Source organism: Bicyclus anynana, chromosome 11 (genome assembly GCF_947172395.1).
Source record: "Bicyclus anynana chromosome 11, ilBicAnyn1.1, whole genome shotgun sequence".
Taxonomy (NCBI): domain Eukaryota; kingdom Metazoa; phylum Arthropoda; class Insecta; order Lepidoptera; family Nymphalidae; genus Bicyclus; species Bicyclus anynana.
Genome location: NC_069093.1, coordinates 12,871,070 through 13,917,952, shown reverse-complemented (window position 1 = coordinate 13,917,952; position 1,046,883 = coordinate 12,871,070). Strand labels below are relative to the sequence as shown.

At 36.2% G+C, this 1,046,883-nt stretch overlaps 28 protein-coding genes, 5 long non-coding RNA genes and 1 other non-coding gene across 64 annotated transcripts; 14 read left to right on the top strand and 20 right to left on the bottom strand.

Moving 5' to 3' along the window:
• Positions 1–99,876: 99,876 nt before the first annotated feature.
• Positions 99,877–109,922, bottom strand: LOC112056260 (eukaryotic translation initiation factor 3 subunit B). Its single transcript, XM_024096655.2, has 10 exons — positions 109,745–109,922; positions 109,215–109,530; positions 108,215–108,401; positions 107,546–107,772; positions 106,412–106,588; positions 104,844–105,423; positions 104,152–104,270; positions 102,678–102,831; positions 101,393–101,501; positions 99,877–100,458 (listed from the first exon to the last, which is right to left on the bottom strand). Exons 1-10 carry the CDS (start codon positions 109,869–109,871, stop codon positions 100,364–100,366), a joined length of 2,091 nt encoding a protein of 696 aa, XP_023952423.2. The 5' UTR covers positions 109,872–109,922; the 3' UTR covers positions 99,877–100,363.
• Positions 109,923–116,313: 6,391 nt separating this feature from the next.
• Positions 116,314–142,050, top strand: LOC112056870 (multiple inositol polyphosphate phosphatase 1-like). Of its 2 annotated transcripts, none has more exons than XM_052884247.1 (10): positions 116,314–116,419; positions 118,615–118,790; positions 131,306–131,451; positions 133,241–133,417; positions 133,837–133,956; positions 134,735–134,833; positions 135,312–135,440; positions 135,994–136,144; positions 137,029–137,227; positions 138,801–142,050. In XM_052884247.1, exons 2-10 carry the CDS (start codon positions 118,622–118,624, stop codon positions 139,042–139,044), a joined length of 1,434 nt encoding a protein of 477 aa, XP_052740207.1. In that variant the 5' UTR covers positions 116,314–116,419; positions 118,615–118,621; the 3' UTR covers positions 139,045–142,050. The 2 variants fall into 2 exon arrangements, with proteins under 2 accessions (XP_052740207.1, XP_052740206.1); XM_052884246.1 differs by lacking the exon at positions 116,314–116,419 and adding an exon at positions 116,452–116,618.
• Positions 142,051–143,086: 1,036 nt separating this feature from the next.
• LOC112053761 (multiple inositol polyphosphate phosphatase 1-like) lies at positions 143,087–158,511 on the top strand. The gene is made up of 11 exons (XM_052884245.1): positions 143,087–143,214; positions 143,304–143,480; positions 147,477–147,622; positions 148,546–148,722; positions 149,144–149,263; positions 150,251–150,349; positions 151,283–151,411; positions 153,139–153,289; positions 154,215–154,413; positions 156,698–156,888; positions 157,793–158,511. Exons 2-11 carry the CDS (start codon positions 143,312–143,314, stop codon positions 157,849–157,851), a joined length of 1,440 nt encoding a protein of 479 aa, XP_052740205.1. The 5' UTR covers positions 143,087–143,214; positions 143,304–143,311; the 3' UTR covers positions 157,852–158,511.
• A 410-nt stretch (positions 158,512–158,921) lies between these two features.
• On the bottom strand, positions 158,922–170,423 carry LOC112053758 (DNA-directed RNA polymerase III subunit RPC5). The gene is made up of 8 exons (XM_024093302.2): positions 170,264–170,423; positions 169,930–170,148; positions 167,738–167,900; positions 166,798–166,913; positions 166,381–166,521; positions 165,322–165,490; positions 164,446–164,642; positions 158,922–162,990 (listed from the first exon to the last, which is right to left on the bottom strand). Exons 1-8 carry the CDS (start codon positions 170,291–170,293, stop codon positions 162,556–162,558), a joined length of 1,470 nt encoding a protein of 489 aa, XP_023949070.2. The 5' UTR covers positions 170,294–170,423; the 3' UTR covers positions 158,922–162,555.
• Positions 170,424–172,502: 2,079 nt separating this feature from the next.
• LOC112053763 (alpha-(1,3)-fucosyltransferase 10) lies at positions 172,503–175,845 on the top strand. Of its 3 annotated transcripts, none has more exons than XM_024093311.2 (2): positions 172,503–172,726; positions 174,031–175,845. In XM_024093311.2, exon 2 carries the CDS (start codon positions 174,469–174,471, stop codon positions 175,771–175,773), a length of 1,305 nt encoding a protein of 434 aa, XP_023949079.2. In that variant the 5' UTR covers positions 172,503–172,726; positions 174,031–174,468; the 3' UTR covers positions 175,774–175,845. The 3 variants fall into 3 exon arrangements, with proteins under 3 accessions (XP_023949079.2, XP_023949080.2, XP_052740466.1); XM_024093312.2 differs by having other exon boundaries at positions 172,507–172,741; XM_052884506.1 differs by having other exon boundaries at positions 172,509–172,607.
• On the bottom strand, positions 175,788–194,978 carry LOC112053762 (dihydropyrimidine dehydrogenase [NADP(+)]). Of its 3 annotated transcripts, none has more exons than XM_024093307.2 (22): positions 194,789–194,978; positions 192,831–192,941; positions 191,943–192,113; positions 191,246–191,407; positions 190,708–190,895; positions 190,226–190,352; positions 189,853–190,003; positions 188,821–188,990; positions 188,291–188,368; positions 187,819–187,951; positions 187,403–187,590; positions 185,595–185,801; positions 184,999–185,163; positions 184,693–184,845; positions 184,301–184,421; positions 184,040–184,123; positions 182,964–183,142; positions 179,986–180,162; positions 179,059–179,292; positions 178,157–178,221; positions 177,552–177,644; positions 175,788–175,969 (listed from the first exon to the last, which is right to left on the bottom strand). In XM_024093307.2, the coding sequence occupies exons 1-22, from the start codon at positions 194,828–194,830 to the stop codon at positions 175,885–175,887; spliced, it is 3,084 nt and encodes a 1,027-aa protein (XP_023949075.2). In that variant the 5' UTR covers positions 194,831–194,978; the 3' UTR covers positions 175,788–175,884. The 3 variants fall into 3 exon arrangements, with proteins under 3 accessions (XP_023949075.2, XP_052740465.1, XP_023949076.2); XM_052884505.1 differs by lacking the exon at positions 194,789–194,978 and adding an exon at positions 194,116–194,261; XM_024093308.2 differs by lacking the exons at positions 191,943–192,113; positions 192,831–192,941; positions 194,789–194,978 and adding an exon at positions 191,753–191,806.
• A 1,242-nt stretch (positions 194,979–196,220) lies between these two features.
• On the bottom strand, positions 196,221–255,863 carry LOC112053760 (ras-related protein Rac1). Its single transcript, XM_024093304.2, has 6 exons — positions 255,534–255,863; positions 209,487–209,558; positions 206,516–206,696; positions 205,673–205,807; positions 204,072–204,245; positions 196,221–202,810 (listed from the first exon to the last, which is right to left on the bottom strand). Exons 1-5 carry the CDS (start codon positions 255,566–255,568, stop codon positions 204,090–204,092), a joined length of 579 nt encoding a protein of 192 aa, XP_023949072.1. The 5' UTR covers positions 255,569–255,863; the 3' UTR covers positions 196,221–202,810; positions 204,072–204,089.
• A 619-nt stretch (positions 255,864–256,482) lies between these two features.
• LOC112053759 (histone acetyltransferase KAT8-like) lies at positions 256,483–261,148 on the top strand. Its single transcript, XM_024093303.2, has one exon. It carries the CDS (start codon positions 256,567–256,569, stop codon positions 257,893–257,895), a length of 1,329 nt encoding a protein of 442 aa, XP_023949071.1. The 5' UTR covers positions 256,483–256,566; the 3' UTR covers positions 257,896–261,148.
• Positions 261,149–262,346: 1,198 nt separating this feature from the next.
• LOC112053756 (synaptogyrin) lies at positions 262,347–278,458 on the bottom strand. The gene is made up of 5 exons (XM_024093301.2): positions 278,153–278,458; positions 275,923–276,160; positions 271,543–271,679; positions 270,651–270,828; positions 262,347–269,669 (listed from the first exon to the last, which is right to left on the bottom strand). The coding sequence occupies exons 1-5, from the start codon at positions 278,252–278,254 to the stop codon at positions 269,638–269,640; spliced, it is 687 nt and encodes a 228-aa protein (XP_023949069.1). The 5' UTR covers positions 278,255–278,458; the 3' UTR covers positions 262,347–269,637.
• Positions 278,459–279,529: 1,071 nt separating this feature from the next.
• On the bottom strand, positions 279,530–604,177 carry LOC112053755 (caskin-2). Of its 6 annotated transcripts, XM_052884460.1 has the most exons (11): positions 439,800–440,058; positions 415,662–416,220; positions 291,450–291,647; positions 289,749–289,945; positions 288,008–288,187; positions 287,064–287,276; positions 286,727–286,834; positions 286,170–286,310; positions 284,986–285,111; positions 283,564–284,145; positions 279,530–282,647 (listed from the first exon to the last, which is right to left on the bottom strand). In XM_052884460.1, the coding sequence occupies exons 2-11, from the start codon at positions 416,191–416,193 to the stop codon at positions 282,333–282,335; spliced, it is 2,592 nt and encodes an 863-aa protein (XP_052740420.1). In that variant the 5' UTR covers positions 416,194–416,220; positions 439,800–440,058; the 3' UTR covers positions 279,530–282,332. The 6 variants fall into 6 exon arrangements, with proteins under 6 accessions (XP_052740420.1, XP_052740425.1, XP_052740424.1 ...); XM_052884465.1 differs by lacking the exons at positions 415,662–416,220; positions 439,800–440,058 and adding an exon at positions 603,683–604,177; XM_052884464.1 differs by lacking the exons at positions 415,662–416,220; positions 439,800–440,058 and adding an exon at positions 602,979–603,273.
• Positions 452,898–452,977, bottom strand: Trnal-uag (transfer RNA leucine (anticodon UAG)). The gene has a single exon. It is a non-coding gene; the product is annotated as a tRNA-Leu (tRNA).
• A 4,237-nt stretch (positions 604,178–608,414) lies between the features above and the next one.
• Positions 608,415–615,432, top strand: LOC112050578 (uncharacterized). The gene is made up of 5 exons (XM_024088870.2): positions 608,415–608,566; positions 608,650–608,814; positions 609,628–609,775; positions 610,688–612,729; positions 613,427–615,432. The coding sequence occupies exons 1-5, from the start codon at positions 608,544–608,546 to the stop codon at positions 613,584–613,586; spliced, it is 2,538 nt and encodes an 845-aa protein (XP_023944638.2). The 5' UTR covers positions 608,415–608,543; the 3' UTR covers positions 613,587–615,432.
• A 2,233-nt stretch (positions 615,433–617,665) lies between these two features.
• On the bottom strand, positions 617,666–626,345 carry LOC112050586 (heparan sulfate glucosamine 3-O-sulfotransferase 3B1). Its single transcript, XM_024088879.2, has 6 exons — positions 625,643–626,345; positions 623,894–624,096; positions 622,841–622,921; positions 622,060–622,233; positions 618,454–618,679; positions 617,666–617,904 (listed from the first exon to the last, which is right to left on the bottom strand). Exons 1-6 carry the CDS (start codon positions 625,751–625,753, stop codon positions 617,668–617,670), a joined length of 1,032 nt encoding a protein of 343 aa, XP_023944647.1. The 5' UTR covers positions 625,754–626,345; the 3' UTR covers positions 617,666–617,667.
• Positions 626,346–626,462: 117 nt separating this feature from the next.
• LOC112050577 (uncharacterized) lies at positions 626,463–629,874 on the top strand. Its single transcript, XM_024088869.2, has 4 exons — positions 626,463–626,704; positions 627,569–627,812; positions 628,550–628,729; positions 629,688–629,874. Exons 1-4 carry the CDS (start codon positions 626,553–626,555, stop codon positions 629,766–629,768), a joined length of 657 nt encoding a protein of 218 aa, XP_023944637.2. The 5' UTR covers positions 626,463–626,552; the 3' UTR covers positions 629,769–629,874.
• Positions 629,875–631,018: 1,144 nt separating this feature from the next.
• LOC112050582 (hydroxyacylglutathione hydrolase, mitochondrial) lies at positions 631,019–640,728 on the bottom strand. Of its 2 annotated transcripts, XM_024088877.2 has the most exons (5): positions 636,854–637,195; positions 635,823–636,051; positions 633,836–634,062; positions 633,006–633,238; positions 631,019–632,196 (listed from the first exon to the last, which is right to left on the bottom strand). In XM_024088877.2, the coding sequence occupies exons 1-5, from the start codon at positions 636,930–636,932 to the stop codon at positions 632,053–632,055; spliced, it is 912 nt and encodes a 303-aa protein (XP_023944645.2). In that variant the 5' UTR covers positions 636,933–637,195; the 3' UTR covers positions 631,019–632,052. The 2 variants fall into 2 exon arrangements, 1 of the variants encoding a protein (XP_023944645.2); XR_008251248.1 differs by lacking the exons at positions 631,019–632,196; positions 633,006–633,238; positions 633,836–634,062; positions 635,823–636,051 and adding an exon at positions 636,604–636,678 and having other exon boundaries at positions 636,854–640,728.
• A 3,246-nt stretch (positions 640,729–643,974) lies between these two features.
• On the bottom strand, positions 643,975–645,952 carry LOC128198487 (uncharacterized). The gene is made up of 2 exons (XR_008251249.1): positions 645,593–645,952; positions 643,975–644,786 (listed from the first exon to the last, which is right to left on the bottom strand). It is a non-coding gene; the product is annotated as an uncharacterized LOC128198487 (long non-coding RNA).
• A 508-nt stretch (positions 645,953–646,460) lies between these two features.
• On the top strand, positions 646,461–648,390 carry LOC128198494 (uncharacterized). Its single transcript, XR_008251255.1, has 2 exons — positions 646,461–647,179; positions 647,957–648,390. It is a non-coding gene; the product is annotated as an uncharacterized LOC128198494 (long non-coding RNA).
• Positions 648,391–649,539: 1,149 nt separating this feature from the next.
• On the top strand, positions 649,540–651,262 carry LOC128198495 (uncharacterized). The gene is made up of 2 exons (XR_008251256.1): positions 649,540–649,967; positions 651,120–651,262. It is a non-coding gene; the product is annotated as an uncharacterized LOC128198495 (long non-coding RNA).
• Positions 651,263–664,383: 13,121 nt separating this feature from the next.
• LOC112050575 (small subunit processome component 20 homolog) lies at positions 664,384–677,787 on the top strand. Its single transcript, XM_024088866.2, has 14 exons — positions 664,384–664,607; positions 664,785–665,071; positions 665,163–665,496; positions 665,614–666,840; positions 666,916–670,376; positions 670,497–670,661; positions 670,855–671,902; positions 672,313–672,539; positions 672,994–673,159; positions 673,607–673,789; positions 674,985–675,521; positions 675,831–676,019; positions 676,683–676,937; positions 677,485–677,787. Exons 1-14 carry the CDS (start codon positions 664,563–664,565, stop codon positions 677,671–677,673), a joined length of 8,313 nt encoding a protein of 2,770 aa, XP_023944634.2. The 5' UTR covers positions 664,384–664,562; the 3' UTR covers positions 677,674–677,787.
• Positions 677,788–678,528: 741 nt separating this feature from the next.
• Positions 678,529–717,626, bottom strand: LOC112050588 (uncharacterized). Its single transcript, XM_052884383.1, has 6 exons — positions 717,481–717,626; positions 696,301–696,439; positions 685,222–685,309; positions 684,390–684,497; positions 683,223–683,360; positions 678,529–682,317 (listed from the first exon to the last, which is right to left on the bottom strand). Exons 1-6 carry the CDS (start codon positions 717,570–717,572, stop codon positions 682,046–682,048), a joined length of 837 nt encoding a protein of 278 aa, XP_052740343.1. The 5' UTR covers positions 717,573–717,626; the 3' UTR covers positions 678,529–682,045.
• Positions 717,627–722,816: 5,190 nt separating this feature from the next.
• LOC112056815 (nuclear autoantigenic sperm protein) lies at positions 722,817–737,580 on the top strand. 2 transcript variants are annotated; one of them, XM_052884224.1, is made up of 9 exons: positions 722,817–722,979; positions 723,742–723,917; positions 725,064–725,152; positions 725,899–726,146; positions 726,416–726,506; positions 727,726–727,863; positions 728,712–728,786; positions 729,324–729,568; positions 735,363–737,580. In XM_052884224.1, the coding sequence occupies exons 2-9, from the start codon at positions 723,742–723,744 to the stop codon at positions 735,543–735,545; spliced, it is 1,245 nt and encodes a 414-aa protein (XP_052740184.1). In that variant the 5' UTR covers positions 722,817–722,979; the 3' UTR covers positions 735,546–737,580. The 2 variants fall into 2 exon arrangements, with proteins under 2 accessions (XP_052740184.1, XP_052740185.1); XM_052884225.1 differs by lacking the exon at positions 722,817–722,979 and adding an exon at positions 723,200–723,320.
• A 4,137-nt stretch (positions 737,581–741,717) lies between these two features.
• On the bottom strand, positions 741,718–744,044 carry LOC112056814 (prostaglandin reductase 1-like). 2 transcript variants are annotated; one of them, XM_052884290.1, is made up of 3 exons: positions 743,845–744,044; positions 743,171–743,242; positions 741,718–742,810 (listed from the first exon to the last, which is right to left on the bottom strand). In XM_052884290.1, exon 3 carries the CDS (start codon positions 742,787–742,789, stop codon positions 741,779–741,781), a length of 1,011 nt encoding a protein of 336 aa, XP_052740250.1. In that variant the 5' UTR covers positions 742,790–742,810; positions 743,171–743,242; positions 743,845–744,044; the 3' UTR covers positions 741,718–741,778. The 2 variants fall into 2 exon arrangements, with proteins under 2 accessions (XP_052740250.1, XP_052740251.1); XM_052884291.1 differs by lacking the exon at positions 743,171–743,242.
• Positions 744,045–746,240: 2,196 nt separating this feature from the next.
• LOC112055912 (prostaglandin reductase 1-like) lies at positions 746,241–748,600 on the bottom strand. Its single transcript, XM_052884289.1, has 2 exons — positions 748,385–748,600; positions 746,241–747,305 (listed from the first exon to the last, which is right to left on the bottom strand). The coding sequence occupies exon 2, from the start codon at positions 747,282–747,284 to the stop codon at positions 746,274–746,276; it is 1,011 nt and encodes a 336-aa protein (XP_052740249.1). The 5' UTR covers positions 747,285–747,305; positions 748,385–748,600; the 3' UTR covers positions 746,241–746,273.
• Positions 748,601–751,885: 3,285 nt separating this feature from the next.
• On the bottom strand, positions 751,886–754,202 carry LOC128198486 (prostaglandin reductase 1-like). Its single transcript, XM_052884215.1, has 2 exons — positions 754,011–754,202; positions 751,886–752,952 (listed from the first exon to the last, which is right to left on the bottom strand). Exon 2 carries the CDS (start codon positions 752,929–752,931, stop codon positions 751,924–751,926), a length of 1,008 nt encoding a protein of 335 aa, XP_052740175.1. The 5' UTR covers positions 752,932–752,952; positions 754,011–754,202; the 3' UTR covers positions 751,886–751,923.
• A 3,148-nt stretch (positions 754,203–757,350) lies between these two features.
• LOC112057628 (prostaglandin reductase 1-like) lies at positions 757,351–759,709 on the bottom strand. Its single transcript, XM_052884210.1, has 2 exons — positions 759,594–759,709; positions 757,351–758,420 (listed from the first exon to the last, which is right to left on the bottom strand). The coding sequence occupies exon 2, from the start codon at positions 758,397–758,399 to the stop codon at positions 757,389–757,391; it is 1,011 nt and encodes a 336-aa protein (XP_052740170.1). The 5' UTR covers positions 758,400–758,420; positions 759,594–759,709; the 3' UTR covers positions 757,351–757,388.
• A 3,075-nt stretch (positions 759,710–762,784) lies between these two features.
• On the bottom strand, positions 762,785–764,638 carry LOC112055913 (prostaglandin reductase 1-like). 2 transcript variants are annotated; one of them, XM_052884213.1, is made up of 2 exons: positions 764,513–764,638; positions 762,785–763,851 (listed from the first exon to the last, which is right to left on the bottom strand). In XM_052884213.1, exon 2 carries the CDS (start codon positions 763,829–763,831, stop codon positions 762,821–762,823), a length of 1,011 nt encoding a protein of 336 aa, XP_052740173.1. In that variant the 5' UTR covers positions 763,832–763,851; positions 764,513–764,638; the 3' UTR covers positions 762,785–762,820. The 2 variants fall into 2 exon arrangements, with proteins under 2 accessions (XP_052740173.1, XP_052740174.1); XM_052884214.1 differs by lacking the exon at positions 764,513–764,638 and adding an exon at positions 764,405–764,425.
• A 2,281-nt stretch (positions 764,639–766,919) lies between these two features.
• Positions 766,920–774,345, top strand: LOC112055915 (uncharacterized). Its single transcript, XM_024096209.2, has 4 exons — positions 766,920–767,230; positions 770,937–771,016; positions 772,146–772,308; positions 773,115–774,345. Exons 1-4 carry the CDS (start codon positions 766,924–766,926, stop codon positions 773,273–773,275), a joined length of 711 nt encoding a protein of 236 aa, XP_023951977.2. The 5' UTR covers positions 766,920–766,923; the 3' UTR covers positions 773,276–774,345.
• Positions 774,346–774,414: 69 nt separating this feature from the next.
• On the bottom strand, positions 774,415–784,889 carry LOC112055910 (neprilysin-4). Its single transcript, XM_024096208.2, has 13 exons — positions 783,998–784,889; positions 782,649–782,801; positions 781,866–782,005; positions 781,208–781,376; positions 780,132–780,982; positions 779,900–780,050; positions 779,570–779,756; positions 779,231–779,349; positions 778,370–778,762; positions 777,516–777,688; positions 776,685–776,869; positions 775,972–776,115; positions 774,415–775,315 (listed from the first exon to the last, which is right to left on the bottom strand). Exons 1-13 carry the CDS (start codon positions 784,417–784,419, stop codon positions 775,139–775,141), a joined length of 3,264 nt encoding a protein of 1,087 aa, XP_023951976.2. The 5' UTR covers positions 784,420–784,889; the 3' UTR covers positions 774,415–775,138.
• On the top strand, positions 781,853–793,757 carry LOC112055917 (uncharacterized). Of its 4 annotated transcripts, XM_052884292.1 has the most exons (11): positions 781,853–781,983; positions 786,054–786,258; positions 786,879–786,999; positions 787,290–787,475; positions 788,037–788,141; positions 788,451–788,603; positions 789,166–789,333; positions 789,874–790,080; positions 790,604–790,726; positions 791,900–792,018; positions 793,552–793,756. In XM_052884292.1, the coding sequence occupies exons 1-11, from the start codon at positions 781,968–781,970 to the stop codon at positions 793,715–793,717; spliced, it is 1,569 nt and encodes a 522-aa protein (XP_052740252.1). In that variant the 5' UTR covers positions 781,853–781,967; the 3' UTR covers positions 793,718–793,756. The 4 variants fall into 4 exon arrangements, with proteins under 4 accessions (XP_052740252.1, XP_052740254.1, XP_052740255.1 ...); XM_052884294.1 differs by lacking the exon at positions 790,604–790,726 and having other exon boundaries at positions 793,552–793,757; XM_052884295.1 differs by lacking the exon at positions 789,166–789,333.
• Positions 793,758–796,325: 2,568 nt separating this feature from the next.
• On the top strand, positions 796,326–813,708 carry LOC112055907 (E3 ubiquitin-protein ligase CHIP). The gene is made up of 7 exons (XM_024096205.2): positions 796,326–796,650; positions 797,722–797,920; positions 801,954–802,095; positions 802,766–802,868; positions 803,970–804,026; positions 805,558–805,674; positions 806,563–813,708. The coding sequence occupies exons 1-7, from the start codon at positions 796,531–796,533 to the stop codon at positions 806,686–806,688; spliced, it is 864 nt and encodes a 287-aa protein (XP_023951973.1). The 5' UTR covers positions 796,326–796,530; the 3' UTR covers positions 806,689–813,708.
• Positions 813,709–1,010,987: 197,279 nt separating this feature from the next.
• LOC128198537 (uncharacterized) lies at positions 1,010,988–1,011,463 on the bottom strand. Its single transcript, XR_008251291.1, has 2 exons — positions 1,011,285–1,011,463; positions 1,010,988–1,011,198 (listed from the first exon to the last, which is right to left on the bottom strand). It is a non-coding gene; the product is annotated as an uncharacterized LOC128198537 (long non-coding RNA).
• Positions 1,011,464–1,015,597: 4,134 nt separating this feature from the next.
• LOC112047047 (protein CLEC16A homolog) lies at positions 1,015,598–1,041,912 on the bottom strand. Of its 2 annotated transcripts, none has more exons than XR_008251218.1 (16): positions 1,041,457–1,041,912; positions 1,039,680–1,039,819; positions 1,039,035–1,039,183; positions 1,038,113–1,038,255; positions 1,037,583–1,037,669; positions 1,036,399–1,037,480; positions 1,035,956–1,036,174; positions 1,035,020–1,035,194; positions 1,034,586–1,034,712; positions 1,026,448–1,026,586; positions 1,025,884–1,026,044; positions 1,025,284–1,025,442; positions 1,024,452–1,024,593; positions 1,023,589–1,023,808; positions 1,022,589–1,022,733; positions 1,015,598–1,020,166 (listed from the first exon to the last, which is right to left on the bottom strand). XR_008251218.1 is itself a non-coding variant. In XM_052884138.1 (16 exons), exons 1-16 carry the CDS (start codon positions 1,041,657–1,041,659, stop codon positions 1,020,053–1,020,055), a joined length of 3,294 nt encoding a protein of 1,097 aa, XP_052740098.1. In that variant the 5' UTR covers positions 1,041,660–1,041,912; the 3' UTR covers positions 1,015,598–1,020,052. The 2 variants fall into 2 exon arrangements, 1 of the variants encoding a protein (XP_052740098.1); XM_052884138.1 differs by lacking the exon at positions 1,023,589–1,023,808 and adding an exon at positions 1,023,823–1,023,925 and having other exon boundaries at positions 1,022,583–1,022,733.
• LOC128198010 (uncharacterized) lies at positions 1,028,135–1,030,913 on the top strand. Of its 13 annotated transcripts, XR_008251225.1 has the most exons (6): positions 1,028,136–1,028,150; positions 1,028,482–1,028,542; positions 1,028,976–1,029,148; positions 1,029,600–1,029,735; positions 1,029,879–1,030,080; positions 1,030,160–1,030,913. XR_008251225.1 is itself a non-coding variant. In XM_052884139.1 (2 exons), the coding sequence occupies exons 1-2, from the start codon at positions 1,030,001–1,030,003 to the stop codon at positions 1,030,407–1,030,409; spliced, it is 330 nt and encodes a 109-aa protein (XP_052740099.1). In that variant the 5' UTR covers positions 1,029,940–1,030,000; the 3' UTR covers positions 1,030,410–1,030,913. The 13 variants fall into 13 exon arrangements, 1 of the variants encoding a protein (XP_052740099.1); XR_008251230.1 differs by lacking the exon at positions 1,028,482–1,028,542 and having other exon boundaries at positions 1,028,135–1,028,150; XR_008251222.1 differs by having other exon boundaries at positions 1,028,482–1,029,148.
• LOC128198478 (uncharacterized) lies at positions 1,030,906–1,034,579 on the bottom strand. Its single transcript, XR_008251231.1, has 2 exons — positions 1,033,633–1,034,579; positions 1,030,906–1,032,036 (listed from the first exon to the last, which is right to left on the bottom strand). It is a non-coding gene; the product is annotated as an uncharacterized LOC128198478 (long non-coding RNA).
• Positions 1,041,913–1,046,883: the final 4,971 nt, after the last annotated feature.

Genomic DNA, 1,046,883 nt, shown 5'->3' with positions numbered 1-1,046,883 from the left:
ACGACCGGCGAGGGATCAGGCGCAGGATCGACGGCTTTGCGTGCTGTCCGAGGCACGGAGGTGTACTAACACCGCCAACTTCCCAACTCCAGGCTGCTATTAAGATTTTCCTTGTAAGAAAAATCCCAATAACCTATTTTGTTTTTGTTGGCCTGACCCGGGATTCGAACCCTGGACCTCATTGTCCGTAGCTGAACCAGCTAACCACGGGACCAATGAGGCAGTTAGGACGAGTTAATGAGGAGAGCCACACTACGGGAGGAATGGCGACGGATAGAGAGGCTTGCTACCACACCCAAATGACGACCACGAGCACTCTGTCAAGAGTGTAACGACCAAGAAGAAGAAGATATATACACTGTCTGGTCTGGTCGAACCCCCACTAGGTGAACCGAGGACATCAAGCGGGTTGCAGGGAGCCGCTGGATGCTCGGCTCGAAACCGTTGTGCAATGCAAGAGGCCTATCCAGCAGTGGACGTCCATCGGCTGATAATGATGATGATGTAATTATCATGGAATTTCCGAAATAGCTCCAACGATTTTCATGAAATTTAGTATGCACAGGGTTCCGTGATCAATAAATCGATCTAGGTATGTATCATTTTTAGAAAACGTACTGAAAAAAATGCCGAACAAAGCCTTCCAGTTACTGTTAAATTAACTCAACAATGTGCAATGTAAAATGATTTTCGCTGTGATAAATCAATGAAAACTTCTGCAAAGTAATTTGCTTCAATTTAGCGACAGAAATTTCTTTTGCCTCACATTAAATTGTTGTCACCTCAAAACCGCAAGCTTGTAAAACGCGCGTACAATTTTCCAAATTGTGTATTCATAAAAGAATTCACCCGTACCACAGTACATAGAATACGCTAGAGCTGACATACACCTCTAGGGAAACGAGTCATGGACGAATACGTAAGGGAAATAAAGCCATTTGTAGTAAGCATTTATTATAAGTCGCAAGCAATTTCAAAAACCGATATTGGGTATTATTTTTTATTCATGGACAAGATAAAGCGATCTCAATTGATGTTAAATAATAAAACAGTCAATATCGCGTAAAGTATGAGAAAGCCGTACTGGCAAAACGTACCATTTTAGAACGTACGTATACCTATTTACCAGAAGGGCCTCTTAGTCGTAAATCAAAGCATTCGATGCTACGCGACTCATTCAAATATACATAAAGCAGGTAGGTATGTATGTCTTCAAAGATCGTTTAAAAGCAATAAATAATATATTTATTTATATACACTAAATATGCCAAGAGAAACATTACAGTTTCCCAATTCGTTTCTCGAGCAATCAGTAATAATAATTACACCAATAAATTTTAAATTACAAAATTAATATTAAACAAAGAAAAATAATAAATTCAAATTCAAACAAATTAAAAAATAAGAATAAATTAACATTAACCAAGTGAAATAAATTAAAATAGTCGACAATTATATATAATACACAAAAAAATAACAATAAAAATTAACTATTCAAAAAACAAAATGATAAAATATCATATACATAAAATCTATTTTTTTTTATTTACAAGCTGATAGACAGGAGTGTGAAAAATGTCTAATAAAATAATATACATATCTATCCCATATATCTACCTATGGAATTTAGACATTTGCATTGGAAATTATTTCTAGAAAAATATCCATAAAGTTCTCCTACAGTGACACCATTTTTACGAGACATTTATCATATTAAAATCAAACAGAATATGCGCACTTTTGAAATAGATACTGTTTTAAGCTGTCTCATAAATAATAGTGTAAGAGACGGTGACTACAAAAAATATATAAACACGATAAAAACGAATGATTAAACAATTAAACTTGGAACTACAAAAATTTGATGATAAACGCAAATTATTTTAATTACATTTTTAATATTTATATATTCTGTTAGAAAGTAATGATGAGTGAGTAAAAATTCACTCTAGCCTTGAAGGTGATTGTTTACTCGTAAATTCTTGAAACAAGAAATAAGACATAGAGATAAAATCACACTCTAACTGTTGAATTAAGTAGAAATGTTTAATAGAACCGTTTGGTACCTACTGGTCGCCTAGAAGATATCTCTTTCGAAAACGTTTCGCTGTTTTCTGGTAGAAAGGAGAAGGAGGAATAAGATTAAGCAAGAAAAAGAAAGAAATTGAATTATAAATAAAATATCATTTATTTATTTATTTTATTTATTATTCAACAAAAACACATTTCAATTAAGCCTAACCATAGTGCAACACAAACCACAGTTAGTATTACATAATACAATATTTAAGAACAAAAATAATTAACAAACAAAAGAGAAGAAATGAAAAAGAATAATCATTATAGGGTAGTTAAATAAATATCGTAAAAGTGTGAGTGAACCGCTGCTGCGACGCTGTACTGTTACATTTCACACTAATCACACTAATATTATAAAGTTTGTGTGTGTGTAAGTGTGAAAGTGTGTTAGTGTGTAAGTATGTTTTACCCTGCGGCTGGCTACTGAAGCGATTTGACTGAAATTTGAAATGGAAATGGATTTTACTCTAGATTAACACATAGGCTACTTTTCATTTCAGAAAATCCATGATTCGCAGGCGTCTGCTAGTTAAATAATAAAGAGTTGCAATCGCTGAATACAGTATACAAAATAGTACAAAAGTAATAAATATATTAAGCATTTTAGGTTTTAAAAATCTCCGTAGAAGAAAATATAGCAGTAGGTCTGTATACTACTACAATTAATTATACTTACTACTTCGTACAAGTATAATTACAGATTTACAACCTTTAATTAGATAATCATCTTTAAGCATATTTGATACTGTAAATATATATGTAACCTAATCGGTACACGTCTTCATAAATCACTATCGTCATTAAACTAACGGTTAGTTTACCAACTGTGCCATAACATGTGTTTTCGTAGTTTCAGCAATGGAATAACTTATGAACTACGCATGTGTTTGTATAATGTTACGAAGGTTATTCAATTCTATATAGCTTGTAAAGTATTCAACATGTTATCGCCGTTTAGTGTTGGAAATAGTAGTCTGTGACGGATATGACGTCGCTCGATCTCGTGTCGGCTTCAGTGTGCTCGTGGCGTTCGAGCCGTCCACATCTCTTGTTGTGTAATTCTTAATGGGTTACTTAGGATAGGCGGGGAGAGTGACTTGAGTGGAAAAGGGGAGTGTTTGTATACAGTCAAAGGTACCTTTAACCGTACATACATCGTTCACAAGTGCGTGACTCCACTCAAGATCATTCTCTGCCATTCTAGGGTCTTATTTTGGGTTACAGTTTGATTTGTTAATTATGTTGTCCTGACAAGTGTTGTGAATCATAACCTTTGTTCTACATTAGGTTTCTTATATTTGTAGTCACCTTTAGAGTCCTATAATAAACATTACATTACTAGGTAATAACTTTCAAGATGAAGTGAAGATTTTAGTGCAATATATTTAATTTTTTATTATTATAATTAACTAGCAGACGCCCGCGACTTCGTCCGCGTGGAATTTATTATTCACAAATCCCACGGGAAGCGTCTGCTAGTATATTGATATTTTAAATTACAATTATTGTGACTGCTCTTAGACTATATCTAATACGAGATGTCCAGCGGCAGTCAATTTCGCGTAATAGCCAGCCCCATCCAAATATGAAGTCGTAAAATTTCCAACTAAACTACTAGTTTTATTACGGGTTTTATGGTTGAAGGTGCTGCTATGAATTTTAACGGGAGGTAAGAGCATTTTAAGGTAACCTTTTTTTACATAAATATGTCGCACCCCGCTATTTGCATATAGGTACACTAGTAGACGCCATTTTGCCCACGTAGTTTCAATTTCCGTGGGAATATGATTATAAAGTATAGCCTTTGCTTGTTGCTGATAATGCAGCTTTCCTTTGGTGAAAGAATATTTATCCTATGGCCTATGTCCACTGCAGGACATAGGCCTTTTGTAGGGACTTCCAAACATCACGATACTGAGCCACCTGCATCCAGCGAATCCCTGCGACTCGCTTGATGTCGTCAGTTCACCTGGTGGGAGGTCGACCAACACTGCGTTTACTAGTGCGGGGTCGCCATTTCAGCACTTTGTGACCCCAACGTCCATCGGCTCTTCGAACTATGTACCCCGCCCATTACCACTTCAGCTTCGCAACTCGTTGAGCTATTTCTGTGACTTTGTTTCTTCTGCGGATCTCCTCATTTCTGATTCGATCACGCAGAGATACTAAGAGATACTATGAATAAGATATTGCTATTTAAATGCAATTTTTCCATGGTCTTTTTTTGTATTTTTTTAAAGCATTACTTCCTTCTTGAAAAAAACCTTCTTAAACTTCTTGAAAAAAAAAACAGTAAAACTACAAAGTATGTCGTGTTAATTGGTCTACTATAAAATAAAGTATCTAGTGGGCAGTGGATTAGTTCGTACGTGACTGAGATGGCTTCGGAAAGGATTAAAAAGTTTTATTAAGGTTGAAACGGAGGCCGACGTTTTCATTGCATTTATTGAGCACAATGAGTAATTATTTTGATATCCAGTCGATTAAATTATTGACATAATAATTGAGTATCATATTGAATACAGTTACAGAAAGTAGCTCATCACAAACAGACGTTTTGTGACTGATCGAAGGCACAGCAAGTTTGAAAGATACGAACATTTTGCGTGGCGCAGTGGTATGCGCGAAGGCTGGGCCGATTGAGGTTCTCTTAATTGGTCCAGGTCTTACTGGTGGGAGGTTTAGGCCGTGGCTACATACCACCGTATCGCGGAACTAGCGGTCGCCCGCGACTTCATTTGCTCTTAGACCTCCTTAAACCGACCCTTTCCTAAAATTCGTACGTAGCCGACGTCTATTAACTCTATACTACTATACTTGCAACTATATTACTACCAAATTTGAGCTTTACCTTGTGACCTTTCGCTTTTTTATATAAGTATAAAGATAAATAAAGACTCACATACCTAGACAAATAACAATACTAACCTCTTCAAAATTATAAGCGTTTCATGAAAATTAAGTATCGAGATTCGCATTCAAATTGAATCAGTTTGCACCTGTATTTTGAGAAAATAGCAGACTGAATACATAAAGTAATATATACCTACATAAAACGGAGATACCAGGTAAAGTTACGTCAGTTTTACCGCCTCCTTAATTATAAGTACTTGCGTAGCTTTGGTAAGTTTCCTTATAAGCACGTCGGGGCCTAGCCGGGATTAACAGCCGCGCCTAAGTTAGATTAACCGCACACTACGTGCGATCCTTCGAGGATAAACTAATATAGGCAACTAGTCGATAATCCTTACCTCTGCAGATTCTTTAGCCAAACGTTTCTCTATCAGCATTGGCGTAGAGTTGGGAATTTTCTAGGCATGGACATCCCATCTTTTATCCATTGCAGCATTCACATTGCACTATTCGGCACGAATCTTCTCTCAGAATGAAAGGGGTTAGGCCTTAGTCCATCCACCATGCTGGCCTAATGCGGATTGGCAGACTTCACACACGTAGAGAATTAGGAAAATTCTCTGGTATGCAGGTTTCCTCGCGATATTTTTCCTTCACCGTTTGAGGCACATGGTATTTAATTTCTTAAAATACACATAACTGAAAGTTAGGCTAAAATGTCCCTGACTGGATTCCAATCGAAGGAACGTGATAACCCCTTGGATATAACCTCTGCCTTCTTTCTTATAAGAGTGGGGTTTAGAAGTTTAGATCCACAACGCACTGGAGGTGCCAAGGGTTGCCAAGCTTGGAGTAATACTACTTGACTCTGTCATGATCGCTGATAGTGATCATGACAGAGACATTGATCATAATGACCGACCGAAGGCTTACGATGGTAACGAGGCACAAGGCTGTAACACTAATAACTTCTAAATTCGGCTGCTTCCGAAAATTTTTTTGTAGAATATTTAACAGCCCAACAACCCAGGCTGTCATGACTCAGAGTCACATAGTTTCATTTCAGGGTCTATGCACACCACGTTTTTTAAACATGCCGTCGACGCCCGTTTACTGCGATACAAACGCGGTACTTAAGCGCGTGATTAATACAAACGACAACAAACTGCTGTGTAGGATAAAAGCCATCGACGCCCGTTACTAAAACGCGCGTCAAAGGCGCTTTAAAAAAACGAGGTGTGAGCAGGCCCTTAGAGTTTATCATTGCAGCTTTCTGTCAGGCATAGCAGGTAATTAAATGCAAGCCATGAAAAATCTTGAAAATTTTTGGTTATGTCAAAAAATATTTAGGATCAAATAATAATTAGGTACTGTTATATTGCCAATTTTGTCACAACTATATTACCAACAACAACAAATGCATTAAATTGTATTTAAAAATTAATTCTATTTACAAAAGTTGATTATAAACATATTTTGCTTCGACTGGTATCTAACTAAGATTTGATTTCCAAGATGTCAGTCTCCGTTAAGTGCCTTTTCTGGCCTCCATTCACTTTGAATGGCGAGTTTCAGTGACCATTGTTGTACCGAGTGTGTAGGCGAACCCTTTTGTAACGATTTGTGGTACACGCCAAAAGGATAATCGCACGGTCCGTTGAACAACTCGCTGGGGAGCAGACATTGCTCACTTGACAATTCTTGCAGCGTGACATTGCATTAGGACATTTACAAAGCTAGCTTAGTAAGGTTATAATACTACACAATACCTTGTTCGAGTTGCAAGAATATCTGTGTATATCGCTTAGGAACAACACAGTGTTTTTTTTATTATCCTTTCAAGTTAGCCCTTGACTACAATTTCATCTGAGGGAAAGTGATGATGCAATCTAAGATGGAAGAGGGTTTACTTATTAGGAGTTGGATGAAAATCCACACCCCTTTCGGTTTCTACTCGACTTCGTACGGGAACACGCTTGGCGGTACGTCTTTGTTTTGTAGATGAAAGATGTATAAACAATGTGTATACAAAATATAGGTATGATGATCCCGTGGGATTTGTGAAAAACTGAAATCCACGCGGACGAAGTCGCGGGAGTCTAGTGTATTATAACATTAAGGTATGTCTTATCCCCTCAACTAGAGTGAACCGCGCCCAATATTCCAAGGACGATCTAACCATTTACGTCTAGACATTGAAAATGACACTGAAAAAAACCCGACAGAACCACATGTAACCATATACTGGTGATAATTTACACACACATACACAAGTTAATGTATCTATAGGATCACGTGAAATTCATTTATCGGGTATAAATGAATTTTAAAATCGAATTTTGGCCACTTTTAACTATATTTGTCTTATCTATATATTCCTAACCTAACCTAACCTAACAGGTGAAAATCAGACCAGTGCATGAATAAAATAGAAAATATTTCATTGCACATTTTACGTATGAACGTAAATAAATACCATTGTCTTATATTTATGTTTTATTTATATTATCAAAAGCGGACCTTTTACCCTCCGTTATTGTTCTAAGGTCCCTTTATTTCGTTCTTAGATTGTCACGAAGTGCCCACTACACTTGAAAGATTCTTCAATTTAAAGGTACACTCAGAGATAAGCCTACTCCAGAGTTAAGACCTACCCCTAATCTTGATGTATTATTGTTTTGACCAACCTTCAATAATGGAGGAAATTATCATTCAAAAATAACATGTTATTATTATTATATATATTATATATATTGTAAATATAGTGATTAAAGAGAAGTAAGTGATTACTTCTCTTTAATCACTATATTTAAAGTCTGCTCATCTGTTTGCCTAGTTGTTTTGCAATAATCTCAAAACTACTAGATGCATTTTCATGCGGGGTCACCAATAGATAGTGTTTAAAAGGAATGCTTAGGTATATAATTTTGTAAGCGATAATGCAGCATGGTATGGTGTGATATCCATATTAATAATTAGGGAAAATGGACATTGGAATGATTCCGTATTTTTTCCGTATTTTCGTAGGGGATAAAGAAATGAGGAGCCAAACCACTTAGTACGCGTCCAAGGAATATCGGCTACATTACGGTGCAGATTTCTGCGACGTTTGGAAGTCCTATGATGGAGCAGTGAATAAGGAACGAGATCAAACAGTTCTCCAGTACACTCCCCAAAATAAGGTTGTTGTTTAACAACAACCAAAACACAGGGTTGTAAAGTCAACAACTAACCAACTTCGAGTTGAGAATTTTATCAAGAATTCCTCGGAAGAAAGAACACATTAAAAATTAAAAAAAAAAAAAACTCAACCGACTTCCAACACCAAAATTAATCTAAAGTAAGAAGCAAAACTATATCATCGTACTTCTTCTTCACTTCTGATCACTTTGAAGGCTGTGCCAAGCCAGTGACGTTTAATTCTAGCCGTTTAAATTACATAATTTCTGTGGATCTTTCATGTTTAAATTACTCTGTGAAACTTTCAGAATTAATGTTTGCTAATTAATTATTGGTTATTGTAACCTAATTGATATGGAGCTTTAACCCACCATGTTACTCTCCGCGGCACTTTAACTAATTACACCTGCCCCTGTAGCCAAGTGGCACATCGATTCTCTTTCTACGATCGCTCACGCTTCGAAAACTAGAAAAATGTATGGGAATGACAGACATTGATCACGTGACCTGTCGATAGCAAATGTCATTCCCATACATTTTTCTAGTTTTCGAAGCGTTTGCGATCGTAGAAAGAGAATCGACTTGCCACTTATATACAGGGGTAGGATGCCGCGGCACGTATTTAAACGGAACCCTTTCTTAGAGCTCATTTATAATTTACGGCGAAACTCCTCATAATATTTTTAATAATTCTTAATTAAGGTTGAAAGTAGATAAATACTTAAACCAAGCAAGTAATAAAGTAATACTTCAAAGAATACCTAAAATGTTTTAATTATTACAATCTTGAAGAATAAACCCGTTGCGAGAACTGTGAAAGCTTCGTAGGTACTTACATTTCCCGTTTCCAGCTGCTTTTCTTGGGAAAGCGTCTTATAAGGTTAACGGGGGTCATATTTTCAAGGTTTTAAGTTCTCTAATATATCTTCCGTACTGGTACTATCTGATGTCAACAAATTAAATCTATAGATCTTTAGATGCTGGAAGAGCTCTCTCGCATACAGAACTGTCAGGCTTACACCTGCAGCCAACTAACGTTCCCATTTCAAACAATCCAGTGAAATTAGAGTACTTATGACATATGACTAGGACAGTGCATTATGGAATGTGTCTATTGCCTTGCAAGTTGTCCAATTAAGATAGTTTTTCTAATGACATCAATTTAGTACACGACGATAAAAAAATCTGTAAAGTTGTCTGTTAAGTCGGTTTACTGACGATAGTTGAACGTGACAACGTCATAAGAAAATACTGATGGAATGGTTGCATTTTTCAAAAGTAAATGTTCGTTTTTCTACAATACTGTTTGATAATTTTCATAGACCAGAATATATTATTTCTTGTAAAAAAAGTTGGCAACCCTAGAGCGAGGGAACGACGCATGACGTCATCTTTTTTTGAGTGGCTCCATCAAATTATAAGACGTTGTCACGTCAAAAATGAGACTAAAAAAAGAATAATGAACTAACTTCAATATATCGAAGTTATTTTTGTTCTAACTAACTTTTAATGTTCTTATTTTTTGTCTGTTCGTTGGTCACAGTAAATTTTTAGACACCCAACCAATAAATCCTGCTGAAAAACGCCGGCAATACAATCAGCAATTCTTCTAATTAAGAACATTCCTACTAATATTATAAATGCGAAACTTTGTATGGATGTTTGTTACACTTTAACCGATTTGGCTGAAATTTGGAATGTAAATAGATTTTACTCTGGGTTAACACATAAGCCACTTTCATCCTGGAAAAATCCATAGTTCCCGCGGGATTAGTGAAAAATTAATTTTCAAGCGGGCGCGGGCGTCCGCAAGTTTTTATCCTACTGCGTAAGAAGGAGGGTAATGTTTTTCGACCGTATGTATGTGTGTATGTATGCCAATTTCTTTGGCACGCCCTACAGTCCAATGTTTTTGACATATATAATAGAATAGAATAGTCATCGCATACGGCAAAATAATTATGTAGATATTGTGATACTTGTTTTTCGCTTTTTAGTTCATTACGCTTAAGCAGTCTGGTTGTTTGTTTATAATAATGTTTTTTTTTACAATAATATATTATTCATCAATTATTACAATTTATTTTATATGCAAAACTGCAAAGGAAAGATCGGATTACTTTCACAACTTTGTCAGTACCTCATAATGCACATTAAAATTGACTTAATAACTTAATGCGCTTTACAACTTATGCATTAGCCATTAGCGAGTCCAAACTTGCCTCATAAGAGAGCAGGGGTTCCCAAAGTATGAGTCGCGACCCACAGGTGGGCCGTGCGCAAATATTGAGTAGGCCCTGATATAAAAAATCCGATCGGACTAACAGAGATCGGAAGAACAGCTGGATGACCACAGACTAGAAATAAAGTTATTAAAATACAAACTATTATTTATTGACTGTGATGACAACACAACCTGACCTAAAAGACTATGTAATCTGAGCGTTACCAATATTTTATGCCCCTTTTTAAAACGGCCAAGAGATGGGTCTTGACTTAGTCCGTTTTTGTTTGGTGGGTCGGGACCCAATCAAGTTTGGGAACCACTTATATCAGTACTTATAGTAGGTAGTAGTAGAGCATTATAGCAATGATATTTTATACTAGATACAGGGCACTAGCACTTTAAAACTGAGGCGGACAAATGTGCATAATTGTCTTGATTTCATTTAGTAGCTTATTAAACAACGAAAGTAATTTAAACACATAATACCTAAATATTGTCTACAATTTCGAGTTATGTGTTTAAATAGTCAACATCATCATCATTATCAACCCATATTCGGCTCACTGCTGAGCTCGAGTCTCCTCTCAGACTGAGAGGGGTTAGGCCAAGAGTCCACCACGCTGGCCCAATGGCTCTCATTATACATTTAAATAACTGAGCCGTGATAGCCGAGTGGAAATGACCTCTGCCTCCGATTCCGGAGGGTGTGGGTTCGAATGCGGTTCGAGGCATGCACCTTCAATTTTTAAGAAATTAAATGTCGCGTGTCTCTAACGGTGAAGGAAAGACATCTGCATATCTAGAATTTTCTTAATTCTTTGCGTGTGTGAAGTCTGTCAATCCTAATATAAGTTTATAATGAATGTAAACACAAAATTGTGCATGTGTGCGCTCAGTGGAGTCGCTAAATTCAGATTACTTTTTGCAGTGATTTTGTAGGCACGTAACATATCTAAAGTATAAAATAATCATTGATATAGAGATATTACGTGTAGTTGTAGTACTAGGAGCGAGTGAATATTCATTTAGTGCTCGGGACAAATCTAGTGTAATTTCCGTTGGTGGAATTGCACCTCACAAATCTGGGTTACTGAGCTAGTAGGCCTAAATTCTGACGCTTAGTCTAAAATTGACTTAGCGCTCTGGTGTGGTTTAAATGTCTATTTTATTAACCAATTTCAAATAAAGGAGGTTCTCAATTCGAGTCTGTTTTTTTTATAAGTCTGTTACTAAGTTACTCGAAGACTACTGGACCGATTTGAATTTATTTTGTTTTAAACTCAAGACTTGACACCAGCTCAGCAGTGAGCCGAATTTGGGTTGTTATTGATGATTGCTCATCAAAAAGGAATATAATTAGAAAATTAAACCTACATACTAAGCAAAAGGCGACCTTATCACTCAGACATTATTAACAATTCTTCCAAGTCTTCCAATAATTTGTTACTTTTGTTTTCGTTAATTTTATTTGTAAGCTGACTGAATATTTCGTTTATCACTAGCCTAACCTATTCAAAACGTAGTTATATTTCGTAGAAATCCACCTGAAGTATTTCTAAAGGGTTTCCAGTTTCACCCCGATTATAGAAACACGATACACAGACGTGTGAGGGGCAGACGAGGCGGGAGGGGGTCGGTGTAGTGTTCGCCGAAAGCTTTAATCCACGTCTACGTTGACCTCTGAAATATCATCATCCGTAGAACACTCGGACATCCATCTGAGGGAATTGTCGGGATAAACCGCTTAGCGCAAATGGCCGGTCTGATCCTAGTTGAGACCTATTATATTCTGGTGACATTCTGAACAAAAGGATCCGTCTTGAATATCATTTTGATTACGCCTTGGAATGGCTATTTGCAATTGCTCGAATGCTGTAATACTTTATAGATGGCACTTTAATTAATTGACGTTATTTAAATGTAGCATATACGACATAGATCAACGAGTCGCGAAGCTGAAGTGGCAGTGGACGGGGCACATTGTTCGAATAGCCGATGGGCGTCCCAAGGTGCTAGAATGGCACACTAAAAGCGCAGTGTTGGTCGACCTAAGGTGGGAGGCTCGGCCGTGGCTAGTTACCACCCTACCGGCAAAGACGTACCGCCAAGCGATTTAGCGTTCCGGTACGATGCCGTGTAGAAACCAAAAGGGGTGTGGATTTTCATCCTCCTCCTAACAAGTTAGCCCGCGTCCATCTTAGACTGCATCATCACTTACCATCAGGTGAGATTGTAGTCAAGGGCTAACTTGTAAAGAACAAAAAAAAAAAAAAAAGGTGGACTGGCGAAGCGAAGAGTCGCAGGGATTCGCTGGATGCCGGCGGCACAGGATCTTGATGTTTGGAAGTTTTTACAAAAGGCCTATGTCCTGCAGTGGGCGTCTATCGTCTGACATGACGATGATAATGATGAAATGTAGCACTACGGGCGATAGAATTCGGTTATTTTATGGAGACGAGACGAACTATTCCACAGATTCAGCATGCGGGTGCCGGGTTCATCACGGATTTATAAAGTAAAGGGAAAGCTAAAGTGTCAGTTTTTATAACGAAACCAATGTACCCAGCGTTGCTTAAGCTCGCTTATGTGCAGCTTTATATTCTGTAGGGTCCATCGTGTGGCATAGAGAAACACAAATTGTGACCACGGGTGTAAAGTGAAGAAGCTTCTTTAAAACAAGTTAACACTCTCTGCTCATGTTGTCCAGATTTTTCCCAGCTAAAGAGGCGAATATCTTAGCGATGAATGGATTTTTTTTTTTATAAATAAATAAATATACTTAAACAATACACATCACTATCTAGCCCCAAAGTAAGCATACAGAGTAGCTTGTGTTATGGGTGCTAAAATAGTTGATATTATAATATTAATATACAATTATATACTACATATAAATACTTATATAATGTATAAATACACACAGACACTGGAAAACACCCATGCTCATCACACAAATATTTTCCAGTTGTGGGAATCGAACCCACGGCCATGGATGCAGGAAGCAGGGTCACTATCCACTGCGCCACGCGGCCGTCAATTTACCGTGCGGGTGCCGGGTCCATCGCATGGCATAGAGCAATCTGGTACTAAGGAAAATGTTACGTAAGTTTTAGACAACGCTACCGACGGACCAAATTCGGCTTTTTTCGGATAAATTCTATGATGAAAAAAAAAATAAAGTAATAGGCCGAGACTTTGACCTTCGTTCGTGACCTTCGATTAGGGCTTCGATTCGCATCACGTGTCTCCGACGTTGCGGAGTTATTTGAGTTTCAATGTAACTCGCTTCAACGGTGAAGGGAAACTTCGTGAGGAAACCCGCATGCCGAGAATTATCTCTGTGAATACAAACTTTTTTTTTATGTAGTGCCTCCATGGCCCTATAGTTAGTCTGTGCGGCTTAATGTCATGAGATCTTGGGTTGAACTATAAAAAACTGAGCTTCTTTCTTCCCCTAAATTTTCAGTAACGGCCTCAATGCCACCCTACCGGCAATGACGGCAAGCGGTTTAGCATTCCAGTACGTTATCGTGTTGAAACCAAAAGGGGTGTGGATTTTCTTCCTCCTCCTAGTAAGTTGGAAACTTAAACTTAAACTGAATCACCACTTCAGGTGAGATTTTAGTTAAAGGTCAACTTGTAAAGAAAAAATAAAATAAATAAGTGAACCCTAAATTGGGAAGTGGATGGAGTTTCACCGTCCTCGAAGAGCACATTTGCCTGGTCATTATTTATTTATTTATTTATTTATTATTTGGACCACCAACAAAATTATATGTATACAGAATTAAAAAACTTAATAACTAGGGTATAGAAACACATATATCTTTACTTAAAGGTAGTCATATAGTACAAGTACAAGTGTAGGTCGTACTAACAATTAAAAATTAAGTGTTAAAAAAAAAGTTAAAAATTGATTAATATAAATTTACACAAATTAAAAACAGAGAAAGAGAAAAAAATCAACAAATAATATATATAATAAATAAAAGGAGACTGTTAATTTCACAACTAAACTCAAAGGTTATTAATTTTAGTAAGTAACTTAAAGCCAAAAGTAAAATAGCCAAACTTAAAACAAAACTAAGAATTAGATAAAACATGGGTTACACAACCAATGACATATGAAAGGCGGATTGTTAAACAGAACTCTTCTTAATAGTATTAATTATTTTGGACTTAAATATCGTAATATTAGTGATCGACATTCACTCCAACATTATAGACTCCAACATTATCAACCATTAAGGCTGCCAACTCGCACTAGAGCAGCGTGTTGGGTATACATCCCAGATCCCCTCTTCTTTAAAGAAGGTTGCCTTGTAGTGGGTCATTCAAATGCATTGATAATGACGATGATAATTATAAAAGTACCTATATACCTAATCATTAGATAGATTTTCTCCGCAAATAATCCAGATCGATCTCAACGAGAATCTCTTGAGAGCGAGCTGTCCTCGGTAGAACACTCAACTAATGAGAGTGACATCAGACTGACTCACCGGCCGCCATATTATGCTAATACTTTTTCAACAAATGGGTTATTGCGGGAATAAATTAACTACAACAGTGAGAAAATACAAACAAAACTATACCTAACTTACTATCGTCATCAACCCATATTCGGCTCACTGCTAAGCTCGACTCTCCTCTCAGAATGAGAGGTGTTAGGCCAATAGTCCACCACGCTGGCCCAATGCGGATTGGCAGACTTCACACACGCAGAGAATTAAGATAATTCTCTGGTATGCAGGCTTCCTCACGATGTTTTCCTTTACCGATTGAGACACGTGATATTTAATTTCTTAAAATGCACACAACTGAAAAGTTGGAGGTGCATGCCCCGGACCGGATTCGAACCCACACCCTCCGGAATCGGAGGTAGAGTTCATATCCACTGGGCTATCACGGCTAATCAACTTACTACTATTATGAAATCGTTATAAAACTAAATTTGTTTATTTCCATATCTATACTAATATTATAAAGCTGAAGAGTTTGTTTGTTTGTTTGATTGAACGCGCTAATCTCAGGAACTACTGGTCTGATTTGAAAAATACTTTTAGTGTTAAATAGCCCATTTATCGAGGAAGGCTTTTTATATTCTCAAAAAAATTAAGGATCTTTCCTGAGACTCCAATAATGTAACCCAGGGTGTACAAACATTACCTCAAATATTGTTTACATAGCGTGCGCTGCAAAAACTATTGATGTTAGAATAAAATAATGTACTACAACTTTGCAGAACACATCCTTTTCTACAAAAAATGTCCCAACAGCATATATCTACCTTCTATATTTTAGCAGATATAAACATTTTGTACTTTAATAAATTATTTAAATCATAGACTAATTTATTATATTAGTGTGAAGGTCTTTCTGTCTGTCGGTCAGCTAAACATTTGAACCGATTTAGATGAATTTGGATGTCGTGTTAAATTGGAATTTTGAGCAAAACTTATACGACCTTTTATCGTGAAAGAACAGGGCGAAGTAGTATTTGAAAGTTTGTATGAATGTCCTTCACTTTTCAAGTTATACTTATGTATGAAAATGATTAAATGGACTATGAAACAAATATTAAACATAAAATGAATCAAGAATGTTTAAAATTTCACCCCTAGAGGGTTAAATAGGGGTTGAAAGTTAAAAACTTACCGACGAATTCCAACGGCGCAGTTGCCTAAAAATAACGATACCATAACTGTTAAGGTCGAAAAGAACCATTTTGCATATAAAAAGAAAACTTTTGAGAACGTTCCTTTGAAAAAAATGAGTAATAAAAAAGTTTTCTAAGGGATTCGTTTGACTTCAACCCTAAGTGTTCACCTACTTATAATTCAAGCCTTTAATGGCGAAAGAAATAAAAAGAGAAATTTGCATTTTGGTATCCTTTCGAGAATCTACACAACATAACTGCTAGACAACCGCGACCTGCGACTTCGAAAGACCTGCGACCAGATCGTGCGATTCCGGTGACACTTGTCGACGAACTTTTCGCCTATAAAACATCATTCTTTTTACGTCACAGCTCTGTAACTTTATTGTTTTATTTATTATTTTTGTTTCCTTATTGCTTATGAAAACAAGAACAAGTAGATATAATAATAATTATGAATATTATTTAAACGGGTACATACCACGATAAAACGACGACATTTTTAATATCGATATTTCGACCCGAGTTGCATGGATCGTGGTCACCACGGGACTGAAGTTGCGAGATGCGAGCTGTTAGGGGCAGAATCGATCTACCCTCTTTCTAGTTCTTTTTCTTTTTGCTGTTTAGGCAAACCACAATACACACTGTTAATGTACTTTCCGATGGTGACTTTTTCTGATAGAGGCCAAAATTTCATACATAAGCATATAGGGTGTAAGAGCATCCATCAACCACTAAGACTTTTATCTTGTCAAATGCAAAGTTTGGGGAAAATTATGCAGCATTGCACTCTCTGCTGACCGTGAAAGCACTTAGTGGAAACTTGATATGAAACGACATGTCTCTGTGACTTTGCGTCGAATGGAAATGTGAATTTTGCCAATAAAATTTCAAGGATGGATTTACTGTGATTTTATTTCCAATTTCGTTGTTATTCTATTCTATATATACTCGTATTATACACAAAGTCCTCCACCCCGTCAGTTTGTTTGTGTGCGATGAAACCCAAAACTACTAAAGGAATTTTCATGTTATTATGAAACACGGCTAAAACTCACGTGATATTAGGTCGGAGTATGCCCGACTAGTTTCGAACCCATACGGGGCCCTTAGTCACGATCTGGTTCTTGCAACGCGGCACGATCCAAACTATATATAAAATAATCAATTAATATGAATAACACTCACGATAGTTTAAATTATAAAATAGAATTTTCCTGTGGTTTTCACTAATATTAATATGAGGAAAGTTAAAGTTAGTAACTTGACCAGGTTTAGTGTAAATTGCGAGAAATATGGCCATAATTGTTAGAAGTGTCGGAATTCCTTGAAGTTGCAATAGTCAGATGGTGAAGTCGCAAAGTTCTGCTAGTTATTATTATTTTAAGATTATGACATAGATACAAATAGGTGTCATAGTAAAGACAACAAATATTTTAATTTTTATCTACTCATGATAAAATTCAGCTTTTTCAGGCCAAAAAGAGATTAGGCGTAGTCACATTGCCTTTAAATAAAATATAGGTTGTATATTTGTTTAGATTTGCCACGAACTAAAACCTCGATTCGGGATAGTATGCAATTTTAATAAATAATTGTTTAATAATATTGTATGTACTTTAGCGTGTGGTTACCTCAAAACCACATAGATAAATCCATGGATAACCTATATTGGCTTTAAAATTTTAAAAAGGATGAATAAAATCCCGTAGCTCGGTTGCGCACTGTAAAAAATAGTATCCCGTATTTCAATAAAAACGAAAGCATTTCTCCGGTCGACCTAAAGAATCATAGGGTTCCGTAGTATGATAAAATGTAAAATTGTAAAAGTACGTCACTTTTTTACAACACAAAATTCTAACTTATTTACACTACTATTATAAAGAGAAAAGGTTTGTATTTTTATAACTAAAAACCAAGAAATAAGAATAATTTCAAAACTTTTTTGAAAAAAATCTTTCACGAGTAGAAATCTACATTATCGTAGAGTAACATAGGCTATATTTTATCCCCATATTCCCACGGGAATGGGAAGTATGCGGATGAAACCGCGAGGTTTTACTAGTATTAAATACATCTTTTGAACCGAGCGTCCTGAGACTCTGTATACATAATATGAATACTAAAAGATTAAACTAAAAACAGTTTTCAGAGCAGAAAATACCTTTCAAGATACACTATCTGTTCCCGAAGGAGAAAAAATAAGCAAGTGAGCAAAGAAAATTAGATAGATTAGATTTATTTTATTTTCTTTAAAAGTATAACTCAGCTAAACTAAAGATTTTTGCCAATTCCGAACTTTATTGATACCGATAAAATCTACGGAACCTTTATGTATAATTGTGTTCTGACGCGAATTCACTAGATATTTCACTTCAGTTTTCATTCGGATTTCTGAATTAAATTATTTTATTCAAAAGATTCCCGATACCGTCATCATTGTATAAATAGTTTTTTTTTATTTTGATAAATCTATGAGTGTTTCATGCAATAGAACTCATATCTCATTACTAGCTGACGTCGCGCGGTTTCACCCGCGTGGTTCTCGTTCCCGTAGGAAAACGGGGATAATATATATATATAGCCTATAGCCTTCCTCGATAAATGGACTATCTAGCACTGAAAGTATTTTTCAAATCGGACCAGTAGTTCCTGGGATTAGCACGTTCAATCAAACAAACAAACAAACTCTTCAACTTTATATATTAGTATAGATATAGATTTTAAATAGCTGATACGCTTCACATGTGCTTGGTTTGTAAGGAAAATTATCGGATTACCAACCAAAGACTGTAATCTTATTTTTGTTTATGTTAAGTTTATGTTTTGTTTAAAATTATGTTTATCTATTGTGTAAATGTATTCTAAATTCTGAATTGTACATTGTATATTAGTCCGGTCATTTTAGACATTCGAAGTTACGTAAATCCCCAACAAGCTGAAAATCAGTAAGATTGTTTAAAATATGATTAAAAATAAAATTTGAAAGTTCCCCATATTTCCCCTGTCAAAGGTCAAAAAAATTAGTTTTTGCAATTTTCAGCAAAACGGTAACTTTAATTATAAATATATCTGAGATAAAATTGTAGACCACAAAATTATGTACAAAAAATATATCAATACTTTTTTCCCTACGACTTACCGTTACCGTTAAAACTACCTGCTTAGATAAGTATAAATATATAAATTTTCCTTACAGGGGAAATATGGGGAACTATCAAATTTTATTTTTAATCATATTTTCAACAATCTTACTGATTTTCAGCTTTTTGGGAATTTATGTAACTTTACCCTTATTTTTTGGTCTAATTGAACCGGTCTATATGTACGTTCGCCACGTTGTCAACATTCGTTATAGTATGATCCTACCCTTTTAGACGTGTTGCTAACGAATAGGTATTTTGACCCACGTCTTCGTCGTCTTCGATATTGCTTCCGACCTTATTTCTTATACGAAATTCGCGGGATATCCGGAGACTTTAGCAGCGAATGCAATTACGTTTACAGTACAATTCCGTTACATAAATTGTCGTCAAATAACGTAATATTTCGATCAAGGAGTTTCTGTACTGTTATTTGAACTCGCTTTTGTGTGTCTAATTTGTATAGAACGAGTGCCTGCATTCCTAGACATATTTATTACTCTCTACAAGTTAACCCTTGACTACAATGTCACCTTTTTTTTATTTTTTTTTTTTTATTCTTTACAAGTTAGCCCTTGACTACAATCTCACCTGATAAGTCAAGTAAGTGATGATGCAGTCTAAGATGGAAGCGGGTTAACTTGTTAGGAGGAGGATGAAAATCCACACTCGTTTCGGTTTCTACACGGCATCGTACCGGAACGCTAAATCGCTTGGCGGTATGTCTTTCTCGGTAGGGTGGTAACTAGCCAAGGCCGAAGCCTCCCACCAGCCAGACCTGGACAAATTAAGAAAATCTCAATCTGCCCAGCCGGGGATCGAACCCAGGACCCCCGTCTTGTAAATCCACCGCGCATACCACTGCGCCATGGAGGCCGTCAAAAAACCTGATACCTGATGGTAAGTCATGGCTCCACGGTATCGGCGGCACGGCACGGCTCCAGAGCTGGTAGATGACCAGTGATGGTAGCGTAGCATATACAGAGTGGTGACCATTTTGATACCACATACATCGTCTTTTGAGTTTATTTAATACTAGCGGATGCCCGCAACTTCGTCTGCGTGGAATTAAGTTTTTCACAAATCCCTCGAAAACCATGGATTTTACCGGGATAAAAGGGTAGGTAGGGTAGCCTATGTCTTAATCCAGGCTTTAATATATCTCAATATTAAATTTCAGCTAATTTGGTTCTTTAGTCGAGGCGTGAAAGAGTAACAAACATTCATATCATCAAAATCATCAGTTTTCGCAAATCTTGGGAAACCATGGATTTTTTCAGGATAAAAAGTAGCCTATGTGTTAATCCAGAGTAAAATCTATTGCCATTTCAAATTTCAGCCAAATCGCTTTAGTAGTAGCGGCGTTAAAGAGTAACAAACATTCAAACACACATCCAAACATCCATACAAACTTTCGCGTTTATAATTTTAGTAGGATCTTTAAATGTGTGTGTGTAAAAGTTTATATTTTATTTTCTTTTCATAAACTGACCATCATCAATGGTGATAAGATTCATTCCTTTTTCTTTTATTGTTGTCTTGAAATACTGTTGCCTGTATTCAAAAAGCTCTCGTGTAAGTTGAGCTTTTATTACAATCATGGCCTTTAGCATTGAGTTCGAAACAAGCTATCCCAGGAGGAATATAACTTTATTCAAGCAAAATGTATTGTCAAAACTTGGAAGACAAAACAAAAAAGATGTTTCGTAAGTGTCAAGGATTTCGGATGTTTGTAAGAGTTGTTTAGCTTTAATCTCGTTTCTTTCAATGTTATTTAACTGTGACAGATGCGTAAAACTGTTCTGTTTTGACGACCTCCGTGGCGCAGTGGTATGCGCGGTGGATTTACAAGACGGAGGTCCTGGGTTCGATCCCCTGCTGGGTCGGTTGAGGTTTTCTTAATTGGTCCAGGCCTGGCTGGTGGGAAGCTTTGGCCGTGGCTAGTTACCACCCTACCGGCAAAAACGTACCGCCAGGCGATTTAGCGTTCCGGTACGATGTCGTGTAGAAACCGAAAGGGGTGTGGATTTTCATCGCCCTCCTAACAAGTTAGCCCGCTTCCATCCTAGATTGCATCATCTCTTACCATCAGGCGAGACTGTGGTCAAGGGCTAACTTGTAAAGAATAAAAAAAAATAGCGACTTCTAAAAGAGCCGTCTCAATTTAGCACAAAACAGGTCATTTTGAATATGAGACGAAAATCTACTGTGTACAAATTATTAGAAAATGCCATAAAAAGTTAAACTTATTAAATAATTGGTTTAAAAGATTTGTCTTTTTTATAATATTTATACAATTATGTGAAACGTACTATTTAGATATGTAAACCACCTCGTTTATATAATAAAAACCATTTTTTCAGATGAAGATATTTTTTTTTTATAATTCTTAAGTTGACTACATTGTCACCTAGTGGTAAGTGATGATGCAGCGGGCTAACTTGTTAGTAGGAGGATGAAAATCCACACCCCTTTTCGTTTTCTACAGGACATCGTACCGGAACGCTAAATCGCTTGGCGGTATGTCTTTGTCGGTATATTATCCTCCGTAAAAGTGTGATAATACAGTTAGCAAAGTATAAAATCAAAAGTAACTGAATAAAACATTTATTAAATTAATTAATTTCCCATTCCATTAGCTTGGCATGTTCGTGTTCCACAAGATATTTACCATTACTGAAGCATAATTGACCACAACTCAAGTTTTCGCTACACCTAAGTTTCTATGCTACGCATGTTGCTACGATGTTTGCTACGTCGATGTAGAGCGTGTCTCTAGCATGGCCTGCGATATTTATACAGAGTGTCCCGTAAATAGCATGACGAACTCTTATAAATAGACCCAACACATGGTACAACTATAATAAAATATACAAGATTTTCAGAAAAAGTTTAATTTCTGTGTCGTTCTGAAAAGTGGCCTAATTTCGGACATATTATCCAAAGTTTACATGCTTATATCTCATATAGCCCGATCCAGGACTCGAACCTCGTGATCTGAAACCACATAGGCTAACCACAGGGCCAACAAGGCATCATATTATCTATATCAAACATCCTATAAGTAATTGCATTTGTAATGCGCACAATATATTCGTATTATCTCGTTGTGTGTTATCAGGAAACCCTTATAACGTGTACTAAGCGATGTAATCAGGAGCCGACCTGGACAGGGTTCAATGACCTGGGAAAAATTGGCGTAAATTATAGCTCCCTCATTAGAAGCGAGCCTTCGTGGTAATTATGAAAAATTGTTCCCGCTGACAGTGTAATTATGTTATGTTTATTAATGATCGAGAATTATACGAGTGTGAGGGTTGATTATTATTGCAGGAGCCATGTGTACGATTATATACTCGTAAATCATACAAGAGGGCTCTAGGTTATAAAAATCTATAGATCGGCTATAAAAATCTATAAATATTAGAGTTTTAGGATAACGTACAATGTCAATGAAACAAATTCGCATGAAAATTAAGGTAACAACTCGGGAAATTTTGTTTATCTTTTATTGTTATTATTTTTGCATTTCAAAGATCATTTTTAATTAAAATCAATTTGTGCATTGAGGAAGCTTGTCTGGAGACTCCCTCATTGCTAAAAATAATGAAAATAAGTATAATTAGGTACATACATAAAAGCTGTATTTTAAATAACTTTATTTATAACTGTTTTACATTTGTTTAGCATGTAGTACTATTAAAAACATTAAAACTAAGCATTGTAAAACAGTCTGATATAAAAGTAAAAGCTTCGAATTAAAAAGCTGAAAAGAATTTGACGGCCTCCGTGGCGCAGTGGTATGCGCGGTGGATTTACAAATCGGAGGTCCTGGGTTCGATCCCCGGCTGGACAGATTGAGATTTTCTTAATTAGTCCAGGTCTGGCTGGTGGGAGGCTTCAGCCGTGGCTAGTTACCACCCTACCGACAAAGACGTACTGCCAAGCGATTTAGCGTTCCGGTACGATGTCGTGTAGAAACCGAAAGGATTGTGGATTTTCATCCTCCTCCTAACAAGTTAGCCCGCTTCCATCTTAGACTGCATCATCACTTACCATCAGGTGAGATTGTAGTCAAGGGCTAATTTGTAAAGAATAAAAAAAAAGTAATTTAAAGAATAGGACATAAGCACTGTTAATAAAAAAGACTAAGTAAATAAAAATTATAAGTTGACACCTTTTCAGACCGAAACCCTGCACAAAGGCGCTCGAGGACAATGGGAGAAGAACAAACAAAAACACTGCCTTACTTCATTCTTTTCATGCCACCGTGTAATAATATAAGATTTCAGCATTGCTCGCCATTCTTAATTAATTGTTCGAGAAGTGGCTCTATCTAAGACTACTACTTTATTAAGACTAAATCCACCCAGAGTATTCTTTTTTCTACATGGAATTCATAGACATTGTAGGGGCACCCCCTGGAGATCATTCAGCCGCTAAGTGTCTACTTCTATTTGTTTGAGAATTCGACACTCTGCAGGTGAATGGTCCCCTGGGGGTGTCCCTACAATTTCTATGAATTTCACTGTAAGATCCGTATTTGAAACGACCTTCACCTATCTGTTTAATGGATGGAAAGTGTTTTATATCAAATTTTGTAGTAATCATATTGTTAATGTAAAATACATAAACACCGGGACATTACAATATCCAGAAGAATAGTCTCAAAATTACACAAACAAATCAGTCCCTGAGTCGGATTGATCCCAAAATCTTTACACAAGTAATCATCTCACAAAGTTTCCCGGATGGCATTCAAACTTCTTGTAAGGAGGATCTTATAATAATATTCGCCTTTCATTCCTTCACAATGGAACAGGTGATACGAATTACTAAAGGGACTATTGTAATATAGATGTAGTTATGTTTAGTTTTATGAATAAATACTTATCATAATCTATCTAAATGGCTTGGGGATACAGAGCTTTTAACTACCAATCTATTCTAATGATGTTTTAAGGACGTATAGTGTTGTAATTATTGATCATAAATTATTTAGTGTGAGCATAGCGAACATGTCGGGCAGGGGAGGTGAGTGTCAATCAATTCTAAAGGGATCCCATAAACCAAGTCCTAGGACCTGCTCGAGGTGTATCCTCTACCACAAAATAATGATACAATCACGTCATAGTAATATATAGGCCATTCTATAAACTTTAATTATCTCACGTCTTAACGTGCAGGGACACTTTCCGATGCCCAGGAGTGTAACAACACTGCCCAACTAAACTAAACCGAGAATTTCTTGGAAGGAAAAAGCTATTTTTTTTTTGTAACTCAGCAATCGAACCCAGCGCCTCGTGGTCCGATAGCCTATGTGTCTATGAGTCGGGCTAAAATAGTGATCTTTTTCTTTCAGTGAAAACTCTCGGCCCGGAGTCAGGAGTTGATAATTTTAAACAATACCACCAGCCAGCCAATTCACTAATTAAGACGCATGTTATGCTACTTGGTTTATAACATCACCAAAAATCACAATGTAAACTAAGAAATATATCATCTATCTACTCTAAGTTATCCACAAACGATTGTCACTTGTCAGTAGGAGTTCTGTTCTTATTGGTCCGCTATAGGCTGATAGGCTCTATATAATATGCTGAAATAATAATATAATAGGCTGATAGTATAAAATGATACGAGGGCAAACCAACCACACACGGGTTAACTCGTACCTATACCTCGCTTAAGTCCAAAATACGTATTTTAGTCATGCCAGCTACATCTGTCTTAGTTGTAGAACTTAATCTGTCCTCTAGAAGTTATTTCATCTAATTTGCGTGTGATCTATCGTCAAAAGCTCAACGGAATTCTGAATGAGCATTTGACTCTTAAATTAAATTCATTTGTGAAACTATAGCCGTGCTATGCAGCTAATGGCGTCAATTAGGAGACTCCCAAATCATTCGTACGCTGGTACCTCGCTGTAATTGCTTTAATTTAGGCGACTATGAAATACATTTTCTTGAAAATATGGAAGAGATTCAAATCAAATCAAATCAAAAATCATTTTTTACAAGTAGACTCAGTTTACAAGCACTTTTGACACGTCAGTTGACTATTTTTAAAGATTCTACCACCGGTTCGGAAGGCAAGTTCTGCTAAGAAGATACCGACAAGAAACTCAACAGTTGCTATTTTGAAAAAGTCATACAGATTATAGGTTTGTATAAAAATTGAGGAGTTATGAACGAATTATGCAGGTCGTGTTCTTATTTTTTTAGTAGTGGGTATGTGTGGATCTCTGGATCTATGGGTGAATTTCTGACTCCATTAATTTCCACGTTGTTTTGGAGTGCCATTGGCTATACCTTATCTCCGTATTCCTGCGGAAACGAAAAATACGCGGGGCATTTGCAATTGTTATATGACTTTGGTTTAAAATGACTACCTACATAATACAACAATTATTGTAGAGTATGGAAATAGGACATTCTACAATGCTGTGGCATTTACCTGTCAACGTGAAAAATGTTATAATTTATAAGACTTCGTCGTTATCAATCCATATACGGCTCACTGCTGAGCTCGAGTCTCCTTTCAGAATGAGAGGGGTTAGGCCAATAGTCCACCACTTTGACCCAATGCAGATTGGCAGACCTCACACACGCAGAGAATTATGAAAATTCACTGGTGTGCAGGTTTCCTCACGATGTTTTCCTTCACCGTTTGGGACACGTGATATTTCATTTCTTAAAATGCACACAACTGAAAAGTTGGAGGTGCATGCCCCGGACCGGATTCGAACCCACACCCCCCGGAATCGGCGGCAGAGGTCATATCAACTGGGCTATCACGTATCAAGACTTTAAGATTATAAGACTTATCTAATTGTAATTTTATCGGCAAATCATATACTTCATAACTTTTATCACAAAGATATACTACCGATATTGGACTTCTTCTTCTTCTTTATCGTTGCGCTCTTGACAGAGCGGTCGTGGTCTTTAGGACGAGTTGGAGGAAGATGTAATACGCCTCACGAGCATTCGCCACTTAGCCCTGTGAGTACTGAGTCGCGTACATTCATGCAAGGGACCGCCTACACCAGATTTAATCTGGTCGGTCGATCGCGTCGATCGATTTTTTCATCATCATCATCATCATCATCATCATTTTCAGCCGATGGACGTCCACTGTTGGACATAGGCCTCTTGCATGGACCTCCAAGCATAACGATCTCGAGCCGCCAGCATCCAGCGGTTTCCTGCAATCCGCTTGATGTCCATTGTCCTCGGTCCACCTAGTGGGGGGTCGACCAATACTGCGCTTTCTGGTGCGGGGTCGCCATTCCAACACCTTGGGAACCCAACGTCCATCGGCTCTTCGAACTATGTGGCCTGCCCATTGCCACTTCAGCTTCGCTATCAACTTTTTACACAATACTGGGCATTTGAGACAATGTAAAATCATGAAATCACCGTTAGGTACTAAACACAAAACCTTGTATCATATTTTTGTCACAGGCTAAAAACACAATGGTCGCCAAAACGTTCTAAGCACAATAACGTGGTAATATACGGTTATGTCCACAATATAACGAGCAAGTGATATTCTACGCGCCTAATGTCACGGAGCACATTCGCTACGTGTTTATCTCTCTGATTTTCATACTGCTCTGTACGTGACATGTTTAGCACGACCCCACGCGGACCGCCTAAATAAATCCAACGTAAATGAATGTCGTAAACAGCTGGACATTTTCAGTCAAAAATCTCAGCCCGGACTTTTTTTTTAATTTTTTACAAGTTAGCCCTTGACAATCTCACCTGATGGTAAGTGATGATGCAATAAGATGGAAGCGGGCTAACTTGTTAGGAGGAGGATGAAAATCCATACCCGTTTTCGGCTTCTACATGACATCGTAACGGAACACTAAATCGCTTGGCGGTACGTCTTTGTCGGTAGGGTGGTAACTAGCCACGACCGAAAGCCTCCCACCAGCCAGACCTGGACCAATTAAGAAAATCTCAATTGACCCAGCCGGGGATCGAACCCAGGACCTCCGTCTTGTAAATCCACCGCGCACACCACTGCGCTACGGAGGCCGACAAAAACTGCGCTGCGTTGGAAAATTGGGACCTCTGAAGCCGTAATACCCCAGGAGATATGACCTCTGCCTTCAAATCGGGGGGCGTAGGATCGAATCCCGTCTGAGGCATGCACCTCCAGCTTTTCAGTTATGTGCATATCTGAGATAATTCTTTACGTGTGTGAAGTCTGCCAATCTACATTAGACCAGCATGGTGGACTATTAGCCTAACCCCTCTCATTCTGAAAGGAGACTGCTGTGAACTTTCGGTTTGTACACGACATCGTACCGGAACGCTAAATCGCTTGGCGGTACGTCTTTGATTTTCTTTCTAATAGCTGATAATATAGCTTCGATGGCATGGCTTAGGTATGCGTGAAAGCTTAACAAATAAATATCGCATAAGCATTTATAAATAATATAAATATGGAAGTATGGATGGATTATACTGAAAGTGTTACTTCCACCAACAATATTGCAATTTCAATTATAAAATCGAGCAAATAGCGACGCACGAAATAAATAAAGGTGTGAAAAAATTATTCATTCATTCCTATTGAAATTGGGCCGACTATTTGCATTTCATTCAGTCAGGATAAAGTTTCATTCATCATTGCTTTGCGAAAACAAATTGGTAATTTCGGTTCTTTTTTGGTTCCCTCGATATTTCAGGTTTTGAACTTCATTTTTTGTTTATTCTTTCCTAGTTAGCCCTTGACTGTAATCACACCTGATGGTAAGTGACGATGCAATCTCAGATGGAAGCGGTCTAGCTTGGGCGAAAGGAATGTGATGAAAATACGTTTCTACACGACCTGAACGCTAAATCGCTTGATGATACGTCTTTACCGGTAGGGTGGACCAATTAAGAAAACCTCAATCGGCCCAGCCGGAGATCGAACCCAGGACCTCGGTCTTGTAAATAATCACCGCGCACTGCGCTACGGAGGCCGTCAAATTTTGGCTCTTACTTCCATTACTTCCATCTTAGATTGCATCATCACTTACCATCAGGTGAGATTGTAATCAAGGGCTAACTTGTAAAGAATTAAAAATAAAAAAAAAACCAATTCAAAAGTACCAAACATACCAAAAAACATATTTTCCAAATCGACGGATCGGACGACGGACGTTTCAAAAATACTTCAAAAATGTACCATAAAAATTTTTTTCTCTCGGCTTCACGGCATGTTTAATTTTCTTAGCAGGTATGATAATAAATTAAGGGGATGAAAGAATTAATGTCACCGAAAAATATCCCTTGTTAGATGATTTACAGTTCAAAATGAAATATGTAATACGAAAATTACATTAATAAAGTGGAGTAGGAACCGAAAGTGAATCTAAGTAATCTTTTGTATTTTTTGTAAAACTGAAATAGGTAGTTAAATTAATAATTTATTTAGAATATTTAATATTAATTAATAATATCAGCCGATGGACAGCTATCAGCTCTTCGAACTACGTGCGCCATTGGCTTTTCAGCTTTCTTTCTTCTTTAGATTCTTATTTATTTATTTATTTATTTATTTTAATACTTTATTGCACACAAATAAGATACAAAAAAGAGAAGAAAAAAAAAGAATAGATAAGTAAGATGCGCAAAGGCGGTCTTATCGCTAAAAGCGATCTCCTCCAGACAACCTTAAATAAAATATTTAAAGAAAGGAAAGCGGATAGTGCAATATAACATACCTATAATAATTAAACTATTAAAATAATATACTAAATTAAACTACATATACAATTACATACTAAACATACATAAATAATAAAAAAAATAATATGAGTACACCTAAATACATAATAAATATATAAATATGATACATAATTATACATAATAAATAAACATAACTACTTAAATAATAATTATTATAGTATAGTAGATAAGTAGTACTTTTTAACACGATCTTTGAAGATGCTTAGAGACGCGGACTGTCTTATGTCACTCGGTAGCTCATTCCACAGGCTGACTGTTTTAACTGTAAATGATTTTTGATACTTCACTGAATGGCATACTGTATATTGTAAACGGTTTTCATCCCTGGCCCGTAAATTGCACTCAACATTTCTACCAACAAAGTTGAATCGTTCTTTCAAGTAAGGTGGCGTTCGAGGATTATATAAAACAGAATATAAGAGCGAAAGTGCGTGTAAGTTTCTACGGGATCGGATTGGCAGCCATTGTAATTGAGCACGATACTGAGACACGTGATCAAATTTACGTAGACCAAAGATGAACCGTAAACACAAGTTTTGTAGCCTTTCCAATTTATTTAGCAAAGTCTCAGACAAGTCTAAATAGCAGACATCCGCGTAATCTAAAATTGGTAACAACAAAGTATTAGCTAACAAAAGTTTAGTTTTAATTGGTAAAAAGTTTTTCCATCGTCTAAGACATCCGACAGCTGAAAAAATTTTGCGACTAACTTCTGTTACTTGCGGTACCCAAGACATGTTGTTATATATAATTAAACCTAAATTTCTGACTGTACTGCTAAAAGGTATTGTTGCACCATCAATTGAAACTGGTGGTAACGTATCAAAGGATATAGAAGAAAAGAAATAAGAAGAACCTATAATAGCCACTTGAGACTTACTTGCATTCACCTGAACCCCAAATGACCGACACCAAGCGCTAACTTTATTTAACTCAGTATTCAGAACATTTATAGAATTATGTAGATCATCCATAGGAACAGATAAATACACTTGTAAGTCATCAGCGTACAGATGATGAGACGATGATAAGACTGATGTAACAGAATTTATGTAGACGGAAAATAGAAGAGGAGAAAGAATACCACCTTGAGGCACGCCAGAATTAAGATTAATAAACGAAGATAGCCTATTATCTAAACGCACACATTGTTGACGATTATATAAATAAGTTTGAAACCAATTGACCACAAATTGAGACATACCACAAATTCTCAATAAAGTTAAAAGTAAATCAAAGTCTACGGTGTTAAATGCGTTGCTAAAATCTAAAAGTGCAATAATGGTAAGGAATTTTTTATCAATAGCTAAGCGAATATCATCACAGACTTTAACTAAGGCTGTAGTTGTGCTATGCCCATACCGAAAACCTGATTGAACTGGGCTTAAAATATCATGTCTAATTAAATAAAGACTAAGTTGTTCATGTACAATACGCTCAAGAACTTTTGAAAGAAAAGGTAAGATAGAAATAGGACGATAATTAGAAGGAGTTAAAGGTTTATTAATTTTAGGAATAGGAACCACATAGGCTTTACACCATGAGCAGGGAAATGTAGCAGAAGAAAGCGAGAAATTTAGTATATGACACAAAACTGGCAGAATACAGTCAAGCGAAGTAATTATCATTTTTCTACTAATGCCATCACTGCCAATTGCATCTGAGTTGATGGCAAAGATATGTTTTTTCACCTCCTCCGCAGTAGCAAGAGTGAACTCAAACTCAGGACCACCATGCGTAGGCAAAGACCTCAGGTGATTAAGCGTACCAAGTTTAGTCAGCACATCAAAAGGAATAGTAGTAGCAAAATGTTTGTTTATACTGTCCAAATCAGTGATACGCAAATCCTGAAGGCACTGCCGACCTATTCCAAGCGAAGCTAAAAACTGCCAAGTCTTACCGGAATTATTTTGGTCCACGGAAGAATGGATATATTCTCGCTGTGCATCACGACACACTCTGTTACATTGGTTACGAAGTTTTTTATATTTTTCCCAATTGTTATCATTTGGGTGAAATTTATATTTACGTTTAGCAACATTACGTCTAAACATTAACAACTTAATATCAGAAGTAAGCCATGGGGCAGGTAGATGTTTAATTTTAATTGGTCTTATTGGAGCGTGAACGTCGAACAGATCGGTCAATAAAGAATTAAAAATGTTCAGTTTCTCGTCTACAGTTGAAGCATCAAGAATAGGGTCCCAATCGATGTTACCGAGATCCTCCATAAACTTGTCATTGTCAAAATTTCGAAAGCTACGTCGCATAACTATACTTGGCTTTACCTTAGGTGGACGTATTCTGAAGGACAGATAAATCAAATCGTGGTAAGAGAAAGCCTCAGCAGGGAGTTGTCCATGACTGGCAATAAGGTTGGAAGAAGAAACAATCATAAGGTCTAATTGGGAAGGAATACAGTTGGGAAAGAAATGAGTAGCATGTGTAGGGAGAAAGGCTAGATTACAACTATTAACTATCGACATTAAGCGTTTAGAGCGATGATCATTTTTAATGAGACAAGTGTTAAAATCACCCATAATGATAGTATGGTCAACAGTAGACGAATATAATTCCAGTAAATTTTCAAAGCTGCTGAAATAATTAATATGCAGAGAAGGACAGTAAAAAACACCAAGAAGAAGCTTTTTAGAACTAAATTGTACTTCAATAAATAAATGCTCAGATGATTCAGAGTATGCCGATGGAGATTTATCTAAAATACTAAATGGGATATGACTGCGCAGATAAATACACACACCACCGCCACCCTTTCCCGTACGATCATTCCTAATGAGGTGAAAGCCAGGCAAACTATAAGAAGTAGAAGGTAGACAAGGTTTTAGAAAAGACTCTGATACTAAAATTGCATGAATATCCGTACTTTCAAATGAAGTCAATAAATCAGAATAATGCGAGGGAATGCTTTGCGCATTAATATGTACTACATTAAAATTTTTGCGAAAAGATGAAAATGTAACATCCAGAGCAGAATTAAGCGGCATAGCCGCACTGTGAAAGCTGTCGCTACAGCCAGACTGCGACGAGTCTGACACATAAACATCTTCATTACCCGAGCTACTTTCATTCAGATCAAAGTGATATTGGTTCATACTAAAACAATATATTATTCAGTTAAATGATAATAATAGATATACTAAAAATATAGTAATATAAATATAATAAATTATAAAATAATAATATATGTTAAAAATATTAAATAATATGTATATATAATTAACTAAGACTAAAGGTTTAATGGTATTTCTCCTCCACCTACCAACAAATTCTGTAGGAAATCGCTTTGCTTAAATCATAAACAATTATAAATACAAATTATATCCATGTACAAAGCTATTTATGAAAATAATCTACTTAAATAGGCAAACAAAGGGTATATAACTAGTTTAAAATATCATTGAAAAGATGTATTATGCTGGACACAAAGAAAAAACAAAGTATTTATACATCAATATACTATTGAGCCTACCAAACATCAATAGTCAGTTAATAAATAAGATTAAGCTATTCCACGTAAAACATACCTACAGATTCATATGATCATACTTGGAATACTTATTTGCTCAGAATACAAAGCTTATATTTTATATACTGTAAACTTCAGCTGATCTAAATTTTAGAATAACACAACAATTAAACAACAAACGTTAAATGTGTTTAATTATTAGTATAGTTGTATAATTTACTATACTAATATTTAAACTAATTTAGGTCTTAAGACAATTAGAACTACACACTTAGTGAAGTAATAAAAACTACAAGTTACAACATAATTAAGGAAAATATATATATATATAAATATATATATATATATATATATATATATACAATAATAATAAACGTTCAAAATTGCTCGATCCCAGAACTGAGAAATTTGTTAGCAAAATTAAAAGTTATAGGTATTAGACAATGTAGACAATTATTTGACAGTTGACAGATGACTTTGACAATTGACCGATGAATAACAAATGACATTGACAATCATGACAAGTGACACATCTGATAGGTGAATTTAAAATAATGTAAACAAATTGTAAAGAAAAAGTTTCACTAATAGCTATTTCTCAGTACCTACCACCTACAAAATTTACCAAATACATGCTTAAACAACAAGCTGAGCCTATTAAATGACCAAAGCTTTACCAATGTTGTAACTACATTACATATTATGTATTGTATTTGTCTACAGAAGTTCTTAAACCAATGTCTTTTAACATATTAATATATTAAGAATATGTTATCTGAATGCAATATGAATTACATGAAATACATGAAAGAAAAAGGATTTCACAAGCCAAGCAAAGGCGCATTATCTCCGTGCAGATCTCTTATGTTTATCGGTCTGGGGCTTCAATGACTTTGACACAGGCACCGCGATGTGAGACTGCCCACCACTAGACTGTACAGCTCCAACTTGACTAGCGGCACCAGAAGTAGATGCTATCGGGGAGTCACCTGTCTTGGATCCGATCAACCTGACCTCTGCCACAGTGTGAATTGTGTGACGTTTGCCATCCAACCCGAGCACTGTGATGGCTCCATCCGATGTCCAACACCGAGAAACACCAAACTTTTGTCTGGCTAACTGGAACGCATCGTGTCTATCTTTAGTTAGGAATTCAGAAAGAGTAATCCCAGTGCCCTTTAAGCCTATTTTCTTGAACCAAACTTTGTTTCGTTGAGTGAGATTATAAAATTTTAATAAAATTGGCCGTGGCTTACTGTTCTTCGATTTACCCAAACGTTTGCAAAAACTGAGATCTGTATCTGTGAGCTCTGGGACATCTAAATGATCTGTAAGCGCCTGAACCACCACAGATTGCAATGTTTCTTTCTGAGCCTCCGGAACACCATGCAGCAGCAGCATCTTCCTCCGGCTTCTTGTTTCCATCACATCACACTGCCTAGACAGCACCTGCACTTGCATCTGTAAGCTTTCGAGTGCTGCCAGAACAAACACTCTAAATGAACCAAACTGTGCAGCAATGTTTGATGTGGGACTGGAGGCAGGAGCAGAAGTCTGAAGAACTCTTTGAAACTCTGACATACGTTCATTGAAATGCTCCGTTAAAGTGGATATTGAGTGCTCAATAGTTTTTATGTCAGTCATTGTTGCTTGCTTTGTTAAGTAGATATTAAGTGATTTCAAACTGAACTCAAATGTGAAAGTTTCGAAAATGTTATATTTGGAACACTTGTTGGTATTATGAAGATGTAAGATTACATCATTTTTAACACTGTATCACTATTAAATATAATAAAAACTTAGTTTTAAAAAATATAACTTTAGAAACACAACTGTTCTTTTTTATGCACCTACCCGCAAAAAAAAAAAAAAAATTCTTGTATGTATCTCTTCATTTTGATCACGCGATCCTTCGAGCATATAGCTTGTTCCACGGCCCGCTGTGTGGTACTGAGCTTTCTTATGAGTCAAATTATAATATGATAATTATGACGACATTAAACATCAAAGTTGCTTCATGTAGTACTACAAGATATTGAGAACCATGGAGTAGTATGGGGCAATATAGAAGAACGAGGCAATAGTATCGAGATTTATCAACAATTCGTGCAGATATTGAGTAATGTGGAATATTAATATAAAGACAATTTAACACGTTCGCTGCGGCACTGATATTTCTGTACTTTCCTCTCTTACTAAAACTTTATGTGTTGCGGTACGAGGTCAATTGACCTCGTAACTCTTGAAGACGCTTGGCGTACGAGGTCCATTGACCTCGTACCGCAGCGAACGTGTTAAAGAAATCTTGACATGGGAAAAAACAATATTTTTCAGATATTTATATAGTATCAAACATTTCAAAATGAATAGCTTTTTTGATAAACTTCATAAGAAGGTTCAGAGTCACACAACGGGCGATGGAACGAGCTATGCTAGAAGTATCTCTGCGTGATCGAATAAGAGATGATGAGATACACAGAAGAACCTAAGTCAACGACTCGCAAAGCTGAAGTGGCAATGGGCGGGGCACATAGTTCGAAGAGCAGATGGATGTTGGGGTCCCAAGATGCTGTAATGGCGACCCCCTACGCAGTGTTGGTCGACCCCCCCGCCAAGTGGACTGACGACATCAAGTGAGTGACAGGGATTCGCTAGATTCAGGCGGCTAAAGATCGTGATATTTGGAAGTCCCTACAAAAGGTCTATGTCCTGCAATGAACATCTATCGGTTGATATGATGATGGATGATGGTGAGATTTTTTTATAGTTTGTATTTTCCCAGTTCATTTCAAGGTAAAAATTGTTAAAAAGCCTTGAAAAAAATTACATGCATAACATAATAAGAAAACATTTTTTTTAAATTAAAACGTTTACTTAACTTAAAGCTCCGCTTCCTTGAAAAAGTCTTCACGAGCATTTTACTTAATTACCGGCTTAAGAGACGGCGCATTTCTTGAGTTTCTCGGAAAATGGTTTTCACTGCTATGAATTATAAAACTAGTGGGTACTTTACCTACATGCCTTCTTTATTTTATTTCTTCAAAAAATATGCACGAACTATACAAAATAGTGATATTATTATACCAAAAATTAAGTCACTATAAAAATTACCGAATTTTAACGCTAAAAATCACTATTAAAAAAATTATTGGTCTTTCTATCTGTTCCAGCTAGTCTATTCACTAATTTAATAAAGATTAACAACCTATTAAAATAAAAATCAATGTCATCTACTCGTATCTACTGTATGATATCCATGAAGGGTTGTCAGTAGACACCGGATTACATTTGCTACATAGAATCTTAATTTCGTATTTGTCAAGACATACGTCAAAGTTAGTGAATTAGCCTGCTGGTATTAGAATGACGATATCGATTCCCTAATAATGTAAATTTGGAAAAAGAAAACAATATTTCATAGCCTGACTTAAAACTCCAACCTCATGATCACACCGACATAAGCTAACCTTTCGACAACTGCACAGTTAGTTTAGCGTGATGTGATAATGGAATTGAACTAACAAAGCTGTACCTGCTAACATTAGGCATTATCAGAATTCATCATCATCATTATCAACCGATGGACATCCACTGCTGGACATAGGTCTCTTGCAAGGACTTCTAAGCACAACGGTCTCGAGCCGCCAGCATCCAGCGGCTCCCTGCAACCCGCTTGATGTCTTTGGTCCACCTAGTGGGAGGTCGACCAACACTGCGCTTTCCGGTGCGGGATCGCCACTCCAGCACCTTGGGATCCCAAGGTCCATCGACTCTTTGATGCCTGCCCATTGCCACTTCAGCTTCGCAACTCGCTAAGCTGTCAGTAACTTTGGTTCGTCTGCGTTGTTATCAGTATTACGTCGTTATCAGTATTGATAAAACATAAAAATCACATAAGGATCCTCTTCTAGTTAGAGGATCGTTAACCTAATAATAAAAGTGAAAATGAGGAACTATAAACTGTTAATTCAGTTTCCGGGCAGTGACCCGATATTTTGTCGTATAAATAAACAATATTGTTTTCAACGACTCACTGCTATCTGAAGGTTAATTGACTATTTTTGACGTATGCTAGTTGTCATATACGAAATTAAGATTCTATGTAAGAAATGTAATCCGGTGCATACTGGTGGATATCAACAGTACGAGTAGGTAGATGACGTTTTGTCAATTGATTTGATGTTTATTTTTATAGGTTGGTAATAAAGACCAAAATAGTGAATAGGTCAGTTGATGTCGAAGTGACAATCCAGTCTACTCATTAATCAGTGGTCAATAAATTATAATTTATTATCTTACCGTCAATTATACATTATTGTAAAAACGACTAAATCCCCAAAATAATCTTGATTTTTTTGAGATGTAGGTTTAAATTTTGTATTGGTTTAGAATACATGTTTATAGAAAATTAGCTTGTCTGTGTTGTCATCTAAAATAAAATTGCGCTGTATTCTTTGGTCAATTGCAACATTTTCTTGGTAACGATTCAGTACCTGTATTAGAAAAAGGTGTTTCCGTTTTGTATAATTTGTACAAACAGTCCCTACCTTGGTTAAAAGCATTATGCACACCACAGAACCTAGGTTTTCCTTTATAAAACCAACCTAAAACAACAATTCAAACAAATCTGTCGATCTAAAAGGAAACCTATTTTTCCCGTCTGCGAATTCCTGCCCATTATCCATTTTTCCGCGAGACTCGAAAGTGGGGAAAACAAATATTTAAGGAACATTACATTTAGTCGCTTCCTCCAAGCCCTGTCGCCATTAAAATTGAATTGCACGTTTCCTCTTCAGGGGGAAGGAGATAAATCATCGACTTCCTTTTTTCGTTATTAGGACAAACAGCATTATTTTCAAAGCTATTGTATTGGACGGCTTTAGACATAAATAATCACCATGTTTTTTGAATAATTAGCGTATTATTTAAAATAGCATTTATTTTACTTATAGCCCGCGGTTTCACACGCGTAGCCCACAGTAAGAAAACGGGGATAAAATATAGCCTATATGACAATCTCAAACAACTTTCTAGTGTTAAAAAAACCTTTAAAAATAAATTCAGCAGATCCAGATATTACTCCCTACAATACCACAATCTTTATCTCTTTATAATATTAGTATAGAAGATATAGAGTAAGATTTTTTTTACCCGACTGCATCAGAAGCAGGGTAATGTTTTTCGAGCGTATGTATATGTGTATGTTTGTATGTTTGCATGTGTGTATGATATTCATTTCTTTGGCACGCCCTACAGCCCAAACAGCTGGACGGATTTTGACATATGAGGTGACTAAATTCTTCGTGGTGCTGCAGGCGGGGACAAATATATTACTTTCTTACGGGCAAAGAATGAAATACTAATGTTTGTCACCGGCTGCGGCAACATTAAGAATTTAGTCAGAACTTTATACAGATATTGTGATACCTACTTGTTTTTCTCTTTTCAGTTCATTCTGCAGTCGGATTTTTTGTTTTTATAATATTTTTTTTCTATAACTTTCAGATAACAGCTTCCAACGGATGTTCGATATCCTCAGTCGAGCTAGTCGCCATTTCAGCACCTTGGGACTTCAACGTAAATAGCCTCTTCGAACTATGTGTCTTCTGTGTCGAACTTTGATATTTGCTTTAGATTTACTCATCATCATCGTTATTAACCGGTACCGGAACGCCAAATCGCTTGGAGGTACGTCTTTGTCACTAGTAACTAGCCACGGCCGAAACCTCCCACTAGCCAAACCTGATGCAACTAAGAAAACCTCAATTGGCTCAGCCGGGGATCGAACCCAGGACCTCCGTATTGTAAATACACCGCGCATACCACTGCGCAGGTAGTCAAATCTGTTAATTATTCGGTATCATGCGTGTATACAGTACACTATCATCTAATTACCGTGATAAGCTTTTGACGCAAACGTGCCGATGTGTTTCTAATTCATCCTGTTGATGATAATTGGATTGCATGGAACACAGTTGGTAACTAAGTTCTTACTTAAACTTATAGTGACAGCACATTATAACGTATCCGCCTCGTCGGCCCACCGGTTAGATATCTGGTACGAATCATGTGTACCAGGTTCGAGTACTTGGTCAGGCTATGAGAAACTGCACTTTTCAGTATTGTAAGAGATTTTCAGTGTAAAATTTTCAGTCTGGAGTTCTCAGTTAAACAGGTTAAGCCGTCGCGTCGGTGCCAGTCTTAAGCAATTACATCTGATTTATTTTTTTATTTTGGCAAAAACAGTCATTACAAAACAATAATAAACTAGTAAGAAAATACAATCACAATAGACAATACATTGCCGAAAAAAGTACTTGAAAAAGTACTGATGATGGCAATTTAAGTGTTTAACTTTATTATCGCATAAACCAAACAATTATCATAATAAGTGTATCTTACTTAGCTTCTCTAAAATAATCTAAGATATCTAGATCTAACATGACAGCTTGAGTGTTACATTTTCACGCCTAAACCACCAAACTGCCTTTAAATTCATTAATTGATATAAAGCTACATTATCCGTAAACAGCACAGGCTTTATTTTATCTCTGTATTAACACGTAAACGTTGTATCGTGAACGAAACCGCGGGTAGTACTTAAACTTGTAATAAAACTCTAATTTCAATATGTTTATCATAATTCAACATAAAATACATAATATTATTAAGTAATTTCCGTCTACCTTTTAGCTGACGCCAGTCCCCGCCTTATGGCTTCCGGAGCTGCGAGAAATTACGGACTTATGGAAGCTATTAATTATAATATTTTTAATAAATTCTCGAGACTCAATCTGGAGCTCGTATAGTCATGCTATAAAATTATATTGTGACGTACTAATGCGTTTATTCTGAGTTTGAAACTAAACTTTAATGCAATGAAATAGGATCGAAGTTTATTTGTATATAACGTTGCATATTTTTTGGTTTTAAAAACAAGCGACATTATAGAACGAGGGACTGCGATAGCCAGACCTTTGTTAAATAAATAAGGTATTTATTTAAGAAAGGCTAAGACTTTGTCAAGCCATGTTCTTGCCACAGGTACGGTGGCCAATTATGGATTTTTAACATAAATACATTCCTTAGAAATGTAACATGTTTCAAGGATGTCTTGATTTTTCCACGGGTTACCATGAATGATGTCTGCAGTCTCTAGATCCATCACATCAAGATAACCCTTTGTTAGAAACTCTAAAAATTTGACCTTAAATAGTGTATGTATTTCGAAAAGTTTCCGCGAAGCTAAGTAAGTGGCAAGCTGGTGACATCATTTTTCCAAGGATTCGCTGAAAGCAGGAGGTTCAGGATCGTGATGTTTGGATCGTGATATGACGATGATGATGATGATGATGATGATGATGATGATGATGGTATGATATTCAAACCGTTGTCTGTTACGAAACACCGCAGCGAAGAATTACTTCCACATATAGATTAAGGATAGGTCTCGCACCGCTTAGTTTCACAGTTTGCATTCATCTTAAATTAAATCGGTATACACTTACTGTCAAATGAAATCGCGTTCAAGCACTGAAATGTAAAAATAAGAAGTTTTCTCCCAATTTCCGAGTGCAGGGGTAGAAACCCCCGGAAATTACTTTTTTTGTAGTTCGTAGAGCTTTTAGCGATCTCGTGTAAACCTATAAAGGAACGTGTCGAGTGCTTCTTGAATTCAACGAGGAACCTCTTATTCTAAAAATATCTACGGTTGTCTACCCAACTAGTACGTAGAGTTTTTGAGATGATGGTACAACGATGAGTCCAACTAGATACAATTTTAACCTTATGTTGTTTTGTTTATTTCTAATCTTTCATCTTGTGTACAATGAAGTGTTACTTCTTCTTCTTTACATCCTTTTATCCTCGTACCATTTACTATTTACGCTTTACCTCACTCTGTACACATCACAAAATGTAAAACTGATAGAAAGAGCCCCAAGGCAATAAGGATTTAAAACAAATAAACAGAAAGAAAATTATAAATCCGTGCAAATTAAAGACCCAGATCCCACAAAATATTGTTTGCGTTAAGTAATTATCAATAATTCGATACCATCTTTAAGAGATTTATCGATTAAAGTTTTGGCTGAAAAAGGGCAAGAAAAAGTAGCAAGCTTGATACTTAAATTTAATAATAAGGACAACTTCAAGGTCTCGACAATTCTCAACGTCAAGGTCAAGTCACTGACATCCAACGACTCCTTACATTTGTCGGTTTACCTAGTGAAGTGTACTTTCTTCTCTCTTTTCAAAATCGAGAGCACAAAGTTCATCAATTTATTATTTAATCAATTTATTATATAATTAATTATAAATCATATAATTAATTAATTTAATTTAATTGCCACATCTACTCTGCTACTCATTGACCTACATCACAAACATTGGTTAGTCAACGGATTTCCTCATTTTGAATTTTTGAAGTTTCATGTACTGGAACAACATATTAATTAAAATAAATTAGAACTTAGAACGACTTAACAGTATATTAAATTTGAATTTAAAATAAATAAAATAATTATAAGAAATACACACCATCTAATTGTTCACCCAGAGGCAAGGTACCCAATACGCTAGCTCTATTACCCCTCTGGATAGTAAGGCTTAATCTTTGGGCCAAATAAGCGCCAGCTCTTGGGTCACCAACCTTGAGGACCAATTTGTCAGACATAACATTGAATTTTTTTTTAGTATAGCCTAAAGTCTCAAAGGCAAGCACCGCAAATACATAGTCATTCGATATGACCGAGTATTTACGACGCTTACAAAATTGAGCGTATTCAGCAGCTGCTTACTTGGATTAATGGAATTGAAATTTAACCAACACAAAACTCTTGCGGCAAGGTACCCAATACGCTAGCTCTATTACCCCTCTGGATAGCAAGGCTTAATCTTTGGGCCAAATAAGCGCCAGCTCTTGGGTCACCAACCTTGGGGACCAATTTGTCAGACATAGCATTGAATTTTTTTTAGTATAGCCTAAAGTCTCAAAGGCAAGCACCGCAAATACATAGTCATTCGATATGACCGAGTATTTACGACGCTTACAAAATTGAGCGTATTCAGCAGCTGCTTACTTGGATTAATGGAATTGAAATTTAACCAGCACAAAACTCTTGCGGCAAGGTACCCAATACGCTAGCTCTATTACCCCTCTGGATAGCAAGGCTTAATCTTTGGGCCAAATAAGCGCCAGCTCTTGGGTCACCAACCTTGGGGACCAATTTGTCAGACATAGCATTGAATTTTTTTTAGTATAGCCTAAAGTCTCAAAGGCAAGCACCGCAAATACATAGTCATTCGATATGACCGAGTATTTACGACGCTTACAAAACTGAGCGTATTCAGCAGCTGCTTACTTGAATTAATGGAATTGAAATGTAACCAGCACAAAACTCTTGCTACCATCAAAACCAAAACATTGGAAACCATTCGATCCACATAAATCCCATGATTAATGTATCCAAAGTAATAGGAAATTAAACTTCCTTTGCTTGAAGAAAACCCATAGATTTTAATTGCAAACAACGCAATGGCACATGGAAGCCACACACGTGACGCGACGAGGCAAGTCATTAATTACCGAAACAATATGTGTCTAAAACGAATGCGCAACCCTTATTTCCTTATAGCGGATGTAAGGCTAAAACCCTTTTAATAAAACCCTTTTTAGGTTAGACCTACTTTAACTTACGGCTGCCAGACTTGGAAATTTACCAAGAAGGCTAAAACAATGATTAGGACTTGCCAAAGAGCTATGGAACGAAGCATAACTAATATCAAAAAAATTCACAAAATCCGTCACTCCATCATCAGGCAGAAAACAAAAATAATCGACGCCCTAACCTTCGCACTTAAAGCCAAATGGAAATGGGCCGGACATGTCGCTCGACTCACAGATGACCGTTGGACTGTCAGAATAACGAAATGGCCGGGACCTAAAGGATCACGAGGCAGAGGCAGACCACGTTATCGGTGGGTCGACGACATCATGAATTTTACCGGCAAAAACTGGCTACTGAAGGCAAAAGACCGATCAAAATGGCAGCACCTGGAGGAGGCCTTCACCGTCAAGGGTTCTTCTTTTAAATAAAAGGGAAGATATAATAAATAAACATTTTAAAATTGTAAAATTACTTAATTTTATCAATTAAAAAATTAAAATACTTATTACCCAATTAATTGTAAATAAGAAGAAATAAAAGGCTTTTTTATTTTTATTTTTTATTTTTATTTTTATTTATTTAGGTTAGACAGCTAGAGATTATTGAGACTCCTTTTCTTAGAATTTTTTTTTTTAATTTACCACCTTACTTGTAAGTGAAATTAATATTTATTAACCTTCTAACGAAGAAATTAGTGGGACAAATTAGAAAGATATAACCTTTTTAACCCCCGACGCAAAAAGAGGAGTGTTATAAGCTTGAAGTGTCAGTCTGTCTGCGCCACCATAGCTCCCGAACTGATGAAGCGATTACAATTTAGTTATTTTGGATGAAAGGTGATTTATGGGCGAGTGTTCTTGTTCATAGACATGTAAAAAAGTTGTGGGGGTTGAACGTGGGGAAGAACAACCGAATGTTTGCAAATATACTTGAGTGGGGTCTCAAATGAAAGCGCACGAGAATATTGATTACTTGATCGAGAGTGTAACCTTTTTTTTTATTTAATAACTAGCGGACGCCTGCGACTTCGTCCGCGTGGAATTTAGTTTTTAACAAGTCCCCCGGGAACCATGGATTTTTACGGGATAAAAAGTAGCCTATGTGTTAATCCATGCTATAATATATCTCAATATCAAATTTCAGCTAATTCGGTTCAGTAGTCGAGGCGTGAAAGAATAACAAACATTCATATCATCAAAATCATCAGTTTTCGCATATCTCGGGAAACCATGGATTTTTCGGGATAAAAAGTAGCCTATGTGTTAATCCAGCGTAAAATTTCAGCTTAATCGCTTCAGTAATGGCGGCGTTAAATAGTGACAAACATCCATACAAATTTAATATTAGTAGGATTAGTAAGAACAACTGCACGGAAAATACTATTATCGATTTTCCGTTTACGAATACATATTTGCTAGTGAAATCCCTTCCAAAAGTTGGATAATTCCCTCACATACTCGTAAAAGAACTTGAAACTTTTATTTGTCTTTCTTATTGGTTACTTTAAACTTTGTTATAACTCATAACTGAATATTATTCTTTCCCAGTTTTAAAGTTCAATTTTATAGAAATCTTAAATTTTGAAACTGTAATACTTTGAAAATTGTAAATCTTCAAAATTCTTTCAGTGTAATGAAAAGTTCTTGGATTTCTTTTAGATATATTGTTTTAGTTACTCGGTTCAATTTGTTGGGGACAACGGTAAAAATATAATGTCTTATGCTCATAAAAATCTTGTCTTAGCTTTACCTTATATTTATTTTTTTTGAGGTTTCAGCATTGTTACAGAAGCGGTATTATGTAACAATGCTGTAATACAAACGTCATCATCATCATCATCATCATCATCATCATCATCATCATCATCATCATCATCATCATTATCATCATCATTATCATCATCATCATCACCATTAACTACGGTACACGAACCTAGTACATCGTGATCATTAGTCACATGACTAACGATTCTAATCAGCGATTTATTAAACTACGACTGTGTGAGTTTTGGATTAGTCTATATCTCCCTCTATACTATTGTGTTAGACAGAGATAGACATATTCTCGGGTTATAAAAACATCGTTACCCCAAAAACACTTGTAAGTTCACATTGCTATTAGCTTATTGTATTGAACAACGGATGACGAGCAATGATATGAACCTATAAAACTTTTATGGCTTATTTTGCCCCATTACACTTCTTTATGGGAAGACCCTAATATATCAGTGGTGTGCACTTTAGAGATACAAGAAGGCACTGCCTACCCTAACAAATGCGAACCCTATGCGAATTGGTAGAGACGCAGAGAATTAAAAAAAATCTCTGGTATGCAGTTTTCCTCACTATGTTTTCCTTCACCGTTTGAGACACGAGATATTTAATTTCTTAAAATACACACAACTGAAAAGTTGGAGGTGCATGCCCCAGACCGGATTCAAACTCACACCCCCCGGAATCGAAAGCAGAGGTCACATGCACTTGGCTATCACGGCTTAATAGTTAAATTATTAGTCGAAGTTTCTTTTGTTTTTTCGATGCTTACGTCGCTTTTCTTCGTACATTACACGCTAGAGACTCCACCACAAAGAACAGCCCCCCGGCTAAAGTGTAAGATCACTTGACCCATTTTACTCGGCTGTATAGACGGTGTGTGTTTTTTAAGACAAAGCAAACATTAGGTACTTAAAGCAATCAATTACCTGACCAAGCTAATGGTAGGTACTTACTTTCGATCGTATCCTATCTCAGTAAATCTATACTAATAGTTTAAAACGGTAGAATTTGTTTGTATTTTTGTTTCGGATTGTAATAATTCGTTCGGGACTCTTGTAGATGGTTTAAATAGGAATTTAGTTAAATATAGCAATATAACTTTTATGAAAGTCTGTATTTTAAAGTTCTTTGTTTCAGAACTTACACAACCGATTGTAGCGCAGAATTTTATATTTAATTTATCTAGTAACTCCTAGATTAGATACCTGAGCAAATGTCCCATACACCATACATTGTTTGCCCCAAACAAAAAAGGTTAATGCGTCAGTATGAAACTCTTACCTTTTTGTACCAGATTAGTTGTACATTTTATTTTTGATCCTAGATAGCGGCGTTATTGGTTATTCAGTATCACTACATCACACATAAATCAGTATCACTACATCACACATAAATCATATCTAGAAACATAGTATAAAACAAAGACGCTTTGTCTGTCCCTGTGTATGCTTAAATCTTTAAAACTACGCAACGGATTTTGATGCGTTTTTTTAATAGATAGAGTATTTGGGTGAATTTGGGAGCGATAGTGGTCCTTCTGACAGAATGGTGTCCTAGATACAAAAAAAGAAGTAAAGGAAGACCGCATCGTCGTTGGGAAGATGACATCAAAAAGATAGCAGGAATAACTTGGACGCGGAAAGCACAGGACATTTCTTTGTGGAGAATACTCGGTGAGGCCTATGCTGAAAAGCAAGACAATCCAAAAACCAGGTGTCTAATAAAAGAAAATTGCATTAATTTACATAAACCTGTTTATATATTTTACGTGTTAGATTAAGATGAAATGTAAATCGTAGGATTGTTAATAAAGGCTCTATTATTTATTATTATTATAGTGGTCCTTCTACAATTGGTCTAAGCACCGAATAGACGGCTTACTTCGAACGACAGATATGGCTTTACCTTAACCTCGTCCATCAATAGAAACGAGTAGTGATCCAATATCTCGTTCCTTATCATTACTCAATATCCAATATTTATAGATAGTTCGGAGAGTGCGGAAAGTGTGTCAACGACCACTCGCGCCATCTTCGCACCTTTTCTCGTATTAGATTGTTTCCGATACAAAATTATCTAGCATTACGTAGAAAAAAAGAATTTTATCAAAGTTGGTCTTAGATAAAATTATTGAGTAGTGACCCAGCTCTCTGCAACCACCGTGGGTTCGATTTGCACAACTAGAAAATATTTGTGTGATGAGCATGGGCGTTTTCCATTGTCTGGGTGTATTTATACGTTATGTAAGTTCTTCTTTTGGTTTGGTTTTGAAGATAGTCGGAGGCGGGATCTGGATAATCGTCATGAGCAACTTAAGGCCAAGCCACCCTCCAATATCTCATATAATTATGTGGACGGTACCCTAACTTGTCCTGTCTGCTCCAGGACATTTCACGCAAAAATAGGGTACAAAAGTCACATGAGGGCGCATAATCGAAGCCCGCGTGTGATCTGACAGAGTCTCCAGTCGCTGTTGGCGAATCGGCAAAGACAAGACGAAGTTCTCCTTTATTTATTTCCCAAGATGGCTATAAATACGAGAAATCTATACTTATAATAAAACTGTAACAGTCACATTCTGTACATTGAAGATATTTTGAAAATATTTGTTACCGGGCATTATAATATAATCGATACTGAAGCCAAAAATATTTTTTTTCTATGTTTTGTCTGTCTGTCTGTTTGTCTGCCTGTCCGTGATTTTGTTGACCGGGCTTCACACTGAAACTATTGAATGAATTCAAATGAAACTTGGCACGGTTTAAGACCATAATATAGAAAAGGTTATAGGATACTTTTTATTGCGAAAAATTAAATACGAAGGGGTTGAAACAGGAGTTGATAGTCTGTATGGAAAGTCGTTCATTTTTAGAGTCACAGTTTTAAGAATTTGTTTATAAATCATTAAAAGAAATACAAAATATAATGTAATTCAAGAATTTTAAAAATACGACCCCTAAAGTGTTGAAATAGGACTTGAAAGTTTACATTGATTTCCACGCGAACGAAGTCGATGGCGGTTTACCTACTCCAATTTTAATTAAGACTCATAAGTCAAACAAAGCAAATATACAAATAGTTTCGTTCATTATCAACCCATATTCGGCTCACTGCTGAGCTCGAGTCTCCTTTCAGAATGAGAGGTAACCCGTCTCATTCACCAAGGCCAATAGTCCACCAAGCTGGCCCAATGCGGATTGGCAGACTTCACACACGCAGAGAATTAAGAAAATTCTCTGGTATGCAGGTTTCCTTCACCGTTTGAAACACGTGATATTTATTTTCTTAAAATGCACACAACTGAAAAGTTGAAGGTGCATGCCCCGGACCGGATTCGAACCCACGTCCTCTGGAATCGGAGGCAGAGGTCATATTCACTGGGCTATCACGGCTACACAAAGAGTTTACTAGACTTAAAATATATATTTTTCGTACTTCCTGTTATCTTACACCGTCCTCCCACAATCCGTCATGCTAATAAAATGTCGTGTAATATTTAAATTCAGAAAGTTCTTTCTGTGAGAAGCTATTACACAATGTGCTATTAAAAGCAGATGATGTAAACATTGATGACACAAACAAGAGATATTAGGGCGGCATCCCACGGAATTGCTGAAACTACGTAAAGATATAATATAGGTACAGTATCTTTAAAGGGGTAAAGATTTTGTACGTCTTTACACAGTAATCTGCGTGATTTGGTAATCCAATGCCGTATGGCATTCAGTGAATTACGCATTCGTAAAGTATGAATTTTTTTTTTATTTTCCAGTTTTACAGTTTATTTTCCAATTATATTATTTCAAAAAGAATAATCTAGTGAAAAATAAAAGATTTTAATACAATTTTCATTTTTGTATCGTTCTAATGAGTGGGCACAATTTGGACATCTCCTTTTCCATTATTTGACATCTTTATATATACACTTTTGTTTATAATCCATTTTATAAACAAAAAAATATTTTGTACCATCGCAGACATAATAATGTTAGTTTAACTTAATTTCTGGGGTTTATATTTACTTTTTAGACACATCTCTACTTATTTACATTTTAGGCACATCTCTATTCGTAGAGATGTTCTCAATCCCCCAAAGACGGTGCTGAATCCAGATTACTTGTACGTAGAAAAGCGTGCCTAGCAAATAAAACTTTTTAAACAACATTCTATGCCCTCAGAGGATATTTTTAGTAGTAGAGTAATTATTTATTTAGTTCAAACGAACTAGAATCCGAAATCTACGGGCGCAAACAGAAAATATAGAACCCTGCAATCTCACCTGGGATTATTCCCAGATGAGATTGCAGTAATACATTTTCTTTGGAGTTATACGCGATTTCAAAAATTACGTTAAATATAAAATTTTCCAAATCCATCATCTTCTTTCTTCTTCGATTTACTCGGATTAGCTTGCCTAATCTTCATGGTCGTTAGTAACCATAAAAAAAATCCCGAAATCTAGCTCTCTATTAAAAAAATCGTCGCTGCATCTAAATCGGTCCGTCCATTTTGAAATTAAGACGCCACATACATAAATAGAAATGCACAAAGTGAACTTGAAATTTTATGGGTTTAGAAAGTGTGTACTTGTTTTTTTAAATAAACAAATTAAGCTTATAACACTCCTCTTTTCTCAGATTAAGTAAAAAATTGTGCATGTTTTTTCACCTGGATCAGAGAAATAACTCGTGTGAACTGTCGCCGCGAATCGCTTTTCTTCAATTGTACCTCAATCTTTTTACTTAAATGATTGTACCTATCTAGAAAGTTTTCCTTCTTCCGAAAAATCAGTTAATTAAAACATTACATCCAAATGAAGTCATACACCTGTGTGCCAAGTGGAAGTTTTCAATATTTTCATACTGTTACTATCGCGTTAACGTAAATTTATATGAAATTGAAATAGTTGTGCAGTAGTACCACTAGATGGTGCTGTTTCAATTTCTTAAAAATTCGCGTTTACGTTTACGCGATAGTAACAGTATCAAACTGCCACTAGGCCCTCTGAAGTGAAGCTACAATGTCACAGACACACAAATACAAATAAACCAGAGATTAAAAAGAAGCTATGCGTGATTTTCGTCCCGTGAGAAGCCACCATCTCGAGTACAGTGACGTACATAATCAAAATAACTCCCCCTGTTAGCGTGAATCGGTTCAGTGAACTGTCATCTTCCTCGGTGTCGTGTTGAGGCGATCTGACGTTGGGATAATAGAGGCGGTACAAGGAGTATAGTCGCAGCATTGTTTAAATATCTTACCGTTGTGTATTGAACAAATAAATATATCTTTGCCCTGTAATTTCATTTTAAAAAAAAGATGGAGAATGAAAAAATTGGTCTGGGCGTACACATGCATCGTTATTCATTTTTTTCCTGAATTTTTAAGTGCCATAGGTTCTTTAATTGGACCTCAACGGCGTCAACGGGGGATTTGGGCGAGCCCAGAAACACGTCTAACGGTACCCCAAGTTTTTCCAGTGCAGGCTACTCGTACCTCTATCATCAGCACGCCTATCCTCTAACAATGTTTTGTATAACACGCAAGTGCTAGTTTCGAATTCTATCCACTATCTTTCTCATTCAATAGTATCATGTTAAACAGAGAGAGATAGAAGTGAAGTCGAAATTCGCACTTGCAAGTTATAAAACTATCGTAACACATCCATATATAAATGTCAAAATATTCGGTTCGTATCACCCTTCAAGTCAAAAAAAAACACATTATTCGTGTAATTTCACAATTTATTGACAGATGCGAACGTTGTCCGCACCTCTTTAACTCCGCTCTATTGTCATAGCTGTCTACGCAGTCAAGCACTCAGTATGGCAATAGTTCCTGAACTGTAACATAGCTAGTCAGCGTCACTGGATACATCAATAAGAGCTGGTAAATCGATCGAGTCCCTTCTATTGTATTATTAAGAATTCTGTAACGGTAATAGTGCGTATTTTCACGACCCTTAAGACGTCTTTCATTCGAATTTAACTTCGTGTTTGGATTTTCTGATGTCAAGGTCATATTTTAATGTTGTTTTACAAAAAAACATTTAAGTCAAAACACACTAAGAGAGATTTATATAGGAGAAAGATCTATGTCAAGACTTGGGCCTTTTGTACGGGTTTCCAAACATATTTTTTCCAAACAAAACAGTGAACGTTCGTCGGCTGATATGATGATAATGATATTGGATGATAATGAGTTTTTTTAAGAGTAATTTTATAGTAATTTAAAATATCGTTCGTCATGAACCGTAAACGTAAAACACCGTAGATCCGCTGATGAGTGCCGTGCATGATACAGTGTATAACTATTTCAAAAAACCGGACAAGGATTCCGTACCATCCATAAAAAACTGTAAACAATCTCTTTTATGACAACAGACATGATATCATCAGTGAAATTTCAACTGTCTAACTATTAGGTACGGTTCATGAGATGACATGGTCACAGATGGACGGACGGACAGCGAAGTTTTTTTAATGCCCTTTTACCCATTTTGTACGGCACTGTATAACAAGAGTTTGCAAAATAACATTTTAACCCATGCGCATAACCCTAATATTATCTTCAATAAAAAAGTCTCTAAAATAGCTCAGCGAGTTGCGAAGCTGAAGTGGGTAAGCCACATAGTTCGAAGCAATTGGACGTTGGGGTCCCAAAGTGCTGGAATGGCGACCCCGCACCGGAAAGCGCAGTGTTGGTCGACCTCCCACTAAGTGGACCGAGGACATCAAGCAGGTTGCAGGGAGCCGCTGGATGCTGGCGGCTCGAGGTCGTTGTGCTTGGAAGTCCATGTAAGAGGCCTATGTCCAGCAGTGGACGTCCATCGGCTGATAATGATGATAACGATAATGAAAAAAACTGTACAAACTACTACATAAAGCGTCTTCACACGACGCGAGACGTACTCGCAGCGATGTAATAGCGCCATAAAATCTTTACTGGGTCACACTCGCGGCTGTGAATGCACTTAATCACATTTTATTTCCTACAGCCGAAGGATGAACTGTATAAAGTATTTGTATTGAAACAATACAACAATATTTTTCAGTTTAATGTCAGTGTAAGTATTAGTTTAGATTATAAGGTTGTGTTGGCTGTGTTGGTGGCGTTACCCAATCTGTGGTTCCAACTGAAAATCAGCGCTCCGTGTCCAAATTCAAATGGTCACGTAGCATTATGCTGAGCTGGGGCCATTTTCTGGGTTATGCCACACATCGCAGGGTATTGTCCTGGATGTCCTGGTGTACTGGAGATATTGTGATGTGTGGCATAGTTTCGAAATAAACGCATTTTTCTTTCTTTCTTTTTCAATAAAGCAACAAATCTATACCTACTAATATTATAAAGATGTAAAGTTTGTAGTGTTCTAGGGGATCATCCCTAAATCTACTTAACCGAAAATCCCTAAATCTAGATCCCTAAATCTACTTAACTGAAAATTCTTTTACCATTAGAGACCAAGATATTTGTTAGTGTCATAGGCTATATTTAATACCCGTACTCTCCCGTAAATTGCAAATACGCGGTTAAAATCGGGCTTCGGCTAGTGTGTGATATATTAAATTATTTGGCTTAATAAAAGAAATGTGGCTGTTTGCTGTGCTTGTAACTTGCGGTAGAAATTGGTTTTCTTTCTCAACCCACGAGCCAAAGTTTGTTAGATACTAATAAGTTTTTTTTTATTATTTTTAACAAGTTAGCCCTTGACAATATCACCTGATGGTAAGTGATGATGCAATCTAAGATGGAAGCGGGCTAACTTGTTAGGAGGAGGATGAAAATCCATACCCCTTTCGGTTTCTACACGACATCGTACCGGAACGCTAAATCGCTTGACGGTACGTCTTTGTCGGTAGGATGGTAACTAGCCACGGCCGAAAGCCTCCCACCAGCCAAAAGTTTGATCGTTATTTATCTATACTAATATTATAAAGCTAAAGAGTTCGTTTGTTTGTTTGTTTGCTTGAACGCGCTAATCTCAGGAACTACTGGTCCGATTTTAAAAAATATTTCAGTGTTAAATAGCTCATTTATCGAGGAAGGCTTTATATTATCCTCGTATTCCTACGGGAACGGGAACCACCGCGCGGCGTCAGCGTGCGTGCGTCTGTGGCGCCATAGTAATTAAACAGGTAAACCGATTTTAATGTGGTTTTTATTTGGAAATCCGATTTTTAGCTACTGTTTCTACAAAGTCAGTTCAACCGCTTACGATATGTAGGCTGGTGAAAATGGGAAATATTGAATATTTTTTAACACAAAAAGTTAAAATATTATTTTCTTTAATCCTTTTCGAAATAATTGACAGTGGACACAACAAAAAGCTAGCTGATTACCGTATTTTTTTAAATAATTAAACTATTTCCAAGCTATTGGGTGGAAAGCATTTTGAAATAAAAACCACAACTGCATTATACAGTTAAATTCTTCAACAGGAAAAACGAATATAATATTTCGTTGCAGCTGTGAAAATTAACGATTTGTATGCTTATATTGTAAAATGTCCGAACTTTCACATTTGGACAGTAAAATCAACTGTAGATAGTCGGATAGATTTATGTTTGTTAATAATTATGAACCAAAAGCTTACAAAATTATAAATTAAAAAAAGAGTATTCAATTGAAATTAATTTATTGAAAGTAGGCTCAGTTTACAAGCACTTTTGATACGTCAGTTGATTATTTGTATAGATTCTACCACCGGCTCGGAAGGCAGGTTCTGCTGAGAAACCGGCAAGAAATTCAACAGTTGCTCTTTTTAAAATCATTCATACAGTATTATAACTTACCAGCGCGGAAATGCAGCCAGTATTCTTGCCACCATTCCACGTGGGCATGATTTTGTATAGTTATTAGGATAAGTTAGCTTAAGTTCCATATTGTATTATTTCTCAATAAAAAAAAAACTTACAATTTATGACAACATTACAATTTGTTATACTTTTACTTCCTGTGTGAAGGTGGAAGCTTACCCAAGTGGAAGTAGAATTTCATATTTAGTTTTATAAAATTTACGTAAGTAAATCTACCTATATTATATTAAATAAACCGTTAAAATTACAAATTTAACTGTAGTGGGCAAGTGGTGAAAGCTAAAATATTTAAAATCCGTACTAAGCGTATTTGAATTTGTTACAAACAAAGATTTTATACTATTAGATATGTCACTAATGCGTCGAAACTGAGGCGGACAAAAGTGGCAAATTGTCTTAATTCCATTTAGTCGAATGGTAAACAACGTACAAAATATTGTATACAATGGCGACTTGTGTTTTTTCCTTCACCGATTGAGACACGTGGCATTTAATCTCTTAATGCAAATAACTGAAAAGTTGGAGGTGAACGCCCCGGACCGGATTCGAACCTACACCCTTCAAATCGAAGAGAGGTCATATTCACTATTTGTACCCATAACAAGCTAACACTTACTTCGGGGCTAGGTAGCGATGTATGTGTTGTCTTTTGTTATTTATTTATTTGTACACTAGCCGACGCCAGCGACTTCGTCCGCGTGAAACTCGATGTAAACTTTCAACAACCCCTATCCTACCCCTACCCTACCCCTAACCTACCCCTACCCCTACCCTACTCCTACCTAGCCCTACCCTACTTTTCTGGTTGATTTTTTACATCTTGTGTCCGAAAAACCCAAATATCTTACGGAACCCTATTTTTTCCAAAATAAAATTTAGCCTATGTTACTTGTGGATAATGTAGCTTTCGAATGGCAAATCAAACAAACAAACATACAAACAAAGTTTTTCTCTTTATAATATTAGTATAGATTATGGCACCATTACTATATTTGTACTAGCACCATTAGGTACTACTAACCTCAATAATTTATTCAATAAGCAAACCAATGGCGGCCAAAGCAAATCGAATAACGTTGATAAAGGGTGACAAGTTATATGACAAGATAATGCCGAGTCAATTTGAATAGTCCAGCCTTGTGAGGAATGTAAACTAAATTATCTTTGACCTAGATATCTGTCTGGATCAATTATTAAATTAATCCAATTTGAATGTTTATTGAATAGGTATTAGTCTAAACCAGGGTTTCGAACCCCTTACTAACTAATGGGGGAATCTGGATTTTTTTTTTATTCTCTACAATCTCACCTGATGGTAAGTGGCGATGCAATCTAAGATGAAAGCGGGCTAACTTGTTAGAAGTTGGATGAAACTCATCGTACCGGAAAGCTAAATCGCTTGGCTGTACGTCTTTGTCGGTAGGGTATAACTAGCCACGGCCGAGGCCTCCCACCAGCTAGACCTGGACCAATTCAGAAAACCTCAATCGACCCAATTGGGCATCGAACCCAGAACCTCCGTCTTGTAAATCTATCGCGCATACCACTGCGCCACGGAGGCCGTCAAATGTCGATGTCTTAAGCAGTTTAATGTGCAAAAGCTTTTTGAAATAATGCATTTCGTTATCAACCCATATTCGACTCGAGTCTCCTCTCAGAATGATAGGGGTTAGGCCAATAGTCCACCACGCTGGGCCGATGCGGAATGGCAGACTTCACACACGCAGAGAATTAAGAAAATTCTCTGGTATGCAGGTTTCCTCACGATGTTTTCCTTCACCGTTTGAGACACGTGATATTTAATTTCTTAAAATGCACCCAAATGAAAAGTTGGAGGTGCATGCCCCGGACCGGATTCGAACCCACATCTTCCGGAAACGGAGGCAGAGGTCTATATCCACTAGGCTATCACTGATTTCGCCCAAAAAAATAAATAGTTATTCTGTGGTTTTTACTAACCACGTTGTTTACAGCTAGTGATAAATAATTGTTTTTCAAAAACACGCTTAAAATACGTTAATTGAATAACACCGACAATAATGAATGTATTTATGTGTAAATTATGTTTTCAATACATTTGCTCGTAAAGTGGCATTTATTTAATTGTTTACAAACCCTTCTCAAAGGTACTACAATAAACTGAACAATTGATTCAAAATATTCATTTAAAAAGTGTAGGGTAATTTATTTACAAATGAATATTTTGAATCAATTGTTCAGTTTGTTGTAAATATGTAAATTATAAAAAGGTATTTAATTGTTTGTTTGTTACAATTTAACTCGAATGATTTTAAAAACTCATGAAAGCTATATAGTAATAAAAGAGTAAGCTATATTTTATCGCCATATTCCTAACTTGGCAACTTCGTTCGTAACACTCCAGATGTAGCGCGCGGGCCGGGGGGCGTGTAGCGATGAATATAAACCCTACGACTGATGCACGTACGATTTTACACCCGCGCAATATTTCCCCCTGTCACCCGCATATCATAGGAGTGTTATCAACGAACTTGCCAGACTATAACTAACGGGAAATGCGCGAGAAACCGCGAACCGCGTTGCTTCTGTTAGTAGATAAGCGGTATAAGGTAGGTATAATGTGCTATTTTAAAATTTAAACCACAAAGTATTATTAAGCGATTGTCTGTTGCAGATAGCTCGTTCTCGCTTGATACATCAATAAAACGTGTAGGGGTGGAAAACTACCTCTTTTCAGTGAGTTATTCGTGTCGTAAACATAAAGGTGGAGGTATACGAGGGAATGTAATAGCCCTGCCACTGTAGCCAAGCGGCACGGCGATTCTCTCTCTACGATCGCTAACGCTTTGAAAACTAGAAAAATTTATGGGAATGACAGATCTTGATCATGTAACCTGTCGATAGCAAATGTCATTCCCATACATCTTTCTAGTTTTCGAAGCGTTTGCGATCGTAGAAAGAGAATCAACGTGCCACTGGGCTACATTCAATCTATGTAACGATGTTGTTGTTGAAAGTTGACCATTGTCCGCAACGTTTTGAGACTTCATCATTAGGAGGTCCTGGGTTTGATCCCCGGCTGGTCCGATAACGGTTTTCTTAATTGGTCCAGGTCCGGCTGGTGGGAGGATTCGGCCGTGGCTAGTTACCACACTACCGGCTAAGACGTACCGCCAGGCGATTTAACGTTCCGGAACGATGTCGTGTAGAAACAGAAAAGGGGTGTGGATTTTGATCCTCCTAACAAGTTAGCCCGCTTCCATCTTAGATTGCTTCATCACTAACCATCAGGTGAGATTGTAACCTATTTTAACGGTCTAAAAGTAATATTTATACAGGGTGTCCCATATACTGCGACATATATTGCGTTATTTTAGTAGGATATGTTAGCTATCACTCTGTAGAGTACGTCGTATTATTTACGGGACAACCTGTATACAGGATGTCATGGGGAAATTATGACAACAGTTGCCAGGTGCTTATAGCTTCGTGGTTATACTTCGCTTTACTTATATCATTAAATAGTCATAGCACGGCAGCATAAGATGACAAGCTTACAAACTGGTGAGGTAGGTCTGGCTAACGCAGTCTCCTAGTCTATTTGAAAGAGCGGTTCGTTGCACAAAAGGCGTTGCAATTTATCTTATATTTAATCAAGCTTAACTAATTTAAAACAGCTCTAGCACTCTGAACTTAATATACTACATAACTCAAGAGTCGAGAGCGAGCTTGGAGATATTCATTTAACGGATATGATACCGGAAAATCCGACACTTGCAACATCTATTTTGAAATGGAAATAATTTTTAGTAGAGTTTTATTCGTTTGTACCAGAGCAAATGCCCCTGAAACTTCGGGAAATGAAGTATTTTAACAAAATAAAATAAAAAACATTGTTTTTTTAAATAAATGTTTCAATAGTTTGCTTTATCAGACACTGGCCTGCATAGTTCCCGTTCCCGTGAGAATATGGGAATAAAAAGTAGCTAAATTACAGCTTTCTATATTCTCTGCGCTAAACCGCGGACAGACGGAAGTGCAGACATCAGAATTGGAGAACTATAAGTAGAATTGCAAAACAATAAGGTTCCCTTGTGGCCTACGGAACCCTAAAAACATAATAGCATGCGTTTTAGCTTACCTTACCTTATCAGCCGATAGATATCTGGACATAGGCATGAATCTCCAAACACAACGGTCTCGAATCCAAAAAAATTAAATAAATAGCTTTACATAATTTTATTGAACTTTTAACATTTTAACATTGAATTTTATTTAACATGCATTTTACATATTTTTATTGGACTCAGGAAATACGCGAAAATTTATAATTGTTCAAAATTTTTCCATCGGTTAAATCAAAATATTAATTTTCGAGTTTAAATACTCGTAGTGTAATAATAACTTTGCTAAAGCTCTATCTACAAACATTTTAATTTTCCCAACTAATTTGCTAGGTTGCTCCAACTAACCTTATTATTTGATTGATTATTTGCAGTGAACTCATTGGTTCACTGCAAATAATCTACTTTTGAATGCCAAGAAAACTAAATGTATTGAGTTTTCATTGCCAAATGTTAAAAAATTAGATAAGTCTATAATGATCGATGGTGAAACACTGGAAATGGAGAGTTCCACAGTTTTCCTGGGAGTGACCTTGGATTGTAAACTTCAGTGGGGTGCTCATATAGAAAAACTGTCTGGTAAACTTAGCTCAGCGGCATTTGCCGTGAGAAAAATAAGACAGTTTACTGATGTTGATACAGCTAGGCTTGTTTATTTTGCGTACTTTCACAGCGTAATGTCTTACGGTATTTTATTGTGGGGCAAGGCTGCCGATATACAATCTATATTTGTTCTTCAAAAAAGAGCAATTCGAGCAATATATCAATTAAAATCACGCGAGTCCCTTCGTCAAAAGTTTAAAGAAATAGGTATACTAACAGTAGCCTGTCAATATATATATCACAGTATAGTATATGTAAGACAAAATATTAATTTGTACAAACGAAAAGGAGATTTAAACCCACGTCTTACTAGACACGGGCATAAGTTAGTTATTTCTGCATATCGTCTCCAAAGAGTAAAAAAATCTTTTGTAGGTTTGGGTGTACTCTTCTATAATAAGATCCCCAAGACTGTGATGGACCTGCCAATGCATAGCTTTAAGCAATGTGTTAAAAAACATCTACTTAGTCGAGGGTACTACAACATTGATGAGTTCCTTAATGATAAAGATGTTTGGAGGTCGTTGGATCAGCTTCCACCTTCACACAGAAAGTAAAACTATAAAAAATGTAAACAGTAATTGTTATTAATTGTAAATTATAATACTGTATGACTTTTTCAAAAGAGCAACTGTTGAGTTTCTTGCCGGTATCTTCTCAGCAGAACCTGCCTTCCGAACCGGTGGTAGAATCTTTACAAATAGTCAACTGACGTGTCAAAAGTGCTTGTAAACTGAGCCTACTTGAAATAAATGATTTTTGATTTTGATTTGATTTGAACCACTTCACGTAACTCCGTAGGTTGTGTAAATTAAAATTTCATAAATTTTCACCTTTTAATAACTGAAACCGCTACGACACTAACACTCTACGATTCGCATTTTAAATATTGTATTTGACTGATTCTCTCTAGATTCATTAAGTAGGTATGCATACAGAATATTTTTTACTTGAGGTTACGTTAGATTACACTGCGTCCAAGTCCGCCATCTTACCCGACCTGCGAGTTTCGCTCGGGCGCCCCTGGGATCGCGGCGCCCGGGTGCAACGTACCTCCTACACTATAGGTAAAGGCGCCTCTGTGAATTTCCTTTTCTTTGGGACCTTCATCTAAATTTCATCCTTCGCCACTGATAGATACCTAAACTTGTTTTATTGTACAATTGATTTTAATTACTAAATCCTTATGAAAAGTTTCAGTTTATTGCGTTCAGGAGAAATATAGACGTGGTGAGGGGACTGTAGGTATTTTATATACTAGTCCTAAAAAGAGATATCTAAATCTTCGAAATTATACCTACTATTTTAGTACCTCTAACTAAAACTCATTTCTAGCACTTTGTAACCTACTATTGTGCACAGCTAAAACAATAAAAGAGGGTGGAAACTCATGAAAAGGCAATTTCGATGTCAGACCTGCGTAACTAAGTTTTACGAATTGCTTTATTCAGGATACCTACTAATGAAAAACTTTGATAATATCTAAGAACAGACTTAACTCAACACAACTTATAAACATGACTTAGCTGAATCACGTAGGTAATATATAGCAGTATATATTGGGAGTTTTTTGACGGCCTCCGTGGCGCAGTGGATTTACAAGACGGAGGTCCTGGGTTCGATCCCCAGCTGGGCCGGTTGAGGTTTTCTTAATTGGTCCAGGTCTGGCTGGTGGGAGGCTTTGGCCGTGGCTAGTTACCACCCTACCGACAAAGACGTACCGCCAAGCGATTTAGCATTCCGGTACGATGTCGTGTAGAAACCGAAAGGGGTGTGGATTTTCATCCTCCTCCTAACAAGTTAGCCCGCTTCCATCTTAGATTGCATCATCACTTACCATCAGGTGAGATTGTAGTCAAGGGCTAACTTGTAAAGATTAAAAAAAAAAAAGTTTCACACTGTTACTATCGCGTTATCGTAAACGCGATCTATATGGATTTGAAACAGTTGTGCAGTAGTACCACTAGATGGCACTGTTTATATTCCTTAGCAATTCGCGTTTACGTTAACGCGATCGTCACAGTATTAAACTGTCCCTAGGCCCTCTGCTAATATACCTGATTGCCCACGCCACGCGGTTTCACTCGTCTCCTGTTTCTGTGAGAATACGGGGATAAAATACCTATGATACTTGCAAAAACGTGGCTATATATCGGTAAAAGAATTTTCAAAATCGGTTCAATAGTTACAAAGATTACATCTACAACTCCACAAACTTTACCTCGTTCAACTACGTCAGTAACTTTGACTGTTCCTTTTGGTTTTCGGCATTTCTTAATCAATTATACCTACAGAAAATGTCTGAACTCCTTTACTCGTTGAGTAACTCTGAGATGCAATTTAAATAAAAGACTGTTTAATTCAAATCTGAAGTAGTTAATCCTACTAATATTATAAACGCGAAAGTTTGTATGAATGTTTGGATGTTTGTTACTCTTTAACGCCGCAACTACTGCACCGACTTGGCTGAAATTTGAAATGGAAATAGATTTTACTCTGGATTAACACAATTTATCCCGAAAAAATCCACGGATCCCCGAGATTTGCGGAAACCTGATGATTTTGTTGTAATGAATGTTTGTTACTCTTTCACGCCACGACTACTGAACCGAATCACCTGAAATTTGAAGTAGAGATAGATTATAAAAGTCAAAAGTCAAAGTCAAAATAGTCAAAAGTCAAAATTCATTTATTTCAAATAGGCTTAGTTTACAAGCTCTTTCGAAACGTCAGGTGATAATATTAAACTTAAGATAATGGTAATAATAATTATTCGAAAACTTAAAATTAAAGCTACGAGGGTTCCAAACGCGCCTTGGTCCGAGAAGAGCCCACAACAAACTCAGCCAGGTTTATCCTTTTTTAGTTTATCACCATTTAACAATAGGTATATAAGTAGCCTGTCATGTAATACATTTCATTTCCAAGCAATTTTGTCATTTACGTAATCATTGACACTATAATATATATATATAGTCTGGATTAATACATAGGCTACTTTTTATCCCAGAAAAATCCATGGTTCCCGAGGAATTTGTGAAAATCTAAATTCCACGCGGACGAAGTCACGGAAATCTGCTAGTGTAATTAATGAATGTTCAATGTGATCACAAACAATAGTGCTAACTATGAAGGTTACGGTTCATAATTAGTACTATTTAATTAAGTTTTATTGCGACCAAATCTGTTGGCGTAAAGCTTTAAATTCCTGCAACAATTCCAACGAATTTAGAGCTAATTTCCGATGTAAATAGGCAGTCTCAATACCAGTGCTACACAGCCAATATGTAATTAAGCTCGTTTCGTGCAAGGTGAATAGGGATGATAACAGTTTTTTAAATTGTATATAAATTAAGAGTACGCTAATAGTAAAGCAATGTTGTAAAAGTAATAGGGTATCTGCGATCATTACTTTCGTTGCTACAGGGATTTAAAGGGTCAGATTTGCTGTACTGGCACGGGTCCCTGAAAAACGCCCCATACAAAATGACACGAACTAATGACGTCGTAGGTACATAACGATCGTTAGATTTGTATGGCAATACAAATCTTGTATGGGCGTTCAAACAAAATTACTAATATCTTTGTTATTTGTGCGTTTATGTTTATATATTGAAAATGTCACGTTTAATGTAGGAAGCTAAAACTGTATGAATGTTCATCTAATTACAATAAAAGGTTTTTAATAGATTTTGAAATTTTATAATCTTATTTATTTTGCAAATATCCAGTCAATTATGGCTTTTTATGTATAGATTAGTTACCATTGACCTTATTTACCCGAATGTATCATAAAAATCAATATTCAAACCTAGTCATCATCCTCATTAGAAATTCAAACTTTTATGTACATAAATAGAAATAGCCCAGAATCCGTGGATCATTTTTACAATTGATTACCTACTATCAAGTTAAATCCGTGAGTAGCTTCATCTTGATGAGATGCTCAACTTTTTTAATTACGAAAATCCTTCATTCTGGTAGCTAATTGTATTACCAGGCAATAACAATTTCTGAGCGTCATAATGTACCACGCAATTTGTAGGACATTGTGGCTGTAAGTAGTAAAAAAACAGCTGGTTAGTAACATCTTTTAATAACCTCGTTATTGATACAAATTGGGAATAGGGGCTTTACCAAAAGTTGTTACTTTTTTTTCTCTGTTGTAAATTGCCAATTTTGTACTTCATAAAATTATGATCTAGCCTACTTATGTGACTAATTGCTAATTTAACTTTAACCTAAATTTATAATATATGAATATTATACTAAGATAATGTCCAATAACTTAATCTTAGTCTTTCACTAACTACGACTTTAGGTCACTTTATTCACGAGATCTTCTATGTAGCACTTAACACTACACTATCACTAGTCACTAAACACTAACTCAAATGGTTTGGTCCGTTTAAGTCTTCTCACTATATTCGTAACGTCGAGTAGTTGGATTGCCTCGATGTTTACGTGATGGTAAAGTCTTTCTTCATGAGCGAGAGACATTTTTTTAATTATTTTGTCGACGTTTTCAATTTTAAGTTGTTACTAACCAGATGTTATTTTTACTGATGCTTAATCAATAGTTATACAACTTAACAGTCACAATGTCCTACAAATTGCGTGGTGCAGCTAAACTATGCGTGGAAGCTACTCACGAATAATTAACTTCATAGTAATCAATCGTAAAAATGTCCCACGGATACTGGGCTATAGTAAATACTATTCAATTCTGTTTTATCCCAGTAGCCAATAGCCATGCTACTCTGAATTCCTGCAATGGAATCCAGAGTGCCTATTTCAGATGTAAATAGGCAGTCAATCACAATGCAATAGCCAATTAGGCTTGGTACTAAAGCGGATAAGTACACTGAATCGGTGTATAAACGGATAAATCTAGAAATTTCAGTGGATGTACTAGAACAGCCAAGGCTTAAAGTATGCAAAGTTTAGCCATTCTATCGGAAAACGGATAGAAAACTTTAACTATGGAGCTATAGGGACAGAGGGAGAACAAACCTGTGTTTTTCTTATGTCGGGTAATAATCTGAGTTGAATTATGCAGAACTTCGTTTTCTTTTTGCTTTTTATCAATTGAAATCATTCAAAGAAAAAATAATACATTTTTAAAATAGTAAGGGTGTATGGCAGTAATAAATATCACGTGTCTCAAACGGTGAAAGAATACATCGTGAGGAAACCTGCATACCAGAGAATGTTCTTAATGCTCTCCGTGTGTGAAGTCTACTAATCCGCATTGGGCCATCGTGGTGGACTATTGGTCTTACCCCTCACATTCTGAGAGGAGTCCCGTGCTTAGCAGTGAGCCGATTATGGGTTGATAACGAAGAAGAGTGTAGGGCACTATCAGGAAAACACAGATCGCAATGTATTTACGAATATATACTTTGTATGCGTAGAATATATACTTACAGAAAAATGTTAAAATTTGATGATGCCCCCCGCTCCCCAACAAACAATTCATAAAGAATATCTAACAAATCGACTACTGAAAACAAAATCAGTAATTTCATTTTAATTCAACAAGATCCTTTAATTTATTATTCACAATAATAATTTATTGGGGGTCCTGTCCAGGTTGATACTGCCTTAATACCCTATGAAAACGGTAAACAAAAAAGTATCTAATAAATTTTGTTCTTTCATTATTTATGTATTGACTCGAAGAATCTCGGCCGATATTATAATAATTTATTAGGGGTCCTGTCTAGGTTGTTATGGCCCTAAACTTCCCGAAAAGGGCCTTTTGTGATGCCAATATTACAAATTCGTTTACGTATGTTTGCTTTGATTGCTAACCCATAGGGATTGCGGAGCTCGAAAAGCTTTACATAAATCCCGAGGAACAATTTGTAATTTATTATTCCTATTCAGCCTTTTTCAGGTTTCAACCGACGGAAAGCAATGCTCGGAGTATCTTTACGTGATCTAATCAGAAATGGCGAGATCTATAAAAGAGCTGAAGTTATCGACTTAGCACAACGAATCACGAAGTAAGAATGACATAGGCAGGGCATATATTACAATACCTGTCTCATAATTAAAAAAATCACACTACATTCTACTATAACATAGCATAGGACTAACAAACTCAATCTCAGGAATAAATATAAAATCAATATTTGGCGACCATGGACAAAAACCTATGGAAATTAAAACATATTATGTGCACCCTCACATAATACCTCAGTTATATTACAATCTGCCAAACTCCACTAAGGAGTTAAACAACATAAAAGGATTCAAGAAATCGATTAAATCCTACATCCTCACAAACATAGACAAAATATTGAAAAAACAATGTAATGCATACTGTCTGCAAAAATGACGATATGTTAACTCTAAGTTAAGTGAACAGTACGTTCTTTTTTGGAGAAATAAATATCTTTAAACCGATATATTTCGATTATGATGAACATTTGAGTCTAAAGGCATTCTATGGTGACAATTCATGAAAAACCAATAATTCTTTGATACCGACAATATTACAAATCTCTTTATAAATACGAGCACGTATAACAAAGTTAAAATGACATAAAAACACGCGACTGCGTCTTTCATGGCAAATTTACGCACCATTTTTACAGCGAAAGACATCGGGAAACACATCGGAAACGGTTATAACTTTCCCTTTCTTCGGGTTATTGAATGTGTACCTTTAACGAATGTAAATCAGTTTCTTCCGCCGTTTCCTGGAGGGACAAAGGCTTTGTTATAGGCACTGCCTATAACGCGAAGGTGGGTCGCTTTGAATAGGTCGAGAAACGAACATAAAAACTTTTGGGTATTCGAGGTTCGTCGGCGAATAATGGAATAGAGTGGTGAGACGGAATTTAGCGCCTGTGGATGTACTTGCTTAAGTTTATACGTGAGTCGCCTGAGATTTGACTACACTATACTATACTATATACTATGTATGTAGTATGGTGCGGGTGACAGTTGCCAGACGTTCATAATACGTACTATTATCGAGAATCGCTGCAAACTTTCAAGAGATAAACGAACTGTTACACGGTTTATAGCGCACGAATTCTAGACAAATTGGTTGTTATTGACTATGAGAATTGGAGAAATCGTTTGCTTGTAATAAGCAAGGATTTTTTTTTTAATCGGGTTCAAAAAACTGCAAAAAGAACGTTTTAATAAGCACCTTACCTCACACACAATATCAGTTTGTAATTAATCAATTAATTTTAAGAAAAAAGGAGTCTTTTTAGGGTTCCGTAGTCCATAAAGAAATATCTTTTAGTTTCGCCACGTCCGTCTGTCTGTTCGTCTGTACGTCTGTCCACGGTATAGCGCAGAGACTATTTAGTAGTAGAGACTGCTACTAGAAAGCTGTAATTTAGCATGAGTTCGTACATTACAAATTTGAACAAAGTCGTTGAAAAATTATATTTTTAGGGTACCTCCGCTACGTGTAAAGTGGGGATGAATTTTTTTTACTCATTCATCTCATAGTGTGAGGTATCGTTTGATAGGTCTTTGAAAGATATGAGGGGTCTTCTACCACTATGTTCTAGAAGGAAAACTATAATAACTAAGTAGCAATTAATTAAAGAGTTGTATTTGACCAACTTAAAAAAATATTTGGAAGACGCAAATTGCATACAAATTCCGTTATCAATTAATTAGATAAAGTTGTCAGTAAGATAATTCACGAGTCTTTTAGAACTAGAAAGCTGAAATTTTGCATGGATAAGTATTACTCATAAATAGTATAAAATTTAAGTGGTGGGTTAAAGAAAAATAAAAAAAAATGGGTTCCTTCCCTACATGAAAAGTAAAGATAATTTTTTATCGGTTATTCCATGGTGTGGGGTAAATCGTTATCGGTATTTTTGCGTATTAATAAATAAAGGTTTTAAGTGCTAATTAAATCTACGGAACCCTAAACTGCGCCCGACCTGACACGCACTTAGCCGTTTTTATTTCGTATTAAGTTTAAAACCGAGTTAAATCGCAATTGTGGTTGTTATCGTATAACTGACTGGTTTTAAATTAAGTCTGAACCTGAACGAGAAAATATCAGGACTATTAAATGTACGTATTGAGAAGAAATTTTCTTTTGCTTTCGCATGCAATAACGGAAATCGAGTTTGTTCAACAGGAGAGTTCTTACCTAATACTTTTTCTTTTCTATTGTAGAACATGGAACACTAGTTAAGGGTATGTTTTTAACAAACGTACCTTAGCTTTACATAATATTTGTTACAAACTTTTTTTTTTATTCTTTACAAGTTAGCCCTTAACTACAATCTCATCTGATGGTAAACGATGCAGTCTAAGATGGAAGCGGGCTAACTTATTAGGATAAGGATGAAAATCCACACCCCTTTTTGGTTTCCACACGACATCGTGCCGGAACGCTAAATCGCTTGGTGGTATGTCTTTGCCGGTAGGGTGGTGACTAGCCACGGCCGAAGCCTCCCAACAGCCAGACCTGGACCAATTAAGAAAATCTCAATCGGCCCAGCCGAGGATCGAACCCAGGACCTCCGTCTTGTAAATCCACCGCGCATACCACTGCGCCACGGAGGTCGTCAAAAACTTATATCTTAACATTATTATATCTTTTACGATCACACCATGCTAGTTATAATGTATTTTAATTGTAGTTTTTATTTTTTCTCTTCCCTTTTTTAACCGACGTCAAAAAAAAGGTGGTTTTAATTTCGATACGTATGTTTTTTTTTTTAATGTTTGTTACCACATAAATTCATCATTTCTTAAACAATTTTGAAAAATCTTTTTTTGTTTGAAACAAAAGGGTATGTGCTTCCAGATTGGTCCCATTGAATTTTTATGAAAATCGGTTTAGTAATATTGTGTTAAAACGAAAATACCGAAACTGCCGTACCTACTGTGGCGCCCTCGTTCACTTTGCACACTCTAAAAAGATAAAAATAAAATCTTTTTAACACAAAAACTTAACCGACTGCATCACCAAAATAAACTAAAAAGCGAAATATAACATCGTATGTGCTACTTTCTGATCACTTTGAAGGCGGTGCCAACAACGGTGGTCTAAAGTTTTAGATTAGAAAATTTTCAGACGGTTCTTTCCCATGGTTCTTTCAGAAACGGCTTTGATTAATACACCACTGTCTTGGCACCGCCTTCAAAGTGATCTTTGATTCAAAGAGCTTGAACATACGATGTTATTTTTCGCTTTTTAGTTTATTTTTGTGATTTTGATGTCAGTTCAATTTTTTTGTATATTTTTTTTCGTTTAGTTTTTGACGTGACAACGTCTTAAAATTCGATGGAGCGGGCTGCACACTCGAAAAAAGATGACGTCATGCGTTGTTAACTCGCTCAAGGGTTGCCAACTTTTTTAACAAGAAATAAAGTATATTCTGGTCTATGAAGATTATTAAATAGTATTTTAGAAAAACGAACATTTTCTTTTGAAAAATGCAACCATTTCATCAGTATTTTCTTATGACCGACTTTACAGACAACAGATTTTTTAAAAACATACGTTTATTCATTCCTTCTTCGACAATCATATATTTCACATTTCCAGTACAACAGAAAGCAATTGTAAACAACAAACATAGTCAAAGCACTAACGTTATAAGACAGAAACAAAAAGCAACTCTCAAACAAAGAAAAACATAAACCTTATTCCGCTATCCCATTTCCCGTGTATCTATTCAGCTTAGCGCTTTTCCTCGCATAAGATAAGGTATAAATTGCATGAAATTGCCTCTTCATTTCTTTAGACGGACTAGAAAGGAAATAAGCGCGTCCTACCATATCTAAATTGAGACAAATAGCCACTTTCCACCACATAAAGAAGTTTCTCTTAGCAGTGAAGCCTTTTGTTGTATGAATTGGACAGATTGTAGTACATTATTCTTAAAAGTATTTTAGAAATTTGTTTGAGTTATTTACCTAACATTTTAAATTTCACATCAAAAATCTATACTAAAGCTTGACAAGTTCATTGATGACACTCCCATGAAATGCGGGCGACGGGGGGAAAAGACTGCGCGATTATTGAAGTCGAGCGCGCGAGGCATCGCTACGCCAGGGTCCCGGCCCGCGTGGACCTTCGGGAGTGTTACAAATTTGAACGAAATTCGGTATAGAAATAAAGTTCACCTTACAGCAGAACATAGGCTACTTTTTCGCGGAATAATCCACGGACTAAAAAAAAAACAAATTTTACGCGCAAGAAGTTGCGGACGTCCGCTAGTCTTAATATAAAGTTATAGTTTATCAATTAAACTTGACAATATATAGATAAATTCATAAATTTTAATCACGATCTAAGCTAAGTTTTGAGGATGTATTTTTTTACATATAAATGAGTAATTTTCGGAATCAAATAAAATAAAAATACCAAAAACTAAGTTACGTAGACGTGAAACTTGTTATCTTAAGTTTCGAATAAGTGGAATGACAGCTATATTCGTATAGTATACGAATAGAAGTTAAAACCTAAGGTATATCCCGACGAATATGCCCTAGGTTTGAACCCCTGTGGGGTTCTATGTCATGAACTTGTTTGATTCATTTACATTACAGTTATATGAAAAGTCTATTTCGATTTTAATTTTGGAATTCATTTAAACCTATTATAGCTATAATAATAATATAATAAAACTAGCGGACGCCCGCGACTTCGTCCGCGTAAATTTCGATGTCAACTTTATTACTACCCCTACCCTACCCTACCCCTACCCTACCCTACTCCTACCCTACCACTACCCCAACCCTACCCTACCCAACCCCTACCCTATCCCAAACCTACCCCTACCTTACCTACACCCTACCCCCATCCAACCCCTACCCCCTACCCCCATCCTACCCCTACCCCCATCCTACCCATACCCTCCCCGTACCCTATCCCTTTCCTACCCCTATCCCACCCGTACCCCTATATAACGCCTATCCTACCCCTACCCTACCACTACCCTAAACCCGGCCCTAAACCCCTACGCTTCCCTACCCGTACCCTACCTTACCCTGTAACTTCTCTATCTTACTCCTACCCTTAGCAAAATCGGTCCAGTCCTTCGAGAGTGGTGGTATGACCAAGAGAAATAGAGACTTCTATGCTAATAATAAAAAGAGGTAAAGTTCGTGTGGTTGTAGGAGGTAATCTCTGGATCTACTGGACCGATTTGGAAAATTGTTTTACCAATAGAAAGCTACGTTATTTGCGAGTGTCATAGGCTATGTTTGATCCCCATTCCCCAATTCACACGGGAACGGGAACTACGTAAATGAAAGCGCTGGGCGTCATATAGCGGAATTTCTGCGTCTTTTAGAAATTTTGTATTATCTCCGAAACTATTTAAGTAATTAACATACTGTAAAGTGCAAATCTTATCTCCATAATATCCTTGTGATTATTAAATAATTTATTTTGATAAGGATTTAAGTTAAGTAGCATAAATAATGACGCAAACCTAAGTATATAAAATTAGTAATTTTTAAAACACAAAAGGTACTATATCTGCTAATATATAGAAGATAGATATATGGTGTTGCAGACTTTTTTGTAGAACTTTTAAAGATACATAAAGCCTCCATACATTAATTTCAATTTTACACAATAGTTAAGGCAGCGCATGCGAATAAGTCTGTTTAAGAGGATTTTCAGTCCGACCTGTATGAGAAAAACTGTGATAACTCGGCTAATATATATGATACCAATATAAAATATAGCCTATAGCACTCCCCGATAATGTAGCATTCTACTGGTGAAAGAATTTTTAAAATCGGACCAGTAGTTCCGAAGATTACCCCATTTAAAAAATGTGACAAACTTACAAACTTACAAACTTTACCTCTTTATAATATTAGTATAGATAGATATATATAAGCAGAATAATATTAAATATTATACTCGTAGAGTGTAGGTACAATATCATTGGCTATAAGTTATACAAAACAAACCCAACTTCGACGAATTTACTTTCTCTGGTATGCAGGTTTAATCATTTATCCAGGTTTGTCATTTTTGAAAAATCAGGTTTGTCCCAATGACTTTCCGCCGTTTCCCTATAAGTCACAAAATGAAACCTTTAAGCATCCCTGAACGCACAAGAGGCTTTCATACATGTCAGGCGACATATTGAATCAAACGCGCCTTTGATTATTACTACAAAGCATCCACGCTTCCAGGGAACGACGATTGAAGAGTTCCCAGATTTACATTATAAGAAGGTATGTTAGTCCGAGAGCCCACAAACTGTTCTATAAAGTAAAATGAATTATCGGTTTCATTCACGTAGATCTTGTTTCTGCACAAAAATCGAATCAAAGTGTTCAATTCCTATGTGCTATACATGAAAACTATATCGGCTAAAAGCTGTATCGTTTTTGATTTCCATTACAATTGTATTCTGTTTTAAATAACTCACATGAAATACTAAAGTCTTAGTTCGTAATTTCAACCGAAGTTGAGTTGAGATTATAAACACCAATGGCATGACGAGGTTTCATTGACGTGCAGTTAAAGTTTATTCTCAAATGAGTAATGCCACAAATGCTAAATGAAAAAAACCTCAGCCCCTATAGCCAATTGCCACGTCGATTCTCTTTATACGATCGCAAACGCTTCGATAACTACAAAAATGTATGAGAATGACATTTGCTATCGATACGGTCACGTGATCAAGATCTGTCATTCCCATATTTTTTTTTTGTTTCCCAACATATCGTTGATACGACATAGCACTCGTCGTCAGCTTCACAACAGCAAAATATAACCAAATTTCTTCCAAATTCCAATAACATCATTATTTATTGCTTTAATTACGCAGAAGATAGTAAACGGGTTTTAATAGGGTTCTCATAGGAGTAGTTATGAACATTGTGATGTATAGTTAGATTTTAACATCAAAAACCATTTGTAAATATTGGACATCTGCTCTTAGATTATAAAAGCAATAAAACGTACGGAGGCTACTGTCGTTGGTACATTTTGAAGAACAAGTACGTACTTACACCTCAGACTACATTCTAACTCGCGTAATAAAAATATCTTCAACGTGAGCGTTTTTCTTATTATATTTTTGTGTTAATTTTATGGACTTAGTTTTTCTATTCGGGAACAAAGTTTAGATATACATTTTTTACTATCTACATCGGACTATATTTTGTGGGATGTATTCAATATAATATAACGATATCACTAGGTAAATTGAAGACATCAAGCGGGTTGCAGGGAGCCGCTGGATGCTGGCGGTTCGAGACCGTTTTCTTTGGAAGTCGATGCAAGCGGCCTATGTCCAGCAGTGGACTTCCATAGGCTGATAATGATGATGATGATTTTGAAGCTGCAGAAATCAACACTGTACTGGACTGTACAAGATTTGGTCCAGAAGGCTGACTTGGAGACCATAAGTGTTGTCACTTTCTTACTTTATGTCAACGACAAAGACAAAAATAAGCAAACACTAATCAAAAGCTGGTGAAACCGGCCTTACGTATTTTGTAGGTACTATCTACGTCACATCGCCACAGATTCGATTAAGATAGGACTTTCGTTATTTACAGGTACATTTTTAAGGTATGTTTCCTTGACGAAAATAATTATATTTACGAAGAAGATTTATGCTTATAACACACAGTTAGATGGGGTAGTTTCACGTCTGCATCCCAACGATTGAACTTCGTATAACAGTTGAGTAAAAATACCATACAGCAGAGAGTCTAGTGTCAGTTTGATACTATGACGATCGCGTTAACGTAAACACGAATTTCTAAGGAATAGAAACAACACCATCTAGTAGCACTAATGCACAACTTTTTAAATTCCATATGAATTCGCGTTTACGTTAACGCGATAGTAACAGTATGAAAATAATGGAAACTCCCACTAGACACACAGATATATTTACACGTAGAAATATTTAAAAATTTATGTACAAATGTAAATACACATCTGCATCCCAACGATTGTACATAGTATCATTGCAATTTAACTGTATAAATAACCGAGTATACGTTTTTTTAGAAAAAAAAACTGTTTGCAGTAGAAATAATTAAAGATTGAATGGTTGAAAATATTTCAAAATAACTTCCGTGTATACAATCAACGCTTATTTAATTTTACAACAAACAGTAAGACTAAATTCCACTGAAGGTACGGATTTTGGTGTATTTTTTTTTCCTTTACAAGTTAGCCCTTGACTACAATCTCACCTGATGGTAAGCGATGTTGCAGTCTAAGATGGAAGTGGGCTAACTTGTTAGGAGATCTCAATCTGCCCAGCCGGGGATCGAACCCAGGACCTCCGTTTTGTAAATCCACCGCGCATACCACTGCGCCACGGAGGCCGTTAAAAAATCAATATATAACTTAAAAACCGCTAACATTATATTGCGCTAACAGCCTGTAGAGTATGTCTTGCTATTTAATCGAACACCCTGTATATGAGCAATATCTCACAGTCTTTATGTACAGAGCACAACATGAATGGCCCATTCAGACCGCAGACTTGTAGCAAGCACCCCCCCGGGGCACAATAACAGATGATTGCGCTACAGCCGTAGCACTGATAACATTGAGTGCCAAATATAAAATAACGTGAGCACTGGCACTCGTTTATAGACTAGCTGGCACCGCGCGTTTTCACCCGCGTGGTTCCCGTTCCCGTAGCAATACGGGGATGATATATAGCCTATAGCCTTCCTCGATAAATGTGCTATCTAACACTGAAAGAATTTTTCAAATCGGTCCAGTAATTCCTGAGATTAGCGCGTTCAATCAAACAAACTCTTCAGCTTTATAATATTAGTATAGATAACAATGGGGATGATGACAGTTTTTTAAATTGTTTATAAATTAGGAGTATGCTAATAGTAAAGCAATTTTGTAAAAGTAAGAGGGTATCTGCGATCATTACTTTCGGAGTTACAGGGATTTAAAGGGTCAGATTTGCGGCGCTGCCACGGATCCCTGAAAAACGCCCCATACAATTAATTTAAGGTACGAATTAATAATTAATAATTTATGACGTCGTAAGTACATAATGATCGTTAAATTTGTATGGGCGTTCAAACAAAATTACTAATATCTTTGTTATTTGTGCGTTTATGTTTATAGTTTATAAATTAAAAATGTCAAATTTAATGTAAGGAAGCTAAAACTGTATGAATTTTCATCTAATTACGATAAAAGATTATTAATAGTTTTTGAAATTTTATGATCTTATTAATTTTGCAAATATCCAGACAATCTTTGCTTTGCCTTATTTACCCGAATGTATCATAAAAGTTAATATATTCAAACCTGGTCGTCATCCCCATACAATGCAAAAGACAGATACATTGGTGTTTATTATAGACATGATAGCCCAGTGAATAACTGGATAAATGCCTTAGGAGGCAAGTCGAATCTGATCCGGGGCATACACCTTCAACTTTTCAGTTATGTGCATGTTAAGAAATTAAATATGTCTCAAACAGTAAAGGAAAACATCGTGAGGAAACATACCTGAGAATTTTCTTAATTCTCTACGTGTTTGAAGTCCTTATTGAGCCTTATTGAGCCAGCGTGGTGAACTAAGGCATATGCCCTCTCATTCTGAGAGGAAACTCGTGCTCAACAGTAAGCTTCATATGACGGTATCTAAAAAAGTATTAATTCAAGACTGCATGTTTGAGAAACTACTAGTTCCACAATGCGAGCGTGTAGCGTAGCGCAACATACTGGAGCTACGAGTGAGTGCTACGAGAAATTACCGCGTCGACGCTTCTTATGGCTATCATAAACAAAAAGATTTTTAGAACCCGACTTGCCAGAGATAAGCGCTGTAAAGACACAAAAAGACAAACTCTTCTGCTTTATAATTTTAGGATATAAGAGTAGATAAAAAAGTATTAATTGAAACCTAAAGTTCTATGTTTGACAAACTACTAGTTACACAATAGTCATGATTGCAAAAAGCGTGTGGCGTAGCGGTACATACTCGCGAGCTACGAGTGAGCGCTACGAGAAACTGTCTCGTCAACACTTCATAGGGCTATCATAAACAAAAAGATTTTTAGAACCCGACTTAAAGATAAGTGCGGTAAAGAAACAAACAGACAGACTTTTCCACTTTATAATACTAGGATATGAGGGTAGATGAAAATGTATTAATTCAAGACTCGCGACGCAGCGTACGGCGGAACATACTAGAGCTACGAGTGAGTCGACGTTTCGTCTGGCATTCATTTTACAAAAATATTTTTGAATCTCGACTTCTCAGAGATAATCGGTGTAAAGAAACAAACAAACTCTTCCGCTTTTTAATATCAGGATATGAGGGTAGATAAAAAAGTATTAATTCAAAACTGAAGCAGCATGTTTGAGAAACTACTAGTTACACAATAGTCCTGATTGCAGCGAGCGTGCGGCGTAGCGGAACGTACTCGCGAGCTACGAGTGTGTGCTACGAGAAACTGTAGACGCTTCGTCTACTTGCTATTTTGTTTGAATACCATTTATTAAGCGTTGGATGCACATGACTGGCATTATACATTGCTAGAGTAGCAATAATCCATATTAATTATATGCATGAAATGAAAAATGCCTGCCTCGTTTTTTTTATAAGGAATATTTGCCATATCTTTTTAAATATGACTAATATTCCCATTCCACTCCAACTAGTCGGGAAAGACTGTGCTAGGAGTGGGTATGACCAATGGGGCGGGGATTGAACCACCACTCAGTGATGAGTCCAACCGCTCTTACCGTTGAGCTATTGAGGATTCGTTGGATTGGCGGTCAGCATATTATGCAACTTTGGGTCATGTGATCCTGGGTCGGCCAAAAAATTAACAGTGATGGCCCAAAGCTCGCAAGATTTTGCTTCATTATATTTTAAACAATTAGTCCCGATTATTTTAAGCTAACGGACCAGTGTGCCTAGTGGGAGTTTTCAATATTTTCATACGTTTACTATCGCGTTAACGTAAACGCGAATTTATATGGAATTGAAACAGTTGTGCAGTAGTTCCACTAGATGGCCCTGTTTCATTTCCTTAGAAATTCGCGTTTACGTTAACGCGATAGTAACAGTATCAAACTGCCACTAGGCCCTCTGGTCAAAATTCGCTTTGACTTTACCCTATTGGTAACTGTGCTAGTTACGCAAGCCACCAACCAACCAAGATATCGGCGACAAACACAAACTTTAGTGATTATTACAGACCCATTATTGCCATAAGGCCATGCCGTAAATACTCGTGTATGGCCGAGAGCCACTATAGCCTAGTGGATATGACCTCAGCCTCCGATTCCGGGCCATGCACCTCCAACTTTTCAGTTATGTGCATTTTAAGAAATTAAATATCACGTGTCTCAAACGATAAAGGAAAAACATCGTGAGGAATCCTGCATACCAGAGAATTTTCTTAATTCTCTGCGTGTGTGAGGGCAGCGTGCTGGACTATTGGACTAAACCCTCTCATTCTGAAAAGAGACTCGAACTCAGTAGTAAGCCGAATATGGGTTAATAAATAATGGACAAATGCCCAGCAGTGGCCAATTAAAAAAAATAGAAAACTGAATCGACTTTAAGAAAACATGCCAAAAAACATGTTTTCTAATGCCCCGCATGCCAGCAGCATTGGCGTGAGGTATCAAAATTTGGAGATAAAAGACGAAATAAGAAAAGCACCAGCTGTAATAAAGGACGGAATAACAATAAAAGACTACGCGCACGCTTTTACCATCAGGCGTGCAAGTAATAGATATTTTACAGATTTCTGAAAGCTGTAGTTAAAAGTAACGAGGAGTTTACTTCGACATTTACTTTGAAAGAAACAAAGTATTTTTGTATAACACAACTAGGTGCGTCCCGTGGTTTGCCTCGTGTTCCTGGGAATATACAAAAAAATAGATATTCCAGATTAAAACGAAATTCCCCCAAAATTCTGCACCGCTGCACGGCTATTGTCTAACGATGTTTTGTATAACTCGCGAGTTTTGAATTCACCGCTATCTGTCTCATTCAATAGTATCGTGTTAAACAGAGAGATATAGAGGTTATTTTGACGGCCTCCGTGGCGCAATGGTATGCGCGGTGGACTTACTAGACGGAGGTCCTGGGTTCGATCCCCGGCTGGGCCGATTAAGATTTTCTTAATTTGTCCAGGTCTGGCTGGTGGGAGGCTTCGGCCGTGGCTAGTTACCACCCTACCGGCAAAGACGTACCGCCAAGCGATTTAGCGTTCCGGTACGATGTAGAAACCGAAAGGCGTGAGGATTTTCATCCTCCTCCTAACAAGTTAGCCCGCTTCCGTCTTAGACTGCATCATCACTTACCATCAGGTGTGATTGTAGTCAAGGGCTAACTTGTAAAGAATAAAAAATAAAAATAAAATATCGTTACAGAATAGCCTAGCTGACTGGAATGTATAACAAAAATAGTATACATCCAAAGGGGAAAATAAAAAATATCTATCCCAGGCCAACCCTTACCACCCGGCAACTTACTTATATCTAAAAAATCTTGAGAATTCTAGTTCACTTACACAAGATCAGTTTCTGGGCTGATTAGGATTTCGATTCTAATAGTAGAAACTCTCCCAGTGCGATCGAAACTTTATCGAGTAAGACTTCACAAGCTTAAACTACTAAAGCTTGGCAATTTTGTTCGTAACACTCCCGATGTTGCGCGCGGGGCGGAGGGCGTGTAGCGATGAATGAAAACCCAAGACAGATGCACGTCACGCCCGCACGCACGATTTCACACCCGCGCAGTCTTTCCGCCCGTCACCCGCATATCATGGGAGACTATAGTTAGTAGTGACATTAATAAAAACCATGGGAGATTGTTACACAAGATCAGTTTCTGGAATTATTGGGATTTAGATTCTAGTAACTCTGTCAATGTAACTTAGTCTTAAGGCGACCTACTAGTTAGTAGTTTCGTTAATAAAACCCTTGGATCGGAGTAGAGTATACACTGATTAAGCTGACTCCTAACAAAACGGGAGTAAATACGTGAACTTATAAGGCGTTACACAAGATGAGTTTCTTTAATTATTAGGATTTAGATTCTAGTAACTCTGCCAATGTAACTTAGCCTTAAGGCGATCGAAACGTTATCGAGTAAGACTTCACAAACTTAACCTACTAGTTAGTACGAGTAGTTACGTTAACAAAAACCCTGGTAGAGTAGGTATGTACTGATAAAGCTAACTGCTAACAAAACGAGAACAGCTCCTAGCCAAGTTTTCGAAGCGTTAGCGATCGTATAAAGAGAGTCGACGTGCCACTTCACTAGGGGGGCAGGGGACGTAAACTTGTAACGTTACACAAGATCAGTTTCTGGAATTATCGGGATTCAGATTCTAGTAACTCTGCCAATGTAACTTAGCCTCAAGGCGATCGAAACATTATCGAGTAAGACTTCAGAAACCTACTAGTTAGTACGAATAGTTACATTAATAAAAACCCTGGTAGAGTAGGTAAGCACTGATTAAGCTAACTCCTAACAAACGGGAGTACGTACGAGCAAGGCAAAGTTTGAACGCAATCAAAGTTTGTTCGGTATGTTTGTACACTGTTAAGCATTCTCTTTGCGTGATTGTTTCACGTATAAATATTGTGAGTGAAGCACAAGGTCTCGGTAACTTTGTAATACAAAATATACTTCGTAGACACAATGTTCTATCTATTTTTACCCGTCTGCTTCAGAAGGAGGGTAATGTTTTTCGAGCTTTGGCACGCCCTACAGCCCAAACAGCTGGACGGATTTTGACATATGAGGTGTCATTGAGTTCGTTAGAATTGTGGTAGTAGACATAGGTTATATAAATATTCAAAATGGCGCCCGTAAATGAAAAAAACGTGGGGGTGGGTAAGTTTTTTTTACCTTACTCTTATATCAATATCTGTATAAAGTGCTGACTAAAATCTTTGTGGTGCTGCAGGCGGAGACTCGTATTCGGCTATCCCATATTCGGTATTCGTATCCCATATTCGGCTTACTGCTGAGCTCGAGTCTCTTTTCAGAATGAGAGGGGTTAGGCCAATAGTCCACCTCGCTGCCCTCACACACGCAGAGAATTAAGAAAATTCTCTGGTATGCAGGATTCCTCACGATGTTTTTCCTTCATCGTTTGAGACACGTGATATTTAATTTCTTAAAATGCACATAACTGAAAAGTTGGAGGTGCATGCCCCGGAATCGGAGACTTTCTTACGGGCAAAGAATAAAATACATTTGTCATATTATATTTTAATGGTATAATTAATAAGCCGACGTCCCGAGTTTCACCTGCAGAGTTGCCGTTCTCGTGAAAAACGGGAATAAAATATAGGCTGTGACACTTGCAAATAACGTGGCTTTTTAGTAGTAAAAGAATTTTCAAAATCGGTTTAGTAGATCCAGTGATTACCCCTTACAATACCACAAACTTTACCTCTTTATATTATAAGTAGGTACAAATTAAATGTAATGCAATGAAAAAAAAAATACATTTCCCTAGTTTATATTCCTACAATATATATTTTTCTCAATATAACTTTATCCAGCGAAGTCCGAAAGCCACCGAGTTAGTAAATAACACAGCACATCTTTCCATATAATTACTTTGGATAACTTTATATGTCACAATTAGATCGTTGGGTCTAGAATATTATAATTCAATTCTATGAACCGTAGGATCTAATTTAATTACTAATGTTGTGCTGTGGACATAAACGTATTGTTAGTAGTTTCGAACTCGAGATACACTAACCAGAATTATTTGATTGTCTAGTTGTTGTATAACTGTTGTTACAGAATAGCAATGCTGATCGACTAGCATACTCAATAAGCAAATCTGTTCAGACGCGCTAAAAGCACGCCCCCTTCCACCCGCGCAGCAAATGGCATGCTCATAAATCGCACGAATGTTGATTCTTGAGCAAGCTCGAAATAAGCATGCTCATTATTAGCAATGTTACGATACACATGCTAATAAGTAGCAACTGCTAAATAGTAGCATGCTTTCGTGCTTGAAATGAGCATTTGTAACAGTAGCTTTAGTTATTAAGGTTTGTAATTTATGCTATTACATTAAAACAATAACATAACTCATAAATTTGACTAACCAATGTTATTGTACACAGTTCACTTCACAAACTTTTGGAATCGTGCAAAACCGATATTAATTCTGAAACTTTGTAAATAAACTCTGTGGGTGCGTTTATTAAAAATAGGGTGAAAACAGAAAGGGGATTAGTTGTTTACGACACCCAAAAAGTTGGCGTTTAATATTTTTCAGACTTCGCAAACTTCTGTTATCAACCCATATTCGGCTCACTGCTGAGCTCGAGTCTTCTCTCAGAATGAGAGGGGTTAGGCCAATAGTCCACCACGCTGGCCCAATGAGGATTGGCAGACTTTACACACGCAGAGAATTAAGAAAATTCTCTGGTATGCATTTCATCACGATGTTTTCCTTCACGGTTTGTAACTAATAGATCTAAACTCATCAAAACCTGAAGACGAAAGCCTTCGAACAGTGTTTGATGCCAGTGATGACCTGATATGTGGTTGCTTACTAAAAGTCTCACAGGTACCTGACTTTATAACTGTGCATATCAATATATTAGCAGGTGATCTTATAGTAAAAATATGAAGGAGAAATGAGATCAGAAATTGTAGGAAATCTTTTGGCAATGCAACAGATTTTTTTCGAAATAGAGAATTAAAAAAATGTTTTTTGACAGCTTGAATGAACATTTTCGTTCGTACTAATCCGTTATCACAAATAAATAAAGCAATTTTCCACAAGTAAATTAAGTTAAGTCTTTACAAGTTAGCCCTTGACTACAATCTCACCTGATGGTAAATGATGATGCAATCTAAGATGGAAGCGGGCTAATTTGTTAGGAGGAGGATGAAAATCTACACCCCTTTCGGTTTCTACACGACATCGTACCGGAACGCTAAATCGCTTGGCGGTACGTCTTTGTCGGTAGGGTGGTAACTAGCCACGACCGTAGCCTCCCACCAGCCAGACCTGGACCAATTAAGAAAACCTCAATCGGCCCAGCCGGGGATCGAACCTAGGACCTCCGTCTTGTAAATCCACCGCGCCGTCAAGATTACGAAATACACTGTCCGGCTATGATAAAATAATCACACTCTCTGGAATTTGATAATGTATTAATGAGGTTCAAGTCAATTTCCAAATTCAGGCTTTAATAAAATCCCAAATGTTCGTTTTCTTCCTCCACTAAATAGGACAAAGTTTATAGGTCACTTGCTCGTCCTATCATCGCTGCAGTCCTAAATCCAAAAGTCCCCAACTATCTTGAATTCTCGAATACGCCGAATATCTGGAGCGTCTGTAATGGCGGACATTTAGCTACGTCCTAATGGGAATTCCAATATGTCTCAGGACTGAGAAAATTTGACGAAAAGTATACATTTCGTTATCTAGTGCTAACTATACCTAACAATGATAAGTAATTTATACAATTTTTGTTAATGCACTACAAAAATCTCTTGCGGCAACTGCTGGAAGGGTTTTTGGATTGTACATTAATAAAATAAATTATAAATAATATTAAGACAAAGTAAATACCTAACTAGATATTCATCCATTCATTATCAATTCGGCTGACTGCTGAGCTCAAGTCTCCTCTCAAAATGAGAGGGGTTAGGCCAATAGTTCACCACGCTGGCCCAATGCGGATTGGCAGACTTTCACACGCAGAGAATTAAAAAAAATCTCTAGTATGCAGGTTTCCTCACGATTTCCTTCACCGTTTGAGACACGTGATATTTAATTTCCTAAAATGCACCTAACTGAAAAGTTGGAGGTGCATGCACTGGACTGGATTTGAACCCACACCCTCCGGAATCGGAGGCAGAGGTCATATCCACTGACCTAACTAGGTATCTTCTTAATCGTGCACTCTTGGCAGAGTGGTCGTGGTTGCAGCGATGAGCGACGCCTTCTGTGCAATGCTCCGCCACTTTTGGCGATTGGCTGCATTTTGAGTACACTCCGCCAAAGATGATTGTGTAGCAGCCTTAACCAAATCCGTCCAGCGGGTTGGAGATCGGCCTCTGGATCTTTTGCCTTGGACTTGCCCTTGCACTACCAACCGTTCTATAGAATCATGATTTCTGGAGATGTGGCCAAAGAACTTTAAGACCCGTAAAAGCACAGTCGACGAAAGCCTTTCTTTTATCTTTAGTTCATTGAGAATGGAAATGTTGGTTCTGAATGCTGTCCAAGGAATCCTCAACAAACGCCTCCAACACCACATCTCCAGGGCATCGATCTTGCGACGGTCTTGTAGACGCAAGGACCACGTTTCCGCACCGTAGAGAAAGATTGGAAAGACAAGACACCTCATAAGTCGAACCTTCGTGGTTTTGGTGATTCTCCTATCTTTCCAAATCTTGCTAAGTTTATCCACTGCCGATCTAGTAATGGCACAACGTCTCCGGATTTCAATCTCACAACCACCAGTATTAGAGATAGTAGAACCCAGATAGATGTAGGTTGGAACAACCTCACAGTTCGCTATTTTGTCAATATCTGGTCTGTTCTGATTGGCGCGGTCCACAATCATTATTTTGGTCTTCTCTCTGTTAATGGCAAGTCCAAATTCAAGGCTAATTACTTCTAGACGGGTCAGCAGGTCTTCTATATCCTCTTTAGTTTGTGCAAAAAGCGTAGTATCGTCTGCATACCGTAAGTTTGAAATATTTCGTCCTCCCACAGATATTCCCTTGTCCCAGTTTTCCAGAACCATCCGCATTATGTATTCTGTATAGGTGTTGAAGAGGAGTGGAGACAAAATACATCCTTGCCGAACGCCAGCTTTGGTCTTCAAACTTGCAGAGTCTACTTTGTCCACTCTTACAGCAGCTGTGCCATCTACGTATAAATGTTGTACTAGATTTATAAGGTGCAGAGGTACTCCCATATCTGTTAATACTTGCCAGAGCTTCTTCCATTTAACAGTATGCATATTACAAATGCTTTACAGAAGTCTACAAAGCAAATATACAACGGAGTGTTAAATTCTCTGGCCTTTTCTACAATCTGGCGGATTATCAGTATTTGCTCTCGTGTACCTCTACCCTTAACAAAACCAGCCTGCTCCTGAGCAATTTGATGTGACAGAAAGGCTTGAAGTCTTGTATTTATGATCTGAAGTAGCACTTTACTTGCATGAGAGATGAGAGAAATTAGCCTATAGTTGTTACATTTCTTCGTTGAGCCTTTTTTATGCAATGGTATGAATAAAGAATGCGACCAATCCATTATCCATCCAACTAGGTATACTTTGTCATATTTTGTTTTCTCTCATTTATTTATTACTTCTTTTTTTTTAATTTTTAACAATATAAGTATAAAATACAAAACATTATTAAAAATTTGTAAAAAAAAATTCACCCTCCCGCTACATTTGAGTGCCTAAGCAACCGGTGGTCAGGGTTCCAGAGTGAGGAACCTCCTCACAATACGCACCGTCTCAAGAATCACTGCCTTTTGTATCCGACTCTTGATCCAACAGTTAAGCGAAAGCTTCTTAAGGTGTTGGTCGAAGCTTTTCGCTATAAGACCATTGACTGAAACAACTATCGGAACAATAATAGTTGACTCAACATTCCACATGGCGGTGTGTTATGTATATTTTGTTATTATTATATTACTATTATTATATTATTTTGTTATATTTAGTGCCCCCTACCGACCGTTCAAATAAATTAACCAAAATCGGTCAATTCATTTAGAAGCTATAATTCCAAAGACAAGTTAAACTTATTACCTACTTACGTGGAGTGTTAAAAATATACCTATATAGATTAGAATAATACTTGAAATCATACCAGCTAAATCTGGTAAATGGTTGTAATTAAAAAGATACCAACACGACACCCTTATTTAGGCGGTGGCATATTGTTCACACGACTGGGCTTCAAAAATGTGGGTAGGTGTGCAAAGGATTGGCAGGGTCTGATGTCACAGTTCCACGCGATACTGTAATTAAAATACGTATTTTAGCGAATAACTACATAGAACGAGGGCTTGTGTCAGTCGGATCTACCTCATTTTATATTTACCTCTGGCTCAGTTGGTGGTGGTTTGTGGTTCTCAGTCTTAAATCTGGCCTGGCGGTTTGCTTCGCCTGTAGCTAGTTAGAACCCTAACGGTAAATACGTACCGCTAATCAATTTAGCGTTCTGGTACGATGCCGCGTAGAAACCGTCAGAGGTATAGGTAGAATAAATATGTCCCTCAATTCCAAGTCAACCCGCTTCCATCTTAAACTGCATCGTCATTTAACATCGCAGTCAAAGGCTATTGATTAAAAAAATAATAAAAAATAGCTGAATATTTAGACTATACTACCTACTACCATAGGTAAATATGTTAGGCAAGTAGGGAGTTTGGACCGTGGTGGCTTTGGGCGGTAGCACGTTTTAAGGATCCAGAATCGATTGTCCAAGTTTAAAATGGACAAGATATCATGAGAAATTAGCTTAGTCCCAAGGTAATCCTTCGCTAGAGATCACTAAAATTTATTTTCGAATAGTTTGCTATAAGCTAAATAACTGGTGATTGGGGACATGATTTCTCGTATTATGCTAGGGAAAATGTTTTATGAAGTACGCTTTATACTCGTAATTGGGTGGTAGAGAGTCTGATTCTTGAAACCTGATACCTCTCAAAACCACCAAAGTGCCTCCTCCATATTTTTTTTTAAAGAAAAAAATAAAGTACTACCACAGTAAAGTGCCTATCGTACATTACTATGTACTAGTTTACTATTACTAGTACTAGGAGTATGTGCTGACAAACTTTTGGCTTTTGTAAAATGAGGTAGGTCTGGTCAACCAGGCTCTTAGTCCAAACAATAATGTTGTCAGTTGTTGCGACCTTTAATTAAGTTTTGTAGAATCCCGGTTTTACGAATTTAATCTATCTGCAGTTTATGTATAATTTCCCACAATTAATATAAACGTAAAAGTGATGCCTCGTTGGTTTAGTGGTAAATCTGTGGCTTCGGATCACAACGTATTAGATCAATTTTAAGTTCGAGGCGAGGGTTGCGCTATGAGATATTGAGCCATTCTTTCTTCTAATAAATTTTCAATTTAAATTCAAAACCCGCAGTTGAGAAATGGGTGGTGTTACACCCTGTGTCTCTGAGAGAACGTTAACATCATCACCATATGATAATGATTATTAAAAATCAAACTTTATCACTCTAAGCTCACCACAAGCATTGGAACAGCGTGGTGGGTCTTTACACCATATGCCCGCTCATTTAATGTGGGATACCTAGCCTTTAGTGGGCCATTAAAAAAATAAATAAGTATACTTAAACAATATACACACATCACCACTTAGCCCCAAAATAAGCGTATTATGAGCATTATGATAGATGATTTTATCATATATATTTATATGCTACTGAATACTTAAGTATATAATGTATAAAATATATACCCAGACACTGGAAAACACTCATGTTCATCACACAAATATTTTCCAGCTGTGGGAATCGAACCCACAGCCGTGGATGCAGAAAGCAAGGGATGCACTGCACCACCCGGCCATAAAATAGACTGATAATGATAATAGCTAGCTAGAATACAAAAAGATTTAGAAAAAAGAATACAGAAACTTAAACTAACTCATCCTAATAACTAAACAAATCATGCCCACGTGGAATGGTGGCAAGAATACTGGCTGATCCTTTGCGCCAAAAATAAGCCAGCCCTTCTGTCACCATAAACTTAATCATACAGCCTCGTGGTCTTTATAATGTGTTATAGAATTTACTGTAATATCTTAGAAGAGACATGTCAATCGTAAATACCCATAATCCTAATGCACACGTAAATAAACCCCATAAAATGTTGTTTCATAATGTGACAGGTGTTCTAGGTGAGGTAACGAAGACAAATTTTCCCGAAGCCGCTGGAAATTGTGAGCAAGAAAGGGGAGGGGATACGGATGTATATGTTACGTCAGAAGAGTAATGGCGTCTGAGGGTTTCGTTGTTGTAGCTTAACCGTTATTGAAAGGGTTAGAAGTGGATGCAGCCACGTGTCTTATGTTTAAATTGTTTTTCACTGGCACCACCACTTTGCTTGTATATCTTGACGACCTATGTGGCGCAGTGGTATGCGCGGTAAATTTACAAGACGGGGTTCGATCCCCGGTGGATCCAGGTCTGGGTGGTGGGTGACTTTGGCCGTGGCTAGTTACTCTCTACCGGCAAAGACGTCAAGCAATTTAGCGTTCTGGTACGATGTCGTGTAGAAACCGAAAGGGGTGTGGATATTCATCATCCTCCTAACAAGTTAGCCCGCTTCCATCTTAGATTGCATAATCGCTTACCATCAATCAATCAATCAATCAATCAAATCAATCAATCAATTTATTTATTTGCAGATACATGCATTATATATATACAGGTGGTCGGTAGATGTAATCAAGGGCTAACATGTTAAGAATAAAAAAAGGAAACCTATTCATAGACACTACAACTGAGAAGTTCTAGGATAGTTGGGCAGGACAACATACGATACAAAATTAAAATAGAAACTCTCGTGTGTTTTATTTGTAATATTTGTCGTCAACCTCTACATTACAGGTTCAATTACACATAGGTGTTCCTAGCTTACTTTAGAAGAATTTTTAGTTAGATGAATGAGAATATATAGTCTAGATGATTTAAAAAAAAACTATAAGACTAATTTTAAAATATGTTTATTTAAAAAAAATTACCGGATTTTATTACAGGTTCAATGGCACCTATTCGTAGCTTAATTTATAAGCATTTTTAGTTGAAACGAAAAAGATCCTAAATATTATATAGCTAATATTTTTGGATGAGTGAAAAGGTAGTCTAGATGATTTTAGAAAAAAAACTATAAGACCAATTAGAAAATATGTTTATTTAAAAAAATAACGAATTAAATTACAGGTTCAATTACACCTATTCGTAGCCTAATTTATAAGCATTGTTTAGTTGAAAAGAAAAAAGGTCCTAAATATTATATGGCTAATATTTTTAGGCTAGATTGTTGAAAAACATTTATAATACCAATATAAAAGTATATTCAATTAAAGAATTTACCGGACCATTTAGGTAATGAAAAAAATAAACAAACCTGTTAAGGTCATACAAATAATAGGTATACCCGTCTACGAATTCGTGTAACTTCATAACTAATAATTCTGAATAACTAGTGCATGCACCTGTTCATAAAATCAGTACCGGGCAGGTTTAGTAATATAGTGTTTAATGTTTATTATTTTAGTGATTGCGACGTTTTTACGGTCGCTGCACTTTACGAGCCAAATATACACTTATATAATTAACTAGCAGACGCCCTGCGGTTTCACCCGCATAGTTCCCGTTTCGGTGAGATTAGTATAACCTGTGACACTCATAAATAACGTGGCTTTGTAGTGGTAAAATAATTTTCAAAATCGGTTTAGTCGATACAGACATTAACCCCTACAACACCTCAAATAGTATAGATAAATTATATTATAAATTAGGTACCAGCTACTTGTACCACTTGTCCTGACATCAAAGAAGAATTTAGGAGTAGATAGCTAACATAGCTAAGTAAGTTAATTTTATAACATACCTTCGTCTTCAAAGTAAGAGTCAAAATTAAAATAAATCTTTATACTCAATTTATAAATGAGGAGATCCGCAGAAGAACCAAAGTCACCGACATAGCTCAACGAGTTGCGAAGCTGAAGTGGCAATAGGCGGGGCACATAGTTCGTCCGATGGACGTTGGGGTCCCAAAGTGCTGGAATGGTGACCCCGCACTAGAAAGCGCAGTGTTGGCCCCACCAGGTGGACATCAAGCGAGTCGCACGGATTCGCTGGATGCAGGTGGCTCAGTATCGTGATGTTTGGAAGTCCCTACAAAAGGCCTATGTCCTGCAGTGGACGTCCATCGTCCATCATCATCATATCATGATGATGCTGGATGCACTGCAGGACATAGGCCTTCATTATCATCATGATATGATGATGATGATAATGACTCAATTTATGTAAGATGGAAAATCGTTTATGAAATGTATGATTCGGTAAAGGTGAAACTGGGTGAATGGTTTTAAATAATTGTATCCAGGCAAGCGCACCGCAACATATAGGTAATCATTGATCTTTCCATTAATTATAACTAAAGCCAATCACAATCCTTTATTATATCTATGCTTGTGCATAAAAAGGTCGTAAATTTGAAAGACAAAGTCATTTACACACACACACACTTAATGCATTCACGTGAAAGTCCATGATAATCATGGCTGTAGCGTATCGAATAGTCCAGAAACATTAAAGATAAACAGTAAACATGGATTAGGTATTCCCTGATATCCGATATCAATCAATCAAGTCACGTAATGCCAGCTTATGGTGGGATATTGCCGTGACGCTTGCTTGTTAGTTGCTAGTGACCGACAGAAGTTAACACCCTTAGCACGAAACATCAAACAACGCTGTCGAAGCTTTTCGAATATCGAAAACAATATGAACAGTCGGAAGTATGGATAGAGAAAATTTTTACCTTGCTACCATTTTGTATTTTTAATTAACATCACAGTAAATCGCAGACAAGCTTGAAGTTGTCTAAAAATTGTTTCTTGGTAGATAAGAAATACGATAAATTTGACGAAGAAGAAGATAAATTTGATCGAACGAGCTTTGTCACAAACCTACATATAAGTAAATTACTATTAATGGTATGCTTATTCCTAATTAATGTTTGTACTTCTAAAGAAAATTTTTGGAAAACCCAAAAGAAATTATGTACAAAAAAATTAGATACCTTAACTAAAATTATGACTTTATAATTCCTTTCGGTGGAAATACGATAATATCTCCGGAAGAACTTATCTAATCTTCATCGTTTCACTTAGAACATCCTCCACCAATCAACCTCTCAATTATATTAAAAAAATCTAAATAGATAAATTTATCTGTTTAGAAGGTACTAACCGTAAATTTACAACTTTGACGTCGAGAGGTTAAAAACAAAATAACTTCGTTTCACCATAGCGTGCTTGCATAATAGCTTTTGAAAACTCGAAAATTTAATTGCGGGAAGTAAAAGTCATGCTAGGACCTTTAAATCATTAAATTTTATATCTATCATGGTTTGATAGCGACCTACTAAAACCCACTGTAACCAAATTAAAAGGCATATTGATCTATGCTCAAGATTAGTATGTATAAAGTCTACTAATATTAATTTCTAGTATTAAAAATCCAGTTAAAAACAAAGATCCGTTGCACCACGACGTTAGTGTTTTGAAACTCGAAAATGAAGTTGAGAGAAGCAAAACTCGTACTAGAACCATTAACTCGATCAATTTGATATCCATCATGCTTTGGATAACGATCGGTAATACATTATTGCCAACAACCGAATGAATAGCCTTATGCTAGGCTCAGGGTTGGACTGAACTACTGTTAAGACTATTTACTAAGTAGTATTAATATAACGATTTAAAAACTATGAGATTCATTTCACCATAACTTTATAGTGTTTCTAATTCGAAATTAACGAAGTAAGGATAATCAGAATCTCGAACTCGACCCTTAAGGTCTAAAATTAAGTAACCAAACGTAAAAACTCTAACTAAAAGATACCGATGAAATCGTACTAGGACCTTAGTCGATCAATCTGACATCCATCATGGATTGATAGTGATCGGTACTATACTATTGCCAACATCAATTCCCTCGGCTTAATTTCTGAAATGGGGAAACCTCAGTGTCACCGAAATATAAGCCTAATAAATCACCTTGTACAATGTACATAGTAACGACATTTTTTAAAAAAAGAACATCATAGAAACCATTTGAAAAAAGTTTAATTCGAAAACCTCAAACCATGAAGATTCTACGTAACGATATTTTATAATTGGACAGTGTGAGTTTCGAATCCGTGTCTATCTCTCTATCTATAGTATTGTGTTCGACTGAGAGAGATAGAGACGAATTCGAAACTCATACTATCGAGTTGTGACGTCGTTACAGAATAGCGTTACATTAGCAATTTTCAGGAAATTAGACTAGATTTTTCGAAAAAATAAGGAATTCTATGCAGACAAATTCGCAATCCGTTATTCACCTGTTTCTATACTTTTTGTTATGCTTACTTTTCACCATAGCTATTACGGTTTATTCGGAATCCGGTAAGAACATAAGTTACGGTAAGTTACTGGTTTTGTCATTCCAGAACCTTGGGACCCAACATCCATCGGCTTACCAATTATTGTTCGAAGTATCTATGAGTAATCGAATTAGTATTGACGAAATCCACAGAAGACCAAAATCACCGACATAGCTCAACGAGTCGCAAAGTTTGTAGAGTAAGCCAAATTGATATAAACTAATTATTAGATTTAATGTTTATTTTCTATGATTTAATCTCTCTCGCTTGTTTCATCTTGCTAGGCAACTTACGAAAGGATAAATGAAATAAGGAAGTAAGGCTAGTTGTGGCAGTGTTAATACGAGACAGCTCTAATGAAAATAGATTTGTTCCGAGGAGAAACCTGCGACACACTTCGCCAAGATGTATCACTCCATCTTTTAATTTAGCTGACAGCGCGCGAGATACGTAAGTACCGAACCGACATACCTACTTACTTCACTATGTAGTTATACTCTAAGATCCGGCGTTAGAAATGTATACCCTCATCTGTTATTTATTTGTGATGAGAAACAAGTGATAGACAATATTCACAGTGACACATTGCGAATAGCTTGCCTAGTAAAATTGAGGCTAGACACATTTTTCATTCAAAATCTTGGAAACCATGAACAAGATCAGAAAACTAATTTAATATAGTTAAATTAGGCGTAAAATGAGATTTCATATTATGACATATTAGACGACTAAATAACTTATGGGATATACATATAAATAACATAAGTCAACTGTTTATATCTGGCAACCCCACAGTTACAGTGTGTAAGCAGACAACCTTTACGTTTTAAATTCTTTTGGGTATATAATTATAACTAGTGTATGATTGTTTTTAATTAACCAATAAGGGAAGTAGATTAAATATATTTAATAAAAATTAATCATTTAATACTATCCGGCCGCAATTTAACTAGGCAACCTATTTCTAATGTGTCAATTTTCTGTGGTTTATTTCTTATCCCAAATAAATAACAGATGAGGGTATATTTTTCATATGCCAGATCTGGTACTATACGTTGAATATAATCTACTAGAGAACGCTAGCGACTTGGTGTCTAACACATCTTTTTTCATTCCTTACAAGTTAGCCCTTAATTACAATCCCACCTGATGGTAAGTGATGACGTAAAGACGGAAAGTTTTCCGCTAAGACGGAAGCGGACTAACTTGTTAGGAGGAGGATGAAAATCCCCACCCCTTTCGGTTTCTTACGTCTTTGCCGTAACTAGCCACAGCCGAAGCCAAACCTGGTCTAATTAAGAAAACTTCAATCGGCCCAGCCGGGGATCGAACCCAGGACCTCTGTCTTGTATATCCGCCGCGCACACCACTGCGCTATGGAGGCCGTCAAAAAGAAGACAAAAAGAAATTCAAAGAACTGACCTTCAGTAATGGAGAGGCACTTCAAGAAGAAGAAAAACCTACCACTAAGACTAAAGCCATGATTACACAATAGCTCAGTGGTAAAGGGGCTGGATTCATCACCGAGAGGTAGTGGTTCTATCCCTTTACCCACTCCTAACACAGTATTTTCTGACTAATTGGGTTTCGGAAATATTGGTCAAATTTAAAGTACATGGCAAATATTAAAAAAAAAAATTCAAACAGAGCTAAAAAATCTATCCTTCCGAACGACGGATTTTTCTGTGAAATCCGATGATCGCAGCATGTTTATGATTTTTTTTAAAAAGAACAACTGTTGAGTTTCTTGCCGGTTTCTTCTTAGCAGAACCTGCCTTCCGAACCAGTGGTAGAATCTTTACAAATAGTCAACTGACGTTTCAAAAGTACTTGTAAACTGAGCCTACTTGAAATAAATGAATTTTGTTTTTTTTTTTAATTTTTGTTATCCGAAAAGGTAATGATTTTATCTAATGCAGGTGCATTTGTGAAGAAAACCTACAAAATGTACAAAGTAGGTACGTACTTTCTTAACCTACTTACATGTAAATTGTAGGTACTTGTTATATAAATACCTATAGGTGATTAGGTAAATACTAATTACATAGATGATACCTATTACAGACTAGAGTGCACTTAATCTAAATCACAGCTAAACCTATTTAAACAAATACTCAAGATAACATTCTGCGTATTAGTTATAAATACGAAACATTTATTTAAATTGATGGTAAAACAAATAAATATTACATAAACTGCTCAATTTAAAGATGCTTAAATAATTTGTTAAGTTTACTTAAAGTAATTTTTTTTTTTTTTTTTAAAAAAGAATATTTGCCATATTTTTAAATATGACCAATATTCCCATTCCCCTCCAACTAGTCGGGAAAGACTGTATTAGGAGTGGGTACGACAATAGACCAACGGGGCGGGGATCGAACCACCACCCTTCGGTGGTGAGTCCGACCGCTCTTACCGTTGAGCTATTGAGGCTCTCAATTATTAAATAAATAATATTAATTATTAAATAAATAATAATAATTAATTATTTAATAAAAAAAAATATCTTAAACTTAATAGTTTAAAACTAAAGTAACTTACTAAAAAAATCAGCAATGGCGAACAAAATCACTGAACTTTTAACACACGTCAAAATTTGAATATAGAATCTTCAGGGGTTTTCACTTCACAGTCACAGATTACGTATGGAATAAATTCAAATTAGTTCGGAACGTTAGACGCGGGTGCAAGCCGTGCGCGCTGTCTCGGATTTTCAGATAAACTGAAACTGAAGGATAGGACGCCGCTGAATGGACGGAGCCAGGCGGTACGGTCATGCGCGTTCATTCACTGTTTTTTTTTTTAGTTACGTATGTTTTTTTCAATGATGGTAAGAACATGGTAAGAATGTTTATCATGCTACAGTAGTTGAACGGATCTAGATGAATATAATCCCACTGATATTATAAACGCGAGTTTGTATGTATGTTTGATGATTGGATGTTTGTTACTCTTTAACGCCGCTACTACTGAAGCGATTTGGCTGAAATTTGGAATGGAAATAGATTTTTTATCGACGAATAAAAAATCTATTTCCTACGTATGTACCAAACAAATGTACACACAGCGCTGATTTTCAGCTGAAGACCTTGATCCAGGTGACACCACGGAAATGCGTAGTCACATAGCGACATAACTTAACCAAACTAAAAGCATATACATGATAAGACTAAACTAAAACTAATTATTAACACAAAATTGAGCGAAACAATAAAAATATCAATATAACATTAAAATATAATACTAAAACAATATAACTACGAGTAAAACTTACCTAGAAATAGGTCCCATCCCAACTCAGCAATTTGCCACATAGTTCCTATACAAAAAATAGTACGCAGCACTGATTTTCAGTTGGCGATTCGTTGATGTGTGAACTCGCCCTAATGCGGAAATTCGCAGCACCTAATACACCATTAAAATTATCTGAAAACGATGAAGATATACGCTGTGTGCATTTATTTGCCGAGTCCATAACGAATCCTAAGTAAAGCATCGTTATTGTAGGTACACGTGCCATCTATACTAATATATTCATTATCAACCCATATTCGGCTCACTACTGAGCTCGAGTCTCCTCTCAGAATGAGAGGGGTTAGGCCATTAGTCCACCACGCTGGCCCAATGCGGATTGACAGACTTCACACACGCAGAGAATTAAGAAAATTCTCCGTTGTGCAAGTTTCCTCACGATGTTTTTCTTTCACCGTTTGAGACACGTGATATTTAATTTCTTAAAATGCACACTGAAAAGTTGGAGGTGCATGCCCCGGACCGGATTCGAACCTACACCCTCCAAAATGGAAGGCAGAGGTCATATCCACTAGGCTATCACGTCTCTCAATACTAATATATTATGAAGAGGTAAAGTTTGTGGTATTATAGAGGGTAAGCTCTGGAACTACTGAACAAATTTTGAAAATTCTTTTACCACTAGAAAGCCACGTTATTTGTGAGTGTCATAGGCTATATTTTATCCTCGTATTCTCACAGAAACAGGAACTACGCGGGTGAACCCGCGTGGCGTTGGCTAGTAGATACTACGTCATCTTCGTTTCGCTTAGGTAAAGCGCCAAATCTGAATTTCAATGAGAGCTCATAGCAAAAACTACAGTTTGCGGCGCCACAAATTTTATTCATTGATTTTATATGGCCACTTAAGAGTGCCTTCCGCTGGATTTTTGATTGTTTCAAGTCTTATGGATTGCCAACAAAGTGAATTTTATTTATAGTACAGTCATTGAAAACCAAAATTAGCCCCAACCTCCGATTTCGTTGAACCCCTTGTGAAATCCACCCCTTATGTTAAAAATGGGATAAAATGCAGATTTAACCATTCTGGCTTAAGTAATTGTGTTTAATTACATAAAATAAACGATATTTAATATTTATATGCATGATTTATGGTTTTAATTAATTTTTATTATAGTGTTAATGATTACGTAAACGACAAAATTGCTTGGAAATGAAAATGTATTACATGACAGGCTACTTATATACCTATTGTTAAATGGTGATAAACTAAAAAAGGATAAATTTGGCTGAGTTTTTTGTAGACTCTTCTCGGACCAAGGCGCGTTTGGAACCCTCGTAACTTTAATTTTAAGTTTTCGAATGATTATTATCACCATTATCTTAAGTTTAATATTACCTGACATTTCAAAAGAGCTTAATCAGAAGCGATTAATCGCTTGCTGAAAAAAATCGTATTGCGGCTTAGCCTTACTCTTTATTATTATAGTGTTGAACATAAAACCTCTTTCTTTGTAAATTCGGTTAAAAAACGTATCATGGCCAGTGAACGAAGATAGAACCCTGATAAAGAGCGGATATAAAGTACAAGTAGCTGGTAGACCGACTTAATCTTAAATCCAAATGAACCTGGACATTTGAATTTTAAATCCGCGCAAACGGCGGGCAAAACAAAATGCTAAACATTTTATACCTCGGACAGAAGGATCGGGTGCAACACACTTTATACAGTACTAGGCTACGCCCCGCGATTTTACCTGCGTAGTACCCTTTCCCGTGAGCATACAGGGATAAATATAGATAATACACTCGCAAATAACGTGGCTTTCTAGTGGTAAAAAAGTTTCAAAATCGGTTAAATAATACCACAAACTTCACCTCTTTATAATATTAGTATAGACCTCTTTTATACAGCCCTTACAGTGGTATCGCTGTAAAAATGGAGTAACTTCTCCCATTTTCCCAACATTTCCCTTCACTGCTCTGCTCCTATTGATCGTAGCGTTATGAAAAGTATACTATAACCTGCCCAGGAGTATGAAGAATAATTGTATCAATTTTCGTTAAAATCCGTCGAGTAGTTTTTGTTTCTATAACGAACATACAGACAGACAACAAGTTTACTGATTGCATTTTTGACATCAGTATCGATCACTAATCATCCGCTGATAGTTATTTTAGAAATATATTTCATTTACAGAATTGACCTCTCTACAGATTTATTATAAGTATGAAAAGCATCAATAGCTCAACGGTAAGAGCGGTTGGACTCATCACCGAGGGGTGGTGGTTCGACCCCCGTCCTAGCATTGTCTTTCCCGACTAGTTGAAGGAGACCGGAATATTGGTCATATTATAAAAAATATGGCAAATATGCTTTAAAAAAAAACAAAACAGAAACATGTACTACCTACAGATACGATATCCGTGACCGAGGGGCGCTCGCTGTATATATTTATTTATTTTTAGAAAATCGTATTATTATACACCTACTACCACTACTTACTACTACTACCACCATTCAGACCTGGATCAATTAAAAAATCCTCAATCGGCCCAGCCGGGGATCGCACCCAGGACTTGCAAATAAATCTGAGCTCCATATAAGGGAGGCCTGACCATTAAAATTGGCTAATATTGGTGAAGATTTTGTAATAATTCGTATTGGACACTACTTTACAGCAATATTTTCCGAAAATATCGCGACGCGGTCGTCGCATATGACGTGAAAAGGCGACATGTCCCGCTGTGAAAGTGTTTTTTACACTCTGCCGTCACGCTCGTAATGCAGTACATTGCTTTTGCATTTACGTGTTTATAGACCTGCTGTCACGCTAAGGGGAACGGCCGCTAGGAGTACCTACTTCTATAGCTTTCAATGAAAAAATCGTTAATTGGATATTTTTCAGTAACTTGATAAAACAAGTCTTGCTTCAACACACGTTCTTTAACACGTTCACTGCGTTATGGGACCGAACAGACTAGGTGCTGCAATTGAAATCGTGTTCTTTCACTGTCCGGGAGGTGATTATGTAGGCATTTCTATGAGTATAACAGAGACAAATATAGTTTAGCAGACTCAGAAGTGATTACAAAAATAAGAAAACTAATGTCGGACAAAGGTTATGATTAACTACATTTGTCAGGACAACTTAATTAACAAATCAAACTGTAACCAAAATAAGATCCTAGAATGACAGAGAATGACCTTGAGTGAAGTCACGCACTGGCGAACGTTGTGTGTAGGGTTAAGGGATCCTTTGACGTTGCAACGACTTGCGGTACGGACGGCTTCAGTGTGCTCGTGGCGTTCGAGCCGTCCACATCTGAGAGTGACTTGAGTGGAAAAGGGGAGTGTTTGTTAACAGCCAAAGGTACCTTTAACCCTACACACAACGTTCAAAATTGCGTGACTTCACCCAAGGTCATTCTCTGCCATTCTAGTCTTATTTTGGTGTCAGTTTGATTTGTTAATTAAGTAGTCCTGACAAATGTTGTGAATCATCACTTTCGAAACCTTTGTTCGACATTAGTTTTCTTACTTTTGTAATCACTTCTGAGCCTGCTAAAAAGCTATTAACCATTGGTACAATAAGGCAAAAATACGACGGAATGCTCCTAAAATGAAGGTATGTTGGTATTAAAAGCCAAAAGTGCAGGATTACGTCACTCCGCCTGCAGTTATGCAGTAGCCGTCTCACACGCGAGGCGGTCGCGTGACTGGCTGTTAGCAAATGTCAAGGGTTGAAGTAGGGGGGTTGAATGATACATTGCCCCTTTGCACCTTTAGTGCTACTTAATTTAGTACGATTTACCTTGTGATATGTGTAGTTTATTTTAATATATCTATGGCTTTTTTTCAATCACACACACACTACAAACTAAAGTACTTTAATAGTCTATAGATCTATAGTGTCACTGTCTTGAACTGTATATAAATCAATAAGGGCAACTGGGGACTTTTGATTACCCCTTTTTATTTTTCTCTGTAAAGTCAGTTTTATAGTCTAGGTTGAAGACTTTTAGAACCAAAATTTTAAGGAAAGTATTAAGGTAGCAGGTTAACGACGTTGACGAGCTCGGCTATCGACGAGGTAGATACAAGGTTATTCTACCCTTACCTACGAGACATCATAGCGCTAGCGATCCTTGTCCGTAAAGTAACTAGCCACAGCCGAAGTCTTTCACCTGACCCGACCTGAATCAATTTAGAAAATATAAGATCCTAAATTACCTGCGTTGGTTTGATTACCAGCGCAGGTAACCCAGGACCTATCAATTGTGAACATAACATTACAAACTGTGCCAGGAAGGTCGTCAAAATATTAAATTGCACGATCAAGGTTCATGGCCCTAGGCTCCGCGAGCCCCGTGTGCCCATATGATAAAGACGATATTGTGGGCGACCAATGAGTGATGAGAAACCACCGGTTTGACTTACCTACTCCTCGAAGCACCTGAGTTAGTAGGTAGGAACTGATACTTACATGTAAGTATTTCATAACCAAATCCAAGATTCGTACTAGTTGTCTGAACTTCCGAAGCCGGAAACAATAACCACTAAACAGGTACCGTATACAGGTTTGTTAAAACAAAAAGGCTTGGTCATACTTACTCATAATAATTTAGACAACAATAAACTACTCCATCTATGTTAAGGTTGACTTCGACGTTTGTATCATGTTGACAAACTGTATCAGCTGTTGATATCAAAGATATAAATCTATACCGAAAACTGTGTCACTGTTTTCACATGCGCTGAGCAGTTTTAACACGTTCGCTGCGGCACGAGGTCAATTGACCTCGTACCTCTAGCTACTTCAAGAGTTACGAGGTCGATGGACCTCGTATCGCGCCAGAGGAAAGTACAGAAAAATCAGTGCCGCAGCGAACGTGTTAACACAATATGCTCTTGGGCACAGAATAGACATCGCTAAAAGCTAACACTTTTTTTATATTTGTGCTCTTGATGGGTAGGTACGAACCAATTTAAGGCATCAAAAATTAAAAAATTCCGAACTCATTTATCTCAATTAGACTTAGTTTACAAGCAGTTTTGAAACGTTATGTCATGATTTTAATGGTGGTAAGTAAAGTCGAAAACTTCTGATGTCCGAGAAGAGTCCACAACAAACTCGGTGTAGGCAAGTAGGTTAGATTAGTAACAGTACCTAGATGCAAAAAAATCTTAAGCATAGTAACTTTAAGTACCAGACGAGTCCCATCTTGCTCTTGTACCATCATCATCATCGTCATTACTGTCCATTACTGAAATTAAAACTAGGTAATCTAAAGGCATTAATACAGAGATAAGATGACAGGAATGCCCCCACGCGCATGTGTTGATGTCCTGCCGCCGCGCCCCCGTGTAACCGGTGATACCTAAAATCTGGTATTGCGCAGCTTTGGATACGATTTTCGGAATACTTAGGATACTTTCTATACGAAGTTCGGAAGCTTTATAAAGTTTGCATCCGACTATACACACACACAACCACAAACTACACCTATAGCTTGGCAAATTCTTAATACTCCCGATGGTCCGCGCAGGCCGGGAGGGGGATAGCATGCGGAGCTCGCACGACCTCATACCTGCCCGTGCAGTCCTTTTCTCTGCTTCCGCGCGCTCGACTTTACACCCGCACAGTCCGTTGCCCCCGTCGCCCGCATATCATGGGAGTGTCATCAACGAACTTGCCAAGCTATAAAGCTAGAAGCGGTGCTTTGTGGCGTGGCAGCCACCGGCGTCACTGGCCATTTAAGGCAAGTTCATATAAAATGTATCAAACCTACAGAAAAGAGGTGGCTCCTGTGGACGGTGATATTCAGGAAAAACTTTTTTTAACGTGGGGAAATCTTCATGGATACCTTCTCGCCACGGGGAGACAAGAAGGTTATGTCGGACTTCACCGACTAAAACCCCACGGTGTTCCGACTCGTCGTCTGGTGACTGAGCTACGGGAATGTTTCGTAAGCTACCTCAACCCAGCCAGCGACACCCGTAGGTACATAACTACATAGACGTATATAGCGGGTGGGCCTGGCCCACCAGGCCCACCAGCTTTATGCAAGAATGGTCCAGTGCCCACCCTAGGATACTGGGCTACCGATTTGAAATTCTGCGATGGACGTGGAAATACTAATAAATTTACACAAAATATCATTTAAAATATCAAATAATAACCATTACAACTTAAAATAAAGATTTTGAAAAATATACCTATTAAGACCTTTTCGGATAGACCTAGATACAAAGAAAAAATAATAAAATAAGTCAAGTCATATCAGAGTTCTGCGTCCACAAACATTGTTAACGAAATTTTTATATTAGTGTCGACTCTGTTCAGTAATATGTGGGCCCAATCCAGGAAGTAATCGTAGATACGCCAATGCGTAGGTGCATCAGGCTCTCCCTCAGACCAATTATTATTGTATAGGACCTGCCTCGCTAGACGTTACTTTTCTGTCAAAGTATATGATCAACGATCTAATGTGATTATAAAAACTGTCTCTATAGTATCGATGTTAAATAGTTGTAATCGTGTTCATCGGTTAGAGCCCCGTAAAAATACCTTTTTGTGTAATTGAATTGTGTAAAAAACGGGCAAAAACTTCTAGTTCAGTATAAGATATATACCAAATCTAAGCTCGTTTTCTTCAGAAAATTACAGACAATTTTGTTCGTGACTATGAGTGCGATACAGGTAATTCTATAATTGGTCTGAGGGCTCTCCTCTAATATTGAAAGCACATTGGGAACACTACAAGCGTCAACAACTCGAGGACTTATCTCCTGTGGGTGACAGATTCCCCGTATCAACCACCCAGGGGTCCTCGTCAATGAAGCAAGACTGGGAAACCTGAGCCATTCGTGCCATTTTTGTAGTTTTAACTTTATCGGTCATTGCGCTCTGTTGACGTATTCCACAGTTGATATATTCCCATATCTAGGTAGGTAGAGTACGATCTTCTCATGTCTTTTATCTATAAGTATGCCACATATCTACTGAGAAACACGTTTTCTAAAGGGATCGTATTTGACCCAATGGGGATGATGACTAGGTTTGAATATATTGATTTTTATGATACATTCGGGTAAATAGGATCAATGTTAACTAATTTATACATAAAAAGCAAAGATTGTCTGGATATTTGCAAAATAAATCAAATTATAAAATTTCAAAAACTATAAAATTTTTTTTATCGTAATTAGATGAAAATTCATACAGTTTTAGTTTCCTTACATTAAATGTGACATTTTTTAATATATGAACTATAAAGATAAACGCACAAATAACAAAGATATTAGTAATTTTGTTTGAACGCGCATACAAATCTAACGATCATTACATTGCCTATGACGTCATTTTTTCGAGCCATTTTGTATGGGGCGTTTTTCAGGGATCCGCGGCAGCGCCGCAAATCTGACCCTTTAAACCCCTGTAGCTCCGAAAGTAATGATCGCAGATACCCTGTTCCTTTTACAAAATTGCTTTACTATTAGTATACTCTTAATTTATATACAATTTAAAAAACTGTCATCATCCCTATTATACAACACTTACTTATCTTCAGTGTATCAAAAGACTGGCACGCGATCGAGATAAAACTACTATCTCTATACTATAGATAACACATCTATACTTAGTAATATCGTGCCTACTTGGTGCCTACAGCATTAACCTGGGTCCTGGGTTTGATCATCGGCTGGGCCGATTGAGGTTTTCTTAATTGGTCCAGGTCTGACTGATAGGAGGCTTCGGCCGTGGCTAGTTACCACCCTTCCGGCAGACGTACCAAGCGATTTAGCGTTCCGGTACGACGGCCGTGTAGAAACCGAAAGGGGTGTGGATTTTCATCCTCCTCCTATTCTTAGATTGCATCATCACTTACCATCATCTGAGACTGTAGTCAAGGCCCTTGACTACAGTTAAAGAGTTACTTAATAACCCTGCTGATCGCTCATGAATAGTTAAGTGTTCCAAATATGCCGCCGTTTCCCCAGTGTGAGTATTTATACCATATGATTACCGAATCCAGTCTAGTTATTGATATTGTTTCAGTAAAATATCATTGACCTACATACTAAATTTTCTCAAGGTTGTACACCAAAAAACTCGAGTTTCTTCCAGTCCAGTTTATTTTGTATGCAACATAAAAATAACGTACACAACACTATTTTAATTTCTATAATAATGTTAATAATGTATAAAAAGTAGAATAAAATATAAAAAATATAATTACAGGTAGTAAAAGGCCATTGTCCGTTTGAAACATATCAATTTAATATGATTTCTATAAACACTAACTATTGTATAATTTATGAACCGAAATCTTACACTGCACATAACGGAATAATTATTATTATTTATATATATATTTTGTGACTATTATAATAAATTGAGGGATTATTAATACAAAAAAGAATTTGTTATATGCTGTCCGTTTATTAAAAAAGTTGATATCCTTTACGTTGGTGTTTTAAAAACTGACTTTGACCGGTTTTAACCGGTTTGTACCGGCGTGAACCGGTTCGAACCGGTTTTTACCGGTTATCGCTGAGGCCGGAGTTGGAAGTCCGACCTCTGAACGTGGGCGAAGTATGGCGACTACTCGATGACAGTTTTTTCCTCTTTGATAAAGAATTCTACTACTTCTTCAACGGAACCCGACGGCTCCGTATCGATACCGTCGGTATCAACATCTGCAACAAAACCATTATTCGTTTCATATTGTTATTTAGATAAGGGATGCGTTTTTTGTAGATCTGGAAGATTCTGACTATAATAATAATTTTTATTTTTATTGTAGGTATATATCATTTCTTTTCTTTTTTCTTTTTTTGTATTGTATTCTTTTATTTAGTACTCTTAATAGTTTACTTAGCAAATAACTTATATTACTTACATTTCCCATCTACATTTTACTTAATTGTGGATAGAGATGTGAGTTGTGCATGTAAACCATTTTTTTTTAATTACTTTAAGTTTTGTAAGTCATAATTCTACACAACTGTTTTCAATCCCAAATAAATAAAATTAAAAAAAAATACCAAGAGGGTTTTGTGAAAGAGATATAACCATATACAGAACATTATTTCGCAAACTACAAAGTAAGGTGCAAACTACATAAAACGAAATTGTATTTTATCACGTCACCGCAAAAGTCAATCATAAACTGTGACGTCATTCGCTACAAGGCAACTGTTTGTGATTGGCGCTTGCGGTGACGTGATATATCACATCACTGCAAACGCCAATCACGCTGTTATCTCTATGAATGACGTCACTTGCTAATGTGTTGTTTCGGCGGCAAAATTTTTACGTAGATATTTTTCATTTATATTGAATTTTTTACTGGTTATTATTGACGGGACAAAATAAAATATAGCTTATAATACTTCAGTTTAAACACTGTTTACAAAAGAGGCAAGTAGCCTATTGTCGTACCCACTCCTAACAGTCTTTTGCTACTAACTGGAGGGGAATGGGAATATTGGTCATATTTAAAAAGATATGGCAAATATTCTTTAAAAAAAAAATTAAAAAATTAAAAAAAAAAAAAAATGTAAAAATTAAAAAAAAAAAAAATTTAAAATCTATCTATCTATAGATCTACTTAATATATTGATGACTCACAATTCCTCAGCTCCAGACGGCGAGGCTTCTGCTCGGCCCACTCCTGCGACTTCATCTCGCGATACTCCACGTACTTCTTCATCTGCTCCGTGCGCTTCGCCACTAGCTCCTATGGAACAAATTATGAAAAAACATGTTTAATGTGTTTGTATGTTCGCTATTTTCTCAAAAACTACTTAATTTGCTTTTCGCTATTTTACGGCTTCTTCACAATAATACTTATATAGAGCTGAAGAGGGGATTTTTGCAGTTACTCGACGACGACGTTTTTGACGACCTCCGTGGCGCAGTGGTATGCGCGGTGGATTTACAAGACGGAGGTCCTGGGTTCGATTCCCGGCTGAGCCGATTGAGATTTTCTTAATTGATCCAGGTCTGGCTGGTGGGAGGCTTCGGCCGTGGCTAGTTACCACCCTACCGACAAAGACGTACCGCCAAGCGATTTAGCGTTCCGGTACGATGTCGTGTAGAAACCAAAAAAGGGTGTTTGTGTTTTCATCCTCCTCCTAACATGTTAGCCCGCTTCCATCTTAGACTGCATGATCACTTACCATCAGGTGATATTGTAGTCCAGGGCTAACTTGTAAAGAATAAAAAAAAAAACTCGAGCGCGGCATATAAACATAAGGGACAATACCTTCTACATTATTACAAATACAATATTGGTGTATGTTTAGGGCAACTAACAAAAAAAAAACTAGCTTTAGAAATACTCAACCAGAACGCTAGATAAGGATATAGTAAGTTAGTTAATTACTAAAAGGTGTGCTTTTCGAAAATCTAACTCATTGAGCGTAACGTCAGGGAGGGTCAAGTTACAAAATAAAACCCTCATATTTTAGTTCTCGAGCACGATTATTCTTTTTACTTGTTTTGAATAATGCACTTGTTGTTCTTTTCTCCACTTATTAATTAATCTCATAATTACTAAAATTACTTTTATAGTTTTTTTTTCACCGCTAAAAGCGAAAAAAGTAAATAACCATTTATTCTTCCTATGACGCTTTAGTAACTGCAAATTTAAAAACTATTAAGGGCCTTGTGCACGCCAATCTATACTAATATTATAAAGCTGAAGAGTTTGTTTGTTTGTTTGTTTGATTGAACACGCTAATCTCAGGAACTACTGGTCCGATTTGAAACATTCCTTCACTGTTAGATAGCCCATTTGTCGAGGAAGGCTATAGGCTATATATTATCCCCGTATTCCTACGGGAACGGGAACCACGCAGGTGAAACCGCGCGGCGTCAGCTAGTGATACTATATAGTGATAGAGTAGTTCACCTTGCTAGCTTTGCTGCTGCGCATGCGGTCCTTGGACTCGAACTGCGAGTAGTACTTCTTGAGGTTCTTCTTGATCTCCTTCTGCTGCTTCTCCGACAGCAGCGTGGGCGGGCGCGGCCGCCACAGGAACTGCGCGAAGCCTTCCTTCATTACTCTGTGGAAATATTTAACACATAGGTACATAAAAAAAACCTTGGCTGAGTTTGTTGTGGGCTCTTCTCGGACCAAGGCGCGTTTGGAACCCTCGTAACTTTAGTTATAAGTTTTCGACTATTATTACCACTATTAGATTAAATTAAATTATGACATAATCTTGACCTTTCTAGTGCTTGTACTTGTACTACTAGTTTGACATAACCTCATTTTTCCCATTGGAATCAAAAATGTCGCTCTTGCGTTCGAAATCGCAACAAAAGACAGTGATATTTCCAATTCCGAGCTTCTTTTTCCTCTTTCTTGTCTATGGCACTTTGTACTGCGATATTCGTTCGTTATTAACCCATATTCGGCTCACTGCTGAGCTCGAGTCTCCTCTCAGAATGAGAGGGGTTATTATGCTGGCCCAATGCAGATTGGCAGACTTCACACACACAGAGAATCAAGAAAATTCTCGGGTATGCAGGTTTCCTCACAATATTTTCCTTCACCGTTTGTGACACGTGATATTTAATTTCTAAAAAGGCCCACAACTGAAAAGTTGGAGGTGCATGCCCCGGACCAGATTCGAACCCACACCCCCCGGAATCGGAATCAGAGGTCATAATCCACTGGGCTATCACTGACTCACTACGATATTAGTCGACAATATTGTCATTTTGTCTTCACGAATATGTCGTGGGGTAGCCCTAGGCCTACTGGTTGGTACATGGAATAGGGTAGATGACACTTTTTAAAAATGTTTTTAAATTGTTCATTTCCGTTCTACAAGATTGAAAAATTATTATCATTTTTTTTTTGAGATAAATAATATACATAAATAAATAAAAAAATTACATAATAAATACATAAAAAAATTTATATTAAAATATTTTTTTGACAATATGAGCCAAAAGGCTGTCGGCTATGATGGTCTATATTTTAACGTTTCATGATGTCACAAATAAAGTTTAACCAAAAGATTTTAGTGCTTGTTAAAATTTTAAAGTATTAATTAGTTTGACGTTTATTCTTTTAGTTAGTTTATTCCATCCAGTAACATGGTGACATCACAAAATGGACAACAGCGTTTTTTACGTTTGGAGAAATTGGTAAAATTCAAATGATTTATTAATTTAGTTTTCTATGAAATATTTTATTATAAATTAATATCAATATATTTGGACCCTTATTCCATGTATACGAATATTGCTTTAATTAAATTTTATAGGAGTCAACTATCATATTGTACTCCAACGCTAATTTGCTCGATTCATACTTTTATCAAAAAGCAAATAACTTATTAAAAAATTTAATTTTAATTAAAAAAATTGCTTACCTCCGCAAGATCTTGCCTTGGAACGACCAGAGGTAGTATCCACAGTCCATCTTGCACTTGAGAGAGGATACCCCTGTCACCACATAGCGACCTGTGGGGTCCCACTCGATGCCAGACATCTAAAAAAAAACATACAATAAAATACATGGGAATTTCATTTTTCTTTTAATTTAAACTATCGAGAGTATTCATGTTAATTTATTATGAAACTGATTCAAACTGATCAGTTTGGATAGTGCTGCGTTGCAAGAAACAGTTCATGACTAAGGACCCTGTATGAGTTTGAAACTAGTCAGGTATAATTCGAATATCACGTAAATTTTAGTTGTTTCATAATAAATTCATAGGAATTTAGTTTGAAAAATTTGGTTAAAAAATGGAGTTTATTTTTCTTTCCTATTTTCCCCTATATCCCCTACCTTAGAAACTGACAAATTCTCATACTCAGTGGCGTGCACAAAGTTATTAAATAGTGTATGTACTATAGGTAAACATTGTATAAAAGGAAAATTTCCTCAATAAATAAAAATCCTCAGAGATTGTATGCATGGCGTTTATCCATCTATGAAGTGCCACGCCACTGTCAAACTATACCTATTCATAATTTTAACAACTCGTGTTTGGCTCACTGTTGAGCACAAGTCTCTCAGAATGAGAGGGTTATATTATTAGTAATAGATAAATGCACAAACCTGATAATGATCCGACACATTCATAATAGTGAAGTCATTAGTGTCCAAGAATTCCAAAGCACCACCGGTTAATCCAAGATTTGCTAACACGATGAATTGTCCCATCGGTGACCAGAACAGATGATTGAACGGAGTCCTTTCAAACTTCTTCAACAGAGTCGGAGCCTGCCCCGTATTCACTTGATAGAAACTTATACACACATTCGCTGTATCACCATGGATTATTGCAAATTTAGACCCTATAGGTTCCCATGTGAACGCCTGTATCGGTTCTTTAATTTCTACAGAATCCACCGGAATTTCTTTCTCTCTCATATGGAATATCTCAAAATTGTAATACATTCCGGAGTATTTTATGTCATTCTTGTCCTTTTTCACTTTGGAATAACGATCTACTTTGACACAGAGATAGTCACCGCTCTTTTGCCAGTGAATCTTACAGTCTGCTACGGAGAAGAGATTTTTAGAACGTATTTCAGTACGGTTGGGCAATTCGAGCAGTGTTACTCTCGCTGGCACATCTTTGTCTTCAGCTACCCAGTAGGCGAGAATGTTGTCGGATGGAGACCAGCAGAAATCTCTGTAAAAAATATTTTATTTAAAAAAAAAAAATTTTGTTGTATTATTCACTAGCTATTTTCTCCATTCTACCACAGAACTGCGAGACGCCAAGCGAATTGGTCCTTCTGTCCTCCTTCCAATCCTTTTGTTGTTGATGTCCAGTCAACTCACACAAAACGTTTTGCATCAACGTTAATAAGCCACAGCCAAGATGTGGAATGCCCTTCCGACTTCTGTGTTACACTTATGATTTGTGCACCTTCAAGACAAGAGTGAATTGGCATGTTCTAGGCAAGTGTGCTCCAACCTAGACCTCATCATTGCTTTCCACTAGATATGATTGTAGTAAGCGCAAGTCTATTAAGAATAAAAAAATAAAAAAGAAAACTGGGCCTATGGTCTAAAACAGTTAGCCTTATAATAATGAATAATATTGAAAAAAGGGGCAATAATTTTGTTTCTGACTTTTTTCATTATCTCCGCGAATTTCATCCGGATAACTTTAATTAAATAGTGTAACCCATCTAATTGCACTAAAATCTTACATAAACATTTAGCATGGACAACAAACTGCTAATGTATCTAAGTGACGTCATTCTAAATACAATATGGCAGAATGCCATAGATGGTGATAGTAAATATTATGCATGCAAATCAATATCAAATGAAAGGGGTTTTCTGAGAAGAAACAAAAATAATGTCACTCTAAAAGATTGTTTAATAATAACAAATTTTATTGCAAATAGTATATTATGATAGTTCAAGTTTTTAAGTGTTAGCTGGTGGGAGGCTTTGGCTGTGGCTACCCTAGCGTTAAACACACTGCCAAGTGATTTAGCATTTCAGTATGATGTTATATATAAACCAAAGGGAGTGTAGATTTGTATACTACTCCTAAAAAGTTAACCTGCTTCCATGTCAGATTGCATCATCACTTACCATCAGGTGAGTGTGGTTAAGAGCTAACTTGTAAAGAAAAAAAAAAGTTAAAAGTAGTTCTTACTCACCTTATACCAGTTATTTTGATAGATTTCTTATCTAATAACCCAAAGCTGGGCGTTTCATACACAGAGAGCACATCTTGACCGAGTCTTGCAAAGAATCGATCGTCTTTGCTCCAACGGAAGATGGGCCACGTCACATACTCATCTGGAGGTGGGAAACTGCGCTTCTCTTGACCTGTCCTGTTTACAAAATATGTGTGTTAAAAAAAATAATTATCTAATTGAAAAGTGTTACTAAAAAACTTTTATCACTGATTAATATATAATATCACTAGCGGACGCCCGCGACTTCGTCCGCGTGGAATTTAGTTTTTCACAAATCCCTCGGGAACCATGGATTTTTCCGGGATAAAAAGTAGCATATGTGTTAATCCATGTTTTATTATATCTCAATACCAAATTTCATCTAATTCGGTAAATAAGTAGTCTAGGTGTGAAAGAGTAACAAACATTCATATCATTAAAATCATAAGTTTTCCCTAATCTCAGGAAACCATGTTTTTTTTTCAGGATAAAAAATAGTCTATGTGTTAATCCAGAGTAAAATCTATTTCCATTCCAAATTTCAGCTAAATCACTTCAGTAGTAGCGGCGTTATAGAGTAACAAACATCCAAACATACAAACATACATCCAAACATCCATATAAACTTTCGCTTTTATAATATTAGTAGGATAGGATTGAAATGATTATAATGTAAGCACAACTCTTTCTTCTTATAATTTAGGCAAATTCATACAGATGAAATTGCAAATATATTCAGAGATCAAAGTCCATGAAACTTGGATGAAAATAAAAAGTTATTAGCTAAAAATGCCCTATGTGCAACTATTTATTATATATCTGTCTTTGAAGATTAATCAGGCATCATCACATTTTTTCACATTCTGATATTCACACATCTTTCATAATCATACATATTGACTTTAAATGAGATTAGATTTGAGAAAAAAAAATTGTAAAAATATCTATAACAGATATTCTCACTTAATAACACAGACCAGTGTTGACTTCTCTTCATTTTTGTCTTTTTCATTGAATCAACACTGGTAAGACAAACCGTACCCAGTTAGCATAAATGAAAGACAAAGAATTTAACTATAAATGGACAGAAAAGTTAAGAATAAAATAACTTACCTAATATCCCAAATTATTAGTTTCTTGTCATCCCCTCTATCACCAGTGGGTGAGAAGGTCACAATGTAGTTCTCACACGGTGAGAATGATATGAACCTGGCCTCTGGGTGGTAGAACTTCTGGAACTGGCTGAACTTGGGTCCGGCCCATAAAGCTACTCCCCGCCAGTGGAACGTAGCTAAGTATGTGCCAAGAGGAGACCAAACTGCGTATGTTTCAGTCCAGTTCTGGAAAGTGTAAAAATAAACTTAATTAAAAAATGTAAATGATTGATTAACATCCAATACCAAAGCCACTATCAAGATGATGATTTATTTGGTATAGTTTAATAGGAGATAGTTTAATGCACATCACAGGAGATAGTTTTATGCACATCACAGATACACTCTCAATGCGCTTAGTACACTCTCAATGCGCTTAGTTAGAGTGAGACAGGGTAAAATTTAACTGAAGAATGCAACCAAATCTTTAATTTTTTTATTTTTTTGTTATGAAAAGGCTAAAACTACTGGAACAAATTAAAAATTCTTTGACTGACAGAAAGCAATATTATCAGAGAGCAACATAGGCTCTTTTTATTCTTGTATACCCACAGGAATGGGGGCTATGTTGGTGAAACTACAGGGGTCAGCAACTGTCTTATAAACTAACTACTAAACCCTTACTTACCGGCCTTTCCTGCAATACTATAGGTTCAGGGAGGGCGTTCTGCCACACCTGCAGTGCCACACCAGTCCCAATACCAACAAGGAACTGGTCGTAGGCATCCGGGTCCATCAGGTACCATTGCAAGTCTGACTGCACCTTGAATGGTTGGGGTGATGGAGGCTCCCATTCTTTAGGGATGTCTGAATATCTAAAAATAACATTGATTTAATTGTTTTAACATAGTTTTGTTATTTTTTTTTATATGATGACTAGTAAGCCCTTAACTGTGATCTAACCGTATGTTTCAGTGCTTGCCATGGATCTTTATGTTTGTGAAGTTAGCTGCAAAATGAGTTTACACATTCTTACAGATGCAAACAATCCCCACACGCGCCATTTGTACCATCATTGATTCATAGCAGTCATTTGTTGCTAACTTCACAAACACAATATCTTGTGGCAGGCACTGTAAGTGACAATGTAAATGCAAGTAAGCTCTCTTGGATGGTAAGGATTAGAGGGTCCCCTGAGCTTGAGTTGCACTGCCTATCCCTGGGTAGCTACGCCATTGGCACCCATACCTCCTGACAGGTTCTACGCAGCATCACACTGGATGCTAAATTGGTTGGCTGTACATCTTGGCTGGTGGTAACCAGTCACACCCAATGCCTAACACCAGACCAGGCCAATTTAGAAATTATAAAATCTTAAACTGACCTAAGCTGAGAATCAAACTCCAGATCTCTTGTTGGGAACCGCAGCAATACAAAATGACCCGGAGAGGTTGTTATAACATTAACTATCATAACACAAAATGCCAAACTTATCTCCTGTTAAAATTAAGTTATATAGTTCAACCATAATGACCACTAACAGATTTTCAACAACTAATTAAACTTGTTTAGAATATTTGAATCACAAATTAAAGTATAAAATATCAACATATTTGTTTAAGGTCTTCTTAACATATGGTAAGCAGAATAGAACGGAATAATTGTTATAATACATAAAACATACTTACTTCTTGAAATCAGTAAAAAGATTCACTAAAAACGTATGCTGCTTATCTAATTTACAATTATTGGTGGCGGCCACAGCTTCCGCGGCGTTTTGTGGATTATTGTACTCCAAGAATATGTAGCCAGTGGTCAGCCCATTCTCAGTTGTGGGATAAAACTCGTTCACAATCTTCCCAAATTTGCTGAAGATCTTGTTTATGACGCTCTGGAGCTTTTCCAGACGCTCCGGCCCGACCTGCGGGCATCCGTCCACTACGACAACATTCTCATACCCATCAGACTCTTTGGGCTTGGATTCCAAGACGTCTGCCAAAAGTTCTGCAAGTGCAACGTCAAATTGAGGTTAGAAACTTTACGCAAGCAATTTTTATCATACACCGATATGTATCACAAAAAGTTAACATTGTTAACTATTTAACACGTGACACTATTATAAATAACGTGGGAGAATCACTGAAAACACAAGTAAAACGCTTAATAATTCAAAGGTGACGCATATGGCCGGGGCAACCTCAACACTTGTAAAACCCACCCTCATCGGGAATATCATCCACAAATCCTTCCGGGTCTTCGAAATTAGGTTCCTCGTCAAAATTCTGCTCCTCGTTATCACTTTGGGGAGTGTGATTCACTTTCTCATCGCCTTTTTTCTTTGCCATTTTGACGTTATATCGTGTGTTACCGGAAGACACGCCATTAGTGAACTAAATCCATAGACTAGAACAGCGACGTCAAGCTACAGTCATAGACAATTATTCAACTTTTAGAACTACTTTCACTTTATAGTTCGGATACTTTGACAAATAGTAAGTACATAGTTTTCTGTAAGTTCACTTAATATTATTAATAATGTTTATTTTTACATGGCATTAATCAGAAAATAATAAAAGCCAAACTTCTGTTTCTGTAGGATTTATTATGGCTTTTCTGCATGGTTTAGGTATATTTTATAAGGCTTGTAAAAGCTAGAACTTACGGCAGTAAAGCTAGTTTTAAAAAAAAAAATCTATAAATATCGTGTGCCTGTGCCTTATGGCGCAACTTTTAAATTTAGAATTATATACCTACGTAACTTTTTTGTTTAAATAAGATTGCTTGAGCCCCGAAAGTTATTGATTGAGAGCACGATAGGCCTGGATCCCAATCCCCATTATCATACACATTATTATCACCCTAAGCCTTGGCTCAGAAGGAGAGGGCCACCACGCTGACCCAATGCGGATAGGCAGACTTCACACACGAAGAGAATTAAGAACATTATCAGATAGGCAGGTATCCTTACGATGCTTTTCCTTGAAACACGTGATATTAAATTTGTTAAAATGCTCATAACTGAAAAATTGTAGGCATGCTGCATACCGGAGTTTACACACTCCGAATCGAAGGCAGAGGTCATATCCACTGGGATATCACGAGAGGCATAGCCATATAGTGGTCTGATGAAATATAATACCTACTGATAATAATGATGAAAGCTTATACTGATAATTGATAAACTTTTGTCTCTCCTGCAAAGTGCAAATTAGAATACTATTTACATTCACAGTTTTGCATGCCGAACGATTATAATAGCTTTTCCCGTTCGCAACATCGTACACAATAACCGGTGTTTATCGAAAAAAGTAATAGGTAGGCTATATGGTAGGCTATATGTAAACGTGGTACCCCGCATAGTGTTTGCGGGTCACTGAACATGGAAATTGAGGACGCAGTCTGCACACGTCCGATGGGTTATTGCCTTATAACTGGTATTAAGCGAACATGTGAATGTGATTTATTTACCTCCATGGTTTTTTTTTATTATTTACAAGTTAGCCCTTTTTTATTATTTACAAGTTAGCCCTTGACTACAATCTCACCTGATGGTAAGTGATGATGCAGTCTAAGATGGAAGCGGGCTAACTTGTTAGGAGGAGGATGAAAATCCACACCCCTTTCGATTTCTACACGGCACTGTACCGGAACGCTAAATCGCTTGGCGGTACGTCTTTGCCGGTAGGGTGGTAACTAGCCACGGCCGAAGCCTCCCACCAGCCAGACCTGGACAAATTAAGAAAATCTCAATCTGCCCAGCCGGGGATCGAACTCAGGACCTCCGTCTTGTAAATCCACCGCGCATAGGTACCACTGCGAAACGGAGGCCGTCAAAAAAACTACTCGCGTAGTTTAATTCCATTGGGATTTAATACGTGGGGACGTTGGGGTCCCAAGGTGCTGGAATTGCGACCCCGCACTGGAAAGCGCAGTGTTGGTCGACCCCCCACTAGGTGGACGGAGGATATCAAGCGAGAACGTTTTGTTTGGTCCATGCAAGAGGCCTATGTCCAGCAGTGGACGTCCATAGGCTGATAATGATGATGATGATGATGAGAGATAAATTATGGTGTAGGTACGCAACTCACTGATAATAAGCTGATAAGAGCCGTGATAGCGCAGTGGATATGACCTCTGCCTCCGATTTCGAAGGGGTTTAGGTTAGAATCCAGTCCCGGGCATGTACCTCCAACTTTTCAGTGCATTTTAAGAAATTAAATATCACGTGTCTCAAACGATGAAGTAAAAACATCATGGGCATGATGAACAACATGAACAATAAACTTTCTACCCCTAGTTCACCCCTTTTTGATTTTATTTTCGGGACAAAAAGTATCCTATACCCATCCTCGTATTACGGCATCAAATTTCATTTGAATTCATTTAGTAGTTTCAGCGTGATGCCCAGTAATAAAAAAGACGGACTGTCAGACAGACAGACAAAAAATAACAAAAAAGTGTCCGTCCGATCTGAACAACAATTGGAAATTTCTATACGAACAAAGTATACTGCATTATGACCTCGACAGCTTTCTTCGAGAATGTAGAAAGTGGGACAAAAGCTCATTGTTTATCTAAACTTTTCTAAGCTGAACTAACAGTGTACAGTTTATTACACAACGGGTTAATTACTTAGATAAGGCTATTTGCATTTCCTTACTGATAAGGCACCTAAAGTCCTTTGTAGAATTAAAAAAAAAACCTATATAATGTTAAAGATTGTCGCACATCTAATTTACTTAGTAAAAAACCGCACTTACGTGTTAATTAGGTAATTGGTAAACGCGCGTATTTCTTATTTTTATTGGATAAAAAGTTAGCGATCTCGCCTGATGATAACTGGCGATGCAGTCTAAGATTGAAGCGGGCTTACTTGGAAAAGGTATAAGTATTCTACCCATACCTCTGACGGTTTCTACGTATCGTACTGGAACGCTAGATCGCTTGGTGGTGCGTCTTTGCCGGTGGTAACTAACCTCCACCGAACCTCAATAATCAGTAGAAAGGTGACCACATTCAAGTAAAGAAACGCAAGCGCGTTTGTGTAATCTATAGGAACATAACACCGGCCACAGACTGTCAATTATACACCGTCTGCAGTGCGCGTTATTGGTGTAGTTTCGATAGCACAGCACTGTATACTTGACCGTCTGTGGCCAAGAAACATGTTTACTGAGGAGTCTGTGACCGGCGTAAGACAGCAAGAACGCAGTGTCGTAGTTTAGAGACAATCGTGCAGAAAATAGACCAAACTATTTGCGTCATCTTGTGATGATTAATCCATTTAGAAATACGTAATACCACGATTACTACACATTTTATTTACCTTTACTTATATTCATTTTAGTATTTGCGACTACCAGCAGACGCAGTTTTTTCACACGGTTTCATCCGCGTAGTTTACGTTCCCGTATACGAAAATATGACACTCACAGATAACGTGGCTTTCTATTGACATAAGAATTTACAAAATCAGATCAAAGATTACCCCCTACAATTTCACAAAACCTTTATAAAACATATTAGTAGATAGGATATTTACCACCGTGCTACAGTTTTAACCGTCGTCAAAAAAGAAGCAGGTTCTCAATTTTTTTTTATTTGGTTGATGGGCTTATCTGTGGTAACGAGGTTTTTTACACCACTTGCTTACTTCCTCTACTTTGTACTAGAGAAATAAAAGCCCAAACTTTCATAGCCCGACCCAACTCGATCCCAGGACCACATGATCTGCTGCCGTAGCATGCCCTTAAGGGACCCCGTATTCAAATTAGTTGACGGGCGTAAATGAAGGGTAAAGATTTCTCACAATAGAAACAAAAATGCTCGCTTAAAACTATTTAGGACGTTTCCAACTTTTGGGCGCACGCTTAAATAAGGAATTAAGTAAGATTGTGGATTCATCATTAACAACCCATATTCGGTTCACTATTGAGCACGAGTCGCCTCTCAGAATGAGGGGTTAGGTCTTAGCCACGCTGACCCAATGCGTATTGGCAGACTTCACATACGTAGAGAATTGAGAAAATTCATAGATACTTATTAAGGTTTCCACACGACGTTTTTCCTTCATCGTTTGAGAGACGTGATATTTAATTTCTTATACTGCACATAACTGAAAAGTTCGAAGTGCATGGCCCTGAGCGAATTCGAACCTACGATTTATTTAGATTGTGGATTACAATTTACTAATTTTTGTTTTTACACGTAAGGGGCCCCTGAAGTCTGGAGCCCCGTAATACTGGTACAGCTGAAACCTTAGACCATTAATAATGGTCTAAGGCTGATACGGAGGTAGTTACGCCACTGCTAATTACTAAGTGGTTCGTATAGTTACAGCGGTGACGAGTATTACTGTATGTTTATAGATTACCGCATACCGCTATGTGGCTGGGAACATGATGTCATCCCACAGGTAATAGCTATATCGGACGATAAAAACTAACGCAATAACTGCACATAATGTAATTTCATACTGGGTCTTGTAACAGGAAGTTTTATCGAGTCTCAGACGGTCGAGGAAAATGAGGTTTTTCCTATGGTTTTTTGTCTGCGGAATTAATTGAGTTACTTAATATTAATACTTTAACGTTATAAGTTATAGCAGCGAAATATAAACGAGGTAACTAACTAGATAAGTTTTAAGTTATGTTATTTCGAAAAAAAACATTGTCTGAGTTTGATATGGGCTCTTCTCGGACCGAGGCGTGTTTGGAACCTTCGTAACTTTAATTTTAAGTTTTTGACTTTAACTACTACCATTAAATCATAACATAACTTGACTTTTCAAAAATGCTTGTAAACTAAGACTAATTGAAATAAATGAATTATGAATTTGAATTTGAATTTTTTTAAACTAACATTTTACATTCTTTATATTAGTAACCATAGATTCGTTTTCAAACCATATTCGTCGTCGTTTTCAAACCATATTCGGCTCACTGCTGAGCTCGAGTCTCCTCTCAGAATGAGAGGGGCTAGGCCAATGGTCCACCACGCTGACCCAATACGGATTAGCAAACTTCACACACGCAGAGAATTTTCTTAATGCTCTGGTGTGCAGGTTTCCTCACGATGTTTTCCTTCACCGTTTGAGACACGTGATATTTTATTTTATTAAAATGCACATTTAAGATTAATCTTAGTTATTAACCGTAGCTTTAAGAGCTTTAGAGCTTTAACCAACGCACATCTTCAATGCGAATTGGCGGGCATTACACTCGTAACAGAGGCGTGCACTTCATAGATGTAAAAATGCTCTGTCTACCCTATGGACTCAATTCAAACCTATGTTAAACCACAGAATACATAGTTGGACTAGGAATTTTTCAATTTTTATTTAAAGTGCAAACCCTAGTTAAAAATTTATGCACGCCACTGATTTGTAATGATCGATTTTGTAACGATCATTACAATGACCGAGACCGACAAGCCAATGTATACTCTCCGAGACACGGAATTGTAACACAACCTACTTCCTAACTCCGGTCTGAGAAATTCTGAAAATTTCACGGCAGTAAGAAAAGCAATTGTATTGTTCGAGTTAAAATGTTCATTGTTCTAATAGCACCTCTGTTGCCAGTGATGACGTAGGTATCAGAGACTTTGTCCAATGACGTTGTCCAAGGTGCTGGAATGGCGACCCCTAACCCGAACCTTGTTCGTCGATTCCTCACTAGGTGGACCGATGACATCATCCGTATTGACCCACATTCGCTACAAAGAGGTCGACGGTACGATTCCATGTTGAATTTCTTCAATTACTTCCCTATTGCATTTTTCATTTTTGTATCTCGTACCGTAATTGCGTATACCGTATTTCATTCATTACAAGCCTCGATCGCCACAGCCGATGTCAATTCACTTTTTGTGAACTTTTGTAGCACACACGTGTATTATAGGCGATTGTGTATGAACTAGGATATTAACGCGACACATTTTTATCATAGATAGACGTCAAACAAAAAAGAAGCCACTTGGCTATTTTCAACTTTTGTAACTTCTCTAAGATATCAGTTTATTTATCAGTTTCAATAAAGTATCATTGAGATTTAACTTTTAAGATGCCTGATGATGATGATGATTTTAGAACATTAAGAAGTCAAAGTCAAACGATTATTCATCTAGGACCATGGGTATGTTGAATATATACCCATGTTGTGTGGTATTGTTTTTTTACGCAATTCAATACAAATAAATTAAAGTCAAGTTTATAGGCGTTAAAAATGACTGTTTTCTACTACTTACGACGACAACTTGTCTGCCTGTATGTTTGTCTGGATTTTTTTAGAATTTAAACTATCGTGAGTGTTATTCATATTATTTGATTATGAAACACGGCTAAAACTCACGTGATATTAGGTCAGAGTATGCCCGACTAGTTTCGAACCCATACGGGGCCCTTAGTCATGAGCTGGTTCTTGCATCGCGGCACGATCCAATCTTTTTTTTTGTCTGGATTAATTTTTGAAACAGCTGAACCGATTTTAATGGGAAGTTCACTCGATGTTAGTTATTGAGCAACATATGTATAAGTCCAATTTCCATTATCAGTATCCATTTTCAATCCATGGTTTGAATGGTCCATTAGTGAAAAACTGAATTTACGCGCACGAAGTCGCGATGAAAAACGACAGTATAGTTTTCATACGAAATAGTTTACTTATTTTATATCAACTTTTATTATAAAATGGCATTCATGCAAAAATTATTTCCTACAGGTTGATCTATCTATTATAACTACAAATCTCTATGGCACAACCAAAGCCTGTTTCATTTTCTTTTGCCGTTTGCGAGTCGAGCCGGTCAGTTGGTTCGCTCTGTCGCATCTAGAACGCCGCGTTTCCCGCACATTACAGACTATAAAACCATAGCAAAAGTTCCCGCGAAAAAGGTAATTATTGTGGCAAAGTTATATATTTATACGTGTATGTGAAAAAATATATTTTCTGTGAAGTTTTGTGTAATCTTGTGTGTTTATTTGAAAATGTTGTCGATGTTTAGATCAACATGACTCATTTGTCGTTTTGTTTTGGTATTTCGTGACGGGTACAAGAGAACACGGTTGCTAAACGTTTTTTTTTTCTTAGTAGGTAAGTAGGTGACTGTATTTATCCCATTGATCTCTTATTAAAAAGATTTAGTAATAAGAGATCAATTTTGACGGCCTCCGTGGCGCAGTGGTATGCGCGGTGGATTTACAAGACGGAGTTGGGTTCGGATCTCGGCTGGGCCGATTGACGTTTTCTTAATTGGTGCAGGTCTGGCTGGTGGGAGGCTGTGGCTAGTTACCACACCCTACTGGCAAAGTCGTACCGCCAAGCGAATTTTTTTTTTTTTAAACGATCGAACCCAGCTCGCTCGCTCGCTTGCGTTATAGACTGCAGAGATCGCAGTCAAAGGCTGACTTGAATTTTTAACCGACTTCAAAAAAAGGAGGAGGTTCTCAATTCGTCTGTATGTTTTTTTTTGTATGTATGTTACCTCATTACTCGAAGACGCCTGGACCGATTTGAATAATTCTTTTTTTGTTTGAAAGGGTATACTCCTGAGGTGGTCCCACTGTCACTATTTCAGGATCTGATGATGGGATCCTGGAGAAATCGAGGGGAACTTTCTAAAATTGTAAGGGCAACTATAGCGATAACTTTAATGGAAAAAATATAAATATATTTTATATTTTTTCCATTAAAGCACTACAACTGGATGAAGGTCTGGAGTCGATCTGATGAAATTAACACAGAACCGGCTTAGCACCGCCTTCAAACTGATCATCAATTAGAACATAATATGATATATAGAACTTAGTATGATGTTATTTTTCGCTTTTTAGTTTAGTCAGTATGTTATATATTTTTGAAGTTGGTTGAATTTTTTTATTAAAATTTTTTATAATAAAAAATATCCTATGTGAAGATTTGCAGTTGGAAACTACAGAAAAAAATATTGTAACACTATAAATAAGCAGACGCCTGCTGTATCGTTATTAACGAAATTAAGTTAATTATTTCGAAATTAATTAATTAAATTAATTAATTACACTAATCCCTGGATCCATTGACTTATCCGGTATAAAATGTAGCATATATACGTTACTCAATAACCTCCTCTATCTTCTAGTGAAAGTTCCATTAAAATCCAGCCGCAAAATAAACTATATTTTTTTTATAAATTTTTATTTGCCATATTTTTTTAAATATGACCAATATTCCCATTCGTTCATATACTAGCCGAGAAAGACTGTTTAAGAGTAGTGATGAGTCCGAGCGCTCTTAGCGTTGAGCTATTGAGGGTTAAATTATTAAAAAAAAACTAGCGGACGCCCGCGACTTGCTCCGCGTGGAATTTAGTTTTTCACAAACCCCTCCGGAACCATGGATTTTTCCGTAATAAAAAGCAGCCTATGTGTTAATCTAGCCTATAATCTCCCTCTATTTCAAATTTCAGGTAATTCGGTTTAGTAGTCGTGGCGTGAAAGAGTAAGAAACATTCATGCCATCAAAATCATCAGATGTTTGCAAATCTCGGGAAACCATGGATTTTTTGGGACAAAGAGTAGCCTATGTTTTAATCTAGAGTAAAATCTATTTCCATTCGAAATTTCAGCCCAATCAGTTCAATAGTTGCGGCGTTTAAGAGTAACAAACAGCCAAACATAGAAACTTTCGCGTTTATAATTTTAATAGGAAGTATGATATGTTATCGCCGCTTTGCAACGACTTGCGGTACGGACGGCTTCAGTGTGCTCGTGGCGTTCGAGCCGTCCACATCTCTTGTTGTGTAATTCTTTATGGGTTACTTGGGATAGGCGGGGAGAGTGACTTGAGTGGAAAGGTGTTAGTCGACTATCAAAGGATCCTTTAAACCCTACAAACATCGACCACAAGTGCGTGACTCCACTCAAGGTCATTCTCTGCCATTCTAGGGTCTTATTTTGGTTACAGTTTGATTTGTTAATTAAGGTGTCCTGACAAGTGTTGTGAATCATAACCTTTGTTCGACATTAGTTTTCTTATATTTCTAATCACTTATCTATTATATTTAGTCCTATAAAAGATATTCAAGCCAATCATTACTTTTATTGTGTAGGCAAAAGATGCGGCTAAAGTTGCTCCTTGCGCTCTGCCTTGTCTATGCGTCGGCGCAAGCGCAGGACGAGAGCTGCCGGTCTGCAGACCAAGACCCGTACCTGCTGTTCGGCACCAAGACTGCCTACACCTTCGCCAACAGGGGCATCCCTGTCAGCAGAGCTCATGATGTACCTGGTAAGTTACTATACCTAAGTGTTTTAAATGTACGAAAACATCACAATTTTAAGAAATTAAATATCTCAAACTTGAGAATTTTCTTAATTTTCTACTATGTTAAGTCTGCCAATCTGCATTGGGCAAGCGTGGTGGACTATTAGCCTAACCCCTCGAGAAGACTCGTGTTCAACAGTGAACCGAATATGCGTTGTTAATGATGATATCATAACCACCATAACCACCATAATCAACACTATTATCGTCACAACCACCACCATAATCATCATCATCATCAGTCTATGCACAGCAGTGTGACCATAAATTTCCATTAAACCAACTCCAGGCTGAAAAAATTAAAATTTCTTTAGAAGAAAGAAAACTCAGTATCCCATAGCACGACCCACGATTTGAACCCAGGACCTCGTATTTTGAAACGACATAGGCGAACTATTAGATTAACGAAGCAGGCAGTAATCACAACACCATCTGCCACTAGCATGTTTGATACTTCTTTATGCATCTATATCTACTAATACTCATATTAGAAAGAGGTAAAGTTTGTGGTAGGTATAATAGAGGGTAGGTAATCTCTGGATCTACTGAAACCGATGTTGAAAATTATTTTAACAAGCTACATTATTTGTGAGTGTTAAGCTACATTTTATCCCCGTATTCTACGAGAACTAAGCCGATGGAACCGCGGGGCGTTGGCTAGTAAAAAAAAAATGTTAGGACAAATTAATATGAACGCGCTTACCTCCGTTCACATGATCTATTTACCTCATCATCAATTAACGGGATTAATTGCTTTCATTAACAAAATCTTGGAGCGTGTTCAAGCCGTGACGCAATAAGGATGGTAATAGACAGTTTTATAGTATCCATTATCCATGGATACCATGACGAAAATAACCTGTGGATGGTTCGTGCTAAATGTTGCTTTTGTTAAATAATAAGGCTGCCTTTATTTTAAACTAGCGGACGCTCGCGACTTCGTCCGCCCTTAGACGTCTTTAATCCAGCCCTTATAGTATCGCTGTAAAAATGGAGTAACTTCTCCCGTTTTCCCGACATTTCCCTTCTGCTGACAAAAATTTTACTGATTGCATTTTGGGCATCAATATCGATCACTAATCACCCGCTGATAGTTATTTTGGAAACTTACATTAATAATGAGTTTGGAAATATATTCCATGTACCTACAGAATTGCCCTCTCTACAGATTTATCATAAGTATAGATAGATATCCATCTGGGATAATAACAGCATAATCTTCCTAATCTAACCGTGGCCAACTATGGATTTATAATTAAGAAAACTTAGCGTCACTCATGTTGTATATTATGTTAAAGTAAGGTATGTTATTTTAAAAGTGTCTTTATAAAGTTGTCTTTTTGTCTTTGCTCGTAAAGTATCGCTTATTTCACCAATTTCAATATCGTTGGCAAAGAGTTTATGTCAGAAAAGTGCTCAACATTTTATGAATAAAATGAACTTTGTGAGATAAAATATAATAAAAAAAAAACATTAAATTCTTTCATTTTAATAATTTTGACATTAAATGTCAACCATATATCTGTATTAGAAACACAAAAATATTAATTTACTTTATTAGTAACAGTTGTGTAGTGTATTGTTAACATAAAATATTAAACATTTATGTATGTGAGGGTATGACAATAAATAATCAGTATTGTACAAGCAAGTGGCGTTTCATTACATGGTGGCAGCGGTGCGAGTTATTTAATTAGTTTTTAGAAGTTTGAGTCAGTGAATTATTGAAATAAGTGAAGATTTAACGTAAGTGACGTTAATGCAAGTTTGTATTACGGTAAAATGGTTTGAGGCACCAGTCTCTTCGGAGGCCAGACCGGCCGGAGTCGGGACCGCGGCGGAGTGCCGGCGGCGAGGCGCGCGCGCGGCTGGTGGCGCGGCGCCGCCCCCGGACCTCGTGACCGCGAGCGCGGGGCCGCGCGCCAAGGGGCCCGCGCGTGTCAGCGTTGTGGTAGTGAGTTTTGTGAAGTGCAATGGTGTCCAGCGGCTCACGCGACCTGTTACACCTGCAGGGGCAGGGGTCATTTTTCAAGGGTATGTAGAATGCCAGGGAAGAGGGTGCACAACCTAAGTGAGGGTATTGAATCGGAAGGGTCTGATGATGAACTAATCTTTGTGAATGTGATAGGTAACAGTGAAAGTGATAGGAAAAGGTCGAAGGAATGGACAGATTTATTGGAGTTTGGTAATGGTAAGAAGTTAAAGTTTAAGTTAGATACCGGTTCGATGTTGAATATATTGTCTAAATTAGATTATTTGAATCTAGGTCTTAGTTACAAAAAATTGAGCCCTTACACTGGGCGAGTGCACTCTTATACCGGCAACGTTGTGCCGATAATAGGACAATGTAACCTATCTGTTAAATATAAGGAAGTGTTTTATAATCTGAAGTTTGTTGTATGTAACATGCAATGTCAAAATATATTAGGATTGAGTGCTTGTGTAAAACTGGGCTTAATACAAAGAATAGATAACTTAGATATAGACAAAAGTTATTCAGATTTATTTTCGGGTATCGGGAAATTGCCTGGTATACATAGGATAGTTATAGATAAAACGGTGCAACCCAGTATATGTCCGTCGCGGAAAATACCACTAGGTCTCCGAGAGAAACTCCACAGTGAGTTGCAGCGCATGGAACAGCTGGGTGTAATTCGCAAGGTACAGCATCCAACAGAATGGGTAAACGCTATAGTAATAACAGCGAAGAAAAATGGGGATATACGCGTGTGTTTAGACCCGCGGCAGTTAAATCGCGCGATCCGGCGTGCGCACTTCACGTTACCCACGGTGACCGACCTCGCGGCGAGACTGCGCGGGGCGAGCTGCTTCAGCGTGCTCGACGCGCGCTGCGGCTTCTGGATGCTCCAGCTGGACGACGTTAGCGCGGACCTGTGCACGTTCAGCACCCCTCAAGGCAGGTACCAGTTCTTGCGACTACCCTACGGGATAAGCTGTGCACCAGAAATATTCCACGCGAGAGTGCGTCAGCACCTGGAAGATCTGGAGGGAGTCGACTCATTCATAGACGACATCGTGGTCTGGGGTAAGACTCGGGAGGAACATGATCTACGATTGAATCGATTATTAGAAAGGGCGCGCGAAATAGGAATGAGATTTAATAAAGACAAATGTAAATTTGGGGTCAATGAGATAACGTATTTAGGACATATGTTCGATGAACGGGGCATGAGACCGGATGTTAACAAAGTTAAAGCTATTCTGGAAATGCCCGAGCCCAGTGATAGAAAATCATTAGAGCGGTTTTTAGGTATGATTAATTACCTTTCAAAATTTGTACCTAATTATTCACAGGCGGTGGCTTCGCTTAGAAGTTTACTTAAAAAAAATGCTGAATGGGTGTGGGACTCGGTGCATTCGGAGGCGGTGAAGTTATTAAAAACAAAAATTGCAACAGCGCCAGTGCTCGCATTGTATAGTACGGAGCTCCCGGTTGTACTTTCGGTGGACGCCAGCGCGGAGGCCCTCGGCGCGGTGTTACTGCAGTCGGGGCGCCCGGTCGAGTTCGCGTCCCTCACGCTCACTGACACGCAGCGACGGTACGCACAAATAGAAAAAGAAATGTTAGCAATTGTGTTTGCGTGTGAACGGTTTCATCAATATATTTTAGGGCGACGCGACGTGACCATACAGAGTGACCATAAACCGCTAGAATCGATAGTTAAAAAATCGTTATCTTCCGTTCCGGCTAGATTACAGCGTATGATGCTTAGACTGCAGAGGTATGATTTTAAGGTCGTATATACTCCTGGAAAATATATGTATATTGCAGATACTTTATCTAGGGCCCCGTTACCGGAATGCATGTACGAAAAGTTAAATGAAAACATTGAAGCACAAACTTGTTTTATGATTAGTAATTTGCAGTTTAGTGATAAAAAATTGAGTTTAGTTAAAGAAAACGTAGCTAATGATGACGAATGTCGAGACTTAGTGAAATATATAGTAAACGGTTGGCCTAAAAATAAATACGAAGTGAAAGTTAATCTTAGGATATTTTGGTCGTATCGTGAAAGTCTACAGTATGTAGATGGATTGATAATTAAGGATTATTTATTATATATACCGGCAGCACTACGGCGCGAGATGTTAGAAAGGATTCACGAGGGTCACCTAGGCATCGACCGCTGCAAGCGGCGCGCGCGCCAGGTGATGTTCTGGGTAGGCATGTCCCGCGACATCGAGCACGCCGTGCGCGCGTGCGCCACGTGCGAGCGGTACGCGCCCGCGCCGCGCCGGGAGCCGATGTTGCCGCACGCCATTCCCGACGTGCCGTGGCTCAAGGTAGGCTCAGATATATTTGAATATAGAAAAAAGAATTTCCTTATCCTAGTAGATTATTTTTCGAACTTCGTTGAAGTTAATGAATTGACGTCGGTAAATAGTAATTCTGTGATAAGGGCTATGAAGGAGCAATTTGCTAGATACGGAATTCCCAATGAATTGATCACAGATAATGCAACAGTTTACTGCTCGAAGGAATTTCAAACCTTTCTTAGTACATGGGATATTAAACACGTGACGTCTTCACCTTTGTATGCCCAGAGTAATGGTAAAAGTGAGCGCAGCGTCCGTACTGTAAAAAATTTAATAAAGAAAAGTTTCGATTCGGGAAAAGATTATTACATAGGATTATTAAACCTTAGGACTGCACCACGGGAAAACATAGACTCCCCAGCGCAGATCCTTATGGGTAGGAGGTTAAATACGCGGCTGCCAACACATCATAAATTGTTTAATGATATTGTCGATCGCAAAAAGAATCACGATGCCGTGTTGGACCAACAACATAAACAAAAAATTTATTATGATAGTCGTGCCGCGAAACATCTTCGACCTCTGCGTGTTGACGATAAAGTGGTGATCATAGACGGTAAGAACCGAAAGAGCGCAAAAATTATTCAGCCGGCCGCGGAACCCAGGTCGTATATCGTAGAGGATCAAGTCAGACGTAGATATCGACGTAATCGGCGTCATTTAGTGTGTAGGCAAAATATAAAAGAGGGCCAAGAACAGTACGAGCGGGCGACAGACGGGAGATTCGCTGAGGGCGATAAAACTGGAGCGAGTACAAGCGGTACCGGGGCGGTTAAATCTGAAACGGCTCCGACAAATATTCAAACTCGTGATGTGGATACTAGGTCTGCGGAACACTTCGGGGACTCGAAAGATGCTTCAATACATACGCGTCCGTTAACTCGTACAAGGAGACAGGCTCGGTTGAATGCGCAAAATAAAAATACAGCCTGAATAGGTATTTATTTCAGTTGAGTTTACGCATCATGTAGGTATTTTATGTTTAGTTGCATGGTTTATTTATAGTAAGTACTAGAATTTCGGTCTGAAAAATATTAAAAAAAAAAAAAAAAAAAATTAAAAATTAAAAATGTGAATGTAAAAGAGAATTATAGAAAATTGTAATCTGAATTATTATATTATATGCATGTAAAGAATTATTAAAATGAAATTGTATTGTTGTGTATGGGGTAAAAATATAAATATTGTATTTTTTTTTTTTTTATCACTGTACCTATACTTATATTCCTAATCCTGGATTATGATTATAATAAGTATTGATTTAATAATGTTTAGATGTATTATGATTCCTTTTCTAGTAAACATTATAAGAAGGAAGGAAAATAATTAATATGATATTGTAATTGTTGTAAATGAATAAATGTTTGTCTTTTATTGAAAAGGGGAAAGATGTAGTGTATTGTTAACATAAAATATTAAACATTTATGTATGTGAGGGTATGACAATAAATAATCAGTATTGAACAAGCAAGTGGCGTTTCATTACAAGTTGTTTTTGGTGCATTTATCTAAAAAAAACAAACGCTGATGTGCGCACTTCGTTATCTGTGCAAAAATGACAAGCGCATCAAAATGTCATCGTACGAAAAACAGGCAAAGATGCAAATTCGTTTTCAGAAAATGTGTTCAAAGTGTGTTTCCTCGCAAATGTGTTATGAAACGTCGTATGACTTACGTGCGCTTTGATAATTACAGTCTCTGCTTCCTTACTATAGCTCTCGCCTTTGGCTCGAGCTGCAATATCGCTTTGGCTGTAATTTTCAACTTACCGCACTTATATAATATGTACTAATACGTGATCATACTCATAATTAAGAAGATTCGTAATCACATTTGAACCAAAAATATAGCATAGCGACAGTGATTCGAAGAGTCTGAGGTAAGAGGTGGCAATAAACGAAATAATAATCTCGGGAATGGAAAAAAATGTTTTGGTTTTTTTTTACCGTAGTTCCAAAGATCTTATTTATTCTTCTAGGTACGATTCTCGCTCTCTTTATAATAGCTGTGGATAGGTATATATTATGGGTGTTATTTCAAACATGTACCTAGGTACTTGACCTTGACAGTGAGGTGCCGGATATATACGATAATACAACCTTTGAATTCACTGTAATTGGTAGTTAAATATATAAATACATAAACTTATATCATCAGCGCCGTGATAGCCCAGTGGATATTGATACCTTAAACTTCATTGAAACAACGTGGCCAATCTAAAAAACCTCGAAAAGACCAAATTAGAAAAAAATTCGACTTTTGTGGGTTTAAAATTAAATTAATAATTAACCTACACACATAATAATAGAATCGGACTTCAAAATTCAAACGTGATTATAGTATTGCGTGTACTGCACCCTGAGACTACACCTCACTTGAGGTAGGTGTTGACCTAATGACTATTTGTTAATAGTTGACCTACAGGTGTCATCGCTTAAGTCATACAATAGGCGACTCTTTGTTACTCCGCTCTAAGTTGGTTAACCTTGGTGATGTAATTTAGTCCATTGGTTAGTACATACATACATCAATCGGTTATTCATAAAAAAATGTAGCCTTGTTAGTCAAGCGGTTATTCGTTTTTTGTTAGAAATTTTCAAAATTGGTTCAGTAGGTCTAGAGATTACCCCCTATGGCACTACAAATTTTACCTCTTTATAATATAAATACCCTTCCCCAAAACCACATAGGCTAACCATTGGACCGAAGAACTTGGTACTTAAATGTGTAAATCCAGTCTGAGAAAATATCCAGGGTTTGATAGTAATTAATCCTATGTCTCTGCCTCCGATTCCGGAGGGGTTTGAATACGGTCCGGGGCATGCACCTCCAACTTTTCGGTTGTGTGCATTTTAAGAAATTAAATATCACGGGTCTCAAACGGTGAAAACATCGTGAGAAAACCTACATGTCAGAGAATTTTCTAATTCTCTGCGTGTGTGAAGTCTGCCAATCCGCATTGGCCAGCGTGGTGGACTAAGGCCTAACCACTCTACATTCTTAAAGGAGACTTGAGCTCAGCAGTGATCCGAATATAGCTTGATAACGACGATTAATTACCTAATCGTTTAGCAGTTAACTACGATCTCAAATAGATGAAAAAATCCGCGATAGCTTATAGGTGGAACGTTATTTTCTGTAAAACATAATTATTATCTTTATATACGTCCTGCAGTCCTGCACTGTTACTAACCCGTGCTGTGTACCTATAACTTTTAATAAGTATCATTAGCTTAAAGGTCGTACCATGGACGCTTGCCAACCAAATGACCAAGCAAGGGTAGGTAATCAGTCCTATATCAGATCCAGCAAAGGTTACTTTAGCGAGTAAATTACTTTACAACTACTTCGTTGGCGCAACTCTATGGCTCATAAATACCCAAAGGTATTCATAAATTCTACTTTGGCGCAACTCCGATCTGATAGAAGGATTTTGCTTTAGTTAATAAGCTAAGACATCAAGACACACGCAATGTAGGGTTCCGCAAATGCTATCACTTGGTGCAATATTTACCACAACATCAACAAAGTGATGTTACAGCCTACTAAAGTAGGCCTTCATATTAGATAGCGGTCTACAACTTCAAGTTTAGTATAAGATATATACCTAATAAATGCTCGTTTTCCTCACAAAATGACAGACGGTTTTGTTCGTGAATTTGGGTGAGATACTAGTCCATACGTAATTAGTCTGAGGCTATGATGGTTTTTTTTTATTACACGCCCAAAAACGCAAGAATCTAAAAATGGGGACGTAAACAGAATCAAGGGCTCCATATTGAAAACGAAACTTTAAGAAAATAACTAAAATGCATTAATGTATTAAATATTTGTTTGTGGTTTATTGTAATGTAATACAATTTACGTATTTGTAACAATGTCATCGTGATTCATTGTAGGTATATCCATAATATGTAACACGCCTACATAGGAAGGTGTATAAAGTAGGTATTGTTAGAGACCTTGTTTATTAAACAAAAACAATAACTATGCAAAACAATGCATGGAAAATCCCTTGCCTTGTAGGACACTATTGATGGCGTTTGAGTCTTGGTCTGAATATCAAAGTACCAATAAGATCATCGTCATTATTGACGACCACTCTGATAGTGCTTTGGTCTCGACTCTCGGTCTGAGTTCGATTCCCAGTGTATAATAGTGTATAATAGTCGTAAGATTGAAATTTCTTATACTTACACAATAGAAAACAACGCTGTCACTGAATACATAATTATGACGCAGTCAAGGACTAGTTGTCGTTAAAATAAAGATAACCATAACCACAGCCTTAACTGTTCGATTGTACCTCTCGCTCTCGGTTAGGGTTGCCAACACTTCTTGAAAAATATGGTATTTTTCAGATTAAGCTATAAAAAAATATAGTATGCTCATTTAAAATATAGTAGGTACATATTTTATGGAATAAGCAAAAAATACATTAATTATTATATTTATGAAAACTATATTTATTTCCATTATTCTGTCAAAAATAAGAGTGTAAAATGTAAATTTTTAATTATTGAAAACCTAAAGCTAACTAACTTTCTGTAATTTCCTCGTTAAAAGTTTGGAACTCGACAAGTATGGATACGCTACGCGATGGATGGATGGATGGAAACATAGCGTTTTAAGATGAACGATTAAAATTTTTTGTTAAATTTCATTGATGACAATATAATATTTCTTCAACAGTACATAGTACACAGAACCAAAATATAGTACAATACTATATGTATGTTATAGTACGGATAACAACGCTACTCTCGGTACTCTCAATTCTGTAACCATGGCAACTGTATTAAACATCCCAGCCTCTTCCTCACAAAAATTTCCTGTACTGTGATGTACTGCATTTACTTATATCCTACTCTAGTTATGTAGCTATAAATTCTCATCCTATTAGCTAATTACGTAACCTTGACGTTGTTTTTGCTATATTACAGTTAATTGCAACGAATGAGTCGGAACTCGGAATTAACCATAATTTGGCGTTAACATGAATCGGCGTGGCCTTGTCGCCCTGCTAATAAATATCCACCATTGCCATTATTTTGCCGTGAACTTTATTATCACCATTATCAGACTTCCGACTGACACTCCCCTAACGTAAATCTAACATAATACCTCCGTCTGTATCTACACACCTACTTTTTGTGGAGATATATAATAACTAGCGGTAACTGTTTCAACCACGCGCAAGAAAGCTATCGGCGACAATCAGAGTTTTTAGCCGCTTATATAAAATGAGACGAAATTTCTTAGCATTTCATGGATTCACTATGCGTGTGTCTGGCCCATCATGTGGTAGAAAGAAAAACCTGATCAGATCCCCGGACTTGTAACCGATGATGTAGGGTTAAGGACGTCCTTGACAGTTAACTAAAACTCCCTTTCTCTGCTCGTGTTGTTCTTCCTGCCAAGCCAAATTTGGACATATAGAGGTCAAAGCACGTAAAATACTCACCTACCTATAAAACCCTTTGTTAAAGTCCGGCCGCTCAGAGATTGCGTTTCTGACAGGTCGTGATCGAATGGGCAAGAGCTTGAGATAGAAAGACAAAAAACGAGGCAATTGTAATTGAATGTCTCATTCGCAAATGGCAGAAACGCAATTTCTGAGCGGCCGGAATTTAGCCAGATATATCTATCTCATTTTATGAAGGCTAAATGTTTGTCTCGCCCAATTGCCCAATCGCTGTATGGGCAATTGGGCAATTTACTATAGGTAAGCCTTAATTATGGAGTTAAAACCGTAGTGGCTTTAAAGGTAGGTCTTAGATAGAATCTATTTCTATCTACTCTATCTACTCGAATTAATTAAAGATTTTATTTTTTCTAAATTGATTGATATATCGCCATGCTATTTAGCGTCCCGGTGTGTTCTGTTATTAGTGTTTTAAGTAGAAAAATTTACACCTCTTCCTTCTTAAGCTGCATGGTTACTTAAAAGTATTAGATAATAGTAATTTAGGATATAAGTGCGGTAAGTTGAAAATTACAGCCGAGGCGATATTGCAGCTCGAGCCAAAGACGAGAGCTATAGTAAGGAAGCAGCTGGTATTATCAAAGCGCACGTATGTCATACGACGTTTTATAACACATTTGCGAGGAAACACACTTTGAACACATTTTCTGAAAACGAATTTGCATCCTTGCCTGTTTTCCTTAGGATGACTTTTTGATCCGCTTGTCATTTTTGCACAGATAACGAAGTGCGCACACCAGCGTTTGTTGTTTTTTAGACAAATGCACCAAAACCGATAGTATTACTAATAAAGTACCTACATTAATAATTTTGTGTTTATGATACAGATAAATGGTTGACATTTATTGCCAAAATTATTAAAATTAAAGAGTATTTTATTATCTCACAAAGTTAATTAATGTTAAGCACTTTTCTGACATAAAAACTCTTTGCCGAGATTTAAAAAGTACAGTTTGTTTTTAGACGGACGTCAAAGGTTTTATATTACATTACGGCACATGTGCATTTTATTTTACATTACGGCACATGTGCGTAATGAGATACATTACGAAATTGGTGAAATAAGCGATACTTTACGAGTAAATGTGTTATAAATAAAAAAGTCAAGGAGCATTGCTGTGTTCTTGTTTTAAGGGTTTCGTTGCTGGTGAAATTACAGGTATATGGCGGTTTTATTATGCCGTATTCCTAGCATCTCTGCTCTCTTTGATTAAAGTAATTGTATTTACTTACTCTATAAAAATATTGCAGTGTATCGCTCTATCAGGTAGGTAACAGAACGACGATAACCATAGAACAGGGTCAATTCATCTATAGATGTAGCATCGGGGCGTCTATTCATGTGCATGTGCAGTGATTCAGGTCAATTAAGACAATGTCATGTGCTCGCTGACCTAGGAATAATACACTGATGGCTCGTTGTGAGAGATCTCACGCTATGACAATGTAATGCTTCATTCTGCCGCCAAACAGAAATGTAGGGTTTCTGTGTAAAGGGTATGGGCTATCGAAGACAACCGCAGGCTTTTGAAACTTAGGACCGTATGCGTAGATACTCGCATCTGGTAGTTAACGGATAAAGGGCAACCCATTGTATAGTTTTAACTAGTGTGCCTTAAGATTGTACAGGCGGGTCTGTATTTAGTGATTCCGTGAATCAAGGCATTTTTTTTTAAATTTTATCTCTGTTAATCTGTTAATTATTTTTTGTTCTGTTGTTCCTATTCCAGATTTCTATCAAAGGTTTATACCATAATGTTTTGAGTGCCAAAAAAAAATATTATGTCTAAAAATGTGACTAGTACTTTTAACAATTATTGTATTGCAGAAGTCATTTGTTCTTCATTTAAAAAAAATTGTGGATTAGTCGAGTAGTATCTTCTTTTAGTTTATCATACTCATAGGTTGATAATTTGATAGTATATCCCGCGGGAACCGTGGATCTTTCCGGGATGAAAAGTAGCCTATGTGTTAATCCAGAGTAAAATCTATTTCCATTCCAAATTTCAGCCAAATCGCTTCAGTAGCCGCAGCATAAAAGAGGAACAAACATACTTTCACACTTACACACAAACTTTCGCCTTTTATAATTAGTAGGATTACCTAGCTAGTTCCATGACAGTTGAAATAGACTCCACGGTTGATTTAAATCTTCACATGTGACTTAAAACTCAAACAACAAGCATATGGAAGATTATAGAATCATAAACAGTGATTTACGAGTAGGTATGTGTCATAAGGTGGGCAGGAACTGGGCATGCAATGTTCAATATAATTTTATGCATTGTCTAATGTCTATAAATATGCGCGTGTTCTCTATTCATGTCAGGGCGTGGCTACCGCCGTATCAGCCAAAAATTAATAAAATATAATCCTTACCAGACCTTAAAATGTGCGCGAGGGGGAATTTAAAAAATTGGTATGAAATGCTCTTCCAGCTTCCTTTTTACCCGCTAAAGTGCTGCCTATAAACTCAACAGTTGCTCTTTGAAAATCATCATTCTTTACAATATTTATTATCATTACATACAATAATCTTTGTCATTAATAGATTCATTATTGACAAAGATTTTTGGAACCCTAGAATACGGTTATTCCTCAGTATCGCATAAATTGTTGTCTTGTTGTTATGAATTCCTTGTATTCTTGGTTATAGGTTGCCAACCCATCGCAATCTGGATGCTCAACCGCCATGGCTCGCACAACCCCGAAGCGGACGAGTTCGCAGAGTTGCAGAAACTTGTTATTTTCAAAAACAACGTCGTCATCAATTACAGAAATGGCAACTTTAGAAACACAAATGTAAGTTATAAAATTAAAATAAGTTATTAGCGGGCCTTGAATGTAACCATGAATTTTCTGAAAGTAGCCTATAATATATATCTGTGAAAGTCCCATTTCAAAATCGGTACGGTACCAGACATAAGCCCGGATAAAGAGACAGACAGGCATAAATTGAACAAAAATTAAGTTTCTTTGTATTTCAGTATGAAAACCTAGCGCTTGAGAAAGTTATTTTAAAATCACAGACAGGCACTTCAATTTTATTTATACGAATTGATGTATTAAATTATAATACCACTATGTTACCTGTCTGGTTTCTTCATTAGTTTCTGCGATGTCACTTGGTATATTATATGTATTTACGTATTTAAATGTAGATAAACATTCATCCATTGCATAATTTCTTCACTCTCAGCTGTGTCCATATGTTTCAATACATTTTTCTCCTTTAACAAACACATTTACCTACTACTAAATACCTTAACACACATATCTTACCGCCACAATTTACTATATTAAGATGTCGTTATACGTCTTACAAATATATACATAACCGGTTTGCTTGATGGAATCTCATGTCTGATTAATAGTACATCTTTAGTACGAGTAAGTATGTAAACCACGTGAACAGCTAAACGTACCTAATGAATAAACTAATCTATTACAATAAGTTAACAATTTTACTGATAAATTATTCTTACAAATAGGTATTATGATTTGTTTCCTTTGAGTATCCACTTAATTTAAATTTGTATAGAAAAATCAAAAGCTATTTAAACAAAGACATCTACTTGTTATTTGACGCATCTTTTGGGCCTAATAATTTGTTGCCGTCTTTCAAGGACATAAGTTTAAATAAGGAACAACAAAGTTACCAATATAGTTCCCTGCGAGACTCCGCGCCTAATGGAACGTAAATAAATACTATGGCGTTGACTTACAGAATTCCCTTAGTAAAGTCATATTTATTTTAAGAGTAGGTCACATGGATCAGTAGGGCACAGTGGGTCACGCACACAGATCCCCACTTGTATGTACTATACTCATAGGTAACGATACCGTCTCAGAAGTAAAGGTGTTATCTTCGTTCGCCTAGTTTCATTTTCTATCAAAGTCTGAGGCTTAAAAGTTAGTGGTGTAAAACCTTACAGCACTAGTATATCATTAGCATATTGTGTGTGCCTCAGTAAGCAAGTTTTGAGAGCCTCAATAGCTCAAAGGTAAGAGCGGTCGAACTCATCATCGAGGGGTGGTGGTTCGATCCCCCGTTGGTCTATTGTCATACCCACTCCTAATACAGTCATCCCCGACTAGTCGGAGGGGAATGGAAATATTGGTTGTATTTAAAAATATGGCAATTTTTTTTTTTTTTTATTTAAAAAAAGCAGGAATAGCAAGCATCCTGATATACAGGATTTCAAACTTACTTCAGGTTCCTCAGCACTATAGTAAAGACACTTATTTTAGCAATAAAAAAAAACTTTCAGACTTCCTAAAATGAGGTTTTTAGCTATCGATAGCTCTTGGTTCGATATAGTTAAGAAAGAAAGAAAAGATCTTTATTTTAAGTAATGCCACATATCACATTAGTAAAATCTAAATTATATGGGTTAACTGTCCACTCAAACAGTGGAGCAATAAATAATTCCCTGTAATATGTGGCATAACCTAAAAAGGCCCAACTCGGCATTTTGCCACATAGTTTCAATTAAAAAAAAGGTTGCAGCACTGATATTTGATAGTTCGAAGATCCAATAATTATTGAAACGGCTAGTGTAAAGTGTAATCTTCTAAAATGTCTTTTCAGCTCCGAATGTGCAGTTCTGACGTGAACCTTCTCGAGAGATGGGAGTGGAACCCTCGGCTGAACATTTCGTTTGCGGGAGACCTCACCAGCGACGGCTATATGTCCACACAACAGCTCGCGCAGGCTTGGAAACAGAGGTTCCCTGGACTGCTGACTGACAATGTGCATGACTATCTGGTAAGAAATTAATTAAAGTAATGTTTAATATGAGGCATTACCCGTGATAGTGGATATAACCTTTGCTTTAGATATGGAGGGTGTATCTTCTAATTCGATCCGAGGTTGGTCTTTGTTCGAAGTAGGTCCAAGGTATGCACCTCCAACTCAACGGATATGTGGATTTTAAGAAATTAAATATCATATATATGTCAAACGGTGAAGGAACACCGCGAGGAAACCTGCATACTTTTCTAAAATCTCTACATGTGTGAAGTCTGCTAAACCGCATTGGGCCGGCGTGGTGGACTAGCTTATCCCTTCTTATTCTGAGAGGAGACTCGTGCTCGAATAAAGTTTGTTAATGATGATAATCATGCCTTATTTCAAAAAAGTTATTAGTATTAATAGTACTTAATCTAATATTTTATCGGTTACAGTTTAAATACGTAAACGATCAGCGTTCAAGCACCACATTTAAGGCTTTTACAGAAGGTCTGTTCAGAGCGCAGGCGGACAACATCGATATATCAAAGGAAACCGACGAAAAATTGCTACGGGTATGTCAACTTCTTCTATATAATACCAGTAATAACAAATTATAATACGAGTAGTTAGTAATGACATGGCACACTTATTTTATAACACAAAAGACCGATCAATATGTAATAATCTAGGAAATATAAAACACCCCCACAACTGAGAATCTTATTTATTTTCACCTTTAAATCAAAATCAAATCAAAATTCTTTTATTTCAAGTAGGCTTCTATCCAATGGCCTCCAAGCGCCTTATAGAGAAATCCCTATATACACCTTACCTTACCCTAACAGCCGATAGACGTCCACTGGACATAGGCGTCTTGCATGGTCCTCCAAGCACAACGATCTCGAGCCGCCAGCATCCATCGGCTCCCTGCAAACCTCTTGATATCCTCGGTCCTTCAAGTGTGGGGTTGGCCAACACTGCGCTTTCCGTTGCGGGGTCACCATTCCAGCACGAAGAGCCGATGGACGGATGGATGGAGCCATCGGCTCTTCGAACTATGTGGCCTGCCCATTGCCACTTCAGCTTCGCGACTCGCTGAGCTATGTCAGTTTCTATCGTCTGAGAATCTCCTCATAGGTCCATCACTGGCAACACGCACTGGTCGATTCGGACGAAAATATGTCGCGGAGTTTCTCGAACGCTGCCCTGCCGAGCTGGATTTATACACCACAAAAACATAACCCACATTCAGAAATCAGATGCAGAAAAGAATAGCAAATATAGTCTTCCCTAACCAAATAGCCATAGCTAAAAGTGACGACATCACTAGCAAAATTATTTTCTTTGCAGCCATACAAATACTGTCCCTCTTGGAATGCTAATGTCGAAGAGAATGCAGACACATTGTTGCAACAGCATACTTTCGAGTCCAGTCAGGAATATAAAGATGTAAGTAATGTAACTAATAAAGAACAAACATAAAGAGTTTCTAAACTAGCTAAGTGTCTTTTGTTTTAAATATAATTAAGTCTAGAAAGTTCATTTGCATAATTTAAAATCATAGGAAAATATGTTTAGTCTACTTTACTTACAATGAGTGTGATTTTTATAATAATTATAATTTCAAAAAAACTGTAACTATAATTATTACAATTATATTCTTTGGCTAGCGGATGCCCGCAACTTTGTATGCGTGAAATCCTGTTTTTCATTTCTATTTTTTGGGATAAAAAGTACAGTGAAAGTCCCATTTAAATCGGTTGAGCCATTCCAGAGATAAGCCCGAACAAACAGCCCGAAAATATTTAAAAAGCTTGATTATGTTTTAGTATCGTATAAACACTCGTAGCTATAGACACTTGAAAACACAGTTGTTTTGAAATGACAAACAGACATTTCAATTTTATTTATATGTATTTATTTGTAGATGTTGAACAACATATCGCGGCGCCTCGGCTTCAACTACGACATCGAGAGAGATGTTCTACACAACATGTACCAAATGTGTCGCTACAACAAAGCGTGGCAGGTCGCGCAGATCTCGCCTTGGTGTGCGGTAAGTTGGCGCGAGAAGTAGCGAGGGAAATTGGCAGAGACGTCTTGTGGTCTGCCGTCTTTCAGGTCAAGACTTTCAGGATTTCCGCGGTTGCCAAGTGCACATATAATAATAAGCTAACAGTAGGTTAGGAAGGACAGCAGACTCTAAACAAAAATTTCAAAGTGTTGTGACCTTCCAACTACATAGTTTAAAAACATACTCCCTCTGTTATTTTACCTCTAAATCTATCTTCTATCTATCTAAACTTATAATAAATCTGTATAGAGGTCAATTCTGTACATGAAATATATTTCCAAAATAACTATCAGGGAGGGATTAGTGATCGATACTGATGCCAAAAATGCAATCAGTAAAATTTTTGGTTGTCTGTCTGTATGTTTGTTATAGAAACAAAAACTACTAGACGGATTTTAACGAAACTTGGTACAATTATTCTTCATAATCCTTAGCAGGTTTAAGTTTAAGAAAAAAGAATTTCATTCTACTATTTCTACATTAATATCAGGAGTGGGATAAATGTTTATCTACAAAGTTTTTTTTTTAATTTCAGGTTTTCACAAAAGACGATCTCAAGCGTCTGGAATATTTGGAAGACTTGCAAACGTACTACAAATATGGCTACGGGTCGCCGAAGAATCAGGAAATCGGCTGCACCGGTGTTAAAGACATGATGACTTTCTTCAACACACACGTTGATAATGGTTAGTAACGTTTATGTTTGTTATTACTTATTTACTGCATTTTCCGACTATTTGGAGGAGAACTGGAATAGGGGTCATATTTAAAAGATATGGAAAATCATCATCATCATCATACTCGTCCATTGCAGGACATAGGGCATTTGTAGCATACCTGAGCCGTCTGTATCTAACGAATCTCTGTGACTCGCTTGATGTCGTCAGTCCACCTGGTGGGGGGTCGGCCAAAACTGCGCTTTGTAGTGTGGGGTCGCCATTCCAGCACCTTGGCGCCTAAACGTTCGTCGACTCTTCGAACTATGTGCCCCGTCCATTATAGCTTCGCGAATTGTTGAGCTATGTCGGTAACTTTGGTTCTACAGCGAATCCCTCATTTAAAAAAAAATTAAAATCCGAAAATAATATACATATATCTAGGGATTTTTTCAAAACCATTCAAATTAGTTTTGGATAATTAAGTAGTGTATTTTAATGATATTTTATACTAGAGATAGGGCACTAGCGTATCAAGATCTGTCATTCCCATACATTTTTCTAGTTTTCGAAACGTTAGCGATCGTAGAAAGAGAATCGACGTGCCACTTGGCTAAGGGGGCAGGTAAAAACCATATATATATACACAAATATATAATGGAATTAAAGACAAAATTATGTATGTGTGCGCTCAGTGGTGTAGCTACTCTTATTGCGGTGACTTTTAGGCACTTAACACATTCGCTGCGGTACGAGGTCAATTGACCTTGGCTTCAAGAGTGACGACGGCGATGGACCTACTACAACACATAAAGTTTTAGTACGAGGTCAAAAAACCTCGCACCAAAGGAACAGAAAAATCAGTACCGCAGCGAACGTGTTAACCTATTTTGACACCTTGTATGTTGTTTCAGAGAAGCCCCAACAGCCGCGCGCCATCGTCCACTTCACCGAGGCGCCCATGCTGCTGCTCACGCTGCAAGCGCTGGGCGCGCGCCGCGACGCTGCTCCACTCACCGCCGCCGGCTACCACACCGCGCCCGCGCAGAGCCGCAAGTGGAGCTCCTCAGCCATGGCGCCCTACAACGCCAACCTCGCCGCCGTGCTATACAAGTAACTATGTCTTATGACCTCCCTGTTACGACTCTCTGTATGACTCCAGCGGTCATCAAAAGGACACAAAAAGCTCTAGGAAAGAAGATAACTAAGTTTAACACTTGCGTAGCGCCGCATGAGCCGCAGGTGGAGCTCCTCAGCCATGGCGCCCTACAACGCCAACCTCGCCGCCGTGCTATACAAGTAACTATGTATTATGACCTCCCTGTTACGACCCTCTGTATGACTCCAGCGGGCATCAAAAGGACAAGAAAAGCTCTAGGAAAGAAGATAACTAAGTTTAACACTTGCGTAGCGCCGCATTAGCTGCAAGTGGAGCTCCTTAGCCATGGCACCCTACAATGCCAACCTCGCTGCTGTAACTATGTCTTCTTTAAAAATCATCTGACCTCTTTGTGACGACCCTTTGTGTGACTCCAGCGGGACCAATAGGGCCTACGCACAACGGCAAAGGAAAGAAGATAAGCTAAGGTTAACTCATGCTGCACAAGTAATTATTTCTATATCAATCATATGACCTCCCAGGTCGGACTGTGAAATCTTGAGCTTTTCTTTCTCTCGAAAAAATCTCAGTAAAATTTTTGAACTTTGTTATAACTCCGACTTCCCAACTCCGGGTTGAAAATTTTTACCCCGTGCTTGAAGAGTGCGCACATCTAATAGTCATCATTACAAAATCAAACACCCTGAACCCCTGGAGGTAGACCTTCTACCTTTGGAACCCTCCAGGGGTTCAGGGTAAGTTAAGCTCTCTAATCTCTTGTAAGAAGAGAGGCCTGGCCCTGTAGTGCCGTTAAAATAGGTTGATAATAACGGTAATTAATATAATATTGACCAAATAATGTAATGAGGTAAATATGAAAGTAATGTTAAGTTAAATTTAAAAAAAAAATTGTAAGAAATAGACAACCAATCCTTGATTCTGATTGCAATGCGTTTTTTACTAGATCATAAAGTTGTTCTATATGTAGAAATTCTAAAACAATAGAGACAATGACACAGCACGAGATTCGGCATATGGTATATACCTACAGGGTGCTCGGTAGTAGTTCCCATAATTCTTGGGTTACACAGGTTGCTCGGGAGTACTTCCCATAACTCTAGGGTTACACAGGGTACTCGGGAGTATTTCCTATAACTCTAGGGTTATAAAGGGTACTCGGAAGTATTTCCCATAACTCTAGGGCTATATAGGGTACTCGGGAGTATTTTCCATAACTCTAGAGTTACACAGGGTGCTCGGGAGTATTTCCCATAACTTCAAGGTATTGACAAGTCATGACATGACAAATAATGACGATAAACAATAATTTATAATTACCTACTAATATTTTAAAGAGAAAGTTTATAGTAGATATTGTAGTGGGCAAACTCTGGATCTACATTTTGCCACGTTATTTGTTAGTGTCAAAGTTTATACTTTATCCCATTATTCTCACGGGAACGGGAACTTCGCGGGTGAAACTGCGGGATGTCGGCTAGTATAATAACCGTACAAACTTTTGACTATTCAAATTTCTTTAACTACGCATTATCTATAATTTTTAATATTCTACTTGTATTTTTATAGGTGCACACCGAATAGCAACTTCCAGATCAACGACCCGTACCAAGTCCTGTTCCTTGAGAATGAGAGACCCCTTTACTTGGAAGAGTGCAGAGTTGGACTTTGCAATTGGACTTTCGTAAAGAATCGCTTCGGACTTATCGCCGATAACTGCAACCTTGACTTCTGCAATGGGGGCGCTACTAAAATCAACGGTATTCTCAGTTTTAGTTTAGCTTTAGTAATTTTGACCAAAGTATTTAATTAGAGTATTTTATTTTTACATAAATTAAATTAAACGTTGCAATATTATAAGTTTAGTAACGAAATTACAAAGCGGAGAGGTTATAAATGTATTTGAATATGCAATTTGGAAAAGGGCACATGTCTGATATTCTGTACATACATCTCACAAATATAAAATATATAACAACATATTTAGATTAATAAACAAAAAAGTAATTTTCCAAGGCTAATTATCACCAAAATGTAGGTAACATAATAGTTACTTTTAGAAATTATACACTTGTTTGGATAATAATTGTTTTTTTTTAATTCCTCGATATTTTAAATTTTGAGACTTGTGCCCTTTTCGAAATTGCATATTCATTTGATTCTGTTAAATAATAATAATTATGACTACGCATCATTAAGATATGATTTCATTACACATGCTCATTTCAAGCACGAAAGCATGCAACTATTGAGCAGTTGCTGCTTATTAGCATGTGTATCGCAACATTGCTAATAATGAGCATTCGAGTTTGCTCAAGAATCAACAGTCTTGCGATTTATGAGCATGCTACTTGCTGCGCGGGTGGAATGGGGCGTGCTTTTAGCGCGTCTGAACAGGTTTGCTTATTGAGTATGCTAGTCGATCAGCATTGCTATTTTGTATTCTCTTCACCTTCATTGCTCCCTGTCTAACACGATACTATAGACAGAGAGCGATAGATACAAATTAGCATGCGTAATTAGAATGTTTGCTTTGAGCATGCTCATTCAGGAGCATACTTAAAAATAGTATGCATATTGCTAGCAAATTTAAACTGATGAGCATGCTCGTATGGAGCATACTTAATAGCACGTTTTAGCATGCTATCCTAGACCTTTAGTAAGTATTGGGCATCTGTAATGAGGTAAATATGAAAGTAATGTTAAGTTAAATTTAAAAAAAAATTGTAAGAAATAGACAACCAATCCTTGATTCTGATTGCAATGCGTTTTTACTAGATCATAAAGTTGTTCTATATGTATAAATTCTAAAACAATAGAGACAATGACACAGCACGAGATCCGGCATATGGTATATACTTATAGGGTGCTCGGGAGTAGTTCCCATAATTCTTGGGTTACACAGGGTGCTCGAGAGTATTTCCTATAACTCTAGGGTTACACAGGGTACTCGGGACCCGACTTCATCCTCAAAATTAGAAACCTATTGTCTATGTAGTTTGCACATAAATGTAGGTAAATAAATTACATTAAACCCTAATTATAAGTACTTAATGAAGTAGGTAATTATTAAAATTGTGTATTACCTTTGTTAGTTAGCGCTTGTTTACAAAAACCCCTTTGCTTTGTTCAACGTCAGTGTATTATAAAACTGTTTTATATTAATACTACTTATGTTTTTTTTAATGGTTATTAATTATTAAGTACTTTTACTTATAGTTAATTTGTATTTCTTTATGTTAGATATGTTGTAATTAATGTATAGTACGAGATCTGGCATATATAATATAGGTATACCCTCATCTGTTATTTGTTTGGTGTAAGAAATATATGATAGAAAATATTCACATTGACACATTGCACATAGGTTGCTTAGTTAAATTGTGACTGGATTAAATGATTATTTTTTAATCTCCTTCCCTCATAGGAATATTTTTAAAAACTGGTACACTTTTTGTTGATTTTGCCAGATAGTTGATTTATAATATTTAACTATATACATACCCTCATCAGTTTTTAGTCGTCTAGTAGTAGTCAAAAGAAAGCTTATTTTATGCATAATTTAACTGTATTAGATTGCCTTTGAACTATGAACTAGATGTTCATAGTTCCCTACATTTTGTATGAAAAATGTGTCTGGCCGCAATTTAACTAGGCAACCTATTTGCAATGTGACACTGTGAGTTTTATCCATTATTTATTTCTTATCAAATAACAAATGACGGTATACAGGGTGCTCGGGAGTGTTTCCCATAACTTCAAGGTGTTGATTCCACTTATGGAAGCCGAACTGCTTATCTAAAAAATAAAAGCTTTTTAATTTTCATACAAAGTAATAATTCCGAATATCCGCTTAACATCGCTTTATCTGTCCTTGCATTTGAAAATACGTAAAAATTAGATACATAAATATAAGGATGCATATAAGGGAAACATTTTAAGATCTATTTACAAAGTAAATATTATTTACTCCGAAAATATTCATTTTAGAACACAGTCATGTTCCTTGAACATTTTGAATTAATTTTTGTTAAAGAATGTATATTTCTAATGCTGGATTTTAGAACAATGTATCACTTAGTTTTAATTTTAAAAGTTATGAATATAAAGATGTCTTTAATGTAGAAATATTACCCTATCTATATATCTATCTATCCACAGACTAAGATAAAGATGTCTTTTTATCTCTAATAATTACTTTTTCCCTTAATTTGTTAGATTTAAGTATAATGTACAAATTATTATAAGAAAATGAGTATTAAATATTTTTCCTCAATCAAGAATCTTTATATGATATTAATTAACATACAATACTAATCGTCAGACAAATTCTTTCATAATAATATCTATTTATATTTACCGACAAAAAAATTTAACAAAATTGTAGTTAGTTATAGTTGAATAAAAGTTTAATAATACAGCCTCAATAGCTCAACGGTAAGAGCGGTAGGACTCATCAACGAGGGGTGGTGGTTCGATCCCCGCTCCGTTGGTCTATTGTCGTACCCACTCCTAATACAGTCTTTCCCGACTAGTTGGAGGTGAATGGGAATATTGGTCAAATTTAATACATATGGCAAATATTCTTTATTTAAAAAAGAAAAGGTTTGTGCATTGTCAAATATGCACCAGCCTTTATTTCGCAAGTTCATGGTCTATTGGTGCATAGATATGTATGATTATTGAACATACTAATAACCTAAAATAAAAATATTGTTTGACTTTCATTATGTTTTTATATTTAATATTATCATAAATATATTGTTGTTGTTGTGTTAGCACAAAATTGTGTTTTAAATAAATCCAATTCAGAAACCTATCAGTGCTTTTCATTCCGTAGCTGATTTAAAGTTAGGCCATTAAAATTTTGACGGCCTCCGTGGCGCAGTGGTATTCGCGGTGGATTTACACGACAGAGGTCCTGGGTTAGAACCCCGGGTGGGACAATTGAGGTTTTCTTATTTGGTTCAGGTCTGCTTGGTAGGAGGCTTCGGCCGTGGCTAGTTACCAGCCTACCGACGATGACGTACCGCCAAGCGATTTAACTTTCCGTTATGATGTCGTGTAGAAATCGAAAGGGGTGTAGATTTCCTTGGACTTGTATTTACGGCTTGTCATCTAAAAAGTAAAAATACATCCTTTGACAAATAGAAGCGAAACCTAAAAAAATTACAATTGAATGAACTAAAAAGGTTTGACTATCAGTAAATAATTTCATCAATTTCTAACAATTGTTGTAGTCAACTAAACTAAATATTATAGTAGGGGAGCCCAGGATGCTATATTTGCAGTTATTCGAGCGTCTTGGGGACCGATTGCATTTGGTAGATGGCTATAGGAAGAAATAGGTTATTTGCTTTTTTCGCTTTTAGCGGTGGAAAAAAAAACTAGACTTTAAAAGCTATTTTTATTACTTTGGCTTACTGAAATTGTCAGAAAATTTTAGCGATTAATTAGGAGGTATTTCCTGCAAAATAAGTAAAAAATTAATCGCGCTCGTAAATCGAGAACTAAAATATAAGGGTTTTATTTTGTAACTTTGAAACCCCCCCCATTCCATTACGTTACGCTCAAATCGTCAAATTTTCGAAATGTGCAGTTTTAGCTATCAACTCACCTACTTTATCTTTTCTGCTGGTTATGTATTTCTGAAGTTAGTTTTTATTGGTTGCCCTAAACGTACCCACCTATATTAATTAATTTTTAAATATGAAATGAATGCCATTTTATAATAACGTTTATTATAAAATGGCATTCATTTCATATTTAAAAATTAGCTGGTTGAAAAGTTTGCAAAAATTATTTCCTACAGGTCCTTCTATCTATTATCAAATCTCTATGGCACAACCAAAGTATGTTTCATTTTCTTTTGCCGTTTGCGAGCCGAGCCGGTCAGTTGGTTCGCTATAGTGCAACTAGAAAGCCGTGTTTTTCGCACATTACCACAGACTATAAAACCATAGCAAAAGTTCCCGCGAAAAAGGTAATTATTGTGGCAAAGTTATATTTTTATACGTGAAAATAGTCGATTGTTATACAAGGGACTAAAACGACCCATTATATATTGTCTAGGCATAAAGATGCGGCTAAAGTTGCTCCTCGCGCTCTGCCTTGTCTATGCGTCGGCGCAAGCGCAGGACGAGAGCTGCCGGTTAGCAGACGATAACCCGTATCTGCTGTTCGGCACCAAGACTGCCTACACCTTCGCCAACAGGGGCATCCCTGTCAGCAGAGCTCATGATGTACCTGGTAAGTTACTATACTTTTAACCGACTTTTAAAGAAGGAGGTTTCTCAATTCGCTGATTAGACGTCACTGACTTTGCGCCGCCTTCAAACTAACCAGAAGGTAGCACGTAAAATGTTATTTTATGCTTATTAGTTTAGATGACAACACCGAGGTGGTCGATAGGGGACACCACCAACTTCACCAACTGAAAATTTCTTTAGAAGAATGAAAACTCAAACCCAGGATTCGAACGCAGGACGTCGTATTTTGAAACCACATAAGCGAATCATAGGACTAACTAGGCAGTAATCACCTAACATCACATAAACCACAAGCTATCAAATAGAGACTTTTATACGCATCTACGACACACAATCCAATTAGGTAGGTCCAGTTTTGAGAAGGAGGTAAACCGCCGAATCCAACTCGGTTGGACAGCGTTCGGGGAACTCCGCGTCATCTTTTCGTCCAAAATTCCTCAGTGCCTGAAGACGAAAGTGCTAACAGTGCGTGTTGCCAGTGATGACTTACGGATCCGAGACCTGGTCGCTAACTGTGGCCCTCATAAAAAGGCTCAAAGGGGGCTTGGGGTTTCTTTGCGTGATCGAATCAGAAATAAGGAGATCCGCAGAAGAATCAAATTCACTGATACAGCTCAGTGAGTCGCGAAACTGAAGTGGCAATGGGCAGGCCACATAGTTCGAAGAGCCGTTGGACTTTGTGAGATATAACCTCCTCCTTTTTTTGAAGTCGGTTAAAAATATAATAAAAAGATATTTAATTCTTTAATTTTAATAATTTTGACAATAAATGTCAACCATTTATCTGTATCAGAAACACAAAAATGTTAATTTACTATATTAGTAATATTGGCTGTTTTCTGTTTGGTGCATTTATCAAAAAATACAAACGCCAGTTAGCGCACTTCGTTATCTGTGCAAAAATGACAAGCTTGATACGCTTCAAGCTTGTCATTTTTGCACAGATAACGAAGTATGCTAATGTCATCGGAAAACAGACAAAGATGCAAATTCGTTTTCAGAAAGTGTGTTCAAAGTGTGTTCCCTCGCAAATGTGTTATAAGACGTCGTCTCTACGTCTATGACTTACGTGCGCTTTGATAATTACAGTCTCGGATTACTTACTATAGCTCTCGCCTTTGGCTTGAGCTGCAATATCGCCTCGGCTGTGATTATCAACTTATCACTCTTATATAATATGTACTATTACGTAATCAAATCATACTCATAATTAAGAAGATTCGTAATCACATTCGAACCAAAAATATAGCATAGCGACAGTGATTCGAAGAATCTGAGGTCAGAGGTGGCAATAAACGAAATAATAATCTCGGAAATGGAAAAAATGTTTTGGTTTTTTTTAGTTCTTATTTATCCTTCTAGGTACGATTCTCGCTCTCTTTATATTCGTATATATATTATGGGTGTTATTGCAAACATGTACCTAGGTACGTGACCTTGACAGTTAGGTGCCGGATATATACGATAATACAAACTTGAACATCCAATGAATTGAAATAATGGTAATTCACTTTAATTGGTAGTTAAATATATAAATACATGAACGTATATCATAAATGCCGTAATAGCCCAGTGGATATGACATCTGACTCCGATTCCGGAGGGTTCGAATCCGGTCCGGGGCATGCACCTCCAACTTTTCAGTTGTGTGCATTTTATGAAATTAAATATCACGTGTCTCAAACGGTGAAAGAAAATCAGCATGAGAAACCTGCATACTAGAGAATTTTCTGAGTTATCTGCGTGTGTGAAGTATGCGATTGGGCCAGCGTGGTTGCAGGGGCGTATCTACTGCCGTATAATGATACAGGGCCTCTGGGCTATAGGGGCTTACGTTTGAAAGTAAAATTAAAAAAAAACATAATCCACAAAATCACTTAATTTGGCGCTTCCCAAAAAAAAGACCATAAAAAGATGTCTATAGTTTTCACTATCTCTACAATGTCTACAAATGACAAAAAGTAAAAAAGCGTACTCCCAAAAGTTGGAAACATCCTACAATGTTAAATCACTGTTATATATTTTATTTTTATTTTTTATAAAGTACAAGTGTTTTATTATTGAGAATTTAATCGTCATCATCATATAAGTTGGACTGGACGACCGATGGACGTCCACCTCAGGACACAGGCCTTTTGTAGGGACTTCCAAACATCACGATACTGAGCTACCTGCATCCAGCGAATCCCTGCGACTCGCTTGACACTGCGCTTAGTAGTGCAGGGTCGCCATATCAGCACTTTGGGACCCCAACGTCCATCGGACGAACTATGTGCCCCGGCCATTGCCACTTCAGCTTCGCAACTTGTTGAGCTATGTCGGTGACTTTGGTTCTTCTGCGGATCTCCTCATTTCTGATTTTATCACGCAGAGATACTCCTAACATAGCTCGTACAATCGCCCGCTGATTGAGAATTTAGAGAGAGAGAATTTAAGTTAGAACTTTTTACTATTCGCTTGAGCCTCTCAACTAATTTTAAATCATGGCACGCTACGCTACTGCGTGGACTATTAGCCTATCCCCTCTCAATCTGAAAGTTCTCCTTACAGTAGAGAGAATATGTGATATGGAGCTTTGACCAACCCGTTGCTCCATGCGGATGATAATATGTTGACTGTTTGGCGATAATTATTGATATAGATGTTAATAATATTCACCAGGACCGATAACCTAACATGCTCTCAGATCCACGTTGATACTAGATTTAATTTTTACTTGAGTAGGTTTTTTACTTGAGTTTTATTGGTAGACTAGCTGACGCCGCGCGGTTTCACACGCGTGGTTCCCGTTCCCATAGGAATACGGGGATAATATATAGTCTATAGCCTTACTCGATAAATGGGCTACCTAACACTGGAAGAATTTTACGAATCGGACCAGTATTTCCTGAGATTAGCGCGTTCAATCAAACAAACAAACAAACTCTTCAGCTTTATAATATTAGTATAGATAAAAGGTTACTGGTGCACATTTTATACTGTTTTAAAAATAAAACTCAGAGAGCACTTTTCGTACGGCTTCCTTTAATTCAGTATTTTGGGGAGAGAGAAAGAGACGGCTAATGCTTCGTTCGGATACAGATAGACACATAGAAATTCAGTTCGGAAATACTGAACAATTAATACAATGCAACGCGGCTGGCGGCACACTAAGTTATTAGTAATACATGCAATGATGTAAAATACTTACTGTTAGATGTGTTACTAGGTCATGAAGAATGAGGTGTCCAAAAGAGGAAATTTCCGCATCTCAATGTTAGTTGTGGTCAACAACGAACGTTATTTAAACAAATAATTCCTTTAAATCGTCTACAATGTCGATTTGTGTGTTCAGGAAGTGTAAAAACTAAATATACATAAATAAATAATGGAATTAAAGACAGAATTGTGCATGTGTGCGCTGAGTTATATAGCCGGATCACTTTTTGCGGTGATTTTGTAAGGACGTAACCGATTTATAGTACAAAATTATCATTGAATACATGATAAAACTGGGTGAATACCGAGTATACCTCACTACAAGGTACACTTTAACATCGAGTTTTTGTGGTTTACTTCGTATGCATCGCAGTAATCAATATCAGTTATACCGCGATTTTGTAGATACCTCTTGGACGTGTACTAAGCGATTAGGTTCCTCATTTATTATAGACACTGAAAAAGCTACGCTGTAGACATCCCTTAGAAGCGTACTAATAATCACTGCAAAAGTTGTGGAATTTCCTTTCAGCTTCCTTTTTCCCTACTAAAGTACCGGCTTTAATCTCAGCAGTTGCTCTTTGAAAATCATCAATCTTAACAAAAATTATTATCATTACATAGAATAATTCTACTTCCCCCATCTGCCTCTAAGCATCATTGCGTTGAACAGATTTATCAATGACAAAGATTTTTGGAACCCTAGAATACGGTTATTCCTCAATAGCGTGTAAATTGCTGTCTTGTTGTTATGAATTCCTTGTTTTCTTGGTTGCAGGTTGCCAACCCATTGCAATATGGATGCTCAACCGCCATGGCTCGCACAACCCCGAAGCGGACGAGTTTGCAGAGTTGCAGAAACTTGTTATTCTCAAAAACAACGTCATGATTAATTACAGCAATGGCAACTTTAGAAACACAAATGTAAGTTATAAAATTAACATAAGTTAATAGCGGGCCTTGAATTTTCTGACAGTAGCCTATAGCTATCCTTCTCTATCTGTGAAAGTCCTATTTTAAAATTGGTACAGCCCATCAAGAGATTAGCCCGGATAAAGGGACAGACAGGCAAAAATTTAACTAAAGTTAAGTTTGTTTCTAGTTTAGTATCGTTTAAATAACTAGGTACTGTAGGCACCTATTTTGTAAATTCTTTTTTTGTTTGAAAAACGGTTCAGTAATTCTGTGTTAAAATGAAAATAACAAAAATAAAATTAAAGTAAAATAATGCCGTACTGTGGCGCTATCGTTCACTATGCTAGGACACGCACTAAAAACAGGAAAATTAAATAATTTTAATAAAAAAATTTACTTCAAAATCCAAAAACTAAAAAGCGATAAAAAATAACACTGTATGTGCTACCTTTTGGTCACTTTGAAGCAATAAGAAAACTTTCAGACTTTTTTTTTTATTCTTTTACAAGTTTAGCCCTTGACTACAATCTCACCTGATGGTAAGTGGTGATGCAGTCTAAGATGGAAGCGGGCTAACTTGTTAGGAGGAGGATGAAAATCCACACCCCTTTCGGTTTCTACACGGCATCGCACCGGAACGCTAAATCGCTTGGCGGTACATCTTTGCCGGTAGGGTGGTAACTAGCCACGGCCGAAGCCTCCCACCAGCCAGACCTGGACAAATTAAGAAAATCTCAATCTGCCCAGCCGGGGATCGAACCCAGGACCTCCGTCTTGTAAATCCACCGCGCATATCACTGCGCCACGGAGGCCGTAGACTTACTAAAATGAGGTTTTTAGCTATCGACGGCTCTCGGTCCGATATAGTTCGAAGATCCAATCATTATTGAAACTACTAGTGTAAAGTGTAAAGTTCTAAATTGTGTTTTCAGTTCCGGATGTGTAATGCTGACTTGAACCTCCTCGAGAGATGGGAGTGGAACCCTCGGCTGAACATTTCGTTTGCGGGAGACCTCACCAGCGACGGCTATATGTCCACACAACAGCTCGCGCAGGCTTGGAAACAGAGGTTCCCTGGACTGCTGACTGACAATGTGCATGATTATCTGGTAAGAAATTAATTAAAGTCATGTGTAATATGAGACATTACCCGTGATAGCCCAGTGGATATAACCTTTGCCTTCGATATGGAGGGCGTATCGTCGAATTCGGTCAGAGGTTAGTCCTAGTTCGAATCTGTTCCAAGGTATGCTCCTCCAACTCTACGGATAGTGGATTTTAAGAAATTAAATATCATATGTCTCAAACAGTGAAGGAACATTGCGGGGAAACCTGCATACTTTTCTAAATTCTCTACTTGTGTGAAGTCTGCCAATCCGCATTGGGCCAGCGTGGTAGACTAGGCTAACCCTTCTCATTCTGAGAGGAGACTCGTGCTCGAATATAGTTTGTTAATGATGATGATCATGCCTTATTTTGGAAAAGTTATTAGTAATAATAGTATTTAATCTTATATTCTATCGGTTACAGTTCAAATACGTAAACGATCAGCGTTCAAGCAACACATTTAAGGCTTTTACAGAAGGTCTGTTCAGAGCTCAGGCGGACAACATCGATATATCAAAGGAAACTGATGAAAAATTGCTACGGGTATGTCAACTTCTACTATATAGTACTAGTAATAAAAAGTTATAATACGAGTATTTAGTAATGACATGGTACACTTTTTTAAAACAAAAAAAACTGTAATAATGGGATATCCAGGAGAAACACTCCCACTACTGAGAATCGTATTTATTTTCACTTTTAAATCAAAATCAAATCATAATTACTTTTATTTCAAGTTTACAAGCACTTTTGAAACGTCAAGAATTTGTAAAAATTCTACCACCTCACTGGTTCGAAGTGCAGTTCTGCTGAGAAGAGAATCTTTAGACGTTTTTTTTGTAGGTTTGGGTGTACTCTTCTATAATAAGATCCCCAAGACTGTGATGGACCTGCCAATGCATAGCTTTAAGCAATGTGTTAAAAAACATTTACTTAGTCGAGGGTACTACAACATTGATGAGTTCCTTAATGATAGAGATGCTTGGAGGCCGTTGGATCAGCTTCCACCTTCACACAGAAAGTAAAACTATAAGAAATGTAAACAGTAATTGTTATTAATTGTAAATTATAATACTGTATGACTTTTTCAAAAGAGCAACTGTTGAGTTTCTTGCCGGTATCTTCTCAGCAGAACCTGCCTTCCGAACCGGTGGTAGAATCTTTACAAATAGTCAACTGACGTGTCAAAAGTGCTTGTAAACTGAGCCTACTTGAAATAAATGATTTTTGATTTGATTTGATTTAAAAATCATACAGTATTCTAATACAATTATTAACATCATTACAATTTCTTATAGTTTTACTAAAAGTAGTGTGAAGTCTGAAGGTGAAAGCTGATCCAATGGCCTCCAAACGCCATATAGAGAAATCCCTACATAGGTACACAGTACACCACAAAAACATAACCCACGTCATTCAAAAATCAAGTAAAAACGGTTCTAAATTTAGCAAAAGTTTTACCAAACTAAAAGATTCGTAGAAGTCATAGCTAAAAGTTACGAAATTACTAGCAAACAATTTTCATTACAGCCATACAAATACTGTCCCTCCTGGAATGCTGATGTCGAAGAGAATGCAGACACGCTGTCACAACAGCATACTTTTGAGTCCAGTCAGGAATATAAAGATGTAAGTAATATAATAAATAATAATATATAGATAGTAGATATATAGATAAGTAACTAATAAAGAACAAACATAAAGAGTTTCTAAACTAGCTAAGTGTCTTTTGTTTTAAATAATTAAGTCTAGAAAGTTCATTTGCATGTTTAATTTAAAATCATAGGAAAATATGTTTAGTCTGGCTTACTTACAAAGGTGTGATTTTTATAATAATTATAATGTAACTATAATTATTAGGAATAGGTATATTCTTTAAGCGCGGATGCCCGCGACTTTGTATGCGTGAAATTCTGTGTTTCACAAATCCTACGGGAACCATGTATTTTTTGGGACAAAAAGTAGCCTATATGTAGCTCCATAACCTCCTCTATGTTACAGTGTAAGTCCCATTGAAATCTGTTCAGCCATTCCAAAGATTAATCTAAACAAACAGAAAGACTGATAGACAGACATACAAACAAAAAATTTAAATAATCTTTTTAATATAAAATGGAACCGACTTCAAAGACGTATTTCAGTTATTTTCTTGAAAATGAAATGGGAAGAATCTGTAAATAAACTCTTTCAAACAAAAAAAGAATTTTAAAATTGTTTAGTTAAATAAAAACCTAATCCTTTTTTGAACCTTGTTTATGTTTTAGTCTATATTAATATATAAAGCTGAAGAGTTTGTCTGTTTGTTTGATTGAACGCGCTAATCTCAGGAACTACTGCTCCGATTTGAAAGATTATTTCAGTGTTAGATAGTATATTTATCGAGGAAGGTTTTTATACTATATGTTATGCGTATTCCTACGGGAACGGGAATCAAGCGGGTGAAACCGCGCGCCGTTCGCTAGTATCGTATACCTAAATAGCTATAGACACTTGAAAAAGTCAGTTATTTTGAAATGACAAACAGACATTTCAATTTTATTTATAGATATATTTCATTTGTAGATGTTGAACAACATATCGCGGCGCCTCGGCTTCAACTACGACATCGAGAGAGATGTTCTGCACAGCATGTACCAAATGTGTCGCTACAACAAAGCGTGGCAGGTCGCGCAGATCTCGCCTTGGTGTGCGGTAAGTTGGCGCGGGAAGTAGCGAGGGAAGTTGGCAGAGACGTCTTGTGGTCCTCCACTCCTTGTTTTATCGGTTTTGAGCGTGGGTCAAAGCACTATCGCGAGGAGCAGCGGTAGAAGTATAGTGTGGTTGTGGCATTAGGTGTTTGTGTTCTATTGACTAAGTTACAATGAAGGCCGACAATTTACCTGAAGACCTATGTTAATGCAAATGCAAGTATTAACGCATGCATATATGTCATCTGTTCTCTATTTTTAACCGACTTCAAAAAGGAGGAGGTTCTCAATTCGGTCGGTATTTTTTTTTTTTTTTTTTTTTTTTTATGTATGTACACCGATTACTCAAAGACGCCTGGACCGATTTCAAAAATTCTTTTTTTGTTTGAAACGGTATAGTCCCCATTTGGTCCCATTGCCATCATGTCAAGATCTGATGATGGAAACCTGGAGAAATTGAGGGGAACTTTCAAAAATTATATGGGTGTCTAGTATGTTCGTAAACTTTTCCATTTAGTACTTTTAAGCACTACACTTTCATGAAGGTTTAAAATCGATCTGATGATGGAGCCATAAAACAGACGAGGGAACTCCTCGGCGATTTACAGCAGTTACCTTGTGTTTGGGCTTGATTAATTTTTATTAATGAGAACTTTCCACATAGGTAGGTTGTGACTGTCATTTAAGGGTTTGGTGATGAAGACCAAGGACAATTAAGGGAACTCCTTAACAGTTTACAGTAACTACCTTGTGTTTGGCCTTGATTAATTCGTATTGCTGAGCACTTTCTACCTGGATGAGTTGTGTCTGTTATTAGGGGTCTGATGATGAAGACCAAGGTCAATTATGGGAACCCCTTAACGGTTTACGGTAGCTACCTTGTGCTTGGGCTTGATTAATTTGTATTGCTGAGAATTTTGTACCAAGATGGGTTGTGACTGTCATTTAGGGGTCTGATATATTCGTTTGAGATGAAATTTTACACTAAAAATGGAAAAATAATAAAAATTTTAATAAAAAAAATACAACCGACTTCAAAACCTAAAAACGTACCCACTAAACTAAAAAGTGAAAAATAACATCATAATATGTTCTACCTGCTGATCAGTATGAAGGCGGTGCTTAGCCGGTGTTGTCTTAATTTAAGCCATTTCTCACAAGCCACAAGAAACAATACTGTCTGCAAAATCTAAATCTATAAGATATTCTCACATGGCTTGAATTAATACATCACCGGCTTAGCACCGCCTTCATACTGATCAGCAGGTAGAACATATTATGATGTTATTTTTCACTTTTTAGTTTAGTGGGTACGTTTTTAGGTTTTGAAGTCGGTTGTATTTTTTTTATTAAAATTTTTATTATCACACTTAAGATACGATTGGATGATGATTAGATGGATGGAGAAATCAGGCCTAGAACTTTCAGGCTTTTGCCACGTGCTGTTATTATAACAGGAGATTAGGAAGGAAAGCAGTCTCTACTAAACAAAAAGGTTTAGAATGCTTATGTCTTTACGACTACATAGTTTAAAGACATAGGTACTGTTTCTGTTGTTTTACCTCTAAATACACAATATTTTGAAGGCAAATAAGAGGGTCAATAATGAAAGATTCAAAATATTTAGTAGGGTCCATAGATTGTGAATTTAAGAAAAAAGAATTTCTTTCTACTACATTAATATCAGGAGTGGGATAAATGTTTCTCTACAAAGTTTTTTTTTAATTTCAGGTTTTCACAAAAAACGATCTCAAGCGTCTGGAATATTTGGAAGACTTGCAAACGTACTACAAATACGGCTACGGGTCGCCGAAGAATCAGGAAATCGGCTGCACCGGCGTTAAAGACATGATGACATTCTTCAACACACACGTTGATAATGGTTAGTAACGTTTATGTTTGTTATTACTTATTTACTTCATTTTCCGACTACTTGGAGGAGATCGGGAATATTGGTCATATTTATGGAAAATCATCATCATCATCATCATCATCATCATACTCGTCCACTAAGGACAGAGGTCTTTTGTAGGGACTTCCAAACATCACGATCCTGAGCCATCTGCATCCATGCATGCATACGTCAGTCCACCTGGTGGGGGGTCGAACAACACTGCGCTTTCTGGTGCGGGGTCGCCATTCAAGCACCTTGGGACCTAAACGTCCATCGGCTTTTCGAACTTTACGCCCCACCCATTGCCACTTTAGCTTCGCGATGAATCATTTCTGACTCAGCCTTCTATGTATTCATGACAAATAATTAAAAAAAAAAAAAATACATTACATTACGAAGATATATTAGATGGCTGCACACGTAAATCCTATGTAGGTACACTTTGTCACTATGGAGGTTCATCTTTAATGATTGTTTGCTGAAGGCCAGGTTCAGAAGAGAAGCGTAAGAAAAAAATATATCTTGGTCACCTTAAGGATTTTTTCCATTCAAATTAGTTTTAGATAATTAGGTGGTGTATCTACCATTTTGAATGTTATGTTATATTAATAAGTGTATGTTGACATTTATCTTTATGTTATTATCTTTTAATTTGAAAGTATTTAGTATTTTTTTTTGTAATTATAACCGGGACTCAGCTGAAAATCAGTGCCGGGGTTTTTTGCTATGAACGGCTAATGCTAGGTAAACCCTTTCTGTCTGGTGTCACAAACAAGCTTACATTATTATCTAAGGTAGGATTAGGTGTCCCAATGCGTATTTGTGACACTAAAAATGAATAAACATATTGTCATTCTTTCTTTTTATTTGCGTTTTATCCATTAATTACGGGTCACCCTGTATGTTATTTCAGAGAAGCCCCAACAGCCGCGCGCCATCGTCCACTTCACCGAGGCGCCCATGCTGCTGCTCACGCTGCAAGCGCTGGGCGCGCGCCGCGACGCTGCTCCACTCACCGCCGCCGGCTACCACACCGCGCCCGCGCAGAGCCGCAAGTGGAGCGCCTCAGCCATGGCGCCCTACAACGCCAACCTCGCCGCCGTGCTGTACAAGTAACTATGTCTTATGCCCTCCCTATCACGACCCTCTGTATGTACTCTGGATGTACTCCAGCGTTCATCAAAAGGACAGGAAAAGCTCTAGGAAAGAACATAACCTGAGCTTAACACTTACCACACCGCGCCCGCGCAGAGCCGCAAGTGGAGCTCCTCAGCCATGGCGCCCTACAACGCCAACCTCGCCGCCGTGCTGTACAAGTAACTATGTCTTAAGACCTCCCTGTTACGACCCTCTGTATGACTCCAGCGGTCATCAAAAGGACAGGAAAAGCTCTAGGAAAGAAGATAACTAAGTTTAACACTTGCGTAGCGCCGCATGAGCCGCAAGTGGAGCTCCTCAGCCATGGCGCCCTACAACGCCAACCTCGCCGCCGTGCTATACGAGTAACTATGTCTTATGACCTCCCTGTTACGACCTGTATGACTCCAGCGGTCATCAAAAGGACAGGAAAAGGTCTTCTTCTTCTGTCGCTGCGCTCTTGACACAGCGGTCGTGGTCTTTAGGACGTGTTGGAGGCAGATGTAATACGCCTCACGAGCATTCGCCACTTCTCCCTTTGTGTAGTGAGTCGCGTACATTCATGCAAGGGACCGTCTACAGCAGATTTAATCTGGTCGGTCCATCGCATGGGTGACCTTCCGCGTGGCCTAGTTCCCTCCACCGTCATTCCCTCGCCTGGAGACATGTCCAAAAAATGAAGAATGCGACTGTGTACTAATGACGAGAGACGTTGTTTTATGAGTTCTTGGAGTATAGACACGTTAGTGCGGAACTCAGTCCAGGAGATTTCCAGCATTCGTCTCCAACACCACATCTCCAGAGCATTTATCTTTTTTTTCTCGACTTGTCGCAAAGTCCATGTCTCTGCTGCGTATAAGAAAAGGGGGAAAACAAGAGTTTTTACGAGCGAGCGGAAAAGGTCTAGGAAAGAAGATAACCTAAGTTTAACACTTGCGTAGCGCCGCATGAGCCGCAAGTGGAGCTTTTCAGCCATGGCGCCCTATACAAGTAACTAGGTCTTCTTTAAAAATCGTCTGACCTCTTTGTGACAATTCTTTGTGTGAATCCAGCGGGCACCAATAGGGCCTACGCACAACGGCCAACATTAACGGCCAAGTGCGGAAAAGGTCTGGGAAAGAAGATAAGCTAAGTTTAACTCATGCTATTGCTGCAATCATATGACCTAGATCGGTCTGTGAAATCATGAGCTTTTCTTTCTCTCGAGAATTTCTCAGTAAAAAATTTCAACCTGGAGTTAGGAAGTGGGAGGTATAACACCCCGTGCTTGAAGAGTTCGCACATCTTAATAGTGATCATTACAAATCAAACATCCTGAACCCTCCAGTCCAGTGCGCCCAAGTGGCAGTAGTCGATTCTCTTTCTACAATCGCTAACGCTTCGAAAACTAGAAAAATGTATGGGAACGATAGATCTTGATCACGTGACCTGTCGATAGCAAATGTCATTACCATACATCTTTCTAGTTTTTGAAGCGTTAGCGATCGTAGAAAGAGAATCGACATGCCACTTAACTAGGGGGGCTGAGATCTGTAATCTTAAAATCTTAAAAGGAGAGAGGCCTGGCCTTGTAGTGCCATTAAAATAGGTTAATAATAACGGTAATTAATATAATAATGACCAAATAATGACTATAAACAATAATTTATATCTACTAGTATTTTAGAGAGATACAAACTTTGTATAGTGTTTTTCAGATAGGATCGGTACGGTGACAGTTCGTTTCACTATTGAATGTTTGCCGCGATTAGGCTTGCCAGGTGACCGGCTTTAGCCGGACATGTTTGGCTTTTTGCGGTCGCGACCGGCCAAATACTTGTTCGGCCTGTCCGGCTTTTGTCAGGCTTTTTGTCAGAGTGGCGATTCTCGTTAACTTAATAAACATTTCAAATTCGTAAACGAGTTTTTTTATTATAAATATTATGTCCATCACGTACCTATAAATACTTTTTTCAACAGCCCAGCTGTAAAAACATGTCAATGTCAATGTCATAAAAAATTGGCAATAAAAAAAATATGTCCGGCTTTTAGGGCAAAATGTCCGGTCTTATATAGTGCGAAGTCCGGCCTTTGCATTTTATGGCCTGGCAACCCTAGCCGCGATTCACGATAATAATACGTATTATGAACGTCACGGCAACTGTCACCGTACCCATGCTATCTGAAAACCATTTTAAGCGGCAATCTCTGGTTCACACACATTTTGGAACATTCTGTTACCACTAGCCACTAACTAATAATTTACTTGTACTTTAATAGGTGCACACCGAATAGCAACTTCCAGATCAACGACCCGTACCAAGTACTGTTCTTAGAGAACGAAAGACCCCTTTACTTGGAAGAATGCAGAGATGGACTTTGCAATTGGACTTTTGTAAAGAACCGCTTCGGACTTATCGCCGATAACTGCAACCTTGACTTCTGCAATGGAGGCGCTACTAAAATCAACGGTATTCTCAGTTTTAGTTTAGCTTTAGTAATTTTGACCCAAGTATTTAATTAGAGTATTTTATTTTGTTACAATCGTTGCAATATTATAAGTTTAGTAACGTAATAAAATTACAAAGCGGGGAGGTTATAAATGTATTTGAATATGCAATTTGGAAAAGGGCACAACATATCAGATATTCTGTACATACATCTCACAAATATAAAATATTTAATAACATATTTAGATTAATTAACAAAAAAGTAATTTTCCAATGCTAATTAATTATCACCAAAATGTAAGTAACACAATAGTTACTTTTTAACCGACTTCCAAAAAGGAGGAGGTTCTACGTTCGGCTGTATGTATGTTTTTTTTTTTTTTTTTTTTAGAAATTATAGATACACTGGTTTGGAAAATAATTCTTTTTTTTTTTCAATTCCTCGACATTTTAAATTTTGAGACATGTGCCCTTTTCGAAATTGCATATTTATTTCATTATGATACATATTAATAATAATGATTAAGCATCATTAAGATATGATTTTGAAGGGAAAGATTCTCAATTCGAGTTGCATGCAATGATATTAAATAATGTGATGAATGAAATAAAATGAGCCGCTCAAAACAGGAAATTTCCACATCTCAATGTTAGTTGTGGTCAACAACGAACGTTATTTAAACAAAAAATTATAAATATCGTCTACAATGTCGAGTTGTGTGTTCAGGAAGTGTAAAACTATATACACATAAATAAATAATGGAATTAAAGACAAAATTGTGCATGTGTGCGCTCAGTTGTATTCGGGTCGCTTTTTGCAGTGGTTTTGTTGGGACGTAACCGATCTATAGTATAAAATTATCATTGAGTGTATATTTCTTTTTGTTTGTTACTTCATAGCTTCGTCATTTATTAACTGTTGCAGAGCCGGTTGGGCGGCGAGGCATCGAGATTGCGAGTGGTGCTCAAAAAAACAACAGCTGATGACTAACTTGCTATAATCCATATTAGCTTTTTAGGGGGCCGGATCGGAAATTGGACGGGCATAGACATAAAGTAGAATAATACAGGCATAGATCACAGACCTCCTTGACAGGCCGTACAGACTACTTTAGTATTTTAGTCGAGTACGAACAATTTTCAATACTAAAATAGTACGAACTAGGCATTGGGACACATAGTGTTTACATTTAAAAGTTATGTAGAAGCATAGATAGTAATTTTTCAAACATTAACCTATTTTCAAAATTATTGTTAGTCTGAAAGAGTAGGTAGATACACTTTCAGATTGGTCCCATTTCATTTTCATGAAAATCGGTTTAGTCATTTTGTGTTAAAATAAAAAAAAAAACTGAAATAAGTCTTTGAAGTCGGTACCTACCATTTTTATGTTAAAAATATTATTATGTATCATCACTGCAAAGACAAACAGTTGGCATAACCTTACAACAGCGCAGTTCAACAATCTTGAAAGCCAGTTCGAAGTTACTTCGTCCATTCGATCATGACCTGTCAGAAATGCAATCTCTGAGCGGCCGGACATCACCAAAGAATTTGTTTGACTTTCATTATGTTTTTATATTTAATATTATTATCATAAATATATTGTTGTTGTTGTGTTAGCACTAAATTGTGTTTTAAATAAATCCAATTCAGAAACCTATCAGTGCTTTTCATTCTTAAGCTGATTTAAAGTTAGGCCATTAAAATTTTGACGGCCTCCGTGGCGCAGTGGTATTCGCGGTGAATTTACACAACGAAGGTCCTGGATTCGAACCTAGTCCAGGTCTGCTTGGTAGGAGGCTTCGGCCGTGGCTAGCTACCACCCTACCGACAAATACGTACCGCCCAGCGATTCAGCGTTCCGTTACTATGTTGTGTAGAAATCGAAAGGGGTGTGAATTTTCATCCTCCTACCAAGTTAGCCCACTTCCATCTTAGATTGCATCATCACTTACCATCAGGTGAGATTGTAGAGAAGGGCTAACTTGTAAAGAATAAAAAAAATAGGCTATTAATAAAGATTAATGATGACTTTAAATTAAACCACATAGTAAAATGCAATTACACAATGGTTTTATTCGTTTATTATATAAAAAAATAACAATATAATATTATTTTATTTACAAGATTCGCAATATTATATCATTCGTAGGATATACATAGTACGTACCTATAGGTTGTACTATACATTGATACTATAACATTTGCTTTAGCAAAGTGTGATGATACAGATTGTCCACATTAAGGTACATCTCTAACAATATTTGATTATTTTTTTTTTTTGCCATTGACCTCTTATAATAAAAGGACGCACAATCATGTATAAAATTTCACTTAAAAACTGGCCAATTTTGCTTTAACAGTTTTAGAATTATTGGTAAAGAAAATTATACATAAAGACCTTTAAATTTAGTTCAATATTCAATAAAACCCCAAATTCAGAGCAAATTCAACCTTAAGAATTGAGTATAAGGTTGAATTTGTAAATGCGACTACTTGAATTGAGTGAAAAGAAGTTGTGCTTGGCACTCAGGACGTTTTTTGATCGCTGATTGACTGATTGTGCATCCACTTTTTAATAGGAGATCGATGATTTTTGCTCAATAATTTGTTTAATTGATTTCAAAGATAGGGGAAGCTTGTAAGTTTATAAATGTACAAATGTAATAATTTTTTAAACTTATTGAACTACGCCTCTGCAAATAGTCCATTTCAAAGTTATATTTGACCTTGCATTTGTCTGAGGATGCAATCTTACTTTTTAGAAACCATTTAAACCTCTTTTACCGCGATGGCAGCTGAGGGACAAGGGTTATTCCAACCCCACTAACTTGTATTTAACTTTACATTAACCCCTTGACATCTTATCATCATCGACAACCCATTTTCGGCTCACTGTTGAGCCTCACCTCTCAGAATGAGAGGGGTTAGGCCAATAGTCCACCACGCTGGCCCAATGCGGATTGGCAGACTTCACACACGCAGAGAATTAAGATAATTCTCTGTTAAGCAGGTTTCCTCACGATGTTTTTCCTTCACCGTTTGAGACATGTGATATTTAATTTCTAAAAATGCACACAACTGAAAAGTTGGAGGTGTATGCCCCGTACCGGATTTGAACCTACGCCCTCCAAATCGAAGGCAGAGGTAATATCCACTAGGCTATCACGGCTGGACATCTAAAAAATAAAATTACGTCCTTTGACAAATGCAAGCCAAACCCAAAAAATGTAACATTTGAATGGACTAAAAAAAATGGGACTAAATTGACTATCAGTACAAAATTCATCTATTTTTAACAATATTGTTTTTGTCAACTTAACTATAGTCTGGCAAGTTCGTTTATAATAACTCCCATGATATGCGGGCGACGGGTGGAAAGACTGCGCGGATGTGAAATCGTGCGTGCAGGGAAGCGACTTGTGTCAGTCGTGGGTTTTTCATTCATCGCTACACGCCCCCCGCCCCGCGCGCATAATCGGGAGTGTTACGAACAAAGTTGACAAGCTATAAATATTAGATTCTTATAATATGGACATTGTCAGTTTGATACTTCACAATTTACAAATTCAGTTCTTGGTTATATTTAATTATGGCATAGATATTAATGTACATAATTGTGTATACAATACAATACAATACCTATAAATAAATTAAATACATGGTAAAATAAACATATATAAGTTACAGAATTTTAGATTTGAAATTATACTAAAGCTTGCTACATGCATTACAATAACATGTTTAATCTCGGACCACAGAATGAAGAATGAGCCAGAATGAGTCTTTACAAGCAGCGTGCCGGTGAAACCCATAAAAAACAAGCGTCTCCTTAACATCCGAATATACAAACTATTTTCTTTCATCTTATTTCTTTAGTTTTTGTGAACAACTTTTAAAGCATTTAAAACATAAGACGCCATTGTTCTTGAATAATATTAAAAAATTACGCTTCGTGTCATACTGACTCGAGAGTATATTCGTTTTTGAATTTTGTATTTGGAACGGCTACGACACTGTCGTGTTCCATGCGCTCTTTCTGCCTATTATTCTTTAATCTGTGTCTCGGACATGGAATTATAAGAGAATTTTATTACTCCCGCAACTCCCTGCGTAAAATTCTGTTTTTTTACAAATTCCGCGGGAACCATAGATTCATTACTTTAGAGACAAGTGTATTCTGTTTTAAGGTCCTATTTATCCTATACCAAATTTTATCCAAATCGGTTCAATAGTTTAGTTTAGTTAAATTTTTTTGAAATAAATCAATTCCAATTGTTTTATAAATTAAAATGGTTTAAAATAATTGAGAAACTATTAAAACTTGGCTGAATAATAGTTAACAAGTTTTTTTAATTCATTAATTACTAAACAATAATTTACTTACTACATATTCGTTTAACATTCCCACCTTTAGATAGGCAATTAATTTTTTATAATCATTAATTTTTATACATTCTACATTTCAACAATTAAATGATGCAAGTACTTTTATGGTGTACTAATAAAGCATATTAAAATTTTACCAATAATTCATGCAAGCTGCATTGCCACTCAATTTTTTAAATTGCTAACATAACTGAAATAAATTATGGACTACTAAATTCAAAGAAACATATCTGCTTTATAACAACACACAGACACCTAAAGACGTCATGTTGAAAATATAACTACATAATATGTGTCAGTGTTGCCAGTTTTCTTTTGCCAAGTCAGGATTTAGAACTATTTGATTGAAAAAAGCGGGATTGTTTCGTCGAAAGCGGTTTAGAAAATGGTAAAGTCGGTTTACTGACGATAGTTGAACGTGATGAAGTCATACATATATTTTTTTAAGAGATGAATACGTGAAAATTTCAATATTTAAATTTTTTTTGACAATACGAGCCAAAACACTATAAGACCGAGAGAAGCAAAAAAATTGGACACGTGTGACATTTATTCCTCTATAGTGACATCAAGTATCATCGTGACGTCACTTAAGCTTATTTAATTTTCGAGTTATACTAAAATTTGGAAATTAAAAGCAATATTGTGGTTGCTACAAATTGCTCCTTACATTTCCTAGAAGTTAGTACCATCGAAACAAACTGGCAAATATACAGTAGATTTCAAAATTTTAGTGAAATCTTTGATGTAGTTTTACTATAGCTCTCATCACGAGGGGTATATTAATATTTCTGAAATGCGAATGTATCAATTTAGTCCAATGACGTTAAATACTGTTAGATGTGTTACTAGGTCATGAAAAATGAGGTGCTCAAAAGAGGAAACTTCCACATCTCAATGTTAGTTGTGGTCAACAACGAACGTTATTTAAACAAATAATACCTAAATATCGTCTAAAATGTCGAATTGTGTGTTCAGGAAATGTAAAAACTATATATATATACATAAATAAATAATGGAATTAAAGACAAAATTATGGATGTGTGCGCTCAGTTTTGTAGCCTATTTTGCGGTGATTTTGTAGGGACGTAACCGATCTATAGTGTAAAATTATCATTGATTTAGTCACAAAGCAAATTTGCAAGTATGCCAAAAAACATGTGTAAATAAAAAAAAAACATACCAAATTCCAATTTTTTCTAATTCGCCACATTTTAGCAGTTTGCAGTAAAAATCACGAGCCACAACAAACTTGCACGAGGCAACACAATTTGATAACCTACCTAACCACTACGATCACGTATCGGTGACACTGCTGGAACTGATGTTCCTAGTCCGTTTCCCACTGCCACTGACCGATTTGTTCTTGTGCCTTTTCCTTTCACTGTCCTCTTCACTGACACTGTTGTGCCTCAACTTCGGACTCATCATTGTGTCAGAACTGACCGAGTCCCTTTGAGACTTCTTCCGTTGCCTCTTCGGTGCGTTCTCTCCTATCAACATTTCGTTGAACTGTCGTTGTCTTGCCTCCCAATAATGGTTCTGTCGTTGCACTAAATCTGGGTATTTGGCCTCGAAGGATGTGTCAGGTGGTAGGAGGAGTTCCCAACCGGTTTTGGGGTTGTATTTAGCTACAGAACGCAGTATTTCCAGTACTTCTTGTGGTGGTAAGCGGACTGCTGCGGCTATCTTCCGTCGGTCAACGTATGAATGTTGCGTGAACAGGTATAGCTGAAACAATAACACTGATATTATAAAGGCGAAAAGGAGATGGTCCAAAATTGTACGGAGCCCAGAATCAGTCATTGTACACTAGCGGAAATAAAAGATTTTTTTTTTTAAATTATTTTTGATTATAGAAATCTACGAATTCATTTTAATTCTTTCGAAAGAATATTCATTCTCTCCCAAGAAATGCAACACTAATATGGGTAACAATGGCGGATTGATGACGTTTTCAATGCAGTAGTCGATTTGACGTTTGCTGTCAATTGTCATGTCATAGTTGCTATATGGGCGCCATCTTGATAGAACTCAAAAACTTGGGTTTTAATTTTATTTATTTCTTTTTATCTAGTTAGATTTATACATGAAAATGAGTTACACTTCTTTAGATTTCAATACAATCCTTGTATTTTTTAAATTTTAATGATACGGGGTAAAAGAGTGGACCTGAAATAGACCATCTCATTTGTGTGTATGTTAGTGTGTGAGTATGTTTGTTCCTCCAGCCACGCTGCGGCTACTGAAGCGATTTGGCTGAGGGATGAAAATAGATTTTACTCTGGTTAACACAAAGACGACGATCCCGAAAACTCGATGGTTCTCGCGGTATTTGGGAAAAACTGAATTCCACGCAGAGAATTCGCGGACGTCCACGTTTATTTTAATAAACTATTTTTGATGTTGTCACTTGTGATCAGAACATCTGTCTACGAAAATGAGGATTGTATTTTATAAGGGATCCATTAATAACATAAGGCGTTTTTGTTGAATTGATTTTGGTGACTTCCCACTCCTATTCACACGAAACATTTTTTTAATTTTGCATCATTACTTTGACTTAATAACTAGCGGATGCCCGTGATAAAAAGTAGCCTATATGATGCTCAATAACCTCGTCTATCCTCCAACGACCGTGATAGTGGATATGACCTCTGCCTCCGATTATGTAAGGCGTAGGTTCGAATTCGGTCCGATGCATGCACCTCCAACTTTTCAGTTGTGTGCATTTTAAGAAATTAAATATCACGTGACTCAAACGGTGAAGGAAAACATCGTGAGGAAACCTGCATTACCAGAAAATTTTCTTAATTCTCTGCGTGTGTGAAGTCTGCCAAACCGCATTGGGCCAGCGTGGTGGACTAATGGCCTAACCCCTCTCATTCTGAGAGGAGACTCGAGCTAAGCAGTGAGCCGAATATGGGTTGATGATGATGATGATGATCCTCCAATGAAAGTCCCATTAACATTCGATCAGCCGTAGCCACTGCGACAACACTCACCACATGGTCCCTGGCAGCGCACATGAGTCTCGGCGGCGCGGGCGAGTCCCTCGTGTACAGCTCCTGTGAGCGCGGCGCCCACAGCCCGCGCACGCAGCACGCCGCGGCGCCCAGCGCGGTGAGCAGCGCGTACTCGCTCACTGGGCGCTGCTCGCACCGTATCCACTGCGACAACACTCACCACATGGTCCCTGGCGGCGCACATGAGTCTCGGCGGCGCGGGCGAGTCCCTCGTGTACAGCTCCTGTGAGCGCGGCGCCCACAGCCCGCGCACGCAGCACGCCGCGGCGCCCAGCGCGGTGAGCAGCGCGTACTCGCTCACTGGGCGCTGCTCGCACCGTACAGTGCTACGTAGCTCGTTGAAGGTCATCAGTTTCGCTAAAATACATTATTATGTAGTACTTTAATATGTGGATTTTGAATAAAACTAAACTAGAAATAATGGCAATGAAATTTTCAAACAAAGTAAAAAATCAAAAAAAGGGTGTGTAAGACAAAAACTCAAATGGAAGTTTCCAGAAGGTCCCAGCCTAAAGAAAACATCTACTCAATTGTTATACTCAAAAAGTCAATAATCAAGCGCAAAATAGGGCTGAATGGGTCAATCAATGTCTAAGCCAAATTTCTATGATAGCTAGTGGTCGGCAATGTCTTTCTCTGGTTAGAAATGTCATGGCGCGCAATCTAATCTTGCCCAGCACCAGGGCATTACCACAACGTCACTTTACTTGCTAACGAGTCATTAAAGAAACACGAATCGTACAGCGTGCAGCGTGCTGTATATATTATAATTGAACTGAATTACAGGTAAACATTAACAGTAATATGGTTCTCGAAAAACAAACTAAATTGCGATCGAACTACTGGAAGGCGCCATCTAGTATTGATCGTGTCAAACTGCAAACATTATAGAAGTTGTAATACTGGTTTAAACACCTAAGCTTGCGAATTTAATACGCAAACCGTGGAAGGAAGGAAGGGAGGACGCCTTGCCGATCGCAGTTTGCTGTGTTTACGCCAATTCGTAGTTTTGTGTACAAACCCTAAGTAAACTTACCATTAATCAACAATTCCTTGATCTGGTCCTGCAATGATGACCTCTTCGCTGGCGCCATCTCCGCCTCGTCAGCGGAGGGCGGCACTAGAGCGCGCACGTACTCTGCCGACTTCAGCGTCAGAGCTGAGCCATCTGACGAGTTAGCGCTGAATAGTTTTAGGCGTTCCAACTGTAGGAGAGAAATTATATTTTCACAAACACATTGTACAAGTGCACAAGCTAGTACAATTTTAGCTGCTACAGTTACTCAGACTAGACAGATAGACTCGGGCAAGTAAATTTAACCAAAATCAATGATAATTTTTACTATAGATCGGTTACATCCCTGCAAAATCACTGCAAAAAGTGATCCGAATAATAGGCTATTCACTGAGCGCACACACAAGAACTGTTTTGTCTTTAATTCCATTATATATTTATGTATATATAGTTTTTACACTTCCTGAACACACAACTCGACATTGTAGACGATATTTAGGTTTTATTTGTTTAAATAACGTACTTTGTTGACCACAACTGACATTGAGATGTGGAAATTTCCTCTTCTGAGCGCCTCATTTTACATGACCTGGTAACACATTTAACATCATTGACCAAAAAACAATTATTGTCTGTGCAGGTAATATACAAAAATATGTAAGACGCGTGTTCCGTGATTTCCTCACACAGAAATAACTGAAAATAGCGAAAGTTTCAAGAAATACTTGTCGAAATAATTGCTGGAATCTGTTGAAATTCCTGCAAATTGTCAATCAACAATTGCTTCAAATAATTTCGTATAAGCGCATTTTAAACTGTCCCTTTACTGTGTAAACTTATCTAGCGACACTTATCTAAGAACAACTGTTGCTACTTGAATATTTGAGTATAGATAAAAAGACAAATAAGAAATCAGATTTATAGATAATAATTGTTGTAGTATTTTTAATATGTCGATCTCCAAATTCTTGCTGCAATAAACTGCAATTTCAGATAAAAATCAAAATGGCAATGGGTGGATATAAACAGCTTCCATACGTAAGGCTTTTTTAACCTTAAATAAAATAATTCCATACTCACATCAGCATGATCAGTGTCCGAATGCTTCCAGAGAGCGTCATACCACGGCTCGTTCGCGATACGCTGACTGACTGACTCGTAGGACTTCTCACGGGCTTTCTTGGCCACGTCGGTTTCTACGCGCTCGAATTTTACTGTGACCTGTACAAATTGCCTTTAGCTGATTATCCTAGTTGGCCTTAGTGTTTTTCTCGCTCACTAGTCGAGTTTCGTAAGTAAATCAATAGAGATCTCTTCCTAAAAATATCTGGCCATTTAACTGAGACTTGTTAGTTTTACCTAAATGATTATTTTTATTATTAGCAGCACAAAGCAATTGCTTCTTTAAGACTACGAGTCAGCAATAGCTGACAAAGTTTCAGCCTTCATAAAACAAGGTAATTGCAGGCGAAAAAGATACATAAAATGATATAATACCTGCTGAGCTTCAGGTTCCTTTTCCTCATCATCAGAGTTTTCAGTTTTGCTTTTGTCCGCCTTTCTTTTGTCTTGTTTATCAAAGTATGAATAAGACGGTCTCAGCTGCAATATACCTGAGAATTCAACAATATTTCATACTAAGAACAGTAGGCCCCTAATAATAATCAGCCCATTATAATTGTAAGTATTACTGTTCCACATGATGATAATGGGATTTAAGTTGAAAAAGAAAAAGTATCAAAATACTTAGACCTGGCTCACAAGATTACCACCATATGGAATGTTGGATCAACTATTATTGTTCTGATAGTCGTTTCAGTCAGTGTTCTTATAAAAGTTTATATGAAAAGCTTTGACCAATGCCTTAAGAAGCTTTCACTTAACTGCTGGATTAAGGGTCAGATACAGAAGGCAGTGATTCTTCAGACGGCACGTAGAGTGAGGAGGTTCCTCACTCTGGAGCCTGGGCTCTCAAACGTCATGCAGTGAGAGGGTTGATTTTTTTTTTTATATATTTTAACTAGCGGACGCCCGCGACTTCGTCCGCGTGAAACTCGATGTAAACTTTCAACTACCCCTACCCAACTCTACCCCTACCCTACCCCTACCCTACCCTACCCTACCCTACCCCTACCCTACCCTACCCCTACCCTACCCCTACTCTACCCCTACCCTACCCCTACCCTACCACTACCTTTTCCTGAATTTTTTGCTATAAACCTCACGGAGCCCGAGACCTTTCCAACAAATGCAAAACCATGGAAATCGGTTCGTGCGTTCTGGAGTTATAGTGTCAGGAAGGAAAACCCGACTTATTTTTATATAGTAGAAGATAGAGTTTTGTTTAGTTATATTTTGAATTATAAAAAAATGGACAAATAAATAAATGAGAGAAAGTAATAATCAGACTGATAACTAATATGATGATAACACAAACCTTGTATAGGAGTACAATGAAGCTCCTTGTCTTGTAATATAGCAACGGCATAGTGCTGTGACTCCACACAGGGGGAACTGCTCTCATAAACAATCTTGTCCATAATTCCATCTCTGAAGTATTGAGACCTCTCCCGTTCTTTATCTTTCATGTATCGAGATTCCTGAAAGATACAAATAAGATTTTTTTTTTGTTCTATTGATCTTGTGCAATCAGTCGATAGACTATGAGCAGGAGTTGTAGGGAGATTTGGCGGTTAGAAGCAACTTTCCCCAGTGGGAGAAGCTCCATATATATGTATGTCATGGCTTTCAATCAAGAATTTGCCGTCTTTTCAAGCGTCGAATCGCCTGTGGTATCGTTAATTGGACAACCAAATGATTCGGATGATTTCTGAGTCTATCTTTGTATTTGTTGTTAGTGGATTTTATTTCTGCTTTTACTGTTGACATTAGTAAGTATTTGTGAACTTCTCGTATTCGTAGAAACTACGGCGCATTCAACACTTGTTTCAGTAATAACAAATAAGATTAAGATCTATCGATCTACAAATTACAGTTCTATTAACCCCCAATGCAAAAAGAAGGGTGTTATAAGTATTACATGTTTGTTTATCTGTGACACCAAAGCTCCCGACTGGCTGAAGGGCTTTAATTTATTTTTTTGTATTAAAGGTGGTTTATGTGCAAGTGTTCTTATACATGTTTGGTGAAAATCGGTTGAAAGTGAAAGTCAGAAAGAATAAATAAATTAAGTCTGCAAATATAATCAAGTGGAGTCTCAAATAAAAGCACACTGAAAGGGAATATTAATGACTTGATTGAGAGTGTAATTAATAATTTCATGACTTTCAAGGGTTTTTAAAAATTTTAAATTTTATGATATCAGTCACATAGTTCTATAACAGCATTGTATAGTATGCGCGTTATCATCTGAGTCGTCCGGTCATAAAAGTCAAAAAAGATAGGAATGTGCAGCGCGCCTACCTGCGCACCCTAATTATCGATAAACGGCTACCTGCGCACGTGCTAATGATGAGTCAATAATGATTTGGACGATTCTGATTGGTCGGTTTCTAATGTAATTGCATTGCGTATTTTTTTTGCTATAAATGTGTTTACTGCAATTAAATAAATACATTCATGTGTTACTCGTTGCGCACTATGGATACTTTATTTTCTAACGTTGATCTGAAGAAATTACATGGCGATATTAGCCCTCAAGCTCGAACACTGATTCACAACGTATTCCTGTTTCTCAATGAATTGAAAAGTGATCCGAATAAAGTGGCTTCTCTAAATTTCAACAAACCACGTGAAATGGCCGCATTTGTTTGTGGTGTGAGCAGAGCGACAGTGGACCGAATCAAGACGGAAGTATCACAATCAGGCAGTACCTGTATACCAAGAACAAATTTTAAGAAACCACAAACCGTCACTAATATTGACGATTTTGATAAAAGTGTGTTGAAGCGAACTGTAGCTTCATTTTATGAGAATGGAGAATTTTTTTAATTTTGTGAACAAGATACGATAATAAACTTTACTTATCGATAATATGTCTTTCATTGTTACACCCTTCACTAGACGGCTCCATAAGACCCATAAGTGCAAGCGAGATAGATATAGAGAAATGATTTATGGCCCTAAGACTCAGTTGTTAACGCGCGTACTATAGTAGTAGATGGTTAAAAAGAACTTAGAAAAAATCTCTAATGCAAGAGAGAAAACCACTGTACTTGCACGAAAAGATAAAAATTGTCTATTAATCCAAACCAATCCTCAAACATTGTGTAGTGATTTGACAAACATCATTACATATTGAAATGGTCATGAAATGTATAATTTCTCTATACTTATACTATAGAAGTAAGTTTCTTTTTAAAGAATATTTGCCATATTCCCCTCCAACTCGTTGGAAAAGACTGCATGTAGTGGGTACGACTATGGACCAACGGGGCGGGGATCGAACCACCACCCCTTGGTAATGAGTCCAACCACTCTCACCGTTGAGCTATTGAGGCTCTTATCTCTGGATCTAATAGACCAATTTTGAAAATTCTATTATTAATAGAAAGCCACGTTATTTATGAGTACATAGGCTATATTTTATTCCCGTATTCTCACGGGAACAGGAACTACGGGGGGTGAAACCGCGAGGCGTCGGTTAGTGTATAATATTATTAATGATACCTGAGGTCCATCTGTATTGAGAGCTATTTGTTCTCCCTTGGAGGGGCAGTATTTATCGCTGTAGGTGTCTAGACCTATTTCCATCCGTACAATATGGTTCTTTGGTTTTATAGACGCATTGGTCACTTTAACGTCTTTCCAGTCCCTATTAGCCGGTCTTACCGGATACTGGTAAATGTACAAATGTTCCGCCAACGCTTGAGATAAGAATACGGGAATCTGTGCATAAAAACAACATTTTTAACACAAAAATTGTTCATATTTCACATATAAACATAACCTCATTTTCTCAGGCACGTTAGAACTTATAAGCATATTAAATCATAGCCTGTACCTCTTGTACAACTGGATCTTCTTCTTCCATATTATGTGAATTAGATTTTTACGAAGTTACCTGAACATTGCATAAAACTGGACTAATAAAAATTAAAATACATTTAACACAAAAATGATTAATGATTATGACAGCCGAGTGGGCAGAAACGATCATAAACTAGTAGAGGAAAGTAATTTAAATATGTCAGACGGCCACAGAAAATAATAGACAGTTATCCGCTATTGCTCGGAGGATTCATTTGATAAAATTGATAAATCAAGTTGCCAGTTTAATGTGCGTAAGTGGCTTCGTTCCACTTAAGGATCATAAGTCCTAACGATCGCACTTACGACCTGTATTTTCCCCTTGGAGCATTGCAATAATAAATGTAACTGAAATGGATTATAAGAACATAACATCTTTCGCACACTCCAGCTAGCATTATCGTTTGATGGTAAGATATACAAAGTTAATAAGAAAAAACGTGTGCGTTTCCGACGCTTGATAGAAGTAATAAGATAAAACTTGCTGTCGTATGCGTGAGAGATAGGAAAACTAGACTTCCTTTAAGAAGTTATCACTTCAAAATCGACGGTCTCCGTTGCACAGTGGTATGCGCAGAGGATTTACAGAACGGAGATCCTAGGTTCGATCCCTAGCGGGCCAATTGAGGTTTTCTTAACTGGTCCAGGTCTGGCTGGTGGGAAGCTTTGGCCATGGCTAGTTACCACCCTACCGGCAAAGATGTACCGCAAAGCGATTTAGCATTCCGGTACGATGATGTCGTTAAGAAACTGAAATGGGTGTGAATTTTCATCCTACTCCTAACAAGTTACAGCACATCACAGTTTCTTACCGAATGACACAACAGAGATCTCAGAAGTCTATTGCCAAGAATAGCAAACAATGATGAAGAGGCTCGCAATGCAACAACCAATTCCAATACTTTCCGTCATCGACCGTACTCATCGGACAGTGCCCCAACAGATTTCTACTTTTTTCAAAATTTAGTACTTAGCCATCGAATAGTTATAGAAAAAATGCTGAACGCTCGTATTAATTTTTTTCGTGTCATATAAAACAGCAAACCTTTTTTTAATTTTATAAATGAGAAAAAACTTTAAAATGACAATTGAAGACATGGTTCATGCTTGTCATTATTTTTTAAGTTTCTGTGAATTTTATGAAGGTCTACGAGGAAAATTTCACTAAACAAAAACAGAAATCCTTGTACGTTTATAATGTTTTTCTATTGGGATTAAGCACCGTTATTGTCTGCTAGACTAAATATTATTTTTGACACAATGTCGGATATGATAATAAATGGTATTTTTTTAATTATGTTATAAAATATTACAAGTAGTCGGTACGGTATAGTACCTACCTATTAATACATTAGCATTAAGTTTTAAACTTAACGGAAAAAAAAATAATTTCAGATTCTGTGCCAGTCAATAAGAAATTGAATGAATTAATAAATTACAACATTTTTCTGATGAAATTAGTCGAATTTGTAAGTAATTAAATATTTACTAAACTATAAGAAATTATGTATTTCTGTTTCTTTAGTTTCATTACTTTCAAAATTGTTTATAGGGACTTTCACTAGCACTTACAATCTTGCCGATGATTATCGCAAAGCCGGAAGGTCATATGTACTGCATATCGACGGGGCCTACAATAGTTATATCAGTTCTATTTGTAATATTGTACGTACGTAAAAAAGTACCATTGTTCATGGAAAAAATGTATTTATTTTTTCAAATCTTATTTACATTTGGTGCTTTTATTCAATGTTTTTTATTAAATCTCGACAAAGCTTTTACTTGGTTAATTTACGGCGTATTTTATTTTGCCTTGTTAACAGCACTAAGTCTTGACCTATTTTTAATTGCAAATGAAAGAGGGTGTACATTTAGTTGTGCTTAATAATAACATTAATAGGGTTTACGATTAACGTTTTAATAATAATAATAATGTTTTGCGAAAAACTGTTTAATTTTAACATTTTTTTCAATTCAATTTTAGATTTTATGCATGTAAAAGCGAATTCCATTTCTTTGACATTGTATAATGAACTTTTGACTTTGACGTTTAGAGTAACATTCCAAATTCCAAAGAGTAGAGAGCAAAGACAAAGAGGATTTTTACAGTTGTACCACAGTAAACATAATTAATTACTCTGGTTCACAGATTAATTAATACCTCTGGTTGTACTATGTTTTTGTAATTTTGTATTCGCAGTTTGTAGGTACCTATTGTAAAAAGTATTTGTTTTAGAACTTTCATTTTCAAGATTCAATAAAAAATTTAAACTTACAAAGTAGAAAACGTTTTTTTGACTTTCGTCTTTTACATATAAGTAAATTTTCATTACTTTACTTTCATCACATAACCTTAAATCAGTCTGGTTCGGTACATGCATAAACTTTATTTTTCACCGCCTTAGAAAGTACAAACATAGATAGCAGGCAGATAAAGGTATGGTATTGTTAGGTAGGTGCGCCTAACTGAATAATGAAACACGTCGAATTTATATACGCCTAATTTCCAAAACTAGTTTACTTTTAGGTAAATTCCACTACTTGTTTATTTGGAGGTAATTTCCACAACTTGTTTACTTTTAGGTAATTTCCTTGCTCGGAATGTTAGTACCATTTGCGTTGCCCAACGCTGGCTTCTTGCACTGCTTGGCGACCGCACCAACACTGGTCATGACTGTAATATTCATCATTTTGTACCTTGTGGATCAAATGCATTTCCTCGCGGAACAGCTGTACTTGTTTATACAGATAACGCTCAATTTTGCAGCTTTTTTGGAAGTTATCTTAACTTCAAATCAATTGGGACATGTTTATGGTATATTCTATGTCCACATCCTTATTGCATTGGCTATAGATCAGTATTGTGTTATAAAACAGAGGGGGCTTGTACTATCATAAAATGCTTTGTTAAATAAATAAAATTATGTTTTAAAGTTTTATTATTGTTATAGATTTATTGATATATTTACAAAATGACTATAGTAAGTAAATAAAATATAATTAAATGCATGTATGAACTACACAACAAGTTTCTTATCATATTAAAGATAAAAAAATAACAAGTAATAGTTAATTAACTATTAAATGTGGAAGGCCATTACATAATTCTACATTAGTTTTTGTGTAATGGTGCCACAGATTTCTAATTTCTGCACAGCTTTACTAATAAGTAGTTTTAATTTTAAAATTACAACACTACAATTGAATAAATCAGGGGTGGCGAACCAACTGATCCTGAACCAATAACTCTAGATTATTTAACAAGGCATGACAGAAATAAGAAGCTAAATGGCAACCACTTTATACCAACACAATAACCAATTACTTTCTTCATTGACTTAACATCAATTCAATCGTTCAGTAAACATTTATCTAAATTCTTATCAAGTTTGCCACCTCTGGTATATAAATATACAACTTACTATACTACAGCCCGTCTTGATGAATACTGTTTACAAAAACATTAGAAATGAAGGTAGAAAACACATTTCATAACTTATTTATTTTACATTATGTATTGTATTTTATAAAATGTTATATAAAATATACTAACCATATCTAATTGTTGTAACCTTTTTAATTAAACTTATTTACATTAATTTTATTGTTCTAAAATTAATTATAATTATTATTAGGTGTAAAATGACTAGTGATTTATACCCTCTTTTTTAATTTGTTTGTTGGTAAACAGTACTCATCAAGGAAGGCTGTAGTATACAAGTGAGTATATCTTACTTTTAGATAGTGGCACTCCTGCTCAATATACTACCTCACATTGTGAAACCAGTGGACGTTTGGCAATGCTTCGTCGCAGGACCTACTCTCATGCTGTCCTTGTATATGATGGTGCTACATGTGGTCGATCAGGTCCTTCATGAAGCTGAGTTTTACTATGTCGTGATACAATTCCTTGTGACAGTCATAGCGTTTGTGAATCTTTTGATAGTCGGGGAACTGGCTGGAGCCATTTATGGATTGTTATATGTTGATTTGATGATTGCGTTTGCTATTGATTTTTATTACATGCGTAAAGAAAGAGGCTTGACATTCTAATTGAAACTGTTTGCAGCTATTTATATATTTTTTTATGCTGGATATGTAACAGGATGTGATAATAAACATTCCAAGATAAAAACAGCGGGTTGATTCATTGTACAGGAATGTACGCAACTAGAGACAATGGTAAAATTGAAACGGATATTAAATTACAACATGCGTCTTGTAAACAAAGTCATTTTGTACATTTACAGAAGAATATCGAGATTGACTTTGAATGAAGTATTATTTATTTGTGCTGTGTTTTTGATACCTTTTTTTATATGGTTTTGGAGCAATCGTGAAGCAAAACTTAGTGTTAATTCTAGTAATCCTGTGATAGTTTGGTGGACTCATGGCTTTCCAAGCACATCAGAAACAATCACATGTGAAGATAATCTAAAATGTGATGTATACAGTGATAATAACTTGGGAAATGCTTATAATGTTGAAGCATATTTATTTTATGCAAGCAACATAAATTTTGATGACCTGCCCTTACCCAGAAAGGCAAGAGATGTGATATGGGGATTGTATCATGAAGAATCTCCCAGAAACGTGCGGGAATTGTTGCACGAAAAAACGCTAAGTCTGTTTAATTTCTCTGCAACTTTTAGCAGGTACAGTGACATTCCATTTCCTCTACAATATTTAGACTCTTTGTCTGATATAACTAGTAAAGAATATTACATTCCAACAACAGAGAAAAATGGTCTTTTAAAAGACATATCACCGGTTCTGTACTTGCAAACCGATTGTGAGACTGCCACAGAAAGGGATGCATATGTACGAGAATTAATGAAGTATATCAATATTGATTCGTATGGAGATTGTTTGAAAAATAAGGAACTTCCCCAAAAATTCAAGGATGACTACTTGAACAAGTTGAATGATAACGAATTCTTGCATTACATTGCAAGATACAAGTTTGTATTAGCATTGGAAAACGGGGTTTGTGAGGACTACGTCACCGAAAAGTTTTGGCGTGCTATAAAAGTTGGTAGTGTACCAATTTACTTCGGATCACCGTCCATAAAAGATTGGTTCCCAAACGACAAATCTGCGATACTAATACAAGATCATCCAACACCAGCAAATATGAGTGAACATATTAAGAAATTATTGAAGAATGACCATTTGTATGATGAGCATTTAACCCACAAGACGAAAGAATCAATAACAAATAAACGATTGATTGAAGAATTCAGAATGAGGCCGTACCAAACTGACGCGTTGAATGTTGCCAACAAATTCGAATGTTTGGTTTGCCGTAAAATCCATGAAAAGAAAACTAGATTACAAGAACACATAGTGAATAAAAGTCACTATGACTGTCCAAAGCCAGTTTCAGCTTTAACTTTGACAGTAAACCCATCAAACGATTGGGTTTATTTGTGGCATCAAGCCGAGAAAGATGCGGAAGAAATATTTAAAAGAGTATATAGTTAAAATTAAACACTAAATCATATTTTCAACAAAGTATTATATTTTTTTATACTTTTAATATACAAATATTAATTATTTTAATTGTATTTTTTTACATGTACTGGTTACACCATCTTACTTTTGTGATATGTCATCTAATGGATGTACTTCGTAACGTAGACCTCTTTTGATGACGTGCGGTATGTTCTTAGGCACCATCCTGGATGAAAGAAGAGATTAATTACTATTGTTTAATATAGTATAACTTTGCGCATAAACTTGACACCTGGCTACCAAAAACAACCAAACAAACACATTACAAACATCATTCTTGCCAGACGTCAAGTTGTACCTACATATACCTATTATGTACATATAAAGAAAAAAAACGCTGTTGGAGATAACTAGATCCGTTTTTGTTGTTTCCAAAATCTTCAAATTGATTTTGTAATGTACCGACATATTCTATACGGTTTCTGTCTTAAAGGGGAGTAATCTATTGATTTTGATTCCCCTGTGAGTGTTAATTATGAGGCATTATTATTATGAGCCTTATTTTAACGGCCCACTAAGGGTCACTGCCGCTAACATGCGAACAACGGGATAATCGCGTGAAGATAAATAGACAAATCTCATTCATTGCGTTGGGACGAAAGAGATGGAACTGGGACGTCGCGCTTTCATTGGACGATATTTTGTCTATTTCTCTTCACTTGGTCCAATGTTAGTCCTACAGGCCTCCCTCATTATAGGAGATAGGGTAAGGAGTTTGGACCCACCATGTGTTGACATAGGAGCTTGGTTTCCAGCTCCAAGAGATTGCAGACCGTCATCATTATCAGTTTGTTTTAACAGCTCTTTACTCAGCCCTAGCCAGGCCTATATGATATGTAGTTTTTTTTTACAATTAATTTTGAGGTCTAAGATGAAGCGCGCTCATCTAGAAGATTCACTCTTGCCTTGAAGGTGCACAAATCGTACGTCAGGACAATCAGAAGGCGGAAGGGCATTCCATATGACTTGGCATAGTCTGGCGACGAGGGGAGACTGCGCGGGTGTGAAATCGTACGTGCGAAGAAGTGAGGTGCATCAGTCGTCGGTTTTTCGTTCATCGCTACACGCCCCCCGGCCCGCGCGGCCTATCAGGAGTGTTACGAACGTAGTTGCCAAACTATAGCAGTTCTTTTTAAGAACGTTGACGCAAAACGTTTCGTACGGGTTGAATGGATATTGACAACAAAAGGATGTCATTTATCTCGGCGTCTCGCTGTTCTGTGGTAAAATGGGGATGGAGGAACTAAATCGTATTCCTGTCACTCTCCAAATCCGGTAAAAGACCGATAGACAGGCGACGCCGACGTTGCGTCGGTGTTGTAGACTTAGCAATTTCGTCCGAGTCAACGGCTCATTACCTATTATACGTCTAGCTATGAAAATGGCGTGCACATCATAGATACAAAGATGCACTGCCTACCTTCAGGAACAATTACAAATCTGCATTGGAGCAGGAAGTTCCCATTTTGGACAATGTTTAGGAACAGTGCCTACCCTAGTTTGCAAAGTTATGCACACCACTGGCTTATGACTCACTAAGTCCGGACGGGCTCTGTCAACGTCATCATCATTTTAATAAGAAAATTCTCAGGATGTTTTTTCTTCACCGTTTTGAGAGACGTGATATTTAATTTCTTAAAATGCACATAACTGGAAAATAGGAGGTGCATGCCAGACCGGATTCGAACCTACACCCTCCGGACTCTTGTCAAGTGAAGTTAAAATGTTCAAGCTAAGGTAATACTTACGATATACAATCAATGATGGGGCACACAGACAAACACAAAGTACATCCCGTACAGTCGTCAGTTACGCTCGGGATGTGCGTTTGCGGATCAAACCTAAAAAAGAAAGGTATTGTAGAACCAAATCTGCCCCTCTAGCCAAGTGGAACGTCGATTCTCTTTCTACTATCGCTAACGTTTCGAAAACTAGACAAATGTATGGGAATGACAGATCTTGATCACGTGACCTGCCAATAGCAAATGTCATTCCCAAACATCTTTCTAGTTTTCGAAGCGTTAGCGATCGTAGAAAGAGAATCGACGTGCCACTTGGCTAGGGGGGGCTGATGGTTTTAGAAAATTGCTAAAATGAAACACCACACATAATAAGTAGACACCTCAGAGCCCATTTTAACTAAAAATGAAAATTTTAATTAGTTATTAAAAATATTTCATTTATAACTAGTTAGCGTGGTTCCCGTTCCCATAGGAATAATACTAATAATAACACTGAAAGATTTTTTTTAAATCGGGTCAGTAGGTCCTGAGATCAGCGCATTCAACAAAACAAACAAACAAACTCTTTAGCTTTATAATATAGGTAGGTATAGATTACTATTATTCCTTACTCAATAGCTTGGTATCCGGAGTCCGCACAGGCCATGTAACATTTGCCGCAGTTTATACACATGTCCTGGAAACATGAAATAATTGTAGACTATGAAGCAGTTGCGTCATCATCATATCAGCCGATGGACGTCCACTGCAGGACATAGGCCTTTTGTAAGGACTTCCAAACATCACGGTACTGAGCCACCTGCATCCAGCGAATCCCTGCGACTCGCTTGATGTCGTCAGTCCACCTGGTGGGAAGTCGACCAACACTGCGCTTTCTGGTGCAGAGTCGCCATTCCAGCACTTTGGGATCCCAATGGCCATCGGCTCTTCGAACCATGTGCCCCGCCCATTGCCACTTCAGCTTCGCAACTCGTTGAGCTATGTCGGTGACTTTGGTTTTTCTGCGGATTTCCTCATTTCTGATTCGATCACGCAGAGATATCTCCTCCTAGCATAGCTCGTTCCATCGCCCGTTGTGTGATTGAGCTTTCTTATGAGCAGTTGCATAATAATATATTTTTTTATTATGTATCGTCTTAAGGCCGGCCGCAGACACCCGTTTTCCCTATTCGTTTTCTTCATGCGTAATTTGGATTTGGTATTCCGTGAGACTACCGCAGACATGTGCGTTTTATTAGTTATATTATGCATGTTTATATTAATTTTATGCAATCGGGTTTCCGAACACGGAGAAGGAATACGGAATACGAGAGCGGCCAACTCTCCTGACCTTAATCAAGTAACAAACTGTAATAAGTACTTTTGAGCGAAAGAAAATGGAGACTATCTAGTAGCAGGCAGGCAGTACTAGCCGAGGAACCGATAAAGTTTTGCTCCTCGGCTATTACCGCTACATACACACACAAACAAACACACCTTATAGCGCACAAACACGTACTAACAAAAATCTTACGTCATCAATAAGTGCAACCACTTGTTTCGTGTTGTCCAAATTCTTATACGTCCCTATTCTGGGTAAAGCTTCGCCCAATATGTCTTTTATCATAGGCACCGTAATATATCCGTTGACTTCGTTTGTATTCTTCAGAGGGCAATTTCCTACGTCATTCAATATGGATGATTTGAGTCTTATACTGTGCAATAACTCTTCGCGTTTCCTGTTGTATGGTCCAAAGTGTGCTAGAACCTTAAATGAAAGTAGAAAGATAAAAATACTTTCTATAAATTCCTTCTATGTTATTCCGAGTTACATAATTTAGATTTATGCAGACAGAAAATTTATCTATCCAAGAAATAAATTGATAAAACATTGAACAAAACAAGCTGTTATTATGTTTTAAATGTAATATAGTATGTGCCAAAGAGCAAGTTCGCTCTGAACACGAGGCGAGGTCAAAAATCAAAAACAAAATCAAAAATCATTTATTTCAAGTAGGCTCAGTTTACAAGCACTTTTGACACGTCAGTTGACTATTTGTAAAGATTCTACCACCGGTTCGGAAGGCAGGTTCTGCTGAGAAGATACCGGCAAGAAACTCGACAGTTGCTCTTTTGAAAAAGTCATGCAGTATTATAATTTACAATTGATAACAATTACAATTTCTTATAGTTTTATTTCCTGTGTGAAGGTGGAAGCTGATCCAATGGCCTCCAAGCGCTTTTATCTTTAAGGAACTCATCAATGTTGTAGTAACCTCGACTAAGTAAATGTTTTTTAACACATTGCTTAAAGCTAAGCATTAGCATCACAGTCTTGGGGATCTTGTTATAGAAGAGAACACCCAAACCTACAAAAGATTTTTTTACTCTTTGGAGACGATATGCTGAAATAACTAAATGAGCCAATAAAAAAAAAGTCTATTAAATAGAGGCATAATACCTTTCCATTCTCGTCATACAAGGTCTGAACGGATTTGCCCTTCTGGTGTTTGACAGTGGGCGGAGACTGTCCGGTCCAGCCCGACAGTCCCAACGACCGGACATACAGTAACGCTTTCAGACCAGTCACGTAGTCGTCGATAAGTGTGAAGTCTTGGTTCTGTACCGCGCTGCAGACCTGGTAGAATACATAACGAAAATATGTCGGCCATTGCTTCAAAGATAAATATATAGGCAAATATAGAAGATAGGTCATGGGACTTTTGGAGTTAACAATTTTTATACGTCTTCTCAATTTTTCAAGTTCATGGCTTAGATACTTTCTTCGGAATGATGAAAACTATCCCCATTTATCATAATTCAGGACCTAATACCTAAGCTAAGTAAGTAATAGGTAGGTAGGATACAACGTAGGTACGTAGATAAAGAAGCGAACAAGTAAGAGTAGGTATTAATAAGCTTAAGCAATAATAAAGGTAAGACAGACTCGGACTCCACTATTAGACTAGCTATTAGAAATGTAGCACTATTAAAATTTAGAGAAAGCTGAATTATAGGGAAGTATCTGTTTATCGGAGGGCCGGATTACCGAGTTTCTTTTAAGTACCTATATGATGATGATGATACTGCAATATTAAGTACCTAGTTGAGTATGAGATACTACTGTTCGATCATGCAGGTAGTTTGAGAAAAACCACATTAGAATTGTGTCAATTGTCAATCAATGTCAGATGTCGGTTTGACAACTGAGCAGCGTCATCTCTGGAAGACGCCATCTTGGACTACCGTGCCACATATTGCATCATCCAGCCGTGCTGTGTGCATGTCGTACCTGTAAGCGTGTTTCTTTCATTCGGCCGTGCCTAAGAAACAAATTCGCACCGTGTGCGCGCGTTAAATATAAGAAAACGTTTTTCTTGCAAGAACAATCTGTGTGTGCCTGCCTCCTCAAAAAAGAACTACCCCAAGTCGCAGGCTCTCCTTAGTCTTGCCGTGTTGCCGTGGGGGCGAGTGATGCAAGGTTGGTGTGGATCACAAGTTACTTGTTTGGTTTTGGCAGAAATCAGCAAACATACATACATACAAAATTACAAATAAATACAGTCCATTCATCACACATATTAATAACCAGTGTAACATTAAATTAGTGCATAAAACCGCACAACTACTGCGACTCACGATTGAGTGTAATTGTTTTTTATGCCTATGTTTGAAACTGACCGATTTGAAAAAATATTTCACCAGAAGCAAGCTGAAGTTGTCAGAGAATAACACAGGCTATATTTTATCCCCATATTCCTACGGGAAAGGCGACTACGCGGTCGAAACTGCGAGGTTCTACTAGGTACAAGTGGTTTATTCGGTTTATTCCCCGTGGTCCCTGCGCCGTAGTCCCTGCAGGGACCACGGGGAATAAATTCCCCGTGGTCCCTGCGAGACATATAATACTGCCGAATTAAAAATATGTAGTGATCAATGTTATATTCGATTTATTTTCAATAAATCGAGAATACTTTTAACGTCATCGGGAATACGTTTAACGTATTTTTATTGATTAAATTTATCTTATTAACCGACTTCAAAAAATGAGGTTATCAAAAAAATCACACATACGTGTAGAAACACGTATATTTTTTTAATTATTTTCTTTCATTTTTTTTAAGTTTTATTAATCGGGAATACGTTTAACGTATTTTTATTGATTAAATCTATCTTATTAACCGACTTCAAAAAAGGAGGTTATCAATTCTACACTTTTTTTCTTTTTTTATGTTTGTTACCATCATCATCATCATTTATTTAGTAACTAATTTCGATTTTTTTTTATTTGAAAGAGTATACTTGGTCCCATCTATTTTCATGAAAATCGGTTTAGTAATTTTGTATTAAAATCAAAATAACTTAAATACGTCTTTGAAGTCGGACATTTTTGAAAATTTTGCACCTTTTCTTGGTGAGATCAGAAAGAACAATCACCCATATTTAATTACTTTTTAACCGACTTCAAAAATGGAAGGTTCTCGATTCGACGCGAATTTCTATATTTTAGATTAATTAGTACCTTATAAATTCGTTATTTATTAACGAATTTCGATACTTTTTACTTCCCGCATCACACTATTTTCCATATTTATTTGCCAGTTGTGGGTAATAAGCATGACGTTAAAAGTATTCTCGATTTATTGAAAATAAATCGAATATAACATTGATCACTACATATTTTTAATTCGGCAGTATTATATGTCTCGCAGGGACCACGGGGAATTTATTCCCCGTGGTCCCTGCAGGGACTACGGCGCAGGGACCACGGGGAATAAACCGTTTATTCCCCGTATTTAAATATGGAAAATAGTGTAATGCGGGAAATAAAAAGTATCGAAATTCGTTAATAAATAACGAATTTATAAGGTACTAATTAATCTAAAATATAGAAATTCGCGTCGAATCGAGAACCTTCCATTTTTGAAGTCTGTTAAAAGGTGATTAAATATGGGTGATTGTTCTTTCTGATCTCACCAAGGAAAGGTGCAAAATTTTCAAAAATGTCCGACTTCAAAGACGTATTTAAGTTATTTTGATTTTAATACAAAATTACTAAACCGATTTTCATGAAAATAAAATGGGACCAAGTAGGTATACTCTTTCAAACAAAAAAAATTCGAAATTAGTTAATAAATAAATGATGATGATGATGGTAACACAAAAAAAAATGAAAAAAAAAAATAATAATAAAAAAACATACGTGTAGAATTGATAACCTCCTTTTTTTGAAGTCGGTTAATAGGATAGATTTAATCAATAAAAATACGTTAAACGTATTGCCGATTTATTGAAAATAAATCGAATATAACGTTGATCACTACATATTTTTAATTCGGCAGTATTATATGTCTCGCAGGGACCACGGAGAATTTATTCCCCGTGATCCCTGCAGGGACTACGGCGCAGGGACCACGGGGAATAATCCAGTACAAGTACCTGCACAACAGGCGCGCCGCACAGTATGAACTGCAGCGCCGCGTCAGCCGAGTCGATGCCGCCAATGCCTAGCACGGGGAAGCCGCGCAGCGCGTTGCCAATGGCCGACACGGCGCGCAGGCCCATCGGCCGCGTCGCGTTGCCTGACACGCCGCCGTACGTTGTGTTCTTCTCACGACCTGGACGTTGAAGACACAGGCTTTAATTATCGCTTAAACCTTAACGCTTAAACGTAGCCTCACTATAACTGCAGAAAGTTTTACCAATATTAGAACAAGTGTCCCAAGCCGCTCTTGTATTATCTTAACAAATTTGGCAAAGAAGGGAGTGCTAGATAAGTATCAAGGATCTCGAATTGTATTTTGTGGTGTTTCAATAAGAGACATATTAATTCTTGTATTGTATTTCGCCTTAAGCCGGAAGGAAGAAGGACCTGGGGTTGCAACTACATTTTACAATATCAGTACCATAGATAATTTATACATAGAAATTAATATACAACAGTCCTTTAACCTACCCCCCATCGGTCACAAGTTCAAGGATCTGCTCGGAGTTTTTCTCTCTGCCATACGATGGACCCGGCACAGGCAGGGTGAATCCATGGAATGCTAAGATATCCGTTTCTCTTTTGAATCATTTGCGAGTAGACAAGTTGAATCAAATCTTATCTGCTAAAAACGACTGACTCTTTAATAGGTATAGATAGAGCACACAAAAGTGTTACGCAAGACTTTAATGTTGCATGTCATTTAATTTAATAATGGAAAATGTAACGAAACGCGCTGTTTAATCTTTTATATCCGCCTTAGAAAAAGTTTAATTAGATATGAGTTCCAATGTAAGAAGCTATCGGTAACACATTAGGTCCTTTATAATCACTGCATTTTATGACCAGGTCAGAATTTGTATGAAATTGGTCAACCACCTTTCTTTGCCGACGTTTAGGTGATGTCTCACGTTACCTTCCCCAGATTCGGCTACAAAACTTGTATGATACTCGCTGACATTTTGTCTTTGTTCTTATGAGTTCTTAAGTTCTCTAAATCGGGACTCTTAACACTTAACAAAACACTTACCCACTTGAGGCCACGGAGTAGCATCGGCACGGACGGACATCAGGCCTGATACTGTATTAATAGCGGATACTCCATCTGCTCCGCCTAGAATTAAAAAATAATTCAATTTTAATCTAAAAAACTAAAAGCACAAAATTTGTATATGCTCCTCCAAGATAATGAGTAGGATTATACTGGAATGAGTAAAATTTAATTAAAATAAATATACACACATATTTTACTCTTTACCTATTCTGAGTAAATGACAATATTAAGGCGTACCCTCATATGCAGCCACGGCGATGTTTACAATATCGGTGATATTGGGGGTCAGCTTCACGAAGAAAGGTATTTTGACCGTGTCGCGGACCCATTCCGATATTCCCTTCACTAAAACTGGATCCTGGAATAACATAAATAGTATTTTAATTTTTTTAATCAATCTAAGAAGAACTAATTACAAAATACAGGCGTTAAAAACATCCTTTGATACTAATACATGAGTAAAATAAATATAGGTTAGATATTATTTTGTTGATATGACTGAAAAACAACAACACAATTACTTCTTAACAACTTATTATTGCGATACGGCTCAAAGGACCAAAAATCAATATTTGGTTTGTATAAATATATATAATACAGAATTAATAAAATAATTAGATTTGACGTACCTGACCACAAGCTAGTCCCATTCCGGACTCGCCCATGCCGTGAGGGCACGATAAGTTAAGCTCTAAAGCATCTGCCCCAGAGATTTCTGCCTTTTTCGCCAGATACCTCCAGTCTTCCTCGTTATAAGAACACATTATTGATGCTATTACCACCTGAAAAGAAATTACATGACAAATCAATTTGTTGTTTACTGGAAGAACTACCTTTCCGCCTTTGCCCTAACTACCTAGTGTAGTAGTGTAGTAATCAGAAAAAAAACAGAGTATAACTATTGCATTCTGCGATAAAAATAATGTAAAAGTAACCTTAGTAGGGAAGTCCCGTTTCAATTCCGTGATACTCTGACACCAATACTCCTCACACTTCTCGGATATGAGCTCGATGTTGAGGAAGGAGCCTTGTCCGGGCCCGTAGTTCTCTCCGGACGTCACTCCGCGGACTATACGAGGGGACACGTTGGTCACTAGATCCTGCAAAAAAGATTGTCTTTCATATGTTGACAATATACGAGTATTATTAACCATCTCCTTAATCCCTTTTCCCCTAGAATATGTTTTACGGTGAATTTAAATTAGGTTCACGACCTTATAATTCAGTCATTAACTTCCTATCATTAAAATCGATTGAATAGTTGGTCTTTAATCACCAATAAAAAGATCAGTCAGGTCTGGTCTTATGGTAGGCATCGGCCGTGGCTAGTTATAATCCTGCCGGCAAAGACGTATAGCTCAGCGATTTAGCGTTCCGCTATGATGCAGCGTAGAAACCGTCAGAGGTTAGGGTAGAATGAACTTGACCTCTTCCAAGTAAGCTCGCTTTCGTCTTAGACCGCATCATCATTTAACACCAGATGAAATTGTAGTCTAGGGATAACTGAAAATGAAAATTTTACACAAAATACCTTATCAAGACCAAAGGTCTTGGTGACTACAAAGCCCCAGCCTTGCTCGAACGCGCGTCGTATCATAGCCGAGCTGGTAGTGGGCGGAGCGCTGGCTAAGCCGAATGGGTTCTCGAACTTGATGCCGCAGACCTCCACCGATAGATCCACCTCGTCTATGGGACAGTGGAACTTTGGCAGCTCAACCGGCGAATCGTACGGTATTCCCTGAAGTTATAACAGAAATCTTATATATATAATTTTTTTTTTTTTAATTTATTTGGGTTAACAAACAGTAAATAAGATTACAATTCAAAAAAAAATTACTGACATTAAAACTAAATCGTTAACCTACACCGTTAACCAATAAATATGCCTTAAATGTCGAACAGAGAAAAAAGAGTTTACTTTAGAGTATTTACACTCAAATAATTTTCTTCCAAAAACCCGTATTTTAGTCGTAAGTATAAAAAAAGTTCACGAAAACAAAAATTTCTTAATACTGTAATATAAACAATTCAACTAAAGGCTACAGTTTCTAAAAAAATCCAATTACCAACCCGAATTTCTTTCGAAATTATCCAAAGATTTAAATCTAATTTTGAACATAAAAAAAATGCTTTAAGCTTTTAGACTTAGGGCAGTTTCACCACTTTCTAACAGGTGTCAGATCAAGTTTTGTCTTAATAACAACAAAGTAACACCACTTACGGTTACACTATCTAAATTAGCAGAAGGTGCTTTAATTTAAGCAAAACTACCGCCAGAACTCACCAATATTTTTAAATATTGGTATAGAAACCAGGTCAACAATGTCCGGTGGGCAGGCGCATTGTCAGACTCGTATGGGTTGGAGTGCGGAGTGAGGCAGGGGGGGTTAAGCTCACCTACGCTATTCAACCTGTACGTGGATGACTTGCTTGGCGAGCTCAGCAGCACTAGAACCGGCTGCTACATAGATGGAGTGTGTTTAAATAACATAAGTTACGCCGATGATATGGTGCTGTTGAGTGCGTCAATCTGTGGTCTCAGGAAGCTCATAGCTGTATGTGAGGCTTATGTGGAGAAACATGGTCTTGCCTATAACACTAAAAAGAGTGTAGTGATGGTCTTTGAGGCAGAGGGTAAAACATCTAAAAATCTAACCCTTCCACCCATCTCGCTGAATCGCGTAGCATTAGAGAGAGTGAATAAAGTCAAGTACCTTGGACACATGTTGACCCCTGACCTTAGAGACGACACTGATATCGAGAGAGAACGGAGAGCGTTATCAGTAAGAGCTAATATGCTGGCCCGCAGGTTTGCGCGGTGTTCCTATGCCGTTAAAATTACTTTGTTCAGAGCATACTGCACTAGCTTCTACACGTGCAGTCTGTGGGCCAAATACTCTCAAAAATCTTATAACGCTCTCCGTGTACAATACAACAACGCATTCAGGGTGTTGATGGGGTTGCCCCGCTTTTGTAGCGCATCGGGGATGTTCGCGGATGCGCGTGTCGACTGTTTTTACGCCACAATGCGCAAACGTTGTGGATCCTTGGTGCGCAGGGTGCGGGGCGGCACCAACAGCATTCTTGCAATGATTGCGAGCAGGTTGGACTGTAAATATGTGAATCACTGCTGTTCCATGTCAAATGGATTGGAGCGGTAGTGACACACATATTACTAGTACGATATATTTAATAGAATAAGTTTTGCTTTAGTTTATAAGTTACTAACACATTCTATTTTTACTAACACAATTATGAGCCTATTGAAGCTTGAAATAAATAAATTATTATTATTTAATATAAAAAAACAAACTAGCGACTTTAGGTCTCGAGACTGACCTGTAAATAACAATGCATGTACCAAGCAGCTGATTTGCCATCATTCACAGATTCCACCGTGGTTTCAGCTAAGCCCGCTAAATCACCTCCGATAAATACTCTAGGGTTAGAAACACTCTGCATAGATGTGCTGTCCACTTCTGGCAAATCCCAGCGATTAAGCTTCACGCCAGACATTGCTTCTTTTACTGAAATTTCAACGAAAATAGATGTTAAATTTTTTTTTGTTAATTTGGTAGCAATTAAATTTTGGTGGTTTTTGGGCAGCTAATGTATACGGCCCGTCACGGAAACACATATTTAAAAACATATCTTCAATGCTTTAATAATTAGCTATATTCCGGCTCGAAGGACCAAAAGAGTAGTATTTTGGTCTAAACTAACTAAGGATAATTTATGCATTTAAACATACTTACCATCACTATCATAAAGTCCAGAACCGAATGCTGATATTATAAAGTTAGCTTTCAATTGCAACATTTGATCTGTGTCCTCTATCCATTCACCATCGTCTAGTTGTTCAGTACGACACATTTTCAAAGCTGCGATCTAAAATGCAGAAGATGCTTGTATCATCCTACGTTTATAAAGGCGGAACTAAGAACAAAAGAAGTGTGACTTTCTCAATCACAAATATCCATGGAAGCAATGCTTTCTTCTGCACATTCTGCACAGAAGACAGGATCACATGGATTTTAAAATTGTAAATTACAAATTACAACATTTTTTTAATAGAACGATTGCCACGTTTTATGTCGGATATTCTCAGTAAAATCTTGCTATTCGAACCGGTGGTAGAATCACTACTTAATGACTGACTTGACTTTTAAAAACGATCGATAAATAAGTTTAAATTTAAACTAATAAAAAATATATATTTGTAGGTACCTTCCCATCCTTTACTATAACTTCCTGCGGTGACATAAATGGTATGAACTCGCACTTCTCTTCTTTGGCTAGATCGACCTAAAAGTATATTGCTATATTATTTGTGATGTTTGTAGCACAGTATAAAATAATATAGATTCAAGATTCATTTAAATATTTTTGGTATATGTGTTATTAAAAAGCTGGTCAGTTAATGCACCGAAAAATCTTCTATTTTATAAAATTTCAAGGCATTATTTTTTTAATTACATAACTCAAATTATGTAAATTTAAAAATTATATATTAAATGAAGATATAGTTAACAAGGTCAGCCTTGTGACTCGATTCCGCAACACACTAACGCCATTCGGTCGAAAAATACCAGATCTCATGAAATAAATTATTGAACTGTATATTGTAATTAAATTATTTTTAAACTCAAGGATTAAGGTTAAGGTTCTTGATTTTCTAATAACCGTTTCATAATCTACTATTTTAATCCCAGTTTTGGGTAAAAATAATTTTGATCGAACTAAGGTTTAAAACCCACCTCTTCTGGCACAGCTCTGATGTTTGTAAATCCTTTGCGGAATACCACATACACTCGCCTGGCACCGCATCGCAAAGCAGAAGTGGCACAGTCAAATGCTGTATCCCCCGCTCCCAATACTATCACGTTACCGTATAATTCCGGCAATGCTGCCTTGCAAGCGCACATACCTGTGGACAATAATTCATTATTATAGTCAATATATTCCGAATATACCTACCGTTTATTTTTCAGATATGATATAGATGTAGAAAGAAGTGTAGAAGCTGAAGGTTCGTTTCAATAAAGAATGGTTCTTCAGTTTTATACATTAACGTTTTTTTTTTTTTTTTTATTCTTTACAAGTTAGCCCTTGACTACAATCTCACCTGATGGTAAGTGATGATGCAGTCTAAGATGGAAGCGGGCTAACTTGTTAGGAGGAGGATGAAAATCCACACCCCTTTCGATTTATACACGGCATCGTACCGGAACGCTAAATCGCTTGGCGGTACGTCTTTGCGGTACGGTAGGGTGGTAACTAGCCACGGCCGAAGCCTCCCACCAGCCAGACCTGGACAAGAAAATCTCAATCTGCCCAGCCGGGGATCAAACCCAGGACCTCCGTTTTGTAAATCCACCGCGCATACCACTGCCCCACGGAGGCCGTCAAAAGCTTAATGTCCTCTGTCAAATGCTCTCTATACATCTGCCGTATCTAGAGATTAAATTGTTCGACTAATCGAAAATCAAAGGTTCGAGCCCTAGATTAGATCAACAAAAAATTATCTACGGTTATTTTAGAATTCTGAACCCGGAGTTACAAACTCTGCGACTTTACATAAATCACACATACAACTCTTGATTCTATATGCCTGATCATTCTCCTGTCGCATTGGCATAAAGTTATGACGACATAATTACGTAATGTAAGTGATTTCCATTCTTTTTCATCATTATCATCTTTAGGCAAGAACTTGGTATTTGAATCTTGTATTTGAGAATGACAAATGGAAGTGTATACAAGTGTATATTGAGCCATAAAAGGCATACCTCTCTTGCTCCCTTTTGATACAAGCGGCAAGAAATCTTTGCTTGTGTAAAAGCCCATGTTTGGTGTCAGGTCCTTGAATATGGATACACTTTTAGGCTCTGGCAGACCGATACCTAAGAAAACTGCAGCATTTCCATCTTTTAGCAGACTCTGAAATACAATTAAGAATGAGAACTTAGAACAACTTGAAGGTACAAGAAGTATAAGCAGGAAAATGTACTTCTGCAGGTTTGACATTAAAATTATTGCACTACTTGCATTTGTATTTGAAATAAAACATTTTATAAATATTTTCATAAGCTGATTTTTCGATAGGGGTTGAAATCCTAGCAACTTTGAGACTTTGTTTCAAAGAAATGTAAAACTACTCACATCAACAGTTATGTCCTTTGTTGATAACATTCTGCCAGTAACAAATTTCACTCCAAGATTCTTGATTAGATCTATTTCGTATTGCACAACGTCGTAAGGCAACCGGTATTGAGGGATTTCTGATGAACTAAAAACATCTTGAATATTTAAAACAAGTAATAACTAATCTACTATACCTTAACTTTTTAAGGTTAGCTACATTTTCTCTTGGTTAAGTACGAGAGTTTTACAAGTTCAACTCTTTCTAGATGAGTATTATATTAAATAGAAACAGAGATACAGAAGGTAAGTTTATAAATTGATTGACCTAATATGAATAGTATTTTCCAATTTTCTATGTATTATAAACGCGGCATCGCCTTTGGCATCGCGACTTTGAAGCAATGTTTTTGTACATCTTTCTATCATCAGACTAGACCTAAGGCAATTAGGAGAACTACTAAACTGATCTGGTACCACCAGAGATGTCATCAAAATCTTACCTAAGCCCTCCAAGATATTTCTCCTTTTCATAAACAGTTATATCTTTGTAGCCCAGTCTTGCAAGGAAGCAAGCACAGCTAAGACTGGCAGGTCCACCTCCGACTAACGCAATTTTCTGATCACCTCCTTTAGGCAAGGGCTTCGTATTTGGATCTAGTGTTTGAGGAATCCCCATCTTCATAAATATCTGTAAAAGATTAATGCTGTTATTTACGGTGAATTTTATTACCAAACAGTGGTTACGTCTATTTTATATAATAGGAGTCAATTAGACATTGACTTCGTGGTTTTAGATTAGATTTTGATTAGACTTTAGACCCGAGTCTAACAGGAAACGCCCTAAGAGAAACGTTATGACTTAAGTCCCATCATAAATTCTTCTACTATGGAACTCAAGCTGAGTTTCAACGAACGCCCATACATTTCAGTAGCGGTGCCACAAACCAATTTTATCTTTCAGAAAAAAGTAGCTTAGACATTCCTCATATTATGACAGTTCATCTTCTTTTATTTAAAATTCAAGAGTACTGGTCTTACTTCTACGGCGAAGTGTTGTAGCCCGCCAATGTTGATGGCTCCTTCTTCGCTGGCATGTAAATTACATCCTCCGACGCACAAGTCGCTGGTGGGACACACCATACCGCAAGTGAGCCCCAAAGGATTATCCGACAAAATGGCTTTCGCCGCTCCGTAGTAGTTCTGCAACAAAGATTTAAGACATTAATTTAGTTTTACGTGAAAAAGGACTCGTAGTTAGAGGTATAAACGCATCTTAAAGAATGCGTATTAAACAATCGCTAAACCATACATTTTTGCCAGTTATGTAATAACGAGTCACTGACGAAGCCTACTCGTACCAATAAAGCAGGCTTGAATAGGTAAGCAGGATTAATACCTGGCCCTCGAGACTGTTTTGTTATTGCCAATTTTTGCGACTGACTTTATTAGCGATGCGTAGACCAGATTTCTGGCAACATTAAGAGTCGATGTCATGGAGGGTTACTGGTTTAGTTTGATACTTCTTCTGCAATTCTTGCAACTGACCTTATTAGCGATGCACAGGGACAGAATTTCTGGAAACATTTCGAGTCCATCTCAAGAAGGTTGAGTTCGGTTTGTTGTTTGCAATTATTGCAACTGACCTTATTGGCAATGCATGGGGCAGGATTTCTGGCAACATTTAGAGTCCATCTTAGGAAAACTCCGTTTGTTGTATTCAATTATTTGAACTGACCTTATTAGCGATGCTCGTGATAAAGCTCTTGACGTCGATCTGCGTAGGGCAGGACTTCTGGCAAGGAGCGTCTGCGCACTTCAGACATCTGGCAGCCTCCTTCAACGCGCCGCGCTCCGACAGGGTCGTGTGCTTAATGTCGTCGAAGTTTCTCTCTAAAGTTGGACATGTCTGGACAAAAAATTTAAAAGACAATTAAAATAAATGAATAGATATGTAAAAAAAACATACGGATATATACAAAAACATATACTATGGAATATACTCGTAACTATCTAGGCTAATATTACAAAAAGGTTTGTTTATTTCCAATAGGCTTCGAAACTACAGGACCCATTTTAAAAATTCTTTCACCAATGGAAAGCTACCTTAACAGCGAATGTGTGTTTCAAATATTATAAGTTACTAGCTGACGCCGCGCGGGTTCCCGTAGGAAAACGGGCATAATATATTGCTTATAGCCTTCTTCGATATGGGCTAACTAACACTGAAAGTTTTTCAAATCGGACCAGTAATTTCTGATATTATCATTTTTCAGCATTCAATCGAACAAACAAACTCTTCAGCTTTATAATATTAGTAAAGATTTACCGGTTCAGCGATTTCGCTTTAAAAAGTTAACAAACCGAAATACTTAAGTGCTTAAGCTTACGCGATTTATAATGCATATGCATGCATAGCATGGATTATTTATTTAGTATTTTTAACCGACTTCAAAAAGGAGGAGGTGAGAACCTCCTCCTCCTTGAGGAGGTGAGTACCGCCTTCATAATGATCAGCAGGTAGAACATATTATGATGTTATTTTTCGCTTTTTAGTTTAGTGGGTACGTTTTTAGGTTTTGAAGTCGTTCGGTTGTATTTTTTTAATTAAAATTTTTGTACTCACTCCACATTTTCTGTCGGCGTTCCTTTTCCAGTGCTGTTTGTTCTTTTTGGTCTGTGCGGACGGTACCAAGTTACTGTACGGTTTGATCTTCGGGTTTAATATCAGTAAATTCTGTAACATAAGATCAAATGAGTGTTAGGTAGATACGTAGGTACATTTAAATATAATTCATTTTACAAACCTAATTTGTATTTATTCAAGAATCTACTTAACTGCTTAACTTAGAAAGAGCTGTACCTACCTACGCACTAAACAGGTATTTTATGCTCTTTAGTTAGTTAGGAAGATTATATACATAAACAGGGTGCTGGGGAGTATTTCCCTTATCTACCTAAAGGGTTATATTTTTTTACCGAAAATTAAATTTAAAATGTTCAAAGAAAATAATATTTTCGGAGTAAATAATATTTATTTTGTAAATAGATCTTAAAATGTGTGTGTCAAACGCATTCTTATAATTATGACGTGCCAAACTTTAAAATTTCAAAATGCAAGGATAGTTATAGGCGTATATTATAGTCTGGCAAGTTTGTTGATGACACTCCCACGATATGCGGGCGACGGGGGGGAAGACTGCGCGGATGTGAAATCTTGCGTTCGGGGAAGCGAGGTGCATCTGTCATGGGTGTTTCATTCATCACTACACGCCTCCTAGCCCGCGCGGACCAACGGGAGTGTTACGAAGTTGCCAAGCATAGATAGTCGGAATTATATGAATTACTTTGTATAAAAACAAAAAAGTTTTTATTTTTTAGTTAAATAAATATTAGTTATGAAGTCTCTAGCATCCTGTATAGAAAGATTTAGCTGCTATATACTATTTTTATGGGATCGAACCCATGTCCTACCGGTTAAGAGCTACCACTACTTACACGTACCGCGTATGTAACTTAATTAGTGACTATGGATTAAGTACAAGTAGGTATATATGTTCACCTACCTTTACTACAACCTTTCTTGATGAGTACTGTTTACCAACAAACAAATTACAAATGAGGGTATAAATCACTAGTCATTTCACAACTATGTAATAATAATTATAATTAACTTGTTCTTTAATAAATGAAAATAAATTAGAATAATAAGCTTAGAAAAAACATTTAAAACAAATCATACATAATTTAAAATAAATAAGTTATGAAATGACATGCGTTTTCTACCTTCATTTCTAATTTCTTTGTTAGTAAACAGTATTCATCAAGAAAGGATGGAGTAATGGAGTATAGACGCCAACTTATTTGAGACATGTCATAAGGTTAGTTATCTAGTTAAATTACCTACCTACCTTGATATTTAACCGAATATTCAATGCAATAAAACAGCCGGGCAGAAAAATGCGGTTTGTGTCCTCGGTTAACAATCTACTTAACGATAGAGATTTAGTTACCAAACATAGAGAGATAAGATTCGATCTTTTGGCCTTTTGACGTATATTGTATCTTTAAAGATAAAAAAATGTAAATATTTTTGGCCTTGCATTATTAGGCCATCTTTATTGGAAGGAATATTTATAGGTATGTATTGGGTACCCAATAAATAGGTGACTCTGGTATCTAAATAAGATATAAAAATATTTAAATTAATGGGTCGTTATACTATCAATATATTGCTTCATTTTATTTACGAATTGACTGTTGTTAAGAAGGCATAAGACATTGTATAGGTACTTAATTACAAAATAAAACAAACACTGACCAACTACTTCCTACTGTGTCGCACAAACGAAATAAAAAGTCAATTTTACATTGAAGTTAAGGCCCTTCATCCTTAAAGTTACAACATGAGCCCAACAAGTAGGTATGTAGGTAATTTGGGATGAATGAAAAAAAATAACATTTATCGCGATCAATATTGATTCTGTGCCTTGATAAAGATATCACTGGCAAATACCTTGATAACAACAAACAAATCCCTTCATAATCGTAAAAGTTGTTACACTATAAAACATATCCACTGACCTCGATGTCAGGCAGCTCACGACTCAACAAAACTTTCGACATGTTGAAAAATAGATTTTATCACAATCGTTATTAAATCGAAATTCGATTGGTGCACTTTTTAATTGATCTTTCCTAATTTCCACGAACGAAATGCGTAGACGCAGTGGACTGCTCACTGGCAGCGCTTCACTAACGACTGACAAGACAAAGTAACGATTACAGTACAGATACAGCAATGTTCTGTTTTGTGTTCCTATTTGTATATAGTGACCAGTATAACTTGATCCGTCATACTATTTTGCGCATTTGGACTTAGTACAGCGAACGTGACAAAGAAACAGTTAAAATATTTACGTAGGTAGTTACTTTATCTCCTTAATTGTTATCTGGGTTAGAGAACAATTAATTGTTTTGATTGCGTTATTCGTAGATAGGATTTGATAATACGCACTATACTTGTATTTATATTTTTAAAATCGTAAATGTACGGCCGAGTGTACTGTCTACTTTTAAGACATTTCACTAGCATATAATGTAGGTACCTACCTACATTATATAAAATCGACAACTTCAAACTCTAAAATAAACCTTGGCTGAGTTTGTTGTGGACTCTTCTCGGACCAAGGCGCGTTTGGAACCCTCGTAACTTTAATTTTAAGTTTGCGACTATTATCGCCACCATTAGATTAAAATAAATTATGACATAATCCTGACCTTTCAAAAGTGCTTGTAAACTAAGCCTAATTGAAATAAATGAATTTTGAATTTTACCTTAGTCAAAACTCTTGTGCACGCCACTGGCAATATAGAAATTAACCTGTGAATATTACACCGCGGATTATATCGACAGGGTTCTTAGTGAGGTAAACCGGATATATTGCCTGTATAACTAAGTAACCTTTAAGGACAATGTTTGAAGGCAATCCGGCCAACTTTCAAGTTCACACTTATGGTGCAAACTGTAAACATTCAAAATTGGTTTTCAATTACAATAAAAGAATAAGAATAGCTCTTTGTTCATTCGTTCGCTTAAATCTATCTTTAAGCATTCAGGTTCTATGTATATCAGAGTAAAGTATTTCTTAGATTTACTTATTGGCTTGGTTAGCCACCTTTTGTTAAGTGTTGATCTAAAAATATTTTTTGTCACTTTCTTAGTCGGATGAAATGTTTTTGACGTTTCCGAACATCGTGCGCTAAGCTGCGTTATACAAGATTTTAGGTATCGCCGGTAACACAGGGGCGCGGCGGGAGGTCCCCTTGCGCGATTTGATATTTGTATGACCTGCAACCGCACCTTATTTCGGAGACGTCACAAATATTGCATCCGACTATACTCCAAGTGACAAAGAAAAAATTCAAGAATAAACTGTCAAATAAAACAGTTTTCAGAAGGCGGTTAAACAATATTTATTTATTAGCGTGTACATGTTAAAATAAAACCAGCATCTTGAACAGTTAATATAAATATATTTGGAATTATTCAGAGGCTTCACAATATTTGGAAGAAGTATCCATCCAGTTTTGACGTTCGGCGTAGGTATTTACCACATACAATACATTGACGTTTCGTATAAAACGAACAGAGGGCCTAGTGGCAGTTTGATACTGTTACTGTCACGTAACGTAAACGCGAATTTCTAAGGAATTAAAACAACGCCATCTAGTGGACAACTGTTGCAATTCCATATAAATTTGCGTTTACGTCAACGTGATAATAACAGTATGAAAATATTGAAAACTCCCACTAGGCACACTGTACAAGCGGTTACGAATAAAAGCGGACACGTGTTCTTGTCGTCCCGTCTACCAAAACCACTCAAACTCAATCGAAAATATCGCTCTCTCTTTCGATCCGATGGGACAACAGAGACAGCGATAGATTTCGGCACTATTGGTCGACATTTGACTCTTCTCGAGATGTGTCGTATGCACATTTTGGGCTTACTGACGTCATAATTATTCGACGCATTTACTTTGATTGTAGTATTTATTTAAATGTTTATTCACGACGCAGTCTAAAATTAAATTGCGATTTATAAGCCTCGATTATATCCCTCGGTTTTACTCGTAAAGCAAAGTTATTCTCAACATCACCATTAAAAACAACATTGAATATTGCTCAAAAATTGTGGATAAAAAGCGCTTGTTCTTATCTGTATGTCCCAGTGACCATTTTATCGTGACCTTGAAAGATATCAAGATAAAAGTATACAATTTCTTTAATACATTTATATCGGCAATCATTGGAACCTTTTATATTTGTATTGTAATAAAGGTTTGCTCATACATTAATTTATACATTAATTTCTCATCATACATACATTGCTTAGATATTTTTAAGTAAAAACTTGCTTTTTGCAAGTGTTTGAATGCAGAAAAGCATGTGTGTGTGTGTGTTTATTGCTTTTTTGACACGAAAACCGTTATGCCGTGTCACCCAATGTTATGTGATGACTATTGCCCATAATCATTTGCAGAAACAGAGGCGCTGCTAATTCGTTACTAATTTAAAATTTCCTTGTAGAAGTTTCATTTTGGTAATTCATGATCGTTGTTTAATCTCTTTTGCCAAATTTTTGTCGACATTTGGCTTTGCTAATCGACAGAATATTGTTTTACTTATGCAATGTTTTCAAAGTCTTAAGACAGCTCCAAAACGTCGTGAGAATCCGACGCCAACTGTGGCGCTCGCAAAATATCTCATCTGCTTTACACTCGAATCTGATTCGCGAATCCTTTGTAACGGAGCAAAAACCGAAGAACATCGCACGAAAATGTCGCGAAACCTCTATGTGCTGTTCTCATTAACATAGTCCAGTAATTTTAGGTATTTTAAACTACTACCTTTTGACCTTTGTAACTATTTAAGCCGGCACGATATCGATCGTCGATTTTTCACATCTTCATAATAACACCATAATAAAGGTGTATACAAAAATCAGCTCAGTAGGAATTTTCCCCCAGATTAAATCTAAGAGCCCCCACTTACTTACAACTTTTAGCTGGCCGACTTGATCGGCCGATTATAGAACAGGTATAGCGATGTATGACAGCCCAACTAAATCGTCCAACTATACCACAGACAATTAAAAAGTCGTCCAACTATCGGTCAACTAAAAATTGTCATTTTTAGCCATAGGCCACCCTGATATTACTGGACTATAATAATATATTTCCATCTTTTGTGATAACGGATTCGCGCGCGATTCGCACGAGAACTTAGAGCGGGTATTATGGTTAGATAGACGCAACGACACGATCGTGTACAGAATGCATTAGTAACAATGACATAACAATAAAAGCTAACACCAATAAATGTTCCGTCAGTTACAGTAGACGCTAGTGGAAAATAAATTTCGACTAAAATGTATATATGCGCTAACATACAGAAGCTTTTCACTACACATTTATGTTAAATCAGAATACGTATTGATCTTTCAATGTACATAATTTTTGCGTCATCATCACAAGCAGTTGGAGCAGTTAGTCAGTAATCGACATACGTGGACCCATCAGTATAAATAGTTAGATGGGCCTCTCCATATTATGTCATTCCCCAAAGACGTGCACGCACATCTTATCTTAGTACGTAACAAGAGCATGCTGTGAGTGGACGTGGACTTAAGAAAATATTTACTGTTTTTTTCTCATTTTAAACCCTTAATTATGCCTTCGTGTTCATTTTGGGAGTGTAAAAACACAAGCCACAACATGAATAAAGAGAATAGTGTTACGAGTGATGACGTACTCAATGTGCAAAACCAATGACAATTCCGCGACGCTTTGAGGCCCATCTAACGATCTGCGATCGATGCTTGGACCGCTCTTGCAGTTAGAGGCAACAGCTTAAAACTGGCATTGATAACTGCTCGATGGTATGCTATGCAGTCGCAGCTTGAAGCAGTCGACCCAGAATAGATACTTCAAGCTGTTCGTGTATGTCCGGTTTTAGCATTGCCTTCGTAGCTGTAGGCTGTAGCTCTGTATAATATACTACATAGACTCAGAGCCACGAAAAAAGTCCCGAAACTAAAACCTGAACTAAAATTGACAGCCCCTTACACAAATGACATTAAGACCATTACCAAATGAAAATGAGAGATAGGTTTTGTAGATAAATTCAGACTTTAAAACAAAGGTCATTAGGTTCGTTTTCCTTTGAGGTTATAATGATGCCATAATCGAAATAAACAACGCTACAAATACATGTACAGTGAAAGACACAACACCATTTTAAAACCTAAAATAAAACACTAAAATTTTTCAGAAAATATTATTATAGCGTTAAATATATTTCACCTTAAACAATTGAAACTATATTGGTCGAATAATATTTTTTTTTTCTACACATTTTTGATTAATAATAATACAAGATAATGATTTGCACTGTTTCAGAAGTTGTGTTGATTGTACTAGTTTTTACCCAGTCATACAAGACAGTCAGGGATCTGTAGAATATTTTGTACAACTGATTACTATCAAGTTTTCTTGAGTAGCTTTATCTCGATAAGAAGATAAACTTTTTCATTTACGAAAATTCTTGATTCTGGTAGTTAACTGATTTACCAGGATATAAACTGTTGCTTAATTAATAGTTATACAACTTAACAGCCATAATGTCCTACAAATTCCGTGGTAAATTATCTCGTTCGAAATTTTATTTCCTGGTAACTCAGTTAGCTACCAGAATCAAGAATTTTCGTGAATAAAAAAGTTGATCGTCTGATCGAGATGAAGCTACTCACAAAAAATTAACTTGATAGTAATCAGTTGTAAAAATTGTTCTACGGATCCCCGACTAACATAACTAAAGATTTAAATCATTTAGACAAATCATGGACACACATTATTTTTTCTTTGACGCAATGTATGTAAAGATAGTTTGAGAGACTGGGTTCTAGCACTTCCGTAACTTAATAAAATCACATTTAAAAAATAAAACCTCTAGTGTTGTTAAGCATACCTTATGTTATCGATAATTATTTTTTTTTCCATTAAGTTACAAGTTCTTTCTGGAAGTGCTCGGTTATTGTACAGAAACTTTTAAAACTGTTCCAATAGATTCTCATTTTGAAATGTTCATAGAAAAATATGTTTATTATATTTCAGGACACCACTTAATAAAATACAGGTTATTGACATAGGTACTAGTTAGCGCACAAGTAATGAAAGGTTTAATAGATATTAAAGTAATAATTCCTTTATTAATGATAGCAAATACACATACTAACTAATATGTATAAAAAATGTGATCGAAGCTCCCTATTATATGATTCCTAGGATATAAAAAATGCAACGCCATAGTAAATGGCCCGATCACTTACATTTTAGTTTTTTTTTTTTAATCATACTAAAATTACCGTTATTTACACGCCGTTTCTTCTAAATATTTGCATCTGAACAATACATTAAAACCTTACCAGCTATTTACCTATTTTGTGCAATTGTTTATGCTTACGAAAAAAATAAAATATAACGAAGCGGCTAAGATTCCATTTTCAAATATTTCATTTTCAATAAGTAAAAATTGTCTATGGCATCGATGTCGATAGTACAAAGCAATAACAATTGCACATTCCTTAGCGTTTTTACGTGTACTATTACTTATTTTAGGAGTGGATTTAGACAGTAATTAACTTATTTCTAAGGGCGTTTCCACACTATACCATCATATATCGAGGGACATGCAAATGGGACAACAGTGTCCCATTATGATATAAAATATGGTAATGTGGAGACGCTGTAACAGTTCAAAAGCAATCGAAACATCAGTACAAGTGTCGCGTGGACAATTAAAATGTTATTTAGGCGTAATATAAAAACTAATAAAAGGCCGTGTTCGTCAATTAAAGGCTAAACCCATTTATCACACTTTCTTTTTACGAAAAATGTCTCCCAAGGACTAAGCGACCAATCAGAAAAGTCCCAACTTGGTCAAAGTTGCTTAAATTAATAATTGTGCGGCATTTCACAGTAACCTTTAGAAGTTTTAATAAGACTTGAATATTACAGCTTGTTTGATGATAATAAGGACATTGTTGAAAATTAAAAAATAAAATACTAAAAAAAACACAAGGTAACTTTGATTTTCAGTAAAACTTAATTGGTTTAAATGCTTTTCTGTGTAATACTGATACTTATTAATTTTAAATAAAAATTGAATGCCCAGTCGAATAATTAATTTAAAAATTCTATTATTTTACAGCCACTATTTTAGCCATCACTATTTAACCATACAATACAAAAATTAAAATGACATATATCATACAAAACACTGGCATAATTCATAATATAACACTTACACATATTTTTGTGCTGAAATTCAAAGTTACCCTCATTTGATGCAATAAACAAATCGATCCAAACAAAATCGTGAACAAATTAATCAATGCAATTAATCAGTAAAACCATCATTTAATGTACAATTTATCATCAAAACAATTTATTATTTAATTATTTAAATTGCATTCAACTGTCCTCTAGCTAAACTTCGATATGTATAACGCATTTCACGGGTGCTAAAGTATTGGGTGTAGACATCGATCACCTATTAAAAAGTGGATGCACAATCACCGACCAAAATTCAATGAGTGCTAAGCACAACTTCTTGGCACTCAATTCAAGTAGTCACATTTGCAAATTCAACCTTAAACTCAATCTTTAAGGTTGAATTCGCTCTGAATTTGGGATTTTACTGAATATTGGACTATAGGTACAATTTTCTTTACCAATAATTCTAAAACTGTCAAAGCAAAATTCACCATTTTTCAAGTGAAATTTTCTACATGATTGTGCGTCCTTTTATTATAAGAGGTCAATGGGCGTAGATTTTACAAGTGAAACGCGGGTAGCCTAATAATTTATTAATAACATTAAAACACATAAAATATGTTGGCAACGATAATTTTTACTGCTACTTTGTGCCTATTGATTACATAAAAAACATTACTTAAGATAAAATCAACGTTGTTAATATCCAATTTATTTAATAAGCAGTTGATTTCCATAATTTAAAAAAAAAAAGAAATCGTAATACCTCTACATAACTTTTAACATAAAAAGTACCGTCAGATTAGTTAACTTTGCTTTTCAATGCATATTTTTTGAAAATGGAACTTGTTTTTTTTTTGTTAAATGCGGATTTTTCGAATTTTGTTTAGTCGGACATATATAGACACTATGATAAAAGTTATTCGTTGATAGTTGTTAAGTTACACATAAAACGATCACTCTTTTCATTACATTGAAATGCAAATTTAGTCAACTAGACAGTGTTACCATACAAATATTGATATAGTATTGTAAAACATTTATTAATACACATTACATACAGTATACGAAAGTTTAAATATTTATATAAAACATTTTTAGCGAATACTGTGTATGTACTTACAGACACCTAATAATGAAATACAACAATCAATCAAATTGGGAACAAAATAAGCAATAATAATAATAATAATAATAATAAATCGAAAAATATAATCTCTGTCTAACACAAAAAATTTCAACAATTCCACATTTCGAAAACACCAACGCACCAAAAGTGGGGGGAAATATAATACATATATTTTTTAATCTGCCGTCGATGGATCAACAAAAATGGCGACGTTAGGTGTTCAAGCAAGAGTGTAGGAATGTATTTTTAATATTTTGAATACAAGTCGCGATAGAAAAAGCACCCAAATATCAATAATTATGAATTACAACTCGATAAAAAAACCTGACCAGTATGTTCCCATAAACAGAGATGTCACTTAACCATAGACAACTGTCAAACGTCAGCTGTCACTCCACAGATTATACAAAAGCGTTTACAAATACGGAGCTCACTCACACCAACCCATTTGACGTAATAAATGACGCGTATTTATTTTAACATTTTAAGAATTAACATCTATTGCATTGCATTCAATTGCAGTCCATGTTACATTAGTTCATACAGCACTGTGGTGATACCATAGAAGACGGATCGTTTGGTGCGCTATTTCTTTAAGCTAGGCTGTTTACACTTGCGTCGTACTTCCTCTACTCTCTCTGGAATATAAACAAACTCATTTATTCATTTATTTAACCCATAAACAACATTAATATAATTAAATGTTATCTATACTAATATTTAAAGGAGGTAGTTTGTAAGTTTGTAAGTTTGTAAGTTTGTTAAGGAGTCATTTCAGGTCCACTCTTGTACCCCGTATCATTAAAATTTAAAAAATACAAAGAATTTATTAAAATTTATTAAACAGAATAAATCTAACTAAATAAAAATAAATAAATAAAAAACCCAAGTTTTTGAGTTATAACAAGATGGTGCCCATAGAGCAACTATGACATGACAGTTGACAGCAAAAGTCAAATCGATTAATGCATTGAAAACGTCATCTATCCGCCATTAATACCTTTATTGATGTTGCATTTCTTGGGAGATAATGAATATTATTTCGAAAAAATTAAAATAATTTCGTAGATTTGTATAATCAAAAATAGTTAAAAATAATATCTTCTTTTATTTCCGCCAGGGTACAATGACTGGACCTGGGCTCCATACAATTTTGGACCATCTCCTTTGTAACAATCCTTTGTACGGAGTAATCTTCGGAACTACCATCCGATTTTGAAAATTCTTTCACCAGCAGAATGCTACGTTATCGGGGAGTGTTTCAAAACAACTAGGTATCTTTCCTAATACTCCAATAATGTAACCCAAAGTGTAAATTTTTTTACCTAAAATATACTTTACATCGCGTGCGCTGCAAAACCTATTGATGTTAGAATAAAACAATGTACTACAACTTTGCAGAACACATCCTTTTCTACAAAAAGTGTCGCGACAGCATATGCCTAACTATTATAGTCATGACACAATGACACAAAGTGTTCTTTTATTTAAAAAAAAATCGGTTGTCTGTAAAGTCGGTTTACTGACGATAGTTGAACGTGACAACGTCATAAGAAAATACTGATGGAATTTTTGCATTTTTCAAAAGAAAATGTTTGTTTTTCTAAAATACTGTTTAATAATCTTCATAGACCAGAATATACTTTATTTCTTGTAAAAAAAGTTGGCAACCCTAGAGCGTGGGAACGACGCATGACTTCATCTTTTTTTGAGTGTGCAGCCGGCTCCATTGACGTTGTAAGACGTTGTCACGTGAAAAAAAAAATGGAAATGCCGCCGTTAGAAAAGGCTAACTAAGCGTAGGGATAGAGTAGTGTAGGGATAGGAAAGAAGTGCACATAAGTTGTAGCTTATTGAAATCTCACCTGTAAAAAATTAAAAAAAAAATGTAGTACATACCCTGACGCGTCGCAATCCTTACAGTATCGAACACTTCCGCTTCACCTTGACCGGCTGCACGGGGCACAGCACGGCGCGGATCGCCTCGTCGAATACCGTCTTCAGCCCCTTCTGGGTCAGCGCCGAGCACTCCAGGTACTTCACCGCGCCGATTTCCTTGGACATGCCTAGGCCCTGGTAGACAAAAATTATATTGAGTCCATAGACTACAAGCCCTTAAACAAAAATTACATGAGAAATGAACCAAGATGAATAACGCTTAGAAGGCTGCTGCTATATCAGAAAATAACTCTGAGCACTATACCGTCATTTCTGAGCTGTACAGGTGATTGAAGAGTAAGGCTTGCGACTCTTATCTTTCGACTCCTGCGCTGGAAAAATGTACAGCGTTTACGGGTAAAGTATCTGTATACATATGTGTACAAAACGAATTGCACAAATGCCGTACAGTAATAAATAACGTATTTTGCTTCTGCAGTTGTCGACGAATTAAAATTTGTGCTGACTTCCGGCACCACCATTTTAGTACGGCACTAGGATTTTCGACATTTATTTTTAATCATCTTAAACACTATAGCAAAGCCGTACAATTATAATTAGTCGTAATTCATCATTTGTACCTGAGAAATGACATTCACTCGCGTACTCACCACTGTACCGCTCAGAAATGACGGCATAGTGTTCAGAGTTATTTTCTGATACAGTAACAGCCATCTAAACGTTATTCACGTTGGTTCATTTCACAAATAATTTTTGTCAAGGGCTTACAGTCCCATATTGGTTTTTACACACAAATGCGTTTAATCTGTCATATTACCGCTACTACCAAATCTAAACAGTCTTCATGGAATAAATTGATTATGCGTATGACTCCGGTGACATAAACGTCATGACGTCAAACACATCTGTTCTTACGAGAACTGTAAAGTTTGACGTCATCATTTAGAGGATAATATTCATAACAATTACATGACCCGTTACCATCGCGTTACTTTAGTTTTCAGTAGTTATTCCTTATTCCTCCTTCTGTATTTGGTAGAACACCAAAGGGAAAAAACTTATAATCTCTCATTCCGAGGTTGACCTATTTTCCTTATTTGACTGGGGTAGCATAAGAACTCAGAAGTAGGGGAAGTGGGTGGTATACCTCAAAATGCTTGTTTAGCCATTCGTTGGTCATTATCGCTAATAATGTGATAATGACTAACGAACATAACATCTAAAAGTGATTGTTACTGAGTCCAAAATTATCACCCAAAACCGGTCATACAGCATTGGTCTAGCCTGGTGGTTCAAATCCAACCGAATGAGGAGGAGGAGGAAATAAGAAGGTTTAGCGTTGTAGTAGGCCATTCAAATAGGCTGATAATGATGTACTAATTCAATACTTTTGGTCTCTATGAATCTCCCACATACACACCCTCCCACAGATTTGAGCTTAGATATCTCCATTGCTTTTGAATAGTTTCCCATCACTACGGCTCATTAGATTTGAGTATAGATCTCTCCATCACTCTAACTGTCATTGAGATGTCATCAACAAAGTTGGTTCAGTCATATCAGGTTCATATTGAGCGACTGTTTCGAACCGCAATACTCACTGATGTATAAATGATGGGCGTTAGCTTTTTGTCCTTCAGCTTCTCAATGGTGTCCTTGTCTTCGCGGAGATCGAGCTTCGTGCCCACGAGGATGATGGGCGTTGACGGGCAGTGATGCCTCACTTCTGGGTACCACTGGAATGTTATTAAACGTCCAATTAATATTTTTATTACATAAAATATAATGATACAGCACATAAATTTTTCATTATCAGAAAGTAAAATTAGATCTGCTTAATCCATAGTGGCGTGCACAATGTTTTTAGCTAAAGTTTTTTGACGGCCTCCCTGGCGCATTGGTATGCGCGGTGGATTTACAAGACGGAGGTCCTGGGTTCGATCCCCGGCTGGGCAGATTGAATTTGTCCAGGTCTGGCTGGTGGGAGGCTTCGGCCGTGGCTAGTTACCACCCTACCGGCAAAGACGTACCATCAAGCGATTTAGCGATCCGGTACGATGTCGCGTAGAAACCGAAAGTGGTGTGGATTTCATCCTCATCCTAACAAGTTAGCTCGCTTCCATCTTAGACTGCATCATCACTTACCATCAGGTGAGATTGTAGTTAAGAGCAAACTTGTAAAAAATAAAAAAGAGAAAGCATTGTACAGAAAATTTGTTCAATACAGGGTAGTGATGTTATTGAAGCTTTAATGAATGATGGACTACCTTAGCGCGAACGTCCTCCTAAATGAAGAAAATCTATAAGGAGACTGACGTGTCAAATCAACTGACGTGTCAAAAGTGCCTGTAAACTGAGCCTACTTGAAATAAATGATTTTTGATTTTGATTTTTTGGAGGGTTATGCTGGTCCTGTAGAGGCCTGTTGATGAATGGTGGGCTACCTTAGCGCGGACGTTCTCGAAGGAGGCGGGGTTGACGAGCGAGAAGCATATGAGGAACACGTCGGTCTGTGGGTAGGAGAGCGGCCGCAGCCGGTCGTAGTCCTCCTGGCCAGCCGTGTCCCACAGGCCCAGGTTTATGGGCTTACCGTCCACCATCACGTTCGCGGAGTAGTTGTCGAATCTGTAACGTACAATGGAAGATATTTATACTAACATCATAAAGAAGCCTCATTAGCTCAGTGATAAAGGGGCAGGACTCATCAAGAGGTAGGATTTAATTTTTTGTTCGTATGTTTGTAACGATCTGAAACTCAGTACTTTCGGAATTTATACTGAAATAGGTTTATTTCAGTTAAACTTTCAGTAAAAACTCTCAGCCTGGAGTTGGAAATTTGGTCAGCATCTGACATCTGATAGTGAATCTGAGGGTAATCGTTAAAGAGTTTCACATTATCATCCTAAGGCCGTCAAACCGCATCGTAGCAGTGTGGTGGGACTAAGTTTGATTCCTTTTAATGATGATTTGCTTTAGTCTCCTTAGGGTTCATTTAAACGAACAGCAACTGCTTCCGACAGCGACGTCTCGGCGGCAGTCATCGTCGGTAGCAGTTGCCAGCTGCCATTGGCAACGTGCTACTCGTGTAAATTACCCCTTAGGGTCACACGGGCGAAGCTCTGCCAGGGAAACTACGAGTACGTAAATTTTTTTTCAAATACACTCGTTTTTAACCGATGTCAAAAAAAGTAGGAGACTCAATTTGACTGTATGTTTTTTTTACTAGTTATACAAATTGCAGTAAAGCAAAGCGCAGTGTTGGTCGACCTCCCACCAGGTGGACTGACGACATCAAGCGAGTCGCAGGGATTCGCTGGATGCAGGCGGCTCAGTATCGTGATTATTGGAAGTCCGTACAAAAGGCCTATGTCTTGCAGTGGATGTCAATCAGCTGATATGATGATGATGATACAAATTACCTGCATAAAACTAATCTAGCATGACCCTGCCTATATGATAATTGATAAGGTTTAGACAGGAATGCGCTTATGAGTAAGCGAAGCGGTATCGTGCGTGTGTAAGTAGCAAATTACAGACGGCACTTAATACTTCCTTTATGATTAAGGTTTCCCGAAGTAACAGGTGGCGGGGTTCGCGGGAACAAACGTCACAGGATCGTTTGATCGCGTTTAAACGATGACTAACAGTTAACACGTAACAACTGAACTAATACTGGTGTACCGATTGCAAGCTAATTTCGAAAACATCCTCGTGGCCGATATGTTTCTATTCTCACTCGTGAAAGATGTAAACACAAATCTAGGCTGTAGCTGGTTTTAAAATCATATTAATTTTAACCTATTAGGTAACAGTTCAGGATCCGGGGACCATTTTTATAATTTTTGATAAACTTGTAGCAATAGGTCATCAAACATTGTTACAAACCAACTGTCTCTTTCGTTAACAACCCATATTCGCCTCACTGCTGAGCGCGAGTCTCCTTTCAGAATTAGAGGGGTTAGGCCAAATAGTCCACCACGCAGTCTCAATGCAGATTGGCAGGCTTCACACACGCAAAGAATTAAGAAAATTCTCAGGTATGCAGGTTTCCTCATGATGTTTTTCCTTCGCCGTTTGAGACACGTGATATTTAATTTCTTAAAATGAACATAATTGAAAAGTTCGAGGTGCATGCCCCGGACCGGATTCGAACCTACACCCCTCGGAATCGGGAGGCAGAGGTTAACCTTCTAGGTAATAAATTCAGGATCCGGGGAGCATTTTTTATAATTGATTACTCTCTCTTTTAAATTAAGCAACAATAAAAAACAGTAAATTTTTCTTTACTTTTTTTACTAGTAACAATTTTTGATGAACTCTTCCTCCCAACATGTATCACTAACGAGGTCATCAAACATTGTTACTAACCACCTGTCTTTTTACTGTTGCTTAATTAATAGTAATATAGTTATACAAACTAACAGCCACATTGTCCTACAAATTGCGTGGTAGGTACTCGTATGTTATCTAGTTTTTAACTCTTTTTTTTCTGGGCGAACAAGGTATGGAGAATGGGCCATCAACTTTGTGACTTTGTTAGCTTTTACGAGGATTCTCTGGATCTACTGAACTGATTATGAGAATCCGTTTACCAATAGTAAGCCACGTTATTCGTTAGTGTCATAGGCTATATTTTATCTTCCCACCCATGCCCACAGGAACGGGAACTACGCGGGGTGTCTGCTAATAGTGTGAAATTATTCCTTTACGCCAAAACCACTTTATTACTATTTGCTTCAAGACAACATAAAATCTGAATAACATTTCATCTTACTCCTCACAGTAAAATTATAAAAGACTGCAGCTATATGCTTTGCTCCGGATTTTAGAGTAACATGCTTTCGGGCGTGAATTCCCGTGTTCCATGCCGTCATGCCAGATTAGTGTCAAATCAAATGGAAGGTAAATTTTCCTTGTGTTACGACTACATTTAGGTCAGATATTTTGGGAGGATTATTCCAATAAATACTTTAAAATTTTCCTGACGTTAAATGATAATAATAATGATGACAATATTGTCGATATTACTGTTTCACATGACGATAATCTGGTTAAAGCTGAAAAAGAAAAAAAGTATCAAACTTTCAGAGTAACTATAGGTAACTCTTTGATCAACATACTAGCACCTTGCTCACGAGATTACCGCCATATGGAATATTGTGATAATAATATATAAATTCAACTAAATAGACGGTAAAAAAGTTACCGTCTATTTAGTTGAAATGGGAATATAGTCTGGCAAGTTCGTTAATGACACTCCCATGATATGGGGGCGACGGGGGAAAAGACTGCGCGGGTGTGGAATCGTGCTCGTCATCATCATCAACAATCATCTCTACACGCCTCCTGGCCCGCGCGGACCATCGGGAATGTTACGAACGAGGTTGCCAAGCTATAGTAGTATGTATTACTTACACTGTTGGTATGTACTCCCCGGGGAAGGCGTTTGTGGTGTAACTGATGAGGAGGCAGGTCTTACCGACAGCTCTGCGAACAAACAAAACATCTCATATGAACCTTCATATAGTAGGCAAGCTTCAATCAATCAAAATCAATCATGCAGATTTAGTTTACAAGCACTTTTAAAACGTCAAGATTGGCGTCATTTGTAAAGACTACTACCAGTTCGGAAGACTGGTTCTGCTGAGAAGAGCTGACAAGAAACTCAACAGTTCCTCATTTAAAAAATCATAGGCCTCGCTAGACGTTACTTTTCTGTCAAAATATATGATCAACGATCTAATGCGACTATAAAAATTGTCTCTATAGAATCGATGTTAAATAGTTGTAATCGTGTTCGTTGGTTAAAGAGCTCCGTAAAAATACCTTTTTGTGTAATTGAATTGTGTAAAAAACGGGCAAAAACTACTAGTTTAGTATAAGATAATACCAAATCTAAGCTTGTTTTCATCAGGAAATGACAGACAATTTTGTTCGTGACTATGAGTGCGATACAGGTCCTTCTATAAATGGTCTGAGTATAGTTAGTATAGTCTGGCAAACTGCTATAGTTGACAATCACGTACAAGGTAAATAGCAAAATAATAATAGAGAAACGAGGAAGGATCAAATATTGAAATCTAAATTTAGTGAATTTTAGGCCCAATTAGTGATTAAAAACCACTTTGATGCATCTCTGGGATTCGGCATTTCAGCGTTATGGATTTTTTTAGAGGCGAGTCTCCTCTTAGACTGAGAGGGGTCAGGCCAATTGTCCACCACGCTGGCCCAATGCGGATTGGATTGGCAGACTTCTAGAGAATTGAGAAAATTCTCAGGTATCCTCACGATGTTTTTCCCTCACCGTTTGAGACACGTGATATTTAATTTCTTACAATCCACATAACTGAAAGTTGGAGATGCATGCCTCGGACCGGATTCGAACCTACGTCTTACGAGGTCATATCCACTAGGCAAACACAGCTATCAAGGAATAAATAACTCAGGTTGTTTTATATACTTAAATAAATAGATTAAACTACGGCTGAAATTAAAAAAGTTTAAATTGAAGCTGCAATGCAAAGATCAGTTTGCAGTGCTCATTACGCAGAGGGTTCAAATATAAATGCAACCTCGCTTCAGTCTGATCCTTTAATTAATGGATGTTTTGATGAATATCTTTCCTCTTCACTACTATAGAATTTCTTGGAAATAGGACACCATTTTTTTTTTTATTAAGACAGGTACATAAATAAAAAAAAAAAATCTAAAGTTACTGCGGCTTGAAATTTTAGGATACGTCATCAACCCATATTCGGCTCACTGCTGAGCTCGAGTCTCCTCTCACAATGGCCAATAGTCCACCACGCTGGCCCAATGCAGATTGGCAGACTTCACACACGCAGAGAATTAGGATAATTCTCTGGTATGCAGGTTTCCTCACGATGTTTTCCTTCACCGATTGAGACACGTGATATTTAATTTCTTAAAATGCACACAACTGAAAAGTTGGAGGTGCATGCCCCGACCGGATTCGAACCCACACCCTCCGGAATCAGAGGCAGAGGTCATATCCACTGGGCTATCACGGCTCTAATAGGCTCTAATCTCTCTAATTTTAGGATAAATTATGATATTTTGTAAATATCCATCCAAAATTGTAGGGTAAAATAAAGCGGAAAAATATCCTGTCAGTGGGTTTATTAAAGTTTTTTCTCAGTATTTATCAAAATTGTATATTTGATTTCAAAATAGCTGAGTTTTCCCAAGTGTCTTTCACTGGAAACTAGAGGAGGTTACTTAGCAAATTATATGCTATTTTTAACCGACTTCAAAAAAGGAGGAGGTTTCTCAATTCGACCGTATATATTTTTTACAGTATAATAAAGAATGGTAAGGTTTCCTTGCAGATGAAGTCGCTGTCCGCTAAGTAGAACATATAAATGAAAATGTGTATCAAGTTATTGTATTTAAAATCATGTAGCTATAATATCTTTATCTAAGAAGACAAAGGGCTGTGAAACACTTTGCGATCCATGAGTTTTTAATGGGGACTATAAATTGGTAATATCATGAAGACATTAAGTGTTATATGGAAGGGTTCCTAAGCGGTTTATAAAGGTGGGAAGGAATAATCTTTATAACACAAAACATCAGCAAGCAAGAGTCATAATGTTGAACGTTCATGATCTTTTGACGACATGACTTGTGTAGAAAAGAAAATATAAATTGAAGAAAATATATATTATAGAGTGCAATTTTTTCATTAATTTTTTAAAATTCCTCTTTTTAGTCAATAAGTTTGCGTTTCACTGCGTAATTCGCTATGCACGGTGTCTTTCTGAGAATAAAGTTAATACAAGTGCTACAGTTTGTATTGCAACTTTTTTCATGTGCCATTAATTTCCCCGTAACCATTTCTTTCAGACCAGCGGCCTTATTATGTATCTCAGTGTACCATTCAAACAATGAGTCACTACATCGATTGTTGTCGTATTTTCGTTTTTGTGATTATCTAATATAGTTTTTTCTATTAAATTACCTTGAATATGTCATTTGTCATCAAGTGGCAATGATTTTTGTTTTAACTATCGTCTAACATGAATATTTCAACAAAATTACGTAAATATCAGTTTTTCGTTAAAATAACGTTCCTACCTGCTTCTACCACTACTAGCCTAATGTTACTTTACGTAAAATGACGTTTATTGTGTCATTTCGTTGAAAACACAAAGTTAGATGATTGCAAAAACGAAAATACGATGAAAAACGACGTAGTGACTGATTACTTGAATGGTACACCGAGTTACATAATAACCCTGCTGAACACGGCATTGCTGCTTAGAGACGGTGAACGTATGGTACGTCAGTTAGACTAGATAATGGTAATTGTAAGGAATGCCCTGGTCCTGTAGTGAGGCAGTCAGTTAAAATGGTTATTAATGACTAAAGGACGCATCGCGTAATATGAATTTTTAATTTTACGATAGATTCGTGCGATCCGTACGATGAGGATCAGTACGCACTTGTATGACTTTCTATAACAAAGAATACGTTTGATGCGATTCGTCCGATACGTAAGATGCGGATCTGTGGACGCCTACCATAATAACCCAAACATTTACAAGCATCATTGTCGAATTAAAACATTTTTTGACATCATAAGTATACTATATTTTCTTTAAAAACACTTGATAATACTAATCGAATATATATTACGTCATCATTATCAACCCATATTCGGCTCACTGCTGAGCTCAAGTCTCCTCTCAGAATGAGAGGGATTAGGCCTTAGTCCACCACGCTGGCCCAATGCGGATTGGCAGACTTCACACACGCAGAGAATTCTCTGGTATGCAGGTTTCCTCACGACGTTTTCCTTCACCGTTTGAGACACGTGATATTTAATTTCTTAAAATGCACACAACTAAAAAGTTAGAGGTGCATATCCTGGACAGGATTCGAACCCACACCCTCCGGAATCGGAGGCAGAGGTTTAGCTTTTCATTTTCCAGACCTCTTATGACGCAACAATATTGGCAATTGCCGTTCATACCGCAGCGGTACGAGTGTATACTGTAATGAAAAATATTGGAGTACCGGCCCGACGTGCCGGCCTAATTTTATCGCAACCTCGACGAAATTACTCAGTCGGATTACGAACGATGCATAAATAACGCCCTTGGTAACTAGGTTGACCTAAAAAAAAAAAACACGGTAGGTACTCGAGCACGTTTTACCCATAGCGAGAATGGAGGATGTTTAAAGTATTAAAACACTAGACTAAGTAATCTAACTAATATAATGAATGCTAACGTTCGTATCCTAAGCTTTCTTCAGCTTTCTACAGCTACAACTACATTACCATTTTCCAAAATTCTATAAAATATGTATATCTAACTATTGAAACTTCTGTTGCGACTCAGTTCCAAACAATAAGATTATCAGTTTTCGAAATAAAAGGTGAGAACTAATTGCTGAATTATGGCTGAATTCATTGTGCTTTGAGTGGATGTAAAAACCCCAAAACTGGCCAATGAATAAAATGATTCCATCCAACTTTACTTTTAATCATTTACCATCTACTCACAGCACAAGGATCCAATAAATTCACACTTCTTTTATTTAGAAAGCACCCCATTCAGTATGAAACTAGATAACATTTCATGGACACCCTCTTACGAACCGTGAACCCCATTTTTTTTGTCACGCCAATGTAGACCCCTGTTGAGTCTCCCGTGGACCCTTGGGGGTCCACTTTGGGAACCAATGGTATAGAGGTATCTTTGGATGAATGTTATTAAATCACGCCATATAGTTTGAACGGATTTGAATGAAATTAAATTTTCGAAATCTTAATTTTATGTATGTAGCAGAAGATAATATTACTAAATCTCGAATACTGCTTGGCTGATGAAATTGGCAGGTTTATTTAGTAGATGTCTGCTTAGAACGGTTTTTGCGACAGGGCTGGATTAAAGAGGTCAAAGAGCATACGAAGTGTAGATATTAGATTAAAGTCTGGATAAGCACATATACCCCGATATACCTGAAACGTGGGCGAACCTGTGGGGTATACATAGTATTGTATTACTGTTAAACATTATGCAGAATTTCGTAATAAGCTTTCATATTTATCACGAAATTTCCTGCTTTGTTCACTGGTTTTCCTTTAATTATTATCTAATAACACTAATTAATTCCAGTACAAAAATAAATCATTTACATGATGTTTCAGAATTTGTAAAACTACTAGCGGAGGCCCGCGACTTCGTTCGCGTGAAAAACAATTTAACCTATACGCTTATACCTTCCTCTTGAATCTCATAATGAAAATCATATTACACCTTACCTTACTTTTGCCTAGTTCTTTGTTATGCACTACAATAATTGAATATACGAAAAATTGCATAAGTAGGTATAGTGAGATAATCCTAAGCAAACGAAGTCGCAGACAAAAACTAGTTTCTTATTCACATAAATCACGGACTTCGAAGAAACACGCTCAGGTTTTACGAGTTCCTACATAAACTTTACAAACAGCTACTCAACTTAAGTCATTATCTCAGAATGTCGATCTCGGTGACTGCGAAAAAGCTTTTATGAAGTTTTCAGAGATTTTTAACGAGATTTGAGACCGTTGCATTACACATTTGAGGCCGAGAATAATATTCCAAAAAAAAAAAACAAATAGTCGAAAAATTCATCATAAAGGTTGATACTAGCATATTCAATGTATGTAAAATACAGACACTAAAAATAACCGATATAAAAATGCATAGAATAACTCAATCGTGAATCTAGCTACAACAATTTTGAAAATTTTGGCACCACATCAAAACCAATAAAACTATCGTATACTATAAAGGTATAACGACGACTGTATTTCGTATATACATATAACAATATAGCTCACGGACACGATAAACATTTTCCAGAATTACAAAATTTCCAACCTTTCATGCAAAATTCATGAAATTACCCATTAGACCTCCAATCGTTCCAAGCATTCAATTAAAATCGTAGCAAATATTAGTAAAACAACGCTTCTATTGATTGAAACTCATTTAATGAAACCCGATGACAAAGTAGATCATATTGACATTCATAAATAAAAAGGTAAAGAATGGAATAGATGAAAACTATCTGACGACGACAAGAGGAGAATGCAGTTTCAATCAGCCATACAATACGTACTAGACACGAGTATATTAGGCCACACAAGAGCAGTCGGTGGATTATCGTGACTCTTATATCCAATAGCATAGAAGTCATATTAGCAAACGCGGGTTTGCGTGCAAGTCGCATGCACGATATTCATCCCTCGTGTCACATTGAATACGACATCCTGGCAGATACCAATTAGGGCTGATTGGTGTGTAAGTGATAAGGGCTTCCATTTGGTAAGAATACTGCGCATCCAATTTAAATCGCTCTTGGTTTCATTAAGATTGATTTGAACTAAATTGTCTATGCCTATATTATAGTATTCCTACACGCAATTATTTATCTAACTCTGTAAGTTGGTTTACCATAAAAAAAAATCTAATTCAAATTCGAGATTACCCAAAATATGTATAAGCTGTCATTCTTTTCCTAAATTAAATAAACTTTTTTATTCAATAACGCGAAACCAAACTGGGTTAAAGTTGGCACAAAACTTTGGAAACAAAGTTAAGGAAAAGTTAAATAAACAACATTACATGGTACGCGTGAGTGATACGAAAATATAGTGCATTATTAAAAAAATACCATAGATTTTATAGGATAAGTAAGAAAATGGTTGCAATATTTGCATGAAACTTTAGTGAATTCATCATGAACTTTAAAAAAAACAGAATCAAAGGTTGCTAAGATTATAGGCCATAATACATTACTAGAACATTTTAAACTTCACAATGTAAGCAAATCACAGTTTCACGGAAACGACAGAGGGGATAAAAGACGTAATAATATGCAAAAACGGTACGAATCCACGCTAACGAAATTCCGAAACGAACAAATGAAATAAAATAAAGCAAAGCAGATTAACAGGGCTGATTGTCTTGATGAATTGTTATTTGTCTACAATTACAGTTAAGGCTGATCAAAGAAGAAGGCCAAAGAAACAGGTCGATGTTAGTTTACAAGGTTTTCCTTAGTTTACGTTTTCAAAACACGCTTCAACTATTTACTTCTTTTGATTTTTTTTCTTTTTCAGTTGAATAAAAAATCAAAAGTTAAATTCACGGAAGAAAAAAAAAATCTGTACTAATTAAAATAATTCATTTTGTATCATGCCTTTTAACTTAGATGCATGGCTAAAGAAATTTATTAAAAGTGATAGAAATTATAGAAAGGGATGATTGATTTAGTAACGGTTTTGTTCAGTCCAATAAGATATTCCGGAAAAATTGGACCGGAACTTAAACGTTATTCATACAGTGTTTATTCATCATTCATCTCATTGTTTATTCATAAGAAAAATATTACCGGAACCTGTTACTCTGTCTAGCAAAAACTGAAACTTCAATTTCTTAGGACAGTTAAATAAAACAGATTCTTCAACAAAAAGTTGTTGATTATTTATTAATTCTACATTTTCTGCAACAATACTATGTGAATGTCTAACAAGCTAGACAATGTTTCTTGTTAAAGTGGATACCAGGTTTTAGTTTGGAATCGGTCTTGTAAGTTTTTAAGTCGTGACACTGAAGATATCTGATCAAGGCTTCAATATGTGGGAGGTTTACACCACCATTGATCTCACGTTGGTTCACTTAATCTATGAACTATAGAAAGTTTAATAAAGAAATAGAAAGGCTTAAAAAATGAGAGTTACATTTTGTTCCACATAATTACACCATCACACATCGTTTAGTTAAACCACCAGCGTGGTGGGTCTAAGTTACATATATCTTCTCCTATGAAAAGGGTTTCCTGATCCTTTAGACGACTGTTAAAAAGATCTGATGATGATGATGATGATGATGATGATGATGATGATGATGATGATGATGATGATGATGATGATGATGATGATGATGATGATGATGATGATGATGATATCATTGTTGATGTTTTTGCTTGAAAAATTAAGCAATATGGCAAGATGTAGTACAATAACCTCGTTCAGATGTTGCAGACGATCTTATTTATATATTTTAATACTTGGAAGATTATGGCAACCCTACAAACCGTCTGGCCATAAAGTGTCGCCCATTGTCCGTATTATAACTCCGAGAGTCGCGGACACAGGCGTCGGAACACGGGCCAGGCGACGATTTGAGATAAGTGCAGTAGGGTAGTGGCCGACTGGTCTTCTTGAATTACTTTCTAAAAAGTTGTTTATGACGTCTGACGATGTTTTGTATTGAATGGTAATGATCGAGAGTCTAGACTTTCTTAACCAATGTGAAATCTTCTATATAAAATATAAAAGAAACATAATGATGGATTATTTAGACTCATAATAAAGCGCGTTACTTTTGCTTCGTTTCATTTCATTTCAATTAAATTGTGTATTGTTATGAAGGTAAACGACATTAGAATCGAATGCATAATGAGTTGTACCCTAGGAAAACATTTTTCTTAATCTACAACTACAAGGTTGAAGTCTACACGTACAATCAACCGACGATGAGTCATAATTATTAAAGTGCGTACTATCAAGTAACGACTACATAAAAGTACCAAATGAATCATGGATCAGTGAAAATAAACATTAAGTTATTTAAAGAAAACAATAATTGAAGACAAAATATTTACAATTACAACTCATTAAGCTATTGATAATGTAATGATTAAATGACATTGTTAGCACAAACCGTATTAACTGATGAAACTCTTTAATCTGTAGGTTAAATTTTTAATTTTCAACTGATATGAGTACCGATATTAGAAATAAATTTACAATTGGACATAAAATAATAAAACTTAAATGCTACAAAAATTATTGAGCTGATCAAGAACCAAGATCAAACTATTAGGTATTCTATAATGATTTATTTATTTTGCTATCATCCGCGAAAAGTCGACGAACCCATGCGACAACGTCACCCGGGTCCGGCAAAATACTCTCTACGTACGTTTCACCCCGAAACCGGAGCATCCTCAGGAGATGTTGACTCTACAACGTGCAATTGCAAAAACTAGGTAACAAAAACAAAATTAGGTATTCAATAACAGACGTAATAGACAGAAGAAAGTAGGTCTCCTAACTGGCCTCTACATGTGCTAATATGCTCCACAATATTTAAGGGACCCCCCTTAAATATTGTGGATCATTAGTGAAACTGGGCATTAAACTCTTAAAACTATACGTTACGATAAGTACGTTAAAGTATAAATAAAGACGATAATGACGGTATAGATGATGTATAGACATAAAGACGGTTTTGATTCTATTGCCCTTGACCATTGTAACTAACAGAAAAAAGCTTAGTCAGATTTTGTTCTACGCTACTTGTGTCTTCACGCTCGAACCGTGTTTCATTTGCGTCATAGTTTGTTTTGTGATTTAGGAGCACACGTGTTACGTGTAACTTCGTTTGGTTAACGTGTGCAAGTAATGTTTTATTTAACTATCAAATATGTACGGTAAACTTACTCATTATGATAATGCAATTAATTGAATCCATCAAAAAATCTCAATTTTTAATGATGAACGGAAATCATTATTCACCGTCGCGATTGAGATCTTGCTTTTCAGTATCGCACAAGCTTCCTCTCACAGAGGATGGGGTTTCTTTCAATACAAATGACTTAAGAGTGCAACAAACCTAACATCATTATGAAACTGCAAGAGGTTATAAACCATTCGTATGATGAGTTATGAATTAGGAGTTATGACATTCTGAAGTGCCTTTTAGGTGTCTACACTTATGTATTAAGCTTTTATCATCATACGTGACAGGATTGACACTTATGAACATGAAAGCTTTCCTAGAGTGTTTTGCCATTTCTAACTTAACGACTACATAGTACAACATACAAAGTATGAATGAAGTACGAACATTTGAACGTTTCGATACTTGCTAGGAGTCGATACACGAGACACAAGTCCTTTTAAGAATTGAAATACTTTCAAAAGGTCTATGTCCTGCAATGGATGACCAAACGGGCTAAATTTCCATAGAATGTAATCAGATTCATATCGCTCGATATATCTGTCCACGCAGAGTTCAAAACAACAGTAATATTCTATTCAATTCTATTCTAATTGTCTCGATCATCATTAAGCAACACACGGTTACGATGAATGACTACACACTTAAATACTACTATTACGTTATGTGTTTATTTTTATACGTCCGTGTACTCTCCCGCATCGTGATTTCGCTACCCTTTTATAACAGCTTGCCTCTCGCTTACAGTACAAAACGTTTATAGCCCGTCTGTCTGGCTTTCATGGCTTAATTCATTATTACAATTTGAAACGTATACGCTTTTACGTTACGTTACCACAATACTATTTCCATCACATGTTTTTTATACCACAATGAAATAATACTTTTCTATCACGTGTTTCTGGTATTGTGGTTCAGAACTTTGTGTACGACTTTCATACAATAGGATGTATTGTAACAGATGCTCATTTATTGTGTGAAAAACTGTCTATTATATCACATGAGTCAATTTATTTCATGACGCTTTGCCCTCCTGATGATATTAGCAAGTTTGTTTTTGTTTGTCAAGAAGAAGAAGAAGAAGAAGAAGAAGAAATATACTTTATTGTACATTAAAAACAAAAATAAACAATAACTTATAATAACACTTAGAAACTAATGTACAAATGGCGGTCTTATCGCTAAAGAGCGATCTCTTCCAGACAACCACTGTGGAAGAGAAAAAAAAAACGTAAGCACCGATTCGGGTATACGCACACAAAAAATAAGAAAAGTTAAGTAATTTAAATACATAAATATTAAGCAATAGTACATAATAATTATACATAGACTATACTTAACTACATCATACATATATACAAAGAAATACATATATACATACATACATACATACATACATACACACATACATACATACATGAAAACCTGCAAAACATAAAAACAAGACGGCATCTAAGGGAAGACACAAAAGAAAAATAAATAAACAAAATAATACAAAAATGATTAATAAATAAAACATACACATACAAGCGTAATTTGGATTAATAAGTTATATTAAAAGATCAGGGAGGAAAAAAGTGCATGTTTACCAGCCGTTTGAAAGAGGTTAGAGATTGGGCACGCCGAGTGTCTAAGGGCAATGAATTCCAGAGCCGAGCAGCTTTAACAGAAAAGGATTTAGAATAGAAGGAAGTATTATGGGAAGGAATTTTTAAGATTAGGTTGTCTTCGGAGCGAAGGGAGCGACAGTGAGTATCACTTAGAAAGCTAAAACGCTCTTTTAAATAAATCGGAGTCGTAGGATTAAACAGGACATTATACAAAAAAGACAGAATGTGAGTATTCCTGCGAAGGCGGATCGAGGGCCACTTGAGTTTTTCGCGAAATTCGGAAACATGGTCATATTTGCGAAGTCCAAATATGAATCTTATACAAACATTCTGAATGCGCTCAAGTTTATCCAGTAATTCTTCACTCAAATTTAGATAACAAGTGTCCGCGTAATCGAGAATTGGTAACAGGAGAGATTGTGCAAGCGCAATTTTAGTAGATAAAGGAAGGAAGTTTCGTAACCTACGAAGTGACCCCACGGATGCAAACACCTTCCCACTTACTCTGCTTACCTGAGGGGCCCAAGTGAAATACTTGTCAAAAGTAACTCCGAGATTTTTAACCGTGTCACTAAATGGCACACGCGTTCCATCAAAGATTACATAAGGAATATTATCCCAGTCAATACGTGCAACCAAACTGTGACTGCCTATAATAATAACTTGGGTTTTAGACGGATTGACTTTAAGGCCATAAGACTTACTCCATTGCACTATATAATCTAAATCTTTATTTATGGCATCTATTGCATTGGGTAAATCAGCCAGTTTGGACTGAGCATATATTTGGAGATCATCTGCATACAAGTGATAGAGCGAGGTAAGTTGAAGAGTAATAGAACTTATAAAAAGAGAAAAAAGAAGAGGAGACAACACGCCACCTTGCGGTACGCCGGCAGAAATTGTGCACCAATCAGATACAGAGTCATTGACTCGCACACGCTGCCGACGTCCGAACAAGTAACTATGAAACCAGTCAATCACATTAGGAGATATGTTGAGAGAAGCTAGTTTGGCTAGTAGAAGTTCGAAATCGACATTATTAAATGCATTGCTGAAATCTAGTAAGGCCAACACTGTGACACACTGATTGTCCATATTAAAACGAATATCTTCGGTAATTTTTACTAATGCAGTAGTCGTACTATGACCAGTGCGGAAACCAGATTGAAAAGGATTTAAAAGATTCTGTCGGGTTAGGAAAAGGCTTAATTGACGATGGACTAAACGCTCAAAAACTTTCGAAAGGAATGGGAGGATGGAAATAGGCCTATAGTCAGAAAAGCAGGAAGGATTTAATTTTTTGGGTAGTGGAATGACTTGAGCATCCTTCCAAGAAGAAGGAAAGCTCCCGGAAGACATGGAGAAATTGAATAAGGATTTAATTATTGAAATAAGTTTGTATCATTGAGCCCAATTTTTTTCTTCCTTTACCTATACACAGAAAAGGCATTCTATTTAGTGTTATTTTTATGGTAATCAAGATTTATTGATACAACAATGCCAGATGGATAACAATGATAAGTCGATCGATTTTTTTAGTTTTAAACTTGTAGTTACAATAATCCTGCATTCTTACACCTTATTCCTTGTTAATTTTTATTTTTCTTACTCTCGATTAGTCGAATTCGTGTACAATTTCTTCTTATTTGTCAGAGCATCAAACGGTTAAGATTCTGGACACTTGAAACCTAACATACTACACGTATGGTAGAAGCATGAGCAGCAAGAAAGCGTGTAAACTTTCAGCATTTATCAAATGAAAGACTCTCATTCTATAATATAAAGTTACAAACACACTGACACAATATAGCATCTGAAAGTCGGCTACGTCAATCGATAGACAACGGCGGTCTGTTTGTTCCGGAAGTTTCCGATAGCACGTCCAATTTCACAGTAATCTCCGCGACCTAGCCTCTTCCGGTAAGTAAACAACTGAAGCCAATAACTGAGTATTGTTTACAAAATATACAGTTTAGATTGGGTCTTTGTAAACTTAAGGCTGTTTCCTATAATCAATTTAACTCTAATCGATTTTTAAATACTACGTCATAACACGTTTGAATAAAAGAACGAGAGCGTGCGATAGCAATAATTCTTTACAAGTTAGCCCTTGACTATAATCTCACCTGATGGTAAGTGATGATGCTGTCTTAGATAGAAGCGGGCTAAGTTGTTAGAAGGATGAAAATCCACACCCCTTTCGGTTTCTACACGTCATCGTACCGGAACGCTAAATCGCTTGGCGGTACGTCTTTGTTGGTAGCTAGCTACGGCCGAAGCCTCCCACCAGCCAATAACAGACAGTAAAGTTTGTTTCTGAGATATACTTATCTCTAATCTGTCTACAAATTTCTAGCTGTCGCTGTGGATTTCGCCCACGAATTTCGTAAACGGCGCGTTGCACTGTAAGGATTAACAGATTTAGATGAAACGTTATATGTGCCTGTGAATTGCTTTGCGGAATTGTTGCTTTGTCTAACACTAAACGATCCCAGAGAACTTAACGAAACGAAGGGTTATAACATCATCCCTTACACCCTCAGACCAATTATAAAAGGACCATGGTATCGCAGCCTTATTCACTAACAAAATTGTCATTTTCTGAGGAAAACGAGATAGATTTGGTATTATATCTTATACTATAAGTTATTGCCCGTTTTTACAACATTCAACTCTTTAACCGACGAACACGATTACAACTGTGAAACATCGATAGTATAGAGACAGTTTTTATAATAGCATTAGATCGTTGATCATACATTGTGTAACATCTAGCGAGGCAGGTCCTATACATTAATTGGTCTGAGCTTTCATCACATTTAAAATTGCTTCCTTAAGCTACCAACTCTATCAAAGGAATACCCAAATGCAAATGTTTTAGGCTTTACGTTATAATCAGTACGTATATCAGTTTTAACAAGTAGGTACATAATTATGTATTATTCTTTTTAGGGTTCCGAACATCCGAGTAGGAAAACAACCCTTACAGAATCACTCGTGTGTCCGTCTGTCAAAGTATTTAATATTACACATCTTCGTTACAGTTTATGGAATTCAAAACAACATACTTCATTGTGTAGAAGCATAGCTTTGTGTTGCTCAGACTACGGCCCCACAACCACGTACCTAATCTCGGCATGGAATCTGTACTATTTCAACTCTGTAACAATGTTGTTTGATAACATCTACTAACGGTCAACTGACAACTCCGTCTTCAGCCTTTGAAATGTATTCACCGACAATATTCCATACTATTTTGTATGGGACAGAACAAATAAATGCTTAGGTAATATACTAGCCGACGGTTTCACTTACATAGTTCTGGTTCCCGTGAGAATACAGGCACAATATATAGCCTATGACACTCACAAATAACGTGGCTTTCTATGGTAAAAGAATTTTCAGAATCAGTTCAGTAGATCCAGATATTACCCACTACAATATAAAACTATACTAGTACCTATAGAAGTACATATCTGATACCTGCTAGTATATTCGTTTCGTTCGCCAAAAATATTGCTTGCTTTAGTAGATGTGTGAGAAACACACATCTGCTAAAGCAAGCAATATTATTGGTTATGGGAAAATGATTTAAGAAATCACTATTATACACTATAGTCTTTCAACTACAGAAGTGAAGTTACTAAAGTTACTAAACACAAATAGAAGTGCACCAAAAAAAAATACTTTTTTGGAATATCCCAAAGCTTCACCCTATGACTTACTAAAAGCGGGCATCCAAGTAGGACTGAAATAAAAAATTAGTAGCTCCACAGAAGAACTAAAGTCACCGAAATTGCTTAAGCCGCGAAGCTAAAGTGACAATGGGCGGGCCACACATTCAAATAGCCAATGGACATCGAGGTACTAAGTTGCTGGAATGGCAACCTTGAACGGCTTGACGTCCGATAAAATTGATCGTGTTTTGATGTCATGCACATCGCGACCAACACACGATCAGTTTTATCGGCTGTCAAACCGTCAGCTCTGCAGGCATGTGAGCTTATTGGATCGTCAATGTCTGACTCAAGAGGAATACCTATGTCTAGCAAAGAACGTCCATTAGCTGAAAAAGATGATGATGACCTTATATCCTGTAAAAAGTGTAGAATAAGCACACATGAAAACAATTCAATCAATAGAAATCTATTTACGTTGTGTTATTAATTGACAGACCTTGTGGCAATAAACATTAATGGCTTTGTGTTCAGCTTTCTAGCACACGACTTACCAAGTTTTAACTAGTTCTGTGAATGGCATGTGAAAAGCTGCTTTCTGGAAATGTGTTCTAGAAACTAAAATAATCAAGAAAGTCAATGTTCGGGTGCTTGTAGTCTGATTCGCGTTTCATTAATTTCCATTTATTAGAGCTATTGTAGTGAAAGTAGTGAATTCGATCGAATCCCAGCAATCGGGACTCCGGGCCTTTTTTGAGGTTGAAGGCCCTGTATTACCTACAATATTGTAAAATCCCGAAAAATAATTTTCAAAAGCAACCGAGTTGGACTTATATGAGTCATCAACCCATATTCGGCTCACTGCTGAGCTAGAGTCTCCTCTCAGAATGAGAGGGGTAAGGCCATTAGTCCACCACGCTGGCCCAATGCGGATTGGCAGACTTCACACACGCGAGAATTAAGATAATTGTCTGGTATGCAGGTTTCCTCACGATGTTTTCCTTCACCGATTGAGATAGTGAGCCGTGATAGCCCAGTGGATATGACCTCTGCCTCCGATTCCGGAGGGTGTGGGTTCGAATCCGGTCCGGGGCATGCACCTCCAACTTTTCAGTTGTGTGCATTTTACAAATTAAATATCACGTGTCTCAATCGGTGAAGGACTTATATACCTGTAGCAATATTATCTGTCGACGTTTATAAAGTGTGTTTTTTGGAGTTTCAGGAAGGATCCCTATTTCTTTTTAAATATAATATAGCCTTCCTTGATAAATGGGCTATCTATCACTGAAAGAATTTTTTAAATCGGACCAGTAGTCCGATTGAAACTAGCGCGTTCAATCAAACAAACAAACAAACTCTTCAGCTTTATAATATTAGTATAGATATCACGAAATAGCTTACTAGTGAAGTGCAGAGTGCTAGTTGCAATATCTCGTCTATATCAACAGTCTTACCACAACGATTACATATTTAATAAAAAAAATACAACCGACTTCAAAACCTAAAAACGTACCCACTAAACTAAAAAGCGAAAAATAACATCATAATATGTTCTACCTGTTGATCAGTATGAAGGCGGTGCTTAGCCGGTGTTGTCTTAATTTAAGCCATTTCTGACAGTACCACACTACATGGCTCACACATGGCTTGAATTAATACATCACCGGCTTAGCACCGCCTTCATACTGATCAGCAGGTAGAACATATTATGATGTTATTTTTCGCTTTTTAGTTTAGTGGGTACGTTTTTAGGTTTTGAAGTCGGTTGTATTTTTTTTATTAAAATTTTTTATTATTTTTCCATTTTTAGTATAAAATTTCATCTTAAACAAATACATCAGACCCCTAATGACAGTCACAATCCATCTTGGTACAAAATTCTCAGCAATACAAATTAAACAAGCCCAAGCACAAGGTAGCTACCGTAAACCGTTAAGGGGTTCCCTAAATTGACCTTGGTCTTCATCATCAGACCCCTAATAACAGACTCAACTTATCTAGGTAGAAAGTTCTCAGCAATACGAATTAATCAAGGCCAAACACAAGGTAGTTACTGTAAACTGTTAAGGAGTTCCCTTAATTGTCCTTGGTCTTCATCACCAAACCCCTAAATGACAGTCACAACTTATCTATGTGGAAAGTTCTCATTAACACAAATTAATGAAGCCCAAACACAAGGTAACTGCTGTAAATCGCCGAGGAGTTCCCTCGTCTGTTTTATGGCTCCATCATCAGATCGATTTCAAACCTTCATGAAATTGTAGTGCTTAAAAGTACTAAATGGAAAAGTTTACGAAGACACTAGACATCCATATAATTTTCGAAAGTTCCCCTCAATTCCTCCAGGATTCCATCATCAGATCTTGACATGATGGCAATGGGACCAAATGGGGACTATACCGTTTCAAACAAAAAAAGAATTTTGGAAATCGGTCCAGGCGTCTTTGAGTAATCGGTGTACATACATAAAAAAAAAAAAAAATACCGACCGAATTGAGAACCTCCTCCTTTTTGAAGTCGGTTAAAAATGCAAGAATAGACAACAGCGTGTGTTATATGGATAGTTGTAATTATTTGAATTACTTTGTATGAAAACATTAAAAGATTTTTTCTTAGTTAAAAAAAATTAGTTATGCAGCTTCTATAAGTAGACTTGTCAACACCTTGAAGTTGTGGGAAATACTCCCGAGCATCCTGTATAATTCGACACTAGACGAGTTTCGATTTCGTCTCTCGCTCTCTCTGTCTAATACGATGCTATAAAATTATAAATAAAGAGAATATATACACAAATTCTAATCTTATACTGTCGAGTATAAATACATCGTTAAAGAAAACAAAAAAAAAAACTTTATCAATTCTTGTCGTAATATTCGGAAAAAAATACATTTGGATATTTAGTCCGTTTTAATTTAGCTGTCTGTCCAAAATGAGGTCACATGTGTTTAATTAATCTTTTACGTCCGCAGTACGCCCGGCTTCCTTTTAAAATACAAGAAAACCAATTTCTATTACTTATTTTCCCTAGAGATTTCTATAAGCAACAGTTCTACCTTCTTTTCCGAATGAATATGACAGTTTCAGCTAACTATGGGCCTCATAAGAAAACTCATAGTCACACAGCGGGCAATGGAACGAGATGCTAGGAGTATCTCTGCGTGATCGAATCAGAAATGAGGAGATCCGCAGAAGAACCAAAGTCATCGATATAGCTCAACGTGTCGCGAAGCTGAAGTGGCATAGTTCGAAGAACCGATGGCAGTTGGGGTCCCAAGGTGCTGGAATGGCGACCCCGCACTAGAAAGCGCAGTTGTTGGTCGACCCCCACCAGGTGGACTAACGATATCAAGCGAGTCGCAGGGATTCGCTGGATGCAGATGGCTCAGTATTGTGATGTTTGGAAGTCCCTACAAAAGGCCTATGTCCTGCAGTGGACGTCCATCGGCTGACATGATAATGATGATGATGATGATGATGATGACAGTTTCAATGAAAACAATTACATCTTACTTACATCGGAATACAAGTACCAGAGTGACCAGAAAAATTATTTTTACTGACGGGGCAACGTGTAAATACTTTATATTTCCATTTTTTTTTTGTGTATGTAGGAACTATGTTTTTAGGTTAAGGCTTTACTATCTTTTAAAAGTACATAATCTGTGGTCAACTCCGAAAATAGTATAGGTAATTGTTGTAAGGTAAAATAAAATCATTTGTCGCTTATTCTCAAGAAACATAACAAGGAAGACGAGAAAAACGTGATTTGAACGAAGACAATGTATTTTCAGTTTGAATGTCATCTATGTTGTTCATATGCCAAGGAACCTATTCATAATACTCACTAGCCTAATTATTTTTAGCTAGGCTAATAATTTCTGCTTTTCCTCGTTATTATTTTGTTTATCTATACTAATATTAACTAAAATGGGCTGGTCCAATAGGCACAAGAGCGAGAGGCCGCCCAGCTGCTAGATGGGCAGATGAGATAGAGACAATAGCGGGAGTGAAATGGCAAGCTGCAGCCAAAGATCGGGAAAAGTGGAAAGCATTGGAGGAGGCTTTTACCCTTAGGGGGTCCATATAAAACTAGAATTAAAAAAAAAATGTAAATATAATATACTTAGATAAAATATATATATATGTATACCTATTTTAGAAATGTAATATAAGAATGTGTTAGTTTTTAGGTTTATATGGAAATAAATAAAGCTTTATTATTATTATTATTATTATTATTATTATACTAATATTATAAAGCTGAAGAGTTTGTTTGTTTGATTGAACGCGCTAATCTACTGGTCCGATTTGAAAACTCTTTCAGTGTTAGATAATAATATCGAGAAAGGTTATAGGCTATATTATCCCCGTATAGGAATACGGGAACGGGAACCATGCGGGTGAAATCGCGCGGCGACAGCAAGTAAAAAAATAATAGACAAAGATTGTCCCCGTTAATCTCACAAACTTTACATGTTTTTAATATTAATAGAAGTATAGAAGATTGGGTTAAACTTAACACTTTTTAATTTTTTAATTATTTTAAATTACGACATCTCATTATTCATATTGTCCAGGCATTGTGAATCACAATTACTGGTATTACAGTTGATGCGTAGAAAGGTTGCATTCATTGTTCAATGCTTTGAGTTGCTATGTGAAATAATAAGTATTAATTGAGAGTAACTAAAAATGTAGACTAAGGGTTCATTTACACGAGCAAGCACGTTGTCAACGGCAGCTGGCAACTGCTACCGCAGAATGCAGTCGACTGCCGTTGACTGCCGTTGACTGCCGTCGACTGTCGTCGACTGCCGTCGAGTGCTGCCGAGACGTCGGCGACTGCAGTCGACTGCCGTTGTAGCAGTTGCTGTTCGTGTAAATGAACCCTTACAATGTAAATGATAAGGTTATTACTGAACCAATGTTAATTAATTTTTGGCAAGCAGATAGATTGTACAAAGGACATACATTTGTCTAAAAATAAAACTTCAACTGAAAATTTCTTAAAAACATTAGTCAATCGAATTCTACGCGAGTAAAGTCGCGAATAGTTTATATAATAAAGTACCATCTCTTTTTAAATATCAACACATTTTTGTGTGTAAGTATTAAGTTTCCTTAATAAAGAAATTAAAATAAAAACATAAAATATATTTCTGCCTGTATTGAAGTTCAAGTCTAAATTGCTTTACAAATTCCGCAGTGCCTATTGTTCTCTCGACGAACGTATCAAATTACGTTAATTTTCTCGCTACGGCATGACGTTTTTCGTATATTAAAAAAAAAACACAAGGTCTGACCCTTGCCGGCTTCCCACATATGGCATTGGATTATGGACAACAGTGTTACCTGTATTAGGTCCCAAAGTACTATAATGAAATATATAACAGTTCCCTTTTATATTTTGTTTTTGCTACTACGAGTATATAGACGTCCTTCTAGTCTAATTGGGATGATGACAGATTTTTAAATTGTATGTAATTAAGAGTATACTAAAAGTAAAGCAATTTTGTAAAAGGAACAGGGTGTCTGCGAGCATTACTTTTGGAGCTACAGGGATTTAAAGAGTCAGATTTGCGGCGCTGACGCGATCCCTGAAAAACGCCCCATACAAAATGACACGAACTTATGACGTCGTAGGCAATGTAATGATCGTTAGATTTGTATGTGCGTTCAAACAAAATTACTAATACCTTTGTTATTTGTGCGTTTATGTTTATAGTTCATATATTAAAAAATGTCACATTTAATGTAAGGAAGCTAAAACTGTATGAATTTTCATCTAATTACGATAAAATATTTTTAATAGATTTTGAAATTTTATAATCTCATTTATTTTGCAAATATCCAGACAATCTTTGCTTTTTATGTATAAATTAGTTAACATTGACCCTATTTACCCGAATGTATCATAAAAATCAATATATTCAAACCTAGTCATCATCCCCATTATTGTCTACTGTTTTTTTTATTCTCTACAATTTAGCCCTTGACTACAATCTCACCTGATGGTAAGTGATGATACAATCTAAGATGGAAGCGGGCTAACTTGTAGGAGGAGGATGTAAATCCACACCCCTTTCGGTTTTTACACGACATCGTACCGAAACGCTCTTGGCGGTACGTCTTTGTCGGTAGAGTGGTAACTAGCCACGGCCGAAGTCTCCCACCAGCCAGACATGGACCAATTAAAAAAACCTCAATCGGCCCAGCCGGGGATCGATCCCAGGACCTCCATCAAGTAAGTAAATCCACCGCGCATACCACTGCGCCACAGAGGTCGTCCAAACAACCTACTACCGATATTCATCAAATAAGATTAAGGAGATTTTATTAGGTATTAAAGAGAAGAGAGCACAAATAAAGAAAATTTTCATTTTTCTGCAGAAAATGGAAAAAAGAAATTCGTTCTTCTTTGTATTAATAATGAAACACCGCAGTCGTTTCCTACGGTGAAACGAGTCCTAGCTCTTCGACTATGATACAGCGAGGCTGCGTATAATTGCAATGCCAGTCAAGTACACAATGAGTAATGAATGCATCATGTGTTGCGTACTCTAACGAATGTACTGTACTCATGGGACACGGGATTTCACTACTTTCAAATAAAAGTTTACTTTTCTGTAGGGTTAGAATGGCTGAAGCAATTTTGATGAATCGTATTATGCTTTTTCAGCTATACCCACCAACGAAAAAGTATATCCTTTGCACCGTAACTTACCTATAGTATGATGTTTTTGTGACGTCGACCAGTCAACATGTATGTTTTTTCTACTATACCGACATCAGTGTGTATTTCGCATCGGTACTTATGGTTATGACGTGTCGAGTTATGACGTGTCGAGTTATGACACGAGTAAGACCGGTAATACCTACTGTTTGATACAATGTCAGATAGATAGTATAACTAATTCGCTATCTATGTTATAAAACAAACTCCGCTGCATGTGTCTGTCTGTACGCGATAAACTCAAAGACTACTTGATCATGCTGTTTTCACCAATATAAAGTGTTTAATGAGAAAGGTTTTGGTATGTAAATTTCCACGTTTTTGTCCAAATTGATTGAGATATCAACAATAAGTGTCAGAATTTAATTGCCCGACCCAGAACATACTAAAAAGTGGACCAACGAGGTACGAGTATAAACGTCAGTGTATTTCGCACCGGGACTTATGACGTGGCAGAGTTATGACACGAGTGATACTGGTCAAACTATTTAATACAGCTTCAGATACTTAATAATGTATAACTAAATCTAAGAAAAATAAATTAGGTATCTACAGCAAATGTTTAACACACTTACTTAGCAAAAACTACGAGTATAAAGTCTCATGAACTTGTCATTCCAACTATACCGACGTGAGAGTGTATTTCGCACCGGGACTTATGATGTGGCGAGTTATGACACGATTGAGACTGGTCACACTATTTGATACAACTTCAGATACTTAATAACTAAATCTAAGCAAAATAAATTAGGTGCCTAAAACAAATGTTAATCACATTATGTACTTAGCATAACTACGAGTATACAAGTCTCATAAACTTATCATTCAAACTATACCGACGTCAGAGTGTATTTCGCACCGGGACTTATGACGCGGCAGAGTTATGACACGAGTGAGACCGGTCACACTGTTACGAACACAATACAATTTCGGGCAGCGATTGTCGGGCGCGAGGCGATATCGCTTACCGCTATTATTTCACGCCTTTGTTTCTTATCGATTAAAGAAACGAACAATACAATACAATGGTGTGGGCAAACAGTGCCCGATTGTGCTCAATCTCCCCGTACATGAACGTGCTTTGAAGGCATTCACTTGGGCAGTTACTCATTCCTTTGGTATAGTCCTGTATAAACATAAACAATCGTATGTTTTTGTTCTTATAAAGACGTCTTTCTGTCACTGTTGATTATTTTCAGATTATAAATAATAGATTATTATTATTATCAATTCTAATCAATATTTCGACTCAAAGTAAGTAATGCTAATGTTCTATCTATTTAAAAAAACTAGGTGTTCTCGAGCGGCAGCTGCTCGACGACTGCAGACGGCAACGTCTCGGCGGCAGCCTACGGGAGTCGACTGCAGTGGGCGACCGCCGCCGAGAGACGACTGTAGTCGATGACGCCGTCGCCTGCCGCCGCAACGTCGCCGACTGCAGTCGAGTGCCATTGGCTGCCGCCGAGATGTCGCTGATTTTGTAGGTAAATAAAACGGCTCGCTAATAATTTTGTTCGAACTGAATTGCGCCGTATTGTTTCGTACCGAGAGTCGCTATTTATTTTAATGACGTCGCGGAGTGAATCTTCTATACTTGTACATATGTTTGTGTAGTGTAGTGTCTATACTAACAATATAAGGAGGTAAAGTTTGTGGTATTGTAAGGGGTAATATTTGGATCTACTAGGCCGATTTTGAAAATTTTTTACCACTAGAAAGCCGCGTTATTTGCGAATGCCATAGGCTATATTTAATCCCCGTATTCTCACGGGAACGGAAACTAAGCGGATGAAACCGCGGTGCGTCTGCTAGTAAATAATAACTTAGCATTCATAACTAATAATATTAATTAATCAGTAAGTAAAACTCAATGCACTGTAAATGGTATGATTAATTTTCAGAGTACTAATTAAACGGGTTATATCAACTCCAATTAACATTAAAGATGGTGGATATCGTTAGCCCTTTTAAGGGCCTGTAATAAAATACATCATACAAGCAAGCGCGAGCAAAAAAGCACAAGTGTGCAAAGCAAAATGATCCTTAACACTGTGATAATAAAAACTAAAACTATGATAATTTTGTGTGAAATAGTCCAAAGAAAATTACGCTCTTGACACCCTACACTTTGGATTTATGTTTCAGAAAGCGATGACGTATTTGAGCAGAAATTAGAGTAATGCACTTGTACCGTGTATCTAACTTATAAAACTGTTAAGTATAATAAAGTAATGTATACCCTCAGACCAATTATTGTATAGGACCTGCCTCGCTAGAAGTTACTTTTCTGTCAAAGTATATGATCAACGATCTAATGCGATTATAAAAACTGTCTCAATAGAATCGATGTTAAATAGTTGTAATCGTGTTCGTCGGTTAAAGAGCTCCGTAAAAATGCCTTTTTGTGTAATTGAATTGTGTAAAAAACGGGCAAAACTACTAAAGATACTAAGATATATACCAAATCTAAGCTTGTTTTCCTCAGAAAATGACAGACAATTTTGTTCGTGACTATGAGTGCGATACAGGTCCTTCTATAATTGGTCTGAGTGTATACCACACTACTAGTCTATATCTATACTTATAAGAAATCTTCTATCTATACTTATAATAAAACTGGTCGATTTCTATACATTTATTCGCACTTTGAGATTTTAGTTATACCATTTTTAACAACAAACGTTAGCGTGGCATAAAGGAACCCAGCGACATCTAGAGTCTATACTTATAATACGAATTCTCTATACATTGAAGATATTTTGAAAATTTTTGTTGCGGGGCATTATAATCGATACTGAAGCTAAAAATATTTTTTTTTCGACTTTTTGTCTGTCTGTCCGTGTTTTTTTTGTTATTCGGGCATCACGCTGAAACTACTGAATGCATTCAAATGAAACTTGGCACGGTTTAAGACCATAATACGGAGAAAGTTATAGGATACTTTTTATTGCGAAAATAAAATGAGAAGGGGGTGAAATAGGGGTTGAAACTTTGTATAGAAAGTCCTTCATTTTTAGAGTTACAGTTTTAAAAAATCATAAAAAAAAATACAAAATAAAATGTAATTCGAATTTTTTTTAAATTCAACCCATAAAGTGGTAAAATAGGGCTTGAAAGTTTACATTGATTTCCACGCGGACGAAGTCGCGAGCGTCCGCTAGTGTATACTATAGGCACACAAGGCTGTATTAGGATGTGTTTGTACGTTTCCACTTAATATCGGGTGGGTCATTTATGGGCCATTTGCTTGTTACATCCTACCATGACTACAAAAAGCTATAAAATTTCACATCACAAACGTACAAATTAAATAAAGCCCCGGAAGAGCAGCCATAACGCAGACACGAACAGCTCCAGTGGGAGGGTAAAGTTACCTCATAATTGTACTGTAAAGTACTTTTAGAGCGCGTTATCTATCTGCGAACCCCGGTAATGAGAGGCAGCAATAAAGATTCCGTTACACCTTTTGTAATGAAAAATTTATTCCGTATTTGAAAAACATCATAAGAAAATTAAAGATAGAACTTTGATTACTTATATTATACTCGTATTACGAGTATGTGTGATAAATAAATATAAAAATGAATTTTGAATTCTAACTAATCGCAAATCTCGAGATTGGCTGAACCGATTTCGCTATTTTTTTTTTTTTGCTTATTCCTTGAAGTACGAGGATGGTTCTTACGGAAAGAAAAATTAAAAAAAAAGTCCAAGGGGTAGGGGTGGGTAGGGTAAGATACGGGTAACGAACGGCTAGGGTAGGGGTAGGGGTTGTCTAGGGTAGGTGTAGGGTATGTGAAAGGTGGGAACAGGGTTGTGTAGGAGTAGGAAAGAAATGCACATAAGTCAAAGCGAAGCTTGACCGGGTCTGCTAGTGTTAAATATTATCTAATTTTCTCCTTGTGATTCTCCAGATCCAGAGATTACCCCCCGGTAACCTCTTTGTAACCTACAACCAGGGCCGTCCATGCGGCGAACGGAGCAGTCGCTCCAGGCGCCAATTCCTAAAGAGCGCCTAAATGATAATTCTAGTCAACGATACACGGTACTGCGCCTGATTTTCAATTGGTCACCCCAGAGTATGGTCAAGATCTTCGCTTTCAATTCTTACTTTACACTCATAATATGGTATAGGTATCTGCATATTATTAGGAGCAAACAGGAGACGCGATATAATATAATGGATCTCGTCCCATTTCAAAATTTACTTCCGGCCGGCGCTGCCTACAACTTATAGGGACTATCTCACAAACTTTACCTCTTTATATTAGTAGATATAAAGATAATTGCAGGAGATACTTTTTACATATTGTATACTTATAATAAGTTAAAAATGCAGAAATTAAATCAATATGTCTGATGCATAAATGGATACGGATGCCCTCAATTACGAGCGTTTCTAAAGGAACGCAATACCGACCTTGTCGGGTGCATCGCGCTAAGCGGTTGCAAACTCGGCTACATTCTGATTGTGATCAGAAACCTGGCTTCACATTGTTAACTGACTTCCGCTAAGGAGCGAACGTCTGCTACCCATCAAACGTTGGAACATAGCTGATTAATGGCAGGCGTCCACTGATCCCCATCGCACGTATCGGACGCATCGCATCATACGAATTTCTAATGTTACGGTAGTTAAAGTCCGTTCGATGCGATCCGTATGAAACGCATCAGTGGACGCACTTGTATGACTTTCCACTAAAAACACACAAAGAATTCTAAAATCTTAAGAGCTTACAGATACAAAGCGACAAAAAAGCAAACATGAAGCAATGCATAAATCCGATAATACTTTGTACTATATATTTGTAGTAAGTATTAAATATCTACTTTGGAGTAGAGATTGAATATTAATTTTAAACCAATTATGGCTGCTTTTGAGGCAAATTGGCGCGGCGTTCACTAGGCGAACTAATTGAGTAATTCCGGGACTAACTCAATTTCCGCGCGCGAGGAAATCTTTCAGTCTACCATGCGCAGGGACTCTATTAATCATTTCTTTCATGATAGAAGGTAATTTGATTGAGGGCTTTAGAGTATTTTAAGTAGATTCAGTGAAGAGTCAATGGTCACGATTACATGATAATACATAATTTGAACTTTTTGAACATACGTATCACTTTATTTATAATAATATATGAAGACAGCGTGAATACCTACCTCATGTCAAATTATTAATATTAGTGGACTATGAAACTTCAAATTAACGGCTCGCGTCGATATATCCGGCATCGGCATCAGTGGACGCCTACCATAACAAAATTAATAATGTAATGCCTACTATGACTAATTTCTTTCTCGACAATCGACATTGTCTAACCTTATACATGTGTACATTTATTAAATTACCTTGTTCGATGAATAATGAAACGTGAATGTATCAGGAACTTCTGCGATGTAACACCTGCATCTATTCAATATTTAAACTTGGTAAAATAAATAAAATATAATAAACGCCTAAACGTGGCAACTTCACCCCATTGGCTAGTAAAGTTACGCAACCTATCCAGCTAACCAGCTATCGGCGAGAAACAGAAACTTTAGCCGCTTTTAATGAGACTAGTAGATGCCGCGCGGTTTCACCCGCGTGGTTCCCATTCCCGTAGGAATACAGGGATAAAATATAGCCTATAGCCTTCCTCGATTAATGAGCTATCTAACACTGAAAGTATTTTTTCAAATCTCATCGGTAGTTCCTGAGATTAGCGCGTTAAATTAAACAAACAAACTCTACAGCTTTATACCATTAGTATAGATTTACGTCCGTGTCCATGAAACAGTATAAAAAATTGACTGACAGACAAATAGACATACTAGAACAAAAAATATCCAGTGTAGACTTCGCGCCACGAAAAAATTCCCGCGGCTAAAACCTGAACTAAAATTAGTCAGCGCCTTACACAAATAACAATAAGACCGCCATTACGAAATGACAATGAGCTCCATTAATACCGAGATTAGCACCGCGTCTTCGGGACTTATTTCGTGGCGCGGAGTCTTGTTACCAAGCATATTCGTTCAACTGTTTTTTTTCATGATTACCAAAGAGAAATACCATGTATCAGAAACAATATATTTAAAATATGTTAATTAGTAGGTCAAAAATTATGATTGAAAGTACAATAATTAATAACTGACACGACATTTTATTTCAAACACAGTCCAAACAAATCAATAATAAACGTTGACCTACAAAATGTTACCTGCACTTTGTTATGCAATATATTTGCGCAAAAAAGTTAGTATTAATGGACAATGGCCTTATGACCGATTTTCGACCACGGTGGTTAACATTTGTTAACCAAAGTGATTTTTTTTTTTAAATAAAAGAATATTTGCCACATTTTTTATAATATGACCCATTCCCCTCCAACTAGTCGGGAAAGACTGTGCTAGGAGTGGGTACGATAATAAACCAACGGGGCGGGGATCGAACCACCCCTCGGTGATGAGTCCAACCGCTCTTACCGTTGAGCTATTGAGGCTTAAAAACTTTATTAACCACGATGTAGGGAAATATTATTCTACAGTGCACAAGTGTGTGAATAAACTTGTGCATACTCTGTTATCTGTACCTTAATCTCAGACTCAAACCAGTGGCGATTCATACCCTGAGGATTCATTACGCACCTACCTGTATTGGAGGTGGAATTTTCAATTTTGTACAATTTGTACTTATAGTGCATACTCTAGTTAAAAACCTTGTGCACGCCACTGACTACAACTATATCCTCGTGATCCACATAGGACAACCACTGCACCAACGAGGCGCTTACAGTATTCTACACATCATCATTATCAACCCATATTCGTCTCACTGCTGAGCTCGAGTTTCCTCTCGAATTCTATACTATCATCAATCAAATTCAATAACAACATCATTAACCACCATTGCAGGCTAATTCACTATCTTTGACGTATGCTAGTTGACATATACGAAATTGAGATTCTATGTAAAATGTCATCCGGTGCCTACTGGAATATCTTACTATGACATAAACAAAATCTGAGCCGTGATAGATCAGTGGATATGACCTCCCTCTTCGATTCGTAGGGCATAGATTCAAATCCGGTCCGGGGCATGCATCTCCAACTTTTCAGTTATGTGCATTTTAAGAAATTAAATACGCGTCTCAATCGGTGAAGGTCATCGTGAGGAAACCTACATACTTGAGAATTTTGTTAACGCGAAAAATTGGGCCAGCTTAGTGGGATATTACCCTAACCCTCACTTTCTGACAAGAGACTCGTGATCAACAGTAAACCGAATATGGGTTTTGATGAAACAAAATCTTGGACTGTTGAAATACTGTTAAAAAACCTGTAAATAGTAGTAGATGTTTATTTTAGTTAAAAGATCTAGTTAAAAAAATTGTAGTCACAGTTATAATTATGGCAAAACATTTCCGTCGGCAACACCTCTTTTACCTAGATTCGCTTTTATTCTCGCAAGTATGCAAGTAGGCCAGCCTGGGGACTAGACAGGAGCACGGCAGGATTTAGGCCACTGGGTTGACAATAACCGGGGTAGGGGTTATACGTGTTAAGGGTTCTGTACGCCTAATGCACGCTACGGCGAACAGTGCTCCCGTTCCTTTTGTGGTTAACTAAAGGGGTGCAAGTACCTACCTCATAAAGGTTTGTTCGCACCTCCATGGGGGGTGAACTTTTTGCTTTTAATCAGCGTGCAAAAAATAAATTGAAATAAAAAATAATAGAAGCGGATAATTGATACGGGGAACTTAAAAAAACGGTAAACGTTTAATGGTAGACACCCACATAATATACGCATCATACGACCAACAGTGGAATTCATAGACGTTGTAGGGGCACCCCCAGGTGATTATTCACCCGCTGAGTGTCGAATTCTCAAACAAATAGAGGTTAAATTCGACAGTCAGCGGCTGAATGATCTCCTAGGGTTGCCCCTACAACGTCTATGAATTCGACTGTAAGTATCTGACGCATCGCATCGAACAGATCGTAGTATTCTTTGTATAGACAGTCATACAAGTGCGTCCACTAATCCGCATCGTACGGATCGCACGAATCTACCGTAAAATTAAAAATCCGTCTAATGCAATACGTCCCATACTTACGATGGCGATATGTGGACGCCTATCTTTAGGCTTCAGATCATAAATAACCTCCACATATCATGCGCCCTAATACCAGAAATGCACCCTAACGAAAGGAAAATAATCATAAAGGCCGTTAATACATGCGTTATAGGTGTACACTTACAAGCAATAAAATCAAAAAACTCAATAGAATTATTGGATAAAATAACATGACGAATTGAGAAAAACTGGTTAATTCTATTTAAAATAGAACATTTTTCATAATGGGAACCGCTGGATGCTCGCGGCTCGAGACCGTTTTGTTTGGAAGTCCATGAAAGAGGCGTATGTTCAGAAGTGGACGTCCATCGGCTGTTAATGATCATGATGATTCTTACAAAGAATTCGCTAACACTAAGTAAAAATTGGGAGTAGGGAGCCGCTGGATGTTAGCCTCTCGAGAACGTTGTATTTGGAAGTCTGGAAGAGGCCTATGTTGATCAGTGGACGTCTGTTAATGATGGTGATGACGAAGCAATTATTGCATCTATACCTAATAATACAAAAGTTTCAATTGTTTAAACAGGATGCTTTTTTTTCATTTTAGTAAGAACATGATGGTGTGGCATGGTAACTAGATAGAACGGCACGTATTTCCGTTTCTACTCGATTACAACTCGTACAGAACACGCTTTATATTCCTACGGTTCACCCGTATGTATGTAAGTATGATATAGAAGTATAATTTTATAGTTTTTTTTTTAAATTTTTCTAACCAGTTGATTGTTGTACTTGACATGCTACGGAAAAAATGTAAGTGTCACAAAGTGCTCTACTATAGCTTGGCAACTTAATCCACGCGGGCTAGGGGGAGTGTAGCGATGAATGAAAAATTCACGACTGATGCACCTCACTTCCCCGCACGCAAGATTTCACACTCGCACAGTCTTTCCCCCCGTCGCCCACATATAATTGGAGTTGCCTGTAACTTGCCAAACTATAACTAAAGCTAGTCTTATGAATTTTTTCTCCTAAGTCAAAGTTAAAGGCTTAGGCCTTATTTACAAGCTCTTTTGAAGCTTTGGGTAATCAGACTTGGATTATAAAGGCGGAAGTAAGTGTGTGTGTACTGAACCGATTTGGCTGAAATTTGGAATGGAATAGATTTTACTCTGGATTGACATTTAGTCAATCCAGAGTAAACTACTACTCATCTACTACTTTTCATCCCGAAAAAATCCACGCGAATTCCACGCGAATGAAGTCGCGGGCGACCGCTAATTAGGTAAGTAGTCGAAACTTAAAACAAAAGTTACGATGGTTCCAAAAGCGCCTTGATGCAAGATGAGCCCACAAACTCAGCGAGGATTTTTTTTGTTTATCACCATTTTAGTATTTAACATTTCCAGATAAAGTCATATTTGAACATTCGACAAACTAGTGATGTAATATTGTTATGTTTCCAATTCCAACACCCACACTGATTGTGCTGTTAGGTCAGAACTTTAGAAGGTCATTGCTTCACTGTGCCCGTACCTATAAGGTTAATCGCCAAGGCCTTTGGCGCGGAAATGAAATCGACTAGGCTGGGCACCTAGTCGATTTCCCGTTTTTGTGAATCTGATAAACTGTATTAGAAAATGTTATCAGGGCCTTACCACCACTTTTTACAAAACTATCATCATATAGGCTACTCTATATATAATAATTTATTTATTAAGCTATCATCCGCGAAAAACCGACGAACCCATGCGACAACGTCACCCAGGTCCGACAAAATACTCTCTACGTACGTTTCACCCTGAAACCGGAGCATCTTCAGGAGATATTGATGAGAGTTGTATTTTTTAAATATTATGTAGATATAATAATTTCATTTAAATATTATGTAGATATAATAATTAAATTTCAGTATTATGTACATATAACAATTCAATTTTCAGTTGTGTGCATTTAAGGAAATAAAATATCACGTGCTACAAACGGTGAAGTGAAAACATCGTGAGGAAACCTGTATACTTGAGAATTTTCTTAATTCTCTACAAGTGTGAAGTCTGCCAATCTGCATTGGCCGACTTCACACCCAGCATGGTGGACATATTCAAGCCAAACCCCTCTTATTCTGAGAGGAGACTCGTCCTCAACAGTGAGCCGAATACGGGTTGTTAATGATGATGATGATGAAACATTTAAAAAGTCAAGTACATCAGATTAGGGATCAGTTTCCGCAGGGGGGATTGCAAGGTTATAAAATTAAGAACATGCGACAGGAATGTCTGACCCGGTGGCCTCATTTTCGTCGAGTTCACAGTTTATATCATCATTATCAACCCATATTTGGCTCACTGCTGAGCACGAGTCTCCTCTTAGAATGAGAGGGGTTAGGCTTAGGTTAGATTAGTCCACCACGCTGGCCCAATGCGGATTGACTTCACACACGCAGAGAATTTAGAAAATTGTCTGGTATTTCCTTACGATGTTTTTCATTCACCGTTTGAGACACGTGATATTTAATTTCTTAAAATGCACATAACTGAAAAGTTGGAGGTGCATGCCTCGGATCGGATTCGAACCCACACTCACCGAAATCGGAGGCAGAATTCATAACCACTGGTCTATCTCGGCTCATTAATCATGGCACAGTTTAATTAATATTTGTGAATAAATATGTTAGACGAAAAAAGAAATTGAATTTTCAAGCTACACTGTTTTTCAGATAGTGTGGGTACGGTGACCTCCTCTATTACCCTCAGTTTTTAAGTAATACTCGCATATACAAGCCAATGTAACTACGGTAAGCTATTCAGTTCAGTTCATTATATTTAATAAAATTAAAGTGACTGCGAAAAACTTAATTACAGTTAAGTAAATAAAAACCCCATTCCTCCCCTATAACCCAAAGACCTAGCATACAACCACACAATAAGCACTCGAGCCGTCAAGTCGCCAACAACCTCTCACCGCCCTCTAATAAGGGCGACAAGATCAAATTGTTGCTCACTTAACTCCAACATGAATCACACAGTTCTTATAATTCACATTCACTGTTCACACGCCGCTGTGACGTCATAACGTAGGTTTTACACGCGCCTCTGTATTCTGAGACTAATTAATGGGAGCATTTGAGGTCGAAAACTGGGGTACGATTCACACTCGTTCGATATTTTGAATTTTATTTATTTTACTTAAGAACAACTCAGTTGAGTTTTTCGCCTGCTCATCGCGGTATAATCTGAACCAGTAGTATTATATACAAATACCGAGACGTCTGATGTTAACGGAAGCGAAATGCAAATACAGTTTTTTTTCAAGCGGTAGGTCACTGACAGCTTGAGGTACAAATATCAAACTTGACAGAGGCACTTTGTAGTTAGTAGACGCCTGCTAAGAACAGATTTCACGATAGTGCCGGATTAAGGAGGTCTAAGGGCGGACAAAGTCACGGGCATACGCTAGTATTGCAAGTTTCCTTGATAGTTACTTTACAATCATCATTTACTGCTTAGATTCCGAAACGAGAAACACGACACGGGAACAATAAATAATTCCGTAAAAACTGTACGAATATATAAATATATACCTACCTAAAAAGCGTCGAATAAGTGTGATTGCACCCTCGGTCTTAATAATTATTTCAAGTCAAATTCCACGTGTCCCAATTAAGACTTGGGTTACTTAAAAGGGGCGAAGTCGCGGCACTAGGTTTAAATTAATCTAATAGGATCAAAGCGAGTGATAGCGGGGTAGTTATTTCGTATGATGTTACTTCGTTGATGGTTCTAGTTAAGGTGGGGTTAATAACTAGGCAATGTTTTAATTCAGAGCCTCAATAGCCAACGGTAAGAGCGGGCGGACTAATCACCGAGGGGTGGTGGTTCGATCCCCGCCCGTTGGTCTTTTGTCGTACCCACTCCTAGCACAGTCTTTCCCGACTAGTTGGAGGGGAATGGCAATATTGGTCATATTTAAAAATATGGGATTTTTTTTTAAACGTTTTAATGAGACTTACATTATAAACTGCTAGACGCACGCGACAACACATACATTAGCTATTCTAACCGACTTTAAAAAAGGTTCCGTACTTATGTGACATTGTAGGTAAGTATATGTATGCAACGTTTGTTTGTATACCATTTTTTTCCTTACATGGCAAAAAAGGTAAACAAAGATCCGTCGTCACGACATTCACATATTTCTCACAAACCGTCCGTTTAAACTAAATCATTTATATACACATCACTTCATTTAACGCGCACACCGCGAATTACATAAAAACTGCTTGTAATTAACTATTATATCACATTTATTTCACTAAAAACGAAATCACAACAAGTTTTATTTCTACAGATTAACGAAAATGTTGCGAATTTGACATTTCGTAATGCTAGATTGTCTATGAATTGAAGAGACGGGAAAGATACATGAAATTATAACTTGTCGATAATTATGTACATATTTTTTAATTTTAATATTTATGTCCTTTGTGGCTTATAAATAAAATAAATGTGTATCTTTATTAACACAGCACCAAAGAATATATTATACTCCATGGAGAAGAAGTAAATCTACATACATGAAAACGTTGGACATAGCAGCGACATTATTTCCGCATACGAATATTTTTTCATAAAGTCAGTGGCAATTTTAAGTGGAGATTTTTGATTTTAAAATAGTTGAAGGACCTAATTGAGAAAAAACAAATAATAATTTAAAAAAATATATACAACCGACTTCAAAATATTAACGTACCCACGAAATTAAAAAAGGGAAAAATAATATCATTATATTTTCTGCCAAGCCAGTGTATTCAATCTATTAATTCAAGGTGTACCCTATCGTAAAGATTTTTGTTTCTCAGACATTATTTTTGTCTGTCATGTGTTTTTTTCTGTAACGACCTTAGTCAACATCAGACGGGCTTGGCAGCGACTTCAAAATGATCAATAAGTAGAAAATATAATAATGTTATCTTTCCCTTATTAGTTTCGTGGGTACATTAACATTTTGAAGTCGGTTGTATTTTTTCATAATATTTTTTTTTTATATTTTTTATATACCTAATAAATAAATCAATCCATATGAAATTCAACCTAAAATCCACCCATCTGAAAGTTGGAATTTTCGGTTAGTTATATTATTGTTAGTCATACACTACTCAGCAATCAGTAATAATATTGATAACCAAACAACAAATAAATAACAAGACTAACAATTGCAAACGAAACAAATAAGTAATGATGATATGGAACAAACATTGACACGACCTCACTGTGAGCATGGAAGCGACAATGTGGCACTTTTTGCTCGCAGTAAACTCATCCTAAACCAAACTTAACCGATCGCGGCGCGAGTGCTCCCGAATGTTTGTAATTATATAGCACGATCAAAAATTATTAAAAAACCGATAAAAATCAACCGCTTGCAAAATTTTTAAATTAAGAATAAAGAAAACAATACACAAATACGACTTGAATATTATGATTGCTGGATCAGAAAAATAAATAAAAGATTTGAAATACTAATGGAAAAAAATTTATTACTTTTGTTTTGCAACATGGTGAGATTTTTATTTTTCTGGTATACGTAAATCGTGATAGTCAGAGTTATTAGGATATCATATATAAGGAGTTTGAGAGATAGTGATGTACAAGGGGCCGAAACTTTAGTACAAAGGTTTTTGAATATATGACATTATGCGGTAATAAATTTAGTAGGTTCTAGAGCTAGAAAAATGTTACGAATTATAATTAGAGACAGACAGTAAGTGTACATTAATTCCAATTATGTTCTACATAGTCATTTGGACTAGTGGTGTATAACCAAGGTAAAAAAAGAAAAAAATAATAATCTTTAATTCAATAGAAAAATATTTTTGTCGCTTTTTTGTTTTTCTCAATTGTTTTCTTCAACAATTTAAAAATTAAAAATTTCCACTATAAATTGCCACTGACTTAATTTTTCAAAAATATTCGTATGCGGAAATAATGTCGCTACTATATCCAACAAAATGAAATAAAATGTTAATGTTTTTTAACTTTTGTATCTTTTGTAATTTTTAAAAATGTAAACTGTAAAATTTTTGTAATTTATGTACTTGGAAATAAAGGCTATATTATTATTATTATTATTATTACTATATCCAACATTTTCATGTATTTCATGATTCACTTCTTAGACTCCTTGGTGTATATATTCTTAAAATGATATTTAATTTCCTAAAATGCACACAACTGAAAAGTTGGAAAACGAAACGAATATGGAACGTATTCGTTTTTTAAGATGACGTATAGTAACGGATATTTTAGTTTAGTTATTTCAGATATAACGATACCTACTTGATATCGTTACGATGCCCGCGGTTAACTTCTCAACCCTACTGATTGTCTTTGGTTCATAGTCAGCCATTATTGTTGTTTAAAATTGACATCTAAGAAAATTTCAAGTATATATCAACTATTGTCTCGAAAACTACTGATCTAATTTGATTGGTGTTCATATCAAATGCATAAATAATAATACATGCAATATTAGCTTGAAAAATATTTACAACATTTATTTCCAAGTAGGACATACCAAATGAATAATGATAAATTGTTAATTGAACACAATTTGCATATTACCTTCGAATATGAAAGTTAAACTCACTAACAGTTCACCTGAGCTGTACATACATAAAATAACTGTCTGGAATAGACATGACAAATTAAATGTGGACCTCGATCAACGTATATGACCCATGGGTCCAGTGGATATTATGCATTTATGTATATTGAAATAAAAGTGTCACGTTAATGTGCACATTCAAATATCGAACATCAGGCGTTAGGCGGTCTAGGACAATAGCGTAGCGAGTAAATCCTACTATATATTTCTGTATTTGAATATTTATTATATCCTGCGTAAACAACTAAATGTATTTGATACATATTTGGCAAACACATAATTTATATCCTAAACTAGCGAACCCGGTCAGGCTTCGCTTTGACTTATGTGCACTTCTTCTCTATCCCTAGTCCCTGTCCTACCCCACCCTATCCCTGAATTCATTTGTAACAAAAATAGTGATAAATGAAGAATCTCTCGACCGATTTTGTGCAAACTTCATATAGAACATCTACTCCGAACAAAGCCTAAACATTTAGAGAGTTTTCATTGTTTTTAAGATGTAATATAGATTACTATCTATCTATCGAATCTATTTAGAAAAATCGGGATAAATCACTAGTTATTTAAAGTTATATATAAATTAGTGTCTGATACACGTATTTCTGTATTATAATAACAATGTTATGAACTTTGAAATTTAATTTTAAATTTAATTATATTTTTTTAAATATACAAAATTCTTCAAGATTAACTTATTGCATATATGTAATAAGTTATTTACGTTATAAAATCATGGTGATAACTTATCTTATTATCACTGACAAGAAAGTGCATTGCAATTACGCCATATTTCCAATTGACAAAAACGTTATAACATCTCTCAGGTGTGTAGCTTTGTGTTAACTAACTAAATAGTGGTTATTTATATTCGCACAATATATTTCTCAAGAGTTATCAATCAATTGCGTTAGTAGAATGTGGGAAACTACAAATGCCACCGTATTACAAAACCTAGTGAATTGTGATTGACGCATTGCGATCGTCGCTATTGTGTTTTATAATTGTCAGTCTTAATGGTCGATACTGGCCTTAACTAGTCACAATGTAAGGGTCCTCTAAAGCATCGACCAAGATTGACAAATACGATCCCGAGCGTGTAGAAAGTATAGTCGAACTAACTAAAATATAATTGACCATGATCGATGATACATTGGTGGTACTGTGTTCTTAAAACGAACATCTATGGTCGTCCATCATAGCACAGAAAAGACATAACATATTATTATAAAATAAGAATTCTTGTGGACTCTACGTATGCCCATTTATCATTAACGGACCCACATTCGACTCACTGTTGAGCACGAGTCTCCTCTCAGAGTGAAAGAGGTTACGCCTTAGTCCACCACGCTGGCCCAATGCGGATTGGCAGACTTAACACACGTAGAGAATCGAGAACATTCTCAGGTTTCCTCACGATGTTTTTCCTTCACCGTATGAGACAAGTGATATTTAATTTCTTAAAATGCACATAACTGAGAAGTTGGAGGCCCTGCACCGGATTCGAACCTACGCTCTCCGAATCGTAGGCAGAGCTCATATCTACTAGGCTATTATGTATGTATGGTAATAATGAATAAATAAATTGCAAACAGAATACTATGTCAGCAAAAGACTCCATCGTCTGATAATGATGATAATGATAATGATGAAGATGATAGTGATGATGATGATGATGATAATGTGAATTGATTGCGACTAACATATTGCAGCAGTTCCACAATACAATCCACCCGGAGTATATACTAGTACGTAACTCAGATGACATGCGGGCGCGTGATTACACATATCAATGAGAAAATGTGCTCGCCAGATTGAAGCCGGGACTATTTTTACAACAAAAGAGACGGTTGTTCGTCCAGCATTGTCGACTTATTGATTGTACGGTACAGCTTCAGTTCTCCTTACTGAGCGGATTATGAATATTTTTCCATGAATGTACTGCGTATTGAAAGAAAGAAAGAAAATACACTTTAATGTACACCACAAAAAACATACCATACAATAGATACAAGAAATTATAGGCGACCTTATCACTAACAATCAATCTCTTCCAGGAAACCTTTGGCTGGTGGGAGGCTTCGGCCGTGGCTAGTTACATACCGGCAAAGGCGTACCGCCAAGCGATTTCGCGTTCCACAATCCATCCTTCCAGTCAAATTTTCACATTGTACAGAACATGCTAGGCTACTAGTAATAACAATAATTTACTTGAAACAATAAACATTATAGTTTCGATGTAGATAATTCATTAAACTCCCAACACGTTAAATAAAACGCGCGATAAGGTTATCGAAAACGGGCCATTTATTTCATTATTGTTAACAACGGAATGTTTTAATTTAAATTCCGTGACGATAAAAAAATTTTTTTATTTAAAAATTCTCTAAAAACCATCCCTTTTTTTAATGAAATTAAAATTCACGTCAGTTATTTTAAGTTATAACTACAATATTATGTACCTACATGTACTTAAATATTTATAAACCAAAAAACAGGCATCATCCCCTACAACAAGTTAACATTTTGTGGTAAAAATTTAAAATTTTTTAAATTAAGTTATTTCATTTAGTTGAAATTAATTAACGCTTAAATATCGCACAAATATGTAAATATAATATGTACTTCAGTTATATGAAAATTACAACCAACAAATCTACACATTAACTAACAATACCTATTTTTTTAGGCGAACCATCTTCAGATTAATTAATTCCACAAAAGGTAAGGTATACATTTTAAACAACAAAACTCCATTCTTCACAAACACTGATCATCAACCACAATAATCATCATATGAGTACATATACTACTTCAAAGCCTCAATAGCTCAACGGTAAGAGCTGTCGGACTCATCACCGAGGGGTGGTGGTTCGATCCCCGCCCCGTTGGTCTATTGTCGTACCCACTCCTAGAACAGTCTTTCCCGATTTGTCGGAGGGGAATGGGAATATTTGTCATATTATAAAAAATATGGCAAATATTCTTTAAAAAAAATATAATAAAAAAAATATACTGTTGCTGATCCTAACTTATGATTCTTTTTAACTGACTTCAAAAAAAGAAAGAGGTTCTCAATTCGACGAGTATTTTTTTAATGTTTGTAACCTCTGAACTCTGAAAGCTTGTTCCCAGATTTCATTTTCATGAAAATCGATTTAGTAATTTTGTGTTAAAATCAAAATAGCTGAAATATTTCTTTGAAGTCGATCCCATTTTTATGTATAAAAGATTATATATTATACACTTTACTCTTAAAGTTAGAAGGATGTAATAATTACGATGTGGGTGACATACAATTAACTCACGTCACGATCGAATCAAACAGTGCACGGTAGAAAACCTAACTTTCTATCATTGCAAGTTAACGTTGGCCAAATATAGAAGCCTATATGTACTTATGTACCTAATGGGAAAGTGTTCCCTGTAGTCGTACGTGAAAGAAAGTGCAAAACCATTTGCACTTGCCGCACTTTCTGATTGTATAATTGGAGAACTTTTTGTGCAGGTTTCCCTGTCCTGTCTTCACCGATCGTGTCAGATTAACGTCTGCAAAAATTATTTGCCATATTTTTTATAATATGACCAATATTCCCATTCCCCTCCAACTAGTCGGGAAAGACTGTGCTAGGAGTGGGTACGACAATAGACCAACGGGGTGAGGATTGAACCACCACCCCTCGGTGTTGAATCCAACCGCTCGTACCGTTGAGCTATTGAGGCTAACGAATAGAAAGATAGACTGCACTGTTTTTTTTTCGATACTTAATTTTATAATGGCAGGCGTCCACAAATCCGCATCGTACGTATCGGACGCATCGCATCAAATAAATTTTTAATTTTACTGTACAGTGTACATACAATCCGTTCGATGCGATCCGTACGATATCAGTCGTTAGTGGACGCACTTGTATGTCTTTCTATGCAAAGAATACTGAGTGGTAGTTTTGTTCGTTCCAAACTTTGCGCTTTTTGGAGACAAACAAAAAGCCTTGTGTTGTTCAAAGATAGTACCGTCTACACTCTACGCGGATTAACGAATAGAATCCACTATTTTTTTCCATACTTAATTTTTTAATGGCAGGCGTCCACTAAAACGCATCGTACGTATCGGACGCATCGCATCAAATAAATTTTTAATTTTACTGTACATAAAATCCTTTCGATGCGATCCGTACAATATCAGTCGTCAGTGGGGTAGTTTTGTTGTTCCAAACTTTGCGCTTTTTGGAGACAAATAAAAAGCCTTGTGTTGTTCAAAGATAGATGCGTGGTATTCAATTGCATATATGACATTAATTTTGACAGTTTTATAATTAATTGACGCGAAGTTCGCTTTGATATAAAATACGTGGACCAATCGCAGCCCACTACGTACCAGTGGCGAAGGATGGAATTTAGATGAAGGTAAGCCGTCCTAAAGAAAAGGAAATTCATACAGCGTGACCTACCGGCAAAGACGTACCGCCAAGCGATTTAGCGTTCCGATACGATGCTGAAAGGGGTGTGGATTTTCATCCTCCTCCTAACAAGTTAGCCCGCTGCCTGCATCATCACTTACCATCAGGTGAGATTGTAGTCAAGGGCTAACTTGTAAAAGAATAAAAAAATTTGTTTGTCTGTTTGAAGGAGCTCTGGAACTAAGTACCAGTTGGTTTTAAAAAAAAACTTTTTATTATGGCAACTCATGGTCACGACTCACGAATGACATAGGGGAAAGACTTCTTATTTTAAAGAACAGGATTTCATACAAGTTTCCCCTCTCCCTCTCTCCTAAGTGCATTATAGTTTACATAATCCGAGAGCTGGCGAACATTTTTGGGTAGTATTTGAGCTGAAAACTCGTCTTGTAAGTACCTCTCCTATCACAATATTACCTATTTATTATTAATTTTTAAAAGGGCTTTCTTTCTATTGCAAAAAGTTTCCTTGAAGCAATATGAAATTTTTATATCTTTAAATTAAATATTCCGGTACTTATAAAGCAAAAATAATATACCGATACCCATCCACGTGTAATAATTATAATATCAACGCGGAAAACTATGACAATGCTCAATAAACATTAAATAATTTCGTAAAGTCACAAGAACGACCTTGCTACGAAAATTCATATTCACTCTTTGTAAAAATAAACTGTGTTGGTGTGAGTAGATATAATTTATGATACCTGCACAATTTCTAGATCTGTTCAAATTGAATTTTAAAAGCTAGATAGATACTCGTATCAGGAATTTCATATACGATTGGAATTTCGTTTGTCTCTGGCGCTAAAATGCGACTGACGTAATCTCGTGACGAGAAATAGACAATATTCAACCAATGGTGGCGCAACCGGAAATACCGCTATCTCTTTCATTGCGTTAATACGAAAGAGATGAGGTTAGAACAATTTCATCGCCATTGGAATAGATTGTCTATATTTCTCTTTATTGGTCGCATGTCGGCACATCATTGGCGCTAACATGCGACCAAAGAGATAATCTCTTGAAGTGAGTTCTGATGGGGCCCGAAGTCAGAAACAGAATAGATGGGCGGAATGACTCTCTAAGGTTGTGCAAATTTAGTATGGTCACTAGTAACTAGTAATTACAAAAGGTTTGATAAACTAAGATTTTATACTGTTAGATATGTTACGTGCCTACAAATTCATCGCAAAACGTGATCCGAATTTAGCTACTCCACTGAGCGCACACATGCACAATTCTGTGATTCGTCGTCATCATCCATATTCGGCTCACTGCTGAGCTCGAGTCTCCTCTCAGAATGAGAGGGGTTAGGAAAATACCACTACAATACCAATACAATATAGTCCACCACGCTGGCCTAATGCGGATTGGCAGACTTCACACACGCAGAGTATTAAGAAAATTCTCAGGTATGCAGGTTTCCTCACGATGTTTTTCCTTCACCGTTTTAGACACGTGATATTTAATTTCTTAATATGCACACAACCGAGAGAGTCGAGATTGCCGTGATAGCCTAGTGAATACGATCTCTGCCTCCGATTCCGGAGGGTGTCGGTTCGAATCCGGTTCGGGGCATGCACCTCCAACTTTTCAGTTGTGTGTATTTTGTGTTTACTTACATTAATACATTCATGTATAGTTTTTACACTTCATGAACACACAACTCGACATTGTAGACAATATTTAATTATTGTTTGTAAATAACTTTCGTTGTTTACTACGCGACTAAGTGAAATTAAGATGAGACGATTAGCCACTTTTGTGCGCCTCAGTTTCGACTCGCTAGTGACATATCTACTAATATAAAATCTTTGATGATAAAAGCATAATCTTACTTCACAAAGGCAGAATATAAATAATAAAAATTTTAATAAAAAAAATACAACCGACTTCAAAACCTAAAAAAACATACATACAGCCGAACGTAGAACCTCCTCCTTTTTGGAAGTCGGTTAAAAACGTACCCACTAAACTAAAAAGCGAAAAATAACATCATAATATGTTCTATCTGCTGATCAGTATGAAGGCGGTGCTAAGCCGGTGATGTATTAATCCAAGCCATGTGAGAATATCTTATAGATTTAGATTTTGCAGACAGTGTTGTTTCATGTGGTCCTGTCAGAAATGGCTTTGAATAATCGGTGTACATACATAAAAAAAAAATACCGACCGAATTGAGAACCTCCTCTTTTTTGAAGTCGGTTAAAAACGGTGCCCAAGACAGCTAAAAATAAAAAAGTACAGTTTTTCGCACTTAACTGATAAACAAAACGACCTATAATTCTACGCCTTGTTTACATACTGCACTAACGAAACTAATAGACGCAAGTAACCGTAAGACCTAGGTCATATGACGTCATCTATTCAGAATGACGCTAGGTTCGTATCGCGTCTGCACTCGTTCAACGTTGGCTTACTTAGGCCACATGTCCAATAGAGCCAATTTTTAGTATTTAATCTATACTAATTAATAAAGCTGAAGAGTTTGTTTGTTTGGTTGTGCGCGCTAATCTGAGCTCAAGTCTCACTAAGTAAAGACTCACTATCTGGTGCAGTAAAGACGATCTGTATCTATTATTTCTCATGTATTTTATTTATTATTGTAGGTATTTGTGTAATATTGTTTATGTATTAGGATGTAAATTATTTGTATGTATGTGTATTACTAATACTAGGGTTATTTTTGTTTTACGCCACCTGCTGATGTTTTTGAGTTTTCCTAAACCGAAGGTTGCCTGAAAGAAATCGCTACTTAGCGATAAGGCCGCCTTTTTGTAAGCTGATCTCTTTCTAATTTGTTTTTCTTTCACTTGTATTTGTCTTTGTGGTGTGCAAATAAAGTGTATCTATCTATCTATCTAAGTCTCCTCTCAGAATGAGAAAAGATTCTACTTCAACACCTTTAATTATGAGGTCATAAAAAAGGTTGCCTCATGGGAGACCTTAATTGCGGCAACATCAGAGCTTATCAAGTCCACTGACCTATTTCTTTACATGTTTAAGTTTTGTGTGCTGTGCTTCTCTAATGATGTTGTTTAATTTGTAAAGATAACAAGTGGTGTTATGTAGACTTGTTAAATTATACTTGTTTTATCTATGTAAGATAAAACCTTGTTGTATTATATATTCTGTGGATATAGTCAAATAAACAAGATTTAGATAGATAATAATTTATTTATTTTGCTATCATCCCTGAAAAGCAGATGAACCCATGCGACAATGTCACCAAGGTCCGACAAAATACTTTATGTACGTTTCACCCTGAAACCAGAGCGCATCCTCAGGTGATGTTAACTCAACAACGTGCAATCGCAAAGTAATATATAGGATGACAGCAAAATAAATAAATTATTATCTATTCATAATGAACTTCCACAAAGTAATGCCTGCTTCTATCCAATATTTAAAAGATTTAGCTAATTTTGTATATGATTAAAATGTAAATTATGAGATGTGTATATTTAATTCAATCATTTTTAATTATAATTTGAAATAGTATTAACTTACCATGAATAAATTATAGACCATGAATTTAACCAGGATAAAAGTATCCTATGTTCTGTTCCAAGACCCAATTTATCTTTATACCAAATTTCAGCAAAATTGGTTCAGTGGTTTAGCCATGAAAAGGTGACGGACAGACATATCAGTATGGATATGGATATTTGTATAATAATAATGGAAGACACTAGTGAATAGTTGTATGGCTGTATAACACAAAGCAAGAGGAAATGGGACAATTTGCATTCACCCCGCAAGCAGTGTCAGTGCCCTTTTGAGCTCACCTTGAGTCATCTTTACAACATGACATACATATTAGCTGAGAACTTACTATGAATGTGAATTAGTAACAACTAATGAGGATTATATCAGTACTGTAGTTCAGACAATTAAATATTTAGTTTAAGTTACTACTACTATAGTAAAAAAAAATTATACAACCACATTTTTAAATATGGTCAATAATATGCTTACCCTCCAAATAAGTGGCCAATATTTTTTTTTTGTTCTTTTTGATTTGGATTTGGAACAATTTGATATGGGGTTCCATAAAAGGTATTTGGTGGGTGTTCGGTTATCTTAAGTCTGGGAACCTGTGTAGGTAATTTAGAAGAGACAACTATGACAAACAGTTTTGCTTGAATTATTTTTGTCAAACCGAGTCAAATGCTCTGTTTTTCAGATAGCATGGGTACGGTGACAGTCATCTGTACGACGTTCAAAATACATACTATTATCATGAAACGTGGCAAACTTTGAAGAGTGAAACAAACTATCACCAGCACCATCCTACACGAAACAAACTATAGGGATGATGACAGTTTTCTTAAATTGTATATAAATTAAGAGTACACTTTTAGTAAAGCAATTTTGTAGATGGAAACACAGGATATTTGCCATTAGTACTTTCAAAGCTACAGGAATTTAATTTGTCATATCGCTAAATAATGCTGCATAATAAATAGCACAAAATTGTTGATTCTTAAGAATGTCAGATTTGTATGTTAGGTTTGGCCGAATAATGAATAATGTCACATTGAATGCTAAAAATGTATTTTTATCTTATTAAGTAAGTATGTTAAAAGATTTTTGATTGATTTTGAAATTTCAGTCTTATTTATTTAACAAATATCCCTACAATCTTTGTTTTCTATGTATGGATTACTTATTATTGCCCATATTTACCTGTATGTCTCATAAAATTCAATATATTCAAATCTCAACACCATTACATGTTTGAATTAGAGATGGTTTATTAAGGTTAGGAAAGTACGGCAATCAGGCCTAGACTGTGGTGACGAAGAGGTTGGAAACTGGAAAGCTTACAAATTAAACCATAGAGTATTTGTGTAGGGCTTCAATAACATTGTAATAATGATAGTTACAATCGCTATCAGTAGTGATAACAACATTTTGCATTCTACTATGGAAGAGATAGCATAGATAAGCCTTCAATAATTACATTACATGTATAAATTTATTTATTTTCTTGTGTGCATCAATGCTTTTGTGTATTTAAATACATATAGGGGTAGGGGTAGGGTAGGAGTAGGGTAAATGTAGGGTAGGGGAAGAGAAGTGTAGAGTAGGGATAGGGAAGAGCACATAAGTCAAAGCGAAGCTTGACCAAGTCTGTTAGTTAACATTAAAATGTACTTACAATTAATTACAGTTATTATTTTTCAGTCATTTTTGTCCTTGTTAGCACAAATTAATGCAGTTTTAAATCCCTAACGCTTTCTATTAATAATTTCAATTTCTTTCAAAAATATTGATAGATATTCTTAAATACTTAAAAAATAAAAATACTTTTTCTAAGAAGGTTTTAAATTCTTTTACCAAATAATACCCATGTTACAATAATTGTTACATGAATGATTTCTATTTATTATAGAAATAGAAAATCTTAAAAAAATACTCATTAAACAAATTATATCAAAATCGGTTAAGTCATTTATAAGAAAATCAAAAAATCTCATTCATTAAATTCATAGTCTTAATTCCATGAACACAAGTAAACAGGGAACCTCGCTTATGTTAAAGTCGGGTAATAATACACAATCGTGCAATTATCGCTCGACAGGATCGCTCGGAAGTCTGGATGCGCCACCAATGAGTCCTAATGACGTCAGATGCCTAGTTCATTACGATAATAGTATCTCGGAATTTGTAAGAAACCAAAATCATTTCCACTTACCCGTCACCCACAACTACACACTTGATCGCTTGCATTTTGACTCAGTCTAATGTTCCAACTAAGACAACTGGGAGATTATCTCGGCAAAATGCTTCCAAACCAATCTTGTACAAAACCACTGCACATAAATCACTTGTAAATGTAATCAATACACTTCGGCATTACAATCAACACTCGCGTAGACGATCGGCACAGTTTTTAGATAACGAAAATAATATCATATCTCCCTTTTAGCGATTAGGAATCCGAATTACAAATCAGTTAAATACAGACGTTTCGCCGATTGCATTACGTTCGCTCAGCCGACAAGTCTGAACTCATGTTTCATTTACTAGGGCTCTATAGACTATGGTTTATTGTGTTGCACTCAAAAGTTCATTAAATTCCCTACTTTTACTCCCTGGTAGCTGACATGTTGACAAACCATCAAACCAGTTAATGTTCTTGAATTTATTTTGTTTAAAGTTTTATTCTTAGTTTGGCGGATTAATAAATAGCGACTTTAAAATTATCACGTGCAGACACGCTGTACGTTGTGTTAAATGTAAATTAGCATGATAATAATATAAAATAAAAATACATACACGCTGAAAAAATAAAAATTACATTAATTTTAACTTTTCTGATTCTAATAAAACTAAGAATATTCTCTGAAATAAGGGAAGGTTTTGCTTATTGTAACACCATACCATAGAGTTACTTTTATATTTTAAATTAATTGTATAATTATGAAAAATGTATACTTCTAAGCTTAAAGCTATTTACTTCATTTTATATTTATTTTATTTAAATTAAACGAGTGCTTATTTTTTTAGACAAATATTGATTTATCCGGTCTACCGGTTTCCAAAAGACAGATTTATGCATGGGCACTGGGTGTGGGTAGGTACGTCACTAGTTCGCACGTTTTTGCTTTGCGCGACATTCGAGATTCGACATTTTAATAAAAATCTATAATCTATTATCTATGGAAAAATGGCATGGCTGATTGTGTTGCGCGGTATTGCATGATCCGTTATTGATATAGTTTAATATGGCTAAAGGCGATAAAGAGTTAGAAAAACCAATTGTGAACAATGAATTACCAAATTCAGAGGGCCGTAGCACTGACAACGAGGACTCTGAGTCCACACAGGAGCAACCTTTGGACATCGGAGAGCATTACTTAGTGCGGCGTTCGGATGAGTCATGGCACCCGGCTGAGATAATACAAACGCGGTACAACGCAGGGGAATCGTGTTATGAATACTATGTGCACTATGTCGGCTACGATAGAAGACTCGACGAGTGGGTTTCGCGCCACCGGGTCATGTCCGATAGGTTTGACGTGTGTGAAAACTCTAATAACAACATAAACTCCGATCACTTGCTCACCGACAAATCCGGTCGCAAAATAACCCGCAATCAAAAACGTAAACATGACGAAATCAATCATGTGCAGAAATCGTACGCGGAGATGGACCCCACGACGGCGGCTTTGGAAAAAGAACACGAAGCTATTACCAAAGTGAAATACATAGATAGGATTCAGATCGGCAAATACGAAATAGACACTTGGTACTTCAGCCCTTACCCGGACGAGTACGGAAAACAGTCGAAGCTGTGGATTTGTGAATATTGCCTCAAGTACATGAGAATGGAGAAGACGTACAGATATCATTTGAGCGAGTGTACAGCGCGACAACCTCTAGGCAGCGAAATATATAGAAAAGGTACTATAGCAATTTTCGAAGCAGATGGTAAGGAACATAAAATATACTGTCAGAATCTTTGTTTGCTGGCTAAATTGTTTTTAGATCACAAAACTCTTTATTTTGACATAGAGCAATTTCTTTTTTATATTTTGTGCGAAGTCGACAAGCATGGAGCTCATCTTGTTGGTTATTTCTCCAAAGAAAAGGATTCTCCTGAAGGCAACAATGTTGCTTGTATACTCACTCTGCCGCCATACCAGAGACAAGGTTACGGTAAACTGCTAATAGCTTTTAGCTATGAACTGTCAAGGCTTGAACAAGTCGTTGGTAGCCCCGAGAAGCCACTATCGGACTTGGGTAAGCTAAGTTACAGATCCTACTGGTCCTATGTATTATTAGAAGTGCTAAGTGCGAGTCGCGGTACTCTTAGTATCAAGGACTTGAGTCAGATGACTGGTATATCGCAGACAGATATAATTTCTACTCTACAATCTATGAATATGGTAAAGTATTGGAAGGGGCAACATGTTATATGTGTTACACCAAAGATTGTATCTGAACAGTTGGCCAGTTCACATTTTAAAAAACCCCGATTATGCGTAGATCCTACAGCTTTAAGATGGACGCCTCCGAATAAGCAAGGGAACTCGACGAAGGCAAAGAAGTAGTATAGACTCACAGGCAGAGTTTAGAGGAAGTTTGAATGTGAACAAAATGGTTTTTTTAGGTTTCTCTAAGCCTGTTACTAGTTAAACAATATCTTAATGTAAGTAATTTATTTGGTACTGTGAACATTTTATTTAAAAGAAGCATTTACTTAAAGCAAGGTCCAGAGACGGATAAAACAATGTTAAGCTGTAAAAATGCTCTTTTAATAACATTTATTTGATGACTGTATTGTATGGCTGTTCTATGTAGAACTCTGTGTTAGTAATTATCACAATGTGTGTATTAGAAATTAGTTAATAAGGTAATTGATGGCATTTTGAAGTAAAGATCCCAGTTGTGAAACATTACCAGATTATATTGAAAGAAAAAAAAAATTAAACAAATAGATTTGTTGATGATTTTTTTTTTTTATAAATAATAATTAAGTAATATGGTAGTGACTGTAATGTTATTTGAAACTTGCTTTGCATTTACAAAAGTTGTATTGCTATTTGTAAGATAATGTGCTTTAACACGTTTGCTGCAGTACAGGGTCAATTGACCTCGTATGTCTAGCGTGTTCGAGGGTTACGAGGTCAATGGACCTCGTACCGCACCAGAGAAAAGTACAGAAAAATCAGTGCCGCAGCAAAAGTGTTAATGAAGGAATAATTACGGTATAAACTTAAGAGTAATTAGATAATATCTTAATTGAGCCAAGCTGGGATTCAAACCATCCCAATTTTAAAGAAAAAGAGATAAAAATTGGAATTTGTGTATTATTTTAAATACAATTTTCACTTATTTTGACATTTTATTGCAGATTGAATGAACATAATTTCATGTGACTTTTTAGATCTGTTTAAAGTTACTCACTAAGTTCCTCTACTGGCAAGTGATATTATTTATAAGTTTAAATTAATTAATTTTTAATTATTGAATTTTAATTTTTTTTTTCATAATTTCTTTGTACAATGATATAGTTAGTAAGTCAAAAATTGTAAATATTAGAGTCTTGGATACTCTGTGTGTATTGAATTTTTCATGTACAGTTAGTTGTTTTCATGTATGGTTTATTTTAAGCAAATAGTAAATTCAAAACAGCCCATTCTTTGTCATAATATACTCAGAGGCACAATTATCCGCCCACTTAATATGACACGAGTATATAAATAAACCACTTTAAAAGTGATCTTAAGTTCACAACAAGATTTATTTTAGAGTGTATCTGATCTAGTTCTTTCTGTACCTTTTAAGTATCTTGGAACAGTTTCTCATTCCTGCATCCTTTTCACTAACTTTGTTGCCTTCATAAAATAAACACAAAGTTTTACTTTGTTTACTAAATTTAGCTAATGTAAGCTTGTATGCCTAAAGACATCATGTTAGTTAATAACTATCTAGATTCTAGATACACACTCATGATCTAGAATTTCTTTCCAATGTTGTTGCTTCTATAGTAGTAATCGTACATACAATGTAGGTTCTTCATTCCTGGGCTTTTTCTGCACTTGGTCGCAATGTATATTGTGCATAGGTTGTTTGCTTTTGATAAACCACTCCAGCTATCTGAGCTCGCTCCAAAAGCACTTAGCTGGCCTATTCACTAAATATAAACACTTTATTAACAACCTATTAGAAAAAACATCAAATCTGAGAAATGACATCTACATTCTGTATGTTAACCAAGGAGGCATTACAAGATTGGATTGGACCAATCGGAAATCGGAAAGTTTATACTTATTAATACAATCAGATGAATCTTCAAAGATTAATATTTATAGAAGAAAAAAAAAAGAAGATAACACACGATAGACAAGGCTATGCCTAATAAAATACAAACTCAAGAAAGAACTTCATTGATGTCTGAACAGGCTGTATGGTCAACGATCTTTGCCTGTCCCAAAGTTGGGGACAAATGAAAAAAAAAACAAAAAATTAACCAAGGAGGGTTGTCAGTAGTTGTTTGACATTTGTTACATAAAATCTCAATTTAGTATATGTCTACTAACATACTGCATACATCAAAGTTAGTGAATTAGCCTGCTTGTCTCTTGCCTTGTGAAATATTGCTGCAGAGCCAATGTATTCATATGTAAGCTGCACTTAAATGTAGGTTTTTATCAAGATAAAATATGGTTATAACTAAATAGTGTGCTTTCTCTGTTCTGAAAAGTCTCCTGTGTATGAGGAAAAATACAATGACTATAATTTGGTACTTTGGTAATTTGTAAGTAGAAATTGTTGAATGCCCAGTGTTTTAAGGTACCTTTTATCAATATTTATGAATAATTAAGTAAGTAATGAATGTATTGAATAAGTAAGTTTTAAATTGTAACAGTTCCCATTTGTACTGAATAATATAATTCTGAATTAATCAGTGGGTAGTAACTTTGGTTAATAGAGCTGCATTAAATAAAATAAAGCTAAGCAAAAAAGAAATCTTTATTTTATGAGTTGGCAGAAAAACGACCCACCGCCATGGTTCGCTAACTTCATAAATTGTCTTAACTAGCCATGAATATCACATACAGTATCATCATGAGTAAATATTCTGTTCTTGGGCCCACGGACCACGAGCAATGAAGATTTTTTTTTTTCATTAACAAGTTAACTTTTGACTACAATCCTGATGATTCTGATGGTAAGTGATGATGCAATCTAAGATGAAAGCGGGCTTTAGGAGGAAGATAAAAATCCACACCCCTTTAGGTTTCTACCCGACATCGTACCGGAACGCTAAATTGCTTGGCGGTACGTCTGCCGGTAAGTTGGTAACTAACCACGGCCGAAGCCTCCCACCAGCCAGACCTGGGCCAATTAAGAAAACCTCAAACGTCCCAGTCGGAGTTTAAACCTAGTACCTCCGACTTGTAAATCCACCGCGCAGACGGTGCCACGGTGGCCATCAAAAATCCATTTGCGTCATAGTTTTGTTAATATGTATGCAGCTACATTAAGCATTAGATAACTTTTAAATTATATTCTGCACTGTAATTAGTAATAATTGTAGTATGTATTTAGTATTATAACTGATCGTATATTACTGCAAAACTGGCGATTGTCACCAGCATTTTATTTTACCAAATTCAAAAAGTAATGTGTGATCAACATTACAATTTGCCACTTGCTGCGTGTCAGATTGAGTTTTTAGAAGCTAAAGTAACTTCCCTTGGCAATAGATTCTGTGAATCAATAGTTTCACTGTTTATTTGTGATAATTCATTAGTCGTATAAGAAAAAGTGTCGTTCAGAAATAAATTTTAAATGGAATGTCTGTTGTTTCATTTGTCTTTATATTTTATTTTTTGTCCAACCAATACGAAGGCATCGACGACCTTACCGTTACCGACACATTTACCTTATAAAGAAGATCCAGCTATTTTCCGGTGTTAGTTTTGTGATCTCTCCGAAACTACCTAGAAGAAATATGAGACATAAAGTATTCAATGGACAACAGCTAAGGTAATATCTTTACTCTGGCTGAGGCCCAAGGTTCTAGCCATTGTTGGACAAGTTAAATGGTTGTAATCATGAGCAAATTTAAAATTTCTTAGAAGAATAACATAATAGGTAACCCAGTACCTACCTAGTTAGTAGTTACTACGATTATCTTGTAAGAAAACTTCAGTTAAAATTCTTGAATTGACAAAAAAAGTTGAGGCGTTACACCCTGCATCTCGAAGAGGAAGAGCATGTTAAGTCTTTGTTCCCGGACACTATCATTAACATCTGGTAGTGATAGTGGTTAGTGGTCGTTAATGAATTTAACATTATCGCCCTGCTCGCATTGGAGCAGCGTTGTGGGTCTAAGCTTCGTATATCCTCTGCTATAAGGAGCCGTTAAAATAGACTGATAATGATGTGTAGTCTAAGAAAGGTATGACGTCACTCGACTATCTCCACGATCGTTGGCTCGTGCAGACAATAGGTGGCGCTAGTTGTTTCCGTAAAGAGTGAGCGGACAGTGGAGATAATCAGGCGGGAGCCAGTTGGTGTTACAAGGCGCTCGTTTTTGCAGTGTTCTGAAGGTGGTCGATCCGCCAACTTCTCTCGTGCAGTAATCTGTCTCGGATTAGGTACGCTGAATTAGGCAGGGAGAATGTCTCTCTGTCTCGAGTACTGAACTTTTGTTCTGTGAACCTTTTGATTAGATTTGTTAATTAAATAGTCCTGACAAATATTGTGAAACCTTTGTTCAACATTGGTTTTCTTATTTTTTTTTAAACTACTTCTTAGTAGTTTTCTAACTGCTGATATTCTTTATAGCACGTACATACTAGCTACATAGGCATAGGTACCTATAAATGTCGTATGTCGTACCTGTAAATTGCCGCTTCAAATATGCTAATGGCAGAAAGTAGATTATTTTTATCGCAACATGGGAACACTTATATTTTCTGGTACCTATATTCCAAGAACTAATTACCTAATTGGTACATGGATTTAGAAATAAAACGACAATAACACATATCTATCATTCCAATTTATTTATTATCATTACCATTTCCTTTTACATGATAACACAATGAACAAGTATTTATAAGTTTATTAAATAGAATTATAATTATTTTTTCGGATACCGTTGCGTTGCATGTAAAAATTGTTTAAATCATAGTTTTAGATTGGAAATTAACCAGATTTTGTGTCATCATACATCAAAAAATACATAATTATTGGTACAATTATCTTATTCTTGAATTATTACAATAAAAAAAATATATTTCGAGCTTAAACGCTTGACAATCCCCGAAAAATAATTATTATTACCTAATAAACACGGTTAGTGTCAAAAGTCATTATAGGTACCGCTTTTGATGATTTAACTAATTTATTCAAGTTTTTTTTTCATTATTAAAACGAAATTATATGGCTAAACAAATACAACTTTCTATTTATATTGTTTACAAATACTGTTAAATAAAAAGTTTCCATCCAGAATAAATGAGTTAATCATCAAATCTAAATCATTATTTTATTGAAAATTGAAATATACATTTGTGAATATAAAAAAAAGGATTTCATCATTCAGTAGTGAATTACTTTGTCCAATCATGTAATGACTAATCATGTAATAAAAAGTTAGAATGTGCCCACAATAGCAAATGTTTTTCATTCTACACAAGTGCCCCTACTACTGAAACTCGTATTCAAAAACACGCGCAAAATCATAACTCATAAAGATCTTTTTTTCATTATTTACAAGTTATCCCTTGACTACAATATCACCCTGATGGTAAGTCCATCAGGGTGCTCAACTTGTATGTATGTCCAACTTGTATGATGCAATATGGAAGCGGGCTAACTTGTTAGGAATAAGAAGAAAATCCACACCCCTTTCGGGTTTTACACGACATCGTACCATCCACAATCTCACTTAATCTGTGCTTCCCAAAAAAAAAAATTCCGAGTGAAGACTCTATAGTTTTCACTTCAAAAATGACTACTGAGTTTAGAATGAGTCTCGTTACGAAAGGTGTTTGGAAAGATCTTCTCGAGGTGCTGAGCGGTGTTTCACGGTGGATGCCACAGTACCTACCGGCCTTCTTGTTTCTTGCTTTCTTTCGAAATCCAGCGACTTGTGCCAACTGAGCTTGGACCGAGTATAAAGTCGCCCCAACTCAGCTGGCACTTGCTGTTGCTTTTTTCCTTTTCGAAGACGGTATAGGGCGAGTAGTTGACTGGGTGTGCAACGCCGTAGTTGGGAAAATCATGACAGCGTGTGGTTAATAGTCATGGATATAAGTGTAAACTAAATGTATGAACTGTTTTACATAATTATTATCTATTAATATTTTCGATAGCTGTGTCTTTGTTGTTGCTTTAACTTGAGTCCTCTTTAATTTGCGTTAATACCTATTTCTTTCCAGCTATCTCAAGTTTAACATCTATCTTATCCTTTTGCTTTCGAAGAGTTTCCAAACGTGCTTCTAAAATGGCTTTTCTTCAAGAAGCTTTCGCATTTAGGTATTTTTAAACTTTCCGTTATCTTGTGTTTGTCGTAGTATTTATATTTTAATCAATCGTAGAGACACTTGCTCACTCCGTCCTCGGGGATGTATTGATCTAACAACCGCTTCTCGGTATTTTTCTGCTTTTCTTAGTTGTTTCTCGTTGGGACAGACTGGGCGCTGGGTGACCCCGCGGTGTGGGCTCGTTTGCCGGCGTCCAGAAATTTGAGTCTTACCGGTACCGGCCTTCTTGTTTCTTGCTCTCTTTCGGAATCCAGCGACTTGTGCTAACTGAGCTTGGGCCGAGTATAAAGTCGCCCCAACTCAGTTGGCACTAGTCGCTGGCTCTTCGAGCGGTCTTCTGGCAGTCTTTTGCACTGTGCTCGCCACCGCAGCGGACTCGGTCTTGACGTCTAAAACAAAGATCTAAGCGTGCGCCCAAAAAACATTCTACGTAGGTTAAGTCACTGTCATATAACGCGAAACTCAGAACGTTTTAACTATACGCAGACAAATATAAAATGTTCATAGTAATTCACTAATGAAATAAGTACATAATATGATTACTTTTCCGTCAACAACCTAAAAACATGATTACCACTATGCACAACAACATTTGTCATCAAACACCGTATTGGATTTTAGCATAATATTCAACACTTATTACAATTTTTTGTGTATTTTCTTTTTTTATTATTATTGATTAGTACAATACAATTATTATCAGAACAGATCTAATATACTGTTATAATATCTACATCTAAAATATCTGTAATAATATCTACGATTTAGGTTAATCGTGACAGTAGTACGAGTAATTGCATGCAATTAAAGATTTTCAGCGGTTGTATTTATTTACTTTAGAGATCATATGCATTTGGGTATAATTTTTTAATCAAATCTAGTACACATAACATTTTTATCTAATATCCGGCCGCTCAGAGATTGCGTTTAAAACAGGCCGTGATCGGGCGATGTAATTTCGAACTGGCGTACAAGGTCGTCTTTGTAGTGATGAGACAAAAAATTTATTATTATAAATTAGTCGATCTCATTCGATCACGACCTATCAAAAACGCAATCTCTGAGCAGCCGGATATTAATTTTAGTGCTAGACTGCGTTATACAGACGTTTAGTAACACTTTGAATAAAGAACACTGAATGATATAATTGAATACAAATAATTGAATTAAAATGCTGAAAATTAATCGTATTAAATTACTGAAATTGTTAGTTAAGTTCCACATTACTATCAAGATTAACCACATAAAGGTACATTTACACTCAGCGAATCACAAACGATAACAAGTTATCTATGTATTTATTTGAAAGGAGCATAATTATAAAAATATGATACAAGCTTTTCCACTTAACTTATCGCTCTAGTTAAGTTTTATCAATAATTGTTTTTTATTGATAATTGTTTAGTGAAATCAAGCCAGATTGATTTACAACTATTCACAATGGTAGAAAATACTTTAGGGCCTATTTTTTTCGAAAGATAATTCCTTTTATATATTCTTAGATATCATTGCATTAAAATATAATATTGTTTGGTTTCGAACTATAAATTTTATAGTTTGTACTTATTAATACCTTACTCTAAAGTAAGATTTTTCTTTAAATATTATTTTTTTTGAAAGCAAATATGTCATATTAGTGATTACGAAATACTTTGGATACATTTTTCTAAAAAAATGATATTATACTTACTACAAAAAGAAAATTTCAAGATCTTTGAAAAAATATTATTATTTATTTAGCATAATATATTAATCTAAATTATAAAATATAATAATACTGAATAGCTCATATAAATGTTGAAAATTTATAGATAGTGAGATATTTGATTGCTAGCCAGTCAGGCTATTGTAGGTGCCAGGTCCATCAACTATTTCAAAACAGCTTTCACTGGCCTTTTAGATATATAATAGTTTTGATTTAGCAAACTCATGAGTGTAGATTTGGAAATAAGAACACCAATGTGGAACAAAGGTGTCAACAATTCACGATTTAGGTTTTATCACAATTCTTAGCAGAACAAATTAATCACCAAATCAAAATGTAACCAAAATTAAGCAGAGTTAAATGATTAAGAAAGAGATTCTCTCTGACTATTTCAGAGTAACCCGAGAAGGATTACTCCACAAGAGATGTTGACGGATCGACCGCCATCGCAATACTGATGAAACACCGAGTGACCGAACGACTTGTAACACCAGTGACTCCCACCCGAGCGCCCCCACTTATCTCTTCACGGAAACAACTCGCGCCACCTAGCGTCGTTACGAGGCATCACGAGAAAATCGAGTGACGTCATATCCGTCTCAGACTACTCTTTTCTTACACTTGAATAATCAAATATCCCATTATATATGTATATTTTAAGTAACATTTTGAATATTCCACCTACACAGTAACACAGCAAAGCTTCTCATTAACAGCCAATATATCTAAGTGTTAAATCCATTGCACATATACCTTACCTAGTTTACATATTCAATATATTTGTTTTAGAACATTTTCTGACTTATTATCGTAAATGATGAAACATAATATATATGGATATGCAGATACCTTATATATTTTTAAATACATGTATATAATTTTAATAATGTGTTTTCAATTAATAGTGTTTAATGTAAATTTACATTTATTTGCCAAAATATGCATGAATTACTATAATATATTTTTATATTGTATTGTAAAAAGTATTTATCCTATATAATACGTAGCTTTTACGTAAGTGATCATAATTATTAATAGGACATAAAATAATAGAAATAAATAATAATAACATTCAAAAGAAAAACATACATATATAGTATTATTTAAATTTTTAGTCCAATTAAAAATATTCTAAAACAACAAGAATTGTAGGTTAGAAAACGTTCGAGCGTAAACGCAGTGATAATTAAAAAAAAAATTGCAAATGCGCATTGCATTAACAAAATTAATACTTTTCATATTAGTAGGTACACCTGCTAAAAACAAATTAAATATTGACTAAAAAATAATGTCTCAAACATACAGTACACACTGTACATAATTATTCTATGTAAATCAAAATATTACAATAGTAGATTTTTAAACGGTTTCTGTATAAATATTAACGGTATAAATAAATAGTAGGAATAGTGGGGGATTTTAAAACTTTGAGCGTAATTTTTATTTTAAATGAAATCAGATTTATAATACATATTCCATGAGAGGTTTCAAACCAAATTATGTAACGTTTCATTCTCTACTTAAAAAATTAAATTGTCATCATCAACCCATGTTCGGCTCACTGCTGAGCTCGAGTCTCCTCTCAGAATTTAGGCCAATAGTCCACCACGCTGGCCCAATGCGGATTGGCAGACTTCACACACGCAGAGAATTAAGATAATTCTCTGGTATGCAGGTTTCCTCACGATGTTTTCCTTCACCGTTTGAGACACGTGATATTTAATTTCTTAAAATGCACATAACTGAAAAGTTGGAGGTGCATGTCCCGGACCGGATTCGAACCCACACCCTCCGGAATCGGAGGCAGAGGTCATATCCACTGGGCTATCACGGCTCTCAAAAAAAAAAATTAAATATATGAAATAAAAAAAAAAAAAGAAATATATGATCCAAAAAAATTAAATGATCAAAGATATTTTCGAATTAGTTGTTTTTAATTGTAAATGGCGACATTGTAAATGCGTTTAGATTATTTTGTTGAACTTTGGTTGTTAACTTTATTTAGTATCAGTATTTTACATGAAGTAAACTAAAAGTAAAACATACTATAAATTCGGTTTTAAAAATGTCTCGTCTTTATTAAACCTTTTTCTTTCGAATTACATTCAGAGTTTTAAAAAAGCAACTGTTTCATAATCTACTATTAATAATAATAATTATTATTATTAAATATCTAGGATTTCAAATAATATGCATATAGCACGAATGACACTTAGTAACATGGCACAAGTATGAAATTGGTAACGATTGAAGAGAAAAAAATATTATCACAATCACAATCACTAAAAAATTAAAAATAATTATATATTTATAGACTGAGAGATTGTGGACGATTTCTTTGAAATATTTATACAGGTCTAGACTTTATATAATAGTGTTTAGGGGATGTCGTAAAGATAATAAAGTACTATTAAATACCTTCATTTACTTCTTAATTATGAAGTAGTCAAGAAGTTAAGTACAAAAGAAAGTGGGAGTTATTGGTATATTGAAATAACGCAATACAAAAAGCAGTATACAACAATACACTACCGTATTAGATGCGCATATTACTGCAAAGCACAGTAATTGTTTTTGATTAATCATAATGACATGAAGGAGCTATGTTAGGAGTATCTCTGCGTGATCGAATCAGAAATGAAGAGATCCGCAGAAGAACCAAAGTCACCGACATAGCTCAACGAGTTGCGAAGCTGAAGTGGCAATGGGCGGGGCACATAGTTCGAAGAGCCGATGGACGTTGGGGTTCCAAAGTGCTGGAATGGCGAACCCGCACTAGTAAGCGCAGTGTTGGCCGACCCCCCACCAGGTGGACTGACGACATCAAGCGAGTCGCAGGGATTCGCTGGATCCAGGTGGCTCAGTATCGTGATGTTTGGAAGTCCCTACAAAAGGCCTATGTCCTGCAGTGGACGTCCATCGGCTGATATGATGAATCATAATGAAACAATGTATTAAATAATTAATATTACCAACAAATTATGTAGTATACACACGTATAATCTCATAATTACAAGCAGGTTTCGCTGTATATTATATAAAATGAAATAGTCCACAAACTCTGACGAATACGATACTGGTAATACATATTTACATAATAATAATATATTGATTAATATTTTACATTACAGTTGATATTGTCGTACATACCTAAAAGCAGGTACCGTGAAGCAATACATGTCCTATGTAATTATAATTATTAAGATATTATTTAAAATAATATATAAAACATAACAAATTTATTTAAAATAAATAAATAATCATTCGAGACAATCACAAAATAAATAACATCACCACGAATCAAGCAATTGAAACAATTCCAAATAACGAATAGTTTTAGGCCATAATCGATTAATTTAACAAGATAATATTCGAATTTAAATGTTACTTACAACTCGAATATTATGATTAAACAAATTATCGATTTGTATTGAAATTATTATTTTATGAATTTTCTTTATGTTTTTTCTTTATTAAGATTTAGCTAAATAAATGTGGTGGTACAAGCGTAAAACCACGAAATAAATTACAACCTATAAAATATTGGACTGTATTTCTAAAAATAAATTAAAAAAATATACTTTGGTACTTTAAAGTACATACGTACTAAATAAAATTTAATTAAAACAATGATTTTATTGAAACTTCCAAGTTATAATTAATACTTTAATGTTTTGTTACTTTATAAATTTTGTAACTAATTTCCATCATACTTTAGTTTTACTCAAAATTAACGAATACAGTGCATTGGTTAATTTTGTTGAGTTATGTTTTAATTGTTTTTAATAATGCAGTGTTCGTCCGAAGATACGCCTTAATATTTAGCTGGCTTCTCTCTGCCTATGATTTCGATAATTTGAATGAAAATACAGTTTACTCTAACTTGCTCTTATCTCTGGACTGTAGTTGGATTATCTTTTAATTTAGAACATCTAACTTATAAGACCGATTTTTAACACTGTCATATATTTATTTCTTGTTAGGTATTTATGCCTGGTGGCACAGTTTAACAAAGTATTAATTACAACTTGTTTGCATATAAAACAATGGAACGTGATAACGCGATTCAACTCCAAAACAACTTAATACGTCGGTGCAGTGTAATCGATGTTTCCTGGAAAAGGAGAGACGACATGTTATCTAAATAATTAAATATTACTATTTTTGTGTGTATTATAAAATAAAACGTTAAAGAAAATAGTTATATGAAAAAAAATAAGAAATGGACACAAATGTTTTCAGAATGGAATCTGGGGAAGACAAAAGGTAGACAGATAAAACGTTGGGAGAATGATTTCCGGAAGTTCGCCGGACTTGAATGAAAAAGAATAACGACGTACAGAGAAAAGTAGAGATTAATAGGGGAAGCCCATGTTGAAGGACAAGCTCCTAATATCACGCCGCACGCAAGCTTCACCTGAAAGACCGGCGGTACGCTTCCATTTATAAATAATAGAGGAGCCAGAGAGGCGATATTTGGATGTACTCTACCACGGCAGATGAACTTAAGGGAGTACACCTATGCACATATTTGAGTACCTCCACAAAGTATGAGCCTTTAACATTTTGTGGGTGGGATAATGGCAACCAAAAAATAACTAACTTCAGATTAGTTCAACCAGCACGTCAGATGAGGATAATGTCCGTCAGTCACTAGCTATACGGTGTGCAGTGGTTTAGAAGGTGTGAAAGGCGCTGGGACTGCATGCGTCGCCCTCGCATGCGGGCGTGCACGCCACCTCTCGTAAAGTGTCACCGGCGGTGTGCGGCTGCGAGAAGAACGGGTCTATGTAGGATACGCGTCGCGCGAGTCTGAGCTGCCCATGCCAAACTCCACCTCGTATGCCACCTCAAGTAAACTGTCGTCACTCACCGGTGGTGTCCAGCTGCGAGAAGGGCGAGTCGCTGTAGGTGGGCTGCGGGTCGCACGCGTCTGGGCTGCCCATGCCACACTGTACCTCGCATGCCACCTCATGTAAAATGTCGTAACTCACCGGCGGTATGCGGCAGCGAGAAGGGGCGGGTCGCGCGCGTCTGGGCCGCCCATGCCACATTCCACCTCGTATCCCACCTCAAGTAAAGTGTCGTCACTCACCGGCGGTGTGCTGCTGCGAGAAAGGAGGGTCGCTGTAGGCGGGCTGCGGGTCGGGCCCGCCGGGGTAGGCGGGGAAGGATCCGGGGCTGCCCACGCCACCCTCCACCTCATAAGCCGGCGCAAACGCCGCATCCGCTCCCACACGGAACCGCTGGAATGCGAAGAACGCGCACGCCACCTGCACCAAACACCACACACGCTTCTTCTCAACTACCCCAAGTTATTGTACATTTATACCTATTAACGAGCCATACTCGGAGTATCCCTGCGTGATCGAATCAGAAATGAGTAGATTCGCAGAAGAACCACAACCACAGCTGAAATGGCAATGCACATAGTTCGAAGACCCTATGGACGTCGGGGTCCTAAGATGACGACCCCTGCACTAGAAAGCGCAGTGTTGGTCGACCAGTCGACGAGTCGCAACGATTCGTTGTATGCACGCGACTCAGGATCGTGATGTTTGAAAGTCTCCACAAAAGGCCTATGTCCTGCACAGGATGTCTATCGGCTAATATGATGATGATGATGACTATCTATTATCATCATCAACATCAGAGTATTTTAAATTGTCAACTGGAATTCCTAGCTTTAAAGTACCATTTTGAGAGAGTCCTGATCTTGTAGTGTGCCATTGAAAATAGACTGATGATGATGACTCGCAACTTTTAGATAACTTCATAATGGCAATGACTTCCAATGCAGCGCAGGATCGCTATTCTAGGAACCCAATCTATTGGCTCTTCATCGCCCATTGACATTTCTGCTTCACGACTTGTTGAGCTATGTCGGTGACTTTGATTCGATCTCGCACAGATACTCCATCCTCCCGAAAAGTGAATCTGAGCCTACTCAAGAGGCCCATAGTCAGCGACCATGCCAGATCACTTACCCAGGCGAATATAGAGAAGAAACAGAAGGCAATGGCGCCTTGCATGTTATTGGCGGTTCCGACCGGCGGCACCTCAGTCTTGCCCCACGCGTTCGACAGGTAGCAGAAGCCCACGAAGTACAGGAATGCCCAGAACGCTGGAAATGTACAAATACGAGGGGTGTTCATTATGTAGTGAGAATAATATATTTTTTTTAACTAAAAAAAGAAAGCTATTTATGTTTTCATACAAAGTAATGTAATAGTAGTAGTAATAGTAGTAGTTCTACTATATGATATTATGCTCCTCCAAGTTCTACAATTGCTGAATATAAGCAAGGAAGAACTTTAATGACGACCCATGTTTGGGATGCCCTAAGACAGCATTAACAGAACAAAGGTTAAAAGAAAAAGGTTGAAAAGAATACTTTATCCGATCGTCGTGTTACTTGTTCGTTTTATAGCTGATGAAGTAAAGATTTCGATAGGGAGGGTTCATAATATTTTATACGACTATTTGGGCATGAAAAAAGTGTCAGCGCGAGGTATGCCTTGATTGCTTACAGACGCGCAGAGACAAACCAAGAAAAAATAAGAAATCCAAAGCTGTTTAGATTTGTTACAACAAGATCCCGACCTCTCTCCTGACTTTTTGACTCGATTTATAACTATGGATGTAACCTGGCTTCACCATTAACAACAGTCTATTACCTGGAAGAAACCGTCAACTTCTAAGAGCAATTTAGGGATGGAACCTTTCTGTGTGGGAGACTCATGACAAATTCTGTTGATATTCAGAGATCGTGGTGTTCATGAGTTCAGTTAAGGTATGTGTCAATCCTGATCCTCCCACTCCTTTCCCTCGATTGGTTGCAATCTACGCAATGCAAATTCAAGTTCGTAAAGAACTTACAAAACAAACTCCTATGTAAATACATCGGAATAATAAAAAAAGGAAGATCAAACGATTCAAATAAGTACGGAGGTAATTGAAAAAGGCAATAGTTACTAGGTAAGTAGTCCGTCATAAAATACAGAATATAAGTCACATAAATTCTCAAAACGTGCTCTAAGTTTCAATATTACACCCCACATTCGCGTTTACCTATGTATCTACTTCTTACACGGGATATAAAAGTGTGTACACACAGTAAAACCAATACGTTGCATTGACCTTGACCGACATACAGCGTTTCATCTACTTCCACTACAAGATGTGGGTAGCAAACGTTTGTTTGACAATCCACACTTACATACTAATCTTTCAAGTATATAAAAGAAATTCGTGTTAGTTACACTATTTATAACTCAAGAACGGCTAAATTGGTTTGGCTGAAAATTGGTGGAGGGGTAGCTTAGAACCAGAAGACAGACATTCGATACTTAGGGTAGGAGAAGGGTAGGGTTGAGTAGGGCTGTGGCAGGGTTGGTGTATGTGGATGGTATTCACTGCTAAACCACTGAATCGATTTGGAATAAATATGGTTTAGAGATAAATTGAACATAGGCTTTACCCAAGAAAATCCATAGTGCCTGCGGGATTTGAACATGATTTCTGCCGAACGGAATCGCAGGCGTCCGCTAGTTTAGTTAAGTTAAGTTAAGGAAATTAGTTTCCGCGTACGTAGCAACAATACACAGTTAATAGGTGAGCCGTTTAAAATAAAATGTAGGTTTAGATGGGAGAAATATTTTCCAAAGCTATCTAAAGGAATATTCCTTGGAGTTTTGCCTAAACATTATTCACAATTTTCTCCTTTACAGAGTACCATTCTAATATTTACCTTAAAGTATTCATAATTCTTCAAACTTCTATACTCGATAAAAACACCGGAAAAAGAAGTTAGAGTGAGCGAGTAAACTTACCTACCTACTTCAATATTCCTTTACATTTATAACATTTTCTTTTACGAGCCGCTTTACGTCGCGGTTCGCAGGCAGCGACGAAGGTAGATATTAAAGTAAAGGTCAATTGGACGCCGTTTTATTGTTATCAAGAAAATTCTAACAACGGAAAACTTTGGGATAAATATTATTTTAGATATTAGACAAAGGAACATATTTCTGTATTTCTAGAGTTCCCAATATGAATTGAAAACTGATACAAGGTATTGGAATGGCGACCCGACACCAGAAAGCGCAGCGTTGATCGACTTCTCACTAGGTGGATTGTCGACATTAAACTAGACAGTTTCAGTTCAGAATGGATGTGTGTGTACGTGACTCAGCTCAGGACTTCGATTCCTGAAAGACCCTACAAAGAGCATCCTATTTCTGCAATGCAAGACCCTTCTTGCATTGCAGAAATAGGAAGAAGAACTAGTTGGAAATTTGTCTGTTTTGCTGTTTACAAATATAAATATGATGTCTAAAGGCAATAACATTATGCAGACATCATTGTTGAACAACATAAAAAATCTAAATTTATTTATATTATAAACAATGAGACGTTCGGTGTATATAAATCTAAATATGGTGTACATAAAAGACAATAACATTATGCGGACATCATTGTTAAAGAATACAAAAAATTGTATCTAAATTGATTTATGTTATAAAGAATGAGATCTAAATGATAGGATAGGATTAAGTATTTGTCAGACGTCCTGATTTTATTGATAATGAAAACCCGATCATTAGATGCCACCAGGACAATACCAAGTACCAGGTCACCCATAAATTCCGTCATTGAAGATAAGATACGGTAAGAGCTGATGTCAATCAATGTGACCTGGACTAAATCAGTTTTATTGCACTGAGTCACTGACGAAACGATTCTCACAGCGGTGGCGCCGCGCTTGGTTGTCCTTAATTGACTGCAACATGGTTGTTACTACTTCGACAGAGCTGCCACCCAACCCAACCAACGTTGATGGTTGAGGCTTATAAAACCTGAAGGCTAACTGCAAACAGAGGCGTCCCAAAAACCTCCATTATGATCCAGACGACGACATGACAACAGACAATGCTTCCGAGGCAACACAAACAAGAGCTACACAACATCTGTGCCGGCGAAGACGAGGTCCCCGATATTTGACGTCACCCGGGCGTGGGTTTTGCAAAAGACTTGCCTGTGTTACAAGTCCAGGACTCTGCTCGGAGTTTTGCTCTCTACCAAGCGTTGGACCCAGCAATTGCACGGTGAATCCATGGAACGCTAGATATTATACAATTTCTATAAAAAACAAACAATAGGTGGAAGGCGAATTTTTGCAACGCATGTCCGAGAACTGCTAGTCCCTGTAGTAAAAATATTCATGAACCTCATTTAACTTTCTCTTTGCATTTTATAGGAAGTGTGATGCCATCAACGAGTGTTGTTTATCGCATGTACTACAATAAGCGAAGCTCCATTTTATTTCACTCGTAAAAATTCACGATAGGCATTAAGAATGGTATTGTATACAAAGAACAATTTGTTGTACATGGGGGTGTTTATATTATAGATTTTTTCATGATTGTTGCTTGATTTTTACGTTGAAAGACACAAATTGGTGATAAGCGTACCCAGTTAATGGCACATTTATATGGAACTACAATTAGTTCACTACACTGTTCAATGTCCAGCAATTTTTATTGACAGTGACTTAAATTATACTCGATAAAATATTTAATAGTTTTTGCTAACTGTGCTAGAAGATTTCATAGAATACAGAAGCTGCAAGACAATACAGATCTTGGAAAGTGCACTTATCGTGTCCCAGGGATAAAGACTTATTAAGTGGCAATAGGCGGGGAAATAGTTTGAAGAGTCTAAAGACGTTTGGATTCCTAGGTGCTTTCCACATAAAAGCGCAGTGTTTTCGAACCTGTGGCGAACTCTTTCGTTCGCCCACTCTAAGTCTGGTCATCTACATTTTAACATTTCATATCAGTTTCCTATTTAAAATTCCGTGAACCGCGCATGCGAATATACATTGTTATTGTCGAGTCATTACCCATCATTCCATTCCATCTGCAACAGCCATTTTATATTCCTTTAATTTTTATTCTTGTACAATTATAATTAGTGCAGTGAATAAGTACATATAACAGTTTACCACATCGACTTATATCACGATATCAACATAAAACCTGTTCGGCGATAAACCCCTACTAGGTGGATAGCTGACATCATCGAAGGCGATAACGGATATGCTGACGCCGTAGTTGAAGGGCGTTGATCATAGACTGGGTCTGTGATGATAAATCTACCAATATTTAGATAAACTTACTAAATATAAAAGAAAAAGAAGACTTACCAGAGAATCCCAATGCGATGTCAGATATGCTGTCGCCATAATTACACGTGTTGGTAGAAGAATCAGAGACTCCGTAGATTCTTTTGATTTGTGATGATAAGAAGTTACCAGAATAGAGAAAAAATCAAAGAATAGAGAAAGAAGAACTTAAAAGACTTACCAGAGAATCCCATATCAGCCAGCACATAATGCTTCCTCGTTTTGACCGACGACATCTGGTCGAAGAGATACTCGCCGGCGATGAAGCCGACGGAGGCGACGAAGGCGATGACGGAAATGCCGACGCCGTAGTTGCAGGCGTTGGTGTCGTCATTGTACACGCAGTACTCCTTGCCGTCCTTCTTGCTGATGTACCAGCCCTTGGCTGATATGCAGCCCATCACAATCACGCTGAACAGCTGGTGAGGATTGCGTAAATTGAATTATCATTATCCATATTTTGATAGTTTATTTAAGGATTAGCGGACGCCCGCGAGGTCGTCTGCGTGGAATTTAGTATTTCACAAATCCCTCGGGAACCATGGATTTTTCCGGGATAAAAAGTAGCCTATGTGTTAATCCATGCTATAATATATCTCAATACCAAATTTCAGCTAATTCGGTTAAGTAGTCGAGGCGTGAAAGAGTAACAAACATTCATATCATTAAAATCATCAGTTTTCGCAAATCTCGGGAAACCATGGATTTTTTCGGGATAAAAAGTAGCCTATGTGTTAATCCTGAGTAAAATCCATTTCTATTCCAAATTTTACCCAAATCGTTTCAGTAGTAGCAGCATTAAAGAGTAACAAACGTCTAAACATCAAAACATACATCCAAACATCCATACAAACTTTCGCGTTTATAATATTTAGTAGGAAGTAGGATAGGATACTTTTTTTTATTCTTTACAAGTTAGCCCTCGACTACAATCTCACTTGGTGGTAAGTGATGATGCAGTCTAAAATGGAAGCGGGCTAACTTGTTAGGAGGAGAATGAAAATCCACACCCCTTTCGGTTTCTACACGACATCGTACCAGAACACTAAATCGCTCGGCGGTACGTCTTTGTTGGTAGGTAGCCACGGCCAAAGCCTCTGACCAGCTAGACCTGGACCAATTAAGAAAAGCTCAATCTGAGGGTTCCAAACGTGCCTTGGTCCGAGAAGAGCTCACAACAAACTCAGCCAATATCTAAGTAACCTGACCTAAGCAGTGGTTTCTGAGCCACTCAAGTAACGGGTCTTAGGAGTATGTATAGAGTTCACAATCTTTCGACAGTTGACAATCTTGCAAGATAGATTATAAGCTAGTGGTATTTATTATATAATTTTTCAGTGTCATATATAGTTCTTTGTTGTGATGGGATGAAACAGATAGCTTTAGATTAAATATTCCCCTTATAAGGCTAAATGTGCAAATTATGCCATTAGGCTGCCTGTCCACCAGAGCGGAACGAGGGAGCATTTTGACTAATGCCGAGCATAGTTGCATACTGTGTCCATGTACTGCAGAGACACGAGGCTGCAGGCTATGGTAAATTTAATTTATTTAACTTCCTTCCACTTAAGAGGAGCGGAAATTTTGTGCCGTTTCTTAGCTCCATTGCCTAGTGCAGCTTTCGTGGACTAGCAGCTTAGTCCCGGTCATTGTTATTAATTTTTGATAGTGTTGGTTACAGAATAAAAAAAATTCCAAAGCCTGCATACTCGTATTGGACCAGTGTGGTGGATATGAGCTTAATAAACCCTCACCTACAAGAAGGAAGGGCAGGCCTTCCTGTTTACATAATGTCGATTCCAGTACTAGTTTTCAAGTTAGCACTCAGCACAGAATTTCAAAAAACTGCACAAACAAACTTGAAATTTGACAAGGAGGTAGTTTAGAGTTAGTAGATATCTGCTAGTCTGCTAGTGTATAATGAAACAATCCAAGTAACATGAGTAAAAATACCAATTAACAAGCAGTCAACTCATGCAACCTTTCTAAAACATGAGGATTATGTTTATGACCATGTATTGAATGACTAGCATCAATATTAACTATTGTAATATGTTGTTAACAAGTAGACAAATATAGGTATTGTGCTTGATCACATAAGACAAGGTCATTGATTAATAGTTGTAGTGAACAAAACAAAATACACATAAAAGTTATATAGGCATAAGCCTCCCATTTGAATTCTTCAAGGAATTTTTTTAAATACTTAATTAAGAACCTGTTAGGTATAGACAATTGAAATAAATGTAGATATCTATTCTTTTTTTAAACTATGTAGAAGATCAATGATGTATCTGCTTCAATTCAAATTTCCATTGTTTATTGTGTATGAATTTGCAGGATTTTATTGTGTTTAATTGCGTCAAAGGGAAACTATTGATATTTTCCATGTAAGATGTTACGTTACATACCCAGCAAACTGCTCTGACAATAACTGCGGGGCGCTGGACGAAAGCCTGGGGATCAAAGGCGCCTCCAGCCTTTCCACCACCGTAAGCACCGGCCGTTTCCATTTTCGCACTTCTTAAATATATTTCACCACGTTCAATACTGGACCGAGGAGTCCATCAAAGTCTCTGCCCTCACAAACCCCGTTTATCGTCCAATTTCACTTATCGATCGCGCAACTCAGTACGGCTGAAATTCGCAAACAATGACATTTTAGGGATGGGACTGGGAATTGGGACGGACTTGGGTATCGGTAAGTTAATTGGAAAGTTTTCATTATATTTTTTGAAATGGATTTAATAACTACCAGAAGAGATATTATTATTATAGATTTTAACGAATCTTTCGAAATGCAAATGCAACTGTTCGTTAACGAACTTTTCAATGTACCCGTACTTGAAATATTCATTCCGTTCAAACCATTTCTTTTAGAAAAAATCCTTTAACTTTAATCAATCTCTCTGGTTATCTGTGTTCATGTTATACTCATAAAATGTAGTTTTATGACTTCTATAATATAAATGCTTTTCTATTACATCAATATTGATAAGGGTAATATCGATGATTTATAATTTCTACATCACTATGCAATTTCGAACTTGACACAGATTACATTTAGACGGTGCTGCCAATGTTAACTTTAGGAACTATTTTTTTCAGATCCATCATCCATGAACGAAGCCATAGAGCAAGTTGCACAACACAGTTTTAAAAAATATTTTCCTAATAATTTACGATTATTTATCTCGGGTTTATAAACTTTTTTTATTACCTCTGAATTTAATTTCATTACATTTTATTTATTATTTCTGTTTCACCTTAATTATTTGTCGTGGCGGATTATTTCAATTTAAACCGGTCGATCGGGTTCTCGTGATGTCAAAATCGAATATATTTTGACTGCAACGCCATTCATGAGTTGCTTAATTTTTCTTCTATACTTTTGCAGGCTTAATTCTTTCTTTGTAAGTAAACATAGAGTGCATTGAATTCCTTACCGACTGCTTCAAAAAAGGTACCTAAATACCTACCTACATCTAAATCCCTACTGTTTTCCAAAATCTCAATATACACCGTTCACTAACGCCATCTACTACATTTTTTATAGTATGTGACCCAGTGTGTACAAACCTCTGTTATTCTATAAAAACTGAAAGTTGGTCAGCTTAAGCTTTAACCATAAGAAGTGCGGTATTACGGTAGAATTAGGCTTTGGGAAGTAGCAGGAATAAAAGTCAATTGCCCCTAATAAGGACCAACCATCGCCCATTAGGTTTTCCTACAATTTGTTGACAAAGGGTAATAAAGAAGTGTACACACTATAAATAATTAAAAAAACATTTTAAATATTACAAATATTTATTCAAATAAGAACTGAACTACAAAATAAGGATATAATTATTACAAGCTGTTTTCAGTAATAGTCCATACATTACATTAATTTATAATAACCGCCACTGAACAGAAAATTTTGACTAGTTCACAGAACAAGGTAAATTTATTTATAATAGGTATAAAAAAATAATAATCATCATGAAAAATGGTTTGCTTTACAATTTTATATCTAGCACCGTCCTATTCTAGCGACCCTATTAGAAGAAATAAAAACTAAAAGTAACAAAAGTGACGGTTTATTTTTAAAGACGCAATTGTCTTTTTTATAGGGAAGTATACAAAAGTTCTAAACAAGATGTGTTTGTTGGGTATCAAAGGAGACTGTATACAAACACTGACCTCTACCTAATTTATTTACAGTACAAAGCTAAATTTTTTTAATAATATTCTACAAATAGTTACTAGAGTTATTTATTTATTGTAGTTATGTGTCATGTTAGCTATCAGGTTAATGTAAAAATATCAAATTTTTGTATGTTCAATATTCGAATTCATATTGACAGTAATTTTACCAGGTATTGAAAATAAATTCCACTTCGTCGTGTCTATGGTATCTATAATATTGTTTGGAGTAAGCACTAATATAATATGGCCACTGCATATTTATCACTTCAAAAGGAAAACAAAAACAAAACTCTAAAAATGTAATTAGTTACAATATAGTTATAATTATTGTAATAAAATATGTATAAAAAGTTCAGGAATAGGTTGTGGTTACATTTATATATACAATGATGTATCTAAACAACAACGATAGTATGTTTATTACTCATCACTTTATTTTTATATTTTTTGATGTTTTGAGCCAAAGACAACTGAATGGATTTCTTCAAAATACAATATTATATTATTTATTGCTTTTAAGATATGCACGATAGCAAAATTAAATAGCATCTAGCTCGATAAGCCCAGCATAAGCTTTTTGAGTTCTCCAAAAGGTCTTGCTGATTATGTAAGAATGAAGTAATTAAAACCAAAATAGGTAATAAATGTTATACAGTATAGTGAGGGTCAAAAATTCAAAATCCTAATTATTTGAATTTTTGAAGGCTTGAATCCCATTCATACCTAAATAAAATACATTACACGTTACATAATGTTTAAAATAATAACATTTACTTTAATTAATATCACTTCAGACTCTACAAAAAATCTGACTCTACTAAATTGAAAAAAAATAAAACGTTTGTTACGAACTAATAAATAAAATTAAAGGTGCCTAGATAAAAATTACAGTAATTCACAATGTCAACTGATTTAAAATATAATGTCTGTAAAACTATATGGATAAATGTGATTCAGGCCTTATAGCTAATTAATATAGTCAAAGAGCTTGTGACTAAAAGATTTACGAAATCACAACTGTTTAGAAGTTCTGTACGTACTCAATGTAAAATTTGTAATTAAATACCTATACAAAGCTGTTACTAGAATTTTCAAATTTTTCATTTTTTATTTTGTACTTTTCACATACAGGAATACATAAATAAATAATATAGGTATGTATACTTTATCCGAAAAAAGAAATGTTCGCATAACGTAACCCTGCTGATCACAAACTCTGTGCCTATTTACATGAAGGTTGTTTATACATTTTTTGTAATCCCTAAGTTGTCACACTATTCTCTAGAGATATCATTTTTGTATAAATTCTAACTAGTCTATTCTACACAATATTATTCAAGTACTCTACAATTTTATTGTACATGGAAAACTAGCTACTGGATATATTCATTCTATGACATAATTTAAGTAAAACATTATTTACAAAAATAGCCATTTTCATCTGTTTTTTGGATCCATTTATACCTAATTGTCTATGGTTCCTAGCGGATAAGGAAATAAAAGTAACTATTAAAAAATCAGACACTACTTTAAACAATAAAATAACAACAAAATGTCGACAAACAGAGAAATAATTATTAACATTTGTAACCTATTATAAACCTCAATATGTCTACTGATCAGTATAAAATACTATAATACAATTACCTATGTCTCAAGAGACAGGTATATTAAAGACTTTCATATTAATAATAATGGCATTTAATTCCGCAGAATTAATAATAAGTAAATCCCACATGGACATAATTAGTCTTAGAAAGTCATTCCGTCAGTCCTATTGTGTCGTTAAAGAAGACTATGTCACTATGTATTAAATTTGTCAGAGTGAAAAATACTACATTGTATAGTTGGTATTGGCAATAGAAATAAGAGAGCAAGGCGATGAACGAAGGCAGTGAAGGCGCGTGCAGTTAGTAAAAAAACCGCGAAAATTGCACACTAGATTCGATCTACGATATTGTAAAAAGCTTCATGTTTCAATTGTTGGTCACATACATAGAATATATTATTACAAAATTCAGATTAATGGGTGTTAACTGTGAAATTGATTTTACATAGACTCTAAAGACGAACTTAATCTAAAGTACGCGAACTTAGTATGCGAACTAGGTAAGCATGCTTTGGCGTCGAATGTTCAGCTTTTATAAAACAGAATTATTGCTGTCTCAATATGTTTTAGGAGTTGAAATTTATCTCGTTCACACATCACGGACGTAAATTTTACATTAGTTTCAAATGGAAATAGGATTTCCAAACATGGATATACCTTCAATATTCCAAACCGAATATTGATCTTAAGTACTGATCAAGAGTAATCTTTGGAAAATAATTTATAGGTTGTTTTTTTTTACTAAAATTAATTTTGTATTCGAGTACATTAGGTAATAAAAGATTTCAACGGTTTTACGAATCTGTCAGGCCTTGACGTTTCTCTTCTTCCAACATGGCGTCCAATTCATCCGTTAGGTTGGCCAGCATGTTGCCTATGTCGTTTAGGACGTCGACGGTTTCGGTACTTTTGTTCTCGTCTTTGTGCTCAGGGAGGGGGTGGTTGGACTTGATGTCAGGGTTCCGCGGTGGAAGGCTGGAGAGGCCGATACCAGCTCGGCCGTAGTCCACGGTGTGCGGTCTACCCGCAATTTGTCCGCGATTCTGTTTTATTGTACCCGCGTTTTCATTCGCGAATGGAATGCTGTCTGATTCTGTACTGGAACTGGACTGTAAATCAGAAAAAGAAACATATTTTCATCTATACTTAAAATTAGAAAAAAATAAAAAGTGTGTGTTAGCTCCGACGTACGAATGAAATAAGAGAGTCGACTGTCTAAATAAGTGTATGTTGCCCCGCAGCATACACTACATACGTCTCAATACCTACGCCTGAAAGGTGCGTAACCGAGGAGCAGCAAACCTCGGCGTGCGCGCCCGCCAACAGCGTCTAGCGCGCCCGCACGCATTTACATGCTATTGGCGGCAGCGCACTGTGAAAGGTGCGCACAAAAAACAACGTCATTCGTTCATCGAATTTTACTGCCCATATTTTTTTCATACCGGGCTATATGTGAAAAATCGATTCTTAAAGAGTAAACTTCAAAAATATTTTACCACAAAGCTAATTTGAGAGTGTCATATTTTATCCCCGATTTTTTTCGAAAACAGGAACTACGCGGGTTCTTCATCATCATCATCATCATCATCATCATCATATCAGCCGATGGACGTCCACTGCAGGACATAAGCCTTTTGTAGGGACTTCCAAACATCACGATACTGAGCCACCTGCATCCAGCGAATCCCTGCGACTCGGTTGATGTCGTCAGTCCACCTGGTGGGGGGTCGGCCAACACTGTGCTTACTAGTGCGGGGTCGCCATTCCAGCACTTTGGGACCCCAACGTCTATCGGCTCTTCGAACTATGTGCCCCGCCCATTGCCACTTCAGCTTCGCAACTCGTTGAGCTATGTCGGTGACTTTGGTTCTTCTGCGGATCTCCTTATTTCTGATTCGATCGCGCAGAGATACTCCTAACATAGCTCGTTCCATCGCCCGCTGTGTGACTCTGAGCCTTCTTATGAGGCCTACGCGGGTTAAACCGCACTATTTTTTTGTCAAATAAATCAATCGTTTTAATTACCTTAAAGCTAGCATCGGATCCGGTCCTCATTTTGTCGTCTTCATATCTCCTCGGCGGGGAAGAGGGCGCCGGAGGCGGAGGGAGTAGTCCCGTACTGTCCAAAGAAACGCTCAGAGAGTCCGAACTGGGATACGCCGGCAAACTCAATGGAAGACTCTTCTCTGGATGGATTTCAACCGTTGTCTGTCCGAATCTAGTAAACGGAGTGTATTGAGAGCTTTGTCTCTTGGGGGGTTCTGGCGGCGGTTTCCTGGCCACGTGAGGACTTGCCCCGTATGCCACGCGCTGTAATCGTGCGGAATACGCGATTTCGTCGTATGTGTAATCGGGGGATTTGTCTCTATAGGCTGGGGTAGCTTGGATCTTAGCTACCGGTCGGGGTCTGACTAGCCCCCTGGGACGTGGTAGAGTACCCCCGCCTTCGTACGAGCTGTCGTTAGTAGGCGTTATGTCCCCGTCGTCGTACGATCGCCGCCATTGTCCTCCATAGTAGAACCCCGCTTCTGGGGAGAACGTTGTATGGGATGTCCGCTCGGCTGGGTCTTCTAAGCTTTCAAGCGATTTACCTCGTGGATGACGTATCTGTAATTATTTGAAACAGGTTATATTTCTACTTACGGTGGGTCGTAAGTGTTTTTTTTTTTTGCAATAAGTTCCATCCCATTCCATATTCATGTGTTGTTTTTTAGATATGTAATAAAATAAATAAATCTTATTATAATATTATCTTGTTTGGAATTTTTAACTTCATTTTATTTTATCTTTTGTGAAGTGAAGGTTTTGACTACAAAGGTAGTTAAAACCTTCACTTTGTTGAGGCTAAATTGTTATTATGTAAGCGATGTAAAACTAATGTTGTTGTGATATAAGTATTATGATTTTACGATTTCTGAATACATAATATATCACGGAACCTTTTGCAAAAGAAACACAAACAATATAAAAAAACGTAGAACCGTAGGTGTATTGTTATGTACCTGCCTAAAAATATTATATACAGCTTTAATTTTCAAAATACAAATTACAGTCAATCACAGCTCAAAAACGTTTCGTTTAGAAGTTGAACATGCTAATAAAATACTTGTTATTGTACTTATAATAATATTATTCATAATACATGAATTTAGATATTGGCGTATTAGTTTTAGAATTAAAATATTAATATCGCATCAATCGTACCTATATACAATATATTTTTTTCATAACAATAAAATTATAATATTAAAAATATCATGCTAAATTGTTAAAATTAATTAATATTGTGGCTATAAACTACCGTGCAGTCTAAAAAAATAGCTCCGAAAAACACCTAGGTACTAAAAAAACAAGTCCACACAAATCGAAACACGCGTTCATAAAGACTGGTGCACAGAAAAGCCGGGTGCTGAGGAATGTCAAGTGACATCTGCCAAAGTGTCATACCTGGATGGGGACCAAGTCTGTGCCACATAGGGGCGTCGGTATGGCGTCAAACTTTAGATCAGGGGGTTTATGGTAACTCCTCGCGTGTCTCTCCCAGGGCTGGTAATGCTCCCTCGGATATAAATCCTTCTATGTCCAAGTGCGGTTTGTGTTTGGAAAAAGAAAAGAAAACAAAACATTCACATGCTGCTTTGGGCTGTGGTATGAGGTGGATGCGGCGGTCGACGTGTGGGGACAGCTCTGCGACTATATTTTACTTTTTTTTTAATTGTCTATGGTAATTTTTTTCATCTGTGATACCAGTCACAGATAACAAATTTTTCGTTATATAAAGTCGCAAAGGTGTTGTTGGCAGCGACAGTGATGGCGATGGAAAAGAGACTTCTAAACGTCTAAGCGTAAACGAAAATTGATTTTTAAACGTATGGGGAAAACTATAAATAAAATTTCATATAGGCATAGGCACTCTTGACCGCAATGGCGATGACGTCATCATGGTCGACGATAGAATGCAAATAGAAAAAACATAAGCCAATTTGTTTTAAAGGTTTTATAATATTTTCCCGCTACGTGTCCTGTTTGGTTTAGCAAAGAAATCTGTGACATGTATACATGGAGCTATAGACAACATCTAAAGCCCTATTCGGCCTTAAGACATAAAAACAATATTATAAAATATTGCTATACCGCATTGTTATTTTAAGCGATGTTAATTTTACTTTTAGAAATGTTAGATTTATCATTTCAATCATTAGAAATTCGTCGGTTAAAATAAAATAAATGTAAATAATTTATTAGTATTATAGAAACTAAATAACTAAAAAAGGTGATGGTAAATGAAATGGAAATATGAATGAATAAAATGGATGTAGGTTAAAATTAATTAATTAAAAATAACAAAAAAAAAAACAATAAAAAAATTGTTTTGAAGTGATGTCGTTTAAATAGAAGAATTCTCATAGACAGAAAGCTAATTGCTCTATGGTCTGATACATTTAAAGATTACTATGAAAGTGGATACCCAAACAGACTATTTTATAATTAACTATTTTTTTTTATTCAAATAAGGTATTCAAGTCGATTTTTTGTCCACCCTCACAATATAAATCATCTATGAAGGAATCTAGAGCTAAAACATCACTACAAACACAATAAAAAAATACAGCGAATTGTCTATGGCGCACCTGTCCGGGTATTCGTGTGAAATCAAGCGATCCCTGGTTACTGATGCTCCGCTTTCCTGCTCTGATGTCTTTGACTCTTTTGATTGCGAGGAGGATCTTCTTTTGATGACCGAGTCGGACGATTCCCATGTCTTCTAAATCCTAATAAAATAATATAAAATTTTATAATAATTTCAACAAAATAACGTCATTTTAGACAACATTTCTACTAGTACAAAAATTACGGGTAAGTAGAAAAGTATTCCTAGAATCCCATACTTAGACATAATATTTAATGCAAAGTGAATCATTTATCTATTGAAATGCCAGGGCCATTAAGCCAGGGCGAAGCAGCCGTTTTTATTACGCAAAGGGTTAAAAGATAAGCGGCCAACCTGGTCGCCATTTTGAAATTTTACTAAAATCACGTGTTTTACGAAAGAGTGTATTAAATATTCCAAAGTGATAAATATTACATACCAATAATATAAATATTTTCCGTGTGACCTTATAGCATCGGTCATTAAAAAGGTAACGGACTACGGAGCTCAGGGAATAGACAACAAAGAGACAGTTACCTCCCACGCGAGTTGCGTGACGTCATGCACGGTGCGGTAGCCTTGTGCCACCAGCGCGGGTCCGTACTCCTCAAGTCGCAGCAAACGGAGCCATTCCTCCAGAGATCCCTGGGGATAGAGACAAATATGGCGTCAATGCCTTCCTATTTAGCAAAAGTATTATTATAGAATTTACTATATGCAAACTTTTAGAGACTGCGTTTACATTCAAGCAAAGTTCGATATATTCCCAACACAAATGAAACCAAAACCAAAACCAAAGATAAACTCAATTTTGAATTTTTGAATAATTATTTATTGTTTTAAGAAACTGGAAAATATATATCGTAATACCTACCGGTATATAATCAGGCAAGTTATCAGGCACGTTCAGGTTAGCGAGCTCGGCTTTTAACCTTTTGCGGTGGTTTGGTTTCTTGATGCCAACAGCTGTCAGGTCTTCAGGAGTCATCCTGGTGACGGTGGGCAGGTCGTAACCCGCCTCTATGAACAGCCTCGCATACTCCTCCATTTGTAAATCGGCCAACCAAGCGTGGATTATGTCGGGATCCTGAAAAAGTAAAAGTAGATATGTGAATTTCAAGAGAAAAAATCTTGGAGGGCCATCCTTAAAATTATGATGTCCTCCTTGACGTATTCGTCAATGGTGAAACCTTGGTTTAACTTTTAGAGTATGCCCGGATGTGACTGGCAAAACCAAACTTAATTTTGAAAGTCCGGATGCACGACTGGCAAAATAACTGACCACTTCTTTGTAGCTATAGGTATAAATTGCCTGTTCATTCGTAGGTGCCTTTTTGCGTCAAGTTGGTAGCAAATCTTACAATATTATTTGTAGCTATGGGTATAAACAGGCTCTTGCCTGGTCTTTCGTAGGTGAATTTTTGCGTCAAGATCGTAGCAAATCTTATACCATTACGCCTATAGCCGGCACCATGTTTTATACAAAATCCTTATGTAACATGGTGTTGCTACTAAACGGCACAGGAAGCACTATTACTCGAGGTAGACCTACGGCATTTATTTTATGTATGCTGAGCCCGTAAGTAAGCAGCCATTTGCAAACTTACGTAACTCCTTACTGTCCTTAACCCTAAACCCTTTGGTCACAAGTCCAGCTTGCCACAAGGCATGCTCGATGTTTTTTTTTCTGCCACATGTAAGGCCCGGCACACGTTTGGTGAACCTATGCTAAGATATTCGTCTCGCCACTGAATTAAACGAAACTGATAGATCTTGTAAGCGAAAAAGCTAGATAGAAAGAAAAGTGAAGATCCTTACTGGTAATCCTTGAGCTATCATCGCGCGTACTCTGTCAACGGTGTCACCGCAGTGGCACGCCGAGTGGTGGTGGTGCGGCATCCGACCCGAGGCTCTGCCGCTGTCCAGGGAGGCTGAGGAGTGGCGGGAACCGGAGCCGGCTGAACCTGATGATGAGCCCGGACTATCGCGCCCTGGACTCTGGAATAAAAATCAATAATACATTTTTATTTTCATATATGGTTAAAAAATGCTAAAAGTCGATAGCCCTTTTTAACCGACTTCCAAAAAGGAGGAGGTTCTACGTTCGGCTGTATGTATGTTTTTTTTTTTTTTTTTTTTTTTTTTTATGTATGTCCAGCGATAATTCCGTCAATTATGGACCGATTTTGAAAATTCTTTTTTTGTTTTGTAGGGTTTACTTCCAGGGTGGTCCCATTTTTTTCATGTCAGAATCTGATGATGGCATCCTGGAGAAATTGAGAGGAACTTTCGAAAGTTGTAGAGACGGCTAGTACGTTTGTTAGTGTTTCCATAAGGTATTTTAAACCACTACAAGTTTATGAAGGTTTGGAGTTGGTCTGATGATGGAGCCGAATCACAGACGATGGAACTCGTCAAGGATTTACAGCAGTCACCTTTTGTTTGGGCTTGATTAATTTGTATTGATGAGTACTTTCCACCTATATGGGTTGTGACTGTATTAAGGGTCTGGTGATGAAGACGAGGGACAGTGAAGAGAACTCCTCGACGGTTCACAGTAGCTACCTTGTGTTTGGACTTGATAAATTTGTATTGATGAGAACTTACCACCTAGATGGATTGTGACTGTATTAAGGGTCTGGTGATGAAGACGAGGGTCAGTGAAGAGAACTCCTCGACGGTTCACAGTAGCTACCTTGTGTTTGGACTTGATAAATTTGTATTGATGAGAACTTTCCACCTAGATGGATTGTGACTGTATTAAGGGTCTGATGATAAAGACGAGGGACAGTGAAGAGAACTCCTCGACGGTTCACAGTAGCTACCTTGTGTTTGGACTTGATAAATTTGTATTGATGAGAACTTTCCACCTAGATGGATTGCGACTGTATTAAGGGTCTGGTGATGAAGACGAAGCACAGTGAAGAGAACTCCTCGACGGCTCACAGTAGCTATCTTGTGTTTGGACTTGATAATTTTGTATTGATAAGAACTTTCCACTTAGATAGGTTGTGACTGTACACACGCAGTGGGTATGCTAACACTAAAAATAAAAAAAAAAAAATTTTAATAAAAAAAATTCAACCGACTTCCAACTCAAAAAATAACTTTAACTAAAAAGCAAAAAATAACATCCTACCTATGTGCTACCTTCTGATCAGTTTGAAGGCGGTGCCAAGCCAGTGTCGTGTTTTAATTAAAGTTGTTTCTGTGTGTGGTTATTCACCACAGAAATTTTATAGTTTAAACGTATTTAATTAAAACATCACTGGCTTGGCACCGCCTTCAAACTGATCAGAAGGTAGCACATAGGTAGGATGTTATTTTTTGCTTTTTAGTTAAAGTTATTTTTTGAGTTGGAAGTCGGTTGAATTTTTTTTATTAAAATTTTTTAAATTTCTATATTTATGTGTTATTAGTAGACGCTCTGTGCTTTCACCAAAGTATTTCCTGAACATAGTAATTCCTGTTCTTGCCCGTGATAAAATGATAAAAATATAGCATCCTACACACCGGACATTTTGCTGCCCCAGTCGAATCGTCTACCAATGGACCTCACCTGGGTCATATCAATCCCCTGATCATCGCTCAGTGCCAGCTGATGGTGGTAGTACACCGCGGCCTTGTGTGTGAGCGGCTGTGAGGGCGGCGGGAAGGTGAACGTGCCTCCGCCAGCCGGACTCTTGCCCAGACTGCCGCTGGCGCCTGACACTCCGGACACACCGGACACTGTGCTGCCATAGTCGGAGTGGTCGTCTGTAAATGATAGAATTAAGAAAATTATTAGTTATTTTCTAGAAAAGTTATTCTCTAAATGAATCCTAGCGTGTGGTGGAGTAGGTAGGTATAGTCTACAGTAGGTAGGTAGGACTTTGGATATATCATATATCTAGTGGTAAGACAGACCCAAACCTTTTGTTTATATTATGTTGCTGTTCTTGGTATACGAATACCATCAGATACTGACGCGTTGTCTGTCAACCGCTTTCTAAACATGCCACTATCGTACATTCAAAGACAGAATTCCAGAAGTAACTATTCCCGACTCTACATATAAATATATATATATATACAAAAGGCAGTCGGGTAGGGATTGTTAAACGCTTTAGATTAGAATTGTAATTTCCTAATATATCTACATCTGCGATATACATGTTTTTAATTATGGTAATGGCTTCTTCAAAATGCCGAAACATAACATTTGGGAATTAAAATAGTACATTTCCCATATAATGGCTCTAGCATACAGTTTGATGAATGAATGATAATCACGAATGGGCCAAAGGTATGTTGTTATATCCCGAGCAAGTTTTAAGTTTTAGATATCTACTTTTATAAGCTTTAGAAGATATTTATTCTAATAAACTGTTATTCTAAGAACGTTCTGCTTGAATAATATTGAAGCGTTAGTTTCCAATGAACAGACATTTACTTTGCGGAAGTTTATTATAATCATTGAATACAGATTGATTTCTGAATCGATGGGAAAAAAACTGAAGCAACCATAGATTTACGAGTCGGTACAGAGTGCCTAAGAAGCGCCCAAGCGAGAATGCCACCGACGCGACAAAAAAGCAGTTACACTCCGAAACCGATGCATCGTCAGACAATAGTTAATTAGGAAGAAAGAAATACAAGTTTTTCTTGTTCAGAGTATTTCTGCGTAATCGAATCCAGAAAAATCAAAATTACTGACATATCTCATTGCCACTTCGCAACTCTGTGCATATTTCGAAAAAATTGTTGGTCGACCCCCTATTTGTTTATCTAACAATATCAAATAGGTACCTAGCGTGTCTCTGGATGCAGGCGGCTCTAGTCCGTGGATTTTGGAAGATTTTACATGAGGTCTACGCGTCCAAACTCTATAATGACCTTAGGATGTAACAATGAAAATGGCTGTTTACTATTATTTTACTCAATCTTATTTCTGGAGCTTTGGCGTGCCAACCGCGCCTCCGACAACTGCTCTTGTTTGGCAGTTACCGACTTACGTGTAATTTAGTCTTAATTTTGACGTTTTGGTTTTTTTTATGTTATTCTACATCACATAACATATTTTTATGTTATGACCATGTACCTAAAGGGTACACCGGTCCTTAAGACACGGGATTACCCATTTTAAGGGTCAGGATGCCATCCTAATTCTATACTGAGGATTTGCCAATAAACATTTCTTATCTTGAGTGGCGGTGCTGGTGCGTGCCAAACGCGTCTCCGGGGACTGCTGGCAGTTTAGCCTATAATATCAAAGTCTTACCTCTAGTGTGTGAAGGAGTGTCGGGGGGCTGCGGATACGCCTGCTCTTCACAGGAGGCATACCCCTGCGAGCCGAAGCTGGACCCCGAGTGGCGGTGCTGCGGCGTGCCAAACGCGTCCCCAGGCACCGCTGGAGGGGGCACGCGTTTGGCAGTCGCCGTCTTGCCGGCGCCGCTGCCACCGCGCGACATACCGCCCACTGGAATAGGAAACAAAGCTCATATTAATAGGTGTAACTTTTGCGTTGCGGCGCTTGCATTTGACTTTCGGAACAGCTTGCCTATTCACTATTTTGTCAAATAAACTGATCCGTGCTCGGTAGCGTGCATAGGGTTTTTACCTAGGGCAGGCATTATACTTGGACTCTATGATCCGTATTAGAAACAACCTTTACCCATGTGTTTAATGGATGAAAAATATTTTATATCAAAATAAGTATCTATGTCAAAAAATATGTTAAAACTATAATTAATGATACTTAATAATTTGGCCAGGAGATTTTTAGTCAACCTACTCGATAGGTTCTTTTTATCTTAAGTACTAAATTGGATATAAAACATTTCATCAATTATCAATGAATTCAAAATCATATTAATTTACTTCCATAAGGATTAATTTACAAGTACACTGGAAACGCCAAGTTTGTCTATTTATCCTACCGGTTTAGTAGTAAGCTACAATGAAATATGCCGACAAATAACTCAGCAGCTGCTCTTTTAAGATAATCATCATTTACATTATTAATTATCATTTACAAATTACCAGTTTCATTTACATCTACGTCTTATGTCAAGAATAAAAGCCGATCCGATTTGAAAATTAAAAAACTTAAATCAAACCTAAGGATCAATCAAAAATGTCTGCTGAATATAAAAGTAGATCATGTATTTAGGTAATACGAATACATATGAATTTATACGTGGGAAAAGAGTTCAATGATTGAACTTAGGCGCAGAATAATAGAAGACTTAGATGAAAGGAAAACAAGGAGGGGGAAAAAATATACGATTCTCTTTATCCATTTTATAGTACCAACACCGAAAAACATAAAGGTATTCACATTTAGACACTAACGACACGAGAAAAAGTAAACGGCGACAGGCAAGACAAATTGCTCCATTTTGTGTTTTCCCTTATCCATCCAAAAAAAGTTGTATACCTCTTATCTGTGTGTAAAGTACCATAAGACAAAATTAACGTCATCCCAATTTCGACAATGTGGTTATTCGAGTAAATAACCCCTAAAAAAGTAATATCTTTGTAAACCACTGCCTGGCCAGATGCCCAAACGATCGGAGAAAATATGGAAGCGAGGCAGACGCGAAGATCATAATGTAGCCATAAAAAGAAATAGCCTGCCCCAAACAATGGGCATAATAAGCTCTCACATAATTAGATGCTTATTATGTTTTCAATATTCCTTTAAAGTGATGAAGTAAGCCCGCCTATTTATAAAATACTGTTGTGTAACGATTTCTGAAAATAAATTTCTTTTAGAACTTCGCCATTTTTTCTTTATAAACCTAATAATAATCTATTTTCGTTCGTTTAAAGTCGATGGAAAATCGTTCACGGTTCACGCCTACTTATTCTTATAATTCCATTATTATCCCTAATGGAACCCTTAGATGAAGCCAAAGTAAATCGCATTTGCGTCATCGCGGCTTCAAACGCCGTTATCTGCTTTGTGCGGGACGTCAACCGCATTAACGAAATGAGTAACATTCATCCCTGTTCCACCCATTGCGATAAGCGAAAGGGGAGGTTTGGGAGAGTTTAGTAGGTAATAACCTAAAAACATCATCAATCATGATCGGCCTCTGGCGGAGATCGGACGACCGGATCCGATCCGACAGCTAATTGTTCGTGGCGAATCGATAACGCTAAGTAATGACCGAGAAAAAATCGCCATTAAAATAATCGAGATGCAAACATTAATCGACAAAAACTCCCGACTTTGATAGCCGTCTGGGAGTGTGAAACTTTCGGTAACCGGCGTAATTGCAAATGTTTTAGCGGAGCCGAGGACGGAGGAAGATATTAAAACTTTTTGCGAGATTGTTTTGCGTAAAACGTGGAAGGAGAGAAGAGTTTTTTTTGTCTACGAAACTCGTACAATTTCCAACAGTTTATGAAGAGTTTTTCGGTGCATGAAGAGGAACTAACTTTCTGTACAATGTAACGAACAAAAAGTTGTACATCTTCCAGTCTTAATTTATCATTTGCATTCCTTTTTCAACTTTCAATTTGGACTTCGAATAAAGTGTCTGTTTGCAATAAACATTTTAAAGGTTCCGTTATGCTATCAACGTTCAGTATTATTTATTGCTTCTCCAACGTCGCGTACATTTCGCCACATCCGAATCCGGCTGCGGCTCTTAATAAAGAGAAATTATGTCTTCAATTACTTGCACGCAAACCGTTTGCATATTAAGGCAGCCATTACGATATAAAATTTTGGTAATTATGATGGCACGCCATATTCGAATTTGTTTATTTTAATGTGAGCATTCAGATAGCTACTACAAACAATAGTTTACTAAAAGTCAAGGTCGCTATTTATTACAGTAATAGAAATTGATTGTATTTATTCATGCTTCATTTTAGATAGATAAATACTTACATAGATAAATGATTGCCGCTTTTAAATACGATATTACGAGTAGTATGATGGTAAACATCGATAGTTTAAATCTAAAATTTTAAATAGACAGTTAAAATGAAAAATTGATAATAATTATTTTTGAGGGGTACGGTAGGTACAGTTTTACATTATTTTGTGAGTATTTTAACATGATTCTCGTTTCATAAATCTGGTTATCTTTATAGTGAATGTGTAGCAGGACGCCGAGGGGTGCTTAGGCCCCGTAATCTAGCAAATGGTGCCGCCTACTTAACATTATCGCTGCAGCCAGCTCACTGATGTGCTGTCATTAGGGGTTCATCATCCCAATATCATAATTTATTGACACACTCTTCAATGAAGTACCTACAAGTAATAATACTTCTACTACATTATTTTACTTAACTACATATTCATTCATTTTTTTTTCATAATATTAACCTACTTTAGTTTCGAAATGTTTGACGTAAAACATCCTTCGAGAAACTTACGAAAATGTAAAACTTTATTTGGTTCCTTCATGTATAAGATTATACACTTATGGAATGTTATAAATGTCGTATTCCTTAATGTGTGTTTTAACGTTTTATTCCCTCGGGCATTTTCATAGGTGTCCAAGGTTTAGTGCATATTTTTGTAGTTCCATTTTGCCATTGTCGGAGTTTTCGGAAGTGTTGCCACGACACTGGCATAAGTAAGACTGGCAAGTGGGTACATGATTTCTTATATTATGACGAGGAAGACATAAAAGTCCCCGTTTGCAACTCCTTTGCACTGCCTAAATTCATGCATTAGGTATTACCTAAGCCTCAGCTGAAAATGCTTGCTGGGCATTGCTTTTATGCAATGAACGGCTAAATGCTGAGCTGTAAACTCTTTCTGTTTGATGTCACAGACAGTCATATAATATCTAAAATAGGATGTTAAAGACGAATAAACGTATTTTTTTATAAGCAAGCAGCAAAATTTTTTTCACACATCAATACATACTGGTTAGTGGCAGAAATAAGCATGTAAACTTTACCGGGCGAGCTTGGTTGTATTAGTAGCATCACAAACGCATCTATGCTTGGCTAGAACAGAAGAAATAGGGAAGAACAGTGAAGCTGGTCGAATGATTTATCAAGGTCTAAGCCTGCGATGGAGAGACTTCTGCAATTTTATAAAAGATGGAAGTTTGTCAGCTCTTGTTACTTTTGTATGTACAGTACGTAGATACCTACGGACTACGGCCGAGTTTCGAGTAGGTACGGTAAACGACTCAAAATCCTAGATTCAAATCTCATGTTTTAGATCATAGTGGTTTTGATACGTATTGGCTTACTTTGTTAATGTTTTGGCTATATATCGTAAATAATAATCAAAGGGTTATATTTCCTTCGAGATAATATAAGAAATCATGACTGCACTGCAATCAATCATCCTGACAGCTTCGTGGCAACCCTTTGCCAGACAAACTCAAAATTATGAGTAATGATTGTGTTTTGCACTCATAAAGTAGGAACGTATCATGTTATAATAACTATACTCTATGTATGTACGTATTCTATAGTAAGAAGTACTACCTATTCTAATAGTACCCAGTACGATAATACACATCGACTGGTCGTTGTGTAGTATAGAATAGATTAGGTCATCTTAGGGGGCCGCTAGATACTCAAAATCCGTACTTTTTTAAAATTAATTATTAGTAGTTTACTTCATGATACATAGGCCTATAGAAGTACATTGCATAGGGCATCAAGTTTCCTTAATCCGGCACTAAAAATGACGTTGAATGTTGATGAAATTCCATCCAAAATAAACTACAGGTACATATCAACTAATGATTGAAAACCCAACAAGGAAGTAGTACAAGTTGTTCCCAATTAGAGGGATCCCATCATGCCAATCAATCGGCCGGAGTGAGGCTTCACGATAATCCCGAGGTACGCCCAATACGATTAGTACGAACTTGCTAATCTGCTGTTCACGCTACCGGCTTGATAATTGAGAGATTAACTTCTATGTAGGTCGCGGGGGTTAAGTTTTGAAGACATTAATTACCCCAAACTTACATAGGCAATTTGCAGATAGATATAACAGTTTAGTAGTTGTATCGACATAGCTCAACGTGTCGCGAAGCTGAAGTGGAAATGGACGGGGCAAATAGTTCGAAGAGTCGATAGACGTTGGGGTCCCAAGGTGCTGGGACCCCAACGTCCGGGTCTGGTCGACCCCCAACAGGTGGTCTTACGACATCAAGCGAGTCGCAGCCATTCGCTAGATGCAGGTGACTCAGTATCGTGATGTTTGGAAGTCCCTACAAAAGGCCTATGTCCTGCAGTGAACGTCCATCGGCTGACATGATGATGATGATCGTAAGTTGTAGAGAGGACCAGTAAGCCTTACATGTACATGAATTTTGTGAAGAGAAAATGTTTGTAGCACCAATAGCAGCGTAGTTGAATGTAAGTAACATTCTCTATTCCGTCCCAAAGCAAGCTCAAGAGAGAGCGTATTTCGGATTACTCTGTTTATTGGTTGACATATTTTTCTTTTTAGGCCTAAATCCTCCTTATAGGCGTAACGCTTAAAGCTTAAGTGGCGTGCACAAAGTTTTTAATTAGGGTGATCTAGGTGACTAGGTTTATCTTATCATAATCTTCTTCAAACCCCTAAGTCCTTCTTCGTAAAGAATCATAAGCAAGAATGATCAAAGAATCATCAAATCAAGTTTTAGACATAATAAGAGGATTATTCACCTTTGAAGAGCCATTGCTTATCTAAAAAGGGATTTGGAGCTTAGACACACCACGCCGCTCCAATTTGGGTTGGCGCAGTTACGGTGACAATGAAAGACTCTGTACTATGACTATTACTCGTAGATGACAATGACTAGGACTGCAGGCTAATTCACTATCTTCGACGTATGCTAGTTGACATAGGTATTAGAGCAAGAGCCCACGACAGCCAGACCTTCGTTATTTTATAAAAGTTGAAAGTTTCTCTGTAGATGTCTCCTATACAGGTAAGAACGACCAGCGACTATAAAGTTTGGGTTGTGGTTACTTGGGCAGGTAACAGGTAGTAAAGGTGTATAAAATAGTACTTGAAATTCGTTAAAGTATAAAGCTCAATTTTTTAATATTTCCTTCGGGATAACTTTAAAAATCTCGTCATCCATTGCCGGACACTTATGCCAGTTGCTACCCCCTGCCAGACACCCCTAAACTTTAATAAATTATAATTATACTTTCGTTATAGTATAAAAGCTAAATTTTATATATGTTACTTGGGGACTTATAAAAAGATGTTACCTCAATAGCCGGACAGTTTTCGTGGTTTTTACATCTTGCCAGACACATCGAAAGTCACTATAGGTGCGAGCGCGGGGTAACAACTTCAAGTAGGTGCGAGTGAGATAGAGCGCTTAGTCGAGTGCGTTCTTTTACTGCGCACCATCCATAGATGAGTTGAAAAATTTAAATTTCAAAGAAGCTTTAGTTGATTTTTTTATTTCACATTGAGCTACTGATGAAGTGGTGCCATTTATTGGCAACAAAACAATATACATCAATTTCAGAAAGTGTCATTCTTTTACTGTTGATAATTGCAACAAAGTTGTCTCAAGGATTGATGAAGAGTTGTCATGCCCAGCACACGAGGAAGCAGATACAAAGATAGTATATCATGCATGTAACATCAACTATCCAGCAGAAATAGTAATAAGAAGTGCTGATACTGATATTGCGGCTATAATGCTTGGTAACATGCATCACCTTAAAAGTGATTCGGTTGTTTGGATGCTTACAGGCACTGGAAATAATTTAAGGTATGTGGACCTAACCAAAATACATGCAGAGTTGGGACTGTTAACTTGTCAGAGCTTACCTGGATTTCATGCCATCACAGGTTGTGATTTTAATCCTGCGCTCTTCAGAAAAAGAAAATTAAAACCGTATAAGATATTAAAAAAAGATCCAGAGTACCAGGAAGCTTTCAAGAACTTCGGCAACAACGAATTAATTAAAAATTTAAATCATCAACAAAATATCTTTTATATTATTCAGAGATTTATATGCAATGTCTATAATGTCCCTAATGTAATAGATGTTGATGCCGCTAGACTTCAAATATTCATCGACTCGTACACAGTCTCCGATGTAAACGAAGCTTTTGACCGAAAGAAGTTGCGAAATTTTGACGCTAGCAACCTACCACCTTGCGAACTACTGCAGCAATTTCTGCGAGCAAATTATATATGTACAATTTGGAATAATGCTCATTTAAAAAATCCAACCACATATCAACCAGAAAATAATGGCTGGGTATTAAAAGATGACAAATACCAGTTCAAATGGTTTGAAGGGGATCAACTGCCGAGTTATGTTAGTGATTCACTCAAAACTCAATCAGGTATATAATTATTATGACAAATTATGATACATATTTTTTGAATTATTTATAATTGTATAAACTTGCTTAATTTTTGAACTTGCTTATTTTTTTTTTCAGACACTGAAGAAGAAGGTGATGTTGAGGACGATTCTGCCATCGACTGGAGTAGTAGTGATGAAGAAAATGAAAACATCGGCGACAATGTTTAAATTAATAAATAAGTTTAATTATCTTTTTATGATATTAAACAAACATTTTTTACTTTATATAACATGGCTATGAACGTAATTAAATTATTTTTTATTAGATATCTTAAAAAATAGTAATCGATTAAGCATTCGCGCTCGCACCTATAGTGGACTTTCGATGTGTCTGGCAAGATGTAAAAACCACGAAAACTGTCCGGCTATTGAGGTAACATCTTTTTATAAGTCCCCAAGTAACATATATAAAATTTAGCTTTTATACTATAACGAAAGTATAATTATAATTTATTAAAGTTTAGGGGTGTCTGGCAGGGGGTAGCAACTGTCATAAGTGTCCGGCAATGGATGACGAGATTTTTAAAGTTATCCCGAAGGAAATATTAAAAAATTGAGCTTTATACTTTAACGAATTTCAAGTACTATTTTATACACCTTTACTACCTGTTACCTGCCCAAGTAACCTCAACCCAAACTTTATAGTCGCTGGTCGTTCTTACCTGTATAGGAGACATCTACAGAGAAACTTTCAACTTTTATAAAATAACGAAGGTCTGGCTGTCGTGGGCTCTTGGGCTATATATGAAATTGAGTTTCTATGTAACAAACGTCATCCGGTACCTACAGGTGGATATCATACATTAGGTAGATGACATTTCTCAATTGATTTGATGTTTATTTTAATAGGTTGATAAGACGCTAATACTACAACTACTTAACGCCTTCTCTAAGGCACAATGCTGTATGTTGTAACACCACCAACTTCTGAACTCTAGGCTGATACTGAGAAGAGAATAGAAAATAATCTTGATATTTCATAGGAACCCAGGACCTAATATAATTCGGAGTCGCTTGGGTTAACGGCTAACCGATGAGGCAACAGAATAAATAAGTATAATGAAGTCAAATAGCCGTAGTTTATGTGTAAGCAATAAAACTAAGTAATTTACTACTAGGTACTATTTAAATACTGAATTAAATTGCCTTATTATTCAATCAGACAGGTGTAAAATTGATAAATATATAGGCAATAAGCAATTGCATGCCCGTGACAAGCTGTTTGTCTTTTATAGCTATTAAGGCTTGTTCGGACTGCTTTAGCAGATTAGTCGAGTAGCGTAGAGACTGCTAAACGTGTCTGAACACCAAAAATTTAGTCGAGTAGGTTAGTAAATAGTTTAGTCGAGTCAATCCATTTTACTCTATTTTACCGGGCGAGTAGCGCCTCTCACCACGCGTCACGCTCACTGGTTTACCGGCTAAGTAAGTCCGAACCTGGCGAATTAGTCGAGTTCATTAAATGCTCCTAATATCATAAAATGACGTTTCGCTGGAGTGAAGAAATAATTCATCATCCATTTTCGTAGCCATATAGCTTCTTTTTATTGATCACACATTTTATCCACTTCTATTATAGCCATTGTGATTAGCTTAATCAGTTTATTTCCTATATTGCGTTTTATATGGAATTGAAACAGTTGTTCGGTAGTGCCACTAGATGGAACTGTTTCAATTTCTTAGAAATTCGCGTTTTCGTTAACGTGATCGTCACAGTATCAAACTGCCACTAGGCCCTCTGTACTTGAACAAAGTGCGAACGATTTTTGCAAGTACGGCAACGGCAGTAGCAAGTAGTTTAGTACGCTACTCGACTAAAATGCTAAAGTAGTCCAAACTAGGCTTTAGGAATTGAGATTTCATAGATTTTACTAACTGTTATAATACATAGGCATGTAAATTAATAGAATCGAATAAAATACACGTGTTTACTGGAATATATTTTATAGAGTTTTATATGGACGTCAAGTGCTTAACGATGTCATGGTGTACCTTAGGAATATATTTGTATTTTTACCCATATTACGTATATCCCTTACATATATAAGAGGTATAAGATAAACACAGAGGACGAATAAAGTAAACATCTTTCAAGCATATAGGCCCAATTTCAATGACTTATTCCTTTGAAACAGACAGAGTGTTTTTTTATGGCTTTTTTTCGGGATAATATTATGCTAAATAATGTCCTCAGTCGCTAGATACTTAGTGTCATGGTAATCTTTCGCCAGGGACCCGTAAAGATTAATCTGTAACGATGTTTTGAAGGGTTGCTACAATGGGGACATGTGAAATGGCAGTTATGGGTTATTTTTTGTTGAATAATAAAAAAAAAACAGCTAAAAGCAGTAGGACGCGTGCACAAAGAAATCTATTTTAAAAGGAAAAAAATATAGGAGTTCTGTAAAAATGGCAAAAAAATCATATTAATTGCTGTTTGGGATAACCTTTACCATGTATTTTATTCTGATTTTTAACCGAGTTCCAAAAAGGAGGAGATTCAACTTTCGGCTGTATGTATGTTTTTTTTTTTCTTTTTTTATGTATGTCCATCGATAATTCCGTCATTTATGGACCGATTTAGAATTTTTTTTTTTGTATTTGTTATTAAAACAGAAAACTATCACGATTCATTCAAGTCTTTAATTTTTGCGTGTTTTGGTGGCAGGAGCGTAGCTACCGTCGTATCAGCCGTATAAATCTCTTTCTTTTGTGAAAAATCTTTCTTCATTCGGCCCCCCAACCAAGTCTGATACAGGGCCCCTCGAAGGCACGCTACGCCACTGTTTGGAGGACAAGTTAAGCACTCAGTCAGTCTAAGTCATTATCAGCAACCTGATAATAACCATTATACCTAAGAGAAAACAACACGTGCCTACGAAAGGCATTTGAAGTTAATGGTTTACAAGTTAGTTCAAGATAACAATGTTCTCAATAGATATACCAGTAAGATGACGTGCCTAAGTAGTTTTGGCTTGCGTAAAAAATATTACTTGAGCATGTTTATTTTAGTAAATATTAAGTCATAAAGTAATTAGTTTAACTACCTCTAAGTAAGACTATCTTAACATTACTTTAAGTATGTAGGTACATATTAAATGCTTAAGTATGCTCTGTTAAACTTAACTTAGTTTAAAAAAAAATAGTAAAGAAACAGCTTGGGTCTTGGAGAAGATAAAAAATCACTTGTAAAAATGCTTTGGTCTCTGTGGCGCAGTGGTGTGCGCGGTGGATTTTTGAGACGGAGGTTCTGGTTTTTAAGCTCGGCTGGGCCGATTGAGGTTTTCTTAAATGATCCAGGTCTGAGTGGTGGGAGGCTTCCATCGCGGCTATGTATGTGGGTATGTTATGTGGCCAACTGACAGTGATTAAAATAGTTTTTAATTAAATGCAGAAAAATATAGGACGTTGCTTAAATTCAGCAAATTAAAAGTCCGAAACAAAACGCGGCTAATATCCGACAAAACACGTCGAAACAAACGCGAAATGGGGAATCTAGACCAGACGTTCGAAATTCGAATTTTTTCCACCAAATGGTGGTACGTTATTAGAATGCGGCGCGTTTCCGAAACATGGAAACTGCAATACGTCTCGCATACAAAAAATCTAGAAAGTAGTCGTTAGGCTTTAGTTTATTAATTACCTAAATTTCGAGCTTTGTTAAAATTTAAATAATATTAATAAAAAAGTTCACAATTTATGAATAGCTTGGAAAATATTGTGATTCGGAAAATTCCAGGATTTCTTCTATAGGTACTACTTTTATAAACTGGCTTAGATATGCCAGTGTACCGGTTAATATATCTACTTATATAAATCTCTGCGTTATGTTTAGTCCAAATCTAATAGGGTTAATGTATGAAATTTTTTTCAATGTATGTATATTTGATCATTTAACATAAATAAGTTCAATGCAGAACTATGTTCCGAGCTACTTTTTACCAGACTACGGCGAAGCCAAAATAAAGGCCATGACTCTATTTTCTCTACATCGCATTTTTGTACCTATATATTTCCCGGTTACTATCAAAAAAAATTTCTCGTTTCGTCCATTTTAGACCAATTTTTACAAAAAACAAAATCTTTTAGTTTTTTAGCAATTTGTCTTTAGGTACTTGTCTTGTCATAAGATGCTGGCGGCTTCAAGTTTGAAGGTTCCAAAAGAAGTCTTATCTAGTGGACATCTAGGTATAAATGATTATGAACCAATACTTAAACATACCTATTAATTAAAATATCAAATTTGAAATTAGCAACAACAACATTATTTTAAAGAAACTCTTAATGATTATGTGAAAAATGACAGAATAATCAATACATCCAAGGTCCGTCGATGTCGAAAATAATTACCAAAAACATAATCATGGTTCCCCATAACGACATGTTTAATTATTTTGTGCTTACATATTACGACTTAATCACCCCAAAGTAACTGTGGCGGACTTGAAATTATTTAATAAGCAACGATTAATGGGCGGAGCCTTGTTAAAATAAGATTGACTTGTTAAAAATGAAGTCTCAATCATTGCAGGCTTAATCAAAGGTTGCGATAAGTTGTAATTAAATTGTTCGAGCAAGTAAAGCCGTTTTGCGCCATCTCTCTCCAGCTGAGTTTGACCACAGAAAACATATTATGTACCTACAAGGTTTGACTACGTATGTGAATATGAGCGCTGAGTAGTGGCGTAGCGTGCCTTGGAGGGGCCCTATATCAAAATTAATTGAGGGGCCCAATATGAAAGGTAAAGATATCTTAAAACAGAAAGATGCTTGAATATATAGGAATTCATTGTTTCTTCAAAGCAAAGGAGATTGAGTATTACATTTTACTAATTTTAGCTTTTACACGTAGCTTTTACACGGGGCTCCTGCAGTCCAGGGGCCCCGTATCATTGATTCAGCTGATACGACGGTAGATACGCCCCTGGCGCTGAGAGTAAAGTACAAGGGGCTAGCAGCGCCACGTCAGGTTTGACAAGTTTGTACAAACTAAGTTATTAGCAAAACTAAATGAGGAATTTAGTTTTGCTAATAACTAATAAGTTAATAAAAAACCAATCAATCCGGATCCGGTCAAAAACTTTAACGATACGAGTGTATTTACGAACGCACATAAATGAAAACTGAAAGTATACTTTTTGGGACAATCTGTACAGCACGTCATATTACAGTATGAAGCTACATTGCAGCAACAGTACACTCACACAATAATAATATTTTTTATGTCTTACTACCCGCTAAAGATATTCATTTTCTTTTTGTTATTCCTTTTTTAATTTTTACTATTGTATAGTTGATAATAATAACCAGTGCACAAGAAAACCAACAGAAGTTTATGTTGCACTATGGCCTTTTCAAATTATTTTTTTGTAGAATAATAAATAATTAAAAAAAAATTGAATTCAAAGCGAACAAAGTCACAGTCAACATCCAGCACTATACAATAACAATTAACCTATTAAGTAAGTATCATTAAACTGAAAAATTAATTAACCCGCATCAACTCGACAACCGTCAAACCTTTCTGAACGGACGTAAGCTTTCACTTTCATAGAGCTTTTAACTTTAACACGTCAACGCAAACTGAACCTTATTCTCCAGTTAATAAAACACATAATAGTTTATTTAACCCTAAATATGAACACAGGAATACATGATAAAGTAATTAATGTCTATCTCTATATCGTGGGGTGTAGCCGAGTGCGTGATAAGAGACTAAAGCTATCTTAAATATCTTAATAGAGATACTAATACCGTTCTCTAAGTAGTCTGTACTGTTATTTATAAGTTACGCATGCGTTGCAATTAAGGCTTTCGGATTTGATAGTAGACTCACGGCGTAAGTAATATTACAGTATTATCTATTTATTTATTTATCCTAGGAGTATCTCTGCGTGATCGAACCAGAAATGAGGAGATCCGCAGAAGAACCAAAGTCACCGACATAGCTCAACGAGTCACGAAGCTGAAGTGGCAATCGGCGGGGCACATAGTTCAAAGAGCCGATGGACGTTGAGGTCCCAAGGTGTTGGAATGGCGACCCCGCACTACAGAGCGCAGTGTTGGTCGATCCCCCACCAGGTGGACTGACGACATTAAGCGAGTCGCAGGGATTCGCTGGATGCAGGCGGCTCAGTATCGTGATGTTTGGAAGTCCCTACAAAAGTCCTATGTCTTGCAGTGGACGTCCATCGGCTGGTATGATGATAATGATGATGATTATCTATTTCCTTCCAATAAATTTCGATGTCTTTAGCCTTTAGATGTACATCGTTAAATTGTTTTGGAAATACAGGTCCGTTTTTTCCATGATTTTGGAAACCGCAATGTGCTCCCTTATTTCTATGACTCATCTTGGGGAAAAATCAAAAATGGTCTAAAATGATACACCCAGGATTCCAATCCAGGAATTTATGATCCAAAAAGCTGAACACGTTAACCACTGGACCAAAAAGGAAGTTCACCATTCTAAAATATTGCATTATGTAGTAGAAAGAATTATTTTGTTATCTTGTATTGTCTACTTAAATGTCTAGTGACGTTTTTGGGTCGTTCCATGCCTCATTCCTGTTTGACATTCCTGCACGTATCCTATCGACATTTAGAACGAAGTATGTGGAGAAAAGTATCGAAACAATTACAGAAATATGCCCAAAGTGAAAACAAAGAAGCGCATTATCAACCACTCGGCAACAATATCGGTCATTACGGTTACAATTGCCCCTGCTAATGGTTTAACCGGCGGTAATTAGTTGCGCAACTGATGTAGGGTGCCCAATCCTCTTAGTAATGTGTGAATTAAATATTGGAAGCTAAATTAGAAAGACCTCCTACCGTTACCGTGCTTCCTAAGACCCTTCCTTTTAAGAGGTCATATACAATATATGTACAATGTACATTGTATATAAATGATTATGTATACATCCCCAGGTAGTACGTGGTAGTCGATGGGAGATATACATAGAGAGAGTATGTGTCTAAGGTTAAAGTGGAATTTCATTTTTAATACATTTAATAAATGTATTTAGTCGATTTTCACCGAAATCCGAACGGCAACATCTCAATGATTTGACTAAAAACCTTAGAAAGTAATTGAACATTGTAGAATTAACATCTGAGGATACTTTATCTTCAGACTGAATTACGTATTTAAAGGGGTTTCTTTCGGATCTGAGTGACGTTATTGCTTGGATTTCACGGTTTTTGCGGGTAATAGGAAAATAAATCAATTTATTTCCTGTTCAAGATGATTAAACATGCAATATGGCCACCGTATTTACTGGTATCGGTGCAGGCGCGATGCGGCAGTAGGCACTAAACTGTCATGCCTCTAATTATTGAGCTAAGCTAAACAATTTCACCAGACTGCAGACGCTATTGTCTGCGTCGGCAATCTAATTACTGCAACTCAAATCGGGCTCTATATTGATTGGAAAATAGAAATAGAGACAGGATTTATTTTGAAATGCATGAGCATAAATTATAATTACAAATTATACATTGTTATTATAGAACTCAAGGAAATTTTTCATTATTTTCCCTTTGATCTTTGATCGTCAGTTTAGTCAGATAGCTCAGTATCGTCTGATGTCTAGTATACGTGTTTTCCAATTTCGTGATGTAGATCAAATTGGTTTCGTTTAAGTTTTATGAAGATTTGATAATATAATAAGAACTCATGAATGTAAAATATCATCAAATGTTATCGTATCTTTTGACCTGAAAACCGTATATCTTTGTATTTACTACTTTACGTTGCATAAAGCCACCAAAAATTGAGATAAGCGAATATTAGTTAAGAGATTTCATTAAGGAATGTTTGTCAAACGCATATAAAACCGCAGACAATCACATTGTTTGTTAAAACAGGTTTGATTTGAGAATAAGTTTGATCGTTTACGGGTGCCTTAAAGTAAATACTTGTGCGCTCACACCTAATTACTTTACGCTGCATGTAAATTTAATTATTACCGAATACAGTCGAGTGTTTAATAACTAATTAGTTAACAGTTATCCATTAGCTTTCCCGTTACGAATCACTTACTACGTACAATGTTATGTGCGTACGAGTATGTACATTGTACACTTGTGTATTAATTAATAGTCTACTCCTAATTAGGTTGCTAGGCAACCGGATTGTTTCAAAATTAGCTGTTAACGAATATATCCCGGATAACTTCAGGATAATTGGTGTATTTAGTACTCCATTAATGTTAAGAGTCACTCGAACAATTCGGCGTTAAATTCTGTAGATTTTACACTAATAATTTTTAACACAAATACCAGAATAAAGTAGTCAAGAGTAGTCAAGTATATAAAATTGTTGAACTTCTTGAATATTTTCAGTATTCAATTATTATGAATAATAATATCCTATTATTGAAATAAGCAATTTGGTCACCGTTGCCATGGTATGTAATTGAATTATGCAGTAAGTAATAATTATTATTGATGAAATTTTTCGGTAATATAATCCCAATAAATATGATAATATCACAATTCTCACGATCAATTGTATTATTACGAGTATAAAATTCCAACTTGGTATAAGGAAAAGTTTTATTTATTCAAGAGACATTAAATTTATTTTTAAATTAAATTTTAAAACTTTAAGTATGTAGATATAAACTTGCACCACTGTTCTGTTAAGTATCGGATAAAGGTATTCCTAAGTTTAGCCTTTTTTAGTCATTAAGTAAGGAAATCACAAAACTTACGTTTAGACTATTTTTATCACTAGGTGCCTTTATCTTTAGCCCTAAGGCCTAGATCGGACTACTATAGCATTTTAGTTGAGTACGATCGATTTTTGGGCGGTAACAAGTAGTCTAATAAGCTACTCAACTAAAATCATAGTTATAAATAACAGTACACAAACCATGCATAATCGATGAGCGAAGGACTTTGCTTGTAAATAAATATTTATTTATTTAAATAATTAAATAAATAAAATAAAAAAAACTGTACGAGGCTTAACAGAAGTGGACGTCACGTTGGACTTTGGGCCCACTTGTTGCTACACCGATTTTATATATCCCACGTTGCAAGGCGCCGAGACGTGTAATCTACGGTACCAGAATAGTAATGGGAATACTAATAGTTAACAACATTATTATAATTATTTTTCAAGAATCGAACCATCGTATTATAATTATGAATCCGGTCGTGTAACCGCAGCGCTATGGCGCCATTGCGGAGAAGCGTCAAAATTATGTACCGATAATCAAGTGTTGTACTAACGCCATCTTTTGGCAGCTGTCAGAACTTCTTGGGAACTTTCCGATTTCCTATTGAATCCAGTGCGTGTTGTAAGTTCTGTAACTAATATTATAAATATTTTATGAGGAAGGATTTGTTTGTTTTTTTGCATTGAATAGGCTCTGAAACTACTTTCTGATAAAAACATTTAATTGTTGGGAAGCTACATTATTCCCAAGTGCTATAGGCTATACTTAATCCCCGGAACTATGCGCCTAAAACAACGCGGCGTCTGCTAGTATTAAATAAGTTTAATACTTATCTACTCGAATTTAACAAACCTTACATTTTTGATAGTCAAATTCACATATTTTATAATAAAGTACACAAAGTGAGAAACGATTTCATTCTAAATAATTCAATAAAAAAATCCCATCACTATAGTATCCTTAATTGAAACCACGAAGAATAGTTTAAAATTTAAATACTAAAAAATATTCTTGCTTTCGACCACAACTTTCGACGACCAAATTACCCGCTGCTTAATTACACGTCAAACAATCGATAATTAAACTGACATAGAGAGAAACAAACATGATTGAAGAAAGCGTATCTATAAAATAGACGGAGAGCCCGTGAACCCGAGACCTTCCTCATTTTATAAAAGCTAAAAGTGTGTCAGTCATGCTCCTACCATAAGTAAGTGCGGTAGCCAATTGGAAATGGAATTAGGACCGTGGTGACATTGGGAGGTAGCAGGTTTTTAAGATCCAGACCCTCAACCATCTTAGTATAAAGTGTATTTCATGGCAACCCTTCGAAAAACACTATTTAATTTGAAACTTCAAGGGTCTCTTGCCAAGAAGCCAAGTGTCTGGCGAATGGGAATATCATTTCTCTTAATATGCCGCTGAAAATATAAACAAAATATCCTAATCCTAATCCTAATCCTTCCTAATATAGGATTAGGAAGGATTAGGATTAATTCCTAATTCCTAATAATATTATAAACGTGAAAGTTTGTATGGATGTTTGTTACTCTTTAACGCCGCTACTACAGAAGCGATTTGGCTGAAATTTGAAATTGAAATAGATTTTACTCTGGATTAACACATGATTTTAATAGTATGAAAGTTTGTTACTCTTTCACGCCTCGACTGCAGAACAGAATCACCTGAAATTTGTAGTAGAGATAGATAATAGTCTGGATTAGCACATAGGCTACTTTTTATCCCGGAAAAATACATGGTTCCCGAGGGATTTGTGAAAAACTAAATTCCACGCGGACGAAGTTCGCTAGCACTTTATACTTAGATGGTTGAGTATATGGAGCCTGAAAACCTGCTATCAGCCACCATGGTCCGAACTCCATAGCTGGTTACGGTACTTATCTATAGTAGGAGTATGAGCTCACTAACTCTCAGCTATTATAAAATGACGAAGGTCTGTGGTTCACCGGCTCTTAGTGTAAAATATATTGGCAGACATGGCGTGCTATGTCGTATCTCGACGATCGAGCGCGAGATAAGCGTGAGACTGAGGAAGTTCGTCGAATTTCAATTCGCAACCGGACGCCGCTATCCGACTAACTGCGCCCACTTTCCCTTGCTAATCGGACATTCGGAAAAGGCCAAAAGCTAAGGGCGCACGCAATTTAATACGTTTGGCTATTAGACTGGGGGAAAAAGTTTCTTGACTATATACAAAACTAGCGGGCGCTCGCGACTTCGTCTGCGTGGAATTCGGTTTTTCGCAAATCCCACGGGAATCATGGATTTTTCCGGGATAAAAGGAAGCCTATGTGTTAATCCAGAGTAAAATATATTTTAATTCCAAATTTCAGCCAAATCGCCACAAAATTTACAACATTTCATACAAACTTTCATCCCCTATTTTATCCCCTTGGGGTAGACTCAAAATCCTTTCTTAATGGATGCCTACGTCATAACATCTACCTGCATGCCAAATTTCAGCCTGATCCGTCCAGTGGTTTGGGCTCTGCGTTGATAGATCACTATGTCAGTCAGTCACCTTTGAGTTTTATATATTTAGATGTATTGACCTATACATACATTATGATCCAATCTCAATATTTCACATTATTAATTTACTTGCAGACTCTCCAAGTTTTTAACCCGCTTGGTTTCCATTAATAAATAACCTGGTTTTACAACGACCAACCCTTAGTGTCCTAGTACGGAAAAGGCCTAGGAAAGAAGACGAAGAAGAATAAGAAATGTGTGTTTCTCGTGATAAAACAATATTTTTAGATACAGAGATTACCCCCTACAACACAACAAACTTTACCTCTTTATAATATTAGTATAAATAAAGAAGTAATAAGTTTGTGAGTTTTTAGGAAATAATCTCTGGATCTATTGAACCAATTTTGAAAACCCTTTTACCAATAGAAAGCCACGTTATTTATGAGCGTCACAGGCTATATTTTATCTCCCTTATTCTCATGGGAACGGGAACTATGCGGATGAAACCGCGAGGCCTCGTTTAGTATTGTAATAAAATAAGAATGTGCAATTAATTGACTGAGTGTTAAACTTATAAAATAGTTTAGTAATGGTTTATAGTTATAGTAAACGATAAATAATAATAATAATAAACAAATAATAACAATAATAATAAACAATAAATAATAATAATAATAAACAATAAACGACACAACGCTCTCCCTGAGCTCACCCTGGGGTCATGCCTGAAAATCAGCGCTACAGTTAGTAGCATAGAGCTGAGGCAGCGCCCCATTCAGCCGAAGCCTTAGTATTAAGTTAGTATTCTCATGTTTTTTTTTCTTATTTATGTTATGTTTTTTTGGCTGAATAAATGTTTTTAATATTATTATTATTAGTTAGGTACATAATGGGTAACTCTAGAAGGCTCTCTCTGCATTGTGAAGGCATTATGGCTTTGCCCATTGACCTATCTATTCTATAGCGTAAATAATTTAAGCTAGCCATTTATACGTCGGATTATACTAATACGTTCCGATTAGATTATAATACGCGACAATTCTCTTTCGAAAACCTTTTACTTGCGGTGTCAAAACGGAGGCTGGGCTGTGTCAATCTTTCTTATACCTAATGGAGCGTAAGTGATAAGTTAGGATTGGACGCTCCGGTGCTTTGTCGGTCACAAATTGATCTAATTTGATACTTCATGGGAAGAAACAGTTACTACTTCTGCTGTGTAGATAGAGTAGCTGACGCCGCACGGTTTCACCCGCGTGGTTCCCGTTTCCGTAGAAATACGGGGATAATATATAGCATATAGCCTTCCTCGATAAATGGGCTATCTAACACTGAAAGAATTTTTCAAATAGAACCAGTAGTTCCTGAAATTAGCGCGTTCAAGGAAACAAACAAACTCTTCAGCTTTATAATATTAGTATAGATCTGCTGCACCAGGCAGAACATTCAAATATTACAGAAAAATCCTAAAAAGATATTTTTTTCTAATCTTCAAAGAATATCCGCGAAACAGGACTCCTTCCTGGACAAATTGTAAGGAAGGAAGCTGTTCATTCAATATTAATGTCCTTTTGAAATTTTAAATTAAGACTCTGAATTTATTTCCTATGAAGGGGACGCGGAAATGGAGAAAGATTAGATGAAAGCAGAGAAAGACTTGTATTTCAATTTCAAACCCTCGTACTGAAAATCGTAATAGCAGTAGAAGGGCCATATGATGTTCTTTTACGTATCGATTTTAAGGGTTCCGTAGTCATGTTTGTTATATTATGTTATTGTATATTATGTTATTGTGATAATAAAAGAAAGATAAAAACCCTTTTCGAATATCAGGAGTATTTAAATATAGTCTAAAGGTATTGACATATTATTCATTTTATTAATTTTAGTTTTAAAATAACTCTACTTCTCGGCTACTCACTCTCGTCTCGACTATTTTATTATAATAAAATAAAAACAGCAATTTTGTGTCAAAAATCAACTGAAAATTCTACATTTAACTTTTACTAGCAAACACCGCGCATTTCCACCCGCGTGGTTACCGTTCCCGTAGGAATACGGGTATAGAATATAGCCTATACCACTCGGGGATAGTGTAGCTTCCCAACAGTGAAAGAAGTTTTCAAATCGGTTCAGTGGTTTTGGAGCCTATTCAATGCAAATAAACAAACAATCAAATATTCTTTTCTATACTAATATTACAAAGAGGAAAACTTTGTTTGTATGTTTGTTTGATTGTAATGAATAGGCTCAAAAACTACTGGACCGATTTTAAAAATTCTTTCACCATTCGAAAGGTACATTATCCGCAAGTAACATAGGCTAAATTTTATTTTGGAAATAAATTGGGTTCCGTAAGATATTTGAGTTTTTCGGACACAAGGTGTAAAAAATCAACCAGAAAAGTAGGGTAGGGGTAGGGGTACGATAGGGGTAGTTGAAAGTTTACATCGAGTTTCACGCGGACGAAGTCACGGGCGTCGGCTAGTTGTAATACAAGTTTAGATAATTCCTTCGGAGAAAGCAAGAGATATTCGATTAAAATGAAAAATAACGTCATATTACGGTTCAAATTGATGGCAAATCATAAAGTTTACATTAAGCGAATTAAGACCTTTACTCTTAACGTTCTCAATATGATATTTTATTGTTGAGGATGCAAATAAAATCGACTGATGCGCACAACGGGCGACTTGTTGATTGAGGTTTATGGCCTTACGATTTTAATATTCAGGTCTTGAGTTATTTTTTAAACCAATATACATATACAATATTTAATACGTTATTTACACGATACTAAAAGAAAATCTAACTTTTTAACCGACTTCAAAAAAAGAAGGAGGTTATCAATACGTCGGAATCTATTTTTTTTCTTTTTTGTATGTACCTATGTTCACCGATTGAAAACTGAACCGATTTGAAAAATTATTTTTTTGTTTGAAAGGGTTTGTTTTCCAATTGGTCCCATAGTAATTGTGTTAAAGTGTCAGGATCTGATGATACAACTTTTTTTTTTCTTTACAAGTTAGCCCTTGACTACAATCTCACCTGATGCTAAGTGATGATTCAGTCTAAGATGGAAGCGGGCTAACTTGTTAGGAGGAGGATGAAAATCCACACCCTTTTCGGTTTCTACACGGCATCGTATCGGAACGCTAAATCGCTTGGCGGTACGTCTATGCCGGTAGGGTGGTAACTAGCCACGGCCGAAGCCTCCCACCAGCCAAAAAACCATTATAACAAGCTTTAACCATTGTAACAATAAATCTGCCAATTAGCATTGGATCAGTATCGAAAATATTAATTATAAAAAGAGAATAAAATATATAACACGATATACGTTCTACGTATTGTTGTCTATTTCTTCTTAAACTTAATCTAGGTCACACTACTTTCCAACTGTCCAAAATTTCTCCCAACCGTCTGGTCAGTTTAGTCTAGACGAACTTTTTTCAAACAAAGTATCTATGGCAAGAACAATAGAGCTTAATAAAAGCTATTAGGCGTAGTTTTTTATCCACCGTCCACAGTGACCGTCCACTATAGAAAGAAAGCTTGCGATAGCCACACATACGTCATGTTATGGCTGAAATTTCGTCAGCCTATGCACCCATTGCCGTGCTAGCCCCGTGGACCTATGACCTTTGCCTTTTCGATTCTGAGCGGATAGGTTCGAATCCGATCCGGGACATGCATCAACTTTTCAGTTAACATTAAATATCACAAGTGTCAAACGATAAAGAAAAAACATCGTGAGGAAACCTGCATATTCCAGAATTTTAACTTATCCGCTGCATTTGGCTAGCGTGGTGGACTATTAGCCTAACCCCTAACATGAGTGGAGACTCGTGATTAACAGTGAGCCGAATATGGGTCTGGTGGATGATGACCATACTATGATGCTTGTAAACTAAGCCAAATAAAATAAAAAAAAAAATAGTTTTGAGTTTTGATCAGTGTGCCTAGTGGGAGTTTTCAATATTTTCATACTGTTACTATCGCGTTAATGTAAACGCAAATTTATACGGAATTGAAACAGTTGTGCAGTAGTTCCACTAGATGGCGCTGTTTCAATTCTTTAGAAATTCGCGTTTACGTTAACGCGATAGCAACCGTATAAAACTGCCACTAGGCCCTCAGTTGAAAGAAGTTGTTTGCTTTGGAAGGTAGCAGATTTCAGAAGTCCAAAACTTCTGAAATCTGCTACCTTCCATACAATGAGGCATGTCTGGACATCGCAGGCTCTTAGTCCACTGTATTCAATTGGACATGCCAATAAAAATCTTATTTGAGAGTCTCACCTGTCAATTCAGGCGTGATTATTTTTTTAGATTGTGTGCGTGAGATTTCATCTCAAATTATGTTATATGTTATTTAAAATATAAAAGATAATATGGTCACTGCTGTAGTTAGGTTAGCTAATTACGTAATACCTTGAGACAGAAGGTCCCTTAATTACGTACTGAATAAAGAACCTGATTTGGTATTATTACATGGATCTCACAACTTTTTACGCTAGAACAACTGGGTTGCGAGGATTGGTATATTTCACAAGTGTTATTTAAGATGGCATTAGAGAATTTACGTTGATATAGACCTAAAAAAAATAAAGAAGAAAACAACTTGGAAAACTGCTTAATTCAGTTCTTCGGCAGGAGAGAGAGGACAAGGGACAGAGCCTTTTTCTTTTTGAACTTGAAGAGAAAATAACTTGTATCTTATGGTATTAAAAATTATATACGTATATTTAGGTAATTTAAATACGGTAATTGGGGTTTTTTTTTTGTTATTTTTGGATTATACACGAGTATATCGATGTTTTCAAAATTGGTCCAGAAATGACGGAATTATCGCTGGACATACATAAAAAAAAAACATACATTCAGCCGAACGTAGAACCCCCTCCTTTTTGGAAGTCGTCTAAAAAGTCCCGTCGACACACAAAGTAGTCATTACCACGGCGAGTGCATTCTTTTTTCTCCATTAGCAATCACTTCTGAACTTGTGAGAAAGCGGTCCAAATGGTTTATTACCAATGAAAGTTGTTGCAACTATGAAATTATACGTTTGAGAAGTATTGGGATAAATTTAACTTCCTTCTAAACCTACTTAAAGCATTCGTAATTCAAAACACCGGTTACTTAAAGATCTATTAAATTCTCGAGAGCATGCAACTGATTGTATGAAAAACTATCGGACACCCGCGACTTCGTCCGAGTGAAAATAGTTTATCTACTTTCATACAAACTCCTTAAATGGGTACTTTCTGAGATAATTACGATCATACAAACTTACACACTAGCACTATAAATTATGTACCATCTGTGAATTAGGCTTTTCGAGTTTAGATATTTGGCGCTAGTTATCATGGCAACTTCTAATTTTGGCATCCAATTAACTTATAGTTCTAATTCGAATAAGACGTGTTATAGGCGAAAAGTTCGTCGAAGTGTAAAATAGCGGAATCGCACCCCTGCTCTTTAATTTTATTATGTTTCTATTGCATGGGCTTAGATAACGACTAAGTCCATGTAACAGCTCAACTAGTCTCTAGTAAGTTTAGAGCCTCAGTAGCTCAACGGTAAGAGCGATCGGACTCATCACCCGGAGGGATGGTGGTTCGATCCCCGCCCCGCTGGTCTATTGTCGTGCCCACTCCTAATACAGTCTTTCCCGACTAGTTGGAGGGGAATGGGAATATTGGTCATGTTTAAAAGATATGGAAAATATTATTATTTTATTTTAGTTTTATGGTAGATAACCTTCCCCCCTGTAGCCAAGTGGCATGTCGGTTCTCTTTCTACGATCGCAAACGCTTCGAAAACTAGAAAAATGTATGGGAGTGACAGATCTTGATCACGTGACCTGACGATAGCAAATGTCATTCCCATACTTTTTTCTAGTTTTCGAAGCGTTAGCGATCGTCGAAAGAGAATCGTCTTGCTATCTGGCTACAGGAGCTTGTTACATAAGTTAAGACAACAGAAGAACAGGACACCACTATGACAATAAATATGGTATCATTATTTTACAAAGTGACATTAGCATCTGTCAGGAAATTCGCACGATTAATGATTATATTATACTTATTATAATGATTATACTAAACTATACTTTATATTGAAATCTGTGGTTTCCGAAGCTGGTGTCATAGTTATAATTTTTATATACATTACTATTATTATAATATGACTAGCGGACGCCCGCGACTTCGTCCGCGTGAAACTCGATGTAAACTTTCAACTACCCCTACCCAACTCTACCCCTACCCTACGATACCCCTACCCTACCCGACCCCTACTCAACGCCTACCCTACCCCTACCCTACCCCTACCTTTTCCTGAATTTTCTTTGCTATAAACCTCACGGAGCCCGAGACCTTTCAAACGAATGCAAAACCGTGGAAATCGGTTCGTGCGTTCTGGAGTTATAGCGTCAGGAAGGAAAACCTGACTTATTTTTATATAGTAGAGATTATGTACTATGATGTTGTTTGTAAGCCCTCAATATAATAAAATAAAAAAAAGACTAATCGTTCGAGTAACACTAATAAAACTCAGTTTGTACGTTTTATTAACTACTACGTTAAAACTCTTTTGACGGCCGCGTGGCGCAGTGGGTATCTTGCTTTCTGCATCCACGGCCGTGGGTTCGATTCCCACAACTGGAAAATATTTGTGTGATGAGCATGGGTGTTTTCCAGTGTCTGTGTGTATTTATACATTATATAAGTATTTATATGTAGTATATAATTGTATATTAATATTATAATATCAACTATCTTAGTACCCATAACACAAGCTACTCTGTATGCATACTTTGGGGCTAGATAGTGATGTGTATTGTTTAAGTATATTTATTTATTTATTTATGTATTATTTATGGTACCATTCCATAAATTATTATTAAAGTTCGTAGTAAATAATACAGTGAATACGAGTACAATATAGGAATGGTAACACATCGTGCGAGTGATTACCGTTTGGCGTGACGTGTCAAATGCGCGCGTGACGTCATTACGCGTGAAAATTGACAATTCCGGTCAGAATTGTAATTCTACAAACATTCGCTTTTCCATGTTGATTTGATTTGCATTGGAATATATTCATAGAAATATTAAGTCGTCATTTCATAGTTCTTTTATAGGGTAGGTAGTAGCAAAGAATATTATTATACACTAGCAGACGCCGCGCGGTTTCAACCGCGTGGTTCCCGTTCCCGTTGTAATACCGGGATATAATATAGCCTTCCTTGATAAATGAGCTATCTAACCCTGAAAGAATTCAATCGGACTAGAAGTTCCTGAGATTAGCGCGTTCAATCAAACAAACAAACTCTTCAGCTTTATAATATTAGTATCTATACTAATATTATAAAGCTGAAGAGTTTGTTTGTTTGTTTGTTTGTTTGATTGAACGCGCTAATCTCAGGACCTACTGGTCCGATTTGAAAAATTCTTTCAGTGTTAGATAGCCCATTTATCGAGGAAGGCTATAGGCTATATATTATCCCTGTATTCCTTCGGGAACGGGAACCACGCGGGTGAAACCGCACGGCGTCAGCTAGTATATTATAATAGCGATAGGTTACTAGCGCCACTAGCGCGTTGAATTGAAACGAACAAAAGCGGCTATAGTCTGACAAGTTCGTTGATAACACCCCTATGATATGCGGGCGACAGGGGGAAAGACTGCGTGGGTGTGGAATCGTGCGTGCGGGGAAGTGACGAGCATCAGTATTGGGTTTTTCATTCATCGCTACACGCCCCCCGGCCTGCGCGGAACATCGGGTGTGTTACGAAGTTGCCAAGCTATAATTGAAAATTAGAAGCTCTTAATTTTTGAACTATGTTGGAAAATCAATAAGATAGACAAGTTCAGATACGCTAGACGCTATTCTATCCGTTGAAAATTAAAGTTTATAGATTTTTGTTAAGTAATCTACTGTATAAAATATATTATTTTACTTACTAAGTTACATATTTCTTCAACAGTATGTATATAATCTAGTCAAATAAGACTTGACTGCTTGTTAACTTGCTGTTTAACTCACCGTTTAGCTAAAAAACGCGAAAAACCTATTTTTGTAAACTTTCACAATCAATATTTTTTTTTTATTATTTATATTAATGTTGAATATTCATACCAATTTTTAGATCTATGGGAATTATTGTAACCTTACTTCTATTTTAAGGGTTAATTTGACTGGACTAATATTATTGTCTTTATCTAACACTGACGACGAAGATACTCCACGTGCGAAATAAATTCACCTGACATTACACGCCTAAATTAAAATGGTAATTAACTGTGCCCTGCGCCTTCAGGGCGGCGTGACCTCATTAAACGGTCAGGTAATTAGCAATTTTGTAAAGGGCCCTCTTTCATTAATTTCGTAGGCAAATTAAACGTAGTATACGGTTTCATAATAACTGAAGTAATTTTGGCGGTAATTAAAAAATTGCTTCGTAACCAATGATGTTCAATACTGTTAGATGTATTACTAGCGCATGAAAAATTAGGCGCCTAAAAGAGGAAATTTCCACATCTCATTGTTAATTGTGGTCAACAACGAACGTTATTTAAACAAATAATACCTAAATATCGTCTACAATGTCGAGTTGAGTGTTTAGGAAGTGTAAAAATTGTAAATAACGTTAATATATATTGGAATTTACGACAAAATTGTGCATGTGTGCGCTCAGTGTTGTAGCCTTTGTGTGGTAATTTTGTAGGGACGTAACCGATCTATAGTATAAAATTATCATTGTTCGTAACAGCATTTTAGCGATCTAGTCTAGATGGTTTTTTTCAACTTATATTTAAATTAGTAATGCTTAGTAAATAAAATTATTAAGTAAATGAAGTGTCCTATATGTTTTGTATTATTGATTTTAAAATACATTTGTGTAATCAAATAGAGTTTTGACGACCTCCGTGGCGCAGTGGTATGCGCGGTGGATTTACAAGACGGAGGTCCTGGATTCGATCCCCGGCTGGGTCGATTGAGATTTTCTTAATTGGTCCAGGTCTGGCTGGTGGGAGGCTTTGGCCGTGGCTAGTTACCGACAAAGACGTACCGCCAAGCGATTTAGCGTTCCGGTACGATGTCGTGTAGAAACCAAAAAGGGGTGCGGATTTTCATCCTCCTCCTAACAAGTTAGCCCGCTTCCATCTTAGACTGCATCATCACTTACCATCAGGTGAGATTGTAGTCAAGGGCTAACTTGTAAAACAGTGGACTTTATTTCGCTGACGTTCATTTATAGTGCATACAGTGTAGCTTCCCAAAGGTGAAACAATTTTAAAACCTGTTCCGTAGATTCGAAGCAATGCAAACAAACAATCAAATCTTTCCTCTTTATAATATTAGTATAGACTATTTCATCATCATCATCATCATATTAGCCGATGGACGTCCACTGCAGGACATAGGCCTTTTGTAGGGACTTCCAAACATCACGATACTGAGCCACCTGCATCCAGTGAATCCCTGCGACTCGCTTGATGTCGTCAGTCCACCTGGTGGGGGGTCGACCAACACTGCGCTTACTAGTACGGGGTTGCCATTCCAGCACTTTGGGACCCCAATTGCCACTTCAGCTTCGCAACTCGATTATTTAATTATTTAATTTTAATATTTAATTTAATTCACTTACCTGTAAAATTGATTATCAAATATACTTAAGTGACATATATCATAGAACGTAATTATTATTGCAAGACAAGTAAGGTTAGGTATATAGTTTGTTCTTAATTGCTTACCTACCATATACTGACATAAGAAAATTACACCGAAACCGATTTGACGGGGCAAATAATTGCCAACAGTTAGTTATCAAATGGCAATTATAATTAAAGAAACTTGAAATAGTTGTTTTCAATTGCGAGCTTTGATATTTTAAGTTAAAGCAAATATATTTTCTTGTTATGAAAACTAGATCATTTGATAGCTACATCTGATTATTCATTTACTTTATACATATACCACTTCTAGCCAATTTCAGATTAAGTAAGTATAACTTGCGGACATCTTCGACTTCGTCCGCCCTTAGAGCTCTCTAATCCAGTCCTATCGCAAAATCCGTTCGTAGTGTATATCTACGAACTATAAACTACCTCCCTGCCAAATTTCAGCTTTGTATATCAAGCGGTTTTTGAGATTTCGTGATGAAACCTTTCGCATTTATATATTAAGATATGGAATGTTTATTCTATCTGTAATCTATCGGTAAGTTCTATCTGGTTAAATCCGGAATGTCGTTGTTCCTTGGAGTTTCCACATAGAAGTACTTACAATGTCTTAATATCAATAAAGAGTGAATACACATTATTTTTTAATGATTAGGTTATGCCTATAGTTACGTTCTACGTCAAGGTAATTGAAAAAATTTAAACTGTACAATTATTACACTATGTGTATTGTATTTCAAACTACCCACATTTAAAATTATGACGTCGTCCTTTGGGTGACACTTAGTTATCAGCCTTCGTCGTAAGCGGACGTCTAGTACTGCTATTGTACAAGCGAGTCATTCATCATTTCCGGTGTTTTCGTGAAATCATACTATATTTCTACTTACATACAATGAAAAGAATGCAGCATTGATCTTACCTGAAAATAAATGAAACAAATTAGTATGCATTTCAAAACAAAAACTTCTCTTAAAATATGTAAAAAAAGTACATAATATTTGTATAGCCTTGGCGCCAAACACTGATTTGAATATCTCAAAACATCTTTAAATTTCGCATTCATTTTAATAAATTGTTAATAATGTGATAAAATTTAAATTTCAAATACAGCTTCAAAAGCCAGTTATATTATTTATATGTCCATTTATTTTCTTTAAAAGCTACCGATTCTATTACTTCGTCATAAACGTTGAGTGTAGTGATAAATGTGCTTAGAGGGAGCATTGACATTTGAAAGTCCAAGCTTTTGATTTGGTTTTTAGACGATTAACGTACTCCAGATACAGGAGAAAGGGGTTTATTAAAATACTTTTTAAATTTGCAATAGATATCACAGTAAGTAGATTAGATATATCATTTGTTGAATTATATAATCTTAATTATTGAATTTATAGCAAATCATAATGTGGCTTAAAACTAGAACTTAATAGTACCTATTTTATGATGTCGGTTTTGTTCTGATTAATCAAAACAACTTGGTCGCTAACTGTGGCCCTCATAAGAAGACTCAAAGTCAATCAGCGGGCGATGGAACTAGCTATGCTTGGACTTTCTCTGCGTGATCGAATCAGAAATGATGTGATCCGCAGAAGAACCAAAGTTACCAGTTAACCGCTCAACTGAGTCGCGAAACTGAAGTGGCAATGGACGGTGTACATAATTCGAAGAGTCAATACGTTGGGGTCCAAAGGTGCTGGAATCGCGACGAAAGCGTAGTGTTGGTGGACCCCCTCCCGGTGAATATACGACAAATCGCAGGGGTTCGCTGGATGCAGGCGGCTCAGGATTGTGATGTTTGGAACTCCCAACAAAACGCCTATGTCCTGCCTATCGTCTGATATGATGATGATGATGATAATGATGATGATGGTGATACACACACAACGTATAAAAGAAACTGGGTGTTTCCATCAACAATCATATAAAAAGGTTATAGTTAATTAACTAATGTAAATTAATGAAGTTTGTATAATTGTGTGCGAGCAAAGACACATATACATTATAATATTGAATAACATACATGTATATTTGTTAAGCATGAGTGTTCGTGACTCGTCAGTAGGTCGAGATGTTAATAACTGATAATGATTTGCTCACTAAGCACGAACATAAAATCGCCTAAGACCGAGAAGATCAAGAGATTAAACAAGCAAGCGTACTTTGCTTTGATGCATACAGACTTATAAAGCTTGAAGCACCCATTCTGTTCTGAGTGTTTGAACATCATTTCTCTGTAGTAAAACATCGGCATTTGGACATAAAGCATTATGTAGTGGTTACTTATGAATATTCTTGTCTATTTGTTGATCTAGCTGTATTTGCTATATATGTAAAATCTATACTAATATTATAAAGCTGAAGAGTTTGTTTGTTTGTTTGATTGAACGCGCTAATCTCAGCAACAACTGATCCGATTTGAAAAAATCTTTCAGTGTTAGATAGCCCATTTATCGAGGAAGGCCATAGGCTGTATATAATTCCCACGAACTGAAACCACGCGGGTGAAACCGCGCGGTGTCAGCTAGTAGATAATATAAACTGTATGTGTTATTCAAAACAAAAAGATTTCCGTGAAGAAAAATATGATAAGTTTGTAAAATATGAAATCAAATTTACATGCTATTCAGCAGATTATAATATTAGAAATTACTATAATTTGAAGTTTATTTTTTAATGGCTAAAGATGAAGATGATAAATTAATCACAGTATTTAAGAATAAGTCTGTAGATACATTTTTGTAATAACAATAAATAAATTAAAATATACCACATGAAAGAAGAACAGAGTAAAAGTAGTGTATATATACAGAAGAAAGCTTTACTTACATTAAAATAAGATTTAAAGTTTTGTTGTTAAAGCCATAGTTTATATATGAAAAATGTTATAGGAATTTTGGCGCCAAACTTCGATATTAATGTACGGAGAAAGCGCGCTCGAGGCGTGGGTATTAGTGTCAATGTTTGTCAAGATGTAGAAAAAAAATCTAGTAATTGGTGGCTAGTCAAGCGCAGAAAACGGGGCGATTTGTCATAATTATTTATGTTCTCCTACCGTGACGGTAGGCTTTAGCGAATAACGTGTTTACTAAAAATAAAAATACGCCGGAGAATTAACGATCTTAGACATCTAAGTTCATGCTATATCAAAATGTTACAGGGAAGGTTACTAGGTCCCATATTATTGATTTTATTTATTACAGAAAAAACTTTTGATGCCGGTTCTTCTCAGCAGAAACTGGCTTCCAAATCGTTGGTAGAGTCACTAAAAATAGTTAATATTGACGTTTCAAAAGTGCTTTCAAATTAGGCCTACTTGAAATAAATGAATTTGAACTTATTCCGAATTCATTTTTATCGAAAATAACTTAACATAGTTTAATTCTTCTACATTCCTGCAATTTTGTTTCATAACTTAACTATACCAAGATTGAAGCCTTTGAGAAACTATACTTTTATTAAAGTTATCTTTTACAGTAGGTTCATATCCAGTCGTGTATAGAGTAAGGTCAGTTCTATTGTGCTTACAAAGATAAATCGACAGACATCTGCTCACTCGTGAGTACTATTGTAAGCTAGATTTATGCCAATGAAGGGTGCCATTATTCTGAGAAATATCGTTTCGATTGTATCTTTTAAGAATTTATTTCTGTTTATTTTGCAATAACTATTATATTGGAAAATGATACATCGGCATCAATTATTAGAAACCATTTATATAAAATGAAGTAAACAATAAGAAATGTATTGTTACTGTGTATTTACAGTACTTTTGTTATGATCGTTTAATTTCCTTTATGATTAAATTATTGTTGTAGTACAATAATAGGATTAAAAAAAATGTTACCTACTACGATTTGTTACACAATCGGTTTAGACCTAAAGAAACTTCGCAAAGTTAATTAAAAAAGTGAAATTTTCTATAGAATTGCTAACCACAGAGAATGTAAACAAGCAAAGGTATTGCATTTCATAAAATAAAGCATAAAGCGTGCCGATTTGTCCGTGGCAGATTCTAATCTGAGATAAATGTATCATTGTATGGGCGAGACGACTGGAAGCACCGGGGAGTCTCTTTGCCGTCTGATGTACAAATTGTGCAACGCAACACATCTTGGAAGTTACAATTGAAACCGTAATCTATACTTATAATGAAACTGGTCGATTTCTATACATTCTATACATCACGCTGAAAAAACTGAATGAATTCAAATTCACGGTTTAAGACCATAATACGGAGAAGGTTATAGGATACTTTTTATTGCGAAAATAGAATGAGAAGGGGGTGAAATAGGGGTTGACAGTTTGTATGGAAAGTCCTTCATCTTTAGAGTTATAGTTTTAAAAACGTCCGCTAGTCAATACATATAAATAAAGTTCTGTTGCAGTACCTATATTTTTGTGATTTTAAATAACTATGTTTTATCAAGTGATTGACTGTTTATGACTGTTGTCATTATTAACACAATACTTAAATAAACTAACTTTTAAAAAATATTGTCTGTCTGTCGGTTTGCTTATTTGTCCGGGCTAATCACTGGAACGGCTGGATCGATTTGAATGGAACTTTCACTGGAAGACAGAACAGGTTATTGAGCAACATATAAGCTTCGCGGGATTTGTGAAAAAAATATTACGCAGGCCTCGTATCGCGGGCGTTGGCTAGTATGGTATAAGACACATGTAGGTCTTTATGTAAAATAGATTTAAGTAACTTATATTCCAAGGGTTGCAAGGGAAATGCTACGAAGATAAGCTTTGATTAGATTAAGTTTATTTTTTTTATTTACATTGTCTTGTTGTTTATGGTGTGCAATAAAGTATTTCAAATAAATAAATGCATGCACATCAAGAATATTCACATAGGCGTCTTTGCAGAAACCCATAATGTATCGACAATAAAATTTAGCTATTTTCTGCGAATGTCTGACAAATCTGCGCTCGTTGCACTCCGGCAATATTCAATTCCAAAGTCGAATGACAATCGAATTCTATCGATTCAATATGTTCTGCGACTGAAGATGGTCTGGAGTCGAAATATATCGTGATTCGTGTTTGTTATATTTTGTCCGACTCAGGTGTTGCTATAGCTTGGTAAGTTCGGTAATGACACTCCCATGATATGCGAACGACGGGGGGGACATAATAGGGTAGTTGACTCATGACAAATTTAATATAAACAATATTGATTTCGTGTAGTAGGAACATGGAATAAGGGTCCGAAATATATCGATATCAATTACTAAAAAAAAATATTAAAAAACCTGATTTAAATATCACATATTTTTTAAAATTTTCCAAACGTCAAAAACGTCCATTTTGTGACGTCACACTTGATGTGCTTCGTGTGTAAGGAATTTATTATAGTGACGTCATGAAACAGTTGAATATAGACTGTCACGGCCGACGGGCGTTTTGACTTTTATTGTCAAAAACATTTAAATATGTTTTAACTAAAATTTTCATGTAATCACGTCTCACAAAAATATGATATTTTTTTTATTCTAGTAGGTAGTTCGATAATTTGAGACCATTAAAAAAAGTGTCAACCAGCCTATTGATAAGTTGTTAAACATTGTTTTTTATTCGCCGGCTACTTTATTGAAATGTACTTAGTAGTAGTGGATAACCCACAGAACAGAAAACGCTAAAAGTGTTAGCTTTTAGCGTTTTCAATAGAAGTAGCAAGGAGGTGTGGTCCGCGTACACCCGGGTGTGCGGAACATCGCAAGCGTGTCCGCGCATGTACTAGCAGGCTTGTTTTGTTCTGTGACAAAAGGAATAAATAATATTCAACTCTAAAGTCAGGGTCCATTTAGGCCACGCCCCTGGGTACGCTGGGTTCAATACAAAGAATTGGCACTTTACAAATCTAGTTATCTCTTATATCTGTGGGATAACCTATAAAGTTCAATATTACAAGTGCACTTAATGAAAACACACGACGCAAATCTCGCAAATCAGTAACAGTTGAATCAGATTGGGATGAGAATACAACAAGACAGAGCGCATCGGGTCGCGACACCATCAATCAGCTGATGCGTGATGATTTACAGCCTATAAGTGTAATTTATTCGACACGCCACGTCGGCCATTAAGGGTTGGAGTGGGCAGCTGAATAATCGTATCGGATTCGTATTCGTCTGTTTATATTGAACTTGACCAAAGGTAATTTGACTTATGTAGAACTAGCAGATGTTTCATAGCGTACTTCCCGTTCTGTGGGTGATAATAATTTTTATCACCTAATTATAATTACAAGATAACTTAAAACTACAGTTATGAGGGTTCCAAAGTTTGAGAAGAGCCCACAACAAACTCAGAACTAATTAGACTTATGTAGAACCACTCCATTTATCCAGAGGGTGTGGGTTCGAATCCAGTCTAGGGAATGCACCTCCAACTTTTCAGTTGTGTGCATTTTAAGAAATTAAATATCACGTGTCTTAAACGGTGAAGGAAAACATCGTGATTAAACCTGCATACCAGAGAATTTTCTTAATTCTCTGGTATGTATTGGCCTAACCCCTTTCATTCAGAGAGGAGACTCGAGCTCAGTGAGCCGTATATGGGTTGATAACGACGAACCACAAAAAACATATGTACAAGGAACTAGCAGACATTTCATTCGTGTACTTCCCGTTCTGTGGGAATACGGGGATAGAAAACAGCCTATGCATCTATAATGATATTCTAAAGATTTGTATTTTTGTATGTAACGAATAAACTCTAAGAGTACTGAACCGATTTGTAAAATTCTTTCACCAATAGAAAGTTAAATCGGTCTAGCTGTTTCAGAGGCAACTGCGAAAACCACAAACAAACAATCAAATCTTTCCTCTTTATATATATAAACGGACTCTAACGCCTTCGTCCACGTGAATTCCCCTGTAAATTCGAATCACCGTTATTTTCTGGTATCTACTTATATCTATTAAATATAACATAGTGTTAACTCAGCAAGAAGTATTCACAAGAAAGCATTCGTAATTTTCGCTTAAAGCATTCAGAGAATTTTACGATTTACAAATACAGAGTAATTTAGAGATAGAGCAGGTTTCTCAGCACGTGGGAGTCCCGGTCCGAAGGCCGGATTTATGTTATCTGCGGCGCGTAACATTATCTGTGCAAGCGTCAGGAATGCGTTCCTATTGAAATGAATCGATCTCGTTCTGCAGTCACTCGTCTGAACAGGTAGATATTGTTTATTTTATTGGACGCCTTCGACTTGGTACTGTTAGTATCGGCCTCTCGGTGTTTATAAAAAAAAAACACTTTATTAACTGAAACTATTAAGAGCGCGCAGCGCGTCGGTACGATATGGATAAAATTCGAAGCGCAAACGAGACGCCGAATTATGACTTTCACGTGAGTGAAAAGCACGGAGCGATTGACGCGCGACGCAAATTTTATGACGTGAGCGCCAAAACCATTTTTACCTAATTGCAAGTAAATCAAACAACATAACGAAAAACAAAATGGCCATGTTCAAGATATATACCTAATTTTCTATACAAAACAAAAATTTAAGAAAATAAGTTTGCTTTTCCTGAGATTGAAAGTAAAATGCGAGCAAAACATGTATTTTTCAAAAAAATAAACTATCGAGAAAAGTTTTAAAAGCGTCGGTACGATATGGATAAAATTCGAAGCGCAAACGAGACGCCGAATTATGACTTTCACGTGAGTGAAAAGCACGGAGCGATTGACGCGCGACGCAAATTTTATGACGTGAGCGCCAAAACCATTTTTACCTAATTGCAAGTAAATCAAACAACATAACGAAAAACAAAATGGCCATGTTCAAGATATATACCTAATTTTCTATACAAAACAAAAATTTAAGAAAATAAGTTTGCTTTTCCTGAGATTGAAAGTAAAATGTGAGCAAAACATGTATTTTTCAAAAAAATAAACTATCGAGAAAAGTTTTACAAATTGTGTATTTTGTATAGTCATAACGAAGCTAACACTTTGAAATATCATTTACCCAAATATCAGGCTTCTAACTTTTCCAGAATCTGAGATCCAGAACCATTTGTAACCACCAAATTACATATTGCATACTATTTAAATATCTATAATTCTTCACTACGAAAATAAACTTCCTATTACTTAAGATCACTTACATGACTCGCGAGGACTTGCAAAGGGTCTATAGGCGGCGAATGTTGCAGGGGCTTAGTCTTATTACTAGTCCAGACCGGCGGGCATAAACCAGGTCCGTAGACAGCAATTCGGCTAATTACCAGACCTCCATGGCGCCTCCATGGCGCAGTGGTATGCCCGGTGGATATACAAGACGTGATCCCCGTTCATCCTAGGTTCGATCCCCGGCTGGGCAGACTGAGATTTTCATAATTTGTCCAGGTCTGGCTGGAGGGAGGCTTCAGCCGTGGCTAGTTACCACCCTACCGGCAAAAACGTACCGCCAAGCAATTTAGCGTTCCGGTACGATGCCGTGTAGAAACCGAAAGGGGTGTGGATTTTCATCCTCCTCCTAACAAGTTAGCCCGCTTCCATCTTAGACTGCATCATCACTTACCATCAGGTGAGATTGTAGTCAAGGGCTAACTTGTAAAAAATAAAAAAAAAAACGACTGGGTGTTGGAGGCAGACCTATGATTTAGCAAATATATTGCTGACTGAATATTTATATCTGTGTTACAGCTCTGCAGTATGAATATAGAATTATGGGATGTACGCGTAATGCGCGTAGTTCAGTTTTTTACAATTTCCGCGGAAACCATAGATTTTTCAGGGATAAAAAGTAACCTTTATGGCGCTCAAAAACATCATCTGTGTTCAGTGAAAGTTCTAATAAAAAACAAGACAGATAGATAGACAAAAACTGTATTAAAGTATGATTGTGTTTTAGTATCGTGTAATTAACTACCTACACACCCTTATGAAAACACAATTATCTCAAAATCACAGACTAAGAATATACTTATGTAGAATGTTGATTTTACTTAACATTTTAGCCTATATATAGATATAGGCTACTAATATTATAAACTGAAGAGTTTGTTTGTTTGTTTGTTTGTTTGAACGCGTTAATCTCAGGAACTACTTGCCCGATAATCTTTCAGTGTTAGATAGCCCATTTATCGAGGAAGGCTGTAGTCTATATATTATCTCCGTATTCCTACGGGTGAAACCGCGCGGCGTCATCTAGTATTATTATACTTTGTACTATTTTGTATCCTGTGGAACCTAGCCGTTCAAGCAATAAAAATTGCATAAAACGAGACATTAACCAGGCACGAACCTATGTAACTCTCTCGTATATAAAATCAGCACAGATTAACCTTTAGTATTTTACCAATCTAAAATGGGTGGATTAAATCGTTGAAATGTCTATTTCATCAAGATTATCCTAAAGTTTATTACTTTCCCGATAGTCAAGTAGATAACTAGGTACGTGTTTAATTAAATTACACACTGAATTAATGTGTATTTAACTGTTTATTAAAAACTGGTATGCACTTAATAAACATTTGACTTATTAATGGAATTAACCAAGAGTTAACGCACAAAAACATGTGCTAATTCTAATAGCCAAAATAAAAAAAAAATAATTGGTCACATACATTTTTGCAAACAGCAATTGCAAACGCAACGCATAAATTCCAATATGGCCGAGGCTAGTGCTTGTTAGCGCGCGCATTTTTCAAATATGGCGGACGTTGCCTCTTGGCGCCGGCCCACTCAATAACCGATATAGAACCGATTTATGGCTGCCCTTCAATTACGTTACATGTTACGAACTTAATCGAAACATCAGTGAACTATAACGAGTATTATGACACGAAACCATTAGGTTTAACACGGACGGCCGGCTTGCGTAGGTGGTAACTGGTAAGAAATTTGGTAGCTGATTGTCTGCTTAAATGTCACAAAAGCTCGCTTAGTTAGATATTCTAACCGAGTTTTAATCTCACGAAATTATAATCTATTTTTGCAGCCTTAGGAAAACCATAAACCATTAAGTAACCTATAAACTTGTGAGCTTTGATTATTTGATTTAAAGAAGTTTAAATCATGACCACAGAGTAACAGAGAGTCTTTACCCATTTCAAAAAAAAAAACAAAAGTCACGCCGCACGCCTCTTCGTGACATCCGTGTATACAAACATTTTTCATAATTTGTATTTCAAAATTTAACACTAACAACAATTACGTAAATTAATATAAACCACTAAAACCAATAAAAACCAATAAAAAAAAAAATAAAATAAACCAATAAAAAAATACTACATCTTATTTATTTAGCTTTCGAGAAGAATTTTTAAAATATTTATAAACATAAGACTCCATTTTTCTTGATTATTATTGAAAATTACTGATGCGACGTTTCGTGTCGTACTGATAAGAGAACGTATTCGTTTTCGAATTTCGTATTTGTAACGGGTACGACACCGTCGTGTTCCGTATGCTCCATCTGTATATTATTGATTAATCTGTGATCATGACTTGTATAGACTATTAAAATAAGCTTCAATTTTAATATATCAAGATTTCAGTGAAGGAATTTATATTGAGAAAACTTCATCAGATTCATTTATTAATTATAATACGTTCAGATTAGTTAATAACTCAAGATAAAATTTCAATATTTTATCCTTTTTACATACATTTATCGAATTCATTGTTGTAGTAGCTAAAATTCAGCTATTGCAGAAGGTAGCTATCAATTTAGAAGTAATCTAAGCACCTGATGTTTCGAAGGTAACCGCTACTTATTCAATATCTTTAATATTTCCTAAAATAGCAAACTCGATGTTAATATTGAACGAAAGTAAATTATTATTCGACCTTTTCCGCTTAAATAGTTTCAAGTTATTTATGATACCAAACATGACGTAGCTACTTTGTAGCTATTTCGAGTTATGAATAACGAGTTAAGCTTACAATTAGTATGTCACAATATAAAAGACGATATTGTTGAGAATAATACCCAACAATAATAATAAATCATGATTATAATCTGTGATTGATATTTAAGACTTTCAATATCTTTCAGTATCAGAAGCAGTCTTAAATTGGCGTACGTGGAAAGAAAGTTAAAATAAAGTTGGTTGCACATTTATTTTTACATACCGCACGCACCGAATATGACGTGTGTAACTGAGCTCAATTTAATTTCTATAAAGTTTGAATATTATGAATTTTGCCGTAATAACTAACAGTGGAATTCATAGACGTTCTAGGGGAACCCCCGGGGGATTATTCATCCGCTAAGTGTATCTCAAACAAATAGAGGTTAAATTCGACACTCAGTGGCTGAATGATCCCTTAGGGGAGCCCATACAACGTCTAAGAATTCCACTGTAATTGTATCTAAAGGAGCTATTAAAAACTAAAACTAAGAACTGTGTAAAAAATATGTAGTTTGCCATACCTACCTTTCTCAAGGATCGTTTGTCAACAAAAAAACGAACATACGCTTATAGATGTCATACTTATAAAGTAAAGTCCAGTTCTCTCTAATTAGTAGTAGTTAATGCACTAAAATAGTTCTTTCATCTGTTGCGTTTGCACATTCAATCGGTATTGTATTTTAATAACATAGGTAGTACGGTTTTGCACCAATCGTGATAGTAATGCGGACCGTATTGACTTGAATCGACATGGTCGACACGTGCAAGTGTCGCCATCCTCTATGTACGTACTTACGTAGTGAATAGAATGCGTTGCGCGAAACAAGTATGCGAACAGCTTTAAATAAATTGGCATACATGAAAAGAAAGTATTAATCTAAATCGACAGACAGTTCTTTGACTGGAGACTAGTGTAGGTGTATTGGTGATAAAGATAAAGTGACTTTAAAATCATTCACTTCTGTTACGTGACTTTGTCCACATTATTTTGGTTTAAGAGTCTTAAAGGTTCTGCATGAAACTTTTCATAGGTATGTTTAATACTAACCAGCAAGCTAATTCTTTATCTTCGACGTATGCTAGTTGACATCATACGAGATTCTATGTAAAAATGTTATCCGGTTCTTACTGGTGCATATTATATAGTAGGTAAATGACATTTTGTCAATTGATTTGATGTTTACTTTAATAGGTTGACAATAAAGACCAAAATATTGAATAGGCAATCAAGTTGTACTATGTTAAAATTACGCTAGTGGCGCTATTTCCAGTTAGTTTTCAAGTAAATGAACTAGGCTATAACTATGAGAGGTCACATAAATGTCTTTGGTGTTGTAAAATCAGGATTACAATATCCTGAGCATGTAAATGTGACATTTAGTGTTATCAGTGAATTAATTTTGTAACTATGTTTAGTAAGGAAATATCATTGACTACAGAGATTATTCAATTCCTTCAATAACTAAAAGTCTTTCACAATTTTATTTCAGTCTTTTGGTTTAAAAGACAGATGGTGTTACATAAGGAGCAAAAAAACATTATAACTGATCCTAACTATATAAGGGAGCACTTGATCGCAATGCTTGTGTCATTCAATTCAATAAAAACAAAAACCGGCAAAGATTAGTAAATTACACGTACACAAAAACATATTATCAACACGCCTTATTACCGTAGGTGAAAGCAAAGACCACGTCCTTCCATTCGATACAATTCTTGCATATCTTGCATATGCACTTGGTCAATTCTCATCAATACTTTTATACTAGTTTGTCGGTTTAGGGTACCTTTGACCAGACCTTTAATGAGACTATCCTGTCTTGGCCTTTACCTTATCATCATCATCATATCAGCCGATGGACGTCCGCTGCAGGACAAAGGCCTTCTGTGGCTCACTATCATGATGTTCACCTGCATCCAGCGAATCCCTGCGATTCGCTTGATGTCGTCAGTCCACCTGGTAGGGGATAGACCAACACTGCGTTTTGTAAGGCCTTTACCTTAAAACATTTCTATTCACTCTCACCATTATTCGATACATAAATATTTACACACAATTATTCAAATGATGAATCCCTCACTTCATTAAGTCATAGTGGGGATATATTTTATTCATCATCAAAATGTTCAAACTCATTTATCAACAACATCAGCAGTAACCGATATAATGGCTGCTTCATTAAATTTTAAACCGATTGACATCAAACATGTGAACGCATTAGTATGATAGAAATCTTTGCTATATCTAAATCAGGTGTTACATTTCCACCCACACGCTACAAAGGCCTTTAGCACTGTCCTAATGACATTTTCCTCAAGTTGACCCTTTTGATTTACAAATTGAATGGCGCTACGCCCCTCCCCGCCTTTGCGATATTGTGGTCTGCTAATTAGTGTTCATTGCGACTTGTGGAATGGTACTGTTCTTGATCTTTGACTGTCTTTAACTAGTCTGAATTGTTACGTAGTCCATTTTGATCGTCTAGTTCGAGCTCTGTGATCATAGTACCTAGCGGCTTGAACTTTACGGAGTTCAATTGTTTTTCATTATAAGTAATAAGAAAAGAACTGTCCAAGCTTTTTTTTAGGTTATGAATTTTTTCATTTTGAATAGTAAGCATAAAAATCAAAATTTTGAATGTAACTAATACATGAAAATGTTCTGTTTGTATCTGATATTGTAATTGGAGATATTAACTGAAAATTATAAAATGAAAACCTTAATAGTTATATTTAAACAAGAAGTTAACACAAAAACAGATACCTACAATATATTTCAATTTCCGCTTTAAAAAAAGAATGATGATTCTATAATGCGAAGTAAGGTTTTTGTTGACTCTGCTAAATAACGCACAGATGGGATACCTGTTATCCGTATCGTTCTGCAAGTCATTAATTAGGCAGACCACAAAACCAACTACCCAACTAGAGGTATCAGTTGATCAGTCAATAGTGATTATGGCATTTTTTACTCGAATCCTATTTAAATACACGCTGGTCTACTTTTAAAGGTGCGCTAAACCTTTAAATTGCACAAGACACGTAAGGCAAAGCTAATTACATGTAAAATCTAGATATCGTTATGGTCCATTAGAAACCAAGAATCACCGTGACCCGTTATGGATTTAATAACTACCAAGGAATGTATGAACACTAATGATTTTAGAGAGCAAAACACAGAAATGGAATAGGAGTATCATGTTAGCATACAATTTAGCATTTAAAGAAATTAAATATCACGTGTCTCAAACGATGAAGGAAAAAAATCGTGAGGAAACCTGCATACCTGAGAATTTCCTTAATTTGCGCTGATGATCGCCGGTAATATTTTAATTGTAAAATCAATTTAAAGAGTTTTCATTTTCAATAGGAAACTTCCTTGTTGTACGCCTGCGTCAATGGATCGATTGTTTATGACGATTTGCATGGTTTTACAGATATTTGCCAATATGTTACAGGTTTGTTCATACCATATATAAAGCTAAAGAGTTTGTTTGTTTGTTTGATTAAACGCGCTAAACTCAGGAACTACTGGTCCGATTTAAAAAAATTTAGATAGCCCATTTATCGAGGAAGGCTATAGGCTATATATTGTCCCGTTTTCCTACGGGAACGGAAACAACGCGGGCAAAACCGCGCGGCGTCAGCTAGTAAACTATAATCAAGCAACGATGATACGCTATTTGCGCCTCACAGTACAAAATGAACACTGAATTAACAAACATGAAAGCGAGTGTGATAATGGTGAAGCGAGCATTTGCTAGTCGCAATGACGTGATACAGTGCAATAAAAATGCCCCATTAACTGAAGAATAACCAAAGCAATCAGTTACAATCAGCTTTGGTTTTTTCAATTTAACGATTTCGCTGAAGGAAAGAGATTTGTAAATACATATGTTATAGGTGCATAAATAAACTATTAAAAATTGCATCTAAAATTAAGTGATACATTAACGCTAGGCTTTCAAATTTCAGTTCTCAACAAGATGAAAATATTATAGTTTCTTATGTACCCTCGAATTACGTGATTTTTATATGGGTCAATTATAACAACTTGAAACCTCAGTGACGTTTAAAATCATGTACTCGTATGAACTGTTATGATTTTTTGAATCTCATATACCTGGAATTCTTGTTCTTTTTGTTTCTAGATACTTATATAAAATACTCAACAGCAAAAATGAATAGGTATATTATAGGAAACAGTTTTTAAGCAATGATTTTGTTGTTATAGTCTCGTGTCGTTGACACTCAAGCTTAAAAAAAGTCGAGGAAAAAACATTCGATCGCATGACAAAGTCCAATTAACGCTTGATAAAACTATTACTTTATTAAATTCCAAAACCATTGTTATGAGACAGTATCAGAACCATTGATAAATTGTGATAATGGATTTCAATTTAGTATTTTCATTGTGTTCTCCTTTTTGTAGTAGCTGTCAAAGCTTTAAGTTTAATTATTTTGGAGTGTCATATTATTGTGATACTATGAGTAATAAATCATATTTACAAATTAAGGTATCATTTGTAATTTTATTGTATAAAAGAACAACAATATTATACTTATTTATACATGTGTGTTAGATTTTATTTGTTTTATCGTCGCTATTGGAATTATAGTATATCTGTAAATATGACGTAGAGTTAGAATCTCGATTTTTGACTAAATCTAGCTAGAATCATGTCGGAGTTTTTCCAAATGAAATATGGTTTTAAAAGATATTTAAGGAACATTTTTGATCATATTATTTTAATACATAAAAGTACGAAAACTTGCATTTCGCTTTTACCTTCAAAGAAGATGACAACAAAACTGCAAGAATTTTAAAATTTGACAATAATTCCTTATTCATCATCATCATTGCATTTATTGTATTCGTTTATAATTAAAATAAACATGAAATCTATAAAATTGATTTAATTTTTGTTATAATTGCAGGTCAGTTTATAATTTCATTTCCAAATTGTGTAGAAACTATTCAACCATTTTTTGCAGTAATTTTTTGCATTTTTGAATACCGTACATCGGTATGTATGCAAAGACTTACTTTGGCTGATGGAATGTTAGCGTGTTTGGTTGTGCCCTTGTTAACATTGATTAGTTTAGTTAAAATGTCGCTAACACGTACAAAAAAAGCTGACCGTTAATTAGGGAAAACATTCAGATAGGCCAATAATGTGATCGTCGTTAAAATAAACATCGCCTTTATTGGTGTTCATTAAACCGATGTGAACACTGAAAGATCGTAAAAGGTCAATACGTGTTTATTCACATGCCATTTATTTTAATGATTTTTTGTTTACTTCTTTTTAACAAAAAAGTTTCGTGTTTTTTAAATCGCTGGCGTTATTTTTTTAGTTTGTTATAAACATTTATCGAGAGAGAGTCTTCCGTTATTGAGTGTACCATTGTCTTTAGTATTTAGTCGTGATTATAATTGCGTTAATAAGACGCTAATTTAAAAACAAAAAAAATCATGATTTCCAAAACTTTTAATTTGTCATATTTTAATTTAGATAATTTGAGTATTTTACTTTTAATTTAATACATATTGGTGTTTTCTACGAGTACAATATTATACCAAAAATCTTTTTGTATAGCACACTTTTTGTCATCTGTCAAGGTACTTGGCCTTAATTCTCAGCATACTGGTGCCTCAAAATATGTACTAAGATATGGCGTTATATCATCATTATCATTCAGATGAAAATGTACAAGCTAACGCCCCTTTTACACGGTAGCTTAGTTTTTTTGTAGGATCCTGTTTTCTGCAGGATTCCGTTTAATGGAGAATGTGTTTATATGCTAGTGTTCAGGAGCATCCCGCATGGAGGATCCTGCATAAAACCGATCCAGCCGAATTTGAGAAACAGGATCCGTAGTCCAATAAAAAGCGGGATCCCGTATGTATTTTCATAGCATCCTGAATCGCATCCTAGCATCGTGATTACACGGCTTCCTGCGTGCTGTTTTATGTTGAACACTGTTTTTTAAGCGTAGAAATGGTAACATTTCACTGGATTCTGCAAAACTGAACTGCCATGTGAACACAGCGTCCAGCTATGTAGGGTAAAAAACCAGTCCTCTACTCCTATGCACTGCAGTGTGAAAGGGGCATAACGTTTTTTTATTCAATTATTTTTTTTTTTTAAAAAAACATAATTTTACAAAAAACAAAGTCAAGCAAATATTACTTTTAACAGGGGAATAAAATGTACAGAAAAATAAAATTAAAAAGTCTTGAATACAAAACTTCGAAGCGAGTAATAAAAAAACACCTAAGGAACTACAACTTTTACAATTTTAAGACTGCCGACGAAGTAACAAAATTTCTTTATAGGCTACGGGAATTCACAATTTTTTAAGACACTCAAAATTACTTGTTTTACAGAATAAAGAATGACCCAAAATAACCCTTTTCCAAGCTTGTTAAAAATGTAAAGAAGTCGAAACCCTCGGGGCATCTTTTGACAGAATGATTCGTCGGGACATGATTTGTTATGCTTTACACCATGTCGGCTGCTGTTTATTAGTCATCAATACTTTTGAAAAGGATGCGCAAAATCTTATGTATAGTTGCCTCGGGGCTAGGATTATTCAAGTCAAGTTCCATTCTAGTTATTGTTACTTTTAAAGCCGGAACTTTTACAAACATGAAACCTTTTACGTCTTTTAAAGTGATATTCGTACAAGGAAACTGGAATATGATATGAAAGTTAATAAAGAGTTCATGAATTAGGAAATTGAAGCGAAAATCGTTAGACAATGTCTCTTGAAGAAATTATGATTGCTGGGTAACACGACATCTTTTAGAAAGGAGGGTCTAATAGACAATGAGTACAAAAGTTGCTAGTAATAGAGCTTTTACAGGTTACAATTATGAATTAGATAGACTTTATGCCTCAAGTTAACGGCCATAGTGAAGCGTATTGTTGTTTATGCTTCTAAATTCAGTGCATTTCTATAGATGGTTTACAATTTATGAATGATCGTGTAGGTCAACTTTAATATATAATATTAAAAATAGGACGCTCATCAACCTGATGATGGCTTTAACAAAAATAATGACGATCTTAAGAAGTATGTAGATTTGGGAATCCTGCTTTCGCAAAGGTAGTAATAGTCACTTAAAACCTAATGTGATGAAACCATTGCTCTATGATGCATCTTAGTTGAAATCGATTCAGAACTAAATCGAGTTGGTAGCTGAATAAATCGGGTGCTTTGCTGGATACTATAAATGTACATTTAAAATTTAAAGTGATGCGTCAAGGCTCAGCGGTAGGTAATCGTAAAGGGAAATGAGCAAGGGAACCGAACGATATGTTAATTGCGGAATGCCTAACTCTTTATTGCTCACCCTCTTAAATTAAACTCATAAAACAGACTACAACAGTTTCATTTCAATTAAATATAAAGAGTATGTTTGGATTATTTTCGAGATGACAATTATTTTTACAAACTTTCATAGATTTTGTTAGCTAAAGAGGGATTAACTATTTCACGTAATTTGAACTTCAAGAAGAAAAGCATGTTAGCTTAGGTTAAGGATACATAAGTTGAGAAGTGATATTTCTGTACAAACTTGTATTCTCTGAGGAACGCATTTTAAAGCTTAGAAGTTTTACTAAAATATTGAATATGTACTTAACCGGACTAAAAAAGTTGAACCAATTTTTGGTTCAAGTTTATTTGTGTTTACAGATTCTGCATTTTTTGTAGATTCCTTAATGTGAGCGTATTTGGGCTTGCACAGAGTCCAGCTCGAGGATTAGAATAACGAAACAAGTAAGTGTAATTGAGAATTTTTGTATTTCTGTGCATTCAGTATTAAACCTAAGCGATACATTCGCTTGATGTTAAACAGAAAATATTGCTGAGGAGAAATAAAAATCAAGTCGAAGTAGAGAATGACTTCACAAGAGCGATCAATCTAGTTATGCATATAAAAAAGTGTATAGCTTAAAAATAAGCATATCAGGGCCATCAAAACAAGTTATGAACAAAAAACAAAAAGAGCTCAGCAAATTTTTGCAGCGCACACGTCGAATCGGCGCATCTCAAAAAGATCACGTATCAAATGCATTGTGCAACAGGGCTGCGCTTGCGTCGCGGAATGCCAATGAGACTGCGTGACAGGCGGAATTATGTCTATTATGTCATGTCATATTTTTAGTTGCGCGACATGTTAATGTTTTAGGCTGTGACGTGTTTTTATCTTCGCTAACGATGTGGAGGAAGCTGTGTAATAATTTAACTTTTTTTGTTTGTGTAATGTTCTTTTGAGTTTCCTGTACCTACAATAGAAAGAACTGGTTTATATATTTTTTTGGAGACATCTACTGTCGAATGAATCGATTACTTTGAAGTAAAATTCTAGATGTTTGTAATTGAATATCATTGATGATAATAATCTTTAATATCGCATAGAATTCTGCTGTTTTCGGCAAAAATATGAAAATTACACTCAGATCAGCCTAAATATTTTCAATGCACGGTTCACTCCGATATTACGTACCGAATTTCGGATCTTTGCAAAGGCTGTGCAGAGAGAATAACACGAAAGAGAAGGGTACTCCCCTTCCTTAGACTCGGGTTACAAATCTCAGGTTGTGTTCGAAGATTTTCTCTAAGTCACACGATAACCCGCACGGTAAATCTATGGAATACATTCGCCTCATTCGATATGCTTATGTAAATAAAATATGTCATATAATATACCTATTGAAGTAGAGTTAGAATTAATGGCAGACAACCCTGCCAACGTCGTGGGCGTGCCGAATTTATGTCCCGGATCGGTTGGACCGACGACGTGGCTTCTACGGGCGTATGCACGGTGCATATTGCATGTACGACGAAATTCTAAAGGCATAATGCATTACTTATGTCCTAACTCCTCCTTTGTTTGGGATAAAGCATATGAAAAATTGCTCGTAAATTTTCATTTTTGACTAGCTTTTTCGACTGTGTTGACGTCTCGCCAAAACAGCAGCAGTCAAGCTCAATATTGTCTTCGTTTGTAAGGATTTTATTAGAGTCTTATTAAGGTTATCTCTAATAGTCGACGAACCAAGCAGATTGGCCTTAGGTTGGTTTTATCCTATAACAAAATTCACCTTATCGACCATACTAGCTACTAGATACATGTTCAGCAATGCGATGACCTAAGTCTGTCAAGCTAAAACCTAGTTGTTAACCATGCCAGATCTAAATACATCAATGTTGCTTGATAGAGAATATTAGCTTAGTGGAAGTTCTTAGCCGAGTTATATCACATAACCGTACTACTTCTATAATGACGTATCTAGGTTAAGTTATCTACACGATTTGATCCTAGTACGGTCCTAATTACCATGCATGTTTCGGTTAGGGGTTGAGATTTTAATTCCCACTTAATAAATATGTAATCATACCCTCTTCTCTTAATAAATACCCTCTTCATGAATTTAGCAAAAAAAATAAACTCAATAAACATATGAATTAAGATTATTGCTCAAAAAAAAGTTTCACTCAAAAATATTTTTCATTCATAATATTTTTAAATCGGATAGGTATGTATTTTTATCGCGAGCTAAATGTTTCTGATTCCGACTAAACGGTGCGCAGTATCATGTATCAAGAGAGGAAAAAACGATACCACACCAAAATATGGGTGTAAAATTACTATTCATGCTCGAAACCGAATCTTTAACCTGCTATTATTATGTTTCTCTTCGTGAAATTATTGAATGTTTTATTTTGGTTACGTGATTTTCAAATATTGAGCTAAAGGTTAAAGAATTGTGTAAAGGGCATTAAATTTTTTTTATTGCTTAAAGATTATGCAGGTTGTTTTCTGATAGGATGTCATAAAAATGTATCCATATATTTATACAGATAGAAGACTGTATAGAGTCCGATAAATTATACATAGTCTTAATAGGTCATTGGTAAAGAGGCCGGATGTATCACCGACAGGTGGTGGTTCGAATCCCGCCCGATGGCCTATTTTCGTACCCATTTCTAACACAGTGTTTTCCGAGCAATTGGAGAGGATTGATATTGGTATTGATATTGATATTGTCAGTGGAGGGAATTGATATAAGTATTTGATATTGGTCACATTTAAAAGATATAAAAATATTCTTTAACAAAACAATAAAAAGAACTTACAATAAAAAAAAGTTTTTAAGTAGGTACCTACTAATAGTTTCTCGTGATATCCGCCAGCGGCGGCGCTGCCGCTCGCATCGCGCGCTGGGAGAGGGATTGAGTGGTGGGGAGTGAATTTACTTACCTTACGAAAATATCACATATTTTCCCAGCATAGCTGCATAGCACATCTCTGGTGGAAAAGCAGCCTATTGGCCTTCTAAAGTCAAGTGTCGATTTGTTTTTTAATGATGCAATTGGAAAAGAAGATCGGTTAAGCATGTATGTCAATTGCATGTAAATTGTTAGTTTGCCCTATAGATGTATATGGAGCTCAGTCATCGAAAAACGATCTTTTGATGTCTTAATAAAACGAAACCTCGACGTTTACGACGCATCATCTCGGCTAAATGGAGATTTGTGACAAATTTTTCACTTATCGTAAAAAAGCTTGTAAAAAACCCTCGACGTTTATATGGGTAAAAGTAAACATTGGTAAATTATGATTTTAGAGCTCTTTTGGGCAAAAGAGAAATCTATATGGGCTTCTTTGTGAATTGAATGCGAAAGCTATTCATGTGAAAGTATTTCATGTTTATTTTGTATGTTTCTTTTCTAAGTAATTCCTTTTGAAAACGACTGATAATTTCTCAATATTAATGTACTAAGTACAAAAATATATAAATCGAGAGTTGTATATTACAAGCCTTAAAATATTAAGATATATTATTTTCTCAATTTTGTTTAAATCATATTGGCATTTTCCTTTTCTTTTAGTAGATATTAGAATTCTTTCTTTGATCCTTACTTTCGACGAAAAAAATATTTTTTTATTGAAAAATCACTGTATGTAAGTTAGGTACAAACATTTCTTCCATTCTGAAGACGAACATTAAAGAATAATGTCTACAAAAAACCAAATCTAGATCTAATAGTATAAAAGAAGACATTTCAATTCGCTTTCCCGAGATAAAGCGTCTTGACAGACAGACAGACAGACAGATACAGACGGATAACTAAGTGATCACATAAGGGTTTTGTTTTTTCCTATTGTAGTACCTACAGAAAAAAGGCAATATCGTTTACACAAGGCGGGTAAACATAAAGTTTTTAGAAACAGTAATGCTTCCACAAAGCAATACAATAAAAACGCCATCGCATTACCAAACAAAGACATCGATGGGATGGTGTTCCATCGACTCGTGGTTTTTATTTGGAGGCACGAGTCACGAGCCGGGCACCCCACGGAACATTAAGAAGTGGAATTATCATATTTATTTTTATAATATTGTTAACTCATAACATTATAGAAGTGGTCGATTTAAATTTTTATACCTACTGATTACTACCTACCTCGTCATACAGTGGTTAAAGTCCGGCCGCTCAGAGATTGCGTTTCTGTCAGCTGTCAATGTCAATGTTAATGAGATATTTAAAAAGATGACATTGACAGGTATTAGAAACGTAATTTCTGAGAGGCCAGACTTAAGCGAATGTGGCTTCTTGACGAATTATTGGCTCAGTCTTGAATTTCAACTTCGAACTGATAGTTTCTAGACACGCCATTTTTTTCTAGACTCGACATTGTGTTTCGAATTCTCTATCTAAGTTAGAGTAGCAGGCAAAAGACGAGTAGGAAAAAGAAAACCGTCCTGGCTAAGAAACACAAAGGAGTGGACAAGGAGATGTTTAGAAAGTTGACCGTCGACCTTCAGTAATGGAGAGGCACTTTAAGAAGAAGAAGATAGAGGGAGTCGAGTTTTAGACTTACAAAGTTGAGATAAAAACTTATTTCCAAAATAGCACACCAATCAAATGCAAGATCTCAAAACCCGATGCTACAATAGCGAGGCAGTTGTTGTATTTTTCAGAATAAGATTGCAGATTTCCAGAATAAGACAAATATTTGGCGACCATAATTATTCTCACCTTCAAAGTGATGGACAAAACTCAACATCACTCGACGACCGAACAAATAAGAGGGGCCAAAAATAAACATGAGAATGACGGAATTTTAAGTCGTCACAGTTCAAAGTTCTTTTATAAAAAGCAACAATCGACGAATACTGATGAGACCGCACAATAGGACGAAATGTCGTGAGGCAGAAACTTCCTTGTCGGCGCCTGTTGGAGATTGTTAAGTATTCTTTTAAATCTTTTGTAGGAAGGGCGGTAAATCATGTGTTTTGGTTAACGATTGATTGTTGGTTCGTTGCGTATTATGTTTAAAAGCTTAAGTAAGGCAGCATTGAATACCTAATGGCTTCCAATCTTTGGAAATCGTACTATGATCTGCTCGATGGATACTGTATTTTTTTTAGTTTAAATGGTTAAATATCTTTTTCATTATGTTTAACTACCGGTAGTCAGCGTCTTCGTCCGCCTTTAGACCTCCTTATTCTGGTCCTGTCGCAAAATCCGTTCTCAGTTGACCTCTACCAACCATAAACTACGTCGCTGCCAAATTTACTCTTTGTACGTCAAGCGGTTCTCGAGATTCCGTGATGGCGTTTGGCTTAATATCGATACTAATATTATGTAAAGAGGTAAACTTTGCGATATTGTAGGGGGTAATCTCTAGATCTATGGAACAGATTTTGAAAATTCTTTTACCAATAGAAAGCCACGGCATTTGTGAGTGTCATAGGCTATATTTTATCCCCGTATTCTCACAGGAACGGGAGCTACGTGGGTGAAACCGCGGGGCGAGGGCTACTATTTAGTTGTAAGCAGGTGTTACTTTGCGAAAGTTCGTTATTAATTTGTTTTGCTAGTTGGTATCTGCAAACAATCTAAGAATCCAAGCGACAGTTTATACATAAGACTTGCCTTTAAATGGTTAAATGAGTTTTTCTTACAAAACGACTATTTTTTACAAAACAATTATGTGTTATGTGCGTAGAATAAATAGAGACATAAGACCGCTCGCATTTCCGCGTTGAAGCGTTAAGTTACGCCGAGATATTCGCATAAAAAAACACCAGCCTGTCTAGTCTGTTTATGTCGCTTGCAAGTGTTAATTGGGCAACTTTTTGCTCTGGTCGAGGTGTTGAATTTACTTGAAATTGTATCCCACGTTAAATCCAGTCATTTGGAAACTAATGAACTGTAATAATAACATATATAGCATTTTATTTTTTGAATATAGTTAGTTAGATCTCTATCACATCGTCTTTTCCAGTCACAGTCGGTGTACACCAAGGTTGGGCTCTGAGCCCCTTTTTATTTAATGTTTTGCTAGATACTGTTACCGAGGACATTGAGGATCCACCACTGTGGCTTCTAATGTATGCGGACGATATCGCACTAGTAAATATGGGCAAAGAGAAACTGGAACATAAGGTGAACACATGGAAAATAAGTTACACGTTAGAAGATGGCGGTCTAAAACTCAATGTGGCGAAGATATCCAATAGTATAAAATCTTTGGGTTGCATGGTGATAGGTACTAGATGTAGGCGGCTTAAGATCCTGGTGTTTGGAAGTCCTTCAGCCATGTCCAGTACTGGACGTCCATCGACTGATAATGATGATGCTAATAAGATTATCTTCCCAACCTCCACCGGCCAATGTCCGCTGGTGATGGTGGGCGTCAATTAATCTTCAAATTGTATTTACGACATTGAATAAATCATTCTGTATCTAATGAACGAAAATAATTACGCGTATTTAAATGAATCAAAACCCAAATGCGATATAGAAGTTGTCACAGCAGTAAAACAACTTCCTCTCGACATAAAGCGCCACAGTGGATGCGCCATTAAAAGTGTTAATAGCATAACACTCGTCAGGATTACGGCCTCTAATTATTCTAGCAATTATCCCAAAATAAAACGGACGTTCAGATTTTTTACACGTCTTTTTACGGCTATTTTTGGAAATGTGTGGACAAGAGTTAAAGTCTGTCGTTACGAGCCTATTTGAACGGTTCACCACAGAGAGAGATAAGTTTGGACTCATCACGCTCGAAATTGGTGGACTTAGGGACCAAAGAGGCAGTTAAATTCAGGTAAAGAGTAATTTTAAGTAGTAATTGAACAGGGGATATTTTTTAATCAAGTAATGCTCGGAACGTCGATAATGGATGTACCTACAGTTCAGTTACATAACTATTATCTGATTTGTTTTCCTCTTAAAACCCAATAGGTTACGCATATGGCACAAACACGTTGCAACCTTATGGAGACCTCACGGGACCTGCGTACAGCAGAGCCACGACTTTGTATAAATGAAAGACAGAAAAATCGAAGCAAGTGATTATAATGCTTGTATCAGTAATTACATAGGAATACATAACTTTCAAAGTATCTATGACAAAGCGACGATGAGTAGAGGCAGAAATAAAGAAAATAAATATAGGACATTAGTACCCCTAATATCGAATTTAAGTACTAATTCGCGCGAGTTAATTTAGCTTCATACATGCAGTTCGATTGACTACAAAGATGCAGTTCACGAGATGAAGAATGGTTCAAATGAGGCTACTCTATGCATCGCGAATCGTGACGATGCTTCTGCCAATGTGATTACGTTGTTGCCCTGCTGTGATAATTTATAGGCCATTTAACGCGCAGATAGTTTGGTTTCAGGCATGAAGTTTATCAGCAAGCATGCAGTCCGTGAGATAGAGCCAGAAAGTACAAGTCAAATGCGGATACATGTCGCGAATTGCATGGGAACTGCCACAAAGCTGCCGCCAATGTGACAACGTCGTGGCCCTGCTGTGCGTTAGTAATTTAAACGCCATTGTCTGACGCGAGACATGATGCGAAGCGCTAATTCGCGCGTGAGTGTCGCTAACGCACGAATAGTTTGATCTCAGGCAATTCGTATTGCAACAACTATTACAAGCGTGCAGTCAGTGAGAGTCCTTAAAGTATAAGTCAAATGCGGATACATGTAGCGAATTGCATGTGAACTGCCACAAAGCTGCCGCCAATGTGACAACGCTGTGGCCCCGCTGTGCGTTGGTAATTTATACGCCATTGTCTGACGCGCGACATGATGCGAAGTGCTAATTCGCGCGTGGGTGTCGGGAACGCGTAACCGTAAAAATCTTATTTATTATTTTAATCACGTTAACTTTTTCGTAACTATGACGGATTATCACCGAAACTGTTTATAAAACCTAATGTATTTTAATCATATTAAAAGATTTTTAATTTTTTTTTGGTGTTTTATAGAAAGTCACAATTTATTTGCTTTATTAAAACATTGTTTGACCTTAAAAAAGCTCAGATTATGCTAGAAGAGATTATATGGGAAATATGTTAGATAATAATATTTTAAAATAATTTTGCTCATTGTCTTGTTAAAAACCGTTATGAAAATACATTTAAATACGTTGGTATTTAAATCTGTGCTATTCTAAACTATAGGCAGTCTACTCGTATATCTGTGCCAATCATCGTTTCTTCCAATCCGTTAAACCGTGCTAGAGTTATAAATGGTGTAATTAATCCGACCTTGTTAGGGTATATAGCTAAAAGCTAGTTTCAGATAATTAATTGAAATTTAGATCTTAATTAATATATCCAATTTCGCAAGCCTCATGTAGATACTCCCACATCCCACATTCACTCTACTCGTATTATAAGGTTATACAAGTTACGTTAATTTTGCTTTTACTTTTTGTGTTTTCATATAGAAAGATCCAATTATAACATTGATTGAATTTCAAAATCAAAATCAAAATTAATTTATTTTAGGTTAACTTAGTTTACAAGCACTTTTGGAACGTCAAGTTTGTCTATTTGTAAAAACTCTACCACTTTTTCGGGAGGCAGATTATGGTGAGAAGGGCTGGCATGAAACTCAACAATTGCTCTTTTTAAAAAAAACATACATCACTATAAATTACAATTAAATTTAAACGTAGTCAGTAAAATCATTACAATTTCTTTCAGTTCTACTTCCTGTGTGAACGCTTTTTTCTCTCTTTCTTTCAGTTTTACTTCCTCGACTTGGTATTTGATTTCTGAACACCCTATATACAGAGAAGCGCCATGTTAGAATATTTAAAGCACTCGTAAATTATCCCCATGTCCAAATTGATTCTAAACCAGAAGCAATTGTAGACAGATGTCGTTAAAGATACAAATAGATAAAATAAAATTTTACACTTTTAGTGTACGCGTTAAAGGTTTTAAAAAGTGCGGGCGATTGATTTATTAGTGTTGTTGTTTCCTTTTCAGTTTTTATGGTTGCCATTTTTGGTGGGCTTTAAAAGTTGATTTTAGAAGGTGGTGTTACTTCATTATAAATCTTATCTAGTTCAATTACTAATAGCTCTTTGATCTCACGTGTCTCAAACGGTGAAGGAAAAACATCGTGAGGAAACCTGCATACCAGAGAACTTTTTTAATTCTCTGCGTGTGTGAAGATTGCCAATCCGCATTGGGCCAGCGTGGCTGGCCTAACCCGTCTCATTCTGAGAGGAGACTCGATCTCAGCAGTAAAGCAGCTGTATATGGGTTGATAATGATGATGACGATGACCATCCCTATCACTATGAAGCTAATTTTTATTCAGGGCACAGAATCCTTCTCTACAGGAGCTTAGAAATACCTACTGCATATTTTCAAATGGTTTTTTTTGTAAAGAAGAATTTTTTATAAAGAATAACATAGATTTTGATATATTGCCAATATTTCTCTTTCAAAACAGAAGTTTGTTAAATTGATGGAAACCACAGAACTTAGAAGACGCTAAAACTGATGATTGATTCCGTGGAGAGAACAATATCTGTATGATAAAGTAAAATGTTTCTTGCAAATGAATGATTCTGATAAAATAGATTTTCACGTTTAAAACAAATGTTATTATAATAAAAAATACGACGATGAAAGAATGCAAACAAAGGATCTGGAAGAATGCAAAAGGTAATAAAGTCAGTGTGTACACAATAAATCGTATGTCGCGTATAGATCGTCCACGGTCATAAATTATACATACCCCGTTCAGAATTGCCTTAATTAGGTCTGAATTTCAAGACAGAGTTTGATTTCCCGCGGGGCGCTCGCTGCCATGCACGGCGCAGCTCCAACCTATCCCAAAGTTACGGATAATACTAATTTAACTAGCGTGTTCGATAAATTGGTATTTACTTTATATTATTTGCTTGTTTGCCGAACGTGGGTCGGTATTTTAGTAGCGAAATGTTTGGTAGAATATGTTGGGGGCAGTATTTTGTAATAATGATTTATTATTATTCGACAGTGGAAGTGACAAATATTTTTTCTCTGTTTCTAATATGATACTTAAGAATCTAAAGTATTGTGTATTATAGAATTTAGAGAGAGAGATAATTCTAAAGTTAACTTAAATTATAGACGAATTCAAAACTCACACTGAGGATTTAAAAAAATCATCGTTACACGTTAATAGCGGTCCTTCCTCATCATCATGATCATGTCCCTGCCGGACATAGGCCTTTTGAATTTAAATTATGAATAATTGGATAAAAATACTTTTTCGAATATTCTTTATTAACTACTGCATTAGACAAGCTTTTCGATTGTTATCATTAATTGCGTTACTTCCATTGTTGGTGTTAATTCTTAAAACGTCGATGGTAAAATAATACGAATGTCCTAGACGTGAGATGAAGATATACCACGAGTGTACCATTAGCAGGCGACCGACAACGTCCGATAAACCATCGTAAAGCAAATTTGTACCCGATATCAATGATTGGCAGATTGTTTGTACTGTACACAACGTATGACGCGTTTATTGAAATGTATCGCTGACACCAAATTGATGTGTTTGACATGTTTATCATCGACGTTCTCACTTGAAGCATTTGAAACCCTATGCACATTGACTTAAGAGTTAAATTGCAATTTAATGGTTAGTAGTAATAAATGATAATTGAAGGTTGGATATAAATTGGGAGCACTTTTTACGTTGATAGAAAAATAAATAGACAACTGTTTGGCGTGCCGTTGTAAGATATTCAATTTTGACGAGCTTTTAACATCAAAATACACTATTTTGAACCATTTTCTAAGTTATTACGGTTATTACAGTTGATTGTTTCAAATTATATAACTGATTTTTCATAATTTACAACAATTTGACGCTGTAACTTTGTACTAATTCTACGGTATTTTATTATTTTGTAATATACACATAAAAATGTCGGTATCACTAATTGGCAATTGTTAAACTTTTAGGATACTTGATTCTGAAAAAAAATGGCACACGTTAAGACACTAAATATCGAATTGCCCTGTTTCGTTTCTTTACTGTCAAATAAGTTGTACTCTTTTTCGTTTCATTTTTGAGGAAATGCTGTTGATGCTATCTATTCGTCTATTTACTTATCTGTCTACGTTAGGAGTACTTTTTATTACATGCTGTTATTTAGTATTTGGGTCGGAAAATGTTGCCAACGGAAACCGCGAAATGATAGCGTAGCGCGCCATCTGGCCGCGACGCGTGAATTTGATATGAATATTAAAATTAAATTAATTATGCAAAAGTAGGTTACAAGTAGGTAATACCTATGCTTTTTTTAAATCACTGTTTTATTTTTCGTATTCATAAAAGCTAATATAAACTATATCACTTGACCACTGACAAATAATAATAATTACCTAAAAATAAAACTTATTATTTAATTGAATGTGATCTACAGTTTAAGGGAGAGTTATAATCTACCATAAAAAAGGTAGTAATAAAATTAACCTCCAAAAAAATCTCTAACGAAGAATAGGAAAATTTTAACATTACCAGACAACAGTAAAGAAACAGAGAAAAGATATAAGTAGATAGATAGACAAGTTCAAAGCAGTCAGATACTAAAAACAACCAGTTCTTTATTACGCTGTTAGATGCTCCGCAAAGCTGCAAAGCGTGACAATTATCACATTCAATTATGACAGATGTGTTGACTAATTCGTAGCAAAGCATCAACTAACGGAACATTATGCTAATGACAAGATAACACGGCGCTTACCATTTACTTTTTAATAATTTATTACTCTTTGGATGAGATGGAGGAAAGCTTTTTTGTATTTTTTGTTTTTATAAAAATATTCTCTCGTTAGGTTTTGCTGGGAAGCGAAACATCATTAAAAACTTTTTATATTGTAATTTTCTAAACCACCTCCATACTAAGCTTTTTGAAATTGCACCACAATTGCTTTTATTATTGGCTAATGAAAGTAAAGACTGAAATCGCTCGCGAAATTTAAAAATTCATAAAAAAAAATTTAAAAAACATGCGATTTTATAATTTGTTCAAATATTTTTTTTGTTTGTCAATACATTATATATAAGTAATAAACTAAGTTATTTTAATATTTGCACTATAATTTTGAGAATTGACTCCGATTTTTTTTAATTGGCGGGTATTTTCAGTATCTACTTTCATTAGAAAACTCTTGATAACATATAAAAAAAATTAACAATGTTTCATTTTTAATAAGCAAAGAAATTACATACATAAATAAAAAAGAAAGAGCCATAACGTCCGATGACATCTTTTAAAAAAGAAAAGAGAATTCCAGACAAAAGTTCATTTAAAAAACAAGGTTACACAGCGTCGTTCGTCGCTTAGATATAAGGGAATTCTTGATGAAACACCATTTTGTTGAATTTTTCTCGTGATGAACACCGTGTTCGTCGTTGCTAGGCATTTAGACTAAATTAACTTTCGTCGCCTTCGAGGGGTGTTATGGATTCCAATAAAGCCGTAGAGTGATTGTGACAGACATTGTGAATTCTTGTAGATTCAACCCTTGCCCGAGCTTGGGAACATCGTGCTGAAATTTAATTAAGGGATTCGAAGCATCTGCTTAATATGCTTTGGATAATCTAAAGCTTTAGGCTATTTCTTTTGAATAATAATTCACTCATAAATGTGGATGTAATCTTTTAACCACTTGCTGTATTTCAATTTGGACTCTTACTTGCGTATCTTCTATGAAAATTCCATAGATTTATAGAACCGGCTGGCTTAAGGATGGATTCGGAACTGTAGCAATAGGAACCCCTAAACACACATGAGTTGCTTCGTGTTACATACAAACTGGCAAGTTCAAAGTCAAGTAAAATTTTTCTTTATTCAGTGTAAATATATGTTCATTATAAATTGACATGATTTATTGGCTATTGCTTTTACATTAATATATAAAAGTAATTGTGATAACCAAAGTGGGGAACTAAAAGTTAAAGTAACGAAGGTGCAAAAGGTGTTGTAGGATCTTCTGGGATATCTATCTTAGCTAAGCAAAATCTTGCAAATCAACTAGATTACAATTTTAACAGTTCTTTACTAAATAAACAATATAAAAAGGGCATTCCATTAAAAATACCCCGTCTACTCCAACCGCTTAAGATGACCGTAAAACCGTCATTACGAAGCAATCCGAGAAACGAATTGCCTAAAACAATTCTGTGCTGAAAGGATTCAGTTGCTGCGACACCAGTCCCCTGGCGCCGGGTAATTTAAGCGATATTGCTTACAAATTGCGAGAATTCTGCGCGCTCTAATAAGATTTTAAATGTGACATTCCGTGTAAAACGGTGCTGAGATGTTGACAGTAGCAGAACAAGGCGCAGAGTTTTTTTTTTTTCATTTTTGCTTGATTTGTGCTTAACTACGATCTTTCGTGATGGTAAGTGCAGACGTGTGGCCTCCAAATGCACTTGTCTATGGTAAAAGCATTGGCCATCGCTAGTTCTTACGTTTTGGTCATTACTTTGCAATATTAATGGTAAAAGGAGGAGAGTGGATTGGAACTTTAAACTATGCAATTTACCTACGTTTTTTTTTTACTTCAAGTTTTTGGCAAAGCAATGTTGAATGGTCTACGATATCCATGGTCCCTATTTAATTACCGTTTATCCAAATATATCCAAAGGTACGAATAGGCTGCTTAAAACAAACCACCTATTGTAGTTGTAGTTATTCTTTAAACGCTTAACCTTAATTTCAACGTTGATACATCCACAACCTTAATATTCGTAAAACAGAATAGTCAGTAACCTTTCGACGGCGAACTCGACATGAAGCACAGCGATTTCGAGAATAACAGAGCATTTAAAAATAGGAACCGCATAGTTAAGCCCACGCGAGCTCTTCTGAGAACTCCGAGATGAAATATGGTCTTGTAAAAGGAAAAGGCGAAATAATAAAAAGGCAATATAGCGCAGATGGAAATGTTGAGCCTCTGCGGCCTTATTAGTACACGCCTACGCTGCCTGAGGATTATGCGTTCACCAAGTTTGTATTTAGGTACCTGAATTGAAATATGATTATTATCGGTTTCTATTATATAATAAAATGTAATGTAATATTATAATTCGAATGTTTGGATTCATGGAAGTTTGTTACCCTATCTGACAGGATCTGGGAAATTTGCCCCAGAGATGGTCTAGATTGGAGTGTTACACAGGCTAGTCTTTATCCCAATATTCCGCAGGATAGGGTCTTCGTGGAAAAATTTTGGGATAAAGCTTTATGCATTACAAAAAACTTGTCGAGAAATTTTCGTGTTAATGATTTATTGAACTGATCACTTCTTATGGGAGGGTAAACCGCTTCGTAACGCAACGCTTTACGCCACTCTCTCTGGCTTCCACGCATACGGCAGCAGGTTTAAGTTATCACTTCTGTCGAGCGTCCTGACACGTTTTTTTCTCAACCTGCGACCACATTATTCTTCTGCTTTCTATTATAATCCTTGCAGTAAATTTCAGAAATCAATAAAACCTTATTTATTAACCGACTTCAAAAAAGGACCAGGCTCTCAATTCGAGTCTATGTTTTTTTTCATTCTATTGAGCAATAAAATGAAAATAAGATAGATAAAGTTGTTGAAGTAAACTAACCTGTACATTGAGTGTTTATTCCAAAACGCTTGTATTTTCGGAGGGATCTCACTGGGGCCTACTTAAAATCCGTTCATTTCCCTAAACCATTGTGCACAGGTTCCAATTTCCGTTCCGGGAGTCGGGAAGAATCCGTCGAATGGCTTGTAAACATTATTTTTTTTCTTCGTCCCCTAATGGGGTAGCCAAAAAGCAATACTTTTCGGGATATTCCTAATTTGATATCCTCTTTCAATCGCTTTTTTGTTCTAATTTTCAATAAAATGCAAGTTATTTTAATGAAATAAATAAACAGTTGAAGTGAAGAACCTACTACCTATTACGATAGTTTTAATTATGAAATTTTAATCTCAAGATTATAACTATATCTACTAGCGGACCCGGTATATGTTTGCCTTAACACGTATATACACTTACTTCTTTCCTTAACCTGCTCCCATTGTAACCCCTACCCTATCCCTTACTCTAACCCTACACGTGGCAACTACACACCAATTGCTAGTACAGTTACGCAAGATACCAATAAGCCATTGGCGACCAACAGAAACTTTAGCCGCTTATATTAAGAAAATCCAAATTGTGGAAACAACCACTGAGGTAATTCCTGGCTTTTAATATACTTCGTTTGCCCTCTATTATTGAAATGAAAAGATACTGAACAATTTGAAAAGAAGAAGGAAATCTAAAATTACCTTTTAAAGAAGTCGTTTCCTTCATGATTAAAAATTGTAATTTCTCGAGTGTCCACTTCAGGAAACTCCCGTTCATTCGAAAAATTTGGTGTTCCGATTTCTTTACGAGTTTTTATTGTAGTTAATTTTTGCAGTTCGTTTCATGTAGGTGCGAGTGACAGTTCGTCTTACTCTTGAAAGTTTGTCGCGATTCACTATAATAGTACATATTATGAACGTCATACAGGCGATAGTCACCGTACCCGTAAGAAATAATAATCGTACTATATCTGAAAAACACTTTAGGTGGAATCTAAGCGCGGACTTACTCGTAGGCTAAACGAACGCGAACATGAGCTGATTGGACTTACCTGTAAAGAAAAGAAAAAGAATAATTAGAACATTAGTGTTAGCATGATTTTAAACTTTAAACACGAATTTCATCATCATGCGGATTGGCAGACTTCACACACGCAGATAATTAAGAAAATTCTCGAAAATGCCGTAAACCGACAATTTTTTAAATGTGTTATTGAAATAACTTCATAAGTAATTCTTCTTATTTATAATATCGATAACATGTAATGAATTTGATGTTATCTAATTGTTTTTCTTATATTTCATCAGTATAATGTTTGGTTACACTAGAACAGAATTGAGAGTATTTACGTATGACCATTTGTAAAAACAGTACAGTATTATAAAGCCTTGTATCGATATACAAAATATACTTTGCAATATCGCATTGTAGCCCACTTGCCCTAAAACGGTTATTTAATGAACGAAACCAATAATGATTACGTCACTAATACAGGTCCAACCAAAAACCTCTTTGCATTATTTAAATTGGTCCAAGAACGGATGAGTTCGGAATTTCGGCCTATTTAATTGCCTGTTTTCATAAATAATTTCGAAGGGTCTAGCCTTTAATCAATATTAATGTCGGCAATGGCCACTACGATATTGCAAATTTGATTAGCTTTTAATTTTGTCGAAGGGAAACGGAATGGGACCGAGGTGTCAAAATAAATTAAGAACAGAAAGGCAATCAGCGTTCGACATGAGATCAATATAAATCAGGCTTTTGCCGCCCGAAGTTATAACGGCTTGGCTTTATTTTTTCTTCTGTTGACGTTGTTTTGCACTTCTGCAAATGAGAAAATAAAGTCTCATTTAAATATTGTATAATAAAAAGATTAAGTAGAACAAATAATGTGGATCGTTTACTTTATTGTTGCTTGAGGACGTAAAGACAGTTTTATTGCCCGTCCAAATAAATTGCAAAATAGGTAATTTGATAATAAGGAGGTTCTGATTCGTCGAAATGTATAACCGTATAGCAACACCGATTTCGCCGATATTACTCTGACATTGCCTGCTTCTTCTGGATATACAAAGATCGCACGATTGTCCCATAATCATTTTTGTTTTTAAATTCTGAATCGAGTAGGTAGTGAGTCGTGAGTGTCGTATTGCCCTTCGTGGTTGTGTGTCATCATCATCATCATATCTGTCGAGACATCCACTGCAGGACATAGACCTTTTACAGGGGCTAAAATAAGTTAGTACCAAGTAAAACTAACTAAAACAAGCATAAAACAAATTAAAAAAAATATATCTGTTCAGGCGGTTGGATCGTAAGGACCGATGCGCATATCTCATTCAATAAAAATATCGCATAAAAAAAATTATATTTTATTGACGTTGGAAGGCAGTATTTTAAAAATTGTTGTTAGTTATCTCATACTGAATTTACTAAGGCTACATTATCACCTCTTGGGTAACAATTTTATTGTTTGAAATCATCTTTACGTGATCTTCGACAGAGGAAAGTAAAAGTCAAATGCGTTCAACGTTGCAATCACCCACGCGATCAACGATGTCGACATCATCACCAACCCGTGAACCGAAACCCTTTTACCAATCACAAAAGTCAGACCACTCAAACAAGTGCACCACTTAATTCAGTACTTCAATGCAACCGTCGCGGATTAAAAGCTTCATGTATAATTACCTGCCCACGCTTGCTTAAAAACCGAGCCGATTTTCACAATCGTTGGTACGAAGTCGCTATGTTGGTACGCCCACCGCATTATGTCTAGGCTCGAAGTGCTCGAACAAGTGAAGTATTTGCACGAAAACGGACTTTTCTAAGATTAAAACGGCGTCGGATTTGCATTGACGCGATAAGGCGCGGGTATAATGAGAGGCGAGTGCCGGCGCCTATAGATCACGGTAGATGGCGCCAGTGAGTCGCTTCTTGCGCAACCTCTGCGGCGCACGCAACCGACTTGCGTCCGATCGTAGATTTTAAATTTCCACCAATACATACCCAGGTTACCTGGGTACATATTTTTATTAACAAATAGCGGACGCCCGCGATGTTTTAGCCCCTTAGACCTCCGTAATTCGACCCTGTCACAAAATCCGTTCTTAGCGGAGATCAACTAACTATAAACTACCTCTCTCCCGAATTTCATCTTTGCGGTTTCATCAAGCGGTTTTCGATAAATCGTGACGAGTGACCTTTCGCTTTTATATATGACTAATACTAATATTAAGCTATAATTATTAAGCTGAAGAGTTTGTTTGCTTGAACGCGCTAATCTCAGGAACTACTGGTCCGATTTGAAAAATTCTTTCAGTGTTAAATAGATCGTTTATCGAGAAAGGAGGGATAGTATATACGGGGCCTATATATACGGGGATAATATACAGGCTATATAAGTATATATTATCCCCGTATTCCTACGGGAACGGAAACCATACGGGTTAATTAGATAACATAAAATAATGATACAGAAACAGGCGTTATTTTGCGGAAGAATTTGCCTACACTCCTCGAAAGTCCTACAAATCCAAGGCAACTCTACCCAGATCCGTAAAAACCTACGTTCTACTCTTTTAAAACAAGAATTTTTAACCGAAAAGTAAATAAAAATAAAATGACACGTTCTTTTTAACCGATTTCCTTTTATGTCTCTTTTAATAGCACTCCAGTTATAATATTTCCTGTTCCGTTTCCATGCCGCAAACGTTTCATAATAATTTACTATTATAATGACTAAGTCAAGTTTTAATTTATTAACAATGGGTTCAAAACTAGTCACGCAGCACATGCGTTTTAGCCGTGTTTCATAAAAAATAATATGAATAACACTCAGGATAGTTTAAATTCTAAACTTAATTTTTTCACAAGAGACACTACAGCGAAATACTACAACGAGCGAGCCAAACCGCGAAGTCACCAACAATCTGTCCGAGACATCCATGTCCAGCAGTTAATATATTTACCTACCCGTCGGCACACAAAACTTGAACAAAGGACTTTCCCCACTTCCTTATAAGATGTCCGAAGCACAATAACCGAGTGCAACAGTCGATCTACCACAACACGATCCACTTCCCAGCACGGACGATTAATCCCCGTCAGAAACAGTTTAACGTTGGAGGGACGCCACCGCAGCCATCTTGTAAACAGAGCAAATTGATTAATATTTGTCTTAACGCCTGTTAGCGGATCCAATTTATGCATGCTTTATGAATACGGCACCGTCTTTGTGACATGAAATATGTTTAATTTATGTTGGGATTAATAAAACCAAAGATTATATAAAACCTTTGTAGGTTATAAATTGTCCTTTTCAAAGCAAAAACATTCAATCTGACCGAATTTTTTGCACTGAGAGAATTTGGAGCTTGTTAAAAGGCGAAGTTTTATCGTAATAACTTTAAATTGTTTAAAAAACTAAAAAACACGCTTTTAGCACGCACTAAAAATTACAAATATTCGATTTAAGTCATATGACTATTTTTTATTATTCCTGACAACAAATCCTTTCATTTGATATCCATATCATGGGGGTGGATTTCAAACAGCCAATCCGCCATCTTGGATATGTTATGACGTTTTTAAGCTAGTCATATATTGTCATTAGAACTCAGAGCGTGTGCAAAATTTCATCCTAATCGAAAACCGGGAAGTGGGTCTAATTAAGATTCCAAGATTTTTTTACATAAATAGTTACAAGTGAAGCTAATATAAAGCGTGTAAAAAAGGTGGCATGAGACGTAATCAAAATTTAAAATTTCTTAATCCACAACCACCATCATCACTATTAAGTGGACAAACACATGGAGTCCGAACCGATGGTAGAATCTCTATAAATAGTCAAAGTTAATGGTTCAAAAGTGTTTGTACTAAGTTACTAAACCAAAACGAATAAACTTACATGTGCGTATTATATTATATATTAGTAGGTATATCTAACACACACACACACACACACACACACACACACACACACACACACATATAGCAACACATAACATGTTTGCAAGTATAAAATATAGTACATAAGTTCGTGAAACAAGTTTGACCGTTTATCGGCACTTAAACACAAGCACATCTTACGAGTCGGAATACCTGGCAGTGCCGACTCGATTTAAAGAAATGCAATGGGGAATAAAATACCCAGCAACCAAAGGGGCCATAAAGAGGGGGCCATCGATGCTGAAATAAAGTTAATTGCTCGTAAAGTGCAGAATGTGTCCCGGCAGCCATCTTTAAAACTTGTGTCTGACGGCCTCTCAAACCTGCACTCTTATTTTATTGGTCCCTGTTCAATTTCATTGTTGGCATCTGGCGAAGACAGAAGAGTTAGATAAAATAGGGTTTTATTATTAAAATATATTTTTTTATATTACAGTCCATTTTCAACCTATTTGGATGGCCAACTTCAGGATTGGTGTTCCTTAAATCAGAGGGGAGTTTCGACCTTAGATTCACTATCACACTATCACACTAATATTATAAAGGCGAAAGTTTGTGTGTAAGTGTGTAAGTATGTTTGTTCCTCTTTTACGCTGCGGCTTCTGAAGCGATTTGGCTAAAATGTGGAATGGAAATAGATTTTACTCTGGATTAACACATAGGCTACTTTTCATCCCAGAAAAATCCATGGTTCCCGCAGGATTTGTGAAAAACTGAATTCCGTCTAGCGTCTAGGACCGCTAGTATTTCATAAAAGCGGATTTGTGATATTGTTTGTTGCGCTCTTTAAGGATCGGGAATAGACACTGAACTTCCAACTTCCTAATTCCAGGATGATACTGAAATTGCTTGGAAAAATTAAAAAGCCAATCTTCATGGTCCACTCAGGCATCGATAGTGCAGCGGTTAGTTAGTTGAACTATCGTTGCATTTTATTTGTATTACAAAAATCAGTTGGTGTTCCAATTCGGCTAACGAATTAAGGGCTTCCAAGTAGTTGCAACAGCAACCTTGCACGGAAAAGCTCATGATCACCAAAAATGTGGTTGGTATCCGATTTGTTGGAAGATGCGAATCTTCTGTAAAAATTAAGTTCGATAGTGAAACCGGTTTAAGAATAGAACAGATCCAGAGGAACCTAAAGCCTTTCGGATTCGAGATCAACCTTCTAACCGTGAAGCTATTAAAGGCTTGAAGTTATCTATTGTTATTAAAATGTGTTCTGGGAAGTATAACTAAATTGGATTTAAATCACTCCGCCAATTCGCCTGGGCGTTTGTGCTGTGGTGGGCGGTATCCATGACCTGTCCACTTGACAGTACGACACTAAATCCAATTACGTAATCCATTTCGTAATTGATTACAATAATTTATTCGCCACCAAGGCCGTGCAGGCTTTGGACGTTGAATTGCTAGGTCCAGCCGTGCTAGGGTTTGTTAATTTGAGTTCGTCGACGAGTTAGTTGTGGAGACACATTTTGCAACGTTAAATGTTGTATTAATTCGTTCAACTTAATTTTTTTTTGCGACAAGTAAATGAAAAAGTGAAAAAGAGCCGTGATAGCCTCTGTGGATATGACCTCTGCCTCCGATTCCGGAGGGTGTGGATTCGAATCCAGTCGGGGGCATGCACCTCCAACTTTTTCAGTTGTGTGCATTTTAAGAAATTAAATATCACGTGTCTCAAAACGATGAAGGAAAAACATCGTGAGAAAACCTGCATACCAGAGAATTTTCATAATTGTGTGGTATAATTGGTGGTGGTTGCGTGTGTGAAGTCTGAAGACTATTGCGCGTAGAAGACTATTGGCCTAACCCCTCTCATTCTGAGAGGAGACTCGAGCTCAGGAGAGAGCCGAATATGGGTTGATGATTATGATCCCCTTTAAGGGAGGCCTGGCCTTGTAAGTAGTACGTTAAAATAAGTTGAAAATGATTGTCTATTTCTCATGTTAGTAAGATATTAAAAAAGCTAAAACCGGTAAGTGTTTGTATTTGTTTGTGTTCTATTTGTTCTTTTTGCTATGGCAAATAGAACAACAACAAGGGTTTGCCCTTCGGCTATAGAGTCGCAGTGCTAAAAATAATCTCCGAATCATTTTACCGCGGCTAGTTGCCTTTAAAGGTGACAGAAGGGCTGGCTCATTTTTTGCGCAAAGGATCAGCCTGGCTGTCCAGCGCGGAAATGCAGCCAGTATTCTTGTCACCATTCCACGTTGGCATGATGTGATAGTTATAAGTATAAGTTGGCCTAAGTTCCTTATTGCATTCTTTTTCAAAACTCGATAAAAAAGTTACATATTTATCATTTTTATTTGTGGCAACAGTCATGTATTTGGCTACTATATGTCTATTGTGTTTGACTAATGACTATTTTAAGTGGACAGGGCGTCTGGCAAACCGATGAGAACATTTCACACTCACATTCAAGCAGAGTCATCGCAGTGACATTGACCAGTCAGACTAGGCGTGTTTAGTGTATGAAATGTTTTATACTTAACTGAAATTATTACGAATAATGATGATCGTAAAATCCCGATTTAAAGTGCTTCTGGTACACTCCTGTGCCTGTAACAGAAGTGTTGTTGTCGGCTCTTCTCGGACCAAGGGCGTCCCCCTAGCTTTTTTATTCGCGTGACATTGTCGCGTACGAGTACTAGCAAACGCCCGCGACTTCGTCCGCGTTGAATTTAGTTTGTCACAAATCCTTCGGGAATCGTGGATTTTTCCGGGATAAAAAGTAGCCTATACGTTAATCCATGCTATAATATAGCTCATTACCAAATTTCAGCTAATTCGGTTAAGTAGTCGAGGGGTGAAAGAGTAACAAACATTCACATCATCAAAATCATCAGTTTTCGCAAATCTCGGAAAACCATGGATTTTTTCGGGATAAAAATTGTGCTCGCCACTGGACAGGCGGTGCTTTGACAAACGATTGCACGCGGAATGCGGCACCCACGGGCCAGGTAACCAGGCGCCGGCTAGCACCGTGGGTGTCGGTGAAGGGTGCAGTAAACAGTTCACCTGCTTACTGCTGTTTGTTAGCACCCATTTAAGATTTACTGCTGACTATTTGATCTAACAACAATAATAATAACGACATTTAAATCTATACTATAAAGCTGAAGAGTTTGGTTGAATCTCTGATTCGAATTGAATTAGCACATAAATTGAGGACTATAGAACATTAGGCTATATTACTTATATATATAATCTTACTAATATTATAAACGCGAAAGTTTGTATGGATGTTTGAATGTTTGTTACTCTTTAACGGCGACTACTACTGAAGAGATTTGGCTAAAATTTGAAATGGAAATAGATTTCACTCTGGATTAACACATAGGCTACTTTCATTCCGGAAAATCCATGGTACCCGTGTGATTTTTGAAAAACTGAATACCACGCGGACGATGTCGCGGGCGTCCGTTAGTATAGTTGTTTGTTTGATTGTAATGAATAGGCTCAAAAAGTACTGGACCGATTTTAAAAATTCTTGCACCATTCGAAAGCTACATTATCCACAAGTAACATAGGCTAAATTTTATTTTGGAAAAAAATAGGACTCCGTAAGATATTTTGGTTTTTCGGACACAAGGTGTAAAAAATCAATCAGAAAAGTAGGGTAGGGGTAGGTAGGAGTAGGGTAGGGGTAGGGGTAGTATAGGGTTAGGCTAGGTGTAGGGTAGGGGTAGAATAGGGGTAGTTGAAAGTTTACATCAAGTTTCACGCAGACGAAGTCGCGGGCGTCGGCTAGTACTTAGTATAAAGTCTTTAGGGTAGGCATTATTTAACATACAAATTGTTTAACAAGAAATATTCCTTAGGGTAGGGATGACAGTACATTTTCGCATCTATGAAGTGCATCTCACTGAGCCTGTCCACTCTGAAATATGCACCCAATTTGTAAAGAAAAGGACGTCAGTACATCAGTAAGTACGTAAATACGTAAATACAGCCTCCGTGGCTTTGCCGTGGCAGCGCGTTTGAGATACGTGATATTTAATTTCTTAAAATGCACACAACTGAAAAGTTGGAGGTGCATGCATCGGACCGGATTCGTACCCACACCCTCCAGAATCGGAGGCAGAGGTCATATCCACTGGGCTCTCACCTTCTAAGTAAATGATACAAATATAAAAAAACTACTAATACTACCTATCAATACCTAAAGTATTTAAAGAAAATTTCGAACTAATATAATATTTGCAAACAATTAAAAAGATAGATAGCTACAATTATATTTAGGAATCAGATATATTTATTTAAATAACAGTACGCCCGCGATATTAACAGTACATACTGGAAGCTGAGATCTTTTGATAAATACTTCTAGATAACTGGACACATTAAAAGGACGCGGCGCCATAAACAAAACTCATAGACAATCTCCGATAGTGCGAAGATAACCAGAGATGCTATTTACGTAATAAGCGATATATAACACGTTGTTATATAAGTGGACGATAATAAAGCTTAGATGCATTAATTTAAGGACTATAATCTTTATTGTAGTAATGCTTTGTATTTTATCATTGATATAAAATAACAAAGATACAACGTATGTAAAGTGGTTTTACTGTTATCGTCAAAAATAACAAAATCTTAATATATAAATATGAAAAGTCATTTGTCATCACGAAATCTCTAAACCGCTTGATGTACAAAGCTGAAATTTGGCAGTGAGGTAGTTTATAGTTAGTAGGTATTCACTAAGAAAGGATTTTGCGATAGGACTGGATTAAAGAGGTTTAAGAACGAAGTCGCGGGCGTCCGCTAATAAAGTTATAACAGAGGTTTAAAGACATCACAGCCGAGTAATTTAATCATTCTTCAGGTACAATGACTCATATAACAATTAGGGATAAGGTTGAATAAAGTTTGGCTATCGTTTATATCGCTATACCTGATATAGTCAAAGTAATTTTCGACCGTATCATTTACACAAAGATGAGAAGAAAATCTTACGAGCAAACAATAAAATCAAAATATTAAAATAAAAATGAAGTTCACTAAATTATTTGAGATCTATTTACTTTATATTTGACCAAAAATCAGCTCATTCGATCAATGAATCGTTTTTTAGAAACGAAGATGCACTACAAAATAAAATTAGAAGCCAAAAACATTAACAACGATCATCTAGATTTCAGACTCATAAGAATGAGTTGTGAATGAAATAATGAATACATTTTTCATCACCATCATCATTATCAACCCATATCCGGCTCACTGCTGAGTTCGCATCTCCTCTCAGAATGAAAGGGATTAGGCCAATAGTCCACCACGCTGGCCCAATGCGGATTGGCAGACATCACACACGAAGAGAATTAAGAAAATTCTCTGGTATGCAGGTTTCCTCACGATGTATTTCCTTCACCGTTTGAGACACGTGATATTTAATTTCTTAAAATGCACACAACTGAAAAGTTGTGTGCATAAATACGTTTATATCCACATAAAACTTTACAAAATAACAATAAGTTGTAGAAAATAGCCTTGTGGACAAGTCTCTGCCTCAACACTCCGATTTTCAGATGGATTTACCCACATTAATAAAATTATCCTCGGCTTTGCATATCAATGGTTCCAACATGGCGCCTGCAAATCGCTCTCACGAAGTGACACCCACGCGGTTCGGACCCGAGTCTAGAAATATGGTTATTAACTAGCCATTCGGATGATGAATAATTTAGACATACTGCATAATGAAACGCATAAAGTATGGCAGAGGGTAATTCTTTGAGACGGGCAATCGTCGAATTAACTAATTAATTAATCGTCGCATTTGCTGTCGACTAGATAACTGGCTCTCTAAACCGAGAGAACCGAGCGGTCTTCGGTTCGATTGATAAGGATCAATTTTGGATTGAATTTATATTGGTAAAAGGCTTCAGCCGTTGTTAATTACCACATCTAGCGGTTAAAAGTATACCATCATGTTATTTAGTGTTTCAGTAGAAGCTTATATACGAGTATTCAAGCTAGTTAGGGATATTGATTGAATAAAATTAATCAGGCTTAAAGTAGGTAATAAACAATTTTCGTCAATTAACAGCAGTCAAGCGTTATATTGTCGATTAAAAAGAAATCTGAGTGACCTTTACTTAAACGTTTTCAAGGCTTTAAAACTTTTTTGCTTGTTACAGGTCAGTGGGTACATCTTGGTTTTTACAAATTTTGCCGAAGTCTAGAACTTAAGTTATTCAGATTATCAACCTATATTCAGCTCACTGCTGAGCTCGAGTCTCCTCTCAGAATGAGAGGGGCTAGGCCAATAATCCACCACGCTGGCCCAATGCGGATTGGCTGACTTCACACACGCAGAGAATTAAGAAAAAGTCAGTCAGATGATAACCAAAAACGACTACTAAACTAAACTTGTAAAATATAGAAGTGTTTTTCTTTAAGTTTCAAAGAAATTCTAAGCACTTGTATTAAATTACGAACTTTTGTGGCATGTCTTAGTTAAAGAAAGTGCATAATACAAATTATAAAAATATTGACTTCTTTTTATTAAATAGTAAATACTAATAAGTACGATTGGCGGGAGATTATATTTTTAACCGACTTCCAAAAAGGAGGAGGTTCTACGTTCGGCTGTATGTATGTTTATTTTTTTTTTTTGGCTCTAAAAGTTATTAGAACTTCTAATACAAATCTTTCTATAGCAGGTAAACCATAGTTTACCATTGCTAAAAATTCACCCCGTATATCTTCATTGTTTAAAATCAATCGTAAATTCCACATAAATATATCCGAATTAGGTGCAGTTTGCCCGAATTGTACCAATAAAACTGTCATTAATTTACATAGTACCATAAACATTTGGTCAATGACAAAATCGTTCAGATGAACTATTGTATGCAATAGAATGTATTTTCGTCCAAAAGTGTAATATTTCTATTATAATTATAAATCTCATTTATCTTAAAAGCAATATTTGACTTTACTCTCAAGAATGCGTTCAAATTCATGTTCAATTTTGCGTGAAGTTTGTATTCTCGATTGCGTTCAAATTGCGTTTATATGACTTACATGACTCATCAGTTTGAGATAGAAATTTAGTGGATTTACAGATATTGTGATATAGGTTGATTGATATTCAGTTTCATCATCATCATTTCATTCATTTTCAATTCATTTTCATCATCATCACAAGCATCACGCATTGTTTTAATATAAAGTTTTTCTTATTGTAAGCGACTCGTTCAACCAAATCTCGTTTTCTCATACATTATGTTAGTGTTATTTATTTTTAACCGCTCTGTTATTATTAAACTAGCTTCCTTATCTCATCACGGAGGATGCAGCCTGGGACCCGCTATCTAGATCCTCTCTCAAAACCAAATACGGTTTGCCGGAAGGAATAAAAAAACGTGTAAGTATAAAAACTGGATTCCTCTCTTACTTATTATATTAGATATTTTACTATAATGATAACATTATTACGTAGTCGTTGTTGATTTTTTTTTTAATTTTAAAATCTAAATTAATTATATAAAGTGGTAAGATTTGATTTTTTTGTTTGTTACGAATAGGCTCCGAGACTACTAAACCGATTATTTAAATTCTTTTATTTCCCAGCTCAAGCCAAAAGCGCTAACATGCGACCAACGAGATAATTTCATAAAGAGAAACAGACAAATTTCAACCAATGGCGGTGCAACCGCAAATACTGCAATCTGCTCTACTGGAAGAAAGAGTTGAGACTGGGACAACATCGCCACTATTTTTTCTATTTCTCTTGGTCGCATGTTAGCACCATACTCGAACCTTGTACTCCAAAGCCATATGTGATAATAGTAGAAGATCCGTATTAGAAACGACCTTCACCCATCTGTTTAATGAATTAAGTCTTTTATATCAAACACGTTAAAAATATAAAAAAATCCTGGTCGAACCATTATTACCTATCATTAGTGATAGTTAATAATGTAATAGTTAATAATGTAATAGTTTATCCAGTAGTTTTTGAAGCAACTTACGCAACATATTTTTTAACGTACATTTGATATAACACATTCATTGAACAGCTAGGTGAAGGTCGTTTCTAATACGGATCCTGGACTATAACCATTGGACCACGAGGCAGTCAATGCCCGAAGCTGCGTACACGCATACATTATTCAGGCGACGCATCAGCCCTCGTACCGTATAATTACCACGTTGAATATATTACGGCACTCCAAACCTCGCCTTTATAAATCGCCCGTCATAAATATCCTGGAGTACATAGTTGTGAGACAATCGGATGACATCTTTAACAGTCAGAGTGTTAAGAGGCACTTTGGTTAGAGCCGCACTAAATATACCAAATGCACCAAGATGAAGTGTAGCTTCATATAATTAATGAGCCTTTATAGTTACAGAATTACATAACAACTACATATAATATTCAAAAAGTAGTTTCCCTGAGTTATTTTAGATGGGATGCCTTTAATCACAGCTTCCTAAGCTCCTTAAATAAGGGTTAAAGTTCTAGCCGCCTTTATACTTAAACTTAAAGCTTGGCAAATTCATTACTAATGGTTGGTCTATGGCCGATGGTCCGCGGGGGCCGGGAGGGGGATGGTGATGCTCCGCGCACACGACTTTATACCCGCGCAGCAGGCCTTCCCCTCCCGTCACCATATGAGTGTTATCAACGAATTTTCCAAGCTATAGTTTTAAACTTTTAAGTTTATTTTAGGCAGCCTCTTAAAAATAATGTTAATTATTATTTTTCTCACTTCTCGTAAAAAACTTAACAGCACAAAATGCAGTAGTGAAATACAATCTTCAAATCAAATCCGTGGGAAGTGACCAAAAACAACAAACACTTTTCAAATAGGTAATGCATAATTTACTATGCCAGCAAAAAAATTCTTTGTCAATCATCAACAATTTAAGTAATTGTGTTGATACTCGACATCGTCCAAACGGTGTTTGTATAAGAGAAAGAAATCAAGTGTCAGAGGAGACGCTGACATATTTTGATTCCATTATATCAATCATTCACCGTAACGATAATAATACGGAGTGGTTTGTTGTGAGACGAGTGCGCATACAGTCACGTAACACTCGACATCGTTTACTGTGAGAATTCAACTTCAAACCGATCTACCAATTGTTACAATACATTTCTAAATATCTATCTATCTTTTTCGATATACTAGTGTAGTTTTTTTTTATCCTTTGATATCCTAATAGCCATACAAATCATGCTCACATGGAATGGTGGTAAGAATACTGGCTGCATTTCCGCGTTGGACAGCCAGGCTGATCCTTTGCGCCAAAAATGAGCCAGCCCTTCTGTCGAGGCGACTAGGCGCGGTGAAATGATTCGGTTAAAAATTCAAAATTCAAAATTCAAAATTCATTTATTTCAAGTAGGCTCAGTTTACAAGCACTTTTGACACGTCAGTTGACTATTTGTAAAGATTCTACCACCGGTTCGGAAGGCAGGTTCTGCTGAGAAGATACCGGCAAGAAACTCAACAGTTGCTCTTTTGAAAAAGTCATACAGTATTACAATTTACATTTGATAACAATTAAATTACAATTTCTTATAGTTTTATTTCCTGTGTGAAGGTGGAAGCTGATCCAATGGCCTCCAAGCACCTTTGTCGTTAAGGAACTCATCAATAGTGTAGTAACCTCGACTAAGTAAATGTTTTTTAACACATTGCTTAAAGTTGTGCATTGGCAAGTCCATCACAGTCTTGGGGATCTTGTTATAGAAGAGTACACCCAAACCCACAAAAGATTTTTTAACTCTTTGGAGACGATATGCAGAAATAACTAACTTATGCCCGTGTCCAGTAAGACGTGGGTTTAGATCTCCTTTTCGTTTGTACAAATTAATATTTTGTCTTACATAGACTATACTGTTATATATATACTGACCGGCTACTGTTAAAATGCCTATTTCTTTAAACTTTTGACGAAGGGACTCGCGTGATTTTAGTTGATATATTGATTTTAGTGTTGATATATTGAGTGATAGTGTTGATATAGTTGATATATTGATTTTAGTGATTTTAGTTGATATATTAAAGATTTTGGCACTGCGACTCCATGGCCCAAGGGTCTCCACGGCAAATGTACAGTAGTTAAACTGCAACGGCGCTGTGTTTGTACATACGTTAGAAGTTATAACTAACATTATTGTTTTTCTAACTTCAGGCGAGCATCTAAAATAAATAATTTCCATTAATATAAACGTTTTGACGGCCTCCGTGGCGCAGTGGTATGCGCGGTGGATTTACAAAACGGAGGTCCTGGGTTCGATCCCCGGCTGGGCAAATTGAGATTTTCTTAATTGGTCCAGGTCTGGCTGGTGGGAGGCTTCGGCCGTGGCTAGTTACCACCCTACCGGCAAAGACGTACCGCCAAGCGATTTAGCGTTCCGGTACGATGCCGTGTAGAAACCGAAAGAGGTGTGGATTTACATCCTCCTCCTTACAAGTTAGCCCGCTTCCATCTTAGACTGCATCATCACTTACCATCAGGTGAGATTGTAGACAAGGGCTAACTTGTAAAGAATAAAAAAAACGTAATTATTATTGAAATCATAAACAAGGTAAGTTTTTCTGCGAATAGCTGATGTAATAACTTAGAGCATTATGTTATTTACATTTATGATTCATAGGATTAACTGTATTGTATCTACTAACAGCACGGCTATTCTCTAACGATTATATGTTTAACTCGCAAGTGCGAGTTTCTAATCACCGCTATCTTTTTCATTCTATTGTATCGTGTTAAATAGAGAGAGATAGAGGTGATTTCGAAACTCGCACTTGCGAGTTATAAAAATATCGTTATAGAATAATGAAATGAAAAAATTAAATGAAAAATTATCATTTAAATTTTACAGTCACTGATGTGGCTGAGACCTTCTTGTAAGTAAAAATCTGTATCAGAAGGTCTCGCATAGGCACTGGACCAACAGGGCAAGTAGTATATGAAATTGAAAATTCTTTCAAGAAGGCTCAGTAAGTTTATAAGCACTTAGAAACTGCTTAACATGTTTGACTATTTGTAGAGACTCTACCACAGGTTTGGATGTCAGATTTTGCTAAGAATTCTACTCCATGTGTGTAAATATATTAAAAAAAATAATGATTATTTTATACTATAGATATGTTACGTGCCTACAAAATCACTGCTAAAAGTGATCCGAGTGTTGAATGAAAGTGGTCCGAATTTTTAATAAGCGACTTAAGGAATTATGCTCATTCGTCCGATTCAGTTTTGCTGCGCTAGTACTCAATCTCTAGTGTAAAATATTTTTGAAAAAAAAATAACAAAGTACATTGACACTTAGCCCCATACTCGTAACAAGATGGTAGTCACAAATCTAATACAATCATAATGATTTGTACGAGTATGTACAAACATCTGGCAAGATCCGTCCAAGTAATCAGGGTCTCGTTACTGGCACAACAACCACGAGATAATCCACAGCAGCCTCGCAGTACACAACAATACCCACAGCGATCCGTGTAAAAGTATAATCCTCTGAGATTAGCGGTTGACAAAGCTCAAGGGGTGACGCAATTTGAGTGTGGGAAACAGAACACTTTGATAGACGGTTTACATGTTACATTGACGATATTTTCATATCTGAACATATATAGTAGTTATTGAGTAGAAACGACATTTCTGTGGATATAAACTATTGTTTAATTAATAATAAATAATAAATTAATATCAGATCTGCAAACGCCTCAGAGAGGCAACAGGCGACCCTCGGGCGGGCAGCTTTCTCGCGCAAAGAATTTCTATCGCAATTCAGCGCGGGAATGCTGCCTGCGTGATGGGCACCCTACCAAGGGCGGCAAATTTCGATAATTATTTCTAGGTATTAGTTTTAATTTTAATTTATTTTAATTTTGTAGTTGTAGTTATATTTCCTTATATTTTATTTTTATAATAAGTTTAGCTAATTTAAGTATTATCTTCATTAATAAAACCGAGTTAATTAATATCATGATTTTTTTAAAAGTGGACGATATGTGTGTGTGACGTAAATATCAACTACCTACCTATTAAAATATTTATCCGACAGTCTGTGCACGTTTACATCCGAAAGTATTAAATGTATTACAGGAAATTACGTTTGGTATGGAAAAACGTATTTAATTTAATTTCGTTACAACAAAACATAAACTTTAGAAACTAGAATGAATCTAGAATCTAGAATCTAGTGCAGTCCAGAGATCAAATAAAGGCAAAGGTCCACGACATATTTGAACTAGTAAATATGCAATTGTAATAATTATCTCTTACATTACATACTTCATTAAATTAAATAATATATTATGTAGTTATTTATCATAAAGGTTACATGGTTAAACTCTGATAACCTGCATAAAATATTACAAAGGATGTCTATTACAGGAATTTCACACTAAATAATTATTCGAGTAGCTGTAAAATTGTGTCTGATTAAGGAAATGAGCAATGTTGATAGATTAATTGATTGCCTTGCGGGATAATCCATCCGTTAAAACGGTTAGTGGTAAAAAACTATTTTTTAACCGACTTAAAAAGCAGGAGGTTCTATGTTCGACTGAATGTATGTTTCTTTTGCGTCTTAAATAAGAATTAAAATGAATTTAGTCTAATACATTCCATAAACAGGTAAATAAATATAAGCTAAAGTAAGCTTTCATAATCAAAGCGACTTAAACTTGATAATTAAAAAGAAATAATTTGAAAATATAAAAAAGTACTTAGGCTTTTAATATTTTTTATTTTTATGGTATAATAGTTTTACTCCAAAGAAAACGAACCTCTCTAAATTAGTATAATATCTATCTATGTTTCACAAAACCTCACCTGACAATTAACCCTCATCAAAATTTTCAATAAAATTACTTACATACAATGATACTCATAAATATGGAAAGATTTACTACAGAACCACCATTTGAAGTCTGTTATAGTTACAAAAAACCTATTTGTTTTTAAAAACTCTCTCTCGTACCTTTACGTTGAAAATATCGTAACATGAAGGTGTAAACGATACCTGGCTTTTTGGTATAACTTAATTTTAATGAGAGCTGAAGTCATTATTCAGTGTAATGATATGTGAACGAATGTGAAAGCTTTATGAAGATCAATGCAGATGGTATGCCATTGTACGGAGAGTAAGTTTTACTCGTGTAATTTATGAAGAATACAACAAAGTAACGTAGTACAAATTAGTAAGAAATACATACTTAGTTTCTACTACAATAAAATCTTGACGGCCGCGTGGCGCAGTGGGTAGTGACCCTGCTTTCTGCATCCACGGCCGTGGGTTCGATTCCCACAACTGGAAAATATTTGTGTGATGAGCATGGGTGTTTTCCAGTGTCTGTGTGTATTTATACATTATATAAGTATTTATATGTAGTATATAATTGTATATTAATATTATAATATCAACTATCTTAGCACCCATAACACAAGCTACTCTGTATGCTTACTTTGGGGCTAGATAGTGATGTGTATTGTTTAAGTATATTTATTTATTTATTTATACCTACTGATATTTTATGGAGGTAAAGTGTTGTAACGGGTAATCTCCGGATCTACTAAACCGATTTTGAAAATTCTTTGACCGCTAGAAAGCCATATTATTTGTGAGATTCATAGGTGTATATTTTATCCTTGTAGTCTAAAGGGAACATTATTTACGCAGGAGAAATTGCCGGGTATCGGCTAGTCTATTCTAATATTATAAAGCTGAAGAGTTTGTTTGTTTGCTTAAACGCGCTAATCTCAGAAACTACAGGTCCTATTTGAAAAATTCTGCCAGTGTTAGATAGCCCATTTATCGAGGCAGGCTATAAGCTATATATTATCCCTGTTTTCCTCGGGAATTACGGTAAATCCTTCGGGAACGGGAACCACGCGGGTCGGCTAGTATTAAATAAAAGTATGCGTTACTTTGCGAAGGTTTAGTAGTTTATCAACGAATACGCAATTGATTTATTTTCTTATTAAACGTGAAATAGCGCCCTTCATGTGCGGAGTTCCTCAGATGTTAGCTCTACAATGTTCAATAAATAGAAATCCTGATATGTAACTTGTTTTTTCTACTAAGAATAATTACTTTGCTAAACACACACAGTATCATAGTACACTATCATACTCATAGCTATTTCTACCGTGTTTCAGAGAAAACTTATTTCAAGTTTACATTTCAAATATTCACACAAACACTGTTTGAATAATAAGTTATTGTGTTATTGTGTACACAGTAGCGTTTACTGCCGGATACTGCAACAGTGTAGCGAACACAACCCAAAATGCTTACATTTTCCATATTCAGATACTAAAAGAAATGAATGGATCACGACGTTATTCTATTTAGTAAATAGAAATCTTGTTTACGTGCACCATGTCTAAGGGAACATTGTCTAAGCATTGTATCGGGCAATTTGTTTAGTCATGTTGTTCCCAGGGAAATGAATAGGCGGTAGACATGTAGAAATGCCATCGCTGCCGCGTTACCTAGTATGGACCTAACCTTAGACCTGGATGTACATGATTATCCCTTCAGAAAAGAAGGGCCGTATGCGTATACGACATTCTATGTAACATGAAAGTAGTATTGTTGACAATCTATACTAATATTATAAAGTTGACCAGTTTGTTAGTTTGCTTGAACCAGTTTGTCGATTTGAAAAATTCTTTTAGTATTAGATAACCCATTTACCAAGGAAGGCTATAGGGTATAGATTATTACGCTAAGACCAACAGGAGCGGAAACCAATGAAGGATGTTTCAAAATCGGGAGATTTCCTATTGAGAGCTTACGCTTCGATGCTCCGTAAACGTTGAAGTTTCACAAAAATCATGTATGACAGAATTGTTGCCCTTTAAATGATCTAAAAAATAGTCCGCGACAGTTCCTCCGGTATTCGTAAAAAAAAATAAAATCCACGCGAATGAAGTCGCGGACGTCCGCTAGTAAAGCTATTTGCACGTTTCTATCAGGAATTCTTAATTATTATGATGATTATCTTATCTAGATAATTTTAAATGCACTTTGATAAACATATTTTTATCAAATGTGTTGCATTTATGTTAGCACTTGTACATACGACTAAAATACCCAATTATCATACAATTATTGTCAAAAAATATTATGCACAGAATTCAGAACTACAAAACAAAACAGGTGTAACAGGTGTAATAAGAAGTCAATAATTCTGGACATTTAGGTACATTCCTGAAGTAAATAAATTATTCAAATGAAAATTAAAACGATACACATTTATCTGATTCAAAAAGGTTTTGTTAAACCGATTACAATAATTTACTTGATATAAATCAGCAATGTCTTAAAAGTTTTAAATATCAGGCATAAATCTCAAGAATTGTTTTTTAATTATAACAATTTGTTCTCATTTGAAATCATCTTTTTTAAAATAAATATAAATCACGTGAAGACGTTTTCGTTTACGATCTTGTAGGAGACGAGAATGCCTTCACACACGTGGCAAGATGCAATGGCTATACTTTTACTCAGGCTATACTGTTTGCTGAAGCTAGAATCCTGTGCAACTTTCAACCAATGAGAAGATCCTGAAGAGAAACAGATAAACTTCAACCAATGGCAGTGCAACCGGACATATCGCTATCTCGTTCATTGCGTTGGACCAAAAGAGATGTGGCTGACACAAATCCATCGCTACTGAACGACATTTTTGAATTCAAAAAAAGAAGGAAGTTTAAGTCTCAATTAGTTTTTTTTTTAATGTTTCTTACTTCTTCCTCATTTATTAACCAATTTTTAAAATTCTTTTTTTGTTTAAAAGAGTATACTTCCAGATTAGTCCCATTTAATTTTCATGAAAATAAGTTTAGAAGTCGGCTCCATTTTTATACGCTATAGATTACTTTCACTTGTAACTATCTTAATTTGATCCACTTCCCGGTCTTCGATTAGGTTGAAATTTTGCACACGCTCTGAGTTCTGATGACAATACATGACTAGCTAAGAAACGTCATTACACATCCAATATGGCGGCCTCCCCAAGATGGCGGACTGGCTGTTTGAAATGTGCTGTCAGGAATACGAAAAAAATAGTCACGTGACTTAAATATAATATTTGTAATTTTTAGTGCGTGCTAAAAGCCGAGTTTATTAGTTTTTTTTAAGTATTTAAAGTTATTATGTTAAAAATATTAGTATCTCTATTTCTCATTTGGTCGCATGTTAGTGCCAGTGGTGCAGACCTGTATGAAACAACGGATCCAATTTATGTCTGAATTACATCTGAATAACAATAATACGGGCTTGCTTCTTGTTAAGTGGACGTATGAAATGATCAGTCTCGAGTGCCTAGGTAGCTTGTGTGCTGTCTTAATGGATTATGAATTAAGACTAGATATATGCTTCGTTGGTTTTATTAATTAGATTAGTATTCAACCAAAGATCTCCGATGAGATTGTTAGAGAAGATGATTCTTTGATCTGACTGTATTGGATTTCTTTCTTCCAGAAATTTCTCAGAACTAGCATGGATTAGAGAAGTTGGTGGTGTTAAACTTTCATAACTTACATAGAGAACACTGTTTGCCGTAAGGTCCACTCATTGTTAATAACATACTGTGTTCTTGAATACTTAAAACAACTCTGATGACAGCTGTCATTCCAATGCATGCCATTAGCTCCGTTAATAAACTAGATTACATACTGAGTACATACTGACAAATAAAATGACATATACTCTGTAAAAATTGTGAACGTTGTGAAAATGTCTTAGTAGCTAGGATCTCTTAAGCATTCTTAATCTAATAATGTACATAAATGTGAGCATGGACTTAACGTAGCAGCACTTAGCAGTTAATGTTTTCAAACAAATAAATAAAAATATTTCAAAACTTCCTCCTTTTTCAAAGTCTGCTATAATAGTCAAACATCTTCCCAGTGCATATTTGCATCAACGTCGTCTTGACTAAATAATGCAAACGCAGACACGACGGGGGTATTATTATCATCTATATCGAAATAGTTTCGCTCTAAAACTCCGTGAGTTCGTGTCGATATCCTATCCCCATTTGCATAATCCGGCAGTGTGTATGCGACGCCATCACCGCGTCACGTCGGCCGCTGATTATCCAATAATTTTCAGCTACCCGCATATTGCGGAGGTGATGGCGAATGGCCGGTGAGATTTTATACACGAACTAGGATTAGCAACAGCTCTATTCACAGGAAAAGGGTTAGCTGATAGAACTTTTTGAACGAAATATGAATCTAATAGAAATTTTCTCAGATTTTCAGAACTTATTTCAATCATTTATATTACGGTAATCCTGCAGCTCAGAATTCAATCAAAATTTAGGTTAGGATTACAAAAAGAAAAATGTAAAAGTTATCCTTTTATTTTTAGCCCCTCTCATTCTGAGAGGAGACTCGAGCTTAGCAGTGAGCCGAATATGCGTTGATGACGTGACGTATCCTTTTATTAAACTACGAAAATATCCGATAGAATTATAAGAAGTTATTGGACACAATTGGCAAAATCCCGTACAAGTGAATTTTAAAGTCTGGTATACTTTAAAGGAACTATGTGCTCTAAAACGAAGACCACATTGACTGACTTTCTCAACAATATGAAATATTTGTAGTTGTATATTCTTTACCATTCCCAATAGAAAAGCTACGACCTACCAACACAACATCAATATCGATGCCAGACCTTTACGTTTACGAGCGCCATAGCCTAAAACTTCGCACCGATTTTGCAATTAGCCAAAGGAAATGAGGACTTACAATCGATTACCCTTAATGGGCAAAGCGATCAACGTCACGTGCCTCCAAATGGCAACACTATCGGTATTTACTATCGGACTATTTATCGGACTATTTACGCCGATCGTAAACAACATCGGCGTGCGCCGCAACTGGAAGCAATTTTGGCATTGTGGGCCACCGTACGTTTGTGTTTATTGGACGGAAACAATACAAAAGTGTAAATATACAAAAAGGTTGATAGGTTGAACAGGGAAACAACAATCCGAAAGGTTTCGTATCCTCATCTTTATAATATACAAATTCTGACCCCACGTTTCCCTTTCTGGTTCTTTTGACGACATTTAAAAGTGCAAAGTAAGGTGACCCAGAATTTTAGTTTACTTGACACAACATCCAGAAAATTGGGAAACGCTACTTTAAATTCTAAGAAAGCTTTGGTTTTACTCTCAGTAACAATTCAACTCTTGTTCCTCTGAAGGATACACCTTCAGAGGAATATGAGTTTAGGCTTTCTCCGGAACAATATTCAACGACGTTAATATATCTTTTTTAATGTTTCTTAGGTTTACAGTTTATCAGGTGATTGTTCATCATCATATTCGTCAAGTTTAGGCATTTATTCAAACATCTGGCAATTCTAATTCATGTGCTAAAACAATAATTTCAATGATAGAACATATGGAAACGGTATCTCTTGTAAGTCACTTTGACATGTCTAGTGTTCCGTTAAAGTCGATATTATCCGTATCATTACGTAACATCAGAGTGGGGCAGACAGGCAAATTATGCTCAGAATTACGGGTTACTGAACAACACCGCACGTACAATTCGCAATTCTTATTGCACAATAAATAAGAGTAATTTTGCAATGGCTTACGCTGGTTGTCGTCAACATCTGTTTCTACTTTTATGAACTGATTGATTAGTGTGTTAGTTTTAACAGATCCAACTGATTTTTGTCATCCTTTCTAGAGCAAGGGTGAAAATAATTATTGTAGAGACTGAATTGGACGGCCTCCGTGACGCAGTGGTTTGCGCGGTGAATTTACAAGACGGAGGTCCGGGGTTCGATCCCCGGCAGGGCCGATTGAGATTTTCTTGATTGGTCCAGGTCTGGCTGGTGGGAGGCTTCTGCCGTGGCTAGTTACCACCCTACCGGCAAAGACGTACCGCCAAGCGATTGAGCGTTCCGGTACGATGCCGTGTAGAAACCGAAAGGTTTGTGGATTTTCATCCTCCTCCTAACAAGTTAGTCCGCTTTCATCTTAGATTGCATCATCACTTACCACCAGGTGAGATTGTAGTCAAGGGCTAACTTGTAATGAACAGAAAAAACAAAAAAAAAATTCACGGCCATGAGCTGGTAAGAGATATTTTGAAAACCAAGTTTTCAGTAAAATCGGAAATGATAATAACGAGATCTACAAACGTTTCTAAAATCTACACGTATTCTAACGCTAGAGCAAAATCTATTCGAAGATAAAGTTATAAATTTATTAATTCGTAATAGAAAACCCCGGTGCAGTTTCAACTGTAATATACTCCTTGCTATTAATAGTTTTATTATTTTATAATAGCAGGAGTCTAGCGGATATTTTATGATCAAGTTGTGCTCACGAGTGAGTAATGTATGCCGGCGGCGTATCGGACGTGCTCGCTCATAGCAATTAAATGTGAATTTAAAAAAAAACAAATTCGCTATGAACTATGATTGAAACTTAGAATTAAGTGTGAATATTAAAATTGTCTCGGTAGGAAGGTGAAACGAATTAGAGTAAAAAATGCTTACCTAACGATGCTTCTTAATTTGCCAAATTTTCATTTTTATGCCAAATTATGTCCACATCAGTTTAGCGGCTAACAAGCCATAAAAGCATTAATCATTTAACTGATATATTAGAAAACAACCCTTTAAAAAAAAAATAAGTATGTTTTAAATTATGATGATAGTACATAAGTTTTATAGCTATTTTCATTAAAATAGTATATAGCGAAAAGTGTGAGTGACATTAATCTATCTATTAAGTATGCCTACCTAAGTAGAATACCAGCATAATTTTACTCTACTTAGGTAAACAATCCAAATACTATTAAAGTCCTTCACTACATCTTATTAAGGAAATGCTAAGACGTTTCTGGATAGTAAAATGGAAAATTCCAGCAGACCTATAAAGTTAAGTAAGAAAATCATAAAACTGTAAACACATCTCGTTTCGAAAAGCGAAGTCGATTAGATTTCGCACTGCAATGTACTTTAGGTTTTACACGCAAATTATGCGAATACCTACCTACTTATTAGCAGTTGCAAAAGAACTTGTTACATGTAATTTGCTTGTTTCTCATGATAGTAATTGTTACCATGTTATCATAGAAAGAGCCAATCACAACGCATCACATGTGTGCGTGAAACATCTTAATTTTTAGTTGTTGTGTGCCCGTTAATTTGGAGTTAAATATTATATGAAATTCTACTATTGCATTACTAAGATATTTTATTTACTAATATAGTTACATTCGCCTGTGAAATATTAACAGTTAATTCAAATTTTGTGTACATTGTAAGAAATATGATGATGTTAAAGATGTTGGACTAATGCCGACTGGCAGAAACCTTACTGGGTCGCATAAAGCAAAATAGATTATTAATTATAACTTTCTTCTCTATCAAATCAAATTAGACTGTCAAACTCTACGAAAAAAGAGTAAGCATCGTTTTACTAAGTGATTGACATCATCAACGTAAGTTTATATATTACTATAGAATTTGTATACTCTATGTAATGGTGATGTTTTACAAGCTTAACTGTTATTTAAAGAGTGTAAAAGTGTATGAAGAACAGACGAGCGCGATGGTATAAAGGACGTATAATTAGCGAAACATCAAAAACAACATGATATAAAAATATGAAGTCCAACCTACGCCCACACTGCCTCGAGCTGGTCCCTATTTGAAATCCAATTCACATTCTATTTATTGGAATCGAAATGTAATCTCAAATCATATTTTTAATTTTATTCTTAGAATTGTATCTTTTTATTACTATAAAGTTAACTATAAATATCGAGTCGAAATTGGGTTCTTTGACAAGGCAAATAAAATGGAAGGAAAAGGGACTTCAAAATCGAGTAGGTGGTATTTTATTGAGAGTACTGATCTATCAATTCAACGTATCTTTTTTATCATTGTTTTTTTTAAAATTCATATTATTGTAATATGTTCTAGATCAAAGTTAAAAGAAATATCAACACATACATTACAAAAAAATACTATAATTAGGAACAAAGACTGTAGACAGGATCTGCGACAAGATATCGAGACAAAATTAGATATTTCATTAGGAATTTGTGTTTTATTTGGATTGTAATAACAGCAGTCAGACTGTCAGTCATGTAGAAATCTCTGGGGGCTTGATGCAAAACTAGCTGATGCTTAGCACTGAGAAACAAATGCTAAATTATTCATCAACTCATTCTATAACTTAGAATATGTAATGAAACGCAAACACGAGATTTCATGAGACAGAAAAATACCAAAATAGATGTATAGCTTTCAGCTTTCTCTCTCATTCCATGAACAGCCGTTCATACGAACACATCCTATCTAATGCATATACCTCATGCTGACACTACATCCGATGTAACATACGGAAAAATTATAATTGAATCGTACCAGGACCCTCGTTAGACGGATAGTTAAATCACTAAAATTGATAGTCCGATAGATTATCTGAAAGTCATAACTGTCAATTAAATGGTATTCTTTTTGTTAGTAGCACTCGACAAATCCATCGCCGCGGGGGCTTAATTTAAGTGGTCAGCTCTGGCTAGGCAGAGCCGTTAATTTAAAACGTGGCCATATCAATAATAGTAGCGGTACAATGGGAAACCATTTTGATATAACTGTACAAGCGAGTATACGGTTTGAGGATTTTTATATCCATGAATAGGCTCAATTTAAAGGTAAACGTAGAGAACTTTCTAAAGAAATTCTTCCTGTGATGTATAACATTTTCACACAGCTAGTTTCTTGTATAAAGATTTGGAATGTATGTCCAATTAAAAATATATTTCACTCTGGTAAACTGAGTTTAAATGTTGACAAATTTTAAATGATGATGATGAATGTATATTTTATTCCGTTTTGCAAGATTAGAAAACTCTAATTAAGTACAACAAACTATGGTTTAACTAATAATTAGAGACGCATTAAGAAAACATTGCATAAAATACGAAGTAATAAAGTAAAAAAACACCTATAAAAACCCAGATTTAAATTACAATTTTTACAATTTCATAGTTTTGACACCATCTTCCACTCTTTATTGGTAAAATGCGATTAAGAAGTGAATAAAATAAATTTGAAATTATGCATACAGTTAAACTGATCGAGGTCCACTTCTTGATTCATAAATAATTTAGTAGTACATATCTTAATTACTCTTAGAGGCTGTAAATTCAAAATCAAATTTATGGGAACTTTTATTTTAGATCTTATATTTTAAAAAGAAAGTGAAAATGCATTCAATCGTAAAAAATATTCACTAAAATTTTATTACTCGAATTAAAATCTGACTAATTGAATAATTTTACGCTCTTAATTTTGGTAGTGATTTACTATTTGACTGAAATATAAAACATTTGAAATATATTTGTTTGGTAATTTATTAAAAACTAATCTAAATATTTCTATTTGTTAATCTAGATAATATTTCTGGAATAAAATTAAGTGACCTATAGAATAGTTACTTCAGAACTATAAAAAATGGAATAAACCACGTGCCTGAAACAGCTATAAATCATTGAATTGTAATTTTTAATTTAATTAATCACGATAATGAAACAACTTGCTTTCTTTTACCAGATAAAGATCTTACTAGTTCATTATATCAGCAGCACCGCTTAATAGCTTATGAAATTAACACTCCTTATCTTAACGATGGAGTTTATGGTTTTTATCTTCTAGGAAATGGTAAATGTTTGCTCTCACTTTAATCCTCGCCGCTTGAGGAACTTTGTTGTTTGGTAAAAGATATTCTTTATTTCACCGAGAAAGTTTGGGACTCGGGAAGGAAATGTAAATTATCATATCCTAATGCCACTTGTTCTGTTATTTTTCCCGAATACAGTTCCAGGACGGTTTTATGACCTTTATCTAAAGAATTACATTTACATATAGATGTAATATAAGCAACAAACTTAAAATTTAAATGAAACAATAGCACAAAGAATAGTAAATTATATTATATTTCGAAATGTGCAGTTTTTAGCTATCAACTCACCTACCTTATCTTAATCTGACGTGCTGGTTGAATATTTATGAAGTTAGTTTTTTTTTTGGTTACCCTAAACGTACCCACCAATATTAAGGGCTCATTCTCGGTGGAGGTACTCGACAAAGTGTAAGGTATAGTCCCTTATGCTTATCTGCCGCGCTCGAGTAACTGCAAAAATCCCCTCTTCGGCTCCTCTACTATTAAAATAATCTCAAACATTTCACCAAAACCATATTCATGTAAAGTAAGGTCAATACGAATGCGTATTACTTGCATTATACAAAAGTCATAACTTAATAAGATCACCTGGAGAGTCAAGCTTTTAACTCTACACACTCTTATCATATATTTTCTACCTCTATGATAGCGTTGTATTATGTGTTCCTACAGTCTTAAGTTCTCTACAAGCCCTATGCTTGAGACATAATATATCGCAAGTCTGTAATTAACATTATAATTCCAATGGGTTAAATTCCTTTACTTTAATATCCTCTTGTGCAAGGTTTCCTACTTCATATACTTCATAATATCATAACTCTCTGTTATCGAGTCGACGGGAGATGACCACAGGACGTCCCATTTTCGTAGGTGTTACAATTTTGTGCATCAAATACACGCTCCAAAATCAACTTAATAAAACGAAATTGTTGAGGTACGAAATGAAATATGGCTTAATATTTTTGTATATGAAATAAGATTTAAACAAGAAAATAATTAAAGTGTAAACAAATTCAGTATAGTTAAATAATTTGACGTTACTTCTATATCATCTATGAATCATTTAAGAATAATTTAATTAAAGAATGAAAATGCAAATTTTATTATTTAATTTCTTTAAATATATTTTGTTTAGATTCACTATATTACAGAGAACAGAACTTCAATATCTTCTATATTATAATTATATGAAATTTAAACACAAGAACCATAGACACGAAACCCAAAACCGGAATGACTGTATACAAAGCAACAAACAATAGCTAATAAATGTCTTAATTGTCTAAATAAATTAGTTTTCAACAGTCGCTGAAATGATACTAGCAGATAACAATTCAAATTTATTTAGCCTAATTGTTCATTTAGCTTTGGCAGTCACAACATTCTTCTACTAGCAAGATAACTTAAATCAAATTCAAACAAAGTTTATATAAAGAATATATAAAATCTATAAGTAATTATAGGTGATGATTTAAATGAAATGTTTCCTCAACAAAATGAATGTTTAAAAAACAGGCATTTGTAAATTATATTAAAAACTATCTTAATAGAATCTTGATAATTGTCATCATTAAAGTTATAAATTCTCATTCGTCCAATCAACAAAGACGATGCTTAAAAAGGAAATTTAACTATGTTACATACAAGTGTAATGTGCAAATATTAATCTTTTCTAACATTCTCAGAAACTCTATAAACTGTTTGCTTTAAGTAGATGACATACTTTTCTTTTTTTGTCAGACCCCGACTGAGGACCGGACATTATTGGGAAGTGAGTCATGAACATTTTGCTTTATCTTTTCCTCAATGGACACATTTCACCTGTTTGGAATCCTTTTTCTTTTTTGGTATCCCAAGCTCATTTGTGTATTATACCTACCTACTATTGCTCTATATTAATAATATTAATTTTATTTTTTATAATATTCATTCAGGTGACATCATTTTTCAATGTTTTAAACGTACTTCATTTTTAATTTGCAAAATGGATACTCTTTTAATTTTTATAACATTACCTACCCAATCTTCATTTACATTTCACTAATTCTTGTTAAAACCGGGCTCAACTAATGTTCCGTGTCGCATATGCCGCCTCCACATTAAGGTCTTAATGACTACTGTGGTTATCTCTCGGCTAGAAGATTACGTGAGCTACGGAGCGAATGAAACTGAACTTTGCCTTAATGTGCATTTAGCCTTTTTGCTAGAAACAACCTTTTTAATAAATTTACTTTTTATATTTATTTATTATAAAACACGGCAAAAATCCAGTGACATCATCAAGAATCAACGACTTACATCAACGTTGCAAGAACCAGCTTATGATTAAGGGCCCCGTATGGGTTCGAAACTAGTCATACTCCGTTGTATCACGTGAGTTTTAGCCGTAATTTATACTAAATCAATATGAATAACACTAATGATAAATTTTATTGATTCTAAAAATATACTTTTTCAAATGTAAATATGGACATAATAAATTAAAGTAAAGACAAAGTTTCACTAGATTGATATTTAAGATTAGTTATTTATGGTAACCAGGTTACCAGTTGATAAAACTTGATCTCCTATCTTCTTTATGTTTACTTAATTACACCTGCTACTTGATGATTGGTTAAAAGGACTTTTCAAGACATGAAAACTTGATCATCGGGTACAATTGTGTTTTAAGCCGACGACCAACCCAAATATCTAAATTAGTCTAGTAGCTTAGGTAATTATATATAGAGACATTTAATTTTTTGTAACAGATTATTAATTAACATAACATTTTATCTGTTATATATTTATGTTAATTGATTGATTGATTGGTTATATATTTACTCTACCTTTCAGTATTGTTCAATATTCGAGATAATTCAATGATCTGAGACTCCGATATAACTTCAATACGTCGGTACTAGAATGGTATCAGACGCTAAATAGCACATAGTATAATTGCTTTGCAAGTCAGAGCACAAGATAGCACTGTCAACATTGAATACAAAATGTATTTTGGTGGTATTCAAAGATGATTTATGAATATATTGAGCGAATAATTTGAAGTTCGATCTTATATGCAAAATCTGTGCGCATTCCAACATAACATAATGAAAGATAAGAACTTATGTATACAATATTACAATATACATATATACAATTTAAGAAATTAAATATCACGTGTCTCAAACGGTGAAGGAAAACATCGTGAGGAAACCTGCATACCTGAGAATTTTCTTAATTCTCTGCGTGTGTGAAGTTTGCCAATCCGCATTGGGCCAGCGTGGTGGACTATTGGCCTAACCCCTCTCATTCTGAGAGGAGACTCGAGCTCAGCAGTCAGCCGAATATGGGTTGATAACGACGATATACAATTTAACATAAGATATGTTAAATTTAAAGGTATACTATAAAATATGAGATAGTTAAAATATATTTAGAATGTAATAAACTCCCACTATGAATAAATTTTTAAATTTAAAATTAATCGCTTTCAAAACTATTTACATTTTTAACTTGTCATAACGTAACTGCAAATAAATTTATAACATAAAAGCCTTCTGTCACAATAAAACAAACAAAAAAAATGTAAATGGTGCTCGACCAATCGAGAAATGTGGTGCAACAATTAATCAAATCATTATTAAAGGCGTCATGGGTTTCGATATGGAAACGATAATCAAACAAAGATCGTAGATAAAATAGTTGAAACAAAATGTGCTGGCAGAAAAAAATATATCGGCTAATTTACATTGGCTACTAGACAAATATATCGGGGCAATGATGAATGAACTGTCGAAGTCAAACGAGAAGCCGAACTAGAATTCATTTTATTTGACGTACGCGCATACTCATATGTGAAAGAGTTCGGTCATAAAAAATGTAAATCAGATCTAATGGTAATTAAAAGTTGTTGCTATTTAAATTATAATTAGCGTAACGATTAAATCATAATTAAATCCAAATATTAATTGGATGTATGCTACGATTAATTACATGGCTCCTAATAAAAGTAATACAAATAACCGAAAAATTTGTAGGTATTATTATTACTTGTGATAGGATTCTTAAGACTTATATCATTATGCGTAGGCATTTTCTTAATCATTGTAGTGAAATGCGAGAATATTAAAATTCCATTCCAAAATATCGAAGAAGGATCAAGTACAAAAGGTGAACAGACCGATATTGGGCAACGACCCGAATTCAAAAAACCAAGGACAGCATACTTCAATTGAAGATGCCTTAAATGCATGCACCGCGTATGATGCCGGCGAAGGAAAAACAAAGGCACCGATTTAAGAGCTCGTTCTAAGAAATGCGAAGATCGAGTTTCGCACCGGCAAGAAAATAAGACGTGATTCGCAATCCTGTTTAGAAGTTTCCATCTCTAGCCTTCACAAGGCACGGCCAATGTTTACTTGGCAAATATTTGAACAAGCATACGTCTTTCTAAACGAGATCTTAACTTCTATTTATAATAAACAGAAAGAAATTTATTTTAACTCTCTCTGAAGTGTGTTTGCTTTAAAATCATTTTGTTATTTGAGATTTTTAAATTCTATTTCTTATTCTTACAACTGTAGAGTAAGGTGTTAAGCCATGTTATTTAAAAATCTTTAGCTTTTAATTTGAGCTTATACAGATTAAAGCTAAATTATACCTTTTAAATGTAAGATTAAAATTAGAGCCGTATGTATATGGTATAAAACAGGTATCCGATAGAAAAAACAAGCATTGCAATGGATTAAATGAAAAAAAAACATAATGTCTTAATAAGCAGATAACATCACATCGAGAACTCCATCGACCATAAATAAACTCTTAAGTTTTTGCCACACAGATATAATGACGATAAAGATTTATAAGACGCTTTCAGTTAGGATTAACTAGTTCAGATGGTTTTGATGACGCTGCTAAGTTGCAGGAATTTTACACAAAGCGATAAGGTAATTATAAATTATTGTAATATTTTTAGTACAGGTTATCCGAGACATGATATATTACTTTTCCAAAACGTACTATGTACCTACATAATATTTTCTTTAAAAAAATATTGTTAATGGGTGTTTTGATTTTGTTTAGTATTTCTTCATTTTGTTAAAACAAAGTCTTTTTATACGGATAATTTAAGTAGTATTTTCTATACGAATTTTTGAATCTGGTCTACAGCATGTACCTGCAGCTATTCAGTTATGTGCATTTTAAGAAATCAAATATCAAGGTATTAAAGGTAAAACATTGTGAAAAAACCTGCATTCTTGAGAATTTTCTTAATTCTCTACGTGTGTGAAGTCTGCCAATATACATTGGGCCTGTATGGTGAACTAAGGCCTAACCGTTGCCATTCTGAGAGATGATTTGTGCAAAATAGTGAGCCAACCGAGTTTATGATGATGATAATAATGATATGCTACCCGAACTTTAAATAGTATTGACAATAATAGCCATAATAATATATTAAATATACTAAGTTATGCTATCAGATACCGTAGCTTAGATTGAAGAAAATATAACCAAAAAGTGCGCATTCAATATTGTTGTGGTACAAAAGCTAAAAAATGAAGCAGTTCCGTTGTTTATCTGTGGAGATCTGTGCTCAAATAAAATAAAAGCTTTTAAAACAACAATAAAAGGAAATCAAGATAAAGTGCAACAAATCGCACGTCACGTGCTCTCCATACTCGGTTCAGACGTTTACAAGCACCGTTATGAATCTGCATAATCTGTGACGCAGCCGCAAAACAATTTCTCATGCAAATTTCAACCTAGTTATCATTAGCATAAAGATATAAATTACGTTCGCGAAGATAAAGAGAACTTTGCAACGCAACCATACATGAGGGGTAAATGGCAATTGCAAGGCAATTAGATTCTGAATCTAATTTTGGAGTATAAAAATATACCAACAGAAAGCTGTGTCATTTTATTATTATATACTATGACGGAATTGCAGTTTTCTGCGTCATTTTGTTAAAAGTATATACGTATACGGTATGATGAAGAATATCTTTTAAAAATTACATTCTGGTATCAATTAATAACATGTGAGTTTTTGGAAAGTCATACCAAAAAGAGAAAGAGGTTAAATTAAATTGACCTCAGAAGAATTTCACGTTCAAAATTATTTCAACAATTAACTGAACAATAAAATTGGAAATGTTAAACGTTATGTTAACAATAAAGTTGGTAATTGTAATAAATATTCTTACACACTACGTGAATGTTTATATCGTTAAGATAATTAATTAGGTATTCGGAATATTATGGTGGAGGAGAGTGGACGTATTTTTAAAAACAACACATTTACTAATTCAAAGCGTGCTAAAAGAATTATACATAAACACTAGCCGACGTCTCGCGGTTTCACCCGCGTAGTTTAAAGAACTCAAGTAGTAGAAAGAACTCAAATTAGTAGTAAACGTTTTACCAATCATTTAATTTTTGAGAGTAATTAATTAAAAAGTTTTGTACAAAAAAGGTTATACCTTTTAATTCGACTACAGAATTTGTAATCCTTTACTTTGACATACTAAACTTTGTTCTACTATTGTCCTTTACTTTTTGGATCCGCTTCCATCTATCAGGATATCAGGTCTAATCGATCAGGATAAACAGGTCTTGTTAAGGTGGATGTACAGACCCGTCTAGACAGGGTGTATCGGCGCCTCACGTACTTTTCTAGCATTACATTGACATTCAGTCTGTTGTATATTTATGAACCATAACGAGTTAAGAGTGCCTCTTTATAATCTGTACCCATTAAATAAATGGTCGTGTTTATTTAAAAAAAAACTACGTGCAATGATTTTAATACAGTTCACAGTAGCGTTATTTAGTACAGTAGTTTTATTCTGGTTGCTGTATGAACTGTTTGCTAAATTAAACCTTTTTATGATACAACTTGCTGAACCGGAAATAGATTCAGAGATCTTTTATGACGTCCTTTCTTTGGATACGCAACCTGTTTTTGAAATCATCTGATAGGTGAAAACAATCGCTTGACAACCTCGTTACTTCGTAATAACCTACATGAATTATAGACATTTATACAAATACAAATGCAATATAAAACAAACGTTCAAAATTTAGAACAATGCTTATCTGAAAGCATTATACAATATTAACCATCTATCTAAAACAAGAACATCTTTGTTTTGTAAAGCAAAATTCATTGTTAGCCATTCTCATATTCGGCCATTTATCATGAGCTCCCAACTCCCATTTGTGTTTCCTGGTATAGTATTGATTTATGTGAAATCAGGGAGGCAGGGTGGATCAGGTTTAATTGGCGATTGTAACAGATGGCACGGCGTCTCGGGGCAGCACCGGTCAGCGTTAATATGTTGGAACAATCTACTGCAATTAGGTATGACGTGAGGCACTGACGAAACAAATGGCCGCAAGGGATAAGCGATTATCTTGTTAGGTCCATTGTCTTAATTACATGCGTATTAGGTTTTCTCTATGAAACCTTATTTAGTCAACATAATAGGACGTAGGACAATTTTTTCATCATCATTCTATGTCGATGCACGTCCTCTGATGGATGTCATAATTAGGACTCATAAATAAAGTCGTCTGTACATTCTTTTATTGTTTTACTACATTTTTAGTAGGTACGAATTAAAAAAGAAGACATATTATATTTTTTTCCAATTCTGCATTAAAAAATAAAACACGCAGTTTAGGGCTCAATAATTGAGGAGTAAAAATTATAGGCATTTCTCTCAGTATTTTTTTTTACTATTGAAGCATCATTAGCTCACGCGAGGCTTAAGATTCAATACCCGCGACTTAGATTACCCTTTCATAACCACTCCCAGTATTAAAAAAAAAAATAAGAAAAAAATTTACGACTAGTCTTCATCGGGTATTAAGAACATATTAAAACAGCTCAAAGTAACCTACATGTTTACGTATCATTAATTAGATGTCAAGCAGCGATTTGCAAACTCATCCTAATAATATTTGCATCAACATTATTAAATAAAAAAATATAGATGTGTAGGTAGATAAACGCGTACTCCAAATCGCTAATAACTCGTGTGTTGTGAATGTATAACGTAATTACGTTCAATAACAAGAGCAAATAAACAGGAGTCCAAACCGGATCCTGTCATTGAGTGTAAAAAAAAAAGATTTGCAAAACATCGCGGTCCGTTCATCACTTACAGCTTATACAAGTCGATTGCCGATAACGCTCATGTTGAGACTTACCTGAAAACAAAAAACGGATATTTTAAAAGTAAGATTAGGAGTTCGGACTCGGTTTGACTCAAATGTACACATTACATTCGTTGTTGTTGTACAAATCTTGTTACATATTATATGGTTGGATATATGGTTGATAACTTATATATTTTTTAGTATGTCTATCATAAAAGACATACTTCGAGACGAGAAAATGGTATAATATTGTGGACTAATGACGAAAATAACGGTGTCTTTTCATTGCGATGGAACGAAAGAGTATTTTTTTAATTTAGCCGCTATTGGTTGACAATATGTCTTTTTCTCGTAACGTTTTATTTCTTTTTGCTAAAACTTACCTAAAATCAGACTGGTATTATTAATTAATAACAATTTTTTCCTGCAAATAAACTGATGAAATCTGTTTATTTGCAGGATTATAGTTTAAATTTAGTAGGTATATTTTCTTTTTAATTTTTATAATATGTAGTTATAGATATTTAGGTACGTAGATTTAATATTACTTTAAAATATTCTACATTTAAAATATACTTATTGTATATTAATAAACATTATTGAAATCTGTAGGTCCTTAGAATTTCACTACAATATAAAATAACTAGAAACATAGGTATAGGTATATAGACAGGGTAATTGCCTTGAGACATATTAGCCTTTTTTAAATTATTAAAGTTATCAACCATTTAATGGGACTTAAATGTTCTTAAACATTGTTATTTTATGGTTTGAATCAAATGTTGTTACAGATTCATTTTTTTTTCCAGCTCTGTTGGAAGCTACCAGCACTAATAGCACCACCTTTTAAAGATGTTTTCTTGGATGCAAACTCAAGCTTGCTATTGAGCATCTTTGACAATGCAATAATACAATATAAACCTCCAATAAAGTCAACCAGGTTGTCTGACGATGTAACAGGCAAATAGCCATAGGAATTTCTAAACTAAACAATATAGACGCATTGAGTTTGGGCTCATGCATTTGGCATCCAAAATATACCTACACAGGTAGGTACGAGTATAACAAAGACTGAGCAAGACTCGTTGAGCTATGTCGGTGACTTTGATTCTTCTGCGGATTTCTTCATTTCTGATTCGATCACGCAGAGATACTCCAAGCTATAGCTCCCTCCGTCGCCCGCTGTTTGACTCTGAGCCTTCTAAAGAGGCAAATAATCAGCGACCAAGCCTCGGAAGAATAGGTCATCACTGGAAACACGCACTGTTTGATGATTTTTGTCTTCAGACACTGAGATATTCCAGACGAAGAGACATTGTGAAGTCTCCCGAATGCTGCTCAGCTGAGTTGAATTCGGCGGTTCACCTCTTTCTCGAAATTCATTTTCGTCCATAAATTTCGAGCGCAGCGTCCTCAACTACAATTTATATATACCTAATTCACAATTTAACACACAATTTTCTTTTCCAAATTTAAGCAAAATTTTAAAGAACATACCAAACTGAATGAAAGTCTGAAGATAAAAAACTTGCAACTTCATTTATATGTTTAAAATTTTATCTCAGGTCTTGGCTTTAAAATCCGTGCAGCCGCTTAGCGTGGGTAATTAGCCGGAAATATTTGCGTGGCCCGGACTCGAACCGGCTATCTGCCGACATCGCGGCGTCAGCCCTATCCAGGATCATTGTCTTCCAAACAAAGCTTTCAATGCAGTTGCGGTTTTTTTCCTTTTACAACGTCTGCGGCGGAAATCCTTAGGAGCGAATCTTATTGTAATAGGATAATTAGGTATTTGGATTTTTGTTTTATGCTAATTTAAGTATTAGTAGGCATTTCTGATGATTATTATAATAGTGAACAGTGAAGGAAAACATCGTCAGGAAACCTTCTTTTTTTTTCTTAATTCACTGCGTGTGTGAAGTCTGCCAATTCGCATTGGGCCAGCGTGGAGGACTATTGGCCTAACACCTCTCACCTTGTGAGAGGAGACTCGATCTCAGCAGTGAGACGAATATGAATTAATAACGAACGAACTATAATAGTGTAATGTAGTCATATAAGTAATTAATCTGTCTTTCGTTGCAATGAGATGAATTAACAGAGAGCGGTAAAATATAGACAAAACCGGTATTTCTTTGGATGCTCGTGCATTTTATGCCTACGGGGTAAATTCTACCTCAGTGCCGTTTTGACAACAGCTTCATCGCTGCTATCTATTGATATTATCATAGTTTATTTTTGTTTTACAGTAGGTAACTATAAAATAATAAAACTCAACAAAATAAATGCTTCATACAATAAATATCCCTTATAAACACAAATAAAACTAAAACCTCGTATTAGATACATCTATCCTAAAGCAAATAAGCCAGTAATAAAGCACATTCGAAATCACTTGTGTTTAGTATAAGGAAGTGTCGTATCGTCCACTACCAATAAATATATTTCGACACCAGTTCAAGGAATTTACACAGATGTTATTTGGGCCCACACAAATCGGAATGCACTGCCTACGCCGCGACATAGGACATCAATCTTCCAGCTATTGTCATTGTAAGACAAGTAAGACACAAACAGTGTAGTATTTTGCGTCTTGCTTGTCCTAGTTGTCGTATTTATGTACTGTGTTACCGATATTTTAGTTAGCGACTTGATCGTAACTGTGTCAACATGCAGGACATTGTTTAAACTTATTGGTGTTATCTATATCTATACTTATAATAAAAGTGGTCAAATTTTAGACATTTATTCGCAATTTGAGATTTTACTTATACCTTTTGTAACACCAAACGTTACCGTGACATAACGTACTACTAGCGCCATCTAGAACTTATAATAAAACTGTAACAGGTCAAATTCTGTACATTGAAGATATTTCGAATATTTTTGTTGGAGGGCGTTATATAATCGATATTGAAGCCAAAAAAAAATCAAATAGCGCTTTATTTGATAGGTTATGATGTCAATTATAGATATTTTATTTGGTTCACTTTCTTGAAGTATAAAATAGTCAAATTAAAGATTTTTAAATGTAAAGTATTACTAGCTGTAAATAGTTTAAAAACGAAAAAACACGCACACGCACTAAAAACTACAGATATTGAATTTAAGTCACGTGACTATTGTTTTCGTATTTCTCACAACAAACCCTTTTATTTAATATACATACCATGGGGTGGATTTCAAACAACCAGTCCGCCATCTTGGCGAGGCCGCTATACTGGATTTGTAATAAAGTTTGTCATCTAGTCATGTATTGTCATCAGAACTCAGAGCGTGTGCAAAATTTCATCCTAATCGAAGACCGGGATGTGGGTCAAATTAAGATTCCAAGATTTTCTTACATACACTGTTACAAGTGAAGCTAATATATCCAAGATTTGCACACACATTGAAACTACTTCGATGGTCTTATTTGCTACGATCAACTCAACACTTGTGATAACTTATCACGATATAATAGATAAAACGATTAAGCGGGACTATGATGTTGACAACAACTTGGCGATTTATGAAATGTTTATTGCAACATTTCAAGAATTTTCCCTTCAGCGTTTGTGAAAAAAAACTATTTAAACACATGCGTTTTACGTCCAGGTGCCGTAAAAAATGCCAGGGCATTTTATGGGTAGAAACCCAAAACTGTTTTAGTGTCAATCGTAAAATAAAAACGCTGTAAAATTCACGCATTGTACTGTCCCGCCATGTTATATTTACGACTCCCGTCTTCTCTTGCGCGATGTTTATCTATTTAAAGTGTCGAACGTACAATAAATGATTGAATTGCTAAATTGAATACACAGAAATCTTTCACACAAAAATTACTAAAGTAGTAGTTTTGTCCCTCTCACAAGATAGACAAATAACAAGTAGACACATAACAATTTTGAGAAATGTTAATTTAGGGAAAGCACCTTTGCTTTAAGTTTAGCGACAGAATCGTCTTTCTAAAGTAGCAGTAAAGTATTTTTTTAATAATTGGCTTGATTGTGAAACTAAAGGTTTAACATTAAGTTTTTACAATCAAATTAAAGGAACACAAAGATCTCACTGTACATTATATTTATATAACTAGAAATATTTTTCGTTTGTGGTTACTAATCCGCTGAGTCCATCAAAATGCCAAATAAGTACAATCATAATATTAATTCTTGTTAACATATTTATTTACTTGCTACGTTAACTTGAAACTCATTCTTATACCTACTAATATAGTACAAAGCAAAATCTACACAACATTGCATAGCACAGTTAAAATATGATCGCTAAACTGTGCACACAGCTAATATGCTGTCAGAAGGATTTTATTACTGTGATCTAAGATTAGCTGCACTAGACGCAAATGCCAATTAGACACAATTATATGAAAAACATTGTAGAAATAATTGATCCGATAAGATATTATAAGCATTAGATAAAAGGGCGCCATTCAAATGGCCCCGTCGGGGCGCCATGCTCAACAACTTATGGGCAACCTGATGATTGATTCTGTAATCTGTATAATTCATATTGAACACATAACTCATTTGTTTAAAGTTGAAACCGTAGGTATTTTGAGGTTATATTTATTACGATTTAGAAAATCGAATAGAATTTAGCCTGTAAGACGTAACGCATGTAAGAAATTAATGCTAGTAAGACAAACGTTTTTTTAAATTGCTTACATATCAAATCTAGGAAACTAAATTAAAAGCTCTCCCTTATGGTCTGTTGGATCCAAATCCATACTAATATTATAAGAGGTAAAGTTTGTGAGTTAGTAGGATATTTCTGGATCTACTGAACCGACGTTGATGAAATTCTTTTACCAATAGAAAGGCACGTTATTAATGAGTGAGTTTATCTCCGTATTCCCACGGGAACGTGAATTACACAGGTGAGGAGTCTGCTAATTTGGTATGATTTCGTAATCAACGTCAATGAAATTAAGTTTGTCGAGTGATAGATCTTGAAGGTGGCCATAGGAACTCATAAACTAAACAAGATAAGCCCTTCAAGTTCGGACTTATTTGTCTCACAACACTTACGTCATCAACCCATATTCGGCTCACTGCTGAGCTCGAGTCTCCTCTCAGAATGAGAGGGGTTAGGCCAATAGTCCACCACGCTGGCCCAATGCGGATTGGCAGACTTCACACACGCAGAGAATTGAGATAATTCTCTCATATGCAGGTTTCCTCACGATGTTTTCCTTCACCGATTGAGACACGTGATATTTAATTTCTTAAAATGCACACAACTGAAAAGTTGGAGGTGCATGCCCCGGACCGGATTCGAACCCACACCCTCCGGAATCGGAAGCAGAGGTCATATCCACTGGGCTATCACAGCTCTTATTACAAACGATGACCATTACTATCCATTTTTCAACTGCAACTCTAAAGGTAATCCATAAAAGCATGGACGTCAAGTCACATTCTAGTGAGGAACTTATGATTGAATGCCCTTTGACTGTTATGGTAGCTTGACGACCGTTAGTAGAGGCCTTGTCTGACTTAAGTGAAAATACCACATACTACCTACCGTAAAGTAAGACTGCACTAATTACGATGTTCAAGATGGATGCGGTATGTGATTGACAGCACAAACCATGATATTTTTTCTTATGAAGACGAGAACATCTTTTTACGTTATGATTTCACTTTAATGGTGTGGTTATGGTTAGTTATGTCTGTTATACCAATGTATAACTTGATCAAGAAATGCAATTTCTTTTTAAACAAATTAAAATCTTAGTTGGAAGCAAAGGAAACTATACTTAAAGATTTCAAATAATCAATACTCAATACATACAAATATTCACACCTTTATAAAAAAAATCGGTTGTCTGTAAAGTCAGTTTATTGACGATAGTTGAACGTGACAACGTCTTATGAAAATACTGATGGAATGATTGCATTTTTCAAAAGAAAATGTTCGTTTTTCTAAAATACTGTTTAATTATTAACTTCAAAGACCAGAATATACTTTATTTCTTGTAAAAAAAGTTGGCAACCCTAGAGCGAGGGAACGACGCATGACGTCATATTTTTCGAGTGCGCAGCCGACTTCATCGAATTATATGACGTTGTCACGTCAATAAAATACGTTTTCAATATATGTAACCGTATTTATACAAGTCATATATGAGACGTATAATTACTTATAGGTGCGTGGTAAGTACGTACCATTCTGACAGGTGTCAACTACCTACACACGTTGTGCTAGTTATGTAGCTGTAAACAGTCAAGGCCTCGCTCTATGCTAGTTCAACATTCATCCTTGACCCTGTACACAACCTCCATCGGCATGCATTCCATCGTTTTTTCGCCAATTATATATCAATTATACGATTAGTTCTGACATTTGCTGCGATATCTATGGCAAATCGATTTGGTTGAACACGAAAGTCGAATCCGTCTCGAAAGTTTGCAAATTCCGAATGTGGTCATTAAAATTGGTTTTAATTTTAAATTGAAGTTCCTCTAAAATAATAAAAGAAAAAATCATAAATTGTAATTGGCACCTAGTACGAAGCTACGAGTTCATGTCAAACCAAAACCGAAGTAGTAGATGCATAAAAATACACCACTCTGTTAAGTTTGGTTACTTTGTTAAGTTGTTCTGTAAACCTTGAAAAAATTTGAATTTATTACTAGCAGACAAATTTTGAAAAAGCTTGATTATGTTTTTATCATCATCATCATATCAGCCGATGAATGTCCACTTGTGAGGACTTCCAAACGATCCTGAGCCGGATGCACCCAGGGAATACCTGCGACTCACTTGATGTCGTCAGTCCACCTGGTGGTTGGGCGACCAACACTGCGCTTTCTAGTGCGGGGTCACCCTTTCCAGCACCTTGGGACCGCCTACTATGTGCTCCGCCCATTGCTGCTTCAGTTTCGCGACTCGTTGAGTGACTTAGCTCAAGACATTTCTTTTGAAATCACAAATAGACTTCAATTTAATGTCTATGTATTGATGCATGCGTGCTGCATGAATCAAGAAAATGCAGTTGACTGATACTTCTATTCCTTAATCCTCATATTTAATTTTTATTCAATATTTTTTTAAATGGCTGAGCCCGCAGCTGGTTATCAACTTACCGACAATGTACAAACACGAGATTTTGAATTCGAGTGGGATAAGTACAGGCCCACCAAGATGTTCTGATGCGGGTTAGATCTTATAAAGATCCACATCTTCATCTTGCCATTCTACACGAGCATCTATCAAGTAAGTAAATATGTTTGTAGCGGGCTGTTAAAATGACAATAGTGAATTTATATTTTGGGAAAGTCACATTTTTTTTTCATCGTTTCCTGTCCTAACTATACCTATACAGGGTTATATTTTTTAACAAAAATTTACTCAAAATATTTGGGAAACATGTATTCTATAATTAATATTTTCGGTGTAAATAATATTTCTTTTGTGAATAGATCTTAAAATGTGTCCTTTATACGCATCCTTATAATAATGACGTAGCCTATTGCCTTATTGTTTTACGTATTTTAAAATGCAAAGATAGATAAAGGCATGTATTACTTGGATAGTCGGAATTATATGAATTACTTTGTATGAGAACATAAAAACGTTGAATACCGAAAGTGCAAAGTGTTGTTCGAATATGAAGTACCGGTTATGGTATGTACGTCAACAGCCTAGGCTGTCAATAGATCTATACTAATATTATAAAGCGGAAGAGTTTGTTTAATTGAACGCGCTAAACTCAGGAACTACTGGTCCGATTTGAAATTCTTTTAGTGTTAGATAGCCCATTTATCGAAAAAGGCTATAGGATATATATTATCCCCGTATTCTAAGGGGAACGGGAACCACGCGGGTGAAACCACGCAGCGTCATCTAGTTAGTCTATAAATATAAGCCTCGGACAAGAGGGAGTCAGTTGGGTGCTACAGTAGTGCGTGCCACGATGGTATTATGTAGATACAATATTAGTTATGCAGTTCAGTTTCTATAAGTGGTCTCGTCAGCACCTTGAAATTATGGGAAATACTCCCGAGCTTTCTGTATAATTCAAAAATGTTATTCTATATTTTTGCGTTATTAACACGACAGCACTTCTGTTATTTAAGTAACACTACTTTTAGTTTTAGTTTACGGAATCGATATATTATTATCGACTAATATTTGTCGGTATTTATTATCTATCGTAATTTTAAGCACTCCACAGACAGCAGTATATTATAATAGTCATGAATAACATCAAAGCCCGTCGTCCGGCCGGTACCTACTAGCTCATTTCAATCAAAACAAATGTTGCCTTGTAACCTGCTACGCCTGCGCTCAAATAATATCATTATTAACTCGAAAATCTGATTTATTCGACCAGATTAGACTGATTTATGTAAAAACGATAACGTTGAAACATATAACTCAACGGATATAGATTTGATTTCCTTTAGTATCAATGATATTTATGAAAAACAGTTAATTAAAAATTGATAGTATTTCTACTGAGATTGAAGACAGTAACTTCAAAGATTTCCGCAATTATTTATGAAAGTATCGAAAAAATGATGAGTAAGATGGTACTAAGAAGTAAAAGTGAAATCAATTACGAACATTTATAATTTAAACACCTACTTAGGGATGTAGGATATGACCTAAAAATGTATAAACAGAGTACAGATTTCCGAATCAAATAAAGAAATCGTAAAATTAAAGGCCTTGTCAATGGGATCATATAATAAAAGCTTTATTTAGCATCTCGAGTGGGTGTCGATTATTGCGTACGAACGAAGTTTTGAGTTCGCGTATTGAAGATGATCCAATATAAAGAGGTCCCTTATAAGAACCTTTCCACATACATAATAAAAGAGAATGTCTTGATATCACAAGTCTCTCTGCACCGGATAAAATATTCCTTTCAGTTGAGTTTGTGTGGGAGTGAAATTCAATATTATAGCAAGAAAAAAGTTTGGAAGCTTATGCCCGGTCTTGTTAAGGCTTACTCGATCTATACACCTTTGATTTTATGTGAAGTCTTTCAAATTGTCAATAGAAATGAGATTGAACATAACGTTCTACAGAAAAGGATCGCTTCTTACTTAATTGAAAAAAACAGCATATTATAATTATACGCTCGAAATGAAGCTTCTTGAAAACCATTGGAGAATTCAATTGTGGATTTTGCAAAGCGCAACTATCAAACGAATGTCTAAATTGAATTCTCCTTCAATTCTAGTTATGTCAATGATGAAACAGAAGGCTGAAGGCAGACTACCCCCTGACCGAGTTCTGATATTTCCAGTGAAAATAATACACCGTTATTGTGGCGTTCAAAATTTGAGGCACGTCTCCCGTTTACACGAAGCTGTTTATTTTGAATAAGGTTTCGTTAAGTAAAAGTAAACTCGGGGGATTTCAGGGCCCAACTGAGCTGAATGAAAAATTAAGATATTCTTTTTGATTATTCTCAGCGGAACATTCGCAATCTACAAGACAACTTGTTTAAAGAAAACTCCCAACAATAGATCATTCTTTTCGAGGCTGAGATAAAACTTCCAAGGTAAACAAGACGTTTTCTGTAGACGCTTATAAAGCTGAAGAATTTAAAATAATTCATTAAGCGTTAAGCGTCTACGGTATCTGTTTTAATTAAATCAAAACTAATAAGATCAATCAGCGAGTTGAAGTAAAGTGGGTTGAAACGAGGCACTGATTTAATTAGCAGCAAGATGTTCATTTCGGCAAACCGGCAAATAGATTTCTCGTCAACAATGCTTCCTGGAAGCATTACGAGCTTTCCCTTAAAACCATTAATTATGGACGTCAATTCGGCAATCAGAGTCGGGTTGCTGTTGAATTAGAATTATGATCGGATACGAAACAATGTGGCTGCGCGCGGAAATGTGATGGTTCCAGAGCATCATTAATCTTTTACTGAATTGCACGGTCAACATCTTGGTAAAGCTTTTATGCAGGCACGATTTATTGGGAGAAATCATGTCTACAATTACAATTGGATACTATATTTTTAAGGGAAGTAATTGGGTAGCTTTAGGCAATATCAAATGTTTAAATAATTATTCAGACAATGCAGATTTACTTAAAAAAGCTACATTGATACAAAATAATACTTGCAACTGAAAGTGTTGTTGCATTTCGACACAGAGAACAAAACGCAGGTGAGAAATTACTTGGAAATGACCCCAAAAGCGAAACTTGATTGGGACACTTCATAATCAGTGTAGTGAACTTAGAGTTCACCTTGAGCTGCTAACATTGAACTCGTGTATTGCGGTAATCGCACAAGAAGCGTGATGAAGAGGCGATTTCCCAGGGGCGCAAAAGAATCGATAGCTATTGTGATTCCCCCGCACTAAATTATATCGGAGGGTGCGTACATCTGCCAAGTTGATCGGCCTTGCCTTTTATCAATATTTGCCTATTTTAGAGTAATGCGTATGTGAACGACAAATTTTGTTTGCTGTCGCGGATGAACCAAAAAGTTCATATTTTTCATATTTCGTCGGGAAAATATTTTGCGCGCGTATATTTTTATTGGACAAACATAGCAGAGGTTGTTTGCTCAAATCAGTGACTGTTTTTAACAGATATTTGGGTAGACACTCATTAAGATACGAACATTTTTCGTTTGGATTTTTATTGGATTTTCTGCTCGAGCTTAATCTCAGTATTTAATAAAAATTTTAGTATTTTGTGTGTAAATTTAGTAATTTGGGTGTTGAAATTTTTGTATATATACTCGTATGGTGTTTGTGCAGTAAGTATACAATGGTAGAATATTAAGCTGCTTTCCTTGGTGGTAGTGTTTTTACAAATAGTAAACTGACGTTTCAAAAGTGCTTGTAAACTGAGCCTACTTGAAATAAATTAATTTTGATTTTGAATGTTCTTTTGTCAGGATCGATTTAATTCGTGTCCCGAAGATTCCCGAAGAGTCCCGGTCTAGGTTACGAGATATCTCATGACAAGAGAGACACAATGCCGAACAATATCATCGAAATCGATAATATCGCTCTCTCTTTCTTTGCTATCAGAAAGAGAGAGAGAGAGAGAGCGATATTCCCGAAGCCGCCGCTACTGATCGATAATAATAATTATGTCATTTTCTCGTCATGAGCTATGTCATTGACGCATCCTGGGAATACAGACTGGTTTATTGTAAAATCACATTGTAATCGAACAAAACGTAATAATCGTCGATTTTCACCTATCTACGTAAGTTTACGCAAAAATATATAAGATAAGGTTTACAGTTACTTTTTTATCTAAAGTTATTCACACTCTCCATAACAATACCAAAAGATCACTTTTATGGACATTCAGAGTCGGGTTTCTACTGTTAGCTATTTTAAATCATTTTTATGTGTGGTCATGAGTGGAGGAATCCGTACTGATATGAAAAATTTATGTCCCCATAAAAATTGGTTTTAAAAATGATAATAAAGTTCCGATACTAGATGGAGTAACAGACACTATGGTGGATGATTTATGTGTATTGCTATTTAATGTTTCAGTGAGAACGTGAAATTTATTAAGGTAGGTATATTGATTGAGTAATAGTAAGTGATAGTTTAGAAGAAGAGGGATAGGTATATACATTTCGGGTAAATTGCAGTTCATTCAGATAATAGTCGAATCGCTACATTGGTTAGCGGTCAATTATTATTTATGGAAATAGAAAAAGCTACGAGCATTAAGATTTTTTTTGTAAAATATCTTGTTAGCAATCCAGAGTTGCAAAATTAGTCATGTGGCACCCTTCTCTGCATTAGAGCAACATGGTGGATCTATGCTTAAAATTTTTCTTTCCTAATGTAACAAAAAGCTTTGCTATGAGAAGGCTGATGATAATAATAAAAAGCTAATGGAAGAAATTGAATAAAATCAGTAACTAAAGGGCGAATTGACTTAATTTCATGGACTTAATATTGCATCACAGGTTCTTTTGATGCAAATGCATCAAGTCTGGAACCAAGGTGCTGGAATGGCGACCCCGCACCGGAAAGCGCAGTGTTGGGCGACCCCCCACTAGGTGGACCGAGGATATTAAGCGGGTTGCAGGGAGCCGCTGGATGCTGGCGGCTCGAGATCGTTGTGCTTGGAGGTCCATGCAAGAGGCCTATGTCCAGCAGTGGACGTCTATCGGCTGATAAGGTAAGGTAAGGTAAGGCATCAAGTCTGACTTTGGTGAAGTATATGTATACACGAGTCGACGAAATTTTTATGACTTCATAATTTTGCCATAGATAGTTTTAAAATGCGGATGAAATTTACAACCTCCTATAAAATCCAAAGATATATACGAGTATGGTTTGCTATAAAGTTACAAGCTTCTTAAATATAAATCATTAAATTGTTTTATATCCAAAATCAACTTGCATAGTTTTTTTCTGTATTCTTCGCAAACTGCATACCTGATTATTATGTTATTAATAACTTTAAGTAAACATTAAATTATAAAATATTGTTTTTGTAGAAAAAAGAAATATTTCATTCTAAAATAATTCTGTATTGTACAAACACCTGATGATATAGAGATGTAAACACAAAGCGGAACTTAACAAGCTTTTATGAGTTAAGTGACCCTGTTGTTAACGTCAGTAACCACATTCTCATTAATTTGAGAAACAAAGACGTCACTGTTCATATTGTTTTAGGTTGAAAAGAGATTTATGAGAGAATATGAAATTCCGAATGAGTAGATTACATTTGGTAAGAAATTGCGTGGAATGAGTTGAATCCAGGGGGATTATTGCGTCTTATGAAAATTTTATCAAATTCTACTAATATTAGTAATGCAAAGGTTTTTACGTATGAATATTTAGATGTCTGTTCAAAATATTGAATAAAAGCCGATTTTTCTTAATGGAAGCATTAATTATTTTTCTGATTAATCAATGCTATTTTCCGAGTTAAACGTTGAGAATATTTTATAGCATTTTTGCAGAAAACAGCAAAATATAATTAATGCCCAATAGTTGTTTGTTACTAACAGCAAAATGAAAATACTTTATTCTCTAATCTATGCACTTATTGGATTACCGCAAAACTAACAAACGAATTTTCATATTTTCTTAAGTAGACATCAGCATGAAGTAACACAAAGGCATTGTTTCAATGAGATCGGTCTTGCGAATTATTGAAATAGAAATCTTTTAACCTTTCCTGTCCTAGTTGCCTTCTATTAGTCAAAGTTCAAGCTTGACAAATCAAAAGATATAAGGTATTGGACACGAGAATATCTTAGTCTTATGAATAGCCTTCTTACTCTTACTTACTCGTACCTTTTCAGACAGGTCATTAGTCTCTCAATACCCACATAAGGCTCTGCGATCCCGTGCACCACGTATCTGAGAATGACGTATCTAATCTCGTCAAAGCAAACACTTAGAGCGATGGCGTTATCTGGCCATTATCTTCAGGCTTCGAGGCTGGGCTTTTGCTACGGGAAGCTTTTATGGGAGGTAAATGATTATGGTGATTTTATGATAGGGCGAAAGTGTGCCAAGAAATTCTTGGGCAGAAATCCTTACAAAAATCTTCAGAATGCAAAGTAGCAAGCTACCTGAGCATTTACTGTAAATGTTGGAAACAAATTATCATACCATTTAGATTAACATCATGTTGATGATAAGACCTTCAATTTCAAAATGAAAATGGATTGAGATGATTTAAATATGATGATTGAATAAATCGAGTCAAACAAAAATTGGAATTATTTCCTACCTTAGTTAGTCAGACAGTTATCTTTGATCTTTGATACAGTATATGTATAAACAAACGTATATAACAAATATGAGCAATTTAATTAAACAGCTGTAAATCATAACATTTTGAGCTTTTGAATATGAGAAAGCTAACTACAAGATAGTTGCAACAAAATACAGTATTGATCACATGTTAATTACGAATACATAAAGAAAATATGAAATACTTAACAAAGTTAGAAGAGTAACGGTTCTGCTCAATCAAGCGATGTTCTGCTACTTACCTGAGAACAAAATAATGAATTGTCATTAAAAGGTAACAGAGGCTAATGACGAAGTGTAGGATAATGGCGGTTGCTTAGTAACTTATGTAATGACACTTGTTTAGGTCAGTCGTGACCGCGGCTTACCATTCTGTGGAAACGAAACTCAACTCTTCATTAGATGCAAACTATTCGTGGAAAATATGAAAACGGTAAATTTTACTTTTACGTTGTACGCGACCTACTTATTAGTAGTAGTAGCTATAGTTTCTTTCTACTATTAATTTTTGTTGATGGCTCAGTATCGTGATGTTTGGAAGTCCCTACAAATGTCCTGAGTGGACGTCCATCGGTTGACATGATGATGATGATATTGATTAATTTTTGAATTAGTGAGATGAATATCTTATCTACCTAACACCACCCTACAGGTGCCGTTTCCATCATGTCATAGAGAGAATAGTTCTATGCTGAGATCCTGGAATTTGTGATCTCGGGACATCTATACTAATATTATAAAGAGGTAAAGTTTGTGGTGTTGTAGGGGGTAATCTCTGGATCTACTAAACAGACTTTAACAATTCTTTTACCACTAGATAACCACGTTATTTGTTAGTGTCATAGGATATATTTTATTTCCGTATTCTCACGTGAAACTATGCAGGTAGTTAGTTAATCATGTAATTATCCAATAAATTCAATCAAACACAGGGCATTGCTGATAATAATAGCAGAAAGGCGACAGTGAAAGGCATCAGCTGGCGAGGAATGCAGAGCTTCAGGATCATTACAAGGGCATCAATAGATCAAATTTTCTATAGCGGACTCAATCCTTGATCCATTGTCATCGCGCACGTGTGTCGCTAAACTTCGGCTAATACCCTGTTCAGAGGGGTTATAAGCTGGTAACACGATAAACAACTCTAAGTCCATACAGTTAAGAGTTATATTGCTAAATCATTCAGCATCACAGAGAAATTCGAGAGGTGCGGGGATTTAAAAATATATATTTTTATGTTGAAAGTCCAGTGCCATATTTTTAGTGGGGAAAAATTGTTTTTTTAGTTTTAACACGTGCAGTAGGTAGGTATTTTTGCAGACCTTTATGGTTTGTCGATTGGATTGGTTTGGTCGACTAGGTTTTATAATCCTACAAAATTTGAAATACACAAGTGAAAAAAATATAAATAAATGAACTTTGAGTAATTTAGGAATTCGCTTATATTTTAGGAGCTTCAAATATAAATTTAAGAATAGTGTAGGGAAATTTATAAATCTTCAATGCTGTACAGATTTTGCAATTTATCGTCAAGTTGTTGAAGCAAAAGTTATTTCAAATCAAGCAATCTTCGCCGAAAATGGTTGTCGTGGAGGTGACAGCAAAATCAGCTCTAACGTGCGATAACAAATTCCAATTTCGCGCAAACTCCCAAATCGTTTTTCGAAAGCACATTTGCAGACCGAAGGGTAGACACAAAGGGACAGGACGTAGAGCCCAACAATAGTATTGAAAGTTCTGCAAAGGGCACATGGTACCTTTAAATAATTGCCAACAGAATTCGACCTGACATGCCTCGGGAATTTAGGGGAACGTTTTTTGTGCCATTTTTATCTTGAATCCTAGGTTGAGGACAAACTGACGTGGTTGTGAGCGGTTGATCGCTATTGAGATATTGTTCAATTTAGTTGGTATATGAATAAGATGGAGATAACTTTGCGGTGTTTCATTTCAGCTGTTTGATTAAGAAATCTGAACGGATTTTAGTTGTACAATTTTTGAACTTCTTCATTGAACCTTATGCGATCCTTTATACTAGTAGGTGCCATGATGCTCAAACATAAAAGGGACTTATGTACAAAGTTACTTACAGAGCATTAATTTCAAATGTCTGATTTTAGATATACGATCTGAGCAATTATACATTTATTATCTTTCTATTTCATACTTAAGGCGTAATTTATGTTATTTTTTTAGTTCAGTAACTACCCACATAGAATGCATACCTAATATACTACTTGGTAATTTCAATGTTATAGTTACACGACGATAACGTGAGTGACGTTATTAAATAAACATAATAATCATTATCAATCCATATTCGGCTAACTGCTGAGCTCGTCTCCTCTCAGAATGAGAGGAGTTAGGCCAATAGTCCAATAGTCCCAATGCAGATTGGCAGACTTCACACACGCAGATAATCAAGAAAATTCTCTGGTATGCAGGTTTCCTCACGATGTTTTTCCTTCACTGTTTGAGACACGTGATACTTAATTTCTTAAATGCACATAACTAAAAATTTGGAGGTTGGAGGAGGAGGACCGGATTTAAACCCACACCCTCCGGAATCGGAGGCAAAGGTCATATTCACTGGCTCTTAGTAAATAAACACAGAGAACCAATCACATTAGCAATTAAGCTTACGTAAGTACATCCAGTACAAAACAATATTAAGAGGAATACTTCATACAAATCTCCCGGTACATCCATCTCCCTTAAAAGGGATTGAGAAAAATGCTTAACTTTTTATAAATGTTTATGCTTTGTACCCGATGTCTAAACCACAATGGGAGAGTTTTTTTTGGAATGACAAAAGCTATTCGGCATTTATTAAAATGTTTTCAACTTTCTGGGATTTGCGTCCAGTTGTTTTGTCTGGTGACGAATGAGATGAGAATTTTAAGCGACATAATTATTGTTGTGTTTAATTTGGTTTTCTGTTTTTATTATATTTTGCTTTGCGGCAATTTTTCATGTGATTAAACGAAAATGGGAACGAGAATTTAGAGAGATTTTTATTAAAAAGTTTCTTACTGTCTTCAACATAATAATTCGATTAGACAGGCACTAACAAAACATGAAGCTGAAAAGATTTGAAATATTTTTAACATCATCTTATTTTGTAATAAACCTAATTACTACTAATCAAAAATGAAAATGGATAAGAAACCTAAAGAATTCTTACATTGTTTTTTTAAGTAGTTAAACGAAAATAATAATTTCATGAAATTTTAAGTAATCTTAACTTTGTATATTGATTTTGCTATAAAACATAGTAAGTGTTTCATAATAATCATTGGGTGATATTTAAAGGGAATCGATCATAATACTGAATTTATATATTTAATGCACTAAGCTCGCTATAAATAATATGCACCGTTTTCTCATTTTGAGTTACGAGACACCGAAAGATCGGTTACGTCAAATTAACCATGGTTGTAATATGCCCATAAATTCCGTATTTTATGCAGACAATAACGGGACTATATTAAATACTACCAGAATAATGTTTTCGGGGCGTAATAGCGTTCTGAAACACAATGTCTGTTATAAATTTTACGATAGCTATCCATCTATGCTATCAGAGCCATGAAAGCCCAGTGGATATGATCTATGCCTCCAATTCCGGAAGGTGTAGGTTCGATTCCGGTCCGGGGCATGCACTTACAACTTTTCAGTTTTGTGCATTTGAAACGGTGAAGGTAAAACATCGTAAGGAAACCTCCAAACCAGAGAATTTTCTTAATTGTCTGCATGTGTGAAGTCTGCCAATTGGACTAGCGTAGTGGACTATTGGCCCTCTCATTCCGAGAGGAGACTCGAGCTCAGCAGTGAGCCGAATATGGGCCGAGAATAATGATGATAATGATCCATCTATGAGATGAATAATTCATGTTTCTAATGAATTTTTATCCACTGATGCCAAAGAAGTACATAACATTATACTTTCACCAAAAATGTTCAACATTGTCTTCATTAGAAGCTTTTGTACAACATCAACTTTATTTAAAAATCTATTATTGTCTACTATAATAGTACTAATATTTAATTTGTTTTAAACAAAATAAATATGTAAAAAAAAATTACTTTTTCCAAATTTAATTTTCTCCTAATTCAAAGTTGGACTTTGTTAGCGCGAACAAAATATACCCATAATAACCTATACATTTAAAGTAGGCATATGTCACTCCACATGAGTAAGGCTATCATATAAAAATTATTTGATTTGTTCAGATTTGTATAATCTGACTGGTAGTTACAGAGATTAGCGCGGTTAAACAAAGATACAAACTTTATTACAACATTGGTAAAAAAGTACAAAACATGTATATTAGTACCTAATAACGTTTATTATGTTGTTGGATATAAAAACCGCAATATGTCTATGATTAAGTCAATATTATGTGCCGAATACGGCCTATTACGTATTATAACTCCTAAATATAACGGTGAAGTTAATATATTATAATAAAAAATACATTTTTATATTTAAATGGTTATACAAAATACGAATAAACGATAAAAAACCATATACGACAACCCTCATCAAGTAACGACATGTACTGGTTGTCAATTATATTGAAAAAATAACAAATACAAAATCAATCTACACAACTAACTATAATTGTTGCAAAAAACCTAATAGGCAATCTTAACCTTCTTAGAATAGCTTACGAAGAATCCAAATGCAAATATGTATTTACTTATGAGTTGTTAAAACACAATTACAGAGCTATGTAGACGTCTGCTACCGCAAATTAGTGAGACGAGTATGTAAAATCCTTGTAAACTACCACATTCCGCTTCACCGGTTAAATCCGTGTATTATACTAATATATAAATAACTAAATCTACCTGTATTACGCTAACAAGCTTATGGTTTGTTGATATTACATTTGCTTTAACTAAGATGTCTATTAATTTATCCATAAGATTTGGGACATTAAGTATAAGATCTTATATATGAAAAAATCGAAATGATAGTTAACTTTTGGCTTGTCTTTGACCTTTTTCTTAAAAGATTTTTTAACTATAGTTCACTAACTTTATAGTTTAATTTTATTTATTCGTTTTTCTTTACCATACAATCTGCTATAGCTAATAAGCAAGTAAGCTCTTGGTTTAAGTTCTTTATCTTTTTTTAAAAAGCCTCATCATCTCCTTTACCATTTCTCACTTAAAGCCTGCTATTCCTTATTGAAAGTAAGTTTTAAATTTGTTTTCGCAAGTTTTGTGTAACTGAATGGTTGTTTAGATTCAGTGTATGGCTTGTCCAGATAAATTCGAAAGCTTGGATGACACACTCAAGGAAATTACGCGTAATTGAGCTTTTCCGAGTCGCCTGGTAATTGGCTGTATTACGCTATAAAATAGATGACAATATAATAAAGGTACTCCGTATACGATAAAGTATATTTTAAAATTAACATCATTATATCGATATTAAGAGCAATAACAGGTAAAACTAGGTATATTACCGAACTTCAAACGTCGTTCTGCCTTATTGTATCTTCACTTACTCATATTTCGCCTCGTTAGTCCAGAGGGCCTAGTGGCAGTTTGATACTGTTACTGTCACGTAACGTAAACGCGAATTTCTAAGGAATTGCAACAGCGCCATCTAGTGGCACTACTGCACAACTGTTTCAATTCCTTATAAATTTGCGTAAACCTCAACGTGATAGTAACAGTATGAAAATATTGAAAATCCCTAGTGGGAGCTAGGCACACTGATTGTGTTCTTAGTAAACGCCAGCGTTTATTTTTCTAAAATATTTACTGTTTTATAAAAAAAAAACACTTAAACGTGTCCATGGCTTCTCTATTGTAGCTAGAGGAAGAAGATACGATATACCTATGTCATGATACAAAAAAATAATTATTATAAAAGTAATATCTAAGTTTCTAGAAAAAGACACACTCATAAGTGTTATGGAACTATAAAATAATAATGAGTACGGAAAAAAACAAATTTTAAAATAAATTCATGTAGCAATCGAAATGCCAAGACAAATAAGCTCAAGCTCTTGAACTTAAGATAAATAAAAAAAAGGAGAAACATAGTAATTAAGGCATTGTCGACAATTTATACATTTGCAGGTCTGTCTTGGGATCTTGTTACAGAAGATGATCGGTACGTTGTTGGATGATACGGACGTTTGGGTTTAACTTAAATGTTGTAAAGTTAAATCCAAACATCAATATTTAAATAATATCAGAGCTGTAGTGTTTGTGTATACTAAATAGATACCTACAATACTACAACACTATCTCATGTACATTGATAGTGGGGGTAATGGGACAGTCTGTCACCGGCGCTTGACCGGGGTGGTCGTGTGCGGTCTGCTTGCCATACCAGTGTAGGAATGAGCCAGTGATTTGCTTATCATACAGTAAGGACGAGGATTTTAACAAGAGCAATTGAAATAAAAACTTAGGAAAACTTTACAGGACCATACAACTTAAGCATACTAATGATTACGTTAGAATGTATAAAATTTCCTTCCTTTTTTGAAAGGAAATAGCAAAATTTTTGACGACTCCGGTATGATTATAATCTGTAGACTGTAATCATATCGGGTTTAATACAGAATGAAGGGCTGCAGGATCCTTGAAAGGGTCGCGAAGATGGGACGGGGTCTATTGTGTCACCTTAATTGTTATTGTGTTGAATTAATTTAGTTGCAGGCTTCACGGGATTAGCTTTTGTCAGTGCTCTGTGCCTTTATACGGACTGGTGATATTAATCCGGATTAATATTAAATAATTTAACTTTGAAAATGTATGCGACATAATAGAAAGGTATGAAACTTCTACATCAAAATTGAGGTTGTGGCTTAGTAATGAATAACAATAGAGATTTATTATTATTTATTACTAATTTCCGTGAATACGGGGATAAAATATAGCTTATGACATTCATAAATAAGGTTTCTTTCTATTATTGGTAAAAGAATATTAAAAATCGTTATTTATTTATTTATTATAGTAAATGATTGCAAAAAATATTCTTAGTTACGTAAATTGATAATGTTTTTGTGTGTGTTTGTGTGTGTGTGTGTGTTGTGAATGTGTTTTTAACCGAGATTTTTCAAGTCTAATTATGACACATTCAGTAATTTTTGTGTAATATAAGTTCATATAAAATAGTTCAAAAACTTTAACAATGGAATTCTCTAACGCTTAACAAGAGAACAACGTTTTTTAATTTTATTATAACCAAACTTTTTAGGGCACACACACACAGAAGATATTTAAGTGTGTGTGTGCAAACACAGGTGCACTCAAAATGCATGACTTAAGAGTTCATGACCTTACTTCCATAGTTTGATAACACGAAAGTGGTTGAAGACGTAGGACGAATGGCTTTCCAGGCTCTACGAGAAACATGGACATACAGACAACTCTCTCTAATGTTGAAATAAAAAACCCAAAAACATTTTTTTTTGGTTCTTTATAAGTTAGCCCTTGACTACAATCTCACCTGATGTGATGATGCAATCTAAGATGAATGCGGGGTAACTTGTTATGAGTAGGATGAAAATCCACACCCCTTTCAGTTTCTAAACGACATCGTACCGGAATGCTTGGCGGTACGTCTTTGCCGGTAGGGTGGTAACAGCCGTAGCCTCCTACCACCCAGACCTGGGCCAATTAAGAAAATCTCAATCAGCTCAGGCATTGAACCATGGACCTCCGTCTTGTAAATCCACCGCACCTCGTTTGATCCATGTCTTGAATGACATAATGATCCTTTATATCTTCTAACCATTTGACTAACGAGCTAGTTTTTGGGAAAACTATAAATGGCAAAAAACTTCTCTTGAAATCTAAATATATTCACAGTGAATTACACAAAACAGTAAATTATAATAATGCAAACAGACTTCAAAATAATACGAACACAAATAAAAGAAAATATATCGGTCCATGCTAGAGAAGCTATTGACTACAAAGAAAAGAAATAAATAAGAAATTAGAAAGTATGCAATATAATAAAGAATCAATCCAACCCTAACGTAGCCGGGCATATTCGCTATACAATTTCAAAACGTACGGGTCGTAATAGCCACATCGAGTTCTAACCCTATTTCGAGACGAGATGGAGTGTAGTGCTTATATAGAGTATTATGAGCCTATTTGTAGCGAGTGAAACCTAACAGGACCACTCTAGGCGTTCGCTCCGTTCGGGCGGACTTAATAATGTCGTCGTGTTGGAAATGAAATACGAATCGAAAAACTATATAGAGTAGCTAGTTACGTGTAGTACTTTGTGAAGACTACTAAGTTTATTTTTCGTTCACTTATTTGATTATGCTAAATTTCGATTTTACATGGTGCAGTGTATTCAAAGAACACCATCACATCTCAATGTGATTGAATATAGTGTAATTCCTTGCTCCCTAGAAATATCTATACTAATAGTAGAAAGCTGAAGAGTTTGTTTGTTTGATTGAACGCGCTAATCTCAGGAACTACTGGTCCGATTTGAAAAATTCTTTCAGTGTTAGATAGCCCATTTATCGAGAAAGGCTATAGGTTATAAATATTATCCCTGTATGTCTACGGGAACGGGAACGACGCGAGTGAAACCGCGCGGTGTCAGCTAGTAACACAATCAATGCGAAAGTTAGTTTAGTAATTAATAATTTTCTAACACTTTCACGCTTTATAACAAGGGTATAAAAAGAATATAGAATATCCAGAAAAATCCGCTGGCAATAGTATTTTATAAGTTTTTTTCTAGTATTAATAAATGTTCTTTAGGTAAAACTTAAGTATATTTGTCTTATACTTGAGTGTCTATTTCTTTGAATAGATTATATAGCATACAAACTTAGCAAAGGAGCCGCAGAAGTTTACGAGTGCAGATATAATATGATTGAAACGTGCCAACTAGAAAGTTGCATAATCAACTTATGTGGTGTGGCGTCGTCGGGTTTTCAAAGAAAATGCGAAATGACAGTCTCTCCTCAAAGATAATTTTGTACATCATTAAATACGCCACAAAAGGCATTCTTATATAAATAGCGGTTTCGCAACATTTCATAAATAATTCATCGCACATTGCAGTCAACCAAATTTTACGGACCGCTTGAGAAATTGTCACCTACTTCATGATTACCTAGGTCTGCCATAACACCTACTCTAAGTTAAAATGGGAATAATTTGTGTGAATTTCTTTATTGTATTGTTAGGATTTACTTTATTTTAGAAAGTTTATACATAGGTGAATAATATAATCCATAGTAACTGAAAACAAATAAGATATGTACTATATTTATTCCAAGTTCAAAAATGAGTTTGGCTGGGGTATTTATTAAAATTAATTTCCAGGTCAAGTTATTTTTTTTTTCTAATGAAAAACAACTTTTATTTACTGTCTGCACTCGATTATAATTGAATGATGTATGTCTTAGGTGCTACAAGTATAACGCTAGTTAGGAAGGGACAATTTCACTTAACCCTTTCTACTACACTTTGAGACGTGTGCTATTTTTGTCGCACTGGGTCGTTTCGTCCGCGGCACGTATACGCGGACAATCTCGCCGAGGTCACGTGGTCCCCGCGGCGGTCACTGCGAGGTTACCGTGCAAGTTGTTAGACAAATAGATAAAATTTTACGTCTGTCTAAAATCACGTAAGCTTACGAAGAATGTAGAGGAACCCTTCTTTTAATATAGCAACTTATTTACGCAACTATCTATACTAATATTATAAAGCTGAAGAGTTTGTTTGTTTGTTTGTTTGATTGAACGCGCTAATCTCAGGAACTACTGCTCCGATTTGAAAAATTCTTTAAGCTTTAGATAGCCCATTTATCGTGGAAGGCTATAGGATATATATTATCCCCATATTCCTACGGAAACGGGAATCACGCGGGTGAAACCGCGCGGCGTCAGTTAGTCTAAGATAAAGACACTTCTGTGCATACATATATTCATCATTATCAACCCATATTCGGTTCACTGCTGAGCTCGAGTCTCCTCTTAGAATGAGAGGGGTCAGGCCAATAGTTCACCACGCTGGCCCAATGCGAAGTAGCAGACTTCACACACACAGAGAATATGCATATATTACAAGCTGGTAACTGACCTGGTAAACGTTGTTCTGCCATATAAATATCTTTTGTACAAAAATAATAAAATCATGATTAAAAATTCTAGGGGTAGATGAGGGGTGACTCTTCATAAATTCTCAAATATACCAACTATACAAAATATCAAAATCGCTCGAGTGGTTTCGAAGGATGGCAACTACAGACACCGTAACAAGAGATTTTTTAAAACAAACAGTGGGAACATTACAATCATTTCAAATACACAACTGGAAATGCAATATAAGGAAATTCATCCCATATATTAATTACAACGGTCAACGCAAAATTAATTCAAGATATCGGACACAACGACCAGGGCGAGGGGACACATGTTTGATCAAAACAATAAATTAATGGATGCGGAGAGCAGAAGCAATTCCGCTAAAAGAATCAGCCGTCATCCCGGCCCGTAATGAATGTTGAGCCAACGCTGACTGGTGTGTGACTCCCTACGTAAAAGGAAATAAATATGGATGTGTAATGTGTGTGAACAAATGTCACAAGAAAATTGCTCCTAAACTTACAAAGGTTGACAGATGTCGTTTCTCCAATAACAGTTGAAGAAGATTTGGGACTAAAATTATGAATCCTTTAGGATTATGATAACGGTCAGATGTTAATTAATGTTTGAGCAACTTCTTAGAGTGTTTTCAAGGGAATGTAACACTGCAGACTCGGGATGTCTGCTTAGGATTTTATGAAAGAAAAACTATCAATGTTAGACTCGTTCCAAGATAGGAGCATCTTCAGAAGATGTTTAATTGGAAATATTCAATTTTAATGTTATGTGTCTTAAGTGACTTTTCGGTCTTGTAGGTATCTATAACCTATTAACCTCTGTAGTAAAAGTAATAGTAAGTTTGTCGTGTCTGTATATGTATCTGTTTGTTCGATAGTAGTTTCTAAATAAATGAAAACTGACATGATTAAGTCGGAGAATTATCAAAATTTCCAATTTTGACTTGTCATGTTTATTTTCATATTTTAATTTCCTTAAACAGTTACCATATGATTTCCTTGTATGTAGGATCCCTTTGTTTTAGATATATCACTTCCTATCCAAATACTTAGCGTTAAGTTGCTGTTACGATGTGGGTCGGAAATTGAATTAGTCTTAATTCGATAGCACTTGAAAGAATGGTGACACTGTTGTTTGTTTTGTAACATCTTTGTGCGTTTTAGGGTTCCGTCATAATTTCCTAATTTTCGGGACACATTATTTTCGGGACTATTTTAGCGACTGACAGAGACCTGCCAGAAACATCATCATTAAAAATTCTTCGAAGTCGCGATTTCTATTGAAAAGTACATTTTTTTTAATGACGACGTGTAGAGATTATGACTTTTAAAATTTGTTTTTTATAATAATAATAAATAATAACCTTATCTTGTCTTTTTCTCCGATCTAGACGAGGCCTTCAAAGCGTAATTTGTCCTCTATCAAAATTTACTTTGATAATGTTCTGTACGGTTTGCAGTAAACAATAAAAATACCAAATTTTGGCTGTTATTATTTGTATTTGCAAAAAATAAATTTTTAGTAGTTTCGCGTACTATATTAGATTAAATAATATTTCTGGGAAAATATTGATGGTTTAATTTACAAGAAACTATTACGAATCTTACTCCTATTTTGAGTACATTATTTAAGTACCAACGACAAAGCGATGAGACATTACAGAGGGTTTATAAAACACATCCTCCATTAAAGTAACAAGGGGCTAATAAACCCCCCAGCAGCACCCACACGCCTACAGTCGTGGTACGTGTACGAGAGACACTATGAGGCATCACTTCTTTCTACGCGTTCAGTGACTGGGCCTTTGTGAGGCGCACGCTTTAGCTGTCATCAACGGAACTAGAACAGGCCTTTCATTTGAACCCCGCCATTGTTCTGCGAGCCTGGTATAACGGGGAATTAAAAAGGCAATTCCCTAAATGAGACCACTCGCAATACAGGGTTAAACACGCCCCATGTAGATATGCTCACGTATTCATCTAAATAAGCAGGTATATTAGGGGTTCGCTTGATGATTTTTGGCGTGTGTTACTCTAAGGTATGCTACGTATATTTATTTAAATTTTAATCCCGTGTCATTATTAATTTGAATATTTAATTACTTCAAAGATTTGCAACAGTTAAGGCATTTATTTTTTAGTTTCGTAATGTTAAATTAAACTTCGTATCTAGTGAAAAAGATATTTATAATTGTTATCAATAGTTCATCGTTTAAAATAACGCCACTTAACTGTGATTAGCATTGCCATTAACATTAAAAGTGTATGTAAAATTAACTTAAACAAACAAACAAACATTGCTAGTTAGATAAAAGCTTGTAATAAAAGTCTACTAAGTTAGAGATCAGAATAAATATTAGATATATTTATGATAGGTAAACCATCACTTAATGTTACCATACGATATCACCAGACACTTATCTATAATCATGTTAATTACAACGTGTTATCATCCCACACACATTTATCGAATACACAAGGTATTACAATATATTAATGCACCATTATATTTCCTAGTTGGGGGCGTCAAAATATCAGTGGGTAGTAGTGTTTTCAAATGTAATGACAATGCAAATTGAGTTTTATCAGCGTGGTATTAAGGATTATATCAGTTAATCGTTATTGATTGAAAAAGTCAATGATGCTAGGCCCTATGTGTAGGACGTAGAAGTAGATATGTTTGTAGGCAATGAACCTACTGTAATTGAGGGTCATAACCAAGGAAAGGCAGATACGGTTTATTATGTGCAGTGCACGGTCCAAGATATTACGGGATTTAATTTCTCATTTCATTATTTTCGTTTCGAGTAATAAAAAATATTCACGTTATTACCAAGAGGTCAAGGTGTGAAAGTGTAACACACAAATAAATAAAGTCAGAATTAGAAAATTACTTAGGATTTTGGGATTAAAATGGAAATACCAATCTTCACTTTATCGGTAAATACTATTATATAGTATTTTTCATCTATGGTTTTACAATCAATATTAATAAGTATCTAAACTAAATTGACTTCTCAGTTCTAAATGCAGTAAACAAGATCACTTAAAAGAAACAATTTAATTCATTTAATCGACGCGGTTTTAAACACTGAGCTTCTTGGTGTCATTTGTACCCGTCCTAGAGATAATTAACTCGGACGGTGGCATCGCATTTAACGGTTAACTACCTTTTAAATAAAAGAATAAGGGTGTATTTCCACTTGAGATGTGCAACGTTGCTAAGCTACTGATGTCTGTAAACTTAGTCAGTATTGCTTACTAGCTTTGGTGAAAGCTAAGCTTTTTATATACTTAGCTAATAGTTCTAGAAAAAAATTATGAGGCTAGAGACTTTAGTGATAGTGATATTTTACAATACGTCGATTAACAATCATCATTTACTGAATTTTATATTCGCTTTTTTATGGAATATGGAAATATTGGTCATGATTGATGATGAAATGGATAGTAAAATTTTGTTAAAAATATTAAATACCACACCTTACTTGCTCCACTTCACTAATACTACATACTCGTAGGTACTTAGCTTTGGAGGAAAAATAAAGTTTTGTTGCTTAGTGGTGATTTATTTTTTTAACTTTATCGCTTCGGTGGAAAGGCACCTTTATAAGATTTGGAACCGGATTTGTAAAAGGTTAAAAATGTTTACACATACGTTACGTTTTAGACACGGTTAATTGGACGGTTAATTAAAGCCTGGAGCCCTGAACAATGCCTTAGTTAATGAGTGATACAAGCTGAAGCTACATGTCACGGAGACTCACATAATAGAAGGTTCTTCCAGCTTCCTCCCAAGGCGCGGAGACAACGGTGCAATCTAGGAGTCGGGTTGGCAGGTGGAGCGCGAGGAAGAGGTATTCTCACGTCTCCCTCTGAAGAACTCCTTCCTAACAACGAAGATCCTCGATCCCTAGACAGAGATCTGCGTCTACCGAACGGCGCACCTCTGACAGTTGCAAAATTTTCCTCACAAGTCACACTGAAAGTGTCCATAGGAATCCCCTCGGGTTCCCGTCTGCTACGAACAGAAAATGTCCTTCTGAATCCACTAGCCAAACCCTCCATAGTCTTTCGTTTAGGTTTGGGTAACTCCTCAGAGCTTATAACAGTTATGTTATCCATGTCGTTGGCTCCGTAGGATCTGTAACGCAAATGTTCTATTCCTGATAAATCTTCGACGCCTCCATGGCGATATCGTAAAGGTCTTCCTCTATCTATAATACCGAGCTCGTCGTAGCTTCTGTATGTCGACGTACGACGTGGCGCTGGTGGGCGACCAGCTTTATCAATTGTCATTTTTCAGTTTTGTCCCTTAGTAGCAACCTGGTGAAGAAATGCTTCGGTTTAGCATTTGATACCACAGGCGTCCGATCATCTTGGCTTGCATTGACTATTTACACAGATCACACCATGATCACAGAGATCATGGTGTTTCCTACTATTTATTAAAAGGCTAATAGTCTGTTGTAGTGTTTCTCCGTGGTCTTCAGTTACAAATTGATATTGGCGTAGGCCAGTTCAGTGATTAAAATATGGCTTATCATTTATATTTAATAGCTCCTTTCAAATATGTCATATTAAAGCAAGACCATTGTTAAGTTCGTTGACTTGGAAATGTACACAAGGCTTTAGAAATAATTAACTTCAGAATTTACTTACAAGTTACAGAGTCGAATGTCCCATCGAGAATTCCATTGGTTACGTAATTGACTGTACCTTGAACACTTGAACAGTTAGCTAGTGACATTGAGGATTATCTTTGGGGGGTCGACGCCTATTACGGTTACTTAGCGTAAAATTTGCGTGTGGGTCGCTCGTTCAACATTTACAATATCGTGACTTGTCCAACTTATGTTGAAACAACGTAATATAATTTGCTTTCCTAAACGGAACGATTAGTTGGTCTTTTGAATTTGTGAAGGCAATCGGTATGGTACAAGAGTTTGCATTGGGAGGTATTGTTAGCGCTCAAATTAAATTATTTATAATAAGCTTTTCTATTAATCCGTATGCCCGTAGTTTCAACAGAGTGTCATTTGGTTTTCAACAAAGTACTTAACTTTTTCTTTACGTCAGATCACAACGAACAATTTAATTCAATATGTTAGACAATCAGACATAAAATAATCATGATTTCCCTTTTTTAATGCGCTGTTCTTCTTTTAACATCCCTTGTAAAATAATGATACTAGTACTTAACTCTAATATAGTATGCAGTATTTTATTTACTTTCATTAAATAAAATATCTGTAACACTCTCAATAAGTAGCTCTTCAAAATATTGGTACATAAAAACCTCATACATAAAAAGCAAGTCAAAAACATTACCCTTCTAACGCAGTACAAATTAATCATTTATGTTATCTAATCACTTAGTCTTAGTTTCAAGAACAGTTTGAAGAGGCTTTTAAATAATACGCAATTCGTACAACGACTTCGCCGCAACAACATTTCAAGTAGTTAATTGTCTATGATAGCTCCTATAAACACTCTGTTTCTTAGAATAGATTACATATTCTATACACATAATATGTAAACAAATTAAAGTGCCGTATTGTGCTGAGATTGTGTTTATTTGAGCTGCTCTCAGAAACTATTGTAAGTAATGATTAAGTAACTAATTATTATTGGCCGTGATACTTCAATCATCATTGATTGTATCATCAGAAAATTGTAAATAGAAAAAGTTAAAACAACGACAAAGAAATCAACTATTAGGATCTAAAGTAAAAATAAAAGTATTCACTGATGAGTTTGGAACGACAAGGAACCACACCCATATGCTTCTTATTGGCTCAACGATGTTTTCCAAACAATTAAAGAATTAGGACTTCCTGCTTCGGTCGTTAAAAACGGATTTGACCTATTCTAGATCGTGGTTGAACATCCTCATTTAATTAAGTCGGTAACTTCTATGTTCGTTTCCAAGCAATTACATTGAATGTAACAGACAAGAAAATTCGCTCAAAAAATTGTAGAACGTAGAACTTATATTAATTTAGAATGATAGAAATATTCAAAAGTTATCGCTAAAGAATAAATAAGATTGTCAGAGAACAGACTTGAGAATTTGGATAATAGAAAAATAAAATATCTTAAGATTCTACAATAAATAAAAACAAGAAAACGAAGATGATGTTTATGACTTCGTTATAATCTTAATAGATTAAAATGAAGTGTCTTGTGAATTTATCGTCATAAATTCAATAGAAATCAAGACTACGTAAACAATAACAATAAATAGCAAAACAATATAACGCTATCAATTGTTTCGTTCACTTTTACCGAATGAACCCCACTCTTATCTGATAAAAGCGAGTTAACAGAAACGGAATGTCACCTTTAATTCCGTGAAAAGGGTACGTGGCGTTGAAAAGTGCAAAAGAAGTGCCACAAAAAGGTTACACTTGTCGAAGTGAATGAACCAGAACCAAATAAGCACGGAATTTGTCAGAACGTTTAAAAGATTGCCAGAGTATTACGCCATGGACATAAACCCACCCATTACCCAAACACTCTTGACGGTGATTTTATTATGATGACAGCGACAATATCAAAGCTATTTAAATTGATTTTAAACAACAAAAAAGTTATTTTTAATTATCTACAAGATATTTTTACAATATTGTAAAGTAATGTAACTTCAAATTGATGCTACGAGGATTTACAAAAAGAGGAGGAGGAAACGCGCCCTGTCTATATTACAAGTATAAGAAATAATTTAATAACTTTTAGTTTACATCATCTTTTCGACGAAGACCTCATCAAGAAATATTGTAATATTTCAGTCTAATTTCACAGCTAAACCTGCCATAAGCATTTCTCGGCCCTTTAGGTAAATCCAAATTAAATGCAATTAATTGGGTTTTTTTGCGGTAAGCATTCAGACAGACAAACGAGTGATATTGTTAATATGATAGTAGTCGTCTAACTAAATATAGTTCGACATGAATTTCACTAAGTATAAGTAAGTTGCCGCTAAATAGGGTCATTGTAACATCGCGTGGTGGATACATCATAGCGTGTCACCATCCTATTATACAAATGGTTTATGCACTAGGAAGACTCCCGGAGCAATTCACGTCAAACGGTGTCACCTTATGTCATCGTAAAATGGCGGGAAACCGTATGATGTGACGCAATGTGACGCGGCGATGGTTTTTTTATTTGGATTTCTTCGTGAATTTATGACTGTATCGCACTATTCGTAGTGTGTTTCTACTTTTATTTTATTCTCTTCAAACTAAATATGTGACCGTCGTAAATATTTTACTAGAACACTGGACCCCAATTCTCTTGAACATTGAAATAATAAAAGCGTACTATGCGACTGTAGTGGTGACAATATGTATTTCTCAACCTAAGTCATCAGTAGATAATATTACACCCATAATGTAATTTTTATACTCGTCCTCGCAGATTCTTATTCTAAGTAGTCCATTTACCTACAGGATTATTTTATTAAAAGGTAGACATTTATACAATTGATGAGTATTTTATAATTTTACTAGCGGACGCTCGCGCGGAATTTAGTTTTTCACAAATCCCTCGGGAACCATGGATTTTTCCGGGATAAAAAGTAGCCAATGTGTTAATCCCTGCTATAATATATCTCAATACCAAATTTCAGCTAATTCAGTTAAGTAGTCGAGGCGTGAAAGACTAACAAACATTCATATCATTAAAATCATCAGTTTTCGCAAATATCGGAAAACCATGGATTTTTCGGGATAAAAAGTAGCCTATATTTTAATCCAGAGTAGTTTAATCTTCAGTAGTAGCGGCGTTAAAGAGTAACAAACATCTAAACATCCATACAAACTCTCGCCTTTATAATATTAGTAGGATAGGATTCTAAATATAGTTAATTTTTCATTAAATCAATAAATCATCAGTTTCAAAATGCTATAGTAATATTCCCAAAGGTCATAATAATATGAAATCGTATGAAAGTTTTTAATTTGGAAGCAGAATAAAAACACTCAAATAAGCATGCACCACTCCAGTCGAAACTAAACATCTCAAACGTTGAAGGACATGTTTGAACAGCCCGTTTTAACGCCGAAACAGGAAGCCGGATTGGGCTTCCACAAATCAAAAGAGCTAATTTGGAAATCCTTTTAATGAATGACAGGAATGTTGATACGGAAATATTTGTAGTTCACTCGAACTCTACCTTCCTACTTTCGAAAGAAAATGCGTTTTTGTCAATATTGATAGAATGGCGCTAATGGATATGGACTTCGATGGTGGTATTTCCTAGGTACAATGGCGTTTTTGTATCAATGAACAGGCAGTAAGCTGGTGTAATGTGCGAAAATTAGTCAATTGCAACACCAATTACCAAAGTCATTGGCTCAACAAGTTTTATCTATACTAATATTAGAAAGAGGTAAACTTTGTGGTATTGTAGGAGGTAATCTCTGGATCTATTGAACCGATTTAGAAAAATCTTTTATCACTAAAAAGTCACGTTATTTTTGAGGGTAATAAGCTATATATTTTGATCCTGTATTCTCACTGCAACGGGAATTATCGGATGAAACTTGTTGGCTAGTAAATTTAAGCTAATTTTACATTACGATTAGTACTACTTTGGTATAAAATAAGAATTATGAGATTGGAGCATCCACTGGTAAAAATCCATTTCATATTTTAAATCATATTTGTGAAACTATATTTTGTTTTGAAGTGTGACTTCCTATCTGTTTATGATAAAGGATAAAATAGAACTTCAGAAAAGGTAACCTTATTATGTTGGAGACAGTTGAGAGAGTTTACTAGAAAGCTACTTTTGGCACGCATAAGTGACATTATCGGGAACCTATAAATCAGAAATAATGAGTACAGACGCTGTTCTAAATAATTTATGAAAATATAGCGTATTTGTGGCATGAATAGAATATAAGACGTACTCGCCAGACAGTCACGGCTTCGGACCGGTGAGTGCAGTGGCTATACAGTGCAAAAGATCAACAGATAAAGGTAGAAGCTGAACTATATTTACTAACGCCTCAGTAAACTAAAAAGAAGAAAGCCAAACATACTTGCATAAAGTTTAAGAGGATGACCGAAGGATTACATTTCAGAAAGATATATACGCTACTGTTTTTCATTTATTTTTTACATATGTTCGGTCTGTTTACGCTAATCTTTGAAACTAACTGTTTTTTTTTTGCAATTTGGACTGTTCGATAAACATAAAAAAGAATTACTTTAGACTAAAAAGAGGGAATAATTAATTCAAACGACTCACAAAAACTGCTGAGGGCAGAATAAATAATTTTACGACTATATTATGCTTAGGATAATTTATACTGTTGAAAAAGTAGAAGTAAGAAAATTGTTTTATATTTAGTAAATGTTATTTACAAAATATACAAAAAATATGTATAAAGCAATGACTGTATTAATATCGAACTAAGATGCCTTTTGTCTGTCTGTATTCGGTTTATTTGACGAAAAGTAATTAAATAATTATTGTTGTGGTTGTGTTATTTTTTTTCAAGTTTATAAATATTTTTATTTTTCATATATATAACCATATTATATTATTTCATTATATAAGTATTTAACTATTTATGTATATTTGTAAAATTCAAAAAATTCAAATTGCCTCTTCATATGGACCTTTCGTGGCTATCAGTATATTTGACGAGCAGTATTTTCAATTAAACTAGCAATATTTTGGTATTTTAATATTGAGGTGTAGTGTTTTTGTTGCAAATATGATTAAATATACAAATTAGCTTTCTTAAATATTGAAGTTAACTATTACAATACAATGTTCAAAAATTGTGTCAAGTGGAAAACGATATAAAAAGAGGTAATTCATAATCATTCAAGTGCTTGTTACAAAATTGGGTTATACTCGAACATACTACTGTTCAGAACGAGTATCTTGCACTACTGTGTACAAATAAATGAGGTTAATGACGCAATATTGATACTCCATGTATTCTTACTTATTATTTTAATTAAAATATCGACATTGATTCAAATTACTCTCCAGTTGAACAAGTTGTTTGACGACATTTATTTACATCAGATTTTTAAGGAAAGAGCGAGAATTAAGCTTAATACAATTAAAAGATAGCCCGCTTAAGTTTTCATTAGAGAACTAAGATTTATATAAAATGTATTAATTACTATAAACTTTACGGTTTTTAAAGCACGTCATTTCTTCATCTACCACCGTACTGCAAGACAATATCTAAGTTTAAGTTTAGTTTCTGATAACTAACTAAAGCAAGTGGAATGTGACTGCTTTTGTTTTAAAAAATAATAGCCATTATTTTATAATTATGAACAATAATCCCATTCCCCTCTCACTAATCGTAAAGACAGTGTAAGGAGTAAGAGTTCGTACGACATTAGTTGAAATTGAGGGGTACTTTTTTTTTTATTCTGTACAAGTTAGCCCTTGACTACAACCTCACCTGATGGTAAGTGATGATGCAATCCAAGATGGAAGCGTGCTAACTTGTTAGGAGTAGGATGACAATACACACCCCTTTCAGTTTCTACACGACATCGTACCGGAACGCTAAATCGCTTGGCGGTACGTCTTTGTCGGCAGGGTGGTAACTAGCCACGGCCGAAGCCTCCCACTAGCCAAAATCACCAGCCAGAGTTTCAAATCCGTGACTTCTCGGTTTTTTGTCTGGGCCCTTGACCGTGGTGGCTAATGAGTTTAGGTTATCATGTCAGTTGCGTTTTAAACATCTGCGTCCACCTTAAGTTCGTGTTGCAGCGAGCGTGTGTGGTCCGTATATGGCGGGTTTATCGCCTCCATCGCGCTACTCGATGCGAGTAAACTTTAACCATTGACAACGCGATTTCCATGAGCATTTGGTACGCGCGAGTTTTCCACGAGGAGGTTTAATATCACCCAACTTTGTGTAACGCCACAATGATTTCGACCCTTTGTTTCCTCACAAAGAAGGAATTCGGAATAAAGGCAGTGGAATTTTGTATAGCATATATAATATTTCGTTCGTTTTTCGTTTTTATTTTATTGTTTTCACGTTCTCTGAAATCTTTTATTAATCTTTTACAGATGTGTTGGTTTGTAGATGTTTGATTTGTATGGTAAAGCAATGATTGTTAATCATAAAATTCAAACAATTATATCAGTTTAAATCGGTCGAAAACAAAATAAAATATTATGGTTTTGTAATAGTATAGAAATAAGTATTTGTAGCAAAAATAAAAAAAGTTATAAAATAAAAAATGCAGAAGACTAGCTACGTAAGAAATAGTAATTAAAGAAATAAAAGTAAGAAGCTCAAATGCATCCAGACAACCTGTAGAGAAAGAATTTCTATAGACTGATCATTGCGAATATTAATGATGTTGATAAATAAGCTGATTTAGAAGTTGTAAATCTTTTCATGAAACCCAGGCCAGGTCCAATTGTAAAACAAAGACAAGAACATTGTTGACATAAAGTGAGGGTAGCAAACAGATTTGTTTAGGTACGTAGAGCTAGAAGATATTTTATTACTAAAAAAATATGATAACAAAAAAAAAAAAATGAAAAAAGTTAAGTCTTCAGAGCGTTACTAATAACTGTTAAACTTTTATTTATCTGTATTTTTTGATTTGGTTAATCTCTTAAATTATTACAAAGTCTCACTACAAATAACACCGTAAACATAGAGTCTGAACATAGAAATTTGTTAAAAGACAAGACTTGATTATTCTGTACATTAAATTGCTTGACATCTGATATTGTTGGGTCAGACTACTGCACACAGATCATAATAACATATATCATAAACTTAAATATTAGTGTTCATTTTGCGAACATAGCGAACGAGTCATAAATATCTCAAGAGCTAAGGTCAACCGGAATCAATGCGACCGGACCGTTAGCATGACTAAAAGAACAAAGAAAGTTATTTAGTGCCATTTATCAGTGACACCATACTTACCTACCATTATAAATACACTTGACCGTGTCGAGTAGAACAATTTGTACTGATAAGTTTAGGTACTAGGAGTACAATGACTCGGTTCAAACTTGAAGAAATAAATAAATATAAAAAACTTTATGGACAGCCTTTCCGGTACCATGTATCCAAATCGTGTATAAAGTTAAAATAAACTTAAAGTCGGTACGCCAAGAACTAGATTTAATAAAATTAGTTAATAATAATTGAAAAAAAGGTTATGAGTAGGATTTAAAATTATTTGCTGTCAAATGGTCACCAAACATAAAGTCATTTTTAACATATCGATCATGACACTAAACAAAAAAATAAAAATCCAAGTGATGTCGTATGTACTAGAAATCATCATATGCGAGGAGAAAGAAGAGAAAAAAAAAATAATTAAAAACAATTCTATCATTGATCTATTATTGAAAATATGATAGGTGTTTGAAACTCTGAAGTGAAATCAACTCACATTGTACAAATTCAAAGAAATCGTTATTTTAAAACTAATTACCCACTAACGGAATGCCTGAGCGATTTTCAATTTAAACCCGGACGTAGAAAAAAGTCTTTCGCAATAATTAGTTACGTAAGTTAAACAAATAAATGATTAATGCGTGGTGCACACTAATTTAATACACCGTCGTGCACAAAAAGCACCACACTTAGAGTCCATTAATCTTAACCGGGCATCGGCGTTCGATTAACCGATTGCGACGCGAACACCAATAACGCTAAACGCGAGCTATAATCAAGGCACGACAAAAAGTAAGAATCGATTACAAACGCTAACGAGACAGGGGGACTGGCTCGGGCAATTCATCAGCAGAGAAATCTGTTAGCGTAAGACAACACTAGGTCGTGTTTTTGTATTAATGGAAAAGGTACAGTTTAGAACAGAACAGCAGCTAAGAGAATTTTTGAAGATTGTATATATGGAATGAAAATAACTCTGTGCACATCAGCAGATAGTCTTTTAGAAAATACAAATACTTGCTGAAAAGAATACAAATATTCATTTTTCAGTAAAAGTACAACATAACATCGTGTCTCACAAAATTACACAACGAAATAAAGTAATAGGTGATTGTAAAAATTTGCCTATTCATTATGATAGTGATAAAACAAAATTAGTTTTAAATAATAATACAAATTACATAAGAGTAGTAAAATACGCATAATATGTTCTTTAAAAATTAAATTTAAAATAAGCTATGCTTAATCTCCACTAACTTAATGAAAATATCATCTTCAATGATACTAATTATCACCTTAGGAAGGAAATAGAATGCTAAATGATTCAATATGATGAGACAGACACACTAAAAAAATCCTAAACTATAGAATGAATTGATTTTGACAAAATCGAAAGAGATTGAAATACGTATATCGATTCAAACTGCTAAATGAACGGTTCACGTCATATGTGATTCAGGGAAATAAATTGTCGTCAGATAATGCCGATCGATTGTGTACGCTACATAAATTTTCGAAAATCGTGATCATTACGCCGACACTTTAACGAGAGGGTTTTAAAATGCTCGTGTAAACAACGAAGAGAAAGCGATGAAAGGGAAAAGATTTGTGTAGGTCGATAGCATGGCATGAGCCAAGGATGGGGCTGAGGTTATAGGTGTAGAGGTGACAGCAATTTGAGTATTACTATTTTGTCGTGATTTTTCGCTTAAATTGTATATGGCTATAGCTTCATAGCACTAAGGTGAGCGGCCAAAATGATATCAAGAGTTTCGAATGTCATTAACTCATCTAGAGTCGTACCTGATCGTAGCACAATGTTTTGCTTTGTTGGACGATGAAAAAGGGATATATCAATTATTTTTCGGTTTCTAATACGTTCCATGGCTATTCTTATATTATATATATGATAACAATCTTACATTTATTACATTTTTAAATTGTTTTGTAATATACTATGACACTTACTAGGAATATTTTTTTATAATTACAAATTGTAGTAACTGACATAATGTGTCATGTTTGTCGCAATGCCGCATAAATAAATTGGAGAAATAGTCGCCAGTTCTCTGACTATTCATCACTTCACAGGTGAAAGCAGGGTATGATAATCCTAAATCACCGCCGGCTATGAAGGGTGCGGGTCATTATAAGTTGATACCCCACAAAGGCCACATCTACGAAACCATAAATCATTCCTCAATAATGAATGATGTCGTCCTGCTATTCATTAAACTGGAGGACTTAATGTTTATTTTGTTTAGTTTTTAACAATAGTTTAAGTAGTATAAGTAGGACTAACTGTAATTTTGTTTTACGAGCTTTCAAGTTGGTTAGGCCTTAAATAACAATAGAGATTTCATGAGTTCTATTCGCAATTTGAGTATTTTATATTTTCTAAATTAGCATTAGATCTGCTTTCGAGAAGATTTCGACTATGGCTAGCTACCTCCCTACCAATCAAGGATGTTCTATCAAGAGCTAAAGGCCTGTACCTAATTTATTACCTAACTATTATTGGCTTTTTTCTATAATACCGATTTTTTAATAAACGAACGTGCTAAATATCGCGCGCTAGAACTTCTTCTACATAAGCATAAAAGCAATTGATTGTCTATTGGCGGTGAAATGTCAATCAAGAATAAAAATCCATTTAACTAAAACAAGTTGATATCGACAAACATACGAGAGTACCTACCATTGAAATTAGAGAACCCTTAACGACTAGATAATTTAAGAGAACTCTTGACGACGATTTTAGATACTCTTGTAGATTTATTAGTATTTCCGAATTCCTAATTTGCTATTTGTTTCAAAAAAAGAATTTTAATATTTAACGAACAAGCGTACCTACCATTGAGGGCAGGCAATGATTTCGGATAATTTTAGAGAACTCTTGACGACGTTTTTAGATACTCTTAGAGATTTATTAGTATTTCCGAATTCCTAATTTGCTATTTGTTTTAAAAGAAGAATTTTAATATTGAACGATAAGAATACAAACAACGTTTCCTCAAATTCCACACAAAGCCTCGGCGTGCCGGTGCCGAACGTTTTCGCTAACAATACAGTAAATCTCCAGTTGACCGTGTTGCCGTGCACGCCTCGTTAACACGCGGCCAGTGCGAATGGAAACAAGAATATTACAACATCGATTCTTTTAACTTAAAACGCTACCAAATACAGCAATTAGATGTAGCTGGTAATGACATTGAAGAATTATCTCTACCTGATTACATAACTATTGCAATGGACTTTTTACTCAAAGACAATAGTCGTTTTTGGATTTGTTTTTGGAAAGCGACTAAGGCGACGATAGAGATGTAGTTTTTTCACGTGATTGTATGATACATTAGATAAAAATAGATATCGCAGTGCCAGGAGCGGAAAATCAATCAATATTACGTCTTTTGGTTTTGGTTTCCCATTTCAAAGTAGTCATAGATGGATCACGCTATAATATTATGTGAGTAAAAAAGGATGCACAATATTGCTTTCATCTCTGTAATTAAAACTGACGTCAGTTAGTTCGAATATGTGTACTTTATGCAAGACATTTACCGAAGTATGAATTACGAGTACTCCGATTTGAACACGCCGCAAAAAGTAACGCCTGTTCGCGAGGAATGGCCTGCGGTTTCAACACCGTTCAAGTACAACGTTTAAGCAGTACCGATTTGCATTTCCGAGAACAGCGGCCGGAGATGATTTGCGATTATTTGAACAACCGAAGCGTCATGGCTTGACCATAATTATTACTGTCCCGATAATCAGATGCCGATAACGTAACGAGTGTACCTTGTACTTGAAAAGTCCCTCGACGAATCAAATTAGAAAGCCGAATTGTTGTACCGTTAAAACGCGTCCGCCAATGTCCAATAGAGACATGGTTGAGAACATGTTCCACACATATTGGACTCGTTAAACATAATTGTGTATAATGAAAAAACCAAATCTTGCTTCTTATGGTAACTAACTGCCTCTCTAGTTACCTACTCATACTTACTTACAGTGGTATCGTAATTGGTTAAAGTCCTAGGACGAGATATGCAAAAGGTATTGAGAGATAAAGTTGTCATCATCATCGTATTTTTTTTATTATTTACAAATTAGCCCTTGACTACAATCTCACCTGATGATGTTTAAGATAGAAGCGGGCTAATTTGTTAGGAGAAGGATGAAAATCCACACCCCTTTTGGTTTCTACACGACATCATACGGGAGCGCTAAATTACTTGGCGGTATGTCTTTGTGGATTTTGCAGGAAATCAATGAAACTCATCTATGCTTGTGGAAAGTACAATGCTTTCTAAGTAAATCTTAATACTCTTTAAGTAAATTGTCTATAAAAAATATGCAATAAATACCATTAATCAGCCCATGGATGTCCACTGCAGGACATACACCTTTTTAAGGGAATTCCAAACATCACGATCCTGAGCCGCCTGCATCCAGTGAATACCTGCGACTAGCTTGATGTCGTCAGTCCACCTGGTGGGGGGACGACAACAACTGCACAACACGGTTCTAGTGCGGTAGATAAAGTACTTCATCTAAAAATACTCGAAATTTTAAATACGCAACGTTGAAGATTAAATTGTTTTTTTGGATGATTCAAGTTATTGTTTATGGCCGCAGCGGAAATTTTTACTCATGTATTAGATTGAGCAAACGTTGGCATCGGGCAAAAACGATGATTGGATTGGGAGGCATGTTAACTGTATTCATGCTACTAAGCTGTTTGATGGATTGGCTCATCATCAGTTGTTATTTCTTCTTTAGTTCCGAACCACACTAACAATTCAGATTGACAAGATTGCCAAGATGGGTACAAATGTAGGTATCAATATGTTCTTTAATCATGACAAATCATAATCAATATTATACAGTAATGTAACTAACTCTAGTCTACTTAAGTTACTTAAGCTTCTTTATTTTTTTTTTTACTTTACTCATCAGTATCTGAAGTTAATCATAATAAAGTTCGTTATGTTATTATTATAAAATTTGTGGATTATTGATCTTGTGTTTACTGTGTAGTTAACAAATTACAGCCTACTTAACCTCACTTTATCTCATAACTATAATAATATGGGTGCTTACCAGAGTTCTAAGGCGTTGTGCAAACGTAGTTAGAAATGATGCACCGTATTCCGACAAGGGACTTCTTTTCATATGTTAATAGAGAGGTCATACAACATATTAAGGAAACGATCTTTTATAGTAGTACTAGTTTTTTAGAGCCAGTTGTAACATAACCATCACAATACAGGGAATTAATATGAGTACAAATAAGTGTGGTCTAAGAGAGTACAAATAAGTGTGGTCTAGTTGAGGAAGCGTAATGTGACCAACCAACTAACTACATAAACACTGTTTACTAAAGTTTAACTTTGTAATTTAGAGATTGATCCTCCGTTTTTCGAATAACATGCTGTTAACTATCATAAAAGATTATCAATTGTTTATGCCAGATCAAATATAGACAGGTTTTTCTCTACTTGTCATAAGACAATAAGACATATTTTCGATCTAGTGATCTGTAAGTAAAGGTAAACAACGATGGTTTTTGAAGTTAAGCCATTTTTGTTTGTTACTCATCGGTGTCTGGTATCGTTAAGTGAGTTCGTCTGCAATGCGCCTAAACGCGTTAAGGTAGAATTAAATTCCACCGTGATATTAGAAAACTACGTGATACAATTTGTAATTTTGGTCTACGCTTAGCCAATTTAATATTAGGTTATAAAATTGTACAGGTGAAATTTATTACTTCCTCTTGGGTTGCAAACTAGATTTGATGTGAATAACTGTAATTTAAAATCTACCTATTATAATAAATATAAGTTTATTGCCATAAAAGTAAACTCTCTACACTTAGAAGCGTTCTTCAATTTCGGAAGTTATGATTTAAGATTTTATTTTGACAACGACGCTAAAAACTTATATTACTCGTAAAAGATATTTATTGAACTTTCTTCAAATGTATTGTGCGAGTTGAGAAAAGAAGTTTCTTTAAGAAGCTTGAGTATAATGTTCTTCATTGGAAAAGAAAATACTCGAAAAGAAATTATAAAAAAAAAAACTCTGTAGTAAGTAGAGTATTTGAAAAAAATACTCTACTACTATTTACGGAGATTTTTTTTTTTAGGGTAGGGGTAGGGAAGAAGCGCACATAAGACAAAGCAAAGCTTAACCAGGTCTGCTAGTTTCTTATAAAAACCTAATATCCGGCAGAAATATGAAAACAGTTAATTTATGTTCTATAGCCATATTTTTAAATAAAATTGAAGTAACATTTAGTTAATATATTTTCGAATTATTCTGGCAAATCGTAATCATTTTGAAATGCATCTATAGACTTTCCCTGACCCTTATTTTATCTATTATTATTAGGTAATAAATAAATTAAAGGACATTTAAAAATACGGTTCCCATTTAAAATTTGTTAATTCACACAGTATATATATTGTGTGAATTAATCAGTGTATCGTATATAAACCGTTTCAAACACGCATTGTTCACGCACCGAAGGGCTTAAATGAAGTCATTCATTAATCGATCCGCCTCGTTAAGTAATGGCTCAATTATATTATTTCTTTTTATAACGACGCCTATTGTTTTGTTTCCATTGTTTTTATTTTCCAAGGGCTGATTTCTCATTCTATGTTTTATAATGGCTTTAACTTTATTTGCGTTACCGGAGTGTCTCGCTATTATGTTTGTTTTTTCACTGGCTTTGATATAAAGAACAAGGTGTAATTCGTTTTTATATTTATTACAGTTCGATGGTTTTTCTTTTAATTAATAATTATTTTTTTTATTTTAATAGTTGTGCCCCGAGGTTTCACTCCCATAAATTCTGGTCCCATGGGAACACCAGGAAAAGTGATAAGACTATAGTGTATTCCTGTTTTAATGATGATTTAATGCAGAACCGAACCATGTTACTATTCAGACTTAACCTATTACAATTATATTTACTTGATAAAATTAAATAAAATTTCAAGAAAACTATCGAAGAGGTAGGCTGTCTGTTGAACAATTATTGTTGAATATGAAATAAAATTAATTTCAATATGTTAAATTCAAGGTAGTTAGTGAGTGAATGAACAATCACAACAATGTTTTAAAAAAGTGGTTTATCACTTTTAAATAAAGTCTCGAATATATTTTGCATTCCAATTTCGAGGACAGATGAATCGAACGCTTCACCAAATACAGTTTACGAATTACGATGCATCTACTTACTTTGTAAGTGGCTTTCAACTGCGAAATACATTTTATCCTCTCAGGGCACAGACTAAGTGAACGGTAAATTGAACTACAAGTTATTTAAAAAGTTGCAGCAAAAGTAACAAAATAAATTAAAAATTACCTGATTAAAAAAAGTTTTGCATTTAAACTTCTACAATGGTTAAAATTATGTACCACGATTGACGTTATCATATAAAGATAAATAAAAATACGTTTTTTATATTCAACAAATCAAAACCGTAAACGTTTACCTAGATAGATAGGATTTGTAAGTTAAATAATGTTAAATAATTATAGTGTATAGTATATAGTTATTCATTATTATAGTTGAATATACAAAATTGTAACATAATTTGAAGAATCATCTCATAATTTTATGTAATCATATCAGTTTTTTTACGGCTGCTCAGTCTCTTTCATTTTATCTGTGCCCTTAAGATATATGACGACTGCTACTTACCGGTTACTCTGCTTTAAACATTTAAAACGCTTAAATGTTTTTCTCATTTAAATTAAGCAGTTCTCACTTGATTTATACCAGGCGCACTGACAAATGGCTGAAGATTTTGTATCTGCCGCTCTTAACAACGCGGCTCGGGTTAGCTTAATTGTTAGATAAATCATACTATCTTGACAGTAGTCAAGTACGACTAGGCGGATTAGGTGTATTCCAGATGGGATGTCGATCTCGCAACAACGTTTCCATAATTCATTACAACGAAGTAAGGAAACCTATGGTTGTTCATTAGTTTCTGATACACATAGATTTATATTATAATTGACTTCATTTGTATTTGTTTGATACTAAAATTACAAATGAGGACATTTCAAGCTTGTTATGAAATATGTTTTTCCTGCTTAATAAGATCACAATATAATATCTGAAAATTGATTAGGACGATCTTAAGGCAACATCGTTGTATAAATTTCATTGAATTCTGAAAATTCATAAATTCTTGTATTCCGTGTCGTTATTTTTAATTCGTATTGTTTAATTGAAATGATAATAATATGGTGATTCGTGTGTAAGTGGTGTTGAATCAAGCTTATTATTATTTCATTTAGTTAATAGAAAGTAAAAAGTTTGAAAAAGTTAGAAAACATAAATAGATCTATGAAACATCCTAGTATAAATTCCCAGGTTCCCGATCCGTCAAATTACAAGGCTTTGAACACAATGCCATAAAAAAGAACACATGTTAGCGCAGTCAGTCATCAAACGAAACAAAAGCAAAGCGAGACGCACACGGTACAATTAAACAGTCAGAGCCGCGCACAAAGAAAAAGAGTATGACAGCTAATTGTAAAGTCTTATATGGCGGCGAGATTACTCCAAGTGTCAGTTGGGTCCAGATATGGGGTCGAACTAAAATGGGAACCTTGACTAATTTGCACCTGAGGAAATAGGTCAGCTTTGCAGAGAGATTATATCACTAAGGTGCGTACATACTTTAGCTTGCTCGTTCACGCGGTATGCCTTTCAGTGAAGAATTCAATTAATCTCAAATTAAAAGATCAGAGTTTGGTAAGAGAGCGGATTTCACAGAAAGGATCAAAAGTGTTACACTCTTCATTTCCTTGTCAGTTGCAACTCAAGAGTTTTCGATAAAATTCTTCTTAAGGTGGGTCGAACGAAAATGCATTTCAGAGAAAAATTTAGTTAATCTCAAATTAAGAGATTAATTTCAGAGAAAGGATCAAAATGTAGTGTAATTCAAAACCATGTTACTACATCAAAAGTGTCAAATTCTGCACTTCCTTGTCAGTCGCAACAAGATTTCTCGATAAAATTCTTCAAAAGGTCTTGAAGTAATCAGCAAAATTTTAGTCTCGTTGAAAACTTGTACTTGTTGTAAATTCGCGTTTACATATTTGGTAACACACGAGAGAATCTGTCTCCGCAAATTTAATGTGACTCAAAAAACTCAACCGTGAAGATTTTAGCGATTACGGGAGATAATTTCTCAGTACCGAATAAATACAATTTGCTTTTATGATTGCGTTTAATTTATGGAAACGTTTGTCCTCCACAATTTAATTAAGTACTTCCATAATTTAAATTATGCTAATAGAAGGGATAACATGCGTGTTTGCTGTTGTTTTATCAGCGTTCATGTGTGATCCGCGATCGTATGAAACAACAATGTACCGATGATGATAGGCAGATATACATAATTTAAAACAATAATATCAGCGTTGATACTTTTGATAAAGCTACTCGAGTTTGGGATACAAGTATTTCAGGTGACAAATGTGGCAGAGAACAACTGAATAACAACAATTTGGATTTGATACTTTTGATAAAGCTACTTGAGTTTGGAATACAAGTATTTCAGATGACAAATGCGGCATAGAACAACTGAATGACAACAATTTGGATTTAATACTTTTGATAAAGCTACTCAAGTTTGGAATACAAGTATTTCAGGTGACAAATGCGGCACTGAACAACTGACTAACAATAACTTAACAACATAGAAACAATTTAATAACACTAAAAACAATTGGTGTCTAGTATTGAAGTTGCCAAATATCGGTCAAGTGTCACTTTAAGACGACAAGTTGCTAAATGCACTCTTTGTAAGATCAACAACAACTAAAGAAAATATTCGAAAAGAAAATAAAGAATAAGCTGAAATAACTTGAAAATCTTCAAATTGTGTACTCATAAAAGATTGCTCTCAGTAAATCTGCTAAGAACAACATAGTTCCCAAGTTATACAAGCTTCCTGAAGTGTCAGACTTGTTCCCTTCGTAATTTGGCGAGACGCCAGCACGATACACCTGCGTCCCGCATTATCCTCATTTCTTAGGGGGATGTATAAAAAATATACCGTTAAAATATGTACAAATGAAAAAATAGCACTATATTACAAGTTATTAATAGATATACAAGTTATTAATATACTCAATATAGTCATATTCTATAGTCTCATTTATTTCAATGAAGCTTAGTTTACAAGCGCTTTCGGAACGTCAGGTATATTATAAGATAATAGTGATAATAATTAGACGGAAACCTCAAATTAAAATTACGAGGGTTCTAAATGCAAAACGGTATGTACCTACTAAGGTTTTTATTGTTATCACTTTCCAAATATACAAATATATTCGAACAAATTCAAGTAGGTAATTACAATATAATAATTTTAATGTTTAACTTGAAAAAATTAAGGAACGTGACATTCAAAAGAAGATTATTCCAAGTTTAAAAAGTGTAAAAACTCTTAATCTTAACGTAACAATAATGTAAAAGTAACATCTAGTAGAAAATAGTAAAATAGTTGAGAGAGGGGTAAGGGCGGAAATTAAATAATGGAACATCTGCGATGACTGCTTTATTCCCAAACACAAATTAACTTCAAACAAATGGCGTCACTAAACCCCTCGGGGTAAAATGTGAGAGAGTTCGGAAATTTCAAAAAAAATCTCACACATCCGGGACGTCGGATATTAAAGGCATATATCACAGGTACGATCGCAACTGTTTCCATTATCGAGCGAGATGCTTCACGCCAAACTATCACGTGTGAAGCATTAATTAACCCGTACCATTTATCAAGGGTATTGGATATAGTAATCACTGCGGTATTCAAATTGAAAATCAAAAATTTATTTAGGAAGAATGGATTGATTAACGATGTAATGTCACCCCTCGTCAATTCACAATGCACGACTCATGCGATATAATAGCAATATTGTATAGCTTTGGCGTGAACTAAATTACCTTCCGCGACGTAATTAACCGTTATTGCATAATAACTACACCCAGTCTATGGCGTAATTGAACATTAAGATAAACATAAGCCATGTCTGGAGCTACGCCTGTTGTGATAAAAATCAACCTGCAGAATTACCGCTGCATATAAATATTCTTGTTAACAACACAATGAATAATTTAAAAGAACAACTCATAATATACCATATCGCAGCACATACTTCTCGAACTATTTCGGCGACTGTGCTAACTCCAATCCTATATATGTAATACAATTTAGCGAATGGGCAACCCGTTGCCAAATGTCTAAAACAATTTTTCTTTATTACCTACAAGTCTCAATGTTCAAAAAAAGTGGAGGAATATTCGCGACGCTTTTGTAAAGGCTCATAAATCAAGGTTGAGCCCGAGCGGGTCTGCAGCAAAGTCTAGTCTTTATTAAAGCTTGTCAAATTTTTAATTAAAGCAATATGTTTCTAATGAAATTTAATATGTAATGTCTGTCCTATCCTCTATCCTTACGATAAATAAAGCAAGATGAAAAATGATTATTCATTAAATTTTGTTTGTTGATTTCAACCGCATCCACCCGCTTAAAATAAGATATCAAACCAAATGTTTGATTCGATAGTTAGTGAATATTTGTTTGAGTCCGCTAGTAGTATATAACGTATGTATATAACATATATATATAAGTAATATACAACAAACAAATAAGTATTCGATTCTTGGAAAATTTCTGTTGCTTCGTCCTTCGTAACTTCATGATATAAGATATTACTGTACAAACCATTGGAAGCCTACGCCCAACGATAAATAAAGCAACAGTTTCGATACAGTATAGCGGACACGTTCCCAACAACTAACATATTGAAGCGCAGGATATGGTAATGGTCCTAGAGAAATGGGAGGCGGGTCGTTGGACTATTTTAGTACAGGCGTAAGGGCGATTTATTTTCAGTCGTATTTCCTTCCCAAGTGAGGGACATTACGTCTGAACAGAGGATAATTACTTCGGAATACATATCTGTATCTCCAAACTTTCGTATATGTACAAATCTAAGTTCTTTTAGTTCTTTATCTACCTGTACCTTGTGTTATAGTAAAGAAAACATACATATGTTTTCTGTGCCTAACTATAAAGAGGTAAAGTTGATGGTGTTGTAGGGGGTAATCTCTGGATCTACTAAATCGATTTTGAAAATCCTTTTACCACTAGAAAGCCTTCTTATTTGTGAGTGTCATATATATTTTGTCTCCATTTTCTCACGGGAACGGGAACTATGCGGGTGAAACCGCGAGTCGTCGGCTGGTATTTAAGTAAAATTGTTTGACAAAAAGCACTTTTTCAAAAGTTAATTGAATATTTTTTAATTTTTGTAAACAATTACCAGACCAAATTCGTAACAAAATACCACCAGTATTTGCATTCACAAAATTAATTAAGATTAATTTCCATTAATAAAGATCAAATGACAGACAGTTAATTAAGCTCACAAAATAAAATACAAATTCACAGCTGAGCAAAACAATTGTACACGATGGTATTAACGTTAATTGTGATAATGAATAAAACAATGACAACCATTCGAGTTTCGTCATCGACACAAAAAATATTACGATATCAAGGTCTTTAAGAAAATAACTAAATTATCAGCATGACGATCATTTGATAAGCGTTATACTCCGTAAAGTGATGAAGTAATAAAATGCAATTGTTCTCAAAAAAGAATTAAAAGCAATTGGTGCCGAAATCTCAATTGATTTGAAAAAGGAAATAAGATGTTGAGGTTAGAGCCAGATAAATTATTTTGTAAGACACCGACCGTGTCCCGCATTTCCTGCAAGGGTCTCGGTAGAGAATTGATTTAATAAATTCATTACGAGCTCTCAACCAATTAACATGTGATACTATTAGTTGACAGCGTCGTAATAAATAACGCTGATAAAACATTTACTGTGACGTAAATAGACGAAGGAAAATAAGATGTTCAATTTTTTTCGTGTTTGTTCAAAGATTAATGTTTACTGAACAATTTGGTATTGATGTTTAACTAAAGAGCAAACTCTGGATAATAATCAGCATAAATGAATCAAGTGCGTCATGTATATTAACACGTTTAGTAGCGCGCTAATTTCCAATGTCCGTGTTTTGTTTTTTTGTCACAAAACCTTTCAGGGTCTTGAATTCTGAATTTTCCTTTTTCGTTTAACTTTTTGTTGTTAATATTTTTTATATTTAATCAAAATATTTACGTCATCTAGCTTAAAGTAATCCTAAAATAAATACAGTTTTGTTTTATTTATGTTGTGGATTTCTATTTCAATACGTTTTAACTTGGATGGACCATTTAGTTTTCGTTTTGAATCCGGGTTTACTAATGTATACAATATAATGTCTTACTTGAAACTTTTATACGAGTAGATGTCAACCATCATTATCATCATCATCATCTTCGTGTCAAATCTTACAAAAATCAGTTTTTGGAGAAAAAAAACAAAGATTTGCGCTACCTTGTTAAGCATCAGCTGCTCTCTTCCAAAGGAAGCTTTGGGAGGAATATTTAATGTTTGTCAGATATAAATCCAAGCAGCTGCCTGGCAGGTGGTAGGAGCGTGCCCGTGTTTGTGATTGGGTTATTTTTTTACTGAATGCAGCGTAATAATGGGGTGGCGACTTGTTATTTTATTTTTGGCATTGTAAATAACCATGCTTACTGTGTTATTTTTATGTTAATCATGGTTTTTGTAAGAAAATGTGTGCAATATTTGTATTTTATAAAGCATTTTTCACAATATGTAATTTAGATGATTTTTTTTTTTTTCAAATTGTTTATAATAAACATTCTTCGCACATCATAAGTACAATGAATAAAAATTGCGATACACTTTTTTTCGTTTATAATCATTAATTGATTAATATTTGCTATAAGTTGAAACAAAATTCATCAACAACAAATAAAATTTTACATTACGTAAGCAAGTAAATATCATTTAATTTGTAAAATCATTTAGTCTAAGTTAAATCCTTTTGGGAACAGCGATTTTACAAATTGTATTAGTTCAGTTAAAACAACTTAAACGATTTGCATTAAAGCCACGGATTCTTCACTGTAATTTAACTGAATCTGGTGGACAAATTCAAAACCGCATTAATATTCATAACTAAACATCTGTACAATTATTCAAACGGTGTTTAACATTGCGCCGCTTTGTTTCCCTGTTTGTTTGAGTTTTGTTTGAGCTCGCAAACACAACGTGCTCACTGCGAGTTACCGCCAATACGATTCTGAAATAAACGTATTGTGTTACGAGCACAACGTTTGGTACTTAGAACTCGGGCAAAGTAGTTACTGTGTTTACTAATGTTACCGTCGTTTTGCTTTTGTTACCACCTACCTAAGTGTACTAACTTATCTAGGTACATACGTAAACAATTGTTATGAAGTTTAATTTTACTCGTAGAAGTGGACTTACCAAGTTAATGTTTTCCAAGTAAGGTCTACAATCTGAAGGGCTTATTGTATTGGGTCACTATTCGAATAAGGTTAGAAACTTTATGAAAACACGTACAGTCAATATTTATCACAGAGAGGCCGGCATTAATGTCAAGTATCCCACAGTTGTCAATACTCAGCCGCGGCGAGCGCAGGTTGCCATAAATGGCGACAAGCGCGATAGTAATCGAAGGAAAAACTCGGTCCTTCTAGCCGGACTTGACCTGATTTGAACTTAGACAATAAATCTTACAAGTAAACTTTTTTAGCTGTTGACATTGATTAATGCAAGCAGAATCCAAGAAGAAATAAAAAGTCTATCGAACACATTAAAGGTTTTAACGATATAATAATGAAGCTTAAATCTCAGCTGCACGCGAGGTTGGCGCGATGCTGAGATAAACTACAAAGGGTCGCGTTTTGTGTCCAAGATGTGCGAGCGCATCTGCCATCCCACGTGCTGCCTCCGTCCGCGCAGGTTTCTCTTTAAAAATATTTTTTCTTGTTTGTTCGACGAGCACATTTATCATTCCCAACAGATGCGTTTGTAATAACAGGGTTACGTAAGGTAATTCGTTCTTTAATTAAATTTCCGCTTCCCCTTCAAATTACATTTCAGGGATCACGTTTGTTTTATTAAGATTTATTTTATCATCTCAAATTAGATCTGAAGACAGGATTGCGTGGAAACATTTTGTTGGTCTCGAACACGCTCATTTGGCCTGAATTTGATCCGAAACATGTGTGTATGAAGTGTTCTGTTTTTTGTCAGTCGACATCCGAGGTCTGCTATGCGACATGTGCAAAATATGTAGCTAACAGGATGAAGTATTTCGTATGGATTCCTGCTAGTTTTTGTTGTGATATATATTTCTCAAGCATATACATTACCACTATCAAGTGAAGCATTCTCATTAATGATTAGTAGGTACCTACGTTTTCTAATTCTAATATTTGTATCTAAAAGCTGTTTGTTAGTATCACTATCCTTAAATGTTATTTCAAAAGGATCTTCTACGTATTGAGCCGCAGGCATGCTTGCAGCTTTTGTTGTGTAACCTTTATGGCGGTGATTAAATCTCACCATTATTATTAACTGGCTCCATTCAGACACCCACTGTCGTTCTCTAGGCGGTACGGAAACTATGCCGTCCACCCACAGCGGCTGGTCCCGTAGGCGCAACAGGGTCAGACACAGCCTCTACTCATATACCTTATATCTGCTTTTAAATGCACAGCGTTCAATTGTTCAACTTATATTTAAATTAAGAGAGTCAATTTTGATCTACACGCGAGGTTTCTGCTATTGTTTTGGCCATTTTGGTGGTCCGGATGGAAAGATGCGATCATTTAAATAATTTGTTTACTGTTTACCATGAGATACACTCATTATAATTCTAGAAAAATAATTGATCGTGCGTCGTGCAAGCCAAGAAGATCAGATCATCCAGATAACATACGTAAAATTGGACTGACAAAAGTTAGATAGGTACATGCAAATATCAGACAAAATTTTACCATTAATTTTCATGTTACTATTCAAAAGAACCATCGGCTCGTATCAATAGAATATTGACGTGAGCACTTAAAAATCCACATCCGATGTCATTGAGCGTCACACACACTGCAAATAATCCGATCCACACTTATCTAGGATTGCACAAAGTTCGGTTCGAACGCGGCACAGAGTAGTAACGAGTGACGAACAAGCGCGTACAATTCAAGCGACAGACTGAACCGATCCGGCGACTCTAGCGAGCTGACCGGCGTCGTTGCCGAGTGACGCGATACCGAGTAGCTCCCCCCTCTGCCCCTTTTTGCGCCTGCACCCAACAAATCGGGCGACAGATCTATAGAATTATCGTATTGTCGTGACTCGGCGATAGATTCCACCTTTGTATACATTTTCTTCTCGTTTTTATGCAGAGATATTGTTTGAGGTTGTGATTTGACGGCGCGTCAACACGCTCGTGTAGGCGAGGGACCAAAAGATCGCTACGATAATATATTACAGCAAGATTGTAAAATTATTTATGCTACGGAGTGAAACCGTTATCTTTCACGTGGCACTCTACGGCGCATCGGTGAGTGCATCGATAACGATGTGACAAGCATTCTATAAAACGAAGCCATAAATGTGACCACTACATAAAACACTACTAAAGATAATTATAATGACCTTAGTGTATCTAAGTACTATTTAAATACTAAGAGAAGAAAATTAAACAGCATTGAAGTGGAAACTAATTTGGAATGATAACTATAAATCACAATACCTATAGGCCATTAATCAGAAATAATTGGGTCTAAATGTTTTGAAGATAATTTAAAAGCAATATTTTTAGATGATAAATGCTTTCGGACAATTCTGATTACGAAAATAATTTTTAAAGATCTTTTGTAACATTACAAACATGATTTGTTTAATGAAAGCCCGTGACTGTAATATTAATACATTAAAAATTCAATCATACTCAGTTTCAATTTGTTAGATTAGTGAAACAGGTTAGAGGATAGCCATAACAAGATGACAAACTAGTGGGGATTCTCATCTATCAAGTCAGTCCTGTTGCTTTATTTTTTATTTTGATGTGGGCTCCAACTCCCAAGAAGGCCGGACCGCAAGGTCACTCAGTCGACGAAATCGTAGGTACTAATATTAAAAACAGAAGAGGTAAAATTTTGTGTAGGCTTGAGATAACCTTTGTTTTATATTTTAGTTTTATGTAGGAGTCATGAATAACGAATCTGTTATTACAATCTCTCCTACTTACCGGAGGCTAAATTGCCTGTTTAAGATAATAATGTTTTTTCTTGATTTTGGTCTATGAAATTAAACTAGTTAATTGGCGTAAGCACATATTTCTTTTTCAGACATAAACCAAAAATTAGAATAATTAGAAATTTATTAGTTCATTTTATCTTTGATAATAAAATGTATTGAAGACTATTTTCGTTCATTTGTTCATTTAATATTACATTTTAAAATTAAGCGCGCAGGTACATTAACTAATAGAAACATACATAGTTTTCTTCCGTAGAAATATAAATATAAATGAAAATTGTTACAAACTTTAGTATGAATAGAAAGATATCGTTTCAACTAGAAAAGGTGATAATGAGCTAATAAAAGCAGCAAATCCAGCTATCACTGCACTTATTCGATTAAACCTGAAGATAGTGAATAGAAAATAGAAATTCAATGCGCTCGTATTTGGAGATGGAATTTTGAAAGCATGTAATTTAATGAATATTAAATGAATATCAGTTACTAACTCAACTGTTTTACAATGAATATATAGGAAATAGATTAATAATATTACTAATGTTTTTAGTAATATCAGAGTTTCTTTATTATTAAAAGTGATATATAGCTAAAATAAATGTGGAAATACTGCCACCATGCTTATTTTTGTCGCAACGCTAATCACTGTGTTTCGATCTAAAATATGGTTCCCAGCTTAATTAAAAATCAAAAATCGAAATTCATTCATTTCTTATGTGAAAATGAAAGCTAATCCTCTATATATCCTCCACGCATCTTTATCATTAAAAAAATCATCAATTGTGCAGTACAACCTTGATTTGATGAATGATTTTAACACATCGCAAATCCATGTTTTTAGAAAGATTAAACTAACAAAAAACATGATCTTTAAATTCCGAAAAGACAGATATTTCACGGAAGTGTTCAAAACATATTAAAAGATAAAATGCTGACATGCGCGAGGTACGCGTAGGTGCCTTAAAAGCACTCGACCGTGAAGAGACCGATAAAATACTTAGCACATAGCTTTGTATAATGTACACAACAGAACATGGACATTATTAGACAATTTTGTATTTGTTGCAGAGACAGAAACCGTTAATGTAACAATTACTTTTTATCAGAGTATTATATTGAGCGTGATAGTTCAGTGATTTTTTGCCAGCTTTCCTATCTTTGCCTTCCAAACTATTACAAGGAAACAAACGCAATGTCTCAAAGATACTTTGAAATGCTTGCAATCTAATCCTACTTGAAATTAACAAATTCTGAAATTTTTATTCTTGTAGTACAAAATACTTTAAAATTAAAAATTTCATTTCAGGATTTGATCCATGTTAGTTGAGTGTAATTATCAAGTTACTTCAGTTTCATTATTTTTTATTGTCTAGAGTAAATTCAGTTTCTACTGTTTTGCACTTCTAATTCCAGGACTTTATAGGTTTATCAGAATTTTTAATTTTATTTATTTGGGACAAAAAACATTTACATATTGTAGGTAAGTAAAGGCTTAAATTACCATGCAAAGGGGTTAAGAAGTATGTAAATAACAACACTATCCACGAATTACACAAATTAAGAATTAGGGCGTCACAAAACATACCTATAAATGACATTTACAAGACAAACAAGGAAAGTGGTTAACATAAAACAGGGGAATCAGAAGGAAGAAGTCCAGAAAAGACAATAATAATAATTAATTAAAATAATATAAATGAAAACAAAGAATTTATGTTATTTACTAAAATATACTAATTAACAATAATAACCTTAATTTATTAAATAAAAAAAATAACTAATAAATAAATGAGAGATCTATATCAGTTACAACACACTACATAATCTAGCAAAGTTGCTTTCTTACTTTCTTTGCTAAATTTAAATGTGCAACACGTTCCTTGGCATTTTTCTACTAACACGGTTCGCTATGCAGGTCCTGCCAATCTGATCTCCGCAGTTCAGATCACAGCGTGGCTCAAAAATCACATTTTTATTCAACAGGCATATTTGCAGCTGGCTTCGTTCCAACAGGAACGTCAGGTACGACAGTAAAACTCACCCGGAATTCGGTGAAACGTTTTGCATTTTAAGAATTTCAATTTTTTTTGTTGTTTCTCAAATTTAATTGAACTTCCGGTCGTTTAGTCTTTTTGGGGTATTTTAAAAAAATCTCACAAATAGTTTTTAACTTTTAATGGGTGTATATAAAAAGTGTCACACACCGGACGATAGAACAAGCTATGTTCGGAGTATTTCTGAGTGATCGAATTTGAAATGAAGAGATCAGCAAAAGAACCAAAGTCACCGACATAGCTCAATGAGTCGCGAAGCTGAAGTGGCAATGGGCAGGGCACATAGTTCGAAGAGCCGATGGACGTTGAGGTTCTAAATGCTGCTGGAAATGTTGCTGGAATGGCAACCCCGCACTAGAAAACGCAGTGTTGGTCGACCCCTCACCAGGTGGACTGACAACATCAAACGAGTCGCAGGGGTTCGCTGGAAGCAGGCGGCTCAAGGTCGTGATGTTTGGAAGTGCCTACAAATGCCCTATGTCCTGCAGTAGACGTTTATGGGCCAATATTTTTACGGGTTTCGTAGTTTATGGGGTAAAATTACCAAGTTATCATAAGATAGATAAATGGCCAACATAATAATGATCGATGATCTGAATCAATAAGCTACTATTCAATATCAGCGATTAATATTACTAATTAAGCAATACTAATTGTTGAACTTGAAATAATGAAGAGATATAAATACATTAAAAACAAACAACTGTTTGAAGTCTGCAACAGCATTATGTATATGATATATGCCTCACTTTTTGGCCATACGTAGATTGTTAAATACAAATAGTTCTAAACAAAATTATATCAGTAATTCAGGTCGTCTTTCAGACATAAACGACCCAACAAAAGTTGACATGATAAATGATTTGAACCCTAGTTTTTCATTTGTGCTCATTAGGTAGACAGTTGTTCGTTTTATATTGATAATGATTAAAATATATCGTTTAACATAAATTTGCACTTTACAGCCGACATTCGTTCGATAGTGATACATATTAAACGTTAATTAAGTTGTCATGCAGTCTCTTAGCAGCATATAGAGTTGTGGAACCATTAACAACTTTACAAATATGTAAAATTCCTCTCATTTCTAGACCTAAAACTAGCAAGATTAATTAATATTTTAGCAAAATACCTATTTCCCGACACAGTTTTGTACTAATGAAGCTAGTATTGATCGTAAATACGCACTGTCCTACTTTTAATACATTTTGTGTATGATATATTATGTAAAATTAGCTGTGTTTCGCGGTTTTACTCGCGTATTCAGAATCTAAATAACAAGTAGTCTGCGTAATTATATAGTATACGTAACTAGTAGTTGAGCAGTTGAGGTTTGATTAAGTCACAAACTTCCTTACAATCAAACTTCCTAAAAGAAATCCAATTCTGCAAAACTCATTTTGACTCCAACTCATAAATTGACTTCCCGTTGCAAATCATCTGCAAAATGTTACACATATAATATAAAATATGCCTAATGAATATTATATGTTTATAAAATACTGTTGAATACCAAAACAATGATGCACTTGTCGCCGACATGTCTACGATAATTTTTCAGTGGTTGGCTCCAAAGTACAAAACAGGTGTGTATAGCATAATAACACTTTTTCAAACGAATTTAAAGCCTTTTAGTTTAAAGTTAGAGTTCAAATCTCATCAGCAAGTACATAGTATTGGATTTATATTTTAGATAACAAAGTACTACTTACTTGTATGTACGGTATCAGTTTCATGATTGATCGTGTCCTCTTTATCACTATCGATGACAGTTTCAAGCGTGTTTTCTACTAGTTCTGTCTGATTTTCATGAAATAGGCCGCCGCGTAATACATCGTCTACAAGTACATTTGATGAGCCTTTGATCAATTCACTCTTAGTGAGCCGTGATAGCACAGTGGGTATGACCTCTGCCACCGATAAACCGCCACCATGGGTGTGGGTCCGAATCCGGTCCGGGGCATGCACTCTTCAGTTGTGTGAATTTTATGAAATTAAATATCACGTGTCTCAAACGGTGAAGGACAAAACATCGTGAGAAAACCTGCTTATCAGAGAATTTTCTTCATTCTCTGCGTGTGTGTAGTCCGCCAATCCGCATTGGGCCAGCGTGATGGATGCCCTAACCCCTCTCGTTCTGAGAAGAGACTCGAGCTCAACAGTTAGCCGAATATGGGTTGATAATGATGATATAATTATGTTGATCTAAGCTAATAACAAGTACATGGACAAAATTAACCTATGAAATGATCCAACACGAATAACGCTTAGAAGGCTGTTACTATATATATTTTTTTTATTCTTTACAAGTTAGCCCTTGACTACAACCTCACCTGATGGTAAGTGATGAAAATATCAGAAAATAACTCTGACCACTATACCGTCTATGGTCCGATTTGAAAAATTCTTTCAGTGTTAGATAGCCCATTTGTCGAGGAAGGCTATAGGCTATATATTATCTCCGTATTCCTACGGGAACGGGAACCACGCGGGTGAAATCGCGCGGCGTCAGCTAGTATAAGTATAATCGAGCTTCCGTGGAATACAAGGTTCACTAATTTAAATGTGAGCTAAGTCACCCATCAGATTTTCTTCCACACGCACGTAGTACATAAACACAAGCGGTTCAAATGTTGCATAAAAAAATAAATTCGGCGGAAAAGAGATACATTCGGCGGAAAAGAGATAAATTCGGCGGAAAGCCATTGTGTCGGAAATGTTTGTAACATCGTGTTACGTTACGGGTTGCGTCGACTCGATACAAAAACTCGGAAACCCGATACGAAGTTTCCCGCGCAGACTAATTGGCCGCCCTTCCCCGATTGGGTTACTAAACTAGAGTGACTGTAATTATTGTTTCTAACATATACATTTATTTTTACACGCTTTATATTGGCTTCACTTGTAACTATGTGAGTAAGAAAATTTTGGAATCTTAATTTGACCCACTTCCCGGTTTTCGATTAGGATGAAATTTTGCACACGCTCTGAGTTCTGATGACAATACATGACTAGCTAAGAAACGTCATTACATATCCAATATGACGGCCTCCCCAATCACTTTAACTATGTACCCACTTCCCGTCCTCTCATATGGCGCCTCCCCAAAAATAGTCACGTGACTTAAATCCAATATTTGTAATTTTTAGTGCGTGCTAAGAGCGTGTTTTTTAGTTTTTTAAACTATTTAAAGATATTATATTCCGATTTTCTGTTATTGAAGAAAAATAAATAACAGTACGCCACACAATACATACTCGTAATCATAACTATTATTGTGTATTATCATGTAGGCTACGTTTTTCCCGATATCTTATTAACTTCATCGTTAGTCCAGCGTTAAGCCCAGTGGCGTGCACAGGGTTTTTAACTAGGGTAGGCATTAAACTGACAAATTGGCTAAGCAAGGCATTATTGCATGTATGAAATGCACGTCACTGGTTTAGCCTATGTGGTTTCCGATCACGATGTCCTGGGTTCGTGCGGGTCGGGCTAGGAGTTACTGAGTTTTTCTTTTTTCTAAGAAAGTTTCAGTAACAATTCTCAGGCCGATCAGAAGATGGTGGTTTTACCCCGTGCCTCGGAGAACACGTTAAACTGTCGATCCCGATTATTATCATTAACCACCACCGCACCACCCACCACCCCGTATTAGAGCAGCGGTGTGAGTCCAAGCTCCATATCCCGTCAACTGAGGCCTTACGCTGTAGTGAGCCTTAAAATAGGCTGAGAATGATGACGTAACTTAAACCTATTTTTAATTAAAATATTGTCCTTAATTTTCCCTCAGACATGGTCGCCTTACCGAGTGACAGATCGCGAGCGCTGTTCATTTAGTCAGTTTTATTAACATAAATTTAACCGCTCAATTAATATGGGTTCGTCACTTTAATACGGCTAACTATAGCTTTTATCACTTGCTCTACTTATCCTTTAAAATGATATTAAATATGACTATGGGAGCGCGACAATAGAGAGTTTTTTTTATTATTATTATTTACAAGTTAGTTGTTAGACTACAATCTCATTACATGGTAAGTGATGATGCAATCTAAGATGGAAGCTTTTACTTGTTAGGAGTAGGGTGAAAATTCACAGCTCTTTCGGATTCTACACGTCATCGTACCGGAACACTAAATCGCTTGGCGGTACGTCATTGCCGGTAGGGTGATAGCTAATAGCAACGGCCGAATCCTCCTACTAGATATATACAAGTAGGTACTTGGGATTATCCCGCCAACGCTCATCTGAGCAGAGTGGTGGGTCTTATCTCCGTATCCCATCTACTTTAACGAGGAAAGGCCTAACCCTGTACAGGGCCATTATAATAGGCTGATAATAAATTAATAGATGGACAACTATGTCACCTATGTGAAGATGCTGAAGATTTGATCTACAGGTGCAGATAGACTTGAGCATTCACTTCTAATAGAACATCGGCCATTCGCCGTTTTTTGACGTGACAACGTCTTATAATTCGATGGAGCCGGCCGATCCGAAAAAAAATGACGCCATGCGTCGTTCCCTAGCTCTAGGGTTGCCAGCATTTTTTACAAGACATGAAGTATATTCTTGCTTGTTGTTTATTATAATAAAAAAACGAACATTTTCTTTTGAAAAATGCAGTATTTTCTTATGACTGAATGTTCTCGTATTTTTCTGTGATGTAACATTCGCACGAACGCTCATTACAAGTGAATGCTCAAGTCTATCAGCATCTTAAGGTGCAGCGTGCCTGCCACTCCTACAAGATGCAACGATACCAATGTGTTCATCATCATCATCATCATATCAACCAATGGATGTCCACTGCAGAACATAGGCCTTTTGAAGGAACTTCCAAACATCACGATCTTGAACTGCCTGCATCCAGTGAATCCCTGCGACTCGCTTGATGTTGTGTCAGTCCACCAGGTGGGGGTCACCATTCCAACACTTTGAGACCCCAACGCCCATACGCTCTTTGAACTGTGTACCCCGCCCATTGCGACTTCAGTTTGGTTTTGTATGGATCAATGTATTAGATGGTAGAAAAATGTGAAACTAAAGAACTTCTAAGTAGACAAGCGCATTCCAGAAAAGGTTGCATCATCGTTTTCAATTAAAGCAGTCATTAGAATCAAGTATATATCATGAAAAAATACGAACGGCTCAAATAAAAATTACCGTGTGGTAGAAATTTCATCGAAAGGAATTTGTTACATATTAAATATACCTTGTAAGTATTCCGGCTAATGTTTTTTTTTATTTTCGCTTGTTTAGCTGGCAGCCAATACCGAGACAGGAACTCCGACATTTATTTCTGCAAATAGTAATTAAAATGTTTCAAAGGAGCACGCCGCCATGCTGAGAGCAACTCGACTGCTTTTTCGAGAAAGACTCCTGACGTTATCCGTCTACCAAAATACCGGCCCATCTGGTCAAAGTAAATAATGTTGAATTCACTGAGTGATTTAATATGCGTTTAGTTTGCGAACATCGTCGTCAATTGAGGATGTTGTTACTATAAAAATAAAAGTAATTATTTTTATGTTTACGAACACGTTTATCGTCATCAATAACAATAATTGAGGATGTTGTTATAATAAAAATAATCACTTCTGCATGGTATGCGTTAGGAAAAGTTAATAAATATAGTATATTGAATATCGTCAAACCAATGGCGATGGAATCCTAGAGCCCGCGGATTACTTTACTGACATGAGTTATTGAGGCTTCAAATACATCTGTCGAGAACTACAAGAAGAACTTAAATCTGTAACTGAATTATCAGACGAAAAAGCTATTGTCAACCGTGTTGCTCTCTGGTGTTTAAAGAATGGCAAAAAAGCTAACAGCGAAATGCTTTCAGTTATGAGACTAATTACTTCGCGTTTTATTTTCTTTATTTTTGTGCTTCTGAACTGAGCACCCATCTTCATGGAATCATTTCGTCTCTCCGATTTGACACTTTAATTACAACACGGTTATTATGGATCTTCGGAATTGTAAAAATAGATTAGGTACTTATGTATCATCACGTACAATGGTAGGGTGATGCTAAATTTTTAGTTGATATCCACGAATGGTTTTAAATAGGCACCGGATAACCTCTGGATCTCGATGAATGGAAGTGTTTCTAGCATAGTGACAGAAGTTTTACAGTAGGTGCAATCACTGCTCTACCTTGACCATTTACGTCCCTATGCACTTCTCGATTTCTATCTGAATTATTTGTTTCATCCTTTTTAGTCTAGTGTATTGTTTTAATTAAAGCCGTTTTTGAAAGAACTACAGAAAATTTGTAATTTAAACGGATTGAATTAAAACATCACTGGCTTTTCACCACATTCAAACTAATCAGAAGATAGCACATAGGTACGATGTTATTTTCTGCTTTTTAGTTTAGGTTAATTTTTGTGTTGGAAGGTATTTGATTTTTTTTCATTATTTTTTTTTATAATATGTTATTTGTCCACATTAGTAATAATTAATAATTAGTAATTGAATAAAATTAATTTGACAAACGGGGTAGGTACTAGTGCGTCAATTAACTGCAAAAAGAAAATTACATTCTTCTAAGTCTTTTTGATAGTTTTTTACTAGAGACCTTACTAAAAATAGAAAAAATACTATATAAATATCTATTCGAATAGATATAAAATGTATTTGGCAATAATTAGGAGTTGGTACCAGTGGCGAAGGACGGAATTTTGACGAAAGTAATCCGTCCCAGAGAAAAGGAAATTTACACCGCTTAATGCACTCTCCAGTTTCTCATAAATCTATAAATACATATTCGTTTCAGTAATGAATATGTATGTATGGATTTTTAAAAGGTAACCCGACGGGAATCGGCCTTCATGGACTCTTCGCCGCTGGTAGGTACCTACGTTTATTATATTAAAATTCTGATTGTTATTCAACAGAAAACGTTTAACTATGTTCAACAGAATAGAGATGTTCAGTTAACACTGATTCATATGCGAGACGTAGCGAAGGTCACCGTACAATTATCATACACACAATATTATCAATCTTATGATTTATTAATTACCTGTGTACCAGTATTGGCGTTGATGTAACACAGAAGTTGTTTGGAACTTCTGTGTTACATCATTTTTTTTTTTTTTTTTTGTCGCTGGGAAATGCGTTTACGCATCCCGTCCGGAGGCTGCACAAGTAGAGTGGTGCAGTCTGCGGCCGGGTATGTGGGACTCGCTGCAAACCAGAATACCCACTAAAACCCAGCGGGGCCACCTGCGTCCTATTGGGATGTAAAAGGATCGCGAGATGCATGCACTTTTACATCCCGACTACTGTGTTACATCAACGCCAATACAACGTTTATGTTTATCTATTTGTTACATAAAGGTCACACTTGCCAACGAATACTAAAGCTTAAACAACCGTGTTTCTCAAGTTGGTGTTTGTCAGGCAACGTCTTGTAAACCGAGAAGTCAAAGTCAAAAGTCCAAGTCAAAAGTCAAAGACAAAAATGATTTATTTCAATTCTTAGGGTCAGCTAACAAGCACTGGAAACTTCGAGTTATGCCATGATTTAGTTAAAGTCGAAAACTTAAAATTAAAGTTACGAGGGTTCCAAACCCTAGCCAGACGTAAGTACTTTATTTTTTTTTTATTCTTTACAAGTTAGCCCTTGACCACACTCTCACCTGAAGGTAAGTAATGATGCAGTCTAAGATGGAAGCGGGCTAACTTGTTGTGTATAGGATGAAAATCTACACCCCTTTCGGTTTTTACACGATATCGTATCGGAACGCTATAGGTACAATTAAAGGTAGTATTAAAAGGAAGAATAGAAAAACTGCCTACTGCCCATGGCTCGGTTAATAGGTGTGACATGTTTTCTGTGGTGTGATTACAAGTGGATTATTTACTAAGTCATCTTCACATGGAGTCGTGGAAACTAAACGTGTTATTCCAACTCTATATCTCTGTTCAACAATCCGCAGATGGCGAAATAGATGTGCCATGGTGTTTAGTGCGATAGTAAAATCATAACACCATGTGGCGGTAAGGTCTAGCATCTGTGTATAGTTTACACAAGTTACTGATAATTTTCACACGTTTTGCTCAGTTAAGGATTAAGTTCACACCGGAGGCGGAAATGGAGGAGTTTTTGTATCTTTACTCATTCTCGAAAAAAAATATTGTGAACACCCTAATCAATAGTTAAGCTCCAATGACGTTTGTATTAATCATAGTTAGTCAAAGTAATTGGGTACAATATAAGTATAGTAGGTAGGTGACTAAATTAAGTAAAAAGTAAAAAATAAAAAATCACCTCGTCCACTACCATCATAAACTGAATCGGCATTTGACCATTTCCTTATAGGTTTTGGCTGGTGGGAGGTTTTGGCCATGGCTAGTTACCACCCTACCGACAAAAGACCGCCAAGCGATTTAGCGGTCCGGTACGATGACGTGTAGAAACCGAAAGGGGTGTGGATTTTCACCCTCCTAACAAGTTAGCTCTCTTCCATCTTAGATTGCATCATCACTTACCATCAGGTGAGATTGTAGTCAAGGGCTAACTTGTGAAGAATAAAAAAAAAAGTCCCCAAGATCTTCGAAGCTCCTTAATGTTAGAGGCACGGTGTTACCTTTCCCTAATAGAGCGTATTACCATGACAGAGACACTATTACCTATTCTACACACGGATAAGTAAACTGGGACCACAGGTTAATGTCGCTGTGGTAATTGTAAGAGTACGCCGCTACAAATCCCTTCTTTACACCTTTTTAACCGGCTTTACAAAAAGGGAAGTACGTTTGGAACCACTTTGTCTATACTAAACTAGCTAACGCTGCGCAATTTCACCCGCGTGGTTCCTACGGAAACGGGGATAATTTATAGAGTATAGCCTTCCTCGATAAATAGGCTATCTAACACGCTATTTAATAGGCTATCGAACTCTAAAATAATTTGTCTAATCGGACCAGTAGTTCCAGAGATTAGCGCGTTCAAACAAACAAACAGACAATATTAATATTATAAAGCTGAAGAGTTTCTTTGTTTGGTTGAACGCGCTAATCTCAGAAACTACTGGTCCGGTTTTGAAAATTCTTTCAGAGTTCGATAGCCCATATAACGAGGAAGGCTTTAAGCTATATATTATCCCCATATTCCTACGGTAAGGAGAACGGCGTCAGCTAGTGTAGGTATAGAATGTGCGATTTGCAGCGATTTTTTCGAAAATAATGGTTTAAATAATCGGCTCACAGCATAAAATAAGGAAGGGGTAGATTATTAAGTAAGCTTTTTAGTTAATTATACGAATATACATAATACATTTTCAACCACCTTTCAAAAGCAAACACTGTTTTCGACTCATGTATGTTTTTATTTGAATGTCTATCAATATTATGTTAATGTAATAAATTATAAAATAAATCAAAGTCCTCTAGTTAGTTTGCCAAGCTATCGTTGCTAACGATAGTGTTTGTAGAACCTCCTCATTAGATACGTGTTAATAATAAAATTACGGGAAACCACTGCACTATTTTCCCTAGTCGTCAGTATGGAAAAGTCTCAGAGAGTGTACCGGGATCGCGAGCGCCGCACAATTATTTCGCCTCGCGAAGGATTGAGACGAGTTCAAGAAACTGACTGCCAACCTTCGCTAGTCGGAGAGGCACCTTAAGAAGAAGAAGAATAAAATTACCTCAAATCCTCAATAAGCAGTTACATAATTATTACCTGAAACAAAATTAAAATTTCATTAATACTTTTACATTAAAGCAAAAAATTAAAAATAATAAGTAAAAGAGATTTGACAGCGGTGGGATTCGAACCCACGCCCTTTCGGACTGGTGCCTAAAACCAGCGCCTTAGACCACTCGGCCACGCTGCCTGTAACGCTGACGTTGAAATTACGCAACGGCTACTGGTACTTTTTTAGTCTGTTTTACAGTCTTTGCCACAGTTTTAAATTCGTTGTTATTTCCGGCGCATTTGGCCTGAGTCTCTTTAGTTCGGCCTCTGACGGAGTAATATGGTATTGTAGAAAATAGTAGTCTGAGACGGATATTATGTCGCTCGATCTCGTGTTGGCTCAGTTGGCTGAATAGGGAGTTAGAGATGGGTAGCAATCGGTTGGCGGGATCGACTTGCGATATAAGGCGCCCGAAGTACGGTCGGCTTCAGTATGCTCGTAGCGTCCGAGCCGTCCCCATTTCTTGTTGTGTAATTCTTTATGGGTTACTTGGGATAGGCGGGGAGAGTGACTTGAGTGGAAAAGGGGAGTGTTTGTTAACAGTCAAAGATCCTTTAACCCTACACACAGCGTTCACAAGTGCGTGACTCAACTCAAGGTCATTTTCTGCCATTCTAGGGTCTTATTTGGGTTACAGATTGATTGTTTAATTATGTTGTCCTGACAAATATTGTGAATCATAAACCTTTGTTCGACATTGGTTTCCTTATTTTTTATTAAATCCACTTTTGAAGCCTTTTGCTAAAAGTATAGATTCTAGATCAGAGTTCTCCAAACTTTTTTGTGCCATGTTTTTCCATGTTGGATAGACCCCCTACTTACCTGATATTGATTTCTTGTAAACTATCTGTCGTGAAGTTTAGTGTTAAAAACTTAAAGTAAAGATTTTCTTTTCTCAGGTTTTTACAAGTTCAAAATGTATTGCGACCAAAAAGCGAATACCAACATCCTAAGACTTACTTACACAATTTTATATGCATATTATTTTTCGCTGACGTAGACCCTTGCAGGTTGTCATAGACCATTAGAAGTCGATATAGACCACTTAAGAAGTCTACGTATAGTGTTCCTGGTGTAAAATTGAAGCTATGTTAGAAGGCTGGACATAGGCCTTCTAATTTTAGGGACAACCAATAACCACTTTAGAGTCTTGAGCTTGATAAGGGGAAATGAGACCAATCTACTGTATAAGAATTGTACTCAAGCGCCACCAGTCATTCATTGTTCAGCCTCACAGTTAAACATATTTTCAATCAGTTTCGTTAAGCACATTTAAATCGGTCCGCTCCGATGATATTGCTTGTTTACGGTGTCGTAAATCAGCATCACGGAAGATTTATCGTTATAGAACCCCGCACACAGATTGTTCGACACAGTTCGCCCTTTGTCCGGTTGGTTTTATTCGTTGCCGTTGTTTTTGGGGAATGAAGCAACACGCCCGAATTGACGATTTGAACGTAACTTTATGGCCAACGGTTGAACGCGAGATGCGTTTGACCGGGTTAAGTGTTTCTTATGGAAATGTGAAATGGTTTTGTGGTTTCTCTTGTCTTTGTGTACGCCATCAAATGATCTAGGTATGACCAACAGTAGACAATACTGTTGGTCATACATTAGTCTTTTGTAAGGACTTCCTAACACAATGGTTATGCATCATTATCAATTCATATTCGGCTCACTGCTGAGCTCGAGTCTCCTCTCAGAATGAGAGGGGTTAGGCCAATAGTCCACCTCGCTGGCCCAATGCGGACTGGCAGTCTTCACACACGCAGAGAATTAAGAAAAATCTCTGGTATCAGGTTTCCTTACGATGTTTTTCCTTCACCGTTTGAGATACGTGATATTTAATTTCTTTAAAATGCACACAACTGAAAAGTTGGAGGTGCATGCCCCGGACCGGATTCGAACCCACACCCTCCGGAATCGGAGGCAGAGGTCACATCCACTGGGCTCTCACGGCTGTGAATTGCTACCTGCGATCTCTTCTATAAAATCTGTACTAGTATTATTAAGCTGAAGAGTTTGATTGTTTGCTTGAACTCGCTAATCTCAGGAACTACTGGTGCGATTTGAAAAATTCTTACAGTATTCGATAGCCCATGTATCGAGGAAGGCTATAGACTATTTATTATCCCCGTATTCCTACGGGAACGGAAACCACGCGAGTGAAACAGCGCGACGTCAGCCAGTTAAGTATATTGTTAAATTATATTAAAAAAACATAGTACTAATGTTTACATCATTAAGACAACACTAAGCGGGCGTTGGAGCGACCTGTGCTCGGACTTTGAATCAAAATTGAGGAGCTCCGCAGAAGAAGCAAAATCACCGACATCACTCGTAGTTTAATGAGTCGCTCAAGTAGCAATAAGCGAGGCATATTTCGAAGACCTGATGAACGATAGGGTCTAAAGGTATGGCGACAAGAAAACGCAGTTTGTCGACCCACTTGGGGCAATTAAGACTGCAAGCGAGTTGACAGGAGACGCTGGATGCAGGCGACTCATGACTATCATTCATCATCATCATTATCAACCCATATTCGGCTCACTTCTGAGCACGATGCTCTTCTCAGATTGAGAGGGGTTAGTCCCTAGTCCACTGCGCTTAGATAGAATAGACATCCTAATATCAGCTAATATGAAATTAGTAATCTACATATTTCTATATTATATCTCCTAGACTTTAGATACTAGATAATATCGCAATTAAATGTCGCCGCAGTCCCACAGAGCTCTGTCAAACTGCGGATCAATCTGAAATCACGTAGGATGAGATGTTTGCGATTTTATACAATTACAACATCGGCTATGAATCATTTAGAAATCTAGACATTGTTTAGGGAGTTTACCTTACAACTTATACTTAACTAGAGGACCTCTCCGACTTCATCTATGTGGAATCCTTTGACAAACGTCAATCTTTTATGCTGTCAACGTCTGTAACGTTTAGTAAACTAATCTATGGTATTAACACCATATACCTATATATAGGTCGATCACTCGATACTCGTTACCGATAGGTCACTATCGACACTGAGTGCTATTCGTATACATTTTTACGTTTCCGAAGCGAGAAAGTTATAGAAAAAGAATCGATTTTATGTAACATGGCTAGAGGCGTTATACTCCGCGCCACGAAACAAGTCCCGTAGACGCGGCGCTAATGACTTAAATGGTGGTCTTATTGTCATTTGTGTAAGATGCTGTCAATTTTAGTTCAGGTAACCGCGAGACTTCTTTCGTGGCGCGGAGACTAATCTCAAGATGACATTTATCGGATTAGTTACCGACGTAAAATAATTTAATTTGTATTTTGTGTTTTGCCTATTTGAATTAAGATAAGTTTATTTCATTGGCGTTCTTAATCTTTGTTTCTAACTTTATGTAAACGGCACGGCATTGTTTATCCATCTATTAACTTTGTCGATCCACTTAGATCTATGGGAGGTTCGATGAATTGGAAAGCGAAATATTTATCAACTAGCGGACGCTCGCGACTTCGACCGCATGGAATTCAGTAATAAGTAAGTAAGTTCTGGTTAGTAAGTAAGTAAGTGCGTAAAAATAATTTTTAATCCTAGAACATTCCTATCTACTTCTGCGAGGCATAAAGGAGAATGATAATAACTATGTTACAATTGAAAAAGTAGAAAATCCTACTTCCGATGCACTTTCGTCCTATAATTAAAGACATCGACAAATCTCCGTTGAAATTATTGCGTAACACTATAATTACGCTGCTTTAACTGTAGACATTACTAACCACCATGCGATAAAGGTAACTTTATTACTAGAAAACACTTACACTGAGTAAGTGATCGATCCCGTGGTTTCACGTAATTAGACGTATCCATTTTAGCCGTGTAACCGAACGCATAACGCATACCTTTGGCAAGTTATTACCGCACATAAATCCATAATGATTGCCGCGTCTTACCGCGGATAAATGCCCATTACCGGCGTACGGTGTAAATGAGGTGCGTCCGAGAGAATTGGACCTTGTTCTCGGTATAATGCAATGGCAGTAATGCGATGACTGGCGTCAGTTGAGGTGGAAAAAAAAACCGTCAGTCATATATTTGTACTTCAGAACTGAAAACTTAGTAGTCTTTGAATATAGATGAGAGGACACCATAAACGCGTATGTGTAACTAAGGGAAGGTCGTCAAAACAGTAACATTTAAATCCATAATGATTGCCGCGTCTTACCGCGGATAAATGCCCATTACCGGCGATCGGTGTAAATGAGGTGCGTCCGAGAGAATTGCACCTTGTTCTCGGTATAATGCGTTGGCAGTAATGCGATGACTGGCGTCAATTGAGGTGAAAAAAAAAACTGTCAGTCATAGATTTGTACTACAGAACTGAAAACTTTATTTTTGAAAGATGGTTAGATTTTAAATATAGATGAAAGGACACCATAAACGCGTGTGTATAACCAAGGGAAGGTCGGCACAAGACAAGAAAAATTAAAATTCATAATGATTGCTGCGTCTTACCGCGGATAAATGCCCATTACCGGCGATCGGTGTAAATGAGGTGCGTCCGAGAGAATTGCACCTTGTTCTCGGTATAATGCGTTGGCAGTAATGCGAAAGCTAGCATTGGTTGATGAGAAGGATGAAGAGGGAAGGGTGAAATAAAAAAAAAAACAGTCAGTAATTCAGAGTCTGTGTTTTAGTGAGTAGGTAGAATATCAGGGCCTCTAGCCATGTTACATACATTTTCTTACTACAAACGCTAACGCTTCGATAACTAAAAAATGTATGAGATCCACTAGATACGAGTATGTCGATCACGTGACCTATCAATAACGAATGTCCTTATCATACATTTTTGAGCTTTTTAGGGTTGGTGTAGAAAGAGAATCGATATTTTACATGGTTAATTTATTTTTTATTTTTTAACAAAAAGTTGTTGCTAACCACTTACATACAGATGACAGTTTCTTTACGGTATCAAACTCAAATGCTTCATTGCTTGGCGGTACGTCTTTAGCTGGCAAGGTGATCAATAGCCACGGTTAATGTCGATTACTAGACAAAATAACAGCTAACTAACAATAAAATAATATGCTACTTGGACCTTGCTCACGAGATAACTGCCTTCTTTAATAATGAGTCAAGTCGTTATAGTTATTGTTTCGATAGTCATTCAATGTTTGTATATTTCAGAAAACTCCAATAATACAATTTTAAAAAGCATCGTCACAAACACCGAATGAGAATTAGTACAAAACTTATCTTTGAATAAAAAATGTAATTATTATTTTAAGTTTTAATTAATTAATTAAGTTTTACGTCATGCAACCTTTGCCTTTGTTAAAAAAAAATAAAAAATAAACAAGCAGACACCATAAAAAATTAGAACCAAAACATCATTAACGCGGCCAGTCGACAGACTTGAAAATGGCTAGTCGATAAAAAAATTCTGCGTAAAAGTAGGGGTCGAAATTAGCCGCACCAGCGGGGGTGGATGTCTGTTTGTGGCTGTTCGTGTTCGTTTTCATCGTAAAAAATGCTCCACCGCCCGCTGGGTCAGGGTTGTCACACAACTAAACTAAAATAGAATTAATTTAAAATTTTCCGAACTTACCTATATTTTTATACTAGTTAATGCGTATCCTTTTAGCGCTACACTTTCACACCTAAACCGAAAAAATTGATTTTAATAAATCTTTCAAATGGAAAACTACATTATCAGCGAGTAAGACGGCTGTATTTTATCGTCGTATTATTACGGGTAAGGTAGACACGCGGGTGAGATCGTGAAACGTCCCCTAATTTGTTTAAAATTGAACAATATCCCTTATTATAAAATAAAATAAAATAAAACGTATCTTCAAAACAAGAATGAATACGCACCTTCTAGGCAAGCGTGTCCCATAGTAGACAGTATCTACACTTACCATCAGGTTAGATCATGGACAAACGCGAGCCTATTTGCATTTTAAAAAAATAATTAAGACTTTCTGTTCGAAGTACTGTCTACCTGCATCAAAAGATCTCGCTATTCTTTTCATGAAATTATTTCAATTTCTACTATAAAAAAACTGTTATAGAAATTATTCAAATGTCTTATTGGGCAAGTATCGTAAACTTAGAACTTTGAATATTATGATTTTCATAACGTTCCATTCGTCCTATTCGTATCCACAGAGTATAATATAAACCCTCTTTGTTCGTATCAAACGTTTTTTGGGTTTACACACTAACGCGATGTCTGTTAATGTCTACTGTCAAACTCTAAGTCTCAGTACTACAGCCAAACAAACTATAACTTCCGAATATAAACAACCATTTTGTGCGGAAAGCGCTTACGAAAAACGAGAACTTCTCTTTCTTTATGTTTTATCTAAGTTTTATTAATCCTACTAATATTATAAACGCGAAAGTTTGTATGGATGTTTGGATGTATGTTTGGATGTTTGTTATTCTATAACGCCGCTACTGCTGAAGCGATTTAGCTTAAATTTGGATTGGAAATAGATTTTACTCTGGATTAACACATAGGCTTTTATTTATATTTACTTTGTATCCCGAAAAAATCCATGGTTTCCCGAGATTTGCGAAAACTGATGATTTTGATGATATGAATGTTTGTTACTCTTTCACGCCTCAACTACTGAACTGAATTAGCTGAAATTTGGTATTAAGATATATTATTATAGCCTGGATTAACACATAGACTACTTTTTATCCCGGAAAAATCCATGGTTTCCGAGGGATTTGTGAAAAACTATATTCCACGCGGACGAAGTCGCGGGCGTCCGCTAGTAAGAAATACAACTTACATTTTCTACAGTGAAAATCCGTGCAAACGGGGTAAATACTAAAATAATGCATTGAAATGTACCAAGCTTGCCACGGGCGGCGGCGACCGGTGGACTGGAAGACGAATCTTGCCCAGCGAATCGAGCCAGCAGCGCTCAATACGGCGGGCCGTACAAGCAAATGTATAAATTAGTATGGCACCACGGTTTCAAGTGGCGGCGGTGAATATAACAGCCGCTCTAGCCATGTTACATAATGTGACGTCATGACGTGACGGATAGCAGCGACAGTGGTTGCCCCATTATTTCGTGATAGAGGAAACTCTTCGAGCAGGTAACAGGACTTGTGACCTTGGGTGTAGGTTTAAAGGATCCTTTAAGAATGCAAAAACCTATCCTGTCCGACATATTCTCCATGCCCACACTAAACAATTTTTGAACAATAATTACAGCAAAACATTATTGCAAAAAATCACTAACGCGGGAGGCAGCGGTGTCTCAAGTCATCAAATACCCTCTTATACCAAAACTGATCCCCTCTACAATAACATGAATAATGTATACCACCCGTAATGAAACTTAATAAATGTTTAACGCTTTGAAAATTAATAAATGCACGGAAATGACAATCGTTATCGATAAGTCACGTGATCAACCTATCAATCGAATGTGTCGTAGATATTTTTATTTTCGAAGCGTTAACGATTGTAGAAAGAGAATTAATGTGTAACTTGGCTAGAGCGGCTGGAATCAAAATCATACATTGCGTTCGTAGTTCGTTTCTCGTACACTGACTGTGGATACGGATTCCAGTGGATTGGAAATTCGAATTTCCGTACCTTTCCTCAACGTAGACAAACATTAAAAACAAAATATCGTTTTACATGTACATTGTACATGAGCAGTGTTTCGTAAACTTTCTTTTCAAATACCTAGGACGCCTCGCGGTTTCGGTCGCGGTTTTGGAAGACTACGCGGGTGGGAAGTTGTACGCGCGTGGCAAAGGGAAGGACTGTGCGGGTATGAACTCGTGCGCGCGAGGCATCGCTACCCCTCCCGGCCCGTGCGGATCATGTCCATGTCAAGCTATGATGATGATGATGATGAGGGACCGTACAGCGTGGTGGGACTAAGCATCAAACCCCGTCTCCTATAAGCGACCTAGTCATAGCTACTACGTAGCGAACTACTCTATCAAAGAGTATTTTAATGACAAATTTTTTTACATCGTTTTATTATTATTATTTTATTTTATTTTGACATTTAATTTTTAATTTTTATTTTGTACTTTCTTCCATAATCTTAGCTATTTTAAATTATGTATTGTTGTAAGAGCCGTGATAGCTCAGTGATTGCGATTATGATTATTATCCAAATGTACCGGTACAAAATAAATATATATAATAAACAATAAATAAACTAACATAAATACGCGAAATAAATAAACATAAATATACACTACATAAATACATACCTATATGCACCGGGCGGAGGATTCACCCCGGCAGGGAGACCAAACAGTCGCGGGTCAGGGCGACAGGTGAAGAAACCGGCGGACTATCCTAGCCGATGATTATGGTTATTATAAGCTAGCTCAAGAGACCTAGCCCTGTAGTGTATTCGTTAAAATATGCTGCCAATGATGACAGATTGTTTCTAACCGATACTAAAAAGGTGAAACTAATTGGCAACCCTACACAGAGACGTACGGGCCCGTAAGCTTCGAATTTGCAATGATAATGCATAGTCGCAGCGAGATGTAGCTGTCCTTGTATTTCCTAATGCCTTTTTTGTTTTGATTAGCATTCTGTTTGCGGTGAAACACGAGACGTGCTAAGCGGAAATTGATCGTGTGCACTGAGATGTTACTGTCTCTAGAGCCTGCTTGAATTAATGAGGAATGTACTGACAGATATTTGAGCTAGTGTGTGCAAAATCCGTCATTTTCGGCAACGAATGTCATCATCATTATCAACCCATATCCGGTTCCTGCGGTTGCTGCGTTCCTGTCTCCTCTCAGAATGAGAGAGGTCAGGTCAAATAGTCCACCACGCTGGCCCAATGCGGATTGGCAAACATTACGCAGAGAATTAAGAAAATTTTCAGGTATGCAGGTTTTTTCACGGTGGTTTTCTTTCACCGTTTGAGACACGTGATATTTAATTTCTTAAAATGCACATAACTGAAAAGTTTCGTTAGTTATTCGAACCTACAATCCGTGGAATCGGAGCCAGAGATCATATCCATTGGGCTATCTCGGTTCTTCACTATCACAACTCTACGGCAACGAAATCGTTCTTTCGCTGCGGCTCTTTCTGAAATCGCGTTGTCTAATAATAAAAAATATACCATATAAAAATACTCAACATTACACATGGCGGTAATCTCGTGAGCAAGGTCCAAGTATTTTGATACTTTTTCATAGTATTTTGATACTTTTTCCTTGAGAAAAAATACACCTGTTATTGTAAATTCATATAGTTGATTACTGAATGTTCAGTTTTTCTTCCACTGTTCCGCCATTTTGTGAATACAGATATAAGTAAATATACAAAAAGGACTCATTCCTCCATAGCAGGATATCTATGTGATAAAAAGTCCGGCCAGTGGCACGGTGTGATTAAAATAATGGTCGATTTGGGTGCGGCCCGTTAGGGGAGTCCACACCCGTCCCTCCGAGGTAATTACGCTTCTTTTTGAAAGCTCCATCGTAAATAACGTTTTGCGGGACATGCGGGACATGTGTGCCTTTGGACGGTGCGGCGTCTGTTTTCATGTCACATTTCATTTTTCCCGTTGCACGTGTTAATCACTACACGGTGACCTTTTAAAGCGAAGCCTTGCGCGTCGGCTTATTTAATAAATATTTTCATGAATAATTGTTTTTTTTTCTATTCTCCAGGTAAGAATTGAAGATACCCATATTCTGGGGGTAGGGAGAACAGAAGCTGGCATTCTAATATTTTTGCAATATGTATAGGGAAGGAGGAACTAAATCGCTTAGTATGTGTCTAAGGTGCAGATCTCTGCAATGTCTGCTGACCTATGATAGAACGGTGCAGGAAAGAAGAAACGAGAACAAACAGTTTTTGAGAATATTTCCCAAATTGTATCTCGTAAAACATCGATTGACAGGTAACCTTACGACGATGCTCCAAGCATTGAAGTTTAAACTGAAAGTTAGTGTATTTGTATTGCAAAAGCTAAATCACGAAAAGGGCCATCGCCATGAGTTAGAGCGAGCGCAGAAATTCTTCCAGAGTCAAGCGTGAAATACTCCTAGAACGAACGGATCGGGAACGGATTGGATCTCTAAGAACTGTGAGACCTAAGGCATTAAAGCTGATGGCATTTGTGGGCTGGGTAAGATTAGTTTTGATGCTGTAACTGTGGTAGGAATCCATTTAAGCATATAACTTTATTCTTGACAGAAAAGAAGACTAATTGATGACTTAAACCAGTGTTAGAACATCTATCATCTACAGAACAGCTAGCTAACCACAAAATCAATGAGGTGGTTCAGCGAAATTACAGAGGGGTCAGACATTACATGTTATTAGATACATTATAGACATTATCGCTTGCAGCGTTTTGTAATGAAGCCGTCTAACCGTGCATACCAAAGTTAACAGCGCTGTTGCAACGCTTTTGGGTGCAATCGTGAACTGATGCAAATGGTAACTGATCGCCCGTTAACCATTGTTTATTGAAACGTTTCGAACTGTTAGCGCCTCGGTGGCCGCGTGTCAATGTTTGCCGTTAAAGGGCATTTGTGGGAGCGGAAACTTGATTGTGCCGTGGTTTTAGGATACCGTGCCCTGTGTTACCTAGAACCGTAAAATAATATAGTAGTAGTCTGTAAAATGAAACAAATATAGTGATTATCATGGTTATATTAATATCGAATTACAAGAATCAGAAACAATAATCTGTCAGAGAAACTTAAAAATCTCGTAGAGCCGTGATAGATTAGTGGATATGATCTCTGCCTTCGATTCGGAGGGCGTAGGATCGAATCCGCTCGGTAGGGTTGCTGCTCGTGTAAATGAACCCTTAGGATGCTGAGAAACGTAAAACTTAGCCAAGTCAGAGTAAAAATTCAAGTGTTCATCAAGTTTAGCAAAAAAAATATTTAGGGCAAGCAAGACATATTGTGTAGGCTCCATAGGTGCGGGTCAAACTCATTAATCACCATTGACTGCCCAACCAGTCTTGCCCGGTGGGCATACCACATGTGAGACTGCAAAAGAAAAGGTTTTTGGGAAACAAAGGAACTTTTTTTGGAGTCACATTCATGTGTCACATACGTCGTTCGGCAAATGACCAAAAAGTATCATTAAATATTATGTTAGGGGCGATATTAACTGTGAAAGTTGTTTTACGTAGATACTTGGAAAATCAAGAGTATAGATTTTGATGTTTAAATATGTCACCCCTACCTTAACTAATGATTCTTTTTGATCATTACTTCAAACATAGTGAATTACCTTTATATAATATACCTAGAGGTCCAAAGACCAGGCTGCAGCAGGCTAATTCACTATCTTGCTGACATGTCTACATTAAGAGCAAGTTTATGTAATTTGCTTTTTATAACACTAGCCATGTCATTCTTTGTAAAATCTATACTAATATTATAAAGCTGAAGAGTGTGTTTGTTTGATTGAACGCGCTAATCTCAGAAACTACTGGTCCGATTTCAAAAATTCTTACAGTGTTAGATAGCCCATTTATCGAAGAAGGCTATATTTTATCCCCGTCTTTCTACGGGAACGGGTACCACGCGGGTGAAACCGCGCGACGTCTACTAGTAACTGATACAATTGTTAGATATTCGTGTCAATAAAACAAATACTAACGCCATTGGATAGACTAACTAATGGCCGAAATTTATTTAGAGCACGTCTTCAACAAAACTCGACCTGAGATTGAGAAGAGTTGTTGAGAAGCTGGGCACGTCTCATTTGTTATTTGAGATGCATCCACTGCATATTTATCTGGTTTGCATCCGGGCAAACAATGGTTGGATTGTTCGATAAACGAACATATCGGAGCCGATGAGATAGTACACCTGCTCCTCAAATACTCGTATTCTGCTATTTTACTCAGTATACTCGTATTTTCGATGCATCAGTTATGGGAACTCCTTTTTCTATCAATTTATTTCAGTTCACTCACTAATCCGCTTTTTTAAACAAGATGAAAGGGTTGTTTGTGAGAGTATTCTTTGAATATGAAACTCCGTTGATTACAGTACTTAATCATAAAAACAATGAACTGCTGTTAGTGATTTTAAAGGTATTTTTCTAAAAATAACTTAGTCAAAGATGTACAGTTTCGATTTAATGAGACATATAGTAGGTATAACCACCACCAGGTGGACTGACAACATCAAGCGAGTCGCAGGGATTCGCTGGATGCAAGCGGCTCAGTATCGTGACGTTTGGAAGTCCCTACAAAAGGCCTATGTCCTGCAGTGGACGTCCATCGGTTGATAGGATGATAATGATGATGATGATGATAGTGTAACACTTTAATTGAATTAAAAATAACACTTCAAAAAGTCACACACGTTGATATAGGTAAGACAAGGCAGACCGTATGAATCACATATCATAGATTAAGAACTTTCAGAAGTTTTTCGTTATTTAAAAAGAAAAACATCCTCATTATGTACATAGAGCTGTTACTGATTCTTGTTATTACACATATTTTTTTCTTAGACTTTACCGCTAAAGGTCCTTAACATGCGAAGGACTCGTATCACATCATCGCATTCCTTTCTATCCTAACGCCGGTATAATATCATCACCCTAGGACACCGACATTATCAATGATAAATCATCAACAGACACTTGTCGACAGAAGACAGAACACTTTCCCACAAACAATGTAATAGACTAAGAGAATGTGAGCCCCAGACCTTCGTTATTTTATAAAAGTAGAAAGTTTGTCAGCTCATGCTACTACCATAATTAAGTATGGTAGCCAATTATGGAGTTTAGACCGTTGCTTTGGGAGGTATCGGGTTTTAAGGATCCAGACCCTCAACGTCTAAGTATAAAGTGTAGTTTTTTCATGATTTCCTTGGCATAATATGAGAAATGATATCCTCATTTGCCAGACACTTGGTTTCATGGCAACCCTTCGCTAGAGAACCTTGAAGTTTCAAATTAAATAGTGTTTTTCTAAGGGTTGCCGCGAATCTAATGACTGGCGATTGAATATTATTTCTCATATTATGCCGAGGAAAACATAAAAAAATTACACTTTATACTTAGACGGTTGAGGGTCTGGATCCTTAAAACCTGCTACCTCCCAAAGCCACCACGGTTAAAATTCCATAATTGGCTACCTCACTTACTTATAGTAGGAGCATGAGCTGACAAACTTTCAGCTTTTATAAAGTGACGAAGGTCTGGCGTTCGCAGGCTCTCCGTTTATAAATTACAGGGGACGGTGAGCACGGGCACGAGGCGACGCAACCCGCGGATCGATCTTATCTGTACACGATCTCTAGCTCTTCCCGAACTTCGACAACGTTCGATAAGCCATCTTGTGCGTATAAATCATTTTTACAGCATCTATGGTTAGGGTTGCCACTTTCAAGTTTATTTATTTAATTAAAGTATTATTGCTTTATTATCATAATACTAGCGGACGCCCGCGACTTCGTCCGCGTGGAATTTAGTTTTTCACAAATCCCTCGGGATCCATGGATTTTTCCGGGATAAAAATAGTCTATGTGTTAATCCAGGCTATAATATATCTGAATACCAAATTTCACCTAAGTAGTTGAGGCATGAAAGAGTAACAAACATTCATATCATCAAAATCATCAGTTTTCGCAAATCTTGGGAAACCATGGATTTTTTCGAGATAAAAAGTAGCCTGTGAGTCAATCCAGAGAAAATCTATTTCCATTCCAAATTTCAGCCAAACTTTAGCGTTTATAATATTTGTAGAATATTAGTAGGATTATTGCTTTTTATCATAATATTTAAAGTACTTCTATTACCATTGATATGGCAGACGTTGTTCTAGCCTAACGTAAAGGTTCAAGGTGGATCCACATAGGCCGCCGGCTTATGCCGCCGTCATTGTTGCAGTGGTTTTTGTTATTTTCTTGTAGTTAAGTTGCTGGCAATGTCACCGGACTGTGTGGATCCACCCTTATAAGTCATGGACCATGATTAACCTCACCAATAAAAAAGTAGTCCTAAGCTATTCACATAGAAACCAAAAGAGAATCTTCAGAACTAACACGGCTGATATTATACAAGAAAATCATCACTTATAAATAATACCCGGAACTGATACAGATTTAGTACTTGCATTAAGGTCCCAGCCCAAGCAGTAATGTAAATTTAGTAAAAAAAAATTCATTACATTTTAATCATCATTATCAACCCATATTCATATATATAACTCCTGAGCTCGACTCTATTCTCAGAATAAAAGGGGTTAGGCCAATAGCCCACCACCCTGGCCCAATGTGGATTGGCAGACTTCACACACGAAGAGAATTAAAAACAAACATGCAGGTTTCCTCACGATGTTTTTCCTTCAACGTTTGAGACACGCGATATTTAATTTCTTAAAATGCACACAACTGAAAAGTTGGATATAGGTACATGCCCCGGACCGGATTCGAACCCACACCCTCCGGAATCGGAACCAGATGTCATATCCATTGGGCTATCAAGGATCTCACCGAAAAAAAATCCAAGCAGGATTTGGCGTTCTAGTAGGTACATTTTAATAGCCGATGTGAAACCTATTTAATATCTAACATCTCAAGAATCAAGTTCGCTAAACATAGTTATTGCGTAGAAAGTGTATTCACTTTACACATGCTATTAAAATTTTACCTTTACTACTCGTAACTTCCGAAACATTTCGAAAGCTCTACCGGAGTGTAGAACGTACGGAAAATATATTTCACCGGATCCCAATAAGTGCCTCACTGTAGATAGTCTATTTTATAGGAGGGGTGATAACCCTATCCATTCCTCTCTTGTCTATGCGACAACCTTTCACGGGACATGAATGGGGGCCTTTATGCTATGCCGGCGATAGAAAATGTAGGCAAACGATATTAAACTTTGCTACTCAAAAATTGGGTTGATATTTCAATAGAAAGTTCGGAACAAAATCCCAGGTCGAGCGCTGGTTTAGAAACGCCTAAATATAACCTATAAATATTGAATGCGGCGTACACTTATTTACCTTTTTGCGTATTACTGTACTTTCTTTCAAGATTAAGGTAAGTACCTAAGGTCATGCAAATAGTAAGACTGAGTAACTACTTACTTAGATTTAAAAACTTCTCGAAGATCAAGAGAAGAATTCGAAGATTGGCAAAACCCATGTAATTATTGTCAGACTATGCCCGATTACTGGTAGATACAGGACCTCGGACGGAGGTCCTGGGTTAGATCCCCGGCTGGGCCGATTGAGGTTTTCTTAATTATTGGTCCAGATCTGGCTGGTGCTGGTGCTGGTGGTAGATTGCATCATCACTTACTATCAGGTGTAGTCAAGGGCTTACTTGTAAAGAATAAGAATAAAAAAGTGGGTGTATTCCGTAAAGACGGCGAACTATTTAGTGTAGTTAAGAGGTACATTTTCAAAATAATTGTCTGCTATGGCCATACGAGCACGAGTACCTTACCGAGAAAAAACCCAAACAGGATTTGGCGTTTAATTACGAGTGCTTAAATTAGAAAAGTACCCTTGGTTGTACATCAATAATTTCCACAAAGTACCCAAGTATCATTAATTTCTCTCAAAAACTCATGGTTTTAAATCATAAAATGGTTTTCACGAACCTTTTAAATTTTAAGCTATGATTATGTTTGTAAATCAAATCGTCTGTTTGCCCTAATGTTTGAAGACCTCTTCAGATCTCTTGTGTAATTTGGCTGCGTTTAGATCGCTAAGTCCTATAAACACAAAACGGTAGTAGGATCGACTTGGACTGACGAACAACACGTTCAAAAGAAGTCTTAACATTAGAAGAATTTGTTATTTTCTATTCTATACCTAATATTTGTATCCATCATTCTGTCTGATGTAGTATGACTAATTAGAACTTTTCTAAACAACTTACCGATATATACAAGTAGTCGAATAATACTCGTAAGCTTTTCTCATCAAATTAAGAGGAAATCTTATCAAATTGGAAAACGAAAACCGAAAACCGCTATTGAAAATAGATAAAAAATATAAAATGGCTTGTCGAAGCCTTCGGCCGTGGCTAGTAGTAGTATCACCCTACCGGCAAAGACGTACAGCCAAGCGATTTAGCGTTCCGTTGTGATGTCGTGTAGAAACCGAATAGGGTGTGGATTTTCATCCTACTCATAACATGTTAGCCCGCATTCATCTTAGATTGCATCATCACTTACCATCAGGAGATTGAAGCCAAAGGCAAACTTGTAAAAAATAAAAAACAAAAATTCAATTAGACATAGTTTATGGTAGACAGGCTTCGGTGTTAGGAATAAACTCATCAACTATTCGCGCTCACTTTAATGACGTGCATTTCTAATTTACCCGACCCAATGGTCCTGTACTTTGGCAGAAAAGCTGACGTACAATTCGTGCCCTCGAGGGAAAAACCGAGTTGCATTTGGCTTCAACAGTGGTTTAGCTTCACGTGGAAGCTCTCCACTGACACACAGTATATTTGCTTAGGATACATCCCTTAACATTTACATACGGAATTAACAAGCGAAAACCAATTCTAATTATATCGTGCTTACGTCCAATTTCAATTGTAGCAAATATTTGGCTGTGGGCAAAGTGCGGGTAGGGAGTTTATTGACCTTGGCTTTTAGCCAGTTTCGGGAGCGGGCGAATTAGGCGGTTACGAAATAATCCTGTTCACGTGTAATTCCAGTAACACCGCTGATAAACAGCCCTTTCTAGCTACGGGGTCTTGTGTGAGTTAACTTGTCGCCTAGCTGTAACAATGTCACTGAGAGAAATCTTTGTTTTTATAGTCTCAGATACGGCATTAGAAATATATACCCTCATCTGTTTGTTTAGTGCTATGAAATAAATGATCGATAATGTTCACAGTGACACATTGCAAATAGGTTGCCTAGTTAAATTGCGGTCAAACACATTTTTCATGCAAAATCTAGGAAACCATGAACTAGATAAATGGCAACATAACACTGTTAAATTAAACATAAAATTATCTTTCATTCGACATATTAGACGACTTAATAATTACTGATGAGAGTTAATAAATAACATTATTATAGATAAGATAAGAATTTTGGTCATATATGTAAAAAATATGGCAAATATTTCTTAAAAAAAATCTTCCGTGTCCCTATGTATGTATATGTATATTGTATATATGTACCTACTATTTTCTAATTAATGGTGTGTTTATTAAGGTGATTCTGTGACTGGCTTAATGCACTATTTGTGATACCAAGTTCTTTACTTACCACCATAAATGATCAACTTCCGGTTGGAGGAAGAAAAAATAAAATTTCCATTATCCACAAACTAGCGGACGCCCGCGACTTCGTCCGTCACAAATCCCGCGGGTACCATAGATTTTTCCGGGATGAATGTACTATGTGATAATTCAGGGTATTATCTATCTTCGTTTTAAATTTCAGCCAAATCGGTTAAGTAAGTAGTTGCGGCGTTAAAGAGTAACAAACATCCATTTAAACTTTCGCGTTTATAATATCAGTAAAATAGGAAGTAGGATTTCTCACCAGAAGGCAGCAAAACTTATACTCTCTAAACTAAAATTGTATTTTATTGTAAGAAAAATCCATAGGAAAAAACAAAAATATCACTACCTACTTACTCAGCACTTAAGTACCTACATTAATAAATTAAACACCGACAAAAAAAAAAGTGTAAACATTTACAAAAACTTAAACACGAATTTACACATCCATCAGAGCTGTGTAAATTAAAATTAACACGTGCATCTTGCGATACCTTCGACATTACACTTTTTATCGTTAACGGTATAAAATTCGCACATCAAAGACGAGCCGTGCATAATTTGTTAAGGGCTCTGCAGACGGGAAGCTTTGCATTCGCAAAAATATGCAGATGATATAAATTACTACATTTATTAAAAAAAATTAAAGCCGTGATAGCAGTATGGATGTGACCTCTGTCTCTGATTCTGGAGGGTGTGTATTTGAATCCGGTCTGGGGGTATACACCTACAACTTTTCAGATGTGTGCATTTTAAGAAATTAAATATCACGTGTCTCAAACAGTGAAGGTAAACGTCGTGAGGAAACCTGCATACCAGATAATTTTCTTAATTCTCTGCGTGTGTGAAGTCTGCCAATCCGCATTGGGCCAGCGTAGTGGACTATTGGCCTAACCCCTCTCATTCTGAGAGGAAACTCGAGCTCGGCAGTGAGCCGATTATGGGTTGATAATGATGATTACAATGAAAACGGTCTTATGGCCCAATGTGGATTGGATGACAGGTGATTGGTGTTTCTGTTTTATTATGGGGCGACAATGTAGCCTATGACACTCAGAAAAAGCGAAGATTTTCACTGTTAAAAGAATTTTCATAATCGGTTCAGTAGATCCAGAAATTATACAATGATACACGTATAGAATAAATGAAAAATTGAGCAAAATAACTCTGTCTACTCGCAATAAAGTCACTTTTTTTCAATCAGTCTTACCATTACCGAGATATAGGAATTCTTGAGTAAAGTTTAGGTGTATGTATAATTAAGTACCTATGGAGCTAAAGTATTAATTGAAAATAAATAATACACCTACTAAAACTCAACGAGATCAGGATATAACCATAAAGTTGAGATGTCTCAACTTTGTTTGTAAAACGTACGTTTTGAATAAGACAACAGAGGGCCTAGTGGCAGTTTGATACTGTTACTGTCACGTAACGTAAACGCGAATTTCTAAGGAATTGAAACAGAGCCATCTAGTAGCACTATTGCACAACTGTTTCAATTCCATATAAATTTGCGTTTACGTCAACGTGATAGTAACAGTATGAAAATATTTAAAACTCCCACTAGGCACACTGAATGCAAAATCAGGTGTGTGCAGCAGCCCTTATTGTTAACGCCAAAACAACGGATCGTTGTCTGCCGCACGAAAATGCAATTTAAAATTCATGCCTGTAAAAACAGCTTTCATCTTCTTAATATAATCTGTCGGTTGTACTGCGGATAACTTAGTAACCACCCCAAGAAGACTGTTCACATTGTACTGTGACGATGTGGCTTTACTGCGGACGATTTATTTGCTATCAAAACGAAACTTTGCGTATCAAATTGAAAGGATTTTATGGGCGTGCTGTTTACTGCAGCTCTTAAAATAAACAAAGTAAAATAAGCAAGCAGTTTGAGTAGGACTTTTATTATTTTCTTTCTAGTAAGTGGCCCGTCAACTTAATGATTGACGTGGATATAGAATTGACTATAAAGGATTGGTTTTTGTGCGAATAAATGTCAGAATTAAGGACACCAACTCCGAATCGGCGCAGATCCTATTGTATATTTCTTATTTGTTACGCTTTTACACCTCAACTATTCAATCAATTATCAATGTTATAGACACCTTTCATGCAAAAAGTACAGCATTTAAGTGATACAAACATAACCTTTAGATTTTCGTCCGACATTAAATCTATAGTAATATATAAAGCTGAAGAGTTTGTTTGTTTCATTGAACGCGCTAATCTCAGAAACTACTGGTCCGATTTGAAAAATTCTTTTCAGTGTTAGATAGTCCATTTATCGAGAAAGACTGTAGGCTATCCCTGTTTTCCTACGGGAACGGGAACCACGCGGGTAAAACCGCGCGGCGTCAGCTAGTCGATTGATAAAATAGAGCGAAGGCTGTGTATAAGAACAAGAAATATAATCTCCTGATCCACTTTTATCAAAATCATAACTGGCTATTTACATATCGTCCGTGAACAATGGAGCCGGGCACTTCAAGTGGGTACATAACAAACAACGTCGCGCGGTTAATAATAAATTGTCAATCTAGCCGCGCTCAATTAGTGCCCTTGTGCTTAATAAATCATAGTGAAAGCCATGGAAAATTTCATGGCGTCCGGAGCACTAGGATCAGAATTCTATGACGTTTTTAAATAATCTTTTGCCTTCTATTAAAATAAATGACAGCATAAACATTTTTTGTTCATTCATTCATTCATTATCAACCCATATTCTCACTGCTAAGCACGAATTTCCTCTCAGAATGAGCGGGGTTAGGCCAATAGTCCACCACGCTGGCCCAATGCGGATTGGCAGACTTCACACACGTAGAGAATTAAGAAAATTCTCAGGTATGTAGGTGCCTCCGACTCCGGAAGATGTGGGTTCGAATCTGGTCCGGGGCATGCACCTCCGACTTTTCAGTTGTGGATTTTAAGAAATTATATATCACGTGCATCAAACGGTGACGGAAATACAACGTGAGGAAACCTGCATACCAGAGAATTTTTTTTAATTCTCTGCGCGTGTGAAGCCTGCCAATCCGCATTGGGCCAGCGTGGTGGACTATTGGCCTAACCCCTCTCGTTCTGAGAGGAGACTCCAGCGCAGCAGTGAGCCGAATATGGGTTGATAGTGATGAAGCACCAAAGGAGTAGCTAAGAACTTTCTAGGCAAGCGCGTATTGTTTTAGACCTCATAATTTATATCCTTAGACATGTATCGAACCACCATAAAACATAATAGGTACCTATGCTTAAAAGTGTCATCCAACGCATTAATCTATACTAATATTATAACTTTGCTTAGCGTTTGTGGACTATGAGAAAGCCTTCGATTCGGTGGAGACTTGGGCTGTGCTAAGGTCTTTGCAGAGATGCCGGATCGACTACAGGTACATCCAAGTGTTGAAGTGTTTGTATGAAAGCGCCACTATGTCAGTCCGTATACAGGATCAGACAACGAGACCAATCCAATTGCAGCGAGGAGTGCGACAGGGAGATGTGATCTCCCCGAAGCTATTTACCGCCGCTTTGGAAGACGTCTTTAAGCTTCTGGACTGGAACGGATTTGGCATCAACATCAATGGTGAGTACATCACTCAACTACGGTTTGCCGACGATGTGGTCATTATGGCAGAGACTCTGGATGACCTTAGTACCATGCTCAACGACCTCAGCAGAGTTTCTCAACGTGTGGGCCTAAAAATGAACATGAGCAAGACGAAGATCATGTCTAATGCTCATGTAACGCTCCACCCAGTTATTGTTGAGGACTCTGCGCTCGAAATTGTAGACGAGTATATATACCTAGGACACACAGTCCAGTTAGGAAGGTCCAATTTCGAGAAAGAGGTAAATCGCCGAATCCAGCTCGGCTGGGCCGCGTTCGGGAAACTCCGCGACATCTTTTCGTCCGAAATTCCTCAGTGCCTGAAGACGAAAGTCTTCGAACAGTGCGTGTTGCCAGTGATGACATACGGATCCGAAACTTGGTCGCTAACTATGGGCCTCATTAGAAGGCTCAAAATCACTCAGCGGGCGATGGAGCGATCTATGCTTGGAGTTTCTCTGCGTGATCGAATCAGAAATGAGGAGATCCGCAGACGAACCAAAGTCACCGACATAGCTCAGCGAGTCGCGAAGCTGAAGTGGCAATGGGCAGGCCACATAGTTCGAAGAGCCGATGGACGTTGGGGTCCCAAGGTGTTGGAATGGCGACCCCGCACCGGAAAGCGCAGTGTTGGTCGACCCCCCACTAGGTGGACAGAGGACATCAAGCGGATTGCAGGAAACCGCTGGATGCTGGCGGCTAGAGATCGTTATGCTTGGAGGTCCATGCAAGAGGCCTATGTCCAGCAGTGGACGTCCATCGGCTGAAAATGATGATGAAAAATGATGATGATGAATATTATAAAGCTGAAGAGTTTGTTTGTTAGATTAACGCGCTAATCTCAAGAACTACGGGTCCGATTTTAAAAATTCTTTCAGTGTTAGATAGCCCATTTATTGAGGAAGGTTAGAGGCTATATATTATCACCGTATTCCTACGAGAACGGGAACCAAGCGGGTGAAACCGCGAGGCATCAGCTAGTTTACTCATAAAAAACATTATCAACGGATATTCAAGCTAGTTTACATATAGAAGAGTTGATGTATTTGCATCACAAAGCTGTTCAAAATTACCTCCTCATATTGGCCTTTGAGGCAGTCGCGATACTCGGTACTAATTACATCTCTTATCTTGCACTTAACTTTTCCTTTCAATACGCCGATTCGTTGCCCCTAATTAAAGGTGTTTGATCATGGATCTTGCAATTGCTACCTGTTCTAATTTCGTGCCCATAGTTCTTACCGATATTAATTAACAAGTCAGTTTTAAAGACAATCTGTGTTTTGTATATGATTCATTTTAGTCTTATATTCAGTGGCGAGCGCTTCGTAGGTACAAAAATGACTAAGGGATCAATACAATCCTATGTTGTACCACAGAATACAGTTGGACAAGGAATTTTCCTTTTTTTACTTAGAACCTTATGCACGCCACTGCTTATATTTAAACTGCAGGACGGAATTCACAAAATTTTTGATAATATTTCTACAATAATTTTCATTAAGTAATTTAACATAAAAAAGGACCTTCATAAGATTCATGTCCTATTTTAGCCCCTTAAATATAAATATTTTTCTGATATGATTTGCCATAAAAAAAAAAAAAAAAAAAAAATATGTCTGAGATTAGTGAAAAAATAAATAAAGACAAATTGAAAAATCTCTCAAGAAAATATCAATCTTTAAGTGTCTATTCTACTATAACATATAACAAATTATTTAACTAATAATTGTTTGCGTGATTGTGTAACAAACATCCATACACACAAACAAAAATATCTTGCACAATACTTACAAACTTTCACTTATAATATTAGTATTATATCATCATCATCATCATTATTAACCCATATTCGGCTCACTGCTGAGCTCGAGTCTCCTCTCAGAATGAGAGGGGTTAGAACACCCAACACACCCTCCGGAATCGGAGGCAGAGGTCATATACTGGGCTATCACGGCTCTAATATTATATATAATCACAAATACTTAAATACTTAAATATACTTAAACAATACACATCGCTATCTAGCCCCAAAGTAAGCATACAGAGTAGCTTGTGTTATGGGTACTAAGATAGTTGATATTATAATATTCATATACATTTATATACTACATATAAATACTTATATAATGTATAAATACACACAGACACTGGAAAACACCCATGCTCGTCACACAAATATTTTCCAGTTGTGGGAATCGAACCCACGACCGTGGATGCAGAAAGCAGGGTCACTACCCACTGCGCCACGCGGCCGTCAGTAAATATCTATATAATTACAAAGTCTACTTACCAATATCTTAAACGAAAACTCGAATCAGTTCCACTACTTGGTTTCATTTGAAATCAAGTGTTCTTATCATTGAAAACAAACGAATCAGAAAAAGGAAAAACAATACAATATCCTTAGTGGATATAAAAAATTCTCCATCGTCGGAGTTCGTGCAATTTCCCGAGGAAGCAATGCCGTGCTGCTTTTCATTTCGTTTCATAAGATTTTCCAGCTGTGTATTTAAATACTCCAAAACATTGGAGAAGACATTGTAGAAATAAAAATTATCTCTATTTGAAAGGGTTTTCTATGTGGAATATTACCGCGATTTTTTTTATTCTTTACAAGTAATCACCTGATGGTAAGTGATGTTGCAATAACTAACTTAGGAAGCGGGCTAACTTGTTAAGAGTAGGATGAAAATTCACACCCCTTTCGGTTTAAACACGACATGGTACCGGAACTTTAAATCGCTTGGTGGTAGGTGGGTAGGGTAACTAGCGACGGAAGAAGCCTCCCACCAGCCAGTCCCGGAACAATTAAGAAAACCTGAATCAGCCCAGCCGGGGATCAAACCTATGACCTCGGGGATCAAACCTATGCGCCACGGAGGCCGTCAAAAAAGTTGCACTTTCAATGAAAGAAAAATACATACTCTATTAATAGTGACCGTACATACTCGTACATACAGTCGAATATCGAAACTTCTTTGTTTTAGAGGTTAGTTAGTAAATGACAATTAGATTAGATAGATTAGAAACTCATATATTCTACGTTTACTCTCACTCGTAAGATGAACAGTCGCCATTATAATGTAACAAGATACAGTAAGACGAAACCGATGCAATAACACTGCATTGCATCAACGCATAAATATTATAAAGAGTGCTTCAATCAACGAGTGTTATGAACAAATTCATCAAACGTCAGTCAATACCATTTGACTAAGAGCTTGCGGCAGTCACACATGCCTCACTAAGCTTATGCTTTTTGACGCAGAGTGGATTTACTAGACGGAGGTCTTGTGTTCGATCCCCGGCTAGGCCGATTGAGGTTTTAATATTTGGTCCACCCTACCGACAAAGACATACCGTCGTATGTCGTGTAGAAACCGAAAGGGGTGCGGATTTTCATCCTCCTCTTAACAAGTTAACCCACTTCCATAAGGTGAGATTGTAGTCAAGAGCTAACTTGTATAGAATAAAAAAAAATGCTTCTATAATAAGTAAGCCTCAGCTCAATGGTAAATGAGCCGAACTGATCACCGAGAGGTTGCACTACGAGGGGAACAGGAAATATTAGTCATATTTAAAAAATATGGCAAACACTAGCAAAACCCGCGACTTCGTCCGCGTGTAAATCAATGTAAACTTTCAACCCCTATTTCACCACTTTAGGGGTTGAATTTAAAAATATCTTGAATCTGTCGGTTTTACACGACATCTTACCGGAACTCTACATCGCTTGGCGGTACGTCTTTGTCGGTAGGGTGGTAACTAGCCACGGCCGAAGCATCCCACCAGCCAGACCTGGACCAATTAAGAAAACCTCAATAGGCCCAGCCGGGGGTCCAACCCAGGACCTCTGTCTTGCGCCACGGTGGTCGTCAAATGTCCAAAGGTAATTGGTCTGAATAAGAACATGACAAAAGCTTCAGCTTTAATAACATGAAGTATATCTAGCTACCGCAGGCTCTCCTTTTATACCGTCCGAGTCGTCCGTCGAGCTATTTCAAAACACCGGCACCGCTCGGCACAATTACAATAATTGAATCAGGAAACTGTTCCCCTCGAGAGTAAGTGTATAAATAAATCAAAAGACCACTCATCGGTCCGGGCCCGGGGCATATTTATTTAGTCCACACCCGATAAAAACCCAAAGCCAATGTAACGTTACAAAGTGTGGATGTGAAAGAACCTAACACACACATGCGTGGAACCTGCACCTGGATCTCAGGGACCGAATAATGTTCGGTATCGGATTGTAATACTCTGTGTAACAGAAAATTACGAATCTTAGTGACGTAGTAGCACAGGCTGTTTAAATAAGCCATTGCTTTTTACTCTTGATTCACAAGTGCTCTTTGTGTCAGCAGTTTTTTTAGAGGAGTCACGAAAAAATTCGAGCAATATGTAGTGTATTAGGATTTCTTGTTATTCGATTCGTATGAAAATGTAAATTGATTTAAATAATATAAATAAATAAATTCTGCTATTAGAAACAAATGCATGCAATTTTTTTAGTTAATTTTAAAAACATATTTTAAATAAAAATTTTAATAAAAAAAATTCAACCGACTTCCAACTCAAAAATAACGTAAACTAAAAAGCAAAAAATAACATCTTACCTATGTGCTACCTTCTGATCAGTTTGAAGGCGGTGCCAAGCCAGTGATGTTTCAATTCAAGCCGTTTAAATTACGTAATTTCTGTAGTTCTTTCAGAAACGGCTTTAATTAAAACACTGGATTGGCACCGCCTTCAAACTGATCAGAAGGTAGCACATAGGTAAGATGTTATTTTTTGCTTTTTAGTTTAGGTTATTTTTGAGTTAGAAGTCGGTTGAATTTTTTTATTAAAATTTTTATTTTTTCATTTTTAGTGTTAGCATACCTACGGATTGTGAACAAAAATTAATAAGCAATTAGCTGAAACGTTATTTTTAGATGATAAGTACCTAAATCCTACAACTCCAATTTTGAGAATACTACCTTAACTCATTTACAAAATTTCACTCCCCCTTTATATCCACACGTAATATGAATATCCAAAAAAACTTAACTTCTTAACTGTCCTTCGTCTTCATCACCAGACCCTTAATACAGTCACAAACCATCTAGGTAGAATGTTCTCATCAATACAAATTTATCAAGTCCAAACACAAGGTAGCTACTGTGAACCGTCGAGGAGTTCCCTTTACTGTCCTTCGTCTTCATCACCAGACCCCTAATACAGTCACAAACCATCTAGGTGGAATGTTCTCATCAATACAAATTTATCAAGTCCAAACACAAGGTAGATACTGTGAACCGTCGAGGAGTACTCTTCACTGGCCTTCGTCTTCATTACCAGACCCTTAATACAGTCACAACCCATTTAGGTGGAAAGATCTCATCAATACAAATTTATCAAGTCCAAACACAAGGTAGCTTCTGTGAACCGTCGAGGAGTACTCTTCACTCGCCTTCGGCTCCATCATCAGACTAACTCCAGACCTTCATAAAATTGTAGTGGTTTAAAATACCTTATGGAAACACTAACAAACGCACTAGCCGTCTCTACAATTTTCGAAAGTTCCCCTCGTTTTCTCCAGGATTCCATCATCAGATCCTGACATGAAAAAAATGGGACCACCCTGGAATCAAACCCTTCAAACCAAAAAAAGAATTTTGAAAATCGGTTTATAAATGACGGAATTATCGCTGGACATACATACACTTTGTGAATCAGATTATTATTACTGGCTTTTTTTTTGAAACTAGACATTTCACCTATGAATAGCTAATTAAACAGCATGTAACATATGCTATATTTTAACTTTGTATTCCAAAGTAAACAGGAACTACGCAAATCAGATGTAAAAGCGGAATTCCCTTAGAAAATGTATTTTACATCTCCACGCGTTAATAAATGTTATCATTGTCATAATCATCATCATCATCATCATCATCATCATCAACAGTCAATGGACGTACATTGACTGTTGACTTACAGAGGCCTGTGTCCACTGGACATAGGTCTCTTGTATGGACCTCCAAACACAACGGTCTCGAGCAACCAGCATCCAGCGGCTTCCTGCAATCCGATTGATGTCCTCGGTCCACCTTGTGGGAAGTCGACCAACACTGCACTTTGACTTGCTGAGCTATGTCAGTGACTTTGGTTCGTCTTCGGTTCTCCTCATTTCTGATTGGATCACACAGAGAAACTCCAAGCATAGCTGGCTCCATCGCACGCTGACTGACTTTGAGCCTTCTAATAAGTTAGTTAGCATAGTAAACAACAAATAGTAAAACCATAAAGTATAGAAACAGCAAGATTAAATACAGTAGTGTATAAAAAAAGCAAACGTCGCAAGGAAACGGCGGGAAAGTTGAACGTTTGGTGCGGGTGGGTGGTGCGTACCGCGTCCGGTCACATTTTCTCCCCGGCAAATAAATGGAAAGCCCGCAAATAATAACTCGATACAAGTACGAGTTCAACTGAGCTAATAGTTGGACGGTTGTTGAGCTGTAATTACAAATATTAGCATTTATAGTGGTGAGCTTTATACTTGTTGAGTAATAGTGTAATTTGGTGTAAAAAATTACCTATGTGGATGCATAATTCTTATTGCGAAAAAGTAACTGAAAAACAGTTTTACAATATTTACTATATGCACAGAAAACATATGTACAACTATAGTGTAAAGTTCATTCAGATTGAAGTAAATGTTTCTAGTAAATATTAATTCGACTTGATGATCCAAGAATAAGAAGAACTTATTCTTGGAAATTATAATTTCTACAGACTTCACAAAATATTGGTAAATATTTATTGTGTCTAAGCAATTTGGCAGAAAATAATGTGTTTTCTATATATTTTTCACATACTATATATATATATAGTAATACACTATGTATAGTATAAAGTGTATTTTTTGTACGTTAAATTATTTCGTCGTTATCAACCCATATTCGGCTTACTGCTGAGTTCGAGTCAGTTAGGCCAAATAGTCCAGCACGCTGCTAGCCCAATGCGGATTAGTAGACTGAACACACGCAGAAAATCAAAAAAATTCTCGGGTATGCAGGTTTCCTCAAGATGTTTTCCTTCACCTTTGACATACGTGATATTTAATTTCTTAAAATGCACACAACTGAAAAGTTGGAGGTGCATGCCTCGGACCGGATTCGAACCCACACCCTCCGGAATCGGAGGCAGAGGTCATATCCACTGGGCTATCACGCCACACTATAAATAGTATATAGGGTATTTTTTGCTGAGTATGTTAAATTATTTCGTCGTTATCAACACATATTCGGCTTACTGCTGAGCTCGTGTCAGTTAGGCCAATAGTCCACCACGCTGCTGGCCCAATGCGGATTAGCAGACTGAACACACGCAGAGAATCAAAAAAAATCTCCGGTATGCAGATTTCCTCAAGATGTTTTCCTTCACCGTTTGACACACGTGATATTTCATTTCTTAAAATGCACACAACTTAAAAGTTGGAACACGCCCTCCGGAATCGGAGGCAGAGGTCATATCCACTGGGCTATCACAATATAACGGTTAAATTATTTACATCCGTAAAACTCGTGGATTTTTAAAAGGTAACCCGATCGGAATCGGGTGGTCAAGAACAATCGCCCCTGATCTCTAGCTCTTCTACTAGAATATCAGCAAAAATATAAAAATCGCTTATATAATGATTTATTTATTTTGCTATCATCCGCGAAAATTCGGCGAACCCATGCGACAACGTCACCCAGGTGCAATTGCAATTGCAATTGACTTTGCAATTGCACGTTGTAGAGTCAACATCTCCTGAGGATGCTCCGGTTTCGGGGTGAAACGTACGTAGAGAGTATTTTGTCGGACCTGGGTGACGTTGTCGCATGGGTTCGCCGAATTTTCGCGGATGATAGCAAAATAAATAAATCATTATATAATCATGATGAACTTCCGCAAAGTAACGCCTGCTTCTATCCAATATTTAAAAATCGCTCGTTTCTCCCACCACTGCAATACATTATTTTCAAAAGGACATTAATATGAAAGCATGAAGACGTAATAATATATTTAGCGTTATTATTTGATTACAATCTCGGACATTAAAAATCACCGTAGCAATTACAATAACATAAAGAGCTCCATAAAACGGGTAGCCGATTTGTTTTTAAGGCTATCTCGGATCAGTGGCTCATTCACAATAAATACCAGTCAGATTATCAACATCTTTAAAGGCGATGCACGTTAAGATCATCAGGGAGCTTTTAATGGAAGTAGTTTTAATTTTAATTTTTTAATATTTTTAATGAAACACAACTGCCTCGTAGGTCCAATGCCACAGCCTCAGATACAATTTTTACATAACGACTGTCGCACCCAAATTCACGCACAAATTTGTCTGTAATTTTTTAAGGAAATCGAGCTTAGCTTAGGTGTATAATCATCATCATTAACAACGCATATTCGGTCCACTTTTGAGCACGAGTCTCCTCTCAGAATGAGAGGAGTTAGGTCTTAGTTCACCACGCTGGCCCAATCCGGATTGGCAGACTTCACACACCTAGGGAATTAAGAAAATTCTCAGGTATGCAGGGTTTCCTCACGATGTTTTCCGTCACCGTTTAAGACACGTGACAAATACATATATGTTTTAAACTAAACTAGAAGTTGTTGATCGTTTTTTACACCATTCTAGTTGAATAGTGAAAAAAACACAACACAAAAAGGTATTTTTACGGAGCTCTTTAGCCGACGAACATTATTATAACTATGAAACATTGATTCTATAGATAGTTTTTACACTCGCATAAGATCGTTGATCATATACTTCGACAGAAAAGTGACATCTAGCGAGGCAGGACTTATTTGATGCCCGAAAACGCGCATCAGTAGCGTGGTAGCTTTAAGCTCAATATTCTTTATGGACCCTGTAGGGGGCCGATAAACTTTTATCTTTTAAAAAATTATGAAAGAGCTCTTAGACTATATATTCAAATGAACAAATGAGTTCGAATCGCGTGAAGTTATGCGCGATGCGATCAGCTTCATAATTTCCACGAAGCTTATCAACAAGCGAGTTGGCATCGAAGCAATGTTTATGACCATTTTATGACACACAATATTTCTTACATTTATCATCATTCCAGCTACTTGCTCTTGCACCATAACGAGCGCGTTTAATTGAGCTACAGTTATTTAAATTTTGAGGCCAGACACTAGTATGATGTTACCAATATACAGGGTGCTCAGGAGTATTTCCCGTAACTCTAGGGTTACATTCTTTAAGGAAAATTAATTAAAAATGTCTAAGGAATATTTGTTCTAAAATGAATATTTTCGGAGTAATAAATATTTCTTTTGTAAATAGATCTTAAATTGTGTCCCTTACATCGCATCATTAAATTATGACCTAGCCTAACTTATCTATATTAATATTATAAAAACTGAAGAGTTTGTATGTTTGGATGAACGCGCTAATCTTAGGAACTACTGGTCCGATTTGAAGAATTCTTTCAGTGTTATATAGTCCAGTTATCAAAAAAGGCCATAGGCTATTGTATATTTTATCCCTGAATTCCTGCGGATATGGGAACCACGCGGGTAAAACCGCGCGGCGTCTACAAGTTCATTGATAAATATCATGAAGTAACTTATTAGTGAAGTACGGAGAGCCAGTTGCAATATCTCGTCGATATCGACAGTCTTACCACTAGGTACGATTACGTATTTCTAGTTAAAAAAAAATAATCAGTTCAGTTGAAATTATGGAAAATACTCGATATACCACTCTGTATATATATTTGATTACTAAAATATTAACAAAAAAAATATTTCTATCTACTTTGATCGGAAAGAGTTGCGTTTGATCTCACTTAATCATAGATGTGGTTTAAAGTTGGGCATGCTTATATTATAAGATTTGTCAGTGTTAGTCAAAATTAATTGCAGATTCTTACCTATATCTGGTATAACTGGAATTTTAATAAATACATATAATTATTAAAATTCCAGTTATCCCCATTGGGGGGCATTTGCGGTAAGGGCATCCTTTAGATTAAGAGGAGTGAGGAACCTCCTCAAAATACACGCTGTCACAAGAATCACTGCCTTACGAGTATATACCGACCCTTGACACAACAGTCAAGCGAAAGCTTCTTAAGTTGTTGGTCGAAGCTTATCGCTTTAAGACCTTTGGTTGAAACAACTATACCTTTACTATTATGATAATGCGAAACCAAACGTACTATATCAGAATGAATGTTGCATAGTAAGTAAATCAATACTTTTCAAGGACAGACATCGCATAAATTCGCAACAGCTCGCTATAGTGATTTAGTGATAGCGAAAATTCGCATTGGAAAGTCAACTTTCGCTAACGAATATGGCAGGGCGGGTTTCGACAGGCTCTGTTCTGATCTGCTCCGTGTATCGGTTGCTCAACACCTTTTAATTGAAACAAGCTAATTACGACGGTGATGTGACTTGATTGGTACCTCAATACGTCAAAGGTTCTTTTTTGGCTGGTTTAATAATAATCAGCTGAAAAGGAAAAAGTATCAAAATACTTTGACCTTGCTAACGAGATATAAATATTGTATTTATATAAATACCTAACTAAATGGTGAAATTGTAATTTGAATCATTAAATACTTAATAAATATTATTTGCATGCCAAATTGGCAAGATACATTTACCATCTACATCTACCGACCACCTGTATAAAATAATATAATGCATGTATCTGCAAATAAATAAATTTATTGATTGATTGGTTGATTGATTGAGATTATCGCCTTGTGGAGTGTTGAGTCAACTATTATTGTTCCGATAGTCGTTTCAATCAATGGTTTTATAGCAAAAAGCTTCGACCAACACTTTAAGAAGCTTTCACTTAACTGTTGGATCAAGAATCGGATACAGAAGGCAGTGATTCTTGAGACGGCGCGTATTGTGAGGAGGTTCCTCACTGACCTGACCACCGGTTGCTTGGGCTATCAAATGTCCCGCAGCGGGAGGAATGAATATTTTTTATAAATTTTTAATAGGGTTTGTATTATATTTAGTATTTTATAAACATTGTTAAAATTAAAAAAATAAATAAATTAATAAAAGTTAAAAACGTCAGCTTCAAACGTCACTATTGGATTATTATATGTAACGATAACTGCAGACATTTATTTGGAACTAATTTACAACTTTACAACGAAATGCTTTCTTTTGTAGTCGTTTTTTGTCAACTTAGGTACCTACTCTTTACTACGAATATTAATATTAATTAATCTCGCCCAAATATTTGTAGTTTGATACTTTAGGGGTGTCAAAAAATATTTGAATGCTACTTATGCGTGTAGGTACCAATATTTTAAAGATACCGGAACTAACAACACAAATTAAAATGACTACGAAACTCCTTAGCTCTGCCATCAGGTTCAGCCATAACTGGTTTTTATATTTATATAAATAATATTGACGTTTCGTAAAATAATACCTCTGAAACCCCTTTTTAATTATCCGATACATGTCCGATACGATACGAACTACTTTCTGTATTTCCAGATTGAACGTACGAGTAGGTATATCGATGGAGATATTATCGAGGTTCTGTTGCAGACGTTTCTTCACAATTACGACTGATGTAAGATATTGTATAAGTAGATACTCGTATCTATACTTATAAATATTATATATTTATCAAGCTAAAGAGTTTGTTTGTTTGGTCGAACGCGTCTCTAGAAATACTGGTTCGATTTGAAAGATTCTTTTAGCTTATTAAATGAGAACGGCTCTAAAGTAACGACGTTTTATACTATAAACATGTTACGTGCTTACTAAATCACCACAAAAAGTGATCCAAATTTAGCGACTCCACTGATTGCACACAATATGCAGTTTCATTATAAATAGGCGGGTTAAAGATGTCTTGCTTTTCAAATCGGCTTGTCACTTTGATTGGCTGTTCGGCCGAAATTTTATTATGCCGTTATAAATCAAGATTCGTTTGACGTTGTATACATAAAATACCATAAAAGGCCCGCAGTTAAATTGAAAGTGCAAAATAATTAGGAACGCGAGGTTACTACTGAATTTCTCAAAGCAATAAAATCCTTATCATCCAATTAAAGCGGTTTTTTCGTGTCGCGATTGATTTCAAACGAGTTTGTTGTACAACAATCAACGGTAGTTGATTTGACTCCATGTTCATCGTAAGCTCGGGACTTGTGACCCGAGTATAGAATAGGGATGATGACAGTTTTTTAAATTGTATATAAATTAAGAGTACGCTAATAGTAAAACAATTTTGTAAAAGGAACAGGGTATCTGCGATCATTACTTTCGGAGCTACAGGCATTTAAAGGGTCAGATTTGCGGCGCTGCCGCGGATCCCTGAAAAACGCCCCATACAAAATGTCACGAACTTATGACGTCGTAGGCAATTAATGATCATTAGATTTGTATGGGCGTTTAAACAAAATTACTAATATCTTTGTTATTTCTGCGTTTATGTTTATAGTTCATTTATTAAAAAATGTCACATTTAATGTAAAAAAGCTAAAACTGTATGAATTTTCATCTAATTACGATAAAATATTTTTAGTAGATTTTGAAATTTTATAATCTTATTTATTTTGCAAATATCCAGTCAATCTTTGCTTTTTATGTATAAATTAGTTAACATTGACCTTATTTACCCGAATGTATCATAAAAATCAATATATTCAAACCTAGTCATCATCCCCATTAAATGAAATTATACTACTTACTATTATTTCATAGTAATTCATATTGATAAAGGATTTGATCTGAGTCTCAGTGGTAAATTTTAAAAATTTCTTTTAATTACAATAATATTAATGTCAGAAATAAAAATAAAATTGTTGCACATCACACTAGGTTACAAAAAATTTGTAATTCTTTTAAAGGGCAATTGCATACGTTTTTATAATAAACTGCCACATGAAATCACTGGCATGTCTCTCAATAAGTTCAAAGTTTTTATTAAACGTAAGCTTATAGAAAAGTCGTATTATAGTGTCAATGATTACGTAAATGACAAAATTGCTTGGAAATTAAATGTATTACATGACAGGCTACTTATATACCTATTGTTAAATGGTGATAAACTAAAAAAGGATAAACCTGGCTGAGTTTGTTGTGGGCTCTTCTCGGACCAAGGCGCGTTTGGAACCCTCGTAACTTTAATTTCAAGTTTTCGAATAATTATTATCACCATTATTTTAAGTTTAATATTATCACCTGATGTTTCTAAAGAGCTTGTAAACTAAGCCTATTTGAAATAAATGAATTTTGATTTAGAATTTATCGATTTTTAAACGCTCACATCACAGCCTTAAAATTTTATAGTCCTAACTCCTAACCCTATAAAATGAATGAACTGGGTACAGTGGTGATGATACCCTTAAAAAACCTGATTAATGTAATTAAACTCCGGTAGATAATTTAGTGTCGCTACTAACATATTATGGTACTATATAATGCTAGCCACAAACGGTCAATTATTCTCACGTTTCTATAGCACACACGACTATAGTTGATTGTGTGTTGGTCACTGCGTACATGACTTTAGTAGTTTGCCGCATGGGTACAGCCGTTTGTGCTGCAGAAACGTGAGAATAATTTACCGTCAATGGCTAGCATAATACAAAGACGTATTATTTCACTGTAGTGACAAACAGTATAATAAAAATCAAGGCAAGTTCAAGAGTTCATTGTTCTTTCTTATTAGTAAGTTGATCGCAGACTGATGCAAAGATCGCACGCGGTATATTTTAGGCAATTATATAAAAAACTAGCTGATGCCGCGCGGTTTCACCCACGTGGTTCCCGTTCCCGTGGGAATACCTGGATAGTATATAGCCTATATATGCGTTTAAAAACATAACTATCCTTGGCATACTGGTGATACTATCAACCAATGGAACTGCCGATCATAGAGCATCTACCTATAAAAATTTACAACCACCGCTTTTTTCGCGGCGCCTGTGTAATATCGTCGTCCCACCCAGTGAGTGATCGACCAACACTACGCTTACCAGTGGAGGTATTCCTGCATCCAACGTCCATCAGTTCTTTACTGCAATCTGATACACAATAGGTGCATCGAAAGGCTCCCACTAATGATAATACTGAGGACACAACTAGCTAAATAGTAGTCATAATCTACCATAATATTGTGCGGCTTTTGCGGCAGTGTGCAATCATCTTATTAACAAACAATACATGACGTATTATATCGTACGTGTAATGTACCTACTAGACAAGTTTACTCGTACTAGCCCACGCTCGTCCATTACGCGCAACCATAAATCTACTTCACCGGGAATCGAACCGCCTTCGACGACTCAATTACACTTATTAGTTGCATGGGGCCCTGTCCCACGCGGAACCAACTTATTATGAGGCTACTATCATTAGCCACTTTTATGTTCTTACCTTCACATTAATAATGTAAACGCGAAAGTTAGTAAGTGTGTACAAGTATTTTATTTCTTCACATTAACGCCTCAGCCGGTTTAAATAAAATGCAAAATAGATACTGATTATGTGTTGGATTGCTCTATACTAATATTGTAAGGAGGTAAAATTTGATATTTTATTCATTTCTTTGTTACGATTTACCTTAAAACTACTCCACCGATTTTAAAAGATACCTATACATCTATATAGGCTTAATAAGCTCCTAGGAAATATATTATAGTGTTAATGATTATATTAATGATAAAAAAGCTTAGTGTTGAACAGCATTATACGACTGTGTACGTCGTATTCAGTCTAGATAAGTTTATAAAATTGTGGTAAAAAAAGAATAAAGCTTGGCTGAGTTTGTTGTGGGCTCTTCTCAAACCAAGGCGCGTTAGAACCCTCCTACCTTTAATTTTAAGTTTTCAGACTATAATTACCACCATTAAATTTAATTATGACATACCTTAAAGTTTCAAAAGTGCTTGTAAACAAAGCCTAATTGAATTATATGAATTTTTTGAATTTTATCCTTGCATTCCCATGGCGACACACACTATGCAGGTGAATTTGCAAGGCGTCGTTACGTTACGTTACGTTATAACGTATGGAATCCTACATGGAAAAACTCCTTCTCCAATAGGTACTTACAGGTTCGTAAAGAGTGCTTTTCCTCAGGGTAAGCATTGCATTTTGTATCTATGACTTGCACACTACTTTCTAGAAATTCTCAACCCGGAGTTGAGGATGTTATACTCCCGTGCCTCGGAGAGCACGTCATGATTTTGGTCACAGTCATTTTTTTTAACATTTTAGATCGTTTTAAAGTTAAACATTAACACCCCAAGCCCGCCAACCCGCATTGAAGCAGTGTGGTGGGTCCCCTCTCCTATAAGGTAGGCTGTAGTACTCTGTAGTGGTCTGTTAACATAGGCTGATAATGATAGAGACATGATAGCCTTGTGAATATGACCTCTACCTTCGATTCGGAGGGCGTAGGTTCGATTCCGATCCAGGGCTTTTCAGTTGTGTGCATTTTAAAAAAATTAAACATCACGTGTCTCAAACGGTAAAGGAAAAACATCGTAAACAAACCTGCACACCTGTGAATTTTCTCAATTCTCTACGTGTGTGAAGTCTGCCAATCCGCATTTGCTGAATATGGGTTGTTAATGATTATGATTATGAAATATACCTGAACTAAGAATCGAACCCAGAACTTCTCGGTACAAAATCATTACCAAAGGCAACTGTATCCCACAACAGATTCTTCATTCTACATTTTATTACATGTATAAAAAGTTTCATTAGCTTGGGAGCTTTCCTTTAATTAGTCACTTTAATTAGTTTACTCAGCAAATAGCCTAGTTTTACAGGAGTTCCCTTTTACCCTGATAGAATAGAAGGTCAGGCCACGGATCCCACCGATCAATTAGTTAGGAAAATTAGAAAACTTGCGCCAATAAACCCGAGAGTTTTACGTTTTAGTTTAGGCCTGGGATACACAGGCTATTAAAGAAGAAACACGAAAAAAACAAACACAACCAAATAAAACCTCCTCCTTTTTGAAATCGTTAAAAACATGCTTGTTTGTTAGTCTACCTACTTACTACTAGCGAACAAGTATGTATGTAATGTAATGTAATGTATGTAAGTATGATTTATTTTTCTTTTATTATTAATCCACAGATTAATCAATAATATACAGATGGAGCGTACGGAACACGACGGTGTCGTAGCCGCTCCAAATACGAAATTCAAAAGTAATACATTCTCGAGTCAGTACGACACGAACCGTCGCTCGCATCAGTAATTTTCAATACTATTCAAGACAAGTGGCGTCTAAATGTTTTTAAATATTTTGTTTGGCAATTATTAATTATTATATTAATTTACGTAATAATACAAATTATGAAAAAAGTTTGTGTATGCGGTTATCAAGGAGACACGTGACGTTTGTTTTTTTTAAATGGGATTCACCTGCTTTACGTTGCTTGTAAAGACTCACTCTGGTTACTCTGTGTATTTATCTTCAAGCATTGACCTCTTTGAGATCAATGATCTATAGTTATGGTTCTCAATTCGGTTGTGGATATTTTTATATGTTTGTGATAGTTTAGATCATGCTCTCTTAAATTATTTGTGTCTGTCTGTCATATATGTATAGACACTAACTCACTAAATCAATAACGTTAGAAGCACACTTATTCTGAGCATGATTTGTAAAGCACGTTTTAGACACACATGCTTAGTATTTGACTTTTAAAATCTACGTATCTTTGTCGAATTATTAAAACTCTATTATATTGATCCTTGTAACACATATGACACATAAAGAAATATTTCGCATACACATGTATACTAGCAGATACATATAGGTGTAGGTATACGGTTGACGTTGAATGCTATTAGTAGGTGCATTTTCTCAAAATCATCATGCTTTTCATCATAAGAAAATTAAATATCACGTGTCTCAAACGGTGAAGGAAAACATCGTGAGGAAACCTGCATACCACAGAATTTTCTTAGTTCTCTGCGTGTGTAAAGTCTGACAATCCGCATAGGGCCAGCGTGGTAGACTATTCGCCTAACCCCTCTCATTCTGAGAGAAGACTCGGGCTCAGTAGTGAGCCGAATATGGGTTGATAACGATCATGCTTTTAAAGTAGCATATGTATTCTAGGCGTTATATAATATATTACTAGGCAGACCGGTATATGCAATAAGCAATTTAGTGTAATAAAGTACCGACGTTTTTATTATGTTGTTTAAGAGTCATTGAGCTCGCTCCAACCTTTTTCATGTTTGGGTTTAACTTTTAGTTTATGCATCCTTAAATATACACTAACTAACTATACTAAAACTTTACATATATATAAATCTTTAGAATCAATATATTTTTATTGAACGACAAATACCAATAAAGTCAAAGTCAAAATTCATTTATTTCAAATAGGCTTAGTTTACAAGCTCTCGAAACGTCAGGTGATAATAATTAACTTAAGATAATGGTGATAATAATTATTCGAAAACTTAAAATTAAAGTTACGAGGGTTCCAAACGCGCCTTGGTCCGAGAAGAGCCCACAACAAACTCAGCCAGGTTATATTAATATGTGTAAATTGTAATGTTAATAATGAATATTGTAAACTTAGAGGACAATAACTCGAAGGTAGTGAAAAATGATGATCTTAAAAAAGCAACAAGTAGATTTTATAGCTCTGGCTCTTTTATACAGTTCCGAACCGTTAGTAGTGTCTCTACAAATAGTTAAACATTTCAAAAGTGCTTCTTTACTACTTGATCTGTCTTGACCACTCCAAACAAACGAGTTTTGAATTTGAAATGAAGAGTTATGTACCTATTGAAATTGGATTTTGGTTTATCGAAGATGAAAATCGAGAACCGACTACTTGATCAGGGATCTTGAGTCAGGGATCGGCGATTTTCCTGATAGCCTTTGTGTTAAGAGTGTGCAATATGTAATTTGGTGCTTTTCACTCACGTGAAAGTCATAATTCGGCGTCTCGTTTGCGCTTCGAATTTTTTTTTTTCTGTTTTGCGCTCTTAATTCAGAGTAAAATCCATTTCCATTCCAAAATTCAGTCAAATCGCTTCAGTAGCCGCAGCGCAAAGGATTTACAAACATACACACTTATACACATACACACAAACTTTCGCATTATTAGTGTAGTAGTGGTATTTTTTGTCGAGTATTATTAGATAAGTATGATAGTGTGGTAGCCAACTATCACACTAATATCGTATCGTATCGTATATTTGAGTCGTATCGTATGTCGAGTATTACTAGAATAGACTGTAAATCAGTCAATCAGTTCAAACATATTCCGTTGTAATTCTAAACGGGAGGGATTGCGGATGGTCCGATAACTGAAAGACATTGTCCTAACGTTTGATTCGTTGCACAACATTGCATGTCAGTAGGAATGACCTCGATTACTTTCCGAACAGCTGTATCGCTATTTCCACTGGCAACTGGCAACAAAGGGCTGTTGTTCGTGGCTATGGCACTTTTATTGGCACTTTCACGCTGAATGCCAGTAACGCGTCCAGTTTTAGTATCGCAAAGTTTGGTTTACAAAACCACACGGATGATCATTTGGAAACTTCTCCTACTTGAGTTTAACACTTTCAATGCGGTACGAGGTCAATAAGTCTAGCGGCTTCAAGAGTTACGAGGTCGATTGACCTCGTACACAGTTTTATTACGAGGTCAGTTGACCTCGTAAGTCTAGCGGCTTCAAGAGTTACGGGGTCAATGGACCTCGTACAAAGTTTGAGAACGAGGTCAAAAAACCTCGTACAGAAAATTCACGCCGCAGCGAACGTATAATTGTTGTGTTGTCAATCTCGAAGGTGTTTTATTGCTTCACTAACAGTCGCCCCGAGGATTCACCCGCGTAGTTCCCGTGCCCGTAAGAATACTGAGATAAATATAGCCGCTTATAACACTCACACATAACGTGAATGTATAATGGTAAAAGGATGTTCAAAATCGGTTTAGTAGATCCAGAGGTTACATGAGGTAAAATTTGTGGTATTGTAGGGACAATAACACAATCTTTACCTCTTTATAATATTAGATTTATCATCAATATTTCATGTTTCGTGTCATCATCAATATTTTACTATTTCATATTTTAGGTGCCTACAAAATCACCGCAAAAAGTGATTCGAATTTAGCTACTGAGTGCTAAATTTGTGTTTACTTACATTATATATTCATGTTTATATAGTTTTTACATTTTCTGAACACACATTTCGAAATTGTAGACAACATTTAGATATTATTTGTTAAATAACTTTAGTTGTTTACTATGCGACTAAATGAAATTAAGACAATTAGCCACATTCGTTCGTGTCAGTTTCGACGCGCTAGTGACATGTCTAATAGTATAAAATCTTTGAGATTTATATTATAAAGAAGGGCGAAAGACGATAGCAAAGCTTATGTCAAACAGATGCAGACAGTAGGTAATGTAAACATACCTACTGTCTGCGACTATACTTTTTCGATTCTTCGAAATTAGAGGGTATTTGGAGCTTAAAACCACCATGCCGCTCCATCACAGGTAGGTAGGCACGAATCACACTAATATTATAAAGGCGAAAGTTTCTGTGTAAGTGTGAAAGTGTGTAAGTATGTTTGTTCCTATTTTACACTGCGGCTACTGAAGCGATTTGGTTGAAATTTGAAATGGAAATAGATTTTACTCTGGATTAACACATAGGCTACTTTTCATCCCGGAAAATCCATGATTCCCGCGGGATTTGTGAAAAACGCGGACGAAGCCGCGGGCGTTCGCTAGTACATAAATAATCGTCAGTAATCCAATGTGGATGCACTATTTCATACAATTTAGAGCGATGTACTCTTAAAGAGAATAAAAGAAAGCAATTGCAGTAGTTGAATAGGATTAAGGAAGCCGTATTTAGGTTGAGTTGTGTATTTAGTTCTCACGCGATGTTGTTTGTTTGAACTCTTTATAACAAAAATAACTATAATTTATCATTTGAGTAGTAATCGTCTAAACGACTTGCTAATAACGCGTTGTAGAAGCCTGTGACGGCCTGCTTATTCACTATCTTTGACATATGCTAGTAGACATACATATACGAATAAATTTGACGGCCTCCGTAGCGCAGTGGAATGCGCGGTGGATTTAATGACGGAGGTCCTGGGTTCGGTCCCCGGCTGGGCCGATTGAGATTTTCTTAATTGGTCCAGGTCTAGCTGGTGGGAGTATTCGGCCGTGGCTAGTTACCACCCTACCAACAAAGACGTACCTACCGCCAAGCGATTTAGCGTTCCGGTACGATGTCGTGTAGAAACCGAAAGGAGCGTGGATTTTGATCTTCCTCCTAACAAGTCAGCCCGCTTCCATCTTAGATTATATCATCACTTACCATCAGGTGACTTAGCCCTTGACCACAATAGTCAAGGGCTAACTTGTAAAGAATAAAAAAAAAGAAACGAAATTGGGATTATATGTAAAAACTAGCTGACGCCGCGCGGTTTCACCCGCGTGTTTCCCGTTCCCGTAGGAATACGGGGATAATATATAGCCTATAGCCTTCCTCGATAAATGGGCTATCTAACACTGAAATAATTTTTCAAATCGGATCAGTAGTTCCTGAGATTAGCGCGTTCAACCAAATAAACTCTTAGCTTTATAATATTAGTATAAATGTCATCCGGTGCTTACTGGTGGATATTACGAAGTAAGTAAATGACATTCTGTCAATTGATTTGATGTTTATTTTAATACGTTGATAATAAAGACCAAAATAGTGAATAGGCCAGAGGACCTTCGTTAAATTAGACGATAAAATAATAATTAATAAATATAAGTCGATTAAATTAAGGCTTTGTTTCAATGTGACGTAAGAAAACACCAAAGGCGAACGAAGTTACAGAAATCCATAATAATTAATAACCAATTACGTAATAGACGTCTGTAAATTCCTTATCTAAGCACAGACGGCAACTTTCACCGCCTATATTTAAAACCCCGTGAAATTATACCATACCTACTTACGTATAGGTTACTGTAATCTAATTTCTCGATTCAATGTAAAACTGATATCGATTTTCTCGCTAACGTTCACCCTGTCATATCCGAGTTAATCCAATAATTAATGCATTTCATCGATATTATACTGCATATTAAACATTTGATAGCATTTCCATTACCATTCCATCTACGTATAATTTTATATAAGTACCTACTAGGTAGGTTTTCGACGTCCTTCGTGGAATAGTATCCGTCCAGTAGTATGCGCGGTGGATTTACAAGACGGTGGTACTGGGTGCGATCCCTGGCTAGGCCTATTGAAGTTTTCTAAATTGGTTCAGGTCTAACCAGTCTGGCTTCGGCCGTGGCTTGTTACCACCCTACCGGCAAAGACGTACAGCCAAGCGATTTAGCGTTCCGGTACGATGTTGTGTAGAAACCGAAAGGGGTATGGATTTTCATCCTCCTCCTAACAAGTTAGCCCGCTTCCTTCTTAGATAGCATCATCACTTATCATCAGGTTAGATTGTAGTCAAGAGCTAACTTGTAAAGAAAAAAAAAGGTACTTAATACAAAATGTTTTTTTTATTAAGTTTTTTACTACGTTTTAAGATATTTCATCTAAAATAATTCGTTTAAAATTGATTGCCTCAAATAGATTAATTTCAAGTCTGACTACTAACTACATATTATCACCGTCTGAATAAAAAATAATTTTCTGAAAATTCTTAGATTGTCAGATAGAGAAGCTTATACATTTTGTGTGGAATGACTTTCGAGAACTTTGCACGCAAATCAATAGCTGTGTCTCAAAAAGCTTTACTATTTAAGTTTACACGAATTTATCGCAGACGAAGTCACGGGCGGACACAAGTTAGATAACAATTGAGACGTCCCTTATTTTGATGTAGGTACTTAAATAAAGATAATTTTTTTAATATTTATAATCGTAATTTTATTTAATTAGCTACCTACTAACAAAACTAAAATAGACAAAATCCAAAACTCACACAGAAATTTTAAACAATGTATTTCAAAGGGCAAATAAACTAATTACCCCAGAGAATAACCTAAAGCCCTGAGCAATTACAAAATGTTATCATTTAATTTTCTAAAACACAACGTTAATAGCTAGAAACAGTTTTATAGAGCCGTTAATATTTTCAAGTGCGCGAGCAGCTGTGCTTGGAAAACATTCTAATTAAGCTAGTTCTATAAATATCTCATAAATACGCTGGAGCTGATTTTACAGTACCGTCGGCATCACAACTGGGAAAGTGCATAATAGTGAAACTCAGCGCCGTAACTTAAGTTACCTTGATGGCTTGCAATCATCCCCTTTGCGACCCCTTAAGTGAATTCGATTTCATCATCACTAACAGCCGATATACGTCCACAGCTGGACATACAAGAGGCCTACTTTTGCATGGACTTCCATACAAAACCGGTCTCAAGCCGCCAGTATGCCAGCTCCCTGCAATTCGCTTGATGTCCTCAGTCTATCTAGTGGGGGGTCAACCAACACTGCGCTTTCAAGTATCTTGGGACCCCAACGTCTATCGGCTCTTCGAACTGTGTGTCCTGCGAATCGTTGAGCTATGCCAGTGACTTTGGTTCATCTGCGGATCCTCTCATTTCTGATTCGATCACGCAGGGAAACTCCAAAGCTCGCTCCATCGCCCGCTGAGTGACTTAGAAGTTGTGCCTTAAAAAAAGTGAACTACAGAGAATTAATTAAATAAAAATTCTATTAATACGTACCGTAGGTAGGATACACAATAAACATCAAATTAAAAACGCGGCATTTGAAATTGCTTGAACTTTCGTGTGCCTGTTTTTTTTTTCTCGGTTCATTTATTTGCAATTGCTTAAATAGCTTACAGGCTAATCCAGGAATGGAGAAACTAATATCTATAGATTCTATTTTCGAAAGACTCTTAGCTATGGTTGTAGTTAAGGTGTACGAGTGATTACTTATATAAAGGTCATAATATACCTATATAAAGGTTAAATATGTAACAGAAACGTTAGCAAAGCAGAAACATGATTAGAAATTGTCATTTTAGGTGTGGTTGCCAAGCAACGGTTTTTTCGTAAACAGGTTTCGTTGACACTCTAATTATTTTCCAATTATATTATTTACCAATGGGAATCTGTTATGCTGACGTTCTTTTAGTTTATACACACAAACGTGTTTGTGTCTCACTACTACATACAAAAATGTAGAGATTTATTTTACTGGGCGTCGTCCGAGGAAGTTTAGTTTTCACTTACAACTAGAACTATGTTTATATTTGAATTAGCAAAATCGGTCCAGCCATTCACGGAAATAGGAATTAATTTTTATTATAAGAATAGAAGTTTACGCTTAAATATGTTATGTGATGAATAAAGATGGTAACACGCTGACTTGGATGGAGTACGAAAAAGTCGAAACGGAGATTGATTAAATTTTGGGACAGCTTTAGTGTCTGAAATAAATTTATCGTCTTACAAAAATGGGATCTACGTAAAACTGTAAGGTACAGTTAGTTCGAAATAAATATGACTTCCTAACAATCGGGCCAATGAAATCAGATTTATAAACGAGGTTATCATCGGTGAACTGTCAAAACATTTTACTGTATCATATTACCAATAAGTCAGAAATATGTGGCAGTATGCAATATTGGCTATACTAAATATATCCAATAAATTAAACTGCTATTTAATTTGTTTATTTTACTATTTCTATGTTTCTGTCATCAGGGTTTGTCCTGTAAGAGGTGGCTTTTAGCAATAACTCCGCCTTTGCATGATTGCAAAGTATCGTTTTGTGTGAAATCTACCAAAGCGAATTGGGTCAGCGTGGTGGACTAAGCCCTAACCCCTCTCATTCTAAGAGGAGACTCGTGCTCAACAGTGAGTCGAATATGGGTCGTTAATGATGATGATATTTTAGTCTATGTGATTATTTCTAGGTAGTGGTTATTTTCTGCTAATAAAAAGATAGTTGATAGAATAATATGCGCGTGACTGTACCCACTTGCAGTTAATTCGCCAAGCCTCCCCCCGAGTGTGCTCCAATCTTTAGTCTGGTGTAATTGATATTAAAATTAAGGGAAAGCGGTAGGTGGAGTGCATAATAAGGATTTTTAATAATCGCCCGGCGTGCCGTACTCAACAGACATTAACGGGCTAATAACCGCGCAACTTGTGGACTGAGAGCCTGCAGCAGCCAGACATACCTCATTTTATAAAAGCTGAAAATCTATACTAATATTATAAAGTTAAGGAATTTGTTTATTTGCTAGAACGCTCTAATATGTTAGATAGGCTATTTATATAGGAAGGCTATATGCTATATATTATCCCCGTATTCCAACGAGAACGAAAACCATGCGGGTGAAACCGCGTGGCGTCCGCTAGTAAGTAAATAAAATAAGTATGTCTAAATAATTGATTAATTGAAAAAATTAAAGTTCGTTGGTTTATGCTCCTATGGGTAAGTACGATAGCCAATTTAACCATAAAATCAATACATATATAGAATTGATTTACTGTCAAACGTATCCGATGACATTGGCGTTCACATTCAAAGACAACGCGCGTTTTCAAGGATTGGCGCATTTGTAAAGCTGAATCAGTATGAAAACCAACGATATTTCATATTAGAGATAGGGCACAAGCGCATTAAAACTATAGTATTAAATATCATTGCTGTCAAACGTATCCGATGACATTAGCGTTGACATTCAAAGTCAGCGCGCATTTTGAAAGATTTGTAAAAATACAAGATTTTTAGTACATTTTTCATTCTATATCATTCTGAAGAGTGGGCCCAATTTCGGACTTCTCCTTTCCAGCCTTCATAAAATGTGGTAGGTCTGACTATCACAGGCGCTCAGTCCATAATAACCGCACTAACTTGGGAAAGTTGTGAATTAGTTCGAATAGCCCGCCGCTCCTGCTCTAACCGTATTGATTTGCAAACTATATTGTGTGCGAGTGTACAGTATCAGATACGAGTATAACAATATATCGCGCATTGTTATGAGAACATTCTGAGATAACTAGTTAAGGAATTAACGGATATTGCTATCTCGTATCTGTAATATTGTAGCGGAAGCTATCAAGAATATACAGATACTAGCGGACGCTCGCGACTTCGTCCGCGTTTATTTCAGCTTTTCACAAATCCCGCGGGAACCATGGTTGTTATTAAACATATATCGCTTCCTCTTCAATTACTCTATCTATTAAAAAAAACCTTAAAGATTTAAGCATACATAGAGACAGTTAAAGCGTCTTTGTTTTATACTATGACGTAGTGATAATGTATGTATCTATATATGTGTGTGTATGAGAAGTAAGGAAATACAGAATTAGTAAATTGGGATGAAATAAAATAAATTAGTAAATTGGGATGAAATAAAAATAAAAGTTCCTTACAAGTATGTTCATGAATTTTGAGAGTATCTCGATTATCAACTCGGTAATTATTATCAACATCTGACAGTGATCGTAATAGAGTCAATAATAATGACTGCCAAGTGCCAACCCTTTGACAAAAGGGGATTAAGACAAATCGAATACACAATTAAATCAGTCTTAATCCCCTCTAATGTCCTCATACAGGAGAGTAAAATTTGAAGCTAGAAGAAATGGCTTAAGATGATGACGATGATGATGGTGAGGCTATATGCAGTTTTATTCTTTAAATCTTATGAAATGTATTCCTATCCAAATAAGCCTGTTTTTGGAGCACATACACTAGTTTTGTTTGTTTGTTTAGTTTAACACTGTTATTGGAGTAATTACACTTGCCTTACTGGCAATTGTCTAACTGGCAAGCAAATCCAGGACCTTACACATTTAAATCCGGAGTTACTGATGCGTCTTGGTACTATTTACATATAAACACTGTATCTATTAAATCGTAAGTCAATAATAAATAACAAATGACGATCGTAAACAATAAATATAATTAACAACCGTAGCTATAAACATTATAATTAAGTAAGCTATTACCCGTTAATAACTAAAGAAATGCAAATGAGCAACACTCCGTAATGATTTATCTACAAGATGTTGACATAGAGTTATTGTTTGGGACACGATCTTTAATCATAAGTAATTGGTTTAATACTAAGAGAAAGTGGCAGTTAGATTTTATGATGAGAAAAATTTAATAACAGCCCCCCTAGCCAAGTGGTACGTCGATTCTCGTTCTATGATCGCTAACGCTTCAAAAACTAGAAAGATGTATGGGACAAGCTATCGACAAATCACGTGATCAAGATCTGTCAGTCCCATACATCGTTTTTAGTTTTCGAAGCGTTAGCGATCGTAGAAAGAAAATCAACGTGCTACTTGGCTAGGGGACTTGGAAATAACGCACGTTAAAGACATTAAGGCGTAGCAACCTCAAAAACTTGTAAATTAGCTTAAACGCACGAGTATAATGAGAAGCTTCTATAGATTACTGTCAACGCTTTTATTGTGAAAATGTAAGGAAAACTGTTGATTTAAAAATATTTTAACTATTATTTAATTATTTGGTTTTAGATCATGAGGTCCTGACTTCTTCTGGGTCTTGGATGGGGTTTTAAAAATATAGAGCTGAATTTTTCAGCCATTATCCCAGAATTGGCAAGTTACGGTAAAAGAATTTTCAAAATAAAGACTATCGACTTGATTTTGATACAGAGATTCGGTTTAAATTATTATTCGGATTACCGCTAACACTTCACAAACTTACTAATAAAGGCGAAAGTTTATGTGTGTGTGTGTGTGTGTGTGTGTGTGTGTGTGTGTGTGTATTATGTTTGTTCCTTCTTTAAGGTGCGGCAATTGATACGATTTAGCTGAAATTTTGAATGGATCTATTTCCATTCAAAATTTCAGTTTTTCCAGATTTTACTCTGGATTAACACATACGCTTTTCACACACACTTTTATCCCGAATAAAATCATGATTCCTGCGGGATTTGTGAAAAACTGAATTCCACTGTCATCAAATCAAGTCGCAAGATAAAGTCATCCAATTTAAGCTCATTTGTTAACCGACTTCTCATATACAAACAGTCTGGGCTACATACTACAGCAGATTAATAGAATGCTTGTCGTGAAACTATACTTTTCAATAATAATTTACTAAAACCACCAGTAGTTAGACAAAAATTATTCAGCTATAGATAGTTGATGCTTTATGTAGTTGATTGATAAAAACAATCGTGAAAGAACTTCACCGGAAAAGAAATCTCCCCCACACCAACGCCCAAAGCACCTCAATAAAGCCACGAAGCGAAGTTAAAGAGCAAATAAAAATTTATTACAAATATCAACTTCAAAATGGATTCCGAGTCGGCTCCGGAAAATCTAATAACCGAAACGGAATCGCCGCAATTATTCCTTTAGACATTACTGCGAGCAAATCCAGAGGAAATGTTAACTGCTCCTATATAACGAGACTGATTTGAATTAAAATCTATAAAAACAACCTAAATAAGTCTGGTTGTGCGTTGTGAGGAAGTATTTTAGGTATGCAACTATGCATCTTTATTCTGATGAATCTATTGAGAAAGTAATGATTTTGAAATAAATAAAAGCTGAATGATATTTTTAAAGGCTGATCGAGGACTCGAACCCAAGTCCTCGTGATCCGATGGCACATACAGTTATCACTAGACCAGGAGGCAGTAAATGGTAAGTGTGCTGTGTTTTCTACATAAGATAAGAGCGAAACTTATCGTAGAGGTCTACACAGAAAGTTAATTCCAAAAATTATGAAACCACGATAAAACTCCGACACTATAAATCGGGATAAAAATGTTCTATCCATAAAATTTCATTTAAATATGTCTAGTCGTTGCGTGATTGAGTAACAGACATTTAAATAAATAATAGGACGAAAATTCCGATTGGATTAGATTAATATAAACCCTAACGATATTTCTCAAACAATGACACATGAAGGTTGCGCTAGTAGATGGTAAATGTCACAAACAAGAGGAGATTCAATCTATCTAAACCTTTTGTAAGTTTTCAACGTTATACCAACTCATAGATCTATATTGAGGTACATATAATGAAAATAACATAATTACAAAGCCTTACAGAGGAATTCTAGCATCCTTTTAATAACTTTATATCTTTGAATGTGATGTGAAAATGTTCAATCATTTTTTGCACCCTCCCAATAAGCTTTTAAGAGACGACTACCTACCCAAAACTCCCCCACTCAGTCAAACACCACGGGATAGAAAAACACTCGAAAATCCCAACAAAGCTGTCAAAATAGACATAAAAACTAACATTTCCGAGCTCCAAAATTCGCGCCCTCGACACATGTGCGTAATGATACGACATGTCAGCTCTCAGACGAACAAAATGAGCGCACTTCAAACGACTCGCACTCTGTACCAGCCAACACCTAAGGGTTACCACAAATATTAACTTTCCCGGGATAATTTAAGCCGGATAAAATCTGTTTTCTCGCACTCAACCATGTGCCTTAGAAACCAATTCCATCTACAACAATTTTTTTTTCATTCTTTACAAATTAGCCCTTAACTGCAATCTTACGTGATGATGCAACCTAAGATAGAAGCGAGCTAACTTATTAGGAGGAGGATAAAAATCCACATCCCTTTCGGTTTCTACACGGCATCGTACCGAAACCCTAAATCACTTGGCGGCGGTACGTCTTTGTCGGTAGGGTTGTAACTAGCCACGGCCGAGGCCTCTCACCAGCCAGACCTGGACCAATTAAGAAAACATCAATCGGCCCAGCTGGGTATCGAACCCAGGATCTCCGTCTTGTAAATCCACCGCGCCACGAGGCTGTCATATTTCAAACAGTCAGTCCGCCATCTTGGGGAGGCCGCCATATTGGATTCGACTTATAATGACGTTTCTTAGCTAATCATGTATTGTCATCAGAACTCAGAGCGTGTGCAAAATTTCATCCTAATCGAAGACCGGGAAGTTGGTTAAATTAAGATTCCAAGATTTTCTTACATACATACTTACAAGTGAAGTTAATAAAAACGTGTTAATAAGGTAATAAGACTATAATAAATGCTGATGAAGATGAGTAAATAATTACTTAAAATGAGAGGGACATTCCTGGAAATTCAAAAATTATGTGGACCATACCGCACCCTCAATGCATTTAGTTGCAGGTGCCTACTATTTTTCTTCGCCGACAAATTCGAATGGAGTGGCTCCATCTTTCGTCTTTGTGTTCAAGCGGGGTGGGACACCGTTCGTGTGGAACGTTTTAATGCACGCAGTTTTCGGCCCTTTTGATATAGAGCCGCCATTTTCTTGTATGTCTCAATTTTTCCCCGCGCAGACCTGCGGCGTTCTTACAATCTTTTAATGAGTATATAATGTGACTGGTTTTGTAGACATTTTCATCGCTATAAACCTTTTTCATGCAATACGCGTTGATGTAGACTTTTCTGAGAGAAATAAGATTTTTCAAATTGGTGCATAGCATGGTCTAGCCGATGTTAGAGAAAATACTTTCTGCTTAAAAATACTACTATAATTGAAATTGAAAAAAACGAGTGCCTTTACGGTAAACATCACCCTTTTAGAGGATCCCACTGAAAACTAGCGCTGTTGTTATAGCTGCAGCTTCATTTTGAGTGGGAGACGTTTAATTGTTAAATTACGTTTAAAATTAAATTTTTTTTCTTCTTAAATAATATTCGGTGTTATTTTTTTAACGCAGATGGTAGGGCCTTAAGACACTCTCTGACTCTGATTAGTGTCTTAAAAGCAAGTTGAATTTGTCGCCAATCAAAGTGTGAATATGTTCAGTGTCCGAAAAAACTAAAATAATTAAGTACATTATGTTTTCTGTAGTTGTAAATAGGCATAGTATGGTTATTTTACTAAGTTAAAAAAATAAATATCTTGAGAAGGGTCAAAGAAACATTTTAGATCATCTTATTGATATAGACCATGTAAAAAACATCACCCTCCTTCTGACGCAGTCGAGTAAAAATTCGTGTAAATCAGGCAAGTAGAACTCAGACGTTAATTAACATAATAAATACGTCTGTAGACGGTGGCTACAGGCCACAACTTCGTCTCGAGTGTTCAAACCACTATTCACGAGTTTCAGTCTTATTCATAAAATATGGTAATTTACATTTGGTGAATTCCGCTTAACCCTGCAATATCTTGAAATTGAATTAAAAGTGAGTGATGGAATCCTCGACGGGACAACAGGGCCGAATTATGTCAAAGGGATGTAGTTTCGAGATCTCTTTGGGATAATTGTCAAACTCCCTTCTTGTTACGAGTACCTAAAAGAGGAAACTTTAATTGTACTTTGGACGTTAAGTTGTTGGGGAAAATGGAATAATTACACGTAGTTATTTCGAGTTTCGACTACGAGCCAAAGATTAATTCGAAATTCCCTGATTCTGATAAAATGATTTTTTTTTTCGTGTTGAGTAAGTGCCGTGTGTTGATAAAATAACAACAATTCCTTACCAAGACCAAGATGGGCATTGCATTAAAGAAAAAAAAACTAGACACAGGCAAAGATAATCACCAACATGTCTAGACACATCATCAAGTACGATGTACATTTTAACAAAAAGGATAGAATAAAATGTATGTTATAACAAGATTTTTATTATAGAAATACCAGCCATACGTTTTTAAAATTAGCGCATAAAAATTTAAAAATAATAGCTCCTCATATTAAACCTCTCCCATTTTGTAGTCTCATGAAAAATTGAGGTTAAAATAAAACTCGGCGCTGGCAGAAATGAGTAGCGCAGGCTAATTACGCAATTGTCACTTGAAGGTTCATCCAGACTAATCAGAGTCAGGGTACCAAGCCCTGACTCTATTAACATAAAATTGAAAATTTTGAAAACCCCCCGAATGTCATGGAACTATTGTCACGATCAAGTCGTCAATACTCTGTTTCAGTGCGCTTTCATTTAAGACCTCACTCGAGTATATTTGCAGACATTCGGTTGTTCTTCCCCACTTTCAACCCTCACAACTTTTAATCGGCTCAACCGATTTTCATCAAATATATCTTGATACAAAAAAAAACTAAATTGAAATCGCTTCATGCGTTCAGAGTTATGGTGCCACAGACAGACTGACAGACAGACGCGTCAAACTTATAACATCCTCTGTTTGCGTCGTGGGTTAATAAGTCGCAGATTTTTGGCGTGGATGGAGTAATTATTTTCGTATCATGAGAAAACTGTTTTTAGATATTTCCTCTAAAAAAAAACAAGGCCTAGACCCTGACACTGATAAAGACTTGTCAGATTCAAGGTCTTGGAGAGATTAAAACTGAGTTGTTGTAGAGTTTGGAGTAGGTACCTCCTATTATCATAATAGGGGGTACTCTAAACTTTAATTGATGATTATTACACCTACGTATCTGATCCGCTAACATGCGACCAAGTGAAGAGAGATAAACAAAATGTAGTTCAATGGCGGCAGAGTTGTCCCACTCCCATCTCTTTCGTCCCAACAAGCGATGAAAGAGATAGCGATGTTTCCGGTTGCATCGCGAATAGTTTGACATTTGTCTATTTAGACAAATGTCAACCAATCTCTTCACGACAAACCTATCTCGTTGGGCACATGTTAGAGCCACTGGAAAGGAAAATAGGCTGACAGAATTTTTACTTTTATAAAATAACAATTGTCTGGCCTAGTCTGACTGTAGTCTGATAGATTTGAATAAATATGGCCCGGACTTTTGTCATCTCCGTCATGTGGAAATACAGCTTTATAATAGAAGCTATATAGTAGTGAGTAGTCATATTATATAGATGCGTTTCGAGTCAAACAGAAGGGTGGGTGCTTACCTCCCTTGTGGTTGTGAAAAGCGTCTCTCGTCATTAAGTTTTGTCATAAAAATGTTACGGGGAAGCGCTGCATGATAGGCATTGTTCTTCAAACTGTTGACATACGCCGTTATGTGTTATTTTGATCTTGTGTTTAAATGTAGATTGATGTCTTCTATCATATTTTCTGAGTATAACCAAAAAAAATGCCTCAATAAAAACCAGGTAAGATAAACACCGAGCTTGAGCTGTGATAGCCCAGTGGATATGACCTCTGCCTCCGATTCCGGAGGGTGTGGGTTCGAATCCGATCGGGGGCATGCACCTCCAACTTTTTCAGTTTTGTACATTTTAAGAAATTAAATATCACGTGTCTCAAAACGGTGAAGGAAAAACATCCTGAGGAAACCAGCATTCTAGGAGAACTTTCATAATTCTCTGCGTGTGAGAAGTCTGCCATTCCGCATTGGGCCAGCGTGGTGGACTATTGGCCTAACCACTCTCATTCTGAGAGGAGAATCGAGCTCAGCAGTGAGCCGAATATGGGTTGATAAATAATGAAGTTAAACACAAGTTTATGCAAAGATTTTCTACTATAGATTTATATGTGACGTGCCTACAAAACATTTACTATGATAATGTGCTTAAAAATCACCGCAAAAAGTGATCCGAATTTAGCTACTCCACTGAGCACACATGCACAATTTTGTATTTACATACATTATAATATATTTATCTATGTTGTTATGTATAGTTTTACACTTCTTAAACACACATCTTGATAATGTAAACAATATTTACATATTATTTGTTTATATAACTTTCGTTGTTTACATGCTCTTTAATTGCCCGCCTCAGTTTTGACGTGCTAATGCCATAACTTTAGCATAAAATATCGTTAAATTTATGCACAAAAGCACTTAACTGCAGTCAGTTGTATTCGCTAAGTGTAAATGCACCCTTATACCATAGCACACGGTACGGGTATCTAGACAACAATATAATCTGTGGCTGTACGTCAAACGTCGCACACTTGTCAGAAATCCGATAAGATGAGGAACTCTAACTCAAACAACCGTATTTGCGGTGCGAGTGTTATGATAAAGGGTCGTTGGTCTGCGTAGAAAGTCTGCGGTTTAATTGTCTCGAAGCCCCTTAGGCCTAAAAGGACTTGTATCCAAGGCCGTAACATAAATAAAAAAAAGAAGCTCTTTAATTTTAAATTTCGAAATTTATTTCTTGTATTACATTGACTATTTTGTAAAGATTACCACCGGTTTGGAAGGCAGGTATTTACTAATATATCATATTGTACGATATCTGCTTCGTAGATTTTATTCGGCTTTGGATCGTAATGTTCTAAATTCGAGTACTGAGGGCTTTGAAATAGAAATACCTACTCAGTTTTCTAGAACTTTATACAACCATCATCATAGATAAGAGAGACGACAGTCATAGACAATAAAAAAGTTAGTTCAAGCCACAGATACAATTACTTGTTGGAGATGTAGCTTTCTAATGATGAAAAAAAAATTAAAATCAGTCGAGTAATTTTTGAGTCAAATCGTAACAAATAAACAAACAATCAATTCTTACCTCTTTATACTAGTTTCCTTTCTACTAGTTTAGGAACTAGGTATTTGTAGTTGAAAATATCAGTAATATTACGTGTATCCTACTTCCTATCCCATCCTACTTAATATTATAAACGCGAAAGTTTGTATGGATGTTTGGATGTATGTTTGGATTTTTGGATGTTTGTTACTCTTTAAATCCGCTACTACTGAAGCGATTTGGCTAAAATTTGGAATGGAAATGGATTTTACTCTGGATTAAAACATAGGCTACTTTTTATCTCGAAAAAAATCCATGGTTTCCCGAGATTTGCGAAAACTGATGATTTTAATGATATGAATGTTTGTTACTCTTTCACGCCTCGACTACTGAACCGAATTAGCTGAAATTTGGTATTGTGATATATTATAGCATGGATTAACACATAGGCTACTTTTTATCCCGGAAAAATCCACGGTTCCCTAGGGATTTGTGAAAAACTAAATTCCACGCGGACGAAGTCGCGGGCGTCCGCTAGTAAAAATATCAATAAAGCCAGTTTTTCGTGTATGTCGGCCGAATGAGCAACATTGACGCCATGTTGGTGCGTTTGACAGCTGACAGCTGTCATATTATATCTTTTTAAATCGATTCGTAATAGTCTGATTATAAAAATAAACGTAATCCATTGGTATATTTAATAGAAAACATCTAATTGCCACAGAACAACAACACGTAATTAACTCAGCCAAATAATTTCCATCAAGGTTCGCCTTCGTACGCAACTATGTAAACAGTTGGCATCCGCTCCGTAATCGAGTACATCAAAAGACTAAAAGGGGGTGCCGGAGGGTTGGAAAACAGCCATAAAGGAACCCCATATATCACCTCAATATACGTGTATATCATGAGACTATCCGTGGTAACTACGGCTCGTAAACTTTAACTTAGTGGATTATCGACTTTTGCCGCCACGTAGACATGCGTATCCACGAACTGGCTTTTACTTTTGCTAACTTTTATTTACGAATTAACTAGTTTCTCTACACTTTTATGGAAGAACTAGCTGAAGGCGCGCGGTTTTACCTGCGTGGTTCCCGTTCACGTATGAATACGGGGAAAATATATAGCCTATAGCCTTCCTCGACAAATGGGCTATCTAACACTGAAAATTTTTTTATTTCGGACCAGTAGTTCCTGAGATTTGCGCATTCAATCAAACGAACAAACTCTTTATAGTATTAGTATAGTTAAATTAGTTAACTGTAGTCATGAATGAATTTTAATAAAACTTTTTATGGTTATTTATTATATTGTATCTCCAGAATTATGACTATAATAAAATAACAAGCTAAAGTTCATGTGATTATTGTCAGAGTTTGCCCGACTACTTTCGAAACTATAAGGGGCTCTTAATCATGAGTCTGTTCATTCAACGAACAATTCAATTCAAATTCCCGTGTTTAGTCGTGTTTTATATTTCATTATTATGTATAAATTTAAAAAAAAATGTATCTCCTTTGCAAGATTCCTATCTCTATTTCGCTGATATAAGCTGACTTTATTTACAGCTTTTTTTCATTATTATTTACAATTTTCATCACCTGTAAATTCCAAGTAGGTAGGTACCTCATATTAATTTCTAGGACCCTTTTTCCAGTCCATTTTAGCAACACTTGTTTTACTCAAAAGTGTTAATCTGTAACTCTTTCGCAAGACATTATCTAATTTGCAGTTATCAAATCAATATTTACAGCTTTTACACTTTGTCTTCCTTTCTAATTCAAATTAGATCCTACAATCTTCTTTGCAGTCCAATTCATCAACCAATGCCACTTAGCCCTACGAAACTAGTTCTAATAATAATTTACTGTACCAAGTTAACTCTCTGAGTAAAGTAATTTTTCACATGGTAGATCGAGGTCCGAAGTTAGGAACCGGATCCCTATTTACATTTTCTGAACGTTTCTAAGGTCTTGTTGGTAATAATTCATTGTGGATTGTGTGAAATGGTGTGAGCAACTATTTCTATGTGGACAGTTATCATAGTCCTGTTCTAATTTACCACTTTCTAACCCCTGTCTACATGGGAAGTAAATGATAGATATATGTATACTAGCGGACCCGCTCAAGCTTCGCTTTGACTTATTCATTTATTTATTTGCACTTCTTCCCTATCCCTACCTTACACTACCTCTACTCTACCCCTTCCCTACCCTACCCTACAACTCCCCTACCGCTACCCTACCCCTACCCTATCCCTATACCATAAACCTACCCTACCACTACCCTACCCTACCCCTACCGTACCGCTACCCTACCCCTACCCTATCCCTATACCATACCACTACCCTACCACTACCCTACCCTAGGATTTAGGGGTTTGAAAAATAGATGTTGGCCGATTCTCAGACCTACTAAATATGCATAAAAAATTTCATCAAAATCGGTCAAGCCGTTTTGGAGGAGTATGGCAACGAAAACTGTGACACGAGAATTTTATTAGTTGACTAGACAGCTAATAGCAAAAAAATAATTCATTTCAAATCAATGCTTGTAAACTGAGTCTACAGTTTACAAGCCCTTTAGTCAGTTGACTATTTGTAACAATGATAATTTTATACTATAGATCGGTTAAGTCCCTACAAAATCACCGCAAAAAGTAATCCGAATAATAGGCTACAACACTGAGCGCATACATGCACAATTTTGTCTTTAATTCCATTATATATTTATGTATAATTAGTTTTTACACTTCTTAAACACACCACTCGACATTGTAGACAATATTTAGGTATTAATTGTTCGTTGTTGACCACAACTAACATTGTGTTTTGTATAAATTTTCTCTTTTGAGCGCCTCATTTTTCATGCGCTAGTAACACATCAAACAGTATTTAATATCATTAATTTGTAAAGACTATACCACAGGGTCGGAAGGCTGCTGAGAACCTGCCTCCAACTAGCGAAAAGCGGTCAGTTTCGTATAGGCTTTTTCGTATTATAAATTCGTATTACACATAACGTTTTAGTATGAGGTACCTCGTAATGCACCAGAGGACAGTACTGAAAAATCAGTGCCGCAGCGAACGTATTAAACACGTGATCAGTCGCATTACCAAAGTAACGACATCTTGGAATACAGTTGACAACGCTCTGAGACAGCGTTAATTAATTTCAATGTCAACCGAGTGACATTTATTAGCACCGCAGATTAACTGCGTATAATACGGACAAGTCACAATGGACGCACTAAAGATCGTATCTATTTAGTATTAGTTTCATTAATCCAATAAATACGGATCAGGGACAATACGTCTTTATGTCTTATCAGTGTTTAATTAATGTTTAATTTATTATCTGTGGGTATATTACTTGGATATTCACTGTTTTATTAAAGCTTTATTGACTACATAAACACTCGTGTTTAAGTAAGTAAGTAAGCAATAAGTAATAAAATAAAATAATAAAAGTAGTAGCAAGCATAATATTTGACTATTTATCCTACTAATATTATAAACGCGAAAGTATGCATGGATGTTTGCATGTATCTTTGTTTGGATACTACTGAAGCGATTTGGCTGAAATTTGGAATGGAAATAGATTTTACTCTAGATTAACACATAAGCTATTTTTTATCCCGAAAAAAATCATGGTGTCCCGAGATTTGCGAAAACTGATAATATTGATGATATGAATATTTGTTACTCTTTCACGCCTCGACTACTAAACCGAATAAGCTGAAATTTGGTGTTAAGATATATTATAGCTTGGATTAACACATAGGTTACTTTTTATCCAGGAAAAATCCATGGTTCCCGAGGGATTTGTGAAAAATTAAATTCCACGCGGACGAAGTCGCGGCGTCCGTTATCTATATGAGCCAGCCGACGAGTAAGTAAATATTAAATTAACTTACTTTTGCAGTTTTAATACTAGTATTACAGAATATCTAATTTACGTTTAAGCAAATTTAAGTTAGTGTTTTATTAATTTCTTCGGTACTAGGTACTACCTACATTTGACGTTACAAAATTGCTTGCAAAGTAACTTACTTACTTTAAATCAATGAATCCGAAATAAATTGATTTTTAAAATTTCTTGATAATATTTTTCGTTCATTATCATCATATCAGCCGATGGACGTCCACTGCAGGACATAGGCCTTTTGTAGGGACTTCCAAACATCACGATACTGAGCCACCTGCATCCAGCGAATCCCTGCGACTCGCTTGATGTCGTCAGTCCACCTGGTGGGGGGTCGACCAACACTGCGCTTACTAGTGCGGAGTCGCCATTCCAGCACTTTGGGACCCCAACGTCCCCGCCCCGTTGTCACTTCAGCTATATTTTTCATTAATTAAAGTAAATTATTTGAAAAATATTGTCATTCCACCCGATATTATTTACAACTGAAGACACTGAAATTATTTAAATTTTCTTGCAAGCCTTTTAGAAAAAAACCAAGGGAAAAGAAAGGTGACACGTTCAAGTGATATAAAAATAAATTGAGTGTTCGAAAGTGCTTTTCGATTTTTTTTTCACTCTTTGATAAGGGTGTGTAACCATAATAAAATAATCAGGACTGGCAAAAAGGGTCTGAGAGAATTTAAGCTATTTGTAACTCGATTCACATGCGTACCGCGTCCTAAGTTATTTTTACCCGAGGTTCGATTGAAATTGTTTTCATGAAAACCAAAAAAATACCTGTATTTGTTGTGGGCTTCTTTTAAGACTATACCCACTTTATATCCTTTTTTTGTTTGGAATCTTCAACTGTAGTTTACAAGTTTACTTAATCCTCTTTACTTTATTCATCATTCATTCATTATTAACCCATATTCAGCTCACTGCTGAGCTCGAGTCTCCTCTCAGAATGAGAGAGGTTAGGCCAATAGTCCACCACGCTGACCCAATGCGGATTGGCAGACTTCAACACGTAGAGAATTAAGAAAATTCTCAGGTTTTCCTCACGATGTTTTTCCTTCACCATTTGAGACACGTGATATTTTATTACTTAAAATTTCTTTACTTTATACTAAGCAACTTAGGATGTAAGAAATATTATCTAACGACTTTTGGTAATAAAAAAAACAGAATTCGGATTAAGTATATAAAAGTAATAATAAGTGTACATACGAATAAGTATAAGTCTAATTAGGTACATAATATTAATAATTATTATATTTATTTTTAATATAATAAGCCTAACCACACAGTACACAGTATTAAATACTAAAAAACAATAATTCAATATTTTTTTTACCTGTCCAGCTAAAGTCATTCCCATTGTACTTTTTTTGAACTCTCCATATGCAACGTTAGTTCTAATATTTTTTTAAAATTCTAGAATTGAATAGTCTTACTTTATATATAAACTAGCTGACGCCGCGCGGTTTCACCCGCGTGGTTCCCTTACCCGTAAGAATACGGAGATATAGCCTATAGCCCCTTCCCTTGATAATTGGGCTATTTAACACTAAAATAATTTTTCAAATCGGACCAGTAGTTCCTGAGATTAGCGCGTTCAACTCTTCTGCTTTATAATATTATAGTATAGATTGGGTGGATAAAAATAATTAACATATAACAGAGTCGAAATTCCGACAATCGAGTATCGTGTTCTGCATAAAACGCGTGTTTTCTCGCCTCGCGCTGTAAATTGGCTATTTGCAGCGGTCAAGATCCCGATAGCGGTGACTCCCAATTAATTGTACATACAGCTCTCACTCCCCCTCCACCCTCCCCGTAACTGTCGGGAGACGAAACATTGCGACACACGTTATAATGGTTAATAGTGTTGAAGAGTGTTTAAAAGCAGTGTAGAGTTAAAAAGTTTGTGGTTAAAACTCCCGTATTTATGATAGCCTACGACGCCAGGCAGCGTCTTATTTATACATATATATAAATAAGATTTAAATTATTTACATCTCTTTTTTAAATATAAATAATAATTAAAAACAGTATTAAAATATAATTGCTATTAACTAAAAATGTATAAGAAAATTTCGCGTGAAATTGTGCATGAAATTAAATTTTCCTCCTGAGATATGTATGGGTAAATAGTTTTATGAGTATAACCTATTTCCATTCCAAATTTTAGCCAAATTGGATCTGTATTTGTGGCGTGAAAGAATAACAAACACACACTTAGAAGTTATTTCATGCGCCTATAGTAAATTATTTGAAAAATATTGTCATTCCACCCGATATTTTTTTAAAAATATTTTTGAAAAATATAGTTTACAGGGCTAAGCTACTAATAGAAGTCATAATCATCATCATTCATCATTATCAACCCATATTCCCCCTCTCCCCTTCCCGTGACTGTCGGGAGACGAAACAATGCGACACACGTTATAATGGTTAATAGTGTTTAAGAGTGTTTAAGAGTAAGATTCTGAGGTCTTACCCTTGGTCTTCGTCTTTCTTTTATCCTTTTATTTATCATCATCACCATCCTTACAAATCTTCTTCATAACGTGATCTCAGATTATGTTTAATAAGAATATGGTCCTGAGGTCTTATTAATTTTATCCATCATTATACTTACAATTTTCCTTCTTCAAAACAAACAAAAACCACTCATATTTATAAATTCAAAATTCATTTATTGCAATTAGGCTAAGTTTACAAGCATTTTTGAAAAGTCAGGAATATGACATAATTTAATTTAATCTAATGGTGCTAATAATACTCGAAAACTTGAAATTAAAGTTACGAGGGTACTCACTACGCCCGCGACTTCGCCCGCGTGAAGATACCACCCCTTCTATATATTTTTGCGTTTTTTTTTATAAATAAACAAACAACCAACTTAAACATGCACGATTTATATTAAAAACTTCAACCCCTTTTTAACCCTTTAGGGTATATAATATTTTATTACATTATTTTTAGTATTTAATTCTGTGTACCAATTTTTACCTTTATATGTGTAAAAATTGGTACTTGCAAAGTAAGCCAACTTCAAGTACGCTTAGTTTACAAGCACTTTTGTACTATAAAACAAGTTTTGTATTTTTTCATCAATTTAGTGTTGCCGTAGGCAGGTAATAAAACATAGCCTACAAAGTAGAGAAGTACTCAACTGCTCATTTGGTTTGTATCACCGCGCTCAACGCTGGGTATTTTATAGTCACTCGCGACGCCGTAAATAATAATGAAAGTGATCTCCGAACGCCTGGCTCTGATAGAAAACGTTTCTATTCGATCTCGCCTCGTAAACGTGGTAAAGAACCTTTTCATAGTGTCACTGTTTAGCAAGCATACAGTCAGGTCATTTTGTATTAAATAAATAAATAAATTACCCTTCATTAGGACGTTATTGTGTTTGAGTCATATTTGACTTGTCATACTGGTTGAATATTACTGAATAATCAGCCGAAAAAAATATTATTGCACTTATTTTATATGTATAGATGTATAGATTTACTGTATAAAAATATATCATCAAATATTCTAATAATTATCTCGTAGTTTTGTAAATTTACTATATTAAGTACTAAACTCTAGAATTCACAGACGTAGTATTCCAGAACGTCAATTTACAAAATAGGTCCACGTAGGTACAAGCTGTCCTACATATTTTTGTAATAATTCTATTCAAACCGGAAAACAGCGGAGCTTCTTGGCGGTGGAAGTAAGCAAAGCAAAGGAATGGTACGTTTGTCGTATGCCCAAGATCGGGCAAAGTGGGCGAAATTATGCCGGAAAGCGGACCCATGCGGACGCGGAAACATAGTGGGACCACGCTAGGAAGAAGAAGACTCACTAGTCGTTAGATAATGGCGGTCTCTCGACAAAGTCTTCTATAATACTTCCGCCCCAACTGTACAGTTGATAAACTGTGAAAATAGTTTGTTCGCGGGTCGCGACCCTGACAAAGGCGACAAAGATCGTTGTCAATTTTCTTCATCGCACGTCGAGGCGAATAATGCAGCTCTATTAGCCGGTATTAGTGTCTATTGACATTCCGACGTTTTCCAACATATTCATAAAACGCTTATGAAGTTATGATGCCTATTGTGTGCTTAAAAAGATTTTATGTTCCACGCAAGATTTCGTCTACAATTTATAAATAGCGGCGTAGAGTTGAAAAGATATGTGGTTTAAACTCCCATATTTATGACAGCCTTCGATGCCGAGTCGAGCCGAGAGAAATGCAGCGTCTTATTTATACAAATAAATAATATTTGAATTATTTACATCCCTTTATTTCAATTAAAAATAATAATTAAAAACAGTATTGAAATATAATTGCTTTAAACCAAATATTTATAAGAAAATTTCGCATGAAATGAAATTTTCCTCCTGAGATATGGGTGAATAGTTCTATGAGTATAATTGAGTAAATTGGCTCTGTTGTGGCGTGAAAGAAGAACAAACGTACACTTAGAGCCGTTATAGCCCAGTGGATATGAGCTCTGCCTCCAATTCCGGAAGGTGTTCGAACCGGTCCGGGGCATGCACCTCCCAACTTTTCAGTTGTGTTTTTAGAAAACAAATATCACGTGTCTCAAACGGTGAAGGAAAAACATCGTGAGGAAACCTGCATACCAGAAAATTTTCTTAATTCTCTGCGTGTGTGTAGTTTGCCAATCCGCATTGGGCCAGCGTGGTGGACTAAAATTGGCCTAACCCCTCTCTTTCTGAGAGGCGATTCGAGCTCAGCAGTATATGGGTTGATAATGATGACACACTTAGAAGAAATGTGATGCGTCTATAGGGCTAGACAAGTGATAGAAGTATCCACCAAGATATTTCACCTCATATGTATTCCAAACGAGATGTTACCGGTAATGCAAAAACTTACTCGCCCGAGTAAGACAGTCCGATGTAATGATGTACCGCATAATGCCTTATTATCCCGGACGATTGTATAAACCATGAAAGAGATGGTTCGTTCCTTACACGGAGGCTTCCGCGTTCGTTCAATGCTTTGCAAAAGAGGCGGTGTACATCGAAGACAAATAGTTGCATTTGATACTGCTGGCCTATTTACTATTATGGTCTATATTATCAAGCTATTGAAGTTCAAAATTCATTTATTTAAGAAGTGGACAACAAAGTGTCATCCACATACTATATGATATCCACCGTAAGCAACGGATGACATTTGTAATTTGTATGTAGATGACATTTTGTCAATAAATTTGTTTTTAATTTTGATGGGTTGATAATAAAGACCATAATAAAAAAATACAAGCAAAAATTCAAAATTATAAAAATGTTTTTAATACTATTTTTTTTATTGAGAAAGAATACAATAAGGAACTTAAGCTAACTTATCCTAATAACTGGCAAGAATACTGACTGCATTCCTACGCTGGACAGCCAGGCTGATCCTTTGCGCAAAAAATGAGCCAGCCCTTCTGTCACCAGTCGAAGCAACTAGCCGCAGTGAAATGATTCGGTGAAATTTTGTGGCACTGCGACTCCATGGCCAATTTTGATGTTTATTTTAATAGGTTGATAATAAAGTCTAAAATAGTGAATACCAGGTCTAGGCCAGCTGTCTCAAGTGTACATAGGCACTAATAAAATCGTCGTGCGAAGTTCAGCAAGTCGGCACCGCGACCGCAGAATGTGAGCGCACCGCGTTCAGTGGGACCGCACACCGCAGAAGGAATGACTTCCGAATACGGCTCGCGGTGCCAGGGTTTTTATTGCCTTACGCGATAAACGAGTTTTTGTCAGACCAAAGAAAATGTATGAATACCAACTAGCTTTCGTGATGAAGTTATTAAAAAAAATGTTATTTTGACGTGACAACGTCTTATAATCCGATAAAGCCAGATGCAAACTCGAAAAAGATGACGTCATGCGTCGTTCCCTCGCTCTAGGGTTGCCAACTTTTTGTACAAGAAAAAAGTATATCTCGCTCTTTCTTTTGATAAATGCAACCACTCCATCCGTATTTCCTAAGGTTGTCACGCTCAACTATCGTCAGTAAACTGACTTTACAGACAACCGTTTATCTTTTCCAACAGACTTAAAAAAGATAAGGTTTTCAATTCGACTTGTATGTTTTTTTTATAATGTTTGCTACCTCATAACTTCGTCATTTATTAACTGATTTTGAAAATTATTTTTTGTTTGAATGAGTATACTTTCAGATTGTCACCATTTTCATGACAATCTGTTTGATAGTAATTTTGTTTTAAAATCAAAATAACTGAAATACGTGTTTGAAGTCAGTTCCATTTTTGAATTAAGATAAAGATTATTCAATAACTAACACCAATTATTCTCATGGGCGTGGATAGAACCCATGACCTGACTGTGTAGAGTCCGACCCCTTTTCCATGGAGCTATTGAGGCTCTAAAATCTAAACTTTTAAATAATTCTAATAAACATTTTCATGTCTCTTATGACTACCATATTATGTTGTGTTTGTTAGTGTTTTTGTATGTGTATTTGTGTTGTGTTTGTTTGTGTTATTGTGTTCTCCAAGGCATAAGGCTGACACAATTGACTTACAATCTCCGGGCTGATACTAAGAAACTCTCCATTCGAGGTAGTAATACATTAGCAACAAATTCTACTGCTTATAATATATTTGGGGTTCGTTCGTTATCAACCTATATTCGGCTCACTGCTGAGCTCAAGTCTCCTCTTGGAATGAGAGGGGTTAGGCCAGTAGTCCACCACGCTGGCCCAATGCTGATTGGCAGACTTCACACACGCAGAGAATTAGGAAAATTCTCTGGTATGCAGGTTTTCTCACGATGTTTTCCTTCACCGTTTGAGACACGTGATATTTAATTTCTTAAAATGCACACAACTGAAATGTTGGAGGTGCATGCCCTCGACCGGATTCGAACCCATACCCTCCAGAATCAGAGGCAGAGGTCGTATCCACTGGGCTATCACAGCTCACTATATTTGTGGTTATGGATGCTATAATATGACATCGTGTTTCAACCCACCTTAACTAAAGCTTAACATACAAAACTTAATATTCAAAGCGTTTAATTAACTCAGACGTTAATGTAACTATCTGTGATGTATGTGAGTATTAACCAACCAAGATCATCATCAGTGGTAATAACCGTGAAATCAAAGGAAATTAACTATTACCTCCTTCCCCTTTCCTTGTTAAACTAGTTGTTAGAGTCGACATAAACTGTGGAAAACTAACCAGTTGCTGGATTAAGTTATATTTAATGTTTATACGCAATAACGTTTTGACGTGACAACGTCTTATAATTCGATGGAACCGGTTGAACACTCGAAAAAAGATGACGTCATGCGTCGTTCCCTCGCTCTAGGATTGCCAACTTTTTCTACAAGAAATAAAGTATATTCTGGTCTATGAAGATTATTAATCAGTATTTTAGAAAAACGAACATTTTCTTTTGAAAAATGCAACCATTCCATCATTATTTTCTTATGACGTTGTCACGTTCAACTATCGTCAGTAAACCGACTTTACAGACAACCGATTTTTTGACATCAATTAATTGCATGAGAGGTAGTAGAAACGACTCTAATAGGATGTGGACACGGACGGTTCATCAATAGCCGAGCATGTTCTAGCTTCGGGTGCGACTCATCAATTCTAATTTACAGCTTTTTAATAGTAATCGTAAATAGTTTCTCCGCTAAACCGCAGACAGACGGACATTATGATACTATAAGGGTTCCTTGTGGACTACATAACCCTAAAAAGACATCCAAATTAACACAAGCGCCGCAGAAAACGTAAAAAAAGCCAATCAGCCAATCAGTATCAAAAATCAGAAAATGTTTACGTAAAGACATTCACAGTTGTTTTCTGACATAAAGATTCGAGATCTCATTATGCATGATCCACTTTACCCAAACCCGTTCACCTACTTATATTTCACTTACTGCTTCACAGCCGCCAGATAAAAGGTTGTTTACCTGAGAACAGAAAAAAATGTTTAATAAACGCTTTTGGTAAAACAAATGTTATCCTCTACTTGATCCAGTTCTTCCGACTATTTTTTATTTATTTATTTAAGCCTTTACAATCTAAATTACATAATATTTATTACATGCTTTGTAGTTAAATTTCATCCCACTGCTGGGCAAAGGCCTCCTCCTTCCTCTTCCATTGTGTCCTTTTCATAGCTGATCGGGTCCAGTATGTTCCTTCAAAGGCAATCAGATCGTCTTTCCATCTACTAATTGGTCTGCCTCTTTTTCTTTTTTCTTCCGAGTATACGGGGATAAAATATAGCCTACTACACTCACATATAACATGGCTCGCTATTAGAAAAATAATTTTTAAAATTAGTTCAGATCAGAGATTATCCCCTACAACCTCGCAAACTTTATCTCTCTATAGATTATCACAGGTTATGGGTGTATATTACATACGGAAATGGTCTAGAGGCAATTTAAAGGTTTCACTTCAACAGATATATTTTTGACGGCCTCCGTGGCGCAGTGGTATGCGCGGTGGATTTACAAGACAGAGGTCCTGGGTTCGATCCCCGGCTGGGCAGATTGAGATTTTCTTAAAATGTCCAGGTCTGGCTGGTGGGGGGCTTCGGCCGTGGCTAGTTACCACCCTACCGGAAAAGACGTACCGCCAAGCGATTTAGCGTTCCGGTGCGATGCCGTGTAGAAACCGAAAGGAGTGTGGATTTTCATCCTCCTCCTAACAAGTTAGCTCGGTTCCATCTTAGACTGCATCATCACTTACCATCAGGTGAGATTGTAGTCAAGGACTAACCTGTAAAGAATAAAAAAAAAAAGATTATAATATACCGAAAAATAACACGTTAAATTGTAATCAGTATGTTCAGTTCACAATATATCGACAGATTACAATATCGCGAGTGAGAATAAAAACTAACGTATTTTACAATCTAACGGTAACAAATATACGCAAAGTAACGTCTGCGAAATTCACTACTAAGTTTTGTTAACTTTACAAATCTGCGAGTTTTCTGTGATCATAATCTGTTACAGTCATTTACAAAGAAACTGGTTACATTTCATTCCTTACAGAGAATCCCTGTAGGCGCAAGAACTGTATTCCCGCAGCACTTTCGCAGATATTCGAGATGAAATTCCGAAATTAAAGGCCGACAGCTGCACGGGTGGAGCAAATATTCGAAAATTTCAACAAGATTAATATTTTTGCACGCAAAGGCAGGACGGTGCCAAATTGATATTAATTAAATTACTTTATAATTCATAAGCGGTGACTTATTAAGATTCGTATCAAATATCCTAACTGACCATAGGCGTTTAAAGCGGGTGGGTCGGGTGGGCCGGGCCCACCCTAGAATAGTCCAATGCCCACCCTAGGATACTGGGCTACCGATTTGAAATTCTATGATAAATGCCGTATTTCGGCTAATAATTTTACAGAAAATATCATTCAAAATATCAAATTCGTTATCAACCCATATTCGGCTCACTGCTGAGCTCGAGTCTCCTCTCAGAATGAGAGGGCTTAGGCTTTAATCCACCACGCTGGCCCAATGCGGATTGGCAGACTGCACACACGCAGAGAATTAAGAAAATTCTCTGGTATGCAGGTTTCCTCACGATGTTTTCCTTCACCGTTTGAGACACGTGATATTTAATTTCTTAAATTGCACACAACTGAAAAGTTGGAGGTGCATGCCCGGGACCGGACGAACCCACACCCTCCGGAATCGGAGGCAGATGTCATATCCACTGGGCTATCACGGCCTATTACTATTAAAAAATATAATAACAATTATATTTTTTAATAAAGAAAAACCTAAATATGAGTAAGAAATATTTTAAAAAATATATTAAGACTTTTTCTGATACCTACCATAGATACAAAGAAAAAATAATAAATAAGACGAGCCGAGCACAGATCTGCGTCCACAAATATTGCTAACGAATTTTTTATATTGAGTGTCGACTCTGTTCAGTGATATGTAGACCCACCCCTGACCCATCCCAGGAAATAATCCTAGATACGCCAATGTAACTGACATGTAGTTTTCACGACCAAACTAATAAACTGATTTTAATAAATTCTTACACTATTATAGAGCTCCATTATCAGCGAGTGACATTAGCTATATTTTATTCCTGTTACCCAGGGGAAAGGGAATTACGTGGGTGAAACTGCTGGTGTTAAATTAAGTTTAGTATTATCCAATGCTTTTGTGTTACAGTCCCAGCTAGGAACATGACTTTTGGCTTCATAGTTAGTTCAGTGGTTTATATGTATCTACAGGGTGTCCCGTAATTAATGGGAAAAACGCAAATGGCACATACACCGCCTAATTATCTAAAACGTAATTTGAATAGTTTTGAACAATTCCCAAGGGAGACTAGGTTATATTCTTTTCGGACTATTATAATTACTTGAAACCTTGAATTGGTTTTTTCAATAGCAAATAATATAAAAATTTTAATAAAAAAAATCAACCGACGACAACGCCGCTTGTGAAGGAGGTCCTGAATGAAGCAAGACTACGAGGCTGCTCGTGAAGAAGGTCCTGAATGAAGCAAGTTTACAACGCCGCTTGTGAAGGAGGTCCTGAATGAAGCAAGACTACGAGGCTGCTCGTGAAGAAGGTCCTGAATGAAGCAAGTCTACAACGCCGCTTGTGAAGGAGGTCCTGAATGAAGCAAGACTACGAGGCTGCTCGTGAAGAAGGTCCTGAATGAAGCAAGTCTACAACGCCGCTTGTGAAGGAGGTCCTGAATGAAGCAAGACTACGAGGCTGCTCGTGAAGAAGGTCCTGAATGAAGCAAGTCTACAACGCCGCTTGTGAAGGAGGTCCTGAATGAAGCAAGACTACGAGGCTGCTCGTGAAGAAGGTCCTGAATGAAGCAAGTCTACAACGCCGCTTGTGAAGGAGGTCCTGAATGAAGCAAGACTACGAGGCTGCTCGTGAAGAAGGTCCTAAATGAAGCAAGTCTACAACGCCGCTTGTGAAGGAGGTCCTGAATGAAGCAAGACTACGAGGCTGCTCGTGAAGAAGGTCCTGAATGAAGCAAGTCTACAACGCCGCTTGTGAAGGAGGTCCTGAATGAAGCAAGACTACGAGGCTGCTCGTGAAGAAGGTCCTGAATGAAGCAAGTCTACAACGCCGCTTGTGAAGGAGGTCCTGAATGAAGCAAGACTACGAGGCTGCTCGTGAAGAAGGTCCTGAATAAAGAGTTGAAATAATTATTTGTTCAACAAGTAAGCAAAGTTCGTACTTGTTCGTCGAGTGCCGAATTTGAATCCCAAATAAGCGAAGGAGTCTATAATTGAATCACGAGCGTAGCGAGTGATGCTAGATTTGAATCCTGAGCGTAGTGAGGGATTCAATGGCGCTCTCTTCTTGGTCGGATTCTTCATTGCTGAAGGTCGTGTCCGCACTGCAGTTCCTTCGATGGAACTAAAGGAATAAACGTCAAACTAATTAATAATTCTGTCGGACACTAAACCGTTTGGTTAAGGATTAGTGTTTACGGATGTCATGAGACGAATAAAATATAGACCATCATCGTCATGGCCGTTAGCGTTTTAGCTCATATAGTGAAAATATATTTAAAATTAAATTTTTTATGTATTCATGTGATATTCATGTCAAAAAGTTATGATATTTTTTTCAAATAAGTAGAACGATAATGAGCGTTTTAAGACACTTTAAAAGTGTCTTTGTACATACCTATGGCATTAGCATCAAAGGCTGGCAAACTTTCAGCCTTCGCTCAATGGTATGTCTGGGCATCGCAGGTCCAAAACATAGTTCGTATATTTTATTCACTAATAAATTAAGCAAAGAAAATATATATTGGATTGGAGCCAGAAAAGGAAAAAATCGATGGCCGCTCAACGTTGGCTTGCGGTGCTTTTGTTACTCTAACAAATAGGTTTTTGCTCTGCGGCTCTGTGTCATGATGACCCCAATACATTAGGATTTGTCTGAAGACCGGAGGTTTGTAGAGCAATCGCCTTGCTTTATCACTCTGAGTGATATAGGCATTTTACATTACGTAAATGGTGATAAAACGTTGCTACGTGATAGCCCAGTGGATGTGACTTCTGCCTTCGAATTCGTATCCGCACGGCCAACTTTTTTTCATATCTGCCAATTTTGACGGCCTCCGTGGCGCAGTGGTATGCGCGGTGGATTTACAAGACGGAGGTCCTGGGTTCGATCCCCGGCTGGGCAGATTGAGATTTTCTTAATTTGTCCAGGTCTGGCTGGTGGGTGGCTTCGGCCGTAGCTAGTTACCACCCTACCGGCAAAGACGTACCGCCAAGCGATTTAGCGTTCCGGTAAGATGCCGTGTAGAAACCGAAAGGGGTGTGGATTTTCATCCTCCTCCTAACAAGTTAGCCCGCATCCATCTTAGACTGCATCATCACTTACCATCAGGTGAGATTGTAGTCAAGGGCTAACTTGTAAAGAATAAAAAAAAAATAAAAAAAAAATTGCGTTGGGCCAGCGAGTTGGACTATTGGCCTAACCCCTCTTATTCTAAGAGGAGACTCGTACTCAACAGTGAACCAAATCATCATCATCATCATCATGTCTGCCGATGGACGTCCACTGCAGGACATAGGCCTTTTGTAGGGACTTCCAAACATCATGATATTGAGCCGTCTGAATCAGAAGGGTACAGTTGCCGATGTAATTTAATTAAGGCCTTAGGCCTACGCCTAGGCATACATATAGGCCTCTGTTAGACTTTTTTTTTTAACCGACTCCAAAAAGAACGACTAATTAGTCTTATACTACTAATCCGGTCTGCTTCGAATTGGCAGCCTTCTGTAAGTTACGCTAATAGAGCAAGCTTAAAAAAGTCTTGAAAGAAATCTGCAAGTAACCGAGTATATTCACATGCCTCAGTTGAGATTGTAACCTAGGACTTACAAAACCAGCAATCGCTTAACTATTGAGATTAAACTCCTACATGTTAAAGATATACAGGGGGTCAATGCACTTTAAATACTTAATACTGATCACTTGTAAGTCTTCTTAGACGTTTGACTAAACTTCTTATATAAGTACGTATCTACACACATCTACTTACGGGCTTCATAAAATCAATTGTCTATCTCATCAAATAATTTTCATCGATTATCTAGCTACGCCACTGATTATTAGGCAACATTATTAAATTACTAAAAAAGACAGAAGGAAACACGAATTACTTTAAAATCTATATATATAAAAGAAAGTCGTGCTAGTTACTCCACTTATAATTCAAGAACGGCTGAACCGATTTAGCTGAAAATTGGCAGGGAGGTAGTTTAGAGCCAGGAGAAGGACGTAGAATACTTTTTCCTTTTTTTTGGTAGGGGTAGGGTAGGGGTAGGTAGTTGAAAATTTACAACCGCTAGTTAGATATAAATATGAGTATAATAATAATATGCTCCCGACCGACTTTTCGGTCAAGTCGGTTGTCCGTAGCTGAACCAGCTAACCACGGGACCAATGAGGCAGTTAAATACGAGAATACATTTCCTGTAAAACACGTAATAAAGAGAGAATTAGAATTGCGGAAATTTACAGGTACAGTTTGAGGTAATATTAAACTGCAATTGTAGTTTATACTTAAAAGAAAATTTAAGTAGGTCCTATAAAATATACTTTTAAGCTTAAAACCAAACTCGTTGCACTAAATCGTTGTGAAAAGACAAAGTATGCAAAGATTAAAACCAACAGAATTCCTAGGTTACACGGGAATTTTTAAATCCATTCTCTAATTCCGTTTATAAATAAAGCTTATGTAGTTTACATATCTTTACCTTGCCACAAAAGGTACCTGCTTAATTACTTATGTAGGTATATATACTAATATTATAAAGCTGAAGAGTTTGTTTGTTTGTTTGTTTGATTGATTGAACGCGCTAATCTCAGGAACTACTGGTCCGATTTGAAAAATTCTTGAATCACATTATATTTCGTATTTTTTTTATGATTTATGAACAAATTTTTAAAACTGTAACTAAAACAAAGGACTTTTCATACAAACTTTTTACTCCTATTTCCTCCCTTCTATTTTTAACCGACTTCCAAAAAGGAGGAGGTTCTACGTTCGGCTGTATGTATGTTTTTTTTTTTATGTATGTCCAGCGATAATTCCATCATTTGTGGACCGATTTTAAAAATTCTTTTTTTGTTTTGAAGGGTTTGTTTCCAGGGTGGTTCCATTTTTTTCATATCAGGATCTGATGATGGCATCCTGGAGAAATCGAGGGGAACTTTTGAAAATCGTAAAGACGGCTAGTGCGTTTGTTAGTGTTTTCATAAGGTATTTTAACCCACTACAATTTCATGAAGGTCTGGAGTTGGTCTGATGATGGAGCCGAAACACAGACAATGGAACTCGTCAACGATTTACAGCAGGTACCTTTTGTTTGGGCTTGATTTATTTGTATTGATGAGAACTTTCCACCTAGATAGTTTGTGACTGTATTAAGGGTCTGATGATGAAGACAAAGGACAGTTAAGAGAACTCCTCAAGGGTTCACAGTAGCTACCTTGTGTTTTGACTTGATAATTTTGTATTGATGAGAACTTTCCACCTGGATAGGTTGTGACTGTATTAGGGGTCTGGTGATGAAGACGAAGGATAGTTAAGAGAACTCCTCGACGGTTCATAGTAGCTACCTTGTGTTTTGACTTGATAATTTTGTATTGATGAGAACTTTCCACCCATATGGATAGTGACTGCATAGGGGGTCTGGTGATGAAGACGGAGAACAGTCACCTTTCACGCTTTTCTGAATATTCATATTACGTGTGGATAAAGGGGGAGTGAAATTTTGTATATGAGTTAAAGTAGTATTTTTAAAATTGGGATTGTAGGACTTAGATACTTATCATAAGACAATAACGTTTCAACTGATTGCTTATTACTTTTTGTCCACACTCAGTAGGTGTGCTAACACTAAAAATTAAAAAATAAAAATTTATTTTCATTATTTTAGGGTTAAAAGTACTCTATGTTTCGGTCTAAGGTCCCATTTACCATTATACAAAAAAATCGTCTTAAAAACGGGTAACAAACAGACAGACAGGCAGACTTACTTTCGCATTTAATATGTTAGTATAGATTATTTATGTTATTTAGCAACATAAAGAAGCATGGTAGTAGAACCACAGAATATATAATTGTACCTAAAATTTAGAACTTTCTGTGGTCGAGGTTTTTTTTTTTTTTTTTTTCTCTACAACGACTCGAAATAAAACGAAGCAAGTGAAAGAAAACCGTGTAAAAAGATTAATAATTTTTAAAACCGGTTATCTTTAAAAAAAATCTCCCCTTTCGCTATAAATTTCAATAAACCACGCAGTGGTACGAGCAGATAAACGATAGAGACCGCCTTATGGGGTCATCAGCCCCCGTACATCACACGAGATGAAAAACACAGCCTCTGGAGCGACGCGACGTAGGTAACAGCGGCGAAGAGTAAATATAGGCCGATTTCCGCCGGGTTATCTTTTAAAAATCCATACATATATATTCACTAGCTGACACCGCGCGGTTTCACCCGCGTGGTTCCCGTTTCCGTAGAAATACGGGGATAATATATAGCGTATAGCTTTCCTCGATAAATGAGCTACCTAACACTGAAATTATTTTTCAAATCGGACCAGTAGTTTCTGAGATTAGCGGGTTCAGACAAACAAACTCTTCAGCTTTATAATATTAGTATAGATTATTGTATTGAATATATATGGATGTATGAGAGACCGGAGTATAAATCCAGCGGCATGAATTTCCTTTTATTACCTTCAGCGGCTTACTTTTGTCAAAATTCCATCCTTCGCCACTGGTGTACATACCAATCTTTTGCACATGGAACTGTGACCAATCTGTGCATTCATTAGTGTGTTGGTTGTGTTTTTTTTGACTGTGTATTGTGGAGACGTTGAGATGCAAGAAAGTGTGGACATAGAACTGTTTAATGTGTAGATTAGTCTGACGAACTTAGCAAAAGTAGTTAAAAGTGAGGAAAGTAGAAACTCTATGACCTACGTCCAGCAGTGGACGGTTGTAGGCTGATAATGATGATGTGGTACTTAGTAAGTTAGTAGGTAAAAATGCTTTTTTTTTATTCTTTACAAGTTAGCCCTTGACTACAATCTCACCTGGTAAGTGATGATGCAGTCTAAGATGGAAGCGGGTTTATTTGTTAGGAGGAGGATGAAATCCACACCCCTTTCGGTTTCTACGCGACATCGTACCGGAACGCTAATTTGCTTGCAGGTACGTATTTGCTGGTAGTATGGTAACTAGCCACAGCCACCAGCCAGACCTGGACTCATTAAGAAAACCTAAATCGGCCCATTAAACCCAAAACTTCCGTCTTGGAAATCCACAGCGCATACCACTACAACTGTTAGGTATAAAGATTAATATCTGAATCGGGATTAAGAATCAATATATTTCAATTACATATCTGAATAGATATAATATATAGATACATTGTCAGACCATCGAAGCGACGAGTCGACGCGGGTCGAACCTATCGCGTAAATCAAACGGCAGATGATAAATACTGCCTTTTGAACGAAGGTGAACCGAACACTTGCATATTGAACGCCATGACTAATCCGTGCATTCATTACAGTCTGTTGCTTGTCTTTGCCTATTTGTCTTGCGGGTGGGAAGATGAGAAACCTAAGGCTGCCAGTCCACTGAAGCGGAGCGAGGCAGCGGAGCCGAGAAACGGAGATATATTAACTAACTAGCGGATGCCCGCGACTTCGTCCGCGTGGAATTCAGTTTATCACAAATCCCGCGGGAACCATGGAATTTTCCGGGATGAAAAGTAGCCTATGTGTTAATCTAGAGTAAAATCTATTTTTATTCCAAATTTCAGCTAAATTGCTTCAGTAGCCGCAGCGTAAAAGAAGAACAAACATACTTACACACTTTCACACTTACACACAAACTTTCGCCTTTATGTGATAGGATTGCACAAAATCTCCGCTCCTCTTAGGTGGACAGGGACTTGCGAGCTAGTTTAAAAATTCATATAAAATCGGTAAGCGGAGCGGGGAAACGGAGCTGGGAGTCACGTCTGCAATCCGCATTACTTTCTCACTCCAATCCGCAGCCTCGCTCTTCTCCGGTGGACAACTCCGCTCTGCATTAGTCCGTTTCTCCGCTACACTCACTCGCTCCGCTCTGGTGGACAGGCAGCCTAAAGCTATAGTGAAGCTATAGCGATATGTATGGCTTTCATAACAAACCAACCTATAAATCTTTGTAGCATAGGTTAGGTAATCTCGATTTACAAAACTGTACCGAGTAATGTTTATTTATTTTATTTTATTTATAACAACTTTATTGCACAAAACAGAAAATAACAATAGAACACATACATTTTTGGGCAAAAGGCGACCTTATCACTAATAGTGATCTCTTCCAGGCAACCTAATCATAAATAATCTAAACATCCTGTCATATGGGAAATGGCAATACAATAAATTATAAGTAATATTCACTAAATAATAATAACTAATATAATAAATAAATAAAAACACTATAACTAAATATTTCCATATTATAAAAATATATACTTTGTACAATTGTACACAATAATGATAAAAACAGCAAAACATGAAATATACATAACATACACCTACATCTACATAGATACATACATACATACATACAATATACATACATACAAACATACATACATACATACATATATACATACATACATACATACATACATACATACATACATACATACATACATACCTACATACATATAATAAACACATATATATTACAATATATATTACAATGATAGATAGTGTTTCCTTACACGATTTTTAAAAATAGTCAGAGATTTTGACCGTCTAATATGATCTGGGAGTGCATTCCAAAGTGTAGCTGCTTTTATAGTAAAAGACTCTGAATATGTTCGAGTGTTACACCTAATCTTACCTAAAACGTTTTGCCTACAAGATCGTAGTGTGTTCCTAGAAGTGCGAGGGCCCAGGAAGTTAAAACGCTCTTTTAAGTAGGATGGTGTCCAGTAATGAAAAAGGATAGCGTAAAGAAGAGAAAGAATATGTAGATTACGCCGAAGCCTTATAGGTAACCACTTGAGCTTCCTACGGTATTCTGTAATATGATCAAATTTCCTGAGACCAAATATGTATCTTATTGCCAAGTTTTGCAAGCGTTCGAGTTTATTTAGAAGGTCCTCAGTCAAATCCAGATAACAAACATCGGCGTAATCTATGATAGGAAGGAGGAGAGCATTGGCCAATAAAGTTTTAGTCTTAACAGGTAAGAAATTTTTCCATCTTCTTAAGGATCCAACAGCTTGAAAAATCTTTTTACTAATTTGTGCAACTTGTGGTCTCCAGGAAAGATTGTTGTCCATGATAATACCAAGATTCTTTACTGTTTCACTATAAGGCAATACTGATCCATCAAAAATAACTGGTGGTAAAGTCGAAAAATTAATCTTGGAAAGTTGTCTGGAATTACCTAATATAATTACTTGAGACTTCTCAGTATTAACTGACAGCCCATACGCTACACTCCAATCATAGACTGCATTAAGATCATTATTGATATGGTTAATAACCTCAGCAATGCTTTCCACAGACGTCAGTGCATAAACTTGGAAATCATCTGCATAAAGATGATATTGCAAAGAAAGATGTTCAGTGAGAGTATTTATAAAGATGGAAAAAAGAAGAGGAGATAGCACACCACCCTGAGGAACCCCAGCACTAATGGAACAGAAAGAGGATTGTTTCTCTTTTACACGGATGCACTGTGTGCGACCGTTTAAATAGGTGTGGAACCATCTAAGTACAGGGGAAGAAATGTTAATAGATTCAAGAATAGCCAAAAGAATTTCAAAATCAACATTATTAAAAGCGTTAGAAAAATCAAGCAACGTTAAAATAGTTACTTGCTGTTTATCAATTCCATTACGCGCATCATCACAGACCTTCGTTAGAGCCGTCACAGTACTGTGCCCACGACGAAAACCAGACTGGAAAGGGTTAAGGATATTATTTTTAGTTAGAAAACTTAGGAGTTGAGAATGAACTATGCGTTCAAGGACTTTAGATAGGAAGGGAAGGATGGAGATTGGACGAAAATGGGAAAACGTAGTTGGATTAGAAGTTTTAGGAACTGGTATAACATGTGCTATTCGCCAAGCGCTAGGAAAGGTATTGGACGACAGAGATTCATTAAACAGATGACAAAGGACAGGCGCAATGACATCTAAACATAAACAAATCATTCTGCGACTAATTCCATCATTACCAACAGCATCAGATTTGATAGCAATCACATGTCTTTTTATTTCAACTATACTGACGGTATCGAAAGAAAACAATGGAAAACCAGGCTTAGCGCGTGAATTAATGGAGTTAAGAGTTTCAGATTTTAAGTTACTGTTTGTTGTAATATTAGAGAAATGAGAATTTAACGCATTGATATCCAAACTATCAGATACACTGTTACGCTGACGTCCAATACCTAGTGTTCCCAAAAATTTCCACACATCTAACGTATTTTTCCCTGATACCGAAGAATGAATATAATTGCGCTGAGCGTCTCTACAGATCTTGGTACACTTATTTCTTAGCATCCTATAATTAAGCAAATTAGTTACAGTTGGGTGACTTTTATATTTAGATTTAGCCTTATTACGCTTTAACATTATTTGCTTTATGTCATGGGTGAGCCACGGTGCAGGTAGATGTTTTAATTTAATAGGTCGTAAGGGCGCATGAAGATCAAAAATTTCAGTAAGTATAGAATTAAAAATAGAAACCTTATCATTTATAGTCACTGCACTAAGGATTGCATTCCAGTCAGCATCGTTTAGATCACGTAAAAAATCATCATTGTTTAAATTCTTAAAACTCCGCCGCATGACTATTGTTGGTTTAATTTTTGGTGGACGCACTCTGTAAGATAAGTACACCAGATCGTGGTATGAAAATGCTTCCGCAGGTAGCTGTCCATGACAGCAAACAAAATTCTGGTCTGAAACAATCATAAGGTCCAACTGTGAGGGTGTGCAGTTAGGAAAGAAATGCGTAGCACCAGTGTTAAGCAATGACAAGTTGGAGCTATTAACGATGTTTTTTAGGTTATGTGCCCGATAATCATTTTTAATTAAACAGGTATTAAAATCACCCATTATTATAGTATGATTCACACTAGGTACAAAGCTCTCCAACAATGTCTCAAACTGTTTAAAATAATCAACACGCAATGATGGACTATAAAAAACGCCCAATAGCACCTTAATACTACCAAATAATAATTCTAGAAATAAGTGTTCAGAGGATTCTATAGGAGATAACGAAGATTTGCTTAAGATAGAAAAGGGAATATGGCTACGTAAATAAATGGCAACACCACCACCGCCCTTCCCTACACGGTCATTACGTATCAAATGGAAACCTGGCAGCGAGTAATACGTGGAAGGAAGGCAGGGTTTTAAAAATGTCTCAGATACCAAAATGGCGTGCACATTCTTAACGTCAAATGACGCTAAGAGATCTGGAAAATGCGCTGGTATGCTTTGTGCATTTATGTGTACAACATTAAAATTTTTATGTAACGCATCAAAAGTGGATTCAAGTTGCGTATTTATAGGAATTGAAGTACTGTGGTAACTTTCGTTAGAAGATCCGATCAAAGAAAAGAAAGAGTCTTCATCAGATCCATCACTATCACAATTAGATACATTATCTGTAAATAAACTATTAATATTCATAACTGTATAAAATTATATAAAAAATAAATAAATAAATAAGTAAATAAATAAATGATTAATAAAATATAAATAAATAATATAAGATAATCAATATAATATTATTAAATATAATATAATACTATAATAAATTTTGTGCCTTGAAATACTAAGTTATGCACCCAATAGGTATCCTAAGCCGCCAGCTGATTAAAGTTTTACAGAAAAGAAGTACATTTACACAGATTTACAAAGAACAAAATAATAAAATAATAATAATAATAATACAAGAGAAACACAAACCACAATTACAAAAATTAAAACGAAAAATAAACTAAGGTATTACAAATAATTATATCTACAATCTTACAAACTAAAGTGAGGAAACGATTGTCTAATGAATTGTAATTAGTCTGAGACTTTGACAAAGGATTATCTATGGTCTAAGACGATTTCACAGCAAAATATATAGTCTATGGCAATGAACTTTGACAAATAAGTTTGACTTTGATTAAAATTTGACAGTGTCAGTTGTCAATGTCAGTTTAGTTTAGATTGTGATAAAATTATAATTACGGAGTAAAAAAAAAATTTAAATCAAATTACCTGCGTTGATTTGATGCGTTCTCCGAACTACTAATAAGTATCTGAATGAATTAAACTAATTATATAACAAACATTACGCATCAAAGAAAAACACTAATCGCGAGATACGAGTGATACATCAAATATACACAGCTTATCTCCTGCCCGTTCTCTTCAATTTGGAATTGGGACCTTTGTTGTCCCGTGAAGCAACAGCTGCGGCATTAGGAGGAGCAGCAGGCGCAGACGTATTCTGCGTGGACGTCGGGATAGCAATTAATTCTTTCATTGACGAGATCCGGTGTCTCTGACCAGCCTGGTCAAGCACTATAATGCTACCGTCCTTGGTCCAGCATTTTGCTACGCCAAATCGCTGTCGGGCCGCCAGAAAAGTTGAATGGCGGCTTTTTATTAAGAATTCTGACAATGTCACCCCTGTGCCTTTCAATTTTGCTTTAGATGACCAAACCACGTCTTTTAGCGACCAGTCCTTAAATTTGACTAGAACAGCCCGTGGTTTATCACCAGGACGACCCAAGCGGTGACTGCGGCTAATTGCTTCAGGTGTCAGCTCCGGTAGCCTAAGATGTTCCGACAAGATGGATGAGATTTTAACTCCAAGAACTTCTTTATCTTCTTCTGGCATTCCGTGTACAAGAAGAATCTTTCGCCTGGAACGCATCTCCAAATCATCTTGTTGTTTACTAAGAAGCTCAAGCTGCAGTTGCAGATTATCCAGCGCAGTTAAAACAAATGCCCGGAAGGCCAAAAACTGGGAGTTTAAATTTGATGTTGGACTGGTGGCTGGGATTGCTGCTCTTAACTCCTTCTGGAACTCTTCCATTCTTTTATTGAAATGTTCGCTGATTTCATTTATGTTGCTTTTTAGAGACTCCATATTATAACAGTGAAGTGACAGTGAAAAAAGTGAGGTTAGATAATGTAAAATAACACACGGTCACAATAAAAAGCTCAAGGCCTGTGCAAATATAATTAGAAGAAGCCGGCAGGCTTAGGTTATTCACAGGTACATATGTTTAAACTTTATAACACTTCTAAGTATTTTTAAAATAGAAAATATTACAGATGACTTAAATTAGTTAGTTTCTTTATGCCTACCCACAAGTAACCTTTTTTAAGCATAAAATTAATGTTTAGCATAAAATTGATGTTTGATTGTTTTGGAAATTAGTAAATTATTATTAACATTGATTTTATATGAATAAAATGAGTACAAAGTATATAATAAGTACAAAGAACGTAAAAATAGACTACTATTAAAATGTTTTTGTTTCATGTAATTTTTTTGAGACCAACATGAAGAAACACATAAAGAAAACACAAAGAATTACACATAAAGAAAACACATAAAGAATTACACATGAAGAAAACACACGAAGAAAACATATAAAGAATTTTACATAAAGAAAACACACACAAAAACACCAACAAGATTTATGGAAAATATTAAAACAAATATCTTTATTATTATAGCTTATCTTTTCACAGTAAGTACCTTTTCATACAGCCCTCGTAGACGAGTTTTCAGATAAAAAAAATGCATCAAGAAAACTTAGCAAAAAATACGCAAGACAACAGCGGCGTGCAAAGGATTGTACAAAGAATGAGTCGGGTCCAAGTTACGTGGAAAAGAAATGCAAATACTTAAGCCCCAGGGTTGGCTGAGACTCCGGCTTGCATACAAAAACTTTCTCTTTAAAAGAAAAATGCCGGCGCTCCTTATAAGGCAACCCGTCTCGGATGATACCTGTGAACTTGTCCGGGGTTTTGCCAAACGTAATAAAGTATCGTAATTTATCCGATACTATTTATTTCTTTAATATAAATAATTATTGATTCGGTTCAATACACACGTAATGAAAGGTAATGTTTTATTTATTTACTTTTATCGGGTATGCATCTTCGGTGTTCTTTTATCGTACATAATATACGTTATCAACCAGTGGCGTGCACAAGAATTTTATCTAGGATAGGCACTATACGTACAAATTGTACAAAATGAAAATTTTTCCCCACCAATACATATCATAATGTAGGTACGTACCTATGTCTCACGGTATGCATACCGTACATATATATATATACATATAACAAGAATTAAATAAAACAAAGAAGATTAAAATCAAATCATTTCTAACTCTACACCAATCATTACCAATAATCCACAGAGTTTAATCTTTGCTTAAAAAACGAGATTTTTTTTTCAAAAATCGTACAAATAGAAATAAACATAATAACATAATAAAAGATATTCTCTCTCCGTTTTTCTTCCTTTCTCTTATCTGTTTTTCTCTCTTATCATTCCGACAACACAAAACAATGCAAACTGGTTATTTCAGCATGACATTCGTCACTAGGTAAACTGTCCTTCTATCCACTGATGTATAATTCTATCACACAACTCCAACCGTTATTAAGACCTACAGATAAATCGCGAATAAATTTATCACATCAGCCGATAAAGTTTGTTTCTTAAAGGCATTCCTTTCCGCAGAAGCGTCGTCTCGTCGGAACCTCAGGCCGTCGCGCCGTCGGAAACAAAATGTTTCACGTTACACAGGCGAGCATTTGTCTCAAGTTCCCCTAAGTGCGAAAGAGGTGCGCCGCGCTCTACCCCTGGCTACCCTGACAAGTGCTGAGATGTTCCCCCATCTCCCCCGGCGTATTGCATGCAATTTGTCAAACACACCCAATGCAACAACCGAGTTTGACATATCATTAGGTATTTACCACAAATAAGTTACTTCATATGGTGAAAACCTGTTTTTATTTGACAGTACAATGTCCAATAGAGACCTCCAACTTTTCTGCATTTTTTAAGAAATTAAATATCACGTGTCTCAAACTATGAAGGAAGAAAATAGTGAGGAAACTTGCATACTTGATAATTTTCTTAATTCTCTATGTGTGTAAAGTCTGTCAATCTGCATTGACTATTAGTGTCTGGACCATTAGCATAAACCCGCTCATTGTGAGAGGAAACTCGCGCTCAACAGTGAGCTGAATGATGATAATAACCTCATTAAAGTTTAAAATAATAACGTACCCCACCCTTAAGATAATATTTTATACTTCCTAGAACTAAATGTATATTGAATAGAATAAACTTCTTGAAAAAAACGCGGTAAGTTATCTTCTAACAGCTGAAATTGCATACTAGCACCAACTTGTCATTAATTGTAAGAAAATAGTCGGAAATCCATCAGACCTTGACTCCGTATGACAAATGGATGCGATGGGTGACGTTGTTTTTTTGCATGTGAGGTTTGCGCTTAACGACTATCATGCCTCAGGGAAAGCACTGATGAGGTGCGGCTTGGAGAGCTCTTGCCTCGAAGGTACCTACTCAAATTATATGCAGCAGGAGGACAAAACATACAAAAACAACGATGTCTTATTTCTTTGTTGTTTAAAAGACGAAATATTGACGTTGACAACAATTTATCATTGAAAATAATAAATATCTGTACCATATTATGGTCTAGAGGTTCAAGCTTATCTAAACTAATTATTATAAAGAAGTAAGATTTGTTTTTAAATTCGTTTGTTTCTGAAAAAACTACGAGATAATATTCAAAATACTTTCACCGTTTGCACGCTACATCTTTTTACCGACTAACATAGACTATATTTTTAATTCCTAATTTTACCTTCCTTGATTCTCACTATAACACTTATCCAAAAATTTGTACGAAGCTATATACATAACCCTGAATGATTTGAGAATAGTACGCGTACGCAATTCTTTAGGAGCTTACAAAATCGCCTAATCAAGTCTTTATAAGAACTTACTTACTTTTTGCGATACCGATTTCTTATTTGACTGCGCGAGATTTTGGTACATTGAAACTTTTCAATTATTTGGAAGGTCCCATCCGAGTGGGGTCAATAGCTTTCGGGCGCCGACGAATCCAATAAAGAACCTTGCCTCGAAAAAATTTATGTTATTGACCGGATTATATTTACTGATGTGCGAGAGCTTGGAACTTATGCTAGGCCAGAATAAAATGAGCTGCCGATTTCAAAGGAAGCCGTTTCTATTGGCCTTTGCGATGCTGGCGAGGTGGGGAGAGAAAGGTCAAGGAAAGTGGGACGGTTATTGATTGTTCCACCAAACACCTTTTCCGATGCGTCAGCTCAGCTCCCTTATAGGGGTTCTGTTCTACATATTACGCGTTAAACGGTTTCAAATGCCTGTCATCGTCCTTATGATTTATGTTAGGAGTTCACGTGGAGTGAACGAGATATTTGACCGTCAATATTTGTACGAATCCCGTTACGATGAATTTATGTGTTTTGTAAACAAGATAAAATGTGTTTCATTTGTTTAGGCTCTAATGTTCCTCTTTGGTACAGTGCGGCTTCAGTTCTTCGAAGTTAAGGTCCTAGGTTCGCAACGGGCTATGAAATATTGTTTTTTTTCTTATTTTCAAAATAATTTTTAGTAGCAGTTCTTGGTAGCAGCAACTGGTGGGTCAAGCAACCAAATCTTAGGTGTAAGGAGGAAGACCTAACCCTGTAGTTAGCTATTACGAGCTGGTTTTAAACAAAAGTTTATTTATGTTAAAGAAAACTTTTGGTATGACATTTTAGGCTATGGCATTTTGTACGTTTGTACATCTGAATTTCCCGAATCTCCGAATTATATGTCAAACGCTATGTAATATTTCTTTTTTCTGAAATCGAGATATCTTTTCTCTGTTGGTTCAACTATACTGTTCTAATTAGCGAAGCCTTAGATTTAGTCTGTTAAATTGTGCGAAATTTATTCCTCATGATACGTGTATAAAAGCAATTTGAAAAATGAAAGCGCACAAACATATCTAGTAAACAAAACAGTATGGGCAATTGATCACCAAGCAATAAAGAAAAGCAAGTGTTAGTTACACATTTATATAGACATAACACAGAAATAAAACGACTCATAAATTGCAGCTGTCTGTCTGTTTGGCGATCGAGCTCGGGACATTTTTGCTTCGGACAATGCTGGATCCATTTTTAATTAAATGCCACGGATATAGATGAAATGGCAGTTGCCATGTTTTTCTTTTTTGGCGTAGGTACTTACTACTTTTTACTCTTCTGATGGTTTGCTGTTAATTTTGTTCATTCTTATATTATTACATTTTGGTGTAATAAAGAATACCTTTTTTAATTCAAATGAACGCACCAATTAATCAGGAAGTTAATTGTTTCATTAAGGCGTTTCGTAAGATCTTGCGGGATAGTTACTCTTTAATTTCTGATATAAAATGTGCTTGCTGTGCTCTAGAATCTTATCCTACGAAATGCGAAAGTTTGTACGGATGTTTGTTTGGATGTTTGTTACTCTTCAGGTACTGGACTGATTTGGCTAAAATTTGGTATAGAAATAGGTTTTACTCTAGATTAACACACAGACTACTTTCATCTCGGAAAAATCTTTGGTCTCCGAGGGATTTGTGAAAAACTAAATTTCACGCGGACCAAGTCGCCGGCGTCCGCTATTACAATATATTATTATCTATGTGCCATTTATTTTTTAAGATCGGTTTAGCTGTGAAGCCTGAAAAATATAACTAACAAACTCACGCATTTATAAATTAAGTATATGATTGAGTATATTATTGCCTATTATGTACAAAGATAAATTAAATCTGGAATAGCATTCCAGGTTTAATCTATCTCTGTGCCAAATCCAGATACAATTACTCCTTCTTGAGTTATACCTAAATTGTGTAACTAATCCGACTTTATAACATCTGATCTCTGTACTCGACTCAGAGAAACTTAGGTTTCACCCAGATGAAACATGATCTAGGAAAATCTGCACTAAATTAACTTTACGAGCAATGAAATTATTACTTCTCGGGTAGCTACCGAGATTAGAAACAGTGTTACGAAGGCTAGTAGGAACGAGTTTAACGTTAATTGATGTCAACAGACGATCCAACTTGGCGCCAACCATCCCGACGAAACATAGCATAGGCCCGCAATAAACGTGCCAATCTGATTTGCCAACATTGACATAATTGAAAATTCCCGACATTGGTTGGATAATTCCGATGAATTATTTGGTCAGACGATCGGATTCATTAGCTCCAACTCTCAATTAACGTGGTTTTAAGAGTTTAATCCTTTATGGTTTTTATATATTATAGCACTGGGCTATACCTAACTTGGATGGAATTGAAAATTATATTGACAACCCTTTGACCTCCTTAATCCAGCACTATCGAAAAATCTGTTCTTAGCGGGCACTTACTAACTATAAACCACTTCCCCGTCAAATTTCATCTTTATACGTCAAGCGGTTTTCGAGATTTCGCGATGACCTTTCTCAATTGTAATTAAGATAGAGTCAATAGCTCAACCTACGTTTATATACCTACTCGTACTTTAAAAACGTGTTTATATGAAGCAATGAATGAAATATACCAATTTTCTCAAAATAATACAGGAATATTTAGACAGTATTTATAAAATAATACTAATTTACTTCATTCACTATATCGAGTGATGTTACTTTATCAATTTAATTCGAGATATGTTGTGTCTGATATTTGTATAGTATAGTACATACGGTTGTGGCATAGTGTTGCTAAATTAAACAAAATTAGCTTGTCTTCTTAACAGGCGTTTAGTGTTCCAATTTATACAAATAAATACCATTGCATTTATTTGTATAAATTGAAAATACATGGCGATGCCGCGTGGATCGTAATTGTAATCAAAGAATCGATTAAAAAAACCTAAATTCCCTTTCGTTCTCCATGTTACAATAGGGATGATGACAGTTTTTTTTTTCAAATTAAGAGTATGCTAATAGTAAAGCAATTTTGTAAAAGTAACAGGGTATCTGCGATCATTACTTTCGGAGCTACAAGGATTTAAAGGGTCAGATTTGCGGCGCTGCCGCGGATCCCTGAAAAACGCCCCATACAAAATGGTACGATTTAATGACGTCGTGTACATAATGATCGTTAGATTTGTATGGACGTTCAAACAAAATTACTAATATCTTTGTTATTTGTGCGTTTATGTTTATAGTTCACGTATTGAAAAATGTCACATGTAAGGATGCCAAAACTGTATGAATTTTCATCTAATTACGATAAAAGATTTATAATAGATTTTGAAATTTTATAGTCTTATTTATTTTGCAAATACCCAGACAATCTTTGCTTTTTTATTTAATTTACCCGAATGTATCATAAAATTCAATATTATTCAAACCTAGTCATCATCACAATTGGGTCAAACTAAGTCGGATAGTCTATCAAAAGCTTGAAACTTTTTAATTTTATCGCCACTAAAAAATAGATCTAAATGTCTCACACGATTTGCGTTTCCTTTCATCAAAGCGGGCGGTTCCTTGCGTGTGGTTTATAGTTTGTACGCGAGAGCCGGTGTAAATCACACCGGCCCTTTGATCGGGGCTCCCCAAAGCTCATATCCCCGAGGGCCAGCCTTTTCTACTTTCACGCATTTGAAGTTTCAGAAGGTATGCCCGAAATGTTTTGTCCGAATTTGCGCCCAGATTTAGGATAACATTTATTTTGAGGTAAATGTAAATACTTTCATACTTGCTTCATCCTGCGGTTTCGCTCGTGTTTTTTTGACGTGACAACGTCTTATAATTCGATGAAACCTGCACACTCGAAAAAAGATGACGTCATGCGTCGTTCCCTCGATCCAGGGTTGCTAACTTTTTTTTACAAGAAATAATTATATTCTGGTCTATGAAGATCATTAAACAGTATTTTATTTATTTATTGTTTTAAATACGTAAATTGAAAATTTCTTTTCAAAAATGCAACCATTCTATCAGTATTTTCTGACGTTGTCTAACCACCGCCAGTAAACCATCTTTGCAGACAACCGATTTTTTTACATTTTGTACATCACCAACAAACTCCCTTGGTACTAAATAAACTAAGATAGTGGTAATTTGATCGATTGTACACTGGATATGGTATATACCTGAACGTAAAATCACTTGTAGGTACATATTTGTCGGAACGAGTCAGTTTAGAAATTATAATTTCCGGACATAGATTAATATTACAATATCCGAATTAGAAACGAACTTCACCTATCTGTTTATTAGATGAAAAGTGTTTTAAATCATCATTGGGATGTTGAACATTTTGTTGCAAATTGCTTCAAAACTCCTGGCCAAACTACCATTAATGATAGTTAATAATAGTTTGGCCAGGAAATATTAGGGCAACCTACTCACAATATCTATACTAATATTATAAAGCTGAAGAGTTTGTGTGTTTGTTTGTTTGTTTAATTGAACGCGCTAATCTCAGGAACTGGTCTGATTTGATAAATTCTTTCATTGTTAGATAGCCCATTTATCGAGGAAGGCTATAGGCTATATATTATCCCCGTATTCCTACGGGAACGGAAACCACGTGGATAAAACCACGCTGCGTCAACTAGTATTTTTTAAAATACTAAATTTGGTATAAAACGCTTTCCATACAATAAACGGATGCATGAAGGTCGTTTCTAATACGAATTGGTCTCGCTCCGTGAGTTGAACGGGAAGGTTCGCGTTTGAATTAATAATAATTTAAGTTTCCGAAAATGATCAGAAAAACAAAGAGCTGAAAAAGATTGTGACACAGATAATAATCGCAGTAGGAACCTGCACGGATTACGTAACTAGAACAACAAAACAGTAATCGCAATCAGGATCCAATGGTGTTTCCATTTGCCAACCGCGTCGGAAAGGTCATTTAAGGTGTTACACCATTACCGTCATTGGTATTCCGTTCGAATTGTGATGATTATTCCAATGAGCTGATAAATTGACCACATTATCCAGTCCAGTTGACGCAACGCACTATCACGACCACTATTAGATCCTAAATGGTACATTGTTATCATTATCAATATTAAAATAATTTGACTCGGCTCCGGGCGGTTTGACGGTGTTGCCGATCAAATACAATACGATGACGAGATGATGAAATTCAACATGTGATACTATCATTATTCGTAATTGTATCGAGATGCACGAGAGTGCGTTCGCCAAATAGAGAGAACGGCTGACAAAGCGACAAATAGTATCTTTACACGAACCATTTGAGGGCAATTTGGCTACTCTTTAAACTCAAAATTTATTTAACATGAAAACTTTTTTTTTCTTTACAAATTAGCCCTTGACTACAATCTCACGTGATGGTAAATGATGATTAAGTCTAAGATGGAAGCGGGCTAACTTGTTAGGAGGAGGATGAAATCCACACCCCTTTCGGTTTCTACACGACATCGTACCGGAACGCTAAATCGCTTGGCGGTACGTCTTTGTCGGTAGGGTGGTAACTACCTAACTACCACCCAAAAAGTTTGGCTGGTGGGAGGTTCGAAAAGCCATGAAGTTTGTTTGTTTAATCCCGTTAGCTTATCTAGAATACCAAAAATAATAACTACAGCTCAAATAGTTGATGAGATATTGACAATCGTAAAATCATAGAATTTAACATAGTTAAAATCGTAACATACTCGTACCTAATCTATACTAATATTATAAAGCTGAAGAGTTTGTTTGTTTGTTTCATTGAACGCGCTAATCTCAGGAATTACTGGTCTGATTTGAAAAATTCTTTCAGTGTTAGATAGTCCACTTATCAAGGAAGGCTATAGGTATTATTATTCCCGTATTCCTACGGGAACGGGAACCACGCGGATGAAACCGTGTGGCGTCAGCTAGTATTTAAAATTACTGAGAATGTACTCACAACTCAATACCGGTACCCAATACGTATAATATTTCGATATCCATCAGCAGTAACTACAAAACACTGCTATAGGCAGTGTTTTGCTTGGCTACACTACAACAAACATGGTTAAACGAAACAGAAGGAAAGGTAAATCTAAAGTTATCGAAACAATCGCTAACTACGAGTAGTGGAAGCTCTACGAGGAATCACCGCATTGTCTGCAAATCACTCGCCGTGGGGAACTCGGACATCATACCAGCGGGCGTATTCTATAAGCTTACATCGTTGCTTTAAGATGAGAAAAGCAACAATCGAAATGGTGAATTAAAATATAAACGACTAGCAGAACCTCGTAATTTCGCCCACGTAGCATAAATTCTCGTGAGAATACGTGGTTAAAATATATACTATGTTACTTCCTGATAATGTAGCTTTCTATTGGTGAAAGAATTTTTCAAATCGGCTTTGTAGTTTTTGAGTTTATTCATTAGATATAAAAATATAAATCTTTCCCCTTTAAAATATTTGTATAAAAACACATAAATGCTTTAAAGACCATCTAAAAAGTCGATAATGCTGTTCTGAAATCGATTCGGAGTTACTTAGTAAGATATGAGTTGCCAGTGTATTCGAAGACGAAGACAGGGGACAGCAGAGTATCTAATTAGGAACATTGCGTTAAATATAATTACTTTAATTGTCACGGTATCGGTAGCACGTCGGCACTGATGAACTTGACAACTTACCTTCAATTTAAGTTTTGAAACAATCTTTGAATTGAAAACTTGGTTTAAACGAGTACGAGTAGATTTATCGATGATAGTTTAGATAGTTTAGTTTAGATGATAGTTTAGTAGGAAGGCTCTGAAATTCAAATCCCCGAACTAGTAATTGGGTTCGCATTTACAGAATCCGATGGCTTATTTATATCTTATAACCTAATAATCAGATATTGAAATCATTTTTGACCTTTTTTTGTATTTGTTATGATTTATCTTATTTCTTTAAAATTTTGATTTTATTATTCTTTTAATTCTTCAAATTAATTTTTGACTTTGATTTATTGTTTAAAATGCACAAACCTAACCAGCAGTATTTTTAGGTAGACAGCATTTTTTTCAAATGCTCAACGTTGAATGCGACGTTGTTTAGAATAGCTGAGAATAACGATGTGACGGCACGGTCGCTTGGCTGCTAAACATCGTTGTCGGCGGCACCATACTGAGCCGTTTTATCGTGTACCGTGAATTGTTTAAGGGATACGAAATAACTTATACAATTGAGAAGGTCAAAGTTACTACCGGTAATGTTAAAGATTAAACGGATAACACTTAGAAAGCTGTTGTATGAACCATCCAATAACTCGACATGTCGACAGTTGTACATAATTACATTTGTATACACAACTGGCTATGATACCTTTCACGGTTTCTTGGATATTCATATTACGTGTGGATCCCTTTATCCACACGTAATATGAATATCCAAAAAAATGTGTGTAAATTTGTATATGACTTAAGATATTTTTTTCTAAATTGGGAGTATAGAACTTATTTATACTCATCATAAGAAAATCACGTTTCAGCTAACTAAAAAACAAAAAATAACATCTTTTGAAGGCAGATTGGCACTGCCTTCAAACTCCCAGTGTCGAATTTTGATTAAAGCCGTTTCTGAATAAACCAGAGAAATTTTGTAATTTAAACGGCTTGAATTAAAGCATCACTAGCTTGGCACCGCCTTCAAACTGATCAGAAGGTATTTATTATTTTTTGCTTTTTAGATTTTCTGATCACCGACTGCCTATATGCCCTCATTCGCACGAGAGTTTTTTAACGGATGTTAAAAAAGCGTTCAAATACAAAAATACAAAATAGTTTAGATAAACAACTAGTTTTATTTTCCTCATATTCGAAATGAAAAGTAGAGTGTTTAACACGGGCAAAACAATCAATTCCTACTCGGTCCTCGCTGTATTCGGGCGTCTAAATACCTCGGGAATTAATTCTTTCCACCCTAGGTTAACAATCTACTATTCCTTTATCATAAACGATTGGTTGTAAAGTACATATTATATCACCTTTTCCGATATGTGTACGTGAGGTGAAGCATGTCATTCAGTCTCCAGCTCAGACCAATTATAGAAGGACCTGTATCGCACTCATACTCACGAACAAAATTGTCTGTCAATTTCTGAGGAAAACGAGCTTAGATTTGGTATATATCTTATACCAAATCTATGTTTTTGCCCGTTTTTTACACAATTCAATTACACAGAAAGGTATTTTTAGGGAGCTCTTTAACCGACTAACACGATTACAACTATTTAACATCGATACTATAGAGACAGTTTTTATAATCGCATTAGATCGTTGATCATATACTTTGACAGAAAAGTAACGTCAAGCGAGGCAGGTCCTATACAATAATTGGTCTGAGGTCTCCAGCAGACAGATTTAGATCAACATTTCACACGACACGCCTTTCAACACAACGTTGATAAGCGCATTTTTACTGTATCGATTTTGATTACACTTATCAGTTGTAAGATATCGTAATCAATGAAATGCTTGCTACTGGGTACGATTTACAACAGGAGGTGCCTATTTGTAATTTTGTATTATTTCAATGTTTTTATCAAACGAAGTATTATATTCTATCTTTATCAGCAACTACTTGTAGGTCATCTGTTATCAATATTCCTACCGATAAATTAACCTATTCATATTAGATACTAGCAGACGCTCCGCGGTTTCACCCGCGTATGTAGTTCCCGTATCTATGGAAATACGGGAATAAAATACAGCCTATGACGCTCACAAATAACGTGGCTTACTATTGGTAAATATTTTTAGAATATAAACTATCGTGAGTGTTATTGATATTAATTGATTATAAAAATATCAGTTTTCTTAATTGGTCCAGGGCTGGTGGGGGACTTCGGCCGTGGCTAGTTACCACCCTACCGGCAAATAGGTACCGCTAAGCGATTTAGCGTTCCGGTACAATGTCGTGTACAATCCAAAAGGGTTGTGGATTTTCATCCTCCTCCTAGCAAGTTAGCTCGTCTACATATAGATTGCATAATTACTTACCATCAGGTCAAATTATAGCCAAGAGCTAACTTAAAAAGATTAACAAATAAAAAAAAACCAGCTCATTATTAGTAGAATCCCGGATGAGTTCCAAACAATTTCATGTCAGTTAAACCGATGACTCATTTTATTATAATGGTTTTCTAAGTAAGGTCTTCTTTTACGCGCGTGGTTCCCGTTCCCATAAGAATACGAGATAATATATAGCCTATAGCCTTCTTCAATAATTGGACTATCTAACACTAAAATAATTTTTCAAATCGGACCAGTAGTTCCTGAGATTAGCGCTTCAATCAAACAAACAAACTCTTCTGCTTTATAATATTAGTATAGATGGTTTGACATATGCTTGCTGACAGACTTATATGATAAGTTTGTCAGCAAGCTTATGTACTTATGAAATTTAGAGTAGGTGTAAAAGGTGGAGGTGGAGGTATTGCGGATTTTCCGCAAGGCTCTGAAAGGTGGCGGAGGAAATAAGAGGCTTACACTCACTCACTTATAACGGATTCCAAATCTTCGCGGATCCTACTCGTATTCGTACTAGACAAAATCGTGAAACACGTCTTTTATTTTGCAAAGTACTTAAATTACCTCAGCTTCTTTTCTTTGATGGCCTTAAAGCAAACTCGGGCAAATATTATTTTTCAATTGTAAGAAAAGCTTTAAAATCTCATTGGCCTATTTCGGCATTTAGACAAATTCCTTTTCAAAAAATTTACCGTTTAGGTACTTGTTTGTACCGTGGATACAAACAACCCAACACCATACAATAAAATAAATAGTGACTAAGAATTGCAATTTGATCTTTGATCTTCTATAAGTTCTTTAATACAACATGTAAACTTATAATAAAACTGAAGCAGGTTCAATTCTGTACATTGAAGACATTTTGAATTTTTTTGTTGGGGGCATTATATAATTGATACTGAAACTAAAAATATATTTTTTCGATTTTTTGCCTGTATGTCCGTGTTTTTTTTTCTTATTCGGGCATCACTCTGAAACTACTGAATGAATTCAAATGAAACTTTTGTTCGGTTTGAGACCATAATATGGAGCAGGTCATAGAATACTTTTTATAGAGAAAATAAAATCAAAAGGGGGTGAAATAAGGGTTAAAAGTTGTATGGAAAGTCTTCTATATTTAGAGTAAAAAACCTAATAAGTTGTCCATAAATCATGAAAAAAATACGAAATTTAATGTGATTTAAGAATTTTTAAAATTCAACCCCTAAAATGATGAAATAGGGGTTGAAAGTTTACATTGATTTCAACGCGGACGAAGTCGCGGGCGTCCGCTAGTACATACGATAAAGCTGCTCTACCAGATTCCTACCCAAATTAATCTGATTCAAGCCAAATTTGGTACGAACCTGGGACATTCCGGTAAAAGCCGAGATCGAGACAAAGAAATTGTCAAAATCGTTAAAGTAACATAACCTACTCTATTCGCTGTGACAGATACGATCTTTACTTAAAAATATCCGACAATTTGTTTTATAATAGGTTCTCGTTTCCCAGATAGATACTAATGACACGTAATATATTCTAACACGCTCTCTAAAACAAGTAGCAGAACTATTTAGATACTAGAACTACATTTTAGTACTACACCGCCGCCGGACCGGGGATTTTAATTATCGCCATAAATCAAACTGACCTAGGGTCACAGATAAATGTTTGTACGTATTGATTGTGTAGATTCTAATACACGTTATCATATTTCATTACAGTTTAGACCACATGCACAGTTGTCTTATCTGTGTAAAATGTTATTTAGCATCGAATTTAAATAAATTATGGCGTTGTTGCTATTTGACGGGAATGATTAATGTGTGATTTTAATAACGTTTGTCTTTTTTGGTCTTATTTTGACGATGACTTATATTGTGCCCAATACTGTCTTTATCATACGGGCCCGTGCCCAGGGCTCCCATTCTCAGGGGGCCCCGAAGGACTGGAAATATCAATATCCATCAAAATATTGACTTTAAGGATATACCTAATAGAAGATTTTGCTTTGCTCAACAGATATCCCAAGAGAAACCATTATCGTAATCGTAATCCAAAAACCAGCAGCATTCTAAGACCATTAATGTCATATTATACTCGTAATATAGGTATTATGTACTGTATTTGATTACCTATAATAAATGGTCATACTTAGTAAAAAATGTTAGTATAATTCGCTTTTTTTTACTTTCCAAAAGGGTTCCAAATTGTTATGTGCCGAAGGGCCCCAGCCTAGTTTAAGACGGCGGTGATTATGCCTTTTGTATTTTGGTTAGTCTGTTTTGGTTGTTATTGTAAGGTTGTTTAAAAGTAATGGACTATCATCATTATTAACAACCCATACCCGGCTTACTGTTGAGCACGAGTCTCCTCTCATAATGAGAGGGGTGAGGCTAATAGTCCACCACGCTGGTCCAATGCAGGTTGGCTGTTCACACACGTAGAGAATTAAGAAAATTCTCAGGTTTGCAGGTTTCTTTAAGATGTTTTTCCTTCATCGTTTGAGACATTTGATATTTTCTTAAAATGCACATTATCAAAGTTGGAAGTTCAAAACAAACGGATCGATTCATATCCTTATTCAAATGAACCTTAAGTACATTAACCTTAATAATTAATTAATGTGGTCATTTTATATTACACTAGCTGACGCCGCGAGGTTTTACCCGCATGGTTCCTGTTCCTATATATACCTATAGCCTTCCACTATAAATGGGCTATCTAACACTGAAAGAATTTTTGAAATCGGCCCAGTAGTTCCGGAGATTAGCGCGTTCAATAAAACAAACTTTTCGGATTTATCATATTAGTATAGATAAGACTTTTTAAGACCGACAAAACTATAAAACATAGCTAACAAATAATTTAAATTAGAACTTTCAAAGAACAAGCAGTGTATGTAAATACGACTATTTACAAATACAACAAATATGCTATCATGTTTAACTGTTATCAAGTTTGTAAATGTAAGTTAATATAAATTTGAAATCGAAAAAGCGCTATTGATAGGTCTATAACAAATAACAGCCATTTGTAAAAGAAAGTACGAATACAACAGGACAAAACGGATCGAGTTTACTGCCGCGAAAGTTTCCAGTAAGTACTGTACAACAAACAACTCGATTAAGTTCAGTGTAATTAATTTAAAATAACGAGTATCCCACTACGAGGTACCAGTGTGGCCCTTGTTCAAAGTCGTAAAGGTGCTTTTCTATTGTTGGAAGCTGAGCAAAGTAAAGGTTCACAAATACATCCGAATAAAGTATTTGCTTTGGAAAAGGGAACGCTAACCGGCCCATACAACGTCGGCCCAGGGAACCCAGGTATACCCCCGCATAAAAGTACGTATATGGAGATGATAATATCTTCTATATATATAAAAATGAATTGCTGTTCGTTAGTATCGCTAAAACTCGAGAACGGCTGGACGGATTTATCTCATCTTGGTCTTGAAATGTTTGTGGAGGTATAGGGAAGGTTTAAAAGGTGAGAAAAATTAGAAAAATTAGAATAATAGCTGGGAAAACCATAAAATCAACCCTTTTCTATTTCCCATATAAACGTTTGAGTTTTAAGTAGGGGTAGGAGTAGGGTAGGGGTAGAATAGAGGTAGGGTAGGGGTAAGGGTAGGGGAAGGGTAGGGGTAGGGTAGGGGTAGAGTAATATAGGGTAGGGATAGGGATAGGGAAGAAGTGCACATAAGTCAAAGCGAAGCTTGACCGGGTCCGCTAGTGATATATATAGTTTTAAGTTAAGACACGTCACGTAGACATGTCCGTGAACACACAAGGTTTCACCTGAAAACCAGCGCCACAGCTCGCTGTGGCATCGTGCTAAGGTGGATACCTTTTTTGTCCACGACCAGATGTACGTATTGTATGTTCTGTTTGTATATTTTTATTTCGTTACTTAAAGTTTCGTTTGTGTGGACAAATAAAGAGATTCTATTCTATTCTTTTCTATTTTACATATACTTATAATAAAACTGGTCGAATTCTACACATTTATTCGCAATTTGAGACTTTACTTATACCATTTGTAACACCAAACGTTACCGTGGCATAGAGTACTACTAGCGCCATCTAGAATCTATACGTCGATTTTTTGTCTGTCTGTCTGTCTGTCTGTCCGTGTTTTTTTTGTTATTCGGGCATCACGCTGAAAGTACTGAATGAATTCGAATGAAACTTGGCACGGTTTAAGACCATAATACGGAGAAGGTTATAGGATAATTTTTATTGTAAAAAAGGGGTGAAATAGGGATTGAAAGTTTACACCGAGTTTTACGCGTACGAAGTCGCGGGCGTTTGCTAGTCTTAAAATATAACAGTGAACTACGGTAAGAAATACCGTAAAAGGTATTCTTGATGAAACAGCATTGCGAAAAATTAAGAAATATCGCAGAGTCAAAGTTAATTTAAATTAACATAATCACGCAGAAAATTACAAAATCCACTTGCTTAGTAATACCTACTTAATAAGCGACTAATTAAAACTTTATAAGTACCACATTTTTTGAATAAAATGTTGTATCAAAGTATGCCGAAACTTTTAAATACCCGCGTTAAAAAACAACACATCGATTTGACCATAGGTATAATATTATGTGTAATGATTTTTTCAGTGACTTAGGCCCCATTCGCACGAGAGCTTTTTTAACGTTACAAAAGCGTTCAAATACAATTCATGAGAGTATTTCCCTTTCCGTGGGATACGGGAATAACATTCCCTGATAGCTTTACATTATTAAAACGTTTTTTCAAATCGGTCTAACAATTTTTTTCTGAATTTAATATTAGTGTAGATTATATTCGAGCAGAAGCTTCGTATGTCGTTTTGGACCCAACATACTGCACCAATACAAATTGGCGGGCTCGCCAAACAAACACTCGTATAAAAAATATTGTTCTATCACTGAACAACGAACCGCAAATTAACCGCAATGCAGTCAACACTACGTTGCTTTGGCTCAGATTATGCGGAACATTCTACCGACAAGATATATTTCGTAAATACGTTAAAGAAACCGTAAACTTGGGGTACAAGTTACAAGTATGAAAGTAACGCCTAACGATGTATGCCATCCCGGTGAAAGCGTGGCGGCGCGGCGCAAATCGCAAATTATCCTTGCTTCTCCCTGTGACGCCAGTTTGGCGCAAACGCCACAGAAAAGGCAACGCTAAAAGCTAACTCATAAGAAGGCTCAGAGACACACAGCGGGCGATGGGACGAGCTATGTTAGGAGTATCTTTGCGTGATCGAATCAGAAATGAGGAGATCCACAGAAGAACCAAAGTCACCGACATAGCTCAACGAGTTGCGAAGCTGAAGTGGCAATGGGCGGGGCACATAGTTCGAAGAGTCGATGGACGTTGGGGTCTCAAAGTGCTGGAATGGCGACCCCGCTCTAGTAAGCGCAGTGTTGGCCGACTCCCCACCAGGTGGACTGACGACATCAAGCGAGTCGCAGGGATTCGCTGGATGCAGGTGGCTCAATATCGTGATATTTGGAAGTCCTTACAAAAGGCCTATGTCCTGCAGTGGACGTCCATAGGCTGATATGATGATGATGATGATGATGAAAAGCTAACTTTACACTACCTACTACTTAAGTCGAGCCGTCATGCATGCTGTGACCAATACACGATCAGATAAAGTCGTGGATGATGTAGAAACGTAAGAATAAGTAATCGTCATTGGTGTGCATTAGACATCTGGGGTCCACCTGGGTCACTTTGAGAATCAATGCTCTAAAACAACAAAAATATAATAGTTTCATTAGAATTATTCCATGTAGCGCAAAAAACACCTTACCAACAGATTAAGTACTTAATTCTTTACAAGTTAGCCGTTAACTACAATCTCGCCTGATGATAAGTATTAAGTGATGATGCAATCTAAGATGGAAGCTGGCTAACTTGTTAGGAGGAGGATGAAAATATGAAAATATAAAAAATACACCCCTGTCTGTTTATATTTGACATGGTACCGGACCTAAATCCCATGGCGGTACGTCTTTGCCGGTAGGGTGGTAACTAGCCACCCACCAGACAGACCTGGACCAATTAAGAAAACCTCAATCGGCCCAGCCGAGGATCAAACCGGACCTCCGTCTTGAAAATCCACCACCACCACCATCATATCACTCCGCCACTGAGGCAATCAAAAAAAACATTGGTGGTGTTACAACCGCGTGCCTCGGAGAGCAAATTAAGCATGTACATCTAACAGTAACTGATAAAGAAATTAACATTATACACCAACAAGCATTGAAGCAGCGTGTTAGGTCCATATCACCTCTTCTGTAAGGAGTCAAATAAGCTTTTAACAAAGCCTAGGCCTGGCCCTGTAGTGGGTCGTTACAAATAGGCTTATGACAACGATAATTTATACTATTAGATATGTTACGTGCCAGCAAAATCACCGCAAAAAGTCATCCGAACTCGCAGCTACTTCACTGAGCGCACCACTTTGTGTTTATTTACGTTATATATTTATATATCTTTTACACTTCGTGAATACACAACTCGGCATTTTCGTTGTTCGCCAGAGTTTCGACGCGCTAGTGCCATATCTAATAGTATAAATTTTGGCTGGTGGGAGGCTTCCGCTGTGGCTAGTTACCACCCTACCGGCAAAGACGCCAAGCGATTTAGCGTTCCGGTACGATGCCAAGTAGAAACCGAAAGGGGTGTGGATTTTCATCCTCCTCCTAACAAGTTAGCCCGCTTCCATCTTAGATTGTATCATCACTTACCATCAGGTTCTCACCTGAGTAGTTCTGCCGTGTAAACCCAAAACACTGTAACTTGAGTTACAGTGTTTTGGGTTTATAGCGCTCATTTGACTAATTTTGATGAGCTTTATACCCCAATAAAAAAAAAATTGATTTTTTTAAAATATTTATGGAGATATGAGTATACCAACAAGACTGTAATTCAAAAAAGTCATACTTTATAAAAGCATAAAACTGTAATTTTAGTTACAGTATTTTGGCTTTACTTATTTCGCGAAACGAAAATTACAGTGTTCTCTCTAGCCAATAGTTTTTAAACCATCAAGTAGAGCATTTTAGCCTGCGGGAGGTTCCTACATTCAGTGGCCGTTTGGAGATGCGTGTGAGTGAACGCTAAAGTTAGGTTATAAAAGATATTAGTGCGTCGGGTAATTTACTTTTGCAAAAATGATTACAAAACAATATACAACATTATAATTACTCCACGATGGCGTCAACATTAAACCATGTTTTGATTGAATAGGAGAATAACAAAGAATGTTCTGAAGCTAACAGGCCATACGATAAGGCGATACGGTCAAACAGACCATTGAGCTTGACAACTCCTATAAAAATTCAGAGTTTATTTTCGAATCTCGCTATGATATAAGTCCTTTAATACCACTAAGCCCTCCCCCAAGCCCATAACCCAGAAAAATCAAGCAAACGATGAAAAAACAACCAGAAAAATTAAACAGCCCCCACAGACTACCAAAATTGGAACATTTAACGTAAATTCTGTAACAAAAACAGAAAAAAATTATAGAACTAACATACAATATATTTATGTAGGGCTGCATAATCAAAAATAAATATTATGCTACAAAGGTGAAACAAGCGGCCAGAATGGAGTTGGTTTTTTAATAAAAAAAGAACTTAAATGTTAAATTACAAGCTTTTTAATTCAAATCGGGTTGCGCTACTAAAATTGAAATACGGCAACCAACTGCTTACAATAATACCTACAAATATACGCACAAACTGAAAACTCTGCAGATGAAGAAATCAACTCATTCTACGAAATGCTTCGGGTTGCTCAAATCCAGGCAGGAGAAAACATCGTCGTTATCGGTAATTTTGACGCAACAGTTGGCCAGTCCAAAATAGAAAACCTTGTGATGGGAATATTTGGATATGGAAAGAGATATACTCATTGGAACATAGAATGTCAATTATGAACTCTTTCTTTAAAGCTCGAGCAAATCGAAACTGGATCTGACTCTCACCATACGGCAAAGTAAGAAAAACGATTTTATTTTGTCACCGATCGAAGGTACGAAACGTAGAGGTGCCATGGCCCTACCAACCTAGAGTACTAGGTTTTAAAATATACCAACCGGAAATGCAACATGTAGAAGAAGATATCCAATTTTCTTACAACAAACTAGCTGACACTATCATCACATAGATATAATAATACAGAACTAAGTACTATAGACAAAATACTCAGTAAAACTATGCGAATTCTTCTTAAAAGACGAACTGAGCTTATGAAAACAAAACAAAAATCTAAAGAAATGGCAGAAGAATTCAGACAATTGTTTAAAGCTTCAAGAAAATCAATCAATAATGACTACAAACACTAACAAAACAATAGAAGTGACCACAAACAAAACATGGATCCAAAACTTGAAACTGAAACTAAAACCAGACAAGATATCATGAACTTCGCTACAGATTTCTACATACACTTAATAATAATAATAATACTTCAAACACAATCTCTTGTTCTAGAACCAAAGATTCAATAGGAAGCCCTCCAGACATATTATGTGATGAACCTGTGGTTGAACATGGTAGATAGCAAACACATTCAAAATTCAGAACAGATAAAAGCCCTGCTGCCATGTTAGCCCGTACACTATATGCATATGAACAATAACACAAAAAATACAGTATTTCAGTAAACATATTGAAGAGCTATTTAGATTGCTATTTAGATAGGAAAGTTGGCTTGATTATGGCTGTAAGCTCGTCGTACACGCGATTTTGAGATCTTCAAGTGATTTGGGTAATTAAGTCCAATCAGAGTTAAAATTGCTATTGTTATTTATTATGGCCATTAGATATGTTTTAGCGATAGTTCTAACTTATCAGCGATGCTTTTAAAAGTAATACGATATTAAATTATTCGTATAGACTGTAAAAATAAATATAAACTTACGAGTATCGGACCAATACAGAAACGAATTTAGGTCATCATCATCATCATCATTATCAACCCATTACTCACTGCTAAGCTCGGGTCTCCTCTCAAAATGAGAGGGGTTAGGCCAATAGTCCACCATGGTGGCTTAATGCGGATTGGCAGACTTCACACACGCAGCGAATTAAGAAAATTTTCTGGTATGCGGGTTTCCTCACGATAATTTTCCTTCACCTTTGGGCAAACAACAGTTATTGTCAGGTCAAACATAAATTTACGATAATAAAAAATAATAAATAAATAATTTTAAACAACTTTACGACTAGAGCAAACCCGCGACAAATACTATTATTGGTATAAAGTGCAATATAAAATTCGTATTATCAACACAATCCATAAGAATGGAAGTCATCGAAACAACGGTGTATTGATATAGCCAGCACATTAACACATAATTGTGAATGAGATAAGCTGTTACACGATAGATTTATTTCTTCGCGTCGACGTTTATTCAAATACCCACCTATTCAACTATTCAATAAATATAATGGAAATGTAGCTAACACCTTCATTGTTTATGACCAAAGATTTTCTACCATAGATAGGTTACGTGCCTACAAAATCACCGCAAAGTGGTTCGAATTTAGCTACTCTACTGAGCGCAATATAAATACTTAGCCCTCATTCGCACGAGAGATTTTTGACGTGATAACGTCTTATAATGCGATGGGGCCGGCTGAAAAATTGAAAAAAGATGACGTCATGCGTCGTTCTCTCGCTCTAGGGTTGCCAAGTTTTTTTACAAGAAATAAAGTATATTCTGATCTATGAAGATTATTAAACAGTATTTTATTTATTTCATTCTTATGACATTGTCAAGTTCAACAACGTATAGTCAGTAAACCGACTTTAAAGACAATCGATTTTTTAATTAAAGTTAAACAAGCGTTCAAATTAAAAACAAATGCATTCCTAAGTATATGTTCACACGACAGCGTTTTTAAAACGTACTATATTTAAACAATTTTTTATTAATTAAAAAATCGCCCGTTAACAAATCTTTTCAAGCGTTCAAATAGGTATAGTATGAAGTTCAATGAAAGTCTATAATTTCCAACACCGTTTTAAATAACGGATGTTACCGTTAAAGAAGCGAATAAGAGCTTACATTATATATTTATGTTTATATAGTTTTTACACTACCTAATGACATAACGTTTTAATAATATTTACTTGGGTATTATTTGTCTAAATAAGGTTTATTGTTAGGATTGCTACTAAATGAAATTAAGACAATTAGCCACATTTGTACGCCTCAGTTTTGACGCACTAGTGCCATATCTCTAGTATAATATATCTTTGTTTATAACTGTATCCTATTATACTGCTTACTGCTTATCTGATAAGATTAATGCGCCTTCTGTGTCTGAGAATACTAGCCTTGATACCCCAGTGGACATAACCTCTGCCTTCGATTCAGAGGGCGTAGATTCGAATCCGGCCCGGGACATGCAGTGCAACTTTTCAGTTAGGTATGTGCATTTTAAGAAATTAAATATCATTGGCAAAGTTCGCAGATTTCCTCACGATGCTTTTCCTTCACCTTTTGAGACACGTGATATTTAATTTCTTAAAATGCACATAACTGAAAAGTTGAAGGTGCATGCCCCGGACCGGATTCGACCCCACACCCTCCGGAATCGGAGGCAGAGGTTATATCCACTGGGCTATCACGGCTCTCGCAGCGTAAGTTTATTTAACGCAAATGGACCTAGAGGTTAAATTAGCTTTTTCGAAATAAAGCGAAAGCATAGGCTTTGAGTTAATTTCGAAAAGGCATTTCCAAAATTATTAACTCGACCCGGAGTGAACCTTCAACTCGTTTACGAAAGGGGAATTCATATTAATATCAAACGAAACCTAACAAATAATCCACTCCCTCTGGTAATAAAAGAATTCACTTTGACGGAAAAAAGCGTTTCATACGTTTCAATATTAAATTCAGGGAGGATTGTTCATAAGTTTCCAGTTTCCGAATTCCAATCTTGGGCAGCGAAAAATCAACTTAACGTTCTTCAATTATTAAGTTCAAATTGCCTTGAAGTGTGTGTGGTTTATGAGACTTTTCGTTTGTGGATTGTGATGGAATAAAGGGATCAATTACGTACGTACTAGTCGCCTGTTGAGTGATACGGGTTTATTTACGCGTCGGTCCAATAGAGCAAAATGCATTCATGCCGCGTACGTTCAGGCACTTAGGAGCGCAGACTATAGACAAAAAACAACAAAAGAGTCACCGTTGTTTCATCCGATGGACATCCGTTGTTAGACATTATCTCTTAGAAGAAAAACTCTCCACCACCATGGTTTTCTATGTCCAAGGACCATATCGTTCAAAATATGAACTCTTTTACCTTTTTTTTTATTCTTTACAAGTTAGCCCTTGATTACAATCTCACCTGATGGTAAGTGATGATGCAGTCTAAGATTCTATTATTTTAGCCACTTATATTGACACTAGCGGACGCCCGCGACTTCGTCCGCGTGGAATTTATCAAATCCCTCGGGAACCATGGATTTTTTCGCGATAAAAAGTAGCCTATGTGTTAATCCATGCTATAATATATCTCAATACCAAATTTAAGCTAATTCGGATAAGTAGTCGAGGCGTGAAAAAGTAACAAAATGATATGAATATCATTAAAATCATCAGTTTTCGCAAATCTCGGGAAACCATGGATTTTTTCGGGATAAAATGTGTTAATCCAGAGTAAAATCCATTTCCATTCCAAATTTTAGCACGAACGAGTTGAATGAGTCTTCGCGACCCTTATTGAGGCTAACAAGTGCTTCGACACACAAACGCACACTTCCGACAACACAATTCAACAACAGTTACAACCAAAGATTTTTTAGAGACCAGCTGACGCCGCGCGGTTGCACCCGCGTAGTTCCCGTTCCCGTAGAAATACGGAGATAATATATAGCATATAGTCATCCTCGATAAATAGGCTATCTAACACTGAAAGAATTTTTCAAATCGGACCAGTAATTCCAGATATATGTGTGTGAACAAAAGTGGCTAATTGTTAGATGGCACTAAATGGAGTAGCTAAATTCGCCTCATATTTTGCGGTAATTTTGTAGGCAAGTAACATGTCTAAATACAAAATAAATACTTGGTTACAACAGTATTCAAAAATACAATGCTTACATAATGATTTTTATAGTAATACTTGAAAGAACAAGCCTTCAGAACTTCACCTTACTTTACTTAAGCAAGCAAAGCAAACAAACACGTAAACAAACAAAACAAGCAAACAAACTAACACGTAAACCGTAAGAAAGCAATGAAGTAACGATGTTTTAATACCCGAAAGGGTGAGCTTCAAATTCAAAAGATAAGTACCAATATGAAATTCATACTATCGAGTGTTAATACACAACCGATTATTAGCGCTGAGGCCTAGTTCAGACTACTTTATAGTCGAGTACGAACAATTTTTGGATTTATCGCCTAAAAATTGGTCGAACTCGACTAAAATACTAAAGTAGTCTGTGCGGCCTTTATAGGTAGGACATCTACTTATGTCGTCAACAGTTTAGGTATCTACTGTAAAAAAAATACGTGTGGCACTCGGAGATTGTCGCGGTAAAGCTATTGCATACCATTTTTCATCAACTTATGCAATTATAATTATTTATTTATTTTATACATGCAGTGCTTTTAATCCTTTAGAAAATAATACTGCCTAAATAAAATGCACACAACTCCACTAAATCGAAGATCCTCAAAATCGCCCACCCACACACCTGAAAGTCACAAAACTTGCGAAACTATCACATTTTTTTCTTAATATTTAATTATATAATAACACTTTCTGAAATCTATTACTATTAAGTCTAAATGAAAAAAAAAAAAAAGAAATTCTAAGCGCGTACTATACACATTTTCCTCTACAACCTTCCTTTATTCAACTTGTTCGGTTTTTCACCGAATGTTGTTAGCGCAAGGCAATTTATTAAAGTCCTACCTATACCCGGTACCGAAGTAAGTTTCACAAAAGTTCCTTTGTTAACTAAAAGACGGTAGTCTTGGTTAAAAATTTAAAGTCACTCGAATTCGTTTTTCACCACGTCCCAGAATAGATTTTTTAGGATTCCGTACGTTCATATAAAAAGGGAACCTCTCGGAAACCAATCAGGATCACTCCTACTATGTCAGTGCTTAGTTTGAGATACAGATATAAATTTCTAGGACCTAAACAAAGTGGTGTCTCGAGAATAGATTAAATCTAAATATGAGCAACTTTTGTAGGCAAGATAAAAAACTAAAATGAAATTTCACAAATTACATTATACACATTAAAATAGGTACAAATATATATTTATGTTATTCACGATATGATCAAAATGACCATCCTCCTGCCTTATCTTAAAAACTACCAAATCGAAACTTTTAAAAAGTACAGTCATTTCTACTTTTATATCAATAATACATTGTAATCTTTGTTTTATATCACGGTAAAATTACAAGAAGTCTATAATCCCAAAGTACATCACGGAACCCTCTTTACATGAGTTCAATTCGCACTTGTGCCGTTTTTCTTTCAACAATGAACTTTTCTTTAAGACTGAAACTTATAAAGCTTATTCTTAAAACGGGAACTCTTCCGTACAACTTTTGAAACTTATATTGTTGTTCAACTACCTGCAGTTTTAATCGACGAAAAATTAAGGGATTACTTTTGGTAAAGTTATTAAATATGCCCTCTGTGAATTATATTTTAATTATAAATAGATTTATCACAAATATTTCCTATACTTATACTATAGTACAAAATATTTTTGAAGGTACTGTAAGATGTGGCATCTGTCTCTCGAAGCTTTTCTAGATTCACGAGTTTCGATTTAGAAGACAAACTAGTATTGCTGCCTACCTTCCTATCCGGATGGACTCTGAACAAATTCTCGTACAGTCAAAAGCAAAAGTCCTATTAAAGCAACAGTAAAATCTCTATATTATATATGGTAAATATAATAATAGACGGAGAGCCCATGAACCCCAGACCTTCGTCATTTTATAAAAGTTGTAAGTTTGAGCCGTGGTGGCTTTGGGAGGTAGCAGGTTTTAAGGATCCAGACCCTCAATCGTCTTAGTATAAAGAAATCCTCAATAGTTCAACGGTAAGAGCGGTCGAACTCATCACCGAGGGGTGGTGGTTCGATCCCCGCCCCGTTGGTTTATTGGCGTACCCACTCCTAGCACAGTCTTTTCCGACTAGATTGGAGGGGAACGGGGATATTGGTCATATTATTATAAAAAAATATGGCAAATATTCTTTTTTTTTAATTAGTGTATTTTTTTATACTTTTATCGGCATAATATAAGAAACGATATCCCCATTTACCAGACACTTTCGGCCCAACCGGGGATCGAACCCAGAACCTCCGTCTCCGTCCGTATTCTTCCGTATTGTCCTCTCTGTCTAGTCTGCGCCACGGAGGTTCAAAAGTACACTTCACGTCACAGTACCATTAATAAAGATTTGTAGAATAGAATATTTTATTGTAAACAGGAAGCTACTAAGTGTAGTGCATTAAACAATTTTGTCGCTGATTATACTGTAAACCCAAAGCGACAACGCCACGTCGTCCCACGATTTGTCCGACGCCTGACCCTACGTCCGGTGCACACAATTGACACATTTATCACCCTGACGACTGAGGATCCCTTTATCACTTTCTATTTGCTAAAGGTTTTCATACATTCGAATAGGCGAACACGTAAACTATTTTCTTTTACATTATTTACAACCGCCCGCACCGCGGTTTCATCCATGTTGTTCCATGTTATGTAGGAATAAAGGAATGAAATATAAGCTGTATTACTCGGTAAGGATGTAACTTTCTATTGGTGAAAGAATATTTTTAATTAGTCGAGTATTTTTCAAGTTAAATCTTAATAAACAAAAAATCAAATCTTACTTATTTATAATATTCGTTAAAATAGATATAATTAACGCGTCAGTAGGAAGTCTGAACTTTTGATAATAATAATCAATTACACATATTGTATTTTTCTTTTTTAGCCATTATATTGAATCAAAAGAAAAAAAATGAGAAAAAAAAAATCAAATTTATTAAATTATATTTATACATAACGATAACAGTAGATTATTCAAACATAAATGTGTAATAGTTTCTGTGGCCGACTGTACCGTGACAAAGTATGGTGTTCCGCGGAGGAACCACGCTATCTGTCTTTCATGTCTTAGTCACTATCATATCCTACAATGGATAAAATCCATTCGTTCGTCACACTCCCGATGATCCGCGCGGGTCGGGAGGGGGGTAGCGATACCCTGCGCGTACGACTTCATACCCGCACAGTCTTTTCCTCTGCCACGCGCGCACTACTCTACTTCACACCCGCGCAGTTCTTTCCCCCCGTCGCCCCACATCATCGGAGTGTCATCCACGAACTTATCCTTTTCTTTTTGATACCTTTAGAAAAGAAAAGAACTACGAATATATGAAGGGACGCCGATTTTAATTTTTTTCGGGTAAGAGGAGAGACTTGGGTTCGATCCCCGCCCACTGAACTTTTAGTCTTTTTACTAAGTTGTAAGGGAAAGGAAAATATTAGTTAATTTATACATTTGTTGTAATATTTAATATAAACAATATTTAATATTTGGTTTACAATACAATAAAGCTTTTACCTTTGCATCTATCATAAAATAAATACAATAGGTAAAAAAAAACATTGAATTGGTCTTCTATTGAAATACTTAAAACGTAATTTCATGGGTAGCTATTTCTGTACTCTTTATTGTCATCCTAAATGTCGACCGACGTCTTTAAGCTAAGTATTTGTTCTGAAGTAAAACGCTTCAGACCGAAACGCCAGACAAAGGGAAAAACGTCGCTTATTCTAGACAATGTTGAAACAGATTTTAGTCGACCCTGTTTTTGCCCCGCCAATCAATTGTCTGCGAAAATATCTCGTTAACCATTCACCGTTTTTGCTTAGCTGTCTTATTCTGTAAACGGCTCTAACAAGCCGACCGTTTAACGTTGAAACAGTGATGAACCAAAACTTTTGACATTTAGACATGGTTGATTATTATGATTAAGAGCCGTGATAGCCCAGTGGATATGACCTCTGCCTCCGATTCCGGAGGGTGTGGGTTCGAATCCGGTCCGGGGCATGCACCTCCAACTTTTCAGTTGTGTGCATTTTAAGAAATTAAATATCACGTTTCTCAATCGGTGAAGGAAAACATCGTGAGGAAACCTGCATACCAGAGAATTATCTTAATTCTCTGCGTGTGTGAAGTCTGCCAATCCGCATTGGGCCAGCGTGGTGGACTATTGGCCTAACCCCTCTCATTCTGAGAGGAGACTCGAGCTCAGCAGTGAGCCGAATATGGGTTGATGACGACGACGATTATTATGATTTAAATTTTTGATTAAATACAGTTGCTGGAGTTCGGTTACATATATGAATAACGAATTTATTTCCTATTCACCGTAAAATACGACGTATCAGTGAGTAACGCCCGAATCCAACAAAATCATCTCAAATCGATATTACTACTCCGAAACGGGAGCATACTGTCTCGACAATATCATATTTAGCAATTGCAAATTTTACAATGGAATTAAATTATTTTAAATAAATTTGTTATTCATTGCCTACTAAAAATATAAAATAAATGAACATTGCTTTGGAAATGTCCACTTCACTATAATGAACGTAATTTTATTTACTAATCAACGTTGTGTCAACGCTGCATAAACTCTATTACAGAATACAGAATAGATAAGTCTGCAATGTTGGTGTGATAGTTTTCAGTGTATAGTTTTTGTAAAGATCTAAAGATTTTATGCCCCACTGCTCTATATTCAATAGCACACAGTTATTTGTCATAATATTCAAAGGAGATTTCCTGGTTGCAGTTTGTTCCGGTTTCTTGGTATTTGGCATACTGACCTGAAACAAAGAAATGAGAAAATTAAAATCTAAAACACTGTCAAGCTATAACACAATGGAAAAGTTACTTATTTCAGACATAATGAAACAGCTCAAACTTTGTCTTTTGCTTTGTTCCCATCCCATTGGTCCGAATATCAATATAAGTCTAAACCAAAGTCCGACAAAAGACGCCCAAAGTCCGACTTTGGCAGAGCTTCTATGTCCACTTAAACACTGGTATCGCTGCTGTGGTTATAACAAGGAGAAGAGAGTAAATACAACAACATAAATAAAATGTAGATTGTAAGTTAAATTTCCAGCTCGGGTAATTAACATTATTCTGTAGCGATGTTTTTATAATTCGACAATGTGAGACTCGAATTCGTCTCTAGGTCTCTTTGTGTAACATGATGCTATAGATAGAGAGAGATAGAGACAAATTAAAATGTTACACATTTACATAAACTTCGTTAATAAAATACAAAACTCAAAATTCATTTATTAACTTAAAATTAAAGTTACGAGGGTTCCAAACGCGCCTGGACCGGATTCGAACCCACGCCTTCCGGAATCGGAAGCAGAGGTCATATCCACTGGGCTATCACGGCTCTAACAAATAGATGCCACCTAAAATCTAAGAGAAATCGTAAGAAAACAAAGACGAATTCAGTTCTTAATTCTCTGTTATAGTCGATAAAACCGAAGGTTCGCTTACCAACAGTGCAAGTAGATCAAATTTAAAGATAACTTGTTTAAGTTTCATAGGGACGAATAAAAAATAACCTATCAACATGCCGTCATCAAGATATCAATTTCATGTAATGTTATTATGATTTTATTACGTAATCAAAACTATTTTCCATGTATCAGGAAACCACACTTTCAGGTAATATGAGACTTTATAATTTCTTTTAAATATATTTGACAGGTCGTTAATATTAACACTTTAGTAATAATAATTAATATTTTTGTTATCTTTCATAGTTATATGTAATTTCAATGTGCTACCGTGGGTTTGATTCCCACAACTGGAAAATATTTGTGTGAAGAACGTGGATATTTTCTAGTGACTGGGTGTAAATTATACCTTAAATACGTACTTATATGTAGTATATAAAATCAGCATCTTAGTAGGTACTCCTATCACAAGCCATAAGTATACCCTTACTTTGGGGTTAGATTGATGTGTGTATTGTTGAAGTATAATTATTTATTTATTTATTTATATACTGTATGTCTAATTATCTATCTATAATAATCTAAACATTTATAAATATTCATAACTAGCGGACATAATAAACTCCTACTTCGTCCCGGAGTAAATTGTTCTTATACGTTCTGATCCTCTATTTTTACTTAAAGGGGTGGAATTTTCTAAAAATGAAATGTTCTATTATGTTATTTTAATAAATAGAAAGCCCGTTGATTCGTTAGTACAAAGGTCCAATTTCAACCTAAGAAAGCTCCTGTTTGAAAAATGTAAGCGACCCAAGTATGTAAACGTAGTAGTAAGTAAGAAAGTAGTATGAGATCCGGTATAAGAAATATGTACCCTCATCTGTTATTAATTATTGATAAAAAATAAATGATAGATAAAATATTCACCTTAACACATTGCTCATAGGTTGCTTAGTTAAATTACAGCCCGCAACTTTATACGCGTGAAATTCAGTTTTCAAAGACAAAGATTACGTCTTTGAGGTCGTACTGTAAAGCATTATTGAGATCGTACCAGAGCATTTTGTTCAGTAACATAAAACCTGAACAGAAACAACAAAGTAGTTTATCGGTAACATTTCGACAACGTTTCGGTAACGGATAAATTTTGCCGTTTTAATTGGTTTCCCGTGTACTGCGGCGAAGTACACGTCCGAACATGATAGCGTTCGTTCCGGTGCCTTGCAAATAGTAGAGGAGCCGATGAAGGGATTTTTGGATTCACTTAAACGTGGCAGATGAATACAAGCGAGTACCTCGCAAATTTTTGAGTGTCTTCACCAAGCGTCATCTCTTTTTAACCGACTTCAAAAAGAGGAGGTTATCAATTCGTCGGAAACTTTTTTTATTTATGTATGTTCAACGATTACTCGAAGACGATTGAACCGTACTATGTGCTAACTTCTGATCAGCTTGAAGACGGTACCAAGTTAGTGATGTATGTATGTAGAATGATTTTAACTGGATTTTCAGAAGAAATGCTTTCAGTTACGATTTTAATTAACACAACACTAACTTGGTACCGCCTTCAAGCTGATCAGAAGTAGATAGTAGCACATAGTACGATTTTATTTTTCGCTTTTTAGTTTAGTAGAAACATTTTTGTTATTTTGAAGTCGATTGTATTTTTTTATTAAAATTTTCTACCTTATCACACTTAAGTCGGGTCGGAAAAATAATTGTATCTCTTCTCTTCAAGAAGCGAATGATTTCTATCATCCGTCAACTTATTATTTATTCATTTAGCAAAACATATCCTCTTTCATACATATATACATACTCTTTTTTGGCCTTCCACTCCTCTTGTGTTGCAATATAAACATTTTGCTGGATTGCTGGTTACACCAATGAACTTTCATTCATTCTGCATTACAGTCATGTCCATATCAAGCTAACCTTTTACACCTTTACTTTTAAGTCAGACTTCCTTGAAGTATGAGTCCCTAATTTTGGTAGGTACGTTTAGAACAATAAAAAAACTGACTTCAAAAATACTCAACCAGTCCGTCAGAAAAGGATAAGGTAGTTAGTTAATAGCTAAAAGGTGTGTATTTTGAAAATATAACGATTTGAGCCTAATGTTCCCTGTATTAATGTTTTCGAACGCCGTTAATTTTTTTATTGTAAAGGTAAAAATATTACAAATAATCGCTAATATTTTCTGACTTTTTCAGTAAGCCAAAATAATAACAAAACATCTTTTAAGTCTGCAGTTTTTTACCTACCACTGAAAACGAAAAAAGTATATTAACCATTTATTTTTCCGATCCGATTCCGTCTACCAAATCTTATCGGTCCCCATAACGCTTTAGTAACTGCAAATTTAGCTTCCCGGGCTCGGCTACTAAAATGTCAATGTTCCGCTCGTCAGCCTCTGTCGTGTTACACTGAGAAGAAAACCAGAACATCTGGATGTAAAGGTCATGTCGGGCCTTACCAGTTTTTGTATAGTGCGGGCAGCTTGGAATGTCTTGATACTTGAACTTGAATTAAACTTATGCGAATATCTTAACATTTTTTCGAATCTATACTTCTATACTAATATTATAAAACTGAAGAGTTTGTTTGTTTGATTGAACGCGCTAATCTCGGGAACTACTGGTCCGATTTGAAAAATTCTTTCTGTGTTAGATAGCTCATTTATCGAGGAAAGCTATAGGTATAGCCTATAGCCTTCCTCGATAAATGAGCTAATATTATCCCAGTATTCCTACAGGAATCAAGGCGGCGTCAGCTAGTATAGAATATACAGAATGATCAGATGAACCAACGCTATCAACTAAGACAATACTTTGTTTGGTTCTGCATTCTTAAAGTGTCTAACGATGGTGGGTAATCTATACTAATATTATAAAGCTGAAGAGTTTGTTTATTTGTTTGATTGAACGCGCTAATTTCTGGAACTACTGGTCTGATTTGAAAAATTCTTTCAGCGTTAGATAGCCCATTTATCGAGGAAGACTATATATATTATCCCCGTTTTCCTATGAGAACGAGATTCACGCCGCTAAAACCACACTGGGTCAGCTAGTGTAAAATAAATGAGCAAGGTTTTTGGCAAGTAGAACTTTGGACACAGCAGCCCTGAATATTGATCGAGTGAATTTTGTTAAACCACTCGCGAAGGTTTTATGAGTAAACATCCTGGTTTAAAATGGCTGAGCATAACCGACAGAAAATCTTTCAAAGGTTTGCCAAGCTCCCGTCAAATTCAGCTAAAAAAATATAGCAAATACATAAAGGCTTAACTTACCACCAGCTTCATTACGAGCCAATAAAAAGGCATAGCCTTGTAACTTTTTAGAATGCTTGTCATATTTGAAAGCATAAAAAGTCTAATCGCAATCTGCAAAAAAAAAACAAAAATCGCAGTGTCGCGCGCCACCATAAAAAATTCAACATGTACGTTTTGGTAAGTGTATCTACTTTTGAGCCGTGCAATTGTTTTGTTTCATTGTAATATTTCAGATGAAAAGGACTTGTTTTAAATGGGAAGTGTGCGATTAAGTTTTTTTTTAATTATAAATCCTGGCGGCCTTTTGTTGCAAATTTAATTCGCGTTTAAACGAAACATGCAATTAAGAAACTGGATGGAGTACAATGTTTTTTGTTACACTCGATGTTAGACTGTATCATCTACTTACTTAGATAATTAAACTTGAACTTTTTAAATTGCTCTACATTTGAAAAGCGGTGAGTTTACACATGAAGAGGTTAGGCTACCTTGGACTTCACCTTACTTAACAATAATATAAAACATATCTTTATAGTAAATTACAAGTTTTCAGATATTTGAGCGTAAACTATAGCTTGGCAATATGAAGTTTTGGGTTTGAATTATTTATTAATTGTCATTATACCACCATGCGTCGGAGAGTATGCTACGCAGCGGCTTCACAGTCATACATATCTATAGTGATCGTAACAGAGTCCAACATTATCAATTAAGCCCGCTAACTCATATTGGAGCAGCTTGGTCGATGCTGAAAACCCTGCAATGAGCAATTAAAATACGCTGTCGGTGATGCATATTTTTATTTTATTAAAAATCCAAATGCTATGCTGACAATGCATCAATAAAAACCGAAAACATCGTTATGTAAAACATAACCTTTTGCCAAACTGTTACCAACTTTTTAATCCCGATTCGTAACATCTGCCAAAGTCAACTCCAAGTGGAACCAAAGTTAATAACATTCGCGGAACCGACCACAGGAAACTTTCGACGCCCGACCGTACCGTCCTCACTCAGTGAATAGTTTTCCCAACTACCCCCATTTAGTTAAATAAAGGGAACGCTGAAATAAATCGAATTGCTTGAATAGATGTCAAGTAACATAAATTCTCGCCTTTAGTGGGTGTCACTGTAATTTTGTCTGGTTGTACAGCGAATCAACGGCCAATTAATGTCGCAGTACAGGGCAAAGGTGACGGTTTATTAATGAAAAGGGATTTTGTTTAGAAAGAAGCTGTTATAAATACGGCTTTTTTGAAAATCTATTTCAAAATAATTTGATTTTTATGGTTGCGCTTGATCCTGATGGACTAATAGAAAATAATGGTTAATTTTACCAATTCAAAAGTGGATTACAAAAATAAGAAAACCAATGTCGAACAAAGGTTATGAATCACAACATTTTTCAGGACAACTTTATTAACAAATCAAATTGTAACCAAAATAAGACTCTAGAATGGCAGAGAATCGTACACCACGACAAGAATGAGCTAGACCGTGCGGCAAGCGCCTTATATCGCCAGTCGTTTCCGCCTGATGGCTAACCCTCTCTAACTCCCCACTCTTTACGGAAACAAGTTGCGCCACCTGACGTCATATCCGTCTCAGATTACTATTTCATACAGAGGTAAAAATAGGTACCTCAGTTTTTCAGAAAACAATGTTTGATGTCTACATATCTATACTAATATTATATAGAGGTAAAGTTTGTATTGTTTTTATTTTTTCTCTTTTCATTGTGTGATGTGTATTCTTAATAAACTTTTCTTTCTTTATCCCAATTAAATAACATGTGAGGGTATATATTTCTTATGTTCGTACCAATACGTTTTTATTAAACGTATACCTAGATAAGTAGGCCACGTGCTCTAACATAGAGTATAGACACGTATCAAGAGAGATGCGTAACAGTTATCGATGTTTTATTGGGCGTTAATTGACGTATGCGGGCGATGGGTGGAAAATGTGTCATGGCTGACAACGGACTAATAACCGATTACGTAATGCGGCCCTTTGATCTCACTTCTAACTTGCACTACATTTGAATTCCGCTAATTAAAAGTTACATCAACATTTCATATTTCCAGGAGTTACTCGTATCTCCGTTTGCAATCGTTTTTATGTGAATTATTTTAGCGTCGACGCTTTATAAATGTGTGTTTGCTTTGCGATTCCGGTATTTTACATTCCTCAAAGAACTTTTTACATTTAGCCTGTAACACGTCTCATAAGAAGGCTCAGAGTCACACAGCGGGCGATGGAACGAGCTATGTTAGGAGTATCTCTGCGTGATCGAATCAAAAATGAGGAGATCCGCAGAAGGACCAAGTGAGCAATAAAGGCCAACGAGTCGCGATTGATGGATGTTGATGACATTTTGTTAATTGATTACTTTTTTATTTTAATAGGTTGATAATAAAGACCAAAATAGGATATAGGCTAGCTGGATTAGTCTTTAAGCTATTTAAGCAATAGTTAGGGTATCTCGCCTAGGATACGAGTACCAGAGCCGACTAAGATAAACAAGGGTTCCGTTTTTGTACTACGTACGTTCGGAACTCTAAAAAGGAGCAAGTTCGTTCGTAAGTTAAGGCAATTTCAAGAGCCGCGCGTCTTAAAATTTTAACATTTTAAATTATTTCTTTATAGTTACTTAGGTACTCGTTATCATCATTATCAGCCGATGAACGTCCACTACTGGACATAGGCCTCTTGCATGGACCTCCAAACATCACGGTCTCGAGCCGCCAGCATCCAGCGGCTCCCTGCAACCCGCTTGATGTCCTCGGTCTATCTAGTGGGGGGTTGACCAACACTGCGCTTTCCGGTGCGGGGTCGCCATTCCAGTACCTGGGGACCTCATCGAACTCGAACTATGTTCTCTGCCCATTGCCACTTCAACTTCGCGACTCGCTGAGTTATGTCGGCGACTTTGGTTCTATGACGCAGAGAAACTCCAAGCATAGCTCACTCTATCGCCCGCTGAGTGACTCTGAGCCTTCCTTTGAGGCCCATAGTTAGCGACCAAGTCTCAGATCCGTAGGTCATCACTGGCAACATGCACTGTTCGAAGACTTTCGCACGAGGACGAATAGTTGTCGCGAAGTTTACTTACTATTACAATAACTTAATGATAAAGCGCCCTACAAGGGAAGATTGTTTAGGGCATGAAGTTAACTTAATCCGGCACTGATAAGAGTAAGAAAAGGTTGAAATTAAACCGAACTATCAATGTATTCTCGGCTTAAGCCCGTAATGATCCAATGACGCAATTTTACACATTTCGTTTAAACTCGGTTCACACACATAAAACTATCGAATGTTTAATTCAGCTCACATCTGGGCAGCGCTCAGAGCGCCGGCGCCGCCGCATGCTAACACCGTTTTGGTGGAGCTCTCGATGATGTGAAGGGCCGCCCCGTGGATTGAATACGAATGCATACGTTTAAACTGTCTTTTTGATTGCCTTGTCGGTAACCGTTGTTCGGTTTTAGTTTTATTGGTATTTGTCGATAAAACACGTAACATGTACATTTGAAGGCCTCCGTGGCGCAGTGGTATGCGTAAGATAGAGGTCCTGAATTCCATCCTCGGCTGGACCGATTGAGGTTTTCTTAATTGGTGGCTAGTTACCACGCAGTAGGCACGTGAGATTACTTGATCGACATTGAAAAAATCGTCTTTTCGTTGAAGTAGGTAATACCTAATGATAGATAAATAGGTAATGCTTTACATTCTGACGCTTCCACGTTTATTGTATCAAGCAACTATTTACTTAACCTACATAATTATACTTATTCAAGTAAATTAATTATTTTGCATAGTTCGTAATAAATGCTGAGTTTATATAAAATTAATTTCCTAGAACAAAACTATAATGATAATTAATATTTAAATAAAAGTAGATTACTTTGTAGTTTTCTACTACTAATGCTACATGTGTGTATGACTAACACACTTACACTACACATACCTAAGTATCTAATCATATTTCCAAAGACTATGCAAAATGACAAATTCTTAATGATCTTATTACGATAGCTCCATTACGAATTTCGTAGTACTCATCCCCAGATCAAATTTCGTCACAAGAGTAATTAATCGGAGACTAAACCAAATAAACACATTCACATCTACTAACCTATTAGGCCGGCTATACACGTGTGTAACATGTAATGTAATGCAAATAGTTGCTTTGGATTCAATGGATAAACTTACTAGAAGGCTCGGTGGCAATGAGGCAATATCAAACGCTAAACTTCAAAGTTTAGAGCATCGTCGAAGGCGACCTGCCTGTCTATCGGTGTTCTACAAAATATATTTCGGGGAGTGCGCTCAGGAACTGTTTGATCTTGTGCCACCTTCGCCGTTCTACCACAGGACTGCTAAGCATCGCTGAGATCTGAACCGCTACTAAGAGTTTCATTTCCTCTTTCCCTATATGTATACTGAAACGATGTGGAATGCTATCCCGGTTTCAGTTTTCCCAACCACCAACAATATGGGTATCTTCAACTCAAGAGTGAATAGACATGTTCTAGGCAAGCGCGTTCTACCATAGGCTGCATCATCGCTTACCATCAGGTATGAGTGCAGCTAAGAGCTTGTTTATACAAAAATAAGATCAGAACGCACTCAACGCAAAACGGGCACTGCGAGCGCCTACGCAGTGCTTGTTTTGCGTTGAGTGCGTTCTATCGACGACCGATGGACTAGGGCAGGCGACTGACAGACTAACTGACAGAAAATCTTCTGTCGATCAGTCACTTAGCATGTATTTCAGACAGAAAGACACGGTTTTAACAGGTTGTTACAGGAATGTTATGTTATTCCAGAGTATGTATGTGCAATGATGCATGCTCTAGCAGCTAGCCTAAAGAATTGGGCAGACGTCAGACGGGGCGTGACGGTGACGTTACGCTGGCGGGACGGAGACATGACATTGGCGGGACGGAGACGTGACGTTAACATCGCACCGGAGGTGTGACGATGCCGTGCTAGTAGACACTCCGTACTCAGCGTGATTACTAGATCATTTCTTATAGACCGATTCGGATACACACAGATACGAAAATATAACATACTTATTGACGTGACAACGTCTTATAATTCGATGGAGCCGGCGGCACACACGAAAAATATGACGTCATGCGTCGTTTCCTCGCTTCTAGGGTTGCCAACTTTTTTTACAAGAAATAAAGTATATGAAGTTTATAAAACAGTATTTTAGAAAAACGAACATTTTCTTTTGAAAAATACAACCATTCCATCAGTTTTTTCTTATGACTTACAGACAACTGTTTTTTTTTTAATGTGGATAACGATAATGTACCAGACTTAACAAAGTAAGTATAATAAATTTCATATTTAAAAACAGTAGGAATAATTTATAACGAGTAAGATATTATAATCTTTAGAAACCTAAAGGACGCGTACTGAATAGAAATCCCACGTAAGTGGCTAACTAGCTAGATCTTAACATATCTTGTTTACCCGGCTCCTTTTATGTTAATGTGTAATACTTCTAACTGTTTGCATTGTAATCTATCTGCAAGTAACTGAGATTAACGCAAATAATGTGTTCCGTAGAAACTTATTTGAATTGTAGAGATGTGCGTAAGAACAGGTAAACAAGTGTGACCAAGTTACATGATAGAGTGGGTAAGCTATAGGGACGGAGTTAATTGCATTTTCATGAGAGGAAAATTAATTCAAACATGACAAGAATTATATATAGTAAGCATCTTTTATATATGAAGTACGAGAGCATATAAATGAGTACCTATAGAGGATAAAAAAAATTAATTCAGTGATATCTTACCGATCCGAAAATCTGTCAAATTATAGGCAAGTGTTTCCTACAACCTTAACGAAAAGAAAAAAAATTGTCAGACTGCAAAAGCTGTGGAACGTTCGTCATATGTAAAAATTTAATGATTTCTTCCCGATTAAAACTCAGTCGGATTATTGTTTTATTTAGCCACCGGTATGAAAAATATGGGCAGTAAAATTCGATGAACGGATGACACCGTTACGTTTTTTGTGCGCAACCTATTCTGCGCACCTTTCAATTTTCATGCGTAAGTATTGAGACGTACATAGTGTATGCTGCGGGGCAACATACACCTATTTAGACAGTCGATCTGAAAGAGTAATCTCCATTCGTGCGTCGGAGCTGACACGCACTTTTTTATAGTTAACTGTCAATTTTTATTGAATAGCAACGTAATTTTATAAATGAGAGTTAGTTTCTTTGTTTATTGTTCAACCACACACAACCGACTAAATAGTAAGAGTTTTATTATTGTTACGGTCCAAACTGAAGGTGTTTATGGAAGATGAGTATAGGCTGAGAAACTTCCAACTTTTTCAAGGTTTTAGGGTCTTAAACTTAAATAATTTTACTAAGTTTAAATCATTAATTTGGACACCGCACTACAAAGTGTAGTGTTGGTCTACCCCCCACCAGGTGGACTGGCGACATCAAGCGAGTCGCAGGGATTCGCTGGATGCATGCGGCTCTGGATTGTGATGTTTGGAAGTCCCTACAAAAGGCCTATATCTGTGGATGTCAATCGGTTGTTAAGATGATGATGGATGATGATGAAATTATAAGGGGTGTGGATTTTCATCCTCCTCCTAACAAATTAGCCCACTTCTATATTAGACTGCATCATCACTTACAGGTGAGATTGTAGTCAAGGGCTAACTTGTAAATAATTAAAAAAAAAAGGCGGTATAGCACAATTATAACGTTCAAAACATTGACCTCTTATTCAAAGACAAACAAATGTAACACATTTTGACAGATAGCTGTGTCAAGTGACTGCTCTCCGCAAGGTCATTGCGCGGAATCGTGTCAACATCTCACCTTTGTTAAGATTCCTACACCCAGGTGACCTACAACCGTTTATATTTAAAAAAAATAATTCACACGAATTTTCTCACAAATTAAACGCATTCTTTTGCATTAAAATTCTAAGAATAATGATAAATTAAAGAAATTACGAATTCACTAACGATAGGCAACGATTGTAAACGAAGAATTTGTTAATCTTTATTATACAACTAGCTGACGCCGCGCGGTTCACTCGCGTGGTTCCCGTTCCCGTAGGAATACACGGATAAAATATAGACTATAACCTTCCTCGATAAATGGGCTATCTAACACTGAAAGAATTTGTCAAATCGGACCAGTAGTTCCTGAGATTAGCGCGTTCAATCAAACAAACAAACAAACAGACTCTTCAGCTTTATAATATTAGTATAGACTAGCTGACGCCGCGCGGTTTCACTCGCGTGGTTCCCGTTCCCGTAGGAATACGGGTATATTATATAGCCCATAGCCTTCCCCGATAATTGGGCTATCTAACACTAAAAAAATTTTTCAAATCGGACCATTAGTTCGCGTTCAATCAAACAAACAAACTCTTCAGCTTTATAATATTAGTATAGATAGTATTTAATTCCAGTCAGTAAAATGAGAAGTGCAACTGTCACTGAAATTTTATTTTCTTAAAATCTTTATATAAATATGATAAAATTTGAGTAAATATTAACAGCAGCATAGCAGTAGCATTTTTTAGAATTAGTGAAATGAAATTACATATTCAGTATTTAAATTTATGAAAAGAAGCCCGAGAAAAGGTTCTCATCACTCTTTGCCCGCGGATGCAGATTAAGCCAATGATATTAAATACTGTTAGATGTGTTACTAACGCATGAAAAATGAGGCGCTCAAAAGAGGAAATTTATACACAACTCAATGTTAGTTGTGGTCAACAACGAAAGTTATTTAAACAAATAATACCTAAATATCGTTTACAATGTCGAGTTGTGTGTTCGGGAAGTGTAAAAAGTATATCGTCGTTATCAACCCATATACGGCTCACTGCTGAGCTCGAGTATCCTCTCAGAATGAGAGAGGTTAGGCCAATAATCCACCACGCTGGTCCAATCCGAATTTGCAGACTTCATACACGCAGAGAATTAAGAAATTCTCTGGCAGGTTTCCTCACGATGTTTTCCCTCACCGTTTGAGACACGTGATATTTAATTTCTTAAAATGCACACAACTGAAAAACTATATATAAGTACGTAAATAATTAAGTACATAAATACATAATGGAATTAATGACCAAATTGTGGATGTATGCGCTGAGTGTTGTAGCCTATTATTCGGATCACTTTTTGCGGTGATTTTGTAGGGACCAATCTATAGTATAAAATTATCATTGGATTAAGCTGAGACGACTGGCAGAACCAGACGGTCCAGCGTCTACGTTAACGAGAAATTAAAACTAAAAATACAGTTCAAATGCAGCTGCAAGTTCATTAACACCGAGTCTGTTTTTACGTACAGGCGGCTTACCTTTTAGGGTAGCCATGTTTAATGGTTTTTTGAATAATATAACCTGAAATTGCTTTCTATTCTCGTATTTTTTTAGGACTTTGCCATGTATTTCTAAACACGAGCATAAGTCCTTTTAATCAATCGTAAAAATTACTGGCTGCAACAGTAAACTTCCTTCCTTCCTTTTCTTTCTTTCTAAACCAAAAGACTCGAATGAAGATCAATCAAACAAATTATGTTTTCTGTGGTTAAGTCAGATCCGATGACCGTGGAGACAGAAAGACTAAGAAGATGTTTATAAAATTTACTCTTTGTTTGTTCAGTTCAAGCATTACTCGTTAACTGATGGATCGAATTTCATGTGGTTTAATACAATATGATTGGTTCAATCATATTTAATTTAATACAATATGATTGGTTCAATCATATTGTATTGTATGCTTATAAGTATACGGATTTTGATGACCATAACATTTTGTTTCAGTTTTTTTAATTTTTTTTTTAAGGAAAAACGTTAAGGATGAATGTAAGTAGGTACCGAGGTAACGAGTAATATAATTTGGGGACGATTCGATTTCTTTGAAAACAATTATTTCAATTCATTACAATTATCCTGAAAATTCAAGACAGTCCCAGATACACCGCTAATTTGGCCACCGTAGGTACGTCTTACGTCGAAACACCTTCCGTACAAACATAAAAGAAATGGTCGTAAATTCGTCGAGCGCAAGGAAGCAAGGCGTCAAATTGTGAAAAATAACGTAAAAATATCCTCTTTTTTTGTGAGAAAGCCTCACGTGACGACACTCGCAATGATATCACGGCGTTCGCGAAACAATATGATGGCGAACGCACGCACGATTTGAATTACTTGTTTTGCATACCGTATCCCAAGTTGTACGGGAAGGAGGTTTTATTAAGCAACAGCGGATGCCCGCGACTTCGTCCGCGTGAAACCCTAACCCTACCCTACCCTACTACTACCCTACCCCTACCCTAAGTATCCTATGCCCGTCTCGGGCTTTTAGGCTACCTCTCCACCAATTTTCAGGAAAGCCAACTTGTTTTGCATACCGTATCTCGACTTGTGTGTACGGAAAGGTTTTTATTAAGCAATAGCGGATGCCCGCGACTTCGTCCACGTGAAACCCTATCTCTACCCTACCCTACTCCTACACTACCCCTACCCTATATCCGGGCTCCGGGCTCTAAGCTACCTCTCCATTAGTTTTTAGCTAAATCGGCCCAGCCATTCTTGAGTTTTATATAGTGTAACTAGCGGACGCCCGCGATCGTCCGCGTGAAATTTAGTTTTTCACAAATCCCTCCGGAACCATGGATTTTTCCGGGATTAAAAGTATTGCATTCCAAATTTCAGACAAATTGGTCCAGTAGTTACGGCGTTAAAGAGTAACAAACATCCATACAAACTTTCGCGTTTATAATATTAGTAGGGCTAACACGACTTTTTTCAATATTATTTTTAAAATATTCAAATAAGATCACACTTCAATAGCTTTAAGCCCGGAAGCTAGACATAAAGGAGAAAACCTTATAATATGTTATTGAGTACCTCTACCAAGTGTAAGCCCTACGTTTAAGATAACCCACCCTTAAAACTTATAGATTAAAAAAAAGATAACCCATAAATATCAACTTCCGAAATACTCAACCAACACGTCAAATAAGGGTAAATGTACATTTCGGAAATTCGACAATTTCACCTTAACCTGAAGGAATGGAAGGTTTCCTAAAATACTATCGCCAAATATATTATGTCCCCGTGACGCTCCAGTAAATTCATATTTAGCATCATTGGCTCCACTACCATTATTATTTTAATAACCTTTTTGTTTTCAATCAGTACACCGTTCAATCTTGATATTGTCCGTGGGACAGTATCAAGATGAAACCCAAACAGGAACGATAATGGAATGCAAACATCATTATAACCTGCGTACTGCGGAGACAAAACAATGAAGGCAAGTTACAGTTGAACGTTCTACAGTTATGTCCAATATGTGTCCCAGATTACACCGATATCAACAACCTATAGGCACCATTGCCTACAGTCTCAGACCAACTATTGTATAGGACCTGCCTCGCTATACGTAAATTTTCTGTCAAAGTATATGATCAACGATCTAATGCGATTATAAAAACTGTCTCTATAGCATCGATGTTTCATAGTTGTAATCGTGTTCGTCGGTTAAAGAGCTCCGTAAAAATACCTTTTTGTGTAGTTGAATAATGTAAATAACGGGCAAAAACTTATAGTTTAGCAAAAGTTATATACCAAATCTAAGCTCCTGTTCCTTAGAAAATTACAGAAAAATTCGTTTGTGAATATGGGTGCAATACTGGTCCTTCTATAATTGGTCTGAGCCTACAGTAGAGTGGGGGACTTATCATTGTAGTTAAACAATATATTAATAATGCTTAAAGCCCCACAACAAACAAGGTTTATCATCCCCTTTAACAACCAAGGCGATTTCAAGGTTAGACCCACCACTTGAACACGAGTCTCCTCTCAGAATGAGAGGGTTGAGTCCACCACGCTGGCCCAATGAGGGTTGACAGACTTCACACACGTAGAGAAGTAAGAAAATTCTCAGGTATGCAGGTTTCCTCACGATGTTTTTCCTTCACCGTTTGAGACACGTGATATATAATTCCTTAAAATGCACATAACTGAAAAGTCATTGAATGATCACTGTCAGATGGTATTATAAAGCACATAGCTATGCTGTATTTTTCGGTCTGTTATTGAGGATTTCTTTTAAGAAATAAAAGCTAAATAACGCATTTTCCGACCCAGTAGTCGACCCTAGGCCTTTACGATCCAAAGACAAATAGACTAAGCAGTAACCACAAACCAACAAGGTACTCTACTTCAATTACCCTTAATTGTAATGCGTGTTCCTTAATGTACACCATAGTTTTAAGTACATAGACACGACTTAACAGCAACTTACCAACTTACAAAGTTGCTGTTAACAGCTAACACGAAGGGGATCTCAGAACGTGATAGCAACCAACCCTTGTCGACAGTCGTCTATGGTCGCATCGACGCCATTTTGCCAAGAAAAATTACAATTTAAAAAGTTTTTTCAGTTTCACAGACCAACGCGCAAATATAGGAAGGTTAACAGCTAGCTATAGTACGCAGCTGTATGTTGAATTAAGTGCAGTAATATTTGACAACATAAATGTACCCACTGGGCAACGGAACACGTGTCCACTTTGGTTTATAAGCCTTCATTCGCACGAGAGTTAAAAAAGCGTTCAAATATAGTATAATGTTAAATGAAAGTCTATTTCCAACGCCGAAAACTGAAAATGGAACTCCGCTCGAAAAAAGATAACACGGAGCGGATCACAGATTGTGACCGCAACCAACTCGTGTCGGGTTGGTTGCGTTAGTTAAAAAGGTTGGCGTTGTTGGTTTAGTTAAATATATGGTGTATATTAAGTTACTTACAGTCAAGGTGCAGTTAAGTTAGGCAGGTGCCTATAGTTAGGTCTTAGGGCGCATATAACTAAGGTATGTAAAAGCGAATAGTTCGTTTCTGTTTTACGCAAGCCGTCATTCTGTGGAGGGGGCCGAAAATGGCGATTATATTATGACAATCGCTATTTTCGGCCATTTTCGCCATTATATGCTCCCATAAGTCCTATCCTAACTATAGGCAGTAACTTTATTGTAACCTTATTTTTAAGTACAAAGGCACGACTTAACATTTACTTACAAAGTTGTTTTTAACAGCTAACACGGAGCGGATCTCAGACCGTGACCGCGACCAACTCGTGTTGGCTGTCGCCGGTCGCGGTGCCGCCATTTTTGGTAACACCGGCCGCCTTCCCAGAACGACGGCTTACGGAAAACGGGAACGAGCTTTTCGCTTTTTGTTGCGACTTTCTGCAGTTTTATGGCCAGGAATTCAAAGGCTTGTTCATCTATCGCGTAGAATTTTAATCGTTTTCTTAGGGCGGCCCGATTCGACATGGTTTACGATTTCTTGGGAGTTAGGGCGCGTTTTAAGGCTCGCCGTTGGTTCTAGTACATTCTCGTGTACAGAAATTCCTTTGCTGAAGTGCTAGTAGGCACTTCAGCAAAGGAATTTCTCTATGTCTGTACTTTTATGAACATAATATTACGATGGTATTTTAAAAAATAATTGTTTATCAACTTTTTTTTTTTTTTGAAAGAGTTGCACTCCTGCATTTTAATATAAGTTATATTACCGTTCCCTCTAGCTTAGGCAAAAACCTTAACTAGGATAGGGTATAACTATGAACAACGGCAGGAGATAGAACCTAGAGCTCTCGAATTGAGGTAAGATGTTTAAAAACAGATGTGCAAATTATGCAAATGATTTTTTTAGGCAGGCAGGGGTAAGTTTTGGTAGGAGTATGGTAGGGGTAGAGTAGGTGTAGAATAGGTGTAGGGTAGGAGTAGGGTAGGGTAGGGTAAGTCTAAGGTGGGAGTAGAAGATTGTAACGTCTACTCGTAGTTTAGATATAATATGCCAACAAATACAATAGTTTAAAAAAATCACGAGATTTAAGTATGAAATTAAAACCTCGAAAAAAATAAAGAAGCAAGTAATGTAGTTCAAATGACAAAATTATTTAATAAAGTTTAGTTTACAAGCACTTTTGTAACATCAGATTCGAAAACAAAAACTTAAAATTAAAGATACCAGGGTTTCACAAATAGATATAGCTCTAAAACTTTGATAAATATACACAAAGTGAACCCACACTGAATCTATAAACTACACAACTAGAACTTAGAACGTGACCATATCGGAACACTGTCTAAAATAGAAGTCTCAAGCAAGCTATCAATTAAGCTTAAACTTCGTAACCACAAAGATAAACTTCACACTATCAATCCATCCTGCAATTATCTTCACGGTGTAAACCTCTGAAGGCAGGACACTCATCCCTAGTTTATCGAGCGTCGATATACTATCGCCTATCGACATCAGCTGACGGGCTGTTGGATGCACTTCACTGATAAATCTGTGCAACATTAATTAGATTCACCGATGCTTCAACGACTGAGTATGCTATTTATCGATATCTATGCGATTGTTGCAAAAGGCACAGCTGAAAGTTAAACCTATTCAAGCGTTATAATACTATCAATAAGAACAATTTTTGCTGTCGAAATAGGGGCTTATAAAAGTTTATATTTTGTGCAACATAATCTTAGATGCCTCGACAATGAGATATGAATTTATCGGTTTGTTTGGAACCAAATTTAGAACCACAAGTCTAAATTAAAGTTAAATTAACTGTCAATCAGGTACAAAAGAGGAGATTTTTTTATAAAACAATAATAGAGAAGTTTGTGAGTTATCTATCTTAGGTACGATCTACTGAAGCGATTTTGAAAATTATATATAGAAAGCCATCTTGTTTGTGACTGTCACTGTTGTTTTATCCCCATATTCTCACAGGAACGGGAACTATATAAGGTTGGAAGAAAATGTTGAATACTGAACACTTAAACAACTCAACGAGTAGCGCAGCTGAAGTGGCAACGGGCGGGGCACATAATTCGAAGAGCCTATGGACGTTGGGGTCCCAAGGCACTGGAATCATGACCCCACAGTAGAAAGCTTAGTGGTAGTCGACCCCTCTCCAGGTAGACTGACGACAACAAGTCGCAGGAATTCACTGGATGCAGGCAGCTCAGGATCGTGATGTTTGAAAGTTATTACAAAATAAACATCCATCGGCTGATATATGATGATGATGGTAATGATGAACAAGACTAATATCAATAATATTTATTCTTACAAAACTAGAAGTCGCAGATATACCCGCTCGCTTGTGAAACGTATTGCTAACTTAATTAGGTCGGATATTAGGGTAGTTATAAAAGTTAGGCTACAACAAGGCGGAGTTCATTGCGAGGTATAATGTGGGGCGAGCCAATAAGCGACTCTCTTCTTGACCGGATTAAATTACCGTCGGCAATGCTTTTGCTAGGGTTGCCCAATCCCAACTTTAGAAAGTACCTACTAGATACAATCGATATCTGATGAAATCAACTTTGTGAAATAAAAATCGCTACCTTGAACGTACTTCACGAATTATTGCCTACTTTACCTAAATGTTAGGAGTATAATATATCAAAATCGAAGTATATTTATTTATTAAGTTTGCTACCGATTTTTACATAGTTTTACGCATACAAAAAAAAACGATTTGTTAACTAACATGCTATAGCTTATGCAAAATCGTATTAAAGCAAACATTGCTTGCAAAACCACTTTCATCTAAACAAAATACTTATAATTTACAACTTAATTATTATATATTTAAAAGCAAAAAAAAATGAATTATCAACTTTTGTTATAATAATTTTTCTTCGTAAAAAAACAAATCTTATTACTCCTTTATAATATTAGTTTAAATGGATTAATCGAAACCTGTCTGTGGACATCACTAATCCCTCATTCGCAAGAGAGCTTTTTTAACGAACGTATATAATAACGTATATGTTCACCGACAGCGTTTTTAAAAACAAGACGCTTTTTATGAGCAGTGTTGCATTTTCAATTTTGGGTGTTAGAAATAGACTTTCATTTAGCTTCATATTATATTTGAACGCTTTATTAACGTTCGTTGAAAAATCTCTCGTGCGAATGAGGGCTGATAGGTACTCCTGTCTTCCCCTGAGATATACAGCCCCCAGCGATGGAGACCTGTCGCAGGCCATTTCCGTTCCCAATCCACTCCGCTCAGCCGTCCCTTTGTTTATGATGTATTTCGGCTTTCCTCCCGTTTTCGGCAAGTGTTTATACGGGTTTGTGGTTTTATATCATTTACGTCGTGATTTTCACGAAAGAAAATCCTACGGCGTAAGCTGAAACCGTGAAATATGGCGCCATAAATTTTGATTCTAAAAAGACATTTTTTGATTCTCTAACTCAACGATATTGCAATACATTTTGTTTTCATTTTGGTATTTCGTTTAAAACTATAAATTAACTTAACTGCGATCTCACTTGATGCTAAGTGACGATAAGGACATCATCAGCCTATAAGAAATTGCTAGCAGATTTAAGACCGCCTTTGCATGATTTTTTGTCATGCCTTGGATCATGTGGTCCTTAGGTTGAATACTGAGTCAGACGTGGAAAACTGGGTTATCTTTCACCCTAGTAATTTTCGTAGAGGGTCTAAGCAATACATCGCTGTCCTATAAGTCCTCATTCGCACGAAAGCAAACAAAAAAAAGAAAAACCATTCAAATACAGCAAATACATCCCCAAGTTTATGTTCACACGACAGCATTTTTAAAACGCGTCGTCTTTTTTCGAACAGTGTTGCATTTTCAATTTTGGGCGTTGGAACTTCTTACTATATTTGAACGCATTTTTAACGTCCGTTAAGAAAACTCTCGTGCGAATTAGGAATTAGGAGGGAGATTGATAACGATGATACGGTATAAAAGCATCAGTGGGGTCAATTCTGTACATTAAATATTACCAAAATAACTATCAGGGGGTGATTAGTCATCTATACTGATGCCGAAAATGCAGTCAGAAAATGTTTTATCTGTCTCTCTATATGTTTGTTATAGAAGCTACTCGACGGATTTTAACAACATTTGGTACAATTATTCTTCATACTCCTGGGCAGGTTATAGTATACTTTCATCACGCTCCATTTAATAGGATCAGAGCAGTGAAGGGAAATTTCGGGAAAACGGGAGAAGTTACTCCATTTCTACAGCGATACTACTGTAAGGGCTGGATTGAAGAGAAAGGCTGGAAAAAGATTATAGTTAGAAATAAAATAGGGTTTGAATATTGAATAGAAGCAAGCGTAACTTCACAAAAGTTTATGACGTGCAATGAAGTAACACTAAAATCTTTGCTTCGAGAAAACACCATGCTCGTAACAATCTCAACCAGCGCTATAGTAAAATTTAATGAGTTTACAAGTTTATACGAGTGAGATAGGTAGGTAGAACACAAAAGACTTCAGCCCGTAGTTTACATAAACGCGCGATTTAAATTCATCTACCCGTGGAAACTCGGTCCATTTAAAACGAATATCAGAAACGGGCTGAATATAACTTGATCAACGCAACTTAATGAGTGTTTTCCCGAATTCTAGTGTTTTCCGAAGTCTATTTAATGAGAAGAATTATTCGTTGCTTGCAAATTGCGATCTACGTAGAAATGAGTACGTTTCAATCTCAATTGATCAAAGCCTGTTACATTCGAAATGACGTTATTCATCAGGACATTAAAATTGAAAACGTCGACAAAATAATTCAAAAAATGTCTCTTGCTTATGAACAAAGACTTCACCATCACGTAAACATCGAGGCAATCCAGCTACTCGACGTTACGAATACAGTGAGAAGACTTAAACGGACCAAACCATTTGAGTTAGTGTATAATAATTAGTAATACTATAGTGTTAAGTGCTAGTGTTAGTGAAAGACTAAGATTAAGTTATTGGGCATTATCTTAGTATAATAATAATATGTTATAAGTTTAGGTTGTAGTGTTCGTGTATATATACACCGGTAGTGGGGTAGTGTTCGTGTACATATACACCGGTAGTGGGCGAGAGCGGCCAGTCTATGGCTGGCATCGAGAGGAGGCGGACGTGTGCAGCTGGCCATTATAGTGTAGTGGTGAGACGGTGACTTACTGCTATTACGGTAAGGACAAGGGACCTTACATAGGTTAAAGTTAAATTACTAATTAGACACATAAGTACGCTAGATCGTAATTTTATGAAGTACCAAATTGGTACTTTACAATAGAGAAAAAAAAGCCTGTTGTTCGAAAACTCTATACCTACCACTAATCCAGGAACTGTTTCCTGGATCAGTGGCAGGTTCTACCTACTCAGTAGAATCTGTATTCTACTGAGTAGGTAGGACCAGTAAGAAGGTAGTTAGCATATTAAAACATAGTAGCTGAGTGTAATTTAAAAAAAAGTTGCACGTTAACTTATTTTAACGTAGAAACTCTGTAATACATAGAAACTATCAAAATTGGACAAGAACCGCTTGGAAGAATTTCAGCACGACATTTTTGACGTGACAACGCCTTATAATTCGATGGAGCCAGCTGCACACTCGAAAAAAGATGACGTCATGCGTCGTTCTAGGCTTGTCAACTTTTTTACAAGAAATAAAGTATATTCTGGTCTATGAAGATTATCAAACAGTAGTTTAGAAAAACGAACATTTAGTTTTAAAAATGCAACCATTCCATTAGTATTTTCTTATGACGTTGTCACGTTCAACCATCGTCAGTAAACCGACTTTACAGATTTCCTAACCTGATTTAAATACGTTTCAGTATGAAACATTTTTTACGTAGAACAAATCCTCTAAAACTTACAAGCTACTAAAGTTGTCCCCGTCAAAGACACTCGTAGCTCGAAAGAATTCCATCGCGTCACAAAACGCCGGCGGCTCGTCGCTCCGGTATTCACAAAGTCACAAAAGCCTTATAACTTCGCTAAAGCTACGCTGTGTCGCTTTTGTTTCAGCACTTTTCCTATGAAAATATCATTCAATAAAGTTTCATTGGATCCGTCGGCCATTTATTTGTTGTCTACGCTGAGTCTCGTGTCCGGGATTGGGTTTTTATTAATACTAGTAGCTAGTGTATGACTTCAGTCTTCATCCACGTGGTATTCGGGCAAATCGTTACTTATAACAACCTATTTAGAGGAGGAAAATTTAGGATTTTCACTTGTCACACTGCTTCAATGCAAGTTGCAGCCTTGGATTGATAATAAGCTTTGGCAACCTTTCCCAAGGTACTTTTCAATCCGATATTTCACAAAGTTCGAGCATCTACCAGAGAAATTTACTCGATAATGTTTAGCTGACTCCTACCCTACTAACTACTACTACCTAGTAGATATGACTTTTGCCTCCGATTCCGGAGGGTGTGGATTCAAATCCGGTCTGGGGCATGCACCTCCAAGTGCATTTTAAGCGGTACAATATCGTGTAGAAACCTAGAGGTGTGTGTATTTTCATCCTCCTCCTAACAAGTTAACCCGCTTCGATCTTAGCTGGTCAACGGGTAACTTGTAAAGAATAATAAAAGAATACAACACACAAATAAACACGTTAAACTAACATTCCTCTTGTTCTACGATGATCGCTGACCATTAATGTATAGCCAAGTTTTACAACAGTGATGTTTACAAATCTAAACGCAAATTTCCCAAAGCACAAATAAAATAAATGTAATTTCTGTAGGTATATCAATTTACAATAATAAACGGGTATTGTCAACATAAACAATCCGTTTATTTTCCTAAGCTTTTCGCCAAAGCTAACATGACCGGGTGGCATGGGAAACACAAATATGCTAATTCTTGTGCAAACATCGGCTGGAGCACATTGTTTTTTTTATAGTTTAAACGGACAGACAAACAGTCTTGTTATGATTAATGCTAAATAGCGCTTATTAGTAATATTCTATTATTTATGAATAAGAATTTATTTCTATTAATCTTGCATTTTAAGAAATTAAATACCACGTGTCGCAAACGGTAAAGGAAACCTGCACACCAGAGAATTTCCTTAATTCTGCCAGCGTGGTGGACTAAAGCCTAACCCCTCTCATTCTGAGAGGAGCTCGAGCTCAGCAGTGATCCGAATATGGGTTGATAACGAATCTTGCATAAGTAAATACAAAAAACAAAGAAAAAACAGCTGGACTGATTTGAACGTACTTGCTTCTGCTTAACTTGGCCGCTTAAAAATTAAAACCAAACTACTTTTCTTTCGGTACTTTCAGTCGGTCTCCTTAGTAGAATTTCTAAAAATTTTTTCCTTAGTGAACATTTTTGCAAGTCAGTTTCCAAAAATTCTTTCAATCAACCTTCAAGATGCTTAAAGATTTAGGTAACAAAATAAATTTTCGAGTGGGTACAAAATTTATTTTAAATATACATTTAAAATAATATTCGATTATTGTACCCCACTTTCCCCCTCCATTTCTTGTAAACGCCGTCAGTGATTTTGATGAACCATTAATGGTAAACCAGCTATCACATAAAAAAGCCGCATCCAAATCAGTTCAGATATTTAAATCGCACACTGAAGTCAAAATTTTAACACTTTTTTGTGTTTGAAGATAAAAATACCGCCCTGCGCCGGTTCCAAACTTACGAGTAATACTGACAATTACTTCGAAGCGTTAGCGATTGTAGAAAGAGAATCGACGTGCCACTAGGGGGGCAGTACTTCTACAGACAAGCTTTGTTCCACAGAGGCCTACAACTAAATGAGACAAAACTCGTATATTATTCCTAGGCAGCATAACTCGCAACCCCCGGCCCATGATCACGTCTGTACCCCTGATATATAATTCACGACGAACCCCATACGAGCCCCGTTTCGCTGGGAGCGGTTATATTTCGCAAAACACCTGTCATGGCTGCCGCGCGCCGTGTTGAGTGCAAATTGACGGATGTAGCACCTGAGGTGTGGTGACGTCATGGCGAGGTGTAATGATATTTCGCATTGCATAAACAGACGGGTACACGGCGTCTAAATGTTTGGTGATTTTCCGGTATGATTTCGGATGAATTTTGTAACATTGTGTAAGATCTTTATATCTTTAAGTACTAGAAGGTCTCTCTACAGACGTTTTGACGGCGTCCGTGGTGCGGTGGTATGCGTATTTTTAGCAGACTCTGAAGCAATTACAAAAATAAGAACACTAATGTCGAACAAAGGTTATGATTGACAACATTTGTCAGAACAACTTAATTAACAAATTAAACTGTAACCAAAATAAGACCCTAGAATGGCAGATAATGACCTTGAGTGAAGTCACGCACATGTGAACGTTGTGTGTAGGGTTAAAGGCGCGTTTGACTGTTAACAAACACTCCCCTTTTCCACTTGAGTCACTCTCCCCGCCTATCCCAAGTAACCAATAAAGAATTACACAACAAGAGATGTGGACGGCTTGAACGCCACGAGCGCACTGAAGCCGTCCGTACCGCAAGTCGTTGCAACGCGGCGATTACATTATAGATTTACACCACGGAGTTCCTGTGTTCGATCCCCGGCTAGGCCGATTGAGGTTATCTTAATTGGTCCAGGTCTGACTGGTAAGAGGCTTCGGCTGTGGCTAGTTACCACTCTATCCGCAAAGATGTACCGCCAAGCGATTTAGCGTTCCAGTACGATGTAGTGTAGAAACCGAAAGGGATGTGGATTTTCATCGTACTCCTTACGAGCTAGCCCGTTTTCATCTTAGATTGCATCATCACTTACCATCAGGTATGATTGTAGTCAAGTAACATGTAAAGAATTAAAAAAAAACACAAAAACGATATTTCGCATTGCTTATGCAGTCGGGTACACGATGTCTAAGTGTTTGGTAATTTTCCGGTATGATTTCGGCTGAATTTTGCAACATTATGTAAGATCTTTGTAATATTTGTATATACTACAAAGTCTCTACAGTCATTCCTTTATTTCTGAAGGATCTTCATCAGTTTTGGTAAGATCTCAACTAAGACTATCATCCTGGTAGGGTTCAACGTTTTCCACCGGCTTCTATCGGTGTTAGCATGTAGAAAATATGGTATAAATTGGTATAAAGAATGTATTTGATAACTTGAGCTCAGTTTGTTAGGCAGCGTAAACACCATCACGCTGCCAGTGTCGTTAGTGATTTAGTCCAATAATGTTTTGTGTTATAGTTATTGATAGTATTTTAATTATTGTTTATCATAAATTGCTTAGTGTTGCCATGGAGAACATGTAGCGTAGATAAGTGATCTATTTTCTGTAGATACTCATCATCATCATCATCATCATCATCATCTTTAACAGATAATAATATGAGTTCGTTAAATATTTATTCTTACTTTAATATTTTTTATCACGTAAACATCGAGGCAATCCAGATTAAGATCCAGACTAAGATTGAGTTATTGGACATTATATTAGGATAATAATAATATAGTTTAGGTTAAAGTTAAATCACTAATTAGTCACATAAGTAGGCTAGATCGTAATTTTATGAAGTACCAAATTGGTACTTTACAATAGAGAAAAAAAAAACTTTAATATTTTGAAAAGTGGGTGAAGCCTCGCTTCTGGAGCTCACAGTGGAACATATTAAGTAAAGAGAAATCGTAATGAAATTCAGTTTGTTCAATCGCAGGCTGCAGTTCATTTCAACTGAAATGATTTTTATTGGAAGGTTGGTAATATCCTGTGATTTTTATGCGCTCTCTCCACGGAAAATTGGATTTTACATAGTTGCCTACATGTATAAAGTTTTGCGCACATAAGAACTGGTTATGCACAATTATACGTAATTTTAATACTTCGAAAAGCCTGTTATTTTTGGAACTTACTCCTTAAGAATCGATTTTTCCCCGCTATGAAAAAATATGGGCAGTAAAATTCGATGAACGAATAACAGCGTCACGTTTTTTGTGCGCAACCTATTCTGCGCACCTTTCACCGTGCGCTGCCGCCAACAACGTGCACATGCGTGCGGGAGCACACGCCGCGGCCTGCTGCTACTCGGTTGCGCACCTTTCACTTTTCAGACGTAAGTAGACGTACATAGTGTATAACACTACTAACATACACCTATATAGACAGACGATCTGAAAGAATAAACCCCATTAGTGCGTCGGAGCAGATACACTTTTTTTTATTATATTTTGTTACACGTATTTATCGCGAATTTAAGCAGTCACTTGAATTAAGAAGATTTCCGATAAATTATTGTTAATGACTGGTTCGTGCGCTGTAGCTTGGTGCGGGTGACAGTTGCCGAATGACGTTCATAATATGTACTATTATCGTGAATCGCAGCAAACTTTCAAGACTAAAATGAACTGCAGCGCACGAGCTATAAAACCTTCACTAAAAATATTATTTTAGAAACGGAAATCGGATCATTTGAGAAAATTTTAGATATACAAACATACATATATACCTACATATACATAAAATATTTGCATACAAGTCAAAACTTTGAAGTTGGAAGCTAAACTCGCAAAAACCGACCGCGTGGTACCAACGAGTAGTCTTTACAAACATAGGCGTCCACAGATCCGCATCGTACGTATCGGACGCATCGCACCAAACAAATTTTAGTATTCTTTGTATAAAAAATCATACAAGTGCTTCCACTGATCCGCATCGTATGGATCGCATCGAACGGATGTACCGTAAAAATCTGCACGATTCGATGCAAACGGTGCGGATCTGTTGACGGCTACTATAAATAGTCAAAATCGACGTTTTCTTTTTTTTTATTCTTTACAAGTTAGCCCTTGACTGCAATCACCTGATGGTAAGTGATGATGCAATCTAAGATGGAAGCGGACTAACTTGTTAGGAGGAGGATGGCAATCCACACCCCTTTCGTTTTTCACACAACATCGTACCGGAACGCTAAATTGCTTGGCGGTACGTCATTGTTGGTAGAGTGGTAACTAGCCACGGCCGAAGCCCCCCACCACCAAAACCTCAGTCGGCACAGCCAATCGACCCCAGGACCTCCGTCTTGTAAATCCACCGCACATACCACTGCGCCACGGAGGTCGTCAAAAATGCTTATAAATCATTAAGATTTATGCCTTTAACCTAGCTCGGTATACACGAATATGAAATTTCTTGAACAGGTACAAAATAAAATAAAATAAATTTGTCTGAGGTAGCTAATTAATTGACAAAATAAAAAAAGCAAACACACCCAATCGATACAAAACTCCAAACCCAAATCAGCCATACAACCGCAAAAAGTAAACAAAAGGGGTAGGTAGTTAGGCACAGGTTGTATTGATTAACCGTTCGATTCGCAAAGCCCCGGCAAAGTCCCGGAAAAAAACCGCCCTGGGACGTACAACTTCCAATCCAATTACTGGGCTGAAACTCTGAAAATTCTAAACCGATTATAGAGAATTGAAAACATTAAGTACTTTACAGATTCCCGATGACCGTGCAAAGCAAAATATACCTTAACATGATACCTTTTGAGTTGATTTTGTCATTGCGTATGAGCTCGATTATGTAGTCAAATTATAGAATTTAGATGGGAATTTATTTTCGTAGCATTATTTTGCACGAGTCGCAAAGAAGTGGGTGATTGCGAAAGTTTGCTCGAACCACATTCTTGGACAAACAACGTTTTCGCGTGGACACGCGCAGATTGCGTTTTGTCGGTCTTCGGAGTATTTTTTTTTTATCCTTTTACAAGTTAGCCCTTGACTACAATCTCAACTGATGGTAAGTGATGATGCAGTCTAAGATGGAAGCGGGCTCACTTGTTAGGAGGAGGATGAAAATCCACACCCCTTTCGGATACTACACAGCATCGTACCGCAACGCTAAATCGCTTGGCGGTACGTCTTTGTCGGTAGGGTGGTAACTTGCCACGGCCGAAGCCTCCCATCAGTCAGACCTGGACAAATTAAGAAAATCTCAATCTGCCCAGCCGGGGATCGAACCCAAGACCTCCGTTTTGTAAATCCACCGCGCATACCACTGCGCCACGGAGGCCGTCAAACATGGAGTTTAAACAGCTGTTTTTTTTTTAGTTTAAATAATGTTTTGCACTAACATGCCTTAGATCTTATCTACTAATATTTTAAAGCGGTAAAGTATTGTAGGGGCTAAACTTTGGGTCTACTGAAGTAGGGTAGTTGACTCGTATCAAATTCAATATAAACAATATTAATTTCGTTTAGTACATGGAATAAGGGTAAAATTAAGGATTTCTTAAAACTTCGTGTGATTTGAATTTCACGTATTTTTAAAATTTTCCAAACGTCAAAAACGCTGTCGTCCATTTTGTTACGTCACAATGTTACTTGGTGTACTAAACGTCAAACTAATTATTGCTAATGTTTTTGTCAAACATTCCGTCTGGATAGCATTTGTTAAAGTGACGTCGTGAAACAGATAAAACATCAACAACGTACTCGTATCGAAAACTAAAATTTTCATGTAATCACGTCTCGAAAAATATAAAAAAATTTCAATCTAGTAGAAGATAATGAACTTTTTAAGACCATTTGAAAAAAAAGTGTCAACTAGCCTATTATAAAGTTTGGACTGTGGTGGCCTTGGAAGGTAGCTTGATATAGTACTTGAAGTAGTTTGGTGATTTAAAGGGTCCAGACCTTCAATCGTCCAATTACTAGGCGTATTTATTTATATTATTCTCCGCACATCAATCGCTCCCAATCGCTAGTCACTTAGCTTCGAAAAATATGTAACTCTGTACTGTAGATATGTATATATAACAGTATCAGAGATTATAATCGGAACAGAAGACTTAGCACTACCACCAACTCCAGGGGCCTTAGCCATGGGGTACGTCGTTTCTCTTTCTACAATCGCTTTTGTAAGTTTTCGAAGAGTTAACATTTGAAGAAAGAGAATCGACATGCCACATGACTACAGGCCCAAGCTACTAATGATAATTTATTGCAATATAACTCATTAATATAATCCAGGACTCGAACCCAGAACCTCATGATCCGAAGCCACATAAACTACCACTAGACCAATGGGTACAATAATTACAGTAGTTATTTTTTTGCATAAACAGGACATTTCTGCACTTTTATCGTCACTATCCTTGAAAGTTGTCACTTTCAAGTCGTGAGTCACGAACAAAAGCCTTTGTTGATCTGCCAGGGTCATTCTGCTGTCATAAATTGCAAATCATTAGCATTTAATGGCCTTATGACCATGGGCTTAAGGACTATTATCGCTCGACATACGTACCATGTAATGTAGGCAAGTAAAATATAATTTACGATGGCATTATGATAAACGTTTTCTATTGGGAGCCTCGGAACACTCTCGGTCTAGATATGGACAGCTTAATATGAGATGAAAGTCGTTTATGCTTTTCGGAAATTCCAATTCCATATTGGTGGAATCGTGGTTAGTCTCTGCGGTTAAGCATCATGATGTCATACCTACTACACATAAACCTTGAGTAAGTTACGTAATAAAAAAACTTAAGAGGTGTCAAGGGACACCCAGATAGAAGGAAGTTCGCTTTAGCTATCATCGCTATTGATATCGTAATCGCTATCGCTATAGCAATAGCAATATCTTCGTCTTCAAAGCTCGATAAGGAATGTCGTTCCAATAAAAAAAGGATCTACTTAGCTATGTCTTTAGATATAACCAACCAGCAGAACCTCGCTGTTTCACCCTCTTAGTTCCCGTTTCAGTGAGCGTCATCATCATCATCATATCAGCCGATGGACGTCCACTGCAGGACATAGGCCTTTTGTAGGGACTTCCAAACATCACGATACTGAGCTACCTGCATCCAGCGAATCCCTGCGACTCGCTCGCTGAATTTTCTTAATTCTCCGCTTGTGTGAAGTCTGAAAATCCGCATTGGGCCAGCGTGGTGGATTATTAGCCTAATCCCTCTCATTCTAAGAGGAGACTCGAGCTCAGCAGTGAGCCGAATGTGGGTTGATAATGATTACAATGGTCGTAATGAATTACGAAAACAAAGTTCGATAAACATCTCCAAGTGATTCAAGCGGTTTTTTCCTCCCGAATAATGAAATCTCGAGGGTTGATTAGAAAAATCTGAATGACACTTGTACTGTAGGGATGAGAGTCGGCTCTGCGTCTCACACTTGACCTGATTTTAAAGTACGAAGACCCTCAAAGAAAAAATTGCGTAGCTGTCATGTAGCTTTATTCTTTAAGGTTTTATAAATATTTCTCAACTTTGCACAGAGGAATATGTGATGTTTTCCTTCACCGTTTGAGACACGTGATATTTAATTTCATGAAATGCACACAACTGAAAAGTTGGAGGTGCGTACCCCGAACCGGATTCGAACCCTCACCCTCCGGTATCGGAGGCAGAGGTCATATCTGGGCTATTATGGTTATATGAGTATGTATATCGTAACTAAATTCGCCAAGTCGTTACGACGAACACCGTCAATAGTCCGTTAGTCGTAACTCGATTACGGTACAATGCAACTAAATGACGTAACGCTACGGCCATTGACAGCGAGGGCGTGTTGATCGATACGTCACCTCGTGTCAACTACTGCTCACGAGACGCGAGCCCACACCACGTGGTTCAAGATCACGAGCGGTAGTTAATTAGAAAAAAAATATTTCGGTAATATAAAAAGTTACAAATCTATTATAAGTAATTAAAAAATCAAAACGTAAAAGAAAGAAATATATAGTAATTTATTTATTTTGCTATTATCCGCGAAAAGCTGCCGAACCCATGCGACAACGTCACCCAGGTCCGACAAAATACTCTCTACGTACGTTTCACTCCGAAACCGGAGCATCCTCAGGAGATGTTGACTCTACAACGTGCAATTGCAAAGTAACTTTGCATTGGGTTTCGCGGATGATAGCAAAATAAAGAAATTATTATATATTCATGATGCACTTCCGCAAAGTAACGCCTGCTTCTATCCAATATTTAAAAGAAAGAAATGTTTATTCAGAATACACATCATACAAAGGAAAGAGAGAAAAACTGGAGACCGTTTTGTTTGGAAGTCCATGCAAGAGACCAGCAGACCAGCAGCTGTTAATGATGATGATGATGATGAGGATGATGATGATGATATGATGATAATGCCAATTTCCTCACTATATTCTTCCTTCACCGTTTGAGACACGTGATATTTATTTTCTTAAAATGCATATAACTGAAAAGTTAGAGGTGTATGCCTCAGACCGGATTCGAACCTACGCCCCCCCGAATCGAAGGCAGAGGTCAGATCCACAAGGCTATCACATCTCTCAAACACAGTTCTTTACTAAACACTTCAACTGATTTTAAATCACACAAAAATCTTTGAATAATAAAAAGAAAATTAAATTGAACATTGTTGAGTACAACATACTATTAAGCGATAACTCTTAGTTATGGAGATAAATGTAAGCGAAGCTACGGTTAATTTATAAACGTGTATTTTATTGATCGATTAATTGAAAAGCTAACCTGATCGGCAGGATTTCCTTAGCATTGTTTTACTAAACACAACAAGCAACAAACTAAGAGAGCAGAGATTGAATACCACGCAGATGGGTCATTTGACGGTAAGTGGAATACCATTGCCTTTAAATTAAGCAAACATTTCTTAGGGCAAAACTAATTTAATGTTAATGGTGTTGGTATGGCATGATTTAAAGAGCACGGTACGTCGTCGGTTCCTTTCAATATCATTCTGATAGGAACCGTTAAGCAGAAAAACATTAAAAACTGCGCCTGAAAGGTCTAAGGCATGTCAGCTGCATAGTCTCCTCACAGGACGCCTGAATTTGCAGTTAAAAATGTTTTTTTTTACTTACAAACCTAAAATGCAAAAGATATGAAGATATATATATTTTTTATCACATTTTTTTATAGAAACTTGCACCATTTTTGTAGACCCGATGGTCAAAAACATAACCAGAAAGGAGAATCACTTGTATCTTCTCCCCGACGTATCGTAGGGTGGGGTAAAGTGACTCTATGCGGCGTTGTTACACGGTAGCAAGATGGCTTTCCACTATTTCGACAACCTCGTGACTCACGACCCGCGGTAAGTCAAGCGGGAATGCTTATTTATTTGTCGAACATGACCACTTTGGAAAGTGAGGAATTGGAATCATAATTGGATTGGGTTGCTCTTACTTATGCATTATGCAGAGATGCGCCCGCGCAGGTTACTGTTCTTTATTATTTTAGACATGAATTATGTTTTTAATAACATATCATAAAGCTGAAGCTCTCAAATATGCTCTTAGTATCTGATATCACACTCAATCTATGAGTAAGAGCACCTACCTAGCCAAAGTGATTTTGTGAAACTTTGTCAACCTATGTTGCTACCATATACCAAGTAATTACAATACTTGGATTAAAGATTTGGAGTTTTGACTGTGGTAACTATGGAAGGTTTTAGGTAGGTTTTATAACCGTCCAAGTATAATGCATAATTTTTCCCGGCATAACTCGAGAAAGCAGCATAACACATACCTGTAGCCAGTCGTGTATCTTCATAGCAAGTCTTCGAAAAACACTGTAAAGATTTAAGGGTCTGGTGACGGGGGACATGATTACTCTACTTCATCTTCATCATCATTATGAACCCATATTCGGCTCACTGCTGTGTTCGAGTCTCCTCTCAGAATGAGATGAGTCTCCTCTCAGAATGAGATAGGTTTAGCCAATAGTCGACCACGCCCAATGTGGATCGGCAGACTTCACACACGCAGAGAATTAAGAAAATTCTCTGGTATGCAGGTTTCCTCACGATGTTTTTCCTTCACCGTTTGAGAAACATGTTATTCAATTTCTTAAAATGCACACAACTCAAAAGTTGGAGGTACATGACCCGGTTCAGATTCGAAACCACACCCTCCGAAATCGGAGGCAAGGGTCATATCCACTATCACGGCTCTTGCTCTACTTTATTACCCTTAATAGGAGCGTAAGTTGACAGACCTTAAATTGAAGCCCCTTTTAAATATACGAAAAGCCTGAGGTAGGAGAGCATATGGTAATAGTCCAATAGTCCAAGCCCAAAAGTACAAATCCCAATAGTCCAAGTCCAATAGTCCTGACGTGGAGATTAAAAGTTTGACCTTTTGTGTTTGAAACCGACCCCTAGGACCTACAAAAGCTTAAAGTAACGTAAAATCCCAGTATCTATTAACTGAATACGTAAATAATATCTGCAATTCAATAATTTGTTAAAGCTCGCTTGTTTTAGGTGAAAGGTGAACACTAAAGACCCATACAATTTGTAAAGGCGGATACAATATCCAAAATTAATTTGTTGGAATTGCGACTTTCACTATAATAATCCCCTTCGTGTCTTTCCAACGTGACACTGGCAGGGTTAGGCATAATTTGTGCCCAGTTGGCACACCTTGATCCCAGAATTGATTTGTATTTTGTATTGCTTTGACCGGCAAATTTGTTGAACTCGTGATTAAGATTACAATATACAACTCTTGGCATATAACCTGCTATAGGAAAGCGAATTATTACTTTCTTAATCTATATTATAAATGCGAAAGTAAGTCTGTCTGTCTGTCTGTTGCCTTTTTACGGCTAAACGGCTGAACCGATTAATTTTAATATAATGGCAAAACATAGGGTAGGTACTTTTGACCCTAAAATAAAAATAGAAGGGTGTGAAATAGGGGCTGAAAGTTTGCATGGCAAGTTTTCAAGCCATCACTTTTAGTTTTAAAAATTTGTTCATAAATCATAAAAAATACGAAATAAAACGTGATTCAAGATTTTTTTTAATTCTTACCTTAAAGTGGAGTAAAAAGAGTTGAAAGTTTACATTGATTTCCACTCGGACGAAGTCGCGGGCGTCTGCTAGTATGCAATAAAAGGTCCATGCACAAAATTTGAACACCTTAATTCTTTATAGATATAGATATCACAAGAGAATAGCCCGCATTGGTTAAAAGGGAGGTGAAAACTTACGCTAATATTTCGGAAAAAGTCAGGGGGGGGTCCGCTGTGAAACATAAAACGCATACCTAATATCATCATTATCATCATCATCATCATCATCATCATCATCATCATCATCATCATCATCATCATCATCATCATCAACAACAACAACATCATCATCATCATCATCATCATCATCATCATCATCATCATCATCATCATCATCATCATCATCATCATCATCATCATCATCATCATCATCATCATCATCATCATTATCATCATCATCATCATCATCATCATCATCATCATCATCATCATCGACAACCCATATTCGGCTCACTGTTGACCACGAGTCTACTCTCAGTATGAGAGGGGTTATGCTAACAGTCCACCACGCTAGCCCAATGCGTATTGGCAGACTTTACATACGAAGAGAATTTAAAAAATTCTCAGGTATGCAGGTTTCCTCACGATGTTTTCCTTCACCGTTTGAGACACGTGATATTTAATTTCTTAAAATGCACATAACTGAAAAGTTAGAGGTGCATGCTCTGACCGGATTCGAACCTACGCCCTCCGAATCGAAGGCACGAATAGGGAATATGTTAATCTATGCGACATTAATCGTTGGATTCAAGGTAACATCGCAAATTACGCAACTATTAACTGAACAAGTTAGAAACGTTATAACATGACAACCCCCGATGGCGACATAGAAGGCTTTGGGTGAAGGTCGAGAAGGCAGGAAGCGTGCTGTGACGTCACTTCCCGGGCCGATGAACGCGGCTCTGTACTCATAATCTCGAAGTGCTTATTTCCTTACACAGTTATTAGCAAACAGTATTAATGGTGGTAATTTCTTCATTAGACTCTGCGTTATGACTTCATCATTTCCAACCCATATTCGGCTCACTGCTTCTTACGCTTGCACTGCTGCTTAGGCCGAATAGTCCACCACGCTGGCCCAATGCGGATTGACAGATTTCACACACACAGAAAGAGAATTCTAAGGTAGGTATGCAGGTTTCCTCCTTCGCCCTTCAAAGAGGTATTAGCTCAGACCCACCAAGCTGCTCTAATCTGGGTTGGTGGGCTTAGGGTGATTTGCGTGCAAAGCCGGAGTATCGAGCACGTACATAAAACATACATCGAAACTTAATTCGAAACAAAAGATTTTGTTTGAAGTGTGCCCCGTCTTGTAAAGTGGTGCAACTTAAAATTTCAAAATTATGTTTTCATATATGTATTTCAAAAAATCTATAATATTTTATTAACAGAATTACTCTAATCTTAAGCTTATGTAAAAACTTACCAAATTTTTAAATCTTGTAGGTTTGCCTAGATTTTTAACATCGTTTTTGTTTATTTTAGCTTAACTTAAAATTCATTATGGCTGGCTCATTTTTTGCGCAAAGGATCAGCCTGGCTGTCCAGCGTGGAAATGCAGCCAGTATTTTTGCTATAATTCCTCGTGGGTACTAAAAATATATTTTATAGATGAAATTTATACATGTATTATACTTCAAAGAACACTTAAATCCAGGCCAGCGGCGATAAGATCGACGCGACGGGACCCAGTTTGCATACAATTTCGGCAAATATTTACTTTGAAGTCCCATCTGATAAAAGATTTGCTACATTGTATTCGGTTGCCAATAAATCAGTATTTGGCAGAACGGGGCAATGTTTTCCAAGTAGTTTTACTAAGTTTTTAGCTGATGTAGTAAAGCATGCCAATAGAATTATTCTTAGGTAGGTACCTACATCATGTAAACACAGTAAAAATATTTGAAACTAAAAATATTTGTTAAAATATGTGTTTTTGAGTCAAATGCGAACTTGTTTCAAACACAGAAAGATAGATCCAAAAAAAAATTGTCTATATTTTTTAAAATACAAATTAATGATACAAGCAGACTCATTTACTATTCGTTTATAATTGCTCAAAACTAGTTTTACAGCAATAAGAATAAAACAAGAAACACATTTTATTTACATGAGGTACATATATAAGGTCCATTAGAAAATTTCACGAGACAAAAGAATTACTTCACTCGCCAAATTGTCTATACGGAGCGGTATTACCAACAAACGAATGGCCAATTGAAATGCAAACAACATCTTCCGAAGCTTTGGTCGGTGCAGTTCAAATTTATGAACATGTAAATAAATACAAACGGAATAAAATGTAGAAATGCTGCAGCCTGCGGATTCTCTCGCCAATTCGTCTAATTTGGAATCGATACGAGTACCTATGTTGCTTGTATTGTTCAAGTATTGCTACTCCTCGCTTACTATAACCAAATTATTTATGTTATAGATTTGGTTCCTAATAATTTGCACTATGATATGATATGACGTCGTTCAACCTCGTGTTGGCTCATGCCGACGCTAGATGACGCGACTTGTTCCCGTAAAGAGTAGGGAGTTAGAGAGGGGTAGCAATCGGTTGGCGGGAACGACTTTCTACTTTCAAATCATAGTAATTATTATCATCAAATTTGTGTTTAATAAGCGGTTAAGTTCCTGCTACAGTGCAGAAGGATAGATCAATGGATGGTGGGAATTTAAACCATCCATTGATCCCCATGATCCAGAAAATCTCAAAATTTATTTTATTTCGGTCAGCGTTTATAGCGTGCATACAACAAACAAATACCTATTTTTGAATAATCACATTATTTACTGATGTTTATAAATTTTCTATGCACTAATACATAAATCAATATATTCCGTACGGTAAACTTGGAAATATATTGCAAACTGTATAAATATTTCAGTCAAGTACAGGTTCCAATTTCACTACATAGCGATCCATCAATAACAGTATTCAATAGAATAACGTTGATATTGCAACCAAGAATTCAGGTTTGAATATTCATTGCCAATAGGTCATCAAGTATTTCTAGGCTATCTCATGACTCGTATTTTAGTCGTCCTCTCGACAACTTTATGGTCTACAGATGTAGGTGCGAATCTCATAGTAAATAATAGAAATTTATAAGGTACTCATTTCAATGATAGAATATTAAGTTATAAAGTTACAATTTATGAGCGTAGCGTAGTGTTGGAAAGGTTAACATTCAGAGTTATATGTATAATATTCTAATCAGCATTAATATATATAAAAAAATTAACAAAAGCTCATCTTCCATGAAATTATCATTTAGAAGTTATGCATTGCAACAGTTGTACGACAATTTACGAAGAAGTTAAACTTAATTTAAATTCGACCAACTAAATCAATTTGTCGAACAAGCCAATAATCTCCGTCAGATGTAAATAAGCAAAAAATATAATAATGTGGTTGATATCTCAACCATCCAATCTCAACCCCAAACGAGCCTCCAATACTCTAAAGCTCAGAGACACCGTATCAAGAGTGCTTCAGATAAATGGATCACGTTACTTGATTAACCGGTTCGCATCCCTTCCCCTTATCACCCCTGGGAATATTTAAATGGGGCCTGAATATATCACACCGCCCTCAGAGCAAACGAGCGTACAACATACAGTACCTCCCAACTCTTACCTGTTTTAGATTAAAGATGGTAATAACGGTATCTTTATTAACGTTGCCCAAATAAAAAAAATATGCCATCCTTTGAAAATGACACAACATCAGACACTGGCGATAAATTACAATTTTTAGTTGATTTTTCTTGCTACGTTTCTAAGAGGTGAAAATATTCATAAGGGATTCATGAGTACTTGTTTTATATAGTGACCACAAAATAGGTAGGTATTAAAGAAGTGCCAAAGTACTGTTCTTACAAATATATTTTGTTAATACAAATCAGTATTTCGAGAAGCTTATTATGTCGAAGCTTCCTTTCCTCAACTTCAGAAACTTCAGAAATTATTGGTCTTCCATACAAAATCTCATCACTTCTTTCACCTCCTCCGAGTTTTATTTTTGCTATAGTAGATATCGGCTCATCAAGCTCCCGACAATATTCCAAAACTTGTCAAAATGATGAAGTCAGAGACAAAACGAACAGAAGAGTTAAAGAAACCTTCATAAAATACTGAAAAGTGAAAATAATGCTGACGAAAAATATCTAAAATATATTCCATCAATTCCCATTCCATAAACCTGTGTACATCATAAAAAATAGTTACAAACATATAACCGTCACGTGCAATTTAGAGCGACAATTTGTAACAGACGTGCGATCTCAATCAAAATGGCAATCACGCTCGGCGCCACCATATTCAGTGCTAATGTGCTATTGAAAATCAGCATTCACAACACCAAGCAACGAGTTACACTCAATGTTTCTCACGGAAAGATTTTCAAATCTGAAAGCATATAATCGGCATCTCGAGTTTTATTAGTGCACCAATAAAAGTCGACATGCCGAGGAAGTATACCATATTTTGCTTAACAAAAATATACGTTATAATATTATAAAACATTACGTTTTTAATTTTTATAATGTGCATAATAATTATGTTATTGGCATTTATCACGAGCTTCCTCATTGAATAAGCAAATTAAGTCGACAATCGAGCGTGTTTATAATCAAAGGCCAGATGTAGATTTAAATTAAGTGTTTTTTGTGCAGCTATAAATCCTGCTTATAAAACACCATATTTGCGCCAAGGTCCATAAACTCATTCAAGAGATCAAGTGGCAAAAAAACTGGAGCAATGAACTGGGAGTCACGTAGACTCCTCATTGAGTCCCTAGGCACGTAGCAGCATCTAAACTACCGCTCATTGTCAATATTGGAGTATTTCGAAGCACTGGAAAATCATTAGAGGCATTATTCGACTTACTATATTAGATGTACTAGTACCGACGCTTGAAATCGTTAATGTTTAATGAAAAGCAAAAGCCTCTGGTCCAGAGAACACGGGACAATATTGGGGTTTCAATCATTCAGATTTGCTACAAGCGATCGGTTGCGAGGACCATGTAAATTAATCCTCAATGGATTTATCTTGATTAAACTTTAATAACGTTGAATTCATTAACTCTATGGGTGAGTAAACAGTAAAATTGAATTCAAATTAATTCGTTTTAATCGGTAGCGAAATCGCTTTTATAAAACGGTGGAGCTTAACAGTATATGCATAGCAGTTTTTTATCGGTATGCAGGATCGATAATGAATTAAGTCGACAACCTCGGTGGCTTGAGTAATGGTCGCGGGAATGAACAGTTGTGTTCAACACACGGTAAAGTGCAAGGCTACGAAGTGCATCGCCGATAAACCGGAGATGAAAGCGACTGTTTATTTGATTTTCTGCAGCTACGTGCAGGCATATTAACTAAGCGTCGACCATTGAACTTTGAAGAATGCCATCGACTTTTAGACAAGTAGAATTTCTATCCGTCTCTCGACAAAGAAACATCCTTTCAACTGTATTAATTATCGACAGCTGCGTTGAATGTTCCTTTCTTTGCATTACAATGCGCAAGATTATCATTGAATTATTTACAATCATAGGAACTTTACTAAAACTTCATCTATTTTTGGAATCTTTATTATTTATATGTATAATTTATCCATGGATGTGAATAACATTTTTTAATGCTTACGAGCAATAACAGAGACACTAAAAATTTGATCACCAAAACTCCGAAGGGGAATTTGATGTCGTATGTATCATTAAAACTTATAATTAACTATTACGAGCAATAGTTAATTTGATATCTGCCTGAATATCAAACTTATCTTCTACGGCGTCGCGAAATGAGACTTGTTTGCATCAGCTGGCGCCGGGTATGCATCTTCATTCGGGCATGTTATTAAAACAAATAGGTGTTCTGCGTTGTGCCGTGTCACTCGCAATCATTAAACAATAAATCTTCCGTATGTCGCTGGTAATAACGACCTCCCAACGTGTTTTAGTATCATGCGAATTACTGGAAGATAATCTCGTGCATCTGGATGATGTACGCATAACGACCATTGATGCGTCTTTCTATCAGAGTATAAGAGGATGCGTTAATCAGAATGCGTTTGAATCTGATGTTGTTTGCTTTAAAGTGACAATTAAGTTAAGCATAGGTTTGAAAGTACAAATCATCTAGAAGTTTTATTAGCTGAAGTTCAGGATATATATGTATACGACCAGGATGCGATTGAGAAATATTTTTGTTACTCAGATTTTATTGCTGTGCAATTTGTACAATAGCCTTCAACCTCAAATTTCTCAGTTTTTAGCTTTGTTGCAGTCATATCATCATACCATTCCCAGATTGCGAATTCACCTTGCTACCAGAGTTGTCTCTAGTAGATAGACAGCTTTATAAAATTACTGCATTTCTACCGCGTCTCGTATTTCTGTGGTGGAATACGTGTTAACCTTGGACGGTTGATAGTGACGCTGAATATCATTTACATATATAAATTCTTTGTCTCTATTATAACATTGCAGTCTTACCAATTTACCTCAACTTATTTGTGCTTCATGGCAGATCTGACGACTAAAAGAATAAGGAACAGTTATGATTGTTGGGAAAATGAAATCCTCCAATTCTTTCCGTTCGTGACCCGATAGTCTGTTTCATAACACGTCTCGACTCAGCCCATCGAACATTGTCGGATTACGTTTATAGACCATTTGTATGGGATCTGCTACGCTTAATGATTTCGGTCGATCCTCATTCGGGCAACGCCATTTCGAGATGTGTGCAAGTAATAACATTTTATTGAGGCCCACTTATTGTTAGTTTAAATAAGAAACAAGTTTCTCCGTCACGGTTCCATTTTGCCAGCAATAAAGCTTCCTAATAGAAAACCATGTTTACTACAAAACCTTGCGTCGTCTGGAACTTTTCTAATGATTTGTTATAATTGAATTCTAATAGGAATTACAGAAATTATTAAATGTAGGCAAGTATTTGGTGATATCAGTGAACTGGACAACTTTGCGTAAGGTTATCATATAACACATAAATTTCAAATGTTATCGGTTTTATTTGCTACGTTCTAAGTTCGATCTTCGATTGCAACTACTTTTTTGCTCTTATCTCAAACTGTTGCGGTCACTTTTTCACACGGGTTTTTATCTCCCGGTTATAGTTACTTGCCTTATCAATTTACGACAAACGTTATTTACTTTATTATAATCGTTATAATATTTAAATGCGTGCCTACCGTTTATTTTTCTCATGTCGGCCCTAGACCTTCAATGCACCGCCAAAATCCAGCCCCCGGCCCCGTCGGTAGCGGCAACAACAAAACACACACACATACAACACTTTCATGTATTTCACTGCACACTCAGTCGAAGCATTCCGCAATCAGATCCAGGTCGTTGATAAACAGCGGATCCAATGAAAACACTACTAGTAGTGTAGATAGGGAAGAAAACAAGAATAGTTAATCACTTGAACGATCTACACCCACGCAACCATGTTGCGACGCGCGTCAACGCCGCGTGACTGCAGGCGTGCCGCCGGCTGACACGTTGGCGCTGTGCGCGGTGGCGGCGGCGCGAACTAAAACTGCGCAGCGCTGCCAATAGATGGCGCTGGTGAAAAACACCAGCCGTTTATGTTTACAATACAGTAATTATCACATTAATTAGCTTTACTACAAAAATAAAATCTGTTTTTAATAAAAAATATTTAACTAGATTATTTTAAAATGCACTGACGAAGTTTGCAGACCATTATGCAGAGTGCAATAAATATCGTGCTGCTATTAAAATAGTAGGCCAATGAACCGAGTCAGAAAAACTATTTTTTGTACTTAGGCTACTTTGGCGTAAAAATGTTTTAACTATTAAAATCGTTTGTTGACAGATTATTTTTAATATTCAAAATAAAATTAAATGAAATAATATGCATTGAACTTACCTCACACGTGACTCCGAGCAAATTGCAAACTTGTTTCACAGGTTTTTACTTTTACCAGTGTGTAAGAATAAAAGAACTGCACTATAGTCAATTACAATTCCAATTGTATACACCATTTAACCATACAAACCGATACAACCGCTGCATTCAGCGTAAATTAGTGTCAAACACCACGCCGGTTTTCCACCAAGGAAAAATATCACTTATAGAACATCGCCTTGCGATTGTGCTTGTGGGTTTTCCACATGCATTCATAAATTTCAGTACACGGTAACAGTTCACTATGAAAATCAACCGATAACACAACCCATCACCCCATTATCCAGGCGACTTGAAGTTAGCAACGGGAGCGCACGTCAAAATATACCATAAATAAAAACGTATGGGGGGCGCTCCCATCCCCTCGGCATTCGATCGGCGGCGTCAACGGGGCCCGCTGTCGTGAATCGAAATTTTCAAATTAAAAGATTAAACCGGCCGGCTTTCGCCTGCGTTTACGGACGACTATTCAGTAACGTAACTTTGAGTTGAGGTAAGACGGCCAAGATGTAGAGACGCGGGGGCGTGCTCGTGCGAAGTTGTAGCTGTATTACAATACGTTAAATTGCCTCCGGCCCTCGCCGACTACAGTCGCTACTAAAAACCGTATACATTTTAAGTAGCCTTCACATACGAATAAGCTATGATACGCTGATAGTAAAAATAGTTATATACAAAATGGAATGATAATTGAAAAATTTTCAATAAACTATTACTGATTTATGAATCCAGTCTGAAATTATGCAAATTATTTGTTAGACGGTTATTGACACAAAACAGACAGTGATATATCCCTAACCTATAATTTTCATTCCACGCTACCCTCAGGCGAAAGGGATGAAAAGAAAACCCAGCAGGGGAAGTCTTTTAGAAGGGACACGACATAAGACGCGTAGAAAAAGGAGAGCGACAACTTTTCCGGTTCATATCCTTTTGTACATTTCATTGCTTCCGCCGTGTATGGCACGGCTCGGGTGACGTCGGCGCGCTCGGCTGTTTTCGGGTAACTTCGGGCCGGACGAAGACTAATCGATAGCCGGGAAAGCTACCGCTACGTTAAACGTAGCTACTACGCGACGTAGCTTACTCTGAGCTTACGCTACAATTATTAGCCGGCTGAATTGAAAAGTCGTCGAACTTGACTCTACGAACGTGCTATTTGCACTGTCTAGGCGGGCGACGAATACAACAGGGTTAATTGTTTCAGTGTTCAGATGGAGACTTGATACAAAGATAGCAAATAGTGGAAATTGAGTTCACGTCTCGCTGGAACGCTTCGCAATTAGATTGTGCTAACAATGTTTTCAGTTCAAGCGAAACTGTAATAATGGTGCAGCGTACGTCTTAATTTTTGCAAATTGAAACTAAATTAATATTAAATTAGAGGTATAGAGTATATTAACATTATTCAGGAAATACTAGTAGCGCAACTGAAATATCTTATTGCTATTTCAAATTTAATAAACTAGCGGACGCTTGCATATCCGTTTGATTTAAATTCATTTTTTTTACATTATCCGTGGTTCGTTATCAACCCATATTCGGCTCACTGCTGTGCTCGAGTCTCCTGTCAGAATGAGAGGGGTTAGGACAATAGTCCACCACGCTGGCCCAATGCGGATTGGCAGACTTCACACACGCAGTGAATTAAGGAAATTCTCTGGTATGCAGGTTTCCTCTCGATGTTTTCCTTCACCGTTTGAGACACGTGATATTTAATTTCTTAAAATGCACATAACTGAAAAGTTGGAAGTGCATGCCCCGGACCGGATTCGAACCCACAACCTCCAAAATCGGAGGCAGAGGTCATATCCACTAGGCTATCACGGCTCCGCGGTAACCATGGATTTTCCGGAATAAATAGTAGCCAATGTTCTGCTACAAGGTCCTACTTAACACTATAATAAATTTTATACATATAAATAGGTTTTATACAAAGGTAACAGACAGATTTGCAGACATACCTACTTTCGCGTTTATAAAATTACTAGTGGACGCCTGCGACTTCGCGCATGGAATTTAGTTTTTCACAAATTCCTCGGGAATCATAGATTTTTCCGTTATAAAAAGTAGCCTATGTGTTAATCCATGCTATAATATATCTCAATACCAAATTTCAGCTAATTCAGTTCAGTAGTCGAGGCGTGAAAGAGTAACAAACATACATATCATCAAAATCATCAGTTTTCGCAAATCTCGGGAAACCATGGATTTTTTGGGATAAAAAGTAGCCTATGTTTTAATCCAGAGTAAAATCTATTTCCATTCCAAATTTCAGCCAAATCGCTTCAGTAGTAGCGGCGTTAAAGAGTAACAAACATCCAAACAACTTTCGCGTTTATAATATTAGTAGGAAGTATGCATTTACGAGTAATGCAGTGCATTACTCGTAAATGCACATAAATCCTAATCATACTTTTGTGCTGGAAAATTGGGGATTTTGGACCTTTGAAACCACCGAAAGACACCACGGTTCAAACTCTACAATTAGATATGGTACTAAAGTAAAAGTCAAAATCCATTTATTTCAATTAGGCTTAGTTTACAAGCACTTTTGAAAGGTCAAGATTATGTCATTATTTAATTTAATCTAATGGTGGTAATAATAGTCGAAAACTTAAAACTAAAGTTACGAGGGTTCCAAACGCGCCTTGGTCCGAGAAGAGCCCACAACAAACTCAGCCAAGGTTTTTTTTTTGTTTACCACCATTTTACAAACTTATTTAAAACTAAGCACACAGTCGTATAATACAGTTTAACACCAAGCTTTTTTATCATTATGTATAATCATGAACACTATAACAAGCCTTTCCCAAAAGCTTGCGTTTAATAAACACTTTGAACTTTACTTACCTGTGGTAAGGTTATGGGCTGACAAACTTTTAGCCTTCGGCGATCGCTCTTGGTGCATTTGTAACCAACTTCAAAAAAGAAGGAGGTTCTCAATTCGATTGTTTTTTTTTGTGTGTACGATTACTTGAAGACTCCTGGACTGATTTGGATAATTATTTTTTTGTTTAAAACGGTATACCTACTCTTGAGGTGATCCCATTGTTAATATATCAGGATCTGGTGATGGGATCCTGGAGAAATCGTGGGGAACTTTTTAAAATCGTAGGGACGGCTAGTACGTTTCTTATTTTTTTTATTAAATATTTAAATATAGGACTCGAAACTCTTCGTCTGTAACAGAACAACCTGAGGAGACATGAGGCTTGTTGTTTCAGCCTCATGTGCCTGTAACTATAACTACAACTGGCATCACGCGACCAACGACATATCTCGTGGGGAGAAATAGACAAAGGCCAACCAATAGCGCAACCGGAAGTATCGCTATAATTGCGTTGGGACGAAAGAGATAGGGCTGGAGAACTCCACCGCCATGGATCGACATTTTATTTATTTATTTACAGAAACTATAGTTTATTTACATATCATTTTACAGACATTATTGTCTATATCTATAATAAAAAATTAGGTAACTATAAAGTTACCCAATTCGTCTTCCTAGGCTACAATATAGTACAGTGAACAAAAGTTTCCACCTCCGTTTTCGTTGAACCTTCATCGATTTTCATGAAAATTGGTCAGTAGGTGGGATATACCTTAACACACTTTCTTAAAATGAATTTGCATCTTTGCCTGTTTTCCATAAAATGACATTTTGATACGCTTGTAATTTTTGCACAGATAACGAAGTGCGCACACCAGCATATTTTGTTTTTTTTTTAGACAAATGCGCCAAAAACAGCCAGTATTACTATTAATATTTTTGTGTTTATGATACAGATAAATTATTAAAATTAAAGAATTAAAAGGCTTTTTAATTCTTTAACTAAGGCAGGGCGATGGAACGAGCTATGTTAGGAGTATCTCTGCGTGATCGAATCAGAAATAAGAAGATCCGCAGAAGAACCAAAGTCACCATCATATACCGGGGCACATAATTCGAAGAGCCGATGGACGTTGGGGTCCCAAAGTGCTGGAATTGCGACCCCGCACTAGTAAGCGCAGTGTTGGCCGACCCCCCACCAGGTGGACTGACGACATCAAACGAGTCGCAGGGATTCGCTGCATGCAGGTGGCTCAGTATCGTGATGTTTAGAAATCCCTACAAAAGGCCTATGTCCTGCAGTGGACGTCTATCGGCTGATATGATGATGATGATGATGAATAAAAATAGTAACTATGTTGTCGTTGTGTTATGTGTACCTAAACTAAGATAGCTGATTTCATGATTTACATTTATTTTTAAATAAATTCAAGTAAATCTCATTTTAATAAATTATATTTATTGTAATTCGTCTGGTAATTATTCGAATTTCCACTATGAGTTTAATAATCTGATACAACTATCAATTTTGATTGGTTGCTCTAAATTTGCAGATCTTTTGTGAGAGTGACAGTAAATGTGGTGTTGCCACACAGCGAATTTATTAGTTTCATTTATACGTACGTCTATTCTTTTATGTAGTACTCTATGTCTCACTAGTGGTAAAATAATAGTAATTTAGTACAGATAAGCTTTACACATTGAAGTAATCTAAATAATTATTTGATTTCATTTTGGAATTCGTAATAAATGTAAATTACGCCTGAAAAGGCTAGAATCTAATCGTAACAACTGTCAACTCTGACAGCATACTGACAATCACTGACATTTTGTAAAAGACGTTGACATTTGACAGTTGACACTGACAAATTGTAATTCATGTTTTTTTCGGGCCGGATAATTTGAGCCTTTAATTCGTATTCAATTTAATAAAAAAAGACATTTAAAGTAGTATGTGTAGTGGAAAGATGGACTTAAAATAGCACAATCATGATTAACAAGAAAATTCTATCGTAAGTATAAAAACTGCGAAACTACATCACAGAATGTTTCAAGTTATAGTATTGTTGTGAATTAATGTTATATATCTTTAAAGGGGCTACGAATTAGTTGCCAAAGGTGCCACTAAAATAGAGGCAACTTTACCAGAGTTAGGCCTAAAAGATGTTTTTCCAAGTAAGACCTGGCTGGAGGAAAAACAGATACAAGCTGCTGTCGAGGCAAGAAAACATCTCATTGAAGTCCAACGCATAGATAAGAGGTAATTATTTTTTTACAAACTGTTAATTTGTTATTTATAAAATAACCTATTACTTTATTTTTTTTATTCTTTATAAGTTAGTCCTTGAGTACAATCTCACCTGATGGTAAGTGATGATGCAGTCTAAGATATCTTGTTAGGAGGAGGATGAAAATCCACACCCCTTTTCGGTTTCTACACAACATCGTAGTGGAACGCTAAATCGCTTAGTGGTATGTCTTTGTCAGTAGGGTGGTAACTAGCCACGGCCGAAGCCTCCCACCAGCCAGACCTGGACCAATTAAGAAAATCTCAATTGGCCCAGCCTGGGATTAAACCCAGGACCTCTGTTTTGTAAATCCACCGCGCATACCACTGTGCCACAAAGGCCGTCAAAACTTTGTTTATTCTATACTACAGATACTACTCAATGGGACTGTTTACCAACAAACAAATTAAAAATGAGGATATAACTCGCTAGTCATTGCACACATAAAAATAATTATAATTAACTTTATTATATTGATGAAAATAAATCGTTTTCTAACTTCATTTCTAATTCGTTTGTTGGTAAGCAGTACATATCGAGTAGGTATGTAATATAGTTCTCTTTTTTCTAATCAATCATTTTGTATTTTTTACCCAACCAAATGATACTCAAAGTGGAGCAATCACCTCTGGAAGGTGGCATCCATTGACTGCAAAAGCCAAAAATAGGCCTATTTCCAGCAGTGGATGCCTAATGATGGTGATTCTCACTGAAACAAGAACTATGTGGGTGATATGTTATCTGCAAGTACTAGTAGAGATTGTAATTTATTTACTTCTTTCTAGTGGAGTCCTAAGCCATGCACAATGGAATGAAGAGCTAATGTTGGCTGAAGTGACACAAAAAGTGGGAAGCTGCTGGCAGTACTTTGGCCACAATGTTGGAAAGAAATTGTATTTAAAACCTGAGGAAGCACTTTTTTTATTAGAAATTGTGAGTAATATTTTTTTATAATAATTTTAATAGGTCTGGTGAAGCCTATGTGGATTCAGACTACAAGATCCTGGTTTCTATACCAGGGTTGAACATTGATAGACTATATTTCTTCCTTCTTAGAAATTTAAAATAAAGTTGGTGCTGTTTAACCCCAGTGCCTCTGAGAGTAGGTTAAACTGTCGGTCTTTACTCTCATCATCACTGGTATCTGATTTTCTTTTTCTTTACAAGTTATTACTACAATCAGTCCTTGAGTACAATCTCACCTGATGGTAAGTGATGATTACCATCAATCTAAGATGGAAGTGGAGTAACTTGTTAGGAGGAGGATAAAAATCCACACCCCTTTCGGTTTCTACACAACATTGTATTGAAATGCTAAATTGCCTGCTGGTATGTCTTTGCCGGTAGGGTGGTAACTAGCCACGGCCGAAGTCTCCCACCAGCCAGACCTCGACCAATTATCAGAACCTCAGTCAGCCCAGCTGGGGATCAAACCCAGGACCTCTGTCTTGTAAATTCACTGCACATACCACTGCGCCACGAAGGCTGTCAAATAAACAATATAGATTTAACATTATTGCCAAAAATTATACAAGACTATTAAAAAAGTATATTACTACAGTTTTTTTTCTTTATTGCATTAATGACACTGGTTTTCTTTTAATCACCAACTTTGTGCAGATAAAACCCACTCAGAAAATTCACAACTTCTGGAGTTAGCTAGTTATCTAACTTATCAATTTAATATCCTCATAAAAGTGTAAAAGTGTTATGTATAATGATGTTCTAAATACTATTTCCATTCCATCAAAATTCTCGAAAATTTAAACTTTTGAATGTAATAGTATGGTTTTCCAGGGATTAAACTTCTAGAGATATATTAATTTCTTTTATATCACTTTCCAGAACAATCTTTGTCTCAAACATAATGATGTGAAAGTATCACTGCAACAGGCTTACAGCTTGTTACTTAGAGACAAAGTTACGCTTCTTCAATATAAGGTATATGCATCCCTAAGCCGCATAGGCTACCGTGTTTACAGACATAACACGCCAGAAGTCACAGAAGAAGAAGCACAGAAAATAAATAGCCCAGATGAAAAAAATGAAGTGGCTGTTTCACAGACTGAAGAAATTTGTATGGAACCTTCAAATAGTGCCAATGATAATGAAAATCATCAGCAGAATGCAGACAGTGCCAAATTGAACCCTGTAAAAATGTCACATGAAAATATAGTAACCAAACAAGAAATTAATGAGGATTCAACAAATAGTATGCCAACAAAACAGGAGCATACAAAATGCAAGAAACAAATAATGTACCTAAAAATGCAGTCATTAAATAACAGGCAGTTAATACCATGCAACAATGAGAAATTACATAAATATTTTGATAACATACCTGATCTTTTAGACAAGAATATTGCTACTATTTCAACACCTTTTTCAAATCTATTACCAAATACAATTAATTTAACCAAATCTGCTTACATTGTAAATCTCCATGATATACAAAATAAACAAAACAGTACCAGGCCCTTATCAACTGAATCAAATATTTACAGTGTTAATGATGAAGTCAATGGAAGCCATATCAGAAGGTTAAGGAACACTAGTAATAGAACAGAATCTAATTGGACACCTCCAGCGACATCAGGATTTGCAACACAACAAAACACTCAATATCGGCCATCTTATTATTGGAGACGAGCATCATTCAATTATTATAACTTCAATAATCCATTTCCAAGACCATTCTTACCTAACTGGTACTTTGTTCCTAATTTAAATTTTTACCCTAGAGCTCAATCTTATATTTGGCGACCAAATTTTTACATCAACAACAGAAACTACAATAGAAAAAGGTCAAGAAAAGGTGCCAAAAAGCATCAATTAGATGGAATATTAAAACTAGCTGGCAGATTGAAGCAGTTAATACAAAGCGGGAATACACATCAACAAAATATTCATTCTCTCCAAAGGCTAATACAAACTTATAATACAAGATATAAAACTAAAGTGCGCCTAAATAGTACTTTTGATGTATTTATTGATGAGACTATTGAAGATACCATAACACTGGATGACGATGACGAAGAACCTAGTACTAAAAGACGTAAAGCTAATCCTGCATTTGAGGAGAACTTGAATAAATTAAAAACTGTAGCCTCGAAACTTAAAGAGCTAGAATATAAAGACAAGTCATCAGGAAAACATAGAAGAGCGTTTTCTAAACTTATAAAAATGTTCAATGATTCATACAAAGAAGACTATTATTTAAATGAGGATTATGAGATTGTGTGTCGTAATCAAATAGATCTTGACACTTCTGATTCAGATAATGATTGTATTATAGAAGAAAGCCAGCCATCAGTTAGTGGGAAAAAGTTGAAAAATCCTTTTAATGTACTAAAGCGAGTATCTATAACGCAAAACTCGCAGCAAACTGGAATAAACCTAGACAATACTGATAACATAGTAATAGAAAGTGATAAGAAGTATAGTGAAGCAACTTTAAATGCTTTTACTAAAGATTGGTTGCCAAAAGAAGATGATTTTGGTAGAGCTGAAATCGTTACCAAAGATGCTTGTAGTATTGAAGATATAAGAAGGGAAGAATTCCTTTATGACTTTATAAAGATACAAACATGTAAATATGATAATTGGTTAGACCTAAAGAAGTCGTTTTTTATTAGTATCCAAGCAGCTATTGCAGAATTTCAAGATAATATGCCAAGAAGAGCAAAAATGGAAATAGATTCTATTGTAAAACCAGAAGACTGCGCTGATTTACAATCTGTGCTGAAGAAGTTAAGCATTATAAAAAGTGATAAATCAGTAACAGATAAATGTAATCTAGCTATAGATTTTGATGTGTACAATAGAAATGTACAAAATTTTAAAAAATCTAATCGTCCTACGCCGCATTTTCGTATTATATGCATCAAGTAAGTTATTCTGATATTGTTTATCATTGAATTATTTATTAAATAACTACAACTTAATTTATTTTAAAGTAAGCTTCACTAAATTTACATTTGAGAATGTGTGTTAGAGAAATGTAAGTTATGTTTAACTGTCTTGTTTTGTGGTGGTCAGAAGTCCTATGATCCACACCAAGACTGTTGAGATGAGAGATAGACAAATAAACAGCGGAATTTAAAATATTTTCCTTCGAACTTTTTTATATGGAAGCTGGCATAGTTGACGAGCCAACATTTGATTTCTTTTCGAAACTGATGTGACACTTTGGTTACTTTGAATGTATTCGTAGGCTTAAGGGATTGCATTAGAATGCATTAAAACTCACCTTTCCTGCCCAACATGTTCTTCATGCCCACACTAAACTATTTATGATCAATAATTACACCATAAAACATATCAGTTGTTTGTTTGGCATCGTGACGGTGTTCACGCTGCCTAACGAAAACTGAACTCAAATCATCAAATAACCTTTTATATATGCTATCACTGTTGTAACAACTTTATTTTATTGTATACTTTGGAGATTTCAAAGGGGATTTTTTAGATATAAGTAAATTGCTGGAAGGTTTAGGTTAGGCCAGGGCCAGGGATGGGCCTTTTGACTCTGACTATACTTTGTTATTGGTATACAAACCTCAGATTTTGTATTCTATATTTCAGTGAGTCATCAAACTTACCAGCTGGAGAAGAAATTGCAGCACTTCACACTAAATACGCAGACAATGTGACCATAGTGTTTGCAATTGTCGGAATCGACTCAATTTCATATGTTCAAATTAATCCTACTGATTTACCAGTGTATGTATCTAATAACACTTAACTCTATATTACATATTAAGTATAAAACTATAAATATGAAAGTTTACATAGATATATAATATAAAAATTATAGAGTGACACAAAATGTGTTTATTGTGTAATTTTAAGTAATTTTTTGTTTTGTAATTTGTTGTCAGATTCTCTTTTTGATTGTAGGACCTAATAATACGCATTAGTAAGAGGTTGTTTATTCAATCAATGCAGCCTTTCTGGTCTGGTTTTCACACATTTTATTTTATTTTCAACTAGAGCTCTGAAAGATGTTATAAAAAATTTATCTCTCAGTGTCGCCGCACACAGGCCACACGCGAGCAACAAATGCCGCTACAAGCAAGCAGGGGCCACAAAAGTAGCTGAAGCGCGCGACAGCCACTTGTGGCCGGTGGTGGACACTTGTGGTCAATAGGTGCTACTTTTTTAACCCATACATGCAGTATCATAATCGAGTGGCGTGTCGTTTAGTGGTCGGTGCGGGCCACAAGAAGCGAGCAGCGACGATTGTGGCGTGTGGCGGCCACCGGCGTCAACTGTGTGCGGCGAGTCCATATAAAATGTATGAAAACCTCAGGAAATATGCCGGTAGCGGCGTTTTGTGGTTGTGACCGGTGTCCCGTGTGAGGGAGCCCTAAATAATCTATGCTTCAGTATATACAAAAGGCGGAAAATAAACAATACTTTCCGCCTTTTCCGTTGAACCGTTTATTGGTTTCCGTTATTTCCACTTTATTTTCCGTTTATTGGCCGCAAGGGGTCGCCAATTTCTTAGTTTCAGTGTTTAAGAACAAGAATAACTTTTGCGTTTCAAGTACTTGAACTCCTAAATGGTTTCTTTGTTTTTCGAAATATGGTGGAGGTTTTTTTGTGGTCAGTACGCCTATGATGCGTGGCAGGAATTCTCGTGAAGAGTAAAAGACAATTGACCAATAGCAGCTGAACGAAAATGTCACTCTTTTTTATCTTATTGCAACGAGAGAGAGAGAGCGATGTTCTCTGTTCGGCGCTATTGCTCGACAATATGTCACTTTGTCTTCACGATAGATGTCATGTCGGCGCATCACTCTAATATGGTGTTATTGAATTTACGGCTTTATGTTATATTAGTTGTGGTCCGTTTTGTGTTGTCGTTAAAGTGTATTTTTTATGATTACAAGTCATTGGTCTCTTATAATAAAAGAACGCACAAACATGTACAAAATTTCACTTAAAAACTGGCCAATTTTGCTTTGACAGTTTTAGAATTATTGGTTAAGAAATTATACCTAAAGGGCTTTAAATTTAGTTCAATATTCAATAAAATCCCAAATTCACAGCAAATTTAACCTTAAGGATCGAGTTTAAGGTTGAATTTGCAAATGCGACTACTTGAATTGAGTGCCAAGAAGTTGTGTTTGGCACTCATTGTGTTGGGACGTTATTTGGTCGCTTATTGTGCATCCACTTTTTAATAGGAGACCGATGTTCCAGTGTGTAAAAATATAAATTAACCAACATGATCACTTACCATCAGGTGAGATTGTAGTCAAGGGCTAACTTGTAACGAATAAAAAAAAAAAAACATAATATAGTCTCTTACTCATGATTAGGTACTTGAAAGACTACTACGACATTTAAATAATACTATTCATAATTTCATTGAAAACTTTATAGAAATTTATTAAACCTATTTCATATTTCCATTTATTGATAGATTATGTACCTATATTTTTTTCATTTTTGTCCGAATTGGCACTGTTTTATGAAAACTTTTGTAAAATTTTGTAAATTAATACTTACTGTTCAAGTCTCTGGCAGAAACTGTGTTAAATGTGTAAAACCAATTAATGTAAATAAAACTGTACGTCGTAATATTATGTAGTTTTTTATTAATTTATATCCCTAATTTAACAGTCTATAAACATAGTTATTATATATTTAAAGCTTTTCTAAAGGTATCATACGTGTCACATAAAAAGTGCGCTGACGTTGAACCGATAAATAATTTATAGAACCGATAAATCTATAATGTAAAAATTAATCGCAAAATGCGTTGGTAAGCGCATAACTCAACAACGCCTGGACCAATTTGGTCAATTCTTTTTTAAAATGTTTGTTGAAGTTCTAGGATGGTTTTTACGGCGAGAAAAATTTGAATAATTGCTGGAAAAACCATAAAAATAAGCCCTTTTCTTTTTCCCATACCATTGTTTTCTAACTAAAACGTAGTCAATTTCAGCTTTATTGTAAGGTAGGGTATGGTAGGGTGGGGTAGGGTAGGGGGTATGGTAGGGGTAGTTGAAAGTTTACATCGAGTTTCACGCGGACGAAGTCTCGGGCGTCCGCTAGTAATTTGTATATCAAAATAACTTTGGATTAAATTAGGGTTTTGTTTAATATTTATGTACAAAGAAAATATACTTAGTTACTTACATCTAAATAATAAGGAGTGAGTATGTACAATATTTTACCTTGAATCTGAAATTATCTATATATTAATTATCATTTAAACACAATTTCAAATTTGCCAAATTATACTGTCAAATACGAATTATTGTGTAGATGATTTGACGCTTTCTGCTCAACTTTTTAAACTGGCAATAACAATTATTATAATTTATACAATTGGACAAATCGTTAGCGTCCTTTTTACTTGACACCTACAACATGTGACTGACGGATGGCTTAGTGCATACTTAAATACTATCTTAACCTAAATCTGATAATTATAATTTTATACTGTTCGTGGCTACGAAACAAAATGCCTACTTGAGAAATATATTTTGCGTCCAATTATCATGTTTTAGAAATTTAAAAAATATAATTTAATAATAACAATAATTGCAGGCCAATAAAGTACCTACAGCTATAATGTATCTAATTTTATTACTAGCTAATCGTTTACTTGCACAACCAATGTTTTATTACAACTAGGTGTTTTCTAGCGCTATATAATATAGTGATGACACTCACATGATATGCGGGCGACGGGGGGAAGGACTGTGTGGGTATGAATTCGTGCGCACGGGGCATAGCTACCCCCCTCCCGGCCCGCGCACACCATCGGGAGTGTTATGAACGAATGTTACACTACATTTTTTCCCTTCGTATTTAATTAATAAGGGATTATTGATATATTATATTTATATTAGACTTCTACAATGTATGAATATACATCCTAAAATGAAAATCATGCAATAGCAATTACCGAAACTAACAACCAATAAATACTACCTACCTATTTAAATTTTTACTACCTAATCTATATTCTGGGTTTATTTTATTTGCTTAAAATAAACAATACCTACTTGCCTTTTCTGAAAAAGATATAGGTAACAGAAACCTCTTTTATCTTTCACATGACAAAATTTATACAACAAGGATATTTGCATGTATTTTTTTTTATATTTTTAATCGATTTCTTACATAACAAAACTATGATAAAAATAAAACATTATTATTTTCTGCATAATTAATAAACTTTTAAAATATCTGACATATTTAAATCATTTATAGCACCGTCATATTAGCACGCTTTGCGAACGTGAACTATGACGTCATAAATGTTAAAAGACACTGTTCTATTGGTTGCTTGAACTGACCAATAGCGGGTGTAGTATGAGTATTTATAGCTTGGCAACTTCGCTCGTAACACTCCTGATGTTGCGCACGGGCCGGGGGGCATGTAGCGATGAATGAAAAACCCACGACTGATGCACGATACCGCACGCACGATTTCACAACCGCGTAGTCTTTTCCCCCGTCGCCCGCATATCATTGGAGTGTTATCAGCGAATTTGCCAGACTATAGTATAGCAGTGGCGTGCATAAGGGTGTCGATCAAGGTATGCGCTAGTTTGAAAAAATAACCAAACTGGGAAAATCTGCATTTAGTAAGGATTAAGAAAACATCTCTTAGGGTATGCAGTACTTTAATGCATGTATGAAGTGCACGCCACTGTAGTATACCTACTCATACTTATTTACTCGTAGTTCTGATAAATAACAATGTATATATAATTATATAGGTATCTAATTATTTCCCGAATTTTTCGTTTCACACTTTTTATGCATTTCGGTGATTGATTTTTTTTTTAATTTCATTAACATCAAGGCCACTCAAAGTTAGTTCCGGAGAGTTCGTAAAACTTTTCATTGTAAGGTCTGTAGAACTCTCTCAATCTCTCTATAGCCACGGGGTCGATGTGTGGGTGACTCCTTCCCTTGGTCTTGCCCAGACAGTGCGGGGTCGGTCGGCTTTCCGATTTGAGGAGACACGGGAACCCCTTTGTCGAGTTGAAGTAGAAATGCTTTTCTGTTATCACCAGCTTTAGACCGAGGAAATCCTGTTAAAGATTAAAGATTAATTTTCCTCTATTTTTTCTGAGAATTTTAGTGGGGGAGTATTTACTCCATACTTGTTTTTGCCGCCAATAGCATCCGTATAATAGGGAGCTGAGCTCGAGTCTCCTCTCAGAATGAGAGGGGTAAGGCCAATAGTCTACCACGCTGGCCCAATGCGGATTGGCAGATTTCACAAACGCAGAGAATTAAGATAATTCTCTGGTATAAAGGTTTCCTCACGATGTTTTCCTTCACCGATTGAGACACATGATATTTAATTTCTTAAAATGCACACAACTGAAAAGTTGGAGGTGCATGCCCCGGACCGGATTCGAACCCACACCCTCCGGAATCGGAGGCAGAGGTCATATCCACTGGGCTATCACGGCTCGTACCGCCTGATAATGTCCTTAGGTACCGTCGATAAAAGCCTCTGCGCCACTGTGTCAGACTTACCGACTAAAACACCACGGTATTCAGTCTCTTTAGCCTGTGATTGAGCCACGGACAAACTTAACCTAGAAAGGTAGGTTAAGTTTTTTATATCTTACCTGTACTCTCGCCATCTCGAAAGCAGGGTCCACAACCAGCCGCTCGCCGCTAATGAGCAGTATCCTGGACCTGGGGAACCGCCTGAGCCAGCGCCGCAGTGGTCGCGCGTAGATGCCTAATCGCACGGGGGGCCACGACGCGTCCACAACAGACCACACGCCGCCCCAGCCCACTGTGCTGTTCACTAGCGCTAGATCTTCGAAACGGGGCAGACTGGGCCTTTTGCTGAAAATGCACCGCAAATTTTAACACGCAGTAGCTGGCAAAACTAAAAAGCACTATAAATTTATGGATCGTTCGTCTGCGATTATAAATTTTAGGGATTCTTAAAGTAAGGTAGCCAATTAAGGCGTTTTGAGCGTGGTGGCTTTGGAAAGTTTCATGGGTCGTAATCATCAGTGTTGTCTTAGCATAAAATTCCGGTAATTTGTTTGAATTTTTCTCCGGGATATCATAAGGAATCGTTCCACCAATTGCCAAACTCTTAGCATCGTCGCAACCCATTACTAGAAACCCATAAAGTTCTCTTTTAAAAGCTTCATCTGTGTTTTTCGAATGGTAGCCTCAAAACTAAATGACTCGGGGATGATGATTTTTTTCGGAGTATTTGGTATTTTATCATTATCATGATATATTATGATATTAACTATTGATTGAAGATTGTTTTTGTACCATAAATTCAGGTTACGTACCTATCTACCTATCACCAAGATAATCTTAGTACGATATCTCAATGTAACTAGGTACAAAAACGTGTTCTGAGCTCTTAAGATATAAACCTTACCCGAACAGTCGTAAAATAAATACACAAAATACCACAACCTATTTCATAGAAAGGCTCTAACCTATTTCATAGCGAATTCTCACAATGACGTAGTTATTTCACCTCGGCTGAAGAAAAATTGCTCCCCTTGTGACGTATTGTTCAAGACATTGAATAAGTTTCCAGCTAGAAAATGGGTTAGGCTTACACAATTCACCGGCGTGAACCTTTGACCTTATTACCAGTGCGGAGAACATTTTGTGCACCAATTTCAAGAGTTGAACAAGGTTCTTAATTATGTAGAAATTCAGTTGCAAAAATTAAAGACAGCAGCGAATTTCCTTCAACTGCATTTAAATTTTTACTATGCGGAGAGTAGTTATTTCGTGGACCAATCTCAAGATTTGTACAAGGTTCTTGAATATGTAGAAATTCAGTTGCAAATATTAAAGACAGTGGCAAAGAAATCCTTCAACTTATTTAGGCGTTTAAAATTTTTGAAAATTTTTGGCGGACTAATTTTGAGATACGAACAGGGATCAAGTTTAAGATATTGCAGGTGCTCATTTACAAAAACAACAATAGCAAAAAAAAATAAAAATTTTAATAAAAAAAATTCAACCGACTTCCAACTCAAAAAATAACTTTAACTAAAAAGCAAAAAATAACATCCTACCTATGTGCTACCTTCTGATCAGTTTGAAGGCGGTGCCAAGCCAGTGATGTTTTAATTAAATACGTTTAAACTACAAAACTTCTGTGGTTATTCCAGAAACAGCTTTAATTAAAACACGACACTGGCTTGGCACCGCCTTCAAACTGATCAGAAGGTAGCACATAGGTAGGATGTTATTTTTTGCTTTTTAGTTAAAGTTATTTTTTGAGTTGGAAGTCGGTTGAATTTTTTTTATTAAAATTTTTATTTTTTTATTTTTAGTGTTGGCATACCCACTGCGTGTCGCAACCTATCTAAGTGGAAAGTTCTTATCAATACAAAATTATCAAGTCCAAACACAAGGTAGCTACTGTGAGCCGTCGAGAAGTTCTCTTCAATGTGCTTCGTCTTTATCACCAGACCCTTAATACAGTCGCATCCATCAAGGTGGAAAGTTCTCATCAATACAAATTTATCAAGTCCAAACACAAGGTAGCTTCTGTGAACCGTCGAGGAGTTCTCTTCACTGTCTCTCGTCTTCATCATCAGACCCTTAATACAGTCACAATCCATCTAGGTGGAAAGTACTCATCAATACAAATTTATCAAGTCCAAACACAAGGTAGCTACTGTGAACCGTCGAGGAGTTCTCTTCACTGTCCCTCGTCTTCATCATTAGACCCTTAATACAGTCACAATCCATCTAGGTGGTAAGTTGTCATCAATACAAATTTATCAAGTTCAAACACAAGGTAGCTACTGTGAACCGTCGAGGAGTTCTCTTCACTGTCCCTCGTCTTCATCACCAGACCCTTAATACAGTCACAACCCATATAGGTGGAAAGTACTCATCAATACAAATTAATCAAGCCCAAACAAAAGGTGACTGCTGTAAATCCTTAACGAGTTCCATCGTCTGTGTTTCGGCTCCATCATCAGACCAACTCCAAACCTCCATAAAGTTGTAGTGGTTTAAAATACCTTATGGAAACACTAACAAACGTACTAGCTGTCTCTACAACTTTCGAAAGATCCCCTCAATTTCTCCAGGATGCCATCATCAGATCCTGACATGAAAAAAATGGGACCACCCTGGAAGTAAACCCTACAAAACAAAAAAAGAATTTTCAAAATCGGTCCATAATTGACGGAATTATCGCTGGACATACATAAAAAAAAAAAAAAAAAAAAAAAAACATACATACAGCCGAACGTAGAACCTCCTCCTTTTTGGAAGTCGGTTAAAAATATCCTTAAACCAATGCTTTCAAACTATGGGAAAACAATACAAATTTTTTCCTCTAGTAAGTATCTAGTCGTAGATGGCAACAGTGAGCTTTGGGCGAATAAGGCGAAAGGATGTTCAAGACATCAACTTGGACATTGCTCACGTGGCTTCGAGGAACTCTTTCACTATATTGAATACCTACTCGGGCATAGTTACGGTATTCGCAAGAAGTCGCATACTATCAAATGTCTGTCTGCTTCAAATGTTCAGCAATAATAAAGCTTTGTGATTTTTGTTCCGAGCTAACCAAAGAGGGCACGAACGGATTTTTCGGTATGCTCTGAATTTACCCTAACAATAGACCTTAGATGCGCGCCACGAAATATTTATCTAGCTACATATTAGCGTTATCTCTTTCGTCCCACCGCAACAAAAAGGAGAGTAATATTTTCGAAATCGTCGTTATTAGAGAGAGAGTAAGAGCGCTTTATCTGTAGAAGACAATTTTGTCTGCCTGTGTAGAGCTATCTGTTAAATCGAATCTGAAGGAGATTTACCAAATGAGGTAAGTAAATTGATATAATGTCAATAAAAAGGTGGAAATATTTAAACAAATAGGTACAAATTAAACTTGAGACGCGATAGCATAGTGGATATGACCTCTGCCTTCGATTCGGAGGGCGTAGGTTCGAATCCGGTCCGGGCATGCACCTCCAACATTTCAGTTTCATTTTAAGAAATTAAATATCACGTGTCTCAAACGTTGAACGAAATCATCGTGAGGAAACCTGAATAATTGAGAATAATTAATCTAAGAATTTACTTATAATTCTCTACATCTGTGAAGTCTGCCAATCCGCATTGGACCAGCGTGGTGGACTGTCTCTCATTCCGAGAGGAGACTCGTACTCCACAGTGAGCCGAAAATGGGTTGTTAATGATGATGATGATTTACCTACCTCGCAGACTGAGTGTAGTCACTGATAGCCCTGGTGACCGGGTCTCGAACCACGACGAGTAGCTTAACCGACGGGTTCATGGCGTAGACCCGCCTCGGCGCAGACCGCGTCACCCAATACGATGGAGTTTTCTCCATTGTTATTTGTCCCTCGAGAGTTGGTGGCATTTTGTCTCTAAAACATGCATTTTTTTATCTAGAGGACACCCGAAACTCTGTTAATTACAAATTCTGTTATTTACAAATCCCGCGGAAAAGGATTTTTTCGGGGAAGTAGCCTATGTTCTGCTCCAAGGTCCAATTTATCGGCTATATCGTTCATTCAAACACACGTACGTACGTAAAACGCACACACACTTTTACATTTATAACTAGCGGATGCCCGCGACTTCGTTCGCGTGAAACTCGATGTAAACTTTCAAATACCTCTACCCTACCCTACCCCTACCCTACCCCCACCCTACCCCTACCCTACCCTACACTACCCTACCCCTACCCTACCTCTACCCTACCTCAACCCCTACCCTACCCGTACCCTACCCTACCTCTACCTTACGTTGAAATTTTTCCTGAATTTTCTTTGCTATAAACCTCACGGAGCCTGAGACCTTTCCAACGAATGCAAAACCGTGGAAATCGGTTCGTGCGTTCTGGAGTTAAAATGTCAGGAAGGAAAACCCGACTTATTTTTATATAGTAGAAAAAAATATGGATTTATTGACATGAAATAGACAGATATACAAAAAGAATTAGTCCAAGTAAAAATAAAACTCGGTACATACCTGTACCATTCGAAGCCCTTATGATAAAACTTATCAAAGAAATGCACTTCAGACCCAGCTGCCCTTACATCCGGGTGCAACCTAAAACAATTCAACTATGTATTCATTGATTTATTTCGTTATTCTCTGCGAAAAACCAACGTATCCTTGTGACATCGCCACTCAGTACCGACGCTAAGTATAGAGCTGCGAGTAGAAAGATAGGTTTTACAATGGATCGCTTCTGCCCATGTGTTACAATTTTCTCGATTTCAGGTGGTCTAATTCATTATTTAAGTTATTGTAGAGAGGAAGTATCAGTGTTGGTATAAAAGAGGGTATTTGATGACTTCAGCTCAGTTGTTTGTTAGGCAGCGTAGACGCCGTCACGCTGCCAGTCGCGTTAGTGATTTTGTGCTACAATGTTTTGTGTTGTAATTATTATTTATCATAAATTGTATAGTGTGGGCATGGAGAACATGTCGGGCAGGGAAGGTGAGTGGTGGCTAGTCGAAAGGGATCCCTTAAGCCTACTCTCGAGGTCACAGGTCCTGGGACCTCGGCGTTTCGTCTACCACAAAATAATGGTTAACTCTACCGCATGAAAGGACGTCAAAAATCGCCACTCGGTCGCCCCACCCAAGTCACGGAACATTTCGTACTATTTACGGTACGAGACACAAGTTGACGGAACGTCCGAACCACAGATATAAGAGGTAACTAGATTTAGAAAGTGCCAATTATTTGTATTGAAACCTGGACTAAATGGCTGTTTAATATTTAGTGAAAAATTAAATATGTCACCCTTTCTTTAGAGTTCAATATTATTTATTCCTTTTGTCACAGAACAAAACAAGACTGCTAGTACATGCGCGGAAACGCTTGCGATGTTCCGCACACCCAGGTGTACGTGAGCCACGCCCCCTTGCTACTTCTATTGCTAAAAACGTTAGCTTTTAGCGCTGTCTGTTCTGTGGTCCAAACAATCAAACCGAAATCATATATTTTTTATTTTTGTATATTGTAATATTTTGTATTTATGCTGATAATTTTGATTTTTGATTGAAAATTTACCTTAAAAACTCCAAAAGCGCTCTCGTGCCACATTTCTTAACCCCTATGACCAAGGCATCCGGCAGTCTCTTGGTGGGCACCATGTTGGGTTGCCGAAGTCGCATGTAGGTGCGCCTATGGCTAAAGCCCAGGAGCGCGGCGAACCGGCGACTGACGCTTTTGTAAGTGGATAGACGCTTCAGAGAAAACAATTTGAAGGTATACTGAAAATATATCCATTATGTTACTTTTGGAGTTACATCATCATCATCATTATCAACACATATTGGGCTCACTGCTGAGCTCAAATCTCCTCTCAGAATGAGAGGGGTTAGGCCAACAGTCCACCACGCTGGCCCAATGCAGATTGGCAGACTTCAAACACGTAGAGAATTAAGAAAATTCTCTTGAATGGAGGTTTCCTCACGATGTTTTTCCTTCACCGTTTGAGACACGTGATATTTAATTTATTAAAATGCACACAACTGAAAAGTTGGAGTTGCATGCTCCGGACTGGATTCGAACCCACACACCTCCGGAATCGGAGGCAGAGGTCATGTCCACTCTATCACGGCTCTTTTGGAGTTTACTCCTTAAGAATCGATTTTTCATATAGATACCTAACCCGGTATGATAAAAATATGGCCAGTAAAATTCGATGAACGAATGACAGCGTTAAGTTTTTGTGCGCAACCTATTATGCGCACCTTTCACCATGCGCTGGCGGTGGGCGCGCACGCCGCGGCCTGCTGCTCCTCGGTTGCGCACCTTTCACTTTTTAGGCGTTAGTATTGCAACGTACATAGTGTATGCTGCGGGGCAACATAAACCTATTTAGACAGTCGATCTGAAAGAGTAAACTCCATTCGTGCGTCGGAGCTAACACATACTTTTTTTTACAATATTTTGGGGTTTTGCTGGAATTGAGACACTAAATCTAGACTAGAAATCGCAGTGTTGGTCGACCAGGTGGACTGACGACATCAAGCGAGTCGCAGGAATACGCTGGAAGCAGGCGGCTCAGGAACGTGATCTTTGAAAGTCCCTACAAAAGACCTATGTCTTGCAGTGGACCTTCATCTACGTCATATATTATACTGAAAATATATCCCTGATGTTATTTTTTTTACAATATTTTGCGGTGCTGGAATGGGCAGGTGGACTGACGACATTAAACGAGTCGCAGGGATTCGCTGGAAGCAGGTGGCTGAGGATCGCGAAGTTTGGAAGTCTCTACAAAAGGCTATCCTGCAGCGGACGTCCATCCACGTCATGATGATGATCCTATTTTGAAATAGAGAAACTAAACAAACATACGCTAAGTTATCCTAATAACAATACAAATCATGCCCACGTGGAATGGTAGCAAGAAAACAGACATCCTTTTTATTATTTTTTTGCTTTAAACAAATATTTGCAATGGGATCGAACCCATGACCTCTAGGTGTAAAATCCGGCACCTTTACCGAGTCGCTGTGAACTGACAATATTCGCTTATATTAAACAACATTTTAATGAATAAAAGACATAGAGGTGTTTTCATTAAATACTTAATAATTAATTGAGTTTCATTCCTATTTAAGTTTGAATTACGTTAAGGTGAAACAGTACGGTAAAAAAAGATTTGAAATAAAGTTTCTATTTTCTTACTTTTTTATAAATTAGGTACACATTTAACTAAAATTGTATATAGACTACCACCAATAATGGAACAAATTAGTGATAGGTACTAAGTTACTTTACTACATAATTTAATTTAAGGATACTAACCTTTCTTTCGTCAACTAAACAAGTATTCAAAACATAAAATAAATATAATAGAAAGAATAATATGAAATATGTAAACATAGTTCGCTTCGAAAGAGCCGGAATCCATTTCATTGCTATTTTTGGAATTCATTTGTATGGAATATGATTATCTATTAAAAAAAAACTGTTTGTTTATTGTTAAATATTCACCATTATCACCGGTTATGAGAAAACTGTATAAATTGAATAATATTATGTTTATTTGCAGGTATATTTACACCGATTTGGAAGAATAAAAAAGTAAATCACACATTGTAAATATTAATGCGACACCACGCGGTTTAATTTTAAGAGAATGTACCGCACACCTGATCTGCAGACTGCATCAGTAAACGCACTGCGCAACCGCGCTCGATTACGGAGGACCCTGTTGGCAGACGGGAGAAAATGCAAAAACAATATATAGGAGTAGGTAGCTTTACATACCTTTTGGTTCGCGCCAAATATAAATAGCGAAATATTCTGCACTTGCGCGCGCATTTTTGTCATTTTCCGGAAATACACCTCTGGTCGTTCATTGCCATTCTGTTTGGATACATGTATCATAGGCACATAAACGTTTTCGCTAAAACCATAATGTCAAAACTAGACAAAAAACAGTACACAACAAGTATACGCCTTTGCTTGCATATAGTTTTATCGCGTAATTTTTAAATATGTACCTAATAAAAGTAAGTTTCATATAAAAAAGCCTTTAGAAATCCCTGGACCAAAGAGATCTAATTTAGTGATAGTTCGTACGCGTATCCGATTTTCATTGCCAACATTCACGAAAACATTCCATTTCCAAAAAATGACATTGACAGCGGACGACGAATAAATAAAAAGAAAATTGGTCGCGTTGAACTTCGAAGCCGTGAAATAAATTAAAATGACAGTCCAACAACTCAGCTCGAATATTTCTGACGACTCGGATGATATGGTTAGTTTACCATCGGAGGAGGAAATTTACAGGCGAAAGTACCAATTGTTGTTAGAAAGATGTGAAGTACTACAACAGGATAATGAACGAATTGTAAATAGGTGTGTTTATTTCTCATTTGTTACGCTATCATAAGTTAAAGTGATAAAACTTGTGGTTTTATTCGATATCGGTTGTTAATACCATCCTGCTGTAACGGTATGCGCTGCTGGCTTTAACTGAGGGCGTCGATGGTTAAGTTTGTCCAATTTCGAAAATAAATCTAAATCAAGTCTAGCCTTGACTGCTAAGAGATTTGTGCCCAGCTTGGAATCACCTTGTCAACAAAGTATAACCCAACGCTTTCGCGTTTCATTACTAAAGTGTTTTTCAGATAGCATGGGTACAGTGACAGTCGCCTGCATGACGTTCATAATACGTACTATTATCGTTAATCGCGGCAAACTTTCAAGAGTTAAACGAACTGTCACCCGCACCATCCTACATGAAACCAACTTTATATCTTGAAGCTAATGATTAGCATTATGTATTTCTTTAAACAAGATAACATTACCGTCAATCTACTATTGAAATTTTTATGTAACATTCTTTTTCTCTTTCAATGAAAACCATGCCCATGCATTCTGTGTGTGTTGTATTCAAAAAGGCAAGTTTGTTTCATGTTGTAAGATGCACTATGGTTTGTAAATGGTACCTCAAGTTTGTGCGCTAATGCATGGTGCGGGTGACAGTTCGTTTCACTCTTGAAATATTGTCGCGATACACAGTAACAGTACATATTATGAATGTCATAAGGCTAATGTCACCCACACCATGCTACAGCACACATAGTATAAAGTAATAATTTGCTGGGCTTGCAAACATACCCTGTGTGAACCTGGCACTTATGTGTGAAACCTTTTTTCTGTAAACCCTACAGATAGGAGCATCAAAAAACTAAAATAAACACTGCATTTATTTTTCAGAATACATGAAGTAAAGAAAATAACTAAACGCTATAAAAAAGACATAAAATTATTGGTTGAACGATTAGACAAACATGGAGATTCATTCAGATCAACCACAGTTGATGTGGAGGTCAAACAGGAAGTTGTTGTAAAGCCTCCTCGAGCTGGAGCAAAGACACAATCAGGTGGCAAACAGACAGACAAACAAAATGCTGGAGGGGCTAAAAAACCAGCCGCAAAGAGAAAAAGTAAAGCTGATAAAGTAAGATTTACAACTTTGCAACAAAGTTTTTAATTTGTTTTCATTGTTAACTAGAGGACGTATGTGACTTCGTGCTCGAGAAACTCTACTCTAACCTACCCCTACCTTAAGTATCCTATGTCCTCCTGATTCTAAGTTACCTCTCCACCAATATTCAGCCAAAACGGTCCAGTCATTTATGAATTATAAATAGTGTAAGAAACACAACATTCTTTTAAATAATTATACTAGCGGACACCCACTACTTCGTCCTCGTGAAACTCAATGTAAACTTGTAACTACCTCTACCCTACCCTACCCTACCCCTTCAATTCAATAACAAACACATCAAAAAAACTCCTCTCTCTAGTCGTTCACATGTAAAGGCATGACCGAGGCATATATGGATTCATTTTTATATATATAGATAGATATAGAAGAAAGAATAAAATTTTATTTCAAGTATGCTTATTTAACATCACTTTGAAGCGTCAAGTTTGACTATTTGTAAAGACTACAACCGCCTCTGACTTCATTCACTCTTAGACCTCCTTAATCTGGCCATTGCAAAATCTGTTCCATGTTCTAACCTTTCAGGATAAAATGTTGAAATTTGGTTAGTACATGAAACATGTATTATACATGAAACAATCGTCAAGCAGCTTTTAATATTTCATGACTTGTTTTTTTTTACACTATGTAGAGATTTACAAAACAAAGACAATAATACGAGTTTAACTTTCCTCGTTTTGTTGTAGCCTGAGAGAGATCCAAATGCACCAAAGAAGCCCTGCAATGCATTTTTCCAATTCTGCCAAGAACAAAGGCCTGTGGTTGTGGTGGAAACTGCCACAGAGATGGGTGCGGAACCAACTAAACAGGAAGTAACACGACAATTGGCGTCAAGATGGAGAGCACTTACAAATGAAGAAAAAAGGGTATGAATTTGTATAATTTTACTTTGGGGGTGCTTCTAATAATTTTTATTATCAGTGGTAATGAAATTTTGGTATTTGATACCCCATTTATAATAATTATGGTCTCATAGGGTTTTTTTAATATAAAATATGGGATTTAGAACTTTGTTTGTTACAATTTAACTCAAAAACTACTCAAAGTAACGCGACTTTGTCCGCGTGGAAAGCAATGTTGACTTTCAACTTCTGTTTCACCCCCTTCTATTCCTATTTTGGGTCAATAAGTATAAGTTACTTTTTGGCTCCAAGGTCCCATTTACCAAAATTCATCTTGATTAGTTCAAGCGTTTAGCCGTGAAAAGTTACAGACAGACTTACTTTCGCATTTATAATATTAGTATAGATTCTTATGGCAATGAAAACTGCACCAGTAAACCATCACTTACTTATACACTACTGGCACAGAAAACCTCAACCTATCATGTTGTCTGCACTTGGAATATTCCTTTTGTTCTCTAAAATAAGAGTGAGGCTTGATCTTAGTATAAGCCAGTCATAAACAACCCATATTCAGTTCACTGTTGAGCATGAGTCTCTTATCAAAATGTGGAATTAGGCCTTAGTCCACCAAGTTAGCGAAATGTGGATTGGCAGACTTCTCACAATAGAGAATTAAGAAAATTGTCAGGTATGGAGGTTTCCTCACAATGTTATTCCTTCACCGTTTGAGACACGCGATATTTAATTTCTTAAAATGCACATAACTATAAAGTTGGAGGTGCATGCCCCAGTTCAGATAAAAACCAAACACATAAGTACAGCAATAATAAACACTGAATATTATGTACTAAACTACCTGTGTTAATATATTTAATTTTTTTTATTTCAACATTGTTAAAAAATAAAAAAAAATAGATAAATAAATAAATGAGAGTGAAGAACACTGACACTGCTTTAATATATTTCATTTTGTTCTCAGGTCTATGTGGCAATGTTTGAAAGGTCAAAAGAGAAATATGCCGAAGAATTGTCTGCATACAATATCAAGAAGGAACAATGACAGTCACTGCCATTAGATAATAGCAGTTAATTCTTTTGTGATCTCCAGCTTTAATGTTAAGTTATAATATAATTATAATATAGAAATTAATAATAATATACAATTATATTTGTAGTTTTATTAGCTCACTGGCAGAACCCCACCAGTTCCACAGTTACCAACAGGGATAAAATATGTTACTCCTTGCTAATGTAGCTTTCTATTGAAATAATTTTCAAATCAGTCAAGTAGTTTTTGAGTTTTTTTAAGCAATCAAAAAGTTGTTTGGCAGTGGAGACGTTTTTTTTTTTTAATCCTTTTCAAGTTAGCCCTTGACTACAATCACACTTGATGGTAAGTGATGATGCAGTCTAAGATGGAAGCGGGTTAACTTGTTAGGAGGAGGATGAAAATCCACACCCCTTTCGGTTTCTACACGACATCGTACCGGAATGTTAAATCGCTTGGCGGTACGTCTTTGTCGCTAGGGTGGTAACTAGCCACGGCCGAAGCCTCCCACCAGCCAGACCTGGAGCAATTAAGAAAACCTCAATCGGCCCAGCCGGGGATCGAACCCAGGACCTCCGTCTTGTAAATCCACCGCGCATACCACTGCGCTACGGAGGCCGTCAGAATTATATTGGTCGCTGATTGTGCATCCACTATTAAGAGATTGAGGATTAATATAGACAAAATTTTCATAGAAATTAAAATTACTACACAAATAGCATAGATATTGTTGAAATAAAATAAATCATTCTGTCCCCACTCCAAAAGGTTTCATGATTTCAAACAATATCAAAAAACAAATTAAAAAAATAATCAAAATCAGAGCTGTTCTTGAGGACTTTGAGGGAAAATGCTCTATTGATTCCACTAAATGGGATAATGGGCTTTATAAAGTTATTTTTTCATTTTATTTATTTGAACGGGACACCACCAGGTTACAATAAAATATAAAGAAATGTATAACTTATGATAATTATTGCAGACCCACTTATTCGTTGTTCGCGTGGTTCCCGTTCCCGTAGGAATACGGGGATAAAATAGACTATAGCCTTCCTCGGTTAGTGGGCTATCTAACACTGAAAGAGTTTTTTAAATTTTTTTTTTTTATTTTTAAAGCTTTATAATATTAGTATAGATGTCCAACGACTTCCATTAGTTAATGCATGATATTTCAATTGAGATGTATTGATTTACAGAACTATTTAAAAAAAAAAACTTTCTCACATGATATTAAGAAGTTGATGAATAAAATACAGTACAAAAACATTTCATAACAAAAACCATTTATTAACAAAAAGTATATGATTACAAAAAAACTAATCACAAATATGCCCCGAGTATAAGTGGTCATACTGCCCATATAAGTAAAACACCCATTAAATTCTAGATCACTTTTTAAGTATAGACCAGCAGGCTTATAGCTTGGCAACTTCGTTCATAACACTTCCGATGGTCCACGCGGCGTGTAGCGATGAATGAAAAACCCACAATTGATGCACCTCACTTCCCGCACGCATGATTTCACACCCGCGCAGTCTTTCCCCCCGTCGCCAGCATTCATGGGAGTGTCATTAACAAACTTGCCAGACTATATGCTGACGTTATGCGAACGAAGTTGCAAGCTATACCATGCTAAATGTCTTCATTTTTGTATTTAATTTTATTTCTGGTATTGAATTTTTTTATCCATGACAATAAATACAAAGGACATGTCCCAATTTTGTGCCTTTAGTCTGAGTGTCAACTAAGCATAACAAATTATTTTTTATCTTAAAAGAACATAAAATATAAGGCTTAAAACCCAAAATGAAAAAAATTTGAAACCCGCATTTTTTTTTTAAATTAAATAGAATGTATTTTTGTTCATTTGCTAACATCATTAAGAATTTTTATCATGGTAACATACTTGTATCTCACACCCTGACAGATTGTCAGTGATCTTCGCGTAGTAGCGTTCGTATACGGCGTTTTTAAAACAACTATAGGATTTTTTTGGTTAATGCTTCTCTGTCTACGATTTAATGTTTCTTTTTATCTTGTGTCTTATTGACATTTGACATTATTACATGACATTGACAGCTTACACCGGATATGAATTTAATTCTAGATGTTTTTATTGGCTGTTTTGAACACTTTTACTGTATTGTCTACGTTTAATTTGTAGACAAGGGAGCGAAACAAAAAATATATTTATCTAATTAATGCTTATAAATAATAAATAACAATGCCCATTTTGGCCCTTTAAAAAATAAAATGCATATTCCCCATTACAAATTGGTTTGAATCTCATAGTTTTCTATCCTTTGAATGAGTCTTTCTCTTGTCTAATGGCTTTCATAGTAGCTATGGCATCAGATTTGTTTACATGTTTCATCACCGATGGCTCAGACACCCTCATAAATGGATTGTAGAGCTTCTCCTCCAATATTGTAGATGGGACCTGAAAAAAGTTTTCTTATTTTCAATCAATTTCACGGACTTTGTGGCACAGTGATATGCACTATGGATTTACAAGAAGGAGGTCCTGGGTTCGATCCCAGGCTGGGCTGAATGAGGTTTTTTTATTTGGTCCAGGTCTGGCTGGTGGGCGGCTACGGCCGTGGCTAGTTACCACCCTACCGGCAAAGACGTACCGCCAAGCGATTTAGCGTTCCAGTGCGATGTTGTGTAAAAACCTAAAAAGGGTGTGGGTATTCATCCTACTCACTCCGTTTTGAAGTGAAAGACGGACAAACAAACAAACATACAGACACACACACTTTTACATTTTTAATATTAGTATGAATAAGTTAGAGAATATTGTGACAGTGATTTTACTGATGAAATCTATGAAAATCAACTTATTGATTCCGGGTTGCTACTGAGACTTCTTTGGAAGAAAAAAAAAGCCTAATATTTTATGAAAGGCTTTTTTCTTTTAGCCTGACCTCATGCATTCTCTGCGTGTGTGAAGTCTGCCAATCCGCATTGGGCCAGCGTGGTGGACTATTGGCCTTACCCCTCTCAGTCTGAGAGGAGACTCGAGCTCTGCAGTGAGCCGAATATGGGTTGATGACGACGACCTCATGCACTTTATTTAAGGCTATTTACTTAACTCTGTTTTTAGTATTTTGTATATTGGCAACAGAAATACACCAACTGTCTATCACAGTTCATGAGATACAAATTGATGACGGACAGACAGACATTGAAGTCTAAGTAACAGCCTATTTTACTCTTTTGGTTCAAAACCCTAAAAACAGAACATACCGTAGGTTTCTTCTCTGCCCTCTGACCCTTAGACCATTGGATCTTCTTCTTAACATCATCATTGTCTGGTTCCACGTGAGCAGCGAACTTGAGATTCTGCAAACTGTACTCATGGCCGCAGAACACTTTGGTCTCATCGGGCAGGTTGCTGAGAATGTCTATCAGAGCTTTGTGCATTTGCTCTGCAGTGCCTTCGAAGAATCTTCCACAGCCTCCGAGGAAAAGTGTGTCTCCTGGAAAATTACATTTCAAAACCACCGTCATTCATCATCGTAATCAACAGGAAATAGGATAGTTGACTCATATCAAATTTAATATAAACTATTAAAAATGTTTCATGTATTACATGGACTAAGGGTCCAAAACATATTTTCTTATAAAACTTAATTTAAATATCACGTATTTATTTATGCTAAGGAGGAAATAGACAGGTCACTTGTATGTTTGTTCGCATCGAACTACTGAACCAAATTGAAAAATGATTTATTTTTTGGGAAGCTACATCATCCGAATGTTACTCTCTGGATAGTGTAGGTATATTTTATCCCTGTATCCCGTACTCCTGTGGGTACGGAAACCACGGGGCTGAAACAGCGCGTCGTCGTTGTCTCTCATATAGTGAAGCTGCTTGCCAAACGAAAGCTTCTATAGGTTTTGATCAAAGATTTTTGGTACAAGACCATTGATTGAGACATAATTATTTGAACAATAATAGTTGACTGAACATTCCATATGGCAGCAATCTCATGAGTAATGTCCAAGTATTTTGGTTTTTTTTCAACTCGCCAGGTTTTCATATGGAACAGTAATATCAAAATCAACACACTCACCAGTAAAAACAGCAGATTCATTCTCTTCACAAGGCGTCGTTACAAAGTAGCAAATATGTCCTGTAGTGTGGCAAGGTGTGAACAAACATTGGACGTTCAGTTGGCCAATGTTGAACCTGGTGTTGTGTTCCACCTTAGTGGTGAGTGCCCCAATGCGATCATCTCCACCATATACTTCCAAACCAGGGTGCAATTTTAACAAATCCTCATTCCCACCTGCATGGTCCCTGCAGACATTCAAATGAGACAGACTATAGTCTAATGTTTGATATTCCATTTTAATATCACAATTCATACTAATATTATGAAGGCGAAAGTTTTTGTGTAAATGAGTATGTTTGTTCCTCCTTTGCTGTGGAAATAGATTTTACTCTGGATTAACACATGGGCTACTTTTCATAAAGGATATGTAAAAAAGTGAACTTCACGCAGACGAAGTCGCTAGTTTTTTTACTACACTTACCCCAACGTTTAAAGGGGGGTAGGCGGCATGTTTGAGAGATAGCTAATATTTCCTGAACAAAGTGGATTTAGGGAAACAGATTTTGAAACCTAACTAATGAGTTTTGTAAACACATGAAACAATTTTTGCCTAAGGAGAACTGACCAATTCATCATCAGCCTATTTCAAGGGCCCACTAACCACCAGGCCTCTTTACAGAAAAGGGAATATGGAGCTTACACCCACCACACTGCTCAAATGCAGTTTGGAGAGCTAGAGGACAAATAGAAAGGATAGATTATTATTGTACTAGAGATGTGATAGCTCAGTGGATAAGGCCTCCTTCGATTCGAATGGCTTAGGTTCGAATCCGCTCCAGGGCATGCACCTCCAATATTTCAGTTATGTACATTTTAAGAAATTAAATATTATGTGTCTCAAATTATGAAGAAAAAAAATTGTGAGGAAACCTGCATACCAGAGAATTTTCTTAATTCTCTAGGTGTGTGAAGTCTGCCAATTTGCATTGGGCCAGTGTGGTGGACTGTTGGCCTTAACTCAATCATTCTGAGAGGAGACTCATGCTGAGCAGTGAACCGAATATGGTTGATATTAATGATGATTATTGTACTAGCTATGCCCCACTGTGTTAGCCGCGAAAAATAAGCATGAATTTTAATAATCAAGATTATAATCTATCTCCATTCCAAATATCAGCTGATTTAGCTCAGTAGTTGCAGAGTGAAAGAGTAACAAACATGCCTATCACCATAACCATCATACTTCGGAAATCTTGCGAAACCATGGATTTTTTGGGGACAAAGAGTAGCTATGTGTTAATCCAGGTTATTATCTATCATTATTTTAAATTTCAGCCAAATCGGTTAAGTAGTTACGGCGTTAGTGTAACAAACATCCATACAAACTTTTGTGTTTATAATATTAGTAGGATAGTCGGACACAATCTTTATGTCTCTGAAATAAGCAACAGGTATATTTACTAATAAAATACTCTATAATCCCTAAATAGGTGATGTCCTGCCGCCGCCCCTGCATACCAATCAAACCTAAAGTTTTGTATTGCCCTGCTTAATGTATGGTGATCAGAAACATCATAAGTCATAAAAATTGGATCTGACTATAGTACATTATAATGGCATCATCATTAAATATATTGTGTATAGTAGTGATTATATGTAGTTATTTTATCAAATTGTCTGTTTATAGTTATCTTATCTAAATGATTTATTTACTATAAATCATTTCAGTATGTAGACGTTAACCTAATGATTTATTATGATAATCCTTATTGTGGCTTAAACTTAATGTAGGAAACTACTATAGTTAAATAATTAGTCAAACAAAGATAAGAAGATAGCACACCACCTCCTCAATAACCTCCAGTCAATGTATATATTATTGTAATTTCTTAACACAGTGATGAGAAAAAAGGAGGAAATTGTAATTGAATATGTTTGTCCCATTTAATCACAACCTGTGGGAAACATAATTTCTGAGCTGCCAGATATTAATCAATACATTTACCAATGATGATGTGTTGTGAGCACCTTAGTTAATTTGACTCCATGAGCTTCCACAGCCTGTAATACAGTCCTCGGTTCAACTGGGTCCACAATAGCTGCCTCCTTTGTGGCTTTATCCACAATGAGGTACATGTAGTTATCTTGTAGAGCGGGCAAGATTTTTACATCCATTGCTTTATACTCAATGTGTTGCTGTAAACTGTGCAAGCCCCTCTGTCTGGCAGCTAAAGCTGTGAACAGAATTGTGCAGAAGTTTAATTTCTAGTATGCCATGTCTAAATATGAGTAGATCTGCAGAAGAACCAAAGTCACTGACATAGCACAGTGAGTTGTGTAGCTGAAGTGTAATGAGCAGGGCACATAGTTCGAAGAGTCCCAAGGTGCTGGAACGGTTGGTGGCCCTACACCAGAAAGAGCAGTGTTGGTCAAACCCTGACTAGGACTGAGGACATCAAGCAGGTTGCAGGGAGCCAATGGATTTGCAATTGCAAAGATTGCACGTTGTAGAGTCAACATCTCCTGAGGATGCTCCGGTTTCGGGGTGAAACGTACGTAGAGAGTATTTTGTCGGACCTGGGTGACGTTGTCGCATGGGTTCGCCGAATTTTCGCGGATGATAGCAAAATAAATAAATCATTATATAATCATGATGAACTTCCGCAAAGTAAGTAGTGCTTCTATCCAATACCTATGGTGATTGTTTGACTTGATCATTATCTGATAATGACATCTTAGAATTCTTAAAACTTTGGGCTGCTATTGAAAAGTTCTTGAAAAAAGAACCCTACTTGATCACATTCTTCATCGCTTTGCTCGGAGTATTTCTTTTTGACACCCAATGGACCCGGCGCCGGCGCCTGCATAGGGATTTTATGGAATGTTAAGATATTTATCTCAAGAAAAGTTTACTTTTTTAATCATGTTTGCGTAAAATCAATTTGTAAGCTGACGTAGGAATAAAGGCAAGTCCTAGAAAAAATGTAAAGACAAGTAAAACAAGCATTTACATACAATTTTACAAAGATTACTTACATCGAAAATAGAATTTTGTTATGCACTGCGAGCAACTCAAAGGCAATGAGTTCACAAACTTGGCGATTGCCGCCTGCATTGAACAACCGGATAAAATAAATAATAAAATAAAGAATAAAACAGGTATTTATTGAAAAAGTAGAACTATTTCTGATTTCTTTCACCATAAAACAACTTCACATATTAAGTTGAAACCGCGAAAAATACGCACTTCAAAAAATACTCAACTTCAAAAGCAAAGTAAAAAGTTCAAAAGAAATGGGGAGTCGGGATGGGACCATGGAAATTGAAAACTGGCTGGAATGGAACTTGAAGTGGAAAATGAAAATGGAAGGTCTTCTTCTTCTTCTTGGTTCTATGGCTCCGCGCGTCGAGCGATTGAGCCAGTATCAAGTGCTTTTTTTTTTTTTTTTTTTTTGTTATTTAAAACGAGGAAACTTGTTTAATTATAAAACTCAAAATTTTGAAGGTACGGGAATTTTAGAAAGGATCAGAAAAGGATAGGAAATAATATAAAATAGAATACTTATACCGAATATTTACAATTAAATACTAATCAATTATTTTCAATACAATAAAACATATATTTACATAAAAAATTGTACATCTAAAAGTATTTACAACTTAATATCATTACTTAGGATAAAAGAGGAAAAAAGTTTATATATACAAGGTTTATCATAGGACAAGAGGATGTCAACGGAAGTAGGAAGTGGGATGTGGAAAAGAATAAGGTCCTTGTAAAATGATTCTCGATTAAATTTTGGACATGATAAAAATATGTGATTAAGGTCACCCACTTCACCACACTCGCACAAATCACTGCTCACAATTCCAAATTTCGCAAGTTGAACAGGAGAGCAAACGTGGCCCAAACGCATACGCGTCAAGATACACGTTACCCTCCTGCTCAATTTTATACTTGAGAACCATGGCTTTGTCGGTATAAAGTTTTGTATCCTAGCAAAGGCTTTGCCCCTCGATTGGCTGGAAATTGACCAAGCCACTTTCCAGGACTCCTGAAGGGAACGTTTTGTCAGTGTACACAAATCATAGGCGTAGTTACAATAGTCTGCCATATCTCCGCATGAAATAGCCTCATTGGCAAGCTGATCAGCACGTTCATTTCCAGGAATGCCTGAGTGACCTGGTACCCAGGAAAACACCACTGAATAGCCTTTTTCATTACATGTAAGTAGAAGTGTTCTAATTTTTAAAATAATATGATGAATTTGAGCAGACTTAAAAGGACATCTAGATAGAGCTTGCAGAGCACTCATAGAGTCCGTAAATATAATGGATTTCTTAAGTTTAGCAAGAAGAATATATTCAACAGATTTAAACAAACCAAGGCATTCTCCAGTAAATACAGATGATTCAGGTGGAAGTTTTATTTTCTGAACAATATTATATTGAGAATGAAAAACTCCAACTCCTACTATACCATCTGATGCATGCTTAGAAGCATCACTATATATATAATGATAATCATTAAATTCATTTTCTTTTAATATGTTTACAAACAGAGGAGCTTCAAATTGATTTCTTGGAATATCTGGATTGATTCTAACATCCGGAGAGGTTATTAATGCATTATATTTAATACCGAAAGTAGGGTAACAATATGTACTATACATTGGCGCTTGTATGGAGCAAAATATTCGATAGCTTTTGATAAGACACGGGGGAGATTTATGGGACCAATACGAACAAGTGTCTGTAAATTCCAGAAGGAGTTGGAGTTTATTACGTAAAGGATGATATGAAAATTGCATAGCTTTAAATATATACCTATCAGATAGAAATTGTCGTCTTAAACATAAAGGTGGTTCAACACACTCTATTTGCATAGCATTGATAGGGCTAGATTTCATAGCTCCAAGGATGATCCTTAAAGCTTTGGCTTGTACGCAATCTAATTTATTAAGAGCTACGGCACTACATGGCTGTAGAACAAAAGTGGCGTAATCTAGCAAGCTACGAATTAAGGCATTATAAATAAGACGTAAGGATGCAGGATGAGCACCCCACCAGACACCAGTTAGACACCTGATCATATTTAGGTTTCTTTCACATTTAGTTACAATATAGTTACAGTGAGGTACTCCGGTAAGTTTGGAGTCTAAAATAACTCCCAAGAATTTTACCTCAGATTTTACAGGGATAGGATTATCCATATAAAGTACGTTAAACTCAGGAATGATTCTCTTTCTAGAAAATAAAACCACAGTACTTTTAGTAACCGATAATTCCAGACCATTGAGATTTAACCATTTATTTAATTTAAAAAGGGAAGACGATAAATATTTACTTGCATTTTGTATACACTTGTCCGAGATATATAGTAGGAGATCATCTGCGTATTGCAAGACGTTTACGTTTGTGTTTAAAAATATCTCTAAGTCACAAGTATATACATTATACAGCAATGGACTAAGGACCGACCCCTGCGGTAGGCCTCTCCATACCAGCCTTGAAAGTTGAGTACCATTGTGTAGGTCTAATTTAATACATCTCTCAGAAAGCATATTGATGATAAATTTGATTAATATTTGGGGAACATGGAGGTCATGTAATTTATTGTGTAAGACGGAGATCAACACATTATCGTACGCTGAGCTAATGTCAAGAAAGGCCGCAAGAACTGCCTCATTCTTCGAGAATCCTAACCTAATATCCGAAACAAGTATACTAATATTGTCTGTGGTGCTACGACCTTTTCTAAATCCCAGCTGATTGGCTGTCAAAATATTATTATGTTCAACGAAAAATTCTAACCTATTTTTAACAAGATGCTCAACTAATTTGGCAAGAACAGAAGAGAGGGCAATTGGACGAAAAGAAGAAACATCAGAGGCTGGTTTATTAGGTTTTAATATGGGAACTATGATTTGTGTTTTCCAAGAAGAAGGAATGTTACCAGACAACATAATAGCATTAATAACACACAAATAATAGTTCAAAGAAGCGTCATTGCAGTTAATCAAGAATGAGTATGTAATACCGTCTTCGCCTGGAGATGAGTCTTTTACATAAGACAACACCCCTTTCAGTTCGGATAAACTAAAGGGGGCATTAAGGTCTGTATGACTACATGGTACAGAGTAAGGAATACAGCACTGGGCATTATTAAAGTTTGGAACATATGGAGGAGCCAACTTGTCTATAAATTGATCGGCTAGCTCAATTGGTAAGGTACCTGATGAAGATGAATAGAAAGCCGACTTAAATCTTCTAATATTTCTCCAAACTAACGATGGGCAAATATCTGGACTTATGGATTCGCAAAATCGTCTCCAACCCTCAAATTTCTTCTTTTTGAGAAGCTTGCTAGTTGAACGAGCTATTTGGGTATATATTTCAAAGTTCTCTGCAGTCATCACAGAACAATATTTTTTTTCAGCCTCTTTCCGTTGCTTGATGGCTATAGTGCACTCATGATCCCACCAAGGAGGAAATGGAATTTTACCCTGTCTATTACCTTTTAATGGAAATAAAGTGTTAGCAGCATCAATTAAAATTTTAGTAAACTCATTTGAACATATTGTTTCATTACCACCATTAACAATAGGAAGACTAGATATCTTTTGATCAACATAATGTTTAAATGTATTCCAGTTATCTGGCAGTTTATGCTTTAGTTTAGAACTATATTGTAGATTAGAATAAGGGCTAGAGATAGGTAAAGTAAGTACAATAGGTGCATGATCACTGCCATAAGTGTGGTCAAGTACACTCCAGGATATCAGAGAGGCTAAACTTGGAGAGCAAAGTGACAAGTCTGGAGCACTAGGGCCTTCACCAGGGCGAGTGCGTCGAGTTGGAGTCCCATCATTCAATATACATACATTTTGAGAATCTAAAATATCTGTCATCAATTCACCATAATAGTTAGTGTTAAAACTTCCCCATGATTGATTTTGACAGTTGAAATCCCCAAGTACTAAGAATGGGCAAGGCAAAGTAGATAATAATTGACTAAACTCATTATATAAGGAAGTGGAAGGGTGAGGTATGTACACAGAAATAATACAAATTTTATTTACAATCACAGCAATGGCATTAATGCCATCACTGAGAGGAGGGAGAGAAAAAATCTTATATGAAAAAGTGTTCTTAATGAGAATGGCCACTCCACCAAACCCATCAAATCTATCACTTCTTACAGTAACAAAACCAGAGATCCTAAAGGGAAACTCTGATTTTAACCATGTCTCAGAGAGACATATAGCCATAGGCTTATATTTATTTATTAAGTAAATAATATCTATTTTTTTGCTAACAGCACTCCTACAGTTCCACTGAAGGATTTTGTGGTCCATAATTATTAAAGTTTTGGTTTAAAGCTGTCAGTAAAGAATTGGCGACGTTGGACGGTAAAAAGTTAGTATTTGAAAATGAACAACTAGAATTTGAAAGTAATTTGATAAGTTCCAAAATTATTTCAGCAATAGATTGCTGAGGGATTGTATTTGATCTCTGTTTTAAAACATAACCATCAGGCATTTGAGAATTGTGATTATTATATTCATTGTTAATTGTTTCATGCATGGAGCGGTCATACCCTCTGGTTTGTTTAGGAGGGGCACGACGTTGAGTGAAAACAGTTTTTTTATGAGAACTGTTAGATGCCATAGGTTCATATGATCCAAAGCTAGAGGCAGGGTGTTTTTCATCGGACTTGGGAGGAGAGGAAGCTGCTACATCAGCATACAATTTTGATGTTGGAGGGTGGATCTTGGCTGCTTCTGCATATGATAAACAGCTCTGGGCCATTGAAATTTTAATCTTTTGCTGTCTTGAGAACTCCGGACACACTTTACTAGTGGCAAAGTGGCGACCAGAGCAATGGAGACAGCAAGAGTTTTCATATATAACTGAACATGTTTCTGAGGTATGATCATCACCACATTTAAAACAACGTGGTTTTGATCTACAGAGGACTTTAGTGTGGCCAAATTTGCAGCAGTTATAGCACTGTATTGTGGGGAAAATATATAGTTCTACCGGGAGAGCTGTGTAACACATGTACACCCTTTTAGGTAGCACTTGTCCATCAAAAGTCAGTACTACCATGTTGGTGTTGGAGAATGAAATTTTGCCATCAGTTATATTTTTCTTTTTGATTCTCCTAACCTTGATAATTTGGCCACATCCTATAGGAACAGTGATATTTTCCTGAATTTCTTCCTCCGACCATTCCTGGGGCACACCTTTTACAATACCAACTCTTGTAATAGTGAAGCTAGGAATAAAAACTTTATAAGAAAGAGCAATTACAGAATTTTCAGTGAATAAATTTGCATCTTTATAATTTGTAAAAGCCATGGAAACTCTATTTCTGCCAATACGCTTTAAACTACCATTGACAATGTTCTTAATGTTAATTTTTTTCAAATCTTTACCAAATTGGATTGGGTGTAAAGTAACAGGGTCCGTTGGGGATGATGTTATTTTTTGGACGTGAACAGTGAAAGGGCCTGAGTCTGATTCCACATACTTTCTGTTTAGTGGTTTTGTACTTTGTGGAGGGAAGGAGGTCGGTAAGTCAGTTTTTTCACTATTTTCGTTATTTATTTCAGTAGGAACTGATTTATCATCGGAGTCATCAGAACATTTACACTGATCATATACTTTTCCGTCTTTACTTTTACGTTTTTTAGAGTTGCAATGTCTGCACCTTTTACGGGGTTTACTACGTTTCCGTTCAGATTTAGGGAGAAGACCATCCTCCGTGTCCATTGAAGAGTCCTCAATGGTAATATTATATGCTACAGAAGGTGTTTTAGTAAACGTTAAAGGAGGTCCAGGGCCGGTTCCCGGACCGCCGGGATCGTCTGGGGGATCGACCCCCATAGTATAGAAAAGACACTTACCAAATATTTAAATATGTATACTATTTACACAATTTTATATAAATAAGTAATAATAATAATAAACTAACAACTATTTTACACTCTACTGATCCACTTTACAATTATTTATAATCGAAAACCAAAAACACGTCCGCCAAATTAGAAGTTTCCCGCGCTTTTTTCAAAAATGGAAGGTCAAGGATGGAAGCTTTGACATTATCTATGTATCTATGGATGGAAGATATTAATCTATGGATGGAAGGATACATAGAATGTATTATCTATGGAAGGAAATATTCTTTAGACCATTAAAAAGAATAGACCCGCACCCAAATTCACCAACAAAAAAGTGTTGTTTTTTGAGGGGGACGAGGTAAACTCACACATCGAAAACATTTAACACCATTAAGTATATTCTCTGTCCATACACTACACACAACTATACAATTGACTCGCAATACACACACGCGTAATTTTTACACAGACCAATCAACACATCGCTTACCCTGGAATTCATAGTCGTGAAGTGAACAATCCCCCACAAACCAATATTCAGTATTCACCCAGGGGCTGACTATTGAATCATCCTTCATTGCATTTCATAAACAAACTACTGGAGAGCCCCTAGGTGACTGGAGTTTCAAGCAAATGTTGTCTATGATTTTACATTAGATCTTTGAAAATTCTGTGACACAACCACAGAGAGACGTATTTTGTTAATTCTTTGACATTTTACAAAATAATTGAGTTTCTATTTTCTAATATTTTTGTTTTTATTTATCATAGTAAAATTTAATTCGTTCAAGAGTACAATAGATCAATTTTATCAAAAAGTTTCTTTCTCACAAGAAGGAGTTGTTAGAAAAATATTGAAGATATGTGGACGAACATGATCATAATCAAAATTATCAGCCGATGGACGTCCACTGCTGGACATAGCCGTCTTGCATGGACTTTCAAACACAACGGTCTCGAGCCGCCAGCGTCCAGCGGCTCCCTGCAACCCGCTTGATGCCCTCGGTCCACCTAGTGTGGGTTCGACCAACACTGCGATTTCATCGGCTCTTCGAACTATGTGGCCTGCCCATTGCCACTTCAGCTTCACGACTCGGTGTGCTACCTATGTCAGTGACTCTGGTTTGTCTGCGGATCTCCTCATTTGTGATTCGATCACGCAGAGAAATCCCAAGCATACTATTTACTTTATAAGTAGTTTGATATTTCATACTTTTGTGATGTGGAATCCTACTTGAAATAAAAAAAATATTGTCAGAGGAAATTTGTTTATTTTACTCAAAACCACCTATAATTACCTGAAATAATTACAAGTAGGTACTATTATGCTGTATTTTTTTACAATTTATAGTAAGTGCAGTAAATAAATATAAGTGTAGCTTATCCTTAGGAATAGTGGTAAAATTGCATTTCACAAAGCTTTAGATCACATAATATTATATATGTATTTAGTAGGTAAGCTTGGCCTGGTAATGGGCTGATAATAATGAACCACACAGACTTATTGCAATTCTAAAAGCAAACCTATATCCTTTTGATACAAAGTTTAATTAATAACAACAATAAATACATAATTTACATATAACTTATTGTTATTATTGTATATTTTTATAGGGCCAGACTTAAATGAAAAATGCAGAAGTAAACATTTAATAATTATCTTTATTAAAGATTTGAATCAATAAATTTTTATTTTCCATCATTAAGATTTGTATATATTTTCTATTGTTATGGACTTCAGAGTGAGTGACCACCTTACAATACACTGCACTCACTCCTACTACTTCAATATTAAATGCTGCTGACTTTTCAAGGAGGGTCTTCCAATTACTGTGATCTGAAAACTCAGATTTTCAAGGACCAAAGTATTCTCAGTATTCTTGGTAAAACAGTATTCTCAGAGCTCATCACTGCTATTCCCTGCCATGATAGCCGGTTTCTTTAAATCTGTGTATAGGGTCCTCCGGGGTTGTTTATATGTATACCTATGCGTGACATCAATACAGCTTGACTTTTGGCATTTCTGTTATTTCATAGAACGCTTGATGGACTGCATTTACAGTCTGAAAATAAACATTATGTTAGTTACATTTATGTAGGTTATATATTTCCTAAATCAAAACTAGATAGGTATACCTAACATTTATATAGGTTAGATTACAAACAAACAAACTAATTAAATTCTTCATCATGAGTATGTTAAGCATGAGTCTCCTCTCAGAATGAGAGGGATAAGGTCCACCACGCTGGCCCAATGTGAATTGGCAGACTTCACACATGTAGAGACAATGTTTTTCCTTCACCGTATGAGACATGTAATATACATTTAAATTCATAAAATGCACATAACTGAAATGATTTGGAGGTGCATGTTTCAGACAGCATTTGAACCTACACCCTCCGAATAGAAGGCAGAGGTCATATCTACTGGGCTATATGGATTTTGACCTACTCCTAATTTATCTATACTAATATTATAAACAGGAAAAATTTGTTTGTTTGTTTTGAATAGGATCTGTAACTACTGAACTGATTTGAAAGATTCTATCACTGTTGGGAACTTACACCATCATAATCAAAGGCAGAGGTCATACCCACTGGGCTAATTGGTTTTATATCTACTCCTAATTTATCTTTACTAATAATAGAAACAGAAAAGATTTGTTTGTTTGTATGTTTTGAATAGGCTCTGGAACTACTGAACCAATTTAAAAAATTCTTTCACTGTTGGGAAGCTACACTATTCCCGAGCTCTATAGGCTATATTTTATCCCCATATTCTTACGGAAATGGGAACCACACAGGGTGAAACCGCGCGGCGTCTTCATGAACAAAAAATTATTGATAATGAACAAAGGTAGGTACGTACCTGATAACATCCCGTTTCATAGAATCGAAGTGCTGCTAGAATGTATAATACTAGCGGTATTGGTATTCCTCTCTTGGTCTTCTGTGTTCATTCTTCATCAAACAGAGACATATTATGCCTAATATGAGAATCTTTCGTACATTCCATATCGCCATAGTATTATACCTACTGGGTTTACGCAATTGCGAATATATATCGTGGGCACTGATATAACTCGCTGTTTATAACTTCACTTATAACGATCCGAACGTCCACTTTCTAATAAATAAATCAAGAATAACAACAAAAAAAATGCCAGGGGATGGTTTGGCTGACAAATATCGGTAATTCAGCAGTCAGCCGCCAGCTCCTGTCAAATGAGGGGTTTCTTTTGTCTATGAAACGCGTAGGGGTTGAATTCGACACATAGCGGCTGAATAATCCACCGTAAAGACTATCCACAGAATATATAAATAGAATTTTCGATAACATGATCGATTTTTTGTTGTTCCGTCAAAAGAATCGATTCTTTTTAGAAATTGTTTTTATTAAAAATTTGATAAAATTGTGGTAGAAAACTTACAAATGAATCGTCACACCATCTTTTACTAAGCTACAAGTTTTTGGCCGTTTTTTATGCCATTCAACTACACAAACCGGCATTTTTAGGGAGCTCTTTACACGAGGAAAAGGATTACAACTATGAATGATCGATTCTATAGCAACAGTTTTTATAAACGCGTTAGATCATTGATTCTTGATCTTTGACAGAGGGGTGACGGTTCACGAGGCAGGTCCTTTCTTTTTAATGGTCTAAGTATCAAACTCCGTTAATGATTTATTTAAAAATCCGTTACCTAATTAAAAATTATCAACAGCTTGTATCTTTATCAGGCCCTCCCAACCGTAGAATAAAAAATGAGAATCCTCCATCCTTTACTAACAAAAGAGAGAGATATCTCCATCCTTCTCCTTGTTATGGGCTGTAGTAGGTGGTGGCCATGCCTATCTCTTTCACCTGTACACTTAAATAAACTTGCACACTGTTACAATTCTAAGTATCGAAGAACTGATGTGATTGGTCAAATTTACACAAAGAAAAATAATAGCTTTTATGAATGAAAGAGAAATGTGTTTATAGAACGTGTGTAACGGTGGAATTCATAGTCGTAGTAGGGGGCCCCTAAGGGGATTATTCAGCCGCTATGTGTCGAATTCAACCCCCACGCGTTTCATAGACAAAAGAAACCCCTCATTTGACAGGAGCTGGCGGCTGACTGCTGAATTACCGATATTTGTCAGCCAAACCATCCCCTGGCATTTTTTTTTGTTGTTATTCGTGATTTATTTATTAGAAAGTGGACTTGGAAAGTGTTAAGACTGTGTATAAACAGCGAGTTATATCAGTATCCAAGATAAATATTCGCAATTGCGTAAATCCAGTTTAATACTATGGCGTTATGGAATGTACGAAAGATTCTCATATTAGGCATAATATGCCTCTGTTTGATGAAGAATGAACACAGAAGACCCAAGAGAGGAATACCAATACCGCTATTATTATGCATTCTAGCAGCACTTCGATTCTATGTAACGGGATGTTTCCAGGTACGTACCTTTGTTCATTATCAATAATCCCCGTATTCTTACGGAAATTCCTATTTCCGTAAGAATACGGGGATAAAATATAGCCTATAGAGCTCGGGGATAGTGTAGCTTCCCAACAGTGAAAGAATTTTTTTAATTGGTTCAGTAGTTCCAGAGCCTACATACCTACATACAAACAAACAAATCTTTCCTGTTTCTATTATTAATAAAGATAAATTAGGAGTAGATATAAAACCAATTAGCCCAGTGGGTATGACCTCTGCCTTTGATTATGAGGTTGTAGGTTCCCAACAGTGATAGAATCTTTCAAATCAATTCAGTAGTTCTAGATCCTATACAAAACAAACAAACAAATTTTTCCTGTTTATAATATTAGTATAGATAAATAAGGAGTAGGTCAAAATCCATATAGCCCAGTTGATATGACCTCTGCCTTCTATTTGGAGGGTGTAGGTTCAAATGCTGTCTGAAACATGCACCTCCAAATCATTTCAGTTATGTGCATTTTATGAATTTAAATGTATATCACATGTCTCATACGGTGAAGGAAAAACATTGTCTCTACATGTGTGAAGTCTGCCAATTTACTTTGGGCCAGAGTGGTGGACCTTATCCCTCTAATTCTGATAGGAGACTCATGCTTAACATACTCATGAAGAAGAATTTAATTAGTTTGTTTGTAATCTAACCTATATAAATGTTAGGTATACCTATCTAGTTTTGATTTAGGAAATATATAACCTACATAAATGTAACTAACATAATGTTTATTTTCAGACTGTATGTGCAGTCCATCAAGCATTCTATGAAATAACAGAAATGCCACAAATCAACCTGTATTGATGGCAGACATAGGTATACATATAAACAACCCCGGAGGACCCTATACACAGATTTAAAGAAACCGGCTATCATGGCAGGGAATAGCAGTGATGAGCTCTGAGAATACTGTTTTACCAAGAATACTGAGAATACTTTGGTCCTTGAAAATCCGAGTTTTCAGATCACAGTAATTGGAAGACCCACATACCTTGAAAAGTCAGCAGCATTTAATATCGAGGTAGTAGGAGTGAGTGCAATGTATTGTAAGGTGGTCACTCACTCTGAAGTCCATAACAATAGAAAATATATACAAATCTTAATTGAATGAATGATGGAAAATAAAAATTTATTGATTCACATCTTTAATAAAGATTATTATTAAATGTTTACTTCTGCATTTTTCATTTAAGTCTGGCCCTATAAAAATATACAATAATAACAATAAGTTATATGTAAATTATGTATTTATTGTTGTTATTAATTAAACTTTGTATCAAAAGGATATAGGTTTGATTTTAGAATTGCAATAAGTGTGTGTGGTTCATTATTATCAGCCCATTACCGGGCCAAGCCTACCTCCTAAATATATAATATTATGTGATCTAGAGCTTTGTGAAATGCAATTTTACCACTAATCCTAATGATAAGCTACACTTATATTTATTTACTGCACTTACTATAAATTGTAAATAAATACAGCATAATAGTACCTACTTGTAATTATTTCAGGTAATTATAGGTGATTTTGAGTAAAATAAACAAATTTCCTCTGACAATAATTTTTTTATTTCAAGTAGGATTCCACATTACAAAAGTATGAAATATCAAACTACTTATATAGTAAATAGTATGCTTGGGATTTCTCTGCATGATCGAATCACAAATGACAGACAAACCAAAGTCACTGACATAGGTAGCACAGCGAGTCGTGAAGCTGAAGTGGCAATCGGCAGGCCACATAGTTCGAAGAGCCGATGAAATCGCAGCGTTGGTCGAACCCCCACTAGGTGGACCGAGGGCATCAAGCGGGTTGCAGGGAGCCGCTGGACGCTGGCGGCTCGAGACCGTTGTGTTTGAAAGTCCATGCAAGACGGCTATGTCCTGCAGTGGACGTCCATCGGCTGATAATTTTGATTATGATCATGTTCGTCCACATATCTTCAATATTTTTCTAACAACTCCTTCTTGTGAGAAAGAAACTTTTTGATAAAATTGATCTATTGTACTCTTGAACGAATTAAATTTTACTATGATAAATAAAAATAAAAAGTAAATGAAAATATTAGAAACTCAATTATTTTGTAAAATGTCAAAAAATTAACAAAATACGTCTCTCTGTGGTTGTGTCACAGAATTTTCAAAGATCTAATGTAAAATCATAGACAACATTTGCTTGAAACTCCAGTCACCTAGGGGCTCTCCAGTAGTTTGTTTATGAAATGCAATGAAGGATGATTCAATAGTCAGCCCCTGGGTGAATACTGAATATTGGTTTGTGGGGGATTGTTCACTTCACGACTATGAATTCCACTGTAAGATTGTTTTGAATTTGTTGCCTCGTGCCTGCACCGCCATTGTAATTTTACTGCGAAAGATTGGTTTTGACTTTTCAATAATTGAAATCATTGAAATTCGCATGAGCGCCGCTGGAATTACTAATAATAAGGATAAATCTTTCTTGTTAATTAATTATCTTCACTATTTAAATGAATTTTGATTAATAAAAAGATATACAATGTAGTTCGATTCGTGCTTGGTTATTGATAAAAGTAATTTTGTTTTAAATTAAAAATGAGGCAATGTGTTATTCCCAAGTGTAAAACGCGATCAAATTACGTGCTGTACCTTTTACTGATAGTGATAACACTAGATGGGAGGCATGGTTCATCAATTGTCCAATATTACGGAAATATACTCGTAGGCAGTTAGAAAACGTTGAAACTTGTGAAAACCACTTTCTACCCAGGTATGTAATTATCATAGATTGACAAAGGATGCTATTCCTACTTTAAATTTAGAAATTACACTATCTACTCCTAATCAACCCCTTCAATCTGATCCAAATACTATTTCACCACCATCTGTAATTTCAAAATTTCTAGATTTTTTTTCCATTCATTGTAATGAATTCCTGTACAATAGTTGACCATATTCCGTCTACTTTTACATTACATACAGACAGACATCTTCAAACCCATTAAATTTCAGAGAGTCAGTCTGACAGTGGTAAAGAACAGTTTTCAATGTTGTCTCCGGTCAATGTTATTGAAAATTCCAATTTACAAACTGATGTTGAGTCTACTTTACAGACTTCAACTGCGAGTCAAGCTGATTCCATACCTGCTAATTGTGAGTCTGCTTTAGAAAACATACCAGTGCACGTTAGGTCATATAACAGACTCAAGTCATGTAGAAAGCTAGATTTAGTTCATAGAGTTCCGGAAGATAAGTTTGAAACTCTTCGTAAGAAAAATTCACGTCAAGCTAATAATAATCATTAAAGAAACAACTAAAAATTAAAACTCAACTTAACAGATTAAAGGCTAAATATCAATCTTTAACTAAATTAAAACTTTTTGTATCAAAGTATCCCCTGTTAAGTCATTTTGAAAAGGTATTAGTAGACTCACAATTAAGATTATCTGGTGTTAAATTCAGAGGTGCTAGATATATCTACCAATGATGAAAAAATTTTTGCACTTTCCTTATCTAAAATTAGTCCAAAATGTTATACTTTCATACAGGTGTTATTCAAGGTTTTGAGGATATACGAAGTGGTGTCAGAACAAATAATGTTGCTGATTAAGTTTTAGTTTTTATGCTGTGTGGAATATTTTCTTCTTGGAAACTACCTTTAGCTTTTTATTTTGTCCGAGATGGAATTAAAACTTTAAATTTAAAAAATATTCTTAAAGAACTTCTTGATGCTATATTTAAATCAGGATATGGAGTGAGATGTACTGTCTCAGATCAAGGGTCTGCTAATGTTGCAGCAATAAATTCATTAATATCTGAGATTTACTTATTAACCGTAATAATAGTAATGATCCTGATAATGTCTTTTATTATATATATAATAATAATAATAAAATATATATGTTTTCGAAACAATTTTCAGAAAAAAGACCTACTTATTGGTAATCAACGTGCACAGTGGTCCATCATTGAGGAGCTCTATGCTACAGATGGTGAAGCCGGACGTGCAAGAACCACAACCCTGACGGATAAACACATTAGACCAACTTCTTATGACAAGATGAAGGCAAGTTGTTTTAATCCCTTTTTAATACCTTTAAACTAGCATTCCTTGTGTATATACAAGCTGAATCTCTGAAAAAGTTCCAACAATTTAAATGAAATTTAATATGCAAGGGTTTCGGAGGTTTACTGTTAGTAGGTGCGCCAAAAAAAATTTGAACAAAGCTCACAGAGATATTCATATAATGCACAAGTATGAGACAAATATTTTAGCATTCCATGGGTTCATGGTGATCCTCTCGCACCTTCTATGGTGTACAGATACAGACTAACTACATAGCCATTTTTAGTCAATTCATTTGTTATACTACAGCCTTTCGTAATGAGTACTGTTTACCAACAAATAAATTAGAAATGAATGTAGATAACACATGTCTTTTTATAACTTATTTATTTTAAATTATGTATGGTTTGTTTATAAAATGTTATATAAAATATATTTACCATATCTGATTGTTCTATGGTAATTAATCAAATTTATTTTCATTAATTTAAGAGCAAGTTAGTTATAATTATTACTAGCGGAAATCCGTGTGAAAATCGAAACACACTTTCAACCCTTTCGCCACTTCTATGTATATTTTCATATGTTTTATATCACACCATCACACTTCACGAAGATTTTGTGTGTAAGTGTGTAAGTATGTTGTTGTATGATGATAAAGATTAAGGACAGTTAATGGAATTCCTCAACAGTTTTAAGTAGCTACTTTGTGATTGGGTTTGATTAATTTGTATTGATGAGGAGTTTTCACCTAGATGGGTTGTGACTGTCATGAGGGGTCCGGTTAGGAATACGAAAGACACTTAACGGAACTCTTCAACGATTTACAGTAGCTACCTTTTGTTAGGAATTTAAGTTGTGTAATCATGTCATCTCTTTTTATTTTTATTTATTTATTTTATAACAATATTTATATTAGATATAATAACATCACCATTAGGTGCACTAACATAGATAATAAGCTAATAACTACTAACACTGTATGGGTCAATGGCCTGAAATAAACAGATTTTATTTATTTTTTTATTTATTTATTAGGTAATGACCAGGATTTCTCTCTGGGGCACGCAGGTCTGAGTCTGACACCACCAAGTGTCTCCTGCTACTAAAATTTCTCTTAACAAGTTCAGTGCCACATCACACGACGTCGCGTGAAACGGCCTTTTACGCTGAGGCAGGTAACGTGACGTCGCGTGGTGATGACTAACAATCTTGTACGAGCTATAGAACATCAGCTGTATCATATTGGCTTTTAGTATTTATTCGGCCACTAAAGGAAGAAATGAACTGTTGACTAGTAGGCGTGGCTTGCTGATCTTGTTTTTGTTTTGTTTGCTTTTGCTAGTTCTGCATTGAGCAGCCGCGAGGTCAAGGTAAATTTTTAATTTACCAATGAATTTTTATAATTCAAGTTACCAATATATTATGATTTTTATAAATAACTAACGGACCCCCGCGACTTCTTTTCGCGTGAAAAGCGATGTAAACTTTCAATCCCTATTTCACAACCTTCTATATATATTTTTGCAAGTTTTTTAAAGTATAATAAATAGTCCACTAATTTTACTTAAGTTTCATTTGAATTCATTCAGTAGTTTTAGCGTGGTGCGCGGTAGATAGAGAGACAGACAAAAATAACAAAAAAGTGTTTTGGGCCTCAGTATCGATCATATTAGGGGTTAAAGTATGAAATTGCCGATCTGTACTGAAAATCTAAATTGTTTATTTTTTAATTTTTAACAAATTTATTTAATCAAAATAGTTGCCATTATTATCTATACATTGCTGCCATCTATTGGGAAGGTCATTAATGCCTTTGCGATAGAACTCCGACGATCTAGACTGCAAAAACTGTGTGAAAGCATTTTGTACTGCCTCCTGGGAAGAAAACTTCTTGTCACGTAGATAATTGTCCAAATCACGAAAAAAATGGTAGTCCGTTGGAGCAAGGTCTGGTGAATACGGAGGATGACGAATAGTTTCTAACTGCAGTTCCTGAAGGGTTAAAATGGTTTCTCGTGCTGTGTGAGGTCTCGCGTTGTCGTGGAGCAATAATGGTGAAGATCGATTCATGGGTCAGGGCTGTTTAACTGCTAGTTTTGTCAACATGGTTCGGAGTTCGGCGCAATAGACATCTGCTGTTATTGCTTGACCAGATCGGAGAAAACTATAGTGAATAACACCATGCTGAGACCACCAAACAGTTACCATTACCTTTTTATTGGTAAGATTTGCTTTAGGACACATATGAGGGGGAAACAGCGGGGCAAATCTTATCTCTATAATATCCTCTTGATTATTAGGTAATTAATTTTGATAAGGATTTAAGTTTACTTGTGTAAATAATAATGAATTTTATAGTTATAGTAAATTAAAATTTTTTGTATGTCATTAGGTGATAGAGTATGAAACGCTGTCAAACTTGATATTCGTGTTTCTATACCTACTAAAATTGTCAGTTCACCAGAAAACATGTTGAAGTACGTCATTTTATTTGGACGGTGTTAAGCTGTTATGTATCAAACCACAAAATGTGCGAAATTGAACTTTGAATGCAGTTTAGTTCAAAATTTCATAAAGAACACCACCGTATTATTATAATAATATTGTCTTCTATACTTTTTTCATATTTTGGTTACATTGGTACATTATTGCAATCTAATCAGATGGTTATATAATTCACAATCAAACTATTGTATTTAGCGTTTATGTGATATACTGCATTGGATGTAAAGGAAAATAATCTATTGCGCTATTCCTATTTTTGCCTTAATGTACTATCCCTCCTTTGATACCTACACATAATTTTAAATACAACCGACTTTAAAACTTTAACGTACCCACGCAACTAAAAAGGGAAAAATAACATTATAATAATTTCTACCTATTGATCACTTTGAAGTCGGTGTCAAGCCTGTGATCTATTAATTCAAGGCGTATCGTAAAGATTTTTGTCTCAGACATTCTTTTTGTCAGTCTTGTTTTTAACCGACTTCAAAAAGGAGGAGGTTCTCAATTCGGTCGGTATTTTTTTTTTTTTTTTTTTTATGTATGTACACCGATTACTCAAAGACGCCTGGACCGATTTCAAAAATTCTTTTTTTGTTTGAAACGGTATAGCCCCCATTTGGTCCCATTGCCATCATGTCAAGATCTGATGGTGGAATCCTGGAGAAATTGAGGGGAACTTTCGAAAATTATATGGGTGTCTAGTGTGTTCGTATACTTTTCCATTTAGTACTTTTAAGCACTATAATTTCATGAAGGTTTAAAGTCGATCTGATGATGGAGCCATAAAACAGACGAGGGAACTCCTCGGCGATTTACAGCAGTTACCTTGTGTTTGGGCTTGATTAATTTGTATTAATCAGAACTTTCCACATAGGTTGTGACTGTCATTTAGGGGTTTGGTGATGAAGACCAAGGACAATTAAGGGAACTCCTTAACAGTTTACAGTAACTACCTTGTGTTTGGCCTTGATTAATTCGTATTGCTGAGAACTTTCTAAATATATGAGTTGTGTCTGTTATTAGGGGTCTGATGATGAAGACCAAGGTCAATTAAGGGAACTCCTTAACGGTTTACGGTAGCTACCTTGTGCTTGGGCTTGATTAATTTGTATTGCTGAGAATTTTGTACCAAGATGGGTTGTGACTGTCATTAGGAGTCTGATGTATTCGTTTGAGATGAAATTTTACACTAAAAATGGAAAAATAATAAAAATTTTAATAAAAAATACAACCGACTTCAAAACCTAAAAACGTACCCACTAAACTAAAAAGTGAAAAATAACATCATAATATGTTCTACCTGCTGATCAGTATGAAGGCGGTGCTTAGCTGGTGTTGACTTAATTAAAGCCATTTCTGACAGGACCACATGAAACAACACTGTCTGCAAAATCTAAATCTGTAAGATATTCTCACATGGCTTGAATTAATACATCACCGGCTTAGCACCGCCTTCATACTGATCAGCAGGTAGAACATATTATGATGTTATTTTTCACTTTTTAGTTTAGTGGGTACGTTTTTAGGTTTTGAAGTCGGTTGTATTTTTTATTAAAATTTTTTGTTCTTTGTCTTTTTGTCATTCTTTTTGTTCAGACAAAAAAACGAACAAAGTGATCCATAGGTAGAAAATATTATAATGTTATTTTTCAGTTTCGTGAGAACGTTAAAGTTTTGAAGTCGAATAGTAGATTCGACTTCAAAACTTTAACGTTTATTAGAGTAGAGTAGAGAGAGAACAGCATTAGAGTTAAAATCTACGAGTTATCAATAAATACTCTGTGAATCTTTACTTTCTAAACATACTAATATTATACAGGTAAAGTTTGTGGGATTGTAAGGGTTAATCTCTGGATCTACTTAACCGATATTCAAAATTCTTTTAACACTATAAAGCCTCGTTATTTGTGAGTGTTAAATGCTATAATTTATCTCCGTATTCTCACGGGAACGGGAATTACGCGGGTGAAACCGCGGGGCTAGTCTATACTAATATTGTAAAAAGGTAAAATTTGTGAGGTTTTAGAGGGTAGACTCTGGATCTACTGAACTGAATTTAAATATTCTGTTAATAATAGAAAACTACATTATTTATTAGTATTATAAGCTATATTTTATCCCCATACTCCGAGGAGAAAACCGCAGAGCGTCTGCTAAAAAAAGTTTGAGGAATTGTAAGGGGTTATCTCTGGATCGACTAAACCGACTTTGAATATTTTTTTACCAATAAAAAGCTACGTTATTTGCGAGTGTCGTAGGCTATTCTATCCACATATTCTCTCGGAAACGGGAACTACGCGAGTAAAACCGCGGGGCGTATTTTAAAATATTATAATGAGGTAAAGGTATTGTAGGGGTAATCTCTGGATGTACAGCACCGATTTTGAAAATTTTTTATACCACTAGAAAGCCACGTTATCTGTGAGTGCCTTAAACTATATATTATCCTCATACTCTTAAGGAAACGGGCATTACATGACTGAAACCGCGGGGCCTCTACTAAAATACTATAAAAAGGTAAAGTTTTGGGTATTGTAGGGGGTAATCGCTTGATCTACTACACCGATTATGAAAATTATTTTAACATACTAGAAAGCGCCATTATTTGTTAGTTTTACAGGCTTCATATTCCCACGGAAAAAAGAATTACGCGGGTGAACCTGCGAGACGTCGGCTAATGATGAATATATCACCCCTATTTTCTCACCCTTAGGGTAGTAACTTTTTTTTTAAACTAATATGAGACTAATATTGAAGTCATAGTATATATTAGTATCTTATAAAAGAAAAATTATTAAAATCTGACTATAATATAAAAAGTTATTCGTGGGTTTACTTTACAATTAATGGGTAGGTATACATTCAATTAGGGTTAGATTTTTTTTCGTATTTGAAATTTATATGGGACCTAATTCGAAATATATTTTTTTTCATTATATTTCCTTTCTAACAAAACAAAATTATCAAAACGGACTGCTCAGGATTGTGATGTTTGGAAGTCCCTACAAAAGGCCTATGTCCTACAGTGGACGTCCATCGGCTGATATGATGATGACGATGATGATAAGTTTGGAAAAAAATCCAACTCTATGGTTAGGAAAACAGGGGATGATTGAGTGTATACCCATTAATTGTAAAGTAAAACTACGCAGAACTTTCTTATAGTGAAGTAGATTTTGATTTTTGATTTGGCTAGGCATTTCACCCAAGCACATAAAACGCGCTGCCTTGGCCCACACGCCTAATTATACCCCGGCCTTCGGCCGGGGGTTTGTGGTAGGGCCTCCGACCGTGGCCGCCGCATTATACCCAAGCACATAAAAAGCGCAAAATCCGGCCGCGCACCGAATAGCTCAAAGCAAAAGCGGGACCGGAGCGGAAAAATAGCTCACAACGCGTTCTGGTCACAATAAAACATCAAATGTCGGTCTGTCTGTCTGTGTGTATGTTCGTTATAGGAACAAAAACTGCTCAACGGATTTTAACGAAACTTGGTACAATTATTCTTCATACTCCTGGATATAGTATACTTTTCATCACAATACGATCAATAGGAGCAGAGTAGTGAAGGGTAAACGTATGTAGGGAAAACGGGAGAAGTTACTCCCGTTTTCGTAAGAAGAGGTTTAAGGGCGGACGAAGTCGCGGCCATCCGCTAGTCTTCTAAAATAGTAGATTGTTATACAAGGGGCTAAAAAGACCCAATATATACGAGGTATTTTTAGGAGGCCCGAGACGTAAGGCGAGGGCTGCCTAAATAGAAACCGAGTTTATAATGGGTTTAGCCCCATGTGTTACACTCTACTTTTCACTACGATTGCGAGAAAATAAAATAGTTTAGTACATGTTCAATGATTTATTTTAATTGAAAATTAAATGTAAAATTAAGAAAAAAAAGTCTACAATTTTGGATATTAAGGACAATGCTTTTACCCGGTAACATAATTTCCGACTACTGTGAAGATGAATAATGAGTATGTGAGGTAAACGTGGGAGATAATAGTTTAAAAAACTCCTTTCGTAAGTGAATCCATTCGTTGTTGTTTTCTCCACTTATTAAATTTTTCGTAGGTATTCGTAGGTATCGTAGGAAAGTATTTAAGTAAATGCGTTTCGACTTTTATGGCAACAGACTGAAGATTTCATCCATCTCCAAATTAAGATCACCATTCTCACTAGATGAAAACAACAATAACAATTATTGTTGAAAAATATGTAAGTTACGGTCACAAATTTACAATGAATTTCTGTAAAAAATCAAGTGTGTATTATTCACGCCAATTTTTTTTAAATTCCCGCTTTTTAATTTTATTTTTTTCACATGAGAAAAAGGCAAAGGTATTACACCGTAAAGGATGTCCCATGTCTTCAAATCTCGCTATATTCGCAACTCAATAAAAATGAAATAAAAAAATAAACGCATTCCACAGACAAGAACGGTGCATTTTATTCCAATTTAAAGTTTTTTATTTATTTTTCAAAACAATCGTGGCCTTACCTATAATGATTCTATTTTCGAATAAAACCTCCTCCGTTTTATAGTAGACTAGTACTTAGCTAGTACTCGTAACAGACAAGAATTAAAAAAACAAAATTACTTTAGCCCCTAGAGGCTAATATGCTTGTTTAGCCCCGCTGTGGAGTGGTAATATGACAGTGTTTTTGAGCAAGAGTAGTGAAAAATACTTTATTAAAGTTTATTTTTTACTAATAGTAATGTGGCAATACGTTAAAAACACGAATCACGCGTCTTCGCGTGATGAATATATATTTAAAAATGTATAACCTTATGTATTATTTTACCGAAGATTCAATATAAAAGTATTATTAGAACAAAAAAATGCAAATTAACGGCTTTTTAAGCAACTTAAAAAAAAGGAGGAGGTTCTCAATTCGACACTTGTTTTTTCATAACCAATTTTAAAAATTCTTTTTTTGTTAAAAGATTATAGTTCCAGATTGGTTCCATTAAATTTTTATGACAATCGGTTCAGTAATTTTGTGTTGAAATGAAAATAACGAATTTTCCCGTACTGTGGCGCTACTGTGTTCCGTACTGTGTTCACTATGCTAGGACACACTAAAGACAGAAAAATAAAATCTTTGTAATAAAAAACTTTAACCGACTAAAAATAAAAAGGGAAAAATAACATCGTATGTGCTACCTTCAGAGGGACTAGTGGCAGTTTGATACTGTGACGGTCGCGTTAGCGTAAATGCGAATTTATAAGGAATTGAAACAGCGCCATCTATACTACTACTACTGCACTGTTTCAATTCCATATAAATTAGCATTTACGTTATCATTTTGAAGGCAGTACCAACACAGTAATTCAGTAACTTAAGCCGATTAAATCATATCAATCAAGTTTTAGGATTTAAAAGAAACGGCTTTGATTATTATGTCACTCACTTGCCACCGCCTTCAAAGTAATCTGAAGGTAGCACATACTATGTTATTTTTCGCTTTTAAGTTTTTTTTGTTATTTTGAAGTCGTTTTGTTAAAAAGATTTTATTAATGTTGGCCATTTAGGTAATTCCAAGATTTTGGTTTGGCAATGAGGCAGAACTTGAACCTAGTACCTCGTGATCCGCACGGGCTAAGCACTGGACCAACGAGACAATAACTATTATGTTATTCATACTATTGTACAGTGTTAAATGTTCAATTTTTAACCAAATTTCATTTTAAATTACAGGTCAACCATGCAGAAGTATTCAGCAACACAGTCTACATCTCTTTATCGATGCATTTGAAGACATGCGAACGATTTAGAATGGACCATAATTATAGTGTCCCACCTATTAACATTGATAATGGCTTTTTCACTGCTGAAATAATATTATTCAAGAACAATTTGTTTGATAGCCTTAATGGTGGTGGTCATAAAAGTACCAGTTTACGTAATGCTTTATCTTTAGAATCAGATCACTTTCAGTTTTGGAATGAAGCAGTGAAAAACTACAATCAATGAAATTTGATGCTACAGGCTCAAGAAAAATGAGGCCAATTTCATTACGTAACTTTTGTCACGATATAAAAACCGTAAAGATTTTAAAAACATTTCAGGCGTTAACTTCTTGAGTCTTCAGCAATTAAACCAGGATCCCCTGGAATTTTTTCACAAATCAGAGGTCATGGTGGCTCTAATACACACCCAGACTGTCACAATTTTATTTCGTCATTTAAGACATTGTTAATTAATGATATGACATCTGATAGTTCTATATATGCAAATTGTTCTCGCGATAAAGATAAAATGCTCGGTTCTCTCAGGAGTTTAATTAATAGACCAAAAATAGATATTCAATGTATTGATTACACATCTCAGCATCAAAATTTAGATTTCATAGATACTTGTATTCTTTCCGAAAACGTTTTTCAAACTCAAGCTGTGTTTTTGCAGATGCAATTTGCAGATATTTATTTTCAAAACTAGATAGTGCAGACTGCCAAAGTTGTAAAAATGCACTATTGTCTGATGTAAATGAACCATTTCACTCTTTAATTGAATCCAGAGAATATAATGCAAGTACCAGAATTTTTTATCATCCGTCTCGAAATCTTTTGAGTCTTGTATGACAATGTATTTATTTAATTGAAGAAATATTGCCAAAAATTTGTAACGTTTACATTTACAACTTAGATTAGACTAACAGATTTAATTAACGTATTTAAAAATGGGCTCGATACTTCTTTCTTATCTTGTGACAAGCATAAATTGGATTTTTTTAACGCTTTTTGGTTGTTTGTCATTAGAATGCAAGTCAGACAATGGTGTATTAATTTTAATAGGAAGATGCACAATGTAGATACTAAAAAAACATACATACAGCCGAACGTAGAACCTCCTCCTTTTTGGAAGTCGGTTAAAAAGAAAGGAAAGGAAATGGAAGATATGCTTAAAAATAAAGTAAGTTAAGGTGCTAGCTATAGATCTACACGCCACCAAAGTCAGTAATTTTTTCATACCGTATGTTTATATTCATATTTTTTTAACTTTGAGTTTAAATTAAATATTATTTTTCATGCTGTTTATCAGTCTTTCAAATTTCCATTTTGAATTCTTTCAAACTATTTTATTACTTTTGTAAGAGTAAGTTATTAGGTATTTGTATTCTATTATTATATTTATTTTTTGTTAGACTATTATTATAGATTTTTGTTTGTTAAGAGTTAACTCAAAAACTTACACTACTGATTCTAGAAATCCACTCTTTACTAGAAAGCTACATCTGTAACATATACAGGCTGCTCGGGAGTATTTCCCATAACTTCAAGGTGTCGACGAGTCCACATAAAGGAACCGAACTGCATAACTAATATTTTTTTTAACGAATAAATAAAATCTTTTTATGTCTTCAAACATTAAAATACGTAAAACTTGGCTACGTCATAATTATAAATATGTATTAATGTATTATGTACGTCATTATATAAATTTATTATTATGTATTAATTTTCGTTAAAGAGTAACCCCAGAGTTATAGGAAATACTGCCAAGCACCCATTATAATCAAAACTACTATTCCGGTAAAACCATGGTCAAGTCTGCTAGTAATATACATATAATTAAGTATAAGTCCTAACAAATCTGTGCCTCCTGTGATATCCTGTCCTTTTTGTACTTTTAATTAGAAATCTTGCTCTTTGTATTACATTCTAATGTATATTGTAAAAAAATTGCTAAATTTGTAAAAAAAATGTTTAATACTGAAACAATGTGGGATTTCACAGTATTGTATGTGCTTTGTATTTTTATTGTTTTTAAAACAATAATTTTGCAAAACTCACAATCTTTGTTTTGTATGACAATAAATTACATAATTTTAATTAGGTTTTTAGGTAACCTTACTTACACTTACTTATTTTTATTATAATGTAGTCCAGTTATTTTAGGTTTCATCTGGGGAAAAATTCCTAGTGAGCTGAATTTTTGTATACACCTTTATTACGGCGTTATTATGAAGTTGTGAAAAATCGACATCGATATCGTGCCGGCTAAAAAAATTACAGAGGTCAAAAGGTCACGAATATCAGTTTTTTGCAAATATTTCGCGACCTATATTGCTCGGACGTCAATAGAGGTCATTATAAAAATTGTTCCTCATAAAATTGTCTACAAAAAATGTCTCTTATAGTTTTTCTGTAAAATTAACGGTTTTCCGATCATAGCGCTGAGAAAGCGGCAAGAATGCACTCCATACGGTATTGTATACCGTACACCAAGGCGTAAACTCTATTGCTTTTTAGTAATGTTTGTAAATGTCTCTAAATCTTTTATTTTACATTTAGATGTTTCCAGAAAGATATATTTATCGTATAGGGGTTTAGGTTTTTAGTAAGACGTACTATATCTCATTCTAATGACCTTCAATGGCAGATGTTTCGTATTTCATTGTTCCGAGACCCGTCCCTTTATACCTGCTACTGCCAGTTAGACTGAGTATACTCATAGCACGCACTCAAATACTTGATCAATCTACATCAATTTTTTTCAAAAAACCAGGAAAAAACAATGCTGAAACAAAAATATACTCGACTGATAGCCTCAACAAGTATCCACATTGCAAAAAAAATATTCTGTTTCTGCATGCCATGACCGGATGCGATACAACTTCAGCACTTTTTGGGAAAGGAAAATTGAAAGTCATGAAGATGTTTGAAAAAAGACCCGATTTAAACAATTGTACAGAAATATTCCAACAAGAAAATTGCTCTCGAGATGTCATTGTCAATACTGGAATACATTTTCTACTAGCTGTATACGGTGCTCCAAAATCAGAAAATTCAATTGATAATTACAGATAAAAGCTACAGCTTTGCTAAATTAACAAGACAAAGTACAGCTGTAAAATTTCCTTCATTACCACCTACTTCTTCAGATCAACAGCATATTTTTCGAGCATATTACCAAATACAAACCTGGCTAGGAAGAGACATCGATCCAGAACAGTGGGGTTGGGAGTTAAAAAATGATATGCTGCATCCAATAATGACTTTATTACCACCAGCACCCGATAAACTACTGAATGCAATCTTTTGTAATTGTACAAAAGGTTGTGGCGGCAAATGTGGATGCAAAAAAATTGGATTGAGATGCTCAAAAGTTTGTGGGCATTGCCGCGGCCAGTCATGCTTAAACGCCGAGTCAACGAATGATGAAAATGATTTAAATCAAGAAATAACTCCACTTGACATTTTGTCAGTAGCCAATAACGATAGTGAAGCTGAAAATATTGACAATAAATAAAAAAAAATTCAAAATTTTGATAAAAAAATATTAATTGTTAATTAAAATAAACTTTCATTATATATCATGGATTATGCCTACGGGGGAAACCATGTAAAAAACGCGCCTTGCATTCTACCTCGAAGGTGGTGAGGAAACGAGTGCATCGTTACAATGTAGTCGCTTTCTCAGCGCTATGATCGGAAAACCGTTAATTTTACAGAAAAACTATAAGAGACATTTTTTGTAGACAATTTTATGAGGAACAATTTTTATAATTACCTCTATTGACGTCCGAGCAATAGGTCGCGAAATATTTGCAAAAAACTGATTTTCGTGACCTTTTGACCTCTGTAATTTTTTTAGCCGGCACGATATCGATGTCGATTTTTCACAACTTCATAATAACGCCGTAATAAAGGTGTATACAAAAATTCAGCTCAATAGGAATTTTTCCCCAGATTGGGGTATAAAATGCCTAAAATTACTGGACTAATGGTCTCTAATCCGGCATTAGAAATATATACCCTCATATGTTTTTAGTGATGATAAATAATATTTACAGAGACACATTATAAAGAGGTTGCCTATTATACTTAAGTTAAAATGATTGTTTTATAATTAATAATTTACAAGGTCAAGTAAAAAAAAAAAATAGTAAAGAACTAAGAATATTATGTTGATTCTGTTACACTGTTCTGTCTCAAATTTATTTGTTTATTGAATCCTCATAATGTTATAGAAAAACAATATGTAAGTGATTTTCCACCAGCCTAAAATTTGTATGTACACAATATTTGTAATTTTGGGGATTGTGAATGATAATTACAATTGTAAATAATGTTTTTTTTTTAAAGAGCAACCACTGAGTTTCTTGCCGGCTCTTAGTAGAATCTGCCTTCCGAACCGGTGGTAGAGTCACTACACAATTAACAGACAATAACAAAATAAATAAAAATATATTAAAGGCTTTTCTTTTCCTTAAAATCTAACAAGTAAATATAGATTTAGGTGCACTAGTAGTGTAAGAGAAAACCGGAAATTTCTAAAATCGGTACATTAAAAAATGTTCAACAAGTGTGTGTGTTCAGCACTAATTTCTCTAATTACGATTTTTGCACATCCCTAATTTTACTACGATTTATATGCATGTGTTGAATTAGAAAGAGATAGAACTTTCCCCCCACATTTAATTTTTTCCCAAGTGTAAAAGAGAGGTCCGAGAAATTTATGAATGACATTTTTATACACACATACAAAATTTCTAACCAGCACAAAGCTTTGTTCTGAGTCAGAGGTCTGCTTCATTTGTGGTCTGTGATCTTTATTTTCCCTAATTATCAAATGTCAATTTGTCTCAGTGGTTGTCACTGTCAAATGTCAATGTCAAACACACGTGTTTACCTTGAATTGAAGTTGTATGTAATTCAACGCAAGTTGTAAATTCAGTGATAAAGTTTAAAAACTATGCAATTTCTTAATAATTTAAGTTAACTAGACTAGACTTGCATACAAACCATTATAGATGATACTACCTGCGTTTAAAAATTAACCATGAAAAGCAAACCTGTAAAGCACAAAACTACGAACACATTTCGTGTGAGTATAGTATTTATTTTACTTTGTTATTATTTAGTATACTTTCGTAGTTCGTAACCAAAATTAGTTTGGTTATATCGTAATGAATTTTTATAATTTTCACATAAGTCTTAAACCCTGTATTTGGCTTTTTAAATGTAATCTTTGCACATGTTAATTAGAATTATTTGGTTTCAGTTTGTACCATTCGCTGAACGAATAAATGCAATTGACATCCGTCATGCTGCACTATACCACATCGAGCATGTGAATGCTAGTCAGCCAAATGCTAATGAGAGTCACTTCTATGTGGCCCTACAGAAATGGCATGGTCTGAACTTGACAGAGAAATTCAAAAAGTTCAAGAAACAAGTCTATGGCATAGTTACTGTACCACAATTGGTACACAAGAAGGATGAGGTTCTTCAATTGTTGGAAAGCTATTTAAAATTAGAAGACCAGCTTTGTTTGCAACCATTGCTAGAGTAAGTATATTATTCCTAGCGCTAAAGTGATTTATGGCAAACATTGGTGTTTGGTGCAGCTATTTAATTGATGTATAATATTTCTTTTCAGAATATTAGTATCTGTAGCAAAGGACCTCAGGATAGATTTCTATCCATATTTTCCAAAGTTTTTAGACATATTAATCAACTTATTAAACACAAAAGATGCTGAAAGGCTAGAATGGACCCTAGTGTGTTTAGCCTTTTTGTTCAAGACATTAAAGCCATATTTGAAAAAGGACATTGGTGTTGTTCTTACAAGAATTATACCTTTGCTAAGTGAGACTCAGCCGCAGTATATAAATAATTTTGCTGCTGAAAGTTTTGCATTTGTCACTAGAGATGTAAGAGACAAGAAGAAGTTTATTGAAATAATTCTAGATTACCTGAAGACTAATGATAGTGTAAGTATTTTAGCTGATGGGAATATTTACATGAACTTTCATACTTTGAGATTAGCCTACATATAAAATAATTAATATAAATTATAGATAAAAAAATAACATTTTATTATTTTTTAGGCTATAACAGGTTGTGGACATTTAATATTTGAAATAGTTAGAGGAGTTGGGAATAAATTTCACAGTTGTATAGAAAGCTTTCTGCCAATTCTATTGCAACATCTTGTAGAGAAAAAAGAGCATCAAGAAATTATGTTTAAAGTTCTGACACAAACATTCGAGGACTGCTTACAAAGCATATCCGCTAAAGAGTTCCATATTTTCTGGACTAGTATACACAAATTTACTGAAGACATACTAAAGGGAGAAGAAAATGAAACAGGACTTGAATATGTTTTAAGATTAGCTGGACAAGTTATAGAACATCAGCATGGAAAGTACTTAACTAACCCACCACAGTTTGCATTACTATTAGTAAAAATAATTTGTGAACAATCTTCAGAAACAATATTGGAAGTGTGTTCCCAAATTGGTGCTCTTATGTTACTTTCAAATAACATTTCTCTGTCTCAAGAACATGCAGGGGTTATAGTAAAAGTGCTTCTGCCATTGCCTTTTCCAAATATCCTAATAAATTTTGTACAAAATGTCATTCATTATTCACAATTTGATATGCACATACTTCCAGCATTTATTAAGTTTGTAGTGCAGTCAAATTTTGATAGTGATGCAATGTCAACATTGTCTAAAATCTGCCTTACAAAGTCACCTTTATCGAAGAGTGGATTGAAATTATTTGAATGGGTAAAATATCCAATTGATTTTGGTACTGGACTTACATTTTTAATGGAACATGTTGAAAATGTTCTAAATAGCAGTTTAGAGGACATTGAAGAAGATCCACTTAAATTAATGAATTTATTGTTTTGTTTACCACACATAGAAAAGTTAGATGTTGACTTTTGTATTAAGAAGTTGAGTGGACTCATATCAAAGTTTTTACAAGTGTTGTCAAGTTATTGTTTAGAAGAGCAAGTAAATGAAAATAAATTACAATGTGATGTTACACCATTATCTAAATGTGCTAGAAAAATTATATTTCTGATGGCTAGCACTTTAGAATGTGCTATTCATATATCCAGTTGTAAAAAGTTGAAAGATATATGTGATATTGAAACTTTACTACCAATCATATTACCTTGTGCTGCTGATCCTAATTATATTGTTGCATTGAATCTGTTGGATTTATATTTAACAGCATATGAACATGAAAATGGTTTGTCATATGCATTCTTATCATTAGTAGATTCATATCTAAGACCAAATGTATCATCGCCATTTCATATTGTAAGTATTCCTTATATTTTTATTAATTTTATTGAACACTTTTACAACATGTTTAATGCAATTCATATTTTATAGGTAAGACTTCTGACTACCCACATCTATAAATTATTTGAAAACATTGAGGAGCTCAATAAAACTGTACAAGTCAGTGGTGGTACTGAAAGGTTTTCAGTATTTAGCAAATGTTATGCAGTTGAATCTATCTCACCCTCTATACAAGAATATAGATTGCAGTTAAATTTATTACAAAAAGTTGCTTTTAACACAACACAATATGAGCTAGCAAAAGAAACTGATTATCATCTTTATGCTCTGAATTATATGTTAGGGGTTTTGTACATCAATTTCAAGCTACTTTGGGAACCTGTAGTTGAGTTTATTGCAGGTTACGGCAATGCTTTAAATGCAGATGAATTTTGGCCTACATTTTATAAAGCACTGGAATCTTCATTTGTTAATGCAAAAAATAATCTCAAGATATTTACATTTGAACATGACATGGAAACTGAAAATAAAGTTTTAAAAGATCTGTATATAGAATATACTAGTATAGCTGAAAGGCCAGATGTTCATAATTATAGAAACCTAGTTTTGAAAATAATGTCAAACTGTATTCAAGTGTGTGAAGCAAGGAACAGAGATGTTGTTGTCCTTTTTTTGAAGTTCATAGATGAGGAATATAAAGTAAATAGTACTGGAAACACTTTAAAAATTGACATTGAAGCACATGATAAGGAAACAATTGACAAAGAAAAGACACAAGAAGAACTAACGCCTGAAGCTTATGATACAGAAGAAATAATTGAAGAAGTTCCAGAAATAGAAATCAGAGATTCAGTTTCTGGTAAAATTATATTTAAAACGCTAATCAATATTATGCAAGTGTTGTCCCAATTTAAAAATCCTAGGGCACTTCACAAAGAACCTGTTTTCTGGGAGTTATATATGGATTTTTTAAAAAGCAAGAATCCCGGCCTGCAAAAGTATGCTTTAGATTGTGTATTAAATTACAAAAATAAGAGTGTCACTCCATACAAAGTAAATTTATACAATTTAGTTGACGAAAATAAATTTAAAGATGAACTAACTCAGTTTAAAATTACCGAAGATTCACAAGCCATACAGCCTGAACATAGAGAACATTTAATACCAATAATCGTACGTATCTTGTATGGTAAAATGACATCGAAATTAGGAGCCGATAAAAAAGGAGGTGGTCAAACAAGAAGATCTTTAGTCATGAGATATCTAAGTGGATGTAACGAAAATGAATTGAAAATGTTCATTGAAATGGCATTCTCCTACATGAAAGAGTATATGACTATGACACCTAAAGAAATTTATACTGAAATTTTCACAAACATGAATCTAAAATCTGTGACAAGTCAAGGAAAATTACATAGTATTTTGACGTTGTTCGAGGTTGTAAGAGAATATTTTGGAGGATATATGGGTGACGAATTCCTTTCCCAGTTTCTAAAAATATTTTTCGGGGTATGTTGTACTGTAGCAAGTGTTTTGGCTCAAGTTGAAAAAGTTCATGTTGGCTACGTTAAGGCAATGAAAAATCTCCGTGTACTTGCGATCAATATTATGGGAAAATTATTTGATCGATTTGAAAAGTATGTGTGGAGTAAAGAAGAATTGTTTGTAATATTTGAAACTTTAATATTCCCCCTTGCTCCCAGATTACATTTTGAGGGCGTCCATTCACCGACTGCCTTGTTAAAGTTGTTTAATACTTGGTGCCAAAACCCAAGATATTATACCTTACTTGTAACATGCTCAGAAAATGACAAATCTCTTTGTGCTCTGCCATCGATGTTTAATCTTTTGCTAGCACCTAAAACTGCACCTGGAGTGGTTAATATGATTTTAGATATGATAGAAAAGCTCTTGACGTTAACGGAAGACGAAGAAGATAAAGAAATTGCGAAAATAGAATCATTCAGTACTTTAGAAATTTGTGAAATTGAACGGAATGACATTAATTTTGGAAGCAAAATCTTGATTCCACATTTGCCAAATATTCTTGAAGTTATGAAAAGACGAATAGCTAATACGGCGAAATCTAATACTGTTAACAGAAGAGATCTCTTAATATTGTCTAGAGTAACAGAAATGGTCACTACTCCTGAGATGTGTGATGATTTATTAAGTCTTTTATTACCTATATTGGTTAAAAAAGTTTGCATGAATATGGCTGAAGAGAATATGGAACATGCAGTAAATACTATAATAAACTTACTTGGACATAGCACAAATCCTCAGCGTTATATTAAAAATATTGCTGTTTTATTCAATAAAGTAGGTCCAGTAGAAGTTCGAAAACTTCTTTTTAAGTTATTGTCGTCTATATCAGAAACTTCCAAAGAGAATAAAGAAGAATTAGCTAAATTGGCACACGTGATTAAAGAACTCAATGCTTTTAATAAAAGATGGATTGAACAACCCGATTTTGATCGTCGTATAGACGCGTACAAACTGATATATCAAATGTTTGATGCAGATGAAATAGACGTTGACCTGGCAATTTTGATCGTTAATAACTGTTTCTACTTTATACGCACAGAAAAAGACATAGGGCTGCGTGACAATGCAGGTTTATGCTTAAAGAAGATTTTACCTAAATTACTTTTAAAATATCGATCAAGTCCAGATGGCCAATTTTTAGTACGCGATACAGTACTCTCATTAATATCAACCGGTATAAGGGACAGTAAAAACGACTTGTTAAGAAATGAAAGTATTATGTTGTTGGGAGAATTAGTCAGAGAATGCCCAGATGCGGACGTAGTGTTGTCTGATTTAGTGCCTTTAGCTAATAAAGAAGACAGAGAAGTTGATTTTTTCGAAAACTCATGTCACCTTCAACTTCACAGAAGAGTGAGAGCGTTACTAAAGTTCACTAAAGTTGCCAGAAAGATGACGAAATGTCCTACGCCAAGAACACTTACGAATTTCATTTTACCTCTTGCATCAATGTATATCTGTGACGATAAATACTCTGATAAAAATACGTTAATCGATGCTTGTATAGATGTAATTTCTACATGTTGTAGATTGTTGCCATGGTATCATTACGAAGTGATACTAAAACTGTACCTAAATAAAATACGATATACTACAGATCATCAGAAACAGTTAACTCGTATACTCATGGGTATATTGGATTCTTTTCATTTCGATTTTTCCAAAGCAAAGAATATTGAGTTGCCCAAAGCATTGACAACAAATATACCTATAAAAAAGAAGGAGGTAAGCAAATCTGAAAATAAAGTGCAAAACGGAACTAATACAGATTCTTCTGACGAATCGGAAGAAGAACCAGATGAACTTACCAATAAAGAGCAAAATGAAGAAGATATTCCTGAAATTGATAATGAATTGGTAGTTGACGAGAAAGATGAAGAAGATCAGACTAACAAGGACCTATCTAATATACCAGCGTATGATAAGACAAGTAGTGTTTCACCATCAGTGGCTAATAGAATAATAAAATCATTGTCCTCGGGACTTTTGCCGCAACTTAATCGGTAAGTTATTTTTGAAAGTAAAGTAATTTATACGGCAATACATTTTTATCAACCGCAATAGATTATGTTTTTGATTTACAATGTTCCTTCCTAATGTGTATATGGTTTTGTTGTTTTTAGATCTATTGGAAAATTAACAGAACACGAAGGTTCCCACAAAGTGAACAGACGCCATACAAGCGTAGCGCGGTTAGAAGAAGACATGTTAAGAGTTCCAATAGCGTTAGCTTTAGTAAAGCTACTCCAAAGATTGCCCGGCGATATTTTAAAACACCAGCTACCGGGGTAGGTATTTTTGAAAGTATTTAGCAATTTATTACTGGTCTGAGAAATTGGTAACTTGAAATCGGTAACGAGGTAGGTGATCGAAAGATCGATACTAAGAATCCCTAAATCACCAATAGTGGACAATAATCCTCTGTCAATTATAGTTTTGTTACATTAGAACCTCATTTATTTATTTTCATTTTTATTTCAGCATTATTATCAAACTATGCTCTTTCCTAAAATCGCCATTGAAACAAATAAGAAGTACAGCTAGAGACATTGTTAAGAAAATCATGTTGACTGTTGGTACATCGTATTTAGGCATTTTACTTGAGCACTTGACCTTATTGCTTACCAGAGGCTTTCAAGTTCACGTATTAGTTGCTACAATTCATACTGTCTTAGATGCTCTAAAATCTGATTTCAAACCTGACGAGATGAATGAAAATCTCGAATACATAATCGATGTTTGCACTAATGATCTGTTTGGATCATTATCTGAAGAGAAAGAAGTAGATAAACTGCATTACAAGACTCCAGAAGCTAAACCGAGCAAAAAAAGTTACGTGACCTTAATGATTGTAGCACAGAATATCACTGAAAAATGTTTGATCAACCTTCTTTTGCCGTTCAAAGAGGTTTTACAAAAGCACCATTCGAAAAAAATCGTTCTTAAAGTCCAAGAAGCAATGATGCATATATCGAGTGGTTTGGTGACAAATAAATTTATAGAAATGGAAGACTTATTTGTATTTCTCCACGGTATAGCGTCAGAGAGTATACCAGAGTTTATTCTGACCGCTCCAAAGCGTGAATTGACAGAAGCTCAAAGGGAAAAGATGTTACGAGCTAAACCTGATTGCTTCATAATACCTGAAGCGCCGAAACGTAACAGGGAATCCCAAGCGAAAAATGTTAGGACGTCTTCGAAAACAAATGCTCACGTACTTGTAGAATTTAGCTTGAACATTCTGTATATTATACTCAAAAGAGAAAAGGTCCCAAGGAGTGATTGTAAAGCATTTGTCGATCCAATAGTACCACTTTTAGTAGATGCTTTAAAAAGCGATCATGTGAAGGTGTCAACTGTTGCACTTAAATGTATTGCAACTTTATGGACGATTAGAATTAGTACGCCGACTTTAGAAGAAATGATAAAGGATATTGTAAAGACGATATTTTCCATATTGCACAAGTACGCTACATTTGAGATTAGCACTCAAAATGACAATTACCATCTAGTGCGAAACGCGTTTAAGGTAATTTTTCTCACTTCACTCTTAACAAAAACATTAATGTTTTATTTGATAATTAAATATTGTATTTATTTTAATACTCAACTTCTTACTTGGTGCTGTAATAGGGATGATGTTGGTTAGGTTTGAATATATTGATTTTTAAGGATCCGCGGCAGCGTCGCAAATCTGACCCTTTAAATCCCTGTAGCTCCGAAAGTAATGACAGCAGATATCTTGTTACTTTTACACAATTGCTTTACTATTAGTATACTCCTAATTTATATACAATTTAAATAAACTGTCATCTATTATACGTGTTATAGTATTTCTAGCTTTACATATTTTATCAAAAAACTTTGCTTATACTGGGGAATTGCGTTTTGTTTAGAAATAACTGTAAAAAGTATATTATAGTCTAAAATGTCTTTCAGGCTGTAACAGTTTTGGTGCGTAACGTAAAATACTACAATTTAGAGGCAGATCAATTGAAAATGCTACTCCTTTACGCTGAGGAAGATTGCCAGAAGCAAGAGAAACAGGCCAATTCCTTCTCGTTACTGAAAGCCATATTGGAGGCCAAATTAGTTTCAAATGAATTGCATGAGGTTATGGAAAAGGTTTCCAAGATTTGCATCCTTAGTGAATCAGCAAAGTCAAGGTAAATATATTTTTACCACTTCGTAAATATCATATCTTTTCATTTTGTTCCCTACCCTGACATGGTCTTAGCTTTTCAATTTCTTGTGAAGGAGTTTAATTTTGGTCTTAAGGCTCGGTTGATTTCAGAAAGTAAACTACCTTTGTTTGTCATTTAATGTTTATCAATAAAAAGTATGCTGCGAATTATTTTTTGTATCATTAATGAATGTGCAATGTAAAATACAGAGTGATTTTTAGTGGGTCAATTCTTGCGGCAGAAAAATAAGTCCTCAATTCAAAACATGCCAGTTATTAAATAAATAAAAATATATTTTACTGTCAGATGCCGCGTGGTTTACCTGCGTAGTTCCTTTCCATATAGCCTAATCTCCAGTAGGTTAGGCTATATTCTATGACGTAGCTATGAAACATTGAAAGATTTTTTTTAAATATTATAACTGTCCGTTGTATAGGGACGAAGCTCGTGCGATATTCGTGAGCTACCTCACCCACTACCAGCCCGGGAAACGGTTGGAGAAACACATCCAGTTCTTTGTAGCTCAGCTGAACTATGAGCTGCAACACGGCAGGGAGTCCTCCTTGAAGTTCATTCATATGATCATTAATAAGTTGAATGTTGTGAGTATTTTTAATTATTATAAGTAAAATAAGCATTTTTCACTGTAATTTATCAGTGGAATATTTGGCTTTATATCATAAATGCAATGAATGCAATGAAATACTGAGTAAATAGATTAAAGAATGTTGAATTTACGGTCGTGATAGTGGATATGAACTCTGCCTCCGATTCCGAAGTGTGTGGGTTCGAATCCGGGCCAGGCATGCATCTCCAACTTTTCAGTTGTGTGCATTTTAAGAATTTAAATATCACGTGTCTCTAATGGTGAAGGAAAAACATCGTGAGGAAACCTGCATACCAGAGAATTTTCTTTATTCTCTGCGTGTGTGAAGTATGCCAATCCACATTAGGCCAGCGTGATGGATTATTGGCCTAACCCCTCTCATTCTAAGAGGAGACTGGAGTTCAGCAGTGAGCCGAATATGACAAAGTTTTAACAATTGTAGGCGCAACTGAAAAGTCACGGGGACTACCTATTCCTGTCGCTAGGCGCGTGTATGATCAACGACAGCGCGCCAGAGTGCAGACAGGCGGCGGCCACTTGTATAGAGGCCATGTTGAAGAAGTTCCCGCTGCTCGAGAGGAATAAGCTGTTTGATTTAGTGCTTGCCTTCTTTAAGGATACTCAGGTAAGACAGTAAAAAATAGTGCATTATAATATAAGTGTGGTAAGTTGAAAATATAAGTAGCAGAGGTCATAGCCCAGTGGATATGACCTCTGCCTCCGATTCCGGAGGGTGTGTGGGTTCGAATCCGGTTCGGGGCGTGCACCTCCAAATTTTCAGTTGTGTGCATTTTAAGAAATGAAATATCACGTGTCTCTATCGGTGAAGGAAAACATCGTGAGGAAACCTGCATACCAGAGAATTATCTTCATTCTCTGCGTGTGTGAAGTCTGCCAATGCGCATTGGGCCAGCGTGGTGGACTATTGGCCTAACCCCTCTCATTCTGAGAGGAGACTCGAACTCAGCAGTGAGCCGAATATGGGTTGATGACGACGAAGTTGAAAGTTACAGCCGAGGCGATATTGCAGCTCGAGCTAAAGACGAGAGCTGTAGTAAAGAAGCAGAGGCTGTAATTATCAAAGCGCACGTATGTCATACGAGGTTTTGTAACACATTTGCGAGTAAACACACTTTAAGCACACTTTCTGAAAATGAATTTGCATTTTTGCCTGTTTTCCTTATGATGACATTTTGACACGCTTGTAATTTTTTCAAATATAGCGTAGTGCGAGCACCAGCGGTTTTTTTAGGCAAATGCACCAAAAACAGCCAGTATTACTATTAAAGTAAATTTATATATTTCTGTTACAGATAAATGGTTGTCATTTATTGTCAAAATTATTAAATAGAAAGAATTAAATGTTTATTATATTTTATCTCACAAAATTAATTTTATTCATAAAATGTGGAGCACTTATCTGGCATAAAAACTTTTTGCTAAGGTTGAAAAAAGTACAGTTCGTTTTTAGATGGATGATAAAGGGTTTTATATTACACTAGCTGACGCCGCGCGGTTTCACCCGCGTGGTATATTATCCCTGTAGGAATACAGGGATAATATATAGCCTATAGCCTTCTTCGATAAATGGGCTATCTAACACTGAAAGAATTTTTCAAAACAAACAAACTCTTCAGCTTTATAATATTATTATATTATATTACATAACAGCACATGTGCATTTTACTTTACATTACGGCACATGTACGTAATGGGATACATTACGATTGTACTCTACCTACAGCCTGATAGAAAATATACAAAAACACAGAGGACATTCAGTTATGGCAATATTACAATGTTAATCCTTTAATTTTCAGCCAGTACATTTTGAATTAGCAGCCCAACTAAGCATACGTTTTGTCAATGTTGAAGAAGCTGAGTTTCAGAACCGCTTAAGCAATGTTCTCTCTTTGATTAGCGGTAAAATACTCTTGCTCAACAACGACATAGCGGAAGGTAGATTCGTCAAAATTAAACTCGACCACGGAGAAAAGAGTGACGAAGAACAGCAGAAGGAAAAAGATCACAGTTTGATACAAATATTGAATTTAATCGATAAAATTACTGTACATTGCTCGGCTACTATGAATAATAAAAAGTATGTCAGTGATTACGACGATTTAGCGCAGCAATGTCAAGCGTTATTGGCATATCCTCACGCTTGGGTCAGATTGCGCGCTGTCAAGATTTTAGGGACGGTTCTGTCTCATGTTAATGTAGAGGAATTGAATGTGAAAGAAAGGGACAGCGATAGAGGATTTATCTATTATGATACAGAGGATTCTTTGAGGAGTCTTGTTTTAGATTTGTGTGCGCAGTACACGCCGAATGTGGCTAAAGACATGGCTGATCAGGTCAGGAAATATTACATTTTTTAAATTATTTTTTATTATTGTCAGACCCCCGGAACAAAGGAATGAAGTCCCTTACATTATTTTTATCAGTTAAGAATGCTCATGCCTACCTCTCCTCCCCCTCCACCCTTTTATCATTCTTCTCTTTGTTAAAGTTACAATTTAATGTAATTAATAATTAATTCAATGTAATTAATAATTAATTCAATGTAATTAATAATTAATTCAATGTAATTAATATATAAGTAATGAATATAATCTCTTTTAAATATTTTAAATTAAAACTAATTTTTTATCCTTTTTGTCCAGGTAACAGCAGTCCTATTCCATATATTTAAACTAGTACACAGTATGCCGTGTTTCGCGCTCACAAAGAAGGTACTATCTGAAGAAACTCACGAGGACACCAACGCTAAAGTCAACATTCGTTGGATTCTATTTAAATTGAGGAAAGCTATCAATGCAGAAGTTGCTAAGGCTCCGACTACATTTAATATTGTAAGTATTATTATGAGTATTTTTCAATGGCCCACAACATGGCCTACCTTATCTCCTTACAAGAGATACTCAATAGGCTATAGTTGACACTAGATTAAAAGAAAAAAAAGTAATTAAAAATTTTCATTTTTAAATATTTTTTTGACAATACGAACCAAATCGCCATCCAATAACCGTCAAGAAACATCGTGATGTCACAAAATAGACGACAGCGTTTTTGGCGTTTCGAAAAGCTGAAAAAGAAAACGTGATTTTAAATAAAGTTTCTATGAAATCCTTAACTTTTATTAATTCAGCTCTTTCACTTCTTGAACTATAACAGCGCGTTATTCAATCTGTACAACAAAAAAATATATTTTTCATTTTAATCGGAAAAGATACTTTTGCTTGGCCATATCAGCAAACAAAAGTCTACTAAAGCAAAAGTCATTATAATATTCATGATAGTTATTTTTGTATTAAGTAAATGTATTACTATTTACAGTCACAAACAATTCTTTGTGACTGTAAATAATAAGGTATAATTCTAATAATAATAATAATCCTACTTGTCGGAGTAATGCCGACGCCGACTTAGTCGGCGTCTTTGCAACTGACTAGTCGGCTCATCTCTAGTAGGTACTTACCTATTTACTTACTCATACCGGAATTATTTTCTTTCAGAGAACCGCAATATTCACAATGTGGATGCACATAATAAGTTCGCTGGAATCAGATGAGGTGAACACAATAATCGACGTCGTACTGCCGCCCATCGTGAGGGAACTCTCCACCGGCGACGGGCCTTCGTCGGTCGCCAAACAGTTGGCGAGGAAAGTCGGCAAGAAGTTGAGAAGGAAAGTAGGGGAGATTGAGTATAGCAAGATGGCTGCCGAAGTACAATCTAGGTTGAACGTTAGAAGAGCTGAAAGGAAGAAGGTAACATTTAAATGTGTTAATGAAATGTCTCTCCATGTTTTAAGTCTTAAATGTGCCTCTCCATGTTTTTTTTTTATTTAATTACTAGCTGGCACTCAAATTCAAATCTGTCACCCTGATATGACACGGTACTAATTTGTCAACGCATGTAGCCCCACATTAGGACTCGCCCCATTTCCCTGGGAACTAGCGTCAATATATAAGGTCTCTTGCCATCATCACGACTTATTCCTGACGGCTCGATTAGCGCAGGAATATTTACGTTGGCAAGAGCCTTTTTTATCATATCATTAAGAGAGCCATGCCGAAATACCCTACAACAACTCCTTTGGCATTTGGCATCTCCTGGCCCGTGAATTCCAAATTTACTTACCTCTTTTCCACGTGCTCGAAGCACAATGGTGTACCCAGTCTGAGTCCTAGAGCCACACGAAAACTTTCATTATCTAATAAAGTGCCAAGATTTTTCGATGGCAAAGTATGGAGCCAATACCCAGATTCCTTTTAAACCAATTTGACTAAAAATTATACTAACTGTTTATTTCAGATATTACTGCAAGAAAAGGTCAATAACCCGGAAAAGGCAGCGAAACGGAAACTCCAACTGAGAGAAAAAAAGAAACAGGCGAAGAAGATAAAACTGGAAATGCTTCACGGAAAGAGGCCGAGAGCTAAGAAGAGGAAAGCAGAAGATGTTGATATTGAAGATGAACTATTAAAAGATAATGAGGAATAAAGTAGCCTATCTACTTACTTGATTTTACTAATGTTTTCTTTTACACACAGTTCAAAACTTTATAGTAATGTACATATATTTGATAACGTTATGTAAATAAATATGTTTATTATCGCTTTGTTTTATGTTTTTTGACATCTTCGGCTGCCAGTCCACCAAGCGGAGCGAGGCAGCGGAGAAATATTAACCAATAGGATTGCACAAAATTTCCGCTCCTCTTAAGTGGACAAGGACTTGCGACTTGCGACCTGGGCCAATTTAGAAATTAAAAGTTCCTAAACTGGCGTGCTGGGAATCGAACTCACGATCCCTCTGTAGATTACCACATAAACAGCAGTACCAACTCTGTCATCTTTGAGTTTGTCAAGCCTTGCTTTAGTGGCTCAGACGAATTACATATGGACCTGCCTCGCTAGACGGTACTTTTCTGTCAAAGTATATGATCAACGATCTAATGCGATTATAAAAACTGTCTCTATAGTATCAATGTTTCACAGTTGTAATCGTGTTCGTCGGTTAAGCTTTGTTAAAACACCTTTTTGTATAGTTGAATGGTGCATAAAACGGTCAAACACTTCTAGTTTTGTATAAAATATATACTTAACCTAATCTCGTTTTCCTCCGAAAATTACAGACAACTTTGTTCGTGAATTTGGGTGGACCCATAGAATTATTAGGTACCAACTCTTAAATCTATGGGTGAGCCATTTCCTTCTGTCATCAGCAAATGTTATTTTATTTTATATTCAATTCTATTGTAAGCAATAGAATATAGATGTTTATATTTTTATTTATCATTAATTAATAGGAACTTTGGAAAAGCCAATGGAGATTCAGGATGGTAAATAACAGACCTTCTAAACAAAATAATATTGCTTTATGCATTAAAAAATTATAACACAATTAACATTAACCGTAAAAACTATACATCACAATATAAACATTAAATAGCATTTTTGAAGTGCATATAAGCCAATTTCAATATCGCTAAGTAAATAACATTTTTAAATAGTTGTCTGAACAACGGATGTAAGAAGAATATCCAATAAATGAAAGTGACTTATCAATAAAGTGGCGCCATCTTGTATGTATATACCAACATGGGGTTATTTTGCTATACGCGATTTTTTATATTTTGAATATAAACGAAATTAATTTTTTACTTCATTATAATAAGCAATATTAGGTTAATGGCAATATATTGGTGGCAAAGAATAATGACAGCGCCATCTAGTAAGTACTTTAGGCATCTGCTGTGTCATCTCAACAGAGGCGGAGTTAGGGAGTGGACGTTTGCATTCGGCCTTACGTAATATTATTGATAGTCTTTTTACATTCATATCCAAAGTGTGATTCATCATTATCAGCAGTGTAATGATATTTTGCAGATAAAATTCTGTAATATATGTTGGTACTTTTTTAAGGTAGAAAAAGTAACAAGTCTAGAAGGATTTTGAGCGCTGGTAAGTATCACTGAAATATAAGTTAAAAATATTCTATTGCAATTAGAGTGTCTCAAAAATCCAGGCAAAAGTAATATTAACCATTATTAAGTAATAGTTATTAATAATATTAATAGGTACATTATTACGTCACGGACTAATGCAAAGTATCGTCTATTTAAAAATAAATAAATGTGTAAGTATGTACATAGTATTTGCAGAAAATTTAGCAGTATTATGACAGATACCTAATGTAAATTCACTGAAATTTTGCAAGGTTATGTATATGTATTTTGATGTCGGTATATACTTATGTTTATAGTTTCCAATGTAGAAAGTAGAGAATAAAGTTAGTTACAGTCTGCGCCAAACTTCTGATCCTTACTGTAGTTACAATACGCTGATTTTATAGTTTTTGTATACTACATGCCTCGTTTTCAGAACGGTCTTTTGGTGCATACTTGTAGATAAGTAATAACGTACATTAGAACAATAGGTGCCTTGTAAACGATCAAACTTTTAGTCAAATCAAACGTATTTGTTAAGCAATTTGTGAATTTGCGGCTTTGTCTGAAGTTAACATTGCTTAATGAAATTGTCAAGTCAAGTATGTTTGTCAAACATGCTTCATCGTTTCCAAGAGTCAGTAGATACCTACATATTTATTGTATAAATATGTAGGTATCTACTGATTTTTTTCATTTTCTAGTATAAATTACTTTAACTATTTCGTCACTAAGAGATCATCAAGTTACTGGCGGAAAATTGTTTTTAAGCGTTTAACCTAATACCTATTTCTATTATTTTATACTATTACTTTTATTTATATTATAAGATATAGGTACACTTTTTAAAATAAATTTTAGTTTTAAACACTCTACTGTAAACACAATATTAACTATGAAATAACTATAAACTATTCTAATATTTAACTCACAGCACCAACTTTCAAACAACGCACAACATTTTTGCCTTTTAATAATAACAGTTAAATATTTCTCTATTACATTCGTATGTATTAATTAAGTATTATTCGTATTTCGGATTTTGTGTAAAGCAAAATATCTACAAGAAAATTCTTTTATTTCGTTCTATACGTATTAAAAATATAGGTAGACTAAATATTAAATAAAGGGCTTATCTTCATTTAATGTCCACTATGAAAAAAGACTTGACTTTGAGTTTAGTTTAGGTCGGACTCAAATTTAAATAAAGAATAAACTATATTCTAGACAGGTCTCCATAAAAATGTAAATTTACTATCATGCTACATACTAGAACCCCGTAGGTACCTATAACTATTTTTTTTAAATCGGCGAGTTGACTAATGTTCTATAAGACTAATATTTTTAAGATCGAGATTTACAATAGAGATTTGGAAATACAAATGAATAGGGAAACCTAGTTAGCCATAAGATAGTGCATGCGCGCGCACCTAGGTAAATGTTGTTAATCGGTATACTCGTAGTATGATAGTTAAGAGTCTTGTTATATAAAGTTATTTTAAATTAAAGCGGTAAGGGAGGATAGCTAAAGGCAGACATTTTAATTTGCAATTTTTTCAATTTGACATGAGAGGCAGAGAGAAAATATTAACCATGAATATTATTCTTGTATAGCCATGGGTATATTTAGCTATTTATACTGTAAAAGCTACCTACTCATATAGTATTTTAAAAGAGACAATAGGTCAACAGCGTGTTAAAATCTAATGTTTAAGCTCAAAATCGGTGCAAATTGCCAAAAATTGGTAGGTGGGAAGTATAAGAGAAAATTTTTTGTATAAATTACAGACCCCTGTAAGCCTCGGTGTAACAATATACTTATCAAAAAATAGCAATCAATAGACTTTAGAAAAGCTCGCGTGTTTTGGTAATGTAAATATTGTTTTAAATTATTTAAGACAAGAGGTTTAATTTTATTTTGTTAATAATCATTAGTTTTTAGGAAGATTGTGGATTAGAATGTGCAGGCAACATATCTATGAATTATATGATGATCTGTGAATTACTTTATTCACAATATCATGTAGCAATGGACGGCACTAGGTAGTCATTAGCCTACCCTAACATTTCAAATAACAAACATTTTTATCGAAATTATCATGATTAGGGGATATTTGAACTACTAGGTATTTTTCATTCATAAAATAGTCCAAATGGAATTGGTTTTGCAAAACGAATGGTCAGGCGACAAATTGTTAGCAATTATTAAATATTTTAATTTATTGTATAGCTTCGAAGCGTATTCTTTTACAGCGGCTTAGTTTAATTTTTTTTATAACAGTTAAATGTTAATTGATTAAAACTTTTATGGCGCGGTAAAAATCGCCGGATAGGTATGACTTAGGAACTAGAACTAAGTACATGCATACATAAGATTAAAAAGGTAATTGACTTAACGTTTACTAGGGTGTTGTCTTATAATACCTACCGAAATATGAGATAATATATATAACGATTCAAAAATCAAATTTTTAGGTAGGCAAATTAACTCTAAATTTAATTAAACCAAAGACATTGAGTTTAAATTTAATTAAACTAAAAACTTCAATTTGAAATTAGTTAAGCCAATGACTTTGACTTTAATTTTAGTCAATTAAGTTATCTACTACGGCATGCTATTACAAATTTTACATCAAGTAGATCTTTGTCTTATGTCAATTGTCAAGGATTGTTAAGTAAAATCAAATAAAATTGACAAGCGACTAACGTTTTTAAGAAATAATACATTTGGAAAATTATAACTTAAAAATAAACCAACTTTCCCATGTAAACGTCGATTAAACATAAAAAGCACAGCTTATAAGATAAAATACTTTACAACTTTTTATTTTAATATAAATTATAAACCATTATGTGCTAAATCCTTCGTTGATAAAGAGAGCGAGTGGCATAAATATTATGCAAAAATAAAAAAAAAAAACAAATTCACAACAGCATCGATGATATAGGATTGTATCTCATTATTTTCGATAGCATTATCCACAATAGTGACGTGGTGGTTGCTAATGCCACTCCTCCCCACCCTAGCTCTAATGACCACGAAGTAGTGAACTCTCTAGCCGATAGTAAGGGTAGGGCGGGGTAGCGAGGGCCTATGACCCCGTCGGCGTTGTCGTCACCGTGCGAGCTGCCACGTGTAGAGACTCTTTGGACGCGCTTGAAATGGATTATCATCAGTGTGAACATTGCAAACAAACCTGGAACAAGATAATGGTATTAACTTTAACTATTTACCAACTCGTTGGTTGAGTGGTTAGCCTGAAACTTCGAATCACGAGGTCCTGGGTTGAGCTATGAAATACTGAGCTTAACTATCGCCTAAGAAATTTTTAGTAAAATTTCCTAGCGTTGTGAAGTTGGTATTGTTACGCCATACGTTTACGTCATACGATGATGATATTATAGCTAGTAACTGTCTTCTAGCAGTCTTTAAATCATTTAACATTATTACCGCCGACCCACATTGGAGCCGCGTGGTGGCCTGGTAGGTCTATCTGTTATAGGGATGGCGGCCTAACTTTGTAGTAGGCCGTTAAAATATGATCATAAATCATAATGATAATGATGTTTTATTATAGTTAAGCCAAAACAATCCTGCAAGGCCCCTGTAAGCTATAGTGGGCCAAATATAGGTGATCACAAAGATGATAATATTTCTTACTTAAAATAGTTAAGGCAAAACAGCTGTCCTTCAATGCCTCGGGGGATCCCCCCTAATTCCGGACCGTAGACGACGCAGCACGCTTTGCCCACGCCTAGCTACGTCCCTGGTAACTGCGGCTGGTTACTTCGTCACGAGCTCCAATGGCCAATTGTCAATTGGCTCGTAAAAGATAATTTTACACGCAAACGCTAATGCTATTAACCGTATTTGTAGTTATCGTTATTTTAATCTTATTTTTGACGGTTCTGTGGACTCAAAAGTAAATAAAATACATAATTTATGATATGACATGCGTTTTCTACCTTCATTTCTAACTTCTTTGTTGGTAAACAGTATACTCATCAAAAAAAGCGGTTAAGTGTAATAAGGTAAAGGTCTTCCTCTTCTCTTTACCCTTCTTCAGGTAAAAAGAGATGCACAATAATGAAGATAACTCACCAGCCAATAGATACATGACGCCGGTGACGAGGACGGCGCTTATCTGATGTTTGCAGACGCCGAAAGCGCCCACCAGCGCCGCACTGCCCAGGACTATGAGGCACACCAGCGCGCATGATATGGACAGATTCTGCATTCCTATCATTAAAAATGAAAAAAACATGGGTTAATAACTTAGTAGATAAAGGTCGTAGCTCATTAGAGCCACACGGGACCCGACTCGCACCGCTTCGTTGCTCAGCGTCCATTTGTAGTCGACAGGTGGACCACGGGTGGACGCCGCGTTGTGACCAGTGAACTTCGCCAGCGTTCTATCATCGTTTGGCCCTAGGCGCACGAGTGGTTCACTATCACTCGCAGTCCGCGCGTGGACACCTGGCGCGCGTGGCGTGGACAGCGAGGCGGTCCGGTGATGGTACGAAGTTGATTAGTGAGCGCATGCCCATACAAATCCGTACGAAAAATACTAACCCGGCGAAAATCAAGGCGAGAAGGTGCGGGTCGGATCTTGAGTGGCTCTAATGAGCTAAGACCTTAAGTTAAATCTTAGCTAAGAAAAAAGTTCATCTATGTTTTTTTTTTTCATTTTAATTTTTTATTAATAAGCTAATTGTAATTATTGATAAGCTCTCGCTTGTCCACGATCTCACCTGATAGAAAATTAATATATTTTTTAATTGTTTAACTCGTTTTTAATATTCAAATCTTAGTTTGTAAGTTTAATATCTATTTTTTTGAATTCCGTCACAGATACATAACAGATTAATATCCCGCCAATTGATGTCGACTTTAAATTTTAATTAAAGAACTCATCGCGTGTTGCGGCTTATTCAGATTTATGAACTTTGCGCTAAATTCACACTCGCTATTTAGAAACTCACATGGCCGCAACTACTCTGTACTCTATGGAATTAGCATTTTTTTTAATTAGTTTATTTTTTACATACAACTCTTCACAGCTGACAGCAGTTCTTTTGTTCTATTAAAGTTCATTCCGGCCCTTAGGTGGGAAGTAATTCGTATAAGTTATTCCCTCCCTAAGGAGGGAAGCAGCATTTTCCACCCAATACTCAGATCAAAACAACACTACGCGATTTTTGTATGAAAGAATAACAAAATATGGCAGAAAAGTCTTTGCCGAATCAGCTAATTAAAAAAACAACTTACGATGTTGCCAATCGCCCCTTTGTTCTTCGTCTTCTTCATCAGCCAAGTAATTTGTGCACAGCGGCTCCTTTGGGAATCCGGCTCTTAACAGTATTGACACTTCTTCTTCTACAAATAATAAAATACATTACTTATTAGCCCAATTTCTTACATACAAAACTTTGAAGAAAACATGTAATTAATAAAAGTTTATTGAGAAAAATACCAGTGCTGAATAGTGGTGCAATAGGTACCTACAGAACTAAGAAGACCCCCTAGCCAAGTGGCACATCGATTCTCTTTCTACGATCGCTAACGATTTGAAAACTTGAAAGATGTATGGGAATGACATTTGCTATTGATATGTCACGTGATCAATATCTGTCATTCCCATACATTTTCCTAATTTTGGAGCGTTAGCGATTAATTAAAGATTAGTCCGGACCAACAGAAAGACAGTCAGACAAATTGTTTTTAAAAAGTTTGGTATTGATGTAAATAACTCCAATAAATAAAGCCATTGAGATAACACAGTCTTTTTGAAATCTGCCCCTGTAGCCAAGTCGCACGTCGATTTTCAAACGCTTTAAAAATAGGATAAATGTATGGGAATGACATATATTGATCACGTGACCTGTCGATAGAAAATGTCATTCCCATACATTTTTCTAGTTCCCGAAGCGTTTGCGATCGTAGAAAGAGAATCGACGTGCCACTTGGCTACAGGAGCAGAGATAGACACTTTAATTTTATTTATATGTGTTGATGTATTCATATTGATGCTGCATAGATGATGATCCGATAAATGATTTAAAACCAATAAAATTAATGAAACTAAAAAACCAATATTTACCTTGGAGGGACACGCACATTGTCCATATCCCACCGTTCATTGGAACCAAAAAAGTACCGCCGCCCTTCCTCGAGTTCGCATCTTCGATCTGAAACGCAAAATTTACGGTCTGTTAGTCTGAATTTATGGGCGTGTTATTGGATTAATGGAACATTTATACCCTTTTTATAGGGATATAAGTGACGTTTACAGATTTTATACCTACTTTTCCAACGTTAATATTGAACGTTAAACTCCAACTTTTCAGTTATGTGCATTTTAAGAAATTAAATATCACGTGTCTCAAACGGTGAAGGAAAAACATCGTGAGGAAAACCACTTTGTATGGAAAATTGCGAATGAGGGGGACACAAATTTTTCTGCGTTCCGGAATTTTTACTACGTAATCTCGTAGAAGCTACGTCATAGACGAGACTATGTCGTAGCTTCTACGAGATTACGTCATAACTGCTACGACAGAAGCTACAACGATTATTTAGTTTATTTGCAATCGTAAACTCTTAAGCTGTGTCTTAGATATACATATATAATATTATTGTATTATCGTAATACATAGTCAAATACTCTCAACAAGGATAATACCGGATTCAAAGAATAGATCACCGAGAGGTGGTTCAATCCCCGGTCGCTATGGTGGTAACAAGGCCACGACCGAAGACACTACCCAGATCAGGACCAATTAAAAAAAAATCTCAATCGGCCTAACCGGTGATCGAACCCAAGACCTCCGTCATGGAAACCCACAATTGCGCCACGGAGGCCGTCAATTTATTTGTGTATGCCGCGGGGAAATATTGTACCTTCCCTCGTGTTGAGCAAACCACTTTGTATGGAAAATAAAAAACATAGGTACACAGGGTGCTCGGAAGAATTTCCCATAACTCTAGTGTTATATTCTTTACCAAAAAATAATTCAAAATGTTCAGGAAACATGTGTTCTAAAATGAATACTTTCGGAGTAAATAATATTTCTTTTGTAAATAAATTTTGCATTGCCCAGCGGAGCAGTGATAGCCCAGTGGATATGACTTTTGCCTCCGATTTCGGAGGGTGTGGGTTCGAATCCGGGGTATGCATCTCAAACTTTTCAGTTGTGTGCATTTTAAGAAATTAAACATCACGTGCCTCAAACGGTGAAGGAAAAACATCGCGAGGAAAACCACTTTGTATGGAAAATAAAAAGCATAGGTATACAGGGTGCTCGGGAATATTTCCCATAACTCTGGGGTTATATTCTATAATAAAAATGAATTCAAAATGTTCACGGAACATGTGTTCTAAAATACTTTCGAAGTAAATAATATTTCTTTTGTAAATAAATTTTGCATCGATAGCCCAGCGGAGCAGTGATAGCCCAGTGGATATGACTTTTGCCTCCGATTCCGGAGGGTGTGGGTTCGAATCCGGGGTATGCATCTCCAACTTTGCAGTTGTGTGCATTTTAAGAAATTAAACATCATGTGCCTCAAACGGTGAAGGAAAAACATCGCGAGGAAAACCACTTTGTATGGAAAATAAAAAGCATAGGTATACAGGATGCTCGGAAGAATTTCCCATAACTCTAGTGTTATATTCTTTACCAAAAAATAATTCAAAATGTTCAGGAAACATGTGTTCTAAAATGAATACTTTCGGAGTAAATAATATTTCTTTTGTAAATAAATTTTGCATTGCCCAGCGGAGCAGTGATAGCCCAGTGGATATGACTTTTGCCTCCGATTTCGGAGGGTGTGGGTTCGAATCCGGGGTATGCATCTCCAACTTTGCAGTTGTGTGCATTTTAAGAAATTAAACATCACGTGCCTCAAACGGTGAAGGTAAAACATCGCGAGGAAAACCGAGAATTTTCTTAATTCTCTGCGTATGTGAAGTCTGCTAATCCTCATTGGGCCAGCGTAGTGGACAATTCCCTAGACAAAACCCTTGTAATTACGTGAAATACTCTCCAGCATTCTGTATAAGACGAGAATAAGTGGTCTCGTCAATACCTTGAAGTTATGGGAAATACTCTCCAACATCCTGTATAAGACGAGAATAAGTGGTCTCGTCAACACCTTGAAGTTATGGGAAATACTCTCCAGCACCCTGTATAAAACGAGTATAAGTGGTCTTGTCAACACTTTGAAGTTATGGGAAATACTCTCCAGCACCCTGTATATAACGAGTAAATAACGTCGCATCCAAAACATAGCGGCATCTTTATTCGTAAAGAAGTTCATTGTAGCAAAAATCGCTATTTTCCGCACGTGATCCGAATCTCTGGGGACATGTTCCGAAATGTCAGCCTTTTGCGACTTTTTTATATATTGCTGCTACAATACAGTTGTTATGGGCTTTGGCGATAGTGCTTTTTTGCGTGGAGAGAGCATTTTTATATTCTTTTGTTTTATTCTGATGCTCACATTTTAGTACCTTTTTGACGTGACAACGTCTTATAATTCGATCGAGCCTGCACACCCGAAAAGAGATGACGTCATGCGTCGTTCCCTCACTGTAGGGTTGCCAACTTTTTTACAAGAAATAAAATATATTCTGGTGTATGAAGACTATTAAACAGTATTTTTGAAAAGCGAACAGTATTTTATTATAATTTAATTTCAATTATGTACCTATATTTATATGTCGATCTTAATTGTATTTAATTTATTTGTAACAATTATAACATTGTAAGTAAATAATATTACTTAAACAGTGCTTTATAAAATTGTAAAATTTGCACACCATGTTAATGGTAATACACTGTGACTTAAGTATACTTGTAAAACGCAATTTGTATACGTGTATAAGGCAAATAAAATTTCATTTCATTTCTTGGTTATACGATAAGATCATCATTATTATCAATCCATATTCGGCTCACTGCTGAGCTGGAGTCTCCTCTCAGAATGAGAGGGATTAGCCAATAATCCACCACGCTGCCCAATGCGGATTGGCAGACTTCACACACGCAGAGAATTAAGAAAATTCCCAGGTATGCAGGTTTCATCACGATGTTTTTCCTTCACCGTTTGAGATACGTGATATTTAATTTCTTAAAATGCACACAACTGATAAGTAAGGATTCGAACAGACACCCTCCGGAATCGGAGGCAGAGGTCATATCTACTGGGCTATCACGGCTTAGACGATGAGATGCCTATCCATTGTTTACAATTGCCAATTCGTATATTGTTACAAAAAATATCATATAACGCCGTATTATGGAAATTTCTTTTGTCGCACGATGGACGAATTGTCATTCTGTTACATTCCATTACACAATAAAATTAGGGCGTTGTAATCGATAGCAGTTCACAGTACAAAAGCGTCGTGACTATAATGTTTTTTTCAACTAGAGGACTCGCGCAACTTCGTCCGCCTGAAATTAGGGTTTTCAGGATGGATTATGACGAGAAAAAGTAGCCAAAGTGTTTATCCAAAATATATACTAAATCCAATGATAATTTTATACTTTAGATCGGTTATGTCCCTACAAAATCACAACAAAAAGTGATCTGAACAATAGGCTACAAGACTGAGCGCACACATGCACAATTTTTAATTTCATTATTTATTTATTTTTATATACTTTTTCCTGAACACATTGTAGACGATATTTAGGTATTATTTGTTTAAATAACGTTCCTTGTTAACCACAACTGACATTGAGATGTGGAAATTTCCTCTTTTGAGCTCTTATGACCTAGTAACACATCTAACAGTATTTAACATCATTGACTAAATCTACGTATAGTATAAAAAAGAAACCCTAAATGTGTTGCTAAGCGCAAATATCGAGAGCGGCTGAACCGATTTGGCTAATTATTTTTTTTACAATATTCCTTGAAGTACGACGATGGTTTTTACGGAGAGTTTTTTTTAGGGTAGGGTAGGGGTAAGTCAAAGCGAAGCTTGACCGGGCCTGCTAGTAAAATATAATTATATCTTAATTGAGAAAGAATACAACTTAACCTAACTTATCCTAATAACTAAAAATCATGCCCATGGCGGTAAGAAAACTGGATGGCTGCATTTCCACGTTGGACAGCCAGGTCGATCATTTCTCCATTAACAGTTTTAACCAAATCGGTTCAGTAGTTGCGGCGTAATAGAATAGGGTAGGGGTAGGATTAGGGTAGGGTTAGGGTTAGGGTAGGGGTAGGGGTAGGGTAGGGGTAGGGGTAGGGTAGGGTTATGGTAGGGGTAGGGTAGGGGTAGGGTAGGGGCAGGGTAAGGGTAGGGTAGGGGTGGGCGTAAGACAAAAGAAGCTTGACCGAGTCCGCTAGTATTTGTATAGATATACAGTTCTAAGAAAAAGAACCTCCCCTTTGGAAGGCTATTTAGAAGTAACAATTTCCACAACTTTGAAATGGTAATTCTAAAGGTGTAAAACATCCTGTGTAATGCAAACTGAATTAAATATCAGATTCAGTTCAAATCGCTTCGACTGAATTCTCGAGTAGTGCTCCTAGCGGACGACAGTACCATTCCATACGACCAATTTTTTTCTATTGCCTTAACTTTTTAGATCTGTTAATATACAGGGTGTTTCAAGTAATCAAATTTCAAGTTTTTCAACTGCAAAGTGAGTTTTTTCAAAAAAAAAAACCGGTCTTATTATTTTTTCATGTTAAACGATTTTTTTGTATGTACTTTTAACGGTCACATTGAAAAAATGTACCAGGCAAACTTTTACAGGCAAGCTTAAAAACATGTGTATTTAATACGGAATTACGGATTTTAAAGATATAAGACATTATTTTCAAATACTTCGTCGCAATTACTATTGTCGTTTCGAAAGGGGTTGATTATTGTAAAAATCGTTACTTGTTAAAATTTCGGCTAGCATATATGTGTTATTTTACGAGTAGTAGCAGTTGATGTCACCTTGTAAAGTATGTCGTAATATTTACGGGACATCCTGTATATACCTACAACTCAGACTAATTACATATGGACTAGTATCGCACCCAAATTCACGAACAAAATTGTCTGTCATTGTTAAATTGTATATTATACAAACATATCGAAGCCCAGCTGAAACTACTGAAGATAGCAAGTTGAAAGGAATGTAGTTCTCTTTGCGAGATTAGCACTAACTAACAAACCATAGCATAACCATAGATATGCTCATAAACCTATAGGATAAATACAACAGAAGTTAAAGGCATACAATTTTAAATAACTCCAGTATAATTTCTACTTCACAGGACCGATAGTAGTTTTTAATTTCGCTATACGTTGGAGTATGTCCAAGGATTACATTGCATTACGTAACCAGTTCGCGTTCGTATCTCTCCGGTAAAAGAGAACTTTTCTCGGAAACTCTTCAAACTTAAATACGAGTTACCAAACAAGGGTATCTACTTTGACACAGAAATTCAGATACTCTTGTATAGTCTTAAATATAATACTTAAGAAGAAATTAAAGCTATACTCTTTAAAACACCTGAAATTTCGATACTTTTGTATTGAAAGGTTACAGAAGATATCTAAGAAAGGTAAGACAATTTCATCACTCAAAACGCGAGTGATAAATAACATCGTTAAAAAGTTATTTTGTTTTTAAAAAAAGGTCTTCTTTTTCTGTACATTAATTTTATTAGAAAAATGTGTAAATAATTATTAAATAAACTTATCATTTATAATACAATATAGAACATATTATTAACTCATCTACTATTGGAACTAAGTTCCTTATCGCGCGTTGCGGAAGGGGGCTAGACGGAAAAAATTAAGACCAAAAGTTGTAACGACACTTTTTGCTATAGTTGTAAGCCGTGCAGCGTTCGCGTGTCTGTCTCTCTCTCATAAAAAGCAAGCCAGTTATTTTCGTTTCGTCTTTCTATTGCACATTGAACAGTGATGGTGTCGAGAATTTAACAAATATAATGTAAAATTTGCGACACCATAAAAAAATATTATTATAACTTAATAAAAATAAAAAGTTATTACAATTCCTTCATTCCATCCGGGTGTCCCTTGACACCTCTCGAGTTTTTTTCAGAAATTTTACATAATTCTACAAAGATGCTACACGTTTAAAGGAAAAGTCTGTCATCGTGTGAGAGGACAAATATCTACCAAGTAGTATACTTACTACTTAGCAGGTGCTGTTTGAAAATATAAATTAAATATTGGATAGAAGCAGGCGTTACTTTGCGGAAGTTCATCATGATTATATAATGATTTATTTATTTTGCTATCATCCGCGAAAAGTCGACGAACCCATGCGACAATGCAAAGTCAATCTTTGCAATTGCACGTTGTAGAGTCAACATCTCCTGAGGATGCTCCGGTTTCGGGGTGAAACGTACGTAGAGAGTACTTTGTCGGACCTGGGTGACGTTGTCGCATGGGTTCGTCGACTTTTCGCGGATGATAGCAAAATAAATAAATCATTATATAATATAAATTAAATTCAAATTAGGTACATAGTTATGTGCGAAAGTAAATCGTCTCTTTTCACAAATCTTTGTCATTTTCATAACTCAATTCTCGGAAGAATTTTCGCAATTTCTAACGTAATTTCCGCACTGAGTCACATCGCGTGCAAAAGTGAACAATATTCAAGGTTAGAAGCGAAAGGTTTATTTCGCTACAATCTTATAATGTTAATATTATGCATTAACTGTAAGGCGAAATAGTTACCCCTAAAGCGAATGATTTTAGAAGAAAAAAGAGGTAGATAGGAAACAAACCACATTTGATGTTTACAACTGGTGTAGTTAAAGATATTCGTGAAGGAATTTTTGACGGCCTCCGTGGCGCAGTGGTATGCGCAGTGGATATACATAACGGAGGTCCTGGGTTCGATCCCCGGATTGAGATTTTCTTAATTAATCCAGGTCTGGCTGGTGGGAGGCTTCGACCGTGGCTAGTTACCACCCTACCGGCAAAGACGTACCGCCAAGCGATTTAGCGTTCCGGTACGATGCCGTGTAGAAACCAAAAGGGGTGTGGATTTCATCCTACTCCTAACATGTTAGCCCGCTTCCATCTAAGACTGCATCATCACTTACCATCAGGTGAGATTGTAGTCAAGGGCTAACTTGTAAAGAATAAAAAATAAAATAAAAAGATAATTTTGTGATCTACAATTTTATTTTAGGCATATCTCTGATTATTTACTTACCGTTTTGCTGAAAATCGCGAAAATCTCATTTTTTTGACCTTGACCTTGAATAAAAAATTTTCCTTACAGGGGAAATATGGGAACTTTCAAATTTTATTTTTAATCATATTTTAAACAATCTTACTGATTTTCAGCTGGTTGGGAATTTATGTCTAATTTCTTTGTATTGATTCTGCAACGTTGTCAACGGTGCGATGATTGTGCGGCGACTAAGCTCTGTTGGCGTATTCACTATTTTGGTCTTTATTATCAATTTATTGAAATAAACAGAGTCACACAGCGGGCGATGGAACGAGCTATGTTAGGAGTATCTCTGCGTGATCGACTCAGAAATGAGGAGATCCGCAGAAGAACCAAAGTTACCGACAAGCTCAACGAGTTGCGAAGCTAAAGTGGCAATGGGCGGGGCACATAGTTCGAAGAGCCGATGGACGTTGGGGTCACAAAGTGCTGGAATGGCGACCCCGCAGTAGGAAGCGCAGTGTTGGCCGACCCCCCATCAGGTGGACTGACGACATCAAGCGAGTCGCAGGGATTCGCTGGATGAAGGCGGCTCAGTATCGTGATGTTTGGCAGTCCCTACCAAAGGCCTATGTCCTGCAGTAGACGTCCATCGGCTGATATGATGATGATTGAAATAAACATCAAATCAATTGACAAAATGTCATTTACATACTGTGTGATATCCACTAGTAGTCATTTTACATACATTTATATTAATAGATTTTGACATACACGTAGAATCTCATACCTATATAGGTAGCTAGCATACGTCAAAGATAGTGAATAAGCAGGTTTGCTAATTAGCATAGTCTCAACCTGCCACTTGCGGTCCGCGTATAACCTATCTACTTCTTTTTTTCTCCTACATTGCCTTTAGCTGAAAAAACGAAATTGCAATACAAGTAAATGAATACATAAACCATGTTTCAGACAATACTACGACGCCACGGAAAATATCGTAAAAGTAAGTGCGCTATTACAGTGAAGGTCAAGGAAGCAATCTGCCGGTGGCGGTATAAAACAATGCTTTCTTTAATCAGGGTGTATCTGACCTTCGGTTTGCACTCGGCAATCACTGTAGTATATCACTGCGCCAATACTTTTCTTTCTTTGGCCTATAGCCATGTGGTGTGACTCTTTCTACAAACGCTTCGAAAATTAAAAATGTATGGGAATGACATTCAATAAAGAAAGGTCATGTGATTAAGTTATTGATGTTAACATTATGCATAAAATGTGAAGCGAAACATAATAGTTTTACCGCTTTAGCTGTAAAAACGAAATTGCAATACAAGTAAATGAATACATAAACCAAAACAATGTACTTTCCTTGACCTGTAGCCATGGTTTGTGACTCTACAAAGGCTTAAAAATTAAAAATATATGGGAATGACATTCGTTACAACGACAGGTCATGTGATCAAGTTATTGATCGGATCTGTCATTCCCATGCATTTTATTAGTTTTCGAACCGATAGCGTTCGTAGAAAGAGAATCGACGTGCAAACATGGCTATACTTAGGTAACTATTGTATTGTTAAAGGAGATGGTCCATTTCAGGTGCAGTCTTGTACCCCGTATCATTAAAATTTAAAAAATACAAGGATTTTATTAAAATCTTAATAAGTGAATCAATCTAACGAAATAAAAAGAAATAAATAAAATTAAAACCATTTTATCAAGATGGCGCCCTTAAAACAACTATTTCATGACAATTGACACCAAACGTCAAATCGACTACTGCAATGAAAAAGTCATCAACCCGCCATATTAGTGTTGCATTTCTTGGGAGAGAATAAATATTATTTCGAAAGAAGTGAAGTAAATTCGTAGATTTGTATAATCAAAAATAGTAAAAAAATATTTTCTTTTATTTCCGTCAGGGTACAGTGAGTAATCCTGGGCTCCATATTTTATAGTTTTATACTTTTTAGTAAGTAGTCCTTTTTGTTTTTTTTGTAGCCTTCAGACAGATTGATCAAGTCTTATATTGCGTGCAAAACAAAATATAATGTGTCAAGGTTAATTCTTGAAATAGTATCGCTTATTGTCCGTAATGTTAATAATATGCAAAAACTTCCAAAGCATGCCATAACATATTTCTCATAATAGGCTTACGGCGAAAACTTTTCTTAGTCATAACGCTAATACTGTACATTGTAGGGTACATATTAGACCAGGCGCTTTTAGGTATTGAGTGTACATAATTCGAGGACAAGCAAGCAATCAAACAATAAAACAAATACAAAGCATATTTGTTCAGTCTATATACTCGTCACCAAAAGGAGTAAGGGTGTAACAAAAGAATGAACCAACAAACCTCCTGGCAACATACAGAATCGTAATCTTTGCATGCTTTTCTGAGTTCAAAACTGTAAACAGAAAGCGGTCCTCGAATTTTGCACACTCACATCCTCATAGCGCCTCGTCTATACGACGGCGCGCTACGCTTCTACGTACCGCTGAAGTAGCGTAGAGTCAGCGTAGTGTGAACAAATAATAGTTTGTTCTACGTACACTAGAAATGAAAATGAATCTGCTGTCAGCGGCTGCGACTTTCCAGATAGGTATATTAAAGATTGCGTTAGTCGTTTGTCGGTTCGGTCGTGTTTTAATTGAAGATAGTTTTATATTAATAGAAAAAAAAACATAGACTCGAATTGAGAGCCCTCCTTTTTTTGAAGTCGGTTAAAAAGACAGAATTCTTGTAGAATTTTAACGAAGTTTTACTTTTAAACTCATGTTACAATTTAATTTACCTTGTGGCAGTATACAAAAGTACACCTGCCGTTGATAATAATATATTCTGACAGGCCAGGCTAACTCGATTGGACGGATGTAGAATAAGTTCATCTAGAACAGCGACGGCGTGAAACACTATACTTATTTCAATGTTAGACTACTTTGAATTTAACATTTTGGCGCCACTAGAATGACTTTCACACGTCAAAGTACTTTCACATTATTTTGTTTTTTAATTTCTTGGTTAGTTAATAAATTTCGGCTTTGAAATGTTCGTGTCTCTGCTATATTAATTTACTGTTTAGTCCCTGTTCTGCTGTCAAAGCACATTAAGGTGCTGACAGACTTGAACATTCACTTGTAATGAGCATTCGTGCAAATGTTACAGCACAGATTACATCACAGAAATACGAGAACATTTTAGCGAGCATTCTTTCGAGCAGATGTGCTAGATCGAATCGAGCGTTCGCTAGAATTCTCAAGATGTTCGTAGATCTATTTGGTTCTATGCTTGGCTCAGCTAATTGTTCAGTTCGTCAAATATAAAAACGATATTCTTTTACAAGTGAATGTTCTATTAGCACTTTTATATGCAACTGTTTCATAATATTCTATTAATGGAAAAAAAATCAAAATCCTATTTTAAATAGACGAGAAAAAAGTGGCTTCACAAAACCGTGTCGTTAATAAATCTCGTAAACAAAAATCTTTTCACTGGCGAGCGATGGCATCACATTTTTCACTTTAAACATTTTAGCTTTCCAAATGATCCGTGGACACTGATTAATGACTTCGCTCTTCCGACGGTGTGGATTTATAAAACTGCTTACAAAAGTCGAATGAAAAAAGGTTTTGTGTTGCTAAAAAGGTAAAGATATCAAATAATGCTTAGTAAGATGTTCTTTGTTTGTGATGTTTCAATTAGTAATGTGAGTGGTCTGGTAAGAGTAATCATACGAAGACGGACGGTTTTTAGAGTGGTTTTGAAGAGCATTGTTATTATGCACATAGCTCTATAAAGTTCAATGGGCAATGCGCGCGCGACTATTTCGAATTTACGTCTGCAAATGAGGCAAAATTTCGAATTTTGGCACTTTTGATATGATAGTTATAAATATTTTTTAGCACCGATTTACAAGGTTTTGTACTGTGTTAGAGACGTTGCTCCCACGACACGTGCTCCCAGTGCTCTGTCATGATGACGTCACTAGTGTGCGTACCTTCACGACTTTCTCGTCGAGCAGCCAGTGCAGCGCCGTGTTGGAGGCGTTGGCGAGCGCGGCGAGTGCGGCGCGCTCCCACGACACGTGCTCCCAGTGCTCTGTCATGATGGCAGCGCACAGCATTGCTGTTGAGCAGCTGGAACAAAATATAGGGTTAATGCACAGTTTAGTCAAAGTCAACCTTATTTGATGAACAATAGATTCATTCATTTGATTAGAGTTTATTGTTATAAATCAATACCCATCAAAACTATGTAAAATGGTGCCAAATCTCGCATTCATCAAAGTTGCGAGATCTAATGCTTCGTCGAGTAGCTATTAGGTACTTTTGGCGTGAATCAACATAACGTATTTTTATTAAGTAACTTAAATAAAATAATAAGCAGTCATTAATTTCGCCAGATCTATAATTATTATTATAAAGCTGAAGAGTTTGTTTGATTGAACGCGATAATTTCAGGAACTACTGGTCCGATTTGAAAAATTCTTTTAGTGTTAGATAGCCCATTTAACGAAGAAGGCTATATATTATCCCCGTATTCTTACGGGAACGGGAACCACGCGGGTTAAACCGCTCGGCGTCAGCTAGTTATAGAATATAACTTACAAGAGTAAATTCTCTACCTACTACTCAAAAGGAATATATTAATATACATTGTATCGTCTGTATCTTATATACTCGTATAATATATATATTTTTCATATATTTGTAAATGTAAGAAGTACTGACAACTTTTAATACGCTACGGGGTAAGTAAATGTTTGTGTAAAATATTACAGCTAATATTTTCTCGCGAGGTTCAGTGCACTTTAGTCGCCTCACACGTTTCAGCGCAAAACTACATCCATACATAATCTAGTCTCGGCGAAGATAATAACTATTATCATAACTTTAGCTTCAAAGAACAAAGTGTAATTTTCTCGTAGAATAATATGAAATATTCTGTTTCCAAGTACTAATACTAATACTAAAACAAGTCTGTACGAATACAAATTGAAGATACTTATTTGAAAAAATACTACACAATAGCCAAAAATACAACACAAATATATTTAGGCTATTCTTATATATTTTTTTATTCTTTACAAGTTAGCCCTTGACTACAATCTCACTTGATAACTAGTTAAAACGCGCTAACTTGTTAGGAGGATGAAAATCCACACTCCTTTCGGTTTCTACACGATATCATACCGGAACGCTACATCGCTTGATGGTATTTCTTTGCTGGTAGGGTGGTAACTAGCCACGGCCGAAGCCTCCCACCAACCAGACCGATTAAGAAAATCTCAGTCTGCCGGGGATCGAACCCTCCGTTTGTAAATCCACCGCGCATACCACTGCGCCACGGAGGCCGTCAAAAAAAGATACGAGACTAAAAAAACATGGTATCGTTATTGTATCCGAAATTTTTAAATTGATTGAATCAAAACAAGTAAAGATAAATTGCAAAACATGCGTAATCGTTAAATCCGTAAAACAACATGCAGTCGCGAATAAAGCGGTTTTGCCAACTCGTTGTAAACATACCTTTGCTATGCATGCATGTTTAGATTGGGATTATAGAGGATTTTACAGATGAATACGCAGATTTTAGGATCAACTTTATTAACATTAAATATGTTTCAACATTTCAATCGATTTTCATTTCAATTTCAAAATAACTATGTTTTCCAAGTGCATAAAGTATATAGGTAGGTTCAAAGTCACTCAGCTGGCGATGGAGCGAGCTATGCTTGGGGTATCTCTGCGTGATCGAATCAGAAATGAGGAGATCCGCAGACGAACTAAAGTCACTGATATAGCTCAACGAGTTGCGAATCTGAAGTGGGGTACATAGTTCGAAGAGCCGATGGGCGTTGGGGTCCCAAGGTGCTGGAATGACGACCCCGCACCGGAAAGCGCAGTGTTGGTCGACCCCCCACTAGGTGGACCGAAGACATCAAGCGGGTTGCAGGGAGTCGCTGGATGCTGGTAACTCAAGACCGTTTTGTTTGAAAGTCCATGCAAGAGGCCTATGACCAGTTGTGGACTTCCATCGGCTGATAATGATGATGATGATGATAAAGTATATATACGAAACCAAAACACAATTTTTTTTTAAATTTGTAGTCTGTCTGTCTGTTTATTTGTCCGGGTTATTATTTAATAAGACTGAAACATAGATGAGGATATGAGCAACATATAGGTTATTTTTATCGAAGAAAAAGTCATGGTTCCCGTGGGCGTTTTACACAGACAAAGTCGGGACAATACGTACATTACCACCTAAGTAAGCATAGCTTGTTATGGGTATGGGTGGATTTTTAAATCTATACTAGTATTATAAAGCTGAAGAGTTTGTTTGTTTGAACACGCTAATCTCAGGAAAAATTCTTTCAGTGTTAGATAGCCCATTAATTGACCAAGGCTATAGGCTATATATTACGCCCGTAGTCCAACGAGAACGGGAACCAAGCGTGTGAAACCGCGCGGCGTCAGCTAGTATAATATACGAATAAACAACCCGCCTGGGATGTTCGTAGCAAAATCGTAGACCATCTACGAAACCAAATCTCCGCACTTTTATTCACGTTCAATTTAAATATTTTATTAACCGACTTCAAAAAGGAGGAGGTTCTCAATTCGGTCGGTATTTTTTTTTTTTTTTTTTTTTTTTATGTATGTACACCGATTACTCAAAGACGCCTGGACCGATTTCAAAAATTCTTTTTTTGTTTGAAACGGTATAGTCCCCATTTGGTCCCATTGCCATCATGACATGATCTGATGATGGAATCCTGGAGAAATTGAGGGGAACTTTCGAAAATTATATCGGTGTCTAGTGTGTTCGTGAACTTTTCCATTTAGTGCCTTTAAGAAATACAAAATTATGAAGGTTTAAAATCGATCTGATGATGGAGTCATAAAACAGACGAGGGAACTCCTTGGCGATTTACAGCAGTTACCTTGTGTTTGGGCTTGATTAATTTGTCTTAATGAGAACTTTCCACATAGATAGGTTGTGACTGTCATTTAGGGGTTTGGTGATGAAGACCAAGGACAATTAAGGGAACTCCTTAACAGTTAACAGTAACTACCTTGTGTTTGGCCTTGATTAATTCGTATTGCAGAGAACTTTCTACCTAGATGAGTTGTGTCTGTTATTAGGGGTCTGATGATGAAGACCAAGGTCAATGAAGGGAACCCCTTGACGGTTTACGGTAGCTACCTTGTGCTTGGGCTTGATTAATTTGTATTGCTGAGAATTTTGTACCAAGATGGGTTGTGACTGTCATTAGGAGTCTGATGTATTCGTTTGAGATGAAATTTTACACTAAAAATTGAAAAATAATAAAAATTTTAATAAAAAAAATACAACCGACTTCAAAACCTAAAAACGTACCCACTAAACTAAAAAGCGAAAAATAACATCATAATATGTTCTACCTGCTGATCAGTATGAAGTCGGTGCTTAGCCGGTGTTGTCTTAATTTAAGCCATTTCTGACAGGACCACATGAAACAAAATTGTCTGCAAAATAAAGATATGCTCACAAGGCTTGAATTAATACATCACCTGCTTAGCACCGCCTTCATACTGATCAGCAGGTAGAACATATTATGATGTTATTTTTCGCTTTTTAGTTTAGTGGGTACGTTTTTAGGTTTTGAAGTCGGTTGTATTTTTTTTATTAAAATTTTTTAAGTACACAGCCCGTCTTCGTTGTTAGCCTATTTTAATGGCCAACTCACCAGAACCAGAACTAGGCCTTATTTAAGTCAAGCTATTCTAATGCGGGTTGGCAATGTTTGAATAATTATGACAATCACTTTCAGATGTTAATGATCTTGACCAGGGAAATACCGCTTACCGAGGCACAATTAACATCACCTACTTCTCTACTTCATGCTAAAAATTGTTAATAAATATGTTCTTCGTATAAAGAAAAGCTCAATAATACACATCAATAATACAATCAAGTCCAGAGTCTGTAGCCATGTGTCATATCAATTGTCTATCTACAAAAGCTAACGCTTCGAAAGTTAAAAATATGTATGTTAATGACAGATCCGATCGATTAATCACGTGACTTGTCGATTACAAATATGTCATTCCCATTCATTTTTAAAACTTTCGAAGCTTTTGCGGTCCTAGAAAGAAAAGCTCAGCTGCTAGAAGTGCCACATGGACACAGGCCTTACAATTTAAATTAAAGCCACGCAACCTAAAAACTGGCACTAAGCATTACACCTTGTATTCCTAAAGAATACAAAGAGTGTTTCTTAAAATCATACTTAATAATATAAACGCGAAAATTTGTATGGATGTTTGGATGTTTTTTACTCTTTAACGCCGCTACTACTGAAGCGATTTGGCTAAAATTTGGAATGGAAATAGATTTTACTCTGGATTAAGACATAGGCTACTTTTTATCCCGAAAAAAATCTATGGTTTCCCGAGATTTGCGAAAACAGATGATTTTGATGTTTTTGATGATTGTTTGTTACTCTTTCACGCCTGGACTACTGAACCGAATTAGCTGAAATTTGGTATTGAGATATATTACAGCCTGGATTAACACATATGCTACTTTCTATCCCGAAAAAAATCCAAGGTTCCCAAGGGATTTGTGAAAAACTAAATTCCACGCTGACGAAGTCGCGGGCGCTAGTAAAGTTCCTCCCCAAAAGTGTAACGAATACAAACAAACTACAAACAATAAGAATACGAATACATAAGACAATACTGTATAATTCCACGTTCACTGTGAGTGACACCTTTTCAGGAATCGTATTACAGGTCAGCGCCATTACACGAGCGTTAACTGAATTGGGAACACGACGAGATCTGACTACGCTGTGGTAATATGCTTTGCGGTGTTTCATATTCGCTTTATTATTTTGGACAGCGTTTTTATTAAGTTTCTTTATGATGCTTATTGTATTACCTTTGTTTGGAAGTATATTCTGCTATATACAGTGGTGTCACAAGGTTTTTAAAGATTATACACCGCGTAGTTTCCATTCCCGTGAAAATACGGGGATAAATAAATATAGTCACGCATAAATAAAGTGTATTTCTATTGGTATATCGGGTCAGTAGATACTGAGATTACCTCACAAACTTTCCTCTTCCTAATATTAGTTTAGATAAATAAAAAAATAAATATGCAGTGGTTTTTTAGATTTATTATAGTTTATACAATACTTTATACTTTATCTACGTAGTTTTTAATAAGTGCCTGGATTGTACACCAGCACTCAGACAGTACAACATTTGCTAGTCTATTATTAATATTATGAAGAGTGTCCTCTTTATAATATTTAATAATTACATTGATCTATTCAATGCAATAAACAGTATTCAATGCAATATTTTTTTTTTTTTATTTTTTTTTTTATTTTTATTTTTTTTTTTTATTCTTTACAAGTTAGCCCTTGACTACAATTTCACCTGATGGTAAGTGATGATGCAGTATACACATTTTTTAATTATTTCACTATTGGGAAGCTATACTATCCCCGAGTGTTATAGGCCATATTTCATCCCCGTAGAACGGAAACCACGCGGGTGAATAAATCAATAAAACGATAACTATAGGATATGAGCCGGCGTAGGGCAGCTCTAATTTTTGTTAGAAGTTAATATTATTGGGCTATTATTAGTTGAAAAGAAAGAAATTATTAGTGGAAATAAAAGACTAAATAATATATAATTATGTCTTTTATTTCAACTAATAATTTCAATAAAAATGGAAATAAAGGTAATAAAAGACAAAATTATATATTATTTTGTCTTTTATTTCCATAGTATATTAGGTACAAAAAATATTAAATAAGGCCTTATTACACAAAACGAAATGTACCTAAAATAAATGTTTTAATAACACAAGACCCTCTAATTTTCTACGACAGTATGCATCGTAAAGACCCAGCTCGCTCCACTTGTTCGAGTAAAATGGAAATCATATTGTCAAGTCAGCAAATTGTGGCTCTGCATGCTACATGAGTACATTTACCATTTGAAACGTTTGCAATTTTGAATATTACGGTTTAAAAATGCTCTGAAAGCATCGTTACATAAGTCCTACATATTTAAAAAGTCTTTTAAATTGTGAAAGATCTTTTTAAATGTATGAAAATGCTTTAAACTCGTAGATATAAGAAATGTGCTGGAGTTTTACTATTATTAAAGTAAATGTAGGTTTGTTATAATTTATTTATATTATTTAAAAAATTATATACGTTTTCCGCGATATAAATATGAAATTGATTGACAAAAGCTACACATTAATTATGTATTTCTCCTTCCATATTGAGAATCGCTTGGAAGTAAAATCCAATATTTCATAATGCCTAAAAGGTTTTAAGAAGTTAAATATCACAAGTCTCAAACGGCGAAGGAAAACCATCGTGAGGAAAACTGCATACCAGAGAATTTTCTTAATTCACTGCGTGTGTAAAGTCTGCCAATCTACATTGGGCCAGCGTAGTGTAGTATTGGCCTGACCCTCTGATTCTGAGAGGAGACTCGAGCTCAGCAGTGAGCCGTATGGCTTGATAATGATGAAAAGGTCCTAGGTCATAACATAGGACCCTTTAATCTGTTGCACAAATTATCTACAGCAAATTGACTAGCAATGGCTACCTGCTACGAAAATTGTTAAAATTGTAAGCAATGTAATTTTTTTATATTATTTGTATGCGCGATGGATTTACAACACGGAGGACCTGGGTTCGATCCCCGACTGCGCCAATTGAGATTTTCTTAATTGGTCCAGGTCTAGCTGGTGGGAGGCTTCGGCCGTGGCTAGTTACCACCCTACCGACAAAGACGTACCGCCAAGCGATTTAGCCTTACGGTACGATATCGTGTAGAAACCGAAAGGAGTGTGGTTGTCATCCTCCTCCTAACAAGTTAGCCCGCTTCCATCTAAGATTGCATCATCATTTACCATCAGGTGAGATTGTAGTCAAGGGCTAACTTGTAAATAATAAAACAATTCCTAATTGTAGTTGGCAAACTTTTTCTTTTCGGTTATGAATGGCCACAGTCGGAGTTTGTCAGATAATCAGATCAGAACTCAATTTTTACAAGCCAACTTTGAAAATATGATTTAGAATTGAACTAGAATTGATCAAACTAGGTCGAATTGAGAACAAGTCTTTTAAACAATTTGATAGAACTTCAACAATCAATCGCACAACAAAAACATTTTTTTCGGATTTTCATAATAAAGATTTTCTCTATCATAACACTTCTTTTAGATTTTTACTTTATTTGTGCTAATTGCTTCTCAAATGTAAAAAATATTAGCCAATTTAAACAAAGGCATACCTTTTCATGAAGAAGCATGGGCCACTTGTTTAGTCCTACTAATATTATAAACGCGAAAGTTTGTATGGATGTTTGGATGTATGTTTGTTTGGATGTTTGTTACTTTTTAACGCCGCTACTACTGAAGCGATTTAACTGAAATTTTTAATTGAAATAGATTTTAGTCTGGATTAACACATAGGCTACTTTTTATTCCGAAAAAATCCATGGATTCCCGAGATTTGTAAAAACTGATGATTTTGATGATATGAATGTTGTTACTCTTTCACGCCTCGACTACTGAACCGAATTTAGCTGAAATTTGGTATTGAGATATATTATGACCTGGATTAACACATAGGCTACTTTTTATCACGGAAAAATCCATGCTTCCCGAGAGATTTGTGAAAACTAAATTCCACGCGGATGAAGTCGCGGGCGTCCGCTAGTCAACTATAAATAAGTCGAAAGGTTTTTTTACGAGTACATATCCGTTCTTTTCGACTTGATTTGTGTCTATTGCTTGCCTCTCAGGCTGTCATAAAAAAGTATTGGTCGTGTAAACAAAAGACTTACTTTACATTTTTCACGAGAAAACTGCTTGTCTCTCTTACTTTATTTTTTTTCTAAATTTTTTGTAGGATGTCGTGTAAAAACCGAAAGGGATGTGGATTTTCATCCAACTCCTAACAAGTTAGCCCGCTTTTTATCTTAGATTGCATCATCACTTACCATCAGGTGAGATTGTAATCAAGGGTTAACTTGTCAAGAATTAAAATAAGACCACGCATACCTTTTTACTGAGTAGCCCGATTTTTAAGCGACTTCCAAAAAGAAAGTTCTACGTTCGGCTGCATGTATGTTTTTTTATGTATGTCCAGCGATATTTCCGTAATTTGTAGAACTATTTTATAAATTCTTTTTTGTGTTAATTCTGTTTTTATTGCACAAGCTTTCAAATGAGGTATCTGACAATTGCAGCCTCATGAAACACAAGACGTCCACTTTTCCTTAACAGTCAAAATATATTACGTCTGTTATACCTAAAGGCGTTTTTATTTCAATGGAAAATCTCATTTGCGGAAGTGGATTTGCCGGAAACATTTCTCTCCCTCCGGCGTCTTTTGAATACCAAGATATTATGAAACTTGAAACTTTTCAAGATGGAATATAAAGTGAAAACTTTTCTTTTTTTTATTTCAAAAGCGATTGAGTCTCATAAAAAGCTGCTCAATAAATTTTCAGAATAAGTAGGTAGTTAATAAACTATAAATTTTTACTTGATTAGTTTAAAAGAGTAGAAATAAAGTAAAATTTAACAAATCAACGAAAAAAAACTTGAGAAGTGTCAAAGGACACCCGGATGGTACGAAGTTCGCTATAGTTATCATGGCTATTGCTATCGCTGTAGATGTCGTTATCGCTATCGCTTTAGATATCGTTATCGCTATCGCTATCCCATCCCATCCCATTCCATCCCAATAAATTCCAGTCCATCACACTAATATTATAAAGGCGAAAGTTTGTGTGTGAGTGTGTAAGTATGTTTGTTCCTCTTTTACGGTGCGGTTACTGAAGCGATTTGGCTGAAATTAGGAATGGAAATATATTTTACTCTGGATTAACACATAGGCTACTTTCATACCGGAAAATTTCACGCGGACGAAGTCGCGCGCGTCCGCTAGTTCTATTATATTTTATTCCATTATCACTATAAAAATGGCGTCTTCTAACTGTTCACAAAAACTAAAGAAATAAGAATTATTGGTAGTTAGCATTATCAACCCATACTCGACTCACTGCTGAGCTCGAGTCTCCTCTCAGAATGAGAGGGGTTAGGCCTCAGTCCACCACGCTGGCCCAATGCGGATTGGCAGACTTTACACATGCAGAGAATTATTATTGGTAATTGATTATTAAATTAATTTGCGTAATTGTTGTTAGTGTTAAATTTTGAAATACAAATTATGAAAGTTTGTATCTGCGGATGTATTTTATGGGTTTCACCGGTTTCACCACGCTGCCTGTAAACTCATTTTCGATTTATTCTTTATTCTGTGACTAGAATAAACTAATGTTATAGTCGAACAGATAAAATCACGTTACGAGCATTGAATACATTCAATTTCTGCCTCTATCGGCGTTTTCATTGTGAGGAGGCCATTTATTATTGTTTGGCGTCTATAAGTCTCGGCAGAAGTTTAGCGTCTTACAGAATTTACTTTATGGTTACTATTACTTAACGCTTTTAGGGCCTATTTCACCACATTCTGATAAGTGAGTCTTAACGTAAGTTTTGTCACTTTTATTACTTTACTAACGGACTGAATTATCTTTTTCAGTCACACGTTTCACAATTTTTCACAATGGGGATGATGACTAGATTACTTTACTTTATGATACATTCGGGTAAATAAGGTCAATGTTAACTAATTTATACATAAAAAGCAAAGATTGACTGAATATTTGCAAAATAAATAAGATTATAAAATTTCAAAATATACTCAAAATGTTTTATCGTAATTAGATGAAAATTCATACAGTTTCAGCTTTCTTACATTAAATGTGACATTTTTTTAATATATGAACTATAAACATAAACGCAGAAATAACAAAGATATTAGTAATTTTGTTTAAACGCCCATAAAAATCTAATAACGATCATTAATTGCCTACGACGTCATAAGTTCGTACCATTTTGTATGGGACGTTTTTCAGGGATCCGCGGCAGCGCCGCAAATCTGACCCTTTAAATTGCTGTAACTCCGAAAGTAATGGTCGCAGATATCTTGTTACTTTTACAAAATTGCTTTACTATTCGCGTACTCTTAATTTATATGCAATTTAAAAAACTGTCATCATCCCTATTCATGCTGGAACCATGGATATGTCTAGAATAAAAAGTAGTCTATAGTATGGTCAAAAACCTCCTCTATCATCCAGTGAAAGTTTAATCAAAATCGGTTATCAGTTCCACAGATTATCCCGGATAAACAGACAAAATTTTTAAAAAGTTTTTTCACTACTCTTGCTCAAAAACACTGTCATTGTTACTCTTGCTCAAAAACACTGTATTTGTTTTGAAAAATAAATAAAAATCTTTAAATTGGAATGAAATGCAGCGTTCTTGTCTGTGGAATGCGTTTATTTTTTTATTTAATTTTTATTGAGTTGCGAATAGAGCGAGATTTGAAGACATGGGAAATCTTTTACGGTGTAATACCTTTGTCTTTTTCTCATGTGAAAAAAAATAAAATTAAAAAGCGATAATTTAAAAAACAATTGGCGTGAATAATACACACTTGATTTTTTTCAGAAATTCATTGTAAATTTGTGACCGTAACTTACTTATTTTTCAACAATAATTGTTATTGTTGTCTTCATTTAGTGAGAGTGGTGATCTTAATTTTGAGATGAAATTTTCAATTTGTTACCATCAAAGTCGAGACGCATTTACTTAAATACTTACCTACGATACCTACGAATACCTACGAAAAATTTAATAAGTGGAGAAAACAACAACGAATGGATTCACTTACGAAAGGAGTTTTTTAAACTATTATCTCCCATGTTTATCACACATACTCATTATTTATATTCACAGTAGTCGGAAATTATGTTACCGGTTAAAAGTATCTCCCTTAATATCAAAATTGTAGACTTTGTACATTTAATTTTCAATTAAAATAAATTATTATTGAACTTTGTACTAAACTATTTTATTTTCGCGCAATCGTAGTGAAAAGCAGAGTGTAACACGTGGGGCTAAACCCATTATAAACTCGGTTTCTATTTAGGCGGCCCTCCCCTTACGTCTCGGGCCCTAAAAATACCTCTTATATAATGGGTCTTTTTAGCCCCTTGTATAACAATCTACTATTTTGTGTTTTAGTATCGTGTAAAATATTTTAAACACTCGAGAAAACAGTTTGAAAGGTTTTTTTTTCACGACTATCACTAAAAATTATTCCTTTATGGAAGTCACTTAAAAAATGAATTAATAACTAAACCTCTGCAAAAACGCCATTAACTAGTAGATTTTCCACTCCCTTTCAAACGGTTTTCTTCAATATTTCCTCAAGATGCCAGCCTCAAACTCTTTTAAATGCATTTAACCACTGTAAGCGAACGATCTAAAGGTCAAATGCTCCTTTTAAACGTCTTTCAAAGACTTTATCCGCGGTTTCAAAGAACTGAACTTTATCAGGGGTTTCAAAGCCCTGACTTTGGCAGGGGTTTGAAATTTAAAAGATCTTTGAAATGAGGTTTTAAATCGGCTCGCGGTCTGCCGTTCGGCACGAGTATGTAAATCAGTGATTGAGGTCAGACGTGATCTCGTTAGTATGATGAGAACTCCAATCGCGGGATAACCTAACTAGGATACTAGGTCGCAGCGGCGAAGTGTTCATGCAAGCCGATTCCCGCCAGGTTACCTTTAAAAATCCATGCATATTCATTGTTGTACTGTATCTAAAAAAAAAAATGTGTAATGCTCATGTTTCGCTCCACCCAGTTATAGTTGAGAACGCTGCACTCGAAATTGTAGACGAATACATGTACCTAGGACATATGATCCAGTTAGGAAGGTCCAATTTCGAGAAAGAGGTGAACCGCCGAATCCAACTCGGCTGGGCTGCATTCTGGAAACTTCGCAACAATTTTCGTCCGATATTCCCCAGTGTCTGAAGACAAAAGTCTTTGAACAGTGCGTGTTGCCAGTGATGACCTATGGTTCCGAGACTTGGTCGCTAACTATGAGTCTCATAAGAAGGCTCAGAGTCACACAGCGGACGATGGAACGAGCTGTGTTAGGAATCTGCGTGATCGAATCATTAATGAGAAGATCTGTAAAAGAACCAAAGACACCGATATAGTTCAATGAGTTGCGAAGCTGAAGTGGCAATGGGCGGGGCACATAGTTCGAAGAATCGATGGACGTTGTGGTCCCAAAGTGCTGGAATGGCGACCCCGCACTAGAAAGCGCAGTGTTGGTTGACCCCCCACGAGGTGGACTGACGACATCAAGCGAGTCGCAGGGATTCGCTGGATGCAGGTGGCTCATTATCGTGATGTTTGGAAATCCCTACAAAAGGCCCATGTCCTGCAGTGGACGTCCATCGGCTGACATGATGATGATGATGATGATGATGACTGTATCTAGAGCCGTGATAGCCCAGTGGATATGACCTCCGATTCTGCAGGGTGTAGGTTCGAATTCGGTCCGGGGCATGCACCAATTTTTCAGTTTTTTTTAGGTAAGGTAATGGTATATTTTCTTTTGTTTTTTGAAAAATAATTATCAAATTTGCTAGCTACGGCTAATCTAGGGTAAACGTATATAAGTATTACAAACTGGCAAATGTTTGCGACTATTATCCAATTAGTGAGGCAGCGGACTGAAAGAATAATTGATGCCGTTGCTAACAAAAATGTTATTAACATTTTAAATATTAATGGAAGAATATTTAACTTATTTTTAATAGAAATAGGATATTTTAACAGAATATGATTTATCTTGACCTTTCAAAAGTGCTTGTAAACTAAGCTTAACTAACTTTTAAATGGGTGTATAACCTGAAATAAATAATTATTAAGCCTAATTGAAATAAATGAATTTTGACTTTGACTTTATGACTATTTTTAAAATTGTAACATTTGACAAATATTTAATAGATAGGTGGCATAAACTAGTGGTCACAAGCTTTGTGTAGAACGTATTTTGTGGAGGCATGAAATTCATGACTTTACACAGCAACAAAGCGAAAACTCGGCCTTTCACAACGAACTTTACTTTTATTTGGACATGGTGTATTGTTCAAATAATAAAGCCAAAAAGCAAAATGTGAACAGAAAAATACTTGCACATTTCAATTGTTACGTCATAACAGTATGAAAAATGAACAAATGTTTTGATATCTACGGAAATAAGAGTTTTTATTTAAAACTAGCGGATGCCCGCGATTTCGTCCACCCATAGACCTCTTTAATCCAATCCTTAATAAAATGCTACAGTTGCCCTTACGATTTTTAAAAGTTTCCTTCGATTTCTCCAGGATTCCATCATCAAATCTTGACATGATTACTATGGGACCAATTAGAAAGCATAACCTCTCAAACGAAAAAAGAATTTTTCAAATCGGTTCAGGTGCCTTAGTAATCGGTGAACATACATAAAAAGGATCCCGACAAATTGATAACCTCTTCCTTTTTCGGTTAAAAATTATGACAGCATATGTAATAAACACCCTAAAAAAAACTGTGTTATAAAATGTTTCACGGGCATGAAACATTCAATTAATTGTGACAAACTAATTATAATTCTCGTTAGCGTTTCAAACCCCACCTGACCGAGTTTATTTTTGCATTTTAACGAGCTTCACTCATGGCACCTATAAAGTAAAAGCTGCGTGTATTTCCCGAACCGTTTTCATTAATTAACGTAGAAAATGCAATTCATTATGCGGCTTAAATCGTTTTTAACCGACTTCAGTAAACCAGTAAAATGTTAAAAGACATGTATGTAAGTTTGTATTTCTGTGATTTTCTTATAAAACAAATGAGCTGGATGGGGTTTTAGTTACGTTTTTTTTTATATTCTTTACAAGTTAGCCCTTGATTACAATCTCACCTGATGGTGATTCTTTAGCCCTTGATTACGCAAATGCATGTACTTTATGGAGAGTTTTTATATATTACTTGCGGACGCCCGCGACTTCGCACGCGTGGAATTTAGTTTTTCACAAATCACTCGGGAACCATGGACTTTTCCGGGGATGAAAAGTAGCCCATGTGTTAATCCATGGTATAATATATCTCAGTAACAAATTTCAGCTAATTCGGTTTAGTAGTCAAGCCGTGAAAAAGTAACAAACATTCATATCATTAAAATCATCAGTTTTCGCAAATCTCGGGAAACCATGGGTTTTTTCGGGATAAAATGTAGCATATGTGTTAATCCAGAGTAAAATCTATTTCTATTTCAAATTTCAGCCAAATCGCTTTAGTAGTAGCGGCGTTAAAGAGTAACAAATACCCAAACATCCATACAAACTTTCGCGTTTATAATAATAGTAAGATTAGTATGATCTGACCTCCTACAACCTCACAAACTTTTTAATAATATTAGCTAGAACTATAGAAATAAAAAACTGTACATTTACAAATAAGGCCCGTAAAATTAAAGCTTTTCTTTGTTATTAAAACAAATCAGAAAGTCTATACGCATATGACGAATGAACCTTTAGACCCACGCACGATTCTCTTTTGTATGGAAAGCCTTTGTTTGAAGTAACCATTCAATGTCCCTTTGTTATCCTAGGCCTATTTAAATTTCAATTGGATTTAATGGATCTTTCACTATTCTTTGATTTATGTAGCTTTAATATCTGAGGTCATGGTTTGGATGGTCACGTTTTCATTTAAAACAAACATACGTACTGAGACTTTATGCCTAGATATATACGCTAGAACGACTTCAAGTTAGGAATAGATAAGTTAACAGTAAGTTTTACCACATAATAGAATACAAGTATTCTACCACGGAATACATAACAATGGCTCTACTAGATGTCTGCGAGAAATATTCTGTCTGCCTTTACCCTTAGCTGCTTTTTGCGTAATTAAATATCAAAAATGTTCACATATATACGCAAGATACGTAAGATGTATTAACAGAGCAAGGAAACTAAGGTGCTCCAATTTAATGTGTAACAATAACAAACTAGTTTCCAATCAGTTCCAGCTAGTGGCTACACGTGGCTCGCTGCGGCTTGTAAGTTTGTAACTGATCAAATAGCGTGCGCTTTCTACCCATGCCTCCCCACCGCTCGAAGGTTATCCAAACAAAGTCACATTGTTGACAGTTCTCCACGGGTCACGTCAACTTGGTTTACTTTACTTTAATCAGTGTTAACTTTTGATCATTTGTTTTGTCAGTCAAAGTTATGATAATGTTCATTGTACGTTCGCACATAAGAAAATACTTTACTTTTTACATTAACTAGTATTTTTCGTTTTTTCTACAAATTCGTTTTCACTTTAAGGTGTTAGATATAGTACTTTCACTAATTCTTCTTCCTTTTAAGGTGGATTTTTTACACTTTGTAAAATTGTGTTTTTTCTTTTGTTTGCGTTGAAGTTGACGTGTGTTTTTTTTTTGACGTTTTGGGTTACAGGCGCCCTCTTGTATCTTATTTGTGCACGGATTCGCGTTTAAGATTTTAGCGCGCGAAAATTCATGTTACTCGTAATTATATCAAACTATACTCGTAGCAAACGCTGGTGAATTCGTTTGTCATATTATCTTATAATTTTAAGGGTTGTATTTTTATCATTTTGAGGTATGAAACCTAAAAGACTTTTATGTCTAGAAACAAACGGTGAAGACTCGATAATTGGAAACGTCGCTTTGTTTTGCATTGATGTCATTTGAGCACTAGTTATATTCACGATTAAAGCGCTAGCCTAAAGTGTTTTCTGTTCTGTGGTTATATTATCCTATCCGTTTAGCATGCCTACGTAAAATTCGTTTATATGTCAGAGACTCCAACGGTATGGTGTGATTTGTATCGCGTCTATCTATATTATAAAGAGGTAGAGTGTGTGAAAGATAAGGATTATGTATAATACCTAAGGGTAATCTCTGAATCTACTAAACCGATCTTCAATATTCTTTTACCAATATAAAGCCACGTTATTTGCGAATATTATAGGCTATATTAATTTATCTCCGTATTCCCACAAGAACGGGATTCGCGCAACTGAAACCGTGTGGCGTTTGTTAGTAAAAAAACTAAGCTTTTACAAATCAAAATTCCGTCTTACCAAACAGTTCTGTAAATGTTTTATAGCTTTGTATTTCATTATTAATAATTTCATTTACGTTAATCTTTCTAGTCAATATACAGCCACGAAGGTAACAAGGGTCGGACAGTTAATTACAATTTCCAACGTTGACACAGGCAAATCGAATTGTACGACGAGCGTTTACTTTCCATTTACACGCAGAGCAATATTGTTCATTTGAATATAAAACCATTATTTATTATTACAGTAATTGGCTTATAGAGAAATGCAACCGACTTCTATATTATATTGATAGGATCATTATCAACCTATCTATAAAGCCATGCTGCAGGGTCATATCTGTCCCTTAGGTAAAGAAGGTGATTTGGAGCTTAAAGGGAATTGCCCTTCTCCGGCCAGGAGACCGGGGATAGGCAATAATCATTATTATCAACCAGTATTCGGCTCACTGCTGAGCTCGAGTCTCCTCTCTAAATGAGAGGGGGTTAGGCTAAACGTCCACCACGCCACGGATTAGCAGACTTCACACACGCAGATAATTAAGATAATACTCTGGTGTGCAGGTTTCCTCACGATGTTTTCCTTCACCGTTTGAGACACGTGATATTTAATTTCTTAAAATGCACACAACTGAAAAGTTGGAGCTGCATGCCCCGTAGCGGATTCGAACCTACTCCCTCCGGAATCGGAGACAGAGGTGATATCCACTGGGCTATTACGGCAATTTAGTTATATCTAAAAAAATCTTGATATTACTTCTTTATTAATGAAATCATTACTTGAAAGTTTGCTACGTGTTACGACATTCCTAATTAATCTTCAATCTGACAAGCAAAGATCGTCGAACGTACAGCCTGAGTTTTACAAAGTAGGTATGTTTCTTAGAGAAATTATTTTTTCTTCTTCAAGAAACATACTTTTAATAAACCAGATCTTTATTTGTACATCATAATATTATCATTTCGATATACTTTTATATGGAGGTAGGTATACCTGTGTTCCCAAAGTCAACGTTGGGCACCATTTAGACGTTGCACCATGTAGGTTGATAATGTTGGACTTCCTAATCTATCACTATCATATCAGATGTTAATGATAACAATTTTACCAAATGTGCTAAGGTAACGTAAAAGGAACCAGTGGCGAGTACTTCATAGATGTATAAAAGCCCTGCTTACACTGAGGATATATCACGAATCCGGATACGAGAAAAAAATATATATTTCGTACGTTTTATACGTATAGTGCATACATACCCTAGTGCAGGGTTTCTCAAACTTTCGACTCCACAAACCCCTGTTAAATTTCCAAGTGACAGTGAACCCCTTACTAACTAATGAGTTAGTAGGGGGTTCGCCCCCCAAAATTTATTTGACTGTTGAAGAAAGGTTTTTAACACATAAAGTACCAAAAGAAATGTCTTTGTAATATGAATGTGATGGTGCGCTTGTTATTTGTCGCTGGATAATGGATTCAATGTTAGAAGTAATTTTGGACAATTTTGACTCGGTATCAGTTACCAAGCCAGCATTACGTAAATCTTGTCGCAAACCCCCTGCCGTCAAATGGCGAACCCCTAGGCCTTCGCGTACCCCACTTTGAGAAACCCTGATATAGTGCATAAGTACCCCATTGAAATCCTTGTGCACACTATGCAAATACAAAAGTAAATGTTTTGTACATACTAGAAAATCTATCGCGAAAGACGAAAATTCCCTTTCGTACGCAAGTCACGTAAAGATGGCAAGAGACGGCAAAGAAATCTTTTAAATATAAATAATATGAAAACAAATAAAATGCATTGAATTGAGTTTGCCTTTTGTTGTGCAGATATCTTCGTGGTCATTATTTTCCAGCTATATAGACTTGTAGAGAATACCACTTTTAATAACTAGATTCGTTTGCCGCATTGCTGTTGTACGAAACACCTATTTATATCTATCTATATCTATATCTATATCTATATCTATCTATATCTATATCTATATCTATATCTATCTATACTTATAATGGAACTGGTCGAATTCTACTCATTTATTCGCAATTTGAGATTTTACCTATACCATTTGTAACACCAAACGTTACCGTGGCATAACGGACGCCAGCGCCATCTAGAATCTATACTTATAATACGAATTCTGTACATTTTGTACATTCTGTACATTTTGATATGAAGATATTTTGGAATTTTTTTAATTTTAATTTGTACATACTGAAGCTAAAAATATTTTTTTTCGATTTTTCGTCTGTCTGTGTTTTTTTGTTATTCGGGCATCACGCTAATGACTACTAATGAATTCAAATGAAACAAGGGTTTTGGTCATATTTAAAAGATATGGCAAACTTTAGGGGGTGATAAGTGATGGATTCTAATTCCAAAAATGCAGTCAGTAAAATTTTTGTCTGTCTGTGTGTATGTTCGTTATAGAAACCAAAACTACTCGACGGAAATTAACGAAACTTGGTACAATTATTCTTAATACTCCTGGGCAGGTTATAGTATGTTTTTCATCACGCTACGATCAATAGTTACGCTTTTGGGAAAACGGGATAAGTTACTCCATGTTTACAGCTATACTACTGTAAGGGCTGGATTAAAGAGATCTAAGGGCGGACGAAGTCGCGGGCATCCGCTAGTTATTTATAATCCTGTATTTTTCCTTCTTCCTTCTTGTATTTTTCCTGGACAAAAAGTAGCTGTATTTTTGTCAAATTAGAGTTATAGTTTTTACGTAAAACTGTATCGACCATTCAAATAAATTTTGCGTTTGGTATGGTATGTAGAATATAGTGAATTTGCTGAAAGACGTCTATAAGTATGAAAGATAACTAATTTTAATATAATTTATAGTTATTTACCATATATATACTAATATTATAAATATTATAAAGCTGAAGAGTTTGTTTGTTTGTTTGGTTGAACGGGCTAATCTCAGGAACTACTGGTCCCAATTGAAAAATTCTTTCAGTGTTAGATAGCCCATTTATCGAGGAAGGCTATAGGCTATATATTATCCCCGTATTTCTACGGGAACGGGAACCACGCGGGTAAAATCGCGCGGCGTCAGCGAGTTCTACATATATACTTTAACTAAACCTTTAGTTTTCTCACGCAATAATGATAACACCATTCAAGATAATTAAAACTTTATATTATGCAAAGTGTACTAGTTATGATTTCCCTTGACACTAATAAATTTATTCAATAGTTTACTACTATACAGCATTCTAACCCTAATATAAATACCTTTGGGACAGATATCCTAAAACACTCCTTGAATAAACAAATGGCCTGTAGCCATATGACACGTCGATTCTCTTTCTACAAACGCTAACTCTACGAAAACTAACAAAATGTATGGGAATTATAGATCCGATCGAGAACTTGATCACGTGACGTGTCGATAACAAATATTCCCTTATATTTTGTTAATTTTCGAAGCGTCAGCGTTTGTAGAAAGTGATTTGAGTGGAATAACTAAACCTTAAGTTAACTAAACTAAAATGGAACTACAGTGCTTGAAGGCGAAAGTCTTCGAACAGTGCGTGTTGCCAGTGATGACCTACGGATCCGAGACTTGGTGGCTAACAATGGGCTTAATTAGAAGGCTCAAAGTCACGCAGCGGAATGGAGCGAGCTATGCTTGGAGTTTCTCTGCGTGATCGAATCAGTAATGAGGAGCCCCGCAGACGAACCAAAGTCACTGACATAGCTCGCGAAGCTGAAGTGGCAATGGGCTGGCCACATAGTACGAAGAGTGGGAGCCGCTGGATGCTGGCGACTCGAGACCGTTGTTCTTGGAGGTCCATGGAAGAGGCCTAAGTCTAGCAGTGGACGTCTATCGGCTGATAGGCTAACTAAACCCTGTTACGTTAACACCAATTGAGCATCAGATATAACATAAACACTATTAAAACCATCCACATTTTAGTATAAAATCTTTGATTAAAACTGTAATTAAGTACATTACTCGTGACAAATATTTGCGTAAGTTGTAAAAATTCGTTTCATTACCTCTCGAAACTAATAAACGCCTTCAAGCGAGTATCACTTGTGAGGGTTCGCTCGGATTTATTGCCTCGTAGACATAAAGACTACGCTCCGTTATTCAGGTGTAAATGGACGGAGTTCCGACGTAAATAGAAACCAGTTCTGAATTGCACAATTTGTTGAGCTATTTAATATATTTGTATATGTGTAGTGCATTAAGCACAGAACAGAGATCGCTAAAAGCTAACGCTTTTATAAGTGTCAAACATACGTAATATGAGGTTAAAAAAAACTAGCCCAATATTTTTTTCTTCTGTTGTGAACGACCGTTGTCATGTTTTTAGGGTACCCATTTTAAATCGTGCAATTTAGCATACCAAATACATCTCAATATTACGGGTACATAACACTATTATTATCAATCGTAGGTCATAAGCTATTAAAATCACATTAATTTGATTTAATTGTGTAATACAGACAAACAGAGTATAATAAATTATTTTTGTAAGTAGCAGGTTTTTTTTTTAATTTGCGATAGGCGATGTCAGTGTCAGTGACATCAATTCGTTCAAAATTCCTCAGTGCCTGAAGACGAAAGTCTTCGAACAGTGCGTGTTGCCAGTGATGACTTACAAATCCGAGACCTGGTCGCTAACTGTGGCCCTCATAAAAGGCTCAAAGTCACTCAGCGGGCGATGGAGCGTGCGTGATCGAATCAGAAATGAGGAGATCCGCAGAAGAATCAAAGTCACTGATATAGCTCATCGAGTCGCGAAGCTGAAGTGGCAATGGGCAGGCCACATAGTTAGAAGAGCCGATGGACGCTGGGGTCCCAAGGTGCTGGAATGGGGACCCTGAAACGGAAAGCGCAGTGTTGGTCGACTCCCCACTAAGTGGACCTAAGACATCAAGCAGGTTGCAGAGAGCCGCTGGACGCTCGCGGCTCGAGACCGTTTTGATTGGAATACCATGCAAGAGGCCTATGTCCAGCAGTGGACGTCCATCGGCTGTTAATGATGATGATGATGACGATGTACGCGCGCGCCGGGCTGCCGTGTGGAGCAATGTTACGGGTATAGGTCACCTGGTGAGCAGCAAGGTGGCCAGCAGGTAGCACACGGAGGGGTGCACGCCGCACTCGCAGTCGGGCTGCGGCGTGGCGGTGTGCGCCTCCATGCCTGCGCCCAGCTTGTGGTAGGCGATGTACGCGCGCGCCGGGCTGCCGTGTGGAGCAATGTGACGGGTATAGGTCACCTGGTGAGCAGCAAGGTGGCCAGCAGGTAGCACACGGAGGGGTGCACGCCGCACTCGCAGTCGGGCTGCGGCGTGGCGGTGTGCGCCTCCATGCCTGCGCCCAGCTTGTGGTAGGCGATGTACGCGCGCGCCGGGCTGCCGTGTGGAGCAATGTGACGGGTATAGGTCACCTGGTGAGCAGCAAGGTGGCCAGCAGGTAGCACACGGAGGGGTGCACGCCGCACTCGCAGTCGGGCTGCGGCGTGGCGGTGTGCGCCTCCATGCCTGCGCCCAGCTTGTGGTAGGCGATGTACGCGCGCGCCGGGCTGCCGTGTGGAGCAATTTTCGTGGCCGTACTTTGCTTCTGGGCCAACTGAAACTGCTCATCTGGTCGCTGTGACCCGGCCCCTCACCTGCCAGGAATTGATGGAGAAATAGAATATCACCTTACAGTTATACACCACTAAGTAAGTACCTAGGTGGTCGACTTAAGCTCTTAGCACTTGGCACCCGTGTTAGAGTCGTCTCATAAAAGTTGTTGGAAAGATTTTAAATCTCAAATACATTAAAAATCTTATTATAAACTTTGTAAAAAATAAAATGCAAAAGATACAAGTACCGAACTACGTTAATTAGTTTCTAATAATTATGATGTTTATTTTACTACCCGCTTATGAATTTTCTTTGTTTTTCTTTTTGTTTGTTATTAAATTTTTTTAACTGTTTTATATGTAACTAACTGATGCCGCACGGTTTCACCCTCGTAGTTCCCGTTCCCGTAGGAATATGGGGATAATATATATCATATAGCCTCCCGCGATAAATGGTCTATCTAACACTGAAAGAATTTTTCAAATCAGAGCAGTAGTTCCTGAGATTCGCGCGTTCAATCAATCAAACAAACAACCAAACAAACAAACAAACAAACAAACTCTTCAACTCTTCTATACTAATATTAGTATAGATAATAACCAGTGCACTGTAAAACCAATTGTGGTTTGTGTTAATCATCATAATCATCAAAATAATAAATAAATAAAATAATGTAATTTATTAAAAAACCTTCTGTAAAAAAGGTGACAAAAACAGCATTTTTTTAATGAACACACACACACACACACAAACAGTAACGGTAATGTGACTGGCGTTATTAGTTGTCCATTAAACCCTTGTTAAATTTTTAACAACCTAACAGAAGATTCCGCCCGAAACTTCGCAGGTCATTATCACTTATTTTAATTTGAGAATTTAAATAAAAATTTAATTAGATAGATAACAATTGAATAAAAGCGAAATTTATCAAAAAATAATAGAGCTTGATGTTGACGACTTGACGACGAAAACAGCTTGACGTACAAAGATGAAATTTGGCAGAGAGGTCCAGGTGGACCCAGGTTCCCAGGGGTCTACGGAATACTCGGCGGGGGTCTACATTGACGTGACATAAAAATATATATAATAAAAATTAGTTTTGGAAAATCTTGTCCAACTTTTACCCGTTTTGGGTAGTCAGTTGTTAAAAAACACTTATATTGCGTGCTGGGTCCAAAAAGATCGGTCTCCTTTCAGTCAAATCGGTTCATTAGTTTCAGCGTGAAAGAGTAACAAACATCCATACATACATACAAACTTTTGCGTTTATTAAATTAGTGGGAGGGGTTAGGATGCGATGGGAATGGAATGAGTCATGAGATATGAACGTAATTCATATTAAAACTAAAATAATACAAACGCTTGGTTTCTTTGTTGACTTATGATCGTACAACATAATATTAAGTATGAAAAAGGCTTTCATGTATAAGTACTGAAACAATACACAAAATATACTTAACGAAGCTTTCACCCATATCTTAATTGCGATAATTTTAAGCACGGGATAGGTACAACGTACCCATCCAATTGTCATTAGTGTTACAATACAACAATAGGCCAAAGTTACAATAACAACACTTACAATTTCATTCGATTTCAGGCCTTATTGCTTTGGATACACATAGTTCACACGACACATTTTTCTTTGATAATGTTTTAGTTTAATGAAACAAGCACTTCGAAGTTATGTTGCGTGATTGTAACGAAAGGTTAAAGATATTTACTCGCGATACGAAACGTGAACGATGTGTACGCAACCGTTCGGCACGACGGCTCAACATAAACTGAACACTGAACAGGGAAAACGAGAAAATGAAGCAATATGCATAGGGTTGGGAAATGAGGATACTGAAAATACGCATTTTCAGTTGTCCCTGATCCGATAAGTACTACAAACGAACGTTCCCAAACAAAATTACCTGTTAGGTAGGAGTAAGTAATGTTTCGTTTTATTTTTGTCAATTTTGGTTTTTAAATAGGTACTGGGGTAAACAAAAAAAGATAAATAATAATGTCGGTTAAACCTTTATCTATAACTAGCGGACGCCCGCGACTTCGTCCGCGTGGAATTCAGTTTTTCACAAATCCCGCGGGAACTATGATTTTTTCCGGGATAAAAAGTAGCCTATGTGTTAATCCAGAGTAAAGTCTGTGTCCATTCCAAATTTCAGCCAAATCGCTTCAGTAGCCGCAGCGTAAAAGAGGAACAAACATACTTACACACGAACTTTCGCCTTTATAATATTAGTGTGCGTGGAATTCAATTTTTCACAAATCCCCCGGGTACCATGGATTTTTCCGGGTTGAAAAGTAGCTTAAGTGTTAAACCTTAAAGTTAGCCCTTGACTACAATATCACATGATGGTAAGTGATGATGCAATCAAAGAGGGAAGCGGCCTAACTTGTTAGGAGGAGGACGAAAATCCACACCCCTATCGTTTTCTACACGACATCGTACCGGAACGCTAAATCGCTTGGCGGTACGTCTTTGTAGGTAGGCTGGTAACTAGCCAGACCTGGGCCAATTAAGAAAACTTCAACTGGCCCAGCTGGGGATCGAACCTAGGACCTCGGTCTTGTAAATCCACCGCGTATACTACTGCGCCACGGAGGTCGTCGAAATTTAGCAGGATTAACAGTATCGATATCGGCGTTCTCTAAAAAGCGACAACACTATGGAAATATTGGGCGGGCAATCGCCGGGCCGGGCGGGGGAAAAGTCGATACCCACTCGTGTCATTACACGATGCAAACTGCACAATAATTAATAGTAACACAATACCACTAATATAGTACGAGTATCGAGGACCTTTCGAAGTTGAAGGCCACTGTTAAGGAGCTTTTCTGGAGAAGTTACTCAAACATGTTTGTTGAAACTTTTTTATACTTGGGTATTTTGTCTGGAGGCACGGACCGGTCGTGACCAGTTGCAACCCTAATGGCAAAGACGTACCGCCAAGTGATTTAGCGTTCCGGTACAATGTCGCATAGAAACCGTCAGAGATAAGAGAGGTAGATTAAACTTGTACCACTTGCAAGCTTGCTTCCATCTTAGCATCATCACTTAATATCAAGTGAGGTCGCAGTCAAAAGCTGATTTGTGATTTATAAAAAAATATCTACAGTATATTAAAAAAATAAATTAATTTAAAGGCATAAATGCGAAAGGTCATTCATCACGAAATCTCAAGTACGCTTAACTTACAAATATGAAATTTGGCAGGAAGGTAGTTTATAGTTAGTAGGTATCCGCTAAGAACGGATTTTGCGATAGGGCCGGATTAAAGAAGTCTAAAGGCTCTCGCAAGTTTGTATGAATGTCCTTCATTTTGTATACTAACTTGTTTATTAAGAAGGTAGTTTATAGTTCGCAGACGTCCTTTACAAATCAATTTTGCTACAGGGCCGGATTAAGGAGGTCTAAAGGTACTCGTAAGCATGTATGAAAGTCCTTCATCTTTCACGCTACAAACTTGAAATTTGGCAGGAAGCTAGTATCCAAAATTCAGCTTTCTCGGTTAATTTGCATTCCAAATATAAGAGTTTTTAAAGTAGGTAACTGGACTTATACAAAATCTAGGCAACCCTACAGTTGTGCCAGCTTGAGAGCAGGCAACCTATGTGTTTTCAGTTCTATTTAGTATATTATTTTACCTAGTGAATGATTGTTTTTAAATAACTGATGAGAGAAGTTGACCAAAGATTTTCAGTTATAAATTTAATATTTTTTATTGTTTGGCCTCAATAAAACTAGGCAATCTATGTGCATTGAGTCAAGGTGAATATTGTCTATTATGAATATTCACTATTAAATAGAAGATGAGGGTATATATTTCTAATGTCGATTCTAGTACCATGATGAACGATAAGTAAAAAATGTAAGAGATAAGACCTTAATTGTAGAGCGTACAAAAACAAACGAAATAGTATCAAATCAAAATGTTCGTATCTCAGCGGAATACCGAGTTAATGTAAAAAAACTGAACTTATAATAAATATTTTTTCAGCGTGGCGGAAAATGTAAACAGATGAGGGAAGTTGGCCAAAAATTAAAAAAAAAAATTTGTTTGGTCACGATTTATCTAGGCAACCTATGTTTGTGCAATTAGTCGATGTGAATAATATCTATCTTATATTTCTAATCACAATTGAATAATAGATGAGGCTATATATTTCTAATAACGGATCTTAGACCATCAAGAATTAAAATTATCATTCAATTCCTTAGAAATTCGCGTTTACGTTACGTGACAGTAACAGTATCAAACTTTCATATTAGGTCCATGCTCCAGTCGCAAAACACTTAGTGACGGACAACAACGTGACAATATCCCTCTCTAGTTCGATCTTTATCGGTCTTTTTCGAAGTAGGGACACTAAAAAAATATAATTTATATACAGGAACACATAAAAGGGAACAAAAAATATTGATAATGGTGATGAACTTTCGACGAAAAATAAAATTTGGTGAGTTTTCATTGGTTTTCATTATTTAAGAGCTAAAAGTTATTTTTATGGTTTTCATACAAACAATGGATTTGTGTTCTTCAGATTTTGTTTTGAAATTTGCCGCCAAAGGCAAAATGACGGACCACAGACCTAAAATAAGATCAGAAAAAATCATGTCAGAAAAATATAGCCTATGATATGTGTTATCGTATTGTAGTAATTATTTAAATATTTGTTAAATTAAATAGTTTATAATATTATAATAGGACTATTTTTACTCTATTTAATGACTACTTTTGTCTATGGTCTTGTCGCGGGCTCGAAGCCAAAACCGCATTAGTTATGGTAAAAAACATAAAAAAATTTAAAAAGTAGCAAGCCGACAAGGAGGTTGTTGAGTTAATTTAAATTAAAAAGCAATTTTAGAAACATTTAACATTGGTGATATTATTATTTAATAAAGAAGTATTATAAAACATTATCTTCTAAAATTAGATTTTGAGATAAATTCGAAAATTGACTAGATACGGTAAGTAATAATTAATTTCTTTTCTTTGTATCCTATCCATGTCATGCATGCAATAATGACGTAGCCAATGCATTTTGAAAAGTGCATTTTCTCTCTGATATTTCTGTTTAAAAATGCTTTCGTGATTAGGCATCCATTCATAAATAAACTTAACAATTAGAATTAACTCTTCTAAAGCGTTGAGATCAACACGTGGTAAATACACTTTCGAATTTTAATTCGCAAATGTGAACTTGACCGTTAAATTATCATAGGTACCGGTTTTTGTTTTTGTGTAATGCACAGGATCTGCAAATATAACGGTATAATGAAATAAATTTAACTGCGCTAAAATAATACAGGTAGGTATTTGTTGATATTATTTTAACTTGGGGTATGATTTTTCTATCTAACTTGCAAGTTTAATTTAACTTTAAATATCTTGCAGTATGAATTTTAACCGACTTCAAAAACGGAGGAGGTTTCTCAATTCGACCGTATATGTATATTTTTTTTTGCGATAGGGTCAGGGTTTCTATAATGTTAGATTGTACATGAGTTTTAAAAGCAATGCTTTAGATTGGCAGGTATAGTACAGTGCATTGTAAGAGAATCCTCAATAACTTCACAGTCCAAAGGGCCAGAATCAATATTAAGAGGTCTTTTCCATCCATTTGACTATCATTGTACCCTCAGCTAACAGTCTTGACTAGTGACTTTATTATTTTGGTCATTGCAATAGATAAAACAGAATACATGCTTTCATAAAATAATTTTTAATAGATGGCTGAAGCAGTAGAAGAAGTCCCATTGTCACCGGAGGAAATGTTGGCAGCTGGTCGCAGACACCTCGCAGTGAGGGACTATACCTCAGCTGTGGAGACACTGGCCAAGGTCTGTGAGAATCTGGCCAAGGCACATGGAGACGTTGCTGATGAGTGTGCCGAAGCTTACTTGTGGTGAGTATGTTATATCATAAAACATTAAACAAAGTGTTACACTTCATCTCAGGCTTAAGTTAGCTGTTGCTGCGACACGTCATCTTGGGTTAAAATTAGCTTTTTTTTTATTCTTTACAAGTTAGCCGTAGACTTCAATCTCACCTGATGGTAAGTGATGATGCAATCTAAGATTGAAGCGGGCTAACTTGTTAGGAGGAGGGTGAAAATCCACACACCTTTCGGTTTCTACACGGCATCATACCGGAACGCTAAATTGCTTGGCGATACGTCTTTGCCGGTAGGGTGGTAACTAGCCACGGCGGAAGCCTCCCACCAGCCAGACCTAGACCAATTAAGGAAATCTCAACCGGCCCAGCCGGGGATCAAACCCAGGACCTCCGTCTTGTAAATCCACCGCTCATACCACTGCACCACGGAGGCCATCAAATATTAAGCCGCTCTGGGTGTTTCTGCTGCAGATAGTTTGTAACGTACTCAACAATTTATACTATTAGATATGTTACAGCCTATAGAATCACTGCACAAAGTAATCCAAATTTAGCTACTTCACAGCGCACAAATTCACAATTTTGTGAATACTTACATTATATATAGTTTTTACACTTCTTAAACACTTAACTCAACATTGTAAACAATATTTGTGTTGTTCCATTGTTTACCATGTCACTAAATTAAATTAAGACAATTAGGAACTTTGGTTGCCACTCTTTCTATGCAACACATGTCATATCTAATACTTAGTATAAAATCTTTGAAAGTACTTTAAAATCAAGACAACTGCAGGTAGGTAGGTGATGCCCTGCTGCTGTGACCCCCTACATATCCACTGATACCTAAAACTTTGCATTGCACATCTTAGCTCTCAATGTTGTAAAACATTATAAAATTGTATCATAAATCCTCAGTTCTTGACCTTGGTGAAACATACTATTATATAAACTTATTTTTGTAATTTTTCATCCAGAAATTATTATATTTACAGTGGTATTCATAGACGTTATAGGGGCACCCCAGGGGATCATTCACATGCTGTGTCAAATTCTCAAACAAATAGAGGTTAAATTTGTCACTCAGCGGCTAAATGATCCCCTGCCCCTACAACTTCTATGAATTCCACTGTTAAACTTCATACATCTTCTCTAGGTATGGAAAAGCCCTGCTAGGACTGTCGAGAGAAGAAAATGGTGTACTTGGGGATGGAGTGCCGGGAGGTAATGAAGAAGATAACGAAGGTGGGATATCACTTCTTATATTTCTTAAAACATGTTACTTGAAACTACAAATTTGAAATTTAACCACTTTATGTCAGCTGAAAAACTGATTAGTTTGTTTATTGTAATGTTAGAGATATCACTTACATTGCTGTTACTAAATTAATAATAAATAAATAAATATACTTAAACAATACACATCACTATTTATTTATTTTACTAAATTAAGCAGGGTGATATTTTTATTATATAATCTAAAAAAAAAGAACTTTGCTTTAATATAGCTGTACAATCAATTAAAAGAAATAAATCATGGTTTTGAATGAAACACAATAATATGTTGGTGGGCTTCACTGTTGAATTAGGTATATTATGTATATAATGATCAATGAACACACACAACATGATCATGTTTCAAACAATATGTGTTTTAATGTTGACAACAAACATTTTACCCCTAAAGTTGTGTTATGTAAATAATGATCAATAAACACACACAACATGATCATGTTAAAAAAAATCTCTAGCAAAACAATATGTGTTTTGATTTTGACAATCATCTTAAAGTTGTTTTGTTTCAATACACAAGTTAATATCTGAATGATTCACAAACACTTGATGGATTTGACCATTTGAAAATAAATTCCTTGTGTGACTTTCGTTGTTCAAATTCAAAATTGATTTATTTCAAGAGTTTACAAGTACTTTTGAAATGTATTATTATGTTACTTATCATCTCAATTTACTTATCCCATGTTATCCTCTAGAAGAGAATGCAGAAGATGACGCTGAAGATGATGGCGAAAGTGCAGACACAGAACAAAATGGAGTTGTGGAGGAAAAAGAAGTTGAAGTAGACAAGAAAGAAGGTGAAGCAGACAAGAAAGAAGGTGAAGAAGACAAGAAAGAAGGCAAAGTAGAAGAGGAAAAGAATGAACCTGAATCAACCACAAAAGAAGATGAACCCGGTGCTAGTACTGCAGAAGCCGATGTATCAATGGCAGAAGAGAAACCAGTATGTATTTTTAATAAAGTCTGACAGACTTTTGTTATGCAGACTAAATAAACACCTTCAGTTTTAATAGCACAATTTTAACTGTACAGTTTTATTGTAATCATTAGAGAAAACTGTACAGTAAAAACTGACGGATAGTATGTATGGACAATTTAACTGAACAGTTTCACAGTTCAGTTAAAACTGCAGGTCAATGGCACTGGTTATTTTATTGTGGATATCACTTGCTTCTATAGAATAGTTTTTTATTGTCAGTATCTTGTCACCAGGGACCATCAAACGGTGAAGCCGACGAGTCTATTGCCAACTTGGACAATGAAGATGATGTGGACAACTTACAATTGGCCTGGGAGATGCTAGGTGAGTACTTCTTGAATTGTTTTACTTGCAATATATCTTATCCATGTGGCTTGAGACCACAAGGTCTTCTGAAGTTTGACACTAATCATTTTTCAGAAATTCTGAGTCCAGAGTTGGGAATTTTGTGGTTTTACAACCTGTCGCTCATTGCACAGCCTTGCCCTACAGTGGACAATTAAAAATATGCTAATAATCATAAAGAATGTTGTTTTTTTATTGTTAAATTAGCTTTATGGTTCTCATCTGTAGCTCTTTTGAGCCTTGTTATTTCATAAGGCCCACTTCCTCCCACAGATCTCAACTCTTCAACATACACTCTTTCTCGTACCACCACAGAATATACTCATGCACACACACATACTCCCACACGCACACACACACACACTGGCACACACACACACACTGGCACACACACACATACGTGCACACGGAAACAGTGTTGTACATAATTATGTCATTTGTGTCTTGGCTGATTAGCAGGGCACCTAGTAATACAGGCTTCTACTTAGTACAGGGGCAATTGCAGCTTGTACGTAATACATTATTTTTTTTCTTTATTCTTTCCCATGAGGAAAAGGCAAACATATTACACAGTCGTCGTCATCAACCCATATTTGGCTCACTGCTGAGCTCGAGTCTCCTCTCAGAATGAGTGGGGTTAGGCCAATAGTCTACCACGCTGGCCCAATGCGGATTGGCAGACTTTATACACGCGAGAATTAAGATAATTCTCTGGTTTGCAGGTTTCCTCACGATGTTTTCCTTCACCGATTGAGACACGTGATATTTAATTTCTTAAAATGAACACAACTGAAAAGTTGGAGGTGCACACCCCAGACCGGATTCGAACCCACACCGTCCGGAATTGGAGGCAGAGGTCATATCCACTGAGCTATCACGGCTCACACACATTACACAGTACAGCCATCATTTTATATCATTTAATCCATGTATTCAGTTTTACTATCGGAATGCAACCATGTCTTTAGTGTCAAATATTCAATTTATTTGTTAATCAAAAATGGAAGCGGTGGAAATCACTGGAGGAGGCCTATGCCGAAAGGCACACACAAGGCATGTTAAGAGACATTCTTTAAAAAAAAAAATTAAAACAAAATGTAATGTATACACAGAATAAAGGGCTTATTATTATTATTATATTTGTTAATACTTAGTTAACGAATAAACGTTTATTAATTTTTTTTTTTCATTATTTCAGATCTGTCTCGCAGCATCCTGCAGAAGCGCGCGGAGGCGGGCGCAGACGCGGCGCGCGCACTGCTCGCGGAGGTCCACCTTGCGCTCGGAGAAGTTGCTTTGGAAAGCGAGACGTATGACAAGGCTGTCGTTGACATGGGTTAGTTTTTTGAGTGTTCAGTTACATTTAACAATAGGGATGATGACAGTTTTTTAAATTGTACATAAATTAAGAGTGCTAATAGTAAAGCAATTTTGTAAAAGGAACAGAGTATCTGCGATCATTACTTTCGGAGCTACAGGGATTTAAAAGGCCAGAAAAACGCTCCATACAAAATGTTACGTAAGAATTAATGACGTCGTAGGTACATAATGATCGTTAGATTTGTATGGGCGTTCAAACAAAATTATTAATATCTTTGTTATTTGTGCGTTTATGTTTATAGTTCATATATTAAAAATTGTCACATTTAATGTAAGGAAGCTAAAACTGTATGAATTTTCATCTAATTACTATAAAAGATTTTTTTTTTTATGTATAAATTAGTTAACATTTACCCAAAATCAACTAACAGGTATAGCAATATATGTTAATTGTTAGCCCGCACATCTTATCATCATCTACAAGTTAAGTCCTTGACTACAATCTCACCTGTAAATACTTATCGAGGAAGGCTATAGGCTATATGTATATATATATCCCCGTATTCCTACGAGAACGGGAACCACACAGGTGAAATCGCGCGCCGTCTGCTATAAATAAACATAGTTAAAGAAGTTTCATCATTATTAATTTAGTGGTTTTGAACTTTGTCCTATGTACTAGCCTTCCTCGATAAATGTGCTATCTAACACTGAAATAATTTTTCAAATCGAACCAGTAGTTCCACAGATTAGCGAGTTCAAACAAACAAACAAACTCTATAGCTTTATAATATTAGTATAGATTAATATACAGTGACACATAATTTAGAAGTTTTACTGAGTGTTTTTTTTTATTATTTCTAGTGAGCTGCCTGGATATACAGAAAGAGTTGTACAAGAGTGATGATCGACGTATTGCTGAAACTCATTATCATATTGGTAAGATTTCATTGCTTGTTTATTGATACTTATATATTTTGACGGCCTCCGTGGCGCAGTAGTATACATGGTGGATTTAACAGACAGAGGTCCTGGGTTTGTTCACCGGCTGGGCCGATTGAGGTTTTCTTAATTGGTCCAGGTCTGGCTGGTGGGAGGCTTTGGCTGTGGTTACCACCCTACCGGCAAAGACGACCGAAACCGAAGGAGGTGTGGATTTTCATCCTCCTCAAGTTAGCCTGCTTCCATCTTAGATTGCATCATCACTTACCATCATAAAAAAAAAACTATAATCTGAACACTTAAAATAATCTGAAAGACGAATCTCCTCATTACTGGTTTACACAGAGAAACTCCAAGCGTAGCTCTTACCATCTCCTTTAGAAAACTATTGTCTTCCACTGAGGAATTTTGGATGTAAGTCGTTAAACTCTTACTAAAAATTGGACCTACCGGAATGGACTTTTAATTATTATTTGTTATTACCACCAAAATATTTATTTATTGGTCTATGATAATGAAATTTATTTGTTACAGGCATCGCCAACTCACTGGCAACCAACTTTGAGGATGCGATAACACATTTCAAAAATGCTGCGAACATTCTGGAAACTCGCATCAAAACCTTGGAAAACCCGAGCAGTGTTACAGACGATGCAACTGTCAAGAAATACTCCAACTCGGACCCGTTGTACACAGTGGAAGGGGAGATTAAAGAGTTGAAGGAGCTGCTGCCGGAGATACAGGAGAAGATCCAGGATATGATGGACTACAAGACAGAGGTAAGAGTGTGCGATTGTGTTGAGGCAACTCGGAGTATGCTGAGGAATATGATGCTTAAGGAGAGGAACCATTGTCACGTGTCTATTGAGGTTTAGGCTGTTTTTAATGCTAGTGATTTGTTAACATGCTGTGTGTTACGAGATTTTAACTTCCAATGATTGTTGCACAGTTATTATCAACTGATTGAATTGTAATTACCCGTACTTGTTTTGTTTATAACAATTCAGAGTTAGCTAGTTTGTTACGTCATTGTGAATCCAATATGACAGACTCAAAGAAAGGTGGAGTTCACATTGAGGCCACAGAATAAAGAATAATACAGAATAAGTCTATACAAGCAAGTGGTAAGGCCGGTGAAACCCATAAAATGAAACAAATGTGTGAACAGTTGAAATATGGTTCTCAAATAATATTGAAAATTACTGATGCTTTGTGTCATACTGACTCGAGAATGTATTCGTTTTTGAATTTGTATTTGGAACAGCATTTAGAAAATAAATAGTGTAATCAATTTTTGTCATTAATATGGTAACCCTGTGAACTGTCATACACTTAAGACTGCAACTACCTTGATACTTGATAATAATTGATATTTTGTTCTATACATAGGTAATATTATGTTCTTATTTTAAATAAAATGATCTGTTCGGAAAATAAATAAATACACATCACTATCTAGCCCCAAAGTAAGCATACAGAGTAGCTTGTGTTATAGGTGCTAAGATAGTTGATATTATAATATTAATATACAATTATATACTACATATAAATACTTAAATAAGTATAATATAATGTATAAATACACACAGACACTGGAAAACACCCATGCTCATCACACAAATATTTTTCAGTTGTGGGAATCGAACCCATTAACCCAAAATAACATTATTATCTAATATAAATAAATTAATAAATACATTTGGAAAATACATTACTATCTAGCCCCGAGCTTCATGTTATGGGCACTAAGATAGCTGATTTCTGCTGTTGATTATTAAATTTAAAAGAAAGTAATTATCAACTAAAAATAATGATATTTATTGCAATTTGTCTGGTAATTATCCAAATTTCCACTATGATTTTAATAATCTGCTTAAACTATCAATAATAATTGGTTGCTCTATAATGACAGATCTTTGTGATTATGATAGTAGCGGTGTTGCCATACAGCGAGTTTTATAAGATCCATTTTTAGTAACTTCTACTCTTATAGGTCACACTATATAGCTTAGCAAGTTCGTTGATGAATCTCCTATGATATGCGGGCGACGGGGGGAAAGTCTGTCGTGGTGGTGGAATGAGGTGCATCAGTCGTGGGTTTTTCATTCATCGCTACACACATACAGCGGCATGTTAACAATTTATATTCTTCATGTTCTACAGAGGCCAAAACCTGCTAAAGACTTGTACTGATTATTACTTAGATCATTGAATAAAATAATAATCTCTAATATACCCAGTTTAAAAATCTACATTTTACAATTAATTATAATTAAACCTAAAATAAAGCACAGCTTTATGGTTAACAAGTTTGAGCCATTCCAATTAGCAATAAGTGTAATAAAAACATTTTAGTGTATTTTAATGTGTATGTAGTTCCTAAATTCTAAAGTTGCCAAAATTAACTTAAACAATCATGTGATACTATTGAAATTTGACTGTCAAAACCAGTATTAAAGTTAGTTAGACTTAAGTGCCTTATAGAATCTCAATTTGCATTTTAAAATGGTACGAGATCCGGCATAAGGGATATATACCCTCATCTGTTATTTATTTGGGACTAGAGGACGCCCGCGACTTCGTCGGCGTGAAACTCGATGTGAACTTTCAACTACCCCTATCCTACCCCTACCCTACCCCTACCCCTACTCCTACCCTACCCCTAACCTATCCTTACCCTACACCTACCTTTCTGGTTGATTTTTTACACCTTGTGTCCGAAAAACCCAAATATCTTACAGAATCCTATTTTTTTCCAAAATAAAATTAAGCCTATGTTACTTGTGGATAATGTAGCTTTCGAATGGTGAAAGAATTTTTAAAATCGGTCCAGTAGTTTTTAAACTTATTCACTACAAACAAACAAAGTTTTCCTCTTTATAATATTAGTATAGATAAGAAATAAATGCTAGAAAATATTCACATTGAGACAATGCAATTTATTTAATCTCCTTTCCTCATTGGTTAGTTAAAAAAAAATTGTACACTAGTTAATAGAATATACCTAAAAAAAGTAAAGATTGCCTGCTTTGACACTGCTACTGTGGGGTTGCCAGATATAAACAGTTGAGTAATGTTATTTATAACACATTAGCTCGTAAAGTATATCTTATTTCACCAATTTCAATATCGTAATGTATCTCATTACGCACATGTGAAAAATCTTAGCAAAGAATTTTCATGTCAGAAAGGTGCTCAACATCTATACTAATATTATAAAAAGGAAATGTTTGTTTATATGTTTGTATGTTTGTTTGTGATGAATAGGCTCAAAAACTACTGGACCGATTTTAAAAATTCTTTCACCATTCGTAAGCTACATTATCCACAAGTAACAGGTGTAATAAATGGATGTCGGAAGATATGATGATGATGTCTGGAATCTTGATTAAAACAGCCTCTTGATAAATAAAAAAATCAACCAGAAATGTTACTTATTTTGCTGCCTAAAATATAAAAGATAGAACCATAAAATGTTCTAAATAATTGTAGATCTTATAAATCTTTACAAAAAAGTCCGCGACACACTATACCTATCTATGTAGAGTGAGGCACAACAACTATTTTTTTATTTAAAAATTTTGATTTTTTTTGGACTTTATTTAAACGCATTTATTTAACTCATGCTATTAATCTTTAAAGCGGACGAAGTCGCGGGCGTCCGCTAGTTTTATGAATAAAATTAACTTTGTGAGATTTGAGAGATAAAATAAATAAACATTCTTTCATTTTAATAATTTTGACAATAAATGACAATCATTTATAATTAGACACAAAGTATTAATTAATTCATAATGTACTATTATAAATCCTCATCAGTTATTTAGTCATCTAATATGTCAAATGAAAGCTTATTTTATATTTTATGCTTAATTTAACTGTATTAGGTTGCCTCTGATCTAGTTCATAGTTTCCTAGATTTTATAAGAAAAATATGTTTGGCCACAATTTAACTATGCAACCTATTTGCAATGTGTCACTGTGAACATTATATCTATCGTTTATTTTTTATCACTAATGAATAACAGATGAGGGTATATATTTCTAATGCCGGATCTTAAACTATAATATGATACTCATAGTTTTGTAAGTTGTCTTTTAATTAAGTTAGTAGTTTAAACCCACTTGACACTTGGATATTTTGTTAATTTATAACTATAAATATAAATAAAAATCTTAGTAATTAAAACATTGTTAGATTTTTAAGTAAAGTTTCACATTCATGTTTTTCATGCAAAATAATACTATAAAAGTATTTGTTTTATTACTACTTTTTTATCTGTGTTGTTTTGTCAACTGTAAATTTAAAAATTTCGTTAATTAAAATATTGTTAGATTTAGATACTTAGCTAATGTTTCAAAGGCATGACTTTCATGTAGGGAAAAATAATTTTAAAACATTAAAACTTTTTTTTTTTTACATTCCTTAGTAATTATAGTAGCGGTGCTTAATCAGTCAAGTGGGTAGTAAACATTAGTTTTAAGAAACATTTTTACCACACGGCCATTTTTGTATCGCTTTACAATGTTTTTGAAATAAAATTGATCACAATTCAAATGTTGTGTTATTTCACATGCCCCCCATACATTAACGGCCATGTGGTAGAAATAATTGTTTTACTTTTTATGGCCTTTGATGTATTTTACCTATTTACAAGCTTTTATTTATATTTATCACTAGCGGTACCTTGTGGTTTCGCCCGCAAGTTACTCATCCTGTGAAAATATGAATGAGAATAAAAGGCAATCCTGAATTGTAATAAGGCTAGTTGACTCATATCAAATAATATATAAAATACTTGGAATAAGGGTTCCAAATATACCAATTTTCGTTAAAAATAGTAAAAGATTACTTTAGAAAGTTAAGTTAAAAATTTAGTTATTTATCTTTTTCTCCCCCATTTTGTGACGTAATGTGAACCTGAAGTTATAGTAAACATACACGTCAAACTAAAGAATGTCCGTTTTTTGCTTTAAATCGATAGCGTTTTATCTTAGTTATCCTGGAATCTCGTTAAATACAGAGATGAAAATGACTATACTTTACGATGTAAATATTATGAATCATGGTTTACAGATTATAGTAAAATAAAGCTAAAAGGCAAAAACTAGTATACAAAACTTGCTTCCCGCTTCACTTCACAATAACAACTTATGTTTTAAAAAACATCAGCTAGCCTATTATGGTCTAGTTAGAGATAGTAACTCTTAAACTCGCTGGACGACTTTAAAGACTCCTTGGAGTCCTTCAGAGGAAAAAGAGTCCTTTCAGGCTGATAAAATCATCATCGTCCTTATAATCATCATCATCATCATCATCATCATCATCATCATCATCATCATCATCACCATCATCATCATCATCATCACCACCATCACCACCATCATCATCATCATCATCAACATCATCATCATCATCATCATCATCACCATCATCATCATCATCATCACCACCATCGTCATCATCCTCCATCGATGATAAAATATCATCATCGATTGCGCTTTTCGGTGCAATCTTATCCAGTATCTTTTTTTTAATTCTTTGACAAGTTAGCCCTGGACTGCGATCTCACCAGTGAGGAATCGAAACAGTTGTGCAGTAGTGTCACTAGATGGCGCTGTTTCAATTCCTTGGATCGTAGGCACTCTGATGTTAAGTGACGATGAAGGAGAAATTGGCTTACCTACTTCGAAGCGGCGTGGGTAAATTCTACCCGCACCGACGTTTGCTACACGGCATCTCAGGACCCAAACGTCCATCGGCTCTTCGAACTACAACTACCAAAATCAACCTATTAACTACCATTTAGAAAGAAAGAAAGAAAAGTTCATTCAGAATACACATCATACAAAGAAAAGAGAGAAAAAAAAAACAATAAATTAAATACATTGCAACTTGCATGATGTGATCCCAAAAGGGTCTCCACTCAGCATATTGCTGTAACCGTGGGGACACCGCGCTGATCTTCCGTGGAGCCATTAAGGTGACGTTTGGACGGTATCGAGACGTGCGGAGCGCCTCTAACAAACATCGACAAATATTAAAAAGAGACAGAAACGTAAATTAAATACAAATATATTACAAGTAGAAAGGTTTACAAAAATAAGCTAATCTATATATATAAAAATAAATTGCTGTTCGTTAGTCTCGCTAAAACTCGAGAACGGCTTAACGGATTTATCTTATCTTGGTCTTGAAATGTTCGTGGAGGTATAGGGAAGGTTTAAAAGGTGAGAAAAAATCAAATAATTTCCGGGAAAACCCTAAAAACTGCCCTTTTCTATTTCCCATATAAACGTTTAAGAGTCAAGCGGTAGGAGTAGGGTAGGGGTAGAGGTATAGAAGGGTAGAGTAGGGATAGAGAATAAGTGCACTTATCTCAAAACGAAGCTTGACCGGGTCCGCTAGTTATAAATAACATAATAATTTGGTAAATAAATATTATAATAAACTAAACAAAACAAAGGACCCATTACTTACATGTTTTGAATTAAAAGATAGTGTTTTCTAATTTTGGTTTTAAAAGTGGTGGTTAATTTACGGTTTATAGTCATTTATAAACTTCATTACAGACGATAAAACGCGTACGCGAATCTCTATTCTCCAACGGCGAGTCGACAGTCTCCTCAGTGAACGGCGCCGGGTCGAGCAAGGCTGAACCCAAGCCAGCTGCCTCAGACATCTCCCATCTGATCAAGAGGAAGAGGAAGAATAGCACAGAGGAGTCGCCGGCACCCAAACGGGTTAACTCATGAATTAAATTAAGTACTTATTTGTTTTGTTGTATGTGAATTTTAATTTTTGATGAGTGTGTTAAGGACCCTTCAACGATCAAACTTCATCAAACCTGCTTGTGAAACAATATGATTGTATCTATCAGCGGCGAAGAGTCCAAGCAAACCGATTTCCGTCGGGTTATCTTTTAAAAATACCTCAGTGATATTTAAGCTATATAGAACGCATCAAAACTGAGGCCTATTAAACAACAACAGTTATTTAAACATCTATTCTAATATTATAAAGAGGAAAACTTTGTTTGTATGTTTGTTTGTTTGTTGTTTGTTTAATTGTAATGAATAGGCTCAAAAACTACTGGACCGATTTAAAAAATCTTTCACCATTCGAAAGCTACATTATCCACAAGTAACATAGGCTAGAGAGCTGTGATAGCCCAGTGGATATGACCTCTGCCTCCAATTCCGGAGGGTGTGGGTTCGAATCCGGTCCGGGGCATGCACCTCCAACTTTTCAGTTGTGTGCATTTTAAGAAATGAAATATCACGTGTCTCAATCGGTGAAGGAAAACATCGTGAGGAAACCTGCATACCAGAGAATTATCTTAATTCTCTGCGTGTGTGAAGTCTGCCAATCCGCATTGGGCCAGCGTGGTGGACTAATTGGCCTAACCCCTCTCATTCTGAAAGGAGACTCGAGCTCAGCAGTGAGCCGAATATGGGTTGATGACGAACATAGGCTAAATTTTATTTTGGAAAAAAATAGGGTTCCGTGAGATATTCAGGTTTTTTTGAAGTGTAAAAAATCAACCAGAAAAGTAGGGTAGGGGTAAGTAGGAATAGAGTAGGGGTAGTTGAAAGTTTACATCGAGTTTCACGCGGACGAAGTCGCGGGCGTCGGCTATATAATATATAAATATTGTCTTCAATGTCGAAATGTGTGTTAAAATGAATAATTTTTTATATGATGATGCATAAAAATATATAATGTAAGTAAACAAGTAATATAAATAAGTGGAATCGCTAAATTTGGATCACTTAGTATAAAACAATAATTGGAATACCTACATAGATATTCATTGTTGTAATGAATATGTATGGAAATATGAGAAACCGGTGTTTGTATCACGCTGTATGAATTTCCTTTTCCTTGGGCTTCAGCTTACTTTCATTTAAATGCCATCCTTCGCCACTGGTATCTACGTACTCGTATGTATTGTATTCAACGAGAGGCTCTGTTTGAAGCGTTTGGAAAATTCAATTTTGAAAATGCAAGTTTGCCAAAAATGTTCGTTTTATGATGGATCTTTAATCGTTAACTGGGTGCCTTAGTTACAATATTGTATTTCTTAGGTTATTTATTAAAAATTAAAATTGAAACTGAAAAGCCTCGATTATCTACACATTTAACTGAGGGTTACTTGTTTTGAAGTAATAGAAATGTAATAAATATAGAAATAAATTCTGGAAAGTTCTGGGAGTTTCAAGCAGCCCTAAAAACGACATAGTCACGCCCAATAAGCTAAGTTAGAGTCTGAATGTGAACTAACTTATGATAAACCCTTTCCAGTGGGTATTTTATGATGAAATATAGCCTATGTTTCTCGCTGATAATCTAGCTCATGGTAAAATATTTTTTAAAATTGTAGTACGTTTTCGAAACAAACAATAAATCAGAAATTGACTTTAAATAAATGAGCTTGATTGATATTTCACTGTTTCGTCAGGAATTCAATTGTAATGATAATATTATGAATTCAAAGTCAAATTAATTTTATATAATAAATACTTATATAAAATATTAATTTATATCGTCTATAAATAATTCTTCTTATATATATAAAAACAATTGCGATAGAATTTAAAATCCAATTCTTTTGCGCAAGCGAAATTGTTTTTAATGAATAAAATTTTGCGCTGTAAAATATTGAAAGAAATCAACAGTGGCAGTAACAAGTTTAATTTACAATAATTACTATAAGGATAAATAGTTAAGGTTAGACGTAAGATACTGATTTTTCATAATAATTTGTTTAATAAACTATCTTTTACTATTTTACAATTTTTTTTATTCTTTACAAATTAGCCCTTGACTACAATCTCACCTGATGGTAAGTGATGATGCAGTCTAAGATGGAAGCGGGCTAAAACGTTAGGAGGAGGATGAAAATCCACACCCCTTTCGGTTTCTACACGGCATCGTACCGGAACGCTAAATCGCTTGGCGGTACGTCTTTGCCGGAAGGGTGGTAACTAGCCACGGCCGAAGCCTCCCCCAGCCAGACCTGGACAAATTAAGAAAATCTCAATCTGCCCAGCCCGGGATCGAACCCAGGACCTCCGTCTTATAAATCCACCGCGCATACCACTGCGCCACGGAGGCCGTCAAAAAAAAACTTTTTTAATTAATTTATTTAACTAGGTAATTTTAGAATTTAAACTATCGTGAGTGTTATTCATATTAAATGATTATGAAACACGGCTAAAACTCACGTGATATTACGTCGGAGTATGCCCGACTAGTTTCGAACCCATACGGGGCCCTTAGTCATGAGCTGGTTCTTGCATCGCGGCACGATCCAAACTGCGAAGCGGCTGCGCGACGCGCTGCTGCACGCATTGCGCGCGCGGAGAGGGGTTGAGTGGTGGGGAGTGAAGGTTCCGTTACACTCTCCGACGGTTCATTAATGTCATCTTCATTAGACTCGTCTTCTTGTAAGCAAACCGAACTAATGCTATCTTGTTCCAAGTTTGTTGTATGTGACAATGAAAGAAATAGCGGTTTCCACGCTGTGGGCAGCAACCATCCATGATCCCGATTAAAATTCGGGTGACGACTAATTTCTATCGCTTCACGTATCTTACGAGGTACTAGAAACTTTTCCCTTGACAATACAGAAGCCTTATCAAAACGGATATAATGAGTCGTACCCGAAGCTAGAACATGCTCGGCTATTGCTGAACCGTCCGTGTCCACATTCTTCATGCTCCGTATGTGTTCTTTTACCCTTGTGGTGATGTTACGGCGAGTCTCACCGATGTATGATCTACCACAGTCACACGGAATCTTGTACACCCCGGGCACGTTCAGCGGATCCCTATCCTTAGGCGATCGCAGTATACTCTTCACCAGTGCAGGTGGACGAAACCGCGTCACTATGTCAAATCTCCGTCGGAGATAGTGGCTGATTTTGTCCGTCACGCCCTTCACATATGTTAAGTACACTGGAGACCGGTTCACACAGGACGGTTTCCGCCTAGTTGTTGTTTGTGCCCATCTGGAACTCTGACGCCAACTATAGCCATTGTTCTCCAGCGCCTGTCTCACCACTCTTAGTTCGCACTCAATATAGGGTGGGTCACAAAGACTTAGGGCTCGATTTATGAGGCTTCTTGGTACCGACGATATCTGCGACGGATGGTGGTGCGAACTCGCATGGAGATATCTGTTGGTATGAGTCGGTTTTCGGTACACCGTTGTATGTAATTCACCACCAGACCCCCGGATCACCATCACGTCTAAAAATGGCAGACCGCCCTCTTTTTCTTCCTCTTTCGTAAAATGAACCTTCTCATGTAGACTGTTGAGACACTGGAATATTATGGCCAAATCATCCCTGTTTACAATGGCAAACACATCATCCACATAACGCAGCCAAAAACGCGGTCTATACGTCATTTTATCGACCAACTCGTGTTCCACCCACTCCATAAATATATTGGCCACTACATTATATCCGTTTTGATAAGGCTTCTGTATTGTCAAGGGAAAAGTTTCTAGTACCTCGTAAGATACGTGAAGCGATAGAAATTAGTCGTCACCCGAATTTTAATCGGGATCATGGATGGTTGCTGCCCACAGCGTGGAAACCGCTATTTCTTTCATTGTCACATACAACAAACTTGGAACAAGATAGCATTAGTTCGGTTTGCTTACAAGAAGACGAGTCTAATGAAGATGACATTAATGAACCGTCGGAGAGTGTAACGGAACCTTCACTCCCCACCACTCAACCCCTCTCCGCGCGCGCAATGCGTGCAGCAGCGCGTCGCGCAGCCGCTTCGCAGTTTGGATCGTGCCGCGATGCAAGAACCAGCTCATGACTAAGGGCCCCGTATGGGTTCGAAACTAGTCGGGCATACTCCGACGTAATATCACGTGAGTTTTAGCCGTGTTTCATAATCATTTAACTAGGTAATTCTTATTTTGTGTCATTTTGCCAGCCCTGCTAATTTGCCTGCTTGGCACGTTCGTTAATGACACTCCAATGGTATGCGGGTGACGGGGGGAAAGACTGCGCGGGTGTGAAATCGTGCGTGCGGGGTAGTGAGGTGCATCAGTCGTGGGTTTTCCATTCATCGCTACACGCCCATGGCCCGCGCGCACCTTAGCGAGTGTTTTTATAAGGTTATACCTTATGCAAAGTGGGGATGATTTTTTTTTCCAGGTACCGGATCGATGGGGACCTTTTTTATTAATAAATAGCGGACGCCCGTGATTTCGTCCGCCCTTAGACTTTGTTAATCCAGCCCTTACAGTAGAATCGCTGTAAAAATGGAGTAACTTCTCCCCTTTTCCCATCATTTCCCTTCACTGCTCTGCTCCTATTGATCGTAGCGGGATGAAAAGTATACTATAACCTGCCCAGGAGTATGAAGAATAACTGTACCAAATTTCGTTAAAATCCGGTGAGTAGTTTTTGTTTCTAGAACGAACAGACAGACAAAAACTTTTACTGATTGCATTTTTTGGCATGAGTATCGATCACTAATCACTGATAGTTATTTTGGAAATATTATTTCATGTACACAATTGACCTCTCTACAGATTTATTACAAGTACTTACTTACATTTACGTACGCAGTAATACCTACTATAATTATGCATGTTGACTGTTATCTTTAGATCGTCAACAAGTGATTATGTTTTAAAAGATTTCACCAATTTTCAGCTTTATCTGAATTAACGTACCCTCAAATATTTAAATTGACCGGGCTATATAAAGTTATAAACCTCATTGTAATGAAAAAGACCTCGACTATCTTTTCCGACTTTACTCGTATTTACGTACCTAGTAATACCTATACATACTGCATAATTATATGCATGTTGACTGTTATCTTTAGATCGTCAACAAGTCATTGTTGACTTAAGAAACATCTCATATATTGTAGTATTTAACATATACTCGTATAGATCGTTGGTTACATAAGAGATACCCATAGATAGATAAATAATATAAAGTTGTTTGTAGTAGGTACATAATATACGTATACTTAATCGAGGTTACTACACCATTGATGAGTTCCTTAAACATAAAGGTGTTTGGAGGCCATTGGATCAGCTTCCACCTCAACACAAGAAGTAAAACTATAAGAAAGTGTAATGTTGTCATCAATTGTAGGTAAATTATAATACTGTATGCTTTTTTTAAAGAGCAACTGTTGAGTTTCTTCTCAGCAGAACCTGCCTTCCGAACCGGTGGTAGTAGTAGAATCTTTACAAATAGTCAACTGACGTATCAAAAGTGCTTGTAAACTGAGCCTACTTGAAATAAATGAATTTTGATTTTTTGATATAATAATTATTAAGTAGGTACCTACCCTGTGTTGTAACGTGGGTTGCCAGGGTGCCAAGTCCAATAGCCGGACAGACTAGTCCGTTTGGCCGGACATTAGGGTGAAAAGGCCGGATACTCTCACACGGACATATTATTGAGGATTTTGTATCTCTAGGTAGGTACGTAGTACGCCAAAAAAAATATGTAAAATGAGCTTGACTATTTGTATAAATATTGTTAAATTCTAATTAAATATAAATAAAATCGAACCAGTTGTAGTAAATTATTAGATACTAATAGTTATTAATGATTGAAATGAAGTCATTAATAAAAATTAAGTTCTAGAAATGTAAAAAGCCTATCAAAATCCGGACGCCGTTTGTTGTGGCCGGACACGCAATTAAAAAGCTTAACTATGTCCGGCTTTATTCGGACACCTGGTAAAGCTAGTTGTAACTATAGGGTGGCAGAATGGCACTGTGCCACCCTATAGTTACAACACCCGTCTCTGGCTCGACGGGTCCTTCGGCCCGAAGCCCATCGCAGTAAGTTCTGAGTAATATCATTGGAAAAAATACACATTAACCAATGTGGCAATCCATGAATTTGCCGGTGGCCCTAATAAACAAAGCTATCAGAAACTTTCACGTTTATTAACAGGACACTAAATAAAAAAGTTTACAAACTTAATTTTCAAATTTTAACGACAGCTTTACCGGTGTTCTCTCCGGCCAGCATTCCAACAAACGCATCGTACAGTTTGTCGAAACCCTCCGTGACATGCTCCGCTGGTTTCAGCTGGCCGCTCTTGATCCAAGCCACCAACTGAGGGAAACCCTCTGACCAACGGTCGATCCAACGCCAAATAATAAATCCTTCAATCCTCAATTCCTTGAGAACCAAGGACGGTTGTAAAATCGATGCTTTGGGTATGTCTCTGTCGTTGTAAGAGCTGATGCTGCCGCATACTGCCACTCTCCCTCTTACATTCATTTGGCTTATGATTGTACTACTCAGTTCGCCTCCAACATTGTCGAAGTAACAGTCTATGCCCTTTGGCGCGGCCGCTTTCAAAGCTGTTAGCGCGTCCACCTTCTTGTAATTGAGAGCTTTGTCGAAACCGAGTTCCTTTTCTAACCATTTGCATTTCTCGTCAGAACCAGCGAAACCTATGACTCTGCAGCCCTTGATCTTCGCGATCTGACCCACCAGTGAGCCTACAGCACCCGCTGCCCCGGTTACAACCACAGTTTCTCCAGCTTTCGGCTGACAAACTTGAAGGAATCCGAAGTAAGCTGTCACTCCTGGCATTCCAACGGCGCCAACTCCTAATGAAGGTGAAAGGCCTTGCAAATCAGGCAATTTGTATGTTAACTCCTTGGGGAATTCTCCCACTTCGGGTGACGTTTCTCTTACAATGACATAGTCGCACCAACCCTTGTGGGTGACTACTTTAGTACCCACTGGGAATTTGGGATTCCTTGTTTCTTTAACCACTCCGACTTGGAAACTAAACTGATCGTAGGGCACAGGAACATTCTTGTTGTACGCACGCAGGTAAGGGTCCACGCTGACCCACTCGGTTTTGAGCAAAACTTCTCCATCTTTGAGCGGTGGCAGTTCGTACTCCACGATTTCAAAGTCCGATAGCTTAGGAACACCGTCGAAGTGTTTTTTGACGACCCATTTCCTGGCCTTCACCATATTGACTGCTCCAGTGATATACTGTAATTAAGAAAACATCGTTATTTAATTTATCTAGAACTATAATAGGTAATAACAGAAGAAATCGAAGGTAGGTTATATATGGAATAGATAACTCAAGGAATGTATTATTAGTTTCCGTAGCAGCTTAGTGAAATAGTAATTAAGTAAGTTTTGAATATTCCGGATTTCTCTCCGGTATCACTATTGTCAAAACTAACTTTATATTTTTGAGGGTAGGGTCGAGCAACGTAGGGAGTTTGTGATTGTTTCCGGTGGTGATGTGGACACAATCTTGAACACTTTACTATTCTAAAAGGTACTTTAGGCTTTACTATTCTAAAAGTTCCTTTAGTTAAATAGGTACGAGGTGCTAGGTACCTATTTATGTGTATCCTTAATGCCTTAACACTCCGTCGGTTACAGCAGAATATACCTATAACAATTTGCGGTCTGAAACAGAAATAAATCTAAGATAAGCGTTTTCTTCGTTAACCTTGAAACAGCAGCTTTTCAAAACAATAACATTCATTGGAAAATGGAATCACGTTCAGGCAAGCAAGGTATACCTATAGGTAACTACGTAGATATTAATACCTACATCCCTATTGAATATTTATTATTCATAATAATATAATCTATACCTAAAACAAATAGGTATGTAGAGAGGTCAATTCTGTAGGTACATGAAATATATTTCCAAAATAACTACCAGGGGGTGATTAGTGATCGATACTGATTCCAAAAATGCAATCAGTAAAATTTCTGTCTGTCTGTCTGTATGTTCGTTATAGTAACAAAAAGTACAATTATTCTTTATACTCCTGGGCAGGTTACCTATAGTACGTATACTTTTTATCACGCTACGATCAATAGGAGCAAAGCAGTGAAGGGGAATTTAGGGATAACGAGAGAAGTTACTCCATTTTTACAGCTATACCTACTACTGTCAGGGCCGGATTAAAGAGGTCTTAAGGCGGACGAAGTCGCGGTCGTCCGGTAGTCATAGAATAAATAATAAAACTATTATAAGAGTACGTAAGTTATCTACTTACCTAGTGAATATCGCTATAATTGTACAATTTGAAATGAACACGAACCAAACCGGTAAAAGTTGTAGATTAATAAAATCCTTGTAAGTTTATTTATTTTAAGTGATATTTACTTATTAAACACAAAACGCGTTCACAAGTTGTCTCAAACTCACAACACTGATAGTTCTCACAAGCGGCCGCTCAATAATATACTCGTCTGAATCGGTCTAGCAGAGTAGACATGACTGGCCAATTTGTATTATGATAAATTGCAAAGCGGTGCAAATACTATTCACTATGAGTAGGTATCTGAAGTTTTCAAAAGTTCATCTGAAGTTCGCCTCATGCTAATTAATGTCTTAACTTTAATTATTTTTCAGTAAAGACTATAACCCCAGAGTTATGGGAAATACTCCCCAGCACCCTGTATATTTACTTAATTAATTGAAAATAGTTTGCTGACCTTCAACTAATCTAAATCTAACTTGAAATAAATGAATTGTTTTATATTTGGCGTAGAATGAAGAGTTGCGAGCGGCAATTTTTAGTTACATAATAGTCTTATTGTTATTGTTTATACTGGTAGATAAGATTATTGAGAGCAATAAAATTATTGCCTGCCTCCATTATCTTCAGTCAACGCGGGTGAGTAAATGTTAAATAAAAGTCGGTCTATTTTAGAAGCTTTAATACAAAAGTTTAAGCGGAAGCTTTAAAAGTGGATTTAAAATATAAGAAAATTAATGTCAAACAAAAGTTATGATTCACAACATTTGGACAACTTAAGTAACAAATTAAACTGTAACCAAAATAAGACCCTAGAATGGCAGAGAATGACCTTGAGTGGAGTCACGCACTTGTGAACCGTGTGTGTAGGGTTAAAGGCGCTTTTGACTGTTACCAAACATCCCTTTTCCACTCAAGTCACACTCCCCGCCTATACCAAGTAACCCATAAAGAATTACACGACAAGAAATGTCGACGGCTCGAACGCCACGAGCATACTAGAGCTAACCGTAGAACGAGCAACTTATATCGCAAGTCGTTCCCGCCAACCGATCGCTACCCCTCTCTAAATCCCTACACTTTACGGAAACAAGTCGCGCCACCTAGCGTCGGCACGAGCCAACACGAGATCGAGCGACGTCATATCCGTCACATACTACTATTTCCTACAAGATAATTATATTATGTGTGTATATACTTAAATAAATATTACATAGATACACCTTCTTTTTAAAGTGGTTTACAGCTAGGGTTTTTTTTAGCATTTCTTCGTCGAATAAGATAAAATAGTACCTACCTACTTACCTGCGAAAAATACACTAAGTATTTTTAGTAGCAAGGCATTTTTAACATTTTTTTTCTGAAATACACAGATTAAGAATGATAGGCAGATAGTAGTAGGTAGCCGTTCCAAATAAAGAAAATCTGACCCTTTAAATCCATGAAGCTCCGAAAGTAATGATCGCAGATATCCTGTTACTTTTACAAAATGTCTACTATTAGCCTTATCTTAATTTAATTACAATTTAAAAAAAAACTGTCATCACCCCTATTATGTATAATGCGGTAACCTTATCTACATCTACAATAGGCGCAAATAAGAATCGCTTTCTGAGATAAGATAATGCAGATAATATTATGATAGAACTGATATACTAATTACTTTATTATTTTTGTTACTTCTATTAAAAGACCAAAGTTCAAAATAAAATATTTCAATAGTTTTATATAAGACCTCAGACCAATCGCCTACCTTCTATAGGACCTGCCTCGCTAGAGGTTACCCCTCTGTCAAAACTATTTGATCATGATCAAACTGCATCTATAGAATCGATTTCTCAGTGTGTACAACGATTTAAATTTATAGTTGTGTGTAGTGAAAGGACACAGGATATATTTATTGGTGTGTATCTTGTCCCCCTCAAAACTAACGATAGAATATTTTGTTCGTGAGTTTGAGTGCAATACAAGTCCAATAGAAGGTAATTGGTCTGAGTATGCGACCTATAGTTTGTCGGATAAACTGTAAAAACTATTTAATAGCCTTTTTCCAATATGGCGGACGTGAGGCAAGATTGCAACCTCACAAACTTGGATTAACTTTACAGTTATCACTTCTTGATATTTAAATAATAAAATTGCATCCTCCGACGAATCAAAGGTTAGATGCACTTAGCTTTTGAATGGTGTTGACTGTTATCTTGATCTCCTACAGGTCATTGTTGACTGAACAAGTACCTGTTATATTGTAGTAGGTACATAGAGGTCGTTGGTTACTCAGGTTTGATAAGGTTTAATATATTGATATTTACATAAATATTATTGTATATTTTTTGAAAGGTATCGGTAATATGTTGATGCTAGTTACAAAAATAAACGTTGAGGTAAGTAGGTAGCAATTAAAAAAACAATCATGTTTGAACTTCTTTTAATTACTACAAATTTTAAACTTTAACGACAGCTTTACCGGTGTTTTCTCCGGCCAGCATTCCAACAAACGCATCGTACAGTTTGTCGAAACCCTCCGTGACATGCTCCGCTGGTTTTAGCTGGCCGCTCTTGATCCAAGCCACCAACTGAGTGAAACCTTCCGTCCAACGGTCGATCCAACGCCAAACAATCAATCCTTCAATCCTCAATTCCTTGAAAACTATGGATGGTTGTAAAATTGATGCTTTGGGCATCTCTTTGTCGTTGTAAGCGCTGATGCTGCCGCAAACTGCCACCCTCCCTCTTGTATTCATCTGGCTTATGATTGTACTACTCAGTTCGCCCCCAACATTGTCGAAGTAACAGTCTATGCCCTTTGGCGCGGCCGCTTTCAAAGCTGTTTGCGCGTCCACCTTTTTGTAATTCAAAGCTTTGTCGAAACCGAGTTCCTTTTCTAACCACTGGCATTTCTCCTCGGAACCAGCGAAACCTATGACTTTGCAGCCCTTGATCTTCGCGATCTGACCCACCAGTGAGCCTACAGCACCTGCTGCTCCGGTTACGACCACTGTTTCTCCAGCTTTTGGCTGACAAACTTCTAGGAATCCGAAGTAAGCTGTTACTCCTGGCATTCCAACGGCACCCACTCCTAATGAAGGTGACAGGCCTTGCAAATCAGGCAATTTGTATGTTAACGCCTTGGGGAAATGCCCTACTTCGGGTGACGTTTCATTGACAATGACATAGTCGCACCAACCCTTGTGGGTGACTACTTTAATTCCCACTGGGAATTTGGGATTCTTTGTTTCTTTAACCACTCCGACTTGGAAACTAAACTGGTCGTATGGCACTGGGATATTTGGATTGTACGCACGCAGGTAAGGGTCCACGCTGACCCACTCGGTTTTGAGCAAAACTTCTCCATCTTTGAGCGGTGGCAGTTCGTACTCCACGATTTCAAAATCCGATAGCTTAGGAACACCGTCGAAGTGTTTTTTGACGACCCATTTCCTGGCCTTCACCATATTGACTGCTCCAGTGATATACTGTAATTAAGAAATCATCGTTATTTAATTTATCTGGAACTAAGTAGGTATAATAGGTTATAACAGAAGAAATCGAAGGTAATAGATACTCGAGTATAAACTGTGACATAATATGTCACAGTTGATCGTTAACTACGAGTATCTAGACAACTCAAGGAGCGTATAATTAGCGTTTCCGTAGCAGCTGAGTGAAATAGTGACAAAGTAAGTCTTGAATATTCTGGACTGATACCGGAATCACTATCGTCATATTTTTGAGGGTAGGATAGTGATAAAGATGATGAGTTTGTGATTGTTTTCGGTGGTGATGTGGAGACAATTTTGAGCACTTTACTATTCTAAAAGGTTCCTTTAGGCTTTACTATTTTAAAAGTTCCTTTAGTAAAATAGGTACGAGTAGCTAAGGTACCTACTTAATGTGTATCCTTAATGTCTACACGCCGTCGGTTACAGCTGATTATATAACAATTTGCGGTCTCACACAAAAATAAAACAAACATAAGCGTTTGCCTTGTTAACCTTGAAACAGTAGCTCTTCAAAACAATAACATTCGCTGTATCGTTGGAATCACATATGAATGCCGGTTCATAGATAGGTACATACTTAATGAATATTTATTATTAACAGCCGCCCGCGACTTCGTCCACGTGGAATTTAGTTTTTGCACAAATCCCGCGGAAACCATGGATTTTCCGGGATAAAAAGTAGCCTATGTGTTAATCCAGACTATAATCTATCTCTACTTCAAATTTCAGGTGATTCGGTTCAGTAGTCGGGCGTGAAAGAGTAACAAACTTTCATACCATCAAAATCAACAATTTTTTGCAAATCTTGGTAAACTATAGATTTTTCGGGACAAAGAGTAGCCCATGTGTTCAGAGTAAAATCTATTTCCATTCAAAATTTCAGCCAAATCGGTTCAGTAGCTGCGGCGTTAATGAGTTAGTAACAAGCATCCAAACATACTCACTTTCGCGTTTATATTATTAGTAGGATTCCTAATAATATAATTATCATTTAATAAATAATAAAACTTACAAAAAACTATTTAAAGAGTACGTAATAGCTATCTACTTACCTAGTGAATCTCGCTGTAAGTTGTACAATTTGAAATGAACACGAGCCAAACCGGTAAAAGTTTTTAGAAAAATAAAATCCTTATAAGTATTTTTTTTTAAAGTTATATTTACTTATTTAACACAAAAAACGTTCACAAGTTGTCTCAAAACTCACAACACTGATAATTCTCACAAGCGACCACGCAATATTATACTCGTCTGAATCGGTCTAGCAGAGTAGACATGACTGGCCAATTTTTTGTACGATGATCAGTGTGACCATCTTTAATTTACCGATCCTGCCACAATTTTTAAACAAACCTGCAAAATCCTGCCACCTACTCGAGTAAACAATGCCAAAAAATCGCTAACTCAGTTTAGCGCAATAAAAAATATTTTCACTACTTTTACTCAAAAACACTGTCATATTACCATAAAAGCAGGGTTAAACAAACATTTCAGCCTCTAGGGGCTAAAGTAATTAGTACTAGCCTACTATACAACAGTTTCATTCGTAAATATAATTATCTTAAGTGGATACGAGTACATAATTATGTAAGGCCCTGATTGTTTGATAAAAATTTTAAATTGGAACGAAATGCAGTTCTTATCTTTGGAAATATTTTTATTTTTATTTGTTTATTATTGAGTTGCGAGCTGCGTGTGTAAAAAGAATTTTAACATTGAATACTGTACAGAATTATTTTAATTTCTCGCAATCGTAGTGAAAAGTATAGTGTAAGACGCGGGGCTAAACCCATTATAAACTCGGTTTCCATTTAGCGGCTTTCGCCTTACAGCTCGTGCCCTAAAAATACCTCGTATATAATGGGTCTTTTTAGCCCCTTGTATAACAATCTACTATTTCAACCTTATTTAACGTAGGTATAAGTAAAAAAATATACTTGTGTACCTACATAATATTATATTTTTATTAGAATTTTACTGAAAAAATATTTAATTCAAGTACCATTATTTTGATAAACACATCTTTTATTAACTTACAATATAAATAAACTATCAAAATCGGATTACTCAATAAAAAGTTCTGCTTGGTTTTCCATTAAAATTAATGGGTAAACAATCAATCATCCCTTGTACTCCTACTCTTAGGATTGCTATTGATATTCCAAGATTATATGGGACTATTTTTGGAATATACCCTTTCCATTTAAAAATAATTAGACCACACCATAAAAAGTAATGCTTCGTTTTACATTAAAATTAATGGGTAAACAATTTCAATAAAGTTCGAATAACTTTAACTCAGAATACAAAAAAACACTTTCATTGTCGTTGTTCGTTTTTCAACTAATTAAGCAAACAATGTTTTGTAGCATAAGGGCTAAAACAATTGGGTTGTTACATGAGACTACTCAATTGCGTTATCAAATAGTGGATATACCTACTACGAACTATATCCAACTGGTGATGGCTACGCTACACAGGGTCAGACACTTCCCTACAATCTGTTTTATTTTAGTTGCCCTATAGGAAATTGGAAATTCATTTCCTACCTCGAAAAACTTCCAAATTTCTGAAACATTAACCGATCATGCCACACGCTAAAATAATAAGGCTAATCCTGCCAAAATTGAAGGAAACGGCCACGTATGGTCACACTGACGATGATAAATAAAATTGTAAAGCGGTAGGCACACAGAACTGAAGCTATTCACTATGAGTGTCTGAAGTTTAATATTTTCAAAAGTTTTTGGAAAATGAAAGGCCTCATGAAAATCAATGCTTAAATTTTACATATATTTGCTTCATTTATTGAAAATAATTTCTACATTACTGAACTCCAACTAATCTAAATCTAACTTGAAATAAATGAATTGAATTAGATTTTGAGTAAAAAGAAGAGTTGCGAGGGGTCATTTTTTGTTACGTAATCAATGATAATTTTATACTATAGATAGGTTACGTCCCTAAAAAATCAGTTTTGATGCGCCAGTGTTCTACTTCTAGTATATAATATCATTGTACTTACGTAATAGCCTTATCGCTCTTTGTTATTGTATAATAACTGGTAGATAAGATTATCAAAAGCAATAAAATTATTGCCTGCCTCCATTATCTTCGGTCAACGCGGGTGTATAAATTTTAAATAAAAGTCGGTCTATTTTACTTAGAAGTTTTGATATAAAAGATATATATTACATAGGTACAGCTAGGTTCTACTTTGCTTTGGCGAAATATTGTATTTTTTGGAATAAGCTAAAGAAAACACTTAAAGATTAAATGGCACGTACCTATTTACCTGTTTTATGTAAAGCGTAAAAAAATACGTCGTGTATCAATTTGTTGAGCAAGTAAGAACTATATTTATTAGCAAGCTATTTTTTTACATTTTTGTGTAGAAAATCGAAAAAAAAAATTTTTTCTTTTTTGCAATAATTCATGCTGTTAAAAATTAGAACACTGTGAAATAGATAATTTCAGATATAGTTATTTTTTTCAACAGTACTTAAATATATTACGTATGCCCGAAATACAGTACAATAATATACAGGTTGTTGCGGAGTAGGTATTGTCCATAACTTAAGGTGATGACAAGTCCACTTATATGAACCGAACCAATATTTATATTTTATAATATAACTATAACCCACGCCTTTATCTATATCCTTGCATTTTAAAATACGTAATCGTAGTGGTAAGCCTGTCGGTCTCGTCGAGATATTGCAACTGGCACTCCGCACTTCACTGGTAAGCTACTTCATGATATTTATCAATGAAAAACTTGGCTAGGTCAAAATATAAGGATGCGATATAAGGGACACAATATAAGGTCTAATTACAAAAGAAATATTTTTACTCCGAAAATATTCTTTTTAGAACACATGTTCCTTAGACATTTTTAATAAATTTTCCATAAAGAATATTATAACCCTACAGTTTTAGGAAATACTCCCGAGGACCCTGTATAGCAAACTTTATCTACATCTACAATAGATGCAAATAAAAATCGCTTTCTGAGATAAGATAATGCAGATAATAGTATGATAAAACTGATATACTATTACTTTGTTATTTTTGGTACTTTCACTAAAAGATCAAAGTTGTAAACAATATTCTCAGCAACATAAAATGATTTTTTTAGATGAGTCCCATGGTTTTTCAGATAAACCATAAAATCGATTGGACGGCCTTTTTCCAATAAGGCGGTCGTGGGTAAAGATTGTTCACAAAGTTTGATTTAACTTTACAGAAATCTTTTCTTGATGATGAAATAATGCTTCCTCTGACGAATCCAAGGTTAGTGCTTAACTTTTAATGGACGTTATCTAAATCTCTTACAGGACATTGTTGACTTAACAAGCACCTGCTATATTGTTACCTACTATTATAGCAGGTCGATCTATACACAGAGGTCGTTGGTTACATAGGTCTGATATATCGATACTTACATAAACATAATTTAAATTTGTTTTCAGCGGTATCGATTAAGAATATATGCTGGTGCTATTTATAAAAATAAATATTGAGGTAGGTAGGTAGAAGGAAAATAAAAACAATCATGTTTGAACTTCTTTTACTTTACTTACTACAAACTTTAAACTTTAACGACAGCTTTACCGGTGTTCTCTCCGGCCAGCATTCCAACAAACGCATCGTACAGTTTGTCGAAACCCTCCGTGACATGTTCTGTTGGTTTCAGCTGGCCGCCCTTGATCCAAGCCACTAACTGAGTGAACCCTTCCGTCCAACGGTCGACCCAACGGTAAACATTAAATCCTTCAATCGTCAATTCCTTGAAAACTAAGGACGGTTGCAAAATTGATGCTTTGGGCACCTCTTTCTCATTGTAAGCACTGATGCTGCCGCAGACTGCCACCCTCCCTCTTGTATTCATTTGGCTTATGATTGTACTACTCAGTTCGCCCCCAACATTGTCGAAGTAACAGTCTACGCCCTTTGGCGTGGCCGCTTTCAAAGCTGTTTGCGCGTCCACCTTTTTGTAATTCAAAGCTTTGTCGAAACCGAGTTCCTTTTCTAACCATTGGCATTTCTCGTCAGAACCAGCGAAACCTATGACTCTGCAGCCCTTGATCTTCGCGATCTGACCCACCAGGGAGCCTACAGCACCCGCTGCTCCGGTTACGACTACTGTTTCTCCAGCTTTCGGCTGACAAAGTTCTAGGAATCCGAAGTAGGCTGTCACTCCTGGCATTCCAACGGCACCCACTCCTAATGAAGGTGACAGGCCTTGCAAATTAGGCAATTTGTATGTTAACGCCTTGGGGAAATGCCCTACAGGTGACGTTTCATTGTCAATGACATAGTCGCACCAACCCTTGTGGGTGACAACTTTAGTACCCACTGGGAATTTGGGATTCTTTGTTTCTTTAACCACTCCGACTTGGAATCTAAACTGGTCGTAGGGCACAGGAATATTCTTGTTGTACGCACGCAGGTAAGGGTCCACGCTGACCCACTCGGTTTTGAGCAAAACTTCTCCATCTTTGAGCGGTGGCAGTTCGTACTCCACGATTTCAAAATCCGATAGCTTAGGAACACCGTCGAAGTGTTTTTTGACGACCCATTTCCTGGCCTTCACCATATTGACTGCTCCAGTGATATACTGTAATTAAGAAAACATCGTTATTTAATGTATATAGAACTAAGTAGGTATAATAGGTTATAACAGAAGAAATCGAACTTTTTTTATTTAACTTAACTAACTACGAGTATCTAGACAACTCAAGGAGCGTATGATTAGCGTTTCCGTAGCAACTGAGTGAAATAGTGACAAAGTAAGTCTTGAATATTCTGGACTGATACCGGAATCACTATCGTCATATTTTTGAGGGTAGGATAGTGATAAAGATGATGAGTTTGTGATTGTTTCCGGTGGTAATGTGGAGACAATTCTGAGCACTTTACTATTCTAAAAGGTCCTTTAGGCTTTACTATTCTAAAAGTTCCTTTAGTTAAATAGGATCTTCCGAGCACCCTGTACCTATAGTATAGTAAAGGTATAGGTACTGTGCCTGTAGGTACGAGTAACTAGGTATCTACTTAATGTGTATCCTTAATGCCTACACTCCGTCGGTTACAGCAGATTATATAACAATTTGCGGTCTGACACAAAAATAAAACAAAGATAAGCGTTTTCCTTGTTAACCTTGAAACAGTAGCTCTTCAAAACAATAACATTCGCTGTATCGTTGGAATCACGTATGAATGCCGGTTCATAGATAGGCAAGCAAGGTATATAGGTACGTAGATACCTACATCCTTAACGAATATTTATTCTTACCAGCCGCACGCGAATTGGAATTTAGTTTTTGCACAAATCCCGCGGAAACCATGAATTTTTCCGGGATAAAAAGTAGCCTATGTGTTAATCCAGACTATAGTCTATCTCTACTTCAAATTTCAGGTGATTCGGTTCAGTACAGTAGTCGCGGTGTGAAAGAGTAACAAACATTCATACCATCAAAATCAACAGTTTTTTGCAAATCTCGGTAAACCATAGGTTCAGTAGCTGCGGCGTTAAAGAGTTAGTAACCAACACCCAAACATACTAACTTTCGCGTTTATATTATTAGTAGGATACCTAATAATATAATTATCATATAAAACATAATAAAACTTACAAAAAACTATTTTAAGAGTACGTAATAGCTATCTACTTACCAAGTGAATCTCGCTATAAATTGTTGTACAATTTGAAATGATCACGAGCCAAACCGGTAAAAGTTTTTAGATAAATAAAATCCTTATAAGTATATTTATTTTAAGTGATATTTACTTATTAAACACAAAACGCGTTCACAAGTTCTCACAAGCGACCGCGCAATATTATACTCGTCTGAATCGGTCTAGCAGAGTAGAAGTAGTAGTACCTGGCCAATTTTTTGTACGATGATCAGTGTGACCATCTTTAATTTACCGATCCTGCCACAATTTTTAAACAAACCTGCCAAATGCTGCCACCTACTCGAGTAAAAAATGCCAAAAAATCGCTAACTCAGTTAAGCGCAATAAAAAATATTTTCACAACTCTTACTCAAAAACCACTGTTATATTACCACTCCGCAGCTTTTTTTTTTTTTAATTTTTTGTCTGTTACGAGTACTAGCCTACTATACAACGGTTTCATTTGTAAATATTATGTAGATACGAGTACATAATTATGTAAGGCCCTGACTGTTTGATAAAAATTTGAAATTGGAACGAAATGCAGCGTTCTTATCTTTGGAAATATTTTCATTTTTATTTGTTTATTATTGAGTTGCGAGCTGCGTGTGTAAAAAGAATTTTAACATTGAATACTGTACAGAATTATTTTATTTTTTCGAAATCGTAGTGAAAAGGATAGTGTAACACGCGGGGCTAAACCCATTATAAACTCTGTTTCCATTTAGCGGCTCTCGCCTTACGGCTCGTGCCCTAAAAATACCTGGTTTAAAATAGGTCTTTTTAGCCCCTTGTATAACAATCTACTATTTCAACATTATTTAACGTAGGTATAAGTAAAAAAATATACTTGTGTACCTACATAATATTATATTTTTATTAAAATTTTACTGAAAAAATATTTAATTCAAGTACCATTATTTAGATAAACATATCTTTTATGAACTTACAATATAAATAAAATATCAAAACTATTTTTGGAATAAATTACCTTTCCATTAAAAAAAATAATCAGACCACTCCATAAAATGTAATGCTTCGTTTTACATTAAAATTCATGGGTAAACAATTATAATAAAGTTCGAATAACTTTACTTTTCGTTGTTTAACTAATTGAGCAAACAAATGTTTTGTAGCTTACGAGCTAAAATAATAAGGTGTTGATTGTCACACGAGACTACTCAATTTCGTTATCAAATAATGGATATACTACGAACTATATCCAACTGGTGATGGCTACGCTACACAGGGTCAGACACTTCCCTACAATCTGTTTTATTTTAGTTGCCCTATAGGAAATTGGAAATTTATTTCCTACCTCGAAAAACTTCCAAATTTCTGAAACATTAACCGATCATGCCACACGCTAAAATAATAAGGCTAATCCTGCCAAAATTGAAGGAAACGGCCACATATGGTCACACTGACGATGATAAATAAAATTGTAAAGCGGCAGGCACACAGAACTGAAGCTATTCACTATGAGTGTCTGAAGTTTAATATTTTCAAAAGTTTTTGGAAAATGAAAGGCCTCATGAAAATCAATGCTTAAATTTTACATATATTTGCTTCATTTATTGAAAATAATTTCTATATTACTGAACTCCAACTAATCTAAATCTAACTTGAAATAAATGAATTGAATTAGATTTTGAGTAAAAAGAAGAGTTGCGAGGGGTCATTTTTTGTTACGTAATCAATGATAATTTTATACTATAGATAGGTTACGTCCCTAAAAAATCAGTTTTGATGCGCCAGTGTCCTATCTCTAGTATATAATATCATTGTACTTACGTAATAGCCTTATCGCTCTTTGTTATTGTATAATAACTGGTAGATAAGATTATCAAAAGCAATAAAATTATTGCCTGCCTCCATTATCTTCGGTCAACGCGGGTGTGTAAATTTTAAATAAAAGTCGGTCTATTTTACTTAGAAGTTTTGATATAAAAGATATATATTACATAGGTTCAGCTAGGGTCTGTATTGCTTTGGCGAAATATTGTATTTTTTTTAAATAAGCTAAAGAAAACACTTAAAGATTACATAGTACCTACGTATTTACCTGTTTTATGTAAAACGCAACGCAAAATACTTTGTCGTGCAATAATTTGTTGAGCAAGTAAGAACTATATTTATTAGCAAGCTGTTTTTTAACATTTTTGTGTAGAAAATCGAAAAAATATATATTTTCTTTTTTGCAATAATTCATGCTTTTAAAAATTAGAACACAGTGAAATAGATAATTTCAGATACAGTTATTTTTTTTCAACAGTACTTAAATATATAACGTATGCCCGAAATACAGTACAATAATACACAGGTTGTTGCGGAGTAGGTATTGTCCATAACTTAAGGTGATGACAAGTCCACTTATATGAACCGAACCAATATTTATATTTTATAATATAACTATAACCCACGCCTTTATCTATATCCTTGCATTTTAAAATACGTAATCGTAGTGGTAAGCCTGTCGGTCTCGTCGAGATATTGCAACTGGCACTCCGCATATCACTAGTAAGCTACTTCATGATATTTATCAATGAAAAACTTGGCTAGGTCAAAATATACGGATGCGATTTATGGGGCATAATTTAAGATCTATTTACAAAAGAAATATTTTTACTCCGAAAATATTCTTTAGAACACATGTTCCTTAGACATTTTTAATAAATTTTCCATAAAGAATATTATAACCCTACAGTTTTGGGAAATACTCCCGAGCACCCTGTATACTATATAGTGTAGTTAGCAAACCTTATCTACATCTACAATAGATGTAAATAAAAATCGCGTTTTGGGATAAGATAATGCAGATAATATTATGATAAAACTGATATACTATTACTTTGTTATTTTTGGTACTTTCACTAAAAGATCAAAGTTGTAAACAATATTCTCAGCAATATAAAATGATTTTTTTATATGAGTCCTATGGTTTTTCAGATAAACCATAAAATCGATTTGACGGCCTTTTTCCAATAAGACGGTCGTGGGTAAAGATTGTTCACAAACTTTGATTTAACTTTACAGAAATCTTTTCTTGATGATGAAATAATGCTTCCTCTGACGAATCCAAGGTTAGTGCTTAACTTTTAATGGACGTTATCTAAATCTCTTACAGGACATTGTTGACAGCACCTGCTATATTGATACCTACTATTATATCAGGTAGATCTATACACAGAGCTCGTTGGTTACATAGGTCTGATATATCGATACTTACATAAACATAATTTAAATTTGTTTTCAGCGGTATCGATTACGAATATATGCTGGTGCTATTTATAAAAATAAATATTGAGGTAGGTAGGTAGAAGAAAAATAAAAACAATCATGTTTGAACTTCTTTTACTTTACTTACTACAAACTTTAAACTTTAACGACAGCTTTACCCGTGTTCTCTCCGGCCAGCATTCCAACAAACGCATCGTACAGTTTGTCGAAACCCTCCGTGACATGTTCTGTTGGTTTCAGCTGGCCACCCTTGATCCAAGCCACTAACTGAGTGAAACCTTCCGTCCAACGGTCGACCCAACGGTAAACATTAAATCCTTCAATCGTCAATTCCTTGAAAACTAAGGACGGTTGCAAAATTGATGCTTTGGGCACCTCTTTCTCATTGTAAGCACTGATGCTGCCGCAGACTGCCACCCTCCCTCTTGTATTCATTTGGCTTATGATTGTACTACTCAGTTCGCCCCCAACATTGTCGAAGTAACAGTCTACGCCCTTTGGCGTGGCCGCTTTCAAAGCTGTTTGCGCGTCCACCTTTTTGTAATTCAAAGCTTTGTCGAAACCGAGTTCCTTTTCTAACCATTGGCATTTCTCGTCAGAACCAGCGAAACCTATGACTCTGCAGCCCTTGATCTTCGCGATCTGACCCACCAGGGAGCCTACAGCACCCGCTGCTCCGGTTACGACCACTGTTTCTCCAGCTTTCGGCTGACAAAGTTCTAGGAATCCGAAGTAGGCTGTCACTCCTGGCATTCCAACGGCACCCACTCCTAATGAAGGTGACAGGCCTTGCAAATCAGGCAATTTGTATGTTAACGCCTTGGGGAAATGCCCTACTTCGGGTGACGTTTCATTGTCAATGACATAGTCGCACCAACCCTTGTGGGTGACTACTTTAGTACCCACTGGGAATTTGGGATTCTTTGTTTCTTTAACCACTCCGACTTGGAAACTAAACTGGTCGTAGGGCACAGGAATATTCTTGTTGTACGCACGCAGGTAAGGGTCCACGCTGACCCACTCGGTTTTGAGCAAAACTTCTCCATCTTTGAGCGGTGGCAGTTCGTACTCCACGATTTCAAAATCCGATAGCTTAGGAACACCGTCGAAGTGTTTTTTGACGACCCATTTCCTGGCCTTCACCATATTGACTGCTCCAGTGATATACTGTAATTAAGAAAACATCGTTATTTAATGTATATAGAACTAAGTAGGTATAATAGGTTATAACAGAAGAAATCGAACTTTTTTTATTTAACTTAACTAACTACGAGTATCTAGACAACTCAAGGAGCGTATGATTAGCGTTTCCGTAGCAACTGAGTGAAATAGTGACAAAGTAAGTCTTGAATATTCTGGACTGATACCGGAATCACTATCGTCATATTTTTGAGGTTAGGATAGTGATAAAGATGATGAGTTTGTGATTGTTTCCGGTGGTAATGTGGAGACAATTTTGAGCACTTTACTATTCTAAAAGGTCCTTTAGGCTTTACTATTCTAAAAGTTCCTTTAGTTAAATAGGATCTTCCGAGCACCCTGTACCTATAGTAAAGTAAAGGTATAGGTACTGTGCCTGTAGGTACGAGTAACTAGGTATCTACTTAATATGTATCCTTAATGCCTACACTCCGTCGATTACAGCAGAATATATAACAATTTGCGGTCTGACACAAAAATAAAACAAAGGTAAGCGTTTTCCTTGTTAACCTTGAAACAGTAGCTCTTCAAAACAATAACATTCGCTGTATCGTTGGAATCACGTATGAATGCCGGTTCATAGATAGGCAAGCAAGGTATATAGGTACGTAGATACCTACATCCTTAACGAATATTTATTCTTACCAGCCGCACGCGAATTGGAATTTAGTTTTTGCACAAATCCCGCGGAAACCATGAATTTTTCCGGGATAAAAAGTAGCCTATGTGTTAATCCAGACTATAGTCTATCTCTACTTCAAATTTCAGGTGATTCGGTTCAGTACAGTAGTCGCGGTGTGAAAGAGTAACAAACATTCATACCATCAAAATCAACAGTTTTTTGCAAATCTCGGTAAACCATAGGTTCAGTAGCTGCGGCGTTAAAGAGTTAGTAACCAACACCCAAACATACTAACTTTCGCGTTTATATTATTAGTAGGATACCTAATAATATAATTATCATATAAAACATAATAAAACTTACAAAAAACTATTTTAAGAGTACGTAATAGCTATCTACTTCCCAAGTGAATCTCGCTATAAATTGTTGTACAATTTGAAATGATCACGAGCAAAACCGGTAAAAGTTTTTAGATAAATAAAATCCTTATAAGTATATTTATTTTAAGTGATATTTACCTATTAAACACAAAACGCGTTCACAAGTTCTCACAAGCGACCGCGCAATATTATACTCGTCTGAATCGGTCTAGCAGAGTAGACATACCTGGCCAATTTTTTGTACGATGATCAGTGTGACCATCTTTAATTTACCGATCCTGCCACAATTTTTAAACAAACCTGCCAAATGCTGCCACCTACTCGAGTAAAAAATGCCAAAAAATCGCTAACTCAGTTTAGCGCAATAAAAAATATTTTCACAACTCTTACTCAAAAACCACTGTTATATTACCACTCCGCAGCTGTTTTTTTTTAATTTTTTGTCTGTTACGAGTACTAGCCTACTATACAACGGTTTCATTTGTAAATATTATGTAGATACGAGTACATAATTATGTAAGGCCCTGACTGTTTGATAAAAATTTGAAATTGGAACGAAATGCAGCGTTCTTATCTTTGGAAATATTTTCATTTTTATTTGTTTATTATTAAGTTGCGAGCTGCGTGTGTAAAAAGAATTTTAACATTGAATACTGTACAGAATTATTTTATTTTTTCGAAATCGTAGTGAAAAGGATAGTGTAACACGCGGGGCTAAACCCATTATAAACTCGGTTTCCATTTAGCGGCTCTCGCCTTACGGCTCGTGCCCTAAAAATACCTGGTTTAAAATGGGTCTTTTTAGCCCCTTGTATAACAATCTACTATTTCAACCTTATTTAACGTAGGTATAAGTAAAAAAATATACTTGTGTACCTACATAATATTATATTTTTATTAAAATTTTACTGAAAAAATATTTAATTCAAGTACCATTATTTAGATAAACATATCTTTTATGAACTTACAATATAAATAAAATATCAAAACTATTTTTGGAATAAATTACCTTTCCATTAAAAAAAAATAATCAGACCACTCCATAAAAAGTAATGCTTCGTTTTACATCAAAATTCATGGGTAAACAATTATAATAAAGTTCGAATAACTTTAATTTTCGTTGTTCAACTAATTGAGCAAACAAATGTTTTGTAGCTTACGAGCTAAAATAATAAGGTGTTGATTGTCACACGAGACTACTCAATTTCGTTATCAAATAATGGATATACTACGAACTATATCCAACTGGTGATGGCTACGCTACACAGGGTCAGACACTTCCCTACAATCTGTTTTATTTTAGTTGCCCTATAGGAAATTGGAAATTTCATTTCCTACCTCGAAAAACTTCCAAATTTCTGAAACATTAACCGATCATGCCACACGCTAAAATAATAAGGCTAATCCTGCCAAAATTGAAGGAAACGGCCACATATGGTCACACTGACGATGATAAATAAAATTGTAAAGCGGCAGGCACACAGAACTGAAGCTATTCACTATGAGTGTCTGAAGTTTAATATTTTCAAAAGTTTTTGGAAAATGAAAGGCCTCATGAAAATCAATGCTTAAATTTTACATATATTTGCTTCATTTATTGAAAATAATTTCTATATTACTGAACTCCAACTAATCTAAATCTAACTTGAAATAAATGAATTGAATTAGATTTTGAGTAAAAAGAAGAGTTGCGAGGGGTCATTTTTTGTTTGTTGTTTGTAATCAATGATAATTTTATACTATAGATAGGTTACGTCCCTAAAAAATCAGTTTTGATGCGCCAGTGTTCTATCTCTAGTATAAAATATCATTGTACTTACGTAATAGTCTTATCGCTTATTGTTATTGTATAATAACTAGTAGATAAGATTATCAAAAGCAATAAAATTATTGCCTGCCTCCATTATCTTCGGTCAACGCGGGTGTGTAAATGTTAAATAAAAGTCGGTCTATTTTACTTAGAAGTTTTGATATAAAAGATATATATTGCATAGGTACAGTTAGGGTTTGTTTCGGCGAAATATAGTATTTTTTGGAATAAGCTAAAGAAAACACTTAAAGATTAAATGGCACGTACCTATTTACCTGTTTTCTGTAAAGCGTAAAAAATACGTCGTGTATCAATTTGTTGAGCAAGTAAGAACTATATTTATTAGCAAGCTATTTTTTAACATTTTTGTGTAGAAAATCGAAAAAATATATATTTTCTTTTTTGCAATAATTCATGCTTTTAAAAATTAGAACACAGTGAAATAGATAATTTCAGATACAGTTATTTTTTTTCAACAGTACTTAAATATATAACGTATGCCCGAAATACAGTACAATAATACACAGGTTGTTGCGGAGTAGGTATTGTCCATAACTTAAGGTGATGACAAGTCCACTTATATGAACCGAACCAATATTTATATTTTATAATATAACTATAACCCACGCCTTTATCTATATCCTTGCATTTTAAAATACGTAATAGTAGTGGTAAGCCTGTCGGTCTCGACGAGATATTGCAACTGGTACTCCGCATATCACTAGTAAGCTACTTCATGATATTTATCAATGAAAAACTTGGCTAGGTCAAAATATACGGATGCGATTTATGGGACATAATTTAAGATCTATTTACAAAAGAAATATTTTTACTCCGAAAATATTCTTTTCAGAACACATGTTCCTAAGACATTTTTAATAAATTTTCCATAAAGAATATTATAACCCTACAGTTTTAGGAAATACTCCCGAGGACTCTGTATAGATGCAAACAAAAATCGCTTTCTGAGATAAGATAATGCAGATAATAGTATGATAAAACTGATATACTATTACTTTGTTATTTTTGGTACTTTCACTAAAAGATCAAAGTTGTAAACAATATTCTCAGCAACATACAATGATTTTTTTATATGAGTCCTATGGTTTTTCAGATAAACCATAAAATCGATTTGACGGCCTCTTTCCAATATGGCGGTCGTGGGTAAAGATTGTTCACAAACTTTCTTTTAACTTTACAGAAATCTTTTCTTGATGATGAAATAATGCGTCCTCTGACGAATCCAAGGTTAGTGCTTAACTTTTAATGGACGTTATCTAAATCTCTTACAGGTCATTGTTGACTTGACAAGCACCGGCTGTACCTACTACATTATAGCAGGTCGATCTATACACAGAGGTCGTGGGTTACATAGGTTCGATATATTGATACTTATATAAACATAATTTAAATTTGTTTTCAGCGGTAAGTATCGATTATGCTGTTCCTAGTTATGAAATAAATATTGAGGTAGGAAGGTAGAAGGTAGGTACTTTTTTCAAATGAACTACAGACAATTATGTTTTAACTTCTTTTACTTTACTTATTACAAATTTTAAACTTTAACGACAGCTTTACCGGTGTTTTCTCCGGCCAGCATTCCAACAAACGCATCGTACAGTTTGTCGAAACCCTCCGTGACATGCTCCGCTGGTTTTAGCTGGCCGCTCTTGATCCAAGCCACCAACTGAGTGAAACCTTCCGTCCAACGGTCGACCCAACGGTAAACATTAAATCCTTCAATCGTCAATTCCTTGAAAACTAAGGACGGTTGCAAAATTGATGCTCTGGGCACCTCTTTCTCATTGTAAGCACTGATGCTGCCGCAGACTGCCACCCTCCCTCTTGTATTCATTTGGCTTATGATTGTACTACTCAGTTCGCCTCCAACATTGTCGAAGTAACAGTCTACGCCCTTTGGCGCGGCCGCTTTCAAAGCTGTTTGCGCGTCCACCTTTTTGTAGTTCAGAGCTTTGTCGAAACCGAGTTCTTTTTCTAACCATTGGCATTTCTCGTCAGAACCAGCGAAACCTATGACTTTGCAGCCTTTGATCTTCGCGATCTGACCCACCAGTGAGCCTACGGCGCCCGCTGCTCCGGTTACGACCACTGTTTCTCCAGCTTTCGGCTGACAAAGTTCTAGGAATCCGAAGTAGGCTGTCACTCCTGGCATTCCAACTGCGCCCACTCCTATTGAAGGCGACATGCCTTGCAAATCAGGTAGTTTGTATGTAAGCTCCCTGCGGAATTGACTCACTTGGGGTGTCGTTTCTTTAACAATAACGTAGTCGCACCAACCCTTGTGGGTGACTACTTTAGTACCCACTGGGAATTTGGGATTCTTCGTCTCTTGAACAACTCCGACTTGGAAACTAAACTGGTCGTAGGGCACAGGGATATTCTTGTTGTATGCACGCAGGTAAGGGTCCACGCTGACCCACTCGGTTTTGAGCAAAACTTCTCCATCTTTGAGCGGTGGCAGTTCGTACTCCACGATTTCAAAGTCCGATAGTTTGGGAACACCGTCGAAGTGTTTCTTGACGACCCATTTCCTGGCCTTCACCATATTGCCTGCTCCAGTCAGTACTGTAATAAAGAAATCTTTGTTATTTAAGTTCGGTAGAACAGAAAGGCAAATATATTTTTGCAGGTAGGTACGTAGTGATTAAGATATTTAGTTTCTGAAGGATTCCGGTGGCGATAAGGAGTTAACTTCGATTTCCTTACTATTCTAAAGCTTCCTTTATATTCGTTGTTCACTACAAGAAATGTATATATTTACTGCTGTTTTGCTAAAATGCTAACATAGTGTAGTAACAAAATCTTGTAAGTTTATAACACCCTCAATACTTTTCTAGATTTTTGAGATTTTTGCTTGACAACTGGTATATAGAGTAGGAGGAAGTTAACGTTATCCCAATATCTATTGCATACACTCCGACGACGATTACATATAATTACAATTTGCGGCCTGGTTTAAAAATAAAACACCGATAGGCGCTAACCTTGAAATAGCAGCTCTTCAAAATAAAGACACACTCGCTGTATCGTTTTAGGTATGAAGATATTATAGGTAGGTAGGTATATCTGTTACTAAAACTTACAAGAAATTATACTTGTTAATTAGGTAGATACCTACCTACTTATAAATTTTACGATGAAAATTAAAGCGAGTAAAGCCTGGAATATTAGTTTTAGGTAAATAAAATCTTTAGGTAAGTATATATTTATTATATGTTATATTTACCTAACGCAAAACACGTTGACGAGTTCGCGACCACGCAAGGTATTTATTTTTATGATACTCGTATCACGTATGATTCGGTCTGGCAGAGTAGACATGACTTGCGTTTTTTTCGCGATGATAAATATTGTAAAGCGGTAAGCACACTGAAGTTAGATGGGCCCAAGCTCAGACCAATTATAGAAGGACCTGTATCGCACTCATAGTCACGAACAAAATTGTCTGTCATTTTCTGAGGAAAACGAGCTTAGATTATGTATATATCTTATACTAAACTAGAAGTTTTTGCCCGTTTTTTACACAATTCAATTGCAAAAAAAGGTATTTTTACGGAGCTCTTTAACCGACGAATACGATTGCAACTATTTAACATCGATTCTATAGAGACAGTTTTTATAATCGCATTAGATCGTTGATCATATACTTTGACAGAAAAGTAAAGTCTAGCGAGGCAGGTCCTATACAATAATTGGTCTGAGGGCCCAAGTCTTCAGCAATAATGAGCAATAATAAAATATGTCACTATAGATATGCAAAAAATATCATTATTAAAACAAAAAAACCCGTAATGAACTGAACTTTTTGTTTTTAAAATAAGTAATATTCTTTTTCGAACTTTTTAGTTTCTTTATAAACACAGACGATGTAATTCCTGACTTGAATACATTCTACTCAGTTATAGTTATAGTTAGGATTAACACATAGACAACTTTTTATCCCGGAAAAATCCATGGTTCCCGAGGGATTAGTGAAAAAATAAATTCCACGCGGACGAAATCGCGGGCGTAATAAATACTTTATAACATTGATAACTCAGTACTTAACAACAATGTTATAATTACTAAGGTTTATAACGTCCTTGATACATAGTATAGAGGAGATTTGTATTGGTATGTTATCTGGCGTGTTGACAGGTGACGTAAGATAAATGAATAAACATCTTCTTGTTCAAGTCCTTCAACATCTGGCGGTGCATAGGGTCGAAACAAACTTTTTCCAGACAGATCTATCGTGGAACGCACTCTTGAGCGTGAATAGTTTTGGCTTTGACTGACCAATATGGTTGCCAACCGTACTATTATTATACTATAATTACATATGGAACTCTTTGAAAACTTGAGAATTTTTTTCTGACGGTCGTTTATTCTTTTAAGTGTCAAGATTATCTACTAGTTATTTCAATTTTTTAAATCAATATCGATACACGAAAAACGTCATTATTGGAGCCACCCGCTTTCCAGCGATGACGCGATCGCGTTTACCGGTCGTGCGGAACCCTACTTTAAACATTAAATAAAATATATTATCAATAGAGATCAAGTTTCACAAGTTTTATTAGAAAAGGAGATGGTCCATTTCAGGTCTACTCTTGTACCCCGTATCATTAAAATTTAAAAAATACAAGGATCTTATTAAAATTTATTAAAGTGAATAAATGTAACTAAATAAAAAGAAATTAATAAAATTAAAACCCAAGTTTTTGAGTTATATCAAGATGGCGCCCATAAAGCAATTATGACATGACAATTGACAGCAAACGTCAAATCGATTACTTCATTGAAAACGTCATCGATCCGCCATTATTACCCGTATTAGTGTTGCATTTCTTGGGAGATAATGAATATTATTTCGAAAGAATTAAAGTAAATTCGTAGATTTGTTTAATCAAAAATATTTTCTTTTATTTCCGCTAGGGTACAATGACTGGACCTGGGCTCTATAAAATTTTGGACTATCTCCTTTCCTCTAGATTAAGAATCTTATTGTAAAAATTCTCTAACACCAATAGTTTGGGAGTCATTTCAATTAATGTAGACCCCTATTTTTAAAATCTTCATTCATTTGTTTATAACTTTTGCAATTGTTTAAGTGCGGGTCAAAAATTTTTGCAAATTTTTCTAGAAATTATGACGAGTTGAATGAGCTAAGGTACAATATAATGTCGTTGGCTAAGGCTACCACACGTATTTTAACTCGCGGTATCAGTATTTAACACTGTTTAATTGTTTTTTTTGTTCACTGACCTAAAGCCGAATAGCACATTACAAGTATAGCACAAGTGCTACAATGACTAATTACGTGTAGTGGCACACAAAACCATGATAAAATAAATAAAAGAGTTAACAAAACTTGCTAAATAATAAAATTAATTGAGCATTTTTGAGCGGTTTACCCGTGTGGTACTGAAGAATACCAAACAACCTGTAGGAATAGTTATATGTGAAAAACATAATGCCTGATTCTGGAGGCTTTACTCAATGCTTCAAAAAGAAGGTTTGTTAATGTCTAAAGAGTCTGTCAGATTAATGTGTCACAAAATCCAGCAAAACTGCGCGTCAGTGAAGTTTTAACCAAATTTTACCGTGATTCAAAATTCAAGTAACAATATGGCAAAACTCGGAACAACAGGCAGTATGCCACGTCATTTAACCTATTCCAAATGTAATATGCCACTATTCGGAGCTCTCGTCGATTATATGGAGACGTGTCTCGAATATCTTCGCGTAAAGAGCTTCGCAAATGCTGAAATGCTCAATTTCCAACTCAACAGGCCTGCGTTGACCGATACATTTATTTCCACCGTCTGTTTTGTACTTGGTTTGATGAGTAACGTGAAGTTGGAAGTTTTGACCTTCGAGGACGAATCGCTGCCGAATGATTTGCACTTTATGCTTATGAGCAAAGATGATAAGCTTTATATCGATGATATTGATGTTTCAAGTGAGTAACTAGAAAAAGCTGCTATATAATTATTATAGAAAAACATACATTAAGTTACGTTATATTATAGCTAAAGGTAGAACATATACATTTAAATATAGTTTAATCTTTTACCTTGAGCTTTTAACCGGACCTTGCAATGCTGTGAATGCCTGTAAAATATGGCTGCAGTATTCCAAGAATTTTGTAACTGATTTATATCTAATGTTTTCTGCTGTGATTGTTGGCATTTCCAATAAATAAATAGTTCGAAGAGTCGATGGACGTTAGAGGGTTTTATGGATTAGAAATGGCGACCCTGAACCAGAAAACGATGTGTTGGTCGACCCCCCACTTGGTGAACTGATGACATTAAAAGTGTTGCAGGGAACGTGGTGTTTGGAATCTATACTAATATTATAAAACTGAAGAGTTTGTTTGTTTGGTTGAACGCGCTAATCTCAGGAACTACTGGTCCGATTTGAAAAATTCTTTTAGTGTTAGATAACCAATTTATCGAGAAAGGCTACAGGCTATATATTATCCCCGTATTTCTAAGGGAACGGGAACCACGCGGGTGAAACCGCGCGGTGTCACCTTATAACAGTCCAGTTGTGAACATCCATCGCACTTCTTTGCTTACATCTTTCGTGAACAAAGTACAAAATACACTTTGGCTAGTTTGTTCTTTATTACTGTGTGGAATAAGCCACTAATGAATGACTTGCGGAATACGTAGATGAGTATCCTCGTAGGTATGTTAACAAATACAGTCAACTCATGGAATTATATCGTTCGTGCAATGATATTAAATACTGTTAGATGTGTTACTAGCGCATGAAGAATGAGACGCTCAAAAGAGGAAATTTATAGTCAACTCAATGTTAGTTGTGGTCAACAACGAACGTTATTTAAACAAATAATACCTAAATATCGTCTACAATGTCGAGTTTTGTGTTCAGGAAGTGTAAAAACTATATATACATAAATATTAAAAGACAAAATTGTCCATGTGTGCGCTCAGTGTTATAGCCTACTAGCAGACGCCTGCGTCTTCGTCCGCGTGGAATTTAGTTTTTCACAAAACCTTCGGGAACCATGGATCTTTCCGGGATAAAAAGTAGCCTATGTGTTAATACATGATATAATATACCTCAATACCAAATTTCAGCTAATTCGGCTCTTTAGTTGAGGGGTGAAAGAGAAACATCCATATCATCAAAATCATCAGTTTTCCCAAATCTCGGGAAACCATGGATTTTTTCTTGATAAAAAGTAGCCTATATGTTAAACCAGAGTAAAATCTATTTCCATTCCAAATATCAGCCAAATCGCTTTAGTAGTAGCGGCGTTATAGAGTAACAAACATCCAAACATACATCCAAACATACATCCAAACATCCATACAAAGTTTCGCGTTTATAATATTAGTAGGATTATTCGGATTACTTTTTGCGTTGATTTTGTAGGGACGTAACCGATCTATAGTATAAAATTATCATTGTAGATGAGTTTATGTATGTTAACAGATACAGTCAACTCATGGAATTATATCGTTCGTGAGTAAACGGTGTCTTTCAGTTATTATTGCTATGAATCTGTTATATGGCATGATTGAGTAGATATTACGAAGTGTTTTATTTGTTTTTAGAACCATATCTATGATGAGTTTGAGAATCAGAGCCTATAGAATTAATATTATATAATTGCTTTACAACTCCGATAACGATTCTATTACTATGAAATTACGTTGTAATTTCACTATACCTGTCTACATTCGTTGAAAATTTTGACTGTGATCATCTTTCGTAGTCTTCCTTCCAAGGCTTCTTACGCGCTTACTTTTAATCACGCTACAGTCAATAGGAGCAGAGCAGTGAAGGAAATGTTGGGAAAACGGGAGAAATTACTCCATTTTTACAGCGATACTACTGTAAGGGCTGGTTTAAAGAGGACTAAGGGCGGATGACGTCGCGGGCGTCCGCTAGTGTAGAATATTTTCACCTTTTAGGCGCACGCTTAACCGGGGAAGAAAACGGGGTTTTTTTCTACTTTTGTCATTTCTGAAGTGAAAACTGCACTGCAGCATTAATCTTTGCTTTCACATGTAAGGGGTCCGGGGGCCCCGTATCATTGATATTGCTGATAGCTACGCCCCTGGCTCTGAAGAACTATAGTCCCAGGAGTGCAGTCTTGTCTTACCTTCATCTTAATTATATCTAAATTTAGTTTTTTAAATTATTTTTGTACTAGTCTTATGCTGAAAAAATGAGTTTTATTTTTATTATTAAGTATATTCGAGCCTTACGTCATAAGGCATTCAATTTGTGAAGGCAATCTTGGTATTTTATATGATATCATTGGTGCCAGTTAAATAAACACACTGTATGTATATTAGGAAGTGTAAAGTGTAATGTGTGTGATTTATTAGTATCTATCTCATATAACTCTGACCTGTCGTGCTGTATGGATCAGAATGTTGGGCGGTGAAAGGGATGGATAGTAAAAGAATGCATGTGAACGAAATGCGTATGTTGAGATGGATGTGTGGTGTGACAAGAATAGATAAAATAAGGAATGAGTATATAAGAGGAAGTCTGAAGGTGGCGCCAGTGACAGAAAAATTGAGGAGTAGAAGGTTAGCTTGGTATGGACATGTAATGCGTAGAGAGGAAAGTCATATTACTAGAAAAATGTTGAATGTGCAAGTGGAAGGTCATAAGAGGAGAGGAAGGCCAAAGAAGAGATGGTTGGATTGTGTGAAAGAGGACATGTGTGTAAAAGGAGTGGATGATGAGTTGAGGAGTAATAGAAACGAATGGAAAAGATTGACATATTTTTCCGACCCCACTTAAGTGGGATAAGGGTAAGGAGATGATGATGATGATGAACCATAATATTATCATCTACTTCCTTCTTGTACTATGCCATTGACGTGCATAAGCATTGGCTTACGTAAGCATTGCATTGCATTATAATGCATTGTTCACGCATACCACGGGGACCCTAAGAACCCCTGGGGTTTTCGTGACCTTAGCTAATAAGCCGACCATGCGTGTGTCGGGCCATGTAGGTAGGGTTCCGCAGGTGCACGTCACCGACTTGAACGATAAATAGATAGACAACTAAGCGATTATATATGGGATTTTTTTCCTTATGAGGTACGCAGCACTAAAAATAATTAAAGTTTTACGTGTCTCGTAAAGCACGTAAAATCATCAGTCCCGGTAATTATCATTATAACATCATGATAGTGTTTAAGCACACCAAACCTTTGAAGCAGTGTGGTGGGTCAAAGTTGCAAATCAGTGCCGGATTAAGGTAACTTGATGCCCTAATCAAAGTTTCCCTGTGGGCCCCGGGCCCCCTATCTTTAAGTGAATTAATTAATAAATCAAAGAATTAATTTTAAAAATGTTAATACGACACCATACCTACTATGGTTTATGCATGCAAAGTCACAGCCCGATCGGCTTAAAATTGACAAAGTGTAATACAAACTTTCATCCCTTGGGGGTAAAATTGATCAAAATCCTTTCTTAGCGGATGCTCACGTCATAACATCTACCTGCATGCCAAGTTTCAGCCCGATCCGTCCAGTGGTTTGGGCTGTGCGTTGGTAGATCACTATGTCAGTCAGTCAGTATATTTAGATTCAGGGCTGTATGAGGTAAATAATATAGCGTTAATGAGGTAAATAATGCTAATAATACATTATTGTTTACAGAGGTCGTTTGGTGTATCGAAGCTTCAGACACGCTCGTCATTTTAATCAGCACCTTGCTTATATGGAACTCGTCCTATATGGTAACTGATTGATATTTATCTTATGCTTGCGATACATCTTAATTGCTAAACTTTTTCCATTTTTAACTTTCCACAAGTTACTTAGTGCAACTTAGTGTTATAAGTAGGGAAGTTATTGAATTCATCCCGTTTTTCATAAATGGACTATGCGATCGATTCTGAAAACCGCGTTGACGGTGAAAACTTTGTCGAAATAAGTTAATTCGTTCTTAAGTTATCTATCGTTGCTGTTGTATTTGAAAAAAGAGTTTTTATTTGCTCCCTGTGCCGTCCATATTCTCATGTCGTTATAGGCAGGGCATTCAAAAATAGTATGACGCGGTGTGTTCTCAGAGGCCGATACAGCTGATTTTGTCGCCCTTGATAGAAATAAATAATAAGTCAATTTTGTCGCACTTTATTTTTGCCGCGCTCGGCAAATACCTAGCTTGCTAGCAAATAGTTGTGCAGTAGTGCCACTAGATGGCTTATGTATCACAGTATGAAGACATTGAAAACTCCCACTAGGCACACAGGTGAGATTGTAGTCAGGGGCTAACTTGTAAAGAAAAAAAAATTGGTTGCCTGTAAAGTCGGTATATGGGCGAAAGTTTTACGTGACAACGACTTTGAGTGGTAAAATAATTTTAATGTGAATATTCATTCGTATAGTAGGAAGAAGGATGAAATAATAGTAACAATTTAAAACATTTATTTATACAAAGAATTATATTTAAAACATTAATTTATACAAAGAATCTCGCACTGAATTTCATATTAACAATATTTTATTTTTACCTTTACACATACATACGTATTTATATACAAATATACATACAAAATAGAAGCGCAAGACATGAACCGGTGTGTATGCCTATCTCTCTCACTCTCTCTCTCTCGCTCTGTCTCTCTCGCTTTTAGGCGGGCTAACTGTGCTCGAGTGGAAGGGACGCGTGCCTTTCACTTTTTATGTCTGTCTCTCTCGCTCTTAGGCGGGCTAACCAAGCCCGAGTGGAAGGGACGCGTGCCTCTTACTCGCTCTCATTGTGAGCGCATAACGTGAGCGGAGCGTAACGCAGTTTCTTGATGTGTCACCCGGCAAACCAATTTATAAGACGTTGTCACGTCAAAAAAAATATCCTTAATCCAGGGTTCTCCAGTGCGCGAGTATATGTACCTGCCGTGGCTGGGCGCGACGCTCCGTGGGCTGATGCTGCGACAGGCGCCCACTGCTGGGGCGCTCGCCTACACCATGGCTGTTGTCAACGGGAGCGTCAGTCCGCTGTTTGCGACGGCCTTTACTTTCCTCTTTTGTTAGTATCTATTGCTCTGTTTATTCTAGCCTCGTTGGTACTTGTAACTGCCGCTTTGATCCGATGGTTAACCCTCAATAGGTTCAAGTACCTACTAGATCGGGTAATAAAATATTGAGCTCTTTTTTACCCGACTACGGCGAAGCCAAACGTAAGGGTAATTATTTAGGCAGTCTTTGTCTATGTAATGTTTGTATAAGAGCCTTGATAGCCCAGTGGATATGATCTCTGCCTCCGATTCTGGAGGGCGTAGGTTCGAAAATGGTCCGGGGCATGCACCTCTAACTTTTCAGTTGTGTGCATTTTAAGAAATTAAATATCGCGTGTCTCAAACGGTGAAGGAAAACATCGTGAGGAAATCTGCACACCAGAGAATATTCTTAATTATCTTCGTGTGTGAAGTCTGCCAATCCGCATTGGGCCAGCTCAGCAGTGAGCCGAATGTGGGTTGATAATGATAAATGTTTGTATGTTCCACCGTAGCGCCTAAACTACTCAACCGATTTTAATGAACGAGGAGTCAAAAAATTTGTTATAACAACCCGGATATACACATTTCAACAAAATTTTATATGACGAAATGAAACCTCAGGTTTTAACCTCAAAAAAAAACTCTGAGATAATCGTCACGTGTTTGGTATCAAAAACAAAAATATATTTTTAAAATGCGGTCATAGAGTTCGCGCAGACCAGAAGCCCGATCGGGAAACGGATAAGTATTAAATAAGTCCATGCAAGAGGCCACAACCAACAGTGGACGTCCAACGGCTGTTAATGATGATGACCAACAATATTAATATTTTCAGTGCTGGAAGCTCGTGTGTGGCTGGAGATAGCGCGTTTGGTGCGAGCGCGCTGGGGCCGACGAGACCACTGCGAAGTATCTCGTCCCTGCCACTACGAGGTGCAGACACTGTGGAGCAACGATGACGTGCAGAGCGTTGAAGTTGGCAACTACGTCTACTAGACTTCCTTTCAAAGGTCACAGCACACATATCAACGCGGAAAGGAATTGTCACCGAGCAGTGGCGCAGGTAACCAAGGGCCTTGGTGCAAATAAACAAATGGACCTCATTACCATCCTAACTGGTTAGGTTAGGTTAGGTCCAGATCAAGTCCAGTTTGATCGCGATTTTCTGGTAAAGATTAGAGGGCGTCTTGAGCTTGTGGGCATTAGCTACGCCATTGTCACCGTGTCACCCTCGTCCTCTAATTGAGCTTATCCCTACTCGAGAAGATATGGTAGTAGATTCCACCAAAGAATACTGAATAGCTCAAGTAGGTAATCTAGTTGACACTGTAATCAACTCTTTAAGAGTTGATATTTTGTGCTATGAATCCCACACCTGCCCCTACTCCCTTGTATCCTGTATGGTATAGTGGAGATTCGATTAAACGGAAACGAAACTGTGGCATTCAGATAAGATCCCTTTGCGAGTTCATATTGTGCTATGATCCTAAACCTGTCCCGCTAAAGTACGTGGAGATCCGATTAACCAGATTAGTGAAGACATTCGGACAATCGAAAAATCGTGACAATGAAAGTAACTATTTTACGTTTTGAAATATTGCTTGTGACCATTTTTTAGGCGAATTGTCATAAATGGTAATTTGTTCTTGGGGTTGATCTGGATGATCATAATGATGCAAAACCTACTGATTACTGATAACCGAGGTCTGGAAAATCTATATCGCACTAGATTAGTTATTCCGTTGCATCTAAATGAAGTTTTCAGAACTTCATTTGGATGGATCCATAATTAAATCGACGGAATAGATAACCCGATTAAATTAGCACCACTTAATATTGCAACATGGCAACACCGATCGATCAGATTTCGATTTTATCCAGGTTTTAAGTGGCGTTCTGAATTTTTCCAAGTAGGTATATTTCTTTTACCGCAAACACAAAAGTTAATATTCAAATCAATCAAGTATCTCTTCTCGTTCACCATCTATTCTGTGAATTTTGTGTTTTTTATTGTCATTTGTGTTGTTTTGTTATTTTTGTATGTTAAACTTTTTTATTTAATTTAAGTGCACGTTTTTGTATTAAAAATAAATTATGTAAACTGTCATCTAGTGCATCATTAATAAAGCCAAAAAAAATTTAAAACAATTATATTTACAGAATAAACTCTTACAAATTAATTGTAACTAAAAATAAAACATTACAAACAAAATATTATAACAACTTAATGGTTAACAAACACAAAATTAACGTACACTAAAAGGCGGATCTATATGGAAAATACAAAAACACTTTTGGAAATGTCGAGCTTGTCAAATCTCCGCTAGGTATTTAAACGTATCCGAAAAAGGCAGGCAACTCAACTCTTTTTCTTGAAAAATGATGATTCTCTGCTGAGAAGGCAAATCTCTGCGACAACATTCGAACCATTTGCTTTTCTAATTCTAACGTTCATCTCCTAAACCATTGATTGCCAAAGTGATTCATCTGGCTTAAACAATAATTTAACCGTTATAGTTAATTTATATACTTTAAACTTGGACGATTCAATCTGGACCCTTAAAAACTGCTACCTACCAAGATCACCACGATCCAATCAGCATATGTGTCTATCGTACTTACCATAAGCATGAGCTAACACACTTTTAGCTTTTATAAAAACACAATAGCCTGGCTATCACATTTTGAATGTGTATTCCTTTTTTTTGGCTTTACGGTTCTGAGTTCTAACCCTTTTAAGCTAGTCTCTTGCGTATTCATCTTGCCCTATTACATATTGCACGAAAAACTCGGGTGTCTACTCTCGTATTCATTTAGGTTTCTTCTTAATCCTTATTAACAGAACATAAAGGTCTGTTGTCACCAAACACTGCATTTTTGCACAGGGTTCATAGGTGATCCAGGTGGACACTGGAATTCTCTGGCAAAGTCCACCGAGTTTGACAGTGTTCCAATAACCCTGAATCTTCCTGGTGAGTGGACCGCTGTTTTGAGTTTGTTGCGCATCGCTTCAGGTCGCATTGCGCCACACCACACCTGGAAATTTATATTTTTTCAAGAATAACTAAAAGACCTTTGGGGTTAGTTCCCACCATCACGATTCGCTACGTTCAATAATTTTGTCCGACCGACATGAATATCACATACACAAAGTATCATCATTAATTATTATTAGGTAGCATTAGCCATTATTAGTTTGTTAGTCAGAAGCACAACCAAATTTGGCCTTTCTTCTTTACTCTAACTACGCGAAAAATCCGTGACAGCACTTGCTCTGCTTTTGTATTTGAGTTCGTGCATTTGTTTGGATTTGAGTTCGTCGATAAGGAGCTTAATTATGAAACAAACGGAAAAATCTTGTAGAACGGAAACAATCCCAAAAAAAATATGGTCTAATAAATTAAAGAAATCAAAGAAAACAGTAAAGATATCTCAATAGTGATAGCAGTCATACCAAAACTATTCTCATTAGGTGTCTCTGACTGTCCTCATGAGAGGAAATCCATGGGAGACGATATACCAACACATGCTGAGAGCATACTTACGCCAGACTTATCTAATAGGCCCCATTAGATAAGTCTCTTTAAATAGTTGAGCTAAACAAGCCTCAATGGCGGTTTATTATGAATCTTATTATCCTCATCAAACAACTTAGGTTCTAGGATCTAATTTAGAATAGAAGCGTCATTCACCTGCGCAAAATTCAAGAAGAACAGCTGTTTGTGTGTGTGGTTGAGACCTGGAAGAGTCTCATCAGCTGCATCGTGGTGCAGCAGCCAGTCTTGGTACGCGCGGAAAGCTTGCTTCACTCCACCGTTGTCTGCTATGTTTTCTCCCTGAAATAAATTTTTGGAGATCACTTAAATAATACAAACAAAGCAAAAATAGGAGATTAAGATCTTTTCCAGAAAACCCTTTTTGTAGGCTCCTTAATGGCAGTGTCACTGTAGCTCAGGCAAGAGTAAGAAATCTAAATTAAATTGTGCTTTATGGCAAGAAGAACGGAAGATGTTAGAAAGTACTCTAATTGTGTCATCTATGAAACTCGGACAACGGCTCAGGGGGGAATAAAAGAATACTTGATAGCCCAGTGGATATGATATGACTTCTGCCCTCGACTCGGATTGTGCAGGTTTGAATCCGGTCCAGGACATGCATTTTCAGAAATTAAATATCACGTGTTCCAAACGTTGAGGATGAGAAAATTTGCATACTTGTGAATTTTCTGAATACTCTACGCTTGTGAAATATATCTTTTTGGACTTTTAGTGTAATCCCTCTTATTGTGAGAGAAGACACGTGTTCAACAGAGAGCTGAATATGGGTTGTTAATGATTATATTAGTTACCTACTTAGGAATTAAGTTAAAATTGTATAACCAAAGTTGCTGCTAAAATGCTCTTACTTGCGTGTTAACTCCATCCAACTTCATATTGACCTCCGGCACGACATACCGGCCGTACTGGTCGATGAGGCACTGGGCGCGCTGGTGGAACACCTCGATGGCTCTGTCGGACCACCAGCGGTGGAGGTTGCCTTCACAGTCGAACAGTCGACCTTTGTCGTCGAAACCGTGTGTTATTTCGTGCCCTAAAGGAACAAAAGCACGTTCAGGTAAACAAAAAAAAAATCGGTTTTCTTTTATCATTATCATCATCATCAACATCATCATCATCATTATCAGCCGATAGATGATGATATATGTCCACTACTGAACATAGGCCTCTTGTAAAGACTTCCAAACACAACGGTCTCGAGCCGCAGGTATTCAACTATTCTATATTACCCGCTTGATGTTTTCCCCTTGATGGCTTGTTGCCATTTCATCATCTTGGTATTCTACGTCCATACACTCTTTTATATGCCACGCCCATTGCCACGAGTATAAAAGACTTTGATTTTACTGCGGATCCCCTCATTTCTGATTCGATTACGCAGACATACCCCGACATAGCTCGCTTTATCGCTCGCTGAGTGCTTCAAGGCCTTCATATGAGACCCTTATGTGTTCATTTTATCGTTGAACACATAAGGGTCTCATATGTATGTATGTATGTATATCGTATACACGTTAGGTATTTTTTAAACGCTTCATTAATTATCATACGCATCATTAATTTCAATATGTTAATTGTGCTACATTAATTACTTAGCAAAAAGTTATTACTCACTTGCCTGCTGATGCGTAGGTCGTATCATGTTAAATTTATCACCTAAGTATGAAAAATGAACAAACCGATAACTACGCCGATCCCTCCAAAGTTGAGTGATCTAGGGAAGTGCCTGTGGTAGAAGGGCGGTTGAAGGATGCCGGCGGGGAACATGATCTGGTTCTTGTTCCTGCTGTAATAGGCGTTCACTACAGCTGGTGCGGTGTTCCACAAGGTTTTGTTGACGGGCTGTCCTATTCTGGAATTGTTTAATAAATATATCGATACAAATAGGTGTGTTTGTGATTTCAAAATAACTGTTTTCTCAAGTGCTGATAGTTACTACACGATAGTTAGTTAGTACACGATACTAAAACCGAATCGAGGTTTGTTAAATCTCTGTCTGTTTGTCCGTAGACGAAGTCATATTGATACTGATATTTTTGTAGCTTCGTTGATGTTTTAAAGCATACTCGTTAAGTGCATTTTTTGTAGTAAATTAACTTTGAACTTTTGTTAAATTAAAAAGTCAAGTGCACAAAGATTGCCAGTTATTCCTGTGACAATAAATTGGTCATGATTGTTTTTTTTTTCATTCTTGACAAGTTAGCCCTTGACTACAATCTCACCTGATGGTAAGTAATGATACAGTCTAAGATGGAAGCGGGCTAACTTGTTAGGAGGGGGATGAAAATCCACACTCCTTTCGGTTTCTACACGACATCGTACCGGAACGCTAAATCGCTTGGCGGTACGTCTTTGTCGGTAGGGTGGTAACTAGCCACGGCCGAAGCCTCCCACCAGCCAAATTAAATTTAATTAAATGGAAGGGTCCGATTTTTATAGTTCTTCAGTTTCTAGTTACGGTTCACAACACTTGTTATTTTATAAATTCTTACGAGTTTACGATGATTTTCTTATTTGACCGGAAATAACTTACCTCGATTGTTCCATTTTAGTTAAGTGTTGAAGAATATTCAATATGTTCTCAAAATATTTATCCGGATGTATCCTAACTTCCTTATACCGTTCATCCAGTTCTTTCTTGTTCAAAATGAAATCTGGATACCCAATGCGCAACATCATCGAATCTACCTTGTGTCCCGCAAGTTTTTTGGTTTCACTATCTATCCAATCGGTGGTGTGCAGTAGTTCTCTGAAAGCCTGTTGAATTTCTCTTGTCATTGTCAAAGTATCGTTTTTGCTCATTTCGTCGAAGTATTTTTGTACGAACATCGAGCCTAAAGCCATCCCCATGTTGGAATTGACTTGCGATATACAATTCTTCCATCTTGGCGGCGCTTGTTCTCGGCCGAATAAAATGTAGTAGAATCTAGAAATAGTTGTTGTTTTATCAGTGCCCCCACCAAGAATCTAGAACATAAGTTGTTGTTGTGTAACATTCCTCACACCAAATCGAGGAAAATAAAAGATGCACAGCCGTACCATCCTTTTCTCAAAGCCATTCAGGTCATTTTCAACGCCCTGTAACTTCGTTATGAATTAACCAAGAAAAACAATTTTATTTCGGGTCTTCAATACCAGTTTTTGTGATAGATTTGACCAACCAAACTTATCCAAGAAACTAAGACTAAATCCATGTCCAATATCAGTAATAGCAATCAAGATGTAGCACTAATTTGCGGTTCCAAAATTGGTATTTTTATAGTAACAGCTCGTGATATTGAATACCTTGGGGAGATATTTGATAAATCTAGCTAGAAACATACAGAATGGCTTTCGTCAAATCAAAAATTGGTTTATTTTTAGCATGGTCTATTGTAAAGATCATTGTACTCACTGTTGTTTGGCAGATTGGAAGCGATCGTCCAGGTTGTTCACTCGATGCCTGACGAACCGCCACAGCAGGTAATTTGATAAAGTGCTCTGATCCGTCTTCTTTATCAATTGGACTAAGTGCTAAAGCAGACAAAATATAGCAAAGTAGATAATAAAGCAGAGTTCTAAGGAACACATTTGAAAATAGATTTTTAGTAAACAATTTTCTTTACGTAAACTTAAAAACAGCCTTTTACTTTTAGCGAAAAGAGATTCAATTAAACTTTTATATTTATAAAAAATGAGAAAGAGTTTCTATGTCAGATAATTATAAGATTTATAGAGTAAAGTTAGTACTTACTCTGACGTAGTTTAGTGCAAAGAGTACAACCGTTTCTTGAGCATGTACCGTCCTATTCATAACTATGCAAAGGTATCTCCTCCAATGTATTTCTGGAACTAATCGCTCCATCTTTGCAAGAGTCATACGTCTATAGAGTTCCGATACATTTCGTCTGTCTTCTGGCGCTGAAGTTATTTTTGCCAATCTGTTTTTAATAATACATTGAAGGCACTAAATTTAAAATATAATATTTCTCTGATGGTGACATTTCAAGTTCAGGGCTGCTTAAAAATGTTACAAATCAATGTCTATAAGCAAAAGTATAAAGTAGAGATTTATTTTACTTACTCAATTTCAAACTGGATCAGATTATCTGCACTAGTTTTAACATGTCTAGGCTCACCACCCAGTAATAGTGTGATTTTTGTTAAATATTCTTTGTAAGCTTCCAGATACATTTTGTTGGATTTTTGGAGAAAATAATCTCTTGTCGGCAAACCTAAATAAATCCAATATTAATAATTATTACATTTGTTACAAATACAAAATTAATTAAAAAAATATTAAACAAATTGGTTACCAAGGCTGGTTTGATCAAATTGAATGACAAATTCATCAGAATTTTTAATGTCAGGGCCTACCCATTCCGATATTAAGATATCGTTATTGTATAATCTAAGTTTAGCCATAAGTTCTAGCCAATCAAAATCCTTCCCGTTCCAATCACGCTTCAATATTGGCCACCCGCCTAAAGAATCTAGTAAATCTAAAAGGGGTTGGTGTCCTCTTCTTTTCAAAATGTCATGGTTCATGCAAGATTTGAAGAGAAATCTTGCTTTTAGGGCTGCATCGTCTGTTATCAAACTTTTATCTCGTTCAGTTTTGTCCTGGGCTTTAAATATTATTGTACTTAAAGGTTCTATTCTTTTTAATCTTTTAAAAAATGATCCTTTTCTACTTTTAGAGCCTTTACTCAAACCAATAGAACGTTTTTTCTTTGATATCAAGTTCTCAGTTTTGTAATTGCTTAAGAGATATCTTCTATGTCTATTAATATAATTCTTTTTGTGTTCCTTTTCAAATACACATTTTCGTAACTTGAACTTCGGTTTCTTTAATTCTTTTACCTTTTTATCCAAATATCTACGTATACGATTGATTATTTCAGACTTATCCTTTCTTGTGTTGTTAAACTCATTATAAATGTTATATTCTGTTGAATTTACCTCATCAGTGTTAATTACGACATCTAGGTCTAAATCAAGTGATTTACTGGGACATTTACAATGGTGTGACATAGTCAAAAAGTTATCTTTCACATCTAAATGTGAACCTGGATAATTGGTTGATACGTATTCATTTTTCCTGAATTCTAATAGATCTTTTAATACTGTGTCTAAATTCTCCCTTAACATTTCAAAAGTATCGTATCTGTAACAAAATACAGTATTCATTGTAATTAAATTTTGTATTTAACAGTACTTATCTAATCGAAGTATACAATGCTTTTTCTAAAAGGAGAAATATTTTTTAATAAGACGCATTACTCATTTGAAATTTCAAACTAAGGCTGAAAATTAATAGGCCATTTCAAAAGCTTAATAAATAGATATAAATAGTCAAAGCTGTCATTTATAAATCATTGCTGTAACTTACCCAGCTTTATCAGCTGGAATAGGATTAAGAGTAGGCCAATTTCCACAAGCGTACTGATAAAAGTCATGACAAGGATCGGCTCCTGCATCCATGTATTGTTTCATTATGTTTGCTTGAGTTAACCTGATACTTTGCTTTTCACCTTGACCTTTCCAAAATGCGTGAATGCCTAAATTAGAAAAAAAATATATAAATATAGCTAGTAAAGAAAATATGTTTATGTATTTGATTGTGTTTGAAGAGTTGTGTATGATTGGTTTTGTACGTTGACTTGTGAACTTGACTTTCAGCTGTTGCTAATTGAATGATGAGAGTAAAGACACAATCAATAATTTACTACTTCTTTATCAGGATGTGTATAATAACTAGCGCAATTTGTAATGACGTAACAATGAACAAATACATGCATTTGTTTTAGTCTTTCAAAATATACTTAATTGATATTTCATAATTACCAGACCCTGTAGACTTAGCATCGCCTGAAATTTGTGATTGGACAATTCCCATATCTTATCTCCCATAACTCCGATATTTTTTAAATTTTCGACTAGTAAGTACTTCCCCTTTCTTTCCCACATTTTATAAATGTAAAATGTTTAAAAAATATATTTTTCATCATCAGAAAATAACCTACAACTGTTTGAAAGGAATAATTTACCTGTGCTGCTGTATGATTTGACTGGTTTGTATATGTGTGCTGCCGAACCCATTTCACCTTCTTCAAGTTCAGGTTGCCGGCGTACTTGTTCAACATCGTCCAATGGACCACGGTCTACGTAAATATCTTGATGCACGACACTTTGAAAGAAAATAATAAATAAAGACTAATATTATAAACGCGAAAGTTTGTATGGATGTATGTTTGGATATTTGTTTGGATGTTTGTTACTCTCTATTGCCGTTACTACTGAAGCGATTTGGCTGAAATTTGGAATAGACATAGATTTTTTGATGGTATGAATGTTTGTTACTCTTTCACGACTCGGCTACTGAAATGAATCACCTGAAATTTGAAGTAGAAATAGATTAAAGTCTGGATTAATACATAGGCTTCTATTTATCCCGGAAAAATCCATGGTTCCCGAAGGATTTGTGAAAAACTAAATTCAACGCGGACGAAGTAGCGGGCGTCCGTAGTAAAGATTATAAAATTAATAAAGATATACATAAGTGAAAGATAATATATTCAGATAAGCAATTTTCTTTCTTTTGTAGTGATATTGAAGAGACTCACCGTAGTTTTATTAATTTACAGAATTCGCAAAATATTTATACAAATGGTCATTCGATTAAATCAAAGTATCAAAGGATGAAGTAGAAATAAAACTAACGTTTTCTTAAAAGCAACTAACATTAATTAAAATTAGGAGAGTATAAATTAATTCGTACCAAAAATATGTCTAGATCTTGACTAATCGATATATGTATATGATTATATTACCTGTGTATGGTTCGCCCATCGTCATCTTGTTCTTGCGAATCGCTTTGGTATTCCGGTTCGGCTACATCCTCTTCTTCATCATCTTCACCTTCACCTTCTCCTTCATCATGTTCGTTAGTCTCATCAGTTTTGTAAGGAATTTGACTTGCGTGTCTGCGTAGTTAATTTTCAAATCTAAGTTTATAAAAACACAAGGGAATCGGACATTCCTACATGCAACATAGACTAGAGGAAATAGCGAATTTGTCTTTGATAATTATTTCAACATGACTGTAAGTTATTAAATCTAATTCTTGGTATATTTTAAATCTATGCATTCCAGTTTAGTAGTTAGGCCGTGAAGTGAAATAAACAATCGCACATTTGTATTTACAATATTAATAAGAATATCAAAATCTATTAATTGTCGTGTGTACGAGTATGCACAACGCAGAGGGTAAAATAATAGATGAAACAGAGAAATTTATTTCTAATAAACATTCAGTTTTAATGATCCTTTGCAATGGAAGATAAATTGCTCGTAATTCATACAAGTAATGTTTATTGTACTCCAATAATATTTGACATTACCAACATGCAAAAAAAAGATCACAGCTCCAAGTGAAATAAATAAGAAGCATCTATAACTTTATCAATACGAGTACTTCCTACTCCTAGCAGGCTTACCTACTTGGAGGGAAATGTATTATTGTATATCGGCCATTAAAAAAAATGTGTACCTTTAGGACACTAGACATGTAGCAGATCTTGTGGGTGAATATGCTACCATTTCCGAGTTCAATAAAATCTTAGAAGGTTGAATAATGATTTCCGTAATATGAGTTCAATTGAAGGCAATATAATATGCAAGTATCGTAATGACGTTATAGCCCTGAGGATAATATGATCTCTGCTTTCAGAGGGCGTAGGTTCGAATCAGGTCCGGGGCATGCACCTTCAACTATTCAGTTGTGTGCATTTTAAGCAATTAAATATCACGTATCTCAAACGGTGAAGGAAAATATCGCGAGGAAACCTGCATATCTGAGAATTTTCTTAATTCTCTAGGTGTGTGAAATCTGCCAATCCGCATTAGGCCAGCGTGGTAGACTAAGGCCTAACTCCTCTCATCCTGAGAGGAGACGCGTGATCAACAGTGAGCCGAATATGTGTTAATAATGAGGATGATGATCTACGTAATGGTACAGAACTTATATACAGCCCTACTAAATTTACAGTTTACAAGGAATTTAACAACGATTTTTCTGTGTGTCTATTAGATTTGAATTTCGGACCTAATGGTAAAGGCAAAGGTACGAGTAGTCCTTTCAGGATTTTTGACCCTCGTTTAGGATACGTATGTCACTCACTCATAATCTTGTGATGCAAAACTAAAACGGCTTCTTCTTTTAACTCTGGCTGGTGATCGCTGCTTATTTCCAAAGCCATCCCAAACTAATATATCATTGGTAACATTTCCCTGATACAACTCCGATTTTGTACTCTGGTCCTTTCGAGAGAGTACAATTTCATCGGGAGGTAGAAACGACGTTCGGAAACCTTGGAACACGTCCCTTTCTTCAGGATCCAATCGCTCCAATCTAGTATAGCTCGGCACGTTCTTAACTGTGAACTGATCAGACGAATCGCCCAAAACGTCCAACGGTCGCTTCGATATAAAATAAGCCGCCGTGAATAGTGTCGTTACTAATATAAGTAATAGAAATCTGTGTAAATTTGCACTTTTCGGTTTTACTGTTACTGTTCGGAGTGGCGTGTCAACACGCGCCATGACAAGTTCTGACTGACGCGTCTGACTGTGTCAGAAAATCCTGCGAGATTTGTAAGTGGAACATCACAATAACGTAGTTGCTATTACAATACAAACATATTAAAATTGTCAGTTTGTTCGTTGTTAGTTTAACTTTAATACTTCTATTACGTAAATCGTTGACAGGTGCAGCCAAACGCGATACCTTAAGGTCACGAGTTTAAGCGAAAAATGCTTTTTTATACAGATTTTTCTTTTGTTTTATGTAGGTACTTCTTGTGTTGTAATTTTTTAATCTAATAAACCTTTTTCTATTTCTAGTTTTTAGAACTATGTCTACAAAGCTTATTTTGCTTATCTAACTTTATTTTCCTTCACCGTTTGAAACACGTGATATTGAATTAAAGAAAACATCGTGAGGAAACTTGCATACTCTATAGCTTACAGAGGGTATTATATTTACTATTGACAATTTCACGAGTTCTTCCAATTATATCTAATACACATATAATTTTTTTTTCCTTCGTTAATTTTTTAGGTAATAATAAGTAAAATTCAAAAATAAAAATAAATTGTTGCGAGCAGTGTCGCAGAATGACATTAGTTGTTGGTAAACTTATACAACGTCCATTGTTAAGCTAAGCTGACCCTGGGACAGTGTGCCGGGAACATTGTGAGCAATCATCCTCGTCGATTGAACCCAATTACGTTTGTACCTGACACACACGTGTGTTATTTCGCGAGATACGAACTACGAAGAACGCCCTTAGAGATTCTGTCCGTCTCCGTACGTTCATCAAACTTCTGCGATTGTCCAAAACCAGATGACGCAAAACCACATTAAATATTGTTATGACGTAGGTAATTACGCGCTTCTTTTACATTAACTTAGTGGCAAACTTTTATGTCGCACATTCTAAGTTATTTTGCCTAAATGCTTTGGGGTCTTAGATTTGGAGGGAAGAAGATAAATACATAAGTAAAGCAGAGTTAAAACTTTTATTGTTTTTTAAAAACTTTTTTTGTTTTGTAAATTTTTTGACTTATCGGATTCGTTTTTAAGTATAGAAACTTTGCTAATAATAGCTATAAAAAAACTTAAATCAATAAGACATTGATTAATAAAAAATATAACAGTCAATAAGTGTCAAAAAGAAAGAAATTGTAAACAGCTCTGTAAACAGTGTTTATAAACTAATGATATAAAAATAAACATATAGGTATTACAACTTGTAAAAATACCCGTATTATGGCTTTTTCTGAAGTGTCAAGTCAAATACGCCTGATGATGGACTCGCTTTTGTCTGAAATATCTGGTAAATCAAATGTTTTATTATATACTAAATATGTACTAAAGATAACTACCTAAAGCAACTCATAGTTAGAAGAGCCGATTGATATTGGTATCCCAAGGTACTGGAATGATGACCCGGCACCAGAAAGAGCAGTGTTAGTCGACCAAGTAGGTGGACTGACGATATTAAACGGATTGCAGGTAGCAGCTGGATGCCGGAGGCTCAAGACTGTGTTGTTTGGAAGTCCTTAAGAAATGTCTATGTCCAGCAGTAGACGTCCATCGGCTGATAATGATGATGATGAAAGCAATTCATCTTAAGTAGGCATTACAAGAATAACTACTTGGGAATAATTCCTAGGTTACGATGATCAAAGGGAAGAGAAATTGGAATTCAACAAGCACTTGTCAGCAACTAAATCCTGGTATGCCCGAATATCTTGTGCAAACAAAAAGCGATTTATCCTAGCCTTATTGAAAGATGTGCGCAGTGCTTGGACGCTAGCACTAATTTTGAAATCAATATGGAACTGTCGGCCAAAAGATGCTGTGATGTCCGTATCTGAGTAAGTTCAATATGACTTAACAGTCGTACTTTGCATTAAAATATTAGCCATTGTCTTTAAAACCTTCTATGTATATCCATATCATCAATAGATACATATAAGTAAACAAAATTTAGTGTGTCTATCTGTGATTACTAAATAACTGTTTTTTTTTTTCATGTGCTTGAGGCTTTTTACACGAAACATAATCGAGTTTTATATTTTGTCTGTCTGTCTGTTTATTTGGGCTAATCTTTAGAACAGCTGAACCAATTTTAATGGGACTTGCACTATTGTATCACCTCGCAGATATTGGGCAGCGCATTCTCACCGCTTGCTTTCATTTTCTGCCCTAATGAAAGCAGAGAAATTTTGTCACATAATTTGATTTAAATACATTAATTGTATATGTAGGTAATACTATAAATTAGGTATACGACTCTAGTTGAGGGTGATGAAAATCTTAAAAATAGCAGTGAATCCGCATAATTATGCATAAGAACCGTTATCACTATCAAGATTGAATGGTTAGGAAGTCATTAATGCAGATTTTAAAAAGAACTGGAGCGATTATACTTCCTCGAGCAACACCATATTTTGGTATTTCGACACAGGTGTCCTATCTGACTTGTATATTTTAGACCCAAAGTATGGAGTAGCTACGATCAAGTCCCCATGGATCACAATAGAACTGCTCTACCATTGTCAACTCTTATAGAAGTAATGATGAGTGATCGAAAGTGGTTCCAGTCTCTTGTACCTGTTAGTATGTGTAGTATGTAAAGATTGGAATATAATCTCAACAGAGAATTTAGAATATAATTATGACCGGCTTATGATTAAAGTTTTTAATGGAGTTGGAATATCCAAATAATTATTGTAATAATTGTAGTATCCCACCCAATAAAAGTTCATAGTAAAATAATACGGAAAAAGTTGTGGTTAATAGTTTATATATAATATCTAATGAAAATCCATTTAATAGTTCATTTGAATATACAAAAACGACTGAGGCCTTTGTTTTATAATGTGTAAAGATTTTAATTTATTAGGAACGTCAAGCAGTAGTACTTTCGCAGCTGCTATCAATGTCAGGTGGTCCAGTCATGTGGGAGACTCTGAAGCGAGCACAGAAAATATACGACAGTCACGTAGAGATACAGCTGAACGATTTACTGAGATGCGAAGTGGTCCAAGAAGAGGTGCCACGGAAGAAATCCGCTTCAATTGTTGAAACGGTAAAATCTATACCCAAATTATAAATGCGAAGCGAAAAGCAAATATGTTATAGCACGGCTAAACCGCTGAATCGCTTTTGATGAATTTTAGTAAAGTGAGAATTTATATCTTAAAGCAGATCATAGGCTACTTTTTATTCCACAAAACTACATGGTTCCCGTTTGGGTGTGTGTAAAACAATTTCACGCTTTAAGTTTATTAAATAACTAGCAGACCCGGTAGAGAAGAAGTACACATGAGTCAAAGCGAAGCTAGACTTATGTGTACTTCTTCCCTACCTAGGAGTAGTGTACACTACTCCTACTTTACCCTAAAGTTTGCCGCCCTTGGTAGGGTGCCCAGCATGCAGGCAGCATTCCCGCGTTGAATTGCGATTTAACTATTAATATATAACATTTTTTTTTCAGGGAGGCCCTGAGGCCTGTGAAGAGTCTGGGCGATCCTGCCCAATTACATTATGTACCTAAATATTAATAATACAGTATACAATATTATGTATTATTAATATTTACAGTAATTAGAAAACTTTTTGTATAAAGTAAAATGTTATGTAATTTCAGACATCGATTAAGAAAGAAACTACTAATACAGCAAAAAAGAAAACCACCGAGGCTGAGTTGTTAAAAGCTAATACTGAGTCACCAGCTCTTCAAGCACAAATAGAGGTTTTCAGGATAATTACGAATATTTATTTTTGGGGGGTATAATTAGAATAATTAACTCTATTTTCTCTACTATATTTCTCATCTAAATTATGACTTTGTTAAGATCTTGGTCTCGATGGACTCCGTTTATGCACCGAGTTTGGTTGACATGGACATAATTATGAGGAATTTAGATTTGAATGAAAGATATTTGGTACCAACTTAAATCTCAATTTTTATTCTGGTATTTATTTAAATTTAAATTTTTAAATTAGGTAAGAACTTCAGAAATTAATATAATGCTTAATGTTGTATCTTTGATTCTTTTAGTTGGAAACTAATTTAGCACTATGGGCATCAACAGTTAAAACACTGAAAGACCAAATGAAATTGGAAGAATTGGAGATGACCTATAAGAGTGGAAGCACAAAGGTTTGGAAAGTGCATCGGCAAAAACCTGAAGTCGTGGAAACTGTTGATTTAGTATGTTTTGCGAACAAGTTATTTTTTAAACAAGTAGAAATACTTCAGAGACAATATTTGGATAGAATAGATTTGAATACTATATTGGCAAAAAGGCGTTTCTTGAAGAGCTACAATATTTTATACCTACTAAAAAATCACTGTTGAAGAGTATAATAAAAATCAATATTCACACCGGGTTGTTACTAATAAGGTCACTGTAATTTATTGTATTCGAAATCCCTTAGGACATAAAATAATTTATACCTACTCAGTCAATGATGTTAGAAGAAAAAAGAGGTAGACAGGTTATACGTGGACTGCAAGTGTCACGTTAAAACTGTGTTAATTAGCAAACCTGAGTTTAGTCGCCGCACTGTCATCGCGCCGTTGACAGCGCTGCTGATATATTTTTATGTACCACTTGTAAACATCGAATGTGGTTTATGAATGTAATTACCCCCTTTATCCCCACATGATGTGGGGCTTAACGTCCTCCTTAACTTCGAAAAATGTAATTCCAAGGTCAACCTGTTATTTTAAGTTAAATTACGAGTAATACTTAATTTCCTGAAATTTTCAGATTCAGTTACTTCCTTCGGCTATAAGCAAGCGTATTTTAATCTATTTGAACACTAGCCAGTTAATGGACTGTGCCCGTGTTAATAAGTACTGGGCACATTTAGTTGAGGAACTTCGCGCAGAAATACAAACAAGACTAAAAATCGACATCGAATTGGAAAAACTACGAGTATGATATTTTCTAATGACGTTTTTCAAAATTTATGTTTTACCTTCAACTGTTTTGAGGTAATATAGAGAAGAACCAACCTGCAAATGCTGTGGCGAAGATTATAGAGAACGCACTCCATAAGTTGAAACTCTAGCTAAGGGTATTTAGCAAGAGGAGCATAAGGAGCGAGCGAAGTACCATTACTTATCTAGAGTTTCAGCTTAGAGAGTGAGCGAAATACCCTTAGCTAGAGTTTCAACTTATGGAGTGCGTTCTCTATAATCTTCGCCACAGCATTTGCAGGTTGGTTCTTCTCTAGATTACCTTAAAACAATTAAAGGTAAAACATATTATATTTTATTCCAAAATTAATCCTACTAATATTATAAGTACGGCGTCAGTCCCAGTTATTATTACCGAATTACTGATTGTTTGAGAGTGATAGTTACACAATCAAATCACCGTAAACCTGCCAGTCTAAATTGGGTCAGAGTAGTGAGTACCACCAAGTCCTGCTAACGGAGAGGATATAAAATTATTATTTTTACTATATTGCAGGAAAATATCATTAAGAATAACAAAGGCTTAGAACAATTGAAGAAGTTCAACCAAGAAGAATTGGGATCAATTATGACTTTAGGCGTCAGCTCAACAGGTGTTAGACATACAAAGGAGCGTTCCAGTCCTGTTGTTAGCAACAAATCTTGCTCTTTGTCGCTTACCACTGCGATGAATAAACAACGGAAAATACCTCGCGTTCGCACTGTAAGCTTTACGACGATTTTATAATAATTTAAATAATAAACAGTGAATACCATCGTCTTTAACAGACAGTCACTTATGCCTAGTTCGGATTACTTTAGCGCTTTTAGTCGAGTATGAACAATTTTTGAATAAATTTACCACCCAAAAATCGTTCGCCCTCGACTAAAATATTAAAGTAGTCCGAACTAGGCCTTAGCGTGGATTATTCGCCCTCAGTAGTTAGTAACCGATTTGGGATGTCTCTTAGGTAACATCCTAAACCATATTTTTATTGAATTGATTAAAAATGTACAACAATATGGCCGTTTTGAATGAAATTCTGATGAATGAATGATTTGATTTAATGATTTTTCACAGATACCTACAGATACCTATTAAAGATGACAATTTTGTTTGATAAAGAATTTTATAACACTAAGAACTTTCAGAATATTTATCAATAATAAAATTTACTATTAAATATCTACCTTACTTCAATACATCGGTAAACAGTTAATTTACTTTTATTTCAACGATTTTACAGAAACCTATTCAAAATATGAATGATTTGAACGAACGTTTAGAAAGACGTGGTGCCGCTGACGAAAACGTATGGAAATGGTGTAGAAACGTTCTGAAAATAAGCAAAAATTGTAACCAAATACAAGTAAGATCTATTTTCCGTAGAGTCGTAGATATAATAGATAAAAATACAATTTACGATTTATTTCTTAATATACCGGTATAATTATAGTTAAAAATTTATGAACAACTAGCGGACGCCCGCGACTTCGCCCGCGTGAAAGTCGTTGTAAACTTTCAACTACCCCTACCCTACCCTACCCCTACCCTACCCCTACCCTACACTACTCCTACCCTACCCTAACCCTACTCTACCCCAACCCTACCCCTACCCTACACTACCCCTACCCTACCCTACTTCTTTATTTTTTCCCCCCCCCCCCCGCGAGTCGCGTCGAGCGCGGCAACCGTTACACAAAAATAATCCATACAGCATGAATTAGTATGCACGCGCGATGGCTTAGCGTATTTCTTGTATAACTTTGGCGTTTCTTTACCGATTTATATGATTCTTTTTTTATTGAATAGGTAATAATGTTAACTTTTTTAGTAAGGGATGAGTGATGAGTGTTATAAACATAAGAGTAGACAAATTTAATTAGAAAGCTCCGAACTGCTAAGCTATCGGGAGTTACACGTGCTATTGTGAGTCAACCATAAAAGATAGACATATATATGCTGTTGTGTTTTTATAGATAATTTTAAGGAGAACATTTTCGTCATACATGATTTCTATGTAGCTTTAACCATTAAGGCTGTACACGCGACGGAAGCTTAAAAAATTGAGGACTTCTCCCGTTTTCTCAACATTTCTCTAAACTGCTCTGTTCCTATTGATCGTAGCGTAATAAAAAGTATACTATAACCTGCCCAGGAGTATGTAGAATAATTGTACCAAGTTTCGTTAAAATCCGTCCAGTAGTTTTTGTTTCTATAAAGAACATACAGACAGACAGACAGACAGACAGACAGACAAAAATTTTACTGATTGCATTTTTGGCATCAGTATCGATCACTAATCACCCCCTGATAGTTATTTTGGAAATATATTTCATGTACAGAATTGACCTCTCCACAGATTTATTATAAGTATAGATTGTTATTAGCTAAGGTGACAATAATCATCTATAACTTGGCAACTTCGTTCGTAACACTCCCGATGTTACGCGCGGGCCGAGCGGCGTGTAGCGATGAATGAAAGACCCACAACTGTCTGACTGTCATAAGAAAAATTTTTTTAATAAAAAATCTTTCTCAGATACCGGTTAAAAAAGGAGGAATACTTGCGATGACAACAGACACGTTCCCAGGTCCAACGGTGTCTAAAACAGTAAAAATACCGCTCAAGAAAGCACTTATAATGGACCCTACACAGAAGTAAGTAAGAAGTAGATACTTAAAAATAAATAGTACCTACTGGCGTAGCGACGGAGGACGATCGATGGACGGAGGATTGATTTTCAATAAGTTCCAATATGTTATTTTGGCTCGTTTAATAAAGTCTTTATTCAACGATATTATTAAGTCCAAATACCTACTTGTAATAAAGTATTTTAACCCTTTAAAATACTTTAATTAAATCCTCGTGTGTGTATCACGCTTGAGAAGATTGATTTTGAAACACCTGTGTGTGGATCAAGCTTCTAAAGATTGATTTCATACTCATATCATTTTGACCTTTTTTTTGTTGTTTTAACCTATTCTTGTCACACTCTAACTTATTTCACATGTAGTAAAAAGAACAAGGATGGCATATAATCACTCATAACCTGTACAAAACACGTCTGTGATTAGTACTGACAGTTTTTAAAACCGCGCTCTAGGAGCGCGGTCTACAGACGAGGATTTCAAAATCATATTTTTTTTTAATCTTTGTACATTAGGAGTGTTTTATTCTTTGGTAGAGTAAAATAATGTATAGAAAAAGTAAAAAACCAAAGACAATCTAGAAATAAAGGTAAAAATTTAAATTATAGCGCGTTTTGTGCGACAGTCGGGCAACTATCGCGCGTTCGGATTTCAAAATTTTATTGAAAATTACTTGTTTTTACTGCATTATTACATTTATTAATTAAAATTAGCTTGTTTAATAACAATTCCAACAAAAAAATATATTTAAATAGCTCCTATAGTACATTTTAATGTAATCGGGCGTTTTAAACACGCGTGACCTTGGAACGCTCGACTTTTAAAGATGGCTCCACAGTTGGTGCACTTAGAAATCCGACGACACAGTGGAGAGGTTAATAAAAAGTATTTTAACCCATGTAGGTACAAATTAAATTGGGGGACGAGGACGAATTTTCAGTTGTCCTCGGGCGACGAAAACCCACGCTACGCCACTGTTAAAATAAACACATAGACGAGTAAATAATCTAACTTAGCCGTGTACATAATAATATGTATTCTGTGACTTATTTTAGTATACGTTTTAATCTAAATAAGAAGTATTACCTAGGTACTTAAATTACATCATCCTAGTACCTATAACAAATGTTTAACTAAATTTCTTATTATGTAGTTAAATGTTTTATTCAATAAACACGTTGTAGGTTTGTCGTAGGTTTAAAATATATTGTGTGTGGTTATAAATTAATTTTTGATACAAATGATCGTTTTAATTGATAATTGAAACACGGCTAAAACTCACGTGATATTAGGTCGGAGTATGCCCGACTAGTTTCGAAGTCATGCGGGGCCCTTAGTCATTAGCTGGTTCTTGCAACGCGGCACGATCCAAACTGCAAGAACCAGCTCATGACCAAGGGCCCCGTATGGGTTATAACTATTCGGGCATACTCCGACCTAATAACACGTGAGTATTAGCCGTGTTTCATAATAATCAGTTAATATGAATAACACTCACGATAGTTTAAATTCGAAAATAATCGTTTTGATTGTTTGTTACAGGTTTCCTACTAAACCCAGAGAGATTGTCACAACTTCAAATACACGTACTTCTATGAACGATAGATTTGCTAAGCAAGCAGAAAATAAACACTACTGTACTCTTTGCTCGAAAGAATTAACAAGGCTCTACCCAGTTTGTAAGTGTTTATGTAACATGGAGAATTAACCTACCAAATTGAATATTGTTAAATTTTAAATAAAATATATCTACCACATGGATATTACTTCTTCGTCTCTGATTTCCCAAAAAGGTAGGTAACCTATTCTGAAATTACCTCAAAATCAAATTGCAGCACTTTTCCATCAACCTAGCCTAACCTAATAGTCCTAACATAGGGTAGTAAATTCTTTCATCCTTCAAACAAATGATTTTTTACACTGGAGTAAGTGGCTTAAATCAAGACAACACCGGCTAAGCACCGCCTTCATACTGATCAGCAATTAGAACATATTATGATGTTATTTTTCGCTTTTTAGTTTACTGGGTACGTTTTTAGGTTTTGAAGTCGGTTGTATTTTTTTATTAAAATTTTTATTATTTTTCCATTTTTAGTATAAAGTTTCATCTCAAACGAACACATCAGATCCCTAATGACAGTCACAACCCATCTTGGTACACAATTCTCAGCAATACAAATTAATCAAGCCCAAGCACAGGGTAGCTACCGTAAACCGTTAAGGGGTTCCCTTAATTGACCTTGGTCTTCATCATCAGCCCCCTAATGACAGTCACATCGCCATCGTCAAACTCAAAAGATATTAGCATCCAAAAGTGTTGTAACTTCTAGTACTTTAGAGAAGCACAGTTATCTAATTAGAAATCAATGCAAACAATACCAATGTTGGCCGGTGAAAACTAATCGCAGGTGGCGCCATCAGCGCTGGTGCCTTAAGATACTATAGTCTGTGGCGTTTTATAGCACGAAATTTAAAAGTGGCGCTTTTTAAAACAAATTCAACCTTATAATTTTGATATACCTACTTAAAAAAAATGATAGTGTGACTTTTTACATTTGACTTTAATTATAAGAATTCATGACAAAATAAAACACAAAACACTTCTTTCATATTTTTTTTATATTTTATTCATTACTAGCTAACGCCGCGCGGTTTCTCTCGCGTGGTTCCCGTTCCCGTAGGGATACGGGGATAATATATAACCTATAGCCTTCCTCAATATATGGGCTATCTAAAACTGATAGAATTTTTCAAATCGGACCAGTAGTTCCTGAGATTAGCGCGTTCAATCAATCAAACAAACAAACTCTTTAGCTTTATAATATTAGTATAGACAAGTTAGCCCTTGACTACAATCTCACCTGGTGATATGTGATGATGCAGTCTAAGATGGAAGCGGGCTAACTTGTTAGGCGGAGGATGAAAATCCACACACCTTTAGGTTTCTACACGATATCGCACCGGAACGCTAAATCACTTGGCATTACGTTTTTGCCGGTGACAACTAGCCACGGCCGAAGCCTCACACCAGCCAGACTTGGACCAATTAAGAAAAGCTCAATCGGCCCAGCTGGAGATCGAACCCAGGACCTCCGTCTTTTAAATCCACTGCGCATACCACTGCGCCATGGAGGCCGTCAGATAGAAGGTTATGAAGCTTAGACCCATTACGCTGCTACAATGCAGGCTAGCAGGCTAAAAATATAGTGTATCATTATGGTCCTAACCATAATGATACACTATATTTTTACAATCACTATCAGATTGTCTGAATAAGCCAAATGCCAAGCACTATTGTAATAATATTTTGTAAAATCTGAAACTATTACTATCACTGAAAGTACTTAATCGGCCTGCAGAGAATAATTTAAGTTTCTATCTAATGTTGTAAAAATAATATATTGGGTGTTTCCTCAGACCAATTATTGTATAGGACCTGCCTCACTTGACGTTACTTTTCTGTCAAAGTATATGATCAACGATCTAATGCGATTATAAAAACTGTCTCTATAGTATCCATGTTAAATAGTTGTGATCGTGATCGTCGGTTAAAGAGCTCCGTAAAAATACCTTTCTGTGTAGTTGAATGGTGTAAAAAACGGGCAAAAACTTCTAGTTTTGTATAGGATATATACCAAATCGAAGCTCATTTTCCTCAGAAAATGACAGACAATTTTGTTCGTGACTATGAGTGCGATACAGGTCCTTCTATAATTGGTCTGAGGGTGTTTCAGTTCCACAAGTATTTTAGTTTTTATTTAAGTAAGTATATAAAGACTAATTATAAGTTCTTGGGAAACTGTAGAGTCATGTTAGACATAGTCATCTGTTCGAAATGGTAAAATATATTCCGATTGGGAATTTGGTTAGTACGAGTGGAAGTTATTTAGAAGCACATTACTTGTGTATACCAAATGTTATTATACAAGTAATGTGCTTGTAGCACATTACTTGTGTACTATTAAATAAATAAATAAATAAGTATTTATTGGTTTTCTTTAGGTACTTGTACCGAATTGTAAATCTATAGTTTTCTCAACTTAGCCTCAAATTTATAAAAGGGCTTTTTTACGACGGGTAAAACGGTACTAAAAAAATCTTTAATTTTTTTATTTTCAAGAAATCTATAAAATCCAATTTATTTGTATTTTAGAACAGCGCAGAACGTCATTATTAAAAATATTTTCCAATTTTTCTAGTGGAGGTAAGCTATTTAGGCACCAGCGATTAAAGTGCCACTTTGATAGTTGGCAACCCCATTACGAGCCATTTATCACATGTCACTGTCATTGTCATTACAAGAGAAATATTATCTGTCTGCAATGTTACGCGAAGATTCGGTCGGTGACGTTCCGTGATTCGACTTCAAAAAACAACACAATTTGACTATTTTTTTCTTGTGCTAAAGTAGGGTGCTGCAGTGAATAATCTCTTTCTTTACTGTACCAATTTGTTATTCTTATTATGATGACAAGTGGACTATAAATTGTGTCGGCAATTATATAAAATTAAAGACGAAAAATGAGTAAACATATGTATTCAACGGCGAACCTTTCTGATAAAGAACTGAAGGAACAAGGCAACCGATTATTCAGTCTTCGAAGGTTCGAGGATGCCCTGAACTGCTACACCAAGGCTATTGTAAGTATTTTAAACGATTATCGTAATATGTAAATAATGACATTTTACTGTAGCTAATAGCAAAATTCTTTTGTAATTAATTCATTTCAGTAAGTACATACTTATGCTGGAAAATATCGGTCAATGCTACATAGTTTTGTGTGGTTTGTTTTAGAAACAAATAAACAACTATCTTAGCTGAACAGATTATTAGAACGTTTTTTAGAAAGTCTACTCTTTTTACTTACTTAGCAAATTACTCTTGATTGGACCTTAATTATCGAGAAAGGAAAATCAGTCAAAATCTGTTTTATTTGTGAACTTGAAACAGATACAAATAATTTGATTGATTGTTTTTTTGCTCATTTATTCATTTGGACTTTTCTAAAATTTTCAACAATCTTAATAAAATTCAAAATACAATATAAAGCACTAATAATAAATTATAAAAAGACATTAACCCTGAAGTTGAACAAAAGCTGCTTAAGGCTTGGATTAAATCCATTGATTGCTAAGAGTTTTATCTCATTACTTACCTTTAGGAGCCCAAATCAGTAACTGTAACTTATTAATAGTGTTTATATAATAAGCTTCATTAGTGCCATAAAAATGGGCGAGACTAAACTGCTTAGAGTGACATGTTTGAATCCCACTCCCTGGACTATTTACATACCCACTTCTGACAGTCTTACCTACTAATTGGAGGGTAGAAGGAATATTTTTCATATTTAAAAAGCTTACTTTTATACTTATATGAAAAACATATGAATGAATATATATGAGGAAAGGTAATTAGTAGTTAAATTGGCTGAGTTTATTGTGAGCTCTTCTCAGACTAAGGCACATTTGCGACCCTTGTGACTTTAATTTAATTTTTTTTTGACTATTTACCATTACCTAACAATGACGTCTGACGTGTGATGTCTCGGAAGTGCTTGTAATTGAAATAAATAATTTTTTACTATGGTTTATTTTAAAAATTGAAACCTTAAGGGTCCTAAAAAAGCTTTAGCTTCAAAAGCTCATAACAAATTCAGCTAAGCTTTGATATAAAACTGATGGTAGATATTTGTAGAATATGGTATTTTTTAGATAAAAAATCCATCAGTAGCCACATACTTCACAAATCGAGCGCTATGTCACCTGAAGATGAAGCGATGGGAGGCCACGTGCCAGGACTGCAGGCGAGCACTGGACATTGACACCAACCAGGTGAAAGGACACTTCTTCCTCGGCCAGGCATTAGTTGAACTGGAATGTTATGATGAAGCTATAAAACACTTACATAGGGGTGAGTATTATTGATTTATGTATTACTGGATATATGGATATTAGACAGTGTCAGATTTACAATAGAAACAGAAAAACTTGAAGCTTAGGGTGGCAAAATTAGGGGGGCAACAAAATACTATATACATATAATTGACGGCCTCCGTAGCGCAGTGGTATGCGCCGTGGATTTACAAAACAAAGGTCCTGGGTTCGATCCCCAGCTGGGCAGATTGAGATTTTCTTAATTGGTCCAGGTCTGGCTGGTGGGAGGCTTCGGCCGTGGCTAGTTACCACCCTACCGGCAAAGACATACCGCCAAGCGATTTAGCGTTCCAGTATGCTGCCGTGTAGTAACCGAAAGGGGTGTGGATTTTCATCCTCTTCCTAACAAGTTGGCCCGCTTCCATCTAAGACTACATCATCACTTACCATCAGGTGAGATTGTAGTCAAGGGCTAACTTGTAAAGAATAAAAAAAAAAGAAATAGGTCCAAAAAAATGGATCAATTTTATTACAGTATGACAGTTGTTGACAGTTGACAGATGCATGGTTAGAGGTATTCGGCTATCTAGTCGTATATTCCATAACTCACTATAGAAGAATTGCAATAAAAACAATGCTTTGTTTTTCTTTGCTTAAAAAGATACCCAGAAAGTTGTATAAATAATCTAAATTATTCCCTAAAAAATGAATTGACATTATTATGAACTGTGTATCTAATTTTAGAGTTTAAAAGGGGTGGAAATTAGAGTATAATAGTATTCTGTAAGGAGGTTTAGCTTTATATTGGGCTATTAATTTAGGCTGATAAAGATGGAAGAATATCCACTCCTAACAGTGTTTTTGACTAATTGGAGGAGAATGGTTGTAAAAAAATATAGCAAATTTTCTTTAAAAATAATTTCTCCATGGGCCGATTGAAATCAGAGAGATCTTTCATGCATTCATTGCCATTGTCGAAGAGTTTTTTAATAATAATTATTAAGTGCTTAGCTGGTCTAAACTTTCTAAAAAATTAAACATAACATTAACTAAACATTATAATCACTAGCCATCATAAATAAATAATTGCTTTATAATTAGATAGTTTAAAAAAATACTTAATCACTTTATAAATTAATTCATTAAGCAGCTGATAGGAAACTAAAAATAACTCTAATTAACTAATAGGGTAAGATAGACTTTATGTTTTATTAAAAACTTATGATACTGAGTATATTATATTCTCTGTCATATGACTTGTTCTTGTACTATCCACATACTTTCCATGAGAATATAGGGATTAAATATAGAGATGTTACTCTTTATGACTCTAAAATCGGTCAAGTCGTTTCTGAGATTAGCCAGAAAAATAGACAGACATTATATACTACTTGCAATTTTGAATAAGGTATTGTGATCAAAGCAGCATAGAGTATAGACCCTACGCACATTTATAAAAGCCTTCTATTATGGCAGGCGTCCATAGATACGCATCGTATGCAACTGACGCATCACATTAAACGGATTTTAGTATTCTTTGTATAGAAAGTCATACAAGTGCGTCCACTGATCCGCATTGTATGGATCGCATCGAATAGATTTTATCTACCGTAAAATTAAAAATCCGTTTGATGCGATGCGTCCGATACGTAATATGCGGATCCGTGGACGCTTATCATTGGTTCTTAAGTTCGTTTCACTAGGATTGACGTAACATCGAGGGAAAATTTAATCCTTAACCAACATAACAAAGAGTCTATTTTACTGTGGATGTTGTGGTTGGTACAATAAATTACCTAATTGTACGGATGGTATCGAACGGATTTTATCTACCGTAAAATTAAAAATCCGTTTGATGCGATGCGTCCGATACGTACGATGCGGATCTATGGACGCTTGCCATTGGTCCTTATGCTCGTTTCACTAGGAGTGACGTAACATTGCAGGAGAATTTAATCCTTAGCCAACAGAACGTACAGTCTATTTTACTGTGGATGTTGTGGTTGGTACTCTAAATTTCCTAATTGTATGGATGGTATAAAACGGATTTTATCTACCGTAAAATTAAAAATCCGTTTGATGCGATGCGTCCGATAAGTACAATGCGGATCTGTGGACGCCTACCATTGGTCCTTATGCTCTTTATACTAAGAGTGACGTAACATTGCGAGAGAATTTAATCCTTAACCAACAGAACATAGAGTCTCTTTTACTGTGGATGTTGTGGTTGGTACTCTAAATAAATTGTGAATTTGCAAATAATGGCCCTTTTCAGTTAGTTAAACATGCCTACTTCGCGATTTGCTTACAAATATATATAGAATAACTATTGTCATCGTTGCGTGCTATTTTCAAGGCTTTGAAAGAAATGCTAAACCATTATTTACTGTACATACCTATAACAAGGCAGATGTCGAAGTACCTGTAGACCTAATGCTTTCCATTTTATAGTTAGGTAATATTGATTTTTCTTTGTTGGTAGTTAATCTATTCATCTAGCAATCACGAGAGCCATCGATTCCTGTGATGGGCTTTATGAAGAAGATTATTGAGTGCAGTAGCTTGCCTTTGAGGTCCCCTGTGTCAAAATTAGTCTATCTTAAGGATGTTCCAGTTTCGGAGTGAAACGTAGAAGGCTTTTTTTGGATCCGAGTAGCATTGCTAATTCCTTGTTCAGATGAATTGATTGAATTTTCTTAATTTTATCATCCTCATCACATTAGCCGATAGACTTTCACTGCAGGACATAGGCCTTTTGTAGGGTATTCGTTACCTTTTGTATTCTTTAATTTAACAGTAAGTAATATAAACAAGGAAGCAACTCAAGGTCAGTATTTAAACCACCGGGGCACAGAATGTTTGAAAACCCACGACAAACCTAACTTTGTATACCTGTATGTGAAGATTACAAAGTTAAGCTGGTTCTAGCTAATTTAGTACCGGGTAGGATTAGTAATTATTTATTTTTATACTAAAGACATTTAGTAAACAGACAACAGTCGTACTTTGAGTTTGCGCTACCGATTGGTTTAGTAGTAGTCATTGGCGTTCCTAGGATTATTTCCTGGGGTTTCCATTATGTCATTTATTAGTATCAAAATAGAATTCCATATCGGTAGCCCAGTGTCCTAGGGTGCGTACAAACCGTATCTCTGCGTGATTGAATCAGAAATAGAAAGAAGAAAAAGAAAGAAAGAAAATAAGTTTATTCACTTTTTAGTGTCACAAACAGTATATCCTATCTTAGATATCACATGACTGACTGTGACACCAAACAGAAAGGGTTTACAGCTCAGCATTAGCCGTTCATCGCTGGAAAGCAATGCGCACCGCTGATTTTCAGCTGAAACCTGGGTGACGTCACAGTCAGTTATAATTATAAACTAAACATCTAATCAAACTACTTTAAATACATTCAAAATAAAAATTCATATAATAAGACACAAAACAAAAAACCAAAAACAAAAAAACCTTGATAAGAGCGTATAAATAAAATGATAATAACATAAAGATAAATGCCAACATACAATAATTAATATGACATATATATACATATAATATATATAAATAGAAATATGAATACTTATACCAATTAATAGACTGTACCTAAATAAGGAGGTTCGCAGCAGAACAAAACTCACTGACATAGCTCGATATGTCGCGAAGCCGAAGTGGCAATGGGCGGGGCACATAGATCGAAGAGCCAATGGACGTTGGGGTCTCAAGATGCTGGAATAGCGACCCCGCACCGAAAAGCGCGGTGTTGGTCGATCCCCCACTAGGTATACCGAGGGTATCAAGTGCGTTGCAGGGAGCCGCTGGTTACTCGCGACTCGAGACTGTTTTGTTTGGAAGTCCATGCAAGAGGCCTATGTCCAGCAGTGGACGTCCATAGGCTGTTAATGATTATGATGACGATGAAATGAATATCATGAGAAAGAATAAAAAAACGTTAGAAATGGCATGGCGTCGCTATCAAAGCGATCAGCAAATAGCACGTACAATGTTATTTTTCGCTTTCAGGTAAGTAGATGTTTATGTCCATAAATAAATCCTTTTGTATATTGCAGCAAACGACTTGGCTCGCGAACAGAAGATGAACTTCGGCGACGATATCGCGGCACAAATACGTATCGCCAGGAAAAAGAGGTGGAACGTTCAAGAGGAGAAGAGAATAGCACAAGAAATTGAACTGCAGGCTTACATCAATAGGTGAGTCCTTTATATTGAGCATATTCGATGAAGACCACCAATCAGGTACAAGCAGGTTTTAACAACCTATTGGAAACTTCATAATAAATACGTCATGAAAAATTTGGAAAATTGTTTTATATCTACTAATATTGTATCGGTTATTGTGTGACAAAAATACGTAGATGAAGAAATAAATAGACGAGTGAGTAATGTTGTCATTGGAAAAACCAATGCGTCAGACACTCAGACCCATTATCATCTATAGGACCTGCCTCGCTAGAGGTTACTCCTATAACAAAACTATATGATCATGATCTAACGTATTCCTACAAACTGCGTCTATACTCTATACAATCGATGTGTCAATGTATGAAATTATACGTGTGTTTATTACGATTTAAAATTTATTGTTGTGTGGTTTATATTTATTGGTGTTAAATATTTGTGTTACCTCGTCCCGAACGTCGTCAAAAAACGACAGACAATTGGTGAAATTAAGTGCGGATAAAAGTCCAATAGAAGGTCTGAGGTCTGACACCTAATATCGAATCGTCTTTCTTTACAAAGTACACACGATATTTTTTAAGGGAATTCGACAGTTCGTCTATCACTTTCTCTGTCTACACAAAAATATCATTATCATTTATATTATCATCAATATTACCATAATTTTTGCTGTTGTTTCTAGGCTAATAAACGAAGATTTGCAACGTAGAATAGAGTCAATAAAACTAGAGAACATGAATGAAGAAGAAAGCAGTAGTAAAATATCAAAGGCTGAAGAGGAATGTGTGAGTGTTATTTTTATGCTTTTTATTAACAACATTGGTTAGTTCAAAGTATTACGGAACCCTTATATTATTTGATATTTGATTGCTATGTTGTTTTGTGTGTCCATCCATCTCTCAAGGCCATTTTTTTCGAAATTGTGTGGAGATTTTACAATAACAGTCTAGAAGTAAGTTTGAAGTAGATATAACATCACCGGGGAAATATTTGTATTTTTGTATGTAACAAATTAACTACTAAACCAATTTTAAAAAAAATCTTTCATTAGGGAGATTCCATCAAGGAGTAACATTGGTTATATTAATTTTATCCTGGTATTTCCAGGGAATGGAATTACGCGGCTAAAGCCGGATTTATATTTGTCTGACGTGTCGTGTCGTGACGAATCAGAACGGAATAGGTATCATACATTTTGTATTCATCAGAAGTCATCACGACATTTCACAACACATAAGTGTAAACGTTGCCATATAAAATGTTAAAAATAAAATACCGATTCTGTTTTGCGGGTCTATTATGTATCTCGGTGTACCATTGAAATAATTAGTCACTACATCTTTTTTTGTCGTATTTTCGTTTATTTTATTATCTAAAGTTATTTCAACGAATAACCTTACCTGAACCATTTACATTAAATGGTAACGTTTTTTATTGTTTCTACGATCATCTAACATGATTATTTCAACGAAATTACGTAAATAGCAGTTTCTTAGTTAAAATAACGTTACTATCTGCTACTATCACAACTATACTAATGTTACTTTCCGTTAAATGACGATAATTGTGTAATTACGGTGAAACACAATGTTAAATGATTGCAAAAACGAAAATACGATGAAAAACGATGTAGTGACTGATTACTTGAATGGTATACCGAGTTACATAATAACCCTGCTCATGCGTCACGACACGATACGTCAAATTTAAATCCTGCTTAAAACAGAGGTTCTGCTTTTATCTAATAGATCGAATATGAGAATAAATCAGGAACATAATATTATAATTTCATTATACAGTTAAATTTTAATAAACTTTGCTTGTTCTCAGTTCTAGTCTGCTTATCTAAGATCATGTGCTTAATATGTTATTATTTTGTATTCCAGAATAACTATAGCAGCGAGTTAAATAATTTATTCTCAAAAATGGACGAAAGGAGAAGGGTGAGTAAAATGTATTGAAATAATATATTCTTTCTTTTCTGGCCATTCGTCGTTGCTGTCCCAGGAATTAAGAACATTTTCTCTTATTTCATAAAAATAAATTTCGAAAATTCGTAAATATTGCGATAATATTTACGAATTTTCTTTGTAATTAAAATTGTTTTGTGTCTAATCTTCAGATGATGATGATTACATTACAATTTACAATTATACATTACGATTTTTCCATAAATTACAGTTTGATGAAAACCTTAAACATTCTCTAGAGACGTGCTTGTAATAACTATTAAGTAGGTACCAGCGGACGCCCGCGACTTCGTTTGCCCTTTATCATTATCAACCCATATTCGGCTCACTGCTAAGCTCGAGTCTCCTCTCAGAATGAGAGGGGTTAGGCCAATAGTCCACCACGCTGGCCCAATGCATGATTGGCAGACGTCACACACGCAGAGAATTAAGAAAATTCTCTGGTTTCCTCACGATGTTTTTCCTTCACCTTTTCAGACACGTGATATTTAATTTAAAAATCCGTCGGATAGTTTTTGTTTCTATATCGAACATACAGACAGACAGATAAAAATTTTACTGATTGCATTTTTGCCATCAGTATCAATCACTAATCACCCCCTGATAGTTATTTTGGAAATATATTTCATGTACAGAATTAACCTTTCCACAGATTTATTACAAGCATAGATAATAGATATCATCTGTTCTATGGTAATAAATACTCTACTGACCGAGTGTTCTCGATATGATGACGTCACCAATGACGTATATGAAGTAACAGTATTACAAGCGCGGTTGCGTGTCAAAGTGCTCTAATGGGATCATTTCGTACAACGCCGCCTTACGCCTCCGCGTCTCATATTGTTACGCAAAACAGGATTATGCGTTCAAACAAGCGTGTGTAATCATTTGAGACGTTATGGTTCCTCTACACCATCGATCATGTTGGCGTGATAGAATTCTATATCATTATCATCATCATTATCAGCCGATGGATGTCCATGCCGGCCTCTTGCATAGACTTCCAAACAAAACGGTCTCGAGCCGCCAGCATCCAAGGGCTCCCTGCAACCCGCTTGATGTCTTTGGTCCACCTAGTGGGGGGTCGACCAATAGTCCGCTTTCCGGTGCGGGGTCGCCATTCCACTTTGAGACCCCAACGTCCATCGGCTCTTCGAACTATGTGGCTCGCCCATTGCCACTTCTGCTTCGCGACTCGCTGAGCTATGTCAGTGATCTCCTCATTCCTGATTCGATCATGCATATAAAATCCATTGTGGATCAAAATTGTCTATCTATCACAGAGAAATTCTTTTTAGGACAAGATTTAAATTTATGTATTTCCAACAATTATAGAATAATTGGAAATACAAAATACTTTTTAATTTTTTTACTTTAGTTTACTTAGTGCCTGTAATTTCACTGGCAACCAAGTGTTCAAGCCGACACAGTAATTATTACTGGTTAGTGGCAGTATGAACTTCTGTCACAAAGATCTACTGCAAAAATTTGTTTTTTTTAGAAACGCGATGTGCCAGATTACCTATGCGGCAAAATTAGCTTCGAAATCCTTAACGAGCCCGTCATAACACCGAGCGGCATCACTTACGAAAAGAAGGACATTGAGGAACATCTTGAGGTAATTTAAATTGTACTAGTAGACGCCGCGCGGTTTCACCCATGTGGTTCCTGTTTCCGTAGTAATACCGTAATGATATATAGCCTTAGCCTACCTCGATAAATGGGCTACCTAACGCTGAAAGAATTTTTCCAATCGGACCAGTAGTTCCTGAGATTAGCGCGTTCAAACAAACAAACTCTTCAGCTTTGTGATATTAGTATAGATTTTTACCAAAAAATATGATTTTAATAAATTGGCTGAGTTCGTTGTAGGCTTTTCTCGGACCAAGGCGCGTTTGGAGCCCTCGTAACTTTAATTTTAATTTTTAGACCAATTATTATCACCATTACCTAATAATATTACAACTGACGTTTCGAAGTTTCGAGTAAACTGAGCCTAATTGAAATAAATGAACTTTAACTTTCGATTTTGACTCTGAATTATAATGACCAGAGACAACTGATATACATTTTTTGGCTGTTGGGAGGCTTTGGCCGCGGTTAGTTACCACCCTACCGACAAAGACGTATCGCCAAAAGAATTAGCGTTCCGGTACGTGGTGTAGAAACCAAAAGGGGTGTGGATTTTTATCCTCCCCCAAACAAATTAGCCCGCTTCTATCTTGGACTGCATCATCACTTACCATCAGGTGAGATTATAGTCAAGTGCTAATTTGTACAGAATATAAAAAAGATTAATTTGCTCTCCAAGGCACAAGGCATGGCCTTGGTCTCACAACAAACTCAGGCGGGGTTATTTTGTTGTATATTCAGAGGCACAATAATCCGCCCACTTCAATATGAAGTATATTAAATACTCGCGCCATATTGAAGGGGGCGAATAATTGTGCCTCTGAGTATATTTTTCAAGATAGTAATTAATCATTAAATGACATAATGTTTCCAGCGTGTGGGTCACTTCGACCCCGTGACCCGAGTGAAGTTGACAGCAGACCAGCTCATCCCGAACTTCACCATGAAGGAGGTGGTGGACGCCTTCTTGCAGGAGAACGAGTGGGCGCTCGACTACTAGCCATGCTCAGCCATGCTACACCAGATGCTGGGTGATGATAGAATGCGTTTCTGATGGACTCAAAGTAAACTATGCTTTATACTTTTGAGTTTAGAAATCTGTGAGCATTTCTTGCAATTCCTTGGTTAATTATTATAACTTAAGGGATGAACTTTAAGGGCTAAAGGAGAAACCCAGTCTCCATACAAACTCAAGCCCAAAGGAGATTGTCCAAAATTGTATGGAGCCCAGGATCAGTCATTGTACCCTAGCGGAAATAAAAGAAAATATTTTTTTTTAACTATTTTTGATTATACAAATCTACGAATTTACTTTAATTCATTCGAAATAATATTCATTATCTCCCAAGAAATGTAACACTATTATGGGTTTAGTGGCGGATTGATGACGTTTTCAATGCAGTAATCGATTTGACGTTTGCTGTCAATTGTCATGTCACAGTTGCTCTATGGGCGCCATCTTGATATAACTCAAAAACTTGGGATTTAATTTTATTTATTTCTTTTTATTTAGTTAGATTTATTCACTTTAATAAATTTTAATAAAATCCTTGTATTTTTTAAATTTTAATGATACGGGGTACAAGAGTGGATCTTAAATGGACCATCTCCTTTATTGCATTATCTGTGTCTAACTGACAGGCGACAGTTTTAATAAGGATTTGACACATCTAATCAAACTATGCTAATATTTGACAGTGACATCTCATTAATTGATTTACTTTGACATTGACAGCCCGCGTTCGAAACTGACAATCAATGAAATACGCATTATAGAGGAGGAAGGCATATTACCCGACTGCGTCAGAGGGAGGGTAATGTTTTTCGAGCGTATGTATGTGTGTATGCACTCTTTGGCACGCCCTAAAGCCGAAACGGCTGGACGGTTTTTGACATATGTCGTTTTTGAATTTTGTATTTGGAACGGCAACGACACCGTCGTGTTCCATCTGCCTATTATTCTTTAATCTGTGCCTACACATTAACATTTAACCTACTACGCGGTTACAAGGCTTTGTCGACTGGTCATTTTGTTTTTGTATTACAAATTGCTGTGTAAATGATGTCAGAAACGCATTCTTTCAGTAGCACTGTATTGTGATGACGTCACTAGACTTTGGCAAATGAAAGCGTCTAAAAAAGGTTTTGCTACTATAAGTTAATATTATTTTATTAATAAAATATAATTATAGATAATAGTTATTGTTATTTCATTTTTATACAGGGTGTTTCACATAACTCTAGGGTTATATTCTTTACCGAAAATTAATTAAAAATGTTCAAGGAACATGTGTTCTGTTAAATAATATTTCTTTTGTAAATATATCTTAAAATGTGTCCCACGCGTCCTTATAATTATGACGTAGCCAAGTTTTACGTATTTTAAAATGTAAGGATAGATAAAAGCTACATGGATAGTCAAAATTATTTGAATTATTTTGTATGAAAACATCAAAAGTTTTTATTTTTTTTTTTGTTATAAAATATTAGTTATGAAGTTCGGCTCCTATAAGAAGACTTGTCAACACCTTAAAGTTATGGGAAAAACTTCCGAGCACCCTGTATATGATCAAAACCCATTTTTCTGCTATAGTTAGTGATACTACATGCAGATTTTTCAGGTCACGCTTTCATATGTCAGAGTCTATTTAGTGAATGTTCACACTTGGCGTTAAAATAACCGCTGTTTTTGAGAAAGCGTTACTTAGTTTACTGCTTTTCAGTTACAAGTCAATACAGTACAGTTTAATGAGTGGTCTCTTGATGAGGGACCTCCCACTCTAGCCATGATACATATTGATTCTCTTTCTATAAACATTCGCTATCGATACGTCAATCGGATATGTCATTCCCTTGCAATTTTACCTTGTTTGTAATGTAACTTGTATGTACTAGTTTAGTTAATTAATAAAGGTTTTTAATTTTTAATTTAATTTTTTTTTATTTCGAAATACAACACGTTTGACTTGGGCAGTAAGCTGGTGAATGCGTGACTCGAGCGTTATTATTTTATAGTAAGCTTACGAAGTCGAAAGTCATTATTTTATAGTAAGCTTACGAAGCGTTAGCGTCTGTAGAAAGAGAATCGACATGTGACATGGCTAGAGCGGTTGAAAAAAGAATTATATTAAATTATATAACTGTATGGCGGTAAACTCTTTCGAGTAGCGTAAAGAAACAACTTTCTAAGTACACAGCATAACTGAATATGTGCTTTCAATGAGTGACTAATTTTACGCTACGTGTGAATACTCCTTTATAACGTAAGATTGGTTACTTTGATCGTTTAATTTATACATTGGTTAAGTCAATGTTTTACGATTTAAGCTGTTCGTATGTATGTAAGCTCATACCTCATTATATAATATAAATAGATTCAAACGATGCCTGCTTCTAAAGTAAAGGACCCCGTAAATGATGTAACTTTGTGAAATCATACTTGTTCCTCAAACAATTTGATCGTCTGTAGCCATTGACCTCTTATAGTAAAATGATGCACAATCATATAGAAAATTTCACTTAAAAACTGGCCAATTTTGCTTTGACAGTTTTAGAATTATTGATAAAGAAAATTATACCTAAAGTCCTTTAAATATAGTCCAATGTTCAATAAAATCCCAAATTCAGAGCAAATTCAACTTTAATGATCGAGTTTAAGGTTGAATTTGCAAATGCGACTACTTGAATTGAGTGCCAAGAAGTTGTGTTTGGCACTCATTGAGTGGGGGACTTTTTATAGTCGCTGATTGTGCATCCATTTTTTAATATGAGATCGATGTCTGTAGCTTTGTTTGAAGCTTTTGTCAAACATTGCTTGCTGAAAAAGTCTTGTTTGACAAACTTGTTTGTCAAATATGTTTGATCATTATCTGGGTCCTTTACATCTATATACACATAGAAATAAGTGAACAATACGTATTTGGCTTATATATATTCAAAAATAATAATAATCTCAGTACATTTATTTGGAGTACCTATTTAAAATATTTAACTCTTTATTGTATATTTTATAATAATTGACTAACTAAGCAGACTGTCCACTTGGTGGTAAGTGGAACACCATTGTCTATAACCAGTGGCGTGCATAAGGTTGGTGATCAGGGTATGCACCAGTGACGAAGGATTAAATTTAGGTGAAGTTAAGCCGCCCCAAAGAAAAGTTAATTCATATAGTGTGATACAAAATCCGGTTTCTTATATATATCTAGATACAGTACAACAATGAATATGCATGAATGTTTAAAGGTAACCCGGCGGGAATCGGCTTGCATTAACTCTTCGCCGCTGGTAAGACTATTTAACCCAACTGGGAAAATGTTCATTGCATGAGAATTAACAAATCATTTATTAGAGTATGCAGTGCTTTAATGAATGTATGAAGTGCACGCCACTGAATGTTACGTCACATCTATAGATTGGCAACTTCGTTGATATGCGGGCGACAGGGGGAAAGACTGCGCGGGTGTGAAATCGTGCGTGCGGGGAAGTGAGGTGCATCAGTCGTGGGTTTTTCATTCATCGCTACACGCCCCCCGGCCCACGGGAAACATCGGGAGTGTATCGTCGCTAACGCTTCGAAAACTAGAAAGAATGTATGGGAATGACATTTGCTATCGACAGGTCACGTGATCAAGAGAGACGTGATAGCCCAGTGGATATGACCTCTGCCTCCGATTCCGGAGGGTGTGGGTTCGAATCCGGTCCGGGGCATGCACCTCCCAACTTTTCAGTTGTGTGTATTTTAAGAAATTAAATATCACGTGTCTCAAACCTGCACACCAGAGAATTTCTTAATTATCTGCGTGTGTGAAGTCTGCCAATCCACATTGGGCCAGCGTGGTGAACTATTGGCCTGAACCCTCTCATTCTGAGAGGAGACTCTAGCTCAGCAGTGAGCCGTATATGGGTTGATAACGAGGTCACGTGAGCAAGATCTGTCATTCCCATACATTTTTCTAGTTTTCGAAGCGTTAGCGATTGTGGTAAGAGAATCGACGTGCCACTTAGCTAGGGGGGCAGGTATATTTCTCTTTACGGGTTAAATCTTTGGTCGGTTGGTGTTAGGCCTACTTGTCACAATTCAAATTAAGACCATCTAATACCTATTTATATATGTCATAAATTTATTTGTATTATATTTTATTTTTATTTATTATACGATTGCTTTTATTGTTGTTGGATACTAAATCGCTGTTGTAAAAGTTGCCTAGCATATTGTTCGATCTTGCCGAAAAACTAGCCCAGCAAGTTTTTGGTAAAAGTTTCATCTTTCATCCGCTTTACATATAGACATAAAAGTCATGCAAATATACATTAGTTTTCATTTACAAAAGTCGTGCATCGAATTGCTCATTTCTTAGTCTGGTGAAACTATGTTAAGACTTCAAATTAGTGAAATATTTTCAATATTAGACTTATTTCTGTAGTTTTTAAAATGTAATGTAACACGTTAAGTAAAATTTAATTTAGAAAAAAAAACAACTAATAACCCATGGTTTAAAGGACAAATGCCGTCCTAAACACTATAATGCAGAATATTTAGTATAGAAACTAAATTACTACTTTAAGGGCTACTCGAGTATTACGTAACGCAATTTGTAACGTAACGTAAAAAGATACGTTACATTTGTGGATTGTGGAGGTAATTCCTGGATCTACCAAACCGATTTTGAAAACTCTTTTACAAATATAAAGCCACATCATTAGTGAGTGATATGGACTATCTTTTATACAGGTATTCCCAGGAATACCCAGGTATTCCTACGGGAACGAGAACTAGCCGAACGAGATCGCGGGCTATTAAACGTTTAGGGAGGAGGGGTTGTCAAAAATTGCGTACCGTATTACTTGAACGTCCTCTTAGCGTATCATCATTATCAATCCATATTCTGCTCATTGCTGAGCTTGATTCTCCTCTCAGAATTAGTGGGGTTGGCCTACCAATAATCCACCATGCTGGCCCAATGCGAATTGGCAGACTTCACACACGCAGAGAATTAAGAAAATTCTCTGGTGTGCAGGTTTCCTCGCGATGTTTTCCTTCACAGTTTGAGACATGTGTACCTACTTATGGCCGTTTTCAATAAACTACCCAAGATTATGGATAGATAGCTATCCTCGATCATCAGTAACAGTCAAACTATTTTTACATAAAATAAAATAAAAAAAAAGCCTTTTATTTCCTAAATAAGTAGATATTACAATCAGGTACGTTATTTTAAACAAAGAAAATTTTAAAACAAACAAAAGAAAAGTTTTAAACGGAGCTAAATGTTTACGACTGACACCTGTCATACACCCCTCATCTTAACATAGTCAAACTAAAGTACGGAAAGATAGATTTTCTTAACTTTAGTAGGTAAGCGAAATGGCAGATAGATAGGTTATTGAAAAAAGCCGTTAGTTTATAGTTCATTTCAAATTGATTTAGTCCTTATTGTAGTTCGAAAATCTTTAAGAACATTAAGAGCTTGTAAAAATTTAATTATTTTGTGACAAATACTATTGTGAAATGCGTAAACTAATATGTCGGTATGTTTAATTCTATGCTTAAGTGTGTCTTACTGTTTTAAAATTTCTCTACAGTCATAAACATATTAAATTTTAGGATCTGCAATTGAGCACACAACCTCGTCTGTATGCCTAGCATGAAACTAAGTCAGGAGAAATAGACAAAATGTCGACAAATGGCGGCGGAGTTGTCCTAGTCTATCTCTTTCGTTCCTCAGCAATGAAAGAGATGGAGGTCTTTCCGGTTGTGCCTCTATTGGTTAGTTTTGTCTATTTCTCTTTACGAGGTAATATCGTTGGTTGCATGTGAGGCCCACATGTCATTTTATACATATAACTTTAATAATTAATTTAATATCGAAATATTTTAAAACCTTCAGACTTTTCTTGGTACCAAAGAGACGAGAAAATAGAAGTCTTTTATGTCACAATTATTTTACTTGAGCACTGGAGAACGAGGGCTAATAAGCTTCTAAGAATATTAAAAAAATAGGCACTACCTACGTCATAATTACTCAGATAAAACCTAAGCTAATATATTTTCGTAAATCCATTCTTATTAAGGCTCACTAGAGGTTTTGCGTTTTAATTGTACCTTAATCTCTGTCATTGTATTAGATTTAAAAGAGTAAAAAGTATTTTTTACTACTTGGTTAAGCAATGTATACCTCACGACATTATTAAGCAATAAAAAATCGTTTTTCGCCGATTTCAATATGATCACACTTAGATTAAAGTTAAAAGATAGACGAAGTGTACGCCGGCTAAATGGCACCTATTTGAAATAAATAAATTACATAGAGAAAGAATTTTATTGGCATTACACCTACATGCATTGGTCAAAATGCTGTTTAAAATTATTGTAGGAATCAGGCTAAATTGAATCTCAGTTGCATCTATACTTGACTATTTATATACGACGGTGGAAAATCATATACTCATAACTAACCAAATGGCGTGAGGGCATCAGATTTTTTTATATAAGTGCCATGCTTTTAAATCTAACGATACGACGTAGTTTTTGTCAATTTGGTTCGTATTTTCGTCTGGTTAATTTACCCTCCACCGTCGATATAAAATGCCAGGAGAAAATAGGCCTAGCATGCGTTATCACATATCTCGGAAAGAGATAATGACATTGTCGACCAATAGCTGCGTATTTGAAATTTCGCTCTCTTATTAGCAACGAAAAGAGAGCTATATTTTCGATTGCGCTGCAGCTATTGGTCGAAATTTGTCTTTCCCTCGTGTCTTCGTGGTGCGCAACTTACGCTCGGGCTTACAGGACTCTAGAATAATAGAGAGATTACTGGCATTTCGTTGGTTTTTCATCGTCCGTGTTTCTGTCTATCTTTTTCTATATTCTGTGTGGTCACATTCTTATGTATAGCCACACGATGTTATAATATTATGATACCTATCCATTAACTTAAGACATCTAGACTAAAAATAAGTACTGGTCATGACTATAAACATGTAATGTTAAGTAAACGTTATTTTGTATATCAAACTTTTATTTATTTACCCCATGAATAATTCTATCTATAGTAACTAATATTATAAAGATGAAGATGAAGAATTTGTTTATACAACTACTGTAGGTATAGGCTAATATGACGCTACGGCCAATAGAAGTGGAGCAACAGTGAAAAATGTGGGGAAAATCTATACTTATAATAAATCTGTAGAGAGGTCAATTCTGTACATGAAATATATTTCCAAAATAACTATCAGGGGGTGATTAGTGGCCGATACTGATGTATCAAAAATGCAGACAGTAAAATTTTTGTCTGTCTGTATGTCCTTTATAGAAACGAAAACTACTCGACGGATTTTAACGAAACTTGGTACAATTATTCTTCATACTCCTGGGCAGGTTATAGTATACTTTTCATCACGCTATGATCAATAGGAGCAGAGCAGTGAAGGGAAATGTTGGGAAAACGGGAGAAAACACTCCATTTTTTGCTTCCGTCGCCGTCGCGTGGTAGGGTAGGGGTAGGGTAGGGTTAGGGTATTGGCAGGGTGTGTGTGTGTGTATAAGGTAGGGGTAGGGTAGGAAAGGGTAGGGGTAGTAGTAGGGTTTCATGCGGACGAAGTCGCGGGCGTCCGATTGTAAAAAATAAAATTGAAAACTTTCACGTTTGCTTCGTTAAGCCAGGCGTCCATAGATCCGCATAGTGCAGTGTAAATATTATAAAGCGAGAGCTCGTGATTTTTTACATAGGTTAGGTATTTACCTACCTAACTTGCTGGTATGACGGATTGTAGAACGTTAAATATCGTGGTCTGGCGATGGGTTTAGGTTGATATCTATATTAATATTATAAAGCTGAAGAGTTTGTTTGTTTGATTGAACGCGCTAATCTCAGGAACTATTGGTCCGATTTGAAAAATTCTTTCAGTGTTAGATAGCCCATTTATCGAGGAGGCTATATATTATCCCCATATTCTTACGGGAACAGAACCACGCGGGTGAAACCGCGCGGCGTCAGCTAGTGATGCTATAAGTGTCTGGCGAATGAAGATATATTTCAAACTAGCGGACGCCCGCGACTTCGTCCGCGTGAAAGTCGTAAACTTTCAACTACCCCTATCCTACCCTACCCTACCTCTACCCTACCCTATTCTATCCCAACCCTACCCCTACCCTGCCCTACCCCTACCCTACCCTACACTACCCCTACCCTACCCTACCCCTACCCTACTCATTAAGGCTGCACTTCTTTATTTATTCCCTCCCCCGCGAGTCGCGTCGAGCGCGGCAACCGTTACACAAAAATAATCCATATAGCATGAATTAGTATTCACGCGCGATGGCTTAGCGTATTTCTTGTATAACTTTGGTGTTTCTTTACCGATTTTTATGATTCTTTTTTTATTGAATAGGTAATAATGTTAACTTTTTTAGTTAGGGATGAGTGATGAGTGTTATAAACATGAGAGTTGACAAATATAATTAGAAAGCTCCGAACTGCTAAGCTATCGGGAGTTACACGTGTTATTGTGAGTCAACCATAAAAGATAGACATATATATGCTGTTGTGTTTTTATAGATAATTTTAAGGAGAACATTTCCGTCATACATAATTTCTATGTAGTTTTAGCCATTAAGGCTGTACACGCGACGGAAGCTTAAAAAATTGAGTAACTTCTCCCGTTTTCTCAACATTTCTCTTCACTGCTCTGCTCCTATTGATCGTAGCGTAATGAAAAGTATACTATAACCTGCCCAGGAGTATGTAGAATAATTGTACCAAGTTTCGTTAAAATCCGTCCAGTAGTTTTTGTTTCTATAAAGAACATACAGACAGACAGACAGACAGACAGACAGACAGACAGACAAAAATTTTACTGATTGCATTTTTGGCATCAGTATCGATCACTAATCACCCCCTGATAGTTATTTTGGAAATATATTTCATGTACAGAATTGACCTCTCTACAGATTTATTATAAGTATAGATTTAAATTGGAGCATTAAAGATTGAACCTTGGTTACCTACCTGCTATCTCCCGACGCCATGATGGATAATCTTGTAGTTTGTCAAACTACAAGGTGGTGCAATAGAACACAGAATATGATATAGGACCTCTTGGATTTAAATGCAAGGCACCCTATACAAGGTTTAGGTATTATTGAGGCTCGACATTTAAATAATCTTAGTTAAACTATGTGACTTCTGATTACGAGGTCCCAGGTTAGAATCCTGGGTCGGGCATGTAATGAAAGAGGTATCTACCTACTGAACTTTTTGTCTTCTAAGAAAGAGTAGGTATAAATTCTCAGCCCTGAATTGGTAAGTTAGTGCTAATGCATACATCCCCGTGCCTCGGAGAGATTACGCTGTTGATCCCTGACATTATCATTTAGGTCATTAGGTGTATCTGATAGGTAGTAGTCGTTAGAAGATTTAGCTTTATCACCCTAATCCTTGCAACCCTCAGCAGCATGGTGCAAATGCAAGCAAATGTTGTAGGACGGTATGAACCAAGTTATACCTACAGATACGACTATTTGTCATTTACATATTATACGGACATTTTTGAAAGAAAGAAAGAAAAGATATTTATTTTTAAGTAATGCCACATATCACATTAAATCTAAATTATAACATATTATGGCTTAACTGTCCACTCAAACAGTGGAGTACCAAAGAATTCCCTGTAATATGTGGCAAAACCTAGAAAAAGGCCCCAACTCATTTTGCCGCATACTTTCAATAAAAAAAGTATGTAGCACTGATTTTCAGTTAGGACCCAGTTCAGGTGCCGCCACGCACACAGTTCAACACTTTACGTAAACTATTAAAGACAATTATTAAGAACTAAAACTAACTAGTTAGATACATTGATTTAAAAAAATAAAAAAAACACACACAGAAAACTTGACATAACGATGAAAAACAAAATTAATGATACAAATAAAAATTACCTGCAATATACCTAATCATGTAGGTATACTTTTTTTTTGTTGAGAACTTGCAATATTTTGCCAAAGAAAAACATTGCTACGCATGAACTGCCCATTTGGAGCAATTTATTTGTATTTCTTCTCGACAGTTGCTTAGTCTGGTTAAGTAGATTCATCACCAATGGGTAGTTACGTAAAAGCTACCTTACCACTCGAATGCGAGTTTTCTGTCGGCCTTAGAGACTCGTTTGTACGACACGGGTGGAGCTCATACCTAGTATTTAGATTGTATTCGACAAAAACCCGGACACCATGCGGTGCTACGTGGAATTCGGCACTTCTCAGTTCTAAGACTGCTTGTTATTTGTTTTAATTTTGGTGTGGACAAGACAACAACTTGTTACAAGTGTTTGTGTTACTACTACCTACTACCACAGTAAATATATATATATATATATATATATATATATATATATATATATATATACTACTAGGTTTGCCGCGTGTGGTAAGAAGGTAAGGTGGCAAAGAAAAGCGTGTTTATCGATCGCCGTTTACTGTTCAACTGATTTAATATAACTAAATACATTGGGTTAGTAATGTGCTGTTGAGTGGTTAGTATCGGCATGTGCGCGCCATATGTGTGTGCGCACATGTTAACTGACAATTTGGAACGTTGTAAACTTATGGATAATCTACGAACTAAATATGAATGTGGATACGCTAATAATGTTTATACAATAATATTTATATTGATAACGCTACATAGGTACTAATTGTCAAGGTCTTGCCGAGGGATCTGTCTCCTGGCTGCTAGGCGGTTCTGCAGCATCGAAAGGCAGGTGCTTTGCTCATGATTGCCTTCGTTTCGGTGGTGAAAACCTAGGGTAAGTAAAGGAAACCATGGAATTCCCTAACCCTAACCTAAGCTATACAGTCCAGAGTTATAATCCCGTAGGAACATTCTCCAACAGTAGAGTGTCAAAAACGTTTAAGTATACCCAGAGCTATACCTAACTTTGAGTCAAGTTATAGTTTCGATGATCCGTCGTAACCATATAATTTTATGGATTTTATACAGCACCTGCTCGCTAACTAAAATATGGTACCTACCTATTATACGTATCGTTAGAACTAGTAGGTAATTGAGAGCAATACGAGTAGTAAAGTAAACGTTGTAAAATTGCTCTGAGTCAAGTTATACTTACAGGTTCGGTGATTCGTTATATTATTCACTAGCGGACGCCCGCGACTTCGTTTGCGTGACAGTCGATGAAAACTTTCAACTACCCCTACCCCTACCCTATCCTACCCATACCCTACCCCTACCCCTATCCCTACCCATTAAGGCTGCCCACGCGACGAAAGCTTTAAAAATGGAGTAACTACTCCCGTTTCCCCAACATTTTCCTTTACTGCTCTGCTCCTATTGATCGTAGCGGAGATGAAAAGTATACTATAACCTGCCCAGGAGTATTAAGAACAATTGTGCCAAGTTTCGTTAAAATCCGTCGAGTAGTTTTTGTTTCTATAACGAACATACAGACAGACAGACAGAAAGACAGACAGACAGACAGACAGACAGACAGAAAGACAGACAGACAGACAGACAGACAGACAGAAAGACAGACAGACAGACAAAAATTTTACTGATTGCATTTTTGGCATTAGTATCGATCACTAATCACCCCCTGAAAGTTATTTTGGAAATATATTTCATGTACAGAATTGATCTCTCTACAGATTTATTATAAGTATAGATAACTAGGTAAGTAAATATTTTATAGATTTTCCCTCGAATTATAAGTACCCCCAAAAATTATAGGTAAGTAGATACTTACCTACCTCTTTTGGAACAATACCGCAAATGTTGTAGGATTGCTCAGAAACAAGTTATACCTACAGGTTCAATGATTCGTTATTGGGGAGTAAGGCGATGAATGCGTTACGAAAAATGTAATCGGGCGAGGTAAGCGGACGTTGAGAGCAAGAGTTAGAAAAGTTTTGAAGTCTTGTGGTCTACAGCATACCCACTCTTTTAGCAGGGGCGTAATTACCGCCGTATCAGCCGTACATCTGAAAGCAAAAATTAGAAAAGTTCTCCACAATCTCACTTTATCTGGTGCTTCCTGGAAAAAAAATGCTTCAGATTTCACTTCAGAAATTAAAAAAACCGTTTCTTCTGGGTTAAGCATGCGCCATAAAAATTGAAACATTCCACTTAGATAATAGGTTAACTGTCATCTTCTTCTTCTTAAGGTGCCTCTCCGACTAGCGAAGGTTGGCAGTCAGATTCTTGAACTCGTCTCTATCCTTCGCGAGGCGAAATAATTGTGCGGCGCTCGCGATCCCGGTCCACTCTCTGATGTTTCTCAGCCAAGACTTCTTTCTGCGACCAACGCCTCTTCTACCAGCAACCTTTCCCATCAAGATGAGCTGTAGAAGCTCGTATCTCTCGTGTCGTGCACGTGCCCTAGATACGCGACTTTTCTCGTCTTGACGGTCTGCAAAAGTTCACGCTTCTGATTGACGCGTCGCAGAACTTCGGCATAGTCAGCATTTTTGTTTTATGAGAGAAATCATTTGGGCTCTCCAACTAATTTTGATCCAAAGCACGCTACGCCACTGCTTTTTAGATAGAATTATTTTATTGAAGCCTTAGTATAAAACGAATTTTTTACATGATATAGACTCGCGTTATTCATACTCCATTTAAAACAATTCACGCCACAGATTTCGAGCTAATAAAACGGCGCAATAGCTCGTTTTCCAATCTGCCGCTATAATATTTCCGGTTTAGTTTTTCACCCTCCCGCTGGGGGCCAGCCAATTCCCATTCAATGGATGACAACAACAATTTCATTTCCATTACATATGTAATTGAATAAAACCTCCCAACGCGCTGGAGTGTAGCCAAGCGCAACAGTTGGCACTGCACCGGACAATACGCGTGTAGTTACTTGCTGAAACCTCTATTGTGTGTGATTTTATAGCCCAATAACTAGCTGGAGCTAAGCCGGTTAATACTGTTAATCGGTTATGGTGCAACTTATTCTGTAAACTCTTGTTCAGATAACTCTTGTGTCTTCTAGGTACAGCTCAGCGTTAGAACTTTTTGACCACCTATTTAATACCGTATAAACAATTGATGAAAAATAACACGCCCTTCATGGCAGGCAGTGGTGTGCGGGGGATTTACAAGAGGTCCTGGGTTTGATCTCCGTTTGGGCCGATTGAAGTGTTCTTAATTGTTATAGGTCTGGCTGGTAGGAGGTTTGGCCGTGGCTTGTTACCACATTACCAGAGAAGACGTACTGCCAAGCGATTTAGTGTTCCGGTACGATGTCGGTTAGAAACCGAAAAGGGTGTGGATTTTCATCCTTCTTCTAACAAGTTAGCCCGCTTCCACCTTAAATTGCATCATCACTTACCATCAGGTGAGATTGTAGTCAAGGGCTAACTTGTAAAGAATAAAAAAAAAATACAAATGTCATCATAGATCTCAGGTCTCGTCGCGTCGCGCTGCTCCAATGAGAGATGACGGGCTTAGGTCTTAGGGTAATAAAATTAAATCTACCAACGACCATACTAATGATAATGTTGTGGCAATAAATGATTTTGAATTTTGAAAGACTTAAACGTACTTTCCGAGGCACGGAGCTCGCTCCACACTAAAATGTACGTGTTTACCAATTTATCGCAATGCATACTTAGTAACAGGGTTGTACAATTCATCCAATGATGTATTATAGAGTAGACTCTGGAACTTAAAAATGCAGTTATCCATCATTCTACCACAACCTTGAACATCGGCTGTAGGTAGGTTCATCATCATCATCATCATCATTATCAACCAATATTAGGCCGGAGAGGGGTTAGGCCAATAGTCCACCACGCTGGCCCAATGCGAATTAGCAGACTTTACACACGCAGGGAATAAAATAAAGAAATCTTGTATTCAGGTTTCCTCACGATGTTTTCCTTCACCGTTTGAGACAGGTGATATTTAATTTCTTAAAATGCACACAACTGAAAAGTTCGAACCCACACCCTCCGGAATTGGACGCATAGGTCATATCAACTGGGCTATCACGTCTCTCAGTAGGTTAGTTTGTAGTAATATGTTGCTTATTCGACGGAAACGTTTCGCTTCGACATTTCTCATTAGAACACTGGGATCTTGAATGCCTTTCCGGCGTTAGTATTTCCTCCTACGTATGATTTGTGTACCTTCAACAATAGCTTCAGTATATAGCTACAGTGAAAGACGCTTCCGGCTAGATAGTCCGTCGACATCGAGAAGGTAGTGGGCTGGATGAGGAAGGCGGATGATCGTGTGTGGTGGCGCACTCTTGGAAAGGCCTATGTCCAGCAGTGGACGAATACAATCTGATGATGATAGATCCACGGTTAGATGCGAACTCGGCACCTACAAATAGTAATTGTTGTTAGTGTTAAATCTTGAAATACAAATTATGAAAAAAGTTCGTTTATGGTAAATGGCAACATTATGCGGATGTCAAGAAGACCTGATGCACGCGTGATGGTTTTTTATGGGTTTCATCGGCTTTCCCACGCAGTTTTTAAAGATTCATTCTGTATTCTGTGTTTACCAGTATTATTAGGTAGCATCCCCTGTAGCCAAATTGCCTGTGGCACGTCGATTTTCTTTCTACGATCGCAAACGCTATCGGGAATGACATTTGCTATAGACAGGTCACGTGATCAAGATCTGTCATTCCCATACATTTTTCTAGTTTTCTAAGCGTTTGCGATATTAGAAAGATAATCGACGTGTCACTTGGCTACAGGTGCTGATCAGATTGTTGTTAAGCGTATATCTTTCTAGTATGAATAATGTATAGTTTAAGTATTATGTCTAAGTCCTCACGCTCCTGATGTTCTATACTGGAGGCACGCCAAATGCAACAGTTGTGATCTGGCTGCACTGGGAACACAATACACCATGTGTTGGCATTCCTTGCCAAGAGCCTGGCTTGTGAGGCGCTTGTGTGCTTGTAACATTTCCGTAATGACTCTATAACAAGCTGGGATTGGGCCAGATGGCTCAAAAGTCAAAACTGATGAATCACTGGATTGGACAAATTGGAGGATGGATTCTTTTAAGAAAGAAAAGGTCCATTCCCGGCCTTGGCCTACCCTAACCACCCAGCAATTTACTTATATCTAAAAAAAATTGATAATCTACTTTAATAATGAAATCATTAGTTTATTAAATAAAGTTTGCTACAACGTGCCATTTTTAATTCATGTTTAATTTGTCCCCAAGGGAGACAAGCAAAGATCGTTGACCATGAAGCCCGAGTTTTACGACATTTTTTGAAGACTTATGATTGGTTTGTTTGTTCGTTTTCTTGTTTACAACAAACTTATTTATGGTAACAAAAAAATACAAAAAAAATAATGCAGCTTCAGTAATTTTGTTTTTTTAATTCTTGTCTGTTACGACTACTAGCTAAGTACTACTACCTACCTACTGTAAAACGGAGGAGGTTTAATCCGAAAATAGAATCATTATAGGTAAAGCAGAGAAAACAACAACGAATGGATTCACTTACGAAAGGAATTTTTTTAAACTATTATCTCCCACGTTTACCTCACATACTATTCATCTTCACAGTAGTCGGAAATTATGTTACCGGGTACAAGCATCTCCCTTAATATCTAAAATTGTAGATTTTGTACATTTAATTTTCAATTAAAATAAATCATTGAATATTAATTTACTTAACTATTTTATTTTCTCGCAATCGTAGTGAAAAGCAGAGTGTAACACGTGGGGCTAAACCCACTTTAAACTCGGTTTCTATTTAGAGATATTTTATTTAAAAATACCTCGTTTATAATGGGTCTTTTTAGCCCCTCGTATAACAATCTACTATTTATCGCTCGTCTTGCGCAAAAAGTTCGTCAGTATACCAAAGCGGCGAAGTAATAATTGAAACTGCATATTTTTTGTTACCAACAAGCTTAACAAACAAGAACTTTTATTAAACCAATTATTTAACCAAATCCTTAATTATACATCATACTATCATTTCTATACACTTATATATATTATACATCTTTCATACATCTTTATTTTATATATATCTGGGTTCCCATGGCCAACGTTGTATCGGCCGGTGGGCTTTCCCCCTTTACTCTGCAGGACCTCGTGATCAGAGTCTAGCCACTGGATCACCAACGTTCATCATCATCATCATCATCATATCAGCCGATGGACGTCCACTGCAGGACATAGGCCTTTTGTAGGGACTTCCAAACATCACGATACTGAGCCACCTGCATCCAGCGAATCCCTGCGACTCGCTTGATGTCGTCAGTCCACCTGGTGGGGGGTCGGCCAACACTGCGCTTACTAGTGCGGGGTCGCCATTCCAGCACTTTGGGACCCCAACGTCCATCGGCTCTTCGCACTATGTGCCCCGCCCATTGCCACTTCAGCTTCGCAACTCGTTGAGCTATGTCGGTGACTTTGGTTCTTCTGCGGATCTCCTCATTTCTGATTCGATCACGCAGAGATACTCCTAACATAGCTCGTTCTATCGCCCGCTGTGTGACTCTGAGCCTTCTTATGAGGCCCATAGTTAGCGACCAAGTCTCGGAACCATAGGTCATCACTGGCAACACGCACTGTTCGAAGACTTTTGTCTTCAGGCACTGAGGAATTTCGGACGAAAAGATGTCGCGAAGTTTCCCGAATGCAGCCCAGCCGAGTTGGATTCGACGGTTCACCTCTTTCTCGAAATTGGACCTACCTAACTGGATCATATGTCCTAGGTATATGTATTCGTCTACAATTTCGAGTGCAGCGTTCTCAACTATAACTGGGTGGAGCGATACATGAGCATTACACATTATTTTTGTTTTGCCCATGTTCATTTTCAGGCCCACCTGTTGAGAAACGCTGCTGAGGTCATTGAGCATGGTACTAAGGTCATCCAGAGTCTGTGCCATGATGACTACATCATCCGCGAACCGCAGTTGAGTGATGTACTCGCCATTGATGTTGATGCCAAGTCCGCCCCAGTCCAGAAGCTTAAAGACGTCTTCCAATGCGGCGGTAAATAGCTTCGGAGAGATCACATCTCCCTGACGCACTCCTCGCTGCAACTGGATTGGCCTCGTAGTCTGATCCTGAATACGGACTGACATAGTGGCGTTTTCGTACAAGCACTTCAACGCTTGGATATACCTGTAATCAATTCGGCATCTCTGCAATGACCTTAGCACAGCCCAGGTTTCCACCGAATCGAAGGCTTTCTCATAGTCCACAAACGCTAAGCAAAGTGGCTGGTTATACTCGTGAGTCTTCTGTATAACCTGCCGCAGCGTATGGATGTGGTCTATGGTGCTAAAGCCTTTTCGGAAACCGGCTTGTTCGGGAGGCTGGAAGTCGTCAAACCTATTAGCGAGACGATTCGTAATGACTCTCGAGAACAATTTGTAAACATGGCTTAGCAGCGAGATGGGTCTGTAATTCTTCAGCAAGGTGTTGTCACCTTTTTTGAAGAACAGAACCACCACGCTCCTATGCCACGCCTCAGGCGTCGTGCCCTCGTGAATGACGGAATTGAACAATCGCTGAAGGACTTTAAGTATCGGTTTTCCACCCGCTTTCAGGAGTTCTGCTGTGATTCCGTCCTCACCTGGCGCCTTATTGTTCTTCAGTTGTTTGAGAGCCACACTAATCTCGTATAGGCTGACGTCCGGGATATCTTCGGTATAGTGTCGGGTCAACTTGGCTCTGGGGTCTTTAGCCAAGTTGTCAACAGGCTGCTGAGTAGTCATGTATAGCTGTCCATAGAACTTCTCGACCTCACTTAATAACTCGGGCTTGGAAGAAATAAGATTACCGTGCTCGGTCTGCAAACGCGTCAGCTGCCTCTGTCCAATAGACAGATCTCTGGCGAAAACTTTCGAGCCGCGATTGTTTTCAATCGCATTTTTAATACGCTCGGTATTGAAGTTTCGCAAGTCGCTGGTTTGCGACTTAGAGATCTGTCTACTGATTTGTCGGTATTTTGACGCATCTGCTGAAGACTGCAATCTCATTTCTTGCCTCTCTTCCATGAGTTTAAGTGTATGGTCTGAGAACTTTTTGGTTCTTTTCGTACGGTGGGTCTTATAGAACTTAGACCCAACGGAATGGACAGTTTCCACGAACCTGTTGTTCAGATCGTCCACAGTTTCGCAATTCACCAACCAACGTTACCTAGATAAAATCATTAGCATAAAATAACTCGATGCAGGTGATTAGGTAGATATGTCCAGATTTTAGACATATCTACCTAATCATCTGCATTCCTCAGAATAAAAAATCAGACGTTCTAGAGTCTAGAACGTCTGATTTTTTTTATTCTAGAATAAGCTCGCGTTTGACGAGGATCTCACCTCATGGTAAGTGTAGATATGGGATACGCTTGCCGAGAATTAAATTCAAAAAAGTAATTTAAATATTGAAAACCACGAACTCTTTTGAAAATACCAAAGTTCCAAGAATGAGGAAACAGAGACGTTTTCCTAACCTATGTAGGTAAGAGAAAAGAAGACGAAAAGCATTTTCCATGGGTTGGTTGACCTTGACCTACCTATTGTGTTTTATATTTATAAATTACGTGAAAGAGGTGGAGCTTGAAGATGGCGTGGGCGCATTGATCCCTTATCATTGGCAAACAGTTCACGAGCGCTTTGTTCATGTGAATCATATTTGGATTGGTTGTAATTAATACCCTCGATATTTACTCTATATAAAAACGATAAATAATTAAGTAGGCATCTATTATTAAAAAGGTGGTTAACCTAACAAAAATTATATGATAGGTGATTGAGCCGTGAAAGCCCAGTGGATATCACCTCTGCCTCCGATTCCGGAGGGCGTAGGTTAGAATCCGGTCCGGAGCATACACCTCCAACATTTCAGTTGTGTGCATTTTAAGAAATTACATATCACGTGTGGATTGGGATTGGAACGTGGGATTATTTTTTTTAGAGAAAATTTGCCGTTTTTTTTTAAATATGACCAATATTCCCTTTTCCCTCCTAGTGGGTACGATAATAGACCAACGAGGATCGAACCACCACCTGAACCGTTGAACTATTGAGGCTAAAAATTGACATAAATTATACTTTGGATTAACTCATAGCCTACTTTTTACCCCTAACTAAGTTGTTTTTATACTTTAAAAATATGGCAAATATTCTATTGTATAATTATTTAAAAAAAAGCTGTAGCCGTTACACCTAATTCTACATCAATTTCAATGTGAAATATCTATAGCCGCACGTAAAACCGAATTCTGGCGTGGCGACGCGTGCCGTGGCGACGCAACGCCATGCGCAATCGACTGTGCTATTTTCTCCCACTTTTACAAAATAATGTCGATGTTTCACATCTGCCAGGCGTCGCGTGACGGCTGACATTTTTTTTCTGATTTATATCCCATCGTGGAAGCAAAAATATCCATTTATATAAAAAGCAGTGTAGATAAAATAGATCAGGTCATTCGAAACGCATCTTTAGACCTAAGGCGCTGGATGCAGATACTCCTGAACTGGGTCAAGGCGGCGCATAAATTATATCGGCCGGGAAAAACAATCCTTGATCGCAACTAGGATACAGGGCGGGGTTGGAAATATTGCGATAGTATATCTCGTTCACTGTTATAAACAGAAACGGAAGCTGTGACCTTTGTACATTTGTGTAGGCGAGCTGCTTATACTCGTACTATGCCCGTTGCTCGAAACGCACCATAGGTATTACCTACTGTATTACCCGACTGCAAGAAGGGTTATTTTTTTGTGCGCATCTTGTATGTACGAGTATGTGTATACGTATATTTTATTAATTACATATCACGTGTCTCAAACGGTGAAGGAAAAACATCGTGAGGAAACCTGCATACCAGAGAATTTCTTAATTCACTGCGTGTGTGAAGTCTGCCAATCCGCATTAGGCCAGCGTGGTGGACTGTTGCTGTGATGATGCAATCTAAGATGGAATCGGAATCTCCTAAATTGTTAGGAGGAGGATGAAAATACACACCCCTGTCGGTTTCTACACGACTTCGTACTGGAACGCTAAATCGCTTGGCGGTACCTATTTCTTGGTAGGGTGGTAACTAGCCACGGCCGAAGCCTCCCGCCAGCCAGACCTGGACCAATTAAGAAAACCTCAATTAGCCTTGCCAGGGATCGGACCCAGACAGAAGACGTCCGTCTTGTAAATCTACTGCGCACACCACTGCACCATTGTTTTGTAATATCTCAAATCTTGTTACAAATAAATAAATTTGAAGTTGGTTTAAAGTTAGATCAGCGCTTATTATTGTAAAGAAAAATAAAAATACTATGTCTATTTGTTGTCACTCAGGAATTTGCCTAGACGCGCTCTGCACGTCTCGATACTGCCTGACAAAAACTGCTTGTTTGGTCCAGTGGTTTTTTTTATCTTTACAAGTTAGCCCTTGAATACAATGTCACCTGATGATAAGTGATGATGTAATCTAAGATGGAAGCGGGCTAACTTGTTAGGAGGAGGCTGAAAATCCACACTCCTTTCGGTTTATACACGACATCGTATCGTATGGTTAGCGTATGTGGCGTGAGAAAACCTGCATACCAGAGAATTTTCTTAATTCTGTGCGTGTGTAAAGTCTGCCAATCCGTATTGGGCCAGCGTGGTGGACTATTGGCCTAACCCCTCTCATTCTGAGACGGGACTTGAGCTCAGCAGTGAGCCGAAATATGGGTTGATAATGATGAATGAACGTAATATTATCACCCGCCCGCCAAAACGCATTGAAGCAGCGTAGTGAGTCATATTCCCTCTCCTCTAAGGAAGGAGTTCTGACCCAATAATGGCACGTTATAATAGGTTGATGACGAAAAAAAAAAAATAAAAGGTAGTGATCTCAGTGCAGAGCTGGTGTTGGTGTCAGTGTCGTGACACCTGTGTCCCGCCGCGTCGCCAGCGCGCACGCGTCGCCATACCACGCCCACCCGCGGATGTGGCTACTACGTTCCACAAACAAATGTGCGTTATTTGAGGTACCAAACCATTTTATACTATAGACATGCTATAAGGCGCATCGCCGTGAAATACTAAATATTATTATAGATATTGTACGTGCCTACAAAGTAAAATAAGCTGAATTTAGCTACTCCACTGAGCACGCACATGCATAATTTTGTGTTTAATTGTATTATATATTTAAGAATATATAGTTTTGAAAGTCCCTAAACACACAACTCAACATGGCGACCGCGACCCGCAACCGCGACCTGGTCGTACGACCCACTGCTTAGTAGGAATTTATATGGAGCACTAAACAAATTCCGAGACCGCGTCGTATGCTACCTAAAGGTAGCCTTCGGTTCTTGGTTGCACTTAAGTACAAGTATAATCATGCATGCACTGATGTGTTGAGTTTACGTGCTTGTATTCAGCGGCGTGCACTTTGTGGATGCAAAAATGCACTGAGAATTTACGCACCTGTAAATTGGAGAAGGAATTTTACTATTTTGCACAATTTGTACGTATCTATTTTAAAACTGCCCTGGATAAAAACCACATCACTGTTTTCACTTAACTACAATCATGCATAGACGATTGTGTGTTTGTCTTTATTTTACTTCTATTTATTAAATTATGTTGTGGTAACTGGGCTTGCGCTTAGGTGTAATAGTAGACTTCATAATAGATTCATATGTTATGAAATCTACTATTAGGTAAACCTTATCATCTTCGAATTTATTACATGGTCATTTAATATTCGGTTACACTCAGATACATTTGTCAGTATTAAAATTTCCTTTGCAGCACGGCTTTGCGAGTTTCGAATTCACCGCAATCTTTCTCATTCGATATTTTTCTCGTCTTCTCGGATTGAGGCGCGTTTGGAACCACCGTAACTTTATTTTTAAGTTTTCTACTTTAATTACTACCATTAAATCATGACATAACTTGAATTTTCAAAAGTGCTTATAAACTAAGGCTAATTTAAATAAATGAAATTTAAATTTGAATTTAAAGTATCGTGTCAAACAGAGAGAGTTAGAGGCGAATTTAAAACTCGCACTTGCGAGTTATAAAAATATCGTTACAGAATAGCCTAGCAGGTGTTTGACCATAAAACGTCGCACCGTGTCGTAGCGCTTGGGGTGCAGCGTCGCTCGACGAGTCGCGCTGCGCAGCGGGCGGCGGGCGCGGCGCAGGCTGCGGCGGGCGGGCGGCGGAGCGGGCGGCGGGGCGGGCGGCGCGATTCATGTTTACGGGCTCGCCGCTCGTCAGCTGTTCCCGCATGAATGTGGCGCGCTCGCGCCGCGCATCGATTGCCAGCCACGTGCCACGCGCTGCCAGTCCCGCTCCGCTAGCCGGCTGGCACGCGCGCTGTATCCGTGCCAAGCGTCGCTCATCAATGGATTGCCAGAGGTGACCGGCGTCTACACACAAGCGCCTAACCTCGTGAGTACTGCACCCACTTTTACTACACTTATAAATAAAAACATTACGTATACACATTACCTATATATGTTGTATATTACCTGTATATTGTAATAAATAAAACCTTATTGTTTTCTTCTTATCACAACAATTCGTAAGTACACAGAACGCGGACACACGCTTAGGACAGCATCAATGTCCTTAGAAGAATTATATAAAAAAGATAAAGATAAAAATGACGAATTCAGCTGCTGAATACCTATATTGTAATCCAAATCAAACCCTACAGTATTTTTTCATAACAAAAATTCGTGAGAAGGACATTTAGGACTTATTATTATAAATCTACCACTAAAACTATAAAATCGTTTCAATCAGAACCACGCGACTGCGCGTCCTATGTTGACAATGATCGTGTCCCCAAAATCCCCAAAATTCTCACCTATCGATTCCTCAGAGAATAGTGACTTTTATTTATAAAATCCACGACTGGTTTTAGGTTTTACGTAACCGAAGGGACAGTTCTTTTGGGCTTTTATTCGCTTGTTGTTGTTGTGGGTGTGTTAGGTGACAGTTACATAAATCTAGTTCACTTGCCTAATTTGGGTGTATACAAACGTTGGGCTAAATTAGATTGGCCTTGAGTTTGCGGTCAATTACTGTTTTTTGTCAATTCGGAATAAGTATTTAGTTTGTTTTTGGTAATAACACCCTAGGACCAGCTTATTGCCTCAACTTTATTTTCGTAAATACTTAGCAGTAACTATACATCATGCTTTATATACGAGTAGTTACTTGTATGTATCTTGGTACAATGTAAAATTTATAATAAACCTTATTGCATGTGTTATTTTGTACCTACTCGTATAACATTTTGTTAGGTTAGGTTTAGTATTTACTTACTTACCTATTCGAAAATCTGAGAAAATTGAAATCTAAGAGGAATTAATTAATGAATAGTGGATTTTAAGCTGTATCTTTTGCTAACCACACCGCAAAACTTTCACAATAAAAGACGAAAAAATAAAGTCAAAAAATTAATGAAGTTGACGGAGATGATGAATTAAATTTAATTGAAGAGGCTTAAAAAGCTGAAACGGCAATTGGCACAAGTATGCCTCTCTGACTGAGAGTTATTTGTTTCTTTTGCCGTGGAGACCCTTAGGCCATGTAGTCGCAGTGCTGACAAATTTCTCCGAATCATTTCACCGCAGCTAGTTGCCTCGACTGGTGACAGAAGGGCTGGCTCATTTTTTTTGCGCGAAGGATCAGCCTGGCTGTCCAGCGCGGAAATGCAGCCAGTATTCTTGCCACCATTCCACGTGGGCATGATTTGTATATTTATTACGATTAGCTTAAGTTCCATATTGTATTTTTTCTCAATAAAAAAAGAAGTATATTAAATTTGAATACTCATAAAACATTACGACTAGAAGAATTAACATATTATGAGTTAATGATCTCATTTTACATTTTAGACTCCTCTTAATAGTCCACTCCTTAAGGCTACTTTATGTTTCATTCGCGTGTTTCCCGTTCCCGTATGAATACAGGGATAATATATAGCCTATAGCCTTCCTTGATAAATGGGCTACCTAACACTGAAAGAATTTTCGAAATCGGACCAGTAGTTCTTGAGATGAGCGCGTTCTATCAAACAAACTCTTCAGCTTTATAATATTAGTATAGATGGTATTTTACGAAAAGTTTTAGCAGCCCATCTTAAATTGCCATTACAGTGGCAGGCCTTACAGGGCCTGGCCTTACAGGAGAGGGCATGTGAAGCTAAGACCCACAATACTTCTAGGTTCCATCCAGGCCTCCTATAAGTAGGGAGGTGGCTTGTAGCACGCATAATTGAACGCATTTTGGAGACGTTAATATGGCCTTCCTTATACGCCCTTTCAGCTGATTATTTACCTATTTATTGTAAGCAAGTATACATTCGATGCAAATGTGTTTCCACGTCCATTTGCTTTATTACGCTACTGATGTTATCGTTGGAATTAGATGCACAATAATATTATATGCTATCAGTTGGTATTGAGGTCGATTAGGCTTAGGACAATTTAGATAGAAGCACATGGATTAGATAGATTCTATCTAGTAATGTGCTTTCATTGGTAACTAAGAAGCGATGTATATGGTGCTAAAACCCACCAGGCTACTATTTTTTTTTTATATCGCTATTTCCAATTATATTTTATACTAAAGATGAGGCAGTAGCGCATCAAAACTGAGGCGTACAAATGTGGAAAGTTTACTTAATTTCATTTAGTCGCTTATATTAAACAACGAACGTATTTTATTTATTTATTTATTTATTTGTAATGCCAACAATGTCAGCAGAAAACATTAGATATAAATCAGTTACAAAATACTTGGACTACTTCTTGGACTACTGCAGCCATCTTTTACAACCATTCACAGCACTGCAGAGTCCGGTTAAAAACCTTAAAGTAAAAGATTAAACTACACTTAAATCTAACAAAATTTACCAAAAATTTACAATAATAAAAAAATAATTAAAATATCTAAATCAAGTAGGTATGTCAATAATTGAGTAATAAGTAGTAATAATACTGAGTTGTGTGTTCAGGAAGTGTAAAAATTATATATAGTATAGTATACATAAATGTATAATGGAGTTAAAGACAAAATTGTGCTGAATTGTGTGCGCTCAGTGGTGCAGCTAAATTCGGATCACTTTTTGCTGTGATTTTGTAGGGACGTAGGTAACCTATATATAGTATAAAATTATAATTGGGTATTTCCTATTTTATTTCTTCCTCGGATATGCAAATTAATGTGCAATGCATTTTAAGAAATTAAATATCACGCGTCTCAAACGGTGAAGATAAAACATTATGAGGAAATCTGCATACCTGAGAATTTTCGCAATTCTCAATGAAATGAGATGCGGATTGGCAGACTGTGAGTCTTTGGGTCAGCGTGGTGGACTATTAACCTAATCCCTCACAATCTGAGAAGAGACTCTTGCTTAACAGTGAGCTGATTCTCGTTTGTTTATGATAAAATACAATACAAGCAAGTAAAATCTTTAAAACAAAAATATTAAATCAACCCCGCGAAGATTGGATATGTAAAGAAATAATCGCTACAATACAACAACGAAATACAGCGTGGTACAAATTAAAAACAGATCCCAATAATGACGAACTAAAAGCTGATTTTTTATCGGAACGGAAAAATACAGCAGAGAAAATAAAAAATGCTAAAGGAAGCTATTACTATAATGAATTTAATAAGTATACAAGACAACCTAAAAAAATGTGGAATGTACTGAACACATTATCTAATAATAAAATCAAAACCATCTGCTCGCCTCCTAAACTGGTGACTACACTAGGTCCTATAGCCGATGAAAATGAAATTTGCGAAACGTTTAATGTTTTCTTTTCCACGATTGGTTCGGCTCTTGCAAATAACATACTAGCGAAAAAGCAACCCCATTTAACAACTGCATATCTATCCCAGCAAGCACCTCCCTCATACACACTCCTAAACACCCAAACACATAATACTAGACTCACTTCATTCATGCCCTGTGAAGTTGAAGAAATTCATAAAATTGTTGGCAACCTAGACCCAAATAGTAGCACAGGAATTGATGGCATATCCACAAAGGCCATCAAATGTATTTTTAAACTAATGGGAAATGTATTGACAGACTGTATTAATAGGAACTTCGCTGAAGGACTTTTTCCAGACTCATTAAAAATAGCTAGAGTGACACCTATTCATAAAGCGGGCACTAAGACCGACCCTAATAATTATCGTCCAATTTCAATATTACCGGTAATGTCCAAAATTATTGAAAAAACTATATACTCTAGATTGGACAAATATCTAACTTCTATTGATTTTATTTATAAAAAACAATATGGTTTTCGGTCACAGTCGAACACTCTCTCCGCGACAGTTGATTTAATAACCAAATTGCACACAAATATAGATCAGAAAAAAATTGCATTAGGCTTATTTATTGATTTAAAAAAGGCATTTGATACCGTTAGCCATCCAAAACTATTGCAAAAACTCTTAGATATAGGCATTACAGGAACGGCATACAAAATATTAGAATCTTACTTACAAAATAGATATCAAATAGTAAAAATTGGTAAATATCAAAGTAAACCCCATAGTACCTCTGGATATGGTGTGCCTCAAGGATCAATACTAGGCCCACTTCTATTTCTTATTTACATAAATTCTATACATGAGATCAAACTCCACGGTCACCTATCTCTATATGCTGATGATACTTGTCTTTTCTATTACGGTAGTTCTATAATTAACATAATAAGTCATGTTCAACAAGATCTGGATACTCTCTCCGAATGGTTTGAAGAAAATCTTTTAACTATTAATGTCTCAAAAACAAGCTATATTATCTTCAAAAATAAAAACAAAACAATTCCATGTTACACTCCTTTGCGTCTTTACAACCAAATTTTAGAACCAAAAAAGACTGAAAAATATCTTGGCCTAAGGTTAGATTGTGACTTAAATTGGAAAACTCAAATTAAACATATTAGATGCAAAATTTCCTCCTTGATGGGATCACTGCGAAATATTACTCACTGTCTTCCTCTCCCAGTCCGCAAACTAATTTACAACGCCTTAGTAAAACCTCACTTAATATATTTGATTGAAATTTGGGGCTTTGCAACAAAGACAAACCTTAAAGACCTACAAATTTCTCAAAACAAAATAATCAAAATGTTATTTAATTATGACTACCTAACTCCTACATCCAAATTGTACAAAAATACAGACATCATGAATATCAAACAATTACATGCCTACTATACTTGTATATTAATAAGAAAAATTCTTAATAAAACAATTCACACACATATTACTTTTACAAAAGTACATCAGGTGCAGAGTCGAATCAGCCGTAGAAAGGATCATATTTTGCTACCGCATCAAAGGACTTGTCTCGGTAAGAGACATATAAAATTTGAAGGCGTGCAAATTTATAATAAATTACCAGTGGATGTGAAGAATGCCAAATCGTTAAACACATTTAAAACTAAATTAAGAAAATATATACAGTGGTATTACCACTAACAGTTACACTGTGGTAACGATTTCGCACCGAACATCGTAAATTTCTGTAGGTAGAACGAAAAAAATAGTTTGCATACAGCTGACTGTAAAATAGTTAATAAGATTTATTTATAGTTGTTTCTCTGTAAGTGAATGTAAATTCTTTAAGAGAAATAAAGATTCTTTGACCACACACAAATTATGGAACTTACTTTCCTCTGCGGTTTTCCCCAACATTTTTAATACTAGGCTATTTTAATATCTAGTATAGTAATAAACAAATTCCTAAAGGCTTCCAACGCATTGGCAGTGCCTCTAATTTTGTAAGTGTGAGCCCTCATTCGCACGAGAGTTAAAAAAACTCGCGTGCGAATGAACGCGTCCAGCGTCTGAGATCCGCTTACGCTGTACAAACGCTTGTGTGAACGGGCCCTTATATACAAACACGCTGTCTGTCAGCTTTCTGTAAAACGAATTACAAGGCCTGAATAACTTGCAAAAGTAGATAAAATATACAAAATAATATTTTGAAAAATGTCACAAGGGTAAATGAAATTATCCAGCTATCTAGACAAATGGATTTAATGCCACAGTATATTACACAGATCCAGTTAACCCGGTAAGTGGCTTGCAAGTGGCAAACAAGGTGATAAATATGGCGAGATTTACTACGCACACTAAAATGTTTTCCATCCTAGTTTATTTTTAATTTTTTAAAAGTTACACTTAGAAGTTTTGTAACAAATATGCAAGGGAATGTAATGGGAGTTTTCAATTTACCTAAAACTATTTTTGTGACATGGTTTAATTAGCCAACACAAATTTTACAATTAACAATATTTTGATATTTTAATTTTAAACTTTGAGGGGGGAGAAATAATGGTATTTTGTGGCTTTAGCCCACCACGTTTCTGCAGTGCGAGTTGGCGGACTTATGGTGTTATTTTTTAAATCTGATGATCTGAAAGATTTATTATTATGATTAATTATGAAGATTAATGACTATGACTGTATGAAACGAATGAATTGACGATGATGTATACGACCACACATACCTATTTGGACTATTATTTTCCCATAGAGGACAATGTTAAAAAATACTTAATGTAACTTAGTGTAGTGCTATTATTAGGTACAATATAATCGCGTTGGTTATAATATTCATATTAAGACATAATTCAACATAATTATATGATTTTAAACATGATTTATAATCTCTTTTTCCCTCACACACTGAGCTAAAAAGCTAGGGCTTAAAACTAAGGAAGGAGCTAGGCGCCGTCCTATGGAATATATCCGTAAGGAAACCCAAGGCGTTTTGGATGAGAGAATGTCTTAGCTGTGGAATTATTATATATGATGGATCTTCTCCAATCAAAATGTCTTGTAAATAAAACTCCTTGTAATTCAGATAAAACGCTTTCGAGTTGTTTGAAGTTTGAACAAAACAAAGCAATAAATATAGCACCATATATTACGCACGCATTACGACTGATACCACCTAATCTATCTACACTTAAATTATAAAGTTGAAAAGTTTGTTCGAACTCTACGTTAATCTGACTGCGTACTAAGTAATGGGAAATACGAGAAAATAAGAGTCTTAAGTAGGTATGTTGAAATATATGGTGAATGTTGAAACATTCAAGTGAGCCTGTCTGAACAGACCTTCTTCGTTTTTGAAAAGTGGAAAGTGTTGCTACTATAGGTAAATACCAGCAGCGAGGTGTCTAAACAACCCGATTCCAAGCGGCTTACCTTTTAAACTCTATACATACTCGTACATATTCATAATTTAAATTTATTTTATACGCGCGAAATATGTATATAATATTACCACAGCATTTCTACAATCTTTAAAATAAACCTCTGCGCGCATTATTAAAAAAACACGGGATACCTTTTACAAAATTTCAGCCTTCGCTACTGGTAAATGCTGTAGGCAAATGCTTTGGGTTCGGAACATAGTGGGTTTCAGAGGTAGCAGGTTACCAGGTGTCCAGAAACACAATTTGTCCAAATAAAACGTAATTTTTGAAGTGATAACTTCTTATGGGAAGGTAAACCGCTTCGTAACGTAACGCGTTACGAAGCCGCTCTGTCTGGCTTCCCTTTCTCTAATGCATATGGCAGCAGGTTTAAGTTATCAATTCGTTCGAGCTTGACGAGCACACGTTTCTTTTTAACCGTCTTCAAAAAGGTTGACCGGTATTTTTTTTTTATATTTTCTGAGATGTCAGTCACCAAACAATTAGATTAACCCTTAAACTTTGATCTTTAACGATGTTTTTCGTAAACTTTATGTAAAAATATTCATTAAAGTTGACATTTGGAGGGAGGGATGTTGGTAAATTCATATTATAAGCACGTTCGATGAAGATAATTCTCCTTCGACACTTGGGCAGTGCCGGATTAAAGTAGTTAGATACCCTGAGCAATCTTCCAATGTGCACCCCCCTATCCTTAAGTGTATTAATAACTTAAAACGTGTGCTTGTTTTTTTTTTGTTTCCCACTCGGCTCTTGGTGTTCCCTTAATAATTGCTTAAAAAGCTTAAAACTAATTCAGGACTGCATTTGGACAAAATAACAATACATATAAACTAGACGACGCCCCGCGGTTTCCCCGCATTCTCGTTTCTGTGAGAATACGGAAATAAAATAGTCTATGACACTAACAAATAACGTCACTAGCAGTGAAAGATTTTTCAAAATCGGTTTACTAGATCCAGAGATTACCCCCTACAATTCCACAAACTTTACCTTTTAAGAATTACTTAATTACCTTACTATACCATGGATTCACCGTGCGGGTGCCGGGTCTGTTGCGTGGTAGAGAGAAAAACTGCGAGCAGAGTCCTGAACTTGTGACCAAAGGATGTAGGGTTAAGGAATTCCTTGACAATCGATTACCATTCCGTTCCTCCGCTCGTGTTGTTCTGTCTGCGTAACCAACTTTGGTATAATCCCATTAGAACAGCTTTGCATATATTAGAACAATATAGAACCTGCTGCAGTTCTAGAATGATTTTGCTGGTAAACCTCTCGCACCTAATTAATATCGCTGGTAATTCTAAGGCGTACAGACGAACCACATACCCATTTTTAGTTATAGACTACAAGCCCTTGAACAAAAATTACATGTAAATGAACCAACATGAATAACGCTTAGAAGGCTGTTACTATATCAGAAAATAACTCTGAGCATTATACCGTCATTTCTGAGCGGTACAGGCGAGTACGCGAGTGAAGAGTAAGGCTTGCGACTCTTATCTTTCGACTCCTGCGCTGGAAAAATGGACGGCGTTTACGGATAAAGTATGTGTATAAATGTACAAAACGAATTGTACAAAATGCCGTACAATAATAAATGATCTATTTTGCTTCTGCAATTGTCGACAGTTAAAAGTTTGTTCTGACTTCCGGCACCACTATTTTAGTACGGCACTAGGATTTTCGACATTTATTTTTAATCATCTTTAACACTATAACAAAGCTGTACAATTATAATTAGTCGTAATTCATCATTTGTACCTGAGAAATTCCACTCACTCGCGTACTCACCACTGTACCGCTCAGTAATGACGGCATAGTGTTCAGAGTTGTTTTCTGATATAGTAACAGCCTTCTAAGCGTTATTCACGTTGGGTAATGGGCAAAAAGTAACATTAACATGCGTCGTCATCAACCCATATTCAGCTCACTGCTGAGCTCGAGTCTCCTCTCAGAATGAGAGGGTTTAGGCCAATAGTCCACCACGCTGGCCCAATGCGGATTGGCAGACTTCACACACGCAGAGAATTAAGAAATTCTCTGGTTTGCAGATTTCCTCTCGATGTTTTCCTTCACCGCTTGAGACACGTGATATTTAATTTCTTAAAATGCACACAACTTAAAAGTTGGAGGTGCATGCCCCGGACCACACACCCACACTCTCCGGAGTCGGAGGCAGAGGTCATATCCACTAGTTTAAAAGGTTTGAAACATGCTCTATTAAGAGGGTAAGTGAAATCCCATCCATACGGAGCCATTACAGCAATTATTTGTAAGCGCCCCGACATCGGGAACCGTTCCAACATCTGTAGGCAGCGACCGCGTTTCCGCAATACCGACACACCGACAAACCTGTTATTGATTTATGTAAAACAACACCGAAACTAGGTACTATTGCTTTTTTAAATGCTGAAATTGTTTGCGTTTTAAAACATAGCTACGATTGAATGTAGGTGATTCGTCTAACGTACCACTAGAGCATTTTATTAATTTTTCTTAAAAATTAAAAACAAATGACTTACTTACCATATTTTTTTTTTACGTAAAACCAATTTTTTTTTTACTATTACATATGTTATATGTCTACAAAATCACTGCAAAAAGTGATGCGAATTTAGCTACTCCGCAATATAATTTAGCGCAATAAATATATTTGGATAATTAACATCGCTATCTAACCCCAAAGTAAGTGTAGCTTTTAGTGCTATCAATGACGTTAAATACTGTAAGATGTGTCACTAGATCATAAAAAATAAGGCGCTCAAAATACATAATTACAATATTTATATAAACCAATCTCAGACCAATTATAGAAGGACCTGTATCACACTCATAGTCACGAATAAAATTGTCTGTCATTTTCTGAGGAAAACGAGCTTAGATTTGGTATAAATCTCATACTAAACTAGAAGTTTTTGCCCGTTTTTTACACCAATCAATTACACAGAAAGGTATTTTTACGGAGCTCTTTAACCGACGAACACGATTACAACTATTTAACATCGATACTATAGAGACAGTTTTTATAATCGCATTAGATCGTTGATCATATACTTTGACAGAAAAGTAACGTCAAGCGAGGCAGGTCCTATACAATAATTGGTCTGAGAAACCAATACAATAAAATCTTCGCTTGAAAGTAGTAGACTTGAAGTAGGTACGCCTCAGGTTGACTTGCACAGGGCAATGTTATAGCCATTACCATTAGCCATCAGATCGAAACACAGCAAATCTGTATGGCTTACTAAACTAGCGGTCACCCACGACCTCGTCCACGTGGATTTCTCACAAATCTCATCGGAAACTTGGATTTTTTCGGGATGTCCAAATTTCAGCTAATCCGCTTCAGTAGCCGAAGCGTAAAGGAGGAAAAAATATATACACTTACCTACACACACACACACACACACACAAACTTTCGCCTATAAGATATTAGTGTTCACGTCATCCACACACACACACAAACTTTCGCCTATAAGATATTATTGTTCACGTCATCAACCCATATTCGGCTCACTGCTGAGCTCGAGTCTCCTCTCAGAATGAGAGGGGTTAGGCCAATAGTCCACCACGCTGGCCTAATGCGGATTGGCAGACTTCACACACGCAGAGAATTAAGATAATTCTCTGGTATGCAGGTTTCCTCACGATGTTTTCCTTCACCGATTGAGACGCGTGATATTTAATTTCTTAAAATTCAGATATTAGTGTGATTAAATTGCAAATGATGAAACTGATGAATTTTAGGAATCATGACTAGCTCTGTGTGTTTCTGGCTTTACGAATAGATTCGTTCATATGGATGTACGAGTATGGAGGCAAATGTAGGGCCCTCGAGAGAATTTAAGAGGAGTGGGCCACTTTTTGAAAGCGGAAAATTTATGTTTGAATGTTCCCGTTTCCATTTTTACAAATGCAGCAAAAGAGAAACTGTTTCATTGTATTCTTATTTTTACTCACCTACAACCATCGAACGTTTTATTTATATCTTTTATGGTGTGCATTGTCTACGTCTTTTTTTTTTATTTTATTGTACAAAATACAAAAAGTGTTATATAATTAGGTACATAAAAAACCATCCTCATAAGCTTGACGTTTTTGTGAGGACGGCGAGTTCACAGTTATGTTAATTTTTAATTTAAAAAAAAAAAAAAAACTTACCTACCTTATCTTAGATGACAATATTGACTAAAACATGTATAGCTATTCTTATACATGTATTTCTTCTGCATCATGCGTAGGTTAACTGACGAATATTCATGATAATTATAATATTCATCATGCATAAATACTTTTTTTTTAATTCAGAACCTCACTTACTTTCTAACTTTCATAGCCACCGTGAAAGATCCTCTAATTGAGATATGTCAATAGTGCATCAAAACCTTTTTTTTTTATTCTTTACAAGTTAGCCCTTGACTAAAATCTTACCTGATGGTAAGTGATGACGCAATCTCAGATTGCAGCGAGCTAACTTGTTAGGAGGAGGATGAAAATCCACATCCCTTTCAGTTTCTACACGACATCGAACAAAAGCAACTAATAACACTTTTTGCGGTGATTTTGTAGGCACGTCTTTTTATTTTTTTATTCTTTACAAGTTAGCCCTTGACTACAATCTCACCTGATGGTAAGTGATGATGCAGTCTAAGATGGAAGCGGGCTAACTTGTTAGGAGGAGGATTAAAATCCACATCCCTTTCTGTTTCTACACGACTTCGAACAAATGCAACTAATTGACCGCATTGACCCATAGTAAACAACGAAAGTCATTTAAACAAATAATACCTAAATTCATACACAATGTATATAAACATAAATATGTATGGAATTAAACACAAAATTGTGCATGTGTGCACTCTGTGGAGTAACTATATTCGGTTCACTTTTAGCGGTGATTTTGTAGGTAGGTAACATGTCTCTAGTATAAAATATCTTTACTACCGTACTTATTTACGACAGAAGCACTGCAAAAATGGAGGTTTGTCTGACTATTGCAGCCCCTGTAACCAATTGGCACGTCGATCTCTTTCTACGATCGCAAACGCTTCGAAAAGTAGAAACATGTATGGGAATGACTGATCTTGATTACGATCTGACGATAGCAATTGTCATTCCTATACAATTTTCTAGTTTTCGAAGCGTTTGCGATCGTAGAAAGAGAATCGACATGCCACTTGGCTTCAGGGGCTGGTTATAAAGTAACAAACAACGTAACAAAGTTTCGTGGGTGCATTTCATTTTTGACACTCTATTACCAAAATGTCTTGGCAAGCGAGCACAGGTGTAGTCAGAAGTAGGTATTCACGAGTTGCAATACAAAATAATGGAATTTTTAAAGCTTAATCTCTATTTTGGCGAGTCTTTGTCGCTTGGCTTGGCTTATATTTTCTGTTAACGTCATGGAATTTTAATGTGTATAGTCGGTGTTACATGTTTTCTTGATGTTAAAGTTACTTGGTTGAAATAATGATGTTTGGAGGTCCATAAGGGAGACCTCTGTCCAGCAATGGATGTCTATCAGCTGATAATGATGATTTTAATGTAGTTGCCTTACAGGGATTGGTATAAGGTTGGTTGGTTGGTTCAAAATCAATGCTGTATGCTCTTTGCTCATGGGCAGCATATATGCTGAGTTGGGACCTTTTTGTAGGTTATGCCACATATCTATCATACGGTTATTCTATATCATCATCATCATCATTATCAACCCATATTCGGCTCACTGCTGAGCTCGAGTCTCCTCTCAGAATGAAAGGGATTAGGCCAATAGTCCACCAGTCTGGCCCAATGCGGATTGGCAGTCTTCACATACGCAGAGAATCAAGAAAATTCTCTGGAATGCAGGTTTCCTCACGATGTTTTCCTTCACCGTTTGAGACACGTGATATTTAATTTCTTAAAATGCACACCACTGAAAAGTTGAAGATGCATGGACCGGATTCGAACCCACACCCTCCGGAATTGGGGGCAGAGGTCATATCCACTAGGCTATCACGGCTGTGTTATTCTATATAGAGAATAGATATTATTCTTAAGTAATTGTCATTTGTGGCATAATGTAGAAATAAAGATATTTTCTTTATATTTTTCATAAATTGTAGTAAAATAAAAAAAGCCACGTTTGATACTATCAGATCACATTATCGCATATCGTTTAAACCAACTGGCCTGAGCGCTGGCCGCGCGAATTTCCGGCTGCGCTGCATATCTCGCTGTATCTCGTTGTATCTCGTCGTATCTCGCCCGATGCAAAATTGATTTCGGCGCGCCACTTCGTTAGTATGGTTCACAGTGTGTAAACCATGGCGTGGCTATGACCAACTGGCCTTTTTTTTAACCGACTTCAAAAAAAGGAGAAGGTTTTCAATACGACACATGTTTTTTTTTATATTTTTAAATTTGTTACCCCAGTCAATCAGTCAAAAACGTAGCTGCTTAAACACTTTGGTATTCTGTATAACCTGCCATAGCGTATGGATGTGGTCTATGGTACTAGGGCCTGCAGTCAGTAAGTATTGACAGTCAGTCAGTTTTTAACCAATTTTGAAAATTATTGTTTTGTTTGAAAAAGTAGGTATATTTCCCAAACGATCCCATTTCATTTTCATGAAAATCGGTTTAGTAATTTTGTGTCCAAATCAAAATAACTGAAATACGTCTTTCAAGTCGGTTCCACTTTTATGTTAAAAATATTTTTATTTCATTTTGTATAAGCGCTTAGCTGCAAACACGTCTGATGGTAAGCGATGATGCAGCCTATGGTAGAAAGCGCTTGCCTAGAAGATGCCTATTTACTCTATACTTGAAGATACCCATATTGTAGGTGGTGGGGAAAACGGAAGCTGGAATCGAATGCCGAGGTTATATGCACTGGGCTATCACGGCTCTTCTAACAAAGCGCACTTGAAATAAATTAAAAAACATTATTCGAAAACCATGAACTCGCTTCCGCTTCTGAATGTGTCCCCGGGTGAAAATCATCGGCAGCAAAGGCGATTATATCCACCACGTACATGTTTTATGCTGTTTGCATGATGTTCTCGGAATACATTTCTCTGGCTATTCCCCTATTTGGCGTTCAATTCACGGCCGCTATTTTGGAAATGAATTGTCTATTACTGTGTGAAACTGAGGCTGTGGTCGAACTGTGGAAGTTCAAATACCAAATGTCAACTGAAACATCATGTTCTAGTAATTGAAACAAGAAATATTCTTGTATAAAACTAGCAGACCCGATCAAGCTTCGCTTTGACAACTAAACTGTTTTTTAAAAATTCCGCAAGAACTACACATTTTTCCTGGATAATATTAGCCTATGTTCAGCTCCAAGGTCTACTTTATCCCTATACCAAATTTCATTGAAATTGGTTTAGTGGTTTAGCGGTAAAATGTGAAAGACAGACAAACTTACTTTCGCATTTTTAATATTAGTAAGGATGGTTATACCGTCTATTAAAAAAATAGCTTACACAGATATATTTTATTCATTTAGGGGAACGCACTTATCTAGAAGATGTCTAATCACTCTTGATACCCATATTGTGGCTGGTAGGGAAATCATGGCATGGCGTCTTTGCAGTGCGTAGGGTATAAAGGCGTATCAAACCAAATGGAATATGTCCAAGTGACGTCAAATGCGTACTGCGTGGATGCCAAAGAAAACTTACTACTTAATAATGTAATTATGATATGTTATACTTTTGTTTTTCATAACTTTACACGAACGATGTAATAGGCTTTACAGATTAATGAGTTAAGAACTTGTACGGTTTTGTAAACGGTCACTTCCTGGGAATTTGATACGGAAGGTTGTAGATCTGTAGGAATAAACGTTACTATAAGGTCACTCATTTTGGCTGGTGGGAGGCTTCGGCCGTGGCTAGTTACCACCCTACCGGCTAAGACGTACCGCCAAGCGATTTAGCGTTCCGGTACGTTGTCGTGTTGAATTCGAAAGAGGTGTGGATTTCATCCTCCTCCTAACAAGTTAGCCCGCTTTCATCATAAATTGCATCATCTCTTACCATTAGGTAATATTGTAAGTTGTAAAAAATAAAATAAAGGCATTAATTATGTTATTGTAAGAGGGATTAAAACGCTCCAATACAGTAACTTAGCACAATTTTTGCCCAAAGACGAGGTTTCCAATTTATTCCGTCATGTCGTGGGTTACACTGAAAAATGTTTAGGTAGCCGTCGGACTACTCTAGCTTTTCTAAGGCCTCCCAAAACGCTGTTAATGCTCCATTAAATAATTAACAACATTTTTTTTATACTTTACAAATTAGCTCACCTGATGGTAAGTGATGAGGAAGCGGGCTAACTTGTTAGGCGTAGGATGTAAATCCACACCCATTTCGGTCTTTACACGACATCGTACATGGTGGTACGTCTTTGCCGGTCGGGTAACTTTAAAGCCGTTTCTGAAAGAAGACGGGAAAGAACTGTCTGAAAATCGTACAACTTTATGGTTTAAACGGCTTGAATTAATGCATCGCTGTATTGGCACTACCTTCAAAGCGATCAGAAGGTAGCACGTACGATGTTATTTTTCCTTTTTAGTTCAATTTTTTTAGGATTTTTTTTAAAAAGTAATTTTCGTGATTAAACTTTAGCAAACTTCTTAATATTTTGATTGGTTTTAAACGCAAATGTAAGACACGATGGCGATAACTAAGATCTATAGCAGAGTATCAACATGAAGACGAGCTGTTGTCAGCGGCTGCCAAGTGTGCTTAGAGTAAATGCAAGCTGCCAAGCCAAACAAATTCGTTGCAGTAATACAGTCGGGCTATTTATATGAGTCGTGCATATTGTGCTCGCTTCTGAATGAATGCAGGCTTATTTTGAAGTTTTTGTATGTTTGGGTAATCGATAAGACGTATACACTAATGCTTTCGTTTATTTTTAACCGATTTCCAAAAAGGAGGAGGTTCTACGTTCGGCTGTATGTATGTTTTTTTTTGTTATGTATGTCCAGCGATAATTCCGTCATTTTAGGACCGATTTTGAAAATTCTTTTTTTGTTTTAAACACAATATACGTACCTACTCGTCATTTGAAAGCTTTTTTTTAAATAATTGCTTGTTTCGTGTCTTTTAGTAACTATGACTTTTTCCTTGTAATGAATTGTTTTTATTAATCCACTGACAATATCTATATTAATGTTATAAAGCTGAAGAGTTTGTTTGTTTGTTTAATTGAACGCGCTAATCTCGGGAACTACTGGTCTGATTTGAAAAATTCTTTCAGTGTTAGATAGCCCATTTATCGAGGAAGGCTATAGGCTATATATTGTCCCCGTTTTCCTACGGAAACGGGAACCGCGCGGGTAAAACCGCGTGGCTTCAGCTTGTAAACAATAATGATACAATTCATTAAAAACATTAGCACGTTAGTAAAAAGCAATAAATTGCGGACACCTTCAAGTTTGAAGCAATTACGGAGTGTGCCCGGGGCGCTGAGTTCGCACGGTAAGTGTTACAAATAAACGTTTATAGAAATCCTTATTTCTTTTAAGTTTTTTTCTTTTCTTTTCTTAATTTTATTATTTCTTCTCTCATTTATTTATTAGTCCTCTTTTTAATTTTTATTAGGTACAAACACTATTAAAAATTTATAATAATATATATTAAAGTATCAAAATACTTGGACCTTGCTCACGAGGTTACCGCCATGTGGAATGTTGAGTCAACTATTATTGTTCCGATAGTTGTTTCAGTCAATGGTCTTATAGCGAAAAGCTTCGACCAACACCTTAAGAAACTTTCGCTTAACTGTTGGATCAAAAGTCGCATACAAAAGGCAGTGATTCTCACTCTGGAGTCCTGATCACCGGTTACTTGGGCACTCAAATGTCCCGCAGCGGGAGGGTTGATTTTTTATTTTTTATAAATTTTTAATAGTGTTTTGTATTTTATATTTATATTGACATTGTTAAAAATTAAAAAAAAGAACTAATAAATAAATGAGAGAAAAAAATTAAATTATTTATTATACATATAAATATTTATTATTAATATTATTATTATTAATAGTATCTAATACTGCATCTATGTAAATTTACTTGACAGAAATGTTGCCTGATGTGTTTTGATCATGTACTAACTTAGGTAGGTTAGGTTTCTTTTTGTTTTTTCATTAACCCGTCTTTTAAAAGGAGAAAGGCTTAGCCTGAGAATAATGGGTCGTTAAAATAAGATGATAATTCTTAATATACTTATAAATGTCAATGTCAATGTCAATAAGAGGGCTGGATTAAGGAGGGCTAAGGTCTAAGGGCTTGTTTTATAATAAACTAGCGGACGCCCGCAACTTCGTCCGCGTTAAACTCGATGTAAACTTTCAACTACAGATAACCTACCCCTACCCTTTTTAAATTTTTTCTGTCATAAGAACCTTCTCCTGACAATAACAAACACATCAAAAAGAAATAGTGAGATCGGTCTAGCCTTCACGCGTGAGGGCGTAATCAAGGAAAATATGTATTAATTTGTATATTATATAGATTATCATGATATTATACATTCACGATGGTTTAAATTCTAAAAAAAATACTTTAAATTAACGAATTTCAAGAGTTAAGTTTGCGTTCAAATAAAAAAAAAACTAATTTATTAAATAGCGTGACTGGTACAAATCAGCTTGCCTTCAGAGTTTGCATTTACGCTAAACATACTTGGCAGTCTTTAACAAGAGCTTGAATTCACGTTGAATTACCGACAGATAGAAATTACGTACTCGAAGCTACGTGATTAACTTACCGTCATGCCAAACTTTAAATCAGGTTGGCAAAACTATTCAGTTTACTGGCTTAGTGGTGTTGTATTAAAAATAGGGTAGGTAGACGTTTAGTCTTCGAATAGTGCGTGTTGCCAGTGATGAACTATGGTTCCGAGACTTGGTCTTTAACTATGGGCCTCATAAACAGTCTCAGAGTCTCACAGTGGGCGATGGAACGAGCTATGCTCAGAGTATCGCTGCGTGATCGAATCAGAAATGAGGAGATCTTCAGAAGAACCATAGTCATCGATATGGCTCAACGAGTCGAGAAGCTGAAGTGGCAATGGACGAGGCACATAGTTCGAAGAGCTGATTGACGTTGGGGTCCCAAGGTCCTGGAATGGCGACCCCGCACCAGGAGGACTGGACGACATTAAGCGAGTCGCAAGGATTCACTGGATGCAGGTGCTCAGGGTCGTGAAGTTTGGAAGTCCCTACAAAAGGCCCATGTCCTGCAGAGAAAGTACATCGGCTGTTATGATGATGATGATGATGATGTAGACGTATTGAAATATGAGGGTCTTATGATCCAAACGGTACCAACAAATTCAAAAATATGGTAGACGTATAGTCTTCGAACAGTGCGTGTTTCTAGTGATGAACTATGGTTCCGAGACTTGGTCTCTAACTATGGGCCTCATAAACATGCTCAGAGTCACACAGTGGGCGATGGAACGAGCTATGCTCAGAGTATCGCTGCGTGATCGAATCAGAAATGAGGAGATCTTCAGAAGAACTATAGTCACCGATATAGCTCAACGAGTTGTGAAGCTGAAGTGATAATGGTCGAAGCACATAGTTCGAAGAGCCGATGGATGTTGGGGTCCCAAGGTGCTGGAATGGCGACCCTGCACTAGAAAGCGCAGTGTTGGTCGACTATTTTAAGAATTTGATACTTTTTTAATTTTGATTTTTTTTTTGGCCTTGCTCACTAGATTACCGATATGTGGAATGTTGAGTCAAACCAACCAACACCTAAAGAAGCCTTCGCTCAACTGCTGGATTAAGGGTCGGACTCGGATACAGAAGTCAGTGATTGTTGAGATGGTGCGTATTGTGAGGAGGTTCCTCACTCTGGAGCCCTGACCACCGGTTGCTTGAGCACTGAAATGTCCCGCAGCGAGAGGGTTGATTTTTTTATAAATATTTTTAGTAGTGTTTTGTATTATATTTTCTATAATTAACATTGTTAAAAAATAAAAAAAGGACTGATAAATAAATGACAGAAAAAATTATCCAAAGATACCAACAAATTCAAAAAGAAAAACGCCCCAAAGGAGTCTCATAATGGTAAAACAAACCAGGCCAGCTTCCGAGAAAACAAACAAACAATATTGTAGATTACATACTCAAGGACAACCTCCGTCTTATTCAGATTAAAAAGCTAGCATCCGCGCCCAGAACATAACAACAAATAAACATAGGCACTGTAACATAACCATAACCCCAATCCAGCCGGTCACCGAAGAAATGGAAGACTCTAAAACAAATCAACATTTCACAGAGCATGGTCACAGAGCATGTTCACAGAGCATGGTCATAGAGGATGATCACAGAGCATGTTCACAGAGCATGCATGCTCTGTGAAGTGTTCCTTTGTATAGTCCTACAAAGTGGCCTTAATTCGAATCACATGCATTTCCCTATTCACAAATACAAATAGCCGTGAAATCTGATGCAGGTGAGCGAGCTTGTTCAATGTTTTGTGACGAATTTTTAGTTTAGCAATGCTTTCGAATGAATTTTTAAGTGATCAGTTTTAATCTGCTGACCTATTCATTATTTGGATCAATTGAAAAATGTCCTCTATCTACTGTATAATATGATATTTGTTACATATAGTCTCAATTTCGTATATGTCAACTAGCTTACGTCAAAGATTAGCTTGCAGCAGGCTAATTCACTATCTTACAGTAGGTAGATGACCGTTTCTTAATTGATTTGATGTTCATTTTGATAGGTTGAACAAAGACTAAAATAGTGAACAGGCCAACTGGTCTCTTAGTAGCAGTGAATTTTGTGTACGTTATTTATAATAATACTAGCGGACGCCCGCGAATTCGTCCGCATGAAATTCGATGTAAATTTTCAACTACCCCTACCCTACCCTACCCCTAACCTACCCCTACCTTACCCCTACCCTAGAACTTCAACGAACATTTTAAAAAAAGAATTTGCCAAATTGGTCCAGGCTTTGTTGCGTTATGCGCTTACCAACGCATTTGCGATTCATTTTTATATTATAGATACAATATCTAAATAGAAAAATTACATGAAACTGTCGTTTGCATGATTTACTCGTATTTGTAGTTAACAGTTAACAATAGAAAACTTGTAATTTTTTTATAAATTGAAACTTATAGTTTTCAACAACACTTTTTTCGCTTACAAATTAGTAGAATACCAAATGTTATCCTAATTATACATGGACCATCAATTTGTCTAATGACACGAGCGGGTCCTCCGATGAGATTTGTCTTAATATCGCGGATTCAGGGTTTCACAGATAACGAGCCAGCGGTATCGACATGATGGATGACCGGCTACACTACACTCCTCAACTATTATAAAAACCTCACACGGAATAATAGGATTTACCGTATTTGAAATATAGTGTATATTCCCGTGTTTACGTTTCTAACACATTTATCAATTTGCGGGGAGTTCCCGTGATAGTTTTAGCTGATTTATCTTTGATACATGTTGTTTTTATTGATATATGATATCATGAGCTTGCGATATTGTGTGTTCGATTAGAAAAATTGCGAGAGAGGTGTTGTTAATGTTGGCAGAACTTTTCTGCTTTCTTATAACTTTTTTGTATTGAAAATTCTCTTATCTTTAATATTTTTAACATTTGATTATGATGCTAGGAATTTCGGGAACGCTTCTATTAGTTCGTTCGTTATCAACCCTGCGGCTAAGCTCGAGTATCCTTTTAGAATGAGAGGGGTTAGGCCAATAGTCCACCACGCTGGCCCAATGCGGATTCTCAGACTTCACACACGCCGAGAATTAACATAATTCTCTGATATGTAGGAAACCTTCCTCACGATATTTTCCTTCACCGATTGAGACACGTGATATTTAATTTCATAAAATGCACACAACTGAAAAGCTGGAGGGAAAACGCTTCTATTACGGATGTGAAATTAAATTACTAAATACATATCTTTAAATCTTGGGTTTTGGGATAATACCTATTGGAATTTTCTTCTGTTTTTGTAAGGCCTAACGTAAATGTTGTAGGATTTGCAAAGGTATTTTTGAGTTATCAGATTGTATTGGGAAAGAAATAATGTCTTACATATCAACATGTTTAATACTATATAACTGCGTATATAACCAGCTGACCTATTGATTTTTGTTATAAACCTATTAAAATAAATTGAGAAATGTCATCTACCTACTGTATGATATCCACCAGTAGGCACCGGATGTTATTGTTACATAGAATCTCAATTTCGTTTATGTCAACTAGCAAACATCAAAGACAGTGAATTAACCTGCTGTGGTATTACCATATTACTTTTTATGTTAACATATATGGTATATGTTATTTAATCAATTCGATCATGTTACCAATCTCTTAAAGGAATATTATTAATAATACGATTTATCTAACAGAAGCTTAAGTAGAATTAGCTATTCTGTGGTTAAAGCTAATAATCTTTGCGAGACAATTTCCCAAGACTTACAGCTATCTTAATCATAGGAGCTATGTAATCTAATAACGGACTAACTAGCTTTGACAAATACTTCGAGAAGGCTTCCTTGCTTAATAACGGTTCTCTAGTACCTACCTATTATATAAGTATACCTCAGTGGTGTAGTTGTTAGATTGTTCATCCATGGATTTCGAAGTTTAGAAGTCAAGTTTCAGAAAACAAGAAAATCATTCTAAATCAATATATAATAAGGTATTTATCCTGCTTTTCGAGAAGTATCCCAAAAACTTCTTAGCTGATTTAGAGCTTGGCTAACGAAAGTAGAGACTAAAATCACCCGCCAAATTAAAAAAAAATATTGAAAACAATTAAAAACATGCGTTTTCATGTGTATTTGCACTACAATTTTGAGGATATACTCCGATATTTTTTAATTTGGCGGGCGTTTTCTTTCTCTACCTTCATTAGCCAAACTCTACTTACACAAGTTACTTTTTCAATGAGTTAAATATTAAATTTATGCAGTAGAGAAGATTTAATTAATTTATTTATTTTTACTACTCCAAATCGTTTTACCGTGGCTAGTTGCATCGACTGGTGACAGAAGGGCTGGCTAATTTTTTGCGCAAAGGATCAGCCTGGCTGTCCAGCGCGAAAATGCAGCCAGTATTCTTGCCACCATTCCATGTGCGTGATCGAATCAGGAATGGCGAGATCCGCAGACGAACCAAAGTCACTGACATAGCTCAGCGAGTCGCGAAGCTGAAGTGGCAATGGGCAGGCCACATAGTTCGAAGAGCCGATGGACGTTGGGGTCCAAAGGTGCTGGAATGGCGACCCCGCACCGGAAAGCGCAGTGTTGGTCGACTCCCACTAGGTGGACCGACGATATTAAGTGGGTTGCAGGGTGCTGGCTGCTCAAAACCGTTGTGCGTTGTGCTTGGAGATCCATGCAAGAGGTCTATGTCCAGCAGTGGACGTCTATCGGCTGGTAAGGTATTGGTTTTTCTAACTACGAATATGTGCTCCGGTTATATTTTAGTCATGATATTTTGTGATTGTTGGTCGGTGCACCTCCTAACACTTTAAGGTCAAGTCATACTTTCAGACCTCTATGTCTATCGTTTCTACTTCCTCTCTCTCATCCTTTCTCTCCCTGCCTATTACTACTTGAGTTTTACGGCTCATTACGCTACGTGGTAACTTTGGTTATTTTATTCTTTTTTTTTTTTTTATTCTTTTACAAGTTAGCCCTTGACTACAATCACACCTGATAGTAAGTGATGATGCAGTCTAAGATGGAAGCGGGCTAACTTGTTAGGAGGAGGATGAAAATCCACACCCTTTTCGGTTTCTACACGACATCGTACCGGAACGCTAAAACGCTTGGCGGTACGGCTTTGCCGGTAGGGTGGTAACTAGCCACGGCCGAAGCCTCCCACCAGCCAGACCTGGACCAATTAAGAAAACCTCAATCAAATTCAATAGACAGTCAATACCCCACCATTATAGTTAGTATGTCAATGCCATCATTTGTTCTGCACCGGTGGACGCCATATTTTCAGTGAAATATTTTTTTTGTTTCCTGTTTTGCTGTGAACCTTTGCCGACTGTTATTTGCATACTTATTGTCGGGGAGGCAATAATAGCTTGTTGCGTACTTTATTATCGCACACAAATCACTTTTTTTCTGTACATTTTGTTGACCTGGTTTGGTTTTTTTATTAAAAGGTTTTTTTTTATAAAATTAGTTATAATTCATTGTTTTAACCATAATTTAACCGACTTGAAAATGGAGGATATTCTATGTTTGACTTAGCGATGATGACAGTTTTTTTAATTGTATATAAATTAAGAGTATGCAATTAAATAAATAGTAAAGCAAATTAAGAGTATGCAATAAAATAAATAGTAAAGCAATTTTGTAAAAGTAACAGGGTATCTGCGATCATTACTTTCGGAGCTACTGCGGCGCTGCCACGGATCCTTGAAAAACGCCCCATACAAGATGGTACGAACTAATGACGCCGTAGGTACATAATGATCGTTAGATTTGTATGGGCGTTCAAACTAAATTACTAATATCTATACTATTTGTGCGTTTATGTTTATAGTTAATGTATTAAAAAAAGTCACATTTAATTTATGGAAAATAAAACTGTATGAATTTTTTCTAATTACGATAAAATATTAGATTTTGAAATTTTATAATCTTATTTATTTTGCAAATATCCAGACAATCTTTGCTATTTCAATTTTTAATTTCAAAAATCAATATATTCAAACCTAGTCATCATCCCCATTGGCTATGATTTTTTCTGCACATTTCTTGAACTGATGCCCTGTACCCAACCTAAGGCAATTCTGTACTTCTCCTATTACTGAAGAGTTTGTTTGTTTGTTTGCTTGAACGCGCTAATCCCAGGAAATACCGCTCCGATTTGAAAAATTATTTCAGTGTTAGATAGCCAATTTATCTAGGAAGGCACATCACATTATAAATACATATATAAATCACATTATATATGTATATATCTTTACATCTGTAATTTAATTGATACTCAATTAATTTTTTTAAATATATTTGCTGCTTCTAATTGAATTTAATTCACTTGAATTTGTTCACATTTTTTTATTTTTTATGTTAGCTGTGGCGCCACACGGGTCTCGGCTGAAAATCAGCGCCGTGTGTTATGCTTGTATATAGTATGCACGGCATATGCTGAGCTGTACACCCTTTCTTTTTTAAGGTTACAGACAGACATGCTGTCTTTAGGAAAGGATACTGTTTGTAATTTTTAAATTTGAATAAATTTATTTTCTTTCTTTCTTTCTTTCTATATATACATGTATTGTACAGGAACCACGCGGGTGAAACCGCGCGGCAGCTAGTAACTAATATTCCCCTTTTCCCTCTATTAAGGGAGTAGCTTGTACTTTGTAGTAAGTACGGCTATATTTAACGGTTGGATTTCTACGACGTTAGTTCCCTAAAAATATCTTCGCTCGCTCTATGTTATTTCGGCAAACCACAACTTTTTAATTTAAATTTAATAGTAAAAACGTGACTAGAATGCAAAACGCGTGAAGCTTCTAAAACAAAAATTCTCATTTTCCAAAACCTCAGCGAAAGTTTACATTTGAATAAAAACTATTTAACTCGGTGAAAATGTGCACAAAGCACCTCGGTTACGGTTAGGTGAAAACTGGTGAAAACTTTTATCGCGCGACTTTAGTACCCGTTTTTCACACATTCGCTTTAAAAAATATGAATGGCCAAAGTTTTTGGGGCTCGCTGTGTTATTTTAAACAATGCAAACGTCCGATTAAATCCGGTGAGATTTATTGCAAGTACCCGCGTTGTTTTGGACACTTGGTTTCTTTGTATGTAGGTCATATACGGGAAGTTTTTAAGGATATTCATTATAGACCGGAATCCGTAGAATTGTTTTACAACTGATTACTATCACGTAAATTTTTCGTGAGTAGCTTCATCTCGATGAGACGATCAACTTTTTTATTTACGAAAATTCTTGATTCTGGTAGCGAACAACTGGTTCGCTACCATGAATAAAAAATAATCAGTTGAAAGAAAGAAAAAGAAAGAAAATAAATTTATTCAAATTTAAAAGTCAGACAGTCAGTACCCTATCCTTATGACAGCATGTCCGTCTGTAACCCTTAAAAAAAAGGGCTTACAGATCAGCATATGCCGTTCACTACAAACAAGCATATTATGCTTGTATGTACTTGTATTACACGGCGCTGATTTTCAGTTGTACAAAACGTTGTACGGACCCCTGACTATTACTCTTTTACGCACAAACTAGTGAATGAATTTGGCTGAAATTTTGAATGAAATATCAGATAATATCTATCTATCTATATTAAAGAATATAAATTAACCCAGATGCCAGCCTGCCAGTTTATACCCCGGAAAATCCATGGTTTTGGATAATCAAGATTGTAAGGTCATTTTATTACAGTATCGAAAATAGCAATATAGTTGAAATTGTACTCTGCGATATTATAAGAACTTACCTATTTGTGTGCATAATGACGCCCTCTTTACGGGTTATTTAAGTTTTGTTTGTAGAAAACATTTTTTTATAGTTATGGAAGTATTATTTTCTATTTGTGCATGGAAGATCGCTTTTGCATTAAAGGCTTTCGCGAGTGAGTAAATGGAATTTTGATGACATTGTCATGAAAATCCTGCTGTTTTGTTGTACGTTGATAAAATGGTTACCTAGAGGGACACACAGTTGATCAGTTCCTGGGCACATTTTCCAAAATGTTTCATCACAAACAAACTGTCTTTCTTCATGTAACTATCAAGATTTTTGAAGATGTCGCTATAAAGTTTACATTCTAGAATGAGATTTAATCTTGTCTCTGTCTCTAGTATTGTGTTAGACAGAGACTCTTTTGGGTAGTGGCTTCGGCCGTCACTACCACCCTGCTGGCATCGCTTCCATCTTAGTTTGCATCATTACAATACAATACAAGTTGGTTTCTTGACTGCAATCTCACCTGATGGTAAGTGATGATGCAATCTAAGATGGAATCGGGTTAACTTGTTATGTGGAGGAAGAAATCCACACCCCTTTCGGTTTCTACACGACGTCGTACCGGAACGCTTAATCGCTTGGCAGTACGTCTTTGTCGGTAGGGTGGTAACTAGCCACGGCCAAAGCCTCCTACCAGCCAGACCTGGACCAATTAAGAAAACCTCAATCGGTCCAGCCGGGAATCGAACCCAGGACTTCCGTCTTGTATTTTTCAGTTTTGATGCACTAGTGAAATATCCAATAATATAAAATCTTTGGGTATAACCGAATTTGGAACACATACTGTTATAAAAACATCAAACCAAAACATCGCTTCTGCGAAATATGATGCAATTCACGAATTACTCTGTTTAATATTTGAAGTAAAACGCATGTTTGTTCCAAGTCAGACCCGACGTTGAAAAAAGAGTGTACTGACATGTTTATAAATCATCCTCCAACCCGATTGTGGTCGCCGCGGCTTCGTCCCTTTAATTAAAAGGGGCAGCTTTCATTTGTCAGAAAAACACTGTTGATTAAGTGCCTGCTTTTACGTTTTATTTCCAGTCTTTTATTTTAATTTTTGTTTGCTGTTCTTTTATTTTTATATTGTGTTTTTAATGTATTTTTCAATTATTACTTATCTGCGAATTTGTCTTTACGGAAATTCGGGATTTTTCATTTAATGATTTATTGGTCGCTGACTATGGGCCTTATTAGAAGGCTCAATGTCAGCGATGGAGCGAGCTATGCTTGGAGATTCTCTGTGTGATCGAACCAGGAACGAGGAGATCCACAAACGAACCAAAGTCACTGACATAGCTCAGCGAGTCGCGAAGCTGAAGTGAAAGACGCTTTAGTGCCCATTACTGACGTATTGCTTCAAAAACACCAATAATTAGTCACCTCCGAGCCGTATACACTGAGCTTATGAATATGTAAGCTAATTAGATTATTAAAACATCTATTTTCTAGTTATAAGTGTGTAAGTGACATACAACATGAACAATGTACGCAGTATTAGGTCACGCGAAGGAATTTTTAAATAACTTTGTATGGAAATTATTCTTATTATACATATAACACTTTGACCTGGTTTTTGATGGGTTGGTGTAGTTGATTTCACGGCCTCCGTGGCGCTGTGGTATGCGCGGTGGATTTACAAGACGGAGGTCCTGGGTTCGATCCCCGGCTGGGCAGATTGAGATTTTCTTAATTTGTCCAGGTCTGGCTGGTGGGAGGCTTCTGCCGTGGCTAGTTACCACCCTACTGGCAAAGACGTACCGCCAAGCGATTTAGCGTTCCGGTACGATGCCGTGTAGAAACCGAAAGGGGTGTGGATTTTCATCAGGTGAGATTGTAGTCAAGGGCTATCTTGTAAAGATTAAAAAAAAAGGCCTCGCTCAAATACGAGACTCGGATTCTATTCCTAGGTGGAAATATGATAGTCTCCGTTTGACAAAAGTCTTTTTAACTAAAAATTGAACCGACTCACAAAAATAAACTAAAAAGCAAGCAAAGAAAAATAACATCGTATGTAATACCGCGTGGTCACTTTGTAGGCGGTGCCAATCCAGTGTCGTATTCATTAAAGCCATTTCTGAAAGAACCAAGAAAGAAATGCCTTGAAATCCTATAACTTTGTGATAAACTTTATTTAATCGGTTCGAGTTAATGCATAACTGTGTACATGATATAGAGTACTCTATTTTAGAGTACGTTTGGCAACCCTATCTGTATGCAACGACTCGTATTATACCTACGGTATGCTTATTTTCGAGAGAAACTCAATAACGTCAAAGTACCTAAATAGAGACGAATATCTTAGCAATCCCTGGATTCACGGGTCCATCGTGTGGAAGAGAAAAACTCCGAGCACGGTAATATAATCCAATTTTAAACCGTATTTTCAGATGTTACAAACGGTCCCAAATGAGCTTTTGTTATAGAACTTAAGTTCTAATGGTAAGTAAATTGGGTTTACTTTAATTTGACTTGAATTATTTGATTATCATTGCAAAAATATGTTTTTTTTTGCAATTGATAATCTCAGATCATTATTAATTTAAATGCAGAAATCCGATGAAACAAGATTCCAGTTAAATTGTAAGAATCGACTTTAATAAAGCTAGTTTAATACTAATTGCTGAGTCCACAAGAAAACTTATTCTTTTACCACTAAGTACGGTCTACGTCAAAGGAATATTCTCGGAGACTCTCTTTTCTATAAAAGTATTAATACGTTTCCTTTGACGAGAGAGCCGGAAGCCCCTTTTGTTGGACATCTGTGATATTATGAAAGACGTAAGGTTACGTTAATAAAAAAAACCAAGATTTTTTTCCTCGGTTTCTTTTGGCTAGTTTGCTAGCTTTTCAATAGTAAGAATCCTACTAATACTATAAACGCGAAAGTTTGTATGGATGTTGGTTACTTATTTAACGCCGCAACTTACTTTTTGGCTGGTAGGAGGCTTCGGCCGTGGCTAGATAGCACCCTACCCTAACAAATAAATGATTTCTATTCTATTCTATTCTATTCTACCGGCAAAGGGGTGTGAATTTTCATTCTCCTCCTAACAAGTTAGCCCGCTTCCATCTTAGACTGCATCATCACCATCAAGTGAGATTGTTGTTAAGGGCTATAAATAAGAATAAAAAAAGAAAAATAAACTTCAGAATCAATTTGGCTGAAATTTGGAATGGAAATAGATTTTACTCTGGATTAACACATAGGCTACTTTACATCCCGGAAAATTTAGTTCCCGAGGGATTTGTGAAAAACTGAATTCCAGGCGGACGAAATCACGGGCGTCCGTCAGTATTTCATAAAATATAGAGTTATAATAATAAGGTTACGTTAATAATAAAAAAAAATACTAGATTTTTTTTTAGTTCCTCGGTTTCATTGATCGAGAAACACTGGCTTTTCTTTTTAGTAAGAACATTCCATGGAACATAGAGAACATGGAATATAATCATTTCAAGTTGCGGGTTGCGGATTGGAGCAGTGAGATGGGTCTAAGCTCCATATCCCCTCTCCTCTAAGGCGGGAGGTCTGATCTTGTGGACCATTAAAATATAGATATAATTAGGCTGGTAGTGATTATAATATCAGTGGTCCGTAAAATGACTTGCCCCTTTTTAGAGTTTCGTAATCCTTAAGGACTACTATTACTATAGCTGTAACTTAGCATGAGTACGTACAATAAAAATGTAAACAAAGTCGTACAATAAAATCTTCAAATATATTTTTTAGGGTACCTCTCCTGCATGTAAAGTAGGGATGATTTTTTTATTATCTATCCCATGGGGTTTCGTTGTCGGTATTTTTGTGCATTACATATTTATTAAACTGCTCATTTAATCTACGGAACCCTACACGCGTGGCCCGGCACACATTTGGCCGCGTTTTTGTTTTAACAAGACCATAATGACATGTCTTACTTACAATAATTTTTATATATAACAAAAAATATATATATATATAACAACTTATTTTTATTATAAATAATATGTTATACAACATTTACTGTTTTATGTAACATTTACGCGTTTAAAACGTTTAAGTAACGAACGTTGTATTTTGTTTGGAGTAGAGACGGTCGCAAATGTATTGAGCCAGCAGTTTCCATTGACGCCGAGTGCTCTTGGCGAGCTGAGAAAGGCCCGCATTCACGCTGATGCCCACTTTGTGTGCACTAGACCTTATGGTATTCATAACGACGTCGTTTAGTGAAATGAGCTTAAGGTCTGGGCCACACAAAAGACATCCCTATATAGATTTGATGTTTGAAATACTGTTCGCTGTTTACTTCCTAAGGAGGGTTATATTTATCGAGTTTATATGAATACATAAAAATTTTGATTTTTAAATATTTTTTTGTCAAACGAATACGAGCCAAAAAGCTTTTGTCCATGATGGTCTACATTTTAACTGTTTAATGACGTCACGTTAATACTAACTCTTAACCAAACGGAGTGTTGGACAAAATTGGTTTAACGTTTATAATTTTTTTTTTTTTTTTTTTTTTTTTTTTTTTTTTTTTTTTTTTTTTTTTTTTTTTTAATTTTTTATTCTTTAAGTGACATCAAGTAACATTGTGACGTGACAAAATGGATGACAGCGTTCTTGATGTTTGGAAATTTAACGCTGACGTTTATTTTTAAATTAAGTTTTCTATGAAATCCTCCACTTTTATTAATTGATATAGATATATTTCGGACATTTATTCCTTGTGCTATACGAAATTAAGATTGTTTATATTGAATTTGATATGAGTCAACTAGCATATACAGTATGCTAGTTGACTCATATGTCTACCTCGTTGGTCTGCTGGTTAGCCTATGTAGCTTCGTATCAACCAGGTCCTAAGTTCGAAACGTGGGTCGGGTTATAAATGTCTTAAATATGGCCCATCCACTGACACTTCAGTTTTTTTTTATTATTTACAAGTTAGCCCTTGACTACAATCTCACCTGATGGTAGTGATTAAGTGATGATGCAGTCTAAGATGGAATCGGGCTAACTTGTTAGGAGGAGGATGAAAATCCACACCCCTTTCGGTTTCTACACGGCATCGTACCGGAACGCTAAATCGCTTGGCGGTACGTCTTTGCCGGTAGGGTGGTAACTAGCCACGGCCGAAGCCTTCCACCAGCCAGACCTGTTGTTTGCTAATTCTTTATGCTGCGTCGATTAATTTCGTTATCCTACGGATTTCCTTGTTCCGGATTTTGTCTTTCTGAGAGACTCCTAACATAGCCCTCTCCATAGCTCGCTGTGCGACTTTAAATTTGTGGATAAGGCCAACTGTCAGTGCCCACGTTTCCACTCCATACGTCATCACAGGCAAGACACACTCATTATAGGAGTCTCAAGCTTTAGGGTATTGATGAATGCTGCCCAAACAAACGGAATTTTCCAGTCTGCTTCCTTGTCGAAGGCTGTTAATATACAGTTTGCTCGGTTTCATTCCCAGAAACTTAAACTGTTGAGGTTTACGTTAGAAACACCGATCTCCAATAGCCCTCATCCGGTTTCATAATTTCACTGGAAGTTATCAGTATTATCGACAAGTGGTATAATAATATGTTTTAAAGAAATTCCACCCGGTACGGGTAATGATAATATTAACTGAAAAATCATAATAGTTGACTGCACAAAAATAAATTACCTGAATTAATAGTCAACCAAATGCTAGAAATAACATTTAGAGAAGAGAAGAAACGAAGAAAATCCCGTAATATCTAAGATAATCGGATGTAACGTGTATTATTTACCTTAGTTCAACATAATATATAATTTCATTTTAAATATTGCATTGTCACTTCGCATCAGGTGAGATAATAGTCAAGGTAGTTAATTAATTATTATAAGACAAAAATCCCGACTGCTTAGTGAACTGAGAATAGAAAACAAGGAGGTATCACAATATCTGTATATAGTTCTGATTAAATTCTTTATGATGCAATTAGTATTTTTTACAACCTTTCATTTGATACCCATATTATTAGGATAATTAAAAAAAAAACTTACCCACCCACCTTATTTTCATTTACGGCCGCCATTTTGAAAATGTATATAGCCTATGTCACTACCACAATTCTAACGAACTCAATGACATCTCATGTCAAAATCCGTCCAGCCGTTTGGGCTGTAGAGCGTGCCAAAGAAATGGACATACATACACACATATATACACTCGAAAAACATTACCCTCCTTCAGACGCAGTCGGATAAAAAACACTACGAAATACCTAGTTAGTCAAATATCGAAGAACCCGTAGCTGTAGGCTGTATAATAATAGCTTTTTAGTTATTCTGTTGTATCGACGAACGGCAGCACTATTACTGCACTGCGTATATTACATGCAATTTACGTTTACAAAAAAAAAAACAAATAATATGTGCAAAAAATAAATAATAAAATCCAGCAATAGGTAATCAATGCAATGGGTAAGGTATGAGCCGTGATAGCCCAGTGGATATGGCCTCTGCCTCCGATTATAGAGGATGTGGGTTCAAATCCAGTCCGGGGCATGTACTTCCAACTTTTCAGCATTTTAAGAAATTAAATATTACGTGTCTCAAACGGTGAAGGAAAACATCGTAAGGAAACCTGCATACCAGAGAATTTTCTTAATTCTCTGCGTGTGTGAAGTCTGTTAATCCGCATTGAGACAGCGTGGTGGACTATTGGCCTAACCCCTCTCATTCTGAGAGGAGACTCGAGCTCAGCAGTGAGAGATAATGATGAATAGGTAATCACCATCATCATCAATTCAACCGATGGACGTCCAATGCTGATCCACCTGCATCCAGCTAATCCTTGCGACTCATTTGATATCGTCAGTCCGCCAGTGGGGGTCTGCGCTTTCTACTGAGGGTTCGCCATTACACCTTAGGACCCCAACGTCCTACGGCTCGGCTCTTCGAACTATGTGCCCCGTCTATTGCCACTTCAGTTCGTGAGTCGTTGAGCTATGTCGGTGATTTTGTTTCTTTTGCGGATCTCCTCATTCCTGATTCGATCACACAGAGAATCTCCAAGCATAGCTGTGCTTCTGTGGAATATATAAATTATAAGTTAGGTATATTTATTATTTAATAGTGGTTTCGTTACAACATTAATTGTCCTAATACCAGCATTGGAACAACGTATTAAGGCTAAGCCACAAGTAAAAAATATTATAACTTTCTAACTTATTTTTATTGTCAAGCGGTGAAATGATTCCGAGGATTTTTTTTGGCATTGCGACTCCATGGCCCAAGTGTCTCCACGGCAAACGTAAAAAAAAAAAAAAAACGATGACATAAAGAACGACAATGCTTCCCAGGCAACACAAACACAAGCTACACAGCGTCTTCGCCGGCGAAGACGAGGTCCTCGATATCTGACGTCACCCAGACGTGGGCTTTTTTAACTCACGATCTCGGGAGCGCCCGGACTGATACACTCAGGCCAAAACACCCTTCCCGAACGGCCCTCTAAGCCGTGGTCCGAGTCTCACAGGAGACACCCTTAGAGAGTCTTTCCGCCCATCAGGCAATGCTTTTGCGCTCGCCCAAGCCCCCCGGTAACGCCGCTGAGCTCCCATAAGGAGCCTACGGCACTTACACAATCAGAAAAAAAAGGGCCCGCCCCATTTCCCAGGAAACCAAAGCTACAAGGTTTTAATATTTTTTTAACTTCCAAATTTAGCTCAATATTGTGTAGTGTGAAGCCACGTAAGAAACGTTGGTAAAATTTAAAATTGGAACAGCGGCTAATTTGAATGCACCAATTAGAACGTTCGTTGCGATCGCATTGCATCAATCTGACGTTACGTCATCTAGGAAGAGCTGAAAAAGCTTCTCGAGTGTACGATGTTGCCTGCATTTACCTTTATAAAATCTATGAATATTTGCTTTATGTAATAATTCTTAGAATTTTAGTGGTGGTATAACCAATGATTTTATACTATTAGATATGTTACTTGCCTACAAAATTACCACAAAAAGTATTCCAAACTCAGCTTCTCCACTGAGCGCACACATGCACAATTTTGTATTTACCTACATTATATATACATAAATATATATAGTTTTTACACTTCCTGAATACACAACTTCACATTGTAGACGATATTTAGGTATTATTATATTTAAATAACTACAAATATCTGTGGCATGTCACACGATGCGCTCCGGCGCCGCACCGGACCTGCAACCAACTTTGTTGTTTGTGCGAATTATACAAGGAAGGACACACGCTCGTTTCGAATACAATCTCAAACCTCAATCACAATTAAAGTTTTTTGTTTATTGTGATTGAGGTTTTTAAAAATGAGTACCAACTTAGATGATATTGATATGGACTACCTCGTAACATTAGTCCAAGAAAGGCCCAACAACATTAGTCCAACTCTGGTACGGCGCCGCTGCGACATAACAATTTCTCTGTCTCTTTGTTTTCGGGTCGTTCTCTTTCCTCTCTCCTAATCATAATAGTATTTCCTCTATTCCTCCTCGTCTGCTAGCATGCGTGCAATGAGGTTTTGCGCTTACACCTTTCCCATTGGCTTCTGGGCCTGTAGTCAAGGGCTAACATATAAAGAATAAAAAAAAAGTCAGCTCCTATGTTGTAAGTAATTATTTTTTTAAACCAGTTTTGAGGTCCACTAAACTGCACTGCCAGCGAGATGGATTGCCTGCAGTCGACCATATCGATAACCGTATAACTTATATTGGACAATCTTCGACGTCAAATATTAATTGTGTTAAACAAAATCAATAAATTCGTGTCTCTTTATGCTAATCAAAGTAGCTTACTTCTCTTAACATTGTCACTCACTACCAGGTGATATTTTTGACAAGCGCTAAAACGTCGTCAAATAACAAACTAAACTGTAAACGTAAACGTAAACGTAAGTGAAAATTGTTTTCGCTCTCTATTCCGTAAACACGAGCGTTGTTTGGCACTTTTGTTTTATTACGTAAGTATAATAATATAAGATACAAGAAGCGAATATTCGATCTGATGCTTGATATTAATGTTACGGATTAGTTATCCTACAGTAGGGTAACATGTATGCGCTATTTTCATCTATACGATGCTGAATACCTGAGAATTTGCAAGTACTAGTAGTTGAGTCATTCTTTACTGTAGATTGTTGTATGTTTAAGTAACTAGGTCTACTTTTGTATAATATAGAATTCCAATATTGGTCATTTAAATTTTAAAGTACTAGTAAGATCCTTTTGCGTAACTTCAAAAGATGTAGGTAGTCATTAACCTACATGTTTTGAATCTTTTATCAATTGTTCCTAGCTATTAATTATGATAATTTTAATTTGATCTAATTTTTATTAGTTTTATATTACTTCGAAAAATATTTTATTAATGTGTTAATAAACTAGTTGACTCGGTACACTGCGCATTATCCACAATTCTAATAAAGTTAAAAAAAAACATACCGATCAAATTGAGAATCTCCTCCTTTTTGAAATCGGTTGAAAATTGGTAATTTACTATTATATCACATTAAAGCAGTTTTTGAATTTTAACGAGACTAGTGATTTATTGACTAGTGACTATAGACTTGTAACATTTAACTGATTTCAAAAAAAGGACGAGCCACCTCAAATCCGCGTGTACTTATGTTTTTCATTTGTTTTAATTTCAAAATCATCTTATCTTCTCAACTGTGCTATAGCTATACTTGGCTAATAGCGAGATATTTGCCAAACGTATCCGCCGATGTGTATAATTGGCCTGGCGAGTTGGCCGACAAGCAATTAAGAGTTCTTACCTTCAATTGAAATTCGTTATCGAGTTTGGAAACTCATTTCGTTAACCTTGAGAGTGTCGTGAGCATGGAGCTGTTTTAACTGACAGCAGAAAGGGAGTATTCTTTGTTCTTTTGATATCTATATACAGGATGCTCGGGAGTATTTTCCATAACTTCAAAGTGTTAACGACTCTACTTATAGGAACCGAACCGCTTTACTTATATTTTATTCGCTAAAAAATAAAATCTTTTTATAGTTTCATACAAAGTAATTTAAACAATAAAACACACGCCTTTATCAATCCTTGCATTTTAAAATGTTAAAGTACGTAGGTAAATTATAAGGATGCGTGTAAGGGACACATTTTAAGATCTATTTACAAAAGAAATATTATTTACTAATTTTTTCATTTAAAAATTATTGTAAAAAATGTTATGGGAGTTATGGAAAATATTTCCACCCAGCACTATTTATTTATAACTCAAGAACGACTGGACCGATTTGGGTGAAAATTGGTGGACAGATATCTAGGTACCTTTAAAAGAATTATTCAAATTCATCAGCAAAAGGGGGTATTCTCTGTTTATGTGATTTGTATTCGATGTCATTAATGTAGGCCGGTTCGTCGTTGTGCAGATGATGTATATTCTCTCTCTTTTCTAATAGTAATATTAAACCGAGCTTCGCTTCTGGTATTTCTATTTCAAAGCCATGTAACGCCATCTCGTTGACGTTTGAGGTAACTTTAATATTATATGAAATAACTTTTTAGTGTAAAAAAATAATAGGTGTCAATTGAATAAAGTTTATACTTGCAAGAAATTCCATGTAAACTTTCACTATTTTTCTACATGGCCGTAGGCTTCATAATGACCTTAGCGGAGTCACTGGGGGTTAAGACTTCTATTACACGTGACCATTTTTAGAAGATTAAATTGATATTGTAACTTAGCCTTATAATATTTACCATACTTATTCGATGTGCGTAAGTAGTTGTATCATAAGTCGGGGAAGGAGAGTATTGGCTAGCTGTAAAAGACGTCTTTAATCCTGCTACTAGCGGTTGCCAGCCCGTAATACCTGCCCTATGATAGTTAATCCTGGTTTACATTTGATAGTATCAGCGATATACTTGATCAATATGAGAGGGTAGAACGGTACCTACTTATATGATTACAGAATCCGATCTAGATAACGCATACTTGTCGATGCACTAAGCCAGCGAAGCCAAAACATCAATAGAACATAAACTTAGAGAAGTTTAGAAGGAACTTCCATCTAGTACTCTCTAGCGTAGCATAATAGAACACCCTTCTAGATCAAATTTACCAATTCCGCCTTAGTTACAGCGAAAGTTATCCCCCGTTCATAGTAACAAGACTCAAGAAAGTTACGTACAATGAAAGTCCATAAATTAGTAAGAGAATTGTTGAATTATTATCGGCGAACTACTGACCTATTTGCGCGTTAAAACTGGGATTTATTAAAATTATTCAAGGGTTTATCTAACTACAGTAGTATGCGCAGTGAATTTAACGGAGGTCATGGGTTTGGTCCTCGGCTTCGGGATTGAGGTTTTCTTAATTGGTCCAGGTCTGGCTGGTGGTTAGAGAAAACAAAGACGTCAAAATTTCATTTTACGACTTTGTACACATTTTTAATGTTCATATTTAAGCTAAATTACAACTTTCTAGTAGTAATATTGATGGACGGACAGACAGACAGACATAGCGGAACTATAAGGGTTCCTTGTGCACTACGGAACCCTACATTCTATACATGTACACGATTTCTACGATTTTCCCACCACACTCCAGAACTACGTCATGAATCTTAATATATAAATGCGAAAGATCATTCATCACGAAATCTCAAAAATCGCTTGATGTACAAAGCTGAAATTTGGCAGGGTTTATAGTTAGTAGGTATCCACTAAGAACGGCTTTTTTGATAGGGCCGGATTAAAGAGGTCTAAGAGTCTGTTAAAGATGCGTGATAGCCCAGTGGATATGACCTCTACGTCCGATTCCGGAGGGTGTGGGTTCGAATCCGGTCCGATGCACCTCCAACTTTTCAGTTCTGTTTGTCATTTTATGAAATTAAATATCACGTGTCTGAAACAGTGAAGGAAAAAAGTCGTGAGGAAACCTACATACTAGAGAATTTTCTTAATTCTATACGTGTGTGAAGTCTGCCAATCTGCATTAAGCCAGCGTGTTGGACTATTGGCCTAAACCCTCTCATTCTGAGAGGAGACTCGAGCTCAGCAGTGAGCTGAATATGGGTTGATAATGATGAAGTGTCCTCTAATTTGTGTATATGAGAGTAGATTAAAAATATTTATACCTCTTTAATTCGTCAGTGGGCGAGTTGTCTTTCGTCGAAGTTATTCAGAACTGACGTTGAATTAAAAACGAGTTTGTTGTTTACATTTGTCAGCTAAATGCCGGGCGCACGCTATGCGCATTTCAAAGTTGTGTACTTTGGAAGCGAAAACATAGCGGAGTTTGTTTGTGCTGGCTGTTTTTAAAAATACATTTTGATAAAATCGTTTTTAAAAAAGTTATGTCAAGTTCCCAAAAGTTTGCCGTGGACTTTGACAGTGTTATACGGAGTTATTATTAAAATGCTTTCAACGTTGAGTCGACGATGAAATATGATTTCGACAATACTTTACTTATTAGAGGAGGTTGATCACATTTAACTTGGAAATGTCCATTGTTGAGAACTACATGAAAAAATGGTTCATTGTTGGAGAATTCAATTGAAATTATGACAATTTCTTTTTGGAGTATAATAAAAAAATATTCAGTAAATAGTAAAAAGATCAATTAGATACTATTTGCAGCATTTTAAATCGATAAAACATTAGATTATTTGTGGTCATGGCACTTTATGACCTGGTCACAGCTTTTATGAAAGTAGCTGATCTCATTCATTATAAAACACGGCTAAAACTCATATGATACAATTTCGAAGTATATCTGACTTGTTTTCAGACCTTGTTTTATAATAAACTAGCTGACGCCGCGCGGTTTCACCAGCGTGGTTCCCGTTCCCATACGAATGCGGGAATAATATATAGCCTACAGCCGTCCTCGATAAACGGGCTATTTAACACAGAAAGAATTTTTTAAATCGAACCAGTAGTTCCTGAGATTAGCGCGTTCAATCTAACAAACAAACTCTTTAGCTTTATAATATTAGTATAGATTTAATATGAATAACACTAACGATAGTTTAAATTCCAAAATACTTTACTTTATTGTCAGTATAGTAAGGCACAGAATACATCGTAAGGTGTTTACTATACAATATAAGCTGATTTATTGTCATCTTAAAAGTCATTAACGCAACCAAAAATCTTAACCTAGTATAAAACATTGTTTTCCACGCGGACAAAGTCACGGGTATTTGTTAGTTATACAATAAAATATTAGTCAGTAAAATAAAGTTCACTTTGACTCTTTTTTTATTCTTAACCAATGATGATAACTTATAGTAAACTCGTAAAGTTAAAGCTTTAAAATATAAAATTTATGCTACGACTTTTCCAGAAATAAATTATTAAAACGGAACTGCGAAGTTGATACCGCCTAAGCCTTTATTTCAGGTAACACGGAGTATTCTTAATTCGTTTTCAACGTTGACGCATCCACAAAAACAGCAAACTTAAACGTTACGTTGCTACGTTGTTGTAAATATTTTAATAATTATAGAAATTGGACATTATATTTGTTGATAGTAATTGATCTCAGTTAATCATCATGATTTTACACCAAATTCGATCTCCTATTAAAAGTGGATGCACAATCAGCGACCAAAAAATGTCCCCACCCAATGAGTGCCAAACACAACTTCTTGGCACTCAATTCAAGTATTCGCATTTGCAAATTAAACTCAATCCTTAAGGTTGAATTGGCTCTGAATTTGGGATTTTATTAAATATTGGACTATATTTAAAGGCCTCTAAGTATCATTTTTACCAATAATTCTAAGACTGTCAAAGCAAAATTAGCCAGTTTTCAAGTGAAATTTTCTACATGATTGTGCATTCTTTTATTATAAGAGGTCAATGTTTACACCGCTATTAGATATTATAACATCGTTGTATTTCTTCGGAAACTCTTAACTGTGATGTACGACGACTAATTTACCTTAAAGGAAAGTTTATAACAAATTACAAACAATTGTTACTAATGTTATGTTATGTATAAAATGTTTCAGCGTGATATTTCACAGTTGAAAGTGTTGTTATATTATTCATCAAGCGGCCGTCCGCATGGAATTCCCACGGGGTCGGTTTACACGCGCGGTAATACCACGGTTTGTAGTTTTTAGGGTTCTACGGGAAAACTATAAATCCGTATCATTATTTATTAATATTATATGTTCCTTATATTTTTTATTGACCTATTATCAAGTAGTCTATATAATATAGTAAACATTTTATTCATCCATATCTAATTATAAATGCGAAAGTCCGTGTGTCTCTTACCTTTTAACGGCTAATCAATTTCTATGGATTTAGGTATAAAGATAAAATGTACCTTATAGCACATAGGCTACTTTTTATCCTGGAAAACCCCAAGGTTCCCGTGGGATTTGTGAAAAACGGACATTGACTCGAACGAAGTTGCAGGCATCCGCTAGTTAGCTTTAAAACGTAGTAAATCTGATTGTTAAACTTTAGACGTTCTTTTTTATATTTTTGTGTTCTATAATTAACATTAATGTTAAGAAATATTAAACATAATAAGAAAATCAACATTAATGTCAATAAATAGCGTGGTTCCCGCTGCCGTAGGAATACGGAGATAATATATTGCCTATAACCTTCTCGATAAATGGGCTATATAACACTAAAATAATTTTTCAAATCGGACCAGTAATTCCTGAGATTAGCGCGTTTAACCAAACGAACAAACAAAGAAACTCTTCAGCTCTATAATATTAGTATAAATAATATCATTTCACAATAAGTGAAATGATTACGGAACTACCAATGGTTATTTGGCTACCGACTTGACCGACATTAATATTTACAATGTGGCAACTGGTAATGCATTGTAATCGTTTGAGTTTTCGGTGCAATTTTAAAATTCTGTATTGTGGAGCATTCAAGTGTTGTTCTGGTTAAAATGTACTTTCGGTTTATTTTCATTTTAAATTTTCACGAATTGACATGGTGGTAAAATTTTGTAATTGTTTTATTATCTTTACTGCTATTGTATAATTTAAATTTGGCTAACACTACCTAAGCTATTTAGTGTTCCGGTACGATGTCGTGTAGAAACCGAAACAAGTTAGCCCGCTTCCATCTTAGACTGCATCAGCACTTACCATCAGGTGAGATTGTAGCCAAGAGCTAACTTGTAAAGAATAAAAAAAATGTTTTACTATGTACATTGCACGTCATAGCGTAAACTACTGTTTCAACGGCGAGCTCGACGATGATTACGTGGAGTTGCAGAATACACGCATAATACTAGTTAGCTAAGAGTCAAGAGGCCTGCGAATGAATTTAATTCTTAATGAGGATTTCATTCATTTCTTCGTAAACTTCACTTCAGCGACCTGTTCAACACTTTCTATGAAGTTACGAGGCAAGTTCTTTTTACTTACTGACACATTACATTTATTATTTTTATCGTTTAAGCTTCAAGACTAATTAATAATATATCGATACTTATAGCAGTTTTTTAATAGATAACGAAATAAATACGTTGAATAGTTATTTTTCCACCGGGGGGGCAGTTCCTCTATTTAAAAAATCGGCCAAGGGCGCGTCGAACTTATGTACGAAGGGTTTTGTACTATTATTTAATTAAATATTTTAAGTTTCTACCCGCTATTGTTGTTAAAACCGAGAAAAAAAGTTTGGAAAATATCATGTTTGTTGTTTAAATCATATATTCAGTTTAATCTGTCTTTATTCTTCTATGAATTCTTGCGTGTTAATTGTCATACCCCTTCGAAATGGCTTGACCTATTTTGATGAAGTTTTATATGTATGCTCGATAGGTTGTTATTTATTTAAGACAAAACAACGTTGCTTGCTGGGTCAGCTATTTTTTCTATGTTTATAATAAGGTTTTCTATATATTTTAGAATTTATTCTGGAACCGTCGGAGAGTGGGCCTTCACTCCCCACCTCTCAGCCCCTCCCATTTTTTCTTTTTTTTTTTTTTTCTGTCTGAATAGGTGCCGATAGCTCCCTGCGGAACCACTACGGCGTCACCGGGGGGGTTGGGCGAGCGCAGAAGCATCGCCTGATGTGACCCGAAGGCTGAAAGAAAGATAGAAGACGGAACGGCTCTCTAAGGGCGTCTCCTATGAGACTCGGACCTCGGCTTAGAGGGCCATTCTGGAGGAGGTAACCGTGACCTGAGTGAATCAGTCCGGACGCCCCCAAGATCGTGAGTTAGAAAACCCACGTCCGGGTGACGTTAGATATCGGGGACCTCGTCTTCGCCGGCGAAGACGCTGTGTAGCTTGTGATTGTGTTGCCTGGGAAGCATTGTCGGTTGTTATGTCATCGTCTGGATCGTAAAGGACGTTCTTGGGACGCCTCTGCTTGCAGTTAGCGTTTAGGTTGGGAGTGTAATTGCAGGCCTCAACCACTAGTTGGTTGGGATGGATGGCAGCTCTGTCAAAATAGTTTTGAGAGAGCTGTTTCATGTACTTAGCTATTGTCGGTAATTCTAGATCTCTATGGAGGTCATTATTGCGTAAAAACCACGGCGCGCCCGTGATATGACGCAGAAAACGATTCTGTAGGGTTTGAAGCGGCCTAAGGGTCGCTTTTGGACGGTGGGCAAATACTACACTAGCGTAGGTTAAGATCGGACGGATCGTAGTTTTATAAAGCGTTAGCTTTGAGCGGAGGGACAATTTACTTTTCTTATTTATCATAGCGTAAAGGCGGTGCATTACGTATGCGAGCCCCTCCCACAGCGCGCGCACGCAGTTTGGTTCGCACCGCGTTGCATTAACCAGCTCATGACTAAGGGCCCCGTATGTGTTCTAAACTAGTCGGGTATACTCCAACGTATCACTTGAGTTTTAGCCCTGTTATAACTAACTATGGGCCTCATAAGAAGGCTCAGAGTCACACAGCGGGCGATGGAACGAGCTATGTTAGGAGTATCTCTGCGTGATCGAATCAGAAATGAGGAGATCCGCAGACGAGCCAAAGTCACCGACATAGCTCAAGCGAAAGCAAAGCTGAAGTGGCATTGGGTGGGGCATAGTTCGAAGAGCCGATGGACGTTGAGGTCCCAAGGTACTGGAATGGCGACCCCGCACTAGTAAGTTCGCAGTTCCCTGGACGCAGGTGGCTCAGTATCGTGATGTTTGGAAGTGCCTACAAAAGGCCTATGTTCTGCAGTGGACGTCCATCGGCTGAGATGATGATGATGATACAATAACTGTAATAGTTTTCAATATAAACAAATAAATGCCATATTTAGATCAAAAACACACAATCGCAAAGTAATAAAACTCCCACTGTCCCCGCTCCGTCGAACGCAAACTGAAGCTTCGCGAGACAATATCTAGTATGAATGACGTCGGCACGTGGCTTTGCATATTATACTGCCATTCTTCCTTTATTCAGCTTTACATTCTGATATAAAGGTTCGTAAAAAGAGCGAGTTTATTAAACTGAAAACTAACTTTACTTTGAAACGGGAAACGTTTTCTTGTTCGGGAAATCTTTTATGGTAGGGGAGTATCATGGACTCCCCTACCATATAAGATTAAAAATCTATACTATTATAATATTTTAAAGCTGAAGAGTTTGTTTGTTTGCTTGAACGCGCTAATCTCAGGAACTACTGGTCCGATTTGAAAAATTCTTTCAGTGTTATATAGCCTATTTATCGATTATAAGGCTGAAGAGTTTGTTTGTTTGCTTGAACGCGATAATCTCCGGAACTACTGAACCGATTTAAATGAGAATGTAAATAGATTTTACTCTGGATTAACATATAGGCTACTACTAAGAGTAACATACATCCATAAAAACATCCATACAAACTTTCGCGTTTATAATATTAGTAGGAAAATAAATTACCTTGCGATGTGTGGCATAACCTAGATAAAGGTTCCAGCTCAGCATATTGCTGACATACAGCGCTGATTTTCAGCTAGAACCCTGTTCCAAGTGCCACCATGAAAACAGTGTGCCTAGTGGGGGTTTTCAATATTTTCATACTGTTACTATTGCGTTAACGTAAACGCAAATTTATATGGAATTGAAGTAGTGCCACTAGATGACGCTGTTTCAATTCCTTAGAAATTCGCGTTTACGTTAACGCTATCGTCACAGCTCAAACTGCCACTGGGCTCTCTGGCAACATGTAGTTGACAAACTATCAGATTTTATATACTGAGGAAGATCTAGTCGCTACAGGCGCTCGTTCTATTAGCAAAGCGTTGTCGACAAACGCAAACAGAAAATTCCGCGAATCACATGTTTTGAATGACGATGGATCGTGCCTTCGCATATATTATGACGCCGTATTATATGAGTTATATACTTTACTCAGCTTTATGATTTATAATATTGCATTCCTCATTATCAGCCCATTTTGTATAGCCCACTACGCTAACATACACTTATGAAGAGCCGTGATAGCTTAGTGGATATGACCTCTGCCTCCGATTCCGTAGGATGTGGGCTCGAATCCGTTTCGGGGCATGCACCTCCAACTTTTTAGTTGTGTGCATTTTAAGCAATTAAATATCACGTGTCTCAAACGGTGAAGGAAAACATCGTGAGGAAACCTGCATACCAGAGACTTTTCGTAATTTATCTGCGTGTGTGATGTCTGCCAATCCGCATTGGGCCAGCGTGGTGGACTATTGGCCTTAAAAAATCATTTATTTCAATTAGGCTTAGTTTACAAGCACTTTTGAAAGGTCAGGCGTCATAATTTAATTTAACCTAATGGTTGTAATAATACTCGAAAACCTAAAATTAAAGTTAAGCGTGTTCTAAAGCGCCTTGGTCCGAGAAGAGCCCACAACAAACTCAGCCAAGGTTTATTTTTTTTGTTTACCACCATTTTACAAACTTATTTAAAACTAAGCACACAGTCGTAGTCAGTTTAACTCTTACTCAACTTACCACTCTTATTCTGAGAGGAGACTTGAGCTCAGCAGTGAGCCGAATATGGGTTGGTAGTAAAAGAATCTTTGAAGTCACACGCGTCGAACTGCGAACCTCCTTTTTTGAAGTCGGTTAAAAACTGTTAAAACTGCGCAGTTAAAAGTCCAAGAAGGTTATATTCATATTGCAAGAGAACAGCGTATGCAGCAGTACCTAACACAGTTTAAAAATTTTACAGAACAAGAGTTTTTAAAATCCCTTTTATGCAACTATTTCATAATCTTGTACTACAACTTACTCGTAGAGAGTATATTGAACTGGGTCACTTGCTATAAGTTATTATGTAGTATTTTATATGTATATGACATTCCGGCTTATTAGATGCATTTTTACAGTTCGTTTGAATAGTATACTCGTCTGTTTGAATGATTCGTAGTTCCAGTAATTGTTCTAGTAATTCAAAGTCACTCAGCGGGCGATGGAGCGAGCTATCAGCTATGCTTGGAGTTTCTCTGCGTGATCGAATGAGACAAACTAATCAAATCTGTACTAATAGGCCATTGGCAAAAGAATGTAGGAATACAGAAAAAGCAAATGGCAAAGATAGGAAAAATGGAAAAAGACGGAGGAGGCTTTTACCCATAGGGGGCCACATAATAAAATAACAGAAATACTTCAAAATTTATTATTAACATATTATGTATTGTAACTGTTAAGTGGAAATAAAGCTATAATAACTAATAGGGATTATAAAGAGAACATGATTTATTAGAAACGTGGACGAAGGACCCTCTTATCTCATAGATCATGTAACTCATTGCAAAGTTGAGTGTATTTAAGTTGCAAAGTGCATATGAAAGCTTCGTTAACACTTTAAATAGCGCTAACTCGATTCATGAGCGGAGTTTAATTTAGTTTTTTTTTTGATATTTGTACACTTTTTTTTATTTTTTACAAGTTAGCCCTTGACTATAATCTCACCTGATGGTAAGTGATGATGCAATCTAACATGTAAGCGGGCTAAATTGTTAGGAGGAAGATGTAAATCCACACTCCTTTCGGTTTCTACGCGACATCGTACCGGAACACTAAATCGCTTGGCGGTACGTCTTTGCCGGTAGTTCAGGATTAAGGGAGCATTTTTATAATTGATTACCACAGATTAATCAATAATAGGCAGATGGAGCGTACGGAACCCGACGATGTCATAGCCGCTCCAAATACAAAATTCAAAAACTAATATATTCTCGTGTCAGTAGGACACGAATTACAATCTACTTTCATCTTTGTTAATCCCCACAAAAAGAGGTGTTATAAGTTTGAAGTGTCTGTCAGTCTGTCTGTGGCACCATAGCTCCCGAACGGATGAAGCGATTTCAATTTAGTTTTTTTTTGTAATATAGGAGACTTAAAGGCAAGTGTTCTTAGACATGTTTGATGAAAATCGGTTGAGCCGTTTAAAAGTTGTGGGGGGTGAAAGTGGGGAAGAATAACCGAACATCTGCAAATATACTTGTGTGGGGCTGAAATTAAAGCGCACTGAATTTTCATTAAATATGAATTAGTCCCCGCCTGCATGATATAGTATTTAGTTAGAATCCTACTAATATTATAAATGCTAAAGTTTGTAAAAGTGTGTTGAAAGATGTATGTTTATTTGGATGTGTGTTACTCTTTATCGCCTACTACTAAAGCAATTTGGCTGAAATTTAGAATGGAAATAGATTTTACTCTGGATTAACACATAGGCTATTTATTTACTTTTTTTTTATCTCGAAACAGCCCATGGATTCCCGTATTGATGGTATGAATGTTTGTTACTTTTTCACGCCTCGGCTACTGAACCGAATTACCTGAAATTTGAAGTAGAGATAGATTATAGCCTGGATGAATACATAGGCTTTTTATCCTGGAAAAATCAATGGTTCCCCACGGGATTTGTGATAAACTGAATTCCACGCGGACGAAGTCGCGGGCGTCCGCTAGTGTTATATAAGTAGGTAAATGTTGTGATAGATACACACATATACATGCATACATATGCTCGAGAAACATTACCCTCCTTTTGACTCAGTCGGGTAAAAAGACAAACCGTTCTTCAAAACTAAGTTACTTCAGTAGTTTGGAGTATTTTACGTTTGAAAGTGCAAATATGAAAGCTTGGTTAACTCTCTAAAGTGCACTATGGAGTGAAAACACCGTTTAATTACTGGAAAATCTCTTTGAAATATTCTTCGTCTGGCGACCACTTTGACGCAGTTGTAGGTAAATTTTACTTTATAACTGACTATTTGTTGGGTTTAAATTAGTTACAGCCGCTCTACGTTCGCCAGCAAAATAATGACTTGTTGTAGACTTTGATTGGAGCATAATCATTATCATTATAATTGAATAATCATTATCATTTTGGCTGGTGGGAGGCTTCGGCCGAGTCTAGTTACCACCCTACCGACAAAGACGTACCACCAAGCGATTTAGCGTTCCGGTAAGATGTCGTGTAGAAACCGAAAGGGGTGTGGATTTTCATCCTACTCCTAACAAGTTAGCCCGCTTTCATCTTAGAATGCATAATTTAAAAAAAAAGTAATTTAAAGCCTTAATAGCTATATTATTTTTATTTATTTTCATCCTCCTAACAAGTTAGCCTGCTTCCATCTAGAATGCATAATTTTTTGAAAAAAAGTAATTTATAGCCTCAATAGCTCAACGGTAAGAGAGGTTGGAGTCATCACCGAAGAAGGGTGGTGGTTCAATCCTCACCCCGTTGGTCTATTGTCGCACCCACTCCTAGTACAGTCTTTCCTGACTAGTTATAGGGGAATGGGGATATTGGTCATATTATAAACAATATGGCAAATATTAAAAAAAAAAACAACTTATCCTAATAACTATATTGTAATGTACACGCACACACTAGTGATTTTCTTAATCACTGATTTGATCACTCAATTAATTGCTTTCTTAATTGATTAGTTGCTTTCACTGTACTGTATCTACTTAGTACCCTATTGCTCTCGCTGTAATACTAGAATGAGCCTCCACTGTCACAAAAGGCTTGTATTTATAGGCTAGTCACTGCAATAGTTGGTATATTGACATCGTGTTCGTCACATGTCACAGACTGTATCCGGCTGTCAGAATATTGATAACATCCGGTAACAATACTGAATTCTTTCAGTCTGTAAGCTGTTGACATGCAGTCCTATATATTACACTAGCTGACGCCCCGTGTTTTCACCCGCGTAGTTCCTGTTCCCGTAAGAATATGGGGATAATATATAGCTCATAGCCTTCCTCTATAAATGGACTATCTAACAATGAAATAATTTTTCAAATCGGACCAGTAGTTCCTGAAGATTAGCGCGTTTAATCAAACAAACACACTCTTTAGCTTTATAATATTAGTATAGATAGACATACAAATCATGCTAATTTGGAATGGTGGCAAGAATACTGGCTCCATTTAAAAACATGTCTTATGTCTAGGATATGCAGTGCTTTAATGTATGTATGAAGTGCACGCTCTCTCTCAACATACGTTAACTTCAGGAGATGTAGACAAAGTTCAATTACCGAGACAATTCATTAAAACTAAATTACAACAAGTGAGTTTTCTCTCAGCGACGGGTTACTGCGTTTCCTCAAATAAACAAACAAACAATCGTATATCAAGTTGAAGTTAGAACGCCATGTAAAGGCGTGCATGTAAAGTAAATAAACAAGCCCTAACGACCCGCTTTGTAACCCGTAGAATTGTTTACATTGGTATAGCATTAGACGGCGTATATTGTTAATTCAAATAAGGAGTATAAAATACTGACTTTATAATAAACTTTGTTTGACTTTCTACGGTTGCAATAAATACGGGAATTTTAACCGACTTCAAAATAAGGAGGAGGTTCTCAATATAATACAAATACAATACAATATAATACGAATTCTGTACATTTTATACATTCTGTACATTGAAGATATTTTAAAAATTTTAGTTGGGGGGCATTATATAATCGATACTGAAGCTAAAAATATTTTTTTTTCGATTTTTGTCTGTCTGTCTGTCTGTTTGTCCGTGTTTTTTTGTTATTCGGGCATCACGCTGAAACTACTGAATGAACTACTAATGAAAATGAAAAAATTAAATACAGAGAGTTATAGGATACTTTATTTTGCGAAGATAAAATGAGAAGCGGGTGAAATAGAGGTTTAAAATTTTTATAGCTACAATTTTAAAAATTTGTTCATTAATCATAAAAAAAATACGAAATGTATTGTAATTCAAAAATTTTGAAATTCAACTCCTAAAGGAGTGGAATAGGGCTTGAAAGATTACGTTGATTTCTACGCGGACGAAGTCGCGAGTGTCCGCTAGTCTATACTAATATTACAAAGCTGAAGAGTTTGTTTGTTTGTTTGATTGAACGCGCTAATCTCAGGAACTACTGGTTCGATTTGAAAAATTATTTCTATATTAGATAGCCCATTTATCGAGGAAGGCTATAGGCTATATATTATCCCTGTATTCCTACGGAAATGGGAACCACGCGGGTAAAACCGCGCGGCGTCAGCTAGTAAATAATATAACGAGAGCGAAGTAAATAAGACGACGTAAAGAGGGCAACGTCCCGCTTTCAATTTTCTAGTCCAAACCGACAGATTTATAAAAAGATATTGCGAAGGGAAACCTCGGAAAGTAATTACGGAAGCGCACTTTTCAATTTAGTTCGATTTTGTAATGCTTTTCCGTCGGTATTCAAAACTCAATTAGGTAGGGTCGGTCGAGCTTTATCGTAAGACGGACGGATTTAGATATTTACTAGCGGACGCCCGCGTGGTTTAGTTTTTCAGAAATCCCTTGGGAACCATAGATTTTTCCAGGATAGAAAGTAGCTTATGTGTTAATCCATGCTATAATATATCCCAATACCAAATTTCAGCTAATTCGGTTCAGTAGTCGAGGCGTGAAAGAGAAACAAACATTCATTTCATTAAAATCATCAGTTTTCGCAAATCTCGGGAAACCATGGATTTTTTCGGAATAAAAAGTAGCCTATGTGTTAATCTAGAGTAAAATCCATTTCCATTCCAGCTAAATCGCTTCAGTAGTAGCGGCGTTATAGAGTAACAAACATCCAAACATCCATATAAACTTTCGCGTTTATAATATTAGTAGGATAATTAACTGTGTTTTTTACCGTTCCTGTGGGGTTCATCATTATAACCATAGATCACAGATTTAACAGATAGAACGCACGGAACTAGACAGTATTGTAGCCGCTCCAAATATAAAATTAAATAACGAATACATTCTCGAGGCATACGTAATTGTTGTTAGTGTTAAATTTTGAAAAACAAATTATGAAAAAAAAATGTATATGCGGATTTCACGGAGATGCGTGACGTTTGTTTTATTTTATGCGTTTAACCAGCTTCATCACGCTGTTTGTAAAGACTCATTCTGGTTCATTCTTTATTCTGTGAATACAATAAAATCGTTGCGGCGGAGATAACTATGACAAAAGCTAGGAATTTAATATTTCTTGTAATTCAAGGCATTATGTACGTGAAGTCGTCAATACAGCTAGGCTATTCTGTAACTATATTTTTATTACTCACTTGCGAGTAATAAAAATATCCTCTATCTCTCTCTTTTTAACACGATATTATAGAATGAGAAAGATATCGGTGCATTCGAAACTCGCGCTTGCAAGTTATACAAAATATCATTAGAGAATAGCCGTACTGATATTAAGTTTCTGAGAAGCGTTAATGGTGGGGAAATTGTTGACACATAACATTGTTTTTCATATTTATCGGTATTTTCACATACCTAGCAAGTTAACGAGCAATCAACTAAGTGTTTTTAAGCGAAATACACACTAACGCTTGCCGACGTAATTCATCAACATTCTTTAACTTCGCCGACATGCTCGCAGTTCGTCGACGTAGCTCATCGACACACTCGTAGCTCGCCGACAAACTAGTAGCTTGTAGACACAGTTCGCCGAAATAAAAATACTTCACCGACACACCACGACACACTTGTATGCGCCAAACCTCGCCAACATTTCTTGTTGTCTAACACACACACGACACAGTTTGCTGACTTTTTTTTTTATTCTTTACAAGTTGGCCTTTGACTACAATCTCACCGGACGGTAATTGATAATGCAGTGTAAGATGGAAGCGGGCTAATTTGTTAGTAGGAGGATGAAAATCCAAACTCCTTTTTTGGTTTCTACACGACATCGTACCGGAACGCTAAATCGCTTGGCGGTACCAACGTCTTTGTCGGTAGGGTGGTAACTGGTTTGCTGTAAAAAATTTTGCTGCCTTGCATAAAAAATAACTATTAGACCGTTCAATATAAGTCATCATCATCATCATCATCATTATCAGCCGATGGATGTCCACTGCTGGCCTCTTGCATAGACTTTCAAACAACACGGTTTCGAGCCGCCAGCATCCAACGGCTCCCTGCAACCCGCTTGATGTCTTTGGTCCACCGACCAACACTCCACTTTCCGGTGCGGGGTCGCCAATCCAGCACTTTGGGACCCCAACGTCTATCGGCTCTTCGAACTATGCCTGCCCATTGCCACTTCAGCTTCGCGACTCGTTGAGCTATGTCAGTGACTTTGGTTCGTCTGCGAATCTCCTCATTTCTGATTCGATCACGCAGAGGAATTCCAAGCATAGCTCGCTCCATCGCCCGTTGAGTGACTTTGAGCCTTCTAATAAGGGCCTTATGGGTCAATATATGTACAAACATATAGGTTGTATGCACCTATTGTATTAGTGGTACCTCAAAAATCCAAGAAATATTGTTACAAAAGTGATATTAATTTAAGTTATAAATTATTTCATATTTGTCTCACTATACTTAAATTTTTGTAAGTTTCATACGTATCAGTAAGTTAGTAGTTGAAATATAAGCCGTTTGCTAGTGGTAGGCAAAACCTTGAGTGAAGCACAGATCATTTAGTATAAGTAATTAATTTTTAATTTTTACGCCTGGATTCCACAAAACAGCTGAATAACTTCAGTCCGCAGATTTTAATTACATTGCAGTGGCAACGTAATTAAGTTATTACATCCACTTCTAGTATCATACTTCTATACAGAGATAAAGTATTTTAATTGATAATAGCTCGTTATCAGCAGTCTAGTTAGAACCTCTTACTTTATAGAAAAGAGGATTTGGAGCATGAGCCCACCAGGCTATGCCAATGCGAGTTGGCGGGCACGGTAATGCCCGTAATACCTACAATGCATCTACTAGAAGGAAAAGTATGAAAAATCATTGAATAATGTAACTGTAAGTTGTTTTTAGCAGTTATAAAAAATATTCTACGGATACGGAAAAAATGTATTTTAATGTTAAAATTTTGAAATTCTTGGCTCTGGTAGCTAATTGTGTTGGAAATTTTAATTTCCTGGTAAGTTACTCAGTATTTCGTAGGTAAATAAAAAACTTGATCTCATCGAGATGAAGATACTCCCAAAAAATTAACTTTATAGTAATCAGTTGTAAAAAATGTTCTACGGATCCCTGACTACAAACTATGTATTTTTAGTGTACTGACTTTATATATGTTTCATAAGAAATACTAACCTACAAAAAATTCAAGTTATCCTCAAGAAATCGCATGCAAGCAAAGCGTTCAATTTGGGTTACCGTAATGGCTTAGAACATGTTTTAGTAATTCACGGAAATTAAAATATACTAAAATTATTATGTGTAATGAAAGGTTTATATGCCACAACGTGTTAAGGAAAATCTGAATTTCAAAATGTCATTATAATATGAAAAGCTTTGCCGTGGTTCAAGTTTTATTTTTGCGACAAAAGGTAGCCTAAATTCTCCGAGATTTAATCCATCTCTGCACCAAAATTCATTATATTTTTAGCGGATTAGACTTCAGAGCTCAACAAAGGGACAGAGTTACTAACTTAGCGCCTGCGATAGCCAGATCCAATTTAATTTTTTTTTTAAATTTATTTAGTACCAATATTAGTCACACACAAAAGTAAAATAAAAACAATGGACAAGGAAACACTTATCTCTATAAGAGATCTCTGCCAGTGACCCTTGGCAGTGGGAGAGATTGTAAACAAAAGAAATGGATAGGTACAACAAAAAAAAGTGAAGAAACTAAACTAACTAAAGAAAATATTATACTTAATACATAAATTATAAAAGTAAATAATATTAAATATATCAAAAATAACACTAATAAGTAAATTAAATGAATGCCATCATCATCATCATTATCAGCCGATAGACGTCTACTGCTGGACATAGGTCTCTTGCATGGACTTCCAAGCACAACGGTCTCGAACCGCCAGCACCCAGCGGCTCCCGCTTAATATCCTCGGTCCACCTAGTAGGGGTTTGACTAAGACTGCGCTTTCCGATGCGGGGTCGCCATTCCAGCACCTTGGGACCCCAACGTCCATCGGCTCTTCGTACTATGTGGCCTGCCCATCGCCACTTTAGCTTCGCAACTCGCTGAGCTTTGGTTCGTCTGCGGATCTCCTCATTTCTGATGAACACATTAACATTTACACCTCAAATTTGGCTCACTGTGAGCACGAGTATCCTCTCAGAATGAGAGGGGTTAGTCTACCACGCTGACAGACTTTACGCACCTAGAGAATTCTTAGGTATGCAGGTTTACTCACGATATTTTTCCTTCACATTTATGTGCACAGAAATGAAATGTCGAAGGTGCATGCCCCGCACTGGATTCAAACCTACGCCTTTTGAGTTAAAGGCAGAGGTCATATCCACTGGACTATCACGGCTGATGCCTTATTTTTATTCTCGCTGGAAACATCCCAAAACTAATTCCTAAAATTAACTGTTACTAAAACTACTTGGCTGGTGGGCGGCTTTGGCCGTGGCTAGTTACCACTCTACCGACAAAGACGTACTGCGAAACGATTTAGCGTTCCGGTACGATGTTGTATAGAAACCGAGAAGGGATGTGATTTTCATCCTCCTACCAAGTTAGCTCACTTCCATATTAGACTGCATCATCACTTACCTTCAGGTGAGATTTTAGTCAAGGCCTAACTTGTAAATTAAAATAAAATTAAAAACTTAACGGTAACTGTTGCAAGATTTCATATGGATGTTCTCTTATACGAAGAGAATGTATATGCGAAGGTTATTAAAGCAAAATAATAAATATAGGTGGGTGTACCCCAAGGCAGTAGATCTAGTTATAGTAGTAGTAGTAGTAGTTCTAGATCTAGTAGACCAAGTCACATGATCGGCATTTTAAAGCAAATGTTAAGCTTTAAAGCTTAACATTTGCTTTAAAATGCCGAGCCAGATATGAATTTAAATGTTACTTTGCGTAACCCATACATTATGATAATGACTACAATGGATGTAGGTACGTTTAACATATATTTCATTGGAATTTGAACTTTATTTGCAAATTATTAAGGTGTATAGTGCAGTAAATGTTTTGAAAGGTATGAAGCGCCGATTAAACGGCGCTCCTCAAACTTTTAATGAGTTGTTTTATGGTAATAAGAGATCTTTTATGATATTATTTTTCAAGTCAAACAAAAGTTCCAGGGATACTGACTTTTATGATCGAGACAGATTGCGAGCTTAATTAGTATAACATTAAGTAATTAATATCACACAAAGTGACAAATATAAATAAAACATTGACCAAGTTTATTCCACTTGGTCAATGTAGAATTTAATGAAATGAATTCGCACTTGTTTGTTTCTTTCTTAGTGTCAACAGCCTTGTCACTATAAAATTAAAAGGGGGTGAAATAGGGGTTGAAAGTTTGTATGGAAAGTCCTCAATTTTTAGAGTTACAGTTTTAAAAATTTGTTCATAAGTCATAAAAAAATTCAAAATATAATGAAATTCAAAAATTTTAAAAATTAACCCCTACCTACCTATCAACCTAAAAGTTTACATTTGATGTAAATGTGAAAAAATTATGATTTCCACGCGGACGAAGTTGCGAGTGTCCGCTAGTCACTAATATATGCTGAAAAGCCATAATTTAGTTCTTATAATGGTACGAAACCTGACGAGATTCACTCTTAGCCTCGTACAACACTTGTAGGCTTAACGCCCGCAGTTTATGAAAGGCCTCTCCAGTATGAAAGGCATTTCAGTTACACTCATTGCAACTTCACTGCCAGCCGAGCTAAATGTTAAAAAACTTATATGAACGTTTTTTTGTATAAAGAAGTAATGTTAACGATTTGTAAATACGTTATATTTGAAGGTATATTGTTATTTTATCGCGTCATACTGATATTATAAAGACGAAAGTTTGTGCGTGTGTTTGCGCTTTCCTCAATACATTACGCCGAAACTACTGAACTGATTTGGATGAAATTTGGAATAGAGACAGAGTGTAACCGATTCTCCAAAGATACTTCGCACTCCGATTAAATTACTTTGAGCCTTCTTTTGAGATCCGTAATTTATGTCTGCAACATCACCCGCGCAGAAAATTCTGACCATTTGAACTTAAAAAAATAGACGAATTTCTCAATTATACTATTATCCACCGAATTTAGTGCTGAAGATTCCTAAAACGACGACCGTTGACGACCTCTGTGGCGCAGTGGTATACGCGGTGGATTTACAAAACGGAGATCCTAGGTTCGATTTCCGACTGGGGCGATTGAGGTTTTCTTAATTGGTCCAGGTCTGGCAGGTGAAAGGCTTCGGCCGTGGCTAGTTACCACCCTACCGGCCAAGCGATTTAGCGTTCCGGTACGATGTCCCGTAGAAACCGAAAGGGTTGTGGATTTTCTTCCTCCTTCTAACATGTTAGCCCGCTTCCATCTTAGATTGCATCATCACTTACCATCAGGTGAGATTGAAGTCAAGGGCCAACATGTAAAGAAAAAAAAATAGTACTGTAAACTAAACATCTTACTAGCTTCAGTAGTTTTTTCTGGGTGATGATATGTCAGTCAGTCAATTGTCTTGTTGTCCTATTTAAGATAAGGCATAAGCCAAGTTACATATCAATTCTCTTTCTACAAATTCTAACGCTTCAATAACTAAAACAATGTATGGAAATGTATAAAACTATCGATTTCAATGTCATCCACATTGAAATCGATAGAAAAATTAATACTCAACCCACCGGATTACATTTATCACCATCATATTTATCAGCCGATGGATGACCACTGCTGGACATGTGCATGTACGTCCACACACAACGGTCTCAAGCCGCCAGCATCCAGCGGCTCTCTATAACCCGCTTGAAGCCCGGTCCACCTAGTGAGGGGTCGACCAACAACCCAACCAACTCCAACCAAACTCTTTCTGCGGGAAACCAACGTCCATCGGACTACATTACACTACACCAGTTAACCTACAAGCTTAGTCCAATGAATCCTTTTCCTTACATTAAAACCATATAGGTACTACGAGTATTTTGAAAGAGACACCAAATGTACATTTACTATTGGACCTACAAAAGAGTGCGACAGTAGAAGCTTATCTATTATCGGATCATAAGCGGATGCCCGACAATCGATTCTGACCCAACTACGTAATATATCTACAAATAGAAGTCTGAAGTACCCCGAACTTATAATGATATAGCTATATTTATAAAAGTAAGTTTTAGTTACACTATTTATAACTTAAGAACGACTAGAACGATTTGGCTGAAAATTAGTGGAGAGGTAGCTTAGAATCAGGAGACGGACATAGGGTACTTAGGGTAGGAGTAGGGATTCACGCGGACGAAGTCACGGGCGTCCGCTACTTTCATTTCAGTGCATTTTAATAAATTAAACATTATGTGTCTCAAACGGTGAAGGAAAGACATCGTGAGGAAACCTGCATACCAGAGAATTTTCCTAATTCTTTGCATGTGTGAAGTCTGCCAATCCACATTGGGCCAGCGTGGTGTACTATTGGCCTATCCTCTCTCATTCTGAGAGGAGACTCGAGCTCAACTGTGAGCCGAATATGGGTTGATAACGACGAATAAACGAGTGGGTAAATATTTAAACTAATAACAACCTCCGAGGCGCTCCGCACGTCTCGATACCGTCCAAACGTCACCTTAATGGCTCCACGGAAGATCAGCGCGGTATCCTTACGGACACTGCAACATGCTGAGTGGTGACCCTTTTAGGATCACATCATGCAAGTTGCAATGTATTTTAATTTATTGTTTTTATTTTTCTCTCTTTTGTTTGTATGATGTGTATTCTAAATAAACTTTTCTTTCTTTCTTTCTTAACAACCGCATAGATTTACATATATATAATACTGATCCACTTAAAAAAATAAGTAATATTAAAAAAGTAGTTTTTAATAATTACTCTGTTAAGTACATACAAAATCGTAATTCAAAGTCATATAGTCATTAAGAAAGCTGTCATGCAACGGTACTTTCATTTCAATAAAAATGTAAATAGACCTAATACTTATACTGTAAAATTGCTAATAATATATTACCTCGTATAACTAATAAAGAATCTTTCTGTAAAATAAAGTCTGTTGAAGCAAACCAGCCGCCGTAGCACTGCTCGCTGCTACGGCGCTACGAGAACTGATGTCGTAGCTTGACCTCGGGCGTAGACCTTGTATAGGCCTACGCCTCATTCGTGGGCGTAGAGGGTAGCGTGGCGTTTTATAATATTTTTCGTAAAGGTTATATCTATACTAATATTATAAAGCTGAAGAGTTTGTTTGTTTAGTTGGTTGAATGCGCTAATCTCAGGAATTATTGGTTAATTTTGAAAAGATATTTTAGTGTTAGATAGCCCATTCGTTGTAAAATATAAAAGCTTAGTTGTAGGTTTACTGAACAAATAAAAATATTTATCTTTCTTTCTTTCTTTCATTTATCGAGGAATGAAGGCTATATATTATCCCCGTATTTTTACGGGAATGGAAATTATGCGGTTGAAACCGCGGGGTTCTGCTACTCTTATACATAAATAGGTTTTTTTTTAATTAACTTTTAAATTTATAACTGCGTAAAAATACCTAAACCACTAACAATTCTGTTCTTAATGAATTAATTAATTCCAATAGACCAGTTAACAATTTTCAAGTTATTTTTATAGTCCAGAGAATAGTGTTTTGTTTTATTTGTTTTTATTTCAATAGTGCACGCTGGACAGGCGAGTCCAGCCGGACTATCCATTGACTTTGGCGTATGTTAGCCATCCAAATGCGGCTGTTATTGATTTGATGGTAATATTACGTTAGTTATATAAACATTAAATCAATAACAACATTTTTTGTATTCCGTAAAGGTATTGGTCACGAAAATCTATCCACTAACTACTATAATTTTCACGAAGGGCTGTTAGCTACCGTATGACCTTTTTCACGAAGGGCTGTTAGCTACCGTATGACCTTTTTTACCTGGAAACTAAACTTTGATGATATTCTCATTCATTTTTAAATATGACATATTTTCTTATATATTCTTATTCCTCTTATTACACTCCATAAAACCCAAAAACAGTTTGCATTCAAACAGAGTTGTTTAAGAACTTTCATTAGAAAAAATACGTAAAAACCCCTGCCGTAATACGGTGTAATTTAATTTTTTACAGCGATTGACACTTTGGCATTTTTTTGGCATTAACTCGTTTTATATTATAACGAATTAAATTATTCTATTTTTTATTAATGTCAAACGTTATAGGATAAAAATTAAACTCTTAAATCTTTTTTTGGAAGTACGCGACATTATTATATGTGGTAAAACATGAGTTAATTATAACAAACATAGTTTATGAAATTTACAAATCAATCTGGCAGTCGTTTTATTTACTTGTGAGAACGTTCAGTAGTAGTCGTAATGTCTGTTGATACTACGAAAACTATTAGTTAGTATTTAGAAGAGTTGGAAACAGAGGAGTTATTATGGTGAATATAAATATCGTTAATTTTAAAACACACAAATAAATTTTAATAGTACTTTTTCTTAATATCCAGCATAACATAATTTCCATTTTCAATAGAAATCTGAGTGAGAAAGTTGGATGCGCGCAAAGACAATCAATTCTAAGAAAGTTAAATACCATCACTAGCGCTGCGCCCTGCGAATTCACCCGCGTAGTTCCCATTCCCGTAGAAATATATGGATAAAGTATAGTTTATGTTACTTGTTGTTGATGATATTGGTTATTTATATTGGTGTAGAAGTATGGGAATAAAATAAAGAGTATGTTACTCGCTGATGATGATGAGAATTATTGGTTATTTATATAGTTTTAATTGTTGACAGAATTTTGAAAATCTTTAGTTCAGGCTTGAAAGCGTAACAAACTAATAAATAAACGATCTCATATTCGAATTTATAGTTTTATTAAAAAAAAATAAACGCTCCGCTTATCGCTCTGCTTTACTCCTATGTGTGACGGCGTTAAAATGCAGGGCTGCCAACTGTAGGTAGACGCGACGTAATTGGCAGAAATGGGCGGTTGAAGCGACCGGATTTTATTAGGCTTTGCGACAATACAGCTTTCTTGTTATACCAAATTTAGTTAGACGATTTATTTGTTGGAAACATTGTTTTTAAAATATATGATATTTTCATGTTGAGAGTTTTAATAATTCTTTAAAATTTTACTCATAACTCGTAACAACGTGTGTCATTGTACATCGTTTAAGATGTCAATCTATACGGCTACGGATTTTGAAGGTTATTGGGTTCGAGTCTCGGGTCTGGCAAACATAATTTGAGTTATTCTATCTTCCGAAAATATCTCAAAGTTTACGTATTACTTTTCCGTGCATGTTTAAATTCAAAATTAATTTATTTCAAGCAGGATTAGTTAAGTTTTTTTTGAAACGTCAGATTATATTGTTATTATGATAAAGTCGAAACTTAAAATCAAGGTTACGAGGTATAGGGTTTCTTATTTTGTTAAAACCATTTTACAATTTTGTCTTAAACTAAATACTCCGTCATATAGTGCAATCATGGATGAACACATTAAATTGTGAAATTCTGCATTGATCGCGTGGTAAGTGGTTCGGCTACGGAAAATGAGATTCAGGGTTCGAATCCCGTGTCAGGCCAAAAAAAAATTGTCCGTTATTAGGATTTTTCTTATAAGAAAATCTTAATAGCAGCCTGGAGTTGGGAAGTTGGCGGTATTAGTACACCCCCGTGCCTCGGAGAGCACGTAAAGCCGTCAGTCCTGCGCCTGATCTCTCACCGGTTCTGTCGGTGTGCCGACCCATTGGGCTATGAGAGTGAACAGAGAGTGCACCTGTGGTTACACACACACTTGTGCGGGAACTAGGCTGCGAAAGAATAATATTGAGAAAGAATTCAATGAGGAACTTAAGTTAACTTATCTTAATACCTATACGAATTATCATCATTATCAACCCATATTCGGCTCACTGCTGAGCTCGAGTCTCCTCTCGAAATGAGACGGGTTAGGTCAATACTCCACCACGCTGGTCCAATGCGGATTGGTTTACTTTACACACGCAGAGAATTAAGAAAATTCTCTGGTATGCAGGTTTCCTCACGATGTTTTTCCTTCACGGTTTGAGACACGTGATATTCAGTTTCTTAAAATGCACACAACTGAAAAGTTGGAGATGCATGCCCCGGACCGGATTCGAACTCACACCCTCCGGATTCGGACGCAGAGATTGTATTCATTGGTCTATCACGGCTCTCATACAAATTATGCCCACGTGGAATGGTAGTAAAAATACTAGCTGCATTTCCGCGCTGGACAGCCTGGCTGATATTTCGCGTAAAAAATGAGCCAACCTTTCTGTCACCAGTCAAGGCAACTAGCCGCTGTTTTGAAGATATATCTTTTATTGGCCTGACCTAGGCTCGAATCCTGGACCTAATTTTTCGTAGCTGAACCAGCTAACCACGGGACCAATGAGGCAATTATTACACCAGCAATAACAGGCCCATGATCTTTCATGAAGAAACTCGGAAATGCTGCTTGGTTATAGAAATAACCATAGCAGTAGAACTCCCCTGGATGAAGTTATTTACACAAAGCTATACTACCACTAAAATATAAATGAATATATATGTTTTTTTATTCTTTACAAGTTAGCCCTTGACTAAAATCTCACCTGATGGTAAGTGATGATGCAATCTAAGATGGAAGCGGACTAACTTGTTAGGAGAAGGAAATCAAAAAATCAAATCAAAATCAAAAATCATTTATTTCAAGTAGGCTCAGTTTACAAGCACTTTTGACACGTCAGTTGACTATTTGTAAAGATTCTACCACTGCATCGTACCGGAATGCTAATTCGCTTGGCGCTACGTCTTTGCTGTTAGGATTTGAACTTGCCACGGCCGAAGCCTCCCACCAGCGAAAATATATATTCCGGTTGCTAAAATATAACGATTAAAAAAGTTTTACTTAACAAGCACTTAGCACTTTATAACTTACACGTGTTAATCTTTTCAAGCTATTATTACATTAAACACTTAGTTACGAATAAAATAATGCATAAAATGTACCTTATTAATAATTAATTAGTGCATTCAACACCTGCTTGCTTCGTTTTACATTACATATGCTTTGGTTTTTCATGTAAATTCCATGACCAAGTTAGACGTAATGGATTCAGAGCCTGCTACTTCCAGACATACTTTATTTTTTGACTACCTCGTTGGTCCCGTGGTTAGCTGGTTTAGCTACTGACAATGATATCTAGGGTTCCAATCCCGGGTCAGGCCAAGAAGAAAACACGTTAATGGGATTTTTCTTACAAGAAAAATCTTCTAGCGAATAATTGTCGCTAAACTAAGGTTCTGGCGTTTAGTGGCATAGTTCCTTATGATGTCCCGTAGAAGATATCAAAAAATAACGTTTTTTGGAGTTTCCATAAGAATCGATTTTTCATATATAGCCCCCGGTATGAAAAAAATATGGGCAGTAAAATTCAATGAACGAATGATAGAATTACGTTTTTTGTGCGCAACCTATTCTGCGCACTTTTCACTTTCCAGGCGTAAGCTGCTGGGCAACATACACCTATTTAGACAGTCATCTGAAAGAGTAAGCTCCATTTGTACGTCAAAACCGACACACACTTATTTTGATAATTTTGATTTTGATTTTTAAGAATCTACAGGCTATTTCACTCATTTTGACTTATGTTACTTGACATATACGAAATTGCGATTCTATGTAACATACGTCATCCGGTGCCCACTTACAGCCCTTTGTGGATATCATACAGTAGGTAGATGATATTTCTCAGTTGATTTGATGTTTCTTTTAATAGGGACCAAATTAGTAAATTCTTGGAATCTGCAAAAGCTTCCAAACTCGGAAAAAGAATGGGCTGACAAATGAGCGTTCATAAAATGAAGTATGTCTGGCTATTGCAAGCCCTCGCTCTATAAGTATAAATTAATTGTAGTTAATTTGCTTGCTAAGTAAACGTTCACGGCGCCTTGCTAATTGTGACGTCACATTGCGATTTATTGCGAGTGAACTGGACCGACTGTGTGCTTAGTGGAGCCGTTGTGTGGTAATTTAAGGCTATCGAATGGGGTATTGTTAGCACCCTTGTTATGTTGTATCTGAGCATGGTTGCCTGTGAAATTATGGTCATATGAGGCTTATTAAGCCTCGTTGGTGCAGTGGTTAGCTTATGCTGATTCATGAGGTCCTGGGTTTGGGGTGAAATACCGACTACAGTAAAAGCATTATTCGCAGGGGATACGTTCTCTAAATGTGTCGCGAATACAGAACCGTGAATATGGAATGGTATTTTGTATGGGACTATAAAAGATACGTTCTTGGCTGACAAAATAAATAACAAATATATATTAATAAAAACAATTTATTGAAGTTATTGGTTAACTATTATATTCAGTCTTAGACAATGGTTTGAAGAATTTTGAAATTTTTTCTTGCTTGACATTTTTTAAAAGCTTCTATTAAGAGTGATTTTAAGCAGTGGCATTTTTAAACCATATTCGCAATTTCGTCAATATTTGTTAAAGTTAAAGTTAAAGTTTTTGCAGATTTTACGTCAGTTTCGTCAATCAGATTCGCGAATAACGAAATATTTAGCCGCGAATATAGGAATTGGGATGCAATTTTTAATACGCGAATAGTGTATACGTGAATAAAGACAGCGTGAATAAGGAGCTTTTACTGTATTTAATTTTTTGAATAATTTTTAGTAGTAGCTCGGAGTTGTCTTAGTTGATGGCGTTACATTGAATGTTGAGGTTTAATACCTTTGCCTCACGTTGACGGGTTCAGGGCAGGGTACTATAAGTCTTTTTTATTCTTTACAAGTTAGCCGTGTTCCTAGAATGTCACCTCTACCACTTAAATAGAGTCTATCCCATTCATCATCATAATTCAACCAACCCATGTTTGGCTCACTGCTGAGGTCGAGTCTCCTCTCAGAATGAGATGCGTTAGGCCAATAGTCCACCACGCTGGCCCAATTAGAATTGGCAGACTTCGCACACGCAGAGAATTATGAACACTCTCCGGTAGGTATGCAGGTTTCCTAACGATATTTTTCCTTTACCGTTTGAGACAAACTTTCAAACAACCGGGGCCGAGTTCGAACCCACACCCTCCGAATTCGGAGGCAGGGGTCATATCTACTGGACTATCACGGTTAGTTAATCACTTGCTATTGAATGTGTTATCTGGTTTCTAGTATAACATACCATAAATAGTGAAAGTAATGAACGAAGGAACATTTTAAATGCAAAATGTATTTGAATCAAACTTCATGCATGTGTAATAGTATATTTATTGTGTATTCACTTAAATAGACTGATCATTTCCTTAGACAATACATTGTAATTTGATAATAGTGTGGAAGCGATTTGCGCGGACGGAGTGAAACTAAGATTGATGGTCGTGTGATGGAGTTCAACTGTTGATTCGGACCTTTCTATTTTGCGGGCTTCACATTACGCCATTCGGTTCATGAGCTTATTGATTTTGTGTTTTTTTTTGACGTGACAACGTCTTGACAATGAGCCGTGATAGCCCAGTGGATATGACCTCTGCCTCTGATTGCGGAGGGTGTGGGTTCTAATCCGGTCCGGGGCATGCACCTCCAACTTTTCAGTTGTGTGCATTTTAAGAAATTAAATATCACGTGTCTTAAACGGTGAAGGAAAACCTCGTGATGCATACCAGAGAATTTCTTAATTCTCTGCGTATGTGAAGTGAAGAAGAAGAAGAAGAATATGGGTTGATAACGACGACAACGTCTTATAACTTGATGAAGCCGGCTGCACACTCAAAAAAAGATGACGTCATGCGTCGTTCCCTCGCTCTAGGGTTGCCAACTTTTTTTACAAGAAATAAAGTATTTTCTGGTCTATAAAGATTATTGTATAATATTTTAGAAAAACGAACATTTTATTTTGAAAAATGCAACCATTCAGTATTTTCTTATGACGTCCACGTTCAAATATCGTCAGTAAACCGACTTTACAGACAACCGTTTTTTTAAATATATTTAAGCTAGTAGGTAATTTGTGTACTTACCTACACAAAAATATTTTGTGTTTTGGGATTGAAAGATAATGATTAATTGTGTATTTTGATAACATTAAAACTATAAATACCAAAAAAGGTTTTTTTTTAAACGCCATCTCGTACACGTTTGAAGTACTATTTCGTAAGGTTTGAAAGAGATGTATGTGAATGGTCCCAGTTATTATGTTGATAGTGATCGTTACAGACAATGATGTTAGAAGAAAAAAGAGGTAGATAGTTTATACGCAGAACGCAAGTGGCACGTTGAAACTATGCTAATTAACATACCAACTGGCCTATTTCCTATTTTACACACATGCACACACACAAACTTTCGCATTTATAATATTAGTGTGATACAAATTAGCCCTTGACTACAATTTCACCTGATGGTAAGTGAAGTTGCAATTTAAGATGGAAGCGGGCTAACATGTAAGGAGTAGGATGAAAATCTACACCGCTTTTGGCTTCTAATAGCTTGGCTGTACATCTTTACCGGTAGGGTGGTAACTAGCCACGGCCGAAGCTTCCCACCAGTCAGACCTGGACCAATTAAGAAAATCTTAATCGGCCCAGCCGGGGATCGAATCCAGGAGACCTCTGTCTTGTAAATCTACCATACACATACCACTGCGCCTTGAAGGCAAAAGGCTCACTAGGTGGACTGACAACATCAAGTGAGTCGCAGGGACTGGTTTGATGCAGGCAGCTCAGTATCGTGATGTTTGGAAGTCCCTACAAAAGGCGTATGTCCTGTGGATATCAATAATCTCATATGATGATGATGATTATCTCATACGCAGACGGGTCTTTCAATACGATCGATTACAGTTTCACGCTATCGTCCCAACAATAGTAATTATATTTGCCTGCATTGGCGTGTTCGATTGTTACACACGGCAACACTGCGGCTCTAATAGATCATTCATGATATGGTTACATTGCTAGCAGCTTGACCAATACCATGTACTTACTACAACATTAAATATATCCACTTTAGCTAAGTGATGGGTTTTGGCACAGAAACACGTTCTTTAAATTTTAACTTGATCAGAATAGATTAGATATTGATAGATAAGTCTTTCAATGGAATCGATAAACGATGTAGTTTAGAAATTAAAATGTGCGTTGACAATCATTATGAGGAGGAAAATCGCATTTTTCGGGAATCTGCAAAGGGAATTCCTCTATGAGTTTCCTAGGTTGATCCTAGAAGGTCAGATATCCGGAAAACGTGCTCCAGGAAGACAGCGATGAAAGTGGATAGATGATGTCAAAGTGTGGACCAAGTTAACTTACACACAGCTTAAAAAAATATTGCAAAAGACCGGAAGAGTTTTCTACACATGACCGCACACCTTCATCTGGAAGAAGGCACCTAATGATGATAATGATGTTGATGAACTTTGTTCTAAGAGTTTTTTTTTTCTGGAAACATCACTTTAGTATTTTATATTTTCATCATCATCATAATCAGCCTATTTGAATAAGACCTGGCTTGCCTTCTTATACATGGATATGGAGCTGACACTCGCCTCACGACTTCAATTTAGGTTGGCGGACTTTGATATCATTTGATTTTGTAACGATCACTATCAGATGTTGATAATAACCGCGACCGACGTCTTAACGTGCTCTACTAGGCACGGGAGTGTAACACCACCAACGTTCCTACTTCGCGCTGAAAATTTTTACTGAAAATTTAAAAAAAGAAAGTAAGTTCAGTATTCTTATTCTAAATTTGAACCCGAGACCTCGTAATCCCAAGCCACATAGGCTTAGCCACTGAGCCAACAAGATGTAAAAATTATATTATCTGTAGATTAAATTTGTTGTAACTGGCATACTTTTCTGCCAACGTTACTTTTAAGTTTTACAAAGGCAAGGTTTTTGCGCAAAGGATCAGCCTGGCTGTCCAGCGCGGAAATGCAGCCAGTATTCTTGCCACCATTCCATGTGGACATGATTTGTATAGTTATTAGGATAAGTTAGCTTAAGTTCCTTATTGTATTCTTTCTTAGTATAAAAAAAAAAGTTTTACATATATTAAACTACATATTATTTTGTATGGAATTTTAATAAAAACTTTTGCTTGTTAGCTTCAGTAGTTGGCTCGAATTACATTCAATTTTTAGACGTGACCTTTCCCCTTCAAGTAATATATAAATCATTTAATAACAGTGAGCAAAACAAACAATCAAACGAGCGGGAATTGAACCGATGACCTCAACCGTGGAGCTATAATAGATTTTTTTTTATTCTAGTTATTTGTTACTGTGGTAAAACCCATACCCCTAGTATATCTATAACAAAATAATATACCTATATAACCAATATTTTTTTATTATCAATTCAGTTTTTCACTAAAAGGTACTTACTACAAGAACCATGGTTAATTTTTCAGGATAGACGTAAGACAAAAAAAAAACATAAATTCATCCAATTCTCACAGCTAGCAAACTAGATGGCGCTACCATACGCACGGACGATTTTCAATGTCAGAGTGGTTTTTAAATTTATAAGGATTTTCGTAGCTGACACGTAACAGAAGCTGTGTGTATCTATTGTCCAAATAAAGGGTGTCCCGTAATTTAATGGATAAAACGAAAACGGCAGATACACCACCTAATTATCTAAAACTAATTTGAATAATTTTCTAAAAATCATTAGGGTGACCAAGTTATAGTAATTTTTCTATATTAAATCAGTTTTTGCAATGCTGATTTTTGCATTGCTGATTTTAAAGATCTGATTTTTGTTAAATACTACTAAATAAATTACCAACGTACTATTTTTATAAATAATATTTTATTTGTTTTGTAGAATAAGCTTTGAGTGCAATAACTATTTTTTCTTTCATTAAGATGATGCATTTTAAAAAAAACTGTCCTGTAAAAAAAATATATAGGACTGAAGTGTACTATCATTTTTAAAACTTGTACACTATTCGAGGTTTTTAAATTGATATAAAAAATGTGTCTACTTTTTGTAGTTACAAAATGGCTGGTAAAAATGTATGGGATGGTCTGAATTTTCGGGAACATTACCTGTATAATATTTATTTGATATTTTTTTAACATTGCCCATACGAATATTCACTGGTTTCCGTTTTTTGTTGCGTTTTTCAGATTACAGAGCATCAGCGTGATACGATAATCTGATCCGATAACCTATCCATTTTCGCGTTACTAACCCTGTTGTCTACCCAAATATTCTGATGAAAGTACAGAATTTTATATGTTAATCTGTCCTTTGAAGTTTTCTACGCAGACGAAATCATGGGAGTCTGCTTGTTAAATTCAGTACAGTAAAGGACTTTGGTAGAAGAAAATAGGTGAAGATTTAGTAATTTTTTAAGCCAATGCAGTAGCTTTGGTGATTTTCATGTAAATATAGTACCTACCTACTTATTTAGTTTATATGTATGTCATACAATTTAGTCAGTTCTCTGGACCTACCTCTAGGCAAATTTGCACACAGACTAACTTTAGCTGTGAGATAATTCGTTCGCGGGTCTTTCTAGCTTTTAAATATTTAATGGTTCTGCAGAAAGTCAGCTTTCAGCTATTAGCCTAAACCAACATTCGTCTGTATGGCGCGGGGGCCAATATTTGTAGAAGCTGTTGGCACTTGGATAATCTTTGTATTTTGGGATTGTAAGATTAATCAAAGTCAAATGCCGTGTCTTAACTAATTAATTCATTAATTAGCTTAAAGCTCAAAATAATCACTGAAGTTTATATACCGGGGAAGTATTACTGTATTTGTAGAATAGGAAGCGTGGCTGTGTTACGATTCGAAGCCTATGGTTGCAGATGCATTTTGATGTAACTTCTTGAGGAGGTTGCCTATAGGTTGCTTTGTAGCGTGGTTCTTGGATTATTGTAATGGGTGATGATTTTCCATTTTATATCGTAGGCCTTATTAAAAATAGGTATTCAAAAATGATATTGAAGTTTCCAATATGATTTTTTTCTAGCGCGAGAGACACTGCCAAAGTGGTAAAATGTCCCCTCCCACTATAACTTCTAAAATAAGAGAATGATAAGATTAAAAAAAATATATGATGTTCATTAACATGCAAACTTTCACCGAAAATTAGTTTGAACGAGATCTTATAAATAGTTTATTTTAATACGTCATAAATCGTAATCGTAATATGTATATATGTCATATGTACATATATAATGTTTATATATTATTGAGCAAGAAGTTTATATGCAACTTGCTGCGACGAAACCCGTCATGGGCGAGTCCGACTCGCACGTGGCCGCTTTTTAAGTAATAAAACGCGCTCATTAACTAAGCCTTATCCATTGAACGTATTCAATGGATAAGGCTTAGTTAATGAGCGCATTGAACGTATTCAATGGATAAGGTGATCACTTTAAAGCACTTAAACAAAATCGATATAGTAGCATCGATTTACAAGTAGGTATATTCGGCCCACTGGGCACATCGCGCATTATGAATGCAATCGAGTTACGTTCAGTATAAATTTACATATAGACATAAATCGTTTTGCTGACTATTTATAGTGACGGCTTGAACAGCCAGTAATAGCCACTATAGAGCGACAAACTGGAATTAATTGCTATCACTACCTATTAATAATTAGATGCATTCTTTTTTTTTTTTTTTTTTTTATTCTTTATAAGTTACCCTTTGACTACAATCTCACCTGATGGTAAGTGATGATGCAGTCTAAGATGGAAGCGGGCTAACTTGTTAGGAGGAGGATGAAAATCCACACCCCTTTCGGTTTCTACAAGGCATCGTACCGGAACGCTAAATCGCTTGGCGGTACGTCTTTGCCGGTAGGGTGGTAACTAGCCATGGCCGAAGCCTTCCACCAGCCAGACCTGGACAAATTAAGAAAATCTCAATCTGCCCAGCCGGGGATCGAACCCAGGACCTCCGTCTTGTAAATCCACCGCGCATACCACTGCGCCACGGAGGCCGTCAAATATAACTAATATAACACAATAATTCTAATATAACACAGCTTAATTAGTTCTATCTCAACCCATATTAAAACTATATTGAGTTCACTGTTGAGCACGGATATTCTCTCAGAATGATTTATTTATTAATTTATTGATATACCAACAAAGACAACATGAAATATTAATAATAATCTATACATAGGTAAACTTAAAAGTTCTAGTGCTAAACGAAGCCATCTTTTACAGGTACAGCATTGTTGTTTGTTGCCCGGTTAAACTTAAAAATTAAACTACCTACACTTAAAACTACAAATTACATTTACGTCAAGTGTCATATTGATTAAATTGTTAAATAATTACAATGATGATAATAATAATTATAGGCTAATTAATCCACTACGCTGGCCCATTGCGGATTAGCTGACTTCACACACGTTTTTTTTCACAATTGAGAAAATTTCACAGGTATGCAGGTTTACTAACTACTACCGCACTAGTGAGCGCAGTGTTGGCCGACCCCCCACCAGGTGGACTGACGACATCAAGCGAGTCGCAGGGATTCGCTGGATGCAGGTGGCTCAGTATCGTGATGTTTGGAAGTCCCTACAAAAGGCCTATGTCCTGCAGTGGACGTCCATCGGCTGATATGATGATGATGATGATGCAAGTTTCGTCCCGAGGTCTTTTTCAGAAATTAATTAAAAACATTTTTAAATTGCTTTGATTACAATTTGTTTCAGTTCAGTTTACGATACTATATGAAATTAAGCCAATTGGGTGACTTTGCCCATTTCAACGCGTTAGTGGCATATCTAATAAAATCATTGGATCCGTACAATAGAATGTACTTTCTGATAGATGTTTTACATACCACCGAAATATACTCAGAGGCACAATTATCCGCCCAATTTAGCATACTCGCGTGGTATTAAAGTGGACGAATAATCGTGCCTCTGAGTATCTATACTAATATTATAAAGCTGAAGAGTTTGTTTGTTTGTTTGTTTGTTTGATTGAACGCGCTAATCTCAGGAACTACTCAGGTCCGATTTGAAAAATTCTTTCAGTGTTAGATAGCCCATTTATCGAGGAAGGCTATAGTCTATATATTATCCCCGTATTCCCATGGGAACGGGAACCACGCGGGTGAAACCGCGCCGTGTCAGCTAGTATGTAATACAAGTGCTTACTAGTAATGCTGTGTACGTTTCTGGTAATAAATCTTCCATTACACCCGAGTCATAAAAGTTTCAAGCCACTAATTCACCGATCGTCGATCCATCGTCTGTAAACATCTATGAATCATCCATCAGGCTTACTGTATTGAATGTTCAAGCTAATATACGTCTTAAATATATTATGTCGTACACAATACAATAGCGTGTATACATTTTTATAAAATCTGTAACAATGTTTGGTTTGTTGTACGTAGCGTGATTGTTCTAAAAGATTCATTGTATTTTGTGACTTTTGTTAGGAATTTCAGTTGTTACCTACTTACGAAGTTTTTATTTTTCACTAGCTGATGGCCGTGACTTTGTTTACTGTTAGTAAACGATATTCTACCATATTGTTGTTGCCTTCGATAACAATGAAACAAAAGTTACATGTAAACGTGTTTACGTCAAAAATTGTCTGTTGTATGGAAAGTCCTTCACTTTTAGAATTACAGTTTTAAAAATTTGGTCATAAATCATAAAAAGTACGAAATATAATGTGATTCAAGAACTTTTGTACTATTCGCGGATCAAAAAATCGTGTCTCAATTCATATATTCGCGGCTAAATATTTCGTTATTCGCGGATCAGACTGACGAAACTGACGCAAAATCTGCAAATTTAAAATGTAACTTGCAAATAGCTATTGCCGAAATTGCGAATGGATGGATTAAGAATGCTACTGCTTAAAACGACTCTAAATAGAAGCTTTTAAAAATTGTCAAGCGAGAAAAAAATTCAAAATTCTTCAAACCATTGTCTAAGACTGAAGATAATAGTTAATCAATAACTTCGATTAATTGTTTTTTCTCTATTTTGTTATTTATTTTGTCACCCAAGCACGTATCCCTTATAATCCCATATTCACGGTTTCTGTATTCTCGACACATTTAGAGAACGTATCCCCGCGAATAATGAGCTTTTACTGTATATAAAAAGACTAGCGGACGCCCGCGACTTCGTCCGCGTAAATTTCGATGTCAACTTTACTACTACCCCTACCCTGTAACTTCTCTATATTATTCCTACCCTTAGCAAAATCGGTCCAGTCCTTCGAGAGTGGTGGTATGACCAAGAGAAATAGAGACTTCTATGCTAATAATATAAAGAGGTAAAGTTCGTGTGGTTGTAGGAGGTAATCTCTGGATCTACTGGACCGATTTGGAAAATTGTTTTACCAATAGAAAACTACGTTATTTGCAAGTGTCATAGGCTATGTTTGATCCACATATTCACACGGGAACGGGAACTACGTAAATGAAAGCGCCGGGCGTCATATAGCGGAATTTCTGCGTCTTTTAGAAATTTCGTATTATCTCCGAAACTATTTAACTAATTAACATATTGTAAAGGGCAAATCGTATCTCCATAATATCCTGGTGATTATCAAATAATTTATTTTAATAAGAATTAAAGTTTAGTTGTATAAATAATGACGTTAACCCAAGTATATAAAATTAATAATTTTTAAAACACAAAAGGTACTATATCTGCTAATATATAGAAGATAGATATATGGTGTCGCGGACTTTTTTGTAGAACTTTTAAAGATACATAAAGTCTCTATACATTAATTTCAATTTTACACAATAGTTAAGGCAGCGCATGCGAATAAGTCTGTTTAAGAGGATTTTCAGTCCGACCTGTATGACAAAAACTGTGATAACTCGGCTAATATATATGATACTAATATAAAATATAGCCTATAGCACTCCCCGATAATGTAGCATTCTACTGGTGAAAGAATTTTTAAAATCGGACCAGTAGTTCCGAAGATTACCCCATTTAAAAAATGTGACAAACTTACAAACTTTACCTCTTTATAATATTAGTATAGATATAGATTTTCGATAATGTCTTTGTATTATAAAGGTCACAGTTAGACCTACCTACATTAAGAATGCCAATGCTACGGAGTTATACCTACGTAGAAAATAGAAAAGTCATTAACAGGTTTTTTTACATAAATTGATAGAGCATTTCTTGGAAGGTTTTAACCCTACTAATATTATAAAAGTTTGTATGGATGTATGTTTGATAAGATGTTTGTTTGGTTGTTTGTTACTCATTCACGCCGCTACTACTGAAGCGATTTGGCTGAAATTTGGAATGGAAATAGATTTTACTCTGGATTAACACATAGGCTACTTTTCCGGAAAAAAACCATGGTTCCCGCGGGGTTTATGAAAAACTGAATTCCACGCGGACGAAGTCGCGGGCGTCCTCTGGTTAATGTAATATATTAGTAGTAGAGCTTTTTTAATTCACATACAGAGACGCGTTTGCGTCACCTTAAAGCCAAACTGTCTGAAAAGAAGGCAACTAACGCACTAGTGGTTAACCGCGCGGCTAGCCGCTTCTCCAGGTTTAATATGAAACAAACTTGTGATTGTACACATTTTATCGCCAAAAAATTTCATATTCTACTGAAATTGCGCGGTTAACCGCCCCCACGGCTAACCCCTAGTTAACGCACTGGTGATATAGGCCTAAAATATCTATACTAATATTATAAAGCTGAAGAGTTTGTTTGTTTGTTTGTTTGTTTAATTGAACGCGCTAATCTCAGGAACTACTGGTCAGATTTCAAAAAATATTTCAGTGATAGATAGCCCATTTATCGAGCAAGGCTATAGGCTATATATTATCCCCGTATTCCTACGGGAACGGGAACCACGCGCGTGAAACCGCGCGGCGTCTATCAATAAAGTGATTTTCAAATACTTTGCATTTATAACAGTTATCATTTTTATATATTTCATTATTATTAGCTACGAGTTAACAAGGTTAAAAAGCTTTAATAGCAAGGACAACTAACTTACTATTCCCTTACCTCCAAGTAAGCAAAAGAGTACCTACGACAATAATGGAACTAGTACAGATTGAACCTAGAACTCTAATTTGAGTCAGCCGCTACCGTTGTATTAATTTCTTTTTTTTTTTTAAAAAAAAAAGAATATTTGCCATATTTTTGAAAATATGACCAATATTCCCATTCCCCTCCAACTAGTCGGGAAGACTGTATTAGGAGTGGGTACGACAATAGACCAACGGGGCGGAGAACCACTACCCCTCGGTGATGAGTCCGACCGCTCTTACCGTTGAGCTATTGAGGCTTTTAATGGTGCCTCATTACCGGTAGGATGGTAACTAGCCACTCAGCCATGAGTGCCCCATTATTAAGTAAGCAATTTTACAAGTACCATATAATTACTATATCGTAGACCTAATACGATAATTTAATTACTTAAACTCAGTCACGGAATCGTCGGGGAATTTTAATCATTTGAAAATACATAATTATACCATTCCTTTATCCACCTATTTAAAAGGCAGGGTTTTGGTAGTCTCTCTATGTAGGTATATTTGTATATACGTATGTTCGACTAACTTCTGCAAATGTTAGTGTTTGGTACAAGACATAGGGCTTTTGTAGGGACTTCCAAACATCACGATACTGAGCCACCTGCATCCAGTGAATCCCTGCGACTCGCTTGATGTTTGGTTGATGAATTTGGTTCTTCTGCGGATCTCCTCATTTCTGATTCACGCAGAGATACTCCTAACTTAGCTCATTCCATCGCCCGCTGTGTGACTCAGAGCCTTCTTATGAGGCCCATAGTTAGCGACCAAGTCTTTGAAACAATGGGTAATCACTGGCAACAAGCACTGTTCGAAGACTGTCTTCAGGCACTGAGGAATTTTTGACGAAAAGATGTCGCGAAGTTTCCCGAATGCAGCAGAAAATCAGTATACTTAACAATAACTTTATATTTAAACAATAAGTTAAACATAAAACATGTGAGTATTAAAAACTACCAATGAATATCGCAATAGTGGACTCTGCAACATAATTACTCTGTGCAAATAATCCGACCAAATTGTATGCCCCGAGTAATTGACCTCCAGAATAATTGATGCCTTTACATTCATACCTACTTGATCGGTTCGATCTAGACTTGTTTCGTATTCTGATTTGATGTCGGTCTACAAAGTGAGGAGTGACTGACACTGCGCTTTCCCTTGCGGGCTACACCACCTACAATATGGGTATCTTCAAGTCAAGAGTGAATAGGCATCTTCTAGGCAAGCGCGTCCACCATAGGCTGCATAAGCGCTTGCTTATAAAAATAACTCTTCTTGACTTGAAGATACCCATATTGTAGGTGGTGAGGAAAACTAAAGCTGGGATAGCATTCCATATCTTTGCAGTGCGTAATATATAATAAGGAAAGAAGAGCTAAACCGCTTATTACACGCGTCCGAGGAATTTCGACGACGTAGCGGTGCAGATCTCTGCGATGCCTAGCAGTCCTGTGGTAAGACGGCGAAGGTACCACAAGATGGAACAGTTCCTGAGCGCACTCTCCGAAATCTTGTAGAACACCGATTGACAGGCAACCTTTCGATGATGCTCTAAACCTTGAAGATTAGAGTTTGTTATTGCTTTATTGCCAATGAGCCTATTGTTATTTTAGTTTTGTGACTGTTTGAGTTATGTTGGTAACTTTGATTCGTCGTTAACTACAGGGCCTAAGAAAACTCAGAGTAACTCAGCGCGTGGTGGAGCGAGTCATGCTCGGAGTATATCTTTGCGTGATCGAATCAGAAATAAGGATCCGCCGAAGACCTTTTGTATTTTAAACGCCGAAGTAAATTGGTCGTATTTAAAAAAAAACGAATATTCTTTGCTAAAATAATAAATCGTTATATTATTAACGAAACCTCTGATAATTCACTACTCTATAGAAAATTTACCCGCTTCAATGTTAAAGGCGCGAGTAACTGACCCCTAGAATAATTGATGGATACACATTCATAGTTGGGCGGGTAATTTCGTTTTTCGGATCACAACAGAGCATTCATATTGCACGAGCACAATACGAACAAATGCACTTCGCTGATGAGAATTTTTCATCTCGTGATTAAAGCGTTACGTATTACGTGCGTTATGTTACTTGTTATTACTGTACAGGCCATGGGCATTTTGTAATCGGTTGTTTTGTTATACTGTTTCATATTTTGCATAGATGCCAGTCAGTGGTGTAGCGTGCCGTGGAGGGGCCCAGGGTAAATAAAACATCATAAATGGCAATGTTCTTTTCCCTCTAAACCCGGGAAAAAAATATAGCTCTTGATATTTAATTTCTCAAAATGCACACAACAGAAAAGTTGGAGGTGCATGCCCCGGATCGGATTCGAACCTACGCCCTCCGGAATCGGAGGCAGAAGTCATATCCACAAGGCTATCACGGCTAATCAGGTTATTCGGAGGTAACTAGATAAAACTACACAAATCAAATTGGCCAATTCTTAAAGTAAGATGCTCTGCTCATTTACGCTTTAGCACTTCCGAATGCCTTTGCTTGAGTTCACTTGTATACAATATCTTGTTATGTTCCTCGCAGTAGAGCATATTGCATAATACACACCAATAGTTCGAGTAACATTGTTATCTGCCCTGTTGCACTGTTCACTGTTCAGATCGCCTTACGCCGTATTATCTCCAATAAGCGCCAGCTCAGAAAACCTTTTAAGTGAATAATCGTTTGTTATTAACTTGTTTATTGACTTATTACGTTGAATTAGTAGTTAAGTATACTTATAGTAATAATCCGGTGCTTTAAAGTTTATATTGTAAAGTGTTTTATAGTGTAGGCGTAACCTATGAAATTAAAACTTCATAAAAATCATGACATACCTGCCCCTGTAGTCAAGTGGCACGTCGATTCTCTATCGACGATCGCAAACGCTTCGAAAACTAGAAAAATGTATGTGAATGACAGATCTTGATCACGAGACCTGTCGATAGCAAAGTCATTCCCATACATTTTTCTGACGTGGTGGTGGACGGAGGTGACGAGCCACTTGGCTACAGGGGCTGGCTCTTCAACACGATTAGGCCATAAAGAAAGCGCAGTGTTGGTCGATCCCCCACTAGGTGGACCGAAGACATCAAGCGGGTTGCAGGGAGCCGCTGGATGCTGGCGGCTCGAGACAGTTTTGTTAGGAAGTCCTTGCAAGAGGCCTATGTCCAGCGTATGCTAACTTACAGTGATGATTATTTACTTAACTATTCATGAAATCTGCATATACAGTAAATGCCAATATCGGTATGACCAATACGTATAATCGTATTACCTGTCCGTCTGTACAGTTGTCGGTCTAGTCTGCAGTTGTAATACAATACCGGTCTTGTCATGAAACCTTCCAAGTAACTTCGTCGGATACATAAGTGGTTGCTAAATAGTCGTTTGCTTCAAAATCAAAAATCATTTATTTCAAGTAGGCTCAGTTTACAAGCACTTTTGACACGTCAGTTGACTATTTGTGGAAGGCAGGTTCTGCTGAGAAGATACCGGCAAGAAACTCAACAGTTGCTCTTTTGAAAAAGTCATACAGTATTATATTTCTCAGCTTCACTCGACCCGATTTTATATTAACATATTGTAGTATACTCCTATGCTACAGCCAATGACACAGTTTTTTAAAGTTAATAGGAATTTTTCAAAATATCACCATGGCAACCCAAACACCACCCCCGCGCGGCCATAGGTCGCCATCTTCATTCTGTGTTTCTGTGTTCAAAGCCTAGACACGCTAATTCAAATAAAAATAATTTTAATCGTGGAAATCTTAGAATTTATAAAATTTAAATAAAATTATTTAGTTAGTCATGCCAAAAGGCAAACGTAAACGTAAAAGTAATGAAAAATATGCAGATATTAGGAAAAAATTACGGAAAATCGAGGCAAGACTCGATAGGTCAACGCGGCGTCGAACCGTATCTTCAGGGCCGATGATGTTAGAAGAAAAACATCATTATTCAGGGAGTAAGTCGTCAGGTCAGTTCAACATCTTGTATAATATAATATACCCACATTTTCTTGTAAGAAAACGATTTGCTATCATAATTTAATTTCATACGTAATATGATGACATTTAGTGATGCGGGATGCCATCTGAGCTATCTATCCCTGTCACAAAACCTTTTTTCACTTAGCCCAACTGGGGCTAGGTCCATTCTCAAAGATCATATTAATTTATGATTCTTGTTACATTTTTATAATGTAAATTAGTGATGCGGGACGCCAACTGGGCTATCCCTGTCGCAAAACCTTTTTTCACTTAGCCCAACTGGGGTTAAGTCCATTCTCAAAGATCATATTTATGATTCTTGTTACATTTTTACAATGTAAATTAGTGATGCGGGACGCCAACTGGGCTATCCCTGTCGCAAAACCTTTTTTCACTTAGCCCAACTGGGGCTAAGTCCATTCTCAAAGATCATATTAATTTATGATTCTTGTTACATTTTTATAATGTAAATTAGTGATGCGGGACGCCAACTGGGCTATCCCTGTCGCAAAACCTTTTTTCACTTAGCCCAATTGGGGTTAAGTCCATTCTCAAAGATCATATTAATTTATGATTCTTGTTACATTTTTATAATGTAAATTAGTGATGCGGGACGCCAACTGGGCTATCCCTGTCGCAAAACCTTTTTTCACTTAGCCCAACTGGGGCTAAGTCCATTCTCAAAGATCATATTAATTTATGATTCTTGTTACATTTTTATAATGTAAATTAGTGATGCGGGACGCCAACTGGGCTATCCCTGTCGCAAAACCTTTTTTCACTTAGCCCAACTGGGGCTAAGTCCATTCTCAAAGATCATATTAATTTATGATTCTTGTTACATTTTTATAATGTAAATTAGTGATGCGGGACGCCAACTGGGCTATCCCTGTCGCAAAACCTTTTTTCACTTAGCCCAATTGGGGTTAAGTCCATTCTCAAAGATCATATTTATGATTCTTATTACATTTTTACAATGTAAATTAGTGATGCGGGACGCCAACTGGGCTATCCCTGTCGCAAAACCTTTTTTTTCACTTAGCCCAACTGGGGCTAAGTCCATTCTCAAAGATCATATTTACGATTCTTGTTACATTTTTATAATGTAAATTAGTGCGGGACGCCATCTGGGCTAAAAAATGCTGGTCACGTAAAAAACACTTATTAGGCATTCTTATACTTCTTGTTACCACAAAAAAAAAAAAAAAAACTGATAATGGTATGGCATTGATAAACATTTCGGTTTTAATCGCTTATATGGCTTCACTCCTTGACCAGCCTGACGAATATAAATCAAACCCTAGCATGCAGAATATGCCTGTGGCTTCTACCACAAATCTTTCAGCGATCCCTATTTGACCACCTCGAACAGTACTCCAAGCCCAAGCTCAGCGGGTAATCAATCTTGCGCCCGGAGCCCGACACCAGCCACTGCGATCGTGCTAGTCTCAAGTGATGCACCGGCAGAGTCCCAGGAGCCAGAGGTCGATGAAGCGATGCTCGCTCTATTGGGTGATTGTATTGTAGACAACAAATTTGGGAAGGCTATCCATAAAGACCTAAAGACCATCATGATGGCTTGAAATACTTAGTAAGGGGCTACAAAAGGAGGTTAAAGATAAGATACTCCAAGAATATTGAATACCCGAAAATTGCGATTTGTTGGTCGCGCCCGTCCTTAACCCTGAGGTTAAGGCAGGCAATGGTCAAGAGGGATTCATCACTAATGACTAAACAGAAACGCCGTTGCGGCTATTAATCAAGCTATTGAATTATCACTAGCTAAGGAAAATCACACAAAAATATTGAAGATGTTTGTTTTCAGATTTCTTAAGAAGTAATAATAATCCTAATAATAATCGATTAATCTCGAAAACCCTGCCTTGGAAAACGGGGCTGAAGTCTGAAACAGAGAAGCCTCGCCGCAGCCAGGGTCATCGTGTAGCGCTGAACAGCTCTCAACAGCGGGGGATAGCCGACCAGCCAGCACCGAGAACTTACAAGTACCCGAGACAGTACCTCTAAAATTATTTAGTTAGATTGCAGCGCTATATTAAATGTTGGAGTGATATTACAGATGATCCCATCATTTCATCGTGGTTACATGGATATGAAATTCCTTTTACTTCATTTCCAATTCGTATTCGGAATAATACTTCAGACTTTGTTAATCAATCTAATGTCTGTTAGATATAATTGCTATATCTATATCTATATAAATCTGTCAATCTAATGTCTGTTATATATTAATGCAAAATCTAGATGCACGCACACATTAATGGCGAATTTATTTTAAACATATTTTTAGTTCCGAAACCAAATGGCGATAAAAGATTACTTTTGCAATAGATTTGTTATCACATTTTTAAAATGGAGGATTATAGAAATATCTCCAAGCTTATTGCATACAACTATTATATGGCAAAAATTGATATATGAAGCATGCCTATTTTTTTATCTAAATCATTAGAAAGACTTGGGACTTACAACTCACTACTTGTAATTTTTTAGGTTTTATGTTCGATGCGATAGAAATAACTATAAAGTTACCTATTAAAAAAAAAAAAAAAAAAAAGAGATTAAAGAATCATTAATAAAATACATTAATCAGAATAAGTGTAAATACTATCAATCTTGAAATGAAAGTAGCTTGCTTTGGTCTGAAAGTTTGTGCTAAAAAGCTTAAATAGTAACGAAGTATTACTGCGAATTGATAATGTTCCTGCTATATCATACATCTGAATGAAATTGCTAGAGAGATGGCAAGATGGCAGTAGTGTGAAACAAGAAATATAACAGTGATTGTCTCGTATACTATAATAGTTTCCCTCGTATGCTAAAGATAATCTTGAAGCCTATTCTATAAGGCATAGGGACATAGGAACTTTGTGAATATGTTTCTTATGTTTCTTTTAAAAATAGTTTATATTTTCGGTAAATCAGAGATAGACCTCTTTACTTGATGTAATGTATGTGCCACTTCTCGTTACATTTCTCGAAAAACGTTCTCAATGCATGGCTGTCAATGCCTTTACTGTTTCATGGTTTCATTTATCATTTTATGCATTCCCTCCGTTCTCCTTCATTTTGAAAATGTTACAAAAAATAATATGCGATAAAGCAGAAGGCAAAATATTTGTGCCCTATTGGCCAACTCAAGCGTGGTAACCTATCCTTAAAAAAAAAAAATAAAAAAATTACAGTAAAAGATCCTATTTATTTTGGTCCACGTATTAGTTTATTTGAAATTTCTTCTAGGGTTATCCTGGTTGCCGTGACATATTCTGGCAAGCTTTATTAAATGTTACCTAATTCAGTCGAGATTATGTGAGCTTCTTTAACTATTAACACGTATCAACGATGGGTGTTTTAAGGAATGGCTGGATTATTGTAAAAAAAAAAAAAAAAACAAATTAATTATTTAGATCCTTCTATTCCATTAACATTTCAAAATTGTACCAAATATGGCACAGTTAATAGTTACAAATCAGCTTTATTGTTGTTCATAGGTTTTCAATCTGTTAATGACAGAATGAAACGGTTTATAAAAGGTGTTTTCAGATTAAGACCACAAAGGTCCTAGGTATAATCTGACCTGGCCCATCATCCCAGCATCGTGCTTAATTATTTATCTGACTTTTTGGCCTGGGAACACTTAAAAAAATAATAATTTCAACCTTTATTAAAACTACCGTTTTTTCAATGAAAAACCTGAAATTTGTCCCGCTAAAGATATGAAATCATATACACAAAAAACTAGATTATTACGCACAAAAAATTAAGACTGGTTGTTTCATAGTATCAAAAATCATCATCAGAATATTTTATCCCAAAGGCTTAGCCATTGGATAAAAGACACAATTCAAAACAGTGGTGAAGATACGTCAATATTCTCTGCACATAGTAGGTACTCGACATGCGATCATTTCAGCAGCTAATAGACTTGGGGTTAATTTTGATATAATTAGGAAGACAGCGGGATGGACTCTGACATCCTCAGTCTTTGCAAAAAATTTATAATCGAGAAGTCATATCCGATCATAAACAATTTGCGTTGTCTATATTATATAACAACAATAATATGAATGGTTCATAATATACTCTGATTATTATACTCATGTAATCCTAACGGAAATGATTAAGAATTAAAATTCTACATATGTAGTTCACATAACTTTTATTTACTCTGAACATCCTACAATATGTTAATATAAAATCGGGTCGAGTGAAGCTGAGAAATATAATTAAGGATCAAACGAACTTACCTGGAAGTGAAGTTCGATCATAATTATATGATCAGCTTCACTCGACCCGATTTATAAATAAGCACCCTCCCATATGTAGCAAATATTTATTTACTTCCCTACCCATTATGTGAACTAGTCAATATCCCTAACTCTAAACTAAATGAAGATGGCGACCTATGGCCGCGCGGGGGTGGTGTTTGGGTTGCCATGGTGATATTTTGAAAAATTCCTATTAACTTTAAAAAACTGTGTCATTGGCTGTAGCATAGGAGTATACTACAATATGTTAATATAAAATCGGGTCGAGTGAAGCTGATCATATAATTATGATCGAACTTCACTTCCAGGTAAGTTCGTTTGATCCTTAATTATAATTTACAAGGTACGCAATAGTGGTATCCATCAAAGATTTTATAGTACTTATCTCTGAAACGGCTGAACCGATTTGAATGTGACTTTCACTGGAATAAAGAAGAGGCTTTTGAACGATATATACGTTTTATTCCAAAAAAGGCCATGGTTCATGCGTGAGTCGTGCTAAACTGAAGTCACCTGTTTCTGCTTAAAAATGTATGAATATATGGATTTAAGGCTAATTCGCCTTCGTTGCTTTAATATACTTATATCTAATATAAAAATACTGTATATATATATTATTTTTAGTGTATATATACACTATTTTTATTGCATACACAAATATACGATATGTTAAAAATATATCCTTCTTTACAGCAGTTGGATAAATTTAAGTATATTTAAATTTTTATTTCTCCACAATTATTGAGACCACGTTTTATGTGGTGTTTAAGCTAGCGTTCAAGTTTCATAATGGCAGTCCCAGTTTACAATTCTTTGTTCCTTCGAGTCTCATTAAAATCCTCGCATATCTGGGGCGGTGTGTACAAACAGGAAGTGCACTAGATTTATTTGTATTCGTATTTATTTATTTATTCATTCATTCATTCCTTCGTTCGTTAGTGCGTTTGTTCTGTCATCCATCCATCCATTCATTCGTTCATTCGTTCATTCATTTATACTCGTTGGTATGCAGTCGTTGGACAGTGCGGCTACGGAGGTTTTGGGTTTGAGTCCTCAATCGGTTGGGCAATTAATACTGAGCTTTTCTTTCTTCATAGAAATATTCACTAATAAAATGCCCGTAATTGGGAAATAGTGGTTTTTTACACTACCTTTCGGAGAATTAGGCCTATATTGGTTGGTTGGTGGATTGTTAAATAATTTAACATTATCATTCAAAGCCTTACATAATCCACAGTAGAGGTGCGGAGTCGATCAAAGCTGAATACCCCCTATGATATCCTACTAATATTATAAACGCGAAAGTTTGTATGGATGTTTGGATGTTTGTTACTCTATAACGCCGCTACTACTAAAGCGATTTGCTGAAATTTGGAATGGAAAGAGATTTTACTCTGGATTAACACAAAGGCTACTTTTTATCCCGAAAAAAAATCATGGTTTCCCGAGATTTGTGAAAACTGATTATTTTGATGATATGAATGTTTGTTACTCTTTCATATCACGCCTCAACTACTAAACCGAATTAGCTGAAATTTGGTATTAAGATTTATTATAGCCTAGATTAACACATAGGCTACTTTTTATCCCGGAAAAATCCATGGTTTCCAAAGGAATTTGTGAAAAACTAAATTCCACGCGGACGAAGTCGCGGGCGTCCGCTAGTTTAAGTATAAAAACTAACTTAAAAGAGTTTGACATAAAAAAGATTTCAATAACCATTAGGTGATTAAAACTTAAATAAACAACAAATGACGTGACCTAAACATATAAAACAAAATAGCCATGCCATGGCCTATTTCATATCCGTCACATCCAATATTTAGGCGACAAATAAAGTGACCCAGTATATAGTATGCCGACTATTGGCTGCATGCGGAGTAAAGCAGTTAGCAGCCAGACAAGTCAATCCGCTGTCGAGTTTACATTTCGCCCGTCGACATTTATTGCACTGTTGCCAAATAACATTAAGCTATGATGTCGGAAAACGTGCACACTTGTGTGAATCGGTCATATAGTGTGGTTGATACAGAGTTCTGAATTTTTTTTAATTGACGCCTAGTGGATATGACATCTGCCTTCGATTCGGAGGGCGTAGAATCCAGCCAGAGCATGCACCTCCAGTCTTTTCAGTTATATGTGATGAATATCTTAGCATTCCATGGATTCACCGTGCAGGTGCCGGGTCCATCGCGTGGTACAGAGAAAAACACAAAGTCCAGGACTTGTAACTACTGGATGTAGGGTTAAGGAATTCCTTGACGATCGATCAACACTCCCCTTCTCCGCTCGTGTTGTTCTCCCTGCCTAGCCAAATTTGGTAAGATCACAGCAGCTTTGGATACTCGTTCTAATATAGAATTAGCTGCACTTCTAGAGAGGTCAAGGTCTTTAAGCAAGTTATAGAGAGATTTTGATGGTAATCCTCTCACACATACTTCTACAGCGTAACGGTTTTAATATCACGTATTTTAAAAGTTGAAGGAAAAACATCGTGAGGAAACCTGCATACCTGAGAATTTTCTTGATATTCTACGTGTGTGAAGTCTGCCAATCCGCATTTGGCCAGCGTGGTTAAATTCGGCTTACTGTTGAACACGAGTCTCCTCTCAGAATGAGAGGCTTAGTCCACCACGCTATATATTTTATTGTACGAGTAGGTCAGAATTGACAATAAAATCAATTATTCAAGAATTATGGTGTCTTATGTTTTTAATTATTTTTAAAACTGTTCACAATAACTAAAGAAACAAGATATTGCATATTTTATACTTAGGTAAATATTGATTATTAGTGTATTAATTTACATTACTGGTGTTAGTGTTAAATCTTGAAATACAAAACAACATTATGCGGTTGTCAAAGAGACGTTCGCGGGAAGTTTGTATTGTTTTATGGGTTTTACCGGCTGGTGAAGACTCATTCTAGATCATTCTCTATTCTGTGATTGTAAAATTAAGAAGTAAGCCATGGTCATGCAAGCTAACTCACAATGACTTAGAGGACATTAACGTAAATTATACGGCCATATTGTCCAGCAACGTTATTTTTTTTTTTGTTTTTGACGTTAACAGGAATACCATTTAGCAATTTTGTTTTAAAAGCAGGTAAAAACGGAACAACGCTCCGGCCTTTCATTCAATTAAAAGCTACCGCTGCATGCAACTGTTTACAAACGCCAAGCGTCCACTCCCAAAAACTCTGCGCTCGGTTTTTTTATTCACTTTGTTTGCAACAGACATCAATTTGGAGTACTTAATAAAGGGGTGAAGTATGGCGTTGCTTTGTCCATGTTACGTTATTGGTATTTAAATTTTATATGAATACTAGCTGACTCCGCGCAGTTTCACCCGCGTGGTTCCCGTTCCCGTAGGAATACGGGGATAATATATAGCCTATAGCCTTCCTTTCCTATCCGGGGATAATATATAGCACATAGCTTTAAGCAATGTGTTAAAAAACATTTACTAAGTCGAGGGTACTACAACATTGATGAGTTCCTTAATGATAAAGATGCTTGGAGGCCGTTGGATCAGCTTCCACCTTCACACAGGAAGTAAAAGTATAAGAAATGTAAACAGTAATTGTTATCAATTGTAAATTATAATGCTGTATGACTTTTTCAAAAGAGCAACTGTTGAGTTTCTTGCCGGTATCTTCTTAGCAGAACCTGCCTTCCAAACCGGTGGTAGAATCTTTACAAATAGTCAACTGACGTGTCAAAGGTGCTTATAAACTGAGCCTACTTGAAATAAATGATTTTCCTCGATAAATGGGCTATCTAACACTGAAAGAATTTTTCAAATCGGACCAGTAGTTCCTGAGATTAGCGCGTTCAATCAAACAAACAAACAAATAGACAAACAAACAAAGTCTTCAGCTTTATAATATTAGTATAGATAAAAATTGACAATGGTAAGCCTATGTGGTTTCAGATCGAATGGTTGGGCTATACCGGCCTATATAGGTGGTTATATAAATATTTACAATTTATTTTTTCCAAGATATTCTCAAAAACAGCCCGGAATTGTTAATGCTGGTTAAGCCCCCATTCGCACGAGAGCTTTTTAACGGACGTTAAAAAGCGTTCAAATACAACAAATGCATTCCTAAGTATATGTACACACGACATACGCTTTTTAAAAGACGACGCTTTTTTCGAGCAGTGTTGCATTTTCAATTTTGGGCGTTGGAAATAGACCTTTACTTAACTTCATACTATATTTTTAAACGCTTTTTAAAGTCCGTTAAAAACTCTCGTGCGAATGAGGGCTGAATGAAGTGAGAATATGCTATTTCAATCAACGACATTATCTAATGCACTCGCATTTATTGATGTTAAATTCCCGAGGTGCTGGAATGGCGACCCCGCACCGGAAAGCGCAGTGTTGGTCGACCCCATACTGCGTGGACATCAAGCGGGTTGCAGGGAGCTGCTGGAAGCTAACGGCTCAAGACCGTATTGTTTTGAAGTCCATGCAAAAAGTGTCCAGCAGTGGACGTCGCTAATGTCAACTAATATAAACAAAAGTGTAATCATCATCATCATCATATCAGCCGATGGACGTCCACTGCAGGACATAGGCCTTTTGTAGGGACTTCCAAACATCACGATACTGAGCCACCTGCATCCAGCGAATCCCTGCGACTCGCTTGATGTCGTCAGTCCACCTGGTGGGGGGTCGACCAACACTGCGCTTACTAGTGCGGGGTCGCCATACCAGCACTTAGGGACCCTAATATCCATCGGCTCTTCGAAATATGTGCCCCGGCCATTGCCACTTCAGCTTCGCGACTCGTTGAGCTATGTCGGTGACTTTGGTTCTTCTGCGGATCTTCTCATTTCTGATTTGATCACGCAGAGATACTCCTAACATAGCTCGTTCCATCGCTCGCTGTGTGACTCTGAGCCTTCTTATGAGGCCCGTAGTTAGCGACCAAGTCTCGGATCCATATGTCATTACTGGCAAAACGCACTATTCGAAGACTTTTGTCTTCAGGCACTAAGGAATTTCAGACGAAAAGATGTCGCGAAGTTGCCCAAATGCAGCCCAAAGTGTAAACAAATATATAATTTACAAAATGCATCCATTCCACGAGATCTATTCCCTTTGCAAAACGTATCGCATTAAAAAAAATGAAAACAGAATTTAAGAGTACTATTAAGTTGCGCTTTGAAGCTGCGATAGCTATCTGCGTCCGCGTCCCACGCCGCTGGCGGTCGGCCAAACGTCGTGTACGACAAACCATCTTATACATTTACTGCTCTATTATGTATATTTAATGATATTTAAAGACACAGATTAAATAATAATAGGCAGATAGAGCACATAGAACACGACAATGTCGTAGCCGCTCCAAATACTAAAGTAAAAAACGAATACATTCTCGATTAAGTACGACAAAGCGTTGCATCAGTGTTTTCAATATTATTCCAATAGTATTTTTTTTATTGGTATTTTATTAATTATTACCTATTAAATTTTGAAATACAATTTCTGTCTGGAGGCTTCGGCCGTGGTTAGTTACCACCCTACCGGCAAAGACGTACCGCCAAGCTAATTATCGTTCCGGTACGATGCCGTGTAGAATCCGAAAGGGGGTGTGGACTTTTATCCTCCTCCTAACAAGTTAGCCCGCTTCCATCTTAGACTGCATCATCACTTACCATCAGGTGAGATGGTAAGTCAAGGGCTAACTTGTAAAGAATAAAAAAAAAGAAGTTTATTTAAATATACACTGATATAGCCGTGATAGCTTAGTGGATATGACCTCTGCCTCCGATTCCAGAGGGTTTAGGTTCGAATCCGGCCCATGCACCTCCACCTTTTCATTTGCGTGCATTTTAAGAAATTAAATATCACGTGTCTCAAACGGTGAAGGAAAAACATCGTGAAAAGGTTTCTTCACGATGTGTTTCAGAGAATTGAGAAAATTGCAAGTGCATACCAGAGAATTTCTTACTTCTCTGCGTGTGTGAAGTCTGCCAAGGACCTTTTACCCTTAGCCTTTTTTACTATTAGCCTTACCCCTCTCATTCGGAGAGGAGACTCGAGCTCAGCGAATATGAGTTAATAATGAATGATGAAATAATGAATAAATCCATTGGTTATACAAACTTAAACTTAATCCACTAGGTATGCTGCTAAAAGTTGGCGGTTAAACAATTTAAGGCACAAATGTTATTCCTGATGCCCCAGGTTCGTTTCTCGCCCAGTATGTTGTCGTGCCTTATTGTGTACAGAGCCTGAAAGTTTTCTTTCAGTTTTAGAAAAAAAGGCGAATTTGAAAGTTAGCTATCCTTCAAAGAATAAAAAAAGGAATAGACGAGACATTTTGCCAAACTAATTATTTTTTCAAGGTAAACAGAAATGACATGACATTTCGTGAAACTGTTAAATGTTTTATGGGTTAGCATGGCAAGTATTCATTACATCATCAAGTAGGTCATATGATGAGCCTCGTAAAAAGTTCGCGGATCGATCAGTTAACAAGTGTTCGTGGATAATCCAAGCTTCGCGTATTGTTTTTTTATTTATTCAATTACAAGTTAATCCTGGATTGCAGTCTCACCTCATGCAACTGACGAAGTCTAAACTGGAAAGGGTTTTTTGATACAATTTTATTCTATTCATACTACTGACGGACGTGCACGCATCTATAGCTTGGCAACTTCGCTCGGAACACCGGGGGGGCGTGTAGCGATGAATGAAAAACCTACGACTGATGCACTTCACATCCTCGCACGCACGATTTCACACCCGCGCAGTTATTCCCCCGTCGCCCGCATATCATGGGAGTGTCATCACCGGAACGTGTGAAGTGTACCGGAACGCTAAATCACTTGGATGTACGTCTTTAACGTACCCTGGACACCTGCTACCTCCCGAAGTCGTGAAAATCCAAACTCTTGCTCAAGCTTGAGCAAGAGTTTTATAATTATACCTACCAGCGTTGGTCGTTCCCCCACTAGGTAGACCAAAGATATCAAACGAGTAAACGCGAGCCGCTGGATGCTGGCGGCTTGAGAACACGGTGTTATGAAAGTCCATATAAGAGGCCAATGTCCAGCAGTCTACGTCCATCGGCTGTTAATGAGTTGATAGTGATACATATGGTGGAAGCATAAGCTGACTCCAGCTTTTATAAAATGTGAGAGGTCTAGTTATTGCAGGCTCTTAGTCCAATAGATAAAAGCCCATCCCGGCTCAGGCCTTTTTTTACGTGGGGAAATCCTCATGGATACTTTCTCACCACGTGGCGGCAAGAAGGTTATGTCGGACTTAAACCGACTAAAACCCCACGGTGTTCCGACCCGTACAAGGCTCTCCTCAACTGTTAAAAGCGTATCATCCCCGGCCCAGGCTTACCCTAACCACCCGGCAACTTACTTATATCTAAAAAATCTTGATAAATCTATTTTTACAATTAAGTCATTACTTTACCAAAAGTTTGCTGCAACGTTTTACGACATGTTTAATTTGTTTACAATGGGGACAAGTTAAGATCGTTGACCATAACAGCCTGAGTTTTAAGATGTCTTTTGAAGACTTATGATTGGTTTGTTTGTTCGTTTTCTTGTTTGATAAGCTTGTTGGTAACAGAAAAAAATAATACAGCTTCAAAAGTTACTTCATCGCTTTGGTACACCGGCAAACATTTTGTCCTAGAAGAGTGATAAAAAAATGTTTCTTTCTTCAAAAGACATACTTTTATTAAGCCAATTATTTAACCAGATCATTATTTAGACATCGTATTATCATCTCCATATACTTTTATACGTATACATGGGTTTGTTTTTGTCTTTATTCATGAAGGTTGATGCCAAAATGACCACGCTGGGCATGCGGGTTGGTCATTCGCAGTCCTAGACTTCTCGCACCAGTCTGTGATACTTATGAAGTCTAGCAGAATTGAAATGGTTATACCATTTATCGGTCGCCAGAGCCTCCTCGGTCCATCTGCCACCACGAGCAGGTGAGGTTGACAGTTGGGGAGGCTGACTGGTACTAGCCTCCCCCTTACACCCCCTTGTGGACAAATTAAAATTAAAAAAAACCTTACTTAAATTAAAATTCGTCAACTCTTTGCATAGTCACATATACACATGCATGCAAAAGATATAACAATCTTTCTTCGATAAGTTAGTCAATGAAAATAAAATCATTATAAAATACGTATATAACGTGGATAGTACCTACCAGTGTTATTACAAGATGGAAATTGCTAATCAAGATCGCAAATGGTACCGTGCCAAGAACTCAGCTTGTTAACACCCGTTTAAATACAGATTTCGCTTAAACTTTAGCTTATTTTCAGAGCTTATTTTGGAAGTTTGGCTTCGTTTCACTCCCTGCAAAAAGGCTCTCCTCGTATTTGTATGTCCTGATTTTAGTTTCACTTTATTTTGAATTGAATTTGTCTTTGAGATATCTGTCTTATTGATCTGTTTGTTAGTTTGATTTGGATTCAACTCCATGACCAGTCAAATAAAATAGAACCTATTATTTCTTCAAGATAACATTAAAGTTCATGTTATATATATATATATATATATAAAAGAAAGTCAAGTTTGTTACAACACATATAATTCGAGATCTGCTGGACCAATATTCATGGTTTTTGATTCGTTGGATTTGTCTCCGCCATGAATAGCAGAATACATCCTAAAAGCAATGAAAACTCGACGAACAAATAATTATGAAAGATGAATATTTTTCTAATAAATGTTATTTTGTTTAGTACCTGTCAAACATTTGTTGTCCATCCTTCCTGTCAAATACTGTTTAATTTTTTTTTTCTTAATTTTTTCCCGTATGGAAAAGGCAAAGGTATTATACCGTACAACCATGTCTTAAGTATTTACATTATGGTTCTATCAAATACTGTTTAAGTAATGATTGACATTTATACGTGCGTTCAAATATACTGACAAATGATTAAAATTTACGCGTGCGTTCATAAATTTATTTTGTGTAAATTGAAGTTTCTATTTCCGAAAACAATTTCTAAGATTTATTCTATTAGTTCATGATTGCGTAAATGTCTTTTTATGTTGTCTCTGATTTTTCCAAGATAAATAATTTACATACGTATAAAAATCAATGTCAATTTTCGAAGGGTAGGGGTAGGGTAGGGATAGAGTAGGGGTAGGGTAGGGGTTGGTTAGGGGTAGGAGTAGGGTAGTGTAGGGTAGGGATAGGGAAGAAGTGCACATTAGTCAAAGTGAAGCTTGACCGGGTCCGCTAGTCCTATCCTACTAACATTATAAAGGCCAAAGTTTGTGTGTAAGTGTGAAAGTGTGTAAGTACCTATGTTTGTTCCTCTTTTACGCTGCAGCTACTAAAGCGATTTGGCTGAAATTTGGAATGAAAATAGATTTTACTCTGGATTAATACATAGGCTACTTTTAATACCGGAAAAATCCACGGTTCCCGCGGGATTTGTGAAAAATGAATTCCACGTGAACGAATTCACGGGCATCCGTTAGTCAACAACAAAACCGCTTTTTACAGTCAGTACATGGCGTGGAAAACTACTTCCAGTAAAATTTATTACGCCCACTTTATTCATAATACATTATGTACGATTGCGAACTAAAACTTCTGTGTAGCTAAAGTTAGAAAACAAGTGCATACAGATCTGATATAGGTCAAATGCTGTTGAGCTAGTTTGACTCTACCATTGTGGGGTAAAGAGCGGCCATCTTTATTATCATCTATTTTTAACGCCAACGCAAAATGCCTCATGCTGGGTGATTGTTTAGTTTTTTACTACACTAGCGGACCCGGCAGATGTTCATACTATCCTCTCTCTCTCTCTATATAGTCGTTCCTTTATTTCTGAAGATCGTGATCCTGGTCATATCCTAGCATAAACAAATCCGTGTTTTTAAAACGCAACTATGACTCAAAGGCCTAGTTTATTTTTTTTTATTTTCTACAAGTTAGTCCTTGACTACAATCTCACTTGATGGTAAGTTAAGATGCAATCTAAGATGAAAGCGGGCTGACTTGTTAGGAGTAAGATGAAATCCACACTCCTTCTTTCTACACGACATCGTACCGGAACGCTAAATCGCTTGGCGGTACGTCTTTGTCGGTAGGATGGTAACTAGTTACGGCCGAAGTTTCCCACCAGCCAGACCTGGAACATTAAGAAAACCTCGGCCCAGCCGGGGATCAAACCCAGGACCTCCGTCTTGTAAGTCCACCGCGCATACCACTGAGCCACGGAGGCCGTCAAAATTTATTAAAGTATCCGTACCCCGTGGACTAACTCAAACATATACAAAATATTGTCAAAATCGGTTAGAATGGGAAACCTGACAGTTAATCATGATGATGATAATTATACTCTTATTAACCATCATTATCAACCCATATTCGGCTCACTGTTGAGCACGAGTCTGCTCTCAAAATGGGAGGGGTTAGGCCAATAGTCCACCATGCTGGCCCAATGCGGATTGGCAGACTTCACACACGTAGATAATTAAGAAAATTTTCAGGTATGTAGGTTTCCTCACGATGTTTTCCTTCACCGTTTTAGACACGTGATATTTAGTATCATAAAATGCATATAACTGAAAAGTTGGAGGTGCATGGTCCGGACCGGATTCGAACCTACGCCCTCCGAATCTTAGGCAGAGATCATATCCACTGGGTTATCACGGCTCTTAATTCTCTCTTATCAATATTTATCCCAAAATACCCTTTACTCCTATACTCAGAGTTATAAATTGTAATAGCATCATACTAATATTATAAAGGCGAAAGTTTGTGAGTAAGTGTGTAAGTGTGTAAGTGTGAAAGTGTGTAAGTGTGTAAGTATGTTTGTTCCCCCTTTACGCTGCGGCTACTGAAGCGATTTGGTTGAAATTTGGAATGGAAATAGATTACTCTGGATTAACACATAGGCTACTTTTCATCCCGGAAAAATCCGTGGTTCCCGCGGGATTTGTGAAAATCTGAATTCCACGCGGTAGAAGTCGCGGGCGTCCGCTAGTAATTTATATTTGTAAGTAATGTTTTCATTTCAACGCTCTTGTTAAGTACGACGAGCGCCGTAATTTGTGATGTCGCAGTTTCTCAGTCGAGATCTCTTCATCTAGCATGAAATAACCTTTTAAAACTTGGAGAGCTTGCATTTAAACTAGCCTGGATAGTTACTGGGTACTAATTTGCGTACGGCGTTGCAATATTTCATTATTTCTCGATGACTTTACATACTCTGTTAGTCCAGTGGCTTCGGATCACAAAGTCTTGGGTTTAAATCCTGTCTGGGAAATATTTGCCTTTTCTTTTATCACAGTTCAGTTCAGTCTCAGCCCAGAGTTGGAAAATTGGTGGTGTGTCCCCGTGCTTTAGAAAATATGTTAGAGACCTCGGACCTCGATCCCAATCATTATCTGATAGTGATTGTGACTGCATAATCACTATCATTATCTAACAGTGATTGTGACTGCATAGTCACAATCACTATCAGATGATGTTAAGACGTGAACGCGTAACAAATAAGTATACAAACTTACATTTATATTTATAAAGAATGGGATACGGGAAAAATAGATTTTTCCGGGATAAAAAGTAGCTTATATGTTGCTCAATTACCTCTATCTTTCAATGAAAGTCCCATTAAAATCAGCCCAGCCGTGCCAAGATTGGCCCAGACAAACATTTTTTTTAAAAAGCTTGACAACATTTTATGTTCTAGCATTGCGTAAATAGCGATAATCACTTGAAAAAACATAGTTATTTTCATATCAAAGACATCAATTTAATTTATAAAAAGAAATTCAAAATTCATTTATTTCTATTAGGCTTAGTTTACAAGCACTTTTGAAAGGTCAGGATTGTGTCATAATTTAATTTAATCTAATGGTGGTAATAATAGTCGAAAACTTAAAATTAAAGTTACGAGGGTTCCAATCCCCCCTTGGTTCGAGAAGAGCCCACAACAAACTCAACCAAGGTATATTTTTTTGTGTTTACCACTATTTTACAAACTTATTTAAAATTAAGCACACAGTTTAACACCAAGCGTTTTTTATCATTTATATAATCATTAACACCATAATAAGACTTTCCTACAAACTTGCGTTTAATAAACACTTTGAACTTTTTGAGAGATATATATATATTGATGTTAGTTATGATAATACAGGTAATAAATCAGCCAATAAAAATACATAAAATATAAGTTCGGTTTATAATTTGTACGTCCAGTAGGCTACAGCTAATGTTCGTGAACCAAATGATCGTTATTTCCTGTGTATGGTCTGTAATGATTGCTGCGGTGCTTTATTACTGTGATACGTTTCAAGTTGGCCTATTGGAAACTTTTCCAACATTACGAAAACATAAAAAATGGCGCCCATCGATCGTAGATCGTTAGATGGGCCTCAAAGCGTCAAAGCGCGAATTTGTCTTTGGTTTCGCACATTGAGTACGTCATCACTCGTACCACATTTCTCTTTATTCATGCTGTGTTTTTACACTTCCAAAATTAACACGAATGCATAATTAAGATTAAAATAGGAAATACAGTAAAGTCCACGTCCACTCACAGCATGCGCTTGTTAGGTACTAAGATAAGATGTGCGTGCACGTCTTTGGGTAATGTCATAAAATTGTCCGTTCCCTAATATGCCCATCTAACCATTTATATCGATGATGGCGCCCAATTTGCATAGTTACTATCTCGGAGGAATTCCATTAATTTTTCAGCAACGCTCTCTGTGTAAGGAATTTTCGAGATACAGCAATGGTAGTTTCTTCGTAATGTTTACGTAAATAGAACGCCAACTTTTGATAGATGGGACGGCAAAGATACACGCGTGCAAGGTCAAATACGGCCTGAAAGTCGAAACAATCGGAATTGCGTGCCGGTCTTCGTACACCCCTCCTGTCGGCTTCCTCCAAAAGTGGCATAAATATTCAGAATTATTACGGTGGACGGGCGTGCAAAATCAGTGAGGGCGCCTATTCATGTGGCGTGCAGTTCGATCGTGAAGCAAGGCGCGGAGGAAACGTCAGAAAAATCGAATTTCCATGCCGGCAGTCGAGGCTGAGGCGGCGCGGCGCTAACACCGCGCGCACACAGCGCCCGCGCGCGCCGCTCGAGTGCACCGTGACGAACGCAGCCTTCCAAATTCAAAAGTTTAAACGCGCGCCGTTAATAAAAAAAAAAAGTTCCAGCCAGTGTTCAGTGCTAAAGTTTTTTTTTAATGACCACACATCGGTGGGCTAATTAACAGATTATGGGTTTGGCAAAGGCCGTCCTGTCCGCGGGCCCGCTTGTCGCCCATAAATTCGTACTTTCTCTAATAAAAGGTGACGTCATTGACGCGGCAATGCTAACGGAATAGTTCAATCATAAATTCTAACTTTATACGAATTAAAAGAATAAAAGAATTATAAATTGCACTGTCTCACTTATAAGTTATGGAAGTATAAATTATTAATCAATTATTGCATTAGTTATTGAAAGGTTAATTTCTGAAGGCATTATATTTATGACATTCTATAATTTTAGACTTCATTAAAATAGAGAATCATGTATATGTAACTGTATTATATGTATGTGAAACGAGTACATTACTTAATTAAGGCAATAAATAATATACTGTCGCAGCAAAGCCTTTCGACATGTTGTATCGGACGTAATATATTGTTTCCTTGTATCCCAATTTGTTCCGAAAAAATACTTATTTATGTGACACATGGTGGGTGGAACAGAAAAACAAACAAATTATGGATAATAAAAACTAATCGCGTTAAACTTAATTAAACTTTGACCTTTGTGATATGCCTCAACTACAAGGGCATGGAAAGGCTACCGAAATTAAAAAACTTTGTAACATGAGTAACTTAATTCTATTAAAATGGCGTAAACTACTATTGGACTATAAAACCAATTTAATAAGGTGAAACAGACATTTTAACATAATAATATAGGTTGTAAGTATTATGATTGATGCTTATTCCATATTTAAAAACTTATATTTAGTTTTTTGATAGTCCGGTAAACATAACAAATATTGTTATGTTTACCGGACTATCAACCTAAACTTTAAAAGTTGGTTAAAAGAATTTATATTAAAAAACATCCTGTATCTACTATCTTACAAGGCTTACAGTTCGTTTTGCACTTTCGTCTGTCTATTTTCTTGTCTTTCACACTTTTGTAAAGAATTTATACTTCTGTAATGAATTTTGTTATTAGCATAAATCTAGCCGAATATATTATTTAAAATTAAATTTTACAATTTTAAAATACAGTAAAAATTGTAAGCTAATATTAAGCAAAAAGAAATAGTTATGAAAGTTTAGTTTCATAAACGATACAGTCAAAACTTAATAAGCCAAAAGTATTTTTGACTTACGAAATCAGTCAAAACTTTTGACCAGCAGTGAAACTTGGTTGTCAATGAGATTTTTGCTAAAGTTAATTATTTGTTTACATCCAGAAACATTTAACATTTAATTTCGATGGACAAAAGTATTTTTGACTGGTGAAGAGTTTTAACTGCAGCATAATTATTATGTATTAATTTATTACTATTACAATTACAATAAGAGAGAGATGAAAAGGATAGGAACTTTTATAAAATATAATATATATTTATATATTTTAATAGCTAGGTATAAGAACTAATGTATTAGACTACAAATGGGTATTTCATATATATTTACTTTCGGATGATACTTATTGTATACAGGTTGGTTTGAATGTAAATATAGGATTTTTAGCAATTTATATTAATTTCATAATTACTATTAATAATTGTTGGAATGCACATTTTTTAACTATTATATGACTTCGATCATTTCCATAAAAATCAACATTAAATTTTATAGAAACTCGATCTTTGCTCTAAGTGAGATGAAAACCGATTTATAACGTCGGCTAAATATTGCCTCAGGAGGTAGGTATAGTAGGTGTGAGAGTCAAAGTGTCAATATTTCATTTGCCTCATAGCCGGAGGCTCGTTAGCAAAAGTAAATCAATCAATGGACACAAACAATTGACAGTACAAATGAAAGCTTTTGATGTTAACGTGTTTACGAATAGGTACCTACACTGTTTGGTGTTAAAATATTTCGGATTTATATTGCCTTTTGGTCTCTCCGCGTTCTGTCATAGTTTTATATTTAGGATATTACTTATCACTATAACTTTATGATCATATTAGAAGTTCTTCGATTACAGGTGGTATTAACATTCATTATTTATTGTTATTGTAGAGGGTAGGTATCAGTGTTGGTATAAGAGGGTGCTTGATTACTTGAGCTCAGTTGTTTGTTAGGCAGCGTAGACACCGTCACGCTGCCAGCCGTTGGTGATTTTGTGTGATAATGTGTTGTGTTGTAATTATTGTTTATCATAAATTGTTTAGTGTGGGCATGGAGAACATGTCGGGCAGGGAGGGTGAGTGTTGATACATTCTAAAGGGATCCCTTAAACCTACTCCCAAGGTCACAAGTCCTGGGACCTGCTCGAGGTGTTTCCTCTACCACAAAATAATGGCATCACTGTTGCTGGTACTCGGCACGTCACAATCATGTACGCTTTATTAAAGATTAAACGAGCTTTGTGATATTAAAAAAAAAAAAAACTTGAGTTACAAATACATGCGGAATTCAGTGTCTTTTCCTGTGTCAGATTTTATTGAAACAAAGCTTGTTTGTTAGTCCAAGTTTACCTAATGTTGCCGTGGAAATTTCGTGAAAATTAGTAGTTTTGAAGATTCAATTCTTTTATTTACAGACGGACCAAGAAACCACCATATTGTAAACTGTTTTAAGGAGAACTTTATTGTATAAAATATCAATGCTCCCATATAGTTTACAATGCAAACGGATAGCGCGTAAATAAGATTACCTTTATTAATTAAAGTATTTTACATACTTGATATGCTTAACGTTGGTAAATACGTTGTCTGTGACAGTGGTTTTACGTTATATATATATATATATATATGGTTTGGTGGCAATAATAATAATATATATTTATTATAATAGATAGTATAGACTATAAACTTACATATATTATGCATGACAATCAGTCGCCATTATTGTGACTGAAAGATAAATATTGTTTTGTTTCATGAAACAATAAAACTTCATCACTTTCGAAAATGTAAGATGAAGTTTAGAAAAAGAAATATTTGACAATTACATTTTTTTTACTAGTGGACGCCGGTGACTTCGTCTGCGTGAAATTTAGCTTTTGACAAATCCCTCGGAAACCATGGATTTTTGTTGAATCGGGATAAAAAGTTTGTGTTAATCCAGAGTAAAATCTATTTCCATTCCAAATTTTAGCCAAATCGTTAGTAGCGGCGTTAAAAAGTAACAAACATCCAAACGAACATCCAAACAAACAAACTTTTGTGTTTATAATATTAGTAGGATTAAAAGATACAGTAATCAATTTTGTTTTCGTTAGTTAGGTCCTACAATTGTAACATATAGAGCATCGTACATTCACAATTTTATCAGCAGTAAATAAATATGTTTCAGAGTACCTAGTATTTTTATTAGCATACTTTATATTCTTAAAAGCTCTCATAACTAAGACTAACATTTTTTATTATTTTTTTCCCTACACTTCAATTTTCTCAAAGTCTTTATAAACTTGCAAACTTTGCTGATGTTTTTCAGCCTCAGTTTGAAATACTTTTTAATAATAAAGCACAAAACTGAACTGCGGTAAGCTGCTTAAATAGGATTTTTTTATAAAAGAAAATATTTTATTAATAAACACAGTTCAAAAATTTAATTATTCAGACAAATTATATAAAATTGCAAAAGTGAGTAAGTATTGCAAATTCCAAATTTTTAGTTCTCGGTAATATATACCTCTGTATATCTATAATTCCTAAAATTGGACACATATTTATAATCAAACGTTTAGTTTTATTCTGGTTATTAATTACTGTAATGTGTCTCGCGGTTTCACTCGCGTAAAATTATCGCTTAATAATTAAGATCGGTAATTAATGGCCTATCTAAAAGTATTTTACAAACCAGGGCATATAGCCAAGTGGCACGTCGATTGTTTTTCTACGATCGCAAACGCTTCGATAATTCAAAAATGTATGCGAATGGCATTCACTATCGCCGACAAAAAAACTATTCAGCTTTATAATATTACTATATATTGATAATATTGATTGATCCTCTCAAGTGATAGATTAAGCCAAACAAGAAAAAAATACATAAACAAGCACAGAAAAGAAAGCATGTATACAAAAGTGTGCAAAGGCGACCTTAGCGCTATATCAATGCAGAAACTGTCTGCAAACTGAAAATAGGCTAGTGCAATCTGTAGCGAAGTATGTTTATTTAAAAAATTCCGATTAAGTAAACAAGTTCGTCCGGCAATCTGCACTGTAGCAACGATGCAAGTGGAAGCAATATGGACCGACAGCTTGCAGTGGCTAGACTAACTCAATTTAGCGAGGCTGAAGTTTTTCAGCCCATGGTTCTATCATTGGTAAGTTCAATAGTCAATTATGAAGTTTGGTGATGGCTGGTCTAAAATGTAAATATCGCCGGAATATCATGAGGATCAAAAATTATAAAATGGTCGCTAACTATGGGCCTCATAAGAAGGCTCAGAGTCACACAGCGGGCGATGGAACGAGCTATGTTAGACGTTTTTCTGCGTGATCGAATCAGAAATGAGAAGATCCGCAGAAGAACCAAAGTCACCGATATAGCTCAACAAGTCGCGAAGCTGAAGTGGCAATGGGTGGGGCAATCAATTAATTTATCATATTATGCCGATGAAAATATAAAAAACAAACTTGGACGTTTGAAGGTCTGGATCCTTGAAACCTACCACCTTTCAAAGCCACCACAGTCAATAAATACTCCATAATTGTCTTACCGTACTTTAAGTAGGACCATAGGATGACAAACTTTAAGCCTTCAAAATCAAAATCAAAATCAAAGTCAAAAAATCATTTATTTCAAGTAGGCTCAGTTTACAAGCACTTTTGACACGTCAGTAGACTATTTGTAAAGATTCTACCACCGGTTCGGAAGGCAGGTTCTGCTGAGAAGATACCGGCAAGAAACTCAACAGTTGTTGTTGCAGTTGCAGCCTTACTAAAATGATGTATCTCTGTCTGAGGTAGGTCTAACTCTGTCAGGCTCTCGGTTCAATACATTATATATTTTCCATTGAGAGAGGAATACAGTGCTTATTGAATCTTTAACTTAAACGCTTTGTTTGTTTTTAATAAATTACGATTGGGTAGCATTTGTCCGTGCCTATGCTTACGAGTGAATTATTTATTTTAGGTTAAAGGTACCCTAAGTTATTTTCTATTACGATTATAACAAAGTATTTTTATTGTATTGATCTATAGTAAAGTAAACTGTAGCTTTGTAGGTAAAACTCAGGAATTTAAAAGCCCTTCTTAGTTATAATTGAAGACAGTTTGAGTATCTCAAGCTTTGCATAGTTTCACACTGACTGTGCGTTATACAATATAGACGAAGAGGTAATTGAAATGTATTCATATATTGAAATGTATTGATAGGGATCAATAGTCATTCTACAGTATTTTATAAAGAACTGCTGCTATAATAATTTTTGATTGACTTGTATCATTAATTTATGATTAATTACGCGGCTTGACTATTTTACAGCAATTATATAGTTATACCTAGTACAAAATAGAGTTTTATCCCCCATATACTCGTAGTCATAAACATGGATTTAGATTTACACCTCAATTCTCTTAAAAGTAAAGTGGACCTTATTACTACTATTTATTAAAATTCACTTATACTTTGAAGAAGTTTGAGGTTTAAATCCTTATCACCGTTTATAAATAAGGCAGTTAGTCATTGAACTCTACTACTCACGCTGTCCTGTATCCTTTAACCTCAAGTTAAGCTCAAATTTTACCAGCTACTATCCTAAATAAGTACTATCCTTATTTTCTTAGCGAAGAAAATAAGGATAGTACTTTTAGCTCTGGCACAAAGAATTCTACTTATAAAAATAACACCACAAAAGAGTATACTCCGCAAAGAATTCCTGCACTTTGCAGACATGTTATGATGCAACAAGTTTATGTCCATTTCCTGCAAAGTTGATTTTTCACAAAAGAAAACAATTTTCTGATACTTAAATTGAATTAGTTACTGTGTGTACGAGTAGCAGATACTTCAGCTTCCTAGTGCTTTTAAGTGATGAAGTTTCGTGACTTTCTTTATGTGATTATACTGTGTAATGGATACATTTTTTGGATTTTCATGTAAGTATAAATATTTTGTAAGTTTATACAACCATTTTCGTCTTTGGCAGTAAGGTGCTCTGATTTTTTTCCTATTGATTTTGTCTCTTATTTTTTAATTTTGCCAGTTGCCAATTTTTCCAAAATTGATATTGGAAATGAAAAATTGGATGGTAAATTTTTCAAGTGCCCAAACACTTGAAAAATTTCCCAGTTGCTTACAATGTCAAATTTCTTAACCATTTTTTATCAAAACTTAAATTTAATCATAGGTTTGTTACCTTTACGCTTTTGTCCTACTTACAGGACATTGGCATTTTAAGAAACAGTCATAATAATTAGCATAAGATACCTTAGTAGGAAAGGCGAAAGAAATTCTACGCTAATTAAAAATAACTCATTAAAATATAAGTTTACGATTCATTTATTAAAAATAATGAGCTCGAGTCAAGCACCGGTCATGTGCAAACAAAATTATTGAATATTTTTTATGGATAATATAAATGTATAAAACTACTTTACTTTTTATGTTACATTTCTGGTTTAAAATAAACAATATAATTTCACAAAATGTAACAACTACTTCCTCTTTGGACTAGCGGTTAACTTACCGGGGGCCTTAGCCATGTGGCACGTCGATTTTCTTTCTACAAACGCTAACGCTTCGAAAACTAACAAAATGTATGGCAATGACAGATCCGATCGGCAATTTCATCACGTGACCTATCGATAGTGAATGTCATTACCATACTTTTTTAACTTTCAAAGCGTTAGCGTTTGTAGAAAGAGAATCAACGTGCCACATAACTACAGGTCCTGTTTGGCTAGGTATGATGGATGGATTTATTTAACTATTTCAAACTGAAACATTTTAACTTTTTGCTTTTTACTCACAGATTTTTATCAAAAAAGTTATCCAATATCTCTGTTTATTAAATGATTGGCAGTTAACATTTAACAGTTGAACCCGTATATGTTCTAAATGCAAATATTTGAATTGAATGACGAATGTGCAAATATAAAAAGCGGTGACTGTATCATACTGTACTTTCGGGTAAAGTGTATCGACGAGGTTTCTGTAATTACTTTCATGCAATCCATTTATGTTATTGAAATCGAAATTGTCACATTGGTGCAGTTGTTACGGGTAGTTTGACTATGGATTATGAGGTCCAGGGTTTTAATCAATTTTATTAATGTTCTACGAATTTTGACATAGGTATGCGCGTAAGCAATGGCCTTAGCCATGTGGCACGTTGATTCTCTATCTACAAACGCTAACACTTCGAAAAGTAACAAAATGTACGGGAATGACAGATTCGATCGACAACTTGATCTCGTGACCTGTCGATAGTGAATGTCATTTCCATATTTTTTTAAATTTTCAAAGCGTAAGCGTTTGTAGAAAGAGAATCGATGTGCCTCATGGCTACAGGCCCAGGTGCTCTCTCTATTCTCTTACTCATAGGGCACGGTTCCTCAAAGTAGGGTTCGCCATTTGACTTTTGACGTTTGGAGGGATCCAAATGTCGACCTTAATTTTAAGTTTTCGATTTTAACCATCACCATTAAATCATGACATAACTTGACATTTCAAAACTGTTAGTAAACTAAGCCTAATGGTAATAAATGAATTTTGAGTTTTGTGTTCGCGACAAGATTCATGTAATGGTGGCTGAATAAATTGTCTGCACGAACACAAAACAAAAAAATACAATATAATTAGACAGACAGAGATGCTCTGAAAAACAATTCCTTTTAACGTCGAGGGTTAAAAATGGCCCATCATACACCTACTCTTATTTAAAGTAGGTAAATAATTTAATACTTCATTAGTTACATTAGCTTTTAAATAAAAAAAAAACTACATCAAAATCGGCCCATGCGTTTGGATTTAGAAGCTAAGATATATAACTTACTACCCTAATACGTAAGGTATGTTATGAAATAAATAATTTCAAATATGATCGGAAATTCACGAGATCGCAAAATTTAATAAAAAGCAAAACTACCTGCAACATCTAAAAATAGTTCGCATGATTCAATCCATACGCTGATATGAAACGATAATGAATGCTACGTGAAAGCCAGGTTTCACAAACAGTTGGTAAATACGAACGGAATGTGTGCTTGGGAAATCTGTTTAGAAATCACTCGGATTTTTATTTTCCCGACCGTTTTCCAACGAGTATGTTTGGTGACGGCGCTGCATCGCGGATGCCAACAGATTTCCTAGTGCACATACTCCATTATTTCCATAGTTCGGTTGGAATTGTTGAAGCCTGTATACGCCGTGAAAGATGTCGGGAAATTGTGGAAAAAAATTTACTACTTTTCTTCGCGCATCTACTTTGCTCGAACGAAATTCAGAATATTATGAAGTAGTCTTTAACTTATAGTATCTTCCGCATTCAAAAGCACAAATGTGTAAAACTTGGTTGTGTTAGACAAAAAACTGATTAATCAATACTCTATACTAATATTATAAATGCAAAAGTAAGTCTGTCTGCCAAAAGTAAATAACGCTGTCGTCCATTTTATGACGTCACAATGTAACTTGCTGTATTAAACGTCAAACTAATAAGATTTTTGTCAAACTCTCCGTTTGGTTTTGCTAACGTGACGTCATGAAACAGTTAAAATATAGACCGTCATGGCCGACAGGGTTTTGGCTCCTATAGTCAAAAAAAAAATTCATGTATTTTTTAATTTTAATTTTTTGACGTCTAAAAAATATGATATTTTTTTTAATCTAGTAGAACGATAATGAACATGTACATGTACCAACGACAACAAGCCAAACCAGGAATCGAACTCAAGAACTCTCGGATTTAGGTCCTGCCTTAACCACTTAACTTGAAATACTGTCTGAGTATATATGAAAATGACTACAAAACAAACCAACCACTTAAACATTTCTACGATTTTCTATTCGTACCTATTACTAATGCTCACACAAACATAAACACAGTTATTAAAAACACATTACACTCACTAGCATGCGGTGAAATCACACATACAATAAACATGTTTGTTTTTTACGACTCTGAATATTGATGTTCACATGTTTCAATCTACAGGTGTCACGTGATTTGGTTTCTTTTTCCATCGCAACTAAAGTTTTCGTCGAAGCTGTTACCTACAATAAATTAAGTTTTCTATGAAATACTTAAAAATAAAATAAAATAAGCCTTTATTGCTGTAATACATTTATAAATTTCTAAGGTTAATGTATTCTAGTTTTATAATTAATTATTTGAACTTTTTTTTTTTTTTTTTATTCTTTACAAGTTAGCCCTTGACTACAATCTCACCTGATGGTAAGTGATGATGCAGTCTAAGATGGAAGCGGGCTAACTTGTTCGGAGGAGGATGAAAATCCACACTCCTTTCGGTTTCTACACGGCATCGTACCGGAACGCTAAATCGCTTGGCGGTATGTCTTTCCCGTTAGGGTGGTAACTAGCCACGGCCGAAGCCTCCCACCAGCCAGACCTGGACAAATTAAGAAAATCTCAATCTGCCCAGCCGGGGATCGAACCCAGGACCTCCGTTTTGTAAATCCACCGCGCATACCACTGCGCCACGGAGGCCGTCAAAACTACTTATTATTATTAAAATCAGTTCTCTACTATACAGCTTTCCATTTTTCTCTATCCTTGGCGATGCGCTTCCACTCTGGACCGGCTATCCTTTTCAAGTCATCTTCTCAACGTCTGAATTGCCTGCCTGAAATACTTAACTTTTATTAATTAATATCGATATATTTCGGGCCCATCTTCCATGTTCTATACGAAATTAATATTGTTTATAATAAATTTGTCATGAAGTCATCTTACAATCAGCCTATCCGAATGTTTCACCAGGTCAAGCCTCCCTCTTTACAGTTACATTAACGTATATATCAAGGCTCAGGGTGTAATCGACTTTCAGGCTGCTATCGAGATTTTTCGAAAGAAAAAAAAAACTTAATATTTCATTAGTTTACTTATTTAACTCACATACATTATTAGTGTGTGTGTCCAAATAAAAATTTTTCTTTCTTTCTTTCTTTTATTAGCATAACCTAAGACTTCATGATCCGAAACCGCATAGTGTAACCACTGACCAACGATTCAACCCTTCGAAACAACTATTTGGACCCTTGAAACCTTTCAAAGCCACAATAATCAAAACATACATATCTTCCGTATTTACCAAACTTGCAACCTTCATACAATCATGACTTCAATTTTCCGCCGGGTTTCAGTCTATGGGAGCTTAAGAGAATCAATGTAGTTGTTTCACTTCCAGAGTAAAAATTCAATCCACACAAAAATTCAATTCAACTGTACACAAAAAAGTACTTGCTTTTTGCCCCCGCAAGGAATCCGGCAATTAACCTCTGGAACGTTTTTACCCGTGGAATGTTCATAAATAAATTTTTCATTTGCATACTATACGGCTTGGTATTTTTAAGTTCCACACGTTTTATTTTAGTTTTACTTGCTTTATGTTATTTATGGATTTAATAGTAGCGAAAATGGAATATAAACTTTAGGTTTGGAATGCTAAGAGTCTAAGAGCTGGTGGACAATTTTGTCGCTATGAATATAATTAAAAAAAGATTCCGAGAAATTGATAACTCCTTTTTTTGAAGTAAAAAAATAATAGTCATAAAGAGTAAAATAAGAGTCATTGTGTGAAAACATAAAAATTCTACAAACATAAAATTCGGTAATGAATCGACTAAAATTGAAACATAAAATAATAAAATCACAGTGAGCACCTTATTAATATTAAATTAATGACAAATATTTACAATATTAAATGACAATAAAAATTAATTTCAATAAAAAAATTTTTGCTTCATTTTTATTCGTTTTATAAGACAAAAACATAGAAATATTTTTCGTCGGTAGTGAGCATGATGATTGTCCCTGTCACACTGATCAACATTATCATCTCGTTCTAAGAGCTTACGGGTATGTCGATTCTATTTCTACAATTGCAAACGCTTGGGAATTAAAAATTAAAAATGTATGGGAATGACATTTGCTATCGACAGGTCACGTGATCAAGATCAGTCATTCCCATACATTTTGTTAGTTTTCGAAGCGTTAGCGTTTGTAGAAAGAGAATCGACGTGCCACATGGCTACAGGCCCTGGTCTTTCAAAGATGGGATATATAGCTTAGACCCACCATCTTACTCTAATTTGCTGGTTTGCGAGCTTAGTACGACAATAACGATTTACTTTTTAACGATCCCAATTAGATGTTGATAAATATTCGTAATAACTAGGATTGACTTGACATACTCTGCGGCACGGGCTGTCAATCAACAAAAGTGAAACGCAACATTTTCTTTACCCTAGCTCGAACTCGATCCCTAAAAATGCATTGCTACAACATCTAACCACTGGACGAAAAGTTAGATTTTTACTAAATTATTTATATATATTATATTATTATATTGTATTGCACCTTCCCGCTCTTTCTTAGCAAGTTCTCTCGTCAGGGGTTGCCTGGTAGAGATTACTTATAGTAGGTAATAAGGCCGCCTTTACATGCTAAGTTTAAATTATCATTTTTAATGTTTTAATTTATAATTGTATTTTTATGTGCAATAAAGTATTTCTTCGTAAAGCAAAACTTCAATGGAAATTCTAACAGCGTGCTCTGATACTATAAAATAAATTTGTTCAGATTTAAATACATTTCAGCAATTTTGCAATTTTAAATTTTATTTGCCCGAGGTAATGAAGTGTTCATTGTCGCTCGCTAGAAATCTTTTAAAGGTTTATTGTTGGAAATAGAGTTTAAAGTGAGCCATTTTGAATGTTCATTTAGTTTTGTAATATTTTCAACGCCATTCCGAGAAATAATATCACGTTCTATTTATTACCAACGAAAGTGGTTATGTAATATGAGTATTTGTAAACAAGTTAGTAACGTTACGTAATTCGTGATTATTACTTCTTCTTCTTCTATACTATAGCCTTTCTTGATGAGTACTGTTTACCAACAAAGAAAATACATGTCATTTCATAACTTATTTATTTTAAATCATGTATGGTTTCCTTATAAAATGTTATATTAAATATATTACCTTATCTATATGTTCTAAGTTAATTAATCAAATTTAATTTCATTAATTTAAGAAAAGTTATAATTGTTATTAGGTGTGAAATGACTAGTGATTTATACCCTCATTTTTAATGTGTTTGTTGGTAAACAGTACTCATCAAAAAGGCTGACATACAGCGCATGACAGAAAAGCCTATTGGAAAAGTTAATAAGTAGACAAGGTCTAGTTCTGTATGTTTATTATTTGTTATTTAGCTAGAAAAACGCAGTCCAAAAATATATGTATTTTTGGACTGCGTTGTTATTAAAAAATAACAGTTATTGTCGAAATGTTAGGCTTTGGCTATGACTAAATATCACTCTACCGTAAGTCGATGTTATTAATAATAACATCGACTTACCCGTCTTGTACATGCGTAGTCACTTAATATCATATGATATTCTCGTCAAGTGCTAATTTTAAAATTATTAGAGCCTATATTATCATTACGAGTATACTGATTTGATAATAATTATAGCTCGGCAACTTTGTTAGTAACACTTCCGATGATGCGCGCGGGCCGGGGGCGTGTAGCGATGAATGAAACACCCACGAATGATTCACCTCACTTCCACGTACGCACGATTTCACACCCGCGAAGTCTTTCCCCCCGTCGCCCGCATATCATGGGAGTGTCATCAACGAACTTGCCAAACTATAGTGTCGGTTAGCTTATTCACAAATGTCTTTGTCACTTGTTCTAAAATATGAAATTGACTATTCAACACTTTTCAGAAGGTGGTGAAATAGGCCCGTAGTAATATAATTCATCATTAATTTTAATACAAAATAGTACCAACTAAAACAAAATTCATGTGTAATTTGTAACATGTGTAATTTTAATTTAATTTTAAAAATTGCACAAAAGTAATATCCTGCGAAACCTTTGTGCCATTTATGCCCTGAATGCTTAAACAGTCGTTTATACAACTTCTATAAAAGCATAACCGCCTTTCATAGCGGCGTCCACATTCGGGTCCGGTTTTTGATTAAAATTGAAAAGAAGGCTTAAAGTACTATAGAAATATTAACATTGGGTCGCCGTCTCACCGCTATTAAAAGTCTGTAAGATCAGAATAATCTCGGGCAAGTCTTTGAAACTGTTTTATTTTTTCAATTTAAGAATGCAACGATACTTTTATAAATAATGATTTCCGAGGAGCTCGCCGGCGAAGCGCTACAGTTACAAAATATGCGCTTTGAAAAAGGTCTCCGCAGATTACAGGAGATCTAGAAACTTCGCTGTTTGATGTCTATACTCCTTGCTACGTTAAGACATGAGACATTAGTTTCTCTATTAATTAAGTAATAATCTTTACTAGTAATTTAGTTTTTCACATCCCTCGGGAAGCATGGATTTTTCGGGCTATTATCTATCTCTACATTAAATTTCAGGTGATTCGGTTCAGTAGTCGAGGCGTGAAAGAGTAACAAACATTCATACCAGCAAAGTCATCAGGCTTTCGCAAAACTCGGGAATCCATGGATTTTTTCGGGATAAAAAGTAGCCTATGTGTTAATCCAGAGTATAATTTATATTCATTACAAATTTCAGCAAATCGCTTTAGTAGTAGAAGCGTTAAAGAGTATGTCTATACTCGTATTTAAATCTAAGCTACTATATTATAGGGGTAAGATTTGTTTATTTATTATGAAACTACTGCACCGATTTTAAATATTCTTTCACCAATGGAAAGCTAAATTATTAGCTAATTATTTAGACTACATATTTTATCCCTGTATTCCTACTGGAATGGGAATTACGCGAGAGAAACCACAGGATCACCACAGGCTTAGATACATGTACTTGTACATTTTTCTTCTTCTTAGCGTAGACACTAGCTGAAGTCCGCTTTCTGGCATAAGCTGGCCCAGTTTACCCTACCTTGGGCATCTAATTTCTGGACTTTATTGACTTTTATATCGATGTCATGACAGCTTTTTTGGGTATTTAACTCCAAGGACAGAGATATTCAATTTCCAACATAGACATTACCGACAAGTATACATTTTTTTTTATTCTGTACAAGTTAGCCTTTGACTGCAATCTCACCTGATGGGAAGATGGAAGTGGGCTAACTTATTAAGCGTAAGATGAAAATCCACACCAATTTCAGTTTTACACGTCGTCTTACGGGAACGCTAAATCGCTTAGCGGTACGTCTTTGTACCGCTGAGCGGAGCCGGAGCCTCCAGTCAGACCTGAACCAATCGGCCCAAGGGATCGAACCCAGGACCTCAGTCTTGTAAATCCACAGTGCCTACCACTGGGCCATGGGGCCATCATTTGTATAGAGAATCCCTAATTTCTACTTGACTTGTTAAAAAAGGAAGACACGGTTCGTTAGGTGCTCAAAAATGTAGAAAATTCGCCAGGTTAAAGGCAAGAAACAATTCCAATTTACCACGAGTACATCCCAAGCGCGAGCCGGGGCTTCAAGTGGGCCCGTGATTCTCGAGGGACGAGCCGTGAGAGTTCATCAAATATGGCTACCGGAAATTTCACAAAATCTCTCAAAAATATCTTCCATTTAAGCACTAATTTGACTAAGCAGATTTTCACTTAAATATAATGTAACAAAATTATGAGATCATCACCTGCAGGCTTAGGCCAACTACATATTTAATAAATTGAAAAATACATCATTGATAACCCTCACTCACTCACTGCTGCGCTCGAGTCTCCTCTCAGAATGAGAGGGGTTAGGCCAATAGTCCACCACGCTGGCCCAATGCGGATTGCAGACTTCACACACACAGAAAATTAAGAAAATTCTCTGGTATGCAGGTTTCCTCACGATGCTTTCCTTCACCGTTTGAGACACGTTATATTTAATTTCTTAAAATGCACACAACTGGACAGTTGGAGGTGCATGACCCGGACTGGATTTGAACTTAAACCCTCCGGAATCGGAGGCAGAGGTCATATCCACTGGGCTAACACGGCTCTAAAATGAAAAATACATATTGTCGACCAATAGCGATAAAGTTTGAATATCACGCGCAAACAAACAAACTGACTCATCAGCTTTATAATGCCAGTATAGATGTGGTGCCCTGCGTGACTCCACATGAGGTATCATGGCATAAATTTTACCGACAACTAATTGCAATGGCATTGAAACTCAAGTTAAGCTTTCTTTCGTAGCAATGTCGTAGCATTGTTTCTACGTCGTAGCAAATATCTACAAAGTAAATAAAAGTTAAATGGATATTTGATAAGAACTGCACTCGATGAGAGTCCATGAAAATACGTTCCAAAGTCGTCTTAGTATAGATTAACCAAGTTTTGTTAATTCTTTTATTTATTTTATCATTGTAGAAAAAGTATGCCACTGCACGTAATTAGTCATTGTAGCACTCGTGCTGTCTATTGTGAAATTTGGCTTCACCCAATGACCCTTACTTCATGATAGTGGCATAAATAACTATTTCGTTATACTTAAAATTGAGGCAAGTGAAGTCATGACTCCCCGCCTCACAAGGCAAGCTACTGGAAGGTTGTAATGTTATTAATTTAAAGCGCAGACTCCGAGGTTTGATCATTTATTCCATTAAACTTATACCGCGATTCATATCATGGGGCCTTTCATTATAATGCCTTTTATGTATGACGATCTTACTAACTTAGTTATTAAACTTTCTATGATAGAGATGCTCTATATTTAAATTAGGTACAATGTCACTCGTCGTTATCAACCCATATACGGCTCACTGCTGAGCTCGAGTCTCCTCTCAGAATGAAAGGGGTTAGGCCAATAGTCCACCACGCTGGCTCAATGCGGATTGGCAGACCTCACACACGCAGAGAATTTAGAAATTCTCTGGTGTGCAGGTTTCCTCACGATGTTTTCCTTCACCGTTTGAGACACGTGATATTTATTTCTTAAAATGCGCACAACTGAAACGTTGGAGATGCATGCCCCGGACCGAATTCGAACCCACACCCTCCGAAATCGGAGGCAGAGGACATATCCATTGAGCTATCACGGCTCGGCAGAGGTCATATCCATTGGGCTATCACTATCATTTACATGTGATAGTGGTTGTTATAAAATTCAACAATATTATCCTAAGTCCGCTAACTCTGACTGTAGCAGCATGGTGGGTCCCAGCTCTATATCCTATCTCCTTTAAAGATGGAAGCCTAGCACTAAAGGGTCATTAAAAGATCGATAATGATGAGGTTACATTATCCTAATATTATAAAGCCGTTCCTGTTTAAATCGATCATCCGATATTCAAACCAATAAACCGATATCTGATGAATTTTGGAATTTATGAGATAAATTTGGAAATTGGGGAATAACGTAGGCTACTTTATGATTTAAAAAAAGCTTAATTAAGTTTTAAAGTCGTGTAAATAGCTAGAAGCACTTGTAAAAACAGTTATTTTGGAATCACAGACTGACAATTTGATTTTTTTTATACCTATGTATTGCTGATAATAGTAGAACGAATATATGTAAGTAACAGCAGAAGGATTCTTTCTAATTCTAAAAGTGTGTTTTCTTAACACCCAATTATAATTCACTCAATAAACATCCAATTTAATATTCAATTTACTTATTATTCAAACTAACATAATATTGTTTTCTTAGTTAATTCATTTATACTACAATGAATGAAACACTGCAAAATTTCTTTAGGTCAATAAAGAATAGAAAAATAATGTGATCTAAATTTTTATTATTATTCAAACTATATTATTCAAACTAACATAATATTATTTTCTTAGTTAATGCATTTTAACTACATTGAATGAAACACTGCAAAATTTATTTAGGTCAATAAAGAATAGAAAAATTATGTGACTCAAATTTTTATTATTATTCAAACTATATTATTCAAACTAACATAATATTATTTTCTTAGTTAATGCATTTTAACTATATTGAATGAAACACTGCAGATTTCTTTAGGTCAATAAAGAATAGAAAAATTATGTGACCCAAATTTTTATTATTATTCAAACTATATTATTCAAACTAACATAATATTATTTTCTTAGTTAATGCATTTTTACTACATTGAATGAAACACTGCAAAATTTCTTTAGGTCAATAAAGAATAGAAAAATTATGTGACTCAAATTTTTATTATTATTCAAACTATATTATTCAAACTAACATAATATTGTTTTCTTAGTTAATGCATTTTAGCTACATTGAGTGAAACACTGCAAAATTTCTTTAGGTCAATAAAGAATAGAAAAATTATGTGACCCAAATTTTTATTATTATTCAAACTAACATAATATTATTTTCTTAGTTAATGCATTTTTACTACATTGAATGAAACACTGCAAAATTTCTTTAGGTCAATAAAGAATAGAAAAATTATGTGACCCAAATTTTTATTATTATTCAAACTAACATAATATTATTTTCTTAGTTAATGCATTTTTACTACATTGAATGAAACACTGCAAAATTTCATTAGGTCAATAAAGAATAGAAAAATTATGTGACCCAAATTTTTATTATTATTCAAACTATATTATTCAAACTAACATAATATGATTTTCTTAGTTAATGCATTTTAACTACATTGAATGAAACACTGCAAAATTTCTTTAGGTCAATAAAGAATAGAAAAATTATGTGACCCAAATTTTTATTATTATTCAAACTATATTATTCAAACTAACATAATATTATTTTCTTAGTTAATGCAGTGTAGTGTAAAGTTTTGCAGTGTTTCATTCAAAGTAGTTAAAATAACTACTTTGAATGAAACACTGCAAAATTTCTTTAGGTCAATAAAGAATAGAAAAATTATGTGACCCAAATTTTTTATTCATAAAGCAATTGATATTAAACGGATATAAAATATCTTATGAAAGCACAGCACGACAGCGTACGACACAAGGCCGGGAAAACATTAGAAAAAGAAGTATAAAGAACTTGTGCCATATACAAAGCATTTTTATTGATTTTAACTTTTATCACGAATTCAGCTAAGCTCGGAGCGTTCACGAAAGGTGAAAGAACGTTTAGATTATACGATAATGCGAGTACAAAGAGTTCAAGTTGAAGGGAACCGACGAAATTAGTAATTAATTTAAATAAACAATAGACGTTTGACGGCCGTGTGGCGCAGTGGGTAGTGACCCTGCTTTCTGCATCCATGGCCGTGGGTTCGATTCCCACAACTGGAAAATATTTGTGTGATAAGCATGGGTGTTTTCCAGTGTCTGTGTGTATTTATACATTATATAAGTATTTATATGTAGTATATAATTGTATATTAATATTATATCAACTATCTTAGCACCCATAACACAAGCTACTCTGTATGCTTACTTTGGGGCTAGATAGTGATGTGTATTGTTTAAGTATATTTATTATTATTTATTAGACGTATTTTAATAAACAATACAATATCGTGAACAGCTGAAAACTATATTAATAAGAACTTTATTACCATGCTAGGCTGCATTGTTTTTGCTGGTGGAAGGCTTCGGCCATGACTAGTTACCACCCTAGCGACAAAGACGTACCACCAAGCGATTTAGCGTTCCGGTACGACGTCGTCTAGAAACCGAAAAGGTGTGAGGTTTTCATCCTCCTCCTAACAGGTTAGCCCGCTTCCATCTTAGACTGCATGATCCCTTATCATCAGGTGAGATTGTAGTCAAGGGCTAACTTGTAAAGAATGACAAAAAAAACAAAGGCACACACAACTCAATATCAATGGGAATAAAAAACTATTTACTACTTAACTTACTAAGACAAACCGCTGGATATAAATTAAAAAACTTTACATTTTTAGTAACTACAACTTATGATTTAGTTTTAGTTTGAAATCATAGACACACTTGAATTTTATTGATATGTATAAATGTATTGATTTTAAAGGTAAAGTTTCGACCACTTGTCGACCACTAGTATAGATTATTCAGCATGTTGAGTCTGCATTTACATATGTATTTGCCAGCTATTCAATATTACACACAAGTGAACATGAATGTTGTAATGCCTGTTTCCGGTACATTGCCTTCACCTGTACTACATTATTAAGCTGCATACAACATATCTACTTTACCATACATGAGCTTAAAGCTTATATCTACAAAAGGATACATATGGCTCACTGCTGAGCTCGAATCTCCTCTCAGAATGAGAGGGTTTAGGCCAATAGTCCACCACGCTGGCCCAATGCGGATAGGCTGATTTCACACACACAGAGAGTTAAGGAAATTCTCTGTTATGCAGGTTTCCTCACGTTGTTTTCCCTTCACCGTTTGAGACACGTGTTATTTAGTATCTTAAAATGCACATAACTGAAAAGTTGGAGATGCATTGGATTCAAACCAGCGCGGACTTAAAGGCAGAGGTCGTATCCACAGGGTTATTACCAACTTAATCAATTTACAAAAATGTAGAAATTATTATAGGACTCAAAGGTGATTACAAATATAAGAAAACTAATGTCGAACAAAGGTTATGATTCACAACACTTGTCAGGACAACTTAATTATCAAATCAAACTGTAACCAAAATAAGACCCTAGAATGGCAGAGAATGACCTTGAGTGAAGTCACGTACTTGTGAACGATGTGTGTAGGGTTAAAGGATCCTTTGACAGTCGACTAACACTCCCCTTTTCCACTCAAGTCACTCTCCCCGCCTACCCCAAGTAACCCATAAAGAATTACACAACAAGAGATGTGGGCGGCTCGAACGCCACGAGCACACTAAAGCCAACACTAGATCGAGCGACGTCATATCTGTCTCAGATCACTATTTATTAACAACATGTAAATTTAAAAGCGGCCGACGCAGCGATAACAAAATCTAGATCCTTATTAAAAATATTGTACGTATCTTATTCTTATAATTAAGTTGTCCTGACACTTGTCAGGACAACTTAATTATCAAATCAAACTGTAACCAAAATAAGACCCTAGAATGGCAGAGAATGACCTTGAGTGAAGTCACGTACTTGTGAACGATGTGTGTAGGGTTAAAGGATCCTTTGACAGTCGAATAACACTCCCCTTTTCCACTCAAGTCACTCTCCCCGCCTACCCCAAGTAACCCATAAAGAATTACACAACAAGAGATGTGGGCGGCTCGAACGCCACGAGCACACTAAAGCCAACACTAGATCGAGCGACGTCATATCTGTCTCAGATCACTATTTATTAACAACATGTAAATTTAAAAGCGGCCGACGCAGCGATAACAAAATCTAGATCCTTATTAAAAATATTGTACGTATCTTACAAATTTTATTAAAATCCGCTCAATCGATTTAGTTTGTAAAACACAGATACACATGAACTTGTCAAAATGACATTAGTAGGATTTATTAAATGTTGTTTACGATTATTAATGGCTCTCTCTACAATTTCTCAAGGCAGGCATTTTAATGAGGTACATACTACGTAATGAGCTGAACCATTCTCCGGCTAGACCAGTACTAATGAGCGGAATACTGACGACTCGGAGCTGCAAGTTTAGCATTACACGTTGGAATTATAAAACTACCTTCGCAATTTAAACAATTAACGTTCCACGTTTAATCTGTGGATTTTAATATCAGTTTACTGGAAAAAAGTCAAAGCACTATCAAATTATTTATTGCATTTCCAATTTATGGATCGTTTGTAATTTGTGAGTGCATATTTTATTTTTAAGGCACATATATATTTTTTCTATTTACTCACCTTAGTTATTCTAAGTTTAGCACTCCTCTGAATTAATGTAATAATCGTTTACCCCCTATTTTTTTTCGTATTCTTGACAGCAAACCTTTTAATTTGATATCCATATCATGGGAGTGGATTTCAAACATCCAGTCCGCCATCTTAGGGAGGCCGCCATATTGGTCGTTTTGTAGCTAGTCATGTATAGTAATCAGAACTCAGAGCGTGTGCAAAATTTCATCCTAATCGAAGACCAGGAAGTGGGTCAAATTAAAATTCCAAGATTTTCTTCTATACATAGTTACAAGTGAAGTTATTATAAGCGTGCCAATTATATCAATAGCAGTTAATATAATTAATCAAACTTAATTGTGAAAGTATGTTTAAAAATTTAATTTTAAAAATTTAACCTTTATCGATAAATGGTCTATCCAATACAAAAGGTTATTTCTATACAAAGCAGAAGTTCCTGAGATTAGTTAAACTAAAAACCAAACAAACAAACTCTAATTTTTTTTTATATTAGTATAGAAATTATCTATACTAATATTTAAAAAAAATATTTCATTATATTATAAAGCTGAAGAGTTTGTTTGTTTGTTTGATTGAACGCGCTAATCTCAGGAACTGTTCCGATTAGAAAAATTCTTTCAGTGTTAGATAGCCCATTTATCGAGGAAGGCTATAGGTTATATTTCATCCCCGTATTCCTACGGGAACGGGAACCACGCGGGTGAAACCTCGGAGGTGTTTACTAGTTTATAATAACTTAAACTGAGCTGCACCCAGGATATCTTTGATTAAAATGGACAGTATTTCCAGCTTCGGCAAGAAGTCGTCGTATTAGATTACACAAGCGCAGAAAAATACTTTCTTTAAGTTATTATAAATAAAGTAACTCAATTCAAAGCAACTGGAAAATTATTTAAGTGAGTAAAAAGCCAAGAATGCAAGTCCGTGAGCAAGTACAGCTTTTTTTTATCTCATATAATACGTCGCCATCTTGAACTTTTCAACATTCTAAATTCGTCTCGAGCGTGTCGGACACGGCTAGGTATCTTCACGTGAAAACTCTTCAGGTCTGTAGGACGGGCCTTTATAAGTACGTTTCGAGACACGAACGCTCGGCTCAGCACCTTTGGTCTCATCTTGAAGACTCTTGAGCCTCAGTTCGATCGTCACTTGATGTCATTTAACCTTGATACGAGACCGCAAGTCTTTGTCTCTGTGTGAAAGGTGAGGATACTTTGATGATAATGTCGTTTCGTTTCATTTTGAGTTCTTTTTAGGGTTCCATAGTATACAAAGACCCTTTTAGTGTCGGCATGTCTGGCTGTCTGTCTGTCCGCGTAGATAAGATACTAAGAACTAGTATTAGTATTTACAGTAAACATTCATTTATCGATATTTTAATAGACAAAGTCGTAAATTCATACGTCGATAAAGTTTCATGAGAAAAGCACACAATCGAACTGCCAACCTTACAAAAGGAAGCCAAAGTTTCAACCCACTAGAATATCACCGCTACGTGAACAACAAAAAGAGATAAAAAACCATGAACTTAAACAATAGTAGGTAAAATTGTGTTTCTCTGTCCTAGGGGATTTCCCGAAATTCCTTTTTCACATTGACCCGCTAGATTTATGTAAGCAATGTTTAAAATAAAACCAACGGAACATTAAACAAATAACAAACGAAACAGTATTTTAAAAGGTATATTAAGCACTAGCGAACGCCCGCAACTTCGTCCGCCCTTAGACCTCTTTAATCCAGCCCTTACAGTAGTATCGCTGTAAAAATGGTGTAACTTCTCCCGTTTTCCCAACATTTCCCTTCACTGCTCTGCTCCTATTAATCGTAGCGTGATGAAAAGTATACTATAATCTGCCCATAAGTATAAAGAACAATTGTGCCAAGTTTCGTTATAATCTGTGGAGTAGTTTTTGTTTCTATAACGAACATACAGAGAGACAGATAAAAATTTTACTGATTGCATTTTTGGCATCAGTATCGATCACTAGTCCCTCCCTGATAGTTATTTTGGAAATATATTTTATGTACAGAATTGACACAGACAATTTGTACAGATTTATTTCAAGTATAGATTAGTTATTTTTTCAAATATATAAGACAGGCGTTACTTTGTGGAAGCTAATTGTGTGCATGGTATAATATATTTCATTGGTAATTTATTTAGTAGGTAGGTACATGTAAGATTTTTTGTTATCATATTTGATCGCTTTGAAATTTTATTCACTCAAGTGATAATTTTGAAATTTTACATAATTACTTTAATGTTACAGAAAAGAACTCGAGTTTATTCTAAACAGCTGACATATTCACTATTTTGGTCTATATTATCAACTTAATAAAATAAACATCAAGTAAATTGACAAAATATCATCTACCTACTTTATGATATTACTACTTACTTTATTATCTTACTACTTTATGATATCCACCAGTAAGCACCGGATGTAATTTTTTACATAGAATCTCAATTTCGTATATGTCAACTATAAGTCAAAGATAGTGAATTAGACTGCAGGTGGAAAACTACATTGTTCCTACGACAGCAATAATTATATATATGTAATGTAATATATCTATACTAATGTTATAAAGCAGAAGAGTTTATTTGTTTGTTTATTTGGTTGAACGCGTTAATCTCAAAAACTACTGGTCCAATTTATAAAATTCTTTCAGTGTTAGATAGACCAATTATCGAGGAAGGCTATAAGCTTTATATTATCCCCATATTCCTACGGGAACGGGAACCACGCGGGTGAAACCGCGCGGCGTCAGGTAGTAATTATATATATGTAATGTAATATATAAGTAATATAGAAAGCGTAATATATATATGTAATATAAAAGGCGTATTTTTTTCGAAACCAGTCGTTGATTTTATAAAATTTACAAAACTAAAGAAACTTGCTGCTTTGCTCTAAATCGTGTTTAGTCCTTTCAGAGAACAGATCTAATTGAAGCAAAACTTACTTAACTATCCTAATGGTACGAACCACAACTTTTTCATTAATACAACACCACTATTGAAACCACCTATTGAAAAAAAGATAGGTACTAATAACAGATAGGTAGTATACCTATCTATACTAATATTATAAAGCTGAAGAGTTTGTTTGTTTGTTTGATTGAACGCGCTAATCTCAGGAACTACTGGTCCAATTTGAAAAATACTTTCAGTGATAGATAGCCCATTTATCGAGAAAGGCTATAGGCTATATTATATTTTCAAAAAAATTAGGGATCCTTTCTGAAATTCCAATAATGTAACCCAAGGTGTACAAAAGTTTTGTTAACATGGCGTGCGCTGCAAGAACTGTTGATGTTAGATTAAAATAATATACTACGACATTGCAGAACACATAATTTTCTACAAAAAATGTCGCAACAGCATATATCTATTTTCTATATTTTAGCAGATATAGTACCTTTTGTAATTTAATAAATTATTTAAATGATATACTAAGGTTTACGTCATTATTTACACAACTAAACTTAAACCCTTATCAAAATGAATTACTTAATAATCAAAAAGATATTAAAGAGATAAGATTTGCCTTTTACAGTATGTTAATTAGTCATATAGTTTCGGAGATAATACAAAATTTCTAAAAGACGCAAAAATGCTGCTAAAAGACGCCCCACAGTTTCACCCACATAGTTCCTGTTCTCGTAGGAACACGGAGTAAAAACATAGCACATGACGCTCGCAAATGACGTAGTTCTCTATCCGTGAAAGAATTTTCAAAATCGGTTCTGTAGATCCAGAGATTACCCCCTACAACCACATAAACTTTACCTCTTTATAATCACACTAATATTATAAAGGCGAAAGTTTGTGTGTGTGTATGTTTGTTTATCTTTTAAGCTGCGGCTACTGAAGCGATTTGGCTGAAATTGGAATTGGAATGGAAATAGATTTCATTCTGGATTAACACATTGGCTACTTTTCATCCCGGAAAAATCAATGTTTCCATGGGATTTGTGAACAACTGAATTTCACGCGAACGAAGTCTCGGGCGTCCGCTATCTTTTTTAAATTTAACTAAAATCTTTTTAACATTCCAAGTAAACTAATTTATATATAATTGTTAAGTTTAAATAATTTTGAAAAGCTTTATATCTGTGTTAATATGCTAGAAAGTCGTGAAAGTTATAAATAAACTAATGTCCAAAATTTTGTTATTTTCATTAAAAATCAAGAAATTAAGATATTGCACTTTGCAGTTTGATTCTGTCACACTATCCCAAAAATCATGAAGACAACAATACAAGGCGTAAAATCATGAAGACAACAATACAAGGCGAGGACGAACCCAGTGCTGGTAAGCAGTGAAATTGCTAGCCAGCACTGGCTTGGTCTAAACCTAGCATAATAATATGTTAAGAATATTTCTAAATCACTTTTATTTAATAATAATAATATTTATTTATAGTACACATAAATATAATTTTACATAGGTTTGTGATCTCCACACTAGAATTCCCTGTAATTTGCAAGGATTTTGTGAAAAAAAACAATATTAATTTGTTATTCATTATCGATTTTAGTTTTATGGAAAGGGACATTGGGGCCAACGTGCTATTTACTAGATCTATACCTTGTGACCAATATGTGGAGGTGGCATCAATTAAAAAAAATAATAATAAAAAAAAGAAAAAAAATATATACCAAGCTGTATTTATCATAGTAGATTGTTATACAAGGGGCTAAAAAGACCCATTATATACGAGGTATTTTTACCGCCTAAATAGAAACCGAGTATATAATGGGTTTAGCCCCGCGTGTTACACTCTGCTTTTCACTACGATTGCGAGAAAATAAAATAGTTTAGTTCAATATTCAATGATTTATTTAATTGAAAATTAAATGTACAAAGTCTACAATTTTGAATATTATGGGAGATGCTTTTACCCGGTAACATAATTTCCGACTACTGTGAAGATGAATAACGAGTATATGAGGTAAATGTGGGAGATAATAGTTTAAAAAACTCCTTCCGTAAGTGAATCCATTTGTTGTTGTTTTCTTCACTTATTAAATTTTTCGTAGGTAAGTATTTAAGTAAATGCGTCTGGACTTTGATGGTAACAGATTGAAAATTTCATCCATCTCCAAATTAGGATCACCATTCTCAGTAGATGAAGACACCAATAACAATGTTGAAATATATGAAAGTTACGGTCACAAATTTACAATTATTTTCTGAAATAAATTGTGGTGGTCACACACACATAGATTGTAAATGAAAATGCTACTTAAGCATTTTCGTAATTATGACGAAGTCGATACGGGCGGTTTGTCGCCAGTCGTTACCTAACCGTTGTAACTGATAGTCAATATAAGTGTTTTATCAGTGGAGCCTACTATTATTTATCACCCATAACCGCTACCCGGGACACGACATACCTTACTCAAACCCAAATATATAAGTATCCAAATAGTACTAAAGTGGTACAAAAGTGGTGACCCGACTCGGTTTTATTAGCGGTTATTTTGCACGGGTAGCAACACGTAACGACTCACACATTGGAATTTAAAATGGCTCAACCAGAGGTGTCAGTTTCCGGCGTGTCTGTATCGGCGAGAATTCCTGAATTTTGGACGGATTTGCCGCGACACTGGTTCATACAGGCGGAGGCAGTGCTACACCCGCAGAAGATGTCTGACGAGGCGAAATTTCAGTTTGTCATATCGAAATTAGGAAAAGACGTTATACAACAAGTGACAGACATATTAGTCAAACAGCCGGAAAATGGTAAATATGATACATTAAAAACAAGATTACTTGACATTTATGAGGAGTCAGAAAATAGAAAGGTACAAAAATTGATAACTGAAATGGAGCTTGGCGACCAGAAGCCATCGCAGTTGCTGAGGAAAATGCAAGAGCTGGCAAGTGGCAAAGTTACAGATGAAACCCTTACCATCCTTTGGCAAAACCATTTGCCGGGATGGGTGAGAGGAATACTCACGGCATCAGGTTTAAGCGATATTAACGCTTTGGCCAGAATGGCAGACAAGGTGACAGAAAATGCAATGCCTATACAGGGGGTGGCCGCAGTACGGAGTGCAAGGAGTGATTCTCCAGATGTCATAGCGGAGATCCACAAGCTGGGCGAACGACTAAGAAAAATTGAAAATTCCCAGCGTAGCGGTGGGAGAAGCCGATCACGGTCACACGGCGCGCCACGTACGCGCAACACTAGCGGTAGCAGGAAGAGGACACCGGCAGATCCAGACTGGCTTTGCTACTACCACTATAAGTTTAGAGCCCGAGCACACAAATGTGTTCAACCGTGTACGTGGAAGACATCGAACCAGCCTACTGGCAGTGCGGAAAACTAGCTTCGGTCCTGTCTGCAGCGGGAGGCTGTGACCCGTCGATAAATTACCGCTTGTGTATAACTGACGAAAACAGTAAATTACGTTTTTTAATAGATAGTGGGGCTAATGTGTCAGTGTTACCCCGGTGGGCAGTGCGCGAGAAAAATAGAGCGTGCGAGGACTATAGACTGTATGCCGCGAACGGTACACCTATTAAGACATTTGGGTTGCATAGTTTAGTATTAAATTTAAAGTTAAGGAGAGCATTTCGGTGGACATTTATAGTTGCTGACGTTAGACAGCCTATAATAGGAGCCGATTTTTTAACTAAGTATAAGTTAGTGGTAGATTTTAGTAAACGGAAACTAGTGGATCAGGTAACAAATTTTAATGTTATTGCTAGTATGTCACAGTGCATGGAAAGTTCAATAACTACAATTCATAATCAACACCCACATTATAGTTTGTTAGCTAAATATCCAGATTTAACTAAACCGGTATCTTTTAAGGAAGTTCCTAAGCATAGCGTTTGTCATCACATCGAGACGAACGGTCCGCCTGTTCAATGTCGAGCAAGACCGTTACCGCCAGACCGATACGCTAAGGCTAAAGAGGAATTTCGGTTAATGTGTGAAATGGGAATATGCAGACCCAGTAAAAGCGCGTGGGCAAGCCCTCTGCATATAGTGCTAAAAAAAAATGGGCAGATAAGGCCATGTGGTGACTATAGGCGCTTAAATGCTATTACTAAGCCTGATAGTTACCCTATACCCAGGTTACGCGATTTCACGTACTTACTCGCTGGTAAGAAAATTTTTTCACGGTTAGATATAAACAGAGCTTACAATTGCATACCAGTTAACGAGATGGACATTGAAAAGACGTCTGTGTCAACCCCTTTCGGGGCTTTCGAGTTCATCAGACTTCCTTTTGGCCTTCGAAATGCTGGCCAAAGTTTTCAGCGTTTTATGTGTCATAGCGTACTCCCAGACTTAGATTTTTATTCGTGTATATAGATGATATAATAATTGCAAGTAACAACGTCGACGAGCATAGAAAACATTTAGAGGAAGTATTTAGTCGCTTAGAGAAGTTCGGTATTACTCTGAATATATCAAAGTGTTGTTTCGAACAGACAAAAATGGAGTTTTTAGGCCATGAAGTAACAACGGAAGGGATTCGTCCACTCGACGAGAAGGTGAAAGCCATCATCGAGTTTCCGAGGCCAGCTACTGTGGACCAACTCCGGAGATTTTTAGGTATGTTAAATTTCTATAGATCACACATACCAGGTGCCGCTGAAAAGCAGTCTGAGTTGGATCGCTATTTAACGAATACAAAAAAAAAAGATAAGTCAAAAATCGCTTGGACTGATTCAGCAAACGCTCAGTTTGAGCAGTGTAAACAGAGCCTAAGTGACGCCGCGACGTTAACGTATCCTGCGATAGACAAACTTTTGGCGCTTATGACGGATGCTTCAGAGTCATGCATGGGTGCGGTTCTACAGCAAAGAGAAGGTAACGTATGGAAACCTATTGCTTATTTTTCTAAAAAGTTCTCGGAAGCACAAAGGAAATATAGTACCTATGATCGAGAGTTATTAGCCATTTATTCGGCGATAGCTCACTTTCGATATATGATAGAAGGTCGTAATTTTATTGTGTATACTGACCATAGACCTCTAATTTATGTTTTTTCAAAGATAGGTAGCGTGAAAGAGCTACCTAGGCGAGCTAGACAGATAATGTTCATTAGCGAATTCACTACGGACATACGCCACGTGAGCGGGTTAGATAACATAGTAGCTGACACTTTGTCCCGCGTGGAAGAAATTGTTTGTCCTACGGTCATTGATTACGCGGAACTCGCACGTGTACAAAATGATGACGAAGAGTTAAGCGAACTAAAGAAAAAAATACAATACAAAAACATCGTGATGCCAGGCACCGATAGTTGCGTTGTTTGCGAAACATCGACTAATAAGGCCCGACCATACTTACCGGAAAGTTTTAGACGTATCGCTTTCGATGCAATTCATAGTTTAAGTCACCCGGGTATTCGCGCTACCAACAAAATGGTTAGAGATAGATACTTTTGGGTAGGTATGAATAAAGATATCCGAAGATGGGCTAAGACCTGTATCCCATGTCAACGATCTAAGATTCAAAAGCATACTGTATCCGATTTAGGTACTTTCGAGAAAGTAGATCGTTTTAGTCACTTAATGATTGACATAATAGGCCCTCTAAATACATCACCCGAGGGATATAGATACTGTTTGACTATGATAGATAGAGGTACGCGTTGGCCAGAAGCTGTCCCAATTAAAGAAATCACAGCTGAAGTAGTAGCCAAAGCTCTTTATGAAAACTATATAACGCGTTTCGGAGTATTTTTTAAGTGTACTTCCGATCAAGGTCGTTGTTTCGAGAGTAATCTTTTCAAGCAACTCATGAATCTTATGGGTATTGAAAAGATCCGCACTACCGCTTATCACCCGCAGAGTAATGGGATGATAGAACGGTGGCACAGATCTTTAAAAGCAGCACTTATGGCTAGACTGTCAACTAAAAGTTGGGTAGAAGAACTACCAACCGTTTTACTAGGTTTAAGAGCCGCTGTACGGGCAGACACTAATGTTAGTTGTGCTGAAATGGTATACGGCACAAGTATTAGGCTGCCAGGTGAATTTTATGATATAAGTAAGGATAATATTTTAGATAGCTCTAGTTATGTAAGCAAATTAAAAAGTATAATTAATGATTTAAAACCTGTTAAAAGGGTCAATAAAGACTCGAGAAAAATTTTTGTTCACCAGGATTTACACACTTGTGACAAAGTATTTATCAGGAACGACGCGGTGCGTAAGCCTCTCCAAGCGCCTTACGACGGTCCGTACCGAGTAATTAGCAGGACAGAGAAAGTTTTTAAGGTCCAATTACCCACACGTCAGGTTATAGTTTCTATAGATCGGTTGAAACCAGCTTATATTTTGGAGGAAAACGATAATCCCCAAAATACTATGTCGTCAAAAACTACGGAACCGATTTTAAAAAAGAAAGTCACAGTGTGTACGGTCCCTTATAATACCAACGGTGTAAAATGCAAAACAACGAGCAGTGGTCGCGTCAGCCGCGTACCTGCACGTTATGCTTAGTTGCATTATTGTTAATTGTTTCGTCATGTTTATAATTTTAAGAAATTAGTTGTGCAATGTTAAAGTAAAAACCATATTCTGCTTAAAGTAATTGTATTTGAAGGTGTTCTACAAAATTGTTTACATAATATTACACTTATACAAAATTTACATTGTCATTTATATGTTTAAATTTTTTTTGTTGTTAGCTTTACAGAGTTCATTAGTTTAAGTGTAACAAGTGTATGCTCCTCGTGAAACGTTTTGTCAGCATTGTGCTTATAGTGTTAAGAATGAAACACCCCTATACTACCTATACATTGTTTTCTGTAAAAAAAAAAAAAAAGGGGGTGGAATGATGTGGTGGTCACACACACATAGATTGTAAATGAAAATGCTACTTAAGCATTTTCGTAATTATGACGAAGTCGATACGGGCGGTTTGTCGCCAGTCGTTACCTAACCGTTGTAACTGATAGTCAATATAAGTGTTTTATCAGTGGAGCCTACTATTATTTATCACCCATAACCGCTACCCGGGACACGACATACCTTACTCAAACCCAAATATATAAGTATCCAAATAGTACTAAAGTGGTACAAAAAAATCAAGCGTGTATTGTTTGTTTTTTAAATTCTCGCTTTTTAATTTTATTTTTTTCACAAGAGAAAAAGGCAAAGGTATTACACCGTAAAGGATGTCCCATGTCTTCTATAAAAATTAAATAAAAAAATGAACGCATTCCACAGACAAGAACGCTGCATTTATTTCCAATTCAAAGTTTTTTATTTATTTTTCAAAACAATCAGAGCCTTAGCTATAATGATTCAATTTTCGAATAAAACCTCCTCCGTTTTATAGTAGGCTAGTACTCGTAACAGACAAGAATTAAAAAACAAAATTACTTTAGCCCCTAGAGGTTAATATGCTTGTTTAGCCCCGCTGTGGAGTGGTAATATGACAGTGTTTTTGAGCAAGAGTAGTGAAAAACAATATGTAAGCTACTATGTAAATTGAATTTAACATTAAGTGAAACAATAACATTTATTATTTTCTTTAAACCGAACAAGTTTGTAAAAATGTAAGTCAGTTTTATTTTTAAAATAATACGTTACGTTATTAAGAATTCATCACATAGAACAATGAACATGAACGCTTTCCAGACATGAAAGTTACACGTCCTATACTATACGAAGCCGCGTCTGTAAACCTGAAGCGTTTATATTAAGCCTCATGCTCTATTGACCTTGAGATCAATGGTGATGTTGGGGAAACAGCTGTCGAATTGTTTAAATAAATAAATTCCCATTTTTTCTTGGCGCCTGTTTGCGCCGCACCCTTTGTTTACAGGGGCGGTGCAGCCCTGCCTAGTAACTTTTAAATGAATGGCAGTAATACTTTCTCTTCGTCTTATAGAACTCATCGTCATCATCATTTCAATAGTCAGATATTAATGACATTGACTGGGACCAATGTAACACTACCAGTTTCTTAAATTTGGGCAGCAAATTTGAAGTTTTTTTTTTAGTTTTTTACAAGTTACTTTGTTAATTCTTGTTGAAGGAATAGCTGAATGTCTCATAAATTAATCTGGAACACGAACCCGGGAGCACATGGTCAAAGGCTATTTATGCTCAGCACACGACTAACTTGGCTTTGGTAAGCCTTTTGTGCTTGTAATTTCACCGACAACCTTTCAGACCGAACATTGCGATACTGACCGGCGGAACTAATAAGTACACCCTTATTTTGGCTATTTCGCACAATAAAGTGACTTAAGAAAGTGTGAGATATGGCGATAACCAGTCTTTTATCATTTTATAAAAGTTGGAACTTTCTAAGAGAGCCCATGTTCCTACCAGAAGTAGGTAAGGTGGCAACTGTGAAATTGGAATGATCCCGCAGAAAATATAAATTATTAAATACCTAGTCGATTAATTCTCTCTACTATACTATGTGTGATGTAGCACGGTGCAGGTTACAGTTGCCTTATGACGTTCATAATACGTCCTATTATCGTGTACCGCGGCAAACTTTTAAAAGTGGAACAAACTGTCGCCCACACCATGCTACAGCGCACGAGCTGTACGAGTACCTCACGATAACAGAATGGAATTTCGGATGTAGTGATTGGCCCATGTAATAGTGACCTAACGTAGGAACCTGGGCTAACAAGATTTGAGCTTTAATAAGCTGGTTCATCACGGGATATCGTTGTAATAGAAATACTGTTTGTCTACTTCAGTTTCTATTAGCATTAATTTGGTTGAAAATGCATTGGTGTTGTAGGTGTAGGTGGGTAGAGAGGCGGATGCGGAGCGGGGCGGCGGCGGCGAGGTCCCCGCTCTAGGCCGGACGATGCGCGCCGGGTGAGCTAGCGCCCGCGGTGCATGTACGCTGCGGCGGGCGGTGCCTCGCTCGCGGGCCGAAAGGTGACCACACACTTCGCTTACGACTCCCTTTGATAAGCTTAGCTATAGGGTAAAGATGTGCGCCGGGTGAGCTAGCGCCCGAGGTGTTCTACGGCAGGTGGTGATTGGTGCTTCGTTCGCGAGCCGAAAGGTGACCACACACTTCGCTTACGACTCCTTTTGATAAGCTTACCTATAGGGTAAGGATGCGCGGAGGTTGAGCTAGCGCCCGCGGTGCATGTACGCTGCGGCGGGCGGTGCCTCGCTCGCGGGCCGAAAGGTGACCACACACTTCGCTTACGACTCCCTTTGATAAGCTTAGCTATAGGGTAAAGATGTGCGCCGGGTGAGCTAGCGCCCGAGGTGTTCTACGGCAGGTGGTGATTGGTGCTTCGTTCGCGAGCCGAAAGGTGACCACACACTTCGCTTACGACTCCCTTTGATAAGCTTAGCTATAGGGTAAAGATGCGCGCTGGGTGAGCTAGCGCCCGCGGTGTTCTGCGGCAGGTAGTGACTGGTGTTTCGCTCGCGGGCCGTAAGGTGACCACAAACTTCGCTTACGACTCCTTTTGATAAGCTTACCTATAGGGTAAGGATGCGCGGAGGTTGAGCTAGCGCCCGCGGTGCATGTACGCTGCGGCGGGCGGTGCCTCGCTCGCGGGCCGAAAGGTGACCACACACTTCGCTTACGACTCCCTTTGATAAGCTTAGCTATAGGGTAAAGATGTGCGCCGGGTGAGCTAGCGCCCGAGGTGTTCTACGGCAGGTGGTGATTGGTGCTTCGTTCGCGAGCCGAAAGGTGACCACACACTTCGCTTACGACTCCCTTTGATAAGCTTAGCTATAGGGTAAAGATGCGCGCTGGGTGAGCTAGCGCCCGCGGTGTTCTGCGGCAGGTAGTGACTGGTGTTTCGCTCGCGGGCCGTAAGGTGACCACAAACTTCGCTTACGATTCCCTTAAGCTTAGCTATAGGTAAAGATGCGCGCCGGGTGAGGTAGCGTCCACGGTGTTCTACGGCAGGTGGTGACTGGTGCTTCGCTCGCGGGCCGTAAGGTGACCACACACTTCACTTACTCCCTTTGATAAGCTTAGCTATAGGGTAAAGATGCGCGCCGGGTAAACTAGAGTCCACGGTGTTCTACGGCAGGTGGTGACTGGTGCTTCGTTCGCGGGCCGAAAGGTGACCACACACTTCGCTTACGACTCCCTTTGATAAGCTTAGCTATAGGGTAAAGATGCGCGCCGGGTAAACTAGAGTCCACGGTGTTCTACGGCAGGTGGTGACTGGTGCTTCGTTCGCGGGCCGAAAGGTGACCACACACTTCGCTTACGACTCCCTTTGATAAGCTTAGCTATAGGGTAAAGATGCGCGCCGGGTAAACTAGAGTCCACGGTGTTCTACGGCAGGTGGTGACTGGTGCTTCGTTCGCGGGCCGAAAGGTGACCACACACTTCGCTTACGACTCCCTTTGATAAGCTTAGCTATAGGGTAAAGATGCGCGCCGGGTAAACTAGAGTCCACGGTGTTCTACGGCAGGTGGTGACTGGTGCTTCGTTCGCGGGCCGAAAGGTGACCACACACTTCGCTTACGACTCCCTTTGATAAGCTTAGCTATAGGGTAAAGATGCGCGCCGGGTAAACTAGAGTCCACGGTGTTCTACGGCAGGTGGTGACTGGTGCTTCGTTCGCGGGCCGAAAGGTGACCACACACTTCGCTTACGACTCCCTTTGATAAGCTTAGCTATAGGGTAAAGATGTGCGCCGGGTGAGCTAGCGCCTGCGGTGTTCTGCGGCAGGTGGTGAAGTTAATATTGAAACAAAACTAAACAGTTAATATTTTTTTGCAATTCACAATAGCGCGAGAATGATTACAAACGATCGATGTTCACAACTATACGTTGATATAAACACCGCATGGTTCAAAGCTCAAATCGACATTTGTAAGCCCCGCAAACGCACATCAACCGCAGCTCGCTGTAATACGCCAAACACGATGCGGTTTCGTGCGGGAAAAGGTCCAAAACCGCAACCGCATCATACTGCTCCACAAGCTGAAAGCAGTGCGATGCGGCGAAACACGGATTAGCTAATAGACTACAAGCCCTTGAACAAAAATTACATGTGAAATGAACCAACGTGAATAACGCTTAGAAGGCTGTTACTATAATAACTCTGAACACTATGCCTTCATTTCTGAGCGGTACATGGTGAGTACGCGAGTGAATGGAATTTCTCAGGTACAAATGATGAATTACGACTTATTATAATTATACGGCTTTGTTATAGTATTAAAGGTGATTAAAAATAAATGTCCAAAATCCTAGTGCCGTACTAAATTGGTAGTGCCGGAAGTCAGAACAAACTTTTATTGTCGACAATTCCAGGAGCAAATTACTGTACGGCATTTGTGCAATTCGTTTTGTACACATATACAGATACTTTACCCGTAAACGCCGTACATTGTTCCAGCGCAGGAGTCGAAATATAAGGGTCGCAAACCTTACTCTTCACTCGCGTACTCACCTCTACCGCTCAAAAATTACGGCATAGTGCTCAGAGTTATTTTCTGAGATAGTAACAGCCTTCTTAGCGTTTCACTTTGGGCTATTCACATGTGATTTTTGTTCAAGGGCTTGTAGTCTATTAGACTTCCTCCACTAGACTGTGTCAGTAGAAAATTCCAGATACAACAGTCGAGGTGTAATTTCAGGTGAGAATATAAAATGCTGTGAACATTTGTATAACATTGTGTTAGCGAAAAGAAAGTTAACAAAACAACAACTTTAAGTTTACCTGATGCCAAAATTGTTGTTGTTGTTTTATATGAGAAACAACAAACGTGTTTCCAATACTGCGTGTTTCTCTGATAATATAAAATAATATTTGGTTCACGACTTTATAAGTAAGCTGAAAAGCTAAGGGTTAGTGAAAATATTCTACTATTCCTATTTCAACGGTATCTAAGTATATTTACAGGACAGTGTTAATTTTTTATATTAATTTGGTATACTGTGAAATATCACGAGTAATTTAATTTACTAGTTATGAAACTAAGTATTCGATTTAATACGTATATAAATGTATTTTTATATATATTATGATTTTATTAAAAAAATATACGTAATAAATCTCATAAATTTTATATTTTAAGTGCTTATAATTTTTAATTACCAACAGGTGTTATGAAAATCTATATCTACTTAAAATGCAATGATGCTTTGATTGTTTGACGTAATCATTATATTTTGGTTGCTTGTTTTGAAGCTAAGAATCTGCGTATAAATGTGAAGAAGACACCGAATAGTAATAACGAAATGATAATAATTACATGTTTTGTTGCCAGCAAGATATTTTTTGCGGTTCTTAATTAAACGTCCGGAAATACATTGAAGTTGAATTTTCGTTGGTTTACATTATGTTGCTTAATGAAAAAAAAAAACGAATCTGTCAAAGATTCCGAACGTGTACATTGTGATATAATGGATTCGAGGTAAATGTCTGATTTACGATTACTTACATTTTTGATTACCCTATCCAAAGTAGATACAACTGAGTGCCATATATCACAATCCCAACTTATACTGGCTTCTTTTACACTGTTTGAGAACTTTGCTGGTGTAGTTCCATTTTGTCATTAGATACTGGATGAGTATCATCAGTCATTGCACAGTTACGTTCAACGTTCAGTATTACTAATGGACGTAGATCGCACGGTTGATTACTATTGAATGCTGTAGATTTCTAAGGAGTGTCTCTTTTCTAAACGCATATTACCTATGAGTGTCGTGTTAAGGTGGTCTTGATATTGAATTCTGATAGTAGATACCTACCAAAGTTTTGTGTAAAGTATACATTTTGATTCAATCTCTTCCATTTGCTTTTATTTTTTTATCTACTTGTCATCTACTCCTTTTATATACATTGCCCTTTTTACACACTACTACTATATCTTCTTCCAATCTCTCCTCTTGTGCCCTTCCACTTCCTTCAAAATTCTTTTGCTAATATGATCTTCATTCCTTCGTATTGCCATGTCCATTTTCCATATACCAAGCTAACCTTTTACTCCTCAACTTTTCTGCCACTGACGCCTTTTCCTCATATTTTACAGTATATGATTATTACTTTTATTCCTTTTGATTGCTTTCATTTGATTATTACTTTTTATTCCTTTTGATTGCTATCATTTGAGAATTACTTTTTATTCCTTTTGATTGTTATCATTTGAGAATTACTTTTTATTCCTTTTGATTGCTATCATTTGATTATTACTTTTTATTCCTTTTGATTGCTATCATTTGATTATTACTTTTTATCCTTTTGATTGCTATCATTTGATTATTACTTTTTATTCCTTTTGATTGCTATCATTTGATTATTACTTTTTATTACTTTTGAATGCTATCATTTGGTTATTACTTTTCATACTTTTTATTCCTTTTGATTGCTTTCATTTGATTATTACTTTTTATTACTTTTGAATGCTATCATTTGGTTATTACTTTTCATACTTTTTATTCCTTTTGATTGCTTTCATTTGATTACTACTTTTTATTCCTTTGTTTGCTATCATTCTAATTAATTATCTCTTTTATTTTTTTTCTTATTATCTAATTTGGTAGGTAGGTAGATATTTACAAGTATATGAGAATCAAGTCATACAAAACAATGTCAAGACCTCTTTGGCCACGCCGCCGAGTATGTAGTCCACCGTTGGTAGCAGCTGGTCGCCCGACGCTACAGCGGCGTGTGTTGCAGGCGCGCCAGCACGGCCGCCAGCCAGCGCCCGGCTCGAGCCCGCACAGCCCGGTGCACCCCGCGCCCAGCGGCGTCCGGGCCTACTCGTGCCAGCACTGGGAGTCCCGCCTCGCGCCACCGCCCCGGCCCGCTCTCGAGCCGCACTCGCCATGCGACGCCTCCGAGGTACCCGCCTTGTTGTGTCCACGTGTCGATGTCTAGTCCTAGCATGATGTGTCGATGTAAGTGATGTAAAGCCACACACGCTGACAGCGGCCGCATTAAACTATACGATCGTTTGTTGTAGATTTGCGTAAGCCGCTCGAGCGTATGTCGCTTCGTAAACCGTTTATGTGCTGTAACAGAATAGTGTAAGTATTACGCTTCATGTATTAATGGTAAATATAGTATTCGATGTTTGTAAATGTTTATTTTTTTTAATTCGTATTGTAAGCTAGCACGGCCGAGTGAGACAATGCAATGAAGGGGGTCACCTTTAACGTGATTACGCGTAATCCTATCGTTGCTGTGAGTGTAATGGTTTTAGCGTGCCGCGGGGGACGCCAGTAATATGCGTTGCGGGGCAGTGTCGGTACGCGAAGTGACAAAAGTAGGCCGGCCATGAAACAGAGACATCTAGCGGCCTACGTCAGGGGGCTGGTGACGAAGAACCAGAGACTGCGACTAGACGTGCGGAACGAGACATGAGTGCATTGAAACTGTAATTAAAAAGAAATCAAATATATAAACGCCAAATTGCGCTTGCTTCCAATATCGTTTTCTCACATATCGTAAAATAATTAAGAAGATCAATTAGATTAAAAAAAATTAAATATAGTTACGAGCCTTTTCTAGTGCCTATCTTCATCTAATTCTAAATCGTCTCTAGTGAGATAAAAATTCAATTAAATCTTTTTACTGTGATTGGACCACACAAGTGATATCGTCGTTCGGATAAACGTGAACGTTTCTTTCGGCTATTTGTAATTTAAACTAGAGAATAGTCACGCTAGAATAGAATTCTAAAGTTGCTCGAATTAAAATTAAAAACTCGATAAGTGAGATATAACAGTGAAAAGTGAGTTAAAAGTAACGCGAGTGAGATCTTAGCCCGAGAGCTAAGTCGACTTTTCCACCCGCGTTCCCAAACGGCCTTAAAACTGGCAAGTATGCAGGCAGCTCTTATGCTAAGAGCCAAATCGCGGGAAAGAAAAAAACAGCGTTTGAAGAGAGGGATCAAGAACGAACTGCCGAGCAATGTGGCGACGAAGCCCATTGCGCCTTTCCCGAGATACCCCCCGGCCTCGTGGGTATGTACTAGATTACTTACAATTGCCCCACATTCGCACGAGAGTTTTTTTAACGGACGTTAAAAAAGCGTTCAAATACAACCAATGTATTCCCAAGTATATCACACGACAACGTTTTTAAAACACGACGTATTTTTTCGAGCAGTGTTGTATTTTAAATTTTGGGCGTTGGAAATAGACCTTCATTTAACTTTACACTATATTTGGACGCTTTTTTGACATCCGTTAAAAAAGCTCTCGTGCGAATGGTGGCTTATCTTGCATGCTGACTATGCCGTGTATTGCTCGTTTATGCCGACGTGCTTGGTTATAGATTATAGTGACTTATATTTATCTATTTAATCTTACTGACTTTTATATTCCATGTCAGTGACTTCGGTAGTATTATCTGTGTCTTAAATGTAAGTTTTAACAACGAAATGAAGCTCCTAGTTATCTTAATATTTTGTTTTATTTTCTTTCTTCTCTTCTTAGTATTGACAGTAAATATTGGAAGTGCTAAGCTATTAATAATTATAACTATACACTGATGTCAATCATCCATACAAAATAATTATAAGTTTTTCAGCGTTTCATTAATTTAATGGAAATATACAAGGGTTTTACTCGTTCAAAAATTTTAAAAATTAGTTCATACAGTCCTTACTAATTAGCTACCATACTTACCTTTTTTTTTCTTTACAAGTTAGCTCTTGACTACAATCTCACCTGATGGTAAGTGATGTAATCTAAGATGGAAGCGGACTTTTTAGGAGGACGATGAAAATCCACACTCCTTTCGGTTTCTACACGACATCGTACCTAAATCGCTTGGCGGTATGTCTTTGTCGGTAGGGTGGTAACTAGCCACGGCCGAAGCCTCCCACCAGCTAAAATATATGCCTATAGTAGGACCGAAGGTTGACATACTTGCAGCCATTATAAAATGAGAAATGTCTGGCAATCGCAGGCTATTTGTCCATTATTAGTTATTGCGATTTCTTTCAATTTCACATATTATAATTTGTTTGACAATCAATGCAATTTACGCATCAGGTGAATAGTAAAAATGTTCCTGCCTGCGAAGGGTAAATTAAAAAGTTATCGTCATCAACCCATATTCGGCTCACTGCTGAGCTCGAGTCTCCTCTCAGAATGAGAGGGGTTAGGCCAATAGTCCATCACGCTGGCCCAATGCGGATTGGCAGAATTCACACACGCAGAGAATGAAGATAATTCTCTGGTATGCAGGTTTCCTCACGATGTTTTCCTTCACCGATTGAGACACGTGATATTTAATTTCTTAAAATGCACACAACTGAAAAGTTGGAGGTGCATGCCCCGGACAGGATTCGAACCCACACCCCCCGGAATCGGAGGCAGAGGTCATATCCACTGGGCTATCACTGCTCAAGTTATACGATTAAAATATTACATGTACGTAAACTGCATTGAATTACTCTATTCACTATTCCAACTGTCCACGAGGTAGGTATTTGGCTATTTTTAATCTTTTATTCACTATTGTGTTTATTATTAAAAAAAAGAAGCGAAACCTTAGTTGCAATGTTCAGTGAACACTGAAGCAATTCATCACTTACAGCCGCTGTCCGCTGCATTCAGCGGCCCATTGTTTTCGTCTCCCTGCCACACAACAATACAGCACATTCAATATCTACAGCATTATGTAATGGTTATAATGTTCTCTGACCGGATTTCAATTGTAATTACAGGCTCATGAGGATTAACATGAGGATTTGACGGCCTCCGTGGCACCGTGGTATGCGCTGTGGATTTACAAAACGGAGGTCTTCGGGTTCAATCCCCGGCTGGGCAGATTGAGATTTTGTTAATTTGTCCAGGTCTGGCTGGTGGGAGGCTTCGGCCGTGGCTAGTTACCACCCTACCGGCAAAGATGTACCGCCAAGCGATTTAGCGTTCCGGTACGATGCCGTGTAGAAACCGAAAGGGGTGTGGATTTTCATCCTCCTCCTAACAAGTTAGCCCGCTTCCATCTTAGACTGCATCATCACTTACCATCAGGTGAGATTGTAGTCAAGGGCTTACTTGTAAAGAATAATAAAAAAAAAAATAACACTAACTAACACTGACTAACTAGGCAAAGGCACACCATTCACAGATCTATACTCTATACTAATATTATAAAGCTGAAGAGTTTGTTTGATTGAACGCGCTAATCTAAGGAACTACTGGTTCGATTTGGAACATTCTTTCAGTGTTAGATAGCCCATTTATCGAGGAAGGCTATAGGCTATATATTATTCCTGTATTCCGCGTATGTATAACCGCGTGGCGTCAGTTAGTTAATGATCATCTACGATGTGGCATTCGAAATTAGTCACTACATCCTCTGACAGTGATTTTTTGCATTCAAGTATGGGTGGTATTGACATTCATTATTTATATTATTACTAGCGGACCCGGTCATGCTTCGCTTTGACTCATTCCCTACCCCTATTCTATTCTACTCCCACCCTACCCCTACCCTAAACCTACCCTACTATACTCCTACTCAAAGTATTCTATGTCCTTCTCCTTGTTCTCAGCTACCTCTTTACCAATTTTGAGCCAAATCGGTACAGCAAATCCCCAGTGTTGTAACAAACCCGAATTTCTATCTATACCTATCTTAGTTCTTTACTTATAACTTATAATAAAATGGTCTAAGTCCATTTGAGATTTTACTTATATCATTTGTAACACCAAACGTTACCTTGGCCAAAAGGACTACTAGCGCCATCTAGAACTCATAATAAAACTGTAACAGGTACATTTTTTACATTCTGTACATTGCAGATAATTTTAAATTTTTGTCGGGGGGCATTATGTAATCGACACTGAAGCTAAAAATATTTTTTTTCGTTTTTTTTTGTTATTCGCGCATCACACTGAAACTACTGAATAAATTCAAATGAAACTTGGCACAGTTTAAGACCATAATACGGAGAAGGTTATAGGATACTTTTTATTGCAAAAAACAAGGGGGTGAAATAGGGGTTGAAAGTTTGTATGGAAAGTCCTTCATTTTTAGAGTTACAGTTTTAAAAATTTGTTCATAAATCATAAAAAAAAAAATATAATGGGATCTACAAATGTAAAATGGTGAAATAGTAGCTTAATAAAACAATATTTTCAAAATCACAGTCGGTGAAATGGACACATGGTATTTCTTTTCTACAAGTTGCACGTGTAATGTACACTTGTTGCATAATTATCATATCGTGTTGCAATCTTCTTAAACAACTAACCTGTTGTAGTATATATAATCTGTAATTTCCATAAAATCAGAGCATTCTGCTTCGTTTTAATGTGGGCGTTTGTTATTTGCACGTGCTAGCTTGTTGCTCCTGTTATTCTATCGCGGTTGTCTTGAAAGGTAAATAGATTTCATGAATTAAAGCTTAAGCATCATCATTATCAACCCATATTCGGCTCACTGCTGAGCTTGAGTCTCCTCTCAGAATGAGAGGTTTAGACCAATAGTCCACTACGCTGGCCCATTGCGGATTGGCAGACATCACACATGCAGAGAATTAAGAAAATTCTCTAGTATGCAGGTTTCCTCACGATGTTCTCCTTCACCGTTTGAGACACGTGATATTTAATTTCTTAAAATGCACACAACTGAAAAGTTAGAGGTGCATGCCCTGGACCGCATTCGAACCAATGCACTCCGGAATCAGAGGCAGAGGTCATATCCACTGGGCTATCACGGCTCTACAGGCCTGGTTACGTACACAAACTCTTCCTAAGAAACTTTATAAATAAAACCCTATAATAAAGGTTAAAAGATTTATGGTACTTGCACAATTTAATTGGCTTAAACTGCATCAATTTAATATCTAAGGCTTCAATCATAACTCTATTAAATATATAATGCAAGTGCTTAAGCCGTTATTACGTAAATCTAATTTATGAAATTTACCTATTTCTACAATTCTTTTTTTTGTTTGAAAGAGTATGCTTCCAGATTGGTCCCATTTAATTTTAATTAAAATCGGTTCAGCAATTGTGTGTTAAAATTAAAATAAGTGAAATACGTCTTTGAAGTCGGTTAAATTTTTATGCTAGCAAGATATTATTATACCTACTGTAATCAATACATATACATAAAATTAAAGTGCCTGTCTGTGATTTTAAAACAATGTTTTCTCAAATGCCTTCGGTTATTTACACTTTTTTTAATTTTTGTTTGTCTGTTTATTGGGGCTAATCTTTGGAATGGCTGAACAGATATTAATGGAGCTTTCAGTGGAAGATAGAGGAGATTACTGAGCATTCGTGTTTATTTTTATCTCGAAAAATCCATATTTTCTACGGGATTTGTAAAAAAAATATAGTACGTTTTTTTATTCTTTACAAATTAGCCCTTGACTATAATCTCACCTGATGGTAAGTGATGATGCAGTCTAAGATGGAAGCGGGCTAACTTGTTAGGAGGAGGATGAAAATCTACACCCCTGTCGGTTTCTACACGACATCGTACCGGAACGCTAAATCGCTTGGCGGTACGTCTTTGCCGGTAGGGTGATAACCAGCTTTCCACCAGCCAAACGATGTCGATATAATAACCACTCTCAGATATTAGAAGGAAAAGCATACAGTGTCGCGTATTTGTATTGGGGTACGTCGATTTTGATTCCACCGAAAGCTACACTCTAATCAATTGACGAGTAAAAGTATATTCAGTATGCTGACACCCATTCAGCTATCGGGCGGAAACCATTAACGCCCTTGCCACAAAATGTTCCATACAACACACATCACATGTGTTTGACGTGACATACAAAATTGAACCTCATGCCAGATGCACAGGGTGCAAAATCCGTTGCATAGCACACCGCTGAAAAATGTTTTTAATACAACTCCACATTACTGAAATCTTTTGCAAAACTTATGCTAGACTAAATTGAACTTTGATTTTAGGGTGGTAAGAAACAAAATCACATAACTGAAATTATTATTCTTATACACATGCAGTTAATAATAATAATTTGTAATCAAGAAGGCGAGTGAAATGTTGTCGCGATTTGAAACTTCTTGCAACTATGTTTTATTTAATGTAAAACTAACTCTCTTGTAGTGAATGTAAAGTCCAAAGTTGATTCATACAATATTAATCATAATCTCCTTTAATTAGGTGATATTAGGCGGAATCATGGGTTTTTTAACCGACTTCCAAAAGGAGGAGGTTCTATATTCGGCTGTATATATGTTTTTTTTATGTATGTTCAGCGATAATTCCGTCATTTATAAACGGATTTTGTAAATTCTTTTTTTTGTTTTGAAGGGTTTGATTTCAGGGTGGTATTTTTTTCATGTCAGGATCTGATGATGGAATCCTGGAGAAATCGAGGGAACTTTCGAAAATCGTAGAGATTTTTTTTTAAATAAATATACTTAAACAATACACATCACTATCTAGCCCCAAAGTAAGCATACAGAGCATACAGTTATGGGTGCTAAGATAGTTGATATTATAATATTCATTTATATACTACATATAAATACTTATATAATGTATAAATACACACAAACACAGGAAAACACCCATGCTCATCACACAAATATTTTCCAATTGTGGGAATCGAACCCACGGCCGTGGATGCAGAAAGCAGGGTCACAACCCATTGCGCCACGCGGCCGTCAATATTTTCAAAATTCAAAATTTTCCACATTTGTCCGCCTTAATTTTGATGGTAGTAGGAGTGCCCCATCTATAATAGTAGAATGTTATACAACCCATTATATACGAGGTATTTTTAGCTAAATAGAAACCGAGTTTATAATGGGTTTAGCCCCGCGTGTTACACTATATTTTTCACTACGATTGCGAAAAAATAAAAAAAAAAAATACTTCAAATCTCGCTCTTTAAATTCGCAACTCAATAACAATCAAATAAAAAAAAAAAAATATTTGCTGCATTTTATTCCAATTTCAAGTTTTATTTTTATCATACAATCAGGACCTTACCTCTGGCTCAATCGCTCGACGCGCGGAGCCATATAACCAAAAGAAGGAGAAGAAGGGCCTTACTTAAGATGATTCTATTTACGAATAAAACCCCCTTCGTTTTAATGTAGGCTAGTATTTGGCTAGTAACAGACAAAAATTAAAAAAACAAAATTACTTTAGCCCCTAGAGGCTGAAATGCTTGTTTAGCCCCGCTGTGGAGTGGTAATATGACAATGTTTTTGAACAAGAGTAGTGAAAAATATCATTGGTGTTATTGCTATCCACGCCAAGCAAGGGTGAATCGTTAGTATAAAAATATAAGCCAAAAAGATGCCACGGTTGATAATATTCAACCTCAAGTATTGTAAATTTGCACCAGTCACGCTCCACTGAATTGATGGTGCCGTAAAAAATAAAGACAGACAATTTCCACGTTGCTAAGTAAGCCATTAGACGAGAAATTATAAAATAACAACGCCATTTTTTATTTGCTATCCCTATTCACAAGTATATTAATCTTTATTATAATTATATACCAGGTGACCCGAAATTCGTAGAGATATTCTGTTTTATGATGGTCTGGCTTTACCTGTGTTAGTAAGGAAGTGTGTGAAATGAAGGAATGTCAGCAAAGCAGATTTTTTTTAATTATCATGTAAGTTTGACGACCTCCGTGGCGCAGTGGTTTGCGCGGTGGATTTACTAGACGGAGGTCCTTGGTTCGATCCTTGGCTGGTCCGATTGAGGATTTTTTAATTGGTTGAGATCTGTCTTACTTACCACCCTACCGGCAAAGACGTACCGCCAAGCGATTTAGCGCTCCGGTACGATGTGGATTTTCATCCTCCTCCTATCAAGTTAGCCCGCTTACATCGTAGCTTCATTTGAATCAACCGGGCGTTTGTCAATCAAATCAGTCAGCCATATAGATTGCCATATATTGTCATTATAGTAGGGAAGCCGAAGAGGTGATTTTTGCAGTTACTAGAGCGCGGCAGATGACCATGAGGGAGCTTGCACGTTGTTCAATACGTCCACCAAGTATGAGCCCTTAATATGGTGGATACGTTTAGGGCAACCAAAAAAAAAACTTTAGAAATACTCAACCAGCACGTCAGATTAAGATAAGGCAGATGAGTTGATAGCTATAAGGTGTGCATTTCGAAAATCTGACGTTTTGAGCGTAACGGAAAAGAATGGGAGGGTTCTAAAGTTACAAAATAAGACCCTTATATTTCTGTTATCAAGCCACGAGCGCGGTTATTTTTTTACTTATTTTGAATTAATTAATTTCTTGAATAATCGCTCATGTTTTCTGATGATTTCAGTAAGCCAAAGTAATAAAAATTGTCTTTAAAGTCTGTAATTTTTTTCTCCACCGCAAAAAGCGAAAAAAGTATAAAATCTTTTATTCTTTCTATCGTCTATACCAAATCCAATCGATTCCAATGACGCTTTAGTAACTGCAAATTTAGTATCCCAGGCTCCTCTACTATTACCATACGTGTAAAAGAATGCGATGTGGGAAGCACCATTTGAAGGTACTTAACATATGTCAGGAGTTCTAGATTATGCATATCATATCGATCGTGGCACGCTAATAGGGTTCATAACAATCATCGACAAAATTGGCTTAGACAAAGGTTTTTATTCAAAGTACTACGAGTATTAGCGGTAAGCTTAATCGGAACCTCACCGGGTGATAAGGGCGAGCGCATAATGTTTGCCAAAGCCCTATTAAGAAATGAGGAGATCCGCAAAAATACCAAAGTCACTGACTTAGCCCAGCTGGTCTTAAACCTGAAGTGGCCATAGACTGGTTCAAAGAGTCCATGGACATTGTAGTACCGAGGTGTTTGAATGACCAGGCACTGGAAAGAGCAATGTTGGTTGACTCCCACCAGGTGGACTGACGACTTCAAGCAACTTGCAAATATCACTTCTATATTACTGCCACTTTACGTAAAATCAAATTACTTACTGGTATGTCATGTCGTTGAAAATACGAACAAAATATGATGAATGTTACTCCGAGATACATAATAACCCTGCAGGACCGTGGTGTTTGAAAGTTCCTACAAAAGTCCTGTCCTGTGTTTATGGTAATGACTAGCGGACGCCTAGACTTCGTCCGCGTGGAATTTAGTTTTTCACAAATCCCTCGGGAACCATGGATGTTTCCGGGATAAATAGTAGCCTATGTGTTAATCCAGGCTATAATATATCTCAATGCCAAATTTCAGCTAATTCGGTTCAGTAGTCCAGGCGAGAAAGAGTAACAAACATTCATATCACCAAAATCATCAGATTTGGCAAATCTCGGGAAACCATTTTCGGGATAAAAAGTAGCATATGTCAATCCAGAGTAAAATCTATTTACATTTTCAGCCAAATCGCTTCAGCAGTAGCGACGTTAATGAGTAACAAACATACATCCAAACATCCATATAAACTTTCGCGTTTTTAATATTAGTAGGATTATAGTGACGCAGGTGACGAAATATCTCTCTTGGAATGATTCCTCTTGCTAGAGAGACTGTAGAAGTTTCTGCTTTCGATAGGAGAGAGATTTCTTCTCATATAATGTTCCTGAAGACCGATAAGAGTGAGTTTAAAAAACAACATAATTAAATGAATGAATGAACAAACTGCGAACGATTTCTATCGCCACTCACAAGTTGTTAGTATTTGAGAGGTACGAATCGAGTCGCACTGAACAGTGATATCGGAGGTCGACGTTGTGTCAAGGCTCTACGCTATGCAGATATCGATGTGGTCGATCAATGACCGCCTCAATGGTGACGTAGTGGTGACTCTTTGACAAAGGACCGGTTCTTTGTGTTCGAATTCAGCTCTACTTTGTCTATGATTGTCTAGTGTTAGAATGCCCTCAGGGGTAAGGAGATCCGTATTTCTTTGAAATCTACTGTAACTCTATAAGTTTACAGCTCAGCATGTTTCATTTTTTTCATACAAATGCTTAGTTAATATTATCCTCCGATTGACACAAGCGCCATTGTGTTCGGATTTGGAACTACAATTTATAGTTAACGAGTGGTCATTTCTCAAGGTTATTTTAAATCTTTTCATGGCTATTTATTATGTTTTATGAATGGTTCTTCTTATCTAGAGAGGGTCTATACTTTATAAGGTATCTATAAGGAAACATTGAGTTTGGTAATCGTATACTTTTGTTCGACTTTTAAAAATGATAAACATGAAATAAACTACAAAAATATAAAAAATGTCTGAATGTTTATTGCGTTTACAATATATACCTATATCATTTTTTAAGAAATTAAATATCACGTGTCTCAAACGGTGAAGGAAAACATCGTTAAACTAAAAAAATGTCTGAATGTTTATTGCGTTTACAATCGCAAATACAAAAAAGAAGATGTCACCATCACCACCATTAACGGAGAAGTTGTCGGACATGTTGACAAAATCATTCATTCAGTCAAACATAGTGATGGTCTTCCATTTCTATTCAGTCCTCCTAGCCAAGTGGCAGGTCGATTTTCTTTCTTCGCTTCGAAAACTAGAAAAATTAATGGAAATGACAGATCTTGATCACGTAACCTGTCGACAAATGTCATTCCTATACATCTTTCTAGTTTTCGAAGCGTTAGCGATACTATCAGGCAGTACTATGGCCTCGGTAAAATAAAATAAATCAAATCTTGGCAAAGTACTTTGCAGATGCGATCACTGAATGTACTAATGAGTAACTATCTACTACGTACGAAACCCAAAGGCTATTACTAAAATTAGAATGCATCAATTCACCGATCTCAACCCAGTACAAGGTGATCCAAGCTTAGTTGAAGTTTGCGGCGACCTAAGTAGCGTGTAAGCGACATGTGTCATGAGTATCAAAACCTCATTAATGCGAGACTCCGAGGAGTTGAGAGCATACGTGCGATAGATAGGTACTTCGTTATCTCCCCGCTCACTGGATCATAAATGATTGATGGCAATAAGCCAAGAGGAACTACAAGGTTTAAGGGCACTCGCAAACTACGTAACTTATGTTCGTAGATTGGCTACCGGTTTAGATTGAGGTAAGTTCTACGCTACGCTACAAACTCACTAACTTTACCTCTTTATAGTATTAAGAGCGCGCAGCGCGTCGGTACGATATGGATAGAATTTGAAGCGCAAATGAGATGCCGAATTATGACTTTCACGTGAGTGACAAGCACGGAGCGATAGACGCGCGACGCAAATTTTATGACGTGAGCGCCAAAACCATTTTTACATAGTTGCAAGTAAATTAAACAACATAATGAAAAACAAAATGGCCACGTTCAAGATAAATACCTAATTTTCTATACAAAACAAAAATTTAAGAGAATAAGTTTGCTTTTCCTGAGATTGAAAGCAAAATGTGAGCAAAACATGTATTTTTCAAAAAAATAAACTATCGAGAAACTTTTTACAAATAGTGTATTTTGTATAGTCATAACGAAGCTAACACTTTGAAATATCATTTACCCAAATATCAGGCTCCTAACTTTTCCAGAATCTGAGATCCAGAACCATTTGTAACCACCAAATTACATATTGCACACTCTTAATATAGACTAGCCAACGTCCTGCGGTTTTACCCCGGTTTTTTCGGCTGGTGGGAGGCTTTGGCTGTGGCTAGTTACCACCCTACCGGCAAAGACGTACCGCCAAGCGATTTAACGTAAAGAAACGGAAAAGGGTGTGGATTTTCATACTCCTCCTAACAAATTAACCCGCTTCCAACTTAGATTAAAGTCGACTACAATCTCACCTGATGGTAAGTGATGATGCCACTTATTATCAAGTTAGTGGCATAGCGTGCTTTAGAGGGGCCCTATATAAAAATTAGTTGGGTGGCCCAAATGATACAGATTTCTCACAAAAAAAGATGCTTGCTTAAAAGAAATATGACAGTGACTTAACCTGTGTTTCCAGCTTTTGGGCGCGCGCTTAATTAGGGAAAAAAAGACTGATTACCGAACTTTTACTTATTTTTGCTTTCACACATAAAGGCCCCCTGTAGACCGGGGGCCCCATAACAGTGGTACGGCTAATACGGCGGTAGGCCCTGCATCAAGTGAAATTGTAGTCGAGAGCTAACTCGTAAAGAATAAAAAAAAACCGTTTATTCCTTGTTCCCATATACGGAGATACACATAGTCTACAACAATCGTAAACAACGTTTTTTTTTATTCTTTACAAGTTAGCCCTTGACTACAATCACACCTGATGGTAAGTGATGATGGAGTCTAAGATGGAAGCGGACTAACATGTTAGGAGGAGGATGAATATCCACACCCCTTTCGGTTTCTACACAACATCGTACCGGAACGCTAAATCGCTTGGCGGTGCGTCTTTATCGGTAGGGTGGTAACTAGCCACGACCGAAGCCTCCCACCAGCCAGACCTGGACCAAATAAGAAAACCTCAATCGGCCCAGCCGGGGATCGAACCCAGGACATCCATCCGTCCGTCCGTCGTTGTAAATCCACCGCGCATAGCACTGCGCCACGGAGGCCGTCAAAACGTGGCTTTCTATTGATTAATAATCAATAAAAAGAATAATCAATCAGTTCAGTAGTTCATACTACTCCCTATAACATATCACGCTCACGAACTTTATGATATTAGTATAAACTAGCTAACTCTCTGTGGTTTCACCCACATAGTTCTAGTTCCCGTGGGAGTACGGGAATAAAGTATAGCGTATGCTACTCCCTGATAATGTAGCTTTTTAATTGTGTAAGATTTTAAAATTGGTCCAGTTGTTTCTAAGCCGCTACAAGTACACAAATAATTCTTTCTTCTTGAAAATATTAGTACCTATAGAAAAAAATATACCAACAACCAGTATATTAGTAAGTAAGTATATTATAAATCACATACCGTGATAGCCCAGTGGATATGACCTCTGCCTCCGATTCCGGAGGGTGTGAGTTCGAATCCGGTCCGGGGCATGAACCTCTAACTTTTCAGTTGTGTGCATTTTAAGAAATTAAATATCACGTGTCTCAAACGGTGAAGGAAAACATCGTGAGGAAACCTACACACCAGAGAATTTTCTTAATTCTCTGCGTGTGTGAAGTCTGCCAATCCGCATTGGGCCAGCCAGCGTGGTGAACTATTGGCCTAACCCCTCTCATTCTGAGAGGAGACTCGAGCTCAGCAGTGAGCCGAATATGGGTTGGTGATATTATAAATCTAACTTTCGTAAATGTAGGCCACCTATTTTTATCATACCTCGTTCAATAAATAACATGAAAAACTAAGTTTCCAGTTACAGTTGTAGTTAAAGTTTTCTAAGAGTGCTTGACGTAGTAAGGTAGTAAGTCAGTTTTCTCAGTTAGTTCCGTAAATAACTAACGTTGCTATACTTTGTACGGTCACGACGTAAGTTGTGATTCAACTTGCAAGGTAACTTAATAATTGGGTTTAAATGTACTGAGACTGGAATTTATTTATTTATTTTTATTCATCTATGACAGAGAATCAGTATTGCCATACAATGTGGCAATACTGCCAACCTTTACCAATGAACATCGATTCGGATGAATTCTACGACGCTTAAGTCTGTAGATATGATTTTATATTTCCTTTTATCTTATCTTTATTATATTATTAGGTAGTTAATTTAGTTAGGTAAATATTATTGTTTAGTTGGAGTAAATTATTGTACATTTTGAAATATTTTTTTTTTAGTAAATTTTTAGCAAAGCTACCTTTCATACAGGTTCTTTTTATTGCCTCAACTTTGACTCTGAAGCAGCCAAGTGCAACTTGGCTGCAAACCCGATTCGATTCTCATTTTGCGATCGCAAACGCTTCAAGAATTCTAAAATGTATGGGAATGACATTTGCTATCGACAGGTCACGTGAACTTGTCGATCGGAACTGTCATTCCCATACATTTTTCTAGTTTTCGAAGCGTTAGCGTTTGTAGAAAGAGAATCGACGTGCCTCTTGGTTAATTCCCCCGGTTAGTTAACCACTAGTCCAAAGAGGAAGTAGTTGTTACATTTTGTTAAATTATAATGTTTTATATATTTATATTATCCATAAGAAAATATTCAATAATGTTATTCGCCGTTGCACATGACCGATGATTGACTCGAGCTCATTATCTTATATATATAAAAATGAATTGCTGTTCGTTAGTCTCGCTAAAACTCGAGAACGGCTGAACGGATTTATCTCATCTTGGTCTTGAAATGTTCGTGGAGGTATAGGGAAGGTTTAAAAGGTGAGAAAATTTAGAATAATGGTGGGAAAACCATAAAATCAACCCTTTTCTATTTCCCATACAAACGTTTAAGAGTCAAGCGGTAGGTAGTACCCTACCCTACCCCTACCATACCGGTAGGGGTAGGGTAGGGGTAGAGGTATAGAAGGGTAGAGTAGGGATAGAGAATAAGTGCACTTATGTCAAAACGAAGGTTGACCGGGTCCGCTAGTTTTTAATAAATGAATCGTAAACATATATTTTTAACGAGTAATTTTTAATTAGCGTAGTATTTCTTTCGCCTTTCTCACTAACCTATCTAATGCTAGTTATGTTTCTAAAATACCAATGTACTGCAAATAGGACAATAGTCTAAAGGTAATAAACCTATGGCCTCACATAAAATTTTAGTTTCGATTACAAATAGAAAGAGAATCGACGTTCCACTTGGCTACAGGCTCTAGTCTGGTGGTAGGTTTCGGCCGTGGCTAGTTACCACCCTACCGACAAAGACGTACCACCTAGCGATATAACGTTGTGTCGCCTACACCCGTCGGATATAATAAACAGAATAAATTTGTGCTTCATCCAAATAAACCCGCTTCCATCTTAGATTGCAACATCATTTACTATCAGGTGAGATTTTAGTTAAAATCAAAAAAATCAAAATCAAAAATCATTTATTTCAAGTAGGCTCAGTTTACAAGCACTTTTGACACGTCAGTTGACTATTTGTAAAGATTCTACCACCGGTTCGGAAGGCAGGTTCTGCTGAGAAGATACCGGCAAGAAACTCAACAGTTGCTCTTTTGAAAAAGTCATACAGTATTATAATTTACAATTGATAACAATTACTGTTTACATTTCTTATAGTTTTACTTCCTGTGTGAAGGTGGAAGCTGATCCAACGACCTCCAAGCATCTTTATCATTAAGGAACTCATCAATGTTGTAGTTCCCTCGACTAAGTAAATGTTTTTTAACACATTGCTTAAAGCTATGCATCGGCAGGTCCATCACAGTCTTGGGGATCTTATTATAGAAGAGTACACCCAAACCTACAAAAGATTTTTTTACTCTTTGGAGACGATATGCAGAAATAACTAACTTATGCCCGTGTCTAGTAAGACGTGGGTTTAAATCTCCTTTTCGTTAAGTTAAGGACTAACATGTAAAGAATAAAAAAAAATAAGAGTCAAAAACGAAGCCCACCATCAGCATTGGAGCATTGGGGTCTCCAATATGTAGTGAGGCCGGTCTATATTGGCCGTTAAAGAAGACTGGTAATGATGACTAACCTAATTCGTTTTGTATAGGTACTAGCTAACAGGCGCTTGAAGGTTAGTCTTACGGCGATATTTAGGGAATGACGTAATTTTAATTCTTTTCTTTCTTACGTCACTTGGACGGGGATTTCAACCACAGTCTGAATCCAAGCTATTCGAAAGTTCCTCTGACCTAGTAGCATGCATTGCATACATACACAGTGTGCATACAATGTTAGGTATACAGTGTCACACATGTGTATGTTATATATACAAAAAAAATGCCTCGGGGTGGGGGGGGGGCACTTTGAGCAGTCGGTTCCGGTCATTATAAGTATAATAAGCATTTGGTAGTTAAATAATTTAACATCAAGTTCCTAGCCCGCTATCACTCGTTGGAGCAGTTTGGTGGGCTTATGCTAAAAATACATATTATTGAAATTAAGCCTAACCATAGTGCAATATAAACCATAGTTGGTTTTACTGTGCACTGGTTATAATTATACAGTACTAGCGAACGCCCGCGACTTCGTCCGCGTGGAATTCAGCTTTTCACAAATCCCGCGGGAACCATGGATTTTTCCGGGATGAAAAGTACCCTTTGTGTTAATCCAGAATAAAATCTATTTCCATTCCAAATTTCAGCCAAATCGCTTCAGTAGCCGCAGCGTAAAAGAGGAACAAACATACTTACAAACTTACACACAAACTTTCGCCTTTATAATATAAGTGTGATATTAGTGTGATTAAAAACTGATAATAAATAATAAATGCTCTGCATATATCGACAATGATAATGAAAATGTAAGCCAAAAATATTATGCTTACTATAACAGAGTCTGAACAAGAGAGTTGAATTTGGGGTTTCATTTCATGGAGCCATTGTATGGAGTTCTCAATGCTTATTATTGCGGTGGGCCCACGTCGGCCTATTCAATGTTAAAACTGATACCGTTTCTGTGAATCGAGCCGGATTCGAATGGACGTAATTTATGGCTTCGTACAACTATGAGTGTAGGCGCTATGTATATGTAACAGGTCAATTTCAGTACTATTATAGGACTCAAAAGTGATTACAAATATAAGAAAACTAATGTCAAACAAAGGTTATGATTCACAACACTTGTCAGGACAACTTAATTAACAAATCAAACTGTAACCAAAATAAGATCCTAGAATGGCAGAGAATGACCTTGAAGTCACGTACTTGTGAACGATGTGTGTAGGGTTTAAGGATCCTTTGACTCCACTGCCCTTTTCCACTCAAGTCACTCTCCCCGCCTATCCCAAGTAACACATAAATAATTACACAACAAGAGATGTGGACGGCTCGAACGCCACGAGCATACTGAAGCCAACACGAGATCGAGCGACGTCATATCCGTCACAGACTACTATTTCCTACACTATTTATTAAACACATGTAAATTTAAAAGCGGCTAACTCGGCGATAACAATACGTTGAATATTTGAAAAAAAAATGTATTGGAGGGCATTGCCCTGCAGGTGCAGGCTGATTCACTATTTATGACGTGTGCTAGTTGACATATACGAAATTGAGATTTTTTGTAACAAATGTCATCCTGTGCATACTGTTGAATATCATACAGTAGGTAGATGACATTTCTAAATTGATTTCATTTTTATTTTAGTAGGTTTATATTAAAGACCAAAATAGTGAATAATATGTTCGACTAAGTGTGGATTTTTAAAAGGTAAGCTACTAGGAATCGGCATGTTTGGACTCTTCGCTGCTAAACAACAAAGTCAAAGTCAAAATTCATTTATTTCAAATAGGCTTAGTTTACAAGCTATTTCGAAACGTCAGGTAATAATATTAAACTTAAGATAATGGTGATAATAATTATTCGAAAACTTAAAATTAAAGTTACGAGGGTTCCAAACGCGCCTTGGTCTGAGAAGGGCCCACAACAAACTCAGCCAGGCCAGGTTTATCCTTTTTTAGTATATCGCCATTTAACAATAGGTATATAAGTAGCCTGTCATGTAATACATTTCATTTCCAAGCAATTTTGTCATTTACGTAATCATTGACACTATAATATGACTTTTCTATCAACACACACACAACATAGAAACTAAAAGACAAACAATGCACAGAAGAAGCAATATACAAAAGGCATCCTTATCGCTGCGTAGCGTTTTCTTCCAGGCAACCTTAACTTTCTTTTACCTACTACCTAACCATGGTTAATTTAGTCAAAACCACTATGTCCCACCCACAATTATGAAAAGAAATAGCTCTTTCACCCACAGTCACGCAAGAAAGGAGCTATTCTTAACAAAGTTTTCAATAAAAAATCCGCAAACTGCAAAGTCATTACTCATTTACGCGTTGAAAAAAAAAAAAGATTACACAACTAAGCACGCCTCTTCACGAAAAATCACGTAACATTCTCATTAGAACTATTTTACAACGAAGTAATTGCATACAATTTCTGAATTTAAATAAAATAGTCATTTGCATGAAATACTCGAGTGTTCGATTTTAGCCCTGAAGACCGCACCCCGTGACCCAAATTACTAACGTTCGTTAAATACATATTTTTTTGTATGAAATATTATGAAAATATGTAGACAGCGAAGTATAAATAAAGCTGCCATTCCATCAGATACGAGTATCTTTACGGCTTCCTTCCTGCTTCCTTGAGCGAGTGCATTGAAGTATGCGACATCTTTAAGATTCAGGTTTCGCAACTCTTATCACATTCTATTTATATCGGCTGGAAGATATTTATATTTGAACTCAACCTCACATCATGTATATAGTAGAAAAAGAAATAAGTTTATTCTATTAAATAATTATAACCGGCTCGAAGGACCACTTTGTCGGGGCCAGGCGCAATAAAACACAGCTTATCGTAAAAACGGCTTATTTCTTTACAAGTTATTATTTCCTTTGAATCCATTGATAAATATAATTTAATCGTATTTCTGTGATTTTTATACGTTTTTTGATGTACAAGACCTAGCCAGAAATGAAAAAAGCATTTATTTCTTTTCCACTGGTTAAAACTGGTCCACTGGTCGGTGTGGGTCCGAGCTCGATCGAACTATGAAAGAATTGAAATAAATAGGTATGCTTCTTCCAAGTCATAATAATGTCAGTAAAAATGAATACTCGTTTAAATATATAGGTAAATATATAAAATATTATAGCTTGGTAAGTTCGTTGATGACACTCCCATGATATGCGGGCGACGTGAGGAAAGACTGCACGGGTGTGAAATCGTGCGTGCGGGGAATTGAAGTGCATCAGTCGTGCATTTCATTCATCGCTACACGAATTTGCCAAGCTATAGTAAGATTTTAAAATGTCATAAAAAGTCTGCACCTCAGTATTACGTTTAGCAATCACTCCAGATCCATGAATGTATGTAGGTCAAAATATTTAGCAGACTTTGATTTAAAATATTAAAGATGCATTGCTAGTAGGTCGAGAAAAGTTTCGTGGGCTACCGCTACGTTTTAATATAGGGCAATAAGCAAGTAAGCCGTAAGCCGTAAGCCACGCAAATCTCCGATATTCAGCTTACTCTACTGACGCTGGTAAATCAATAGTTACACGAACTGTTTGACTTTCAGAGGAAAATATCCATCGTTGCTTCTGTACGGTGTTGGAATTGTAAATGCAAGGGAAATTCGTTTTGTAATGGCAATGTATATCATCTTCATCAGTCTATATTTACTGACAAAGTAGAGACCTGTATCCTGTATGCTAGGTGTTTATTCCCATCACACGGTTCGAATGCAATTTTGATCGGGTGTTAATGGTTGAATTTTCTATGATAATTGTGAATTGTTTGAAGTCTGGAATCAGGAAGAATTTGAAAGAAGGATCCGAAGCTGCATATAAGTTAACATAATGTTGTACATAATTTATTGAATAGTTGTAAGGGTGGGGGAGTATTGACTCTAACAAAAATCTAGCTCTTAAAAGCTGAATATTTTACAAACGGATCCTTAAATCGAAAAATATTGGCAGTAGTAATCCCTTATATCTTTCAAAAACCTTTACAAAAATACCCACACTATGAAATAAATGAGTAAAAAAATTAATCCCCACTTTACATGTAAGGTAGGTACCCTAAAGAAATATTTTTCAAGATTTTATTTTACAACTTTGTTAACATTTTTAATGTTCTTCTATGGCGAAACTATAAGGGTTCCTTGTGGACTACGGAACCCTAAAAATAGGGATATTTACTTAGTAGTAGAAGTAATGTTTATTTATTGTTCTATTTACACAAACACACACAAACAAAGCAGCGTCTGCTTCTATTTACTGTCGAAACATGCAAAACTGCCTCGATCAGTTCCCCAAGTGTTGACACAGAATCAATAGCTGCACGAATGTTTGAATCTCGCAGAAAACTATGCATCCGCAGTTAGAAACGGATGCAAACAGGCAAATACGTAACGTAGGCTAATTGGATGCCGTACGTCTGCGTTTCAATCGGTAATCTTTTTGCCATTTGCTGCGAGATTGTTGTGGTTGGGGATGTTTTGCTTTGTGTTCGTAAATCGTAGTTTGTAAAACAAAGTTATTATATATTATACTAGCGGACGCCCGCGACTTCGTCCGCGTGAAACTCCCAAGCCTACCCCTACCCTACCCTACCCCTAGAAAACAATATTTACAAAAGTAGTAGTGGTAATTTAATCCGTAATATTTAACAGAAATCAGATCTTTAACGTGCAGCAGAAATCGTAATATTTTAATTTCGCCATAACTTCAAAACCAAACGTCCAATTTGAATCATTCAAAGACCAAATATTATCTACTTATCTGTGCTTATGTCCAAAAAAAATTCAAGATTTTTAAATAAAAAAAATGGTTGTTGTGCCTCACTCGACATAGATAGGTATAGTGTGTTGTAGATTTTTTGGTAGATATTTATAAGATCTACAATTAATTAAAACATTTTATGGTTCTATCTTTTATAGTTTAGGCAGCGTACGCAAAATAAGTAACTTTTCTGATTGATTTTTTAAACCTTGTGTCCGAAAAACCCAAATATCTTACGGAACCCTATTTTTTTCCAAAATTAATTTAGCGTATGTTACTTGTGGATAATGTAGCTTTCGAATGGTGGAAGAATTTTTAAAATCGGTCTATTAGTTTTTGAGCCTATTCATTACAAACAATCATAAACAAATAACAAAGTTTTCCTCTTTATAATATTGGTCAGAAAGTTATTTTTTCATTAAAATTCTTCTTTCATAGTATTTATCTAGGCAAGTGCATTGCACTCTAGGCTACATCTAACTTAGCATTGTGAACAACTAACTAAACTACAGCCTCATACAGTTGAAAAAAAAATCTACCCAAATATGTTTAACCCTGAACTATTTAGAATGTCTAAGTAGACCCATTATGTCCTAAAACAAAGGCTGACATCAAATACGTTGCGATGATATCATCATTATGAATTTTTGAGACCTAACCCTGCTATTAACCTTTCCATTATAAGACTACCTACATTAAAAATATTCGCAGTTTCTTTAGGCATCAAATGTCACACATTTTGTAGAGTTAATTTAAGTGATTGCAGCGCCATTGAGGTTCTGCTGCGGGATGAATTCACTATTCAAAAGGTCGAGATTGAAACGTAATCCGTCGCGCAAACAGCAGTTTGCTCTACATATTTCGTTATAGAGTTTCGTTACACTACAGACTTTTTGTTTCCAAACTTTTAGTCTAACCGTACAGTTCCAGATTAAGCATAAGCAAGCAACTTTTATTGCGAACCGTGATAAACCCCAGTGGATATGACCTCTTCCTCCTATTCCGGAGGATGTGGCTTCTAATCCGGTCCGGGGTATGCACCTCCAACTTTTCAGTTGTGTGCATTTTAAGAAATTATATATCACGTGTCTCAAACGGTGAATAAAATCATCGTGAGTATACCAGAGAATTTTCTTAGTTCTCTGCGTGTGTGAAGTCCCAATCCGCATTAGGCCGGCGTGGTGGACTATTGGCCTAACCCCTCTCATTCAGAGAGGAGACTTGAGCTCAACAGTGAGCCTAATACAGGTTGATAACGATATGGGTTGATAACAATATGGGTTGATAACGAAGCAACTTTTATTTGCCATATACGCTTCTTATTTTACCTCGTTGGTCCAGTTAGCCTCGGGCTTTGTATACAGAATTTGTTGTTAAGTACTGAGATTTTCGTTGTTATAATTTTTAGTACAATTTCTCAGCCCGGAGTTGGGAAGTCCATGGTGTTACAGTCCAATGTCTTAGATACGGAAAGCACACTTAGGCGTCGTTAATACAGAACATAGAGCGCTAAAGTAGAACATCTTGTCGCGCGACATGTCTATAGTGTAAAGTATTGAAAGATGCAGAGGCTTACGGCTCAAGCCAACTAATATGGAATTAGAGTTGCAATTCTTTCGTTGTGCGCCATTGCGAATAAGCCGGCTTGTAGATGCTGTGCTTTTGAAAGTGTATTGAAATGAGGTATGTTATGAAAACTGGAGCCATGATTTAGAAGATCTTTCTTTCTAGGTTATTATACAGGATGTCCCTTTCGCGAACCAAAGTTGAGTGATATACTCGCCATTGATGTTGATGCCAAGTCCGTCGCAGCCCAGAAGCATAAAGACGTCTTCCAATGCGGCGGTAAATAGCTTCGGAGAGATCACATCTCCCTGACGCACTCCCGCTGCAACTGGATTGGCTTCGTATTCTGATCCTGAATACGGACTGACATAGTGACGTTTTCGTACAAGCACTTCAACGCTTGGATTTACCTGTAATCAATTCGGCATCTCTGCAATGACCTTAGTACAGGCCAAGTTTCCACCGAATCGAAGGCTTTCTCAGAGTCCACAAACGCTAAGCATAGTGGCTGGTTATACTCGTGAGTCTTCTGTATAACCTGCCGTAGCGTATAGATGTGGTCTATGGTAGTGTTGGTCGACCTCCCACAAGGTGGACTGACGACATTAAGCGAGTCGCAGGTATTGGCTGGATGCAGGTGGCTCAGTATCGTGATGTTTGGAAGTCCCTATAAAAGGCCTATGTCCTGCAGTGGACGTCCATCGGATGACATGATGATGATGATGATGTTCCGTAATTAATGGATAAAACGCAAATGGTAAATATACACCAATGCTGTAGCTGCAGTAATTAAGATTTTAAAGATCTGATTCTTGTTAAACGTTGCTGTTTAAATTACCGACATACTTACTTATGATACTACTTTTATAAATAGTATTTTATTTGTTTTGTAGAAGAAGCTTTGAGAACAAAAATTATTTTCTTTCATTTTATAAAAATATTTATAAAACTGAAGTGTACGTACTATAATTTTAAAAACTTGTGTCTACAGTTATTGAGGTCTGTAAATTGGCATTAAACTTGTCTCTACTCTTTGTAATTACAAAGTTGCAGGTAAAAATGCATGGGAGATGCAGCTGAATATACGTCTGAAACTCACATGATTATTAAGTATGCCCGACAAGTTTCGAACCCTTAATCATGAGCTTGTTCATAAAACATGGTCCTCTAGTCAACAGAATTGGGTAGAGTACCTACCAATAAGCTAATTTATGCTGTCTACACAAGGTGTGACAAACTTCCTTTCCTTTGTGTTGTTCTTTGCCCCTAGAGGTCAATGTACTTTTATATCTCTTCCAATCTCATTAATCGTTCCTTACACGCCACTCTTAACTTAGTTCATAATATTTTAAATTATACATCTGATTAAATCAAAACTTACAATACGTTTTTAGGACCGTATAAAATTAACTGTTAACTATGTTAAGTGCTTATTAAAGTGGAGTTTACTTAACATTACATTTAGTAGTAGTAGAGCTACACGTGTTACAGCTCGCCAGGGAAAGCACTATCGCCATGCTTATTAATATTTTTTTTAATCTTCACAAATTAAACTACAGTCTTTTATTCGGCTAATTGACACTTTTTTTTACATGGTTAAAATAAATCGTTCAATAACGTTCTACTACATTGATTTTTTTTATATTTCTTTGAGTAAGTACATGAAAATTTTAGTGTTTTTTTTAAATTTCTACTATTTTTATTTATATTTCCATGTACTATTAGAAATTAGTATTATTTATATTAAATTTGATATGAGTCTACTACCCCATTCTTATAATTCTTAAAGTCACGAAAATCAATTTTACGCAAATATTTCGCGACCAATAGAGATCATTATAAAAGCTGTTCCTCATAAAATTGTCTACAAAAAATGTTTCTTTCAGTTTATCTGTAAAATTAACCGTTTTCGGATTAAAGATTATAGAATGTATGATTTGAAGTCGGTTGTGTAAAAGATTTATAATTAAGTAATAGATGGTGTTAGACTAAATATCAAATAGACAATCAGCTGGATTTGTTTAGGTGTTATTTATTATTGTAAAAAAAACCTTAATTGCATTAGAATATTTCTCAAGAAGACAAGTAAAGTTCTTAGTTAACATACCGACATGTAGAACTACAAAGAGATGTTTCCTTCCACGACGGGAGAAAATACATCTTTAGGTACTTACATACAGTTTTAAAAGTCTAAAGAGATGTTTTCTTCCTTGACAGGAGAAAATACATCTTTACAGACTAGCGTATATTTTTAATTACGTAGTTAAGGCTGGCGCTGGCGAGCGGCAGGCTCCGGAAACTCGTCAAGTAATAATTTCCTGCCCGTAAGAAAATCTTAAATTTAGACGATGTTAAAATTATACGACGTACTACGTGATGTAGGAAATTACATGTAATTAACTGTATGTAATTGTTATCAATTGTAATTATTTGTTGTTGGTTGTTGTGAGCCGTGATAGCCTAGTGCATATGACCTCTGCACGGCTATTCTCAAATCATATCAAATCAAAAATCATCAATCGGAAGGCAGGTTCTGCTGAGAAGATACCGGCAAGAAACTGAACAGTTGCTCTTTTGAAAAAGTCATACAGTATTATAATTTACAATTGATAACAATTACTGTTTACATTTCTTATAGTTTTACTTCCTGTGTGAAGGTGGAAGCTGATCCAACGGCCTCCAAGCATCTTTATCTATATTCTCTAACGATGTTTTGTATAACTCGCAAGTGCGAGTTTCGAATTCACCGCTATCTTTCTCATTCTATAGTATCGTTTTAAATAGAGAGACATAGAGGTGAATTCGAAACTCGCACTTGCGAGTTATGAAGATATCGTTACAGAATAGCCTAGCAGCTTCCGATTCTAGAGGGTGAGGTCAAATCCGGTCCGAGATATGCACCTTCAACTTTTCAGTGATGTGTATTTTAAGAAATTAAATATCACGTGTCTCAAACTGTAAAGGAAAATCGTGAGGAAACCTGCATACCAGAGAATTTTCTTAATTCTCTGTGTGTGTGAAGTCTGCCAGTCTACATTGGGCCAGCGTGGTGGACTATTGGCCTAATTCCTCTCATTCTGAGAAGAGACTCGAGCTCAGCAGTAAGCCGAATATGGGTTGATAAGGATGATTTTGTGTTTACTTACATTAAATTCGCTATCAACCCTTATTCGGCTCACTGCGGAGTTCCTCTCAGAATGAGTGGGGTTAGGTCAATAGTCCACCTGGCCCAATGCGAATTGGCAGACTTCACACACGCAGAGAATTAAGAAAATTCTCTGGTATGCAGGTTTTCTCACGATGTTTTTCCTTCACCGTTTGAGACACGTGATATTTAATTTCTTAAAATGCACACAACTGAAAAGTTGGAGGTGCATGCTCCGGACCGGATTCCACACCCTCTAGAAACGGAGGCAGAGGTCATATCCACTGGGCTATCACGGCTCATTATGTACATATTACACTCTTAGTGTCACACTTCCTGAACACACAACACGACATTGTTGACAATAATTCGGTATTATTTGTTTCAATAACTATTGTTGTTTACCATGCGACTTATGTGACATATCTAATAGTGTTAAAATCTTTGGCAAACCCTACATCATAACCTTTGATATATACCTGTTACCTATATAGCCACGTGTAATGTAAATGCTACTCATTATTCAGTCTCACTTGTATTCTTGTACGAAGTTCCAACTTTATCTTGATCCAGTACTGGTACACAACTGGTACGGTGAAAACTCACTCTATGGTTGTTCGTGTGGGTTAAAGTGACCGTGAGGTTGAACGCAAAGTTGAAAGTTAGCCCTTGACTACAATCTCAGCTGATGGTAAGTGATGATGCAATCTACGATGGAAAAACTAATTTGTTAGGAGTAGGATGAAAATCCACACCCCTTTCGGTTTCTACACGACATCGTATTGGTACGCTTAATCGCTTGGCGGTACGTCATTGCCGGTAGGGTGATGTCCACAAAGTTTCTAACCAGGGTAAAAAAAATTAAAAAACCAGTCTGCCTAACCTGCTCGCACTTACTCGTAGTAATTATTCGTTATTTTGTATAATTATTAATAAATAACACTTTTCTAACTGTAGGTTTTTTTTAATATAAATAAATAATAAATAAATAAATATACTTGAACAATACACATCACTATCTAGCCCCAAAGTAAGCATACAGAGCAGCTTGTGTTATGGGTAGTAAGATAGTTGATTTTATAATATTCATATACATTTATATACTACATATAAATACTTATATAATGTATAAATACACACAGACACTGGAGAAAACCCATGTTCATCACACAAATATTTTCCAGTTGTGGGAATCGAACCCACGGCCGTGGATGCAGAAAGCAGGGTCACTACCCACTGCGCCACACGGCCGTCGTATGATAATATGGCCATGATATACCATTTTGAAATCCTCTTGAACCCTTAAACTTGATACCCCTATCGGTCCTTATCCTTATCATATATCACAAAAAAAAATCACCTCGACTCGTCTCACAGCGGTCCTGTTGGTTTTTTTTTTTATTTTACCTGTCTAAGAACACTTGGGTTATTAAGACAAAAATTTGTGTTAGATAGCCCATTTATCGAGGAAGGCAATAGGCTATATTTTATCCCCCTATTCCTACGGGAACGGGAACCACGCGGGTGAAACCGCAAGGCGTCAGCTAGTAATTATATAAAAGTCATATGTAGATAGATATTTGATAAATGGAACAACACATCGCGTGTCGTCAAGACATATTTCAATTAACGCGGCTAATATAGCGAGCAGTAGCAATTGACCTCGGGACTATGGAATATATCGAGTACCTGTTCAAATACTTAAAATAACTTGTTATCTATCCAAATATTTACCTACTAAAAACGTCCGTTTAAACCTATTTAAACTTTTTTTTTTTATTCTTACATGTTATATTCTTTACAAGTTAGCCCTTGATTACAATCTCATCGGAAAGTGACAATGCAATCTAAGATGGAAGCGGGCTAACTTGATCGGAGGAGGTTGAAAGTCCACACCCCTTTCGGTATCTACACGACATCGTACCGGAACGCTAAATCGCTTGGCGGTACGTCTTTGTCGGTAGGGTAGTAACTAGCCACGGCCAAAGCCTCCCACCAGCCAGACCTGGACCAATTAAGAAAACCTTAATCGACCCAGCTGGGGATCGATCCCAGGACCTTCTTGTAAAGCCACCGCGCATACCACTGCGCCACGGAGGCCGTCAATAAACTAATACAGACGTCAAAAAACTAATAACTAATAAACTAATAAAGAAAGAGGATTTGTTTTTCTTATTAGTTGACTACGAGACACGGCCAAAACCCACGTTATACAAGGTTGAAGTATGCCCGACTAGTTTAGTGTTTCATTTTGGATCGTGCCACCTTGCAAGAACCAGCTCATGACTAAGGGCCCCGTATGGGTTGGAACTAATATGAATAACACTCACGATAGTTTAAATTCTAAAATTTGTTTTTCTGTTTGTTTCGAATAGAATCCAAAAGAATATTTACCAACCTTTATCAATTGGAAGCTACATTAACAGCGAGTAACAGTTTATCCCTGTATTCTCACAAGAATGGAAACAACGCGGGTGAAATTGCGGGGTTTTCTATGTTTTATAGGATGCCAATTAAACATTTTTTAATAGTATAGGTAGGCACATATTTAATAGTGCATTGATTGAAATTGAATGAATGAAAAGCGAATATCGCATCTGTAGGGTTATTATGTACCTCAGTGTACCATTCAAATACAGAGAGAGTCACTACATCGTTCTCATCTAAATTCTAAAGCGTTAGCTTTAGCGTTCTATGCTTTGTATTTTCACCGTATTTCCGAATTTGTGATCATCTAACATAGTTATTTCAACAAAATGATCTTAACTATGTAATTTTACATCAAGTGGCAATATTTTTTTTGTTTTTACTATCTTCCATGATCATTTCAACAAAATTACGTAGGTACCTACGTAAATAGATTTTCGTTAAAATAGCGATTTTTCGTAAAACAACTATAATTATGTAATTTTGTTGAAAACAATTTAGATTATTGCAAATTCGAAAATACGATGAAACACGATGTAGTTGCTTATTGCTTGAATGGTACACCGAGGTACTTATAACCCTGCTAATGATAAGTGGGAAACTATCATTAATAAAGAATAACACATTATCACGGGGTAGGTGTACAAGGAACTTACGGTACGGCTAGTTTTATGACATGATATATCGCCGCTAGCCAATAATGGTTACAGTAATGCCTCGAATACACTGGACCTGTAATAGCCAGACCTACCGCATTGACAGCCCATGCTTCTAACATATACAGAAGGCTGGGGAGTATTTCTCATAACTCTGGGGTTACCCATATTATTTATCGAAAATTAATTAAAAATGTTCAAGGAACATGTGTTCTAAAAGGAATATTTTCGGGGTAAATAATATTTCGCGTAAATAATAAATAATAAACGCATCTATATAATTATGATGTAGCCAGTTTTACGTAATTTAAAATTCAAGGATAGATAAGGCGTGTGTTTCATGGATAGTCGGAATTATTTGAATTACTTGGTATGAAAACATAAAAAGTTTTCATTTTTTAGTTAAAAAAATATTAATTATTCAGTTCACTGGGAGTCGAACCCAGAATTTCTCTGTTGAGCTCCTGGGTTCTGGTAGGAGCTGACAATATTTCAACCTTCATAACATGAAGCATATCTGGCTGTAGCAGGCTCTCGTTCCACACAGGCTATTGCCCTATTTCACGTCGCCTGATGTTTGGCGAGATCGTGACTTGTTTGTACAAATAACAAAATGGCCGATAATTTTTATTGCCACTTTTAACTTGTCAGTGGTATTAAATGTACTTTCATTAAAGATAGATTCTGGTTCTGAAATTGCTGAGGGCCTGTGAAGTTTTCTTCTCTTTATGAAAACTGTTTACGAGTGACCAGCGAAGGGTTGCTATGATGTTTTTGTACCTGGTTTCGGCTGGCCTATTCACTATTTTGGTCTTTATTATCAACCTATTAAAATAAACATCAAATCAATTCACAAAATGTCATCTACTTGTACCAACTAATGATATACACCAGTAAGCACCGGATGACACTTGTTACGTAGAACCTCAATTTCGTATATGTCAACTAGCATACGTCAAAGATAGTGATAATTAGCATGTGGCCATGATTTATCACATTAACACATCATCCCGAATAAACTAATAAAAGTATGCTTAAAAATCTCAGACCAATTATAGAAGGACCTGTATCACACTCATAGTCACGAGCAAAATCGTCTGTCATTTCCTGAGGAAAACGACCTTAAATTTGGCATATATCTTGTACTAAACTAGAAGTTTTGTCCGTTTTTTACATCATTCAACTACACAAAAAGATTTTTACAGAGCTCTTTAATCGACGAACACGATAACAACTATTTAACATTGATTCTATAGAGATAGTTTTTATAATTGCATTAGATCGTTGATCATATATTTTGACAGAAAAATAACGTCTAGCGTTTATGACCTGCATAAACAATAATTGGTCTGAGTTAAAAATGGACGATTCTTCGATGGTCTGGATCTTTAAAAACGTGCTACTTTTTGAAGCAACCGTAGATAATCCAAACTCCTAGTTGTGTACCTCCTTGCTCAAGAACCATGAGCTGACTATATATAGCTTTCAGTTCAATTAAAATTACGAAGATATGGCCATCACAGTCTTCGGTAATGTTAGGGTAAAATTCGTTCTAAAATGAGATAACGTTCTTACTTATTTCTGATTTAAGCAAATAAATAAAAGTCCAAAAATATATGTTGCATCGGGCTTCTTAATCTATATGTAAATTATATTTACTTGGTACATAATACCTGTGTGGTATGGTACCACTCATTGTGCTTTTGACGTGACATGTAGGAAAGAGCATTTAGAGCTAATAACCACCACGCTGCATCAAAGCAGAATAGCGGGCTTATGGTGATAATATTTCATAATTACTATCAGCAGGGTTATTATGTATCTCGGTGTACCATTGAGATAATGAGTCACTACATCGATTTTCATCATATTTTCGTTTTTGTAATAATCTAACATCGTATTTTCAACGAAATGACATAAGTATAAAGTGGCCTAATATTGAAGTGGCAGTAGCAATTAGTAAGATTATTTCAACGAAAAACCGATATTTACGAATTTTCGTTGAAATAATCATGTCAGATGATCGTAAAACAGAAAAATCACTGCCATTTGATGTAAATTGACGTTGTCAAGATAATTTCGTTAAAATAAATATGTTAGATGATCACAATTACGAAAATACGATGAAAAACAACGTAGTGACTTGTTATTTCAATGGTACACCGAGCTACATAATAACCCTGCTGATCATTATCACGACACCACCGACATCACAACTCTAGACTAAGAAAATGATAAAATAAACACTTTCTTCCTACTTCTAATGTTAATTTTTATTTAATTTTGTTATTGTTAGTTTTTGTAACTGGATCTTAAATTATATTGTTTTAATATTAAGAGAAGGTGAAATTATTTTCATGTTTGAGTTAGTGTTAGTGATTTTTTCTTTGAATAAAATGTAATTTCATTCATACGGGCATAGCTAATAAAAGCGTGGTAATTATAAAACAAAACCTGTAAAATGTTTTCATTGTGAAACACTACAGTTTATGTTTAAGCCTGTATGATTGTTAAAATATGAATAGCCTTACCGGGGCGCAGCGAATAGCAAGCATGCTCTAATTGCTTTATAAACATTTTATATGGTATAAAAAGGCTGAATTTAAAAGGAGTTATTTAGCCCATTTTAGGGTTGCCAGCGTTGTAACGGAGGTAATTACGCGTCAGATTTTGGACGTTCATGGCAAATTTGATGTGTGAAGCTTAAGTGCCCTGTAAGGTGTTGAGTGTAGGTACATAGAGAACCGCGTTCTGTTTACAATTTTGAACTCTAGAAAAATCCATTTTTTATACCCCACCCCCTTTAATATCGAGTAGATACCTATATAGACTGATTAAACATTTTGTAACAATTTTATCATTGCTTGTTTTATTAAGAATATCCAATTTTTTCTCATGGTTAATTCTCTATTAGTGCCTTAGCACTAATAGAGAATTAATTGAAAAAACTCAAAAACAAGAATTCTTTAAACATCACTCTAAAACTACTACATGAATTCAAATGAATCTTGGCACGATTTAAGGCATTCAGAGCGGCTGTTTTATGTGCTGTACCTACCTATAAGTTACATCTGTCAAATCGATCGTTAAATCTAATCGTTTATTGTTTCGATCGTTAATCGTTTAGCGTTCCAATACGATGACGTATAGAAACCGTCATTTATTTTTTGTATAATGGAAATGTAACTATAATGCACAAATAAATAAATTAATTGGATGGATTTTAATTCTACTCCTAAAATCTCGCTTTCATCTTAGATTGCATCATCACTTATCATCGTGAAATTGTTGTCAATGGCTAACTTTAAAAAAATTAAAAATAAAAATAAACGATCGATCAGATGATAAAACGTTGTTGTATTGAAATCGCCTCTAACTAACACGATGTTATAGATAGAGATAGTTAGAGACGAATTTAAAAGAAAAACCTATTATTTGGCAACCCTAGAGCGGTGGCGTGAGCCGAGCCCGCCGCAATACAAATGGGTTCTAGCGCATAAATCAACCTATGATAATTACTAAGGAACAAATTAGTGTTACGCCGGATTCTAATGACACTTTTATAAACACGACATCCTTAAATATTGTTAACGAGACTTTACTAAGGACACGTTATCCACACAAAATTCGGTTGAGTTGAATAAAAGCACATCTGGCACATCTAAGTAATAAATACACTGAGCTCAAACAGATAATTGCGTAACTATATGATCAAGAATCATCTGAGTACTAAGTTATTTAATCGCGTATCTCTAATTTATAGCTTTTTTACACAGACAAGAACTTGCCACAGCCCAATCGTGGCTTTAGCGACCCAAAACAAAAATTGTCCCTAGTCTATAATATTATAAAGAGGAAAGATTTGATTGTTTGTTTTCATTGAATAGGGTCCGAAACTACTAAACTGGTTTAAAATATAATGGTAGCTACACTATCCCTGAATGCTAAAGCATATTTTATCCCTATATTCTTACAGGAACGAGAAGCACGCGGGTGAAACCACGCGGCGTCTGCTAGTATTTTATTATTCCCAAATTGGTTCAGGTTTATTCCCCAACGCTCTTCTAAAACTAGTATGATAGATGTCAAGCGTCAACTTTTACTACTAATCTATAAAAAATTTAGATAAAACCAGTTACGTAGCCTTCCTTGCTGGGGCCCTATATCAAAATTAGTTGGGGGCCCAAATTATTGAAGGGTAAAGATTTATCTAGTATGTAAAACAAAATGCTCGCTTATCTATACTAAAAGCTGAAGAGTTTGTATGTTTGGTTGAAAGCGCTAAAGTCAGGAACTACTGGTCCGATTTGAAAAATTATTTCAGTGTTAGATAGCTCATTTATCGAGGAAGGCTACAGGCTATATACGAGTATTATCGTTATCGTATATTGGCGCACGCTTAACCCGGGAAAAAAAGGTTTTTTTTTACTCTTGTCATTTCTGAAGTGAAAACTCTCCCAGGGAAGAACCAGATTAAGTGAGATTGTGGAGTACATTTTACTATTGCTATAACACGTAAGGGGCCTCTGTAGTCCGGGGGCCCCGTATCATTGTTACGGCTGATGCGGCGGTAGCTACGCCCCTGGATAAAACCTACTGCAACCTCTACTCACGCATGGTTGGAATACCTACCCAGGTAGGTATGTCCAGTTTCGGCCACATTCTGATTTCAAGCTTCCATATCATCCCCTTCCCAATTCTTCTAAACTTTAAAGCACGTATCTACTTAGATTAAATTGTACCCACCTTCCAATCTGTATTTAGATTTAGATTTTAGAACGATTGATATAGCTTAATAGGTAAATCTTCTTCCACAATACATCTCTTTTTAGACACACAGATATCTGCCCTAGGTAGGTATCTGCCTGAATATATACTTATTCAGTAAATATTATTTTAGTCAAGTATTTTACAATTGGTGCACTTTTCGTTAAAGAGGTCATAAAAGATACGACTAGATGTAACGGAGTTAGCTCTGTGAAATCCACACAACTACTTAAACGACTTCTTTACTTCTTTAATTGCGTAGAAAGTTAAATCTTGCTCTAACTGCTAAAGTTTTTAACTTAACGTTGATTACTCTAGACTTTGTAATCGCTACAGTAGGCCTAATATGCGAATCACTACATATCTCGAGACAGTAGAAAGATAAATGTCGACCAATAGCAGCGCAATCTAAAATATCACTCTTTCTTTCGTTGCGTTGGGATGAAAGAGAAAGCGATATACCTACTCGTGATATAATGAGCGGATGGATGAGTGAACCAACACTGTTGGTGTTGCAGCTTTCAGTCTTTATGATATGATAAAAGTCTGGCTGTCACAGAAAAACTTTGATGAATATTTGGCAACCATAGGAAAACTTTCAGTTCTTATAAAGTGACGCCCAGCAGCAGACTTATGAGCAGTGATAGCCCAGTGGATATGACCTCTGCCTCCGATTCCGGAGGGTGTGGGTTCGAATCCTGTCCGGGGCATGCACCTCCAACTTTTCAGTTGTGTGCATTTTAAGAAATTAAATATCACGTGTCTCAATCGGTGAAGGAAAACATCGTGAGGAAACCTGCATACCAGAGAATTATCTTCATTCTCTGCGTGTGTGAAGTCTGCCAATCCGCATTGGGCCAGCGTGGTGGACTATTGGCCTAACCCCTCTCATTCTGAGAGGAGACTCGAGCTCAGCAGTGAGCCGAATATGGGTTGATGACGACGAAAGTGACGAATGTTTGCCAACCAGAGGAAAACTTTCAGTTTCTATATAATGATAAAAATTTGGAATCCATAGGAAATCTTCCAACTTTTATAAAGTGATGAATGTTTAGGAACATAGGAAAACTTTCAGCTTTTATAAAATGATGAATGTTTGGCAACCATAGGAAAACTTTCAGTTCTCTTAAAGTGATAAATGTTTGGCCACTATAAGAAAACTCTCAGCTTTTAGAAAATGATGAATGTTTGCCAACCATAGGAAATCTTTAAGTTTTTATAAAATGATGTATTATATCCATAGGAAATCTTCCAACTTTTATAAAATGATGAATGTTTGCCAACCATAGGAAAACTTTCAGTTCTTTTAAAGTGATGAATGTTTGGCCACTATAAGAAAACTTTCAGCTTTTATAAAATGATGAATGTTTAGCAACCATAGGAAAACTTTCAGCTTTTATAAAATGATCAAAAGTTTGTCAATCACAGGCAAACTTTTAAAATTATGAAAGTTTGGCAACCATAGGAAAACTTTCAGCTTTTATAAAATGATCAAAAGTTTGTCAATCACAGGCAAACTTTTAAAATTATGAAAGTTTGGCAACCATAGGAAAACTTTCAGCTTTTAGAAAATCCTAAAGATCTGACACACACAGGCAAATAGGTAGATTGAATAGATGAGTTAAGTGAGCCCGTTGGTGTTGCAGTGCGCGGCCGGGCGCGCGGCCTGGCAGGAGGCGGCGGCGCTGTCGGTGGGCGGCGGCGGCGCGGGCGCGGGCGGCGCCGCCCGCCGCTGCTCCGTGCTCGGCGACCACCCGGGCGCGCGCCGCGACAAGAGCGGCAAGTGGCACCGCACCAACCGGGTAAACAACCTGGATGTATTCACATTGGTGCAAAATCAAAACGATGCGTTGAGACATGTTTCTAGACGATGAACAGACCTAGTGGGAGTTAGAGCCACTAGATGGCGCTGTTTCAATTCCTTAGAAATTCGCGATTACGTTACGTGACAGTAACAGTATCAAACCACTTGATACCAAATTTGGATAGGTAGGGAGAACAACACGAGCAGAGAAGGGGAGTGTTGATCGATCGTCAAGGAATTCCTTAACCCTACATCCAGTAGTCACAAGTCCTGGACTTTGCTTGGTGTTTTTCTCTCTACCACGCGATGGACCCGGCACCCGCACGGTGAATCCATGGAATGCTAAGATATTCGTCTCCCCTCTAGGCCCTCTGAACGAGGTGTGAAACAAAAGAAGCTTACGTTAGTAGTGTCTATGTTGAATTGACGCGGCATCTCGCGCACAATAAAGAATCTGGTAGTTCAATAATTCCTACTCTTCCTAAAGACGTGTAATAAGGCCGGCTGCATACACTCGTTTTCTGTATATGTTTTCCAAATTCGATTTCCGTTTTCGGAAAACTGAATACTTCATGTATTCAGTTTCCCGAATATCAATATAAAATATTTGTACATCAAATATTTTATATTGATATTCTATATTGATATTATATTATTCATAAAATATCAATATAAAATACCTATTCGTACATTAAAGACAAACATGTACGTTTTTTTCCGCGTACGTAACGAATGCGAGCAGTTAGCACAATATACATTTCGAATGAATTAAAGCGTTAAGTGGCCGGTAGTCTCAAGGAATTAAAAATCAAAATTACGCATTAATAAAACGAGTGTATGCGGACGACCTAAAACATGATATTATGGCAACGCTACGCTTTGATTCTGCGCCAATCAAAATGGAGTCTAAGGCTTTATAAGATCTAAATTTGAATAACTGCTAGAAGTATGCGTAGAACTACTGAGTAGGTAGCACGTAACGTTACACAAAATACGCGACACGCTTCTACCTGAACACTTTAACTTTACTTATCACTGCTATAGCAACACTCGCACCTTTAGAATTTTTTTTTTTTTTTCATTCTTTACAAGTTAGCCCTTGACTACAAATCTCACCTGATGGTAAGTGATGATGCAATCTAAGATGAAAGCGGGCTAACTTGTTAGGAGGAGGATGAAAATCCACACCCCTTTCGGTTTCTACACGGCATCGTACCGGAACGCTAAATCGCTTGGCGGTACGTCTTTGCCGGTAGGGTGGTAACTAGCCACGGCGGAAGCCTCCCACCAGCCAGACCTAGACCAATTAAGAAAATCTCAATCGGCCTAGCCAGGGATCGAACCCAGGACCTCCGTCTTGTAAATCCACCGCGCATACCACTGCGCCACGGAGGCCGTCAAAATTATAGAGACCTAATCAAAAATTTTTAGTTTTTGACTTTTAGTCATAGAATGAATTAATTACAATGAACATACCCATCGTTTGTTAATAAAACATACAACATAAGGCGTATTTTCATGTAAAAGGAGGTACGCGCATATTTAGGTCACTGTCATGCCAAGCCTTACCTTAACATAAGGTAAGCGTAATCTTTATCATTAACGTAAAGACCTGATGCGTGTTGGGTCTATACTAAAACACGAAAGTGTACCCTAGTTAAATATCAAACGCTGTGTTGTACAGACTTATTACGAAATAATACGCGGATTCGTCTAAATTTTCAGAATTAAAGAGACCTAACCAAAAAATGGTATTTTAAAAAATATGTGTACCTATTTAGTCAAACAAAGACTTATATTGTACTCTACAATTTGTAGGTAGCTAAATAAGTAGGTATATTAAAATATGCAACTATAATAAAACATTTATGATTAAACAATATCCAATTGTCACCCATTTTCTTTAAAATTTCGTGACGTGATGGATCTATATTCGCTGTTTTCCAAAAACTTGATTTTTTGCATTATTTCTCAAAATTCTAAAGGTGCTACTGTACTGTAAAATCGCTATTAAATAACACTAATTCCTAGCTAAACTTAAGTAGGTAGGTATATGCGCTAGTTGAGAGTAACAATAAAATGTGACACGTCGCAAAGTAGCCACAATCACAATATTGGATAATATTTTTTTTTGTCTGGTGGTAGGCCTCCTACCGGCAAAAACGTACCGCCAAGCGATTTTGCGTTCCGGTACGTTGCCGGGTAGAAATCGTTAGGGTAGATTAAACTTGTACCTGTTTCAAGTAATACCGCATCTATACTCAGAGGCACAATTATCCGCCCATCTTAATATACTCGCTACATATTAACGTGGGCGGATAATTGTACACCTCTGAGTTTATTTTAGATTGCATCGTTACTTAACATCAGGTGATATCACAGTTGCTAACTTGACGTTGAATAAAAAAACCTTAAAGGTAAAGTTAAGGTGTTGCGGTGACTTCATACCTTAAGTCACCACAGTAATTAGGACAAGAAAGATATGTTTTTTATAAAGAGTAATCTGTCACGTTGATCCAGTGGTTAGCCTATGTGGCTTCAGATTACGAAGTCCTTGGTTCGAGTCCTGGGTCAGGCTATGGAATGTATTGTACAGCTGAGCTTTCCATTCTTTTAAGATTTTTCATAAAAAAAAAATAGAAAACACTATATCTTCAGATACAGTATACAACTCTAAAATATTTCTTAAGGTTTTTAAGTCTTCAAAATTCCGCTCTTCGCATAGTACGTATTGAAAGCATCGCATTAAACGGATTTTAAATTGTACAGAAGATAAAATCCGCTCGATGCGATTGGTATGATGCGGATTGTTACGGTGCGGATCAGTGGACGCACTTGTATGACTTTCTATACAAAGAATACTACAATCCGTTTGATGTGATACGTCCGATATATACCTACGATGCAGATCTATGCCCGTACATAGACCTGACCTGTATACCATCTATATATGCGAATTTGTTCCTGTATACGTCTGCCTGTATATCTACACGTATAAGTTGACTTATATCTTATAAAGCATCCCAAGCGAGCTTTCCGTATAATTTGTAAAAAAAAAAATATAAAAATTGGTTATTTTTTATACCTATATTATAGCTATTTATTTTGTTATATACTTTTTTTCTGCTATCAGTTATCAAAATAAATAAATATGCAACGATATTTAAAACGCAACGGGCTTCCTAAAATCACTACGCCATACTTTTTTTTATCCTCAGTTATCACCCACAGTATCTTAAAAGCACGTATAAGTCGCATAAACGCAGCAAACACCTACCACTGCTTCTTTCTACTTACTCTATATGTTCTTCAAAAACCTGCATCGAAAAACTTCAGCGTTAACCTACTAAAATAATTTATAGGTAATAAATAAGGTAAGGTTATAGATTCACATGGCATTGTACTGCAAGTTTTTTTAACGTATATTTACGTCTTGTCTAATAAATATTCGCATATACGTTGTTCGCACTACGTTAACGCTGCTAAAACAACGTATGACTTAAACTTTGTTTCGACATACAATATACCTACGTTAAAAAACGCAGGACATTGCAGTATGAACGTAGCGTAAGTCGATTTAATGTTTAGTTACTTGTAATATATTTTCTATTAAGTTGTTAATATATAATATACTAGCGGACGCCCGCGACTTCGTCCGCGTAAATTTCGATGTCAACTTTACTACTACCCCTACCCTACCCTACCCCTACCCTACCACTACCCCAACCCTACCCTACCCAACCCCTACATCTACCCTACCCCTACCCTACCCCAAACCTACCCCTACCTTACCTACACCCTACCCCCATCCTACCCCTACCCCCATCCTACTCCTACCCCCATCCTACCCCTGCCCTCCCCGTACCCTATCCCTTTCCTACCCCTATCCCACCCGTACCCTTATCTCACGCCTATCCTACCCCTACACTACCACTTTCCTATCCTACCCGTACCTCTACCCTACCACTACCCTACCTCTACCCCTACCCTACCACTACCCTAAACCCGGCCCTAAACCTACCCTACCCCTACACTACCCCTACGCTTCCCTACCCGTACCCTACCCTACCCTGTAACTTCTCTATCTTACTCCTACCCTTAGCAAAATCGGTCCAGTCCTTCGAGAGTGGTGGTATGACCAAGAGAAATAGACTTCTATGCTAATAATATAAAGAGGTAAAGTTCGTGTGGTTGTAGGAGGTAATCTCTGGATCTACTGGACCGATTTGGAAAATTGTTTTACCAATAGAAAGCTACGTTATTTGCGAGTGTCATAGGCTATGTTTGACCCCCATATTCACACGGGAACGGGAACTACGTAAATGAAAGCGCCGGGCGTCATATAGCGGAATTTCTGCGTCTTTTAGAAATTTTGTATTATCTCCGAAACTATTTAAGTAATTAACATACTGTAAAGGGCAAATCTTATCTCCATAATATCCTTGTGATTATTAAATAATTTATTTTAATAAGGATTAAAGTTTAGTTGTATAAATAATGACGTAAACCTAAGTATATAAAATTAATAATTTTTAAAACACAAAAGGTACTATATCTGCTAATATATAGAAGATAGATATATGGTGTCGCGGACTTTTTTGTAGAACTTTTAAAGATACATAAAGTTTCCATACATTAATTTAAATTTTACGCAATAGTTAAGGCAGCGCATGCGAATAAGTCTGTTTAAGAGGATTTTCAGTCCGACCTGTATGACAAAAACTGTGATAACTCGGCTAATATATATAATACTAATATAAAATATAGCCTATAGCACTCCCCGATAATGTAGCATTCTACTGGTGAAAGAATTTTTAAAATCGGACCAGTAGTTCCGAAGATTACCCCATTTAAAAAATGTGACAAACTTACAAACTTACAAACTTTACCTCTTTATAATATTAGTATAGATTTAATATAATAAATATTAATTGTGCAGATAATTGTGCCTCTGAGTATATATCCTATAGCACTCGGGGATAATGTAGCTTCCCAACAGCGAAATAATTTTTCAAACCGGTTCAGTAATTTCGGAGCCCATTAAATGCAATCAAACAAACAAAAAATCGAATCTTTCGTCTATATTATACCTACTAGTTAAAATTAATATAGATAACCCTACAAAGATTCCACAAAATGCCTCTTATCACTTATCGAATAAAACTAAAAAGGAGATGGTCCAAAATTGTATGGAGCCCAGGATCATTCATTATACCCTAGCGGAAATAAAAGAAGATATTTTTTTTAACTAGTTTTGATTATACAAATCTACGAATTTACTTTAGTTCTTACGAAATAATATTCATTATCTCCCAAGAAATGCACCATTAATATGGGTAATAATGGCGGATAGATGACGTTTTCAATGCAGTAATCGATTTGACGTTTGCTGTCAATTGTCATGTCACAGTCTATGTGCGCTATCTTGACAAAACTCAAAGACTTGGTATTTTATTTTATTTATTTCTTTTTATTTAATTAGATTTATTCACGTTAATAAATTTTAATAAAATCCTTGTAGTTTATAAATGTTAATGATACGGGGTACAAGAGTGGACCTGAAATGGACCATCTCCTTTGGCCTAAAACTTAAAAAAAAAAACAACAAACGTATTTAATATTTATAGGTCCGAGATGCATCGTACGGATCATCGTCGGACTCGGACGGGGAACTGGAGGGAGCGAGTGGGGAGCCGTGGGGAGTCGCGAGACTCCTCTACGCCGGGCTGGCCACTCTCGCTCTTGGCCTCGTCGTCTACTTCGTCGGCACCGGAGACAAGGTATCATCATCTTCAATCTATGCCGATATCTGACGTCACCCAGAAGTGGGCTTTTTAACGCATGATCTCGGGGGCGCCCGGACTAACATACTCAGGCCAAAACACCGTTTTCCCGAACGACCTTCTAAGCCGAGGTCCGAGTCTCAGAGGAGACGCCCTTAAAGAGTCGTTCCGCCCATCTACTGTGCTTCTGCCTTCGGACCTCAAGTTTCTGCGCTCGCTCAAACCCCCCCTGACGCCGCTGAGGTCCCATAAGGAGCCTACGGCACTTACACAATTAGAAAAAAAAAACTTCAACCTATTTTGAAAGGCCCACTGCATTGGACATTACTCGTTACACTAGAGCATTTAGAGCTTAGACCAATACTACGAACGGACCGATAAAAAGTAACTGTTGTTCATTGCCAGCTCTTCTCAGTATACCCTGTCTTCTGAAGCAGTGGTAGAGTCACTAGGCACTACAAACGGACGAACCGGGCGTTCATGGTTCACGCAGAGATACTCCGAGCAAAGCTCGTTCCATCGCCCGCTGTGTGACTCTAAGCCTTCTTATGAAGTCCATAGAAAGCAACCAAGTTATATCTCTATATGTATTCATAATATGTATTCCATTGGTATACGGTTTCAGGGTTTCAAAACACCAGCACTGCGGCTGGTGGGCCCGTCGCTCATCGTGGCCGGCCTGGCGTGCTGCTTGCTGCGTATTATGTTTTGTATATTCGCCAAGCCCTGCTGCAGGCGGAGGACCAACCACAAGGAGAACAGAAGGTAATTCTTTTTGAAGAAAAACTTCTTTACGCACGCTCAGCTTGGGGAATAAGTTGGTGAATGTGCTACGAAAAGTGTCAAGAACATAGTTTTTAAGATGCGCACTGCCATCTACAGGCATAGTTCAACAGTATTTGTCATATTAAACTACCAGTAGATGGCGTTCTTAGAGAACTTTGAAACAATCCCTTTTTGTACACTTCAAGAATTATGCCTGTGGCTCATAGATAGCTTTTTGATTTTTATTTTGAAAGAAGTTTTACTTTAGCCGTGTGCTCTATTGGACGCTAGTTTTTTATAGTAATGAGTACGCAACAAGTAAATGGTACTCATGGTATCTGGAAAACCATCGCTTAAAGAAAGTAGTAATTTCCTTCAAAAAGTTCAAGTCCAGCAGTGTACGTACTGCTAATGTGTGACGAAGACGATGGTGACGTAGTTGTTAGTAAATTAACGAGGTCAACCAAAAATTAGATTAAACCTGTTTACCTGCTCCAGACTGTCCGGTTGCGTGGAAGGCGAAGAGATGCCGCTGGCGCGGTGTGCGGGCGCGCGGCAGGGCCCGGCGCAGTGCTCGCCGGCGCGACGCCTCGACGCGTCCTCGTGCGACGTGTCCAGCCTCTCCAGCGGCGAGGAGGACGAGCGTCTGCGCCGCTACCGCACCGCCACGCTCCTGCAGCCGCAGACTGTGCATGTGCAGCCGGTCAGTCTCTCTACTTCTCTCTCTGCTCTCCAGCGGCGAGGAGGACGAGCGTCTGCGCCGCTACCGCACAGCCACGCTCCTGCAGCCGCAGATTGTGCATGTGCAGCCGGTCAGTCTCTCTACTTCTCACTCTGCTCTCCAGCGGCGAGGAGGACGAGCGTCTGCGCCGCAACCGCACCGCCACGCTCCTTCAGCCGCAGACTGTGCATGTGCAGCCGGTCAGTCTCTCTACTTCTCTCTCTGCTCACCAGCAGCGAGGACGAGCGTCTGCGCCGCTACCGCACCGCCACGCTCCTTCAGCCGCAGACTGTGCATGTGCAGCCGGTCAGTCTCTCTACTTCTCTCTCTGCTCACCAGCAGCGAGGACGAGCGTCTGCGCCGCTACCGCACCGCCACGCTCCTTCAGCCGCAGACTGTGCATGTGCAGCCGGTCAGTCTCTCTACTTCTCTCTCTGCTCACCAGCAGCGAGGACGAGCGTCTGCGCCGCTACCGCACCGCCACGCTCCTTCAGCCGCAGACTGTGCATGTGCAGCCGGTCAGTCTCTCTACTTCTCTCTCTGCTCACCAGCAGCGAGGACGAGCGTCTGCGCCGCTACCGCACCGCCACGCTCCTTCAGCCGCAGACTGTGCATGTGCAGCCGGTCAGTCTCTCTACTTCTCTCTCTGCTCACCAGCAGCGAAGACGAGCGTCTGCGCCGCTACCGCGACGCCACGATCCTGCAGCCGCAGACTGTGCAGTCGTCTCTCTGTACCTCAATTTCTCCTTCTCTGCCGCTTCTATACCGCAAAACTATATCGCGGCTGCTGTCTGTGCTGTGTTCCTTCCTTTAAAGGTTCCCCTGTACGGTTCCAGGCGGGGTCTCAGCCAAAGCCGTCGTCGTCTCTGCAGCCGGCGCCGCAGCCGACGCCGCAGCTGGCGCTGCAGCCGGCCGGCAAGAGGCCGCCGCCGAGGAACGTCTCGTTCGCGGGCGGCGCCGACGGCGAGCTGGTGCTCAGCCCCGCACAGTTACGCTCCTAACCCACAAGCAATAAACTATGTCGCAATACTTTTTATACGAACTATGAACGTCAGCCGAAACGTAACATGTGGCGGCAAGTGGAAATCAATTTTGCACGTTTGATATACCAACACTCTGTTTAGAAATCGCCAGCTGTTATTAACCATTTCGAACAATTTATAACTTAGTCTGTTTTCCCTTAGTTAGCTATTTATAATAACTGTTTTTTTAAGTACAGAATAAACTCTTCTTAATATAATCGTATCTCAAACGGAACGTGAACTACACACTAATATCGAACTTGTTAGGTAGATCAATCAATTTTCACCGTTATTACAGCCTTATGCCTTTAATAAGCCATAAGTTTCTGTACTTGACTGGAATAATATTTTCTTCACTCATATAGTGACGTTAGTAGATAGATAATTACTAATAGGTACTTCTCTTGGCAACGTTATTTATCAATAAAAACATCAATGAAGAAATCAGTATGATTTAAACGCAATATCTGCGTATATAGCTATAATTTTCTCTAGCACCTACAATGTGTCACCTATAATTTTCCCTAGCACATACAATGTGGGTTTCTTTATGAGAGTTTTTTTTAATCAGGCACGTGTCACCAAAGGTTTAAGCATGGTTTAGGTAACGTCAAACATAAATGCAGCAAATATGAAAGGAGAAATATCAATGCGATGTGAGAGACTATTCTCTAACATCGCATTGGTATTCAGAATTAGCATTCTCCTATGAGAATGCCAATTTTGTACCTACATCCTAAAACTTTTACCAATTACAACACCCGCAATATTATGGCAAACATGTACCTACCTATGATAAACCAACTACAAAGCCTAATAAGGTTAATTCACAAAAGAATAGTTTCTCGTCGTGACCGACAGTTCCTTTTAAGACTCTTTATGTCCTATCCATGGCTTATTCAACTTAAAACAAATCAGAAAGATCCAGAAAAGGTTTACAAAAATATGGATGTGTGAAAGTTAAGTAAGAGAATCGCAAAAAAGTGAAGTCGGTACCTGAAACGTAAAAATTTCATACAGCTGGCCATTTCTAATAGCGCAGAGAACTAATCTTTAAGCTAACTTTCAGTTTTTTCGACTGCGTAACGCAGAGTGTTTCAGCTGTGTTAGTTTAGCGACCGGGCCGTAAATATGGTAGTTAGGTAGCACCGTCCTATGGGGTCACTTTGATTACAGTGGAACTTTAACAGTCGACCAAAAATGGGATTTGATTGTTTCTCGCATTATAATAGGGTAGGAACTTTGTTGAGAAAATGTTAATAAGTAGGCACAATTACATTACTTAATTTTGGACACACTGAGATGCGTTGTATTTTCGTGGAGAATAGTCAAATAAATCAATCTTTTAAATATATAACAGCGAATAATCAAAAAATCTCGAAAACGCTTGACGTACAAAGTTGAAGTAGGTATTGCAGGGAGGTAGTAGTATACGCTAAGAACGGATTTTGCAAGGGCCGGATTACAGAGGTCAAAGAGCGGACAAAGTCGCGTGCGACCGCTAGTAACTTTATACAAAAAGCACGAATAGGTAGAATCATCATCATCATCATTCCCATATTCGGCTCACTGTTCATCATGAGTCTTCTCTTAGAATGAGAAGGACCTTAGGCCATAGTCCACCACGCTGGGCCAATGCGGATTGGCAGACTTCACACACGCAGAGAATTAAGAAAATTCTCTGGTATGCAGGATTCCTCACGATGTTTTTCCTTCACCGTTTGAGACACGTGATATTTATTTTCTAAAAATGCACACAACTGAAAAGTTGGAGGTGCATGCCCCGGAATAGTTAGAATACCTACCCTACAAAAAAAAATTACCTTGGTTTGGACTCTACAAACGCAACTTAACTAAGTATCGAGCCATAACTTGTCCGTTATTTTTCTACAAAAGAAAACCAGAAATAATACAGGGTGCTGGGGAGAATTTCCTATAACACTTATATTATATTCTTTACCGAAAATTAATTAAAAATGTTCAAGGATCATGTGTTCTAAAATTAATTAATCGCATTCTTAATTCTTATAATATTGATGTAGCTAAGTTTTACGTATTTTAAAATGCAAGGATAGTCGGAGTTATTTGAATTACTTTGTATTAAAACAAAAAGTTTTTTTTAGTTAAAAAAAAAGCAGTGCGGCTCTTATAAGTGAACACTCTTGTTATGGCAAATATTCCGCAACACGCTGTATATACCCTACCCCAACTAAAAATTTCAAAAAAATTTCAATGTACAGAGTTTGACCTGTTACAGTTTTATTACAAGTATGCTCAAATTTTAGTTGTCTATCAAAGTTCCACTGAGACTACAAAGTTACCCACTAAGACAGTATTGTGTCTAATAAATTGTAAGCGTTGTTTATAAATCGTGTAGTAATTTTATTACTGAATGTGCTAGTATTCCGTCTTAACGCCAACTATTGGTAGTATAATTGCTATGGGGTGTGGTTTCTTAATAAGAAAATATTGAAAAAAAGATAGTAAAGACTAGGTTAGTCTGTCAAAGAAGGAGGATTTTAGTAGGCCTGTCTACCACTGTTCGTTATCCTAATAAAAAGTTATGTAAACTTTAATCATACGCCTCAAAGGCGTACTTAAATGAATAGAATGGGCTTACTGTTGGACTTCTATCAGAGAAGAGAAGGCATTCCCTTCTTTTAAATGTTTAAAAGAAGGGAATGCCTTCTTGGTAAACTTTTAAATTTTTATTTTTTTGATTTATAATCTAATAGTTTTCCTGTCTGTGTAAAGAACAAAATAGGTAACTGACAAAAATGTAAAATATTAATGATGGAAATGATACATGAAAAAAAAAAGTTTATTTATGTTAGTTAATATAATATATCATAGGTTTTGTTGAATAGTTAGATTATTATTAATAAAATTAATTTAAAGAGAAACCACACCTTGTCGTTCATTGATATAAAATAGTGGATATATGATATAAACATAAAATTGTGTTAAAACTGCCTAAATACTAGTGCGAATTTATATTTAAATATAAAATCATAACTAGTTATATAACTGACAATAATGATTGTTAACTGATGTATAATAGAGTGTTATGACGTATGCGCGATAATTTTATTTATATTATACTATATATATATATTATGTCAAACAATCGAGTGTAGTTCATTCGCCGAACATTTCTAATATTCAATAACTTATTATACGTATTGAATACTAATTCATTATTTATTTACCTAAACATACATATATTTAAAAATATATAAAACGAGTCCTTGTTATTACTATGTTAGGTTTATGAGCATTCACATTAATGTTCACACATGTTAAATTGTGTAGTTTTATGTAAAACATAACGCTCATTATTTGATTGGTTACAAAGTGAAAAATATCTTGATAATATGTTATTTTAGTGTTTATCAAAGCTTTTAAAACAAACAAAATGAGTATCATGTTCTTCAAAGCGGGCTATTTTTCATGTTAATCTGGTACTCAAAGGTATCTATCAGATAATAGTAAGACGTATTTGTGTACCTAGTAAAGAACAAAATTATAAGAAAAAAGAGTTTTATGCAACAAATAACAGTAATTATACCAAATATACAAAAAAAAATAGTTCATATATCTATATACATTTTGAAGTACAATCTTTCTAATTTAGTACTGATAGGTAGATATAATATTATTCTAGGACAGATATTATTTAAAATGTACTTATCAAAATATCTCTACATTTTATGGATTTGAAAGTTTATTTACCACGATTAAATTGTTATCATTCGATTATTAAATAATTTATTAATTAAATTGGCGTTTGAACTACGTAAATACACCAACTTATAATATAATTGCTTAATAAATTAAGTCAGTGTATAGTGAGTGATACTGTTTAACAGTTATGTTATTATTAATAAGAAACTGCGGAAAAGCACATTCCTTACATTCATGGAAATGAAAGTAATATTGTTAACACTTTTTTATTGTATATTAATTACAATACTTTAAATAATATTATACAAAATATACTGCACCACAAATAAAAAACATATATATAGGTAAGTAATTATTTATAACATAAAACATTACTTACGAATTTTTTATTATTTATATATTACTTATTTTTTTTATGTTAAATAACATAGTGGAGTGTTAACAATATTAAAATATAACATTAAGCGTGCATTGTATATTGCACAATAGTGAAATACGGTTTATATAATATATTATATATTTTAGAAATATTTGCACCTTTAGTAGTGAAATATTAAAACGTATATCTGCAGATTTAGCTAGAATATATTTGACGGGTTACACTTACATGACACTAAAGAGTGTCTTTACCAGAAATGCTACCACGAAACTTTATTACAATCGAAATCTGTTAAAAAGTATTCATAGTCTAAAAAGATAACACCAAAGTGAAGATTTTTTCGATCGTAATCAATTTTTGTGAAGCCTTTACCATGGAGTTTAAACTACTTACCAAAAATATATTTGTGTGGTATAAAGTTTTTGATTAGTTTTTGTCAATTATAACTTTGTAATCAGATGAATGTAGTTGTTTTGAATTGTTTAAATGTAAGAATTGTCAATTACTTAATTATTGTTTTGGCATAAGATATCTGCTTGTTTTACTTAATCGCTATTCGTAACTGTGTAAACTTTAAAATGACATTAGTTTCATATATCTCTACTTAATCGAGCAATAAATTTTCTGCGGACAAAGTATGCAGAAAACGTTATACTTTTTTCCTAATTTGTCGTCTTGTAAAAAATATTATAGTAATAATTCTCGTAAATTATTATTACTTTAAATCTTATAATTTCTAAAAACTACCTCCAATAGAAAAATAATTTAACTTTGCTATCATATAGTGCAACATACTTCATATAAATATATTCGCAATGAAATATTATAACAAACAATTGGAATTTTGAGGAATAATGGTCGTATGTATAATTTTTTATCCGTCAGTACCGAGTTGTAAAATTAGAATGTTTGTATGTGAAATCATTTACTTTTAAGTATAATATTAATGTTTTGAAAATCTAAACCCACATGAATAGGTGTTAAGGAAAATTATGAGCTTTATTTAGACTTACTGGCTTGTTTCACAGTGTTGTGTAAATAGGAAACCATCATCATCTGTCTTTACGATATAACCATCATGATCCAATTTGATTTCAACTTGATTGACTCAACGTTTTGCTTTTACTAGTTATTTTTTATATAACGTTTCACATATTTTGAATAGTATTATCAAGCGCACATAATCTGGTGACAGGGTTAAAATTTTATATTTGTCTACCAGCAGACGCGAACAGCATTCAGGGTCAAAATAAGCGTAGTATAAATCTATAGTAGATTTCTTATTTTTTAATCGCCACCTATTTATATTATTGTTTAACTTTTTAAATCTTTACACTCCAACGCTAAATTCGGCCCTGAGTGCAAAAATTTTGAATATCACACATTTTCAAAAGTATTTTTACAAAAAAATAATATGTCTGCTTATTTATAGAATGATATAACCTTTTATAGGGAAAATATTTACCTACACAACCCATTTTAAGAGCGTCAAAAGATATATGATTCGCAACCGATTTATATCTATACTAACATTAGTTCTAAACAAATTAACAAATAACGGAATTGTAAAGAGAAATAAAAAAAATATTTACGTACTTTTAACTACTTACTCCCAATCTTATAATTCATATGACTAACAACAAATGCACCAACAAATATTTTTTTTCACTCAATGTCATTTACGGTGTTCTTTTAAATGACCGTAAGATTACCTAATCGTGCAAAATTCAATCTATCAAATATTTAAACATAACTTAATTGACACTTTTAATTAGAAGTATTTTGCTATCCCTTTCCATAAAGGGATAGCACTACGTTTAGATCTGTCAATTTCGAAGTTTAGAAATTTGAATATTTATTCAGCGCTAATATTAATTGTTGTGCTTCCACACGGAGCTTGCTATCGCTTCACTAAGAGTGCTCGCTCACACACAATAATACTTTCAAGACGTACTCCCGAAGGAAATAATACTGCAACACAATGGTACTTTAGGTCACCTTACCCAATTTTATTGTCAATATTATAGTGTGTGTGCATGCAACCTAATAGCGAAGCCCATAATGTAGCTTCCGTAAATCGCGCAGTTTCGATTCGTAGATCTCAATTTGTCTAAACTAGTCTAACTAAATTACTGAATAAATTCACGGCCTAATTAATTATTATTGATTCAGCTTGTGATCCATTTACTGGTATATCTGATTTAAAATAATTTTTGAACTTCGTATATTTGTATTGCCTATCGTTTTACAATCCTCGCAGACACACAATAACATAGTAATAATAAAGTTTTTATTGTCAATAATATTACGTCGTTATTTGTATGCGTCCATATTACGCACTGATATTATTGACAATTAATTTATTTTTCCAATAAATAATAGGTAATTAATTTAATTTTATTATTGCGTGTGCGGCTAGCCTTATGAACCTATCGCTTGCTTTCTTGACGCTGCTTCAGTGACTGCTATAGTCCAAGAGCTGGTAAGAATTTTTGGGTAGGTATTTGAGGCAAGCTGAAAACTTGTCCTGTACCTCTCCTATTATATCCCAATACGAAACTGCAGACCTGGCTGGTGAGTAGCGGGGCTAAATCAACCCCCAAATTTTTAAAAATATATTTTTTTTTTATCCAAAAATATACTTGAGGCAATTTGCAATTTTTATATGTTGTAGTTTAATATTTATAGAAAATAAAAAAAAATAAGCCAGACGATTCAGTCGGGGTTTTAACATTGCCAGGCGCGTTCAAAAATATTTTGCAAAAAAATATAAAAAATGTATTTGAGGCAACTTGAAATTTTAATAGAGTATTATTTATAACTAAAAAATAAGACTCTCAAAAAGACAGATCATTTCGGTGGGACTTTTTACCTGCCAGGTGATCTTATAAAGTAATGATTACAAAAATATAAAATTACAAAATCAGATTTATTGAAATAGAAAAATTATATACTAATAATACAGCTGCAGAATTATTATGAGTATACAAATATCAATGTAATTAATTCCCTGTCATATCAGAAAGAAATTGTCATTCTTCTTCTGTAGATGCTCCTTCATCAGAGCTATCAGAATCAACTTCAGATTCATCTGTGTCTAATTCGGATACCCCTGCATTATCTGCGAAAAGTAATATATATGGATTGATTAAATAAATCATAGTAATTAAATTACAGCAGTTAAAAAAAAAAACTATGTATACGCACCTGTAGTATCATTTCCAATATTATTTTGTTTATTGTTTTCATGAACAATAGCGTCGAATACTGATTGCGGCATACAATCTCCGTCGAACCAGTGGAAATGTAGCGTATCCTCATGAAGTGTCCATCCGTTTCTATTCGGTGTCAAACTGCTGGGGAATCGCAAATATGCATTTCTCCAAATACTCGTTATATATTGCGTTCTTAAAAGATGTTGTTGTAATTCAGCTTTGCACGGAGGTAAAGTAGAGGGATCACAATTTTTTAACGTTTTTTTGAAAGGTTCATCTTCAGTGTTAGCTTTGTAAGTTACACAACCGAACAGAAACCGTGCTGCATTTATATTTGATATATTTTTATATCCATAAATTTCACAAATAAATGCTTCCAAAATTGGCAAAATTTCTTCACGTGATCCGGTAATATGTGCAACTCCAAGATCTGTTAAAGCTTTTTGATAATTTTGATTTTTTATCAATATTTTATATGGCCTTATTTTTCCTTTTTGGAAAAATGATGGATTATAATCGCATCCTGTTAATGCATGAAAACCAGGTAAACTTGCACATAAAGATGGCCCTAATTCCATGTATAATTTTGTTACATTGATGTACCTTTTAGAGTTCCCAGTGCCATACTCCATAAAAATGTTAAGGTCATCGCTTTGAAGATGATCCATATTTCCTAGCATGATTATCAGTATCTATATATATATAATAGTACTGGTTCGACGGAGATTGTATGCCGCAATCAGTATTCGACGCTATTGTTCATGAAAACAATAAACAAAATAATATTGGAAATGATACTACAGGTGCGTATACATAGTTTTTTTTTTTAACTGCTGTATTTTAATTACTATGATTAATTTAATCAATCCATATATATTACTTTTCGCAGATAATGCAGGGGTATCCGAATTAGACACAGATGAATCTGAATTTGATTCTGATAGCTCTGATGAAGGAGCATCTACAGAAGAAGAATGACAATTTCTTTCTGATATGACAGGGAATTAATTACATTGATATTTGTATACTCATAATAATTCTGCAGCTGTATTATTAGTATATAATTTTTCTATTTCAATAAATCTGATTTTGTAATTTTATATTTTTGTAATCATTACTTTATAAGATCACCTGGCAGGTAAAAAGTCCCACCGAAATGATCTGTCTTTTTGAGAGTCTTATTTTTTAGTTATAAATAATACTCTATTAAAATTTCAAGTTGCCTCAAATACATTTTTTATATTTTTTTGCAAAATATTTTTGAACGCGCCTGGCAATGTTAAAACCCCGACTGAATCGTCTGGCTTATTTTTTTTTATATTCTATAAATATTAAACTACAACATATAAAAATTGCAAATTGCCTCAAGTATATTTTTGGATAAAAAAAAAATATATTTTTAAAAATTTGGGGGTTGATTTAGCCCCGCTACTCACCAGCCAGGTCTGCAGTTTCGTATTGGGATATAATAGGAGAGGTACAGGACAAGTTTTCAGCTTGCCTCAAATACCTACCCAAAAATTCTTGCCAGCTCTCCTACTACTAGTCAAGTCAGTCAGTTTGCCTAAAGTCATACCTACAACGACGTAAGTAAGACCCTATATTATTTATTACTTCGGTTTTTTTAACTATTCGCTGCCCACGAGTATGTTATCGAAAAGCCCGTCTGCGTTGAAGAAGCCGACAGTCAGGGAATGCGGCTTTAATCTACCGTTGTGAGCTATTTAAAAAATCTTTATATTCCTCTATCGCGCGGAGCATGATACTGTGCTCGCCTATTGCCCTTAGTTTACTTTATATTTTTTTACATGTCACGTAACGGATACGATGGTCGTCCATTTAGGAGTGTCAATAACCCAGTCTTGGTAATATTGTTGACTAGTCACTAGTCGATAATATTATTAATATTAAAGATTATGTTCCGGCGGGCCTAAATTTCATTAGTGCTTTTTTAAATTGTCTTTTTTACATTATGACAACTCTTTTCTGATGCAACGAATATTGTAGTACCAAAGTAAGTTATGAAAAAAAGGAATCTGGAACAATATAGACAACTGATAGGAAACCACAGTAAACTTATACATTCGCAATTTAATTCCTGTTTTCACAATACAAGAAAAGGAATACATATACAGTAAATATAAAAACATCTACAAACTAACCAAATTCTCAGAAAAAAGGTTTAAATGACGTCTCAAAGAAAAACTAATCTTTAAAATCAGATTTAGGTTAATTATTCTTTCCTACGAGTACTCGTATGGAGTTAGGCGGCCTATAGTCAGTCTACATAAGCAACGATTTTTAATTTACTATTTGTAATACTTTCCTAATTTAGTAAAATTAATTTGTTATCAGTAATACAAGTTATCAATAGTAATAACTAACAGACGGAATTGCTTAACTATTAATTTAGTTACCATGTGGTCCACGTTATAAGGCAGCTTAGAGTTAGAAATTAAGTTGCGACCAAAGAGTTGTTCAGTAAATAGCTACAAGTACAATTAATTCGTTAAGACTAAGATTATTATAATATAAATAAAACGTTCCTTTACGGGTAACATCATATGAGTTTTAGTTTTTAAAGAATAGTTATACCTAGTTTATGCATAGAAATACGTTTTTATGTTCTCATCTTTATGTTGCTGTTGCTAAAATAATTTCTTTGTGCAATCAGCATTGATGTTCTAAAACAATGAATATCCTATAATTGAGGTCTATGTAATAAACGTACCTACATAAGTTTAAAATTAAGTTATAGGAAACTAAAGAATATAATCGAAAAAAAATTCAGTCTGAAATATATTAAGTGTATTTTAATTCTTTATCAATAAGCTGATAAGATTTCTAAGCTGATTTTATTTAAATTGAAACCTATAAAAAATGAAAATCTACCTAATACTTAACATATTTCCTTTCACAAATTTAATTTGTACAATTTTTATTTATTGGAAAATGATATCTTTCTTGCATCCTTAAACAATCGCTGCTTTTAACTTGTAGTAAATAAGTATGACGCTAGACGACAAAAATGTCTTGAGACCACGTAATAATTCTCTTGCTTGTGTAAGTCTTAAGACATTTACGCCTGTCTGTAGCGGTCCTTACGGTGCAAGTGAAATCTGCCTATTTATTGTGATTGTAATTTTTGCCAGTTGTAATAGTATTTATTTCCGTCGTCGAACAACTGTCAAATCACTCAGGGAAAAAAATGCTTTGACAACTGTCAAAAAAATTACACAATACGGCAGATTAATAAAATATGATCACTGTGATTAAATGTTGACTATGAAAAAGTTTTACCATTTTGAGACGCGATATATATGAAGTGTAAATTTTTAACTTTTGTTCTATAGGTACCTAATTATAATATGAAAAAAGGTTTGTCATTGCGCTCAATAAGTTACGAGATTATAAATTAATGTTTTTTTTTTATTATGAGATGATAATATTATAGATTGTTTTTGTGTGTATATAAAGAAATAATATAATGTTTGATTTTTGTCATTACCACGTACATCGTTTGTGTTATTTATAGGCATTGGTGCATATCATGTGTATAGAACAGATGATTAATCAAATAAATTAGAACAGAAATATAGTTAACGTTTATGTTTTATTAAAATTTTACCCTTAGATACTAGTTACTTAGTACATCGAGAGGAAACCTGCATACCAGAGAATTTTCCTTATTCTCTGCGTATATGAAGTCTGCCAATCCGCATTGGGCCAGCGTGGTGTACTATTGGCCTAACCCCTTCTGAAAGGAGACTCGAGCTCAGCAGCGAGCCGATTAAGGGTTGAAAATGATGATGATGACTCAGTAGTCCATACTGCTATTCTGTAACGATGATTTTATACCTCGACATATCTCTCTCTCTCTCTCTCTCTCTATGATATCGCGTCAGAAAAAGAGATTGAGACGGATTCGAAATTCAAACAGTTGAGTTGTTACAGAGCTGACGTAGGTAACATGTGTTTGGACGTGTCTATGGCTCCACGGTAAAAGTCTGGACTCAACAGCCGAGAGGTCGTAAGTTCGATCCCAGCCCGATGGACTATTGTCGCACCCACTCCTAACAGTCTTTTCCAAGTTATTGGAGGGGAACGGCAATATTGGTATTTTTTTTTTATATGGCAAATATTTTTTTATAGAAACTAATACAATAAAAACACATAATTAACTTACAATGTCTCGAGTAGGTATTTGTGGAATTGTATAGCTTGCCTGTGACCTCGCTCTCTGCTTAGCTGCCTATAGCATATTTGTGGTAGAAAACCCTTAGAGAAGTAAATAATAACACCATATTAACATGTCATAATATAATATCTATTTATCCAACTCTAAAATATTTTAGTACCTATTAATACAATCAAATTTTTAAATAAAATAAATTTATTTACACACACTTTCATCGAAATTTTCTTAAAATAAAATCACAACATATACTTACGGTCACAATCAATTTTATTAAGGAAAAATATTAGTCAATTATATTTGTCAAGTGAAAATAAAGTTGGGAAATTCAATTAAAAATAAAATTATTAATTTGGTTTGATAAGTAAATTTTAGTTTACCAGGGTATTTATTACCCAAGCCTTTTAGGTAAAGTACAAAATTAAAAGGGCATCCATGGGTCTAGATGTATTTATGGGTAAATACTGAAAACAAATTTAATTTGTTTTACAGAAGACCAACCATTTTTATACATTGATGGGCCTAAATATGATGAAAGAACCTTTACAATGTCCAAATTAATGTCATTTATTGAATAATAATATCGATTCAGTTCAGTAAATTGGTTTAAATTCAGTTTGACAGTTGCATATTCAATACTACCTACTTTTTAAAATGCACGATTTCAAGAAAAAAAGGGCACTCCAAAAATAATAACTGTGTATTCTAATTATATATCGTGATAGCTCAACGAGTTGCGAAGCTAAAGTGGCAATGGGCGGGGCACATAGTTCGAAGAGCCGATGGACGTTGGGGTCCCAAAGTGCTGGAATGGCGACCCCGCACTAGTAAGCGTAGTGTTGGCCGACCCCCCACCAGGTGGACTGACGACATCAAGTGAGTCGTAGGGATTCGCTGGATGCAGGTGGCTCAGTATCGTGATGTTTGGAAGTCCCTACAAAAGGCCTATGTCCTGCAGTGGACGTCCATCGGCTGATAGGATGATGATGATGATGATCGTGATTTTGATTTTTTAAGGATTTTATGGTTTTTTTTTCTGTAATGACCTGGGCCTTAAATGGTCGGTCTCCCGCCTTTCGGATTTTACCAAAAAGGGTTGGGTATTACTAGTAATAATCGGGTAAACTTAAGTTTAATTAACTTTCTAAGATAATCCGTAGCATGATTTGACAACGCGAAAAACTTTTCAATTATCATTAAGTATACATCTTTCCTTTTCCCATTGACCAACATTTTTTAATATCATAATATGTAAAAATAGTATTTGAAAGGACGTAGTAAAGGAGTCATTAGTATTTTTTTGAGAAAAGTACTATTTTATCAGGAGGACATTTTGATTTATCACATCTATCTTATTACTTTTAATAGCACAGACATAATACGAGTTATAATATTAATTGTATAACTTAATTTAAAAAAAAAATAACTAAAAGTACAAATATTTTAAAAACAGGATAACAATAAACAAATAATTATAATTTTTGGGGCACCATTAAAATTATAAAAATAAAATACATACATCGATAGGCAATATGAATACAATTACTTGGAATTTGATCTCAAATTATAAAATACATGAAACTGGTATTAAATAATAATAATTATTATTATTATTGTTAATAGTATATAAATAAATTGTTAATAATAGTAAGTAAATAAATTGTCAAAGAATTAAAAATACTCTAAGAGCCCTCAATTTTTTAAAAAATTTAAACTAAAACTGAAGTGACTCTCACAAACGCTATCACTATCTATCACTTGACAACAACTATAGTAGTATAAGAGCTGGTAGACATTTTTGAGAGTTTTTTGGTACTAAGGGTATGGGTAATGGAATTATATATTATACCACATCGTAATGGAATTTATAAAATGTATACACATTGTGGGGGCGCCCCCAGATCCCCTGGGTAGTTATGAGAATTCGACACTCAGCCGGTGAATGGCCCCTGGGGGTGCCCCTGCAACGTTTATGAATTCCATTGTTAATAGAGTAAACAGTTTAAATTACATTATTTTATACTCAGACATGAAATAAAAAGTACTGAACAAGTTTTCATAGTGCCTCTAAAATGTCTACCAGCTCTTTGGCCATACATAAAGGTCATTACACAATATAACAAATTAACACACAACACAAGCAATACACAAACCTATAAGTTATACGCACAGCGCATCTTAAAAAATATGGAAGTATGATGTGAAATATAATGGTCAAGTTATAATGGGCGATGCCTTTACCATTCGACAATATTCTAAACGTATGTACAATACTTAAATAACAACCCGGAAATACATTTAATGGACGACACATATTAATACCTTTTTAAATTGAAGACCACAGCAAGGCGTTTGACGCTGTATTTATATCGACAGTATGAGTAAATTACTTTAATCCTGGTTTATGTTGCAGTTATACAGAAAAATTAGCTTTTTAATCGGGTGCCTAGGCCGTTAATAGGGTAGTTGACTTATATCAAATTTAATATAAATAATATTAATTTCGTGTACTACATAGAATAAAGGTCCGAGATATATCGATATCAATTAAGGATTACTTAAAAAAAAATTATATATCACGTATTTTTTAAAATTTTCCAAACGTCAAAAACGCTGTCGCCCATTTTGTGACGTCACTAACACACTTGATATACGATAAACGTCAAACTAATTGTAACGCTCCGTTTGTAAGGGATTTATTATAGTGACGTCATGAAACAATTGAAATATAGACTATCATGGCGGACAGGCATTTTGGCTTAGATTGTCAAAAACATATTTAAAAACAAAAATTTTCATTTAAGACCATTTAAAAAAGTGTCAACAATTTAAAACCATTAAAAAAAAGTGTCAACTAGCCTATTAAACGTTCATTCAATAAACGTACAGCTTACAATAATTTACTTGTGTTGAAGTTAATTCGACCAATCACAAGACGCGATTTAAAATCACTCTCTCATTGGTTGAACGCAACACGCAAGCTTTTTGATCGCATTGGTATGATCTTCGTGTAACATAATATTCCTTAGGGCCAGGGCGTAGCAGAGTGCATTTATTACTATCAAATATACTTAGAGGCACAATTACCCGCCGCGGCACGAGTGTACTAAAATGGGCGGATAATTGTGCCTCTGAGTATATTATGAACATAGCTGCCGAGTAAGGTAAAAAATAATGTTCAACAACTTATCTCAATGCAGCTATAAGAGCATAGATTGAATTAATTTTGATGGCTAAGGGTACAGTGAGCAGAGATTTTGTCCTCTGCATCAAAGGCTGTGGAGTCGATTGCCCAACTGGAAAATGTTCCTATGATTTTGTTTTCCAGTGTCTGGGTTTTATACAGGGTGTCCTGTAAATAGTACGACATACTTTACGGGAAGATAGCTGACATCAAGGCCTACTAAAATAACGAAATATATGATGGCCGAAATTTTACGGTTTTCAAGTTATATTGATTTTTCATCAAAATACAACAAACCTTGCCTCCAGTGCAATTTAGTCATACCATGTGCTGAAAAATTACTATGTTAATTCACTAATGAATGAATGAGTGAGTGCTCTACCCGCTATTCACGTGTTCCCTCTGTCGTCATACCCCCTGTACGACATAGACAAAGACTCAGCTATGTTAATTCTTTAATGAATGAATGAATGAGTGCTCTACCCGCTATTCACTTGTTCGCTCTATCGTCATACCCCCTGTACTGCGTAGACAAAGACTCAGCTATGTTAATTCTTTAATGAATGAATGAATGAATGAATGAGTGATCTACCCGCTATTCACTTGTTCCTTCTGTCATCATACCCCCTGTACTGCGTAGACAAAGACTCAGCTATGTTAATTCTTTAATGAATGAATGAATGAGTGCTCTACCCGCTATTCACTTGTTCCCTCTGTCGTCATACCCCCTGTACGGCGTAGACAAAGACTCAGCTATGTTAATTCTTTAATGAATGAATGAATGAGTGCTCTACCCGCTATTCACTTGTTCCCTCTGTCGTCATACCCCCTGTACGGCGTAGACAAAGACTCAGCTATGTTAAGAATGAATGAATGAATGAGTGATCTACCCGCTATTTGTCCCTTCTGTCGTCATACCCCCTGTACGGCAACCCCTGTATGATAATTCATTAATGAACGAATGAATGAATGACGAATGCTCTGCCCGCTACTCAATAGTTTACCTCTGCCAAACCCTACAGCACTTCTAAGCTATAAAAAAAACCGGCCAAGTGTGAGTTCTACTCACGCACGAAGGGTTCCGTACCATTATCTAAAAAAATCACGTGTGTTGTATGGGAGCCCCCTTTAATTTTTATTTTATTCTGGTTTTTAGTGTTTGTTATTATAGCGGCAACAGAAATACATCTGTAAACATTTCAACTGTATAATGTATATCACAGTTCAATAAATAAAACCTGGTGACAGACGTAAGGACAGACAGCGGACTCTTAGTAATAGAGTCCCGTTTTACCCTTCGTTTACGGAACCCTAACAAGGCACGCAGCACGTAATAATGCTGCAATAATTTTATACCACTGTTTTAATACTGATACTAGTATCATATCGTTTCGACGATGCCTTTTCTTTTCACTCGCGGTTCGCTCGATATGAAAGATGTTTCTTCAGATGATGTACTCTTTAGTTTTGGATGCTGTGACGTACTTGGCGTTACCTGAAAACGAAAATATTTATATATACAGGGTGTCCTGTAAATATTACAACATACTTTATAGGTTGATAGCTAACATCAAGGCCTACTAAAATAATTTTACGATTTTGAAGTTATATTGATTTTTTGTACAAAATACAAAAATCACTACATTCAGTGCAATTTAGTCGTATGAACTTAAACGTTGATTTTATACTTGGTAATTATTTTTGAAAGTTGTTTCAAGTAATGAAAGTTTTAATTTTTCTACTGCAAAGAAAGTTTTTTCCAAAAAACGGGATATTTGTATTTTGTATAAAAATCAATATAATTTAAAAACCGTAATCATTTTACAAATTACAACACAAGATCGAAGGCGCTGTTAGCTTGATTCGGATTCGGATTTCGAACATTTTTCGTGATCTGTGAGGACAACAAAAAATACGTTGCGCCACACAGATTGGTAATATTTGGCGGATAAACGAAAAGTAAAATTATATCTATACAAATATTATAAAGCTGAAGAGTTTGTTTGTTTGATTGAACGCGCTAATCTCAGGAACTACTGGTCCCATTTGAAAAATTCTTTCAGTGTTAGATAGCCCATTTATCGAGGAAGGCTATAGGCTATATATTAACCCCGTATTCCTACGGGAATAGGAACCACGCGGGTGAAACCGCGAGGCGTCATATACGTCGTATACGAGCTATATTAAAATTAATATAATAATATTTATAGCTAAAAGCAGTCATGCAAATGTCACATAGTGAGAAGTGAGGTAATTTTACTAAATGGTTTTCAAATTCACATTAGTTTATTTGAATATGCTTATTTTACAAGCACTTTCATGATATTAATTGCTGCATAAATCAAACATTTTTTTTATATTAAGTATAGTAAATGAGATGGTTATATATAACAGTTAATTATAATAATAAAATGTAATAATATATGGAACTGTAAAGCATGAAATTCATTAAAATAAGTTTACCTCACTCTCCATACGTGCCCTCTATTGGCTGCAAAAGGATAATTTATATTTACACACACTACTTTAATATTGTGTTATGTACAAGATTGTATGCAAATAAATTGCATTAGCATTTTCTTTTCATGAAACCCTAATTGTTTGAGCTGGAATTATGCATTGATGTTTATTGTTTAGTTTAGATCATATTGTCTGGTTAGTTGTGTGAAGTTTTTTTATTTACATCCAAAATGGCGGCTTCCCCAAGATGGCCGACTTGTTAGAAATCGTATTATATAATTTGATACGAGTATTACGAAAATATATCACATTTTAGCACATTTAGGTTGAAAGTGAAATCCATGTAGATAAACTTGCTTCTAAAAGTTAACAATACAATAAACAAGATAGACATCAATAGTACATCATCAAACTAATAAGCCCATTCATATGATAAAATCGAAACTGAAATACATTAAATAGTAATTAACTTGAAAATGTAAGAGGGTGGTATAAACCCTAAGAAACACTTTAAAAAATTGTGTTTGTCTGTCAGTCCAAATGATTCTGAACCAAATCAAGAACTTCCGGAAAAGCCAGGTCAAGAGTAGCCTAAACCGAAGAACTAGTATGAAAAGATTGATTAAGAATACAAGCAAGAAATATGCAAGGATTGTAACAAGTGGAAGGATGTAATAACTGCCTAACCCTAATAGTAGAAGATCCTTATTAGAATAGTTATTTATGCCACTGTCATGTATTGAGGGCCATCGTAGCCGAAGCCGAATTTATCTTGAGTAGATTAGCAAATGAGAGTAGAAAAACGACCTTCACCCATGTGTTTAATGGATGAAAAGTGTTTTATATCAAATTAAGCAAATAAAAAAATATATTGCGAGTGGCCAAACTATCATTAATGATAGTTAATGATGGTTAATAATAGTTTGACCAGGAATTTTTCAGACAACCTACACGCTATATATTTTTTGCAAGTATATACAGGTAGCTCGGGAATATTTCCCATAACTCTAGGGTTATATTCTTTAACGAAAACTAATTCAAAATGTCCATGGAACATGAATGTGTTCTAAAATTAATATTTTCGGAACAAATAATATTTTTATTATTTCTTTTGTAAATATAGATCTTAAAGTGTGTCCCTTATACGCATCCTTATAATTATGACGTTGTCAAGTTTTACGTACTTTAAAATGCAAAGATAGATAAAAGCGTGTGTCACATGGATAGTCGGAATTATTTGAATTACTTTGCATGAAAACATAAAAAGTTTTTATTTTTTAGTTAAAGTAGTGCAGTTTGGCTCCTATAAGTGGACTCGTCATCACCTTGAAGTTATGGGAAATACTCCCGAGCAGCCTGTATAATAAACACATGGGTGAAGGTCGTTTCTAATACGAATCATAAACTATAAGGGAATGAGGCGTGTTTTAGTATGCATGTTATTTATTAACCCTTACCTGTGGAACCCTACTTGAACTGCTGGTGGAAGGTACAGCGGCGGCTATGCCAGGGTTCCTTCTTATGTCTTCTAGAGGAATATCTTCTGAGCGCGCTCTGGGCGAGCCTTCTCGAGACGCGTGAGCGCTACTGCTGCGCGATATGCTGTAGAGGGAATTCGTAATTAAATATTATTTCCCGACTGCAATAAGGGTTTAATAATTAAAGGGTTTAATTAAAAAGAACCCCTTATTCCTATATGTCCATAACTTTGGTTGTACCTTTTGGTTTTTATCAATTAGGTTATATCCGTTTAACTGTCTATCAACCATAATCTCCAACGATTTTTCGGGAAAGAGTATGAAGTTGAAATTACAAATTTTTCAAAACTGTGAAAAAATAAAACTTCTAATTCGAAGCAAAAGTTGCAACGCAAATATATGATGCAACAAAAAACAAATATTTCATAAAAGATCCAAAAGAATTTGTGCACTTCAAAAAGTATATCCCTGTATCATCATCATCATCATATCAGCCGAAAGGCCTTTTGTAGGGACTTCCACACATCACGATCCTGAGCCACCTGCATCCAGCGAATCCCTGCGACTCGCTTGGTGTCGTCGGTCCATCTGGTGGGGGGTCAAGCAATACTGCGCTTTTTAGTGCAAGGTCGCCAATCGAGCACGTTAGGATCCCAACAACTATAGACTCTTTGAACTATATGCCCCTTCAGCTAAGCGACTCGTTGATGTCGGTCTCCCTGTATATGTAGTTAAAATCCCTTACCTCTCTCGGCTGGTGGTTCGTTCTCGGTACACAACGATGCCGTCCTTGAGCACGTGTCCGCTCGGCCTGCGCAGACGGCGCTCTGGTTCGTCGCTGTCTATACCTGTTACATATTACCTCTCTCGGCTGGTGGTTCGTTCTCGGTACACAACGATGCCGTCCTTGAGCACGTGTCCGCTCGGCCTGCGCAGACGGCGCTCTGGTTCGTCGCTGCCTATACCTGTTACATATTACCTCTCTCGGCTGGTAGTTCGTTCTCGGTACACAACGATGCCGTCCTTGAGCACGTGTCCGCTCGGCCTGCGCAGACGGCGCTCTGGTTCGTCGCTGTCTATACCTGTTACATATTACCTCTCTCGGCTGGTGGTTCGTTCTCGGTACACAACGATGCCGTCCTTGAGCACGTGTCCGCTCGGCCTGCGCAGACGGCGCTCTGGTTCGTCGCTGTCTATACCTGTTACATATTACCTCTCTCGGCTGGTGGTTCGTTCTCGGTACACAACGATGCCGTCCTTGAGCACGTGTCCGCTCGGCCTGCGCAGACGGCGCTCTGGTTCGTCGCCGTCTATACCTGTTACAATATCATTGTTACATCATTTTATATATAATTGTTGTTAGTATTTAGTTTTGAAATACAAATTATAAAAAAAGTTTGTACCTGCGGATGTCAAGAAGACGCGTGACTATTGTTTCTTTTATGGGTTTCCCAGGCTTCAGCCTCAGACCAGTTATTGTATAGGACCTGCCTTGCTAGACGTTACTTTTCTGTCAAAGTATATGATCAACGATCTAATGCGATTATAAAAACTGTGTCTGTAGAATCGATGTTAAATAGTTGTAATCGTGTTCGTCGGTTAAAGAGCTCCGTAAAAATACCTTTTTGTGTAATTGAGTTGTTTAAAAAACGGGCAAAAACTTCTAGTTTAGAATAAGATATATACAAAATCTAAGCTCGTTTTCCTCAGAAAATGACAGACAATTTTGTTCATGACTATGAGTGCGATACAGGTCCTTCTATAATTGGTCTGAGGGCTTCAGCACGCAGTCGTAAACACTCTGGCAACTCTGTGAACAAACGACCACAAGTGCGCACTCACCCGAGTGTCTTCTCACAGCGGCAAGCGCGGGGCGCGCGAACAGCGGGCGGTGGCGCGCGGCGGGCGCGGGCGCGGACACGCCCGACACCTCCAGCAGACGACCGATCTGCTGCATTTTCTTCTGACGAGACTTCGTGCGACCCTGATAGAAAATAAATAATTAAAAAAAACACGCTAGTCATGTATTGTCATCAGAACTCAGAGCGTGTGCAAAATTTTATCCTACACGAAGACCGGGAAGTGGGTCAAATTAAGATTCCAAGATATGTATTAGTTAAAGTGATTGAGGAGGCCGCCATATTGGATTTGTAATGACGTTTCTTAGCTAGTCATGTATTGTGATCACAACTCAGAACGTTGGAAAATTTCATCCTACACGAAGACCGGGAAGTAGGTCAAATTGAGATTCCAAGATTTGTCTTAGTTAAAGTGATTGGGGAGGCCGCCATATTGGATTTGTAATGACGTTTCTTTGCTAGTCATGTATTGTGATCACAACTCAGAGCGTGTGCAAAATTTCATCCTAATCGAAAACCGGGAAGTGGGTCAAATTAAGATTCCAAGATTTTCTTACATACATAGTTACAAGTGAAGCTAATATAAAGCGTGTAAAAATATAATCCACACATTTTTTTTTCTAAAAGTGAATTCTCATAAGATGAGGCCCGTGATAGCCCAGTGGATATGACCTCCGCCTTCGATTCCGGTGGATGTGGGTTCGAATCCGGCCTGGGGCATGCACCTCCAACTTTTCCCATTAACCCCTCCCATTCTGAGAGGAGCTCAGCAGTGAGCCGAATACGGGTTGATAATGATGGATGATGAGACAAACCTTAGTTAATCGCTGCTTGGCCGCCATACTGCGGATGTGGTCGTCGAACTTGAACTTCGCCCGCAACAGCACGGTGCGGGGCAGAGACGCGCTCGCGCCCACGCGCGGCTTGTGGATCGTCAGGTGAAGACATCGGGGATCGTCTTTATCGCCTTGTATCTGTAATTAATAAAAATCCCTCAGTCACGCCCCAAACAGATTTCATTTGTTTTTGTAAAACGTAGTAGAAAACTTAACCTTTACTTCGCTTACCAACGCTTTTTGCGATTCATTTTTATATTATAAGATATAGACTAATTTTATGCCGGTATACACGGTTTTTACGGTACGGTTTTTAGTTTTCGAAGCGTTAGCGTTTGTAGAAAGAGTATCGATGTCGTAGCACATCGATTCTCTTTCTACAATCGCTAACGCTACATAAACTAGAAAAATGTATGGGAATAACAGATCTTGATCACGTGACCTTATGATAGCAAATGTCATTCCCATACATCTTTCTAGTAATCGAAGCGTTAGCGATTGTAGAAAGAGAATCGACGTGCCACTTGGCTAGGGGGGCTGGTACTTTAAAGAAACCGTTATACCTTAATCTATACTCACTTCCAAATCCTGCAAGCTGCCGACCAACTTGGCGACTCCCCAGCCAAGCCGCTGTTTGTCAGGCTCTACCAGAATCACTTGGATGTTATCCACAGCTAGGAAGCGATGCTGCCAAGTGCCGTCCTTCTGTATTATATCGCAGGATATTAGGTCCGAATCGTCTGAAAATTAACAGTAAAGTTAACAATCAAAACAAATTATTTGATACAGACAAAGTCACAGTTATAAATGTGTAAAAATAAAAAACTTTTTATTTATTAAGCAAATTTTGTTATAACGAAATAAACTCTTCATTTGTGATGCTCGTATAATGCAAAAAATATCTAGTCCACCATCTTTGAGAATCCATATTGAATTCACAGTAGCGTCACTCACTAAACATGCATTTTCATATAAGCTAAACAGTGTAAACAATGTTGTAGTTTATTCAGAGTTTTGTTTATAAATAAGTAGCAAGATTTACAAAAAAGAAAGTTGTAAAAGTGTTTAACTTTCACCAATAGACTTCTTGTTAGCGACTTCCAAACACTTGAACACAATATTGAGCCAGATTAAGGTACTTACTAAGGTCCAATATGTCGGCAACTTGCACGAAAGGCGCCGGGTTGGCCAATGGCAACAGAGTTTCCGGTTTGCCGGACAACTTCAAAGACAACTCCCTTATTAGGAAGAAAGTTCGTATCGCACGTCGAGCTCTCTCCATCTACAAATAAACATTGAGATGAAAACACGAAACAGAACAGAACACTCTCCAAAGAGTAAAAAAATCTTTTGTAGGTTTGGGTGTACTCTTCTATAATAAGATCCCCAAGACTGTGATGGACCTGCCAATGCATAGCTTTAAGCAATGTGTTAAAAAAAATTTACTTATTCGAGGGTACTACAACATTGATGAGTTCCTTAATGATAAAGATGCTTGGAGGCCGTTGGATCAGCTTCCACCTTCACACAGGAAGTAAAACTATAAGAAATGTAAACAGTAATTGTTATCAATTGTAAATTATAATACTGTATGACTTTTTCAAAAGAGCAACTGTTGAGTTTCTAGCCGGTATCTTCTCAGCAGAACCTGCCTTCCGAACCGGTGGTAGAATCTTTACAAATAGTCAACTGACGTGTCAAAAGTAAACTGATTGATGAGTTTGATGAGAGCTAGCCTCTCCTAGCCTAATCAAAAATCATTTATTTGAAATAAATGATTTTTGATTTTGATTTTGATTTTCAGACATAAATTGTGATTCCTAAGAATGGCAATGGTCAAAACACTGAATAGTCCAAGTATATATTATGGCATTTTATTAAATATATTTTATTGGGGATATTATGAGAAACCAGGGCCAGTGGCCAAGTGGCACATCGATTCGCTTACTACTTTCGCAAACGCTTCGTTAACTAAAAATGTATGCATGATAAACAGTTATAAGTACCTATTTTGATCTGTAATAACTAAAATAAATACCTAATCGTATTTTTTTTGCTGTTTATATTACTTAAGGGGTCCGTGAAAATTGTGCTTGATTTCCTAGGGGTCCGTGGCTGATAAAGGTTGGGAACACTGGGCTATAGGATGCGTAATCAAATGAGTCGCGGGTGGGACGAGTGTCTCGTGGGATTCATAATTCAATGACATAATATCTCGTAGCTTCTCTCGTATTCTTTTTTAATTAGTATAATATGTTTTTTATTGCATATATTAAATATTTTTTATATTAATCCAATATTTAATTTTAATATTAATTTTTCTGTAGAAGTGTATATTTTATGTGATCGTATGGTTATTAAGACGTACCAGTATGATTAGATTAACCTTGTCAATTTTTTTGATGCTTCTACTGCTTGAGTTTTGGTATTGAATTGCTCTGGTGGTCGAGACATCGAACACTACAATATTGCTTACTACTAAGGCATTGTGATGTGGTTTCTTTCTTACACCTGCAGGGTCATTATGTAACTCGGTGAACGCTTTAAAATCACAGTCACGACAACAAATGACAGCGATTTTTCGTTTTTGCGATCATGTAACACACATCTCCCACCGAAATGACGTCATCTTGGATCGTTCTCTGTCACGGTCACTTGTAGGGATTTATCCAAGTTTTATCGCAGTTTTTACGTATCGATAGTCAGTTTAAGCGATTATGTAAGCATTATGATCATAGAACTGGGTGACACAGAAGTTGTCAAAGTCAATCGCTATAGAAACTAATACCGAGCAGTGTTTTAATAAAGTTTACTTGACGCCTGTGATTCAATAATTACAAATAAAAGTACTTTTAGGATTTTTTTTAATTTTGTACTATACCTTGTAAGTAAGGTATTAGTTTGTAAGTCAATAAAATCAGAATTAGAAAAGTTTTTCATGTAAAATATGACGAAAGTTGAGAATATATAGTAGGTACCTACATACTTATTTCATAAAGCAGAATTACAGTTTTAGAGTTAGTTGAAGTGAATTTAATTAATTGTGTTATTTTTGTAGTGTTTACCGACATTGCCATGTACAATACAATGCATGTAGCATTTGTATTGTACGCGGAAACGGAACGAAAAAGATGTCTTTGTCGAGTTCATTGCAAAACTTTCGTGTCGCGAAACCAGCAGGTTTTAGAAGAAATACAAAGTCTTCGAACAACTGCTGTTCGCAATGAATTAGAGATAAGTAAGTTATATGAATGAATGAAGGAATTTTCTTCATTCTCTGCGTTGAGCAAGTGACGTGGACTATGGGCCTAACCCCTCTCATTCTGAGAGGAGACTCGAGCTCAGCAGTGAGCCGAATATGGTATTTTTATATGGTGAGCTTCCATCATAGGATAAGTTGGTTTAAGATTTGGAGTAGGCTTATTCAGTACTAGCAGACACACCATAGTTTGACCGGTGTAGTTCCCGTTCCTGTGGGAATATGGGGTAGCACAGAGTAATACGGGCTATATTTTATATAGCCTATATTACTCTGTGCTGTAGCTTACCAATGGTGAAAGATTTTTTATAATCAGTCCAGTAGTATTTGTGTTAGATTGTAAGAAACAAATAATAAGATCGGTCACTGTCATCCTAAGAACCTAAATTAAACCATTGAATATTATTTACAGGTCTTGGCAGCTTTAAACTTTTATGCCAATGGATCATACAAATGGCTTTGTGATGGCTAAGGCATCTTTTAGCAAATGCCTACATGAAGTCGCTGACGCTCCTGAATACCCCAGCTGTTTAAAAAAAATGTGTTAAGTTCCCTTTGCATTAAACACAAAATCATTATAAATAAGTAAGTATGAAACTAACTTATAGCACAGTATGAAACTAACATAACCTATTCATTATATTTTTAGTTTTTTTTTTCTAAGACTCAACTAATTTGTGTTCACTACCACACTGAATCTTTCATAGGTTGATTTTGCATAAAAACTTATTTGCAAAATGGGATTGATTATTGATTGAGATTAATAAATAATACACAGAGTGCTTATTCATATCACAGGATGTTACTGTAAATAGACATATACCCAGGTGCTTAATCTAGATTAACATCTACTTACAGATTTATGAAAAAATTTGGATTGCCCGGGTATTAGGGCGCATTGATTGCACCCATTGACAATAGTTCGGCCTACAAGCCAAGAGCTACTAGGAGGCTAACAATTAGAATTGAATAAAAGCATGGTACCTCCTTTTATTTAAACATTAACTTATTTATATATTGTCAATTAATATTTCAGATATGTGATGCCAATCTAATAATAACATAGTGGATGCTCAATTTGGTGGTGCATCTTATGACTTGTACATATGGAACCAGTGCAATAAGACCACTTGAGGAAAACCTGCCCAATAGGGACCGCTGTTGGTTGTTAGGTAAGCTGTTGCTTAGGTATAACTGTCAGTTAATGAAACTACAGGATCCAAATATAAATTATATACTATAAATTATATATAACTGTTACTTTTATGTAGGCAAAATACATAATACATTGCAATACACACTTCAATTCTTTCAGGTGACCAATGTTTGCATGATGACCCCCATCTTGGGAGCTGCTCCTAGATCTCAGATAAGATATGCACAACATTGCTGTGTCAGAAATACGGTGGAGCCTTGTAGTTGGGTGCATATTGTAAAATGTTTCCTCACTCCAAAACCATGAACTCTGGTTTCCTAAACCCTCAAGCTATGCAGCCGAAGGAGGAGACTTATCACAGGTCAGTATATTATATACCTACTTTATAAGAACTTGTTGGGCAGTACCATGTATACCTACATTATGATTTATTTTTCTAGGAGAATCACTAATAATTTTGAAGAAGTGAAGAGCTTAACAATGTTTCAACCAACACCTAAAGAAGCTTTCACTTGGCTGTTAGATCAAGGGCTGGATACAGAAAACAGTAATCCTTGTGATGGCAGTATTGTCCAAGGATTCCTCACTCAAAACCATGATAACAAGTTGCTAGAACCCTCAAGCTATGCAGACAAAGGACTGGATATATTTTTTCGTGACCAAGCCTTCTGTATAATTATTTATACTTAAACCATACAAAGCACTATCTAGCCCCAAAGTAGGCATACAGAGTAGCTTGTGTTGTGGGTACTAAGATAGTTGATATTATAATATTCATTTACATTTATATACTACCTCTAAATACTTATATAATGTATAAATACACACACACTGGAAAAAACCCATGCTCTTCACACAAATATTTTCCAGGTGTGGGAATCGAACCCATGACCGTGGATGCAGGAGCACTACTTACTGCGCCACGCGTATGTGTTTTTATTTTGAAGCAAATTATTAAAGTTGATAATTCAAATTGTAGTCATGTTTTTAATTAATCTATAATTAATTTTTAATTTACATTTTTGTTAAATATTTACCTATACTTCAGTCTATTTTTGTTAGAGGGGGTACCTATATGTGTAAGTAGGGTCGTTTCTTGATTAAATTAAACTAAAGAATGAAAGATATATATTATAACAAAATTTGTCAACAACAATATATCAAGTCTGAATAAAAAATACCAACACAAGTAAATATATTTTTTATTTTTAAGTAATAGATGTTACACAAATATAGAACTACCTGGCCCTACCTGCTTAACATTAAACAACATTGTTTTTAATCAAATCATTATTTATTTATTTCCTACAATGTGGTAGGCACATGTTTTGTTCTTAAAATTATTGAATTGTATAGATAAACAACTAATGTAGTATTCAATTTTTTCTTTTACAATTACTTAAATAATCATCATCATCATCATTATAAACACATATTCGGCTCACTGCTGAGCTCGAGTCTCCCCCAGTAAGAGGGGTTAGTGCCTACCCGCACTCGGGAGACCCCGCACTGGAAAGCGTGGTTGGTCGGTTGTTTGGATGTTCGCGGCTCAAGGTCGTTGTGCTTGGAGGTCCATGTAAGAGGCCTATGTCCAGCAGTGGACGTCTATCGGCTGATAAGGTAAGGGAAGGCCAATGCCTAACCCCTCTCATTCTGACAGGAGCCGAATATGGGCCAGCATATTTGGATTACATTGGCAGACATCACATATGCAGAGAATTAAGAGAATTCTCTGGTATGCAGGTTTCCTCACGATGTTTTCCTTCACTGTTTGAGACACGTGATATTTAGTTTCTTAAAATGCACACAACTGAAAAGTTGGAGGTGCGTGCCCCGGAACGGGTTCGAACCCACACCCTCCGGAATTGTAGGCAGAAGTCACATTCACTGGGCTATTAGGGATAATAATAATAGTTAAATAATATTTCCTCCTAATAATAGATAATAAAACATATTTTGATGTGCAATTTTACAATAAAATTTTTATCTAATACTATGTAATACTGAAATTAACCAAATGATAATAATCATATTCTTTATATACAGTGATGTCATAATTAACTATATTAAATTAAAATGAAATTATATTTGACAATTTTCTCTCATATGCAATGTCATTATTGATAATAATCTTATAAAAAATCTGTTCATTAAATGTTTGTTTAATTCTTTCTTCATGAATTGTTCATAGAGATGAAGGATTCAGAATCACCAATTTTTTCAAGGTGTTTTGCACCTCAATGGTGACCAGCGACATGGAGACTTCCATAGTCAGTCCCTGGCACTCAAAGTTTAGAGCCCACATCTTCATGTTGATCTGAAATGTAGAAAATATTTTTTTATTACATGAACTACATATGCCCCCGGTTTCTTTAAGTAGATCTTATTCCTGTGGGAATATTGAGATAAGAAATGGCCTATGTATTATATCTTGATTAAGAGTTTATATAAATGACAAATCTATATGTATAATAAATGAAATACCTCAGGTATATTACTTGGTTCTACAATATATTTCTGTGAGATGGTGATAACAAAAATAATACTTTGTTGTATTTATGTTGAGCTTCTTTTCAGACGAAGAATGTTTGTGATCCTTTAGTTTCAGGTTAATGAATATTGTTATCATAAACAATACATTATTGTAAATGATAACAATATTCATTATATGTGATATTTAACAAATCAAAATGATGATATTTAACAAATCAAAATGTGCAATATTTATTAAGCTGAACATGTACATAATAAAAGAAAATATAAAGTACAAATTATTATTTGAATTAGCAATTATTATCATTAAGAATTACATACACTGGATTAGGTAATACTATTCGTTCATTCATGATTAGACCAATAGTCCACCACACTGACCCAAAGCGGATTAGCAGACTTCACATAAGCAGAGAATTAAGAGAATTATCTGGTATGCAGGTTTCCTCACGATGTTTTCCTTCACCATTTGATACATGTGATATTTAATATCTTAAAATGTACACAACTGAAAAGTTGGAGCTGCATGCCCCGGACTGGATACAAACCCACACCCTCTGGAATCTGAGGCAGAGGTTACATCCACTGGGCTATTGCTGTGCTTATGGACCTATATCCCTGGCAAACCCTCTAGTCTATACTCTGCAGCAACTGGGCTTTTATGGGATTAAACTGAGCTCTTTTGTTTTTTGATTTGCCTTATATTTTATCCAGTTTTGTAGGAGATACATATACTTGTAGGATTTAACTTAACTATATATTGTAATTGAAATTTGAATTAATTATTTTAAGTGGCTAGCCTCAATCATCATAAAAAAATTACTAATCAAGGTAGGATTTTATATTTAGCCTTAATGTAACTAAAACAAAAACCTACAAATACAAACAATTCTAATACATCTGCATAAAAAGACAAAGTTTGATTTTGATTATTCGTGTTGTACTTAATGCTTAGAACTTAAAGGTTACATGGTGCAGGTATAGTTGTGGTTTCAATAGGCTTCTTAATGCAATATGCTAGTCACAAAACCAAGTATTATGTTAAGCTTAAAATAGAAAATTATGAATTTCAATTGAATATAATTACTATCTGATGCTTGACGGTTCCACCTGCATAGTTCCCACTCCCTTGGGACTATAGGGATAAAATATAGCCTATTACACTCACAAGTTATGTGACTTTCTGTTGGTGAAAGAATTTTCAAAATCGGTTTAGTAGATAAAAAGATAATAGATAAATATACTTTATTTGCACACCACAAAGACAAAAACAAGTGAAATAAAAAACAAATTAGGAAGAGATCAGCATACAAAAGGCGGCCTTATCGCTAAGATCCAGAGATTACCCCCTACAATATCAAAAATTTCCTCTCATCCTCTTTAAAATAATAATATAGAATATAGATATGTGATAACTTACACAACGCCACTGGCAGACGCGAACACGGAAGGTTTATTTAGTAGCCTGACTTTCCAAAGGCCCTCCAAAACAACCCATCGCCAAGTTTGGGTGGCACTCTGCAATCTCCAATTAGAGTTCCAATTGGCGATCATTGAGTTTCCCGGACATCTTTAGTTGCAAGCGATAAACTTTAATATACAAAACACTATAAAATATACTTTACATATTATCACAACGACCATTAAATTAATCATAGGCAGACGATAAAACTTTGAAGAACTTTCGTGTAGATAATGTTTTATGTAAAAGTGGCCGTTTACTTTGATAAATTAACTATTAACACTAATAAAAATGTATACGATAAAATGATTAATTAATTACTTCTATTGAAAACAAAAAACTAGCAGTAGCAAGTACTTTGATCCAACGAAACCAATTTTTTTATTAATATTTTAATACGGCTTTGTTTACCAACAAAGAAACTATGGCACTTCACTTCACCACAGACAAACAGCAAAATCAAGTATAATGCGTATATGTGCAAAAGTATGCCGCACCCGTAGTAAGTAGTACCGGGAAAGGGTGTATTTTATTTAGTCGCATAATGTCGATAAAATTTTGCGCCTAGAACGATATCACTAGGCATTGTGGCTGTCTTTTGTCTTACATAATCGGAATTGCAAAAACACTCTAGTGTTCCATTTAGCTTTGCGTTACACAGTTAGAAGTGATACGTCGAGATACATAATCAGCCTGCTGAACCCACGCAAAAAGTTTATATGATGTAACGGTGCTTGGCTAAGGGTTGCCACAAACAACACGAAGGGTGAACGGCTCAGGATCCTTGGAAAATACTTTGTAAGTCCTTACAAAAGGCCTATGTCCCGCAGTGGAAGTCCATCGGCTGATATGATGATGATGCCACGAACCATAAAGCTAAGTGTACACTTAAGTAATAAATGTAAACTCACTTCGCCACTGGGAAGCCGTTTCTCAAAAGCGATCCCTGACATGGGCGTCCTCGTGGGCGGCAGCAATATTGCCGCGTCCATACACAACCACTCCACGTTCAACGGACGCTTGCTCATCTCACAGTACCTTTTGGAAAGTAAAACATTATACATTGTGGAACCATTTTGTGACATTACTACATTTTTGAAAGGTCGGTTAAAGAGCCGTATTAATAGACGATACTCAACTCTTGAGCACGCACAAGAGTGCAGTAAAACATCATCATCAACATTAAAAGCCGATATACGTCCACTGCTGGACATAGGCTTCTTGCGTGGACTTCAGTAAAACATACAACAAGCAAAACAGCATAAACATCACAATCATGATCTCAAATATATTAACTTCAAGTTCGATACTGAGGAACATCTATACAGATCTTAAAAGTACTCACTCGTCCTCAAACATGTCCAAGAATATGTCGTCACACTTGTAGAAGTTCCTAGCCAACGCCGCGGAGCGCGCGCGCAAGTTGTCGACGCTCGCTCGGTGGCGCGCGCTCGCGCCCTGCATGCACGTGCGGAGCAAGCGCACGCTGAGCTCGCACGTCACCAGGCGGACTTTGGACGCTGGAATATATTTCAATACTAATTTTACTCTTTATCTATTGCTTAGGGCGTCAGAGATAGGCTTGCGACTAGCATCCTTCCGGCGATGGTCAAGATTGCGACTGATCTTGACTCATTCTGTCGTGTTTCTCATTACTGTGGGTCGTGACTTTTTCTGGACTATGTAGAGCCTGGTGATCTGACTAAAACACTACTTCTCGCTTGCTACGTCCTCGAGGGCTCTTTCCTTTAACTATGCTATAACAAGTTTCTCTGAGTTAACTCATTAACCGAAGTAGATACTCGAGTATCCTCTGAAGACAGGTTAAACTGAATAATGTCTTCGAGATATCAAGTGGTTTCATCATCAATGCGTTGATTCCACACGCTGTCCACAGTATACGGAGCAAGGAATTTCATTATAAACCGTGAACAATTATCTGAATGCAATCGTACGTTTCACTTCAAAACAAGGGAACTGATGACTCTAAACATACTGTTCAACTTTAAAGTAAATTTCTGTCGAAACATTTTATCGAATTCATGGATTTTTCATTTCTTGTTTTGAGGTTAACCTAGTTGACTAGAGTGCTAGGTACGTAGGAGATATGTTAGTGCACAGATGCTCAATATTCCCTTAATATAATTGGACCTTCAAGGCATGGGTACAACTACTGAGAATATCTTGAGAGAAAACCCAATAGCTCATTTTACATCTGATCTAAACAAATGTTGAACCAGGAAGATAAACTATGTTACATAATCTAAAAATCTATACATACCAGGTTTACAACTGAGAACTGCTATCGCCATTAACTTCGATATAAGAAGAGCATTGAAACTCTCAATTTTTCTTTTTCCATTGCTAGAGCTCCTTTCATGTGACGAGTCTGGTGTTTCATCCGAATTAACGTTTGCTTTGTTGCTCAGTGATGCATTCGATTTAGACTCATCTTCTATTTCCGAAAGTAGTAATGTATCCAGCAATTCCGGATTAACTCCTAAAATATTAATCAAACTATGGATTATCAGTGCAATATGTGTCACAAATAACATACAATATAGCATAGTGATATCTTACCCACTGATAACCAGGTCAGCAGTAAAAAACATGAAAAAAATATTATATAACATACTAGGAAAGATTACGTAATTACAGTATAGTAAAGTTCAAGGAAACCGTTATCATATCATGTTATACTCAGTGATTCAATGAAATACATACCTTTATTATTTATCAGCGCGAACAGCAAACAAAGTGCGAATAGCGCTTTATAATCGTTTTCGCTGCAGTCTAGGGAGTCTAAAATGGTTTTCAAAAAAGGTCTCGTCTCAATATTCCTCGTTTCATTTTCTAATATGTGTTCTATAGTCGTCGCCACTCTTTCAGCATTGACACCAGGTTTATTTCCTAGCAATTTCTGTTTTTCTTCATCAGTTATATTATTCAATTCAGACACTTTTGATGAACCCGACTCTACCCCAGAATCTGGCAAAGGCGAGTCTGGCATATTCGCTTTAGACAAAGTCACAGAACTATCAGATTTGACCGGTTGAATTTGCGTCACTAAATCTTCAGTTGAATCGTGAGCTACACTCGATGATTCACTAATATGAGAAGTGGACGGAAGGGACGTTGAAACCAACTCGGGATCGAGATCGCAACTCGATTGATCGGTATCGTAACCGAACGCTTTAGCGCCTGAATACTCTGGAGTAGTGTAATCCCTGTCTGGACAGGAAGTGTTTTCTAAAGCTTTCTCCAAACTCAATTGCGGTTTAGAAAATTCTAGTTTAACATTGGACTTTGCATTGCTGACGTACATGTCTAATATTTTAGTCGCGCCATCTTCGAAGACAGATAAGTCTGACTGTAAAATTATCCAGGCCAATGCGTGAACGATTGGACCGTGCGTAATTATTAAGAACACTTGTGATAAAAGAAACAAGGACACGACACATGACACAGATGGTTTGGTCTCATCGTCTGATTCGATTCTTTGCAACGGATAGTTGATCCTTGAAGGAGTATCGGTACTTTTTCCTGTCAGAATTGCTTCCAAATTCCTCGTTATAACTTCAATGCTCTGGATGTGGTCGCGGTTGTAAGGGGATGAAGTGGCAGGCCGTTTGCTCGATTCGGACGTGAGCGAATAAATGTATAGAGGTATTAACAGTTTATGCAATAAATGTTCTGTTAGAACATCATTGAGATCTGGAATGTTGAGGCATAGTATATCGTTGATGTAGTGCAAATGGTCTAAATGTTCGGCAACCAGGTCGTCGAGTTTCTGTTGAGATTGGTGGCTGAAAATACCCAAAATTCTTTAGGTAACTACAACTATTCATAAAAAAATATACATTTTCTTTTATTGTGATCATAAATCAGTAATAATCTGTAATACTTACTCAGCATCGTTTCTGACACAGGCATTCAACTCCAGAATATGTTTGCCGATAAACCAAACCAAATTGCTGAAGTATGGTGCAGCAGTTCTAAAATATAAATGGCGTGTTTTTAAAATATGCTCTAAAGAAAATTTTGGTATATTGTCTACTTAGTAGGCGCCCTCAATTTGGTTTGCGTGAAATCCTGTTTTTAACAAGTCTCGCCACACCCACAACCATGGATTATTCAGGATATAACTGATATCCATTCTAAATTTCAGCCAAATAGTTTCAGTAGTTGCATCATGAAGGAGTAACAAACAAACAAATATAAACTTTCTCCTTCATTATCCTACTAATATTATAAACTCGAAAGTTTGTATGGATATGGATGTTTGTTACTCTTTATGAGGGATTTGTGAAAATCTGAAGCCCACGCGGACGAAGTCGCGGGCGTCCGCTAGTTAGTGTGATAAGAAACAGGGCAACCGTTGCTACCATAATACCAAGACGAAAAAGATGGTATTATAAAAAAACAAAATATTAATTACCTGTCCCTTATAAACCTTAACATACTGGCATCTTGTACTCTGTACACATTTAACGTCAAGGTTCTTACAGCTATTCGCACCATAGTCTCTGGATGGTTGAAGAATTTTATTGCCTCAGTGTATAGAGGGAAATCTTTTGTATGCTAAAATTAATACACTATATTTTACTACAACTTTTTAATAATTCCATAAAGAGTAAATAGCTTAATGATTGAAGCCTCATTCAACTTGAGGACCCTACCATTTGACAATGTAGTATTTATTATTTTGACTGCCTCATTGGTCCCGTGGTTAGCTGGTTCAGCTACGGACAATGAGGTCCAGGGTTCGAATCCCGGGTCAGGCCAACAAAAAAAACAAAATAGGTTATTGGGATTTTTCTTACAAGGAAAATCCTAATTTTCTGTAGTTGGGAGCCTGGAGTTGGGAAGTTGGCGGTGTTTTAGTACACCCCCGTGCCTCGGAGAGCACGTAAAGCCGTCGGTCCTGCGCCTGATCTCTCACCGGTCGTGTCGGTCTGCCGTCCCATCGGATTTCGAGAGTGAGGGAAGAGAGAGTGCACCTGTGCTTGCGCATACACTTGTGCACTATAATATCTCCTGCGTACATGGTTAATCTCACCATGAGATTAGCCGCCGTGGCCGAAAAGTCGGTCGGGAGCATATTATTATTATTTATTATTTATTAATATTATTTTTAATTTTGTTTCCTGTTTTATTGAGAATACAGGGATAAAATGTAACCTATAACACACACAAAGAATGTGGCTTTCTAGTGGTAAAAGGAAATTGGTTCAGTAGATTTAGTGATTACCCCGTACAATACCACAAACTTTACTCCTTTATAATATTAGTATAGAAGACTTATTTGATTAAGAAGCATTCAGAATAGTTATGAGTTCAGAGGTATTTATAAAACTTACCTCATTATAGAAAAAATGTATAGTGTGATTATTTAACTTAAGGCTTAGAGTCTTGAGGAATGATATATAGTATGCCATAACTTCTTCATCAGAAATATCAAATTTATGAACTATTATGGAGTTGACATGATTATTGCTAAGTAAATAATCTGAAATATAAAACATCACTCATAGTTATTCTCTACAAGATTCATAATTAAGTATCAGCCTAAATGAAAAACCCATTACCCATTACTAGCAAGCTCCCCCATCTTATAGGAGAGAGAATTTAGTGCTTAGACCTAACAGGTGCTGTTCCGATCCAGATTTGTGGATTCCAACACAATGTAAATGTTACCAATTCAATACTTTAAATATACAACTGAGTATTGGATTAAGGGTTTGAAACATTATTATCAGCTTATTTTGATGGCCAGCTACAGGGCGAGAAATCCATCTATTAAGAGACAAACAATACAATTAATGAATCTATAATGTATTTAGATATACCTATATATTTTTGAAAACACACCTGAATAAACATAATTTCCCCCGATTTTAAGTTCTTTAGTTAAATTTATTCACATTTGTTTAAATATGTGTATTATTTTTCTAAATGCAATTTCGGAAAGACTTTTGTGCATTTTTGATAAATTCAATACTTACACAATGAAGTTTCATTTCTTATATTCTCAAACAATATGTTAAGAGTCTGCAGCAATTGTACACACACATAAGACGAACCTCCACATTTTTGTCTCATAATTCTAAGGAAATATGATAACATATTCTTTTCTAAGAAGAAGCTGTAACAATAAAAGATTAATATCAGTCAGTCAAGTTTCTCAGATCCACACTCTTTCTTAAACTAAGTCTTAAAGAAATCAGGGTTAGTTATTTTTTGACTACAATTATGCCTGATGAGGTGGGACATGGTTGCCAAAATGCCAATTCACTAGCGTGTGAAGTGAAATCTAAGGACAAATCCTCAATGTCTTTATAGGTCTTAATAGCTCAATGGAGAAGCGGCCAGACCCAGTGATCACTGATGTGATGACCAACATTCCCAGGGGAATGGAAATATTGGAATTGGAACAACAAGAATATTATAATATTCTAATATTCTTTTTAAATAAACCAAATTGCAATAGTAGAGCATCTTCAGGAAATGTTGACTGTTGAGTTCAGCATCTCTTCAAAATCATCATATTGTGATTTGGAATAAATCAACAATGTTGGGTCAAAATATTTTAAAGATGCTCTTGTTTTGAGTGAAAATATGTTGACGCAGCGCTGTATTTACTATAAAAGATGAAAATGTAATAATAGTTATTATTCCCTGTAGTGTATCTAATATTAGAGGTTAGTGGGGGCGGCAAGATTGTGATAGCTTTGGGGAGGCAAAATTCAGTACAGTGTTGAGGGTATATGACCTAGGTGGTGTTGCAGTGCTAATTTATCAGTTGTTCTGATAAGGTTATAGGGACATCAGAAGTGATACACTCAAACCACATTCTCTGATCGGCTCTCCAAACTAAGGCCAGAATATCACAAGAGGCACTATTAGATGAGATGAAAATTAAATGTACAGAGATGTTCTGCCCTTTTATCAAAGCTTTCCTATATTCGGCTCACCGCTGAGCTTGAGTCTCCTCTCAGAATGAGAGGGGTTAGGCCAATAGTCCACCATGCTGGCCCAATGTGGATAGGCAGACTTCACAAACGCAGAGAATTCAGATGATTCTCTGGTATGCAGGTTTGCTCACTATGTTTTACCTCCACCATTTGAGACACATAATATTTAATTTCGTAAATTTCATAACTGAAGTTGGAGGTGCATGCCCAGGACAGGATTCAAACCCACATCCTCCAGAATCGGAGGCAGAGGTCATATCCACTGGGCTATCATGGCTCTAAATTGAAAAAATAATTTAAAAAAACCCTGTTATGACACATCAAAAACACTATGATCCCATTAAGGAGAGGAGCAGTGTAACTACACAATCATGTTCATAAAGAACAGTTCAAAATCAGTTTGTTATTCATTGTCTTTGTCTTTGTGTCAATGAGTCTAAATAGAACTTATTATATTAACATTAAGCATAATTACTTATGTAAGTTTGAAGCTTAAATATCTCAATGGTAGTCAGAATGAATACTAAGAGGTTAATAAGAATATACATTCCCTGTTACAGTACAAGCCTCTTAGATAGCCCTTATTAATAAATGTTCTGCAATATCAAACTTAAGTTCAACTGTGATGTTAATTAATATGACAAGGAACTCAACATCATGTAAGTACTCTTCAGTTGAGGAATATCTGCTAATTATCTTCGGCGTTCCTAATTAATTGGAGGGGAACAGGACTGTCGGTTATATTTACTTACAAGTATTTGGTTAAATAATCTCATTTTATTATTAAAATTGACTCATTAATACTTACTCAAATACTGAACTGTCGTTCTGGTCGCCCCATATCAGGATTTCTGCTATACATCGTAGTGACTCTACCAATATACCTCGGTTACTCTCTGAGACTGTAGTGTTCTTACATAGTATGTTGTGCAGATATTTCAATCTCTCCAAAGAGTGAGGGTTCTTAGGTCGGCCCCAGCCGCCCCCGAACCAGCTCCGACTCCGAAACATTACGACACTGTTGATTGTTCGCAGTGTCTGGAGTCGTTTACCATTTTTTCTTTAGTGTTTACCAATAGCTCAATAATTAGCACATTTATAATCACATCCGAACGCTCGCTAAGATATTTAACCGTAGCAACTTGCTGGAAACTGCAATTTTCCCTATTTCGGAACACGCACACTATTCTTTATTGTTTCATTTTTTATTATTTTTAATATTTTTTACTCTTCCTGGCTCGGAAGTGCTCTTTTATATTTTGACAATGTCACAATGACAAGTGAAATTGACAATGACAAAAGACAACAATGAGGCATGAGTTGTTTGACAAGCAATAGAGTTTGAATCTACGGTTTTTAATTACTTCTGTAAATACGGTTTTAATAATTATTGATAGTAAAAATAAAATTAATTGAATATCCTAAACTCACCGTAATATAATTATTAAATGTTGAAATTGAAATTGAATAAAGATAAAATAATTATTAAAATAATTTTAACTTATTTTACGATCCTGGATACTATAGGACTAGTATTTATTAATCTGTTAGGACCTTAGACCATTGAAAAGAAAGGACCTGCCTCGTAAACCGTTACCCCTCTGTCAAAGAACAAGAATCAATGATCTAATGCGTTTATAAAAACTGTTGCTATAGAATCGATGTTTCATTGTTGTAATCGATTTCGTCGTGTAAAGAGCTCCCTAAAAATGCCGGTTTGTGTAGTTGAATGGCATAAAAAACTGCCAAAAACTTGTAGTTTAGCAAAAGATGGAGTAACGTTTCATTTGTAAGTATCTCTACCATAATATTATCAAATTTCAAAAAGAATCGATTATTTTGACGGAACAGCAAAAAATCGATCGAGTAATCGAACATTCTATAAATATATATTCTGTGGATGCATAGTCTGTGTAAAAATTACGCGTGTGTGTATTGCGAGTACAATTATATAGTTGTGTGTAGTGTATGGACACAGATTATACTTAATGGTGTTAAATGTTTTCGATGTGTGAGTTTACCTCGTCCCCCTCAAAACAGACAGACATTTTTGTTGGTGAATTTGGGTGCGAAACAGGTCCATTCTTTTTAATGCTAAGGTGAGGACTACAAAGCCGAAAATTAATATTTAGCCGATTGTGATTTTTAGCGAAAATTCGTCAGAGCCATGTCAGAGCATACAACACAAAAACATGACAGAAACAAAGAAGTGTACACTTGTCTATGGTTGTGTTCAAATTCAAATCTCAGATCAATTACCTTTAGATTTCTATCGCACTCAAATTCATCAACAAAATTGTCTGTCATTTTTTTAAGGGGGACAAGGTAAATCGAAAATATTTAAAACCTCTAAATATATTCTGTGTCCTTAGACTACTACACACAACTATATAACTATATATATAAAATGCCGCACTCTTAAATGAGTTGGGAATAAACTTATCTATATACTAGCGGACCTTGACTCATTCCCTGCCTTTATCCTATTCTACTCCCACCCTACACCTACCCTACCCCTACCCCTAACCAACACCTATCCAACCCGATCTCTACCCTACCGCTACCCTACACTTACGCTACCCCTATCCTAAGTATCCTATGTCCGTCTCCTGGGGCTACCTTCCCACCAATTTTCAGCCAAATCGGTTCAATCAACCGTTTTTTAGTAGCGACGACTACGCAACTTTTTTCTAATACTTTCATTTTTAAACTTTTGATATCTTGGAATTATTAACAATGGGATATTGGAATTGAATATACTTATATATCGGAATAATATTGAATACTTAATTCAAAAAGTTAAATATAGTCTTAAATCTGAAGCAATTTATTTTGGAAATAATGCCGAGATACAAATAAAGAGCCGTTTCTAAAGAAATCTTGAAATCTGAATTTGACCTGATTCTCGGTTTTCGATTAGGATGATATTTGCACACGCTCTGAGTTCTAACGATTATACAAGACTAGCTAAGAAACGTTATTACAAAACCAATATGGCGGCCTCCCCAAGATGGCGGACTGGCTGTTTGAAATCCACACCCATGATATGGATATCAAATGAAAGGGTTTGCTGTCAGGAATTCGAAAAAAAATAGTCACGTGACTTTAATCCAGTATTTGTAATTTTTAGTGCGTGCTAAAAGCGTGTTTTTTAGTTTTTTAAACTATTTATTTTTTTTCAATTATTTGTAAAAGCATTCATTTAAAAGAACACATATTGTCTCATGATTATATTAGTTAGGTATATGCTGCCGTGGCAATTTTTTATAATATTTTATGTTCTGCAAAGTTGTAGTAGATAAGTACATTTTTTTATTCTAACATAATATTTTAGGTATTTTTCTTACACTTTAGGATACATTATTGAGGTAATAATTAGTCTGTAGCACTCAGGGATAGTGTAGCTTCCTAACACTAAAACATTTTTTCAAATAGGTTTAGTAGTTTCGGAGCTTATTCATCACATACAAACAAACAAACGACAAGGCTGAACGGTGTATTATCGTTGCCATTTCCTCATGGGAAATAATGAGGAAAAATAAAATTATCGTTGCCATTTCGTCGTGGGTAAGAATGAGGAAAAATAAAATAAGAGCGAAAATATAAAACAATTGGCGTGAATAGTCTTCGTCTCTCATACGTCTTGATTTTTTTATTGTCCATTTCGGGGCACATATAACGGCTTACCCATCCCGCAACTACTTACACACTTTTTTGTTATAAGTGATAGAAATCTAAACGACTGAGTAAACCCTCGGGCGTCCGCTAGTCAGAAAATAAAACAAAGTTTTAAAATATGTCGTAAATATAAATGTTTATTCCAAATATAATAAAATAAAATGAAGTCCTTCGTGCCATCTTTTTTTCTTACATTTTTTTTTAAAGACAGAATTATTAGGCCGAAATGATAAATTAAATATGGGTACTTAAATGAAGCATAATGAAACAAATGAATATAAAAATAATGTAGGTACAGATCAATATTACATAACGTTCCTTAAGATACCAATAGTACCAATAGTTTTACAAATACCTATAATCTACTAAAATGTTTTGGGGGAAAAATATGAAAATGGGTGGGTAGGTACTATGTACCTAATGTTATATTCCTCTATAGAATTGTTTTAATAAACGTCTACTTGGATAGTAATAATTATATTACCTACAGCCTTACTCGATGTGTAAGTTTACCAACAATCAAATTATAAAAGCATGTTATTTCATAACTTATTTGTTTATTTTTAATTGTCATATATTCAAAATAATATATTAACTATATCTAATTGATCTAAGCTTATTAATAAAATTAAGTTTCATTGATTGAACAAGTTATATTAGATATTAGGTGTGAAATATACACTTTAAACGATTTATAAGTACCCTCTTCAAATTAATATATCAAAGACCCTCATTATCAATTTGTTTGTTGGTAAGCAGTACCTACACATCTAGTAAGGCTGTAGTACATTGAGTTAGGTTTTTATTATTGAAATACCAGCAAAAATAGTGGCTGGTTTAGTTAGTAGCATATCTACTTATATTATGAATCCATTTTCGTATTAACGATAAAGAACTTTACATATTAAATTAAAAGTATCTACTTGTGACCGTAATTACAGAAATTTTCAATTATTATTTATTCATTATTTTAAACTATTATCTGAGCACCGACAGAAATCTTACACAATACTAATATTAACTTTAAAAAATATTATAAAAGATTTGCACATCCCCTACAACTAATGGACCATTATGCAATTAAAAAATATTAAATGGAAAACGTACGATTTTAAATCATATGTACTTTGTTGTCATTTAATTTTAACTGCTATTTGCCTGATTGTAAGCTACGCAACGCACGCCACGGAAGCTATCGGCTATTAAATAATCTACGTACTTATATTTTTCTTTTATTAACTTAGTAGAAAAAAAAATATCTACATGTTAGTGACAATAGTTTCGAAATAGGTACGTTACGTGGTTTATAGTTCGGACAATTTAGCAAAAAAGAAGTGGCAGTTGCATAAATTCCCTAGAAGCTGAAAATTGACAAACTGATCTAAAATTTTTGTCTGAAGGATTCTATCAAAAATCCTATATTTCACAATTTCAATATAATGTTGCCCCGTTCATGTATTTATTTTATTACATAATTATTTTGTAAAAACAAATAATAATTGTGATATTATTATTACATGGATAGATACATATTTATACGTAATGGACGGATCATTATTTTATTATTGTACCAATAAATTGTCTTATGTACTAACAAAATAAATTAAAATTAAATTAAATAAATATCTCCTATAAATCTACTTAATTAAAGACTACATAAAAGATGACTAAAATGCAGGCATTTATTGCTACACAAGTAGTCGTGCAATTATAATTATAATTGTGTGCTTAAAATTATTTACAAGCAAGTATACTTACTCATAAACTTAATAACTCACTTAAAGTAAATTAATAATAGTTATTCATAATCTCGAGTATTAAAACTATCTAACTACATTATTAAAATTAATTAATTACTTAATGCCAATAGGACATTACATTAAAGTTGTTCAGCTAACTTTTATCACAAACGATTTATCTTGTTAGCCAGTGGTGTGGAATACATTTTGCATTTTGCTAGTTAAGTACAAGTAATTTTATATTAAGCATCTAGTAGCGATGCATTGGACAGGATACCAATCGATCAAGAGATGAAGATATTATAATCTGATGACAGATCTTATAAATTAATGATAATTTGCAGGTATAAAAATGATCAGGATGAACAGAACTCTACATACCGAAAAAAATAACAACAGAAAGTACAATAATTGTTCAATTATTCGTCGCGTAAAACTTTATCAATACTTAATGTAGCGACCTACATAAACTGTCCTGGGGGTTTAGAGATTTGTAAACAGCTTCGGATCAATGAGGCATTGAATTCAACTCCTTTCGGTCTTAAGGGATATATGGGGTTCTCTTCAGTCATGGAGTAGCAGCATAGAGTGGAGAAATTGACGTTGTTATATCCTATGCCTTATAGAACACCTTCGATCACAGTCAGGGTCATTAACATCTATTCGCTATCGTTATAGAGTTATACAATTATCACACTAAGCTCAAGTGCATTGGAGCTGCGTGATTAAGTTCAGGGGCGTAGCTACCACCGTATCAATGATACAGGGCCCCCGAACTACAGAGGCCCCTTACGCGTGAAAACAAAAATTAGTAAAAT

Excerpts from the sequence above, each read along its gene's own strand:
- LOC112056260 (XM_024096655.2), bottom strand. The coding sequence starts at position 109,871 with ATGGCAAAGAAAAAAGGCGATGAGAAAGTGAATCACACTCCCCAAAGT. Across the intron at positions 105,424-106,411 it reads ATCAAAATAACTGGTATAAG|AGATTTCTGCTGGTCTCCAT; the intron begins GTGAGTAAGAAC and ends TATTTTTTACAG. Across the intron at positions 104,271-104,843 it reads ATGTGTCGGATCATTATCAG|ATGTCTGGCATCGAGTGGGA; the intron begins GTTTGTGCATTT and ends GTTTTTTTTTAG.
- LOC112056870 (XM_052884247.1), top strand. The coding sequence starts at position 118,622 with ATGCGGCTAAAGTTGCTCCTTGCGCTCTGCCTTGTCTATGCGTCGGCG. Across the intron at positions 134,834-135,311 it reads CCAGTCAGGAATATAAAGAT|ATGTTGAACAACATATCGCG; the intron begins GTAAGTAATGTA and ends ATTTATTTGTAG. Across the intron at positions 136,145-137,028 it reads CAACACACACGTTGATAATG|AGAAGCCCCAACAGCCGCGC; the intron begins GTTAGTAACGTT and ends ATGTTGTTTCAG.
- LOC112053761 (XM_052884245.1), top strand. The coding sequence starts at position 143,312 with ATGCGGCTAAAGTTGCTCCTCGCGCTCTGCCTTGTCTATGCGTCGGCG. Across the intron at positions 143,481-147,476 it reads CAGAGCTCATGATGTACCTG|GTTGCCAACCCATTGCAATA; the intron begins GTAAGTTACTAT and ends TCTTGGTTGCAG. Across the intron at positions 154,414-156,697 it reads CTCGCCGCCGTGCTGTACAA|GTGCACACCGAATAGCAACT; the intron begins GTAACTATGTCT and ends GTACTTTAATAG.
- LOC112053758 (XM_024093302.2), bottom strand. The coding sequence starts at position 170,293 with ATGGAAGAAGAAGATCCAGTTGTACAAGAG. Across the intron at positions 166,522-166,797 it reads AGGAACCTGAAGCTCAGCAG|GTCACAGTAAAATTCGAGCG; the intron begins GTATTATATCAT and ends CAATTTGTACAG. Across the intron at positions 162,991-164,445 it reads GCGCCGCCAGGGACCATGTG|CTATACCTGTTCACGCAACA; the intron begins GTGAGTGTTGTC and ends TTATTGTTTCAG.
- LOC112053763 (XM_024093311.2), top strand. The coding sequence starts at position 174,469 with ATGGTAAAATTGAAACGGATATTAAATTACAACATGCGTCTTGTAAAC.
- LOC112053762 (XM_024093307.2), bottom strand. The coding sequence starts at position 194,830 with ATGTCGAAAGTTTTGTTGAGTCGTGAGCTGCCTGACATCGAG. Across the intron at positions 191,408-191,942 it reads TCACGAGCATCGCTAATAAG|AACTACTACGGAGCGGCGAA; the intron begins GTCAGTTCAAAT and ends TCTTTGTTGCAG. Across the intron at positions 177,645-178,156 it reads TCCGGATACCAAGCTATTGA|GTTTGATCCGCAAACGCACA; the intron begins GTAAGGAATAAT and ends TTTCTTTTTTAG.
- LOC112053760 (XM_024093304.2), bottom strand. The coding sequence starts at position 255,568 with ATGCAAGCGATCAAGTGTGTAGTTGTGGGTGACGG. Across the intron at positions 206,697-209,486 it reads GGGGAGTACATACCAACAGT|ATTCGACAACTACTCCGCGA; the intron begins GTAAGTAATACA and ends TGTACGTTACAG. Across the intron at positions 205,808-206,515 it reads TCGAGAACGTCCGCGCTAAG|TGGTACCCAGAAGTGAGGCA; the intron begins GTAGCCCACCAT and ends ATAACATTCCAG.
- LOC112053759 (XM_024093303.2), top strand. The coding sequence starts at position 256,567 with ATGGCTAAAGGCGATAAAGAGTTAGAAAAACCAATTGTGAACAATGAA.
- LOC112053756 (XM_024093301.2), bottom strand. The coding sequence starts at position 278,254 with ATGGAAACGGCCGGTGCTTACGGTGGTGGAAAGGCTGGAGGCGCCTTT. Across the intron at positions 271,680-275,922 it reads GGCTGATATGGGATTCTCTG|CGTTCTGGGCATTCCTGTAC; the intron begins GTAAGTCTTTTA and ends GTACATTTCCAG. Across the intron at positions 270,829-271,542 it reads TCTTCTCTATATTCGCCTGG|GTGGCGTGCGCGTTCTTCGC; the intron begins GTAAGTGATCTG and ends TGTTTGGTGCAG.
- LOC112053755 (XM_052884460.1), bottom strand. The coding sequence starts at position 416,193 with ATGACAATTGATAAAGCTGGTCGCCCACCAGCGCCACGTCGTACGTCG. Across the intron at positions 286,311-286,726 it reads TCACGCAACTCGCGTGGGAG|GATTTAGAAGACATGGGAAT; the intron begins GTAACTGTCTCT and ends TTATTTTATTAG. Across the intron at positions 284,146-284,985 it reads CAGACTTGGTCCCCATCCAG|ATACGTCATCCACGAGGTAA; the intron begins GTATGACACTTT and ends AAATAATTACAG.
- LOC112050578 (XM_024088870.2), top strand. The coding sequence starts at position 608,544 with ATGATTAACAAGAAAATTCTATC. Across the intron at positions 608,815-609,627 it reads GTCCAACGCATAGATAAGAG|TGGAGTCCTAAGCCATGCAC; the intron begins GTAATTATTTTT and ends ACTTCTTTCTAG. Across the intron at positions 612,730-613,426 it reads TTTCGTATTATATGCATCAA|TGAGTCATCAAACTTACCAG; the intron begins GTAAGTTATTCT and ends TCTATATTTCAG.
- LOC112050586 (XM_024088879.2), bottom strand. The coding sequence starts at position 625,753 with ATGAAATGGATTCCGGCTCTTTCGAAGCGAACTATGTTTACATATTTC. Across the intron at positions 622,234-622,840 it reads AAGGGCTTCGAATGGTACAG|AGACAAAATGCCACCAACTC; the intron begins GTATGTACCGAG and ends TGCATGTTTTAG. Across the intron at positions 618,680-622,059 it reads GACTACACTCAGTCTGCGAG|CAAAAGGCCCAGTCTGCCCC; the intron begins GTAGGTAAATCA and ends GTGCATTTTCAG.
- LOC112050577 (XM_024088869.2), top strand. The coding sequence starts at position 626,553 with ATGACAGTCCAACAACTCAGCTCGAATATTTCTGACGACTCGGATGAT. Across the intron at positions 626,705-627,568 it reads AATGAACGAATTGTAAATAG|AATACATGAAGTAAAGAAAA; the intron begins GTGTGTTTATTT and ends TTTATTTTTCAG. Across the intron at positions 628,730-629,687 it reads TTACAAATGAAGAAAAAAGG|GTCTATGTGGCAATGTTTGA; the intron begins GTATGAATTTGT and ends TTTTGTTCTCAG.
- LOC112050582 (XM_024088877.2), bottom strand. The coding sequence starts at position 636,932 with ATGCAGGCGGCAATCGCCAAGTTTGTGAACTCATTGCCTTTGAGTTGC. Across the intron at positions 636,052-636,853 it reads AACAAAATTCTATTTTCGAT|CTTTAGCTGCCAGACAGAGG; the intron begins GTAAGTAATCTT and ends TTCTGTTCACAG. Across the intron at positions 632,197-633,005 it reads GGGCAGAGAAGAAACCTACG|GTCCCATCTACAATATTGGA; the intron begins GTATGTTCTGTT and ends AACTTTTTTCAG.
- LOC112050575 (XM_024088866.2), top strand. The coding sequence starts at position 664,563 with ATGAAAAGCAAACCTGTAAAGCACAAAACTACGAACACATTTCGT. Across the intron at positions 665,497-665,613 it reads ACCTGAAGACTAATGATAGT|GCTATAACAGGTTGTGGACA; the intron begins GTAAGTATTTTA and ends ATTATTTTTTAG. Across the intron at positions 676,938-677,484 it reads GAAGAGCTGAAAGGAAGAAG|ATATTACTGCAAGAAAAGGT; the intron begins GTAACATTTAAA and ends TGTTTATTTCAG.
- LOC112050588 (XM_052884383.1), bottom strand. The coding sequence starts at position 717,572 with ATGGAGGCGCACACCGCCACGCCGCAGCCCGACTGCGAGTGCGGCGTG. Across the intron at positions 685,310-696,300 it reads TCGACGAGAAAGTCGTGAAG|ATCGAAGATGCGAACTCGAG; the intron begins GTACGCACACTA and ends TTTGCGTTTCAG. Across the intron at positions 682,318-683,222 it reads CGTCATGTATCTATTGGCTG|GTTTGTTTGCAATGTTCACA; the intron begins GTGAGTTATCTT and ends ATCTTGTTCCAG.
- LOC112056815 (XM_052884224.1), top strand. The coding sequence starts at position 723,742 with ATGGCTGAAGCAGTAGAAGAAGTCCCATTGTCACCGGAGGAAATGTTG. Across the intron at positions 725,153-725,898 it reads TAATGAAGAAGATAACGAAG|AAGAGAATGCAGAAGATGAC; the intron begins GTGGGATATCAC and ends GTTATCCTCTAG. Across the intron at positions 729,569-735,362 it reads TGATGGACTACAAGACAGAG|ACGATAAAACGCGTACGCGA; the intron begins GTAAGAGTGTGC and ends ACTTCATTACAG.
- LOC112056814 (XM_052884290.1), bottom strand. The coding sequence starts at position 742,789 with ATGGTGAAGGCCAGGAAATGGGTCGTCAAAAAACACTTCGACGGTGTT.
- LOC112055912 (XM_052884289.1), bottom strand. The coding sequence starts at position 747,284 with ATGGTGAAGGCCAGGAAATGGGTCGTCAAAAAACACTTCGACGGTGTT.
- LOC128198486 (XM_052884215.1), bottom strand. The coding sequence starts at position 752,931 with ATGGTGAAGGCCAGGAAATGGGTCGTCAAAAAACACTTCGACGGTGTT.
- LOC112057628 (XM_052884210.1), bottom strand. The coding sequence starts at position 758,399 with ATGGTGAAGGCCAGGAAATGGGTCGTCAAAAAACACTTCGACGGTGTT.
- LOC112055913 (XM_052884213.1), bottom strand. The coding sequence starts at position 763,831 with ATGGTGAAGGCCAGGAAATGGGTCGTCAAGAAACACTTCGACGGTGTT.
- LOC112055915 (XM_024096209.2), top strand. The coding sequence starts at position 766,924 with ATGCCACGTCATTTAACCTATTCCAAATGTAATATGCCACTATTCGGA. Across the intron at positions 771,017-772,145 it reads TATGGAACTCGTCCTATATG|GGTTCTCCAGTGCGCGAGTA; the intron begins GTAACTGATTGA and ends TCCTTAATCCAG. Across the intron at positions 772,309-773,114 it reads GGCCTTTACTTTCCTCTTTT|TGCTGGAAGCTCGTGTGTGG; the intron begins GTTAGTATCTAT and ends TAATATTTTCAG.
- LOC112055917 (XM_052884292.1), top strand. Across the intron at positions 786,259-786,878 it reads GCTGTGATGTCCGTATCTGA|ACCCAAAGTATGGAGTAGCT; the intron begins GTAAGTTCAATA and ends TGTATATTTTAG. Across the intron at positions 790,727-791,899 it reads AAAATTGTAACCAAATACAA|ATACCGGTTAAAAAAGGAGG; the intron begins GTAAGATCTATT and ends AATCTTTCTCAG.
- LOC112055910 (XM_024096208.2), bottom strand. The coding sequence starts at position 784,419 with ATGGCGCGTGTTGACACGCCACTCCGAACAGTAACAGTAAAACCGAAA. Across the intron at positions 781,377-781,865 it reads CAAATCATACAGCAGCACAG|GCATTCACGCATTTTGGAAA; the intron begins GTAAATTATTCC and ends TTTCTAATTTAG. Across the intron at positions 779,350-779,569 it reads TTGCACTAAACTACGTCAGA|CACTTAGTCCAATTGATAAA; the intron begins GTAAGTACTAAC and ends TGTCTGCTTTAG.
- LOC112055907 (XM_024096205.2), top strand. The coding sequence starts at position 796,531 with ATGAGTAAACATATGTATTCAACGGCGAACCTTTCTGATAAAGAACTG. Across the intron at positions 796,651-797,721 it reads ACTGCTACACCAAGGCTATT|ATAAAAAATCCATCAGTAGC; the intron begins GTAAGTATTTTA and ends GGTATTTTTTAG. Across the intron at positions 805,675-806,562 it reads ACATTGAGGAACATCTTGAG|CGTGTGGGTCACTTCGACCC; the intron begins GTAATTTAAATT and ends TAATGTTTCCAG.
- LOC128198010 (XM_052884139.1), top strand. The coding sequence starts at position 1,030,001 with ATGTTTCCTCACTCCAAAACCATGAACTCTGGTTTCCTAAACCCTCAA. Across the intron at positions 1,030,081-1,030,159 it reads AAGGAGGAGACTTATCACAG|GAGAATCACTAATAATTTTG; the intron begins GTCAGTATATTA and ends TTATTTTTCTAG.
- LOC112047047 (XM_052884138.1), bottom strand. The coding sequence starts at position 1,041,659 with ATGTTTCGGAGTCGGAGCTGGTTCGGGGGCGGCTGGGGCCGACCTAAG. Across the intron at positions 1,039,820-1,041,456 it reads AACGACAGTTCAGTATTTGA|CTTCTTCTTAGAAAAGAATA; the intron begins GTAAGTATTAAT and ends TTATTGTTACAG. Across the intron at positions 1,036,175-1,036,398 it reads CGCGCTGATAAATAATAAAG|GAGTTAATCCGGAATTGCTG; the intron begins GTATGTATTTCA and ends TTAATATTTTAG.